General features: G+C 53.5%; 279 protein-coding genes and 1 further gene across 279 annotated transcripts; 140 read left to right on the top strand and 140 right to left on the bottom strand.

The window, feature by feature from the left end:
* Positions 1–47: 47 nt before the first annotated feature.
* HER10_EVM0013133 (carboxylesterase) lies at positions 48–2,472 on the top strand. Its single transcript, XM_035482500.1, has 3 exons — positions 48–653; positions 747–1,021; positions 1,142–2,472. Exons 1-3 carry the CDS (start codon positions 323–325, stop codon positions 2,339–2,341), a joined length of 1,806 nt encoding a protein of 601 aa, XP_035330294.1. The 5' UTR covers positions 48–322; the 3' UTR covers positions 2,342–2,472.
* HER10_EVM0009061 (transmembrane alpha-helix domain-containing protein) lies at positions 2,464–5,726 on the bottom strand. The gene is made up of 2 exons (XM_035483085.1): positions 3,504–5,726; positions 2,464–3,446 (listed from the first exon to the last, which is right to left on the bottom strand). Exons 1-2 carry the CDS (start codon positions 4,354–4,356, stop codon positions 3,058–3,060), a joined length of 1,242 nt encoding a protein of 413 aa, XP_035329802.1. The 5' UTR covers positions 4,357–5,726; the 3' UTR covers positions 2,464–3,057.
* A 4,752-nt stretch (positions 5,727–10,478) lies between these two features.
* On the bottom strand, positions 10,479–14,373 carry HER10_EVM0000284 (uncharacterized protein). The gene is made up of 3 exons (XM_035470072.1): positions 13,072–14,373; positions 11,193–13,013; positions 10,479–11,136 (listed from the first exon to the last, which is right to left on the bottom strand). The coding sequence occupies exons 1-3, from the start codon at positions 13,278–13,280 to the stop codon at positions 10,893–10,895; spliced, it is 2,274 nt and encodes a 757-aa protein (XP_035328742.1). The 5' UTR covers positions 13,281–14,373; the 3' UTR covers positions 10,479–10,892.
* Positions 14,374–18,207: 3,834 nt separating this feature from the next.
* On the bottom strand, positions 18,208–20,923 carry HER10_EVM0001831 (helicase associated domain-containing protein). The gene has a single exon (XM_035471566.1). It carries the CDS (start codon positions 20,491–20,493, stop codon positions 18,358–18,360), a length of 2,136 nt encoding a protein of 711 aa, XP_035328913.1. The 5' UTR covers positions 20,494–20,923; the 3' UTR covers positions 18,208–18,357.
* A 240-nt stretch (positions 20,924–21,163) lies between these two features.
* HER10_EVM0012845 (CUE domain-containing protein) lies at positions 21,164–23,833 on the top strand. Its single transcript, XM_035482226.1, has 4 exons — positions 21,164–21,376; positions 21,472–21,820; positions 21,898–22,455; positions 22,538–23,833. The coding sequence occupies exons 1-4, from the start codon at positions 21,356–21,358 to the stop codon at positions 22,981–22,983; spliced, it is 1,374 nt and encodes a 457-aa protein (XP_035330252.1). The 5' UTR covers positions 21,164–21,355; the 3' UTR covers positions 22,984–23,833.
* Positions 23,834–25,674: 1,841 nt separating this feature from the next.
* HER10_EVM0012609 (ankyrin repeat protein nuc-2) lies at positions 25,675–32,170 on the top strand. The gene is made up of 7 exons (XM_035482002.1): positions 25,675–27,339; positions 27,409–27,493; positions 27,725–27,847; positions 27,911–27,961; positions 28,026–28,827; positions 28,886–30,675; positions 30,731–32,170. Coding segments are annotated over exons 1-7 (3,036 nt in total). The 5' UTR covers positions 25,675–27,337; the 3' UTR covers positions 30,914–32,170.
* On the bottom strand, positions 30,739–32,170 carry HER10_EVM0011086 (uncharacterized protein). Its single transcript, XM_035480526.1, has 2 exons — positions 31,883–32,170; positions 30,739–31,771 (listed from the first exon to the last, which is right to left on the bottom strand). The coding sequence occupies exons 1-2, from the start codon at positions 31,983–31,985 to the stop codon at positions 31,161–31,163; spliced, it is 714 nt and encodes a 237-aa protein (XP_035330056.1). The 5' UTR covers positions 31,986–32,170; the 3' UTR covers positions 30,739–31,160.
* Positions 32,171–32,547: 377 nt separating this feature from the next.
* Positions 32,548–33,295, top strand: HER10_EVM0010355 (uncharacterized protein; the record flags this gene model as incomplete). Its single annotated transcript, XM_035479818.1, has 2 exons — positions 32,548–32,722; positions 32,808–33,295. The coding sequence occupies 2 exons, from the start codon at positions 32,548–32,550 to the stop codon at positions 33,293–33,295; spliced, it is 663 nt and encodes a 220-aa protein (XP_035329972.1).
* A 250-nt stretch (positions 33,296–33,545) lies between these two features.
* Positions 33,546–34,595, bottom strand: HER10_EVM0002133 (50S ribosomal protein L3; the record flags this gene model as incomplete). The annotated part of the gene is made up of 1 exon (XM_035471858.1): positions 33,546–34,595. The coding sequence occupies one exon, from the start codon at positions 34,593–34,595 to the stop codon at positions 33,546–33,548; it is 1,050 nt and encodes a 349-aa protein (XP_035328949.1).
* Positions 34,596–34,935: 340 nt separating this feature from the next.
* HER10_EVM0002473 (uncharacterized protein) lies at positions 34,936–35,406 on the top strand (the record flags this gene model as incomplete). Its single annotated transcript, XM_035472182.1, has 2 exons — positions 34,936–35,243; positions 35,310–35,406. 2 exons carry the CDS (start codon positions 34,936–34,938, stop codon positions 35,404–35,406), a joined length of 405 nt encoding a protein of 134 aa, XP_035328994.1.
* A 1,711-nt stretch (positions 35,407–37,117) lies between these two features.
* On the top strand, positions 37,118–39,091 carry HER10_EVM0003903 (uncharacterized protein). Its single transcript, XM_035473565.1, has 4 exons — positions 37,118–37,884; positions 38,000–38,422; positions 38,476–38,628; positions 38,684–39,091. Exons 1-4 carry the CDS (start codon positions 37,611–37,613, stop codon positions 38,896–38,898), a joined length of 1,065 nt encoding a protein of 354 aa, XP_035329149.1. The 5' UTR covers positions 37,118–37,610; the 3' UTR covers positions 38,899–39,091.
* A 408-nt stretch (positions 39,092–39,499) lies between these two features.
* HER10_EVM0001849 (uncharacterized protein) lies at positions 39,500–42,926 on the top strand. The gene is made up of 5 exons (XM_035471584.1): positions 39,500–40,217; positions 40,283–40,399; positions 40,460–40,732; positions 40,791–42,454; positions 42,511–42,926. The coding sequence occupies exons 1-5, from the start codon at positions 40,002–40,004 to the stop codon at positions 42,692–42,694; spliced, it is 2,454 nt and encodes an 817-aa protein (XP_035328917.1). The 5' UTR covers positions 39,500–40,001; the 3' UTR covers positions 42,695–42,926.
* Positions 42,927–44,598: 1,672 nt separating this feature from the next.
* HER10_EVM0008321 (Snf7 family protein) lies at positions 44,599–46,121 on the bottom strand. The gene is made up of 3 exons (XM_035477848.1): positions 45,746–46,121; positions 45,224–45,587; positions 44,599–45,161 (listed from the first exon to the last, which is right to left on the bottom strand). Exons 1-3 carry the CDS (start codon positions 45,781–45,783, stop codon positions 44,934–44,936), a joined length of 630 nt encoding a protein of 209 aa, XP_035329725.1. The 5' UTR covers positions 45,784–46,121; the 3' UTR covers positions 44,599–44,933.
* A 575-nt stretch (positions 46,122–46,696) lies between these two features.
* Positions 46,697–49,945, bottom strand: HER10_EVM0004016 (arginine-tRNA-protein transferase). Its single transcript, XM_035473676.1, has 3 exons — positions 48,723–49,945; positions 48,133–48,192; positions 46,697–47,997 (listed from the first exon to the last, which is right to left on the bottom strand). Exons 1-3 carry the CDS (start codon positions 48,778–48,780, stop codon positions 46,739–46,741), a joined length of 1,377 nt encoding a protein of 458 aa, XP_035329166.1. The 5' UTR covers positions 48,781–49,945; the 3' UTR covers positions 46,697–46,738.
* A 3,312-nt stretch (positions 49,946–53,257) lies between these two features.
* On the top strand, positions 53,258–55,708 carry HER10_EVM0009645 (NUDIX domain-containing protein). The gene is made up of 2 exons (XM_035479127.1): positions 53,258–54,591; positions 54,702–55,708. Exons 1-2 carry the CDS (start codon positions 54,534–54,536, stop codon positions 55,127–55,129), a joined length of 486 nt encoding a protein of 161 aa, XP_035329887.1. The 5' UTR covers positions 53,258–54,533; the 3' UTR covers positions 55,130–55,708.
* Positions 55,709–56,242: 534 nt separating this feature from the next.
* Positions 56,243–57,560, top strand: HER10_EVM0007433 (LSM domain-containing protein). The gene is made up of 3 exons (XM_035476988.1): positions 56,243–56,646; positions 56,727–56,795; positions 56,884–57,560. Exons 1-3 carry the CDS (start codon positions 56,505–56,507, stop codon positions 57,204–57,206), a joined length of 534 nt encoding a protein of 177 aa, XP_035329607.1. The 5' UTR covers positions 56,243–56,504; the 3' UTR covers positions 57,207–57,560.
* Positions 57,561–57,612: 52 nt separating this feature from the next.
* Positions 57,613–60,083, bottom strand: HER10_EVM0004568 (uncharacterized protein; the record flags this gene model as incomplete). The annotated part of the gene is made up of 4 exons (XM_035474207.1): positions 57,613–58,760; positions 58,824–58,864; positions 58,933–59,754; positions 59,828–60,083. The coding sequence occupies 4 exons, from the start codon at positions 60,081–60,083 to the stop codon at positions 57,753–57,755; spliced, it is 2,127 nt and encodes a 708-aa protein (XP_035329231.1). The 3' UTR covers positions 57,613–57,752.
* A 787-nt stretch (positions 60,084–60,870) lies between these two features.
* Positions 60,871–62,417, top strand: HER10_EVM0006128 (ploidy protein mob1 maintenance). The gene is made up of 4 exons (XM_035475722.1): positions 60,871–61,203; positions 61,446–61,612; positions 61,683–61,910; positions 61,966–62,417. The coding sequence occupies exons 1-4, from the start codon at positions 61,178–61,180 to the stop codon at positions 62,205–62,207; spliced, it is 663 nt and encodes a 220-aa protein (XP_035329428.1). The 5' UTR covers positions 60,871–61,177; the 3' UTR covers positions 62,208–62,417.
* Positions 62,418–62,720: 303 nt separating this feature from the next.
* On the top strand, positions 62,721–64,592 carry HER10_EVM0002325 (ATP synthase F1). Its single transcript, XM_035472041.1, has 4 exons — positions 62,721–63,028; positions 63,244–63,558; positions 63,748–63,840; positions 63,958–64,592. Exons 1-4 carry the CDS (start codon positions 62,864–62,866, stop codon positions 64,069–64,071), a joined length of 687 nt encoding a protein of 228 aa, XP_035328972.1. The 5' UTR covers positions 62,721–62,863; the 3' UTR covers positions 64,072–64,592.
* Positions 64,593–65,182: 590 nt separating this feature from the next.
* Positions 65,183–69,531, bottom strand: HER10_EVM0011517 (glycoside hydrolase family 63). The gene is made up of 8 exons (XM_035480947.1): positions 68,844–69,531; positions 68,673–68,711; positions 68,494–68,611; positions 68,339–68,435; positions 68,278–68,280; positions 67,137–68,224; positions 65,842–67,086; positions 65,183–65,785 (listed from the first exon to the last, which is right to left on the bottom strand). Exons 1-8 carry the CDS (start codon positions 68,965–68,967, stop codon positions 65,413–65,415), a joined length of 3,087 nt encoding a protein of 1,028 aa, XP_035330104.1. The 5' UTR covers positions 68,968–69,531; the 3' UTR covers positions 65,183–65,412.
* A 1,240-nt stretch (positions 69,532–70,771) lies between these two features.
* HER10_EVM0000057 (RasGEF domain-containing protein) lies at positions 70,772–75,810 on the bottom strand. The gene is made up of 4 exons (XM_035482820.1): positions 73,398–75,810; positions 73,126–73,335; positions 71,258–73,065; positions 70,772–71,201 (listed from the first exon to the last, which is right to left on the bottom strand). Exons 1-4 carry the CDS (start codon positions 73,702–73,704, stop codon positions 71,112–71,114), a joined length of 2,415 nt encoding a protein of 804 aa, XP_035328712.1. The 5' UTR covers positions 73,705–75,810; the 3' UTR covers positions 70,772–71,111.
* A 6,851-nt stretch (positions 75,811–82,661) lies between these two features.
* Positions 82,662–83,753, top strand: HER10_EVM0006512 (uncharacterized protein; the record flags this gene model as incomplete). The annotated part of the gene is made up of 1 exon (XM_035476095.1): positions 82,662–83,753. The coding sequence occupies one exon, from the start codon at positions 82,662–82,664 to the stop codon at positions 83,751–83,753; it is 1,092 nt and encodes a 363-aa protein (XP_035329487.1).
* Positions 83,754–83,975: 222 nt separating this feature from the next.
* Positions 83,976–85,829, bottom strand: HER10_EVM0001954 (HIT zinc finger; the record flags this gene model as incomplete). The annotated part of the gene is made up of 2 exons (XM_035471686.1): positions 84,667–85,829; positions 83,976–84,522 (listed from the first exon to the last, which is right to left on the bottom strand). The coding sequence occupies exons 1-2, from the start codon at positions 85,113–85,115 to the stop codon at positions 83,976–83,978; spliced, it is 996 nt and encodes a 331-aa protein (XP_035328928.1). The 5' UTR covers positions 85,116–85,829.
* Positions 85,830–86,028: 199 nt separating this feature from the next.
* On the top strand, positions 86,029–87,540 carry HER10_EVM0011410 (uncharacterized protein). Its single transcript, XM_035480843.1, has 2 exons — positions 86,029–87,130; positions 87,237–87,540. Exons 1-2 carry the CDS (start codon positions 86,309–86,311, stop codon positions 87,357–87,359), a joined length of 945 nt encoding a protein of 314 aa, XP_035330091.1. The 5' UTR covers positions 86,029–86,308; the 3' UTR covers positions 87,360–87,540.
* Positions 87,541–96,415: 8,875 nt separating this feature from the next.
* HER10_EVM0006117 (uncharacterized protein) lies at positions 96,416–99,228 on the top strand (the record flags this gene model as incomplete). Its single annotated transcript, XM_035475712.1, has 3 exons — positions 96,416–97,844; positions 97,895–98,564; positions 98,616–99,228. The coding sequence occupies 3 exons, from the start codon at positions 96,416–96,418 to the stop codon at positions 99,226–99,228; spliced, it is 2,712 nt and encodes a 903-aa protein (XP_035329425.1).
* A 1,664-nt stretch (positions 99,229–100,892) lies between these two features.
* On the top strand, positions 100,893–101,883 carry HER10_EVM0003615 (ribosomal L15; the record flags this gene model as incomplete). The annotated part of the gene is made up of 3 exons (XM_035473285.1): positions 100,893–100,979; positions 101,233–101,389; positions 101,516–101,883. 3 exons carry the CDS (start codon positions 100,893–100,895, stop codon positions 101,881–101,883), a joined length of 612 nt encoding a protein of 203 aa, XP_035329110.1.
* Positions 101,884–102,595: 712 nt separating this feature from the next.
* On the bottom strand, positions 102,596–104,891 carry HER10_EVM0002311 (uncharacterized protein). The gene has a single exon (XM_035472028.1). It carries the CDS (start codon positions 103,744–103,746, stop codon positions 102,919–102,921), a length of 828 nt encoding a protein of 275 aa, XP_035328969.1. The 5' UTR covers positions 103,747–104,891; the 3' UTR covers positions 102,596–102,918.
* A 2,707-nt stretch (positions 104,892–107,598) lies between these two features.
* HER10_EVM0009362 (uncharacterized protein) lies at positions 107,599–112,307 on the top strand. The gene is made up of 6 exons (XM_035478852.1): positions 107,599–108,421; positions 108,549–109,022; positions 109,077–109,918; positions 109,970–110,165; positions 110,219–110,560; positions 110,617–112,307. Exons 1-6 carry the CDS (start codon positions 108,254–108,256, stop codon positions 110,701–110,703), a joined length of 2,109 nt encoding a protein of 702 aa, XP_035329849.1. The 5' UTR covers positions 107,599–108,253; the 3' UTR covers positions 110,704–112,307.
* Positions 112,308–113,148: 841 nt separating this feature from the next.
* On the top strand, positions 113,149–116,113 carry HER10_EVM0011857 (FGGY-family pentulose kinase). Its single transcript, XM_035481273.1, has 5 exons — positions 113,149–113,789; positions 113,897–113,927; positions 114,002–114,127; positions 114,215–114,787; positions 114,872–116,113. Exons 1-5 carry the CDS (start codon positions 113,785–113,787, stop codon positions 115,928–115,930), a joined length of 1,794 nt encoding a protein of 597 aa, XP_035330144.1. The 5' UTR covers positions 113,149–113,784; the 3' UTR covers positions 115,931–116,113.
* Positions 116,114–116,428: 315 nt separating this feature from the next.
* On the top strand, positions 116,429–119,793 carry HER10_EVM0013197 (VTC domain-containing protein). The gene is made up of 2 exons (XM_035482561.1): positions 116,429–119,089; positions 119,164–119,793. Exons 1-2 carry the CDS (start codon positions 116,846–116,848, stop codon positions 119,254–119,256), a joined length of 2,337 nt encoding a protein of 778 aa, XP_035330302.1. The 5' UTR covers positions 116,429–116,845; the 3' UTR covers positions 119,257–119,793.
* Positions 119,794–120,614: 821 nt separating this feature from the next.
* Positions 120,615–124,987, bottom strand: HER10_EVM0010343 (NACHT domain-containing protein). Its single transcript, XM_035479806.1, has 8 exons — positions 124,532–124,987; positions 124,442–124,465; positions 124,184–124,376; positions 123,752–124,126; positions 122,969–123,704; positions 122,651–122,917; positions 122,159–122,592; positions 120,615–122,084 (listed from the first exon to the last, which is right to left on the bottom strand). The coding sequence occupies exons 1-8, from the start codon at positions 124,784–124,786 to the stop codon at positions 120,799–120,801; spliced, it is 3,570 nt and encodes a 1,189-aa protein (XP_035329968.1). The 5' UTR covers positions 124,787–124,987; the 3' UTR covers positions 120,615–120,798.
* Positions 124,988–125,266: 279 nt separating this feature from the next.
* HER10_EVM0008587 (uncharacterized protein) lies at positions 125,267–129,012 on the top strand. The gene is made up of 11 exons (XM_035478103.1): positions 125,267–125,663; positions 125,719–126,260; positions 126,320–126,430; positions 126,475–126,686; positions 126,745–126,775; positions 126,834–127,027; positions 127,080–127,824; positions 127,875–128,060; positions 128,140–128,290; positions 128,343–128,435; positions 128,490–129,012. The coding sequence occupies exons 1-11, from the start codon at positions 125,295–125,297 to the stop codon at positions 128,511–128,513; spliced, it is 2,658 nt and encodes an 885-aa protein (XP_035329750.1). The 5' UTR covers positions 125,267–125,294; the 3' UTR covers positions 128,514–129,012.
* A 4,267-nt stretch (positions 129,013–133,279) lies between these two features.
* Positions 133,280–137,210, top strand: HER10_EVM0001531 (uncharacterized protein). Its single transcript, XM_035471276.1, has 5 exons — positions 133,280–134,281; positions 134,362–135,445; positions 135,498–135,679; positions 135,737–136,581; positions 136,638–137,210. The coding sequence occupies exons 1-5, from the start codon at positions 134,177–134,179 to the stop codon at positions 136,723–136,725; spliced, it is 2,304 nt and encodes a 767-aa protein (XP_035328882.1). The 5' UTR covers positions 133,280–134,176; the 3' UTR covers positions 136,726–137,210.
* On the bottom strand, positions 137,164–138,202 carry HER10_EVM0005359 (aldo/keto reductase; the record flags this gene model as incomplete). Its single annotated transcript, XM_035474980.1, has 1 exon — positions 137,164–138,202. Exon 1 carries the CDS (start codon positions 138,082–138,084, stop codon positions 137,164–137,166), a length of 921 nt encoding a protein of 306 aa, XP_035329341.1. The 5' UTR covers positions 138,085–138,202.
* A 1,380-nt stretch (positions 138,203–139,582) lies between these two features.
* On the top strand, positions 139,583–141,083 carry HER10_EVM0006548 (oxidoreductase). The gene is made up of 2 exons (XM_035476131.1): positions 139,583–139,765; positions 139,834–141,083. Exons 1-2 carry the CDS (start codon positions 139,711–139,713, stop codon positions 140,964–140,966), a joined length of 1,188 nt encoding a protein of 395 aa, XP_035329490.1. The 5' UTR covers positions 139,583–139,710; the 3' UTR covers positions 140,967–141,083.
* Positions 141,084–143,520: 2,437 nt separating this feature from the next.
* On the top strand, positions 143,521–145,121 carry HER10_EVM0001032 (tRNA (Uracil-5-)-methyltransferase TRM9). Its single transcript, XM_035470794.1, has one exon. The coding sequence runs from the start codon at positions 143,992–143,994 to the stop codon at positions 145,021–145,023; it is 1,032 nt and encodes a 343-aa protein (XP_035328833.1). The 5' UTR covers positions 143,521–143,991; the 3' UTR covers positions 145,024–145,121.
* A 467-nt stretch (positions 145,122–145,588) lies between these two features.
* HER10_EVM0002770 (MYB DNA-binding domain-containing protein) lies at positions 145,589–147,633 on the bottom strand. The gene is made up of 2 exons (XM_035472466.1): positions 146,779–147,633; positions 145,589–146,693 (listed from the first exon to the last, which is right to left on the bottom strand). Exons 1-2 carry the CDS (start codon positions 147,006–147,008, stop codon positions 145,988–145,990), a joined length of 936 nt encoding a protein of 311 aa, XP_035329018.1. The 5' UTR covers positions 147,009–147,633; the 3' UTR covers positions 145,589–145,987.
* Positions 147,634–156,703: 9,070 nt separating this feature from the next.
* Positions 156,704–157,704, top strand: HER10_EVM0008820 (CAP-Gly domain-containing protein; the record flags this gene model as incomplete). The annotated part of the gene is made up of 2 exons (XM_035478329.1): positions 156,704–156,937; positions 157,216–157,704. 2 exons carry the CDS (start codon positions 156,704–156,706, stop codon positions 157,702–157,704), a joined length of 723 nt encoding a protein of 240 aa, XP_035329777.1.
* Positions 157,705–163,919: 6,215 nt separating this feature from the next.
* Positions 163,920–167,199, top strand: HER10_EVM0011943 (uncharacterized protein). Its single transcript, XM_035481351.1, has 3 exons — positions 163,920–165,069; positions 165,158–166,158; positions 166,256–167,199. Exons 1-3 carry the CDS (start codon positions 164,854–164,856, stop codon positions 166,584–166,586), a joined length of 1,548 nt encoding a protein of 515 aa, XP_035330157.1. The 5' UTR covers positions 163,920–164,853; the 3' UTR covers positions 166,587–167,199.
* A 6,659-nt stretch (positions 167,200–173,858) lies between these two features.
* HER10_EVM0011852 (uncharacterized protein) lies at positions 173,859–176,095 on the top strand. The gene is made up of 8 exons (XM_035481268.1): positions 173,859–174,160; positions 174,219–174,272; positions 174,328–174,500; positions 174,556–174,665; positions 174,719–174,846; positions 174,908–175,016; positions 175,068–175,138; positions 175,198–176,095. Exons 1-8 carry the CDS (start codon positions 174,028–174,030, stop codon positions 175,671–175,673), a joined length of 1,254 nt encoding a protein of 417 aa, XP_035330143.1. The 5' UTR covers positions 173,859–174,027; the 3' UTR covers positions 175,674–176,095.
* Positions 176,096–182,975: 6,880 nt separating this feature from the next.
* Positions 182,976–185,891, bottom strand: HER10_EVM0012692 (uncharacterized protein). The gene has a single exon (XM_035482081.1). The coding sequence runs from the start codon at positions 185,197–185,199 to the stop codon at positions 184,030–184,032; it is 1,170 nt and encodes a 389-aa protein (XP_035330237.1). The 5' UTR covers positions 185,200–185,891; the 3' UTR covers positions 182,976–184,029.
* Positions 185,892–190,758: 4,867 nt separating this feature from the next.
* HER10_EVM0006430 (C6 zinc finger protein) lies at positions 190,759–192,436 on the top strand (the record flags this gene model as incomplete). The annotated part of the gene is made up of 5 exons (XM_035476014.1): positions 190,759–191,117; positions 191,178–191,264; positions 191,321–191,455; positions 191,505–192,012; positions 192,105–192,436. The coding sequence occupies exons 1-5, from the start codon at positions 190,836–190,838 to the stop codon at positions 192,434–192,436; spliced, it is 1,344 nt and encodes a 447-aa protein (XP_035329471.1). The 5' UTR covers positions 190,759–190,835.
* Positions 192,437–193,658: 1,222 nt separating this feature from the next.
* Positions 193,659–194,708, top strand: HER10_EVM0000451 (uncharacterized protein; the record flags this gene model as incomplete). Its single annotated transcript, XM_035470234.1, has 2 exons — positions 193,659–193,701; positions 193,738–194,708. The coding sequence occupies 2 exons, from the start codon at positions 193,659–193,661 to the stop codon at positions 194,706–194,708; spliced, it is 1,014 nt and encodes a 337-aa protein (XP_035328764.1).
* A 3,274-nt stretch (positions 194,709–197,982) lies between these two features.
* HER10_EVM0003852 (uncharacterized protein) lies at positions 197,983–198,770 on the top strand (the record flags this gene model as incomplete). The annotated part of the gene is made up of 3 exons (XM_035473515.1): positions 197,983–197,994; positions 198,100–198,666; positions 198,735–198,770. The coding sequence occupies 3 exons, from the start codon at positions 197,983–197,985 to the stop codon at positions 198,768–198,770; spliced, it is 615 nt and encodes a 204-aa protein (XP_035329142.1).
* A 2,636-nt stretch (positions 198,771–201,406) lies between these two features.
* On the bottom strand, positions 201,407–202,891 carry HER10_EVM0005216 (uncharacterized protein; the record flags this gene model as incomplete). The annotated part of the gene is made up of 2 exons (XM_035474838.1): positions 201,407–202,248; positions 202,369–202,891. The coding sequence occupies 2 exons, from the start codon at positions 202,889–202,891 to the stop codon at positions 201,407–201,409; spliced, it is 1,365 nt and encodes a 454-aa protein (XP_035329314.1).
* A 1,262-nt stretch (positions 202,892–204,153) lies between these two features.
* Positions 204,154–207,089, bottom strand: HER10_EVM0001541 (uncharacterized protein). Its single transcript, XM_035471285.1, has 2 exons — positions 206,369–207,089; positions 204,154–206,304 (listed from the first exon to the last, which is right to left on the bottom strand). Exons 1-2 carry the CDS (start codon positions 206,523–206,525, stop codon positions 204,797–204,799), a joined length of 1,665 nt encoding a protein of 554 aa, XP_035328884.1. The 5' UTR covers positions 206,526–207,089; the 3' UTR covers positions 204,154–204,796.
* A 12,845-nt stretch (positions 207,090–219,934) lies between these two features.
* HER10_EVM0011906 (uncharacterized protein) lies at positions 219,935–221,900 on the bottom strand. The gene is made up of 2 exons (XM_035481318.1): positions 221,146–221,900; positions 219,935–221,087 (listed from the first exon to the last, which is right to left on the bottom strand). Exons 1-2 carry the CDS (start codon positions 221,272–221,274, stop codon positions 220,353–220,355), a joined length of 864 nt encoding a protein of 287 aa, XP_035330151.1. The 5' UTR covers positions 221,275–221,900; the 3' UTR covers positions 219,935–220,352.
* Positions 221,901–224,219: 2,319 nt separating this feature from the next.
* HER10_EVM0012483 (armadillo repeat protein) lies at positions 224,220–227,991 on the bottom strand. The gene is made up of 3 exons (XM_035481877.1): positions 227,377–227,991; positions 225,528–227,317; positions 224,220–225,471 (listed from the first exon to the last, which is right to left on the bottom strand). Exons 1-3 carry the CDS (start codon positions 227,669–227,671, stop codon positions 224,470–224,472), a joined length of 3,087 nt encoding a protein of 1,028 aa, XP_035330215.1. The 5' UTR covers positions 227,672–227,991; the 3' UTR covers positions 224,220–224,469.
* Positions 227,992–230,680: 2,689 nt separating this feature from the next.
* Positions 230,681–232,795, top strand: HER10_EVM0003701 (cyclin). Its single transcript, XM_035473366.1, has 2 exons — positions 230,681–231,929; positions 231,992–232,795. Exons 1-2 carry the CDS (start codon positions 231,211–231,213, stop codon positions 232,533–232,535), a joined length of 1,263 nt encoding a protein of 420 aa, XP_035329123.1. The 5' UTR covers positions 230,681–231,210; the 3' UTR covers positions 232,536–232,795.
* Positions 232,796–234,407: 1,612 nt separating this feature from the next.
* HER10_EVM0011670 (histone chaperone domain CHZ) lies at positions 234,408–235,462 on the top strand. Its single transcript, XM_035481094.1, has 2 exons — positions 234,408–234,765; positions 234,846–235,462. Exons 1-2 carry the CDS (start codon positions 234,606–234,608, stop codon positions 235,022–235,024), a joined length of 339 nt encoding a protein of 112 aa, XP_035330121.1. The 5' UTR covers positions 234,408–234,605; the 3' UTR covers positions 235,025–235,462.
* An 813-nt stretch (positions 235,463–236,275) lies between these two features.
* HER10_EVM0008132 (SNARE domain-containing protein) lies at positions 236,276–238,641 on the top strand. The gene is made up of 4 exons (XM_035477664.1): positions 236,276–236,788; positions 237,109–237,342; positions 237,486–237,579; positions 237,662–238,641. The coding sequence occupies exons 1-4, from the start codon at positions 236,778–236,780 to the stop codon at positions 237,866–237,868; spliced, it is 546 nt and encodes a 181-aa protein (XP_035329701.1). The 5' UTR covers positions 236,276–236,777; the 3' UTR covers positions 237,869–238,641.
* Positions 238,642–238,686: 45 nt separating this feature from the next.
* HER10_EVM0001424 (uncharacterized protein) lies at positions 238,687–240,632 on the bottom strand. The gene is made up of 2 exons (XM_035471172.1): positions 240,229–240,632; positions 238,687–240,147 (listed from the first exon to the last, which is right to left on the bottom strand). The coding sequence occupies exons 1-2, from the start codon at positions 240,262–240,264 to the stop codon at positions 238,909–238,911; spliced, it is 1,275 nt and encodes a 424-aa protein (XP_035328869.1). The 5' UTR covers positions 240,265–240,632; the 3' UTR covers positions 238,687–238,908.
* A 5,726-nt stretch (positions 240,633–246,358) lies between these two features.
* On the top strand, positions 246,359–255,635 carry HER10_EVM0011935 (glutamate synthase). The gene is made up of 5 exons (XM_035483167.1): positions 246,359–248,864; positions 248,920–248,973; positions 249,043–249,083; positions 249,146–253,961; positions 254,023–255,635. Exons 1-5 carry the CDS (start codon positions 248,740–248,742, stop codon positions 255,323–255,325), a joined length of 6,339 nt encoding a protein of 2,112 aa, XP_035330155.1. The 5' UTR covers positions 246,359–248,739; the 3' UTR covers positions 255,326–255,635.
* Positions 255,636–259,230: 3,595 nt separating this feature from the next.
* HER10_EVM0001025 (6-phosphofructo-2-kinase) lies at positions 259,231–263,631 on the bottom strand. Its single transcript, XM_035470788.1, has 5 exons — positions 262,123–263,631; positions 261,602–261,938; positions 260,802–261,462; positions 260,587–260,748; positions 259,231–260,533 (listed from the first exon to the last, which is right to left on the bottom strand). Exons 1-5 carry the CDS (start codon positions 262,154–262,156, stop codon positions 259,676–259,678), a joined length of 2,052 nt encoding a protein of 683 aa, XP_035328832.1. The 5' UTR covers positions 262,157–263,631; the 3' UTR covers positions 259,231–259,675.
* Positions 263,632–267,869: 4,238 nt separating this feature from the next.
* On the top strand, positions 267,870–271,653 carry HER10_EVM0001337 (cytidine and deoxycytidylate deaminase zinc-binding region). The gene is made up of 2 exons (XM_035471088.1): positions 267,870–270,176; positions 270,224–271,653. The coding sequence occupies exons 1-2, from the start codon at positions 269,923–269,925 to the stop codon at positions 271,278–271,280; spliced, it is 1,311 nt and encodes a 436-aa protein (XP_035328861.1). The 5' UTR covers positions 267,870–269,922; the 3' UTR covers positions 271,281–271,653.
* Positions 271,654–272,012: 359 nt separating this feature from the next.
* HER10_EVM0007200 (uncharacterized protein) lies at positions 272,013–274,324 on the top strand. Its single transcript, XM_035476764.1, has 3 exons — positions 272,013–272,563; positions 272,644–273,163; positions 273,295–274,324. Exons 1-3 carry the CDS (start codon positions 272,221–272,223, stop codon positions 273,695–273,697), a joined length of 1,266 nt encoding a protein of 421 aa, XP_035329577.1. The 5' UTR covers positions 272,013–272,220; the 3' UTR covers positions 273,698–274,324.
* A 1,149-nt stretch (positions 274,325–275,473) lies between these two features.
* Positions 275,474–278,347, top strand: HER10_EVM0012535 (sodium/hydrogen exchanger family protein). The gene is made up of 3 exons (XM_035481929.1): positions 275,474–276,292; positions 276,456–277,618; positions 277,671–278,347. Exons 1-3 carry the CDS (start codon positions 276,175–276,177, stop codon positions 278,208–278,210), a joined length of 1,821 nt encoding a protein of 606 aa, XP_035330220.1. The 5' UTR covers positions 275,474–276,174; the 3' UTR covers positions 278,211–278,347.
* Positions 278,348–284,201: 5,854 nt separating this feature from the next.
* HER10_EVM0004932 (uncharacterized protein) lies at positions 284,202–288,595 on the top strand (the record flags this gene model as incomplete). Its single annotated transcript, XM_035474559.1, has 4 exons — positions 284,202–284,625; positions 284,773–284,858; positions 284,917–288,390; positions 288,446–288,595. 4 exons carry the CDS (start codon positions 284,202–284,204, stop codon positions 288,593–288,595), a joined length of 4,134 nt encoding a protein of 1,377 aa, XP_035329280.1.
* A 680-nt stretch (positions 288,596–289,275) lies between these two features.
* HER10_EVM0006504 (FAD binding domain-containing protein) lies at positions 289,276–290,540 on the bottom strand (the record flags this gene model as incomplete). The annotated part of the gene is made up of 2 exons (XM_035476087.1): positions 289,276–290,056; positions 290,152–290,540. 2 exons carry the CDS (start codon positions 290,538–290,540, stop codon positions 289,276–289,278), a joined length of 1,170 nt encoding a protein of 389 aa, XP_035329486.1.
* A 734-nt stretch (positions 290,541–291,274) lies between these two features.
* On the bottom strand, positions 291,275–292,162 carry HER10_EVM0004813 (short-chain dehydrogenase/reductase SDR; the record flags this gene model as incomplete). The annotated part of the gene is made up of 3 exons (XM_035474445.1): positions 291,275–291,577; positions 291,644–291,868; positions 291,938–292,162. The coding sequence occupies 3 exons, from the start codon at positions 292,160–292,162 to the stop codon at positions 291,275–291,277; spliced, it is 753 nt and encodes a 250-aa protein (XP_035329266.1).
* A 413-nt stretch (positions 292,163–292,575) lies between these two features.
* On the top strand, positions 292,576–293,706 carry HER10_EVM0007460 (uncharacterized protein; the record flags this gene model as incomplete). Its single annotated transcript, XM_035477015.1, has 3 exons — positions 292,576–292,630; positions 292,697–293,219; positions 293,289–293,706. 3 exons carry the CDS (start codon positions 292,576–292,578, stop codon positions 293,704–293,706), a joined length of 996 nt encoding a protein of 331 aa, XP_035329610.1.
* A 2,002-nt stretch (positions 293,707–295,708) lies between these two features.
* Positions 295,709–299,642, top strand: HER10_EVM0012973 (uncharacterized protein). The gene is made up of 2 exons (XM_035482347.1): positions 295,709–299,096; positions 299,171–299,642. Exons 1-2 carry the CDS (start codon positions 296,031–296,033, stop codon positions 299,489–299,491), a joined length of 3,387 nt encoding a protein of 1,128 aa, XP_035330266.1. The 5' UTR covers positions 295,709–296,030; the 3' UTR covers positions 299,492–299,642.
* Positions 299,643–300,178: 536 nt separating this feature from the next.
* Positions 300,179–304,723, bottom strand: HER10_EVM0004980 (AT hook domain-containing protein; the record flags this gene model as incomplete). The annotated part of the gene is made up of 3 exons (XM_035474606.1): positions 304,260–304,723; positions 301,828–304,206; positions 300,179–301,752 (listed from the first exon to the last, which is right to left on the bottom strand). The coding sequence occupies exons 1-3, from the start codon at positions 304,528–304,530 to the stop codon at positions 300,179–300,181; spliced, it is 4,224 nt and encodes a 1,407-aa protein (XP_035329283.1). The 5' UTR covers positions 304,531–304,723.
* Positions 304,724–304,937: 214 nt separating this feature from the next.
* Positions 304,938–306,654, top strand: HER10_EVM0001577 (4-hydroxybenzoate polyprenyl transferase). Its single transcript, XM_035471321.1, has one exon. The coding sequence runs from the start codon at positions 305,349–305,351 to the stop codon at positions 306,576–306,578; it is 1,230 nt and encodes a 409-aa protein (XP_035328891.1). The 5' UTR covers positions 304,938–305,348; the 3' UTR covers positions 306,579–306,654.
* On the bottom strand, positions 306,639–307,726 carry HER10_EVM0000404 (ribosomal protein S12). Its single transcript, XM_035470187.1, has 2 exons — positions 307,234–307,726; positions 306,639–307,094 (listed from the first exon to the last, which is right to left on the bottom strand). Exons 1-2 carry the CDS (start codon positions 307,478–307,480, stop codon positions 306,916–306,918), a joined length of 426 nt encoding a protein of 141 aa, XP_035328760.1. The 5' UTR covers positions 307,481–307,726; the 3' UTR covers positions 306,639–306,915.
* A 214-nt stretch (positions 307,727–307,940) lies between these two features.
* Positions 307,941–309,217, top strand: HER10_EVM0009360 (uncharacterized protein). The gene has a single exon (XM_035478850.1). It carries the CDS (start codon positions 308,036–308,038, stop codon positions 308,945–308,947), a length of 912 nt encoding a protein of 303 aa, XP_035329848.1. The 5' UTR covers positions 307,941–308,035; the 3' UTR covers positions 308,948–309,217.
* A 740-nt stretch (positions 309,218–309,957) lies between these two features.
* On the top strand, positions 309,958–311,220 carry HER10_EVM0002948 (uncharacterized protein). The gene is made up of 2 exons (XM_035472639.1): positions 309,958–310,684; positions 310,743–311,220. Exons 1-2 carry the CDS (start codon positions 310,500–310,502, stop codon positions 310,843–310,845), a joined length of 288 nt encoding a protein of 95 aa, XP_035329034.1. The 5' UTR covers positions 309,958–310,499; the 3' UTR covers positions 310,846–311,220.
* Positions 311,221–312,929: 1,709 nt separating this feature from the next.
* On the top strand, positions 312,930–316,805 carry HER10_EVM0005268 (uncharacterized protein). Its single transcript, XM_035474890.1, has 7 exons — positions 312,930–313,477; positions 313,626–313,874; positions 313,959–315,178; positions 315,251–315,680; positions 315,997–316,083; positions 316,186–316,348; positions 316,414–316,805. The coding sequence occupies exons 1-7, from the start codon at positions 313,436–313,438 to the stop codon at positions 316,428–316,430; spliced, it is 2,208 nt and encodes a 735-aa protein (XP_035329319.1). The 5' UTR covers positions 312,930–313,435; the 3' UTR covers positions 316,431–316,805.
* Positions 316,806–317,581: 776 nt separating this feature from the next.
* On the bottom strand, positions 317,582–319,405 carry HER10_EVM0007648 (adenylate kinase). Its single transcript, XM_035477198.1, has 4 exons — positions 318,917–319,405; positions 318,786–318,838; positions 318,559–318,713; positions 317,582–318,471 (listed from the first exon to the last, which is right to left on the bottom strand). The coding sequence occupies exons 1-4, from the start codon at positions 319,071–319,073 to the stop codon at positions 318,012–318,014; spliced, it is 825 nt and encodes a 274-aa protein (XP_035329637.1). The 5' UTR covers positions 319,074–319,405; the 3' UTR covers positions 317,582–318,011.
* Positions 319,406–319,988: 583 nt separating this feature from the next.
* On the top strand, positions 319,989–324,943 carry HER10_EVM0008091 (26S proteasome regulatory subunit rpn-8). The gene is made up of 3 exons (XM_035477625.1): positions 319,989–320,624; positions 320,691–320,962; positions 321,018–324,943. The coding sequence occupies exons 1-3, from the start codon at positions 320,438–320,440 to the stop codon at positions 321,597–321,599; spliced, it is 1,041 nt and encodes a 346-aa protein (XP_035329690.1). The 5' UTR covers positions 319,989–320,437; the 3' UTR covers positions 321,600–324,943.
* On the bottom strand, positions 321,846–322,766 carry HER10_EVM0001776 (uncharacterized protein; the record flags this gene model as incomplete). The annotated part of the gene is made up of 1 exon (XM_035471511.1): positions 321,846–322,766. One exon carries the CDS (start codon positions 322,764–322,766, stop codon positions 321,846–321,848), a length of 921 nt encoding a protein of 306 aa, XP_035328905.1.
* Positions 323,227–324,589, bottom strand: HER10_EVM0007268 (coproporphyrinogen III oxidase; the record flags this gene model as incomplete). The annotated part of the gene is made up of 2 exons (XM_035476827.1): positions 323,227–324,246; positions 324,368–324,589. 2 exons carry the CDS (start codon positions 324,587–324,589, stop codon positions 323,227–323,229), a joined length of 1,242 nt encoding a protein of 413 aa, XP_035329584.1.
* Positions 324,944–326,473: 1,530 nt separating the features above from the next.
* On the top strand, positions 326,474–328,322 carry HER10_EVM0003359 (autophagy protein 8). Its single transcript, XM_035473039.1, has 3 exons — positions 326,474–326,794; positions 327,004–327,221; positions 327,285–328,322. The coding sequence occupies exons 1-3, from the start codon at positions 326,705–326,707 to the stop codon at positions 327,340–327,342; spliced, it is 366 nt and encodes a 121-aa protein (XP_035329075.1). The 5' UTR covers positions 326,474–326,704; the 3' UTR covers positions 327,343–328,322.
* A 217-nt stretch (positions 328,323–328,539) lies between these two features.
* Positions 328,540–333,836, bottom strand: HER10_EVM0008190 (ATPase). The gene is made up of 3 exons (XM_035477722.1): positions 332,779–333,836; positions 331,717–332,638; positions 328,540–331,665 (listed from the first exon to the last, which is right to left on the bottom strand). Exons 1-3 carry the CDS (start codon positions 332,905–332,907, stop codon positions 328,556–328,558), a joined length of 4,161 nt encoding a protein of 1,386 aa, XP_035329710.1. The 5' UTR covers positions 332,908–333,836; the 3' UTR covers positions 328,540–328,555.
* A 1,420-nt stretch (positions 333,837–335,256) lies between these two features.
* HER10_EVM0009583 (uncharacterized protein) lies at positions 335,257–337,614 on the top strand. Its single transcript, XM_035479068.1, has 3 exons — positions 335,257–336,173; positions 336,239–337,261; positions 337,469–337,614. Exons 1-3 carry the CDS (start codon positions 335,378–335,380, stop codon positions 337,510–337,512), a joined length of 1,863 nt encoding a protein of 620 aa, XP_035329879.1. The 5' UTR covers positions 335,257–335,377; the 3' UTR covers positions 337,513–337,614.
* Positions 337,615–337,873: 259 nt separating this feature from the next.
* On the bottom strand, positions 337,874–339,841 carry HER10_EVM0005485 (uncharacterized protein). Its single transcript, XM_035475100.1, has 2 exons — positions 338,421–339,841; positions 337,874–338,361 (listed from the first exon to the last, which is right to left on the bottom strand). Exons 1-2 carry the CDS (start codon positions 339,456–339,458, stop codon positions 337,999–338,001), a joined length of 1,401 nt encoding a protein of 466 aa, XP_035329358.1. The 5' UTR covers positions 339,459–339,841; the 3' UTR covers positions 337,874–337,998.
* A 3,088-nt stretch (positions 339,842–342,929) lies between these two features.
* Positions 342,930–344,047, bottom strand: HER10_EVM0012407 (SAM-dependent methyltransferase; the record flags this gene model as incomplete). Its single annotated transcript, XM_035481803.1, has 1 exon — positions 342,930–344,047. The coding sequence occupies exon 1, from the start codon at positions 343,905–343,907 to the stop codon at positions 342,930–342,932; it is 978 nt and encodes a 325-aa protein (XP_035330208.1). The 5' UTR covers positions 343,908–344,047.
* A 718-nt stretch (positions 344,048–344,765) lies between these two features.
* Positions 344,766–346,969, bottom strand: HER10_EVM0001035 (AMP-binding enzyme; the record flags this gene model as incomplete). The annotated part of the gene is made up of 4 exons (XM_035470797.1): positions 346,265–346,969; positions 345,937–346,213; positions 345,177–345,883; positions 344,766–345,112 (listed from the first exon to the last, which is right to left on the bottom strand). The coding sequence occupies exons 1-4, from the start codon at positions 346,659–346,661 to the stop codon at positions 344,766–344,768; spliced, it is 1,728 nt and encodes a 575-aa protein (XP_035328834.1). The 5' UTR covers positions 346,662–346,969.
* A 1,895-nt stretch (positions 346,970–348,864) lies between these two features.
* Positions 348,865–350,606, bottom strand: HER10_EVM0007357 (acetyltransferase; the record flags this gene model as incomplete). Its single annotated transcript, XM_035476916.1, has 2 exons — positions 349,329–350,606; positions 348,865–349,169 (listed from the first exon to the last, which is right to left on the bottom strand). Exons 1-2 carry the CDS (start codon positions 349,711–349,713, stop codon positions 348,865–348,867), a joined length of 690 nt encoding a protein of 229 aa, XP_035329597.1. The 5' UTR covers positions 349,714–350,606.
* A 1,791-nt stretch (positions 350,607–352,397) lies between these two features.
* On the top strand, positions 352,398–358,321 carry HER10_EVM0002215 (AMP-binding enzyme; the record flags this gene model as incomplete). Its single annotated transcript, XM_035471936.1, has 2 exons — positions 352,398–352,877; positions 352,958–358,321. The coding sequence occupies 2 exons, from the start codon at positions 352,398–352,400 to the stop codon at positions 358,319–358,321; spliced, it is 5,844 nt and encodes a 1,947-aa protein (XP_035328960.1).
* A 687-nt stretch (positions 358,322–359,008) lies between these two features.
* Positions 359,009–360,314, top strand: HER10_EVM0000876 (AMP-binding enzyme; the record flags this gene model as incomplete). Its single annotated transcript, XM_035470643.1, has 4 exons — positions 359,009–359,178; positions 359,312–359,549; positions 359,623–359,667; positions 359,706–360,314. 4 exons carry the CDS (start codon positions 359,009–359,011, stop codon positions 360,312–360,314), a joined length of 1,062 nt encoding a protein of 353 aa, XP_035328801.1.
* A 366-nt stretch (positions 360,315–360,680) lies between these two features.
* Positions 360,681–363,023, bottom strand: HER10_EVM0009081 (uncharacterized protein). The gene has a single exon (XM_035478580.1). The coding sequence runs from the start codon at positions 362,437–362,439 to the stop codon at positions 360,826–360,828; it is 1,614 nt and encodes a 537-aa protein (XP_035329806.1). The 5' UTR covers positions 362,440–363,023; the 3' UTR covers positions 360,681–360,825.
* Positions 363,024–363,971: 948 nt separating this feature from the next.
* Positions 363,972–365,740, top strand: HER10_EVM0002494 (origin recognition complex subunit Orc5; the record flags this gene model as incomplete). Its single annotated transcript, XM_035472202.1, has 3 exons — positions 363,972–364,193; positions 364,257–364,661; positions 364,724–365,740. The coding sequence occupies exons 1-3, from the start codon at positions 364,089–364,091 to the stop codon at positions 365,738–365,740; spliced, it is 1,527 nt and encodes a 508-aa protein (XP_035328996.1). The 5' UTR covers positions 363,972–364,088.
* A 188-nt stretch (positions 365,741–365,928) lies between these two features.
* Positions 365,929–368,307, bottom strand: HER10_EVM0012603 (triose-phosphate transporter). Its single transcript, XM_035481996.1, has 2 exons — positions 367,522–368,307; positions 365,929–367,448 (listed from the first exon to the last, which is right to left on the bottom strand). The coding sequence occupies exons 1-2, from the start codon at positions 367,954–367,956 to the stop codon at positions 366,180–366,182; spliced, it is 1,704 nt and encodes a 567-aa protein (XP_035330231.1). The 5' UTR covers positions 367,957–368,307; the 3' UTR covers positions 365,929–366,179.
* A 497-nt stretch (positions 368,308–368,804) lies between these two features.
* On the top strand, positions 368,805–371,048 carry HER10_EVM0002758 (uncharacterized protein). Its single transcript, XM_035472454.1, has 2 exons — positions 368,805–369,112; positions 369,173–371,048. The coding sequence occupies exons 1-2, from the start codon at positions 369,038–369,040 to the stop codon at positions 370,919–370,921; spliced, it is 1,824 nt and encodes a 607-aa protein (XP_035329017.1). The 5' UTR covers positions 368,805–369,037; the 3' UTR covers positions 370,922–371,048.
* Positions 371,049–371,237: 189 nt separating this feature from the next.
* Positions 371,238–374,208, bottom strand: HER10_EVM0008628 (uncharacterized protein). The gene is made up of 3 exons (XM_035478143.1): positions 372,255–374,208; positions 371,659–372,204; positions 371,238–371,603 (listed from the first exon to the last, which is right to left on the bottom strand). The coding sequence occupies exons 1-3, from the start codon at positions 373,713–373,715 to the stop codon at positions 371,484–371,486; spliced, it is 2,127 nt and encodes a 708-aa protein (XP_035329757.1). The 5' UTR covers positions 373,716–374,208; the 3' UTR covers positions 371,238–371,483.
* A 1,074-nt stretch (positions 374,209–375,282) lies between these two features.
* On the top strand, positions 375,283–378,081 carry HER10_EVM0010151 (uncharacterized protein). The gene has a single exon (XM_035479620.1). The coding sequence runs from the start codon at positions 375,676–375,678 to the stop codon at positions 378,022–378,024; it is 2,349 nt and encodes a 782-aa protein (XP_035329946.1). The 5' UTR covers positions 375,283–375,675; the 3' UTR covers positions 378,025–378,081.
* A 641-nt stretch (positions 378,082–378,722) lies between these two features.
* HER10_EVM0006845 (uncharacterized protein) lies at positions 378,723–381,476 on the bottom strand. The gene is made up of 2 exons (XM_035483023.1): positions 381,270–381,476; positions 378,723–380,927 (listed from the first exon to the last, which is right to left on the bottom strand). Exons 1-2 carry the CDS (start codon positions 381,290–381,292, stop codon positions 379,004–379,006), a joined length of 1,947 nt encoding a protein of 648 aa, XP_035329536.1. The 5' UTR covers positions 381,293–381,476; the 3' UTR covers positions 378,723–379,003.
* A 726-nt stretch (positions 381,477–382,202) lies between these two features.
* On the bottom strand, positions 382,203–385,671 carry HER10_EVM0012735 (histone deacetylase). Its single transcript, XM_035482122.1, has 2 exons — positions 382,878–385,671; positions 382,203–382,818 (listed from the first exon to the last, which is right to left on the bottom strand). The coding sequence occupies exons 1-2, from the start codon at positions 384,784–384,786 to the stop codon at positions 382,499–382,501; spliced, it is 2,229 nt and encodes a 742-aa protein (XP_035330244.1). The 5' UTR covers positions 384,787–385,671; the 3' UTR covers positions 382,203–382,498.
* Positions 385,672–386,224: 553 nt separating this feature from the next.
* HER10_EVM0012966 (F-box domain-containing protein) lies at positions 386,225–388,408 on the bottom strand (the record flags this gene model as incomplete). Its single annotated transcript, XM_035482340.1, has 2 exons — positions 386,739–388,408; positions 386,225–386,656 (listed from the first exon to the last, which is right to left on the bottom strand). Exons 1-2 carry the CDS (start codon positions 387,549–387,551, stop codon positions 386,225–386,227), a joined length of 1,245 nt encoding a protein of 414 aa, XP_035330265.1. The 5' UTR covers positions 387,552–388,408.
* Positions 388,409–388,868: 460 nt separating this feature from the next.
* On the bottom strand, positions 388,869–390,230 carry HER10_EVM0008106 (brix domain-containing protein; the record flags this gene model as incomplete). The annotated part of the gene is made up of 5 exons (XM_035477640.1): positions 389,913–390,230; positions 389,789–389,849; positions 389,604–389,720; positions 389,283–389,541; positions 388,869–389,218 (listed from the first exon to the last, which is right to left on the bottom strand). Exons 1-5 carry the CDS (start codon positions 390,035–390,037, stop codon positions 388,869–388,871), a joined length of 912 nt encoding a protein of 303 aa, XP_035329696.1. The 5' UTR covers positions 390,038–390,230.
* Positions 390,231–390,617: 387 nt separating this feature from the next.
* HER10_EVM0003777 (Ras family protein) lies at positions 390,618–392,781 on the bottom strand. The gene is made up of 5 exons (XM_035473441.1): positions 392,263–392,781; positions 392,129–392,141; positions 391,650–392,039; positions 391,503–391,583; positions 390,618–391,413 (listed from the first exon to the last, which is right to left on the bottom strand). The coding sequence occupies exons 1-5, from the start codon at positions 392,281–392,283 to the stop codon at positions 391,280–391,282; spliced, it is 639 nt and encodes a 212-aa protein (XP_035329135.1). The 5' UTR covers positions 392,284–392,781; the 3' UTR covers positions 390,618–391,279.
* A 1,526-nt stretch (positions 392,782–394,307) lies between these two features.
* On the top strand, positions 394,308–396,684 carry HER10_EVM0007617 (chromo domain-containing protein; the record flags this gene model as incomplete). The annotated part of the gene is made up of 2 exons (XM_035477169.1): positions 394,308–396,536; positions 396,601–396,684. Exons 1-2 carry the CDS (start codon positions 394,881–394,883, stop codon positions 396,682–396,684), a joined length of 1,740 nt encoding a protein of 579 aa, XP_035329630.1. The 5' UTR covers positions 394,308–394,880.
* Positions 396,685–396,845: 161 nt separating this feature from the next.
* HER10_EVM0002388 (chromo domain-containing protein) lies at positions 396,846–398,954 on the top strand (the record flags this gene model as incomplete). The annotated part of the gene is made up of 1 exon (XM_035472103.1): positions 396,846–398,954. The coding sequence occupies one exon, from the start codon at positions 396,846–396,848 to the stop codon at positions 398,952–398,954; it is 2,109 nt and encodes a 702-aa protein (XP_035328984.1).
* A 296-nt stretch (positions 398,955–399,250) lies between these two features.
* Positions 399,251–400,972, bottom strand: HER10_EVM0004435 (uncharacterized protein). The gene is made up of 2 exons (XM_035474080.1): positions 400,470–400,972; positions 399,251–400,404 (listed from the first exon to the last, which is right to left on the bottom strand). Exons 1-2 carry the CDS (start codon positions 400,755–400,757, stop codon positions 399,496–399,498), a joined length of 1,197 nt encoding a protein of 398 aa, XP_035329215.1. The 5' UTR covers positions 400,758–400,972; the 3' UTR covers positions 399,251–399,495.
* A 166-nt stretch (positions 400,973–401,138) lies between these two features.
* Positions 401,139–404,216, top strand: HER10_EVM0001816 (uncharacterized protein). The gene is made up of 3 exons (XM_035471551.1): positions 401,139–403,517; positions 403,584–403,690; positions 403,758–404,216. Exons 1-3 carry the CDS (start codon positions 402,623–402,625, stop codon positions 403,995–403,997), a joined length of 1,242 nt encoding a protein of 413 aa, XP_035328909.1. The 5' UTR covers positions 401,139–402,622; the 3' UTR covers positions 403,998–404,216.
* A 2,079-nt stretch (positions 404,217–406,295) lies between these two features.
* HER10_EVM0006274 (uncharacterized protein) lies at positions 406,296–409,192 on the top strand. The gene has a single exon (XM_035475865.1). It carries the CDS (start codon positions 407,425–407,427, stop codon positions 408,892–408,894), a length of 1,470 nt encoding a protein of 489 aa, XP_035329449.1. The 5' UTR covers positions 406,296–407,424; the 3' UTR covers positions 408,895–409,192.
* A 3,513-nt stretch (positions 409,193–412,705) lies between these two features.
* HER10_EVM0010142 (ATP synthase F1) lies at positions 412,706–415,279 on the bottom strand. Its single transcript, XM_035479611.1, has 7 exons — positions 414,842–415,279; positions 414,620–414,761; positions 414,524–414,545; positions 414,361–414,446; positions 414,241–414,283; positions 413,630–414,184; positions 412,706–413,573 (listed from the first exon to the last, which is right to left on the bottom strand). The coding sequence occupies exons 1-7, from the start codon at positions 414,850–414,852 to the stop codon at positions 412,882–412,884; spliced, it is 1,551 nt and encodes a 516-aa protein (XP_035329945.1). The 5' UTR covers positions 414,853–415,279; the 3' UTR covers positions 412,706–412,881.
* Positions 415,280–415,607: 328 nt separating this feature from the next.
* Positions 415,608–417,922, bottom strand: HER10_EVM0010773 (ATP-dependent Clp protease). Its single transcript, XM_035480222.1, has 2 exons — positions 416,880–417,922; positions 415,608–416,826 (listed from the first exon to the last, which is right to left on the bottom strand). Exons 1-2 carry the CDS (start codon positions 417,545–417,547, stop codon positions 415,737–415,739), a joined length of 1,758 nt encoding a protein of 585 aa, XP_035330030.1. The 5' UTR covers positions 417,548–417,922; the 3' UTR covers positions 415,608–415,736.
* A 1,968-nt stretch (positions 417,923–419,890) lies between these two features.
* On the top strand, positions 419,891–422,390 carry HER10_EVM0009019 (alpha amylase; the record flags this gene model as incomplete). The annotated part of the gene is made up of 8 exons (XM_035478522.1): positions 419,891–419,978; positions 420,031–420,155; positions 420,208–420,307; positions 420,360–420,472; positions 420,526–421,217; positions 421,282–421,617; positions 421,671–422,301; positions 422,352–422,390. 8 exons carry the CDS (start codon positions 419,891–419,893, stop codon positions 422,388–422,390), a joined length of 2,124 nt encoding a protein of 707 aa, XP_035329797.1.
* A 585-nt stretch (positions 422,391–422,975) lies between these two features.
* On the bottom strand, positions 422,976–423,899 carry HER10_EVM0003622 (cytochrome c oxidase polypeptide 5; the record flags this gene model as incomplete). Its single annotated transcript, XM_035473290.1, has 3 exons — positions 422,976–423,059; positions 423,181–423,374; positions 423,677–423,899. 3 exons carry the CDS (start codon positions 423,897–423,899, stop codon positions 422,976–422,978), a joined length of 501 nt encoding a protein of 166 aa, XP_035329112.1.
* A 1,794-nt stretch (positions 423,900–425,693) lies between these two features.
* Positions 425,694–436,322, top strand: HER10_EVM0007310 (Mus7/MMS22 family protein; the record flags this gene model as incomplete). The annotated part of the gene is made up of 9 exons (XM_035476869.1): positions 425,694–430,741; positions 430,793–430,977; positions 431,029–431,196; positions 431,250–431,387; positions 431,439–431,616; positions 431,669–432,846; positions 433,308–433,428; positions 433,486–434,435; positions 434,502–436,322. Exons 1-9 carry the CDS (start codon positions 425,857–425,859, stop codon positions 436,320–436,322), a joined length of 9,624 nt encoding a protein of 3,207 aa, XP_035329590.1. The 5' UTR covers positions 425,694–425,856.
* Positions 436,323–436,845: 523 nt separating this feature from the next.
* Positions 436,846–439,297, bottom strand: HER10_EVM0008726 (TFIIH p62 subunit domain-containing protein). Its single transcript, XM_035478236.1, has 2 exons — positions 438,859–439,297; positions 436,846–438,806 (listed from the first exon to the last, which is right to left on the bottom strand). Exons 1-2 carry the CDS (start codon positions 438,998–439,000, stop codon positions 436,972–436,974), a joined length of 1,977 nt encoding a protein of 658 aa, XP_035329769.1. The 5' UTR covers positions 439,001–439,297; the 3' UTR covers positions 436,846–436,971.
* Positions 439,298–439,433: 136 nt separating this feature from the next.
* HER10_EVM0003154 (extracellular protein) lies at positions 439,434–442,971 on the bottom strand. The gene is made up of 3 exons (XM_035472839.1): positions 440,742–442,971; positions 440,305–440,682; positions 439,434–440,256 (listed from the first exon to the last, which is right to left on the bottom strand). Exons 1-3 carry the CDS (start codon positions 441,203–441,205, stop codon positions 439,794–439,796), a joined length of 1,305 nt encoding a protein of 434 aa, XP_035329054.1. The 5' UTR covers positions 441,206–442,971; the 3' UTR covers positions 439,434–439,793.
* Positions 442,972–444,672: 1,701 nt separating this feature from the next.
* On the bottom strand, positions 444,673–449,411 carry HER10_EVM0005569 (LsmAD domain-containing protein). The gene is made up of 4 exons (XM_035475179.1): positions 448,166–449,411; positions 447,730–448,108; positions 445,463–447,669; positions 444,673–445,409 (listed from the first exon to the last, which is right to left on the bottom strand). Exons 1-4 carry the CDS (start codon positions 448,281–448,283, stop codon positions 445,192–445,194), a joined length of 2,922 nt encoding a protein of 973 aa, XP_035329364.1. The 5' UTR covers positions 448,284–449,411; the 3' UTR covers positions 444,673–445,191.
* Positions 449,412–450,242: 831 nt separating this feature from the next.
* On the bottom strand, positions 450,243–452,458 carry HER10_EVM0008968 (peptidase M16 inactive domain-containing protein). Its single transcript, XM_035478473.1, has 4 exons — positions 452,117–452,458; positions 451,866–452,040; positions 450,971–451,809; positions 450,243–450,909 (listed from the first exon to the last, which is right to left on the bottom strand). The coding sequence occupies exons 1-4, from the start codon at positions 452,375–452,377 to the stop codon at positions 450,814–450,816; spliced, it is 1,371 nt and encodes a 456-aa protein (XP_035329789.1). The 5' UTR covers positions 452,378–452,458; the 3' UTR covers positions 450,243–450,813.
* A 417-nt stretch (positions 452,459–452,875) lies between these two features.
* On the top strand, positions 452,876–455,487 carry HER10_EVM0011148 (RNA polymerase III subunit RPC82). Its single transcript, XM_035480586.1, has 4 exons — positions 452,876–453,164; positions 453,224–453,286; positions 453,393–454,142; positions 454,203–455,487. The coding sequence occupies exons 1-4, from the start codon at positions 453,156–453,158 to the stop codon at positions 455,352–455,354; spliced, it is 1,974 nt and encodes a 657-aa protein (XP_035330062.1). The 5' UTR covers positions 452,876–453,155; the 3' UTR covers positions 455,355–455,487.
* Positions 455,488–455,873: 386 nt separating this feature from the next.
* On the top strand, positions 455,874–457,642 carry HER10_EVM0002937 (uncharacterized protein). The gene is made up of 7 exons (XM_035472628.1): positions 455,874–456,093; positions 456,152–456,189; positions 456,256–456,297; positions 456,392–456,639; positions 456,734–456,911; positions 456,981–457,235; positions 457,315–457,642. The coding sequence occupies exons 1-7, from the start codon at positions 456,030–456,032 to the stop codon at positions 457,399–457,401; spliced, it is 912 nt and encodes a 303-aa protein (XP_035329033.1). The 5' UTR covers positions 455,874–456,029; the 3' UTR covers positions 457,402–457,642.
* A 197-nt stretch (positions 457,643–457,839) lies between these two features.
* Positions 457,840–459,430, bottom strand: HER10_EVM0005998 (lysyl oxidase-like protein 2/3/4; the record flags this gene model as incomplete). The annotated part of the gene is made up of 3 exons (XM_035475596.1): positions 457,840–458,407; positions 458,461–459,095; positions 459,143–459,430. 3 exons carry the CDS (start codon positions 459,428–459,430, stop codon positions 457,840–457,842), a joined length of 1,491 nt encoding a protein of 496 aa, XP_035329410.1.
* Positions 459,431–466,205: 6,775 nt separating this feature from the next.
* HER10_EVM0002050 (uncharacterized protein) lies at positions 466,206–470,139 on the top strand. The gene is made up of 5 exons (XM_035471777.1): positions 466,206–467,910; positions 467,976–468,053; positions 468,120–468,602; positions 468,658–469,370; positions 469,427–470,139. The coding sequence occupies exons 1-5, from the start codon at positions 467,864–467,866 to the stop codon at positions 469,777–469,779; spliced, it is 1,674 nt and encodes a 557-aa protein (XP_035328934.1). The 5' UTR covers positions 466,206–467,863; the 3' UTR covers positions 469,780–470,139.
* Positions 470,140–470,408: 269 nt separating this feature from the next.
* HER10_EVM0009484 (acetyltransferase) lies at positions 470,409–471,561 on the top strand (the record flags this gene model as incomplete). The annotated part of the gene is made up of 2 exons (XM_035478970.1): positions 470,409–471,135; positions 471,347–471,561. The coding sequence occupies exons 1-2, from the start codon at positions 470,685–470,687 to the stop codon at positions 471,559–471,561; spliced, it is 666 nt and encodes a 221-aa protein (XP_035329868.1). The 5' UTR covers positions 470,409–470,684.
* Positions 471,562–472,832: 1,271 nt separating this feature from the next.
* Positions 472,833–474,499, top strand: HER10_EVM0003588 (uncharacterized protein). The gene is made up of 2 exons (XM_035473260.1): positions 472,833–473,356; positions 473,574–474,499. Exons 1-2 carry the CDS (start codon positions 473,100–473,102, stop codon positions 473,986–473,988), a joined length of 672 nt encoding a protein of 223 aa, XP_035329107.1. The 5' UTR covers positions 472,833–473,099; the 3' UTR covers positions 473,989–474,499.
* On the bottom strand, positions 474,234–478,000 carry HER10_EVM0001943 (uncharacterized protein; the record flags this gene model as incomplete). Its single annotated transcript, XM_035471675.1, has 3 exons — positions 477,617–478,000; positions 475,547–477,560; positions 474,234–475,497 (listed from the first exon to the last, which is right to left on the bottom strand). Exons 1-3 carry the CDS (start codon positions 477,735–477,737, stop codon positions 474,234–474,236), a joined length of 3,399 nt encoding a protein of 1,132 aa, XP_035328926.1. The 5' UTR covers positions 477,738–478,000.
* A 77-nt stretch (positions 478,001–478,077) lies between these two features.
* HER10_EVM0003958 (mitotic-spindle organizing protein 1) lies at positions 478,078–478,810 on the top strand. The gene is made up of 3 exons (XM_035473619.1): positions 478,078–478,454; positions 478,526–478,603; positions 478,665–478,810. The coding sequence occupies exons 1-3, from the start codon at positions 478,374–478,376 to the stop codon at positions 478,734–478,736; spliced, it is 231 nt and encodes a 76-aa protein (XP_035329155.1). The 5' UTR covers positions 478,078–478,373; the 3' UTR covers positions 478,737–478,810.
* Positions 478,811–478,832: 22 nt separating this feature from the next.
* On the bottom strand, positions 478,833–481,918 carry HER10_EVM0003976 (CHY zinc finger). Its single transcript, XM_035473636.1, has 2 exons — positions 480,033–481,918; positions 478,833–479,974 (listed from the first exon to the last, which is right to left on the bottom strand). The coding sequence occupies exons 1-2, from the start codon at positions 481,020–481,022 to the stop codon at positions 479,120–479,122; spliced, it is 1,845 nt and encodes a 614-aa protein (XP_035329157.1). The 5' UTR covers positions 481,023–481,918; the 3' UTR covers positions 478,833–479,119.
* A 1,792-nt stretch (positions 481,919–483,710) lies between these two features.
* HER10_EVM0004903 (dolichyl-phosphate-mannose-protein mannosyltransferase) lies at positions 483,711–486,157 on the top strand (the record flags this gene model as incomplete). The annotated part of the gene is made up of 5 exons (XM_035474531.1): positions 483,711–483,848; positions 483,929–484,220; positions 484,273–485,300; positions 485,363–485,459; positions 485,514–486,157. 5 exons carry the CDS (start codon positions 483,711–483,713, stop codon positions 486,155–486,157), a joined length of 2,199 nt encoding a protein of 732 aa, XP_035329276.1.
* Positions 486,158–486,589: 432 nt separating this feature from the next.
* HER10_EVM0007868 (uncharacterized protein) lies at positions 486,590–487,387 on the bottom strand (the record flags this gene model as incomplete). The annotated part of the gene is made up of 1 exon (XM_035477409.1): positions 486,590–487,387. One exon carries the CDS (start codon positions 487,385–487,387, stop codon positions 486,590–486,592), a length of 798 nt encoding a protein of 265 aa, XP_035329659.1.
* Positions 487,388–489,166: 1,779 nt separating this feature from the next.
* On the top strand, positions 489,167–492,124 carry HER10_EVM0010630 (uncharacterized protein). Its single transcript, XM_035480083.1, has 2 exons — positions 489,167–489,628; positions 489,706–492,124. Exons 1-2 carry the CDS (start codon positions 489,616–489,618, stop codon positions 491,955–491,957), a joined length of 2,265 nt encoding a protein of 754 aa, XP_035330012.1. The 5' UTR covers positions 489,167–489,615; the 3' UTR covers positions 491,958–492,124.
* Positions 492,125–493,400: 1,276 nt separating this feature from the next.
* On the top strand, positions 493,401–495,241 carry HER10_EVM0004747 (uncharacterized protein). Its single transcript, XM_035474380.1, has 3 exons — positions 493,401–494,030; positions 494,109–494,962; positions 495,024–495,241. Exons 1-3 carry the CDS (start codon positions 493,930–493,932, stop codon positions 495,080–495,082), a joined length of 1,014 nt encoding a protein of 337 aa, XP_035329254.1. The 5' UTR covers positions 493,401–493,929; the 3' UTR covers positions 495,083–495,241.
* A 335-nt stretch (positions 495,242–495,576) lies between these two features.
* Positions 495,577–497,050, bottom strand: HER10_EVM0006400 (uncharacterized protein). The gene is made up of 3 exons (XM_035475985.1): positions 496,386–497,050; positions 496,099–496,191; positions 495,577–496,030 (listed from the first exon to the last, which is right to left on the bottom strand). Exons 1-3 carry the CDS (start codon positions 496,828–496,830, stop codon positions 495,804–495,806), a joined length of 765 nt encoding a protein of 254 aa, XP_035329466.1. The 5' UTR covers positions 496,831–497,050; the 3' UTR covers positions 495,577–495,803.
* Positions 497,051–498,040: 990 nt separating this feature from the next.
* On the bottom strand, positions 498,041–500,241 carry HER10_EVM0002106 (O-acetylhomoserine aminocarboxypropyltransferase/cysteine synthase). The gene is made up of 6 exons (XM_035471832.1): positions 499,981–500,241; positions 499,774–499,828; positions 499,588–499,671; positions 499,137–499,496; positions 498,470–499,062; positions 498,041–498,352 (listed from the first exon to the last, which is right to left on the bottom strand). The coding sequence occupies exons 1-6, from the start codon at positions 500,028–500,030 to the stop codon at positions 498,136–498,138; spliced, it is 1,359 nt and encodes a 452-aa protein (XP_035328942.1). The 5' UTR covers positions 500,031–500,241; the 3' UTR covers positions 498,041–498,135.
* A 2,148-nt stretch (positions 500,242–502,389) lies between these two features.
* HER10_EVM0010283 (uncharacterized protein) lies at positions 502,390–504,758 on the bottom strand. The gene is made up of 3 exons (XM_035483115.1): positions 503,244–504,758; positions 503,032–503,160; positions 502,390–502,962 (listed from the first exon to the last, which is right to left on the bottom strand). The coding sequence occupies exons 1-3, from the start codon at positions 503,314–503,316 to the stop codon at positions 502,694–502,696; spliced, it is 471 nt and encodes a 156-aa protein (XP_035329964.1). The 5' UTR covers positions 503,317–504,758; the 3' UTR covers positions 502,390–502,693.
* A 3,525-nt stretch (positions 504,759–508,283) lies between these two features.
* On the top strand, positions 508,284–510,991 carry HER10_EVM0011330 (AMP-binding enzyme). The gene is made up of 3 exons (XM_035480765.1): positions 508,284–509,121; positions 509,184–510,771; positions 510,832–510,991. Exons 1-3 carry the CDS (start codon positions 508,695–508,697, stop codon positions 510,932–510,934), a joined length of 2,118 nt encoding a protein of 705 aa, XP_035330083.1. The 5' UTR covers positions 508,284–508,694; the 3' UTR covers positions 510,935–510,991.
* A 1,667-nt stretch (positions 510,992–512,658) lies between these two features.
* Positions 512,659–516,383, top strand: HER10_EVM0011360 (WD repeat domain-containing protein). The gene is made up of 3 exons (XM_035480793.1): positions 512,659–513,108; positions 513,228–513,365; positions 513,451–516,383. Exons 1-3 carry the CDS (start codon positions 512,797–512,799, stop codon positions 516,349–516,351), a joined length of 3,351 nt encoding a protein of 1,116 aa, XP_035330088.1. The 5' UTR covers positions 512,659–512,796; the 3' UTR covers positions 516,352–516,383.
* Positions 516,384–518,254: 1,871 nt separating this feature from the next.
* On the bottom strand, positions 518,255–522,313 carry HER10_EVM0002488 (RNA recognition domain-containing protein). Its single transcript, XM_035482896.1, has 5 exons — positions 521,416–522,313; positions 521,089–521,334; positions 519,508–520,841; positions 519,261–519,450; positions 518,255–519,209 (listed from the first exon to the last, which is right to left on the bottom strand). Exons 1-5 carry the CDS (start codon positions 521,551–521,553, stop codon positions 518,736–518,738), a joined length of 2,382 nt encoding a protein of 793 aa, XP_035328995.1. The 5' UTR covers positions 521,554–522,313; the 3' UTR covers positions 518,255–518,735.
* A 2,356-nt stretch (positions 522,314–524,669) lies between these two features.
* On the top strand, positions 524,670–526,959 carry HER10_EVM0009050 (citrate synthase). Its single transcript, XM_035478552.1, has 5 exons — positions 524,670–524,870; positions 524,965–525,029; positions 525,094–525,287; positions 525,348–526,091; positions 526,158–526,959. Exons 1-5 carry the CDS (start codon positions 524,763–524,765, stop codon positions 526,454–526,456), a joined length of 1,410 nt encoding a protein of 469 aa, XP_035329799.1. The 5' UTR covers positions 524,670–524,762; the 3' UTR covers positions 526,457–526,959.
* Positions 526,960–528,682: 1,723 nt separating this feature from the next.
* On the top strand, positions 528,683–530,747 carry HER10_EVM0004909 (mitochondrial DNA replication protein YHM2). The gene is made up of 3 exons (XM_035474537.1): positions 528,683–529,482; positions 529,676–530,348; positions 530,411–530,747. Exons 1-3 carry the CDS (start codon positions 529,257–529,259, stop codon positions 530,463–530,465), a joined length of 954 nt encoding a protein of 317 aa, XP_035329277.1. The 5' UTR covers positions 528,683–529,256; the 3' UTR covers positions 530,466–530,747.
* Positions 530,748–532,614: 1,867 nt separating this feature from the next.
* On the top strand, positions 532,615–533,513 carry HER10_EVM0008073 (uncharacterized protein; the record flags this gene model as incomplete). The annotated part of the gene is made up of 1 exon (XM_035477608.1): positions 532,615–533,513. The coding sequence occupies exon 1, from the start codon at positions 533,013–533,015 to the stop codon at positions 533,511–533,513; it is 501 nt and encodes a 166-aa protein (XP_035329689.1). The 5' UTR covers positions 532,615–533,012.
* A 13,744-nt stretch (positions 533,514–547,257) lies between these two features.
* On the top strand, positions 547,258–550,314 carry HER10_EVM0013309 (plasma-membrane proton-efflux P-type ATPase; the record flags this gene model as incomplete). The annotated part of the gene is made up of 5 exons (XM_035482671.1): positions 547,258–547,456; positions 547,594–547,709; positions 547,740–547,895; positions 547,977–550,194; positions 550,268–550,314. 5 exons carry the CDS (start codon positions 547,258–547,260, stop codon positions 550,312–550,314), a joined length of 2,736 nt encoding a protein of 911 aa, XP_035330310.1.
* A 496-nt stretch (positions 550,315–550,810) lies between these two features.
* HER10_EVM0000183 (uncharacterized protein) lies at positions 550,811–551,227 on the bottom strand (the record flags this gene model as incomplete). Its single annotated transcript, XM_035469977.1, has 2 exons — positions 550,811–550,945; positions 551,039–551,227. 2 exons carry the CDS (start codon positions 551,225–551,227, stop codon positions 550,811–550,813), a joined length of 324 nt encoding a protein of 107 aa, XP_035328727.1.
* A 2,115-nt stretch (positions 551,228–553,342) lies between these two features.
* Positions 553,343–555,118, top strand: HER10_EVM0000150 (uncharacterized protein; the record flags this gene model as incomplete). Its single annotated transcript, XM_035469944.1, has 5 exons — positions 553,343–553,385; positions 553,530–553,946; positions 554,004–554,058; positions 554,110–554,330; positions 554,385–555,118. 5 exons carry the CDS (start codon positions 553,343–553,345, stop codon positions 555,116–555,118), a joined length of 1,470 nt encoding a protein of 489 aa, XP_035328722.1.
* Positions 555,119–555,371: 253 nt separating this feature from the next.
* On the bottom strand, positions 555,372–556,763 carry HER10_EVM0009265 (uncharacterized protein; the record flags this gene model as incomplete). Its single annotated transcript, XM_035478756.1, has 1 exon — positions 555,372–556,763. One exon carries the CDS (start codon positions 556,761–556,763, stop codon positions 555,777–555,779), a length of 987 nt encoding a protein of 328 aa, XP_035329833.1. The 3' UTR covers positions 555,372–555,776.
* A 1,130-nt stretch (positions 556,764–557,893) lies between these two features.
* Positions 557,894–560,899, bottom strand: HER10_EVM0000879 (BZIP transcription factor). Its single transcript, XM_035470646.1, has 3 exons — positions 560,085–560,899; positions 559,583–559,804; positions 557,894–559,491 (listed from the first exon to the last, which is right to left on the bottom strand). Exons 1-3 carry the CDS (start codon positions 560,356–560,358, stop codon positions 558,248–558,250), a joined length of 1,740 nt encoding a protein of 579 aa, XP_035328802.1. The 5' UTR covers positions 560,359–560,899; the 3' UTR covers positions 557,894–558,247.
* A 1,120-nt stretch (positions 560,900–562,019) lies between these two features.
* On the bottom strand, positions 562,020–562,900 carry HER10_EVM0010089 (chromosome segregation protein; the record flags this gene model as incomplete). Its single annotated transcript, XM_035479559.1, has 2 exons — positions 562,020–562,567; positions 562,672–562,900. The coding sequence occupies 2 exons, from the start codon at positions 562,898–562,900 to the stop codon at positions 562,020–562,022; spliced, it is 777 nt and encodes a 258-aa protein (XP_035329934.1).
* Positions 562,901–563,969: 1,069 nt separating this feature from the next.
* Positions 563,970–565,863, bottom strand: HER10_EVM0008469 (uncharacterized protein; the record flags this gene model as incomplete). The annotated part of the gene is made up of 4 exons (XM_035477988.1): positions 563,970–565,073; positions 565,133–565,461; positions 565,535–565,591; positions 565,653–565,863. 4 exons carry the CDS (start codon positions 565,861–565,863, stop codon positions 563,970–563,972), a joined length of 1,701 nt encoding a protein of 566 aa, XP_035329741.1.
* Positions 565,864–566,618: 755 nt separating this feature from the next.
* HER10_EVM0007243 (SPX domain-containing protein) lies at positions 566,619–572,556 on the top strand (the record flags this gene model as incomplete). Its single annotated transcript, XM_035476804.1, has 9 exons — positions 566,619–567,098; positions 567,247–567,706; positions 567,859–568,431; positions 568,572–568,774; positions 569,664–569,888; positions 569,962–571,129; positions 571,182–571,526; positions 571,581–572,358; positions 572,411–572,556. The coding sequence occupies exons 1-9, from the start codon at positions 566,806–566,808 to the stop codon at positions 572,554–572,556; spliced, it is 4,191 nt and encodes a 1,396-aa protein (XP_035329583.1). The 5' UTR covers positions 566,619–566,805.
* A 628-nt stretch (positions 572,557–573,184) lies between these two features.
* On the top strand, positions 573,185–577,569 carry HER10_EVM0011674 (vacuolar sorting protein 39 domain 1). Its single transcript, XM_035481098.1, has 4 exons — positions 573,185–573,441; positions 573,504–575,930; positions 575,983–576,091; positions 576,144–577,569. The coding sequence occupies exons 1-4, from the start codon at positions 573,360–573,362 to the stop codon at positions 576,727–576,729; spliced, it is 3,204 nt and encodes a 1,067-aa protein (XP_035330122.1). The 5' UTR covers positions 573,185–573,359; the 3' UTR covers positions 576,730–577,569.
* HER10_EVM0010582 (Gon7 family protein) lies at positions 576,966–577,295 on the bottom strand (the record flags this gene model as incomplete). Its single annotated transcript, XM_035480038.1, has 1 exon — positions 576,966–577,295. One exon carries the CDS (start codon positions 577,293–577,295, stop codon positions 576,966–576,968), a length of 330 nt encoding a protein of 109 aa, XP_035330007.1.
* A 575-nt stretch (positions 577,570–578,144) lies between the features above and the next one.
* Positions 578,145–581,267, top strand: HER10_EVM0005958 (uncharacterized protein; the record flags this gene model as incomplete). Its single annotated transcript, XM_035475559.1, has 1 exon — positions 578,145–581,267. The coding sequence occupies exon 1, from the start codon at positions 578,643–578,645 to the stop codon at positions 581,265–581,267; it is 2,625 nt and encodes an 874-aa protein (XP_035329408.1). The 5' UTR covers positions 578,145–578,642.
* A 2,746-nt stretch (positions 581,268–584,013) lies between these two features.
* Positions 584,014–589,311, top strand: HER10_EVM0010172 (PTAB protein). Its single transcript, XM_035479641.1, has 6 exons — positions 584,014–585,704; positions 585,775–585,977; positions 586,032–586,682; positions 586,737–587,036; positions 587,093–587,413; positions 587,473–589,311. The coding sequence occupies exons 1-6, from the start codon at positions 585,410–585,412 to the stop codon at positions 587,959–587,961; spliced, it is 2,259 nt and encodes a 752-aa protein (XP_035329947.1). The 5' UTR covers positions 584,014–585,409; the 3' UTR covers positions 587,962–589,311.
* A 280-nt stretch (positions 589,312–589,591) lies between these two features.
* HER10_EVM0004229 (metallophosphoesterase domain-containing protein) lies at positions 589,592–591,567 on the top strand. Its single transcript, XM_035473881.1, has one exon. It carries the CDS (start codon positions 589,954–589,956, stop codon positions 591,175–591,177), a length of 1,224 nt encoding a protein of 407 aa, XP_035329196.1. The 5' UTR covers positions 589,592–589,953; the 3' UTR covers positions 591,178–591,567.
* Positions 591,568–591,873: 306 nt separating this feature from the next.
* Positions 591,874–593,439, bottom strand: HER10_EVM0003648 (SNARE domain-containing protein). The gene is made up of 2 exons (XM_035473314.1): positions 593,040–593,439; positions 591,874–592,884 (listed from the first exon to the last, which is right to left on the bottom strand). Exons 1-2 carry the CDS (start codon positions 593,234–593,236, stop codon positions 592,227–592,229), a joined length of 855 nt encoding a protein of 284 aa, XP_035329116.1. The 5' UTR covers positions 593,237–593,439; the 3' UTR covers positions 591,874–592,226.
* Positions 593,440–593,858: 419 nt separating this feature from the next.
* On the bottom strand, positions 593,859–595,764 carry HER10_EVM0002132 (WD domain-containing protein; the record flags this gene model as incomplete). The annotated part of the gene is made up of 4 exons (XM_035471857.1): positions 593,859–594,498; positions 594,622–594,902; positions 594,978–595,308; positions 595,385–595,764. The coding sequence occupies 4 exons, from the start codon at positions 595,762–595,764 to the stop codon at positions 593,859–593,861; spliced, it is 1,632 nt and encodes a 543-aa protein (XP_035328948.1).
* A 776-nt stretch (positions 595,765–596,540) lies between these two features.
* On the top strand, positions 596,541–598,248 carry HER10_EVM0000163 (geranylgeranyl transferase type-2 subunit alpha; the record flags this gene model as incomplete). Its single annotated transcript, XM_035469957.1, has 3 exons — positions 596,541–596,763; positions 596,938–597,799; positions 597,869–598,248. Exons 1-3 carry the CDS (start codon positions 596,755–596,757, stop codon positions 598,246–598,248), a joined length of 1,251 nt encoding a protein of 416 aa, XP_035328726.1. The 5' UTR covers positions 596,541–596,754.
* A 190-nt stretch (positions 598,249–598,438) lies between these two features.
* HER10_EVM0008803 (histidine acid phosphatase) lies at positions 598,439–600,465 on the bottom strand (the record flags this gene model as incomplete). The annotated part of the gene is made up of 2 exons (XM_035478312.1): positions 599,770–600,465; positions 598,439–599,686 (listed from the first exon to the last, which is right to left on the bottom strand). Exons 1-2 carry the CDS (start codon positions 600,190–600,192, stop codon positions 598,439–598,441), a joined length of 1,671 nt encoding a protein of 556 aa, XP_035329776.1. The 5' UTR covers positions 600,193–600,465.
* A 707-nt stretch (positions 600,466–601,172) lies between these two features.
* On the bottom strand, positions 601,173–602,378 carry HER10_EVM0003728 (uncharacterized protein; the record flags this gene model as incomplete). The annotated part of the gene is made up of 1 exon (XM_035473392.1): positions 601,173–602,378. One exon carries the CDS (start codon positions 602,376–602,378, stop codon positions 601,173–601,175), a length of 1,206 nt encoding a protein of 401 aa, XP_035329125.1.
* Positions 602,379–604,238: 1,860 nt separating this feature from the next.
* HER10_EVM0013122 (uncharacterized protein) lies at positions 604,239–606,134 on the top strand (the record flags this gene model as incomplete). Its single annotated transcript, XM_035482489.1, has 1 exon — positions 604,239–606,134. The coding sequence occupies exon 1, from the start codon at positions 604,578–604,580 to the stop codon at positions 606,132–606,134; it is 1,557 nt and encodes a 518-aa protein (XP_035330293.1). The 5' UTR covers positions 604,239–604,577.
* An 876-nt stretch (positions 606,135–607,010) lies between these two features.
* On the bottom strand, positions 607,011–608,978 carry HER10_EVM0006841 (uncharacterized protein; the record flags this gene model as incomplete). The annotated part of the gene is made up of 2 exons (XM_035476415.1): positions 608,140–608,978; positions 607,011–607,873 (listed from the first exon to the last, which is right to left on the bottom strand). Exons 1-2 carry the CDS (start codon positions 608,558–608,560, stop codon positions 607,011–607,013), a joined length of 1,284 nt encoding a protein of 427 aa, XP_035329534.1. The 5' UTR covers positions 608,561–608,978.
* A 6,758-nt stretch (positions 608,979–615,736) lies between these two features.
* On the top strand, positions 615,737–618,209 carry HER10_EVM0013443 (uncharacterized protein). The gene is made up of 2 exons (XM_035482800.1): positions 615,737–616,466; positions 616,534–618,209. The coding sequence occupies exons 1-2, from the start codon at positions 616,194–616,196 to the stop codon at positions 616,825–616,827; spliced, it is 567 nt and encodes a 188-aa protein (XP_035330325.1). The 5' UTR covers positions 615,737–616,193; the 3' UTR covers positions 616,828–618,209.
* Positions 618,210–619,676: 1,467 nt separating this feature from the next.
* On the top strand, positions 619,677–620,762 carry HER10_EVM0006068 (uncharacterized protein). The gene is made up of 2 exons (XM_035475665.1): positions 619,677–620,086; positions 620,280–620,762. Exons 1-2 carry the CDS (start codon positions 619,951–619,953, stop codon positions 620,456–620,458), a joined length of 315 nt encoding a protein of 104 aa, XP_035329418.1. The 5' UTR covers positions 619,677–619,950; the 3' UTR covers positions 620,459–620,762.
* Positions 620,763–622,464: 1,702 nt separating this feature from the next.
* HER10_EVM0002729 (cutinase-2) lies at positions 622,465–623,632 on the bottom strand (the record flags this gene model as incomplete). Its single annotated transcript, XM_035472430.1, has 2 exons — positions 622,465–623,086; positions 623,160–623,632. The coding sequence occupies 2 exons, from the start codon at positions 623,630–623,632 to the stop codon at positions 622,465–622,467; spliced, it is 1,095 nt and encodes a 364-aa protein (XP_035329014.1).
* A 1,218-nt stretch (positions 623,633–624,850) lies between these two features.
* Positions 624,851–630,085, bottom strand: HER10_EVM0007842 (uncharacterized protein; the record flags this gene model as incomplete). The annotated part of the gene is made up of 18 exons (XM_035477385.1): positions 624,851–625,351; positions 625,409–625,589; positions 625,655–625,735; positions 625,789–625,914; positions 625,969–626,276; positions 626,332–626,516; positions 626,568–626,632; positions 626,685–626,735; positions 626,794–626,865; positions 626,916–627,114; positions 627,170–627,415; positions 627,472–627,634; positions 627,724–628,412; positions 628,467–628,700; positions 628,754–629,033; positions 629,087–629,310; positions 629,371–629,899; positions 629,954–630,085. 18 exons carry the CDS (start codon positions 630,083–630,085, stop codon positions 624,851–624,853), a joined length of 4,266 nt encoding a protein of 1,421 aa, XP_035329654.1.
* Positions 630,086–630,439: 354 nt separating this feature from the next.
* HER10_EVM0009317 (RNA polymerase II holoenzyme cyclin-like subunit) lies at positions 630,440–632,265 on the bottom strand. Its single transcript, XM_035478807.1, has 2 exons — positions 631,993–632,265; positions 630,440–631,933 (listed from the first exon to the last, which is right to left on the bottom strand). The coding sequence occupies exons 1-2, from the start codon at positions 632,150–632,152 to the stop codon at positions 631,140–631,142; spliced, it is 954 nt and encodes a 317-aa protein (XP_035329845.1). The 5' UTR covers positions 632,153–632,265; the 3' UTR covers positions 630,440–631,139.
* A 298-nt stretch (positions 632,266–632,563) lies between these two features.
* HER10_EVM0012018 (uncharacterized protein) lies at positions 632,564–636,134 on the top strand. Its single transcript, XM_035483172.1, has 3 exons — positions 632,564–634,709; positions 634,868–635,033; positions 635,181–636,134. Exons 1-3 carry the CDS (start codon positions 633,776–633,778, stop codon positions 635,731–635,733), a joined length of 1,653 nt encoding a protein of 550 aa, XP_035330166.1. The 5' UTR covers positions 632,564–633,775; the 3' UTR covers positions 635,734–636,134.
* A 1,638-nt stretch (positions 636,135–637,772) lies between these two features.
* Positions 637,773–641,380, top strand: HER10_EVM0007950 (uncharacterized protein). Its single transcript, XM_035477488.1, has 2 exons — positions 637,773–639,518; positions 639,590–641,380. Exons 1-2 carry the CDS (start codon positions 638,451–638,453, stop codon positions 641,225–641,227), a joined length of 2,706 nt encoding a protein of 901 aa, XP_035329672.1. The 5' UTR covers positions 637,773–638,450; the 3' UTR covers positions 641,228–641,380.
* Positions 641,381–641,684: 304 nt separating this feature from the next.
* Positions 641,685–644,443, bottom strand: HER10_EVM0004061 (PP-loop family protein). The gene has a single exon (XM_035473718.1). The coding sequence runs from the start codon at positions 644,300–644,302 to the stop codon at positions 641,705–641,707; it is 2,598 nt and encodes an 865-aa protein (XP_035329172.1). The 5' UTR covers positions 644,303–644,443; the 3' UTR covers positions 641,685–641,704.
* A 282-nt stretch (positions 644,444–644,725) lies between these two features.
* On the top strand, positions 644,726–646,030 carry HER10_EVM0001547 (uncharacterized protein; the record flags this gene model as incomplete). The annotated part of the gene is made up of 1 exon (XM_035471291.1): positions 644,726–646,030. The coding sequence occupies exon 1, from the start codon at positions 645,071–645,073 to the stop codon at positions 646,028–646,030; it is 960 nt and encodes a 319-aa protein (XP_035328887.1). The 5' UTR covers positions 644,726–645,070.
* Positions 646,031–646,141: 111 nt separating this feature from the next.
* Positions 646,142–650,550, bottom strand: HER10_EVM0010633 (WD domain-containing protein). The gene is made up of 6 exons (XM_035480086.1): positions 650,119–650,550; positions 649,807–649,891; positions 648,449–649,700; positions 648,189–648,399; positions 646,926–648,139; positions 646,142–646,875 (listed from the first exon to the last, which is right to left on the bottom strand). Exons 1-6 carry the CDS (start codon positions 650,150–650,152, stop codon positions 646,648–646,650), a joined length of 3,024 nt encoding a protein of 1,007 aa, XP_035330013.1. The 5' UTR covers positions 650,153–650,550; the 3' UTR covers positions 646,142–646,647.
* Positions 650,551–651,937: 1,387 nt separating this feature from the next.
* HER10_EVM0000994 (uncharacterized protein) lies at positions 651,938–652,603 on the bottom strand (the record flags this gene model as incomplete). Its single annotated transcript, XM_035470758.1, has 2 exons — positions 651,938–652,047; positions 652,312–652,603. 2 exons carry the CDS (start codon positions 652,601–652,603, stop codon positions 651,938–651,940), a joined length of 402 nt encoding a protein of 133 aa, XP_035328821.1.
* Positions 652,604–653,730: 1,127 nt separating this feature from the next.
* On the bottom strand, positions 653,731–656,048 carry HER10_EVM0006246 (DEAD/DEAH box helicase). Its single transcript, XM_035475837.1, has 2 exons — positions 654,452–656,048; positions 653,731–654,393 (listed from the first exon to the last, which is right to left on the bottom strand). Exons 1-2 carry the CDS (start codon positions 655,790–655,792, stop codon positions 653,884–653,886), a joined length of 1,851 nt encoding a protein of 616 aa, XP_035329446.1. The 5' UTR covers positions 655,793–656,048; the 3' UTR covers positions 653,731–653,883.
* Positions 656,049–656,537: 489 nt separating this feature from the next.
* On the bottom strand, positions 656,538–660,541 carry HER10_EVM0008908 (6-phosphofructo-2-kinase). The gene is made up of 4 exons (XM_035483079.1): positions 658,800–660,541; positions 658,087–658,676; positions 657,924–658,037; positions 656,538–657,869 (listed from the first exon to the last, which is right to left on the bottom strand). Exons 1-4 carry the CDS (start codon positions 658,903–658,905, stop codon positions 657,351–657,353), a joined length of 1,329 nt encoding a protein of 442 aa, XP_035329785.1. The 5' UTR covers positions 658,906–660,541; the 3' UTR covers positions 656,538–657,350.
* A 2,233-nt stretch (positions 660,542–662,774) lies between these two features.
* Positions 662,775–664,201, bottom strand: HER10_EVM0002597 (eukaryotic aspartyl protease; the record flags this gene model as incomplete). Its single annotated transcript, XM_035472303.1, has 2 exons — positions 662,775–663,266; positions 663,320–664,201. The coding sequence occupies 2 exons, from the start codon at positions 664,199–664,201 to the stop codon at positions 662,775–662,777; spliced, it is 1,374 nt and encodes a 457-aa protein (XP_035329005.1).
* Positions 664,202–666,601: 2,400 nt separating this feature from the next.
* Positions 666,602–667,747, top strand: HER10_EVM0005341 (uncharacterized protein; the record flags this gene model as incomplete). The annotated part of the gene is made up of 1 exon (XM_035474962.1): positions 666,602–667,747. The coding sequence occupies one exon, from the start codon at positions 666,602–666,604 to the stop codon at positions 667,745–667,747; it is 1,146 nt and encodes a 381-aa protein (XP_035329336.1).
* Positions 667,748–668,446: 699 nt separating this feature from the next.
* On the top strand, positions 668,447–670,630 carry HER10_EVM0004782 (uncharacterized protein; the record flags this gene model as incomplete). Its single annotated transcript, XM_035474415.1, has 4 exons — positions 668,447–668,877; positions 668,932–669,185; positions 669,264–669,499; positions 669,566–670,630. 4 exons carry the CDS (start codon positions 668,447–668,449, stop codon positions 670,628–670,630), a joined length of 1,986 nt encoding a protein of 661 aa, XP_035329260.1.
* Positions 670,631–671,367: 737 nt separating this feature from the next.
* HER10_EVM0011909 (uncharacterized protein) lies at positions 671,368–674,378 on the top strand (the record flags this gene model as incomplete). The annotated part of the gene is made up of 4 exons (XM_035481321.1): positions 671,368–671,453; positions 671,536–673,410; positions 673,468–673,751; positions 673,810–674,378. 4 exons carry the CDS (start codon positions 671,368–671,370, stop codon positions 674,376–674,378), a joined length of 2,814 nt encoding a protein of 937 aa, XP_035330152.1.
* A 350-nt stretch (positions 674,379–674,728) lies between these two features.
* HER10_EVM0007041 (uncharacterized protein) lies at positions 674,729–676,655 on the bottom strand. The gene is made up of 2 exons (XM_035476608.1): positions 675,491–676,655; positions 674,729–675,421 (listed from the first exon to the last, which is right to left on the bottom strand). Exons 1-2 carry the CDS (start codon positions 675,702–675,704, stop codon positions 675,309–675,311), a joined length of 327 nt encoding a protein of 108 aa, XP_035329557.1. The 5' UTR covers positions 675,705–676,655; the 3' UTR covers positions 674,729–675,308.
* A 3,676-nt stretch (positions 676,656–680,331) lies between these two features.
* Positions 680,332–683,811, bottom strand: HER10_EVM0005495 (KH domain-containing protein). The gene is made up of 4 exons (XM_035475109.1): positions 683,262–683,811; positions 681,726–683,188; positions 681,504–681,669; positions 680,332–681,448 (listed from the first exon to the last, which is right to left on the bottom strand). The coding sequence occupies exons 1-4, from the start codon at positions 683,305–683,307 to the stop codon at positions 681,336–681,338; spliced, it is 1,788 nt and encodes a 595-aa protein (XP_035329361.1). The 5' UTR covers positions 683,308–683,811; the 3' UTR covers positions 680,332–681,335.
* Positions 683,812–684,892: 1,081 nt separating this feature from the next.
* Positions 684,893–689,556, top strand: HER10_EVM0007293 (plasma membrane fusion protein PRM1). Its single transcript, XM_035476852.1, has one exon. The coding sequence runs from the start codon at positions 686,977–686,979 to the stop codon at positions 689,167–689,169; it is 2,193 nt and encodes a 730-aa protein (XP_035329589.1). The 5' UTR covers positions 684,893–686,976; the 3' UTR covers positions 689,170–689,556.
* A 1,448-nt stretch (positions 689,557–691,004) lies between these two features.
* HER10_EVM0008602 (tryptophan synthase) lies at positions 691,005–693,815 on the top strand. The gene is made up of 5 exons (XM_035478117.1): positions 691,005–691,213; positions 691,392–691,479; positions 691,541–691,611; positions 691,674–691,906; positions 691,970–693,815. Exons 1-5 carry the CDS (start codon positions 691,166–691,168, stop codon positions 693,663–693,665), a joined length of 2,136 nt encoding a protein of 711 aa, XP_035329753.1. The 5' UTR covers positions 691,005–691,165; the 3' UTR covers positions 693,666–693,815.
* A 21-nt stretch (positions 693,816–693,836) lies between these two features.
* Positions 693,837–694,989, bottom strand: HER10_EVM0006118 (ribosomal L28 family protein). Its single transcript, XM_035475713.1, has one exon. It carries the CDS (start codon positions 694,718–694,720, stop codon positions 693,959–693,961), a length of 762 nt encoding a protein of 253 aa, XP_035329426.1. The 5' UTR covers positions 694,721–694,989; the 3' UTR covers positions 693,837–693,958.
* A 292-nt stretch (positions 694,990–695,281) lies between these two features.
* Positions 695,282–696,424, top strand: HER10_EVM0005197 (uncharacterized protein; the record flags this gene model as incomplete). Its single annotated transcript, XM_035474820.1, has 2 exons — positions 695,282–695,422; positions 695,510–696,424. 2 exons carry the CDS (start codon positions 695,282–695,284, stop codon positions 696,422–696,424), a joined length of 1,056 nt encoding a protein of 351 aa, XP_035329311.1.
* Positions 696,425–696,783: 359 nt separating this feature from the next.
* On the bottom strand, positions 696,784–701,312 carry HER10_EVM0008099 (aminotransferase class I and II; the record flags this gene model as incomplete). The annotated part of the gene is made up of 4 exons (XM_035477633.1): positions 696,784–697,883; positions 698,054–698,104; positions 699,480–699,531; positions 701,265–701,312. 4 exons carry the CDS (start codon positions 701,310–701,312, stop codon positions 696,784–696,786), a joined length of 1,251 nt encoding a protein of 416 aa, XP_035329694.1.
* A 3,292-nt stretch (positions 701,313–704,604) lies between these two features.
* Positions 704,605–706,456, bottom strand: HER10_EVM0005231 (uncharacterized protein; the record flags this gene model as incomplete). The annotated part of the gene is made up of 3 exons (XM_035474853.1): positions 704,605–706,086; positions 706,133–706,267; positions 706,328–706,456. The coding sequence occupies 3 exons, from the start codon at positions 706,454–706,456 to the stop codon at positions 704,605–704,607; spliced, it is 1,746 nt and encodes a 581-aa protein (XP_035329316.1).
* A 1,213-nt stretch (positions 706,457–707,669) lies between these two features.
* Positions 707,670–708,952, bottom strand: HER10_EVM0001940 (uncharacterized protein; the record flags this gene model as incomplete). Its single annotated transcript, XM_035471672.1, has 2 exons — positions 707,670–708,309; positions 708,393–708,952. The coding sequence occupies 2 exons, from the start codon at positions 708,950–708,952 to the stop codon at positions 707,670–707,672; spliced, it is 1,200 nt and encodes a 399-aa protein (XP_035328925.1).
* Positions 708,953–712,495: 3,543 nt separating this feature from the next.
* On the top strand, positions 712,496–713,587 carry HER10_EVM0000489 (uncharacterized protein; the record flags this gene model as incomplete). Its single annotated transcript, XM_035470269.1, has 3 exons — positions 712,496–712,851; positions 712,921–713,098; positions 713,153–713,587. The coding sequence occupies 3 exons, from the start codon at positions 712,496–712,498 to the stop codon at positions 713,585–713,587; spliced, it is 969 nt and encodes a 322-aa protein (XP_035328768.1).
* A 1,160-nt stretch (positions 713,588–714,747) lies between these two features.
* Positions 714,748–715,176, top strand: HER10_EVM0008192 (glyoxalase family protein; the record flags this gene model as incomplete). Its single annotated transcript, XM_035477724.1, has 1 exon — positions 714,748–715,176. The coding sequence occupies one exon, from the start codon at positions 714,748–714,750 to the stop codon at positions 715,174–715,176; it is 429 nt and encodes a 142-aa protein (XP_035329712.1).
* A 117-nt stretch (positions 715,177–715,293) lies between these two features.
* HER10_EVM0005848 (fungal specific transcription factor domain containing protein) lies at positions 715,294–720,010 on the bottom strand (the record flags this gene model as incomplete). The annotated part of the gene is made up of 13 exons (XM_035475451.1): positions 719,668–720,010; positions 719,166–719,604; positions 718,684–719,107; positions 718,057–718,330; positions 717,952–717,986; positions 717,826–717,880; positions 717,463–717,737; positions 717,389–717,404; positions 717,083–717,298; positions 716,554–717,020; positions 716,007–716,494; positions 715,603–715,954; positions 715,294–715,524 (listed from the first exon to the last, which is right to left on the bottom strand). Exons 1-13 carry the CDS (start codon positions 719,873–719,875, stop codon positions 715,294–715,296), a joined length of 3,480 nt encoding a protein of 1,159 aa, XP_035329396.1. The 5' UTR covers positions 719,876–720,010.
* A 1,601-nt stretch (positions 720,011–721,611) lies between these two features.
* HER10_EVM0001856 (GMC oxidoreductase) lies at positions 721,612–723,493 on the top strand (the record flags this gene model as incomplete). Its single annotated transcript, XM_035471591.1, has 2 exons — positions 721,612–721,839; positions 721,889–723,493. The coding sequence occupies 2 exons, from the start codon at positions 721,612–721,614 to the stop codon at positions 723,491–723,493; spliced, it is 1,833 nt and encodes a 610-aa protein (XP_035328919.1).
* Positions 723,494–723,969: 476 nt separating this feature from the next.
* On the bottom strand, positions 723,970–724,834 carry HER10_EVM0005002 (cutinase; the record flags this gene model as incomplete). The annotated part of the gene is made up of 3 exons (XM_035474628.1): positions 723,970–724,240; positions 724,307–724,518; positions 724,634–724,834. The coding sequence occupies 3 exons, from the start codon at positions 724,832–724,834 to the stop codon at positions 723,970–723,972; spliced, it is 684 nt and encodes a 227-aa protein (XP_035329288.1).
* A 4,218-nt stretch (positions 724,835–729,052) lies between these two features.
* Positions 729,053–730,369, bottom strand: HER10_EVM0004797 (uncharacterized protein; the record flags this gene model as incomplete). The annotated part of the gene is made up of 1 exon (XM_035474429.1): positions 729,053–730,369. The coding sequence occupies one exon, from the start codon at positions 730,367–730,369 to the stop codon at positions 729,053–729,055; it is 1,317 nt and encodes a 438-aa protein (XP_035329264.1).
* A 1,095-nt stretch (positions 730,370–731,464) lies between these two features.
* On the top strand, positions 731,465–732,320 carry HER10_EVM0000623 (uncharacterized protein; the record flags this gene model as incomplete). Its single annotated transcript, XM_035470396.1, has 3 exons — positions 731,465–731,558; positions 731,611–732,132; positions 732,190–732,320. The coding sequence occupies 3 exons, from the start codon at positions 731,465–731,467 to the stop codon at positions 732,318–732,320; spliced, it is 747 nt and encodes a 248-aa protein (XP_035328777.1).
* A 766-nt stretch (positions 732,321–733,086) lies between these two features.
* Positions 733,087–734,236, top strand: HER10_EVM0011563 (NAD dependent epimerase/dehydratase; the record flags this gene model as incomplete). The annotated part of the gene is made up of 2 exons (XM_035480991.1): positions 733,087–733,612; positions 733,650–734,236. 2 exons carry the CDS (start codon positions 733,087–733,089, stop codon positions 734,234–734,236), a joined length of 1,113 nt encoding a protein of 370 aa, XP_035330109.1.
* A 900-nt stretch (positions 734,237–735,136) lies between these two features.
* Positions 735,137–737,144, bottom strand: HER10_EVM0003028 (uncharacterized protein). The gene is made up of 3 exons (XM_035472716.1): positions 736,780–737,144; positions 736,201–736,721; positions 735,137–736,119 (listed from the first exon to the last, which is right to left on the bottom strand). Exons 1-3 carry the CDS (start codon positions 736,806–736,808, stop codon positions 735,224–735,226), a joined length of 1,446 nt encoding a protein of 481 aa, XP_035329038.1. The 5' UTR covers positions 736,809–737,144; the 3' UTR covers positions 735,137–735,223.
* A 3,733-nt stretch (positions 737,145–740,877) lies between these two features.
* Positions 740,878–743,417, bottom strand: HER10_EVM0006334 (ATPase). Its single transcript, XM_035475922.1, has 6 exons — positions 742,340–743,417; positions 742,083–742,278; positions 741,871–742,026; positions 741,747–741,812; positions 741,487–741,684; positions 740,878–741,419 (listed from the first exon to the last, which is right to left on the bottom strand). Exons 1-6 carry the CDS (start codon positions 743,342–743,344, stop codon positions 741,070–741,072), a joined length of 1,971 nt encoding a protein of 656 aa, XP_035329460.1. The 5' UTR covers positions 743,345–743,417; the 3' UTR covers positions 740,878–741,069.
* A 603-nt stretch (positions 743,418–744,020) lies between these two features.
* On the top strand, positions 744,021–746,160 carry HER10_EVM0008417 (uncharacterized protein; the record flags this gene model as incomplete). The annotated part of the gene is made up of 3 exons (XM_035477940.1): positions 744,021–744,492; positions 744,558–745,966; positions 746,041–746,160. The coding sequence occupies 3 exons, from the start codon at positions 744,021–744,023 to the stop codon at positions 746,158–746,160; spliced, it is 2,001 nt and encodes a 666-aa protein (XP_035329736.1).
* Positions 746,161–747,155: 995 nt separating this feature from the next.
* On the top strand, positions 747,156–747,953 carry HER10_EVM0007598 (uncharacterized protein; the record flags this gene model as incomplete). The annotated part of the gene is made up of 1 exon (XM_035477150.1): positions 747,156–747,953. The coding sequence occupies one exon, from the start codon at positions 747,156–747,158 to the stop codon at positions 747,951–747,953; it is 798 nt and encodes a 265-aa protein (XP_035329628.1).
* Positions 747,954–748,505: 552 nt separating this feature from the next.
* On the bottom strand, positions 748,506–750,676 carry HER10_EVM0009593 (uncharacterized protein; the record flags this gene model as incomplete). Its single annotated transcript, XM_035479078.1, has 4 exons — positions 748,506–749,691; positions 749,747–750,134; positions 750,175–750,419; positions 750,666–750,676. The coding sequence occupies 4 exons, from the start codon at positions 750,674–750,676 to the stop codon at positions 748,506–748,508; spliced, it is 1,830 nt and encodes a 609-aa protein (XP_035329883.1).
* A 4,273-nt stretch (positions 750,677–754,949) lies between these two features.
* Positions 754,950–756,405, top strand: HER10_EVM0010581 (uncharacterized protein). The gene has a single exon (XM_035480037.1). It carries the CDS (start codon positions 755,366–755,368, stop codon positions 756,356–756,358), a length of 993 nt encoding a protein of 330 aa, XP_035330006.1. The 5' UTR covers positions 754,950–755,365; the 3' UTR covers positions 756,359–756,405.
* A 3,201-nt stretch (positions 756,406–759,606) lies between these two features.
* On the top strand, positions 759,607–761,841 carry HER10_EVM0011288 (uncharacterized protein). The gene is made up of 3 exons (XM_035480724.1): positions 759,607–760,286; positions 760,350–760,422; positions 760,495–761,841. Exons 1-3 carry the CDS (start codon positions 760,195–760,197, stop codon positions 761,713–761,715), a joined length of 1,386 nt encoding a protein of 461 aa, XP_035330078.1. The 5' UTR covers positions 759,607–760,194; the 3' UTR covers positions 761,716–761,841.
* Positions 761,842–762,079: 238 nt separating this feature from the next.
* On the bottom strand, positions 762,080–763,369 carry HER10_EVM0004768 (uncharacterized protein). The gene has a single exon (XM_035474401.1). It carries the CDS (start codon positions 763,030–763,032, stop codon positions 762,235–762,237), a length of 798 nt encoding a protein of 265 aa, XP_035329258.1. The 5' UTR covers positions 763,033–763,369; the 3' UTR covers positions 762,080–762,234.
* A 1,144-nt stretch (positions 763,370–764,513) lies between these two features.
* Positions 764,514–765,333, top strand: HER10_EVM0007972 (uncharacterized protein; the record flags this gene model as incomplete). Its single annotated transcript, XM_035477510.1, has 4 exons — positions 764,514–764,655; positions 764,709–764,786; positions 764,863–764,943; positions 765,029–765,333. The coding sequence occupies 4 exons, from the start codon at positions 764,514–764,516 to the stop codon at positions 765,331–765,333; spliced, it is 606 nt and encodes a 201-aa protein (XP_035329677.1).
* Positions 765,334–765,470: 137 nt separating this feature from the next.
* Positions 765,471–766,318, top strand: HER10_EVM0002575 (uncharacterized protein; the record flags this gene model as incomplete). Its single annotated transcript, XM_035472281.1, is given in 3 exon segments — positions 765,471–765,526; positions 765,740–766,270; positions 766,288–766,318. 3 exon segments carry the CDS (start codon positions 765,471–765,473, stop codon positions 766,316–766,318), a joined length of 618 nt encoding a protein of 205 aa, XP_035329001.1.
* Positions 766,319–766,595: 277 nt separating this feature from the next.
* On the bottom strand, positions 766,596–769,257 carry HER10_EVM0000293 (ZIP Zinc transporter). The gene is made up of 3 exons (XM_035470081.1): positions 768,772–769,257; positions 768,304–768,504; positions 766,596–768,113 (listed from the first exon to the last, which is right to left on the bottom strand). Exons 1-3 carry the CDS (start codon positions 769,019–769,021, stop codon positions 767,035–767,037), a joined length of 1,530 nt encoding a protein of 509 aa, XP_035328743.1. The 5' UTR covers positions 769,022–769,257; the 3' UTR covers positions 766,596–767,034.
* Positions 769,258–772,904: 3,647 nt separating this feature from the next.
* Positions 772,905–776,574, top strand: HER10_EVM0007332 (zn 2cys6 transcription factor). Its single transcript, XM_035476891.1, has 6 exons — positions 772,905–773,739; positions 773,938–774,533; positions 774,599–775,319; positions 775,404–775,519; positions 775,574–775,670; positions 775,727–776,574. The coding sequence occupies exons 1-6, from the start codon at positions 773,538–773,540 to the stop codon at positions 775,873–775,875; spliced, it is 1,881 nt and encodes a 626-aa protein (XP_035329595.1). The 5' UTR covers positions 772,905–773,537; the 3' UTR covers positions 775,876–776,574.
* HER10_EVM0008015 (phytanoyl-CoA hydroxylase) lies at positions 775,999–777,147 on the bottom strand (the record flags this gene model as incomplete). Its single annotated transcript, XM_035477552.1, has 4 exons — positions 775,999–776,037; positions 776,094–776,186; positions 776,248–776,967; positions 777,013–777,147. The coding sequence occupies 4 exons, from the start codon at positions 777,145–777,147 to the stop codon at positions 775,999–776,001; spliced, it is 987 nt and encodes a 328-aa protein (XP_035329681.1).
* A 996-nt stretch (positions 777,148–778,143) lies between these two features.
* On the bottom strand, positions 778,144–779,863 carry HER10_EVM0013174 (NPP1 domain-containing protein; the record flags this gene model as incomplete). Its single annotated transcript, XM_035482538.1, has 2 exons — positions 778,144–778,717; positions 778,779–779,863. The coding sequence occupies 2 exons, from the start codon at positions 779,861–779,863 to the stop codon at positions 778,144–778,146; spliced, it is 1,659 nt and encodes a 552-aa protein (XP_035330297.1).
* Positions 779,864–781,622: 1,759 nt separating this feature from the next.
* Positions 781,623–782,171, bottom strand: HER10_EVM0003100 (uncharacterized protein; the record flags this gene model as incomplete). The annotated part of the gene is made up of 1 exon (XM_035472786.1): positions 781,623–782,171. The coding sequence occupies one exon, from the start codon at positions 782,169–782,171 to the stop codon at positions 781,623–781,625; it is 549 nt and encodes a 182-aa protein (XP_035329043.1).
* A 694-nt stretch (positions 782,172–782,865) lies between these two features.
* On the top strand, positions 782,866–783,833 carry HER10_EVM0010140 (necrosis inducing protein; the record flags this gene model as incomplete). The annotated part of the gene is made up of 2 exons (XM_035479609.1): positions 782,866–783,113; positions 783,188–783,833. 2 exons carry the CDS (start codon positions 782,866–782,868, stop codon positions 783,831–783,833), a joined length of 894 nt encoding a protein of 297 aa, XP_035329944.1.
* Positions 783,834–784,604: 771 nt separating this feature from the next.
* HER10_EVM0003120 (NPP1 domain-containing protein) lies at positions 784,605–785,598 on the bottom strand (the record flags this gene model as incomplete). Its single annotated transcript, XM_035472806.1, has 2 exons — positions 784,605–785,265; positions 785,351–785,598. 2 exons carry the CDS (start codon positions 785,596–785,598, stop codon positions 784,605–784,607), a joined length of 909 nt encoding a protein of 302 aa, XP_035329048.1.
* A 2,059-nt stretch (positions 785,599–787,657) lies between these two features.
* HER10_EVM0004295 (uncharacterized protein) lies at positions 787,658–788,497 on the top strand (the record flags this gene model as incomplete). The annotated part of the gene is made up of 2 exons (XM_035473945.1): positions 787,658–787,940; positions 788,022–788,497. 2 exons carry the CDS (start codon positions 787,658–787,660, stop codon positions 788,495–788,497), a joined length of 759 nt encoding a protein of 252 aa, XP_035329203.1.
* Positions 788,498–788,822: 325 nt separating this feature from the next.
* Positions 788,823–789,845, bottom strand: HER10_EVM0003240 (uncharacterized protein; the record flags this gene model as incomplete). Its single annotated transcript, XM_035472924.1, has 1 exon — positions 788,823–789,845. The coding sequence occupies one exon, from the start codon at positions 789,843–789,845 to the stop codon at positions 788,823–788,825; it is 1,023 nt and encodes a 340-aa protein (XP_035329061.1).
* A 1,735-nt stretch (positions 789,846–791,580) lies between these two features.
* HER10_EVM0004931 (uncharacterized protein) lies at positions 791,581–791,939 on the top strand (the record flags this gene model as incomplete). Its single annotated transcript, XM_035474558.1, has 3 exons — positions 791,581–791,685; positions 791,769–791,813; positions 791,871–791,939. 3 exons carry the CDS (start codon positions 791,581–791,583, stop codon positions 791,937–791,939), a joined length of 219 nt encoding a protein of 72 aa, XP_035329279.1.
* Positions 791,940–793,221: 1,282 nt separating this feature from the next.
* Positions 793,222–793,833, top strand: HER10_EVM0001545 (NADPH-dependent FMN reductase; the record flags this gene model as incomplete). Its single annotated transcript, XM_035471289.1, has 1 exon — positions 793,222–793,833. One exon carries the CDS (start codon positions 793,222–793,224, stop codon positions 793,831–793,833), a length of 612 nt encoding a protein of 203 aa, XP_035328886.1.
* A 365-nt stretch (positions 793,834–794,198) lies between these two features.
* HER10_EVM0009809 (aspartic proteinase) lies at positions 794,199–796,066 on the top strand. Its single transcript, XM_035479282.1, has one exon. It carries the CDS (start codon positions 794,227–794,229, stop codon positions 796,048–796,050), a length of 1,824 nt encoding a protein of 607 aa, XP_035329907.1. The 5' UTR covers positions 794,199–794,226; the 3' UTR covers positions 796,051–796,066.
* A 1,687-nt stretch (positions 796,067–797,753) lies between these two features.
* On the top strand, positions 797,754–799,219 carry HER10_EVM0006561 (glycosyl hydrolase family 18; the record flags this gene model as incomplete). Its single annotated transcript, XM_035476144.1, has 5 exons — positions 797,754–797,887; positions 797,939–798,037; positions 798,111–798,160; positions 798,222–798,368; positions 798,411–799,219. The coding sequence occupies 5 exons, from the start codon at positions 797,754–797,756 to the stop codon at positions 799,217–799,219; spliced, it is 1,239 nt and encodes a 412-aa protein (XP_035329491.1).
* A 222-nt stretch (positions 799,220–799,441) lies between these two features.
* HER10_EVM0003872 (TAM domain methyltransferase) lies at positions 799,442–800,624 on the bottom strand (the record flags this gene model as incomplete). The annotated part of the gene is made up of 4 exons (XM_035473534.1): positions 799,442–799,568; positions 799,619–800,038; positions 800,135–800,272; positions 800,524–800,624. The coding sequence occupies 4 exons, from the start codon at positions 800,622–800,624 to the stop codon at positions 799,511–799,513; spliced, it is 717 nt and encodes a 238-aa protein (XP_035329145.1). The 3' UTR covers positions 799,442–799,510.
* A 3,606-nt stretch (positions 800,625–804,230) lies between these two features.
* HER10_EVM0006826 (uncharacterized protein) lies at positions 804,231–804,711 on the top strand (the record flags this gene model as incomplete). The annotated part of the gene is made up of 3 exons (XM_035476400.1): positions 804,231–804,401; positions 804,466–804,492; positions 804,553–804,711. 3 exons carry the CDS (start codon positions 804,231–804,233, stop codon positions 804,709–804,711), a joined length of 357 nt encoding a protein of 118 aa, XP_035329530.1.
* A 942-nt stretch (positions 804,712–805,653) lies between these two features.
* On the top strand, positions 805,654–806,200 carry HER10_EVM0010829 (uncharacterized protein; the record flags this gene model as incomplete). The annotated part of the gene is made up of 2 exons (XM_035480277.1): positions 805,654–805,799; positions 805,849–806,200. The coding sequence occupies 2 exons, from the start codon at positions 805,654–805,656 to the stop codon at positions 806,198–806,200; spliced, it is 498 nt and encodes a 165-aa protein (XP_035330034.1).
* Positions 806,201–808,026: 1,826 nt separating this feature from the next.
* Positions 808,027–809,478, bottom strand: HER10_EVM0000320 (uncharacterized protein; the record flags this gene model as incomplete). The annotated part of the gene is made up of 1 exon (XM_035470107.1): positions 808,027–809,478. The coding sequence occupies one exon, from the start codon at positions 809,476–809,478 to the stop codon at positions 808,027–808,029; it is 1,452 nt and encodes a 483-aa protein (XP_035328746.1).
* Positions 809,479–811,287: 1,809 nt separating this feature from the next.
* HER10_EVM0006327 (uncharacterized protein) lies at positions 811,288–812,768 on the bottom strand (the record flags this gene model as incomplete). Its single annotated transcript, XM_035475915.1, has 4 exons — positions 811,288–811,322; positions 811,381–811,536; positions 811,638–811,985; positions 812,048–812,768. The coding sequence occupies 4 exons, from the start codon at positions 812,766–812,768 to the stop codon at positions 811,288–811,290; spliced, it is 1,260 nt and encodes a 419-aa protein (XP_035329459.1).
* A 915-nt stretch (positions 812,769–813,683) lies between these two features.
* HER10_EVM0008719 (monooxygenase) lies at positions 813,684–814,637 on the top strand (the record flags this gene model as incomplete). The annotated part of the gene is made up of 1 exon (XM_035478229.1): positions 813,684–814,637. The coding sequence occupies one exon, from the start codon at positions 813,684–813,686 to the stop codon at positions 814,635–814,637; it is 954 nt and encodes a 317-aa protein (XP_035329766.1).
* A 502-nt stretch (positions 814,638–815,139) lies between these two features.
* Positions 815,140–815,830, bottom strand: HER10_EVM0002029 (uncharacterized protein; the record flags this gene model as incomplete). The annotated part of the gene is made up of 2 exons (XM_035471758.1): positions 815,140–815,627; positions 815,692–815,830. 2 exons carry the CDS (start codon positions 815,828–815,830, stop codon positions 815,140–815,142), a joined length of 627 nt encoding a protein of 208 aa, XP_035328932.1.
* Positions 815,831–818,900: 3,070 nt separating this feature from the next.
* On the top strand, positions 818,901–819,998 carry HER10_EVM0012032 (uncharacterized protein; the record flags this gene model as incomplete). Its single annotated transcript, XM_035481436.1, has 1 exon — positions 818,901–819,998. The coding sequence occupies one exon, from the start codon at positions 818,901–818,903 to the stop codon at positions 819,996–819,998; it is 1,098 nt and encodes a 365-aa protein (XP_035330167.1).
* Positions 819,999–821,033: 1,035 nt separating this feature from the next.
* Positions 821,034–821,724, bottom strand: HER10_EVM0006720 (uncharacterized protein; the record flags this gene model as incomplete). The annotated part of the gene is made up of 3 exons (XM_035476298.1): positions 821,034–821,141; positions 821,204–821,481; positions 821,553–821,724. 3 exons carry the CDS (start codon positions 821,722–821,724, stop codon positions 821,034–821,036), a joined length of 558 nt encoding a protein of 185 aa, XP_035329519.1.
* A 471-nt stretch (positions 821,725–822,195) lies between these two features.
* On the top strand, positions 822,196–823,168 carry HER10_EVM0010591 (uncharacterized protein; the record flags this gene model as incomplete). The annotated part of the gene is made up of 2 exons (XM_035480046.1): positions 822,196–822,666; positions 822,740–823,168. 2 exons carry the CDS (start codon positions 822,196–822,198, stop codon positions 823,166–823,168), a joined length of 900 nt encoding a protein of 299 aa, XP_035330008.1.
* Positions 823,169–823,486: 318 nt separating this feature from the next.
* Positions 823,487–824,436, top strand: HER10_EVM0007148 (uncharacterized protein; the record flags this gene model as incomplete). Its single annotated transcript, XM_035476714.1, has 2 exons — positions 823,487–823,727; positions 823,799–824,436. The coding sequence occupies 2 exons, from the start codon at positions 823,487–823,489 to the stop codon at positions 824,434–824,436; spliced, it is 879 nt and encodes a 292-aa protein (XP_035329571.1).
* Positions 824,437–832,850: 8,414 nt separating this feature from the next.
* HER10_EVM0009734 (uncharacterized protein) lies at positions 832,851–835,492 on the bottom strand (the record flags this gene model as incomplete). The annotated part of the gene is made up of 2 exons (XM_035479210.1): positions 832,851–835,382; positions 835,436–835,492. 2 exons carry the CDS (start codon positions 835,490–835,492, stop codon positions 832,851–832,853), a joined length of 2,589 nt encoding a protein of 862 aa, XP_035329895.1.
* Positions 835,493–837,363: 1,871 nt separating this feature from the next.
* On the top strand, positions 837,364–839,117 carry HER10_EVM0003635 (uncharacterized protein; the record flags this gene model as incomplete). The annotated part of the gene is given in 2 exon segments (XM_035473302.1): positions 837,364–838,444; positions 838,456–839,117. The coding sequence occupies 2 exon segments, from the start codon at positions 837,364–837,366 to the stop codon at positions 839,115–839,117; spliced, it is 1,743 nt and encodes a 580-aa protein (XP_035329114.1).
* Positions 839,118–839,361: 244 nt separating this feature from the next.
* HER10_EVM0006618 (UbiD family decarboxylase) lies at positions 839,362–840,779 on the bottom strand (the record flags this gene model as incomplete). The annotated part of the gene is made up of 3 exons (XM_035476199.1): positions 839,362–839,381; positions 839,469–839,604; positions 839,673–840,779. The coding sequence occupies 3 exons, from the start codon at positions 840,777–840,779 to the stop codon at positions 839,362–839,364; spliced, it is 1,263 nt and encodes a 420-aa protein (XP_035329502.1).
* A 1,601-nt stretch (positions 840,780–842,380) lies between these two features.
* Positions 842,381–843,514, bottom strand: HER10_EVM0012114.
* A 2,925-nt stretch (positions 843,515–846,439) lies between these two features.
* Positions 846,440–847,515, top strand: HER10_EVM0010463 (uncharacterized protein; the record flags this gene model as incomplete). Its single annotated transcript, XM_035479922.1, has 2 exons — positions 846,440–847,399; positions 847,513–847,515. The coding sequence occupies 2 exons, from the start codon at positions 846,440–846,442 to the stop codon at positions 847,513–847,515; spliced, it is 963 nt and encodes a 320-aa protein (XP_035329992.1).
* A 2,085-nt stretch (positions 847,516–849,600) lies between these two features.
* On the top strand, positions 849,601–850,762 carry HER10_EVM0001527 (cinnamyl alcohol dehydrogenase; the record flags this gene model as incomplete). The annotated part of the gene is made up of 2 exons (XM_035471272.1): positions 849,601–849,777; positions 849,863–850,762. 2 exons carry the CDS (start codon positions 849,601–849,603, stop codon positions 850,760–850,762), a joined length of 1,077 nt encoding a protein of 358 aa, XP_035328881.1.
* Positions 850,763–852,205: 1,443 nt separating this feature from the next.
* On the top strand, positions 852,206–854,876 carry HER10_EVM0012522 (major facilitator superfamily transporter; the record flags this gene model as incomplete). The annotated part of the gene is made up of 16 exons (XM_035481916.1): positions 852,206–852,448; positions 852,511–852,672; positions 852,723–852,830; positions 852,880–852,950; positions 853,007–853,117; positions 853,178–853,204; positions 853,259–853,301; positions 853,357–853,399; positions 853,467–853,557; positions 853,663–853,805; positions 853,858–854,260; positions 854,291–854,383; positions 854,441–854,487; positions 854,540–854,613; positions 854,670–854,800; positions 854,852–854,876. The coding sequence occupies 16 exons, from the start codon at positions 852,206–852,208 to the stop codon at positions 854,874–854,876; spliced, it is 1,815 nt and encodes a 604-aa protein (XP_035330218.1).
* A 299-nt stretch (positions 854,877–855,175) lies between these two features.
* HER10_EVM0004247 (uncharacterized protein) lies at positions 855,176–858,304 on the bottom strand (the record flags this gene model as incomplete). Its single annotated transcript, XM_035473899.1, has 4 exons — positions 855,176–856,049; positions 856,205–856,310; positions 856,791–858,129; positions 858,185–858,304. The coding sequence occupies 4 exons, from the start codon at positions 858,302–858,304 to the stop codon at positions 855,176–855,178; spliced, it is 2,439 nt and encodes an 812-aa protein (XP_035329198.1).
* A 968-nt stretch (positions 858,305–859,272) lies between these two features.
* Positions 859,273–860,311, top strand: HER10_EVM0003299 (uncharacterized protein; the record flags this gene model as incomplete). Its single annotated transcript, XM_035472981.1, has 2 exons — positions 859,273–859,699; positions 859,791–860,311. 2 exons carry the CDS (start codon positions 859,273–859,275, stop codon positions 860,309–860,311), a joined length of 948 nt encoding a protein of 315 aa, XP_035329067.1.
* Positions 860,312–860,567: 256 nt separating this feature from the next.
* HER10_EVM0008352 (uncharacterized protein) lies at positions 860,568–862,265 on the bottom strand (the record flags this gene model as incomplete). Its single annotated transcript, XM_035477877.1, has 1 exon — positions 860,568–862,265. The coding sequence occupies one exon, from the start codon at positions 862,263–862,265 to the stop codon at positions 860,568–860,570; it is 1,698 nt and encodes a 565-aa protein (XP_035329726.1).
* A 520-nt stretch (positions 862,266–862,785) lies between these two features.
* HER10_EVM0008363 (male sterility protein) lies at positions 862,786–866,242 on the bottom strand (the record flags this gene model as incomplete). Its single annotated transcript, XM_035477888.1, has 4 exons — positions 862,786–863,543; positions 863,602–865,322; positions 865,376–866,041; positions 866,106–866,242. 4 exons carry the CDS (start codon positions 866,240–866,242, stop codon positions 862,786–862,788), a joined length of 3,282 nt encoding a protein of 1,093 aa, XP_035329730.1.
* A 528-nt stretch (positions 866,243–866,770) lies between these two features.
* Positions 866,771–868,730, top strand: HER10_EVM0008846 (NCS1 nucleoside transporter). The gene is made up of 4 exons (XM_035478354.1): positions 866,771–867,069; positions 867,148–867,621; positions 867,677–868,166; positions 868,230–868,730. Exons 1-4 carry the CDS (start codon positions 866,889–866,891, stop codon positions 868,678–868,680), a joined length of 1,596 nt encoding a protein of 531 aa, XP_035329779.1. The 5' UTR covers positions 866,771–866,888; the 3' UTR covers positions 868,681–868,730.
* An 81-nt stretch (positions 868,731–868,811) lies between these two features.
* Positions 868,812–871,068, bottom strand: HER10_EVM0002352 (fungal specific transcription factor domain-containing protein). The gene is made up of 4 exons (XM_035472067.1): positions 870,304–871,068; positions 869,589–870,224; positions 869,182–869,528; positions 868,812–869,104 (listed from the first exon to the last, which is right to left on the bottom strand). Exons 1-4 carry the CDS (start codon positions 870,993–870,995, stop codon positions 868,851–868,853), a joined length of 1,929 nt encoding a protein of 642 aa, XP_035328979.1. The 5' UTR covers positions 870,996–871,068; the 3' UTR covers positions 868,812–868,850.
* A 200-nt stretch (positions 871,069–871,268) lies between these two features.
* On the bottom strand, positions 871,269–873,089 carry HER10_EVM0000227 (carbon-nitrogen hydrolase; the record flags this gene model as incomplete). The annotated part of the gene is made up of 1 exon (XM_035470020.1): positions 871,269–873,089. One exon carries the CDS (start codon positions 873,087–873,089, stop codon positions 871,269–871,271), a length of 1,821 nt encoding a protein of 606 aa, XP_035328734.1.
* A 627-nt stretch (positions 873,090–873,716) lies between these two features.
* On the top strand, positions 873,717–875,284 carry HER10_EVM0000703 (dihydropyrimidinase; the record flags this gene model as incomplete). Its single annotated transcript, XM_035470473.1, has 2 exons — positions 873,717–873,895; positions 873,953–875,284. The coding sequence occupies exons 1-2, from the start codon at positions 873,857–873,859 to the stop codon at positions 875,282–875,284; spliced, it is 1,371 nt and encodes a 456-aa protein (XP_035328787.1). The 5' UTR covers positions 873,717–873,856.
* A 964-nt stretch (positions 875,285–876,248) lies between these two features.
* On the top strand, positions 876,249–878,349 carry HER10_EVM0003981 (methyltransferase domain-containing protein). The gene is made up of 10 exons (XM_035473641.1): positions 876,249–876,661; positions 876,720–876,748; positions 876,819–876,904; positions 876,960–876,982; positions 877,044–877,173; positions 877,231–877,268; positions 877,344–877,381; positions 877,432–877,566; positions 877,625–878,044; positions 878,105–878,349. Exons 1-10 carry the CDS (start codon positions 876,491–876,493, stop codon positions 878,145–878,147), a joined length of 1,113 nt encoding a protein of 370 aa, XP_035329159.1. The 5' UTR covers positions 876,249–876,490; the 3' UTR covers positions 878,148–878,349.
* A 4,061-nt stretch (positions 878,350–882,410) lies between these two features.
* Positions 882,411–884,784, bottom strand: HER10_EVM0001320 (uncharacterized protein). Its single transcript, XM_035482853.1, has 3 exons — positions 883,306–884,784; positions 882,806–883,159; positions 882,411–882,740 (listed from the first exon to the last, which is right to left on the bottom strand). Exons 1-3 carry the CDS (start codon positions 883,849–883,851, stop codon positions 882,567–882,569), a joined length of 1,074 nt encoding a protein of 357 aa, XP_035328860.1. The 5' UTR covers positions 883,852–884,784; the 3' UTR covers positions 882,411–882,566.
* Positions 884,785–885,190: 406 nt separating this feature from the next.
* HER10_EVM0002314 (uncharacterized protein) lies at positions 885,191–888,002 on the top strand. The gene is made up of 3 exons (XM_035472031.1): positions 885,191–886,487; positions 886,566–887,044; positions 887,103–888,002. Exons 1-3 carry the CDS (start codon positions 886,293–886,295, stop codon positions 887,671–887,673), a joined length of 1,245 nt encoding a protein of 414 aa, XP_035328970.1. The 5' UTR covers positions 885,191–886,292; the 3' UTR covers positions 887,674–888,002.
* A 2,058-nt stretch (positions 888,003–890,060) lies between these two features.
* Positions 890,061–892,769, top strand: HER10_EVM0007964 (uncharacterized protein). Its single transcript, XM_035477502.1, has 4 exons — positions 890,061–890,517; positions 890,570–890,857; positions 891,011–891,913; positions 892,094–892,769. The coding sequence occupies exons 1-4, from the start codon at positions 890,380–890,382 to the stop codon at positions 892,694–892,696; spliced, it is 1,932 nt and encodes a 643-aa protein (XP_035329674.1). The 5' UTR covers positions 890,061–890,379; the 3' UTR covers positions 892,697–892,769.
* Positions 892,770–892,801: 32 nt separating this feature from the next.
* HER10_EVM0006883 (uncharacterized protein) lies at positions 892,802–897,901 on the bottom strand. The gene is made up of 2 exons (XM_035476456.1): positions 895,427–897,901; positions 892,802–895,368 (listed from the first exon to the last, which is right to left on the bottom strand). Exons 1-2 carry the CDS (start codon positions 896,003–896,005, stop codon positions 893,143–893,145), a joined length of 2,805 nt encoding a protein of 934 aa, XP_035329543.1. The 5' UTR covers positions 896,006–897,901; the 3' UTR covers positions 892,802–893,142.
* A 3,476-nt stretch (positions 897,902–901,377) lies between these two features.
* Positions 901,378–903,159, bottom strand: HER10_EVM0004506 (X-Pro dipeptidyl-peptidase C-terminal non-catalytic domain-containing protein; the record flags this gene model as incomplete). Its single annotated transcript, XM_035474148.1, has 1 exon — positions 901,378–903,159. The coding sequence occupies one exon, from the start codon at positions 903,157–903,159 to the stop codon at positions 901,378–901,380; it is 1,782 nt and encodes a 593-aa protein (XP_035329222.1).
* A 722-nt stretch (positions 903,160–903,881) lies between these two features.
* HER10_EVM0010324 (phytanoyl- dioxygenase) lies at positions 903,882–905,060 on the top strand (the record flags this gene model as incomplete). The annotated part of the gene is made up of 3 exons (XM_035479787.1): positions 903,882–904,144; positions 904,211–904,338; positions 904,375–905,060. 3 exons carry the CDS (start codon positions 903,882–903,884, stop codon positions 905,058–905,060), a joined length of 1,077 nt encoding a protein of 358 aa, XP_035329966.1.
* Positions 905,061–905,689: 629 nt separating this feature from the next.
* Positions 905,690–907,535, bottom strand: HER10_EVM0001018 (major facilitator superfamily transporter; the record flags this gene model as incomplete). The annotated part of the gene is made up of 4 exons (XM_035470782.1): positions 905,690–906,115; positions 906,178–906,629; positions 906,701–907,300; positions 907,382–907,535. 4 exons carry the CDS (start codon positions 907,533–907,535, stop codon positions 905,690–905,692), a joined length of 1,632 nt encoding a protein of 543 aa, XP_035328830.1.
* A 758-nt stretch (positions 907,536–908,293) lies between these two features.
* HER10_EVM0012136 (fungal specific transcription factor domain-containing protein) lies at positions 908,294–911,067 on the top strand (the record flags this gene model as incomplete). Its single annotated transcript, XM_035481537.1, has 4 exons — positions 908,294–910,043; positions 910,117–910,191; positions 910,251–910,533; positions 910,594–911,067. Exons 1-4 carry the CDS (start codon positions 908,503–908,505, stop codon positions 911,065–911,067), a joined length of 2,373 nt encoding a protein of 790 aa, XP_035330179.1. The 5' UTR covers positions 908,294–908,502.
* Positions 911,068–912,395: 1,328 nt separating this feature from the next.
* Positions 912,396–913,457, top strand: HER10_EVM0009198 (uncharacterized protein; the record flags this gene model as incomplete). The annotated part of the gene is made up of 4 exons (XM_035478694.1): positions 912,396–912,585; positions 912,645–912,826; positions 912,908–913,241; positions 913,300–913,457. 4 exons carry the CDS (start codon positions 912,396–912,398, stop codon positions 913,455–913,457), a joined length of 864 nt encoding a protein of 287 aa, XP_035329826.1.
* A 1,088-nt stretch (positions 913,458–914,545) lies between these two features.
* Positions 914,546–916,175, top strand: HER10_EVM0009741 (transmembrane amino acid transporter; the record flags this gene model as incomplete). The annotated part of the gene is made up of 5 exons (XM_035479217.1): positions 914,546–914,686; positions 914,740–915,001; positions 915,063–915,254; positions 915,311–915,702; positions 915,753–916,175. The coding sequence occupies 5 exons, from the start codon at positions 914,546–914,548 to the stop codon at positions 916,173–916,175; spliced, it is 1,410 nt and encodes a 469-aa protein (XP_035329896.1).
* Positions 916,176–918,057: 1,882 nt separating this feature from the next.
* Positions 918,058–919,659, top strand: HER10_EVM0006685 (uncharacterized protein). The gene is made up of 2 exons (XM_035476264.1): positions 918,058–919,097; positions 919,165–919,659. The coding sequence occupies exons 1-2, from the start codon at positions 918,461–918,463 to the stop codon at positions 919,656–919,658; spliced, it is 1,131 nt and encodes a 376-aa protein (XP_035329509.1). The 5' UTR covers positions 918,058–918,460; the 3' UTR covers position 919,659.
* Positions 919,660–919,902: 243 nt separating this feature from the next.
* On the bottom strand, positions 919,903–920,904 carry HER10_EVM0000071 (uncharacterized protein; the record flags this gene model as incomplete). Its single annotated transcript, XM_035469866.1, has 1 exon — positions 919,903–920,904. One exon carries the CDS (start codon positions 920,902–920,904, stop codon positions 919,903–919,905), a length of 1,002 nt encoding a protein of 333 aa, XP_035328715.1.
* A 1,621-nt stretch (positions 920,905–922,525) lies between these two features.
* Positions 922,526–923,533, top strand: HER10_EVM0006220 (uncharacterized protein). The gene is made up of 2 exons (XM_035475812.1): positions 922,526–923,147; positions 923,217–923,533. The coding sequence occupies exons 1-2, from the start codon at positions 922,657–922,659 to the stop codon at positions 923,260–923,262; spliced, it is 537 nt and encodes a 178-aa protein (XP_035329442.1). The 5' UTR covers positions 922,526–922,656; the 3' UTR covers positions 923,263–923,533.
* A 1,783-nt stretch (positions 923,534–925,316) lies between these two features.
* On the bottom strand, positions 925,317–928,082 carry HER10_EVM0005942 (uncharacterized protein; the record flags this gene model as incomplete). The annotated part of the gene is made up of 1 exon (XM_035475543.1): positions 925,317–928,082. One exon carries the CDS (start codon positions 928,080–928,082, stop codon positions 925,317–925,319), a length of 2,766 nt encoding a protein of 921 aa, XP_035329405.1.
* Positions 928,083–930,621: 2,539 nt separating this feature from the next.
* HER10_EVM0003182 (uncharacterized protein) lies at positions 930,622–933,225 on the bottom strand. Its single transcript, XM_035472866.1, has 4 exons — positions 932,900–933,225; positions 932,727–932,842; positions 932,567–932,668; positions 930,622–932,511 (listed from the first exon to the last, which is right to left on the bottom strand). Exons 1-4 carry the CDS (start codon positions 933,047–933,049, stop codon positions 930,648–930,650), a joined length of 2,232 nt encoding a protein of 743 aa, XP_035329056.1. The 5' UTR covers positions 933,050–933,225; the 3' UTR covers positions 930,622–930,647.
* Positions 933,226–933,905: 680 nt separating this feature from the next.
* Positions 933,906–935,590, bottom strand: HER10_EVM0000061 (uncharacterized protein). Its single transcript, XM_035469856.1, has 3 exons — positions 935,291–935,590; positions 935,106–935,233; positions 933,906–935,036 (listed from the first exon to the last, which is right to left on the bottom strand). Exons 1-3 carry the CDS (start codon positions 935,384–935,386, stop codon positions 934,088–934,090), a joined length of 1,173 nt encoding a protein of 390 aa, XP_035328714.1. The 5' UTR covers positions 935,387–935,590; the 3' UTR covers positions 933,906–934,087.
* A 743-nt stretch (positions 935,591–936,333) lies between these two features.
* Positions 936,334–939,063, bottom strand: HER10_EVM0006619 (beta-galactosidase; the record flags this gene model as incomplete). The annotated part of the gene is made up of 1 exon (XM_035476200.1): positions 936,334–939,063. One exon carries the CDS (start codon positions 939,061–939,063, stop codon positions 936,334–936,336), a length of 2,730 nt encoding a protein of 909 aa, XP_035329503.1.
* A 3,491-nt stretch (positions 939,064–942,554) lies between these two features.
* Positions 942,555–943,260, top strand: HER10_EVM0005244 (acetyltransferase). Its single transcript, XM_035474866.1, has one exon. It carries the CDS (start codon positions 942,690–942,692, stop codon positions 943,251–943,253), a length of 564 nt encoding a protein of 187 aa, XP_035329317.1. The 5' UTR covers positions 942,555–942,689; the 3' UTR covers positions 943,254–943,260.
* Positions 943,261–943,286: 26 nt separating this feature from the next.
* HER10_EVM0008419 (uncharacterized protein) lies at positions 943,287–944,461 on the bottom strand. Its single transcript, XM_035477942.1, has 4 exons — positions 944,166–944,461; positions 943,963–944,028; positions 943,550–943,894; positions 943,287–943,481 (listed from the first exon to the last, which is right to left on the bottom strand). The coding sequence occupies exons 1-4, from the start codon at positions 944,322–944,324 to the stop codon at positions 943,341–943,343; spliced, it is 711 nt and encodes a 236-aa protein (XP_035329737.1). The 5' UTR covers positions 944,325–944,461; the 3' UTR covers positions 943,287–943,340.
* Positions 944,462–944,985: 524 nt separating this feature from the next.
* HER10_EVM0003846 (LCCL domain-containing protein) lies at positions 944,986–947,418 on the bottom strand. Its single transcript, XM_035473509.1, has one exon. It carries the CDS (start codon positions 946,983–946,985, stop codon positions 945,111–945,113), a length of 1,875 nt encoding a protein of 624 aa, XP_035329141.1. The 5' UTR covers positions 946,986–947,418; the 3' UTR covers positions 944,986–945,110.
* Positions 947,419–948,605: 1,187 nt separating this feature from the next.
* Positions 948,606–950,566, bottom strand: HER10_EVM0005316 (uncharacterized protein; the record flags this gene model as incomplete). The annotated part of the gene is made up of 5 exons (XM_035474937.1): positions 948,606–949,836; positions 949,933–949,967; positions 950,036–950,150; positions 950,215–950,401; positions 950,479–950,566. 5 exons carry the CDS (start codon positions 950,564–950,566, stop codon positions 948,606–948,608), a joined length of 1,656 nt encoding a protein of 551 aa, XP_035329332.1.
* An 851-nt stretch (positions 950,567–951,417) lies between these two features.
* On the top strand, positions 951,418–953,343 carry HER10_EVM0009104 (uncharacterized protein; the record flags this gene model as incomplete). The annotated part of the gene is made up of 3 exons (XM_035478603.1): positions 951,418–951,892; positions 951,941–952,600; positions 952,659–953,343. Exons 1-3 carry the CDS (start codon positions 951,639–951,641, stop codon positions 953,341–953,343), a joined length of 1,599 nt encoding a protein of 532 aa, XP_035329810.1. The 5' UTR covers positions 951,418–951,638.
* Positions 953,344–955,312: 1,969 nt separating this feature from the next.
* HER10_EVM0009498 (uncharacterized protein) lies at positions 955,313–955,846 on the top strand. The gene is made up of 2 exons (XM_035478984.1): positions 955,313–955,460; positions 955,526–955,846. The coding sequence occupies exons 1-2, from the start codon at positions 955,420–955,422 to the stop codon at positions 955,830–955,832; spliced, it is 348 nt and encodes a 115-aa protein (XP_035329870.1). The 5' UTR covers positions 955,313–955,419; the 3' UTR covers positions 955,833–955,846.
* Positions 955,847–956,395: 549 nt separating this feature from the next.
* Positions 956,396–957,396, top strand: HER10_EVM0002412 (flavoprotein oxygenase; the record flags this gene model as incomplete). The annotated part of the gene is made up of 3 exons (XM_035472125.1): positions 956,396–956,605; positions 956,669–957,250; positions 957,325–957,396. Exons 1-3 carry the CDS (start codon positions 956,552–956,554, stop codon positions 957,394–957,396), a joined length of 708 nt encoding a protein of 235 aa, XP_035328986.1. The 5' UTR covers positions 956,396–956,551.
* A 4,069-nt stretch (positions 957,397–961,465) lies between these two features.
* On the top strand, positions 961,466–962,823 carry HER10_EVM0006842 (subtilase; the record flags this gene model as incomplete). Its single annotated transcript, XM_035476416.1, has 3 exons — positions 961,466–961,771; positions 961,836–962,165; positions 962,224–962,823. 3 exons carry the CDS (start codon positions 961,466–961,468, stop codon positions 962,821–962,823), a joined length of 1,236 nt encoding a protein of 411 aa, XP_035329535.1.
* A 773-nt stretch (positions 962,824–963,596) lies between these two features.
* HER10_EVM0001019 (uncharacterized protein) lies at positions 963,597–963,910 on the bottom strand (the record flags this gene model as incomplete). Its single annotated transcript, XM_035470783.1, has 2 exons — positions 963,597–963,769; positions 963,829–963,910. The coding sequence occupies 2 exons, from the start codon at positions 963,908–963,910 to the stop codon at positions 963,597–963,599; spliced, it is 255 nt and encodes an 84-aa protein (XP_035328831.1).
* A 1,315-nt stretch (positions 963,911–965,225) lies between these two features.
* HER10_EVM0012326 (uncharacterized protein) lies at positions 965,226–965,827 on the bottom strand (the record flags this gene model as incomplete). Its single annotated transcript, XM_035481723.1, has 2 exons — positions 965,422–965,827; positions 965,226–965,315 (listed from the first exon to the last, which is right to left on the bottom strand). The coding sequence occupies exons 1-2, from the start codon at positions 965,719–965,721 to the stop codon at positions 965,226–965,228; spliced, it is 390 nt and encodes a 129-aa protein (XP_035330199.1). The 5' UTR covers positions 965,722–965,827.
* Positions 965,828–967,400: 1,573 nt separating this feature from the next.
* HER10_EVM0007273 (uncharacterized protein) lies at positions 967,401–970,648 on the bottom strand (the record flags this gene model as incomplete). The annotated part of the gene is made up of 2 exons (XM_035476832.1): positions 967,401–968,399; positions 970,313–970,648. The coding sequence occupies 2 exons, from the start codon at positions 970,646–970,648 to the stop codon at positions 967,401–967,403; spliced, it is 1,335 nt and encodes a 444-aa protein (XP_035329586.1).
* A 2,239-nt stretch (positions 970,649–972,887) lies between these two features.
* Positions 972,888–973,283, bottom strand: HER10_EVM0005682 (uncharacterized protein; the record flags this gene model as incomplete). The annotated part of the gene is made up of 1 exon (XM_035475288.1): positions 972,888–973,283. The coding sequence occupies one exon, from the start codon at positions 973,281–973,283 to the stop codon at positions 972,888–972,890; it is 396 nt and encodes a 131-aa protein (XP_035329376.1).
* Positions 973,284–973,764: 481 nt separating this feature from the next.
* Positions 973,765–978,498, bottom strand: HER10_EVM0008176 (Aureochrome1). The gene is made up of 5 exons (XM_035477708.1): positions 976,374–978,498; positions 975,973–976,307; positions 975,684–975,910; positions 975,208–975,554; positions 973,765–975,134 (listed from the first exon to the last, which is right to left on the bottom strand). The coding sequence occupies exons 1-5, from the start codon at positions 977,796–977,798 to the stop codon at positions 974,796–974,798; spliced, it is 2,673 nt and encodes an 890-aa protein (XP_035329707.1). The 5' UTR covers positions 977,799–978,498; the 3' UTR covers positions 973,765–974,795.
* Positions 978,499–982,136: 3,638 nt separating this feature from the next.
* HER10_EVM0002210 (uncharacterized protein) lies at positions 982,137–983,721 on the bottom strand. Its single transcript, XM_035471931.1, has 2 exons — positions 982,621–983,721; positions 982,137–982,553 (listed from the first exon to the last, which is right to left on the bottom strand). The coding sequence occupies exons 1-2, from the start codon at positions 982,862–982,864 to the stop codon at positions 982,360–982,362; spliced, it is 438 nt and encodes a 145-aa protein (XP_035328959.1). The 5' UTR covers positions 982,865–983,721; the 3' UTR covers positions 982,137–982,359.
* A 1,409-nt stretch (positions 983,722–985,130) lies between these two features.
* Positions 985,131–986,270, bottom strand: HER10_EVM0012162 (pyrimidine 5'-nucleotidase). The gene is made up of 4 exons (XM_035481563.1): positions 986,121–986,270; positions 986,016–986,044; positions 985,482–985,943; positions 985,131–985,393 (listed from the first exon to the last, which is right to left on the bottom strand). Exons 1-4 carry the CDS (start codon positions 986,171–986,173, stop codon positions 985,218–985,220), a joined length of 720 nt encoding a protein of 239 aa, XP_035330184.1. The 5' UTR covers positions 986,174–986,270; the 3' UTR covers positions 985,131–985,217.
* An 857-nt stretch (positions 986,271–987,127) lies between these two features.
* On the bottom strand, positions 987,128–989,401 carry HER10_EVM0001104 (glycosyl hydrolase family 7). The gene is made up of 3 exons (XM_035470864.1): positions 988,256–989,401; positions 987,281–988,186; positions 987,128–987,222 (listed from the first exon to the last, which is right to left on the bottom strand). Exons 1-3 carry the CDS (start codon positions 988,718–988,720, stop codon positions 987,220–987,222), a joined length of 1,374 nt encoding a protein of 457 aa, XP_035328841.1. The 5' UTR covers positions 988,721–989,401; the 3' UTR covers positions 987,128–987,219.
* Positions 989,402–993,392: 3,991 nt separating this feature from the next.
* On the bottom strand, positions 993,393–994,625 carry HER10_EVM0005298 (uncharacterized protein; the record flags this gene model as incomplete). Its single annotated transcript, XM_035474920.1, has 3 exons — positions 993,393–993,973; positions 994,027–994,434; positions 994,508–994,625. The coding sequence occupies 3 exons, from the start codon at positions 994,623–994,625 to the stop codon at positions 993,393–993,395; spliced, it is 1,107 nt and encodes a 368-aa protein (XP_035329327.1).
* Positions 994,626–997,199: 2,574 nt separating this feature from the next.
* On the bottom strand, positions 997,200–998,348 carry HER10_EVM0007989 (uncharacterized protein). The gene is made up of 2 exons (XM_035477527.1): positions 998,133–998,348; positions 997,200–998,071 (listed from the first exon to the last, which is right to left on the bottom strand). Exons 1-2 carry the CDS (start codon positions 998,214–998,216, stop codon positions 997,475–997,477), a joined length of 681 nt encoding a protein of 226 aa, XP_035329680.1. The 5' UTR covers positions 998,217–998,348; the 3' UTR covers positions 997,200–997,474.
* A 978-nt stretch (positions 998,349–999,326) lies between these two features.
* Positions 999,327–1,001,664, bottom strand: HER10_EVM0002369 (uncharacterized protein; the record flags this gene model as incomplete). The annotated part of the gene is made up of 3 exons (XM_035472084.1): positions 999,327–999,515; positions 1,001,393–1,001,410; positions 1,001,647–1,001,664. 3 exons carry the CDS (start codon positions 1,001,662–1,001,664, stop codon positions 999,327–999,329), a joined length of 225 nt encoding a protein of 74 aa, XP_035328981.1.
* Positions 1,001,665–1,002,561: 897 nt separating this feature from the next.
* HER10_EVM0006975 (fungal specific transcription factor domain-containing protein) lies at positions 1,002,562–1,004,757 on the top strand (the record flags this gene model as incomplete). The annotated part of the gene is made up of 3 exons (XM_035476543.1): positions 1,002,562–1,002,581; positions 1,002,629–1,003,723; positions 1,003,794–1,004,757. The coding sequence occupies 3 exons, from the start codon at positions 1,002,562–1,002,564 to the stop codon at positions 1,004,755–1,004,757; spliced, it is 2,079 nt and encodes a 692-aa protein (XP_035329554.1).
* Positions 1,004,758–1,004,991: 234 nt separating this feature from the next.
* On the bottom strand, positions 1,004,992–1,006,093 carry HER10_EVM0009955 (uncharacterized protein; the record flags this gene model as incomplete). The annotated part of the gene is made up of 2 exons (XM_035479426.1): positions 1,004,992–1,005,386; positions 1,005,475–1,006,093. The coding sequence occupies 2 exons, from the start codon at positions 1,006,091–1,006,093 to the stop codon at positions 1,004,992–1,004,994; spliced, it is 1,014 nt and encodes a 337-aa protein (XP_035329922.1).
* Positions 1,006,094–1,006,937: 844 nt separating this feature from the next.
* HER10_EVM0008685 (uncharacterized protein) lies at positions 1,006,938–1,007,624 on the bottom strand (the record flags this gene model as incomplete). The annotated part of the gene is made up of 1 exon (XM_035478198.1): positions 1,006,938–1,007,624. The coding sequence occupies one exon, from the start codon at positions 1,007,622–1,007,624 to the stop codon at positions 1,006,938–1,006,940; it is 687 nt and encodes a 228-aa protein (XP_035329761.1).
* Positions 1,007,625–1,008,096: 472 nt separating this feature from the next.
* On the bottom strand, positions 1,008,097–1,008,837 carry HER10_EVM0001756 (putative short chain dehydrogenase; the record flags this gene model as incomplete). Its single annotated transcript, XM_035471491.1, has 1 exon — positions 1,008,097–1,008,837. The coding sequence occupies one exon, from the start codon at positions 1,008,835–1,008,837 to the stop codon at positions 1,008,097–1,008,099; it is 741 nt and encodes a 246-aa protein (XP_035328902.1).
* Positions 1,008,838–1,010,065: 1,228 nt separating this feature from the next.
* On the bottom strand, positions 1,010,066–1,012,071 carry HER10_EVM0004260 (FAD binding domain-containing protein; the record flags this gene model as incomplete). The annotated part of the gene is made up of 5 exons (XM_035473910.1): positions 1,010,066–1,010,370; positions 1,010,448–1,010,599; positions 1,010,653–1,011,002; positions 1,011,057–1,011,155; positions 1,011,223–1,012,071. The coding sequence occupies 5 exons, from the start codon at positions 1,012,069–1,012,071 to the stop codon at positions 1,010,066–1,010,068; spliced, it is 1,755 nt and encodes a 584-aa protein (XP_035329199.1).
* A 1,402-nt stretch (positions 1,012,072–1,013,473) lies between these two features.
* On the top strand, positions 1,013,474–1,014,857 carry HER10_EVM0010136 (aromatic prenyltransferase; the record flags this gene model as incomplete). Its single annotated transcript, XM_035479605.1, has 2 exons — positions 1,013,474–1,014,690; positions 1,014,746–1,014,857. The coding sequence occupies 2 exons, from the start codon at positions 1,013,474–1,013,476 to the stop codon at positions 1,014,855–1,014,857; spliced, it is 1,329 nt and encodes a 442-aa protein (XP_035329942.1).
* Positions 1,014,858–1,016,812: 1,955 nt separating this feature from the next.
* Positions 1,016,813–1,017,492, top strand: HER10_EVM0013013 (uncharacterized protein; the record flags this gene model as incomplete). Its single annotated transcript, XM_035482385.1, has 2 exons — positions 1,016,813–1,016,993; positions 1,017,050–1,017,492. 2 exons carry the CDS (start codon positions 1,016,813–1,016,815, stop codon positions 1,017,490–1,017,492), a joined length of 624 nt encoding a protein of 207 aa, XP_035330277.1.
* An 854-nt stretch (positions 1,017,493–1,018,346) lies between these two features.
* HER10_EVM0013277 (uncharacterized protein) lies at positions 1,018,347–1,019,307 on the top strand (the record flags this gene model as incomplete). The annotated part of the gene is made up of 2 exons (XM_035482641.1): positions 1,018,347–1,018,382; positions 1,018,438–1,019,307. 2 exons carry the CDS (start codon positions 1,018,347–1,018,349, stop codon positions 1,019,305–1,019,307), a joined length of 906 nt encoding a protein of 301 aa, XP_035330306.1.
* A 2,140-nt stretch (positions 1,019,308–1,021,447) lies between these two features.
* HER10_EVM0004339 (uncharacterized protein) lies at positions 1,021,448–1,022,611 on the top strand (the record flags this gene model as incomplete). Its single annotated transcript, XM_035473988.1, has 1 exon — positions 1,021,448–1,022,611. The coding sequence occupies exon 1, from the start codon at positions 1,021,556–1,021,558 to the stop codon at positions 1,022,609–1,022,611; it is 1,056 nt and encodes a 351-aa protein (XP_035329208.1). The 5' UTR covers positions 1,021,448–1,021,555.
* A 4,337-nt stretch (positions 1,022,612–1,026,948) lies between these two features.
* Positions 1,026,949–1,028,337, bottom strand: HER10_EVM0003106 (D-lactate dehydrogenase (cytochrome); the record flags this gene model as incomplete). Its single annotated transcript, XM_035472792.1, has 5 exons — positions 1,027,708–1,028,337; positions 1,027,424–1,027,653; positions 1,027,180–1,027,361; positions 1,027,093–1,027,122; positions 1,026,949–1,027,026 (listed from the first exon to the last, which is right to left on the bottom strand). The coding sequence occupies exons 1-5, from the start codon at positions 1,028,268–1,028,270 to the stop codon at positions 1,026,949–1,026,951; spliced, it is 1,083 nt and encodes a 360-aa protein (XP_035329045.1). The 5' UTR covers positions 1,028,271–1,028,337.
* A 1,501-nt stretch (positions 1,028,338–1,029,838) lies between these two features.
* Positions 1,029,839–1,034,517, bottom strand: HER10_EVM0004540 (fungal specific transcription factor domain-containing protein). The gene is made up of 3 exons (XM_035482958.1): positions 1,033,142–1,034,517; positions 1,031,877–1,032,804; positions 1,029,839–1,031,793 (listed from the first exon to the last, which is right to left on the bottom strand). The coding sequence occupies exons 1-3, from the start codon at positions 1,033,314–1,033,316 to the stop codon at positions 1,030,218–1,030,220; spliced, it is 2,679 nt and encodes an 892-aa protein (XP_035329228.1). The 5' UTR covers positions 1,033,317–1,034,517; the 3' UTR covers positions 1,029,839–1,030,217.
* A 4,750-nt stretch (positions 1,034,518–1,039,267) lies between these two features.
* HER10_EVM0006846 (glucosidase II beta subunit-like protein) lies at positions 1,039,268–1,041,090 on the bottom strand. The gene is made up of 2 exons (XM_035476419.1): positions 1,040,912–1,041,090; positions 1,039,268–1,040,844 (listed from the first exon to the last, which is right to left on the bottom strand). Exons 1-2 carry the CDS (start codon positions 1,041,008–1,041,010, stop codon positions 1,039,342–1,039,344), a joined length of 1,602 nt encoding a protein of 533 aa, XP_035329537.1. The 5' UTR covers positions 1,041,011–1,041,090; the 3' UTR covers positions 1,039,268–1,039,341.
* Between the last annotated feature and the right edge of the window lie 6,154 nt (positions 1,041,091–1,047,244).

Raw genomic sequence — 1,047,244 nt, 5'->3', positions numbered from 1 at the left:
GTGGGAACCATCAGGCAACTATTCGTCAATGAACAAGACACCGCGTTGTAGAGGTAGAGTGTAACCCGGGGGTATGGAGACAACGCGGGACCGCACGGCCGGCTAGCGTGCCGGCGCTAGCGGAGCACGCCAACGACATCCGCTTGGGTTCCAGCGGATGAGTCGCTCGTCTTTAACCTTTCATTGCATCGATATACAAGCAATTTCGGGATTGGTAGATTCGACGGAAGACAAAAGCAAGCCAGCAATCGAACACATATCGGCATCAATTCTCCACAACCCAATTCTTGGTACTTTACCGCGAAAAAAACACCATTAGAACATGAGCCCCGCAGCCTCAACCCCATCCCGAGACCCGCGGCCGACGGTCCGTCTGGATCAAGGAGCTTTCGTCGGCACCACGCTCTCTGAACCAGAGTTCCCGCGCGACGTGGAGGCGTTCCTCGGTGTGCCGTACGCAAAGTGCCAGCGTCTTCGTGTGCCGGAGGCGCCGGGCCAGTCGGGCGACTCGTTTGATGCGGCCGAGTACGGACCCGTGTGTCCCACCGCGGATCCGACGTACCCGGCGGATGAAGAGGGGTGTTTGAACGCTAACATCTTCCGTCCGGCGGGAGCGGTGGTGGAAGGGAAGAAAGTTCCGGTTTTGGTGTATAGTACGTCCATGTTTTCCCCCTTTCCAGCCGATGGTTGCGGTGCAGCTTTTGGAAAATATAACGTATGTATGTACTAACAGCAGTCGGATGTAGCACATGGCGGAGCCTTCAACTTTGGGAGGGGAGGGGACAGGAACCTCGCGGCGTTTGTATCGTTTTCGAAGCGCGATGTGGTTGCCGTGAGCTTCAATTACCGCCTCGGCCCGCTGGGGTTCCTCCCGTGCGGTGTTGCTGCCGGGGAAGGCATCGCGAATTTGGGGTTGATGGATCAGAGGGCGCTGCTCGAGTGGGTGCAGCGCAACATTGGCAGGTTTGGCGGAGATGAGGGGGATGTCACGGTTATGGGCTTCAGCGCCGGGGCGCATTCGGTATGTTCACACCTCCTTCACAGCCATCTTCCATCTCCCTATTTCTGTTCCACTCTTCTCCTAGGATGAAGTAGTCATGAAAGAGAGAGTCAATGGGAGTGCTAACACGCAAGCACACAGCTCGGCCACCACCTCCTCTCCCCGCCCTCGCGCCGCCTCTTCCACCGCGCCATCCTCGAGTCCGGCGCCCCGACAGCCCGCTCCGTCCTCGCGGCCACGCATCCCCGCCACGAAGCCCAATTCACCCGCTTCCTAACTCACGCAGGCCTCTCCAGACTCTCATCGACGCCAGACGAGATTCTACCAGCCCTTCGCGCCCTGCCCCTTGACAAACTCCTCCGGGCCTCGCTAGCTACCTGGTCAGAGTGCGCCCCCTCGGTCCAATGGCCCTTTCAACCATCCATCGAGGAAACCACCAGCAACTACAACAGCAGCAGCAGCAGCAGCAGCATAATCCCCCTCGCCCCAATCAAGACCTGGACTTCGCCCACACTCCTCCTTCCCCTCCCGCCCCTCCTAACAGGCTTCAATACCTCCGAAGGCACCATGTTCGTGCCCGCAACAGCCTCTTCCCCAACAGCCCTCTCAGACTTCTTCTCCGCCCTCATCCCCGCCCTCTCCGCCGCAGACCTCGCGACCCTGGAGAGCCTGTACCCTCCGCCGTCGACGTACCCGCCTCCACCGACCGCCTCCCACGGTGCCCAGTTCCGACGGCTGGCGCAGGCCTACGGGCACTACGGGTACATTGCCCCGCTCCTCCACTCGGCGCACTTCGCCTCCAAGAAGAAGTCGGCCGGGGATGCTGGCGCGGCACCGGTCTGGGTATACGAGTACGCCGCGCACGCGGACCTCGCCGCCGCAAACCACGGCGACCACGTCCCCGCCGCAACACACGACACGAACATCCTCACCCCGCACAAGACGCCCGGCCTGCTCGCCGTCTCGGACGCAATGCACGCCCACTGGTCCTCCTTCGCCACGACCTCCGACCCCAACGCCGTCGCTACCAGCCACGACAACCCGGACCTAAACTCAAACGACGTCGCCTGGCCCCCCTTCATCTCGCCCTTTGGCGACACCGCCGCGGACGACTACATCCCGCGACCGGCAGACGACCCCACCGAGACGAGGGGCAAGATCCTCGTCTTTGGCGAGGGCAACGACGAGCTCATGGGCCGTCTGGGCCAGCGGCGCCGGGGCACCGCGGCGCGCGTGCGGACGCTGACCGAGGCCGAGGTGAGGCAGTTCCGGTTCTGGTGGGATCGGATCGGGCTGAGCGAGGGTATGGGGGTTGTTGAAGAGGAGGGGTCCAAGTTGTAGGAGAATCTGTTATAGACCAGTCGATTGTTAGTGGGAAAGTTCGTGTTACCCAGGTACAGTCTCTTCGCTTAGGTCGCTTATAGTGAAACGGCACGATAAAACGATATGAATGCAAGAGTAGATTGACAAAGGAATATTCATTCATACGTGTCTATATGAGACTGTGTTTCGAAATCTTAGCGATGTCGACTATCCTACTCTTTAGCTACCTACTACTATACTAGAATCCTCCAATTTTTCTTGTGCGGAAGCTCGTTTCTTGCCGCCAAGGTACTGTTGGTTGCTTTGCCCAGGAAAGACATCAGCAAATCATGTTGCCTGTGCGCGCCCTTCATGGGCATGCTATGTACAACAGATTAGACTGGAGCAACACGCTGTGGATAGCATGGGTCGGAACGAATCCCCGAGATGTTTATGTATATGACGAATAAATCATGTGCGTCGAAGTGGATTATGATCTCCGTGGCATTTGGCGAGCCATTACGTTTGGAATACGCCAGGCAAGGCAGCGGAGCAAACAATATTAAAAGTAAGAGAAGCGTCGCGTGGCAATACAATGCCACCGTGTCGCATGGTTCCGTAAATCCGTAACGCCGTGTGTGTTTCTCGATTTCGAGATCGTTGGTCTGATGGGGATGGTGGGTATCTTCGGAACAGAACCCCAGCAGACTAATAAGCAACAAACAAAACTTTTATAGTAACACGCCAGACCTTGTCTAGAAGTTCTGGGAAATACCAGCGTTTTGTTGTTGGGGATAGTGCGAAGGGTTCTCAATCCGAGTGTTGCGACGAGCTGGGTTGTCGCGGATGACCGGTTGGCCGGGGAGCTCAGTAGCCGGGTTGGCGTAAGGGCTGTCAGAGTATGGGTTGTTGGCGTACTGATCGTAGTAACCATTTCCATTGCCATTGCCGTTGCTGCCGCCGCCGCTGTATGCCATGCCGATTCCGTCAGAGGTATCTGAGTGGTTCCCTGCGCTGTAGGAAGATGACGCATTGGAAGGTCCACGTTGAACACCGCCTCCACGGTTCATGGCTGCTGAAGGGCCCATGGCGCCAAGGATCTCGCCATCAGGTGAGTACGAGCCGTCGTTGATCAAAGGCTCTCCTGAACGGTTGTCAGTTCCTCCATGGCTGGGTGAAGTTGTATCCGAGTATGCCGCACCTGTGTTGCCTCCGGACATGGTCGTGGACGCCTTACGTCCTGTGGAGCCGGCAAGAGTGGTAGAACCCCAACCACGGTATCCGGATGAGGCCGCATCTTCCTTCATTTCGTACGAGCCGCCATCGCCAAGGGACGGGATTGTGGGGTCCGCGTTCGGGTTGTAGGCATAGTCCTCGACCTCCTTTCGTCGCTCCTCCTCAGCGTCCTTGCGCTGCTTCCTCTTTCTCCAGAAGTACAGGCCAGCTAGGATGAGCAGGGCAACAGCAGCGATGGGTACGACAACGGCAACCGCGATAGTGCCCCCGTTACCGAGACCGCCCTTGGAGTTACCACCGGAGTTGATGGCGCCGCCTGACGCCGTAGCGGAGGCAGATGAGCTAGCAGCAGTTCCAGTCTGTGTGACGCCCTTGGTCTGAGTGATGACGGTAAAGATGGTGCTTGTCTGACCTCCTGCTTCGGTCGGCGTGATGACGACAGTAGTCGCGACTAGGGTAGTTTGCTGTTGCTGGGTAGTACTTTCGGCAGCTTGAGTAGTCGGAGTCGTGTTCTGCTGCTGAGTAGTTGGTGCAGCTGCCGCAGAAGTCGTCGCTGCCGGAGCTTGAGACGTGGTTGGTGCTGCTGCCGCAGAGGTTTGCTGCGTCGTGGGTTGTTGCGCGGTGGTAGGAGCCGCTGAGGAGGTCTCTGCCGGAGGAGTGGTGGTGACGGCGGCGGCGCTCGTCTCTGCGGGTGCGGAACTGCCCGGTGTCGCGGCGGGAGCCGTTGTGGCCTCGCCGCCCGGAGTCGTAGCATTCGACGACATTGTGTTTTCTTGTCTCAGCAAGATCTGTGGCGGTTGACTAGGTGGTGAAGACATATTAGCGACTGGCGAGGGAGCAGCTTTGATGGCATCGCCAGACTCCGAACAAGGGATGATGAGTATTCAACAAAACAAGACGACGGAAGAGTTGAGATGGGACGACGAGTTGGGCAATTGGCAACCAAGGCGAAAGACCCAATCATTTTGTGCGCAACTAACACAACAGATGCAGCAGGTTTCTTGGGAGGCAAATTGATGATCGGCAGAGGTGCCGTAGTGCACTCGGCAAAATCTGGGAAGCACAGCGTCGAACAACGTACCTCCAATGAGAGCGATTGGCTCACAGGTAGCTTGCAGGGCGGAGAGAGGGAGGTGTTTCAATACAAGCGATTCTGCAATGAACAACTCGTCGATTCAGTCGATTCAGAAGCGCGGTCGACTCTCCACCAGGCCGTGTGAGAGGCCGAATTTGGCGATACACGTGGAACTGGCGGCGGTACGAGGCCTCAGTTGAGGGCGAAACGACACACAAGTGACGGGTGCGTCGGGGAGTCGAGGCGAGGATGGAGTCTTGGTCAAGAGTTTCTTTGGAAAATTGTGGGAAGTGATTGTCGCGTCTGGGCGGTAACAACGGCGATGGAGCGACGGGTGTTCAGACAAGACGAACGGTTGATAATTGGCGCGGGTGGCTGAGTCAGGTTCAGGTGGTGCCTGTGTGCCTGTGAGGGAGCTCCCAAGACGGACCGTCTCCTGGCTACTGCGCGGGTCGGCGTTGGGTTCGGCGGTTGGCAGGGCCCTACTTCGCTTGGTTCGTACAGACGAGACGGTACCTGGTCGCGGGCAGTATCCGTCCAAGGCGTATTCGGTAGTGCCGCGCGAGTATTGTAGTATTGTCGATCCGCAGTGACGAAGTGGGATCGATTGGCGACGGCGTCACAGGGCAGAGAATTTGCAAGAGTTAGAGCGAGAGGAGGAAGGTGAAAAGTAGGAAGAAATGGGGAAGAGGGGAAAAGAGGAGGAAGAAGGAGGAGAGCAAGGTCGCGATTTCCTTGGAAGGATGCGGACTGATGCTGATGCCGCTGCCAATTGAAAGTGAAAGAGGAAGGACCGGGGAGGGGGTTGACGAGCAAGTACGGCCGGGGGGGGACGGGGGTGGAAGGATATTGACGGGAAGGCAGCGAAAGGGAGGGAGGCAGAAGGGGGGAGGGTAGCTCCGAAGGAGCGGCAGAGGAAGGCGCGGAAATATGTATGTTTTGAGCAAGAGCAATCCAGCACCTCTCCGTGCAGCGTGCCTGCCCAAGTGAAGTGGACCGACCTCCCCTTCCTCCTTCTTCACAGCCCTCCCGCCCTGCCATTTACGTCCAAGGGAATCATTGGAAGTCACGACCGTCAACCCTGCTGCTGGCGTGTGCCTGTCTCGTGTCCGAACATCTAGCTCCAAGCTGCAATGTACGGATACTGCAAGCCAGCCTCCAGTGCAGGTCAAAGTCAGACTGCAAATGGAAGACCAGAAAAGGAAACTCAGTGGTACTGGCCCGACTGGGTAGACTGACCTGACCATCCACCGTTTGCCTTAAGGTGCGGATGGGTGGCTCAGCGGGAGTTAGGGCCGCTGCTTCAGTGGCAGGGCGCTGAGCTATGCTGCGATCAGGCTCAGGTCAGCCAAGACAGTACATGATCTCTCATACAAAACTTGCTCTGAACATAAGTATCTCCCCGATGTTACTAACGCATCTGCCAGTGGAGCGGACCTGGAGGGAACCTGACTAGGACAAAGTACCTCGTAGAAAGGGCCGATCTGTAGTTCGCGCGAAGTATGCATGGCACGTTGCAATGAATGGGCTCAGCCATGTGAATACCTAACTATGCGGACAGCAGAGAGAACAGTTTTAGCCCCGTTGAGGTCTCCGAGTCTCGAGTCTTGAAAGATTGACAGCTTCTGCCCAAAGTTCTAACTCTTGTCGCGTGCTCGAGAGGAACAAGGCGGCTTCAGCCGTCCATCATCTCCCGTGTCTCAGTCATTTCGCAACTGCTGCGGTACATGCCCGTTGAGATTGCGAATTGCTGAGCCGCTATCCTCTCTGGCTCGCAGGGACCACAAAGTCCCCGAGGCCTCGAGGGACCCCTGGCACGAACAAAAAGCCTAAAGCCCTTAGAGCTCCTTGGAGCTGGCCATACATCGCAGCACCAAGGACGAATACAGAATACTCCCGGAAGGCGGCAGCGGATGCTTCCAGTCTGGGAATGTTGGCTCCTTCCTTTCATATCGTCGAATGCCTGCCGAGTCTTGTTCCTGATCCAAAAGGGCCAAAGAGGGAAAGACCAGCAACCAGCAACCTCCAAACCCACCCGGGCCACCGGCCTTAGCCCTCAGGTCAGAACCGTCAGGTATGCCGCAATGCAGCCGCAAATAGTCCCCGATGTCCCTGATGAGTGTGTTCCCGATGTCGCGGCTTCGACACCTTTCAACCAGAGACATGAATGCAAAATACGACACCTCAAACGCGACACGCCAGGTAAATACGCAAGCAACTCAAAGCAAGGCATGTCGGTCAAGTTTCATCTCATCTGCTCTCTCTTCTCAATTTTGCAGACTCTAGCCATCTTTCAAACCTAAACACTTCAGACGACGGACAGCCCGCCATCACAATTCAGTCAACCTCCACCATGGTATCTTGCTGTGCGAGAACATCCCGGCAGGCCATCCTTCAACCAGTCCCTGCACCGGTCGTGCCTCGCTCTGGACTTTGGACTCTGGATGCCTGGATACTGGAGACTGGAAACTGGAGTCCTCTCTCTCGGGCCTGTGGAGAAAGTTGACCTCATCAACGGGATTCGCGAGTTCGCTTCGCTTTGCTGGGGACACCGGAGGGTCCGTTCGCTCCCTCTCGTATCCAGAGTGACGGTCGTTGGCTCCAGAACTGGGCAATTTCCCTTGTCCAGCGAGCATGCACCTTCCTGGTAGACCACGCCGACTGCCAGGTCCACCGTCTGCAGCACTCGAGATGGCATCATTCGCTTTCAAAGAAGAAGAAGCGAAAAAACGCATCGCAGCCCTTCTGGGAGTCAATCCACTCCCTACGAACATACCGACACAGTCTCAAAGAGTCACAAGTCGACAAGTGCCAGTTGGCTAATGTCTACGAATACGTACCTTGGTCTCAGTCCACGTTGGGATGTCTCAAACAAGCCAACGCCTGGTCAGGAATGTCACCGACATTCACCAACAACCAATCCTCACAAATTTTGATGTTCAAATTTCGATGCATGCCTCCGAGACTCTGTTATCTCTTGGCTCTCGCCACTGAACCCACCCGCTACCTTATTGTTGAACGCACCGAATCTACTGATGGCTTGTTTATTTTGAGGCTCATGTCCACCTTGATCTCCCTTACGTCTTCTCCATAGCGACCAAGTTCAGCCTTTGCCGACCTGAGCGTTTGCCTCCCTCTACGGATACAGGCTTCTCCGCGCCTGTGGAGCCGTTCGCATCCCCCAAAATAGAGGCTGCTGATCCTCAGCCGGTGCCTTTTTCTCGGCGAGCACCGCATTCGATCTGTTGTGCGATCCCATCGATCTACAAAGGTAGCCGTATGGCGTCAATTGCGCGCTTCTGTTGGTCAGATCGGCGGGAGTTTGGCCTGCTTGACCATGCACCAGACTGCTAGAATGCATCTCAGCCAGCTGTTGAAGCGCGGCAGGACGATTTTCGAACGAAAGCTGGCCGGGTCAAAAGACACCCGGCCGGCCCTGTGGCGACTAACAACCATCGTGGCAGCACACGTCGGATGAGAGCTTGAACCTTCCGGCTGAAGCTGGACAACAACCTTTAGTCGACACAAGCTCGAATGCTGGCTTGGCAAAGGGTAGCTGGCATGACATTGCTGATGCTTCGAGGGCTGCTTTCTTCGATAATCGCATGTCTGACTAACAACCGGTCGTTTCTCCGTCACTATGCCATTGGCACGAGCTTATTCGGCCAAAGGTTACGGTTACATCCCTCCTGAATTTCTCTGTAGCATTGGTGGTCAGAGTCTTCTGTCATCCAGACCGCTCCGGAAGCTTGTCAAACAAGCCTCGAAGCTGCATAGTCCAGTGCCCGGATCAAACAAGTCCACCGCTGCCTGTCTGCAGGTCACAACTCAGAGCCTCTTGGCTTCAAATCGACGCTGCCACAATGCTCGCCTCTTTCTTTGCGCGAGTATTCAGGCAGTTTGAGTCCGACTGCAATCGGCCATAATAGCCAGTATGGCGGGCTCTATCATCGTAATGGCCTGCTATTATGACTTCAATGGCACATATACCTCCACATGACGTTCATTTTCCCCAACCCTGGCTCAGCATCCGCAAACATCAGCCGGGATATATTGTCAAGGTTGGCCCCAGTATGTCAAGATCTCATGAGGTATTGGCATAATAGCAACAGGAACAATATGCCCTCGGTTCGGGCAGGGCTCTTCAAAGCAAGAGATCTACAGCAACCAACGTCATGTTCCCCTCACTTCCCTACACACTCACGGAGCATTGACTCAACTTCGTCGACCTCTCAGCCTCTGTCCCTGGAAAGCATTGTGCAAAAGGGTCTCAGGATCACTTCATCCCAACATCCGGACTTCTGCTTTTGTCCCCAATTCGACGACGAGAGCTTTCCCCGACCAGACTCAATCGTTCCTACACAACTCTCTTCGGACCACGTCCGATGATGGTGATGCCGGTACCCGTAGGTCAGATTGCCTCAATGCAGTCGACTATGCGTGTCTGGCCTGCGTAGTGTCACGTCACCATGTGCACCCTCGAGCTGCCAGGACTCTCTCACCGACAGTGAGAACCTTCGATGTGCTCTTTCTCACGCCACCTCGCGGGAAACGTACATTCGGCACGAGGCGAGGTAGCGCAACGCCTGCATAGACTCAAAGTCTCTCAATGTTGTTTGCCAGATCCGTGCCGACACCTTTTGGCTCATCGAATTAGCAACCAGGAATCCTAGACAGCGAATCGCCCTCTACAAGAGCCTCTTCGAGGGGTCGTTCTTTGTCTCCCGTTTCTATTTTCCATCTGTCCGATTGACACTTGAATTAGCTTAACGGCGCTCAATTGGCTTCCACCACGGAGCCACGCTACCCGAGCTATGGTCTCGTCTCCAAAACCGCCACACGTATGGCTATGCCCTCCCAAATGCCACATTGTCGAAAGCAACCCAGCCCCTCCACCCATTGGCTCACGGGAGCCCTCTTCTCGAACAAACGCCACTGACTGTAAGCTTGGGGTCAAGCGTGAGCCTTCCCGCTCCACACAAGCCATCCAAGTGTCCGACGTAAAAATAACTTTACCATTAAGCTCTTTTCGGATGCTTTGGCTTTCGAAGGGCATCTGATTCCCATCCCGTCTTTTCTCGAAGCACGCCAAGTGTCGTGTCGTGTCCGTATGCGATGCGCGCCAAAGGGCTGGCTTTTCCATACGATAATCGCGAGGACGCGGGAAACGGGCTACCGATGGTCATCGATTGCTGACTCGCCCCCAAAACAGAACTGCCGTACGCAGTGGTGAGATAGGTAGGTTGCTTACTGACGGAGCATTCATCCTTCTCGAAAGACGAACATCTCGTGATTCCTTATCAACCTGCTTGGAACCGAGATGCAGTCAGACGCAGACTAGACTAGACTAGACTAGACTTGCCTTGGTAATCGACAAGGTACCTACCTCCGCCAGCGCATGCCCGACCAAGCGGCGCCGGGACATCTGATCTTTCTTGCGACAAAACTTCGCCGTTTGCAACGTGGGGGGCTGTGGCGGCGGCTGTGTTCTATCTGATTATGTCCCAGCAGCCGCCCGTCCACGATGTGATTAGGGTCAAGTCGTCCATTCCCAGAGCGCCGGAGCATTGGAGGCCGTCAGATCTACCGATGGGTTTCGGGAGGGTTCTCCATACGGCGTACGGATACCCTGCAGCCTTGTCTACCCCACGAGGCCCTCGGACTTTGATATGCCGGTGCCTCTGCGAGCATTCATGTGATGTGGTGTCATGGAAGTAAGTCACGGTAGTCACGGGGCTTCCTATGACTCGAGTTAGGCCATACATGCGTGTTACAGATATACAAGAAGAGAAACCCATCACTTTCCAACACAAGAGGGGACACAAATCTCAGTATACTTTCTGTAGTATTCATCATCTAGTTGTTGATGGTTGGCAGACGGTAGCAATGTCCCGGAGCCCTTTTTCTATATGCAAACCCTCCCGCCATGTTGCCAAATGAGGCCGGCGGAGAGGGCTGGTTTAAAAAATAAAAACTATTTGTCGTGACCCAAATACTCCACGCAGCGAAACAGAAAAAGGGTTTCAACACAAAAAGACATTAGCAGTATATCGCTACTAAATGCGAGAAGAAATAACACCGTTATGCAAAATTCCAAATCCCATAAAGGTAAGGGTAGAAAGGCTCCTCTTTTTGTTTGTCCGCGCAAATTCATGTACATGGATAATCCCAGTGCGTGCGAATAGGCTCAAAAGTCGTGACCGTCGATTCGGCGCTGCCGTATCAATACGCGGAAGTCAAAGTAATGATATCAACAAGCAGAAAAACGTCGTTCGCCGTTTAAGGACGCATGCCCCATTGCGGCTTGAGCTGGTCATCAAGGGCCGTTGGCGTGAAAACAGTGTCACCGGGCAAGCGGCTGACTCTGCCGGCACCGCTGCGGAGAGCGGCCTGTTGGACAGCCGAGATACCACTGCGGTTGCTACGGATGCTACCAGCATCGCTCATGTTGTCACCGTCCTTGAACTTGCGGGGAGGAGCAAAGTCGAGACCAGTGAAGGTTCCGGATTTGCGCAGCAAGTGACTGTTCAATTGTTAGTGACTTCTACATCTTTCCAGTGTCTATGAGGGATGACTTACGGGCTGGGCATGGTAGGCATCTCTTCAAAGCTGCTAACCAATGGAGAATGGACGGGAATCGAAGGCGCTGCGTAAGGGCGTCTCTCACCCGCCGGACTCTGGGAACGGCCACGGGCGCGGGAAGAGAAGGTCTCGGGAGGAGCGAAGTCGAGAGGGTTCAGGATGGAGAAGGAGTCATCCTTGAGCTTAGACGGGTTGGGCATGGTAGTCAAGTCGGCAGGGGGAGGTCCCTTGGGCTTGGGTCTGCCTCCAGCAGTCCTGTTGGACACTGAAGAGCCGGGCCGAGGAGTGTACTGGCTGGACATGTCGGATCCCGGTCGAGAAGGCCCAAGGCGGCTGGACATGGCCGAGCCGGCACGAGGAGGAGGACGTCTGCCACCGGGGCCGGGGCTGGCCATGCGACCGCCCATGGAACCATGCATAGCCCGAGGAGGAGGCGGGCCCCGGAAGCGGGAGCCGCTGGGTGGTGGCGTCATTGCACGACGAGTAACGGGCTGAGCGTAGGGCATGACGAACGAGTTGCTCTCAGGGTCGAAGTAGGCATCGCCGCCGGGACCACCGTTGTAGCTCGGGTCGTAATCCTCATAGTACTGAGGGCCGCCAGGAGGAGGTCCTCTGGGGGGTCCGCGAGGTCCTTGAGGCATGGGAGGCGGGGCTTGGCCAGCGTGCGGGTTGTCGGGGTCGAAGTACTCCTTGTAGAATGATCTGATTCTGTTGGCACGCTCTTCAGGGTCCTCAGACTCAGTCACCTCATCAGGAGGCAGGGGTCTGAAGCCAACTGAAAGCCTCTTGGCGTCCTGACCCGGAACACCAAGTGCACGTGACATGCGGTTGTCGTTCATATCCACAGAGCGTCTCTGAGATCGGCCTCTATCCTCAAAGTCATAGTCGTAATAGCTTTCGCGGTCATAAGCATTCGTTTCCTCGGGCACAATAGTCGGGAGTGTTGAGGGAGCAGCATTCTTCTGGGCAGGGAAGTTCATGTCGTCGAGACCAAGGCCAACGGGGGCTGCGGCCGGCGTGCTATCCAGCTCTTGAACCTCGGGGATGGATGGGTTCTTGGCGGATGGACGAGGGTTGCTGGGAAGTCCCCTTTGAGCGACAGGGGCAGGTTCCGGGACGTCGGGAATCTGAGGAAGGGAACCGCCGTTTCTATCATCGGGGTACGGCATGGTCTCGATCTTGGGAATAATAGGCTCAGCGATGAGCGGGCTTCGAATGACCGGGGAGGTGGGGGACAAGACGACGGGAGAATTTGTCGTCATGATTTCGAGGGCGGGTGAGCCAGACCTAGACTTGGGCGTGGCGAAGGGGTCTGCCGTCGCAGGAGGAGGTCTGGGGAGGGAGTTTTGCCTAGGAGGCAAGGTGTTCTGGGTCATTGTGGTGCGACCAGTCATGGCGGAACCGCGCCGGCTCGTCGATTTGGTGTAAACGGAAGCACCATCGGGCTTGTACGATCGGATGGAACCGACATCGCTGCCGGTGTACCCAGCCACAGGCCGGTAGGGGTCTGCCTCACTGTGGAGGGTTCTCGCGAGAGAGTGCAGAGACTCACGCGAGCTCTGAAGACCGGGGGGAAGAAGGTAGGGGCTGTCCAGGTTCATATCCATAGACAGTTGACGATGCTTCGTGTCGAGACCCATTCCCTTCTCACGGAACATCATGCTCTTGCGCTTTCCTTTTCCACCCTTATCAGAGCTGGTCTCGCCAAGTCCGAAATCCAGGCCTCGGTTGGGATCAGTCGCATCCTCCTGTTTTTGCCTCTTGACATTTCTTCGGTGGAAGTAGAACAGCAAACACAAAGCGCCAACGATGGGAATCCTAGGAACAGTCAGCACATTCGTACATATACCCTACTCAAGAACTTGTTGAGACCTACGTGACGCCAAGAGTGATGGGCAATGTGAGGGTAGAAGGGTCGACTGGCTTCTCACACTGACTGGCTGAGCCGGTACAGGTTTCTCTAGTTCCAATGATACGAGAGACGATTCGGAGGGGCGCGACAGATCGCTCGTTGTTGACCGGCTGAACGTCCCGGATGGGGATTCGGGAGGCCATCACGTAGCCATTGGCGTTGAATGAAGCCATTTTGGAATTGGGCGGATTCGACAGTAAGATACCGTGGTACCTTGAAGCAACTCTCCACTGATAACCGGTTCTCTCTTTGAGGTCGACGGTTGACCTCGAGAATTTCTCCTTCCTTCACTGATTGAAATTACCACTATGCCACCATTACCGGACTAAAGATCGTATCGGGGAGTCGGGACGGATTTCGAGGGGATTGATGGGACAATTGGTTGAATGTCAAGGCACCAAAGCAAGTAGTCGAAGGTTTCGAGTTTTGAATCGAATCTCGTGCGAAGTGAACGGTTCCGAACGCCTGGGCGGGATGCTGTATACAAAAAGAGTGACTACCACCGAGAATATTCGGTCGGTGGAATTTTGGGTTTTGGGTTTGTTGTGTTGAGTAAAGAACGACTTTGGAGTGAGTTTGACGGGTCGGTCAGATCCGGTGATCCATTCACACAATCCACGATGTTCCTAAAAAAGAGTGACGAGCCCGCTGGCAGGCAGAGAGAGGACTGTGGAAAGTGGAAAGTCGGCGGATGTCACTGGCCTCGGAAGATCAGAGTAACGACCGACGATGGGGGGGAAGGAGGGACGGAAGGAAAGAGGAACGAGAGTAAGTCCCTTTTGGGGGTGAGGGCGAGCAAAAGAGAGGCGAGAAGGAGATCCGAGAGTGGGAGCGAAAGAAGACGGAGACGAGCCACCACAGTCCTGAGTCCACAGTTCACAGTCCACAGCAGCAAGCAGCGACAGGCTGCAGGTCAAGCGAAGCGAAGCGAAACGAGCCAACGAGCGGACGGGGAGGAGGAGATTGAGCAGCAACGGACCAACGAGACAACGACTCTTGCACGTAGCCTTGACCTGGAACCTTGACCTGGACCTAGACCTGGACCTAGACAGCTCACTCTTACTGCTGTTCCTTTGCTCCTCTGCTCCTTTGCTGACGGCTCCTTGCTGGCTCCTTACACCATGGAGAGGAGGGCCAGAGAAAGAGCGAACCTTGAACATTGACCCATGACCGTGAGCCTGGACCTTGTAAGATGGCCGGAATGCCAACAGCTAGACCCATCGTGGACATCCCACGCCGTCCTACCGCCAGACACGAGAGCGAGTGCTACCATTGGATCGAATGGAGTTCAATAAGTTCAATAGCACACGAAAAACGAAAAAAAAAGATTGGGGGTGAGAAACTCAGGAGGAGGAACCAGTGGACTGTGGGTGGACGGAGACCACGGTACGTACACAAACTACCCAGTACGTACCTCTAATGAAAAGGGGGGTGGTGCCTGTCAACCTGGGAAAGTCCCAGGGTGATGGGCCGGGGTTGGAAAGAACCGTTTTTTGTGGAAACGGGCGAATGAAAAGCAATTTCCTCAAATGAGCCGGGGCTGGCGCGACTTTTACCACCCCTGGTCCGAGCCCGCAGAGGGCAGCACGGCACAATTAGTGTACTGTACGCAGAGCGAATCTACTGCTTCTTCTTCGTTTTCTTCTATCTCTTTCTTCTCATCCGTACGGATACGGAGGGGTCTCTATCGCCTTTTCATACGGCAGCATGCTTATCATTCGCTTCGGACCTCCATTTAGCTTCTGACGGCCTTCCTCTTACCATTTGGTTCTTTTCTGGTCTGCAACACTGCATACCGCCGCTACCACATCTCCATGAACACTATCAACTCGTGCCATTGGCTTCCTACCCGCGCTGTCCACACCCAACCGTTCACTCAAGCAGCCGCAAGTCAGGTACGGGCGACCGCTGACTGGCTGACGCCGACTGTGCCATCCCAAGAGCGTTGCACTAAAATCGATACAAGCGTATGGTCCTACAGGGGCTTCCCTCGTCTAGCGCAGGGATTTGCTGCAGGAACGCGCCCCTCCTCGACCTTGGAAAGCTCCAACGGGTGGAGATCGTTCATCAGATGGCATCACATTGGATGGATGGGACGGTGAACAAACATCAGTCAGCAGAAGCAGCACGGTCAACAGACACCGTGCAAAAGATTGCCCTTCTTACGGTCGATTTCCACCCAAACGGCCGCCAGATCCTACTCAGCTTCATCCCAACACCTCGATGTTTGGTGTTTCGTCCGAACAAGGAGTCGATTTCTTCACACTGTCACCACCTTAATTCTGACCGACAAAAAAAACTCAATGGGACAAAAGATATGGCAAAGCAACGGAGGGACAAGATGCTCTGGGCCTCACCCTGCGATTTGTCCACCTCCGCCCGCGCAGGCGGTAGAAGTACATGCACAACCACACCGCAGGCTTGCAGCGCTAATCTTCCCGTCGAACTAGTGGCTTCAGTGGCTTCTAGATCCTCGGCCGCTGTTTCTGGATCTAGACTGGTCTCAGACATCCCCAGCATCCGTTCATATCTACTCTTATGAATACGCTGTTCGTCTTGTTGTTTTCTTATGCACCCAACATCAGGGGGCACAAGCCAATCTATCAACAAGACTTATCGGGAGACTCCCCCGACACTCGAGCCCAGGCTGTCTCGCCGGCGAAACCACGCCCAACCCCCAAACCCAGCCCAGGTCTCTACCGAAATTGGAGCCGTTACCTGAAGCTGTGTCGGGTCTTTGTCTCTCCTCTTGGAAGTCAGGTCCCGGGTTTTACCAAGGGGGTGCCGGACGGTGACGACGCCGGCGACAAGTTACAACTCTTGGCCATGGAATGAGGTCGTCAACGGTCACAGCCTGGCAGGCGGACACTCCCGGGGTTAAGGTGAACCTCTCCTGATAACCTCATCGAGGAGGCTGAGCTCCCGCCCGCTCTCCACCATGCTCCCCCGCTGGCGCGTTCGCGATCCACGACAGTTTATGCCTCTCTTTTCTTGACATGCCGACTCCCCATTGCAGCTTACCTCTTTTGGTCCAACTCTCAGTTGGACCACTCAACGCGTATGGAGTATGCCTCTGGAGTATCAACCAAACCATCCTACAAAAGGCACAGATAGGCTTGCAACCCTAAAGCCTCTGCCTACCTATACTTAGCTGATGGTGTTGAACGGTGCGACGCAACTCCTGACTTGCGCGTCTCTTATCGGGATTTGTCTTACAGTGCATCCGTACATCATCGCTCTAAATCGCGCGCACGGCTTCTCACCTTGAATCAGCGTTTCTGCATGCAACACCGGGTGGACAAGCGCACAGCACAACAGGCTGGGCTTACCAGAACGCAGACGGTAGCACTGCAGCAGTGCCAGCGATTTCAACAACAACACCAACGCGGCATCTCGAGCCGTCATTTCGGCTCTGGGTGGGGGTGGACAATCCCAGTAGCACCTCCAGCGACGATCACTCACCTCTTTCAAGGGTGAGCACCTCCGTTCAAATCAGAAAGAAACAGGGAAACAAAGGCTCCCCTCTTGACCCAGGACCTCCCAGCTTCGCATCATGCGGTCGCCGCGTCGCACCTCTCCCCTTTTACGGGGGATCCATGCAGCGACAACGGAGGGCCGGGTTAAGGGGCCGGCGAAAAAAGAGATGCGGCAGTTGTCCGGCTCAGCGCATCGCATCTGGTATCCTTTCCCGCCGGCACCGATAATCGAGGGGGATCTGAGTCGCATGTCATCGCGATGCATTGCAGTGCCAGTCCCGTTCCTTGGGAATTCGAGCCAGGTGTCTGCCATGGCTGTTGGCCTGTTGCTATTCGGCTGGATGTATTCTCGACCGTCTCTATCGTCCGAGACTCGAGAGTAGCCGTCATCGGGTTTCTGGCCGGTGCAGCTACCAGACTACCAGCAGCGGTGCCAATGCCAAGAAAAGAGGGGAGTCCTCATCCCCTTTTGCAAGACAGTCCCTGATTCCACCGACGTTCCAATGTCCCCGCCGGGTTCTTCTATTTGAAGAGAGACAGGAGCATTCCGCCTGCGTGTCTACGTATGCATGTCTCCGGAGAAACAAGCATAGGCGTATGTCTCGTCTCACGTGCCACCCGACAAGACAATGTCACCCCATCCGAGTGCGAGAACAATGAAGCCACACGAGTTGTCCAAGTGTCCAACAACGTCGTCGAATTCCCTCGATCCAAGACTCAGGGGTTGAGGCGGCTCTGAACTGGCAAGACTGGCTAGACCAGTTGCTGCTGATGAGGATGAGAAAAGTCAATCCCATTGCTGGCTTGGCGAACCAGTCAAAAAGCCCAAATCACAATTGGCATTGCCCCCAGTCGAGTAATTAAGCTAATCTTGATGGATCCTCCAAAGCTTGGTCATTGGCCGAGAAATCTTGATCGGCCCCATCTTCTTAGTGTGCTCTAGGTTTGCTGCCAATCACAATGCCCAGTGGTCGACCGCTATCACGACAGTCTGCAACGCTCGTATAAATGGCGTATAATCGGCAACTGTACTCCGTACATATGCATTTCATAAAGTTGTGCTTCCCTACACAACCTTTACTATCACCAACTGATTATGTACATGTGCTATCCGTATATCGATATTGTATCTCTACGGAGTACGGATACGCTGACTCCTGAGAGTAGGACACTCCACATAGACTCTATAGCCAACGGGTCAATTTCGAGCCCTGCAACGCCACCATAAACTCGCGGTAGACATTGTCCGACGGTTGCACTCGGCCCGTTGTATCAAGGACAGCGGTATCGACTCGGTCCTGCTTCAGATGCTAATAATTGTATATATCTGCCGCAGCACACTATCAGGTCTTGAATCGTGTGAGTTCAATGTGCCAGCTTTGTACGAATACGCAGTGCGGACATTCTACCTTGTTTCCCGTTTTCTGTACGGATATTGGCAATGGTCCAAAGTTTCCACCGCCAAGAATTAAGTCTGAAAGTTGCAATAACCTCATGTCCTCCCCTGTGAGGCTCTGTCAACCTAACATAGGCTCAGAGTCCTGGTTATAAAACAAAACGGCAGAATCTTCGCTTCTTCGAGACCTCAACTGCCCAGCCTCATCGGACCCCCCGTCGCCCTAATCTCGTCTCATCTCGCCCTCCGCGGCCCTCGTACCACAGAAACAAGGGCCCCTTCCCCCTTCCTACTGCTTCCCAGCTTCACATCCCATTCAGTGATTTCCAGCGGTCATTGGATCCTGGATCCGTATCCCGTAGGCTCTTTTCTCCTTTTTCATAGCGTTTCAGCTTCAGCCTCGTCGCGAGCCCGCCGCGCCGAGCTGTCCGACAGCTGGTAGAACTCGGGCGCGTACTCCACCAGCCAATTCCTTTCGATTTTGGTAATGTCCCGTATGAATATCTTGTTGGCCGTCTCCATGACCTCGTGGAAGATGACCCAGTCGGCCTTGCGGTTGAACATGAGGGAGCTGGGGTGCGCGTGGAGCGTCGTCTCGCCCGAGACGTTGCGGAACGTGCCGTCCGGCTGCATCCTTGCCGCGTGCGCAAAGTAGCCCGTCGTGAGGCACCGCCGGATCTGCTCCGCCTTTGTGGAGTTGTCTTGCTTTTGTTGGTGCTGCTGCCGTGAGCCCGCGGGGCCGAAGGACTGCTGCTGCTGCTCATTGTCGGCGGCGATGCCGAACTTTTCGAGGTACCGCTTCAGCTGGCCCCGTATGCTGACGGCCCTCGTCATGGTCTTGAAGTTGAGGTTGTGGTCCCGGCAGAACTTTGACTCCTTTCTCCCCTTTGTCACAAAGGCCTGGTAGGCGTTGAGCAGCGTCAGGTGGTCGCCCTCGTCGGCGGCGAACTTGCGCCGCGACAGCTCCATCTGTTGCCTCTCGCCGTCGTGGTGGAACCAGACGTTGTTCCCGCCGGCGCTCGTCATGGCCGCGATGGTGAGCATCTCGCTCAAGCACCCAAACGACTGCGCGCCAAGCAGGGTTTTTGCCATCATCGGCTCGACGGCCAGCTCGGCCATGCGGTACCCCAGCGGCTTCGTAAGCTTGGCGTAGTCGTCGAGGGCGCCCAGGGAGTAGAGGAGCTCCAGGGCTTTGGCCATGAGCTCTGCCGGCGGCGGGCTGAGGAAGTTGAAGCGCAGGACGTTGTCGATGCCGAGGGCTTTAAGTTGTAGGATAAAGGGCGCCAGGTTGGATCGCTGCATCTCGGGGACGGTGACCTCTGGGAGGGCGAGGTAGGCGTCTTCCGTGTAGAGCCGGAAGCATTTGCCCGGCCGGGTGCGTCCCGCGCGGCCGGCGCGCTGGGACGCCGAGGCCTTTGAGATGGCGGTCGTGGTGAGGGTCTCGATGCCCGTCCGCGGGTTGTAGGCGCGCAGCTTGGCGAAGCCCGTGTCGATTACGTAGACGATGCCGTCGATTGTGATGGAGGCCTCGGCCATGTTGGTCGCGAAGACGACCTTGCGCGTGCCCTCGGGAGGCTTGTCAAAGACGAACATTTGTTGCTCTGTCGAGAGACCTGCGTACAGGGGCAGCGCTTGTAGTGTCTGCTGGCCGCGAGGTTGGTTCGGGTCGAGCAGGCGGTCGGCGACGGCTTGGACGGCGTTGTCGATTTCTTCACGGCCGGTGAGGAAGACGAGTATGTCGCCTTCGGACTCTGTCGTGTGTATGTCGAACACTGTGGAGATTGCCTTTTCGACGTAGTCCTCGGTTGGTGATTCTAGATAGAGGACGTCGACGTGATGTGCTCTACCCTCCAAGCTAATGATTGCACCCTTTTCGTCGTCGTCAGCGGCACCAGCATTTCCATCCTTGTCCTCCGGAGCGGTGACCACCTTCTTCTCGTCTCCTGGAGAGGTCGTGAAGAACTTTAAGAACTCTTCAGCCTGTAGTGTTGCACTGCTGATGATGATGCGCAGCTCAGGCCTCTTCTTGATAATCTTCTTGAGTAGTCCCAGGAGGATATCAGTGCTGATGGAACGCTCGTGAGCTTCGTCAACCATGATGACAGAGTACCGCGTCAGCAAAGGGTCAACAAGTGCCTCCCGGATAAGCAGCCCGTCCGTCATGAACTTGATGCGTGTCTGCGCCGAGGTATTGTCCTCGAACCGGATAGCGTAGCCGACCTGCTGGCCAATCTCGCAGCCAACCTCCTCGGCGACGCGGAGCGCGACCGTCGTCGCCGCCACGCGGCGCGGCTGCGTGATGCCGATGACCTTGCCGTCTGCGCACCATCCCGCTGCCTCGAGGAACTGGGGGATCTGCGTGGTCTTGCCGGAGCCGGTCTGGCCGACGACGATGGTGACCTGCTTGGTCTCGATGAGATAAAGAAGGGCCTCGCGGTGCTTTGCGATGGGGAGGAGGGCCGACGGCTTGTGTAGGGCCGGGATGAAGGCCGAGTTGAGGTCGAAGTCTGCCATGGTTTGGTGACAACCTTTTGGCTCTTGACTATAGACTGTTTCTGTGTTAGAAATGAGTGACGTTTATTTAATTTGGCGATTTTACCTTCAGATACTGTCAACTGACCTTACATCAATCATCAAAATATGAAAGATACTTTAAGATAATAGGTCGGTCACCTTATATATCTCATTTTGACTGACAGCTTTCCTTGTAAGTGTGGTTTGGCCTCACAATTGGCCTCGTTTGGAAGTGGTTGTCGACATTGAACGTTGCAATTTTGGCTGGTCAGAGTGTCGCCAGCGGGGACCAGGTGGCGTTCTCCAATTGCATCCCACCATGAGCTTCAACTTACATTGTCAAATAGCTGGCATAATAACACGATGCTCGGCATCTAAAGTCTCCCTTTCCATCTTTTCATCGCCCCTTTACATGAATGACTTGGTCTTGAACGTTCTTTGATGCTTCTTGTATCTTGTTTATTTTAAGGGTATTTTAAGCAACCAAAGGAGCAGCGGAAGTGGTTATCGTGATGACAAGTGTGGCGGCAGGATTGTGGCTTAGCATTAAGCTCAAGCTGGCGCCTAGAAGTTCCAAGTTCCCCAAAGGAGGCGCGGCGTCATCAGCTTCGTAACCCACTTTAATGTCATCTCGCCAGCTAAGGTACCCTCCAGTCTCCAACCCCTCCGTCCGGGCGCGCGCATTCCGCAACGTCCTTGCACCTAACAATCTCGCGAAAGCAAGCAAATTACCCCCCCTCCATCCTCAAGCAGACTCGCCTGCTAGCTACTCCTTTTCTTTTGCTGGGGACCTTCATCTTACACCGAGACGAACTCTCTCCCAAGGAGAGAAGAAGTACTGGAGAGCGACCGAACAGTAGTCATGTCTGCCCCCATCGAAACAGTGCGCATATATCCCGTCCCCCGAAACAAGCCCAAACTTCATGCAAATGTACCCTGTCAAGAGAGAGACTGACACCCTCATCTCTTTTTCCACAGAACAAGCTTACTTCCTCGAGCGGGCCCGAGTCGCCTACAACAGTCCGACCCCTGGATCTGTCCGACGACGAAGACATCCAGGAAACAGGTGTTCTCGGCGGTGAGGCTCCTACTACATCTCAGGCTACCACCAAGACCACCAGCACCAACACCACCTCGTCCAACATGACCTCCTCGACACCCGTCGCCGCCGAAGCGGCCCCACCAAAGCCCCCGCGACCCTCCGGCGAGACGCAGAAGACGGAGGACATCTTGAAGGAGGCCTTCCCTAGCATCGACATCTCCGTCGTCAAGGCGGTCCTGAGAGCCAGCGGCGGAAAGATTGATCCGGCTTTCAATGCCCTCTTGGGTATGTGTCGCGTGACCCCCCATCGCTTACCCCAAAACCGCCAACAAAGCTCCCTTACTGACAGGGCCCCGATATAGAAATGACTGATCCCGATGCGGCCCAGCACGAGACAACCGACGAACAACCCCCTCCCCAGCCTCCCCGCCCCCAGGGCGGCGCGCAGCTGTCCCAGCTCGAAGCCGACGAGCTCTACGCACGACAGCTGGCGGAGCATTTTGACAATGTCGGAAGCTACGAAGCTAGAACCTCTAACCGGAGCCCCGGCGGCGGCGGCGGCGGCCGTGTGAGGAGGCAGCAGACCGGCCTCGAGCCCAGACCGAACGCCGAGGACCGCGAACCCAACTTCTTTGACGATGAGTTGCCGGTGATTCAGGAGAAGCTCAGAAAGGGATTCGTGGAGACGCAGGGCAAGGTCAACAGCTGGATCACCACAATGAAGAAGAGGTTTGACGAGGAGTTTGCCGACGAGGACGAATCCAGTCACCAGCGGCCGGGTCAAGGCCAGGGCCAGGGCCAGTATGGCGCCCGACGACCCGGCGAGTCGAGCCGCCGCAGCGGCGACTACGAGAGATACGATGCCGATCCCCAGGTACTCAGCGACGACTTTGCGGGTATGAAGTTCACCGCCGACGGAAGTAAGTCCCGATGCCCCTTTTCGCGGCTACATCCCCCGTATTGCACTGTTGCTATCCCGCACGATCTAACAAGGGGAACCAGCGCCTCTCCGCGATAACAACAGACCTCTGTCAAACCCTGACCTCTACAAACCCCCTCCACCCTCAAAGTCGCCCAAGCCCCACGACGGCCGCAAGGTGGCCTTCAGGGAAGGTGCCGAGGAGATTGACGTGTACGGCTCGTCGCCCAGACGCTCCGCCGAAGACCTGTCCGGTTCAAAGGCAAAGGCCAGCAAGTGGCAGCCCCTGTCGACGGTCGACCCGAACCCCATCAGCGACAACGACCCCTTCAGCCTGGGCGACAGCGAAGACGAGCGGGAGGCGAAGGAGAAGGCCGCGTCCACCAGCAAGGAGACTACTACCAAGGATGCCGGCGCCAGCTCGGAGGACAGCGAGAGGCTCAAGAAGGCCGCCGCCGAGGCTATGGCGGATAGCCTCGTCGAGTCCAAGAGCGGCGAGGCGGCTGGTGCTGACGCCAAGAAGAATTGAGATTTTGAACCTCCAGAGCGAGGCGTGACTGTTGTGATCTGAGGAAGTAAGGGTGGCTTTTGCGTTGATACACTACTTTCATTTTCAGATATCCAAAACCGCCCACGCCATGGCTTGAGCGACATGACGAAGACAGCCTGGCAAACGAGGGGGTCTCGGGAGGCATGGCGAACCTGGGATTTTCATGATTCCCCCTTTCCATTTCACTAGGAAACGTACCTTTAGTTAGGACATCTAAATTGAAAGTATCCCGCAATCTTGTTGCTGTTGCCCAAGTCTCTCCCTTGTTGTTGAAGAAATCCAAAGTCGGATTTCATGTTGTTGTCTAAAAATCAAGCCGATTTGCCGACTTGGCGTTGGTGTGAGTTGGACGTTGGAACACATAGAAATAGGAAGGTCACGCGGATCTTGCATAGAGAGAGGCGTGATGATGATGTACGGGTGAGAAGACCCCGAAGCATACGAAGTATACGGGGATGCAATACCCGCAAAAGACCCTAGTATGGGCGATCGGCCTCTGACGTATTCGTACGTTGTGAATATGGCTGTCGTTCGCGATGCGGCAAGCAGCGGATGGGAATGGGGACCGCGGCCTTTTCCCGCGTGGCCGGGTGCCAGGTTACCTAGGTTCAGGATGGCCCTCGGATGCAAACATGTCAAGGTAAGGTAGCATGCAGCTGCTATGCCCCGCCATGCTGCCGTCCCATTCCCGAGCAGCCGTATCGTGATATGACCGTTCCGAGGCGGTAGAAGGGCCCAGGAGTATTGGTGAGTAGTGTGCTTCAACTGCTGGTCTGGCTCACAGGCGAGATGCTTCAAAGGAGCCCCATGCCCAAGTTGACTGTGTTTATGCCCCACGATGACCTCTGGAACTCCATCCCGTCCCCATCCTCGGGCTTTGATGGGCTCCATGGTAGTCTTCTGCTGATTGGCCCCTATATCCGACCAAAACACAAGCATTTTGATTCGCAAGGGTTTACAATATAAGTTGAGAAACCCATCATTAACAGCGGGCTAGGAATGGATCGTATCACCCGCTTTCTGGGTTGTTGGACTCGCCAACAGTTTGTGAAGCGAAGCGAAAGAGCGAGAAGTAGCCGCTATGAGATGGATGCCCCCCTCGCGGGTTGAAGTGCCCCGCACCATCTTGATTGGACGGGGAAGTTCTGATGTGGTTTTTCTGCCCACCACTCCGGCTGGTTCCGTATTGATGCAGGTTGCTGGAGCTCCTGCTGCTGCGAGTCTGGGCTTGAAACATCCCATTCAGTTAGAACTGAGAGGGTCTTTTCCTTCGTACCCAAAATGATTTGGCGAAAGCCAGCGAGCCTGGTAGAGGAGATGGCCAGAGCAATTTGTTCTGAAAGGTACTTGTCGCCCTTAAGCACCACCCCTCAACGGCACGTCTCGGTGAAATTGGAAGTCCATTGAGCCGTACGGGGCTTCGCTAGACTGGCCAACTTCTCGAGAAGAGGGGATTGAGTAGAACCGAAAAGTGCATAGTGTCGAATGGAAAACCTCGGGTCCAGGTGTAGAAGAGGTTGTGATTTTGTGCCGAAAAAAGTAGAGACAGGAATTTTCCAACAGCTCGACGCCCCGAGTTTTTGGCATTGTGCTGTTGTGCTGCTCTCAGCCTTGTCCTTGGCACATCGAGAGGAAAACGTGGTTCATATGCGAGCCGTCATTGGCCGGCGATCTGAAGACTTGGCTTTGGGGGGAAAGCGAATCAAGCGCATGTGTGGGTGGGAGGGGAACTCCACGGGTGTTCCTTGAGGCCATGTACATGTTTGTTTGGTACATGTTGTCGACGTACTGCTGGTGACGACTACGGCTATTGAAAAGTAGGTAGCAAAACGGACACGGCCGTCGAGAATTTCAGGCCCCTCCTGGATCCACGCAGAAGCCGTGAGAAATGGCACACGTGCTCGGTTTCTGTGATATTATACACTGCCAGACGCAATGTGTTGTTGAACTGCCACAAAGCGGGTACATTTGACGGTCCAGGTCGTCCGACTATTTTCTCGTTTCCGAGATGGCGCGAGAACTTGCCCGAGTAGGTAGGTACAAGCAGAGGATGCTCGCTTTGATCTTGACCAGGGCAGACAAGGTCGGAAGAGGGCAGAGGCACAGGGTACGATGATATGGTACTAAGTACTAGAGGTATGTGATAGGTTGTAGGCGAAATGTTCCTTGGGAACTCATCGTAGGTTGACGTTGGGAGACTTTCCGAGTACGGCGAAACGGCAGGGCACTGGCCACAAAACAGTCAAAGAGCCACACTTGATGCCTTCCATTTCTTGTCCAGTTGAATCTGACTAGATGATTCTCGCAGCTCTTGCAGTTCTCGCAGGTGTAACGTCGTCTTCGGTGCGCATTTACTACGTACTCCAGGTACCTTAGTACCTAGGCAGGCAAGGGTGGCAGGAGTGACAAGAGAAAAGGTACCCCGCACCTCACAGCTAGACAGGGGAGGGGCTGATCGATGCTCTTGCTCTCTTGCACGCAGCACACGCAGCACGGGCAAGAATAACCAGACCCAACTTCCCAATGGAAGCACGTACCCAGGGCCGGCAGGTGGACCCATACTCTGGCCCGTTGCCGGTGCTTCTCGGGCCTTCTATTGGTCAGACCGATACCATGGTTGGCCAAGACCCCGGCCGGCACCCATTTACATTTCACGACTTTGACTGCCAACTGCCTCTGCCACTACGGCCTGCCCTGCTAGCCCATCGTCTTGAGAGAAAGAGAGAGAGAAGTGAGGAAAGGTAGATACACACAGTACCTCCTGATCTGGACCCCTTGGAACTTGGGTTTCTAGAGTCGCATCTCACTTCTCATCCACCACTCCCCAAATCCGAAGTCTAGATCTGGGCTGCTGTCATTCTTACCGCCGCCGCCGCCCTGCAAACCTCGACATACCGATGAGGTAGAGTTGCAGGACCATACAACTCACTCATCTGACCTATCCTCGGTTTGCCTAATTCGACCTCACTCTCACACGACACCAACACAGTCGCATAAACCACGGCCGCAGCTTACTACAACTTCAGACATCACTATCCTCACCCAAAAGAGCATAGGTTGAAGCAATCACCGCTTAAATCTGCTATCTTGACCGGTAAGCATGAACGTTTCTCAGCAATCAATCTTGTATTCTGCTCCGATTCGGCGCAAGTCTGTTTACTGTTGCCTTTGCCTTTGCCTTCGTCTTGATTACACTCCTACACATATCACCTCTCCTTCTACCCCTCGACCCATGCTTTACTGCTTCTTTTGCATAATCCCTATCACCAAGGTCGACGACGCATTCGTTTCCTGTTATTCCCCAGTCAGAGTAGGAAACGGAGCCAACACCCTGGACAAGACGATGTTCTGGTCCCCGGCCGCGCCTGGTTTTCCTAACCTCACCCCCCGTACAACCCGTAACTAGACCTGATGCTGGGCCAGCTCAGACCTTGCTTTCCTCATCGGAGACAAAAAACGGGTGTGCCAACCGACACTGGCGCTGACATGGTATATTGCCATCCACTGGTTGCTAGTACCTGCAGCCATTCATCGTTCTCCCTGCCCCCACGCAGTGTCTGGCATCAATAACTATTACCTACTTGTGGCACCTGTTCAAAGCAAACGCCTGACCATGCCCATGTTTCTAGAGCCGCGTGCGTTGTGCCCCTCTTTCTTCACGGCCTGGTTGTCACTGAGGCATGCCCGGGATAGCTTCAGAATACCCCCACCTACTACCCATCCTGCTCGTTATGACCTAGTGCCTCTACGGGTACTGCTCATGGGTTTCTGCTCCTCCTTCTGCGTGCTCAATTTTTTCAGTCAAAGCTACTTGGTGGCTCTACTGGCCAAGCCAAGCGGTCGTCTTATTGCACGAGGGATATCTCCCGCTCATCGTCCCCTTTAGTCTAGACCTTCAAATTCTAACACGACCAACAGGTTCGAATCCTTACCTCAACTTGGATATTCGCCTGTCTTTGTCCGCTACTCAGTCTACCTCACGCGGCAGGATCCTATCTCTCTGATCGGCAAAAAAAGGCCTTGGTTTCCCCCAACTCGTCATCCCATCAGCTTGCGCCACTGAAGAGCACCCCACGTGCGGTTCTCTACATTAACACGCAGCTCTTCTACACAACTCTGCTACGAGGCGACGTCACTCGGCATACCCTTGTGCGAGTGGCTGCTTTGCTTGCCTGCCGCCGACGCATAATCACATCCGCAGAGCCTCCTGCTGTCATCAGCTATCTCCCTGCAGACATCCACTGTCAGCTTGCCAATACTGGAGGGCACATAGGCTGCTGTCTCTTACAACGGTCACTTTTGGACACCGTGATTCCACGGGCGTCTGTTCATCATGTCAGTCTCTTGGCCCTAGCTAACCCCTACTTTATTCTCACTGGCGAACTTGTGCTGATATACCAACAGGAAGTTCGGCAAGCAGATTCAGAAGCGTCAGCTTGAAGTTCCAGAGTATGCCGCTAGTTTTGTAAACTACAAGGCTCTCAAAAAGGTACGTTTCGTTGTCCGGCAGTTCCCTCTTCAGTCTCTATCCCCCTTTTGTTACCCCGTTCTCTCGCTTCTCTTCCGCATTGGGAGGAAGCTTGGTATGCAAACCACAAAAAGGAAAAAACCACCCTCTAGAATTTAGTCAACTCGGTACCCGTCAGGGGCAGATGAATGGAGCAAGCCCCCATGGCAATAGCTAATCACATCCGGAATTACCACTGACATTCGCTACTAGCTGATCAAGAAATTGTCGGCTACGCCCACGCTGAGCGCACAACATGACCCTCTCCGCTCCGCAATATCTATAGACTCCCAGGCTGCCCTTCAGGCCAACAAGGCCACATTTTTCTTCCAATTGGTATGTATCCAGTCATGGGTCAGTGCGATGAACTTCCCAACGTACTTACTGACTCTCGAACAGGAACGAGAGCTCGAAAAGGTCAACGCCTTTTACCTACAAAAGGAGGCAGAGGTATGCAATAATCTCTCTTGTCTAATGTAATGACTCTGCCCTGTCAGAACTGACCCCCACCTAGCTCAAGGTGCGACTGAAGACTCTTCTCGACAAGAAGAAGGTGTTGCAGTCTCGCAATGGTGTTTCTAGACGTTCGGCCAAGTTCACAACTCTCGAAGAGGGCTTCCAACAGTTTGCCAGCGACCTGAACAAGCTGCAACAATTTGTTGAGATCAACGGAACTGCTTTCTCCAAGATCCTCAAAAAGTGGGACAAGACGTCAAAGTCGAAAACCAAAGAGCTCTACCTATCCAGAGCAGTCGAGGTCCAACCCTTCTTCAATGCCACCGTCATTAGCGAACTATCCGATCAGGCCACTACTAGTCTCCAAGAGCTGGGGGCTTGGGCCGAGGGTGACAATGTCAGCTTCGAGCCTCGTAGTGATCATATCGTGAGCAGCCAGCATCTGCTCGGAACCGACGAAGGTGATGCGGATACACTACTCCTCGATACGGTCATCTCAGGGAACCTCGAGGCGTTGAGGGATCTGCTGATTCGAATGCGGACGGCTGCTAGCTCGTCCTCGGGCTCCGACATCTCTTTGATGGAGAGAGTGACTAGAACGTTCCTCGCTGCCATCCACGAAGCGCCTAAAGAGACTCTACAGGCTCTCCTCGATACGGGCTTGGTCGACATACAGTCAGAGGACGACATTAACGAACGAAATTGCCTGCACCAAGCCGCCATCTACGGGAACTCATTTGTCCTTGAATACGGCTTGGCAAAAGGTGTTGCTGTCAGCCGTACCGATGTGTATGGCAGGGTTCCGCTGCACTATGCCAGTATGCATGGACGATTGGACATGCTCGATGCCCTGACTAGCGGTAAGATCTGTATAAGTACAGGCAATGTTATTGCATGGTTGCTGACATAGCCTCACAGCGGATACTTCAACGATAGATTTGATCGACCATGACAACTTTACCCCTCTGGTACACTCAATCATCCACGGCCACCTTCAGTGCGTCGAACGATTGCTAGCAAAGTCCGCTCGAATCGACCCTGTCTCTGACGCAGACCATGTACCGTTGAACCTGGCCTGCGAGCATGGTTCGTTGGCAATTGTGGAAATGCTCCTCCAGCATGGAGCACAGATCGTTCCCGACGCTGAAGGACTCTATCCCCAACACCTTGTCGCTCGGTCAGGCCAAAGACCAGAGCTCCTCCTTTTGCTCAAGAACTTTGGAGCAAATCTCGATCAGGTTGATAAGTTGTACGGATGGACGCCCCTGGTTCATGCCGCGAGCGAAGGCAACGTTCCCTGCCTCCAAGGGTTACTGGACGTCGGAGCAGACCCCAATATCGTCGACGAGAAGGACCTGCCAGCAATGTATTACGCTGTCTGGGAAGGCCACCTCGAATGTATGCAATTGCTTGCACCGTACAACGCAAGGACGAAGGCGAGCCCCATGATCATGCAGCCCGGGTTGGGACCAATGATGAGCAGCGGACCCGACCCGATGGCCCTTGACCCGGATGCCATCCCCGAACTTGAGCTGCCGCCGCCGATCATACCGTTGCGCCGGTACGGACACAACTTCCTGGACACCAAGACGGTCATTCAGATCAGCTTCGAGGAAAATGGGGACCAACCCTTAGTGTTCTTCCACGACGGGAAGTACCCTGCCGCCCGACTCACCATTTCATCAAAGGTTTCGGATCTCATCCCGAAGAATATTATGCTGCCTTTCCAAGAAGATACCCGTATTGTTTCCTTTCAAATCGACAACCTGGAGTCATTTACACTCGATTTCGACGTTTTCCCTACCTACGGCGCGAAGATCATTGCGAAGACGGTGGCCCTTCCCAATACCTTCAAAGCGCTGCTTAGTAGCTCTGGGAAGTGCTGTCTGCCCCTGTTCGATCCAAGGCTACGAGCAATTGGCCAGATCAGCTTCCACACTCAGGTCATCAAGCCGTTCAACGGTAAGCCACTGGAGATTACGGATTTCGAAACGTACTGGAAGGCAACAAGCCAATTCGACCGCAGTCCAAGCACATTTGTGACTGGTTCGAGTTTGTCAGGCGACTTTGTCCAACTCTTCGTTCAGCACACCAGCGATGGTGTACCTGTCTTGTGGCCGAGATGGACGATACCATGTGGTGGAATTGACTTGCCCATCTCAAGATTGACAATGGAGCAGTTCAATACGATCACGTCAAAGAGCCCTAGCAGAGCCGAACTGGCATCATTACCAACAAGGCCTCTGGACGCAATTGCGGACGTCCATCGGGTTCTTGCGACAGCGGGTATCCCTCTCAATGAGGCGCTGGCTCTGCTCCCGCATGGCATGCATGTCAACATTCAGATTTTGTATCCGTCACTGGACGAGGAAAGGTCACTGGGTCTGGGCCCGTCGTTGGACCTGAACACATTCGTCGACTCTCTGCTCACTATTGTGTTTGATCACGCCCGCGCTCAGCGAGCTCAGTCACTCGAGTCAGTCCGTTCTGTGGTGTTCAGTTCATATAACCCGAGCATGTGCACAGCACTCAACTGGAAGCAGCCAAACTTCCCCGTGTTCTTGTGCAACGATCTGGGACGGGAGGATGTCATGGCGCCGCCAGATATCATCCAGAGCCACGGCAGAAGATCTGCGTCAATCAAGGAGGTGGTCCGGGTTGCGCAAGGCAACAACTTTATGGGCTTAATTTGCTGCTCACGGCTTTTGGTAGGTTTAGGCCCTTTTGTTGATGGCTGTGGTGTTCTTACTGACTGTACAACAGGAGATGGTCCCGGCCCTGGTGGACGCCATCAAGTCACACGGTCTTGCGCTGGTCACAGACAAGTCACTGGATCCGTCGTCGACAAATTCTCTGACAGATCCGTTCCCGCGACTACCCAAGGGAGTGGACGGTGTCCTGAAAAGTCACGGTGTCTTGCGCTTCAACGAATCCATAGATGTGTAGTAGATTGATGTAATTACGTGTCAGCAAAAGTAAATAGACTTGTGTGTGCACCTTTTTTCAATCTCGATTCTTGACAGCCTGACCTCTGGACATTCCTTTTTCGCGCTCGCTGCATCATAGTTATATCGTCATTCCGGCATAAGTCGTAAGGTTAACTCCATCTGGTCCCGTGGTATTCGTAGTAAAACAAAAGAATAATACAGATCCCCCGCCGCCACGTAGCTAATCTTCCCTCGAGTCATAAGCGTCACGCGCCTTTGAAACCATACTTGAGCGCAGCCAACTCCTTTTCCGGATCGACGCTGCCCATGACCACCTTTGCGATCAGAACAACGACGTACACTATAGCAGGCAAGTTCCCCAGCCCCACGTGGCCAAACGAAGCCTTCTCGCTCGACTTCGTCGCCAACCCCGCCAGGATGAGCATACCGCAGAGTCCGAGGTTAAGGTACGGCAGATACAGCTCCAGTGGGCCTTTTTGCTCCTCTGCAAAGGAGAAGGAGCTCCGCCTGCGTCTCCTCTGCGTCGTCTGGATGGGTTGGTAGGACGACGGGCCGCCGGAGACGGACGAGGTCGAGGACTCGAGCGAGGAGGCCGGGCTGGGGCGCGGGGTTTTTGGTCGGGACCAGGCGTCGAGCCAGGGGATTCCGGTCGCGCCTGGGGGTTGGGTGTGGAGGAGGTAGGCGGTCGAGAGGAGGGATGTCAGAGAGAGGAGGGAGGTGAGCGGGGCGGAGAGGCGGGCTAGGTTTATGAGGTAGGGGATCGTTGTTAGGAGGGGGAGGGCGAGGAGGGCGGTTGCGAACTGGGCGTTGCGGGTTGCGTTGTCTTCTGCGAGGCGGCGGATGAGGGTTTCTTGCTCTAGGTTGGGGGGTTGAGTGTTAGCTTTTGATGTAAGACCGAATGGAAAGATGAAGAGTGAGGGGAATGGGATGGATTGGGGATGAGTCTTTTGTGTCTTTCGCATCGTACCCTCTTCGTCCATGGCTTCTGGCTGTGAGTCTGCCGAGTCGTCGTCTGTGGGATAGTGGAATGTGCGCCGCAGACGAGCGGCCGCGCCTCGAGGTTCTGCCATTTTGGTATGGATGTTGTCAAATGCGCGATGAGCTGTAACGGATTGCTGGTGTTTTGTAATGATGTCGTAGCTGGTAAAGGCGCAAACACCTGGTCTAAGTGTTAAAGCTCAGCCGATGAAGACAGATTTGTAGAAGCCTAGGTAGGTAGCTACGTAAGGTACGGATGCAAAAGGTGTAGATGGAGCTTACTTCTCGCAGAGGGGGCCGTGACCGACCACTCAGCCTTATGACGCGCGACAGCTGGACAATGTGTGACAGGGGTCTTGGGTCTAGGGTATGATTGGTTGACGTTTATCGATTGCTTGTTTCCTTTCCTTTCCAGATGCCCGCGCCAGGACCCCGGGAATTTTCAGAGAGAGCTTTGGCCCGCCCACCGAAAGTCGAGACCGACCGACCGAACTGACCGAACTTGCATGGTCTGATTCGGAGCATCCCGAGAATTTGACCTGGACGCAACGCCCGGCATCACGAAATCCGAAGTGACCACACATACCGACGCGGTAGCTCCAATTTCACTCGAAGGACGATTTCGATACCACGGGGAGTTTTCTACTTTCCAGCATGTTCTCAGGCACAGCCACCAGGAGGTTCGCCTCCTCGCTGCGCAGCGCCGCCGCGAGGCAACGACAGCAGCCGCAGCAGCTCAGAGCGCAGGCTCAAAGGAGATGGGCGACCGCAGCGCCGAAGCCCGGATCCGGACCGCTGATGGAGCGGCGCGCAGACCGAGAACTCCCAGGTAAGCTGCTCGTCTTTCATCCCCCCTTTCCCTCTTCTCTCTTCCCATTGTCATCCATCCACTAACCTTCACAATCTTTCAACAGACCTCAACCAGATCACCTTCCGCTGGTCCCGCACCCTCCCCCTCTTCGCCGCCGCCATCGCCCTCAGCAGCATCGCAATCTTCAACTACCAAAAGTCCTCCTCCCCCGTCATCGCCTCGACCCTCTACGCGCTGCGCACCTCCCCGAAAGCCCGCGAGTACCTCGGCGACGAGGTGCAGTTCAAGCACCAGATCCCCTGGATCGCCGGCGAGATGAACCAGCTCCACGGGCGCATCGACATCAGCTTCAGCGTCAAGGGCTCCCGCAACGAGGCCGTCATGAAGTTTGCCAGCTTCCGGACGTCGCACAAGGGCCTGTTCGAGACGACCGAGTGGAGCCTGGAGACGCCCGACGGCCGCAAGATTGATCTGCTCGACGGGGCGGACCCGTTCAAGGGGTCTATTCCGGGTGATGATTTGAGCGATGATGATCTCGAGGCCGTGGTGTCGGCGGCGGAGACGAGGGGTTTCAGGCAGAATATCAAATGAGGAGGGACAAAGGGGGCCGTTGAATATACGGCAGCACTACGGTCACCTGAAGGTCTCTTAAAGCGAATTGTCATCAAAAAGCATGCATGGGGCCAAGGTAGTTCAAGTCATTTGGTTGATATTCGGGTCGGGCGAGATAATGACCCTAAAGCTATGCGCCTCTCTTAAGGGGGTGATAAATGTACAACATGTATAGTACACAGACTTTCGTAAACAACAGTGGGGGAAAAGGGGGAGGGTGGGACGATATCTATACAAGTGCCGGGAGCTCTTTCCTCTCCTTCTTCAGCACCAAGTGCCTCTCTCTGGCCTCCTGCAATCTCGCCTCGCCGTCCACGTTGGCCTCCAACAGCTCCTTCAACTTATCCTGCCTGTAAGGAAGCGCCGGCGCCTTCCTCTTGACGGCGTCCTGCAGCTTGACGATGCAGTTCTTGGGGCCCGCGACGGCGCCCTTGACGAGCACGACGCCCAGCTCGTTGTCCACCTTGAGCACCGTCAGGTTCTGCACCGTGACGCGCTCGTTGCCCATGCGACCGGGCATCTTCTTGCCGGGCATGACTCTGGAACCGGAACCCTGCGAGGGGCCGGTAGTACCGATGGTGCGGTGGTTGAGCGAGTTACCGTGGGACGCCTCCTGACCCGCGAAGCCGTGGCGCTTCATACCACCGGCGAAGCCCATGCCGCGGCTGTTGGAGCGGACGTCGACGTACTGGCCCGTCTGGAACCAGTCCGGGAACAGCTGGGCGCCGACGGGCAGCAGCCCTTCCTTGGTGCGGACCTTGAACTCGGCCAGGTGGCGCTTGGGCGCGATGCCCTTGGCCTCGTAGTAGCCCAGCATCGGCCTCTCGACGTTGCGCGGCTCCTTGGAGCCGGAGCCGATCTGGACGGCCCAGTAGCCGTTGTCCGGGCGGGTCTTGTTGGCGACGACCTGGACCTGGTCGAGCTGCAGGACGGTGCAGGGGACGCGCTTCTTGCCGTAGTAGATGGCCGTCATGCCCTTCTTGACGGCGAGGACGCCGGTGCGGAGGGGCGTCGTCTTCTCGCGGCGGGCGAGGGCGGCGGCGGGACCGGTGGTGAGGACGGGGAGGCCGGCGGTGGGCTGGTTGAAACGGGTGGGCTTGCTGCGTTTGGGCGCCGTGGACCAGCCGTACTTTACGCCACGCTTCGCGGTGAAAGGGAGGAGCTGGAGGCGTGGGGCGATGACGGCCGAGGCATTGGCGGCGGCGGAACAGGTGTTTGATATCGTCGTCGTCGTCGATCGGAGGAGCTGAAGGCAGCTCGGAGGTAGTCGGGGCGCCATGGTGGATGGCCGGGGGGGTGGGATTGACGGCGGATTGAGGTGGTCTGGTATGAGGTCGGCGATGGAATTTTTTGGAGTTGAGGTCGGATCTGAGTGCCTGGGGTGGAAATCTTGAAGTGGTCCGTGCACCTCCTTGAATTGAAATGGTGAGCTTCCCGGGAGCTCATGCCAGGGTCCTTTCTTACTTTTTCAAAGAATAACTCTGCGATCAATCAGGATGCTCCAGTAAACATTCTTTTTTTCCTTTTTTCCTATTTGATTGAAAAACTCTTGAGGGCAAAGAGCCACTTTACTCGAGCGAAAGTCTTCCTCTACACCAAGAACACTAAAGTTGGCCAAGATGGATAAAACACCCATCATCCATGCTTACAGACATCTCTACCGTGAGCTCCTACGAGCGGTTCAATTCGCACCGCCGCACAGGTACACCGTCCGCAACCAGCTGAGAGCATCGTTTCGCGATAAAGACGCGGTATGGGATCCGGAGGTTTCCAAGAGAACACTGTGGTTCATACAGGCGGCTCGCAAAGAGGCCGGTATCGAGCACAAGGTTCTCAAGAACCTCGTCCGCGTGGCTTGGGAGAGGCAGAATATGGATACGTGGAAGGTCAGCTTTCGCAAGGAATCGGAATCCCGGGGCAAGGATGTGTGAGTTCTTTTCTTTCTCAGATCATCGTGAGAGAGAGATACGGTTGCTGACGTTGAATCACTTAGCATCCAAGAGGCCAACAACATGAAGGCTACAGTGTACAATCACTATGATATGACGATAAACATGCTGAATAAGTCGATGGGTATTCGACTGAGATGATGGTCTCGAGCAAGTCACGGTAGTCTTGATCGAATTGCCACTCGCAGGCCTGCACTGGCTGTCATCAAAGAGTGCAGCTTGACCCATTCCTGAGGATCTCAAACGGTTCCACCTTACTGGAAGTGCAGGCATTGATGGAGACATCTCCAGCCCAGGTTTGAGTAACTGACCCATTTCAGCACGCCCAGGCGGGATCATCAGCCCAGATACCACGCTTCAAGGCTTGTTGTGGTGCCAGGGTGGAAAGACGGCAGGCAGGGGACGGAGCGGAACACGATAGGCCCGAGACATCGCGATGCACCTCAGTACCTACACAGTATCCTCATATCGATAATAAGCCATTGGAGGAAACTGGCGTTGGGGAGAGAAACGACCGCTGGTGCGACCTTTGCCAGGCGGGCGATCTGCAGATGCGCGGGGTCAGCAAGTGAAACGGCTCACCTGTGGTTGGCTAGCACGTTTGGCTACGTGAGGGTTGGAGCAGCCGTCCAAGCTGTTGATGGTTGCATGGTCGTTAATTTGCTCGCGAAGCGCTGCTCGCGCCCGCTTGTATGTTGATTCTTGCTGTTTATGAGCTCATCATTCCTCGCCTCTTGCGGAACGCTGCTTCAGTGTCCCCGAATAAGGCCAGAGATCTTGAGACAGTATCACTCAACAGAGGTAAACCGTCGAAAGGTTAATGGGGGCATATGATAGGAAACTAAATGGCTGCACCTCGGAGGCAATAACGTTTTTTCGTACATGGCGGGCGTTCTGCCCCAAATGTTGAGAAGCAAGCGAGAAGCGAGGTGCCCGACCTTCACGGACTGAGCTGAGGGCTGAGAGGGGAGAGTTGAGGCGAACCCCCGTGTACACCCCCCGTGTCGGAGCCAAGAGTCTCGGCCGCCAGGGCGGTGGTGGTCGGCCCTTTGCCGGTACGGGGAGATATATAAAAAGAGTGGTCCCCTTGAGAATCTGTTTTTGAATACCAAAAATACCCAATTCGGAAACAATATGGCTCGCCCCGTGAAACCGACCCGCTGTTGTCGTAAGGTGGTCGACCGAGTTGTCCGCCGGGACAAGTACGATATCCCCAAAGCTCGGGTGAGAAAACACTCTGTGACACTAGGTAGAGATAGCCCACCAGGGAGAGAACTGGGAGAGGCGTACTGGCAGTCTGGCTTGTGACGGTGGATTCTTGAGATGGCAAGACTGGCCAATCTGGGCTGATTAGTGTTAGCGGCCGCTACCGGGAGGAACAAATGAGAAGCGCAGGATCGTTGGAGATCCAACGGGGCCCTGGTCTCGTTTCAGTGGACCCAGACACTAAGGTAAAGGTATCTGCTGTGCTGCGTGCTGCTACGAAGTGAGGTGCGTCCTGGAGATACCAATCAGCAATGGTACGACTGGTCGCTCAGCGGGGCCGAAGGGGGGCCTCCCAGGTGCGGAAAGGATGCAGCTTTCCGCACCACGAACTGCCCTGGTCCTGCAGCTTTGGAATGGTCGTCGTTTTGAAGGTACCTCCTGATACAACCATCACAGAGTCGGAACCTCACCCGGTCACTTGAAGTTGAGGGAAGAAGGGGAGGATGAGAGGGGGGCCAGGTGCTGAACTGAGCTTGCCATGAGGTCAGGGAAAGGCAAGGTTAGGTGCTGTACCGGTATTAGTTGTGGCTGTAATCGTATCTTCAACTAAGTACTTAGCTGAGGTGCCCCTACGAATGCAAGAGTCTGTGATGCGGATGTATCTTTCTACGCCGTAGATTCCCACTGCCGACCCCGCAATCCGAGTTACCTCTGAAGTATCCGTAGTTCACACCTACCTTACTCTTCGACGCTTCTTCCCTTCTTCTCTCTTTCATCTTAACCCGCAAGTCTCTCATGGTTAGCGGACACAACAGCGTCAATTCCCGGGGGGTTCAGCTCTCGATTCCCCAGATTGCCTTAAGACAGCTCTTCTCACATCTCTGACCGCTCGACTCGTCATCAACATCATCGTCTCTGTTTCCCTTGTGCTTCTCGCCGTCTATCCTCTAAACTTCGCGACCCAGTCACCTCACCCTGTTTGTCGCCCGTCCACACCACCACAACTCCACCTGCTGCGCGGTCTGGATGGACCAAAACCCCAACTGGCAAAGGGCCGTATCACGACCGCGCTGAAGACCTTGATCTCCCCTCACGAGATCACCGTCTGAAGGCGCTGCCATCTCGTCACTGCTAGAAGCATGCCAGCGACAGAAGCCGAATATCACCAAATACACCATGTTCCGGCCCGCCAACCGACTGCGATCATGCCTCGAGCTCAGGAAGAGCGCCCGCAGAGGCTGGTCAAGCGCTACCGCACCGAGATCGCCGCCAGCACGTCGAGCATGTTCTCGACTGTCCTCGCCTTTCCCCTCGATAGCGTGAAAACACGAATGCAGACCTACCGATACGAAGGCTTCCTTGATTGCGTGAAGCATACATACCGCACCGAGAAGTTGAGAGGCTTCTTTCGGGGTAAGGAGTCCTCCTTTCCCTCTGTCCCTTTCCCTCCACCTCCCTTGTGCACGCGACCCCTCATCTCGCCTCAAGTCATGATCCCGTTGACTAACCTTCTTTTGCCCCTCACTAGGCGTCCTTGCCCCAATGGCCAGCATCACACTCGTCCGAACCATGTCCTTTTCGATTTACCAACGCGCCAAACACAATTACTCGGGCTGGGTTAAGAACGCCCTGGGATTCGACGTGCTGCAGCATGTGAATCAAAAAGGCACATATCCAAATCTGTACTCCATTGCCTGTTTTGGAGCCGCCGGCGCCACTGCCGGCTCATGCATCACGCTTCTCGCCTGCCCCTTTGAGCTCACCAAGCTCAGCGCGCAGGTGGCTGTCTTGTTGTCAGACCAACAAAAGCTCAAGGAAGCAAATTGCCGCGCCACCAATGGACACCAGGTTGCAGCAAGCTACCAAAATAAGGGCACTTTCAAAACCATGCGCAACATTGTTCGTCATAGGGGTGCTCTGGGGCTTTACACTGGCTTCAACTTGCACTTGTGTAAGTCTGTCCAGGCGTACAACCCCAATAAAACCCTCAGCTGACCATTCCAGTGCGAGATACTTTGGGTACGGCCATTTACTTCATGGTCTACGAGAGCGGAAAGCAGCTCGGAACTACGTTTGGTGGTGACCACCCAACGACTAACAAGTTTGCGGTCGTCATCTCTGGAGGCATGTGCGGGATAGTATCCTGGGCAATGATATGTATGTGCTTCTGGTGCAAAAGAACCGCGGGCAAGTGACGCTAATGCTCTGGCAGACCCCATTGACTCGGCAAAGAGTATCTACCAGCGAAACTCTCTCTTGTACTCGAAAGGGCAACAGGTTGAGCCGCCGCCGAAGATTGAATTCTTCAAACGAAATATGTATCGCGGACTAGGGGTTTCGATGGGTCGCTCATGCGTCGTCAACGCCATCTTTTTCTCCGCTTTCGAATTCACGAAGAAGCATCTCAACTCCCTGGATGACAACTAAGGAATGATGATTTGTATGAACTATCTGCTAGCTATGCCAATCGCAGTTGAACAAGCGCATACATAATGGTCGATGGCGTTTTGGCTCGGTGGTCAATGTAAACCACCGAGTATACTTGGGACAATGGAATGGAAGCAAGGACAGAAACCAAGTTGTAGTTTGGATTCGACTGCAATCAAATTATAAGTTATTGAAAGAGAATTGCGATGCTTCGTTTGGTGACCTCAGGCCATTCAATGTGTGGGATGCGATGGCTGTTCATGCCTTGAACATCGGCGCGCCTTATAAGCAAGTGAGGGTTCAGACGCATCCTCTTGTAAAGTTTCGATTGAAACAATCTCGGTTTGCCCTTTTGGACCTCCCTTGCTCAGCCTCTTGACGATTCCTTCGTACCTACTTTCCGGGCGCTTAATCTCGGTATATGGTTTTAGACAAGGTAGGCAATTAAGCATGCCTAAGTTCACGCACCTGGCTGAAGATCGGTGGGCCCGTGCATCAACACCCCGCCACTATCGTCACGTGCCGATAGTACCTCGCAGGAATGCGAGTTGCGACCCGACCTCTTTTGGGCCTTCCTGCGTCTGTGTCTGCGTCTTCAACGGGCACTACTCTGCTTCAACCAGCCCAGACGTTTCCGTCGTGACTTGTGACCTTTTGCTTCCACGCATTTAGCATCCAAGCACCACCGTCCGCGCGCGCCCTTTATCCGAGTGCAACGAGCTCCTGCCGCAACTCTTTTTGACGAGTCGCATATTTCCAAGTCTCCGCCGACTGGAAATTGGAACTTTCCTTCTTGTCTACCGCTCTGCGTGATCACTGCTTTTACCGTTTCCTTCGCGCGCAGCAAGTACCCATCTACTTGCTGACGTCGACGCCTTCGGGAAGAAGGTGCAACTTTGCAGACGCGCCTTCCTGGCCTGACGTACTTGACTTGGAACACCACCCCGTCTCCGTGTTGGCTCTGGTGCGAGACAAAAGATTGTCATCCTTCTCACTAACTGTCGTTTTTGCATCATCTTTTTTCTTTCCCGAGGGGCAGCTTTAGACGGCACTTGGTTTCCGAACCACTATGGTAAGCTGATAACAAAGGAGGATCATCAGACATGGGGAGAGAGAAGAAACCACACCCCGGCCCGGGTACCACGGCCAAGGACCGCCACCGCAAGGCTGGCAAGATCAATAAAGCCATTGACCGAAGTCAGCCTTTACCGCCAGGACTCGTCGCCGCGAAGCCGGTCACTGTGGTCAACAACAGCAAACACCAGTCATATTTCGAGTTCATTGAGAACAAAGACAAGAAGAAGCCTCTGCTCTTCCAGGTATGCCGCGCCGATGCGGTTCCTTCGACACTTGTCGACCACCGGACTAACCAACGCTACACCAGATTACAACGAACAAAACTCCGCCTCCTGGGATGAGGCATATCCCCCTTGGCAACCCTGAACTGACCGAACGATGCAAGGACATCTCGAGAGAGACGGGGGCCTCGGTCTACATTGTGGTAAGATGATGCCGAAAACTAACAGCCGTTAGAAACGATGGTTGACCAGTTGTGATCTAGACCATGGCCAAGAACAACGCCTCGGACTTGAGCCAACAAATACACCGTGTCGGACACCATATACGCGAATATATCGTGGATAGAGCGCTAGAGGAATTAGGACTGGACAGTGTCAACGAGCCGGAACTCATAGGTCAAGGCGACGCTCAGGTTGAGAAGATTCCCGAGAAACAGAATGACATCGACAAGCAGGCAGACGCCGCCCTACGAGAACTATTCCCCCGGATTCCGAATACGGATCGACAGCAAATCATCGATCATGCCTTCCAAAAGGTTTGTGATGCCGTGAGGTTTATGGGTGAAATGGGTAGGTGCTAACAAATTATCATAGGGAACAAAGTTCAAAGGCGATCTAGTCGTAGGGCTCCAGCAGGAACTATCTCTGTCGCGGCGAGTGCAGCTTGCCGTCCTGGCACACATTCGCCATAACCATACCAGATATGACCAGCTTCTTAGGGAGACAACATGGCACAATGCAAGGCGAGTTACGGAACAGCTCTGCCTGGACTTTCTCGTCAAGTGGCGAGGTGATGACGAGAACGGGCGCGATCAGCTTGACGAGATCCTTCGAGAAGTGGTGGTTCTCTCCGATGATTCTGACGAGGAGGACTCGGACGAGGAGCCTGACTCCGACTCGTCAGAGGTACTCATCACCAGGTCCAACAACATTGGCAGATTGTCGACACCGGCCGTAGCCCAGAACGTCGCTAACCGCGATAAACGCTTGTCGACAGCGATACCGTCGCATCCAGGATCTCCGATGCTTGTTGCCACGCCCGGGATGTCCAGGAGGGCTTACAAAAAGGCACGCAGACGGGCCAAGCACCGTGAGCGTAACTTCAGTCGTTATGAGGCTGCTGCAAACGCTGCCTGGGATAACGCCAGACAGCGGCAGCGCGGGCCTGATGATCGCATGAACCAGGCGGGCAGCTCCGTTAGTCACGGAGCGCATCAACAGGGTCCGCCTGTTGAATTCATCGAGAACAGAGCCCCCATGGAGCGTATCAATCATGCGGGTTCGCAGATGAGGCTGCCTTCTGCACCCCCCAATCACGCAGGTGTCCGCGCTCGAGAGAGCCACCAGCTGCAAGATTTCCTCCACCCGTCCATTGAGCCAAGATCCCCTGACGGCGTGAGATCACCATCACGCTATTCCCGTGGCGTGGTGGAATTCACAGACCGAAGAGGTGATGAGCTGTACCCGCGTCTGAACTCCCCTCCCTGTGGCCCACTGATACGAGAGGAGCGCTATGTCCATCAAGCCCCCATTCACCAAAGCCATCCCATTCATGCGAGACCTTTGCGTGATGGTCAGGACATTGTTCAGCCGCCTGAATTATCATACCGCAATGTGCCACAGGATTACCATCGGCCACTTGTGTATCAGCAGCCTCTGCGAGACCATGGCCCTCCCCGACCTCAGGTTTACGCTGATAGAATCATCCACCGAGAGGATAATCTGAGACGACGTCAAGGCAGTGTTCCAGGAGAGAGAGCCAATCCCATCATGATTGAGGATCACAACGTTCACCAAGGTACAGTCGTTCTTGGCACAGGCGAAAGCGTCAGGGACAGATTTGGCCCCGACGTTGAGATTCTCGCTGTCCATCGCCCCGGACGTGATCGTGGCCCAGGTTCACAGCGTCTCAATTCAATGGACGAAGGCTTCATTCGCTTGCGGGAGAACAATATTGATCAGCGGAATGGATTGGCAGAGGAGGGCTTCCTCCGGCTTAGAGAGCGCCCTGTCGTCGAACCCAGACATTCTGCATATGGCATTGATGGACGTTCTCGTCTCGATGACTACCGGGCTACACAACAGTCACAGCCATACCGACCAGCTGAACCTTCAGGGCAAGCTATCTACGTTAGGCGCGTGGAGAGACCGCCGCGAGCTGATGTATCCTATCCGGCGCACAGCTATGAACGTGTGGAAGCGGTCAGAAATGACAGCCTTGCTCAGCGCGGAGTCCCGTCGCCCGTGTACGGCGGAGCGTAAGTCAAGGACCAAGAACACTCGAAATCTACCAACTAACCCAGTTAACGCATAGGCAATACGAGCATCAGCAACATCATCCGATGCAGGGAGCGTACGGTGTTCCCGTCCATCGGCACGCCATGCCGGCCCAACAACTTGATGACCCGTTCAGGTCCGACAGATATCGGCCATCGCCACCTCGCGCACCACCGCGCCAGTGGCCGCGCGCCAGCGACGACGTGATCGTGCTTGAGTAGGTAATGGCTGTGCGGAATAGATTTCCAACACTTACCATAATCGGAATGGTTATGCAAGCATGTGCGAAAAGGAACAGGGACGACAGCATGTATATGGAGTACAGGGATTACAAGCATCCATCGACGAGGGTTTGGGTTTTGAGGATCTTCGTGGACGGACGGGCAAGGTATAGTCTTTTTTTGTTATGGGACGGAAGGGGTCGGTTGGTCATCCAGTGACAGCTTGGGGAGGATGCATGGAAGGAGTTGTTAGATATGATACCCATGGTCGATGAGCAAAAACTGCTCTCGTCTGCATCTTAGTGGCGGACTATGGATGGGACGGCCCCATTCGAATGAGAACATGTTAAAGAATCACATTGCCTTCATTACACAGAAAGCGCCGTCAATTGATTTCGCGATCAGTCGAAACTGACCTGACTATTGAGCATTACCCTCCATTACAGATGCCAAGCTCACAATAGCTCGGTCCAGAATTGCATTTGGTCACAACACTTCGCTGCCCTGCCCATACACAGGCTTGGTGAGGTGGTAGAAGTTTTGTAATGATGTTGAGGATTTCCGTCGGGCCTGCGGCAGGCAACCATCAGCCGACCACGCCATCATCGAGAATGATGTCGATACGAAGAACAGATAATGGCAACTTCCTCTTCCAGTTTCTATCAGAATCTTTAAAACACTGTCAAAGGGGGTGGGGATACTGATTGTTGCTTGGCTCTCGAACCGAATTGACTAGGTGCTCTAGTGTTTCGAACCACTCCATCGACCGCTCCTGTATATATCAACCATGGGTTAGCTCAGGAAGGCTGCGCTCAGTCAGTTCTGGCTCTAGGCCATCTATGATAGAACGAAAACAAAAAGAGTTCACCCCCCCGGTGCTGAACTGGGGGCTACATCTCTTGGTGCTCGTGCTGGGAGGAATTTCTGGGTGCTCATGCTGGGATTCGAACTCGGGTACTCGCTAAGCCTGTCGTCGAGTAGGCTGGTTGGCGTAGAATTGATTGTTGACCATGAACCGCTCCGCCACCCAGCCAGTTTGACCTGACCCGTCGACCTAGACGGGCGCCTGCTGGCTGGTGACTGGAATGGCGCTGGGGGCGTATATGTTAGATGCTCCGGGAAGGTAGGGACCTTGGGGGATGGGGGTCATGTGAATATTCGGGGTGTAATACGGGGTGCGACTAGCTATGGGATGAATGTCTGCGGGATATCTACCGAGTCTCCGTTCCTTGATTGGATAGATGTATTGTACTCTCCTGAAGTATATAATAGCTCTCCTCTCAATTCTAGAATCAATGCCAACGCCATCCTCGTCACCGTACCAGGCGAGGCGCCAACATCGTTTGCTTGGATCTGGACACCTGGAATTGCGCTCATGGAGTTGGCTCTGGCTTGTAAATATCCTGCTACATAGATACTCTCCGTGGTCAAGGTCCCCTGTTCTTGTCCCCTCGCGCTTTGCTAGTATTATCTCACCAATACGCCCTACGAGACAGACGCTGCTACCGGTTGGCGGCTGATGAAGTGAACCTTGCTTGTCGTGATTCCATTGCGGTCTCCAAGCGCTTGCAATGGTCCCCATTGCCACGTTCCCCATGCCCCTGGAGGCCCGCGCATGTGTCTCCTCGCAAGCCAGAAGAGCATGATGCGGAAGAAACGAAACAAATGGCTAACGTATGACAACTTTTATACTACAGCGAAGCCGGCATTCAGCTAGCGTATCTTAAGAATCACACAGAAGTAAGGTCGCAGCAAAGTTGATAAGTCAAAGGTCACAGAAACCTCCTTCCGGCGTTGAGCGTACGCATAGTCAATAAATACCAATCGCCGAGCAAGCCATCACCATCCTGTAAAGCCAAGATTGAAGTAGTATCGATGTGATCATCAGCTCATATGTATTGAAACCCCCTGAGAGTTGATTCTAGCAGCCAAGTAACGGCACATTCCGTAACAATGCAACGGTGTAGTTGATGAATCCAACAAAAAAAGCACATATGTCGAACCGTTCCCGCCGCCCCTAGTCTAGTGTCATGTTGCCGCGCGCGCAGAGATGGAAGTAAGTAAGGTAACTATAGATAAACGGGGAAAGCAAAAAGGACATGCTTCCAAACCTCAACTCCATGAAAATGCAACCAGAAAAGAGTTCCCCCGCATGCTTGAATCCCCCTGTATCATCAAGAACGTAAAGGTAAAGAAAGATGTTGCTCAGATCAAATGACGCCACCAAACAGACACCCCATCATGAAGCCAACATAGCCTGCCTCGTCCGGATCGGCTGCTGCGGCTCGGGCTCCTCTTCCTCTTCGCCCTGCGGGGTTGGCAATTTCGTGTCGGGCACCTTGGGGAGCTTGGGCGGGTTGCGAACGGCCTCTTCGGCGGCGACGCTGGCCTCGAGGGCGGCAAGCTCGTCTTCGACTTCTTCTTCGTCTTGGACCGATATACGGCCGCCGAGCATCTCGCTGACCTCCTATAGAGCGGGTAAAACCACATGTTAGCCAAGTTTTCAACGATATGTCGTTCCATACGTACCCTTTGGTAAGCGATAGCATCGGCCGTCTCGCCCATGAGCTTCTCCACGTGCTCGATGCCGCCCATCTCGGAGTGAATCTCCTTGAGCACCTTGGTGCCCTGCTGCAGACCGAACACGACGTCCTTTTGGATCATGGCAAACTCAACCGACGACGTGAGCTTCTCGAGCTGCTCGAGCTGGGCGTCCGTCTTTTGCAGGAGGGATTCTTGGTATTTCTTCCGGCGGAGGGCGAGCAAGGCGCGCGGCTTGTCGCCCTTTGCGAGCATCTGCTTCGCGATGGCCGTCTCTTTGTCCGTCAGGACCGTGATGCGGCGCTGGTACTGGTGGAGCTTGTCGCGTTGGAGCTTCATGTCTAAGATTGCCCTGAAGGACGGAGAGGTTCAAAGGTTAGTGAGGGTAGTTTACATTGTGGATGTGCGTGGTGAAATGGACGTGTGACGGCGCATTGCGTATTACGCAGCATCGACGTCGCATGCGCGCGCGCGCGATATTCCGGTAAGATCAAGAGCTTGGGGACGTACTTGTCTTGGGCGGTGACTTTACTTGTGTTGCCGCCCATTTTGAAGAAGAGGATGATGCGATGTGACTATGCGATTCGGGTAACAGTGTAATTTGTCTCGTCGAGTTAGGGAGGAAGTCAGAAGGGTGGCCGACTTCGTTGCGAAGAGGGTGCGTGTTGTATGGCAAAGGAGAAGGGCGAATGAAGTGCCCGCGAGGTAGGTGTTTGGTGCACGAGGTTTCGGAGGTAGTTCGGTCGGTCAGTCGGACACGCGATACCGGTGATCGGTGACGGAGGAGGAATGGAGAGTTGGTCTGGGTCTCGTGCCTGAACCGGCTCGGTTTCGAGGCGCAACGCTGCGACGGAGGGTGGACTGGGGGCACCGCTGTGAGTGCTCCGAGGGTGGGCGGATTGGAAAGGCGGGCGGGCGGGCAGTTCGTCATTGCTCTTTCCCCCATGTATCAGGTGGGGGCGATTGCGGACCCTGATAAGATAAGAACGTTTGAGGTTCCCAAAAGCACCTACCTAGGTACCTATAAGTAAGGTTCCTTACCTTAAGTTACCTACGACAAGCGCAGCTGACGTGTCTTAGGTAATTCAAGTTACCGGGCCAACACTTTTGCGACTTCATGCCTCCAATACTCTTGCCTGCCTTACCTTAGGTGAGGTATCGCCGACTACATCTTGGTTGGATGGTGGCGGCAATGGTGTACATCATGGAGTGGCGACCACATCTCATGAACCATTTCCACTTTGGCATCATCGGCTGGACTAATGCGGATCCCAAACGCAATGGCAGGCGTGATAATACTTTACACAAGATGATTTAGACAAGTACAGTTGCCATCCCGTAGTAGCAAGTGAGACCAATGGAACTCACTTGCATTCAACACGACAAACAAGTCCGGCTTGCAACGCTTATTCGCCCTGCATTCGCTCTACCCATGATGCTAGCTGCAGTACAGATGGATATGTGCCCAGCCAGCCACCAGCAGAGTCAAGCCAAGCTGACCCTTCACAGATTAGGATTCCAAAAGTCCACCACCATATCCTCCAGTAACTCGGGTCCCAAGGCCGCCACAAGCTCCGCAATGCCAGCCTTGAGACACCCGCTCACTCCGACATCCTGACGCTCCCACGCGACCAGATCGCCAGTCTCGAAAAGAAGCCCAGAGCCATCTATCCGCAGCTTGATATGGTCCATCTCCTCAAGTGAGCGGATCTCGTCAAGCGACAGGATGCCCGGCATACCAGTGTTGAACAAGAACGTGTCGTCATCGTGGTCATTCTCATCATTCTTGGCATCTTCTGTAAACTCTTCTTGGCCGGCTGCAGGCTGATCTGAAGTATCCTTGGCTCCCTCGACAGCTGGTTCGTCGGCTTTCTCCTTTGATAAGCTTAGGTATGGCTTGTTGTCCAAAAGGTCCGTAACTCTCTTGTCCATAAGATCCCAAGCTAGCGTCTCGGGATCCAGGATGTACTGGGGCGTGTAGTCCATCTTGTATCGCATCTTGGGACAGCTGTGAATATAGAAGCCGGGATACCAGTAACGATAGCTATCTTCCTGTGCCAGAGCAATCTCACGGATCGCGCCCAATTTCCCTGGTGCAAACTTGTGAATGGACTCGTGGTAGAGAAAGTATACGGCGGAAACGCAGTGAGGGAGCAGATCCAGTACACCAATGGCTACCAATTCACCATCCAAACGGTAGCACTGATGGAACGAACCGAGCTTTTGCTCTTTGCCGTCGGCCGTCGTGATTGTCTTGCGCTGGACCGGAGACTCGCACAGAAAGCGTTGAAAGCCGCGGCGAGAGATGTCGGCCGGCTCCTCCCCATGGACGACTCGCTGGTAGTTCTCATACACTTTGTACTTTTCCTCGGTGAAGACATCATCTTCCAGGGTAACGGTAAAGACATGGGCGGGCTCTGGAGGCAGCTGCAGGGAGTCATATTCCGCCTCGTGGACCCTCTCGATTAAGTCAAACTCGGAATCCCGTTTCTTTGCCTGCTCGCGTGACCGAGGGTGGAGGCGAGCTGCCTCCTTGATGTAGGCATCGCCCGTCAGGTATTTGTTGAACCGGTTGATGGTTTGTCGCTGATCTCGCGTGGGCTTGAACTGGGTGGAGTCCAAGCGGAGGGTGTAATGAACGCAGCACGCGTGGAGTTGATCCGGCCGGTAGAGGGTCGTCCCGGAGCGCCTCCAGTAGTGATCCAACAGGGTCTGATAGTATTCAGGAGTAAGGGATGTGGACTTGGCATAGTAAGAGAAGCCTGTCGAGTAGAGGCTCAAGTTAGTGACGGGTCAGATCAGGGAATCCCACAGTGGCCGACCGCGAGCCACTATTCCGCAAGCCCCTGTGCGGCTTACACGAGACGACATGGGAGAAAACAAGGGATGGCATTCACGTTTTGACTGACTCTTGCCTTGGCGGCCACAATAACCACAGCGCGATGAATTAGAATATCCTAAGCTTGTATTAGCAAACCATATGGTGAGAAGTCTTGTTCACGAGTAGCTAGATAAGTGCAATTCCCACACCGCGTAACACTGAAGATGTTTCCGAGAGATGTGAATATCATAGAATGGGAACAAGTCTCGTAGCGTTGAGCCTTCAAGGCTGAATGAGAGCAGAGAACAGGGGGTTATGGGAGCAAATGAAAAAGCCAATCGCGTGCCTGCGGGTTCAATGTACGTATGATGAGGACACGTCCCGAATTTTGGAGGCAAATGGGCTGGCAAGCGTGGGATTACGCACCCATGCCGTGCAGACAAACCCCCAACTTGATCCGACTTCGAAGGATTGAAGTCAGGTTTGTGTGACTGGGAATGGGATGCAGTGACATCGATCGGCGCAGATGCACGAGGAAAAAAGGCAACTAAGCCAGTTCCAGAGCGACCAAGGGAGCTACCCCATAAAATGCCACGAGCCAACGGCGGCTGAGGGAAGTTGCACGGGGGCAGATGGTTGGAGGAGAGAATAGGACGAAGGACTCACCGATTGGAGTTATATAGGACAAGGCATCGCCAGGGGTCTGCATGCTTGTGTCGTCCATGACTGTCTGGTCTGCTGCGACTTGCTCGCTCTACTAACGCGCCAGGGAAGCAGCCAGCTCGACTAGTGCTAGGCAAGCACGAAACGTTGGCTGATATTCGAAGTGATCGCTTCCGAGGCGGGCACGCGGGTTGACGTCTAAACGCCCGGCGAAGAGGAGGGGTACGCTATGTATCTTGTGACTGTGATGACAAGATGAGAGTCGAGGGTTGAGCCGCTGCCTCTCAATCCCCTCTTTGACGGATGGCGCTGTTCGGCTAGGGATTCGACTTGATGCAGTGAGGCCCAGTCGGGAAGTGTACTTGTTGGTGGAACTCTCACACCCCTTGCGGCATTGGAGTGGGAAAGCGTGGGGTCGCGAAGCTTGAGATGGAGTGAGGGGTTAGTCGCGAGACACGACCTAACGGCCTTTTTCTTTTTTAGTTGCAGCGCTGTGAATTGCCAGCTGGTTGGCCGTGACGTCTGTTGTCTAGCGCTTGGCGCAGTGCGGCCTGACAACCTGGAAGACAGAGGAATATGAAGTGAATGCGACGCGAGTGAGGCTCTCCTCCTGGAACTATGAGGAGCCTGCTTGTGACATGGACCGGTATGTATTTGTAGTCTGTAGTGGCCAGTCAATATCCAGTATGTGACCTCGAATAGCCCCCCCAAAAAGAGGTATGACGACGTTGCGTTTGTCTGCCTGCTCGCGCGCTTGCCTCACCTTACCGCCCCATTTAATTGTGCCTGCTGGTCCCAGTCTGTTTGTACCTTGTCTGCCAACGCAGACACTCTGCTCTTTGATTCAAACCAGCTCGTCGAAGCCCGTGTAAGTTGAGTCGGTAGACGTTGACCCTCAAAGCGCCGGCTCGGCTTAGCTATACGCCGCTCTTTGCTTGCTGTGTATATCTGCTGGTTAGTCGCCCGACGACGATGGAGGCACGGGTATGCAGGAGCTCAGCGTCTGGAGCATGGGTTATGCAAACAGGCAGCGTTACCCTACCTCACGGCAGATGACTACACCATTAGGTCTGCAATCTCGGTGGCCCGAAGGAATGTCGCATACGACGTGCCAGGATGAGGCGGCGGCGGCTCTGTCGGATCGGAGAATGACGCGAGAAAGGCGCCTGGATGAGAAGTTGATATGCGATAGCTTGAGTAAACGGTGCGGCTTCGGACTTTCAAGCTTAAAATGCTACTGATAGTAGCAGTCGAGTGAGCGTGCCAGCTGTAGCATCAGGAGGCAAGACCAATCGACACGGGCCCCAAGGTAAGCAGGTAGCAATGAGGCATCGAGATACGATCGGTGGTGAATGCAAGTGAGCTATGGGGGTGTTGTATTTCATCGCATTGCTTGGGGTTGTATCTGTACCTCCCTCCTAGAAGTCGATGGAAGAACGAAACCTGCGCTCCAGTGCACGCACCCGCCAGGTTGAACGACCTATCGGCTGAGGATTCTAAACCTGGAGGTAGGTAAGTTCGGATACTTAGCCCTTCGTCAAGGATCTTAAGGCTTACGCATCGTGATGGTCAGCATCGGACTAACTCATCAAGAAGGTCCTTCCTTGGCTGTTCAACTCGCACACGGTGTGGCCTTGAGCGAAAGTTGCAACCCCACGTCAAAGTCCTATCCTGGATGCGAAAGTGTCTTTTGGTTGGTGAATTACCCGTAACATGAGTGGCCAGCGTGCTTCCAGTTCCGATGCAGTGTGGGATGCATCCCGTCAAACGTCTGAAATACAACCAGTTGCGATGGCTGTGAGTGTGGCTTCACCCCTCCCCTGAGCTCGATGTTGAGCTGCCTCGCTAGAGAGTCAAAGACGAAGGATTTTGGTTTCATTTCAGTCGGACACTGGAGCAGTAACCACGCATCAGGTGATCCTTGAATTCCAGTCCTGATGCTCTGTGGTCATTGTTGTCTGTCCATACTTGGACGATTTACACCGGGATTCTCAATAGGCCGTAGACGTGTTCTTGAGCATTAACGTTGTTGTGGATGACACTGGCAGGACGCATCAGAGCTCTCAAAAGCCAATCAGAACCTGCCGCAATGAGTTCACTCTCGGAAACCAATTGGTGCTCAGAATGTACGACGACACCTGGACTCCAATTGAACTGCCATAAAAAGGCTCCGATTCTAGTGTGATGGTGTTGGTAATGAAAGGCTTTGGCAGCAGCCAGGTAGCTGTTTATCTTGGTGTATGAGCTGATAACTCTTCACTGAAGGCCACCTCGCAGGCTCGTTTTCATTCTAGCCGACGCCTGACGACAGTGCCTGGCTACTGAGAATCCAAACTGAGCATGCCAATATCGCCAGCATGGAGCTGCCATCCTGCAGCCGGGCAAGCTTGCGGATGAGTCGGTCCCCGTTGAAGATTTGGCATTCACTTCCAGGTTGTGCCCCCAAGAGAATTCTACGCAATCCTCAGTCGGGGGCCGGGGCCCCTTGTTCAGCCCAAAAGCAAGTCAACCGGTCCCTACCCGCCAGCTGGTCGCACGTCAAAGGAGGCGCTTGAGTTGGCTAGAACCGTTGTTCGGTTCATTGCGCCCCTCTGTTGTCTAGGGAGACTTTGTTCAGCAAAGAATCCCACTGGTCTTGTCGAGTCAGAGGAACCTATTCTTGCGTCTAGCGGACGCAAAGCACATAGCGAATCGGACAGGTCTTGGAAGTTCCTGGGCAGCGTCTCCTGATTCTTTGGCCACGAGGCAACAGGCAGCTGCTGGCCTAAACAACGTTCTTGTACTTGCTCGTTTTAGTCGGAGCGACACGGCGTGGCTTGCATTGGACACCTGTGCCAGCGATATGCTTGTTCGACGCATCACTTGGCCTGGGCCAAGACAACGACAGATTATGGGGGCAACGGAGAACTAGTGATGCTGTACAGTGTACTTCTGGGTGATGCCAATGATCCCCGGCTCTGCTCGGCTCTGCTGGCTGATTCGAGCCTGGAGAGATGGAACGGATACGAACCGTTGTGTTCGTGCCAAGCGACATTGGAGACCATCTAAACATTGGTAGCATGGTCGATTATTAGTTGATTAGTTGAGTCCGAACTAGGCTTCGGGTGCTCTTTGCAAGTCGCAACTCTTGGAAACGCCGAGCAAACTTTCAAAGAAAGACTTTCCAACCTAGCCTGGAAGCGCACACGCAAGCCCTTCAGGTAGAGCGTGATATGAATTAGCAATCTTCAGACATGATGATATGGGTGGACTTTCTAAAGGCCGATGCTGACAATTTGAGTCGCAGACCCAGAGGTACTCTGTACATTGGCAAGAAACTGAGGAGGTTGTGGTAGCAAACGGTGGGTGTGGGAAGCACAGCAATGCAACGTCGATACGGTAGGCAAGCCGCAAATATGAGGATGAGAGGGAACGTCTAGGTCGCCGGAGCAGGACTTCATGGGACCAGTCTCTCCAGCCCCATCAGGTCCTCCACTGGCTGCAGCACCCCACCCCTCTAGAGCATTCTTGGGAACATGGCCTGCCGCAAGTGCAGTGGATGCCGAGCCTGCAGGGCATGCGGCACATTTGGCATCCAATGCTTGTGCTCGAGGGTTCGAGTGCGCCGACGGCGATGTCGACGAATAGTGGGCATGGTATGTAGATATGTACTGCGTACCCCGTGGGCCCGAGAAGTCTGAAGATGAAGAGAAAATACTCGTGGGATTACCGGACAGCCAGGCAAGGCGTAACGAGTTTCGGACTGACTGACTAAAAGCGACCGATGGAAAGGAAGCGCTGGAACACTGGGTCTGGACTTCTGGGCGTGGATGGGCGAGACTGGGTGACTGGTAAACGGGGGACCTGGATCCATCCCATCAACTTGCTCAAGGAAGATTAGCGGCATTGTCGTTGGAATCTGGACGGCAAGTCATGTACCTACGTTACAGTGCCCAACCAGCCGGCCGACATCTGCATTTTCCACTGGACTCAAAAGTATCTTTCAGATTGCTCGAGTGAACCAGAAATGCGGCATGTTGTCTGGACAATGTGCTTCAAGCTTGTTTCTAGAATTCCGAGGATGGTCATAGGGAGACAGTCTTGCCTTACTTGAGGTAGGTAGAGAGAGAAAGACAGAAGAGGAAACACCGAGAGAAAGAGAGATGAAGGTACAGGGTGCCGTACAGATACCTTACAAGCCCGCGCTTTCCTGGTCTTTCCTGGTCTTTCCCGTCCCTTCCCAAAATGTCAGGTTGAGCTTCCCTGTGCCTGCCTCAGCCTGCGGACCTGCCCTGACTGAATCCCAGAAACCCAGGGCAGAGAGACCGACCAACGGGGAGCTTTCCCCATGCATGTCACTTCTCACCCCCATTTCTTGCCTGTCCTTGCCACACCCTGTTGATTTTTTTATGTACCTCTATTTCTCTGTCTTTTGGACAACTTTTTTACGCTCAACTCACGCCTCCGCTACGGGATACCTACTGCTGCCCACATTGGCTGCTCTGCTCATCCTTCCCACACGCCGCAGCCACACCACACTTTCTTTCCATTCTCTCTCTCTCTCTCTCTCTCACACACACACCAGCCTACCTTACCTTTCCGTCCCCAGCCTGGCATCATACCCTGACCTCCCATCTACCTTCACTTTTTTCTCTCTCTGACCGGCGTAGCCTGCTAGCTAGCTAGACCACCTTAGTAGTCCCTCCCCCTGCTCGGTACCGTGGGCTGTTGGAGGCACAAGCTCTGCCTTCAAAGGGTTAAGTATATAAATCAACTTTAATTTCCCCTGGAGCCCGATCCCGCCCAATTTTTGCTCTTATGGCACGAGACATGCCACTCTCTGGCCTGCACCAGAGCTCCCAGCTACTATTACTACCACCGCCTGAGCAACCTACGTCCATCCTGGCCCATCCCGGCCTCGACTTCTTTCACTTTCCACGTTGAACACCTTTGCTCCTTGTGTCCGTTCCATTGCGGTCAGCTCCTTGAGCCAAAATATACAATCCCCATCTTTTACCCTCTCACTAGGGTCTTTCGTCACTCAGTGGTGCGTGCCTCAGTCATATCTGACGCCGCGTCCTTCCGCTTCATCCTCCTTCCCGCCTCCTGTCTGGTCTACAACAAGCAACCTTTGTCACCCAGAACTCTCAAACCCCGAACCAGCCAGACGACGAGTTTTCTCCCTCTTCTGTCCTATCTCCTTCGCCCGGCCGACACGACACTTGCCTGCCTTGCCCCGACTTCGCTCTCTGTAAGCCATTGAGTGACTCGGTACGGTCAAGGTTTGCCCTTTGGCCGGAAACGTGCGACTGCTGGCCCGACACAGGCTGGTCCCACTCGTTTCTCCATCGTGGTAGTGAATCCATCCGAGCGTTCCCTCAGCTGGTCTCTCTTTCACTCTTTTGCTCTCTGCTGCTGCTGCCGCCGCACCTACGATCGCACCGCCTTGGGTTCTGCCCTGGTCGGATCTCGCAGAGAAGTCTGGTAGCTGCTACTGGTCCTCAAATCCGAGCCTTGTTCGAAGCTGCAACACGCGCCAACAATCTGCGCTTCACTGAGGGTTCTCTCGCTGTCGTGTGATTCGGCATCGCACCCTTTCCCATTTCTAACAGCTCATACCACTCAAAAAAAAGCGCGAACATGTCGTTGAAAAACCTTTGAACCCGCATCGAACCCCGACACCCACCGCCGCCCGGACAGATTTGGACTTGCAAATCATCTTGCGAGGGAAAAAAGTTGCCGGACCTACCGCCACCGCACATCAGAGCAGCCCCCACCCATAACCGACCCCAAACACATTCCACAACAAACCCCGCGACAGACGAGCTGTCCGAGATGGCTTCCTCTCATAAGGAGCGGACGATGGAGTCACGCACGGGAAGAAGCAAGCAGCGTAAGTGCGCAAACGGGGCAGAGGCAATACCCCTCCCATTCTGAGCCTCTTCCCCGACCCTGGTGCGCCTGCTCGCTGCGCGGGACCCACTAACACCTTGGTCATCGCAGGTTACAACTCCAAAGGCGAGCGCTTGGTTGCTGGTGTTGTCCCTCTAACCAAGGACAAGCGCTACGTCCTCCTCATCCAGTCCACCCGTCGGAAGGGCTGGGTACTGCCCAAGGGCGGCTGGGAGACAGACGAGGAGTGCACCGAAGCGGCGGCGCGTGAAGCCTGGGAAGAAGCAGGCATCACTATCGAGATCGACTATGATTTGGGAGACATCGTCGAGACGAGAGCACCGAAGCACTCTAGCAAAGACTCGGCCAAGGCCCTGTATAGGTTCTACGAGGCTACCGTCACAGCGCAAGAGGAAGCTTGGCCCGAAAGCCACAAGAGGGAACGCCAGTGGATGACATACGCCCAGGCCAAAGATGCGTTGGCAGCTCGACCTGAGCTCCTTGAGGCATTGACAAGATGCACTATGAAGAAGTCATGATACGCACCCGGCGCATAGACGCTCGAGGTTCCTTGGCTTTTGTTTGCTCCTGGTTCCTAGCGCAAACAGACATCTTCACGGTGCAATATGCTACCAAGGTCACTACTGTCGTCAAACGAAGAGGCGCCCCTGCAATGATGTATCGATCACGAAGAAGCTGAAAATGCCAAAGGGTTCCTGACTCCCGATAGAGGAAATCATGGCCCCGAAGAGCACACCTGGTAATTCGTCGGCACCATTCGGTTTACAGACGAAACAATTCTCGCACTAACCCGCCGAGGAAAAGAAAAACAAGAAAAGAAAAATAATTGCATTATGATATGGGCGTTGATGGTTTGCTTGCTATAGATGACGAAAATCAAAAGGGGCGGCCCAGGACTGGCATGGGAAGCATCAAAGAGCAGAACTGCAATTGAGATATGGCGAAGCGGGAGGATTTTCATGGCAGTCATGGTTACTCATGACTAAAGCCAATGCTCTTTGGAACTGTTGGGGACACTTCGCGAGATCAAATGGTTCTTTGATCATAGATAGACTAACGCAATAGTCCGCAGAGAGCAGTATCGTGAGAAAGAGACAACACGAAGCTAGACGTAAGAAAGCTGCAACCCTTTTGAGGTTCGTGTGACCAGACCTTTTCCAAGACCTGATCCAAAACCTTTGTCTCGTCCATGTCACTGGCGCGACACAAAGCCTTCCTCACAACAACGAATGCCTACCTTCTGTCGGTCAGCGCAGACATTGGAAGTTGAGAGCAGACATCCGGACAGGACTGGCTGCTTCCCCTCCACAGCACCACCCAAACACCCAAACACCCAAGGTACCGTCAGGGACCGCGACTGCCCCGCATGCATCTGAGATCATCAGAAATTTTGACAGCAGGGATTGACTCATGCCCCGCCTTTCACGTGCCCTAGCCGCCGACCTCCCACCAGCAAACGATCCGTGCTTGCGGTCTCTGCCGGGACGGTTCAGCTCCACCCGGCTCCTGCTGCCATGTTGTACCTATTCGGATGACGCAAAAACAGGCTTTCCGATGCCACACTCCAGCTAGGTACCTTTGAGAACACCGCCACACCCACCAAGCCGTACCAGGGAGGACCCCACGATGATGATGGCTTGACCGATCACACCCAGCGCTCCTGAGCCAAAAGAAGCGACCAAAGCACGATTGCCCGTACTGAGAAGACTGAGGCAAGCTATTAACGAGTGTTCGAAAACCCCTCTTGATGATGTCCTTGTGCGGCACTTCATAATCTACCCATTCGCTTTGCTACATCGCATTCGCCTCGCACCCTCTTTTTGCGCCCAAATCGATGGACTGGGACAGGCCCGAATGCAATAACTACCACATACCAATGACAACAAGATAACAATGGAAAACCTCAACATCTCCGATGCCCCTCCCCAGGGGCCCCAACCCGTTCTCGGCGGCCGCGCACCGCCTCCCCAACAGACCCCTCAGCTCCCGCCTCAGATGTTCACCACTGCGGCACAGCTGCTGGACATGACCGACAGTATGGGAAATACCACGGCAGCCTCGGCCGCATGAGTGCTGCGGTACTCTTCGCGACACCAAACGCTAACCTTCCGTCAGAGAAGCTCATGGTTGCACTGCGCGACGGGCGCAAACTGATCGGCGTCCTCCGTAGCTGGGATCAATTCGGTATGTAAACGGCAAAACCCCAAACAACTCATGAAGCTGTAGCTGAAATAAGGCTGACAATGGATCTCTTTCCTTTACCTTTTCTCAGCCAACCTCGTTCTTCAAGACACCGTCGAGCGCGTCTATGCCCACCCGGACCCGGAAGCCAACCCGCCCCGCGAAGGGGGCCTCTTTGCGGATATCAAGCGCGGCATCTTCCTTGTTCGCGGCGAGAACGTGCTCCTCCTGGGCGAGATCGACCTCGACAAGGACGACGATCCACCCGTGGGCTACGAGCCGGGCGACCTCAAGCTGGTTCAGGGCCTGGCGAACGAGAGGAAGGAAAAGGAGAAGGCGCGCGACAAGGGGCGGATCAAGAAGCTCAGCACACTGGGCTTCGAGGGCGAGAACATGGGCGAGATTCTGCTCTGATTCTCCCTGGTTCATGTTCTTATTCCCCTCTCTCCGCCCTTCATGATGAGATTTCTGCGCGGGAAAACCCTGACCACCAGAACAACAGCAACTCAGCTTATGGTCTCTTTATTCATTCTCCATATGACTCACGAATGCACGCCGAATGAGAATGGGTTCGGGTTGGGTTCGAGCTGGGAAAGGAAGTCAAACCCCGAGACCCGGGTGTGGTCTACGTGATTGCCGAGTGATACAACGCACCGGCTGTCCACTTTGTCCTTCCGACGCCCCAGTGGAAGGCTGGTAGGATGCTTGAGCAGAATATTGTGAAATGCTCATTATCCAGGGTCCGGTCATCACGACCGACGCCAGCAGAATAGAATTTAAAGCGTTTTACAAATTACCCGGCAAAAGCTTGAACTTGTGCGTGTTATTCTAGGTACTCTTTTCGTCTCTCTAGCATTCTGTCACCTGGCGCTCATTCAAATCAGTGTTTATTTACAAAGTTGAAAGGCAAGTCCATATTTTTATACGTCCACCCCTTGGCTCACAAGTACATGCTCTTCATCACAACCCGGGAACAAAGCCCTCAACTACGATATCCCACTCGCTAGGGAAGTGAGGTCCCTCCTCACCATCCCAACCACCAGCCATCATGGCCACGGCTAGCAGCAGACTACTCGAGCTCGGGAAGTACGGCGTAGGCACCCTCGTTCCGCCGACGGGGTACCCCGCGTCGTCAAACTGGAACGTCGGGTGGAGAAGATAGTCGACGGCACGATTTGCGTCGCCCAGGCGGAGGCTGTTCATCGCGAGCATGGGGAAATCCCAGCCAAAGGACTCATCGAGGTCCCACAGCGCCCAGATCCGGGCGGCGGTCTCCTCAAGCACGGTGCGGTTCAGCGTCGGGCCCGAGGCCGGCGGCGGGAGGAGGCCAAAGATGCCGACCATGGCCGGGTGGTCTTGCACTGTCGTCGTGTTGGCTGTCCACATGTTGGGGATGTCTTGGTAGACGGGGTACGTGCCGTCGATGATGGGTAGGGGCGCGAGGTTATCTCTGACGGTGGTCCAGGCTTCCGGGACGGAAGCATTCTGGCGGGATTTCCAGGCGATGGCGACGTCGAGGCCGAAACGCCAGTACGCGAGCTCAAAGGTCGGGTTGACGGTGGCGTTGGGGTTGGTGTTCTCCGAGACGGGGTACATGGGCGGGCCGAGGTCGTAGACGCCCGTCGTCTCGTTGAGGAAGGCGTACGAGGCCATAAAGTCCGCCGTCGCCGTGAGGACGGCGTCCCAGTCGGCGAGGGTCTGCGGGGTGGGCGCGTGGCGGTAGGCGAGCTCGGCAAAGTACATTGCGTGCGGCTGTTGCCAGATGAGGAGGGTGTTGATCTCGCCAGGGGCGTCTATGGTAGAAGGGTCCGTCATCTTGCCCCAGCGGGCGCCGGCGTAGCCTTGGGTTGAGGCGCGGTTGAGGGAGGAGGGGAGGAGGTGGGTGTAGGTTCGGGGGAGAGAGCGGGCGAGGAGGGCGTGGTTGTTCCAGCGGGCGAATTGGAGGGTGTGCCAGAGGATCATTTCCATCTTGAAGCGAGTGTGTGAACTGGGTGAAATCCTTTATCAAGGAGTTTGGAGGATGGAACTTACATGGAACTTGCCAAACCATCCATTGTTCACGAGACCGGACTCTATGTCCTTGTCAGCACTCTTCTCGGGCGAGAGAGAAGTTGATAGGGGGGTTGGATTGCTAACTCACCTTGCGGAGGATAGTCTGACGCCGAGTTCACCGCCACGAGATACTGAGACTGGATTATCCTGCGCTGAAGCTCGGTCGCGTTGGCATTCGATGTCCCCGTTAGGTCTACAAAGGCCCCGTTGTTCCAATAAGCCGGCCACCATTCCCGCGAAGCCGCCACGACGCCGTTAAATTCGGGAACGGACTCAGGTACAGACAGCGCAAAGTTGGCCGTGAATCGTAGCGTATCCGTCCCACTGGTCGAAAGGACGTATCGATGGCCCCCGTCGGTCGGTGTTTTGATAGCACCACTACCACCAGCGGCGACATTCCACTCGAGTGACAAGTCGTACTGGGTCGTGGTCAAATCGTGATGGATCGTGGCCTTGTTGGTCTCTCCTCCGCTAGGGGTTGATAGGGATGTCTTATGCAGGTCCGTCTGGTTGAAGACGCCTACGAACGGGGCGCCAAACTTGTCGTTTGTCGGGTAGGGAAAGTCGAAGAAGATGGATAAGGCGCCGGAGGAGAGGAGGGCCGATTCGACGGACACGGCGACGCTGTCCGAGGACGGGTCTGCCCAGGTTTCGACCTTGACGGTGTGGTTTTTATATATGAAGCTGGAACGGATAGCGCCCGTCCACATGTCGAGGGTCTGTTTCTTGTTGCCGAGCATGTCCTCCCTGACTGTCGTATTGCCGCCGTCGGAAAAGGAGAAGCCGATGGTGCCTAGATTTATGCGGTGCGGGTTCTCGCGGAGCCAGTCTGCGATGTCGTTGTTTGAGGGGTTGGCCATGTTGTACTGTACAAGTCGGCCGTGTGTCCACCATTCTGTGCCGTGGTAGTCTATCGTGATGAGAGTCAGTACATGCTTTCTGGACCCAATGCTGTTGTACGCCTCTCGGCCGTGCCATCTCACCTTCGATTTGAGTCTGACCAGGCGTTGTGGGCAAGCTGAAGTTGTGCCATCCCCATGTCGACATGGTCGCAAAGGGGCTGAAGGTCTGGAGACCCGTGATATCGGCACCAAAGGCGAAGTTGCCGTTGCCTACCTGCAGAGGCGTCTCAGGGGAGCTGGCATTACGGCGAGGGTTGAAGGCTTGGACGACCTTTTGCCTGTCGATTTTGGCCTCGATGAGGCTGCAGAGCAGCGGTAAAAGATGTACAACACGCATGACTGTCACCTTCCAATTGGGAAATATCAAGACCGCATATGGGAAGCCAAGTCGATGCGATGTGTATGGTGTCAACCCCGGACATCACGTTACGCGGGGAAACCGTGCTGCTCTTATTTCATCCCCAAGAGATCTGCGGTCCGGTCATGACGACGCGTGAGGCCGGGTCCTCCCCCCTTGTGGTCATGTGTGAAGTTTGTGTTCATGGTTCTTGTCCGTCTAGTGCTCACCTTTCGGTGTGGTTTGCACCGAAGGCACCAATGCCATGCTATGGATATGCCCTGAGGAACGATGAGGGGGAAGAGATGAACTATGAATGCGGGGATGACATGGTCTCCACTTTGGAATTGAGGCTATTCAAAACCCAGGCCGGCAGAAGTCCTCGTGGAGGATTGAGTTTGTCTGCGGAGAAAACGACAGGGATGCCACAAGTGGGTGACTCGACTGAATTACCAGTTGAGACTCTCCAGATGCCCTGAGGCTGGAGGTCGAAGTATAATGGCATCGAAAACTACCAACAGCAGTTGGATCTTACCGTCCGCAAATGTAAAATGCCGTAATTCTGGGTCCTGGCTCCGGGAATTAAGAGCCCCGCCCGATGTCATCCGGCTGTCCGTCACTGGGGGAAGCGGGACAGGCCCCGGGCTCCAGCCACAAACTGCAGGGGCCAACTGTGGCTGATATATCCACCAGCCAGGCTCCTGCAGCCCAGCAACCGCCCCGATTGGGCAAGCGCATAAACATCACTCATCCCTTCGATGCAGTAGGGGGGACCCTTTCACAGGCACCTTACCTCATGTCACCCAAAACAGCCGACACAGCGCGCCGTGGATCCAACAACATCTTGGTTTGACATTTCACCTCCAGACATACCTCCCCCGGTTGCGCAAATAGGATACGAGCATCGAGTCGACACCTTTGGACGTCATATGATTATCTGGTATGTCACAACATCAATGGCATCTCTCTGCGACTTCCCTCTGGATTTCAATTGTTCCATTACCCCGCTAACCACTGGAATGAGCAGCCTTCGACGATAACATTAAACATCGAACCTCCTTTGGCGCGCATTTCGATAATAGACGCCGCCCACCATGGACAGGGTCGCGGGCCTCACAGTGTCAGTACCACACCCAACACCGCATCTATGATGTCCCTTTTGCAATACATCAGTGTGAGGACGGGTCTGCTGGCGGGAATACCACCGCTGCCACCCCCAGTACCGCCAGCTGTACCCGATCCTCCTCCACGGCATTATGGCGGTAGTCTCGTCAATCGAGACGTGACTGTCATCCAGACTCCTGAACCGCAGATCCCAGAACCAGTGTTGACAGCTGCTGACGATGACTACGAGGACGGCAGTAACCAGAAGGCGGCTAGGAACCAATTTCGGGCGCGTACTGTCAAGGGAGCCAACAACGGCGTTGCACTGCGACAGTATGCCGAGGCTACACTCGGAGGCGGCAGCCTGCGTAAGGTTGTGAAGTTGCCTGAAGGCGAAGACGAGAATGAGTGGTTGGCAGTCAATAGTGAGTATCATCCGGAGGAATTGAGAGGTGGACCAAAGGAAACGGCACAACTGACACGACCCAAATGCAGTGGTCGACTTTTACAACCAGATCAACCTCCTCTACGGCGCTATTACCGAATTCTGCTCGCCTCAATCATGCCCCGAGATGAAGGCAACCGACGAGTTCGAGTACTTGTGGCAGGACAGTGAAAACTACAAGAGGCCGACTAAGATGGCCGCGCCGGACTACATTGAGCACTTGATGGCCTGGGTACAGCGTCACATTGATGACGAGCAAATCCTGCCGAGCAGAATTGGTGAGTATTGCTTTGACATGCTCAACGGGAGATTGTTTCTAACATGGACCGCTAGGTGTTGCCTTCCCCAAATCGTTTCCCTCAACAGTGCGGCAGATCTTCAAGCGCATGTATCGCGTTTATGCCCACGTCTACTGCCACCACTACGCAGTCATCAGAGAGCTTGGACTGGAGCCCCATCTCAACACGAGTTTCAAGCAGTACGTTCTGTTCGTCGACGAGCACAAATTGGCTAGTGGCAAGGACTTTTATGGTCCTCTGAACGATCTCGCGGAGAAGATGATTGAAAGCGACTGAGACAGGCCAGACGAGCCTGTTGAGAGTATGAATGCATGCATTGTCTAGGCGTTGGGGAAACATGGATGACACGCCGGTTGGCAAGGTAATAAGGAAGGTCTGATGGTTGGCGCGTGGGGCTTTGACACTGCTGAGCCTGTGGACACGAGGCATTGAAGCGGTTATTGTGATATCACTGTAGACTACAAACTGGGTAACGGGTAGTACGGCTTTGGTTTGAGAATTCGAGAATTGAGAATGACCAAATCGCTGTGCATTCTCGAGTATCTTGGGTACATTGCATGGAGTTCCATCTTGAAGTTGTGAGACTACTGCGTACAAGTGACTTGCTTCGTCCCATTACACCAGAATTGGCTTCAAAGAGTGGAGCTTGGGCCTGCCTCTCTGTTCAGTAACAACGAGCACCTCCGATTTCCACCGACCCGAGCCCTCGACCCGCTTACCTAAGTTGATGCCTTACCACTCAACCAGGAAGCAGCCGCAGTGTCCCAAGGCATCAACATCCTAAATTGCCGAAGTTCAAACCTCAACCTCGAAAACCGACGCAAGCTACCACTACTGCGTCTCGATCGAATCCAGCCATCCCTTCCCGCCCGTCTCCCATCTTCAATTGAACTCCACCACCCACCACAACCGGAACCTCTCTTTCGCCCGACATGTTCTCGAGACAGGCTGTTCGCACCCTCCGAGCGGCGGCTCCCGCTTCGCGCCTCGTCGCCCGCGCCCCGGCCGTCCGCACCTACGCCGCTGCCGCCGCGACCGAGGCCGTCAAGCCCCCCGTCGCCGTCTTTGGCCTCGACGGCACCTACGCCACTGCCCTGGTACGCACCTGTTCCTCTCGTTACACTGGTTATCCCCTGGACGGAAGGCAATTCAATTGGATCAATTGGCTGGGGAAGGAAGTTGTTGATTGAGAGGATTGATGGGGAATGAGGGAGCTTTTCGGAAGGAATTTGAGGCATCGAGGGAAAAACACAACCGGGATGGGAAAACCACTCAAAGAACTCACAGACGGCTAACCTTTGCCCGATCACAGTACACCGCCGCCTCCAAGACCTCTTCCCTGGACCCCACGGCCAAGGCTCTGGCCACCCTCGACGCCATCTTCGCCAAGGACCCCAAGCTGACCACCGTCCTGGCCGCGCCCACCCTGACCCCCGAGGACAAGTCCGCCATCGTCGCCGAGCTCACCAAGCAGGCCGGCGCCGGCTCCCAGGAGACCGTCAAGAACTTCCTTGCCGCCCTCGCCGAGAACAACCGCCTCGGCCTCCTCCCCGGCATCACCCAGAAGTTCGCCGAGATCATGAGCGCCGCCCGCGGCGAGGTTGAGCTCACTGTCACCAGCGCCACTGTAGGTTTCCCTTCTCTCATTTGAGACTTGAGTATGGGGGCATATGCGGTTCGTCGTTGAGAAATCGAAGACGGACTCGAAATGTCTAGACAACTGTTGTACCTCGAACGTTGCAACGTATCAACGAGGGAATTTCGCACATGCATTCAGGCACGTCATTGAAAACAGGCCACTAACACCCATTCTCAGCAACTCGACAACAAGACCCTCAACCGCCTCGAGAGCTCCATCGCCAAGTCCTCCTACGTCGGCCAGGGCAAGAAGCTCAAGGTCACCAACAACGTATGTTTTATCGCCTTACCCTCGTCTCCGAGCTGTCCCTCCGAGACCACCTCGGTCCAGATGCTGCGGCATCAGACACCTGGGTTTCCTCTATGACTGACACGCCCTTCTTTCTAGGTCAACCCCGATATCGTCGGAGGCCTCATTGTCGAGATTGGCGACCGGACCATCGACCTCAGTGTCTCTGGCAAGATTGCCAAGCTCAACAAGCTTCTCACTGACACTTTGTAAAAACACACACACACACAATCTTCCATCATACTAGCATGAAGAAATCCTAATCCTCCTTCTCCCCCCCACATCGAACCAAACCTCCTCCCTTATTTTCTCTTTGTGTGCGTGTGTGTCTATCTTGTAAACTTGACCGGACGGGGGGGTTTAGTGGGAAGGAGGAGGAGGGTGAGGAGGGAGAGAACGGTCCGGCTCTTACCACGTGTAACGACGAAATTCACGTGAGACAAAAAGCTGGATTGAGATGTTGGTTGGCCGCTTTCCCCCTTCCCCCGGGGCGAGAGGACAATTGGGGGGAAGCCCGAATGAGACGAAAGCTGTGCATAGTTCTGTCTACAATAGAAGCATTCACGGAACCCCTTTTCTACCACATACACTCGCGAGTCTTCGTAAAGGCTACCTCTCTCTCTTCCGGTCTGAAACTGAAAAAGTGGCGGATGCACCAGCTGTTGGTGCTCGCTCTCATCATGATCCCTCTATCGTAACGCTTGCACGTCTGACATTGATCCTCATCTTCCATGACCAACTCAACGACAGTTGGCACGCGCTAACTCAATGGAACCGTATGATACAGATATTGATGCGGTTTGTTCATAATGGTTCGTTGGGAGGGCGAATTTTGAACGAGTCACGATAGTGAGCAAATGTAGATCCGAGGGTCTTCCGCTGGCTTTGAGGATCAAACTCGACTGGAACGTCAGCCTTCAAATTGTAGAGTTAATGATCCAACACTTAGGTAGTACATCACACCCGGAAGAACAATTAGTTATGAACACTGCGTGGTAGAAGGTCACTCTCTCTGGACTCCATCACGGCTACCTGAAGATCCCGAACAAAGCCGTGCCTCAGTGGGCAAATCAAGTGTCCTGGGCTGGCCGTCTTTGACTCTGTATCACATGAAGGCCATACGGGCCTTACGCCACGTGCTCCAGACCAGGAAGCCACACTTCCTGTTCGCTTAATACTGGAGCTTCGCCGTTAGATGGCCGATAGCTTGATTTGGCAAGAGATGGGTGCCACGCTTCAAGCTGACGCATATATGAACGTTAGGGAGAATGGTTCTCGCTGCAGATATCTCAAGCCGGAAGAGCACCAGAAGCCTTGTTGGAAACCCCAATCTACGTATATTAACCCCAGGAACCTCTACCTGTGCAGTCTAACAGTCCTGTATATGGCTCTATGTGCAGTGATGGCAGTCTTTTTTCGTTTCTCTTCATGCTCACTACGCAAGGAAACTCCATGGATGCACTCGTACTCTTCATTTAACCGCCCACAATCAGATGCACGAACACCAGCCTATCCCTCGAATTTTTCGCGTTTCCTGACGACTGGAGGGAAGCTTTAGACACCAGCCTCATATTCGTTGTCGGTTCCACCCGGGTGCTCTTTGTCCTCCTTGAACCTCTCCAGCTGATCCGAGATGTAGCGGTGCATGTGTGCGTCGGCCTCCGACTTCTCTCTCATCCTCTGCCGAAGCTTCTCTGGGTCATCTAATGTGGCCGAGTTGCTCAGTGAGTCGTCGCCGTTAGTCTCGTCAAAGTCGCTCCTTGCACCGATGGATCTCGCCGTTGATGATCTGCGCATCCGTGGCTTGCCACCAGGGCCAGGCGTCATCGAGCCACGGCGATCAGTGCCACGGGCAAAGATATCATCAAAGTAGTGAGACATCCCCGCTGAGGGAGTCCGGGGAGTATGAGGCAGACGGCAGTTGATACTGGAAAACCATGTTAGCAATCATGTTCAGAGGTGGCAGAGTAGAGACAATCTTACCCAGTGTCGTGGATCATGCGAGCCATCAAACCGGTCCAACCACACTGGTGGGTAGCACCGAGTCCACGGCCACTGTCGCCGTCGAAGAACTCGTAGAACCAAAGATAGTCCTTCCAGTAAGGGTCGAAGTCCAGAAGGTCGTTTCCGGAGTTGATGCTACGACGACCCTCGTCGTTACGCGTCATCAGGTGCTGCAGACGATGCTGGATCTCCTCGGAGACGTGGCCCAAATGCATGTAGTCGCCACTGCCCGTGGGACACTCGACTTGGAACTCGTGTCCGTAGAACAAGAAGAATCTCTGAAGAGACTCAACCAGAAGGAAGTTGACACACAACCAAATGGGGCCTCTCCAGTTACTGTTGCCACCAAATAGACCGCTATCAGAGTCACCAGGAACGTAGCCGACGGAGAAAGTCTGGCCATTAACCTCCATTGAGAAGGGGTGCTCCTTGTGGCACTTTGACAAGGACCGAATTCCGTGTTCGCTGAAGAATTCGTCCTCGTCAAGCATGCGGTACAGAATCTTCTCGAGCCTGTCCTTGCTGACAATGGACAAGAGAATACGGTTACCCTTTCCACGCTTGGCAATACTGGCCATGTTTCGCTCGGCCAAATCGCAGCGGTTTTCCATGAACCAATCAACCCTCTTTTTAAATGAGGGGAGCTTGTTGATAAGCTCAGGCTCAAGAGTCAGGGTCGCGTAAAGCGGAATCAATCCGACGAGAGAGCGGACTGGAAGCTGCTGGATCCAGGGGCCACCCCATGAAATGGCATCGTAGTAGAAACCATCCTCGTCATTCCAGAGCGACTTCTCGTCCTTTTGGCCAGTCCTGAAGGTCATGGCGTCACTGATGAAGATGAAGTGCTCAAAGAACTTGGAAGCAATATCCTCGTATGTGCGTCGGTGCTTTGCAAGCTCAAGGGCAATGTTGAGCATGCTGAGACAGTAGAAGGCCATCCATCCGGTACTGTCGGCCTGCTCCAAAGAGCCGCCGGTTGGGAGAGGCTCAGAGCGGTTGAAAAGACCAATGTTGTCGAGACCGAGGAAACCTCCCTCGAAAACGTTCTTGCCATCGGCGTCCTTGCGGTTAACCCACCAGGTGAAGTTCAGCAACAGCTTCTGGAAAACTCTCTCGAGGAAGTCCAAATCCTGGCGTCCGTAGAGCTTGCGCTCAATCTTGAACACTCGGAACGTGGCCCAGGCATGAACGGGGGGGTTCACGTCACCAAAGTTCCACTCATAGCTACACGGCGTCAGTACCAGTCTAACTGGGTTGATTGGGAAGTAACCTACGCTGGCAGCTGGCCGTTGGGATGGCAGTACCACTCTCTGGTGAAGAGATCAAGCTGCTTCTTGGCGAAGTCTGGATCCATCATCGCCAATGTGATGCAGTGGAAAGCACTGTCCCACGCTGCAAAGAAGGGATATTCCCAAGAGTCGGGCATAGACAAAATGTCATCGCAGTGCATATGTTTCCACTGAGAGTTGCGAATGTCTTTTCTGCTTGGGGGCGGAGGGGGTTGTGTCGGGTCACCATTCGCCCATTGGTCCCAAATAAAGAGGTAATGCTGCTTAGTCCACATCATTCCGGAGAAGGCTTGACGTTGAATGTTGCGCAGATCGTCTGCCATGGGGAGGGGGCTGAGGCGGTAGTAGAAATCGTCGGCCTCGGCGATTCTAAGATCGACCAGGTCATCAAAGTCGCCTTCGTCGAAGTAGGTCTGGTTCTTCTTGGAGAAGCGGAAACGGACGACAGCACACTCGCCGGGAGGAACACCACCATCCTCGTTGAAGCTGAACCAGGCGGCGCACTTGGTGCCCTTCTGTGCTGGGTTGACGGCCCCCTTTTCCTTCTCGCAAATGTGACGATGGAAGGCATCCTTGACGTACGGAGTCTTGTTGTCCTGCTCGTACAGCAGCTCATAGTTTGTGTCGTTGTCGGTAAACAACATCTGCGGTATTACGTCCTCGCCGCTGGTACCAACGCCGGGAGAAGGTGACATCAGGAAGTAACGGTCCCCGAGCTTGTGATGCTTGGACTTGGCCAGGCCTTCGCCAATGTTCTCGATGGACGGCTTCTTGTCCTCGGGTTCCCGGCCCCAGGCCCAGGTGTTGCGGAACCACATTTGCGGCACAATGTGAAGTGGTGCCGGATCGGGACCTCTGTTCCATGCGGTAACACGGAACAGGATCTCCTCGGGGTCGTCCGTCTCCTTTGCCGTCTCGATGAAAATATCCCAGTACCTGTCTTCGTCGAAGATGCCCGTGTCAACGATCTGGTACTCCTTGTCTTCCTTGCCTCTGCGTGCATTTTCTTCCAACAGGTCCTTGTAAGGGAACTTCTTCTGCGGGTACTTGTAGAGGAACTTCATGTAGGAATGCTGCGGGCGGATTGTCAGTATGAGCAGTTGGGGACCAGCTCTTTCCAACTTACTGTCTACAATGTCTGTTAGCTATTGAACTACAAATAATCACAGCAACCTTGGGCTACTTACCGGGGTATTGTCAACGTGGAAGTGGGCTTCCTTGACACTCTCGCCATGGTTACCCTGGGGGTTTGAGAGACCAAACAATCTCTCCTTGAGGAAATCACTGTCGGATTATCAGCTCTTTGTACAAAGCATACGTAGCCGACGAGCGTTTGACTAACTCTTCCTCGTTCCAGAAAGAAAAACCAATGTTTTGGAAGCCGTGGGTATCAGAAACGCCGGCAATTCCATCCTCACCCCATCTGTAGGCTCGGGATCGTGCGTGGTCGTGGGTAAAGTCTGGGGCATGCTGTCAGCGGATTGCGACTGGAGCTCGTGGGGAATGGCGGGGTGTGCTCACGACTCCACGCGTCTCCGTCGGGACTGTAATCCTCTCGCACTACGACACAGCTTTGATTAGATTATGTTTGTTTCGTTCACGGCGGGATTGCCTGCAGCAGCGGCACCAACTGCAGTAGCAACGGTAGCAGCTGGGGCTGGATTTGAAGCTTGAGCTTGAGCTGCCACTCACCAGTGGCCCATTGGCGTTCGGCGACGTAAGGGCCCCATTTCTTCCAGTACTTCTCGCGTCTGCGGTCTTCCTTGAGACGCTTCTCCTCCTCGGTAAGGTACTCGTGACCGTCAAAGACAACCATGGTGGGCGAATAGGCACCTCGTAGCGTTGGAGAGACACAGCACGCCCTTCACGACAGCGAAAGCAGCGTCGTTGAGGGTTGAGGGATTTCCAGGGCGTAGGATTGAGGGCGAGTTGTGGGCTTGTGGCGAGAGAAGAGAGAGAGAGAGAGGGAGAGGGTGTAGGTTCGGCGGGACGAAGTGCAGGGTTAGGATGGAGGTGACCTTTAGTAAGAACCAGAGACCCTAGCCAGCAATGCTACCGAGAACAGCACGAGCAGAGCACGTCACGTATCACGATAACCTCAGCGACAGGCGGTCAGTTCCGTTCACACCTGGTCGTCGAGCTAGCTCAACAAGGGGAGGAAGGTCGAGACTCTCGAGGTTGCAGAATGCAAGATTGCGTAGAGGACCAGGAGGTAAGGCTAGGTAGGTAGGTAGTAGCGTAGGTGCGTCTTATTCAGAGGGGGAAGACTCGAGAGATAGAGACGAGAAAAATAAATTAGAAATGCGGCTACTAGTATGTATGTGCCTCACTGCCCTGAGTGACGGATGTGCCAGCAGGGAACCGACGTGTTGGGAAACACGCGGGCAATGGCGGGAGCTCTGGTCCGAAAAGAATGAGATAGCGCCTCAGCATCTTCAGGTACCAGGTGGGAAACCAACCAACCATGGGCCGCGATAACAAAGCTACCTTACCTTAAGCCCAACTGACGACAATGAGTCGAGCGAGGTAGGCACTTGATAGCCAAAGTGCAGTGCGGAGTGTCAGCGGAGGTAACAGCGAACAAGCAGCTGCGACACGAGTAAGCAGAAAAACTTCCATGGTTCTGGAGAGTACTCCGTACCTAGCTTACCTACCTACCTTAGCCTCACAGCCCGCGGCAGTAACAGCCGCGGGCAAGCAAGCAAGCAAGCAAGCAAGCCGCTGCAGCACACGCCGGGGGCAGGCAGGCATCCAAGGTTGAGGGGGTGACGGCCGCGGGGCATTCAAGCCATGCCATTTAGTTTGCCCATCTGGAATGGCCGCCATACGACCTACGTACCTCGCACTGGAAATTTTGTGCCATTCTAGGTGCCTGTGGCTTCTGCCAACCTTGAATGCCTGCGTTCCCCAGTGCTTCCCCCATTCGTCTCCGCACTCCGCAAGACATAAGAGGAGCAGCTGAGCAGCATAACCTTAGCTAACGATCGCCTGCCAATTGCTCTCTGGGATGAGATCAGCATACAAGTCTGACGGAGCAGCTTGAACTCACCGTCTCTCGTGAATATTTTCTCCCCAAAGTTCCCTCCTTCTGCCTTCAACCACCAACCATCCAATTGCTACCTCCCGGACACCGATATTACAGCGGCTGGCTGCTGCTGCTGCCCCTTGCTGCCCCTCTCTTTGAAACGCTAAAATCAGAGCTTTCAGGAGCATGACGTCAATGGGCTCTAGCGCACCTCCATCCAACCTAGCGGGGCAGCTCTTCGCCGGCCACATCTCACTGCATTGGGCCGTCGCTGCCACCCCCGGGGCCCCGACATGGCCTGGACCGCCGCCGACTGACAAGGGCACATGGGAACATGCGAATCGATCGTCGATGAAGTGCTGTTTTGGTCCTGCTTGCCGCCGCCGCACAAACCCAGACACACTTCCAATGGCCCCCGGCCCGACCAGAGAAACGTGGTTTGATGCTGGTGGTGTTGTTCATGGTGAGCCTCAATGACTTCTTTTGACTTCTTTTGACTCCTAAGCCCTAATGGCTAGCGTTACCGTCCGTCCCTCCTTGACTTAATCTGCAAAATCAGAGACAAGAGGATCAGTTCCGCCGTCACGTAATCCGGGAGAACGTTAGTCCAGTCATTGTGCTGGCATGATTCGATTAAATCGGGCTCGACTGACGGGACAAGTGTCGACAGTAATTCGAGGCCATCATCGACCTCAAAATCAATTGCTGGACAGGATATCTATAACGTGAAAAAACCGAGCCAGATCGCCTAGAAACAGTCCCACTACGCTGCGTGAACCTGACATGTTGATATGTACGCATGCATGCGCCAATCACGTCTCGCGCGAGCTAATGACCAGCTTGCCCGCCGACGTTGCGCCTTCGTCCGTCTATGCTCTCGTTGGAGTTGGGCAGAGGAGTCTTCCCGTCGAGACACTTCGCCGGTTTGCCAGATTCTATTTGGCGAACCACGGGAACTTCTTCTTGTTGTACTCAGCACCACCGCCCGCTGTGCTTTCCAGCTGTACACTCCGTTGATATATCTCCTGGAAAGACATGTTAGTCATGCTGTGACGTTGACAGGGGTTAAGACCGCACTTACTTCTTCATCCGTTGGCATCCTGCAATCCAAAATCAGCTCCCTGGCTGCCTCGTGCTTCGAGAGGTTCGGATACGCAGTTCCCTGACTCTTCATGAGCGGCAGCAGTACTTCACCAAGTACCTCGAATTTCTTCCAGTTGACTCTGTCGCCTTCAGGCCCCACAAATGTTTTGCTTCCCTCCTCGGCCGAGACCAGGTCTCTCCGGTGTAGCGGAATGTAGGGTATCCGTGGCAACGGGGAATTCTCCCATGCCAGTCGGTACGCAAAGTGACTCTTTTGTGTACCCATGAGAATGCCCAATTTCGCAAACGACTTTTGTGCTTCAGGCGGCACTAGTGCCCACGTCTGCGCCAACCGATGGACCGCCGTGCCGTTGATCCCTGCGAGCACCGCCGCCAAACCGTTGTAGTTGTTGAGCCGCCGCAGCTTTTGTGCAATGTTCATGAACTTTTCTAGCATCTGAGACCGATGCTTTGCCTTGTCTCGTAACAATATGAGATTGGCAACCCACTTCGCCACGTGGTTGAAGTGGTTGATCATCCGATTGACGTTCTTGAGACTCTTGCATTTGGATCGTTGCTCCAATGAGAGACTCACATGCCGCACAAAGTCTCTGATGCGGATGGAAGAAAACATGACCCAGTCGATGCGCGTCATCTCATCGGCGATGTCGTCGTCCGTGATGTCCATGAAAATATGGTAACGGAACTTGTTCATCGGTAGCACATCCGTGGGCTCCATGTTCGCCGCCTCTCTTTCGTATTCGTCGTAAGAGTGAAAGGAGACGTGCGTGCCCACACTGCTCGTCCTGTCCACTTGGGAAAAGTCGGAGCTGCCAGAAGGTCTCTCGTCTGGAGTCCTGTCGTCGTCAATGGTCAAAGTGATCATACCATTGGATATGTCTGATGTAGAGCGCGTCTTTTCTCTCGACAAAAGTTTGCTGCCTTCTTCGTCTGCGACTTCGTCCGACTTTGCCCATCCGGTGTTGTCATCCTCCACCACACTGAATTCGAGATGTCGCCGAATTTGCTGCGCAGCGATGGAGAAGATTGGCTCGGTGGAGAGATGTTTGATAAACTCTTCTAGATTTCGCCTCGTTCCTGATCGCGCAAAATCGCCAGGGTACAGCGAGACCCATTTTGCGACGACCTCAATGATTCTGAGCTGTGTTGCGGTCTTGGAAAGATAATGTGCTGCTTTGTCGTCTCTAACGCGGTCAAGTCGCGTAAGTATAGCCGAGAAGAGCTCGCCTGGTGCTGCAAACTTCCGGTAGAGACACAAGAAAACATCGGAGAAGTTGTTGTCCGCTTTGGTCATCCGGGGAGCAATGAGCCGGTCGACGAGTTCGTCAAAGGCCACACCTGCTGACTTGGTCGGCTTCTCGAGGAAGCTATCATCGCTCCGCTGAAGAATGGGGACCTCCTCCGAGTATCTGAACGATTCGGCATCTGACTCCTCCATGTCTAGGAACGAATCCGTTGGCCCGCGGTCGAGACGTATCCCAGGTGTCCGAAGCTGACTCGAGACAGTTTGTTGAGACTCCTCCTCAATGGTTTCGGATGGGCCGAACGAGCCCGAACTTGAAGGCGCGCCACCAAAGTCGGCTATTCGAGGACTTCGTGGAGGATGTGGGCCACGTAAGTGATCGGGGATGGGAGGGGGAACACCTCGAAGAAGCGACAAATCAGAGCTCGCTCGGCTATGTTTACTCTGCTGACTTAGCGGGCGTCCGTTGGAGCTGTCGTGGGCCTCGAGGTTGGCCGCCGAGGCTGCACGACGGCGGGGCATGCCCGACTCCGATTGTGATTCTGGCATTTCATCAGCATTGATATTGACTACTTGTGCATTCGATCATGGGCTCCAATTACCCTTGCGGTAAGCGATCGAGGCTTTCAAGGTTGTGTTCAAACACGCTCTGGCGCGTTCCGGACTACTTGTAGACAGATTGAACATCCCAACGCACGACTTGAAATACTCGTGGCTGGCGACTCGCTGCGAATCAACTTGCCGTTCGCTCTCTGGATGATCGCATTTGTTGGCGACCAGGACAGCCGGCAGACCCGACTTTGTTAAAGCAGCTAGCGCGTGTCAGCAAGACGCGCCGCGTCCAGACGAATCAAACGGCGGGAATTAGGCTCACCAATCGTTTGGGGCAATTCCTTCATGCTCTCTTTATTCATGACGTCGTAAATAATGAGGGCGCCATCGACCCGCGGGACGATGTGGCCGTTGATCTGTTTCGGCCATTGGATGGGCTGCAGCGGGTTCAGCTCAAAGTATTCGAGGTCAAGCTCGATCAGCGTCACGCCGTATGTGACGTTGTCGACGACCATGCGGACGCTGGATGCATTGGTAATGGGCGGTCGCGATAGGCCCAGCACGCGCTGGACGAAGGACGACTTGCCAACGCCCGAGGCGCCAATGACTGCGATATTGAGGCTCTCCATGATGGCGGAGGTTGGTGGTTGCTATGATCGTCAGCCCCTTTTTTCCACTCCCGTCTCATCAGCTACCCCGCAGTCTGTTTCTAGTGGGGCATTATTACCCAGTACAAGGAATGTCCTATTATCAACGACTCTCTTCTTGGGGGCGGCCAGCGCTCGTTGGGCGTGTCGTCATCGCGGAACTCGAAAGCGTCGAAATCGAATTCTTCCTCCTCCTCGTCTTCGTCCTCCTGGCTGTCGTCCGCGTTTTCCTTTTCGTTTTGGTTTTCTTCTCCTTCGTCTTCGTCTTCGGCGTCGGCGTCGTCAAATGAAGTCGCAGCCCAACGAGGGTCAAGTGCAAGCGCCCCTTCAATGTTGTTATCGTCAAATCGCAAAAAGAATGGGTCGTCGACTATGGAGATGAAGGAGTCGCGGTAATTGGCAGGTTGTTCGGAGCCAGTGGCAGAGGGCCGTATTGGCTCGATCGATGACTCTCGGTGGACAGCGTAATGGGGTGTATGTCTCTTCGGAGCGGCCGGGGCGGATCGATGAGCGGCGTCGCGATCGGTTCTTCGGGAGGAGGAGGAGAAGGAGGAGACAGCGGCGGCGGCAGTTGAGTGGTCGGCGTGATAGTATTTCGAAGGTATGCGGGAGCCTTCTGAACTCCTGTGAGCCTTTCGAGCTCCGTTAGGGTCGGACGCCATGGCCACGACCAGGGGAGGGCAGAGGCTATTCGGGGGAGGCAAACAACATACAATGTGCAAAGAAGAAGAGATTGAAAAGATCACGACCGAACAAGAACAGAGCGGACTGGCAGGGCCTTGGGTGAAAACCAAACTTTTGGGACAGTGGATGCACTGACTAAGAGCCGGGATTTCAGAGCCTCAAGGAAGGCATGGCAAACCCACCGGGGACCGTTCTTCTTAGTGTGGTCTGCCTCGTGTGTACCTTGCTTCTCGTCGGGGGCCCTTGGAAATGGTTGCTGGGCCGGTGAGAAACCTTGACCAAAGATTGGGCAAGCAAGGTGTGCGTATGGTCAGGTAGGTAAGGTACAGTGTAAGGTACGTACGAACGGGACTGCGGCTCGTCAGATCAGGTACACAAGCGTATCCGTTAGAGGTACTGGGTGCGTCTGAATAGCGCGAACGCAGTACGGATACTTCGTACGGATAGGATGGGACAGGAACAGGAACAGGAACAGGAGGAGCAGGATAGAGCTTCGTGGTGCGGCAGACCAGGGGTTCGAAAAAGGGGCCTGGTTTATTTTTTTTTCTCGCTAGGAGCTCCACCGGTGCGCAGATGTCGGGCTTGTGAGAAGTGACGGGCGTGGATTGAGAGGAGCAGCGTAAGCGTCCAGGTTCGTCGACGATGCTAGACACACAGCAAATGAGGTCAGTCGCGGATCCAGGCCAAGGGCTCCGGCCCCTTCCAAGCTCCAGCAGGGAAATTCAGGAAGGGGGGCCAATTGACGCGGCGCATACGGTGCAGGGCCGAGCTTGCTGCGATTGCGATTGAGATTGGGATTTAGGATTCTGCCAACTTGGCTGGGCGATGATGGGGGGGAGCGTTTGTCCCCTCTAGCGTTGACTAGGGGGTTCAAGATCGAACCAAACCAAAAGGACACCAACGACAATGGCACCTCTGGTTTGTAGCACAGCATGTGCTGTTCCTGTTGCTTCTGGAAGGGGGCCGGGGGCCCGGGGATTGGTAGGTTTGCTTCCTTACGTACCTTTTGGTCGTTGGAGTTGGAGTTGTGGATGGTTGAATCCTAGGCTGCGCTGGTTTGGGACCGGACTTGACCAAGTAAGATGAGGAAATGGATAGGGGTGGTGGTGGTGGTGGAGGAGGAGGAGGAAGAAGAAGCGTCAAGGTCCCGTCAGGAGACGAATTGAGAGACTAACGGGAGAGCGGGAAGGGGCCGCGACGATCAGGACCGCTGACCGAGAGACGAGCCGTTGAGGGGTAAGACCGTAAGGTACGGATACTTTGTAGGTAATACGGAGCAAGAAACCCGAGGTTCTAGTGATTACGGCGTAAGGTGTCCGTAAGGTAGTTGGTATATGTTGCTGCCGACCCTACCGGACCTCAGAAAACGAAAGGCGCGGGTACGCTCGCTGGTTTATCAGCGAGTTGGAGTAGTCAAAATAGGTGTACAGAGATGAATAAGCGTATCCGTCTCTCTGGTGGGAAATGCAGCTGTTGCGAATGGCTAGGTACTCTATCACCTGCAACGGGGGGTTCGGGACAGAAACGGCTGCATGAGACAGGACTGAACGTGGAAGTGGACGGGAGCAACCAGGCAAGCGGAGAAAGGGACAAGGGATGTTCCACTGCGCCCTGTGCAGCTGGGCTGGGCTCTTTCCGTTCTACTGTGTGTACTTACTAGCAGGTACCTAAGTACTTCCATTTCTGGATGAGGAGGAAGGAACGCTGTGAAATCAAGAAGGAAGCTCGGGCCCCCGGCACCACGCGAAGTGGATCCAAGGTCCATTTTGTCCGGGGCCTATCTATCCAATGACAAGACTTGTAAGCGTTGGTAGCACTGGACCCCTTCGACGTCCACGGAACGTTTGAACTTTCCTTCTGCCGAATGATTGGTCACCGTTGCTGAATTCATCCTTCCTCTCCATTCAAGATATCTCGAGACCCTCAGTGGCTCCAAATTCAAGGTGGAAACTTGAAAGTGCAGGGAGACAGCTGCTACCTTTCTCGGTGGATATGGTTTGAGTCCGTAGGTACCCAACGGATACTCATACGGCCCTTGCTGCTCCGGTGGACCTCCCTCCTCCAGAAGCTAGGTAGACACTTACTGGACCGACCTAACTTAAGTACCTTGGACGGCTTCGATGCACCAAAGGTACCTAAGGTGTTGTGCATCCGTAGCTGCCGCTGCTTCTTAACGCCAACCTGCCTTACCAGTACCTTCACTGCCTTCCGTTCCTTGTATTGAGCAGCCCGAACTACATACCCAGTAGCCCACCAAAAATCAAGTCAAATCAAACCTCGTGAACCATGTCGTCCGGGGTTCACTCCGGCTCGCTGCTCCGGCTCCAGCTTCCTCATTGCGACCAACATCACCAACTGGCGGTCTGCAAACTCTACCAGCTCAGGACTTGAACCCCAGATGAACATCCCTATGTACACCAAGACCTACTATTATGCTTCTTCCCACTGCTCTCACGAGGTACGCTGCACTTGTCCGGACAATCTACCTTTTTCAGCAGCAAACTCACTTACGCCGAAACCCAATACCAGCTCACCGATGACGTACGGATATCCAGTTCGCGACGAGCTCGCCATGGGTCAATCCTGCAGGCTGCAGGGCCAAACTCATGCCCAACAAGCTTCTGTCAAGAACAATGCTACTGGCGCGCGTACAGACACCATTCATGTCTCAAGATGAAGCAGTTCAACTTGTGCCATGATCTTCCGGCGCCCAAATCATCGCAATTTCGCATCAGCACGTGGTCCGCAGGCCAATAAAGCTTCCTAGCTTAGCTCCACGAGCTTCTGCAGGGTTGCTTTCACCATCAAGCCATGCTTCCGAAACGCACCATCGTTGACTCCTTCTCATACTAGCAGTCACCGTTCACCATGTTTGGAGCGAACCAAAAAAAGACTCCAGATTTCGTCTCGAAATAAGCGGCATTCCAAGGTGTTTTCTCCAGGAATACGATCCCGGCAATGGCTCTGAGCCGTTCCAGTAGCTCGGGACCCGGTAGATTGCCGGTCAGCTTCGGTCGGCATTGGCACGCAGATCTGGCCTCGACATTCCACCAGGCCGGGTTGCGATGCAAGCTGCTCCATCTACGGATATTCCATCAGGTATCTTGCCCACTTCACGGCGGAGACAGATAATCTTGTGTATTTCTGTATGGTTGCGGCATCTTCGTTCAATGCGCCCGACCTCCCTGGACATCTGACGACGCACCGGCCTCAACTCGGACTATTGGAGCCTAGTTCGAATAAACTTCTGTCAAGAATTGAGCACGGTTCATTGAGAAATTGCCTGGTCATCCCTCGTCCCAAGCCATTTTCTACCAGAGGATCGCAATAATGAAGAAATGGTACCGGCATCTTCAGCTTCAACGAACCCCCCTTTGCAAACACCAAATCGTGCTACTTGATCCTTCTCCGTTTCACGATGGAAACAACTTATCGTTCGACTTTCTGACACGAAGGATTAGCAACCGGCGCTGACACGGATCGCAGTGGAAATAACGTCGTCGACTAAATTGTGGCCGCGTTCTTGGCATCTCTCCACTGGAGGACCCTTGTCTTCGGCCACGTTCCTGCGCTTTGGCTACGGATATAGTTACGATTGCCTCCATCAAAGTGTATATCACAAGCTCCCACATGAAGTCCTGGTCTCATCCAACATCAGCTGATGGCAATATCGCGGCTAACACTCATTGTTCTCGCGATCTCGTCCGCACCTCGAATCCAAGTCAGTGCAACACAATAGCACTGGCTCTAGCCGACCTTTTTTTCTTTTCTTTCTTGCTTTTTCAGGTCTGCAGCGGGAGAACCGCATGGTCGATAAGCGGGCCGATTGTGGCATTGGCCTTCTCAATAGACTGAAAAATGCCAGCCACGGCTTGACGACGGCGTCGTCTGGCGAACAGTACCCGCCTCACTTAGTTATACGGGCTGCTGCTATACCCAAACCATCGTGACCTGGAATGCCATGCTCTCGCTCAACATTCTTTGTGAGGACCGGCAATATTCGAAGAGGTTCAGGTACATATCAAGCTGAGGGACTCGACATTCCGCTCTTGGCGATTAGGCCACGTCTAGGTCGCAAACCACACATTAGGCCTGGCTCGGCTCCGAGAGAGAACACAAGGGAACTGGGCGTGTTGGCAAAGTCCAAATGGTCAGCTTCGGATCACCAATCTTTATTTCATACACTTGCAGCTGTGGCGTCGCAGAATGACTTTTGTGCCTCCAACAACTACGTACGGATACAGGGAATGGAGAGCTGCTTGTGGGGTTCGTACGCGGCAGTTCAGGGTGCCGCCAGCAACACACTCGATGGATGCGTGGCTGCATCGCCAAGCTGCATGATATGGCTTCGTAAAACCCAGCGTAGGGTTACATGGAAGGCGATACGAGGGCAAGACATGCAGACGTGCAGCAAGCTGCACAAGTGGACATCCCCATTCCTACGGCACCTTTCTCTCGCGATACCTCGCCTAGTCTTGTATGGCGTGTTTTGCATAGAGACCTTGCCGCGCTGGGAGCCGCGCCTCTTTGCGATATACGGATTGCGGTGAGAACGGTGAAGTCAGCGGACTGAGTGAGAAAAGCAAAAAAACTATCTTGGCGTGCCGTTCAGTTTGTTCGGATGGCAAGCAGAATTTCTCACCAAGGCAAACAGGCAGTGTTACCATCAACCGAGACAATTGCTGTTGGTCAGACTCAAAGTCGAGAGTCTAGAGTCTAGGGGTGAGATGCTGCGGTTCTATCCACTGGGTGCGCCTACTTGTACTGAGGAGATCGCGCCATGGCCGAATCCAGCGTGTGTTGCAGGAGCGTTAAGAGATAAGAAGACGCTTGGCGGACCATTTGCTGATCATACCCAATAGGGTTGATTCTGCCATTAGTTGGGTCTAACAACCTCCCTGGGGGATCGAGTCTTCCGGTTTCGTCTGCATCTGCAGCGTTTATTCATCAACCGTGTGGACATCACTCACTGCCGAGAGCCGCCGATCTTCCTTCTTCTTTGTCTCTGATAATTTCTTTTCTCTTACTTTTTCTCCGTCGACTTACTTGCTTACTGGCGGTGATATGGTGATGGTCCAAGACATAGGCGAGCCCAAGAGCCAACCTCACCATGCTCGATGGCTGGGATATCTTGAGGCTTCAGATGGCGCGGTCGAACTTCTTGTCTGTCGATCTCTCCGTACCCAGCGTGACAGCCCTCGTCTGGGGTTGGAAAGCTGGGGGAGACTGGGGGGGAGACGGTGAGCCGAAGGAACGTGGCATCACCTCCACACCCTCCCGTAGTCGACACCAGCAACCTCAACCCACTGCTCAGAAGACAGAAACGACACCGTCCTACTCGGTTGTGCGGCGCACGTGGAGCCACCGTGCATATCGAGCTTGTCAATGAACTAGTCACATCCCCCTTTACCCTTTCCCCTGCCGCAGCAGACTTGCTTCTAGCCTCCAGTCTTGACACTTGCAAGAAGCGCACCACAGGCTGCCCTACAGTGACTAACGCCCGCTTATACCCTTCGACACACATCAGAAGCATGTTCAGATCACAACGTACAAGGCAGGTTGGCCATTATCCTACCCTCCGACTCTGTTCCCATACAGAGGTCGGATGGTGGATTGCTGTCGAGGTTTCAGAACAGACAGCGCCACCGATGTCCGAAGAAGTGGTCGAGGTCTTTGGGCAGTGAGGGAAAAGGAGGATGAAGCCGGCTCCGTGTGGTGTCGGTGAAGCGTGCGAACGCCCGGAGACAGTCCCAAAGCGGCATCCGATCACTGGTCCAGTGTAACTCGGATGACCAACAAGGCGTCTAACATGTCGAGCCATACCACGTTTGTCCGGCCGGTTCATCCAAGAGGTAGGCTCAAGCACCACGGCCATGCTACCTTAATTTTTATTCTTCCCCCTTCAGTCCCCTGTCACCTTATTTTTGTGGTATATTTTCTTTGCAGGTCACGATCTTGGTCGAATAAGGAATGGTTCGGGTTAGCTGGTGGTGGTGGTCTCCCGGCACCCCAGTTCATGCGTGCCCTTACTCGCCCATAGGCTAGGGCCGATATTCTAGTGAAATCACATCGGACTAGTACGGAGAAGTCGGCTATTCGTACAGCAGGAGGTCGTCACGCTGAACACGTTGATACAACACCTCAGACGCAGGGTTGGTTGGTGCCGCCGAGAGAAGGAAAGGGACAGGGAAGAGGGAGTACAGAGTACAGGAAAGAAAGAAAAGGTCTAGGAGACTGGCGGTGGTATGCAGGTTTGATAGCTTGTCTGCCCCATGCGCTGCGTGCCGACAAGCGCAAAGAAAAGGTGGGCAACCCTCAGAGAAGGAAGTGTCCAGGGCCCTCGAGTCCCCATCCTCGCCGCTTAAGGTAAGGTACAAGTCTCCGTCAGGTAAGGTTACTGAGGATAGTAAGGCGAGGTGGGCTCGTTCAAGGTCCAATTCCCCGTCTTACAGCTCAGTGAGGCAAGGCGAGGGATCTTTTGAAGCCTAGTACCTGAAGCCAAATAAGCGGCGCGATGCGTGATGCGTGATGGAGGCGGTTGTATTTCCCAACCCCCACCTGCTTTAACTGCAATCCCGAAAGGCTCCAGAATGGAAAGTGCAAAGTAAAGCTTTCTTCCAAGCATGAAGCCGTTCGAAAATGCTTTTCCATGCTGACGGTATGGACTAAGAAGTATGGGATCCCCTGAGATTCCGAGTACTTGTCTGCCTTTGGTCTAAATGGATGCAAATGGTCTCCAATCCAACCCCCATGCATTCATTCCCATCCACACCAGGCCACGACCATGACCAGAATTACTCAGTCCTTCAAGCCATTAAATACCATCAGAGGTGTCTAAAAATGCAACCTATGGAACGCTCGTGTCTTTCAAGACATCCGTGAACCCCCCTTGTGGTTTTTAATTCTTCACCTTCCCACACCCCCTTCGCAAGCCGGTCTCTTCTCGCTACCTACCACTTCTCCCTCTCAGTCACTTTTTCTTGACTCTTCAGCCCTCTCTTGTCTCTCATCTCTTTCCTCGGTCTTTCGCTAGATCGCCCTCACATTTCTCACACACAAACACCACGCACACCAAACACCACGCAAAGTCGAGTGTGTTGTCTCTCCAAATCCTTCCTGCGCCAGCCCACCACCCACAAAAACCCACACCCTCCGTCGTCCGTTCAGCCAGACCGGGCTCCCGTCCCATTCTCTGTCTCGCCGTCACCACGCGCGCATACGGAGAGGTATAAGAAAAAAGACACAGAGAGGAAATAGCACGCTTGGTGGCAGGTCTGAAGTTTGTCCCCGTGAGGTACATATTGTCTGGGACCCTGCGGGACTAGCGACGCACACCACCACCGACATCTTCTCTTCCATCTTTTCCGCCTTACTTTTCTTACTGTCTCTTGTCTCTTCTGTCACTGTTACTTGTCTCTGTTTAATCGACCTTTGCGTACCTCAACATCACACACATACGCACACACATACACAGACATCTCGCCCGACCTCATTCACCACCTTCCAACCGCCGCACTCAGGCACGCACAACACGCACGCACCAGCAGCCCCCAAAAACGCAGGTCCAGCAGCGCCTTGGACGTCCCCAACAGCCGACAGGACGACAGGACCCTTGACACCGCGACAGGAAGAAGAGCTCTGTGACCCACTTCACCTGCCTTGGTCCATACGGACGGTGGTGCATCTCGCTCGCTTGAACCTTGGTTGAGCCCGCGTGCTACTTGCTGGCTTGCTTGTCCGGTTCCTACGTCCCGGTCGTATGACATATACATAACCCCAGAACACCCCGAGACCGCTGTTTAACCCAAGGGTCACTCAGCTTTCCAACTGTAGACCCTTCTTCATCTTTTCTCTCTCTCACTCACAGGGGCGCATTCAACCGGCGTTCACGTCAAAGGAAAGCAAGCCTCTTTTTGTGGCAGCGGATGTTACCTACATGACTACTACCCCTGCCAGGAAACAAACAACCTTAACTACCCGACCCGACTTGCTCTGACGATCAACCCACCCCCGCGTTCTCTCAGTTCACTCAATTACCCACTGGAGCATCTCCATTCATACAAAAAAAAAAGCGCCCTCTGTCCGGAAACGCTCTTTGCGACTACGTCTTGTTTTTCAAATAAACTCGGCACTGAGCGCACAACTCGCCATTCACATTCATTCCGGAATTTCAAAGATTTGAATCTCTGATTGGAACCTTGATCCCGAGTATCGGTGGAGTAGCTTCCATTTCAGCGATCAACATGTTATACAACATGAGCTACCCTCGTGATCAGCCGACGGCGGCGGCAGCTCAGCCCATCAAGCCAATCGCCCCTCCTCGGCCGAGACAGCGGTGCTCGCAGCCGATGCCTTTCGACCCCGAGGAACTGTCTCAAAAACTCGTCAAGGTCCTTGCCGATCAGAAGCTTCACGCCGAGAAGAGAAGGAGAGCCAGGGCGGAGGCCACCGCGCCGTCCAAACCGGCAGCGCCAGCTCCAGCCCTCAACGGGCTACAAGATGGCCACCCACAGCATGCAAGCCTGGCTAGGGAGTATCTCGATCAAGGGTCACTCAAGCCCGGCCAGTCCACCACCACCAGACCTGCGCAGCCTACCGTAAAGCCAACCAAGGAGAGAGTAGACTCTGGCAGCTCCGCAAGGTCAAAGTCCAAGACGTCCGACGCAGACACCCGCAGCTCCAAGTCTGGCGGAAAGGACTCGTCCTCAAAACGAAAAGGCTCTGACGGTGACAAGCACCCCTTCATCCCACAGTTCGCCGCGGCGCAGTTCTCGCGCACAACGACGACCGAGACGTCAGACAGCAAGGGTCTCGTTCGCAAGCTGTCGAGGACGGCCCTCAGGATTGCGCAAGGCCACCGCGAGAGGCACCAGGACCGCGCTCCCATCACCCACGAACAGATTCCGGAAATGGCTGAGCTGGGTAGCCCCCGCGCGCATCGCGACCGAAACCACCACAGACACACCATTGAAGGACCGCTGGGTGTTGGCCGGGCCGGTGAGGTGGACCACGCCAGATCTGCCAGGCGGGCTACAACCGGCGATATTCTCCTACCCTTTGAGTCTGGTGCCTCTTCGCCGTATCATCTCGATGATCCCGAGGCTGGGGATCACAACCCCTATGAGCACCGCGTGGACTGGACGCAAAGCGACGAAGCGCAGCCGCAGCCAAAGACCAAGCCGTCACTGCGCAAGGCGGATTCCATATGGGCTCTGAAGCATAAGCTCGGAGCCCTCACCAGACACGGGCGGGAAGAAAACCACTCCCGGGACAGCAGCCCGCCGTCCGACACTGCCCTGAGGTCGCCCAAGAGCGGATTCTTTGCGCGATTCAAAGTCAACCACTGAGCTCTGAAAAAAAAAAAAAACTTTGTGTCAAGGGAGTAAATAGGACCCTTACCTGATGATCGATACCACCTATGCATACACGGCGCGGTTCTGCAGCACACACTCACGGTCGAACGTGTGTATACGTACGCCTTATCCAACACAGGGCCCGCCGCATAATACACGCAGGCTCGCCCGCCCTAATCATACCATAACCCAATCCAAGATCCACAAAACGCCCTCTCACCCGCGGTCCTCCGTCATGAGGCGCCTAATCAGTTCGGCATCCTTCTCGGCCGCCTGTTTCCTAATCACCTCTTCCGCCTCGGCCGCCGCGCTCGCCTGCGACATGAGGTGGTTAATGAGCTCGACGTACTCCCTCACGCCCTCGCCGTCCTCGCCGTCGGCGGCCCTGGCCCTCCGCAGCGCCTCTTTCCCCTTGCGGATCCCGACGTCGTGCGTCCACTGCTCCTTTTTCGGGTTCGCGGCGGCCAAAGCCCGCGCCTTCATCATGTCGTTGAGGCTGCTCCCCGTGGACTGCAGCTCCGGCGGCGGCTCCGTGGCGGCGAAGATCTCGAGGAGTCGCGCCTGCAGCGTCGGGTACCGTCGGAAGAGGTACCGGAGCTGGTCCGAGTCGTCGAGGACGCTGAAGGGGTTCCTTGGGTCGCTCGCGGCGGCGGCACCGCCGCTCGGCGCGGGGGGCTCGATCGCGGCTGAGGCTGGTTTCGGCGCCGGTTCGGGGTCGGGGGGGTGGTTCTCGCGGTGCGTTTTGTTACACGGGACGGAGCAGCTGGGAGGGAGAAAAGAGGAAGCCCACAAGTCAGTAAAGATAATGTATATAATGAGGAAACAAACCACGTATAATGAAGAATGAGTAACTTCTGTAAGAAAACGACACGAAACAGACTCGAGCATAATTGTGAAAAGTACCTACAATGGTAATGCGCAGCGCGTGCACTTGTATTTTCCCTCTTTTTCGTGACACACACCACACATCTTTGTCTTTGGCGCGGACGGGGGAGGCTGCGTCGTCGTCTCTGGCGTCTCGTCTGCTGCTGCCCCTGCCGCGGGTTGTGTCTGCGTCTGTGTCGTTTGCGCCGCCGCGGGAGCTGCTGAACCGTCGCCGGCACCGGCACCGGCACCTAGCTCACCCTCGCCTTCCCCTGCCGTCAGTGACGCATTCGCCATCGCCGCCGTCGTAGCCCTCGTCTTTGCCTCGCCATCGTCTTCGTCGTCTTGTTGCGAGGGGCTCGTTGCGCGGGACCGTTTCGTGGCGGGTGGTTGGGATTCGGGTTCGGTTGCTAGGTCGTCTTGCGCGGCGCGTTTGGGGGACGTTGGGGGTGCGGTGGCATTGGTGGAGGCGGTGTCGTCTGGGATTGACATCTTGGGAGGAAGGAGTAGGGAAGCTGGCGGTTTGGTCGGTGACTTGTTTGGTTCTGGAGAGGGCGAAGGGGAAGGGGGGTGGGAAGGGGTTGTCGCTGGTGGAAACGAGTGTCGTGGAAGAGTGCCCGTTTGCTAGCTGGGGAAGTTGCTCTCCGTTGTCGGGTATGTTGCGTCGATGCTCTGACGCTCTCCGAAAGGGAAAAAAAAAAGTAAATACGGATAAAGTGCTGACCAGAGACAAGGGTAAGGTCAAGCCTTTGCGGTTCAGGGTATGGATAGGCAGGTAGGCAAGGTAAGGTGGTCAAGGATCGAGATAACGTCGTTTCGTTGGTCGTTTTCAGTAACGATAACCCCGCGTCCCTTTTTTTTTTTTTTTCCTTTCTGTTTTCTTTTCTTTTTTTTTTCTGCCAGTTGGGTTGCGAGAGACTTCTCTGCTTTGGGCTCCTTTTCGAAACTTTTTTCTGCCGTCTGTCTTGTTTGACGATTTCCCGGCGGGGCGTTTCCTCCATAATACCTAGGTAGACTACTACGTAAGGTATAGGAAAGAGGGCGGTGAAAGAGGCCCCTTGACCGCCAAAATACCTTACCTTAGCTGTCCCCGAGCTCCCCACAAAAAGAATTCACTTCATGGAAATCGGGAATTCCACGGACCAACCCGAGGGGTTCCATGAGTTGCAATTTTCTGCGTCATTCTTACCCAGCTGTCCGAACACCCCCCGGCACACTGACCTGACTGTGTGGTCCATCTTAAGGTGCCATCCGCTGAACCCCCGTGCCCCCGAAAGGACCCAAAACTGACCAATTCACGCAGAGAGCCTCGATGATTGGTAATGCAACGCCTCGGAATTGAGAGGCAACTGCAAAAAAAGTGGAAAGCTCTTTCCAATTTTGTCAACCTTTTTCCTCGCGCTGTAATTTGCCCTGCTGCAAAAAATAAAGGTTCCGTCACCGGATGTAATGCCGAGGTGTGAGGTTTGGTAAATTTGTACGTCTGAATAATCAACATTCTCGACATTACACCTTCCCCTACCTACATACACCTTCATTCGACGACTTCTCTTCCCTTCACGCTTGGACAACCAACTACCTCCCCCCCCCCCGACATTGTAAATTCAGTCAACAACGACAACAGCGACGAATAAACAGATCGGAGAGAACCCGACGACCATTAAACACATTTCCTTTTCGCCACGATGTCATCGTACAGAGCAACGAGGACAGCCCTCCGCGCCGTCGCGCGCACATCGAGGCCCGCCACCTCCAGACCCTCACAGTCGCGATCCTTTGCCAGCGTACACACCGGCTTCCTCCAAAACAACCAAACATCACAACGCCGCCCGACGACGACAACAACAAGTCGACACCAACAATCATCGCTGCAGCGCCAATCACCCTTCGCCGCCCGCACCGGCGCCGTCCGCACAATCTTCATCCAGACCGAAAACACACCCAACCCAGACGCCGTAAAGTTCCTCCCGAACCACCGCATCCTCCCCGACACCCTCTCCACCCCCTTCATCGAGTACCTCAACCCGCGCTCCACCATCGCGCCGCCCTACCCCTCGCCCCTAGCCGCCCAGCTCATGAACATTGACGGCGTCACCTCGGTCTTCTACGGTGCCGACTTCATCACCGTCAACAAATCCCCCGACGCGAACTGGGCACACATCCGCCCCGAGATCTTCGCCCTCATCACAGAGGCGATAACTTCAGGCCAGACCATCGTCACCGTCTCGGCGGACAAGGAGGGCGGTGTCGGTGCGGCCGCCGACGGCGCCCCCGAGGAGCCCGATAGTTTGGCGTACGACGAGAACGACAGCGAGGTCGTCGGCATGATCAAGGAGCTGCTCGAGACTAGGATACGGCCCGCTATCCAGGAGGATGGTGGCGATATCGAGTTCCGCGGGTTCACGGACGAGGGTACCGTGCTGCTGAAGCTTCGCGGCGCGTGCCGGACGTGCGATTCTAGCACCGTGACGTTGAAGAATGGTATTGAGAGCATGTTGATGCACTATGTAAGTTGACTCAACATCTGCGGCTCTTGCAGAGTTTCCTAGAGACTTCCTGCAAAGTGCCACCCAAACGACCTTTAAACAATCGTGCTGACATTGGCATTTCTAGATCGAGGAGGTCAAGTCCGTCGAGCAGATCCTCGACCAGGAGGAGGAGATTGCCATTCAAGAATTTGCAAAGTTTGAGGAGAAGCTCAAGTCCCAAAAGGGGCCCGAGGCCACCGCGGCATAAACAGTAGCTCGCTCGAATGCGATATGAGGAAGACTGTCTAGAAGTGTTTCCCAAACACTTTCCAGAATGACGAAACAACAAAATATTGAGGAGGCGCACGATACCTGTAGAACTGCTGTATAATTAAAGAGAAACGTTTCATCCGGCTTCAACCCGGTGACGTAGACAATAACCACTGCCAAAACCGTACACTGCTATTCTTTCATCGCAGCCTCGTCCACCGCTGCGTAGGGTGCGCCAGCCTCGCATAGTCAAGGTGTGCACTGGTAATGAATGACCTGGTCCGAGACCTACCTCGCAAACCGCTTTCGCTAAGCCTCGTGTTCGGTCGGATGTGATGCCTCACTGACCCGGACTGGGCTGCGTCGCCTCGAACGTAAAGAAGAAAGGGAAAAGAAAAAAGTCAAGTTCCGAGCCGAGGCCGGTCCAGGTCCAGATGGATGACGATCCGGGCCAGCCTATGAGGGCCCGTTGCGCACAACCCTACCACCGGCGGCGTCAAGTCAGATTGCAGAATTCAGACCAATGCCGTCGACAATGCGAGTAAAGATCATCCATGGCCTGCTAAAGCCTGACCAGCCGCGGTCGAGACCAATATCCATCGTAACGAAATGCGCAGGCCCAGCAGGGTTGGCGGAGGGTTTTACCTATTGCCCTCGTCCTGATTGGACTCTGGCCCAACCAAGGGTTGCTGCAGCGGATCAGGGCGGGGAGCCGGGGGTGATTGTTCCCGTGCAGGAACCCCTCATCGAATCATCGAAACCCCTCAACTCTCTTGCGTCTTGACGTCCCCACGGGCCTGCAATCCAGAGAATGGTTTTCACGTTCAAGCCCTTTCAAGTTCCATACCTCATCAGAACGGCCATCTCCGGCTTGTTTCCCACCCCTCTTTCTCTCCTCAAACAGGCCTCAGGAGGTCAACGGCCCACCGGCTTCCTGGCTCGTCTTTTCTGCTCGGTCAAGTTTAGGTTCCTTGACTTCCGCTGATCTCGTGCCGCATCTCCTCATCATCATGCCAGTCTGCCGGGTGCATGCCTGTCCCGTCTCTGCCTCCGCACCGAATACCACCAGTGCCCCCTAGAAAGCGATTGGCAAGCCCCTGTTGACGTTGCTCCAATATCGCAGTACAGAACTAGTTGCGAACAGCAAGCCATGGTATTGATGCCGACTTACACTGTAATCTGAGGCAGACCAGATGCAAGAGCGGAACAGTTGCGGTCACGCCAGGTGGGCCAGGAGAGGGCCGATCTTGGAGACCCTGAGTATCCGTCTTTAGTTGCAGTAGCGCCGCTTGGTGGGCAGCAACTTGGAAGAAACCCAACATTCCAAGGTCAAACTTCCAGATGATTCCCTTCAAGATCCGCGTACGGACAACTGCTCCCAGGTTGGTGAATGTTTGACGTCCGCTCAGACGTTTTTCTGGCCACTTTTGACTTCTGGCTTCTTGGGGAGCCGTTGCAGCAGCCGCCCACGGTTGAGTTTAATGACAAGATGAGAATCCGGGGTAAAAGCCCCCTGGCTGATTTTGACTTTCGCCCTCCATCGGCTTGGGGGTGTCGTCGATCTCTATTCACGGTGCGGTACGTTGCGTTTCGTTGCCGTCTTTGATGGTCGCATTTGTAGACCACCAGATCACCCTATCAACTGCAGAAAATACCTGGGTATATCTCGTCATCTTCGTATACATGATATAGGTTGGGTTGCTAGGTCTCAAGCTCGGCGCATCTTCCAAAACTGAAGCGTGACGCTCACTCTCACTCTTACCAGAGTGTGGTTGATAGACATGCTGCAATTCGGGAGTAGAAAGGTATTCAAACGGCCAAAGGAAACTCTTCAACGCCGGATGCGTTCATACTCTCCTCATAGCTGGTCGATGGAATTAAAATGCGCGATTCTGCGCATCTAGTAGTGCATCGGCCTAGGGGCGGAAACTCATCCGTGGTCGCATTTATCTCAAAGACGCACCAGACATTGTCTCCGCCCACCGGTTGCCGGCAGTGCGTTCCTTCATCGTCGTCAATACTGCTTACCTGGATTTACATCTGATTCGATATCGAAAGCTCCTAACCGTGCCATACGCCTAGAGTCTGGATGATGCCACTGTGAGGTCAGTGAGACAATCCAATCGAAGAAGCCTTTGAAGATGAAGGAGGTTAGCTTGAGGATGGGCGCGCGTGACATGATGCAGCAGCCCGTTTACTCCACAGATCCTTACCCCTCTCGGTCTCGGAGAAGTGCCCTGAACCCAGACCTCCATCGCCAAACCTTCTGCCTGCATCTGCACATGCACCTCTGCCTCTAGTGGTTGCTCCCTTTGGCATCAGAGATGGTAGGTAGTGATAGTCTCCTCTAGGCCATTGACCGGCGATACCCAGTGCAAAAACTGGTCTGTCATTTCGTGGGTCGTGATCCTCTCTCCCTCTGCCGGTAGTAGTGGCCGTGGCTCCAAATTTCTTGCATCATGGCACTTGGGACCATGCCTCCTCTTCAGCCGATACTTGTGGAACAGGGTCTCAGCAACTTCGAGGCGTCTCATACTGACATTCAGTGGCGTGGACTGAAGGACGTTTCCTTGTGCCTTGTCACCTTGTTTGTAGCGTAACGTGAACCCACGGACATTTGTACAACATGGATCTAGTGCGGGGTGGTGAGGGATGAGGACCGATGGCAAGCTGCAGAATTCCAGCCACCCTTGCAACTTTCAACGGCAAACCTCCAAACTTTCCAGGGAAACCGCCATGCGAACATCGACCGTGGCTCCCGCTGCCGTACAAAGTGTTCCCGGACATGATGGCGCGTGCTCTATATTGCGTTCAAGAAACAGACGTGTTTGGATCACGACTGTGTCTCACGTACGTCCGCGACCTCGGCCAAGCAGTAGAAGGGTGAGACCCTGCAACGGCGAGACCACCAGATGTTCTTGGGCACTTGGGACGATGTATGCAGTCAACCGGTTGGCTGGCTCGACTTGCTGGTGGTTCAAATATGCTCCTCCTGATTGCAGCGCTATGCCACCGCTGACCGAAGTTGGACTTGGCCATTTGTTGATCAAGGGGCGAAAAGCCGCTAAAGGTTGGAGGATCGGCGATGGGCGAATGGGCTCAGCCTGTTACAGCCGCATAGAGGTCAGATGGCCATTTCATGCCCGGAGGCTGAGGGAAAGCATGCAAGAAGAAAGCTGCAGTATTAACGGCATCGTCGGGGACCACTCTGACCGCAGGTAGTATCCATGTCGGCGATCCGGAAAAGTTCGTTCCTCGCTCACGCTGGTTTTCCTAGGTGTTTCGATAGTGTAGTTTCGCTGGGTGATAGTCGCATCTTTAGAAGTTGTTCTTAGCCCTCAGATCCCCCGGACCACGGAAGAATGGTGGGCCGAAGGGAACATCGGATATCCAAACACGATTGTAGCGCCGGAATATTCAGAAATTTAAACTCCAATTCAATGTATGTAGAAAGTACGCCACGCTGGCGAATATTTGAGGTGTATGCGTGTGCCACCGTCGACTGGGGTACATGGGCGTACTATGCAGACGTATCACACAACGCCTTCTCTGCAGGCATTGCATATCATGAGCGGGGTGGTGGTGCTTGAGGTGATTTGCGGTTGTAGGACTCGGAAGAATCTTATGCGCAAGTGCCATCATCTTCTGCAGACGCGGGTGGAGGATTGACCATAGGAGATGGCAGTGCAACCCGCTTTATTCGGGAAGCTTCTGAGTCGTTGAGGCTGGTCTTGATTGAGAACGGAGTAGCGAGGCATCAATATGGATACGGTATCGTTGTATGCCGGTGCTGCGTCTGCCGCGACTTGTCGCCCGAGTCTGCTGTATATCGAGGTCTCGGCCGGAGCACGACGAAGTAGTGGGAAATTGATGAGTATGTAATTGTGCAGACCGAGGTAGCATCGATGTACGAACAGAGGTCCAGTCATGAACTAGCGAGAAAGGTAGCAGCAAATGAAAGAGGAAGCGCTGAGGTGGAAACAAGACGTCCCCATCGAGGTGCCACCATGGATTCGGATGGACGGGGAGGAGCCAAGACGTCGCGAGAGGCTCTCATGTACTTGGCAGGTAGTGTGCATGCTGTTAGTAGGTAGGTACGAACGCCTGTCACCGGGCACCTTTGATGGCTTGTTTCCAATTTCGATTCCATCTGTCTGTCATAATGGAAATCAGAGTCCAGTCCGGTAGGCTCTGTTTCCCCGCTTCCTTCCCTCTTGGCCCCGAAACCCACGATCTGTACGCAGTAGAGGCAGCTCCTGCTCTAGTTGCTGTTGGGTGAACAAAGAAGCAACGACCTGGAGGACATGGTCTGAGATGGTTGGTCACTTGCAGACGGGCGGCCCCACTAGCCACAACCCCTGAGCCCTGACAGGCCCGGCCTGGCCTTGCTAGTTCGCCCATCCCTGTGTTTCCTGAATTCTGATTGGCAGTGGCACTGAGCAAAAGGTGGAGATATACCTGGAGAACAGTGTGGGGAATCGGGAAGATGCTAGGCAGTACGTACCTGTACGTGACCAAGGACGGTTAGCTCGGGATCCACCGCTTGAGACGGGCACTTTGGTCACACTGTGCCGCCAGAGAGACAGGCATGGCAGGCACCTCCGTCCAGCCTTCATGTCTCCTGCCCTGCATGCTCGACGACATTGCGTTTTGGGGATTTACAGATTGAGATATCTTCCTCCCACCATGTCGCCTGTTACCTTACCTTGCTACGGGGAAAGCAAAAATTCAACCTGGCAAACCACCCGCACATATGAGGTATAGTGGCAGGCGGACTTTCCAACAGCTGCACTTCTTCTTTCTTTCGGGCTACTATAGCATTGCCAGAGCTGCCATCCCTTATACATCTTTTCCACTTTCGGCCTGCTACTCGCGGAACCCCATTTTCTTGCACCAAGTACCTGCATACCCGTTCTCTGTACGGAAATACCAATGGAGAAGTACAACACCACACCCATACCTTGGCAACCGGATTTCTCTAGCAGCAATTCTTGGATAACTTCCTCCCATCTTTCCATTTTTTCTGCCCTCGTCGTCTGGGCTATTCTGGCTCCCGCTTGCTGCCACCCTTCCATTTATCCACCTAGGCAGGTACCTTGGCCTGCAAAGGGTGTCGAGGCTGTTCTCCTGGGCCCTACCACACCGTCGTCTCGCTTTCCGCTGCACACCCTCTTGAATTGCACTTGGGCCACTCAAAGCTCTTTGATGGGAAGGGGGGAGCCCTCTAGCTGCCACAGAAAGGAAAGAAAAAGGCAAAGAGTGTGTCTCCTTGTTCTAGCTGCCGTTCCATGATTCTAACACATCTCGCAGGTGATTGGGTACCTTCTTTCCCCTTTACCTGCTTCACTTCAACAAGCAGTGCAATGTGTACATCACTGCTTTCTTGGGGCAACCTCAATGCAAAGAGGTCTTGTCAGACCAACAGGACCTTGTCCCCTCTGCGATATTCCGCAGACTTCAGCAAGTGCTGTTCACAGTCAACGCGTTGATTCTCTCATTATTGTTACTTCTCTCTTTCTCTAATGCCGGTCGGGATGCTCTTCATTCTGAGTCCCAGCTTTTGCTACATCCCACTTTACATGCGCAGCGACCAAGTGGTCGATTGTGTGAATCGGAAAATGGGTGCACTTTTCTATCACTTCGCCATGAAGGATGCCATCAAATATCATCGATATTTGATGCGTTCTGTGCGTTGAAATGTTCAAGGCAGCCTTTGTATAACAATGTCTTCTTCAACATTGTTGTGCTTCATCAAGTCAACGACTTGCAAGGCAACTTGGATGCAGCCTTCCGGCTACCACCTTGCTGCTACGCTGGAGGTCCAAGGTACCATTGCTATCCGGGCATTCCTTGGGATGCTCCTCCGCCTTACAAGAAGTTTGAGAGAGGGGCACGGAGTAGAAGTGAGGGAAAACAAGTCCGAATACAGAGACAGATACCTACCCTACCTAACTCTTTACTCTCACCAGAAGGCAGTTGGCAGGGTATGGTTTTCCCCTCACCTCGTCCGAGGCCCCCTTTTTCCTTTTTCTTAGGTTGTCTTGATTTTTCTCCCCATCTCAGCATCACCGTTGTGCTTCCATCGTCCCGAAGCGTTCCCACTCTCCCGTACGATGATCAACTGGGACCTGCCCACTTGTCCCCTCCACCGATATTAGTCGACTCGATCCACAACCAGCCCGCACACTCCCGTCCCTGACAATCCGTTGACCTCGACAGGTACAGGGCCTCCAGCGCATACCTTGCCTCCAGGTTCCGTGCTACCTGCCCGTGCTCTTTCGGGTCTAGGAGCACTGAGGTGGGCTGCGACAGGCATCTGCCCCCCCAAGACCAAAACCAACCAGGGCTTAGCCTGTTCTTCCGTGCGTACCCTTGGCCTGGGGTTAGTGCTGTTCATACAGTGCATGCCGCTCGTGTGGCTTGCAGCGCACACAGACAGGCACACACCAACTCAACCCAAACTCAACTGGACCAAGAGAAGACGGGAGCCCGAGACTGAGACTTGGGTGGACTGGACTTGGGTGGCCTGGCCTGGCCTGGGGAAGCTGGAGTGGGAGCTGAAGCAGCTGCTGAAGCTGGATATCGACTGCATTGCATGTCTTCTCGAGCGTGCTCTCTGTGTCTCTTTGTCTCTGCACGTCTGCGCACACTGCATCTGCATTATTACGGAGCACTCCCGTTGCTACCACACTTTACTTTACCTCACCTCGAGGTAACTTACCTCCATATTCCAATGCATGACCTGCTTGGCCTTGCTGGAACTGACCCAAACCAGGCCTCTTTTCCCACTCTACGCCCTATCCCATCATTGCCTCAGGTACCCTGCTCTCACTTGTGTGGTAGGTACCTTATTGGAACACCTCTTCAGATCGGGCACCCTCTCGTCTCTTCTTAACTCCCATCGACACGACGACCTCTTGACCTCGCATCGTCTTATTAGCGAGCTACGGATACCTTGTCCAGCTCCGCCTACCATACATCCATCCATAGGTACGCACATATACACACTTCTCACTCACTCACTCACTCACCCACTCACACACCACCCATACCTACCTTACCTACACCCATCCATCTATACCCCATACTCCCACACACACACACACACCACACTCATTCAGTTCGCCCTTCTCCTCTCCTCAACCCAACTCAACTCCCCTCACTGTGCCCGCGGTTTGTGTGTCGTCAGGTGGCAAGCTACCTCCCCCTCAGTCATCCTGTCTCTCACACTCTCGCCTGGTGGCCCTATTCCCTGACCTCACCTCACCTTACCTTACGGACACCCTGAACCGGACCCCTTCTCTCTCATAGGTACGCACCAGCCACTTGGACAAGCTTCTGGTCTCGTGTCGCAGTCGCAACGTCTTTCTCCTCCCCCGCTTCCGTCAACGTACTACAACTGTGACCTCTTTCCATCCTCTTCAAACCTCTCCAACACTCTTCTCGTCTGTTCTCCTTCTTCCCCCTCTCCGTGCTTCTCCTCATCTGTCCTTCAAACCCGTCGCACCCCCAAAGGATCGAGGGCGCCGCCCAAGACATTCTTCTTTCTCATCCCCCCTTCCAGCATCCACATCTACATCCACAGCTTCCACCCGCATTCCACTTTGCGATCGCTGTTCATCCACTACGCGACGACAATGGGCTGCGCGTAACCTGCCTGCTCTCACTCTTGTCGCATTACCATTCCGTTCCTCCTCCACCACTAACGAACGGCATCGCACCTCGATTCTAGACGGTACGGATACGCATACAATACAACACGCGCGCAGCACACGCATAGCTTCTCCATTCGACGACAGCCCCAGCTTTGCGGCGTGACCCCTCGCCGTACACCACGTTGATTATTTTCCTTTGGGCAACTTTGGGTCTGGGTTAGACGAACTGGTTTAGACGACTTTTCGCGCTTTTTTCGGCTCCCGTTCTACGCGCGCCATAATCATCTTGCTTCATCGCCATTTCTCGCTCTCTCGACGCTCTCACTCACCCACTCTCTCCCACTCACTCACTCTCTCAACCCCCTTCGACCAACGACTCCAGCCTGGTCACTGTGCGGACTACCTTCTCTCTTTCCCTGCAACTGCACATCGCGACTCCTCCCAGGGCAGCATTTCTCCATAACGCCTCGACCCGACTCGCCTTGCCGCGCCACGCATCAGTCGTCACCAACGAGCCTCTCCCGCGCCTTCCCACATCGATTTCGCCTCGGTCACCCGATCAGATTGTTTCCTCAGCATCTAGAAATTGCAACATTTGATACCCTGGCGATAGATCTACCCGGTTTCCCGCAGTTCGGTACGTACCCTGTTTTCACTCGTCTGCTGTACGAATCACACACTTCATGTCGCAAGGCTGCTGCTGTCTGGCGGAAAATCCTCCGAAAACAAGCTCCACTGCCTTTCCTTGGGTACATTTCGTCGTGTCTGTCTGATTCTGTCTGAGTGCGACTGCCTCACGCGTGTCACCCGGCGCTGCCCACGCTCAGATCCCCGTCTTCCCTCGGCACCTTGGCGAGATCACCTTGACATCGTGGTCTACCACAAAACCCTATACTCACTCACATTCGCATTTTTGTCTACTCATCAGCTATTTGTCTACTTTACCCTTTCGTGCGCCAGGCCTCGAACGTCTCTGTCTCGTGGCTCGTGGCTCGTGGCTCGGACCTCGTGGCGCCTTCCAATTGCCCTTCGCCAGTTGCTGTCAGCTTTGACCTGCAGCCCGTGCCGCAGCTCGCCGTGACACCAAAAAGCTGGTTGCGGCGAAACTCGTCTCTTTCATCTTGTCTCACAGCGCTTGCCTTTAACGTTTGACGACCTAGCTGCTAACTCAACTGCTAGTCTCATTCGGAGTTTACCGCCTTTCATCCTTCTTTCAAGAACACCTGACCAAACCTCGTCAGCCCATCACTTACTTTTCTCCCGTTTGAACAAATCGTTTTTCCAAAGTCTCCAAAAAGCTATCAAGCAGCTTGCCTCTGCCAATTTCAGGAGTTGATCAGGTACTCAGAAGTGGACTAGACTTTCCGGTTTTCCATCGGGAGGCAACAATAGGTGGACAATGAGTTCTGGTACGGGAACTACTAGCAACGCCAAACCCGGCCCGTCTTCCAAACAGGGTCAGGGCACTTTCTCCGCAGTGAACAGCCACGCCATTCTTCTTGATAAGCTTAACCGTCGATCAACGCCCGACTCTGAAGCTTTAGCCAGCTCAGACGACGAGACTGATTCTCATCGCCAAGAGCCACCTCAGCAGACGCAACCTCAGAAGCCAGTCAGAAGAGCTTCTTGGCTCAACGATACTACTCAACCGCTGCCTCGACCCCGAAAAGGTTCATTCGCGAGCAGCTCCATGTCTCCTACGGCTTCTCACCCAAGCACTCCTTCCGCGGAAGGAAACGCGCCTTGGAGCACTCACACCCAGTCATCCGGCGTCATGGGTCGCGCTCCTGTTCCGGGAGCCTCCTTCACCTGGGGCACCGGTATCTGGAACAACGAGAGAAAGGATCCTCCCTCGCGTCTGAGTGAGGTTTTACCCTCGCCCACATCGACTATGCCACCTGGATCAGCTGGAGGCTCCTTTTTCAACCCCGATAGCTATGGACAGACATCTCCTGCACCGCGAGACTCTGGCCCCAACGCTCAAATCCCCTTCGCGATCCCCCTTCACCCTACGCCTAAGACGTACCGTTCTCAGTCTTACTCAGTTGGTCAATTGGAACCCGACGCGCCTCCGGCCGCTATGAGCAGCTCCACGATTCTTGGTCGCGGGCGTGCCCATGGACACTCTGGCCTGCAGCATCGGCCTTCCCGGCCCAGCATGCTGAGTGAGATGTCGAACGAGGGAGGCCTGCTTGGAAAGGTCAAGGAGGTGGACGACGATGACGATGAGAGTGCGACAGAATCAATGCAGAGTTCAATGCATCAGTCTGCTGAGGCGAAGACCATCGAGCTGCTTGCTCGCGAGAATGCGATGCTGCGCCAACAACAACAACAAGCGCAGCAGCAGCAGCAGCAACAGCAACAGCAGCAGCAGCAGCAGTATCAGAACCGACTCCGGCCTAGAGCTTCTACCGGAGCTGCGTACGGTCTCGGTAATGGTTACACGTTGCGCGAGGCCGTTCCCGAGGAATCTGACTTCGCCATCGACGAACTTGATGAGGCCAATGACGGCAGTGAGATGGCGGCGAAAAGAGCTCTGGGTCGTAGAATGAGCGAGTTCGGGGCGTCAGGATTCCGCTCGCCATATGAGAACAGAAAGCTGGAGAATGTTAAGAAGGCATTCTGGCACAGCTCTCTCGGTTTTGGCGGTCCTGAAGGCCAGCAGAGCCGCAGGCACTCATTTGCGGATATTCCTACCCGCCAAGGTTCCATCAGTTCCATCAACGAGTCTTTCAACGCGCTCGATACCCCCGTTGCTGAGCAGCCGCAACCCCAGGACTATTCCTTGGCCTATTCGGAAAACCAGAACTACCCCCTCGGCAACACAGGTAAGTTGGGCTATTACTTTGGCATGAATCAAGCTGACTCATAGACACAGCTGCTTACTTTACTCCCGGTGGAGGTCTTGCTGCTCCTCCCCAGAGCATGCAGTTCAACAACACTTTCCCATCGGCCTACTCGATGCACCCTCCTTATGGAAACCGTGCACCTTCGCCTCATCGCAATGTGTATGCCATGTCGCAGCCGCGCCATAACCAGCTGCTTCACATCGTCTTATTCAAGTGCGCTAGAGCAGACGTCTTCTACATCCAGGAGGGGACGGGCTTGACCGTGAAGCCTGGTGATCTCGTCATCGTCGAAGCTGATCGAGGAACTGACTTGGGCACTGTCGCCCGCGACAACGTTGACTGGCAAACTGCCAAGGAGCTCAAGGAGCATTACGCAGAGGAGCAGTACAAGTGGCTGATGATGTATTCTCAGAATGCCGCTGCTGCCCAGGATGGTACAGGCGCTGGCCTTATGGCGGCCGCAAATGGTCTCCAGGGCAGCGCTGTCGGCGGAATGGGCCCGCCTAATCAGCATGGTCATATGCAGGAACCCAATGCTGGAGAGCTTAAGCCTAAGCTCATCAAGCGCCTGGCACAGAGTCACGAGATCCACGCCTTGCGGGACAAGGAGGGCAACGAGGCCAAGGCCAAGCGAGTCTGCATGCAAAAGGTCAAGGAGCATGGACTGAACATGGAGATTCTCGATGCCGAGTTCCAAATGTAAGTGTCTGGACGAGCCTGACGAACAGAGGTGAGACTAACCGCGCGCAGGGATTGGAAGAAGTTGACATTCTACTACTTCGCTGATTCGTACATCAACTTCAATTCGCTCGTTACGGATCTGTTCAAGATCTACAAGACCAGAATCTGGATGTCGGCCATCAACCCGGCATCCTTCGCCAGTCCCACCTTGGGTATTCAGGCGCCTAGCGGCGTCGGACCCGGAGCGGTTGGCGTGGGTCGCGGTGGATCGAACAATTCCGAGCGACGCTCCGCGCAGCAGCAACAGCAGCAAAACCAGGAACAGCACTCTGGAGGATTCGGTGGTTCAGGTCCACCTGGCCGCGGATTCCAGAACTCATTCACCCCGCCGTTTGGTGAAAGGCCTGGAGGTCCGGCCGGTGGCTACGGCCAACCGAATTATCCCTATTCGCACATGGGCGGCATGGGCACTGCGCCTAGGCCTGGAAACATGCCCTACGTCCCTGGAGTTGTTCCGTCGCTCGATAGCTACAGCTTCCCTGGCGCAGCTGACTATCAGATGCGATCTCGTTTCCAGCCGGGAACAGACGGACCTGGCCCGCATGAGTCAGGCGTGGGCCCGATGAACACTCAGAGTGAATGGGCTACCGCATTTCAGGGCCTTTCCTTGAACAGTCGCTGATGATGCAGGCGCCTGACGTTGGAAATGGCCACGATATTGGTTTCTCATGTTCCACGGCGAACTGGACCTTCTCAACGGGCATCCCACTTCTGTTCGTCGTTCGGCGCATTCTCACGAACTGTCGGCCCAGCGGCTCATCGTACCTTTTTACGATTGGCATGGTTGTGGCATTGTAAGCATAGCCTGGGCTGCAAAGTCTGGCAACACGTTTTCTTTTCCTCTTGTCACTGTCGGAGTTGGACGGCTTCAACTTTTTTGATTTTAAATTGCCAAAAAAAACTGGCGGGACCTTTGTGCTTCTTTCGGACAGAAAAAAGAAGACATAAAGGACGAAAAATGGGAAGACAAGCTGGATCCCCAAACACTTTCATTTTCACTTTTACTCTACAGGCTTGTTTCGAGACTTTGCAATCACGGCCTAATTTCCCACCAGCACAACCCCCAATTCATGATGAATGAGAGATTCAAGAGGAGATTGAGAGACTTTCACTACTACTCAGGGCACTACCGTCATAGACAGAGAGACTTCTTTTTTACTTTTTTTCCACACAAGCATGGTGTAACCCGAGACTAAAAAAAAAGGGACTTGTGTTTCTGGGTAATGGGCCAATGTCGGATTCTTGTACGAAAATTCTTGCTTTTCCGTCGACTTTTAGGTATTTGAAAATATGAGGGCTAGAAATTCAATGCCTTTCTATTTTAATGTGTCTGTGATGTGTCCATCTCTCAGTGCCTGTCTCTCGAGGGACCATCTCCATCGATGACTTGGAGGAACTTCCTATGGCATCTGCCTAGGCAAGACCATCGAAGCTAATTTTGACCGTACGCCTCAGAGCCTAGAGTCCTGGGAAGTATTCTCACATTTGGAAATTTAATAAGAGTGCGTGTAGAAAAAAGATGAAAGCCTGAACGGTTTGGACAGGTAGGCAAGCTGTGCCGGATGCAAGAATGTAACTGCGAGATAGGGTAGACGGGACGGCCTGATAGTCTAGTAGTCATTTATCACCATGTCGCGGCAAGTCACTGTTAATGGAGTTTTCCATCAAGTATGACGGAGACATAGCAAACTCGTTTGCCATTCTCCGTCTAGACCCTTCTCAGATTTTGTGAAATGGTAGGGAGGATAGACTTTAGAATAGAAATCTGCATCAAATGGCGGCGAGCGTGTAAGTCGAAAGCGAAATGATCATCAACTTATGAGGTAGTCAAAGTCTCACTGATAGGCCGTTCATGGCTGCGAAAAATCATACTGGTCCCACAGTTCCCCTAACCGTGCCTGTTGGAAGAAATCCTTCCATCTCTACGCCTGAGCACACCGAGCTCAGTTCACCGAGAAGATGCCACACACCGAGAGGCGAGCCCCATAATTAGGTTCGGGGCAAGCCCAGCCCCAGCTACGCTAGCCGTTTCAGGATTAGTACGACCGCACAAACTCTACCCTTCCTCGATTTTTCCCCTTCCACTCGAACATTTCTCAATCGTCGTCCAATTCATCAACACCACCACCAAAACCTCGGCAGCCGGATTTTACGTGAACAGCTGGTTTGTCCCCCTCCCCCCCCGTTCCTTTTCTTCGACAAACTTTGTCGCTCTCTTCTTTTCTCAATCATCACCACATCTATCAAATTCAAAGAGGCTAACCTGACGCCGTCGCCGCAGTCAAAATGGGTGCCCTCAAGTATGTCGAAGAGCTCCAGAAGAAGAAGCAGTCCGATGTGATGCGCTTCCTTCTGCGTGTTCGCTGCTGGGAAGTACGTTGAAACCACCCGATTCCGATACCATGTGGACGCACGACAAAGTTCAATTCTCCTCGATCCCGCTTCTCTCTCTCGGTTACCCACGAACCCGAAAATTTTCGATGTTGAATTCCTTCCTACTGAGGGGTCTCGAGGTCCAAAATTTCTCGGTTCGAGGGTATCATGAGGGACTAGTGGAGACTTGGGGAAAAACTTTGCGTTCCTGCTATACACTCGTTGAACATTTGCTGAGAGTGCATCAATATAGCTCCGACAGCTGAATGTCATCCACCGCGCCTCGCGTCCCTCGCGCCCCGACAAGGCTCGCCGCCTCGGTTACAAGGCCAAGCAGGGCTACGTTATCTACCGTGCCCGCGTCCGCCGTGGAGGCCGCAAGAAGCCCGTCGCCAAGGGTGCTACCTTCGGTACGTTGCGAATTCTTCACGAGAGGGAAATAGTCTACGTCTCTTGAAGACCGAACTGGTTTCCCGCCGTGCGACACTCTTACCAGCGAGATGGACGGATTTGCTAACGGGATTGGAATCACACAGGCAAGCCCACCAACCAGGGTGTCAACCAGCTCAAGTACCAGCGCTCCCTCGCCTCCACCGCCGAGGAGCGTGTCGGCCGCCGCTGCGCCAACTTGCGCGTCCTCAACTCGTACTGGGTTAACCAGGACTCCACCTACAAGTACTACGAGGTCATCCTCGTCGACCCCCAGCACAAGGCCATCCGCCAGGACCCCCGCATCAACTGGATCGTCGCCCCCGTCCACAAGCACCGCGAGGCTCGCGGTCTCACCGCCACCGGCAAGAAGTCCCGCGGCCTCAACAAGGGCCACCGCTACAACAAGACCCAGGCCGGCCGCAGAAAGACCTGGAAGCGCCACAACACCCTGTCCCTGTGGCGCTACCGGTAAACGGTTTCGCCCACTCGCACTGGACGATTCTGAAAAGGCTACCGGGCCGCTCGCGTACTACGACTGTCTTACTACGAGGACGGCTTCGGCTGCCAGGTGTGGTGTTCGCGGAGGACACGACGACGGCGGCGGATCATCATCAACATCAGGGAAGGTATTCGGGATATGGCCACTACTTTCACGACTCGGGAAAGCACTTGATATCATGCGCTGGAGTGTTCTTCCTCTGGCTTGAGTCCCAGAGGTCAAAAAGGCTCAATCGATACGAAAAATGGAACACAACTTTTTCGAGGTTCTTAACTTTAAAAAACTTGGAGGGCTCGGCGTAAAAATGATGAATTATGTGATTTCAATGTGATACACTTGAACAAAAGCTGTCCCCTCCCTCGATCCTAGTGCTACATGCGACTTCGTTCTGTTCTTAAATCATATCTGTGCAAAGAGGGTGTCTCTCCCACTCCCATTGATATTATTTCAGTCCTGCAATAATCTGTACAGGGCGAATACTACGACTCAGTGTGCAACTTGCACAGTAAACTGTTGCCCCTTTCTACTGCATTTCCCGTACTGAAAATTTCGACCAGGGTTTCGACGGTGTGGGGACTGGCGATTCAAAATGGACACGACTGCGGGGACGGTTGTGTGATGATTCTCCCAAATCCCTCCCTCAAAGCCCACGACCTCAATTCTCAGTGTTTCTCATTATTACGACGTGTGGTCAAGACGGAATTGATAACGAAGCTTTATAATTATGACTGATCCCTCAATCGTGCATCTACTTCTGTTTAATGCCTGATGACTGATTGCTGGTCATGATCAGTGACGAAAGATTCCTAAATCTCATATTCCTCGCCGTACACCGTGCCGTCGTGCCGGGTATTTTTTCAAAGCCAAACTAAATCATCCGTGAAACGCCGTTCCACCCTGCCTAATAGGGATGCATATTCTGTAATACCAAGGCTGCTGTGAAGTCCATTGATTTCAATCTCATCGAGACATAGAAGAAAGTCGTGTGCGAGCAGCATCCGCCACTCCTTAGAAGCGGCTCACGTTGCTGGCCAGGCTGTACTTGGTATGGCGGTGACCAGCCATGGCAGGGTGCAGAGCAGTAGCCGGACGAGAGACATCGGGCATGATGGGGCTGCGGCGAGATTCGTCGTAGTCAGGCTCTGAATCATGGCCCTGCTCGACGTCGTGGGCGATAGGATGGCTGATATTAGGACGAGGGCTAGTATCGTCGTTGGTCTTGCTCCAAGGAGTGAACTTTTGCGTGAGGCGCTTGAACTTGTTGTTCGGCTTCTCGTTGCGAATCGAGTTGCTTCTGACAGAGTATCCGTCAGCGTACGAGTTCTTGCCGGAGGCAAGGGTGCCGTCGCTGCGAATGTTGCGGGCGTTGATGCCGTTGCTGCCATCCCGGAAAACAATGGACGAGATGATGTTGAAGAAACCAAAGGTGATTGCCAGAATGCCCGAGGCGAGGATGAGACGCCAGAGCGGAAGACCAATAGTCTCGACAGAGTAGGCGGGCACCGTGATGCCCCCGAGAACGTGACAGCCCATGACGACCATGGCGATTCCCAGCCAGCTGAGGCCATGCTCGGGCGAGAGGGTCGGCCAGTTGCGCATGAAGTAGGCGCGGAAGACGTTGAGCTCGGAGACAATGAGGAACACGGCGAAGCAGAAAGTGAAGAAGCGGGAGGCCGAATCGAAGAAGGCAAAGTTGCCCTTAAGAATGGACATGACGATCATGGTCCAGGTGGCGGCGCTGACGGCCAAGAGGCCGATGATGTTGAACGCTCGGAAGACGTTGAGGATCAAGTGACCCGAGCCACGAAGGCTGGAGTTTTCAGAGAGGTTGAACATTTTTTGATTGTAATCGGAGAACAGCAGTTGCGACGTTTTCGGGTTTCTGAGGCAGTCGTATGTGTTTAAGTACTCGGTAGCTCTGCTGAAGAGTATCGAGATCCTGGGGTAGCATTAGTGACGAGTCCGAGATCGACCAAGGGCGAAGCACCATACAAGTAAGGAGAGTATTGAGTGAATAGCGGCTGGTGGTAAGCTCGGTAGCGATGAGGTCCGTAGCAAAAATTCGGTCAGTCCAAGCTGACGAGTTAATCCAAGCGACTAGTGATTCGATGGTAGAGTATCAAGCGCGAGGGTACGATTAGAGACGAGTAGGAAATATTCCCGGAAACCAGTCCAGGAGAGTTGGCGTTATAGAGAAAGTGTTGATGTCTTCACAAAGGAAGAAGGAGACAAGGCGACGAGAGTATGAGGAGGGAAAGATTGTAGGCGAACAGGATTAGTAGATACCCAAGAACGGAATTTGTTCAAGGCTGTTCAATGGGGGAAAGAGGGAAGGGAGCTCCTGCCAGAAAGGACCGGTGGGTAGGTTCGACGTCAAAGGAAGGAGGGACGGGAGCTCCTTCTCCTTTAATACAGACAGGACCCTGATTGACTATGAATTCTTGTCCCACGAGCTGAGCTTAAAGAAACATGGGGTGAAAAAGTAATGCAAAGCACCTAAAGTAAAGATAGGTAGGTAACTCCGTACCTTGCTCAGAGCAGTGCCCTTATTCCTTCTCTTCCTGCACGTCACCTGGGATTTTGTCATCCCAGCGACAAGGCAAGAGCAAAGTCAGGTCCAGTTTGACCAAAGGGAGCCTGCCCGGTGGCCCTCTCCATTTGTCGTTTCGAATCACAGCCAAAAGTTTCGCGCAACCAGCAACCAATCATTCTGGCAGCGCCAGAGGGCCATCAGGGCCGGGATGCGTCGGCGGAGACTCAGCATGGGGGGATGGAGGGGAAACGATGGAGCGTTCATGGGTTCTCTCACGAACGGCTTGGACGATCCCTCGACGTCCCGGGCGGTATGAGAACTAGGATACGGGGGTGTGGGTAAATGAGATATGCGGGATAGAGGACGGGATCATGGAGAGACGCAGATGGTGGACTCGAGAGCATGATAGCGGGACGAGGTGCTGTGTGCTTCCTGCGGTTGAGGTTCCAGACGACGCCATGCGGCGACCAGACGTGGTTTCAATGAAACCCCTGATCGAGCACGCGCAGCCCAGAGCAGCTAACAACTTTGTCTGTCAGTCATTCTCTCGTTGTCACGATATGGGTCGGGCAGCGGTGGCCTCGCTGCATGTGAGTGACACCATCTTCATCGTGGAGCTGCTGATAACCTGTGGCACTCGCCAGATCGTCGAAGAAGATACACCCGTGACACTCAGCTCGGCAAAGTGCAAAAGACGAGACGACGGAGGGTCTAGAGAGCAGAGGCCATGACAGACATGGGGGGCATGAATATGCCGTGGGCCGCTTTCATCCAATCGTGCGCTGAAAGTCGGACTGCTGCAGCTTGTCCAAGTCGATGGCAAGCAATTCAGGCGCAACGAACCTATGAGAGGGAGGCAGAGGTACAAAGTTGGCGTAGTGGGAGGCGAATATTCAAGCATTGAGAGGTCCAGACGGGATCCGAGGTAGGGATGTCTATGGTATGGTAGACGGGGGAGGTTTGCTCAGGGTTACAAACAAAGTGAACAGTCGAGAGTGGAAGGGACATGGCAACTTCTCAGTTCTCGGGCGCGATGCCGGATTGATTGGATGACGGGCGACGAGACTTTGTTTCATGCGAGTTTAGCAAAGACAGCCGCCGGCCGAAATGCCAGGCACACATGTCCGCTGGGCGTACCCCTGCAGGCGCCATAAGTACCGATTCGCTGCGCAGAGTTGGGCTTGATGGGCCAATTCCAGTGTGAGCGGCAACGCAAGGTACCTGAACATGCGTCCCACCCTGCGGCAGTGAAGACTTGAAGGCCGTAGGCCCGTAGCTGGCTCTTCCGAGTGCGATTTCGCAGCACGGGCGAGCCCCAAACCTCCGGTACGGAGTCCCCACCGTCATACCGACAGAGCATAAGTCTTTTATACTCCATGAAATCCGATTTTACCAGTGACTACTCCGTATCATCACTGATATTCAATGTGAATTCACCTTATGATTCTACGCGAGTGAGTAATGTGCAACTAACTGCGGCTTGGCTCTCCAAGCCTTGGTGGTTCGCCTATGTTTCTCCGGTTATTGAAGAACATCCCGAGGCATATGCCCATTTTCAAGTACAAGCTGAAGTAGATATATCAGACCAGCTGAATAACAAATCCTCAGATCAACATTGTCTGGGAAAGTTGACCTCGGCCCTCCTCAAAGACAGCTATTGGCTGCGGTCATAACTCTTCGTGCGTCCGTCTGAGGTAGGCGGGTGAAAGCTCTCCATCGCGCCATGATCACTTACAAGCGGTATCGCCAGATGGTAATGAAACCTGATCGTGAAACCAAAAGACTGGACAAGAAGCGCGCATCTACAGATTGCAGGGCGGCCGTGCCTCCGACAGCTTCCGGTGCATCGGACGGGGCCCGTATTCGATTTCCAAGTTATTTATGACGGCTGTGGCCCGTCAACAGGGTGGCCTGGGATTAAGCGCCCGTCCGCGTACCACCTCATTTCGTGATGCCGCCTGTAAGTGAGGTCGTAAGCGTGGTCTCCACCCTCTAGACCAATTTTGAGAGCATCTTACGAGGACGACGATGTTTACGCGCGCCAAAAAAGAAGAAATTGCCGCCAAATTCTAGAGCTATTCTAAATACAGTGCTCTTCTGAATCCATGGTTCAACCATTTGAGCCGCATCCCGCGGCGTCTATCTGTCTAATTTAGCAGAACCCCCCAGCCGCCAGTCTTGTACGATGTGGCCCCGGCCAGGTCACCGTGGCAGTGCTGGCGTCAAATATCGATTCCCAGGGATTTAGCTTCGTGAATAGGAATCGGAAGTGCTGACAGTGCTCACACTTCATCTGGTACTTCATATTCCTTACGCCAGATTTTTCATGCTTGACCTTGCCTACTTTCCTCTAGAGTCCAACCCAGTGAAGGACGTAATTTGCCTTGATGATCAGCTTAATTGAAGAAAGCCCTAGACCTAAACTCTTTGCGAGTTGTCGACTTGTAAAAGCAGATCCCGATCCATATCTTCTGCCCTTCTGTCTGTCAAGTCAGCATCTCAAGTTTCGTTGCTTCCAGTTCCACCGCAAGGGTTACTACACAGTTCAGGGCAGGGTTCCCGGTGTGTGAAGAGAAGTACAAACGGAATCTTGGAGCCGTTCACTCACTTAACATCCTATGCTGTGATATTAGGCTCGGGTAGACTCATCGGTTGTTAAAACACCTTGAGAGGGACTATTTCCCTCGAGTTGCGTGTTTGTATCTTAACAGCAAGTGTCAAGAGTAGATACCCCATATTTGTGTAGGGAAAATAGATAACTGTACAGGACCTCGTCGATATGCCGAGATCATTCTATCTTCATGTCTAATTTTCTTTCCGAAATCTTGATAATTGGTCAATGTTGTTATGGTAGGCGATTCACGTCTTCCAGGTCGATAGAAAGCATTAACACAACGACATAAGGTACCTTGCCTTTCGTACTTTGTGGTAGGTAAGGTAAGTATCTACTGACAGCCGGGACTGGCGGGTGAGCCGAGATGAGATAAGATAAGAAAAACACTGGATGAGGTCAGCGAACCTGTGTGACTCGCACCTTCCAGGTTCCTATCATTCCACTGCTTAGTGGTAGCCCAAGGCACGTGAGCTCAAGTGGGTCCGTTATTGCCTTTCACTGTCACTTCCTACCTCCATTAGCCTCACGACCCGACGTCAAATTCCTCTCCGCCAGACTTGCTGCTGATTGACCATCCTTCCATCAAACACAACGACGATTCGCGACCGACATCGCCCACGGCAAGGATTTGATTCGAATTGACCTGAGACCCGTCAACGCTTTTCGTTTCATTGATTCTTCTCGCTGCGACCAAATCGTGACTACCCAACTGCCACTTCCACTCCCATTTTGCTCTTTGTCTTCGCCATTCTCGCGACGTTCTCCGTACGTTTGGCGACCGTCAATATCTACGAAGGTCCCATCGCAGTCTTCAGGCGGACGCGAAAACCATCCACTGGATAATGTTGTGACGGTGTCCTTGCTCTCTGCTTGGATTTGGTTGGCTTTTGGTGTGGAGGACTTGAGCAGAAAGAGGGTCTGGACGCGAGAATTGGAATCTTCAAAACGGTCCCTTCCACTTTAGGTTACCTGCGTCGTCTCTCCTTCCAAGCTGCAGACTGGTGCTTCTCCATAATAAGGGTGGTTTATTGTGCTTTCCATTGCATAGGGTGAAGGCGCTTGACTTCGAGGTCGATCTGAATCTTCCCCGCTGCCATTGCGTTCTCGCTTTCCTGCAGATCTCGCTCGCCATCGCGTGCTCTTGACAGACAAACAATCATCATCAAGGATATCGCTACCCAGTAATAACCACAATCATGTCGTACGAGTCATCCGCCACAGAAGTCGCTGAGGACTATCGTCAAGCTCTTGAAGACTTGACTACCAATGTGCGATTCGAAATTAGCAATCTGACGATGATTGCAAGAGAGCAGACCGAGCATGCCCAAGTCATCTCTGAAGTCTTGCAGGACCATATCTTGAAGGTAGGCTCTATCCTTCAGCTTTCGGGCAACGGCCCGCGTTGTCTGCCAAGTCCTTCTCAAGCGCCGCTTGGGAAGTCACGAAGCTCCCTTTCCCCAAAGTAACGATCCATGCTGACATGTTTGACAGGCGCCAGCGCACAAGAAGCTCCCAGCCCTCTACGTCCTCGATTCGATCGTCAAGAATGTCGGCACTCCGTACACCTTGTTCTTCGGAGCAAAGCTATACCAGACATTTATGGAAGCGTACGCGGCTGTCGATGGCCAGGTTCGCCGCAAGATGGATGAAATGCTTCGCACCTGGAAGGAGCCTGTTCCTGGATCTCTGGACAAGCGTCCAGTTTTTGCGTCAGAAGTGACGGCGCCTATTGAGAGCGCCCTCATCAAGGCTCGCACATCCGCGCTTCAAGCTCAGCAAGGACGACCAGCAGGTCGCGGCCGACCTGCTGCTGCACCGTATCGCGAAACACCAACACCGCCGGGTATGCGACCTGGCTCGAACCAGCCGATGCCATACGGTCAACCTCCACCAATGCCGCAAGCAAATGGCAACCGACCTCCGAGTGCGCCGCTCCCACACCACCCGCAGATGGCTCCTTACGCAGTACGTCCATCCTACCATTTAGCATTTGATATCATACACTAACAGACGTCACAGCCCCCTCCGCCATCATACAGTGCTCAACCTTCGGCAGCTCCTGGTCCTTACCAACCCCCTCCGCAGATGCCATACGGATCCGGACTCTCAGGACCTCCTCAGGCTGCTGGGATAAACAAAGACTCTCTGGGTCAAGATATCCAGAAGTTGATCGATGCGTCGAAGTTGGAGTTTGCACAGAACCCCCATGATCATAGTATTCAACAAAGACTCAAGGCGTTGTTGGATGTGCAGAGCTTGCTTCAACATCAGAACTTGCCCCAGGACCAGTTGGTCCTCATTAAGAATCAAGTAGCCGATCTTGCCGTAAAAGTGAGGCCGTTCTCGGCCCAGAGCTCAACCCCTACTGCTACAACTGTCCCTCATCATCCACCGCCGCCACCTGCGGCGCCTGTAGTACCATCTGGCCTGCCCCAGCAGCAAGCTGGAGTGACGCTTGATGCCCTCTTGGGCCAAGGAGCTCTTGCTGCTCTGTTGTCACGGCAGTCAGCCACGCCGCAGCTTTCAACGCCGCCGCCCCCTCCTCATGCCAGTATGGCGATCCGGTCTCCCCCCCCACAGAGGGCCGAGCCGCAAAGACAGCCCAGTGCGCCGCCGGCAACAGATCCTATGGCGTTGCTGGCCGGCTTACGGCAAGCTGGAATCCTTCGGGGAGCAGCTCCAAGCGCAACGCCGACGCCAGCAGCCCCGGCACCAGTGCCTCCGCCAGGGATGCCTATGATACCTCCCGGATTCTTGCCCCCTAACATTGCAAGCTTGCTGGCTTCCGGCCAGCTGCCACCGATTCCTCCGCTTGGGGGTATGAGCGGCAATCAGCTTGATGCGGCGGCCTTGAAACAACAGTCAGTTTATCTAAGAATCTTGCTGGAAGCACGATTGCTAACCCTTTCCAGATTCCAGCCTCACTTAATCCCGTCTCTCTTTGAGCAACTGGGTCCTCAATGCACCCAATGTGGTAGACGTTTCAAGACGGACGATGAGGGTAGGAAGAAGAAGATGGCGCATATGGATTGGCACTTCAAGGCACACCAACGGCTCGCAGAAGCAGAGAAAAGAGGCCAGCACCGAAGCTGGTATGTCGACAACAACGTGAGTTACCATTAGCCCCTTATAATCCTTTGGAATGATCTAACATCATGCAGGACTGGCTCAAGTCACGAGAGGCCATTGATGTCGACCATGTTGCGACTGCGGACAAGTCTTCGTCTAGTCCTGGCCGAGGGAAGAAGGAGGCCAAGCCTCGATATATTCCCGTGCCAGATGCATCCAGCGGGATCAATAGCAAATGTCCCATCTGCCAAGAGAAATTTGAGAACAAGTGGCTTGAGACTGCTCAAGAATGGGTGTGGCTGGATACTACATTGGTCGGCAATCGAGCATATCACTTTAGCTGTCATTCGGAAGCGACACAAGCACGCGAGAGCACACCAGTCTATACGAAGAGAGCGCCTGAGCCATCGCACGGCAAGAAGCGCAAAGCAGAGGTAAGCCGGGATGCGGCTCTTTTCGCAATGTCGGCAGGGACTAACCATGGTTTCAGGGTGACCAAAAGCCATTTCGCGGAAAGATGAAGAAAGACAAAGACAAAGATACCGTCAAATGGCCCAAGGCGGAGCTTGACTACTGAGAGTTCAACATTCGACACGCGGAAACTCTTCAAGACGCCTGCCAACAGCATGCAAAGCACTCGGATATATCTGCAAAAGCTAACAACGGCATTTGTTGCATCTTCACCTGCAGGACGCCTCATCGAGAATCATCACGCATTGCCAAGTCAAGCCCATCAGCCTATTATGGAGCATATTATCCTATGGCGGTGAGGCGACACAGTCGTGTATGCGACGAGATTTGCCAACGCGCCCGTGGAGGAGACAAAAAGCAATATTTAATGGGATCCGGTCTAGCAAGAGAGCCGATCGTTGGGGGATCGGCACGGACGGAACAACGACAAGCGGACACGAAAGAAGTGTGGTGAGGCTCCGTTGTTCGGAGTTGCCGGGCAAAAGATCGGCAGACCAGCTTCGATATCGCAGTTGGTTCATCTGCTTGGCAAGGCTAGGCCGCATCAGCAAAGACGGCGTGGTCATCAGCCCAGAACAGGGGAAGAAAGTCAGACAAGACGAAAGCCGAACACACCGCAACACCGTACAGGTGACAGCGAAGCATCAGGGGCGACCTGGTCGACTGTTCACATGGTATGCAGAGATTTTTTCTTTGCCCTTATGCTACCGTGCTCCCGAGTTATGGAGTTTATTAATAAACGAAATACCCAGAACGGCGGTGGCCATTATGCAGCCCTGACAGGTATGATTAGGGAGCAAGCGGAATAGAGGAATGTTACCCTAAACAAATCTTGAGATTGTGGTGCATGGAAAAGGTGTTCCGCTTCTGATTCCCCTTGTGTGAGTTTACTCCACAGTAGCTCTTGTGATCCATGTCCCGGGGGAGAACAGCAGATGCGTTCGTTTCCACACTCCCCACAGTCCACAGTCTTGACTCTGCGCTAGAGGATGGCCTATCTGTCGCATCCCTGTCCAGCCTGTGTTTGATTCGACAATCGCTTACAAGTTTTTGGGAGGAATTTGGTTCAAGAGCATTTTGGTGAATGTGGCGGGCTAGAGCTGATTCGGGCTACGTTTGGGAAATCCATGGTGAGGAAGAAAGTACACAAACTCTGAGGCGGGTTGGGCAGTGATTGGGTCGCATGAAGGCGGGAAAGATGGAGAAGGAAAAAAAAGGAAGGGAGGAGGGGTCGGTGTGAAGGGTGGTTTGATCACTGATGGCGTTGGGTTTTCTTTTGGTTTCGGCACCGCGAAAGGATGAAGCGGCGGGCGAAGCGGGCGCGGGCGGGAAACGGTAGCCTTACGGTAGAGATGGCGTTGAGGAAGGCACGGCCGGGGGAAGGATTCCTGTTGATTGCCACAAGGCCCCAGGGGAGCGGGGGGAAACGAGTTGGGAGTTGGCCGGTGACCCGGGGGCTTGCCGGGCCTCGTGTCTTTTTGGTTCGGGGGAGGGTGGCACAGTGGCTGAGACAAAGGTGTTTCTCCTCTTTTCCCGTGGTTCGTCATCATCTTTAAGACGACTCCATCGTACCGTTTATATAGACTCGTTAGGTTGAGCATAGATTCGCCGGCGAAGTTAGCGGTACTAGTCCCAACCACCATAGAGTTTGACAGGAGACAGTGGGATGTTACCTAGTTCTAGGCGACTACTAATACAGCTGGAGGGGAGCCTCATCAATGATATTTTCTGGATCTCGAAATCATATGTAGTTGATCAAAATTGAGATAGCTCTGTCTCTTTTCCTGGAATTTTGCAGTGAACACCTACTTTTTGTCATGACGGGATTTGGTGTGAGGTGGTTTAATGCGGGCCGCTCAGTCAGTCTCGCAGCAAAGTTAGTCATGTCTAATCTGGGCTCTTTGTGTCACACAAAAGGTGGGAGAAGTGTCAGGACCAGAACGGTAGACGACAGACGGTAGAAGATCAACAAAGCTGGTGTTGAGGTTTCCAAGCTGCCCAGTCCGGAGACTTTGGAAAACACGAGGCTTGCAGACCCTGTGGCTCTGGGAGTCTGGAATCGAGTGGTTGGGCTTCTGGAACCCTTTGGGCCGTCTCCTTTCCCAGGGACCTCCCCGGCTTTTCCAACAGCTTCCCCGAGCATCCCATCACCTTCCTACATGGTTGCATGTGTGCTGCCAATCTGCCACTCTGCTTTTCCCCGCCAGCTCTGGACTGCTGCTTGAGGTTCCCAATATGGAACGAGATTGTCAGGTGGGCTTGGCCATCTTTTTTTTCGTCGAGTCCACACTATTACCTTACGGATAGTGTACCATATCCCAAAAGGTCACCCTTGCCGCCCCCATGCAACCCCCAAGATTCTAATTCTTGATGGGCGCGGGGGGCCACTGGGGGGTGGTGCGGATGTCGGTTGACAGTGGATTTTTTGCCCCTCCACCCCTCCATGCCCTCGGTGTTGCCCCCGTCCCGAGGGTAGTCCCAGCTTGGAACCTCCCCGGGGGGGGGGAATACCTAGCGCTTGGAACTGCAGCTCTTACACAGTACACCACGGTGGCACGCGGATCCCAACCGGACATGCTTATGGCTTCGTTCCTTTTGCTGTGACATTTTTTTGCCATCCGAGGGGCTGGTTGGCCCTGTCTTGCATCATGTACAGCCCATCTGGCAGTAAGTACCTGCAAGGCAGGGTAGCTCTTGTACGTACCTCGCTGCTCTCACCTCATCTTTACCCCACTTGGAGGGGCAAAAGGGGTCCAGGTCCTACGCAGTAGGCGCAACACCAGCTACCGTACCTTACGGTGGAAGAACCGCCATCTACGCAGTAGTAAGGTAAGGTAAAGCAGGCAAGCACCAAGCTCCCGTCCCCTCCCTTTCGTCACAGGAAGAAGGGACGAAAAAATAAGGGTGTGTGCCGATGATGGAGGTCTGGACTGAACCTGACCTTTTCCAGTGAATCAGACCTTTCCCCCCTCCTGGTCGTGTTGTGGTGCTCTTTTAAGGAACAGCTCCCGTCACCTTTTTTGTTGATCAACAAAACCGCCTTTGCTCAAGAAGCTCTACACTTTCACACCTTGTCTGCCTTTCCTCCCTACTCCCTAGGTACTCCAGACTGCCAAAGAAATCACAGGATCTTCCCCTGCGTGTGAACAGAACCTTACTATTCGAGTAATCACCCTCGGTCTGCACAATGGAGTAAGTTCAAGCCACTGTCCCAGCCAGTTGCCTACCTGCCTGTGATAGAGCAATCGAGCTGGCCCAAAGCATCACAATGTATCCAAGAGCTAACAGTCCACCTCTAGGGTCCAATCCACCGCACCTCCCCAGCCTCTGGTAAGTTTGATTGGAATAGAGCTCTGTTCCTTGATTTTCAGAGACCAGACCATTGACTCGAAGTGTTTTACCAGGATCACTACATCGGCATCGATGTTGGCACTGGTTCGGCCAGAGCATGCATCATTGACGAAACTGGTGACATCAAGGGCCTTGCCAGTGAACCCATCAAGCTGTGGCAGCCCGAGACCGGATACTATGTAAGTCACCTCAGAGACTCGCCTTCTCTTCGTCACTTTGGCGATTGTTCCCCACGAGGAGTTGAGCTCAGCTGACCTTTCCGGAAGGAACAATCCACTTCCGATATTTGGGCGTGCATCTGCCACTGCGTGAAGCAAGTCCTCGTCGAGTCCAAGGTCGACCCTGATATTATCAAGGGCATCGGTTTCGACGCAACCTGCTCCCTCGCCGTCTTCAGCCACGATACCGACGAGCCAGTCGCCGTCACCGGCCCCGATTTTGACAATGCCGATGGTAACGACCGCAATGTCATTCTTTGGCTGGACCACCGCCCCGTCGAGGAGACGGAGAAGATCAACGCCACCAAGCACAACCTGCTCAAGTACGTTGGCGGCACCATGAGCATCGAGATGGAAATTCCCAAGGTTCTGTGGCTCAAGAACAACATGCCCAAGGAGCTCTTTGATCGTTGCAAGTTCTACGATCTTGCTGATGCGCTCACGCACATGGCCACTGGCAACGAGACGCGGAGTTTCTGCAGCACCGTCTGCAAGCAGGGCTACGTACCTGTCGGTGTTGACGGCAGTGTAAAGGGCTGGCAGGATGACTTCCTGACGACGATTGGACTCGAAGACCTTGTTGAGGACGACTTCAAGCGTATGGGTGGTGTCAACGGGGTGGTGAGCCTTTTTCATTTGAATCCTGCTCCTCTGTTGCTTCAGTGTCGAGGTTAAAGTACAATTGACTGACTTGATTTTCCACAGAACGGAAAATACCAGAGCGCTGGAGAGCTCGTGGGTGGTCTCTGCAAGAAGGCCGCGGCAGAGCTCGGCCTTCCCGAGGGTATCGCTGTCGGTGGCGGCGTTATTGACGCCTACGCCGGCTGGATTGGTACCGTCGGCGCCAAGGTCGAACTTCCTCCAGGCCATCTTGAGGCGGACCAGCCTAAGAACGACCTCTCACAAGCCTTCCACAGACTCGCGGCGGTTGCCGGTACATCAACGTGCCACTTGGCCATGTCCAGAGAGGCAGTGTTCGTGCCTGGTGTCTGGGGCCCATACCGAGACGTCTTGCTCCCTGAGTTCTGGATGGCCGAAGGTGGCCAGTCTGCTACCGGCGAGCTCCTTCGACACATTCTCGAAATCCACCCTGCCTTTATCGAAACCAACGCGCTTGCCACGGCCGAGTCGAAGAATATTTACGAGTTCCTGAACTCCCACTTGGAATACATGCGTGAGAAGAGCGGTGCCCCGTCAATCTCATACCTGGGCCGTCACTTCTTCCTGTACGGTGACCTGTGGGGTAACAGATCACCCGTCGCAGATCCGAACATGAAGGGTGCCGTGGTTGGCTTGAGCAGCGACAAGACCACGGACAACCTAGCGTTGTGGTACTACGGCACGATGGAGTTCATCGCCATGCAGACTCGACAGATTGTTGAGGCGATGAACACGTCCGGACACGAGCTTAACACGATCTTCATGTCCGGCAGTCAGTGCCAGAACCCACTGTTGATGGACTTGATGGCTACCATCTGCGACATGCCTGTCTTGGTACCCAAGTACACCAACGCGGCCGTTGTTCACGGTGCTGCCATGCTGGGCGCCAAAGCTGCGACCGCGACCGAGGATGGCACAACAGAGAACCTGTGGTCCATCATGGACCGTATGAGCAAGCCTGGCCGTCTCGTCAAGCCAGGCACCCTCAAGGGCGAGAAGTTCTTATTTGATGCCAAGTACAAGGTGTTCCTGGATCAATGCAAGACGCAGCAGGAGTACCGGAAGCAGGTTGATGCTGCTCTCGACCAGTGGCTCAACAACTGAAATGTTTTGGGAATGGGTTTTGTGGTGTGAGACGATTAGACGACCTCGGGAATTGGATGACGGGGCATTTACGGCCTACAGTAACGGAACTTGAATTTTCACTGGAAGGGCTGTAACAGGAGTTGAAGGGATAATGATAATAGCCATTCTTTCATGAGTAAGAACAAAATAGTTTATACGACGATTTCGCATTCTGCAATACCCTATGTCATGAAGTGATTTAAATCAGAGTATTCCTGCCGATGCGGCCATATGCGAGGTAATAACTCGCATACCTTCGGCATCAATCAATGGCGCCCCGCCGGAGGGTTTTCGTAGCTGCAAAGCTGCATCTGTAGCGAACACACGTGCCTCTGAGTGCAGCTGTTGATAGGACAATGGCTACGGCGCTACGTAACGGGACTGTGGAACTTTGCGGTGCTGGGACGGGAGAGTGGTGGGGCCGCGCGAGCAACACAGGCCAAGCTTCGCCTTCTTGCAGGTGCCAAACCCCATCGTCTTCAACTGTCACTCACGACCTTACCTCTTTATCTCTGGTTAGACTGGTGATTTTACCCACTTCTGCGCTTGAACTAGACGACAGGAATTCGCTTGACGGGAAGAGCAGGAAGAATCAAGACCGAAGCAAGGAAGCAAAAGACGAGGGGTTTCGTTCGATATCCCCTGTCGCGCGCCAGCCACATCAACCAGCGTTGCCTCGTTACACCCGAACCCGAAGCTTGTTTTTTTTCTAGTCACGACCTACCCCTTCGACCAACTCGATCGAGATTTTCCACGGCCATACTTCCCAGCTCACACCTCTGCTATCCTTGGGGACCCAAAGCATTCTCGACTCCCAATATCCCGTATCGAAGCGACTGAAGCGACACTCCCGTCTATCCCAACCTCGATCCCTATCTACCGCCAACCGTCGCGATGCGCTTCGGGAAGACACTGCGGTTGGCCGTGTACGCGCCATGGAAGGACAAGTACATCGACTACGCGAAGCTCAAGTCGCTTCTGCGGGAAGACAAGTACGATGACGAAGACGTTGCGTGGACGGAGGACGACGAGAACCGCTTCTGCGACGAGATCTTCAACGGTCAACTCGAGAAAGTCGCCGCGTTTCAGGAGCAGACCTTCAAGGCTCTGAAAGACCGAGTCGAAGCCGCGTTTGAGAAGCTCAAGGAATTGGCACCGCCGACCAGTGAGGAGGATGAGGGCGCGGAGAACGACCAGATCAAGAAGCCCGACGCTGCGACGGCGCAGAAGCTGAAGGACATTGAGACGGAGCTCGACAAGATCACGACCGAAATCTCGGAGCTGAAGAAGTACAGCAACATCAACTACACTGGTTTCCTCAAGATCGTCAAGAAGCATGACCGCAAGAGGGGCGATAGATACAAGGTTCGCCCGATGATGCAGCTGAGCCTGGCGAAACGGCCCTTCAACTCGGAGCAAGGGTACTCGCCCTTGCTCAACAAGCTGTCCATCATGTACTATGCCATTCGGCAGCAGTTGGACGACGGCGCCGGCGATGCGCAGCCACTGGATCTTGAGAGCCAGGGAGAGACGCGGCACGGCGAGCGGTATACCGCCCACAAGTTCTGGGTCCACCCGGATAACCTGCTGGAGGTCAAGACGTATATTATGAGACGTCTTCCGGCCCTTGTCTACAGCGAACAGTCAGCTAAGGAGCTGGATGGAAGCAATGACCCGACCATCACGTCGCTTTACTTTGATAACTCAAAGTTCGATTTGTACGGAAAGAAGGTGGAGCGCAAGGCGGAGGCGTCCTCGCTCCGCGTGCGTTGGTACGGCCAATTGAGTGCGAAGCCTGAGTTGTTCCTCGAACAGAAGATTGTTGGAGAACAAGGATCCAGCGAGGAGCGAAAGTTCCCCATCAAGGACAAGTATATCAAGCCCTTCATCGACGGCACCTACAAGATGGAGAAGACGGTGGAGAAGATGGAGCGTCAGGGCCAGCAGGCGGAGGTGGTTGAGAACTTCAAGAGCACCGTTGAGTCCCTTCAGGGCTTCATGCAGGAGAACAAGTTGCAGCCCGTCTTGCGCGCAAACTATGTTCGCACCGCTTTCCAGAAGCCCGCGGACGACCGCGTGCGCATCTCCATCGACACAGAGGTAGCCTTCATCCGCGAGGACACGCTGGATAGAGACAGGCCGTGCCGCGACCCGGCAGAATGGCACCGTCTTGATATTGACGGTCGAAACCTGACATACCCGTTCAAGGATATCAACCAGAGCGAGGTCTCCCGTTTCCCCTATGCCATTCTGGAGATCAAGTTGAAAGAGGACCCTAACCGTAAGCGTCCTGCGTGGATCACGGATCTGATGGCATCTCACCTGGTGCACCCCACGCCTCGCTTTTCAAAGTTTGTCCACGGTATCGCCTCCTTGTTCGAGGACTTTGTCAACAACCTGCCCTTCTGGCTGAGCGATCTGGAGGCGGACATCCGCAAGGACCCGCAGGTGGCTTTCGAGGCCGAGGAGCAGCGCAAGGCGCAGAGAGCCGAGGACGAGCAGGCTGTCGGCAGCTTTTTGGGCAATAAGGTGAGCTCGTATAAGATATCCAAGAGTTCGCCGGCCGGCCAGTCGTACCTCGCCAACAGAATGGCCGCCGAGAGCTCGCGCTCCCAGTCGAGACCGGTCAACGACGAGTCCCAGCAGTCGTCGAGCCGCCAGAACGGCGAGGGCTCCAACGGCCAGCAGAGGAGCTACGGCACGCTCTCGTCCGTGCTCCCGGGCTTCTCTCTGTCCAAGTACTCGCAGGCGCGGAGGGCGCAAAAGAACCAGCAGCAGCTGCCCGAGGGCGTCGTGGAGCCGACCGAGTGGATCAAGAACTCGGGCGAGCTCAAGATCGAGCCCAAGGTGTGGCTGGCCAACGAGCGCACGTTCCTCAAGTGGCAGCACATCTGCATCCTGCTCGGCGCGCTCGCGGTCTCGCTGTACACGGCCGCAGGGGAGAATTTCCTGGCCGAGGTCATGGGTATCGTGTACATCTGCATCGCCGTGTTTGCGGGCGTCTGGGGCTACGGCATGATGAGGCTGCGGAGGAAGATGATTATCGGTCGCAGCGGCAAGGATTTCGATAACCTTGTTGGGCCGCTGATTATCAGCATCGCGTTGATGGCTGCGCTGGTGATCAACTTTGTGCTTGCCGTAAGTCTGACCCTTCCGTTTGAACTTTAATCAACGTGACTCGTGAGTGAAGATACTAAATGTTGGTTATCTAGCACCGCTCCGCTATCGAGAGGATGGAGGCAGCCAAGGAGGTGCTCAACGGCGGTAATGCCACTGGCGAGCCTATCCGACAAGAGCTCATCTAAGGGGGAGGAGGGGTTTGTGAAGCAAAGTGGGAGAGGAAAAGCGTTGACTGATGGAGCATCTCATGAGATGCTCGCTTTTTTCTTTGTAAGCTGTAGTTTGTTTGCGTTTGCATGGTTTGGTTGGTGTGTTGCATTTGGATCGGTGCTCTTTTCTTTTTTACTTGGTATTGGTTATGATACTTGTCGACATTAAGGTAGAAGAAGCGGTGTTGTATGAGATAGATATGGTGTGATAGTCGATATTCTGTGTGTATTTTTGTATCTGATGTGACTTTGGCTAGAGTGAGGTGAGATGAGATTGAGAGAAGAGAGAGAAGACAGGCTGAGTGTCTTCCTGATGTTGGGATGCCGTATAGGCTTCGTGTTAGCTTGCGCTTAGACGGGTTTCCGTTTCGTGTGAGTACAAAGGATAGATTGGAAGGCAATGTTTCGAGTCGTGGTATCACCTAGAAGTTGCCTTGGCTATGTCAGCCAGCTGACTGTTTAGTTCTCTTAGTGTGTGACATCAGATATCAGGAAGGCGATGATTTTGGAGAGAGTACCATAGCAAGATTGTTCCGACCTGCGAGATGCCTTCAACGATGCCTATGAAAGCCAGAGGCGGAGTGACCATACCTTTCAGTCCTCTCACCATTCTCATGCCGTCAGGAACTGTTTGATTCATATCGATTACGCATCTTCGCCCCAGTACAGCACATCAGGCATAGGCCACATCATGCTGATTCAAATACTCTTCAAATACTCATTCTCATGAGACCCGAGCTCGCAAATAGCAACGTACTGCAGCGGAGCATCCCAATTTCATAGTCGAGAACTCATCGAATACCGCCGTCCGCGTGCTCCTTCGCGACGGAGTACTAGTATTTAATCCTGAACGGCCCGAATACGTTAACACCCTTCCTTCTATAGGATGGTGTGTGGCCTTGGTTAAGGGACATCAATCAAGATTAGCCTCGAGCTGGAAAGGCATGCAGCCCATTGGTGGGATCTTGCGCGGGACCTCATAAGTCGTAGCCTTCCCGCCATACCGGCAAGAACAGCAAATGGTACACCCACTGTCAGCTTGTAGTTGGCCGTGGAAGCTTATTCAAGGGAGTGGAATACTCGTGGAATGGAGAGGAGGGGTGATGTGCAGGACGAGGTTTATATTGAGATTGTCCATCTTTTAGTAAGGGTCTGTACATGATCCGGGGACTCCAGTATAACTACAACACAGGAAAAGGCCAGAACCTCGAGATTTAGGTCTCTGGACTGCGAAATGATCTACAAAGGTTCTAAAACATCCATGCTCTTCGGATCTCAAGGCCCTCGCGGCTTTTTTATTTATGTCAAGAAAGTGTTTGTGGTAAGAAGAATAGTCCCCTCTGGTGCCTCTTTGCTTATTGCAGCCGTTCTTTTTCACTTGTCTCGACGCACTCATCTACCTACACCTCGTCCCAAACGCCGCCTCCGTTTAGCACCTACTCCACCCAAACGACCTCGTTTCCCTCAATTACCGATACCATGCCCTTTCAGCTCCTTCAGCAAGGGTAGATCTAAAGGTTAGACAGGCGGAGGTGTCAAGTCGATGTTTATTGACGGAAGAGGTCGCTGAGGCATATGTTGTGCTTGTGGCGTGGGCATAGGGGGAGCTGATGCTCGCCCCATGTTATCCTGCTCTATACCTCGCTCCGTCCACTTTTGGTCCCTAATATCTTCAATTATACTGTCTTGACTCATCGGAGCAGCACTCTGCCTCGAATTGTCGTATGCGAGGTTCACAAAGCGAGATCTTGTGTTAGCGAAAATGTCGTCGCTTAGCGTGACTTGAAAATGAGGATCCTGATTAGAAGGCATATTGCGAGGCATGCCTAGTTGGTCGGGCATCACCATGTCCGCCGGCATGCCATTCTGCTGCAATTGCGGCGGTTGCTGTTGTCGTTGCAGCTGCAAGTCCAAGAATTCTTTTCGCAGTTGCAGGTCCAAGTATTCTTTTTGCAGTTGCTGCTGCTGTTGTTGTTGCAGTTGCAAGTCCAAGTATCCCTTTTGCAGTTGCTGTTGCTGTTGCAGTTGCAGTTGCTGTTGCAGTTGCTGTTGCCGTCGCCGTTGCTGTCGCTGTTGCTGTCCCGGTCGCTGTCGCCGCCCCTGTCGCTGTTGCCAGTTTGAGTGTTGCCGCATAGCGCGCTGCACCTGTCGGCTGATCTGAAATCCCAACTGCGGCTTAGACAGAAACCTTTCCTCCGTTGTCAGTTGCGTCGCCTGGGGCGCCTGCTGGGCTCCAACGTGTGTTGGTGCATACGCCGGGGAAGGCGCGAACGCTTCTGAGCTTTTGTAGTCCGATGTTTCTGGAGGACTCTGCTGGGAAACTGTGGCTAGTATAGGAGCTTGATTGCTTGCACCATACTGTAATTCTTGGCGATCCTGCTTGGCATTTGCTAACGACGTCGCAGGCGCTTGACTCCCCTGGCCCGGTCTCTGGGGAATCTGCCGAGGAATCGATGGTAGTGGGGGTGAGGGATGGCATCTTCTCTGGTGGTCATTGAATTGTCTTAGAGAGGTAAACCCAACATCGTTGTAGAAGCAGTCTTGTGAGAAGCATCGTAGTTTCTCTTGATGTCTCGCTGAGTGATCCTTCAGCTGTAATGCTGAGGAGTATCCAACCACAGCTTTATCGCATCCATAGATGGAACACACAAATGCGGTCGGGCCGTATTCTTCTTTGAAAGCAATTAAATTCTTAGCCAAAAGCCCTGGACAATTTGTCCCTGTCAAGAGGTCCACAACATACGTGTGGTACCTTGTTCTGACAGATGAGAGTAATGTGGCATCTCTTGGAGAGGGCACAGTCTCTGCGCAACAACAGTCAAGAGTCAGCAAATCTGCGTTGTGTCACAGACGAGTGGACAGCTATTTGTAAACGTACCAACAGACTCCTTCGTTGCTTTTCGAAGTACAAGGGTTCCCTGGACTAGTGCTCTTGCTGAGGGGAGGCTCTCGAGCCAATGTAAACGGGGATCAAGGCTTTCCGCATTGGATATTCGCGTGGCCTCTTCTCCCACCAGGCCGATCCAACTTCTAGCAAGCGCCATGAGTTGTCCTTGTATTCTCGAAGAATCGGGTGTGCAAAACCCTTGACTGAGCTCGAGATACTCCAGTAGGTGCTCAATCCAGTGTTCATGAGCGTAAGGAAGAAGTCCGTAGAAACCCTGTGCAACACAGTAAAGATGCTGCAGGCGTTCCATCGTTTCGTCGGCCAGAGCCAAGCTCTGTGTCAACTGCGCAATACAGGCAGTTGTGATATCTCGGCAAGAATCTTCCTTGTTGATGAACGGTCCACTGGATTGGGCTTGGAGAAACCTCGCATGAGACGTCAACCAATCTGAGGGCGTGGAAGTAGGTTACTTGGGACACTTACTTGGGTACTGTGGCGTGGATGAACACCATGGTTGCACCTGGACCATCCTCTATGAACGGTTTGCAAAGATCTAATACGTTCGAAAACGGTTTCGTTTTCTCATTGATTATGGTCGAATCGGCGTGGAGGATTCGACCCAGTCGTAATTCAAATCTCCTCATAGGCTGGCCGCCCTTCGAAAACACCATCCAGCCAAATATTCGTCGTAACTTCGACACATCTGTTGCCTGACAGCGACTTATGATGCTGGTGAGAGTCTTGTAATATCTGGGTAGAATCAGCCATGATACGAAGAATCGGAGAGGTTATAGAAATTACGCTTCTTCAAGGTCTTTTGGGAAGGCCTCGACACTCGATCTCAGCTCTTGGATACTGTCCGTCGTCTCCAACACCTGTAATACTAGATGGACCCATAGAAACATTCCTGCGCTGCCGTCAGTTTTTCCCATCTTCTTTTCGCGCTTAGGGGATATACTCATGCCTTCTGCTCTTTTGAGGATTGTTTCTCGAATTTCAGTGAACACCGATTGTGGAACGTGACCATCTAGCCCCTCACGGATGGTCTCCAGGCGGTTTGAGACAATCAAGCCAATATCCTTACAAACAGACGCAGACTGTTTCCCAACTATCAATGTTGGCCTGCCCTTCAAGTTCCTCGCTATACTCGGGATATCTTGGCTAGATATGAGCAATCTGAAGTTTTCCTGCGTCTCTGCCAGCTTTGTCAGGGTTTTGATTAATTCTCCGTGCTCCGATGACACAATCTCATCAATTCCATCGATGATCAGGCGCAAGTCGTCGAAGAAGCTGAAAAGTTTGGGAATAAGTTCTTTCAGAAATGATGTTGAAGGTGTTTTCCCAGAAACGACACACTCTTTGTACATGAACGATGCCGTCTCCGGAACAAGGTCCAGAATCTGGGCACATATGCTCCGTAAGACCTGTACGGTTACCCCATAACCTGTGCTATGATAATCACAGAAGAAGAATAAGCACTTCCATGTGGGGTTTGATCTGAGGAAGTAGATGAGTTGCGAACACAGGATGGATTTGCCTTTGAAGATCAGTCGGTATATCTGAATTAAGCCGGACGCAGCTTACCAGAACCAGGCTTTCCATGAAGCCACAAAACCGGCTTTCCTCTGCCTTTTTGGAGCCAAGATCGGACCTGGGGTGATCCAGTCACCCATTGAGATGTTCCATCGAGACAACGGTTGTGAAGGCGCTCAAGCTTTTCCTCGTTTCTGTCGCTCACTTGAAGCCACTTGTTGACAGCTTCGCGCTGGTAGAGCTCTTCTTTCTTTTCTTGATCTTGCGCCTTCTCCAGGGCTTTTTGCCGCCATTCTCTAGCTTGTACTATTTCATAAGAAGCTGCCTCCCTGTCTATGAGTTGGCTGGTTGTGTCGATGCTCTCAATCAATGAATCAAACCGATGCTGAAATCGACCCCAACAGGTTGAGAAGAGCATTACCCACCCTAGAAACCTATCAGCATTAAATTGCAAATGTGGCTCTTTTCTTGAGGACAACTTACCCGGCTTTTGTACCAGCCGGTAAGCATGGCAGTGGAAGTCAATGATGTCCTCGTATATGTGTCCCAGTAGTTGCTGGAAGTCGTGGCTGTCTGGGAACGCATTGCCGTATCGAGAGAAACGCGGAAGCGAGGCCCCGATTCGGCTATAAGCAGCGAGGATCTTATCCAGTGCATGAGTGTGATCCTGGGATATCTAAACGAATTGGCATTTTTAGCATTACAATACCTTAATCAAGCGGTAGATGCGAGTCAACTCACTTGAAGAATGAGCTTAAGGGGTGCCTAGATGGGTGATAGTGATGATCAGATCGTCGATCTTGGAAGCTTTTCTTTAGTGGAGGAGCTCACCCATATGTAAGGCAGGAACGGAACGCCATTAGAGAGGACATCGATTGGCTTCGTCAAACGATCAGCTGCGTCGAGGAAAGGTACGAGCCGTTCGAAGTTTCGTAACTTTTGACGGGAGGCAAGATAGTGCTCGATTTGACTGATAGCCTCGCGAACATCTTCCACACTCTTAACGTTTTCCACTCGCCGCGTCTCTTCGTCCGACAAGTGTGATCGGAAGCGCTCACACGCTCTTTGGAGCTGCAGAAGAGCCATGTTGGATTATCCAAACCATTTGCGCCCAGAGTTCCGGGATGCTGTTGTGCTAGAAATTGGGCACGCTCGGGTACTTAATATGTTGCTGGAGGATACAAGTGTGATCGGAAGCGCTCACACGCTCTTTGGAGCTGCAGAAGAGCCATGTTGGATTATCCAAACCATTTGCGCCCAGAGTTCCGGGATGCTGTTGTGCTAGAAATTGGGCACGCTCGGGTACTTAATATGTTGCTGGAGGATACCTGAGACTGTGATTGCGAATGCCTTGCATAGCCACGGGTTTCCTGAGTTGGAGTGGCGCAATACAGCCACCAATATTGGCATAGATAGGTAGGTGCCAATGGATCGACACCAACCACTCCAATGTGGAGCGGTGCTATATGCACTGCCCAGCGTGTCATTACACGAGGCTGACGTGCCCCTGGTTTATGCGAAGCGGTAAGGCGGAGCCTGCCTGCGATGTTCAATGACCAGTGGTTATGTTTACCCATAAGAGCCATCCACCTTGATGCTGCCTATCAGTTGCCAGTCTAATGCTTCGAGGCACACGGCATCCGGTTACTATTACTGGAAAGTTCTGGGAGAGAGTCGCGTCGCACAATTCGTTCCCCGAACCTCCTCGATGGCGTCGGATCCTCGTCATGGCATAAAGCGGCGGCGGGTAGACGGAAGCTCATTAGCATTCGGGTCAGTTTCCGTTGCATACCAATGTTTTGCCCCAGGAGACGAGAATCAAAGGATCAGGAAGAAGCCATCAGTGTTGTTCAATGATTTTTCTGTTGAAGCATATCCGCAGGTCATCTCTGAACGGCTTGCCTGCGAATTCGAGGGTCCTCAGATGCCCAATTTTGAGGACCAAATCATCTGTTTTGGAATGGTATGTCTGTTAAAGCTCGTTCAAAGCCTAGATTCTCCAAGACTAATCAAGAAAGCTCACGTCATTGAGCGCACAATGGATGACCGACATTGAGCGGACCCAAGTAATGAAGGTTCATCTGATTTTAGACAATGAATGGCAACTGGTGTCTTCAACACACCCAGATTTGCGCGCAGCTTTGGACCCACGCGGTCGTGAGTTGCTCGAGTTGTTTCACCGCGAAGGCATCAGCATCGATATTCTCGGGCTACCACCTGGGCAAGAGGTTGTCAACGATGATACCATACAGCTTTGGATAACGTTATACGGGTCACGGGAAATAGCCCAGGTAGTCGGGAGTATGCTGAAAGAAGCCGAGCTTTACCTACAGGACCCAGCTTTCTCCTTAACAGACGTCGAATACTTCAATCCGCAACGCTTCACAAATATGGAGGGAAGTAGAACGACCGACTTTCGAACTGTCCGTCCAGACGAGGACGAAGTCTTAGCTGGCATGGAAGAGACACTGTTGGCCATAGACGTGCTGAAGAGCGTCATTTCAACAACTGTGCGATATGAGACGAGCGGTTCATACTACCTTCAGACAGAACTGCAAAGGTGAGAACAAATACGTCTCAGCCGTTAAATGGAGCAATGCTCAAACCAGCTGAAACAAGTCACCAAAAGCAAGGCTTGACGTTTATGCTTGAACGAGAACGTGGATGGCGGCTACATGAACCTAATGGGGATGTATGGTCTCACCACATCGACGAGTTTGGGAGAACAACGTGAGAATCCTCTCTATCACACTGAAATTAAGCTGACTGTCCAGTTACATCAATAATGTCAACTCGTCGTTTCGTTGCACACCTCCTGCTCCTTTCAAAGGCGGGATTCTTGCCGATTTCATGGGTCTCGGCAAGACACTCAGTATGATATCACTCATTGCCCATGATAAGCTCTGGGACAGTGGATCGCAATCCGTGAGACAGGAACCGAATTCGCTAGGTTCTGGTGGCACCCTTGTTATAGTGCCTCTCTCACGTATGTCATTGAACATGTAGAGTCCTGCTTGAACAGAACTAACCAATCTGCGCTTTAGTTCTCGACAACTGGGAAAAGGAATTAACGAAGTACGTGATCTTACAGACCGAGAGCTTCGTGTATGTGATCGAGTAACAAATTTCCTAGACACCTTCGTAAGGGTCACTTCAACTGGCGTCGTCATCACGCGAAAACCCAACTGAAAGATGTGTGCCACTTGAGCACGAGTGACATCATCCTTACGACGTACACGACACTTGCGAAGGAGTGGAAAATTCATATGCAGACCAATGAGAGTCCGATTTTTTCACATGAGTGGCATCGAATCATTTTGGATGAAGGTATGTACCCTCAATTATCGTGCTCAACCTGCAGGCTGACTTATCAACACAGCACATGAGATCAAGGACCTCAGGACAGCAAAAGCTCAAGCCATATGTGAGCTAAGAGGTGAATGCAAGTGGGTGGTTACCGGAACACCAATTCATAACCGACTTTCTGAGCTCCACAGCTTATTTCACTTCCTTGGGTTGTATCCGTATGATGATAAGAAAGCCTTTGACAAGGACATAACGAACCCCTGGCTTCGCGGGGAAGAGACTGGACCGGAAGTGTTGAAGAAGCTTCTGGGCTTTGTTATGCTGAGACGTTCGCAAGACACGATAAACTTACCAGAACGACGAGATCACCGGCGGCACCTTCATCTCGGCCCCCAGGAGCAACGTATGTATGACGCCGTCAAGATTAAGACCATTGAGTTCATCGACAACGCACTAGCATCTCCTAGAGGTAAAGATAGTTACAGTAATGCGTTGGAGAAGATTAACGCTCTGAGGCTTGTCTGTGAGCTAGGATGCTTTCAGAAGCCGACATCTTCCACGCGACTCCTGCCAGGAACACCAGATCGACAGTCAACCCCACTTACACCCGGAAGAGAAAGAGAGGAGGACGAAGATATCCAGAATGGCACCATTGCCGAAGCGATTGACAATTTCTGTCCGCCACTACCTAGCCTTGGGTTTAACTGGACCCCAGAACCAAGTAGCATGCTCTGTGGTTCCATGCCCACAGAGCAATGGCCGACCAAGATTAGAGCCCTTGTCAACGATATTAGATGTTGTGTTCCGGGAACAAAAAGGTAACACCAAGGCCTTCCTTGCCTAAGATCACGTAGCTGACGGAGTCCAGCATTGTATTTTCCTACCGGACATCCATCCTCGATGTCGCGGAACTAGCTCTCAACGACGCTGGAATCTGCTGCGCCAAGATCGATGGCAAGAAAAGCTTAAGCAAGAGGAGTCGTATCATTGACGACTTCTCAAAGGCGGACGGGCCGTCCGTACTTTTGTTGTCCTTAGGTTGCGGCGCTGTTGGGTATGTCCAGCCCATTCTTTAGCGCTAAGTTGTATCACTATCACGCAACATGTCATTAACTCTAATGTCTTTTACATAGATTGACGCTTACTGCTGCTTCGAGAGCCTATCTACTTGAGCCGCAATGGAACCCGTCTATCGAGGAGCAGGCACTGGCGAGGATATACAGAATAGGGCAGACTCAAGAGGTCACAACCATTCGATTTGTGATAAGCAATTCCATCGAACAGGTAAGCAACGCTGCATGCTGGTGGAGAAGATTATTGACAGCCATTGTCATAGTATGTCTTGGATATCCAGAACGGGAAGCGTGATCTCATGAGTCTCCTGAGCTCAAAGCCTGCGACAAGTCAACAATTGACAGCCAAATTACAGGTAAGTCAGACGCTACCTTTCTATGCACAATGTGCCATCTAACGGATTTCAAAGCAATTGCGTCAGCTTCTTAGATAGGCATTATCCCAGAGATGGAGAAAGGACATCGTGGTCTCCTAGGGAGGGCATTCACGCTTGTCACCAATGGCCCAATTCTAGACCGATAGTCTGAGTAGTACGAACCAGGATAGATGCTGGATTGCATACAGAAAACAAACAAATCATGATGCAACCAGAACAGCTCATCATTATAGGCAGTGCCTTGGTTTGAAGGAGACGACTTCTCTCTCAGATGGCGTAATCCTCTCAAACATTTCTAACTATGAGAGACAAAGAAGAAAAGAAAAAAGAAATAGGGGAGGGAGGGGGGATACTGACCTTATAATTCACGCCCCTATTCGGATTCGAACAGCGCGCCCCTTGGACCAGCACGGCTTCATTGGAGTATTTCATATAACACGACTCTGCGTCAGAGTCGAAACCACCCGGCCAAATGGCCAGGTGGGTGCTGGTGACAGGAACTGTGATTAGACCCCTTAAGCAGTTCGGTACGTCACCTGGACAATCATTACTGGGGAAGAAGGGAAGTAGAGGTGGGAAGGTGCGCCTTCCTGACGGGGCGGGGGGCGGAGGCTCTGGGACAGGAGGCACTCGCTTGGCCGCACCTGGGCGGTATACGGTTCTAGCCAAGATGTCTGCTCCCCAAGTTAAGGTAGATGGCTTTCCCTTGGCGTCGAGTGATTCATCTGGTGACGTGAAGTAGACGTGCTATACTTGAAAAGACGGGAGTCGAGGAGATCTAGCCCACACGAAGCTTGGAGATGGCGTCGACGTTGGCATGCCCGACCACTCTCGACATCTGCACTTGCTACCTTGATAGTCTTGTCTTTAGGTAGTTTGCCAGTTTCACCAAGTGGGAAGAACCGTTGATCACAGTAACATGACAAGCACTGTCAAGCCGACAGCATTCTGAGTAGCCACTAGTTGACCCATGAAAATGACAGATTTAAGGAATGAGAGTGAACCGAGGTCTATATAACCAGTGATTCTTGTGGCGTGACGATTATAGCTGCCGATGTGTCTGTTTCTTGCCTGACAATCCATGTGTCTAGCAGAGAAGAGATAAAGTAGATCGTTCGTTTTTGGCATTGGAGGTAGCCCTTCACGAAAACAAGAATCAGGGGTTTGATCTTTCTTCTCTATTTCAGCACACCACAGCTTTGTATCAAGCTTCTTGTTTGGATGAGCCCTTTCTCTAACCTACCATGTAGAGACAGACGACCTTGTGGGTAGAGATGAAGAAGACATGGCCACGTAAACTAAATAAGTACGTAGCTTGAAGGCCCTGAGAATCGTCAGGAAGGTACCTCGGAATTCGATAGGCTGGAAAACCCGTCAGAGGCAAGAAGAGCGACGTATATGGCCACCTGCGTGCCTCTGACCTGCTCCTTCTAGGCCTCCGCCTTCCTTTATCACCTGCCAGAGGCCACGTGCTGAGGCCCACTCCTTCCTATGTTCGCGTTCCCAGATGAAGGATTCAACACAGGAAGAAGCCCATATAGGTTCTCTCAAATCCATTCCAGTCACCAGCCAGCAGGCGCCCCCTTGGGGGTCAGGTCAAAACTGGCTGGGTGGTGGAGTGGTTGAAGTCCACGAATAGCCTAATCGGTGAAGGCTCAGAGGTCCCGAGTTCAAGTCGACCAAAAAATCCAGCATATGCACCAAGAGATGTAGCCCCCGTTCGCCACCGGGGGGGTGAACTCTTTTGTTTTTTTGGTTTGTCGGTCTAGAGGCGCGTGTTATGTATGCCACCAAACCGGATCATCAACAGAGCTGGCAGTTGACCAATTTGGAATTCTGAGTACGTTTTCAGACCAAGGCTACAGAGTATTCGTAACCCCTTGTTGTCCGAACCTACACAATACAAGTCGACAAATCGGCAAGTAGCAATAGAGAGGGAGCCACTGCTACTCATCACCTGACTTACTTCGATTGATGTTCTACTGGCCAGCTATCAATTGCCGCAAAACACTTCCCGGTTGACGAACCACGGAGAAGAGCGCTGCCGGTGCCGCAAAAGCACCATCCAGGCACCATTTCCCCATCTAGGTCTGTGAACGCCATTTTGTCCTTCAGTACGCTTCGGCTGAAGATATCAAAGGCAAAACCGGCGAATGAGAACACAAGAAAGGCGTGGGCGCACTTACGGCACTGTTACAGCCGGAATCTACTACTATTGAACACCGTAGCCTTTACATACTTTACTGGTCCCAAAGAGTACGTAAATCATGTATCCAGGGGCTCAGGCGGGGTTCTTCACCAAACTACCGCGTCCAGCCGTGATCTTTCCCTGGGCGCATTCAGTCGATATCGACAGGTGTGATATGCTATGGCCCAGTGCATGAACGCGATAGCAGGTGGTCACTAGGTGGGTCCGGAGCGGAACAGACTCCGGAAGAGCATATGGCATACGGAAAGGGAAATGGCATCGCCGGCAATAGTCCGTGAGTTCACAAGATGGGCACCAGAATTCACAAATTCGGCATGTTAAGGTGTAGCTTTCTGATCATCTAGGAAAGTTCAGGGTCCAAGAGTCTGCCCAGTGCTTAGGTTGAACTCTGTAGATAACCTCTGGCTCGTAGTTCAGTGCGCCAAGAAGGTTGGACCGATCTCTGTCCAACAGCGTGTTTCGAAGGGAGGATTTCCGTGTCTCCGTGGCTATCTTTGTGGTCCATTGGAGTGCTGGACTTGGACGTGAGCCATGAGTTGTAAGCAGATACTGCTTATCAGACTGCTTGCCTTCTCCACCGCCAGGCCGGAGCTACTTAACCGGAGTTCGGAGTGCCGAGGACTTATTACATCGGGGACATGAGAGGGTTGAGCAAGATATGCCGCGGCGGGCGAGAGCGTCGAGATGCAGCGAACATCATGTGGACAGGTAACTTGGAGGTCTATACAAGGCCTTTAATATGGAATCAGAACGACGGCTTCCAGAATACCAGAGACCCTGGACCCGGCTGTCACACCATCTGGACGACAGGTCGAAACACAAGATCCAGAGTTACACCAGGAAGATCCTTTAGATTGAGGAACATGTCAGACCACTGGTCCACCGATGAGAACGGCGGGGAGTAACATCGTCGGTTCGTTAGACCACGCCAGATTCACAGCGCGTATAGCAGCCAGCATGTTAATGTTGGAGAAGCCGCCGGTTAGTGAATGGCGACCAGTCGATGACGTAAAAGAGACTTCTCTGCTCTGCTGCGGCAGAGGGCGCAGGGCGGCCATGGCAAGGCCAACGGAGTGGATGCCGGAAGTGTCGGACATTGGTTTCTGGAGGCGGCAGCGTCGAGGTCCGGTGGGCGGCCATCCGAGTTTGCTGGAGTCTGGTTCGGAGCCGGGCATCACGACATAAAGTAAAGGCTTCCGAAGAAGAGTTGACTCTGGGTAAATGTTTCGCTCACGAGACGAAGGCGGCGGACCCTGAGAACGGTTCTGTTGGAATAAAAGGCCTAGGTCGTTGGAGACAGGAGCCAGTTCCTGTACAGAGACGTAAGAGATTGATTGGGCGGCTGGGCAACAAGCATCTCGAGGGGTCGCGATCTCGATCGAGGAGCGGTCCAACGGGCGTCGAACTCTTGTTACGGCATCGGATGGTAAAAGCGGTCGTTGACGTGCATGGACGAGGGCGGTAAAAGATGGGTTCGTGGGCTTTAGTGCCGGCGGTGGAGGTGAACAAGTGGTTTGTTGTTGGCGGTAATAGTTGGACAAAGCTAGGATTGGGGTTCCTTGGATTCGGGATCCGGATAGGGCGTCCAGTTTGTTCGATGGGTGTCGTGTACTGCTTACCTAGTAGACTACGGATAGGTAGTAAGAAGCGGTTGTTGGAAATTTTGGAACAAGCACACCCAAAAAAACGAGGCAAACGAGGGACGAAGAAGCTCGGGCAGACGCATGGCCCTGGAGTTGGTGCTAGGCGAGTCAGATTGCGTGGAGAGAGCGGGATGACATACGACGTGGCAGGTTTGGATTTCTTGCATGCCGGCAAGGGAGACTGGGTTTCCCTTTCCTCGAGGTCAAACGTGCAGGCTCATTCGCTGTTGAGTTGTCGGGCATCTGCGACGGCTTGGCCTATCACGACGAACCTCGTTTGCGGTTGCGTGGTTGACTTTTCCCACAGCCACCTGATCTTGGTTCTAAAAGTAATAAGGCAGTCAGGTATTGACTGACTGGCGTGGCTCACTAAGAACCCAGCAAGCAGAACGACAGGCAGCGTGTGTGGCAGTGTGCACCGTTGACGTTCCTCTGTTCCCGCGTCTAAGATGAAGCTAAGGAAGGTATCCGTGACACTTGCCTGCCTTCATCTTAGTTGTTCTATTCTAGCGAAATGTCACTTACATGAACATCTATCCGTCCCTTCCTTTCCATATACGCGGTATTAGTGAGTTGGAAAGTGGGAAGAAGGTAGACCGGTAGGTACCCTTACTTGACCTTTCCTGACCAGGCTTGCAGACCCGCGACCATCCATCCGGCCAGTGACGGACATCTGAATCTCCCCCACCGCGGTACCTTCCATCTTTCTGGGGCGATAGAATGTATACTAAGGCCAGTAGGTTGGTAATTACCTTGAGTAGATCCCATCACGGAAGAGAAATGTGAAGCAAGGAACCAGCGACCTGCAGGAGATGAAAACTAGCGAGACATGTCCGCAGCAACTGGAGCAGCTGCAGCCCTGCGTTGGAAAAGAAAAGAAAGAAAAATTCAATGGCATTGGATCTAAAAACGCCGCAGCTGTCGTGTCCTGGTGTCCATCGCCGCTCCGTTGCATCGCATCAGTCAACGTGCCGTACTGCCCCGTCCACTCACTTTGGTTCCTCCCGTTCCCGGGTGCCCGCTCGCTCACTCTCACACACATCACTCACTCACCACTTTACCGCACAGCACTCACTCACCACGCACCACACCTCTCACACTCACCCTCCGCCACTCATTCACTCTCTCCCTCACTGCCCCCGAAACCCAGAAACCCAGAAACCCAAAAACCAAAGGAGACCCGCCGCCGCCCGGACTCACTCCGTCATCTCATGCTTCTGCGACACGTGAACCACCACCTCAACCTGCAGTGAGCGCCACGACTGGACAACCACCATCTTTTTGCTCCCAACTTTGACTTGCCCGATAATTCGTGGTTTGTGGACGGACCGCTGCGAGAACGACCGTGAGCAACAAGCTACCTTACGGGGCACAACGGCTATTTTCCAGCTTCGCATAGCGCTGCGCCCACCTCGACTTATTGCGGCACGTCGACTTGAGATGCTTCGCTGATCTCTTTCAGATTGCCTCACAGACATTCACCACACAGACCTTGGACCCAACCTCCGACGAAGACGTCCTGTTCCTACGGATACCGATCTTGATAAATCGCTCTAGATCGCCGCGCTTTCGAGAAAGGATGCTTCAACTGCTGCTCTAAACGCGAAAGAAATCTATCCCTAACCACCAACATCTTTACGCCTGCAAAGTATTAAAGTCGATGCTGAGCACTTCAAGCTGTCTGCGACAGGCGCATTCCTCGTGACGCGCATGGTGCGCAGCCACGCAGACTGACGACTTCACTTGTGCCCATTCCCGCCCGGGCCTCAATCAACCCAACAAACATTGTTTGTTTATCACTTGACAATATCTTCCTCAAGCGCATGACACGGCCTCGAGGTCGCTCACACATAATTCGTTAATGAGACATGGCCGACGTTAAAGAGGAGAGAGACCGAGAGGGCCGCAGCGAGAAGAAGAGCTTCTGGGGCAGCATTTTTCGCAACAGGAGCCTGGCAAAGAAAGGGAGACTGGTTCGACGACCCAAACACTTTGCGCCGTGACAGACACACGCGCTCCATTTCGGGACTTTTTTGACTGACAACAATTGCAGGAGAATCCAGAATCGCGCAGGGCGAGCGATGGAGATGTAGTCCCGCGGAGACGCAAGTCATTACCAGACATGCCCAAGGCCTCGAGAACAGTCGAGTCTCCCAACGGCCACCCAAATCTTCACCCAGACCATCCCCGTTCGCGCAGACGACCTAGAAGGCCTGATCCCGCAAGAGCCAAAGGAAAAGGTCGCGCGCATCCCAACGGCATCATCCTCGAGCAGGGACCACTAACAGAATGGCCGCCCTCCGGCATGTCAAGTCAAGAGGAGCTCACCCTTGGCCATGCCATGGAACTCGTCTCCCGCGGCGCCCCGGCCCACAAAGGCCACAAGCGTCCTGTACCCCATGCATCCGATCATTACTACGCCCTCTACACCACGTCCGCCGGCAACGATGCCGAAGAAACGGATGTCGTCAATCTGCACGACCACATGACCCAACTGATGACCCTCCGTATGCAGGGTGGCGGTTCAGCGATATATCCGTGGGAGTCCTTGGAACAGCCGAGCTTCGCCTACTTTTACGGTCAACAGCCCGGCACCATCACCTTGAACCAATGGGCTTGTCTGGCTAGCATCAAGCCTCCAACGATCGGTTTGAGAGACTCTGGCGCAACGGCGAGAGAGGTCGGCTTGGATCGTATCTTTGAGCGTCTGAAGGAGCTGGAGGCGGGGTTGGAAGACGATGACGAAGAGTGGATGTACAAAAGCTTATATCGCCGCTTCCTCCGCGACCCCGACAAGATGATGAGCCCGCACAAGGGACTCGATAAGCAGATTACGGATCTGATCATGGTCTTGTCGCGTCCGGACTGGATCGACTTTACGAACCCCAAGAACCAAGTTGTCACTCGCTTCATTTTCGACCCGAGCCACGGAAGCCAACAGCAGTATATCAAGTTTTGCCACCAACTCGTTCTCAGCATGGAACTTGATCTACGGATCAATTCGAGATTGCATGGGGAATGGGCCAAGGAGAAGCTGCTGCCCCAACTACCGCCCACCATCCAGTGGGACCTTGCGCTTGCCAGACGCTGGCGGGAACATGTAAGGGTTGAGGGTTATGGGAAGTCGGTGGAAGATAGTAAGCTGCCTACTCATGCCCATCTCTCTTGACCAGATCTAACTTGCGACAGTCAACCTACGCTTCAGGCTGAAGAAGCGTCAGATCAAGATGCTACGGCGCTTTGCTCAGATGATGAAGTGGCCAAACCTGAGCCAGACTCTTGATAAAATGAAGCAGAGGGACATGGACGCAACTTTGGACATTATCAGCTCCGACGCGTTGGCATTCTTTAGCGGTCTTGTACTGCCAGGCGTAAGTTCCGCTCACTGACAACGAAGAGATTCCTCGCGCACCTGCTAACAAGCAAAGACAACGTTTCCGTTCCTCATCATGAACACCCTCATCGACATTGACCCCGACAAGGCAACCGACTCCTTGGCCATGATGACGCACCTACATCCTCACTGTGGGTTTCAATATAGGAATAGTTACACCTACTGGACTGCTGCTTCGATTGTCGGAAAGGTCCTTGCCCCGACTTGTCGATCGTTGGCAGGCTGGGTCGGGCCAGCCCGTCCGACTGCCGATCTTGGCCGATCGCAAATCGCCCGCGTGCGCTCTCGGCGCCCTCGGCAGCGCATGACCCCCGAAGACGTACAGTCGATGAGCGAACGATCTGACCCTCTGGGTCCCCCAGCTGAGGTATTCCCGGTCAAGGAATACAAGCTCGTGGCTCCCGACGCAGACGACATTGTTGATACTGTCCGCATCGAGCTGCTCAGCTTCAAGGCTGTCCCGGACCGTTTCCAAGAACCTCTGCCAGCGCCAAAGGTTTTTGATGCAACGGTGCAATTCGCAGTGGATGGGGTGTCCTGGCCTATGCGCCTCACGTACGATGTATCCTTTATCTCGGCCTGGCCGTGTTCGGGTGGACCTCATCCATTATTCTTCGACTACGTCTTCCAGACCGTCAAGGCCGATGAGATCATGAACATCAAGGATTGGGGTGGGCTGTATGGTCAGTCTCCAAGTGCTCGTAGTTCGAGGACAAGCTCGACAGCAGGCCCACACACAGCAAGCAGCCAGGATCAAGTCGACGAAGAGCAGGTATTGGTAGTGGAGGCCTTTGGAGTGAGGGACAACGAGGTCTTGGCACGGGCCTGGTGTTCACACTGGGGACTGAGTGCTGTGATTGCCGATATTCGCAAGACATGGTGAGTTTTCCGGGAGACTTTGGGTTCTGATGGAGACTCTGCTAACATTTGCCCAGCATGGCTTGTGCTATTCGCGAGGCATACGCAGCAACTTTGACGGTGGTGGTTTTGGTGGACGACCAGGAATACAATACGGACGACTAATGACATTGCTTGGGGGCAGAAAGGTTTCTTTCCATAATGATGAGGTTGATAGGATACGATACGAGAGCAAGGCCGCAGACGACGACAACAACACGATAGCCATATCGGCTCGTGCTTTTCTTTATTGGGATTTAAGATACCACAGCGAGTCTTGTTTCTGCCAGGATGATTTCCTGGACTAGGGTTGGGGACGGTCAAAATATCGAGAGAGGGGGATGAGACGGTGTTTTCTTGCAATACAGCCATTTCAGGACTCTGGCGAGAGAGGGTTGGCAGAAGAACCGAGGAAATACCCAGGACAGACTGCATTCTTGGGCGTTTCATGATTAGTTCCGCGGAGTCCCAAGACTTTTTCTCCGCTCGAATAGACAAACTTACTGCTGGGTACCTCTCACTATCCCGTCCATCATGATCGGTGTCTTCCCTCTTCGGCATGCCTCAAGATTCACCAAGCACAGCTTTCAACGCCGCCAAACTCTCCTTCCACACCTCAGCGCCATCACCACCAGCCCAAGCTACCACCTTCTCCACGCCCTCAAGGTCCTCCTTCATCCTCACCTCATTCGTAGTCCCATCCAACACACTCACCCCCTCCAACCCCAACACCAACCCATAAAACGCAACCTCGTCGCTCACGCCCGCACCCTTGGCAACCTGCCTCACAAACGAACTCCTCACCAGCCTCGGATTCGCCGTCAGCGTCCAAAACGACTGGAAATTGATCCCCCTCTCGCGGCAGAAAACGCGGACGGGGGTGTTGTACCCCTCGTCCGGATTCAGGCGGTTCTGCACGACGACGGGCTTGATGACGGCGTCCTCGTCGCAGAGGCGCTGGAGGTCCGGCAGGTCGACGTTGGAGATGCCGAGGGTGCGGATGCGGGCGGGGACGTACGTTTCCAGGGCGCGCCAGGCGAGGAGGGTGTCTTTGTAGGAGGGGTAGGGGGCGTGGAGGAGGACGCAGTCTAGGTAGAAGTCCTCGTCGCCTTCCTTCTTCTGCGCTTCTGGGGAGTCTGTAGGTGACGGCGCAAAGAATTTGTCGTCGACGGCGAGGTTTTTGAGGGAGGAGGCGATGGACTTGTGGACTTGGTCTGGGATGGGCAGGTCTGATGGGGCGGGGGAGAATTTGGTCTGGATGTAGAGACCCGCGCGGGTGATGCCGTGAGCGGCCGGTGAGGGGCTCTGGGAGAGGAATTGGCGGAGGCCGACGCCGACGCCTTCTTCCGAGTAGTGGTGGGACGCGGCGGTGTCGAGGGCGCGGAAGCCTGCGGCGAGGGCGGAGGCGACGAGGGGCGCGGTCTGAGATTTCTTCCAGGCTGTGCCGTAGATGAGGCGGGGGATGGGGGCGATTGTTTGTGGCATTTTTGATGAGATGTTGTTGGTGTACAGGTAGAATGTATGCGTGGAGGTCCAAGTTGTACGCGGAGATAATAGGAAGTGTGATGAGTTCACCTTTGTTGAGGATGGTGAGGTGTTGAAGGAGAGGATGTTGGCGACGGGAGGTTGTCGCAGGATGTGTGCATAGGTACCTGCGAGGTGGTCGGGTACCTTCGTAGTTAATCAGTAAAGGCTCAGAGTGGCATATGAAAGGGGTGAGGGAGAGAAAAGAAAATTAATTGTGTATTAATTCCAATCAATAAAATTCAATCGGTATCTGAGTACTTGATATCAAGATCAAGAACAAAAGTGCCACAAAAAAAAAACGAATTGAAGAAGGCGCTTGTGGGATTCGAACCCACAAACTACAGCCCGGTAAATTTGACCTCAGGATTGGTTTACAAATAGCTTTGTCTTCTGGGCAAGTTCCCCTTTATTGCTGTTGAGAATTTCCGAGGTGAATTGGCCTATAGACCATGGGAGGGGAGTACATGAGGCTTCAGGATCTGAATACTTCTGTGTATTCCGAATGGCTTCACATCAGCACCTCACTGTACAACCTTTGGAAGGTACGTTACCTGAGGTACCTTATCGTCTATGACGTCTTATCGCTGATAAGCAAACGAGGGCTCCGCCGCGGGGTAACAACACGAACCCCGCCATCCCGTCGCCCGCCAGAGTCACCACTCACCACTCACCACACCAAGAGCTTCCCCCAGCTCCATCCATCTCCAAATTGGCCCAAAGAGGAAACTCTAGGAGTCGAAAAAGTTGGTGGGGCCGGAAGGTCGAATCGGCTCACCTCAGGTACGAAGTTTGCGTTACGATATCGGTCTTGACTGACCCCGGACAGCTCCTTTGCGAGTCCATGTGTCATCGCGGAGTATCGGCGAAAAGGACCCATTCTCACACCAAACCCCAAAGTCAATTTACCCGGGGAAAAGGGGGCGAGAAACGGGGACGGGGGCACGGAAATCAAATCGCATCTTTGGTGACTCGTCTTATATTTGCGGCTCATGCAAATGTTTATGCACTTACCGTCACCATCGGAACACCGGGACGTGTTTGTAAATTGGCTGGTGATATTCATGATTATCTGACGGGCCAAGCGCATTGGTCCTAAGCTGGCTCGTCAGTCTCAAACTGCATGCTCCGGAAACTGAAGCCCTTATGCAATCAGAAAACTTCATCAGACATGGTGATCTATGGTCTAAGTGCTGGTGTGGTGTGGTCATGCCCCTTTGGTTACGATTTGCATCGACGATTCGTCGCATGTTGGATTTACCTAGCTTGGGTGGCTTTCATGTTTAACAATTGGCCCCTGCCATTTTTGCTATTCTCGTACCCCGCAGCAACTAGCTCCGAGAATTTGGGGGTGGAGGGTCCGCTCCGCGTTGTAGGGATGGTCGCGCGGGATAGAAAAGGGAAAGGCATCCTCGCCGATTCGCACCTCGATGACCCGTCTGCTCTTCTTCTTTCTTTTCTCTCAAGTCTCGATCGTCTCATATATACCCAGGCATTCGATTTCCTTGCTGAGATCCTGTCAATTCTTAGCAGCAGAACCTCAAGCCAAGCAACACACCCTGTAATTCATCACATCAAGCTCCCAAAATGGCGCCTCACACTGTAAACTGGGGCATCATGGCCACAGGCTGGATCGCCGAAAGTATGCTTCCACCGATAGAACCGAGCACCTCTACCTCCAAGCGATAACTGACCATACCTTCTGTCTAGCCTTCTGCAAGGACCTCCTGACCAACCCGGCCTCGCGCGAGGTGACCGACGTCGCCCACCGCATCGCCGCCGTCTCCTCCTCCCGCGACGCCGAAAAGGCTCGCGCCTTTGTCAAGAAGATTGACGCCCCCGCCGACACAACAGTCTACGGCTCCTACGCCGAGCTCGTTCGCGACCCGGCCGTCGACATCATCTACGTCGCCACCCCGCACTCCCACCACTTCCAAAACGCCATGCTCGCCCTCGACGCCGGCAAGAACGTCCTCTGCGAAAAGGCCCTGACCGTCACTGCCGAGCAGACCCGCGTCCTCGTCGAGACGGCCCGCGCCAAGAAGCTCTTCTTCATGGAGGCCGTCTGGACTCGCTACTTCCCCCTTAGCATCAAGATCCGCGAGCTCATCTCCTCGGGCGCCATCGGAAAGGTCTACCGCGCCACCTCGGACCTGTCCTTCAACAGCAATGCCGAAGATGCCTCTGGCAAGCTGTCCTTCCCCGATGCCCACCGCATGGTCAACCCCGAGCTGGCCGGCGGCGCCCTGCTCGACCTGGGCATCTACTCTCTGACTTGGATCTTCCAGACGTTGTATCACCTGCAGCCAGAAGCCGAGGCCGACAAGGAGAGCCCTGAGGTTCTGGCCTCAGTGCAAAAGTACCCGGTCACCGGTGCTGACGAGTCCACCACCATGATCCTCAACTTCCCCAAGCACCAGATGACCGGCATCGCCACCACCTCGCTGCGCGTCGACACGGCACCCGACGGCCACAAGGGCGAGACGGCGCCTGCGATCCGCATCCAGGGCTCCAAGGGCGAGATTCAGGTTTCCCACCCTGCCTACAGGCCGACATCGTACAAGGTCGTCAAGAAGGGCGTCGAAGAGGTCGAGGTCGTCGACTGCCCCATCCCCAAGGACAAGGAACGCGACTGGGGCCACGGCATGTTCTGGGAGGCTGACGAGTGTGCGCGATGCCTGCGCGATGGAAAGACGGAGAGCGCAACGTTGCCATTGTCGGAGTCTCTTGTTATTATGGAGACGATGGACAGCGTCATCAAGCAAGGTGGTATCCAGTACCCTGAGCTCATCACCACCCACAAGTTTGACGCCCAGAGCCCATTGAACCTGGGTAATGCTTAAGATGAAGGCGCGATGGTTGAAAATATGGTGTTGTATAAATCCGGTTGTACGGGAAGATACCTTAGTGAAGAAATCTTGGATTGAATGCGCGGCCCCGCTTTCGGGAGGCCCGGGACATTGAGTCCGCCAACCCGGCCCGGGGCGCCGTAGTTGAAGTCTAATAAAAATAAGCCTTTTACTGGCCCGCGATCGTCGTACATCAGTGTCTCTCGATTTCTCTTGAAGCTACAGACGTGTGGCGCAAACCTGGTGACGGCAACGGCTCTACTTTCCACCCCACCACACACATTCCTTCTTTACCTCCCTGTTCGACCGTGGACCAGGTACCAAAAAGTTAAATGCCACGCGGGCAACGAACATGTCTCTAGCGGGCAAACATCATCATCATCAGGGACTCCACCTTTGATGGACGTGTCCATCAGACACGAGTGTGATCATCATCCCTCTTGTCACACGCAATCTCCAATTCCCACACGTGGCCACGAGAGAAAGTCTAGAGGCTGGAAAGAATATCCGCAAGGCACCAGCCACAAATTGATACGCGCAAAGAAATATGGTAGAAAGAGATGCAACGAAGTAAAGCAAACTTACACAAACGGTCGCTAACAGAAATGCAGACCAAACTAGGTACGTGCTATGGCAACGCCCCCCTCTCTTTTGCTCTTGACCCTTGAATGTGTCTTTCCCTGCCGGATCGGAGATTAAAATCCTCAAGGGACACAGGGGCCCCGAGCGGTACCACCTGAGTCTGACATCACCAACACTTACTTGCCTTACGAAATAGGGGCCGGTGGGCTGAAGCCTCCAACGCCGCACGGGAAGAGGTTCGCACGTAAGGTATTATATACAGTGTAACCAAAGCAAGCAGAGACCCGCGGGGCGCATACTATCCAGCCAACATGGGCGGTATTTCTTCCTAATTTGTTCTTCTGGCCTTTCTCGAGTGCATTTGGGAGCTCCCCTCAGAACGGGGAACGTAATGCTCTGTTGGAAGACTAGAAATCGCAATTCCTGTCGAACTCGTCCTTCGCAGGCAATCCGAGCCGAAGGGGACGGCTCAGAATCCCTGACGACAATCACGCACGAAATCACTCGAGGATGAGCCCCCATCCGTTCGTACCGAGTCTTTGGAAAATTCCAAATGCGTTTGAAGCCCCGGTCTGGAATGTAACTGTCTCGCCCTTTTCATACGGATACCTCCCTGGGCAAATTTGTTTGCTCCTCTCTGCCGAGCAGTGTTAGCACCTCTGTATCCATACACTCCCCTACTCTACCTCACCCTCCTGTTCCTTACTTTATAATGCTATTACGGGCAGCAGACACCATGGATCGAACGTGATCGGTTCGCACGTTGTGGATGTAACATAAATCATTTACGAACGACAGGAATCTGGTTTCAGGGACTTTCTCGTTCGTTTCGAAAGTAGTTCGTGAGCAGCGGCTTGTACGGAGTACTCACCCGGAGTAGACCGATCCGGGACAAGGCCCCCTCCCATTTGCGATACCGGGGTTCGAGTTCAGCGCTTAATTCCGTGCCGCGCCTCAGCCTGCAGGTACCCATGGTCGTAATTCTCCTGAGAAAGGAACATGAAGACTTGATCATTCCACTGCATACTCGAATCTCGCACAATAGCTTTATCTCGATTTTTTGTCCTTCTTGTAAAATTTCCTCGACGGAAAGCTGCGTGGTGTACCCCCAAGTAGCAGTATAACTATGTCTTATCTACGCCGGTCAACCACGGTCAGCCCCATGGGGTGTTCATGCAATTGCTGCCTGCAGCCTAAACACGATCCGTCCACAATGACGGTGGCCCACCCACCATCCGTTTTCTGCGGCCCAGTCGGCGGCCGCGGCCGCAGGAGTGGCCATCGGGGGAATTGAGGTTACGGTGCCTGCATTCGGTAAGGACCAGATCGGGTAGTCCTTAATCCTCCTGAATTCCTTGTCGGCTCAGCTGTCTCTATTTGAATGTGGAAGAGATGACCGGCGAGCAACGGTCCCGGTTATGTGTTACCCCAGCCCGGAGCTACCGGACTCGGTGTGCGCCGAGCCGGAGCGGCCCCCCCGCTTCCCTCTTTCCCGAAAGATATTCCCCCCTCCTTGAATTTGGCCCCCACACGCCCATGAAAGTCAAGAAAAGAAGCAAAAAACTAAAAGAGCTTCTGCACACCGGCTCACCGAGTTGAGATTTTCAGTGGAGCGCACACCGAACGGACGCCACACGTAAAATGCAAACGCTCAGACAGCATTTCCTCCCGCCCCGCTCATTGTCACAAATCGTCATCTTCCCGTTGGTGGCTCACAAATTCCCAACGTTCCCCTTTCGCTTTACTTTTGTTCTGTTGTAGCCACACACCCTTTACACCCGCGTTACCTACAGATACCATCAGACGCCTCCCACTATCTGCAGGAGCACGAGCCTCATCCGACAATCCATCCTTTCAATCCCAATCCCAGTTTTCCCTTTCCTGCAGTGGCTGGTGTGACTAATATCCACACACACGCGCGCGCCGCCCACCACAAAAAGCCGCAAGCGCAACGGGAACACACAGACGATATCCGGCCAGAACACACAAAAAGGAAAAGAAGGCTGCGTTGTGTCTTGGCGCGCGAACGCGCTTTTAGCGGGCGCTATCTTTAACTCGGGACATCCCAAAACCTTAACGGGACCGTAGACCAGGGCCCTGGTTACCGACTTTTTCTCCCCCCTCCCCTCTTCCGAAGGGAGTCTTCTCCCAACACCCCTTGCACACACTCTCTCTTTCCCCCCGTCTCGCACTCGCAAGAACACCCCCTGATCGACCGAAACTCCTTTCCTCTATTTGCTTCGTACGGATATAGCAGGACCAAAAGCAAGGGGGTGAGAAGAGCCGTTCGTGCAGGGCTTGATTAGACTACAAGGGTCCCGAAGCTCCAGGATAGGAAATAAGCTGCCCTGTGGTGTGAAGACTGGAAGCCAACGCGCCACACATACACACGTACGCTTTCTCTCTCACACACACACCCCTTCCGGCACCATCAGCCATGACCGTCTCATCCGGCCCCCAACCCGGCCCCGGCCACCCGGCCGTGCCGGCCGATCCCCGGTCACCGGTCCCTCCGTCCGCCTCAACATCCAGCAACACCGTCACCACCAACGCACCCCAAGAGACCTCAGAGGACGCAACACCAACTACCCCGCCCCCAGCAGAAGACGAAGACAACGACACCGCCGCCGCCTACGAATCCCGCCACGTCCACACAGTCTACGAGGCCATCGCCCCGCACTTCTCCTCGACGCGCTACAAGCCCTGGCCCCTCGTCGCCTCCTTCCTGCTCTCCCTCCCGCCCGGCTCCGTCGGCCTCGACGCCGGGTGCGGCAACGGCAAGTACATCGGCGTCAACCCGGACCTCTTCGTCGTCGCCTCGGACCGGAGCGCGAACCTCGTCTCGCTGGCGAGGAGTTACCAGCCGCCGCACTTTGACGCCGCTGCCGGGCCCAAGAAGAAGAACAAGGGCGGCAACAAGAAGGTCACGGCTGACTCCGAAGCACCTGCGACACCGGCACCGGCACCACCACCACCACCACCACCACCACCAAAGAACCAGGTCCTCGTAGCAGACTCCCTCGCCCTCCCCTACCGCACCTCCGCCTTCGACTTCGCCATCTCCATCGCCGTAATCCACCACATGTCCACCCGCGAACGCCGCCGCGCCGCCGTAGCGGCTCTCCTCTCCGCCGTGCGCCCCGGCACTGCTACGGAGCAAGGGGGCAGAGTCCTCGTCATGGTCTGGGCGCTGGAGCAAGGCAACAGCCGGCGCGGGTGGGACGCCGGCGCCGCGCAGGATCAGCTCGTGTCGTGGGTGACAAAGGGGAAGAAGGAGAAGCCCGAAAGCAAGGAGCAAGAGAAGGAGAAAGCCGCCGCCGAACCCGCCAAGGATGAGACGTTCCAGAGGTATTACCACCTCTACCGCGAGGGCGAGCTCGAGGAGGACGTCGTGGAGGTCGGGGGTAGGGTGCTCGAGAGCGGTTATGAGAGGGATAACTGGTGGGCCATCTTTTGTCGGGACTCATGAGATGGGATTCGGACATACAGCCCAAGAGAAATGCGGAAGGGTGAGATGGAAAGATGAGAGCGACAAGTCTATCAGCGGCAACAACAGAGAGGCAAGCCAAAAAAAAAAAAGTGATCTAGAGACCTTGAAATTCTATCATGAGCATAATCCATCTCTTCGTCAAGTGACGTGTTTCGTTTACTCCTCGCCGCTTCCACTACACTCGGTCTCTCTTTGTCCCTCTTTCTCTCCCTCCACGTCTCTCACGCACAACTATCCGGAACAATACATACAGAAGAAACCAACACACGCTCATAAACATACTCTTCTCTCCCTCCGTCCCACCTCTCTTGGAAAACACCTTTGCATACCCAACAACGACATCGACAACAACACCCTCGTGATTTTTTTTTGTGGCCATGAAATGATGAGTCCGATCCGATGCCCCCCCGGTCCGTCCCTCCCTCCCCCAACCTGCCGGGTACCGTAAAAACCCAACGGCAAAAAAAAAATATTGTTTTTGTTTTCCCTTTCTTCGCAACACCGCCGGCTGGAAAAAATGACCACCAAAGGGCAAGGTTGGAGAGGAGTATGAGGAAGAGAAAAGAAAGAAGAAAAAAAGGTTAAAAGTTAAATGACACGAAGAAGACGACGTGGCCGTGAGGAGATCCGTTGCCCGACAAGAGGGAAGCTTTTTCAAGAGAGATAGCGTCAACCTCGAGTGGTGAACGATGTTATGTGTATGAGAAGTTAGAAAAATGAGACAAAATCTTGCTCCAATCCCGATGCAACATGCTGTTCCCGTGCCGTGTGTCGTGCCCTCCGCACACGTTGGACGAAAAAAACAATCCTCGGAGGTTTCCCATGCTCTCATGAAAAATCAAGAGGGGGGAGAGCCGATTCGTGTCGTCCCCCCCTCGGAAAGAATTTTGTTCCCAACTCCAAAGTTCGCCGCGCCATCACCGCTTTCGCCCTGCCCTCGCAATCATGCCACACGTCGCCGATCCATCTCCTCCTGACGGGGATCCATGTGCCGTCGTCGGCTCGTTTCCCTTGAGCCCATCATCTCTGTGCCTGGGCTGGCTCGTCGTTTCGCGCCGGCTTGTTCGTGAGGCGGTGGGTAGTGGAGGGCTGGAAGCAGCGGTCCCGGGCTAGCTCTCGCGCTGGGCACGGGGCTTGCCGTAGGTATACCGCCCATCGCGTATGCTGGAGTGCTATACGGGCTGACACCGGTAGTCAGTTCGGCAACTCCCGGAAGCATGCCCCCGCCTCGGCCTGGCGGAAGTCCCTGAATCGGTGCTAAACCGGGACCACCTGGCCCCATACCCGCCATCTCGTTCGGGTCCGGCCCCATCAGCGGCCTGCCAGGAATGCTCTCACGTCGGGCGGCGATGACTCGTCCACCGGGAATCGGTGATATACCAGGCGGTGGTGGTCGGCTGTATCGAGGGGAAGGCCCGCCAATGTCCCGAGGCAGGCTAGGCTGGGACTGGGTGTGCATGTGCCCCCGAGAAGGAGAGTGCCGGTGGCCACCGCCAGGCTGGTCGACGTTGACTGCGGTCAAAGAAAAGGGCACGACACCGGCTCGTCGAGCCATGTCCGCTTCGCCAAGCTGCCAGTGCATGGCTTCTGCGGCTCGCCAAGGAACGGCCATCTCCTCCGCAACCTTTGCCCACATCTCCGGCTTGAACCTGATTCAACATGTCAGTTTTCTTCTCCTCAAGATGGAACAAGCGAATCGAGGGCGATTCCGATGCTCTTGTGATCAAATCATACCTCTCGTACAACCGTGCAAGCTTGTTCTTGCGCTCCTCGTCCCACTCGCTCCGCCTCTCGAGGTAGTTCTGGTAGTGAAGTCGACAACTGATGGCGCTTCTTCCCGGCAGACGTTTCGAGATGTCCTCCCACTTCATTCCGCTCCCCCGAAGTTCGATGATCAAGGCATCTTCCTCCGGCGACCACTTGCTCTGCTTCTTGGCCGGAGACTCCGCTACGTGCGGTGGCATGGCACGCTTGCCGCTCACAGCCAGGCCCGGTGCTACGGGAGGCGGGCCATACGGAGGTAGCCCGCTGACAGGCGCTGTGGCCGCCGTGGTTGCGGTTGCGGACGGGTCTGACGATGATCGGGTATGCTGAGGCGGAGCGGTGGAGGACTCATCTGAGTCGGGAGCCTTCAGGAGAGACGCGATATCCACGGTGACGGTTTGGCCGCCTAGGTAGGTTGGATACGGCCTTGTGTCATGGGCGCGATAGACGCGCGCCAGCTTTTCGGTTTGCTCGACACCACCCAAGAAGGGCAGTTTCTGGAACACTTGAAAGGTTGAAGGTCGGTGCAATCTCCCGACCAGATTCGAAATGGGGACGGTTGTTCGGTGCTCGTTGAAGGTTCTCTACGCTTCGCGGGTAATGTAAAGTTCAAGGCAGTGTGTCTACTCGTTGGGAATTACGGCAGAGGTGGGTAAGAGTAGGATCACGGGTTGAGAGCGGTGGAGATCGGTGACGCTGGCCCCGTTGCTGGAAGTGGTGAGGGCAACAAAGTTCTCTGATTCTGCCGTGGCTTAACAATAGATGATGTCGATCGTGAGTTTGGTAAGAGGAAAAGGCGTTTCGTTTAATCCTGGTGAATAGGCAAAAGGGGGGGGGGGGGGAAGATCTGAAAAGGAAAAAGGGACCTGGTTTTAGATCAAGATGGCGGCGTAGCTGGCAATTTTGAGGAAGTCATCAACATGATTGGGCCAGTTAGAGAAGCCGGCAACCAATGATCGGAAATTGAGCTCGCTCGGTGTCGACGCAGGCAGGCGGGCGGGCGGACAGCAAAAAAGAGGGCGGCGGCGTAAGTATACGTTGGTCAAACTAGGCTGCTAGAAGTCTTCATCAGAAAGCGAAGCTTTACCAGAGTCATCGTTCTCCTACGGAAAGTCGGTAGAGGCCAAGGAAACAAGGTACAAGCCGGTCTACGTCGGGAACTTGCGGTGATGCAGTTTGTGAATGGAAGAGAAAAGAATTAAAATGGACCGAGAAAGTGGTAGTTTGAGGGACGGTGATGGGTTGAAGAGGTGGAGGACGAAGTGGGGGACGGAAGCCGGGGTCTGATTAACAAAGTGACAGGCTCAAAAGACTCTTAAACTGACGAGAGGAAAGTCATCGAAGAAGAAACGAGAGGAGAGTGAGTGAGAGCAAGGGAGGGGTGTGTATAAGGACGGGCGTAGGAGGAGACAAGTTGAGACCCAGGACGACAGTGACGAGCCTAGCAGGAGCAGCGAACAAGGAGAAAAAGAGACAGAGAGAGAGAGAGTGTGTGTGTGTAAGAGAGAGAGCCACCGCGGCTGTGGAGAAGGAAGAGACGACGAGAAAGACGAGGTTTGGGTACGGATGGGAAGTGCGTGTGTGTGTGTGTGTGTGTGTGCGCGTGTGAAGAGGGTGTGTGAGGATGTGTGTGTTTGGCAAGGGCATAGGCTGGTTAGCTTTTGCAGAACAACACCAGCGCGAGCAGCAGCAGCAACCGGCAGCGAGCAGTGAACGTAGTAATAGGGCAGAAGTTATATGTCAAGCTCGCATATAGGTAGGGAATGACCAGTGGCAGATGATGGGATCTTGTTGGTGCCGTCCGTCCCTTGCCTGGGCCAGTCCGCCTATTGCCCTGCCCTCATTGAAGAATGCGATGCGGTAGAGGTTGTCGAATAAGGCTCATGAAGGGCTACTTTCACCCAGGCATAGTTTGGGAACCGACATGGGTGGGCACATGTTTGAAAGACACACGCCCCCCTTCCCGCAGCGCGCTCACAGACACCAGGTGGCTGCCATGCTTTCTTTTCAAGACACACACCCCTCTGCAACATGCCCTGTCTAGCGTCTGGCCTGGGGCTGGTGTTCTCCCGTATGTCGACACCCTAGATTGCAGCTCCGGTCATGAGGGGTCGTTGTGGTAAAAACCAGAGCAGAGGATAGGAGGAGAAGAAAAAAAAGAGACACAGAGAGAGAAAGAATACAATGGAATACCAAGTACTGGGCCGAATGTCCGCTACCGAGCTAGATGCTAAAATGGCATGGCCACGAATTCATGCATGATGCTTTTCTGGTACTTGGGTAGAGCAGGTCATGGGCAACCCGTGGTACGTCTGGATCAGCGCGTTTAATGCGGTGTCAAAGCCAGAGTCAATGGAGCAAGCTGGATGACAGCTTCTCCGAAGAGCGGGATCCAAGAAACGCTGGTCATAAGGATTGCTTGGATAAGGGTTGGTTCGTGTCCGTGTATGATGACCACACCTGGTCACAGCTCCCTCCCAGACTCGTAGAGCATCGGTTCGACTTGAAGGCTGGTGGGAATCTGGTTGAAGAGGGCGGGAAATTCGAGAGGGCGTCAAGTGTGCATGGCCCATAATCCTAGGGCCCCCGACAGAGTGAGCGTGTGTTTAGGGCAAGACAAGCGTGGAGAGGGCGGAATGTGGTGGGCAGCAGTTTGTCACGAAACCGCATACGGGTGCTGTGGACCCCATGTTTGAAACCTGCGGTTGCTGATGCAATGAAGAGTCGAGTGGACTTCGCACATGCGCATGCTGGTGGGTTGTAATAGATGGGCTCCCGCTTCATGGGATCCTCTTCGTGCCGGCTGACGGTCCTAGGCAGACAGCTGGCGAAGAGAGATGTTGTTGATGGGGGGGAAGGCCTCGCAAACCGCTACTTATGAGAGACACTTCGGAGGCAGCGGTTAGCCTCGTAGAGTTGACCCCATGGTTGGTTGGGCCCCCGACTCCGGCACGCGTAGAAGTCAAACGCGAAAGTATGACGGCGCGCATAGTTGAGCAACGAGCAGGCGAGAAACCAAGAAGCGTCTGGAGGATCGGAGACTGGAATACCGGCGGAGGAACCCATCTATCTGATGGGAGGGATGGGGGTCGGCCGAAGAGGGACAACGAGGGTTCCGATGCTTGGCCGGGCACACTTGAAGGAACTGCTCTCAACTGTGGCTTACCCTGGTCCCGTCTCCTCTGATTTGGGGAGGAGGGGGGACAGCCTCCACCTTTGCCTGTGCGCATCTCCGACTTGATGAACTTGTGCTTATGCTGTTCGCCGATCCTAACGGGTTCAACGGGGGACTGTGAGAGCAAGCAAACGCAGGCTGCATGCGTGTCTTGTACTGTCTTGGGCGGCTCCCTTCCGCGGCTAGTGCTAGTGCAATTGACAAGTCGATGGCGCGGATCGGTTTGACGAGCTGAGCAATCTGAAAATAAAGAGCCGGCAGTATAGCGCAGTACTGTGCTCTGCATCTGGCAGCGGCAAGGGCAACGGCAGCGGGAGAACAAGAGCGAAGAAGAGTTGCAGCAAGCCTGACGTCTGTGCGGTCGACACAATGGATGTAAGATGAGGCTTGTCTCGACGAGGCCGGACAGCCAACGGCGGCCGTGACAATGCGCCACTGCCGAACGAGTCGTCGAGGGCGGTTGACTATCCGCAGATGGGCTGGGGCTAGGTTGCGCTGAGAAACATTTGATCAATGCCCTTCATGCCCGGCTACCAGTGTCCCATGGCCACATCCATGAGGGCGAGCCAGGAACAGCCTTTACAAAGTCTGTCTTGTCTCGTGTTGGGAATGCCTCCCTTTCCGTCTGGTCAAGTGGTGCTTTGCCTCGCCTTGCCTTGCCTCGCTGGTTCTGTTGCTGGTGCTGATGCTGATGCTGGTGGTGCTCGGCTTGGCCCTTGCCTTGGTCTGATGATGAACTGGCGGTCAGATATGCAGCGCAGCCCAGCGTGCAGTGTCCGTCCAGCAAAGCCTTCCAGGACCAGGGCGGTAATGTTTTCACTGCAGGCGGACAGGCCAAGTATGAGCTTGTGGCCTGGCTGCATCAGTTGCCATGAACCATGATCGCCATGCAACTTGGGGCATGCTTGCTCGCTGCTTTGCTGGCTAGCGGCTTTGGAGCAGCCCTCTTTTGGTTGTCGCAGTCGTATCCTTGACCATCATTGTGTGCCCGTGGTGGTTGTAGTAGTAGTAGTCATAGTAGTGGTAGTAGTTCTTTTTTTTTGTCTTGCCGCACCAGCGCCATCGGTGTTGTCCACCCTCCACGGCAATGAGGCGACCACGACGTCGTCGTTAGCGTCAAGTCAAGCCACACATGGCTTGGTTGGGCTGTTCATAGCTTGTCTGCTGCCTTCCAGGGGTCTCGGGAGTCCGGTGTTGTAGCTGGACCAGTGTCCACGGCATCGGTGCCTGACATGACGACGGGGCGGTTCATAAAGGAGCAACTAATGGCCAGCAGAGAAGGCAAAGAAGTAAACACTGACTCCGTTCGGGGACATTAGGCTGCGTACGAGAAGAGATGGCGCTGTTGTACAGAGATTGATTGTGTATTCTTGAGAAGAAACGTGGAGCAAATCGGAACGGCGTCCAACGTGTAGATTGCTGTGCGTGCGTTCGAGATGGGGGAGACGTAAAGTTAGTTGCCCTTGGATGACGGAGAGCATTGAGACTGAGACTGAGGTACCGTACCAAAAGTAGGTAAGTTGCTCACATCGGGACAAAGTACCCAAGGCAATTTACCTTAGGCCTGAGGTGCTGATTCCTCGCTCTCCTTCCCTCTTTCCGATATTCTATCGAGTTGTTCCTTTTCTTATTCGTCCTTCTTTCCCCATTCGAACTAACACGACGGGATAAGGCAAGGCAAAGTAGCTACTCTCGATTCGCTGCCTGCCGTACAGCCAAATCTGCTTAGGGTACATGGGAGAGTTGGCCGGCTTGTAACCTTAACTTACTCGCCCTTACTGTTTTCTCTAGTCTTGGAGGTACCCATCTACATCATCGGTACGTACCTGGGATATGATATGTTTCTTGCTTCTACCTATGCAGGGCACCGAGGTAGCCACTGTGCTAGACAATACTCCGTACGCATAGAGCTCTGGATGCTCCTTTTCTCATTTCGCATTTTGCAACCCTTGGGCCGCAGTTCTTTGCTTCTTCCGGACGTTCCATTGCTGACGACGGCCTGTTAAGGCAATTGCGCTAGGGGAATTCCTTTGCAACCTTGGTCTAGCCTTGGGACGAGGTACGGTACGAGACTGGCAAAGGGCCGTCCGTGCAATGGACACCCCAAGTTCCAACGAACGTGGGGAGGCATCTACACTACATTGCCTTAGTCCCCGACGCGCAACGAACAACTCCCGCCAGCGTTCTAATGTCTTTTTTTTTCTTCCAAGTGTGGTCTGCCGATACCACCTGCCCAGGTCAGGTACAAAGTTTGACTAAACTGGAGGCTTTTCAGCGCTGTATACATACCCGTCTATGCTTCACGCAATCTGGCTACCTAACCTTAGATTCGGGAGGTCACAGTCCAAAACTCACAAGCTAGCTTTGGCTACCCAGGGTAGGACTTAGTCTCGTGCCCAAAGTAGGTTGCTGGCACCCAATCTGCCCGAGAAATAGTCCAAAAAAAAAGTGCTTGAATACGTGTCGGTCAGCTGGCAATTGGGTGTGGAGGGCTGCCCTGAGGATGATTCGGGCTGCCCCTTCATCCTAAGGTAGTCTAACATGGCAGACACCAGCACCGTCGCCAACTATCAATGTACCAGGGCACACCGTCTAGAAGCCATATCTTACGTAGCACAACGAACCAACAGAACTGCTCACCGCCGCCTGCATCTGGCATTGTAGTTTGTGTGTTCTTGACTCGGGTGCGATAGCGCACCTTGCCCTTTCTCAGCTGCAACATTGCGGTATTCGCAGCTTGCGGTGAGCAAGTCCAAGGAGACCGATCGATACCACTGACGTTGGATTGCCCTTACCCTCGGCTGTGGTCCTTAGGTATCGTTCGGTAGATGACATACATGCGGCTGGTGGCTTAGTGTGCAGGCCGGGGGCCTCGGACAGCTATCCAGCTCCGCGCCCAGATTCTCTCCATCAAGGACCAGGGCTCTACACGGCATGCGAAATAAGAGAACCATGGAAATTGATGACAACCAAACCCTTCCGCATAGGGAAAAGGACAAGTGGTGAGAATGGCCCGCCACCCGCTCGGCATGTTTGTCATGTCGTTGTCCGAACGCCAAAAGCAACATGGGAAGGAAACAGTACTGCTTTACGCACGTGTCATCGTCTGTTGCTGCGTTTGCTCACTAAACAATGTAACCGAACCCGAGGTCGTAGAGAAGGGCAGCAGAGGTCAACAACTCGCGCGCCACAACGCTATTGTATTTCTGTCCGATCAACGATGGCTTGCGGCGCCTATTGTTGGAATTATGATGACTGCTCTGTCGGCCGTACGCGCGTGCTGCGTGAATGTAGCACAGCCGTCGTCGTCGTCGTCGCCCTCTCACGACTAAGCAAGTCAAGTGAGCTGAAGCTCATGTACGTCGATTCCCGCCCTGGTGGCACTGAGACTCGAGAGCCTATTAAATGGCCCTCGACATAATTAGTAACCGCCCACTAGCCTACCAGGCACCTTTTGGCTGGGGTTGCATTCCATCCCGGGGCTGACGTCCAAAAGGGATACTATCATTGGACTTTAATTGGGAAACACTCTCGCTGCCCCCCTTTCAAAAAATTCTCATTCGTTTGCTGGCCTTGCATCGTGGCTTTGCTTAGCAGGAGGTCGTCTCGAGGGGGAACCCAGCCTTGCGGGTTCTCATCCCATCACAAAAGGCGAGACATGCTACAGATACCTGGCACGGCAGGCACATCGTACTCCCTAGCCCCCATGGTGGCCCGGCAATAGATTGGAAACAAGGGCAAGGGTAATAACGGGCGAGGGGACTTCCATCTTCGTAGTCGGTACGTCTTCCGGACTCCTTAGCAGAGCGTGATATAGCCAGAGATGCTGCGCTGGCCATGCGCCTGTGGGGATCCCTGTCCCGGAGCTGCCTTTCTGGTTGTTCCCGCACCATGACTGATACCGACGTCATGAAGCGATCTGCGAAGAGGAACAGATGGCTGAGCATATTCCGCACAACAGGCGGATGGGTAGCCCATTGTCCAGCGTTGGGTTGTGAATGTTTGGTGAAGCTCAGGCTATCCCGGGGCAGAAAAGCTGCTCTCGTGATATGTGCACTCCTTCTGTCCCTACCATCCTTCGTCTAGATGTTGTCGTTGGGCTTGCGGTCAGAACGAAGTCACTCAATGTTTCCTTGTCTTCTTGCAGTAGATAATTCCTACCGCCTCGAAAAGGATTCGACCTGAGCACCAAATTGTCGGTGACACAAACAAAACCCAACGTGGCGGTGAACGGCAACCAGCATTGCAGAACCGGATCTTTCTTAGGCATAGCGGCAGCCCACTGGCGGATCGGGTAGCAAGGATAGATCTAGCGCGTAGTGGAGGTGGTTTGTCCGTGACGACTCAAACGCTCAACATCGTCCTTGGCCAGCGGCTGTTAATGCCGTCAGACTTCAGTTGTCCAGCTCCTGGAAAATGATGGTGATGACGAGCGGGTTGAAAACTCGACTTGGCGTGCTTTCAACACGTCGTTCCTTCTTCCGGCAATGGTTATCAATAGTCTCATCGAGAGTAATAAAACGTGTTGATAATGATGATTGCAATGCAGTCTTGTCGAGTTCGGACGCGGAAAATTGATTTGTGACCAGGGCGCATAGACATGAAAAAATGAATCTTGCCTTCGCCATGGAGGTCAAGGATTGTTCTCGAAAAGAAAGCGCTTTGTGTGTGTGTGTGTGTCAATGGGGTTGTCCATCCCGAGTCGAAGGCTCTCTGCCGCAGCTTGTCATCGGCTGCGTGCGAGCAAGTGTCCCATGCCCGCTCCGACTAACCAGATTGAACCTGAGATGGTTGTGTGTATGTGCGCGGGCAGGTGTGTGTGGGTTATCATGATTCTGCAACGAACATAATTATGGATGTTTCATCTTATCCGTTTGCGTTGTCCCTCACCAGTGGCCAGATCCTCGCGGTGTTGGTGGCCCTGCACGCACCCTGGAGCTCGCTGTTGTGTCTGCATACACAAGAGAGATGGCGAAAGGCTTCTTCTGCATTGTCTTCGTAGGGTTGATGGAGGTGATGCCTCTTTCCGGTCCTACACACCATGACTTGGCATCTGCTGAGCAGCCGTAGGTACACCAGATCCGTTTGTCGGGCCACAATGGCTACTGTGACGCAAGTGTTGATAAGTAACCCTAGGACCTAGGTAGAATTGGGCCGCGGGCTAGACCGGAGCGGACCAGACGAGACGGAGCTTTGCATGCGCGAAATCTGGCGTTTGACTGCATCGATGCCGCTGTTGCCATGTTGTGCTTCCCGACCAAACGGTTCCCGTAATTGAGGAGTGCAAACGGCGACTCGCCAATCATGATCAATGGCATTGTTCCCACCGGCCGAAGGTTAAACTTGTCTGAAGCGGTCTCGGACGGCTGCACCTGATTTTGTGTGACAATGTCACGAAGCAAGATTCTTATTTCTGCGTCAAGGTTCAGCTTTGACTGGAGACCCGGGTTGGCATGTCTCTTGGATATGTCGTATCGTGGATGTCCCCGACCTGGTGTCCGAGTTGGAACTGCCGCCATGCTTGGTACGAAGCCGCCGGTCAGGCTTGCCCAGGGATGCCTAACGACGGCTGGTGATGTACATTGAAAGACTGGGAATCCTGTTTTTGATTATGGCCTTGCTGTTCTCATGTGGCGGTGAGCGAACAGAGGTTGGGCGAGGACGAGGATGAGGCGGTGGTCGAGTGAGGGGAAAACACCGACAAGAAAGGATGTGGCGGATGGGTTGACAAGTCATCAACTCAGTTGAAGAAGAAGGAGAGAAGCCCAGCCGTAAGGTACAGATGATGCTTCCCTTCCCCTTGGTTCGTTCGATTGGGAGGGATTGGGGGCGAGAGCTTGACTGCTTGAGTACGACTGAAAGTACTTCGTACAGTACCTCTCGCAGTACCTCTTGGAGCAATTGCCCAGCAAAAAGGTACCTACCTAGGTACCTTAGAGACGGGCACTGCAGATGGAACGAGAAGGATGGGAGGAGGAGGAGGGGCAGGCGGGTTACACAAAGGTACGTATCGTCTGTGGCTGGAGCCTTCCTTAGCTGGCATAGCTGGCTGGAGGGTTTGAGCCTTTGAGGGAAGGTTGAGACTGGTCCACGCCGCCAACGCCGTCAGGCGCTAGTCTCACACCCCCTCCGTTACCCACTTCCTGGTAAGTGAGGCTTGAACCGCCTCCACGTTCGTTCTTGATCGGATTTCACCCACTGAACCTCATTTTCAGTCCAGGCACACACGACGGTTGAACTTCTCTTGACCGCACCTCAGTTCTTGGAGCCTGACACTGACCGAAGGAGACAAAAACACACACACATTTGCAACCTCAATCAACGTCACCGGGCAGTAGTATACCGACGCACTACTCTATCGTGTACGCCCGTTCACCCCGCTGCTACCCCAATACTCAGCAACCCAAGAGCCACTGGGTCGTGCATCTGACTTGCATCTAACGGGTTCGTTCCCATCCAGCCCTATTGTGCAGACCCCTCCTCGGCCCAGAGGAAATTGCCCGGTTGGCACCTAATCTGTTCGGTTCCAGAACCCTGCCGTCATCGTCCCTTTCGCGGCTCGTCGACGTCTTCCGACCAAAACTCCCTCACCTACTTTACCTCCGCAGAACTCCAGATACCCAACAAGCTCGACGAGGCCCCACGTGTTCCTCGTAGTCTAGCCCGGATTCCTTTCCATTCCTACCATTCGGCCCCAGAAGCCAGCCCAAGTTGCCCGCCATGGCCGATGTTCCTCTGCATGTCATTTCGGAAAACTCCTCGTCAGAGCGCCGCATCACCCCATCATGGACCATCACCCAGCTGAGGTCCAAGCTGGAACCCATTACCGGTATCCCGCCCTCGTCCCAGAGAATCAGCCTCAAAACAGCCTCGGCGACTGTTCCGATTGAAGCATCCGATGAGGACAGCGCCTACTTGACAGCTTTTCCCCTGGCACCCTACGCTGAGCTGCATGTAAGTAGCCCCCTTTTTCGTCTCAACACGCCACCTAGCTCGTTGTCTAGGTCGACTTCTGAGCATGCTTCTCCTTTGCATGACCACAATGCCACCGTCGGATCTATGAGGGTGATCTGTAGTTTCCTTATGGAGATGACCGAGATAAACTACCCTGCCTCCGGCAATAGCATGACTTGTGAGCCTCGTTGTAGGGACCTACAACTTACTGCCTCCTCAGGCAACCAGCTAGCCATGCTCGTTTCTAGGTGAATCATTACTGATCGTTCTGCATTTAGGTGGCTGACACTCGGCCGGCGGGGGCTCGCCCGAATTTTACCGATACTTCGGGAGTTGAAAAGTACGTTATGCCAGAGGAGGAGTACGCCAAAAAGTCCGATTCTGTGCTGGCCTGGAAGAAGGCTCAGAAGCTTGGTCGCTTCGACCCCGACGCGCCAAGCCACGAGCAGGCCAAGGTTGATGCTTTGCAGCAAGAAATCGAGCAAAAGGGCATTCAAGTCGGTAAGCGATGCCGTGTGGGCGGAGAAGATTCTCGGAGAGGAACTGTCCGGTATGTTGGTGATGTCAAGGAAATCCCTGGCGGTCTTGGTCCTTGGATCGGAGTTCATCTTGATGAACCCGTTGGTAAGAACGACGGCAGCATTGCCGGAACGCGGTATTGGGGCGAGGAATCGACTCTGAAGCATGGAGTCTTTGTGAGGCCCGAGCGGGTTGAGGTTGGCAACTGGCCAGTCCTGGACGACCTGGAAGACATGGAAGAGATCTGACAGAAGCGAAGCGCCATCTCGGTGCCATCTTTGCCGCGCTTTGGAGTTCTTGTCCAAGGCCCATTCAGATGGTCGCGTGGCTACTTGCAGACAAACCCCGTTTCTTCTGTGCAGCAGTCCCCAGCCAAAGTCCGGATATGCAAATGGGACGAACTCGCGCGTCAAGGTTCCACGAGCGGTTGGTGGAGATGGGCCCATGTTCTTTCGACGGAGAGCTGAGGCCTTGGACTGATCAGCAAAGCCGCCAGTTGGGGGGTCGATGCAGTAATAGGAAGTTTCGATGCTTTTTCCTCTTTCGAGTAGAATGCCCTGTGTGCGAAACCGGTGGTTCGACAGTGTCGTCAAGGACCAGACCCAATCTGTATCATCAATATCGGACGGTGTCCAAGTCCATCGCATTTCTCGACACCTCGTTGCTTTCTCCTACTTTCGGCACATCTTCAGATGAACTGGCCTTGGGGTTGAGTTCGTTTCCTGTCTTTGAGAATCCGAACCGGGCTTGCTACAACCATCGATTGGCATCTTCCACGGGGAGGAAGTCTCTGACTCGGACCCGGCGGCATGAGAACACCTATTTTCTGTGACCGGCTGCTTCCCGAGCCAGGTCTTTGCGCACAATGCTTTTGACCGTAGTTCCAGCGTCGGAAACCAGATGGCTTCTAAACGCCATCCAGATCAGGGCCAACGTTCATCTTGGTCGGATGACTTTAAACGGCCTCGCGACCTAGTCGATGAGCTGTTTTGCCAGCGATTGCTGCAGAACTTTCCGCGGGACAGGCTTAAGCAGTGGTAAAGTACTGGTGTCAGAATCACCGATTCTATCACGGAGTATTGTCGAAGACTCTTTCAGCGACGAAACGCCATCGACACATTGTAAACTTTCGGCTGGCCATAAGGTCAGAATTTTCCCTGGGGCATGCATAAGATATCACGATACCGTTTTGTGTCAATGATTTCATCACGCATGGTCCGCTCCGGCGACGTGACTCGATCTTGACGACAGGGTGAGGTCTCGTTGTCGGTGCCTGATCTTCTGACAATGGAATAAAGCTTAAGAGTCTACAAGGGAAAAAAGGAACAGGAGGGTTTGTGGGGTGTAGGACAAAAGATGCAGTAAGTTTGCAGTCAAGAATGGCATGAACGAAGACAGAAATCCTACCCAGCGTTGGTCAGGGAATACCGAGTTTCGCTAACTTTGGATAGGTTTTGGAAGGCGTGAATCAGGCGTCTGCCGACCCCGTGCTGAGTCTTGAGGCTCCTGGCGGATAGGGCAGATGATGATCTGGGGAAGCACCGTCGATGCTAGCCGGCAGTCATGGATCCGGGATAAACAATTTCTCGGACACGACAGGTGTTTGAGCCGGAAATACAACTACTATATACCTGGCAATGGTTTCTACCCAGTGCGCGACGAGTGTAGCTGCCAGATGACAGGCAATCCTTCTTTTCATCCATCTTTTTCTCAACCCCAGCTCTGACTGATGGTATTGCACAGATTGCTTGAAAACTGCATCTTTTACATGAATGCTGCGAGATTGTATGGTAACATGACGTTCCTACACGCTTCTAGCAGCACTGAGGCATCTTGCATGCCGTGAAGACCTCTACGATGCCTTCCAACAAGCTGCATCTCACGTGAAGCCGGCTGCTGCCTGCCACGAGAGTGAAGGTTCAGGAATAAGAGGTACGAGATTTGGCGGAGACGAGCACGAGTTTTTATGCCGCATGGATGGCAAAGAGACGAGTTTAGCATCTGAGACTGAACGACGGTCGATCCCTAATGCATAGGTGCAAGGAAGGTTCCGAAGCAGCCGAATGGGAGGGCGGGCGAACCACAAACAATGTTTGCATTGGCGTGGCGTTCGTCAAGCTGGCCAGATGGGGGTCCAGTAAAAAGCATCAGACAAGCGCGAGATCAATGCATATAATGCAATGCCAAACGTTATGTTGAGGAGAGTTGAGACAAAGGCCGCATCCCTACTCCGGATCGTCCAGAGTTGTTCGTCCATGGATATGACGAAGGGAAGCTTGAAGTTTGACGTCGGAGGTGTGTGCCGGGCGGTGCTTTACGAAGGAGAGTAAAAGGCAGACGGGAAAGGACCGGGGGTCCGGGTGGATGAGGAGGGTTTGCGGCCTTGCAAAAGTGTCGTTGGCGAGCTGCTACGGGGGTCAGCCTGGGACGGACAGCCGAGTACGGAGCTTCGGCCTTGGAACGGAGTGCGAAACTGAGAGAGAAGAGATTCAGACCGTCGATTCCATTTGCGCTGTGGTTTTGGATCAGGTGGATTGCTCGTGACGCGACGGCGAGCAGCCGCGATTGCGCGCCTTCAGTCAAGGCGAGGCTTCACAAACAGAAGCGGAAGCGGAAGCTACCCACGTGAGAGTGAGCCCATCATACCAGACGGAGCCGGCCCATCAGCCGGACACGGCATTATCCTAAACCTCCGAAGATTCACCTTAGCGAAGCAGACCAAACGAATGCAGCGTCAGCTTCCGAGAACGTATCCGGGCTCTTCGGGAGGTTTTTTCTGAAGTGTCTTCGGAGGATGATGCGGGACGCAGTGGCTCACCTGAGCACATGTTGGCGAGCAAGGTTGGGCGAGGAAAAGGTTCAGCAAAAGTATGTGGCAGGAAAAAGAACACCACGTGGAATTGCAGAGGAGGAAGGTCAGCGGGTAGACCGAGGGCTACTTATCTCCAGGGAGCGGGCTGAAGAGCCAAACGCTACGCAATTACTTGGTATCCGAACTGACCGGAGACCAAGTCACTTCTTGAAGCTGAGCCCTCCCGAGCGAGGGATAATGAGGCAGGGTTCATTATACAGGGGCCATGATCCAGGGCATGGACCTAGCCATGCGAACTCTTTCTCCTCGCTTGAGGCTCTTTGTGTAATCTGTACGGGACGTCGTTGTCAGAGGTTAAGGGGGTTGGCGGTAGCAGTTTACGTGCTGGTCCTTGACTATAATCTGCCGGACTACCGAAATGGCGAGACGTCAAAAAGACTCAAGGAGTACAGGTATGGATAGATTGCCCATGGTTTAGGCCGATCTGTCTAGACCGTCTAAGATGGGCGCCGATGCCAATCCACCGCACGACAGGGCTGATGCCGATCCCCGAATGTGGGCTGCCAATGGCGACAAAGATGGAGCTGCGGTTGTCTGGAGTTGATGGGAGTGTGGTCTGAGACTCTGCGATACTTGAATGAGTAGAGATAGTTTACGAGTGCTTTGCCGCGGTATGCTCAAGTGAATTGATATCTGGCGAGGGGATATTGGCGGTCCGATACGCGGAATAATTAGGATCTGAGATGAGCTCAGGTAACGAACTACCTACGTGAGGGCTTGCGAAGAATTAGACTAGGTAAAAAAGTAGACAATGCAGAAGACAACGGTGGTGAAGTGTAAAGTACGCCTAAGGACGACAACTAGAGGGGGAAATGAAGGGCAGCGCATAGATGAGACAACCGGGCGTGCGATGGACGATATAGCATTGAGCTCTATCGGTTTGAGTTGCGCTCAAACGGGGCTCGCCGTCTCAGTGTGGTCGGAGGTTTTTCGTTCGGCTGAAAGGTGGAAGGGGAGCAGCGCGTAAAGTCTTGGGACAGAGTGGTTGTCTGCCCCCTGTTTCCCGCTTACCGAAACCGTTGAGCCTCTTGCTAGACGAGTCTGGCTCGGCTAGGCGGGAGAGAGGGTAAGGGAGAGGGAGAGAACAGAACAGAACGGAACAGAGGAGAGGGGAGAGAGAGGAGGCTGTCCGGAGTTTTGGCGAGGCACGGGACGGTCGGGATGCAGGGATCCCGAGGACCAGATTTGCGGTTGATATGGGAGTTTTGCGGGGGAAGAATGGAAGAAGTCGAGAAAGGGGCCCGGCTGTCTGTGTGGTTACAGATTCCCCGTGGGACATTCACGCATTTTGCATCACATTAGCTTCCTTTTCTTCATCCTTAATTCCCCGTCCCGACTACCTACCACGAAACCACTCGTCTTGATTCTCGCCATCCCGTCCGTCGCCCGCATCCCGAAAGAAAAGGGGGTCTATTCCAGGCCCTTTTTCTACATGGCAGATGTTGGATCAGGATAGGAAACGGAGGGAGCATAGCATTTACGGATGATCCGAAGCGGGTTGGGACTGGCCGGGGGGGGCTCGCTTGAACGGAGGCAGCTTGTGAGGCGTCACAGGGCAGTCTCGAAGGGCCTGCCAAGACCGGGTCCTACGGTCGCATCAGATGCGTTGGCGATCTGTGCAAGGGCTCTGAGGCTCCTCATCCTCCCATCGTCCCCTTGCGAGCTGTCCCCCGCGAGCGAGCCGGGATTCGGAGGAGGGAGAGCAGGCAGGCTTAGGCGGTTGTCTTTTCGGGGGGGAAATGGGTTCTTCCCGAATACCTGGTGTCGCACAATGAATGCGGCTCACTTTCTGCCGTGTTCCTGCTGCGGTTTGTTTTGCTTGAGGCTCTGGGCCAGCCCTTTTTGCGGCTTTTGCGGCTTTTGCCCCTCTTTCCCTGCCGTTATGGACCTTGCCGGTTGGCGGTTAACCTCCGTGTCGCATGATTGAGCCTCTCGTTATCTTGTTGTGTACGGAGGCTCTGTGATTCTCTCTCGTCCCCGACGTCTCGCATTGGGAGCCGAGGGCAGGTCGAGGCCCTTACCCCCTCGTCTGATGCTGCGGCTGTGCCGTTATCTTTCTTGTGATTGTGATTTGTCGTTGTTGCTTCATTGTCATGAACGTGTTGGTGTTGTTGATGGGCTTACGCAATGGATCTAGTGTCTCGTATGCGGCCATGACAGCGTTCACGGTCAGTCGGTGGTTCGTGCCATCGTGCAGGAGTTCCTCTCATCATTTTCCGTTGGTTATTCTCCGATGACAGAAGGCATTAGTTCGATCGAAGGCCTGGGACGAAATGAGGGCCTGACTCGGGGTTTGAGTCGTGCTGTATGAGAACTCGAGAAGCGACTCGACTACCGGGGCTCATTCTCATCGCGATGAAGAAATGAGATTTGGTGTAACAATTCGATACTGGTAATCGATGGAAACGGTGAATGGGCCGCCCTGCAAACGCTCAGGCTTGGCTGTCTCTCTTCACCTTACCGTGATGAGAGAGCCAAGGAGCGTGGGCCAGTCAGAACGCGCCAAATGTTGCCGTTTTGTTCGGGAATTTGCTGCCGGGGACTCTGTCAAAACACACGGGAGATGGTCGCCCTCTCTGAACGGGCGTCGCGCGGGTCTGTGATTGTAAACAAGGGCACTTTCGGAAGCGGGATGATTCAATAACATCCGTATATCGCGATTCGAGCCCTCGTGAGCAAATTGTTTTTAATTTTCCAATGAGGCGCAATGAATGGAAAACAGGTTAGAGGTCCCCACCTGCCTAAGAAGGTATTTCGAGCACTCAAATTCTCGGATGTGATGGCTTCCATTCAATTGGCAATGTGGAAAACCTAAGAATGGAGAGAAGAGAGTTGAGCATTGAACTCTGAGAGAACATTGAGAAAGCAACAAGTTCGAGGTTCGAAGCAGGCGGGTACCTCGGAATATTTGCGATTGACGTGGCCCCGTCGAGTAAGGTATCACCCCACCCGGTTTTAGGCGTGCGGGTACATTTGGACGGAGCTCCTCGACTCGCTTCACTAACGTTCCTGACTCTCTAGTGTGGTCTCGCGCGGTCTCGAAAGGTCAGAGACAACCTTGAAAGTCAGAAAACCGGGCATCTTGGGCAAATCTTCTGACCCAGTCACAGCCCGCGAAATATGACATGACCCTCGGCAGAGTGGGACTTTAGCTTCGTCTGCCGTGGCATCAGATCAGGTTCATCTCAGCTTATTGCAGCTGGGTGGTGATGTGCACTGGCAACTGGGAAGGAAAGATGCTGGATAATGCACGTATTCACCGTTTTGGTCAGCTCTTGGTCAGTCAGATGTGACCTTAATAAACCGCAACTAACTACCAACTTAACGTCCCAAATGGCGCGATATACGCTATGCGATACGGATATTCTCGTTGGGACAGAGTTCCTCGCTGTCTCAAGTTTTTTGCTGTGCCTCAATTGCGGCTCTGTTCCCTGCGGTCCAGAGGGGGGAATGACATGTACAGTTGTACATGACCCCCCAGCCAATTGTTACACACGGAGAAATTATTGTAGACTGCGATGGATTATCAGTAACTGGATAATCCCGTCGAGTAACCCGACACGAGACCACATCATCCACAGCCCGCACCTTATTATCCTGTCCCAGTTCTGCTACAGCTGACCAACCCCCCGGGTGCCCGGGCTGCCCTGTGTCGCCGCAAGTGAGACTGACCTCCGCTGTCCATCTCTCCACATTCGTCTTGGCGCTCGCGATTCCTCCACTAAGGTAGGCAAGGGTACTTGGCTGGCCCTACCAGAGACCACCAAAATCCCATGTATCCCTATACCTTGAATACTCGTAGTCTCGTACCGCTGATGCCCCGTCCGGCTCACTTGCCGTGTGTCTCTTTTGGTGACCCGCCACTACCGTTCCTTCCCCATCCCTTCCGGTGACTTTTGTCTCTCTTCCCTCCTCCTCCTCCTCTTCCTACAACCACCACCCACGACCCCGTCACCACTACCCGCCGAGCCGCCCTTCTTTTTCCCATCCGCATCTCAACATTCAACCAAATCACCAACGGACGATTGCGACAATAATAACGACGACGACAACATCGATACTTTTCCCGCCGCACCACCCCGCAGACAGGCGCGATTTCTACTAAATTCAACACACGCACATTCGCTCGGCCGTTACACGATCAAATCTTGGGGATGGAAATAACCATCTGATATTCACGATTCCGAGGAGATGTGACACGCCAATCCCCCTCCTCTTCAACAATCGGCCTGCCAGCAAGCGAGCCCGACCAAACTTCCCGTCACCAAATCTGCGAACGCATTGTGCTGCGTGCTGCCATCTCCACCTCGTGCGACTTGAACCGTTATACCAACCAGTCTACGCCTTTTGCACCACTCTTCCGACAAATTTCCTCGAGCGCCTCCTCATTCTTCAGGTCACACCCTTTATCGTTCGAAATTGATAACCCTTCCCGTTGCTCTTCCCCTCTCCCTCCGTTCCGCCCAAAAGCGACGTCGACCGTCGTGCGAACGTGAGAAGAGGCGTAATCCAATCGACAGGCGAGATGGCGTTGTTACTGCTACGGGTCCTGGCTTGCGCCGCCGTCGGCGTCATGGCGCAGGCCGCAACCATCACCCCCGAGAACGATATTCCATCGTGGAGCGAGAGGTCGGCCATGCAGATGTCCCTGTCGACGGCTGGTGGCACCGTCCCACTGTCGTTCATCGTCATGCCTTCGACTGAGAACCTGGGCTTGAATCAGTCCGACGTTGTTCGCGGGGTACGAAGCAATCCGTCGCCCGGTCGGGCAGCGCAGAACTGTCGCTAGCCGTCCAAGGATATGGAACACTTTACTAACAAACTAATAGGCCGTTCGTATTGAGGGTACCATGGTAGCCGCCGACTCTTCGAACTACAACCAAATTAAATCAAATACTCAGGTCGCGTACCTTTCTTGCGACACCCAAGACGGCAGCGGCTTCATCAACCCTAACATGATGCTGGGCACTCTGATGGAGAACAAGCCAAAGGCTATTGTCTTGTATAGCACGGTCGGCAACTGGTGTATGCTTTCCGGCTCGGACCTGACGTATTACTCCATCTTCACTATGGCGGACGCTGGAGATTCTCAACAAGCCCTACGTATTCTCAACGGCACAAATGAGGCGGACCAGCTCAAGGTCATCATCACAGGAAACGCGACAGGTGCTGTGAGTGATGGTGGAAATGGCGGCGGCGGCAACAACTCTGCCGTCGCCATGAGCATCTTGTACAGCATTACGGGTCTGATTACACTGCTTTTCTTGATTATCATCGCCACCGGCGCCGTCAGGGCTCACCGCTACCCTGAAAGATACGGTCCCAGAAACGGGTTCAACGGCCGTCCCCGCCAGAGCCGTGCCAAGGGCCTCGCTCGCGCTGTGCTGGACACCCTGCCCATTGTCAAATTTGGCGAGCGGCAGGAGGCGAAGCCGGATCCTAATATCGAATTGGAGAGCGCGTCAAACGTACCAACCAACGACACGGCCGTTGGGAGGCAGGGTGCTGCTGCACCAGTGAGTACCAAGGATGTCGGGGCCACTGCCACAGCGACAGAAACAACCGCTGCTACAACTGGCGATGCGGCCGCCACTGCGACTGGTGCTCTTGCTGCAGGCGGAGCTGCTGCAGCTGCCGCCGGCGCCGCCAAGGGTGCTGGCTCCGATACTCCAGCTGCTGGAGCACAGGAGGATGAGCATCTTGGTTGCTCAATCTGCACCGAAGATTTCACCGTCGGTGAAGATGTCCGCGTGCTACCTTGCAACCACAAGTTCCACCCCAATTGTGTAGACCCCTGGCTGGTCAACGTGTCAGGCACATGCCCGTTATGGTGAGTTTAGCGTGCTGCCTTTTCGCAGAGCCCTTGTTGCGTCGTCTCATACACGTCCTAGGCTTTCACTGGATATTCTGCTAACATTTATTTTCAGCCGTCTTGACCTCCGCCCACAAGGCGAAGCAGAGAATCCCAGTGATGAACTTCCGCCCCCGCTTGAGCTGGACGGTCATGAGAGCGATGGCTCTTCCACCTCGCAAAGACGGAGGACACGATTGTTTGACCTCAACAGGTTGAGGCATGCTTCGGCAGAAGAGCGTATTCAAGCCCTTCGACAATACCGTACCCAGCACCAAGTACAAGGTGAAGCTGGGAGCAGCACGGTCGATGTTGGAGGTGAGGAGAGGAACGATAGGAGCCGCAGGGCAAGATTAGCCGACAAGCTGCGCGACAAGTTCCGGATTCGAACAGGACCTCAGGCCTAACTCAACGTACAAGTCATTCAGCACATTGGCGTAGACTACGAAAGGCGGGTGTACCCAAGCAAGCCTTGGAGGACATATTAACGACACGAGAGAACAACGACTACAACAGCACAACACACACATTGACGATGACGAAGGGTGTCACAGGCATCAAGATGGACGAGATCCCCTTTTCAAGTTTCGACGGATAGACATTGGCGTTCTGGGCACAAAACAACATCAAGGACAGCATTGCATGGCGTTGAGCGGGTTATGGAAGCACGGCGGAATTGTGACGCCGGCTTGCTCCATTTGCTTTCAGCCGTTGAGCGTTGAGCGATGGCGACTATACATTTGGCTAGCCCGTGTTGTTCAACGGAGTCAGCCCTGGCATGGTAGATACGGGAAAACGCCATCAACATGATGGCTCGGGATGGAGATGACAAGGAGGGAAAGGGTCTGAAATGAGAGCCGTCGTCAATCCCAACGCCTGCACAATTCAGCCATGGGTTGGGCCTAGGAACCACACGGGCTGTTTTTCATCTTAGAAGCAGAACCAGAGCATGTTATTCAGAGGAAGGGAGCGAACAGTGCATAGCATAGACAGGATTTGAATGACGATCTGAATTAAATGAATGACTCGACTAGCCTGTTGGTGATCCATCACCCATGTCTCTTGCGAGCTGACAACTGTGAGAGAGAAAGAATAGCCACTCACATTCTTACTTCGAGCCTAGGCTAGCCATCTGGAATCATTGGACGCCAAAGACGATGGGGACGATACGGGCGGAGCTCTTGTGGCTTGAAGGGGAGAGAAAAGCTGAAGAACGGGTTTAGCGTGCAGCCAACCTTGGACGGCAAAGATCTACTTTGATGCGTGGCGTTTTGGTGCCTACGCCAGCTCCAGCGGAAGGAGGGCAGGAGGGGGGCCCGAGGAGAAGAGGAACGAGGTGGATAGTTCCGCGCGGAAGTTCAGCGGCGGCGGCGAGGAGGACGGCGAACACGGCGAGGAGGAACCCGTTTAGGACGGATAAAGAGAATGTCAAGGAGGGAGACGAAATATGTGACGGAAATACCTAGGTACTTTCACCTTCTTGGAGACGAGGCAACGAACGGGAAGGTCCCGAGGTTCTTTTCCTTTCGTGGCTTTAGGGACTTTGCCTTCAGGAACTCGCCATTGAGGAGAATTTTGTGTTTCGGCCGGAGTACGGGCGGCGCGGAGGAGTGGGCGGGAGGAACTAGTTTATTGTAGTCAGGGGCGGGTTTGTTGGTGATCCTTTTTTCTTGGTGTGGTTGGTGTTTTTCCTTACTGAGTAATTCTTGCGTTTCGAAGTTTTTGCTAGCTTGGAGGACGCTGGGGATCTCTGAGAGATGTTTGGCCGGGGGCAAGTGTTTCTTTGGATTGAACGTTGTGGTTCTTTACAACCCTTCTAACTCCGTGAAAGATGGAAGATCTGCCCCTTTCGCAGCCAGGTCAGAGACCGAGATCTTCGTTTGGCTTGTTTAGAAGCCACCGCCGACGTTTCACAAGACTCCATTGTCTGACTATCCAGTTTATAAAGTTCTGCAATCATTTCTAGAAGCTGATTCGTAGCTACAGAAAACCTGACTTGATTGTGTGTCTTTTGCGCTGCGGCTCTTTGTACCGCTAGGTTATCATGTTGTTATGAGCGATCTACAAGCCAGAAAGGGTTTATTCAAGGGCCTTGGCACAGGCGACGAATAACACGATGAAGGTAAGACATCTTGGACTTTTTATCTGACTCACGTCTTCACCTGGTCTTGGAGGATTTGTACATAATTACTGTGTATTGTAGTCGATGTACATGAATCCGTAGAGAAGCTCACTCTTTGCGAGTATATCTGTACGTAATTACCCTTCACTAGCGCATAGTAGAACATACGTATCACTTTGACTTATTCCTGTTGTGGGAGCTTCTGTACATCTGTCCTGAAGGAGTACTCCGTCCACTCTGAACAATGCTTCTGTACTTGTCGTGCTTGTGTATGAAGAGGCTCCCATCATTGTGCGATACCTAGGCAGGCCCATGGTGATTTGCCAAGACACGAAGATGGCACACACGGCAGGCACCATGGCACTGGAGAGGACCGAGGTTTCAAATGTCTGGGCTTCTGGTTGAGTTCGTCGTGTCTCACAGAGATCGTCGACGACTAGATCCGTCCATCCAAATCCGGTGGACGAAGATCATCCTTATGCAAGCTCTCAGGGTGCCAAGAGTCCCGAGAACCAGACTGCTGGGGACCCTGTAGGTGCTCATCTGAGAGCTTCTCGCGGATTCACTCTGGAATGTCTTGTCTCAGAGCGGGCGGGCCCCATCGTGCACTAGATGGGATCCCGTGGAAAAAAAAAAAAAAAAAAAAAAGAGATGAACGGTAGGTAACACAAAGTCGAGGTGATCGAAAACCTTGTTTTCTGCGGACCGGTGGGATGCGGTAGGGAAGGTAGAACAGATGCCCCCATCTACCCGTAAGTACTGCCTTTCCGTGCCGTGAGTGGGCACCACAGTCCGGCGAGGTATGGTTCGTCGTGGTTTGATTCAAGGTACTCCTCTAGTCTCCTGTAGGACCATGAAAGGGGAAAAGGTTGAGGTCTCGGACCTCACGCTACCCTCAAGAGGCGCTGGCCGAAATGAGGATCGCGTATCTTGGATCACGGTCTTGCCGGGCCGGCGAGCTTGGCATTCGACGAGAGATCTGGCGGGCCGCGGACGAGATTAGATGGCGGATTGATTTCGTCACGGGAGTGAGGGAGTGAAGGAGTGAAAGGCTTTTCGAACATTCTATACGTAAGTGGGAACGTTTGCGCAAAAGTTTATCGTCCGGCTCTCGAGGGGAGCATCGTGCATAGCTATTGAGAGATCTGATCAAGTGAAAGCCATGAGCGGTATAGCCTGACTGCTACAAAGAGATGAAAAATGCTGTTTTGGGTAGGTATGTAAATGGCATCTTGTGGTCACCCCCGCGCTGCCGACGTGGCTGATATCGTGTGGCTGATGGTGATGTCGTCAGTCAAGATTCAAGCAGGAGCTGGGAGGGACCCCTGCTTTCTTGGTTCTGTAGTTCTTTCCCCGGGACACGTCGCACAGACCCCCCGCTTGCTGCGAGACGAACAGGGGCTCTTATCCGCGTGGCTCCAGTATTTCTTGGGTCCGGGGGACCTCGGGCGGGGACTAGCGGAGGATGAGTTCTTCCTTCCAGCAATACGTATCTCCAGGTCTTTGTGGTAGACGACGGCACCTGAGGATAATCACAATACCAAATGTTTGCTCATCTTTGCTTCTTCCGGTTTCCCGACAGCTGCTTGTCTCTTCCTGATACCTCGGACTTGGACCTTGGCGTCTTTTCGTGTCGGCTTCCTCGCAGACTCGCACACATCTCGCACAACCATGCGCTCGCGTGCTTTTCTTGGTGTTTCCTTCCTGTTTGGCAACTGCAACCGCACTTCATTCGCTCTGGTTTGAGGCCGTCGGATCGCACACGGGATCTGCATCCGCTACTACCTTGGACCCTCGTCTGCCGCCTTCCGCGCAAGGAATGGAACGCTCATTGTCTACGGAGTATTGCATTGCTACCGCCCAATTTCTTTGGAATACGACCTTCAGCTTGGACTTTCGTTTCCACGGCAGTGAGGCACGCCGCCTCACGATGGACGCAGAGAGTATCTTCAGCTCCTTCTTGGGGCGGGCTAGTGCCAGATTGCCTTGATGCTTGACGCCTGACATAGGTACAGCTTCTGCGCAGCAAGGGCCCCTGGAGACCTGTCGCCTGCTATGCTGATGGCGACGAAGAGCGTGTGCCGGTGTCGGTGTTGTTGCCGGTCCTGCTTACACGCTTTCCAGTGAGTGCACGGTGCCTCACGATACCCGGCGCCGGCAGCCACATCTCAGCCACTAGTCCGAGTCTAGACCGAGCTAGACCTTAGCTGACCGGGACCTCGATTGGTTACGCCGCATTGCACTGCGGTGTCCTGAGTCAGCTTAGGTAGCTCTGAAGTTCTGAAGAGGAGGAGGCAATGGAGGATCCCGTTGGATATTTGCACAAGAAAGGTCGCCAAGGCGTTTACACACCAAGAAAAAAAACTCTGGACGGAGGTCCTACACACATTACCTTGCGGATTATGCCTGCTTCTTCAAGACCAAGATTGCGACATTGCGACATTGCGACATCCGTGGCAACCTAAATGCAGGAGCGCCCGAAGCAACCCGTCCATGCTCGTTCACTAAGCTACAAACTCAGCTCTCTCCTCGCAACGATTGTGATTGGTCGGGCTGTCATCATCTGGATGCCATGAAGACGCTCGACCGATAGATCGGTGGAGAGAACCCTTCGTGCCTGCCGCGTTCAAGGTCAGCCGCACCATCGAGAACAACACCTTCAGACTCTTGGGACGTTTTACACGGCCGCCATCTCTCGACATAGCGTGCCCGCATGATCTCGAAATCTCTTGAGCCGCCCAGGCAAAGGGTGATTCGACCATAGGCTATAGCAGCCATTTCGAGATAATACAAGCGGCCCTTTGCTGGATGAAGGAGGTCCGGCATACCACGCTTCCAACTCAAACGGTCAACCGAACCCTAGATCGCGAAATGATGCACGTTGCCCGCTGCCCGCCCGGGCTCTCTGACACAGACTCAAACTGAGAAACCAAGCATTTACGTACTTCTCAGCACTAGCTCCAAGGGATCACCAGCAATGGCTTCGCTAGAATCCGGGGGGCACTGCGAACTATGAGGAGAAGAGGGGGGCACGCCATGAGAAACGAAGGAAGCGGTCTCGGCCGTCATTCCAACTGACAGTGCGGTCGGCCGACTGCCTGCCAGATTCTCGTCTCTATTCCTTCCAACCACGTTGATTCGGGATCTTTTGCCCTCTTGACGGATCTGACTTGCCAAACCTTCTTTGACTTTTGCCATCTTCTGGTCGCTTTCTGGACGTGGGCGATCACCCGGCCGTAAGCCAAGCCAGGCTACATCATTGTGGCCAAGCGGCTAGATTAACCTTGTGAGCTTGTGAGAAAGGCAACGACCGGATGAGGCGCGAGATAATCGGTAACAGGTCTCACGTATGTGTTGCGCTTACGCCGGGAAAATCACCAGCATTTCGGCGAAGAAAAGCCAGTTCCCTAGAACGGCTACCTATGCTGGTTCCATCCCCCAGCTTTGTGGTGTAATCAGCGATTTGGTCTTAGTATCCTCAGATCCACACCTCCTGCGCCTCCAACTTCTTTGTCGAACCTGCGGCTCAGAATTTCCATCCCTGTCTATTCCGTCGTTCCGCTGCACCAAAACACTCCCGGTACGGGAAATGCCATCGACATATCCGTCTTTTCCACCACAGCCTCCCCAAAAGGGCCCAGAGCCAGGGGTCACGGCTCGCCGGAACCGATAGATCACAGACCGGACTGCATGTGCACAGTCGCTCGCAAGCTATCAGGACGTGCTCAGCGGTAGCGCTGTACGCTGTTCGTCAGAGGCGCTCGGGAAAGGGCCCATGCTACAGCCATCACTTGCGGAGCTTTACGTATCGCGGCGTCTTTGTGCTAGATGGTGGACCGTAGGTAGGTGGGGAGGGTGACCTGCGAGCTAATCTTCAAATCTAGTTGAGCCCGCAAGAACCTTCAGCCAGTGAAGGGTGCCATTGACGAAGCCAAAGTGGGAAAGAGAAAGGGAAAAAAGCAGGCGTGCCATGCAATATGCTCTGCAGTATAGCAAATCCGCTCGATACACCTGGTCGACATGGAGAAAATTTAGGGCCAAACGTTCGTCGATATTCAATGGAGCTGGTTGGCTTATGGGCCGGATCGGCAACCAGATTCGACTTCAAATACCCTGTTCCGTTGCAGAGTCGTAGTGAAGCTCTGCCTTGCGCCGTTGAGCCGTCCAACCAGACAAGGGTACGAGCTCCCCGCTCCTGGTCCAGGGCTTGAGCTAGATACTTACGCAGGCGAACAGCAGGTAATGGACTTGTAAGTCTTGCGTAGACTTTTCATCCACCCATCCACCCACCCACTACCAAACGACGCTCGGTGAACCGCTCTTCCTGTCGCGGACTCGACCTGTGGGCTGTGGCAGGCACAAAGATGCAGACCAAAGGCAAGGCCAGCGCAGAGAGGCAGTCAGACAGACCGCAGGGCATGCGCAGGATAAAGGGCACATTGGATTAGAGTTTTCCCTCTCGTAACGATTTGCCCCTCCACCTCGACTCAGTCACCCCTCGACTCAGTCACCCCTCGGCCCCGTCCCCCGTCCCCCGTCCCGTCACCGTGACATGAGCTTGGCGACGAAACAGCCTTTTTTGCTCTTGTTTCCTGTCGTCACCTTTGTCTGGGGGTGATGCACTGCTGAAGTAGCCAATACCGATACCGTTTCTTCCCTCTCGGGACGCTGCAGAGGAAGTCCTCCGGTAAGGTGTCCGTCTCCCCTTCTCCTCAGTTTTTTTTTTTCCCCCCGTTTGGGGCTTGGCTTGTGCACGCCTGGACGGCGGGCGTACTGTACGTACGTCTATCTGTCTCTCACTCACGGATCCTTCAACTCTCTCCCTTCGCTGCTAGCAGCCGAGATCACCGTAGCGGGCGTACCTACACATTTCACGTAGACGCTGTTTTCCAAGGTGCGTGTAGGTAGCTCCCTAGCTGTCTTAAAACCGTTTCTTCTTCGAGCATCTTGAACTTTTTGGAATACCCTTCCCTGTGGCTTGCACCAGGGGGCCACTACTCGAATTACCTTCTGGTACCTACATGGAGCTATCCTCTAGGACATTTGCATTTTTCAACGCCGTCACTTCTTCACGTCCAGTCAGTACTAGTAGGTACTTGAAAGTGGCTTTTTTCCAAGTCAACCAGCCGTGACCGGTCTTGGACCATAGACTGGTAGCTTCCTACCAAGCACAGCCAGAGCCAGAAACAAACGCCTTTGATCTCATACTAAGTGGGCTTGGTTTTCTTACTATCACGTATCCAGCTTGATCACTTCGCCGGGTACGTTCCCCTCAAGCTAGCACAGAGAGGCACACCCAAAGAGAGAAGAGGGAGGAGAAGGGTAAAACAAAGCCACAGGCGGATGAGTCTATTCTTCCCCCTTGCCTCTAGCGTATCGGTCACCCCCCTCCATCCTTGTAGCAGCATTGGGCTTGCTGTCTGCACCTTAGCTGCCCCCATCCCCCTCCCGTCCCTGCACGCACGCTTCGATCACCTGTTGGACGAAACTTAAAGACGGTTGTGTCCCCCTCCCAGACATTGCGAGACGAAGTGTAGCTCGGACATCAAAACCGTCGATCCCTTTACTCTAGCGTTCCCGGTTCTTGCGGTTGCGCTTGGTATATAGTTCTTCTGTCCCCTTTGGAACACAGCCCTTTCCCGCCCCGGACCCTCTTCTCATGTTCGGAAGATCGTGATCCAACAATCCACATCCGACTCGAAATCGACATCACATTCCCCGGGGACATGATGGCTCCGGCTCCAGAAATGAATGCCCGGGCGAATCCCGAAGGCCTACACACATCAGAGCCCGTTGGAGGAACGGTGATGAGCGTCATCATCTGCCTGGTCTCGATCAGTATCATCTCCGGATTTTTTGGTTGGTGGCCTACGGATCATGAATTTGGTGGAGCGGCATACTTACGAAGAATGAACAGTTCAAAGAGGCACAGTATTGAGAAACTGGAGGAGGATACCATTCGTGGTCTGGCGTGAGTATTTGTTCTGGTGGTTGGCGGGTATCCGCGATGCTAATGCAAATCACAGTCGTGCTCGCCGTTTATATCGATTCGTACCTCTTCGTCTTCGTCACAGCGGTTCTCCAATTCGCTCTCGGTGTCAACAAGAACGTACAGATTTGCGACGGTGCAATTCTATTATGCTTAGTTTGCTATCTTTCGACAAAAGTCTTGATCTATCTCTTCCTTGTCGAGAAAGCAGTGCGTATATCGAATCCACGAGGCAGACCAAAGGTCATAGCTAACGCCCCAACAGCACATTATCAGAGGAGCAACGAAACCGAGACTGCAGTCAAAGCTTTACCTATTCAATTCGTTTGGCATGCTTGGCGTATACGCAGTCATTGCTATTCTCAACTTTATCTTGTAAGCCAACGTCAAAGCATCATTACCACGATCCACAACTAACACCAGCATAGCCGAATTACACGAATTGACGATGGGCAATGCTACATCGGAATGCAAAAGGTCTCGATGATTCCTCTCATCTCATTTGACGCCGTCGTCAACGTTTACCTTACCATCCTCTTCCTGATTCCTCTCAAGAGTAAGCGCAGCCAGGCACTCCAACCAGCCAATCACGCAACGATGAAGCTAACTTGTCGCAGGTCTTTACTCATTCAAGCATTTCCCCAAAACACCTGCAAACATCCGACTTAGAAGCGTTGCCCTCCGCACCTTTGTCGGTGCCCTGTGCACGCTTACCAGCAGCATTGTGTAAGTTGAGCACACCTTTAATTTAAGCTCAAGGTTTCTGACTCGCTACAGTAACTTGACCGTACTCATGGTTCTTAACGGTGAGCCCGGTTGGGTCTGCCTCATGTGCTGCAACAGCGACAGTATGTCCACCATCATCATCTGACCTTGTCCTTGCGGGCGTAGCTGACCTCCCCCCTAGTCCTTTTCTCTGCCATTGTTGTACAGTGGGTTACTTCGAAGGATAACCAAGCCACCATCGGCTCGTCAAGTGGTAACTCCCGAGGCGAGCCGTTCGCCGAAGACTTCCGCCGTCCGGACGGCGCTCCCTACTCGCCCCACATCGCACCGAGCCAGAAGCACGTTATGGGCGATGTAGGCGAGATTTCGCTGGACAGCCGACGCTCCAACTCTGCCACCAGCGACGACAAGATTTCGTCAGAGGGAGAACGTACGCGCAGGACATCGTCCGCCGGGTCGGTGCCCGTGAGCGGTGTCTACGTGACAACCACGATCAAGCGAGAGTCGAAGCCGACGCCAGCCGTCTTCGAGGAGATGGATATCGAAGAAGGGTATGCGGAGTCGAACAGGTCAACTCGACCGATCAGCGGGCGCGATTCGGACTTTGACAAATACGCCGCTGGCTCACGAACGAAAATCACGGCCGGAAAGCGCTAATGATAGGAGGGGGTTTTTACTTTCAAAGGGCGAAACCGACTGCATTCTTCTAGGCGGCATCACTTTCCATTCCGACGTTCACGGCGCGTTTAGGGAGAAATAACCTCATGAACACCATTGTTGGGGCGTAACTACGGCTTTGCTTTTTCTGGGTTCGGACTGCCCCCTTGTGGGGGGACTCAGGACGATTTTTTCACATTTCTTCTCATTTTTTTGATATCATACCACGATGGACACCATCGGGAGGGCAAACATTATCAAATTTTCTCACCCTTACACTTATACATACACATCACGGCTTATGGGTAGGCGGTACACGGATTTTGGTCTACACATACCTCACGGACGAGCGGTTACTTCATGACGGGAATTGGCGGAGGTTCACATACAGGATTTGGAGTGTCTTCGGTGGTGCGTAGCATGATACTAGTCATGAGCCTTTGGATTATTCTTGCATCAAAGAGACGGATATATCACAGGATTAGGATAGGCCAAAAATCAACGGGTCTTCATATCATACCTTCGAACGAACAGGCCCTCGTGGAGAAACAGCGATGGGCCATGTTACATTTCTGCCATATTCACAAACGACTTCCAAACATGGGTGAATCTTCAGTTGTAGACTAAAAACTAGTCACAAATACTTTGATGACCCCGTATCGACGACTTGTATTTTGCCCATGAGCCCATCCCCCTCTCACCACTCTCTTGAGCAAAATCCCATCTTCAGGTGAATGGACATCTGCCGTCCTGATGTGATTTACCAGTAAACCGAACGATTGTGGCAAGGGGTGGATTCGAGGTGGGGGAGGGGAGGGAGCGCAGCATTCGCCCGCTACAGAGGTAGAGGAATCTAGATGGTCGAGCTAAGGCACGACTTGCAGATCCGCCACCGCTCAACCCCCGTGTCTGCCACGTTGTTCTCGACACGATCTGGGACTTGGGTGGATGGATGGATGGGTTGGGTTGGGCTGACGTGGATTGATTGGAGTGATTGAGTGTGTATGTGTCTGTGTGTGTGCTAGGTATCTCCTCTTCACGGTATCCGTACACACCGCCAAATCTGCCGAACAGGCTTCTACGGCCATTCTAGCGAAAACCTTGGGTCTGGATTGGTTACGGTCCGTATTGGGGTACCTAGAGTTGTAAAGTTGTGAACAACCACATTTTTTTCAGTCCGAGATACCTGACCGCCATGTGTTTTGTGTCACACAAGGCCACCCCGATGGGAAGGATTTCCCCAAAAGCCCAAAGCCCCCAACGCAAGACACAAGACGAGAAAGAATCCCGAGTGTGCGGGCGTCGGAAGTGTCGCCTCTTTGATCCCACGTGGGTTTCGTCCTGGGCGAAGCTGTGCTCTTCGTTTTCATGTGGTTGGATGTATGGATGGATGGGGAGGGATGGGAATGGGGTGTGCGGTGGTCCCGGTTTCCCCTTCGTGTGAGGGCGGAAAGGAAAATTACAACCAATGTGGTTGGACTGTCAAGAACGTCGGAGTCTCACTCCGTTTGACGCCTTTCCTACCCTATTCCCTTGTTCGAGAGAGACGTTTCTTCATGCGCGCGTGCATTTGTTGGTTTCTGGGGGTGGAAGGGGGGGAGCTGAGCTTGGCTTGGCTTGGCTTTTGGGGACTCCGCGACACGTGGGAATTTTCCTCGGTCGTACCCGTCGCCTCCCCCTCCCCCATCTTTGACATGTTTGAGAAGAGCGCTGAGACTCTCGGGATTCCATCAAAAGATTGGGCTGGCTGCGCAAGCAATCGAGAACAAGGACCAAAGCTCCTCAAACGCGGGTTCTCGCGCGCTATACTGGCCCGGGTCGCGCGCAAATAAGATACAAAACGGCCGCTGGTGGTCGTCTGGACCGACCCGTACAGAGAGTATCATGTTCCCCCTTCAGCCTATAATCGAGATCTTTGTTTGGTGACAGGGCCCCATAAGTCATGTTAAACTACGACTCCAGGAGACAGACCGGGAGGGCTTGTAGTCTCCCCGGTCTTGGCTTTTTCCCGATGCCTCGCACCATGGAGCGGCCACTCTTCCATCATCGTTCTGTACGGACGACCTGCCCTAGTCGCAGGATGGGGTTTCCTATAACAGACAATGGGGGTCTTGTGGTGGAGGCATCATCCATGGTCCAAATAGAAAAGAAAATCCTCAGAGCATGCTGCTTTGGGCAGAACAAGAAGCTGCTGCAGTTATTCACTCCCTTCGAGTCAATAAAAGTCAATAGAGTTGATTTTCTGACTCTGGGTGATGAGATTTGGAAGGCTACTGTTCCTTGTCCCATACACCATGGTCCGAATAGAAGAAACCTTACAGCCAAGGCGTACCCTGCCTCGCCTGCTTAGCTCCCCCCGGAGTTCTACTCCGTTACTCCCCTACTCTGACTGCCATAACGCAAGAGGCACCGCCTGTCCCTCGCGGCTGTACAGATTGTATGATTTAGACTCCTGAGCCGCACAAGTCTCTCGGGATTTGGTTACCGCTGTCCAGCATAACGTGGCAAAGGTTCCTGGCAGTGATTTAGGGGAGCAGACGCCAAAAGGGGAACGTGCTTCTTCCCGTTCACGTTTCTGTGAACATGCTTATGTCTCAAAGTCTTGGCACGGTCAAGTGCTTGCATAGCATAACAAGGTTACAGTACATTGGGGAGGGAAGAGATGAGATGGATTTGCCTACCGTAGTAGGCAGGTTTTCCAAGTGCGAGGGGGCTACAGGCATCTTGTTTCCGCGTGTTGAATCTTTCGCCTAATCTTCGCAGATTCTTCTGAACTTGCCTACGCCCGCAGCGCTGCTTTCTATTCGACGATTCGGTAGGCGTCTTTACAGACTCCCCTCGGACTCTGTATCCAAAGCACGGGCAGTAGAATATATATGACTCGTTGAATACTCCCGTGGGATCCATGGCGTGGGATCCACGGAATATGTAAAGATAGAGTTCTTGGTTTCGGGATCTCGTGGTCCAATGTCGAGAAGGATGAACATGAAGAAATACGGTTTCCTTGTCTTTCTTGGAATTTTCTCCTTTTCTCCTCTTCTGCTTTATGGTCACTGCGCTCCTTGGGGTGGTCATTGGGCAGTGAATTTGAGAGGCCCCGACTACGATATCTCAATATCGAGTTCGAGCACACACGCACGTGAAGAAAGCAAGCCACGGTACTAAGGCAGCTCTGAGGCGAACGGATGTGGGGCCGCAGCACGAGACGAGTGCGAGAGGGAGCGGAGCATCGGAGAAACTAAAGATGGGACAGAGTTGTGAAGCGCATGGGATGGCGCTCCAGCAGGCATCTCGTATCTCGGAAGACTCGTATTATCACGGTAGTACAAACCACCACATTGAGTAAGTCGATGGAACACCACACGGAATGGTTTGAGGCTGACCTGACCCTGGTCCTGACCAGGTGTGATAGAGCCGGTAACCTAAGACTCCTTCCTAGCGGATGGTAGAGTTACTAGTAGAAGATGCGGGCAAAGAGATGGAAGGACCAGGCGCTATGTTCACGTAAGACGGTAGAGATGGAGGGGGAGGCGCAAGCGAAAGGCGAGATTGGGGGATAAAAGATCTTAGATACCGAGAAGGGAAAAGGTCAGATCTAAGCGACGCAAGCTTCCTTGCACATGCTGTTGGGCTAATGTAGACCGCCTCGACCACGTGTACAGTTGCATACAACCATTCAGAGATCGAGATCCGTTGTCTTGCGTTCCGCGGGAGCTAATTGACTGGCTAAAGAATGAGGGGCAAAGTAAAAAAGCTCCCCTCCTTGAGATGAGTGCGACGAACCCACGGCCACATTTAGCTAACGACGCATTGAAGTTGCTCTGGGAAATCATACACTTTGAAGCACTAAGTTAGAAAGAATATGAGAAGGGGAATATAGGCATTGGCATAAGCACATCACGAGATATGGCGGCAAACCGGCTGCAACTGCAGCTAGTAGATAAGGGTACGTCAGGTCAGCCAACTATGACATGTGTAAGGTAACCCCTCCACGCGGCATCTCCATCACCTCATACACATACAAGCGCTGGGGCCATCACATCTCCGTCTCATTGGACCTTCCTCAACTTTAATACTACCGAGAAACCCAATTTTGGGGTAGTCAGTATCACATCTGCACATTCCGTAATCTAGGCGCACCGAAGTCTACCTTATTTGTGCATCTTCTCCTCTCATCCGTCCTGCCGCTTAGACTGCCGCCATGTCTCCATCTGCGGCCTGGCGTTCCTCGTGGGCAAATTTCATGGCACAATGGCAAAAATGAGAGGAGCAAGACGGCAGGTCTTCACCCAGACTCCACTTTGCGCCGCCGGGTCTCCCCACATCACGGATAGGACCGAGAGACGGATATCCACCAGGAAGCCGGTTCGGTTCGGGTGTAACCAAAGGTATCCGCCCCCGTTCCCCGCAACGGTTCAGCCTCTTCCCTTTTTTCGAGCAACGTATCCGTATCCCGAAGCTTAACTCGAGCAAAGGTCTAAGTTAACGGCCAAGAAACGGTGTTTGTAACCTGCTCACAGTTTGATCTCCACGAGTCATGCCAACTGGAATACCACTTACACCATCCCTTAACCCCCCATCCTCTCTCATCCCATCTCGCCATAGGTCCAATCCCGCCCTCAAATGCTTCGAAGCCTATCATGGTTACGTTCAGATTTGCTCTTCGACAGCCAGCCCAACCCTAAGCTCCAAAACCCAGGCCAATCCGTGAACCATATCCCGACCCGACGCAACTCTACCGCAAAACGAGACTGGGAATCCTTGCGTTCTCGCCCTTGGACTGATTCTGACATCACAAGAGTAAGGGTTTGGCTTTCGACTGTTTTGCCTTGATCTGATGATTGGATCGTAGTTTGCCAGTCCGGATGTCGAAGCCGGGGGAGACTTTCTACTCTCCTATGATGTGTCCCCAAAAGCTATGATGCTCGTTTTGAGCAGTTTTTCTCCCACAAGCTTTAAACAGAATCTCCACCAATCTCTTGGTCTCCTGGGGTAGGTCAGGGTTTCTAGCAAGGGTGGTGAGAGTGGTGAACTGATCTTCTACGGATACTGTTTTCCATGAGGCCCTTGCGCCCGTGATCTCGTGCTCCTTCCCTTCTCCGTGCAAGTGGCTCGTGGAGACAGGCTCTTTCAGAGCACAGCCTCGTCCCGTTATGTCGCAACTTACTTATCGTCTAGTCAAACGTCGTAAACGTATTGACGCAATACGAGTTTTCTCGGGTCTTTAGCACCGCACGTGTGTTTGTAGATAGCCTTTTTGGTCGTAAAGTCCAAGTTCAAGTTGAATGAGGCTAATGACGCAAATTACTAAAGTAACAAACTGCGTTTTGCCCGCCATGGAAGAATTAGTGCTTGATGCACTGCATCTGTATTACTCATTCGAAGCCTTCAGTCTATCTCTACCTTCGAGATTAGTCTTGTCAGTTGCATAATCAAGCAAAAGGGCTCCCACCGGTTCCGCCCATGTATCTCACAACCCTCATCGCCGACATAGACCATCAAAAGGAATTTGAACACCTCCAAGCAAAGTAGAAAATCTCCCTTGCATCCCATCGTCGGCATGGTTCGACAACGCCGCCGTTCCGTCGTCCCTTCTTGCTCGATTCATCGGCGATAGTTCGTCGGCGCTGAGACTTTTTCTCCTGCCCACTTTCCCATTTCCCCCCCTTCTCCCTCTCACCTATTCACACCTTGGTGATTTTGGGCATGCCGGCACAGAAATTCACAGATTTCGGCGGTGGCGAAGAAAATCAGAAAGCTCCATATCTCGGACATGGCAAAGTCGAAGGGCACGTTGCCGCCAAGAAATAGATCGCGATCTTTCGTCTCAAATTTTGTCGTCAATTCCTCGTGGGTTTTCACAACCTCGAGGCTCACACCTTCATGAGCTATCACATCCGCAGAGATCACTTGCGAAGCATACTAAAGTTATCGTGAACAGAACTGGGACCTTGGCGGACATACTCCATCTCCGGCACCTGACATTCACCGGTATACCTAGTTCGCCGACGTCTCAGCCAATCTTCTTTCCGAGTTGGCCTTGACATGTTCAGCTCACAGGAACACTAGGATAGATGTCATCCGCGTGCCCTCTCGCAAGTACCTTCAGAGCAGAGCGAGCTTACGGTCGCATGTCCGACCCGTTCGGCTGTTCAGACACCATCATCAGCACCATCACCTCGCCCAAAACATTGGCAACACAGAGCCAAGACTCAGGTGAATAGGAACTTCCAAAATCTCTCCGTTCCTCCTCGTCCTTCTCATCCTCCCTACCTCCCCATCTCCCTAAGACCCAAGTGCCGAAGAAACACACTTTTTTCCTTACACCATCGCTGGTTAGTGACACCTTAGCTCTTGGCTGTCGTTTCATGCACCTCTGCAAATGAGATGAGTGTTCACTATGGCAAGGAAGGTTTCGCACTTCTACGCGAGTCTCTCGGCTCCGAAAGGTAACCCAAAGAAGGAGGGCAAAATCTCCGCAGCCTATTAAACCCGACGCAAGAAGATTGTACTTTTCCTTGGTCTTCTTGCTCGGACGGGGTCAGGTCGAAATCCAGATTGCCGCCCTTCTGTAGTTTTCTTGCTGCGCCAATATTCTCGACTTGGATTCAAATGCGGGAGGAGCCTTCCGTAGCTCGTCCAGGGCGCAGCAGTGGAGAGGCTCATCGCCTTCCTGCTGGAACGAGGCGTTCATTCCCCAACTTGAGCTTCCCTAACCTTCTCATTTCGTAATCCGTCAAGAGTATCCTCTTTGATATAATATGTGAGATGGGGTAGCACCGGGCTGCATGGAGCTCCTGTATCCTGCATCATCGAGTTGCATGCGCCCTCGAAAAGGATATCACTCGGGCGTGACTGAAGCGCGTTCCGAGACCCGCGAGCGCACCTTGATTCACGAACTGATTTAATTATCTACGCGGACCTCACAGCTCGACGCTCACGGATCAAATTGAGATTGAAGATAAGCCGGTGGCAAAGCGGCGAACGGGTCTTCATCTCAAGCTCGCATACAGCAGCTGCATCGAAAGGGTAGCTGACATCATACTTGATCACCAAGCACATCATAAGCCGTACCTGCCCCAATCCTCAAAATTCTGCTCTTGATTCTAGAAAAAATTCAACCCTCGTTAGTGTGCTTCACTCTGTCGCCTACCGACTCAGCGTTCATTGGCACCTTCTCCTGACCTCTCAGAACGCGGAGAAAGAGTTCGACATTCACTACATCGCTACGAGAACGAGTGGCTCGGCATAGGACATTTCTCGCGCTCTTATCACCACCTCACCTACGTGTAGCTCTTATTTCCCTCTAGTCAGCATGTGTCATCAAACCCCCCGCAATGGAAAAAAAGCTTCTTCACCCTTGGAGAGAGCTCCGACCTACGTAAGAAACGCAACACTTTTTTCTTTCCCACAAGGGCAAGGACAAGCACCCAAGTATAGGACTCCCGGACTCCCGGTCCAACCGCACGGGCATTTGTGACATACCCCCAGGTGAAGCTTAAAACCATATTCCATACACCGTAATATACCGTATGGAACTCGTGCCGTAACGGATTGTGTCGTCCCTCGTGCTGTGAATCTACTTTGGGCAGTGATTCGCCGGACGGAACCTGTGCCGGTGAAGGACGCATGCTGCTGGGACGGAATGTGACGGCCGCGAATATTCACCAAGGTCTCTTCTCATCATACGAACTCCATTTTGCTTTACACCAGATGACCTAGTTCCTGCATCCGTTTCACGAAAACAGTCGTCAGTCTGACTGTCGAGCACGTGAGCAGTCACGGTCACAATAGACTTCAAAGGCAGGACGGAATCAGTCAAGGCCGGCTAAATTGGCCATCAGCATGGACGATGAACCTCCTATCAAGGTATGTCCGGACATACGTTTTTCCCAAGGCCACCCCGTAACGACATCACAGCACGACAGGCAAGGTCACTTGAAAAACAGATAAATGTGATAACGTGGCTTATGCAGCCTGGTATTCCTTGTGTTCGTAGCTCGTGAGTCTATCCTTTTGGTCCTCGTATGGATCGTCCTGGAGCCCGTTTCCCCTTTTTATGAAAAATTCCGCAAACACCATTGTCGGGTATACCTAGAGAGCCAAACCCGACCCGAAATATCATCCAGTGGTGAAAGTATTCAGCGAGTGACTACCCCTGAATGTGAAAAGCGAAAGTCCCGAAAAAGAGAAAATGGTTAACTGTATGTACAGCAGAAGAAGAAAAGAGAAAGTGTTTGTTCACTTTCAGAAAGTGGCCCGCCCGAAAATCCCGGTGAACCAAAAATACACATTTGCTGTCCCTAGTAATTGTGTGCCAGAATCGAAGAAGTCAACCGTTCCTGCTTCAAGCAGCTTAAGCGGCGGCGGCGTAGGTCTGGCCGAGGGCGCTGAGGCCAGAGCCGGAGTTGAGAACGCCATCGGAAGCCATGAAGTAAGAGTAGCGGTCGAGGTACGACAGGCTGTCAAGCTTGGGAACGTTGGTAGAGACGAAGCTGGAGATCTCATCGGTGGTACCGAAGGGAGCGAACTCGGTCAACCAGACGGGCTTGTTGCCGCAGGCCTCGTGGACGGCCTGAAGGTGGCTGAAGAGGGTGTCGGCAGCGGTGGAGGGAGAGTACCAGTGGGTGACGCAGAAGTCGTAAGTGCAGCCGGCGGTGTCACAGGCAGAGACCCAAGCCTTGAGCCAGTCGAGACCCTGGCCAGCAATGTTGCTGTTGGTGATGGCAGGGGCTCCGATCTGGATCTTCTTGCCGTTGGTGGTGGCGTAGGGGTTCATGTACTTGACGTGCTGGGTAGCAGCATCGGCGGCGGCAAGGTTGCACTGAGAAGGCATATCGCACTCGTTGAAGCTCAGAATGTGAGTAGAGCCCTTGGTGATGGAGGCCTTAACATTCTCGGCCCAGCGGGCGGTGTGAGTGTCGATGGGACCCCAGAGCATGGGGACGAAGTTGACACCCGTGGCAGTGATGCCGTTGTCAGCAGAGTCCCAGTTGTAAGCCCAGCCGCAGTTGGCGCAGGCGCCAGTGAAGAAGGCGTTGACCTTGGTGGGGTCATTGTAAGCGACACCACGCTTTCCAACGGTGGAGCTGGAGCTGACGACGGCTGAAGCAGTGGCCTTGGCGGAAGAAGTAGAAGGCACAGCGGCAACAGCGACAGCAGCCTCAGAGAAGGCCTCAGCGACAGGAGCCTGGGAAGAGGACTTGGGAGCGACCGACTTGATGAGAGTGGTGCTGGGGGTGGCGTAGACCGGGGTGGGAGTGGGAGTAGGGATCACGACAATCGAGGTAGAAGTCGTGGTGGGAGTGTACTGGGCCTCGGGGACCGCAGGCTGAGGAGTAGGAGTGGGAGTGGCGGCAGGGACCGACTCATCACCGGTGACAGTGACGGTGACCCATTCGATGACAACGTCATACTTCAGCTCGCGCTTGTCCTGGTGAAGGTGGCGATGAGCGTTGAAAGCCATAGCCTGCTCGATGAGGGCGAGCGAGGCGGCGCCGACGGAGAGAGCCTTCTTGGTGTACATCTTGGCTGATTTCGAGGGATGTTGTACTTGTGTGGGGGATTGGTGAGATTTGTGTTTTTCGAGGAAGGTGCTTGTGAGAAAAGCTGTTGATGATTTCTTTCTCGACGAGGTTGACGAAGCGTGAAGTACCGGCCTTGGAAGGAGGGTGGAAAAATCACTGGATACACTGAAGGAGTGATGTATGTGTTGCTGTTTGTTCGGTCTGTCAAAGACACGAAAAATGAAAGTGGTGTGCGGTTGTTGTTGGTGAATTGGGTTGACAACGAACTGCTTTTGTACGCAAAGGTCGAGGCTGGCGACCGTTGGTGAAGGAATGTGTTGTTGACTGAAGAAGGGACAGGCAAGCCGGTTGGTGTGAGGAAGAGGAAACAACAAGAAGGGTGAGTGTGGGGGAGGAAGGGAGTTTAAGAAGGCAAGTGACTGGGTGCTGGGGAGGAAACAAATTCAGGCAGGGACGAGGGAAGGAAACAATGGGAAGGTGAGGTCGACTGGGAGGAAGGAGCGTGGGAAACGATCGGTTGTGGGCAAGCAGGAGGCACATCAGATGCAGGTGCAGTTGGGATGCGGGAAGCAGGTGCGGACTGTGGAGCCCGACCCATTGGGGCTGCAGAGACACAGGTACCTACCTAGTGTACGCCAGCAAAAGACACCACCCATGGAGGATGGCAACCCAAAGGCCCAGAGGTACGACTCTGACTGGAGCCAACGGGGCTGATTTTCGATTCACCACGAGGAAGGAGGGAGGAGGTACGAACTGTCGTGGTGACCCCTTCCTCCGTACCTGCCTATCCGCGCGCACTAGGAGAAGCAGGGGGCAAGCGGGCCGGATGTATCGCGCTTTCCGGGAAGGGATGTGGTGCGGTAGTGGTCGCTCCTGCCAGTTACAACCGTGGCAGGTGGAGCGTGCCCTTGTTAGGCCAGTCGTCTTCCCGAAGGAGTTACGTACCTCCCTGACTTGCGGCCCTTTTTGGTCGTTGCTGTTCATGTCGCTGTCGTGGTTGACAGCTATCCGTAGGATACCCCGTACACAGTTCAACGACTTCTCTTTGCTGGACTTGCATGAAACCCCGTCTACATACGTGGGAGCCCACATGTGATCGATATCCACGCAGTTCGATAACTGGATGGATCTGAAAGTGGGAACTGTCGCCCCCCGGGCAGTTCATCAGAGCTTTTTGTCCCATTGCTTCGTCCGATTTCCTGTTCAGATTTTGTTTTTTTATCGGGGGGATCAGCGACTCACAGGCCATGCTTTTCTCTGCAGATCCTGATCAATTTTGTGGTTCCTGCTTGGCCCCCCCTGTGGTCTGGACACTCCGGATCTTCCAAGACTGAACTGACTCTTTGGCGGACGGGAGAGGCACTCAGCACAACCGGGATGGTGTGCTGGCGTTGCGTCCTGATGACAGATGATTACCCAGGACTTCCTCGACTCTGCAACCTCGATCCCCTCCAAAAATTGCTGCCCGGAGCGGAGAAGCCAAGGAACTGTCGTGGTGAATCGTGGGCTGGCAGCATCAGAGACATCCACAGTGACATAAGACACATTCCAAGCAGGTCAGTCACCACAATTCAACTCAATGCCATTGTTCAATTGCCAAGGATCTGTGTTCCAGCGCCAACGGTCCATTTCCTTCTTCCAGCTATTTGGGCTCTATTCCTTAATTAATGGAGTCTCGGTTTCACTGGCTCCTGGCTCTCCAACTCTCGGGCACTGGTAAATTGACCAAAACCAGCTTCAATAGCTAATTGAATGGTGCCAAACGAGGGAGAAACGGACAGTCAAATCTGTATTGTTTTGGGTTGCCGCCCACTCACACCTCACACCTCAGCGACGGACTAGCGCTCGCCTACGGACTGTTCGCCCTTCCACTACTGATGCTGGCCTGGCTGGCCCTTTTTTGTGTTTTTTTTTTTCCTTCTCCATGGCCAGCTTCTCAGGGACAGCGAGCAGCCAAGAGCCAAGAAGAGGGGAGGGGGAAAGGTTTGCTGCTTGGAACTTGGAAGAATGGCCCATGGGAGAGCCAACGGCTGAGCGGCGAATGGACCAAGAAGCGCCATTTTCACCCCTGGCTTATGCAGGAACGGGGGGCAAATGCTGCAGGAACCGGCACCACGGCGCAACCTTGGAAACACCGGGCGCCAAGGATAGGTCGCTCAATACGACCTCGTCTCGTATCTTTTGCGTGCCATCGCGGCTAAAAGATACCTCACCACAAGAGTCCCCTTCCTTGCTTATCCCCTCAACCGCCGGCCCCCCTTCTCCATCCGACCCAGTCGTGCCAGTCAGCGGCTGCGAGAAGTTGATGCACGCACTGGCTGGCGAGGAAGGCACAGGTGGCAGCCGATGGTAGGTGAGAATCAGAATGTCGTTTTGTTCCTACCATCACTTGCTTACAAGCACACAAGTTACATCTGTCGCCTTTTCAACCGTTTAGTTTAGCACTTTAGGCTCGACTGGCTAGTCGCGTTGCTGAGTGCAACATGAAAGCCTTGACGTTTCGCTCGTGTCAGTGATCGAGTACCTTATCTGTGCCTCCGCCAACATCTTAGTCGCTCTGCTATTGATGACAGTCTCTTGCTGCAGAAAATCCCTCTCTTTTCGCCTCCAACACCAAGTCACTATTCTCCAATATCGTCATTATTGCCTTGGCCCCCGCTCCCTCTCCTCCCTCGGTCGACCTCCATACAAGTAGCTCATGGCTCTTTCATGGTAAAAGCCCTACGCCTGCCATCACCAGGGAGACATCCAAAATTATCACCGTCAACAAGAGCGAGACTGCCGCCGGACATTGCCGCTCGGGAAAGCCCCTTCGTCGTCTCGCTTGCCCTTGCGTGGCCCTCAGTGAGAAGCCTCGGAGCCAACGAGTCACCTTCCTTGGGGAGGGGGGGAGCCTTCTTTGACGACTGCGCGGCGCCGACCACGCCCCCCAAATACTGACGAGGCCCTCAGGCTGAGTAGTCCCAGTTGGCCTGGCGAATGGCTTCGGTGGGCAGGGCAGGCCCTACGACAACTTTTCGTGTCCCGTCCCGCAGCGCCCAGTATCAGACGAACAAAGGATGACAACGGTCGACTTGGGACGGCAGCCCCGCGCTTGGGGCAACCCGAGGGACTGATGCCATTGTCATGGGAGAATGGGCCCAATGCGAGCCGATTATTCGTGTGAGCACGATAAGACCCGCGCTTTTGGCCCGTTTCACCACTTTGGGCTGGCCCCACGTCGTCGTCGTTTTGACCCTTTTACGCCTTTTCCTCTTTACGGCTAGCCGGTTACGTGGAGCCAGATGGATCGCCAGGGAAAATCGACCGCGCACCAAGTCCAGACTCTCAGCGCGGGAGATGGAGTCGCCTCGGGGGATTCCACGACTGTTCGACAGCGTCAGACCCAGGAGGGCCAGCAATTCGGGCAAGCCAGACCCCAGGGCGCCGGCTGTGAAACCCTAAGCGAAATGAGCTTCCGCCGCCACGGGGCACACGTCCAGCGAATCCCATCCATCAGAGCACCATTTCACTCCAACACAACGCCCATTTTGGCACTTCACTTCCACATGTTTGGCCCTTTTCTGACAGCCGCCCACATTCCTCGCCCAGTCTGTCTCGTTACTTCCCTGCCGCCCTGACAAAGAGCCGATGAGGCCAGCGGCCAGTCCTCCGGATCATCCAAAGCTTGTTAGTCGAGCAGGATTTCGCCCTCTTCCAGCCCAGGGCAGGACGTGCCGGGATGCGACAGCCAGGGCTACACTGCGCCACGCCGAAGCTAGAGCCTCGGAATGTCACCCGGCTCCATGACCCGGGACTGCCATGCCGGCCGCTGTCCTCCATCAGGGCAGTCAATACCGTTCTGGACGCTCAGATCATTCGGACTCACTGGCAGTCTGCCAGGCTCACTGCTTCTTCAGAGGCTGAAGCCGACTTCCATAGCACGCGACTCAGAGCCCCGGCCCGCGCAAGGTCCGACAATATCAGGACACGAGGCTTTGCACCTCAATAGTACGATTCATCACGACGTACGTAATCATTTCGGCACTGCCAGCCGTCTAATTCTGCTTCTTTGAGTATTGTCAACCCCACCCGAGATCATTACGCAGTAAACGCCGGATAGTTGCACCCACGATCCGAACAGCCGACCTCGAGGATCGCCAAGTGAGTGAACGCATTGCTTTCATCCGATGTCAATCTGTATTAAGGTTGAACTGTCTCATGCACAGCGACAAGCGCAAAGAGGATCCGTAAGGACTTATGTTTCCATAATTCTCACTTTATGGTTACTCTAGCTTCCTCATACTGGAGTCTGGCGCGTTTCTTCCCGACATATGTCTTACGGTCTTACCTGCAGGTTGCATGCTGCAAGCCACTCCAGCTTCCTTACCTTACATCAGCTCTAGGTGACTCTACTGTTTTCGTTTCGTCCAGGATTGGTTTATTCCGGTTCATATGCTTGTCCTCCCACATGTAACGGTGTTGGGTCAGCTGCAGTCGTTGACATCTATTTAAGTCTGCTCCTGCAGGATTGCCTGCAAATATCCCCGTCAATAAGTCGGACACACTCATCCATCGATTGAGGTCAGCTCAAGGACGGCGACGTGCCTATTCGCAATTAGGTTTGCTTGCGACATCGAAACAGTTCCAAGTGTTCCACAACGACTCAACCGACAGCCATGACGGTTTAGAGGTTGACTCCAAGGAGACTAGGCACGTCACATAGCCGATGATTATTTGCTTCCATTGGCAGACATCTTGTCAAGTGAACTAACTGTACTGGCTTATGTTCCATGTGACAAGGCCTAGCCGATGCACCCTGCAAGAAAACCGTGCCCGAGAAGCATGTCTACAGGCAAGAAATAGACGATACCCAGCTCCTCGGCATCAAATGTTCAATAGGCGCCTCTCAGCATTGACACTCGACAGATGGTTTCAGTTTTGAATCGTCAATGAAGTTGCCGAGATTGGTGACCGAGTTTTTTGTTTCCTGCCTAATGTCTCCTCGTTTTCATCCGTGGTGCAGCCAGATGGATCAAATGATCGAGTGCAGGATCGCCCGCAATCTCTACAGTTTATTTGAGACACTCCCACCTTGGAGGTAAGGTAGAGTAGAGCACGGCAACTTATTCCGATGTGAGACGTAGAGGAGAGCGGGCGCTTCGTCTCACCCCACCCCGGCAGCCGTCCGTTCGGAAGAGGCCCAGTTTTCGGCATCACCAACTTCATCACCGGCGCGGCGAACTGAGGCTGCACTCATTCATTCTTCACATCGAAGCCCAGATGCTGTCGTTTAGTAAACGGAGAGAGAGAGTTATTGTAATGTCCTCAGACAACCTTGCCAAGCACAGCCTTCGAAATGCCAACATCAGTTGCGATTGCTGGCGATCGGTAGCCAATGGCATCTAGCAACGCTTGATCTAAGACTTGTGGCGGCCTATCGATCGCCCGACACCCTGCCACGATGACAATCGTTGGTGCTGCCACACGTGACGTGGCTGCCTTGGCACCAGCTTGAGCTGAAAGCGACGTCAATCCAATGCAGGTTGACGGTTGAAGCTATTCATCAAAACTAAACCGTTCAAGCCGTCTATGGTCAAATTCGCACACTGGCTTTTAGGCCCTAGAGCACTCAAGCAGCCAAGTTTGCAACATCATGAACACCGCTCCTGCATCACTCCCTCTCATCGCAGCCGCCCCGAGCTTTAGTGACTTTGACTATGGCGCCTTCTTCCAAGGTGAAGACATGTTGCTCGGAGATGAGAATACGTATTCGAGCGAGACCCTTTCCGAGTCACCCACGAACAGGGCCTCCGCTTCAGGGCCAAGCGCAGAAGGCTCGTCTCGCCACGGTCCCGCACAGAAGCAGCGACTTGAGAGACGAGGGCATACTAAAAGCCGCAGAGGGTGCTTCAACTGTAAGAGAAGGCGTATCAAGGTGAGCCGGCATTTTCGTTGATCCCCCCCCTTCTCGCATACTGACGTTGTATATGGAAAGTGCCAAGAGACGCAACCATCATGTGGGCATTGTAACAAGATGGGCTTGAAGTGCGAGTATCCCAATGCTCCAACGATTGTGCACCAAGTATGTCAATTGCAACATTCGTAATCCATGTGTATTGTCTAATGTAGTGTACCCAGCCGCAACATCAAGTGCCGCTGTTCAGTTTGCAAGATATGCGGTTCTTCCAACACTTTATGCTACAATGCTACCCTCACCACCCAATAGGTAACGAAAACATCTGGACCCATGAGGTTCCATGCCTGTCCCAAACCGTGAGCTCTATGAACCGAATCAATGAGAGACCCTACTAAACCTGTACAGAACGAATTCCTCATGCACGCAATTCTCGGGATGGCAGCCTGCGACCTCATGAACGCGGACCCGAGCCTCCTGGCATTCGCCATGGCGCACCGCGTCAAGGCCATAAGAGCCATCAAAAAGTCCCTCACCGAGCTGCCAAAGCAAAAGGGGACGACGCCAGAGCACGCCAACGCCCTGGTCGCGACGTGCTTCGCGCTCACGTTTCAGTCCGTGACGTTTGAGGACGGCATGGCCGAGTACATGACTTTCATCCGCGGCATCTTGATCATCGGCACGCAGATGTACATCAAGGGCATCAAGCCCATCTTTGTGAACTTGATGGGGCAGGACTCGAGCGCGGTGCTGGAGCCCAAGATGGTGGATCTGCCGCTGATTCGGACCGAGTGGGCGGACGGTGCTGTCGAGGCGGTTGGGGGGTTGAGGGGTCTCTGTCGGGATGGGGTGGAGGTTGAGTATTTTGAACTTCTTTTGGATATGGCGACGAAACTGCACACTTCGTCTTGGAAGGGTATGTTATTCGCCCTAAAACACGGAGTTCCTGGCTTGTCCTCCCTTTATTGTACTATAAGTGAAGCACTAACAAATGATTTGCTCAAACAGCGTATCAGACACTTTCGAAGCACTACGGCTGGTGGATCCAGCTCCCGCACGAAAAGTTCCAGCGCATCATCGACATGACCTCGCAGACGATGGTCCTCCTGGCCAGCCACTGGATCGCACTGAAGCAGATCATGGCCACGGTGACCAACGCCGAGCACGAATGTCGCGAGAAGGCGCCGCCAAAGGAGAGTGCGGTGGATCTGGGCATCATTCGGTGGCTTGGGTACCTCAATAGGCAGGTCGACCATGAGCATTTGGTGTATAATCGGTGGCCTTTATGGGTAGAGGAGCAGCTTAAGCAGGATCTGACCTTTTTTGGGAAGAAGTTCTGAGGAAAGTTTTGCTGGCGGATGTTCGTGTGATACTGTCTTTTACGACATCTTTATTCATTCTGAAATGTTTCCGACCTATCGAGAGCCATCAAGAATGGGATTTTGTCGAGATTGCAAAAGGAAATGACCAGAATTGTTTGACAGACGACGCATCGTATCCGCAAGAGTGAACACGATGCATCGAACCCTTCCCGTCCGACGATCTAGTTATCTGATTGAGAACCTAATTCCTTTGGCTCAATATCCACTTACTCACAGATGAACCCCCCAGATAGACAAGCATAGCACACCCCCTGGACGAACGGGGTCGGCAGGAGAAAAGAGATCTTGCCGATCCTCATCAACAGAGCAAACGATCTCGGTGAGTGCCGTTTACAGCCCCACTCATCACCGCCCGCCGGCACTGCCCCTCCCCGGTCAACCGCTGGCGCACCGCCCCGGTGGTGGCGTATATGATTGGACGGTTGGTACAAAACGAGGAATACGACGGACCGGAGGTGGGGCCGTGCAAACCAATTGGCAGCCGAGAGGATGACTGACGAGGTGCTTGTATGGACGACAGATTCGGCTGAAGAATGCCCAATTTGTTGTCGATTCTCGATAAGGTACCAAGAAAGCAAGACATGCGAGGAATACGGCGAAAGGGCGCGCTGGTGGGGGTGGGGGGCGGGGGCGGCAGGTGTTTCGCGGCAGCTGAGCCCTCCTGGAAAGTGAAGCTTTCTTGGTCTTTGGGCTGACAGACTACCTTCACTCGGCGTGATCACTACAGGTCTTATTTTGAGGGTCTGCTGCGCATCTTACTTCTCGAATTCGAGGATACACTGGATCTTCATTGGTCGGAGACCAGTGCAGCGAAATGATGGAAGGTTGAGTTTTGAATCGGCGGAAAGTCCGCAGAGAAAAGTCCGCAGTCGTCGCATTCCTCGCATTCGACTGATTTTGGTGGCAGTGTCTGACTAGGCTTTTCTAGCAAGAGATTGTGTGAGTTCGCCTTCCTTCAATACCGCACTGCATCGAAGGAAGTCTCGGGACGCGTGAGAAGGATAAAGTCATGAGTGTTTCCTTCCTGGCAAGAAAACATGACTGCCGGCATTCCATGTTGCCTTCCTCTTGTTCGCGACGTCCCTGTGACATAAATATCTCGTGTGACCCTCATCACAGAGCGACCTCTGACATAACAACCGTTTCCATTTGAAGACTAGGATAGCTGTCTGGCTGCACCATGTCGACCACGATCGCTGCAGACGAACTGCACACAGTGCCCAGTAATTCGTCGTTGCCCACATACTCCTCGGCAACAGGCATCGAGCTCACAAAAATTTCACCATCAACATCGTCCGATTCCAGTCCCGCACCCCCAGCCTACGATCGCACAACAACCGTCATCCCGGGAGACGCGGAAGTCGTGCCCAGCAGTGATGGCGGCTCAGAACCCTCCCCCTCAGGAGACGCCTTCACTCCTACAGTGCACTTCCAGATCGAGACCACCGGAAAGCAATGGCTCTCGCTCCCCATCGGCACCCGGCCCGACCCAATCGCGATCTACCACGTCGAAGCGGGCTCCTGGAGCGCGGAATCCGTCCCGGCGTACGTCTCCCTCCGCTTCTCGCGCAATGACGGAAGCTGCCACCTCGTAAGGGGCGACGACACATCTCAAACGCCCGTATGCACGACACTCTACCGCTTCGGGCCGGGAAAGCCTCCCATCTTCCGACCGTCTCAGGCTCTCGCGCCGTTTCACACACCCACGCCTCCAGCTTCTTCTGGCTCTTCTTCGACGGAGGTGTCACTCCAAGAAGAGGAGAATGGTCACCGTGACGCCGACGTGAGCGCCGCAGACCTCCAAATCGTCTCCAAGTCCCTCACCTCCCGCACCCAGATCCTCAAGACACCTCTGGGAACCTTCCAGTGGCGCTATGCCACGCGCAAAGAACGCGCTGCCGTGCCTGGCGCCGACCAACTGCTCGTCTGTGAGCTCGTGCAGGCCGTCGCGCTGGCAGGCGGAAAGAAGACGGAGGAGCACAAGACGAGAATCGCGCAGTTTGTTCGTGGCAAGGAGACGAGGACGCGGGGAACTGGGCGCACGACGGCGGGAAATGGGGGCAGGTTGATGCTCGATGTGATGAGGTGGGCTGAATCGAAGGACGGTGGGAGGGAGGCGGTGGAGGTGCTGGTTGTCGCGAGTTGTGTCTGCATGTTGAAGAAGGAGGTTGATCGGAGGCGGATGCAGCAGATGATGATACTTGCGGCTGGAGCTTCTGGGGGAGCGTAGTAGTGATTCCCAAGCCCTGTTCATAGTTCCGTTCGGCGTCTCTCTTGTTTGTAGGGTAGTTAGCATTCCCGAGTATTATCACTAATGCTCCCATTTTCCATATCATCCCTCATTTCGGCTACACTCGGTGTTGTAGAGGATCACAGATGATACATGGAGGTAAGAATGCCTAATATGAGGATGCAAATTCCCGAGAACGAAGCACGGTATGTGACGATTGGCATCTGGGGGGATGCTGAGAAGGAAGATACCGAAAACACAGGGGGAGAGAAAATGCAGACTGCAAAAGGTAGAGTCGGTAAGATGGCTCGAACCCATGACCTCTAAAAATAAATAGCCACCGGGGGTCGAAATCCTTTGTGTGTTCTTGCAAGTGATCAGTCGCAACTACTGCGCCAGAAGTCTCCTCATCCGATGGTGCTAGGAGAGGAGAATAGTTTTCTCATCTACCTCGCGAAAGCAGTGCCTGCTCCCTGAATATCCGCTGGCTTCTGTGTATTCATCGTCTCTGGGGAAATATGAGGGCGAATTTCCTGATCCTACGACTTTTCTAGACCATATTATACCTCATCCCTACGGGATTGCTGCCCGTATACCGGTTTAGAAGAGCGAATATATACGTTTATTCCAATATGTACTCCCGAGTCCAAAGTCATCATCCATCTTGACCTGAATTTGATCGACCTCCCCCCCCGCCATAACGGCTGGTCTCAACACATGTCACGATGTTGCCTGAGCTGTAAGGAGCCTGTGGAACAATTCCAAGTTCAGACTTACACTCAGCCCGGCAAGCAGGCGAAACGCAGATTTGGCATAAAACCCGAAGGAGGACCATTTCGTATCGTATCAACATGATTCCTTACCCAATGAGACTCTATGTATGCTTCTAAAGCTCGGCATAATCATAATAAGTGCGTTCACCTAGCCTGACAGAGGATCCCTCACCCTAGGTAGCTTCAATACTTCTACGAGCCTATAGTGAAATCCAGGGCCAGTGTGAAAGACCTGATTGCCCGCCAAAGATCGAGTTCGCTTTGTCTGCACGGGCTTATATCTGCTTATAGACCCGGCGATGTATGAGCATGATAGTCAAATTCAATTTTTGAATGAGCCAACTAGAGGTTTGCATATTAAGACAAAGGAACGACTCTTTCGAGACGAACTGAGCAGTCTTAGCCCAGTACATAACAGGCTTTCAGTGTCCATCGAAAGCAGCGTACAAGTAAAGACTGCGCTGGGAATATGAAAGGCATGCCTTTCAGCGGTCACATTACGACAGAGGAGAAGAAACATCAGCTTTTTAGCGCCTGTACTAGCCTCATCCTGGGTTGCCCAGGTATATAACGCCGCCCCAAAGCACACTCGCAGAGCTTGAACTAGAGAGACATTCTTGTTGCCAATCACGGAGGGTAACATCTAGATAATAACAATGGCTTGACAAGGGTCGCTCTATCTAAACGATCTAATCACACGTGTTGACTCGAAGTTAGAAGCTCACCAAAACTCATTTCTACGTGGTTCTCCCGTTCAAGCCCCGTCATCGCCGTCAATTTCGTGAGGACGAATACGAGAGGAACGAGGGCCCGTGGAGAAAGCTCGTGAGTGTTCTTTTCCTTCTCCATTTGAGCGGGATCAATCGCTACCTCCATGATTAGTGAGAACTTAGTGCAATGAGTGAACTGGCAAATCGTCAACAGTTTCTACACCTGGATCGACAAGCAACTTTCTATCGGATCTAGTTTTGAGGAATACGATATGGACCACGGGAATGTGACGATTTATAGCTGGATGTCACGGCAGGGTGTTTATTCGGGGCCCGCTGCCCTGGTAGGTTATAGGAACTTACGGACAGGATTTTCACACAGATTCATAAGTTTGGCTTGCAAGCTGCCGGCATCTCCCACACGGGACCATACAAGGATTTACCTCCGTTCGAGACAGAAAGAAAGATACGTAAACATACTGGGAAACTCATGTAACATCTGGCCTTGTCTAATTACAAAAAGTCTCATCTTAAGTAACATGAAGAAACTTACACTGAGCTGTAGAGACAGACGATTTCGATATATCAGAAGAAAGGGCACGTCTCCCACCCACTGATACTTGGGTCGACACTGGAAGCTGTTACATCCAGACCATGTCGGCAGCGCTAGTCACGCCACCCCTACATAGTTAGAAGGGTAACCCCGCACCACCGCCCCAAACAACACAAAAAACGAAGCTATCGTCACCCACCATGGCCCGCCACATGGTAGACATCAAAACATCAAAATGGAAACTAAAACATACAACACCAGGTATTCGCTGGTCGTCACCGACCCAACTACTAATCCGGCCCTCATTGGCTTATCTATGGGAGAGCGGACGGGATCCCGAGTTTTCCAATGGGTATGGTCGTATGTGGTAGTCTGGGAAGCGGAAGATGCCCAAGTCGAGGGGAAAGGTGGACATTCAGCACCTCCATCTCAACCCCCCATTCCCAGATAGACTCATTCCAGTGAGGGTTGACGTCAGATGGAAAGAGAAAAGTCAAGTCTGTCATTTATTCTTATGATTCGTCTCAGTCCCGTTCACTTGTTACCAGAATTCTCGGTGTCCCCCTTGGCCAGCCATCACGATGTCCAACCAAGGGTTGATCAACTGCTACGGTATCGTAACGTCAGGGATGAAAGCTTCAAGGCCATTATTCACTGTTATTCAGCTCCATACCTAGGCTCACTGTGAATTGTGAGGTGTATCTTGTGGCAGGAGAGTGAAACAACACTACCAGGTCTGAGCCGAGGAAGTAGACACAAGTACCTGACTCTACAGCCTAACTATCCGGAAGCCTGACTCCATATTTTTATGTCACCTCAGATGTCTAGTAAGAATAAACTTTTAGCATAGCGGCCCTCCCTCTGCCTGTGTACGCTATATCGTACTTGATACCACACTCACATCAGAACTCCTTGGCATCACTGAAAGGAAGCGGCCCTTGAGTCAAGAATACTCCGAGGCCTCCTACTTCACCCTTTATGCAGAAGACATATGACGTGCGAATTCTAAGCTCAGAACCAATACGCTAATCTTGTCTGACTTGTCAATGTTGAAATGATGGGGGAAAATACTGGCCTAGGCAACCGTGGAAGCCTGAGAAGAAGAAAGTTGATAGCTGAGACAAGCCTGCAAACCGATTGAGGCCGTGAGTCTTTGCATCTCCCATAACACATACTTAATCGACACTCCTACCACATCGCTTGCGCTCTGCCTGTCTGCTCCAAGCAACTCATTCAACATGACCACCGAGGTGAATACCCCAAGCCTACCATAATCACGCAATGACCTCACTCACAAGCTCAGCCATAATGACCATAGCAACCGAGTCTCTAAGCCAATACTTACCTTCTTGTAGTACATCTTCCTGTTTCAGTCAAAGATTATTGCTGCACGTGGGAGACCTGCTTTTCTAAGAGAAGTTCCCTCCCTCTACGAAAATGTCCTTGAGCTCCAGCTACCGGACTGCATCGTCAACGAGGCATGCTTGCCCAAAAACGTGATTCTCAAGATTGAGTATTCGAAAGACAGGGACCTCTTCGATCCGCCAAAGACCGCCCTCTTCGACAACGAGACCCTCATCTACGACCGGCTTCAACCGCTGCAAGGGAGCGTCATACCAAAATACTTGGGCTTGGCGAGCATCGCGGGCAGGAGAGCGCATCTCTTGTCAGATATCGGCGGCATGTCCATGGTCAAAAAGGAACTCCTGCGGACTGACCCAGCGACAAACTTTGAGGAGATGATTTCTGTTTCGCTTCGTCTCATACGTCAACACGATGTTCGGCTAGAATATCTGGACCCGTCTAACGTCCACTTGTGCGGAGATGCGCTTTGGATCGTGGATCTCGAGCATGCTCAGTTGATTCCGTCAGACCTCTCCCACGAGGAAGAGAAAGAGGAGGAGGATCGTCTCCGGGAACAAGTACGACGTTTTGTGGATAACATCCAGGCTCGACGAGATAATGAGAAGAGGATGATAGAGTTGCATAGGCATCCTCCCTGGCGATTCAAATCTCCAAGACCTAAAAAAAGGAAAGAGGCGACGAAAGGAAAAAAAGGTTGATAAGCCGAGAGAGGTCACTGGGGTACATGGGGTCGTGGTCGAAAGGCCCAAGCTCCGCCGGGAATCAGGCTCCTCCTCGGACATAATCGTAGATGATTAGAACGAGTCTATTGCGAGGGAAGAGAGGAATGACATCAGGCTTGAGTCGTCAGCGTGCTCTCGGCAACTCACAATGAGGGGACAAAAACACCATTCTCTGCGGTCCGCTCAAGTATTTCGGTTGCTTCGAAGCTCTAATCAAAACTCACGGAGCTGCCGGAGCAGGCCTCTTGATAAAATTGAGACCAGGCATAGTAATTGAGAAATTCATCATGGTGGCAGGTAATCTACCATCGTAACTCCTAGCTGCAAGCCCGGGATTCGTATTGAGGGATTGTTAGAGTTACACAGCTCTATGAGACCGGCTCACAGTGTCGTGAGCCCCTTTGTAGTGTATTGTGAGGTTAAAGTTAATGGTATTAGTGAGTCAAGTGATGACAAGCCTGGCTGGTCGTAGCATGATTAACCTAGGCAGACTGTACAGTTCAATTAGATTAACCAAACTCAGATCAACTGATGACGCCTTTTCTCCATCTTTCCGGGCTATACGTCTTCTTCACAGTATCCTGGGGTGGTGGTGGTAGGGCAGCAGGGAAATTAATACCTCTAGTCGTCATATTTTGCAACCCGGCCGAGTATCATGCGGCGAACTTAAGTAACGCCAATCCAAATCACAATGATGATGATAGCTATGAAGACAACGGTGTCATCCTAAATAGTAGCAAGAAATAGCTTCTTCAACCCCCAGGCCTCGTAGAGTTTGTCAATGACTGCCTACCCTTCATCAAGCAATGTTTTTAGCATTAGACACCTTGTCGAGTCCACCAGGCGCAAGGAAATCGAGGGCATATACTTGGTCCGTGAACCAATGTGCCAAGTCTTTGTAAAACAATCTATCGTGGTCTATATAAGGCACTCCGTGAAATCCCAAGAAGTGAAGTGATCAACGCCACATTGACTGATTGTGTGCAAATGATTCCATGTGCCAGAGCCCACCTAGTGGACTTGTAGAGGAAGAGTCCAGTATCATCCGGCCTTTCCAGGCGAGAGATGCCAACCAAACTCGTCGCACAAGACGACATCCTACTAGCCTTCATCCCTCTCTTCCATCATATTCACTATAATACATACACTCAGGGACTGGAAAAGGGTAGGCATGACCCGTTTCTAAAAGACATGACAAATTTCGAGTCTCAGAACTTCGTATACGCAAACATGGAGCTGATTGCAGTACCGCCTTATCGTGGTTGGCCGCGCCTCGCTCCCGTACCTTTTTCACATCGGAACGTCGTCTGTCGTTGGGGGCTCAACACTGATGGCGTAGATGACGTGACTTATATACGTTGTACTGCGGACCGAGGACCTCTTTACTCCCATCTCTACTCCCATCAGCCGTGAGCTACTCCGTACATGCACATCCCAAACCTCAACGCCTCAGCGCGCCTCATCGCCAAAAGTAAAACCTACACCCACTCACTTCCACAATCCACTCAAACATCACGAAAGCAGCCAAACACAAATCCAATGCTTCATCAATCGGCAGGTCAGAAAAGAGGCTATATTGTTTGTATCAATCTCACCAAAGCCAGTCAGCGCGCAGCAAAGACGAGAAACTTTCCCCACGACCAAAAACACAATCGTTTCGAGCCTAGAGTCTCGTCTCCAGTCTTCGCCACCTCTGCCAGCTTCGACTACTTTCCACAAAACGCTTCGCCCTTTTTTTTCCCTTTCCCCCCGTGTTACCAAGCCAGGGAACGTCTACTCCTCGAGCCGCGTTCCCAGAAACTGCAACTCAAAAATCAAAATAAAACTCCAGATTTCACTCATTCCAATCCCCCTCCATATCGACACATGCAGCGTCAACATCACAAGATGACGCCCGAAGCAAGAAGACATCATTGCATCTTTCCCCTCCTCCCATACCAACATTGGCAAACTTCCTAGATACGTAGAAAGCCGAGGGGTGAGGACAGAAGAAAAGAGAAGGATCGCAAAAAGTCGACTACATACATGAAAGTGAGAAAGAAACAAAGAGCTTCCTCAACTACAAGACGCGAAATCATCAGGGAAAAAAAGTCAAGCCAAAGATCCCAGTCGGAAAGGAATCAATTGGCCCCCTTCTCCCTCATATCCCCTCCCCGTTTCTTTTGTCTGCTTTCCACACCGTTGATCGTCTTTTCCGAGTCCATAATCCCTCGCTCAAGTCCTGCCTGTAGACTACTAACACTTGGACCGTCCTCTGCTGTTTGCCCCGTGGTGAACGTTGCAGGCATTGAGACAGGGAGATCGTGTGGCGTTTTCGCCTACTCGAGGACCATTCGTCAAGATCAAAACAAAGTCGTACTGCGCGGTCGATGCTGATTTCGTAAAAGAAAAAGAAGGTCATTTCATGTCGTAAAAAGTCGTAAAGCTCGTCCAGAAAAGCCTCAGTGTCTCTATTGAACACCATGCTTCCTCCACTCTCCGCAAGTCTTGCAGACCATGGTGATAATGACCATGATCGTGTCTTGCCAATTGCAAACTCCACCATTGAGGGACAGCAAACACTTCGCTTGCCCCTTTAGGTGAATCGCGTCAAACCCCTCCACCGGCTGGGCAGCTCGCGCTCCTGCGCAACGCCATAGTTCTCCCCTTCGCAACCGAACCCGCGGTTCTTAAACTGCTCGGTTCCGCACTGCATGGCCGCCGCGCCGTGGTTCGAGTTGGGCCTCAGCCCCAGCGGCTCGGCTGCCTTGCGGGCGGTTCGGGAAGTCCAGGCACGAGCTGCCTCGCGGAAGGATCGCCTCGAGTCGTTGGAATCGATGCTACTGCGAGTGCTAGCCGCGTAGGAGGGATTCGGGGGCGTAAAGTCCGTATCCATGGGCATGGGGCCGAGAGAGGACGAGGGCTGGTGCTTGGCGAGCTTGTTGCTTGCGCGGTTCGAGTTACTAAACGACCGGCGGACAAAGACCGTACCTCCACCGACAGCGCGAGGAGGCGGGGGAGGAGGCATGTAGTTAGGAGGAGGTGGAGGCGGCATGTAATTGGGAGGTGGCATGTCCACCGAAGCAGACTGGGCGTGAGACCTTTGCTTGCGGAGACCTGGGATCGAGAGGTCGACGGACATACGAGAAGCAGACTTGCGCAGCTTCTTGGCTGCCGACATATCTTCATCATTGTCCATGCCGCGTTTCCTGTTTCCGTCGCGCGAATCTGGCAGAGGCTGAACCTCCTCCGTCGCCGGGAGAGGCCATTGACCTGATACGCGCTCGGCAAAGGACTTCTTGTCCGTGGGAGGCTTGGTCGAGTATGTGGTGGTCGAGGGGTTGAACGAGGGCGGGGGAGGCTGGCGGGTGGAGCGGATAGCATGCGCATCAAAGAAACCGTCCTTCATAAGTTGCTGGTAGCTGGCCATGATCTCGTCTCTGCTGGGCATGCCCGCGCCGTTGGCGAAATGTGCAGGCATCGCAGCGGCGGTCGGCGCGCCAATGGGACCCAGGCCGTTGCCGTTACCATTGCCGCTGCCGAAGCCTCCAGCGCCGCCTCCTTGAGCAAGGAGCTTGCCATCGAGGCTCAGTGGGCGCTTAGCCCCCTTATCCTTGTCCCTGACGAAGCTCAGCTTCTCGCGGAGGCCGCCCCAGAAACCCTTCTTCCCGACGTGGCTGCTAGCCGAACTGGCGGGTCTCTTAACTTCGCCGTAGGTGATTGTCGGTTGGTGTAGAAGTGGCTGGGACTGTTGGTGTAGCGGCTGATGATATTGCTGCTGCTGCCGAAGTCTCTCAGGGGAGAAGACACCAGCGTCAGGTGCGTCGACGTAAAAGTCCATGTGGAAACGGCGCGCAATCTCAGTCGAATCCTCGGGGCCGAGGAAGTCGATTGGTGGCGCAGCCGAAGTACGGTCGTTCATTGAACCCTCGACGAAGCGGGAATTGGCGCGCTGTACCGACGAGTTTGATCGTTTCGCCGCGGGCCGCTGGCCGTTGGACGTCGAATTGCTTGACGGAGGGCCCGTGATCGGGTGGGAGGTCAGCGGACCAGGCGCCGACGGGTCCTCCATTGTTGACATGGGCATTGTTTCGTTTGTGCTTTGGTCCAATGTTTCGTTCAGAAAGGGGATTTGGGTGATTTGAGTTTCTTGCGGTGTGGGTTGACGGCCGAAATGCAACCTTTTTTCCGCCTGTCCTTCTTTACTTGAGGTCTGTTGAATCGGGGGAAAGACGTAATGGAAGCTGTCGTCAGACCCTGATGAGCGCAAAGGTGAGGGGAAGGTTTTGTCGGGCGATGCGGTGCTGCGGCATCCGAAAGGGTTTTTGTTTACTTTTCTGTCGTTACATCTGCCACGCTCCGCATCCGCGCAGGCACGCGGCGCAACCTCTCTGTCGTCGCGGGCTTCTTCCCTGCACAGATGGCAGAGGAGAAGGCGCAATGAGGCGTGTTCAGATGATGAGAGTTTGAGTATTGTTGCAGTGTGGAGTGGGGATGGACGAGTGAGTGAAAAAAGTGCTGAAAAGGGGGGAGAGGGAAGAAGATACAGCGAGGACGAAGGTTGGAAGAAAGTAAGGTAAGGTAAGCTAATGGTACGCGCAGAAGTCACGAACCGTGATGGGCTTGGTTGGAGGCGTGTTGATCTCGTAGTACCAAACGTATTGGAAGGGCAACGGCAACCAACAATGGAGAGCCAGGGGTAGTGCGATTTTTTGGGGGGGAAAAGACCCGCAAATGGTCCAATGTCGGCCGGGGTTGCTGACCTCTGATGGCTGCTGTTCCCCGAACTAAGGGCCAGAATGGGCAACTGGGGGCCGCGAAAGGTGGAATCGGCCGTTGCTGCGTTGCTCGGGCAAACAAAACACGCCCACATTTATCCCATTCGTCCCTGGACGCGCAAGATGCGACTCCACTTGGCGCGTTGCCCTTCACCGGGCCATCCTCGCCATCCTCACCTTAAAAACTGGCCGAGAGGAGCATTGGCCACGTGACGCTTGGACCTGGTGCTCTTTCCCTGACATCCAAGGCATACTCCCCCGTACGAGGACCACCTCTGTCTCTCAGACTTCTCTCCCGTGATCTCATCTCATCTCACCCTTCTCCTCTCTCTCCTCGCGTTAGCTTGTTGTCTATTTACGTCCGTTGGTGCTGTCAATCTAGCTTGATCGTGGCACGCACGCACGCAGCACGCTACGGCTCACATATTCCATGCATCTGTTCTCTCAAGCTATCTTGCTTTAGTACAGATCTTATCCGTCTCACGCTACTGGGACATTGAGATCGACAAAGCTGAGGGAATCCGGCGTTGACGCAAGCACATTGTTGCAACGCAACACAGACATCCGAGATAGTCACATCGTAGGGCTCGTCTCTCATAGGAGCCGTTATTCATCTCACCCCCCTATCAGAGCCTGGCGTCACCTGTCAACGTCACGAGAAAGGATGGGCAAAACATCGATAGCATCTTTCAACATTGGAACCTTTTTCCATTTTCCTATACAAAAGTTTAAACTAATTGACCCCATTGCCCACGGGGCACAGTGGACAACCCACTATCAATCCATGCAGTACTCCTGCCCAACTAGACACAAGGAAATAACAAAGCAAGACCAATGACACATTAAAGCTCACTCGGATGTGCCTGTCTTCGTGAACATCGAAAAGTCGTTTCGTTTTCAATTCCAGTCTGAATCATGATCAAGTAAGACATGGTAGGAAAGTAAAGATGATCGCTCATGGCCAAGTAAAACGGCCATCAAGATCGGAGAGAGAGTGTGTGTGTTGAGTGTTGGGAGGAACATAGGGAAAGAAACTTGGTTTCCGAGGGGTGCCGTAAATGATGACTGACTCCCAGTTGGTATATACAATTCGAAAAGTTGTCTCCGATCCTTCCAAACGCCCCATTGCCCAAGAACGCTTGGATGCAAGATACCACCGCCCTTAATACGAAGCCGCCGAAACGCCGTTAAGCAAGTGCACCGGAACCTCATTGCGGGTTGACAGTCTTGTAGTATTCATTTGCCGGCTTCACACCAAATGTGCCATCGGCACGCTTGTACTCAAGAGGATCTTGCACAACGTAGCGGTGGTTGTAATGAGCGCTGTTGTGGTGAGGATCCTGTGGGCGTTGCCTGTCGTACAAGGGGCGCTGGCTGTCGATGAAGGTGTCTCCGTACCCACGCTTGGTGCCTGCGCGTGCTGACTCGTAGACGGGGTTGTGAGAGCTGGGAGGAGCAGCCTCGATGAATTCTGAACGACCCGCCATGGGAGGAGCAGTGAGCTTCTCGATGGAAGGCAGCATAGGCGGGAGTTTGGTGCCCATGTGCGGCAGATCGGAAACTGGGGCAAGCTGGCGAGGAGGAAGAGAATCTCTCCTGTAGTCCGAATCGCGCCTGGCCATGTCGTGATCCCTTGCTCCCGGACCGTACACAGAAGGAGAAGGTGGCACCATCATGGCAGACGGCCGTCTGTCGTACGAATCGCGGGGCGTGGGAGGCGGGTTGCTCGAGGCGTACTGAGAGCTGGGTCTGCTCGAGTAGCCGTAGCTTGCGGGTTGGTAAGGCGAAGGCTGCTGAGACTGGTACGAGGCCGTGGTAGGAGAGATGGGCGGCGGCTGCGCTGAAGGTTGGGCATATTGATGGGGAGGGTAGGGTGCACTCGAGGCATCGGATCCAAATCGCAGGTGAACGTTGGTGGACGGGGCTGGACCGTATGACATGGGCGGCGGCGGCGGTGGCGGCGCTTGGAAAGTCTCGGCTTTGAAGTTCTCAATGAGAGATGGTTTGCGTTCCGGAGCAGGCGGGTATGCGGCGCGGTGCTCGCTGCTGTTACTCGTCGACCTCGCACGATACTGTTCCGCATTGCTACGAATCTCTGGCGTCTGTGTTCTCCTGGCGGTGCTCCTGAATTCGTTTTCGGGGTTGGTGTCGAACTCGTTTCCTGTCGGCTTTCCGTCGCGTCTTCGCATGCGAACGTCACGGCGAATACGCACACGACATCCCTGTTCAGAGATAGTCTTGCTCAAGTTGGTGCTCTCGGTGAGACCAGGGAACTTCTTTGCGCTGAAGACGTTGAATGGCACCGACTTGACAGCCATTCTGTACTGGAAGCAGGGGTTCTCATCCTCATCATCCGCGTCGCCGCCCGGTTCACGATCCTCCGCCCTCTTCACGTCTTCGTACAGGTGGAAGGCCAAGACGTAGCGTCCTTCATGACGAACCGAAAGGTCGGGGAACAGGAAGTAGCCTGCCTCTGTGGGCCTGTCGAGATAAGCCATACCCGAAACCGGCATACCAGTCAAGACAGGAGGTGAAGTTGCCGCGGGAGTTTGAACGCGTCCATGAGCCATGGGACGCGCGGGTGTCAGCTCAGCATAGAGGAAGAAGTTGGCGCGGTAGTTGAAAGTGATATCGGTAGCTTCGGCTCTGGTAGGTCCCTCGTAGACGTGCAACTGCACCACGGGGGGAGGATCGACGGGGCGTCTATCGGCCGCGGCTAAAGAATGAAAGTTAGAGGTAATTCTGTGACAAGCAGTTGAGAGATATCGAAGCTCTCTTACACTTCTGACCAGATCCGCATGCACGAGCACGCTCAGGTTGCTGCAAAACCTTGAGCTCATACCACATCCTCGAGCCAGACCGCGTCGGCCTGTCCTCATAACTCTCGGATTCTCCGATGTGGTCCAGCTGGACGTGGCGGCTGATATCGACCGGCATGGTGAATGTTGTGGGATTGTCGTCGGGACTGTTGTCGAGACTAGACTTGATATCAATCGATCCCAACGATCGATGGCCTTGCACAGGTCTAGTTGAAGAAGAATGTTAGAAAACCGAATTGCACTCTACGTGGCTGATGCAGGAGAGAGGCCTCAGAAACGCCTGCGCCGTTCTCGATTCTTTGGTTGTGGGGATCCGGTGACTTGTGTAGTGCCCCGACAGAATGGAACGCAGGGTGCGAGGCCGTTTTCCTCCAAGCAGCAACCGATTCACGTACTTTCGGGCCAGTGACCAGGCAAAGGCGTTCCCAAGAATAACAGTTCCTTCTTGCTCCTTCGATTTCAATCACGAGGTCGTAAAGTGAGCGCTGGCAATATTCGACGACAACGACTGCGACGGCGAGGTTGTCTATATTTCCCAGACGGCTCGGGGACGGTTGGTGAACAGGAGAGAAGGAAAGAGGAGGACGGGTGGGAATGGGGGTTTGATGAGGGAGACGGATGGGAGAGTGGATCCACTTGGACTGAAAAGAGTGGGAAGCGAAGGAACGCAATTGGCTTTCAGGGGGGTGTACGAGTGTCTGCTGGCTGGGACCTGGGCTGGACCGGGACTAGCAGGACTGGGACAGAAGGGGGGGAAGAAGGGACAGTGTGAGATGTACTGACAAGGGACCAGGGAGTAGGTAGATGAATGGAGACGGACTGGGGGAAGGGGGTGGTAGACTCGTCAGTTGGACGGAAGCACACCAAGGTCGAACGGCGGGCCATTGTGGGCGAGGTAGGATCCATAATTCCCTGGATAGACACGCCCAAATGGTAGAGCACGGAGCTGGGAGAAGAGTTCCGCACTGGGTACCAAGGGTGCCATCTCTGGGTACCGCACCTCGAGTTAGGGAAGTATGGCAATCTATGAATACTGTGCGTTCCCAGATGATTCCATTAGCACTGGGTGTGAGTGAGAGAGGGACCCAATGCCTCGGACTGGGGCCCAGCTGACTCGGCGGTAATTGGTAGAGACGAAATGACAATGACGGCCGCTCCAAGGCCCAAACTCAGAACCTCCCCCAGCCCAGCCAGCCCAGTCTCTAGCCCAGCTTCCGCCTCTGAGATCACTCGCTCTCCCCCGTCAGTTCGTTCCCAGTCCACTGGACCCATCCGTCCTGCTGAATCAACTGTGCGTAATTGGTCAGAGTTCCTGTCCTGTCTTGGTGTCCTGCTTGGTTCACCTTTTGTTGCTGCTTGCTTTATCCCATCCTACCCCAGCACAGTACGTCTTCGCCTGTTTGGCTACGACGGGAGGTTAGGTAGGTACTGCAGTCTGCACGGATGCATCGCCTTCCAGCAGGCCGGCTAACGGGGTTCACAAAATAGCACACACCACCTCTCTGCAAGCCATTCGACCTTCCTTCTGTTCCGGTACGGTGGCGCTGACGGCGCTGATGCCAAGCCGAGTTGGAATGCTCATGGCCCAGCAAAAGGTCCATCACTAAACCTTACAGCGCTGCCCGGGAACTCAGCCCTCCGTCGTTACGTCCCTTGATGGTGAGGTTAAGCCAAAAATGACCGATGAGGATGAGTATGAGTGAGTGCCTCCTGAGTTTTCAGTACAAGGGACAAGCCAAGTTTGGAAAAGAAGAGCCATGGTCCGCACGACGGCCCTTGCTTCACTGGGTACCCGTATCCGTACGAATGCTTGCCTTCTGGCATCTGGCCAGTGGTCGCTCACGCACTCACGCACTCCACTCTGCTCTGCTCTGCGCTGCGCATCTGCTAGAAACCCAGGCAAGACAGCGGGTGTGAGGTTGGTACAAGGGGGGAAGAGAAAGGAAAGAAGAGGTTTCCCCCGGTGATACTGCGGGATTGTGAAGGAGCGACCCATTCCAGATACCAGCGTTCCACGACCACATCTGCGCAGTCCGCCTTGTACCCAGTGTGAGATAGGCAAAAGAGGAGAATGAGAAGAATGGCATTTCAAGTCAGTACGAGGGCGCACGGGGGCAGGGACGGACGGGGGGAAACGGGGGGCGTGTGTGGTCGATAGTGTGAGCCGGACGCTAGACTCAGGTCTAATCCGTATCCGTCGAGCACTTCGTCGTCCACACATGGGTCGAGATATGTGCTAATGCTAGCGAGGCGCTGGCTTGGGTTCTTTTGCTGGCGTTTGCTGCTAGTTCGCTTCCAGAGACTGAGATCCCGCGGCGTCCTGTGTCACGGAACGAGAATGGACGATTCCAGCGGGTGAAGAAACTCCACGTTGGCAAAGCAAGGGACAGTCTTCTTCTTGCATCGTGCTGTTCTTTTCCTTCTATTCCCTCGCAAGCAGGCTTCCACCAGCATCGCGATTTCAACCTCAAAAGGGTCTCATCTCAATCCGAAAAAATACACCTCCAAAGGTTGCCGCGCTTATTCCACCAGAGCTTGCTGCGGCTTGCGTGGTGCGTACCGGTATTCATATTTCCGGATACTTTGCCTAGCTTACGGCAAGGTTTGGCTGATTACCAGTTGCTTCAACGAGAATGAGTGATCGTCACTGCCCATCTCTTCCGGCCTTGTGGTTCATGGCAGCGTGCCGTGCGTGCGTACCAGTCATTGGACTTGTCTCTCACTAGAGGCGACTGATAGAGTTCTAGGACCATCCCCATGACAGGCCAGAAGGAAAACCATTGCTTTTGCCTCGGCCGTGCCAGAAGTTCAGAACAGCCACCGAAAGTCAGTGCAGTGCCAACCCAAAAACGCACAAAGAGCCGGAGTCTCGGGTTTGCCTTCGAGCGCGAGGGACAGATCTGTCTGTGGCCTTGCCTTACGATGCTGCTGGTGCTGATGCTGGTGGCACTTGGAGGACGGTGAGCAGTCTGTGAGCAGCATTGAGGCGCGTCTAGTCCGAGGTACGTCCGGTCATGCAAATCTTCACCATGGTGATGATTTCTCGTGCTCACAACCTCTTTCGGACTTCTTCACATAGTGGTTCGTTCTGTGTGTACAGTCAGCCTCCCACTGTCCATTGTTTCCCCCCGTGGACTTGATCTCTCACTGGTCGGCTGTTGAGTAGGCATGACAAGGCCAGGCCACCCTACTAGGAATAAGAGGCAGAGGCGCATAAACAGATGGGCCATCGTTTGAAAAGTGAACTGCGAATTCGTGGAGCTCCCTCTTTCCCTTCTTAGTTACCCGAGCGCGGCCCTCACCCGCCCATCCAGATCAGGGATCTCTCGTTCGTCCTGCTGCTGCGTTTGCAGCTTGCAGGCGTTAGGTGCAGGAGAATGGTGGTGCAGCATGTACGCAGTAGGTGTGCCGCCAGGCTTCTCCTCTGACAGACTCAGACTCTGCAACCCTGGGAGAGCATCTTTGGGAGTCTTGGCCCATTGTGCCGCTCTCGGCTTTCGCGCAATGTGGCTCGATTCCATCACACTGGACCTCTTCATTCGTTATTTCCGACCCCAACTGTGTCCACTTGACACTGCTTGAGCCAATCCGGGTCCGAATGTTGTCCCAGCCCTTCTCGTCATCCCTGCTCGCCACCATCGCGGGCTCAGATGTGTGCCAAGAGGCTAAGCAAGCCAGAGTTGCCGGGATTTGAGGAACGCTGCCAATCAACTTCATCACTCGGCCAGAGGGGCCTGTCACTTTGGTTGCAACTACAGTGCGAGAGGGGTGACTGCGCTTCCAAGGGCAGGGGAAGAGGTGAGCTTGCTTGGCCGCCTCCCTGATATGATAGAGGCAGTGCTCTACATTCGTATAACAGTAGGCTATCCGTAAGGAAAGCACACAACAGTCTAACTGTACAAATACAGTCATCTTGTTGGTTGTGACTATCCGTAGGCGTCAAGGTTGCGCCAAGGTTGCGCCGAAAGATTGTGCACAACTGTTGCTGTAAGAGATGCCCTTCATGGTGAGACATTCTGTGTGCGCTTCGAGACCTGGCTCGTACCGATCCTCAAGGTACGGCTCCCACTGGATAGATGGCTATGCTTCGAACGCTTCGAAATATCCGACTTGTGCTTCTGTCGCCGCCGACAAAAGAAGATGAGACGTTTTTGCCGCATTTTGGTGCGGGTTACAGCTGCCAAAACACTCTATGCTTGTCATCACCCTCATCAACAGCGGCCCTCTGTGTTCAACCTCCCACCTTGGTGGCATGTCGTGGCGCCGTGCGACACGCCCAGCCGGCATATCGCAAAGCTCAGGTAGCCGTCGAGATCCAGATGCTAGCCGCATGTATGCGTGCAACGCACAAGAGCCGTCCGGTTCTGGCTTTCAACGTCAGAATACCCAAGTGCCCTTCTATCCACGTTCATACCTAGCGCATATGACAGAGCTGGCTTGCTCATATTGAACCACAGAAGCGAAGCGGGAGTCAGGAATGGTCGTGCCGGCACGGCGCGTCGTTGCCCCTGACTGGGCTGGACGGGGACGGTGGACAAAGTCGAACGATGGCGTTGGGTGCGGGCGTTACCCAAAGTGCTGTCTCTCAACTGCCCGAGGTCTATAGACATCGGATGGCCTTCAACCTTGGCCTAGGTATTCACCTTTTCTCAAGGCTTGAGCAGCCTTGACCGCCAAAAGAACTCGGACAATTTGGTCAATGGCTTTGGCAGCAACCGTCCCATCGGTATTGCCCGAGAAAGACCAGAAAAAGCCAAACGTAAGCTTTGGAAGTGCTGTCTTAGTCTTTGCTTCGGATCAGGCTTGCCTCCAGGCTGCATCGGCCAAAGTTTCCAGGTTAGCGACAACTTTTTCTTCGGCCCCAGAGAAACGCCGTAGTACCCGAACAACCGTTTCCGGTCTTCTTGATGAATGGGGTTTCCGCGACTGGAGACCCAGCGCCGCAGACAATGCATTTGCGTCATCGTCGAGGATGCCCGTCGAATGTAGAGTAGGAATAGAGTTTCTTGACACAGCTGGCGGGTCATGGCCAACAAGTGAATATGGGCCGTGACAACAGGTTTGAGTCTTGAGTCGTGAGTGCGGCAGCGTTTATCTCTGGAAAACGGGCCTCCCGGTCGTAGGTAGGTATCTGTATCTGTACGCCTTTCCGTACGTATACCGGGGGGAGACTTGGTGGGTGGTGCTTGGATCTCGACTTGGTGAAAAACGAAAAATAAGCATAGAAGGGAAGCATCGGGCTTCCGAGGTAGACTGAATCAGTCGAGGCGCTAGCCAAGGACCTTTCCGAGTGATCAGCATCTACCGAGTTCCCATGGGCTCCACCCAGGAGATTTAATACTGTTGGCATTGGCGGGCGAGAGGTCGAATTGAGAGTGGTCAAGGTCAGGGCAGACGGGGGACTGTGGAGGATGGCAGGATGGGCAGGTGGATAACACCCAGTCTCCAAGTCCAGACTGTAGGGAATTCGTACACTGTGTGTCGACTGCTCCGTACCCTCGTAGGCTCGTACGAAAGATTCGGAATGAAAATCCAGGCCCGGCAGGCAATTGCTCCTAGCCTCCGACCATGTCGAGCACTTGAATCCTCGACGTGCCCGTACTATGTAGAGAATGGAATTCGAAGCAATGGCCGTACCTAGTCAGTCGTTCCCATTTCCCGCCCATTGAATGAATAGAAAGCCCCCAAGGCTTGGCAGTCGTGAACTTGTGCAGCGTCACTGAATGGGGACCAGACGATGAATTGAAGGGCTGAAAGCAGACGGGAGCAAAGCATGCGGACTCATATCCGTACAGATTCAGTATGAAGTGGATAATGCGTTGCACAATTGCTGCCAAGACTGCAATTACGACCCAACGCCGGCCGACCGATCGACCGACAGCGAAACGCTTGTGTCCGTGTCGCAAGTAGGATACTGTGTAAAGAGGGCAAAAGATACCCGTGGTCTTTGAGCCTGTTGGAGATGAAAAAGGCAGCGGCAACCAGGTACTGAAGCGAATGAGCGACGAAAGCCAACGATGTACGGATAAGGGACGCATAGGTATTCTGAGGCTGGCATTGTTTGGTATCCACGGTTGACGAATGCCTTGGCCTTGGGCGGGGACAGAGTGGATGCGTCGGGACCGAATGGTAAAGTTGCCAAGAGATGACGGATTCATCCCGTCTTTCTCGGGCTTTGACCGGGCGGCGCTTTGGAGAGGAAGTTGAAATGAAATGCATTGCGGTACAGCCGTAAAAACCTACGATTAATGTTCCCGATATCCACGATGCCGGCTATCGGGGGGGTGGTTGAGGTTATGCTCAGGCGTGGCGCGGTGTGAAGGAATAGTTCCCATTTGTGCAAGCACTTTTTTCTGTTTTCGGGAAGATGTATTTTGAGCATCCGAGCCGCACAGAAATACGAAGCAGAACTGGTCGGAACGGTAGGCGAGAATGCAGAGACCAAGCCATCGTGCCATCCAACGACGCGAGGTGCAGAAGAGGTGGTAGCGAAGGGTAAGTAAGCAGGTGGCAGGCACACAGGCACGTCCTGTAAGAAACGTGAAGGTGACAAGCCTAGAGGCTAAATTGCTTTGCCACTTCCAGTGCCATAGACGTGGAAGCTAGGCGAGGGAAGGGAGGATGGGGGAAAGGGGGGTCTCTGGGGGCTACGCTTTGTCCATCGTGTCCAGGACCATAGCTTCGGGAGCTGAGTGAGATGAGGTGAGTGGTCACTGGTCAAAGAGAATGAGGAGGTGTCTTGGGTTGGTTATGCAATCCACAGCATCGGGTAACTGCCATCCCAAAGAGACGAGAAACAGTACGAGCCCACATTTTATCCGTTAGACTTGTGCTTATTGGTGAGGCGCATATGCGACGTATGGAGTCCAGAGCAGAGCCCGAAGAGTCTGAGTCTGAGTTTGAGTCTGAGATGAGTCTGAGTCTGGAGTCTTGAGCCTGGACCTGAGAGTTTTGAGTGGATGAGTGGGTGAGTGAAGCTCGGGGATGAGAGTGGCTGATGAGTGAGAGCGAGTGAGTGAGTGAGTGAAAGGGTAAAGACCTGCCTATCAGAGTGTGCGGAAGGAACGCCGCTCAAGCAGCCCTGGACCTGGCTGAAGCCTCAAGCCCTGGCTGAGATTCTGGGAATGAGAGTGAGAGGAACTCAAGGGGAAAATGGGGCAGCAGCGGTCCGTTGATCCCCGGTAGAGACTCCAGTGGGTGAGGGTGCTGGCCATGGCCTTGGAAGTTGGGAGCCCTGCGTTGGTCGTTGTTGGCTGCGTTGGCTCGAGCCTGCAAACTCCCTGGAATATCGTTGCCATCTCCATTGTTTTTTCCCATCTGTCCAGGATGGCGACGATGGGCCATTTCAGAATTGAGACTGGCACAATGGAGTCGCCTTTGCGGGAATCGTCGCTCACCCGGCGGCCTGAGCGTCTTTCTTCCCTACGGATACACAGTATTGAGTATAGCCGACCGCGGGTTGCGGGCGATGGGTTTCCTGAGCCCACTGCGAGCACGACCTCCCGTCTGGGAGAACCTGGAGAGCCCACTGAGCCACTCTGTCACTGCAACAGCGGGCAATGATTCCGCCCGCGGGACCGCGCCAGACTAACTTGACTAAGCACAAGTGGCAGACTGGAAGTAACCTCTGACGGAGCACGCAGTCTCACTCATCTCATTCCCTCCTGCCCTTGTCCTTGACCTCCGTGTGCGTGCCTTCTGTGTCCTCGACCCTTGGCCCAGTGTCTGATGTCTCCCTGTCCACCTGGCCCCACCTGTCAATGCCTGCCCCAGTCCTCGTCATTCTCATCTCATGGCCAATCATGACCCCTCTTGTGGTCCCACTTTCCCTCTCCCAATGCTGTTTCCTGCCTTGTGCCCGGCTCAATCTGAGATTCCTCTGCCCTCACCTCACGGATGGAAGTGACACACTGCGACGTGAGTGGCCGCTCACTGTCTCCACTGTCCAGTCGTCAGGACAGTGCCGACACTGTACCTGCGTCCCTTCCCTTGCAACCCTCCTTCCTTCCCACCCCACTTGAGCGAGGGCCAATCTAGACCCACTCCATGGTCCGATTCACAATTCACCCGTGGAACCTGTACAAAGTCTTTCCGGCCCGCTTCCGGCGGCCGACCCTAAATCGTTCAACGTGATTCGACGTTGTATCGTCGACTATCACAAGGGTGTTTCCATTGATCATTTGACAGCCATCAACTCCAAATTCTCGCGATATCTTTTGTTAGAAAGGAACCATCTAAAGTAGCTCGCAGCCGACTACTGCATCATGTCACAACGGTCATACTAGCTTCGGCATCGCCCAGGTGGCATCTAAACTCAAACTCCTCAGAAACCAGTTCGTTCTCACATCAACCCTCGGATATTGACTAACCTACCTACCTACCTGACCGGGTCCAATATGCCGCTCTGGTCGCGTCCATACATCTGCGGTCCGCTCAGACGTTAATCAAGCAAACCTGTCATCAAAGTAACCAACAGGGACGCCACGCGACCCTTTTCAACGCCATGACTGGATACGCTCCCGTGGAAAGGGATCTCGCCGCCTACGGGAAGGGAGAGCCAAACGAACGGCCTTGGGAATTTCGACAACGATTCCCTACGTGGCAAACATCAGCAAGTCTTCCCTCGATTTCACTCGCCATCCTGGCAAACTGAGGGCAGCAAACACTAGAATACTTGCACGGCAATTTGCGAATCGCGAGTCAAGGACAGGCAGCAAGCGGCACAGCCGACAACGCCTTCCTCCATGAAGATGGTCCCCATTTTCTGTCTCGGGCGACAACGCAAGGCTGGCTTCTCCCGTTCGAGCTGCGAGGCACGCTTGTCAGCCTGTCATACTGTGCTGGGCGGGGTTAGTGCCAACGACATTGCAACGTAAGGCACTCTTCTACGTGTGGTCAACAGGCACATGGAAGCCAAGGCTCTGCCTAGGCTCCTCTCCTCTCCAGCGTGAACCAGAATCGGCCAGTCACGAAATCACGGGCACAAACCGATAACTCTTTCTGTTCCGGTGGTGACTGAGCACTTGGCACCCACCAAAGAAACGCAACGGCACATCACACATCTAGGACCCTACCAAATCTGACCTCGCCGCATCGCCTGGCAACGCCATCTCGATTGCCCATCCTCTTTAGCTGCTCGGTCGGCTTCAGCATTCGCCAGTGAGATAGATGGTCAATGTCGTGTAACACGATACAAGTAAGTCCAAGCAGAGGAGGGGGTCACTGCCGAAGTCCATGGGCTGAAAAAAGCTGTCGGGTTGTCTCCCATATTTGATGCCTGCTGTCCTTCCCCCATCTACATCGGACGACCTTGTCCTAGAGGCCAGGTCGACACTTTCTCGCTGCCAGTCTATCCAGCTCCAACCATCTTGCAGCTTCGTATTCCTTGCCAGCATAATGGGCGAAAGAGGATGGGTAGGGTTGGCTGTCCTGCCTCATCGAAGCCTCAGATTGTCTTGTCACGGTGGCACAGCATGGTGCGAAATCACCCACACCCTGGTTGAGAAACCATACGCGAGGGCAAGCAAACAATGTCCCAGCTTTTGACATCAATACTTCGCCGAATCTCCATTGCATGATGCACGTGCCCCCACCGCTGCTGACGGGACTTGTCTTTTATGTTTTTTCCATCATGGATGCGTAGAATGGTATACACAGGTCTTCGCAGATTTGGCGCTTGCAGTCGCAGGTCTTCACCATTTCTTCTTGAATCCTTGTCTCCCCCTCCTCCTCTTTACCATAGTTGAGGCTGAATTCACCCAAGTAGACGTAGATAATTCAGTGGATGTGGGAGAGACTACATCATGCCATGTCGATGGATAATGGCTGCACGAACCCGTTTGCCTCCCCAAGCAAGGGTTCCCCGAGACTCGTTCCCGAGCACCGTCCGTTTCTCTTTAGACCGACTTTTTTTCTTGAAACTTCCCCCAAAAAAGGGCCACAGGGCCACAGGTTCAAGGTTGTCTCTTCTTTTCTCGATCAACGATTGACTTTCCGCTTCTTTCGAATGTACTGCCTTGTTCCCGCGTCCAGAAACGCACACAAGCACAGCGCACCTACCTCACGCAATACAAGGGAAGCCCTAGAGAGCCGCAGAAGAACCAGAAACCTTTATCTGTCTCTCTCTCGCGCGACGCCTCACTTGAACTTGACACCGGCGCTAACTCGGCGCTGGGAACCTCAAGAACCCAGGACCCAAGGAATCGTGAACCATGATACTGAAAGGAGTGAGAAAGCCGCCGCCGGTGCCGCCCCGAGAAACTCCATGGCTTGCATATGCTTCAGCCTAGTTTACTTGCCTGAATCATCTCTCCAGGTGACCTTGGCTTGCTCTCAAAGCTCGTTGTAATCCGTCCATGTCTTGGAATCGGTCGGTTTTCTTGCCCCCCTCCGCGGGTCATGGCATACAAGAAGAGGCGGCATCGTGTAGCACCAGCCGCACAGCAAGAAGAGGGCCTGGCAGTAGACGAGAAGGCGGGGAGAAGTAGTGATTGCCTAGAGCATCCGCGCTCTTGACCGTCCGAGATCGCTTTTGGGTGTGATACTAGATACTATGTACCGAGGCGCGGTCGAGGCAGCGTCATCATCCATCCATCCATCCATTCATCCCCAATGTTCGGTTCGTTCTCGCGTGCTGCTCAGCAAATTCGGCGCAATATGAGTTTTGCCTTGTACACGGTATCCCACTTGATTGGTAAGAGAGGTAAGGGCCCATCAGCGGCTCTGCGAAGGTTGTTGGTCGTTTGGGATAATTGCAACTAGGTTCTTGCCGGGAAGAAGCCCAAAACGTCGGTCGAACCTCTTGGGCGCGAAGAGGCGAGGGAAGGTTAACCTTGCTAACCAGCACTTTACTTTTGCTCCCTCCCATTCGGGTGGTTTTAACTACGTCTTTTTTTTTTTCTTTTACCCGTCGGGAATCGTCTCAAGACTTATTCTTTGGAGAAGAAACCTTCTTTGTAGTTTATTGGTACAGATGAGGGGGGGATGGGAAAGGGGAAGGGGGGGGGAGAGTTTTTCCAAAACCTTGGTAAACCTTTCCGACTAAGAGATGACCAATGTTGGAGTTTAGGAACGGGGCTCGGGAAACGGCCTCGGCTCGATCTCGTTCTGCCATGGTTGTCACCAACTCTTTTTTTCACTCGCGTTGAAGAAGACTTACTCGCCGTCAAACAATTGCTGGGGAAAATGTAGTGACGTACAAGGTTAATTTGGGGTGAAGAGAGGCACACTACATATCTCATGGACTTGACCGTGCTTGCTGTACGACGCCAGCGCATGAGACCCTTTCCCCCCCCTCAAAATGTCTTCTGGTCGGTGGCTATTGATGACGTGACGCTTTGACATGGGGTCCGAGTAAGGAGGTTGAAGTAACCTTTTAGCCATACGATAACGAGACGTAACCGAGAGGGAGATGGTGTACCCGGAGACCGTAAGGATTGGGAAAGAAAGGTTGTTAAGCAGTGTGTCCGGCATAGCTGTGAGATCCGCCTTGAAGCTTACCTGTGGGCGGGATAGGATTGGAAGTAGAACAAGGTCGGGGATTGATTGGAATGTCTATCTCGCCGATTCCCCTCCCTGCAGCGGGCACCGGTGAGATGGCACGATGCGAAAAAAAATAATACCACGAACCTTCGCTTAGAGGACGATGGTTTTGCCACGTGGGGCATTTTGAAAAGTCCGAGGGGTCTGGAACGGACTGGACGGCTGGGGAAGGGGTATTGGGGTGTTTGCTTTTTGCATTCCTGACGCGATGATGGAAGAAGTTCGTTTTCTATGTTGTTTGCGGGCGCGGGCGCGGGCGGCGGGCAGTCCCGCCCTTTTGCGAGGTGCGGTTCGTGATGGTTGCTTTTTTTCTGGGGCGAATCGTTCTTGGAGGGGGGATGAGTTCATGTATGTCTTGAATGCGGATACGGTTGGCCGGACGAGACCTGGCGTCCGAGGACGCCGAACGGATAGTTGCTTTCTTGTCTTGAATGCTGGGTTCCAGGTGAAGCGATCTGATGTGATGGCTAGTAAAGAGGGAGTTTGTCTGATGATGATAATGATGGACTGCGACATCCTCGGATGGAGAGAATGAGCGGGCACGGAGGGGGGTTTTGAGCGTCATCGTATCCATTCTGATGTGGTTCTGGCATGTGAGACTATATGGCGATTCATCGTCTCCTCGTCATCCCGATACACGGTTCACATTCTCGACCATGGCGACCAGTCAGCTGTCATGATTGGCCTGACTGAAGAGATCCATCCGCTTCTTAGTCAGTCAGTAGTCAACGAGATTTCATCAGGGAGAGGTTACTCCATTGGCGAGAGCGATACTATTCAGAAGGTGAGATACTCAAAGTTGAGACCATCACGTTTCGAAGCATTTGGCTTGAAGCTTAGCCTCCAACCATATGAGATAACTAAAAGACCTATTCAAAAAGTACCACGACCGGACACCGAGTGAATTTTCTGCTCATACACAGATTGTATCTTCGTTTTTCATAGGTTTGCTGTAAGAGGGGTTACTATACCCATTACCTCCGATAACGTCTAGCCTCTATGATGCGCCATGTAGTCAACAACGCGGCTCTGCGATCTGGGCGTCAGACCAAACGCAATCTCGTAGTCAAGAACTCTAGACAACTATCGTATGACGTAACACATCTACGGCTCATCTCTTCAAACAGATTGACCATGTAGGTGTTTGGAAGAGAGAACGATGAACAAAAATGAAGCATGTAACGAGTCGCATCTCGCCTTTCTGTCCACAACGATTTCAGGTCCTTCTCGGCATCGAGTAGTTGAGCATCTAGAAACGAGCCTTACCCGAGGTGGGTGCTTCAACCTTGCTTCGAGTGAGTATCTAGTCTCGCCCCCTTCTTATAGATATCCTATTCTTACCGGAATATCATGACTCTAGTGGACGGGGGTAACGGCTGCGTATTTCATAGAACGCCTGGCGCCAGCAGATGGAGTACGACAAGTGCATGAGCGGCACCGTCAAGATCTCCCTGACCATGGTCTTCCGTCGCGCTGCCCGACCCGAACAGGAGGGGGCACCTGACCCCGCTGCAGTGGCTCTTCCAGCGCCAGGAGGACCTCCGCCACATCGCCCAGACTGGGAAGGGGGGTTGGGTTGGGATCGCTGTTATATAGGCTGTGTAAGTCGAAGACCGGAAGCTGAGGACTTGCTCGGTGCGGAAATATGAATCTATTAAGACTGTAATAATAAAGTTTCAAGGTCCTAGGTTACTGCTCGTGGAATCTGACTAGATCACTGTCCACATCCTTTCTTCGTTGTACGTCTATTCAGGCCAATTTCCATTCTCTTGCACGAAAGCTTCGCATATGGGAGTGATCGGGGACCTTCCAAGCTCTTGAGTTTTGGAAACACGTCAAATGCTCCTTGCCTTGCTGTGGTCGAGACAATGTCTACTAGAAAATCTGTTCCACAGGCAAAACTCAGAGAACGCAAATTAAAGGTGAAGAATCACGTCTTAGCAATGATTAGAAAAAGACTCTACCTGGACGTTTTGGTTTTACTGTGGCCTATCAAGAGAAGAGTAGTAAGGATTGACTCAAGATCACGTTATTATTCAACCCGACTATCTAGTACTAGCAGCTGATGAATTTTGCTCAGATTACCGCATTATACATTATAAACTCTGTTAACATACTCCAACTCCGCGGAAGGAATCAAACGAGTGAGGGTATTTCCTATCCGTACGCCATGCGGATTATATGCGTTTCTCGTATGAGGGATTACCCCTTTGGCGCTCCTGTGTAAACGATTGTATTCCGTATTCTCTTTCTGATTCCTCGTTGACTGCCTACTCAAGGCCGATAATGGCATGGCGTCAAGCAGAAATTGCCTGTCATGTTCAGATCGTCGATAAACTGTATCCCGAGATGAGGCTTCAGTCATCCGACACCATACGCAATGTTTCCAAGACTCAAAGGCATTTTAGACAGCAGGGGTCGCAGCTGGGGCAGGGGCAGGAGCCGCCGACTTCTCAGGGAAGTGTCCACCCTGGGGAACGCGGCCGTATTGCGTGAAGTAGAGGTTCAAGGCGTTGTAGTCCCACTTCCTGGACAGCAGCAGGAGGACAACAGCGCCGCAGGGAATCATGAGAACGTCCAGAACACCAAAAAAGATGAAGTGAGGCGTGACGCCAATGGTGTTGCCGCCCTCGGAGACACCAAACGCGATCGGGTACAGAAGCCAGAGGAGGTTGAAGTACCCGGCGAGGATCCAGTAGTCTCCCTGGGTACCCACGCGCTTCGCCCCGATGCTGCCCTCGGCAAAAGTCGACGCCGCCATGACGAGGTAAGCGACGGTGCCGAAGACGAAGAAGCCCCACTTGTAGACGGACGGGGTGTAGGCCGAGACGAGGTAGCTGATGACCCAGACCCAGGAGAGGAAGACGTGCCAGACGATGGTGGCCCAGGACGAGTTGGCGACGAGGCCCAGGAGGATGTTGACGATGGGGAAGGCCACGACCCAGTTGATATACTTGTTGAAGAAGATTTGCCGCGGAGCACCCGAGCGCGAGGTCGTGCCCTGGATCACGATGGACCAGCCGAGGTTGGAGGCGTTGGAGAAGTATGTGATGGCGCCGACTAGGAGGGCGATGCTAAGGAGGTAGTGGAAGACCTTTTCGTTGCTTCTAGGTTTCCATGAGAGGGCGAAGACGCCAAGCTGATGGTGGAGGTCAGAAGGAAGATGACAGAGGAGAAGTTCGGCAAGGAGTACGTACGAAGAAGACAGAGTAGATGGCTACACAAGTCCACAGCCAATTTGAGCCGTTGACGCTGAGTTGCTCCTCAATCCCTGGGGTGGGATTGATGTCGAGTGCCTCGTTGGCTCGCTGCAGGATCAGACCCATGGTGTCGTTTTGCTGTGATCGAGAGTTGATAGTGATAGGTGTTTCGCAACGAATACGTCAGTAGAGTAAAATACTGAAATCAGTGTGATGTTATACAAGCCACGGAAGCCTGTTGGTGGATATTGTGAGTTTAATACCTGTGATGGTGTGATGGAGATGAAGTTGCTAAAGAGGGATGGAAGGGACGTCTTATACTTCTGTTTCCAACTCCCCACTCCCCAAGAGTTTGACGGTAAGATACCACTTGACGGTTCCATGATGTGAAATCACGCCTCCAACGTTGTGTGATAGATGCTACCTCCAAGTCCGAGCCCGCCGACAAGTGGAACTTGGCGATGTGAAAGACTTGCAGCTCAGATGCCGTAGGGACCCATACCTCCCTCCCGGCCAACGAACATTGATGGACAATGCCGGATGGGACGGGCGGGATAGTCACAGTGACTGAACCATGGAAGGTTCCGTCGATGTCGGGAATCGCAGGAAACATCTTCGAAACAACAAAATCCTCCGGTCAGGAGACCTTGTCTTGAAGTCAGCCAAGTCGAAGCAAGGTTTAGTCAGGATGTAACCCGCACGCGCCAAGGAAGTGGCAGTCGAGAGGTCCGCTCCCAGGGCTGCCGGGAAGCACCCCGGTACTTGATGAGACTAGTAGGTAGTCTATTTGTTTTCCTTTCTACATAACTTGTCTCCCTGCCGAGGAGGATAGGCAATGACATGGTATGCTGTGGGGAAGGATGGGCCGAGTGTGGAGTCAGAATGTATTGAGGTTATGTGAGCGCCGGAGCCGCTTACACCGAAAGGTGTCACAGCATATGTCCGTAGTCAGAGGTGTACCTGAGGAGAAGTATCACGGAGTCAAAGGCTTTTGGGGTTCTAGGCCAAGCAAGTATACCGTACACTCCGTCGATGGCCATCCGTCACCCATCAAATGAGCCAACACATAGAAAAAATGTCAGCCTTCGATGACCATGAGCCACATACGACATCACAACGTCAACATTTCTGAGCTGCGAATGCACTGCCGATTCGTTATCAACTTAGCTGACGTGTATCGTTCTGCGGAAGCCGTGCTCCAGGACAATTGAAAGAAGTTTCATGGACCAGAGCATTGCTGGGATCTAGAGACTGGCAAAGAAGCAAATGCCGGCATGCACAGACACCCCGTTCGTCTTTCGCCGTTCCCCACCTGGAACCAACAACAGCCCAAATCCCTGCAAACGCTCACCTCCCACATAGTGTACATAGTTCCGGCATTGGACGGAGGCAGGAGAAATTCGAAGAACGAGAGACGAGCGTATTGACGTAATGGCCGCTGGTACTTGATTTTTAATCCCTGAAATATCGACTCACCTGATGTGGGAGCCAAAGGGCCTCGCGCTCCGGGGGCCCCGGCCGGAGCCCAACCGGCAGACGCTCGGAACCATCGGGAAAATCCCACGACTGCACCCGTCCCGATGACTAAACGGAGGAACCTCATCATAGGTAGGACGAGATGCATCACATCACACCGGCGAGCCTGTCAATTGGCCTGAGGTTTCAGATCTACCTGCCTACCTACCTACATCAGCCCAGGATAAGCGCTCCCCCTCCTTGAACTCATTTGCAGATGGAGGGCTGGTGTTCCCTTTGGAGGAATAAACTCTACGCGGTAACATTGCTCTTCTAACCAACCATTGCCTCGCGTGGTTGCACCATTCAGACCTCAGCCATGTGAGAGGTAGTGATATAGAGCCTGAGTTCCTGTACAGATGTACAATCTCGATTGATCATTTCGAAACGTGGAGCTATCCCACGCTGTCGCGGTCTCGGCGCAAACTATCACATCGCGATCCTGACTCCGTGAACCAAACGCCTAGCCCGCTCATTCGGCTCCTTTCAGGCCTACATTCATTACAGCATACCGGCCAGTAATACCATACCAGTCCTACTTAGCTGTTCCTCGATGCGCGGGCTGCAAGAAAGAATTTTTCCTCTCCAATGCAACATGGCATGTATCTGACTGCGTCATACCACTTACACACTCACACGCTCTCTCTCTCTCTCTGTCTCTTCCTCTCGCACCACTTATTTACCCCTGTCCCGCACTTAACGACCCTGCCGTCGATCGTGGCCCATCTGTGTCTTCCCTGCACAATGGTGGACCCTTCCCGCGGCCCCAACTCTGTTTTCTCTCTCTAACTTCCAGATCCTTCTCGACCTCATGATCAGAGAATATGCGATCAGACCACATGAGAGACGAACCCTCCCCATCCCAACCCGTCGCTCCCGAGAAATCCCAGACGAACACCTTTGATGCCGTAATAAGGTAGTTTCAACTATGAGTGCCAAGAACATTCAGACAGGACACAAGATACCCAAGAACGTTGCAGTGCCGGCCTAGAAAAACAACCCCAAGCTCCGTCCGCAGCACATGACCAGAGGCGCATTGTAGGTCTATTTATCCAGTCTACTCTATGGAATACACCACAAGTGAAAGCTCTCATACACACCCTAAATCCCACTCCCGTCACCAACCAGCAGGCGCCCGTCAAGGTCGGGGGTCAGGTCAAACTGGGCTGGGTGGTGGAGTTGGTCAACACGTCAACAATCAATTAACGTCCACAGCCTACTCTAAGGCGGGCTCATGAAATTCCGAGTTCGATTCTCAGCAAGTGCGCCAAGAGATGTAGCCTCCACTAGGATGTGAACTTTTTTCTTGAATTTCAAGCAGAAGTTTGGTTGTACTTGTCAGTAGTATAGAGTAAGTAAGGACGAACGCCACATTTTGTCGCCTGGTGAGGTACACGAGGTTTGCGTGGAAGTGATAGAGGAGTCCAAAATGTATCACAACTTCAAGACATACATATCTTCACACAAATCGACTCTCGGCATCGAATTATTCGGACGCCTTGACTGTCAACGCTGACACATGCCTTTTCATCATTTATCATGTACTCTTTCACCGTGTACAGTAACGCTACGTTAAACTCCATGTACATCTATATCGTACATGCATGCGAACCCAGCCAATCCAAGATAATTGTCTCGACGATGCATCCGCTCTTTACCACAACCCCAGCACCGATGTGCTCTCACCCACCTCTCCGTCTATCGACCCAAAGTCCGCTACCGTTGCCCTATTGACCTCTGTTGACGCTCATGCATGACTAGTAATCGGGACAAGATTTGATATTCCCAGCGAGACCCCTTATCATTCTAGTATGTGCCAGGCTGCTTCATCTGCCACACTGCACTCTTGGCACGTTCTCGCACGTCTAATTCGCTGTCGTCTTCTAATCCCTCAAGTTTGGTGAGAAAGCCCAACTTCTTAAGCTCGTACGCCCTTTGCGCGCATCCCCGTGCATCGTTGTCATCGTCCTGCCATGTGAGGTTGCTGATCAAGTGACAAAGGGCAACCCGGACTTCTTTGTCCTTGCTATTGAAGTGATTCGCCAACAGCTTGAGCAAGTCTGTTTGTGCAACAACTAGTTGTCGATGGCCCGGAGTGCTTGCCGCCATGTGAACGAGGATGAACACAACGGCCTCGATGATCTTGGCCTGAGGATAGAGGACTCGGGCCTCTCGCCCTGAACCCGTGGACCGTCTTGACGTTGGATGAAGTACCTTGGCCTGGAGCTTCCTGGCTAGGATATCAAAAAATCTTTCCCGCCCCAACTCGTTGAAAAGGTACTCAATCATCTCCGTAGTATCGCTTGACGCATCAGGTTGCGGTCCAGATGCACCTGCCCCGATCAAATTCCTTATGAAGTCGAGGCCCTGCTCCTGAATGGCAAGGTCGTCATTACGGGCTTTCCGCAAAGGGTTGATTTCCGCCTCGCGAAGAGCTGCCAGTTTTGCCTCGGTTTGACGTAACTTGATCGATCGTTTGCCGTCTGCGTCCTGTGAACCTAACCACGACTTGGACAGCGGATCAGCCTGATCCATCTCGACATCGCCATCCAAATCGTCTCCAGTGTCAACTGCATTCTGCTTGTCCAGCTTAGACCTAGCAAGGAACAGAGCATCATCTTCTGTGTCGTCACAAATCAGCTGCACAAGCCATCCAGACTCAAGCTCTTCCAGACATTGCCTCTTGGTGTCGATGTCAACTGCATGTACAAAATGCTTCAATGCCCAGAGAGCGTTGAGACGCAGTGCTGCATTGAGAGAATGCGCATGCTCACACAGTATCTTCATCACACCCCGGTCGGCCAGGAGCTGAGATGGTTAGCATAGTTCACGTTAAAAGAGGCGATTTCAGGGATTGCACTCACCTCCCTCATGGGGCTGACTTCGGTGACCAAATTGCAAATCGCAGCAGTGGCAGCAACTTGAACATCCACGTCCGGGTGCCTGAGGAACCGGAATAGAGGCACGGCCACAGCATAGTCAACCAGAGACGTCCTGAGAATACTCACCGACCGTGACAGCATTCTCACAGCGTGGCAGCCCGCGATCAAGACCGACAGCGGGTTACTGCCGTACCCAGAATTGTGGTCAGACGCGGATCCGTCACGGATTGGCCCATCTGGTTCATTTGGTTTGCTGCGATCCTTGGGATTTGACGGCTTGCCAGGCGTGGGTGATAGTGATTGCACAATGTGAGCAACGACGTCCTCCACAACGAACGCCTTACGATATTCGTCCTTGCCGGCCGCCAGAGCCCCTATCGCCTTGAGTGCGCTTTCTCGCATCCGCACCCTGTGAGCCAGGAGTGGCGGTTGTCCTTCTGATCCCAGAGCGCGAGAAGGAGGGGTGCTTTCGGTCTCCATCGCAGTGTCGGCGTGTGGTGACCATACCTTAGCGTAAGCCGATGGTGGGATTGGCTCATATGCGTCTTTGAGAAGCTTGCTGAAACATTTGACGGCACCGCAGTCAAAGGCAGCCTTTTGAAGCGGCTCGCTATCTGTGATTATTCGGGCAAGGATGGCTGGCGTACGCTCCAGTATAGTCCATTTGAGCGCCGCGTCTGCATCAACCAGGGGAGACTTTACTACTGGCGGCGCTGCCTGAAGCTGTTCGAGCATCTCCATAAGGACAGGAACAACTAGAAGGCAGAGGCTGGTCTCCCTCAGATACTTGCTGCCAAACCCAGACCTGAAAAGTGAAGTGAGCAGATTAGCAGCCATCAGCCGATCCAGACCCTGTCGCGATCTGACCAAGAGTATCAGCCACGGTATCAGAGGAGTCTCCTGTTCTTCTTCCGGCTCTGTCTCGTTTCCGAATAACTCGAACCGGGAAGTCTCCCAAACGGAAGCCGTAGAGCTGTACTTGCTTGCGGCTGAGCGAGCCCGCTCCCGCGCCTCGGACGAACCCAGAGCAGGAAAGTGCGACTGCTGCGAACCAGGGATCCGGCCTTGATGTATAGGGATTGCTGGTAGTAGATAGTCCAGAGCGCTGAGGTTCTGCTGGCGTGCGTATCCGAGACCGCTAACCTCTAGGGAGTTCCAAGGCGCTCGGACTTCCTTTGACGGGTTGAATTTCAGAGCAGGGAAGATGGCCATGATAGCCGGCGAGCATAACAACATGCAGGCCCTGAAGCGAGAGTCCGAGATGATGACAGCCAATGCCTCCAAGATCGAAGCCAAGTTGGAGCTGGACGGCGCTGGCTCCGGAATGAAGTCCGACATCCGATCCACCCGACCGAACACTTCGGCATAGGGAACAACATGTCCTTCAGCAACTGCAATGCTTGCCAACCGAGTTGCGAGAGAGTCAATGACTCCTTGGTTTGCCATGGCCAGTTGGTGTTTCTCATCTCGACACAAATGGCTTATAATGCTTGCCACTAACGGTACCTGAATTTGTTGCTCAGACGCAGTTGCGGTGCCGGAAAGTATGCTATTGAAAGAATCGATATGTTCGGATGCGAAGATGGCCTCGGCTAACGCTTGCATGTCTATTGGCGAACTCGTAGTTGACAAAGTGGAAGCTTCGATGATGTTGAGGAGGACGCGTAGTGCCGTGGTGACCAGCAAAGGAGCGTTTGTACTTGGACACACGTTATCCAATACAGCTGGCAGCGCGCTCGCAGCTAGGAGCGGCTCAACGAAAGCAGTACCTCCTGGAGATGCCCAAGTTAGTTTGGGAAGTGGCCAAAAAGCTGGAGAAAGTGAGTCCTACCATTGGCAAAGCTCGCCAATAATTGTAGAGCCTGAAGCCTCACTGTTTCTTCCTCGTTCAACCACCGAGTGTTGGAGCTCGGGCGGGTATCTTTGCCGTTGACCTTGGCCGGCGACCGGGAAGCATTGAGTATCTTTACAATGGGTTCCAATGCGCCTAGCTCAGCCCACATCTCCTTCTTCTGTGCGTGCCCGACAACATCGTTCTTGAGAGCCCGCAGCGCGCTCGTTTGTTCGGTATAGCTCCTTGCGCTCTGGAGCTGCGAGAGGATTGGTGGATTCGACGTGCGTGTCATGACGAAAGTCGGCTCGATTCGTTGAGGAGCTCGGCTATGTGTCGTCGTTGTCGACCAGCGCGTCGTGTACTTGCGAGGATAGAGTGGTGCTGCTGCGGCGACGGAGGTTGCGTCAGAGCCCCAGGTCCCTAAGAACCGGTCGACGGTTAGGCAAACGTGGGTCGAGCTATGCGGAAAGTCGGAAGGACAACAGATTGTTCTCTAATACATGTATCGATAATTAGTTGCTGTACGCTGTGGATGAGTTGCAAAGTTGTCGAGAGCTTGGCTTAGAAAATCGGATGTCCATGGACAGAAGACCAGGATGTCGTTCGCAGGATGGATTGCGGTTGATCATCTCGAGACAGGGCCGACGGTCTGGGAGACTGGGTGATTATCGGGCGTTGGCACTGGGGTAAGGTATGGCACGTGCATTTCTCTTATCGCTACCAGCCGTTTTCAGGATTCTCACATGCTAGCTGAAGCTTGGATCACCCTTAAGCGTCAGTGCGGAAGCCTGTGCTGTGCTGGTGCTTGCCCGTGTTCTCGCGAATCTTTAGCGATGAACGGTCCTGCTGTCTTCATGGTGAACACTGAAGGAGGTTTCATGCTTTTTGATTCATCCACTCGGAAACGACAAGCAGCAGAACAACATGATTGTTTCAAATAGTAATGGTCCTTCCATTCAAATGTGTTTGTTCCAATGTATTTTGTGAGTAGTAAAGAAAAAAAAGGGATGGAATACCGATGGACGGATAGGGAGTTGGAAACCTTGACCATCCCCCGCAGCATGGCTGGTTGTAACACGGCTTAGTTGTCTCCTTCCACCCTGTCGATACCCCACATGGTGTGGCTTACACATGGTAAACTTCCCGAAGTAGAAGCGCTTGCCACCTGGATGAAGTTGATCTGATCTGGGAGCATCCAGCTCCTACCATCACGGTGGGAAAACATGAGACTGACAAACCTTCCTCTGGGGATTCAGTCGATGAGTCTAGAGATTCATTCAATGGGACATTTCTCTGTGACTTTAGGGGCTAATTGGCGGTTATGAATGATTCCCGCATCAAATAGAGGCCCTCATTGTTTGAACCTAGATATGTCGGAATTTGAGTGATGAGGTGATATGGCAAACTTTTTTTTTACCATTCTTGGAAGTGGGCAGGAACAGGCCGGCAAAGATCTAGTAAGCATCTATCTAGAGCTAGACGACTTTCCAACAACCTTGGACAATTGCAGCGAATCGGTATAGGTCCTTTGTCCATCAGGCGAAGACAATGATGTCCCGTGTCGGCTGTACTTTCAACCTGCATCAATATCGCTTTCTCAGCTACAAGTATTAGACAAATACGTAGCGAAACCGTTGGGCACTTCTACGTTTGTACAACTGATTCTCAAGCTCAACTCAAACTCGGTTTACATGCTCAATTGGACAGTGTTCAAAGGGTAGGACGAGTTTGCGACTTGCTTGTGTGCCTATGTGATTAAGCTATTCCTTATGCCTCTTGACAGGCCGATGCCCATGTTTCTCGGGGCATAGGTAGGCCAACCTTGAGGACGACCTGGGGCCTTATATGGCCAAGGTCAGTCCCTTTGTTTGCAAAAGCCTTCGCTCTCCGTAAAACACTGGGACTTTTCTCCGTAATACACAGCACGCCAAAGACATTAGCTAGGATACACACTGCACGGTGCACTATACCGAGCAACTACAGATTATTCGACTGAAGCGCGAGACAGGGGCGATCTGACCAAGATAGCGGCTCGATCGTGAGATGAGGGGTACCAGGCGTGAGATAATAAATGACATATGACGATTGGACAACTTACAACGGAAATTTCAACCGCGAGGGGGTACAATTACACGATAAGAAGTAAACAAACCCGCAGTGTGTAGCAGCTGACCACAAGCCGTAATGGCGGACAGGTCCGCACGACGAAGCAACTTCCTACATGGTACTCAAGATGATAAAGGCCCAGAGAGGTTGTCGCGGAGCATGCTGGATCCCTTGGTGGAACACGTCGGCGCCATAACTCCATTCTCCGCGCTCCGAACGTACTGCGTACAAGTAAGCGTGTGCTTGATCCAAGGCCCACTGGTTCCTCCGTAAATGATAATCTGAACCCGCATATCCGTCGAAAAATTTGAGCCGCCTAGGCTCGACGGCGCCTCCGGCCCCAGGCTACGAACCGTAACCGGCCAGGTCCCTGCTGGCATTATTGTGGGAGGGCCGTGGCGGCCCTGAGTAGCCGTAGAAGGGTTGCAGCGCCGGGGCCAAAGCAGCGTTAGCGGCATGGCTCGGTGTCCCGAAGCAGAAGAGCGGCCCACCTCTGACATTGAATCAGCGACGGGAGGGCCTCAAGATGAGGTGGACGAGATGGCGCAATGAGCGGCTTCCAGGGCACGCAGGGCAAGCAGGGCCAGGAGAAAAGCTCTGCAAGGCCATGTGCTCTGTCAGTATGTCATGACCGCCCGGAAACACATTCAAGCCCATCCCCTGGCGTTGCGTTCTGTCTGGAGCCGAAGCTGGGGTACTCTGTCGTGTAGAACTAACTGTAAGGTACTATTTAGTGTACCTACCTTAGGTACCTTGCGAATACGCAGTTATACCGTACAATAGAAGGTACAGAATATGGGCGAGAAGTGCGATTAGACTGAAAGAAATCAGTGACAATCAGAAAAGCACGTTTTCGCCCACGTACAGATGTCAAGACTCTTCCCCACTAACCCACAGCAGACGACTGGCTCACCGGCGCAAGCGTGGTTTGCTTGGCTTGGTGCCGAGACCGCAGAAAATCAGATTCGCGCCCCTCCACGTCCCAAGTCCTTGGCACCTCATTGGCAGCCCAGGCTACCTTATCCCACTGGTTGGCGACTGGGTATCATGGTACGTAACTAAAGTACTTGTCTACTTTATCCTGGGCAGTCAGGACGGAAGGTGCGATTGCCTGGGGGCTCTTGCCTCGCACATTGGATGCCTTCATCAACCATCCACTCTTTTTTTTCCCTCTCTCGTGACCGTCTTCCTGCTCACTCGCTTCTATTGCTGATGTTGATATGAGCTGGTACGGAGTAGTGCTACCTTACTGGAACTGGTGCCGACCTGCCGTCTAGACGACTCCTGCCAGCAGCCGCCGTATCAAAGGGGGTGACTTGCCAATATCGGACAGCTGTAGCGCCAATCCACCTCAGTTCCCCCCTCCCCAGCCTGGCCATCCTCATCGCCTAATACCTTATCCCACGCGCACCACCACCATACGGCGTCGGCAAACCGAGCCCCTCCACTCCTCATCCCGGTTTTTTCGACCGTGTGTGGCCTATCTGATTTTGGGGTCTGGCAATCTGCAAATCTGAACCTACCCTATCGACCGCCGAACCGCTACCGCCAACAACTACACCTCACACTTGGTATTACCTACCTAACTTACCTGAGGAGCGCCTACCTACCTTACACTACTCTCACCTCGCTCACCTTATCCCGCCACTTCAGCTCCAACTTCTGGCAATCACGTTCGATCCGCTCGCTCTGTTGTCCTCGAAATCCCACGATGCGCCCGGGACCATGTTGACAACATCTCCCATCGTCGCCAGCTCCGCCAATGCCTCGCCCAATAGCTTCCACTATGCCCCTACGCGATCCTCCCCGCACTCATCTCCTGCCCGGCTTTCGGCCCCTTTGCCGCGGCGGCACTCTGCATCAAGGTCTTCTCCGTCCGCAGCCTCAATGACCTCACCTTCCTCCCAACCACGCCCACGACAATATGTAGCCGTCGACGCCGGCACCCAATATTCTCCCATGGAGTCTTCCACCCAAAAGGCACAAGATGCCACCGCCCCGCGCACTCCTACTACCGTCCCTGCGACGCCTGTCGAGCCCCCGCCGACGCCGCGCCCTCAACCCATAGACCCATCCGCGCCGCAACGGCAACCAGAACCCCATCAGCGATCCCAAACAGAAACACAATCACAACCGCAGCCCGTCGTGGCACCCGTCATTCGCGAGGCGTCGACTACCACCGCGTCGCCCGGAAAACGTCGAAACTCTCAAGATCCTGCCGTCGCGCAAGCGCGGGCGAGCGCATCGGCAGCGGGCGAGTCGTCGAGCAGCGCGGCTAAGCGCCCAAAGCCCACGGCTGGCCCGCCGAAAATCCTGCCTCAGCGATATGAGCTGTGCAGCACCGAGGACATGGTTGTACTCATATCCCACATGCTCTCAGAGTTGATAGAGACCAACGATGCTCTGGCTCTTCGTTCCGGAAGCCTGACTCGCTTCCACTCAAGGTGAGTAAAAGCCTTTCCCAGCTGTCGCTCCAATGTGGCAGCGCTCACTAATCCGTATTTAGAACTGCACCGAGCATCTCCGTGCTGGAATATCTGAATAGATTGGCAAAGCATGCGACGCTAACACCGCCCCTGCTGCTATCTATGGTCTACTACATTGACCGTCTCTGCGCGTTATACCCAGAATTCACTATCAATACGCTGACTGTCCATCGCTTTCTGATCACGGCTGCCACTGTGGCGGCCAAGGGTCTATCGGATCTGTTTTGGAACAATACAACATATGCACGAGTTGGAGGCGTTAGAGTCGCCGAGCTCAAGTTGCTGGAGCTTGAATTTCTATACAGGGTAGACTGGAAGATCGTCCCGAACCCAGAAGTCCTTGTGGCTTACTACCGCGGCCTCGTTGAGCGCTGCCCAGGATATGCGTTGCAAGAGGAAGACGCAGAAGCGATTGACGAAGATGAAGATTCTGACGATGTCGAAGATGATGGATCGACAGAGATTTCCGACGGAGTCGCTGACGACAGCGGAGACTCGCCGGACGAAGAGAGCCCGGCTAAATCGCCGCATGGGGATGAAGCAGGGCCATCGCAACCCTCATAACGGCCACCAAGAGAGTTTCAAGGGTAAACTTTTGTTTGTCGATTCCATTTTGTTTAAAAAGGGCGGGCATCACTGCTGCCAGAGAGGCATGGCAAAGCGGCGTTTGGAAAGGTGGGATGTTTTGATGGTTATGAGTGATAGCGGTAATGAATACCACACTGTTCTGAATGATTCTATAACCATGTGCGATTCAAATTCGATGACATGATGCCTTTGAATGTGTGAAAGAACGCCTGATTTCTTTCCCTACAGAAGCTTCCAGAGAGAGTAGGTTGGTGATTATTTGGGGGCAGATTGAGTGAGTCCGGGGTACAGGTGTTCGTTCAGCCGACTTTACCCCGGGCGGCCTTCAACCCAGCAGAGCTCCATAGAACTTCCCCCTCCAGCATCCTACCCCCATCTGACGACTGCTCGCCGCGATTGCACCTCAACATACCTTACCCGGCGCCAACCTCCCCCGGCGCACTTTTCAGAAGGGGTCCTACAAATACTCGACGGAGAAATCAATCGACAATAATGCGCGCGACAACAATCCTATCAGCGCTCTTCGCAGCGACCCTCGCCGCCGCCGAAACCCGCCTCGCAAAGGTCTACATCGAACCCGTCTCCCTCGCGACCAACCAGAAGCCGACCCTCCTCGCCGAGGTCGAGTACGACACGAAACGCCCAGATGAGGCGAGCGTGACCTCCTTTGAGGCCCCCGAGCTCGCCGACTACCCGGCCGCGACGAAGCTCGTCCGCGTCGGCGTCTACGATGCCGCCACGGCGCAGTGGACCTCGAGCGTGTCGGTCGCCTCGACGGAGAACTTTGCCAAGGGGTACCAGCCCAACATTGTGCTGAGCGTCGACGGCGCCTCGGGCGAGGTCGTGGGTGCGGGTGTCAAGGGCGTGAGGGTCGACGCGGGCGCGACGAGGGATTTTGGACCGCAGGCTGTTGTGAGGGTCGCGGGGCAGGGAAAGACGCCCGAGTTGAATAAGCCTGTCGTGCTGAGTCCCGAGGGACGCAAGGTTGTTCAGGAGGAGAAGCCGTTTTGGCAAAAGTATGTTGCCTTTGCTTCTTTCCGTTTCCTTGGGCTGTGGGCGAGCTTGCTAACGTTGACTTTGCAGGTACTGGTGGTTGATTGCGATTGTCGTCTTGATGACTGTCACCGGTGGAGGAGACGGAAAATAGACGAAGGTCACGGCGAGGAAGATATACCAATAGACTTTTTTCACGTTCATCCGCGAAGTACCTTGCTCATCTGATGGCATCGTGTCGGTGCCCATGATCCTGCTTCTCCGGTATGAGAGGAAGTGCCTAGTCGCAGCTGTCTCAACTGGCCTTGGAGATTTTCGAGGCAATGTCTATTGTTCTCAATGTTCCTGGCCCAGAAGAATGTCTCACTTTCCACATGATCGAAGAAACGTCAAAATGTATTTACAGTAAACAGCCGCATAGCAAAGATCCGATACTCGTTCGGGAGCCAGACATACTAAGATGCTTCTCTTCACAAGACTCGAGCCATGTTTTGACACTTATGAGGACTAGCTAGCTGTATGACGTTTGAAGATAAGAAGAGTCCGTTCTTGGTCCGGAATCCAATAATCTGCTATCCCAGGCTTCAGAGCCTGGCATTTTTCCATAATGAACTGGAAGCTTCAGAGGAGAGAGCTCACGGCGTAAGCACCTGGCAGGTTTGACGTGGCACGTGCGCGGCAGGCGATTCAGCTCTAGCCCAATCTGAGGCTAGCGCTCGTTGCTCAGAGACGGAGCGTGGGAGCCTGTCGCCTGCACAGCACACAAGCCTTGCGCGGAGGGCACTCCTTCCTCGCAGGCACTGCAGTCTTAAAAGCTGGGACCATGACCAGGGGGAAGGTACGATCGAACTGATAAATCCATCGATTTGCCTGCGCAAAGCTTCACCTCCACTTTCCTTTCCCACCTACCTTACCTTCCCTTCGTACAACCCACCCCCCAACCTTTCCCAATCCAACCACAACTTTTTGCGACAGCAACTTCTTGTTTTTCTTCACTCTCTCCCTTTGCGCAAAGACTCGACAGTACCACGCAACATCCACGAAACAGACACAATGGCTGCCGAGAACGAGAACGTCGCTGCTGGCCTCGCCGAGGAGACCAAGGGCAAGGGCAAGGCCGTCGCCGCTGAGGAGCCCGTTGAAAAGAGCGACGCCATGGACGAGGACGAGGACTCCAGTGATGAGGAGGAAGCCCCCGAGGCCGCTGAGGCTGGTAAGAACAAATCTCCACGGCTGCTACAAACTTACCGCGCACCTGCGATTTCCTGCGACTAACATGCCTGCGAATTGTAGTCGACGAGGAGGACGGCATGGAGGAGATTGACCTGAACAACATTGTCGAGGGTGGTCGCCGCACCCGTGGCCGTGTCATTGATTTCGCCAAGGCTGCCGAGGAGAACCCCGCCGAGGAGGATGATGACGAGGACGACGATGACTTCGCGGCCGACGAGTCCAAGATGGATGAGGACTAAGCAGCGAGTCCATTCTCCTCCTTTTTCGTTTGACCTTCGTACACCCCCCTTTGGCCTGCCTACCTTTTACATGGTGGCGGCTGCGGGCGGCGGCGATGGTTCATCACCATTCATGACGGTTATTGGGAAACGGCACGACACACACACGACAGAAAACGGAATGCAAAGAAGGGGCAGTGGATGGTTTACACAAAAGTTATAAGAGGGCTTCAATAATCATTTGCATGCCCCTTGCGTCGATAAAAAGGCTTGGTGGGTTTGGACATTGGCGGCTGAGAGCCTCGGTTGATATTGCAGCTTTTTTGTCGGCGGCGGCAGCGGCGACGTTTGTCGATTTGCTGCTGCTCTGCCCACCTGGCTCTCTATTTTATCAGGCCGTTTCAGCGCGCGGTGTCGCTACCTTGACTACGAGTGCCATGGAAATGAAAATTATGCGACAATGAGCGGTCCCAAATGCTTGTGCATGTTCAGCACCTGTATAGTGAATGATGTTATGGGCGTGGCATAGGTTCATGCGACGCTCGTACTTTTGTTTTGCAGCAAAATTCTTATTAGTCCGGGAAGAGCTCATCCACCTGCCCGCCGTGCCCGCTCGATCGTGGATCAGTGCATGAAGCAGAGCTACTCTAGTACCTGACATTGGAACAACATGCACTTCCTTTACAAGTTGCGTGCATAGCACAGGTGCAGTTACTGTAAACAGAACATTTTCAGGGACCTGTCAGTCTCTCCTCGAGTAAACAATCAGATGTGAGATGAGTTTCTCGACCGTAAGTTCTTGGCAGGTAGCTGGGTACAGATTGAAGGTGGTTACATGAGGTGAGGACCTACTTGCCTGAGCGTCTAAGAGGCTCATACCTCAGGTAAGTTAGGTAGGCAGGTACCTGCTGTAGGCCCGTCCATTTCTTCCGCTGTGAACAGCGGAGGGAAGCCTTCCCAGTCGGAGCTGGACCCAGGAAGGGACACCCGCTTTCATACTGTACCTTATAGGGTATCTCCTTGTGTCCTTGGTCGGGGCTTTTTAGGTTCTTCTCCGTTTTCGATTGGATAGCGGGACGACACGTACCCAAATGACTGATAGCGGGACGGGCTTTGGGGAAACCATGGGATTTGTCGGAGTTGCAAAGTGATTGTAGACGGGAACAGGAAATCGAGGGACGTGTCTTCCCCTCTCTTGCCGTTCATTGTAAAGAAAAGTACTTTACGCGAACTTTCACCGTGTCAGGCGCTTCTTATTTCCCCTTTCCCACACATGAGCCCCAGCAAGTTCGCCTCGCAACTTTGACTGCCAACAACCCACTGCGGACGTCAAAAGTCAAAAAGCAGGGAGTTTGAGCCGCTAAAAGGGAAAACATAGAGATCGCCCAGCCGAGATTCGACACATACCTACGAACACCCTGCCCGCATAGCATAGACCCCTGCTCTAGCACACCTTGCCAACCTAACTGGACCGACATTGAATGACAACACAGCTTCCAGGGGTTCTGAGAAGGGACAGCAGGTATCTATCTTACGGAGTACAAGGGCCAACGAAAAAAAGTTGCGTCTTGTTATCGGGATTGTTTAATTAGCATCAAAACACCTGCACCCCTTTTCGACAAAACGACAAACTACTCGAGTATTCGAGACATTTCAACGCTGCTGTCACCGACGACGCCCTGTACTGCACCCCGACCCAAATAACGATACTTTTTCCTCTGCTTCGAAGCAGCAGCTGTGCGCGCGCGACATAGGACGCGACGGTTAGGACACCATGGCTCAAAGGTTCGTACACTGGACTCGACAGAATACCCAACACACACGCAACGCATGCGGTTCGGAATGGCGGGATGGGTAGCTACGGCTTGCGACGTTCTTGTGCTCCGACGCGGTCCTCCACGATCAGAGAGGAAGGCGAAGAGTTCCATCTTGGGGGCAACGAAGTGGCGATGACGGCAGGCCGCCCCTCGATCACGAACTCTCCACAAGACAGGCGAGCCGAACCGCCAGCGAGACCGTACCGACCGCCCGTCTTGCGCAACGACACATGGCATTCACATCTGGGAAAAGTCATCAACGGTGGGCTAACTCATCACAACTCACAGATTCGGCGCTTCCTCGCTGCATCAGCGCGACTCCCGCAGCGCCCTCTTTGAAGGCTACACCGGCGGCGGCAGCGACAACGGCCGACGACCCGTCAGCGCCTCGCCATCTAGACTAGGCGGTGGATATGGATACGGGTACGCGGGCGGCAGCGCATCACCTGCGCCGCCCATGGGTGGTAGCCACCTCGGTGTTGACGCGAACCGGGGGTTCCGGCCTGCGACGCCAAATAAACGGTACGGAACCAGACACAACTACAACCCCTTTGGATGTCACGCCTGCAAGGTTCAGGGAAATTGCGTCTCGGGTAGATGACTGGAGAAGCGGACGAGAAGCTCTCTAAGCTTGAGGCAGCTTGCTAACGAATGTGACATATTAGAGGCCAGTACAGCGACGCTGTGCTGAACGAGCTCGAGAGCCAGAACGATGAACAGGTCGCGGGTATCATGGGCAAAGTCAAGATTTTGAAGAGCGTAAGTTCTGCCTCGACCGCATTTCCTATGCAAAAAAAATCCCAGACACGAAAGAAAGAAACTAAACCCATGAGGCGCGCAGATGACGGTAGCCATTGGCGACGAGATCCGCGACTCCTCAGCCCTGGCAGAGAAGATGAACGACAGCTTCGACTCGACGCGCCTGCGCATCCGCGGGACCATGAACCGCATGCTCGTCATGGCGGAGAAGACGGGCGTCGGCTGGAAGGTCTGGCTCGGTTTCTTCGCGGCCGTGTGTTTCTTGTTCATGTACGTCTGGCTATTCTAAGAGCGTGGTCTGAATCGACGACTACGACTACGACATCGACGAGACCAAGGCGAAAGGCGATACGCGCGGTTTATCAGTCATGTCAGGGAGACGAGCGTGATTATGGATTACCTCCTACAAGTATGGGACTGTTCGAGCTTGGAGGGGCGAACGGCCTCCTGCTACGTGGGCTTTACCGAGTTTTTCGACATGGGACACCGCTGCGAGCTCAAGAGACTGAGGTCAAAGGGGCTGTCCATGTCAAACGTCCTAGGCGTAAGGAACGAGGAAGCCAATCTTAACGCGAAAAGACAAGACAGCAAAACCTGGCTGGAAGAGAGGGGTTAGGGGAGAAGGGCAGGCTCCAATAGCCTTCCCGGAATGGTGCGGTGCGTTTGGTTGGGAAGCAAACCCATTATTCTTGCATGCTCGGCGTCGGAGGCGTTTTCTAAACGGTTCCATATGCCTGGAATCATCTTCATTGCATGGGAGTTGGGAGAAGAGGGTCGAGAATCTCGTGAAGGGCCCGACAACTTTCTATTTCCTTCTCAAAGCATTGAGGACATGAGGAAAGAGATGAACGATCACGAAAAGGACGTCCTGATACGAACTTAAAGAGGGACAGAATGGCAGAACGGCATGGTTCCTTTTCTGCTGTGGGGGTGGCGATGTCACTTGCATACCATTCGAGAGGGGGAGAAGGGTGAGAAGAAGGCGCGATTTCTCTTTCACTCGTCAAGTATTGGGGACACAAATTAAAAGCTTTTGTAATGGCCGTGTATACATAACACCTGTTTTATATTTCTATAAACCTTCGACACCGAGTCTCTGGTGCTCATGCCTTTTTGCATTTCTATCAAGAGTTCGAATTAAACTTCTATCGTTTGCACTAACGCCTTGGTCTGGTGTATGCATGTTGTGCTTCTATAAAGACTCGTGAACGCGAGGACATGTCCACGTCCATCGCTGCAAGTTCTCTCGAAACAATGTATGGGAACCGTGGGGGGTATCATAATTCCGTCTTCCTCTGTCCTTCCCTTCCCATTCTTTACCACCCCCCCTCAACGCCTGTGAGCCCTCATGTTGGGACTACTATCCATCATACTACTCCCGTCCGCAGAAAGCAACCCGCTGAGATCCAGACTACTCCTCGGCATATGGTGATGATGCCGCGCAGCACCAGCAGCGCTACCCCTCCCCCGATCCCCAGTAGGACTCAACGGGGCCCGCAAAGGCGCAGCCCTCGGCGCAAAACTGATATCCCCTTCCTCATCGTCATCGTCGTCGTCTTCCTCTTCTCCGCCACTACTGATAACACTACTCGTCAACCCGCTGACCTCGGCCTCGGAGTCCGTATGCTCATACACCCCGCTCAGCCCCTCGGCCTCGGGAATCTCGTCGTCCAGGTCGGCGTCCATGTCGACGCCCATACCCAAGTCGTCGTCGTCGACAAGGCCCTCGGCGGCGAACCCGTCCTCGAGCAGGTCCTCCTCGTCGAGCATCTGGCCCTGGCCCGAGGCCTCGAGCTCCTCCTCGGCGCCGTACATGTCGTCGCCGTCGACGTCGCCCCGCGCCAAGGCCTGTCTGAAGGCGTCGTCCGCCATGCGCATCCTCGCCGCGACGAGGCCGTCTCGCCTCTCGTACTCGTCCTCGTCCACGGCCGTTGCGTCGTCGTCATCTTCGTCGTCATCGTCTTCCTCCTCCTCAGTCTCCTCATCATCATCATTATCATCAAGAGAAAGAGGCCGCCCCTCACTCGACGACAAATCATCCGCCATACTATCCTCCCCGCCATCAAACCCAAAACTCTCCTCCGCAGCATCCGGAATCTCGTCATCCAGATCCCTCACCTCCTCTTCTTGCTCCCCATCCTCCCCTTCACCAAGCACCCCCAACCCCCCATCATCATCCTGCCCGCCCGCCTCCGCCTCCGCAAGCTCCAGCGCGAGCTGCTCCCGCCTCATGGCCTCGGCGTGCTCCTCCTGCTCCCGCCGCTCCTCGCGGATCTGGTGCAGCGTCTTGGGCACGCCGGGCGGCTTCAGCCACGTGCTTCCGAAATTTTGCACGTGCAGCCTGCGGCGGTCCATTGTGTGCTCGTCGGCGCGGAGGCGTGCCAGCGCGGACCGCTCGATGAGGAGTTGGCCTGCGCGGCGGGAGGAGGAGCTGTTTTGTTGTTGCTGTTGCTGCTGCTGCTGTTGCTGTTGTTGGGCGGAGCCATGGTGGTTGTTGTGTTCGTGGGCTTCGAGGAGGGCGGCTTGGGTTATTGGGTTGCGGGAAGAGGTGTACCAGATCGAGTGTGACTGTTGACAATGAGGTCAGATGGTTGCACAGGGGACGAGATGGATGCTTTTGGAGATGTCAATAGAGGTAGGAGAGCTCACGTCTCGTGGGGTGAGGTCTGGTAAAAGGCCAAACATTGTGACTCGCAAGGTGCCGTTAGGCAATGATCAAGTATTGCGAATGTTTCAATGGCTTGATGCGCGTGAAGAAATCGATGTCAGAGACAGCCGAATGGAAGCCGTTTCGTAGCTGTCGAGAGCTTTCGTCGCAAATGGCACAGGACCCCGCTGCAAGTTGCTTGTCGCGAGGTTGCAAAGAGTAAACGATTCGACAGTACGTACTCCCTGGGGGGTGTAAGGGTCTACCCCACATTGGCAGACGCGCCGCGCCTAGCGCGCTTAATCCCTGCGAAGAAGAAGTCACGATGCTTCATTGCGGGCGGCAGAATTGTGGTCGTCTGCCTCACAAATTCAACGACATGTCTTTAAGTGTGCCATGGTTCAGCACAGTCACGAATGCTTCATCGCAAAGTAATGTGTGGGTACCTGGAAGGTTGCCATTTCCATGCCCCTCCATCAGGCTAACAGTAGAGCATTTGAAAAATAAAAATATGCTCAAACCCAATTGAGAGTGTCCGCCAGTTTGACCGAATGACTCTTCCCTCCGTCGGGACTTAGACCCAGTTCCCACCGCCAGAACTGCTGTACGGCATGCCTCGCATCAATCTCAGACCGAACTCGTTGAACCTGCGCTCCTTGGTTACTAGGTTTCACCCAGACTGCGTGGGCTCAGCCCTCAGGCGCCTGCGTCTCCTCGTTTCCAAGGGGTTTACTGTTTTCGTTTGGTAAGAAAAGGCAGGGGTGTTGGATTCGTTTTCCGTTTTTTTACATTCTCTGCGCTTCTGCGTCGACTCTCGTCCGCCATTGATTCGCATAGCCACGGGGAAATGAGGGACCAGCGCATTCACCCCGCGCCGCTCTGATGTGTCTCGTCGGGAGAAGTCGGAACAGCGCTGACTTCGGAGTTGCTGGCATTGGCTGCGCAAGTGGAGGTTTCAAATGCCATATTTCCGCTTTGTGGGAATTCCTCGCGGCCATGGGCTGACTCGAGTGGACTCTCTCTTCTGCCCGTTTAATTTTTCGCTTCTGTCCTAGACCTACTACCGAGCAACTAAGCAAGACACCCCCCTGCAAGTTGGTATGGATTGGGTCTGAGGTCGTGGCCGTCTCCGATATAGGTCCCAGAACGCCAGCCAGGGGTTACATCCGCCCGGCCCTAGTTAGGGTGAACGGCCGAGCCGACTTCGGGGGGGCTTGGTTAGCGCTATGGGTAAATGGCAGATGCCATGTCGGACCCGTCACCCAGCTTCGCTTCGTGTCGTGACAAACTCCACAAGGACGTGAGGGAATGGATGCGTAGCTACCATTCCCAAAGCCAGACCAGACATTTATAATTCCTGTTGTTCAAGTTGCTGACCAGGAGCCCGCTAAACATGCTCCAAGTATGGGGCTTGATATGTCACTGACATGTGTAGCCGGACATTTGATTTGTGACTAGAATCACCGAGCTGTTCATTCGTCCCCGTGTTCTAGCCGACTGTATGGATCCAATATGAGACGACTCCCTCGAATATTGAAGCGTCATTGCTGCTCAAATGCGGAGATGGAGGGTTGCTCCAGGAGGGCATAGGTGATCGTAACCGCTTCCAGGTCGTATGTAGTTTCTGTCCATCCAGATCAAGGATGCAGACACGTGCTGGTCGACAGGCTAACCTGCGAAACCCTAAGTGAGTCCCGGAACGACCAGCTTTTCTCACAAACTTTAAACCGAGAGGGGAAAAAATACCTGTGGTATGTACTTGCGTGCGTGTGTGAACAAGCATCTTTTTGTGCACGTCGGTGACATTTGTGACGTAGCCCATGCATGCGTCGCTCCCAAGTGGTTCATCACCGAGTGCGGATGGTGTCTCTCATGTGGCTGGCATGTCTGTGCCGCTTCTCAGCAGGCTACCTTGGACGTTGGAATCCCGTCGGAGATGGCCCCCTCCTTCTCCTTTTCTCACCTCCCCTCCAGCTCTAGAGCCAAGAGACCAAGAATGTCTGTGCGTGTACACAGACAGGGTCGTGCTGAGCAAGGAACTGTGAGATCTCGAACGCCTCCGGTCGGCGGGGTCGCATTTGGCATGGATGTGCCGACTAGGGGCATACCTGGCTCGCTATAGCTCAGATGCAGATGCAGCAAGCGGCCATCTTGGTTGGCTCAAGATAAGACGGTTGAAGATGAGGCTCTAGTTGTGATTGGCCGGCTTCTCCAATTTCAAGTTGTCGATTTTTTGACAGCAACCCTTTTCGATTTGGGCAACAACTGTCGATGCTGCAATGCAGTCAGACGCCCAACTCGCCAGTCGATGATATGCCGGAGAAGAGGGTGACACGGGTGACTAGTTGCCTTTTCGAGCGCCATTCTGTACAGCAAAGAATCGTTCTTCCCATCTCACCTCTCTGCTGTTGCCCCGCTCCCTGTCTGCATGTGCTCGGTGCTGCCCGCCATTGGTTAGCCTTCCAGTAAAGCCCGTATTGCTTGCAGTTGCGACGTGCGTCGCGCCTGGAACATCGCTCTCGCGGAGCAGACCGCAGTCAAGCTGCGTCCTTCTGCTGAGCGGACCTTGTGTTGGGGGTTCATTTGTCAGTCGGTCCGTCCATCGGTATCCGTGATCAATGCCGCCGCAGGCGCTTGAGGAAAAGATACAGGTCGCAGCCCAGATGCCCCTGGTCCTTCGTCGGCCGCTGCCGTCCAGCCGGCCGTGGACACCACCAAGTTCCGTAGATCGGAGGGCTGATAGGCAAACAAGAGATATACCGACCACTCTCATTCGTGATAGGATTTCGGAAACAGCTCGGAATCTGCGCAACGTCGAGTCCTTGACGCAGCTTGGTTGATCTCAAGAATCGCCATCTTTTGGACCTGCCCCGGCTGATAGTGCAGCAATGACAGATAGTGCATGCAGGGCCGCGAGACATTGAAGCCAGCCCAGTTGACAGATGCTGGTTCTGCACGCTAGCAATGTAATAACAAGTAAGTCTTCCATCAGCATGTGCAAGCGCGCCTTTGAAATGGAACAGATGTTCAACACCATCCCCTCCCCCAACTTGCTCCCCCAATCACTTGCATCGATGCTGGAGTGGCCCATGTCCAAGAAGGGTCCGGGTCCAATTGCTTGGGGGCATCCTGCGATTTATCAGGGGCCCCAAGATCCGGGGCGACTTCGGCCAAGGGCTTCTTTGAAATCCAAGCCGCTGATTGGTGCAAGCTCAAAGCTTGCTCGTTGATGACATTAACCTTTCAACGACTCAGTTTCGAGAGAGCAAAAAACGACTGGGTACCCCCTGCTCCGCCCGCATGGAGTGTGTGGGGTGCATCTCTGCTGCTGGTTTTCGCCGAGGCGCTGGGTTTTTGTGTCAAAATTCTCTTACACACAGTATTCCGCAAGCGACGCTTGAACGGAAAGGGATTCGCCAGAGTGGCCAAGTAAACCATAGGACGTTGCTTGTCCGGGGTGTGCGGAAGAAGTTTGACCGTCTACCGTCGCGTCTGGTAGACTGCAGCACCGCGTACACGTCTCGGGTGACTATCCGAGATATCTTCCATGTGCCTCGAGTAGTGTAAATGCAGCGCTGAATGGCGTTCGGAATGCATCCGAAGCAGAGTCACAAATGCGCACAGCGTTTGATCCACAGGGCAAAGTAAGGCATGGCGGTCTGTGTTTTTCTGATGAGTATGTATTCAAGCCCAGCAGCGGGCAGAAAAAGGCATTCATCCACGGACTACACAGCAAAAGGCTCCGCTCGCCTCCGGCGTCATATACACTGACCCGATCTTCTTCAAGTTGGTCGATCTGAAATTGGGTCACCGCCATTGGCCAAGACTCTCAGGCGGAATATGGGATATGGCTCCCGAGGCGTGGCATCTCCTAGCGCTAAGTCCGGGCGGAATATCCGAACGGAATGGAATGAATGGAAGCCGTGTTTGTCGGTCGAAGGACAAGTTTATGGAGTGCCAATTTGGCCCAAACAATGTCGGCAGCATCGACCTAGCAAGACGAGGAACGCTTTTTGTCGTGATCCATTCCCCCCAGATGAGGCGGCCGGGCTGTACGTCAGGTAATCTGAAGTCTTACCTCGAGGTTTTGACCCCAATGTCGATTGACCAACGACGAAGAAAAAAGAAAAGCCAGTATTTTTGCGGATTTGGGTTGAAGCGTTGTTAGGCCGGTAGTACGGCGTGACGGAATACCTACCCAACGGTCAGGGGAGGACCCCGCAGAGCAACGTTGGCACGTCCGCCATGGTGGGAGGGACCCAGTTAGATTTCTGGAGGAGGTAGTGGTGGCGCATGGGGAAGTAGATTGGCGGCACGTATTGCCTTTGGTGGTAGCATGAGACGAAGGTTTGGGGCAATGGAGAGACTGGCGAGGAAGCGTGAGGTAGTGAGTGGGTGGATCGATTGTTAGGATGGTGGGTGAAGGGTGAGCCGACGGGGAGGAAAGTCGATCGAGGTTGACGTGGCGGAAGATCATGAACATCCTGAAGACTGAAGTGTGAGCGAGGGCCCTCCGGGGAAGCGTGGGATGCCGGGAGTTGTTGCTGTGTAGCAATCAAAAGCCGAGACATTGGCCTGAGAAGGCTGAGATTGACGGTACAAGCGGTCGTTCTATGATGAGCTGGCTGTCAATCTCTCTGAATGGCCGTGTCGATGGTGTCTTGCTTCTGGCCGATGTGCGGTGTTTTCTGGCATGTGGCTTTTAGGAGGACTCAGTAACACTGGGGAGGGGAAGGGGGACATTCCATTCCATTTCCCGGAAGCATGGTCCCCCGTCAAAAGCAGCGTTGTTAACAGCCGTGGTGGTCGATTGTCGAGCTGGGCCTGGAGTGCGGCGTGCCAGAGCCGTGGAGGGGCAGAATGGTGCGCTGGACCGGTCCACTTTCAGGCCATGCTCACCCGTGGACAGGCCACCTTGAAGGGGTTATTTCCAAGGTTCGTTGCGTGGTAACAGTCGAACAGCGGCGGGCTTCCCAGGCGATGTCGTGGGAGGCAAGGAGGCTAGCAGGGTGGTGGCATGGTGGAAATGGTAGCATCAACTTGGACGACTAGGGGGCAGTGGAGAGGAGCGGCGAGCCCACTGAAGAGAGATGGATCATGGACCGAAAAACGGAGCAGGAGAGAAGACGACGCATGCCCCATGGACCGGAGGCGGGGCGGAGAGTGGCACCCGCAAGCAACCCACGGGTCCCGTTCTGTTAGTGCGCTGTCGAAGAGTCAGAGATTTGGAGACTCTCGCCAGGCGCCGCCAATGGGAGACCATACATGTTGGATTGATCGATGCATTGATTGGACCGCGCTTCGCCCTGCTAAGGGATCCGTACTGCGTAAGTTGTTCGGACCCCACCATGCTACGGAGTATGGTTTTGTCTTACACCTTCCAGGCAGTCCGTGTCTGCTTGGTTTTCGAAGAAGCGTACCTGTCGAGAACAGAAAAAAGGCCACCCTGATGGGATGGGATGGGAGAGAAAGACCGACACGCCCGAGAGAAAGGCAGCAGCAGCAGCGCACAGACACAGCCGCGCCGTCCACGGAGCCTCTCTCACCGATACGTACCCCTCTTTTGGGCTCTTTCCTCCCATTCCATTTGCTATGACTGCTCCTGCCGCCTTTTTGCATGACTTCCCGTCTCTGCTTCTCGGTACCTAGGTACGAGGTCGTGCCTTTCCTTCCCATTCTCATCCCATCTCAGTGCCTCTTGCAGCAACTTGCTTCCTTCCCTTAGCTCTTGCATTTGGGGTCGGTACGTACCCCCATTTCATCCCACTTTGCATGCTGCAAACCCCCACTGCTCTTTTTCGGCCCATTCCCCTCTCAGTAAACGTAGAAACACGACAGGAAAACCGAAGAGAAGGGGGGGAAAGAGAGAGGCAGAGCGCATATGCAACACCAGCACTTGAGCCTACTGCACCTCGCAAATTACCAGGGGAGGGGCCGTATGATTTTCTCCAGTAGACGGGTATTCTTTAGCCTGCCTGTCTGCTTGTACCTTGAGCAGTGGATCAACATTCTGCACAAGAGAGCCACTGGTTGGCTGAACCTTTCTCTGGTCGGCTTGCCACAAGGTGGAAAAAAAGTAACAAGGCAAGTGAGAACCTGAGCCAGCCCATCGGTCGTTTCTGGCAGGAAAGCGCCAGTATCCCCGAAAAGGGCCTTCTTGCCGTGTTATTGTCGTTCCGCGCCTCGTCCGCTCTTCGCTCTCGTGCTCCCCGAACCCATTGCCCCGTTTTCCTACTATGTGCCAATTCCATGTCTCCATACAGGATCGTCTTATTCATCCAAATTGCATTGGCTTCCTCTGGTCTTGCGTTCTCTTGTCGTTCGGGTGGCCGCCGGCGATCGCCTTCTTCCCATCCATCTTGTTAGCCTCTTCTCGATACCCCCCTCCAACCACCCCTCCCCCAGCTTGGGCCCAGCGCCGACTCAGGACGTTTACTCCTCCTCCTCCTTCTTCACCCACTCCTCTCTCTCCCGTCTTCGCCCACACACTTGGACCAATACACCAAACCTTTCATAAAAGGCTGCCAGTCTCCCACCTCCCACCTTTTCTGTTTTCCTCTTTCTTCCGCCCTCCCACTCTTCACGCGCGGTGCTACGACGGTAGAAAGAAACCCTCTCGATCCCACTGCGCAAACATCTCGACCACATTTGGTCCATTACAATACCCAAAGCCTGTCGGTAAGTTTTATACACGTGCGCTCACATAGGGACCGCCGTCTCAAGACCCGAGACACGGTCATGCCATTCCCACTACCTTTCACCTGCCTTATACACAATGCCACCAACCGGCCAATTCAGCCCAACAGCAAGGCACACAGGAGAGACGAGAATCGAAGCAGAGAGCTTGAGTATGTGAGAGAAATCGGAGCCGAACAGACAAGAGACACGAGCATCACAAGCGAGACACGGAGAAAGCAGCACTTGAGGAGACCAATTCATACGAAAACGACTCTGCGAGTATAAGCCATACTTTTGACGAGAGAGCGGCATTGGCAATACCAATGGCTTTGAAAAGAGCAACAGCAGCGGCAGCGGCGATGGCATCTGACGGCGCATCAATTCCCAACGAATTTGGCATCTCCGTCCTCCGTCTCAACTCTCTTTCTCTGGGACAGCCGCACATTTTCTCCTGCACAGCGCTACACATGCACCCTTTTTCCCTTGGGCATGCGACTATGTACGACTTCAGACGACCCCACACACCCGTAGGCCCAGACGAGCGACCCCTGGTCGTAATCCCTGTGGATGTGATGTAAGGTCACCGCGGGAATGGAGCTTGCAATCGCCTATCAATCCCCAAGCCAAAACAACACACCAAAAAAAAAAAAAAAAAAAAATCTTGGAGGGGTTGTCGGCCGGTGGCGGCCTAGTATGGGCGGGACTGGCGTGTGCGACCATGTGCTTGTTCCCCCATTTCTACGACAGATTGGGGCCGGCTACTGGCGTCACCATTCTTAGCCGCATGCTTTGGCAACAGCTTACCTCTCATTGGCTCCGACCACGGCCCACGCCGGCACCGCATTCTGCAATGCTGCGCTACTGGCAATGGCACTGGCAAACGGCACCCTGACACTGGCACCGCAATCATCGTCAGCTGTGCTGTGGTCGGCAAGAAAGAGAGACAGCACCAAACAGCTTCTGGCATCTGGCAGTGCTTGCATTTGCTTGACCCTCCATTGTCTGAGCTGCTTTGGGGTTGGATAGGCACGGCTGAAGTCTTGCTTGCCAGCTGCTTGCTTGCTCTCGTCCTAGCCTGTCCCTCCATGTTCGGCTTCGGTTGCTTGGTTTGAGCGTTGCTCGCCTCATCTTGCCTCGCTCCCACTGCTACCGATAATGCCCCTACTAGAGCCATGTTCTGCCGCCATTGCTTGTGGCATGTGCTGCTGCTTGCTGCCTTTTGCGCATTGTTGCTCGGAATGCTTGTCCGCCCCTCTTGGCTTTACGTCGTTGCGAACAGGGGTCGGGAGTCAATACCACCGCCAGGCTCTCTCACTCTTGCTCCCAGTTTACCTGATGCTCCCTCACTTCCGGACGACGTAGCAATCCGGTTCGAGAGTAGAGTTTGGCCTGCTCTGGAAATTTCCCCTCTGGTCCTCCGTGCGTCCCTCGCCAGCTCCGAGCTTAATTGAAGGATATCGCACCCCGCATCCAGTTCCCTCCAACGATTTCTCTTCGCCACTCTTCTCTCACTCTCAGAACTCACCGTCAACCATTCGCCTTATCTCTCTCTCTCTGTCTCTGCGTGGCTCAAGACCCCTCGTGTGCCCTGTGCAACCCTGTGTCTGGTCATTGGGCGTTTACTCCCCCTCAATTCACCACCATCGAACCAAAGTCATACTTGACCAACACATCTTCGTCCCTCAGCGTCACTAACTGAACCCGTTTTGGGGTGTGATAGATTCGTACCAGAGCCATTGCTCCTACCGATCGACTGCTGCCGACTGGAATAGTCCCTCCCCCGTCGACCTATACCACCCCCTTCCACTGCAATCAGGCTCGAATCCTCGCCTAGCATGGGCCTGCACGAGGACTTCGACGACCGACAAATCCATATTGAATCTGAAAAAGAGCAATACACTCCCTATGAGTACCAGACGGACAACAATGGCTCCTGGGCGGGTGCTCTGCCGGTGAAGCAGTATGTTTCCTCGCCTTCTCACTTCCAACATGTCCATACTGACAATCGAACGCAGAGGATTGTACGATCCGAGCTTGGAGAAAGACGCATGCGGTGTCGGCTTTGCTTGGTATGTCTAGAAGACCAGACAGAGACTTGTTCTCAATTCTACATAGGCAACCACTGACACCTCTCGCAGCCACATCAAGGGCAAGCCTAGCCACAAGATTGTCAGCGATGGTGAGTTGAACAATTTCCTTGGCTCAATGTTTGCCCAGCAGCCAAGCTGACCAGTCTCACAGCGCGCAACCTGCTTTGCAACATGACCCACAGAGGTGCTGTGGGATCTGATGCACGAGACGGTGATGGCGCTGGCGTCATGACTTCGATCCCTCACAGATTCTTTGTCAAGAACTTTGAAAAGGAGGAAGGCATTAAGTTGCCGCCTCTGGGACAATATGCCACGGGAAACCTGTTCTTTAAGCCAGACGAGGAGACTTTGCAAGAGTCCAAGAGGCAGTTGGAAGACATTGCCGAATCGTTAGGCCTGCGTGTCTTGGGATGGCGAAGGCCTCCCGTTGACTCGACTCTACTTGGTCCTGCTGCCAAGTCCCGTGAACCCATCATTATGCAACCTTTCGTCGTGTTGACCTCCGCCTACGGCCCGACCAATGCCCCCGAAAACACCGACCCCGAGCAATTTGATGACAGACTCTTCGAAAGACAGCTGTATGTCCTCAGAAAGCGCGCCACCCACACCATTGGTCTCCAGAACTGGTTCTACCTCTGTTCCCTTTCCAACAAGAACATTGTCTACAAGGGACAGCTGTCTCCCGTCCAGGTGTACCAGTACTACTATGACCTCGTCAACGCCGACTACGAGGCTCACTTCGCCCTCGTCCACTCCCGTTTCTCGACCAACACCTTCCCCTCCTGGGACCGTGCTCAGCCTCTGAGATGGGCTGCCCACAACGGTGAGATCAACACTCTCCGCGGTAACAAGAACTGGATGAAGGCCCGAGAGGGTGTCATGCAGTCCGACATCTTCAAGGAGGAGCTTGAGGGCCTCTACCCCATCGTTGAGGACGGTGGTTCCGACTCTGCCGCCTTCGACAACGTCCTGGAGCTGCTCACTATCAACGGTGTTCTCTCTCTCCCCGAGGCTGTCATGCTCATGGTCCCCGAGGCCTGGCAAGGCAACACTCACATGGACCCCAAGAAGGCCGCATTCTACGAGTGGGCTGCTTGCCAGATGGAGCCCTGGGATGGTCCCGCTCTCTTCACCTTTGCCGATGGACGCTACTGCGGTGCCAACCTCGACCGTAACGGTCTGCGTCCTTGCCGCTTTTACGTTATGGACGACGACCGCATCATTTGCGCTTCCGAGGTCGGCACTATTCCCGTCGAGCCCGAGAAGGTTATCCAGAAGGGTCGTCTCCAGCCCGGTCGCATGCTGCTCGTCGACACCCTCGCCGGCCGCATCATCGACGACAAGGAGTTGAAGGAGGCTGTCTCCAGCCGTCAGGACTTCCGCGCCTGGATCGACCAGGAGCTCATCACTCTGCCCAAGGTTCTCGAGACTGTTGGCAAGTCCATCGATGTCGCCGCCAAGCCCGACGCCTCCCGTCTGCAGGAGGATCCTCTTCTTCTGTCCTTCGGCTACACTCACGAGCAGGTGAGCTTGCTCCTGGCTCCTATGGCCTCTGACGAGAAGGAAGCCCTCGGATCCATGGGTAACGATGCTCCCTTGGCATGCTTGTCCCAAGCACCCCGTCTCTTGTACGAGTACTTCCGTCAGCTCTTCGCTCAGGTTACCAACCCCCCCATCGATCCTATTCGTGAGTCGATCGTCATGTCTCTGGAGTGCTACGTCGGTCCTCAGGGCAACCTGTTGGAGATGGACAGCTCTCAGTGCGGTCGTCTCTTGCTTCCCAGCCCCATCCTCTCGATCCCTGAGTTCAACTCTATCAAGAACATGTCCACCATCCACCCCGAGTGGACTGTCAAGGTCATTGATTTGACCTTCCCCAAGAGCGAGGGCACCGCGGGCTACTTGCGCCACCTCGACTACATCTGCAACGAGACTACCGCTGCCATTGAGAACAAGGACCGCATCATTGTTCTGTCCGACCGTAACACCTCCAAGGATCGCGTTCCCGTCACTGCCCTCCTTGCCTCCGGTATGGTTCACCACCACCTGGTCAGCAACAAGTGGCGTTCTCTGGCTGCCATCGTCGTTGAGACTGCTGAGGCTCGCGAGGTTCACCACATGTGTGTTCTCCTCGGATACGGTGCCGATGCTATCAACCCTTACCTCTCCATGGAGTGCATCCTCAAGCTCAACCGCGAGAAGCTTATTAAGAAGAAGCTCTCCGATGATGCTCTGATCCACAACTACAAGCACTCTTGCGATGGTGGTATTCTCAAGGTCATGTCCAAGATGGGTATCTCTACTCTTGCTTCCTACAAGGGTGCCCAGATTTTCGAGGCTCTCGGTCTCGACGAGAGCGTCATCGAGCGCTGCTTCAAGGGTACTGCTTCTCGTATCCAGGGTGCTACGTTCGAGGCTATCGCCGAGGATGCTTTCCGTTTCCACGAGCGTGGTTTCCCCTCCCGTGCTACTGTCGGTATCAGCGGTCTGCCCGAGTCTGGCGAGTACCACTGGCGTGATGGTGGTGAGGCTCACATGAACGACCCCACTTGCATTGCCAACATCCAGGATGCCGTTCGCACCAAGAACGACAAGTCCTACGAGGCGTACTCCCGCTCCCAGTACGAGCAGATCAAGGCCTGCACTCTCCGCGGTATGCTCGACTTCAAGTTCGAGGACTGCACCCCCGTCCCCATCGAGCAGGTCGAGCCCTGGACCGAGATTGTGCGCCGTTTCTGTACTGGTGCCATGTCTTATGGTTCCATCTCCATGGAGTCTCACTCCACTCTGGCCGTTGCCATGAACAGACTTGGTGGCAAGTCCAACACTGGTGAGGGTGGTGAGGATCCTGAGCGTTCTCAGCGTCTGCCCAACGGCGACACTATGCGATCTGCCATCAAGCAGGTTGCATCTGGCCGTTTCGGTGTCACCTCTGCTTACCTCGCAGACTCTGACGAGCTTCAGATCAAGATGGCCCAGGGCGCAAAGCCCGGTGAAGGTGGTGAGCTTCCTGGTCACAAGGTGTCCAAGTCCATTGCTCGCACTCGTCACTCCACCCCTGGCGTCGGTCTCATCTCGCCTCCTCCTCACCACGACATTTACTCCATTGAGGATTTGAAGCAGTTGATTTACGACCTCAAGTGCTCCAGCCCCCGCTCTCGCGTCTCCGTCAAGCTGGTGTCCGAGGTTGGTGTCGGTATCGTCGCCTCCGGTGTCGCCAAGGCCAAGGCTGACCACATCCTGATCTCTGGTCACGATGGTGGTACCGGTGCCTCCCGCTGGACTGGTATCAAGTATGCTGGTCTTCCCTGGGAGCTTGGTCTTGCCGAGACCCACCAGACTTTGGTCCTGAACGACCTCCGTGGCCGTGTGGTTGTCCAGACTGACGGTCAACTCCGCACTGGTCGTGATGTCGCCATGGCCTGTTTGCTCGGTGCTGAGGAATGGGGCTTCGCTACCACTCCTCTTATCGCCATGGGCTGCGTCTTCATGCGCAAGTGCCACTTGAACTCTTGCCCTGTTGGTATCGCTACCCAGGACCCTGAGCTCCGTAAGAAGTTCACCGGTACTCCCGAGCACGTCATCAACTTCTTTTACTACGTTGCCAACGAGCTCCGTGCCATCATGGCCAAGCTTGGTTTCCGCACTATCAACGAGATGGTTGGTCACGTCGAGGTTCTCAAGGTCAACGACGAGTTGCGCACCAACAAGACCGCCAACATCGACCTCTCTCTCCTCCTGACTCCTGCTCACAAGCTCCGCCCCGGTGTTGCTACTTTCAATGTCCGCAAGCAGGACCACAAGCTTTACGTCCGCTTGGACAACAAGCTCATCTCTGAGGCCGAGTTGACCCTGGACAAGGGACTCCCCTCTAGAATCGAGTGTGACATTGTCAACACTGATCGTGCGATGGGTACCTCGCTGTCTTACCACATCTCCAAGCGCTACGGTGAAGATGGTCTGCCTTTGGACACGGTCCACGTCAACATCAAGGGTTCCGCGGGTCAGTCCTTCGGTGCCTTCCTGGCCCCTGGTGTTACTCTCGAGCTCGAGGGTGACGCCAACGACTACGTTGGCAAGGGTCTGTCCGGCGGTCGCCTGATTGTCTACCCTCCCCGTTCCGCGGTCTTCAAGGCCGAGGAGAACATCATCGTTGGTAACGTCTGCTTGTACGGTGCTACCAAGGGTACTTGCTTCTTCCGCGGCGTTGCGGCTGAGAGATTCGCTGTCCGCAACTCCGGTGCTACCGCTGTTGTTGAGGGTGTCGGTGACCACGGTTGCGAGTACATGACTGGTGGCCGAGTCGTCATTCTCGGCAGCACTGGCCGCAACTTCGCTGCCGGTATGTCTGGTGGTATCGCCTACGTCCTCGACATCCACAAGGACTTCCTCTCTAAGCTCAACACTGAGATGGTTGAGGCCGAGGCTGTCGAGGAGCCCACTGAGATCGCCTACCTTCGCGGTCTCATTGAGGACCACCACCACTACACTGGCTCCGAGCTTGCTGCCCGCATCTTGGTTGACTTCAACCGTGCTCTTCCCCGCTTCGTCAAGGTCATGCCTGTCGACTACAAGCGCGTCCTCAAGGAGGAGGCCGCCAAGGCTGCTGAGGCCAAGCGCGCCGAGTACAACCTGCCCATCGTCTCCGGTGTCCACAACAAGAAGGAGGAGAAGGCTGCCAAGCTCCAGGATATCGAGGAGACCATTGGTGACAATGCTGCCGAGAAGAAGCGTGCCCTTGTCCTCGACAAGACCAAGGGTTTCATGAAGTACCAGCGCCGTGCTGAGAAGTACAGGAGCGCGAAGACCCGTACCAAGGATTGGGCCGAGCTTTCCTCCCGTCTTGATGAGGACGAGCTCAAGTACCAGTCTGCTCGTTGTATGGACTGCGGTGTTCCCTTCTGCCAGTCTGAGACGGGTTGCCCCATCTCCAACATCATTCCCAAGTGGAACGAATTGGTGTTCCAGTAAGTATCCATCTGTTAGATTGAACGTGTGTGTTGTATCAAAAGCTAACAGTCACTCCAGGAACCAATGGCGTGATGCTCTCAACCGTCTGCTCATGACCAACAACTTCCCCGAGTTCACTGGCCGTGTCTGCCCTGCTCCTTGCGAGGGTGCCTGCGTTTTGGGCATCAACGAGGACCCCGTTGGTATCAAGTCCATCGAGTGTGCCATCATCGACCGTGGTTTCGAACAGGGCTGGATGATCCCCACTCCCCCTGAGGTCCGCACCGGCAAGAAGGTTGCCATCATCGGCTCCGGCCCTGCTGGTCTGGCTGCTGCTGATCAGCTTAACCGCGCTGGTCACACCGTCACTGTCTACGAGCGTGCTGACCGCCCTGGTGGTCTTCTCATGTACGGTATCCCCAACATGAAGCTCGACAAGCGCATTGTCAAGCGCCGTACCGACTTCATGGCTGCTGAGGGTATCAACTTCAAATGCGGTGTTGCCGTCGGCGAGGACATCCAGCTCATGGACCTCAGAGCTGAGAACGACGCTGTCGTCATCGCCACTGGTGCCACCGTTGCCCGTGATCTTCCCATCAAGGGTCGCGAGCTCGAGGGTATCCACTACGCTATGGAGTTCTTGCACAAGAACACCAAGTCCCTGCTCGACTCTGAGCTCGAGGATGGTTCCTACATTTCCGCCAAGGGCAAGGACGTCGTTGTCATTGGTGGTGGTGACACCGGTAACGACTGTATCGGTACTTCCGTCCGTCACGGCGCCAAGTCCGTCATCAACTTTGAGCTGCTTCCCCAGCCTCCCCCGGAGCGTGCCCGCGACAACCCATGGCCCCAGTGGCCCCGCATCTACCGTGTTGACTACGGCCACACCGAGGTCAAGCAGCACATGGGCAAGGACCCCCGTGAGTTCTGCATTATGTCCGAGGAGTTCGTCGACGATGGCTCCGGAAAGGTCAAGGGCATCAACACCATCCGCGTCGAGTGGACTCGCTCCGCGACTGGTGGCTGGGATATGAAGAAGATTGAGGGCTCCCAGCAGTTCTTCCCTGCCGACCTCGTCCTCCTGTCCATGGGTTTCCTCGGCCCCGAAGCCCGCATCCTCGGTGACGACATCGAGAAGGATGCCCGCAAGAATGTCAAGACCCCGCCTGGCAAGTACAGCACCAACATCCCCGGCGTCTTTGCTGCCGGTGACTGCCGCCGTGGCCAGTCCCTCATCGTCTGGGGTATCAACGAGGGCAGACAGGCCGCCCGCGAGATCGATCTCTTCCTCGAGCAGTGCACCAGCCTGCCCGTAACTGGCGGTATCGTCAAGCGCACCGCCGGCGAGATCTTTACTCAGATCAAGCCCGTTCAGGCCTAAACACTCTTCCATCGTTCACAGAAGGAGCTAAGTGTTATGAAAAGATAAAAAGAAATGATGCTTTTACAGTGACCGCGAGGTCAACGAGGGGCATCGGGTCGAAAACAAAAGGCGTGTGGGAGGGGAGACATTGGAATTCCTGGAAATACCCTACACTACAAAAAGGTGTCTTGTTTGATACCCTCAAAACCCCGTGCTTTATGAGCGACAAATATTGTGTTGGCTTGTCGGTTTTTTTCTGTTTTGCCCTTTGTTATATTGCTGTCCTTTGGTCGAGTCATTTGGTCAACGGATGAGTGGCTTGTGGTTTGGTGTTTATACCATTTTGCTTTATGTAAATATGTGAAACAATAGTAAATTTGTTCATAAAAACTTCTGGTCCGAGGTCTCTTGAAGTGATAATGATGATATGGCACTTGTCTGGCATACACGATGACCGGTGATCCCATCTGTCTGTAGTTGCTAGACACGATTTAGGTTTGTTGGGACTTTGATCTTTGGGGATGACCGGTACACATATATGCATGTAGTATCAGGTAGACATCCGCGCGGTGCTTTGTCCGTGGTATGACATATAGGCTCAGGTCTTCCCAAACAGGCGCGCGCGAAGAAGTCTAAGAGCCTGGCCAGCTTACACGCACAAGCAAATTTGGTCGTGAGGGATAGTTACTAAAGAAAGCAGCCTCAAGTTTGCAGGCTTTAAGACGAGAGTTGATCTGACATCTTTGTCTCTGTGTTTATGTGTTCTACTGAAACCATGTTTGCTGTTGCGATTCGAAGCGCCCGAGACATCTCTCGTGCTAATCGAGTGTTTGTATATGATATCCGCGGCCCTTTGCCTCAGAGTACTATATATAGGTATGCTATTACCTCAATTACTTGTCAACCCAGCAGCAATTTGCTCTTCCTGGTTCCACCAGGTAGCAATATCTCACATGGCCAGGCATTAGTAGAGCAGTACGAAAGAATCGACATTCAGTTTGCTATTTGCTCCTCGCCAACTCTGGGCGGTGTCCGTCACGTATTCTAGATGGTCATATCAATAGTTCTGGAACACGACGAGAGGGAGTGAGGTATATATAGCCTTGTAGGTACATGGTGACGGTGTGTCCAGCGAAATCGGCGGGCGGAGAGAAGGTGTGAGCAAGACAAAGCTACACCGGATCGAGCGTCTGGAGAAATGACTTCTAGTGGCCCTTCAGCCTACCATGGCTGGCCTGGAAGTTCAAGAAGATTCAAAGACGACGTGTATTGTAGAGTAGCGCATGTCGGCTTCCACATGCCATCTCTCAAAATGCCTGTGACGGTTTCCCCTCTAGGTATGGGGATGGATGGTGAGTTCCATTCGCTACAACTTTCTTTCCTAGGATTATCCAAAGAATGCATAGGCTTCTAGGCTTTATTGAGATTCACGCCTCACTAGAGGTCAGGCATACGGAGGTAGATCTCCGTACTGTAAAAGAGGCCACGAGCTTTGATGAGTGTATGCTGCTCGAATCTCATCGAGGTTCGACGGTCGCCGCCTAGCTTTACCTCGGGGGGAACACACGTTATGTTCTTCGTATGTGAAGTCTTGTTTGAGAGACAGATACTAAGATGCCCTTATCGGCGCTCGAGTCTTCCTTGATCTTCGAGCCCGGAGCACCGCATGAGACTGGGGGAGTAGATCATGTTCTCGACCAGGAGCCGCTCACTTCCGGACCGATTAGGTCTCAATAGTATCCTAACCAATCTCTTCATCTTCAGAGTCACTGAGAAATTGTGGAGGTGGTAGCAATCTCCCTTTTTCAACGTGAGCGGACAGAATTAATTCATCTCCACGCCCCCCTCAGTTTCCCGGTGGGTTTGACGTAATGCTTTAAGCTCCTCTTCGGACACATCGTCGATCTGTCAACAAATCTGATACTTTCTAGGGTTATATAATCTCATCACCGGCAGGCTTGGGGATATCAAGGCCGTCGATACCACCTAGGCCAGTTTTCCGCGATAGCAGTTGTGCCATCTTTCTGAGGACCAATGGCCTCGATGACGGTGTGTTTAGCATATACTGGGTAAGCCGGCCATCCCAGTCTTGATCTCAGGTTGAACAAAACTCAGCATGCCCATGCGCCGAACCGCCTTGGGGTATTCTGTCCAGAATACGTGTCGAGTAGAGCTCGACGCTTAAGGATGGATAACTTGTTGCTACCCATCCCTTCGGTTATGTACGATACGTACCACACACACACACACACACACACACACACACAACCTACAAGGGCGACGCGCCCCAGATAGATGACCAACAATACAAGCTCAACTACACACACCTTAAGACGATCACCTTTGGTGGCAACTATACTCGAATATGATATAGAAACGCTCTGCCTTCCTTCAGAAAATGAGAACTCCGCAGCGGTTCGCAACCAAAGCCATTTTCAACGTGGATCTCCTTTGAGAACTTTTGAAAGCGCCAAGCCAGGGAGATGGGCAAAAGAACGTATCGGTAGCCTAGCTGGATTTATATGAGGGCCTTGTTACCTTCGTCAGTTATGGCATCTTGAAGCTGGCAACGGATGTTAGTGAAGAATATCAACGCCGTGAAAATAATCCTCAGAAGTTGCTGGCTTACCCCGTTCCTAGTCAAGATTGTGTATGAAGCATACCATATAAGTGGCCAAGGAACCAGAAGCTATGGGCGGGCTTCACCTCGATCACGTCATCGAGGCCTGGTATACCCAGGATCTACCGAGGCGAATGCGAACTAACCCAGGCTATCGGAGCTTCCTTCGACCATGAGAGAGGAGGAACGATGGAGAACAAGGAAAGGCAGCTGAGGCAGACTCAAGCATCGTGTCTCTCCATACCGACTTTGCAATAGCGCTGAAGTAACTTCTACCGGAGGCACACGAATGCTTAGAGCGGCGCGCTTGGAGATACATACAAAGTGAATGCATAGAAACAAGGGTCGCTTTTGGGATGACTGCAAAGGTCCAAACCTCCACAGGCCCAGTGAAGCTCCCTAGAGCTCTCGGCAGGAGAACATTTGCATGATCATGAACCCGGACCCTGACGTACTGGTATAGTCATTGCTCTCAACACGTCTTTCATCCTGCATCATGGTCTCAGCATCCTAAAGAACTGAGCCTTACAATTGAGACCTTCCGCTAGATACGGCCATATCTACATTGTCTCACAATCACACCACACCTATCCTCGACCCCCAAAACCCCTATCAACATCACCCAACCCTTCAGCTCACGACTCCACCATCTATAACCAGATAAACCCCCTATCTCCAGACGCCAAATACCATCTAAACCGAGCCACAAAAACCTGCCGTTCGTAGAAACCCTCGGCCCGAATATCAAAATTCGGTCCGCCAAACCTCGTGACAAAGAGGACGCCAACGAACAAGGGGGTGAACACCGCCGGGCCCTTTGAGCCTCAATCAACGCCGAGTTTCACCCGGTGCGGCTCTCCCGGGCACACCCGCAGATCTGGATCGGGTGTGTGTGTCACGCCACACTCCTCACATCCCCCAACCCAGCACCTTCCCATCCCGCCGCCCTACCTTACGTACTAGAGGCTTGTCAGGAACAAGACATGCCAAAGAAACAAATGACGGTTCCCCCCTTGTCCTGTCACATCACATCACATTACCCATGGGTTGGTTCTACGGTTACATCTGCCGAACGGACGCTAGTGCACCTCGGCGGAGCCTCCACTGTCTGTCAATCCTACAGGATGTCGGTCCACAGCCTAGACAGTGCAGTGACACGCAACAAGGCAACGTCAGATTGTCACTTTGTTAGTCAAGCCATCCAGATCTTCGGAAAGGAAAGCCTGTTTAGTCAGATCCCAAAGATCTTTGGGCACTACACCATCATTCAACATCACTTCACCGAAAAGGCAGGCACAGCATGTTCATGTGATAGACTTTTGTCTCCTATCTGCCTAGAAGAACCTAATTGCTTGTGTTTGTGAACAAGCCTTACAAAATTGAGCAATGAGAGGGCCGTCCGGCTATGGTCCTCGTGAATCTTTGCGTAATGGGTATCTTTTTGACCTCTTTCGTCAGATGGCCGTATTGGATTCCCGAACGCCGAGCAAATGCTTCAATCCCCTTCCCGCCTCCGAGGTTGAAGAAGTCCCTGGTTCAAGTAGTAGCAAAGTAAGAGCAAATCATGTGTGTGGGATCGTGTTTTCCCACGCCCTTCCAAAAAAGAAAAAAGTCCCCCCTTCCAAAAAATGAGCAAAATCGTGGTCGTAGTTGAGTTTTCCTCAACGCCCAAAACTCCTTTCCGGAATTCCATTCGTGTTGTACAGGTCGTCATATGATACAGTCAAAGCCTGTCTTTGGCTCTGATCTCAAGCGTCGCGGTTAACGGTGCGCTGCGGGCGGTAGTTGGGTTGCTCGATGAACGTTCCCTTCTCCGGCAGGTAGCGGTACGCGTGGAAGTCGTAGCCGTAGGGCTTAGGCTCGATAGAGTAGAGCATGCCCAGAGGAACGTCCAAGTCGGCGATCTCGTCACGGGATAAATCCATAAAGTAAGCCATGAGCACACGGCAGACCGAGCGATGTCCAACAATGAGAACGTGATCCTCGATACGCTCGATCTCGCGGACAATATCGCGCAAGCGAGCGATGACCTGGAGATATCCTTCTCCACCGACACCCGGGTAGGTGTAATGGAGCTTATCCGCAGCGCGCTTCTTATACTCGGCAGGGAATCTTCTGGCGATCTCCTCATACGTCATGCCCTCAAAGAGGCCAGCGTTGAGCTCGTTCAGCACCGCCCAAGCCTTGACGTCGTAGTCGTCGTCATTGTCAAACTGCTGTGCCGTCTGCACGCTGCGCTTAAGCATCGAGGTCCAGACGCAGAAATTCTTCTCGTCCAGTTCCCGATTCAGCTCGGGATACGGCGGGGTGTGGTCGCCGGCCTTAGGCGGGAATGACGACTGAGCGATCTTATCTTTCTGCTCAATGAGCCACTCCTTGCGCTTCTGGGTCATGAATCGGTGGAGAGCCTGTCCGTAAAGCTCTCCGTCGGCGGTGAGGTCGGAATCTCCGCCGAGCTTTCCATTGCGGTTATCGACACTCTGTCCATGCCGGGTCAACCATATCTGGCGCGGCGCAAGGTTGAATGTCGTCAGGTAAGAGCTGATGCCGCCGCTCAGGAAGCCCCGCAATCTATACTGGACCAGCTTGCGGCCAACATCAATCATCTTTGGCGGCGCGTTAGCGACTTGTGGTTCCATGCGCCAGGGCTTGAACATACCTGAATATACTGCATATCGTGGGCCTCCTCGTACTCTCCAAGGGGGACATAAGCGCTCTCATAGGCGGCCACACGTCTCTTGAAATCAGCAAGAGACTGGTGAGGATCCTTGTCCTTGTAGTCGGGGCCAGAAAGCTTCAGGCGCATGTTGGCCTCGAGAAGCTGCAAACACGTCAGATGAGATTTTCAGAGACAAGCGCGATGAGAGCACTTACATTTTGGTCATGGCAGATACTCTCGATGAAGAGAATTCCGAGCTTGGGCTCGCGCGCTTTGATTCGGTCGACCAGAAGCTGGCGGCGGTGAATAGTGCTGTTTGTCGCATCGAGGATGCCGACGGAACCGCCCTGGTGCAGAAGGTAGTCCAGAAGCTCGTCCAGAGTGTCCAAGGCCACCTGCTCCCGCATCTTGGCCGCAGTCTCGTTGGTTGGGTCGAAGAACTTGGCGGACTGGTCAATGCCGTCGCTCTCCTCATTGAGGTTCAGCTCCGCAGGCTCCTTATTGCCACGGGAAGCATGACCATTAAGCAGGATCGAAGCAGCCTGGGCCGGCGGGTCGAGTCTAACGGCAGCGGGCGAGTAGGCAGGCTTCATCGGGGAACTCATGCCGGCAGCCACGCGTCTGCGATTGCCGACATTGAAGATTGTAGAGCTGTACTGCTGCCAAGACAGGTAGCGCTGGACCTTCTTGGTAATGTAGGACTTTCCGCGCGCGGGAAGTCCAACCATGACGATAACCAGCTTCGCAGCGACATCGCGGTCACTAATCTTGCCGTCGGGCGAGGCTCTCGAGACAGTCATGCCAGGAACATTGAGTGTGGCGGGGTGGGGGCGAAGGCGGGGAGTGGTTCCTCCAGAATTCTGTCTGACAGGCGGGCTGTTGGTTTATTCCATTAGCCAAGCTCCAGAATATGAGGAGTGTAGGATGTTGTAAAATGCTCAGCCACCAGGAGGGAAGGAGTATTCCCTCAGGATGGCACCGATCTGAAAATATTTTTTTTCGGTTCTATACGTACATTCTAGGGGAATTCGGAGCGGTCGAAACCACGCTGCGCATCGCAGGAGGGGTATCGGAGTTTGCGACCAAGGAGCGATCGCGGAGGGCGATCGGGCCACTCAAGTCGTTCATAGATCGAACGGCATGCGCCATAGCTGGAGGCGGGAGAAGGCCATCGTGAGGGTGAGAAACTGGCAGTGCCTGGGGCTCAGTGAGGTAGTTCGAGTTCGAGTTCGTGGCGGCGGTCGATTTGTTGGAGTGGAAGGGAGGCGATGACGAAGGGGCGCGTGAATCCTTGTTGGAGCTCATGGCCAACTTCGCCAGAGCAGATTGCTTGGCCTGTATAAGACCAAGGTCTTTTTGTATGGAAAAGGGTATGTTAATACTCAAAAGCTTGTTCAAGAATGAATATGTCGATAGTGACGGCGGTAGACAAGAATAAAGTGGTGAAGAGTTGAGATTTGGGCGTGCAGAGGTAGAAGGGGAGAAAAAAAAAGAATAGCTTGGGTGGTGGACTGGAGAGGTGTGGTTTGTACGGACCTGGGTGGTGATCAGGAAAGATTGCGGAAGGCATGGATGCGAATATGCGAGGCAGGCGGCAGGCGTGGGAAAAAAAAGACTACGCCGACGACCCTTTGTAAAAGGAAGGAGTCACACAGGGTGTGCGCCTGGGTATGGTAGCTGTGGTTGGCTGGGCCTGCCGTTTAGAGCAGTCGCCGCTTTGTTGCTTTAGCTGGGTGCACCTGCTTCCTGGGCTTCCTGGGCTGCTCTTGCTGTGAGAATTCTCTCTTCGGGGTCAGTTAAGAGGCCCTGTACCCAATCGCTGCGCTAGGATGGGGAAGCTGGTCGAGCTGTCCCAGGGTGGGTGATGAAATGTGGCGTCCAAGATGGCTAGCTCTTGCCTTAGCGTGCAGGGGTCTTGCCGGGTTCGCAGCAGGCGTGGTCTGGGCGGAATGAGAGAAAAAAGTGTTGAGAGGGGAACAAGACAAGGAACACAGCGCGTGTAAGTGCAATGCGATCTTGGCTGGTGCGGAGGAGGACGAGGACGAGGATATATCTACTCTATACAGAGACAGAGCACTGTAGTTCACTACCTGTAGGTTGATGGTACAGATAGACTACGATGGATGAGAATGCCAAATACTTTGTAGAATTGTATGGCAGTGATGGATGGCGAGAGTTGCAGTGCAAGCAAAAGAAGACACACAAAGCAACTGGCTGGATAGATAAAGAGGTATCAATAAAAAAAGGCTGTGGGACAACAAGGACAGAAAAGAAAGAAGATTCTAATGTGTTCGGGATGGATGGGTCTGTCAGGTTAAAGAGGATAGAAAGAAGAGGGGAGGGTCAGAGCGATGGAGCCCGTCGACGGAGGAAGGACCGATATATCTACTTTAGTGGTACGGTCGAGGCAATGGGCGATGGGTAATGGGATGGTGGCCCTGGATGAGTGATGGGCAGCACAGAGCAAGACACCTCAGGATGGGACGGTATGGGATGGATGGGGTGAGGTGAGAATGGATCTGGGCTGTATGAGACTATGAGTGAGGGTGAGCCTGTGAGTGAGGGCGAGGGTTCGATGAACGGGGACGAGGGACGGGACAGGGTGAGGGTGAGCAAGGAGAAGGCCCGTCCGAGGACTCCTCAGGCTCCTCACTGCCTTATTTTGCAGAGAGCCCTGCCCTGCCCTGCCTTTTCCCATTGCATGTTCGACTGAGGTATGGTACGGAGTAAGGTACGGATACTCCTCCTCTGCATGGCTGGCCTTGTTGAAGACGAGGTGTGTCTGAAGATGGAGTACCTTCTTCTGTTTGAAAAGAGTGAGGCGTGAGGCGTGTGAGAAGAAACTCGACATCCAAGGTTAGAAAGAATCTTCTTGGCGCGATACAATAGTACATTCTTGGCTGTGTTTGTACTCTGTAATCTGTAAACGGGAAACCAATGCTGGGCAGGTACAGACTAGGTGTCTAGTCGCACCTTACCTTGGAGTCCGTATCTACCTTACAGATACGCAGGTACTCGAAAATTGACAGAATCACCGCAATAGAACCGTTGTGTGCAGGAACCACTCGCAACTGTCCCATTTCTCTCCTGTCGCATTCCGCCGCCCCCAATGACTCCAACACACACCAGCCAGCAGTACCACCACGTTCGAAATTCGGGGCTTGCCCTGCAGCTGTGTTCTGCTTCTGGAGCGGTTCCCTTCGGTGGAGCCTCTAATTGGGTCGGTGCTGCATGCTCGGTGACCGGTCGCCGATGTGCCCTTTCCAGCGATCCAGGGTGCATTTCGTTTTAGCAAGGTACCCCCGTCTGCGACCCTGTCGAGCCTCTCCTGGCACCGGAGCCCTGGGATGCTAGACCCGTGGCGGCGCGGGATGGTGCTTTTTTTCTTCTTCTCTCTAATTTTTGGGGGAGGGAATTTTTTCTTCCTTCCATTTTACAAGGGGAGTTGGAGATTTGATTTCGGGGTTTGGGGAAAGAGAGAGGGCGGCGGCGCGTATCCATACCTTCCAGCCATCCATTCGCACCCGGCGGCGGGTCGCATCTTTCAAACGGAGCAGTCTAAGCGCTTGGCGTGCCCTCTCTTTCTTGTCTGGTACGCTGTGTTCTGTCTCTGTCTCTCGATCTCGATACCTACCTGTCTGCCAGCCCAACGGTTTGGTACACGCAACAAGACGGAAAACGGGGGAAGGCCCAAACCGGGCGATGTAGACGTGCCGTATGGCCCTGCGTCTGTGCCCGAGCGAACGGGACATGCGAAAGAGCAAGAGTGGTTGAGAACTTGGGAAGCGAACGGGAAAGAACTATTTTCCAAAGTGGACTCACTCTTTCCAAAGGTGAGGTGACATGACGGTTCAAGGCAGCCGCGCGCGCCCTATCCTAGGCCATCGTACCTTCCCGTCCGTTTGGCAGGGCTCACGAACGAGATTGACAGCATTCCATTTCCCACCTTTCCTGAGGTCATTTCACGTGTTTTTTTCCTTCTTTCCTTCTACGTATCCATCGAGGATTCTTAGTAACCCAAACTGTCCTGGGCAATATGTCGGTCCCTTTACGGGTACTTATCCATCCAACGCATGATTTCTGCTGTTGGTTTTCTGATGGGGAAAATACAGTACGGCCGAGCTCAAAGGCCCCGGGCGACTCGAGACCTGGGAGTTGATAGAGAAACCTGAGGAAGAAAAAAGGCTGGGCATCATTTCCAGAACCCCCTTATACCTATGTCTGGCCTGAGGTAAACAGTTCGAGTTCCTACGTGCAAGGTCGTCTGCCAGAGCTTACGTTGTCAACATTGCAACGCCAACAAACGAAGCTCATTATTTCTGTCTTTCTATTGCTGGATGTACGTGTCCACAGTCTGTTTTACCTTACCTTACTCTGGACTCGGGAGCTGGCCGCCCGGGTACGCTACCTATTGGTGTCTTGGTCCAATGCCAGAAGCCCATCCGCCCACGCCCTCGGTCTTGTCCCATGTCCATGTCCCACGTCAATCTTCCGTCCGCCAAGTTTAAAGCCATTCATGCCTATCCAAAGCTACCATTCGTGCAAGTTCAAGCTCAGGCTCAGGTTCAAGCTCAACCTAGGCCTGGACCTGGACAGGAGTCCTGACAATCGCCGTCTGGCCATGGACCATGGATTGGGGATTTGTCCAGCACAGCGGGTTGAGAGAGAGCCACATGCGTTTCCGTGCACCAGCACAGCCCGTTACAGTAACAGCAAAAAAGAACCTCAACAAACACAAACCCTCCGTCCCGTCGTCCAAAATTAAATCCCCAAACACCGTCATGACGGCCGGCCCCATCCTTTGCGTCTCCCCGTATGCCTGGGTCCTGTCCTCCGTGTCGCCGTGCTCCATCCTCCATGCTCGTCTGGTCCGCCCGGTCTGTGTGCGTGTACCGTGTTGCCCGTGAGCATACCTTACCTTAGCTCCGTGGGTGATATTATTCCTGCAGACATGGAAAGTCGAGGAGAGAAAAAGTATCCGTAATACGGACAATGTAACTCGGACGGCCAGGTCCCACGTCAGTCCTTTCCTGCTTCTCACCGTTCTGCTCGCTCAGCGCTCGAGTGCTGGACGAGGTGTGGCCTGCCTGGCCTGGCTTTGCTGTGCTGTGCTGTGCTTCGCTCACCGGGCTTGTCGGAGATACCCCGTCGATCCGTTCTGCCCTTTCCACTTCCCTTCCCACCCAAATGTTTCACGACTCAGATGAGCAGAGTAATCGGCCGCCAAGTCCCCTCCTGAATCAACTTGTGCCGGCACCAGAGCTATTCTACAACCATCCCATCTTTCTCAAGCATTCCAGCTCTCAGCCAAGCCAACCGGAATAGACCACTCACATCAGCCCTCGCCAACACGCCTTCGACACTTGCCCAAAGCTTATCCTTGCGGTTGATCGCCTTGTTCCATTTCTACTGTAGGTGGCCACGTACCTAGCTTTGATAGCCCCTTTTCGAGGTTACCTCTCTCGATTATTTCTTGCTGAATGAGTAGGTACTATCCAGTAGTGGGTGTAGCAACAGGTAGCCCTCCGATGTGCTGCAACAAGTCTCCGGCGGCGCTCAACAAGGCGTCTCCGAGAAGGGTGCACAACATGATTTGACACACACCATCTCCAGGGTCGCGTGCCGGTGATGGTCATTACATATTCTGTTGGCGTTGCAACAACTCACCTAGCGCTTGGGCTGACCTTCTGTCGGAATCACCCCGAAGTCCGGAGGCTGGAAAAGGAACCTCCACGCCCCCGGAGATCCGCTCCCACCAAGGATCCGCTGCGCTCCTGGCGAACCTGTGAACCCCTCACGGAACCCCTACCAGTTGCTCGACGTGTTGTGGGGATGCCAGGGCTGCTTTTGAGTCTTGACAGCAAGCATTCTGTCACTGCCAAACACCAGCCAGCCTGATCTTCCTAGACATTTCTGCAAAGAAAGATGGCTCATGATGCTCATCTTCACTCAGGTCTGGGCGGTGATGTCACCCAAATGCCCTTCTAGCACATTGGGATCTCGCCCCTGTGAAACGGAAAAGCCCATGGTGAGCCCGATTGTGTACATACACAAGACAGCCTACAGAATGGCGGGATAGTGATCCGTATGTCCCGCCAAAGTCTGAGGACGCCATGTCATCGTTCTCGGGGCGAGTGAGGCTTGCACTCAACGCCCAGTCATCCCGCCATGCCAATGGCCACTGGTAACTCAACCGCAGCGGCCAATCATCTTCAACAGTCCAGTTGCGAGGTTGCTCTCATGCTTCACGCCAGAAACAGGGACTCGGCATGGATGACGAAGGAGGAATTTGGCGTGGGACCCCCACTCCAAGACTCTTTCGCAGAAGGTTCTCCTGTTACACTGCAGGATGCGGACTGCAGCAAAGACAATTGTGACTTCTCAGCTCCTAAATCTCTAGTGTGGAGGGGAGGGTTGGCAATTCCAGGTGCTCCAGACGCCGGCGGCGCGGCCCTCATTCGCACTCCTCATTTCTGATATTGCCGCCGCGCCGCCACTCTGTGGTCTCCACCAGGTGTCGAAGTTTAGGCGTTATTAGTCTCTGGTAGTCTATTCCGCTTCTGCTGCTGACCCCGCATGCATCGTGAGGGGTTCGCGGCAGGGTTTGCCGTTCGCTTTCTAGAAGCCCACTGTCATGGCCACCTCGACGACAATCAAGGGACCAACTGCTCCGTTGCAGAGGCAGTCTCGCCAAGATGTCAAGGAACGCTTGCTGGATCTGCGATGGCGAAAGCGTCATCTGAAGCGAAGTGCGGAGAGGAGATACGGCCGACACGCGTTGCGACTAGGAGCTTGCAAGAGCGTTTAGCGATGGGAGTATGACTTGCAGTCGTGGCCGGCGGGGGCCGGCCAGGAGGGCGTGCCGTCATCGGAGATTGGGAAATAGGCGATGGAGCCTTCACACGTGGGGTCGAGTTACCGTTGGACGATTGCATTTCTAATTCAGATGCGGCACCTTTGAGAGAGAACAGTCTGGCTTGTGAGACTCGTTCTGCCACGCACCAACTGTTGATAACCAATGAGACAATCCATGATGGAGGCATGTTGGCACGGAGGATGAGAGCCGAGAAGTCGACTTGTCTGCCGCTCTTGGCTTGCTCATGCGTTATGAGACAGTAGACTACGCAAAGAACCAACCAAAACTACAGAATTAGAAGCTTATCTCTGTTGAAAGTGCTCAACCAGGGGTGCGGAATGTGCGGACTCGCCTCTAAGAAACCATCATTTAATAGAGGTGAGGCCCGACCGGTGAGTATTTTTGGTGAGGTGAGGTAAGGTGAGGTTTTGTCTTGCTTCGCGTTGTTCATCCTGATGGGTCTGTAGGAGGTATTCGGTTAGTTTCAGTGGTGGAAGTGCTTCTCCCTACTAGGTAGTCGCCTCATGCCTCTCGCGTTCCATGCCTTCTCCAGTCTTCTCCAGCTCCTTCCCCAGTCGCTAGGTATTATTTTGCTTCAGTCGATCCCCTCCTCCCCTTGGTTACAGATGCGATCTCCCTTGGCTTTCGCGCCTTCCCGCTCTTCTCTTGCCTCTTGGTATCTTTTCAGAAAGCACAATTCCAGGGGAAAGTATGAAAGTTGCCGATATATTATGCACAAGAACGGGAGAGAAATCCCATGGTGGTGATTGCCAAAGAAATTCTCCATGCAATTGCTAGGTATTATTCCTACAGTCGCCCCGCTCTTTACCCCCATGTCACGAATCTGGAAATATCTTAGACGTCGCAGGCACAATCCAAACGTCCCGTCGGCGAAGTGGTCACTGCCAGGACCGGACTGGCTACACCGAGGTGCGTAAGTGGCCTGTCACTTTATCGATAAGACCCTAGACCCCGCTAGCGGCTCTGCCTCTGCAATCCGATTCGACTAGGGGCTCTCTGTGCCTGACAACGCCTGGCCTACTGGGATCCAGTCTGTCAAATAGATCGCCAAATTTTCTGATGCTTCACTTCGGTCCCGTCCGTTCGATACCACAGTTCAAACTACTTCCAGATCCGGATCCTCTTGGCCTCCAGCTACACTATCCGTTAAACAACGACGCCATCTAATCCGATAGGGCTTCTTTCCTCTGTTCTCGTTTCTTTGTTTGGTCCCAAATCTGGGCCCTGCCGTTTCAGGACCCGGCAGAACATTGATCTTCAAGTCTTGGGTTACATCCGTCTTGAATTCATCTATAGATGGAAAGCTGAGGCTGAGACTGATACCAACGCTGAGACTCTCCGAACGAGATACCGGGACCCGCCAATCCGCGGTTCCAATAATACCTGGCGCATTTCCAGATATCTTGGCAAATATCTTTGCACCTCAACTGGCCTCCTGAATCGACGGAAGGCTTTGTGCACCGCACACAATCTTTCTAGAGAAGTGACCGAGAATCAAGTTTGTCTCCAAGGCTGCAAAAGAGTCAAAGGACGGAAGGAGATAAACAAAGCAGCTCAAGGCTGGAAGTGAACAGGATCTGATCTGAGGCAAGAGCAGAAGAGCAGCTGAAGGTGCAGGTCGGGTGCCTTCCTTTCCGCACCTTCCAGGTCAGCGTCCCGGGTTACGATTTTATTCGTCCTGGCCCTGCCTTCCAAAGTAGCTTCCTGAGGCAGTGTGGGCCCATTCATCAAGTTGCTTCTCGTGACTTCCTTCCGCTGGGTTCTGCTCCAAGGTACTACAGAGTGCACCTCACTTGGGACCAAAAGCAACCTCGCAGCCTCCTTCATCTAGACCTTACCAACTGCGGTAACTGAGCTGGCTTGTCATTCCCTTACAGAATTATCCAGCCCTCACAGCACGGAGGAAAGGTTATAGAGCAGCTGGAGATCGACGACACGACGCCATATCTCTCTTTCTCAAGAAGGAGCTAGGTGTGCCACCTACATCAACCGTCGGTCGCACAAGGACTTGACTGGAAATCTTCCCTAGTCATCATTCTGTTTTGTTGACTGCTCGGCAAACCCTCCGCTACATCCGATCTTGGCCCTGTTCGACACCGTCAAACCCCAACGAGCCGCATCAGATTCCAGCAGCAAACCTTTGATGACAGGCTTCTGACTGGACTCTTCACCCAAGTCACTACATTACTCCTCAAGAAGCCATCGTGGAGCTACTACAGTCGTTCTGTCGTCTGTTGAAATCCACACTTCGCTCATAGCACGCCACAGCGGTACACGGCAGCTATCTCCGTAGCCCTCTCTGTCGGTCGTCCTGTGCCTCGGGAGGCCAAATCGAGATACCGTAACTTTCTTGTTGAAGTGAGTCACGGCTTCGGCGTGACGCACCCCCATCTATACTGACGAACATATCAGTCCCTGCTTTTTCTGCCCAAATCTTGGAAGGGAGACCACCAGTCAAGATGCTCGCTGTCGAACGCGCCTCGCTGCCGGCCATGGCCTCTGATCGGCCTGACGATCAACCTGAGGAAAAGATCGAGCACACTGGCCCTGATGTCATCCAGCCCCATGCTCTCATCGACCACCTGCTTCCACAACAACTTGGCCGAGGAGTGCTTATTCCTCTGAAGACGACTTTGGAAATCCGACAAGACCACACCATTGTTCAGGCTTTGATCACGAGGGCTCCATCTACGTCTACTAATAATGTCGTCAAGTGAGTAGCAGTCATCACGGTTCTATCACATACTAACCTGACTGCAGTCTGATCCGCTCGATGCTCCCTGAAGGCGTGGCTAACAACTTGCCTCACTTGCGAAGATGTGCGAAGCCAGCGGATATCCCGGCTCATCTCAAAACACAGTTCATGAACGACTCCCCCGAAGGCCGCCAAGTCCATACGGGTAAATCCACCTGGATCTACATCATGCTTGGTGAAGAGAAAGACTTCGATAAGCACGACTTGGTCGCCAAGCTGGGGGCCATCGAGGGAATGGATGAGAACGTCTTCCTCACCAAGATTCCGATCCCCATGGTACCGCCTACTTCTCAGGTGCAGGCAGCTATGTGGACCTCGCAGTTCTGGCCTACGGTGTATAGAAAGAACAACCCCCTTGGACCGCACCCTAGCATGGTGGGACGATCAACGGAAACCATCAAGGATGAGACATCTCTTTGGATGACCTTGGCCCATCGCGTCGCCTTCCAGGCCAAGAAGGCGGGTATCGGCGAACCCATGGGTGCCGTCATCGTCCAGCGCGAAGGGGGAAAATCCCACCTCGTAGCGGTTGCCGGAGATGCTCGTTGGCACCAGGAGCCCAATAGAAGCGGTACCGGCAATCCCATGGGTCACTGCGTGCTCAGAGCTATCAGCATGGTGGCGCAGAAGCTCGTGCGACATGAGAGACGTGCAGCCGGCCGCTCCAACGTGCCGCCTATCCTTGAATACGACACTTTTCAAGATCTTCCGCTCTTGGAAGACGAGCTCACGGTCCATGAAGACGAGCATCCCAATGCAGACGGCTACCTGTGCCACGGTATGGAGATGTACTTGACTCACGAGCCTTGCGTCCAATGCTCGATGGCTATCCTTCACTCGCGGATGGGCAAGGTCGTCTTCGCTCAACGCATGCCACTTACTGGGGGCATGTGCTCGGAAGATCGAGGACATGGCCACCCCGAGCTGGAGAACTGCGGCGGAGGCGAGGGTCTCGGCCTCTTCTGGAGACGTGAGCTGAACTGGAGCTTGTTGGCGTGGGAGTGGGAATCGAGCGACTGCGTGGGACCTTTGCCGCCGGTTGATCACAGAGTCCATGCTTAGTCCCCATGGGACTTTACGACGATACCTTGGTGCTTATGGTCGGGAAACCGGCCTAGGCCAGAACAGTCTTTGTGTGCCGGGATGCCAACGATTGTGAAAGTTGACGGTAGTCTCGATGCATTAGTATCGATTAACCCTGTACCCCAAGCTCTGAGCCAGCTGGTAGGCGGCTCTTGCGCTTTACATTTTACCTGTTGTAATTGGTTGAGAAATTGGTTGGAAGGGCTAGCAGAGGGTTTAGATAGTCCTTTCAGCTCTCGTGGATTGCCTGACGGGATGAGGGAGGTTCGAGAGTCGTGCGACGGTAGGCTGGTCAGGAATTATACCCATGCTGTCTCATTTGTAGCAGACGGCAACTTTAGCAATGCACAAGCAACTTACATCAAGTCTTTATCGTCCATAGTTGCTGTGATGAGCAATGGTTGAGGGAAGATATACCCCTTCACTCTCTAAAATCCCAGAGTCACACAGGAGCAACCGTTGGGAAAGAGTTCCAGCCGATATAAGACCAGCATCCAAGTGGTATTGGCTGCAGCCTACACTCACTTACCCTACAAAAGTAATAGCGCCCGATGAATAAGGTAGGTACAGAGCCAGACTGCGCTAGGGGTCGGCAAGCTTTACAGCGGTCGTGCTTCCTGCGGGGAAGAGATGCGCCTTATCTTATCGGCGCGCCTAATGCTGGTGAGGAAGGCCCGCACTGGGAGAACTGATCCATACCTACTCCCATCCATTGAAGTGGTCCCCTCGTCACCAGCCCTTGCCGCAATCTTCACTCTTTTCCTCCGTTACATGTTTCGGCATGCGCCCACGAACAAAGCCAGAGGAAACGGCCCTGGAACTGCAGCTTTCGAGACCCTTCTAGCCACCAGCATGAGTCGCCTTTGACTCTCTTGACCCACGCGACGCCGACCAGGTAGCTTTGTAACGGCTCCGACACATGCGCTCGCGACTTCAACCTTTTTGGACAAAGGCTGTGGACGAACTTCATCCCCGAGCTTCTCTTAGCTGTCGCCTTCTCCCATCGGTACTTTTAAGACGAAGAAACGCCACGACCTGGCGAGGCAGACCGGCCGACATCCCCAACGACTACCGTGACACCCTACAGCTTCTCGCAAGCTTCGTGAACGAGCGCGTCGACATGCCGGCGGACAAATCGAGGAAGCGCAAGGCGGACAAGGACCTACAGAGATACTACGCTGTGCGCGTCGGTCTCCGGCCAGGTGTATATTTGACATGGCTCGAATGCCAGAAGCAGACTGCTCATCAAAAAGGAGCAATATGTATGTGAAGACATCTGACCATTTCGCTATGGATTCGGGGGCCTTCTTGACCGGTTCGACTGACAGAGGCTACCTTTTAGACAAGTCTTTCTTCACACGCGAAGAGGCTCAGGCTTTTGTGGAAGGCAAGTTCGTACCCGCGCCCGCCGGGGAAAAGCCCGCTCCTCCGAGATACTATGCCGTCGCGCGTGGTCATTTCACGGGCATCTTCGTCAACGACTGGGATACGGTTTCCCTGGCAATCAAGGATGCCAAAGGGCCCAAGTATAAGAGGTTCGACACATACACCGACGCATTAGAGTTCGTTAGGGAATGGGGCAATGAGGAAACGATTGCCGGCGCCGAGGCAGGCGCCCGGAACGCGGGTATCAAGGTTCTGCCGAGGAAGCCAGCCACAGGCGCCGCACCGAAGGCCAAAAAGGTGAAGAAGGAGAATGATGATGGGGTGGAGGAGGAGACGGAGAAGGAATCTGAAGACGATTCTGTGATGGCGGTGGTACTGAACCTGCCGCAAATTTATATCGACGGAGCTACGGCGGGCAATGGTACTCCCTCTGCCAGGGGCGGCGTAGGCGTCTACTTCGGACCCAACGATGCAAGGTAAGCGGGTCCTCAACTACATCTTGTCTTCCTCCGCCAGTTTCATTCTCAAACAGAGCAGTGGTGATGTAGTTCCTCTACATCTTTTCCTCAGGAGGTCAGAGGCAGCGGACTGACCCAGACGCATTTAGGAACATATCTGAACCCCTCGAAGGTGAATCACAAACGAATCAGCGAGCAGAACTTACCGCCCTCCTCCGAGCACTCGAGTACACCTCGGTCACGCAGGATGTCCAAATCTGGACGGATAGCGGATACACAAGGAACTGCGCCACTCGCTACTATAAGAAGTGGATGGCCAACGGCTGGAAGAAGTTGGATAAAAAGCCTGTCGAAAATCAGGACTTGATCAAGGCAATAAGAGAGCATATCGACAGACGAGAGGCTGCAGGGACAATAACGCAAATCGACTGGGTGAAGGCTCACACCAATTCGCGAGACCCGACATCTTTAGGCAACAAGGCTGCGGATGAGCTCGCTACGGCCGGTGCAAGAAAAACTTTGCCAACGAAGTCAAGAAGAAAGCTCAAATGAGGCGGCAATGATGGGCTCGAAATCAAAGTTGGGATGACTACGATCCTGCAAAGCACGTATAAGTCGTGTTTTTTATGTTTGTCTGGTGGCGATAGCATAGGATACGATGTGGCAGTGAGTCGGAGGGGTCGCCAGAGGGCGACCTTGCGTGCCAATCGACGATACCCGGACAAAGCTCCGACCCTTCGCACTACCAGTCTGCAGCAGCGATACGGGCGATGTTAAATATCGTCATACTTGTGAAGGGTCGTTGACTTGATGTGACGGTCATGCCAAAGGGGCGTTTCGGGCGCATGTGGTCACGCTTGATTGCATGGTGACGTTTCTGCTTGTGTCAATATCCCAATCTCCTTAAGACTTTTCTCAGCCTTTGATCCTGTAATTATTTTTCGATGGCGGATCGTATATCTGGTTCTATTGTGTTCCACAAGGAGATATTGCCGGTACAGACCCAGAGGTGTACTATGCATGCAAGAAGACCATTAACCAATGTCTTGTTTCGTGGCGGAAGTCCAATGACGGCTTCAAGTGTTTAACAGGTGGTTTGTTCAACTGTTCTGTTTCTCGTTTCTGCTTGTTGTTTAAGTAGTTTTCATGTTCCAAACACGGTAGATATCCATCCTCGGCTGAATTTCATCCTCTTTCGACAACGTTCCCCCTCTCTCTCTTAGACACTCAAACGTGCCGCCGACGTTGGATTACCTACGAATAGTATCTCTGTCTCATTACGTAGGATTTTCTGCCTTCTCCAAGGGCAGAATATCTTTATCTTTGGGGACCCTTTTTCTCTCCCTCTCCCGTTGCTTCCGCGGCAGGCCGGCGCGAATGTGATGGTCTTGGAAAAAACAACTTTTGTCTCACAAGCATGGTGGCGGTTTGTGAGACCATACTAAACTCGTGGCTCTACCTATGTGCGCGCGCGCGTGTGTCTGTTTTTCTGCCTAGAGCTAATGTGATTAGGGTATTCTTTTCGTTACTTTATCGTGTCTCTATCCCTCTGTACGCCCCCACGTTGTCGTTTCTGTGGGCGTTTGTGGATTGCTGGCGAGGGTCTCGAGGCTGGAGAATGTGGTTTTAGAGACAAGAGAGAGCGAGAGGGGGGAAGCGCCTGAGAGCCTAGAGGAAAGGGAAGGGAAGGGAAGGTGCAGAAGTGGTCTAGATTCTTGGCACCGGCTTGATGTCCCGAGGAACATTCTACTTATTTTACTTGTTACCTTGTTGCGCTTGTTCAACAACAGAGTCTTGTAGGGCTAAGTAGGCATTGTTTCCCGTCAAAATCCACGTCGACTAGAAAGAGACTCAAAGAGATATTTTGCAACATTTAACTTTGGTCAACTTGGTCTCTGGGCATCACACGAGGTCCGGTTTTGACCATCAGAAGCATAAAAAAGCGCCGTTTAAGCTTGCATGTCCTAAGATAGTTTGTCACTATTCAGTAAGATAGGAAATATCCAGCGCATAGGACAGCCTCTCCTCTCCATTCTGTGCAAAACAGCTGAACTCTACGTACCCCACATCATCGCAAATCTGAGCGTCCATCATCTCACTCTAATACTTACTTTCCAGGAGCCATTCCTCATCGGGTCAAACAAATACTCTAGGTATCCTAGCAGGGGACCAGGGACACCCCTCCTTCCAGCTTGGCCAAACCAGCGGTGATGATGAAAAAAAAACAAGGGCCGGGCTACAGCTCGGCGGCGTTCGCCCCGATATCCAAAAACCACAGCACTTGCATTGAATCCTCGCCGAGCCGCCACCTTTCTTTTTTCCGTCCAACCTCTCTTCCCCCTTACATCGTGAACTTCCTCACCCAAGACTTCCCACTCGGCCTACCTATTCACTCGGCCGCCCGCATCTGCGCACCGCATTCGGAAATCATTGGGCAGACAGAAGCCCAGGACCCCTCCAGAACCGCAAGACGTGCAGACCGCCATCTCTTGGTCGCAGAAGAATATCCAAAGAAGCAACCATCATCGCCACGAAAGCTGTTGATCCTGTCTGGCCTCCCAATGACAGTCAGCCACGCAAGCGCCGCAACTCTCCTTCTCGTCCACGACGCTTCGAACCCCGCGATTCGATAACAATCTTCTACCTGCTGTTGGCTGGAATAGACTGCACCTCGGATCGTACCGCACGAAAACCTTTGGTTTCCGGCCTCCTTCGGATCCGAAATCAGAAGAACCTCCCTAACCGTAGGGCGCGCGCGTTCTCTTTATCGCCCTACCTGTCGTTTTGTGTTACCGAGAGATAACCCGCCACCTTTCGTGATTCAGAAACTTGGCGAACCGGGCCCTAGTCGCATTTCCGTGCGCATTCATTGGATCATCTCACCTACGAGATCGCGGGGCCTACAACGCAAACTCGCACAAAGTGTGGAGGCTTCCAAGCTTTCCAGGCCCGACTAGACACCTTGGCGAAAGCTTGAGTACTTCTCGACTTTTGGAAGCAGATCTCACGTTTGAGAAAGGCCGCCCAAGATGCCTACCCTCGCGCTCACAAACTTCAATATCCTCGTAGGCTTGTTAGGTGGCTGGATCTCGCTGTTCGGCCTGGTCTCATACTTATGCAAGGAGAACTACTACCTCTCCGAAGCCCGTAAGTCCCACCGCTGTTCACACGTTTCGCAGCCCAATGGACCCCCAATGGTGAATATGGTGTCAAGGGTCGCAGTAGATGCGCCTAGATCGCCCAGATCGCCACGCAGGGCATCACTTTCTCGATTCGTCTTGCAGTTAAGCGGCTAACCCAAAAACCCCAGTGATATCCCTCCTCGCGGGCGTGGCCTTCTCCCCTCCTGCAGCAAACCTCATCAGACCGCTGGAATATGCCGGCACGGAAGAGGATGTCGAGAGCGTCACCCTCGCCTTCTCCCGCCTTGTCCTCGGCGTCCAGCTCGTCCTCGCCGGCGTCCAGCTGCCCAGCAGATACCTCCGTACGCAGTGGAAGCCCATGGCCCTGCTCGTCGGGCCCGTCATGACCTGCATGTGGCTCGCAACGTCCCTCCTCGTCTGGGCCCTGGTGCCGCATATCCCCTTTTTGCACGCCCTGGCCGTCGGCGCCTGCGTAACGCCCACGGATCCAGTGTTGTCCAACGTCATCGTCAAGGGCCGCTTCGCAGACCACAACATCCCTACGGAGCTGCAGAATCTCATCATCAGCGAGTCCGGCGCTAATGATGGGCTGGGTTACCCGTTCCTGTTCTTCGCCCTGTACCTCATCAAGTACATCGGCGACGGCGGCAAGCAGGTGTCTGGCGGCGCCGGCTTGGCGATGGGGTTGTGGTTCGGTGAAACCTGGGGCTATACCATCATCCTCAGCGTCATCTACGGCGCCGTTGTGGGATGGCTCGCAAAGACGCTGCTCAGATGGGCCGAGAAGCGCAAATATGTCGACAGGGAGAGCTTCCTCGTCTTTGCAATCTCCCTGGCGCTCTTCATCGTCGGGACGTGCGGCATGATTGGCAGCGATGACGTGCTCGCGTGCTTCATCGCCGGCAACGCTTTTACGTGGGACGACTGGTTCCGTTTGGAAACCGAAGACGACTCCTTCCAGCCGACGATTGACATGCTCTTGAACGTCACCATCTTCATGTGGTACGGCGCCGTCATCCCGTGGAACGAGTTCCTTCACAACGACGTGATCCCCATCTACCGTCTCATCCCTCTTGGCATCTTGGTTCTGATTCTGCGACGCCTCCCCTTCGTCTTTGCCATCCACCGCCTCATACCCCAGATCGAGCAGGTGAAGCAAGCCATCTTCGTGGGCTTCTTCGGCCCCATTGGAGTATCGGCCATCTTTTATCTCTACGTCACAGTCGAATTCTTGCATACGCTGAACGAGGGCGATGAACCTCGTTCGGATGTTGCTCACCTGCCCGAGATAGTCAGAGTCGTTGTCTGGTTCCTCGCAGTCTGTAGTATAGTAAGTGACGCACTCCCGAAATCGTTGAGAACTAAAATGAAGTTTCAAATAGGTGGTCCACGGGCTGAGCATCCCGCTTGGCAAGCTCGGCTATTACGCTCCACGCTCGCTCTCTCGAGGCATCTCATTCATGAGCGGCGAAGGCGACCCCGAGGGTGGTCCTGAGACCCCTCGACCCGCGTTCCGCATCCGTGGCAGAGTACTGTATCCCTTTGGTCGTTCACGATCCCAAGGTATTGAAGCAGCGACAGGCTCAGGCTTCAATATCGAGTCGCGGGCACAGTCACAGTCACAGTCACAACCCCAATCCGACATGGAAGGAGCCAATCGGCCCATCTACAGAATCGGCGGCTCAGTCATCCCTCCGCAGCCTGCGAGCGCGGACGAGCCGGGCGCGGCCCCTCCTTGGACGAAGCGGGCCGATCAACCGGAGCAGCCAAAACGTTCAGGCCCCGAAGACGGAGCACTCGTTAATGGTTCTCAGACAAAAGTGGCTGATGAGCAACAACAGGTGCAGACGCCACCGCCACCACCAGAGCTCCCAAGTCGTACAATCCGGTTTCCGGACGAGACACCCGCAGCACCTCGGTGATTTGCAGAAGCAAAAACAAACCGTGAGGCAGAAGATTTCGTGTGATGCAGAACTATCTTTCTGCAACTGCAGAAGCCTTCTTTTGACTTAGACGTGAGACAATCAGCCCACGCGGCGGACAGAATTCCGGATTACCAGCCGCTGTCAAATTCCCATGTCTCTTCGGGGGGGTTACTCTCCGGAAAGCAAAAGGAAAAGTATATGGAAGACGAAGTCATGGTTAGTTGGCCTTTCAAGTGACACTTGTCCAATCTCTGTTCGTAGAGAAACTGTTGTAGATAGAAATGGGATAGAACCGGCTAGAATACCCGTGATTAGGTAGACGTCTAATTGAACTGGAAGATTGCCACTCGGTATTTACTCGGTCCACCATTCGCGAGTTTTACACACACATACACATACACACACACATCGGAGTCGCCTAATTGTGCCTAGGTAGCTTATAGTTGTTGCCCGCACCTAGACCAAGTTGTGGTGGTATAAGGCCCATCGTTGATTGGTGCTCTTGGGGCTGGTAGCTGGTCTCTAGGCTGGGGGAGACTAGGTTACCGCCGCTGGCTGCAGTCCAGGTGATGTCTAGTACGTTTCGATCAAGGTCAGATGGAAAGACCAGCTTTATGCACAGTTTAAACCAAGTGCAAGGATTTTTACATAATGACTTTGTGCAATCCATCACCGACTTGGGAGAAGTCCAGTCAATTCCTGCTTTGTGCGACCCGACCGGACCAAGAATGGTTGACACACGATTACAAAAGGCTAACTAAACGCGAGGTGGTGAGGTGGTGGTATTGAGGCGTTTGTGCGAGATTCGGAGCGACGTCGGGGCTGAAGAATCAAGTGTCGCATCTCGATTTCCTAGATTCCTAGGAGGCTGGCAGGTTGGTTTGTTTAATCCCGCTCAGACGGCAAGGCTTAAGCTGGGCTGAGGCCCAGACTCGGACAGAAAGGAATTGATCGACTGGTTGAATTGCCAGATTCCTTCGCTAGGAGAAAAGGATGGGTGGTAGCGACGGTGGTGGTGTTGTTGGTGCAGATGTGAACGGCCATCTGCGGGAAGGGTTGCATTCACCACGGGGTTCTGTTCCTGACGTTGAGGGAAGCGGGAGCCTATCAAAGGGCCGATGATTGACATCGGACGCAAGCAATGCGGCGGGCTGATATCGTGCCAACCCGTCTTCCGCCGGTTCTTGCGTCGAGATTACTCTAGGCGGCCAACGGTTGCTAGATTTGGCTTGCGTCGTAGGGTAGTAGCAGTTCGTTGCAATGACTAACTAACTGATGTTGTAGACAATCACTGTCTTGCATTTCAACGAGTAATTCCAAAGATGGGCCAATGAAGCTAGGCTATTTCCCGGCGACAAGGTAAGAGAAAGAGCTTGTCTATGGACGGTGGAATAGAAATCGGACGGTTTGTGGAAAGCCGAGTAGCCTCTCCTTGGATATAATGGTCCGGCCAAGTTTAGGTTCAGGACACGCCGCAAAGTCGTACCGTCTCTTGTTGAGGGAGGTGCGTAGTAGTATCGATGCATAACAAGACCAAGTAAGATCCGCTCGGTCTTGGTGTCGATACTTTAGGTTGGCCGGGAAGGAACCCAGGGCACAAACCTACGCAGTCCCGTTGTTCGAGAGGTAGGTACGGATACATGGGCCATTGCCTGCATTAGCTGTAGCAACAGGTAAGCGCTGACGTCCTGAGACGAGCCGAGCTGCGTGTTAAAGTCGATGACAAGAGTCCGTGAGAGAGTTAGTTTCCCGCGGCACCGGTCTGGGTCGGCGTAGCTTGGATCCAAAGGAGAGGATCAGGTTACTGTTTTCATCCAATGTGCGGGCACACGGTAAGTTGACCGCAGTGGCCACTGACCAGTCTTGGTAGTTCACATTGTGAGAAACTGAGCAGAGACTCAAGAAGTCTCCTAGGGGTCGCCGTCCGCTGGGTATCACAAGACTTGGCCAAAAGCGTATTGACTTGTGGAGAAGGCTCTAGGCAAAGAGACAAGAGACGCGTAGCAAGAAGTCCGAACTAGAGCCAAGTCGTATCCGGACTTGCAAGAGGCCAGATTGCCCCGGCACTGAGCAATCTGTTCCTTGTTGCCTGCAAGATGATGAGGACTGACGTTGATTGTTGATGAGGGGCGAGGCCAGAGTTGTAAAAGTGACGAGTGAGGTAAGCCTGGCGAGGCAAGGAAGGCGGCGGGACTGCAGCTCTGCATCGCCGGTGCATTTGGCATCCTGGCGACGGGTCAGGGGCCAGAGCCTGAGCCACCGGGAGTGGCCCAGGGTATCGAGTCGAGGGTTCAAGAACCTGGAAGCAACCTGGAAGGGGCCTTTTGGGCCTTGGGCCCTATCGGTATGAGAAACAGTGGAATTGGGGGGAGCAGGCCCGAGGAATGTGGCTCTATCTGGGCTGAAGTGGGTTTCGAGGCGGGCAGGCAGAATTGCTGCACAGGGTGATGTTCGTGACTTTGCAGTCGGTACTCCTTAGTCGTACAAGTAGGTATCCGCGGACAGTAAGCAGACACTGGAACCACAGTAAGGCTGGTTAGGTAAGCGGCTAATGGAAGAGAAAGACCCAAGGGCTCATCTCGCAGAGCAATGTCATAATTTACCAGGTATCCGTCCTGCGTACCGGAGGGGTCATCCGCCATCGGGACGCGCGTGTTTTAGCTGCGCTGCCCTGCGCTGGCGTTGGGGGGTCGATGTGCTGATGCCCTGGTTTGCTTATCAGTCCCCTCAGTCTCAGTCTTTCCAATGTAGGTGGATGGATGGTGGGTGGTACGGTGGTGGGAGGAGGTCGGTTGGTACGGCCAAGGGATCGGGCGACGTGGGATGTGAGTGAGAATGTCTCGAGAGTCGATGGGAAGAATGAAAACTTCTCACACTGTACTCAGACTCTGGCAAGGAACCGTCGCCAGACAAGTGTATGATTGGCCAGGAAGTGGGTGGCTTGAGTGGACTCAGGGCACCGAGTGGAGCCTTCGGAGAGGGCTGCCATCTGTCTTGGCGGCGCGTGGCGCAGGTGCCACACGGTGCGCTCGCGTAAGTCTTCCGCCGCAGACACACGGCCAATGAGGTATCTGGACCTGCGGTACGTACCACTATTCTTCTCCCGTCGATGAGTTTTTTTGCGGATCCCTCCTCAGCAATTTCCACGCCTCATCAACCAACCTTTTGCAACCTGGGACTTCACTGCACACTCACCTCAGTGTCAATCGACTGTGCTCCTCCACCAACTTCTATTGTAATTAATGGATCTTTGCCAATGCAGACGCAAGCCGAAAGGGGACAGAGGAAATAGGCGAGTCTGTCTTTTTGCTGCGTGGTCCCCGGTCAAGGCTGGCTAGCAACCCAGGCATAGGCGCCCACGCACGATGATGGATACCTTACAGATACGGATGCTGAGATAGACGACAGACCAGACACTGATCTCCAATGCAGAGGAAACAGAGACGAGAGAAAGAAAGGAAGAGCACAGGGCGTCAGTCAGTTCCCGCTTCAGCAACAGCTCCAACTCCAAGCAGACGCACATACTCCGTACACGCAGATACGTGCAGACCGGCAGGAGAGTTCGATGAATCTAGCGTGCTCAAGGTGCGGCTACCTCTACGAGTATCAGGCCCAAACGGGAAGCTTGAGCACTGGGCATCCAACGCCACAACGCCAGCTGCAAGTGCAGGACGCAAGACGCAAGACCAACTCTCTAGGATCCATCCACACGGATACATGGCATTCTCAGCAAAGTCGCACAGCCAATCTGGTTATCTCGCTCTCATTCCCATTGGCAGATGGATATCTGCCCGCCGTCCCTTCCAACCTTCGAGTTGCAGCGCCATCTCCCCGTCCGTCCCTGCCACTTCCACTTGTACGTATTCACAGAGGATGGGAAACCATAGGTAGTGCCACATTATCTGAGGCAAGGTATGATCGAGGAAGACGCTGCAAGATGAGAAAGAGAATGACAAGGCACACACCACCATTTCTCAGCTCACCCCTCAGATTGGCTCTGGCTCCCATCCACGCACAGCAAGCGAGCGCGTCTCGAAGAATAGGACGGCCTGATGGCGAACAAGCTTCAGACCGATCCTCATCGTATTCGTCCAGTCCCAAGATTGAGTGATATACGTGAACAAATGTCTACCTTGCCTACCGTAATTACACCTTTTCGCCGCAGCTTGCGTCAGGCTTTTCTGGACACCGCAATACCCAAGGAAGCCAGATATGCAATTCATTGAAGCCAAGTATTCAAGCGTGCCGTGTTCCCTCAGCTTGTACGGATACAAAGTACATTGATGAATGATCCAGCCACGCCTCTACTGTCAATTAAGACATTACCCGGGATAGGTAACTTACCTTCACCTTGCCTTACATGCTGCAACTTGGACACACACGGAAACAGCACACACACACACACACACACACACACCCACGCCCATCCAAGGTACACATCACCAAACGATCAAAACTCACCCGGTCCGCAATTTGTTCCATTTCACCATCAACTGTGCTTTTTTCGTCGTTTCTGCGTCTGTGTCTACTGTTTACTCTACGTCTACCTCCCCTCTGTGTGCTGCAGTTGCATCTTGATGCCAGTGGCTCGGTGCTTACTCCGAGCACTGCAACCCTTGGGTATCATCTTGTGTCGCCTGCAAATCCAGCGAAAGTTGTAGCCTCCTGATCATCGTCTCCGGTCACCGGGGGCCGGCGCTCGTTCATCAAGGTCACACAATACCGGTCGATAGCCGCCTGCTGTCATCGCTGACATCCATCCGCTCATCTTGTCGTCCTCGTTGTCTGCTTGTTGTTATTGTTCTTCGTCTGCTTCTGCTTCTGCTTCTTATCGCTCTTCTTACAACGGTCGCTGCATTTGCAACCAAACTCAATCGGTCTGGACTCTGGACACATACAACCAGGAACCTACACTACACTCTGGAACGACGGGCGTTGACCCTATTGATTGGCCTCATCTATCTGCACCCCGATTCGAATCGCCCTTCACATATCCATCCCCCTGTCTCTTTCACTTCGCCCAGCCCAATTTCGAGTCACCGCTTTCCAAGGGACTGGCCGCTTTTTGAGACATTGTTACCGCCTTGACTTGGACGTTCTAGAGAGACTGGAGCGCTGCCCGCTCACACGCACGCACGTACACGCACCAGTGCAGACTCCGATTCCTGGGCATACAATTTCCGCCCTCGCCTGCCTTTTTCTTTATTTTATTTTAATTTTTCACCTATCGTACCTTTTTTCTCGCTCTGCTCATCGTCAACCTGAACTACGGACACTTTACCTACCTAGTGATACTACCTGTCACTTTCCTCCCCTCCTACTACCTTAGGCCGGGGAATAGCAAGAGGGAAAAAAGAACAAGAAACGCCCTAACTGCATTCACTCCAACCACCCCCCAAAGTCCCCGACAGAACAACCCAGCGAGAAGAAGGAAAGACGACTGGGAAAAACAAGAGACATTTGCGTTCCCCGGCGCCGCAGCAATGTGCTCTTAGGATAGACACCCTATCTGCTACGAAATCCCAAGCACCCAACCCACGCACAAAAGCTCCGCACCGTACGAAGGAACGGATACAGGCAACAAGAGGAAGGATTTACAGGGCCCCTCCGAACGCTCAACCACCCACCATTTCTTAGGACCATTATTACCCAATTGCCCCGACGGCCGCTCGTCAGCAACAGGTTACACCGTGTATCCGCCGCACATCCTGGCTCCAACCCAGTGCGACAATCAAACACAAACTCACCTCGCCCAGCGCAAATCCGGGTCGGACTCGCATTAGAGGGACACTGGACGGTGGGCCCCCACTCCACCGCCTGGTCTACACCACTTTACCACGAGACGCCCTTTTCCCCACAACATCCCCAGACCGAGCTTTCACCTCCTCCCCTTTCGTCGCCATCTCCGTCGTCGTCGTCGCCGTCGTCGTCGGGCCTCACACAGCACGCACACAACTTTCATCCATCATCACTGTTTCTGGCCAAGGTATGACGACTGCTGGTGCCGCTATCGGTGCCAGCCCTATGCCAGCCGTTCCGGGAATGTCCCCCACCGGCGAATTCAACGAGTTCTTGGAATACGACGAGAACAATCCGTTCGGTGACTCGAGTCCTCTGCCGACAAATTTCGACCTCAACGCCCACGATACCCTCAAAATCTCCGATTTCCCTCAGTCGCTTCACGAAGCAAAGTCGCTCGAACCCCAAGCCACCCTGCTGGCTACCGGTACCGTCGCCGCTGGCTCACCCGACTCCCTCATCGACTCCTTCCGAGATTCTTCCTCCGACTCTGCGTCCTCGAAAAGGACCGCCAGCTCCGCCTCAGGGAAGACCGCCGACGTAATGATGACCGATGGAGCCGACGTCAAGCACGACTGGGACGCCTCGGCCTTTGTCGGTCGTCCAGAAGACAGTATCTTCATGTTCGGCGCAAATGCAGACGCGACGCTACCCGACGGCCTGGATTTGAACGATGACAAATTTATGGACGAGTCCTTTGACTTTGAGAGTGCTTCAAGTAGTCCCAACGCAGCCGGTGCCATGAGCATGGAGTCGCCAGAGATGCCCACCATTCACACGAATGGACCGCCAAAAACCATCGCTCCGGGCAATCCCCGAAACGCAAATCACGGCAAGCGGAACTCAGTGAGTGGAATTTCGCTGCGCGACACAACAGAAACAGAACCCAGCTAACCCGACTCAGCAATACTCCATATCGCAGCCCATGAATGGATTGAAGATGACTAACTCGAGAGAATGCTCTCCAATGTCACAAAACATGATAACCAGTCACGAGGCATCACCGTCAGCCTTCTTCAACAGTTCGCCCTCGCCTGGCGCACCAGATTTCAACGCTGCCGCAATGGGTGCTATGAACCCTCAAGGCTTCTGGCCTGGCAAGCTGGATCCTGCGGCGCACCAGATGGTTGCCAATATGCCTATGCAACCGCAATACCACCAACACGATGGTCTCCCGGTCCCGATGCCGCAACAAATGCCAATTTTCACTCAGCCGAATTTCGATTTCCTCAGCCGTGGTTGTCGGTTGACGATTCACCCGACACCCTCCAAATCGCGCGTTGAGACACAGATTCCCATTAAGTTGACGCTTTTCCCGCTACCTCCTGGTATCAAGCGTCTACACCTGCCAGTGCACACCATCTCGAAGCCAAAGCTACTAGCCAAGCCACCTGCCGAACGGACACCCGATATGCTGGAACTTTACACCATGCTCGTGTGCACTAGTGCGATGCAAAACGACGACAACAAGCGCAAGGCCTTCCAACGCGCCGCAGCCGCCACCCACAGCCCCGTCATGAACGCCCGATCCGTTAGCGACGAGGATGATGAGGAGAACAAGCCGCAGAACGGAGGCGAAGTGCGCATCTGCGCCGGCTGTATCACCCGTGAGCGTAAACGAGCCGCAAGGAAGAAGATTAAGAAGGTTGAGGAAGAGGAGATGTGGAATCGCGACGAGACTAGGCGGGTGATCGTCTTCAACACACAAGAAGTGAAGGAGTGGCAGACACCCAACGGCGTCGTGTCGGACTCTACAGTGACAGGACGGCCGGAGCCCGTGGCGCCCCCCGGTGCCATGCAAGTCGATGCCCCGATGAGAATCGCTTGCTACTGCAGGCACCATGCCGAGAAGCTGGGATTCCAGGTCATCTTCACCATTAAGGACTGGCAAGATCGGGTTGTGGCACAGGAGATGTCTCAATCGATAATGATCACCGACGATCACAAGACGCACCCGATCCCGCAACAGTTGAACCCACCTGCGACCCAAGCCCCGGAGAACAACAGCAGCAACTTGGTACCTATGATGAACGCTCCGATGGAATCCAGCCCACTCAGCAATGGTGGAACACCCTTCCGACTGTCTCATTCCAGCTCCGACCTGCAAAACATGCACCGCAATTCCGCTCCTCAATTCCCAGTTGCGAACACGACGGCCAAAGCGCCAGCCCCTCCAGCTTCGAGCACTACCCCTCGTTCATTATCGCGACCGCAGTCTCCGAACGCGCATGGCGGACCTCAGACGAAGAAGCGCAAGGCCAGCACAGGATCGAGAGTACCGATAGGAATGGCAATGACGCGCCTGGACACGACGCCCCCGCCAACGCAGATGCCCAACCCAATCCCTGCGGCTGCCTCTGCATCGACATCACCATTCACGCCAAACTTGACCAGCTTCCAGACTCCTCCTGAAGCTGTGTTTGTTCAGAACGGTGCTCCACCACCCATGCCTCAAGCATACGCTACTGGCCCGCCTACGCCTAACAGCAACGACCAGACGCTGTTCACTAATGCCAATCGCTCAGCCAGCATGGACAACGTCGCCATGCCGATGTTCTCTGCGCCCGCATCAGCACACCAGAGCCGCGCTGCAAGCCCCAATGGATTGCGTAACGGTGTGAACGTGGTGTCGCAGAACCAGTTCAACACGATGTCATACATGCCGACGAACGCCGTTGCTCCAGCGCGACCACAGCCAACCATTCACAAGATCATTCCCAACGAGGGTCCGAAGTCTGGTGGCATCGAGGTTACGATCCTCGGGGCCAGCTTCTACCAGGGTCTCGAAGTGCTGTTCGGCGACCAGAAGGCCACCACAACTACTTTCTGGGGCGAATCATCCCTTGTCTGTCTTCTGCCTCCCTCGCCTGTCTCCGGAGCTGTCCTCGTTACTTTCAAGCAGAGTCAAACGCAAGCTGGACCACCGTTCCCCGCTATGTCCAAACAGAACCAAATGTTCAAGTATGTCGACGACGACGAAGAGAAGCTCATTCGCACGGCTCTCTCAATCCTGGGTCATAAGATGTCTGGACAGATGGTTGATGTTAAGGAACTTGCTCAGCGCATTATCGGTCAGGGTGACTCAAGCTGGGGTGCATCTGGTCCCTCAGGTAGTGTCGGCGGCTTTGGCGGAAGCACCTTCAACATGAGCACCGAATCTCAACTTCTGAAGTGCTTGGAGCTCATCGATCTAGATGACAACCCGAGAATGTCGAGACTTGATCTGAGAAGGTCCACTGGTCAAACAATGTTGCACATGGGCTGTGCCTTGGGATACCACCGCTTCATTGCTGGACTATTGGCACGCGGTGCTAACCCAGACTTGCGGGACAAGGGCGGCTTCACTCCCATGCATCTTGCAGCAATGAACGACCATGAGTCAATCGTTCGCAGATTGATGCAGGCGGGTGCCGACCCCACGATCCGCAGTCTTTCGGGACTTCGCCCTGCCGATGTTGCCCGCTCACGCAAGGTCATCGATCACATCCGTCGCTGCGAGCGTCACATCCGCTCCAGGAGCGGTGGCTCGTTGCACAGCAGAGCAAGCAGTGCCGCGTCTCTGAGATCGCTGTGGGATCCTTTGGGCATGTCCAGCGAGTCGGAATCTGCAGACGACGGCGAAGAAAGCCCCGAGTACTCGTCGGGAGATTACGAGGATGACGAACAGGAGGAAGAAGACTCTTGGCTTGACATGCGGCGCCGATCCAGCAGCCATGCGTTTACGCCGCGCCCTGACAGACAGAGCATTCTCCAAAGGGGTCAAGACGAGATTCAGCCAGGACTGGCGTCACCCACAACAGCCATTGCCTCAGCCGTCAGAGACCAGTTCACCGCCCAAATCCAACAGTTCCAGCAAGCCATGACGATGCACTTTCCCAACCTCCCGCAGATGCCTGCTCTACCTAGGATGCCAATGCTCCCCGACTACCATGCATACCTCCAGCAGAATCCTCTCATGGGTAGGGTCACCTCGCTCATGCCGGGCATGTCCGGCTCACGACCGGGATCGGCAGACGAGGAGACACCCAGGCCCATGGACGGAAGATGGTGGGATCTGTCATCGTTCCGGAACACCAACAATAACTCAGCACCGCCGCCGTCCTATGACGAAATTTTCCCGCAAGATGAACTTGACAAGAAACAAGCCGCCGCTCTCGGAGCCGCCGCTGAGGCTGCTGCCGATATCAAATGTGCGACCATTTATGACACGCAGACAACCGAGGTCACGGAGGCATCGTCAAGCACGGCGCCAGTGCCAAGCGTACTCAGAATCGGACGCAAGAGTGCCATTACGAAGGAACAGCAACAGAACTTCCTCCGGGCCCACGAGGCCAAATTCAAGGGCATGCGTAGCGACAAGAACCTGTGGTTCATTTGGGTAAGCTCCACCACGTATGCATTCCAAATTGGCCCGTTAGACTGACTTGAACCAGATTCCCCTTCTTACATGTATTTTGGCTGCTATGTTATACAGCCGTTATCCTCACTACTTTGCCGCGGCCTGGTCCATGGTTGGATCTAAGGTGGACCAGGTTCCGGAGATTGTCAGGAACGTTCAGGACCGTGTTGTTGAGGTCCTGTAGACCATTTCGACTTGCTTCAAACCAATTACGTCACGCATTCGGTCAAATGTATGGCCTTGTTCGGTTCTTGTTTTTCGGATCAAAGGGGAGAAACGGAGTTGAAATTTGCGGGGGACATATGTGGAACAGAGTTTCGCCCCCTACCTACAGCGCCTAGGACTGGGATGAGATGAGCGGCACGGCCAAGGAATGCCGTGTCGGTTTTTTGGGTCTGGGTTAAGGACTTGGACGTTGCGCAGCGCCGGTACGGAAAGAAGTTCCCCACGGAACCAGTAAGCCATTTATCTCACTTGGGCAATTTCAGCCCTTCAAATCTTTCTTGATAGTTCACTTTGTCATTTTTCTTCATTCGTTGGAGTACCGCGAGGAGTCTCGATGCATGTAGCTCTGCTGAGCGAGCAGACACGGTCCAGAGGACCAAAGATGGCTGTGTCGAGTATTATATAGCAAGGGGTGCTTTTCCAACTATTTTACATAGAGGCAGACATTATCGATCTAGGCCGGGGAATAATGTCGACACTGGTACATTTGTCCTGTGCGTTCAGGTCCGTCCACTGAAGTGATGTAATGTGTGACTCTCTCTGGACATGTCGGAAGCTAGGTATCTCGGAGCCTGTAGAGGAGGCAAGAATACTGACCTAACAGCTTCTTTTCTCGATATGGTCTCACTTAATCTCTGACTAGAGAGAATGATCCTTTTCCAGACGCCCAGCCTCCGCCTCGATCTCAACCAATCTCTCCTCTCTCCACCGCCACACACCCGCCAACACGGCCCCCGGCCCGACGACGAACTCCAAGTTGTTGGCCAGGACGTAGTACGCCAGAATCTTTTTGAGGTCGACCTGGCCGTGCCGCTGCTTCTGGACGTCGTAGACGACGAGAGCGCACCACAGCCTCGAGGAGCCGAAGATGAGCCAGAAATCCCACTGGAAGATTTGGAAGAGGCTTGTGCCGACGTCGCCGGTGGAGATGTCGTTGAGCGGGAGGAAGACGTTTGTCAGGGTCAGGAATTTGTTTTGGGAGGCGAAGATTGTGTAGAGGGTGTAGAAGTGGGATGCTGAGGCGACGAGGATGGCGGCGGAGTAGAGGCGGCGGAGGACGAGGGTCGTTTGCTTGCGGGTGGCCATCTTCGTCTTTTCGGTTTCAGGGGTTTGTTTAGGTTTGTAAACAGTGCTTGCTAGGAGCCAAATCCCGGCGTTGACGAGGACGGGCGCGACCTGCCAGAAGGCGATGAGGTTCTGCGCGAGGCGCGGGGATGACCACGGGTAGTACATTGCCGCGGTCGGGAGGGCGAATATGAGGAGGGAGGCCGGGAGGAGGGCCTTTGCGAGGGGGAGGGGCACGTCGCCGCCGGAGACGAGGTAGGTTTTCTGCGTGGTGAGGAGGGTGTAGGCGAGGTGGTAGAGGGGGATTATGACGCCGCCGCCTACTGTTTGGTAGAGGGCTGCCCAGGCGGCGTGACTGTGGTATCGCGTAAGTGTTGCTCGTTTGTGCTCTTGGGCTTTGGTGGGTGGGTTGAGAAAGTTGTAAGGGAGAGGAAGGGAAGGGGGGCTTACAAGCTGAGGAAGCTCCATCGGTTCCTGGATCGATAGGCCTCGACGTTGAACACAACCACGGCCGGGAAGAAGTTGAGGAGGAAGTGGATCTGCTGGATCCTCGCTGGCTCATTGAGACTTAGAGGTCCCTGAGCGAAGGAGGCGACGAGGTATGTAAGACCCAGGTCGAGTGGTTTGAGGCCGGTGTAGGTCGTGTAGAGGCGGGAGCCATCTTGGAGTTTTTCCGTCTCGACGAGGTCGGTAAGGTTTTGGGTAAAGGAGCTGTGGTCTGGTTGGATGCGGATGAAGTAGACACCTGCTGCTGCTAGGAGGACGAAGATCGTTGTGAGGAGGCTTGTTAGAAGGGGGTGTCGTGAGGACGGAGGCGGTGAGGTTGTTGGGTTGGCCATTGTTGGGAGAGGTTCCTGGGGCGTTCGATGGAGAAGGTTTCGAGGGTGCTAGACTTCGGCGACAGACGGGTGAAGTCCCATGATGAAATTGAAGCTTGAGATTCAGTTTCTATTCATTATATATATAAGACGGACTGATCCTTCGAGAAGTTGAATGACCCCACACCGTAAGCAATAACTGGAGTCTGCGGCGTGAGTGGTTGACGGGCTCGGCTGTCGATGCGCCTATGCGGCGTGGGTTTCCGCGTCCGTCACTGTCGGCCGACATCTGACATGTCATTCATCCTACTCCCTTGCTAACCGATCCAGTTTTCTGTGGTTTGAGAGTGTCCCCTGTAACAGTCCTGCATCGTAGTTATCCTCAAGTCTGGGCAGAAACTGTTGTTAGCTTATTAGGAAAATAACTATGCTGGGAGCCACAAGTTGGGTCTCATTTCCACGGAAGTGATTCCCTACTTACCGCGTGCCTCTATTCGTCTATCTATCCTTAGAATCCGAGGTGAAAACCATGAGAAGAAGAGGTATTGCATCACGACGCGATGCTGGCCGAAGACATCAGTTTGAAATTATAAATATGTGAAAAAAGAAGTCTAAGAACTGCCGAAAAGCAAAAGCCAAATTCAAGCTCTCTTCTTCGCACCTCAGCACAGTTGACCAACATCGTGAATGAGACGTTATTAGCTCTTCAAGCTTCTCAACTATCCAGGGGATGACTATAAGTCTGAATCCCACAGCTATTCCTCAATGGACTTCCTCAGATTCGCTGCCTTCTCAGGATAGACTATGCTACTCCATAACTCGATCGCGCTGATTCCCCCATCAACCAGAATGTCAACTCCGTTGACGTAGCCGCATTTCACAACAAACTCAATCGCCTGAGCAATCTCATCCGCCGTAGACGCCCTTTTAAGAGGATGAACCTTTAGCGCAGCAGTAATCATATCACCCACCATATCCACCGACTTTTCCGCCGTCAGCATGTTCGTCTCCGTCATCCCGGGACTAACACAATTAACCCTTACACCTCTGCCGGCATACTCTCTCGACGCCGCCGCTGCCTGGACCCGCAGGAAGTTGGCCTTCTTCGCAACATAATATGCAACTCTGCTCTTCCCACTAATGATATGATCAAGCTCCTCATTCGGCGACAAGAGGGACGAGAGCCGTGCCGTAGCGAGGTGCGTCTCCAGCTCTGGGGACATGGGTGGGCATAAGCCTTGCGCTATACTCCCGGTACAAACAAGCGAAGAACCCGCAGGCATGACGACTTCTTTGCCAAACGCATCAATGACATTCGCGGTGCCCCGGATGTCCACTGTCAGAATCATCTCGACTGACCCGACTACCGCGCTGACGCCGGATGTCAGCACGACGGCCTCGATGACGCCCAGAGCCGCGGCCGCCTTTGCGACGGCTGCCACGGAGTCATAGGAAGAGACGTCGACCTGTTGCGTGGTAACCTCAATGCCCTCCTTTTTGAGGGATTCCGCCCCTGCATCGAGGGTAGAGGGGGAGCGGCTTGCGAGCAGAACTCGTCGTCCGGGGCCCAGGCGGTGGGCTGTGGCAAGACCGATGCCGCCGCCGCCAATGATGACAAGAACTGGGAGTGAATGTGATGCCATAGTCACGAGGTGGGCTGTTGTTGACGAAATATCTGAGTGAGGGTGCGAGAAGTCACTTATTGGCGTTGGTGCTAAGGAAGGAAAGTCGCGATTATTTATATACACACCTAGCGCTTCATGCGCATTTACGTCTAGATCAACAGAATTCAAGACATCTGATACGAAACATGAGAAGCTATCAATGAATTGCCGGCGTCTACGAGGAATGCTTTGAAAGTTAAAAAGCTGGGGATGTAATCGCCGCCTCCGTCGGACATTTAGATCCTATCCCGGAGACTTGCAGTGTCATCAAGGCTTACTGTCAGCTCTACAACGTGCAATTCCCCAAAGCTTAAAAGGCCGGGTGTCTTGCCAAGCTCTCATAATGAAATAGCACTTCAATAAATTAGTTTTGAGATCAAACGTATTACATCATGAGCAGTGTTATTGCACCCGCAGCCAGTCCTCACCTGAGGCTAGGATGGATAGGTAGGCTGAATCTTTCCGTTACAAAGCCTGTTAATTGGGAGCTCACTGACATGCGTAAATGAAAAGGCTTGGGCTCCATGGGGCTGGGCATGGCGACCAACCTACAAAAGCACCTTTCGCAGTCGGGCGCGCCGAGTCTCAGTTTCTACAACCGCACCAAGTCCAGGGGTGCAGCCCTGGAAACCTTGGGTGGTGTTTCTCGCAGCCTCGATGAGCTTACCGCCAAATCTGACATCATCTTCTTGTCTCTAAGCGACGGAAACGCGGTTGAAACAGTGCTGAACACGATGCTGGAATCAAACGGTTCGACGAATCCTTTTGACAAAAAGGTGGTTGTCGATACCTCGAGCATTCATCCCAAGATTTCAGCTCAAGTGAGGTCGAGATTGAGAGAAAAAGGTGCCGAGTACGTCGCGGCTCCCGTCCTTGGTGCTAGCCCCGTAGCCGCGAAGGGACAACTCCTTTGGATATTGGCAGGGGCGGAGGCTGCCATCGACGTCGTCAACCCGTACATTGTCGGGGTGATGGGCAGAGGTATCTTGAGACTCGGGGATGATGTGCGGCTTGCAAGCAGTCTGAAAGCTGTTGCGTGAGTGACTGAACCTCCAGACATTTCTTGTTCTTTGTGAGAGAGAAGGTACTAAGACATATCAAACAGAAACTCACTCGGAATCGGTATGATAGAGGTCATTGCTGAAGCTCACGTCCTTGCGGAGAAGGCTGGATTAGGGGTTGCCGACGTTGAGAATCTGATCCAGCAGCAGCACGGCTTGCCAGGGCTCATGATCTCGCAGCGCCTGACCACCGGGGCGTACATGCCTCCAAGAGGCGAAAGACCGTGGGCGGATGTTGGTCTTGCGGTTCTAGGCGGGCAAGAAATACAGACTGCTGCGACGGATTTGGGAGTGCAACTTGGTGTTTCTTCGCTTGTGATGAAGAATCTGGAGGTGGCGAAAGCGTACGGCGAGTCGGTTGGCCGGCAGCTGGACGTCTCTGCGCTTTATGGTGCGGTGAGGATGTCGAATGGGCTTCCTTTTGAGACGGAGTTCGTGAAGAAGAGAGACGATTCTTCTTGAAGGATATGGTGGGTGGATACGTAACTTCGTAGTCAGATATGATTATTATTCACGCGAACAGCTATAAACTCCAACGAAACATCATCCTAAATGTTCTGATGGGCCATATCCATTGCATTTTTTGACTAGTCGTACACTCAATACAGGAACTCGTGAGAGGAGTATAATGACATAACACAATCTAGTATAATGTTAGTTTCGAGGACTCGATGTCTACTTGTCGCTGGACGTCAGCCGCTTGGAAACATTATGGCACTCACATCACCTGCGGTTGCTGCTAGCTTCAGACTGCCATCTACAAACGGGTCGTATGGACAGCCCTTACATACTGGCAGCGATGAGTGATATATCATTCTATCAAACCCACCTTAGACAGGAAGACAAGGGGTGTAGACACTGTCATAGGCCAAGGCACGGGACTGGACACGGGTCCAATACCTGGCAGACATCATTACTATGGGAATTGACACCTGGGCCTACTTGGTTCATCCGAAGGGAAAGTCAAAGGGAACGACAACGCTTGGAGCAGGGGAGTTTGATCAGCTTGCCGACAAGGTTACTCCTGGGAAATCATCGCTATGAATGGGATTCTAATCGATCAAAAGCAGGGATATTCTAATTGTATGACCTATGTTCGTGGCTGAGAGCCAATAGACTTATCTCGTGGGCATATCCTAACTGAATACACGGTGTCTCAGCAGGACCAGATAGCTAACGCACTTGTCCCTGTGAGACAAGATTGCCTTGCCGCCTTCAAGTTGAAAGGTTTTGGTTTCGCCCCAGCCGCCCCGAAGAACCGTTTATTTCACTTCTTTTTACAACATTCGCACTGGAAATTTCGATTAGCCACGGTGCTTTGTCTGTTGGAAGAGAGATGGCTTACCGTGACGTGACTATTGGTAGCAGATGTTACAGACTGGCAACTTCCTTTGAGACTCACATACTCGTCAGAGGCACATGTTGATTTCAGCTCCAACCCGTAGCAAGTCTGGAAGTTGGTCTGGAACACATTGTCAGTCAAAGTCAGGTCCCCTCAAGTGCCATTGGTCTCTCCAGAAGAACTTACGCATGATTGCGTAACGGACCTGCAAGTGGCGAAAATTGCCGGAACGTTGCAAATGACGAGAAGCAAAGTGGCGGAACGCATTTTTTGAGGAGTAGATTGGAATTGCTATACCAACGCGAGCTTGAAGAGTAAGAGGAGATCTGGTTGATACTGAAGTCTGATAATGATGCCAGAGAAGTTTGTAAGTTGACGTCGCCTATCAGACTATTTATCCTTCCGCTTGTCAAGTTAAGTCTCTGGCTCTCCCCCAACGTTGGATAGATATCGACACAAGAAGAACTGCAACTCGTCTTCGGAGAGTATCATCATCACCGACGGCGTTTGACCATCCGCCGGCCATCGAATTAGGGCCTTGACTCCTGGCAGATTGATACGATTGACTATGACGGCTGGTGGAGACTGTTGGTATAATCTGCGAGTCCACCACTATGAAATGGCTTTCCGAATTTGCCGGGTTGGTGTTGCCGAGTCATGAAGAAACTCTTTTTTAGTAGTAATGCATTCCTCCAATTCAGACGTGACTATATGTGTATCCCACTGCAAAGTTGGTCGTTGACTGACATGTCAATCGGCTCAATATCACTCATATAAAGACCATATCCGTCAATCGCATATCAACAGCAGACGTCTGCGTCTACCAGTGCTTACGTGATTAAGAGATGACGGCATATCAATTGGACACTACCTGCCAAGATAGGAACAGCCATATGGAAGAGCGACGAGGGGAAAAGGAATTAAATCCCAGGATACCTCACATGATAATGAATACGGATGCTGAGCTAGCTCACATGCAAAGTCGTCTGATCCGGGTGAAGAGCTCCAGGGTGTTACAGTAGCTCGGCTTACTTCAATCCAATGTCTTCTTCATACGATGAGAGGTCGAACCACAACCAGAGCCACTGCAGCTCGTGACGTTAATGGCTTGCCATCATAATTGAATCCCAGCTCATGGAAACGGCTCCGAGTGTCTTCATCCGGATCGGAGGAGACGGCGCACGCAATTGGGGCCGTAAGTGCTGAGGGATGGCGGGCGGCTCTTTCCCCGTGCGGAGCATATATGCAGGCCGTTGCCTGGTCGCTCCCCACCAATCAGTGGAGCTCTGGCTGAGAGCTCTCCCAAACCTCAAAATTTCATTCTCCAAACGCGCCTGGCCAGCTGTCTCAAGCGCGTTCATCCATTGACAACACCTTCGAAATCCCCTTCACCGTTGCGCCCAACACCGCCTACGACTGGAAGCGACCACGAAAATTCTACGATATGTCGCTCTTCGGCAACAACCCTCTGGGTGGTCTGGGAACCTCGACCAGCGGAACCCAGCAACAGAGCAGCACAGGAGGTGGTTTGTTTGGACAGCAGAACACGACCAGCACCCAACAGACTAGCTCTACGCCTGCTTCAGGCGGTCTTTTCGGAAACCTCAATCAGGCCAAGCCTGCGACCACCGGCGGTCTCTTCGGCACATCGACGACGGCACAACCGACGACAGGATCCTCGTTGTTCGGTGCGCCCCAGCAACAACAGCAGCAACAAGGTCAGCAGCAACAATCGGGCGGACTCAGCTTGGGAGGCTTGGGTGGGCTCGGAGCATCGACGGCACAGAAGCCATCTCTCTTCGGCGCCATTGGAGGTGGTCAACAAAACCAACCCCAGGCGCAAACGACGGGCTCGACCTTCGGCCAGACTGCTGCAAACAACACTCTCGGCGGCTCACTCTTCCCCTCATCGCAGCAACCGCAACAGAACACAAACAACCAGTCCCAAATCCAGCAGGGCCAACCGTCAGGCGCATACTTTGACAGCCTGTTCGCCAAGAGCAAGAAGCAAGGAGATGGCGAAACTGGCATGGAGGACCTCCCTAGTCTGCAATTGGGCCTGGGCGACCTTCGCCAGCGCTTGAAGAAGCTGGGAACAAAGGCTCAGGAGCGTCCTTCCGATGGTAGAGCGCACTATCTTCTCGCTGCCTCTGGCGTGGATCCTTCCACCGCCGCGAAAGACCTTGGATCCCTCGATTTGCAGACTGGCCGTGTTGAGAGACCCTCTGGCTACTCACCCGCCGAAATCGACGTCGAGACGTACCTCGCGAACCTCCAGACGAAGACGACGATGAGCATGATTGCGGACGGCTTAGAGAGATCGGTCCGCGACTTTGATAACTTTTTGGAGGACAACGTGACGATGGAATGGGATGCCCAGCGCAAGCGCATCTACGAGCACTTTGGCATCAAGGCTCGTGATGAGTCTTCTTTCGGACCCGCTGCATCGACAAGAGAGGCCTCTGGTGGCTTTGGTCGTTCGCGCCGAAGCAAGAGCCAGGCGACTGGAGCTCGTTCTGGCAGAGCAAGCGTCCTGGGCAAGTCGAGCATGCATCGCTCGGTCATCGGCAACGCAAGCAAGATCGGCTCTCACCAGCCAGAGTTTTCAGATGTTGATCGGTCCACGGACAATGGCGGTTCGTTGACCGGCCACATCAATTCTGACGACAGATCTCTACGGGAGAAGCAGAACAAGCTTTCCGAAAAGGTCCGCAACCTCAACCAGGCGCGGCTCATTGCCCATCCCTATCCCATCCTTTCAGAGCTCGCGGATGTCGAGCACCGGTCTCTGGACCCATATGCGCCACACATTGTTGAGGCGTACCATGCTGTTCGCGAGATCGTCGGAGAAGACCCTGAAGCAGAGACCACTATCAATGGTGCCACTGCGAAGGAGCGGCAATTTGCCAAGATGTACTTGGATGAAGCTCCGAACTCTGCCAGCTCGATATCTATGCGAAAGAGGCTGTTGGATGGCGCCAACAGATACCTTGAGAAGCAATTCCTTCAAGAAGTGGAGGCCCTCATTGCAAAACACCCCCACGAAGCCAACCTCGGTGGCCGCCCCGATATTGTCAGCAAGATCAGAGCCTACATCCGTTTACGTTCTGCACGAAAGGATTTGGTGCCTGATAACACAGACCTTCAGCAAACCGGTGGTGAATATGTGTGGGCCATCGTCTTCTACTTGTTGCGCTCTGGTCACGTTAGCGAAGCTGCGACTTATGTGAATGATAACGGCAATCAATTCCGCAGCATCGACCGCACATTCCAAAGCTATCTCAACGGCTATGCCTCTAACGAAGACCGCCGGTTGAAGCGCACATTGCAGGATAGATGCAATGCTGAGTACACACAGCGAGTACGCAACGCTCCCGACAACTCAATCGACCCCTTCCGCATGGCTTGTTACAAGATCATTGGCCGCTGTGACCTGAACAACCGGAGTCTGGATGGCCTCAACACCGACATCAACGACTGGATTTGGCTTCAGTTCAACCTTGCTAGAGAAGGCGACCGTTCGGTTGAGGTGGCTAGCGAGGCTTACGGCCTTTCTGAACTGCAGTCCAGTATCAAGGAAATCGGAGCCAAGCACTTCCCCAAGACCTCTGCCGAAGACAATAGTGGTAGCTTTGGCATGTTCTTCTACCTCCAGGTGCTGTCAGGCATGTTCGAGGAGGCTATCGCGTACCTCTACCCCTTTTCCTATGTCGACGCAGTTCACTTCGCCATCGCGCTCGAATACTACGGCCTTCTCCGACCTTCTGATCCTTTCAGCGCCTCCAACGATCTGCGCAGCTTGAACGTCAAGGATTCTGTTCAGATCAACTTTGGCAGGATGATTGGCTACTACACAAGAGACTTCAGAGCAGCCGACGTTGTGTCCGCTGTTGACTATCTGACTCTCATTTGCCTCAACATGGACTTGTCTGGCGAAGCTGGCCGTCGTCATGCTAACCTCTGCTGGGAGGCCCTGCGCGAGCTCGTGCTCGAGACGCGTGAGTTTAGTAAGCTCATCGGCGATATCCGCCCTGATGGTCAGCGGATACGCGGTATCATCGAGGAGCGCGGTTCTTTGATCGGTCTGACGGAAGAGAACGACTTCATCAACACTGTCACCGTCCAAGCTGCCAGCTTCGCCGACGAGAACGGCCGCACCACTGACTCAGTCCTTCTGTACCACCTGGCTGGCGAGTACGATACCGTCGTCTCGATTGTCAGCCGTGCACTCAGTGAGGCCATCTCCCTCGAGATTGGCGAGGACCCAATGCGCCTCATGCCCGTCAAGCCTCGCGCCGCCGGCCAGGAGGCCGAGACCGGCAGCAGCCTCAGCCTGGCTTCCATCGACGACCCCGTGGAGCTTGCCCGTACGATGATGTCCATGTATGAGCGCGATGCCATGTTCCACCGAAAGATCCAGGAGCAGAACAGAGTCGCCTGCCGCGTCCTGCTCGAGATGAGCACCATCAAGTCCCTCGTCGAGGCCGGCCAATGGGCTCAATGTCTGGACGTAAGTGACACCCCGCATTACTCACTATCCTCCTCCTTCCCCATGCACATAGATGACTAACTTTGGCATTCTAGAAAATCCGTGGTCTCGAGATTCTCCCACTCGACGCCAGTGGCGACCCGAGCATCATCCGCGCCTACGCCGCAAAGTTCTCCGGCCTCTCCCAACCTGTCTCTATCAATGTGCCGAATCTGCTCATGTGGACCATCATCTGCTGCACGCGCCAACGCGACCAGCTCACCGGCGGCCAGTTCAGTGGCAACGAGGGCACTCGTCGCATGATGGTCGAGCAGATGAAGCAGATGACGCTCGACCTCACCACGTACACCTCGCAGCTGCGCTACCGCTTCCCGCCGCACTTGCACGAGGCACTTGCCAGAGCGTCCGCCGAGTAAGAAGAGGACTCGGATCGATTCGTAGCGTTGACACTTCATGTGCGGTCTGAGAAGGAGATTAGGGGTGAAGGGGTGGTGTTGGTAATTTAGCAATTGAGCAGAGTCAAGAAATGACGGAACGTGCGAGGCTCGCACGACTCCAGGATGGGGGCGCAAAAAAATGTGCTTGTTTGAGTAATACGGCAGAAGAGAGAATACTATGAATAGATACCTTCGTGACTAAGCTGTTCCTTCATTGTGTTTATTCCATCCATGGGCTCTATAAGCAACTTGACCTCTGACTACTCTCAGCAGCAGTAAAAGGGACTCTTGCCCAGAAGCTTAAGATGGTTATACCCCTAATCCTGAAGTGCGAAGCTACCGAGCTGTAGCTTGTGAGTTCGAATACCCACAAGCGACCGATGATTTTTTGGTCTTTTTTCCTTACCATGCCATTAGTTGGCGGTGGGCATATTGTCTCTGTACACACAGTAAAAAGCCATCACAAGATTTCATCTCCAGCCAGGATGCGCAAAACTGTCCTTGGTATTTGGTCCTAACTAGAACGTTGTGAGAAAATGCTCGACGAGACAAGCATACGTTCTGGGGTATGGTGTGATGCTACAACAAACAAGTCCAAAAAAAAAGGCCCTCCTTCCCTCCGAAACGCCAACCGTGCCTATTTTCCGCATTCAGATTTACAAGTCTTTAATGACCACGACCCCTTCCACGTCCACGTCCTCTCCCTCTACCACGAGTAGCGCCACCCCGAGTAGACCCGCCTCGCATCCTGCTAGGCTCCGGACCACCGATACCGCTATCCGATTCGGATGACGACGAGATCTCGCTCTCCGATTCTGACTCTGAGCCGATTCTCACGACAGTGAGACCACTCGAAGGCCTACCTCGGCGCGCGGACGGAGGTGGCGGAGGAGAACGATCTCCGGGAATGCCGGAATCAGAGGAAGATGCAGAGGACGGCGACGCGACGGGAGCGTCAAAGTCCGACTCGTCCTCATCCGACTTGCGCCAGCGTCGACCGACGACACCTGGCGGCGGAGGTGTGTGATCAGAGCTGGATTGCCTGTCCCTAGAGGCGCCCGGGGGTGGAGGCGTATGATCCGAGCTTGGCTCTCTCACTCTGGCAGACGCACCAGGAGGTGGAGGAGTGAGATCTACGCTTGGTTCTCTCGAAGGTTCTCTGGTGGTCTCCTTTGCCGGCTCCGTCGCCTCTTCAGTGGAAGGAACAATCTTGGCTGGCTGCTCGCTGCGACTGACTGAAGGTCTCGCCGATGATACTTGGGTTGGAGTGGGAGTTTGCTTAGCGCTCGCATCTCGCGACTTGCGCGAAGTAATCTTGAACCTTCCTCCGCGAGCTGCAACACGAGCCGCCATTGACATCATCTTTGTGGCACCCGGAGGAGGCGGGGGCGGTGATCGATCGACAGGTGCCTTCTCTACCGCGGCAGTCTTGTTCTTGGGCGGGCGACCACGGCGCTTCTTAGGCGGTGCCGCGGTTGCCTCCGCTGTCTCGGTCTCGATGGAGGTGATGGGTGCACTCTGGGATGGACCTTCTCCAGCCAACTCTCGCTCGAGTTGAGCCTCGAGTTCAGCTTCAGTTACATCGTGAGCCGCGTCTTCATCATCTGCATCGTCGTCATCGTCGTCGCTAGCTGTATTGCCCCTAGCTCTCGGGTTGAACGAGCTGGCTCCATCTATAGTCACAACGCGGCTAAGGCCCGAACGTCGCGATGCTCGCTCTTCACGTTTCTTCGCTGCATTTCTTGCTGCAAGTTCAGATGGCTTTGGAACAGCATCGGCTAGAGGGGCCCTCGGCGCCGAACCCGGCGTCGAGTTCGCGCTCCGCGGCGGCCTGCCTCGCCTCCTTGGTACTGTGGGCGTTTCAGCTCCACCAGCGGCGGCGGTGGCGGCTGCAGCATCAGTTCCCTTCTGGATGAGAGCGCGCACAGCGTCAGAAGCCAAGTCTCTAGGGTCATTACTGGCATCACCCGCCTCCGGCTCATCGTTTTGGACCGGCAGCCTTTGCTTGAAAGCCGGCACCATGTCATCGGGGTCGTCGATCATTGGTTCTTCTGGCTCAGCATAAGACGCTCTAGGCCTTGCATGTCGCAATGAAGGAACGTTTGCCGGGAATAGAGGAGCTGGCATCCCACGTCGTGCAGGACCGCCTGCCTGGACTGCCTCTCTTTCAAGCTGGGCCGAGGCTTCATCCTCAGGATCACCGCTCACACCGGCTGGCTCGGCAATATCACCCTCAGCAGCTTCGGGTGCGGCGCCCGCGGCTGCAAGCTGTGCCGAACCGAACAACGCCGGATCCATGGCAGATTCATCAGCACCGTCGTCTTTCTTTGCCTTCTTTCTGTTTTGGGGCCTGGGCCCATGGAAGTCTGGATCCAAATCATTCTCCTGTTTTGCCTTCCGCTTCTGTGTCCGCAACATATTCTTGACGTACTCAGCCTCATCGTCAAACACCATGGCGTCAGTTGAAGGCATTTGGAACGGGTCGAATAGAATCTTATCTGGACCACTTTGTTGGTAGTAACCTATGCCGAACATGGGTTGGCCGTCCATGCCCAAGGGATCCGGGTATGCTGACTGGTCCCATTCGGGGTCTCCATTCATGTTCGCCACTGGAGCAGACTGATCAATGTCCATCTGCGACATGTCTTGAGTTGCGTTGGGATCGCGATCATCAGCATCATGTCCATCCTGTTCACCCAGGACATGGCTCTGATCTCCGTATCCGTTCATTCCACCCTCCGCTGACACGGTAGCACCGTTAGCGCCATTAGCGATGTCTTCGGCAGTAAGAGAGGCACTCTCCTGAGCCTTTGCGGTATCAGCCTTCTCCCGTAGCTCCTTCATACGTTTGCTGTTTGCACTGCGGCCCTCTTCGCCAGCTGTCTTGAGCCAGTTGAGATTGTGTACGCGAAAGTCGACGAGAGCCTCGACACTTCTATCATCAGCAATAGCCCGGGTATCATGACCAAGAAGGGTATTCTTTGGCGTATAGGGGTTGCCGCTCTCGGCACGGCGACATGCGCCGCAGTTGCATATGCCCAGGCACTTTGGGCAAAGCCAATTCTCGTTCTCCTGCACCGTCTGTGGCATCTGATCAAACGCGCGGTAGAGCACACCGTAGCAGTAGCTTTCTTTGCACTCCGGGTTTGAGCATTCTTGCACCTTATAGGCGTAGTCTTTGTGACAGCAAACGTGGCAGCGGCGAAGTTCTCCCTTCTTCTTCTTACGTTTGTACTTTTTCTTCTTGGGCTTGCCGTTGTCATCCAATTCTGGCTCGGGCTCGGACTCGGTGAGTGGCTTGTCCTCGTCAAGCCTCGAAATATCTTTGAAAGGTCGCCTGTGCAAGCCCTCCTGGCAAATTTCGGCCAGTGCCTTCTTACCTCGCCGTGTGCGAGCGATCTCAAGGGGCTGAGGTGATAGCTCTATATCAACGAAGCCGTCATTCTTGATGATCATCGCCCGCCAGAGTTCGTAGTCCTCCGTCAGTTGTTCCCACGACCATTGCTCGCACCATTGAAGTTTGGATATGCAGACACAGGATCGTCCCATGGCGTAGCATTCCATACAGACGTCGTATGCATCCTCATCCCCGTTGACCAGAGTCCGCACACAGTGCTTGCAGGTCAAGAATCTGTTGAAAATGTTTGATCTGCAGTACGAGCAGGTGACGCAAGAATCGTACTCGACATATTCAACGTTCTTCTCCTTAGTCGCAAACATCTCGTCAACAAGGATCTCGGTGTAGAGTGAGAAAAGATGGCGGAAATCCTTGGCGAGCTGCTTATACCGTGAGGATGACCGGAAAAGCTCCGAGCTTAGACCGGCAATGCCCATCTCGCTGTCCTGCTCGGCCTTTACCATCTGCGCGAAGTATTTCTTAAGCGTATAGTAGATGATGGCCTTGTTTTTGTACTGCTCATCACGACAGACAAGACGAGCTTTGGGAAGGGCCTCGTGGAGTGCCATGTCCAGGGTCTCGACAGTCGTGCGGTTCCACGCGACCTTCATGGTGCGCGTGCCCCTATTCCAGACCTGGTGAGGGGCCAGAGGGGGAATGAGGATGAAATCGCCGGGTTTCTGCTCGACAATGTAGACCGGAAAGGTTGCCTTTTTCCAGGCGTTGATCTGAGCGAAATGCTTCTCAATTTCGATATCGTGGCCGAGCATAGACAGGAAGTACTCGCGGACGACTTCTCGATCCTTGGTCTCCGTCATGAACCAGATGGAGCTTCCAGGTTTCTCTCCGTTCTCACTCCCCGAAGCCTCAACCATGATGTTTTGTCCGAGACTGGCGCACATTTCACGATGCGCCGGGGTGAATGTTCCTTCGTGTCCGATATAGCACATGAGATTCTGTGCTCGCATCTCCTCGGGCAGGCTTGACATGAGATCTCCCGCAGGTGCCACCTTTGATCTGTCGCCAAAGCCGCGGAAAGGATCACTTTCTCGAGTGTCTGCTCCTCCCTTTTGCGTGACGTTTTCGTTCATGTAAAACAGGTTGGGAGGAATGACTTTCTGCAGGTGTTCTTGCCATTCGGGAGGACAGTCGATGTCCTTCAGATAAAGGCGTTGCCGTCTCTCGTCTCGATAATTGGTCGGGGTCCATTGGTTGGTGAGTTGCTTCATGGCTCTCATATAGTGGCCTGTGGTCATCGGAATCTCGGTCTGGCCGGTAATGTCGCGGACATTTTCCTCTGTCATGGATGTCAGCTGCTGCCGCTATTGGGCAAAAGGTAACGACACTCACGCTTCTTGTCATATGTCTTCTCCATCCACTCTCCACTGAAGAGCCACTTAGGAAGAACCTCGTTCCATTTCTCAATCACCAAGGGCTTCCCGCCCTGAATGACTTGTAGTTGGACCAACTTCTCAAACTCCTGGGGGCCCAATCCTTGAATCTGAGCAGTCGAAATTCGGAGGACCCATTCGAAATTCGGGGTATGATCGACAAGCGTGAAAAGGTCCAAGTCCGGGGGGATCGGATCGAACTTGGCCTGGGGATGCGATGGAGGCGGCATCTTGTGGTTACTTTCGGGCGGGGAATCGCATGAGAATGCTATCTTAGACGCGTCGGTCGGGACATGCGAGACATATGTATCCCCATGCGTAATCAAGACGACCTGCGGCGCGTCGAGCTGGCGAAATTGGTAGGATGATTGGCGAAGAGGCCGACTGGTGATGTTCGCGACAAACGACGATGCGATCCAGAGGCTGGAAAGCGTGTCGCGTAAACGGAAAGTGGCGTCGGGCGAGGCTGACCAATTCGAGATTCAAAGGCGATGGGGAGGAACGAAAGTCAAATGCGCAGCCAATCAAGGTCTGCGAATCTACCGGTACCTTGGGCCCCAAGGATCACATAGCACGGACCACACTTAAGCTCTGGACCCTTTGGCGACGGCTCCCAAATTTCGGTTCTCTCGGTGACGGGTGCAAAAAGTTGACGGGGCATATCTGGTTTCTGTCAGAGCTCCGTATCGGTTGTCGGTAAGTCTTAAGGTTTCTTTTCGTTCTTTCCCAGTGAAATTCTCGCTGGTAGTCTTCCACTGGCTTTTGCCTCCGAAGCTAAGGCCTGTCTATGCAATGTGTCTGTCGCGCTATGGTGAACATAGTTGAGGGAGCTGGCACCCTTGCACATCACAGCTGAAGAGCTTCACAGTCTAGATGAATCCGAGGCTCAACGTTGCAATGTTTTCCATATCGCGAATATCACTCCGTTCTAATATCAAAAACTCTTGTACCTTCTCTCTGGAATTACTGCGAATAGCTCGTTCAATTCTTTATATGTACTTAATTCGTAAATAGATCACTTATACTAACATCGTGACAGTGACTCGAAATGAGGCAAGTCAACTTGCTAAGAGGCCCCCTGAGGGCGGCATGCAACCCTTCATCTGGCACAACGAGATGTGTCTCAGCGGCATCGCCATCTCGATTGGGCTTGCAGGCACACCGCAAGCCTAGCACACATCTCACTCTTCGGAGCTCAGCCCATCAGCAGCACACAGCTCTCCACACCACCACGAAACGCCTCACAACTGCCATTGCTCCAGACACCCCCGAACCAGCATCACCCGAAGCTGTGTACTCGCCGCCCACAACCGGTATCATCTCTTACCTGCCCGCATCATGGGTTCCCTATGCAGAACTCACCCGCATCGACAAGCCGGCGGGCACTTACTACCTCTTCTTCCCCTGTCTCTTCTCGACTCTAATGGCCGCGCCGATGGCCATGCCCATGGCATCTCCGGCCTCTGTCATTGGAACTTCGCTCCTGTTCTTCTCGGGAGCCCTCATCATGCGAGGCGCGGGCTGCAGCATCAACGACCTGTGGGACCGTAACCTCGATCCGCATGTCACGAGAACGAAATTCCGGCCCATCGCGCGAGGCGCCATCACTCCTTTCCAGGGTCTCGCGTTCACCGGCGCCCAGCTCCTGGCCGGACTGGGCATCTTGGTCCAGTTCCCCACGTCCTGCCTCTGGTACGGCATCCCGAGTCTACTCTTCGTGGCCTCCTACCCCCTGGCGAAGCGGGTCACCTACTATCCCCAGGCCGTACTGGGCCTCACCTTCTCCTGGGGTGCGATGATGGGCTTCCCAGCTCTCGGAATCGACTTGTTATCCAACAGCGCGGCCTTGACGGCTGCCGGGCTTCTGTACACATCGAATGTCGCCTGGACAATTCTGTACGATATGATCTACGCCCACATGGACATCAAGGATGACGTCAAGGCGGGCATCAAGAGTATCGCCCTCAAGCACGATGCCGAGACCAAGCAGGTTCTTACGGGTCTGGCTGCGGTCCAGCTGAGTCTTTTGGGTGCTGCCGGGTTCGCAGCTGGTGCGGGTCCAGCCTTCTTCGTTGGCAGCGTCGGTGGAGCGGCGGTGACACTCGGTGTCATGATCAAGCGGGTCAACCTGAAGAGCGTTAAGGACTGCTGGTGGTGGTTCATTAACGGTTGTTGGATCACTGGTGGCGTCATCAGCTTGGGTCTCGCGGCCGATTACACTGTAAGATACGTTCAAGGCGGGAACGAGGATGCTGCCGGTCAGAAGCAGCTGGAGTAGGGAACTCTAAAAAAACGGCGTATAGAAAGATGCCAGGAGAAAACTTGTACCAACATCGTCTGTAAATTTCATAGCACGTAGAATCAACGTTTCCCTGATTCTTGATTTTTGTTCTTCACAACCCACCCCCAAATAAACCCCGTTTTGTGTAGTAATGTGTGATGTGAAATGCCGCATGTTCAGGTATTGACTTTCATGATGTTTTATTTCATCGACCAAAGTCTACCCGCAGTATCAGGACCATAACCCATTGATGCCAATGCAAGCGTAAAACTCCGAGTGCCGAATTTTCTTCCACTGTCCTTCCCATGCTTCGCGCAACGAAAAAGCCTCCCGTTTAGGATCTGGGCTTCTCCTTCTTCTCCTTCCACAGAGCGAGCAGACCGACACCAGAGACCTTGACGACCTTGAAACGGACACCGGGAATATCACCCTTGGCCTTGCCCTTGCGACCGAAACCGGCCAGGAGGACCTCGTCGTTCTCGTCGACGAAGTTCAAGCAACCGTCGTTGGGGACTAGAAATCACACAAAATGTCAGCACTTCAGTTCCCTTCGCTACATGGTCTCATTCGGGACCAGGTTTTCTTTTTGCGTTCTCTTGTTCGTCGTTCGAGAATCGTATGTTGGGGGTATTCGGGAGAGGGTGTATCCTACCGAAAGCAGTGACCTTCTTGCCGTTCTTGATCAACTGAACACGAACGCACTTTCGGATAGCGGAGTTGGGCTGCTTGGCCTCGACACCGACCTTCTCGAGGACGATGCCCTTGGCGTGGGAGGAACCACCGAAGGGGGAGGACTTGAAAGCGGTACCGAGGGCACGCTTCTTGTATCCGAGATCGGCCCACTTCTGGTCCTTACGGTTCATGCGCAGCTTGCGCGCCGCATTGAGTCCACGAGGCATGTTGGCTGGATGAGACTATTGTCAGTTGAAAAAGTTCCTAGAGGGGCAGTTGTGTGGTGGTGGTGGCAATCGAGATTTCGTCGTCGAAATTGTTGAAATTTTTTTTGCTCGGGAAATTCGTCGTCGATGGGTTGGAGATTCTGGATGGGACAGCGCAAACGTACCGATGTGTTGGGGGGTATCGCGGGAATTGACTTGGTGGTGGTGATAGTGCCTGACTGCTTCTTCGCGAAAAGTGGTATCCTCAGATTTGTCCGACGACAGCTTTTTCGGCACACAGAGGGTTTGTGCCCTTCGGTGGGAGGAGCGTGATTTTTCGTCACGTGATCCTCACCCGTGCGTTTCCTTCTTTGCTTTAGGAGCGGAAGAAGGCCGGGTCTGGAAGTCGAAAAGTGGGGTCAGGTTCACCCAACCACGGCCGGTTTTGCTTTCAACCACTTTGGTCCTCCCGGAGCTCGAACCCCACGCTGCTGACCGTACCGTCTTAGCCAGGGGTGTCCCCAAGGTCCACAGCTTAAGGTACCTCAACTACCTAAACCCAACCAATCCTATCAGATGCCGTCAAGTTCAAGAGAAGCTGTCTCAGACGCCAAGTCCCGAGCTTGGAATGTTCACGACGACACACAAAATGTAGGCATGTCTCAATCAGCCAAGAGCAAAGGGAAACAGCGCGACCCTCCGCCGTCTCTGTTCCTTCATCCATCTCCGGCCGCCTCTCATGCCTCGTTACCGGGTATACTTGCGCCTGGAGCGCCAGCCACTTCGTCCGCTGGCGTCCCACCTCTCCCTCAGCAGGCCATGAATATCCAACGAAATGGATCCCTTCATACGGGCTCGGTAGTCGCGCCATCCGTTGCACGCCCTGTCCGGAATCTCAAGACCGCCGACAGCGCCCGGAGCAGCGACAGGACCGACGCGCTATGGGCAGAGATGCAGGCGACACTCGAGGAGGTCGAACTCTCGGCGTCAGGTGGAACTCACGTGTTTGGGCCTGATCACGATCGCAAGCTGGAGGAGCTGAGGACGGCGCAGATCGACCTGGCACAGGCGTGGGCACGAAGTGAAGCCGATGAGGCCATCGAGATGACGGGCCAGCGCTCCAACACGTCAGCAGCCGGGGGCGAGGAGGTCCGCAACCTCAAGAGCGCAGTGCTCGGAGAGACGAGCGGCGTGGCGTCAGATGGCAACGAGGGACCGCGGAGCACGGGAAGCAACAATGGGCGACCAGGCAGCAGCGGGGGCACGGAGCGACTCGGTGCGAAACTCGAGCAGGAGACAGAGGTGGACATTTTGCTCGCACGAAAGAGGCGCGAGGCCAACGATCGGTACTTCCAACGAGTCAACAAAGGTGTCCTCGACGTTGTTGCCAAACTCGAACACGTTGCTGTTGCGATGCGGGCTGTTGAGCAGGAGACTAAGGATATCTGGGGCGAGAATGACAGCGCGACGGGCAGTGCGAAGGGGTAGAGACAACCCGGTGATCTTGCTGTGTTTTGTTTGTCCTTTTACCTGAAGCATCACCCGGGGCCTCTGTATTACACTAGCCTTGATTCTTTGCATGCTCGGGAAGGAGTTTCGTTGTTTGGTGGTTTATGGGTCGGCGTTGAGGATCACATGCATTGGGCGGTAGCACCCCACCAACGTCAGGTTGATAGATTGGCACTGGATGCCTATAGTATTAATTGATATCTCTAAGCCAGCTCAACGTTCCTGTTCGGGCTTTGTGAGGCGACCAACGAGGTCCACACAGTCCAGACCAGCAAAGAACGACAAGCTGAAGATCACACCGGAACATCGAGCTCCATCGTCGGAGGAGCCGGATGAAGTCGCACACATAAGTCGGCTGGTGACGTCTGACGGTACAATGGCTTGCCTATCGCTGTCACCCATCGCTAAATTGTTCTGAGTCTGCAGCGGGAGATGCGGGTGCACCAAGCGGTCGATGGAGCCATCGAATGTGGTCGTTACACCTAGAAGTTCTACGCAATATTACACATTGCTACTATGTACGAGGTGGCACGTTGGGACAGGTGAAGTTGGTGAAGGTGTGCGGAGTATCGGAGCCCGAGATTGGTCTATGTCGCTATATTTCCGCTGGTGACCTTCCTCACAGGGAAGGCCGAGTCCTCCATGGCGGGACGACGGAGAGCACCCGTGACCGGAGGCGGAGGAAACAGCAAAGTGGGACTTTTGTTGCATGTCACCGATTTGAATCCGCGCCAAGACCCTTGCCACTCCATACAGTTGATGTGCTGCACGCTGAACGGACGGATAGTTTCTGTTATGTACCCACGTACCTTACCTAACGAAGACTCAAGAGTCGGACGGAAATGCTGGCGAAAAGAGAAAAGAATAGGTTGCACACGTGCATACTGCTTGCTAACGCTACCAGGTTGTCCCATTATTGCCGGTTCCCACACCATTCTAGACGCAGACAACTGACGTATGTTACTGGCTGGAGCCTGGCAAACTGGACGGAAAAGAGTGACAAACAGCAATGGAACACCTCCACTACTTTTGAGAGGGACCACCACGGCTGACGGCGCTCCCTACTGGGCAGGTGGTCAACTAAGGTTCGGCTGGTGATTGCCCATCCCAGGTGTCTTCCGCGCTGTGTCCCCATCCATTCAGCGGTCACTGGTCAGTCACCCTGCCATGACAAAGGGGAACCCAAACGTCCATTCGATATCCATCAAGGCCCAGTACAGTCCGTCCACGTCCAACTTGCTGAACTTCCTCCCTGCATCCACCCGTCCTTCACCAATCCGCGAGTCTCCAGCAACCTTCTCCAGTAGCTCGCAAGCAACGATTAAATAACCGCAAACTCCCCACAAGACCCTTGAGCGCATTCGTCAATCATACTACCTACCCTACAACACTGACACTGACACTACCCTCATCCTCGACTTTGATCAATCGCCGCAAAATCAGACTCTCAATACCGACCCGCATCGACATCCGCGATCGCAAAGAACTTCATTCCACCCCTTTTCGACGACTTCAACCACACTCCGCAATCATGAGACCCTCCACCTTCCTCGTCGCCGCTATGGCTGTTGTTCCCGGTGTTCTCGCCGTCGACCAGATGAAGTCCGTCATCGTCTGGGCCAAAACCGATTCCGTCGGTGACGACATCATTCAGAGGGCGAAGCAATCCATCATCGATGCCGGCGGTCAGATCACCCATACCTACTCTATGATTAGGTGAGGCATTACTTTGGCATCGGCTTGAGGTTTTTGAATCGCGGCTAACAACGATCAGGGGATTTGCCGCCGTCACACCTGCCAAGGTCCTTGAATCTGTTCAAGCCTTTAGCGAGAGCCTCACAATCGAAGAGGACCACACCGTCACCAACTCCGTATAGATGTTAGCCTCATTATCAAACCAAGTTGTTCATCGGTCGGCATAACCGGCGACAGACAATTTGCGAAGCATGCATCTGGTGAAAGATACAACAATGTGCGAAAAGGGACTTTGGCTGGACTAGGTCACGAGGACAATGATATCCGCCGCCTTTCCCGGCGGCCGCGACAGGGACAAGCGAGGGGGCACTCATAATTACCATTGCCGTCATAGACGATTTATCACTACGGAGTCGGGAGTTTTCATCGATGAGAAGTGCCTCGGGGGCATCTTTTTCTGTATGGCTACAGCGAGGCTTGAACCGCACTTGGTTCAATCCTGCTCGACGCCTCAAAAACAAGACCGAAAATCAAAATCACAGCATACCTACTCATGACTTTAGTCCTTGCCTCGATTATTCCGCCACGTGTACGGGGATCCTTTTCAACTGACGGCCGCTTTATTTTGTACAGTGCTGACGTCGTGGCGTTCTACGATGATGTATTCCAGGTTCCGCATGCGGCTGACATCCACACAATAACAGTAGCGAGAGATCTAGGTAAGCCTTGCGTGAACCCTTTCGACCTTCGAGAACCAATCCCTAAGGTGATGTACCTGATGAGTGGGGGATTCATGTGCGGCACGGAAAGCAGATGTGCAGATCAAAAGCGGATTTCTGCGTCCTCTAGCCTCCCCACTGCCGGCCAAGGATGCTGATTCAGCTTTATGCTAGGGATATAACTGTCGCTAAAAGGCACAAGATTTCTTGATATCTCGAGGCATCGTCTAGAGTGTTATACTGCTGCAGGTGCTTGATTGCAGTGACGCAGCATGCTGCAACACACCTCCTATTGCAGGACAAGTCGGCGGTCTCCTCACGGGATGAAAGCCCGGTGTTTCTGATACCTCGCGTAATGCTCCAATTGGGTTGGGCAGAAAAAGCACCTGGCAATCTCAGACTCACAGACGTGTCAAAGCGCAATGTGGGGGGATACTTTTTGGAAAGCCACCAGGCTCTGAAGATGATGCAGTCAGTCTGTCACTAGTCGACGAGAGACCTGAAGGGGGGCTGAAGAGGGAATCCTTCAGTCTGCGTGCCTGCATATCTTGGGTATATCCGTAGGTATAATGGTGCTCTTTAGTTCGGCACAGAACCGTGGAGAAGGGTCCAAAGCGAACTGGTTGCAACCCTACGATGGATGACCAACCTCGTCAAGCTTTCGTGGAGAAGTCCATACCGTATCGACGGGATGGCAAGATCGTCCTTGATTTCGGTAACCGTATCCGTACTGTAGGCTCTGCCGGCCACGAAGGGAGGCATCACCATCAGAAGGGTGGTTGGTTGTCGAGTAATGACACAGGACCATCCGAGAAGATGACCTGGAGTCTGTGCTTATGGCTACAGAAATAGAGCAGTTTGAACCATGTTCGGTCGTGTTTGACAAGAAAAGCACTTTTCGACTGATGTTGACTTTGAACAAGAATCCGAGGTTCTCGGTGACCATGTGCAAACAATGCTATTGTTCTTCAACCTAGCTTTGTGGACTTGGTCTCAAGGAGCCTTTCACCAAAAGAAATCCTCACTCCAGAAAGAAAAGCAAGAAAGAAAGGTGGCTTCTCAGCCATCAGCCCTCCCACGTTGCCGCCAAAGAAAGACCCAACGGTGCTGTCACCAATGGAAGCCTTTGAAGATTGTCGAAGACTCGAATGCATAGGGACTGCCCCACTGTAACATCGGGTCAACCCCTGGCAGTCCGTCCCGCTTCGCGTCACTTGGAGTTTCGGGCTTGAGGGCGGGAGGTACCTTAATAGAAAAACGGACAGGAGGATTGTATCTTTTCGCTGTGCGTTTGTCACCAATGTGCCGGGTCCAAAAGGGATCAATACCTACCTCTAGGCAAGCTCAGGTACCTCTGATAATAAGCTGACGGATGGGCGGTAGTTGCGCAACACGCGCTAAGAATTTCCTAGGGCCTACCTTAGCTGCCTTTGGCAATCGATAAGGAGGCCCAGGGAGCTTACCTACCTTAGTTGATGCAGGTCATGCAAGATTGAGTGTGGGTTCGACAGGAGGGAGCGGACGCCAGACGTGAACAATGCGCCTGTCTTTTTTGGCTTTTTGGGACGACAAGCCAAGCACCCGCGAACAAGAGACACATCCCTCTTTTTTTAATTTTGCTGCTGCTGCTGCCGCCCTTGTCTCATACGACTGTGCGTAAACAAGGCCTCTATTCTCCTTACATTTCCCTTTCCACCGCCCTTCCCTCGGCCGACGAGGCTATTTCCTACCTACTCTGACCTGAACCTTTAATATCCCGTCAACCGCCGCTTCCTCCACCCCTAGCCGGAAAACGCCCCCTTTGCGATGAGAGCTTCCCGGGCCCATGGAACCACATTTCCCCTGCCCGCTTTGACTTGCAACAAGCACGAACACGACTGCAAAACGTTGTGGAACCGCGCGGGAGCCCTTTCGCCTTTTCCCACGTGCTCCAGCTCCAACCCATAAGGTACTTTACCTAGAGATACCTCACTAGCCTAGAAACATCTACGAAACTACGACGAAAGACGACCACGAAGACGACGAACGGTTACGACACGGAAGAACGGGCATCATGCCGTACTCAGGAAGCGCGCAGGCCGCGCTGGTGCAATGGGTAAGTCGCCGTGCTTTGCGCTCCCCTCCATATACATCTTCTCCCCCTTGTGTCCCTCCGATGGGTCACTTCCCTTTCCCCAGTGTTGTCACTGACCGCTTCGTTTACGCCGTTCCAACATTATGCTGACTTAATGCTCGTTGCACAGGCAAACACATTTCCCCTGGATGGCCAGGCAGACTCAATATCAGATTTCCTCGACGGACACCTGCTGTCCAAGGTCCTTCAAGCCCTCGACCCCTCCTTCGACTCCAATACCACCGAGGGCGAGCTATACGATGTCTACAAGGGCATACAGAGGCTAGTATATCGCGAGTGTCCGGGGCTTATTGGGCAGACCAAGCTTGCCGACATCAGACCCAGGGCGAGAGAAGCGCAGCCGGAGGCCATCAGTAAGGTATGCAACTATCCGTGTCCAGCCCAGATACCCTTGTTCCGGCGCCGGGAACGCAAGTTCAAGCTAACGCAATGTTCTACTCAGCTCCTTGCCGTGCTATTTGCTGTTGCAATGCTTGGTAGCAACAACGAGCGATGGGTCACCCGTATCACCCAGGATATATCCGACAAGACGGTCCTCATGCAGCTTCAGCGGGTCACCCAAGACATGAGTACAGCTATCAACGATGCCGAGGCGGCGGACGTAGAAGAAATCTCCGAGATTACCGAAAGCCACGATGTCGATCTTGCAATGGAAGCCGACAACATACGCCTCCGCTCTGACCTGGACAAGAAGGGAAAGTTGCTCGCAGATATGGAAACGCGCTTGGGCCACCTGCAGGAAAGTTACGACGATCTGAAAGAGGAGGTTGTTCGCAAGGGCAGGGAGCTTGAGGCGTTCCACGATGCCCAAGACGGTGCTGGCAAGGAGGTCATCAGGTCGCTCGAGCTGAAGCTGCGTGAGCAGGACGAGCTTATTGCCAACCAGGAGGCGCAGGCTGAAGATGATCGTATAGCCAAGGAGCGGCTAACGAGCGAAGTCTCGGCACTCAAAGCCAAGACGCAGAAGCTTGAGACGCTTGACGATGAGGTCAAGGAGCTACGCTTCAAGAATGAAGAATTGTCCCGTAAGGCCAACATGGTTGAGCGGTACAAGCAGAAGCTTGAGGCGCAGTCCACGTTGTCAAAAGAGATGGACAATTTACTTTACGAAAAGGAGCAGATGCAGCGCGATCTCATTGAGTACGAGAAAGTTCTGAAGAGAAATCAGGCCTTGGAGCAGACCAACGAGCAGTACGCTTCAAAGCTCAGAGATTACGAGCTGCAGTACGTTGAGTTGGATGCTCAGCGACGGGCTCTTCACGATGACACTATGCAGTTGAGAGCTCGACTCGCAACGCTCGATGCGCAGCGTCTCTCCGATGAGCACCTCATCTCCGAGCTGCAGGAGCAGATCAACTCGGGGTCCCCGGGTGCTCTGTCTCCCGACGCTGGCACTGCGGGCTTCAGTCTCGAGCAGGAGCTTGAGGGTGTTAGCAGCGCCGCCCCACCCAACCTCAGCCTCGAGGTCTCTCGTCTCAAGGCAGAGAACAACTTGCTGCGGAACGGTATGGGATCTGGGCCAGAAAACACTCGATTGCGTCAGGAGCTCGAGGAGGAGCGTAGGCAACGTGAACGTATCCAGGGGACTTACAACGACACCTTCGAGAAGCACCAGATTGCGGAGGCCCAAATCAGCGCTCTGATCGAGAGCAGTGGCGAAAAGTTAGTTGAAATCGTTGACACAGCTATGCGACTAGGCGTGGGCAAAGTGCTAACTCAAGAATTCCACCACAGCGAGGTGCTAGCCAACCTGAGAATCCAACTTGCTCAAAAGGCCCATGAACTTGAGAGTGAGAGAAGGAAGAACAGCGAGATTCAAGCTCAGCTCTCTGACAAGGATCGCGAGCTCCTCAGCGCAAGGACCGATCTCTCAGCCGTCGCAAAGGATAGCGTTGATGCCCTTGAGGAACTCAAGTCTACTGACCAACTCATTTCCGGTTCAATCCGCGAAGAACTCGAGGCAGCGCGCCAACAGCTCAAAAACCTCGGTACTGACCTCGAAGAACAGCGGAGCTCACTTATCAACGCCCTGCTTGAGAAAGACAAGCTCCGAAAAGACCTCGACGAGGCCAAGGATGGCACGAGTGCCGAGCCGACAGAGGCCGCCCAGAAGCTCCAGGAGAAGGTTGATAAATTGCGTGTTAGACTCAAGGAGCGCCAATCGGTGAGTTCCCTCAGATCTCTTGCAAACGCCCTAGCCCTACAAAATCGAAATGCCGAAGGCGGTATGCCCCAGATTCCCGGTACCCCGTCCGGAGCTGTCTTGTATGATAGCCGCCCGAATGCTCGAATTTTAGTCCCTACGTGTCATCCCCATCTTAGCCTGCCTGCCCAAGCACCAAAATCTCCTTTGATTCTAAGACCGAGAGTGAGCTGGTGGAGGAAGGTCTTCAGGCGGTCAAAGTCGTCCACTTGATAGCCCTTTGAATCGGGAATCATGAGATGAGGGGTTCATGGCTGACGGTTTTTTTGTTTTTCAGCAACTGGAGAAATCCGAGCAGGATAAATACGACTTGCAGCGGAAGCTCAAGGCAGCCGAAGGCGGAGAAGCTGCCGCGGCCCAGAAGGTACGTTTCTATCATGCTATAACGGTCCCAATTACTCTACACTGGGCTTGAACATGATCACGAGGGTGAACCGGGTCGGCTGACAGAGGCGGCGTTCAACAGGCTGCAAGCGATCAAATTATCAAGAACCTCCAGCGCGAGAACGCACTTATTGCGACGGCGTGGTACGATCTTACTAGCCGTATTCAGAGCAACCACGTCGTCTTGCAAAGGCGGACTGAAGCCCCCAAGAGCTGGCTGGGCAAACAAAGGCAGATGGTCAATGGTTAGTGTTATGTCTTTTTGATGCCGGGACACGAGTATTTGAAGACTGACTGTCTACACCCATAGCCACTCCTAGGAGATGAGGCAACCTTCAGCTCCCCGAATCCATAGCCTTGCATTGTCCTGCGCACCGCATGATGACTTGGCTCCTCTTCACTTAACATATCCACGTTCACATTACAGCCCTTGGCGAGAAATAGCAACCTACCCTTACCTCGACCTTACCTCATCTTGCGCTGGAGTGAGAGAACATCTCGGCGTCGGTTTCCCACTGTATTCTTTTTCTACTTCCTCCTTCCGTGTCTTAGCGAGATAAAGGGGATGGCTTGGCTGGCCTGCATCTCGGGTACCATTGCATTGCACTGCGCCGGTGGCTGGGCGGTATTCTGTCTCCTCTTCTTCATCTTCCCCATTTATACTTTTATCAAGTCCGTTTTCTTCCTGCAGCCTTATCATACTCTTCAACTTTTGTGTATAGCTTTTTCTAGCGCGCGAGAGGTTTGCAAGCCTGTGGTCTTCCCGTTTTCGTGGCAACGCAGGTACTCTTTCTGGTGACTTGGGAATAGAATCGAATCTTCATTAACACCAAATTCTACTCTTCGGGACCATGATATCGGTGCATGATTGTATGTCGCCTGTGTCATTTAACAAAGTGACATGACCATCTCGCGCTCAACGTCGTTGCACGCTCCGTTCTACCGGCTTCTGTGTGAACCGACTCGTCAGCGGAGTACTCACCATCCGAAGATTCCGGATCTGCGTAACGAAGTGAGTAAGTGAGTCGGCATTGAACGTGAGCAACTGCAGACCCCCCCTTTCTCAGGACTCGAGAAGCCAAGACCCCATGATCATACACCGTCATCGGTACTTCGCTGTTCCGACTTGAAAATATATTGGCCGCTCAGTCGGGTTCATCGGATGTCGCTGACAGAAGAATCGGATGTGGTACCTCGGGGTATGAGACCTTTGTCAGTCCGGGGGTTCGCTGTGGTCCGGGTCGGCATCGGGGGGGCGCCCCGCGGCCCCACTCATTTCGCTTCTTTGAGAAGCGCCGACGAAGCCCGAATCCGGCCAGCGTGTTCCCTTTTTCCCAACTACGCGTTTCCAGTCGTCTGCGTCGCGATTTAGGGAAATAGAGGCATGACATCACGGCGTCAATGTGTCAAACATTATGAGCAAAACAGACATGGAGAGCACATGGACTAATGGAGACCATAGGACCAAAAAGTGCGAGGCCATCCAACTGCTAACCGCCGGTTTTGGTTATTAGTGAGACAATAAAGTTGTTGTTTTACATACAAGCGTGCGACGGAAGGGGTTTTCTACACGGTACAACTAATCCTAGCCACGTTGACGCAAAAAAAAGACATAAACCAGCCCAGTCCTGTTGATTTCAACAGCTTCGGGGGGCGGACGAGGACGAGTCCTTTCCAGTCCATTTCATGATCCATAAAAGAGTCCCATAAAAAAGTTCCTCCGATCCACGCCCTCCTTTCTTCTGGTCATATCGTTGATACAGAAGATAGAGGGCTAAAGTAAGAGACGCTGTTAATGAAGACCTTTTTCTCCGTTCCCTCCTGATCGGCTTGTGGTGCGCAGCGGCCGGGGGGCTGTGGACGGGGCGACGCGCTGGCGGGAGCAAAGGCTGGGAAGCCTGTGCCCGCTTAGTTCTTTCCGGCGATGCGGCTCAGAATGCCGGAGGCATGACCACCCTTGCGCTGCTCGTCAAAGACCTCAAGCATGTTCTTCCATACCTGGCCGGGCTGCTGCGACGCGTCGAGACCCTTCCAGATACCGTTCTGCTTGTAGTAGTTGACGACGGGGGCGGTCTGGGCGTGGTAGGTGGCAAGACGCTTCTTCAGGGCCTCGGCGTTGTCGTCGCTGCGCTGGATGAGGGGCTCGCCGGTGATGTCGTCCTTCATGTACTCCTTGGGAGGGTTGAAGGTGCTGTGGTAGCTGCGACCGCTGGCGGGGTGGACGAGGCGGCCAGTGATACGAGCGACGAGCAATGAGTCGTCGATCTGGAGCTCAACGGCGTGCTGAAGCGTCTGGTTGCGAGCCTTGAGCATGGTGTCGAGGCCCTCGGCTTGGGGGACGGTACGAGGGAAACCGTCGAGGATGAAGCTACGTCGTTCTAGTTAGCAATGCTTACTCAGTTGTGGCTAGTTGACCGTCAGGCCGGTTCTCTGGCAGAACAAAGATGTGCCATACCCTCCCTTGCACTCCTTGTTGTTGTCGAGCTCCTCCTTGATCATGCCAATGACGATGTCATCGCTGACCAGACCGCCCTGGTCCATGATCTTCTTAGCTTCCCGGCCGAGCGGAGTCTTCTTGGCGACCTGGGATCGCAGCATGTCGCCAGTGGCCTGCGAGTGTGATGGACGATTAGAAATGATCTAGAGCATAGCAGCAGGCACAGACAATGTCAATTGACTTACCAAGTGGCAGCAGTTGAACTTCTCCTTGATCTTGGGGGCTTGAGTGCCCTTGCCTGCGCGGAATACCATCATCAGTACGACTGTCGCGACACAAATAGCACGTGCGAAAATGCTCAATTGGAGCTACATACCGGCACCGGGGGGGCCGATGAGGATCATGCGAACCTCCTCGGTAGAGAGCTTGCCGGAACCGCCAGCTGCGCGGTCCTCCAGAGACTTGATTCTGGACTCGAGGCTCTCGACCGTGTTGGTCAGCTTCTTGACTGCTTCCTCAACGAGACTGCTCATTTTGACGGTTGGTGAAGGTATTGATATGGCCGGACCGAGGCTAACGATAGGAGGGAGGAGCAGCAAAGAGATGCACGAGTGTGGCTACGAGGGAGAAAGGAGGAAGAGAGGAGAGGAGAGGATGATGGAGTCGAGGTCGAAAGTTGGACTGGGGGGAGCAGTGCGAACTAAAGCTTTTGCGGGAAAAATGATTGCGAGAGAGGTTGAGAAATCGCTGCAAGGTCCTGACAGGCCAAGTCGTCCAGGTTCCGCCTCCAGTTTGTGCCAGGTACCGCCTACATCGTACCGAGCTTTGCGCTTTCCACGGCCCCGTTGAGTGCAGGTGACAGGCCACTGAGCGGCCCCAGTGCAGGAATGGGGGCTGGTCATTGGCCAGAGTGGTCCTCCGAGGGACTGCTGGACTTTCTGCTGGGGAACAGGGTGGCAGGCGTTCGTTCGGCTGTTTCGCAGCGTAACAGCGCCCTCCATATTTCCGCCTTGGTGCCACTGCGTGCGCTTCCGTTACAGCGCTCCGGCTGCTATTGGCTCGTCCTCGCCGTTGCCTCTCCGCCGAGGTCCAGCGCGGATACGTACTGTCTACATCGGGGGATAGTACCGCGAGCCATTGGGGCCTGCTCAGTGTTCGCGGCCCGGCTAGGTAGCTTGCGGATAAGGCACGGCATCAGAAGCTCTCGAGAATGGTCCCCCGGCGCACCGGATGGGAAGCCATGTATGAGGTCACTGGGTCAAGATTTTTTGTTTTCCAAGTGTTTTTTGGTGCATTTGGTGCCTTTTGATGCGGCATGTGAGTCTCTTGGGGTCATCCCAGTCACCCGCAATTCTCCGAACGCCTCACTTGACTTCGTGTCCATCTGTTACTTGTCACCTTAAGGTTGGCTATTCCTGACGGAAATAAGTCCGTCGTCGAGTTCCTCAGTCAGCGAGTTACTGTGTTACTGAGCACGGAATGAAGAGAATATCGCAGGCCGATTGCGGACTCGACCGGCTGGGTCCTTTTTCAGAGATCTTGTCCAATGAACAAATTTCGGACGTGCGCTTCCATTCCCTGCGCGCTGTCGCACGGCCCGAGCTGTGGCTGGTCGCTGCTTGCGGCTCAATACTTGTGGCTAGGATCTTGCTGATTCAGACAGAACTTTCCCACGTGACCAGGCGAGGCTCGAGCTTCCAATTGCTTGCGCCTAGGCCCGATTCGTAGCTTAGCTGGGCGGGAAGGCAGCCTTAGCAGTTACGACACCACCACCACCATCACATACCCTGCCTCTACTACACCCACCACAACCCAAAACCACCACCGATTCAGCAACCCTCTATCTTCCCCCGAACCCGAACCAATCGACCTAACGAAGCTACGAAATCCCTCTATCATGCCTGCCACCACCGCGGAGACTCTGTCTCTCGTTCAGCGGAATGTCTCCGTTGCCCCTCTCGTGCTTCTTTCCGTCGTCGACCACTACAATCGCGCGGTAGCCAAGGGATCGAAACGGAGAGTGGTGGGCGTTCTGCTAGGCTCAAATGACGGAAACAATGTCCGCGTATCCAACAGTTTCGCAGGTAAGGACTACTCTAGCGGAAGCTATCCATCTAGGTCATCCCCGCGGTACTAATCCATGCTCGCAGTGCCGTTCGAGGAAGATGACAAGGACCCCTCAGTGTGGTTCTTGGACCACAACTACGTCGAGGGAATGAACGATATGTTCAAGAAGGTCAACGCAAGAGAAAAGCTGATCGGCTGGTACCACTCCGGCCCCAAGCTGCGGGCGTCCGATCTCGAGATCAACGAGCTGTTCAAGCGCTACACCCCCAACCCTCTCCTAGTCATCATTGACGTCCAGCCGAAGGAGGCAGGTGTGCCGACGGACGCATACTTCGCCGTCGAAGAGATCAAGGATGTGAGTGGCGTTAGGTTGTGTCGTACGAAGCCACTGCTAACACAAATGACTATAGGACGGTACCACCACATCAAGAACCTTCGTCCATACCCCGTCGATCATCGAGGCCGAGGAAGCAGAGGAGATTGGTGTCGAGCACCTCCTTCGTGACATCCGCGATGTCGCTGTTGGAACCCTCTCGACGAGAATAACAAACCAGCTTCAGTCACTCCAAGGGCTGCACCTTCGCCTCCGCGATATCGGTGCCTACCTCCAGAAGGTTCTCGACGGCCAGCTACCCGTGAACCACGCCATCCTGGGCAACCTGCAGGATGTCTTCAACCTCCTTCCCAACCTGTCCACGCCAAAGGCCGATGGCAAGTCGAGCGGCGGCGAGCTCTCTCACGCCATGAGCATCAAGACCAACGACCAGCTCATGGCCATCTACCTCAGCAGTTTGATCCGCGCCATCACTGCCTTCCACGACCTTATCGAAAACAAGATCCAGAACCGACAGCAGGCAGAGGAGAAGGAGGCCAAGAAGGAGGAGGAGGCGAACGGCAAGGACGGAAAGAAGGACGACAAGGCGAACGGCGTAAACGGTGAGAGCAAGGAGGCCTCTGACAAGGAGAAGGAGGCAAAGAAGGAGAAGAAATAGAGGACTGCGCGACGACGCAGTGGACGGAGAAACCACACGCATTCAAAACACGGGAACTGATACCCGCGATAGACACTGGGGCGTGGGCATGTCATAATATCTCGGCGTCCTGGGGGGCAAGGCCGGGGAGGGAACAGGCAAATTCACAAGAAAAGAGTATGCCTTGTACAATGATAGCATGTTTTGACTGATGCTCTGAGACTTCCCCCGTGTTACTTTTCATTCAAGTGCTACACTGTCGGGTGACTACACATCCGCAACTAACCCCGCCATCTCCTCCCTGCTCACTCTCCTCTCGGTGACATATTTCCCCAAAGTATCCGCCCACTGCTCGGAGAGAAGACAGGCGAGCAGGTGTTTGCAGCAAGGCACACCGCCATCATCCATGCCGTCCAAACTCAGGCCTCCAAACTGCCAGTCACTCGCCTCGCTGTTGTCGCCATCCACGTTGTCCTCGGCTTCATCTGCGCCCATGATGACCAGGTCCGGATCTACATCACGCCCGCCGCCGCTGACGACTGCCGGAAATGCTTCATACGCAAAGTTGGCGCAGGAGCAGTTCCAGGCGTCGAGGTGGACGAGGTATGTCGTCGACGCGGAGGCTGACGTCGCGACGGCGTGGTGTCTGCGGGTCATTGTCGAGGCTACGGAGCGGACGAGGTGGAATGCTGCGGCGGCGGCTGCTGGAGGTTGGGTTGTTGCTGGTTGGAGGCGGGGTGGTGGTGGTGAGGACCCCTGTCCATCGGCGACCGCTTCGGACGCGGTGTCGTTGGGATTGGTACTGGGTTGATGTTGGAGGGCGGCGGGTGCGGGGTTGGTGGGGTTGTTTCGTTCCCGGTGGCCGTGGCCGTGGCCGAGGCCGGCGGAGGGAGGGGTGGTAGTCTCCGGGACTACGCGCGTGACGAGGTTCCGGTCTAGGAGGTCTAGGGCCGGGAGGACGAGGGAGGGGAAGAGGACGTGGAGGGTTACCAGGAGCGGACGGTGGGATTTTGGGAGGGTTTTGAGGGGGTTTGCTGCATCGGCTGCGTTGTTGTTGCTGGTGCCGGCGGTGTTCGCTGACGGTGGTGGTAGAGGGGCCGAGGTGAGGGAGTTGATGAGGTTCGTGATGACAACTCGGGGTGTTGGCAGAGTGTCTGGCTGCGTTGATGCCGGTGAGAAAGAAGACATGGCATAGCCCGCCTGCCCTACTTCTGGGCTCAGACAGTTGAACGATGAGAGTATTGAGAGATGAAAGTTTCGGTTGACCGATCGAGGTTTGTAATGTGCTGCCTGGTTCACAGGTGTAAGGCTCATCAGCCAGAACGCGTAGTCACCGAATTTGGCTCCGGATTGTACGCCCCAAATGAGATGGAAGTCTGCATTCCCCAGCTTTGCCACAAATGAGGTTTTTATTAGTCAAATATTTGTCCGAAGCTGGAATACCAAAACTCCGAAGCAATCAAGACGCAAGGTGATGAACAGAAGAAAATGTCTCTTTTGAGTTTTGCCGCCTTACAGCTTTTGTCTAATAATCACATTATGTCCGCCGCAAAATTTGGCATAATCTTACAGCAAATATCGCTCGCATCCGGTGCTCCGTAACCAGGTTCCCTCTTCTCCCCCTTCCCCCATTTCTTCAGCACTTCCTCTAAACCCACTCCTTGGGCGCTCTGAGGACATCCACGAGGCGTTGCTCGCGGCTCTTGGGCTCGGGCTCATGCATGTACTTCCAGCTGGCCGTCAGGGGCAGACTCATGAGGATACTCTCGACTCTGGAGCCGGGGGTGTTGAGGCCAAAGGCGGTGCCGCGGTCGTGGACCAGGTTGAACTCGACGTACTTGCCTCTGCGGATCTGCTGCCAGTCCTTCTCGGCCTCGTTGAAGGGCATGTCCTTTCTCTTCTCGAGGATGGGGAGGTAGCCGGGCAGGAAGGACTTGAGGCAGTCCTGGATGAAGGCGAAAGTGTTCTCGCGGTCCTTTTCGGTCTCGTCGAGGTCGTCAAAGAAGATGCCGCCGACGCCGCGGCACTCGCCGCGGTGCTTGTTGTAAAAGTACTCGTCGCACCACTTCTTGAAGCGCGGGTAGTAGCTCTTGTCGTGCGAGTCGCACGTCTCCTTGAGCGTCTTGTGGAAGTGCACGGCGTCCTCGTCAAAGAGGTAGGACGGGGTCAGGTCGCTGCCGCCGCCGAACCACCAGGCCTGGGAGGTGCCGTCGGGGTTCGACGTCTCAAAGTAGCGGTAGTTGAGGTGAACCGTCGGGGCCATGGGGTTCTTGGGGTGCAGGACCATGCTGAGGCCGGCGGCGAAGAAGGGGAGGGAGTCGACGTTGTCGTCGAGGTTCTTGTGGTTCACGCGCATCTTGGCGATGGCGGGCTTGGGGAGGGTGCCGTAGACGACGGACACGCCGACGCCGCCCTTCTCAAAGACGTTGCCGTCCTGGAGCACGCAGGTGATGCCGCCGCCGCCCTCTTTGCGGTTCCATTCGTCCTTGCGGAACTTGGTGCCGTCGACCTTTTCGAGCTCCTTGACGATGATCTGTTGCTGTTCCTTGATGAACTTTTCCATGCGCAGGCGCATGGGCGAGTCGACGGTGACTTCGGACTCCCGCTTGGTCAGGGCATCGCGCTCGGCCAGGGTCGGCGGATCGAGTTGGAAGGGTTCTTGGACGGCCTGGATCGGAGAGTGATGTTAGCGACGGGCGAGCTTTGATGCATCGATGGGAAAGGCGGAAGCTCCGGCATTGGGGGAGGTAATTTGGGTTCGTGGTGGTGAAGGGTATATGTTGCAGTACCATCTTGTAGGCGATGGGAGCTGCAGCAGCAAGACCAATTGCGCCAATGAGGAAGCGGCTATAAGCGGCACCGGACTGTTGACCCTTGAAATGGGACTTTGAAGAGGAGGAGACGAGTCTGCGACTGAATTGAAGCTGTTGCGGCTTGGTGGTGATGGCGACTCTAGTTCGAGAACTGGCGAATTGTGCAAGCAACCTCTGTGATTGCTTTGTGGATGCCATGATGGGCGAAAGGAATATAAATACAAACTCTATAATGGGAACGAACAACGAAGAAAAGAGCGACTTGGGTTGTTACAGGGAGGGAAAATCGGATGATTCGTTCTCAAGTGAGAGGCATAAGACCACTGGGTTGCAATCATGGACTGACTGGAACGTCGTTCGAGGATTGAGCCAGTCAGGCCAGCTGTAAAAGTAAATTGCGAAATCGTTCCACGTTGGTTAGGTGCGGGACCCCTGTCGCCCTTGCGCCGACCCAACGGAGCAGCACTGCACCTCAGCACTGGAGCTGTCCATCCAGCGCATCCACAGCCTGGACCGGGCCCTATGCCGGCTCTGGGCCGCTGGAGAGGTGGGGTGAGGGCCAGTGAGTCCGAGAATCGTGCATCTGCCGCCGAACGCCGGACATGCTTCAACGGACCAAGACGCGGTGAGGAATCGCCCCTGTATTGCTGCATGCTTATTTGTAGCTGTCATAGACCTGCAAAGTGATGGCCTTCGTCCAACCGTACAGCAGCTTGGCTTTCTAATCTATTAGAATTCTTATATGCTCTTGATAAGGTAGGTAGGAAGGGTAGCTCGCGTTCGCTCTCCTTCTGCAAGGTAAGCGGAAATGCAACCTTGGGTGCGCGGGGTGGAATCCCGGAATCTTCCTTTCCATTCACAGAACCAAATTAAATCTTGAAATACCTAAGTGTCACTTTTAGAGTCATCTCATCATGTTTGTATTCGCACTTTTTCGTGGCTCTTGACTTAGGTCGTCAAGTATTCGTACATATATAATGAGAAGCAGCACAAGGATGAGAGCTGCCCAGCTGCCAGCATGACGGGAAAGGTACTCCGTAGAAGCGCTTGCATTCGCTTCCAATCTCTCAAGGAACCTGAGGTCGGTTATCGGAGGTCCAGAGTGGGGTCGCTTAAGTAAGATCGGCAGATAAGAGCACTTGGGCCGTGTGGGTTAAAGTCCAGTGACAGTTCCTTTCTGCTGCTGTCCACCTGGAACCTGAAGGGTCGAATCTGTTCCCGTGGTCGCTCAAAGTCCCATTGTGAGTGGGCTTTCGCAAACTGCTTCCCTCTCACCTCTTACTGGGGACAAATGACGTCAAGACGAGGATAGGTAGTCTGCAAAGGCATTGTACAAACTCCCCTATCCAAGGCTCTGAGTGACAATGCACTTCAAGCGGCTTTGAAGACAACAAACAGCCTTTGCATGCACAGACAAGGCCGGCTTGCGTGCACGTATCAGGAGGTTGCGACTACGGTGATCCCGTGAGAGCTTTCAGCGGCTTACAGTCCCGTCTGAAAAGGGAACCAACCTCAGGTAGGCCCCTACTTTTTGGACCTAAGCAACTAAGGCAAGGTAAAGGTACTCGTACTCCAATAGAATGGGACAGTGTGCCAGGACCTTCTCCTGTGACTCAAATCGGATCCAGAAAGGCGTGACAGGCTGCCAGGCTGTGTCAAGTGGCTGCGTGGACGGTCAGCTGCCTGCCTGTGGTCAATCTTTGCCCCAGCACCCGGAGCACCTGCGCTGGCCTCACAGTCTCACAGCGCCGCTGATTGCTGGGATTGCTGGGATTGGCATCGGTGTCTTGCCCCGCTCCGATAATCCGATAAGGATAAGGACGGGAGGGCTGATGCAATGAGGATGAGAATGAGGATGAGGAGGGGAAGGGGGGCGTGGGGTTGAGTTGAGTGAGCACCTCTCTCACCGGCTTAGTCATTCCGCGGCCATCAATGGATGTCACCCACCAGCCAATACACCGCGGAAAGGTACCTGGCTGGGCTTAGGTTCCTGCCTTTCTGGGGTGCTCTGCTTTACCAACCAGCCGCCTGAGCCACCCAGACACTTCCAGTCAGTGACCGCCCATTCCCGTCCCCGTGTCTGACCCCAAGGCACCCCAAAGCAGGCGGCAACCGACCGTCCATCCTTCTTCTGCCTTTCGCAAACGGCCCCTCGTTACCTCAACTCTCCCTTCTACATACTCCGACGCATCAGGCACCACCGGTCGACAAACATCGAGCCATCTATATCTTGACCCTCGCCCAACTCCCCACGACCAGCCCATCTGCAAACCCACAACCCACTTCCACTTCACCCACCACATACCCGTCATCATGCGATCCAAGTTCAAGGACGAGCACCCCTTTGAGAAGCGTAAGGCTGAGGCCGAGCGTATCCGCCAGAAGTATTCTGACCGTATTCCCGTACGTCGTAACTCTCCTTTTCTTCGGCCTCACTTCGTGGTTATTCCTCTGTAGTTTCCGTACAGAGATACAGCTCCGCCTTTTCGCCGTAACTGCATTCGTCAGCTTCGCGCGTTACTGTTGGCTGCCCCACGTTCCCCGACCGTCACCGCCGATCTGCCTATCTACCTCTAGAAGTCCAAAAACTGACAGGGTCCTCACAAACACAGGTTATCTGCGAGAAGGTCGAGAAGTCTGATATCGCTACTATTGATAAGAAGAAGTACCTCGTCCCCGCCGACTTGACGGTTGGTCAGTTCGTCTACGTCATCCGCAAGCGCATCAAGCTCTCCCCGGAGAAGGCCATCTTCATCTTCGTCGATGAGGTGCTGCCGCCTACCGCAGCTCTCATGAGCAGCATTTACGAGGAGCACAAGGACGAGGACGGGTACGTTTCCGACCACTCTACTACTTTGTGACAAGCTCTTTGTTGCTGACCTATTGTGTTCAGCTTCCTTTACATCACCTACTCCGGCGAGAACACCTTTGGCGACTTTGAGATGGCTTAAGCCCCCGACTTTCTGACGGTCTAGTCACCTCACGGCTTCAGAATGTTCCCGGCGTTTCGGTCTGCTATGTAACGGTTCAGCACTTTTGGAATGGGTTTTCACACGGTTATCGGTCTCCCCCGACGAAGCAGGGGTTTATGAAGATACGCAGTCACGTTATCGCTTGGAGTCACAGGATCAGGTGCAGCCTCCTGACCTGGTCACAGAGAAACTCCTGCGATGCTTGGGTACAATCCAAGAATTGAAGGCTAGCGGAGGACTATGCATGGAAATTGGCTTCACGGATACTAGGTGGAAACGTTTCCTTAGATCGCATATTCAGTCGCCTTCCATCACCTCTTACTTTCCTCCCCCTATTTCTCTCCACCTATAACTGTCGTGTGGGCTATGGTGACAATATTCTTGGCATTCTGTATAGCACTTCATTCGTTAGCGCGCCGTGCCAATCCTTGACCTGACCGTTCTTCAAATTTCTTCTGTATGAAACCAAACCGTTGCGATGATGCCACCCAAAGCTCAGTCAGTATCAGTATCGTGAGTGCCAGAGTACAGTTCACACGCTGAACAGTCCATACGCAGAGAGGAAGGAAAAAGTGAAGCGACACAAAACGTGTCGAAGCTATGCCATGCGAGAGAGGAGCCCCTGAATGAGACGGTCAAAGAGCCGCAAATTTTGACATGGAGAAAGGCATGCGGGATACACGAGCTCTCCGAGACCCCGACATTGTTTTTTTCTCTTCGGCTCGCCCCGGCTATTTCATGCATTAAACGCATCTTCTTTTTTCGTGTTGTTGAGCTTGGATGCTCGGGCGAACAGATGGCACGTCTGAGGGTGAGATGACACGAGCGAGACATCAGATTGTTGGAGCTGCATAGGGGGAGGGAAGAAGGCAACGGACAAAATACAAAGGCTGTGTGTGATCTGTATGGGGCTGAGGTACGTCGTATTGTGTTCACTCCTTTGTTTGTTTGATATGTGGTGCAAAAAAAAAAAATTGAACTTTGTTTTTGATATTTCACCCATTCCTATCTATGAACTCCTAACTGATGATGATGATGATGACTTTGCGAGGGGGGCAGAAAATTCCAAAATGAGCCCGCCCTCAAAGGGGATAGGGACTTGATATTACACTTTTTAAAAAGATTGAGAAAATATGGAACCATGTAACGGAATAGAAAAATCACAGACTTCTTGTCCCCGGATGTCCTCTGCCTAGTGACCCAGCATCTGCTGCATGGCGTTGAGGCGGTAACTCTCGCTCTTCTCCATGAGCTCCTCGTGCCTGCCCTTGGCCGCGACGGCGCCGGCCTCGACGACGAAGATGACGTCGGCCTTGCGGACCGTGTGCAGCCTGTGAGCGATGGCGATGACGGTGATGCCGCGCGCGGCGCGCTCGAGGCCTTCCTGCAGCGCCTTCTCGCTCTCGGCGTCGAGGGCGGAGGTGCTCTCGTCGAGGAGGAGGAGGCGGGGCTTGCGGACGAGGGCGCGGGCGATGGCGACGCGCTGGCGCTGGCCGCCGGAGAGCTGGGAGCCGTTGGGGCCGCACTCGGTGTCGTACCCTTGCGGGAGGGCGACGATGGTCTCGTGGATGTTGGCGAGGCGGCAGGCCTCTTCGATCTCCTCGTCGGTGGCGTCCTGGCCGGGGCGGGCGCCGAGGCCGACGTTGAACTTGACGCTGCCGTCGAAGAGGGCGCTGTCCTGGGGCACGACGGCGATGTCGTCGCGGAAGTCGGTGCCGTCGAACTTGGAGATGTCCATGCCGTCGATCTCGATCGTGCCCGTGCTGGCGGAGTACATGCGCTGGACGATGGCCATGACGGTGGACTTTCCGGCGCCCGAGGGGCCGACGAGACCGCAGAACTGGCCGGGCTGGATGGTGAAGGACATGTTGTCGAGGATCTGGACCTCGGGGCGGGCGGGGTAGGAGAAGGAGACGTTCTTGAAGGAGACGGCGACGCCGCCGCGACCCGGGGAAGGGCGCGGGTTGGGGTTGGCGAGGGCCTCGACGTCCTTCTCCTTCTCCTTGCCCTTGGAGGACTCTGACGCCGCGTCGGCGGCGTCGGCGGCCCTGCCTGCCGGGTCGGCGTCGGACTTGCTGAGGTCGAGGAGACTGAAGATTCTGGAGGCGGCCATGCGGGCGCGGGTGACCTCGGGGGCGAGGGTGAACATTTGACCCCACAGCTGGGCGCCCACGAGCATGGCGACGTTGATGATGAGGAACTGCGTCTGCGTGGCGTTGCCGGCGACGATCTGCTTGGAACCCCACCAGTAGGCGAAGGCGTAGATGATGTTACCCGTGACGTTGGCGACGGCGAGCCAAATGTTGGCGAAAGTGACGGCCGAGATGATTTCCTTCTTGGGGTCCTTGAGGGCGCGCTTGTACTGGCCAAAGACCTCGTGCTCCAGGGAGAGGGTGGCCACTGTCTTGATGGAGTTGACGGACTCGACGGTGATGCCGACGGCGGTGGCGTAGGCGCCGGCGTGCTTCTCCTCGAACCGAGACAGGACGCGGATCTGCATGATGCCGGAGCCCAGGAGCATGGGCACGATGACCAGGCAGACGATGGCGATTCTCCAGTTCAGAATGTGAGAGTAGATGATGGCGACAAACAAGTTGACAATGACGGCGAAGATGGTTCCCATGATGGAACCGCTGAAGCCACCGATGGACGCCGCATCCTTGGTGATGAGAGACAGGAGCGAGGAGGGGTTACGGGCTCCAGACTGGTGCCACTCGAGCTCCTGCTGGAAGAGGGCGCGGAACGAGTCGACGCGGATCTTGTACAGGAGCTTCTCGGCAATGTAACCAAAGGCGGACCAACTGCACAAGTTGGCGACGAGTTCGACGCAGGCGAGCATGAAGAAGAGGCCGGCGAAGAAGGCACCTCTGCTCTGGATGTAGCTGGGCTCGTTGCAAGGGCTGGCGACGCCAATGGCGAAACCGAAAATGGTACCAGATGCGCTGAAAGTGCAGCCGACAATGAAGGCGGACACCATGGCGAGGAGGAGGTACAGAATGTGAGGGCGGACCATGACGCCAGCCTTCTTGGTGATCCACCAGGTGGACCTGTCGTTGTCGAGACCGCTGTTCTCGGTCTCCAGGGCGGCGTTCTTCTTCTTTTTCTTCAGCTCCTTGGCCTCCTTCTTGAGTTGCTTCTTGGTCTTCTCGGTCACGACTGCATCCGTGCCCGCCTCCGTTTCGATGGCCCTGGCAAGATCCTTGGGGTCGACGCCGGGCGTCTCGGCATCCACAGAGGCTGCAGACGACTCGACGGCGGTGCTTGCGCGAGAGGGAGCCTTCTCCTCCTCGGAGCCGTTGATGTTTTGCAGGTTGACCAAGTTGGCGTAGGCGCCGTTGCGGGCGATGAGATCAGCGTGGGTTCCCTGTTCCATGATATCACCAGCGCTCATGACAATGATGTTGTCGGCGTTCTTGATGGTGGAGAGACGGTGAGCAATGGAGATGAGGGTTCTGCCCTTGGAGACGTTCTCGACGGCCTTTTGAATACGGGCTTCACTGGCAGAGTCCAAGGCGGCGGTGGCCTCGTCGAGAATCAAAATCTTGGGGTCGCGGATGAGAGCACGGGCGAGGGCCACACGCTGTCTCTGACCACCACTGACGAGCTTACCACCACTGCCGACGGCGGTTCCGAATCCATGCTTGAGGCGGTCGATGAAGGAAGTGGCGTCGGCCAGGTCAGTCGCGTTCTGAACGAGCTTGACAATCTCGACAACCTCGGGTCCGTACTTCTGGGCGGCGGTGTTGAGGTCCTCACCGGCCATGAGGTCTTCGGCAAGCTGGGCGAGCTGGGGTCCGTAGAGCGTTTCCTTGAGTCTCTGATGCTCCTCCTTGGGCGAGTTGACGAGACCGAGCGCAATGTTTTCGATGACGGAGCGGTCGAGCAGGGAAGGTTCCTGCTGGACGAGACTGATGTAACTGCGGACGTTTCTGACGTTGAGGTTGCGGATATCCTGGCCGTCGATGAGGACTGTGCCCTCCTTGGGGTCGTAGATTCTCGTGGCAAGGCCGGCAATGGTCGACTTTCCGCTACCGGAAAGACCGACGATGGCAGTGTACTTTCCACCGGGGCAGACGAGAGAGATGTTCTTGAGCACGTCCGTATCGGGGCGCGAGGGGTAAGAGAAGGTAACTCCACGAAGTTCAACCTCGCCGTGGACATTGGCGGGCAGTCTGTCACCATCCTCGGTGACGGAGTCAATAGTGGAGTGCTTGTCGATGTCCTCCCGGAGCTTGACAAAGGCAGCGGCTGCTGATCCGAAAAGGGGCAGCAGAGGTGCGATGGTACCGAGCATGATACAGGCTAGTCGTAGTTAGCAAAGTTGCCCAAGTAGTATAGAAACGAAATACGTACCGTCGACAATGAGGAACACAACGGTGTAAATGTCACCAACTGAAGTGCCGTCGCCAGTTCCAGCAACGGATCTTGAGATGGCCTTGCTACCTTGCCAGTAGGCGAGGGCGTTCGCAGCGTAGGCGATGAAGTACAAGAGTCCGGCGTTGGAGGCAGCAGCAATGGCCTTCTTGATACCCTCCTTCTGAGCGACCATGACATGGCCGGCGAACTTGTTCTCGAGGCGAGGTCCGGCGCCAAAGGCCTGGACGACGGCGACGTGAGACAGCGCCTCTGAAGCGATGGACGAAGCCTTGGCCATACCCTCCGACATGGCTCCGCTCCATTTCTGGATGTAGGATCCGCAAATCATGGACGCGAGCAAGTAGGCGGGAATGAGCGAAACCAGCATGCCGGCCAGGGGCGCGTACTTGATGAAGCCGATAACGTACGCGGTGACGAAGAAGGAGATTGTGCCGATGAAGTGACTGACTTTCTCGGACGTTCCGGACTGAATGGTTTGGATATCGGAGTTGAGGCGGGACGAGACCTCACCGGCCTGTCTGCTCTCGAAGAAGCCGACATCCTGTCTCAGCAAGCTCTGGAAGTACTTCTCGCGGAGGCGGGAGGCGAGTCTCTGGCTGATGATTCCCCAGCAGGTGGTGTGCGTGTAGATGAGGCAGAAGGCGACGCAGGTGATCCAGACGAGCTTGATGACTTTGTCGTTGACGGCGTCCTGGTAGGCGCCCACATCCCCGATTCCGTCGGCGCAGGTGGCGCCGTTCATGTCGTCAATCAGCTGTCCGAAGAGAATACCCATCAGAGGGAACGGGACACCCGAGCCGATGGCGGCAATGGTGCCCACGCAGACCAGCGTGTAATCGAGCCATGTTGGGTTGGCATAGAAAAGCAGCTTGAAGAAGCTGAAGACAGTCTCGAAGCGCTGGGAGACGATGGTCAGTTTCTCTTCGCACACACGTACACGTACTCAAGGAAAGGAAGAGACTGAGGCCAAGAGAGCAAAAAAAAAAAATCCTGAAAATGTGATTCAGATTCAGCCCAGGCCAGACGTGCAAGACTCACCTTTCCCTTTGGTTTCGCGACTTCGGCAGTCTCTGTTGATGTTGTCTGTACTTGTTGTTGCTCTGGTGATGTCGAGAGAGCAGTATCAGCCTTCTCGGCCGCAGCCGATCGTGAGTCTTGGTCAGGCATGGTGATCCGACCTTGAACTGACGAACAGGTATCAGGGAGAGTTTGACCGCTTTTCGCAATTGAAGCAGATGGTTAAGAAAGGAGCTCTCTCTCTCATCGCCAGCCCCCAGAAACACAGAGACTTGGCGTGCAGCTGGTGGCAAGGAAGAGCTCAGCGAAAGCGTCGAGCGAGGTCCAACCGTACAGGGCAACCTTGCCGTCCTTTGCACCATGCCAGAACAAGAACCCAGAAGTGGAGGTGGTGGGTTTTTTTGTGTGTTCATTGGCATCCGCAGCATTAGCGGGTAATTAGGGGAGCCATTCCCAAGGCCAGCCAACAGTAGCGAGCATTTGCTTGGCTTCACGGGCTTTGATGACAGCACATTTCACAGAAGCGACTCGAGTCTCCGCTGGGGGCAATTGTGACTTGCCCACGTACCTTGTCAGGCTAGCAACAAATGGAAGCAGCATGGACGGGACGTTAGGGAGGGTAGGTATCCGTTCCCCGTAGGTGAGGTGGGTGGTAATGCAAAGTACCCTGCCGTGGAGTAGCCGAGTTAGGGAGCTGAGAGGGCCACGAGGGGGGCATGCCGTAACGAGGGGGGGAGAAGAACGGCGACCGACGCCCAACGCCGACTGTGACCCCCCCTGCGGAATGGTATACTACGTAGTGTACACAGTACAGCACTGCTTTCTTGTGGCATTTCATAGGTGGTCCTGGAGGGCGGTTCGGGGATCGTTAAGCGGCGAGAGACCAGTGACCACAGCAGCCACGGTAGACGATCACGCTACTGCGGGAGTTGACGGTTGTAGCGGGATGTGCAATGTGCTACGGCACGTGAAGGGTACCGGCGGCATCCCTGAGGGAGTGTGTAGTGTTTGTGGGCGAGGCCACATGTACAGATGTACATTGGCGCATTCGCGATAGCATCTGATAGCGATTCGGGAGGGTCAAAGGGGGTGAAAGAATCAGACAAGCAGAGGAGAAAAAGCGAAGACGACTGGAGCAAATGGAGCGAGTGGATGTGGGGCCGAGGACCGGACTGTGGGTTCGGATCAGATAATTTGTCTTGGCGGAGACGGGTCATCCCTTCCGGATTAAGTAAGGCTGGAGACGCCGACCCGAACGGTACAAGATACCTACTATACCTGCCCAGGTGGTCCACCTCAGTGTACGAAGTACATCGGTACCGACACCCATGTTTCTTTCTTGCTCCTTGCTCCTGGCTCTCTACCTACCTTACTCCATTCTGTACGCAGTATATTTTTTGCGGATCTGCCAAACATGTGGTCCATTCGGAAAGCTTTACGGAATACTTCTTGAAATTTCCTGATCCTCCCATGTCGCGAATGAAAAATTTCAGAGAAGCCACTGCGACGGCCCCGGCCATGGCTGCTCCTGGGGAAAATGGCGCATCTCTTCTGGCGCTGGGCACCCACACACACCATTTCCCATTGAGGGTACATTCCACCGCCACACCCACTCATCCACTTCGTCTCGAATTTGCAAAAGAAGGCGTCATTGGGTACACACAACTCGCTGGTGTGTAGCAGTGAGGAGCAAGGCCAATTGCGACTCCCGTGTCTTTTGCTGTGTGCTGCAGTAAGAACCTTTGGCGGCATTAGCTGCAACGGCCGATCCATCCAGCATCTCTACTCCGTTGCTTCATTACCAAGGTACTCGGTAGAAGCAACGGAAAGCAAAGGAACCCGAGATGCCCTGGAAAGAAGAAAGAGAGGAGAATTACAGTTTTTTTTTTTTCTATCCTTGAATTCCGAACAGTGCTGCTGCCCACCGAAAACGAGGCGCAGTTCCCCCAACGCGTACAGAGTACCTTGGTTTTCCTTCATCTTGTTGGTCTTTTTTAGGCTTGTCAACTTGTTCATGCTTGTGTTTTGTTAGGTAATGCTGATTAGATCCCAGCCCAGCCAGTCCGCTTCTTAGACCCGGCGCTGGGAGTGGCTTGCATGTCTCTGAACGGATCTGATAACTTTAACTCCTCCACCATCTGATAATTCTCAGACCCCTCCCAACAACACCCCTCCAACCACAAAAAAAAAAAAAAAAAAATCTCCAACAAAACGCCGTTCTACGAAGTCATCCCCGAACAACCGAACCGAGCGAGCAAAAATGCCCCCCCTTGAACTTCTACAAGCCGCAGGTTTACGACGACGGCAATTTCAAGGTCCGCGCAACTTTACCCATAGTATTCTAATCCTTCCAAGAAAGTCACAATGTAGCAATACCTACAATACATACATTAGGGGGGGATTGCCCTTTTACAAATTCTCCCAAACTCCCCGGCGGCTCCAAAACCCACCCAGCCATGCCGTCATCTCCGCTGTCGCTTTCCCATTCCCCCCTCCCTACTGACTTGACAGTGACGCCGCCGGTGTGAGAGTGTCACTCAAGTCCCGTCCGTCGGCCCCTTGACCTCGTCTTCCCTCTCCTTTTTTTTTTCTGCTGTTCCCCTTCCTTGCGATCGCCGCCATGGCCAAGCGGATCCTTCGCCCAGCACTCTCGGCTGCAAGGCGTCTCATTCTCCGAGCCAGCCCTCGGCTCGACCTGCCCCTTTCCTCGTGTTCCTCGCCGCCCTCCTGCTTCTACTCCTCCTTGGTCTTGGCCCAGCCTTGGAGGGGTGAATCTGGAATTGGGTCCTCCTTGTTGGGAAAAGCATTCGTCGGTGTCGGTGCTGGTGGGATCCAACAACGGGCAACTTTAACCAGTCTGAGCAGCGTCACCCGCAGAGTACAAGCACCACCACCAGCTCCAGCACGCCAACGACAGCTCCGGTCCGATGCAGGCCCTCCGCTCGGCTTCCGGCGGACGCTATCTTTATGTTTGCTCCTGTCCATGCGAATGTTCTCGTCCGCAACTGCCACTGCCACTGCCTCTGCATCTGCATCTTCACTCCCTTCCCTCGCCTCTACTTGCCTCCCTCTTCATCAAGCCTCGCCGCTAGAGTCCTATAGCTCCAACCGGTCTTATTCTTCCTCTTCCTCTCCCTCCTCCTCCTTCTCTCGTTCAGACGTAGTTGTAGATTCCAACGACACCTCTACATTTCCGACTACAGCAGACAAGATGGGCTCTCTTCCTGGTGCTATTCCCCCCTTCAAGGTCTTCGTCATCGGAGGTCTTTCCTACGCCGGTGTCTCTACCACCTTGAACCTGCTCGACCTGAGCAGCGGCAAGTCGCCTCGTCTCGCTCACATTCCCTACGAGCACCACCCAGACTTCAAGAACGTCCCCGTCGAGATCACCCTCGTCGACGAGCGTGATGGCTTCTGTAGGATATCCTAAAATCCTCCTGACCATATTACAAACACCCCGCTAACATGAACCCCTCCAAAGTCCACCTAATCGGCTCCCCCCTCGCCTTCGCCGACTCCAAATACGCAGCAAAGTCCTGGGTAAAGTTCGAGGACATCGCCTCCCTCCAGCGCCCCAACGTCCGCTTCGTCCAGGGCTCCGTCTCCAAGGTCGACCCGGCCACGAAGACGGCCACCGTCCTCGACCACGCCACCAAGCAGCCCCAGGACTTCTCCTACGACTTCCTCGTCGCCGCCTCCGGCCTCCGCCGCGTCTTCCCCGTCGTGCCCCAGTCCCTCACCCGCAAGCAGTACCTCCTCGAGGCCGAGGAACAGATCAACGCCGTCCGCGACGCCCCCGACGGCGTCGTCGTCGTCGGCGGCGGCGCCGTGGGCATCGAGATGGCCGCCGAGCTCAAGCTCGTCGAGCCGGACTCCAAGGTCACCTTGGTGCACTCCCGCGACAAGCTCCTCTCCTCCGAGGGTCTTTCGGACGAGTGCAAGGACAAGGCTCTCGAGCTCACGCGCGAGGCGGGCGTCAACGTCCTCCTGAACCACCGCGTGAAGGAGACGCGCAAGCTCGACCCCTTGCCCAACGGCCGCGCCCGCCACGAGATCGAGTTCACAAACGGCGACAAGCTCGTCGCCTCCGAGGTCGTCATGGCCATCTCCCGCAGCGTCCCCTCAACAGACTACCTCCCCGCCGCCGCCAAGGACGAGGAGGGCTACGTCAAGATCCACCCCAACATGGTCCTCAAGGGCGACGGTAACGTGCCCAACGCCGAGGACCACATCATCGTGGGCGACATCTGCCTCTGGCCCGGCATCAAGCGGTGCGGCACGGCGATGCACATGGGCCACTACGCCGCCATCAACGCGCACCAGCTCATGCTGGCCAAGCTCACGTCGGGGGCGCACAAGCCCACGTTCTCGGAGCTCGGCCCCGTCGAGCCCATGATCGGGCTGGCGATTGGGAAGAAGGCCGTCGCGAGCGGGCCCGTTGTGGGGACTACGTGGGGTGAGGATGTCATGCACGCGTACTTTAGAGACGACCTCGGCTTTACCAGTGAGTTACTTTTTTTTTTTGTCTTTTCATTTTTTTGGTTGTGTTTTCCTGGACTTCTTAGATCCCACCGGCGCCGACCGGCCTTCCCTGTCTACTACCCTCTCTGTGTTCCCTCTCCTTTTCACACGCCCCCCTACTCCTCCTACCCCATCATCAGTGAGAGATTGATTGATCGCTAACCGTTGCGTGCGTGTTCTCCCACAATAGTCTGCTGGAACCACCTCGGTCTCGGAAGGGCCCCCGACTCTTGACTCTTGAGTTGTTTATGAATTTTAAAAAAAATACATAAAATGGATTTTAAGGGTTTTTTCTTGGGTTTCAAAGGTGTTCTTGGGAGTACAATGATGACGACGAATACGACGACGCAATAAAGTTACCGTACCGTCTCTTGGGTTAGTTTAGACTAAATTGGCTAGACTTTGAAATGCAAATGATGTTTCTTATGAGTTGTCTACTGTCTAGACCTTTTTTCCCTTCTTTTTGGTGTGTCGCTGTCTAAATTCAAAGCCAAAGTATCAGTAGTCAAATGTCACTGAGGCATAATCAATCAGATCAGATAAGATTGCACCCGAAAAAAAAAGTAGTGACACAAAATTCTTCACCAAAATGACACCTTCCTAAGTTTGTCTGCATATCTTCCATGTACATTATTCCCACGCCCACATACCGCAGCACTTTTTAGATCTCAAACCAAAATAATCCACACATACGTAATACTAGTCCTCTACAAAGTCCTCTTACAACTTGGGCACAAGCTGGATCCTCATACCGCCCACAACCTTCTCGTTATCACCCAGCGGGCAGAGCTGGAAGAACCTCTCGCGCGAGCACCGCACAAAGGCACTCCTCTTATGCGGCAGGTCGACAAACTTGTCGAGCCCGAACCCGTGCATGAAGTCGTACATGAGCACCGTGTCGTTGGTCTTCTTGGGCTCGCCCACGACCCAGGTCGTGCGCGGGTCGTCGAGGTAGAGGAAGTGCATCAGCGAGGACCACCACGCCGTCACGCGGTGGGGGCCGCGGAAGCGCACGTCGCCGACCAAAGAGTGGCGGCCGCGGTCCCAGTCTTGGGCGTCGTAGTAGCCGCCCAGCTTGTCCTCCTGTTGATGGTGTTAGTGATCATGGACTTTAAATAAAGAGATACAGAGACGCAACGCACCTTGGCCCAGTAGACCTCAAAGTAGGCGAAGAACGTATCCTCCCACGCGGCGAGGATGGCAAACTGGTGCGGGTCCTCGTCAATCTTGCGCAGGTACTCGCGGTGCTGGTCGAGCGTGCCCGTCTCGTTCCAACCCTGCGACACGCGCGGGTCGTTCTGCCACTCGTGGAACAGGCGGAGGTGCTCCGCGTTGCGGTAGTCGAGCGCCACCATGCTGAACGTCTCCTTGAGGTGCGGGATCCAGCGGCTGTACACCGTCGCGCCCGGCGCGGGCTTGGCCGGGCGGATCGGGTGCCACGCCTGCTGGTAGAGGTTCGGGTTGGACGGGTCCGAGGCCGGGACCGCCGTCATGGTGTGCTGCAGAGGGGTGAGGGGGTACGACGACAGAGGGTTGTCGAGGGCCGCGGGGGACTCCTGCGGCAGCCAGACGGGACGGGGACCGAACGGCGATCCGGCGCCCTGCCAGAAGGCGGAGCGGAGGAGGACGACGGTGGACTGCTCCGCGGAGGCGGCGGGCTTCTGGGCCTCCGTCTGGGTCGGGTGCTCGATGGCGAGGAGGACATCGCGGAGCTGCTGGCCGAGGACGTCGGCGCTGGCGCCGCGGAGCTCGAGGCGGACGAGCTCCTCGTTGGGGCGGAGGACGAAGATGACGTAGACGAGGAGCCAGGCCTGGGCGAGCGTGGGCTTGGTCTTGCCGTCCCACGAGAAGACGGTGCTCGGGGAGCGGCGGGCGCGGGCCCAGGCGCTGTTGTTGGAGTCGGCCGGGAGCTCGCTCGACTTGAGGTCCGCGGGCTCGGAGAAGTAGAGGTTCTCGCTGTGAAGACGCTCGGGGAGGGGAGTCGTCTGCTTCTTGGTGTTGCTCTCCTGGGCGGCGAGGGGTGTCAGACGGTAGAAGTGAAGGCCGCCCTCTGACGTCTTGCCGGCGAAGGTGTCGTGGTTGAAGGCGCGCTGGACGGCGTACTCGGCGTGGTACGGGTGAGGGAGCTTGATGATGCTCTCGCTGGAGGAGACAGCGGACAGAGAGATTGGTGCCGACATGGTTGCGGTTGATGTGTGAAGTCTACCCCCAAAATGACTGATTACAGTTGAAAACGAATTGGGGATAGGAACAAGGCTTCTCGAGGAGGGTATCAAAAACGTGAAAAGAGGTTCCTCAATGCTTGACTCCGAGGTTCTGTGAAGAGACAGATAGGAAAGCAATGGTTCACGGAGAAAGTTGCCAGAGGTTGAGCTTCGAGTTCGGAGCTTCGCGGGCTTTCATGTCACCACCGCCTACTCCTTTGGAAGACATACCGAGTTAACGCCATTGGATCCCTGGTCTCCAAGAGTCCAATGCCATTACATGATGACCCTGGTCCATTGGCAAACGGAAGCCCGCCGCTCACTTGTCTCTGGTTGTCTGCCGCCATGCCACGCCATGCCTTGCCATGGCTCACAATTTTTTTTTTCTTCAATGGGCTGCAGGGCGCGCGACGCAAGAGAGCTTCAAGCGAGGAAGCGAAGCGACTGGTAGCTCCAGCCTCCAGGACCGGCCCATGACATCGTCTCCAGCACACCATCCATCACAACTTCTGGGGCACGGGGTGGTGGTCAGAGTGAAGTTCAACGGCGGGGCACACTTGTACCTCGACTCCACGGTAGCTAAGGGGCGTGTCTCTATACACGAAGAAAAGGGTACAAATGGGTACAAGGAGGATCAGGGTACGCGGGTATGGTCGATGTTGAAGGGGGGCCTCACTCTTCACCCCTCCATCACTGAGGTGGCCTGCGGCGAAACGCCGAGACCTCGGGCCAGAAGGGTTCCTAGGCGTGCCAGGCCAGGGTAGGCGACGAAATGCTCCGAAGAAAATTTGAGTTTCACAGCCTGTGCCACCCTTCAGAATAGATCTGATAACCAAGAGGGCGTTGGGAGTTGATGGAAACGGGGTTCGTGGAGGTCGTCCCTCGTAGTTGATGTGTTGCCGTCAATTGCGTGCGTGGCGCCTACTAGGTAGGTACCTATAAAAGTACCGGCTTTTTCCCCTTCTTTTTTTTCCTCCTCCAAGGAAGGTGGCTGCACCGACCTGGTCTTAGCGGATCTGATAACTTTATTAGAACCAAGTTCGGCCATAGCTCCGGCCTCGGAGCTTAGAGGACCCACTCAAAGCCGACCGGTGGCCGCCGCAAGCTGGATGATGGATCTGATAAGATCAAGGCAAATTTTTTCTCACTGGCGGGGCAGCGGGAGTGGACTTACGGATACGCTAAGGCTGGTTTTGATACTTGCAGCATGATTCACTGCTTCAACATCCCGAACCTACCCGTGGATCCCATCATCTCATCGTTCAAGAGGGCGTGTATGTAGAAACAGGTAGCTCGCGTGGGGTCGCCTTCGGTCCAAGTGGCCTGTTTGGGCAGATCCTTGGTAAAAAAGGCGCACCTCTTCAGATCAGGGTACGTGACTCTCTTCGTCTCCACTGCCTCCCATCCCCTGCCACACCTGCTTGGGAATCGGAACGCCAGTGACGCCTTCAGCTCACTCGCAAGTTGTGAGGACTCATCCGTGTGCCTCGATGCTTCTTCTTTTCGTCGGATCTTGAGCCGTTCCTCGATCGGAGTCTCCCCCGCCTGCCAAGTCACATCTGCCGCCCGTCAACCGCGCCGTTCCCGCTCTGACGCGAGCTGCGCCGCCGGCTCTGGACTTGCTTTGAATGTTCGTGATGCTCTTCGAGAGTTCAGACGGTCGTGGTATTCGTGAACACGCCTGCACAATACGGGCTTGCTCCGACCGGTTGTTCACCCACGTTCCACAGGTAGCTGCACCTGTTGTCCACAGCAGCTCCACGCCTACAATCCACTATCCGACAGCTCAACTCCACAGAGATTGATAACTTGGTCTGCCGCCACGCGATTCAGAATGTGGCATCGTACTCGTTTCTCGGCCAAGGCGCTTTCGTAATGGGGTTCGAGTGGGCTAGGTAATAGCGCCGTTGATCTCAAGCCATCGAGCGGTACTTTGGCAAGCTTGGGCAAGCCTTCGTACCAGATCGACGAAAGCCGGTTCGTCTTCCTGCACGTCGATGGCTGAGACTTTCTGCAGCTCTTGCACTGGACCTGCAACAAGTCCCTTGCGGCAATTGACGCTCCGGACCGATGTGCGCCACCCAGATCATCGTTAACACCGACCGTCAGATTCCGTCAACGCCTGCAAGAGTCCCCTGTTTATGTTAGGCAATGCTGATTGTTCCACGTCGAATGGCATTCATTCCGAAAAGTCTTCCCTCGGGTCTTCGGGACACGCCGTCGTATCCTGTGTCCAGTTGTCCACACAGTGCCATAGAGAATGTCGTATTGCATTCTGTCAAGTCGATGCATTGTGTCGTCTCGTTCGTCTGATATCATCATGGCCCCCGCCGATGGTCCCAGACGATGATGTGTCTGTGTGTCTGGCTCTGGGGCATTTCCGAGTAGATGGATACTTGCGCATCCTCTTCAAGGTTAAAAGTGTCCTCGGGATCCGGATCCCGGAGTCCGGCCGGATAGTCGCACCGAGACGACCACGCGGTGGGAGAGCCCCATTGATCAGATCTGCAGACATGTCGTCAATTGCAATGGCAGCCTTGTGGATTCTTGGCGGATGTCCAGGAAGATGAATAACGTTGAGCCCTTTTCTTGAAATGAAGAGAGGCGGCCAAAGAGTCAAGTAGGCGGCTCATCAATAAGTTCTGTTGGAATAGAAAGAAGGTACGAAACGTACAGGCTGGAACCTGCCTTGCCTTGCTTGAAATTCGGTGGTGCACTGAGAAAGCACCTGCCTTCCTTGCCTTACATTGGTTGTGGGCGTTACGAGCAGGAACGACACTCAAGGTAGGAACAAACTGCCTCAAAGTGAGCAAATGGTAAAATGCTGTGTCTTTTTGTGCTCTGCTGCTATACGTCCTGGAAACTTCTTCAGTGTAATATCGTCATTAAGAGAAGGATCGGATATAGGCGATTCCGGGGGGTATAGGTCGCTCTCACGATAGCTGCACATGATCCTACGCCAATACTGCATGCCTCCCTCCCCTTTAAGGTAACGGCCGCCAGTAACTGTATTGTTGTGATAATTGCCTCCACGATATTATGGCATCTATCTGACCTTACCACTGGCATATTGTCTAGCGAGCCTCTGCCAATCCATTATAATTCTCATGATAGGCATCCCCTTTACAAACCCTGGTAGACGTTTGGACACTCACCAGGTTCTCTCGGAATACATCATGTAATACTTATTCAGAACCTGACTTTGAGCGTCTCATCTCTGTAGATGTCAAGCAGACCGAAGGTAATCTAGCTTAAAGACCATTGTCGATACAACGGAATTTCATTATCCGGGACGAACATGACGGCCAGGCGTGTTCGACGTCGATACTTAGTATCGTCTCTTGGGATCGTTGCCTGATATTGTACGAAACACTCTGAGCGCGTATTCACTCTTCGCATTGGATATGATTTCTCCAATATTGCGTCACGTTTGATCGAAAAACACGTTCAACGCTCCAGAACAACCCAAACAGCATCCATCGTCTCAACCCTCCCACCACTCCCCTTCACCTCCTCCACCGCCTCCCGAATCTCCCTCACATACCCCAACAACTCTTCCTCCGCACCCACCCCTAACCCCTCGGCGACAACCTCCTCAGTCCAAGAAGCATCAACCACAGCCCCGACCTCCCACGCCCCATCCAGCAACCCAGGCGTATCAACAATACCCCTCTCCCTCACCTTCCACCCAGCCCCCTCCGCCAACTTCACAATCTCCTCGGGCGCAAGCGCGCCGCGGACGTTCCCCTGGTCCAGACTAAACCCCTTCTCCGCGCCAGCCCGCAGCGCATAAAACCGCTTCTGCGCCGCGACGGCCAGTTCGTGCGGTTTCTGCGCGGGAGTCCGAGCTTCGAGGGCGTATTCTGCGAAACAGAGCCTGGAGACGTTGGACGTGTAGAGGGCCTCGAAGAGGGAGGAGATTGCGGCACCGGAGGGGAAGTACCACAGCGAATGACAGAGCGTGGCGGCATCAAAGGTCGAAGAAGGGTGCGATGCGAGGTAGGTCGGCGCGTCGGACTGGTGGAAGGTGATTGCTGCGCCGTAAGGGGAGGAGGAGATGTGGGATTGGGATTGGGCGAGGGTGTAGGGGCTGCCGTAGTCGCCGGGGGCCGGGTCTAGGGCCGTGATGTGGCCGGCCGGGCCCGGGCCCGGACTGACGTCGGTCTCACCATCAGCGGTGATGGAGAGCGAGGCTACGGCGTGGGAGAGGACGAGAGCGGAGTCCCCTTGGCCGCAGCCGATGTCCAGGACGCGGGCTCCGGGCGCGATGGACCAGAGGGAGGCGAGGCGGAGGCGGTGGGTTAGTTGCGGGAGGAGGACTTTGTGTAAGTGGGCTGGATCGTGGGGGTAGGATTTTGCGAGGGAGAGGAGGAGAGGGGAGGGGGATGGCGGTTGAGAGTTTGGTTCGTGGTTGGATTGAGACATTGTAGTGAGGTGATTGTGTTTGTTCCCTCTTCTTGTTGACCGAAGTTTGATGAATGTTAGCTTAGGTGCAATATTGGATGGGAATATGTTGGGCAAATTGAGGAATTGGCTATTATTGTGTTGGTGGTGTTCTAATCGTGGCTTCAATCGAGTCTGGGTTCCCGTCACTTATATTGAGCATTCAGATCCGTCCCTTTGTGCACATATACACGTCGAAATAGTCCGACTACACCATTGAGATCACTAATTTGACCCGAATGAGTCTTACAATAAAACCAGATGAATAATCTACGGCAATATGAAAATTTCCGACCTTCCTGAACGAGATGGAAAAAAGAGGGTTGAAAATGAGTCACAGTCTCTCGGACGATTGTAGTCGAATTTGGCCTCAATTGAAGGATTCGATTTTTGGCCTCACTTGGGTGGGTTCACCCAAACCATCGGGTTTCTCATCACGCAATCGCGATTATCGACGCCAAGCCTTGATCGGGGTAAGCATCCTCCCAGTAAACGCGATCTCTGAAGGGGGCCGAATGTGACAGAAGGGATAGTCGGAAAACAATTAGCCTTTGAGGATACAGATAAAAAAACAAAGTTTGAGCCTGTGAGGATGACTTGCACAAGCTAAATCCACATGGGAGTGTGACGAGAAGGAAAGTCAATTCAACGACACGTTCAGTAATCCTGTAGGTCTAAACAAAAAATCTAAGCGAAATTCCAAAACCCAAAAAAACAGAAGTCATCGCCTGACATGAAATAGTAACAACGAAAATGGTCAAAAGACAACTTTTGTGTGGTATCACTCATTGAACACACTCCACGCCGTCCTCGGCAAGATATCCTACGAGGACCGCAATCTTACAACTTGGCAGAGACGGTTCTGCTCTTCTTGAGAATCTCGTCGCCCACCTTGGCAATCTCAAACTTGCGCACCTTGCCGCTGCCCGTGAGGGGCACGTTGGCCGGCACGCCGTCCTCACCGAGCCAGAAAATGTGCGCAGGGCTCTTGTGGCCGCCGAGGCGCTGGCGGACCCAGTCCTTGAGCTCCTGGAACGAAGGCTTGTCCGCGTTCTCGGCGCGCTGCACAAAGGCACCGACGACTTCGCCGTAGTGCTCGTCCTTGAGGCCGACGACGATGGCCTGGGAGATGGACGGGTGGGCCATAAGGCGCTCTTCAATCTCGAGCGGGTAGATGTTCTCGCCACCTGAAGGGAGGAAGTTGTGTTAGTACATTATGCTGTTGTTGCGCAACGAACATTTATGGCTTACCTCGGATGATGATGTCCTTGAAGCGGCCGGTAATTGAGCAGTATCCAGCATCGTCAAAGACGGCCTCGTCACCAGTGTGCAGCCACAAGACACCTGCAGAGTCACGGACCATGACCTCGTTGGTCTTCTCCGAGTTGTTCCAGTAGCCAGCCTGCAGCTGGTACCCGGCCATGCAAAGCTCTCCGCGCTGGCCCATGGGCACAACGTTGCCGTCTCTGTCGACAATCTTGGCCGAGGCATGGGGCATGAGCGTACCGACGGTGGTCAGTCTCTTACCCAAGGCATCGTCGGTGAAGGCGTTGAAGCAGGTAGGCGATGCCTCGGTCAGACCGTAACTGCTGGTGAACTCTCTCATACCGAGACGGTTGACCATCAACTCCATCAGATATCTGGGGACAGGAGCGCCGGCCACGATTCCGGTGCGGATCTTGGATGACTTGAAGTCATCAGGTGCCGCCTGGAACAGGGAGTCGAACATGGCAGGCACGCCGTGGAGTGCTGTGCAGTCCTCCTCGAGGATGGCCTTGAGCGTCGCCTTGGTGTCGAAAACCTCCGCAGGGTAGACAATCTTGGCACCGTGTGTGATGACAGACAGGAGACCGAGGACGAGACCGAAGCAGTGGAACAGAGGGGGAGGGCAGCAAAGCACGTCGTCCGGGGTGAGGCGCATGCGATCACCAATGAAACGAGCGTTGTTAACGACGTTGCTGAATCCAAAGTTAGCCTCTTCGACCATCTCTATCAGCTTGATCGAACTTACTGGTGGGTAAGCATGGCGGCCTTGGGACGGCCAGTGGTACCACTGGTGAACTGGAGGTTGCATACTTGATGCGGCACCACCTTGCTCATGGCCAGGTGAAGCTCTCTCGGGCTCTGCCTTGAGCTCGACTTGATGAGGTCGTCGTATGTCTGGTATCCGCTCGTGTCGCCCCGGATCATGATAATCTTGGGCCCATTGATCTTGTTCGCTATTTGGCTCAAGAACTTGGTGTTGTCGAGTCTGCCAATCTGCTTGGTGGTGAAGAGAATCTTGCATTCTGAACAACGGAGTTAGCTCGGAATCAGCAACTATTAGACTGGTAACTAACCTGAGAACTCAACAGCGTACATGGCCTCGCTGGGAGTATACGTGTTGTTCAGGATGACAAGAATAGCACCGATTCTAGAGACTGCAAAGAAGATGGCGGCGTATTGCTCGCAGTTGCCTGCCATAACACCGACTCTGTCACCGGCCTTGATGCCCATCTCGAGCAGGGCCTGCGCGAGCAGCAAGCTCTGCTGGTTGAGCTCATTGTAGGTCCATCGTGCACCGGTCCAAGGAATCACCAAACACTCCTTGGTGCCGTGTTGGTATGTCTGAAGCTCCAGCAGCTCGCCGAGACTGAGGTCAACCAGAGGAGGATCGCGGGGTCCGTGGAGGATAGACAGCTTCTGGGCGGGAGCCAAAGGCTCGGATACCGGGGCTGTTGATGGTTCTGCGGCCATTGTGTCGATAAAGAATTACTGAATAAATGCTTCAATTCCTTAATGAAATTACTACGGAAGACAAATCGAACGTCTTGGTCTTGGTCGAAATGTTTGTCTATGGCAGGTCCAAAAAAGTGTCACCGCGATCTTGGTGCAACGCCGGCCATCCTCTCGGGTCGCATGGCAGAAATAACTGGCCTGGGTCCAGATGGCAGAGACGACCCATGTCCAAAGGGCCCTGCATCTGCGTCACCGAGGAACGGCTTTCGGGGATCATCTGGATCCAGCAAGGAGGCAAGCCGCAAGCGAGGTCTCTTCACACCCCGCTGCCGCTGGGCTGGGCTTTAGCCCGTTAAGGTGTTGGCCGTGCTGCTTTGCCGGCCACCAAGACGGGGCGCCACACAGCGGGACGTTGCGAACTTGCACGCAAGTATCCGTACGGCGCAGAACCTTAGCTGGGATTGCTTCTTTTCTTCCTTGGGGGTTTGCACCTTGCCCAGCGTATGTAGTCAGCGACGGGCTAGACCGAACGGGCAATCGTTTCACGACAAGTACCTGGAGTATTCTCGAGTATACCTAAGGTAGTGTTGAGGGGCGTATACGAACGGTCGAAAAGGCTACTCGCGTCATGACAGGGCGACTCGATTGGCGATGCGAGGACACACACATAGTGACACACCAAAACGAGCAGATGGGTTCGATGGAGCCACGAGACTTGTTAGGAAATGTGTGCTTGCCAGCGAGCGGACTTTGTCACTTTGTCACGTATTCTTGTGTATTCGGAGGGCTGACAGCGAGTCCAGAGCGTGGGAGGAGTGGGATCGCGATGGATCGTACGTCTGAGTGTGTCAGAGTAAGGTCCAAGGTCCCAGGATGCTCTCTCGAGTCTTGAAAAAGTTGACATGTGTGATTGCATTGAATGTGGAGGAACTTAGGGTCGTGTCTCAAATTGGTCAATGGCGTTTGCAGCTCCTTCCCCTCCATCGCCAGTTGCGCCGGGACTTCAGCGGTGCAGCCACTCAGAAAATAGTGAGACCCCACATGGCAGCCAAAGGGACCCCGCTGTACCCGCCACCATCCCCTGTCACCACCTCGGATAGGTTCAGTGCTCGATCTAATCAATCAAATCTTGGATCAGATAAGATTAGGGAAGGAGCATTTCACTCACGTTCTTCAGCGTGCAAAATTTTCTTTCGCTTCCATCCACCACTCCTTCCTCAGCTTCCCACATCGTCCGAGGTACCTTCCCAAGCTTCCCTTACTGGTCACCCGTGGTCCAGAGTCACTGGACCCCTCCTTCCACATTTTCTCCAGTAGCGCACCAAGAAAAGGTACGGATTCTCCGTACCGACGTACGTAGGTATCATGTACCTTCGTTCCCCCGAAAATGTCCCGCTGCATTTCTTTCCCTCACACCCTCCCAGTCACCCCTTCTCCGACTTCGGGACAATTCTTCAGATTCCATCATCCTTGAAGATTAACTCCACGCCAATCCACCGATCGCCGTTCACTCGCCTCGCCAAAGACGTCAGGTTGCATTTGCCCACCCCCCTTCTTCGCCCACCTTCTTACCTTGGGACCGATGTGGGCAGATGGGCAGGAAACAAGTCGCCAGTATCGGTACCTCTGTCTCTAGCGCCTCTGTCTCTCTCGCGCCATGATTCCATCTGATACTGGACCATCGCGGCATCGTCCATCACCCTTCACCTTCACCCATCAGCCCCCTCCCTTACCCGACCCCGTGAACCACGGTACCACCCCCTCATCCCGTTTCCTCCCACTTGCAGTCGTCGGGTGCGGTGTGGCGCGTCCCTCGGCCACGCAGGGTGAAAGGCCAAGCGACTTCTATTTTTTCCATGCGAGCAAGGGCACGGTTAATATTTCGTCAAATACAATACAAAGCCAAGCCAAGCCATGCACCATCGCACAATAATCCAGGTACAGACAACTTTCCTTTCTTTCAGATTGACTTGCAGATTTGCCTCGTCTTGGCTTCGTCTTGGCACTCTGTTTCCTGGGCGCTTCTTGTCTTGGCACTTCCAGAACATCCAACGTCTACCTTTAGTCTATGACACTCATTGAGTCGTTACACAGGATCCATCCTCCAAGACTCCCAAAAGGTAATATCTGATAATCCTGCTGACATCGCAGACTCCACGTCCAAAAGCGTACGGATACTGCGTCCAGCCAGCCAACACAGCCACACGAAAGAAAAATATGCTTATTGGAAAGACGGGTATCCTTGAGCACGCCACTCTTCGAAAGTCAAACCCTTGGCGGCAGACGGCATCTTCACCATCAGAGGAACTTCAACGTCCTTATCCTTGCCCACCAGCCCTCCGCGGTGCACGATTTTGTCTTGGAGCACTTCAAAACCCAGGCGTTTGTAGAGGCCGAATCCCTCTTCAGACGACTCGAGGTAAACGGGAAGTCCCGCCAGCTCGGCCATGTCGAGGCCCCATTTCGTCAAAAGGGCGCCTACGCCTTTTCTTTGGTGTTCAGGCTTCACAGCAATAATATGACAGTCTGTTCCCGGGGAAAACGCAAAAGCGTGTGTCATCAGCAACTGGGGTTCACATGGTATGTCTCGAGAAGCCTGAAAAAAATAAAAAAGGCGCGAACCGGGTGCAAGGGGAAGGGATCGGGAAAACGAGGACGTGGGAGTTCACGGCGGGTCCCACTCACAAACGTATTTTCGGCCAGCCCAAAGCTTTTCTTTGGCTGCGCTGAGCGGGTTGATTAACTCATCGGCACGAGCTCTCTGCTCGCCTTGGAGCCAAACGGCGCCAGGACTCCTGTACTCCTCTGGTGTGCGCTCCTTGAGAAATGCATCCCAAAGGGCCATGCCGACGACCTCGCCAGTCTCGACATTAACGCACTTGATGGTGTACTGGGTGCTGGTCTTGTGCCAGTACTCGACAGTGTGTTTCGTATGACCCTCACGGAAAGCCTCGTCAATCCCCGTCGGAAACAGGATGTCGAGGATTACCGACCCCTTGAAGGCCGCAAAATAGGCATCGTACACCTGGGGGATGTCGGGGATTAAAGCGGGTAGAACGGTGAGGCCCATGGCGTCTGAGTGAAAGCCGAGAAAGGGCAAAATAACAGGGCAAGAATTGGCGAGTCTGCTTGTTCGCGAGCAACGGTCTGTCTGACTTGACTGAATTCGCGGTAGTCTGGCTGGTTGGTAATACCGTCTCTCTCTGGTTGTCTTGCGATCCTGAGGTCTCTCTGCGTCTGTCCGCGTTTGTGAAGCTGTTCCGAAGTGGGATAGATGGCGTTCTATGGTTCGTTCGCAACAAGAAAAGTGCGTTCTCTTTTGCTAATTGTGCGTCAACGGCAGCGAAGGCCAAACAAATCAATGACAAACGATAGGTCGGAAATATCGGTGCAAGCAACGCAGCAGGACGGAACTTTTTTGCCGGGCCACCACAGTGCGTTGGTGGTGTGAGTATTTAGGCTGGGGATTCGTCTGAAGACTTTTCCCTCACGGAACTGGAGCAGCTCCGAGCAGGTCGGTCCCGAAGACCGGCTCGATACCCTCAAGGACGCAAGGAGATGACGGATTGACGTGCCAAGCACTGTGATCACACAGAATACCACGGGGGTTGACGCGGCAGTTCTCGGTAATCCCTGAAGGGGATCGTAAGGAAATGCCGCAACCGTTGGGAGCTTCCGCCGTCAGCGGCACCGTAGCGGGAGAGCCCAAGAAGGGAACTAGACAGCGTTGCCCTTCATGGATAATGGGCTTGATGAGCGCTTACTGGATGACGCGGAGCCGTTATACCCATTCTGAGTAGGAACCATCTGCCCATTAACCTCGTGTGTGTGTGGCAGTGTGCGCCTACCTATCTTAGCCAAGGGCCCGATTCCTCTCACACTTCACAGTCGAAGTGTGTTACAAGGCCCAGTTTCCTCCTATACTATACTAGGTAAGTAGAGTAGTAAGTGCTACGTTGGGGCTTGGGTTCGGCTCTCCCCCTCCCCTCCACATGTGAGGCGGGCATCATTTGTCGAGATTGAGGAAAAGGTCACGACATGCATGACACATTATCAATCTGTTCGTCACATCCTGGGAGAGTGGGAGTGGGAGATGGACGCGTTAAAGTTATCAGATCCGCGTTTCTCGAGCCGGCGCTTTTTCTCTTTGCGTATGTCACCGTCAGGCGAGGCCGCGAGACAGCAAAACACCCCCCTGTTTGTGCCAATTAGTGGGCGATTTGAGCATGAGAAGACGGCGGATAATAATTGAAGAGTCTGGAAATTTGAGGGAAAAAATTCTGCTGCAGAAATGAGGGCCGCCGATGTCCTCCCGGCTCTCGCCTCAGGCCTGCCGGCCCACAAGCGGGACACGCCCCCTTGGCGCTCCTAATCAGATCCGTCTTTGAGGCCCCACACCCCCGGTCAGGTACCGGTCTTGTACCTTTGTACCTCGCACCCTCCCAGCTCCCAGCTCCCCCCCAAAGCTCCTGCTCCATTTCTCTTTTTCGTAAGGTCGCATCGGAGGAAGGACCCACGACATCATCACACGCCCCTCCCCTCCCACTTCAACCCCCTTGCCTCTCTCTCTTTTTTCCCTCCTTCACTCCTCCCAGTAGTGTACCTTTTTTCCCTCCCGTCCAGAACCACGAGAACGTATGATGAGATGGCGCCTTAGCTCAAGGGGACCCGTCATGAAACTCTTGCCTCATTGGTGCTGCGAGGGTGTGCTCAACTCGTTCGCATCTGACGTCCCTCACACACTCTCTCTGTGGCTCTTCCAAAGTTCCCAGAACGCTGACTTTGTGGTACAGTCGCAATAGCTCTGCATGCAGCATACCTACCTTATGCTAGGTTCCTTTGGTGGTTCCTAGGTTGTTTAGTCAGGCCCGTTCGTTCGCGCCGAAGTCGAAATGGGCGGAATCAACGACCAGTATTCGTACCAGCGTACCAGATACTCCGTTCTTTCACACACACATACGGGCACAAAGTCACACATTACACAACCCATTTCTGCTATACCCACCCGGACGGCTCCATGGATTAGGCACGTTGCGCCGCTGTGGCTCGCATCTGCCCTTCCCATCAATGAGCATCACAAGAAACTGACTGGTGTGTCTGGTGGTTCCCGGGGCGAGAAACAATATGCACGCCCTTTCTCTTTCACAGGCTTTTTTCCCGCTTTACCCTCCTCCTCCTCCGCTTGCTCTCCGCAGCGGCAGCGCGACCATCCATGATCCAGCTCGGTCTGCGAGGAGACGTAGCTCGGCTGCAGCGCCGCCGCAAGGTACATACCGCAGTACCCAGCCATGGGGTTCGTCGATCTAATCAAGAAAGTCGGGAAGCCATGTATGTTTCTCGGGTAGTCTTCATGCAAGGATACCTGCCGGACAGACCTGCAGAGTCGCACACATAAGAGCCTCTCGCGGTTACTGTGAGTATACAAGACTCCTCCGAGTCTTGGTGCATGTCTACGAAGTACTGCGTATGTGTGAGTGAAAGGGTAGCTCTCCACCCTTGGGCCGGTTGATCGTCCTCGTCAGACAAAAATCCAAACATCTTTCTTCAACAAGTCTCAAACAAGACGTTGTTTTGCAGAAGAAACCAGACGAAGCCATCGTTGTCCAAAGGCTTGTGAAATGCTGCGAGCTCAACCTCGAATTACTTCATAACGCTCGTTAACTTTACCCCTCCATCCTCCTCTTCCTTGTCACCCTCATTTCTCTTCGATACCCCCTCCTCCCCCTCCGGAAGTGAACAGACACCAAACACACGATGCATTTGCGAGACAGCGAAGGCGGCGGAACCGCCTACCAAGAAACAGGCCTCACCGACGGCGCAACAAACGGCTTGACCAACGGCAATAGCACCGTGAACCCCTCTTCAACGAGGACCGTTGTCGTGACATCGCGGGCCGAGTCCACCGCCGGTGTAAGCGACTTTAGACACGAGCTCCTCCTCGCATGGCTGCTCGTCCTCCACCGCAACAACGACGACGGCCTGAGCAAGGTGAACTGGGGATTCAGAACACGGGACGACCAGGAACCGTCGTCGGCGACACACAACAGCCTGAGCCTGAGCGAGGCGCCGTTCAAGAACAGCGACTCGATAGCAGAGGCCTTGGAGGTCATCAAGGAGCTCGGCGAGAGCGGTCTCGAGAGTGAAACGCAGACCATCCCGGTGATATACTTTAACAATGGAGCACCCAGATCTCAGGGTAACTCTGAGAAGGCGCCCTCCAAGAGATCACAAGACGTACGTAGACGGCCCTCTTTCGTGATGCTTCATATCCTATTATACAACATTCGATTCACCATGCTGACTTCGGAACCCAGTGGACATACCAGATCGAGGCGACGCTCAACGAGAACCAGCTGGTGATCAAGGCCCAATGGGACCGCGCCGTCCTCTCCTACCGCCACGCCATCTTCCAGCTCGACTCCTTCATCGAGATCCTCACCACCATCCTCGAGAAGCCCTACCGCCAGGTCTCGGACACCATCGGTCCCACGGCAAAGGACCTTGAGCAGCTCTGGACATGGAACGCCGAGCTGCCCGAGAACATGCAAAAGTGCATGCAGGACATCATCTCCGAGGTCGCGGCCAAGGGACCCGAAAGGCCGGCCGTCGAGTCCTGGGACGGCAACTTCTCCTACGGCGACGTCGACCGTCTCTCCACCCGCCTCGCGCGCCACCTCGTCGCCCGCGGCGTCACCGTCGGCTCCACGGTGCCAATGTGCTTTGAAAAGTCCCGCTGGACCACCGTCGCCCTCCTGGCCGTCATGAAGGCCGGCGCCGCCTTCGCCCTCACGGACCCGTCCCAGCCCGAGGCCCGCCTCCGCACCATCGTCGAGCAGACCGGCGCCACCGTCATCGTCACCTCCCAGAACCAGAGCGACCTCGGCCGGCGCATCGCGCCCGAGCAGACCCTCGTCATCGCCTCGGACGACACCCTCAACAATGATACCCTCGAGCTCGCCGCCGAGCTACCCGTCGTCCCGCCCTCGTCCCCGCTCTACATCCAGTTCACCTCCGGCAGCACGGGCAAGCCAAAGGGCGTCATGATCTCCCACGAGAACTTCACCAGCGGCGCCGTGCCCCGCGGCTGGGAGGTCGGCTACCGCGCCCACTCGCGCTGCTTCGACTTTGCCTCGTACGCCTTTGACGTCAGCATCGACTGCATGCTCTGCACGCTCGCCGCCGGCGGCTGCCTCTGCATCGCCTCGGACGAGGACCGCATGAACGACCTCAGCGGCGCCATCCGCAACTCAAAGTGCAACATGGCGCACATGACCCCCTCCGTCGCCCGCGTCCTCGACGCGGACGTCATTCCTTCCCTCGAGGTCCTCGGTCTCGGAGGCGAAGCCGTTTCTGCGGGCGACGCCTCGACATGGAGCAAGACCACGAGCGTCATCATCGCCTACGGACCTTCAGAGTGCACCGTCGGCTGCACGATCAACGGCAACGTCAGCAGCACCTCCACCAACATCGGCAAGGGCACCGGCGGCCTCACCTGGATCGTCGACCCAGACGACCACGAGCGCCTCATGCCCGTCGGCGCCGTCGGCGAGCTCCTCATCGAGGGTCCCGTCGTCGGCATGGGCTACCTCAACGACAAGGCCAAGACGGACGAGGTCTTCATCGAGGACCCGGCCTGGCTGCTCGCCGGCGGTGGCCCCGCCCGCGGCAGACACGGACGCCTCTATAAGACGGGCGACCTGGTCCGCTACGATCCGGACGGCACGGGCTCCATCGCCTTCGTCGGCCGTAAGGACCAGCAGGTCAAGCTCCGCGGTCAGCGCATCGAGCTGGCCGAGGTCGAGCACCACCTCCGTGGCAAGATGCCCTCGGGCGTCAAGATCGTCGCCGAGGTCATCAAGCCCGGCGGCAGCGAGCCCACGCTCGTCGCCTTCGTCGTCGAGCAGAACCCCGTCGACGGCCCCGTAGACGCTGAGGCCGGCGACGTCACCACCTTCTCCCCCGAGTTCAGCCAGGCCATTGCCGAGATCGATATTGCTCTCGGCGCCGAGATCCCCCGCTACATGGTCCCCTCGGCCTACATCCCCCTCCGCAAGATGCCCTCCCTGGTCTCGGGCAAGATCGACCGCAAGCGCCTGCGCGAGCTCGGAGGCTCCATGTCCCGCGAGCAGGTCGCCCGCCTGCGCGTCGCGCCCACCGAGAAATCGGAGCCCGAGACGGAGATGGAGAAGGCGCTGCAGCAGGTCTGGATCAAGATCCTGGGCAGCGAGTCCGCCGCCGCCATCGGTCTGCACGACAGCTTCTTCGCCCTCGGCGGAGACTCCCTCCGCGCAATGAAGCTCGTCGCCGCCGCTAGAGAGGACGGCATCGCCCTGACTGTGGCAACCATCTTCAACTTCCCCACGCTCAAGGCCATGGCCGAGAACGCGACCAAGGTGTCCAAGGAAGACGACGCCGCCGTCACGCCCTTCTCTCTCCTCGAGGAAGGATGGACTCCCGAGGAGGCCCGCGCCGAGTCCGCCAAGCTCTGCGGCATCGACGAGTCCGCCATCGAGGACATTTACCCCTGCACGCCCCTCCAAGAGGGTCTCATGGCTCTGTCGGCCAAGGTCACCTCGGCCTACGTCGCGCAGAGAGTCGTCGACCTCGCGGACGCGGCAACGGCAGATAAGCTCCGCAACGCATTTGACGTCGCCGCCGCCGACTGCGCCATCCTCCGCACGAGAATCGTCCAGGTGCCGGGCCGCGGCCTCGCACAGGTCGTCGTCAAGGAAGACATTGCCTGGCACATTGGCGACGACCTCCAGGGCTACCTCGTCAAGGACCGCGAGGAGGGCATGGACCTCGGCAGACCTCTCGTTCGCTATGCCCTTGTCACGGACAATGAGTCGGGCAAGGTGCAGTTCGTGCTGACGATGCACCACGCCCTGTACGACGGCTGGTGCATGCCCCTCATCGTCGACAAGGTCAACAAGGCCTTTGACGGACAAAAGGTCCAGCGCCCTGCCGAGTTCAAGGACTTCATCAAGTACCTCGGCAGCATGGACCGCAGCGCCGCTGAGACGTACTGGCGCGAACAGCTCCAGGGTGCCGCTGCCACCACGCAGTTCCCCGCGCTGCCGTACGAGGGCTACCAGACGCAAGCCGACTCTCTTCTGGAAGTCTACGTGCCCCTGAACGGCAGACCTGCCTCCAACACCACCGTTGCCACCGTGATCCGCGGTGCTTGGGCCTACGTGGCATCTCACTACGCCTCATCCAACGACGTCATCTTTGGCGAGACTCTCACCGGCCGTAACGCGCCCATCAGGGGTTCCGACGAGATCGAGGGTCCCATGATCACGACCGTCCCCTTCCGCACCCAGGTCAACGCCGAGACGCTCGTCAGCGACTACCTCCAAGACATTCAGGACCAGACTATCCAGCAGATTCCCTACGAGCACACCGGCCTCCAGCACATCCGCCGTCTAAGCCCGGATGCCCTCGAGGCCTGCGAGCTGAGAACCGGTCTCGTTCTGCACCCGAGCGCCGACGACTTTGACCAGGAAGAGTTCAACAAGTACCCCGCCAACCGCCTCGTCCCCGCCGGCGACGCGGAGGCCGCGGAAGAAGCTCTCAAGTTCAACACCTACGCCCTCATGCTCGTCTGCTCGACGGACCCCAAGGGCTTCTTGGTGATGGCCTCATTCGACTCAAAGACTGTCCAGAAGCCTCTCATGGAGAAGGCACTTGCCCAATTCTCTCAGGTGGCGCAGAAGCTTTGCCAGCTTACCGACACGCCACTTGGCGATATCGCGTACCTGACTGAGGAGGACAAGACCGAGGTCGCTCGCTTGAGCACCGAGAGCGCCAAGAGCGTTCAGCAGGAGTACCCGGAGGCCGAGGCAGTGTACATTGTCAACCCTACCGACTCTGCGCTTTTGGCTCCTCTTGGAGTTGTTGGTGAACTGGTGGTTGTCAGCAAGTCCGACTTGTCTCTCTCCACGCTAGAGAACCCCTCGTGGGCCGAGAACAAGGAGGCTGGCAAGTTCTATAAGACGGAGCGTCTCGCCAAGTTCAACGCGGATGGATCCGTTGAAATCACCGGCAAGACAAGCGATCTGGTCCAAAAGGCCAGCACCGCCACCAAGGCGCCTACTAAGCGCATCTCTGCCACGTCCGCCAAGCAGCGTCGTCTGCGAACTCTCTGGAGCCGTGTACTCAGGCTCCCCGAGAGCGATATCGGCCTCAACGACAGCTTCTTCCGCCTTGGTGGAGATTCCATCGGTGCCATGAAGCTTGTCTCTGAGGCTCGCTTGGCTGGCCTCACACTTACCGTCAACCAGGTCTTCACGAAGAGGACGCTGTACGACATGGCCAGCGTCCTGCAGGACTCTGAGCCCACTCAGGACTCTCAGGAGTCCCTGAAGCCTCTCATTCCCTTTGAGCTGGTTGAGAACCTCGGCGATGCCCCGGCAGAGACCCTCCGCCCCCTGTTGGCCGACCCGACATGGAAGATTGTCGACGCTTTCCCCGCAAGACCGTTGCAGGAGGTCGCCGTCAAGGGCACAATTGAGATTCCTCGCTTCTCTGCTCGTTACGAGGCAATGTACTTTGAGAGCGATGTTGACCGCCCCCGCCTCTTCCAGAGCTGTCAAGAGCTTGTCTCTCTCAACGAGGTGCTGCGATCGGTCTTTGTTAAGCACAACGGCGCTTGCCTGAGTGTCATCCTCGAAGACGTCAAGACTCCTGTCGTGGAGTACGAGATCGACAGTGACGTCGAGACCTTTGTCAAGGACCTCTGCAACATGGACGTCCAGACTCGGATGCCGCTTGGCTCCATCTTCGTCAAGTGGTTCTTCGTTCACAGCAGCAACGGCCAGTCCGCCTTGGTGTTCCGTGTCTCGCACGCTCAGTACGATGAGATTTGCCTGCCCATCATGCTGCACCAGCTTTCGGCCCTGCACGAGGGCAAGCCCGTTCCCAAGGCTCTCCCCTTCTCCTCCTTTGTCGGTCACGTCGTCAAGTCCAACATCCCCCAGAGTGTCGACTACTGGAAGGAGCTCCTCCAGGGATCCTCCGTCAATGTTCTGAAGCCCGATACCCCCGTGACGGAGAGACAGCACTACGCCATCGACAGGACGTTCGACATCTCCACTCGCTCCAAGGACGTCACCATCGCCACCCTCCCCACCGCAGCCTGGGCCCTTACCCTCGCCCGCCTGCAGAGCACGCGCGACGTCACCTTTGGCGAAGTCGTCAGCGGTCGCAACATCGACTTCCCCAACGCCGACATGGTCGTCGGCCCCTGCTGGCAGTACGTGCCCGTGCGCGTCAAGTTCGAGGACGACTGGACGGTCCTCGACCTCCTCAACCTCGTTCAGAACCAGCACATTGCCAGCTCGGCGCACGAGGGCATCGGTCTGCCCGAGATCGCCAAGCTGTGCACCGACTGGCCCGCTTCCGTGGACTGGTTCGACACAGTGGTGCACCAGGACGTCGAGCACGTCGAGAGCCTCGGTTTCGAGACGGCGAGCAGCCGCATGGAGACGATTTACCCGCAGCAGGAGCCGCTTCGCGAGTGGAAGATCCAGGCGTTCCCCCAGGGTGACAAGCTGACGATTGAGATTGTCACGTTTGAATCGTGGAAGGGTCATGCTGCGGAGCTGCTCGATAAGATTGAGGAGACGTTCAAGATTCTGCTTGGTAACCCCAGGTCGCTTTTGTTTGAGCAGCAGTAAGAGGAGGGATATTGTACATACTGTACTAAAGACTGCATAGAAGGGGGGAGTGTTGAGTGTTACCATTTTTGGTCTTTCTAACTGATATCATTTTTGTTTTGTTGATGCTTGTTGAAGATTCTCTGATTGGACGAGGGGCTTTTCAATTGGTTTGGAAAATGCTGTGAACGATTTCATGTTGTTTTGTTACTCTTTGGAGTTTGGTTGTTTCAATACACACATCATACCATATCATACCTTGCGAACCTTTCTCGCTGCTGCTCTGGTTCGCCCAACTTCCTTGTATGCCGCCTGCTTGAGGCAACCCCAGCCCAACCTGCATGTGGCCGCTTCCAGCAGCCTCACTTTCCTTATCTCACAGGAGAAGGGTGTCAGTTTCCTGTTCCTCATACAAATAGGGCGGAAGGTGGCTTGCTTCCCCATCCTATCACATTCTCGTCTCCAGGTTCAAACCTCCACCGCCCTTCAGACTTATTGTCCTCTCGTTAAAGCAGCGAGAGACTGTGAGGAGACTCTTCTGTAGAATGAGATAAGCAGGACACTTTTCCCATCCCCTTCTTCTCCTTGACCAACACTCATCCGCACCTCTTTTGCGACTCTACACCAGCACACAGCTCTCATCACAGCCTGATTTCCCCTCGCCGCTTCAACGCACCCCCTGCAACCTACCAGAATACCAACGTTACAATGTCTGACAACGTCACCTGGACCAGCGACTTCGACAAGTTCCTTGCCGAACTCGACACCGAGAATTACGCCAATGACAACAGCTTCATGGATCTGCTTGATCCTACTGGTTGCTACGACTTCGGCCACGTCGACGATGGCGCTCTTGGCGCTGCGGACCCCCTGGATCCGTGAGACTTTTTTTTTTATCACTTGCTAACAAAAAGGGTGTCAGTGACCACCACGGCACTTCTAACTCCACAATCTGGCTGTGAGTTCCTCACCCTGTTCACCGTGTCTCCTCTCCAAGTAACACAGTCTTAGTGCAAATGAGACCACGCATCAACGCAGTCCAGATGACGGCAATGATTTGACATTTTCAATGGCCAGCGCTCGAGCCCAAAATGATTCGAAGTCCCTGGAGATAGCTTCTGCTACTTCAGTCGAGAGGACTGCGGCAGGAGCGCAATCGGCTTGTGCGCAGTGCGGCGAACATTTCGATAGCGTAGGGTGGCTGCTACATCATGCTCAGATAAAGAATCATCGGATACTGCTATGCCCAGTCCAAGGCTGTGGTAAGTTATTCAGAAGCTTCAACGAGCGCTACGACCATCAACGCCTGCCTCATCTTGAAGGCCACGAGCGCGTTGAAACGGAGCATCCGTTTGCTTGTGTGGAGTGTTCAGTGGAGTTCAAGAACAAGTCTAGACTTCAAGAGCACGCCAACGAAGCACAACACAACCCCTTTGCTTGTTCCTGTGGCAAGAACTTCGCTCGACTTGATGTCCTCGCCCGACATCTTGACTCCATGGGGACCGACCTGCCGAAATACCCCTGTCACTTCTGCAAAAGCCACCGCGGGGAGAATGGCTTTCGAAGAAGAGATCATCTACTGCAACATGTGCGCGGCTACCACAAGTTCGAGGCTGAGGGTAAGATCGAAAATATTATACCTTCCCGCCGAGGCAAATACCAGACGCCTCCAGTCTGCCACTTTGCGGATTGTCTGCACTACCGCGACGACAACTTTGAAACCCTCAGTCGCGAGGAGCAAAATCGCTCCAAGCCATTCGAATCACAGTCAGAATACACCAAACACATGAAGAACGCCCACGACTTCACACATTACCCCTGTACGGTGAGAGGATGTAGCAAGATTGGCGCCAAGGGTTACGCGAGGGAGAAAGATCTCATCAAGCACAGGAAGAAGGACCATCCTGAGGCAGGAACGTATGTCCCGGCAACGCGAGATACTAAGATCACTTGCCCGAAGTGTGATACCAGCCTGGGACAAAACAGCGCTTTTTGGCATAGGTGTTATTGGTAGTGATCATCAGGGGTGGGTCTTGCAGGTGCGCTTGATCACAGCGAAGCTTATCTTCTGAGTGAGGGCTCTATCGAACGATCGTGTAGGCCCGAAGAGTGGCGGACAGAAATCAGAGCGTTGAGGATGCACGCCCAGTGGCGTCACCACAGTTTTGATCTCAGTTATCTTCATAGTGTTTGTTGATTTGAATGTATTCTCTCGCAACTGATCATATGGTGAATACTTATGGCAGAAGACGAACAATAAGGCGCCTTCGGTAGATGTACTATTGGGAGTGTTCTCCTCAAGCTGCAAACCCCCATTTTCAGTTTACATCGGGAACCCTACTCTCAATCAAGTGTGAAATATGGTGTGATCCATGTCGGTTGCGCCTACCACGTGTTCTCAAGCTGATAAGATTCAGACAATAATGCCATTCCCTGTATCCTATGAACCAAGTACGCCAGCTGGGTATTGTAATCGGACATTGGTGGAAATTCTCGCCGTGTCTCTCCATCGATGAACACAGTCCCTAGGATACATCCATATCCTGCACTCCAGAGTCAATCGCCTCTAGCACCCTCTCAGCATACCGCCGCCCTGCGGGGCTGAGCATCATCGGATCATGATGAAAACCGTCCCTCTCCCACGGTAACGTCCTCGGCGCCGGATCCGCGGGGTGCAAATCCCCAACACGCTGCGGCATACCCTTATACCGCTTGCCGTGATCATCGACCCAAGTGAGCAACTCCGTCCGTGGATCCCGCGTCGGAGCATTGTAAAAGTCAATCGGCGACTCCCAGTCCGGATCACCCAGGATCAACCGCGCAATATCAGTACGGTCGTCCAGCAGCAGAGCCAGACGCGGCGTAGCGAGCTGCTCGTACCATCCTTCACCCAGATAGTTCACAATCCCCGCAATCTCACGGTCGCCGATGCCCTCGATCCACCACAAGTTCTGCGTCGCCTTCATGAACATGAGGTAGTGGGCCAAGATAATAAGCGCGCGAGGCCTCTTTTCCCGTCCGAGCTCGACGAAGCCCTTAGGGATGAACGTAAACCACGTCACGACGCGGAGGGTCATGATGGGTCCAAACCCGTTAACGAGCTCGGCGTAGAGGGAACCGAGGTACTTCAGCGTATCGTAGTACGTCGAGATGTCTTCGTAGTCCGGGTCGCCGGGTTGGATGGAGGAGACCATGAAGAGCAGGTTATTGGGGATATGCTTGGCGGCCTCGTCGAGGTTAATAGGCGGACGCATGAAGAGCTCCGCGAGCCCGGAATCCCAGAGGGTCTGCGGCGTAGCCATGTCGATCATGAGGCCGATGCCGCGCCAAACGACCATCCAGTCGATGATGTAGAGGTCCTTCGTCCCCTCTTCGCGGAACATTTGCGACGATAAGGCGGTGAGCAGCAGGGAAGTCGCGATGAGGGCGGGGAAGGTCTCCGGTTTGCCTTCCTCGATGGCCTTGCGGTAGCCCTCGAAGGCGCGGGCGCGATAGCGGAGAGCGCGGGAGGGTGCGATGTCTTGCTTGAGGTGCTGGAGCTGGAGGGCGGAGGTGCCGAGGAGGCAGTCCATGAGGAAGGGGCTCTGGAAGGCGTGGCTTGGGATCTTGACCTTGAGGATGTCGTCGATGCGCTTCACCCTGCCGGCCTGCGTGGCGAAGGAGGTGAAGGTGTTTGTGGTGTAGAACCAGAGGAGCTTCATGTCGATGGCGTCCCTGTCGCCGGCGGGGATGTAGAGCGGTTCTTTGATGACGAGGGCGTTGGCGCCGTCGTCGTCGTCGCCGCCGCCGGCGGCCGCGTGGTGGCTGTTGCGGCGGTGCTGCGGCGGCGTGTGAGACCGCGAGCGGGCCGGGGAGAAGGGTCCGGCGGAGGAGCCTGATGGCGATCCCGGTGGGCGGTGGTCGGAGTGGGAGTGGGACGGTCCGGGGTAGTTGCAATTGGCCTTGCGGAGCACGCAGTTGCGACATGTTGGACGAGCCTCATCGCACTTCACCTTGCGTGTTTTGCAGTTCTTACATCCTGTCCGTGACTTCTTGTGAGGCCGTTTTGAGTGGTACGGTTTATCCTCGATGTGATTTGTTGAGCTTCCTGCGGCGGCGTCCGCTGAGTCTGACTGTCCGGAGGATGAGAGGATGGTCATCGTGTGTGTGTTTGTGTCCTTGACGGGGCCCCCCAAGGCCACCCGACTCTCGTCTCAATGATGGACCTGAATCAAGCAGCTGCCCTTCAGTCTTACGGCGTCCGTCAAGATTCGGGATGAGAGGGAAGGATGGCTACGGGGTGAAGTGAGATGAAGTGGAGGTTGTTGGGGTGAGATGAATGACGAGTGGGGAAGATGGGAGGGAGAGAAAGAGAAGCTTCGCGGTAGTGGCAATGAGGTGAAAGGTACGTCGTTCGGAAATTGTCAAGTGTGTGTGTGAAGTCGGGACGCTAGGTAGAAGGGGTTGAGTTGGTGATGCTCGGACCTCTAGTTTTTTAGGGATGATGTCCAACGGCCGGACGGGGGAAGTAGAGATGTCGTCGGGGTTGAAACAGAGTTCCGTGGGCGGGTGACGCTGCTGACGGAATGAGACGCCTAGTTATCGGATGAAGCTTTAAAACACAGTCCCCCTTCGCACTGATTAGTCGGCCCGCTAGCTTCAAGTTTGTCTCTTTTTTTGCCCCCAGGGGTTAGGTAGGTGGTTGGTTCCGTTGGTTCTAATATGCAAATGCCGACTTGAGTTGTGTCGGGTTAAGTGTGTGTGAGGCCTCACGAACAAACGAATCTCATGCTGCTGCCTTCCCAGGTTGTGTTATTACCTCAGTTATCAAAGCCACAAATGGAGAGATCATTGACCCCACACTGAGCTTACGAGCTCTCTACCTGACTCTCATCTGACGGATGACTAGCGCTTTTCCCCGTTGGGCGGCACGAATCCTTCGGTGGTGGCATGCCGGTTTTAATGAGACGGGCTAATAGAAGCCGGAGAAGCTCAACCTCACAAGTGGGAGAGAAACGAACGAACGAACGCGCCGCAACAGTACATGCCATGGTGTGTGTTCCATGCCGTTGACGTACCCAAACTGCGCCGCCAGGGCCACGAAGCATGTGCAGCGGCAGCAAAATGAGAAAAAGTACGGATAAGAGGCTTGCGCAAGCCTCTTAGAACCCGGCAAAACACACAAGTTTGTTCATTCCAAGGGTCAGAAAGAAGGGTACTGTGTATCCGTAAAAGCACTGCGCCTCCCGCAGTACCCTTCTCCCTGCTGTCAACCCTCCGTGGGTTGCCCTTTTGGGCGTTGGAGTGGGTTTGGATACGGACATGTTTGTTTGACCTTTGGGGAACGTGGACATTTGACACTTGGCGCACAGTTCCGGGGGAGTGAAGGAGGGGGCTGGCCAGAGAGACAGAGAGAGAGAGTTGTGACTTGAGAAGTTACCGGTACTGTAAGCTGCGAGCTGTGAAGCCGCACTGCCGCAGACGAGCTAAAACTGAGTGTGGTCAAGTCTCAAGAAGTGGAGCTGCGCCCGGCACAGGGCGCCTGGGTCCCAACGCACGCGGGCCACTTTGGTCCCCTGCGCCCGCCGTAAGAGGGGCCCGAGATGGGCCGATGCTCCGGTCACCTGACTTCGCGTCTCAGCGGCTCGCAGGTCCTTTCCTTTCCATGTTACTCCGTACCTTCGCACGCGACACGGCGGTCTCTGGTTTCCGGCCCGTTTCCCCGGTTTTCTTCGCCGGGTGACGAACGCTGTTTTCGAGTTGATACTTACCAAAAGGCTCGAACGCCAGAGCAATTGGCCCAATTGACATGGCGTCACTCTTTCAGCTCCCCGAGGAGCTCCTCCTATCCCCCTTATTCGAGCGTTTCCCCTGCCGTGAGCGTCAGATCCGTTCTTTAGCTACCCTTCTCCATGTAAGTCGCCAAGTCTTTGCTTGACTATGTGTGGAAGACCAGACACTGACCTCAAAACTTCAGCCCGCTGCCGCGCCCTGCCGGAACCTCATCGTCTACGGCACCGAAGCCACCGGAAAGTCGGCCATCGTCGAGTCTCTCCTCCAGAGCCTCTCCAAATCCCTCGACGAAGAACCCGAAACCGAACCCAAAACCTCTCTAAGCTTTGCCATCGTCAACTCCATACAATGCATCACGGGCCGGCATCTATTCGAGCGGACAATCGCTGCCGTGGTGGACGCGATACAATGGGAGGCTCCGCCCAAGAAGTGCGAGACATTGGCCCAGTTGATGGTTGAGCTGTGCAAGATGCTAAAGTACACACAACGACCCGACGGCTGGCGCCTCGTGCTCGTCTTTGACGCAATTGACCGTCAGAGAGACGCTCCCGCAACCCTTCTCCCAGCATTAGCACGGCTATCCGAAGTGGTGAGTGATCATACGCCTCCCACGCGCTCAACCATGGCATACTAACAACCTACCGTCTGTAGATACCATGCCTAACCTGCGTCTTCATCGTCACCGCCCCTCCCCCCTCCAGCCTCCGCACCTCCTTCGTACCACACATCCAATTCCCAAACTACACCAAGCAGGAATTCATAAAAATCATCTCGGCGTCCCCGCCGCCGCCGACCCCGACCACGACGCAGGACGACACAAACTTCCTCTGGACCCGCTTCGTCGGCGCCGTCTGCGACGCCCTCACGACGTCGGCGTCCCGCACCCTACCCTCGTGCCGCCACAGCTGCGACGCCCTCTGGCCGCGCTTCACGGCGCCCATCCTGGCGCGCACCCACGGCCCGCGCGAGTTCTCCAAGCTCCTCATCGCTTCGCGCGTGCACTTCCAGGACGAGAGCCTCCTGAACCCGAGCATCGTCTCCATCAAGCTCGGCAATCCTACTTCTACGACGGCGGTGCCGATAACGACGAATGGTCATACACCAGTAGGCACACCCTCGAAGCACGCAGCAGCATCAGCCCAATCGGCACTGATGAGCACTGCCACCGCCGACTTAACAACCCTACTCCCGACAACCACCCGCCTCCTCCTCCTCGCAGCCTACCTCGCCTCACACAACGCCCCCCGCCACGACCTAACGCTCTTCTCAACATACCACCACGGCCGCCGGAAACGCCGCGGCGGCGGGTTCGTAGCCCCCAAACGGGGCCGGCCGAGCAAACACAAAAAGATCTCGCGCAAGCTGCTCGGCGCGCACGCGTTCGTTCTGGAGCGCATGCTCGCCATATTTGCCGCCGTGCGGAGCGAGTGGGCCGAGGCTGACGTGCGTGGCGGGTTCGGTACCGTCGGCGGCAGCAGCAGCGTGGTGGACGGCGACGTCGGTATGGCTATCTCGACGCTTGCGAGTTTGCGGTTGCTGATGAAGGTTGGCACGGGTGGTGATCCGATGGATCGGGGGGGCAAGTGGAGGATTAATGTCGGGTGGGATATCATTCGGGGCGTGGGGCGGAGTGTTGGTATCGAGGTGGAGGAATGGCTCATCGACTGAGGTTGAGTCGTCGGCGTACGTATGACTTAATGTCGAGACAGTGGACGAGAGCTTTTATGATTCGGCTCTCAGTAACAACATGAAAGGAACATCAATGTCCTGCCAATTTTCATGAAATGTTATGGGATCTCAGCTTGAAATGCACGAAGAATGTCACTCAAACGCCGGAGCCTTTCTTGATTCCCGGTGTCTAGTTATCTCATCTCGAAGGGTGAACTTCGTCTTATGCCTCGCTCAAAACCCCTGATTACATCCAAATCTAAGACAAGCTTACAGGAACATGTGTGTGTGCGCGTGTATTTCATCCATACGTTGCCGTCAACCCAGACTGGCGCCTATCATGATAGTACATTGACATTGAACTCCTTGCGACTCATTGGCCTAAAAAAGACATGTTTTTACAACTCCCATCCTGCGTCCTGCCCCCAAAAACACCCCTCTACCGGTCCCCGAACCGCCAGGTATCTTCCTGTTTGGTACCCGGTGCGAGCCAGGCCGCGTTACTCGCCCCGCGGGCTCTACCATTGCTGGGCCCGTCAGACTTCTTGGCATCTTCGCCATGAGGCGAGTGCCCATTGCTAAACGACTGGAATGCTCCAGCAGAGACCATGGGACTCTCGAAGACGGGCGCATTCTGGCTGGCGTTCAGGGCATCCTTTGTGTTCAGGGGCAGCAGGGGCTCCTCCTTGATCTCCATCATCTTTGCCTTGCGGTCCGCCTTGTCCCGGTCGTGGGTGCGGTCGTAGAGGTAGAGGCCGACAAAGGTCAGCAAGATACCGACGCCTTGGAGAGGGGTGGTTTGGTTGCGGAACCAGATGATGGCAATGACGATGACGAACACGCGCTTGATCAGGCTGGCGACCGAGTACGTCACTGGCGAGACGAGGGACAAGAGGACGAAGGCGAGGATGTTTTGTCCAAAGTGGAAGGTGCCGTTGAAGATGAACTCGATGGTGAGGCGGCCGTGGTCAAAGGAGCCCGCCTTTTCGTTGAGGTCGACTGCGCCGTCGTGGAGGACGTCGCCGATGATGCCGGTGCCTTCGCTCCAGAACCAGATTGGGACCGTCAGGATGAAGGCCATGCCGGAGGAGTAACAGAGCAAGTTTAGCTTGTCGAGCTTTTGCGACCGCGCTGATTGGCCTTCGGCCTCGGCCTTAGCAGCTTCGTTGAAGAGACGCTTTGAGAAGATGTTCTGCGTCACGAAGATAATGGTGGCGAGGAGGGCGTATAAGATGCCCAGGAGCTCGCCACTGTAGCTGTTGTGCTTGCCGGAGCAAGCGAGCATGACCCCGAGGGTCAGGGGGACCAAGGATAGGTAGGTGTTGACAGAGTACCGGATGTTGAAGATCAAGCGGTAGGCGAGGACGGTGAAAAGGGGGGAGAGACCCTTGATGGTGTGGACCAGCGAGACGGGGATCTTGGAGGTCGCAGTCGAGCTCAGCAAGTGGCCAAAGATTTGGAATGCGGCAAGGGGCATCGTCGTCGAAATGACATCGCGGGAAGGGTAGCGAATGCCATGTTTGAGGGCTGGTATCGTTGTCTTGAGACTTGGAAAAATATTGGCAAGCCAGGCGAAGAGGATGCAGTAGGTCGCCACGAAGGCGAATTGGATGAGGGTCAGCGTCGCAGGCTTGTCGAAGGCGGTCAGGATGGACTTCGAGGACGTGTTCGTAAGGGCGGACGAGGTGTACCAGAGGACACAGAGCGCCTGCGATGCAAGCCATTAGCGCCTAGCGAGCAGAAAAGAAGGGAGCAGAGCAGCGTTTCTAAACAAGACTCACAATCAACCTAGGAGAGACAGGCGCCTTGAGCGCATCAGCTATCTCGTGAGCATTCTGGCCGACGCTTCCGCCTCTTGTCCGTATATTGTGAATGGCGTCACCCAGACTCTTCTGCCTCCCGTGGCCGTACCGCGTTGGCACCTGCTGGCCCGGCGCACCCCATCTGACGCTGCGACCCTGGAGACTCTCCTTTCTGGGTTGCCAGCGGTCGCCGCCTACGGGCGCTCCTGGAAGCGCATAGCCGTTCGACTTTGCAGGACTCGGCGCCCTCGAACCGTTGGTGAGGTGGGAATCGATGTGGTCGGGGAACTTCTCCATGCCGCCGTTGCCGTTGGCAGAGAGGGAATCGATATCGCCGTACGGTCTTGGTGAGTGCTGCGACCGATTGACCGAGGAGGTTTGTGTTATAGAACCAGAAGTTGTGGAGTGAGGCATGACGCGAGCACTGGGGGAAATTTGGCGGGGACAAAAGTCCTTGGTATCAAGACAAGGTATCCCGTCTCCGTAAGGTAGCTGGTAATGCTGGCAGGGTGGATATGCGATTTTCGTAAATTACCTAGTACCTCTGAGGTCTGGGCACCCCTCTGGAGATATCTCTTGTACTGGTAGAAAAACGAGTGACAGATGCGGCAATCATGCGCGAAGAAAATCGAAAACTTAGACTTGCTTAAGGTCGAGCATTGTCTCTGCCTTTGTAGAAAGTCGATTTTCAGATGGTGACGCTCTGATGGTGGGAGGCCAGACGTTCTCTCTCTTTCGCGTGGGCAAAATAAAAGTCTCGACGACAGGGCGAGATTTACACGTCCATACAAAAGTCAGCTCCCTAAAGTTACTGGGGGAGCTGTCCTCATCTCAATCAATCGGAGATCCCACGGTGCTGCAGCGCGGCTTAGGAATGGCTCGTTGTCAGTGGCTGCTATCCCTGCTGAGCAAGGGGCAGAAACGCATCCCCCCACGGAGCTTCGCCCACCAGTACCACGGCATTCAATAGCCCGTGCCCGGGGCACTAAACCCGCTGGAAGACCGGCGCAACGGGTTGGCACCTGCAGTGTTTGCACGGCGTCGTGGCATTGGCGGGAGGCACCTACGGCGCTGCTGGATGATTAGTAACGCCGCCTACCGACAAGACTTGGCACTCCAAGCACCTCACTGGAAGGCGCCGGCCCAAGCTTCCAGCAGTACCTTGAGGGTACGTACTGTTCTCACTTTTGGCCAGGATCAGGAACGGACCCACTTAATCGTAAAGCAGCCTCCAAAAGTTTGGCGCGGCTGTCACGCATCGCCAGTCGCCTCCAGAAGGCTGTTCAGCATTTGACGCCCATCAACATCTGTTCCATCGCATTGTATTTCTCCAGCCCAATCCTGCGCGCCCGCAGCACTACCGCTGTTTTGCTTTCCCACAAAGCATGCGCCCTCGCATCGATCCGAGAAGATTCACCATAGCCGCAGTGGTTTGCTACGTCGTAACACAAGCTACACCAAAAGCGTTCAGCTCCACGGCGCATCTCGATTCAAGATGGCGGCCCCAAAGATGACCAAGAACCAGATGCGGAGGGCGAAGAAGAAGGAGCAGAAGAAGGCTCAGACAGAGGTGCGTTTCCCGTTCGGTGTTGGTGCGTGCGCGCGTGATACTGACGTGGAGAACAATCAGGTCGCGTCAAACACTCCAGAGGTCAAAGACGACGAGAAGAAGCCCGAGGAGACCGAGGCAACACAAGAAACAAATGGCAACGACCTCGAGGTTAAGAACGAGTCCGAGACCAACGCCAAGGTCGAAGCCGACGGCCCTGCTGATGATGAGTTCAACTTTGACGATGAGAGGTTTGCCGCATTCAAGGATATCTTTTCAAAATTCGGCGTCGCGATAGACGAGGACGAAGTTTCAAAGGAGGCCAACGCGGGCAACACAGGCGAGGTAATATGGGACGAGGATGATATTCCCAGCGAGGACGAGGAGGCATCAGGACAGACGAAGCTCTCCAAGAAGAAGAGAAAGCAACTCAACAAGCTCTCTATTGCGGAACTGAAGGCTTTGGTCAAGATACCCGATGTTGTCGAGTGGCAGGACACCTCATCCACAGATCCCCGCCTTCTGGTGCAGATCAAGGCGCAAAGAAACGTGGTACCCGTCCCTGGCCACTGGGCGCTCAAGAGGGAGTACCTTTCCTCGAAGCGAGGTATCGAGAAGCCGCCATTCCGGTTACCAAAGTTTATCGCCGAGACGGGCATCACGGAAATGCGTGATGCTGTTCTCGAAAAGCAAGAACAGCAATCTCTGAAGCAAAAACAACGTGAGCGTGTCGCTCCCAAGATGGGCAAACTGGACATCGACTACCAGAAGCTCTACGATGCGTTCTTCCGCTTCCAGACCAAGCCGGAGCTCACGCGGTTCGGCGAGGTGTACTACGAGGGCAAGGAGAGCGAAGTTGATTTCCAGCACTTCCGGCCAGGGGACCTGACCGAGGCCACAAAGGAGGCCTTGGGTATGCCGCCAGGCGCACCTCCACCATGGCTCATTAACCAACAACGATTCGGCCCCCCTCCTTCATATCCCACTCTCAAGATCCCAGGACTCAACGCCCCGCCGCCGCCAGGCGGTTCGTGGGGTTTTCATCCTGGTGGCTGGGGCAAGCCCCCCGTCGACGAATTCAACCGCCCCTTGTACGGAGGTGACGTTTTCGGTCTCACAAACCAGGCTGGCGCTCAAATCGCACCACCCGTCGCCGCGCCCCTGGCCACCGGCGAGCCCGTCGAGAAGACTCTCTGGGGTGAGCTACAACCCCGCGACGAGGAGTCTGAAGAGGAAGACTCGGAAGAAGAATCCGACGAGGAGGAGGAGGAAGACGAGGACGGCCCCGGCGGTGGCCTCGCCTCGCCGAGCGGCATCGAGACCTCGGGCGGCATGGTCTCGTCCGTGCCGACGGATTACCCGGGCCACGGCGTCGAGACCTCGGTGGCGGGCGAGATGGACCTCCGCAAGCAGCGCCGCGGCTTCGACACGGAGGAGAGCTCGCACCCGCGCTCGGCGTACCAGGTCATCCCCGAGCGGCAGCAGCGCACCGAGGGCTTCTTTGGCAGCGACAGGGTGTACGACCTCAACCAGCAGCAAAAGGCGAGCAACATGCCCGTGCTGGGCCAGGAGGACGACAGCCGCAAGCGCAAGAAGCCCGGTGACGTGGACGTCGCGCTCGACCCGGACGCGCTGCTCAACAACGACGGCATCAGCAAGGACGAGGTGCGGCGGCGGTTCGAGGAGGGCAAGCGCGAGGAAGGGTTAGGTGCCAAGTGGGCGTACGAGGAGGACCTGTCCGAGATGATTGCGCAGGAGTCGCGCAAGAGGCAAAAGGTGGACGAGAAGCGCAACGACGAGAAGAAGAAGCAGAGCAAGTACAGGTTCTAAGTGACTTGGATGCTTGGTGGCTGGCTGAATTCTCTTGGAGAAGAAAAATGAGAGAGAGAGAGAGAGAGAGAGAGAAATGTAATGGTATCCTTGAATGGTTTTTATGTTGCAATAGGGGCACCGGCGCCGGGTTGGGCATACAGAAATTCTAACCGCTGTTTTTTTTTTGCGATTTGATGATTTCATGCATACCTGTGTTGGTCTTGGTATCTCGAATAGACTGCTCTATAAAAACAGAACAAAGAGAATAACTTCAGTCGTTAGGAGGCCATTTACTCATCATTTCAAAGTGAGATTCGATTAGTATAGTTTTATGCCTGGTGTCTCTAGAATCCCGTCTCTATCGGCCGCCCCAATCATGATGCGACGCCGTTTGCCCCATGCAGGTAGATGCCATCCGCTTTGTTTGTCGAAATGGAAAATGATAAGCTTCTTCTCTCTTGGCTTCTTTGTTTCCCTCATACACTTCTCCGTTCCCCCTCCCTCGAGTTGACGGGTCAACACTTCTTACTATACACTTATGCGTCTTGCCTCCACGGCTGACGGTGGCTGGGCTTCCCTCTCACGTCCGCTCTGCTGCTTGTGTGTCAAAGCACTCATTGCAAACCCAGTCTGGGTCATCGACGCTCATCTTTGCGTTCTCGCTGATGCAATCTGAGTGGTAGAGCCGTTTTGAGCATTTCTGTAGACAAGGTTAGCTGCCGTCGTTTGTGATATACTTAGGGGTCACCACTCACCAGGTTGGTACACAGGAGGAGCCTCGGCCCCAGAACAGTCAGCCCACACACCAAGCAGCCACCGGCGCTCTTGCGGATGTGAGGCCCCTGAGGCGATCCCTTGGGCACCAGCGTCGGATATTCCCCCGTCTTGATGCCAAGTTTCGCCTTGCGCATTGCAATGTGGTCGAGGGCTTCCACGACGGTGCCGTGGTCGAGACTGCTTCGCGCCAACAGGTATGTAAAATGCTTGCCAAACTCGGTCATACGAGAAGGCGAAGAGAGGAGCCATTCCGACTTGAGCCTCACAAAGCTCAGCCAGGCCGCGGGGAAGTATATGCTAGACGACAGGCGCTTGGTGAGCATGAACTTGTCCCACTCCTGCATGTACTCCCTCTCATCCGGTGGGACATCAGAGAAGTCTGCCAAGGCATCACGATGCCATTGGATGAGCCACTTATCGCTAGCCGGCGGCTTCTTGTATTCGGTGCCTGGCTGTAATGTGGCCCTGGTGATGGGGTCGTAGAGCGTCTGTCCAATATCTGGCAGAAGCACTTTCGAGCGTGTCTATACAGAGTCAGTAACGTTCTTGTGAGAGGGTTTGCGAGAGAGCGAACCTGCGCAGGTTTGGCGAGCGGTTGTTTGCTGCCGCGACCTGGTGGTTGGGGCCCAGGTGTGCTCTGGTCTTCGGTACCGAGGCGTGATGTTAAGAATGATATATTGCCATCTGCGAACTGATCCAAGTCGAACGCCTTGGTAGGTCTTCTAAGAGCAAATGGCTCCGGACCAAATGTGTAAGACTCATAGCGGTGTGCTACCTCGAACTCGGCGCCTTTCGCGCGAGACTGCGGCCGGAACTCATACTGGTCATGTTGACTGATGAGATGAACCTGCAGCTGAGGCAGCGAGCTATGCGGCATGCCGCATGTGACGCAGCGGAATGAATCCAGACAGACTTTCTCGCTGGGTAGGTGATAGGTAACGGTCCCCTCTTCAACGACATTCGCGGCGCCGCGTTTCTTCCGCTTCTTGTCCCTGCCTTGAGCCTTGTCACTGAGGACTTTCAGGTTGTAATTCTTGGTGGCGCCACGAACTCTCAGCGACCGGTTAGGGGTGAGTTCTTCTTCGAGATCCTCGTCGACGTGGACATCCCCGTTCACCGCGCCATTTCTGGGAGCCTTCACTGGAGTTCCTGGTGGACTTTCGTATAATGGCTCCTGGCCGTAATCCGTGAGCAGTGAGTCCTGCGCGGCCAGCATGCCGGATACTGTGATGGAGGGCTCTGTGCCCGCTTCCACAGCCCGAATCTGGCCTGCCTCAAAGGCAGTCGTCCACTGCGCATCAATATCGATGACATGCTCTGTCGGGCCAAGGGACTGCGGTGTCTTCTTGACTTTGAGGTTTAGTAGTGCCTTCCTGCGTGTGAATAAATCTGACGACGCGGCAGCGAGGACCCAGTGTATTGCCTCGGTAGGGTTTGCATCATCGGCTGAAGAGTTGATGTTAATCGGAGGCCAAAAGGTTGGGCCGGCAGCTTCGAGCTCGACACAGAGACGGTACGAATCAGCCAAGTCAAAGGAGCCATTATCGTCGCGGTTGATGCGCATGCTGTCTTCTGGGATATAGAACGGGCGTTGCAGGCAAATGCGCGCCATCCGGTTTGGGCCACCAGGGTCCTTGAAAGACCTGATATCGCACAGCTGGCTGTTGCAGTAGAGCAAGACCTCACCAGCTTTGGTGACATGCGACAGCGAAACCTTGCATCGGGCTTTCAGGTTCACGACATCGTCGGAAGGAGCCAGAGATATCCTTTTCGAGGCCCTGTGGAAGATCCTGTTGACCTGAACACGGAGGTTGCGCTGTAGGTCGCCAACATCTCGGGCCTGAAATATTTGGTCGGCGAGCTGGTGATCGGCATCCATGCGACGGCGCTTGTTGGGGCGGACTTCATGATGGCCGTTGGAAACATCTCCGGAAGCAGCGGCCTTGGAAGCCGAAGACTGGGTGTTGCCCATGCCTTGCAAGATGTTCCTCTGGAGAAAAGGGGTACTGCGCTGGCGCCGCGAGTGAAGCGTCATAGCTGGTGAAGGGGGACCATGAGAGGTTTATAGAGATAGTCCCGCTTGGTGCTTCCCAGAAAGGCTAAATGAAGACTGTAAGCCTTCAAATCTACCCTGGGTGTGGTTGCCCCTTACTTCGCAAAGCCCACTTCAACGTGGTGAGCCAGAGTGGGAAAGATGTCTGGTCTCGATGCTCATTGAAGGACTGTGAGTGAGAGGCCGAGTCTCACGGGAAAGGGGCAGTGAGGCGCAACCTCACTGTTGTCTCCTTTCTGACGTCTTGAAGCAGAAAATGCAGAGTGGCGGGCGGGCTGCACAATCCGGATAAGGCGCAAGTCAAGTCCAGAATTTTTGTGCCAGACCTGAGCCAAAGAGGTGTCGTGGTGACTGGTGAGCGATGCGACAGGAGGGCCGAGACAATGAGTGGGACCCAAGGAACGAGACGCGACCGCGACTGCGACTCGGGTCTTGGTCAAGGGAAAAGAAAAAGAAGCCCGGGCGGTAGGCTGCTTGAACAAAAAAAGAGAAAATCCAGCCTAAAATGTGACGGACTGCAAGACTAGAAAACCATGTTCTAGCTTTGTCTGAAGAAAGGCGGCGCGTTCCTGACGGTCAAAAGTGGTGGCGCTGGGCGATGACAATAACAGGAACAGGCTGTGACAGAGTGGGAGTGGAAGCGCGTCGTCGTCGATGGCTCAAAAAAACGTGGATGGCAATCCACCCCCGGAGCAATTGAATTTTGGAGGTGGACCGGGGGGGCTTCCAGCAAACGTGTTTGTCACTGGCCAGTGTTGCCAGGCTCTCACGCCCCCTAACTGCCCGTGAAACTAATTGCCCGGGGCAAGGGGGGACCACAGCACTTGGTCGATGTACCGGTAGGTGTCTTCCACTGTGCTTTGGGCTTGCTCTGGTTGGCTTGAGGATTCTGGCTACAGATGCCAGCAAGAATTGTTCATGATTGGCCAAGACGCACTTCTAGTGGGTCTTTTCTCTCCAGGCGAAGCGGAAAGCACCCGACTGCGCAGAAGCTCGCCCCGACACCCAAATCCAGTTGGTTCTGCTTTCCCGAGTATGGAACCCTGTCTCGAATTTCTCGAACAAATATCTCTGATTCCTTCAGGCCAACTTGCACTTGAACATGACATGATGTTTTCCTCCAGAGCTAGAGCTGCCATCCGCAAGGCAACTCGGCGCACAGCAAATGACAGCCAATCTTTGTCTCGCCGGCTAGGATCTACTTGCTCTTATCCAAATCCCGGTCATTCCGCAGTTTAGCATCCTTTGTGTCGATGCTGTTACGCCAGGGAAACCTGGCACTGCCAGACTGCGAGCAAACTCACTCTCAAAGTTGAGGGATCGAGGTCTTCCACTTGCCTGGCCATTTTTTTTCTTTCTTCTTCTTTCCTTTCTCGTCAGGCGCACAGGCCATGTGTTTGCGGGGGTCCTTGACAAGCGTCTATTCGTACTGCAGCCCACGGCAGCCTTGGGGTGTCCCAAGACGCTAGTGCAAGGCTGACAGCTCTTCCTCGTTGGTGGTTCAGTGAGGTGACTGTTGCGCGCACCTGCCCCACCAACTCCAACTCACTTGCAAAGGTGTGAACCTTCCTCCACGAGTCTCTCCAAATACCTTACCTTACACTTACTTTCTACACAAGTGTGTCATTGTGCGCACTCAATTTTTCCTCCATCTCTTATCGCACGTTGCTTAAGTGAGTCGCTTCTGCAGCGTGCCATCGTACCTGTTGATATCGGACTTCCGGCCGCTGGCGCAAAACCGTCGCAAACGTCATCACTCGACAGCTTCAATAAGCATGCGCTAAGTCTGGTGTGCAACTCGACACTCTTCTAACTGGCTACATCACCGGACTACTCTGCATATAATTCGAGCACAGGTTAGTCATCAAGTTCAAGAAAGTCTTTATCGGAATATTCCCTAAGATGCGACTCCTATCGATGCAGGGCACACCACTACTGCACCATGGCTTCTCAGCGGCACACCACGGCCTCGAGGCCTCGTCGCGACTCAGCGATCGCTACAGGTTCCCAATCTACTGCCAACGATCGAATGCGAGTCACCAAGGCCGGAGCCCGAACGTCCCCGAATAAGCTCGCCGATGGTCTCCGATCTAAAACTCGATCCTCGACTCGCTCCCACATTCAGTCATATGTTGGCATGGAAAGCTCCGATGAGGAAGACTCCATCGCGGATGAATCCGAAGATTTTGAAGAGTCACCACGCACCTCACGCAAGAGTCCCCGAAAGACGCCGACCAAGGCTAGCGATGGAAGAGGGGTTAGCCGGGCCGGCACCAAACGCAAGTCGACCACCACTGCGCGAGACTCTGCCCCTAAGAGAGGTCGAGGTCGACCTCGCAAAGTGGAGGCTTCACCGCGGAAAGCCAAGCACGACTCCTCGGACGAATCCGAAGACAATGGGTTCGAAGACGAACTCTCAGATGCCAAACCTACCCCAAAGACCACGCCGGCTAAGCCGCGAGGGAGGCCCCCAAAGAAAAAGGTGGACATCGACATGAACACTACAAGCCCTGTCATTCCAAACTGGCTCGACCCCCAAATTGCGCATTCAATCTGGGTTCAGATATTTCAATTCGCGGCGATTTCAGGCGATGAGCAGGATACATTAGACGTCAACTGGATCCTCCATACGGCTAGGACGTGCAGGCAATTCGCTGATCCGGCATTGACCGTTCTCTACAAATGTCCACCAGTACGGGACGAGACCAAAGCTTATGGGCTCGCGGAGTTGCTCGAGAAGCCGCCATCGCAGACTACATTCAACTACAGAGCGAAAATCGAGGCCCTTCACATCGACGTCAGACTGGTGTCTTTACGAGGCCTGACATCGCCACTGAAGCTGATGCAGAACTTGCCACGTCTCAAAGAGGTCCTACTCGTGCATGGATATGACCAGGCCCCTTTTCGAAAGTTGAAGGAATCCATCAAGTGGACGTATCCTGACGAGCTCTTCGAGGCATTTGAGGTGTCTCCTACTGCAGCTGCTGAGGCTGGGGAAAAGACTGCAATAACACGGCTCCAAAGCTGGCAATGGAGCTCCAGGCTGATGGACAAGAACTGGGAGGCGAGCCTTGCGAGACTTCAAGAAGTTCACCAGATGCCGAGCTTCGTCTCTTTACGGAAACTCAAGTTCGTGAACTACCAGATGCCCTCCATCAGACTGGACAAAGATCCCGAGACCAATCCCGAATTGCTTGCCGAAGATGAGAAGTCTGTGAGCCTGCTTGCAAACTCTATTCTGGCTCTTCCCAATCTCGACGATCTGGTCTTCGAATCTTCGACAATCATTACTACGTCACTGTTTCCCTTGCTCCCAGCAAGGCTGAGACGCCTAGAGCTAGTGAACTGCGCGGAAGTTATTGCCGACGATTTCAGCTTGTTTCTGGTCACGAAAGGACATCAGTTGCAATCGCTTGTGTTGAATCACAACCGTTCACTGAACCTATCTTTCCTTACAGTGCTGGGAACTGCGTGTCCGCACCTAAAGGAGCTGCGTATGAACCTGCAGTACTTCAGCTTATTGGAATCGAGTAACGATCGACTTCCCTCTTACGACACGCTACTGCTGCCGAATGAGGTTCCTAGCTGGCCAGCATCTTTGCAAGTGGTTCATCTGGAGAATCTTCGTCACTGGAGTTCCGGCGCAGCTGATACTGCGGTTGCGGAGGCCTTTCTTCAATCATTGATTGATAGCGCTAAAGAGTTACCGGATCTCAGACACATCTCCATCAAGGCAATGCTCAGCATTTCCTGGCGGTCACGAGTGGAACTCCGAAAGTCGTGGCAGGAGAAGTTTGAAAAGATCTTCCTTCGACAAAGCCCCGATCCAAAACAACACTTCACCCTGCAGAAACCATTGCCCGTCGAGTCATCTCACCTGGTCGTTTCGAAGCGAAAGTCCAAGAAACCTGCCGCAGAGCCATCCCGGCGGAGCAAACGAGTTGTGTCCTATGCTTCGGGTACCTCTTCTCGCGCTAGCAGCACGTCGAGAGGGCTTCGTGGCCAGCAGCTGCAGCCCAAGTCGTACGCGGAGCCTGACAGCGACGAATTCGACTCTGAAAACGATGTCGATATGGAAGAACCCGAAGAAGATTCCAATCAGGGCGAGACCGACGAAGCCTCTGAAGAAGCAGCGGCAGACACATTTGTACAAGGCATGTGCAACGTTGTCGATATCCACATCGACAACCAAAAGCCCCGGGAGCATCAGTATAGCATGGATGACTTCCTGAACGACGAACGCGACTTTGAGGTCGATGACGAATGGGATAGCGATATGGACTACGCGTAGGATTGACTGTTTCTTTGCTTCCCTTTCTTTGTCGGCGAGAGGTACTCGCATGACCCCTTTTTTTTTTTTGGCTTTCTCAGAGAAACACTGAGGACGACGCAATTTCCCTCAGATATTGTGTAATATTACAACTTGGCCGTCTTCTGTACACGCGAGCTCATGGCTCGATACCATGGAAGATGAGACGACGAGATGGGCTATGGTTTGGCTTCGGAACATAGGGAAGGGCTTGACTGGAACTCGCTTGGTTGGCCAGCATGGGTTTACGGAAACGGGTATGGATTATGGATATGAAATGATGGATTAGGCTGAAGGCCAGAAAAGAGGCAGTCTGGGGGCATCACAGGTGGCCTACTATACCTTGTTATGAGGTCCCTCGGGTCATGGCTTCTTCTATACCATGTAGTACAGAAGAAGAAGCAGTAAACAGTTGCTCAATGGAATAAATGGCTTGCCAACGCCGGCTCACTTCTTCATTGACCTCGGAGGTGCCCCATACGCCGCGCGTCAGCTTCCCTCCTCGCAACTTGAGGCACAGAAGCCCAGATTTCTGGTTCCATCTGATACAGGTTCTCGACGAGAAAGGGTTACTTACCTATTCATCCGTCGAGCTAGACTACCTTAACTCAGGTACACGTACAAGTATTCTGGACCTGCCAAGTACACACGCACACACATACAGAGACATGTATTCAGACGCCCACTTGATTTCTTGTATTCTCCTACACGTAATGAAGCAAAAGCAAGAAAGGGAGGAGGCAAGGGTATGTGCCTCTCCGACTGACAGATAATTGTAGCAGTAGTAGTAGTACATCTTCATCGCCGCTGTAAAAGGGGGAGAAAAAAAAAGAAAACAAGAGTCAATCAACCCTTTCCCCCCGTCTCCGATCCCACCACAAATCGCAACACAAAAGTCACATGCCTTTCCTTCTACATCTCCTCTCAATGTACTCTACCACGTGACGGTGCTCGCTCCCTCCTAGAACGCGGCACCGCCCATGCCTTCACCAGCCAAACTCTTCAAGCTCTGCTCGCTCACGTCCACCCTCGTCTTCCACGCCTTGGACTCCATCTCGAGCTTGTCCCACATCTGGAGGCTCTGCCGCAACTTATCCTGCTTCGCGTCCAGCTCTGTGCGGGCCTTTTCCTCCTCCGCCTTGAGTTTCTTGTAGTGTGGCTCAATGTCCCTCGTGATGCCCGTCGTCGTCGGGAGCAAGGAAGGGTCGATCTTGCCGCCGGGGATGATGGGCGGCAAGGTCGCAAGCATGCTCTGCGCGAGCGTCAGGCGGACGTTTCCGGGGCCCCCGTGCTGCGAGGAGGGGCCGGTAGGAGGGTTGAAGGCTTTGGGTGCTGACGATGTGCTCAACGGTGTTGTGTTGGAGGGGTTGGCGCGCGGACCGGTTGGGATGCTGGAAGGTCCGTTGCCAATGGCAGAGGGGGATGTCGTGGGGGCAGGGGCCTGTCGAGGGGATGGACCGGACCACGAGCCTCGTCCACCGCGGGCGCTGTATCCGCCGCCCCTCGCCGGAGCTACGTAGCCTCGGGGGCCGGCCGGAGGGATTGTCGGGCTAACGGCGTCTACGCGCGAGGGTGGCACGCTCGGGGTCGGCGGGTGTCTAGGTGGCTGGACAGCTGGTGAGCTGGCGGGCGCAGTGAAGTTTCGGGTCGCGGCAGGGCCGGTTGGAGGAGCACGTAAAGCGGCGGGGCCTCGAGGTGGTGTCTTTGCGGCCGGCGGGGCCGGCTCTTGGGGGGCGGCGATCGCGGAGGCGGCGGAAACGGCGGCGTTTGCGGTGGCGTTTGCGGCAGGCTTGGGTGCTTCGCGAATCGTCGTCGTCATCGTGGAGGACGATGATGCGGCAGAAGCACCGGTCTGAAGCGGTGTGGGTTCCCGCTCTCGCTCTCGCTGCTGCTCCCGCTCGACTCGCTCGACACGCTCCCCACGCTCCCTCGATTGCGGCCGCGAACGTGCTCGGGTGGAAGGAGGAGGATGCGGTGACGACTTGCCTGAAGCTGATCGAGACGTGATCGCTGACGAGATGCCAGAATCTCGGGGCGGCGAGGCCCGTCTGTAAGAGGATCCTACGTATCTCTCGCCCCCACCGCCGCGGCGGCTCGTACTACGAGACCGTGGACGGTAGTTGCCACGAGATGCCGGCGCAGGCGACCGCCGGGGTGGACTTCTGTCCCTAGGACCTCTGTCGCGGCCGTATGGCGAACGCGAACGGCGTCTAATAGGTAATGAGACCGTAGTCTGCGCAAAGGGGGGCAACGAACGGTACCTGTCGTCCCGCCGATCAAAGTCCCTGTCTCTGTCCCTCTCACGCTCTCTGTCTCTGTTGTCGCGGCGCGGCGGCGATCTGGCTCGATCGCTTCTTTCATCTCGGATGGCTGGAGATCTTCCAATGGGACTGCGGCGCCTTGACGGGCTACGTCTCGGCGAGGGGCGTCTCACAGGAGGAGGGCTTCGAGTCCTGTCTCGTCTGCGCCATGTGTCGCTCTGAGGGCGCGGGTCTCTATCGCGGGACCGGTCACGTCGGTAACGCTCAGCACTGCGCGAGCGGCGGCGCGCAGGAGACCTTCCGGGGACATAGCTATCCGAGGTCAATGGCGGCGTGCGGGCGCGGTCTCTGTCGCGGTCTCTTGATCTCGGGCGATCTCTGGTGTCTCTGGTGTCTCGATCTCGGTCTCTGTCGCGGTCGCGAGATCTTGGCCGGTCTCTGTCTCTGTCACGGTCACGGTCGCGATCGCGGTCGCGGTCACGATCTCTATCTCGGTCTCGTTCGCGGTCTCTCAGTGGGCTTCGGGCTCGTCGAGGAGAGCGGTCACCGCCACCACCTCCGCCTCTAGGAAAGGGTCTCCAGGACTCGCCAGCGCCATACCTAGTGACCTCGCCGTCCTCGTACCTAGGATGTTTCGTCAGTTGGTTCCATTGATGATGGCTCGACGCAGTCGGAAGGCCGGGCAATGGCATTTCGGTGCAAAAGGGACATCGCTCTCTGCTAGCCTGCGAAGAGGTGTGATCGCCGTACAGCTCCGGCAGTCCGAGAAGGGTCCGAGACAGGTACCAAGCTGGAAAGCAAGCGATACACTGATCATCGGTGCCGCCGAGTTCCCGTTCCCGTGAGCGATACTCCGGTATGAAGTAACCGTGGAATATGCCAAGCTCGACCAGGCAGGCCCTCGATGAGCTCGGGATGAACGGGTGGGAAAGGCAACAGGAGCTGCCAACAGCTAGCACCACTTACCTGCTTCTCCGATCGCGATCCATATCTGTTCGTGTCGTGTAGACCGCAGATAGGCTGAGGGCAACGCTCGTAGTTATGGGGGGTCGTGGATCTTTGCTTTGCGCGCGCGCGCGATAGGTAGTTGGATTGGGAAGGTTGATGGGTCAGCTAAAATGCGCGCCAACGCCAGACGTCAATCGTCCTTGGATGGAGCAGCAGGGTTCCTAAGGATGCAAGCAGCAAAAAGCGCCCGAGGAGTGGGATCGGGCCCCCCTGAAAACCAAAGGGTACCCACAAAACGGAGGCTGAGAGGCAACTGCGAAGCGCGCCCAGACGCGGCGGCTTGGATAAGATAGGGATGCGTCGGCTGTTAAGCCAATCAGAGTGTACTTATGAACGTCAGTGCTGGTCCGCAAGGCGTCCTTTCGTCTGTGGCCAATTAAAGCCAAGAGAATTGACGATGGGCTGGGATCTAAAGTGATTTGCCGGAAAAATTGTAGACGCCCACACGACCAAGCAAGTCTTGAAAGACCAAGAAAAATATTGCGGTAGAAGGATTTCAAGGAGGGGTCCACTAACTAAGTATCTTTTACACCGGGATATCGAAAAGCCAGGTCACTTGCTGCTGTATGCCTTCCTCTCAGCTGCATGTGCCAAAACCTAGTGCAGAACACATCGTCAGCAGTTCAAAAAGCAAAAGATTAACGCGGAGAGTGGCTTTGCCAATCGCGGTGAGGATTTGAGCCTCACGCGGGGGTCGAACCCGCAACCTTGAGATTAAGAGTCTCACGCTCTACCGATTGAGCTAGCAAGGCGGGTTATTGTGTGGATGCTGTGGTCCACTGTTGGAGAGGAAGCCCGAGACTCGTCTCTTGGACCCAGCCGCCCTCCTGGTGACTGATGCTTCCTCACTCCCCTACACAGTATAGAGTAGTAGGGTGGCCAAGTCGACTTCGGCGCAACATGGTTCGCATTGTGGTGGTGTATCAACAGAATTCTCTCGCCAAATACCTAAGGTACGTCGCTGACACCCATCCCGCGCTCGAAGATTCCTCGCTACCAAAAGTGTCTCTTCTCTCTCAAAATCCTCCGCTCTCCCGTAACTAGCGTACTGCGGACCTGGAACATATCTCCATCCTCAACGCCAGCCGCGTAGGCTTCAGTACCCAGTTGTATATGTGCTGCACTGCGCGCGCCTCCCCCCGGTATCTCATCCCAACTTTGAAGCAGGCTCACTCAGCCGGCGCATGTCAAGCCATCTTGTCATCCTCCGTAGTATCACCATTCTGTCGAGCCGCGAGCATATCCAGCATCCAACTCTGGACCTCCTTGGCATGGGCCTGCGCCATCTTCTGGGTACCGTTCTCCGGACTCCGAATCACTGTGCCGAAGCGGCGCTTACTTACTCTGTGCTTTGTGTCTGCACGAGACCAGCACGCGTGATCATGCTCAACGTAGATCTGGGAGTGGTCCTTATACCAGGGTGCAAGCTCGGTGTCGACGTCAGACTTGACGGGTCGCAACATTCCCTTGATGAAGCAGGCGACTCCAGCAATTTTGGCTTTGCAGTCTATCGTGAAATGATTAGCGGGGGAAGAGCACGTTACTGCTATACTGTGAAACACATACCTCGTCCAGTCAGGAGCGCCCTAACTCCACTGTAAGACCGACCTACGCCAAGAAGAAGAATGTCGTCGGCCTCCTCGTAGAGCTGGATGTAGTTGTCCCATAGGTAGTTCGCCAGCTCCTGAAGTTCGCCCAGGAGCTCAATCTCTCCTGTCTGCTGAGTGTAAGGTTCCATATCTTCGTCTCGTAGAACCTTGTTCGGAACGTTGACATCCATGACTGCAATGCCTTGGCCAACCGCCCAATCAATGTACTGTTCGACGCTATCGACTACCCAGGCGTTATGGGCTTCCACGTGGCGGTCAACCACATCAGGTTGAGCCAAGACCTCCGGCGGATCATGAAAGATGATGAGGATACGCCGTGCGGACGGAATGTCTGGTGTTACGAGGACCTGATTCTCGTAGGATTTGAAGAGCATATCTCTTTGTATGAAGAGAGGAATCATCTGATGGCGTTGTGACAAAGCTTGCCTTTGACCGAGCCTGATATGGTCGTTGAGTCTTGTGACATGCAGATCTTGAATATCCGGCATCGGAATGATACCAGGTCTCATGCATTCCCAGTACGGCGCGTGGTAGCTCTGTACTTTGGCGAGGACCCTGGCTGCGTCCTTGTTCAGAGATGGCAAGTTCATCTTCGGTGGCGGTTCTCCCATCAGCGTACGAGCAACTGATACCGCTGACGTTGAGATGGCTTGCAAGTTGTAGCCACCCTCCAAGCACACGACGACCTTGCCTTCTGCCAAGGACATGAGCATGTGGGTCATGTGTGAGTAGCAAGCAGGGCTCACGAAGCAACCACCGAGCTCGTCTCCGTCGGCAGCGTCGAATCCTGCAGAGATGACAACCAAGTCGGGGTTGAACTCCTTGGCAATAGGCATGATGATTTTCTGGAAGGCGGCAATGTACTCGCCATCGCCCATACCCTGGTCATGCCATCCAATATTGATGTTCTTTCCCAGCCCGGGTCCTGTACCACAGTGCTCGAGGCCTCCATCAGGTATTTCTGCGTTCTCGGGTGGTCCAGGGTAAAATTGTCCGTTTTGATAGACGTGAAGAGAAATGTACAGAACATTTGGGTCGTCGTAGAAAATGTTCTGAATACCATTGCCGTGATGAACGTCCCAGTCCAAGATGAGCACCTTTCTGCAGGCCTCTGGATATTCTTGCTGGCAGATCTTGACGGCAACGGGTACGTTGTTGAAGAAGCAGAAGCCGAGGGGTTGGTCGTACTCTGCATGATGACCCGGGGGTCTAATGACAGCAAAGGCATTCTTGACGTTGCCCTCGACGACATGCTTGCAGGTGTCGATGGCGCCACCGCAGGAGAGAAGGGCTGCCGTGAATGTCAGACTGCCAACGTAAAGCGAGGCACGGCCTTGATCATATTGCCGGCTCGTTTCTCGTAGCGTGGGGTAGTCCATCTTCGATAGGCTCTCGACCCAGTGATAGTGCAGCGGAGTGTGTGTGGTAAGAATTTCTTCCTTCGTTGCTTCTCGAGCGCCAATCCTCCACATGTACTTCGACGGGTTGTGACGCATCACTTCCGTGATTTTGCTTTCCGGGCCATTGAAAACTAAGCCATTCCTCTTGAATGCTTTGAAAATTTCCTCTATTCGGCGAGGGTCTTCCGGGTGATGAGGCGTAGTCCCAAAGTCGGCGTTGACGTGAAGCTTCATGCGGTCATCGTAGCAACATGCCGTAGGGAGTAGTCCTCGTCTGCGAATCGAGTCATCATCTAGAATTTCTTCGTAGTCCTCTTCATCCTCCTCATCCTCGTCGTCGGGCGATGTGGTATTCTCGTCTTTTTGTACCCCATCAGCAGGCACTGGAACTCCATTGGTAGTCGTGGTGTCATTTGAAGGCTTATCATCCCCGCCCATGACGACGTCCGGGTCGCCGCCTTCCATGGTCAGAAACCGGCTGTGTCGACACGCCCCAAAACGCGGATGATGCTTATCGCAAGTGATACGAGACGAGGACAGTGTCTGATACTTTGGGCAGCAGAGCAAGATCGCCGTGGCTGACCAACAGAGACTTTCCAAGGTACTGATAGCCGGGATGGTTCGAGCTAGGACGGAAGGCAGTCCTATGTCTCAGGAAGATGAGCAGGTCTGACTGAATGCTCTGCCCTGTTTCCGAAGGCTAATCGATCTTCAACCACGCAGGAAGAGACGACCCAGGTTGCCCAGAATCAGGCAATCTTCTAATGCCAGGTCAGTTATATATTCAGGATTCGTCTAGGTGCCGAACGTTGAGGAACAGCAAGGCAGGCCAAGTGAAAGACAAAGTGTATCTTTTGTGAGTTGTTCTTTCGTAAGCGCATCTCTTCGATAAGTGATAGCATCAAAAACATCTCTCCGAACAAAAATGAGAACTGGGAAAGATCAAATGAAGCTTCTTTGTTGCTCGGTCTTGATAAAAGGCAGACGGCGTTAAGAGAAACACTCAAGATGCGCCATCTCAGCCAGCTCGCTCGATAATGAGACACGAGACTGATCAGACTGTCGCTTGACTGTCATAAATAAAAAAGGCACTTTGTGAAATAGTAACTGACCTTTGTGAGAACGACGGTTCAACTATGGCTGCTGCCCGAGATGAGCTCAACAATGAGTTCGGATAAGGCCGCCGCCAGCTGTAGTAAGGTAGGTCGGTCTGTCGCAAGTCTGATTACAGGTGCGGCGCCTGCAGATGGTGATGGTATATCGGGTGTAAGAGGTGAGTTCGAGAGAAAAGAGATATTAAAAACAGGGTTCCAGCTGCGCAAAGACAATGCGCTGCGCTGATGGGAGACAATGCCGTCGTGTAGGACGGCTATTAAGTGAGTGGCCGGGTGTGAGTGAGGATGGGAGAGGCTTGGGCCACTGACAAGGCGGGAGCTGGCCACAAGCTCGCCGCCTTGCAGGGTGCACCCGCCACACTTACGCCCCTGTAGGTCACAGCCTTGCACTAGCTAAGAGATCAAGTCCGCAATCCACCCATTGCTAGATTCCCGAATAAGGCAAGTTCAGTCTGTTACTGCACTTCCTCCCATCATCGCATTAAGATACTAACGAAATCACAGTGCAAGTGGTGGAATTTTCGATAGCATTGCTGATAAAAATGATAATACACTGCCTAGCATAGATTGGCGAAAGAAGGCGGCATTGCTCAAAACACTTATGTCTCATGCGCGAAAGACGCGACATCAACTTGACGAAGACGATATGAGGCCATTGACAGTGACTCTATTAGGATCTGCATCACCCTGACTAGTTTTTATCTCACTCTCAACTGAAATAGACCATCATGGGACATTGGCCTCGACCGTGATTGCCTCCACCCAGAAACTTAGCATGCTTAGTAACGTTACCCGCCATAGGAATGACTTCGCTCGGCGAGAGCTCGGCCATCATCTCCTGGTGGTGCCCAGATCCCTCTCGGCCGCCGGAACGCCCCAGGAGGAGGAATCGAGCCATCATGGCTGCCGTCACGACCAAGATGTTCGTCCAAGTCGTCATCAGAGGTAACGATGCCTCCGATGCTGGTCAAATCAGCAATGTCGAAAAGCCACGGCCGCTCGTCTGCTGCTGACTGAATCGCTGCTACAAAAGATTCCTGGTCCTGGGAGAATGCAGGGTGCTTCAAGTTGACATCCATCACCAGTCTCTTCCGAGGATAGTTGAACAAGTTCTCGAAGTAAAACATCAGGTCTTCCGGATCCAGCTTGGCATACGTGTCCACAATGCGTTCGCGAATGCTGGTCTCGATCATAGTCTCGAGTGGGCTGCTCTCGTCAACCTTTGATAGATGTCAGTATTGATTCGATTTTAATACCACTGCGCCTGCAATATCGAATTGCAAGACGCCAAATACCACTCACAGGTTCGAGGTTCTGCTCTAAGTTCGGGTAGATGTAATGCCGTACAAGATTCTTCATCGACAAAAAGAGATCTCTCATCTCGATCAACTCGCGAGTTGAATGAAGTCTCATATGACTAGTTCGGATATCGTTGACGAATGGCTCCGGCTGACTACTCCGGGGCCGAAGAAGTTCACCGTGGAAGTAAAAGGCGTAGAGCCACCAGCGATAAAGAGCCCGGCGGAGCTTGAACTTCTCTAGCTTGTTAAGTTGACGGCAGTCCTCAGGCGTCGCGAACCAGTGGAGTTGAGGAAATAGATCCTCCCATTGTCGTGTCACCAAGCAATACTTCAGCAAGGGTTTCAAGTCCCTTTCAACAAGCGTAACCGATCGAGGTGACGGCAAAGTAGTTCTTGGTGGTTTATCGCCGTTCAAAGCCCCTGCATTGTGCTGAACACCGCCATGGGATAGGGTGACGCCCGTCATGTCGCCCGGAAATCTCCTGAAAACTACTCGTCGCGGCTGAAAGGTATCTCCGAACTGGGCCATGTCTTGGTCCGATGCTGTGAAGATTTGGAGAAGCTCTGGCAAGGGGCTAAACTCTCGCTGAAGGACTGGCAGCAAAATCGCCGCCTTATTTCTTGTCAGGAGTCCATGGAAAAGAGTGTTCACCTGAGCGAGGGAGAAGATGCTGCGGACATCGAGCTGATGGTAAATATCGAAAATAATCTCAAGGGGAAGCCCTTCGAGGCCGTCCAATTTGCCAAGATCGTCATCCGCCAGGTCTGATTGCAGCTGTTGGCCCACAAATAGTGATGAGTAAGTTGAAGACATCTTGAAAGCACTCAACGGTTGTCTATAGCGGTCTATGTGTAATTAAGGCGATCGTGATCTGAAAGTTGATCAAGTATAAGAAAGGGGTTGGTCCGATAGAGCAATGTAGAGTCAAGTTTCGGGCTGGTTGTGGTGAGAGGGCAGTCTGACTGTAGTTCAGTCTGATGGTGGTTCAAATTGACGATGATTCAGATGAATAAGTCAGAGAAGCAACGGAACGCTTTCGGCGGCAAAGATAGTACGAGTCGAATCTATGAACATCTTAGAGGCTTCATCCTATAGACAATAATGTTGACAAACGCGACACTCACTGGTGTATTGCAGCATGTTGCTTTCAGACAGCTCCTTTGGTTGAATCTCGTGACGATGAGTTCGCTGGCGTCTTTTGATGCTTGCCTGCTGATCAAGGACGGACAGAATGAGCTGGACCCCTTGGTCTAGCTTTGATGTTGGAGGGAAGCTCTGATGTACGCTTCAACAAATTGTCACCGGATAAGGCTCCAGCCACAATCAATGTGCGTGTATTTTGGAGACTAATTCGTCTCGTCTGGCCTCACGGATGAATGAAATCACCAGTGAGGTATCGGATCAATGGGTTTACTTCCTGATAACCCCGACGTTGGGGCTATCAATAAGGGCGATGGTGTAGGTCGGCATTGTTTGCACAGAAGACACGATATTGGTCGAAATGGGTTGGCAGATGTCCCGGTTGGCCATGCTTGCTCACACAAAACGCAGTGCTGAGTTGCTGGAGCAGTGCTGCAGGAAGGGAAACTTCAACGCGAAGGGGGAATCGAGGTCAAGTGAAAGGGTAGACGCGACAGTGACGCAGAGGACATGCACCAAGGTCCCGATTGCTGACCTAATGTTGCTCAAGCTCAGGAGGTCAAGCCGCACAGGTACCACGATTTTCCAGTCCAATATGACGGAGGTTGTCTCCCTACCTTACCTTACCTTACCTCCAGTGGGTTCCTTCCCCGGGGAGTTGGCGTCAGGGGTACCGTATCGCTCGTGATTGTGGCTAGGGTGCTTGCGCCGCATCAGCCAATCATTGAGAGGATGTTGAGGCCGACATTGGGAGTACGTATTTTGAAATCAAAAGCTTCGCATCGCCCGCCCGCACCTATAAATGAACGAATGAATGATGCTAGGTATACACCGTATCTTTCACCTGGCGTATCTCATGCTTCTCTGTCTTCTTCTTGTTCTCCAGAGTTCCTCGGCAATTCAAAAACCCCGAGGAAAAAGAGAAGAAAATAATTGGCACCTTGCCAGTCAATAAACTCAAATATGCCCGAACAGCATGGAATCTCATTATTACGCAAATAGTGCCTTGGTATCCAGCTCGTCCTTCGCCGCGCTCTTTCCACCCTTGCTTCTGAGGCCGAGCTCGCCTCTCTTTGTCGCCCGCTCTACCTCCTGCTCCGTCCGCGAGACGTGGCGAGTAGACTTCTTCTTCCTCAGGTCCGCACGAATCTGGTTCGGGGAGACGAAGCTTCGGCTCTCCCAGATCTTGCTTCCACACATGCTGCCTTCGAGTATGACAATCGGGGTTGCCGTCCACCGCGGACCAATCTCCACCAGGGCGACATCTGTCTTGCCTCCTCTGAGGACTGACTTTCCGGTTTCCTCCTCCGTCTCGGCATCGATCTCCTTGATCTCGAAGTCTGATTGTCGCGGTGTCAGTCCTTGAGACGCAAATGCGGTTGGTAAAGTACCAGTTGGACTTACAGCGGATCCAGATCTTCTCGTCAACCCAGCTGATTCCCATCACGTGGTCCACGAAAGGCTTGGACTTTCTCGCTCCCTCTGGAACACCGAACACCATTGTCATCAAGTTCTTGATGACTTGAAGATGAGGCTCGGTGTCGAATGCGGCATCAAAGGACAGTATAGGACGGCTGCCCTTAAGACAGTTACCCGGGAATCGCAACTCCTCCATGGTCATGATATTCTGAATGTGAAGACGCACACTGGGGCCGTTCGGTGCCTTGTAGATGTCAGTACTGCCCACCATCTTCGAGATCAACTACCGTAGTGGGAAACACTCACGTTTGCCAACCACATGTACAAGTCCTGGTGCTTCCTGGCCTCCAAGTAGCAAATCTGAGGTGTCGAGTTGAGCTCGGCGAGTTCGTTGAGGACGTGGAGTTTTGACTTGGTATCGAACTAGAGCGGTTTGTTAGGATCGAGAATTGTTGACGAGGACAGCCAGTGATGGCGGGGAGAGTACGGACCTTGCTGTCCAACTTTCCGTGGGGCATCATCGAGTGAATATCGGTCATCAGGTGTCGGTGTCTATGGAGGTAAAAGGTCAGCGTGACTGCCATGGCATATGGAGATCTATTGGCGGAGCTTCACCTGTAAGTGACGCCTCTGCTTGAAAGAACCAGAGCGCGCCTCTTCTGGCGCACCTTCTTGACGCCATTGGTCGGCGCCTCAGGCTTGTCGGCCTTCTTAGACAATGACTTGTATACGGAAGCCATCTTGTCGGGTCACGGAGGTGGTGTGGGGTGTGTCGGCGACGTCGAAGGTTGATGTTTGACGCGAAGAAGATATCGCAGCCCACCTGCAGGAAACAGAAGCCGACGGTTTGCGACCAGCCCAAATTTTTTTCTTCCCGCTACAGACGGGACGCCCGATAAGAGAGCTTATCGGCCAGGCGGTGACCCGGTGTAGCGGGGCACACGCCCACTTAAGAGGTTCCCTGTGGTGCCAGTGCACCTCAAACCTTTTTAATGAGTAAGGGAGGTACGTACCTGACTTCCGCGCATTCGTTCCCTCTGCTGCCCTGTCGCCCAGACCGTGTCAGAGTGTGCCACAGAAGGGGACAGGAACTCATGCGCGGGCTAACCCAACTGAAGAGCGAGGGGGACTCGAGGGGCAGGGCCAGGCGTGAGGGGATGGGCACCGCAGCACCTACGAGTACCTAGCGCGGGCTGGGGGGAAAGAAACTTTGTGGATCGCAGCAAGCTTGCATGCCCACCTCAATTTCACCTCGCTGGAGCGCTTCGAGACATCCTGACCAGTGTGATGCCAGGACATGGCTTGAGAAAGACCCCGAAATTTGGGAATGCGGTACTTCAATGTAAATGCATGGCTGGTTTGACCACTAAGGTATTGAGCTGGGCCAGGGGCAGAAGCCACTCTGAGCTCAGAGGAACACCTGTCATGACGGGAAAATACCTAAGGTAGTAATTGCCTACTGTATTGGTGTATCTGAAAGGGTACGTCAGAACTCACGAACACTTCCTGCCGGCCAAAGATGCGACCCATTCATTCGAGGTACCATCGCACACCATGATACTCCTCGCTAAGGGGCATCTTGTCTACGGTGTGTATGTTATATGGCGAGGACAGGTCGCTAGATGGAGTAGCCACAAAATGCTTCGCACATCACCAAATCCCACGTAGAAGACGCTCCCTCAATGCATTAAGATGGATTCATTCAACTACGTAAGCATGTCAGAGCGATCGTCAGAAACGTCAAATCCCAGACAAGCCGCACTGAGCCGTATAAAGGAGAACAAAAGAAAGGCCGAGACTATACTCCGTCCCCTCGGAAATCATAAAAAAGACTCATTGGATTCCTAGTCATTCCTCGATGCAGCAGCCCCCCCTTGACCAAGTGGCGTACAGATTCCGGGGCATGTGTGTGACATGCCATGATATCGACTGTAGCAGCCCTCCCAAAAGGCCGTGAAACAGTTTCGCAGAAGGGGATTCGCTTAACAGCACTTGCCGCTCTTCTCTGCACTGTTGTCCGCAGGTGTGCTGAGCGAAATGCCGGCGCCGGCTCCGATCGAGGCTTGGGGTCCGTCGCCCGAGTCGAGGGCCTTGCTGGATACGATGCGGTAGATCTCTGCGGCGAGGCGGATCAAATTAGCACTTGACTATCACCAGATACCCTTGTTTATGTATGCGAGTTGCAAAATACGGGAGTGGACGCACCGGTCAAGATGTTCTGGAATGCAAGCTCGACGTTGCTGGCATCGAGGGCAGACGTTTCAATGAATGAAAGGTGGTTCTCGCCTAGAGCACCGGTTAGCGAACTCAGGGTCTACGGCACTCCCCCCTGACGCCTTCACCGCAACGTACTGGCGAAAGCCTTTGCCTCCTCTGTAGGCACTGCTCGCAGGTGGCGCAAATCGCTCTTGTTTCCGACGAGCATGATGACGATGTTGGCATCGGCATGGTCTCGCAGTTCCTTCAACCACCGGGTGACGTTCTCGTATGTCTGGTGTTTGCTGATGTCGTAGACGAGGAGGGCACCGACAGCTCCTCTGTAGTAGGCCGAAGTGATGGCGCGGTAGCGTTCCTGGCCGGCGGTATCCCAAATCTGTGCCTTGATCGTCTTGGAGTCGACTTGGATGGATCTAGTGGCGAACTCGACACCAATTGTCGACTTGGAGTCCAGGTTGAACTCATTGCGGGTGAATCGACTGAGAAGGTTGGACTTTCCGACGCCCGAGTCTCCGATCAACACCACTAGAAGATGAAAATGTCAGCTGGCCCTCGCAGAAGCCCTGTGGCCACTATGCGATAACGTCGCCAGGTCGGATCGGTCGTTGGCGCACCTTTGAAGAGGAACTGTGGGAGGCTTCGAGTTAGCGCAAGGAGGGGGGGACTTGAGAGCGCAGTTGGAGAGGGAGAGGGAGAGGGGCGGGAGTAGGGCCAAGGGGTCTGGCAGATGGAAGATGGAGAGACTCACGTCATATTCGTCGTTGGCCATGATGTCGGATTGTGTTGCAAATGCGATGGACAGGTGTCTAGGGAGGTGTAGGTTCGTTGGTGTTGCAAAGCGAGGATACTGCGGCTCGATGGAGGTGGTGCGCGGCCCCGAGAGATAAAGCAGTTGAGTTGAGGCGAGGCAAGGTGTAAGGGTCTGGAACTGAACCAGATTGAGAGAGGTGGTGGACAGTGCAGGTCAAGGCAGCATAGGGTGGTGGGTGAGGCAGCAAAGATTGAGGTGAGGTGGTGGTGTCGGCACCCGGGCAGTTCTAGGCCACAGGGATTCGCTTTGCCCGGAGTGAGGTAAGGTAGGCACTTTAGGTAGGTAAGGTGGTAAGGTCCCAAGAGAGCAAACAGCCACTGGGAAAGGGGAAGTCGGGTGTACCTAAGTGAGGTACCTGGGCGTGTGAGGCACCCGTGGTAAGGTATGGAAGGTGAGGTAAGGGTACTTACTGCTGGGGGTTGTATCCCGTCGCAAGACAGCTGTAAATGGGGCTTGTTCGGTCCTGGGTGCTGGAAGATTGGGAGTATCCAGGTACAGGAAGTAAGGTACCTCGACAGCCAAGGTACTTTGGCCCGTGGTGCAAGTTAATGATATACCTCAGAGCTCTGCTAACGTCTGATACGCATGAGAGACTACCTACTGTACTTTTTTGGACTTTTGAGTAGGCGAGCAAGAGGTGAGCATATTAAAACAGGAGTGACTCTGGGACAGAAAAGGGTGTGTTTGTCATCCAAGGTACAGTTGAAATCAGAAAGTCATTCGTGGTGTTCTTAGAAACCAGCAATTCAGCACCTCCCTGCCGCTAGATCATTCAACTGGTGGGGTTGTCAAGTGACTGGAACATCCATAGTATGCAAAACGGTCAAAGACGTAAGGTAAGGTACTTTGAGAAGAATGCAGATAGACAGACGACACGCTGGCAAGGAAAGTACCAAAGATTGATCAATGCCTTTGCTTCCATTACTTCCATAGCTACCCATTCCCTGCCCGGACACATCAAAGTCGAAGGAGGAGGATGCTGCACGTTCCCGGATGTGCTGAACCCGCTGAGCCACACCACCGCCAGGCATGCACCAACCACGTTCGTCACATCGGCGTCTCCCTTCTTTGCCTCGAAGATTGACAAGACGTGAAGAGGTCAGCAGTTGACTGCAGTGGGCGAGGATCCAGAACGGGATCCCGCCGTCGGTAGCCGGAACTGTCGCGTTTCACCTCAAGCATCACGTGTGCCCAGGCCGCGGTGTTCAGAGAGGACAACCTCAGCATGGCTCAGGTCGCTTCATCCGACCCAGCTCGCCATGTGCCCTGAGTGTCACACACAGCTTGATCTATACTGAAGTACCAAGCTGACGTAGTCCATTTACACGCAGTGCCCCCAAGCAACAGCACTCAATCTTCAACGCCACATGCATTAAACAAACTTCCAGATTGAGTCTTCCATAAGGTGAGCTGAGCTTTATTTACCGCTGAGGTTCCTAATCACAGGCAGATTCTACAATTCGTCTAGATCAAGTGAGGTGTACCTAGGTCTTGAACGATTTCCTTGCCCGTTGAGGTAATCATCTTTAGATCGTCAACACAGACAAAAGAGGTCCGTCCCTGTCTGCGTGTCCACACTTACCCTACCTAGCTAACTCACTGGTTGATCAGAGTGTCCGTAGAGAGTTTTCTTCACAAGTGCCGATTCTCTAAGAATGATCTAATCAGGTCCGTTGAATAACTGCCTTAGTATGATGTAGGTACGTTACCATCTCGTACTTTCAGTACCTAAGTTACAAGAGGTCGTCGGTGGAAAGTTGCTTCTTATCCGAGTGCTTGCAGAATACTGCTCTCTGCACGCTAAGACATTACCCGCTGTCTTCCGCCATCGTTGGACAGGCAGGTCCAATTAGAATAAGTTACCCGTACCTTCATTACCTTCCATGGTTGCAGACCTGTGAACACTGAAGGCACCGTGGGCTGCCTTCCCTGAAATGCCGCACAGACACTGTTCCGTGGCACCTCCCCAAAGACACGACGGGATGCCCTCTGTACCTACCTGGCATGCAAGTAAACGCTCTCCCACCGCTCCGGTCCATCCTCGATATTAAATGGTTACTTTTCGCGCCCAATTTCACGCCAGCAATCCCATAAATACGTGGTTTTACTCTGTACAAAATTTCACATCTCCCGCCCCTCTCGATTTTCAAGGTCTTGATTGCCCTTTGGTACCCGACGAGTAGGGATGCAATCTGTCCCGCCGGTTAGTCCTCATTACCTTGCCCGAATAACCTCATCGCTTACCTTTGATTAGTTCACATAACTACATCAAAATTCATGAACAAGAGCTCCATCCTCTTTGCCTCATCAACCAATTCCGGTCCTGGCCTGATCAGCACTGCGCTTCGAGCATCAGAGGTTCTTCTCCACGCTCCCGTACAACGTGCGGTTGCATTCACTGAGGCCCGCTACCTCGCGTATCAAGAGTCACATCGTCATCTGAGTGTATCGACCTTTGATGCGTTGAAAACCTGTGGCAACAGTTCACACATACGACCACAGCGTATTCCTTCACGCTTGCCTTCTGGATATGCTTTCCAGAGTATAAACGTGCCATGGATGTTTCCGGGCTTTTCGTCGCCGATGATAAGCAACCTGACGATGACAACATCTCCATCAACTCCACTCTCGCGTCTGAACACGATTCCGATGAGGAATGGCTGGTAGAGGGTATCCGCGCTCAGAGTCGCGAAGGCGGGAGAGACAAATTTTTGGTAGAGTGGACCGGTTACCCTATTGAAGAGGCCACATGGGAGCCTGAGGAAAATGTGACGGATGAGCTACTTGGGGAATGGAAAGACACTCAAGCAAAGCAAGCTTGTGGAAAGGAGAAGCCGTTCGACATTGTCGCCTGGCAAGAAAGCGTGGTCAAGCGTCAAGAGGACAAATACCAGCGGCATCACCAGCGCAATGTTGAACGGAAAAAACGAGGTATCCAGCTTAGGCTATGGGAAGGCGAAACCAAAGCGGATTACTATCTCAGCGACGAAGACGTTGGGGAGGATGATTACAACGCCGTGTTTCCCCCTCCAAAGAGTGTGGGGCGAAACGAAGATGCGTTTCATTCTGATACTCAACCCTCCAAGATCACCCCTAAGCAGGAGGTCGCAGAGAAACCAATTCCTCAGAAACGGGCTTCAGCGACAGAGAAACCAAAATCACCAACAAGAAAGGCACAATCCAGCTCCAGCCCTCAGCCACGCTCACATCCACCTTCAGCGCAGGCAGCGGTGACTGGATATCAAGGAACAGCAAAGAAGAAGCCTCTCCCGGGCAGGGTAGTCAACAATGCGACAACCAGCCGGTTGCCGAATAACGCGACAGCAACTGCGCGGACCACTCACAGGGCCAAAAAGACTGCTGTGAGCTCTAGGACAATGGTCAGATCACAGAACAGCGGAACGGGCATCAATGTCTTCGCGGCCGGCAAGCAATCAAAGCAGCGCCGTCAACTCGTACAGAACGTGGCCGATCCTAACAAGGATGCTCGTCTTTTCTCAAATCACCGACTCAGGAGAAAAGCTGAGTTACAAGGTCGTGAGAAAGCGGACGTGGCTCCCGCGGCAGTCCCAACGAAGCTATTCAGCATCAGCCGCGGGCCTCCTCCTGGAACCACTACCGGTACAAACATCAATCCGAGTACCAATACCACCGCTAGCACCCCTCGGTCTGTACTGAAGCGCTCAGTCGATGATCTCTCGACGAGGTCAGCCAGTGAGTCCAGTATGGCAGCGTCGGAGAGGGCGGGGGTGTCACACCCTCAAAATCTCGGTCAGCCCCAGGCTACTCAGCCAACGACCAAGAAAAGGAAGTCCGTTCAGTTTGCAGACGTTCCGCTTGTCGATGAGCCAGAAGAGATGGACGTGGACTACCCGACTGCTCGGCCAAAAAGACTCAAGTCGCCCCCATTGTCTTCGGATCCGTCACAGTCTACTCAACCGCCTGCTAAGCCTCAGTCTATCCTTCGCAAGTTGTCAATAACAGACTACAAGTCGAGCAGCACAGGCCAAAACTACGACAAAACAGTCGTTTTGGGTCCTCAGGGAAGCAAGGACATTGAAATGACATTTGATAACGTTAGAGCCGACTCTGACGCTTGGCATTCTCAATTTGTTGACGAGAAACTGCTGCATTTCGCCAGAAATTTCACAGCCAAAACTTTTGCTTCTCAAAGGGCAATTGTTATTGAAAGGGTACTCGCAAATGGAAGCGTCAGGCCCAAGTCAACCGAAGATCAAGTTGCTGTGGAGAGAGCAGCAGAACGGCTCCGATCAGGGTCGTTTGGGGTTGCGTGCTTCTATGAAGACTTCCTCATCGTCATTTACCCAGCTGAGTGTGAAGATTGGAAGCAAACAATGACTGAAGTCGAATCCAACAGCCCGGCAAACGTCTATCTGAAATATGTCATCTTCAAGCCCCAGCCGGCTGTTAAGAAGCCTTTACCAATCAGACAGATCAACGCTTCAAAGATAACTTCGCGAATTGCCATTTTCCGCGACCTCTTACGCCTCGACTACCATATGATTCTGCCCCCTGGCATTCGAAATTTAAGCCACAATTTCTACCTGGCGTTTCCTCCATCTAGGGTGCTGTTACTCGAGGCCGTGAGCGAGTGGCTTCGCTCAGAGAATCCCGAATGTAGGATATTCTCAACTAAAACGGGTGGCGACTGGGCCGCCTTTATCAACCCGAAGATTGTTACGCAAGGAGTTATCATTGTTCACGAGGCAGCCGCCGATTCGCTCCGACGGTTCCCTGGGTTGCTCAAGCTGCTTTTGCATAAGAGCAGTGCAACTTACGTCTTTTGGTGCATTGGGGAGTCTCTCCAGCTGTCTCCCGCGTACCCATCCATTCGGTCTATGCACAACGAGATGCCAAAGCTGGGCACATTTGAGTTGACGAGATTTTTCCCTCACGGTAACGCAATTTTAGTTACGCCAAGTTTTCTGGTCTCCGAACCACGCCGTGCCTTCCAACTCTTTCAGTGGTACAATAGGACCTATCAAAAGCCTAATAACAACCAAAAGATCGTGGCGGCGGCGGGCTTACGCGAGTATCTGCGGGATCTTGCGCATGAGCGGTCCGCCCGCCGGGACGACTTGATGGCGGATGGTGACCTAACACGCCAGTGGTCAACGTCGAAGCGCGAGGATATAGCACGAATTGCAGGATTGAGCAAAGAAGATTGCACAGCTCGATTCGAGACATGGGCGATAGTGGAAGGCCTCCAGTCGGCTATAGAGACAAGCATTGTGCCGGATGAGCAGGTTGAGGCCATTGTCTTTGCTGATGCATCCATTGATGCCAACGACGAGCAAAGCTTGGTGAATTGGTTCGGCTGTTGGTCCCAAACTCGTTTCGACCAGTTCCGCAAGTTCCACGTTTTAGGAACAGATGGCACTTCCGACAATAGCCACCTGATCAAAGACGGCGATATTCCCATATATCCGCCTGGGGCTGGGCGCGATCGAGGAGCCGAACCAAACCCCGATGTTGCTTGCCCGCGTCAGACCATGTTAGGTTCCGACAATAATCTTGGACCACAAAGTGGAGGTAGTAAACTTCTTGGAGGCTTGTCTGGCCACCACTTCCTGAGCAAGTTGAAGGCAATCGCTACTCGCAACGAACGTCCGAAATTGTGTACATTTGGGAAGCTCTTCGGCTTTGCTGTCTCCTATTACGAAGACGTTGCCAACACAGCTGACTCTTATGGAGACTTCCATCGCGACTTTTCAACTTTCGACAAGTGGATGGAGTGGCCCTGGCCGTTCTTCTCAAACTACCAGGAGCATTTCAAGCAACCTCCGGCACCCTATCATCTGCCGCCGACATTCAACACCTACTTCGCGGTTTTTTACACTCCTGAAGATGACCATCCAAGCAAACCACCACCGCGCCATCCCTGGCTTGCGATTTGGCGGGTTCGTGAGCCTTATGCGGCTTGGAAAGGAACTGAGCTTTTTATTTGGGACATCGCGGCCAAGGACCGATGTTCCACATCGAACGAGGTCTACGAGTCCCAACTCTTGCAGGCGCAGCAGCACCTTATACAGATGGTACGGGGGCGATCTGAAGACAAACATCGGGGCCTTCCTCTGCTAGAGGTCTGGTATGGTGGATTCGAAACAGAGCCTTCGGAGTATACCTTGCCAGTCGACGTCACGTTCCATAACTTGGACGTGATGATGTCGGACTGCAAGCAATATCTTCCAGCGGCTGATACTTTATTACTGCGTAGGGGTTTCCGCAAGGTTTGTCCTGGCGACGCGCCCATTGGGCACGGGCTTCATGCCACAGACTCTTCAATGGATATTGATATGATTGGCGGCCATCGAAACCAGGGCGGCGAGAGCAAGATCATCTTCTACCCGCCCAGAGCCATGAATCCGACAGGACAGAGTAGATGTGAGAATTTGTTCTACACCTGGGTGATGAATATCGACAGACAAAATCCTCGTCCCGCGTGGCCTTATACGTTCAGACCGACCACCGAGTGGTACCAGCAGCAGGTTGCCGAGAACCGGCATTTCGAGCACCTCAACGTTGCTACTTGGCAGCGGGTGTTTGAAGTCCTTAGGTTGCCAGTTGAGAAGAGCAAGGCGGAGTCGCAAGAGAGCGGCAAAAAGTGAAAAGAAAATCGGAAGAAAAGGAGTTGTCTCGTGCGGGCAGATTCAGCCGTACGATGGCGAATCAGAGGGGTCGCATTTCGGAGTATCATGACCAGATACCAGAGGCAAAAGCAACTCCGGACTTGAGGGACTGTGTGTAATTGTTGCATTCTAGCAGGCATAGCACGGGAAGGATACGTTAGATATCAAAAACTGCGTATGGCATGGATGAGATGGGGAACTGAAAAGATCACAACCCCTTTCTGCAGACGATAACTTGACTTGGTCACAATATGAATGCTGCGAGCGAAGTAGGCATGTGAAGCTGTTTTCGCTTCCTTCAGGTATAGGCGTGTTGAGAGCATACACCGCCCGCCATATTGACCACTTTCCAGCGCCAAACATGTTCAGCAATAGTAGACAAAGTCGCTCAGTTCCATTATAAGCCTTTCACTGATATGATACAGATTTCCACATCCTCATAAATAAACCCCCCGGCCCAGTGTCCCAAACGCATCTTCAACAAACAAGATCCATTGATCCACCAAGGCAAGAGAATGAATCATCTCGCGGAAGCAGGGAAGTTCCTCGTGCTGAGCAACACCCCCTTGACCCTCCGAATATTATCCCTCGCCTTCTTGATCTCGTCCTCGGGCTCGTTCTTGCGCGGGCCGCCGTACAGCGAGTAGCTGCTTCCGGCATAGTCGGACGGGCTCGGGTACGCCAGCTGCACGAGGTCGTCCTTGAGCACGTCTATCTTGGACTTGAGGTCCGCCGCGTCGTCGGCGTCGGCGACGACCGTGGTCTTGAGCCAGGCGGCCTGGTTCTTGAACCACGTCAGCTTGTCGGCCTGTCTGTCCGTCGCGGACTTTTCCTTGTCGCTGTCGCTGTTCTTGTTCTCTCCCCAGGTTGTCAAGGAGGGCGTGGAAGGGATCGAGGTCTGCGTGCCGATGTCGCGGTGGAACATTTCGGTCGGGTCGTCGGCGCTGCTCGCATCGTCGTCTGCTGCGTCCTTGTTTGCGCCGTCTGCTGCCCCTGCTGCCGCGGCAGATTTCTTGGGGGCGGGGATTTCGGAAACGGTGCCCTCGAGCTTCTCGATTATTTTTGCGAGGTTCTGGGAGGTTGTCTCGTGGAGATCGTAGCGGGCTTCGGTGAGGTTCTCGACCATGGGCTGGACGAGGTACTTGCTCGTGCCGTAGAGGAGGGTGGAGATGCCGGCGAAGGCGTAGAGGGTGTTGAGGATGCCGTTTGCGGTGACGAGTGGCGGGGGGCGGGTCGGTTTTGTGAGGAATTCGGGGTATGTTATCACGGGAGGTTGGTCTGTTTGGCGGGGGAAGGAGATTTCGTTTTGCGGTGGTGATGGCGAGGGTGAGGGCGTCGAGGATGTCTGTGATGGTGTTGTGTTTGCTGGTGTTGGTGATGATGTTGTTACTTGACTCGAGCTTGGCGGTGACTGTCCTGTTTGAGTGGTCTGTAGTTCATATTGTCAGTCATGAGAAAACCGTGAAACGAGGCAAAAGTGACTGGGAGGCATACCTCTTGCGCCGGCTCAGATGCCGAGCTACCTAACAAGTGCTCTATATCCTCTGGCGAGATGCCTTTGGTCCTGAGAAACGACTCTTTTGCTTCCCTCGGCGCGTCCTTGATCTCGCCATCCTGCAGGAACTTGCGGGCGACTTCGAGGCTGTTTTCGCGGGAGGAGACATCGTCCTGCTTCGCATCCTGCGAGGTGGTGGTCTCCGGCTCGAGTTCGGGTTCTTTCTTTTGGCCGCGCTGCCACGACGGAATACCGGGTGTGCTGCCGCTGTCGTCGGAGTCGCTCATGGTTAGAGAAAAGAGATTGCGCCCTGTTGCAGTAGAAAGTTTGCAACGGTGTGTCTGTGAGAGCTGTCGATGTTGGCGCAATGTTGAATCACGAATGAGCCGGGCGCTGGTCCGGAGGGCGGGTTGTTGATGGGGTCGGCGGTTCGGCACCTATGACCACATGCCTCGGCTGGGGAAGCGGGAAACGGAAGAGGCTGGACGTTCTTTACGGGGGTCACTGTTCCAGCACGTAACGACCATTCGCTGACCTGGAGGTCCTTCAGTTCTACACGGTGCTGGGCCCAATGCACGGTGCCCATGGCGACCACCCCAAAAACGGGGCTTCCGTTTTCGACATCCGGCGCGCTTCAGCGGACTTCAGTGCTCTGGTGAAAGGCTGAACTCAAGGTGAGTAGGAACCAGACCAGCACAAGCAATGCTCATTGAGAATCCGTCTCAACTATAGCAATCGTTATCCATCTCTCGCCCGCCTCGAAAGTCACCCTCAAGGCGTACTCCGTACCAGGTTCACTCCTGTTTCAAGCCAACAGAGGCTCTCAATCGGGATCATCCGATTCGCTCTGCCGCGTGGTCACCGACGATCTCCAACCGTCTCTTCAACTGGGCCGTCCTTCACCGACACACCTCGCCGCGCGACCAGGGATTAAGGTAAGCTCGCACCGGGCCAATTGCTCATGTCACTGTGTACCAGATGAGCAGGAGACAGTTGGGGAGTGGACTCGCTAAGTAAAGGGGGACAGGAACGAAAGCTCACGCGCTAGGGGTTGAGAAACCAAGCGTCACACGAAAGAAACGCAGGAGAGCAAAGAAAAGAGAAGAAGCGACAGCTGCAGCACGCGCGCAGGAGGCGACAAGATCCAATCGATCCCAAAAGTCTCAGTTCCCATTTTCCAGGGGGTTCACTTTTTTTTTTCTGCCTTCTGCGGCTTGGCTTGGCCACAGCCACCAAAACCGTCCCGGCAAGGTTGCTCTGTGCCTGGTATCCAGTTGTGAGGGCGATAGGCCACCAAAAAGGCGATTATCCATCCCACTTGCCGTCCGCCTGTTTGCCCGCGCCCATCTTGCTTGCTGCGGCTAAGCGTCGTCTATCCTCCGTAAGGTATCAATCAATCGGTAAGCTCAAAATCCCATCGCAGATGCGACCTCTTCCTTTTAGCTTTTTCCTTGTCACTCCGTCACATCTCCACGCTGCATTTCCATCAAACTTCACCTCGTACTTGTCTCTCCTCCTTCAAATCACAATATCAACATCGCCGTATTGCTGTGCCAAGTCAAGTGAGGCAAGCGGCAACGACATCAATACGCAATCCAACATCTCTGAGAAGAAAGAGAGATTATATCGGCCGGGGTTGTGCATACTCCTCGAATCCGATTTGGTTCCACGACATAGTTCTTGTTGGGAAAGTGGCCGTGTCGAGACTCGAGAGTCCCCGGGTGGTTTAAGAAGAAACCGAAAAAGGCGCCCCGCGCGTGCGTGTGCGATTCATTAAGAAAAGAAGGCGTTGAAACCTACCCGGGCTAAAGTTGCATCTCGGCCAACTACATTGACTGCCTTACCTCATCTCCCGTATCAAGGGATCAGATTCCCTAGCAGCAGTGCCACCTCACCTTTCCCCTTCCCCTTCCTTGTCTGGACCGGCCCCCCGAGCTTACCTTAATTCAACCTCCCGCGTCCAATCTTGGATAAAAAACTCCCCCACCATCATCCCGAAACCCCCCTAAACCTTTTCACCCCGAGATATCCCATCTTCCTTCCGTACATAAACCGCTCATACGTGGCGTAACCCCCCTTCGCGCGTCATTGTTCTTCTGCCAAGACAACCCACGAGACAGATCAGCCTTCGCATATACGCATATTCCCAGACATGGCTTCGCGACCGCGCCGCTCGGCGGCCAAGAAGGCGCAAGAACAGATTACTGACTGGGCCGATAGCGAGCGAACCAGCAGCATGTCTACCCGTGCTCGCCGCTCAGATGGCCGGACCTCGGGCGTATCCCGCGGCCCGCCCTCGTCACCAGGAAGTGAGCACCTGAACCTCACTGTCAAGGTACCCGCGAACAAGCTTCGCGAGGCCACCAGCAGGGGGCGGAACTCGACGGGAAACAGTATTTCGGTCAACAGTGAGGTCGTTGCCGGCAGACGCAACCGTGGCCCAAAGAAGAGCTACGTTGTAGAATCCGATAGCGACGAGGAGGACGAAGACGAAGACGAGGAAATGGAGGAGCCTGACGCAGATGGCGATGACGACGACATGGAAGTCGACGCCGAGGGCGAGGAGGAAGATGCCGATGGCGACATCGACATGGACACCCCTGCAGCCCCCACCATCAAGATCTCCTTGCCCAAGGCTGGAAAGGTTACTCCTCGACGACCAGCAGCGGCGAGAGTGATTGAGGACGATGACGATGACGAGGAGGAGCTCAGCGAGATTGAAGTCAGTGACCCTGAGAACACGATGAACATGAGCATCGATGTTGGGGGCGCCGGCGACGACGATGATGAGGACGACGAAGACGACGAAGACGAAGAAGAGGATGCTGAAGGTGAAGAGGAAGATGCCGAAGGCGAAGAAGAAGACGCAGAGGGCGAAGAGGAAGAGGAGATTGAAGTCGCGGACGAGACTGTGGGAGCGGATGCCGAAGGCGAGCTCGACAGCGATCTGGGCAGTCGTGAGGGCACACCCGATTTGACCAAGATGACGAGGAGACAGCGGGCTCGCTTCGAGGACGAGCCTCAGCAGTATATGAAACTTTCAGACGGTAAGAATGCGCCGTTTTGCGAGGCATCCTGACAAAAAGCAAAACACTAATATGGAATCACAACAGAGGTCCAAGCAAAGAAGGTCTTCACTGCCGAAGAATTATCGATGAGAAGGGCAGAAATGGCACGTCGACGACGCAACCTGTCTGACAAGCGCAACGAAGAAGTCAAGGCAAGTATTATCATTGTTTGCGGATGACTGGGCTATTTGCAGGCGTATGCTAACCGCTAAACAATAGATGGAAACCATCAACAAGCTTTTGAAGAAACAGGCGCCCAAGACCAAGGGCAAGGGAGCCAATGGCGAGGACACGCCCGGCGGCGACTCATCAAAGCCCGACGTCGCCTTTGTCCGCTGGGTCAACTCCAAGAAGGGCAGCATCGTTGCTGTTCCCGAGGAGATTATCGGAGGACCGACTGGCAAGGTGTTTGGACCTCCAGGTCTGAAATCTGGCAAGATGGTTGAGGAAGTCGCATAGAAAGACCTCGATGCGTTGAACCCCTTTCTTGAGGCTTGGCTGTTATTCTTCGAGGGATATCACAAGCTGTATTCGAGTTACGAGACACCTGGAATGCAGATGGGAGCTCACCTCCACAGTCAAAGGTCGTGTCGTTTGGGGGGGAAGGAGCGGCGCTAGGCGAAAATTGGCATCATTTCACAGTACACATAATCAGGAGTAGCCTAAAACAAAGTAACGGATCTAGACTTTTTTACTTTCAAGGGCATACGGAGTACATGACCGGCACTCAATTGCTTCAGCCTTATCTCCAAAAGCATGCAACATGGGGAATCTTGTGAAGACATCAGCTCACTGATTGCAAATCACGGAATACACACGACCCTTAAGCTTCGGAGCTGGCCGTCCGGTCTGTCGTCAATCCAGCGCTCGACACATGAGCGGTTCGGCTGTGGGGTGATGCGACAAGCGACGATCCTTACCACGCTAAGGTACGGAGCATCCCCGTGGAGCAGTCGCTGGCTTATATAATCAGATTGGTGGGAGATCCTTGCAGAGCGCGAGAAGGCGTCAGTCATGTGGTGTCTCTCCCCCGCCTCAGACCTTGCCTGAAAGAGTTGAAGCAATTGGCAGCTACTTCTCCGCAAAGGCACGGAGCAGCGATGGATACATCCGTAGTGAAGATTCTGGACCGAGGTTTGGGCGAGCGTTGAGTGTTGCCCAAGGGGGTGTTTTCAAGCACCGAGTCAGCTAGGCAGATGGAAGCCAAGTAAGGTAGCGATCTTGGATAAAGCTTGAGTACCTTACCTTAGGTATCCGTAGCTTGATTTCCTCTCTACTTGGTCCGATAGACGGAGTGCGTCGCTTGCTTGTATAGTCATCCCCCGAGCCTCATTGCCGATATGTGCAAGTGGTGCGATGTCCGAAAGAAAAAGGGGCGCGCACGTTGAAGCGGATCTGGGGGAAAGAAAAAAATATGGGGTTGCGGTTTAACCGTCGAACGCTGCCGTTGAATGATTCTGATGGATTAGAAATATCCAACGTCATGATTCACTGGCCGGGGTCTGTTCACTCTCTCGGTTGGAGTTGAACTATGTTTCTCCCAGTCAGCAAGCTTACATCCCTCTGGATAACTGGTATACCGCACAGCCTACAGTAGTACCTACCTCGGTAAATTGCTTTGGTACTGGGTCCAATACTGGCTGACTGATGAGGTGGTGGTGGTGGTGGTTGACTGCAGCTCTCCGCGTCTGGGGTGTTCATGTTTCTTTCGTGGTCCAGGGAGCCAACCACACCCCGGATCTGCACCTGCAAGAAGCCGGGACGGGGGTTCATTGAGACCTACCTACGATATTACTTGTACAGGCTACAACACCGGTCGAGCTTACTGGTCGGTGGGCAGGAGCGAGAATCAAGCAGCGAACCAGCTTGGCAAACTCAAGGAGATTGGCAAGTCAGCAAGCCGCAGGCAAGCTCCGTAAGATATCGAGCAATCAAGCAAACTCACGGGTACGCTGCAGCTCACCAGAAGCTGCTGGCTGGCGCCAGAGGACCCTCCCGTCCTTTTGGCTTGTCATGCCAAGCCAATGACAGTGTCCTAGCTTAGAGACGGCTTCCAGTTGGAGGACCCTCTTTCTCGGACTCTACTGTGTTGGTAGAGGTGTTGGGTAGTGAAAAGAGCGATACCGACGGGGCAAAAAAGCCAGGGCGGATTTGCCAGGCTAGGCCAGCTGACCGACGAGGTTTTCCAAGTGGCATCGTCTTTCTGTGAGGTGAGAGGTGAGCTCGGATCCGATGCCGATGGCGATGTCACTCTGGGAGGGCAAACTTTTGCAGAGCCATGTCGCGTGGACAATCACACCAAAGGTCCTGTCCCTCGTCTCCCCACTTTCCAGGTCCTTACTATCGAAAGCGCAAGGTCAACCTTCAGAGTGACCTGAGTTCGCATGTTGTACCGTCATTGGCAGGCAGGCAGGCCGGCAAGCACCTTGCCAGACTGGCCGGCTCAAGGTGACTTTTTCGTGATATTGGATAATACCGTGGAAGGTGCACATACTTTAGATAGAGGTGGCACTTGCTGACAGGCACAAACTCAGACACGAGGGCAAGTGCAACTAAAGTGGTGACATTGGACTCTGGTTCCCTGATGTTGCTTGGTGGATGTGCTCCGTAAATACTGTACCTACCTAGGTATGATGGATCCCTGCCCACCTTTTCTTAACCTTTGGGAAGGAGGGAAAATTTGGCCCTGGCGGATGTGCTTTCCCCAACTACCTTAGCGTAAGACGCAAGAAATAGAGTCAGAATTGCCTTTCGCTTCTTTTCTGACTTTTTTTTTGCTTGCCCGAACGAACTTCATGCCTTGTTGGACCCTGGAACGCCCCCTCGTCTCGTACACGTGTAGTAGGAGTACGAATACTTGGGCTGGTTGATCCCCTTCTTTCACATATCATGGCGTTACCTTCTTCGCACGCCGAGGCGCCATCCACTGCTACATCTATGCCCAGCCAACAAGATCACCACCACCTTACGTCTGCATCTGCGTCTGCGTCTGATCCTACTACTGCTACTGCACCTGCTACTGCTTCTGCTCCCCGTGGCGAAGAGGTCACCGCTCCTCCTTCGTCAGATCAAGGTGAGTGAATGAGACACAGGGCGCTAAACCGAGATGGTCCTGGCAGCTTCTGCCTCCTCTCCTTGACCTTCTCTTTCACCCGCGCGTGCGCTACTAGGTACACGCACTACACAGTACAGGCATCAACTCCGATTGCCTGGTGTAGCCCGGCCCTTTCTTCACTTGTCCATCCTCCACCTTTATTTTATATCTATTCCCATGTGCCTCCCCCCGAATTGCCCCAATACAGACAGAAATGGAATAGGTGGTAGACAGAGCAAGGGTCTGGACCATCTTGGCTTGCGAGCCGATACTTGACCCCAATACCTACCTATTCATACACGATGCCAAAGAGTGGCACACGCTACTCCAACACAACCCTCCTCCTCCTCCTTCTTGCTTTACCCCGTTTTCATTTTGTCCACAGCACCCTGGATGCGGTGCATGTTGCATGACTTATGAGTGTCGTGTTGCACAAAACCAAAACAGCGTACAGGCCATATACATGACAGGATTGATATAACTGACAGTCCAGCCCCCTTGGAAACCAACATCAGGCCACCCGTGGCCGCGACCACCACCCCAGTCCCAGTCCTAGTCCCGGTCCCAGATCCAGACGTCGGCGCGCCCCAGCTCCATCACCCTCACCCTCACCCGCACCACCAGCCCACCCCGCACGCGACTGCGACGGAGACGGCTGCGGCTGCTGCTGCTACGCCGCCAGCATTAGCTGCTACTGCTACTGCTACGCCCGCGGCCACCCTGCCCGAAGCTTCACTTGCCCTTCATATAAAGCGGACGGCGCCCGCTTCCTCGTCCCTCGACTCGCCTCTCATGCCTCCTGCTTCTCCTTCCTCGTCAGCTGCGCCGTCGGCCAACCCCTCGTCAAAGCCAGACCCACCTCCTTCCTCCTCCTCGAACTCCAAGATGCTCTTCTCAGACATGTACAAGTCTTCACGCTCACCGCTGGCCAAGTTCCGTCTGTCCATGTCACAGCAGCCTCTGGCCTTGGACTTGCCCGACTACGATCCTGATCTGCTTAGCAAGGACAAAGAAAAGCAAAAGGCAGCTGTCAAGAAGTACTTGACCGCCAAAATTCGCAACGATTGGGAATTCGTATGGCCACCAGTCGTACCCCCGCCCCAGAACGGCGATGCTACACCCGATGTTAGTGCAACACCCGAACAGGACACCGCCGAGAAACCGCAACAAGAAACTTCTGAACCAAAGGTCGAAGCTACGGCGACCTCGAATGATGAAGCCATTCACACAACAGACAGCGAAGAAGAAGAAGACGAAGAGGAAGACAGCGACGCTGAGTCCGTCTACAGCACCGTCTCAGAAGATGCCGCGCGTTTCAAACCTCGCCTAGAATGGGTGTCTGACCTGTCCGACGAAGATCCTCCCCTATCTCTCTCTCCATTCCGTTTCGACAGCCCCGATGCAATCGGCGCGACAGTCAAGGCCTCTATAGCAGACAAGCGTGCGCGGAGACGGCGAGCCCTGCGCGAGGAGATGGAATGGAATGAAGGGTTGGCTTGCTTTGAGGCAAGGCGCAATGCCTGGACAGGCGCAAGAACGGTGCGCGTTCGCACCAAGCCCGTTTCTCCTACGCAGACGTTCTCCCCTCTCTCCCCACGCCGCCTCTTCTTCCGCACATCGTTCTCCCATCCTCAACCCGCTCCCGCCTCACCAGCGTCGCCTGCGCATTCCCTGCAACAGCGGGTGAGCAACGAAGCTTCAGCCGCTGTCTCAGACGGCTCTGAGCTCTCCAAGGACCCGTCCAAGGAACTCACCGCGATAAAGTCTAAAGAGTCTCAAAAGTCGACGGCATCTCCCACGTCAACGACATACCCCGTCGAGACACTCATTCCTGTTCCAGCGCCACTGCTCCCACCGGGTAACCCGATGCGCGCATCTATTACTCCCTCCGTATACATTTCCCTATACGAGAAAGTCATTGTCCATGCGCTGACACCCTCCTGTCCCGTCAACTTGTCAGACATGATCCGGGCGTGCGTGGTTGGCTGGAAGCGGGACGGCGAGTGGCCACCGAAGCCCTCGGCCGCGGAACCCGGTATCGTGGCCGTACGACGGCGCAAGAAGTCAGTGACGGATGGGCAGGGCCCAAATCCCACTCGTAGGATGAGCTTTGGATTCTTAGGTAGAGGCGAGAAGGCAGCTGATGGCCAGGACGACGGCACCGGAAAGGGTATTAGGAAGAGCCTTCAAAGAGTGCTCGGTCTTGGGCATCACCATACTGCCTCCACTGGCTCCGCCAACGGGGGCAATAACGGCGCATAGATGGGAGATGCATTGCCACGGTGCAGGCTTCTCCTTTACGAAGGATGATGATTATGATGAAAGAAGATTTAATACGGATGATCTTTTCCTTTGGGTAACAGGCATCTCGAAGGCACAAAAAGGGCTTGAATATGGAGGTTCCATGGGGTGGTGACTTCATGGGACGGGAAAGTTGTTCTCGCGACAGATACCCATACAATTCAGTAGTTGGACAGTCAGTGGCAGCATGCCACGTTAATGAACACGGTTCTCTTGGTGCATAATACGCCTCCAGCATCTCTACTGCCGCTGATGATGCATTATCATGAACCGAGGCTTAGTTGCTGAAAGATGCACTGTTCATGCCTTCAACTGCAAAGGGATGAAATGAATATCTGTAACATGCAAAATCTAGTAGACAGAGCGTTGTGGGAGAAGTGAGAGACGACTATCCTCCTGGCGTCAGCATGCTGGCTATGATGGGGTTGGATGGATGACATGTCGACAAGCCATATCAAGATATACTCGTTCAAATGGAAACTACATGATTTGATGCTTGGTTGCAAATGAGAACCTACTTCGAGTCCCTTACTTCATAAGGAGACAAGCAACATAACAAAAATCATCTGCTTCTTGAAATCCAGCATGTGCAACTTCCGGAGCAGAATTCCCCTCCGTGGAAATCTTTACTTCTAATATTTAAGATGAACATGGCTTTACATATTTCCTCCTTCTATTTTCCCATCTTGTTGAAGCCTTCGTATATGAGTATGTGAAAGCTTGACGGGTGCCCAGCACTCTTTAACCTCAGGATCGCCAGCCTTACTTTACAACGTGTAGCCTCAATAGATCCCGGAAAGGAATAAGACAAATGAGAGGCGGAAGCGCTCCTAGCAAATGTATGCTCACTACCCCCTCTGCGTTCGGCCGGAGCCTCTGCATCAGGTTCGAACTCCGTCTTTGACTATCTAGTTTGTGGTGTTTCCTCTTCTTCTTTTAGGTTGAAAGGCTCCCCTGAGAAAGAGGTCAAGACAAACTCCAGCCCATGGGTATGTGATTACAAACTGCAAGTTGGCCACTTGAAGTAAGTCTAGCTGCCGCGGACTATTCACTTAATCATCTTCTTTCAAGGGACGCAAAGCTTGCAGGGAAATAAAATCACGGTTCCTGAGTCTCGCTTATCATCTTTGGCTAGCTGCCACAGGGTACACTTCGAGCCAAGCCAACGTGAGTGAACGCAAAGCAGCAAGCCATTCACTCCACCAACGACTACATGTACAAAGACTCAACTGTGTTCGGGCTGCGGCACGTGAGTCTTTTCACGGACAAGGCTAACGTGTACATAGAGAAGTGTTTTCCAAGTACACCAATATCAACAGAAACAGAAACGAGAGAAAAGGCCCACCTTCACACCAATGAGAATTATGTGAGCATAAGAATTTTGATAAGGTGCAAAAACGCGAACGCTGACTGACTGAACGTGAGATCCCACGCAAGGGGCAATGGGCCCTCGGAGCAAGTCGTCAACTGCGAGATGTCTAGGAACTGGACTCTGAGTGAGACAGGGCGGATCTTTTGGTCTGGGAATATGACCCAGGATATCTTTCTCATGCAGGCACGGTGAACTACGGCAGCTTTCCTCTTTTCCATCAGGCTCACCCGAGGTACGACGGTATCTGCTCAATCACGTGAGTAAAGGGTCTCAATAGGTATAAAAAAACGCGTGACTGCTACATGACGGAACGGGACACGCATGGACCTGCTGCTGGTGAGCCTTAAGTGGGTAGAGCGATCAAGTTAGGTATAATGAGATAATGACAGGGTGACCTATCACACCTATATCTAGGGAATCGTTAATGATAGTTCTTTTGCTCTCCAGGTATTGTTTCTGAACTTCTTCTCCGTCTGGCTCGCCCGAGTGGATGCAGCGTATCCGTCCTCGAATACGTTAGCACGAGAGTCGACTATAGGTAGGGCTTACTTATCTTTTAGGTATAAGGTATCCGTTCACGAATACGTTCAAAGGCAAAGCTGACGATCTATAAGAGATGGCTGTATAATGATGTTAAGGCTTGCATGAGGATTAGTTGTGAGGCCATCATCATCACTACTATCGTCATTGTCACTAGAGACGGACAGCCGCGTTCGCCTACAACGAGCCAATCCCGCTCTGCCAGATTGGGGATGGCCGGGTACAGAGGCACACTACTCCATGCGTCGAGCTTCCCCTGTTTTATACGGGCTCACTCTAATTGACTACCATCCTCCAGCATCCCTAGTGGTATTTATAACTCAATGAACTCAACCTGCTTAGCTCCTCTGCTCTCAAAGCCCTCCCGCCTACAAGGCAGACATTGAAATTTTATCTCGTATGGTACAATGCTCTGTCGATACTGACAATATGACATTGAGGCCACTGCAATAGCTGGCATTCCTTGATCCTGACATGGTCTTGGGACGCCCAATGTACGCAGGAGGACGAGCTTAACTGGCCGAGCACCTTACACACTGGGCGTCTCCTTGTAATCTTACTCACTCCGCTTCCAATACCTATCTCCCTTTACTGTAAGCCTGTTGGTGGTTTGCTCTTTCTAAGACGCACCAGAGGAATTTGATACCAATTTTCAACTTCGTTGCAACATTGGTCAGTCTCGACCCTCAGAGCTTCGCATCTAGATAGACCCAGGTGCCGACTTACTTCGAAAAAGGTAGACGGCAAGAATGACGAGCTCGGACTGGAGGTATGCCGGCAAGCGTTTTGATGACGTTGGACATTGAAGATTCACTAATTCTCTGAGACAGTCAGCGAGTATCACGAGAGGCTACTCAGCGCAAGACAAGGTGAAGGCGCCCTCGGGATTCTAAAGATCTGAGCCGGACCTTTATATTCTCGCGTCTATGAGTCTATTTTCTCCCGCCTATAAGTGCAAGACCGGACTCGTCAACTAAGTGGAATAGTCTACCAGAGCCATGGTATGCTGCTGAACCCCTCTACGCATGATAACACTCGCGTTATTCGTCTTGTTCTGCAAGTACGTTCAATTATAGAATATCTAGATACTCAAGTGACCTCCGCCTCCCAATCACACCCTATGTTACTCTGCGTATATTCTGGTCGGATTATGCTCAAAAGACTAGATAGCATCAAAGAGCACCATCCATAAATAAAAGAGGATGTGAAATTCCTACCTTACCAGCAGCAGATTGATATGGAACTGACCACCTCGGTCTGCAAGATGCGGGTGTCTGACCGAGCGATTCAAGCGGACAATGCAAAAAGACCCCGACTTTGAACATCAGAAGATCAAGCAAGAGATCTCTGCTTAGATAGCTCTCCATACCAACCGTAGTGTGGCTTTCTCATCGAGTACGACGTAGGATACAGCTCAGCTCGAGCTGTTTATCTTACGCCACAGCTGCTTGAGGAAGCGCGTTGTATCTTGGACAATTCTGTCGAGGGAGAACAGTGAACCTTCAAGCCTCTGGAGTATCCACAACACTTTGTGAGCAATACGCCAATGCCTGGAAAGCAAGACTCGAAGCTGGTAGTGACTTTCCTCCAACATGCTAGCTAGCTCGAGAATTCACTGCTCTCAGTCATGGCGCTGCCATCCGTGTGATTACTTTAGGAGATGCTGGCCAAGTGATGACATAGTGCCGTAGCGTTCGTTGGAACCTTCGGGCAAGGGATATTGTCAATTATATAATGAGACGTCCTCATCTAGGTATAAGGGTGGAACACTTGCTCCCAGTCATAAACCGAATGGGATAATCACGAGCATGTCACCAGTCGGGAAGCATGGCGAGTCACTAGCATGGTGGGAAAACGGCTGAAGAAATAAGGAGATTCTCTCAACTACAAGAGGAATTAAGTAGATTTCTTGGTACACAGCTCACAAAAGAGACTTGGATTGAGCTAAGAAACCTCCCCGTTCCATCGTTCCTCTTCTATACACAGGCTCAACGCCCCAACTCTCGACGTCATTTGGTATTTTCGTCGCGAATCGTTTAGTTCTTCTCCAACTCCGCCAGAATCTTCTCACCCTTCTCCTTGGCCGAGGCGAAGTCACCGACCATGTAGAAGGCACCCTCGGGAAGGTTGTCACCCTCACCAGAGAGAATGGCCTTGAAGGAGGAAATGGTCTCCTTCAGGTCGACCAGCTTACCCTCGATACCAGTGAAAACCTGGGCGACGGTGAAGGGCTGGGACAGGAAACGCTGGATCTTACGGGCACGCTCGACGGTGAGCTTGTCAGCCTCAGAAAGTTCGTCCATACCAAGAATGGCAATGATATCCTGAAGAGACTTGTACTCCTGGAGAATCTGCTGGACGCGGGTGGCGGTGTCGTAGTGGTCCTGGCCGACAATACGGGGGTCCAGCATACGAGACTTGGAGTCAAGAGGGTCGACAGCGGGGTAGATACCCAACTCGGAGATACCACGGGACAAGACAGTGGTGGCGTCCAAGTGAGCGAAGGTGGTGGCGGGGGCGGGATCAGTCAAATCGTCAGCAGGGACGTAGACGGCCTGGACGGAAGTAATGGAACCCTTCTTGGTGGTGGTAATACGCTCCTGCATACCACCCATGTCGATGGCGAGGGTGGGCTGGTAACCGACGGCAGAGGGGATACGACCCAGAAGGGCAGACACCTCGGAACCGGCCTGGGTGAAACGGAAAATGTTGTCAATGAAGAGCAACACTGGGGATTTGTTAGCAATGCGATTCAATATCAAGAAGAGCGAATTCTCAACTCACCATCCTGTCCCTCCTCGTCACGGAAGTACTCGGCAATGGTAAGACCAGTCAGGGCGACACGGGCACGGGCACCTGGGGGCTCGTTCATCTGACCGAACACCAAGGCGACCTTGGACTCGCCATCAAGCTGAATGACGGAAGTCTCCTGCATCTCGTGGTACAGATCGTTACCCTCACGGGTACGCTCACCGACACCAGTGAAGACGGAGTAACCACCGTGGGCCTTGGCGATGTTGTTGATCAACTCCTGAATGAAGACGGTCTTGCCGACACCTGCACCGCCGAAGAGACCAATCTTTCCACCACGAGCGTAGGGAGCGAGAAGATCGACGACCTTGATACCAGTGACGAGAACCTCGGCGGTGGTGGACTGGTCGATGAACTCAGGGGGCTCGGTGTGAATGGGAAGGCGCTTCTCGGTCTTGATGGGGCCACGCTCGTCAATGGGGTCACCAGTGACGTTAATGATACGGCCAAGAGTCGCGGGACCGACGGGAATGGTGATAGGGGCACCAGTGTCGGTGGCAGGGCGGCCACGGACAAGACCTTCGGTACCTAGGGGGACTGTGAGTACGAGCGCGAAAAACTTTTCCAGGGGAGGGAATACGAACCGTCCATGGCAATGCAGCGGACGACATTCTCACCCAAGTGTTGCTGTGCAGACGTGTCAGATGAAACTCGACTTTTGCTAATTTGCAGTGGATATTTTTCCATCCGCCAAAGGTACGTACCGCGACCTCAAGAACCAGCTTCTGGTCGTTGTTTGTCGTCTCGAGGGCGTTCAGAATGGGAGGGAGCTTGGCGGTGTCGAACTTGACTGTATACACGCGTTAGTATTTGATGATTTCGTGATGGTCGAACCCCTTTGAAGGGTTTTCTTCGGATAGTACGAACCGTCGACGACGGCACCAATGACCTGTTGGTTTGTTGTTGTCAGTAACCGACATCGCCCTCGGGTCAACGGAAGGGATGAACGAGGCCATCACTCACCTGGTAGATCTTTCCATCACCGACACCGGCAGTGCTGGCGAATCTGCTGGAGGCAGGGAATCTGAAGGTAGAAGGTCTGATGGCGCGAGGAGCGGTCGCCGCAAAGGAAGGGCGAGCCGCCCGGGCGAAGGAGGAAATGCCGCTGCGAGGGACCGGTTAGCTCAATTGGGGCCAATTGAACGCGATATGGTTCAAAAAGTCGATCAGGTAGTTGGTACCAACCTCTTGAACATCTTCACAGATGATTAAGGGCGACTTCGGATGGGAGTGGAGAGGTGATGGTTGAAAGTTGGAGGAGGACTTAGGAGGAAGTGAGCAGTTTTGCTCGGGATGTACGCTTCGTCGGTTAGAGCTTTGCTCGGGGGCGTCACGTGACCGGAATCTGAGTAGGAAAAATTACCTCGCTGCGCTAGTCTCGATTTGGATGAGCTCCTCTCTCCGGGATACACCGGGTCCACGCTCGGGTTCAATTGGAGCACCGCAGCCTGGCACGCCTTGGGAACTTCGCCCTCAGGAAATGACGGGAAACTTTTTTTTTTCTTTTGGCCTGGCTCCAAGCTGCCAGACTCGCCCATTCAACCTGGAATTGAAGGATCCCACTCGGCGTGGGGACTGCGGGTGAATCTTGCAAATGTTGGGGCCTTGTTGCCTTTCCCAGGCTCTCCAGGCACTGAAGAAGAGAAAGTGCGGGCTCCCAATGCCTACGTGTCCCCGATCCCCCGGGTGACGAGAGCCGTCGCCCCCAGGTGCCAGCTTGCATGCACGCCTCAGTCCCTGACTCCCTTCCTCCTCTCCGAACATCGCCATATCCGTCCGAGCCGAGGTGTCTCCGCCGACAACTTGACATTCGCATTGAATCACTAACAATAGCTGATAACTCCACTCGCCATATGTTCCTACCTGAATTCATCATGGCTTTCGTATTCACACGAGTATTAGGTGCAGCGATAATGTTTTTTCAGAAACAACCAAGTACTTCACGACTGATGAGGAGCAACGTTCATGCATGAGTATTTACATTTCCGTGCATCATGAATCCAGCTCAAGCACCTTGCCAACTCCAAGACTCCGTAACTAGGGAAATGTATATAACATAAGCTCATTGTCTGCGACAGCCTCATGCACCACTCTGGCCAGCCTCGCGATACTGCTCAAAGGTGACATCCTCTGGCCGCGATCCAGGTTCAGCGTCCTCGTCAGCCATACGCCGCTCCAGTTCCAAACGGCCGTCCTTGCCCCAGTATCCGGCTTTCTCAGTGCCCTTGACGCAACCTTCGGTGATCAAGACGTATGACATCGGCGCATCGAAAATCGGCTCTGCCAAAACTCTCTCCATCTCCATTTTGAGGCCTCGAGCTCCGGTCTCGGCCTTCGCAGCACGTTCCGCAATTGCATATAGGGCTTTCTGCGTGAAGCGTAGCTTGGAAGGGTATGTTTCGAACAGAGCAGTGTATTGCGCAACCAGGGAGTTGCGCGGCTCAGTCAGAATTCTGTAAAGATCATTCAAGGATAAAGGACTAAGTGCACAGATGTTGTGCACTCTACCAATTAGTTCAGGGATGAACCCAAATGCCTGCAGGTCTACTGGCGTCGTGAGGTCCAAGGGAGTGTATGCTGAGGCTGGTGCCTCGGGGTCAACATGTGGCAGATGCGAGAATGATTGGCGCGGTAAGTCGTGCTGATTGCCGGCGAGGCCATGTTTTCCTTTCAGTTCTGAGCCGAAGCCCATGGATGGCTTCGATACTCTCCGGACAATAACCTTGTCAAGACCAACGAAAGCACCACAAAAGACGAACAGAATGTTTGTCGTGTCGATTGTGTACTGATCGACCTTGCCCTGAGGTGGAGTCGATTGAGGGGCTGACGTTGAACTCGAAGAAGTATAATTTGTTGTAATAGGAGGTGTCGATCGTGACGAGCGGTTGTCCTTGACGTTGATTGTTACTTTGGAGCCTTCGACGAGCTTGAGTAAAGCTTGTTGAACGCCTTCTCCGCCAACGTCGCGGCCATTCATGCTCTCCCTTTTCGCCAGCTTATCGAATTCGTCTAGGACGATAATTCCCTGCTCTGTAGCCTTGATGTCGTAATTCGATTCGATTAGTAGTCTCTCTACGCATGTCTCGACATCCTGTCCGATATAGCCGGCCTGGGTGAATCCATTACAATCGGATATCGTGAACGGTACGTTGAGCTTCTTGCTTAAAGTTCTGTTGCATGTTAGACTTTTGGCAGACATTGAGGGTATCCATGGCAAGCCTACTCTAGTATGTATGTCTTTCCGACACCGGTAGGACCGATGAGCAGCAAGTTGCTCTTGTCAATCTTGACTGGAGGAGGGGTTGCAGGTTCCTCGGCAAGATAGGAACCGTCGAAACCGGTTGACGACTCATAACCTTCATCCAAGTGTTGCGTAGACTCAGCATGCCCGGGGAACTCATCTTGGGGCCACTCGTCATCAGCAGGAAAGCGCTGGAAGGCAGATTGACGACCTCGCTGACCTTGAACAGGATGAATGTCACGCCTCTCGAGAATGTCTCTATCTCGGGCATAGCGTTGCCTCTCGGCCTTTTCTCTCTGTAGTTTCTCCTCGTGTTCCTGATGCCTTCTCCGTCGCACTCCTTGATAGTGGTTGAAGATGGTGGAGCAGATGGTCTTCTTCGCTCGATGTTGGCCGACAACATAGTCGTCTACACGCTTCTTCAGGTCTCGGGGATAGAACTGCGGAACTCCGAAGTTGTTCTTGTTGAACATGGGCCCGCGTCCAGTATCACTAGTCGGATCATAACTGCTTGTGAAACCAGAGTTGAAGTCTTGTGTACGTCTTGGGGCGGTTCGAGCAGCGGAGGAGGTGGAGAAGGTGCGCTTAGCGCTCGAGAGGAGTAGGCATCGTGCGCATGTATAGGCCTGCGGCCTCGTGGATAGAGCCATTGTTTCGGGTGCCCGGTCAAGGGACCATAATCAGATAGCTGCCGTGATTATTTGATCGTGGTCTTCGTGTTTGGGGGACGTCGGTAATGATGACGGGGAGTCCGGTGACCGGAGGGGATGTCGTGAGAATGTGGCTGGCTCGATAGATAGGCCGGATAAGGGACCTTGCTCAGAGCTGTCGGCGGTCGTGTGGCCCGGATGCGGGGTTGGGGAGCTGGAGCTCCAGCACAGCAGCGCTTAGGAGCGGCTAACACTGGGGAAGACTCCCAGCTATCTGCTTGCTCTTCGAGAATGGTTTCTAGATTGCTCACCTTCCTAAAGTCAATTCCCGTGGCACCAGAGCTTGCGTTAGCTTGATATACCCCGGCCGCGATCACTGACATATCTTGGATTCTGCCCTATTTGGGAGTGGTAATCGAACCAGATAGGACCGATCAAGCTTTTGGTGCGAAGGTACTGTGGCCCATGTCCATGCCTGAGCCTGGGCTGCCCATTGAACATCTAGCAGAATACTGAGAACAACGAGCATTATAGATTACTATGGCTGCCCATTGGAGCTGGGGGACGAGGCTGCACATTGAATATCCGTGAGGGGATGAATTTGTATTGTATTGCAGAGTGAAGGGCGTTTTATTAGTTCTAGAAACAGCCGTCTCTAACGGTTTCCCAATGCGGACCGTGAAATTCAACGTCGGTTTACTTTGGTAGGTAGAAAGTTCTTCTTCGTCCGTATAAGTTGCCATGGCTGTCTATCATTATGCAGAAATATGAAGAGGATTGCGTTGGATGACTGGTGCATCTGGTGTGAATCACCCGAATCTACGAAGTTGCGCCTCTAGCCCACCCCCAGAGTTTATGTTAGCAGAAAAGCTCCACCACTGTGCGTCTGGCATGCAATTCTCAGAGGGCCCACGACGTATCGGTGATGGCATTTGGCGACGATAACGACATATCGGTCCCACCAATGCTGATATTGATAACTCGTACTCGTCTCCCCTGTTCCCCTTTCCTCTTCTTACTGGTCGATGGAGGGCATTACCTATCGACGTTACCCTCTTTTCCTCACCTCGAAGGAGCAAGGTGCAAAAACCGGCAAGCAAGCAACGCCTCCATCAGTCCATCAAGTGAGAAGACGGGGTTGCCGAGCAAATTCAAGTACCAACGCGGAGTTTCAGCCGCTAAAAGAAGTACCTCAACCTTCAGCGTTGCCTTTTCGCCTTGGACTTGGGCTGGATCAACTGGCACACTGGATGAGCGCTGTGGGTGTGCCACCCTTCCGGAGGTGGCGATGAGTCCAATCGGCTGCGCGGCGCCTTGGTCGTCCATCAACCCCGTTTTGATTCGGCCGGTGAATTTTTTTGTTGTTGAGAATTGAGATGCACCAAACAGGCATCCCCAGGGAGGGGTTCTCGAGTGGCGGCAGCATATTTTTTCTCGTTCCTACCTTGCCTTAGCGTCCTGTCACTTCCGATGGAGCAGCAATTCTCGTTGAATTGGTCGCACCAGCCAGGCCAACCATCAGTGAGGTGATGAGAGGAAGGCCTGGACCTTTGCCCCGTGGGTACCACTGGTGGTGCTTCATCCTATCGAGATGTATGGGGTAATACTTTGGGCTACCTTAGCATAGTGTACTGACCGGGCTGCTTTTGCGAGATGCGAGCTCCCAGCTGCGTTGCCCCACGACGTCATATCATGCACAGCGCCAATTGATATACCTTGAGCTCTCCCTTCCCATCTTTAGTTCTGTGGTTTGGAAGGTTAAACCCATCCCAAGCTTATCCCGGCAGTGCGGGGGAATTATCAGGCAATCCAAACAGACTGTCACTGGCATTTGTCCAAGAAAGCATTCATCTGTGTTTATTTCTCTCCCTTGCATCTTCCTCCTCGACACCGTTGGCCGACCTCTTCTCTACACCAAATTCAACGTCCAACGCTTGATCGAGAACCCCAGACTCGCTCAATTCCTGCAGAGATTGCTCCTCATCTGCGCATTCCTTGCTTAGCTCCAGACCCCTACCGACCTACGTTAGGAAAGGCGTGAAATCTCCATCGAGCTCAGGTACTTGCTTGGCTCTGCCGTCACATAACTGTCCTACCTTACCTTACCTCACCTCACCTTACCTCAACATTTTGTGCGGGGAGCTTTCCATTGCTTCCAATCCCACCCCTCGCTGCCTCTTCCTTTCTCACCTTACCCTGCTTCACATTGCCGACCATCTCTGAACGACACCTGACGTGCTTTATCTGCTCTGCTTTAGATCGAGTTCAGCTCAAACAACCGCGGTTCTGCCCCGCACCATCAACTTCGTCTTACCACCGCAAGCTCCATCGCCATCAATCAACATGGCCGCCGTTGCTCAGAACTCTGCCAATACCATCGCTCTGGACGGACTGAGCGGTGCTGCCGATGGCTTCCCAACCGACGGCACTGGTAAGCTTCCTCATCATATCTCCTTGTAGGGCCATTGTCTAAAATATGTCAGGCGTTGTCAAGCTTGACCCCTGGCTGTCGCCTTTTCAGGAATCCTTGAAGAGGCGCTACTCCCGCGCTCAGGACTGGATCAAGAAGATCAATGACACTGAAGGTGGGCTTGAGAAGTTCTCCAAGGTAAGTCAAGTGAGCTCATTATTTCCCTCCAAGAGCTAAGGTGAATGAATAGGGCACCTCACTCTTTGGATTCAATGTCGACCATGACAACAACATTATTTATCGAGAATGGGCACCCAACGCCACTCAGGCTTTCCTGACTGGTGACTTCAGTGAGTTGAGTCGCATCTAGTATACTGGCACACGCTGATTGGGCGTCAACAGACAATTGGGACCGGAACTCTCATGAGATGAAGAAGAATGACTTCGGAGTTTTCGAAATTACTCTTCCCGCAAACAACGGCCAGGCTGCAATCCCTCACAACTCCAAAGTCAAGGTACGCTCATTTCACCGTATTTTTGAGGCGTGGTTGGGCTCACATCATTATAGATTTCCTTGCAACTTCCTAGTGGCGAGCGCGTCGACCGGCTCCCTGCGTGGATCAAGTACGTGACGCAAGATCTGTCCGTATCTCCAGCTTACGATGCTCGTTTCTGGAATCCTCCTGCGGGAGAAAAGTACGAGTTCAAGTACCCGAGGCCGCAAAAGCCTCGCAGCGCACGCGTATACGAGGCCCATGTGGGAATCTCATCACCCGAGTTGCGCGTTGCAACTTACAAGGAGTTCAGGCAAAACATGCTGCCCAGAATCCGAGATCTCGGATACAACGTTATCCAGCTTATGGCAGTTATGGAGCATGCCTACTATGCCAGCTTTGGGTACCAGATCAACAACTTCTTCGCCGCTAGCAGCCGTTACGGACCACCGGAAGACCTCAAGGAATTGGTCGACGTGGCTCACAGCATGGGAATCACTGTGCTTCTCGATGTTGTTCACAGCCATGCCTCCAAGAATGTTTTGGATGGACTGAACGAATTTGACGGCACAGACCATCAATACTTTCACGAGGGAGGACGTGGCCGCCACGAGCTGTGGGACAGCAGGCTGTTCAACTACGGTCATCACGAAGTGATGAGATTCTTGCTCAGCAACCTGCGGTTCTGGATGGATGAGTACCACTTTGATGGTTTCCGTTTTGACGGTGTGACGAGCATGCTCTACCAGCACCACGGTATCGGAACGTAAGTGCTCAACATGTTTGAGACCAGTCCTTGGCCATTCCTCGCTAACAACTACCAAATACAGTGGATTCTCTGGTGGCTACCACGAGTACTTTGGGCCGGACGCTGATGAGGAAGCGATTGCATACCTCATGGTTGCGAACGAACTGCTGCACTCATTGTACCCGGAGGTTATTACCATCGCTGAGGATGTTTCGGGTATGCCGGCTCTTTGCCTGCCGCTCTCTCTCGGTGGCGTTGGCTTCGATTATCGACTCGCCATGGCTGTCCCGGATATGTGGATTAAGATCCTCAAGGAGACAAAGGACGAGAACTGGGACATTGGCAACATCTGCTTCACTCTGACGAACCGGAGACATGGAGAGAAGACTATTGCCTATGCTGAAAGTCACGACCAGGCGTACGTTCACCCTTTGTACTAAACTCATGGTACTTGAAGCTAACTGGGATCAGGCTTGTGGGTGACAAGACCCTCATGTTCCATCTTTGCGATGCCGAGATGTACACAAACATGTCAACCTTGACCCCCTTGACGCCAGTCATTGACCGCGGCATGGCCCTCCACAAGATGATTCGTCTGTTGACCCACGGTCTCGGCGGCGAAGGCTATCTCAACTTTGAGGGCAACGAATTTGGCCATCCTGAGTGGCTTGACTTCCCGCGCGAGGGCAACCAGAACTCGTTCTGGTATGCTAGACGCCAGCTGAACCTCACTGATGATCATTTGCTTCGATACCAATTTTTGAACAACTTTGATCGCGCAATGAACACCACCGAGGGCAAGTACGGCTGGTTGGCTGCGCCTCAGGCGTACATCTCTCTCAAGAACGAGAACGACAAGGTCATTGTTTTCGAGAGGGCTGGCGTAGTCTTCATTTTCAACTTCCATCCCACTGAGAGCTTCGCCGACTACAGAATCGGCATTGATGTGCCCGGCTCTTACAAGGTTATTCTTAACACTGACTCCAAAGACTTTGGAGGTCACGCGCGGGTGGATGAGGGAACTCGATTCTTCACCACTGCCATGGAGTGGAACAACCGCAAGAACTGGACCCACGTCTACATTCCCAGCAGATCTGCTTTGGTAAGGTTTCCGTATACAATAACAGGATTTATGAGACTAACAGTGTATAGGTGCTTGGCTTGGAGTCACCCATCTCCCAGCACTCCTAAACAGTGCTGTTACAGTAAAGAGGAAGAGGGCCATGAATAGTGGAAGACAACTAGAGAAGGGGAAAGAGAAGCAGACTTACTTACCAAGCTAATCACAATTGTCATGAGTTATGCAAAAGCACTGTGTTTCTAGAAACCAAACCCAATAGATTTACTACCTGTTCTTCCAAGCTCCTCGTCATGGTTACCTTACATTGGATCACAAGTGAAGAGGCACCCATTGGCAGCCTGTGAACTGTGATATCTTTCCATACAAGGGAGAATATTACTTACAAGACCAAGAGTTGAAGGTTCGTGAGATAAACGTGAATCACCACATGTCTAGACACGACATTAAGGGGCAGCTTTGTTTAAAGGAACAAATGGAAATTTGCTTGGAATTCAGCTCTTTTAGTACAGTATTTACACCAAGCAGATTGGGTTGTCCTCGAGTCACGTCGCAAAGCCCCCTCAGCCCATGCCAGCCAGCCTTCTACTAGTAGTCATTTAATACATGGGCAAAACTGCCATGGTGTGCGTCGAATTTGTGATTCGTGATTCTAAGAGACGAGATAGGGAAGGGTAACGGGATATCGGGGAGGGAGTTTAAGCCTTGGGAGGAGACTGGACCATGCCCTTGCCGGAGTAGCCCTCGGAGGAGAGACCAGTGAGGGGGTCGGAATTTTGTTTCTGTACGCGAGTGGAAGAGTTGGTTAGCCATCTGATGTATTTTTGTTTTCGACGTCGACGCCGACATGTCCCCCATTCGAGGACGGCAGTGAAAGATTGCCAGCGTGTGTATGCTACATACCTTGAGGAACTCGTTGGAAGCCTCCTGGTACTCCTTGGTCATGGTGTCGGGAGCAGGGCCGGCGAACATGCGGACGGTGGAGAAGATGGCCAAGCTGGCGGCGACGGCGGCCATGACGCCCCAGAAGACGCGGCCGGTCTCGCCGGCGGGGGTACCGGAGCGGGGACCGTGAGGGCCAAAGGCAATCCAGTAGGCTGTTGAGACAATTTGCGTTAGTTTTTTTGTGAGGTTTCTCGATGTGACGCAATGCATATGCACAGGGATGGGGGGGATGGATGTGAGGTTCGTCTGGGGTTCGGGCATCAAAAAAAGCCAATTGAGAGAGAGAGCATCGGATGGCATATATAAGATGCCTCCCTCCTCTCGAGCAATTGATGTTGACGAGCTTCCCTCAATGGCTTTATCTCCCTTTCACCCCTCTCAATCCCCTTTCGGCCGACATCGAACCACGTTTCCTCTCTGTCTCGACGGAATATAATGGAAAATAGTCACGCACCGGCCTTCTTCTCCTGAAGGGTGAGCTCAGCCCAGGGGCCCTTCATGCGGTCCCTCAGGGCCATCCAGAGCTCGGCCTGCTCCTGGAGGGGCATGCCCTCCCATCTCTTCTCGATGTTGGCGAGCGTAGGGTTGGAGATGGCGTGGGTGGAAGCGGCGCGGCGGATGACGGCGGAGTGGGCGCGCAGGCCGGTACGGGCCAGGGAAACGGTCGGGCGCAACATTTTTGTGTCGGGGTTTTATGTGTCGTCGGAAAAATCGCTAAAGGGAGAACGGTCGAGTTCGGAGGAGGGAGCTCAATTGGAGCGATTGAGGTTCGTGGACGTCGCGGGTGGGGGGGTTTCTTGCGAGATTCGTGATGGGCGTCGAGGAGGAAGAAGAGGGTTTTTTTGGTCTACCTAGAAGTTCCGGGCAATCGTATGATTGGAATTTCGATTGCAATACGCCGGCTGCGACTGGGTGATTGGGAGATCACGTGATGCTTTTGTGGCCTGTGCGAGAGCCATCCATCCAATGGAATTGAGTGCTGGGCACAGGGGGGGCGGGCCACGGGGGGTGTTGCCGGTTCCTTCACCTCGGTGTCTGGGCTGACGGGGAGCTTTACGGGTAGCTCTTCAGTGCACCAACGTGCTGTTTGCTGCTTTCTCTGGCAGGCTTGTAGCCCAGTGTTGCAGCAGCGCAGCTCCCATTGCAGGGCTCGGTTGTCGGCTCATTCCGAATACCGCCGTTTGACCGGGATCTCAATTGCTTCGCCTTGTGGTCAATGATTAAAGGTGTAAATGTGCTTCGGGAACTGCCCAGTCACTTGAGCATTACTTGTGAACCTCTTGGACCCGTATTTCACTGGTTTGCGAGCTCAATTGGCTGCTGCATACAAGCCATTCAATTTGTACTTGATCTTGACATCACGGCGCATCTCGGCCGAAGTCGGTGACTTTCCATCAGCCTTTGCGCAACCCAGATAATTCAGCCAATGAGCGAGTTCTATACGCATCTAGTTGCGCACTCTCCTCTCCTGGGGTGCTGTCTGATATTATGCTCTTGATATTGTACAATTGAACTGAACAGACACAGCTTGTGCTTATGTGCTGTCAAGTATCCTACAGCGACTCGATCATCCCGACTCGTATCGTTTCTAGTAGTTCTCTCTTTGGCATAGAGTTGATAAGCTATGCGGAACAACCCATTCTTTGCCTGAACTTGGTTTTTCGTTATGAGTGCCTCTCTTTGAGAGACTTATAATGGTCTCTGAGGTTTGTGATATCCCCCCTAATAGGCCTGGATGTCTTCCGTCGCCAGGATTGAAATTGTTTCAGCTTAAAGCAGGCTGACAGCTCTTTGATTAAATGGTTGTTAAATCCATTGCTGCTCAGAACTTCATGACTTCGGCCTTGAGTTCTCTGGACCTGTGCCGGCTTGAGGTTTTGTTTGGTTCGGAGTCTGTAAATCGGAGGTATTCGGTTCGCTTGACGAGACGGGCTTGGGTAGTTCGAACTGTTTTTGCTCCCGCAGTTTTGCTTGTCTTTCGAGCTCAGGCTTCAATGTGTAGTTAGCTGCTATAGTCAGCGACTTTCGAGTTGGGCCAGGAGTCTCTACTCTGGTATCAAATGGTTGGGAGTGGTGCGTACTGATGGAGATGCCTGCTACTACAGCCACGACGATGGGTATAACGTTTCTGAAGCTCATTTTGGAGGTCTTGAATGGCTTGGAATAGTCGAGTTATGGAACGAATCCTTCGGGCACGGTTATTGTGCCACGATAGGTAGCTCAATCTTGCAATTGACACTAAGGTAGGCGGCGGCTGTGATGTAATCATCGATGATACACCCGGGATAGCTCAAGTAGCGCGAACCCAGAGGTCGCGGTCGGTCACCCAAAATTCGGTACAGGCCGGGGCCTGTGCGCACACTCAATCGACTAAAGTGGTTTCCCGCCCCCGTGCCACCGCGTGCGACAGCGTGTACCCCACCAGACGCGCTCAGCGACCGCCTGAACGCGTCTGCTTCAACAATCGGATTATTTGCACCTCGCCTGGGTACGACTAACTTAGGTAATGAGAGCACTACCGCTTTCCGCATCGAACAAGACGGACCGAAATTTTGGCCACCCAACCTTTCTCAGAAGCCCTTTACTGCTTCATACTTTACGATGTTTACTTCTTTATGATGAACGCTTTATGTCATGGCAAACTGGAAAGAACTGGGCGAGGTCCCAGACTCGGACGACGAACTCGACTTCGATAGCCAGGATCTTGAGTCGCTGCCGAACCCCGAACTACCTTCGAAACCCACCCCCGATACTTTGCAAACGAAGGACGCCCACGCCCGGAAGAGCATATGGGACGTTCCCGAATCGTCACAGGATACGCCAGCAGACGCGATTACAGATCGTGTAGCAACGGACCGCCACCATGAGGTGTCTAAGCCTATTGACGGAGAGCCGCCGTCTTCGCCGCTGTCTTCGGTGCCGGATGTGGACGAGCTGGACGACCCCTTCAACTTGACCTTGGACGAACCAGCAGCCCAAGCAGTGGCACCTACAACAACCAAAACGAGGACTAGGTATCTTCCAAACGACCGCGACGACTCTCCCGATCCCCTGGCTGGCGATGATACCGTTTCGACGAGCTATGTTAGAATCACTGCTCCTGAACCTGAGTTTCCCGCCGAGAACGACACCGAAAGCCTTCCACCTCCTAAGAAGTCTGTGGCGGCCTCTTCACAACCCAGTCAACAGAGCCGGCAGAGACGGTTGGCTGCTCAGCTCTTTGCTAGTTCTAGCCCGGAGGCAGAGGTGGCAGCTCCAGTTGAGCAGTCCAACGATAGCAACACTTCGCCTCCGAAGCCTACATTTGCTTCCTCGGCAGCCTCTTCTGTTGCTTCTCCGGTGCCGACCCAGTCGAGGAAGCAGCCGAGGCCGGTGGCTATTCAGCGGGTGGAAAGCTCCAACAGGGACGAGGAGGTTGCTCGACAAGTTGCTGTGCGGTATGAACGCTCGTTCAGACCAAGGAAACCCATACAGGAACATCCATACCTCATTGAGAATGCCCAGTATAGCAAGACTCTCAAGTCACACGGCATCCGGCCGATCAGAATGCCCACAGAACCAGCCCCGAGACGTCAACGGCCGGAGGAAGATTCCCAGGAAAAGGATTTCGAGGATGACAGCCAAGAACTCGCAGCGGATGCGCCAAACGGAACCACCGACGAGAGCCAGTTCAACGGCCTGGACATCCCGCTGAGCTCTAGTCCTCAGCTGATGTCGTTCCTCTCCGATTCACCTCTCCGAACATCGTCCCCCAAGCACCGCGGCGGACCGAGTAGCCAACCAAGTCAGGGAGATACGGATAATACTAGCTTCTCCGATGTCGATGATTTGCCATCTCTTGACAAGATTCACCGCGACTTGCTGGCAAACCGATCTGCCAGAAAGCGAAAGCGAGGGAAAGGCACTGCGACCAAGGCTGTGGTGACGCAGTCGGCAGCCCCAAATGCGCTTTCGCCCTCGCGTCCGCAGTTTCAGCAGTATGATGAGATTTACGGCATGCTTTCTTCGCCGTCTTCATCGCCTGAAGTACAAACCACTGTGGTCAACCATTTGGTTGATCCTACGCCATTGCCTACAGAGAGCAACGCCGAAACGGCATTTCTTGAAGGCGATGACCTGCCCATCGTGGACAGCAACGTGCTATCTCCTTCTGAGTTCCAGGGGCGGGTTTTAGTCGAAGCTGAACCGCCGGTCTTTGACCTGACCATGGCAGACATTTCTGATATCGGAGAAGAAGATGGATCCGGAGATGTCGACGCCCAGAGCAGTTCAGGAGAGGAGTCGGAGGGTCAGAATGACGGCCGCGAGGAGGCCGGCGCGGCGATTGCAAAGAGAATGCGAGGTGTCCTTCCGGCATCCTGGCTTAGGCTCGACCAACAGGCAAACCGTCCCAAACCTACTCAGTACCAACGCCCCGATGACTCCCCTGAGAAGGGTCCGAGACGAGGCGTGGCTGTCCGACGGATAGGTCGCTCGGCGTCATCTACGGCGGCAGCGTTTCTCTTCGATGACTCAGACGACGATGTGGTCACTACGCAGACGCCTACACGTGCTTCTCACAATATCCAGACTGTCTTGCCTTTCGAGAGATCTGAGGTCATGGAAATCAGTGACGACGACGACGGTGGCTCCGCCGTTGAAGAAAACCAGGTTGACCATATGCTTCCAAGCAGAAAACGTCAATTGACTTTGAAAGACTTTCGACAACCCGCCAAAAGGCAGAAAAAGAACGACCGTCCATCAAGCACCCAACCCAAGAAACGCGGGCGACCGCCGAAAAGCGCACACCGATCTTCTGGAGCTTCTCGCCTTGATCCTTTCTCCAAAAGTCGCAAATCTACTTCGAGCAATACTCGAGCTGTGGCCCGAGCGAAACCTCCTCCAAGATTGAGCATTCTGGATGTCATCGAACCAGATGCGCCGAAGTTTCTGAAGATTGCGGCTCGAGCAGCTCAAAGCAAGCGGCACATGGGACGATCCAGTCCTACAACCAAGAGCATACGCCTAGCCACGCGGAAGGACAATGTAGATGCCGGCAGCGTGCTTCAACAGTGGAAAGGAGGCAAGATTCGACCTCGACCTGGATTGCAGACGAAGAAACCTAAGCCCACAGGGTCAAGTGGAAGACACCCACTGGCTCAACTACCATCAAATGTCTCCTCTCGTGGTGCTGTATCCTCTCCAAAGGCCCGCAGCGCCACGCAGTCTGATGAACTTCGTCGTGAGGGCTCAACGCCTTTGACGCCTTTGCCGGAGGCGCACTCTCGGATAAGGCAAATGTCGAGAAGTAATTCGGTCACAAGTCAGCAGACGCAGGATGCCCGAAATAGGCCGGCTCAGCTTGAAACAGATTTGACCCAGCAACCGGGTAGAGTCGGTTTCCAAGCAAAGAAGCGAGCTCTCGATGCTCTTTTCAAGCGTAATCACTCGCAGTCGCTGTCATCGAGAAGTGCGCACTTGGATTCTTTCTTAGACGACACATCATCAGTAGTGTCAGAGCACAGCCTTGCTGCTAGAGGCTCTCCTGAGCCTGCAGCAGTCAAGAGGCCCATATTGAAGCGCCCGAGAAAGCCTGTACAGCCAATCCAGATCGATGTAACGGCAGCCCATTTCCGCCACGCAGATGACCCCATGCCTACGATAGAGTTGATAACTCCCGTCGAAACGCCCAAAGCCGCGTTCAACGATAATCAGCTTCTTGGACTTGGTCCTTTTGGCACACACTATACACAGCACTTTGACATTTTCCCCCTGGACCGCGGGGTCTTCTTCCACGAGACAACACTCATAGGCAGTGGACGGGTCAGCTCAATAGCATATGGCCAGTTTCCCGAGAAGGTGTGGAATTATCGACCCCGAATTTCTTACAGCCTTGGTGAAATGGTCCTTCGATGGGACTTATGGACCGAGCAAGTCTCGTCCGAGTTCGGCATCGTGATGGACGGGATCCTCGAGCAAATTCTCAGGCCATCGCTATCTGCAGAAGTCACACCCAATGCCAGAGCAGCGGCAAGGTTTGTTCTGGACTACGTCCAAAAAGCGATGAGCTTCACCAACGATGCCGATGCTGCCTCATTCATCGCTCGGGTGTCTGATGTGGTCAAGTCTTTCTTGACGCGCTTCGAATCTGAAGATGTCAGTGACTTGGCTCAACGTCGGGAATTGGCTGACGTGTTGTCGAATGTATTCCTCGTTGTCTCTTACGCCGTCCGCCTCTGTCAAAAAAGTCCGGCGCTGATGACAGAGAGCTTTGCTATGGAGGCGCTTCTCAGAAAAACCGCAGAAACACTAGTCCGATCGCTTCTCGGCATTGGCCTGGACGACGTTACGCAACTCTACGATGATCTTCAGACCTTGAGATACCGCGAGCGTGGCATTCGCTCCGACAAGTTCGTAGCACACGCTTGGGTGCTTCTCATAAAGGTCCTAGAATATCTTCGGATTCCTAGAATGACATTCTGGGACGTCACATACTCGTGCATGATACAACCAAGTGTCATTCGTGGCATGGACTCCCAAGAGTTTGAGAATATTTGGAGGAAGATGTTCACGCTCCTACCCTTGTGCGAATTTGACGATAATGGTGTGATCGTTTCCGATAGGAGACACCTGGTTCCCCTGGAAGGGTGGAACTTGCCCCAGCAAGTCCTCAAACGCGTCTTCCAACTATACCGCGACAATCCCCGCCAGTCTCCGAGCTTCAATGACTACTGCCGGGCACTAGTGTCCAGGTGTCACTATCTGGTCGATCAATGGGGTTGGCAGAAAAGCAGCGGTATCATCGGTACCATCTTCGACTTCTTTGGCTCGCAGAACTTATCTCATCTGCGCAACGAAGAAGCCTTCCGCTCAGCTCGTTTCCTAGACAGCCTTCACCTTGACCCGTCTCTCCATGTCGAGCCTGAGGATAGGTGTTTCCACATATTCCTCAAACTCGTGGCACTAGCCATCAAGAGACTGAGGCAAAATGGGGCAATCAACGACATCCGGAATTTGGTAGCTCGCACACTGCCAAACCACGACCGGCAATATTCTAAGGAACAAAACGTTCACCAGAATGACTTAGCGGCTCTCAGGAACCATCATGATCTCTTATGTACTCTGTTCTGGGCAGCGCCACCTGATCTTCGTCCTGGCATCCACAATCTGGAGAAATTGGTTATTCCCGCTAGCTCTCATAAGGAAGCCTGTCTTATTAACCTGCGGGCCTGGAATCAACTGGCAAGATTCGTCGTCCACGAAGAGTCCGCCGCGTCATTCAATTCGCTGGCTAGCTGGCAGGCCAATGTGTTCAAGCAGCTGTTGGACCAGTACAACTCTGCCGCAGCAGATATCCAACAGCAGTTTTTAGCACTGTCCAAGGATGATAGCCATAATGTCAGCGAAGACCTGATGAACTCCATTGTGGCTACAAACAAAGCTGCAACCATGGAGATTATGCTGTTCTCAGTCAAGTCCTCAATGGAGGTTGTGCAATATGCGAGTAGTTTGGAGTTGGCAAGGCTTGCTTCTAGCCCTTGTAAGATAACTTGCCAGACGTTCAGCGTACTTGAACTAACAACATTCGCAGATCAACTACAGCAAGTCTTCCAGCATTTCTCTACTTTGCCAGCAGACTTCCCGTCCACGCTTCTCCAAGCCTCTCTGACCACGCTCGAACGTCTTCTTGGTCGAATCGAGTCAGTCTTCAACGAAGCAGATGATAGTCAAGACAGTATGGCCTCTCGGACTTTGGAGTCTGAGGATGCTATTCTGGTAAGTCGTGCTCAAAGTATTTCTTCGTTTACGTGTCTGACACCTTTCTAGATGCTGGACCGCGAATTGGCAGCTGCGTTCCTTTCAGCAGCACGCTGTCTCTTGTCAAATCAACCGCGCGGCAAACCTGGCAATTCAAGCGTGTCAACATCCTGTGTTGAACAATCCGTTGTGGTATCTGGCATGATGATTGGTCTTTTCGTACGCTGCGGAATGATGGTGAGTCGACATGAGTTGATTCAAAGAGCCAATCGATCGCTTATTATTCCTAGGCACTCTCGCAGGTTTTTAAACCTACTAAATATGGACTATTCGGGAAAGCGCCAAGCAAGCTTGACTGCGAACAACGCCAATATCTTCCACTCTTCCTTTCCATTGTTGCGCAGAAGGGAGCAACCATTAACCTGGAGGTAAGGACTGCCACTGGTGCGCGATCTATGAATACAACTAACATAACGTAGGATATTGGAGGAAGCCTTTTACTATTGTGGCTCATGGTCATCGTACAGCCGAGTAACTACTTGAGATTTGAGAACCGATTTGGACAGCAGCTCCAGCGACAGGGCTATCCTTTCATTCCGGACAAAGCAGGTCTCGTCGTCAACCCAGGCTACTCGGCCAATCGTGACTTTTTCGAGTGTGAGTACTTGCGCAAGTTGATTCCGTGCTACAGACGACTGACCATGTTCAGACGCGGTATCTTGGATGCGGAAATCTCTACACACAGCCGACGCTGCCTCCAAGAAGAACATGCGGTCCGAGTTCGAGAGAGTGCTCAATGCTGTCATGAACCAAATGCGGGCTGACCTTCAAATCATGGCTGCAGACGAATCACAACACCCGAGCTATGTCAAGTTCGTCCGCAACATCATCTCCCTCATCAAGGCTCATGCTTCAGACATCTGTCCCGTACAAAAATTCTTCTTGGAGGTGAGCAAGGAGTATTCGCCGCCGATGCAAGACCCGCAATTACAAGCAGCGTTGATCCAGTCATACGGATTCAAGCTTGCGGAAGGCGACCCCAGAGTCCCTAGTACACTATTTCACTTCTTGCTCAATAACTTTAAGGGGGCTCTCCAGCGTGGCCGACTACCGCATGAAGTCGTCCTGCTGAAAGGGGCTTTGGAGAACGATGCCATCATGTCATTCATTCTTGGCAAGATGCTTCCCGCGGTGCTGCACGCCACTCTATCCAATGTCGAGGCCTACGCGATGCTCGATGTTTTATGCGATGCGCTTGGACTGGCAATAAAATCGTCACCTGTTCCTCGTCAAGTCAGCGAAGACAATATGGGGTGCATTGCTGCCTTGGTCATCACCACACTGGCTTGGGCAAACGCCCTAGGACGGAGCATGCTTAGTCCTGAGCATGTTCATGTGCTCAGACGAATCACTTGGCTCCTCAACGCTTTTCAGCCTTCCCTCGAAGCGTTCTCATTCATGGCTACAGAACCTCGAGGCTGGGACAACGTCATGTCGATGTTACGTTGGTTCAGCCTGCTTGCCGAAGGGGCGCAAGAGTATCTTGAAAACCAAGAAACCCCTTTCATAGCCTCCTCGGGGCTGTTCCGCCGACTCAGAACTCTCAATGAGATCTTCACGATCCAGGACACCACGGTTCTGACCTGGTCAGAGCATATAGGAAACGACATCAGTAGGAATTGGGTCACGACAGGACCATTGTTAACGGTATCACCCCACAACCGTGGCACACCTTCAACACAGTCTGGGATTGGATCACTACGGCCTAAGTGGGACATGCAAGAATTGACGACGAGTTTGCTAGATCAAATGCGGAACTGGCATGAGTGGTGGACGAGGGTGAAAGAGTTGCCAGCTGATACTGAGGAAGTAGATTTCGGGGAGGACGTCATATTCTGAGAAAGGTATCTGTCGTAGAGCAGTGTCCAATCCTTACCCCCAGAAACAAGTACATAATATTCATGCCCACAACTGTCTACCAAGGATTCAAGAATAATCTTCATGGCCGTATCTTGAAATTCATTGAAGTACCTACGTTGAGTCATATACGGCTGGGTCCAGGATCCATCGTGAATGATCTCATTACGATTTACATACTTCGGTGTGGGACTCTCGGTGAGCGTCGGTGAAGACTCTGCCGAGATTCCGCCGTTCTCACTAAGCATGGTACCGGCTTCGACAGCTCGAAAGCAAACAAGGTCTCTTTTGCCACGCAACGACACCGCCAATTGCTGGCATATTGCTCATTGTCCTTCCGAATGTATGCAATAGGGCCTCGGGCCCTTGCATCAGCCTCACGAGTCTCCGTCACATCGAGGTTAGCGCTTTCGGTCGCTCATCGCAGCCAGTGTCGACATTTCCACCCGTCCTTTAGGTTGCGGAAGAGCCCGTCCGAAGGCGGCGCAGAAGACGGCAAACCACCAGACAAACCAGCCGGCGAGCAAGAGGACGGCAGCAGAAATAAAGATGGCAACACAAGCAAGACTGAGTCGGTCACGGCGGAGTCGGCTTTTCGGAGGTCGAGAGGCGGCGCGTTCGCCTCTGCGAGAGCGCGCCTCTCAAGGCCGCGGGCCGCTGACGAGCTGCCACCCGTGAAGCTGCCGCAGAGCTTCCTCGACAACAGCGTGTCGCTGTATGATCCCGAAAACCGCATCAACACCCTCACAAACGATCTGTGGCACCATCGATACATGGGCGCCCGCTGGCACGATCTGCTCTGGAAAGATTTGGATCTCGTCTTCAGCCATGCGTCTTGGAGCGAAGCGAGGCTGCAAGATGCGCTGCGCCGGGGCAATCTCGAAGCCATTGAGAGGAGGAGCCGACTCCTTGCTGAGGCATCGCAGTGGCTGAGTCTCTCCATTGACGAGATGCGATCTTCGAACAACCTGCAGAGCTCTCGCGAGCCGCTGCCGACCACCGAATTCGCAGACATGCTTCGATACTCGAACAAATTCGTCCTTTCGAACCTTTTGTCGCAACACACCAGAGCAACGACGGACGCCGATCCAACACAAGATCCAGACAGCGTACTGCAATCGCTTGTCGAGCAATACATCGAAGAGGGACGGCCGAAGCTGAGACGTGACGGATTGAGGTTATTCGATCCCAGGATCCGCGGGGAGGTCGTCACGGCTGTGTGCGCGGAGCTTTCCCTGCAGCCGGACGCAAGTGCCGCAGGCAGGGAGCTCAAGAGACCCCTTACTGTCGTCAACATCCCGAACTACACCGGCCGAAGCCATACCAAGAAACTCATGAAGCACGTTGCGTCATGCGCGGAAGCCGATTTGATTCACCTCGATGCGCAGGAGTTGGCGATGCTTGTGGGCGACTACATCGGACAGGACTGTGCCTACTCGCGTGGCTCGATCTCTATACTGGGATACCGATCTGCCGAGATGAACGGACGTCTCGTCAAGAGCGAGGAGCCATCCAAGCCCAACGACGAGGATCTATCAGGCGAGATCGAAGCGGCCTGGGTCAACCTTCGGGATCATGGGGTGGATGGCGGCTACGGCAACCCGATGGACAACGAACTGCAAAAGATCAAAGAAGGCCCCAAGGACTACATCCTTCCCTCTGTAGATCGATGGGAGAACCTAAAGATCAACGCCGTTCTTGAGGAGATTGCTAACTCGGCTACAAAGATGACGTCGAAGCCGGATCGCAACCTGATCATTCACGTGGACGACTTCGTCGAGCTTAACATGACGCTCGAGGGTGCGCTGCTCATCGGTCGACTTCGGACCATCGTAGACACCATGTGGCGCGCTGGAAAGAGAGTCACCCTCGTGGGCACCTCATCCAACGAGAATCCTTCGGAGCAGTACGCATCGACGCTCAAGGAGATTGCGGCAGAGGAGTGTTTGATCCCTTTGCCTCTGAATTTCCAGCGGATCACCGACGCTGCAAATACCAAGAAGATTTACGAGGCCAATGACTTCTTGCAAGAGAACCTGCGAAACATCCAGCATATGCTGAAGAGCATTTCTGGCCAAACGCGAGACACGAGTAAACTGCGCATCGTCGGCGTGTCAAAGTCCTCGCCGCCGCAGTTCCTCTTGGATGACACACATGGCTCTTACATGGAGGTCTCGCTCATCCCCCGCGTTCTCGCAACCTCCATCCTCCCCCTTTCCGACGTATACCACATAACCCGCCTCTTCTACGCCTGCGAGGGCACCGTCCGCCCCGACGAGTCATGGAGGGTTCTCTTTGACGTCGTCGAGTCCAGCAGCTACAGCACCGCGCAGCTGCACCGCACCCAGGACCGGCCGACGCGCTCCAAACCCTCCTCCGGCGGCGCGAGCTCGTCTGCCGACATGCAGAAGCCCGAACCCGAACGCCTCCGCGTGTCCGGTAACTACAACGACTACGAGAAGAAGCTCCTCAGCGGTCTCGTCAACAGCAGCGAGATCAAGACGACGTTTGCCGACGTCCACGCCGACGCGGAGACCAAGAACAACCTCAAGCTCCTGACCTCGCTGTCGCTCGTCCGCCCCGAAGCCTTCACATACGGCGTCCTCGCCACCGACAGGATACCGGGCTGCCTCCTCTACGGCCCGCCCGGCACCGGCAAGACGCTCCTCGCCAAGGCCGTCGCCAAGGAGAGCGGCGCCAACATGCTCGAGGTCAGCGGCGCCAGCATCAACGACATGTACGTCGGCCAGAGCGAGAAGAACGTGCGCGCCCTCTTCTCGCTCGCCAAGAAGCTGAGCCCGCTCGTCATCTTCATCGACGAGGCCGACGCCCTACTCGCCGCCCGCGGGCAGCGCAACCGCGCCGCGCACCGCGAGACCATCAACCAGTTCCTGCGCGAGTGGGACGGCATGAGCGACACGAAGGCCTTCATCATGGTCGCCACCAACCGGCCCTTTGACCTCGACGACGCCGTGCTCCGCCGGCTGCCGCGCAAGATCCTCGTCGACCTGCCCCTCAAGGCTGACCGCGCCTCCATCCTCCGCATCCTCCTCAAGGGCGAGACGCTCGACGCCTCGGTCGACGTCGACGACGTCGCGCGGAAGACGGTGCTCTACTCCGGCTCCGACCTCAAGAACCTCTGCGTCGCGGCCGCCATGACGGCCGTCCAGGAGGAGAGCGAGGTGGCGGCGCGGCACACCGGCCCGGAACCCTACGTGTTCCCGCCGAAACGCACGCTCGCGAAGCATCACTTTGATAAGGCCCTGAAGATGATTGCCGCCAGCGTCAGCGAGGACATGGACAGCTTGAAGAGCATCCGTCGCTTCGACGAGAAGTACGGCGATGTCCGGGCCAAGAATAGCCAGAAGAGGAAGGGTATGGGCTTCGGTGTGCTGCCGACGTCGACGGATGCTGAGGAGGCTAGGGTGCGGCAGGCTGTTGCTTGAAGAACACTGGGTTCGAATCTTGACTGTTATTCTCTCTTCATCTTCTTTGTAATGTCCATTCTGGCTTCGCTGAAAGCAAACCCCCCACCCTTGACTTGGAACCATCATCAGAGAAATGGATGGGGACAGGGGTGGGTTTTAAGGCGAATTTGTACGATTTTTTGTTGCGTGGTGGGAAAAGAGATTCCTTTGAGGACATCCCCATTGTGGACTATAGAAATGGGGGGAAAGGAAGTGAGTGGTGGATTCTGTATTATCATTGAGAGGACACACGCCATCTACGATCAGGTAGTTAGGTAGCATCCCAAAGACTTGCTGAGTAAAAAAGAAGGGATTAGCGAGAGATGGGCTATGAATTACTATCCTCATGAGATGGAATTTTGGAAAAAGAAGTATTTGAGTTGCCCTTTCTTGGTGATTTACGAGACAATAGGAAGCATGACAGGATAAGATCTACAAACATACTGAACATTTGAGAGGAAGCGTATATGGCTTAATGTGGTTTGCTTATTCCTGAATAAAGCTCCTGATGATTTCGCATTTTGATATATCTTATACAACCTGACCCTGATTCTCCGCCACAAGCCAAGAACGTAGTCCCCTAGCATGTCCCTTGCCATCTCAACTCATCTCAAGCCAAATGTAACCTTCAGGCCTCGGTGGAAAGCTGAACCCCCTCAGCAGCAAGAGCCCGCTGATAATCCCCCTGCGCCCTCTTCAGCGCCTCGAGCGTGGGCTGCATAATCGCCAACACGGCCTTCCTCCCGCCCTTCTCATGCTCAGGCCGCCACCCGCGAATCTTCTTCCCCGTCGCCTTGTAGTGATCCATAATCTCCTTCTTCTTGGCCCGGATGATGTCGTCACGCGTCTTCTCCGCCTCGTCGGCGACGGCGTGGATGCGCTCGGCCGAGCGCTTGAGGGACTCGACGAGGTACTGCAGCTCGTTGGCGCGGTCAGGGTCGCCAGACAGGAACGCGTTCCAGAACTGGTGCAGGAATTCCACCGTCGTGGCGTGCGTCAGCTGGCACCGCTCCGCGACCTCGACGGGTAAGCCCATGGGGCGGGACTCGTCCGCCGCCGTGTCGCCGTACTTTTGTGCGCGGCGCTGCCGGATGCCCTTCATGATGTCGTCGCCCGCGGCTTTGCGTGCGGCGCGGGATCCGACGTGGGGCGGGCGCCGCGATCCTCCGTCGTCGCTGTCGCTGTCGTCGACAATGCCGATGCCCGCGCGGAGGTTGAGGCCGCCCGCGCCGTCCGTCTCAATGGTCTCGAGGTCGGTCTGGATGTCAAAGAGGACGTCCGAGGGGTTCTGCTTGGCGAAAGCGAGGGCGTTTGCGGATTTGGCCTCGTCTTTTTTCGCAAAGAAACGGTTCTGCTCCTTGATGTTGAGTATGATTTTGTTCTCCTTTGCGTCGCCGCGCAGGTCGCGGAGGGCAATCTCCGCCCACGTCGAGTCTTCTTCGGCCTCGGCGCCGGTATCGCGGTCCGAGGGGGCCACGTTGGCCAGCATGCGCTCGCTGAGACTGTTGAGGGTATTTACAATGGGCACGTTCTTGCGCGGCCGCATCTCGACGTCCTTTTGGTTCCCGCTCCGGAAGCCGCCCTGGTTCTCCTCGTTGCCGTGGACGTCAATGATGTGCGGCACGCTCTGCGCCATGCTCTTGCGCTGGAACATTGTCGTGTTCTCGCTGGCATCGTGGGCGTCAAACAGCGCGTCGCGTTTGATACCCTCCTTTCTCTCGTCCGTGATCCTGTCTCCCTTCAGCGTGCGGAAGAGCTTGCTGAGGAAGAAGCGGGACCAGAACTCGCTCTCGGGGACCTTGGGCACGTTTTCGTCATAGAGCCGCTTGACGAGCGGGTGCTGCGCCATGATGAGCTGGACCATCTCGACGGTGATGTCGAGCTTGAGCACGTCGTTCTCCAGCCGCGGCTTTATCGCGGGGAGGACGTTGTACGCGCCCTTTTGCTGGTTCACCTCGATGGCGTGGGCACGCAGCAAGTTTGTACGCGTTGACCAGAACTGTGCGTTGAAGGCCGCGTCAGATATCGACTCGGGCTTGGTCGCGCGCGCGTCCATGTAGGTCTGGTGTAGAGTGCGGTCCTTCTTCATAAGGGACTGCTGCAGCTCAATGTCACCCTTGAGCTGGGCGTCATCGAACCAGCGAGCGCTGTTGGGCTTCGTGTTGGCGGAGCTGGCGAACGCCATGGACGAGCCGCCGCCAGCGCCGCCGCCACCACCGCTGGCACCATTTGCGCCGTTGGCCGCGTTCGGCGTTGAGTTGCCGGAGGGTTTGGGGACGTTGGGATCGCCGGAGCGGATATCGGCCAACAGCCGCGAGAGAAGGTCCTTGATGGCGTTGGCCTCGGACCTGGCTTCTGGTGATGTGAAGTGGAAGAGGTAGGGCACTTGTTCTGTTGCATCTGGAGGCTTCTCAAAGATCTTGAGCATAACCTTTGCTGCGCTGTCTGGTGTCTGTTGCAAATCTGTGACCCACGTCAGTCATGCATAGTACTGTCTCGTGTGACGGAAGCTCACTTGAGATATTGGCAATGACCAGGGAGACCGTAGGCGGGCCATTCCCAGGTGCTGGAGTCCAGATGACGGACTGCTGATCCGGCGTCAAGGTCAAGATACCATCCTTCTTCTTGAAGGCCGTACGACCTGACGGTATCGCCATCTTCAGATTTATATGATATGCTTAGAAGCTGCTGCGAAGCATAGCGTTGAGACCTTCACTTCGTCACCACCCTGCCAAGCCACCTCAATGTGAACTGCCTCCTTGCCTCAAATGAACCGGCCTGGGTCTTCGCAGGGATGAGACCCGGTACGTAAGGAGCGGCCCACCAGCCAGATCGACAGTAGATAGTCGCGTATGATCCAATAATTCTGCAACGGTAAGAATTTATCGCTCCAATGCAGAATTAATGTGGTAGCGTGGAATGAGAATCGTTCAATGTCTTTCACCTGGGGTTGAAGGCTCGAGGTTCAAAGCTCCAGCCACAACTGCGTATGCTGCCTGAAGTGGCTGTCGGCTGCCAGCTGGCGCTGTCTTACCAGTCCTTGACGGGCCGGCAGGTGTCATACGTTCAACCTCATCAGATGACAAGCCAGTCACAGGCGCTTTTTTGACATCAACACCTGCAGTCGCCCCAGGGTATGTACACATCACCTGGCACGACATTGTCGACAGGTTACACAAGAGAGCCATGTTTTACAACGATCGTGGTGATTTACTATCAAGCCTGTCTGGCGTACTAACCTGCCAGCCTTTTCCTTATGCGAGCCAAGAGCCAGTCCTGGAAGATCCATGCTATCCTCAAAACGCCAAAATCTCAGAAAGCCAGAGGTTGTTCCCCATGTCTATGGATGCGTGTCCCCGTATCTCGTCCAAGTCTCATAAAAATGTCGTGAACCTTTCGACAATACATTCCGAAGGGCAGAAAAGTTGTTACACAAGAGGCCCGCGAGGCTTAGATGTGGTGTCTAGCGCGGAGGGAGCGGCGACCGTGGGCTCTCTTCTTCTGCCAGACCAGGACCTCGGTTGTGCCAGACTGGCATTTGGTGCCAGGAGCCATACTCATGAGCACCGACCACTGTCCAGAGGCACAACGCTGGAAATGAGTGCCGGAGACGCAGTTCCACTGGCCCTCGGGGGTGCAGGCCTTGCCGGGAGTCATGGAGCCGTCAGTTGCATCACCAGATCCGGCGCCAGGCGAGGGAGCTGCGGATGGAGCGGCAGAGGGGGCAGCCGAGGGGGCGGCTGAGGGAACGACTGCCGAAGTGGGAGCAGGCATGGCGGTGGGTGCCGCAGATCCTTCGGTGCACTCTTCGCTGGGTGAAGCCGGAATGCTGACGGTCGCGAGTGTGGTCGGCCGGGCAGAGGCAACGGCAGAGTTGCTAGAGGCTGGGACAGTGAGGAAGACGCCGCCAGGGCTAGTGGGAGTCAGTACAATTACAGTGACATGGGCGAGATTCACTCACAGTCCAGCAGATGAGGAGGCGCCTCCAGCAGCGCGAGTAGTCGACTGGGAGCTCGGCTGAGAGACTTGAGAAGCGGCCGGAGCGGACGGGGCAGGGGCAACGGCGTTGGCAGAGCTGCTGGGAGAGCTGCTGCTACCACCTCCAGAGCTGCCACCGCCGACTGCGACGTCACAGGTGCCGACAGGGGCAGCGGTCTTGGTGCCGGCGTTGGTGACGTCTCCAGGAGGGCCGGGGTTGGGGAACAGAACGTCGGATCCCTCGACAGTGCTGCAACCGTTGGCGATGTTGGCCTTGAAGATCTGAGGACGGCTGGCGAAGGGAGTGGAAGCGCTGCCGCCTCCGCCGGTGGTGGTGGTGATGACCGCGCAGTTCATGTAGCTATGGAAGGAAAATTAGTATGGCTCATGGCGAGAATCAGAAGGTCAGGATGGACATACAATTCTCGGTTGCCGACATTGTTGAACCAGGTCCAGGCGAACAGGGCGTCCTTGGCAGAGGGTGTGTCGGCAGGCAAGGTGAAGGTGAGAGACGAGGTGCCCGCGACAGGGCAGTTACCGATGTAGCTGTGGATGACGGTGAAGGTCTTGCCGCTGTCGAAGGAGAGGGAAGCCTGGCAACTACCGCCATTGTGGTTGGCACCGCCGGCGATGGTCATGTTGTACTGCTGACCGGCCTGCCAAGTGGCGACGGGAGAGGCCGCGGCGGTTCCGAGGAGGTTCAAGGTGCCCTTGCAGGGGAAGTCGCTGCCAGAAGCACTCAGAGGGCTGGTGATGCTGTAGTCGATGTTCTGGCCGGAGAAGGGGTTCTCCTTGGATCGCAGAGGCGGCGGGTAGGTGATGGCCATGTGAGCCGCGGCTTGGCCGGCAAGCAGCACGATCGTGGAGACGAAGGTGGACTTCATGGTGTCGTCTGGTGTTGGAAGAATCTGATCTAGGATGAGGGTGGTTTTGAGAGGATGAGAAGGCCTTCTTTAGGTGAGCTTCGCTTCCAGATGTTGTTGAAAAAAGCTTGGGTGTGTTGACTGGAAGGATAGATGGAATTTTCTGTAGGGTCAAAGAGTGTAATTGCTCCTCGTCTTGAAATGTGTGTTGGTCTGTTGATTTCTTAGGTCGGGATGGTTGAAGAATTGTTGCAGGTGAATGTAGGTGAGGTGAGTCGGTCAAATCAAGGTGAGTGAGACGGGGTGTCTTCACTTGTCTTTATCTGAATGTGGTCTTGAGAGTCGAGCCGGCTCGAGGAAGGAGAAGGAAAAAAAAGTTGGGTGACTTTTACAATGGAGAAAGGCGGTCGAAGGAATGTGTTCAAACGTCCAAACAATGAGGCTGGTCGGGAGTTGAATAATACCGGCGAATACGTAACCGTTGAAGATTTAAAAGTGGCAGGAAAGGAAGGAACGGCAGTGAGGCTACAAAGTTCTCCACGTGTAAATGGGGACGAAAGTAGGCCAAGTTGGGCTGAGTCTTGTAGCAGTCAAGAGCGTGGATGACGCAACAACACTGGACGAGGTTGAGCAACAGAAAAGAGAAATTTGTAGAGATAGGCGTGAGAAAGGGGAAAAAAGAAGGTTCCCAAGAACTCGGATCGAGCTGCTACGAATGAAGTCAGGTGAAGATGAAATAAGAGGGCTGAAGAAAGGCGGGAGGCCGTCACGGGCTCTTTATTGTCGAACAAACCACACCACTCAGCCGGCGCATCAGTATCTTGGCAAAGGAAAGGGTGCGAACAAGAGGGGGAGAGCCGCTTCGCTTCCAAGGCTTGCCAGGGTCGAAAGGCCTGCTCTCTCTCTCTCTCCGACTTCTCGTCCAGTTGCAGTCCAGAACCTGGGTTCTGATCCATGAAAGTGAGGTAGCCATGCGGCCTGGCTAGCGGTCGCGGGGTGTGCCTCTCTCGCGCCGCAACTCAACCCCTGCCCTGGGCGCATGCACCCTTCTTTTCTTCATCGTCATCCAGCAAGTCTACATTGAGATACCTCGGATGCCCATGTTGGATGCCTCCAGCCAACGAGTATAGCTACTTAGGAAGTGATGGATATGTCAACCTGCAACTCGGATACTAGTAGAAAGCAGAAACCAAAGGGGAACCCTTGAGATATCCCTTCAACGTAGTGTAGGTCCAGCATGGACGGCGTGTGGTTGATATCCTCCCTTTTCCTCTCCCTCTGGATTCTTCCTCGCAACGACCCAAGGTCCTGGCGCAACTCTCGGCTCCTCCGTCCGTCCCCTTCCTTCCTGTCCAACAACGGCTCAGTCCTGAAGAAGAAAACTCGATAAAGAAGAAATCCCCGAGTTGCGCGCCCCAAAGGAGCAGCAGCTGGATTCCTGTCCTGTGCCCCTTGCACCCTTGCTCAACCCGCCTGCTGCCGCCTTGCGGGTCCCTCACGAACCCCCCGGTCTGGTCTCGCGGAAAGCGTTACAACTTCAGAGTCACTCCCTCCCATTTGGCCGAACAGATCGAGGCATGGCAAGGGTAGGGTACCGGGTCACACCGCACCTCATCGCATGTTCTCGGTGCGATGCGGGTTAGTCGGCGAAGTGTACGTGTAAGTTGACCCTCCTTCTCACCGCGGGGCCACTCTTGGGCGACAAGAAGCGCGTTTGTCTTGTCTCTAATGCGCGGATGAAGTGGCCAAGACTTTGGAGAGAGAGAGAGAGAGAGAGAGAGAGAGAGGGTGAGAGAGGTGTGTGGGACGTGGTCCAGAAAAGGTGGGATGAACAGACCCTGGACCGTCCAAAAAGAGACAAAGTCCTGATCCAGGCATGTCATTGGCCCAGGGACGGATGCGCGAATGGCAGGCCACAGCGGTAGCTGTAGCTGCGCGGTAAAGATGTGAAGCGCAAGGGCCGCAAATCGAACCTTGGCTGAGCCGCTGTGCCTCTGAGCTGCTTCCATGTTCGCAAAGTACCTACCATCATACTACCTTACCATGCCAGCATAAGGTACTTGAACTTGGGGGAAGCCATTCAGACTGCGTCCAATCAACCAGCCTGCGTGCCTGACTGTCGCTTCAGTGCCCGGTTCACTGATTGGCGCTGTCCGTTTACAATCATATACCTAGGTAGGCGGGCTACCGCCTTGCTAGCTTGCCTTGCCTTCCAGCTCAAAGACAAACACTACAAGACAAGATACATCCCAAGCTGAGCCATGAGAGAATAGGAACAATACATCTTTCGGCAACTTGAGCCCGAGATAATCAACGCAGCTAGGTAATTCTTACGGTCCTTCACATTGAAGGACCGCGCAAAAGTGCCCCAGTCCCAGTCGTAACCTCACCTTCACCGGTGTCCTGTCCGGTGATATCTGTGGAGCGCAAAAACCACCCAAGGAAAGCAAAGTCGTCGATCCCTACGCAGTAAAGAAAGGCCCAGGCCGCCCAGGTCCACACGGCTTCATTCCAGCCAGTGTTCGGTGATGCGCGGTGTGCCTCCCCGTGCCTCCCCCGCCCTCAGCGCCTCCTCAGCCATTCCCGGGAACCGACTGTGACGTGACTTGGCAGACTTGGAGAAAGAAGCAGAAAAAGTAGAGGAAACTTTTCAAACGTCCAAACCCCCCATGCTCGATCGGGTAAGGAGGGGATAAAAGAAGAAAGCAGGGGGTTCTTGAAACATGCGACATGCGCCGTCAAATGGCATGCATCCTACAACCGCCACGAATGAGAATGGAATGTTTCCTGCCATTCCCTGAGGTACCTTAGGTACCTCATCCTCATACAGCCGCCGCCAGTCGAAAATGCATACCTACCTTACGCATGCTAAGTTCTAACAATGGATCCTGCACTGCATCAAGAGGCGCCGTAGGTTGTCACCCTTTCTAAAAAATCTCCCCACGATGATACCTCAAACTCTTTAATTATCCACCCTCAACCTCACAACTACATTCAAATCCCCCCATCATCAATAAAATAGCCCATGCAAGTATGACTAGACCCTTCTCACGTCATTCATTCTCCATTTTCCCCGTACTGTCCAGAAATAATAGTCTTTCAAAATCTGGGAATAACCGTGAACTACTAGCCCTGTTACCCATGATCAAGGTTTCATCCCGACCTCGCACAATCATGTTCCAATTCCACAACCGCTCTTCTTACCTACTGAGGTAGTTGTGTCATGGTGCCGAATATGCCGTCCCCGAGATATTTCAACAACACTAGGGTTTTCTGGTCTTCTTCTCCCTTTTCTCATGGCCACTCGTGCATCTCTGCTTTGTTCGTCCTTGATCCAAAAGCATTACACAACACTCGCTGCAAGGACTGGCATGATTGACTGCCAGAGAAACCTCCAGAACTCACCTTGTCCAATCAGGTGCAATTCACTTTGACCTTTTGAAGTAATGTTTTGTCATTTGGAGCCACCTATTGATAGATGGCTTTTTGGCCTACACTGTTCAACTCCTATGCTTTTCTTTCTCGTCACTAGCTCTACCTAGCTACCGCGACACACCCGGCCTTCACATATGCGTTTGGATCATGACTGACGTCCTCACATCCCCCTTGACCCTCTGCCGTGATCCGCTTGTGAAGCATGACAGTCCCGCTCATTCAGGCATGCGTCATCTGAACCCTTGGGACTGTCTTCTCCAACCACAAGCTGACCTATACGTGACTTTCCAGTTCAGCAAACGCTACATACAGCAAGTCCGACCCTGCCCTCCAGCTCGGTGACTGATTTCCCCCGAATGCTAGCCCCCTCGGAGATATCTCCTCGACAGCCGCTCCAGAGGTTTCCATGGACTGCTTTATGTATTTGCTGGCACATCCAAGTTGGCAGCATCCATCCCAAGCTTCGCGGATCAAGTGGTTATTCATCAACGCTAAAGGGGCCTAGATACTGAGATGTGTTGGAATAATTTTCCATGGCGTTATCGGTATGCCTCGGTGGTTTCGTCGAGCTCTCATTTGGCTTCTTCGGTAGCTCCAGGAGCGTGTCCAGGACCGTTCGCAGGTGCTGAGGGAACCTGTTGAGGACCCTGGTGCTGCCCATGGTTGTTGTACGGTTTGCCTCCATAGTTGTTGCTTCCACTGCGGTGCTGTGCACCGTATTGATGCATCTGAGAGGGACTCGTTCCAAAGTGTTGAGGTCCGGGACTATTGTACCCACGCACATTGCCAACTAAGCCGACGTGTTAGCAGTTTATTGGTAGCGACCGCCGGGTACCATCTTACCCTGACCGCCGGGTTGCTGCGGAGTGTACGCAGGCTGCTGGTACTGCACATTGGGGCTCATGCCATACACTGGTTGACCCTGCTGCGAGCCTTGATGAACCATCATCGGCGCTGACGGGCGTCCCGGACTGGGATAGCCGTTGGCTCCCGGAATCGGCTGAGGCGGCGCGCCATTTGGAGGCATGAACTGGTGGTTGCCAGCATACATTGGCATTTGGCCGGGTGCCGGCACCATGCCCTGGGGGTTGATGAATTGAGGCATCATAGGTGCTCCCATGGGACCACCAGGCTGCTGCGGCACGTATTGATGATTTTGGGAGAAGTTCCGGTAACCACCCATCTGAGGTGTAGCCGGTCCACCGTAGGGCTGCATCATAGGCTGGTTGTAGGGCACCTGACCCGCCGAGGTCATGGCTGGCGTGTTGTAAGTGATGGGGACCTGTGCCATACGCGGCGAAGCGAAGGACTGGGCCGAGTTGGAATGCATCATCCGGTGGTCATCCATATTCTGGTATGGTGTATGGGGTACATGTCCATGTTGGTTCTGTATAGGCATGGGTGGCATGTGTGGTGACTGACGCGGGCCCATACCGTGCGCAGGTTGCTGCAGATGAAAGGGAAGTTGATGCTGGTGAGCCACGCTGGGCACAACGTGAGTGTGGTTCGGTGTGGCAATTGACGACACAGCGAATGATTGCCGCTCCAAGAACTCCTTGGAAGTCATATTCATCGTGGAATCCGACTTCTCGTTGTCCGAAGGCTGTCTCCAGGTAGGCGGGGTGTCGTATGAGGGTCTCAGACCGTCGTTGTCGTCCCAGTTCCGACCCTGGGGTGGCGTGAATGTCTTGACGTGTGCCAGGATGTAACACTTCTTCACATCAACTGCCTTCGTCTTCCGACGAATCAACTGTCCAGCTGACGCCGGGGTCGATGCTGTCTCTGGGGCGTTGTTGGCAGCAGCAGAGCGAGGACTGGAACCCGCGCTGGGGTGTCCGTTCGGGTTGAAGGACGTCGCAAAGGGGTTCGGTCTGAACTCGTGGCTGTTGGGGTTTAACTTCCCGCCAAGGTGATTCGGGACACCGCCTGCACGCCGGAAAGCCTCAGTGTTGTTCGCAGGGCCGGTTGGCGGCATCCGCATGTCAGGGCCACCAGGGTGCTGGTTGGGAGGCGCCGACATCTTCTGCTGCTCCACGTGGCGCAGGCGCTGGGCCAAGGGCTGACGGTTCTGTTGCGCCATGTGTTGGCCAGATCTTTCGTTCCTGTACGTTTGGGCGTGGTACTGGGGGCTGGCGTAAGACTGGCGAGCGTTGGGATGACGGTTGGGCACATTGGAGGGAGAAATAGTATTAGCTGGCGCCGGACGAGTAGCATTCCTTGTATCAACGGCGGCTTGAGCAGCCGGGGCATCAGCAGGTGGCTTTGTTGCACCCTCCTTTGATGAAGCGTCCTTGCCCTTGAGAGTAGGTGTCGTCTTGGTACGAGCAACATCTTCCGCGTTCTGGAGAGCCTTTGCCTGGATTTCCTTCTGTTTATCGGGGTCCTTGGCGATAATGGAAATCAGGTCAGTAGGAACTGGAGTTGACAGCTTGAAGGTATCGGCGAATTTCTTCAGTTCAGTCAACTTGACTTCCTTGTCGGCCTTGGCCTTGCTGCTCCGAACTTTTTCAGCATTCTGCCGCTGCTGACTGGCAAACGTTCTGAACGACTTCAAGACGTCTTCTTCGACGGTGGCAGTAGCACTCGGAGCTCCGGGGGCGCCTTCTTTGACCTGAGGAGAGATCGTTCGGCTTGCAGTTGCAGAGGGACGAGCTTGAGTAGCCGACTTCTCAGCAGCCTTGGCGTCGCCGGGCTTTGCGGCGACGGTCTGCTTCGTCTCTGCAGGCTTCGTCTCGGCCGGCTTAGTCGGCTCCTGCTTCGGGGCAGTCTTCGTAGCGGGGGCAGCAGGCTTGGGATCAGCGGCTTTCGCCGCCTCGGTACCTTGGGTAACACTGCCCTTGTTGACGAGCTGGCTTAAAAGCTTGGCATCTTCGGGCTTCACTGTGGTCTGCTTCTTTGCGGGGGCTCTCAGTTGCGACGAGATGATCGCGGGGTCAATCGGGGCGCCAACGACAGTCGCATTCGAAGCGGGTGCTCGCTTGGCAGGAGGCGTGTACTTGTTTTCGCGGCTCGACAGAGGAGGGAAGTCCTGACGGCGGACTCCGCTGTATCTGAAAATGGGTGTTAGCTTTGGCTGCTTCAAGATGAAGACATCAAACAGAGAGCCTTACTTGTCTTCCTCATCCCCACCCTTGTCGTCACCACCGCCAGTGACATAATCCATGACACGCTCCTCCGCAACGTGCGCCGTGGTGGCCAAGCTTCGCTCGATCTCGCGAGCCTTGCGCTCGGCAGCAGCCATGCGATCACGGTACTGTGGGTGACTTTTGTCAATGGTGGTTGTGTAGATGTTCTCATCGTAGTCGGTCTTGAGGCCGAAGAGCCGCTCATTTTCGGCGAATTGGTCCCAAGCTCCTCCACTGCCAGATGGCTTCTCCAAGCTGCCATCGATGCCATCGTTGGAGTCGGGGACCCATGGCTGGAGGGTTCGCTCGGTGCCGGGTCTATTGTTGGAGATAGCGGTATCGGTTCTGAACCCAGATCGAGCGCCTGTAGTACAATTAGCATTATGTTTTCGCAGTGGCCAGGTTTAAGAAAAAGGCATGCCGTTTTGGCCCTTGCCGTCAGCCTTACCACCCATGGCCGAATCCCTCTTATTGTAGGACATATTGTTGGACTTGTTTCCGTTGTTGATCTCGCTCTGAGGTTTCTTAGGGGCGACCATCTTGCAGCCGTGGGCTGTCGAGGTAGTACAGGTAGGGTTCTTTCGACAGCAGTGCCACCTTGGCTACCAATAACCTCCAGTCCCCTACGAGGAAGAAGTCAGCCAACGCTTTGGTTATTATTTTTGTGCATCAGAGCAGAGTGGTTCGGGTCGGAATTTCGAGACGCAATCGAAAATGAAGAAACAAATCGACTTCAGACGGTACGCTGATGATCGGAGGTCACTCCGCTGAGTGCGAGGTAAAGAGTCTGTGAATCAGTGGTACTACGCACCTTGCGACGGGAATCGGAGGATATATCGGTTCGTTGGGTTCGAGAATCGAGCAGTCGTCGTTGACCCTTGATTGTCGAGATGTTCAGACAGTGAGGCCGCAGCGGGCCCGACAGTTCTGAGCAGATTCACCTGCAGTAACGACAATATCGGCCACGATTAGCTTCCTAGGGTCAACGGCGGGGGAGAGAAGCAGTGTGAAGGACAGATAGCTTCAAGTCGCAGCTTGACGTGTGGTTGGCGACGACGATCAAAGCAGCGAAGAGGGAACAAGGGGAGGTGCGATGCAGTGGGAAAAGGCAGCGCAAAGGAAGAAAGAGAGAAGGTGGTGTTGCTATGTCCAAGGTGTAGGGCTGAAGGACGATGCGAAGATTGGGAAGGAGGATGATGGCTAAGTGTCTCACCTGGTCGAGAGGGTCTGCGAAGAGGGCTGAATAGGCCCGGCAAAAAGGGGAGAGAAACGAAAGTCTCCCCCAGATATAGTCCTTGTCGAGAAGGAACTGCTCAATTTGCGTCGCAATTGGGCAACTCCGAGAGGAGGGTTGAGAGGGGGGAGAAGCAGGCACAAGAGACCGGCGTCGATCGTGGGCATAAAAAAGGGCGAGGACGTGGAGGGAGTTGGGATTGGGTGTGGAGGTTGAGGTGAGGTGAGGTGAGGCTTTGTTTTCCCTCCACCAGTGTTCAGCAGCAACTGGCACCAGCAGTCCCCTACTGCGTACTGGACCTGTCCGGGTGCTGGGCGTTGTGTGGGATTGGGAGATGCTTAACTTGGGGTACCTTCCTTCGCCCGTGGGCCCTGCCCTCTGGTGTGGTGTACTTCGTACCCTGCGCCTTGCACTTTGGACGGGGGCTAGCGAGGGAAAAAGGCGTGGTGTGGGTGGTGGTGCGGGTACGGATAGTGCTCCCGGGGGATGGCTAGAGATGAGTGGCCCCTGGATCGTTTTAAGCCCCTCGAACCAATCCACCACCATCAGCGCGGTTTATTAAAGGCACGAGACATCTCCTTAGGCTGCCTCATGTCGTCCTATACTGCAGATACACTCCTGAGCTAAGGTCTGAGGTTGCTCTTCCAACTTTGGGGGTTCGCACTCGCACAATTACCTCATTCTTGTTCCATTGCTGCAGCCCCCAACTTCTCACCTGAGCTGCTCTGGAAAGCACGTAGGTAAGGTAGGGTACCTTAGGTATGGATGGACCGTCTGGTTGTCTGGCTGCTCTGCCTTAACATGAGGTACCCAAAACAGGTACCTTGTCGCCCAATGATACCTTACCTTACCTCACCGAGGGGCCGTGCTCTGTGTTGTCCCCTCACCACCATGTCCATGCAGTGTTTCGAGCAACTCTCTGTCAAGATTTGGTGTAGTTAATTATTGCACCTTGTTGCCTCATTCTTTTCTCCCATTGGCTATATGCTTGGCCAAACTTGCCATTGTGATCTTTAACTGCTTCCACGGAGTATCGACCTCTTCCAAGCTACGGTGGTATACCAGCCGCAGGTCCATCTTCCTTGGGCAATACGCTCTTGAAGTTGCGCAGTCTTACCAGTCTACCTGGGTGGACATGGAAGTCTTTTTGGCGAATGCACCCACAGCCAATAAGCTTTTGGTCAGGCCCCAACACCAATGAGCTGTGTCCATGTAGCCTTCGTTGTTGCTCCGGTACCCCAAGACCCCTGATGGACCGGTGGTTGTTGTAACCTTCATGAACGGAGAAACACTATGCGCCATCCTAAGTAGTACTATGTGGCAATGTGCACTCGTTGCAGGGTACATACAGAGCCTCCTTCTTACCTATGTCATATCAATCTCTAGAGGTCAGCCGCGGAGAAGCCAACTGTCAGACCACATGAGAAGGGGGAAGGCAGGTACTACCGTGTCAACCAACAGACTCGTGCGTTTGTAGAGACACATTTTCGTCATCTACCCCGCGGATTAGACATCGCGCTTCTGGAGAATATCTTCGGCCCCTTCTATGTTCCTGTGAGCGGTCCCTCTACCCTCCACATGAGAAACGTTGAGAGACACCGATATCTCTACAGGCTGTTCATTAGAGGAGACAACAATAGCGTGTGATCCTAAGCACAACACGGGCCAGTATATGAACAAAACAATTTCATACGCGGGAATTAGGCAAGCTAGGCAGACACAAGAAAATTCTACTACATATGTTCACAAAGGATACATTTCCCCATTCTACCGCAAATGCTTGACTGTTGATACACGGTTCATTCGGCCGCTATAAGACAGGGCTAAATCCCCATTTATACCCGGAGGCCAAGCTCCTCAGCGTACGGCAGAGCGAACAGGTCACCCACTGCCGCAACACTGGCCTTACCCTCCAGGATCGTCTTCGTCGCCTGTAATATGATGGTCAGCGCCTTGTTCGTGAAAATGTGTTAGAAATCTCAGTTGACTTACCGCCTTGAGCTTCTCAGCCGTAACAGACTCGATAGACTTGATAGCCTCAGTGGCGTCAACGGCCTTGCCGCTGTGGACGAGGCTGGATCCAGCAAGGAGGATGCTACCGCTGCGCTTCTCGGAAGCCTCAAGGGCATCGAACTTGGCCTTGGCAATAGCCTTGGTCAGGTCCTCCTTGCTGACGGTACCCTCGGCGATGCTCTTCAGAGCCTTAGCGGTCTCTTGGGCAGCACCACGGACAGCAGAGGCTGAGCCAGCGAGCTGGATGGTCAGGAGGCCAGCGTCAGAGTAGGACAGGTTGACGGTTGAGGTGGACAAGCCCGGAACAACACCAACAGCCTTGTTGATCAAGCTGAAGCCAGTGGACCACTTGATGTTGGACTTGCCGCCCAGCAGAGCCGCAAGTACGGCCAGCTCAGGAGAAGCCTGGCCAGTCGTGGCACCGGGGAAAGCAATAACATAGGCGTTTCCAGAGGGGCTGTAGGTACGCTGCTCACCACCGAAGTACTTGGTGGCGGCGGTGTTCAGGGCCAGCTTGCCGGAGGAGGCAGAGGGAACCGACTTGAAGAACTGCTCAGCCCACTTGCTGACGTTCGCGGCGGAGGCACCATCGGCGACAAGGGCGATGTTAGACTTGGCGAAGGCGGCCTGGGCGAAGTCGGAAACGGCGTACTCGCTGAGGTAGGGCTGGATAGGGATCGAGGGCGTCAGGTTGGAGGGAGAGCCGAGGCCGGAGTGGAAAGCAACGGAGTGGGCGGAGTCAAGGGCAAGAGCGGCAGCGCTGGTGCCAGACTGCTTCAAGCGGAGAACAGGCTGGACCTCCTCGTGGAACTCGTGGGCTAGATAAACGGTCAACCAACCATGCCACAATCTCACATGTATTTGCGAGTCTCACTGGTGTACTTGGTCTGGGAGACGACCTCGGCGAGGAGTTCCGTGAAGTAGGGAAGGTCATCGCGGAAAAAGCTGGCCTCGAGAACGAGGGCTTCGCGGGTGTGGTATGCGGTCAATTGGCTGCCGAGGAGTTCAGACTCGCGAACGATACGCAGACCAGAGCGTTTTGTCGTGTTCTACTCGTTGAAAATCGTGTCAGCGCAATGTCTACGTAGAAAACATTCCAAGGGTTGGGAACAGGTCGCATCGTACCTTGAAGGCGAAAGACTCGAGGCCAGCGGCCAAACCGGGAAGAGGCTGGTATCTCGTACCGGCCTTCGCCACGATAGCCAACTTGGTCGTAGGGCCCTGAGAGTCTCTGGCGGCAACCTTGACACCACCAACGTCGGCGGTCTCAAAGGCGCCGGAGCCAGCAGCAGCGCTGGCGAACCGGCGACCCGAGATTGTGCGAGCACAGCTCGAGTTGCGGAGGGTCTGCTGCGCAGCCCTCGTGAGGGACGGTCTAGAGATCATTGCGATGATGCGGTTGCCGACAATTGGCAGATCCAGTTTCGTGACGCTCAATTCGTCGGAGCTTCAACAAGAAAGTGCCTCGTTCACATCCCGACCAATTTTCGATCCATCGAACGAGGTTAGCTACGGGTCACTCGTAGCGTCACGTGATAAAAAACTGCCTTATCCCCGAACCTCCAATGAAAGCCCGTCTGATTACCTGGCACAGGGGCCGAACACTCCACTCTGCTTCCTCCATCGCCCGTAGCTTGCCTTAGGTAATCAAAGTGATGAGTCGCAGAATCCGTGAATCCCAGGTTTCCGACATTAGGTGGTGAGGCTGGTGTCAAGCCACAAGCCACATGCCATGGTAAGCACCCGCCATCCCAAGACTCAATTAACGTCTCAATTTCGGGCCCCATTCGAGCATCGCAGATCCATTCTTACCTAAGTTTTTGGTACTGCACCTCAGAGGTTCTAGTCACGCCTTCCATCCACCTGGAGCTTCAGCCTCCATGACTCTGTCGGTGACTCGGCGCTTTCCATCGACTTTGTCCCCCACCCCGCCTTAGGTGGCCCGCCGCTCAGAAAAAAAGTTCCCATACTTTTATTTCAGTCCCTCCACCACTTGAAGACCGCGACCCTCAATACGACAAAATCATTCGTGGCCAAGTGCTTTGTTCAATACCCAGCACACGGCACTGTATTATCTCAATGACTTCTCGGTAGCTTGTGTGGCAGCTCTAGGGATATTGAGAGGATCTCTAGAGTCAATTGATTCCTGAATCCAAGTTTCGCCATGTTGGTGGTAGGTTTCGCATCGCGCTGATCAAGCTGAAGTCATAATCCCTCTAACTCCTCCACCAGACCAAGCATGGCGCTGAGCTATGCGCTCACCTCGTCAACGATATATGCGGCGAGCTACCTGCAGTAAGTATTAAACACTATCTCCATGTCTCACACGGCGCAATATAATCGCAGCCTCTACACATTATGTAGCCTCAACAGGTCATGCTAACAAATGCTCTTCTTCCAGCGAATTCTAGCTGTGCTATTCAGCAAGGGCAGATCTACCATTGCTCAACTTATCCAAACCACTGGTCTTACTCCGCGGCAGCTGCGCCATGGCCTAGCCCTCCTCGTTCAGCAAAGCCTCATTTACCACGAGTCCGACTCCAATAACAAGATCGGCACGTATGAAGCGAATCCCGATGGATGCTACAATATTATCCGCGCTGGAAAAATAATCGAGATGGTTGGCACCGAATTCGGCCCCGCGGAACAGGAGATTGTACAAACTATTATGCAGCTCGGCCACGCTCGGGTGTCGGATCTCTTACAGGCTTTCGAGGGGAGGAACGGGACAGGTCTCAATGGCGACCATGCGACGAATGGCCATGTCAATGGCAACGGCTCTAAGGCAAAGGTCAACGGGCATGGGCCGTCGCATGCGGCTCAGGAGCTCCACGCTGTCTTGAATCGGCTAATTGTGGCGGAAATTGTTGACCAGGTTGGGCCCAAGACGTTCAGAAACCCTGAAGACGTTTACCGCGAAATCGAAGAGGAGGTCACCAAAACGGCCCCTGGCGAGCGAGCGACAGCACGGAACAAAGAACTCATGCAAACAGAAGTTTCAAAGAGACTCCGAGAGGCACGCGACGAGAGCAAAAAGTTGAAGCGACAAGTCGGACGAGGTAACATGTTTTCGACCAAGCGGAGGAAGCTTGCCAATGGCAAAGGAGCAAGAGAATCCGCAGACTGGGATGAGGATGTACCTGAGATCGATGTGAGTCTTCATCTGCACGAAAAACTCTTTTCCTCTTCCCTGGCTAATCACAAAGTTTAGTCGCACATTGTTCTCAGGGTCAACACCGAGAAGTGTCTCGTTGAGCTGCGAAACCAGAAGCTAGCCCAGTACGCAGCCGATGCTTTTGGAGAAGTCACCGGCCTTGTATACCACACGGCTTTACGGCTGTTGACGCAACAGGTGTCCCGTTGTCAGTTGGATCCGAGAATCGACTCTGATAACGACGCAGACGGTCCAGGCTCAAACTCACGCCAAGCCACTGTGACCAGTCTGGAAATACTCGAAAACCTTGATGAATCCGTTGACGTCTCTCATGGAGTTGGAAAGGCTTCTGCGGATCAGATTGACGTTCGCAGTGCTGAGAAGGTTAGAGCCACGCCAGGCCAGCCTATGTACGATTCCGACGACTCTGATTATGAACCTCCGATGGCTCCGAGGGCTTCTGCTCGTCCCAACATGAACGGCGCAGCAGATTCGGGCGATTCCGAAGACGAGGGGCCACGGACAGCTTCTGGATCCCGCGAGGTCAGATTCGAAGATGGGCCCATATTCGGCGCTAGCCGTATCGATCAAATGCGGCAGCATTTGCTACTACTCTCTGAAAGCCGTCAAGGATTTCTGCGGCACTGTGGCAGTCAAGGCCGAGGGCAGTGGACCGTCGATTTCAAGCCATTAATCGAGGGTTTTAAACAGACGGAGGTGGATGCCGTCATCGAGCAGTCATTCGGTCGGCATGGACTGCGTTTGACTCGCATTATGCGAGAGAAGGGCAAGTTGGACGAGAAGATGCTCCCATCTCTCGCTCTCATGAAGAAAGGAGAGGTTCAGGGCAAAATGCTTGCCATGCAGATGGCCGGCTTCGTTGATGTTCAGGAGGTTCCCAGAGATGCCAGTCGAACAGCGACGCGAACAATGTTCTTCTGGTTCTTTGACATTGAAAGGACCGAGGCGCAGCTGGTTGATGACTACTACAAAGCGATGCTTCGATGCCTTCAAAACCTGGAAGTGCATCGCTACCGAGAACGCAATATTCTGTCATTCGTCGAGAGAAGGGACGTAAAGGGCAAGGAGGAAGAGGTCATGACTGCAGAACACTACAACAAGTACAGCAAGTACCTGGAGTTGCAGAGCAAACTTCTTGCTCATGTCATGAGACTGGACGAACTAGTGGGAGTCTTCAGAGACTACTAGATTGAGGCATAGAACCGTACACTACGCCTCAGGTGCCACCATCATTGGCATATGCAATGAGCTATTGGGCGAGTGGCTCAAAATTGGGGAGGGCAAAAGGATGATAGATACCCAAAATCAAAAGGAAGCGCAGTTTTTTCTAGGAACGGCGTATCAGCATTATACACAATCTTCCTTAGCTGAAATAGGGGTGCAACTCTCTATTTCATCCAAGTGGACGTTCTGTTCTGACAGCATGACATGATTTCGAGTGAGAATGTACGTTCAATAGGTCGCGGTCAAGTGAATCCATATCTATAGACCGAGCCGCAATCCAGCCCGATCGGTCGAGAACGGTCGGAGCTAGCGTACCGGTCGGTAGATGGAAGCTGCTTCGGCGCGGCGAACCAATCCCTGCCGTGCTAGGCTCCACTTCCCGGTGCTCGGCGATCCAGGGGGGCCTGTCCCTGCAGGGTCAGCAAAAGTTAAGCTGCGAGTTCGGTCCAAAGTGGTTGAGTAAAAATTTCCCAGCTGTCGACTCCAAAACTTTGAATCACCCTCCTCTTTTGAGCTCCTGATATCCGTGCCCCCACGACCTGACGACAGTCCGAACCTCTGGAACCCGCCTTTTTTGCTCTTGTTCAATTGGGATTTCTATAATTTCCCCTTCGCACTTTATCGCAGATTCCTATCAAGATGTCTCCGACTGCTGGTACTGGACGGGAGAAGGAGTCGAACACCGCGCGACTCCTGGGCTCCGGTATGCTCCCTCTTTCTTGCGCCCGCGCATGAAAGCTCGGCGTGCTGACGTTTTTCAGGCTCCGCTGGTATCGCTGAATTGGCCGTCTTCCACCCCGTGAGTCCCGCGAAGAGCTACGATTAGTTAAAGGGCTGTGGGACGAGAAGCTAATAAGAAGCTCAGGTCGACACCATCGCGAAGCGCTTGATGAGCAACCAGACCAAGGTACGCCGGACCGAGCTCCACCCCCCTCCCTTTCCTGCCTCCCGCAAGCAAAGCTTCAACGACATGGGAAAGCTGACACGTTTCCGCATTTAAGATCTCCGGCGTCGAGCAGCTCAACAAGGTCATCTTCAAGGACACCGCCAACGCGACAGCGGGCCGCAAGTTCGTTTCGCTCTTCCCCGGTCTGGGATACGCCGCCGGCTACAAGGTCCTCCAGAGAATATACAAGTATGGCGGTCAGCCCATCGCCAGGGACTTCTTGGCCAAGAACTACGGCGAGGACTTTGAGCGCGCTTTCGGCAAGAAGACTGGCAAGGCTATCATGCACTCCACCGCCGGCAGGTGAGTGAAATTCTCCCCTCCAGGCGCAAAGCTCGGAGACCGAAGAAATCTGTGGGGACAAGAATCGCTTTCTGACGCCGCGAATTTATCACAGTTTGATCGGTATCGGAGAGATCGTCCTCCTTCCCCTCGACGTCCTCAAGATCAAGAGACAGACAAACCCCGAGGCCTTCCGCGGCCGTGGTGTCTTCAGAATCGTCGCCGACGAGGGCTTCGGCCTGTACAGAGGTTGGGGCTGGACCGCCGCCCGTAACGCTCCTGGTTCCTTCGCTGTAAGCACACTCCCATGTCATTTTCATGTCTATGGCAGTGACTAACCTGTGTTTCTTTCCTATCAACAGCTCTTCGGTGGTTCCGCCTTCACAAAGGAGTACCTTTTCAAGCTCGAGGACTACAACAAGGCCTCGTGGTTCCAGAACTTCATCGCCTCCATCGCCGGTGCCTCCGCCTCCCTCCTCGTCTCCGCTCCCCTCGACGTCATCAAGACCCGTATCCAGAACCGCAACTTTGAGAACCCCGAGAGTGGTTTCAGAATCATTTCCAACATGATGAAGAACGAGGGTGCCACCGCTTTCTTCAAGGGTCTGGTTCCCAAGGTAAGACAAGACTATCCAGCAGCTCCCCCTCAAGTCCTTCCTCTATCGACCACCTGCTGACACTCGATTTTCTTTCTAGCTCCTCATGACTGGACCCAAGCTGGTCTTCTCATTCTGGCTTGCACAGACCCTCATTCCCGCCTTCGACGGCATGATTAAGAAATAAACGAAGAAGAAAAGGAGCCTAGACGGTCACAACAAAAAAGAAAAACAAGCAACGGCGTTGGATGGGTAGAACGTGGAGTCTCGGAGCTGAGCCCGATAGATCGTTGGACATGACGAAGACTCGACGAAAGGGTATAGACAAAGATGAGAAAGCGAGGCCTAGCAGCTACCCAAAAAGAAGGTTGGCTTGCGGCCCGGTTAATGTACAACAAAGTAGGGTTCATCTTGATGAGAAAAATCGCCTCTGTTATTAATAAAGATACATATCAAAGTCAATGCCTCTATCGGGAAACATCAAGGCTCTTGGTCCTTGGAGACGTCACTTTCGAACCTGCAAAAGCCCGCATGCTGCTATTTAAAGCTGTCTGTGGGTTCACCATTGCTAGGCAAAGCTCAGCTTGAGGATTAGTATAAGACACTTAATCAGTAAACATAGGCTCTACAGCTTAGCAATGACATTATCTCCCGCAAGCAACCCCTCAACCTCTCGTCCTACGGTAGTCCCCCTCTCAATTGCCCCGTCAATGAACCCTCGCCATCCATCAGCCCAATCGGCGCTCGCGAAGTGAACCCTTCCTTCTGGTCTTTGGAGCTCCTTAAGCCACTTGCTCATTGAACTAGGTCCCCAGCAACTCCAAGTGCCTTTGGCAAGGCTGTCGTTGGTCCAATCATGGGTGAGGTAAGCTGTTACATCGGCTTCGGGTCTGATGTTATTTTGAAAAGTCGTGATCATCTCAGTAGACGCCTTCGGGTCGATATGACGCGCGCCGTAGCCAAACCCGATGCAAAAGTTGCCAGAGTCTGCTTGGTCAGTAGTGCCGTTGTGGTCTGAGAATGCAAAGCACCACGGTGAAGTCCCGTATCCATTCGCCATGGAGAACCACCCTGGTTCAGGCTTCGCAAGCCGGAAATGAACCTTGCTTCCCTTATTGATGTGGCCGGCCTGTATGGCTTCCATTCTGAGCGGTGAGAGTGGCGGGGAGAAGGTTACGTCTGACAGACAGTTCCTTGGGCATATTGTTAGCATCTTAAGTATCCGAGTTGACGAGGAAGCACTTACAAAGGAATAGTTGAGATGCAATACTTGGCCTCGAACCGACGTTCATTCTTCGTGGACACCACAACAGTCGATCCCTGCTGCTCTACCTTCTCAACCACGGCATTGAACACCACATGCCCGCGGTAGTCATCCAGAATCGCCCGGGCCAGCGAGGTCATCCCGCCTCCACCGAGCTTGTACATCCCAGCAAGCTCAAACGTCCCGGCCATAGAGTGGCCCCCCAGGGCATACCAGCGCAGTACTTCGGTGAAACCGCACTCGCTGCCGGGGACCGCGCCAAAGGAACTGATCATGGCGTCGAAGAGGTCCTTGTTATGCTGACTGACATCGAGTTGATCCAGACGGTCTTTGGCGGAGAGATGATCGTACTTCATCCAGAGCGCAGGGAGGCGGAATGGATCGTGGGGATAAGGCATCAACTCGCGGCTAGAGAGACCATCGATCGAGCAGAAGGCATCCGCGACGATTTGGACGGCTGTATTGGTTGCAAGGGTATCGACCAGCCCAGGCTTCGAGTCTTGTGGTGTGTAGAGTGTGTTCTCCACGGCAGCTGTACCTGAAGACGTCTTCAGGTTGGATTGTAGGCCGTATCGATGGATTTCTGTAAAGACGTGGGGTTGGTGCCTGTTTGTCCTCTAGTTAGTCAGCCTGCACCCTTTGCTTGGTGACAACTTGAAAAGACTTTCCAGTGTACCCATGTCCCGCCCATCTCAAAGTCCTCTCCTAGCGCGTTGGCTGTCCATGTCCTACCTCCGATGCGATCTCGGCCTTCCAAGAGGAGAACTCGAGCGCCGGAGTCACGGCTGAGGTTGCGCGCGGCAATGAGGCCGGCGAAGCCGCTTCCAATCACGACTACGTCGTATGTTTTGGTGATAAAAGACTCTGGGGTAGAGTCTACCACTGCTTTTGTAGATAGACCTGTTGTTTCCCCGGACGGAGTCCACAGGTAGCCGTCCCGAGTCGAAGGCATGGTATGAAAGGTGAACAACGGGGTGTAAAGTAGATGATAACCTGTGACGATGTTCAAGGAGTAATTATTAGAGCAAACTCATAAAGACAAGATGTTCCGAAGCCTGACGCCGACTGGAAAGTCAGAGTCTATTTATGCCCATGTCCACCATTCCCATCTCTGCTATCGACGTTGTCGACTACATCGTGGCGGGTGGGGACACATATTTCCTAATTAGGACAAAAAGTGCGAGGTGCGCCACTACATCATGAAGCGCGTAAACGGATGACATTCATCTGCCGAGACCTCCGAATTCGCTGATAACGCTGGTTCTTATTTGGACCATGAAATTTGCATGATTTCTTACTTGCTCCGCTTCTACTCTTACCAATGCCTGGTAAAGTCTGCGGGTTCTCATGTGAGAGTCTGGGCTGAAGTACCTACGCCATGCTTATCGTACCTTTACCCCAACATTGTCTCCAGCCCTCCTTCTTCCATTACATCGATCCAATGATAATTTCTACTCTTTGGTAAGAGATTACCAGAGAAATCTGCGGTGTTCAAGTTGTCCAAGCGCGCCCAAACTTCCTCCAAGATGAGCAACCCATGCCTCACAGGCTTCAGTCGAATCAACTGGTAAAGCCAACGGGTGCGCATTCTTACAAACTCTCTCCACCTCGCGACCTCTTTCGAACTGCCTAGAAACTCAATACCTTCACCGGCAATATTCTCTCTCGAAACTAGACCCAGAATGCTCCCGGCGATGATGAGCGGTAAAAGCTGCGTCGAGACGGTGCCAGATGTGACGGGTATCCCTTCCATGATCTGGAGGATTCTCAAAGCAAGACTGCAAACTCTTTCTACCGGCAGGTTCTTCTCCTGCTCATCGTCATTCAGCCCGGCTTCGTGGTCCTGAACGGCGTGTGTTCCCACTACTTCGGGAAATGCCCTAATCAACTCAAGTAGAGCCGCCAGCCGGTGACACTGCTCCATGGCGATTAGGTGATCCAGAGGCGTAAATACATCCCCGATTTCCGTGATTGAGCTCACAGTCGGCGCTTCAAGCGCTGAAATGCTCTGTATCAAAGCCGTGGCTTGTCGTAGGAGATCCCAGTAGTAGGATGTATCCTGGGTAATGCCGTCTCTCCTTTGGAACATGCCCGGCGAGCTACGCCGCAGAGCTCTCAGTCTCCTCACCAGCGCCGCCGTTTTAGCGAGGTAGATGAACGTGGCTGTTCCGACACCTGTCCAGGGACATGGGTACCTTTTGAGAGAACATTGGAGGTGGCAGAAGACGTCTAGGTAGGATAGGGCATCTGTATCTTGGTCCACGATGAAGGAGCTCATGGCTTCCCAGTACACCATGGATGAGACCACAAAGTCTTGCGTCGCGCCCAATACTCTTCTGTGGTTGGTGGTGTTGAGATGGCTGGATAACATCCAAGCCTTGAACAGTTCCCTCGATCCGTGGAGATGCACTAACCCCGTGGAAGATACGTCGTGCCAGGCCTGTTTGTAAACTCATTAATCATAGACCGCGTGAGAAACTGAATGAAGCTGAGAGAGCGTTGAGAACATACTGATGTCATCCCTAGTAGAATAGTCCCCAGTAGCACGTCATCTTGAATCTCATCTCCAACTGGTCTCCTTACTGTTGGCTTGCGGTAGGTGGAGACTTCAGACCCATCGCTAGGAGGTGGCGTGGGTAGCTGTCCAGCGAGATACGAAATGGCCTTTGTCTGAAGTTTCAAAGGAACAACAACCTTGGACTCTTCGTTTTGGTAGAGGTGTGCGGCGGACATGCTCAACACGCAGTAGAGCAATAGCGGAGACTGGCTGAATAGTCTAGGTACCTCGGAGCGGAATGGATTGTGCAGGGAATCGAAAGAGGATAAAACGTGACAGACTGTAGAAAAGTAGTAGTGTAACAGTGGTGATATCTCTCCCGAGTAGTCCTGAATTGGTGTTGGTGTGATATTGTATATGCTCTTGAAAGCTGATGGCTCCAGGACTGTATCGGGTTCTTCTGTCTCGGCATGGGGAGGCACATCTTGAAGATGCTCAGGTGCCAGGGTGGTTGAATACTTTTCAACCACCGAGAGCCTGTGGACACTTTGGACCGGTCTTGAAGTCTTGCGGCTGCAAGTCTCGGTCGAAGTGCGATCCCAGATTGTAATCCTCTCATACTTGGTAGACCATCTCGCAGGTCTCTTGTACCCGGGGCACTCGGCCCCAATCTTGATACATCTCTGACAACTCGGCTCCTGCTCGTCGCACTTTACTCGCTTTTTATTTACATCCCGACGTCAGAATTGAGTCCCAAAGCTGTCGATGGAGGTGCCAGCTCAGAATCGACTTACCCGTCGCTTACACACGAGACAGCCACCTTGATTGGAAGACCAGACGTTTGTTAGTGAGAGGAACCACCACGATCGATAATGGAGGCCGCGGGTGTGACGCACTTCGAGACTTTTCATTCTTATTCCGAACGGAATAATTCATCGTCATTTAAACAATCGAGATCCAGAACTCAGCTGTTCTGACTTGTGAAGGTTGATACGGAGTATGATGGTCGTCGGCTTGGTGTTATGGGGTTCCCCGCTCTCTCGGAACTCATACGGAACGGTTCGGTGTTGTAGCGCGGAACCGGCTCCGATCACGATAAGAAAGATAAAGGGCATTTGCCATCTCAATTATGGAAATTTCATACAAATTGAAGAGCTGCATGGTTTCGGATAATTGCGTGTCTCAAAAGGAGGCATCACCTAAATGTAAGATTGAACAGAGGTGGGCTCGATTGTATGGACCTCCCGAGCCTGATGTTGGTATGAGGGTTGAGGGATTGGATGGAAAGTTGAGGCAAATGTCTTATTTCCTACTTAAACACTGAGATCGCTGTGTCTAGTCGTCATTCGTTTTCTTCCTAATGGGACTATTCGTCTATAAAGGATGAGGCATAGTCCTTCTATCCTCGAAGGGCAGCAAACATATCCAAACAGAATATCACGCTCGTCGAGGACCGCAAATCCTACGTTTTCTACCTGTGCCGCCTCACACGAATTACAATAACTCATATATTATTAAAGGCTCATCATTGAATAACTAAAGACTGAATGTCATGCTTTCAATGTCAACGGCTTTGTCGCCTTTGAAGCTATGAGTAAGTGTAAGGTATTGTAGCGCGAGCTTAAGACAATCGCTATATTGTGAAAACGAACTTTACCGGCAAATTCTATGTACTTATTTGATTCATCTCAATTGAGTAGCCCAAGAAGTCTGTAAAAGAACAATTCTGCAAGGATCGTATTCTCTTTTGTCCCTCTTATGCTCTATGGTGGAGTCTAATGAAGGTTCGGGGACTAAGGCGGCAACAGCCAGATATCTAACACAAATCTCATGTTATCAGGAGTTATTCTGACATCTAGTCCCTCAGAATATTTATCTTGAAGTGAAAATAGCCTAACTTCCACGATTCATAGCTACACAAACTTCCTTCCGGACACAGTCCCTCGTCGTCCCATCACGATATGATCATCTTGTCCGCCTTGAACCACCACATACGACCATACCCATTGGAAAATTCGGGATCCCGTCCGCTCTCCCATAGACAAGCCAATGAGGGCCGGATTAGTAGTTGGGTCGGTGACGACCAGCGAATACCTGGTGTTGTATGTTTTTTTGTTGATTTTCGTCGTGTTTTGAGGTTTTTGTGCTCCACCACGGACAATCTCACGATATGTCCCCACTTTGCTGCTCACCCCGGCTTCACGACCCACATGTGATATCTTGCTAAACATGCTTTCAACTTGCGGTGAGAAGATCATTTTGATCTCTTTGGGGGAATTTCCGTATGCTTCGTTGATCTTGTATACGGTAGGGTGTTGATAGGAAGTGGAAAGTGACGGGCGTTTGTTTACCCTAGACATGGCCTACACAGTACTTTAAGGTACGGAGTACACACACAGACTACAATGAATAGCACCGCATGGAGCATAATTCAATTGACATGGTGAATGCTGTTCAGTTATTTTCTGCATTGAATTTGATTATCTTGTCCGCAGACCGCAGCTCTCTGCTGCTATACTTATTGCACAACAAGTTGACTAATAAACGATATTCAACCGTCAACGGTCTTACGGGATGTCACTTCCCCCACGTCGCCCACATTACAAACTTACGCTCTCGGCGGGAATCGAACTGTCATTTCTCCAGTGTCTTAGTCAACGATTCAAGTTGCTTCCCCTCCTCCACGATGTTTAAGGGTCTTGGGGTCTTGACCGGGCGCGACTCGTGATCAACCCAGGCGCGGGGGAATCGACTGGGGTTGTTTAGGTACTCGTATAAGAAAAGGAATCATCCCCGCTCTTCCAATGCAGACTTTCAAGCACGAAGATGGATTAGTGGAAAACGAGGCCCGTTCGTCGTGTCGTGAGCAGCTTTGGTTCTCGAGACTTATGTGGACCACAGCGTTCACCAAGTGGAGGGCCTAAACCTGGAAGTTGTCCTTTTTCAGGGTCTTTCTCGAGACAGTGCCAATATCGTCTGTCGAGCGGTCGTGGGAAGAGACGTGCATTGTTGTCTGCTGTCGCGTGCGCACGTGTCTGCAACTTTTGACTCGTCGATCAGTCCATGCAACAATGTGTCAGGTGGTCACGAAAAGGTTGGATCATGTCCCACTGCAACTCCGAATCTGAATTCTTTTTTGGGGGAAAGAGATTTCTGAGATCCGAGGTTGGCGAGGGTCAGGCTGTCACGCCGTGCACATTGCGCAGAGGGTTTGTGGTTGCATTGTCTGGGGTAAAGGCGGTGGTGGCAGGATGAACCCTCTTGCATCTCGAATGGGTCCTGAAGAAATGACGTCGATGTTTTGATGGGCAACCAAGGGCAGGTGCGACAACAAAGCACCGTTGTGGAGCATCCTTTCCCTCTGACGGTTTTCGGCATCGTCGTCAAAAACGGGGCCGTGTACCCTCACGGAACCGTTGGATGGACGTTGCAAAACGCCTGTGCTGGACACGGCAGCGGGATAGCGCGCCCGGAAACGAAAAAAGACACGACAGTTCCACGAGGGTGTGCGAACCGCACCGGCGGATAGTTCGATCCGGGCCGGGACGATCTTCAACGGCTGAAAAGCCTCGAGGAAAGGAAAGTTCCGATTGATACATTGTAAGGTAGTCTGCACTCTGTGACTGTAGACGGGCCTCAATTCGACGAATGCAACGCCCATCATGGTTGTCTTCTATCGGCATACGGGATTGGTTGCAAAAGGTAAGATTTGGGGGCGGTCTCGTATGGTCCGAAAGCCCGACGACACGCCGATGATCCCTTCCCTCGGGACCAAGGGAATGGCCCACAAATCGAGTCAGCAAACGGTTTCACGTGCGTGGTCACTCCAACGAAGTAGATGATGGATTGGACTCACGTTGAGAATAACAAATAGAAGTGTAAGCGATACGTAAAGCGCCTGTGACTTGAGAGGGCCAAGAGCAGCGTGTCGAGCGTGTATTGTCATAGTATGGGATGGATAACGCGGCCGAGGATGGATTGTGTGAAGTTATGCGGCATCCAGTGCCTGCGAGGCGTGGGGCTGAACGGTGGAATTAGAAATGGAATCTGTGAGGGAAGCTTCGGGTCTGGAGTTGAGTGGTCCCTCAATCTCTCTCTGATCTCTGAGCCTCGCTCCGTTCCCATAGTTTTCAGACGCGTACGACGCAGCAGGTCCATCCATAGATCCATACCGAGTGGGTGAGTAACTTCCTCAGCCGCTGAGAAGTGAGAAGGAGGTAATCTGTGTAATCTGTCCATCTGGCAATCGCATTGGACAGCCCGTCCCGTCCGCAGAGAGTTCCCAGATTCCCTTCCCTTGGCTCCCGGAACCCATGCGCCAGAATCGGATAATCCTCATTTCAGGGGCGCAGGACTGAGGACGGAAATCTGTCCCTTGCTGCTCGTCCAGCCGCAAGAAAAGGAGGTCGTGTGCCCCGTCCTGTCTACGGTATCCTACGCGTTCCCCCAAAGGAGGCTCATAAACTCAACCACCATTCATTCAACCTCCAACCTATTCTCAAGCAACATTCGTAGCCCGGTATTCCGTACAGACACTTCATTCAGACCGACCACCTGACACTCCTTTTGTTCGATACAGGACACCACCTACGACTCGACTGACACTCGGCCGCATGACCGTTTGTTGACCCTCCCGCTTCATGCTTGCCATTTCCATCTGCTCTTTTCACTCTTCTATCCCTGGTTCTTGAGGTACTTTACCATACCTTATCTACTGTATCGCTCCTTGCCGTCCAAGCGGGTAGCCGCCTTAGCAGCAAACCGTTCCACGTTCTTCATCGACTTCGTCATCGGCACTGGTCAGCACATTTCCCAACCCCCTTCAATCATTTCATCGCTCTACCGATACGGAGTGCTGCTGTGTGCTGCGTGCTGTATCGACGGGGCTCTGTGCCAAGGCAAAGGGTCAGGTAGATCTGCGCTACTGGGCATACTGCCTCAAACCCGTTAGGTGCTATCTGTACCCTAGGAGAAGATCGGACAGCGGCGTGGACTTTCAAGAGTTCTCCCTCTACCTGTTGCATCCGTTTTCCCCATCGCGGCATCGTCTTTGCTGCACCGTTGCGTAGAAGCATCATTCAGGTGGATTCGCGCGCTACTACTGCGTACGGCCTATGCTCTTTTCGCCCCCTTGGCCAGCTGCACCCTGTACCGAAAGGATACGGGAAGCCTGAAGGAACAAGGTTGGCTTCCATTTGGCTGGTCATCTGCTTCTCATCGGTACCTACTCATCGCAGGAAGACACTTCCATCGAGCCAGGATTCCTGGACATCATTCTTGCCCTTCCATTGTACCTTGTCCCTTTGCTCAATTCGAAAAGTATTGAGAGACATTGACATTGGAATTGATCGAGAAGAAGAAGAGGAAAAAGCAGAGACTGGAATTTGATCTCTGGAATCCTACTTTCAGGATACCTCAATACCTTCCAGAGTACTTTCCCGTCATCAGCTATTCTTGCACCTGTCGGCGGCGATCCACAATTTGCTGCTCAGCGCACAAGCTACAGTACAGCCGAAGGAAAGTGGGACCCCCAGCAATCGGTTTCCTTGGTCTTTCCCAAGTTCACAGGCTTCCTGGAAAGACCGTGTGTCACTGTGCAGCAGGTTGCATCGACGGCATCCACTCTTGGAAAGCACCAACCAAGCCGGACTCGCGCCGCCTGTCTGCTGCTCCTGCCGCAAGCCTGAGTTGAGCTTTGTCTCTTGCAGTTTCTCAGTCGCTCCCTCCCGTCCCTTCCCGCCTCTTTCCCTCGCCCCGTATCTCTCTTGCCTTGCCCTGCCAGCCTGTCTGCCTGGCACTTGCCTTGGCCTGGCCCCTCCCCCTTCTCCTTCCCTTCCTTTCCAGCCCAATCCCATCCCGCGCCCGTCCTGTTCCAGGCCCCTCTGCCCCAGCAGTAACAGCAGCACCAATAGCAGGCCTCGATTTGCTCCCCAATCCCTTTTCCCAGGTTCCCCAAAATCCAACATTGGGACCAAGCACCTGCACCACCAAGAGCTACCTGCTCAGCGGTCCCACGGCCAGCCCGCCCGTCCGCATAGGTAGCTACCCCTTCCCAGTCCCACCAAAGTCTCTCACTGCAGTGCTGCACCAAGGAGTGGATTGGACTGTCATACAACGCTACCTTACCTCACCTTACAGAGTACCTACATGCCGATTCGGCCTACTCGCCGCAGCCAGTAACACGCACCAAGCACCAAGCACCGTCACTTTTTCGATCCGACTCGACTCGACTCGCTGCCCGCCAGTTGTCGTCTTTTAGACATTCTTTTCACTTCCACCCCCCCAACCTTTTCAATTCCTCTTAGAGCGGAAGGGTGCTGTCGCTAATCAGCCCCATAACCGCCCAAGATTCCCTCTTCAAACGGTAGACGTCTCCCGTCCAACATCCCATTGCGGACCCTGCAGTCCCGGCCACATCCAGACCAGCAAGAACAGGCGACGTCATTGCTAGCATCTGATCGGGACGACAACCACCACAGCGCCCGTGACCGTGATCACAACCACACCTCCTCTTCCACCTCCCACCGTCAACACCACAACTTCGACAACGACAAACACAATCACCACGGCCACCCGTCATCAGAGGACTCTCTCGGTTCCGAGTCCGATTCCTGGACCGACACTGGGGACATCGCCGACCTTATCGACGACGAAGACCCCCTTCGCACCCAGCTTCCCAGCGACGTTGATGACGAGCTGCTAGCCGGCGTTCACAAGAGACACCCCTCCCACAAGTCTTCCAAGAAGAAGCGTGTTCGCATCCAAGAGTCTCCCAGCCGCCGCGATAACTCACAAACCCGTCGTGGAGGTGTTAATAAGGAGGCAATCGAGGTTCCCGACATCGCCCAACCTCGTCCGACCCGCGCGCAGCGAGTCATCGGCGCCATCATGCCGGGCGGTTCCTCTATTCACGGCCTCACTGGCAAGGCCCTGATGTGCGTCCTGCCCTTCCGAAATTACCCTTATCGCGACATCGCTTGACTGACAATTCCTCCAACAGCTACTTCACGAGTATCTTCGTCTCCTTGGGAGTCTTTTTATTCGGCTATGATCAGGGTGTCATGTCAGGCATCATCACGTACGTCCAATGCTCTGCCCGCTGCTCACCTTTTTGATTATTATAGCTAACTGATGGGATCAATAGGGGTGTCTACTTCCGTAACTACTTCCACCAGCCTTCCTCGGCCGAGATTGGTACCATGGTTGCCATCCTGGAGGTTGGTGCCTTTATCTCATCTCTGGTCGTTGGCAAGGTTGGCGATATCATCGGCCGACGCAAGACCATTCTATATGGCTCCATGATTTTCTTTGTCGGTGGTGCCTTGCAGACATTTGCCACTGGTATGCCCATGATGATGTTGGGTAGAATCATTGCTGGTCTGGGCGTTGGTGCTCTGTCTACCATCGTCCCTGTCTACCAGTCTGAGATCTCCCCTCCCCACAACCGTGGAAAGCTGGCCTGCATTGAGTTCTCCGGCAACATCATCGGCTATACCACCTCGGTGTGGGTCGACTACTTCTGCGGATTCATCGAAAGTGACATGTCATGGCGTGTTCCCCTTCTGATGCAGTGCGTGATGGGGGCCCTTCTGGGCATTGGAAGCTTGGTCATTGTAGAGTCTCCAAGGTTGGTCTTCTGCGTGCCGTGAATGTTTGTGTGCCCGATCCTGACTTGTGACCAGATGGCTCCTTGACAACGATCACGACGAAGAAGGTATCGTTGTCATTGCCAACCTCTACGGCAAGGGTGACATCCACAACCAAAAGGCCCGAGACGAGTATCGCGAAATTAAGATGAACGTGCTTCTCCAGCGACAGGAGGGTGAGAGGACATACGCTGAGATGTTCCGCAAGTACAGCACCCGTGTCTTCATTGCCATGTCAGCTCAGGGTCTCGCTCAGCTCAACGGCATCAACGTTATCAGCTACTATGCTCCCTACGTCTTTGAACAGGCAGGCTGGGTTGGTCATGACGCCGTCCTCATGGCTGGCGTGAACGGCATCACCTACCTTCTCTCGACCATTCCCCCATGGTACCTGGTTGACAGATGGGGTCGCCGGCCAATCTTGCTGAGCGGTGCCATTGTCATGTGTGTTTCACTGTCAATGATATCGTACTGGCTCTACCTCGACATCACGTACACACCCACATTGGTCGTCATCTTTGTCATGATCTACAACGCAGCGTTTGGATACTCATGGGGCCCGATTCCTTGGCTCTACCCTCCGGAGATCTTACCCCTGAGCATTCGCTCCAAGGGTGCCAGTCTGTCAACCGCAACCAACTGGGCGTTCAACTGGCTTGTCGGAGAAATGACGCCCCTGCTACAGGAGTGGATCAAGTGGAGGTTGTACCTGGTGCACGCCTTCTTCTGTGCAGTCAGTTTCATTGTTGGTAAGTTGAACACTTCGTACACGGGCTGGACTTTGAATGCTAACACACCCACGTAGTATACTTCATCTACCCCGAGACCTGCGGTGTCCGCTTGGAGGAGATGGATTCGCTCTTTGGCGACGCCAGCACTGTCATTGGAACACCGTCTCTGCATGGTCGCGAAAACGACGCCCTCATGCCCGGATCGCCCATTGGGTCCGAATACCGGGGACGGCCCGGCAACTTTACTGCCAACAGCGCCATTCCAGGCCTGTCTCTCGACCCTCCCGACATTCCCGACGGCAAGGGCCAGGATGGTGAGGCCAGCAGCACCATTAGTGGATGGGTCTCCAGAGTTGTTGGTCGCACGCGAGACCAGAGCAGCAGCGGCAGCGGTAGATACGCTCCCCTGGGTAATCAGGATGATTGAGACGAGACCGGCGCACAAGAGAATCAATACGATTAGACGGTACTTTGCATATAGACGGCGGCAACTTTCTCCTCGGTGTCGCAGGCCTCCCGGACTGGATAGTAAAGAAACGGTTGAGCGCCTGGGTTGATTTTTCCTTTCGACGTTTGAGACAGAGGTGGGAAAAAACGAGGATGCCGTACCGGGTTTAAGAGAAGCGTTGCAGAACAAAGATGAGAGGGTCGCCGAACCTAGCGTCTGTGAGCACTTTTGCGTACTTTTTGAGTTGAACGGGAGCTATTTTCATTGGACTGCGTCTGTACATAAAAATTTTGTGCTTATTACCAGCGACTTCTGCATCATTGAAATCAATTATGCAAAAAGAGTGCGGATCAAATTCGTGGCTCGCTCGCGAGCTTGTGCTCAAATGTGCCAATGTTTTCCCACTCCTTTGGATATCCGTCAGATCTAGTGGTATGAGGATCTTTGCCTCTGTAAGTTGCGCCGTCTTCAGCAAAGGTCATCGCATGATAGTCAAAAAATTGGGAACTAGCTGAGGACGAATACGGGGGTCAAATACTGAGATTTGAGGCTGAAGTCCAGCCAATATTAATCACACATTAGATCAATCGTGTTACCCATCCGTCTGCCCCTGATCGACAGAGATGCAAACCCCGCATTTGTCCTACTTGCTTACCTATTCCCCTCGATTTACCTAGCGAACCAAAGAATGTTTTCCTCGTATCCGTTTGTCTCTCTCATCTCACCTACTACAGAGGCCTGGAGAAAGTGTCGAACTTATTACATGTGACCAACGCTCGTCAACACAACGAACAGCAATCTTTCGACAAGAGAGACAGCAGAAAGTTATAGACGAGAGGAGGGAAAAGGAAAAAGAAAGAAAGGAGAAGAAAGCACAACACAACATGACCGCAAAGAAGGAAAATACCCTCAGACTAGAGGAGGCGACATTAGACGACGTCCCCGCGCTGACGGAGACGTGGTTCGCGGCGTTTGCCGGCGACGAGGTGATATCCCGCCTCTGGCCCGATACCCCCGGCGTGAGGGCGTGGTGGGGCGAGGCGAATGGCGGGGATATGGCGGCGAAGCCGTTTCAGCGGTTCGTCAAGGTCGTTGATGTGAGCGGCGTTGCTACCGTGACCGGGACGGAGGCGGCGGAGGGAACGGACGAGGGAGGGGAAAAAGGAGGCAGACCGAGGATCGCGGCGTGGGCCAAGTGGGATACGAGTGTGCCGGCCGAGAGGGGCCGGCGGTATTCTCCTTGGGCGGGGGATATGCCTTCCGAGGTGTGTGATTTGTTTTTTGCTAGGGAGGAGGCGGAGAGGGGGCGAGTTATGGGTGATGAGAGGCATTATTGTGAGTTATTCTCGTCCGTTCTTGTTTGTTTTCTTCCTTTCTCTCTTTCTCTCTTTCTCTCTTTCTCTCTTTCTCTCTTTCCCCATTTTTTGACTTACACCTCGTGGGCGTCCTGTGATTTTTGAGATACTGCCCTACATATGCAGGTACTCTCGATGAGAGTATCGTGTTGACTGATGGTTACTGACGAATGCCTGGGAGGGATATTTAGATCTCGACACGCTTGTAACGCATCCGGACTACCAGCGGCGGGGCGCGGCGTCCATGTTGCTCGCGTGGGGGTGTGCGCTTGCGGATGAGCATGGGGTCGCGGCGTATGTTGATGCTAGTAAGGCGGGCAAGGGGCTGTATGAGAGGTTTGGTTTTGTGGATGAGAGTTTGGAGGGGGATGGGGACGTTGCGTCTATGGTGAGGCGGAGGCGATGATGGTCTTGAAGGTGGAATCTTGAATTCTTAGGATGTTGTTGTAGACAGGGTAAGTTTTACTGCCTCCTAGCGAGACTTTGGAATCTCACGCCGCATAGATTTGGGTATCGTTGTGCAGTACCGGTCAAGGTACCACTCTATTTGTCATTCGTAAAGTTGAAAGACGGCAGAAGCTGGCGTGTACACGCCGTCCACATCACCACTACAGCTGTGAAAGGGCGCTGATTGGCAGGGCCCAAACACCAACTCATGCATCACTCACGATACGTACAAACACCGAGAGAACTTACAGAATGTGTGATTCACTCAACCGGATTCCGACGATGCCTCAAGACAGTGTCACCCGGGATGCCTCAGGTAGAGCTTCCGCAATCACCGCCCAGGACCCTTATGAGGAGTAAATCATGCTCAGTCCTCAACAACAAGTCCTGGGCCGTATGGTCGAGGGGCGAAGGCCGTGAAGTGCTGACTGGGATGGTGATGCTCCTATCCCTTTCAGGACTCCTGCATTCAACCCTCGGTCGGTCCATCTTTTTTTCTTTTTCTTTAATTTTTAAAAATGCCTGTGTTGAGACCGACATCTCTGAGAACTGGTTGTTGACCTATGTCGATGCCGCCACCGGCTCTAAGGTCCAGGGGTTGCAGGAGCGAGCGCAGACTCGCAGGCAGAGCTATACCCGCTGATTTACCAAGACGTGAACATCGAGAGTCTCCTCAGAAACATATGAGAACGTATAAATTATGATATCTGTAGGGTTTAATTAAGTAGTCGCTATATGGAGATCTAGCCATATACAATGTGTTTGGGACCGGCCAATAGCTAATTTGGTCCAGATATACTGGTGTGAACAGAACCGGGAAACGATGAAAGAATGGCAAGATGACTTGAACTACAAAAGGTTATCAGATAATTGAAAGGTATGGAGCTCCTTCTGGTCCACGTAAGATGTGAATTCATGGTAGTCGTAGGTGAGCCCGACCCAGTTTTCACCCGCCTGATAAGACGAGGAAACAGCACGAACGGCCGGGTATTCCATTCCACACATTCAAAGCGTTTAATCATCAACATAAAGAAATAATTCCTATGAACTGAAACCACCTATCTTGGTAAAAACTTTCTTCACCAACGGCGCCGCAACGGACCTCGACGTCCAGCGGAGGTGGGCTTAGAGCCAATCACGGACCCGGCGCCGGAACCTTCTAGCTCGAAGTGGGGCCGTTTGTTCACTGCACTCCATCATCCGCAGCATCATTAAGCAAACGTAGAACGACTCATCTTCATCACTTCTTCATTTCGCATCCTTGATACCCAAACGGTCTTTGCGCAACGAGAGATCACCACAGAGGGAAGGTCTTACCTAGCTACCACGCATTATAATATCCATCACCCAAACTACCCACCGGAAAGGAGGAACCCCTCACCAGTGCCAAACGACCCCTCCAAAACACCCCCACCATCGTCACCACCAGTCTCATCAGCAAACCACTAAAACACTTAAGAGACACAAACGAGAACAAGATAGTAAAGACCGCACACAATGTCCCACTGCCACGACGAACACCACGACCACAGCCACGGCGGCCACGGTCACGACGAGCACGACCACTCGGACGACATCACGCCCGCGCTGCAGCACTCGCTCTACGGTCACATCAACTTTGACGAGGTGACGGCCCTCAACGAGGCGGCCATCGGCAGCGCGCGGGCCGTCGTCAAGAAGACGTGGGCCGAGAGGCTGGACGCCGAGCCCGAGGTCGTGAGCGACTGTGATGAGCAGTTGCTGGTTAACGTTCCGTGAGTGAAAGGCTGTTTTATTCATGTATTCGACTCCCATCTGGTCTTGTCTCATCGAATGTGTTTGGGTCTATCATGAACATGAGAGAATGTGATATGTCATGCTTTACATTTCATATCTCACTCTTTCCATCCATATTATTCGTTACGTATACATACACACACATGAAACCCATCACCAACACCTCATCCGCCAAACACAACTAACAAACCCAAGCTTCACCGGCCAAGTAAAACTCCACGCCCTCCTCCTCCGCACCTCCGACTCCCCCTCCGCCCCGCGCACCCTCAAACTCTTCATCAACCGCGACGACCTCGATTTCGCCTCCGCCGAAGACGCCCACCCCGCGCAGGAATTCGAGCTCTCGCGCACGGGGCAGGTCCAGGAGATCCCCGTCAAGCGGAGCCTCTTCGGGCGCGTCCAGCGCCTGACGCTCTTCTTCGAGGACAACTTTGGCGACGGCGACGAGGACGAGACGAGGGTGTCGTATCTGGGGTTCAAGGGCGAGTGGATGCAGCTGGGGCGGGCGCCGGCGAATATCCTGTACGAGGCGGCGGCGAATCCTAGCGATCACAAGGTCAAGGGCACGGGGGTGAACGATGTTGGGAGCGGGATTGGGGGGCGGCAGTAAGCTGTTTCCCTCTTGGGGCAGGACCACGGGTTGCGAGATGAAGCCAAAAAGTGAGAGGGCTCAAACGGGGTTTATTGATAGTAATTTGCATCGAGCTGAGGAACAGCTCATCATCTCAAAAAAAAAAAAAAGGGGGGTATTATGGTATATCTCCGACACGACCGTAGCATGTATGAAAGACACAGGCGAAAATCTCCAATACAGTGATCCAAGGTGGATCATTTGTTCCCATATCACAGGTCCCCTTAGAAACCAGATTTTCTCTTCTTCTTCTTCCCCGGCGACCGCATCCCGTGCCTCCCAGCCATGGGCTGCGACATGACGAGCGGCATCTGCGACGAGAAGATAGCCTGCGAAGACGGCACGGGCGGAAGCTGGCTCGAGCCGATAATGGGCGGTGCCAGCTTGGGAAGAGGCTGCGTTGCCGGCGGCAGCGCAGGCGCAAACTCCAACCCGGTGTTCGTCGCCGTCTGCATCTTCGTCTTCGTCGCGGGCCCGGGCCCAGGCCCGAATGACTCGAAGACGTCGTCCATCTCGCTCGTTCCCCACCCGTGCTGCGACGACGCGCCGAGGAACTGCGACTTGCGCTTGCGGCGGCGCGATTCGGCGCGGTGACGGCGCTCGTTGAGGACGTCCATGTGCTTTGTGGAGGAGGCGAGGACGGAGGAGACGTAGCCTTCTGTGCTGACGCCGCGGGCTGTGGGCCAGTAGGCGAGGACTTTGTGTTGGCGGGCGGGGGGTTCTGCGGTGTTGATATCTTCGGCGAGCATACTCAGGCGCTGGAGAGCCGTGGTTGCGATTGTGGTGGGTGCGGGTGTTGTTGGTGTTGGTGGTGCGGCGTCGGGGAAGCTCGAGGAGGGGGCAGCGTCGGAGGACTGGGAGAATAGGGGCCCCGAGGAGGGAAAGGGGAATGATGAGGGGGGAACGTTGTCAAACGGCTGGGAGCGGGCGCCTTTGGAAGGGGAGAAGGATAGGCGGTGGCCGAGGGCTTGGACGCGTTTGGTTGGCGATAGAGAGATTCTCTGGCTGAGGGGCTGGCTTAGTTTGGTAGGGGAGAGCGAGAGTCGCTGGCTGGACGATAGTTGGCTTCGCTTGGCAGGCGACGATGAGAAGCGCTGACTCGACCGCTGGCTCGGCTGCCGGACTGGTAGTGGTGGAGGTTCGGGAACCCAGGTAGGGGACTCGTCTTCTCTGGTCGGGAGGTTCGCGTCGAGTACGGCCACACCGAAGAGGGATCTGGCGATGGCTTCGGCCGTCTCTGCTAGCACGACATTCCGTGATTGCTGTGCTCTAGGCGGGAGGCCCACTGGACTCCACGTCTCCTCGAGCTGGTCGCGGATGTCTGCGAGGGGTGACAAAGTTTCCAAGCCGTGCAAAAATTGCGTTGTGAGAGGTTGTGCAATGACACGATCGGTCTGCGCGTTCATCATCTCCTGGAAGCGAGAGTCCCATGCTGCTACCGCCTCGTGGGATACAGGAGGTGCCTCAAAGGTATTTTCGTATTCGTGCCTGACACTGATGAGTGCATGGAAGACGTGATGGGAAGATCCAAACTTACAAGGTGTGCAACGGGATGTACCCGCCCTCGGTCTCGAGACAGTTGACGGCTGCTTCCCGTATGGCCTCGAATACAGACAGAGGCCCCTCAATGGTAGCTTGCTCCGATGCCATGATGACCGACTCGATCGAAACATTGACGCGAGATATGAGCTGGTCCAGGTTCAGACCCCTGGGCCACCGCTGCTTAAGCTGTGCTTCCTCTCCTGCCTGCCCACTCTCCATGAGCTCCTGGTACCGATTGGCGCGGCGCTGCACCAGCTCATCCATATCACCCAGGCCATCGGGAACGACAAAAGTGCCTTCAAAATGCTGCAGGAACTGTCGTCGCCTCTTGTTATGCGCCTGTCTGCGCCCGTCTCTCGACCACTCGCGACTGCTATCGGGAGCCACCACATCGAGATCAGGGCCGGCCGAGATCGCAAAGAGGCTCTGGTTCAAGCTGAGGTCCCTGCCAAGAACGAATAACTGCTGAAATCGTATGTCATGATTGAGGTACTCCAAGCCTGGGCCCTTTGCCACTGTAGGAGAGGGGTTTCTCAGAAAAGCCGGCACTGGACAAAGAGTCTGAAGCTTCGTCGTATCGCCCGTGAGCTTCATAATATGGTGCTCAAACTGTGGCAATCCCGTGTCTTCAGGCGCGTAGAACCAGTATACATCTACCTCTGGTGATCTGTCAGAGTAAATAAAAACTGTGCATTTCTCGTTTCCTGCCTCAGAACCGCCGTGATGCACGGTGAGCCTGAGAGCGTCGGCATCTGAGCTCCTGAGGTGTGCAAAGGATTGCAGAATGGAGAGTCCGCCTGTCTTGTTGGCTGTCGTCCCTGAAGACGACGTCTCGATCCAAAAGAAACCCGAGCTCGTGAGGATGAAGATCTGACTCCTGTTCAACGGGTTTGGTTTCACGTCGAGAATGTAGTCTGGCTCGTCCGTTTTGAGTATGACCAAGCTCTTTCGAAATGTCGAATCTTTGATATCAACAACCTCGAATTTTGCGCGATTCCAGATGACGAGCTTCTTGGACCTCGACGTCAGGGCAGCTAGGTCGTTTCCTGCGTCGACATCCTGCCCTTCGGGCACATCCCAAAGATCAACACCCGGGCCGGCCGCGCCAATCCACATCACGCCATGCGGCTCTGCGCGGAAAGCCGGCGAGTCCTCGTCGGGGAGCTGCTCCGTAACACCCAAGTGAATGTGGCCACAATAGCGGAGCTTTGGACGCAAGCCGCTGGATCCCACCATGTCTCTCCCCTTGACATCCCAGACACTGTAGTAACCGCACTCGTCTATAATGGCCAGCTGAGGCGGCTTTTTCTGCGAGCCATAGCTGAAAGACACATCAGAATGCGCAAACCCTCCAGTCTGCTCCGAGGAGATGGTGAGGACGGGTCTCGGATTGATTCGAGATGGGCGCTCGATAGCCTGGTCAATCCCCGACGGGCGTTCCGAAACAGGAATCTTGTGGTAATCCGGCTGAAGGATGGTAGTCGAAGTCCGTTTCTGCACCAACAGCCACCTCGTGGGCTCGAACCGTACCAAGCTCAGCGCAGGCTTGATCTGCAGAATCGGGGCTCCATCGCTCGACCACAAGACAGATTCTTCCTTGTCGTGGTGGTCGATGCTCAACATGCGAAGCGTTGGGCTCTCGTTCTCGCCCCATTGCCAGTTTGTCTCCTCAATCTTGGACAGACGGAGGAGCTCACCCGATTCGCCGGCAGCCGTGGCCAGTACGGGGACGGGCACGACCCGCGTGTGGTTGGTGACATCTGCCATCTGACTGATTGTCATAAGTGGCTGAGTCGTCGGCGCGGCATCAGGGCGCATGAGCTGAGCGAGTCCTTCGTACAGAAAGCTGGCAGCCTCGGAGCTGCCCGCGAAAGCCTCTGGGTGAGCGTTGAAGAGCCATCGTCTTTGCACTCGCTGGGAATCCCAAAGTGTTGTAGAAGGCGCCAGCTCCGTAGAGCGAGAGGCAGGGTAAAGGGTCTCAGGAGCCTGTATGATCCGAAGGGCTTGGGCTATTCTAAGGTCAGCAAATGTGAGAAGCTATATCCGGCCCGATGCACCCGCTCACCTTGACCTGGCACCCGGCTCAAATGCAGTTGAGGTGGTCCATCTTCAATTCCTTCATGAGGAATAATAGTGATTTTTGGGGGGCCATATAAACGGCTGGTCTCTTCCCGTGGGTCAGCCATTAGACCCGTTCGTTTCCCGTAAGTCTAAGTAGTGTATTCGTGGGAAACTGGGCATATCGTGAGAGAGCGGTGGGGTGTGCTTCATCATGCGAAGAGAGATGGAAAAGCCTGGCGGGCTATGAACGATTCGTGGTCATGCGTGGAGAGGTGCCTAGATAGTAGTATGGAAACAACAACAATGAGGTACGCAGCCGTCAGAAAACATGAGCTGACTGTTGCAGCAAATTCGAGGTCATGACGATAAAGCAAAGAGTGAGACAACCTAGCGACGGAAGAATAAGACTGAGCGGACTAAGAAGGTGAAAAAGTTCGGTCAGTCGCGGCTTCACACAAAAAAAGATGGGCCCCATTTCCGGTAGTTGCCCACTTTAGCCCAGTCAACCCCTGCCATTAGTTCGCCCGGCGCGTCGGGGCCACTCTTCAGACGCGTTTTCCTAATGGGCAACTTCGGCCCCTGCCGACTCTCTACCTTACTCTGTACGGAGTCCAACTAAGACACCCACCTCAAGCACCTCAGAGGCTGTCGTTACTCACTGAAGTTGATTGGCCCCGCTCCCGTTAAACAAAGCGACGTCCATTCAATGACCTTCATCTCACTCATACAACCTCGCAATCAGCAATAAGAATTATACGAAAATGCCCGCCGACGACCGAAGCGGGAAGCAAGCCGCGGCCCAGCAGGCTGTTGACATCTTGCATGAGATCTCTACCATCCTCGTCAGTTGCGACGCCCGCCTGCCACCACCCTCTCAAAATCGCACTCCATGCTAACATGACCATGTGAAAAGAACTGCCACCTGGACCGCCGCACGCTGTCGATCTGCATTTCCATGATCGAGAATGGCGTTAACCCAGAGGCCCTTGCCGTAAGGATAATACACCTGACCCATCGAACCCGAAGTAGATGTGACACTAACTTCTTGACAGACCGTCGTGAAGGAGCTCAGAAAGGAATCCCAGGAGGTCGACGCCCAAATTGCATCGCGGAGGCGTCAATAAGCGTGTTGTATTGAGATGGGAGAGTCTGCTATGAAAGTTACGACAATGGGCAAGGAGGAGGATGATTCATGGACAGGAGGCGTTTCAGGCATTTTGCATAGCTTATCATTTTCAAGTTTTGTCTATTATGGAAACGTAAATAAGGCCCAGTTTCCGAGGGCTATAAGAAACAACCCAGCAGTGCCATCCGAGGCTGACAAACTCTGCTATCCTAAGAACGCCGACTAACCCTTACCCAACCAGCTAGTAATATGCCCACGATGACCTTGACGACCCATATGTCCAAACCATGCAATCATCGCAAAAACCCAGTACGCCAATCTTATATCCGTCTCTTGCAGATGCGCCTCATCGTTTAAATCATGATTGCATCGTAGCCGAGGTTACCGATGTCCGATGAGCATGATCTCGTTCTCATAGTCATCATCATCGTCATCATCCTCTCCCTCCGAGTCTTCTTCGTCCATGTCTGTCGACATGGTATCGCTGTCCGAGTCACCATGGCCTCGTCCCCATAAATTGAGAATGTCATTCTCTGATTCGTCTTCTTCTTCCTCAATGGCAGCATTTGGTGCGTTTGATGGTGGCATACCAGGTGTGACTGCTGGCGAGGCTGACCTGGCAAAGCGATCCAACATTAGATGACGTGCCTCGGGACCAGCATGAGACGAATGTCGTCGCCTGCCGACCTGCGGTATGTCCATTCCTGCCGGAGCAGCCGCTGCTTGTGTCGTTACGGGGGTAGGAAGCGCAGGAGATAAAAGAGCCGGCGTGACTGCTGCCGGCGTGACGGGCACGTGATTGGCGTGTGTCGCGTGCGTCTCTTCTCTTCCGCCGCTGATCTGAATTTCTACCGTGTTGTAAGAAGTGCAAATCGCGCACTTGAGACCGAGCCAGTGGTAAGGGACGGAACTCTTCCCGCTACAGTCGTTACACAAGATTGTGGCGCGGGTGTCCCTGAATTCAGGGGGCATTGGCTGGGCAAGTATAGCCAGCTCTAATTGGCGGAATTGGCTCTGCATGTTGAGCAAACTCTTGTTGCAGATGGGACATTTGTATGATCTCAGCATGTGCTCGTCGTAGCACTTCTGGTGAATGCTGTGACCACACCCCATAAACACGACTGGCTTGGGAGATGTAAACATGTACTCTCCGCAAATAGGACAGTCACAGTCCGTTGAGCGCTCGATACATTTGTGTGACTGTTGAATAGATATCGAGATGCATGCGCAACATTTCTAAAGCACATGTTAGCGGACGTCAAAGAAACGCTCTAGCTTCAGATTATTCAATTACCTTGCAATGGAAGAAGTCTTTCCCGATGCCTCTTCCTCGTCGGCAAATACCGCAGTCGTTACAATGGTAAATGGGATTGGATGGATGGTCATCCCACAATTTGCACATGTTGCAGTAGTAACGGGCTGCAGTCTCCCCGCAGTTCACGCAAACGTCTGATGCTTTCTGAGGCGTGGCGCAGAGCATGCAGAGCATGTTCTTGGTTTCCTTCCTGACAAGAGTGTGATCCTCGACTGCGTCATGGCAAAAACGACAAGTATACCACTTGGCGCAAGTCGAGCACTGCAGCTTGACATTGCGGCGGTAATGTTGGCAGCCAAGAATCACAGCACCCTCGGGCTCTTCTCTTGTAGCAAGCTTTGCAGCCGCGTACGTCGGCCGAACATCATCGGCGGTAAGAATAAACTTTTCTGGCGAGGACGGCTCTCCTATCGCATGTTGCCAGAACTTTAACGACTCGAGAGGTGCAATCGGGACTGACTGTTCCCATGCTTCCCCTGCTGCTATCACGCTGGCTGCCGGCGCATTACCTTGGCGGGGAGTGTCTCGAGATTTGCGGTAACCCTCCATCAGAGCCTCATGCATAAGTCGGGCCTTGTCGTCTGCTGCGATATCTTGTGACTGGATGTCGAGTAGACGCTTTCGCATCGCACCCATGCCATCGTCGGCGGGCAGAGATTCCCGTGTTGTAGGTGGCATCGCGGCCATCGTGTATGATGGGGGGCTCTGAACTAGGGGAGCCGGAGACTGAGGTTGCTCGTCGTCGACGGTCGGCGGTAGTGTCGCAATGTCGAGTGATCGTGCCGGAGTGGGTTCGGGTGGCGCAACAATCGCATGCCGAGTTGCGGGACTATTCACGTCGCTCGGGACGGCGACAGGGTCGGACGAAGAGTCTCGTTCGGAGACAAAGGTTGATCTCGAGATCTCTGAAAAGCGTCGAGCTTGTCGGAGGACCGGGTTGATGAGGAAGTCGGACACCAGAGACGACATTGAGAGGTAGGAGGTATCGGCGGAGATGTGAGTCGGGGGACCGAGCCGGATTTGTAGAAGGTGACGCGCAGCAGGGGAGGTCTGCTACATCCAGGGCGACAAGATCGAGGGGAGGGGAGGCGAGGATTGGATGGTCGGGGCACCGCGGGAAGGATATTTGAAGTAGCGGTGGTAATGGTGGTCGGAGTGGTGGTGGTGGTGGTGGTTGTAGTAGTGTGGTGGTGGTCGGTGGTGCTAGATGTGGTACGGGACCGGACGATTGGATGCAGGAGCGATGACATAAGACGGGCGAGACCCCTAATGCAATCCGCTCTTTCTCGTCGGCGGCGTCGGCGGAGACGGTTCAGATCCAGAATGGTGGACGCAGTGGGGGTTTTCTTTTGGAAAGAGAAACCTGAGGCTTGCTCTGAGTCCAAATCAGGTGTCAGAGAGTATCTGGGACATGTACATTTGCACCGCAATGGGGCGATTGTTAGCAACGATTGTCTGTGCCGACAATGTGTTATGGATCAGACCGGGACCAGCCAAGGAGGGGGGTAACCGTACGGAGTGAACGAGAGAGTAGGGACGAAAAAAGACATGTGATGCAGCTGTCTGGCGTTTCCGCATGCGGGCTTCAGCATGCTGCAGAGTGAGAGAGAGGCTTGACTCGGCGGGGCATATGGGCCGCGCCCAGGCGATGGTGAGTTAGATTGGTGACTGGTCCAGTGTCTGAGGTGAACCGTGAGAGAGAGGTGGGCAGAAGCAGTGACCCCCTTTTCTTTTTTCCCCTTCTCTGAAGAAACACCGCGATGGCGGACTCCCGGCGACAAATCAGGTCTTCCCGGCCTTTACTTCTTTGGGTGAGAAGTATGTAGGCAAGCAGGTAACTGATGCCAGTAAAGGCTTTGCGCTCCGTCATACAAGACAGAAGAAGGTAACTGATGCCAGTAAAGGCTTTGCGCTCCGTCATACAAGACAGAAGAAGTAACAAGCACTTTCTCATTCGGTTTTGGCAGCCGGTGAGAGTACTCCTTCGTCCCGTGCAACTATGCTCTCCGGAGGCTGTTCTACCTCGCTGGAGAACCACCGCATCTGCGGGCAATCTGCACGGCGCAGGCCTCCACCACCGTCGACTCCCCGAATCGCCGAGATCGAGTCCACACGGCGGCCGATGGTCTCTACCTTAAGGTACGTCTATCCGTAGGCCGATGGGATTGAATGGAAGATGCGCACTGGCATTTCCGGTTAGCTCCGAACGCGGGGGCTTATTGCGCGGCCCGGAAGGGTTAGCGCAGTCAGAAACCACGACTGAGCCACAGCTGTCATGAAGACAAGACATTGTGCGGTTTGCATCTTTCGTAGTTGTGGCCTGTGTGTTTGTCCATGGAAAGAAAAAAAGTGGATGAAATGTGTCGTGTCGTCTGGTCTTTGCTATGGCGCTAGCATAGTAGTTGTGGAAGAAACTGAACGCCTCATAAGGTGGCTGCAGGTGCGTCCAAGCTGTATTGCTCCCGATGCTTTGGATGCTAGGCTGAAGATGAGGATGCTGCTCTGTATCCGTATGTAAGGTAAGGTATATATAAGGTATGATCGTGAGTGGTACCTTGCAAGGGAGTTGGGAATAGGTATGATATATTCGTAGTCTTGAATGTCACGATGCCAGAACCGAATATAGCGACACGTACGTAGTAAGGTGAGTGCAAGGAGTGGGATTCCAGGTTCCATCGACATTGACATTGATCGTCGAGAGCGAGAGCCGCGTGGGGATCCCATCCGTAGGACCTCAGGGGTAGGCAGCTAGCTGTAAGGTAAGGTAGCCTGTGGGGGCAGGGGGTAACGGAGGGGCTATTTGGGGTCCTTCCCGGGCCATTCAGACCATTCCATCGAGAGGACCTGCGCGGCCTGCCCAAGGTATGCGGCGTAAGAAATCCGCTTTGAGGCCACTTAAGGCCGCTTGAGGGCAGCTGAGCCAATAGATCACGGCCATTGAACCCAGCTTGCTAGGGACGAGATTCGCGTAAAGTGTGGTCGGAGTGGAAAGGGAGGGATACCGTGTCTGTTGGTGCATAGGTACGAGATTCGCGTAAAGTGTGGTCGGAGTGGAAAGGGAGGGATACCGTGTCTGTTGGTGCATAGGTGGCATTTATTTCGTGTTGCCGCAAGGGGGTTCCAAAGGGTCGAAGGGTGCTCTCTCCTACCCAGGATCCCAGCTCCCAGCTCCTCCCGATTTAGTTCAGACCTCACCAAAAAATTCCCACCTGGCCAAAGGGCACCTCCATATTAATTGCATGATTCCCTGGTAATTCTAGGTAATTTTTCTCAGCTTTCCCTTTCTCTCTCCTTCCTCCCCCCCCAGCTGACTGACCTCACCTTCTTTTTCATGAGCTGGTTTGGTTTGCGGAACACTTGTGCCTCAAGAGAAACCCGCTGATTCTCTTTTTGCGCGGCCTCTCTTCACCTTCTTCAATTCTCCCACTTTTTCTTGCTCCCGGGCATTTTTTTTTGAGTCTTGACTCGTCCGATCACTAACCAGGAGCTCAGAGCTCCTGTTCCTGGAGCTTGACTTCCACTCTTCCTGCGCACACCCCCTTGAAGCCTGCCTTCACCAACGCATTCGGTCATCCCATTTCGAGAGTCAGTCTCTACTCCCGCCCAGCCCATTCCATACGCCGCCTTTCCGTTTGCTGACTGGTCTCACCAACAGCCATGGCTACCGAAAAGCCCATTGTCGCGTCCGGCGCGGACGTGGGCGATGGCGTCAGACGACGAGCCGTCCCCCAGGGCCAGTCCGTCCCCATAACGGCTGCCCCTGAAATCGACGACAAGAAGAAGCTTGTCAAGAAGGTAAGCGCCTCTCTCTCTCTCTACCATACCACTAGCTTTTGTGCTCCTGTTCGGGGACTGATGTTCATGTTTTTCCTCAGCAGAGCTCCTTCCTCGATCAATGGGAGCCGATTATCGCCCCCATCATCTTCACGGCCGTCGCCATCTTCACCCGACTCTGGAGGATTGGCATCAGCGACATCGTTACCTGGGACGAGGCCCACTTTGGAAAGTTCGGATCTCACTACATCAAGCATGAATACTACTTCGACGTTCACCCGCCCTTGGGCAAGATGCTCGTTGGCCTCTCCGGTGTTCTCGCTGGCTACAACGGATCTTTCGAATTCAAGTCTGGAGAAAAATACCCCGAGGATGTCGACTACACCTTCATGAGTCAAGTCTGGAGAAAAATACCCCGAGGATGTCGACTACACCTTCATGAGAGCTTTCAACGCCCTCTTCGGTATTCTCTGCATCCCCATGGCCTACTACACTGCCCGCGAGCTGAACCTCAGACGTCCCGCTGTCTGGCTTGTCACTCTCATGGTTCTCTGCGAGAACTCGTACACCACCATCAGCCGCTTCATTCTCCTCGACTCGATGCTGCTTTTCGGTACTGTCGCCACTGTTCTCTGCTGGGCCAAGTTCCACAACCAGCGCAACGATGCTTTCGAGCCCGAGTGGTTCTTCTGGCTGTTCATGACTGGCCTCAGCATTGGCTGCGTGTGCAGTGTCAAGCTCGTCGGTCTCTTCGTCACCTCCCTCGTCGGCCTGTACACCATTGAGGATCTCTGGACCAAGTTCGGCAACACCAAGATGCCCGTCACCACACTGGGCGCCCACGTTGTCACCCGCGTCGTTGGTCTCATCATCGTCCCGTTCCTGGTCTACATGCTCTCTTTCGCCCTCCACTTTGCCATTCTGGACCACACTGGTCCCGGTGATGCGCAAATGAGCTCTTTGTTCCAGGCAAACTTGAAGGGCACCGAGGTCGGCAAGAACAGCCCCTTGGAAATCGCCTACGGATCGCGCGCGACCATCAAGAACATGGGATACGGTGGTGGCCTGTTGCACTCCCACGTCCAGACCTACCCCGAGGGCTCTGGTCAGCAGCAGGTCACCTGCTACCACCACAAGGACGCCAACAACGACTGGTTCTTCTACCCTAACCGTGCAGACGCGGACTACGACGCCGAAGCCCCTCCCCGATTCATTGGCGACGGCGAGACGATCCGTCTCATCCACGCCCAGACCGGCCGCAACCTTCACTCCCACGAGATCGCTGCTCCTATGACCAAGTCCGATAAGGAAGTTTCCAGCTACGGCAACTTGACTATTGGTGACGACAAGGACCACTGGACTGTCGAGGTCGTTCGTGATGTCGCCTCCCGTGATCGCAGCAGAATCCGCACTCTGACGACGGCATTCCGCTTGAGACACCCGGTCCTTGGCTGCTACCTACGCGCTGGCAACGTGAACCTGCCTCAGTGGGGTTTCAAGCAGATTGAGGCGCTGGCAACGTGAACCTGCCTCAGTGGGGTTTCAAGCAGATTGAGGTGACCTGCACCAAGACCAACAACCCCAGAGACTCGTACACCCACTGGAACGTCGAGGCCCACTGGAACGAGAAGCGTAAGTTGAAGCTATGAACTCTGTCTGTCTTGTTCAGCTTGCTAACTGGCATAGTTCCCCCTGGTGACCCTGGTTCTTACAAGTCCCCCTTCCTCCACGACTTCATCCACCTCAACGTTGCCATGATGACCTCCAACAACGCCCTTGTGCCCGACCCCGATAAACAAGACGACCTGGCCTCGCAATGGTGGCAGTGGCCCATTCTCAATGTCGGTCTGCGCATGTGTGGTTGGGATGACAACATTGTCAAGTACTTCCTCCTCGGCAACCCTCTGGTCTACTGGGGCTCTACCGCCGGCCTGGGTATCTTCGGGCTCGTCGTCGTCTGGTACTTGATCCGCTGGCAACGCGGCTACAACGACCTGAACTCCAAGGAGATTGACCAGATCCACTACGCCGGACTGTACCCCGTAGCTGGCTGGTTCCTTCACTACCTCCCCTTCGTCGTCATGGCCCGTGTCACCTACGTTCACCACTACTACCCTGCGCTGTACTTCGCCATCCTTACTTTTGGCTTCTTGGCCGATTGGTTCCTCCGCAACAAGAACCAGGTCTTCCAGTACGGAGTCTACGGCGTCCTTTACGCGACCATCATTGGTCTCTACATTCTGTTCAGCCCCATTTGCTTCGGCATGACGGGCAACAACAAGCAGTATAGCTACTTGAAGTGGTTCGACAGCTGGAGAATCTCTGACTAAACCTGACAAAGAGTCAAACCAAAGATTGTATTAGAACGATTCCTCCACGGGGAATCATGTACTTGAACGGCCGAGGTTTTTTACGACTCGGCTTTCTACCCAACTCTTTCTCTCTCTGTAAGGATATGGGCGATAAAAACGGTGGCACGATGGGGGCCTTTCGAGCTTTGGGGAAAGCCAAAGTTGACGGGATAACAACTTCCGTACATAATGCAATATGAAATCTGTTCCTTGTTCCTACTATTTCTTTCTCTCATCGTGAGTTGACCAGCCCATTGACCATACATTATAATTACAAAAAAGAGTAGTAGTACAAAGGGGGTTGCTGAATGTAAAAGAAGGAAGAAGAAAAAACTGTTGCTAATGGTCCTCTGGGTATCACTGTCCTTCTCGTGTATGCTTTTTGTTTTTTAGATTCGTTTCGCGGCACATTTAACAACAGCCGCCGGCGGAGCTCTTATTGTTGTCGCCCCCTATCCTCACTTGCTTATTGGCCCCCGCACTCGGCCCCTTGACGCCAGACCTTCTGTCGTTGAGGTCGTATTTCCCGGCCTGGATGTTATTGTATATCCTCTCGGCGACGCGCATAAACGCCTTTTCGACGTTCTCGCCGCTCTTCGCGCTTGTCTCGACGTACTCGAAGACGCCGTTCCTCTTGGCCCACTCCTCGGCCTCGTCCTTGGTGACCTCGCGCTTGTTGTTGCCGTCGCCGTCCTCGCCCTGGGTGAGGTCGGCCTTGTTGCCGACGAGGATGACGACGATGTCGGGCTCGGCGATCTGGCGCAGGTCGTTGAGCCAGTCGGTCACGTGCTGGAAGGTCTGCTTGCGGCTGAGGTCGAAGACGAGGAGGGCGCCGCTGGCGCCGCGGAAGTAGGAGCGCGTGACGGATTTGTAGGTTTCCTGGCCGGCGGTGTCCCAGAGGGAGAGCTTCATGTGCTTCTGGGGGCCTTGGTCTGCGGCGGTGGCCGAAATACGCGGGGGTTCGGGGAGGCCGGCGGAGGATGCGCTGCCGTCCGGGTTCGTCTTTGGTTCCGGGGCCGGGGGAGGGGGAGGGAGGGTGTTGGGGGGGCCGACGGGGACGATGCGGGAGCCGAACTCGACGCCGATTGTCACGTCGTGGTGCGGGGAGAAGCGGCCTTCGCAGAGGCGGATGGTGAGGGAGGATTTGCCGCAGCCCGAGTCGCCGATGCAGACGAGTTTAGCGATGTAGTCCCATGGTGGAGACGACATGGCCCTTTGCGGCCTGTGGCTTCGCGTGAGGTGGGAGGAGGGGGAGGAGGAAGTGCGTGCGTGTGAGCGAGGTTCGATGCAGAGGTCTGTGGTTTTTCGCTTCCAGGCAGATAGATAGCTGTGCCTTTTCTTTTTTCGATTGCCTCTCTCTCGGCTGGCCCGCGAGACTGTTTCTGCTGGTGACGGATGGTTTCGAAGTGGTGGAATGGAAGGGGACCGTGTATGGTTGTGGTTTGGCAGTGCAGTGGTGGTGTTGTTGGTGGTTGTCGGTTGATCTGATGTTGGAAAGCTTCAAACAGCTGTCGGTTATCGGAGCACGTGTTCAGAAGTTCACGTCTGACAAGGGGTGGACACTGGACACTGGGAGGGGGGGTTGCGTCGGCTCCGATTGAGGGAGACGGGCGAGTTGGGTGGGATGTTTGGGAAACGGTTGGCAAGAGAAGGGATGTCGTCTGTTCTCAATGTTCGGTGTCCGCGTGGTTCCCGAGAAATGATGTTTGGACCCAGGGGATGACTTTGATGGCGACCTCTCCCTTATCCAAGTGGAAGATGACGTTTGGGGTTGGGTTGTGCGAACTGCTTTCTAAAGGATCTCTGAGAGGTGGAATCGGAGATGGAAATGTGCTGCTCTGCAAGAAATGGCGAGTTGCATCACGCTGGTCAGTGTTTAAGATGGCGTCCCCTCCCCCTGTCACAGGCTAGACCTGAGAAGACGACAGAGCCCCAGTTTAAACAGGACCGATGACCAGGGAAAGGGCGGCAGGGATTTGGCATGGTGTTATCAGTGACGCAAGTGCTTAGCGATAAGGCGAGCCGCTTGTTTGCGCAGACTCGCAGAGTAAGGTACCAATACCTAGGTACCTTAGGTAAGGTAGCAGTAGCAGCAGCAGCAACAAATAACAGCGGCCAGCTGTGGTGATTGTCAGTTGACGATGGTTGGGGACATGACTGACTTACTCAGGACTGAATGACTCGGGACTGGGGTTAATTCGGGCCAAGTGCCTTCTTAGTTGCTGGTCTTGCGCCAGGACATGTCAGTGCCATGCAGGAAGCAGCTGTTGAAGAGTCTTTGGAATCTTACAGTACACATAGGGTAGGAACAGAATGGAAGACGGCGGGCAGAAGAACCGAGAAGCAGGTGCCAGATAACTTAACTGCATTAGAGGAAGAAGAAACAAGATGCAACAAGTTAAAAGACGTGCTCCAGCTCATGTAGGTTTTCCCTTGGGTTCATGCTGTATGGAGTATGAATACCTATGCGCTTCTCGGAGTTCCTATTTCGAGGCGAACATGGAACTGGGAGGAGCCCGCCAACCCGCCAACCCGCCAACCCGCCAACCCGCAGCCATGCCATCTCAGGCAACCCGGGCCCTCAATGCTGCAATGCTGCAATGCATCCGCCAACTTACCGCCTTATCGCCCACCACGATAAGTCCGATGAGTGCCGGCCGCAGCCCGTGGGTGGCTCCCACGTTCCCCTGCTTTGCCTGCCTCCACGGGTGTCGACGTTGTGAATGGCTGGGTTGTTAGTGAGGTAGGTACCCGGCAGGAAGGGTTCCCAGGTAAAAGGTACCTTGTCATTGTCGTGTGGGCGGTGTCGCGGGTGTCGTGTGCCATCTGTGTGCCACTGCTTAGGCTGCATCAGCGTCCGCGCTGCCTAACAGCAACAGGCGGGTAAAGCCTTGGGTTACCTAAGGTACCTTAGGTGGTGGGATTTCCACGGGCATCCCAGAAGGCAACCCCCCGGCCATCCATGTACTTTCCCACCTACACTAGTTCCCTCACTGGCCCGGTCCACTTCCATCAGTCACTCACCGGCCTAGGCACCTTTCACCTCTTCGTCCGTACCGCATGACCTTTGATTCATATCTTTTCCCAGAACCCGGTGCAGATGCCCTTCTCACGAGCTCTCCGGGCTTGATCAGAATTATTGTCCTTACCTTATCTCAAAGGTGGCTTTTCCTCCGGTCCTAGAATAGGCCATCTGCAGGAACTGCCGTCGACCCGTCTCTTTCCAACGTTCTGTTTGCGTATACCATTAGTGTCCACCGCCGCCGCCGGCACCCAAACATTCCAGCCGTTTGCTCTCTGTCCGGCATCATCATTCATAGGACCTTCACCAGCCCGACACTTATTTGCCCCGTCGTCCCGCGTTCCTGTTCTGCCACCTCCCAAGAGCACGCGAACTCTTTTTTTGAGGGGACAAGGTCCTCGCTATCGGTAGCACCATGTTCTCGGAATGTAAGTCTCATACACCGCTGCAGAACCATCCTCGGCGACGCCCAGCGATGGCGGTCAACCAACTAACTCGCCCCCAGATGCGTCCAGGTTTCTGGCGCAATCACAGTCCCGACTGTCCAACTTTGCGGGCCAAGATCAAGGCAACGAGAACCCACCACGACAACCGAACGACTGGTCATCGCGGGGCCCTCCCCGAAATGGCGGACGCTCTTTCCTAGGTAGAGGCTACGGAGGAAACCCTTACCAGACGGGCGGTTCGCGTTATGGTCAAATGGGCTTTGCTTCCCGCATGTCCGCCGCCCAGGATGCACCGCTATTCCACAGCACGCTCGACGAGTACATGGAGGAGGACGAAGAAGACGAGAGGGATCGCGAGGCTGCGGATATGGCCGCCCTCCACATGTCTCGGCGCGTGGCCGCCGCGAGCAAGATGGCAGAGAGCTCCGAGACGGAACCAGACGCTAGCCGCGGCTCGTTGGAACAGAGCAGCGAAACACCGGGCCGAAGATACCAGGATCGCGGGCTACGGAGAGGTATTCGCAGCAGTTGGAACGGTACGAGGAGCTTCAGTGGACGGAATCGTGGAAGGGATGTCATAGACGAAGAGTCGGAGGATGTCCCGCGAGAAACTTCCGACCGGGAGTCAGATACGAATCCCAAAATGGTCGACATCGGGCTAGATTCCCAGATCATGGACGACGATGACCCATCTGCATCGCTGCTGAACGAGGCGGCTACGGACTCGAGCCCGCCCGCCTTCCAGAAATTCCAATCCAAGTCCGGAGACCGCAAGTTCCCACTGAGGAGGGAAGCTACTCGGGAAGATGACTTTGACGAAGCCCGCCGGACCAGCTCCGACGATGAGGCTCTGCCTGCCACTGTTCCCCTGATCGAAGGAGAACTCTTCAAGTACGACCCGTTCTTTGCCTGGATCTTCCTTATTGCGCTTGCCGGTCTGGTGTCTACATTTGTGCTTGTCTGGCTACACACAGGCACGCCCAAGAAAGGATGGGGTGACACCGTCTATACAACATTACAAGCATCCTTTCACATGCTCGCTGTGGATACTCTCATTTCGATCCTGGTATCCTTTGTGTGGCTCGCGGCGCTTCGATCCTTTGCCAGGCCACTGGCAATGGTGACTCTCGTTGCAGTACCCATCATCATGTTTTCATTCACACTATACCCCTTCATTTCTAGCTATGAAGGCAGATCACATGGGACCAGCTTCCAAGATCGAGCGATGCGGTGGGCTGCTCTTGTCCCTGGCATAGCAGCTTGTGTCTGGGTGTATATGGCTTGGCAGGGCCGCAACGCCATCCGTCAGGCGATTGAGATATTGGAGTTCTCCACGAGAATTCTTGCAGCAAACACGGCACTCCTCATCTTGGGTTTCAGCTGTCTTGCAATCATAGTAACGTGGACCTGGGTCTGGATGTGGATGTTCTCGAGAATCTTCTTGGGAGGATACTTCTCCAGAAGACTTGCCAGGTTCATCATCAGCGTGTCCAGTTGGTGGCTGGGTATCTGGTTCGTGTTGATGTACATGTGGACGATTGGAGTCATCAACGCGGTGCAACGGGCGACTACAGCAGCGACAGTATCCCAATGGTACTTCCACCGCAACGCGGCGCCGGCCCCAACGTCGGCTGAAATTGTCACGGCTGCGCTTAATCACGCGACGACGACCATCTTTGGCAGCATCTGCGAGTCGACGTTGATTGCGCTGCTAATTCGGGCGCCGCTGCTCGTGCTGCCACGCAGGTTGGCTAATATTCTGCAGCATATTGCCGCCATGTGGATTCCGACGCCCATCGCAGCGCTCACGAACCCTCTCACCATCACCTACGGAGCGATTCACTCACAGAACCTTCATACGGCGGCTCGCGGCCTTAGCCAGATGGACTTCTTGTCCCCGCAACGCCCTACGACAACCCTGACACCGCACGTGTTCAGCACACGGCGGTCCAGTCACTCCCCTTTACTTCCTTATCGGCTCGCAAAGATGCTTTTGTATGCGACACGGTTCATCATGGCGACGGGACTCGGTTTTGCAGGATGGGTCATGACGGCGAAGCAGCTCTCTATCGCTCTGCCGGACGGGATGGGAGTACGGGGCTCGGCGTATGCATACGTGGTTGGCATAGTAGCCAGTTTTATTGGATTTTCGGTCATGGGCGCCATGGAAGGTATTCTCAGTGGCATTCTGGATGCGGTCGTCATCTGCTACGGCAGCGAGCGGCGGATGGCTAGCGGAGGTGGCGCCTACTGCATGGAGGCGGCCTACCTCTTTGGAGAGAGAAGACGGGACGAGAGAGGCCTGCCATGAGGTAGGTTTTCTCACGTTACCTGTAGTTGTTGATCTTGCTTGTTACAGCACTTGGAGAAATTGTATACTTGAGAGGAACCAGGAGTTTTGCCTGTGCTAGCGTGCTTATGTCTAGATGGGATAGACGCCCAAAGGAAAGGCCCTTTTTTGATGAAGCTTTTTGATGGCACTTCTCTCTTATGGCACGGAGACTCAGCAAACAACTTCAACTGACCTCTGTGGATTTGTACGTCTGTGAGTTGATGGATTTGCGCCGGGAAGTGACAATGCCAAGAACCCGAGATAAGCTGCGCCACAGGTGTCTTCGCAATCCCCAAAGGTCGACGCCTTCGCCCGGGAGAAGTGGTTCTCTGGAAACGGAGCGGGATGGGGGAAATGGGCTGGCCTTGGCGCAGAGGGCTTGGTTGTTGGCCCTCTCACTTTCGCCCTTTGGTATGTGTGAGCATCACGACCCGAGGGTTGAAGTTGATGTTTAGGTATTGGAGGGCACCGCCACACGGGGGAAGAGATGGGCTAAGTCACCTGGACCTCGCCTGGTAATTCCGTCTATTCAGTTGCCAAGCAGGCAGAGGAATCACTTTGCCACATGATGAATTGAACTACGAGGGCAAGAATGTCAACAGCCACGATTTTTGTGCGTCGTCGATAATTACTTCTTTGCCATCCATTCAAAAATTCATATAAGCACCTTGTTAACAAGGTATGAGAACACTGAGGCGAAGGGTCAAACTACTCTCGGTACCTTGAAGCTCCATCGTTGACGGGCCTGTGCGAGACGTTTCCAGTTGGACCTGAGGTAGCTTTTTTGGAGGGGAATCGGTTTTACTGCAGACGGGGAGGGGTACCGTCGGGGTATAAGAAAGCTTGTTTTACGCTGCAGAGGGACTTGTCAGGTACCTTGCCTTGTGTATCGGCTGTCCGGCATCCCGGGTCGCAGTGGGAAAGCGACAGGCTGGCAGTGGAGAGTGGGCAGAGAGGCACCGGTATGAGAGGGCGGGGGGGCACAGGTGAGGGGCGGCGGCGTGAGGGGCACCTAGGCAAGTCCGCTGGACAAGCATCAGCGGGGAGGGAGGGGCTGTGCTTTGCAGCTCGCAGCAGCTCGCATCATGCTGTTGCAGCATAGCCAAGATGGAACCCGCAGGATGGGACTGGACTCTGAACTGGACTGGAAGAGGCAAGATAGGCACACAATAGCAGTGAGAGCAGCTTCGAGAAACGGGATCGAAGGGGACTAGAGCCCGGCTGTGATCTGACTTTGCCTTACGTAGGTGCTTGTCTAGATATCCGTATCCTTCTTGCCTCTTGTCCTCTATCCGAGCTTGGCACCCTGGCACGTCATGTCATCGACACGACGGACAGCAGCGACTGTTATCTCCATGCCCGCCGTACCGTTCGAGAAGATGCTAGGTTCAGTGAGTGAAAACACGAAGCCTCGGTGAATGCCTTCCTTATTCCACTAATTACCCGCCAAGACGCCTCTGGAAGGCGGGAGCAGCGGAAACGTCGGGGTGTTATTGGGTACGCGGTCTAGGTTCCCTCCGTTTAGTTAAGGTAGAGGAGGGGGGAAGGGAACCGTTCCAAAACTGAAAGACGTAATCCCGGCCCTCCGCGCCCAGCTCCAATCGACCTATTGCGCCTCCCCATTACAACACCTGACACCCCGCGGTAAGAGGTAGGAGGCAATACTTTCCCTCTCTCCTTCCCCCAAAATCCCATCTCATCCCAACCTCGAACTTTGGTACCTTTTTCTCTCTACAAAGATTTCTCGAGTTATCTGAAGTAGCTGTCGAAACTAAGAAACTTTGTTTGTCCATTCGCACAGTTACACACACCTCTTCCGCAACTCATTCACCTACACCAAACAATCTACCCCGAACCACATCGATTGATTGAAAGGTCTCGCACCACCGAGAAGTTCTAATCGTATCTGAACAGCATTACCACTTCTGCGCCTGCCTTGACTATACTACACATGGCCGACGATTTCGCTCCCCCGTCGGGTCCCCCGCCTCCCAAGGCCCCCGAGGTTCCTCCCGGCTGGATCGCTCGATGGAACGACCAGTACAAAGAATGGTAAGCCTAGACATTATTGCTCAGCAACTATCCCCCTTGCTTTCATTGTATCGCCGATGCTAACAACCTCAACTCCAGGTTCTACGTAAACCTCCACACCAAGCAATCCCAATGGGATAAGCCGACAGAGCCTGCCCTCCCTCCCCCTCCCCCACCAGCAGAAGACGGGCACCCGGGTGGCCCCCCTCCGGGTTACGCCCCGCGCCCCGGCGACCACCCGACGCCGCCGGTCGATCAAAAGCACAACCCCTACGACCAGAAGGGCAACCCCTACGAGAACCAGTCCTCGACCCCGCAGCCGCCCGGCGCAGGCGGCTCCAACACAATGTCCGAGGACGAGCGCCTAGCCCGCCAGCTCCAGGCCGAGGAGGAAGCCCGCGCTCGCAGCGGCGGCGGCGGCGGCGGCCACTCCCCCATGCCGCCGGGCTACAACCTCCAGCAGCAGCAACACCAGCAGTCGCAGTCGCCGTTCCCCGACCAGCTCCCGCCCCGCGCGCAAGAGACAAGGGGAAAGAGCTCCGGCGGCTTCTTGGGCAAGCTGCTGGGCAAGGCTAAGACAGGCGGTATGGGCAGCTCGAGCCACGCCCAGCCGCAGTACGGAGGGTACCCCCAGCAGCAAGGATACGGTGGTTACCCCCCGCAGCAGCAGTACGGCGGTTACCCCCCTCAACAGCAATATGGCGGCTATCCGCCTCAGCAGGGTTACGGGGGATACCCTCAGCAGCAGGGCTATGGCGGATATCCCCAGCAGCAAGGCTACGGCCGGGGCATGGGCGGCATGGGTGGAATGGGCGGCGGTCGGAAACCCGGTGGCGGCGGCATGGGTATGGCGGGCGGTCTTGCGCTCGGTGCCGGTGCCGGTCTGCTTGGTGGTGCCCTGATTGCGGATCACATCAATGATGAGCAGCAGGAGGCGTACGCTGAGGGATACAGTAAGTTGCAACCTTTGGGTCTATGGCTTGATGTTTGAATAGTCGCTAACTTTTGGTACAGACGACGGACAGGACAATGATGATTTCGGCGGCGGTGACGACTTTGGAGGTGACTTCTAAGTGGCTGATACTGGATTACGGCCGGCTTATTTTAATGTACCTTACTAAATGGATCATGAGAGAATGGTTGGCAGGTAAAGGAATGGACTAGGGCGGGTTTCAGGGGTCATAAATCTGCGTCTAATATGCGTTCTTCTCATGAGTAAAAAGAGCCCCCATTTGCATTTGAACATAACGTCTCTTTGCCTTTTTCTGCGGGTGTCTTTGATTGTATCAGCCCAAGTCACGATGAGTCTATCATCGCAGATCCAATATTAATACTACTATCAGTAACAAAGCAGAAACATGAAAAATGGTAGGCAATGATGTTACGGACCATTTAACTCACGCTCCTCAGCCGGCACCACCTCGACTTCCTTGGAGTATACGTTTCTATATCCACTCGAGCACTGTAGTCTTACCTGACCTGCCAACCAAAAGGAGCGCCTACTGTGCTGGTGACGAGAGCCGGTGTAGAGAACGCATTCACATATACTTGGGTTGCCCGAGGTATGGTATGATTATCAACCCAATGATATAGAGGGAACTGATAGTATGAACATAGACTCCCGACATCTCTGGTTCACCAAGTCTCGTAAAACTTATTTATAGGGAATTGAGGTCTAAGAAGCGCCGTAGGCTGTGCCCTATATCTCAAAGGAGCCGTAATAACAATCTTGAACAACCGTATAGTTGTACTCTACCTCCCCCGCATTACTTCTCTCTTCCACAACACACTCTCTCACCTCCGCACGCCCTTCTCCTTCTTGCCACCAGCACCGCCGCTCGAGGCACCGGAACCGGAAGATTCTTCCTTCTTACTGCTGGTACCGGTACCAGCGAGGAAGCCCGCCATGTCAAAGTTGGCCATGGGATTCGCGTCGCCGCCTCCGCCGCCGCCGCCGAGGAGGGAGTTCATCGGGTTGCTCTTTTGGCGTTCTTCGAATTCGGCGCGCATTTCGGGGTCCACTAAAACGGTTCGTGTTAGACATGACTTTACTTTCATGGAACGGGGAGAGGTTCGGATTTGAACGTACTATTGTCCATGAGATAGGGCATGCCGAGGAAGATGCCCATGCTGATGAGGCCGAGGAGGATCATTGGGTTCTTTAGGATGGTGAGGATGGAGACTGTGAGGTTTTGTTAGCATTTCTTTGCTCCCCAATCGTTTCTGTATCTCAGCTTCAGAGAGAGGTCCCGTCATGGAAAGGCCAACAGCTCCGGGAGCTTAACTTCTTCGCCACAAACACCACGCAAATCCAACAATACAAACCCACATAGGTCATAGGAACGAGGGGAAAAGATAGAAAGAGAAAATACTCACACTTGCTCCTCTCCACAAAATAATTCTTCTGCCCCAACACCCGCACCTCAAACCCCTTCGCACCGCCCTCAAACTCCTTAGCCGCATACGCCTCGCCCTTGTTATCCCAGTCGTTGCCGCGGTACGTCTCCCACGCGGCCAACCCGCCCTCGGCATCGACGTCGAGCCTCAGGGGCGCGAAGGCGTGGGTCGCGCAGTGGATGTCGACGAGGTAGGAACCTGCACTGGCGCTGCCGCTGCCGCCGCCGGTGAGGTTGTGGAAGACGAACGTGTTTTTTACGGACAGGGGCGCGGAGAAGGTTTCGCCGAGGGAGGAGAGCGTCGCGTGGGTCGACGGCGGGAGGGTGTAGGGGTTCGGGAGGGCCTGGGAGGAGGGGATCGAGAGGGTTAGGGAGGCGGCGGATGCTGATGTCGCCGCGAGGGCGAGGGTTGTGAGGAGGCGCATTGTGATGGTTTCGTTGGTGACTGGCGGTGGGCGGTGGTCTCAGATTCGAGGGTTGATGGTAGACCTCCTGATTATAAACGACAAGCAAGAGGAGAGGGAGTCAACAAAAGAAGAAGAAGAAAGGAGACTTTGTCGAGAGGGCGGGGGAGGATTGCCGTGATGTTCTTCGAGGTGGGATGTCGAGGAATATAGCTAAAATCGGCGGGCCGTGGGATTTGGAGCTTGGATGGGGATGGAGACACACACACACAGTCAGAGAGAGCAAGACAAGAGGCGTCGTTGAATGGAGCGAACCTCTCTCGACCAATCAGAGTCCGTTGGCGGAGTAAACCGGTGGTCGTCTACCGCGCGCCGGGGAGTTGTGGAGACGGCGAACATCCCCCCACCCATTCCAGTTGGGAACTACCTACTTATTCGCACCGGCGCCGGTTTTTGGCCGGGTCGGTTTACAACCACAGACCTTGTTGGGATCCCGCACGTTTCTTCGTCCCCGCGATTCTGAGGGTTTGTTCGTAGGGTCGTATATACGCAGAACAGTTGTCAGTCCGTCCACCTTGTGACTCCATCTCGACTCCTGTATCTATCACAACCCCCCCACGAACATCTGCCGCCCAAATCACTGGGTCTCCATCGCATTGCAACGGCAACATGTGTTTCTTGCATATCCACAGAAAAAGTTGAAAGACTAAAAATGCCGTCGCGCCGCCCACTAGGAATTTGTGGCGTCGGCACGTTTCATTTCGTTGCGTGCTTTGCGAGTTGCCACGGGGGAAGCTAGGCCGGGCTGATCGCACACTCTCTTATCTAGGTTCTAAGTAGGAGGATGGACACCAGGGATCAGGAGGGGTTCACTTTTTACGCGCATCCATTTTCCTTCTGATCTCCGGTACCTGGGTATCTTTCATGGCTTTAGGTTGGGCATGAAATGGACTGGCATGGCAGATGTGTGATGTGCGCCACTCGTCCCTTGCTTATCCTGTCTACAGCGGACGTCGTTCGGACGCGGGAACCCAGGCCTGGGCAACGCTGACTTGGCTGGGTCAGAACTTTGCGAGTGTTTCTGATCATGTTGCACGAGGAACGATCAAGGGGGTATCTCAAGCATGATGGCGTGTCTTCGGCTTTCTCTTTTCTCTCCGTGCAAGCAAAGCCACGTATTAATCAAGACAGGGCGACCAGGTAAGACAAGAATCGTAAGTTGCTTTTTCTACGGGTATTTTATCGTTCTCGTACATTTGGCAATAAAAGACAAGGCAAAATAACAGAAATCATTCATTTCAGGCGCGCGCATGTCTTGTCACCGACCTACGGCGCAAGCGGCGCGTCGTCCTGCTTGGTCTCGGCCGCGGGGGCGGGCTTGCCCGTGGTGGACGCGGAGGAGGCGTTCTTGAAGGACTGCTCAAAGTCGGCAATGATGTCGTCAATGTGCTCCGTGCCGACCGAGATGCGGATGAGGTCCTCGCTGACGCCGGAGCTCGTCTTCTCCTCGTCGGAGAGCTGCTCGTGGGTGGTGGTCCAGGGGCTTTTTGGCCATGGTCAGCAGGTGGAACTAGTGGTCAGAAGAAAGAGAGAGGGAGAGCAAGTGCTTTCTCTGGTCTGCTGTTCTCTCTCACTCCATGGTGAGGGGGTATAAACTCACTGAATTGCCAAGGTCTTAGAGTCACCGACGTTGGCGAGGTTGGAAATGAGCTTGAAGCCATCGACAACCTGGCTACCAGCATCACCACCGCCCTTGACACCAAAGCTGAGAACACCTCCGAATCCGCGCTTGAGGTACTTCTTAGCCGTCTCGTGGTACGGGTGGCTCTCGAGACCGGGGTACGACACCCAGCTCACGTAGTCGCTAGCCTCGAGCCACTTGGCGAGCGCGAGTGCGTTTTGCGCGTGGCGCTCGGCGCGCAGCGACAGGGTCTCGATGCCGATGATGAGCTGCTGGGCGGCAAAGGGGTTCAGGGAGGCGCCCAGGTCGCGGAGGATTTCGACGCGGGCGCGGATGATGAAGGTGATGGGGCCGAAGGTCTCCCAGAACTTGAGGCCGTGGTAACCGTCCGAGGGCTCCGTCATTTGTGGGAAGCGGCCGTTGTCCCACTTGAACTTGCCGCTGTCGACGATGACGCCGCCGATGGTGGTGCCGTGGCCGCCGATCCACTTCGTCGCCGAGTGGACTACGATGTCGGCGCCGTGGTCGATGGGGCGGATGAAGTAGCCGCCTGCGCCAAAGGTGTTGTCGACCTGTGGATTTCAGGTGTCAGCTTGCCGTCTGATGTTTGTGCAACTGACAATGGAGACGGAAGGGAGGGGCTTACAATGACGGGGACGCCCTTCTCGTGCGCAACCTTGGCAATAGCCTCGAGGTCCGGGACGTTGTACTTTGGGTTTCCGATGCTCTCGACGTAGACGGCCTTGGTCTTGTCGTCAATGGCGGCGGCGATATCCTCGACGCGGTCACCGTCGACAAACTTTGTGTGGATGCCGAGGCGGGGGAGGAAGACCTTGAACTGGTTGTAGGTGCCGCCGTACAGCAGCGAGGTGGAGACGATGTTGTCGCCGGCGTGCGCGAGGGCGTTGATGGCGATGAACTGGGCTGCCTGGCCAGAGGAGGTGGCGAGGGCCGCAACACCGCCCTCGAGCGCGGCGATGCGCTTCTCAAAAACGTCGACGGTGGGCTGGAAATAGTGGGAAGAGGGCACGGTGAGTTTTCAAACTTGGTACGCTATGTAACATGAGGCTGTCGAGGAAAGTGTTACTTTGACGTACGTTCATGATACGGCTGTAAATGTTGCCAAACTCCTTGAGGCCAAAGAGCCTCGCGCCGTGAGCCGAGTCATTGAAGGTGAAACTCTACACATGTTGAAATCAGCTGTCAGTCCTACGATGTTTGCGCCCGCGCTCGCGAGAGAAGAGAGCTTGGTTGCTCGTCGTCGTCGGGAAGGTTTTACGAACCGTGGTCGCGTAGATTGGGACGGCGCGCGAGTTTGTGGTCGGATCGGGTTCCTGGCTACAGAGATGCAACGATCCCCACACGTCAGCTTGTTGCCAGGTCTCTAACAGCTCCAAAAGCAACGGAAAGGCTGATTTCCTCCCCCGAAGGCATATCTACTCGGGGTGGTGGTGGTGGTGGGCAGTGTTCGTGAAAGAGGGCGTACATACCCCGCATGGAGCTGGAGAGTCTCAAAGTTCTTGCTCAATTCTTCAGCCATTGTTCAGGTTTGACTTTCTTCTTTAGCAAGGAATGTGTATACAGAAAGAGAGAGGAATTGGAGACACGGAGAAGAGATGAGGAGGGGAAGGAGACAGGTTTTCTCTAAAGGTGTGCGAGCACAAGAGCAACGGGGACGGTGACGCGCTTAAGAGAGAGAGACACACACAAAAGAGACGGGCCGGCAACGGAGTACGCAACGGCGAAGGAAGAGCACGGAAGAGGGGAGGGGAAGGGGGGTCAGTAGGGGTCGTTGTCCAGCAATGGGAAGAGTGAAGTAGTGAAAATGGGCTAGCTACGATGATGCCATTGAGGGGACATCACACCATAGGTCGGACTGTTGTCTGAGTGTGTGTGTATACAATCGACCTCTTGGCCTTGTAAGGAGGGTCACAAGGGACCGAAGAGAAAAAGTTGTCTACCAGTACCAGGCAAGGTAGGTATCTCAAGGAAGCAACTTCTCAAAGGTGTCGTTTCCCGATGGAGGAGGGGACCCCTCCAAATCCCGCGGTCAGCTACCAGGGAGCTTGAATAATAGCCAATTGGATCCGAGGGAAATGTCCAATAGTTTGGTTCCGTCGACAAATGGGAGCTTGTCACATTTTCCATCTTTTTACGATGCTGCAGCAACGGCTGGCTCTCTCGCTCATGTGAGGTGAAGTGCTGATGAGGTGAGAGATCTTGGAGCTTGAGGTGCGAAGAGAGCGCCGATTTAGGCAATTGGGGTGGGGCTTGGCCAGAGCACGCAATCGACGCCGAAATGTCACTTTGCGGGGCAAATGGTACCAAAGGAGGGGCAACGGGAGGCAGAGAAACCCACTAGACCCCCCGCGAGACTTGGAGAAGTTTTTCTGTGTCGGTGTGGTTGCCGGCCGAGGGTTCACCGAGTGCCTGATTGTCGTATTGGACTTGTCTTCGTTAACACAGTGAGATTCTGCCTCTTGCTGACCAAAGATACGAGGCAAGATTGCTGTATGGAGAGTGGAAGCCTGGCTTTTGACCGTGTCGTTGTTCGTGTGTGGGGTGCAAGTTTGGGGGCCAATTGACTTTTCTCTTCAACGCAATCACGGATAGAGTTACCTTTGCAAGACATCGTCTACCGGCCGACTCGAGGGACAGTTCCACCCCCGACAACCTCACCTTGACCGGGTCCCACGGCTCACGATGCCGGCCCGCGGATGTCGGTCGTGGACTCTGGAGAAGTAGACTGTGTGGATCCAAATGCCCATTGAACTGGTGAGCCGTTTCCCGCAAACGGCACCAAGGGGGCTTTGAAGTAGTTTTCGGTTATACATCCCAAGAGACATTATCATCATCCATATCACCACAGTCATCACTTCTTTACAGTCGACACTGATACCCTATGTAATCGTTGTAGTCAGCTCTTGTGCGATTTATCTGAATATGTTTCAAGACTGTCGTATTGGTAAAAGTGGTGTTTAAAAGGTAACGAATGGAAAGCTACCTTGTCACCCGCGTGCGGCCGTCGCCCCAAAGAACAGCCTCCACGGGCTCAGTGTGGAAACAAAAACTGATGAGCCTGTAAAACGGTCTGTATTCGGGAAAATCATAAAATCAACAAGGGCGGTGCAAGTGTTCGCATCCGGACTTCTCCGGTAACACGGGCATAGGCCTTGACAAAGAACAACGTGCTGACAAAAGAGACAAAAATGTGTATTATATGTCCATGCTGTGATATGATGCAAGGTTGTACGGTAGCAAACACAGTCAGTCTACTCGGATGAAGATTTCAAAAAGGAGGCAAGCTCCGTAATCCTATTCATATGCTTCAGGGTGGACATGAAAATGTTAATGAAGCCCAATAACACGCATTGCCGCTCGCCCAACTCAGCCACCCTTCCAAGGCTCAGAGTTGGCAGGCAAGCAGGGACTTCCAGCCGGTGGTTTACAACCCCACCAAAAACCACCTTATCCACTCCGTCACTCTAAGTAGTACAAATGCGCACCCCTATACGTAGTACGAGTGGTCTCGAGCGGCAATGTATCCAATAAGAACCGCCACGTCGTTATAGGCGCTGACCTCCCTGTTTGCCCCTTCCTCTTAAACTATGTTTAGTGGTAGATCATTGTTCGGATTTAAATTAACAAGTGCCTTTTTAAGAACGTAGCATGAAAACGCTGACGTGGGTTCTCTTGGAAAAGCCATGTAAGTGGTGGTATCAACCCCTATCATATGGATTTTTGCTCAACGTCGATGTCAAAGTAGCACGCGGCAGGAGTAGGTGAACCAAGACTATAAGAGATTATGGGTTGGAAAGACTACAGACCGCAGCCTATAGAATAGTAATAATACGGATAGCATCTACGTCCTTATTGAAAATGACCAACCCAAAAAACCAACTGTATCCGATTCACGCACTTTTTTCCGTTGTACCTTGGGTTCAGTGTCAACCGAATGACACCAAACACATCCACTGCTGTTACTTCCCCCATTTCCTGTTTCGTGTGTACCAGTCATCTAGACGAGGTTCACATCACTAAATCCCGGGCCGTAGATGCGTCTCTGGTCGAGTTCCCAGATGGATTTTCGATCACTCTTGCGGTCCCACGACGGCATCCGCTTGGCTCTAATCAGCTCCACAGATGCCTCACGTCTGCGCTCCTCGAGGGCGACGTGGAAAGACTTGAAGGAGTCGGCGTAGCTTACGCAGACTCCTTCATTTGAGGAGGGGGGCCAGCGGCGCTGGGCTTGCGGAACCCCGTCTTGAAAACATCCTTGACCATGAGGAGGGAGGTAGCGGACCAGAGGGCGAACTCGAAGGCGGCCAAGACGGTGTCGGTACGGGCAACAGCGCACACGGTGCCACGGCAGAAGAGAAGCTTGCTGAGGAAGACGGCGAGGGCAATGAAGCCGGCGAAGTAGAAGAGGACGTTGAGGAGCTCAAAGGCAACGGCACCCCAGGGGTGGGAGGCTAAAATGGTGTTAGTTGATTTGTTACACTCCAAACAAATCTCAACGAGGAAGACGGGGCGAGACTCACCTCTAGGAGCGAACTTGGGAACAAGCTCGAGGTAGGCAATGGAAATGAAAGACCAGAGCGGTACGAAGACCAAGAAGTTGACCTGGGACGGGGACGAAGTCATCGTGTCCATGTTGTACCAGTTGGCGACTGCAAGCACACAGTCAGCGCATAATTCTCTTCCATCCTAGCCACCATAGATAAGGTAGTTCCATAGGTTGCTCATCACGTACTGAAGGCCGAGAGACCGAGAATCACCAACGCCAGAACACCCTGGACAATTCTGAGAGGAAGAATGAGACCCATCTTGTCGGATTTTCGTGATCGTTTCGTTAGAGATTCGTGAGATTCGTTTCGACGGGAGAGAAAGGAGACGAAAGTAAGGAGAGAAAAATTGTATGGTAAATAAGTCTAAGCTGCCCCCAGTGCGCTGTTGAGAAGTGAAGAAGGAAGTTTGACAAGAAGAAAAAGGTGGAAACGGTCGAGCGGGAAAAGGTCCAAGAAGAGGCAGCACAGCATGAAAGAGGGGAAATCACTTATGCTTTTGTATGGGCTGGGCAGTCCCATCTCTCCCTGTCTGAGTGTTTGAGAGGCGGGACATGTAGTCGCGGCTCAAGTCATCACTGGACACCCATGGGTCGGTTTGGTGCTGGGCAATGCACGGCCTGAGACCTCTGAAATGCATCTGAAACGGGACTCCCCTGGGCCGTCGCCATGCGCTATCCAGACGAGAAGATGGTGTGTAGCAGGGCCCCAGAAATCCCCATGGACCAATCCCAGCACCAGATCAACAGAGCCTCCTCTTCATGCCGGCTCACGGCTTGGCGCAGGCAGGTAACGCAGTACCTAGTCTTGACTGTCTTGTTGCCTTTAGTTGGACGGCCTGGGGTGTTGGTTGTGTCGTATCTTGGCTGTCGCTGTGCCCTCTCTGGCGCTGGCCTCGTGGCAGGCTTACATCGAAGGGGGGGCTAACGAATACAATGAGTGGTTCTTGATGGAGACGCGCACACGCATTTGTCGGACGACAAGACGTGAACTGGGTTCCGCGGGCGGAGCTTGATCGGCGATACGACGCCAGCGGGCGGCAATGCTCTCCTCAACTCTGAACGTGAGTAAGAGCCCAAGAGAGAGGGAGAGAGAGCCTCGTCATGCAGGAACGGCGATATTGAGCATAGGCTTGGAGAATCTGGAAGCCAAATTAACGTTGCATTGCTGCAGCGATGCGAACTGCCAGCAACGACAAACCATACTGCGTAGCCTTGCCTCACTCCGACCTCATTTAGGTAGGCCAGCCCTGATAGCGACAGGTGTGGGTGGGTGGGTGGGTTTGGCAGACTTGAGGTGAAAGGCTGAAGCGAGATCTTCAGATTGAGAAACACAGCGCGGCGGCACGTACTGTGTCTGCGGGACTACACAAGGTGCCTACCAAGGCCAATGGCAGGCTGGTGCAGTCTTGCAGATGCGCCAGTCTGCAGGCCAGAGGCTCAGGACTCGGAGGGTTTGAGGCTGAAGAGCAGCGAGTCTCAAGATGCCAAGCATGATTCGCCCGGGGCCCAGCATGTGTCACCGAACTTTCGACGACGGACCATCTCGTGTTGTGGGTGTTGAAACAAATTGGGACTAGAGTAGACTGGCAAAACGTAGCAAGAAGAGTAGGTAGGCCGTGGGAATGAACGGAAATGTGGACGGGATTTGGAGCTTGGCTTCGTTGCGACGAGACCACAGACGAGGGTGAGCACGATGAATGGGTTGGAAACCGCAAAAGGGAATGCAGATGGATGGGACTCGTAAACTGTAGAAAGACACTAAGAAGAAAAAAAAATGTCCGAACGTATCTTGTTTCCTCGCTACCAGGTCTACCCCGTTCCTGCCTCCTTCGAGACCCTCACGATTCCCATTTAGCGGGCGGGTTGTGGGTTGCCAAACTCTCCAACGCTCCTCCCCTGTCAAGTCTATCTGTCCGGGCAGGGGAAGAGCCAAGAGCGATGGAAGTCTCTTGCCGCGAAGTACCTACCTACCTAGTGTAAGGTAAGGTACCTTAAAGGTAAGGTAAGTACCTACCCAACTAGAGTCTCCCGTCGGTTGAGGTGTGCTTAGTAAAGACCGGCAGGGCCTCTTTCTCTGAGCACTTGACGCACTCAGGACTCAGGAGAGGGGACATGGACGTTTTGGCAAGCCAAGCGCCATGGAAGATCTACAGCAGAAACAGTACGGCGGACGTTACAACGCCAAGGGTGCCGCCCGAGTTTCTCTCTACCTTAGCTAGTGTCAGGGGATTCCGAAACAGCAGCAACAATGTACCATCCATACCGCTCACTCCGTACGGATACACTACGAATAAGAGACTACGGATACATTGCCTTACGTGCAGGCGCCACCTGGGGGAGGAAATCTTGGCTTCACGTATCATCCGCAGGGGCCTCCCGTCACCTACCGATGCGGGAAACCGGGGACATGCAGGCGAATGCAGGCCTCAAGGGCCCCAAAGTCGTCGTCGCTTCTGTCGTCTCTGTTCCACGTTCCACCACTCCCCAACCACACTTTGCTGTTCTTAAAAAAGCTGCTGAGACGCCGCACAACCTGCTCCCAGACTCAGTCCGATACTCAGATTGCCAAGGATTCTCCCTCGACAGATTCTTCATACTCTTGGCATTCCCATCTTCCTTGCTGCTTCCTGCTGACACATCTTGCCTCTTCTAGACTTCTGCAGGGCCTTTGCGCAGTCAAACTCGCCATTCTGCCCCCTCCACGAGTCCACCCTCCACGGCCCCAACCTGTCTCACGACTCGTTGCAACAGCGGCTGCCTCTGCCGACTTGGCCAGCCTCGAAACTGCTACTCTATCAAAGCTTCGCCTCGCCAGACATCATGTCAGAAAGGCTTGGATTTGCTGGGCATCGAAACCATCCGCTCATCCTCCACCCTTGGTGCCGACTGTATGGGGTTCCCCCATAATATTGGCACTGCATCGGACGCTCTCCAGACTCTTGGCCGCCATCGGAGAGTCCATTTCTGCCACCCGTAGAGCCTCAACGCAGCACCCAACTTCTTGGCAGCCCATATGGAATTCGCCTGATCACTACATCTGCGCCCAAATCACTCTTCGCCGCATGAAAGAACATTCTCAAGTCTGAGCTGCTCAGGACCGAGCCGTATCAGTCCGACTTACAAAAACAACACACTGCCGAATTTCCACACATGGGTTCTGCGGCCGACTCGCCTACTTTATCTGGATGTCTCGTTTCAATATTATTAGTAGCGCAATTGTATGCGAAGAAACGAAAAACTTCCACGGAGATCACACCCCGGCCACTTAGTACGGACCAGCTAACAACACCAGCCTGCCCTCGCTGCTTTCTGGCCACGTCTTCCCCTCTTTATCACGAGACCCTGACTCTCTATGTGTTTCTGAGACTCTCAGAGATGGCAGTCTGAAAAGAACAGCTGGCCTACGTCGTGTCATCCCGAAGCCCATACGAGTCATCCCAGAACTTATGCTGCTGAGGCATGCAATCGGCACCCGAGCACACACTGATCGGACGTGATCCAAAACGAAGACACTTGCTTTGTGTTTCTCTAGTTCCGCCAGAGCCGTTTTCTGTATCATCTGCGTCTTCTTACAATCGACACGTCAAAGCTGTCGTAGGCTTATTCGTACCCGTAGCTGATGTCTGTCATTCAGTTGTCAGCCGGGAATACCATTTCAATGCTGCACTGATCTTGCAAGACACCCTGGGGCAACATCATGACTTTTGAGTGTCGTAATCTTGCTTAGCACCAAGGTACCTTGCGCTTCGTTGCTCTCCCGGCCACACTCGTCTACCTAGGAGGGCCAGCTGAATTGCGTACGAATATAAGGTAGGCAATTACTGTGTACGCCAATTCTAGCAACTCTCCTCTTCTGCCAGAATTTGCATCAGTTTGCATCTCTCCTTCACAGATAGACTCAAGAGAAGTTTTCAACTTTGAGAAAAGGCAAATTGGGATTTGGCCAGCTACACGTTGGCAAGATCTCTGACACTTGGTTGGCGCAACGTGCTCAGCTTGGGGCAAGTCCCTCGGAAAACACCCTTCGCTACCTATCCGCCCAATAGGAACTGGAGGCACCTGAGGCTGGAGAGAAAGCTGGCAGAACTTCGGCACCTGTTCCTGCGGCTTCCACCTGCCGCTGGTGCGGCACTGCGGCTCCAGGCGGGCGGACTTCTTGTAAGGTGGCAGGTGGGACCCGGACTTGTTCGGCCCTTTCGGGTACGGGTGTCCAATGACCTCCGCCCGGAGTAAGACAGGTGTCCAGCGCCCGGACCTGAGACTGAGAGCACAGCTCTGGCATGTGACAAATCCGGCTTGTCAGTCCCGTTCACAGACTGACCATCTCTTCAGTGCGTGCATCAATTTGACAGCATCCTATGAGTTGACGTGGTTGATACTGAGGATCAGCAATATTGTGAGCTTCATATTCGTGATGGAAGACAGCAAGTGAGGTAGTTATTGTTTCCCATTGCATAGCATGGGATTTCGATTAGTATTCGGTGCTCAGGGGAAGTGACGGACGAGAGCTCCGCTGTCGGGGGATCTACCTGTAAAGAGTGGATGAATGACTGATCCCCGTTTGCTGGGAAATTAAGCCTCCCCCATATGCATAACCCCGCTAAGATGTCACTGCCATTGTTGAGCTTCTGAAGTGTGGAATACCCGTACTGCGTACAGACACCGTAGTAGAGGTATCACAACTTGGAGGCTGGCCTGGTGTAACTCACATGTTGATTCGGGTTTCTCCAGGCCAGGTCTCACCACATGGCTGGCAATACTGTGTTACCTGCCCCGTAGATACACCTATAAGGTAAGGTAAGGTAGGTAGTATGCATGGCCACACGGCCAACAGCAGACGCATTCCTCCACGTGGACACTTTGCTGTGAGGTCATGACGGAAACCACGGGGTATCTTTCCCCATTATTTGCGAATCTCCGACCCAGAACCCCCAGCTTCAGCTCCCACTCCCTCCACCGCGGCCACCGCCAGCCCCCCAGCGCCCCCGCAAGCCACTGCATCCAGCGCCCCCTTGGCGGGTCCTCTTGGTGCCAATCAGCGCCCTTCAACAGCTGTAGTGGTCCCCTTAGCGCACTCACCATCTGGGGTTGCCGAGGACCTTGAGACCTTTGAGTGGCACCCTCGCCCTTCTAGGGACTTGTGCCTCGGCCTACGCTCCCAAACTCGGCCTCGCTCATTGGATCGTCTCTCCGTTTCCTGCACCTTCTCACTTGAAGGCCAAGAAACGACAACCGAATCCCCCGTACGGAGTAGCTTCGACGCGCACTTGGCTCGACTCGATCTTCCGTTGTAGACAAAACTTTGAATAGCCTAGACAAGCTCCCCCCCCCCCTCGTTTGTCCCGAAATCCTTCTCGGACGGATTACTTCTGTTTATTCCAACTATTTTTTTTTTCTCCTTTCAAAACCTTTCCGTCCCGACACCTTTCAACGAGCTTCACATCTTTCCCTCCCGCACATCGCCTCCATCTCACCAGGCTCCCAGCATCTAGTCTTACTCCTTTGCGCCATATCCTGCTGCACTGTCGGGCCCCCAACGAATTAGCAGCGAGATCGAGGTAGATCGTTCGTCAGCAACGTAACCAACAGTCGTCGGCTGCAAGCACTCTCCCACAGATTCCCGCTGTCGCTGCGAACATGGCTCCCACAAAAGACACCGCCGCATACATACAGGAGCTGGCCAACCCGCCGCCTCCCGGCTCGCCCTATGGAGTCCCGATTCCAGGCTCCGAGAAGGAAGGCCGCAGTGCCATCTACCGCCATTGGCGCTTCCGCGACGGCCCTCTGCTGTCCACCTTTGATCCCGCTGTCCAGACCGTTCACGACTTGTTTGAGGAGTCCTCCAAGAAGCGTCCCAACGCCAAGTGCTTGGGTCACCGAGCATGGAACCCCGCGACCAAGGACTGGGAGAACAAATACACCTGGGCTACCTATGCCCAGGTGGCCGAGCGTCGCAAGAACTTCGGCGCCGGTCTGATTGAGATTCACCAGAAGATTGGCATCACCAGCGACAACTACGGTGTCGGTTTGTGGTCGCAAAACCGCCCCGAGTGGCACATTGCCGGTAGGTTGACCGTCACATGCCAAGCACGAGGCGCAAACTGCATACTGACTCAAAGTTATCAGATCTCGGTGCTGCATCCCAATCTCTCTTCACCGTCTCTCTCTACGAGACCCTCGGCCCCGACACGACCGAATACATTATCAACCACGCCAACTTGGCTTGCGTAGCTACCTCGTTGCCGCACATCCCCGTCTTGCTGAAGCTTGCCCCGCGCCTCCCATCACTCAAGCTCATTGTTTGCCTTGACTCCCTGGATGATGGCGAGCAGGCTGGCTACTCCAAGCTGTCCGTTCTGAACGGCATTGCTGCTCAGAATGGCATCCAGATTTACTCCATGGCTGGCGTCGAGGAGCTCGGCCTCAAGTCCGGTCGTCCCATGCGCCCCCCACGCTCGACTGACTACGTCACCATCAACTACACCTCTGGAACTACCGGTATGCCCAAGGGTGTTGTCCTGACCCACGGCAACGCCGTTGCAGGCCTCACAGCCGCGAGATCCGCCGGCACCGTTACCTACAAGGACGTGCACATCTCTTACCTTCCCCTCGCTCACATCTACGGAAGAATGGTTGACCAGACCGCTCTGGCCGAAGGCGCTTGCATCGGTTTCTTCCGCGGCGATATCGTTGGGTTGGTAGACGACATGAAGATTCTCGAGCCCACAGGGTTTATGTCTGTTCCCCGCCTGTACAACCGCTTCAACTCGGCCATCCGAACTGCCACCATCGACGCAGACGGTGTCAAGGGATCCCTGTCTCGCCAGGTTGTCAGCACCAAGAAGGCCAACATGAAGCAGCCCGTTGGCAAGGCGAGCAACTCTCACTTCTTGTACGACAGAATCTGGACCCCCAAGGTTCGTGCTGCTGTCGGCCTCAAGAAGGCGCACAGCATGGTCAGCGGTAGCGCTCAGTTGGACCCTGACGTTCACGAGTTCTTGCGCGCGGCTTTCGGCAACCACTTTGTGCAGGGATACGGCCTGACGGAGACGTACGCCGTCTCGACTGTTCAGCTGAAGGGTGACTTCACCCTCGGCAACATCGGACCGCCAGCCTCTTGCAATGAGATCTGCTTGGAGTCGGTTCCCGACTTTGACTACTTCGTCACAGACAAGCCTTACCCCCGTGGTGAGATTCTCCTTCGTGGTCCCAGCATCTTCAAGGAGTACTACAAGAATGAGGAGGAGACGAGCAAGGCCCTCGATGCAGACGGTTGGTTCCACACCGGAGATATTGCCGAGGTCGACAACATGGGTCGCTTCAAGATCGTCGATCGCAAGAAGAACGTTCTCAAGCTGTCGCAAGGAGAGTACATCTCGCCTGAGCGTATCGAAAACGTCTACTTGGGTAGCTGCAGTCTGCTGGCCATGGCATACGTCCACGGTGACCCGTCTCAGTCGTCGCTCGTTGCTGTCTTTGGTGTCGACCCCGAGAACTTTGCACCCTTTGCTAGCAAGATCCTGAAGAAGACCATCGACAAGACCGATCTTGCAGCTATCAAGGCAGCTGGCGCCGACAACAAGGTCAGGAAGGCCCTGCTTGCAGAGCTTGACCGGATTGGCAAAAAGCACAAGTTCAACAGCTACGAGCGTGTGCGCAGCGTTTACCTCACCATCGACCCCTTCAGCATCGAGAACGAGCTGTTGACACCTACGTAAGTGGAAACTACCTTCTTAGCACTAGACATGGACCCCTGCTAACCTAGTACAAACAGTCTTAAGCTCAAGAGACCGCAAACCGCAAAGGCGTTCAGGACGCAGATCGACCAGATGTACGAGGAGGTCAACGCGGAGCCGGCCGCCAAGGCCAAGCTTTAGAAGGTTTTTTTATTTAGAGGATTGGCGTTGGATGATGTCGTGTCACATACAGGCGGGCAATGCTGTACCATATAAGATGATCTATCTGCTTTCTAGAGTTTACAATCACTAAATTTCATAAAGAAACGTAACCTTGTTGCAGTGATGCTAAAGCCATTTGGTTTTTAGTTTATTTTATGCACTACATGCGTAAAAAGGCTTACCCTGTATAATTATATCTCTATATGTGATTTCCCTTTAATGGTGTATACTAGCATATACGTATTTTGTTAAGTTAAAAAGTGTAATAGGACCCTGTACTATGCGCAGAGCTTCTGCTAGAAAAGGCACCTACGTCTAGCCGCACCACTAGCCACTTATCCTGAAAGTTGTGTGGTGTAACACCCGGGCGGGTAGACGGCCTGCGGAAGTCGTCTACTTGGTCACGGCGGCGATGCCGTTAAGGTCGGAGCCGCCCAAGCTTCCGCCGCCGTAGCTTTTGAGCCTTCTGGCCCGCGTCACGCCGGACTACTATATGTTAGAAGCAACGTTGTTCAAGACCGATGTGGGCACCGTGGTAGAACCCTACTTACTCACGGCGTGACTGACGTGCCGTAGATGTCCTCAAAGGATGCTAAAGCCATAAGGCATTGTTTGATACTGATAGAGAACGCTTTAATGCATACTTTCGTTATAGCGCTAGCTGAATAAGTTAGATTTTGATACCTCGCGTACTTACCTATACAAGAGCAATACCTGTCAAGTAGTATGCACCTAAACTGTCTGCAAAATCATTATTAAATTTAGCAGTACATAAAAGTTTAACATGTGCCTTGTCGGACTTTGATGCGCATTGCGCCTGTGATACGGGCGAGCGTGAACTGGCGCATCTGGCTGGCATCTGTGGGGTCGATGGCCTCCGAAGCCAATGGCGCTCCGGTCCGGCATGCGACACGACGGTATTGGACGGGGCTATTCGGTTCAACGTTGTTCTAAAGCCATTCGATTGGACCTTTCAATTATCACCGGCGCATTTTGACTTTGTTACTTGGCGTTGTCCCTCGATGTATGTATGCGACGGCAGAGTGACGCGCCGTATCAGCGCAAGACGGTTCGCGGGGCGCAGAGTATATTCGATATCGAGTTCAATCTTGTTCTATGCCAATTTCCGCGATGATAAAATGTGGAACGAATAGTTGCAAAGCGTGTCTTTGGGGCTTTTAAAGGTTTCTTGAAAGAATTAAATTATTTTTCTAGATGTTCTCGTGGCTTAAAGTGAGTGTGCCGTCCCTCGCGAAGAGCCCAGAAGTGTTGATATGTCACTGGAAGCAACGCAACGCTTTCCATGTCAATGAGCGACAGGACTTGCGCTCAAAGAGTTGTCGCAAATGTCTTAGGTCACATCTTTTTTAATGTTTGCATGGTAATTCCATGTCCGAATACGATGTTTTTGAATGATTGAAATATTTCTTTGATGCTGGACAGTTAATCAATCTCATTAATTACTGTAATAAATTATATTTAAATTTGAGCTATACTGCGTAACCTTAGATTTAGTAAAGTTTAAAATAAAATTATGATATTCTTAGAAGACTCATAGATATAGTTTTACTCTCTTAAATCTTAAAGAAAGAACGTGATTTCTTACGTAAGACTGTTTTAGACCCTTCTAAGTGTCAGGAAGGTGCCTAGGTCCACTTTTCCTTAGCACTTCCACTTGACCCGCCTCTGTTGACCCATTATAGCTACCTTCTTCGCTCTAATTTACTGCGACCTGACGATCTACAATTACGCGTCCGACGACCTTCACTTTACGCGTGTACGCCGGCCGAACCTTAGCTGGACGACGACGACCACGCGTCGATGTCCTTGGGATCGCGACTATGTTTGCGAGTCCGAAGGGCAAGTCGAAAACCAAGACGATCGATCTAACGGCCGCCCCGAAGAAGAAGAAGACCGACATTATCGATCTCACACTCGACGACGACCGCGAAACCAGCTCACGGCCTGCTGGGGCCGAACCGCCTCGAAAGAGGCAACGAACGTACTACGGTCCCGACTTTTCTGTTGGCCCGAATGGCGGTGACTCTGAGAAATTCATGCAGTGCCTGAACGCACAGGTCAGGCCATATATCACCGAAGCGTTGCTCAATGTTCCGCACGATACGTTCAAGATTGCGGATATCGCTCGGCGGGTAAGTAGGACACACACACTCTCTCTCTCTCTCTTACCTTCCTTTCTGCTTTTGTCTCTTTTCCTCGCACTCGGCATATTTCGTTCTCGGAAGCGCATTCTCTAACACGAAGGCTACAGGTGCTTGGAGAGGTGTACCATTCCGCTATAGAAGGCGACGTGATCGACATCAACCAAGGCTTCCTGTCCCAAAATGCAGTCAAGGAGCTGGCCGCGCTCGCGCGTTATCGTATTGCGGACCTTTGCGACAATTTTCCGGTGAGAACCGACCCTTACACTTACCTACATACCGGACCGCTCCAGGACGGCAATACACGAGTATAGTACTGACTTTCTGTTTTAGGAATACAGGAAAAAGCCCCTAAGCTTTGATGGGATTCCGGTGCCCCTCCACCCGGACGGATATCGTGGATCGAGACTTGCTTCCGAACAAGGTCCTTTGACGGCGCCAGCGAGGCCAGTGCCCAGGCCAGCGCCGCGGCCGGCGAAACAACCTCGACCAAAGCCTCCTTCGGAGCGTCGACGAGAGCCTCAGCCGGCGCCTGAGGTGGAGCACCGGCCACAGCCCGAGCAAGAACCGGACCCAGAGGCTCAACCTCCAGCCACAGAACCCCCGATCGTCGCCGTTTCGTCAACGAACTACAGAACAAGGGCGCAAGCCAGATCCTTCAAGTCATGGAAGGCGCACGACTCGCAAGCCAAGGCCGCGGCTACCCCAGGCCACAAGGCCAAAGTAGCCTGGATGACGATGCCGCGGCGGCCGTACACCACAACGGAGGAGCGTGAGACGATTCTTCGTGGCACCTCCAAGCTTGTCCGAAATTTACCGGCGGCGGCAGCGCTGGGCTCACTGCCCTTCCACGTCGACTTCACACCCGACGAGTTGGACGACGTCCGCAGAATAGTGCGGGCCATGTGTGACAAGAAGGTCAAGCACAAGCGGAGGGACAATACGGACAGAGAGCTGGGAAAGATGCTGAGAAAGCGACCTGACTTGCTGACGACTATACCACCCATGATCGAGCTCAAGGGAACGCTTGCGCAGCGAGACCACATTGCGATTCGGAACTTCCTGGACGAGCTAGCGAACCGGCACAAGAGACCGGCCCGGCATCCAAAGGTGCTGACGTTGGAGGTGGACGAGTCCGACAAGCAGGGCGAGGCACAGCGTACCAGTCAGATTTCTGCGCTCTTGTTGGCGCGGGAAGTTGACGGAAACCGAGGTTTCGGCCGGATGCGTCGCCACGTCAACTTCACCAACGAGTTTAGGAAGGCTCACGAAGACGACATGGAGATGCGGGCAGAGTGGGTGGGCTGCGCCGGTGACATTATGACGATTGCCTGGACATCGGACACAAACTTCATCTGCGGTGCCACGGCTCATTCCGATTCGCACAACCAGCAATACAACAAGGCTGGTAATCTTTTGCTTTGCTCGACGACGTTGGGTCAGCTCAGGGCGTATCCGGACCACAGGATACCTCGACCGATTGTCGAGAAGGGCGAGAACTCCACAGAGGCTATGAGGGAAAGTCAGAGCCCGTGGCTGTACTCCTCTGTTGTGTCTTCTGACTATGATCGCATCAACAACCGTGCCTATACGTCAAGTTTCGACAAGACCGTCAAGGTGTGGAAGGTCGACGACAGAGGAGCTAACATGGAGGCTTTAGGCACTTGGGAACACGCGGGCAATGTCAACTTTGTGGCAGTTTCCAAGCATGAATCTGGCATGGTGGCGACAGCCGCTGATGTGCCCACCCAAGCTGTCCGGGTCTACCGCGTTGATAACGACAACGTATCTCGGAGCCCTTACCAGGTATACACCGGCTCGAGAACATGGGATGAAGGAAACGAGGAGACGACAGCAACCCAGAAATGGGCTTACTTTCCAGCAACGATGCAATGGGGCTTAGCCGAAGGTGTGCAACACTTGCTTCTCGTTGGCTACTCCCCTCGCAGTCTCACGGGAGATGATAATGACATTCCTGATGAGAAGTTGAATACCGGCGAGATCTGTCTTTGGAACTGCCTCACGGGCGAAAAGATCAAGGTCTTGACGGCGTCTACGCAGAACGTCTTTGAGGTGGTTTGGCATCCTACCCTACCGAGTTTCATCGTGGCGACATCGCCGGCTGGGTTGATGGTTGACGACGAGACTCTGACGCAGATTCGCATTTTCCGCCCTAGCTTGACACCTGAAGGTGATACAGCCTTCGGCGAGATGCAGTGCCTTGACTGTCCGGCCAAGGATATCAACGAGCTCACCATCAAGCCCAACAGCGTCCTCTGCTCGTACGTGACTGCGGCCTGCACCGATGGAAAAGTGTACGTCTGGGACACCTCGCGAGGCGACAAGCCTATCCACGCTCTCCGGCACAAGAAGCCGATTGACGAATTCGATCCCAATTTGGGAAAGCGAGAAGACCTAGACGTGGGTGTCAAATTCACGGCGTGGGGGACCACAGCGGATCGCTTCTATACAGGCGGATCAGACGGAGTACTCAAGGTGTGGAATGTACGCAACTTGCGGCAGCCCCTGGTCCGGGACCTCTTGGAGGCTCCTGGAGCTATAGCATGCGGAGCTTTCTCTCCTTGCTACTCGAGGCTTGCTATCGGAGACGCGAGCGGCCGAGTGATGCTCCTCTCGCTGAACAAGGAGGACGAGCCTCCGGCCAAGTTCGTGCTACCCCCGATGCCGGCGGGTATGCGACCTCGCCGCCCCGTGCGCCGTCCGATACCCGTCATCGAGCACCCCGATCCCCCGGCACCACACCACAATAATCAGGACCAAGAGCCCAGGACCGGAGTCGAGAGAGGACGAAGAATGCTCTCTTCCGGCCAGCTCATCCGTCACCCGGACGCCACCGTCGGCGTCATCCAGGGGCCGGCGTATTCCACCCTAGGCCTGCACTGCCCGAAATCACACTTTGAAGGCGACGCGTCGCAGCCCTTGCTGGCCAAAGTTGAGGAGATTCAGCAGGAGAACCAAAAGATGTTCCGCCGCAGGTCGCTGCGGGTTACCCGTCTCCGGCCGCTGACCGACGTTGGCTCCGTGGCCCTCGAGCGTCGGCATGCGCGCAACGTGTCGAGGGACTTGGACCTGCGAGAGCTTTGCGAGATGACGAAGCTCGATCTACTCATGGATCAGGTGAATATCGACGATCCTATCTATGATGAGGGGTGGGATTATGAATATGAGGAGGGTGACCTCGATAAGAGCATTTGGGCTGCGTTTTCTGAGTGAAGAAGAAGCGGAAACGCTCTGAAGAAAGAAAGCCTCGATATTAGCCTTTCTGAGATATAAGCTTGTTTAGCTTATGGCCTTTATAAGCCGAGAGGACTAATATTGCCTTTATCGGTTGCAAGCTTGTCTACCTATGTCTAGCTCATGGTCTCTATAGGCCGATAGGGCTGATGTTGCCTCTATTAGACTCGGGCTTCACTAGCTGACGGCCTTTGGAGGCTGAGAGGATGTAAATAATCATATTAGACGAATACCAAGACTTACGACATTAAACCGAGGCTTTAAAAACAGAGTGAAATTTAAAGTAGTCTAAACTATCGTGATAATAAGCTTACTAATAATTTCTCAAGATTTTAATAAAGGAAATAAGTTACTACGATAGAATGCTGTTTTTCTTTTCTTGAAGAAATAATTTGTATGTGTTATTGAGACTACCTAATAGCGAATGGCTTCAGTATATATCGCTCTCAGAGAATTGTTTCATTATGCTGTTATGGCATTTGTAGAAGGACCGAAGAGTAGCACGATCTAAAATCACACACTGAGGTGGGAAATACTGGCATTGTCACCTCGCTCTTTTAGCCTCATTCCCATGTTTACTTGACTACAGGGCTTTTGGATCTTACTTCCGCCGCCAATCGAAGGTTGGGAAGAATTAGTCACTGACCAAATGACTAGCTTCGCCTCTACAGGGACCTTCGATGCAAACCATCCTACCCCCTATAAAATGCCTCCTCCAGGCCCCTTTACTCTAAACCCGACAAGGGTGCCACACGGAACGAGCCGATCTCATAAATCCAAGCATCTACAGCCACGGTATGTGTGTGTTTGTGTTTGTGTGCGTCTAAGCTTTAATATCCCTTTCTCGCCTGAAGGAATGTACTCATACATGCAAGCGCGGTCTCTATTCTTCTCTCGTCCCGCTTTCCCTCGCGCTGTATGTTACATGATGAATATGAAGGAGGTGACGGCACGGTAGGAGAGGACACTGGCTAGATTGAGCTACCGATTCATTATGTGATACTGAAGAGCGTAAGACAATGTATTCTTAGGCCCTGCTTGTATCTCGGGCAATGACTTTCGCTTCAAAGCCGTCCGATTCGTGTTCTGGAACAGAAACACGATACTGCAGAACATACCACCCTCGAAGCAATAGCGTCACTTGAATACCCCCCCGAGATAGGACGGTGGGATTCAAGGCATGCGCAAGGGGCTAGCAGTTTCTGATATAGCTCTTCTAAGCTGGCTAGGAAGAGACAGGAGCCATGACACAGAGGATAAATTTACATCCTACACCCTCTAATAGATATAACCTAAAAAAAGAGTTCACCCCCCGGTGGAGGCTACATCTCTTGGTGCTCATGCTGGGATTCGAACTCGGGGGTAACTCGCTAAGCCTGTCGTCGAGTAGGCTGGTTGGCGTTTTTGATTGTCGGCCATTGACCACTCCACCACCCAGCCAGGTTTGACCTGACCCGTCGACCTAGACGGGCGCCTCCTGGCTGGTGACGGGAATGGAATTTAGGAGGGGTATATACCCTTCTTGCGGTGGCAGTGCGTCACGTGCAGAAGGCAGGTATGGGTGGGAAGGAGGGAAGGTACGGCAGGCACGGCAGGCCCGGTCAGAACTTTCGAAATACAGGCGTCATGGTAGGGAGAAGGAAGACCTGACGAGCTACCTCTACTTCAGTTTCTTCCCAGCTCAAAGACTGATTCAAGGGTTTCATTGTCCCTACGTCCACATGCATGAATAGATTGAACATGAGCCACACGTATTGTGTCTACGAATTCTGATTGTCAAGCTATACTTTCTTCGGTGTCAAATATGACGATCACATTGGTGAGAGAGCACCTTTCTTAATGGCCATTCTCATGGCCGATGGGCGTAAAACGGTGCTCTTTTGCGGACTACTGTCAATATCCAAATCACCAGGGTATCACCAAGGTTCAGGAACCAGATGTAGACTCAAACGGTCCTTTTCTTTTTGCTACGTTACAACGGGAGTTCGAGTGAAAAATCACCCTACAACCAAGAACCAGTTTACCAAACCCTTGAAGCCCAAAAGCCAGCAAGACTACGATACGATAAAGCATCATAGTGCGCGGGGTATCGAAAAAACAAAAGTCCTGATCCACCCCCTTTCCTCTCCAAATGAGCTCAGTTACTTTTGGTGTGGGTATTTCCTTTTCTCTCCTTGATATCCTTGCCCAGCTACCTCCCCCATATGAACGCCGGCCCAATGCACACATCCATGATTATCGCAGGCCAAAGGCCAAAGCTCGCGAGGGTCCAAAAGGACGTCGAAATGCAGAAGCAAATAAAGTATACCCCCTTCCATATACAACGCTCAGCGGATCCGAGAGGCCGCGGAGGATAGAAACACTCAGTTGTCCTTGGCGGCCGGGAACGCGAAGCCGGGAGGGTACGCAGGCATGCCGTTGGGCAAGGTACCGATGCCGTAGGGGAACTGCTGCGGAAGCGGCTGAGAGTTGGCCGAAGAGAACTTCTTGTCGTCACGGCGCTGGTCACGGTCGCGGTCGCGGCCACGGCGCCAGCGACCGAGGTCCTCGCGGCTGTCGTCGCGTCCACCACCACGAGTAGAGCGAGGTCCGTGGTTGCCGCTCTTGTCGGTCTGCATGCGGCGGCTGATGGCCTTGGAGGAAACACCATTGCCGATCTCGATATCGGGCTCCTCCACGACCATACCCTCTTCGATGGGCTTACCGCCACTGCCTCCATACTCGGCAGTCAACATCCACTTGCGATCAGCCTCTGTAAGCTTGCTGATAGGAATGATGCTAACACCCGTACGGTAATCGCTACAGTCGCGCGGACCGAAGCCAACGCCCCAGCGGGTCTAGGTTGTGTCAGTCGAAATACATAGCAATCAGAGATCTTTGGGACCTACTCTCAGCTGCGACTCGTCATCGTTCTGCGGCATGCTGCCATTGGCACGCATCTCCATGCCATCCTTGGCACGAACGGCATCCTCGCGGGAGACCATCTTAACGAAGGCGTGTCGCTTGTCCTTGTTAACGATGCAAGACTGAACCTGGCCAAATCGAGTAAAGATGGCACGAAGCTCGTGCTCAGACTGGCTATGGAGGCTGTCAGTCAATGTCCAAATAAGTGGAAATATTTCCGGCTATACTTACTTGACACCGCCGACGAACAGCGTGCGGCTCAGAACCTTGATGTGTCCAGGCTTCAAGTTACGGTCATACTCAACCCACTTGGCATCCGAACCACGGCGCGAGTCACCATGACCACCTTGAGAAGCACTGTGGCTTCCATGGGGGCTACGCTGGCGGTACTCGCTACCATAGCGACCGTCTCTACTGTCGTGACGGCCTCGATCGGGGGAGCGATGTCCATAGTCGTAGCCATTGTCGCGGTCGTGAGAAGAACCACCCGAGTTCCAACGGCGGCCAGGCGATCTAGACCGGGTTGTACGTTCATATTTGCTTCCATTTCCAGCTCCAGGTAAGGTGCGCATGTAGCCATTTCCCTCGCTGGTGTTACTGGGCTGAACAGGACCGCCCCATCCCTGACCGCTGCCGTAGTAACTCTGGGCCGCGATGGGGAGTGGAGTAGATGTGGTTGAGGGCGTGGGTACAGGCGGTCCCGCAGGAGCAGCGCTGTTTTGGTTGCTGGCAGCCGCAAGTGCTGCGACAATTTGCTCCGCGGTGAATCCCGAATTGGCAAACATCTGCATGAGAGCCATTTGCTGACCATTGACTCCCTGAGGAGGCTGAGAACTAGCTCCTGGGAACGGCAGACCAACAGGAGGAGCCTGGGGCTGGCCTTGAGCGTATGCGTACGGAGTCGCTGGGTTAGGGGGACCACCAGGGAAAGGAGGCATAGAGTACGGAGCCTGGGGGAACTGGTTGACGGCAGGAGCTGGAGGAGGCGGCGGCGGCGGCTGCTGTTGCTGCTGTGGTGTAGAGCTCTGGAGTCTAGAGAGCAAGTCCTGCAAGTTCTGAGGCACTGCGGGGGTCTGAGTCTGAGCCGGGGCGGGAGGCTGGATATGACCATGGGCCTGGCCATAATTGTGACCCTGGTTGAAGTTCTGGCCATGTCCATTACTCTGACTCTGGCTATTCTGCGGCTGGCCGTAGCTCTGGGTCTGAGGCTGGCTCTGGACGGACTGCGTAAGTTTGGCCAGATTGGCGATGATGCTATTGGCATCAGCAGGACGGGGCTGAACAGCCGGGGGAGCCGCGGATTTGGATCTGTAGCCCATGGCCTCGACCAAGCCTGGTGGGGGACTACCCTCAGGCGTGTAGGACTGAACTGAACGGGCAGAGGAGTCAGCAAATTGTGAACCCAGGCTAGCACAAGGGAAGCGATGAAGCTTGTTGATCATCTGGTGGGATGGTGACATACTCGGGTCAGGCGAAGATTCGATCTTCCGCTGGAAATCATCGAGGACATCAGGAGAGAAAGTGGCAACTCTACGCCATATCTCGAGCAGCTTCAGCAATTTCTCCTACAGAAAGGGCAGCAGTGTAAGTAGATTATTCAACCATGTCAACAGAAAGCAAAGAACACATAGACACCAATGAACGTGTCCGAACGAGTCTCAAGCGTTCACTCTCACGTTCTCCAGTGTGAGGTAGATGAAAGGATGAAGGGCGAAAGACATCCCGGTCCATGTCAGAACCATTATGAGATGTGCCAACACGCAAAGTATTGTAATGGAGGGTGCTTCGAAAACTGCAACATTTGATGCGTACCTTTTGGCCTTCGAGGCGCAACTGCACCATGTCACTGATGAGGGTGTGCATGAGACCGGTAATTCGGTGACAACCAGCGCCAAAGGTTCCATCTTTCGCAGAACCATCAACAGGCTGGCCGGACACTCTGGCTTGGTCAAGCCACTTGCGCATCACAGAGTCGATCACGTATAAGACTCCAAGCTTGTAAGGAGCAGAAAACTTCTTGAACGTGGTATACAGTTTCTGGATGAGAACCGACTCATTCTACAGAGAAAGTTTCGAGGTTAGTCTAGGTACTTGGCTAGGCAAGCGAGATGCGACGCTGCGTTCGATATCGTATCGTACCTGAATGTTGTCGACACAGATGGTTGTGATATTAGCAATGCGGTTGGCGGTGACACCAGGAGCCTTGTAATTCTGCATGGGTTCGAGGGCGGCTTCTAGCTCCGCCACAGCAGCGGCGGCAGAAGTCGGGGCAGCCATTCTGCAGGGCGCTCGCTGGCAACTAAGATATGGCGATGGCGATTGTGGTGTTTTTCCTCAGGAGTTTGTCTGCGAGCGAAGTACGATTGGGAAGAAGGTAGATAGTTTGGTTGGATTGTGGTGGGCAGGCTCGAAGCAAAACAGACGAAGTGCCAGTAGCTAGGGCTTCTTTTTTTGCTCTTTGCGGCCTGCAAGAAGGGTTGTTCAAGAAGAGGTTTACTGAGGGCGCGGGGAGGTACGCGACGTCCGGGAAGTGGAAGTAGTCAAGAGTAAAAGAGTGCCACGCTCTTTCCTAGAGTAAAATCAGGCAGGTACGTCCGGTCGCTCCTTCCCTCGATCAACAACTTTTTGTGTGTATTTTGGTTTACAGACCGCGCAGGCAGAAATAAGGTAGATATCCCAAGATGTCGCGCGACGGCAATGTGTCCAGCACTCTAAAGGTACGAATGGATCGAGTTCCTGAATTGGATGACTCTCTACTTTGTACGGACAGAGCGTGCGACGCCTTTTTTGACGAGTCGTCCCAAGGAGGTCACAGAGGAGAATTTTCAAGTGGCAGGAGCCGTCGACGGTCTACTACTTGATTTGATTTCACCCACGGTCGGACTCTTGCGGTCCTCGAAGGCGAAATACGATGTTCGTCAGTGTACGATAATAGTCTCGATGAATACAGTTATCTTATGCTGCCGACGGGATGGGCGTGATGCAGCGTCGCGCTGGAGAGGTTCGTCAGTTTTTCTGAGGGGGAAGGGGGAGTTGTGGTTGGAAAAGAAGAGATTCAGAAGTGGGGATGGAATGGAAGCTGGGACACGTTTGGAGACGGCGCTGGAGGCTTGCCGTGCAGTGGGCGGTGGCACATGGCAGGTAAGGTCGGGTGTGCAGCGTGCCCATGATTACGGCTTTATTCTTGGAGACCAAAGCACCAATCAAAACCATTGGCATCTTTGTCATCAAGTCATCAAGAGCAGGAGCTCACATTGTTTGCTGAGGTCGGGTGCCCAAGCTTCTTTCTGCCTAAGGCTAAAAGGGAAGCTGCTAAGGCACGAACCTTTTTGCTGACTAGCCGACCCTCGAAGCGAGATGATGGTTCCACCGCCGAGGTTCTGCCGCGAGGAAGTACTCCGTCAGGTTGAAGATGGATCGCACCGGAATGCTAAGGTAGATACGCTGGTGATGAGCTGGCATAATAAATAAGTGAGAAAGGCCCATTCGACACAGTCGTCTCAATTGCGCCAATATGGAAATAACAGGAGATGCTTTGGGTCCCGGCGCTTGAATTGGCCCAGATTGGCCAGAGCACCTTTCCACATTGGCGTCGCCGGCCCGGACATCAACGGGAGAGCAAAGGTCTTTGTTGTCACGCTCACCCGCAATTATTTCTGCCAGTCTTCATATTGTTCTCATCCACATCCGTATGCGGACAATACCCACCTACTAAATTATCTGGAGAAGGTGTGCTAGTTCCCCGGCAACATAACTCTTTCGATCAGAGCTGAAGTTGCCGGCAGACAGTTGCGAAAATACATCTTATCAGTAGGATCTTGACTTCGAAGCTTGACAGATTTCTTCGCAATCGCTGCAGCTTGTCAATAATGCCGCACATACGATTGCATCGAGTTTACGTGATAACCGGAATACATGGCCACACCATCTGCCATTGCCGTGGACGAACGGAAGCCTCGTTCTGTTCCATGTTGCACGAATACGTGACCGGTATGAGCTTTCTCGGATGAGGCGGTCGAGCTGTGCCGTGGTTGGAAGTTCGCTCCCAGACAGGCAGGAGGGTCGAAAACGCAGTTTTGATTGGTCGAATGCTGCACCTGCGGCGGGTTACGGAGCCTCGGAGCTGACGGGAGATGCGCGAGACAGGGCTCGGAGGAGAGCAACGACTTGCATCAACAAGTCCTCCATTGACTTTGGCTCCGGGCGGATACTTGCCAATGGCAACAGGAGCGCAAGCGCTTAGTCCGGACATGCTCGTTGGCGAGGGTCAAATCTTAGTAAGAAAGCGTGGACTCGTGGGGGCCGGGCCGCGATCCCAAGTGCCTGGGGAGGTACACAGTCCCTTCTCAAATTCTACCGTCGTCCAGTCTCACCGTGAGGCGCATTGTCCTTGGCCACCTTACCTTACCGCTAGGCTACGCACAAAGTCAAGGCTGCGATATTGTGTTCAACAGATACTTGGAGTTTGGCTTCCGACCTTCGGACGAAGAGCGGATACTCCGAGAGAAGCCGCCCAGATATCCACTTATCTCGGCTTTTCGCGCGCAAGAACGGGGCGTTGTGATACGGGAGGTAAAACTAGAGACTGGAGCAACGACAAACTGGAGTGCGCGATGCAGATTTTCCGGTGGGGCCGACGAGCGACGCTACGTAAAAAGACGGAGACAGGTTCAGGGAGATTGAGATCCCAAGATTGACAGGATAGATTGATTGGAGTCGCCGGTTGGGGGGACCACGGGGGACACGGGGGGCACTGGAGTCTTGGACACTTGTACATTACAGCCGGTACGTATCCTTTTCGCGTCTGCTCGCCTCACCGGCGTTTGTTTCTCCCTCGTTGCTTGAAGGCCGGGAGAGAGAGTCTTGACCTCAGGTATCAACGGTGTAGAGGTCGTCCGCCACCGCAATTGAAACCTGCTCGAGTAAGGCACACCGGTGTCAAGAAGCAAGGTAGGTAGGTGGTAGGTAGCTAGTCTGAAAGGAAGGGATGTCAACGGAGTGCCGGACGGCGGCTGAGCCTCTCAATCAATTCCTGTACGCCATCGCAAATTGAGCGCTATGGCGCGCGTGTGTTGAATACCTCGGAAGACGGGCCTGGGCTCGACCTGCATTGGATCTGAGCAGCTTGAGAGCTCAAGGAAAAATTCCATGGTTGGACCGACGTTGGGGAGCACCTAAGGAAGGTAGGTAGACTGCTACACTGCAGGGCAACCGGCCGGGAGTCTAAGATGGATGACAGATGTACCTGCAGCGCCAAAACACCTAGCGTAGATACCTCATCCTGCCTGAGAGACAACCCGTATGCCCGCTGAGGTACATTGGTATTTCCGGCCACACCTGTGACGTGACCCCCCGAGGGCGGCCCCCCGGTCCAAGTGCGTCTTTGCTTCATATTTTTTTCTATCCCATTACCTGCGGCTTTTTTCTTTCCCTCCTTTCCGACCTTCATCCTTCACCAGTCCCTGAAGCCTCACGATACTCTTACAATGTCTGTAGCGCGTCTTTCCACCTCTGCTCTGAGGACTTCCCTCAGAGCCTCCCCTTTCAAGGTCTCGGCTTTCAACGCTGCTCGTTGCTACTCTTCCAAGAACCAGGTAAGTTGCTGCTGCCGCCGCCGCCGTTGTTTCCCTCCGGCCGTCCGGCCCTTCCTTACCTCGGGTATCGTGAAGCTGACACGTTCGCATCTAGACCTTGAAGGAGCGCTTCGCTGAGCTTCTCCCCGAGAAGATTGAGGAGGTCAAGGCTCTGAGAAAGTGAGTGCATAGCCATTGAGCCCCCTTATCGCAACCTCGACAATCGCTAACCTCGCCGTCGCAGAGAGCATGGCTCCAAGGTCATCGACAAGGTCACTCTTGACCAGGTCTACGGTGGTGCCCGTGGCATCAAGTGCCTCGTCTGGGAGGGTTCCGTCCTCGACGCCGAGGAGGGTATCCGTTTCCGCGGCAAGACCATTCCCGAGTGCCAGGAGCTCCTCCCCAAGGCTCCCGGTGGCAAGGAGCCCCTTCCTGAGGGTAAGTCCATTCTCGCGACTATTTTCGCAATGAATTTCCTTTGCTAACAAAACTTCAAAGGTCTCTTCTGGCTTCTCCTGACTGGCGAGGTCCCTACCGAGCAGCAGGTCCGCGACCTGTCCGCCGAGTGGGCCGCCCGCTCCGACATCCCCAAGTTCGTCGAGGAGTTGATCGACCACTGCCCTACCGACCTTCACCCCATGGCTCAGTTCTCCCTGGCCGTTACCGCCCTCGAGCACACCTCTTCGTTCGCCAAGGCCTACGCCAAGGGTGTCAACAAGAAGGACTACTGGGGATATACCTTCGAGGACTCCATGGACCTGATTGCCAAGCTGCCCACCATTGCCGCTCGCATCTACCAGAACGTCTTCAAGGGCGGCAAGGTCGCCGCTGTTGAGAAGGACAAGGATTACTCCTTCAACTTCGCCAACCAGCTCGGCTTCGGCAGCAACACCGACTTCGTCGAGCTGCTCCGTCTCTACCTCACCATCCACACTGACCACGAGGGTGGCAACGTCTCTGCCCACACCACCCACTTGGTCGGCAGTGCTCTGTCCTCCCCCTTCCTTTCCGTTGCTGCTGGTCTCAACGGTCTGGCCGGTCCTCTCCACGGTCTTGCCAACCAGGAGGTTCTCAACTGGCTCACTGAGATGAAGAAGTCCGTTGGCGACGACCTCAGCGACAAGGCCATCACCGACTACCTCTGGTCCACCCTGAACGCTGGCCGTGTCGTTCCCGGTTACGGCCACGCCGTCCTCCGCAAGACTGACCCCCGTTACTCTGCCCAGCGCAAGTTCGCCCAGGGTACGTATCCACCATGAATGACAATCCAGATTCGACGTAAGAATGAGAATACTGACAACCCTACAGAGAAGATGCCCAACGACCCCATGTTCCAGCTCGTCTCCCAGGTCTACAAGATCGCCCCCGAGGTCCTCACCCAGCACGGCAAGACCAAGAACCCCTACCCCAACGTCGACGCCCACTCCGGTGTCCTCCTCCAGTACTACGGTCTTACCGAGGCCAACTACTACACCGTCCTCTTCGGTGTTTCCCGCGCCATCGGTGTCCTTCCCCAGCTCATCATCGACCGCGCCCTCGGTGCCCCCATCGAGCGCCCCAAGTCCTTCTCCACTGCCAAGTGGGCCGAGCTTGTCAAGAAGATCTAAACGTGTACGCTTAGAAGACGACGATGATGGTGGGAGAGAGAAAAACGGAGACGCGCCTGCGGACGCAAGTAATTTTGCGTGTGCGGGAAAGGCATCAGGGTCGCGTGAGCGATCAACAATAGACATGAAAGGCAGCGTGTTGTTTCAGTCAGGGTGGATAGAAAAGCTTTGGACGATACCATCCACTGCGCTTGTACAATACCGAGAAGGGCTGCTTTTACCGGGAATTACTGGGTTGTTTTAGTTACCTTGGGGCCGAGGCTGGCTTGCGTCCGAATACACATTTACGAATTTGAAGTTATAAAGACGTTCCTTTACTTGCATTGGTCCTTGCTTTACCATTCACTCGGTACGCTGACCATGGTCCATTCCCGAAGCTTGGGGCGCATAAAGATGCGATGGTATTGAACATGAGACGGAGCGGGAAAGGGGTGGATTTGCCGATGTCAGCGCGCCTCTCGACGTGACAGGAGAAGCCCTGCGCGCAGCGTGGCGCCGCGATGCTTGGACAGGCGGCCGGACTCGAGCTATGCAAGTTTTGGAGTCGAGCTTCTGCAGGCACGCGCGCCCACCAGGAGTTCGTGTCACTCTCAAATTTGTGATGTCTTATATAATCTCAAACTACGGTACCACCTTGTACTGCATAATATCCGTAGTCTTACTGTATGTAATCCACACCTCCCCTCGGGTTGGTTATACCCCAATCGATGTCCGGCGTGGGAAAGACAGCTCTCGAGTCTTGAGGGGACAAAAGAGGAACCTGATGCAGCTGCGAGTGGTTCCGGCTCAGGGATGTAGTTCCGGGTTTTGTGCAATGTGACGGAGTCGGGTGGTTTAATTGGATGAGGGTAAGGACTTCCTACCGTGAGGCTGACGCGGTGACACTGGGAGATCTTACGGGGAGTCAATGGGTGTTGGTGGCTGTGGATGTCAAAAAGGGATTATCGATTGTATGGCTGGTGAGCGTGAGAGATTGAACGTTCGCCTTTGGGCCAGGCCGCCAGAGGGAGGCTGCGAGGTACGGAGTCCAATTTGGGACGGTGCGGTTGAGGCTTTGGCAGTCGGAATATCCCCACGGAATTTTGCGTTGAGCTCTCCAGATGGGGACAAGGCTGGAAGCTGTTGGGGAGGGTTGAGCTCCAAAAAAGGACCCGGCGGGGCGCCTTCTTCGGTTTCTTGAATCTTTGGTGCTCTTAGTGCCCGTTTTGGTGTGGTTGGCGGAGAACCCACGGGCCAGTCCGTGGCACGGCGGACCTGTTGATGCGCGGCCTTTAGGTACGGACCCTGTTTTCTTCTGCTTGAGCTTCCAAAGGACCACAGGTTCCTGGTTTTGGAGCTTTCCACTTTCTTTTGTGGTTGAAATTCCAATGTTGCAGACGGCACAGCTCCCTTCCCAAGCTGTGGCTATAATGGTGGTCATTGATGTGTGTCTTGGTATCTGAGGTGAGGTGAGGTAAGCAAGCCACCGAGGCAATAATGGCTTGCTGCAGTTCATCCTCGTAAAAGGACCCGATGGATAAGGTAGCTGACATTGGATGCGAATGCTTGTAGTGGATGTGTACATGCCAACAGCTCATACCTGCTTCCAAAGCTGCTGCTATGTACAACTAGCTATGCTGGGTACTACCTATGGTAGTCAACTACGGATACATGCACTTCTAAATGAGGTCTATGAGCAGCACAATGCACAGGGAGAGAGGGATGATGAGAGAGAGTCGAGTCTAACAATAATGCTTTGACAGCCGGCATCGTCTCAAGTTGTGGGCGCACACGTCTCACTTTTATCGCATTCCCATCTCCATGCCACACACTCTCTCTCCGAGCTGTCCAGGAAGATGATCTACTGTAGGTATCTTTCATTTGCCAGTAGGGACACAGAGTACTTCGTACTCAAAGATGCAAAGTACCGGCGGGAGACATAAGGTGCCCAGTCAAGCTTACATACGCTGTTACAACCATTGGGGGAGACTTTAGACAAGGGGCTCTCGGCCGCCCGTCATGCTTCAAGGGTTGGTTGCTTGAGAGGGAACATCTAACTCTGTCTGGTCGTCTGTATCGCATATGCCCGTCCAGCTACCATCTAATAGGTTGTCCGAGGTGATACTCGGGTGAATAGCCTAGCCTAAGGCTGTCAGATCGGTCCTCCGATCAAGGCCAAGTCCAAGGCTAAAAAGCCCAATGGAGTCCAAAGTTGACCCGGTTCCAAGCTCATCAAAGCCCGCCCTAGGAAGATAGACTGGAGAGAGAGTGAGCATTGAGTGTGGGCTGGGACCATGGAAAAAAATTGAGGAGCTCCAGCATTCAGGTAGCACACCCCTGCCCCTGCCTTGCCTTTTGCTCACTGTTCCCTCCCAAATCCACTCCAATTCCCACGTGCAAAAGGCGCCTGCTCCCACGTCCGCTCAGTCACGGAGAGCTCCTGCTTCTGTTTCTTCGGTTTCTTGTCACTGAGAACGCACGCTTCCACCCCCGAACTAGCAACCAAAACCAGTCCAGTCCCCCGGGCGCCTGACTTTCAAACGAACACATCTCTCCTCTCCTCATACACAAAAGTCACCTGTGACCTCGGCCTTCCTCCGAGATACACCTATCAACACACAGCTCGAATATCCGAGGTCATTCCCAGCCCTTTTTTTATCCCGCAACCTACCGCATTTTCCCCCATTCCTCGCTTGGCTCCATTCCCAAGCATCTACCCCGTACTTTCCATTAAACCTCCCGCCGCACCTCGCATCCCCCGCGAAGAAGCACCCTCCTCCCTTGGTCAGGGCCCCTTTCCGTCATCACAAGTAGCAGAGCCATGGTTGCCGTCGCCACTATGCCCGCCCCCATCGGGGAGCCCCAGAAGCTGGAGAAGAAGCCCGTCAAGTTCTCCAACTTGCTGTTGGGCGCCGGTCTGAACATGTTCGAGGTCACCACGCTTGGCCAGCCGCTCGAGGTCGTCAAGACCACCATGGCTGCCAACCGTGGCGACGGCTTTGGCACTGCCCTGGGCCGCATCTGGGGTCGTGGTGGTGTCCTTGGTTGTGAGTAAACTCCCCATTCTCAATTCTGATGATTCGCGTGATTCTCCGAGATGACAGACTGGAGATCAATCCGTCAATCGAGCTGCCTATCGCCGCCCGTTTGATGGCCATCGATTGCTTGATAATGAAGCTCTCCAGAAGACAAATCACTCCACAAGCAAGAAGCATCACTGACAATTCTCCTCCCTCACAGTCTACCAGGGTCTCATCCCCTGGGCCTGGATTGAAGCCTCCACCAAGGGCGCCGTCCTTCTCTTCGTCGCCTCCGAGGCCGAGTACTACGCACGCAACGCTGGTGCCTCCGAGTTTGGTGGTGGTATCATCGGTGGTATCACCGGTGGTGTTGCCCAGGCCTATGCCACCATGGGTTTCTGCACTTGCATGAAGACGGTCGAGATCACCAAGCACAAGGTCGCCTCCACTGGCGTCCCGCCTCCCAGCACCTTCCAGACCTTCATGGGTATCTACCGCAAGGAGGGTATCAAGGGCATCAACAAGGGTGTCAACGCCGTCGCCATCCGTCAGATGACCAACTGGGGTTCCCGTTTCGGTCTCTCTCGTCTGGCCGAGCAGGGTATCCGCGACGTAAGAGGCAAGAAGGACGGTGAGAAGCTCGCCGCCTGGGAGAAGATTCTTGCCTCCGGTCTCGGTGGTGGACTGTCCGCCTGGAACCAGCCTATCGAGGTCATCCGTGTCGAGATGCAGAGCAAGAAGGAGGACCCCAACCGACCCAAGAAGATGACGGTCGGAAACACTTTCCGTTACATTTACTCCACCAACGGTATCTCCGGTCTCTACCGTGGTGTTGCTCCTCGTATTGGTCTCGGCGTTTGGCAGACGATTTGCATGGTTGCTTTGGGTGATATGTGAGTTGGCCCCACCCCTTTCGTCACAGAACACGGACAGAACTAATCATTGGGAACTACAGGGCCAAGACTTACGTCGAGAAGCTCACCGGCGACAAGGTCACGGCTAAGCATTAAGATGGCGTTACATGGGGGAATATAGACCAATACCTGGAATGGTCGTTGGACTGAGGATGGGGCTGGCTGGCTAACCTGGTCAAAGGCGGACTCCGTGTGGGGGAGCTGTTGTAGCTTACCTTACCAGTAGCACGGATGAACCCCGCCGTGGCCCCGTGCGAGTGACATCCCCGGGGCTCAGCGTCTGTATCTGTTCTTCATCTGGCTTTATGCTTATCTTAGAGATTACTCGTTATGGGCTGCATTTTGCGCCCTCAGAACCATATACAAAAGATTCGTGGACTTTGTTGTCTTTGCTGCTCGTGACAGTTTGTTACAAGTGAATCAGGAGCGATGACAGGTACATCACCACACATACAGTACGGAATAAAGTCCGCTCGAGGCCCGGGAATGAGGTTGACTGGCTCCCGGACCGGCCGAGCGTAAGGAGTTCGGATGCGGGTCCGGGGGGGAAGCTTGTTTACCCGCGCGGGCTGCAACTTTGACCGAGTCCACATCCGCTGAAACGCATCGTCGGGGCCGGTACTGTGGTTCCTCTCTCTCTCGCTGGGGTTCTGGCGGCGGTTGTGTGGTATTTATGGAACGTATTCTCCCCACTCCTTTCGTTGCATTGATGACTTTTTTGTTCTATCAAAGGACCTGCCACTGTAAGCGGGTGTCGGGTGAGGTAAGAAAGCCTTCAGGGAGATACTTCTAGGGAGGGCGAGGATGAGTGACAGCTGGTTGTGACGGGATATGCTTGTACAGGTCTTTCTCATAGTACGCTCGCTTGCTGTTGATCGAGTTGTTTCAGCTTGCTGGGAAGGAGGGTTTATCTGGCTTTCTCTCTCATTGATAAATCCTTTTGTGGGTTTGTACGTTTGATACTTTTCTTGCCTTACCTACCTTATGAAACAATTACCGGTGTAATCACTCGACTTTGCTATATGATCTAGATTACGAATTCGTTAACGGGGTACCGTTCCTATTTTCCCTTGGGATTCTGTTCGTGTTGGTATATACACCATGTGCCAGTGGGGTGACAGGCCTCTCGGCTTGCAGGGAGCCCAATCTCGTACGTTGAAGTGCAGATGGAGGTCGACTTCCGGAGGGGTGTTTTATGGTTTGCCTGGCTGACAGCCCTCCATGTCGGCCGTCTACCATCAACATCTAAATGAGGCCTTGTTTAGAAAGGTGGAACCAGTCTAGAGGACCAGGTTCCTGTCGAGCGGGTACTAAACTTTTCTGGTCTCATGTACCAAGGCGGAGCATAGATTTGGAAAGGGGAGCCGGCCAGCGGAGGCCTTCTGCAGCCTCGAGACGGTGGGATACGAATTATTATATGGCTACAGATGTACGAAGCTCTTCGGGCTGAACTTTACGCGCGAAAAAAAAGGAACGTGTATGAGCCATTTTGCTCGAAAGAAGGAACATGTAAGTCCGAAGTTGAAACCGCGTAAGGTTTCGAACGTCGGGGAAGGCGGTAGACCCTGATGGATGAGGGTGCCGTCTGTCTATGAGACATTCATACGGCGGCATGTACGGGTGAAGGCAAACATCAAAATCAAATAACTACGGTTTAGAAACTAGACAGAAGATCTGAATACTCCCCTTGACTGTCCTGGACCGAGTTACGGGAGCGTAACTGGGTAGACTGATAAGTCAACGTCGACCGTTTGTTATTAGATGAGCTAAGAAGGAGCATGCTACTTGTACGGGAACGGAATGGGATAATGAATGGCATGATGACTGAACGATAAGCCAGTACAACGGTGCTCAAAAATATGGCAGCACTGCGTTTCAAATGTGGCGTCATCGGCGGATGGAGGCTATGAGTGAGCCGCGGCTGCAGAGGATAGTTTATATATTGACAGCCGCTCAATATTAATTGTGCCCCTTTCGTATCAATCACTCAAGGTCCCCGACATCTTATTTCGTATGCTTCTACGAAGTTTATTCCATTCTGGACAGTGAACATTGGAACGCACACCACCATGCTGGTATTTGGAGGATTCGAAGCCATCGTGGGCAAGAATTTGGCGCGTAATTCTTGAAAAGTTTGGTCATCGCATACAATAGTTACCGTCGGGAAGGCGACGAAAATCACAGGTATACACTGCATTCTATTATTCGATGGTAGGTCCCACATAGCTTCTCTCGTGCATGAAGTCCACAAGGTATCTGTCTTTAATGGAAGTATGAGCTTTCTCCGGCCCATTCCCCAGTTCTCCCTGAGCCTCTCTAGCCTTCTGTAAAGGCTGCTTATTATATATCAGTCAGGCAACTGGCTAGCCAACTGACAACCTTTCCTCGTTGTTGGTCGTCTAACGAAAAGAAATACCAAGTCTAGCCGCCTAGCCATCCTCGACGTCCTCAACGCTCTCCTGGCACTTGCCTCATAGCTGAAGGGCGCAGAGATTCCCCTTTTTCAGCTAACAACTCGCCCACTCGTTTCATCTTTACAATCTTAGACGGACATTATCTACATCCTTCTCTCTTCCAATAATCAAACGGGTGCAAATCTCATCAACTCAACGTAAAGTTCGCCCAAACCCTTCTCCAAGAACCATGAAGTCCCCAATCACCCTCCTCCTCCTCTTCCTCGCCACGACAGCGACCCTCGTCTCGGCAATCAAACCAGGCGGCAAAGGCCCGATGAACATGCCGCGCGAGAGGCAACACATGTGGCAGCAGGTCGCCTGCAAACGCGGCCACGGCAACACCTTTGTGACCCCCTTCAAGCTGACGGCCCTCGTCGACGAGGACGTCGGCGCCATCTGCCACCGCCTCTGGCACAACCTCAAGCGCACCGACCTCGCGTGCGCGCTGCCCAGCAAGCCCATCTGCGAGGACCGCGGCGACAAGTCGATCCAGGAGAAGAGGCTCTACTGGAGCTTCGACGTCTTCGCGACCTGCCCGGCCCTCGCGGTCGACTCGGCGTGGTACGAGAGCACGGGGAACATCTGGGGCAAGTCGGATTGCAACGAGGGGCTGTACGAGTATGACGATCTGCCTGAGTTGCCGTTTCCTTATAAGAAGCAGCGTCCGACTGCGACTGGGACGGCTTGAGGGGTGTTCTTGGAGAGAAGAATTTGGAAAGGCTTACGCTTGACGATGAGATAATTTGGGGAGGAGGTGGTAATGCTATTAGTCGAATAGTACGATAATTGAGGGTGGAAGGTTGATGTTGCAGCCCCCTGGGCGGGTTTGTGGTTTGCTCACTTCATGGCTTCTCTTCGACTTGTGTTTTCCTACTTGTAGCGGGCTCCTCGATGAGGTTTCTCATCAAGAGAGCCTCATCATATTTTTCTGTGTTATTGATTATCCTGTATAACCTCCCATCTAGCCTCCTTCAGAATACTAGAACTCAAGCTAATATTCGTCACTCTCAAATGGAAAGGAGGTATGAGGTAAATCATCTATGGCGAGCGTCTTCTTGTTGCCAATGATTCCTGTTGATGGCCGTGGTGATTTCAGTAGGTCAGAAAGGCGGAGACCGAAGAGTTAGAGGTATTGACATCCGTGGCTTGTTTGAAGCCATACCAACGAGCCTTGCGGAGGATCAAAGACATGGTGATCTCACATAACATATGTTTCCTAGGGGAAGCTTAGAAGTCCCTCACAGCTTCCGTGAACGAGTATAACACGCAACTTGTCTTGAGAGCAGGCGGACCAACGATATGCCTCCTCTTAACATCGACCCGAAAGACCAAGCGAGTCTCCTCAGGAGCATCTTTCTTCCATTGCCTATGACCGGTCAGACCCCATCGCCATTGACTCATAAAAGGTTCTATATGGTATAGTCCTATTGCGGCGCTCTGCATTGTCTGGTTTTCAGTATTTACGCAAAACAAGGCGGTCATCGATGCCGGGTTCTAACCCTTGTTGTGGCGGTTTCCAAGTAAAGAGCCCCATATCAACGCCGATTCGAACATAAAGCCTGTGAATAATGTCAAGGTCACAGGTGATCCGAGAAGACAGCCGTTGAAGATGTGAGGATGGTTAGATCAACATATCTTCAGCAATACGAAGCGCTAAAGCCCAGTTCATGTATGCCAATCCATGGTTTCATACTCTCAACCAGAACAATGACAGGCAAAGCCCATCTCATATCGAGAGGCAAATCCTCGCCGAGCAAAGCCACATTCGGACTTGTCCTCACAATACTCAATCGTATTTGAAGAGAAGGGGGGCTAGATAGCCAAGTAGGTACGATTACACGCCAATGACTATGTACGTGAATCGAACCTTTAGAAGAGCTTTAACGAAGAGCTGTGGACAATATGCTGTTTGATGATCTCTCGACCGAAGGCACATGTGTCGACGATAGCTGTTGCCCGCCCAATCCCGCCCGTTATTGATCGATACCGCTTTCGGATCATTATCCAAGACTCCGTCCTCTCAACATGCCCGGCAAAACAAGAGCAAGATGGCATTTCCATCCTCTCAAGTTCGTCAACACAACAACCCACCACTTGCCAATGCTCCAACCCTTGTCAATTTCTTCCTTGACGCTTGCTCATCTCACCTCATCTCACTTGATACCTTGCCTGACAGCTCATGGTTTGACTTACACGCACACAAGCACAGCCGCACACAATCTTCAGCCTCGCCAGAGCCACAAAGTCAAAAGTCAAAAATCCCAAAAAACCACTAAAGCCTCGCTCCCGGAGATTCTCGCATTCGCGAATCCGAGAAAGAGAAACTGCGGAATACCCGAGACCCTTGATAGCTCCTCGCAACAAAGGCCTACAACCACAGCCTCAACCATCCGAATTTCCATGAGCCAGTCAGTCAGCAAGCCTGATTGTGCGTTACTTTGCCGGGCTGACTGATGTGACAGAGGTACAACTACGACCCAACCGACAGCACACTTCTCTCCCAAATATCGGACGACAAAATCATGCGCTCAAGACTGCGATCCCGTCCGCTCGGAGCCCCTTGACATCTGACGACTCCCTCACCTGAACCTTCAGTACCGCGACTCTCCCTACAAGGCACAATCATCAGCCGGGTAAGAAGCACAAGGTTGATTGCAAAGTAACAGCAATAGCGGTAGGATCTTGCTGCCACTCAACGCGCTCACGTGCCATTTCAAAAACTCATCAAACTCGAGAGTTCAAGTCCGCAGCCGCACGTGTGAATCAACCCGACTCAATAAGCGCAGACGTAAAGAAGAAACCTATACAGTTTTGCCAGTCCGGCCAGTCGGGTTCTAATCCACTGACACATGTCACATGGGACATTCCATCGCAGGAGAAGCCCATTCCAAACTCCATATCAAGATTTATCCAATCTTCCTGGGTATTTCATAGAAAATCCTAGCGCAGACATTTCATTTTTGTCTTAAAGCCCAAAAAAGTTTTCATCCCTACTTTATCCTTGATTTGACCTTTCAAATGGGAGCTTGGGCGGAAAAAAAGAGAACGTCGCAAACACTGTGTACAGAGTGACAGCTTCTCAACATGCCATGCCATCCCTCCCTTCCGTCTACAACCCAACCCACCCCGCACTATCAATGAAACTCGAAACGCGTCGGGCGTGAAAGAAACAAAACGAAACGCATAAAATGGAAACGCTCTAGAATAGAGATGCCACGAGGGGAAAAAAAGGGAAATGATTCATGACAGGAAGAGAAGGAAACAAAAGACCGGATGAACGGGTCGGCTGTGCTTTGGCTTGATGTTTCGTCCAGCAATTGAGCGCAACTAAGGTCAGTAGACAATACTACGTAGTTGCAAGATAAATCGCATTGCTACTACTATAACAGCAGCTCTCTGTCACTCGCAGAGAGAAAGAGAACCAATCCCATTCTCCCTTCTTAGCGTGGGAGAGTTTGAAGAGTTTTTTTTCTGCTTGCGCAAAGCTTATCTGTCTTATTACTTTCCCCGTCATATCGCACCTTTGGATCAGCGGTTGCTAATGGTCGCCAATGGTTGCCAATCTGCGACCGGCGGGCTTGGCCTTCCCCGTATAATGTATTACATGACTATTTCATGACCCCGAGCACGCAAAAAGAGGGCAGATCGGCCAGCCAGCCAGCAATTCGCAAGTTCATCAATCGCACTGTACGCAGTTGTCCAGACTGTCCTTCGTATACCAGTACAATCGTCACTCAAAGGGAAAGGGACAGAGAGTTTTTGCAAGGACGAAAAACGATCGAGTGTCGTCGCAAAATGACCCCCCAAACGCTTCAAAAGAAGCCACACCCGACCCGGTGTCTGCCGCTAGGGCCCAGGCAAGCGCAGGATAGAGTGCGTTCGGCGGCTTTCCTGAAGAGGTTGGTCTCTTTCCCCTGTTGCCATGGAGAGCCAAGGAAACAGTCAATAGTGTCCCCCCCAAATCCACGACAAATAAACAACAACACAACAACACCAGGTTGTGCACCCCGGGAAAAGCCATAGGCCATGGCGGTTTCACAGCGTTCCGTCTGAGAACCGACACGATCTCTAGCGGTTGGTCACTTGCATGACACCTAATAATCAGTAAATCATACCCAATGTACCCGGTCCCCACAGCCCGCCGCCGGTCTAACTTGCAAGGCTACGGTGGCCCGCCCAGTTGCCAGCAGAACCCTTCCCCCAAAGACAACTACCTGTGGTGTTTTGTGGGTTGTCGAGATGGGCAAGGCGGTAAGTGAGTTGGCACACATACGTAGTAGGTGATCGCAATTGGTGGCCGCAGCGGTCATCCCTCTCCATACCGCCGCAACCCGCTTTCAACATTGCTTCTAGAAGGGCGGAAAGCGGACACGCACCAACGGAGAGCGGGCGGACGGGCGGGTTCTGTTGGTGCTGCTGGTGCTAGCATGCTCCAATTCTCTTCCTCCTGCGACCCTCTCTCTCTGCTGCTTGTTGGTCGTTGGCGTGCTGGCTGCATCGCTGCATCGCTGCATCGCTGGCGGCATGTGGGGACAAACATCGTGAGTGGTTGCGGTTTGGTCCAGAGAAGCTCCGTTAGTGTCCTGTTCCTGTACCGGATATCTCTGCAGGACACTGGAGCATCTGCAGGATTGCCGCGGCTCAAAGTCGAAAAGATGGAGACCCCAATCAAACCGCAAGATCCATCCAGCCAAGCAGCGCGTAAAGAGGGTTCGGCTCCGTATTGCCATAGAATGCATGGTCAGTTCCGGGAGTGGATTGGTGTGCCAATCGCCGGTTCTCCCCCATGAGCCCATAGAACCCAACTGAACCCTTCCGACTGATAGACGGAGACTGCCCGGTCTAACGCTTCACGATGGGGCTCCTTAACACGGGACGCCTTAAGAGCAAGGCCTGGGAAACCGCGGCACACACCGCGAAAGAAACCGGGTCTTGTTCCCGGGCAGGAGCTGAAGCGGGAACTCTGGGCCATAAGACCATAATCAGAGGAGCCAGTCAGCCACTGACTCGTCTCCTTTGCCGTTTCCTCTTAGTTACTCATAGTAACGGGGGCGGTCGCCGGCATCCCTTGATCCTATCGAGTATAGAGGCAAGGCCCATGGCCCATGATAATGGACCGAAGCAAGAAACGGCCCGTAATCGTTAGCCAACGGCAACTCCACGCAGCGCCGTCACAGGGAGCCAGGGCCACTATCATTGATGAACCCTCACCGCTTGATGACGAAGTGCCGTGTGGAATGTCACCAGATGTTTCCCGGTGCTTTGGTCTCTCGTAAGAGCAAGTCCGGCTTATCCCAGAGACCCAGCCAGCCGCCTAGGTTGGCCTGTCCTGTATGCTCTCAAGGTTATTAAGTTTTTCGAGATTCGACGTTGTACGTCCACCTCTGACTGGCTGGCGAACTGCGAACCGAGAGCAGATTCAGATTGTCAACGACAAAGAATTACGCTGTCCAGTGGCAGGCTTTTCTTCTTCTCCTTGGTTCAGGTTTCACCTTCATTGGTCTGTTTCAGGCCCTCGCCCAGCTGCTACCCCAAGATGTAGTCTCGACTTCTGCCATGTCGTACGCATGCGACCTCGTAGACAGTAATCAGCCGCCTGGATGCGATGCTGTAGGCTATCCTTGACGTTCCATTGCCGACAAGGGAAAGAAAAATGAGATGGCTGGCGATGTCGCGCCGCAGCGCCGTAGCGAGTCGGGTCGAGTCAAGCACGTCGTGCCGACTTTAGACGATGGACGGATCAACGCTGGCCGCAGACTCTGGCCGCATATCTGCGCTGGTTGACGGTCTCAGGTCTGACAGCATTCCATCGTTGACCTAATGCTTCCGGAACTTTTCGAAGCGTCTTGGCCGCAGCTGCAGCTAGACGGATCCCTCAGGTACGAACTTTGGCGAAATGCAGCTATTCGCTATGTTGTACATGTCGCACTTCTCCATATCTCGAAATTTGCTTCAAATCCACATTCATCCCGTTGCAAGTTGGAACAGCCCTGTGAGTTGGGATGACGTCTGTCGTGGAGGCAGAACGCATTGAGCAATTTCAATCGGATGAAATGATGCGGGAAATCGGCAGACTCATGATCTACTTCAGCTCACTAAGGCAAATCGAAATTTGACATGAACTCCAGACCAAACCCTATCTGGCCTGTGCTGGCCCCTGTGGTGATGGAGATGTAAACAAACGTGATGGGTACCCATCTCACCCACAGCTTAATGTCCGAAAATACCAGGGTTAATCGACGCAGACGGTGCCATGATGCAAATGAGTGAGCATGCCAACCGTGCCCTCTTCTGACAGGGTTCTACGCGCCATCAATTAGACCTTTCTCGCGTGCAGTGCTTGCCCTTCTCGTCCCTCGTTGGCATTAGCAATCAGTATGTGATGTAGCAACGAGACGGAAAAGGCCTGGTAAGCTGTAACACGGTGACTCGAGTGAGAATCCCATCCACGTCCAATATTGTGCGTTATCGATCCGGGGGCCACTCCGCCATTTTGTCTGTCATAGTAATCCCCGCTGACAAGCCCATCGGCTCCGTAGACGGATGGATGGTCTTGTCACTCACAGGCCATGGACCGATAGGAACACATCACCCAAACAGCAAGCTACACGGCCGAGTCTGGGTCCAGAAGTCTCACTATGAAATTCTGATCGAGACCCTAGACTCCTAGAGCCTAGGGGATGCGCGACGTGGAGCGGCTTTCAGTGTGCCGAGCGCTGGGGAAGGCGGCGTCGCGAGCACCCATGGCCGATAGTTTGGCAGTTGAGTCGGGATTCGTGCCCTAGTTCGACCGGCCGTTTGCTGTGGCCAATCCCTGGATCGTCTTACGTGCAAACGAACTTGTGAAATCATAGTTCGTACACTGGCGTGACTAGTAGGCTGTCTATCCGGACTGCGGAGCAGAAAAGAAGTAGTGCTCAAGTGAGAGCTGCCAAATGTGAGGCTCGTATGAGTACCAGCACTGTTTTTTGGAGTTTAGTTGGTAGAAAGCCGCCAAGATCCCAGGCCGCTGGCCAAGACTTTGGGTTCAACCTTTTCCCTCCGAGATGGAATCGATGCGACGATGCCGTGAGAATGGACACTCCGATTCCGTTGGCCCTTTTCTCGCTCAATCTTTTGAGTCTTGACCTCACACGGCTCTGCGGAAGATTGCGGGCTGTAGTGTACTCGTGAGCCAAGAAGGATCAACTATACATGGAAATGGCCTTGTCTTAGAGCTGCCAAACGAGGCGACATTGGGGTAAAAAGGCGATTTCGTTGCGCCAAAAAGCGCATGTCATCGACGGCCAAGACTCTGGAGGCGTCGATTCGTTGCAGGACCCCCCATCCTTCTCCAACTTCGCCAGAACCGACTGACTCGGAAGGGGGGGAATGTAGACTTGAACGGCAGCAGAGTGAGGCTTCAGGCACGTTAGGATGGTAGCAAGCGCGGGAGAATCAGGGCCGTCAAATCCCCGCACTCGACAGAACGCGGGAGTGGAGGCACAGTGCAGGTGTATCTGTACGGGCGATTCGATGGACGATTTCGGGAGGGGGTAACCGGGGCCATTTCCGAGGACTGTAATGGTGGGTAGTGGTGCAGAGATGCGGCGTGCCCCCAAGATGGCCCAGATCAACGATGGGCGAGGTATCGACTGTCCAATACGATAGCAAGGTTTGAAATGGCTCATCGTGGGCGGCTCAGCATGCCTCTTTGCTAAGAGTCACGACCAAGAACACAAAGACGGTGAGTGAGCGCCGAGAGTCTCCAGTCTCCACGGGGAGCTCACGAGGACAATATTGAATGGCGAGCTTTGGCCAGCCGAGCGCGAGTTTTCTCCAGGCTCCAACCGTCCAGGTTTCCCGACAGGTTCTGTCATCCGGTCCAAGGACAGGACCAAACACCCGGGCTTCAGGTAGGCCCGGGCGTCATCCGTGGTAAGGCCTGGCAGGCTGGGATGGTGGAAGAAGCCGAGCAGACCATGCTTGAATCTCGGTGAGAGATTTCAGTATCGGCGAACTTCTCTAGGAGCTGGGCCACCACCCTTTGCGTGGCACCGTGGCTGGCAGCCGGGCGAGGAAACGGCCAGGCGGTTCGGGATGTCTTGAGTTTGGAAGGCAAAATGGCCAAGGCCACCGACCGCTTTGTGCATTATGGGTCCCCCGGCCTCCTCGACGGCGAGACCGAACACTGACCGACACGGCTCCGATCCCAAGCTCAGACGCCAACGAGAACTGGTTTTTGGCGAGAGCGCGCCTCGTACGGAGAAACCCTTGTAGCGTCGATCAGCTTGGGGGTAACACGCAGCAAGCTTAGGTCAGCACGTCAACTCCCGCGATGGCGAGAGAGAGGCGAAGGCGAGCACTGGCGAGGTCGAGCAAGAGGCGTCAATTAGCCACTCTGCGACCTGCCACGATCGGAGGTCGGTGCGAAAGCGATGAGCGGTAACGGATCGGCCGGAATGGCGAGGGTCACTGAGTAAGAGAAGACCATCTGACGGGAGCCGCCCCATTCGCTATGACGTAGAGGCGTCGAACCCTTCGTGATGGACCAGTCGTGCGCCAGCGCGCCGGCGGTCAGCCTCGGATTAGGAGTTGGAGCAGTAATATCAGTGCAATCCCGACCCGGCCACCGGTATCGTTTCTGGTTCGTGATCGGTTCGTGATCCATTCTTCAGGCTTCAGCTCAGCACAGGGCAATTCTGTCAGTCGAGTATCCGTCGGGTCCGTGTGCCTAAGAACCGACAAACATGATGCAAAGAAACATTCAGCGAGGGTTTATTCTCCCGCCAACGTCGGGGTCCCTGTAAGCAGGCGACGTGCGGTGAACAGTGGATATCCCACTCGGAGCGTGTACCTGGCTGTCGCGAACACAACGTGGATAAGTCGTACTAGCTCTTTGAGACTATTCTCCGCCGGCTTAGAAGGTGACAGGATCGTGAACAAAGTTGTTCTGGTGTCTTCACTTCGCACAGTAAAACATATCGCCGTCTCGCTGCCGGACTCAGATTTTACAGAGCTTCCAAATACCGTATGTCTCTGTCATGAGCCCGAAAGTCATTGATGCTCTTCTCCCAGCATCACAGCAGGGTTGCGCTGCCATGGAGCCACCGTAGGTACTTGTTGTGGAGAGAAAGAGAGAGAGACGGTAAGGTAGGCGGCTCGATGGGGGTACTGTACGGATACGCACCACACAGCACCCGTAGCTAGCTTCCCCATACTGGACCACCAAGGTATTCGTCAGGTATTCCTATTGGAACTTGAGGGAAATGCGACAGGGCCTGGCTGGGCGATATGTAAGTCGAAGTTCGATTCTTTTCGTATCCGCCAAACAGCCTTCGACGGCCTACAGGCACTGACGCGAGTATTTTTCGCGGAATACTACGTCTGTGTCGCCCAATATCAACGGTAAAAGAGTGATTCAGGCTCAAGAGTGGACGTGTCGATGTGGAGGACCCGATTTGACGGATTGACCTGTGTAAAAGGCGGGAGATGTTAGCGGGACGAGTGGTGCTGCCGACGATTGCCCTAGCACGGATGTAGACAAGACCAAGTCGTTGCGGATTAGCCGCTCCAGAAGCCTAATGCAAATTGCAAGAGTGTTGCAGTAGGGCGGGATGATAGCGGCGGGTAGCTTGCAAAAGCTGCATGTCTGGTAAATTTGCAAGGTGGAAAAGGTATCCGTCAAGTTCCAAGTGCGTGAGTTGTCTGCACGCATGTCCGGATGCCGGGGACTAGAGAGCCTCGAATAGCGTCTGTATCTTCGAGACCTCGACTGCTCTGGTGTCTCTCATGGTGCTGCTGGCATTGAAAATGTCCCGAGAAGGGACGGGATGTCCGTCACATCTAGCGTTCAAGGGCATTGGCCGAAGTGCCGAATTCAGAAGAGGCAACCTCTCTGGTTGGACGGCGAGGAATGCGAGTGCCGCTGACTGCTGCTGCTTGCACAGGTACGCGCTTTCGTCTCGTTGCAGAACAAGATGCCTGATGATTGATGCATTCCATCGGGCGAGAAAAGGAAGATTAGAACGATGACAGATTGAGATGGGTGAGGTTCGGCCGGTACGTATTGCATCCGGCGGTACAAGCAACTCGTCCTGGGAAGCCGCCTTACCCGTGCCTGCCACGCCTGCCTTACCTTACCTTTACATACTTCCACCTCAGTAAGGTAGGTACTTGCCTCACATCACCGCCCTGACTCCCCGGCGCTGTCTTGGAAAGAACGAGGCAGTCACCACTTGCCAGTCCAGTCCGGCTCAGTCGCGACTTCTCGGCTCAGTCGCAACTGCCATTTGGAAGAAAAACGATGAAAGAAAAGAGTAGGTATGACGCCGAGACAGTGTACATACGGTGCTTACGAGAAACTGGCAACGCCGAGCATGGGGGGGAAAAGTTTGAAAGGGCCGTTTCCTGATAACAATCTGATTGGTCGATTGGCAACAACCTCGCAGGGTTGGTGACGGTTGTCCCCAGCCCCCTCCCCAGAGCAGAAAGCCCGTCAAAGCTCAATCGCGAACAGCAGGGTAGGTCCCCCAACGTCGAAGCTCATGACTGGCAGCGAAATTTGGAGGGCCAAAAGCTTGTTGTGATCCACTTACCTTGGAGTGCTGGACGATAGAGAAAAAGGGCCGTGCTGTTGCTGAGCGTTGGGAACTGTGTGGGGGTGTGCAATATCCCATGTCGACAATAGTCAGGTAAGATACGTACTCTAATTGTTTGATCTTGCACAATTTGTACGTACTCGTCCACTCCTTCACTTCACTGATCAGTGCTAGCAAGCCGCGTTGGAAGTGCGGCATGTTATCCGCCGTGGCTTGATGACTGATGCGCGTGGTGAGAGTGCCACTGCAATTACACGGAGAAAAAAAACTTCAACCCGCGACCGCCGGGCGTAACCATTCTCGTGGGACTTGGAAGTAGTCCAATGCGCCAATTGGCGTCGTCTTGTTCCATTTGACCCGGGTGAGGCACTTAATGGCCGTTGAAAAATAAAGAGACATGCACCGGTTGTATCCGGACTTGTTATTGTAGTGTACCCGTATGTGCTGACCGCCAGCGTTGTCGTCCTTTCATCCACCCATCCATCAAGAAGATTCGACGGCAGCGTCCAAGCTCATGCGGTTCGCAAGTCGTACGGCGGCAAGGAAGAGTGGGAAAAGGGTAGGGGGAGAGCGGCGCACGCTCCATCAGGCGAACCCGAGACAGACCAAGAGCCGACGACGACGACGAAGACGACGACTGCCATACTGTAATCCATGGATGCACACGGTCCATGCCCGGCCTGTCTGCCTGTCGCGGCTCGCCTGTCGTTGTCGTGTTTGGGCCCTGGGAAGCAGTGTCGTCATTTGATGCCATGGAACGGCTCGAAAAATCGCGCAAGCCTCTGTTCCTATTTGGCCAATGTCTGGGCGGCTTCGGAGACCCCAGGAAGGAAACGAAGCGGAAGCACCCTTTGGAAGGAAAGGAAAAAAAAGCACTCAGCAATCGGGCAATCCAATAGTGAAGCAGCAAGCAGGCAATGGTACGGATGAGCAGATGTCAACGGGTACGGGGCGACGAAGACGAACTTACCTGAGGATTACCTACAAATGCGCTTAGGTTTCGCGGCATCTTGATAGTCAGCTCAGAACAAGGTACCACATGGACAAGGTAGCGATGTGTAAGGTTGTACGTACCTGACGTCCTGGCCTGATGTGTGGATGTGCGGTTCTGACCCTGCCCAACATGTCGGCGACCCCACAAGCCCGCGGAAAGGTGGTGCTAAACTTCTAAGGCATGCACACCTTTTCTGCTTGCTACGCAGGTATGGTGCTCTGCTATCCACGGTTGATGAGCGAGGTATCACCGATGGTCAGCGAGCCAGTGACGAAGCTCGGATTGGTGGGGGGCGTGGAAGAGCCAGATCAATGAGTGAGATGGAACGGAGGAAAAAAAAAAAAAAGTGGTAGCGCAGGAAGCCAATTCGCCCAGTGCGCCTTAGTCAACGCAGAGGAAGGCAGAGGAAAAAAAAAAAAACGAAAATTGGGCCACCTTCCCACTTAGAGAGGTCTCCACTTCGCTCCCACATCTGGGCCACACGCTGCACCTGCAGCCCACTTCTTCTACCCAGGTACCTGCCTTCCCCCCATGTCTGCACCTGGGAAACCTGCACGATACCTGGTCCTGGGAACCGTAGCCCGGCGAGTCCATGTGGGGCACTGTACTTTGTTTACTTGCGAGATTACCTTGTGCATCTTGTTTTCGCACTGTTATCCGTACTGGCTTGTGTGTGTGGGAGAGCAACAACACTGAGCTCATCCAAAGGAGGATGCGAGTGTCTACGCAGGGATCCCAGGACTGTCTGTGGTGTGTTTGCACGTCCCAGCTCCTGTCTCTTGAGAGCTTTGCTCATGTGCCATCCCATCCGCGTAACCGCATCGCACCTCAATGGCTTAGCAGATAGAGAAGAGACTGCGGTGCAGTGCGGCGCGCAAAGGAAGCAAAGTTCAATGTCATTCAACTGAGAACTCTTCAGGCTTAGGCTCAGGCCTTCGACAAAGTCGATTGGCGTGAGGTACTCCGTAATAAGTGGTGTTGCACAAGATTACGCTGGCTTGGCTAATGGTCCGTGTTGGTGCCAAGCTTGCTTTTTTTTGCGCTCACAAATCTCACTCATCAATCGCCCTGCGCGTCACACATGGGAAATTCTCTCGTCTGCTTGCGGCCATTTCCCCCCCATTGCTCGCCCCAATTGCCGCCGTATCCCAAATATGCTGTGCACATTTTCTCCAATCGTACGGATACCGTCGAGGTCAAACTCAATTCGTACTGTGGGCACTCCTTGTATCTTGCCCCCCCAGCCCAATGTACTCCAATACTTTATTCTGATAGCTCCAGCGCAAAGTATCGCCCATCGTCCAGACGGGGGAAGGATGGATGATTTTTCAATGGGTCCCTCCTCTCGGGCCAGGTTGAATAATGGATCCTGACATCGTCCGGTTCTGGCCCTGTCCACTCTAGCGCATATCCTCGTTCTTACCGTGTTGTATCCGTAGGGGCGGCCCATGTAATTGTAAGGTTGACTGGAGTGCCTTTCCTCACGAACCCGGTACCTTACTGTTGTTCTTGTTTCTCTGTTGTTGTTGCTGCTGCTCAGTGCTGGGGGGCAGTCACGAATGTGGGAGAGTACTGGGGCCGCCAGGTACCATGAACCGATCAATGGATCCCAATGCTGGTAGCTTCTCCAGCTATTGTTGCTTTCTCCGCGACCTCGCCAAGCGTGAAGAGGTACCTTGCCAGCCTTGAACCTGGACCATACCTCACCTTCCTTGCACCGTTGTGAGTCCCGTCCTGTTTTCCCTTACCTCACTTCACCTAAAGGTTACCTTACGAATAGCTCCCCCGTACGTATACCTGCTGGGGCGAAACCGCACCTCAAGATTCTCTCGGGGTGAGTAAGGTGAGGTGAGAGATGAGGTAAGGTCACCTTTCGTAACCCGGCCCCAGCAGCCAAGGTACCTAAGTAATTGGGTGAGTAACCATCGGAGCCTGCGACGACTGCCCGGCCTTGAAGACGGGAGAAAGAAAGACGGGATGCTCTTGCCTCCAAGGTGAGGTAAGGTAAGGTAGGTACGTATGTCTTCCCTGCCGTACCTTCCTTGCCGCGTCGCTACCGCTGTCGCCGTCCATCTCGCGCCGCTCTTTCCTCGCTTCTCTCTGGGCTCTCTGTCTCTCTCGCACGCTGTTGCCGTGGGCGGACTAATACCGTCGCTTGCGGGTACGTAGTGGGGATCCCGATTGGGATGGATTGGCTTTTTCCCTCTCTCTCTCTCTCTCTCAAAACTTCTGGGTCGCAAGGAAGGAAAGTGCAGTCGGCCGGATAGCTCGCTCACTCGCTCCACGCCCACACCCGTCCCACGCCCATCCATGATCCACGGCCCACGCCCACGCCCACGTTTATCCACGCCCACACTTGAGCCTGCATCCACACCCACGTCCCCGTCAGTGGTCGCCTCTTTCTGGTCTGGTCTGGTTCTTGCTTTGCTTTGGATGTTGCTGTTGCTGCTGCTGCGTCTGCTTCTGCTCCTGCCGCTCGTGTCTGCCTCTCTCCTACCCACGGCTCGTTTCTCTTAAGTAGCGAAGCTTCCACCCGCCTTTACTGGAACGCCTCTTCCCCTTCTCTTTCCTCCATCACCCACGAAGGCTGCCTATATAGATTGCCCTTCACATTCGTGTGGTGCTCAAACCTCTCTCCTCCATCTCTCCACTCTCCCCCTCATCACCTTTTCCTACGCGCTACCCTGCGATCTCAACCAATTCAGTATTCCTAGGCCCGCCCTACGAAGAAGCACAAGCAGTACCTCGCCGTTTCCCTCGGACTTATCTTACCTATCAATTCCTATCCGCGACAACAAAACCACCTTATTCGCGCATAATAAGCTTGAGCAGAGCTCGTCTGTCTCACTACAACCGCAATGGCCGACTCACACGCCGCCGCGGCCCCTGCTCTCAGCACGCCCATTGAGAGCCACAAGTTCGATGAGAAGGAACGCCCCGTTGATGCGCCCCCGGCCGCCAACCCCAAGGTCGAGGACGAGGAGGACGATGAGGACATTGACGCCCTGATTGAGGACCTCGAGTCCCAGGACGGTCACGTCGACGAGGAAGAAGAGGGTATGTCTCTTTAGACTCGAGATGAGCACCTGTATTACAGGCAGACCATGGCGCTTGCCATTGCTCCTGTCGAACAGATGCTCTCTCATCTCCCGAACATGTCAATTGACAGCTTGCTAACATCCAAACAGATGAAGGATCTCCTGGCATGGGCCGTGTTGTTCCTGAGGAGCAGCTCCAGACTGACACTCGTCTCGGTCTGACTGAGCAGGAGGTCATCAACCGCCGCCGCAAGTGGGGTCGCAACGAGATGGCTGAGCAGAAGGAGAACCTCATCCTGAAGTTCTTCATGTTCTTCGTTGGTCCCATTCAATTCGTCATGGAGGCTGCCGCCGTCCTTGCCGCTGGTCTTGAGGATTGGGTCGATTTCGGTGTCATTTGCGGTCTTTTGCTGCTTAACGCCGCCGTCGGTTTCGTCCAGGAATTCCAGGCCGGATCTGTAAGTCAACACCGCCCCACACCACTGGCACGCGTTGCCAAGGGTGCCCCGAGATCACATTGCTAATTGCCCCCACTACAGATTGTTGCCGAACTCAAGAAGACTCTCGCTCTCAAGGCTGTCGTTCTCCGTGACGGCACCCTGAAGGAGGTTGAGGCCCCCGAAGTCGTTCCCGGTGATATCCTCCAGGTTGAGGAGGGTACCATTATCCCCGCTGATGGTCGCATTGTCACCGAGGATGCTTTCCTCCAGGTCGATCAGTCCGCCATCACTGGTGAGTCCCTCGCCGTCGACAAGCACCGCAACGACAACTGCTACGCTTCTTCCGCTGTCAAGCGTGGTGAGGCCTTCGTCATCGTTACCGCCACTGGTGACAACACCTTCGTCGGTCGCGCTGCCGCCCTTGTCAACGCTGCCTCCGCTGGATCTGGTCACTTCACTGAGGTGTTGAACGGCATTGGTACCATTCTGTTGGTCCTTGTCATCTTCACTCTGCTTATCGTCTGGGTTTCTTCCTTCTACCGCTCCAACGGCATTGTCGACATCCTTCGCTTCACCCTCGCCATTACCATTATCGGTGTCCCCGTCGGTCTTCCCGCCGTCGTCACCACCACCATGGCTGTCGGTGCTGCTTACCTCGCCAAAAAGAAGGCCATCGTCCAGAAGCTGTCCGCCATTGAGTCTCTGGCTGGTGTCGAGATTCTCTGCTCTGACAAGACCGGTACCCTCACCAAGAACAAGCTCTCTCTTGCCGAGCCCTACACCGTCGCCGGTGTTGACCCCGAGGACCTCATGCTTACTGCTTGCTTGGCCGCTTCCCGCAAGAAGAAGGGTATGGACGCCATCGACAAGGCTTTCTTGAAGTCGCTCCGCTACTACCCCCGCGCCAAGTCTGTCCTGTCCAAGTACAAGGTCATTGAGTTCTTCCCCTTCGACCCCGTCTCCAAGAAGGTCACTGCCCTCGTCGAGTCCCCCGCTGGTGAGCGCATTACCTGCGTCAAGGGTGCTCCCCTTTTCGTCCTCAAGACCGTCGAGCAGGACCACGAGATCCCCGAGGAGATTGACCAGGCCTACAAGAACAAGGTTGCTGAGTTCGCCACCCGTGGCTTCCGCTCTCTCGGTGTTGCCCGCAAGCGTGGTGACCACGGTGCCTGGGAGATTCTCGGAATCATGCCCTGCTCTGACCCCCCTCGTCACGACACTGCCCGCACTGTTAACGAGGCCAAGTCTCTCGGTCTGTCCATCAAGATGTTGACTGGTGACGCCGTCGGTATCGCTCGTGAGACTTCCCGCCAGCTCGGTCTCGGCACCAACATCTACAACGCTGAGCGTCTCGGTCTCGGTGGCGGTGGTGACATGCCCGGTTCCGAGGTCTACGATTTCGTTGAGGCTGCCGATGGTTTCGCCGAGGTCTTCCCCCAGCACAAGTACAACGTCGTCGAGATTCTTCAGCAGCGTGGCTACCTCGTTGCCATGACTGGTGACGGTGTCAACGATGCCCCCTCGCTGAAGAAGGCCGACACTGGTATCGCCGTCGAGGGTGCCTCCGATGCCGCCCGCTCCGCTGCCGACATTGTCTTCCTTGCCCCCGGTCTTGGTGCCATCATCGACGCCCTCAAGACTTCCCGCCAGATTTTCCACCGCATGTACGCCTACGTCGTCTACCGTATCGCTCTGTCCATCCACTTGGAGATCTACCTTGGTCTGTGGATTGCCATCCTCAACCGTTCCCTGAACATTGAGTTGGTTGTCTTCATTGCCATTTTCGCCGATATCGCCACCCTGGCCATTGCCTACGACAACGCCCCCTTCTCCAAGTCCCCCGTCAAGTGGAACCTGCCCAAGCTCTGGGGTATGTCCGTCCTCCTCGGTATCGTCCTTGCCGTCGGTACCTGGATTACTGTCACCACCATGTACGCCCACCCCAACGGTGGTATCATCCAGAACTTCGGTAACCTCGACGAGGTTGTCTTCCTTGAGGTCTCCCTTACCGAGAACTGGCTCATCTTCATCACCCGTGCCAACGGTCCCTTCTGGTCTTCCATCCCCTCGTGGCAGCTGTCTGGCGCCATCTTGGTCGTCGATATCCTTGCCACCTGCTTCTGTATCTGGGGTTTCTTCGAGGGTGGTCAGCAGACCTCCATTGTTGCCGTCGTCCGTATCTGGATTTTCTCATTCGGTGTCTTCTGCGTCTGCGCTGGTGTATACTACATGCTCCAGGACAGCACCGGTTTCGACAACCTGATGCACGGCAAGTCCCCCAAGGGTAACCAGAAGCAGCGCTCGCTCGAGGACTTTGGTAAGTTTTATATCCCCCAATCTACCCCACAGTATGTGTCTTGTTACAGAACAGCGGCTAACCGTTTCATCAGTCGTCTCCCTGCAGCGTGTCTCCACCCAGCACGAGAAGTCGCAGTAAAGAGGAATCTCTTGGCAGAGTCGGGCTTGACTACGACGCTACTTGCGCCGTTACAATGCTCCGTCGACTCCGCGGGATGATCTCCCTGGGCCTGTTGAATCTGGCCCCTATTGAGACCGGAGGAGACGTGGACTTGTGCCCACGAAATTCATCTTTCTCTATGTTTAAAATTGTACGATGAACTTCATCGGTAATTACTGTGATCGAGTTGGAGCGAGAGAGGAGGGGTATACCCTAGTGCGATGATAGACCTAATACAAATCGTTAAATCAAGCAACACTGCTTCCCATTCATCGGTTATAGATGTGTACATGGTAGTCGACGTTTTTGGCGTGCTAGTGTCGTAGTCTTTTGCTCTATCCTCAACATGGTCTGCTGGCCCAATCCTCCAAAGATGCACCCACTTGGACGTGTATGTGGGACAGCACTTTTCATCAAGAGGTTGTGGTTTTTTTTTTGGAGCAATGTTTTGAATTATCTAGTCACGTGTTCTACCTCACTGGGGCACGACGACGTCCTTGGAAGTATCCAGCTCCTCGTGTCTTCTCAGGTCCATGGGGCGGTCGAGCAATGGCACAACATAGGGATCAAATGTCTTCCAGTAAGGGTTCTCGAGGTGGTACTTTTGGCTCTGCATGGGGAGGGGATAACGGATCAGCGAGTCTGTCAAGCATAGGACGTCTGAAAGTGAAGGGAGGGGAGTGCTGGTGTATGGGCTTCTTACATATTCCGTCTCGAAGCGCTCGACAATGGTGAAGGACCTGGGGTCGTGGACGTCCTGCATGACGAACCAGCTGACGGTCTCGCGGTCCTTTGAGTAGACGCGCGAGGCCTCGATGAGCTTTGCCTTTATGCGTTCGACCGAGTCCGGGTGGTCGTTTGCGTGGAGGTGGACGGTGAGGGTGTAGACCATGTTGGGCTTCTTGGTGAGGTAGGTTGGTAGGTATGTATGATGTCGGAGGTAGGGTTATGGAGGGCAATTGCTTCGAGGGGAGCTTTCGAGGTTCGTGTGGTGATGATGCTTGGAAGGATGTTGAGAGGGAGAGGGAGATGGAGCTTGGAGGGGGTAGCTATCTGGATTTGGGAGGTGAGGGGTTGGAGGGGCAAGGTTTTGGAGGGGGGGGGGGGCTGCAGCTGGCTGGAGCTGGAGCTGATGGGGCCTTTTGAGTGGAGAGAGAGGTGCTGTTAGTACCGCATGGAGATCCGTACTTATCGTTGAACATTGCGAAGCTTTGTCGAGCGTGTGGTGGACGTTGGATTTGGGTGCTTGGTTTTGTCTATAATTGGCTGTGCCAATTGCTTGCTGTTGAGGTAAGGGCATTCGCTCAGTCGGCGTTGTTGAGGGGGTTTAGCGACTTCACGATGGTTCAGGTTCAGGTTCAATTGGATACGAGGCGATGTCATTTAGAGGTCACGGTTACAGTACATGAAGAGAAACTCAATCGACACCGTGAAAAGACTGTCTAGTGAGATTGAGATATTCCCGGCTGGATTCAACTGCGGTATGCTTATTACTGCTCCGTCCCTCCTGATGGAGTCTACATAGAGGCAAGGTATGGGCCCGTATAGCACCAGTCAATGGAACGCTGCTGGAAAACCTTTGCCATCGCTGAGCACAGCAACTAATACGGCACCGAGCCAGCTAATACGCGGTTTATCGGGCTACAATGCGAACAGCTTCCTCCCCCCTCAATCGGAGGAGCCGTCAAGGCAGGCAGGGTCAGGTACCTTAGTTCAGCGCCCGACACGCATACTATCAAGGCCAAGCTTTTTCTTATGGTGATGGTACATTGGATAGAACATCTTGGGCTAAGGTATTCTGCATACTATGATATGGTGTCGAAAATTGCCAAGTCATCGGTTCAGCCGTTATTTTCGCCGGGGGCTACAAGCTCGACCACGTACTTCCAGGCTGCATGTGTTGGAGTGCCCGAGGAGCTTGACGCCGGCCGACGATTCCAGCGATTGATGGGTCAGGGCAGCCGCGGACATATACAACCTGAGGTAATAGTGAAGCTATCTCACCTTAGCGTCGAATCTCGCTGTAAATTTCTGCCCTTTTACCAGTGGTGGCAGACGCGATGGGTGCGTGTGGTGGTGGTGGGTGAAGGTTGAGGCATTGGATCGGTCGTCCCCGCACACGGCGGCGGCGGCATTTGGGAGGGTGGGGTGTTCGAATCTAGCGCCCTAGCTTGCCTTAAGTCCACTGCGTCTTCAGTGATTACACCGCAGAATCAGCGAGGGTAGTGGCCTCTATCATGCGGTGTGACACACCAAACGACCTGACGCTGCCACTATTAGAGGATGGAAGGAACGGCATGTTCACCGCGAAAGTGGGTTCCTACTGCCGGCTCCGGGCAACAAACGCACACCTCCCACCCCCCACTCTTTTCCATCTTTTTCTTTTTTTTTTTTTTCCCTTTGCTTCCGCCCTCCATTCCGCCTGCTTGCTGTCGGGGAAAGAAGCTGCTTCACAACGATACTCGGCGCCACCGACGCCATCGTCAACCCTTGACCCCATCCCACACAACCAACCAAGCCCATCACCAACTCGCAATATCCAATCCTCTTTGTCATCGTCACGACGATACGATATCGTACCGGTGTTTCTCATGCATAATTCCATCCCGCATATCTGAACCACCCCCCTCCCCGGACCATCCACATGTGCCCCCCAACACACGTGCAGATTGACCACTTACACCCACTCCCGCCACGAACAAAGCACACCATCCCGCAAGCAGGAGCATCGTCCACAGTGTTTTTGGATAGTCAATTCGACTGTGTCTTGAGCCTTGTCTAGATCTCGAGTCCGAGACGGAGCTAGTGCCGATAATTCTTCTTCATCCTTTTCCCCTTTGGGACAACCCATCTTCCAAATATCTGAGATTCCTTGGCCTTTCCAACCACCTCGAGGCTCAACCTCTCATCTTGTTAGACCCCTACCCAAGACAGGCTTTCTGTTGTTGCCTCGGAGCCGAGACCGCGCAGCCATCGCGGCGGACCGAACCCCGGACAGAAAATCATCATGGCACCTCAGCCGCGGATGCAAATCCCCGGGTATTACTACGGTACTACTCACACGCCCCTCCCAAGTCTTACACCACTATACTCTGTCTTAGTCCTTTCAACCTCCTTTGACCACTGAGTCTGTCCTTCACTTGAACCGTACCTTCATGAACCAGCCGGCTAATTTGGGGAAAATCCCATTCTAGATGAGGAAAAGGGCAAATATTTCAAAATCGAAAAAGGCGCCTCAGCACCGCAGACCGCCGCCTGGTCCGCCGACAATGTCAAGCGCCGGAAGATCCAGCACCGCGAGGCCGAGGCCGTCGCCGCCCGCCGGGAGCGGCTGAAGCGGCACATTGTCCGGTCCGCCGCGCTACGGGCCCCGCTCATCGGCGGCGTCTTGGACGTCGAGCTTGGCGTGCGTCGTGAGGAGAGGGCGAGGCTGCGCGTCGATGGTGCGTTCGGCATCGATGATGTTCCTGCGGCGGCGTGGGCCCGGGGGCTCGTCGACAAGGGCGAGGTGCCGTTCGTGCCCAGCTTTGCGAGGCAGAGTTTTCCGAATATCCCTTGTTTCTATGTTGGCGGCGATGATGAAAAGACAGGGCTTGGTGTTGCGTATGCAAGTGAGTTTGAGGCACCTCCTGGATTGTGACTGCAAGTTTGTGTTCTGACTGTGATAGCTTTGGACGAGGAGACTTTGATAGGATCATATATCCCTACGGACGACAATGACAGGTGAGCTGCCAACAGATCTCTGCGGCTCAGAGCAGAAACTGATGAAAGCAGGATATCCTTTAGCACCGATGCCTCGAGCCGTCCTGAACGCCGACTGTCACATCGTCACGAGATGATAGGTTGTCCCCAGATCTCATCCATCAACTATCATCCACACTCGCATCGCATAATCGTTACATCCCGCGAGCCAAGTAACACGTGCGACATCTACCTCTTTTCCCCTCCCAAATCCGCTCCCAACGATGACCGACCTCTTTGGTTACTCGACAGAGGTAATGCCCCCCTTCCCCTCTGACCCCTTTCTTTCTAACGCAGACCACGTGTAGCAAACAACCTCCGCCACATCTCCTTCAACACAGGCCGGCGCGAAGGCGTCGTAAACCAAACAACGCCCGCGCCGCCCTCTTCCTCCTCCCTAACCTGCATCATCGGTACCTCATACGGCCTCCTGAAACTCACCTCGGACGAGCGCATTCACTGGCTCGGCCCGCCGCGCCCTCGCCCGGGCCCAGCGGAAGGCGACTTCTTCGACCAGACGTTCCTCCCCTCCAACCCAAACGTCCTCCTCGCCGGCGGCCGCAACCGCGACGTCAGGCTGATTGACCTGCGCGTGAAGTGGTCCGAGTGGGATAACATCCCCGTCGGCGCCACAGCGCACCTGCGCGCCGTGAACCCGCACCAGTTCCTCGCCGCGGGGCCGAGATCGAAGATGGCGCTGTTCGACCTCCGGTACCGCAAGACAAAGCCCAACGGGACGAGGCCGGTTGTGGAGTTCCCGGGTTTCCGGAACGAGGCGCACATGCATTTCGGGTGGGATGTTGATGTCGACTCGGGCGTTGTTGCCGCCGCGCACGATGATGGGCGGTTGGGGATGTATTCGCTGCTGTCTGGGCGGAGATTGCGGTGTCCTACTGTGGATGCCGTCAAGGCGAGGACGCCGGTCAAGAGTTGCCAGTTTCAGAAGATGCCTGGGAGGCGGCACGCGAGTTTGTTCGCGGGCGTGGGGCCGAATCTGAAGATGTTCTCGGTTGGGGCTTTGGGGGTTGATGACGAGTGCTGAGGCGCCAGAAGTGGAGTTGGATATGGCCACGAGCTCTGGGATTATTTGGTCATATGGGCACGGCCGTCGTGGTGGCCATACTGGCGCAGTCATCAGTGCGGCTATTGAATCAATCATGTTGATGGCCTCCTGAGGCGTTATTACCGATGGTTAAGGTGAGGTCAGGGGCTATCATGTCGGCGATAGAACAAACATGTCGAGCTTGGTCCATACGGTCCAGCCCAACTACCTGCAATGTAGGATACGGTATACCTTGGTGAGGAAGCTTGCTCGCCAGCTCAGGAATCCGATCTTCCTACATCAACATGAGCAGGAGATGCCAATGTCGACGAAGAGTCGGCGCCGGGTACCTTCCCAAACCCTCTATTTGTTTGCCTCTTTCACTCGATTTGATATGACCGGCTTTTGAACCACTGGGTTATATCTTTTCAGTTAGTCTTTGTCTACCTCGTAGCTTACGGAGTTCTGCTACTTGAGGTACAAATCTTCTTTGACAACCACACTTCCTTCCTCCCGGGGATCAATATGGGTTCGTTATGGATTAATTTCTGCTTCATACTTGGAAACGAGTCCTTTCTATTCCATGCTTTCATCTATCTTCATTTTCCACCTTGACCAAGTCTCAATGTGTGAAAGCCCAACAACCAGTTCTTCATCTTCAGGAAGTCGCCGGAGGAGGAGGTGTAGCAGGGTCAGGCGAGGCCGGCGCAGAGGCAGGCGAAGCCGGAGCGGCGGGTGTAGTAGCCGCAGGGGAAGAAGAAGGAGAAGCTGCCACAGGGATAGGAGGAGTCTCGGCGACAGCCGCAGTCGCAGCCGCAGCCGCAACAGGAGCAGCAGAAACAACAACGGGAACAACGTCCCTCCCATCGACGTCAACCACGACAATCAACTTGAGCCCCGTAGGTCCGCAAGCCCACTCCAACATACCGCCTAGCGCGGCCTCGGCGATGGTGTCGAGCCGGGCTTCTCTTATGACGTCTGAGATCACGGGTTTGCCACCATCACCACCGGCACAACCACCAGTTCCACAAGTGGGAACATTGACGTTGACAAAGGTTAGTTGGGGCGGACCGCCTCCCGTGATCCAAGTCTGCTGTCCGGCGGGGACGATGGCCGGATACGCAGGCTGCTGGGGGGGAAGAATTATAGGCTGCTGCTGCGTGGCAGGGTTGCCGTAGGAGTGGAGGTAGTTGACGCCGTTGGAGTATGTCATGGCCATGGGCATCGGCGGATCCATCATCGTCGGCGGCAGCAGCAGCGACTGCGGCAGCGGCTGAGGAGGCTGGACGAGCGCGGGGAATCCGACGTTGAAGGTCATTAGGTGGAGAGGAGGCTGCTGCTGCTGCCACACGGGCATCGTGACCGTGGCCATGCTGCCGCCGCTGGGACCACTGCTTCCGTCGCCGGGAATCGATACGACGCGGCCGGTGCGGGAGGTCCAGTAGAGCGTGATCTGCGCCTCGACGATGGGGTCTGCGCGGCCTAGGCGGGTGACGGAGGCGCGGACGAGGGAGAGGAGTTGGGATTTCGTGGCGGTTTGGGGGGAGAGGCGGAGGTGGAAGCTTCGGGTCCAGCCTGGCGAGAGGGAGGAGGGTGGGTTCGAGTAGATGTGTGTCTCTAGGACGATTGTGGGTTCTTGTGCCATGGTTTCTTTGGTTTTGCTCTGGAGTTTTCCGAGATGGGTAGATGGTCTCTATGTTTTGTTTGTTGGTTTCTTGTCTGTTGAGAGGGGAGAGGTCAGGGGATGGGGGGTTCGAGATGGTGGGAGACTTACCGAGGAGCGAGTGATGGCCCTTCTTTGTTGATTTTTTGTTGTGTAGAGAGGGAAGATGAAAGGACCGCTTTAGTCTAGAAAGGTTTTTGACAGTCGTGGACGGGAAAGAGTCAAGGAGGAAGTGCTTGAGAAGCAGAGAAAGGGGTTGCTCGTGGAGGCCTGTGTTCTCTACACGGATTGTGAATAAAGGGGGTTCTTGGTATAGACCGTGTGTGATTCGGCACAACTGGACTCTGAGAGCAGGACTCGCTTCCACAAGACGATCTCCTAGGTATGATTCACTAATCATACACAAAGCTGTAGATATGTGAGGAGGAAGATGAGCTTTACTGATGTGAAGATGTGTGTTTTTGATGTATGTGCTCCGATATGTGTGCTTGTCCATGTCATTGGGGAAAGTTGGTGGTGTTTTGTTGTATTTCGGCTTCAGTTGCATAGGGTCCTTATTGTTGAATTGCCTGCTTCTTCTTGAGGACAGACGTATGATCAGCATATGATTTCTGAATGTTGAGATTTACCGGTCTATCATGAGTCCAAGTTCGCTCTTGGTGTGTGTGCGTCTCAAACTGTTTTGTATGTAATATTAATGTAGTTGCCTCTGAAAGAACAACAAGACACGGGCCCGCGATATTGCGGCATGTAGAAACGACAATGTAGAAGACGAAGGACCGGTGGGAAAGAAATAGGGGCAAGCGAAACCGACCTATCATACCCTTCGATCTTGACTATTCGATGGGGACGGCGTCTATTAAAGCATGAGAAGAGGAGAAGTGAAACCTCGTCGAGCGACTGCCCATGAAAACAACACCACCACCCCCTGAATTCGCGAGGATCCATACCAGAAGCCTCTGTCAAATCATGAATCTCAGCCGCTACGGCAGTCATACCCGAAAAGTACAGGGGTACGAACACAATATCAGCACGAAGAAAGGTAATAAGAGCTACGAATGATGAACGTCTCCCATAGATTGGGCAACTGTGTACATGTGGAAGATAAGAATGCCGTGTTGATTTTTCCAATCCACCTCCCATACGCCGCCATCTGTATCCCCCCTTCCTAACCCTAAACCCTTGGTGAGATACAAAAGGTAAGCCAAGCAATATGGCTTTACTCATGATGACTACTGTCAAAGCTACGCCATATCGGTGATATATACCTCACGTGAACGCCACCGGCAAGAAACCATTTCCCCTCCTTTCCCTTATAAAGTCTCGAAAGACCCCTATATACCGAGTGAAAAGTGCAAAGAGAGTGAGCAGGATAATCCTTAAGACGGAGAAGTAATCTCTCGTCGACTCATATTTTTCCACCAAAAGACGCACAACGTAACCTGAGTCCCGCAAGCCGAACCAGCTCACTCCTTCAAATTATACGTGTCCCTCAGCTTAGGAAACGTCTGGTTAAACGCCTGGCCCAACGTCCAATTCTCCAGCCTCCGCAGGTGCCGCTCGAACACGGGGTTGATCAGCACCTCGTCCGACTCCGGCACCTGCAGCAGCGTATCCGTCTCCTCGTACGGCCAGTTGAGGCTCAGCGTCGTGGTGAAGGGCACGAAGAAGTTGTCAAAGAGGTACTCGCGCGGGTTGTAGTCGCGGCACAGCTTGTCGCGCATCGCGGGGAAGGGGACGTGGTCGATCCAGGCCGGGTGCTCGGTGAGGAGCTGCGCGGGGCGGGGGCGCGCCCACTCGGGCAGGCGGTCGTAGTTTTCCCGGGTGGGGGAGATCTGCCAGCGCATGATGAGGAACATGATGTAGAGGACGGCGACGCGCTGGGGGAGGGCGGAGAGGTCGGGGAAGGTGGCGAGGATGTCGGTGAAGACTTTGGAGAGCGGGTGGGAGTATTTGCTGTTGGCCGGGTTGAGGAGGGAGAGGACGCTGGGGTAGCGCGGGCCGATGATCTCGTGGGTGGAGAGGCCGTCTGCGGCGCGTTGGCGGCGCTCGTGGAGGAAGTCGAGGAGGAGGCTGTCGAGGGGGCAGGTTGGGCCGCAGTTTTTTACTTCGGCTGCGTGGTGGCCCAGGGCTCGGGATTCTGGAGGAGCGGAGGATGACGGTTGGTGTTGTTGCTGTTGTTGTTGCCCTTGCGACTGCTGCTGGGGATAGTCGACCTGTGACCGCGGGGTGTGGACGGTCGGTCCGCTGAGGGACGGGCTCCGGCTGTGTGTGACGGGGCCGACGCCGGTCCAGTCGTGCTTCATGGGCACGTGGTTGTAGCTCGGCGTGTCCTGGGCGCCGTTGACGCCGCTCTGGATCTTGCCGACGCGGGCGTTCTGGTCGAGGAGGAGGAAGTCTAGACCGAGGCGCTCCGGGCCGAGGTCGAGGCCGTGGCGGAGCCCTTGACGCTGCTGGTCGAGCATCTTGCTCGCGGCGTACATGTGGTTCGGGGGGGAGAGGTCCGAGACGGGACCTCCGCCTCCACCGCCGCTGCCGTTGGGCGTCGTTTGCCAGCCGGCGGTCGGGTCGATGGAGGCCGGGGAGGCCGCGCTGTTGGGCGTCGAGGCATTGTGTGCCGAGATGGGCCCGTTGTGCTGGTGGACGTGAGAGTAGCTGCCGCTGGGGGATGGGAAGACGGCAGGGTGCGGGTCTGCCGGCGGCGGTGGTGCTGTGTTTGATATGGGTGTTAGTCAAAGATACCCATACGTCCACGAGCATTACGGATTCACATAAGATGTGAACACGAGGAAGGGACTTACGTTGGCTCGGTGGAGAAGCAGAGATGAGAGGCTGGATAGAGGCGATGAAGGTGGCCAGACGGCGCTTCAGGTCCGCGTTCTCGGCCTCGACGGCCTCCTTTGCCCTCTGGACGGCCTGCAGCTCCTGGTAGGGCTGCTGGGAGGTCAGCTCCTGGATACGGCGCTCCAGGGTCTCGATCTGGTTCTTTGTGCGCTCGCGGATGGCTCGCTGGGCTTCCCTGTCTGATCGGGGCCGATGGGAACTTCGGTTAGCGGGTGTGTCGTCATCGAGGTGGGAAAGAGGGGAGGAGGAGCCAGTCAATGTTGTGGAGAAGGATGTATGTGTGCGAGGGTGGTGTGCAGTGAGTGAACAGGGGGTTGGTGAGGACGACAGCGAGCACTAGTTTCGAAGGAATGCTGGAAATGGGACGGAAGGTGAAAATCACGGAGTACGAGAAGTCGTGTGTGCAGTGAGGCATGATGTGAGTGGGTGGGTGGGTGAGCAAGAGAAGTTTGTGCTCACCGTTGGCGCGCTTCTTGGCAAGTTGCTCCGGCGTCAGGTTGGCGACGCCTCTGGAGCCAGGACCGACACGGCGTTTCTTGTTTGAATCGCCGGGTGGTTGAGAAGCGGGCGACGTGCCGGCGCCGGCCGGTGTAACAACTTCGGCATTCCCGGGGCCAGCCGGGCTTGGGTGGTCCGGAGCACTACGCTTATTATTACTGTAATTCAGGCCGGGGGTCACCGATGAAGCCACGGAGCCGGCGGGACTTGGGTGGTTGACGGCATCGGAGGCCATGGGGATTTGTAAGGCCAGCGTGGGGGGCGGACGCGGAAGCGGAGGCGGGCCGGTATGGCAGGGAAAAAGGGAGAGGGGAGGGGGGAGGTCGGTGTCGGTGCCGCGTCACCGGGTGTCCACCTCAGGCCAGACTCGGCTCGGTCAGAGAGCCGGTGCTGCCCGTGATCGAGCGGCAGCGGGCGAGAGGCATAGGCCTATCCGTACCGTACTACCGTCAAGTGTGTGGATCAGCACGGAGTGGAATATGGGCGGAGTAGCTGTCCGGGAATCCGGGATTGGCAAGGTGATGGTCGGGCCCCTTGCTGGTTTCTTCTGCGGCCGGGCCCCTGCTTGCTTTCGGGGCCTCTTTTTCTTTCTTTGGGAAGCCCGTTAGACTCTTGGAGCATTTGCCGATTGCCGGTCCGGTCCAGTTCTCGTCCTCTTTCTGTTAGTACAAGGGGTTGAGCGGCAGAATGACAGGTGACAGGCCTCCTGGGGAGGGACCAGCAATGCAGCGACAGCGGAGCTCTGGGCAGCAGGAGAATTTTTTTGGTGGTACGCGAGAAGGGGGATGGTATGATTCTTTTCGCGGTCGGGGGGATCGGGTAACCGTACGGATAGGTTGTGCCTTGGAAAAGGCTTGGAGAGGGGGACGGGGAACAGGCGAATGGGAGGGAGAGATAATGAATCATTCAGATGTTGCTGGACGGCTTCGGAGGGTCGAGATCCCGAGTCATGAGTGGCTCAGTCGACTGTGAAGAATGGAGCTAAGCCTCGGGCATTTCTACTGCAGACAAGGGTGTGTGGTGTTCACAGTTTCCGGCGGGATGCAGCTTTGTGTTGAAGGATTCCCAAAGTTTTGGTTTTGTTCGTTTTTGTTCTGTTTGGAAACCCGAACAGCGAGAGAGGCTGCAAGTCTGCAGTTTGTGCTCGTGATACCGTGCTCCGTAGACGTGTAGCTGAAGGAAACATGAGACCAAGAGGAGGAGAAGTAGAAACTCAAATTGGATGCATTCGTTGGAATAAAGTTTACAGTTTGCGGGCGGAGAGGCTGACCTGCTGCTGCTGCTGCTGTCTCGAAGCGGTAAAATTCTCCATTACGTGTGTTCTAAATTTCAGAGTGCACAAACTTACGGATGAATTGGTTGAAAATGCACAAGTCATCCATGCATAGGTACAGATTCTCAAGTTGTCCGGGCGGTATATTTTGACCTAGAGAGAATACCCTCCATTTTGTGCATCAAGTGCAGCACATGAGGGGACTCTTATGCACAGACCCGTCCGATATATGCAACTTGTGAAGGCCCTCAAGTTCGCGCTGCTTCGACGGTCTGGACTCGGGATTCTGGACTCCCAGAGGCTGACGCTCTACTACCATGCATGCGCCACCACAAGACTCACTATCCTCGAGCGCTGTTTTCCTGATTTCACATGTTGGATAGTCATCGACAAAGAGACCCCAATGATCGAGAACGACAAGTGCATTGTAGACTCGCGAAACATATCACATGCAATGCTGCTTTGAGACTGCTCCATACTTGTAATAAGCCTGTAGATAGGCGTAACATGTAAACCTGCGCCAAAGTGGGTATCCATTGAAAGAAAGGAAAGAAGAACGGAAAGGAAACTGTCATCGTGATCATCAGCCTCGTCAGTACCCAAAGCCTTCCCCCTCTTCTCCCTCAAGCCTTCATCGCCTCCACGAACAACTCCCGCATCCCCTTGAGCAGCACCGCCAGCTCCCTCGTCTCGTTAAGCTGGTCCAGCACCCGCTCCACCCTCTCCCGCTCCAGCTTGGGCCGGCAGTGCCTGACGTCGTAGTCCCGGCTCGCCGTGTTGAGCTCGAACCACGCCTCCCGCTCCCAGTCCTGGTCGTCGACGTACGTGTAGATGAACTTGAGCCGGTCGTCCTTGCCCGCGCCCTCGATCCGCAGACCCAGGTTCTGCTGCCAGAACTCGAGCTCGGGCACGTTGAAGCGCGACTGCGCCTCGAGCTGCTTCGCGTGCGCCCGCTGCGCCGCCAGCCGGGCGTCAATCTCCTTTTGCGTCTCCTCGATCTGCTTCTTGAGCGCGTCCCGCGTCGCCAGGTGCTTGTCGCGCTCTTCCGAGAGCTGCGCGATCGCCGCCTGCATCTCGCGCGTCTCGGCCTTTTCTTTGGCCACGGTTTGTTGGTGGGTGCTCGTCTTGAGTTGCAGGATTTCAATGTCCTTCTTCTTCATGCGCTGGTCCTCTGCGGGTCACAGGATATGTTAGCATTTATTTTCTTGCCCGATTCGCCGCTTTTATCATATCTCGAGTTCGATTTTGTGCGCGCCCTCCCCCTTCGCAACGTACCTTGTAGTTCTGCCACGTTCATGCGGAATTCGTTTCGCTCCTCCAACACGCGCTTGCGACCCTGTTCGATAAAGGCGTCAAACTTTGAGGTGAACTTGGTCATGCGATCGCGAAGCTCTTCGAAGCCAAAGTTGGCGTTTGGCAGCGTCTCGGCGACGGACGGGGTCGCCATCAGCGACTGGCGGTTGATGCTGGCGGACAGCGACGATTCTCGAAATGCGGAAGACATGATGGGTGATTTTGTTTCGGGGTGGCGATTTCGCTGTTCGGTTTTGCTGGGAAGTTGTACCCGTCTGTGATTGATGGTTTACTGTGACTATCGCAATTGCATGTGACGTGTGGCAGGAAGGCAGGCGATGGTGGGATAAATTGGTTGTGGTCGTAATCTTTAGGTGTTTATGCATCGCGTTGCTATGTCAACAATCTCATCGCTGAAAATAAGGCTGATGACTAAGGGAATGTGCTGACTCAGCCATGTCTTCGCCAGCGTCTGTCACATCCCATCGATTTACAGAGCACCATCCAACAATGGCTGTTATTCATTATGACTACATTGGCATATTTTTTTGCAAGATCTTCTTCTATTGCATTATATGATAATTATCTCTGTCCTTCGATTTGCCTTATCGCGAAAAGTCGTCTGTTTTTCCGTCACTGATCACAAAAAGTACTACTGATGACATACAGCCGTCAATAGAGGATGTATGTATCAGGCGGACGACTAACCGCCATGATTAGTATGGACTATCAGTCCTGTCGCTCACTCGGGAGTTACTTTAGCCTATCAACCTAGGCTAGAGCATAGAGTATGGGCCGGGAAAAGGATCATAAAGCCTACGTCGTCCAAGAGTGCATCCAACGCTGAGAGGCCATGTCTCGGGAAGATGGAATTGAAATCCTTTGATCCAAGAGTTCCTGCACCCCTGACCAGCGGTACAAGTGTATCAATATGGTCTGCTATACGATTCTCCCCTTCCTATCGGCAAACACGCCAGTTGATCCACCTCAGAATCCCAGATGGAAGAAGGCAAGCACCGTCTCGGAATGTGCCAAGAGCCAGACTTGTTGATTCAGATACACTGCTTTCAAGAGATCTAAAGATTCCACTTCAGTTTTGCTATTCACACTCTACTTCTTGAGATATCACATATCGAGTGCCCCAGAGTGTACACTCCTCTTATCTCGGATCTCTAGAGCATATTCCAAATATGTACATGAAGTATCAAGCATCTACGGACCAGAAAGCTTTAAGTCTTGTAGAACTCTCTTCCTTACCCAGCAGTGTCACGGACATTCATTCACTGCGTCATCTGGGCACAAAGCTTTCTCACCTTCTTCCCCTTGAAGAACAAGACAACCCCCAGCAAGCAGAACGCCGCACTCACAGCAGCATATATACCAAACGTCTTGACCGGCCCAATGTTGGCAATATATGTCGTCGTGTGTTTGCTGAGCCCAAAACCCACTAACCCACGCGTCACCGGCAGTGCGACGAGGATAGCGCCCGCGAAGCTCGGGTGGCTATCGATGAGATACGCCGTCCCGACCGTGCTGACGCCCATCAGCACGATGAGGTAGCCGTCGACGACGGAGACGATGGCCATCCAGTGATACCGCTCCGGGTTCTTGAGCACGTACCCGTACAGTACAGTGAGGATCAGAGCCGTCACCATGGGCAGGATCCAGGCGATGAGTCGCTTCTCCGGCTCGTGAACGCCGTGGTTGCGACGCGCCGAGGAGCGGATGACGTAGTCGCTCAGCCAGCCGATGAGGGGCACGCAGAGGAGTGCAATGAGGACCTGGCCCAGCTGGATGAGGGATACCGATGTGTTGGCCCAGTTGTAGGGGGGGTTGACGAGGACTTCTGCGTACGTCATCTGGATCGAGACGTCGATGCCTTGGAAGAGCCCGTTGTTTATGGCGACCCAGAGGACGTGGGGGAATAGAAAGACCTGGCCTATTTGTTTGAGGCAGAGCCAACATCGGGACCAGGTTGGCTTGTGCACGAAGACGCGCAGGTTCGAGGTGAAGGTGCGTTCCTTGAAGTGTTGCAGGTCGGCGGCGGGTCTCTCGTCTACTGTTGCGTACTTTGGCCCGGGCGATCGGCTTCTGGTGATGGTGTTCGGACCGGTGTTTTGTACTGCTGGTAAGAGGTTGCTCCTGTCGGTCGGGTGGCTTCCCATGAACGCCTCGATCGGCCGGTCATATGCGGTTTCGGGGACGAAAAAGAAGGTGAGAATCATGGCTAGTCCCGAGAGGCCTGCGAAGAGCCAGTACCAAGATCTCCAGCCCAGAGCATCAGCCATGTACGAGGATGCGATTACGAGACTGGAGTTGAGAAGGACTTCGGCAGAGGCATAAATCTGAAATACGCGTGCCCTTTGATGGAGAAAGTAGATATCCTGAAGTAAACGAGAGTCAGAATATCTCACACCAGACTCGCTGTCCAAAGAGCTCGTACCTGCAGAATAAGCAGAGCCAAGGCCTGACACTGGGCTGCAGCAAATGCTGCGACCATCCGCCCGCCTAGATGCCAGTAATAGTTGCGATTCGTTGCGCAGAGGACGGCGGCGAGGAAGAGAAGCACGTTTGATGCCAAGATGACGGGGCGACGGCCTATTGCCACGGCGATTGGCATCGACACGAGATTTCCGAGACCAAGGAAGAGATTCGGAAATGTGAAGAGATTTGAGATCTGATCCGGCGTAATTCCGTCACGTTGGTAGTCGGGCATGATGAACACAATGAGTGCGGATAGTGCGGTGATGAGGCACAGACCAGATATTGCGTCTGCGCGCATCTCGTGTAAGTCAAATCATTTCCCTCACATTACGATACCTAGTCGAAGTTCATGATGACTTACACAGGACAATAATGCCTATGATGAGTTGTTTGTGCCATTTTGGCAGGTTCAGAGGGTCTGCATCTTTTGTGAGTCGAGTACTTGAGACCAACATGAGAGAAGCAGATCATCACCATACCTCTGGGGTCCGCGCTCGGCGTGGGAATGAGAACCACTTGGCCTCCTACGGTGAGAGTAGCCGTCCCGTCAAAGAATTTAGGCCGCATCTCGTCCAATTTTGGCGTGCTCGTGACAGTGTTACCATCGTTGCCCTTTTCATAATTCTTTTCCACGTCCACGTCCCCCGCACGCGGCTCGGCCGAGTCTGGCACTTTCTCTGAGGCGTCCATCTTTGGTAAGAGTCCGAGGGGAGAGCCCGGGCCAACACTATATCTGAAGTGGATCACTTTTATTTCCGCTTTAGGAAGGAGGCCGATATCCACCCGGATCCTATTCTGAGGTTGTCGCAACGTCGTACGAAGAGAGTGTCGAGCTGGTTTGGTGGTGAGTACGCATAAACCAACTTCTTTCCTCTTGCAGTGGGAGATCGTGTCATCTTTATTGTTTTGATTTCTGAACCTCAAGTACAACTGCCGCCTCACCGTTTCCTATCCCCCGCATCAGGGTTGCTCTCGTCGTCTGATAGAAACCCGCCGTTTCTGAGGGGTCGGTTTGACGTTTCCTTTCATGAGTGAGAGATCCAAGTCTAGTAAAAAGTCTGTACGGCGTAGTCAGCCAAAGTATGAATGCGCGCTATACAACCCTTACTGTCGAGGCGGCGGGACATCGCTCACCTCGACGGTTACACGATGGCTAGGACATGGTCTCCAGATTTGTACTCGACATGTGAAGCGCCAGGCGCAATGTTTGGTCGACTTATGCAATGCTACGCTGCCGTAATGAAACCACTTCACAAGCTAGAATTTAAAGTTCGTACGCAACACTGAGGGGCCAATCTGATACGCCTCTCAACGCCAAGGGTCCTCCATGAAGCCGAACAGTCCGGACTTCGTTCAGACTCTCTGCAAGATGGGATTGTCCCTACTTGCCATCCCCCTTTCCGATGTTCTTACATTCGGCATAGACAAGACAAAGCAGTGAGCAGCGGTGACAACGTATCGTGTTTCTCCTGCCTGAGTCTGCCGTATACAAGATTCTGGCCGAACCCAGTTTGCATACTTTCCCGGCCAAACCATCGCCGATTGTCAAAAGGCAAAGATCAGCAAACTCTTGCGACATTGACGGGGCTCTACGTCACGTCCGAACGGCCTGCCCAACAACGCGAAGAAAGTATGTCGTCAAACCAGCTCGGCGCCGTGCAAGGCTCGCAACCTGCCGAAAAACAAGCCGTCGAGAGTTCAGAATGGCGGTCTTCGGACGACAAAACCCCAGAGGAAGTCACCTGCTTCCTAACGGAAGAGCATGAGGATGTGGATTTGGATTTGGATGCGGAAGCAACTGCCGATCAACGCCTCGCGCCAAAGACGTCCCAACTAGAAAAGCGTGAACCCTTCGACCCGGTCTTGTGGTCGTCTAAGAAGAAGTGGACGCACGTCTTGGTGGTAGCGTTCATCACCTGCGTCACGTAAGTTGGCTAAACCTACCCTGCCCGCATGGTTGACATGCAGCGGCGCATTTTCTTGAGAAGAGGCTTTTCGCCGCCGCCGCTACCGCGAAGAAAACTAAAGAAGCCAAAAAAACGCTAACGACAACGGCGCTTTTTCCCACTCCAGACCCTTGGCTTCTGCAGTCTATACCCCCGCGTTGGACCAGGTGATTGGCGACTTCAATATCGAGGACAACCCCACGCTAGCGGACCTGACGGTCTCGGCCTACGTCCTCGGCTTCTCCGCCGGACCGCTGCTCCTCGCGCCGCTGAGCGAGACGTTTGGCAAGAAGCCCGTCTATCAGGTCTGCAATGTGGTCCTGCTCGCGTGCAACTTGGCCTGCATGGTCGCGCCGTCGGCCGAGTGGCTCATTGTCTTCCGGTTTCTGGCGGGATGTGCCGGCGCGAGCCCGATTACCCAGGGCACCGGGACGGCGACGGACGTCATGACCAAGGAAAAGCGTGCGCGCGCCATGTCGGTTATGGCGTTTGGGAGTGTTTGCAGTCCTGCGGTTGGGTCGGCCCTCGGGGGCGCGATTGCCCAGGCTTGGGGATGGAGAGGTTGCTTTGGGTTTCTTGCTGTGATGGTAAGCTACCTTCTTTCCTAACGCCGTCTTCGTGAGCATCGTTCCAGAGAGGGAAATGGCGTCCTGGGAGGTTTCGATGAGGCCTAGGGGCTGCGTTTTGAGTCTCCAACGACGTTTGTGAGTCCTGAGTGACATGCTGACAAGTGAGACAGGGCTTGATCAGCACTCTTCTGACTTATCAGTTCATGTGCGAGACATATCTCCCGGTCTTGCGGCGAAAGTACGCCGTGTTAGCCAGTCCCGATGACCTCGAGATGGAAATAAGCGATGAGAAAGCCATGGCTCCGAAGCAGTCTCTCAGAAAGCTGCTCTTCAAGGCCGCAATCCGCCCATTCTCTCTCATTTTGGAGCCGAGCATCCTGCCGGCTATCCTGGTAACGTCGTTCTTCTACGGCCTCCAGGTGTGGTTGTACATTGACGTTCCGATGACATACAAGGCAGTGTACTCCTTCAACACCGCAGAAGCAGGCCTAGCATTCGCGGGCATGGGGGTTGGCATGTTCACCGGCCTTCTCATCTTTGGGTTCCTCACCGACGTCGTCGTGAAGAGGTTAGCACGCGACGGTGAAAGGCTGCCCGAGCACCGGCTCCCACTTCTCAACCTGGCAGCCATTCTTGTCGTGGTCGGTCTGATCATCTACAACCTGGCTGCCAGGCCTGGGGTGTCCTACCTGGTGCCCCTGCTTGGAAACTATCTTATTGGCAGTGGATTGTTTGCCATCACTGTGAGTTCCCATATTCCAGTTCCAGGACGGATACTCCGTAGGTAGTCAGATATCTGGCCGGAGACCGAGCATCGGGGGCACGGAAACCGAGGCCACCTGCGAGAAGATCCAACGACGACTGACTTGAGCCTTGTTTGTAGATGACTTCGGCTGTGTACATTATCGACCTGTCACCGCAACACGCTGTTGCGTCAAGCGCGTCGCTTGCACTTTTACGATACCCCTCTGGAGCGTTGTTCCCCCTTTTAGAGCATGCTTTTGAATCTTTCACCAGCAACAGTAGCGCCAAGTGGCTCATCACGGCGGCGTCTGTCTCCACCATCCCACCTGTGGTTTGGCTCCAGTACAACTGCGAGCGATTCCGGGCGAGACTCCGGGACTCATTGTGAGAAGTGGTGTATTATTGATACCTGTTGAACCTGTACCATTTAACAAATGATACCCTTGCGAGAAGCTTTTTATGCTTGGATGTCAGCTTTATTGGAAAGAATATTCTTATAAACGATAGATGTTTGTCTAGGCTTGGTTAGACTTTGGATCTCGAAACATGTCCTTTGGGCACTAGAAATAGAAAATGGTAGATAAGGAAGTTGGTTCTTAGAAACGAACAAACGGCATCTCAATTTCGCGGACTACATGTCAAAATGGGGGGATGTTGAGAGTTAGGTAAGGTTATGAAAAGGTTACTTAGTAAAGGTTGGGTAGAAGAACGGTTATGGCCCTATCTCCAGTATCTCCATAGAAGCATATGCGAGTCACGTCACTGCCTTACATAAGCCATCGCGCAAACTTGGAGCCATCTGTCTGCTCCATCCGAGCGGCGAGGAACCAATGGCATCGACACTATTCGTTTGGGTGACGGCAGCCCGTGGAACTGGATTACGCTAATCCCAAATGAAACCAATTATATCGTCACGCGGCTCGTACATCAAGCTGGGAAATAGGTCGACCAACGCTTTCCCCACGTGTTGCAGCCACCAGGAAATCGCGGGATGCTATTCAAGTAGCTTAAACACCATTTCGACCCTTTGAACCAGCTTCGCGATACCGATACCAATCGCCCGATAAGAAGTCGCACGCGACCCTTCTGCCACCATACCGCCCCCAGCAGATCTCCGTAATCCCTCCTCTACCCACCAAGCAGGCACTGCAAGCCCACAAGTCCTGATTGACCTCGATAAACCTTCTACAGGCCTTCGGGAACGGGGAGGGAGCTCCACCAACAGTAGCAGCAACTCCACCGTTGCTCAGGCTGAGAGCTACGAGCTTGCCGACTACAAAAACATCTCCGCTCAGAAGGCCGCAAAGGACCTCGAAGCCCGACGAGAAGAGAAAAAACTTTGGAAGAGAAGGTGGCTCGACGAGCAGGACGATATGAAGTTCTCACACAGCATCCAGTTTAATGCTGTCCCGGATTGGAGCAGTCATTACATCGCCTATAGCAACCTAAAGAAACTGTGAGTACTCAATGCCTACTCTGGCTGCGCCGTGTCCTTAAGACCTTAGTAGCTAACTAGATCTGCGTTGCAGTATCTACCAACTCGAGAAGACAGTCCACCAAACCTCCTCAGGTGACGCCGAATCAAGACCTCTTATCCGAAACGAAGAACCCGAAGATGTGTTTAGCCGTGCGCTCGGTGTAGAATTGGAGAAGATTTGCTCCTTCTACGTGTCCAAGGAAGGCGAGCTCCTCGACGAAGTCAATCAACTCTTGGGAGATGTTGGCAACCACTCTTCAGAGGACGACGAAAACGATGGCGAACCCAGACGTTCATTCGGCAGCGCCTCTCGGCCGGGACTTTCGGTCAACGGCAGGAGAACTTCCGTCTCGATCGATGGCAACATGGAGGATAGTGACGATGATGAGGACGATGACGAAACCACTGGCTTGACAAAGAGTCGCTCAAGCCTTGGCGGCGGCAGACGCAAGACTGCCCCGAATCTGGGCCACTCGGTCACTGATATGACTGCTTCAACCGATCTGACGCTGGGAAGATCGCTGCGGCGGTACAGCACGGCGAACGACGAGATGCCGGACCAGACCTTCCTCTACTCTTCGGGCATCATGCTCAAGAAGCGCATCATCAGCCTCTACGTCTCGCTCTGCGAGCTCAAGTCGTACGTGCAACTGAACCGGACGGGTTTCAGAAAGGTCTTGAAGAAATTCGACAAGATTCTCGACAAGGAGCTGCGGGTCAAGTACATGAATGCCAACATCGACTCCGCATACCCATTCAAGCCGGAAAATATCAAGAGTATCGAGGAGAACATCTCCAAGATGGAGAAGGCGTACGCCGAGATTGTTACTCAGGGCGACGAGGGCCTTGCCAAGCGAGACCTGAGATCTCACCTGCGCGAGCACGTTGTGTGGGAGCGTAACACTGTCTGGCGAGACATGATTGGTATGGAGCGTCGCGCAGAGGCTGCCAGCTTGGGCAGAGGGCTTCTGGGAAGGGATGGAGCGACGGGATCCAGGCGGTTGCAGGGCGATGATGAGCTTGCCCCAATCACCAAGGAGGTGGTTACCCCCGTGGGCCGTTTCGTTGTGCCGACGTGGGTTGCCAACACGCCTCTGCTTACTCTCCTAATCGCTGTCGTCGTCTTCCTCCTTCTCCTTTTCCTCCCCATCATGGAGAAGCCCGAGCAACAGAACTGCTTGGCGTTGCTTGTGTTTGTCAGCATCCTTTGGGCTACGGAGGTGAGTTCCTCTCTGGATTGAATGCAAATGATCGATGCTAACCTCAAGATAGGCTATACCGTTGTTCGTTACGTCGCTTATGATACCCTTCCTCTGCGTCGTTTTGACTGTCGTTCGCTCTGAAGAAAAGCCCTACAGGAGGCTTGATGCCAAGGCCACCACGGCTTACATCTTCTCGGCCATGTGGACACCCGTCATCATGCTTCTGCTCGGTGGATTCACCCTGGCCGCGGCTCTCTCCAAGTGCAAGATTGACAAGCGGCTCGCGACTTTTGTCCTTAGCAAGGCCGGAACCACTCCACGCACTGTACTCATTGCCAACATGCTCGTGGCGGCATTTGCCAGCATGTTGATCAGCAACGTCGCTGCGCCGGTACTTTGCTTCTCCATCATTGAGGTCAGTTCACTCGCATAGTTTCCTGTTGGAAATAATCACTGACTTGCGCTGTAGCCGATGTTGCGAACCCTACCCTCAGAATCAAACATGTCCAAGGCTGTGATCATGGGAATCGCGCTCGCCTCCAACATCGGTGGTATGCTCTCCCCTATTGCCTCGCCGCAGAATGTTGTCGCTATTGGTATCATGAAGCCCGCGCCTACCTGGATCCAGTGGTTCTTCATTGTCATTCCTGTCGGCATCGTCTCGCTGCTCCTCATCTGGATCTTGCTATTGATCACGTTCCAACCGAGCAAGGGAACCACCATTGCTCCGATCCGCCCTGTGAAGGAAAAGTTCACAGGCATCCAATGGTTCGTCTCCATCGTCACGCTCATCACTATCGGCTTGTGGTGCGGGAGCCACCAGATGGAGTCCATCTTTGGTGACATGGGTGTCATTGCCATCATTCCCATCGTCCTCTTCTTTGGTATTGGTATCTTGACCAAGGAGGACTTCAACAACTTCCCGTGGACCATCATCATCCTGGCTGCCGGAGGTTTGTCTCTGGGCAAAGCCGTCAAGTCATCTGGTCTTCTGCACACTGTTGCTGGCGTCGTTACCAAGGAGGTCGAGGGTATGAGTCTCTACGTCGTCCTTGTCGTCTTCTCGGCCCTTATTCTCGTCATCGCCACATTCATCAGCCACACAGTCGCAGCTTTGATCATTCTGCCGTTGGTGTTTGACGTTGGCTCCAACATGGACGAACCCCACCCGAATCTGTTGGTCATGGGTGGCGTTTTGATGTGCAGTGCCGCTATGGGTTTGCCAACAAGTGGTTTCCCCAACATGAGTAAGTTTCTTCAACGTTCACAATATCGGCAGATTACTGACCAACGATCCAGCTGCCATTATGAAGGAAGACCCTACTGGTCAGAGATACCTCCAAGTGAAACATTTCATCAGCAGAGGTGTGCCCAGCAGTATTCTCACATTGGTCGTCGTCGTGTCCTTGGGATATGGCCTCATGAGGGTCGCTGGGCTGGACTAAGGTCTTGTCTTTACGTGACCGCTACGTACATGCATTTGGTCATTGATTCCTGTATCGTATGTCTGAAAGAAGAGAATGCTGGACTGCGTTTCCTTCGATTTGTTTGAAAAAGGGCGTAAATCCAAAGGGTCTCCAAAGGGAAGCCTGCGGTCGGAACATAGACACCGGTTCACATATACTACTTGGCTTTTCCCTGGTTTCTGGTTCATAGCTTTTATTGCTCTTATTTTGTATGTAAGGTAGACTGGAGTAAGCGATAGAATGGTACTGCGAAGCGTTTACTCAGGCAAGGATCCGGATAATTTTGCAGGTTTCTGCTAAATATCTGAACTTCAGCTGATACCTTTTGACATTCAAGAGGAAAGGCATGATCTTCTGACGTAGAGAAGGTGAAATGATGTTGAAAGTAAGCTTCTATGCATGTGACGCCAATATGCTCTGCGAACCCCGGCAAGCCCAACAGCCAATCAGATGCTGAAAACAGCAAAGGTTGAAGGAGGTGGAGAGAGGTTGCTACAGGTGGAAGGGTGGCAGTGGCGCTAGTCCGGATTGGGCGGAGAAAGAGGTCATCGGCTCCCTTGTGGAGACTTCGCCCTGACGTACCGCCAGACGGCGCACTTTCGCCCAGCCATACCCGAACCGATACCTGGAGCTCAACAATATCTCACTCACACACACGCGCGCCGTCATGATCGCATCTTGACGCTCTACTGTGACAGACTCGGGGCTCCCTCTACGAAACACCCTTCTGATGAGGGTATAGTAAACACGCCAAATATCCGCTCGGTGAGCTGGCAGTCGCCATGCTTTCGGCATTCACAGCTCGGCCGATCATAGAGCTTAAGCAACGGGATAAGTCCAAGATTGAGACAATCCTCGCGCATGGTGCGCTCCTTCCGAGTCGCATAATTCTCCCTAGAGCAGCCTCATCTAATGAATTGACGTAGGCGATCGTGTTTTCGTAGGCCTCAACAGCGGAGCTCTTCGCATCTACCGTCTCAACGAGCTACCGCCTCCGTCGCCGACCCAGGCCAATGGCTCCTCTCAACCTCCCGCGGCGGGTTCGCAAGACGCAACCGAGACCAACCCGACGACAGAACAGCCGAAGAAACCTACGGACCTGCTGCGCGAGGTAGAAAAGTTCTCGAACAGGGCGATTGAGCAGCTCGCCGTAATCAAAGAAGCCAACACTCTTGTCTCGTTGTCGAACTACTACGTATCCCTCCACGACCTCGGAACCTATGAGCCCCTGGAGACTCTATCGCGAACGAAGAACGCCACCTGCTTTGCCGTCACATCAAACATCGTGAAAGATGCAGCAACCGGAATACCAGAGATTATAAGTCGCCTGGCGGTGGCTGTCCGTCGTCGATTGCTGCTATGGAGCTGGCATGAAAGTGAGCTGAGCGCCGACGTTGGGGAAGTCACATTACCGGAATCGATACGAACCGTCACATGGGCTAGCGCGACAAAGATTGTATGCGGAATGAACGCGGGATACGTTTTGGTCGACGTAGTCACCCATGAGGTCGAAGATATCAACAGCCCAGGCTCCGCGGCATCAGGCGGGCAGGCCAGTCGTTTCGGAGCGGTGAGCAGCGCTGGAATGGGCTATATGGGCCTCGGAGGATACATGCCCAAGCCGCTCGCTGCGAAGCTTGCCGAAGGCGAGCTGCTGTTGGCCAAAGACATCAACTCCATGTTCATTACGGACGAAGGGAAGCCGGTTGAAAAACGACAGATTCCCTGGCAAGCCGCTCCTGAGCAGATCGGCTACTCGTACCCATACATCCTGGCTTTGCAAGCTCCGTCAAAAGGCTCGCTTGAAGTCAGGAATCCAGAGACGTTGCACCTGTTGCAGACCATACCCCTTCCAGGGGCGGCGCAACTTCACTTTCCGCCACCTAATGTCAGTCTCGCTCACGCGGGCAAGGGATTCCATATCTCCAGCGACCGATGTGTTTGGAAAATGGGGGCTACCGACTACGATTCACAAATCGACGAGTTGGTCGAAAAGGGCAAATATGACGAGGCCGTCAGCATCCTTAACATGCTTGAGGACGCCCTCCTCCGGAACAAGAAGGAGACTCTCCGAGAGGTCAAGATGCTCAAGGCTGAGATGCTTTTTAAGCAAAAGAAGTTTTACGACTCCATGGACCTTTTCAATGAGGACGATGTTCACGCACCACCTGAGCGAGTTCTCAAGCTTTTCCCGCCATCCATCGCCGGGGAGATGTCTGGTTGGGCGCACGGAGCGCAACCGGATGAATCTGGCAGCGATGAGAAGGAGAGTGAGGAGGAACCACAGCAGAAAACAAATGGAGATAAGCCCAAGGAAGATGCAGCGGAAACACCCGCATCCCCGGCAAAAGGAGGCGTTGGATTTGCCAAGTTATTCATGGGCTCTCGCAAAACGGTGCAACCAGATGCTGCCTCGATCATATCCAAGAAAGACACAATAGATGTCGAAGAGACTGGGAGCATCAGAAGCAAAGCCACCGAGAACCTGCCGCTTGAGGGCGAGGAGCTCTTGGCTGCCGTCACATCGCTGGCTGGTTATCTTGTGGGAACAAGAACGCGTCTACAAAGGGTCATTGACCCGAGCACTGGCAAGCTGAAGCGGACAGACACCAATGGCTCCAACGAAGAGACAATGAAGAGCTTCATGTCCGGCTCCCACGACGATGAATCGGGGAGCCAACTCGAGGGAGAGATCCGGAGGACGTCGCGAATTGTCGACACCGCTTTGTTCCGGACTTACATGATGACCAGGCCTGCTCTAGCTGGGCCTCTTTTCCGCCTCCCGAATTTTTGCGATCCAGACGTGGTCAACGAAGCACTGCTTTCACATAGCCGATACAACGAGTTGGTTGATTTCTTCAGCGGCAAGAAGCTTCACTCGCAGGCACTTGAGCTTCTGAAGCGCTTTGGAACTGCCGAGACACCGGACGAGGCTGCACCAGGCTTGCATGGGCCTCAAAGGACAGTCATCTATCTTCAAACACTGCCGCCGTCTGAGATTGATCTCATCCTGCAATACTCGGAATGGACCTTGAGAGCGGATCCAAAGCTGGCCATGGAAGTCTTTATCGCAGACTCTGAAAACGCCGAGACGTTACCTCGTGGCCGGATCGCTCGTTTCCTGGGCGGGATCGATCCAGGATTGGAGGTGCAGTACCTGGAGCACATCATCTCCGAGCTTGACGAGTCAACTCCAGATTTCCACAATCGTCTTGTCGAGCTCTTCATCAAGCATTTGAAGGAAAAGAAACGTGACGATGAATGGGACGCAGAGATGGATCGTTTCGTGCAGTTTCTCAAGACCAGCAGCCAGTACAGTCTTAGCAAGGCGTTCAGCCTCATCCCTCGCGACGGTAAGTTGATGTCGCTCGATGGCTTGTTGCAGTAACGACTAACACGGTGAAGATCCTGCTTTCTACGAAGCTCAAGCCATAGTGCTGAGCAACATGGGCTCGCACAAGCAGGCACTGGAAATCTACGTCTTTAAGATGAAGAATTATGCGAAGGCCGAAGAGTGAGTACCGCATCTCTGTTGGGGTACGACCGTAGCTAACCATTTCTTCCAGATATTGTAATATCGTCCATAAGTCCAGAGACTCTAGGCCTTCGTCTCCAGACCAGTCACGACGCCCGTCATCGGCGGATGATCCCGAGGATTCGGCTCCATCCATTTACCATACCCTTCTTTCACTATATTTGACTCCACCGTCACCCCATAAACCAGCACATGACCCGGCTCTCGAGCTACTGTCGAGGCACGGATCGCGTCTCCCGGCAGCATCGACTCTCTCTCTGATTCCCGACGACCTCCCTGTTCGCGATCTTGAGTCATACTTCCGTGGCAGAATTCGGTCTGCTAACAGCGTCGTGAACGAGTCGCGCATCGTAGCTCGGCTGAGAGACACGGAACTGGTATCGACGCAAGCGCTCCTGCTCCTTGGCGACGGCATACCCGGCGGACAGGGCGGACGCAACAGAAGGGTGACGATTACTGAAGAGCGGCTATGTGGCGCTTGCCACAAGAGACTGGGGCGAAGCGTGGTGTCGGTTCTTCCGGACAACAACGTGGTCCACTATGCGTGTTTCAACAAGGCGACATCGCAGCGACCGCAAAGCTCTCGGGCAGGAAACTGGGCTCGAAGGTTTTCGTGATTGAGGGGGCGGCAAGGAACGGGCGGGATGGCAGGCGGTAGTCTGAGGCGTGTTGGTGTCGTTGCTTGTGTTTTTTGTTCTTGGTACATATTGGTACTCGCATAGCCTTGGGTTTTTGAGAGCGGCAGCATGATACAGCAATACCCCGTATATAGGTGGCACAGAATGTACGATTGGCGCCGTGAAAAGGTCAAGAAAGTTTTCATGCCTCCCTCCCCTTTGCGTTGCTTGTCGCTTCAGTCGTCTGAGGGGGGTGCCTCCTCGCCGTAATTCTCCTCCTCGAGCGCCTCGTCGACGGCCGACTTGGTTGCGGTGGTACCGCCGTTCTTTGCGGCCTCCTTGGCCTTGTCCTCTTCCATGCGGGCGGTGAGTTCCTTGTTGATGTGCTCCTGGGCGGCGTTGATGGACTTGCGCAGGGCGTTGAGGTAGGCGGACTTGTCGCCGGGCGCGGAGGATGGCGGGGCGGGGAGGGATTCGGAGAAGGTGAAGGGTTCGTTTGTGGGGGATTGGTAGGTTGCTGAGAAGTGTAGGGCCGGAGCGGCGGTGGTGGGGTTTGTGTCTGCCATTGTTTATTGAGTTGGGGATGTCGTGGTCTCGTGGGTTGGATGGGCAGGGCAATTACGCTTGGTAGGCTGTGGTTGCGATGTGTTGATTCAGACGATGCAAGAAATAAGTGAAATAAAAGGCATGACGAAAATTGAGTGCGGCTCGTTGGGGTTGGCTTGGAAGGAATAATTGCCCCTCTTCGATCATTCCAGCTGGTCCCAATCCAATGTTCCGCTGAAGATGGAACCTGGAACAACTGCGGGGTTGATTACACTAAGTCAGCCCGCCTGCCGGCCCCCCCCCCCCCTCAAGCCTCCTGATGAATGGAAGCCATGGATGCGCCGCCCAGGTTATGCCAGGGTCGCAACCCGCGGCGCGTCAGTGGTGGGAACAAGGGGGATGGGATCATGGCAGGACTATTAGGTGGGGGCAGAAGAAAAGGACTCGGGGCAGTAATTAATTTACGCTGGAACCTTACGGCTGGCTCGCCGCACAATGCGCTAGACTGTCGAGTACAGCAGTAGGCATCGTTCCTTGGTTCTGGCGAGCAGGGTAGGTGAGGTGAGGTAGCATGGTCATCTGTTACATGGGAAATCTGACGGGGAGCTGACCCGGATTTGGTCCGCGGGGGCTAGGCTGTTGGATGCGCTGCAATTGGGGGGGGATTTGCTCACCGCAAGCGAAGACGGCCGCCCGTTTTGCTCGCTTCCTCAGCAACGGGAAGTCGATAGTCCAGGGTCAATGATTAGGTAGTGACCTAGATGCGGCCGCTGACCGATGGCAAGCGATGCGTTGATACGGATAGACAACCAGGTATAATTACGTGCAGGGCACCGGCAAGGTTCCTATAGTGTAAGATGCAAAGGACCCATTCCGTGTACGGAGCACCTATCTTACGGACACTTGCCAAGGTAGATTGCCTACTGGATCGCAGCAATACCTTGCGGAGTACTGAGGGCATTGATGCTGATCTTTGTGTCCCTTGTCTACCTCACACTTCGGCTCTGTGAGGGTGAGGCGCAATCCACTCCTCGCGCTTTCTCATAACCACCCTATTTCCTCCCTCACCTCGTATTCCCCCGGCCCTCTTACATCACCACCGCCCTTTCTTTCAGCTTTCCAGGTTTCTCAATCCTCGAGCACCACCACCACCATAACCACCACAATTTACCACCTCACCCTTTCAAGGTGCTCTTGATCGCCCGACCGGACGAACAACCTTTCCATACTGCCCTTGCCCTCGACAAACCAACCATTCCACTTTTACAAACCGATCCAAGCACAACAAACCTCCAAGACTCCTCCACCCGATCTTCGAATCGTCCGAAATTCCCAAGATGTAACAGAACCCTAACACATCCACGACAATGCAACCAGCACGACCCCCGCCGCCCCGAGCGCCGGGCAGCTTCAGCCCTCTGCCGGGCTCGACAGCTTCCACCGCACCGCACCCGCAACGTCCACGACCGCCCGCCCGCGCCGAGTCGTCATCGAGCGAAGAGAACCTCGCCATTCACTTCGTCAAGCCCCGATCTCACGCTCCGAGCGCGCCCGCTGCCCCTTCCACCAGTACCCCGATCTATGCTCAGTTTACCGCCCAGGCCAACTCGAGCACCGCCAGCCTGCAAAACTTTTCGCGCCCGACTGCTCACCGGTCGGGAACCACGCCCGGAGGTCCAGTTGGCCCTATCTCGGGAGGAGGAAGCGAACTGAGCGGGAGTGTGAGCGCTGCTGCTGCTGCCCGCACCGCGAGCCCTCTGACCAAGGGACACTCGAGGAAGCACAGCCAGACGCCCGGCCTGTTCGATTCAACGCTGCCCTCGACCAGCCTCTCGAACCTGTCTCAGGTGGGCATGTCACACCCGTCTGCCAACTCATCTTCAACACTCCAGCACCAGCACCAGCACCCGAGCCCTGCCCTCTCCGCGAGCCACATCGCGGCGCAGGCAGCCTTCCAACACCAGAACACTCAGCAGCACCAGCAGCACCAACAGCTCCAGCACGCTCGACAGCGATCGCAGACCGTCCCGAACCCGGCCAACGGAGACGCCGAGAGCGCAAGGAGGGGGAGCAGCGGAAAGGGCCCACTCAGCCCGCCTATGCTAAGCCTGACCGAGGCAAGCGGTCCACGAGAGAGCGGCTTTGGAACTCAGGGATACCACAACGGCCTACTTGGAAGCCATTCCGCCGCCGCGACCACAGCTGCGAACGCAGCAAACGCAGCAGCCAACGCAGCGTTCCCGCGATCGGGGCAGACATCGCCTGGCTTGCCCCAGTCGCAACATCAGCAGCAACAGCAACAGCACAGTCCTATCAATCCCACGCCGCAACTTATTCCAGATCCGAAGCCGGTGAAGCCAGAAAAGTCAAAGGTCAAGCTCTTCTCCCGTCCGGTCAAGATCGGCACCAAGGGCGACCCTAAAGACAAACCGCTCCCTAGTCCGAGCAAGATCGGCAGTGCGCTCGCATCATTACAACGCGGGAATTTCAGCACGAGTAATCTCATCGATACCAGCGGCCAATCTATATATAATCTCAACAACGCATCGTCCGCAACCATCAGAGCAGTGCCCGAGACGCCCACCATGGAAAAGGAAGGCAAGGAAAAGGAAAAGAAGCATCACTTTTTGTCGCGGCAAAAGCACAAGCTCAAGGATGACTATCATCTTCCACTATCTTCCGCATCGAGCAATTCGAAACCGACAGACCCCAGCGCCCCCTCGAGTTTGTACAGTTTCAACTTACCCCCTAGTCCGGCCCCGACTGCAACGTCGTTTGGCAAGGGACGAAGGGACAAAAAGACTGAAAAAGAGAGCAGCAACCTCGGCGTCGAGTCCAGTTCTCTCCCGTCGGAATGGCCAGGTCCAAGCAGCCTGCCGACATTGACGCATCAGTCGTCGTATCTCTCTGAACCCATTGACGCAGGCAAATACGGCCTCAACAGCATGGCGCTCGACGATGCCTGGCCGTATCTGAAAGCCAAGATGCTCGTCATTTTTGAAGGCGAAGATTTGCGACAGCCGGTGGAGGATTTCAATAGGCTGGTGACGTTGCACATTCAATACTGCATCCAACGCATGTCGCCCAACATCATTCTCGAGGATTTGCGCGAGCTCTTGTCGACCGGCTTTGCCTCTCTGGACCACACTCTCCGGCGCACGCAGGAGGATAAAGTCATTCCGGCTCTCGTCGAGATGTGGCTCATTACCTATACCTCGATTCTGCCTTACATGCAGGCGGTCTTTTTACCCTTGGACCTGGAGTTCTCTGGCTGTGGCGTTCTTATGAACCCGGACCAAGCCCGTCAATTCTGGGGCGGCGTCAAGTCACAGTCCTCCGATAGCGGCCCATACGTTAGTCCCGCATCCGCAGTCCTAGATGTGCGCCGTATCGTGCTTACGGCCTACCGTGACATTGTCATTCTCCCCCGCTACGACTCCCTCAAGGCCATCTTCTCCCGGCTGTCTCTCGAATTCCTCCCGTCCTCGTTCGCATCTTTAGCCCTCGCATCTCCGCTACCAGATCCGGCGCTCTCCTCAAGCCCCGCGGATGCAATCAGCATGATGCGACCCGGCACGGCCATGAGCCTCGATCCGTCCGTGGCGAGCTATAACTCGAACGCGACGACGCTCCTGGGCGACGGAAGCGCGGGAGGCGGCGGACGCAGCCGTGCCATTAGCAACGTCAGCTACGCCAGCGCCGGGAGCGATGGCCAGATGCGCCCGTTTACGCGCGAGCAGAACGTCGAGGACTCTAAGCAGGTCACCGAGATGGTGGGACGCATGCTGCAGTGCATGAGCATACTCGCCAGCATCGGGGGCGTGGCGGGCGACGGCAGCGAGGAGGGAAACAGAAGGATGGAGGAGCTGTGCCGGCTGCTCAAGCTGAATTGGCTTGGTAGAGGCCGGACGGGCAGGAACAGGAGAGGTATCGTGGGCGGGAGACGGAGGGAGATACCCGAGTCTATTAGGGAAGGGCTGCGTGTCGTCTAAGGGCGGGGGTTGGCTTGGGGATTTGCTGTGATGGGATGGCTTTGGCTTTGGTGCTTTTTTCCCCTGACCGTTCACCTGCTGGAAAGGGGGAGGCGTTTACTCTTTGGGATCAAATTGGGGTGTAGGTGGGATTTTAGAACGTTCTTTTTGGGCAACGTGAATAACGCGGTGCATGGCTACGGCCTCCGTGATGGCGTTTGTTTCAGTGGGGTTGAGCTGCATTTTGGGAATGGCACTCTTGTGGAAGGGACGCGGAGATTGCTCTTGACGTTGTTGTTTGTTCGAGACATAGCAGAGGGAACCAAAAAGTTATCAATTGGAGAGAGATGATGTTGTTGATTCCGGTCTATAGGGTGTGTATGTGGTATTTTGAGATGCTTCGTACATGCCTACCTAGTTCGGTGATGTGATTGATGTTGTCGAGTGTGGAGATGTCATTTTGGCTTCTTCTTTTGACGGCATCTCTTTTATTGGAGCCTGCGTACTTTCTACTACCTACCTTACCTTACGCCAGACGCTTATGGCCCGAGTTGCTGATGATTTTTCCTTACTTTCGGGCATTCAGGTTGGAGGCTCCGTGTGTGGTAGATCAATTATGTTTGATGATATCATATGATCAGACATGATAGTTCATCGTAAACGCCCAGCAAGGGATCATAGGTACATCACCAGTCCTATACGTTGACTACAGTCCTGTGTTAGAACGTGGTTTTGGACTGAGATTGGAACATGGCGTCGATTGCGAGTTTGAGGCGTCGCGTTAAGACCTTGTAATGATGACCCGTGAAATCATTACATTTTGTCTTGACAGCAAGATCCACATAGAAACGAGTTCGCATGCACATCATATTCACGGATCACGGCGAGAAGAGCAAGGCAGAACCGACATAGTTTGCAGTGATGAATGAAGATTTCATTTTTATTAATAGCTATTTGCAGCGCGTCCAGAAGGACACGCGATCTGAGCAGTACAAGATACCAAAGAAGCGTCCTATTCTTGAAACCCACGTTAGCTTGCGGTCGAGCAAAGGTGAAGGGGTTGAGAAACAGTGGTTTTGTGACAAAAATCAGACATCCAAGGAAGTGTTAGCCCTCATACGTCGCTTAAGAAACGCTTTTGCAAGCGTTCCCGCCAAGGCTCAGGCCGCGACTCGAGTGAAAACTGCGAACAAGTGGAAATTTCATCATGATATAGGGTGGTGTTGTTGCGTTGATGTGGAAGATAGATGAAGTACTAACCTTGTGGCTTGAGGGTAATGAATGAGGTGCTAGAAAGATTAGTGATGAGAGAGCGGAGAAGGTATAGCAGTCTGCGTCGTGTCCCTGAATTCACAATATGTCAACAAGGTTTGCTCTTGAAGGCAAGAGATGCCAGTGCTGATGAAGAGTAAAGATGATGTGTCAGACAGAATATACTGGCAAGTAACAGGTTCCTTTCGAGGGGAACCCGAACAGACTAGGTTTCTTCATGGTCGATTCGGTTGGGAAAAGAAGACAATGTTTCTTGAATGTCATCATTCGGAGAGATGGGAATGCTGTGTGAAGAAAAGGATATGATGCTTACCTGTACGTGGGGCGTCGCAGCGACAGCCAGAGAACGCGGGCGCGCGCATTCAAGTAACAGCAAAGCTTGAATTGAAGCTTGCGATCTCTGAATGCAGCGTGAGTGCGGTTCCTGGCTGTCGATGCGAGAGGGTGGCGTGAGAAAGAAGTTGGTTGCCCAGAGTTGGTGGAAGATATGGTTTGACGTGCAGGAGAAGAGATTTTATAGATGAGGCTCACGACGGAAATAGTGGAGACACAGCCTCAGATTTTTTTTTTTTCTCTCTTTCTTTCCCCTGGCGGGCGGACACCCGACCCTTTGGACGGATTGGTCCACTTTAAATCCACGTGACTCGAGCTTGGATCTCTGGTCGGGTCCGAAAAAAGTTTTGGTGGGGATTGGGGGAAAGCTAGAGTCGCAATGCAGCACGTGACATTGGAGCTCGGAGATATTCGCCGTAGTGCCCGATCCCCGCCATAGCAGGATTTAGATTGAGCTCATTGGACCTTTTCCCAAGGTTCATGTCACCGGACGAGGAATGGGGGGAGGGGGGGGGGGGGAAGCCGTGAGTGAGATGACCTCTAACATACTCTCTCTCTCCCGTGCTCCGGTACGTGTGTGATGGGGTCGAGCAAGTAAAAGCGACCGGGTGGTTCGGTGGGCACGTGGTGGCCATTGGCGAACGCGAGAACCAGGCAGAGGACGGGCAGGTCTACGCGATTTCGGCGCTGTCATTTTCGCACATTTGTCATGTTGCTGCCGTGGAGGCCATTGCAGCGGGATTTCGGGATGTGGTCGAGCGAGGAAGATTGAAAGGACGATACGGAGGACCTAAGGTAGTGAGAAGATGTTATCCGGCCCGGGTTCTCCTGCGTGTGCTAAGCAGTGAGGTGTGCTTTTGCTGTGCTGGTCAATTCTGCTACACTGCTTGACCCCTGGGTGGATATTGCTGAAGAAGCTTGCCTTGTTGCATAAAAGTGCTGATCGCAGCCCTCCCACTCTTCTTGATAAAGGCATATCCCGCATTTTTCTGGAGCTTCCCGCCACGCCATTCCGGCATATCCATGTTTCTGTATGCCGTATTGTTACATGGCGTATCCTACAAAACGATGTGACCCACTCTCCCGAAGCCGATGGGAGCAAAAGGTAGTGGCAGCCCGACATTCTGGCATGGTCGCCCGCCCACCTCACGCTTCTCTGTCCCTGCTCTGTTCCCGTGCCCCCAGGGCCCTCTCTCTTTCTCGCTCGACCTCGATCCTTATCCCGCCATTTTATGCCTTATGCCTTGTACCTTGCCTCGTCTTAGCTTGCCTACCTTGCCTTACCTACCGTACCTTCTCACTCGCTGCTTCCATTGCTGTCTCTTGATCGGCCTCTGGGCTTGAATTTGGCCGCAAGTTGAAGCCTCGCCTTTCAACCTTTCTACAGAGTAGGCATACAACCTCCCATCTCTACAACACCACTTGGAGCGCCTCCTACTCCTCCTCAAACACCCCTGGCTGAAGCCTCTTTTTTTTATAATTTGTTCCAGTCTACCGGGGCTCCGGACACTCATCTCGTTCCGTAGTACTGCTTAATTGCAAACACCCCAAACAGCCAACCTCCAAAGCAAATCACTTGGGTTTCCGCTGCCCGCTTGCAAAAGAGCCAGAGCTCAGCACGCCCAGCCAGGCTCGCTCTCCCAGCCCAGTTCCCTTTGGTTGCGTCGTCTCTGCGTCTGTTCTTCTTCAGCCAGCCTGCCAGCACCGCACCGCTCCGTACCACTCACCCACCTCCAAAAAGCCCCCCCCAAATCTTTCTCTCCCTCTCTCCTTCCCGCTTTCCTGGCAAGGCAAGGCGGCGCGGAAAAGGCTTGTTCGTTGCGCTCGACGTGTGCAATAAAAAATTGGGCATCTCGAACCAACCCGCTCTCCGAATGTCATCGACACCGGTCGATTGAAGCATCCGTCGTCCACTCTCACGACATTCCCACATCTGTTTCCGCTCGCTTTCGCTATCGCGCGAAACGTCGACACGTCTTTGCGTCCGTCGTATCCATCCTTTCGAGATTACCTTAGACAACCAATCCATTTTCCCTTCTCTAGTCGCCCACGTCTTTGCCGACGCCAACTTTCTACCCCGTCACTGCAGTCGGGCTCTCCTTTGGTCGCAGGGCACATACCCACCCGCCATCTCACCTCCCCTACATCTCACTTCCACCGCTTTCGTTGTTTGTCGTCGCATCCCGACCTCCTTACCACAATATCGCCCACCCACCATTGTCGTCACGCCGATCATCGATGCCTTCTCGGTCCCTCTTCACCTGTTGACCCGACCGTTCGCATTAAACGACTCCTATCGCAATCGATAACGCTAGTCGAGCCCGCCCGCACCCGCTCCACGCGATTGACACCACTTCCCGCGTCTTGCAAATCACGACTCCATCGCTGCCGCGTCGCGCCCATCTCCGCAACTCCAGCCGCCCCAATCCTTCGTACCTTTGCGGTCCCGATTGCCGATTTGTCGTCGAGATAGACCACCTTTGGACGTTGGCGCATGAGATAGCACGAAGGATAGACACGTCGATATCCACGCTGTGGATCATCGACACGCCGGAGACATGATGACGAGTATGGGACCGTCTTTTGCAGGCCATCCTGCCGGCATGCAACAGCATCCAGGTGTACCCGGGCACCCCATGGCCCAGGGTATGCCTCACAACCCAGGGCAGCAAGGCCCGGGCGGAGGAATGCCTCACCAGATGCACATGGCAGTATCAGGGCCTGGTGGTCAGGTTAATCCAAATCAGTTGATGGGCGGCATGCCGCCGGGTGCTGGAGGTCCGAACGCTCACGCTCTGCAGCATCTCAATCCTGCCCAAAACCAAATGTTCCAGCAAAATCAGTTTGGTAACTGTATGTCGAGTCTCCACGCCCTCGCCTCGGTGTCTTGTCCATTTGTTTCTTTACTGACCAAGTCGCGTAGTCCAAACTCCAGCGGCGATGGCGCACGCTACCCAGATGGCCCAGCAGCGCTTGTTCCAACAGCAGCAACAGGCGCGACAAGCGCTCATGGCCCAGCAGGCCTTCAACGCGAATATGGCGGGCGTCAATGGTATGCCGATGGGAATGCCAATGAACCCGATGAACGCAGCTCAGATCGCGGCTATGAGGCAGGGCATGCGGCCGGTAAATATCGCATATCCAACTTGCTACTCCCACATTGCTTACGATAGGATATAGCAGCAACATAACCCCCAGGCACAGGCGATGCTCGCTCAGCAGATCGCTCTCCAGCAGCAAGCCGTCGCCCAGCAGAATCAACAGATGCAACAGGGCCAACAACAGCCCGGCCAGCCGGTGCAGATGAACCCCCAGCACATGCAAAACCTCCAACAGGCCCAGATGGCAATGCAACAGCAGCAAGCCCAGCAGCAACAGGCTCAGCAGCAGGCTCAGCAACAGCAAGCTCAGCAACAAGCTCAACAACAGGCCCAGCAGCAAGCGCAACAGCAGCAGCAACAGGGCCAGCAACCTCAAGGCGGACCGCAGCAGCCTCAACCGCAACCCCAGCAGACGCCGCATCAGACACCACAGCAGCAGCCAGCGCAACCCGTCAACCCTCAATCTGCAGGACAGCCCACGCCGTCTCAAACTCCGGGCCCGGCCCCGAACCAGCAACCGCAACCTCCTCAGCCTCAAGCCCAACCGCAGGGTCCTCCTCAAATGGCTCCCCAACCTGGACCGCAACAAATGAACCCCGCGCAGCAGGCTGCAGCTCAGGCTGCCGTTGCCAACAGCATGGCTCTTGCTCAACAACAAAGAAGGGAAGGAATGAAGGGACACTGCCTACTCAAGTTGATGCAGTTTAGCGAACATTTGAGCGGCTTCCCCGTAAGTCGAAACTGAAGACAACACTCGGTCACAGCTCACTGACAGAAAATCCAGGGCCCCAAGGGCAAAGACGACCTGTCCTACTGGAACAGCTTCGTCAATCAATTCTTCTCCACCAAGGGTGTGTTCCGACACTCAGTACACATCACCGACGTCGAAGACCAGGCAGACAAGCAATACGAGATTACCTACCCCGCACTCCCTCGATACTTTCACACGCACTTCGACAGCGGTGTCAAGAACATGCAGTTGATCATGGAAAAGGGGACGACGGATCGACCACTCCCCGGCGACGGCCACTGGATCGAGAACACGAAGTCCAGTTTGGTCTACTGGTACGATAGCGGTTCGCACGTAAGTCAAAAGCTCCTGTTGCCGAGGACAGACACAGCTTCTAATATTGCGCGCAGCTTGTCGCTACGGGCACCGTCAGAGCCCACTTTGATGCAGAGCAAAAGATTGAACTCTTTGAATTCTTGACAACCAACCACGAAGAATACATTTCTAGAAAGGCCGCTATCGAAGCTGCGAAGCCCGTGCATAACTGGGTGAAGGAGTGGCACAAGGTTAACTCCCCTGACACCAAGACTTCCCCAGAAATGAGCAAGAAGGGCAAGGCTCGTATGATGAAGTCCCCGCAAAATCCTCCGCCAGAAGCACTGGTGGATCTTCCGGAGTCGGCGGTCAAGAGGGGTATGGGGGTTACCGAAGCTGTGTTCCAGTTCCTCGAGGTATGTGACAGCTCGCCCGCGCATGCATGTGGATCTCCGGCACTAAAGATGACATGCAGATTGCTGAAGTGATCGGCCAAATGAACCCCCTTTTCGCCTTCTACCACAACCACCCTAACCTCGGCCCATACGCTGCTCTTGAGCAGTACGTCGGTCAGATCAACGCCCAGCCGCAGGTCATGAACGGTCAGCCCATGCCCCAAGCTCCCAGGACACCCAGCTTCGGTCAGTTCCCAATGGGTGCGAGCCCAGCTCAGCCGCATATGCAGCTTCCTGGCTCGCCTCATGTCACTGGAAGCCCTGCGCAAGGCCACATGCAGGCACCCGGCATGCAGATGCAACAGAGCCAGCAAGGCACCAGCTCCAGCGGGCCTAGTGCAAACACGTCTCCAGCTTCCAACAAGCGAAGACGTCCATCCGGTGTGAAGATGGAGGAGGACGGCTCCCAGGCGCCTACCCCGGGTGGTCCTCAGGTCAATGGAGTCCAGAACAAGGGCAAGCCGCCTACGCCGCGGATGGCAAAGAGAATGAAGGGCAACCCGGCGTAAGCTGGAGGGGTGTCTTTGGACATTCAGGTTATGCTCTAATACGAGTCTGGCTACGCAGGCTCAGTAATGCCTTTTTTATGTCATCATTATGCAGCATGGCGGCGTCTTAGTGCTTGGCTTTCTGGCTCTGCGATCTCAGGGCTGTTCATATGCGGGTGTTTGGCAAGCATTTTGGACGTTCGGTGTTGGCTGGAAGCTCAATCCACCACATATCCTATGTCGATCTCGTTTGGCATCTAGGCCTCCCTTCACTCTCGACCAAGCCCACCTGGAAGGGCAGGCAAGTTCCTGCACAACCTCGGGACGAGACTTCACCAACTGTCTGCAGCGCAAATGGTGATGCCTCAGGTCAAATGAGACCCCTGGACCCCTCCATACGGAGCAACGGTGCAACGGTAGCAAGTTGTCGCCCAGCAATCGAGATACGCAGAGGCTAATCGAGACAACAAAGCTTGTCCATATTCCCCCCCCCCCCCCCCCATACCTGTACGATATCACGCTCGGCTACTGTCTAGCTCGGGCTCACTGTTTCATGTTGTTTATCCCTCGGGCCGCCTCGTATTGTCTGATTTGCCCGTCGGGGTCTCGATCACGTCTCCAAGCTACTTTTTTTCCTTTTTTGTTGTTGGCGAGGAATGAGTTGGGGGAAAGATGGGTTTCCAAAAAAAAGAAGTTTTGTGGAATTTTCTTCCTGGCGGAAAGCTTTTTTTGTTTTATCCTACGGCGGCGGAGGGTGGTGTTTTGTCGGCGTAGTCGTTGCTGTCGCTTTTATTTTCCTCCATCTTACAAATACCTAGTCTCTCATCGGAAAGGAAATATGCATACCCAGATTTTTGCCAGGGAGTTGACTTGATTTAATGTGATGTCCGTTTGATATGTTTGAATTACTCGGACCTATCCAGGTCAGGGAGAGGTATTTGGTAACTGCAATTGATGTTGTATGAAACACTTGCTTTTTACCATGACGGCCTTTGGAATCTGTTTTTGTTCAAAGCATATTAGAGCATGTCCACTTGTATTGATCCACCGTTTCTATCGACTTTCTTTCCCCGCATTACGGATCCTACCCAGACTAGCAGCTCTATATTTACTTCCCAGGGAGCAGCGCTGGAAAGATGAGAGAACCCCTTTGTGTTTAAAAAGTGAGGTTTTCGTCAAGGTGCTCAAAATTGTGTTGATCAGATTGGTAGGCATGTTTGGGTAAAGAATATCAAGCAGTCCCCACCCCCGTGGTTGTGAACTTTGCAGGAGGGAAAGTTCAAAAGGTGGAAGAAAATCATAAAAAATAGTCTAACGAGACAGTGGGAGTATCCACTGATACTGTGTATTAATACCGTGTAACCGATATCGAGAACCGCCCGAGCAGCCAGCAAAGGTAGAAATACAAAACAAATATCAAGCAGTCCATCCGTTTACACAAAATCGCGTTCCAGTTCATGGTGTCGCCACAAATGGCGTTGCCAGGCCTTGTCAGAAAGTTGGCCCACGTTACGGGGGGAAGAAAACGGATAGATCTTGTGATTCTGTCACAATCATGTCATTTCCACTGGAGGGGCAATCACGCGGGGGGGTGTTTCTGAGTGGTGCGAAACGGAACACTCTCTCACCACCCTGTTCGTTTGCACATAAGACTCATCGGAGATGGCTTGGGGTTTTCTCACTTATGATGGGACTTACCCGCCCTCCGCGACTGTGTCTGGGTTTTTCTTTCGTGTTGTTTGTCAGGGTGACTATACAGACTCATAGTTTTTAGTCCGCAATTTTGCGTCATATCATTTTGCGCTGGAGAGATATTTAACGATTTCGTCCGTCTCACCTCATCAGAGACAAATCAGCATTGAAGACACCTGGCGACTTATACGAACCAGGCAGCATTATTCGAAAAGGTGCAATTGGAAGGCTAGCGGTTGAACAAAAGCTCAGAATACCTAACATCTTACATCACTCAAAACAACACAGAGACAAAAAAGTGAGCGAAAGAGCGAAGAGAAAATGCCACTCTTCCGCTCCTCATCCGGCCTAGACGCCATCCTCAACCGCCCAGAAGACGACGGAATAGCAACGCATCTCCTCTCCAGCCCCCTCTCGACAGTAGCGAGGTACCTCTACGACTTTTTCCCCGTTTCGCATCCCGTGGCGTACCCACACGGCAGCGGCAGCGGCAGCGGCAGCGGCAGCGGCAACGACAAGAACCACGACGCCGTGACCGTGGTCTGCGTCTCGGACACGCACAACACCAAACCGCGCCTGCCGCCGGGGGACATCCTCGTGCACGCGGGCGACCTCACGGCCTCGGGCACGAGGAGGGAGCTGCGGGCGGCGCTGGGGTGGATTCGGGCGCAGCCTCACCGGTTCAAGGTCGTTGTCGCGGGGAATCACGATTTGTGTTTGGATAAGGGGTATGGCAAGGGGATCAAGCTTGGTGGGCAGTCACAGGACGACGAGGGGAGCTCGATATCACGCAGAGATGATGAAGACGACGATGACGAAGAAGACGACGACGGATCACCTCTGGACTGGGGCGACATCATCTACCTGAACCGCACAGCAACGACCCTCACGATACCCCCGCGCCGTCCCAAAGACGGGGAGAGGACGTACGCTGACCGCGAGATTCGCGTGTACGGGAGCCCGTATACGCCGCGGCACGGCAACTGGGCCTTTCAGTACCCGCGCTCCGGCGGCGCTGGCCCCTATTGCTCTTCCTTGCGCAAGACAGATATCGACAACGACACCTCAGGCGACCCCTGGCGCGGCACGATCCCGCCCGGGACGGACATCCTCGTCACCCACGCGCCGCCAAAGGGCCACATGGACGACCCGCGCGGCCACTGGGGGTGCGAGATGCTCCTGGCCGAAGTCTGGCGGGCGCGGCCGCGTCTGCACGTCTTTGGGCACGTGCACTGCGGTCGCGGGCGGGAGGCGGTCGCGTTTGACGGGTTGCAGGCTGCGTATGAGGAGGTTGTCTTGTTGGAGGCTGAGGCTTTTGCCGTGGTCGCTGGCGGTGGTGGTGGTCGTCGTCGTCGTGTAGGTAATGTGGTGAAGGCTTGGGTCAAGGCCTTGGTTGCTCTGGGCTGGTGTTTCTTGGTCTGGGGATGGGTGCTGTGGTGGCAAGGGGGGCGGAGGGGTACGGGGAGGACTGTGTTTGTGAATGCTGCTTCTGTTGGGGGTGTTCGGGATTGTCTGGTGCGGGAGGCTGTTGTCGTGAGGATATAGAAGTTGGGTGTAAGTGTGTGTGAAAAGTCGGAATAAGCTTTGTTTTCTTCCTCGAAAACGGGCGAAGGCGGGAAGTTATTTTACTACCTTAGTTTAGAGTTAACGTTGTCTAACACGCGACGAGGCTTATCTTCTAGTAGTCTTGTCGCATATAGTCTGCAGCTGTAACGACGATCATGCAAACAATTGCATGTTCAAAATGTGCAAAATGGCATGGCATCGGGGCCAAGACTGGCATGTTGTAAAACATTGAGGCTTGGCCTTATAGAGTGGAGCCATCACAGCAACAGTACCATCCAAAGTCCCCTTGATCATCAAGTGACGAACTCAAATGCTCCTTATATAATATAAACCCAAAAAGAATACTAATATCACTATCGTGAGATTGGGATCAGATTCAAAAGTGACAAAAGGTTGAGAGGTCCATCCAGGATTCGAACCTGGGCCTACGGAAGGTTCTGAGAATCAGAATCCGACGTCCTAACCAACTAGACTAATAGACCGATGATGATGTTGAAGCCATTTTGGCTGCTTCGAGGTCGGGGAGGCCAGAGCGCATATATCAAGGCTCGATAACGGCAAAGTGAAGATGAAACTCTTTCGAGTGTGAAAATGCATTTGCAAATGGGTGCCCTTTGCGGGAGCGCGTTCACATTCATGGTGATGAATTATCGAACATGTGGATCAACTATTCTGGTCCGTTTGCCCTCTCCACCTCTTTCACCCGCGGTCCCGTAGACTTTCTTCGCGAATCCCGTTGGTACCATGTCCGAGAAATATCAAAAGAATGATTGCTGTAACAGACGAAGAAATTGACTCTGATTGAAAAAAAGACTCCTAAAACGCCAAACCATGCTATGCGCCTTATACTTGAAAGACTTCAAACAAGTACCTATATGTCTCTCGCGCCTGTCTCTTGGATAAGGACGGCTCCGAACAAAAGAGGGAAACCCCAACAAAACAAAAATCAAAGAGAGGCTGCCCGTCCATGACTGCAACGCATCCGCCGCTGCTGCTGATCTCTTCCCCTTTTTCCATCCCCTCACTCATCACTTCAGAATCGCAATCAGCAAAACCAGAATGATGATGAGCACGACAATCGTCATCATCTGCTTATTCTCCCCGGCGTCCCGCGCGACCTTCCCCAGCGACCGGCGCGCCCGATCGAGCCGGCCCTGGTGCCGGTCCACGACCTCGTCCACCTCGTCCAGCATGGCGACGTGCGAGTCGAGCTCGTCGCCAATCTGCATGCTCAGCTCCCTCTGCCGCCCGATGGACTCGCCCAGCCGGTCCAGGTGGTCGTCCTGGTCGCGCATGATTTGCGAGTGGTACGCGTGGATCTGCTGGTTGTCCATGCCCTCGGCCTGGTCGCGGTAGCCCGCCGTGTCGGCCGGGTCGTCGCGGTACCGGCCGGGGCCGAAGAGCGCTGCGGCGGCGGCGTCTTCTTCGGCTGCTGCTGCGGCGCCGGGGGAATCGGTGAAGCGGACGGTCTTGTTGTTCGAGGCGGCGGCGCCGGGGAGGCCGCGGAGGGAGCCCTTGAGGGGTTTCGTGGACTGGGCGGCGTCAAAGTCGGCGGCGAGGGAGGGGTCGTTTGGCGAGGTTGTGGTGGAGGAGGTGGAGGGGTTCGAGAACCCGTGGAATTGGGAGGTCAGGTCTGAGAACTGCTTCTGCAGGGCGGGGAGGGAGTCGGTGATGTTCAGGGCGGCGCTGCGGGAAGTAGGATCCAGATTAGCATACCGTAAAACGCACAGAGAATGGACCACAATGTTCTCACGCGCAATTCGGAGAACATTCTGGCATGACGTTCCAAGGGATTACGTCGTATAGAAATGAGAATAGGACCAAAGGGGGAGGAAGCTCACCTGTCATCGCCGGCACCCTGCAGGCGCTTGGCCTCGGCGTCTAATGCTTCCAGGCCATCTTTGAATTGGTCGAGCGAGCGAGAGATGTGCCCGTCCTGGGTGTCGGCGTCGAGGTTGAGCGACAGGGCGCGCTGGCGCTCCAGGAGGGAGAGCTTGACGTGGTCGGCGAGCAGGTAAAGCTGGTTCAGGGTGGACATGTTCTTGGTCTTTTGTCTTGTCACGAATGTATCTGTGGGGATAGATATTCGAGTTTGTTTCCTGTAGTGTGTATGTGTGTGTTGCGATTCCCGACCGGTGCTCGTAGTGGACGGCAGAGTTCACAAGCAGGAGATTTGGATTGGAAGGGATGACGATGAGTGCAAACGTTGTTCCTGGATGGTCCGGAGTGGTTGCGGATTCGGGGGAGGTTTTGGAGGTGTTCATGCGCTGGGGAACGGGGGGACGGACGGAGACGGGGGGTGTGAGACAAGCGCTCAGGACGTCAGGTCGTCCGCAACAAGGACTGTGAGTTACGTTTCTGTGCAGGCGGCGCCGCAGTGACAGGGGTCTTTGGGTCCGTATGCTTTCAAGGGTGCCTGGGGTATTAGCGCCTCCCGTCCGGTGGTTTGGGGTCACCTAACCCAATAAATGGGGGCCTAGAACTGCAGTGCTTTGCGTGTTGTCCACGTCGACCTTCCAGGTTGATGATGCATGCACTCCACCTGAGTATGTAAATAGGGCTCTGGTGTGTCAGCGGGACGAATACTTCATGTTACACGAGTTGGCATTGCTTGTAAACTTGATAATCCCTTGAAGCAAGCAGCTATCTCCCCTCGCCATTTATCGAATAACGTCTCCATCCTTATCGATCCCACCAAGTGCCTCGAGAATGTCACTACCGCCCAACATCCCAACGGCGCCTCCGGTAGTCGATTTTGGCTTGTCCTGCCAGACTTCATGAAACTTGAGAGTCTCATCGCTCGATGCCACAACAATGGTTCCTTCTTTTGCTGTACGACTTCCCTCGAGCGCATCTGACGGTCCTCCTGGGTATGGAATGGCGTACAAGGCCCGCGGACCACCCGCCCAAGCAATAGCTCCGACTTGCCGACAAGACGGCCAGCTGAAGACAATAAGACGGTATGGGTGCTCGGTTTGGGCATAGCCATGGCTGTAGCCAAACGTAGCTGCTATTTCCCGCCGTGTCGTAGACCAGATCAATGAGGTGACCTGCGCACCGACGTCGATGGTGGCCAGTGGTGTGCTAGACGTCGTGTGGAAGAAGTGGATGCACTTGTCGCCCAAGCCACCGCCAGTGGCAACGAGCCCGTTCTGCCAGGGGCAGAATGCGATTGCCTTTATTGCAGCCTCATGTCGCCAGCAGTGCGTTTCCGTTCCTCGTTTAAACACTCGCAGATCTTCTGTAGGTGCTTGTATCGTTCTAGGGATGCCTCCAATAACACCAGCCTCAGTTGTTGCACTTATCGGAATAACGTCAAACATAGTCTCCGCGCCAGGGCTCAACCCATTGCCGCTCGCTTCGCACTCTTTTGGTCGAGAATACATACTGTCTCTTCCTAGCAGGCTCCAATCACTTTTTGACCGGCGGCTTTTACGGATCAGAGTCGAAGATGAGTTGCGGTGCCCGCGCTGTTTGTCCAATCGTTGTATCTCAAAGTAGCAGGCCGTGTTGTCGTTGCTCCCGGAAACAAAGTCTTGGCCATTCGGAGACCAGACCAATGCACAAATCTGCGAGGTGTGCGCTGCAATCTTGGCAACGGGCGTCACTTTTCCAAACCAAGTGTCACGAGATACCTCCCACAAGCTGGGCCACTCAACGATGTAGTGGAGGATATTTCCTCGACCATCGCCAACTAGAAGGTCCTCTGTCGGCACTGTAGCACTCGAGATGAAGGGGTTTTGGGATGGTCTTTTCGTCACTGATGGCCGCTAGCTGACACATTCGACCGGAAACGGGTGGTGAAACCAAAACCGCGGAAGCATTTCGTCAATGAACGACAGGAGACCAAAGTAACCGTCCTTGCGTGCAAAGGCCAGAATGGCCTTGTTTCCCTCGGTTGAGGAAAATGACAGAGATGTCAGGCTCGTATGTCGCTGGTGAGGAGTGCGGTAGACAGGTTGGGGATCATGCCATTCCGACCATCGGTAGACGGTGTTTCCCAGAGCCACAGCTAAGCATTGGCAGGTAGAAGAGTAGGCCAGGGGCGAGCGGTAGTAGTCATCCTCGAGGCCCGGCGCTTGGAGGACTTTGTACGGCGCCGCTGGCAGGCTATGTTGTAACTTGATTGAGTCTATCAACGAGTGTAAGCTTAATGAAGTACAGATGGTCGTTAGCAAAACGCAACTTACCCGTGGAAGATGTAAATATCTTGGCTGTATACTCTGCTCTTGGTGCCCGGGCCGGATGCACCCTGAAATCGAGGATCTTGGCAGTCTTGTCGATCTCCAAGGCTTTGGCCAATTCCTCTTCGTGTCGTTGGTGTTCCTCCTCTTCCTTCGGCCGCGGCCCAAAGAACTTTGTTCTAATTCGTCTACAGGGAGTAGACGAGGCTGGAGAAGAGCGCTTGGAAGAAGTTGGGGACAAGACCGACGGTCCGACGACGGAAACGGGAGCGGGGAGGTGACGGCAGGCAGGCGGTGTAGTAGGCAGTGGCAGATGATCTTGCTTCATGCGGATCTTTTCGGACAGGGGAGTTCCGTCTCGTCGAGGGATGTAGCGATGCATGTCCTAGGGAGAGATGATTTCTTAGGGGGGGCGGATGGTGAAGAGGAAGAAGAAGAAGAGCAAAGGAAAGGCGGACAAGTAGATCGCCGTGTCATTGTATACACGTTAGTAGCTAGCGCCGTCACGGGAAGCTGTGCAGGTCAGCTTGGCCAGTTCTTTCTCAGGTGCGATGGTCTCAAGCTCTTGCCAAAGGTGATCGAAGTGATTCAGATTATGACTAGCTCACTCTTGTGCGATAGATAAATAACCTAAGGTAATTACAGCTGACGAAAAGTGTATAGTAAGGCAACAACTTGGATAATAAGGGTGAGCATTGAACAGCAAGATGCAAGATGAACGGTGGGGTTTTGACGATGCCGTGTATACTGGATGCAATGGGAGTTGTGATAATGTTGATTTCCTTTCCGGATGACCAACTAAGAACAAGGTCTTGGCATCCAGGTCGTTTGGTCAAGTGCAGGCTTTTTATCTCCGAGACGCTTTTCATCTCCATTACCCAAAGCATATAAAAGTGCAGTTAGGCCGAACCTGACACTCGTCCTTGGATTAGTACCTAGCCCGTGATGTGATTTGCCTTGTCACAGCGATGAGGCAACAAGTGGAGGTTTAAGACAGCTACTCGAGGAGAGTGGTAATAAGGCACCTTACCATATCTAAGGTAGGTAGGTACCTAAGGTACTAGGTAGCACGTGGGGAGGTACGTACGACGTTACTCGGGGTCTTCTTCACCGGGAGCTCGGGCCACTGGCTAAATTGACGTACTTTGACAGACGTGACGGGGTAGTGGGGAATCCCTGCTCTGGCGCGCGCCGCCCGAGCTGCCGCCAAGTTCCCGCATCAGCTTCATGCCACCCAGAGCTCGCAGCGCCTTCAACCCCCGGCCCCCAAACTTGACTTTGAGCGGGCTGTAATTCCTCTCCGTCCTCCCTGATCGACCTCCCCTTTTCCTGTCAGATCATCCCGCTCTTCTAGAGCACCCCTCAGATCCCCATGGAAAGCGTAAGTATCACCAATTCCCATCCCAGCAGCGTCTTTCCCCCTTCCACCCGTCGTCCCTCTATCCATCAAACATAACCTCCATCGCATCTCCAAACACCCCACAACCGCCAAGACCATCTACACACGCCCCGTTCCGTCCCCTATTCACAAAGCTCACCACCCAAAAACGAATAGCACGGCATAGCCCGCACAGCCCGGAAACCACGCACCGAAGCCCAGCTCCAGGCCGACCTCGCAAAGATCGCCAACCTCCGCGCCCTCGAAGACGCCCTCCTCCGCGCCTCGCCGCGGCCCGCCGACCCGGCCGACCCGGCCACCCTCGCCCTGACCACGAAGCTCCTGCGCCTGAACCCGGAGCACTACACGGCATGGAACGTCCGCAGGCGCTGCCTAACCTGTGGATCATTATCAAGACCCTCGCCTGGGCCGTCGCCGTCGGCGCCGCCCGCGAGTTCATCAGCAGCATGCACTCCGCCTCCGTCCTCCGCCGCTGCGTCGCCCTCTTCCTCGACCGCGATCCCGCCAGGCCACGCGTCCCCACTGGACCGAGAGAATGGGAGGAGTGGTACAACAGCTGATGAGCAGCTGCCGCCGCCGCCGCCGGTCGATACCGAAAAGGTGGTCGACACTCTTAAGAACGAGCTCATGTTCACGATCCCCCTCCTGCTCGAGTTCCCAAAGAGCTACTGGATCTGGAAATACCGCTCCTGGCTCCTCCAGCAGGCCATCGACATACTACCCAAACCCATCGCCCGTCGCATATGGGAAGAGGAGCTCGGCCTCGTGTCCAAGATGCTGACCAAGGACCGCCGTAATTTCCACGCCTGGGGCTACCGGCGCAAAGTCGTCGCCACCCTCGAAAGCGCGGCGCTCGACGGCACGAGCCTGGTCGAGGCCGAGTTCGCCTACACGACAAAAATGATCAACACGGACCTGTCCAACTTCTCGGCGTGGCATAACCGCTCCAACCTGATACCCCGGCTGCTCGAAGAGCGCGGCGCCGACGACGCGGCGCGGCAAAAGTTTCTGGAAGACGGTAAGGACGAACCTCTACACATACATACTGTTTTGGTCTACGAATGAGAAGCCGGCTGACGAACAGCAGAACTCGATCTCGTCCGCGAAGCACTAAACGTGGGCCCAGAAGACCAGTCTCTCTGGTTCTACCACCATTTCCTCGTCCAGAATATGACCGAGCCAGATGGCCGGCCCAAGATCGCGCCGAGTCTGTCAAGTACGGAAAAGGCATCCTACGTGAGGCGTGAGATTGAAGATATCAAGGACCTTTTGGAAGACTACGATGACATTACGTGGATATACAAGGCGCTGTTGGACTACACGAGGGCGCTGCCGCGCATTGAAGGAAGAGAGCACAACGAAGAAGAGACGGAAGAACTACAAACGTGGATGACCAAAGTGCGCCAGCTAGACCCTATGCGTAATGGGCGTTGGACGGACCTCGAGAAGGAGTGTAGTCTACTCTAGCCTATCAAAGCAAAGAATACTATGTTCAAACCTTGTGTGATCCAAAGCGAGCGGGGGCGCCAAGAGGGGCAAGGTCGACTATCATTATGTATTAGGTACAGCGGCGAGCTAAGTATACACTGAGCGTTTCTACGTGCTGAGAAGGGGATGGCCACTTCCTGGCAAACCATATGAGCACGACACAGAACGCTCAAGACGCGCATTTGCCCTTGATCAGGCTGGCGTCCTCTCCTACCAACCCATCAAAGTACGACAGCAGCGTCTCGACGGGTATCATATCCATCAGGCCCAGTGCCGGATGGGACGACTTGAAGACCTGGCCACCCCAGAGAACTCTGATGTACCAACCACTCTCAACCGAGCCAGGCGTAGATGTAGATGTGGCCGCGGGAGGGTTCTTGGCGGCGGCGGCGGCGGCGGCACTGTCGTCCGCCCCCCGTTTCTTGTACAGCTCAAAGACGACCTCGGAGCCCATGCCGGGCCAGATCATGTGGTCGAGCTGCAGGATAGACAGCAGCCGCGAGACGGAGCCGTCGTGCGCGACGTTGTGGAAGTAGATTGTCTCGCTCGTGCCGTCGACGACGGCGCGCAGGTGAACGGCGAGCTCGGCGACCCAGACGCCCCACGCCGCGACGCTGGCGGCGAGGGAGTCGGGGCTGTCGCGGTAGAGCTGGGAGTACTCCCAGTGGCCCAGGCGGTAGGCAGCGTCGGCGAGGTCCTGCGTGACGCAGGTGGTGGAGTTGGCGCCGCCGACGAGCTTGCAGGGGAGGGGCTTGTCGTGGCACTGGCGGGCGGAGAGGTTGTCGTAGTAGTGGTCCAGCGAGGCGTGGAAGCCCTCGTCGTCGGCGGGGACGCCCGAGATGTCGTCGAGGACGGCGTAGAGGGGGCGGGCGGCGGCGAGGTGCTGGGCCCAGGCGGCGTTGGAGGCGGACTTTATGCGGTTGAAGAGGGCGTAGCCGGCGGGGCAGGGGTACTGCGGCTCGAGGGAGTCGACGCCGGCGGCCTGGATGTTGAGCTGGAGGGAGTCGGTGGCGGCCCACATGCCGTTGACGACCATGCCGGCGACCTGGCTGGTGATTTGGTTGTTGGTGACGCGGTACTTGATCTTGCGATGCCACTCGGGCGAGTTGACGGTGTCATGGCCGGGGATGAGACCTAGGAGATCGTGGTAGACGCCGTAGAGGTCGGCGCCGTGAACCCAGGAGTCGTCGAGGCCCTGGGCGGTGATCTGGGGGAATTGGCACGTTCCTATCCAGCCCGCGGGGACGAAGGGGTTGACGGGGGAGATGTAGACCTTCCAGTAGGTCTTTGCTGGCTTGTTGCTGCTGGCAAAGGGCTCGCCGTAATAGAAGAGTCCTTGGTCGTCGCAGTTCCACTGGTACGGCTCCACGGGGAAGGCGTTGGAGGCGTAGGGCGTGCGTTTGTGGTGGCGGTGAACCTTATGGACAAGTCAGTGGTTGAGGAAGAGGAAGAGGAAATGGAAAAGGAAGCAGTGGAAAGGGGTTCGGTTTGTTTACTCACTAATTCCACGTACTTGAGCTCGTACTCATCCGACGGCTTCACATACTCCGTCTTGCGCACATGCGGCATGTTGCACCAGTTATACTGCCCGTACCTGTCGTCGGGAGTCTCCGAGGTGTCATAGATGAACCCCCAGACACCCTTGCCGTTGATCACGGCGGTCAGATTATTGACCTCTGTGCGAGTGGGCGCGTACCAGCTCAGATCAACACCACCAGCTGCATTTACGACACCGCCGGAGCTGGTGCCGGTGCCGGTGCCGAAGACAGCAAGGCCGGCCAACAGAGTGGAACCCTTGGGTGCCATGATATGGGGGAGGGCAATTTGCACAAAGATGAGGAAACTAGCAACGATGAGGAGGGACTTTAGCCAGGCGGCCGGCGACCCGATGGGTCTTCTTGGGAAAAAAGTTGAGGAAGCCATCCATACTTATGGGTGGGATGCGGCAGGGGGCGGGGATGACCTCTGCTCTCTCCGAGCGAGGCTTGTAAGGACTCGAGAGACAGCAAGCAATACGGGCTTTGCGTGTCTGTAACCCACGTGGCTCCGCAAAAGTGAGGTCCAGCTAGCACTCGAGTTGAAGGGTAATGAGCGGGTCGAGGCAAATGGGGGCCAAAGATGAGTTACTTTCCTGCAGTCGCATCGAAGCCTCGCCGGGAGGTTGTTGGACAAGTTGGAGGAAGGGTAGGAGGTTGGTGTTGGAGAGATGGAATGGGGTGTGCTCCGTATGCGAAGGAAGTACTCTGGACCTTACGAAGTAAGGTACCTTAAGGTACTTCCAAGGGTCGTGCACCACGTGTTCCGCCGACTGGTCGCGAGCTCAACCGGCCTCAGGTACCTTGCCTCAGGTACCTTGAGCAACTGGGGTAAGTTAGGTAACGTAGGTAGGTACCACGCAGTCAGGAGAATAGGTTGGCCGCTTTTCTCAGGCTTAATGGTTAAAAGAGCGGCCAATGACCGCCGCGTGGGTACTTCGTACAAAGCGCGACGGTACCTGAGCACGTGGTAAAGAACCTCTACCTGGAAAAAGACAGGGACTCGACCTTAGCTTGAATGGCTGGCCCCACACCAGCCGGAACCCGTTATCTCGGCGCCGGACCCGTAAGCCCAGGCGGAGTGGGTCCTTCGATACCAACGGCACTTGACTTCATGCCGTGCTTCTCCCGCACACCTCCTTCCCTCGCTGTCACAGTGCACTCACCTTAAGATACCTGGGTAAGACCACATCTTTCCACACACTTCTTCCTCGTTAGCATCACTGACGGATACTCCGGAAAAGATGACAAAAATAACCATGTTTTGAATCTCAAATATCCTTCCCTCTGGTACAATCCCTAAGCAACGCGATCTATCCTGATTTTCCCATCACACAAAGTTCATTTTCGCAATCCTCAATCCAGCAATCAGTCCGTAACAGTATCCAGCGGGGTCTTCTCTCGTGCCTCCGCAAGAAATCCAGCCAGTGGACCTTCAAAAGGCTCATCATCGTGCGGTCTGATGAACGTCACCTCAACCGCCTCGCCAACACCCTTTCTCCACACATCGGCAGGAGTCGAATCGCTTGTGACTTCCATGTCGCGAAAGACAAGGAACATGAGTGCTGCGTGATCTGTCATGATTACGTACTTTGTACGGAAAATGAGGGCATAAGCAGCAGCCTGCTTCAGGAGCCTCGCCATGGGTTTGCTTGTGCTACTGTCGAACATGGTGAAATTGTGAATTCCCGGCATGTCATCTCTAGTCTCGGGGCCAGTATGTCGAGTCTTGGACCATAGCATGAACGACTTATGCCAGCGATAAAGCTTTCCGACATCCTTGGCTTCGACAATGGCGAAAAGTCGACTCGACTCACGAGGCTTAGCCATCGGAAGAGACGGGATCTTCTCGTTGGGATCAAGGATGAAGTAGCCCTGGTCGGGCCTTCCAACTACCCAAGGGTTTTTTGTACGTCCCTCCTTGACTTCGTTCGAGTTGTCGTCAGGCTCTACAGTTGAGGAATTGTTGCTCGGCACGGCCGCCTTCTTGCCACGTTGCGGCTTCTTCGAGGTACGTTGAGGACCGCCCTCAACCTTGTCATCGTCGGCCTTCCGCTTCTTGTCGACCTTCTCCTTGGCCTTCTCCTTGGCCTTCTCCTCGGTATTCTCCTTGGCTTTCTCCTCGGTATTCTTCTCGGTCTTCTTCACGACAGCCCTCTGGATACCAAACGCCGACACCTGAAACTCGGAAGTCCAGCGTGAATTGCCATGGAGATCCGAAGCGACAAGAAGGGCGTCTGTCGCTCGCTTTCGCTCGTTGAAGATGGCCACCACATCTGCCTCACAAGTGATGACGTGGGCTTTTCTGGTGGGAGGGAAGGCGACCTCCTCAATGTCGATGTCTCCGCGCTCCTTCAGCTTCCTGACTAACTTTTGGGCAATCTCATCATATACGGATGGCTTCACCTCGATGGCCCGCGCGGGGGTGACGACCAGGTTGAACTCATCACTGATGGCGGAAAGACTCGCATTTGAAAGCTTTCGTTCGTCGAAGGTGGTTGCGGGCGCTGATTGAGGAGATGTGAAGTGGAGGTACGTTGACCCGGCAGGGGCGTATCCAGGTATGCTGGCCATTGTTGAGATCTGGGAGGGCGATTGAGATGACGAAGGGGTCGGCTTGCCAGTTTAGATGATGGGGGAGTCGACTGGATGAACCAGAAAGAAAAAACCAGACGGCAAGGAAGCGAGGAGTAGCGGCGTCCAGTAGTAAGAGTTTGGACTTGGGCCGGCGGGAAGAGGAGCCAGATTTGTGACAGATACTATTGGGGTTTACTGGATATTAAAAACAGTCCGAGTGAAAGAGAGAAGGGAAGCAGCCAGAAATGTCAAGATGGAAAGGAGCCAAGGCAAAGGCGAAGGTGAAGATGAAGAAAGACCCAGCTGACTCTGCAAGTGTCCATAGACCCGCGTTAGCTTACATCCAATGATGGGACATTCATCATGAAAGGTGAGGCAATAATATTTCCAGGTGAAAGTCTTCCTCTGCAACGCTGTCTTTGCTGCCCGGCCCATAGTGTCTTGTTGGAAACAGGTGTAGTACATTCGACCAGGCTCTACAAACGGCGTTGATCTGTCTTGGCTTATACGCATCGGAATATTGCATCAGTCACCGACTTTTACCTCTGCCAGGATATGGCCATGATGGAACTCTATGTCACATCCAAAATCCAGAGAAAGATGTGCATTTGACCCCATGCATATTGCTATTGTTAATGATCAACCTGCTTATACACTGATATCTGCTACTAGTTGTCAAGACTCTAAGAGAGCGCGGCCAGAAGTCTTGGCTCGGGATTCAAAGAGAACGAATAGAGAACTGGAGCACTACACCAGAGCTGTTTGTGGCTCTAAGGTAAGGTTGGTGTGTGTTTTCACTCCCGTTTGCAACGTCCGACTGTCGATGCCTGTCTTGGCCCATGGACTTCCATCCGCTCATTGCCCTGATACAGATGAAATTGGTCTACCAGATTCCATCCGTATGCAGAGCTTGAATGCAGGTTCCCGCATATCTACGGAAGGCAGCGTATGATACCTTGGTGCTACTCTTCTTCCAGGCGCATATTACCGAAGCATATGACATAATGTGATGTGCAGTGCGATGTGCAATGCGATGCCCACAGTGAAGGTGACTCTACCTGGCGTTTTATATGACACTGTGTACACATTGCAACAAACGGAAGGAATTCGTCATGATCTTACGGGCCAAGTCTACATTCCAGTCTAAGCCTGTCATCCAGCCCAAGCCTGCTTCAAAGCTGTGATCCATAGAGGGATGTGAGAAATTACCTGAAAAATCGCCAAAGAGTTGCCTTGTTATGTTGTTATTATTCTCAATACGTATATACCATGCGGCATACTCGCTTGGAGATGATGACTGACCAAGGCCGGTGATGTAGAAGCTGAGAGAAAGGTGGGGGTTGCCCCTATTATAGAGTTGGCTGGGTCTGAGGCTGCTGAAAATCCGCTCATGGAAGATCCCATCTTCAAAGTATCCCGATTCGACAGTGTTTAGTTCTACAGAACTCAATTGCTGCAGCCAAATACCTTCATCATGCATGAAAGAGCTCTCGTCAAAGTAGGATGAGGTATTTGAACAAAGCCTTCAAAATTTTCTGCACCGAGATGCCCAAGGTGGTGAAAAAGAAAATCATAGGGTACCTGCAACATTTTGAAAGGAGAGCCTCCATTTGTTTGAGATTACAGTATTCAAGCCACTGTGGAGAAAGAGGTGGAAGCAAATTCACCTTCGTTGCCTGCGTGAGGCGTCTTTTGTGGTTGAGTTTTGTTCGTCCTTGGTTGATTGATTCGGAGACGGGAACCTTCCTTGCCGCTTGTGCAACCTCTGTGGTGGCTTCCCGCAAGGTACATACATCTTCCCCAACCTGAAAAGCCGAGACACTTGGACTTACAATATCCCCCCACTCTCACTTTCAATCTCATTTCACTCTCACCCTCAATTTCACTCTCGCTCTCACTCTCATTCATCACACATCCGTTTGCTGCCGCCTTTTCAACGGAAAGCAAATCCTTCCCGCCACTCTAGACCTCTCAGGGAGGAAGCGGAAGAGGACAAGAAAAACACGAGAAAGGGAGACGAGACTCTCACCATACCGAGTTTTCTGGACTACCTACCCATCTTCTTACTCCCCAAGGCTTTCTCTATTTCCACTCAACCTGACCACCTTCCTCCATTCTCATTTTGCAGCCAGAGTCATCGATAGCATCCGCAAGAACAGCCTGATACACCACTCTCTCATCGGCTTCATTGGCAACATGTCTCGCGTTTATGCCGATTCCGACCATTATCGCCCAGGCAGCATCCTGAACCTCACCAAGTACAGACCAGTCCAGCCTCATGGCACCTCTCAGTATTTTCCGAACCCGCCACCTGGCCCTGATCTTCGCCACTTCGACCCTCACCGATATTTCCTGAAGGATGAGCATCTCGAACTTGAGGTGCTGGAGCGCCTTTCTGAGAACCCCGGACCACAAGTCTTCCGTTGCAAAATCATTGCGTTGCCCTCGCCCGAGTGTATGAACAGCGACACTGACGCGAAGCTTCCCGTCCCGCAGACTCAACTCGTGGCCAAAGTCTTCGACCACAAGCTCTGGCCGGAATACAACGGCACGCCGATCAGCAACATCGAACTCGCTGAAGGCGCCCTCAGCCGAGAGAGCTGCGTTTACCAGCACCTCTATCGGAAGAACTTGACCGGACCGCCGCACCTCACTGCGCAGTACTACGGCACTTGGGCGGTCAGGTTCGCCGTCGGCAAGACTCCCAAGGGACGCGTCCAGTACAAAACCGTGGCTCTCATTCTCATGGAGTACATTGACGGCTACTCCATTGAGGATCTCTGCAACCGAGATGAATGCGGTAATCTCGTCCCGGACGATGAGCTGCCGTTGGAATTCCACCAATCCGACACGGGGCACCCGGTGCTTCTAGACATCAACCACAACACGCGGATGGCGGTTCTCAGGCAGCTCATCGATGGCAACGTCAGGCACATGCACACGGGGGTCATGGACGGCGACTATGAGCCTCGCCACGTCTACATCACAATGCGAGACGGAACCCGCGATCTCGACAAGCCTCGGACGGTCCTCTTCGATCTCAGTCGCGCACGCCTTTGGTCAACGACCAAGAACGCGAAAGACGCCGCCGATGGCATTCACTGCTTCGAGCTCGTCGAGCACCCGATTCATCCCTACGAGGTTGTCAGTGCCCCCGCATTGGGCGACTTTGCCGGATGGTTTCCTCAAGAGTGGTTCGACGAGGCCGTGGACGGGGATGCGAGCAAGGGAAAGTTTCGGGAATGGCTGCTCGAGGCTTTTGGCCCTTTGCTAGAGAACCCAAGTTACTCTACCTGCGCAGCCGTGGAGGAGGCCAAGGTCGAGAGGGACAGAGCGGACGTCCTGAGCAGGGTGAAGGCTGCGATGATCGAGACGGGCTTTCACATTTACCCGCCGCTCTACCACGCGGCCACTACTGTGGAGATCCCGCAGAGCTTCAGATCCCTCAATATTTCACACGAACCTTATCCCGCTCATGTTCCCGACGCGTCCCCGTGGGAGCCATCGAGGAACTTGGACGCGCCCTTGCGCGTCGAAGTTCCCCCGACTGACCCTCAGCCCGAGTCTGGTGCGGGTGCGACGACGACTACTGACTCTTGGAACCAGGGCGGTAGTGCGGGCGAAGCGTCTAACTCACACACGCAACACGATCAGCCGGCCTTGGAGGGCGCGCAGGCTCCCGACACGCACGAGAAACCGAAGCCCAAGAACAAGAACAAGAGGAAGAACAAGAAGAAGGGCAGGCGTGGTTGAAGCCTCTCTCTCTACCTCTCTCTTCTCTCGGTGTGTCTTCTCTCGCTCTTTTTTGCCGCATTGGAGAAGTCGACCTTGGTTGTTTGTCGGCCGCGGCGGGTGTTTTGAGGATGCCCTCTCTCTGACTTGAGCCGGGAGGGACTCGCTCGTCTTTTTTTTCTTCTTCTATCGCTGAGAACATGGGGACACATTGGGGACACGGCATTCGGGATACCATGATGACACTGGGACTACGGGCATATGGGAACATTGGCGTGGGCAGTTTGGAGTTTTCTAGATCTCTTTTGCATGTGTGTTTGGGTTTTCCCTTCACAACTGGTCTGTCCATCTTGGAGATGTTCCCTCTTCTTTTTGATGGGGGTTATCTATCTACCGAAGGAGATACGACAGTTGTGATGGAAGTCTGCATCTCGATTTTTTTGGGGGGAAAAGGAAACGGAAAAGACAAGGCAAAGTAACAAAAGTCCATTTCAGAAATTGGTTCGCCGGGCCCTTCCATTGTGATGCTTCTTTCTGGGGGAATAGTCTTCTCTGACCATTTTCTCCCTGAGATAGAACAAACCGTGACATGCAAACAGACCCAAGCAAGCAAGAAACGAACGAACCGTGCCAGGACGTGTGACGAATGTTCACCTAAATTCTACTTGACACAGCTCCATAAATCTCCTCCTCCTCCTCCTCCTCCCAGACTCTCCATCCGTTCTATATTCTCTTGCTCCATTCCATTCTAGCATATAATCTATCTATACGAGCCTTTACCAAGATCTCTAAGACTCTACCCCCCAAAAGCCAACAACTCTTACCCCTCCCTCCATCATCATACAAACGTCCAAGAAAGACCCCCAGCAGGAAAGAAAAAAAACCTTTCCTCTCACCTCACGTCTCGCCCTCCCTACGCCCCCTCTCCCACGCAGCAACGACGGCACCAACAATCTCCCTCCCCTTGGTGATAGCAATCTCGTGCCCGCCCCTGAGGACAACGACCTCGACCGCGTCCTCCCCAAGCACCCTCTCCGCATCCCAAACCGTCTCCCCGAGCACGACAATGTCATCGTCCTCACCGAGCAGGAAGAGCACCCGCCCCTTTCTCAGCCCGGGCTCCGATGACAATCCTCGACCATCACCATCACCATCACCACAGCTACTCCGCCTCGCCTCCAACACCTCCGCCAGAACCCTCCACTCCTCGTCCCCGCGGTCGTAAATCGGCGCGTGCCGAATCGTCGACATGTAACTCGTCACGAAGCCAGGGTGCCTCGCAAGCTGCCACCCCACCACCTCCCCAATCCGTCCCCCGCCCACGAGCCTAAGCTCATCCCACTCTTCCTTCTTCTCCTCCGCCTCATCATCATCAACAGTCTCCTTCTCCGGCACATCACCGCCCACCCCGCCTCCCACCATAACAGGCCTCAACCGCCGCCCAACAACCCACCTCCTCACCCATCCCGGAATCCACGCCGCGTTATACAGCACCCGGCTCCGCCAGCCGACGTGCGCTCCGCTGCGCACTAACCCGCCCGGCGCAACGAGGCTGAGCGACCGCACGAGGTGCGGGTGCGTGGAGGAAAAGGCGGCGGCGATGGCGCCGCCGAGGGAGTAGCCCAGCAGGTGGAAGGCGTCGTTGCCGGTCCAGCCCGGCGAGGGGGAGGAGGCGAGCGCGAGGAGGATCTGCGTGGTGTAGAGGCGGGCGTCGTGGGGGAGGTCGAGGGGCGCGTCGGAGTAGCCGCGGCCGAAGAAGTCTGGCGGTGTTAGTTAAGGGGTGCTTGTGAACGGGTTTCTGTATGATGTGTGACGTGTGGTGTGCAATGTGTGAGATCAGTGAGATGAGTGGTTTGCTTCGAGAGTAAGACCCAAGCTGCCAAGATCATTCTAATATTGAACAACACACTGAACAATGCTCTTCACTTCACATTCCGGATATCACGGCTCATAAGCACAATCACACATCCTCAATGACATATACCACCTCTCACAATCATCACCACCATCATAAAAACAGACTCACCAAAAGTCATAACCCTCCACCCCCTCTCCACAAACTCCCCAGCAATACCCCCCAACGCAAGACAAGGCGTCCCGATACCATGCAGCAAAAGGACTCTCTCCTCCGCCGCCTCCGGCCCAAACTCGTACACCCGCAGGTTCCCGTACGCCGTCGCGACGTCCCGCGCGCCGGGGAACACGTCGGGCGGGTACGGCAGCCGCTCATCGCAGCCCTGGTCCCGCGTCGTCGTCCACTTCGGCGAGCGGGCCGTCTTTCGGCTATTCCTCGCCGGACGCGGGGCCGGGAGGGCGGATGCGGAGGCGGAGGAGGCGGCGGTGGTGGTGCGGGAGACGAGGATGAGGAGGGTGGCGGCGGTCGCTGCTGCAAGGCCTAGGCCGAGGCCTATTCGCGGGAGGTGCCTCTCCAGCAACCCGTCCCTCATTGCGTGTCTCTCTCTCCACCTGGGGTTCTTGAAGGAGAGAGGTATTCTCGAATTCTCGGGCCAATCACTTGGTGGTATGGATGTTTGTACAACCGTCCGGGCGGGCTGCGAGGCTTGCGGTGTGCGCGGGAATGGTTTGTGGTTGCGGTACAACAGGGTTGGGTCAAGGTTGCGGGAGAGATTTCACATGATGGATTGTATCCGCGGGTATAGGATTGCGGGTGCTGCGCCGGGGTGGGACGGAAGCCCCGTCACCGCACGGAGATCGGGTAGAGGAGGCAACACTGTACGATAGATACACCTGTATCGCATGGGGAGAGGGATATGACAATCGCTCGAGTAGCGTGAGGGTTGGGTTTCCTTGGTGGATTCCCGTCGTCACTTGATTGACTTTTGAAAATTACCGAGCCGAGAGCTTGATACTTTCCCCTGAAGAGAGAGGCATCGCATTATTCCTAGACTCATCGTCGGCGACGCCGCCAGGTTCCGCGACCCTCCGAGAGGGTGACGTCGCAAAGTAGCCGGCTCTCTCCTTCGGTCCCCCATGGGCACAGAATGGGGCCTTGGCCATGGGGCGGATCCTCGACTGTTTCTGTTTAGTGGGAATCTGAACAATGCCATTCACTCGGGACCCGGAGACCCTGTCTTCACCCTCGACGTCTGCCGGGTAAGGTGACTGGGTGGGGTGAAGAACAGCGCATACAGCGGAAAGAATGAAGACTTCTTTTTCTGCCCTACAGCGGCAGCATGTTGTCGAGTCCCGACAGCGAACCATTTGAGTCCAAGACACCGCCGCGAGATGCTGCGTCTTGTTGCATCCGCGCCGGAGATGCATCGGATGGAAGCGGAGCGGGATTCGCTCGCCAGCAAAGCCCATCCTCGACCAAAGCAAGCAAGCGAGCAGTCCAGCCAGCCAGCCAGTCACCTCACGCTGCTGTCCGTACCTGCTGGTAGCCCTGAACCAGCAGACCGCCAAGCAAGCACTGTGCCGTTTGGCAGATTGCCCCACCATTATCAGCACCGCTGTGCTGGAGGTGGTATGGCATGGTACGGCATGGCTGCCATGCCATGCACCACCAGTGAGTGCCGCCGGCATGCCAGATGCGTCGGTTTGGCTGGTCGACTGCTGTCCCGGCCCTGTCGCTGGCGACGCCGAACCGTTCGCATTCCTACTCCTCCTTTTTTTGCTTTTTCGATGCTCTACCGTCGATGCAGGAAGCCCTATGCGTTGCAAGCCAGATAGGTAGTGTATCCGTAGATAATGGTGTCCATGGAGGTGGCTCAGCTGATAGCTTGCCGTGTTTGCCTCGCCAACCCAATGTAAGCTTCAGCTCCCAGCGATCGTCTTCATACTGCAGTACTTCTCCAACCCCTCAGAGGACAAAGGAGGGGGAGGGGAAGATGGGAACGGTGAGAGAGAGAGAGAGTGGCGGCGAGGTGGTCGGAGCGTCTCCCCACTGAGACGGTTGGCGTAGAACCCGGGGAACGAGGTGAGGTGGTGAGACAGGCGAGAGGAATAATCCGCCGCCGCAGCAAGCGATGCACACAATCCGCTACCTGGATCGAGTCTGGCCCAACCTTGAATGCCAAAATGGCGGTGTGGCAGTGAAGAAGGGGGCTTTTCCATGTCTTCCCATGCCCCCCTCAACCTTGTTGATGGTCTACCGTCCGTGTGTCTGTGGCTTCCCCGTCCTCCCTTGCCTTTCCCATGGCTGCTAGATCCTATTCACCGAGAAAGCAAATCCGCAAGATCTCGTGGGGTGAGCCGACCAACGTCAGTTGTCAACTCAAAGGAGCAACACCGATCCTCCGTCAGCTGCCTCACATGGGCGCAAACATGCCGTCCGCCTCCATGCACATCGCACACTTGTGGTTTCACGCGGGCGTTGATATGGTAGGGTTTGAAAGTTAGCGGGAGACTGATTGGTGATTGCACAGCTGGTGAGGCTGGAAGGTTGGTCCAGAGGCTGGAGACCAAGAGCAACAAAGGAAGGTTGTCCAACCGGCCATCGAATCCTTCCCTCCAGAGGAGCTTCAGCGTTGGTAGGTGTAGAGCATCGAGCGTGGATTGGATGCGTCAACAGGAACTGTGTGACAGCGAAGGTCGAACTCAATGGCAGAGTCCCCACACAACCATCTTGCTTTTCTTTACGGATACTTGTTGTCTAGACCCTGGCAACCTAGCGAATGTTGGCTTGCGTTGCTGCAGGCATTCTGCTGTAAGCTCGTTCGCAAGAAAAACAAGAGCCTGGCAGAAGGACATCGAGGTTGAGTGTCAATCCTGTCCCGATATGGAACCAGTCCTGGATAAAGGAGGGGATGCCGCTCCTACGTCTGCTGCAGTCTGCTGAAAGGGTCCTCGGCCTCCCCAGGCACGGGCGAATCCAGGAACCCTGAGCCCAGGACCGTCCGGCTCTGGCCTCTCTGCACAGCGGGCAAGCATCCAACAAGTATCCGTAGCGTAGAGAGCCGACTGGGCGACCAAAATAGCAGCCCTCAGTTCCATTGCGTGGGACACTGGGTGACTGGCACGATTGGATGGCATGGGAACGGTAGGCAAACGGAACAAATGCCCGTTACGTTATTGACATGAGCCCTGGCCATGTATCCGTACCGGTGCTGTGACTGTCGTGGCGCTGCCAAAGGCAAGAGAGCGAGCGGACGGGATGACGGTTGATCGGAGGACTGGGTGACTGACTGACTGGTTGACCGGGCTGACTGTCGAGGTGACGGACTGGGACGTGGGGTGACAAGGCGATGGGAATGCGATTCTGCCCCCTTTCGTCACTCGGATTCCCCTATGAGCTCCACTGTAGAGATCACGAAGCCATCGTCAGGTGTCTCAAGATGGTTTCCCATCTCCTATGGGCCCCTCTCCCAAGACCCCTAGGGGCCCCAGCCGTGCCCTGCCCCGATTCATCTCCACTGGACTGGCAGATTGGCCTCCGCAGCAGGGGCGACTTGTCAATGCCGGCTTCAGCCTTCAGCGCTTCTGCCTTCTGTCTTCACAGCCATCGGCGGGTGGGCAAGGGAGCTGTACTGTGCCACAATTGGGAAGCAGAGAGCCAGAGACCAGGGACCAGAAAGACACAGTTGTTCCAGGGTCTGGCCCAGGGGGCGCTGCTGGCGTGGTCGCGCAGGAGGCCCGTCCACTTCATGCAGTGCTGGTGCAAGGTCGGGTACCACAGCAAATCCCACGCTTTTGCCGTACGGATAGAAGGTGTGGAACGTATGGTCCCAGTCGAGAGTTGGTCTAGAAGGCGTTTGGCGCCCACCGCCGCAGCTGGAAGCTGTTATCGATGGCGATAGAGTTGCTCCCATGTGTATGGCATGTCGAAGCTTACCTTAATCTCGACCTGACGCCTCCGCAGCAGCAGCAGCAGCAGTCCATCGGCCGGCAGTCGCAAGATCTGACGGATCATGAGCAGGATATCCGTACGGAGTATCCGTATGCATGCACGGCACCGGGGAGTTGCTGAATGACTGAAGCCGAGAGTCAAGATGTGCTAGAATGGAAAGAGAAAAGGCATGGATCGATAAACAGGTCTGGGGCTTCTTCCATCATGGCCTGTTCTTGGTTTGGCCACTGACGGATGATGCTGGGGTGAGTGAGGGAGGGAGGGGCAGAGAGTGACGAGTGACGATATGGGGCGAGAGACCTTTGCTGAGATCTGCGTAAACGTCTGCGCCGGGACTGAGTGAGGGTGAGAGAGAGCAAGAGCAGGTTGTGAGTGAGTGGGATGAGTAACTGAGTGACTGTGAGTGTGACGGTGAGATCGGTCAGTTACGGAATGGCAAACGGTTGCCCCGCTGTTAGTGATGGGGCAGGCTCACTGTCCACCTTATGGAAAAGTTGGTCATCCAGATGGAAGGCAAAGAGAACCTTGAAGGTGCTGACTGCCCAAGTACGTACCCAAGATGCTGCCTTCCCTGCTCTGGTGTGTGAGGTGGGCAGTTGCGGTGTGCCCTGTGTGAGAGATGGAAGGTGCGAAGCGTGGCAGCTTCCACGGCAGGTGGGCTGCAGCCTGCGGAAGTGGCAGTCGCACACTGTGGACTACATGACTTGATGCCTAAATTGTCAGGTCCACAAAAGTGACATCCGGGATGCGGTCAGTCGCTTGATTCGCCTCCAAGCGTGCCAGCCGCCACGTTTCCGAATCCAGGCCAGAAGGTCAAGGGCCCATGGTCATTTCTCGGTTATTGTTTTTCTTTTGCACCAGACCAGGGGTCTAGCGACCAGTCATAGCGGCACCGAGATCCACCCAGTGTCTGCATGTCACTGGCTCACAGCCCTGTGTGTGCGTCCACGGGTGCGTGTGTTTTGTGATTGTGTGTGTCTCTCTCTCTTTTCGCATGGAAGGTTAGGTACCTGCGCAGGATGTAGGGCAGGCACCAACACGTAGGTACCTTCCATTGCCTCTAGCAGCGGGAGAGCAGAGGGCCACTGCCTCGTTGTCCGTCATGCATCCCGGGGCTCTAACCTCCTGCAGCAGTGTGCAACAGCACCTTCATGTGTATGTACCCAATGAGAGTGGAGGATCTTTGGGGCCTTGGGCAATGTCTTTGGCACTCTGTCACATCACAGTGTGGGTGGCGGACAGTGTGAGCAGCCGGCAACATTGTCTGGGTCGTCCATGGCTGGTAATCCCACGCTGGGAGGTACGTATCCGCAGCTGGATGCTTGACCCTCCACTAGATGCTCGACCGAAGCCTCGACAATTCATTTGTCTTGCTGCCGCCGTGCAGTTGTGCAGACTCCAGACCGCTGGTGGTACCGTGGACCGACTTTGGTGGTGTGTGAGGTGGGAAGAAGCGATAGAGTTGGGGAAAGAGAAAAAGAGAGAGTGGGCGGGTGCTGCGTTGCACTGTTCCAGCTGCAGCTCGTCCTCTGCCGTTCAGTCTGCCCACCGCCCAGTGCACACAATGCATCACGCAGTCCCGTCCGTTCTAATGTTTTCCTCCCCTCTTCCCCCATCTTCAGTTGGCCGAGCCTCTGAGGCCTGGCTCTCCCCCGAAGGTTGGGATTCGGCCGGACAAGGGCCACCCAGCAGAGAGGGTCGGGAGGGTTTCACTTTGGACTGAAGCAGACAGGCGGCGCAATCGACAGTCGACCTTTTGATGCTCTGATCGGAATACACACTGTGGGTGAGCGGACGACATGAAGCCAGCCGAGTATGAGGAACCTGGGAAGCAGACTCCTACCGTTGGATTCTCCGTACGGTGTTTATTGCAGCGTGGGAAATGGGAAACACTAGGCTGCGTTTCTCGTGTTTCTGAACATCAGACTGCGCCAGTTTAATGCCCCTGTGGTAGCAGTAGAGCATGCGATAGATCATTAGCACCACCGAAAAAGACGATGCCATCGTGCGTGCATCCCAAAGGTCTCTCTATTATCAGACATTGCACCGCGTCAGCCTAAAGCATACTGACAAGTTTGCCGAACTTTGGGCGGGACTACCTCGAAGATAACGATAACAAACAATGCCATCCGCCATGGAGGGTTCTTTAGCGTCGCCTGGAATTCCGGACGAGGTCGGAGAGTGCTGAAGTGCGTAAGGCTTTGCGGATAATGGGAGGGATGAGGAAGAAAGAGAAGAAGAAGACGGACGCCGAAGCGTACGGGCGAAGACTGGACGAGAGCAAGACACACGCCGTTGGTCGGACCACGGCCAGGACCGAGAGTCCCCTAGGCAAGACAAGCCTCAAGACCGCAAGAGGAGAGGTGAACGAGCGAGTGGTCACTTGATCACAAAGGAGAGACATCTCGACACAGCCTGGCATAGAGTGAGCAGAGACATCAAGGCGACACTACTGGCTACTCGAGGATTCGACAGTGACAGACTGACATACAAGTAGGTACTTCCTACAGTGGCAGGGAGAGAAGGAGAGACGGTGGATGGTGGCACTGGGTGGATGATGGACGGTGCAAGATGGGAGGGAGGGAGGAGTGCTGTGCCCCCCTCAATCCTCATCCACCGTCCGTATCATGTCTCATCTCTAATCTCGCTCTGTTCTCTCGTACCGCAGCAATATTGAATATGCTCCTGGTTGATTCCCCATCAATCACCGCGCACACTGGGGTTCTGGAATGACAGGTGTGGGCAGCCAATCTCTCGCATGGCCGCAAGCGGTACCAGAAGTGTAAACAAGAACAAGAACAAGCGACTGGCGCCGGCGACTCTCCGACTCAGGAGGCTTTTTTTGGGGAAGGAGTTTCCTTCGCGGCTGTAAGCACTGTGAAAGGGCTGTGATTGAAGAAAAACAAGGCCCACAGTGCGTCCTGCAATGGGCAGACTCGGTACCTGCATGCCACGCATCAACTTGCCCTGCGTCCATGTTCCGACGTGGAATGGCCAAAACGGGTGGGTGAAGGGAAAGAGGAAGGGGAGGAGGGATGCAGATTTACCGTCTGCCGAGACTGACGGTGAGATGTGTGTGTGTGTGTGTGTGCCAGACTGAGATGGGTACTGAACTTTGGAGTGAGAGTGAGAATGAGACCAAAAGTGAAAATGAAAGTGAAAGTGAAGATGAGAGAGAGGGAGAGCGTGGGAGGGCCACACTCTCAGTGATCCCGCCAGCCATACAGAACCCCAGTGCATCGCATTCACTGTCGAACCCTCCGACCAGGTTCACCCAGGCTTGCCGGGCACACGTAACTCTTCGCTTCCCACATCTTGCCTTGCCTTCCCGCCCGCTGCGCAGTCACCTTACCGTTCAGTTCAACATCCAACCCTGGTGTACCGTGTGAGTGAGTGTGGTGTGTGTGCCCCAGTCTCATTCACTCACTCCATCGCTCGCTCGCTCACTCACTCATTCATCGTCTCCCCCATCCAAATACGGCCAGCCCAGGCCCCACCCCGACAATGTACTGTCCGCCGCACTGGTAGGGTTGACGGCAGCCGGCGCCACGCCCCAAATTTACACCAGCCCACTAGGCCGCGCTAGTCCCTGGACGCTATAGTCTGAGATCTGCCAGCCAATGGAAACAGGGTGGCGAACTCGCATATGGCGTCAAGGAGTGGGGTCACAGTGTTCACTACCGCTACACTGTCTTCTGATCATCTCCCATTGGGCAGCCTGTGGGTCCACCGCCGCCCCCCCTTCCCTCCCAGTGTCCTCTCCTTGCCCTCCGTGCCCTCGTCGCTCCTCTCGCCTGCCCGCTCACCTTTCCACCGTCCTCCCACCCTTCCCACCGTCTTGCTCGAACCAACAAAACCATCGCTTTCTCCGGATTCTTCCCTCCCGATACTTTTCAACATCTCTCTCCCCCCTCTTTCCAGACGTACCTTTTTTACCCTCCCACCGCATCATCAAACCTCTAAACCACAAAAACGCTTCCACAAACGATCATACATACCAAACGACCTAAAAGAAAAAGCATTGCTTTCTTCCAACGACCTCTTCTACCTTGAACCTATTCATCGTACACATTTTTACCACTCGCACAACGTCGACTCGGCAGGTTTCATTGTTTGTGTTTCAAACTGCAATAATACCGCACAGCTCGGCTCGCCCACATAAGACCATCCGCACATCCGCCACACTGCCTCCCAACCAACAAAAAACGGCACCCCTTCTCCGACCTTCCACCACGACATCACCACGGCATCTACTTCCGAAACATTCATAGATAATGTCTTCATACTACCAGTTTAACCACCACCAGGCGCATCCCACCCCCGCCGTCCCCGGTGCCTCCCACAACCACCATGGCGGCCGCAATCGCAGAGCGCCCCGTCTCTCCGTCTCCCAGAACCAGCACAAGCAGTTCCGTGGCGTGCGAAGCATGAAGGAGCTGACCGAGTCCGCTACTCTCAACGCTTTCCGCACAAAGTTCGAGGCCGGCCGCTCTTTCGACCTCGAAGACGACATGGAATTCTGCCCTGGCCTGTTGACCGACAGCGACGTAAGTATCCCGGAGCCTTGGATCTGTCTCTCATGATCCGGTGACTAATAGTGGTCGCCCGCTGCAGATGAACTCCATCCACAGCTCTTCTGAGCGTTCGTCTCTGGCCAGCAACTCTCCCGAGTCCTCGCCGACGCAGCAACCCCAGACCGTCGCCCCTGGGTTCTCGTTGAATTCTTCTTCTCCCGCCTTCATCCCTCCCGCGTACCAGCAGTCTAGCCTGAAGCTTCACCAGCCCGCGGCTACCCGCGCCCGCAATGCCATTCCCATCGTTAACCCTGCCACCGGCATCACCATGTCGAGCCCGCCGCCTTCGGTTTCCCCCGCCAGGATGCAGCAGGGCATGGGTCGCAGATGGTAAGGAGTTGATCCCGCTCTCGTGACAGAGGGTTTGGGGTCACACTCCCTACCTTTTGTGCCGATGCATGCTGAAGTGTAAAATTTCTGCTCATTCGGCTTGTTTAGACCGGCCATCTTGGCGGGCACCGAAAAAAAAGAAGACGAAAAATGGCAATGGCATCGATGATTTTCTCTCTTGCGGGCTGGGTACCTCAAGGTAATGGCTAGACTGCCGGCGTGGTCTGGCCATCTGTTGGCTCAAACAACATTCCTCTCCTGTACAAACAACCTCAACGACATACCCTGTTTAACCGACAAAACCCTTCGAGGCTTTTTATCAACGGCGCGGAATGAGAAGTTATCGATACCATTTCTCCTTTTTTGGGTACTTTCGACTACAAAAAAAACTCGACAAAAATCTTTCGGTGTCCTTACCTCGCAAGATGAGGTTGGACTTGCACGAATGGCGTTTTCCACACGGATGGTTTTGCATTTTCATGACATGCATCGGTGTGAAATCACACCACGGCGGAGTTCTCGGATATAATTAATTCTCGGCATCTTTTTTCACGGACAGCGGGACGACTTTTTTGTTTTCCAAGATGATTCAAAATTTCTGTTGCTCATCATGGTGCTCGACGGGTCACGAAGTCATTCCGGAAAAGATTATCTCGACATATAGAATGAGTGTCTTTTCAGCAACTTATTCGGAGCGGGGGGGCAACAGGTGTTTCTGTTATGGGCTCACATGGGAAATATCAAATGGGTGGTGGCGGGCAAAGACATGCGTTGCTATTGTTTTGCGGCAAATCTCCAAAGCTTGGAAACGGTACCGGGAAATACCTTTTTGGGAAAGGTGGAGTTGGTCATGAATTTTGGGTGCGGCCTGCTGGCGAACCTCTGCATTGTTACCTTGTTTGGTTGAGCGATGCGGACGGGGATCGCGCAGTCCTTTGTTGCTTTGTTGCGCCTCTTCTCTCATTTCATTATTCGAGGATGGACTATTCTTACTACTATTGCTCGATATTCCGGCGGTGCAGGTCTAGCACCTCGCGACACTGGAAACGGTTGGTGGTGGTGGAGTCATACCTTGTCTGGGCACTTTCGCGAGCATCTCGGAAGAGTTGTGTGTTTCTTGGGTAGCGGTTTTGAGACGATAAATGGCTCTTGTGGTTACTGGGTCGGAGAACGGGATACCTTTTGGGGTTGTACAGGAAACGCTCAAGATGCGAATGGTGTTGAATGGGATTAGACCAAGCTGTCTGATCTTGTGGCGCGAAGCCAGCAAGGCGCAATGCAATATACGATATGTTCATCAAAACCTGTTCATCATGAGTGTCGTTCAGTGAGTGCCAAGCATCACAGTAAGTGACCAGCTACTGATAGCTTTTAAATCATGGCGACAATATCAGGTAGATGTTCGGTGATAGACGAAATGCCACCGGCGGGATTTGACATCTTGCTCATCGGCATCAGATACATCTCACGACTGTTAGAATAAAGAGATGACTACATGCCGTCATCATGCTTACTGCATGTTACCCCTTCTTGAACCGTGACATTGCTGATATATTGCAGGGTACTGTAAGACGGCTGCTATCGAGCTGCGTGCGATGGGGGTCAGTACATCAGACATAGATTCCCGGCCCACACCTGCTTCGAAACCCCTTTGTTCGCCGAGGATACTACGGAGGGGAATGAATCTGAGCTGAGCTGAGCTGAGCTCGGGGGCTGCGAGGGGGGTTGAAGGTCGGGTTCTTTGTGCAGTAGAGTTTAGCATAGAGGGTGTTATCATTGTTTATTTGTCTTTTCCCTGTGTGCGAGGTATGATTCTGTAGGCGCCGGTATCTCTATGAAGGGCGGTTAAGGAAAGGGGAGATGGATGGATTTCGCCTTTTTTTTTGTTTGTTTTCTGTATCCGTTAGCATTTTCTGTCAGGGGCGTTGAGGAGGAGGTTAGGTCTGGTGTGCCTGGTGCCTGGGTCGCGGCCCGGCTTCATTCTGGGCCTGAAGGGGACCTGAGGGACCTGAGGTGCCTTGCTTACCCGCCGCTTGAGTTTCTGCATGGTGCCGCGAGGGGAGGGGGGGGGGGGGGTGTTTGGCGGGGATGAAGTGCTGCAGGCAGGCGATGAAGGTGAGGTATCCTGCGGCTCGATGCTTCCTGATCAATTTTGAAGATTAGTGTAACCACTACTACTTTTCCTCTTCTTCCCGGCGACTTTACTATGGCGTGGACGCATACGACGAGCGTGATCATGGGTTGGAGAGTGAGAAGGGGGGATGTCACGGTCACGTGATTGACTTGGTCTTGATGAGAGAGGTGGGGTAGCCAATGATGACGATGCAGCTGGGCAGCAAAGCACGGAGCGTGGACTGCCATGTAGGTACTCCGTAGAGTGCAAGAAAAGCCCGTCATGGGCCTGGTTCCGTGGTGGGGTCTATACCAGGGGTAAGTGATGAAGGTCTGGAAAAAGGGGATTTGGCTAGCTGGTGATGGCGAAGCCAGTGAGACAAAACGACGATAGAGAACCCCGAGCATATTGGGCCGATGACGACGGATGTGAAAGGCCCTGCATCGCAGACTCCAAGTTGAACGACGATGATGGATGGCCCCTTCGTTGGATGATGTGACTGTGGGCTTGCAAATGGTCGACAGGCAGTTGGTCAATGGCCCCGCTCCCCTCGTCTTCTGCAAGACTGCAACTCTCTCCTTCCCTTCCAAATAGGCAATTTGCGGGGACGTAGCGATGCTTCCAGCCATTCGGGTAGCTGCGCTGCTGCAACCAGCTGGGGAAGGGGAAAAAGCTCGGTCCTGAGGAGATGTCACTATGTAACTCATCGAGAGGGAGAGAGCAATGAATAGTGACGTCACGCCCGGGTCAACGAAGCGGCGCGCCGCATGCTTTTGGCGGCTGCTTTCTCGTCTGGCTGGTAGCTTAACCTAGGTTATTGCTATTGCTCTACTTCTTGAGCTCTTTTGCCGAGTTGTCGTGATCATTTGGCCCTCTTTCCCCCCTTTAATACCTCATTGAATCTTCATTCTCTTCCGTTCAATTGAACCTGTCTGCAAACACAACACGATAATCCACCCTACACCGTGATACCCCCTCCCCTTCCTCTACTACAACTCAAATACCTACACAACAATGGCGTCTCGTATCGCTCTGTCAGCTCGTCCTTTTGCCCGCGGCGCTTTCGTCGTCGGTAGACAGACTGCTTCCCTCGGTCGTGGCTTCAGCATCTCCACGACGAGAACGCAGGGCTTGAAGGAGTCTTCTGGACGTGAGTCTACCGCCTATTCCACTTTTACCTGCTTTCCTTTTCCCCCGGCAGAAGGATGCATGGCAATTGGTCTTGGAGTGAACTCACAAGCTTCGATGACGCCTTCATTGCGAAGCATTAACCCCTCCCACTCATGAACCAACTCTTCCCTTTCTGTTGCTAGAGATGATAGCTAACACTTCCCCATCAAAAGACACCGACAGCGAGACGCACGAGAAGCACAAGCAGGACTCCCTCTCCAAGCAGAAGCAGGGCAAGGGCCACTGGAAGCCCGAGCTCGCCTCCGACAGCGAGGAGGCCATCAAGGCGGATCGCGACGAGCACATCGACCCCAAGAAGTTGCAGGAGAAGACTGCTGGCAAGGCTTCATGAGGGATGATTGTTCGCACACGTCTCGCGGCACCTAGCCTCGCCCCATCTTTACCTTCAACGACGCATGAGGAGGTTAGAGGGAGAATGAAGCAGATCACAGTATGCCGTACAGCCTTGATGAGCAGACACATACAAAACAGATGCATGGGTTCTGCGGGAGTTTGTTCTAGGGCACCTTGGGATCGGGATTGGCTGTTGAGAAAAATGTACGCGGGCTGCGTTTGGGAGAGGATTTGAGGGGTTTTGCAATGTAATCGTATTAGCATCGTATTGGGACTCTAATTGATTCTTGTCCACGTTTATGACTGAAAGGTCTGTCAATGTCGTATTGAAAGTCACCAGAACCAGAAGCATTCGCACAGGACTGAAGTGCTCGTCTGAAACTAACGAGCCAGGTCCGCCGCCTTAGTTTCTGCCCTCTCGCATGCCCATGCGATATCCCCCTTCGTCATCCTCGTACTCTGGGAGACCGCATGGTCTTTCCCGTGTAGCAGTCAATTGCCTAGCCTCTCAACTGGTATAAGTACACCGAGCTTCCGTCAGACTCGTCTGACTGGACATTGTTTCGGAGCCATTATACATGGTGGCCGGCTAATCATGGCCTTCTTCGCCACAGAGAAAGTCGGTCATGGACGTGAGGATTCGTGACCCAAAAACGCGCCTCCCACTGGGCTTTCAGACAGTGCTGTGGACCCTTAGGTACCGTACTTCCTGATTGCTTTCTGCGTATACTGTTACGTATATAAGTAAAGTGATGAGAAGGTTGTGATATAGTAAATTGATAACATAAACCTGGAGCTACAAGATCGAGGTGTTGCAATGCAGTTCAGCTTCAAGATTTCATCTGTGTCTTCCACCTGATCAATGCAATGTTCACCTAGAATGGGGACTCAACCTTGCGGAAGACATTGGCAGACTGCCCAGTTTCCGGCTTTAAATACCTGATACGGTAGGCACGGTAAGCACAGACGATATTGGGCTTTCTTCTAATTAGCATCAGCGGGTTTTCTAAGACGGCCATTTGCCTTGCGCTGAAGGTAGGATGTGTTATCAGCTTCCTGACCGGTCTAATCAAGTCTGAGAGGGTTAGACGAGCATTACTACTGAAAGGTCCTCTTAGGCTTTTTTGCAGAACACAGTCTATTTTGTATTCAATGGCCTGGCGTGAATGGAAGTTCAATAAAATTGGCCCTGGAAAACGGCAGTTTAATCTACCATGGTTGACGCAGTCCTGGAAGTTCAACGTTTGTCTGCGATATGCTCTCTTGCGACAACAAGCAGGACAGTGCCGATGCATGTAAGCGTTGATACGGTGCGCAGCCCTTCAGTGCTGGATTTGGGCGTCTTGTAATGGCATAGATTTGGGAAGACGGAGATCGCAGTCTACCTAGCATGCGGCTTAGACGAAAAGGCGGTAAGGTGGTGAAGAAGAATATAATGTACAGACGGTGCTTGTAGACGGAACGAATTGACGGGATGGTCTTCGAGGCTCTGTAAGTCTACGACACTTTGTGGTCTAGCGACAATGAAACAGTCTAAAAAGTCTAAGAATCATCTTGATGTTATAAACCTTCGTACGGTAAAGAGAAAAGGGGACTATTCCTCATTGCGGGTTTTCTGTTCGATTCAGCTTTGTCTTTCTATTCCCAACAGAATACATAGACAGGTACAAGCACTGTGAATACGGCTATTTACTTTTCTAGTCAGCTTAGAGAGGGCTTGAGTACACTGAATCAAGAGGTTTGTATCATCTTTGACACGGCCCAGAAGGTCAAGAACATTACAGCAGAATCACGCTGTGCTATGCAGGAACTTCCTCATACCAAACTTCTCCTCCTTGAGTAGGTGACATAACATCTATGGTATGAAAGGGTCCCTGCCGGGAAGGCCCGTTCTGATACCTATCCAAAGTGCTTCACCGACTCTCGCATGCCATGTGCACCATCCCGTGACGTCCTGCTATAATGGCCATTCTCATTCCGGGTGATTCAGTCCACCGTCATTATCTAGTCTAGTTTAGGATACTCAATAAACCCAACAGAGTCCACCTCCTCCCCAGACTCCCCATGCATACCCACAAACGAGCGGCCCTCACCCGGCACAAACTCAACACACCGATCATTCGTCCTCGACCCAACCTCCAGAACCCGGCCGAGACTAGTCGAAGCCCGGAAGAACCCGACGCGGTCCTTCTTCTTCTTCCTGCCGTTGCACACCTCCGTCTTGATCCAGTACTCCCCCTCCTCCAGCGTCAGCTCCTTGAAGTTCCCGCCACTACCGCCGTGCTCCTGCGCTCCGTCGGGGCCTCCGTCCATCTTGACGCCGAGCGCGTCGACCCGCGCGGCGCCGCGGCCAAAGATGGAGACGACGCGCACGCTGTCGAGCTTGGCGAGTTCCGTGCCGTCGTTGAAGGAGGTTGAACTGCCGGCGGGCGCGCCGCGGTAGATTTCGCGAAAGGTGAAGCCCACGTCGGCGAACTGGGAGAGGTCGATGTCGGAGACGATGGGGACGGTGGCCCAGCCTTTGGCGGCGGCGAGCTTCTGCACGAGGAACTCGGCGGCGGGTTTGGCGGAGGGGCGGTAGTCTCTGTGGCCTGGCATCACGGCGCCGAGGGGTAGACCGTTGCGGCTGCGGTCACATGGTGTTAGCGAGACCGTCTCGATGCCTTCATTTGCAAAGCTGGAGTGGATTCAAGACTTACCAGACCGGGTCAAACTTGTTGCAAAACATCTGCACCCTCTCCGGCGCCAGACCGGGTATCGTGTTCTTGTTGTACACCTGCATGGTGTTGCCAAACGTCACGGCAGCGACGATCCGATCCTTGTATTCCGATCCAAGCCTGTCCGAGATCACGCGAGAGAGCATCGCAGCGCCTTGGCTGTACCCTCCGACGACGACATCAGAGTCGGAGCACTGGTCCATGTACTCGCGGATCTGGGTGCTCGCGCTGGTGACCTCGCGCGGCCGGCACAGCTGGTTGTTAATGCATAGGTTGTCTTGCAGCGTTGCGGCGTATTCTATGCCCTGGATGGCAATCTTGTCCGCGCCCAGCGTTGAGCGGAGGTACGCCGCGAGTTGGGGGCCCGGTTGCAAGCCCTGTGGTGGACTGTTAGTTCTCAATGCGCTCAAGGCAAAGATATCATCGGGCTTTTGCAAGCCGGGTTTGCTCACCATATTAGGCTGTTGAGTGCTTCCGCGGAGGAAGAAGAACATGGTATCTTTGCAGGTGCCATCGCGCACCTCATTCTCTAGGACACCTTTATCTGAAGAATCCTGTTGTCGAGTTTGAAGAGAGTGGACGGGTCGGCTTGCTTCGTCCGTGTAGTCGCTTCGTGGTGTTACTCTTGCCAGGCCTGGCGTCAACACGCACTGCAAGGCGAGTATGATGACTGTGGACCTCTTCGTGACGATAATGAACGTGTGGTAATGAGCGTATATGGGTTAGTACTTGATCAACTTTTGCCTCCTTCCCGGGAAGTACCACTAAATGAACGGAAACATATCGGGAACTGTCGTATTCAAGACACTGGTTTTTGCAATGTCTATAAGTTACGTTTCTTGAAGCTTGGACTGTTCAAAGTGGAATCGCCAATAAGAGCGAGTGTTTTCCCTTTCGCTTCAGCAATTAATATAAAGGAACGTCAAATGAGCGTCAATGTCCTTTCAACCTTAATTGATTGTATAAAAGGGCCATACCTTAAATTGTGGACGAACTCTTTCAATCTTATTACTTTACCTGACGGCTTGTCCGGCAACTCCAGGGCTGCAGCTCGGAGGGATCGGACAGCCGGGATCTGCGATCTTGGACTCACTTTTCACCTAGAGAGGCCATGCATCGAGTGGTCCCACACAGTGATCTCTCGTCCTGGTTGTCGGTGCGAGATACTTGGGAAGATACTACTTTCCCATTGACTACCCTATGAAGTAGTCGACTAGCTTGGCAGCCTTTCACGCTCGTCACCTCTCACTCAAGGTTGGTCCTTCAACTTTCTCAGACGAAATGACCAGTGGAAGAATAGAATCGTCGCAGGCTTCTTTATGATAGGCGTTGTTGCCGCATGCCTGACAATGGTGGCGCTGGAGGATGGCGAAAACAGCCCCGCGCATCTGATTGCCATAGCCTCTTTTCTGTTCCCGTTAAGCCTTTAGTTCAGCACTATAGCTCACTGGATGTGGGATCGCTGGTCGATGCGGCGTGGTGATGGGAATGCGTCGCGTTGAACGTCGCCTGCAAATCGCTACGCAGATGTGTGTACAAGAGAGGGGGGTATAAGGGGAATTATCGAGAGAAACTGTCTATCTCTACAGAATAAATATTCGTTCAGGTTCAAATCCTGAAGCGTTGTTACAGTCCATCAGCGAGTGATAGAAGTCAAACAAACACTCAAATGCCTACTCCCGCAAAGCCGCCGCGTTCAACACATCCTCCGCCTCGCCAATCTTGTCAATCTTGCCCTTGGACAACAAGACCACGGCATCCCGTCCCGGTCGCAAGCCTTCCGTCACGCCACCCAGCCTATGCGTGATTGCTATCACGGTGTGGCCCTTGTCCGTGAACTCCTGGCGTATGATATCGCGTATGGCAGATTCGGTCTCGGTGTCGAGCGACGATGTGGCTTCATCCAGCAATAAGATCGGCATGATGTGTCGACCTTCGGTTCCGTTTGCTGATGATTCGGACGGGTGGTTGATGGAATAGAGTTGAACGAGCGCTCTAGCTAGTGCGAATAGCTGCGATTGACCGGTGGACATTTGTGGTAGGGAGGATAGTGGGCTGTCTAGAGTGTTGCGAGTTTCCTCCTCAGATGAAGTGTTTTGTAGGTGGAAGTGTGACAGGAGGCCGACCCTCTCGAGGGCTGAAATGATGGCTTCATCTGGGAGAGTAGTCGAGGGCTAGGTAGTGGGTAGGTTAGCAGGAATCTCTCAAAAATATTGAACAGAGAACTGTACGTCGAGATTAAAGCGGAGGCTGGCATGTCCTAGAATGAATGAGTCTTGAGACACCGTGATGAAGCACTTCTGTCGAATTAAAGAACGTGGCACGAGACGTAGGTCGACCCCGTCGATCTTGATGCTTCCAGCATCCGTGTCAAGAAGACGTAGGAGTGTGAGTAGCATAGTGCTTTTGCCGCTGTTTGTCCAAAGTGTCAGCAGAGATCAGTACATGATCTATGGATGCAGTCATGTACAACATACCTGCCTGTTCGACCACAAACAATCAATTGCTGGCCTGGAGAGACCTCCAGGGTAATGTCTTGTAAAGCCACTGCATCGGGGCTGCAGAGAGAGTCAGTCTACAGAGGCGACCGTATTGTGAATAGTTGTCTTACTTATACGAAACGGTGACCTTGTCGAACTCGACTGATCCAGATGACGGCCACGCCTCCGTGGGAACAAAGTCCTCGTGCGGCTGATTCTCTTTCGACGTATCGGCCTCCAAGGTCTTCAAGCGAGATCTGCCAAGCTATCAGTAAATGAGTCAGAAATATAGGGAGTACGAGAAATCATACATGGCACCTAGGGAAATCTCCATATTCGTCCAAGATGTCACGAGGCTAAGAAGCGTCGCGTTCGCAGCCAACACAATGTTCAACGCCATACCAATTTGACCGGCCGTCGTCGTTCCCCTCACAAAAACTGCAAGTGTGATGAGGCCGGTGGCGATAGCAGCAACCATGAGATCCAAAACGATGCCCAGCCATTGCTGAAGACAGAAGAGGATGTATGCTGGCTTCTGCGACTTATCAAGACAGATTACGTTGGCATGCTCGGCTTGTTTCTCCCAGCCAAAGGCTCGGATGGTCGTGACGCCCTCAACCTGCATCGTTGTTAGTCGTCACGCACTTACCCAGAAGGGAATATGGAAGCGGTACCGATTCGAGGAAGCTCGAGTAGACTGCCGACTGCGACTCGAGATCTAGCAGACGCAATTGTCGCGAGGTGCGTAGGTACACCCGCTGCACGAGATACACGACCGCGGCGCAGAGGGGAAGTGATAAAGCCAGTAGCTTTTGTGCGCTAAATAATAAAACCACCTGTACGAGCAGCTTGAAGACCTCTGGAACCAACTATGAGTAGGAGGAGTGAGTGCTGGGTCAGGAAGGCTTACGATTCGACATGGACATGATGGCTGGCGGCAACTGCTTATCTACCAGTTGTATATCCTGACTGAAACTGTAAAGACTTAGCAAATGATATGGCTCATTCGTTAGGCGTTGCGACCAACCGATTCAATGTAACTCCCGTATCAGTCTTTGAGAAATACGATAGTGGGGCACTAAGTCTGGTCAGTGGGTGTAGGTGGTAGCAGATGAAGTAAGTAAAATTGCACGTACCCGATGATAGTTGAGAGTAGGCGGCGATGTAGTTCAGTGCCGGAAGCGGGTGCGATCAGGATTTGGGTTGACCTTCAACTAAGTCAGTATCAGGGTCAGCGACCTGAACTATGCGTACTCACCACATCGTTCCGCTTGTAGCGAGCCATGCTAGTAAAGATGAGATAAGGTAGCCGCAAATATAGAATGTTGTCTGAGACACTGGTGCCTCCGTCCACTTTTGCAACCAGTACTGAGGGAAAGTTACGAAGAAAGAATATGTTGAGGTGCAAGCGAGAAGTAGTAGGATGTGCCGAAAGCCTACAGCCCGGAAATAGTATCCTGAGGGGGGATGGCTGAGTTAGCATTCAAAAGGCGAAGAAAAAGTGCAACATACCATAGAGAGAGATGTCTCCCGTTGCTCTGCTGAGATCAAAAACAGCCTCGGCCATCTTCAAGTTCTGGTTCTGCACGGTCTTGTCCACTTGGGGCTGCTCCATGATCGTATCGTTCTTCGAATCCTCAATATCAACTTTCAGTGAGGCATACTTGGGGTTCTGCTTCAGGCCATCCCACGTCCCCTGGTACGCAATGGTTCCGCCACCCAGAATAATTAGCTGGTCTGCTAAGTTGAAATGCGCAGCTATAGACTGTCAGTCTTCGTACAGTCTCGCTAGCATAGCAACGTAGGGAGCATACTCGAATGAGTAACAAGGAAAATAGTCGTGCCCGCCTTCTTGAAATAGCCTGCAGAACCGAGCAGGTTCTCAACAACACGACTTTCTGTTTTACCGTCAAGTGCACTGAAGCTATCGTCCAAGATGACGATCTCACTGCGGGCGTATACAGCTCGAGCAAGAGCCTTAGTAGTTGTGGTCAGTGAAGTGAACCGTTTGAATTTTGACACGACAACAAATATGTAGCGAAAAGAGCATGGCGATGCAAACGTACCACTCGTTGTCGTTGTCCTCCAGAAAGGTTCAAGCCTCGGCTTCCTATCATGGTACTGTCGCCGCTGGGAAGTGCCAGGAGGTCCTCATCGAGACAGCATAGTTGGATCACCTCCTGATACCAGACTGGCTCCTCGGGAAGGAATCCGCAGACTGCTTGTTTGAAGGTTCCGCTAGGCAACCAAGGAGACTGTTCGCAGTATCCGATCCGCTTCGTCGACACAGATATCGTCCCAGAAGCCGTGGAAATCTCACCTAAGAGGGCTCGGACAAGCGCCGTTTTGCCGCACCCAACGGGACCAGAGCACATAATTATCGAACCCTTGTCAATGACGAGGTTGAGATTGCTGAGAATTGGAGGTTTCGATGCAGTGAGCCCTTGGATAGTGACGTCGTTGAAAGACATGGCGGGCGAAATGTCGACGAGGCTGTCTTCTACTTTATCGAAAAGAAGTCTTTGGTCCTCTCGGGGTGGCTCAGCAAGATATTTCAGGATTCGCTCAAACGCCGCCAGCGAGCCCACAGCTTGCGGCACGATGGTCATAATCAAGTTGGCAGGGTGCGTCACCAAGCCGAGTAGCGCCGTAGTCGTGAAGGCCGTCTCAACATCGAGTGCGGCGCCATTAAGCCTCGCTACGATCACGTACAGAACGAGCGTGAGAATGGGGGCGAAGATGCCGAGAGCGTTTGCTACAAGGTGTCAGGAGATAGCATTATACCTTGAAATCGGATGAGATCACATACCACTCGCGTTATAAGCGACCATCATCCACCGGACTTTCTTGGCCATATCTAGCTCTCGAAGGCGGAGAGATAAGATCAGAGATTCCGTATAGTCTACGATCCCAAGCATCTTCAAACTCTTGACCGAGCCAAGCATAGATGTGGTCATGGCGATTCGGTTCTGAGTAGCCACGGACCAGTCCTTTTGCTTGCTCTGGAGGTTCTTTGCCAGATATCGACTCACACGAGAGCAAACTAAAGAGCTCATTAGTTCTTACTCTGAGTACGAGTGCCCAGATTCAACTCACAAAAGATCATGACGAATGGAACCGCGCAAACCCATCCGACTCTCTGAGCTAGCATCACAGTGCCTATAGCGACCTCGATGATCTGCGCCCACGTCTCGTGGAACATGGAAGCCGACTGAACCACGTTGTCTGCGTCTGTACTCATCAAAGTAACCGCCTTTGCATCGTCGTAGCCAGTAGACTGCTGACTGAGCTGCTTGTTGTTGAGGAGACCAACAACAGCGCCTCTAATCATGATCTTGAGGCGGTTGAGACGGTGTTGGTAGGCAACCCTCGCAATCTAGAATACAACTAAGTATTGCACCGTAAGAAACCGCAGGCGACGAGACTTACAGCCAAGCCAACATAAACGACGACAGCCATCAACACAACCGAGCACCCATCATCTTGAGATTCCTCGGATGACTTGCTGATGGAGCGAATGACAGTACCGATGAGGACCGGCTGAGCGTAGCGGAATCCGATGAGAACCAAGCGAGGGATGATGGGCGCAAGAAACTGTGGAAGCATACTACGCAGCAGCACTTTGGGCAGCGTCATCTTTTTCTCCGGCTTGTCTATGGTGCTGTTAGCAAAAGTCGACGCGTTGTGCTACGCCAGCGGGAAAATAGGCGTACTTCTCTGATTCCATGCTTGTAGGGCTCGTTGGCGTCGAAGTTGCGATGACAGCTTGCTGTCCATCATAGGAAGGCAGTCTCCAGATAGAATGTATTTGTTCCCTCGGGCGAGAATCGGATTGATCCATCCAAAGAACGTTCGATCCAGAATATTGGACAATTCCTCTGGAGACCACTGATCACGAGGACCCTGCAGGATCGTTTGTTTTCCTCGAAGTTCAACAACCAGAAGCACGCCCTTGATGCAAAGACTCGCAAATGCCGGGGCGGCAACTTTGGCGGACCCATTGTCAGAAACTCCCGTTCTCAAGTCAAACAAACTGCATCCCGACGATACAAGTAGATAGACAATAGCGAGATCCGACGGCCTGACGGATCTGGTGTGCTCCAACAAGAGCAGCGGGCAGAGGCCCACATAAGCCACCAAGGACAAAATAGGAGAGTATAGATTGATCCCAAGTCGAGGCATCGAGAATGCTGTCGTAGCGAGTATGGTTGACTGGGCCACGACCAATATGATTGCGAGGATCTAGCTTCAGTTTAGTTCAGTTCCCAAGAAGCTGCATCATCCATCACTACGCACAACTTTGGCATGGCCGTGGTGTTCCGGAATAACCTTGATCGTTTCTTTGCGAAGCTTCAATAGACGGAATGGCAGCAACAGCAGAAACAAGGCTGATGCTGTGGTTGACAAAAAGAGCGAGTTTGGAACCATGATTGCTTGAGCTTAACTCTTCGTCGGTCTCACTCTCCCCTTTCCCTCGCGTCGATTCTTCTCTTCTTATCTGTGTCTCTGTGCACCCAGAAGTAGCAGTGATTGAGGTAAGATAACAAAGACGGAATCAAGAGGCTGAACTGTTGTTGTTTTGAGCGTCATGGGTTTTGTCCGCCGCGTGCCTTCTGACCCGTATTTGGTGAACAAGGGGTCTGGATTCCCTATTCAGAACCAACGACAGTAGACCTCCAAGACCTATTGGAGTGATTTAGGAATGCGATGGCCGGTGAGTTCCATTCACGGAGCAATGCACAAGTGGAGCGCTTGGCGAGATTGGATACGATGTTATAGTGTAGGCGAGATGCACAAAGCATACGAGGTCTGTTTACTTGCTTGAAACCAACAACTTCATTCCACGCGTGGCACAGCTGCAGTCGTCCCTATTTGACCCTGGTCACCTTCCCTGTTGGAGTTATAGGGCCGCGTCCCCTGCATGAAGTAAGCAGCGCTTCCACGTTGGTGTCGGCAAGTCCGAAAAGACAGACAAGTCGCGAATTGCTTCAATTTTGTGTCAAATGTGTATGTCTGTGAACTTGAAGATGCCATTATCCAGTCTTTCGAGCAGAGTACAATGCTTTTACAGCAAATATCATCGCCGAATGACTAACCAAAGCAGCCGTTGCACAACAGTCTGGATATTGCTTGCAATGCTAAGGTCCGCGAGACGATCGATACTTTTTCTCATTCGAAAACTCTCGGGCATTTCTGCTTTCCGATCCTCCAGTCTGGTTGGACTGACTATTCGAGAGCCACTATAGCGTCTTGTTCCAGGTGTTTGCATCTGGCTGATGTCGTTTCTCATGTCGCTCCTCACGGCGACTTTCCAAGAGTCGATGTTTGCTCTAGGAGTGCTCTCAATGAGCAGGCTTTTACTGTGTTTCGCTGACGCTGCTCAATTGAAGAGCGCCAGCCATATAATTCCAATCACGCCACTATCCGACATCCTTCTATAGAATCAGCATAGGTGACAAAGTTGCGCAATCTCATTGATTCATCACTTGTCAAGAACCCGCGCCTTGACAAAGCGGTTGATTTGCTCCCGAGAGAGCTTGTCATTGTACTGCTCGTGACAATCGTAAAACGAAATCAGCTCTTGGGTGCAGTCAACCATGGCAGCGATATCAACGTTGCTCTCGGCCAGCCAAGCACCGTACCGCTGCACCCGGGTGAATCTAGCCTCCGGTTGCTTCTCTTTATCCGCGGGGTTCGGTGTTCCGGGAGTCGGAGGCAGTCCAGGCACTCGGCCTTGGGCCTGAGCTAACGCTGCGCTTGCAGCAGCAATACCAGCTGCGGATGGCGGGTTGGAACCAGACATGTTAGGCGAGGGCCGCAGAACCAATACAAGCAAGATTGCTGTGAGGGCAATCGTATGGGGTGGATATAGCAGCGGTAGATCCGTCATGTAGTGATCGTTGATGATGGACCAGCCTAGGGCGACGTCCTCCTGGGTCAAATTCAACTCCTGTTGGTAGTTGTTCAGGGTTCGATACGGTTGATGAACTATGAGCTGAGAGCTCATCTCGGATATCATGAAGAACTCGCACTCGCCGAGCTTTGAGGTGTCGAGACCGAGGAAATCGGGCCACAGGGAGCGAGCTTCACTGACGATTAGACGAATATGCTGCGGGGACTCTTCCATCTTGCAAGCCAGATACAGCGCGGTTGCAACGACCAGGTATGGATTTGTTCGCCGGATTTCGACCTTGGTGTAGAAGCGTTTGATATAGACTTGGGCAGTGGCCATGGCCTGCTGTCGGACTACCATGCGTTTGCCGAGTCGGTTGACCTCTGCGTGCGTGATGAAGTTAGCAAGTGGGCATGCTTTGAAGAGCAGCAGGGAAGCTAACGCTGATTGAAGTAAATGCCTAGGTGCCGCTGTTGCGGGAGAGGAAACATCTGGACTAGGTCGGCATTGTCGTCTTCGAGCTTCTGGCGCACTGCTTGGAGTTCATCTTTGGAGAAGAGCCAGAAGCGACGCTGGGTTGACTCCCAGTAGTTGGCAGCCATGATGACCTCTCCCGGGCGTTCTGATGGAAGTCTATGACATGATTTGTGTCCGCAATGACCCGGAGAGGTTGGAGGAGTTGCTGTTGAGGAGCAGCGAGGCTGATGTGAAGTTGACGGAAAGGGTGGCTGCGAGGCTGGTGCAACACACCTGTGGCTGAGGTCTCCCTGATAACGATAAGGCGGAACATGTCCGTCCGGGCGGCCTCAGGGAACCACCTCGCTGGAGCTGTCTGCTGAAGGAGCACTAGAAGCTCCCGGGAGCACTGCTAATTGGTGGCAGCTGATTGCCTCGCTTGGCCCGCCAGTGGAACCCTCCCCTGGGTAGCCGAGCTTCTGACGCTGTGGCCCCAGCGCGAACCACTTGCGGCAGGCGGTGCTGCATTTTCTTGGTCGCTGCACCTCGCGATCCTCCTACGTCAGTCCTTGTGACTTGCAGCACCTCATGCAAGCAAAGCCAGTCGCGACAACACCAACTCAACGCCGCCTTAGATAACCCGCCATGTCGTCGTGAGACAGACGCCCCTCGATAGACCCCCCCGCGATTTCCACCTTTCTACCGCCGTTCGCCCTATGAATCCCGCGTCGAGACCGAGCCCTCGACTCTACTGACCCTGCGTCCTGATGCCGCCGCCGCCATGGGGGTAACAAATTGGGTTACCGAGCGCCAGATGGAGGTGGACGAGTCGCAGAACCAGCGGGATAAACGGGTCGAGGACCTCTGGAGGCAATTGGACCCCCAGGGGACGGGACATTTGGACTTTAAGGGGTTGCAGAAGGGGTTGAAGAAGATTGATCACCGTTAGCATCAAACTCTGCCCGAAGCTCCCGTGTGGTCTGGGTGCTGACGTTGCCCTTTAGCTATGAAAAATGCGGACGATATGTTGCGGAGGATCATGACCGTCGTCGACACCAACGACGACGGTGTGATTCAGTATGAAGGTAAGCTGCGAATTGGGGGGCTATCAGACTAGAAGCTGAAGCTACTGGCCGGGTTCCCCTTGTCTTGGATTGGATATGATATCGAGGACGGCCGCTGACAATGACCTCTCGCCAGAGTTCCGCTACTTTGTCGAGCAGACAGAGAGGCAGCTCATGCTTCTTTTCCAGTCTATAGACAAGGACCATGATGGGAGACTTGACAAGACTGAACTACAGGAGGCCTTCCGACGAGCTGGGCTGGTTGTGCCGATGCGCAAGCTCAGCTCCTTTTTTGGTGATATCGACATGAACAACGATGGCTACATAAGCTTCGAAGAATGGCGGTAAGTTTCTCAGCATTCAGTAGAGTATGTTGTGAGTCCATGGGTGTTGTTGTAAGCCCAAGCCGCAAAGCGAGGTGTAGAGGGAAAGGTGGCCGGTTATCCGACGTATTTGGGAAGGTCCGGATCTAGGCCCAGGCGCACTACTCCACGGTGACCGGCCGTGATGTTTTCGGTGTGGCTCGGTGTACAGGTGTACAGTTGTATGCCTAAGGTGGGCGAGAGGCTTCTCCGATGGATGCCCTAGTGCCGTTGTCGGGTTGCTCCTTCCTCTTTTTCTTCTTGGAAAAACCTCTCCTTCTGTTCTGCTTGGAGAGTGAATCACTGACAGAGCCCGGACACGCGCAGAGATTTTCTTTTGTTTATGCCAACACACAATGGCCACGCCCCTCTGAAGGCCGTGTTGGACTTTTATTCTTCCATCGTCACCCTCACTGCTGAAGGTGACTCGATGGTATCGGAGGAGACACTTGAAGGTTTAGGTACGACCGGCTTCCTTCTGCAAACCCTCTTTGGATCCATTTTGAGGATCGCATCCCCTTCGGATCGTGAGCCCGGCACCACCACCGAGTCCTTTGCTTCCTCCGCCACCGCCGACGAAGACGGCCGCCCCGTGGTGATGGTTGTCCCCTCCCAGGAAGGCGCTGCGTCGCCCGTTCCTACCACAGCTGCGCAGCTTTCCACCTTGTCAAAACCGCAGCAAAATCAACAAACTTCACCAGACAGCCTCACTTCTGCCACAGATTCCGCCCAACAGCAAATATCAAAAACAACAACATCATCAGGAACCGCGACAACCGCGACAACAACACAAGCCGTGATACCCATCTCTCCTCCAGGCTTTTCAGGTACCAGCGCCAACATGAACAATATGAACATGGAGGCAGCGGTGCTGCAGGCGTGCATCGAGGCCGGAAACGAGAAGCGCACAGGCATCCTCCGAAGACTCCCCGGCGTCGGCACCTCTCAAGCGAACCAGGTCACAGACAGCAGCTCCGAGCAAGGCTCTAGCTCAGATGCAACTGTAGCACCCAAGACCAAGAGACTGACTGACTTCGCCCCTGATCCAGGTTACTTTGTCGCAGGTGCCGTCGCCGGAGGACTATCGCGGACTGCCACTGCTCCTCTCGATCGTCTCAAGGTCTACCTGCTCGTCAACACTCGAGCCAGTACCGAGACTGCGGCCTCTGCTCTGAAGCAGGGACGTCCGCTGGTTGCTCTGAACAACGCTGTGCGACCTTTTAGCGATGCCGTCAAGGATCTCTGGAAGGCAGGCGGCATGCGCAGTCTTTTTGCAGGTACGCTCATGCTCATACTTCTACTGATCTTTATATTCATTCATGGCTATCGGCTGCTACTGGCCCATCGTACCGTCTATCTTGGACTCCCTAGATTGAAAGATGATTGGCCAGTTCAGACCTAGCAACCACTTAAATCATGTACTGACTGCCCCAAGGCAACGGACTCAATGTCATCAAGATCATGCCTGAGAGCGCCATCAAGTTCGGATCCTATGAGGCCGCAAAGCGAACCCTTTCTAAGTTCGAGGGACACAACGACCCCAGACAGATCAGCAGCACCTCAAAATTCGTGGCGGGAGGTGTAGCTGGCATGGTTGCTCAGTACGTTATTTCTTTATACCACTCCTCCAAGTTTGCCTCATTTGCTTTGGCCGCTGTCATCTCTATCATTTCCCACATAGCCGCCGTCTCTCCCCTTGTCTCTCCATGTCTCTCTTGCCGCCTTGACTCGCTGCTGACGTCCCCTAGGTTCTGTGTATACCCGCTCGATACACTCAAGTTCCGGCTCCAGACGTCGACGGTCCAGGGCGGCCTCACTGGCAATGCACTTGTTATCGATACTGCCAAGAAGATGTGGCAGGCGGGAGGCATGCGCATCGCCTATCGTGGTGTCACCATGGGCCTCATGGGCATGTTCCCGTATAGTGCCATTGACATGGGCACATTTGAGTTCCTCAAATCCTCCTACAAGAGATACATGGCCAAGTACAAGGGCATTCACGAGGAGGATGCCAAGCCGGGCAACATCATGACTGGTCTCATAGGAGCGACCAGTGGTGCTTTCGGAGCGTCAGTGGTGTACCCACTCAATGTCCTCCGCACCCGTCTCCAGACGCAGGGAACAGTCATGCACCCTGCAACTTATACCGGCATCGTGGATGTCGCACGGCAGACGTTCAAGAATGAGGGTGTGCGGGGCATGTACAAGGGACTCACGCCTAACCTGCTCAAGGTTGCTCCCGCCCTGAGCATCACATGGGTTGTGTATGAGAACTCGAAGAGAATTCTCGGTCTGGAGTGAAGAGACAAAGACTCTTTTGGGATGGTGGTTGATCTGGACAAGAGAAGGGGAGTGGACTTTTACTACAAGACGTCAAAGAGACACCACAAAAGCCAGGAGGTATATTCTTGGGTTCCTCATTTGAATTGTGGAGGAAGACGAAGATTTTTGGAAGGCGACATGGGGTCGCCTACGTATGGCCAGCTCAAGGAGAGCGGCACACTCTGTTTTGTTACATAGCCCCGTCGTCAATGGCGTTTGGAAGACGTGGTCAGAGAGAGAGAAAAAGAGATACCAGAGAAGACTTTTGCTCGCTGCAAGGGTGGATGGAACCAGGCTGGCGGTAGCTGTCGGTAGCTTAGCTGCACTGCGGTGCGGATACAGGAGCGGGAAGCCCCAGAGATGTTTGCTCAATACAGCCGAATGCCTGCATATAAGTGGTTGGTTGCCACGTGGGGGTGATGCTTTGCAGGGTGAGGTTATCGTGAGAGTGACGATGGAGGGCCTGTCTTTTATGTACTGGTCGTCATGTATAGGAGCCCGAGGTAAACGTCGCAGAGCCCCCAAACTTCATCTCACGTCTCCCAGTGGGTGCCATCTTAATCTGAGATCCGAAAAGGGAAACAAAAAAAGAAGGAAAAAAAAAAGCTTCAAGATCGGTTGACGTAGTCCTCGAGACAGAATGGAACGTCGTCTAGTCTGCCAAGCTGGCGTGCCTCAAGGGAAAAGAAGCTTACGTCGCGCTCGTCGTCACCCCGCGTCCACACTGAACCCCGTTGGAGGGGTTGGACACGACAAGACACCCACTATGAAGAAGCTTGATTGATGGGCGGGCTCCAGTCAATATGCAGAGAGACGACTGTGATTCGTAACCCGACGACTAACAACGATGATATCCTGGTAGACCATAGGATGGTTCGGAGGGACTAGCCGAGGCTGGTAGGGGGTGACTTGGATAAGCATCGGAGGGGGGAGATACTGGAAGGAACTTTGTTTTTTGCGAGCCAATTGCGTGGGTTGAATGTACCTTGAGATATGTTGCCTATCTAATGATACGTACTGCTGGAGACGTTGGACTTGGGTACTTTTGTCGGTGTAAGATCGGGCCAACATTGCTCCACTTACACTTACTTACCTTACTGTGTAGAGGTTAACGGTTGACAGTTGACTGATGGATGACTCTTCCCCAAGTCCAATCTTTTGGAGCTTGTCAGATTGCGCACCCAACTTTATTCAGTCACCTTACATCAACAAGTCACTAACGAGTCCACGACCATCCTTGCTGGACGAGGAACTTGTGCTCGTCTTACTTTTTCACGCTTCTTCTCCACTCGATAGCCGTTATCCAATAATCTCAATTGACTTTTTTCCTTTCCATCGTTTGCACCCGGCGGCGCGGCATCCCTCGTACTTTTAGGTTCCCCACCGTCCTTAACGAGCTTCCTGTTTCGTTTGGCTGCGCAATAAGCGTGTTACTGTCACGCAAGCAATGCTGCGAAAGAAGAGTCAAGAAGCCGTGCTGCCATGGACTTGGTGACTTGAAGACTACACTACGCAGTAATGCCTTGCGGATACTGCAGGACTGACTGGGTACCAGGGGGCGAAGAGAGACTGAGATGGTTCACACCATACAATGTGCATCTTGCGCTTGGTAGCAATTCAAGTCCCCGACACTGCCGTTGTCCGCGGTGCCGTTACTTGGTCTCATATCGTTGCCCTGATCTGCAGGCTTACGAGTCTGCCCCCCCTCTTTCGCGATGTCGAGTGAATCCTTCCACCGTATCGGGTGCAGGCCCGCCGGGGACGGCGTGCGGGCAGCGGCGTCTGCCTTGTTCACGCATGTCTTGCGTCTTCGGCGACCCGACCGGGTTCGGTCTTGTGGATTCTGATTGCAGTTCGTTCGTGTATCCATCCGTAGGTGGTTGGGGGTTCCCTCTCTCTCGCTTTGTCTCTGAGTATCTGCGAGGGTTGTCTCAATCTCGGCTCCGACTCAACTCCTACTAGCCTCTTTCTGTGAAGCCATTCCTGTCAATCCCATTCAACTCCATCTCTCCCGCTCTCTCTTCTTCGTCCCTCATCTGCGGTATTCGTAACTTTCCCCTCTATTCTCCCATCGTACCCCCTCCGGCTTACCTCAATCGAGTGTGAACGCGCACTTCTTCGTGGCCCCGACTTGTATCCTCCTTCCTATTATCACTCATCTTACGTCGGCGCGCGTGTCTCTCCTGTTGTCATTGACAAGGTGCAATCATCTACTGACACGCGAGAGAGATACTTCACTCATACATTGTTTGATCAGTCAGCCAACAGCAACGGCATTACTCACGGTCACAGAGGGGTGCTGAAGCTCTGAGGCAAACGAGAGCCCCGTCGCCGAAACTGTTTGACTCCGTTTCTTGGCGTCCGTTCTATCCGTTGCCCTCGACACTGCGCGTATCAGCCAAGTCCCCTTCACGATTCAGTCGCTGTCACTTGCTGTCACTGTTTGGCGTGCCAGACTGCCACCGTCTACCCCGTCAGAGACTCAACGTGCCCTGTCCCAAGGGGCAAAGCTCAAACATTAGGCGACCCGGCATTAAGAAACAGAACCACCAAACGAAGGGAACAAAACGTTATACCTACTCCAAAACGGTTGTATCCCACAGAGCACAGACAATCCCCCAAAGGCCCCAAGGGGACTCTGTCAGAAGACAAAAAAGAAGGGATCAAAGGGACTGAAATAGTAACAAGCCGCCGCCATGCCGGCCCCGTATTCCGACAACCTGTACTCCGCCGACGACTCCGACTTTGACGAAGTCCCGGACGACAGTCTCGACGCCCACCTGTCGCCTACAGACGGCTACTTCCAAAGCAGCACTTCATTGTCAGCCGGGGGAATATACCCTCCGCAGCAGCAAGAGTCTCATTTCCACAACAGCGAGGACAACGTCACTGACGCGACGACGTTCCCCACGTCCGCCGCCGTACCGCATGTGCCCAACGTTCTCGTCCAAGACCCTTCGCTGTTGCAGCGAGAGCAACAAGAGCAAGGCTCCTCGTCGTCAAAGAAGGACCGTGAAGCCAAGGAAGAGACAAGGTTAAACACATCCTTCCACCAACACCATCACAACAACGGCGACGACGACATAGAAGCACAATCACGTCACTACTCCTCAACACATAGGAGGACCTCGTCATCCGTCTCGGCCATTGACGACTTTTACGACGACGGGGCCTCCTCTACCGCCGCGGACAGCGAGGCGACGCCATCACACACAACCTACACCTCCAACGTCCACTCCCATTCCCACTCTCACTCACACTCCCACGCCGCCCAGAGCTCGTCGTCTTATACACCTTACTCGCCCTCCACAGACGCTCCACTGCGCACGCCCCAGACTCACTCGAGATACTCCTCCAACAACCCGGCCTCTCTGTTTCGCATCCCCAGCGAGGCACCACCTGCCTACACGCCATCGCCCACGTCCCCGCTCTCGTCATCACCCACAGAGTTTAGAAACTATCAGACCTTCAACACCATCTCGAGGACGGCCAACAACAACAACAACAACAACAACATCAACATGGGCGCACCTGAAGAAGAGAGGCGCCTGCTTGGCCGCGACCCCGAGAGCATGGGCGACGTGCCCTATGATGACAATGACGACGATCATGACCCTAGACCTCCGCCGTCGTGGAAGGATAGAGCTCTTAAGAAGTTCCCTTGGGCCTCGAGGCGGACGCTGAAGATGGTGCTGCTTGCCGCCTTGGTCTTCTTCACCTTGACGGGATTCCTTAGCATGTTGGCCTCGACTGTGATTAATGCGGTGCGTCTCAAACTTCCATCTACATCTACACCTACTACTACCTTTACATGAAGCTAACTAACAACCCGTAGCCATCTGAAAAGTCTCCTGCCAAGGAGCCTCCCCAGCAATATGACCCCGTCACCGGACTGCCCATCAAAGACGGATCTCCCGTGCCAAGTGACCCCTCCAAACCCGCCGAGCCTGGCGAAGCCGTCCCTTGGCGTCCATCGAGCACATGCCTCCAGACCGAGCACCGCTTCGAGCCCAAGTTCTTCGACCTCACCTTCGCCGCCGACAAGGACATCAGCGTCCTCCAGGCCGTCGAGAACGACTCCCCCTCCCGCGGCTACCAGCCCCAGGTCTCGGGCGACTTTGTGATCCGCCGCCAGCAGGCCGGCCGCCCCGGTCCCTCGATCGAGCTCGAGGTCGTCTCCAACGACCCGGCCCTGGACGTCTCCGTCGAGTGGAACGCGGAGCAGCAGCTCATCGTCCGCACCCCGCAGCGCATCGAATGGACCCAGTCCCGCCGGCCCTGCATGACCGTCCGCGCGACCGTCTGGGTCCCCGAGGGCGCCTCCCTCCGCCACGTCCTCCTCATGGCCATGAACCTCGACGTCCGCGTCGTCGACGACCTCTCCGTCAACCTCGCGGACGGCCTCGAGATCGGCACAATGTCCGGCGACGTCCACTCCCCCGTCGAGGTCCCCGCCACGTACCACCTCAACTCCCGCGACATCCTCGTAAAGACAATCTCGGGCGACATCGTCGGCTCCTGGCCCCTCTACGACTCCCTGAAAATCAACTCCGAATCGGGCGACATCATCACAAACGTCTCGCCCCAACAGGTCCTCGACGCCCGCCCCCGCCCCGCCGTCCTCGAAGTCGCCACCATCTCGGGCGACATCACCGTCAAAGAACCCCTCGCCGCCGCCGCGGAGAGCAGCAAACCCGACACCGTCGTCCCGCCGCGCGACTACATCACCACCATCGACACCAAGTCCGGCTCCATCAAGGCCTGGGTCGCCTTCTCGTCCGCCGCCGTCGCCGAGAGCATCAGCGGCGACATCGCCGCCGAGTTCCTCCCCGTCTACAACGTCAGCCTCCTCCAGGCCGTCGCGGAGCCCGAGCTGCACACCAAGACGAAATCCGGCAACACGGCCGTGAAGATCCTCGAGCCCATCTGGGTCGAGATCCTCGGCACCGAGGGCGCGTACGAGGGTGAGAAGCCGCGCGCGAACCCGGATGAGCCCGTCGATATCCCGACGAACCCGCTGCCCATCCCCGATAAGATCCCGCGCATGCCGGGCGTGCCGTTTACGCCCATCGGCGCCGGGCCGTGGAAGCGCATCCCGCTGCCTGGCGGTCGGCACTTGGACGACGCCTGGCGCGAGGTACGTCGCCACCCCTTTGGTGATGCCATCACGGCGTCTTCAGAGCAGGAGCGCGCGGTCTCGATCAGGGACCAACCCCCCATGCGTCACCTCAAGTCCTCGCACGGCTCCGTCAGCGGAAGCATGGAGCTAAAGTACCCTGCCTCCTGGGAGGGTACCGTCGAGGCCGAGAGCATCAGCGGCAAGATCAACATCCTCGGCAAGGACGTCAAAATCGACAGCCGGACGAAATGGCCCAAGGCCGTGCACGCGCACAAGGGTCAGGCGTGGAACTGTCAGGTCTCGTTGGGGAGTGTGTCTGGCGATGAGGTTCTTATCATCGGAGAGGAGAAGTAAGCCAGAACAAGGACTTGCTTATTCTTGGGTAAAGAAAAGGGGTTGTGATAGATGTCGTCCCCATGTATGCGGGAAATACGTGGACGAGATGATTACGCAAGTATGCGTGGTCTTGCTATGCTCTAAGAGCAAAAAGAGGGTGGAGAAAAGGGCATATATACCTTAATACCTGTCGTTACGATGGATGGAATGGATTTCAACGGCGTTTTTAGGACGAGGAAGCTCAGCAAAGATGAACTGAGCAATCTTCTTGGCCAATACCGACGAGGCGAAAATCATAAGCCTCGAGCATTTCATTTCCTTTTTATACTTGAAATACAAATAAGAGCAATCAAACTTCATTGGCGCTTTTCATCCATCTTCGCTCTCATGGTGACTGGGTTCTATGCTTCCTCATACATCACGACACTGTAGGCGATTGTAGATAAATATAGGTAAATGTAAGTAAATAAGGGGGGTATCTCATGCTCATGCTCTTTAAGCAGACTTCAGACCAAAACTTGCTCTCCTCTCCTTCTCCTCAACCTGTTTCTTCCGCAACACCGCCGCCGTCATCATCCTCTTCTTCCTTCTCATTCCGCTAATCCGTTTCCAAACTCTCTCCTCCGCCGTGCTATCCGCCAAAACATGCCTCCTTAAGACAGCACCCCCGGCAAAGGCGTGGCTGCTGCTCTGGCTTCTACGACCGCTACCACTGCCACTCCCACTGCCGCTGCTACTCCCACTACCGCTTCGTCCCTGTCGTATACGACCCCCACCACCCATCGTCTCGCGCTCGAACAAGCCCATATCGACCTTGCGGTACCGTACCTCATACTGAACCCACCTCTCGAGGCCGGGTAATCCGACGCCCAATGTCGGCAGGGCAAGCATCCTCAGCACCTCCTCGCCCGTCTTCTCGTCGCGGTTGACGGCGTACAGCGCAGGGAGCGTATACCGCACTTTCCCCGGCGCGAACCGCTTCAGTATGCCCTCGAACTCAGCCCTGCGGTCAGCCGCGCTAGTGGTGGTGCCGCTGCTGGTGCCGCGACCGCCGGTAATGCCGAGCCCAGGCGCGGCGCGAATGACCCCCTCCTCGTCTTCTTTGCTCTCCCGCTTCTCCCCCTCTTCTGCACCCCCAGCAGCAGTAGCAGCCTCACCTCCATCACCTCCAAGACCCTCCCGGAAAGCCTTGCCGTGAATCGGCGCAAACGGCGCGATCCGGAAATACGCCTTCACCCGTCCCCTCACCCGAATCCAGAACCGGCCGTCCCAGAGCTTGAAGCGCCGCCAGGCGTACCACCTCCTCGTCTCGCGGAACCGCGGCTGCGGGAGCGGCAGGCGGTCCAGCGCGGCGAGCCGCTCTCGCGACATGTACTCTGCGTCCTCGGGCGACTCCCACTGCGTGGGCGGGAAGGTCGGGTGGCGGTGCTTGTCGCTGATGTTGGAGGTCGTTGTGAATGTCGTCTGCGGGAGCGGGTGCAAGGAAGGGTAGGGTTCGCGGACGAGGTACCATTTTGAGGGGCCGAGGGGGAGGAAGAGGATGGAGGCTTGGTTGAAGGCTTTTGGTGGCGGTGGCGGTGTTGAAGTTGAGGGTGAGCCTTCCACGAGGGTGGGAAAGAGTTTGGCGACGATGTTTTGGAGGGATGTGTGCTGAGGCGGGGTCCGGTCGGGCGAGACGAAGGCCACGAGTCTCTTTACGACGTACCCCGCGACGGCCCTCCGATGCGCGAGCCGGAGCTCCCTCCTCACGTTATCGTTGACCGACTTCCTGCCCCTCTCGCGCCCGCGTCCCGGACCGGAACCAAAGACACCCAGCTCAGGAAGCCGAACGACAAGCGTCCCGACATTCGGCTCGAACTCTGCAATAGCCTGCCTCTTAATCCACCTCTCAGCCTCCTGCTCCAGACCCCTCAGCTTCGCCCCGCACCGCGCCGACATCCTCAGCACATTCTCCTTGCGCAGCGCCGCGGGCAGACGGTGATTCCGCACCATGTGCCTCACCGCGTTCCTCGTCGTCAGCGTCACGTCTTTATTGGTAGCGTCCTCGAACCAGCGCACGTTATTCGCCTCGCACGTCGCAATCAGCCGGTCCTTGCTGAAGTCGAGTAGCGGGCGATAAATCATCACCCCGGCATCCTCGGTGCGTATCCTCGTCATGTTCCGCGCCGCGGCCGCGGCCCTCGCCTTCGCGGACGCAGAACTCGCCGCGGAGAAGAGCCAGTCGCTTCCAGCGCTGTCGTCTTCGCCGCCGACGTAAGGGCCCTCATGCCATCCCGTCTGCAGACCGGCTCTCAACTCGGCGCCGTATAACTCTAGATCCAGCTCCGAGACGAGCTGTCGCCGCATGTGCCTCCAGTCCCGCTTCGGCGGCCGGAAGCTGATCTGCGGCATCCGCATCATCTGGTCGTCGACATGTCCGCTCTCGTAGACGCCGTGCATATCGTAGCACTCTGGTATATTCCCGGCCTTGAGCATGCCTCTCAGCCCGCGGCTGCCGTGGCCAGCGAGCAGCCTCATCAGCACGGTCTCGTATTGATCATCCTGGTGGTGCGCGAGGAAGATACTTTCAACGTGCATCGCAAGACACAGCGTACCCAACCGCCTGTACCGCACCCTCCTCGCGAGACTCTCGACGTTGGGCAACAAATTCGGATCGCCCGTGACACCCTCAGCCTTCCAATTCACCGTGTCCCACTGCGGCCGTATATGCCTGAAATTCCGCAACTCCTTCACGACGGCCAGCGCCTCCTCGCGGGATCCCTCGCGCAGGCCGTGATCAATGACGTATGCTGAGATTTTCGCGAGCGGGTTATCGACGACGCGCATGAGGGGGTTGATCTCGCGCAGCTGGTTGAAGAGGTGCGCGAGGGCCATGGAGTCGACGCCGCCTGACACGGCGAGGCCGATGCGGCGCGGCTGGGCGGTGCGGGCGTGGGGGAAGCGCGGCGGGGTGGCGGCGCGGAGGGCGTCGAAGAACTCGAGAAAGGTTATGGGTTTCGGGACCGGGTGGAGGATGAGGTGGTGGGCTGCCGCCGCCGCCGCTGCTGTTGCGGTCGCCGCTGCGGTCGCGATCGGGGGGGTTGTGAAGGCCATTCCATCGCCTCTATGTCGTTGTGGTTTTGTCCTGTGTTGTGTGTCGGGTTCGATGAAGCTATCGTGGGTTTCCGTTTCTTGGGATGATGCAATTGACGAATCAACGGTTGGCAGTCTCCAACGTGACGATGGGATAAGGGAAATGGAGCTTTCAACCGACTAAATCCCCCACTGCCGGAACCTGTGAGCTCGGGCTCTTCGGAGGAAAGATTTCCCAAGCTGGGAGCCTGTGTCAAGGAGCAGCGATAAGGATAAGGGAGCTCCCCCGGGCCCCGCGCTCGCTGATAACCCACCTCACCGAGCGGCGAGAGCATTGCAGACCTCGGAGAGTCGGAGCTCTAGCGCAAAGACCCCTGCCAATTCTTTTTTTCTGTCGCGTTACGTACAGGGACCGATTGAGCTCCGATATCTAATACCTCACGATACCAATCTCATCTCCTCCGTCATTCACTCCAAGTGTCGTCTCCCTCTCAATTGACGCAGATGCACTTTCTGTCGTCATAGCATTAGGCCCTTTCCTCTTGCGGCCTTCCGTTCTTTTGCATATCCCAGTCAATTGACTTTCGTTCGGTTGCCGTCGGTTTACATCCGTCGACCTCTTAATCCTCGGCGCAATCCCGAGCACGCGACCCAACGATCTCGACCTCCACGAAGCCACCACCACCACCCGAGCCATACCTCATCGAAGGCATTGAGAGAGCGAGAAAGAAGCCGATTTCTCTGCGAATCCAGATCTACCTTCTCACATAAACCACCTAAACCGCAACCATGTCCACCGCAAACCAACCCCCCTCCTTCACAACAGCCCTCCTAGCAGGCGGAATAGCAGGCACAACAGTAGACCTAACCCTCTTCCCCCTCGACACCCTCAAAACCCGCCTCCAGTCCTCGGCCGGCTTCTTCCCCTCCGGCGGCTTCACCGGAATCTACCGCGGCATCGGCTCCGCCGTCGTCGGCTCCGCCCCCGGCGCCGCCTTCTTCTTCTGCACCTACGAGGGTTCCAAATCCTTCATTCACTCCCGCCTCCTCGCCCTCTCAGGATCATCATCATCAACAAACGGAAAGGCGGCCAAACCAGCCTGGGTCGACCCAGCAACCCACATGCTCGCCGCCTCCCTAGGCGAAATCGCCGCCTGCGCAATCCGCGTCCCCACCGAAGTCGTAAAACAGCGCGCCCAAGCAGGCCAGCACGGCGGCTCCTCCCTCCTCGCCTTCCGCTCCATCCTCTCCCAATACTCCTCCCCGACCGGACGCAACGGCCTCTCCGCCGTCTGGCGCGAGCTCTACCGCGGCTGGTCCATCACCGTCCTCCGCGAGGTCCCCTTCACCATAATCCAGTTCCCCCTCTGGGAACGCCTCAAGCGCTGGGGCCGCGAGCGCAAGCAGGCCAAGAACTACAAGCTCGACATCGACCCGGCCACGGGGGCCAACACCAAACAACAGACGCAGTACGAGGTCAGCGCCGTCGAGAGCGCGCTGTACGGCAGCGTGGCTGGCGCCGCGGCCGCGGGCATTACGACTCCGCTCGACGTGCTCAAGACGAGGGTGATGCTGAGCCAGCAGAAGGAAAAGATTGGCGATATCCTGAGGACGATTTACAAGGAGCACGGCATTCGCCCCTTCTTTGCGGGTATCGGGCCGAGGGTCATGTGGATCAGCATCGGGGGGTCCATCTTCCTCGGCAGCTATCAGTTTGCGTCAAACACCTTGACCGGCGCCGTGATATAACAACAGTTTAATCAATTCCTTGGAAGTGTGTGATGGGATGTGGTTGTTCGCAAACAAGCATAGAGGCGCGCATTTCATAATGCGCTGGATAGACGGCGAACCGGCCATGTGAAAAGGGAAAAAGAATTTCTGTATTTGGGGGCCCTCAACTTGCCCTCCTGCTGTATAAACATACGCTTCGAGCACGCAGCCAGAAGGGCTGCCTGCGACTTGACAACTTTTCCGCTATGTACATTACTGAAAAACGCCATTATACCCGTACTGACTAGACATCACAGGCCATGGCCGTTTGACTCACGTCGTACAGCAACATGCAACTCTCGTGACGAAAATGCCCACTTGTACTTTGTGGTCCATGTGCCATCTCTATGCCAGTGGCACTCCCTGGTCGGACGCACCCTGTCTACCACTCGAGACTATCGCGAGGCCGAGGCAGCCGTAGATGTCCCCCATGATCGTGGCGGAGTTAGTTCAGAAGGCGCAGGTTGCATGTACTGCTCTTGGTCGGCTTTCTTTACCACACTCATGGTTTTGAAGCTTTGCGGTGGCTGTATCTTTTGCAAGCTTACTTGGAGGTGTGGTCTCCCTTGCCACCACCCTGCCACTAGAGACAGAGACTATCCTGTCGTTGGAGGTGTTGCGGTGCCTGTCGATGGTGCAGGGTCAGATTCCGCTGCTGACGGTGCTACCGCTGCAGGTTCGGTTTCCGCCTTGGGAGCCTCCTTGATCTCCTTGATCTCCTTGATCTCCTTGCGCCCATTTGCCTTGTAGTGAAGCTGCACGTCGTTGCCACCCTTCCAAATGTGAGCTCGTAGGGTTGCAAGGGTCATTGTGATGGGTAGCAACTAAGCCAGGTTAGCAGAGGTCGAACAGGGCGCATGCATAGGACACTTACCTGTTCGTTACAGTACAGCTCCAAGTACTCGTGAGGCAGGAGAGCATCAGGCTCAGGGTTCTCTGGCTGGGGATCGATGCGTTCCGCAACGTACGCCAAGATCTTCTTGACACGTAACATCCTGTTAGCGTTGAGACGATTGTTGCCATCCGTTGTCGCGATGTCGGGCAGGCTGTTCTGCCATGGCTGAAGGACGAATGAGACCTTGACAGGCTCCTTGATAGGGATCTGATTCTGGAGCAGCACCTCGCCCAACCACATGGGACCGCATTGCTCAATGATATCCGCCCCCTGGCCGACTGTCTCAACAGTGCCCTGATAGATGTTGGCGCTTCCACCAGTCGTCTCTTCCTGGAGAACAACCTTTGTACCAGGAGGTAGTTTGAGCACCGGTGTGTCGTTTGCCAAGCTTGGCGTAACCTTTGTCTCGATGAGCTTCTCGGGATTCTCAGTCAGTGACTTGTCGTAATCATTGCGAATCTTCTGGATGGCGCCCAGGAAACTGTCGTCGACTTCCTTCTCGTGGGTTGATGATGCCTCGGATTCTTCAGCCTTCTCGTCCACCACAGCCGGTTTCTCCGGCGCAGTGGTCGACGCCGATCGTCCACTCTTCTTGCTACCAAAAGACATGCCCATGCCCATGCGGAATTTCTTGCCAAACGGTGTGCTGGGCGACTTTCCATTGGTTGCGTCCTTGTCCTTGTCTTTTTCCTTGTCCTTCTCCTTCTCCTTGTCTTTGCCTGCGTCTACTGGAGTCTTGGCATCGGGAGCTGCTGTTTGCTCGGCAGGCGTTGCGGGTGCTGCAGTAGGCTTCGAAGCGCCTTCGATCGGCCCAATGGCGCTTGTAAAATAGTCTTCTCGCTCGGTTGACGGCCGGCTGAACTGAGATGATTTGTTGTCGAGGGGACTGGATGGAGTGGCTGCTCCTTCTGGCACGTCGTGAAGGCGTCCAGAAGCCCCCGGTGTGGCGAGGCCAATAGCCATGCCAGGTGTCATGGGGTAGTGAGAGCCATTCGCACGTGGTGTCATTCCCGAACTCTCATCCCATGCATTGTCGGTAGGAATCGCTATTGACGATGGAGGGTTTGCACGGCTTGCTTGCAGTCTCCGTTCGACGGCTTCGTTGAGCGTGGCACGGTACGCTTCATCGCGTTTGATTTCCTCGTCGATCAAGCCAGCAAACAGGTAGCGAAGGATCCATTTGCCGAGATTGACTAGGAACCGGTTAGTATATGATCAATCTCAAACTCCCAAACCTCTTACTTCTCTGGTCCTCTCGGAACTCTACTGGCTCCTCCAACTCCAGGTCGTCCGCATACATCTCTGCATCGAAGCAATTGAACGGTTCCAGAACTACAGTAAGACTTCCGGAGCTGATGTCGATGGAGCACCACGGAGCCACAGCTTCCGTGGTGTTGACTTCAATCTCAACGTCTTCTAGGTGCTTTTTTGCAAACTTTTGGATTGGTTTACACTGCGAGGGTTAGTTATTCATCCTCGAGCCACACAAGCCGCCAACATACCTTGATGAGATCCCACATGAGAACGTCACCGGCCGTGTCCAGCGTCAGAACTCTCCTCCTGTCGTTCAAAAGCCTGTGCTTGACCAAACCAAACTGACCCTCAATGGTCTCCTCCGGGTTCTGGTTGATAGGCTCGGTCCCGTGCGGCACATGATTTCCAACTGCCGGTGGAGATTCTGGGCCAGGAGCGGCTTGCACTGGGAATGTTGCCGTGTTGGAGATGCGCAAGATCGATCTTGGTGAGATTTCCTTCTTCGGGGGGTTCGCAGGTGGAGGACTCGAGGGTTGTCTAGTTCTCGAAGCCGTCGATGCAGCCCGCTGGCGTTGGAAGGCCTCGGGAAGTTGCAGGTCAGGGCCTGTGTCGATATTGGACCACCGGTTAATCGACGAAGTGTTAGTTGCCGTCCAGATGTAGTCGCCGGCCGCCACGACCTTGCTGATCGAGTGAGATTCGTGGGCGACAGCAACAGAAATTCCGTCGTCGAGGTCTTCAAGGTTCCCGCGGACGTCCGTTTTCACAACGAAACCGGACCTATCACTGCTGTAAAAGGTGCCCAGCTCAGGGTCATCCGAGAAGAGTGACCAGACGCTGTCTTCGTGCATGGTGAATGTGTACATACAACGTCCAGCCGTGACACTCCAGAGCTTGATCGTGTGATCGGAACTGGCCGTAAGCACCTTGTCGCCCGCCTCGTTGAGCAGGACGCCGCGCACATTATCCGTGTGGCCGACAAACTTGGTCACCCTCTTGCCGGAACGAGGATCCCATAAGCGCACAACCGACTCGGGGCCACCGTTGGCCATGATGCTGTGGCCGACGCTCAAGGCATAAATGGAGCCCTTCTCCGCAACCTCGTCGCCCTGTGTGTCGATCTCGAGAGTCTTGCCTCCTCCGTTCAGGTCCCACAGGTATATCTTGCGATCGAAACCACCCGAGGCAACCCAGTTGACGGAGCCGCCAGGGGGTGTAGCAACGCACTTGACATAGTCGGCGTGCCCTCCAATGGTCGCGGCGATATCGTTCGTCTCGGAGTGTGGGCGCCAGACCTTGACCGTCAGGTCGTTGGAGGCGGTGACGACGGCTGAGTTGTTGTTGGCGAGGACAATGTCGTTGATCCATGCCATGTGCGCCTGGGTCTGGGAGCGGAAGGCTGTCTTGGTCTTGGTCTCGGGGGGTGGTACGCTTCCGCCGGTCTGGAGGTTGAGGTTGAGGTCCCATGCGCAAATGTAGCCATCGCGGGCTCCCGAGTATCTGTTTGCGAGCGGAGCAGTGTCAGCGGGTAGCGGCGCAGAGACGAGGAGTGGTAGTAAGTGGTAGCAGGAGGGCTACGGTTCGCATCGCGGTCTCGGGGTCTTACAGAATGCCATTGTCCTTGTCGACGGCGAGGCCATTGACGCCTAGTCTGTGGCCGCCACCTTGCGAACCAGCTGGGAGCTCGAGGACTGTTTGACCGTATGTGGTTAGCAAGCGAGGCCATTGACATTCTCGGGAACACTGCAGACAGGTCCGAGTCTCGCGATCAAAGTCAAGACTCGAGGTGCTCATCCCGGCGGACGTGCGGGGTTGCGGTCGCCGGCCTCAGCCAACATGCGACGGAAGCGCAGCGGGCACACGAGCACCAGCAGCAGAGCAAAGCGGCACGGACAGAAGATGCACACGACGGACATACCATAGCTGACTCTCTGGCGCGCTTTCTTGGCCATTTTCGAGCGGTAGCGCGGGGGGGTTATGATCGATTACGGATTACGCATGCAAGAAAGAAGAAACAATGCAATGGGGGAAAAGGACGATGCGATGCTATAAAGGGAAGGGTATACGAGTGGCCGGGTACGTGAGCTCGCCGGGTGGTGATGCTGTGAGGATGTAGCCGTAGTAGTGGTGGTGGTGGTGGGAGTAGTGAGGTAAGTGGTAGCAGTAGGTAAGGTAGTAATTGGCTGCGGCTGGAGTTATGGGGGTGGGCGCACGGAGATAGGTAGGTAGAAACGTGGGATTGCGAGGTGAGGTGCCTGCCCAGGTATGATGTATTGGTGGATTGCGACGGGGCCAAGCGGGGGAGGACCTGAGCCAGGAAAGATGGGGGACGGGATGGAATGATGGATGGGAATGGGAATGGGCTCAGCGAATGCTGCAAGGCTTAAAGGCGCATTCGTACTCCGTACTTCGTACACACACTATGTAAGGTAGGCAGGTACTGAGGTGGGCTGTAAGAGGCAAAAAGGGTGTGAGTGCGCGTCGTTGGGTGTCTGCAATCTGCAACCGCATCTGCACCTATACCTGTTGGTGTTGGCGCAATCCAACATGTTGGAAGGATTGGGATCCATCACTGTCACCTGAGGCCGGGGTACTTTCTCTTCGTGGGTGCGAGGTGCACGGGGTAAGGACTCGAGGTAGGTGGATAAGGGGGGGGGGGCAGTCAGGTCAGGGTACCTCTATTCGTACCTGTGTGCAAGTTAACGAAGGTATTCATGTTCCGTCAGAGCATCAGAGGTGAAGCAATTGAGTTTGGCTGGCACCGTCACACTCGCTTTCTTGAACCCCTGATATCGTCTTGCCCATCTTATGATTGCACCGATCTGCGCATGAACGCTCCAGCAACGGGACGAACCTGCTGTTGATCTGTCTGGTGGCTGGCGTTCCTCTTGAAAGTCTGACCAAATCCTGCATTATGCGTCTTACCTACCTATTCTACCTAGGTACAAAGACAGTGGCATTAAACACCTCGGACGATCCGTACCCAGGTACCTTTGGTAGGCGTGGAAGGTGAAAGTGGTACGTAGACCGGGATCCAGAACAAATCTGACAGACGCCAGACGATCCAAGTAGCACATGGCTCGCCAATTAGCGCCCAGAGTGTCATGTGTCGTTTCTGTAGTACGACGGCGGCAGACAAGACCCCTCTTTTGGGCCAGCTCAATCAGCTCTGGGGAAGTAATCAAACACATCCAATGAGACACACTCATCAATCGAGAAGTCTGCCAGTCTTCAATTTGTCTCTGGAGACGGGAGGTCGCCTCTGGAAGAAATCAGTGGCTGGCGCATTCTCCAAGTGCAAGCCACCGACCCTGAACCGTCAGACTGAGGTGCCAACCCCGAAAAAAGAAAGCATGGACCCGCCGATCCCCCTCCCCTCGGTGCTCTTTCCCCCACAGTCCCTTTCCCCGTCTTCCATTGCCCCACGCGTCCGTGTCACTTCGGCGCCGGCCTCCATCACCAACATCCATCATTCAACGTCACCATCACCATCTCGTATCATATCAACATTGACGTGGAACTGAGATCATTCTCACCAAGGCCAAAAAGTCTCAATTGATGTCGTAACTCGTCCTCCGATTTGGGGGTATCATTCCTAAAGTCCATCCCAACGGTCCCAAAAAACGCACTTCCCTTGCTCTCCGTAATGAACGCCCTTATAAGCCACTCCAAACTTCATCACCAATTGCTGCCCCCAAGAGGATGATCTGGTGGTGATCGGCTATGTATCATAGCCCTCAATCCTCCAGATCCATCCTCTTGGTGGCAGCAACCAGCGTCTCCAACCCCATGATGCTGGTTCTCACACCCGCCGGCATATCGGCAACCCCCGCCTTTTTCTCAGCTTCTACATCACCGGCCTTAGTCAGTCATCATCTCCAAGCGAGTACGCCGCATGGTATATGCGTATTGAGAAGAATGGTGAATAATAGGGATCCGTTCACGGTAGAGATGTAGTACTGGATATACTCTTCGAGACAAATGTTCTCTATACATAGAGTTCTAGGCAAGGTAGTATTGCCAAATCAAGATCGAGACAGACATCTTTGATAAAATGAAGAAGAAAAAAAAACAATCAAAGACAAATAGTAAAGCAAAACTAAAAACTTACTCAAAGCCTCAGCAGCCCGCCTCTCTTTCTCTGCCCTCTTACAAGCAACACAAAGCCCAGACACGGGGCGGGTGGCAAACCGGGGCCGAGCGCGACACTCCCGGAGCGGAATGTCAAAGGGCTCCTTCTCGGGCAGGTGGACAGGCCTGTTGAGGGTGAGCTCGCCGTGGAGGGTTCTGTAGGTGCCGAATCGGGTGGTGCTGTCGCCGGTGCGGGTGCGGACGCACTCCATCATGTTCTGGTACTGCTTGTGCATGCAGGCCGTGTGCAGGGTGTAGGTGTAGGTGCACATCTTTTCTGGTGCTCCTTTTGAATGACTTGGTACTGCTTTTCTTTTTTGCGGATGGTGGGGGTTTGCTGGTGAACGATAATGTGTGCTGAGCTGTGTGAGCTTGGAGCGAGAGTTGTTTGTTGCTCGTCGAGTGAGTATTTTGTAGTTCCTTGATCGCCGTGTCTGTGTTCGTGAGTTTGGATCCGGTTTGGATTGTCTGATTGACAGAAAGATTGTACTCAAAGAAGGGGAGCAGAAAGTAAGGTCGAAGTGGCTGTGGATGGAGTTGGATTCCGGGCTGTTGCCTCGTTTGCTTGAGTATCGAGGCGACTCTTTAGCTGTCGTTGAATTGTCGATTCTCTGACTTGTTTCCTTTGCTCGAAGCTGGCTTTGATTCTCGATACTCCGGTAAGACGGGAGACAGAAAGTGAGTCTGGTGATTCGTTTGTTGTTGGTTGGAAGGGTGAAGCTTGTATGCGACCTGCCGTCGATGGTCCCTTTCTATCAAAAGCCGACTGACTTCTTGCTGATGGATGGATCAGAAGAAAGGAAAGTCGAGCAGCAGCCCAGGAAAGAGAAAAGTAAAGTTGAGAAAAAAATCTCTCGAGAAAGGAAGGAGCGCTGGGTGGGAGGGAAAAAAAGATGTGGGATGGGATGGGTTGGTGATGTGGTTCATATGAGCTTTCGTCTGGATGGTGTAGATATTGAGAATTATGTGGTACAGAGACGGAGTGAATGAGGCAGGAGGTGCCCGGTCTGAAGCCCATGTGGCCGGTGTGGAAGAATAGATTCAATAGAGTATTCTGGTACGCTCTTCTGTATATCCACAATGCATCAGATCCCGGGCTCCCTGGCCACGACCGTCCGACTAACTTGCTCAGTACAGTAAATCAGACTGGCCTCGAGCTTGCTAGCCTCATTCTGAAAGATGAGTGCATCTCATCCACCCGGTAGACATCGAGCTCGATGGGTCTCCTGTATATCTCTGGCTTCTTTAGACGCGTTGAGAACATGTCAAGAGTGGACAATGAAAGGCGATGCTCTTTCGCCCTGTCACAGACTCTCAAGTCTTTACTTCACAATGACATATCATGAACAGATCCAAATCTTGTAAAACAAATCAAAGTCCCAATTACCATTTTTTGACCATCATGATTTTTGATGAACGCGACGCCGTGCTGACCAAAATCTATTCTCACAGGAACCATGCCATCTCAGCAATAACAAGAACCTCTTCCTCCCATTTTCTTCTTCATCTTCTTCATCATCATCCACTGATCCCACCCCTCTCAAACTCCCTTTCACCGCTTCTTATAGAACCCACCAGTACCACTCTGCTGGTTCCTAGGCTGACTTCCATACGCTCTCCTCCCCTGCGTCTTCTTATCCCGACTCATGCTCGCGCCGACAGTAATATCCACCCGCGGCGGCGTCGAGAAGCCAAAGCTCTTTGCCACCTTGGCCAGATCCAGCTTATTCACGTCAAACACGGTGCGCAGCGAATGCGACGCGTACGCGTGCAGATAACTGCGGTAGCCGTCCTTGGCGCTCTTGTTGAGGTAGTAGTTCTGGTTGATGAGCTTCTCGAGCAGGGACTGGATGTTGGCGACCTTGTTGGCGGGGAAGTCGAACTCGACGACGGGCACGCGGGCCTCCTTGAGGTGCGTCAGGAAGCCGACCTCGCTGGGCTGGAGGAACATGAGGGAGCGGCCCTTGCTGTTGGAGCCGCGGGCGGTCCGGCCGACGCGGTGGATGTAGTCGCGCGGGTCGTCTGGGGGGTCGACCTGGACGATCCAGTCTACTGCGGGGATCTACGAGTTCTTTTAGTACACCATTGCATCCATGAGTGTGTGAGAGAGTGTGACTTACATCCAAACCACGAGCGGCAACGTCGGTGCAGATGAGGGTACCCTGCTTGGCATTGCAAAACTCGAAAAACGTATTCGTCCGCTTCTGCTGCTTCTGCTTGCCGTGCAGATCCAGCACCGGCAAATCGATATAGTTGAGCAGCTCGGCGTGGTACTTCACAGAGTTACAACTGCTGAAAAAGACGATGACCTTCTTCTTCAAGTTGCGCTTCAGGAACGAGAACAGCAGCAGGAACCGCTTATCCGCGTCGCAGAGCACGTACCCCTGCTCCAAGTTCGCAACGGTGCTGTGCTCCTGCTTCTCGTCGACGTTCACGTACAACGGCCCCGGGCGCAGCGAGATGCGCGCCAGGTCCTCGACCTTTGTCGTCTGCGTCGCGGAGAAGAGCATCGTCTGGCGGTCGTTTTTGGGCAAAATCTTGACAATCTGCCGCATCTCGTCCTCGAAACCGATTTCCAATATCCGGTCGGCCTCGTCGATGATGAGCGACTTGAGGTTCTTGAAGACGAAGGGGGTGTTTTGCAGGTGATCCAGCAGGCGGCCGGGCGTGGCAATCAGCAGATTGACGCCCTTTTGCAACTTGTCCGCCTCGGCGCGACGGTTCGCGCCGCCGATGACGATGCCGTAAGTCTGGGAGTGGTGCGCCATCAGCTCGCGCGCGACGCCAAAGATCTGCAGCGCCAGCTCGCGGGTGGGCGAGACGACGATGACGCCCGTGCCGTTGCGCGGCTTGAAGCGCAGGGCGCTGAGCATCTCGACGGCGGGGATGAGGAAGGCGAGCGTCTTTCCGGAACCCGTCTTGGCTGCGCCCAGGACGTCCTTGCCGCTTAGCAAGGGGGGGATGCCCCGCCTCTGGATCTCCGTCATCTTGGTGAAGCCCATGTCGCCAATGGCCTTCATCGTCTTCTCGGAGAGGTTGAGCTCGGCAAAGTCGTGGGCCTCGGCGCCGGCGGCGGGCGGGAGGGAGAGCTGCTGCGCGTTGGGGATGTCGTTTTCGCCGTCGGCGGTGTCCTTTGCGGGCGCGTGGACGTCGTCGTCGAGGTCGGAGCCGTTGCCCTCGTCTTCGTCGTCTTGTGCCGTCTTGAAGTTGGCGGCGGCCGTCTCCTCCTCGTTCTCGACATCCTCGGCGTCGCTGCCGGCCTCGACTTGCTCCTTCTCCTCTTCATTGTCGCTTTCCGGCTCGGGCTGCTTGCTGCGCTTCACCTTCTTGGACTTCTTCGCGGGGGCCTCTGCGGTCGTCGTGGCGGCGGGGACCTCTGCCTCGGCGGCTCGCTTTTTGCTGGAGACTTTCACGCCATTGGAGTCGCGTGACTTTCTCTTCTTGCTCGTGGCGGCGTCCATCTTGTGTGGTTTTTGTGGCGGTTCTTTGCAATGCGAGAATTGCGTTGTAGAAAACCGTGCAGTGAAGGCGGCCAGAAGGGACTTCTCTCAAGCTGCTACCAAAAGTGTCGACCCTCTCCCGCCTGGGAATTTTTTTTTCTTATCGGTCTGAAAAGTCTGGGCTGATAACGGAGGCGGTTAATCCACTCCGAGTGGAATGCGATGCGGGGCAAAAGGTACGTACCGGGTGCTGAACTCATGGAAAGGCGGGCCTCATGAACGCCTCCATCAATTTGAATGTAGACGTCCCGGCCTTTTATGCCTCTAGAGCAGAGCTTGGAATGTGATTCAAGCTTTTTAGAGACCATCACGGTAGAAGCCACCTCGAACGATTATTTCCAACGTATGACTCACAGGAAACTCGGATTTTCTCGATGACGAGATACTTGCGCGTTGTGTTTGGCTATCTGTTTTCCAAGGTCACTGCAATGTAGACATCACCGAATTCTTGGAATACAGGCCATCGCCAAGGGTCACAGCTTGAGACGATCACGAATCCTTGCCGAGATGCTCGACATATAGTTATTGAGGTTGGCTTGGAAGTTGCCAACCAGCTCCTATGTGGCTCGTTATACGCAACTGGACGAGGACAGTCACACAAACCAACTTGATTAAGATCATCTTCAATCATGCCCAATTTCCACTCGGTAAGAACAAGAACATAGCAGTTCTGATGTCAGTCACGGAATCGAAAGAGAACGTAATTAGTACCTAACGTAGGTACATTCATCATGAAGCTATGAAACTGGGAAACTAAAGGGAACAAGTAGAGAAGACTGGTCAGGGAAAATTTCCACCGTCCAGTCCCTCGTCACACCCAAACGGATGTCAAACGGTCCTTGGTCCAACCCGAACCTCTATGCCGGTGTCCGCAACCACTCAAACCGCCTGCGTAACCCCCCGTCCGATCGGTGCAATTTTTGTCCCCTCCCCTTTTCGTTCCCTTTCATTTGATTGTGAATTGTCGAACCTTGAAAACATTTGTCCTAGAGTAGTTGTAGGATCTTGAGCAAGTGCAAAGTAATTGTGATCCCGGACCGCAGAAACATTGCGACGGTGACTGCAAGACTCTGAAAGCGTGAAAGCCCACTTCTGGGTGAGAAGTGTAAACAGGGTGATGCGGTCGCCGTGTTGACGTTCGTCTGGTCCAGTAAAAAAAAGCAAGGTGATTTGTTCCATCGAGAATGGGTGTCGGATGCCCTCCGACGTGATATACCACCACTCTCCGCGTTTTTTTGCCGCCGTCCCTGTAATAGGTCATCTTTTCTCTCTCTCCGTGTTGTCCTTAAACGCCATCGTGAACCGAGTGGAATATGCCGAAAAGTGGAGTCTGAAAACATCGTCGTCGTCAAGAGAAAAAAGGAAACCCTTCGCGTGCGCAGGTCTCAAATCGACCTCGAACTGTCCTCGTCACAGAGACCGTGACCACAAGACAGACACGCCTGCGTCCATTTCCTTCGAGTTCCTATTCCAATCCTTCAGTCAATCTTGGTCCACATACCAATTTTAAGAACTCTTTTCACGTACACTCCGCAATGGGGTTCTCGTGCTTGGCCGTGGAACCCTTGCCGCGCCAGGTGCTGACCGCGGGGATGTTAGCCTCGTAGCGCACCTCCTCGGTTCCGTAGGCGCGCGGGGTGAGCTTGATGAGGGTGTGCAGGGGCACGTTCATCCAGGGGCTGTCGGCCTGACTCTTGTTCATGAAGTAGGCGTAGATGCAGCGCAGCACGGCCTGGTGGGTGACGATGAGAATGTCCTCGCTGCGCTCGAGCTCCATGATGATGGGCTCGAGGCGGATGACGACGTCGCGGTACGACTCACCGCCGCGGTAGCGGTAGTTGTACTTGTCCTCGTCACGGGCGGCGAAATCCTCCGGGAAACGGTCCTTGATTTCCTGGTAGGTGAGGCCGTCGCAGACGCCGGAGTCGAGCTCGTCGAGAGCCTTCCACTGCAACTGGTTGTAGTTAGGAGGGAGGAAGCGAGCGGTAGCGATGGTGCGCTTGAGAGTCGAGGTCCAGACGGTCAGGGGACGATCGTCCTGTGGGTTGGTCAGCAATTTAGACGAAAAAGAGCATTTTGTGAAATGACTTACACCAACTGAATCGCGGACGAGCTCGGGAAGTTTGCGCGCGTACTGCTCACCACGAGGAGAGAGCGTAGTGTCGCCACCAATGCGACCATCCAAGTTGTACATGGACTCTCCGTGCTGTTTCCCATTAGCCAAGACTCAACAGCGCAAAGTCAGTGATGCATACTCTAGAGAGCCAGATGGAGCGAGGACGAATGTGCAAGTTCATGAGGTAGTAGACAACGCGACTCTGAAGGTAGTCCTGGATGCGGTTGATGATGACCTGCTTGCCGACATCCATGATCTTCAGGTAGGTGTACTCGTTCTCGTCACCATCCTCGTCAAGCGTCTTGTAGACCTTCTCGTAGTTGCGAATGCGGTTGCGGAAGTCAAGCGCGGCCTCCTCGGGGTCTTGTCCCTGGTAGTCGGGCGAGGTGGTCTTGACGTCGCGAATGTTGGCCATGATGAGGTTCTCGTTGTCGCACTTGCTCTCGACGAAAAGGACCTCGATGCCCTCCTTGGTGCAGATGTCGAGAACCCACTTGCGGCGCTCCTTGGTGGAGTTGGTGGCATCGAGGATGCCAATTACACCACCCTGGCGGAACCAGGCCAGCATGTCCTCGATGGCCTTCTCGGCCGCGGCGCGACGTCTGCGCTCGCCCTCGGTATTGTAGAAGTCAAAGAAGTCAGCCGAGGGGTGCGCGTCCTCCTGGCGGCGGTAGCTGCCGACGTTGAAGGTCTTTGCCTTGATGGAGAGCCAACCCAGGTAGCGTTGCGCTGAGCCAAACCAGTCAGTGTCAAATAATCGGAATATCGACGCTGCGAATATGCGCCAAAGTGGCAGCTGGGTCGTTTGCTGAATATTCTCTGGAGAAATACGCAGCTGGAATATTTACTCACCTTTCTGGGCGATGAAGCTCTTGCCCCGAGCGGGCAGACCAACCATGACGACGCATATCTTGGTATCCTCCACCTGAATGCCTATGCCGTTAGTCTTGGCCGGCATCTTGACGCTGTGTCTTTTCTCGTTCTCTCTCTCTTTTTGGTAGTTGTCTGAGCAGGAAGTCGTTATGACGAGACAGAAGGAAAAGGATGTTGTAGAAGCTGAAAACGCGTAGGCATGAGAAGGAAGCTGGAGATGAATTGAGTGGCGTGGAAAGAGAGAGCGTGGAGGAAGGCAGCTCGCGTGATGCTTCCAGCTCGTGGCAGTAGCTCTACGCCCAAATAGGCGGGACCCCTCGGGTGTGACTCTCGGGGCGGGTGCGGTGACTTTGGGACGGGGATGACGGGGATGACGGGGGTTAAGGGTCACTCTGAGCCGGACGACATGGAACTGCTAAAAGAAGTGGAGGAGGAGGTCCTTGTCTCTTTGACTTCTTTGATAACGATACTGGCAATGTGTAGGAACTAGGGGGAAGACTGAGCCAACGGCTGTGCTTCGAAACGTTGTTTGCTGAAGAATTCCGTTTGCAGGCAGAGGCAAGGTATGTATGTAAGGGTAGATAGAGGTATGGGTATGTGTAGGTGTAAGGAGATGCAGAAACAGCACAGTTGAGGTTGCACAGGATTTGGGGAACGATGATGTAGTGAGGAGAAGAGAGTGACCTGATGTTAGGTGAGGTGAAAGGTGAGGGTGGAGGGCATAGAGTAATGAGTGGATGGGCGGCGTGCGTAAGTATGTGAAAGTGTGAAGGGGATCAAGAGAAAGGTACGTAAAACATAGGTAAACGAGGAGGGGGAACCTAAGAGGACAAGGGCTGCCGAGAGGATATCCCGAGGAACAGGAATACCAAAGGTACTTGGTAGGCAATGGAAGCTGCTTGGAATCGACTTGGCTGCCAGCAAAGAGCCGAGAGCAGCAAGTACCTTACTTCTCAAGAAGTACAGAAGAGTCAACGTATGGAATCGCTGGACTCGGCAGTACCTTGGACGAGACTCAGACCTCAAAGAACAAACAGCGGGCGCAACGACGGCAACGGCCATGATGGAGAGACACCAGGCTCAGCTCATCCATCAGGTCAGTTTGCCCAGTTCAGATATCAAGTCCACCACTGGATGAACTGATGCGACATGTGCCTTGCCAGGGGATGGATCGCTGTTTGTGCGGAAGGGTATCCGTAGTCAAGGTAAGGCTAAGGTACTTGAAACAGAGCACTGCTTGCTTGGTGACCCCATCTTTCCGGAAGTATCTTTGGGAATACAGTGACATGTGCTGGGTCACGAATACCGAACAGTGGACGAAAGGCTGCACTATCCATAAGGTACGGATGGTCAGGTAGAATGGGACTTGTTCTCTAGCCCGAGGCCATTGGAGCAAGAACGCCAAACAGCATACAAGGGAAAGAAAAGTCCCATCCTCAAGACGTCCCGTTCGCCCGTCCGCAACTGAGGACCACCACCAGCTTCACCAGCCAAGGTACCTTGAGCAGACACAACAAGATGGATAAGGTGTCCCTTGAGCTGCATGTACCTAACTGGGTATGCATGCAGGGCAGGTCATTCGTTCCATTGTGCGCAACGGCAGAGGCCGCCGTCTCCCCCTCGCGCGGCTTCTCGTCCGTGGTCTGCCCGCCCCTCCATCATAGAGGATCACTGGACCCCATCCCCCCAGGGCGAACTCCAATCCCCCCATTCGGGTGCCCCTCATTCTGCCCGCCTTTCCCCGGTACCCCTTGTCGGGGAGCCTAGCCCACTGGGCCAGTGGAAGGGCAGCTCGAGTCGAGGGCAGAAGCTCCAGCTTGAAGCTCCAGCAGCTCAGCGCAGACTCTAGCGGGCCATCCCCGCATCCACAGCACTTCACCGGGACATGTCGCATCCTAAGGTACTCGCTCCCAGTTTGAGCCTTGGGGTGTCACTTCGCCAGTCGGCTTTCTTGGTTCACCACCCTCCCGAAAAGCCAAGAGGGCAACTCTCACCGAGAACAACCGAGGTGGACATCAGACCACGCCGAACTGATCAATTTGACTTGCCAGACATAGCCGGAGCCTCCTCATGATACCACGTTCATCGGAACGCGGTAGACTACCTTTTCGCGATGACGAGGATGCAAACAAGACCCTTTGTGCTGAAGAATGAAACCCAAATTCCAGTCCACTTGAACTTCTCATTCCAACCACAAATCTTCAAAAGGGCCGTCAACGTCCTTGTCAACTTTGCCAATCGTTTTCACTCGAACTGCTCATCTGTTTGCTGCTCGGCGACCTCCGCCTGCGGCTATTCACCAGAGTCCACAGGAACACTCGACTTGGCATCGCATCAACCACTTGGCCGGCAACAAGAATCACAGTCATCCAGGTCCCCAAAGCTCTCGAGGCTCAACTGAGCAACCCAATGGCCACTAACAGCTGACCCCCACGGAAACCCGCCAGGGGAAAAGGCCACCCGGGACAAGTCTCCTGACCGCGCAACATGGGAAATTTCACCGCCGCACTTGCTGGGGGAAACGCCTCTATCCGCATAGGAGTCTAGGCTTGAGCAACCAGGGGATATTCCCTCTCTCTCTCTGCCCCCCAGCTCCGAATAAGCAGGTCCAACCGGCCGGGACGCGGATCCAACAAATCGGCACGATTACCAGATCGTATCAAACAGTCCAGAAGGGAAAAAGGCTAGGGGAGGGGTCCTCCATCGCTGACCAACACCCCTGCGTGATTATTCACACCGCCAGGAAGCCATCGACTGGGCAAAGGTGGAAAAAAAAAGTCACTTGACGATGCCCATGAGAAAGTCGGCATGGCGTTGCGCTGCACTGCAAACGTGACGACTGAAATCCGCGCAAACGAAACAGAAAGACAACGCGCCAGAAAAAAAAAAAAGTCTCAAAGCTCTTGAAAATCAAAAGAAAAAGAAAGCTAAGAAATTCGGTGATATCGTACCTTGCTGAAGCTCCAGGTATGCTGTCGTCGTGGCGTCTTCTTGCTCTCATCGGCGCTGTTCGCCGGGATCACTCCGATACCCATAGTGGATGGCTGGGCTGCTTGGAAACGTCGCTTTGAAACTGGACTCTGCTGGTTCGCTGGGCAATTCGGGAATGCCTTCGTCCAGGTCGCTTCCCAGATCAGGTCGGAAGAACACTATTCCAGTATTTTCCCCAGAATTGTTGCCGACCACGGGGGATGTCGGAGGGGTTCCAAAAGATCGGTACAGCGACTGCCGAGTAACCGCCGCACACCGCAAACGATGGGGGTTGAGACGATACAATCGTGACGGCGAAGAAGAGGTGGTGCAAGAGAGATGAGAAGAGGGCCGAAAAGAAATCTGCAGAGGAGAAGAGAAAGAGAGGACTGGCCTCTGAAGCAGCGGCAGCAGCAAGGTCGGTATCGCTTGGAAGGAAGTCGGTGAGGTGTGAGTAAGTGTTGCCGAGGGGCCTGGATCGTGAAGTGTTGAACCAAGTGGCAGAAATCAGAGCGCCATCGCAGTGACCTCACTGGAGTGGCTTATCGATAAGGACCATAGAACTCGATAAGCCCTCGTCGCCACTCCGATAAGTCCCGACCCGAGCACTGGTTTCAGTCTCGTCCACTGTGGAAACACCGCCTGCGCTGGAACTGCCGCTGTCTCTAACCTGAAATCACACTTCACCAGGCTGCCCCGGGCGCCGCCGAGGAGGCCAGGATGCTACCTAACCAACACGACTTCAAGTGAGCATTCAAAGAAAATATGAGGCAAGTGGCATTCATTAGACTGAACCCTAGCTCACCAGTACAAGTACAACTCTGTGTAAGCTACTATGTCTTTGGCCAACATGACCCCAAAACAACCTCAGCAAATCCATCCCCAATCTTGTTGAACAGCCTACATGAAATTGAGTAGTCTCAGTCCGAACCTCAAAAGACCTGATGAAGTGTCCTCGAAACTACCAAACCGCTGCTTGCATTTCTACTTCTCGGGGAGCTGAGGAGTGGCACCGTAGGTTTCGCGACCGTAGAAGCGAACCTGACCAGCACCAACGTCAAAGTAGGCTTCGACATTGTGTAGGAAGACTGAACCCAGGATGTACGGACCCTTGCCACCGGTGGTGATTCCGATCTGGCAGTAACCCGTCAGAGGGTCCACCAGTCCGTGGTAGATAAGATCCACGGGGTTGATGAAGAAGCTCGCGCCTTCGATGATGACGGCTATCTTGGGAGCAATGGCATCGCAAGGAGCGAAGTATCCGCCATACTGGAACAAGTAGATGGCACTGGGGGAGAAGGATCTGGCAATAGCCTCAGCTGTGGGCGGAGGCACGTACATGAGCGTCGTGCCGGTGTCGACAATGTACAGGTACTTCTTGGTGTCGCTCGTGGATCCCCAACGCAAGCCATCGACGAGGATGGTGTAGTATGAGTATTGCCAACTACCGTCGGGACGCTGTGAGTTGATGCTGGTCTGCAAGGTTGTAAGTCATACTGAGATGTCATCCTGTTTTAGTTAAAACTCACAATGATGAGATCGGTGTAGGCCGTCGGGCCAGTGATTGGCAGACCAGTGCGGCCACCCCATCCAATTACACCAGACGAATTGCGGACGAGAGAAACACTGAAGGCGTCTGAAGAGAGCCCTTGCTGAACCATACTGGTGAAGAAGGGCGAGTATGGGACCTGGAAAGCAGGGCGATCCTCATTCATGTCGCCAGTGAAAGCACTAGTGATGGAGGGATAGGCAAGACCGAGAACACCGTTGGTGTAGTTGTTGCCCATCCAGTACGTCTTGTTGGCCAGGCCGACCTGCTGTTGTTTGACGACGATACCGGCCACCTCGATGTCACTGTAACCCATGGGGCCGGACACTCGCTCGCCAGAACCGTAGCTCAAGGCGAAGTGGACATCCTCAACGAGGCCATATTTGAAGTCGTCAATCTTGTCCGGTCCAAAGCCGCAAGATTCAGGGGAATAGACAGCAGTGCCTGACAGGTTGGTACAGGTTAGATTGGAACTGGTGGCCCAGGTGTCGCTGCTGCCGGTGTCGAAGATCATGTTGATGAGCTTGCCGTCCCAGGTAACCTCGACAGCATATTGGGTGCCCCAGGGAGACAAGGCCGTGATGTTCTGGTAGCTGGAAGAGAGATCTCGAGGCTGAGCAGCGCCCAAGGCCGTGGCGGCGTTGTGGCCGGTGATTCTGCCATGGAATGGCTTCAATTTCTGGGTGCGGCCAGAGACCTCATCAGGGGCAGCCTCACGAAAGGCCTTGATGCGCTGGAAGTTGACGCCTTTGAGAGGGCTCTTGATCTCGACACCAACACGGCGTCTATCCTTGGCCAAGACAACGTCGGCGGAAAGGAGACCAACTCCTAACAGAGAGGAGAGAACGTTGGCGACCTTCATGACGTCTTTGGGTTACGGAGAGAATGGAAAAATGAGGGTGGTTGAAAGGAATGATGGATGGAACAAGAGAAGGGACGAGACAGTCGAGCTACAGCTTGAGTCTCTTTTTGAAGATGAACGAGGACGCTGGTCAAGTGTTGGGGAGAAAGACTGAGAAGAAGTGGCTACGGCGAGGAAGATGAAGGGTTCTGGAAAAGGGGGAGAGTCCTCGGACGTGTGTTCGGAGTGGGCGGTGACGACAGGAAGGCGCAGCAGATACGAATGCGCTTCCCCCCTCGGCTGGTCCCATCTGCGTTACTTCCCTTTGGGCGAATTGTAACATTAGGAAAGCGTTTGTATGGCGGTGACTGCTAGAAGCTGGAAGGAGGTACGTAAGGTGGTTGCCATCGTGGATAACAGGAACGGCAGGTACCGCTTGCCTTGGATCGTTTGCTCGGGATGCCACGTTCATCTCGGAAGGACCAGATCCGCACGGAAACAGCGTACTTTCCTTTGATATCCTGGCCTCCCGTTGAGGAAGTTGCAGTTTGCCACTGACTCGGAAGGCATTCGCGAGGTTCTCGTCCACATCATTGACACCTTGCTATGGAATCTTGCAGGAGGAAGTTGCAGTTTGCCACTGACTCGGAAGGCATTCGCGAGGTTCTCGTCCACATCATTGACACCTTGCTATGGAATCTTGCAGAGAACGACGGCGTCAAGAAACTTATGGCTCATGGCCGAGACCCGCAACGAGTCCTCAATTTTGTACAGTCTCGCTGTGCATAGGCAAGCTATTCGGTCCGTTGATGTAAATCTCATCTACATCTCATTTGAGGCTTACTTTCCCTTACATATTGATACAAACAGCCTTGACGACTTCCTGTCGACCCATATTTACGGATGTCACATTACTTCGAGATAGAAGCTGATTCTAGCTCAATGATCTTCTTCACACTTGAATGTTTTCCATTAACCAAAGCCTAGCTCATGGTGATCGTGTTATTGTGAAGGTCATCCACGATCCCCCTTGAAGCACATCTTGCGTATGGTCAGGCATAGGATTTGGGGCAATATGATTCATATATCTGTTCGAAACGATGAGCATTTATCAAGCCCAGCTAGGGTTTCGAAACTCCGTCCCATTCAATCTGCTTTAATTACACTAGGCGGATACCTGCAGCATTTGCCAGGTATGCCATTCAGGTACCAGTATCACCAGACGTTACTCGGGAGTCGGCTAGCTCATTGAACAAACGCAAAGAGTCTCAGACCACGCACATGTTATCGGAAGTCGGCTCGAGCAAACGTAATCGGGTCGAAAAAGCATCTGTTGATCTCAGGTAGATAGTTTCTCGAGCTTACAAAAGTCTTGCCTCGCCACTGCGCCATCAAGCTTCGGTAACACAAGATGGGTCCTATGTTTGTTCACGTTTGTCATTCGCGGCCAAACCATACGCTCTCAACGTGCTGTCAACGTGTTGTGAACGAAGATATATGCACATACACCTCGGCCTCTATACTCTCAGCTCTCAACCCCTGTTCGGCAGATCTGTTTGTTCCTCCATGTCAAATGCAAGATGGCGCGCCATCCGCATATGTCCTGCCCAACGTGCCACCATTGTCGTCATGCAGTATGCCCGGCCCACTGTCGTCGCCACCAATTGAACTTCATTTCAACCGAGTCGACTGACACGAGAAGCGACGTTCATTGAGGAACCCCTGAAATTTGTGGCACTGCCGTTCACTGTGGTTGACACATAGGGGCCAACCTCCGGCTCGTATTGAGCTACGTCGATGGTACATGGTAATGTCTGACGACGATTCATAGCGGGCTCATGACATAATCGCCATTGCGACATGTCCGATCTTACAACATATGCTGCCAGAATAAGGTGCTGACACCCCCGATCTCAGCTCCGAAGTTGGGGACCGATCGGCCTACAAGAATCGGAGTCAATGTCCCGCCGGCGGGCCGCTGGCCTGACTATGCTCGTATCACTCCGGTCTGACCGGACTGCCTCATTTTCCCATCAATGTTTTGACAATAATAGAGAATTGAAGCCAAGATCTCAACGTGAATCCCTCAGGATTTGGTTGAGACATCCAGAGTCCCGTGCGGCAGGGATGGAAAGCCGAGGCACTTACCGGAAAGGGTAACCTAGCCAACCTTAACATGATGACGACAAGACCCGAGGATAGGGCTGAGAATGAACTGCCTAACGTTCTTGAAGTGACCCGTCCATCCCATTGGAGCTCTGACTACCTTATATCTTAACCTCACCTCGTCTCCCTCCCTTATCTTTACCTTGAACGTTGACTGCAACCCTTCCCCAGGATCCTTCATCGGATAGTCGGTCGCCAAAAGCAACGGTCGCTGTCGAAAGTTTCTCTCACACAGCACCTTCATTCACACTCACCATGGCATCAAATCAGCCCACCGGCGCTGCCGGACCCCTGCCAGCCATGCAAGAGCTCTCACCAACGACGTTCCTCTACGACCCGCCCTCATCCGTTCCGGACCCGAACTCACCGAAGCTCGTCGCCATCTTCAGCTGGATGTCGGCCCAGGACGTCCATATCGCAAAGTACACATCGCGGTACATGGCGATGTACCCCTCCGCCAGCATCCTCCTCGTGAAATGCCCCTTCGTCCACACCCTCTCCAACCGCATTTCCAAGCGGCAAATCAAGCCGGCGGTCCCCGTGATCCGCTCTCTAGCAGACTCCATCCCGCCGCCGGCATCGTCCGAGACAGGGGCGGGCCAGCGGGCCCCGCAGCTCCTCTTCCACGTCTTCTCCAACGGCGGCGCCACCAACCTCGCAAAGTTCCTCGAGCTCTACGCCGACGCGGACCGCGCGGGCCGTCTGGAGCTTCCGCCGCATGTGACGCTCTACGACTCTTGCCCGGGCGGATTCCACTGGATGCGGAGCTACCGCGCGATCTCGGCCTCGATGCCGCGGATCCTGGCGCCGCTGGCTCACGTCTTCATCGGCTGGTTCTGGCTCTTCCACGTCCCGTTCGGGCGCGTCGGGTTCTTTGGCAAGATGTGGGCGGCGCTGCGGCAAAAGGCGCTGTTGGGCAGTGAGAGGCGGCGGGCGTATTTGTACAGCAAGGAGGATGAGATGATTTACTGGGGTGACGTGGAGAGGCATGCGGATGAGTCTGCTGAGGTTGGATTCAAGGTCCGCAAGGAGAGGTTTGATGGGAGTCAGCATGTTGCGCATGCCAAGTTGGATCCGTCGAGGTATTGGGGCCTTGTGAAGGATGTGTGGGATGAGGACTTGGCTAAGAAGAAGGTTGAGCCGCCGACGCCGACGACGAAGTCTGCTGATGCCCCGTCAGAATCAACGCCCGAGAATGCTCCAGAAACTGCCGACAAGACTGCAGAACCTGTGAAGACAGCACTGGATTCACCGCAGACTGCGCCGGAGGTTCCAAAGGCTGCTCTGAAGCAAGAGACAGCTAGCACAGCTCCTGAACCACCGAAACCCGCACCTCCGCCACCAGAGATTGCACCTGCGAGGCCGAAGCGGCAACCTACGCCGCCTCCAACCATCCAGTAAGCGGGCGATGTCTGTACTTCTGCTAGTTGAAGCACTTATCACTTTTATAGATGATACCTTTTCAGACTTTTGACATAGAATGACTATCCGCGTTGTAAACTATCCTATTATTAGACCTAACAATCATAACCCGCACTTCAGTAAGGCTCCTAGCCGCTATCCTAGTCCTGCTTCATAAAGCTATGACATGTTGTCAGCTAGAGAACACATTTCTGCTCTAATTCTGGGTTAGTGCTTGCCCAAGAGTTCGATCCTTGAGGCGAATACGCGGCCATGAAAGTGAGCCGCAAAGCCTCCTCCCTTGACTCGGTTGTGTCAAGTTAATCTCCTTCAGCGTCATTGAGAAAAGATCCTCTTGTCGCCAGGGTTCGGCTATTGGTCAAGCCCGTACATCGAGGCCCAAGGCAACCGCCCATGTCTCACTCAAGACAGCCAAGGCCTCCTTACCTTCATGCTTAAAGCCAGGGGACGCCTCAGTGGCTTAGCTGTCATACCCAGCGATGAAAACAGCATAACCCCTATTCGCCGCTCATCTGGCATACTGTCCTGATGAGTCGACTATCGGAAACTGACATCGACGAAATAAGCTCCTCGGCACTACTGATAAGGAGTTGATTATCCAGCACACTAAAACGAGCCCAAAGCCTGGACCGAGTCCCCTGGAAGCTGAAAAGCATTCAGCTGTAGCCCTTCGGCACAATGGCGGAAGTTCTAGGGGTCGTTGTGAGCGCCTTGACAGTCGTCGACATGACGGTGAAACTCGGTTCTAGTGCAATCAAGCTCAAGAAGCTCTGGGACCAAGTACAGGACACACCCAGTGAAATCAGTCAGCTCGTTGCACAGGTTGAACTTCTCAACGCCGTCCTTGCCGAGGCGGACGCCATGTTCGACCAGGTCTACAGTACCGATAATAGTCCATCCGTCATCAGTCTTAATTATTGCCAGCATGCAGTAAATCACCTGGAAACCTTGGTGACGGACTTACAACAGCAACTTACGATGGCAAACAAGCCGAGAAGAAGCATAGCGAGACTGAAGTTTACTCTGAAGAAAGACTTGATCCAGAACTGCCAGGACAAGCTGCAAGTGGCATTACAAATGGTGGTCCTATCCCAAAACACTCGCATTCTGTAAGTAAACTCCAAGTAAGATCTAATAGACCTAGAGGCTAAACAACGTCCTAGTGCTGCCCTCAGAGCTCCATCGCCGGAGCCATCGGCTTTTAATCATGGTACCTCGGGAGATATGAAAGATTCGGACATGTCGCCTTCTTCTGAAGAGTTTGTGAAACAAAGACAAGCATCTTTTGGAAGATTCGACGCATATTCTATGCGACGAAGACGGGGAGTGATGGACGCGCTCCCTTGGCGGCAAGCTTCTCTCTTTGGCACCTTTGCGCACCAGACGAGCCCGCACTCCATACTCTCTGGTGTTCAGGGTAAGTAATTCCTTTGCTCAAGTAACCTCTCCCAAGACAGTAGACTCAAGGTATGGGCGTGTCACTAACATCGATCAGTCTACCGGGCACGCGTCAGACCACCGATGTGGATGTCGGAAAGAATATGGGACATCCAAACGTATCGAGCGTGTGCGGGATGGAAGTTCTCTTTAAGAACTTGGACTGTACGCCCCTTTAGTGCTCCTGTATTTGGCTATGTCAAATCGGGGTCTTGGTCTCAAGTCCTACAAGAATTCGAGGGGAACCGGGCGTCATTGTTTGACCGTGACTCTGAGGGGTGGTCTTTAGTACATGTATGTGGGCCCCCCATGCCGCGTACCGCGCTTTAATGAAGAAAGTAAGAGCTAACATTGTGTAAGTATGCAATCTTCTTCGGTCATATCAGTGTCATCAAGAATCTATTGAGTATGGGCCTTAGTCTTGACGACATATACTCCGAGACCTTGGGCAGTTCTTGGATCTTATTCGATGGTGCTTCAGAAGAGCAAGAGACCATGTTAGAACTGTTCCACATGTGGCTCTACATATGTGGGCTTGATGACGATATGGAGGCATTCTTCGTCCACGAAGGCGGTCACTATCGAAACAAGTTTAACGTCGTCTCGAGCTTTGTTTGGAAATTACCCGAGGCAAATCGGATCATGGCGACTGGAAGCAACAGTGCATACTACAAACTGCCTCCCAAATCACGCTTCGCTTGCTTAGGGTGGCAATCAGTCGATCCTCAAGTCTTGCTTAATGATATACATCATGGCGAGGGCCTAGAACCTGCGGACTTTAGCGTGGTCTTTGATGGGCCAAAGGAAAGTTCTCTGGAGAACTTTGTCAACGCGTACGTCAACTCACTTTTTGATGCTGACAATGATGACTTGGAATATTGCCAACCTCTGGAAACCCATGCACCGGCAGACCCTTGGCGGCATCTTGCGCGATGGGTTCTTAAGGGCGTGTCGCCAGAGAGGCTAAGTAGAAAAGCACGCCTCGAGAGGTATCCAATCTCAACGACCACTCTTTTCGCCCTTTTGCTTCACATGGAGGAGTGCTTGATGTTTTCGGGTCATCAAGGACAGGTTGCGAAGCTGCTCATGGCACAGTTGCTATTCACTTGGCTGGAAGACGTGGAACGTGCAGGTCTAGACCTGGTAGAATATGGCAGGCAAGAATGGGAGATTTTCATGGGCTGTGACCAGTTGCAACTTCGAAGATGGTTTGAATCAGTTGGTTGGGACGACGGCGAAGACGATTGCGAAGACGTGATCTCTCCGTCTGGTTTTCGGTTGCAGTCGTTCACATATGGACCGCGTCCTACAGATTGGGCACTGATTTGGATTCTAGATGCTGAGGAGTACGCAGGAGAGTTCTGGGATAATATCGAGAACCCACCTTTACTCGTACCAGGCGGATGGGTTGAGGATCGAATGTAGATAGATTTCCTTCATTCTCCACAACCTTTGACATCGGTGTTGTTGTTTTCTCTCTGAGACGTACGTGTAGGAAATCTGACATCAAACGGCTTTACTAGAGATAACTTGAGCGGCGATGTCTTCAAAGAGTGCCCATGCAAATGCTTTGTATGCAACATGGCTTCAGCATCCGCGACACAGCCTCATGCTGTCATGGAGACCGATCTGATCCAGCTGTTTCAAGAGCCTGGAACCAAATGAGACGAGAGCTCTAGACCACCCGTTCCATTCTCCGAGGAAAGCTCTATTTAGTCCGTCTACTGCTCAAAAGCTTGGAGCGAAGCCTATAGACATTGCGTTCAGTGACAAGAGAAAGCCACACCTGTGTCTGGCTCCAATGACATACATGCCTGGTCTACGACCCTCTCAAACTTGGCGTTGAGTGGTTCGCTCAGGCAAAACAGCTAGCTCCTTCACCAATCATGGCTTTGTGCAACACGACTTTTTGAGCAAATTCCAACATGGTTGGATCTCAGGCCCCTGTTTCAGCTAGTGAGTACCTAAGCTGACAAGCTATTGTGGAATCGGGGCATTCTCGCCGACAGCCTTGTGCGCAACTGCGCACTCCGGCACGTCCAGCGATCCTACGGCCATAAGAGGGCTACTGCTTTCCATTTAATATCTTTCCAATCTTTCGTGTCAAATTCTTGTAGCCGCAATTCAAGAAATTCTTCCGATCAAAGAAACGCTCGAGAATAATGGAAAACAATCCAGCGGAACCCGCGATGCTTCCGCCCCACGAACTCAGGATGCACGTGGATACCATACTAGAGGATGAAAAGCTGTCAATTCTCGGTTACTATAAACATCACACTCTAGATCAACTGGTTCAATATTTGAGGACATCACACGGTCTCTCTGTGCAGTGCGGTGCCCCATGAGTTTAGCAAATCAGAGATACTAACCTACCGACCGTCAAGGAGGAGACAACTCGTCTATAAACTAGGAATTTGGGGAGCCTCCAAATACAGCACACGTGATGATGAAAAGTTGTCTTCGCTTCTAGGTCAACATATTCAAGACTTAGTCAAGACGGGTTCCCTGTTCGCGGGCTCTCTCGCCAAGGGATATCATCTGTTCAGATGGGCTAACGAAGCCGAACAAGTCATCCATAACTTCCACATCAGCGAGAATTCTGACACTCTTTCGCCTTCATCTTTCAAGGATTTATTGGGCGATCTCGATGGAATCATTGCGGATGAACACCCTCAGCTGGTTCACGTACTCTTCGGCGTTTGGGAAGGCATTGCACAGATCGATGATACCAACACTGCGAGCAGATACTTCATCCATCAAGTTTATGCTCTCTGTCAGAAGCGTCTCGGCGAGGATAATCTCATCACAAAAACCTTCGAGTGTCTCAATTTCGGATTTTTTAAGTCAGCGGAGTGTCTGGAGCTCCTCGAGTTCCTTCCAGCAAAGCTTTCTACCCAAAAGTCTAGAAGCCCCAGTTCAAGTTTCGAGACGAGCGACAAGACGAGCGACAAGACGAGCGACAAGACGAGCGACAAGACGAGCGACAAGACGAGCGACAAGACGAGCGACAAGACGAGCGACAAGACGAACGAAAAGACGAACGACTATCAGATCAGATCCTTAGAGAGTTGGAAGACTGCTCTGGGTCCTCGGGTTCGGGAGCCCCCAGCCCTCAAACCCCTCAAACCAAGAAAAAGGCGCCGCAATGTCACATTAAGTGACGACTTGGCTTTTCTGCATCTTAGTGAGTACAACGACGGGCAAGAAAGGCTATTCTCAAGATCGGCCCCTCAAACCGTTCCTTGGAACACCTTGACGTTGACGAAGAAGTGGCCAGCTGAACCAAGTCATGGGCCGCCTTACACCAGTCTTCAACAACTACCAAACATGTTCGTATCGCCAAATGGCGCCAAGAGCATTACATCTGCCAATTTAGTGCGCAACCAGACACAATCATTCATCGAACGTTCCGACGAACTCGACGCTGGAGACTTTTGGCCACCACGAAATCGCGGACATGTATTTCCACCAGTCTTGGAGCACGTAGGACAATCATCGATCAAAAACCTTCAGTTGAATCCCTTCAAGGACTCTATAGAAGGTAGCAGCTTCGATGTTTTTGAGCTCTCGGACAATCAAACGTCTGATTGTCAGATGCCTGATCATGAATCGCCTGATTATCGGTTAAGGACTCACAGTACTTGGTCGCCGCACGAGACTGAGCGTCAAGTGATGGTGGGTGAGAGTTCAGTTTCCCAGTACGGAGAGTCGGACATTACTAGCGATTCGACGGCGGATGAACAACAGCAAAAAATGCGAGCAATGGAAGCGGAGAGGCGCCAAATCGTCCAAACAGTTATGGATGCGTTTATTCACGACTTGGATAGTCACATAGAGGATATCACCGGCAGTTCTATCGCCATCAAAGAAGAGGATGCAGGTGAACCTGCCCAGGCTCCGTCGCATGCCGAGGGGTCAACTGCGCGTGAACGGAGCCAAAAGCCTCGAAAACGACAGAAATCAGGCGACGGAAAACAAGAAATTGGAGGATGGAGGAATCATGGTCAGTCCGGTGACAAAGATAACTGTAACGGAAGCGACAACGAAGAGGACGGCGACAAAAAGAGGCCTCGCAAAGTACCGCGCAGCCAAGATGGAACGGGAGACGTCTTGTTCGCATGCCCGTTCTTTAAGTGGAACCCTCTAGCATACGCGAGGAAGAAAGAGTGTTCAGGTCCAGGGTGGGAGTCAGTGCATCGCCTGAAGTAAGTCTGTTGGTATTGCATTGGGTATGCCGTTTACTCATGATTGATAACTTCCAGAGAGCACCTCTATCGGCGCCATGAGAGACCACCGTTCCAATGCAGTAGATGTTGCAATTGGTTTGACAAACAAACTGCACTGGACTCGCATCTCAGAGTCGGATCCATCAATCAGCTTTGTGAGATCATCAACGAATCAGACTTATCCAGAGAGTTCAAGTTTGGCCCTGACGCTAAAAGCCGGCTCAAGGTGAAATCTTCGTTGAAGCAAACAGAGGCAGAAAGGTGGAAGGCAGTATACAGGATACTTTTCGACGTAAGGGAAGATGAAATACCCACGCCTTGTGAGTAATAATCCGATTAAGGTACAAAGTAGACAAAATTAAGTTGAAACTTACACAGACTACGATCACGACATCACGGCTCTAGGCCGGGAAGAGTCCTGGAAAGAGTATGCTCGAAGGGAGATCATGATACTCCTCCGACAGCGTATCGAGGCGGAGGTTGAAGAAAGATTCGCGAACGTGGGACCGGAGCTTATAGCGGGGCTGCGAGGTATTGTCCATGATCTGGAGCTCACAATGAGGCGGAACTTCGAAAGGAGACAAGAGGAAGCTCGAAACTTAAATCGACAAGAGTCACCATCAATCACGCCGCCGCCACCGCCGCTGCCGATGCCGCCAGCAAATCTCGACGAATTCTCGACGAATACGGCCCGGACACCTGGTAACGACGAGGGAGAGGTGGCAGTGGTACCGCAAACCGTCCTCAATACGGATAATAACTTAGCGGGAAACTTTCCCCTCGATGATTCGCAGCAGGAGGTTCACTCTGCCCGGTCGGAAGCGAGCGGCATGGATACGCAGAACTGGAGAACCGTCGAAGGAGAGGAACCACTGGATCCTTCACTTTTGGATGCTGACTTTGACTTTGACTTCCTTAATTATGACGGAGGCAACGACACGTTCTGACAGTAGAAGTGGGTTGAATATGCCCCAGTGAATTTAGCATTAGAATAAGATCTAGAACGACTAAATCTTCTCTCGTGTAAGCTTCTTGTAGGCCGATGCGCGGCATCTTGGGAGGGCAGAGGTACCATATACTGCATCATGTCAATCGTTCGCTCAGGTCCATCATGATACATGGCTTCGTACCACGGTCGACTGATGTCTAACAATGAGACTAGGTCGGATCATGTAGTCACTAATGGTACCTCATCTGATCATGCAGTGGCGGAAGAACCCCTGGCTTATCCCATGAGAATCTGCAGAGTAGAACAACGGATGAGGTCTTGATTCGAGGGATCATACTGCTAAACAGTTTACGCTTTTGTATTCATTGTAAAATCTTCACTCGCCAGAGGTGAACCATCGTGACCTCTCGATGCCCGCAATGGAGCATGGGAGACGTGTCGTACATCACCCGCATGCCAAGAGGCGCGGATCCCCTCGCTAGGAGCCCCTCCCGATCGCCACGCCACTAACGTAGGTAAAGGTAGACTAGGGTATCTCTCCTCTCCCTCAGGAATGCAGCGGAGAGTCCGCCGCAGGCCTGCCACGCACACCTGTGACCTTGAAGCCGAGTGTGCCCGCCCAAAAATAACATGATTGCCTGCCCTTTTGTCCTGATCGTCGTCGTATGCGTCATATGCCTGTGGTGTTGCTGATGTGGTTCCAATCGATTGATGCTAATGCCAATCCCGCATGTGCGCAACACCATCGCGTTCGTGGTATCCCGAGTCCTGAAGCCCCCAATGCCATTATGTGTGTATTCCATGTCGAACACCAAACGCCTCGCCAGGAGTGTAGAGGGAGAGGGAAAAGGAAGAGATGGACAAACATCCTCCCCAAAGTTCGAACCGTGTCATAACTCCATCATTATCGCAAGCTTCATCGAGCTTTTCACGTCCTCGCCTTCTTCTTCTTCCTTCCTTCCCCTTCGTCCCGGCCCCTCTTGCCCGAGCCGGGTTGTGGTATTGACGCCGATGACGACGATCCTGCTGCTGTGTATGCTGCTGATGACGGGTGTTGGTATTGCTGATACTGTTGATATTGATGATGATACTGCTGAAAATCCTGCTCACCAAAGTCCATACCGGCAACGCCTTCGTCCTCGCCGGCGCAGGCGTCGCATTCCTGGTCAAAGGCGTGTGTCTCGACGTCGACGCCACGCCGACACGAGCCGAACTTGTCGGCGTTCTTGGCCTCGAGGCACGAGAGCTGCTGGGAGAGGTCGGCCCAGGTGAGGGATTCGTTGCAGCGGGTGCAGGTGCCCGCGAAGAGCACGAGGCGGCACATTGTGTGTGTGTATATGTTTCTTTTGTGTTCTCTTTTGTGGCGGGAGGTGATTGAGGCGTTGTTTGGAGGGAGTTGTGAGGAGGACTAGGTACGAGGTCGAGAGGGGAAGAGGTGGTAGTGTGGTTTTTCGAGCTCCCCCGAGCCCCAGAGTGATTCCTGGATGAACGAGTTTGTGTCGCGAGTGTTCAATCAGGTAGGTAGGACAAGGAGAAAACGACAAAGAAGGATTTATGCTTGTTTATCGACCGTTTGGAAGTTGAATCCGCAATGACCTTCCGAGGGGGGTAAATAAGGTCTTTCGAGAGTAAGAGAAATAAGAATTAGTCGGACACGGTTCAAGGAGAAGGAAAGAATGTTGAACGGCAGAAGAAGGATGAGCTAAAATCAATCGTCGACGGATGGGCAGCCACAAGCTTTCAGAGGATCGACACGGGGGGCCCTAGCACATCTCGATAGAAAAACGCGACCTGGAGCTTGACGGGTTGTGTTGACACACTGACAGGTACGGATACACACCAGGACAGAATCATAAAGGGGGGGTAGGGGTGTGTGTGAGAGGGGGGTGAGGGGCCGACGGGTAGAGAAGTCTGAGAGACAGAGAGAATCAGAGACAGGGAGTTCGAAGAGGAAGCGAGAAGCGCTCATGCAGCCCAAGCCCTCTCTCGGAAGTGAAGTTCGCGAAGAAGAAACGAGGTTCAAGGGGAACAACGACGAAGAGAGTGAGAAAAGCAACAATCATAGATGAGCAGGAAGCGCCCTCTTCCTCAGAATCTCTGCTGCCAGCCTGCCATCCTCCATGCAGCTCGCCAACAGCCAACCGTCTTGCAGTAGACTATATGCAGGATGTGGCTTAGCCTCGCCCTTGCGCCGCCGCTTAGCTGCACATCAAGACGCGAGACGAGAAAGAAAGTGAGAAGCGAGCTGCATTTGCTGTTGGCTGGTGAGTTGAGTATCCTGCTTGTCTCTCTTTCTCTGTCATATCTGTTCTGCCTACGCAGTATGCCATGCCATGCCATGCCCATGTCCATGCCCCTCTCCCCGTCTATCCGTGTGTGCGTGTGAGAGAGTGCTCCAATTCTTCTGCACACCCACCCCAGCACATCCACTCGCGGCCCGCGGCACTCTGCCGGGGAACACAGACAGGCCTTCCCATCGTGAGGAACGATGTCCTGTGGAGTTTGATGTATGTATGTAAGAAAAAAGGCCTTTGGCGGCCACGCTTCATAGGATCACGAAAAGGAGGGGTGGGACGGGAACGGGGGTAGAGCGAGGCGAGAGGGAAGAGGGCATCTTGCCCCGAGACATTTCTTGCAGTGACATTCCAGGCACCCAAATTCTGTTCAGTATGTGTGTAACTTTTCTTCTCTGTGGAGATGAGGTGATTTGAACGGAAATGGCTTTTTTGGTTGTTTCCAACGGCGCTGAGACACTGCGCCGAGCCTTTTCCCTTTCGCCTATGCGTACGTAGCACGACTTTCGCCAATACAATACACGACTTGTACGGCAGATCCAAGAGAAGAGTAGGCACGGGATATCTTCCACCATTGACACTTCAGAGTCGAAGATCGAGAGTCAGAAAGAGATGTGCGGGAGGCACGGGAGACACGCGGCGCAAAAACAAGCTTTGAGATGGGATTGTCTTAGGGCCGGGCGAGAGAGGCAGAGCATGGATCGCGAAGCGAGCAATGCAACATGCCCCTTTCAGGATAGCTCCGGGATCAAGCTCCCTTGCAAACGGCAGACCTCAAGTTGTCCCCTCCCGAGTCCCGCATTCCGCTGTCTCTGTCTCTGAGTGTCGCTGAGTGTCTCTCTCGGGGATCAACAGTTATGTGTCAGTCTGCTCTCTCTACGGGAACAAACCCTGCGATCGTCTGTCCTCATGGTTCAAGATAGCTATCGCGATGGTTTCGAAAATGCTGTTACATCCAACACAGCCTCATGCCACAGTGCTACCCAAAATCCTCCCCATATTCTCCCACTCTTGCCCCCTCATGACCCCCTAAAAGTCATCCTGCATTGCAACCTTGGATCGGCACATGCAAGGCCAGATAAGGCAGAAGGTTCGAAGGGAACACACAGTCCGACAATCCGCCTTCCGTAGAACAACACGCGGGCACGGGAGCATGTTTATCCGCACGCCTTTTCTGCTCAAAGAGCCCATTTTCTGTCCTCCGCTCGCTGGCTCGAACGGCCTAGACCCTTGACCTATTCTGAATCAACGACGCTGTTCAGCATCCGTTAACAAACTTTCCTTGAGAGTTGACTCGGGTACACCAACCTGAGGACCTCGTGCTCATGCGCCTCTTCTTTCCATTCCCATTGTTTACGGAGAACTTAGAGGAGTCCTTTCGGTTTAGGCCGTCGCCCATCCGTCACTGAGCGCCTGTTACAGCCGGCCGGTGGGATGACAATATCCGAACAGAATAAAAGTGACACCACACTGTATATCCTGACCTACCGATGGATACCGGTACATCTTTCAAAGGCCATGAACGAATCGGCTTCTGACAGACGGCAGAGTCGGGGACTCGACCAACGCGGGGGGAAGGGAGAAACGCAGTCTCTTGCGCATCCCTTGTCCTCCCCTGCACGGCATGTCAGTTCATCACGTCTCTCTGTTCCCACACCAACCTTAACCTTACTTACACTTCTCGCTCTCGCTTAGTAAATTCATTCAGACATTGACAGGTAGACACGCATGTGGCATGTAAGAAGGGCGGTTGTGAGAGTTAAGGTGTACGTACGGGCGACCGCTCACGCATACACGTCCCTGTCCAACAAAATGTCTCGCATGGGATTTGCATCGACGCACAACTGAATTGTTGCCTGCCTCGCCCGTGATAAAAAGAGAGCCAAAGTTTTTGTCAAACCATCTGGCAGTTTCTTGGCGTGGTGTCGGAGATATTCCCCGCCGCGCAGAACTCTCGACTCGCTCGTCCTTCCGCACGCGTCGACTGTGCAGATCGCAAGCATCATTAGTTTGTTAATCTCCAGATGAACCGTTTGAAAAGCTTACACACACCAACAATCAACATAACTCTGTCGCCAGTAAGTACGAGAAAGGAGAGATAAGGCAGATCATAGGGGACAGAGCACACGGCTTAACACACAGACTTGAAGCTCGCAAAGACATTTCACATGCATCCAGACAAGCAGACAGATGAGGGCAAGAGAGGGATAAACCTCACGCACATCAACCATGCACATGCACCCGCACAGGCGCGAGATCTCTACACTTTCTCTTACCTTACTTTTACACTTGCTCATCGCCCAAAACACCTGCGAGATGGAAACCAAAACTTCAGTCCGGATACCGCAATAGTCAACTTGCAGCACGATTTCTGAAAAGCAAATCTCAAGCCTGATGTCTACCGCAGTCCGCATCAGGGCCGATAAGCGAGAGGAAAAAAAACATGTCTGTTCGATGACACCACGATTTCGAAGGACCCCTTTTTCTCCCTGCCTCACACATGTCTCTCTGTTTTCTGAGGCTCTCCCACACAAAGTGCCAGTAAACGGCGACGATCAATCAAAGTCTGCTGCCTGCCACGCCACGCCACGGATACTACCACACTCGCTCGCGGCTCAGTCCCGCACAGGCTCCTACATGATGAGCATGCGAGCATCTCTGCCGCGAATATCGGCCCTGGTCTAGGCCACGGGCTCAACATGACCGTCCATCGTCCACTGGCCACCGGTCCACCCCGAATGTAGTGTTACAACGCCGGTCGCATCAGCCTGGATTATTTTTGACAATGACTGATGATGACCATTCTTCACCTTCCCCTGCTCTCTTCTCTCCTGCTGACCCGGCTTTGATTGCTTGTGACAGTCACATCAGTCATGAAACCAAGAGGTAGGCAGAGAAGATGCAGATGATGTACGGCACTAGAGGTAGAGAGGGCGAAAGAATTTCATGAAACAAAGACTCCACGATCATGGGAGTTCATTCTTACACATGACTTACAGTCCCTCAGTCGCTCTCCGAAGCCATCTGCTTTACAATCAATCCATCAATCTCCGTATACAACACATCGACGCATCACCACTATAGTCCAAATCTCATCCGTACCATGCAAAATTGAATGACTTGATCCGATCCCCAATCACATCTTCCCATCTCCATCTCCATCCCCATCCCCATGTAACGTTTGAAGAATCCCAATCATTCACTCTCTTTATCATGTGAAAATTACTACAACTCCCTCACTCACTCACACCTGGATGATCTGGACCTTCCTCCACTTACCTAAGAAGGAAATAAAGTTTCCCTCATGCCGCCATCTTACCCCGTCACGTCTCGGGAGGCACAGCTTCCTACACATCCGGGGCGACCACAGCGCCAGTCCCAGCACGTGGCATCACGGACGTTGCTTATCTTGTACCTTTCTTCAGAGTTATTTGTTGAGCACTCAACACTGCGTTCACTCTGTTTTGACGACAGTGTCCTGCCAAAGAGACGTTTCCAGATCGTGCGTACATTTGTCATGAGCTGTCAAACAGGTTTGTTTAGTAGAGCTGAGGTGTGAAGAAATGTTCCCCTGCAAACACGAGTGAAGAAGCTTGCACGTGATTGGCATAAGAAAGTATTTGCTGTATGCCTCACACATCACATATGTCTAACAAGGTCGGGAGAATTCATTCGACTCGGAATTAACTATTATACAGAGTGCGCTTTTTGTTTTTGTTTTCCCTTTGCCTGTTTCGCCTCCCTAGTTGCGCTTCATCCACCGGAAAGAAAAGAGAATTGGGAATCAATTTTGCATATCGCATGAAAAGATGCCGGTTAGGCAATTGTACCCACGAAGACTGAGAAGGGAAGATGGACTATACGATAGAACCCGTGGTATACGATAGAACCCGTGGAAGCAAGCTTTACTCGGGAAAAATGTGACCGTGCATCCACGGAAAGATTCAGTTGAAAACCATGCAGATGAGGTTGAGGCGGATGCCATTCCTCGAGGCAGAGTATGTCCTCAGGCGAACCACACCCAAGTAGTGCCCTGCAGCTGCATCATGACAGCAGGCAAGGGTCTCAATAGTTCATCATGGCCACTCTTGCAAATGTTCCACGAGGCAGCAGGTGCCAAAGTTGTCAAGTCCAGGAATGCTCGCAAGACCCAGCAAAAAGGTGTCCTTGCCGTCACATAGGCGTCAGGAGCGTGCATCATGGAGAATGTGGAGTAAGTCCATGTCGCAGAGCAGCATTGAGCACCATGTCCATGTCAAGAGTCGAATCCAGTTCATGACAGTCAAGGATCATGTGCAAGCGAGAACGTGCCATCATCATCGTCAAATGCCGGGTTCAGTGCATCGAGATATCAGCGCGCTTAAGCAAAGCCAGAGGCAGCTTGCCTAGCTCTTCCGTGGGTGGTCCTCTCCCCCAATTCGTGGTTTTGTCCAAAGAAAACAAGGTGGGCGCTGTGCTGTTGCAAGTCCAGCGGAATAAGAAGGTATCAGTCGTCGAATGGTTCGTAAATGCGCACTGCCATGAGCCTCCATAGTCAACGTGCATGTGCGATGCTTCAGTATACGTAATGCGAAAAGAGGCATCAAGTCGAGGTCCAAGGCAAGTGATCAATCACATCACACAAGCATGTCCCCTACCGGAAAGGGTGCATGCAAAAACCTCTATGAGGCTCCAGGAGGCGCTGCGCCGGGCTGACCGGCCGCACCGCCGCCTTGTTGTTGCTGATAAACGAGAGACTGGTACCAGAGGGCAAGGTAGTTCTGGTATCCACCATCTACAGAATGTTAGTATACTAAACTAGTTGCTCGCCGTGTCAGTCATAGACTTACATTGCGCATATGGGTCGGCTCCGTCGGCTCCAGCGGGAGCTTGAGCAGCTGGTGGGTTAGCAGATCCTGATGCTGATGGGTTAGATCCCTGTTGAGAGTAGCTTCTGTCATAGTCTTGGTTTTGACGACCGCGACCACCGCCACCGCCTCCAGAGTTCTTCTGGCGCTGTTGTCATGTTAGTTACAGTTGGATATACGGTAGATTCTAGGCCTGTCACTTACCACTGCGTCGACCTTCTCTTCAATCGCCTGCTTGGCTCTGGCGATACTATCCCGCGAGCCGATGAGGGCAATCTCACGCTGAACCTCGCCTGGACCGGAAGACTGGGCAACATTGATCTTGCAACCAGTGCCATTCTGCATATCACGGATGGTCTCGCCACCCTTGCCAATAATCATACCCACAGCCTCGGATGGGACGTAGATGGCGTCGTTGATCTTGTCACCGCTGCCGCCGCCCGCTCCACCCATGGGCCCCGAGTCTCTCTGATGACCACCGCCGTCGTGTCTCTGCGGCTTCTTGGCGGGGGCTGCAGGTTGGCCCTCGTTTCGGCTGTCGCTATCCACAATTTCCATGATCAGATCCTTGGCTTGGGCAGCTGATTCACGAGAGCCGATGAGGTTGACAGGTCGAAGTCCATTGACACTCTTGGATTCACCAACAATATTGATGTGGCAGCCAGACCGCTCCTGCAAATCGCGAATGGTCTCACCACCGCGACCGATGATCAGGCCCACGGTTCTATCGGGTACCATAATCTGCATGCAGTCCTCGCCGTCGCGAAGAGCTGCAGCTCCGGCTCCGGCGGCGGCGGCAGCGCTTGCTCCAGGTGGTCCGCCGCGGTGGTCGCGAGGTGGGGGTCCCTTGGGGTTCGCAGCGCCACGGTTGATGGCGCCCATGCCGCTATCGTCGATAATGCGGTTGATGGCCTCCTTGACTTCGCTGCGCTGTGCCCTGGGACCACTGATCTTGCACTGGCGGAAAGGACCGTTATCGCTGGAGGGGAGGAACTGCACCCGACAGTTGGACTCTGACTCGATGCGACGAAGGTTCTCGCCTTGTCTACCGATAATGAGACCAACAAGGCTCGACTCGATTTGAATTGTCTCGGCGTTGTCGTCACCGCCACCACTTCCTCTCAGTGGAGATCGCTCTCTGCCGTTAGAGTTGCGAGGAGAGAAAGTGCGACCACGCGGGCCAGGGCTGTAGGATCGCTCGCGGTGGCCATAGTCTCGTGGAGCAGGGCGATCATCCCGGCGCTCGTCTCTGTAGGGGTTGAAGTTGTCGCGGAACTGGTCGCGACGGTTGGAAGGAGAGCGCGACCGCGAGGATCGGCCGTAGGCTCGAGAATCCTGGCCACGGGGAGCTTCGTTGGAGTAGACGAGGGGTCGGTCGTAGGATGTCACGCCCTTCTCAGCAGCGAAGGCCTTGGCTTGCGCGATGGCATCGGCGATGCTGACTGTGCCAGAGTTGACGGGTCGGATCGAGCTAAGATCCAGACTGCCGCTGGATGAAGGCTGGGGGAGTCCCGGGTAGCCACCGCCGCCGCCATACGGGGGCGCGTTCTGCTGGGGCATCGGGGGGTAGGAAGGAGGCGGCTGGCCACCGGGAGGAGGAGGATAGCTGGGCGGCATGCCGGGCTGTCCTTGGGTCGGCGTCGAAGAGGTGCCTCTTTGTGCTGCGCCTGAATGAAGAAATGCAATCAGTCTGTGTTCGAGGGTTCAGGAACAGATTCGTGTCGTGTCTCGGGTACCTACCTAGGGCAGCGAGGATGGAGGAAATGTCGCGAGGTGGTTCGGCCATTGTGGCTGTCGCGTATGAAGAATTCAGGGCGCGATCAAAGGACAGATTGTGACTTGTCAAAGAAGAAGAAAAAGTGATTGATCGTGTCGGAGGGCTGAAGACTTTTTGCGCGCAAGAGGAATTTTCAGCGCGGCCTAGAAATGAGTCGGATTGATTCCGAGAGTGGGTTTGATCAGGTGACAAGGATGTGTGTCAATGCCAGCAATCACGAAATGAGGTCGCAAATCGGTCTCTGGACAATCACGGCCTTGATTAAGGTGAGTCGCGAAGGATTCTCAGGTGTTGTCAGCTTGTCACGATGTGCTAGGGCAAGCCGTGGTGGCACTGGTAGGAGATGCGATGGCGAGGTTTGGAGTTTGGCGAGACCGCCTGCCGAAAACAGATTGCTCCTTGCTGCGCAGCGTGGGTTGAGCTGTGAATATGATGCGCAAGGTCGGACAGGGGCAGGAGGCTGGAAAGTGGCATAGATCCTGTGAAAAATGGGTGTGTCGGACTTTTGTTCTTCCTGTGGTTGCTCGTGCTCAACCTGGAAGGCACGTCGGGCAGGTCCAAGTCGGGTCTGGGCCCATCACAGACCAAGCACGTGACAACCTAGGTCATGGAAATTTGGACTTGGGTCCGTAATTGTGGCACAGGCAAGCACTGCAGGTCAAGCCACTCTTCACAGTTCTCTAAGGAAGGTATGTCGTCATCGTCGGCAGCTTGGAAGCCATGGGTGAGTGCGCATCTGACGACGTGCAATCTTACTAGCCATCAAGACGGTGCTAGGATGACTGAGACTGGGGAGTCTCATACGGAGAGTTTTCAGGTAGGTTTGCAAAAATGCAGACTAGAGTGACTGGCTCAAGACGTAGGTAAAGCAAGTCATGTCAATGCAATGCGAGACAGTTGGTGAAGCCGACTGACTTGTTGCAGCAATTATCAATAATGATGTAGTTCACTGTTAGACTGCAACAAACTTTACACGCATCTCGTGTGATAACATAGTAGACTGAATGAGGAAGGCCCACGATATCTTATACACGGAACTGACCGTGAATGATTTGATTCTCCCATTTGGAGAAACAGAAGCCTTCTGGGCCAAAATCGCAAGCGCCGGCCTCAAGGCTGGCAGCGATGAATTCTGCAGCGAAGCGCCCATCGTCGCAGAGCGCGGGCCACCGTCGGCCAATCAATCTTTGCCAGCGTCAAGACTTGAGACGACCCCACAGAAAGAAGGAAGGAAGGAGCGACGGAGCGTGGGAGCTTGGGTGCACAGGGCAAGTGCGAACTTCTTGTTTAGTGGAGCCACTGCCAATTGCCGCAACATTCCAGGTTCCATGGACTTCCCTTGATGGTACCTGAATGATCTCGCGAGGAAGGGGCAATGGCACAGAAATGCAACTTGGAAGGCGACCACGACCACGACCTCACACTCTCGCTCAGGCTTACCATCGCCCGACTGCGCCTGCGCCTCTCATCGGCAAGAGGAGGCCAACGTCGGAAAAGTCAGGAAAGAAGCAGTGGAGGCCATCCTACGTTGCGTTCCTTCCTTGCCTTCTTGCCTTCGCGCCTTCCAACTCTTCTTCTTATCTGTGCTTGACGTGAATGACCGGCCAATGCCATTAAACGAACATTCCTGGGATGCCACGATTTGTGGGATTTCGACAAGCTTTTCCCACCGTCTGACCAAGATCAGCCTCCAAAAGACCGTTCCTGTCGTAAACCGGTTTTTAGCATTCCGCGGTGGTCGGTGGCAAAGGCTTGGCATCGATCATTGCTTGTTGCTTAGCAAGGACCCCAACGACACCATGGAGCGCAGCCAGTCACGAATCACAACACCAAGAAACTCATCTAGGGTCCATATCCACTCTTTCACCATTATCCTGCCCAATTCCCGGCCATTCTTGCCATATGCTTACAAGGATTAGACTTTAGCGGCGAGAACCGAACTGCCTGTATCTCACGACGATTGGACAAAATGTTTGCCAATACCTCCAGGGATTCCCTGCTGGCGCCAGCCATCCGCCGTCTCTTTTCGTCTGCTGGCTGACGATCTTTGCTCTGTTCCTACTTCGCTCGCTGCGGTCCCTCACATCCTCTCCCCGGTCACCGTGACCCTTCGTGCAGTTTCCGAGAGAAAACCACACAAACCTCGCGACATCCCCGGATGCCTCCAGCAAATTCAGAATCGTCCAGACCAGCCTAACCAGGCCAACTCACCGTTTCTCCGCCCGCAACGGCACCAAACCCGTCCATGCCTCCTCCGCCGGGCACAGCCACCGGCAACCACCTGGCCTGCTGGCGTGACTCGCGACGGGGATGCCACTGGAGCGGCGCCGTTCACCTCGCGCCAGAACGGTACCTTATCCTTACGAGGTGGCACGGGTGGGAAGCTCTCCGCAATAATCCCCCGGGTTTGCCAATGACGTCGCAGCGCATTCTTGTCGCGAGCTCTCTGGATCAACCCGAGCCTATGAGCGAGACCAGGTTGTGTTAAAATGCCTTCTATCCTCTGCGACACCCCCAGAAAGGCGACTTTTGGAAAGATGGGCACCATTCAACCGTTGCTCCGTGGTGTCCCCTTGTTCAGTGACTCAAATCTCGACTTGTATATCACTCTCGAGTTCGCCCCCATTCATGAAGCCACCAACTGTTGGCCTGACTTGAGTAGGGCTATAGCTCTTGTGATACTGCAACCCAGTCTCACTCAGCAAGTTTCAAGCAAGAGTCTCATCGTTCGATAAGACCTCATTGTAGGAGCAACAAAATTCTACCTCACAACTCCTCACTCTCGCCAAGCAACCTCGTACCCAGCTCTCAGCTCTCAGCTCTCACCTCACACCCAGCCCTGGCTTCGACAAGACGGATCGAGTCTATCGTAACAGGGCGTAACATCATCTGATCTAAATACGGGCAACACGACATTAAATCTCAAGAGCCCCATTTCGGCGTCCGAAAATATCGCTTTGCCTTAGCAGCGTTTGGGCAGCCGCTCATCGTGACCCTGGACGACAGATTTGGTTGGCTGAGAGCGGCCGTTGAGCGCGCTTAGAAAACGAGCCTCACCCAAATCCCCATATCCACCCTCACCGGGTGTCGCCAAACGAAACAAAGATTTGGGCCAAGTCGAAGTAATTTCCCTTCAAGGCCACGGCCAAAGGGCCCATTGCTGGCTTTCTTTGGCATTGTGGTGTGAATCAAGTAAGCCGCCTTTATTTTCTTTTCTCGACTTTGTTCCTATTGTTGCGCGCCTATTGCTGGGTGATCCTGTGGACCTGGCCGTGTTAGTCGGCTTCCCTTTTATTATGCGTATTGCCCAGTCATTCCCATCCTCTCTTGTCTCTGTCGTCCTTCCAAGTCATCCTCGTCCTGTGTATTCATATCTTCTCCCGAAAAAAGTACCCCACAATGAATGAATAGAAGCTTGTTCAGAAATCAGTGCTTGACGACTTTCCTTTGTCGCTCTCTTTCCTTCCTCACTTTTTCCTCTTTCCCTCTTCGTGTCGAGTGATTCACCTAATTTCATCACCAAACTCCAACGATTAATTTCTCCTCGACGTCGAGCGCCGTTCTATTCGCTTCATTTCTTGCATTCGCCTTTTTTCTTCCTTCTATTTTATCATTCATTTTTCTCTGCTGGCTCAGAAATACTCGCATCGGCTTCTTACATTCTTCGATAGAATCAACATGTTTTCCTCACGGAATCGCAAGGAGGAGGCGGCCTACCCGGCCGTCCCCGACTCCCTCAGGTCGGACTCGCTCGAGATGGCGGAACTTAGAAAGACGCAACAAGCGCGAGCCGACACTTCTCCCACCATAACACCATACCTCAGTCTCTCAGCTAGGCTCTCCCAGATCTGGCTGAACCGCTGGACGATACTACTACTGCTCGTACTACTCAGAGTCATCTTGCTCATCGCCAGCCTCAACGACAATGTCGACGACGCGAATCAAAAAGCACTCTCTGCTTGCACAAAGGTCGAAGATATTGGCAGCGCCATGGCCTCGATGCCTCACTATCTCTCTGTCGGTGTCAACGAGCTGTCGGCAAAGGGCATCGAGAAGACCCTCGACGGCATGGTTGCTGCTCTGGGTCTGATCCTCACCGGTGTTCAGAACCTCATCATCTTCGTCATCAACATGATGACCTCGATGTACACCTGCCTTATCACTGCCTTCATCCACGGCGGACTTGACGTTGCCTCCGATGTCACCAAGAAGGTCACAGACGCCATGAACAAGGTGGTTGGCGATATCAGCAATACAATCGATTCCAAGGCTAAGAGCCTCTCGGACGGCATCAACAAGGCCGTGGACGCAATCGAAAGCTCCGTCCTCGGTAGCGTCCTGCCCGACTTTCCCAAAGTCGACTTCTCGGGGCCTATCAACGACCTGCGCGACATCAAGATCGACTCCAGCGGCTTCGTCAGCGACATCAATAAGCTCAACGATGACCTGCCTACCTTTGAGGAGGTTCAGAACCTGACGGCTCAGGCTATCTCGTTCCCTTTCAACCTGCTCAAGCAGACCGTCAACGATGCGTACAAGGGCTACAAGTTCGATCGATCAGTCTTCCCTGTCGCCCAGAAGCAGGCGCTGCAGTTCTGCTCGACCAATAACAGCATCTCCGACTTCTTTAACAACCTCCGAGACATGATCCAGAAGGCTCGCATCATCTTCATTGTCGTTCTCTCCATCTTGGCTGTGCTGGCTATCGCACCCATGGCCTGGCTGGAGATCAGGCGCTGGAGACGCGAGCGAAAGCACGCTCAGATCATGGCCAGCCACCAGTACGACTCGATGGATGTGGTCTACATTGCTTCTCGCCCAATGACCGCTACCTGGGGTATTAAGATTGCTTCCAAGTTCAAAGGCCGTCGTCAGATCTTGGTTCGCTGGGCCATTGCGTACGCTACATCACTTCCTGCTCTGTTTGTCTTGGCCCTTGCTATCGCTGGCTTCTTCTCTTGCCTGTGCCAGTACGTCCTGCTCAAGGCTGTCGAAAGAGAGGTGCCCGCCCTTGCCAACCAGGTCGGCGAATTTGCCGGCGAAGTCGTCACCTCGCTACAGGATGTCTCCAAGCAGTGGGCTGATGATGCCAATGGCGTTGTGCTATCAACGCAGAACGAGATCAATCAGGACATGCTCGGCTACGTCACGAACGCTACCTCGGCTGTCAACGACACGCTGAACACATTCACCAACACCATGACCACTGGTCTGGAGACTGTATTCAATGGCACCATCCTTATCAACCCCATCAAGGACGTTATTCGCTGTACCATTGGTCTCAAGGTTGAGGCTGTCCAGAAGGGACTGACTTGGGTCCACGATCATTCGCAGATCTCGTTCCCTCTTTTCGACAACGACACCTTCAGCCTCGGCGCTCAAGAGTCCATCTCGGGCGACTCAGACCTCAAGACCTTCCTATCGTCACCCTCAAGTGTGTCGACCGACGAGGTCACTGGCGCCGTGACTCATGTTACCGATATGCTTCGCCGGGGCATCATCAAGGAAGCGCTCATCTCTACCGGCATTCTTCTCGTCTACGTCATTGTCGTCCTCATCGGCATCATCCGCGCCTTGGTCGGCATGGCCATGCCCGACAAAGGCCGTGGCGAGGGCGGGTTGCGCTACACCGGAGACGACCGCCCAGCCATGAGCCCGCGAAGCCCTCCCAGATCCCATGACAACGACTCTCGCTTCCCACAGTTCGGTAGCGATGCATCTGCCGTGGGCGATGACCACTACTCGGGCATGCGAGATGAGAAAGCGCTGAAGAAGACGAGCGTGCAGAGCGGCAGGGCGCAGCCGACGGAGGGTCATCAACGACAAAGTTCGTATGGGCACCTCGACACAGCATCATCAACCAAGTTTTAGAATGGTATCTACGAAGTATCGACAAGAGAAAGACGAAAAGACAAAAAAAAAGAAACAGACAGAGATTGGAGACCTTGATACCTCCGGCCTGGGCTGGACCGAACGCCGAGAGATACCCCTCATTTACGACAGGTCTGAAAGAGATAATACGAAGAGCATGATATTCGGGCGTTGAAGCATGACTATCAGGTATATTTCAATTTTTTGATGGAACGGGAAAGGAATGGAGAGGGAATACTTCAAAAAGATACCAACGGCTCAGTCGCCGCACCGTTTGCTTTCGATTCTACAACGGATCTCATTTTTTGCGCTCTGATTGACACCAGTCATCAAACTTTTTCATTCTCTGGAATGAACTTTTGAGTATGCAGCGGCGTCACCGACTGCCAGGATGTCTACTCGGTATATACCTCTAGGTAGTTCAAGATTGAATATACTGCTAGCTGCAACCAACTACTCTATCCCATGTTCCCTGATAGTGTAGCTGCTACGGAGTGGTGAATGACTGATACCGGCCAGTGGCATATTCACAGCTCCGAGCGGTATTGCCGCATCTAAGGATCCGATTGTCATGATCATCGCCGGGAGTAAGCGGCGATGGTGGTGACTGGGAACTGCAGCGGCGGCGGCGGCGGCGACGACGACAAAGAAGACGTTGTCATCTGATTTTGTTCAATCCTACGAGACACCTGAACCTTCTCTGGTAAGTTTTCAACCGCTACCAATATCATCTGCATCGGTGACATGCTCCGTGCTTTCTTGTGGCAGCTCCGTCGTCCTCTGTCCAATATCACCATGACTTGCGGAGATGAACAGGCGTCGTGGGAAATTCGATATCTGATCAAGGAGACACAACAGACTTTCGGGACAATTAGACCGAGTAACGGGAGCCCCCACGACAAGGCGGGATGTCACCGAAAGTCAGGGAAGAGCCTCATGAATGGGGTTACCAATGCGAATCTCATGGTATGATGTCGCGTGTGTGTCACGAGGGTTCAGGTACGACGAGATTAGAATGCCCATGTTTTTGTTTGCCTGCCGGTGCTGGCAATGGTGGTGACTATTGGGGGGTGCGGATTGCCATGGCGGATGGAAAAGGTGGAGACTCGGGAGGTCTGGAATAACCTCTTTTGGGCATCTCCGCCCCGCCCTCCGACCGACTTTCTGGGGCGTCATCGTCCAGGGACTCCCGGCCCCACACCCGCCACTCTCTTTTGATGGGAACCGATGCCGGATGGTCGGCTTGTTTGCCCAGGGTTTGGGTGATCTGAGTGGTTCAGGGCCTCGGTTCAGGGTTCTTTTGGACTCCAAGATTTGCCTTTGCTGGAGTGCCACATTGTCTAGCATCTTCGTTTCGGTGCCTGTACGGATAGGTACCTCATGCCCTTGAGGCTCAAAGGGAGCATTCCGGGGGATCGATCGGTGTGACTGTTGCAGGCCGTCCACCTTGGCGGACGATGGGCAGTTGATGTAGCGTTTGAACATGGTCATTTTCAGGGCTGCCCTGGGGGAAAACATAGATCCCAGGCGCCCGGTGTTCTGCCCACTTCCATGGTATAGATACGGAGCATTTAGGTACAGGAGAGGTGCTGAATACAGCTACAAGCAGCTGAATCGGGTGGACACTCAGCGCACGTCGGAGCTCCCGTCCCGTTGGGAGGTTCCTTTTTCACACCGTCCCGCCCCTTTGGCAGTGGCCGCTGCTGCTCCGACCGCAAGTTGCCCAAGGGAAACCGGCGCCCGCTCCAAGAGTCATTCCATTGCTCCTCCCCCACGTCTGAGATCATTAAGTACCTTTTTTCCCATTGGAATTTCTTCCCCCGTCCCCCCTACTTAAAACTTATTACCACCTTCAACCTTTCTCACATCTCAAGTTTTTTTCTTGTGATACCAAAAAACCCCCCCCAGCGAGTCAAAAAGTAGTTCTTTTACCCATATACCCCCTTACCAATTGACTTTGTTGTTTCCTTCTACTCCCTATACCACACTACACAATATGGAAGGCATTCGCCAAACGTTTGCGCGCTGCAAGGCCCAAGGAAGGGTGAGTCTTTTGCCCCTCCCATGTTTGCTGTGCTGCCCCTCGTTGCGATCGCGGGGCTCTCTCCACCGCCGCGCCGCCGACCGCTCCCAACGACGATGGTTTTCCGGCACCGCCAAGATCTCGCAGCAACGACGGGATAGAGGATCAATTGGACTGGTTTAACATTGTTATGAAATAGTCTGCGCTCGTTACCTATGTCACTGCTGGTTACCCCACGCCTGAGGACACTCCTAATGTCCTGCTGGCTATGGAGAAGGGTGGCGCTGGTAAGTCCCTCCAAGAACTTTGTGCACTGGTAAAGGAACACCTCACTGACATCCTCAACAGATGTGATCGAACTCGGTGCCCCCTTCACCGACCCAATTGCCGACGGCCCGACTATCCAGACATCAAACACTGTGAGTAGTGGCCAGAATGGGAACCAAATGGGTGTACTGTGAATACTGATGAGGGAAAACAGGTGGCTCTGCAACATGGCGTCACGATCGAGTCAACACTCAAGATGGTCAAGGATGCCCGCGACCAGGGCCTGAAGGCGCCTGTCATGTTGATGGGATACTACAACCCCCTTCTCAGCTATGGCGAAGAGAGACTCCTGAACGACTGCAAGACATCGGGTGTCAACGGCTTCATCGTTGTCGACTTGCCTCCTGAGGAGGCCATCTCTTTCCGCAAGCTTTGCACCAAGGGAGGGTACGTTCACACACCGCTTCTGGCCATTTCAATCATTGCATACTGACTAACAATTTACAACAGACTCTCATACGTCCCTCTGATCGCCCCCGCAACCTCGGACGCCCGCATGAAGATTCTTTGCAAGCTGGCCGACTCCTTCATCTACGTCGTCTCCCGCCAGGGTGTCACTGGTGCCCTCGGCTCCATGAACGCCAACCTCCCCGACCTCGTTGCCCGCGTCAAGAAGTACAGCGGCAACAAGCCTGCTGCCGTCGGTTTCGGTGTCAGCACCCGCGACCACTTCCTCAGTGTCGCCCAGCTTGCCGACGGTGTCGTCGTCGGCTCCCAGATCATCACCACCCTCCAGAAGGCTGCCCCGGGCGAGCTCTACAACGACGTTGCAAAGTACTGCTCATACCTCTGCGGCCGCGACTCTGACGAGACCACCCGTGAGGTTGGCATGGTCGAGGCCATGGCCGCCGCCAAGCAGCCCACTGAGGAGCCCACCGTCGACGACCGCATTACCGCCGACCAGGACAGCGAGCTTGTCGCCGAGCTCGCCGCCATGCACGGCAAGATTCCCGACCGTTTCGGCGACTTCGGAGGCCAGTACGTTCCTGAGTCTCTCATGGACTGCCTGTCTGAGCTTGAGGAGGGCTTCAACAAGATCAAGGACGACCCTTCCTTCTGGGAGGAGTACCGCTCCTACTACGAGTACATGGGCCGCCCCGGCCACCTCCACCTCGCCGAGCGCCTTACCGAGCACGCCGGCGGTGCCAACATCTGGTTGAAGCGTGAGGATCTCAACCACACCGGTTCCCACAAGATCAACAACGCCCTTGGCCAGCTCCTCCTCGCCAAGCGCCTCGGCAAGACCAAGATCATTGCCGAGACCGGCGCCGGCCAGCACGGTGTCGCCACGGCCACCGTATGTGCCAAGTTCGGCATGGAGTGCACAGTCTACATGGGTGCCGAGGACGTCCGCCGCCAGGCCCTCAACGTCTTCCGCATGAAGCTCCTCGGCGCCAAGGTTGTCGCTGTCGAGGCTGGAAGCAAGACCCTCCGTGACGCCGTCAACGAGGCCATGCGCGCCTGGGTTGTCGAGCTCGACACCACTCACTACATCATCGGTTCCGCCATTGGCCCGCATCCCTTCCCCACCATCGTCCGTACCTTCCAGTCTGTCATTGGTAACGAGACCAAGGCGCAGATGCTCGAGAAGAGAGGCAAGCTGCCCGATGCCGTCGTCGCCTGCGTTGGCGGTGGCAGCAACGCTGTCGGCATGTTCTACCCCTTTGCCAACGACCCCAGCGTCAAGCTCCTCGGTGTTGAGGCCGGTGGCGACGGTATCGACACTGCCCGTCACAGTGCCACCCTTTCCGGCGGCAGCAAGGGTGTCCTGCACGGCGTCAAGACCTACATTCTCCAGGACAAGCACGGCCAGGTCGCCGAGACGCACTCCATCTCCGCCGGTCTGGATTACCCCGGTGTCGGCCCCGAGCTCAGCTCCTGGAAGGACAGCGAGCGCGCCAAGTACGTCGCTGCTACTGACGCCGAGGCCTTCATTGGTTTCCGTCTCATGAGTCAGCTCGAGGGTATCATCCCCGCGCTGGAGTCGGCGCACGGCATCTACGGTGCCATTGAGCTCGCCAAGACGATGAAGAAGGGCGAGGATATCGTCATCTGCCTGAGTGGCCGTGGTGACAAGGACGTGCAGAGCGTCGCCGACGAGCTGCCCAAGCTGGGCCCCAAGATTGGCTGGGACCTGCGCTTCTAAACATGAAGAGCAATGGACTAGGGACGAAACGGGATTTACGAATGGCATATCACACATTGCAGGGCGTATGAGGCGAAACTTGCACTTTTCACGGCTTGTGGTTTCAAAATATGGAAAGCGGTTTTTGTAGACACAAACAAGAAAAAGGGGGCTCATCTTCTAGACTTGAGATCCTCTAAAAAGTAGTTTGATGACATGAGAATTTTTGTACATATGATACAATGACTTTTTTCTCTCTCCCGAAACATACACTCTCTCTTCCTTCCACAAGTGACCGTCACCCAACTCAAACATCATATCCTCTGCTCAGTAACGGGCTCTCCGATACCAGGCACATGAACGTCCTCGTACCCCTCGCCATCCTCAGCCCCGAACTCGGCCTCCTCGCCCAGCGCAAACTCCTCCATAATCATCTGCGCAGCCCTCTTCTCGAGAATCCCCCTGCTCACGGCGCTCAGGGGGCCCGGCGTAGCAGCGTCGACCATGACGGTGACCAAATCCGTCTGATCCTCCCTCATCTCGCCCTCGACGCCGAGCTTCTCCCTCTCGGCGACGTACCTCTCCCGGAAGGTGGCCGTCTGCATGACAAGCCACCGCAGCTTCCAGCCCCCCGGTCCCAGCTCCTTGACGCGCGCGGCCTTGGTCTTTGTCACGTAGGCGTCGATGCCGCCTTCCTTGCGGATCGTGCGCAGGACGCGGGTGGTGAGGCGAGTGCGGACCCAGGCCCCCAAGGACTCGGACCAGAGGCGCTTGCGGTGGACGTTGGGGCGCCAGGTGCGCGGGGTGACTTGGTGGTGTTTCGGGGAGACGTTGTGGCCGTGGCGGATGCGGGAGGTGCCGTAGAGGCCGTGGTTTGATTGTTTGTAGAGGAGGCGGGGGCCGTGGGGGTAGGGGGGTACGGCGGAGGTTGGGATCTTTTGGAGGGAGATTGTTTTTGTGGCGAGGGGGGCGGAGGTTGAGAAGGCGCGGGTTGCGGTGGTGGGAGTGGTGGTGAGGGTGAGGTTTTGGAGGGAGGTGAGGAGGGAGGGCCGGGGCCGAAGGGTTGTGAAGCTCATTGTGGGCGTTGTTCGTATCCGCGGTATCGGGGATGGTGGTTTTGGATAGCGGTAGTGGTTGTCGACGGGACGAAGGGTGGTGCGCGCCGCGGCGTTCTTTCGTCGTTCGTCGTTTGGTCGTCGGCGCACCGTTGAGGTCGATTGTCGTGAGAGCTTGGGGATGATTTTTTGGGCCAATGGTCAGAGATCGGAGCTTCGATATCGGGCGGTGGATGTTCCGCTCTCCGGGAATTGGTAGTTTTGATAGGGTGGCCTGGGAATGAGTGGAGTTGTCGTTGGTGGAGTCAATTGAGCCGCGTCAGGTGACTGCGCGCTGCTTTCGTGACAGGGGTCCGTGGTCTGCTCCCGAGTGCCTTTCGGTCGACCCCTCTACACCGACTCACCGAGACAGGAGGGAAAGTTGAGAAGCTCGAGGATCAACTTGCGCCGTGACATGCTGCTGTGCAGATACTCGCCATACAGACCGCACATTCTACTTAGCCACGATCATTGACGCAGACCTCGCAAGAGACCCTGTCAAAAGCGTCAAATCTGCTGACAACACAGAGGGCTACGTTCACCATGTTACCGCCGGTCGAGGCCTCGGTCCTGCAAAACAACCCCGAGTTCGCGGCGCTGCATCACACCCTCACAACGGCAATCCTCAACCCAGACGGTTCCACAAGAAAGCCGGCGACCAAAGAGCACGATGCGATACAGAATGTTCGTCTCCTATCGATTATCATTCCCAGACTCCCAACTCTGAACCAGATCTGAACTTGGCCCTGAGCTAACCACCACCTCCTCCAGGAACTCGCAGACCACAGATTCACAGCAGCAAAAGAACACCTCCTCATAAGCGCAATCTCCAACACCGCACCCCCCGAACCAAAATCCGCACCCCCTCGAACAATCTCCCGCACGAACTCTTCTTCACAACCACAACCATCCTCCAGCGGCAACAGCACAACACAACAACAACCCCTCCCCGAACCCCTCCTCGACCTCCTCCTCCTCCTCCCACCCCTCCTAACCTCCCCCTCCCCCCTATCCCTCGACTCCGCCACAATCCTCCTCTCCAACCCCCCCTTCACAGACTTCCAATCCCTCCTCCCCCCACTCGGCGACCTCCTCTCCTCAACCCTCCACACCTCCGCCGTCTCCCTAGCCCGCATCGCCAACCCGACAACAAACCCCTCCTTCCTCCACCGCGCCGTCCCAGGCCTGCAAACAACCTACCACAAACTCGCCTCCGACGTATCCCAATCGAAACTCGCGCTCGCCCGAGAACGCCTCCGCGCAGCAGACACCCTGACCCAATGCCTAGACGAGCACGCCGCGGCGCTGACTCTCCTGGTTAGAAGCCTCGAGGCCAAACACGGCGTCGTGGCACGCAGCCTCGAGTTCCGCGCTGCGGAGACGGGGCTGGAGGCGCAGAGGGCCGAGGCGGATGCCGTGGCTGCGAGGGAGGGGGTGAGGAGGGAGGTGTATTCGCCCGAGATGGTGGCTGCGCTGACGAATTATTCTGCGCATTTGAGGGATGCGAGGATGAGGCTTGAGGGGACTTTGATGACGCTGCGGGCTGAGTTGGAGGGGTACGGGGTCGGGGTTGAGGGGGAGGAGGGGAAGGCGAGGACGATGAGGGAGATGGCGAGGAAGAAGAGGCAGATGGAAAGGGAGTTGGAGGATGCGAGTCGGGATCTGGCAAGGTTGGATAGGGCGTGATGAAGTGTCGAGCATCAAGTGTCGATGGGTGCGAAGAATTCGTTCATGGCAAGCAAGCAAGCGATTGGACATGTTTACATTGAAAGACGTGTCGCTATATTGTACACAGCTGGAATGCATGTGTGGTCTACCAAGGGGTGCCAAACGTTCTATGTCCACCGGCCATTCTAACCTTGGCTGCGCAAAAGAGAAGACCTCTCCCTCTTTGGTTGTACAAAACCCCCCTTTTTATAGAAAACCAACTACCCTTTCAACAGAACCTCGTGATATCTCTTGGAGAAATGCAAGCTGGCTCAGAGCACCTTTAGACTGAGACTCGCGTTGGGACAAATCACAAAAACATCCACAATGGCAAAGATTTAACCCTTGACCTTGTAGATGGACTCGGCGAGGCGGCCGACGTTGCCGCTGGTAATACCGGCGACGGAGATACGGCCGTCCTTGGTGGCGTAGACGGAGTGGTCGTTGGCAAGGGCGTCCATCTGCTCCTTGGTCAGGCCAGTGTAGGCGAACATGCCGATCTGGCTGGTGATGTGGGACCAGTCGTGGGCGGAGCCGAGCTTCTCGAGGTTCTCCTTGAGGAGGGCGCGCATGGTGATGATGCGGTCAGCCATACCCTTGACCTCGCCGAGCCACTGCTGGTTCAGGGCGGCGTCGTTGAGGATGGTGGAGGCGATGCGGGCACCGTGGACGGGGGGGTTGGAGTACAGAGGGCGGACAAGAATTTTGACCTGGGAGTCAATGCGCTTGCGCTCCTCGGCGTCCTTGGCGACGATGGAGAAGGCTCCGACACGCTCGCCGTAGAGACCCATGTTCTTGGCGAAGGACTGGGCGAGGCAGATGTTGTGGCCCTCCTTGACGAAGTGGCGGACGGCAAAGGCGTCGGTGTCGGTGTTACCCGAGGCGAAGCCCTGGTAGGCCATGTCGAAGAAGGAGTAGTGGCCCTGGGCCTTGACGACGTCGGAGATCTCGCGCCACTGCTCGGGGGTAGGGTCGACACCGGTGGGGTTGTGGGCGCAGGCGTGGAAGAGGAAGATGGAGCCCTTGGGAGCGGCCTTGATGTCGGCGACCATGCCCTCAAAGTCGAGGCCGATGGTCTTGGGGTCGTAGTAGCGGTACTTGTTGACGGTGAGGCCAGAGTCGTTGAAGACGGCGCCGTGGTTGGCCCATGAAGGGGTGGGGATGTAGATGTTCTTGGCGCCGGGGAAGAAGCGGGCGAGGAAGGCGCCTCCGATGCGCAGAGCGCCGGTGCCGGAGATGGACTGGGTGATGGCGAGGCGGTCAAGGGCCGAGGAGTCGGCGCCGTAGGCGAGGACGGCGGCGGACTTGGTGAACTCGGGGACACCGGTGATGCCGGCGTACTCCTTGTTCAGCTTGGCGGCGATGACCTTCTCCTCGGCGGCGCGGACGGAGGGGAGGACGTAGGGCTTGCCCTGGTCGTCGCGGTAGGCACCGACACCTGTTGTTTGTCTGCGTCAATGGGCATGTTCATTGCGGTGATGATAGACGTTGTGTGCTTGTAATTGACAGCTGACGGCCGGCTAGCGTTGTAGCTAGTAAGCTTGTGACAGCTCTAGCTAGGGTGGTGGTTGTGGTTGTCAAAGTGGCTTGGCGGGGGGCTTTGCGTACCGAGGTTGATCTTCTGCTCAAACTTGTCGGCCTTGAAGGCTTCCGTGATACCTGTTCGCCTATTGTCAGTCATGGAGTTGAGTCAACCGGCGAAGCTCGAGGGAGCTCCACCTGAGCAGGTGCGTCATACCGAGAATGGCCTGTCCGTTGCGAAAAAGTGGCCAGTTAGCAAAACAGTTCGTCGTGGTGATTGTCGGGATTCTGTCAATCGGCGCAACAAGCACTTACATCCTGCAGTATTCGTTAGCATTCGTGGCGCATTCAATTGGCATCTGGAGTGTTTGAGACATACAGGAGGACCTTGAGGGACGTTGGCCCAGGTAGAACCGGCTCTCGCGGCCGTGATGGGCAGAGCGCCCATGCGGCGGGCGGCAGCTTGCCGGGTTGCGATTCTGGTGGAGGACAGCATCTTGATTGTCTTTCTCTTTCGGGGATGGGAGGAAAAAGAGATGTGAATGGAAGAAGAAGAGGAGGAAGAAGAGAGATGTGGTTGAGAGGGGAAGGAAGAGAAGGAGAAAAGACGTAGCTTTCGCTGTTGGCCGGCAGAAAAAAAAAGGATCCCGGTGAGGTAAGGACAATCCGTAATAACTTAAGGTGCCGTCTCCAAAGATTCCGAGACAGCGAAGTGCCGACGGGAAAGAGCTGCTGTTTGCTGGCTGCTGGCTGTTGGCTGCTGCAGACGGGGTGGTCTAACCAAGGAATGGGCTGACTTGTGACTGTACCAGGTGCGCCTTGCCCGCCGTTTCTGCCATTTGGGGGCATTCATGTGCTGGGGTGCTTGGCGACCAGCCCTGAATTCAATCCAGTCACATCCCAGAACTGCTCCCAGGTGAGCCTGCACTGAGCAGAGAGAGGGGGGTGTGGCCCCCCGGTGCGGTGCGACTCCGGACCTGGAGAAGGAGAAGAGGAGCATCGTAAGTGGACCGAGTCATGAGAGGACCCACCTGCATCGTGCAATCGCGGGGGAGCGGATTTACTGTATCGCCGCTACCCGCCACGGGGGAGGAATCCCGACGCGCCTTCCACGCCCTTCACGCCCACGATGCGTCGATGCCCCTTCCCCGGCCCGCTGTTTTTTGACTGGAGCGCATGCGCGCAACTTACGTAGCAACTGAACCCGTCCCTGGTCCTTCCGGCTTCGGATGTCGCCGCGGTTGACCGTTCTCAGCTCACTTCTTCTTCCGCTCGACTCAAGCAGGAGCTTCTGCTTCGTCATTCCAGGGTCAACTATCTGTCTCGGGCGGTGTGTCTCTCTTTACCTTTTGGTCTTCCTCTTTTGCTGGCTGACGCGCGCTACTTACTTCTATTCGCTCGCTTCAAAGGAGTTTCACCTGTCTTGGGGTTTGTTGTTTCTTTTCGCTCATGCTTCCATTCTTTCTGCCTCTTTGGAGTCTTTGACACTGCTGGAAACGATCCTGCCTGGCACGTGTCTGATGCCGTGTTCTCAAGCTTGGGCGGTTAAAATTTCCCTTTTCGGCCTTCGCTCATCAATCTAAGCGACATCGTATTAATATTAGCACTTCCTAAAAATTCTGAAGAAGCAAGCATCGCCATCAACTGCTAGAGCTGTCAAAGCACTCTTCCTCCATTGACCACTGCAAGGGATGCCATCTGTGACTTTCCGTCTTTTCCCCGGACTAAGGGAACCGTCCAATGCATCTCTGCTGCGGACGAACGGCCCCTGGGATGATGGTTCGTGGCTGCATCAAGGTCCGTGCTTGCACGCCGTTGTCCAAATTAGCTTTTGCTTCGCTTGTGTTCAAGATCATTCGAGATCGCCACGAACCTGAAGAGCCTCATTGCTTCCTTCATCTGACTTCGTAGCTTCTCTTTTGATCCCAAGTCTCGAATATGTTCTTTTGTTATATTCAATACTCGCACGATGGCGACATGGGAGAAGCTATGTCATTCACTGAGATTTCCAAGCTGAAAAACCGATCGCTACAAGTGGTACGAGAGTTGAGGCTCCATGGACTCGAAATGCACGGAGAGCATAAGCCGGAATGATCCATCCAGGCCATCATCCTTCTATGATCCTATTCATCAACCACGCAGAATCCCCCCTTTTCATCACAGTCTGCTTTTATTCAGTAGGCTAGGTAGTTTCGTGTTTTCGTGTACGGTAATCGTCTCATTGGACTCGCCCGGCACAGCATAAGTAGATGGTGGTATTAGTGCATATCCGTGTGGTTCTCCTGAACCACTTCAGGTACGTCTTCTACGTTCCTGTAAGATATTATTCAGAACTGACATTCAGGACTACCTAGTGACGCTCGTGATGCAAGGCGTGTCTTTATTATGTCAGAATTGCCCATCGCATGGCGGCTTGAAACCACCAAAAGACCTATCCAATAAGGTAGTTTGCAAAGAAGCCGAGGGTGATCCAATGCACATTACTTTAAGAATATGCCGAAATGCACGTGTACGGCGTTCAATCACGAAGCCTCTGATACAGCGAATGAGATCGTTTCTGTCCAAAGGCGAGCCTCATCATTTCGAGCCCTCCCGAGGAAAACGCCTGCCAGCCTGATCTTGACACCTCCACAAAACACCCAACAGCGTCAGCAGGGAGCCTGATCTCTTCATCGCAGTTTTCTTCGCAAAAGAAACAAAACCGTTTATCAAGACCTTTCGTCAACACCTTACTGATCTCCCCAAGAGCTACCGAAACCATTTATTACCATCGCTCGCAGTTCTGACAAGAAATGGCGGTCGAGAGCGTAGGCCTGGCAGCCTCGGTTGCCGGCCTGTTATCTCTGGGTTTGCAGATCACCGGCGGTATTGTGAAGTACATGGACGCTTTTAAGGGCCGTGACGAGGAACTACGCAACGTCAAGAAACAGAATGATAACCTGGCAGTCAGTCTCTGTGCGATGAAGACGGTGTTGGCTGGTCTACAGGGCCAGAGCCCTGCAGTCGCTGCTGCAGTAGATCAGAACATACGTAGCTGCGAGGAGGACCTTCGTGCCCTTGAAGCTCTAAGCATTCAACTTTCTGATCACGCTGGCAACAACTGGACTAAACGGCTGGAGAACAAGAAGAAGAAGGCGACTTTCGCGTTCCATCGACCTAAACTTCGGGATCTCGAGCTGCAGATACAAAGGGCTCACGGTACTTTACAATTGATACAGGGTAGCTTGGGACTGTAAGTTATAATAGACTTTCTATCTGTTCCCGAGCTTTCTGACACGGCAGGAGTGAAACCGCGAACAGGAACGCAGGCCTGCTGACGGCTATTGAGTCGAGCTCTCGCGACCATGCTTCCGAAATGCTCCTAATCCGGTCAGAGGTGGCAGCACTCGCCACGCCTGTGGCCGATATCTGTGGTAACGTGCCGGGTCTACAGAACAGTCTGGATCGGACAACTCAGCTCGTCGTGGCTCATTCCGGAGCTATGGAAATCGAGATTCATAAGAGCAGCCAGCGTGTCAGAAATGACCTCCAGCATTCACACGACTCGATTGTAGAGCATCTCAAGACAATCGACCACAAAGTGCAGCTTCTAGGAGAAGATAATAGTTCTCTACGCGCATTAGCTCTCAGAGCGGCCTCCAAGCCGGCGGCGCTCAAGAGTTTGTGCGATGACATGAAACTGTTAGGAAAGCGCTGCAACCTAGGCAATGCTTCACAACTATCGAAAAGCCATCGGGCGAAAAGAACTTCATCAGATCCATCACGAAACTTGCGACTTGGGTTGGGAGTTGGTAAACAATGCATTTGCCCGCACCCCGAAAGATCAGTCATGCAAATGCAGATGCAGCGGGGCTACACGTACTTGTCCGGCGAGTGGGAATCCCAGGGCCATTGGTCGAGCTGCCCACTCTCAATAATGCCGAGGAAGCAACGACTCAAGGCAGGCGTAAAATACACTGGTGTCTCTCGCCTTCTGAAATCAGTCATCGAAATTTCGTTTGTCTTTACGTCAGGAGCTGGGGGCTGCAGCATCAGTCCTAGCTTTACCTACTATCCGACTGTGGACGTCAACTCGGATCCCGCTTTCCGCTTGATCAACGTGATGAGGAGAAGCTCTTTCTACTCTTATGGGTCAAGTAGAGAGCTATTTTACATCGCCTGTTTGAGAAAGCTGGCAAAACTTCTCGAAGAAAGACGAACATACCCGACTGTTGTAGACGATCAAAACATGACCTTGATGCACTATGCTGTCGCTTCCGTGAAGTCTTTGGTGAGGTCTTTCCACTCAAACTTCATAGGGTGCGACTAAATGATTACCTTACAGGTCAGATCTAATATTACGTATTCGAGAAGATCGTCTAAGGAGATGAAAACGCTTGCTGAAATCGTCCCGATTCTGCTCTCATATGAGGTTCCAGCATTTTCATACGATATTGAGGGCAAGCTTCCTTACTTGATCACGTAAACAGGATGGCCAAATTGCTAATCTACTACAGGATTCTCGCCCTTACATGACTTGACGTGTCAACCTGATGAGTGGGCCGAGGACGCCGTTCTAGCCCTATCACGGGCTAACTTTGAAAACCAGCCGGCCATGTCGAAACGGACTTCGAAGATCTCTAAATTCACCGACTTCTCGATTGCGGTACATCGTAGCCTCATGTCTTTTGGCAAGCTCCCTGAGGTCGTGACAGGTGCGGCAATTCTCAAAAGCTTACTGCATTCACCTAACTAAATGAGAACCAGCTTTTGAATGCGGCCCTTTGAGCATGGCGATTGTCAACAATGATTCAGATGAAGTAGATCGTATCTTGAAACGGTTTCCTGATTCCATAGCTGAACTTGATTTATACGGGCGAAGCCCACTTCATCTCGCAGCAGCGAAGCCTGAAATTCTCAAAAGGCTCGTAAAAGCTGCGGATCTGATCACCCTGAACCAGCGAGACAGCACAGGTACTAATGCACTTGAAACAGCCATGGTGCTTAGCTCACTGTATTGCATCAATGGCACAGAATACGTAAGGTGCAGAGAGTGTTCTTGCTACCTATGCGTGAAATATCTCCTAGACGCCAGTTTCAATCTCATTCGGACGCTTGCTGTACAAGAATGGGAAAACTATTCGTCAGGTCTGTGTCAAATCCTTGAGAATTCATCGGAGCTCGCTCGGCGTCACTATGTCTTTCACATGAGAAAAACCCGCAGTCTGCTGAGATCAGGACACCTTCCGACAAACAAAAGTCTGTCCACAAAGCAAGAAGTCGGCAATAACGGGACGACAAGTGACACGCAAAGAAGCATCTTACATTTCCAAAGACAGCTGCAAATCTACGATGAGGCTGGCGGGGCCTTAGACTCTTTATCAAACTGGATATTCCAGCAAACTAGGTCCGTTCATCTGGCCCAGTTGTTCTATCGTCACGGATTCAGGCCCAGCCCATCAATATTCCTCCAGCTTCGCTACTCAAATCCATTCGGTCTCCGAGATTTCCTTAGCCCGGAGATTGTTTGTTGGCTTCAGGAGCACGGAGGAGATATATTGTTGCGATCACCCGCAGGCTATACGAACAAGACCGCCGATGATAGACTGTTCGCTGCGCACTACGTCTTTTACCTATTAGGCAGGAATACCTGGGCTTGGGAACGAAACTGGCAAGGGACAGCCCAAGCACAGGCCGCCTTCGAAACGTTGAAAACCACTGTGACTTACCGTAATCTTACGGACGGCTGTCGTTGTTGTTGCTCGACAAAAGGATGTATTCCGTTTACGTGGATGATGAAGGCCTTCACTAGATTTAAATTCTCAAGACCAGAGCAAACATGTTTACATCACGCCGAAACAATAGCAGATTACTACAGGTCATGCGGCCCTGAGCTGACAATCTTAACTTATGCAGAGTCAATTAGGTTCATGACATTTGAAGCACTAGACCTCTTTCATAGCTGTTGTAACACACATTCTATGGTCGAGGAGGATACGGCTTGGATTGGAATGGATGATGTGGAGATCGTCGAAAACCAGGGTTTTCTCCTTGAATTGCATGAAAAATTGGTTGCAGAATTCACTCAGAAAGCTGGCGCATATCTGGGAGATGAACCAAACATGGGGAAATTGTTCCCTCAGTTTTGGACATCTTACTGGGCTGACCGAATGACACAAGAGTTAGAAGTGCTTCATGGCGAGGAATTGACAGAATCAGAAAGACGGGATGCTGAAGAAATTGGTGTTGTTTGGCACCAAGCAATCGAGAGCGACAAGAGCGAGGATGGAAATCCATATCGCAATGAAGACCTGGAGCACTACTTCTTTGAGTTGGATCTCATCTGTCCCGAGTACAATGAGCCATGGCCAGAAGAATTGCGCCGCATTCGTTGAGATTTTGGAGACCAGGAAAGTGGCGAATATGATGCGCTATTCTCATTGGAACAGGATGAGGCGATACGCCAGCCAATGAAGATTTTGGGAGTGCCAAATACTTCACTTTCGCGAGATCTCAACTCTGAGAACGGTTCGGAGTCTGATCTAGTCACGGGATTGATGCTTGAGCAGAGGTTCAGCGACTGCAATTCTATCAACGCTTTTATATGCGATTCATCTCCAACACTAGATTCTGCTTTAGGCTCGTGCATCAATACCATTTCAAGCTTTAGGAGGCAGAACCGTGGGCACAGGAGGCCGTGTCGTTGTTCTAGGCAACTCAGGCACAACAGGGGTAGGAATACAAGCGCAAGCGCTGCTAACCCTTTCGACGGGGCTCTTATCCTTGTTCTCGACACAAGCGCTGGTGGCATACTCTGGCAGCAGCTCCTCATCCGTGTTCAGTCGCTGAGTGAAGTTGCCGCAGAACTCAACAGACTCCTCCAAGCGATCCGGGATGGACGAAGCCCGGAGAGCGCGGAGGCAGTTATCGGCGTTACAGACAGGAACCTTGGGGCACTCCTTGGAGGTCATCTTGACGACGAAGCTACCGCGCTCGATGGTGTGGACAAAGATGAAGCCGGACTTGAAGTTAGCGTAGGACGACCAAGAACCAGCGAACTGGACCTTGCCACCGCCGACTTCCTCGTCGTCTTCGGGGTAGATGTCGAAGAAGCCTGCTTCACAGATGCTGGCGCCGGTGGGGTCCTTGGTGACGCTGCTGACGTCGATGACGTTCAGGCCGTTGCCGTAGTTGGATTGGTAAAGGTAGCCACCGACGATGTACTGGTTGTGGTCGATGGAGCGGGTCTTACCGGCGTAGTGGCCGGTGTAAACGGGCTTCTCGAGGTCACGGATGTCAAAGATGTGAGTGGTGGGAAGGCCCTGGGTCATCGGGCCGACCTTGGCGTCACGTTCGTCGAACTCGTCATCGAGGAAGATGTACTCTTGCCACGTCTCGTTGTTGACGACACCTTGGTGGACGTACTGAGCGCCGGGATAGTCGCTGATGGAGATGATGTTGGTGACGTTGCCGGTCTTGTCGGTGACGTCGTAGATGGTCAAGGTGTCCTCGTTGTAGCCGTAGCAGATATCTCTACCGTAGTAGCGGGTATCGGGGCCACGGTAGACGAGGCACTCGGCGTCGTGGACGTAGCCGTCGCCGGCAGCGCAGCCGGGGCTGGTGACGTTGGTGGGGTCGCTGATGTCGAGGAAAATCAACCCGCCGCGGCAGGGGAGGTTGTCTCTGACGCGAATCGTCGCGTTACCACCGACGGAACCGCAGGCGATAGCGTAGTTGAGCTCTTGGTTGACGACGATGTTGTGGGTGCGGCCGACGGGGAGTTCGTCCCAGTGGCCGGTGAGCTCAGCTTGTGTGAAGTTCTTTGGGTTCGCGGGGTCAAGGTCGAGGATCTTCTTCATGTCGAAGAACTGGACGCCGTGCTTGATGGCCTCGGAGCCAATGACGGCAATATCGCCGACGATTCGGATTTCTCTCCAGTTGGAACCGATGGAATCGTATTGAGGCAGACGGCCTAAGTATACCAGCTTGCCCTCCTTGCTGATTTCGGCAAAGGCAGTGCCGTCGTATTGGCCAATGGCGACGAATTCTCTTCCGTCTGCCGAAGTCCAACCCCAGGATGATGAACCTCTTCCGCCCCAGCTGCCAAGCTGCTCGTGAGACAGGAAGTGGTACAGATCGATCTGAAGGGCATTAGTTCAGCCTCCGAGAGAAGCTTGGGAAACTCACATTTCTGCACCTGAAGGTGTTATTGAAATCTCCGGGGATTGCGGCAGCGAAGCCGTCAACGCAGGGGGTGTAGCTAAGCTCGGGGTACTTGGCACTGTCCATAAGGCCAGCGGCAGCTTCCTCTTCCCATTGAGCCTATTATGGTATTAGAAAACTTAAATCAACATCAAGAGGTAATCGTGGGGGAGTCCTTACCATTTTGATGCCCATGATGCGGTGGTGAACGGCACCGGAAGCGTACTCGGCCTTGGTACCAGCGCCAGCTGCGCTGGTCAAACCAACAATGGCAGAGCCCAAAAGGGCTGCAGAGTTGATGCGAACCATATTGATAGTGTCTTGGTGAAGTGACTCAACCAAAGAGTACCGCTACTTGACACAGACTTGACGATGAGACTGGGAGTGCTCCGAGCTTCCCCAAGGCAGAGTAGCCACTCGATCTATAAGTACTCGGCATCCTCAATTGAGTTCGTCATCATCCAAGACCAACTAATAAGACGGCCTTTCTTGTCCCCCGCATGGCAGACGTTGGTGTGGAGAATGCCATGGCAGTCGTGATTTTAGGGGAGGCTGGCGAAATCCAGGCACGCGGCCTAACATCTCGCCCATCGAACCCGAGCGGAGGGAAGCACCAAAGGTTGACCGATACTACCGTAAAAGCTTGGCCAATATGAGAGTACATGATAAGCAGAGCTTGGTTCCATACGATAGGGACCAAGCTGACCTTGGCGGTCTTGGCGACCCCCCAGCCGCCTAAGCTTCGTAGGCGTGCGCAGCAACTGTCAATTTGGTCCAAGAAGCTCGCCGAGCACCTAGTTTCTCGAGCTGTCTGCTTCTGGAAGGTGATCAATGGCTTGGCTACTTACGGTGATAGGCAGGTGCGTGATATTGGAACTCTGACATGACCGAGTAGTTGGGTCAGTTGATTAGGTTTGAAAGGCGGGGAACTCTTGAGGCTGTTGATGAGCGATTTTTTGGGTGGCAACTATGTGGACGCCGCGATTATGCTTCTTGTCTCACTGCATAGGAACTTTGGGATTCTGAAATCCTTCACGGATTGGTAATAGTCTTGCACAAGAAGCAAAAGTTGATAGGCCACTCTCGCCTCTTTTAGGTAATATCTGGTTGCCTTATAGCCACACCCGTAGTTCGCCATTGAATCGTGAAGAGCGTTTGAAAGTCTAAGACACGGAAATCGAGTTGAACTATCGGAGTAGTTGATCGTTTCGCGGTTTCCACGTGGGGAATTGAAGATTACTGCCTGCCGAGCATTTTGCAGGCTGTAACCAAGACCCAGGTCGCTTACTAGTAAAGGTAAGTAAGAGAGGAATCATAGTAGCCTTATAAGTAATGTTGACATTATATAAGATCAACGTTCCACACATTCAGCGCTTTGGCTCAAGCTATTGTTGAGGCGCAGTAGTTTTTATTCTGGACTTTATCGGCTATCAGACTATGTACCGTGCGACGCATTGAGGATTTACTAAGCTCTCCAATTACCTGATTCTATTGCCATTCTTTACTTATAGACATAACCTTTTCAAGGCTCAAGAAGACCCTTTCGCAATATCGTCTTTGCTTTCTCTGGCTTTCTCACCGCAATTTCCTGTCGTTTCTGAGTGAAGTTTATCGCACCATATCGCAACAAGCCTCCAAATGTGCCTGGTTGGCAATCTGCGCCTGGTCTATCATCCCATACACTTCCAGGTTGTAGAGAGTTCACGAGGCCTGAGCCTCGAGATATCTTTTGCATGCTTGTCTCAGAAAGCAGTGTCCACACCAACTTAGAAGCCTCTTTGTGACACTCTGACTCTGGGTCAGTGTCAAGACCGAGCGCTAACAACTCATAGAGATGCTCCCCGAAGTTCTCCCCACCGATGAGAGTCTTCGCGGCCCAGTGCTCCTGTAGCACGTCGATGGCGAGGACATGCGACATCCAGTACTCAGATGCGTTGAAAGAATCGTCGTCGCTCCCCTCGATCATGCACACTCGTGCCCAGCACGCATTCTGGGCGACATAAGCCAGGAGCTCCTCAAAAGAGACCTTGAAGTCCCACTTGAAGCCCTTGCTCTTGGATTCAGAGAGGGAAAAGGATTGTTTTACGTGGCTTAACAGTGGATGAGTGTTTATACCCTCACTAGTCTCACGGTCTTCCCAAAGATGAATAAAAAGGTCGTGCCTGGGATAGTTAGCATACAAGATATGATCGAGAGACTTGCTTCTGCTTCTGAATATATCCTCATGGAGTAGAAGTGTACTTACCATCTTTTAATAAACGGATTGGCCTTTCTCGACGCGAGAAAGTGATTCGCCAAATACTGCGCAAATTGAATTGGCGCGGCGACCTCGTATGGTGACTCGGGATCCTCCAAGACAGACCACAAACCACGATCCAAGTCACGGAGAAGAATGCATCCAACATCCATTTTGACACCGCCGTAGGTGTACAATAACGCTCCAGTGATCATGTCAGATGAATGCTGCCCGACATGCTTTCCAGTCATGGTACCCTCGATAAAGCATTTGGGAAGCATCTCCTTTGGTGCGAATTCCAAGGCACGATTTGGCGACCCTGGCACGTTGTCAAGAACGCGGACAGTCCAGTCTGGACCGCAGATGTGGACCCAATCAATCACGTTGCGCCTACACCACGATGGCAGTTGATCAAGTCCGCCATCCCAGTAGGCCCATACGTTCTTCTCGCCTACAACAGGTACGTGGCAGCGTAGAGATTCAAAGATCTCGTCGTCCGATCGCTGGTCGTGAGCATTGATCACCTCCAATTTGTCTTTGAAGGCTGGAGGTATCGCATATTGCAGCATGATGTTGGTAATATGCGACTATGAGAATGACGGGCAGGTCGGTAGTTGGGTTCCAAGCTGTCCCTGAGGTAAAACGATGCTGGGTGCTTTTGGACACCGATTTAAGAGGACGCCGGGTCTGCCCGTGCGAATAAGCGCTACTTTAGCGCTGATGTTTACTTCGAGCCGGTGCTTTCGATCGTCTGGCGTCTCTCAACTGAGGCGCTAAGCGGTAGGATGTCACTCTGAGCTCCGAGACATCTCGGGTCAAATGATGTCAGATAAGGTAAGGTATCAAGCTAGGAAACATAATCAAGAAAAGCCAGACCGGCAGTCCATGCGATGCGATGTGTCTTCACTGCTTACATATATATGCTTTGTCGCCCGCATTGGTCTATATTGAAGCTTAAGTCATCCTCACCTCGACTCCAGCAATGAAACAGGATATTCCCGTGGTTGTCATCGGCCTCGGGCGTGGGCGTGGAATCAGCGACATTCCACCAATTTTTGAAAACACGCCTTACTACGTCGCTGCTTGCATGGACCTCACTGAGGTAGAAGAAGAGTACCGCTACAGCCCTCATAACCTTGCTGTCATCCTGCATAACCTTCATCCAAGGCCCCGGGCTCTCCTGATTGGCATCGCTGTTGACCCGTCTTACACACAACCTGTAGAGCGTGTCTGGAACGAGTATGTGGACAAAGTCTTGAAGCTCGAGAAGAATGATTCGAGAGGATGGCAGGAAAACGTCTGCGTTTCGGTTGGTACCTATTCTCCCATACAATACTGGCGTGATCGCTTAAGAGTAAAAGCTTCCCAGGACGCATTTTGTCGACCCTCAAAAACCCGAGACCTGGCCAGAAGTCAGGAGTACGTGGCAGAAGGAGATGTTCCGTCAGCTAGATGGGGCGTTCCTACCCAAGTGAGCTAGCCAGACACAAATGATATCTAGATGAAGCGAGTTGGGTGTCAATCACGAAATGAACTGCATCCAACACAATCTCATGTTCCCAGGGTTCTTCACTGTGAAGTACATGACGCACTGAGGAATCTGTCGTTGCAACTTATCCACGGCATCCTCATGGCCACTATTCAGATCATCTGGCAGCAAATCGGTCCGCCGACTGAAGGGCTGATCGCTTCTCATGATTATGTACTTCTCAATAGGTTGGATCAATCGCATCACTCGTCCCAATGAATGAATGGAGATCCAAGAGAGAGGACTCATAACATCATCTAACAAAAGGGACTCGCAACCTCTATAATAATTCCTTAGATGATCTCATCCCTTCTCGTAGTGATGTCAGAGCGACTTCAGCCGGAGTTTGTCAGCCTACTTGCTTACTTCGTTTTTGACATAAATCACCTCAATGGGACAGTATTGCCCGAAACCGGGTGCTCCAAGTCCAAGCGGCGAGTGTGGGTGGGAGCACAGAGCACTCTCGACCTGTGCCAGATCATTCGCAGAGCCTCAAGTAAGATTGATCGACGGTAGAATTGTTTTAGCTTTGTACGTTTACGAGAACGCGGGGAATATTCTTTTTGCCCTTTGCCCTTACGTTAGTCTGTTGAGTAACCGCTGATTACTCTTGGTCGTAAGGCTTAGCTTGAGCACATACCTAAGCTTATTGTATGTCTAACTAAAAGGTTCTCACCGTACCCGGCCTCCTTCGCGTTTCTCGGACGCCGTCTCGGTGTTTACCATCGCTTGACTGGGGGGTCCCCTTCCTTGACCGAAATTCTGCGTTCCCGTGTTGGATCACCAGAATTCTGATACGGGTAGTTCTCCACCTCAAAGAGCTGCTTCCGTGCTGGTCTAGACTTTCGCAGCGGCTACTTGCTTTTTCTCCCCTCGTTCTCTCCTGATTCCCTCCCGCTGTCTCCCAACCTCCGATCAAACCATGGTGCGGGGCACGAATCGCGTGATCAGATTAGGACCGCCTCGGTTTGCAGACCAGAACTCAAATGGGTAGGAGAGTCAGTGGAATCTCCCGCAGATGCCTGATTAGGACAACACGAAAATTACAGATCAACCTGTCAGCTTTGAGGATGCAAGAGATGATAGTTTCTGTCGACCGCACTTTTGATTATACAACGCAGTGCATGTACGCAAGCGAGGTTGCTTGTCAGGATCGATATCGTATCCGCCGGTAACCCCATCGAGGTCGAGGATGTCCGTTATGAGATCACTCAGATCTTGAGCTCCGACTAAGATCATAGCATCTGTGTGGTTTCCAATTCCGAGCCGTCAGAGGGGCCTAGTAACCCACCACATACGGGCAGTAGACGAACTCCGGTAGCGGTGTCTCAAAGTTTTGTAAAAGAAGAAGGAACGTGAGATGCGATAGGCGAGAGTGATCACAGAGACCATGATCATCATCTGTTCTTACAGTCATTGCATCGGATGGCCAGCTTGGGCCAAGGGTCCAACGGCCTCCAGGCGACGGCTCAATGACTTCACCGAACCCGAGGAGGTGGATGTGATGGGCAGTCAAAAAAGCCCGACGATGGAGGCTTTCTCCAACTGATCCCTTATTTGATCAAGCCCATGAACTCCCATTGCGCGAAATTACGGGCGGGGAACCCTGACGGCGGTCTAGACAATGGAAGACAAATAGATCCTCCCTCTTTCAGCCGATGCATGGCAGAAGCTACCCATCGTCTGGTGGCAGTCCCTCTCTATGGTGACGTAGAGTTGAAAGGGGAGATGGTGGGTGCACCCAGGACTTCATGAACGTTGCATAGCGAAAGCGACATCCCTATTTCATCACATCCCACCAATGGCCACCCTCTTCATTCCAAGAATGGAGGGTGGCATGGGAAGTAAAGCCCCCGTCCATCCCGAGGGAAGGTGCCAGGCATTTATTCGCGGCTCTTGTTGTTAAGGCATCCGTATGTTATATGGACCATAGGATCAGCAGATGAGTTGACGAAGTCTTCCCCTGTAGGTGACGACTTTAAAAGTATAAGTTGCGAGTCTACTCGGAAACATCAAGTGTCTGATTGGCCAAACATGTAAGATGGTGTCCAGAGCCTCCCACCCAACCGTGTTTCATGAGGGAGGTCTCAGCACCAGTTCGCGGGGAGCCCATAGTTCCCCACGGGGCCCCCAACTTGTATGCTTGTATGGGTTCAAGGGCATGGATTCGATGAGAAACTTTGTGGTTACAGACTGAACCCCGCGTGGCATCATGCTCGACCCTTGCTTCTGCCCAGAGATTTGGGATTCCCGCCGGCGCGATGGCCCGTCACAAAGTCGCCGATTCTATGAATTTCGGCTCTTTGGTCAATTTGGGGTCAGGCTGGCCGTTACCTCGTCTACCCTTAGCCCTGTTCGTCTATCAAGAGTCGTTCATACTGTAGCTGAATTTGCCTCGGCGTCACGGCTCGTGAAAGTCCCATTCTGAGTATTTACGTGATGGCTCATCCCACGATCTCATCCGCCATGTCCGAGCCAAAGATCCTAAAGCAGACAATTACCTATCACGGGTTTGTGTCATCATCTTCTCAGCAACTTTGCCCCATTCGTTCACTTACCGACTTATCCTAAATCGCCTACCAATATGAGGCTCTACATTCTCCTATCATTCCTGCTCTGCCTTGGCGTGGCCAGTGCCCAGATGGCCATGCCAATAACAGAGGCAAAAGGCCGCGGCGGCAGAGACAAAGACAAAGGGAAGGGAGGCAAAGGTGACAATCAGCCCGTCAGAGGAGGAGCTGCTGCCCTCCAAAACCAGATCGCAGATCTTCGAAAGCGGGTTGCCGAAGCCAATGATACAGTTGTTCCCTTCGAGGGAGGCACACTCAAAGGCTTGGTGGGGCTGCTGAAAGTGAACGAGGCGATTGTTACCCTTGGAAGTACCATCGATGTAAGCACAAAGTCCGCAGAGGCCACCAACACCCTACCGGCAAACGAATCGTAAGTCGCCGTTTCTTGAAAATTCTCCGATGGGAAACCGGAATGTCTGTGCTAACCCTGTCACTTCAGGACTCAGATCGGCACACAGTTCCTTAGCCTCCAGCCGGAGATCAACAACTTGTTGACTGAGGTCCAGGGTAAGCGTCCAGAGTTTGACAAGGCTGGCTTCAGAATCTTGGACGTGAGGAGTCTTATTCGCGACTCTGTGGTTATTCAAAAGGACAAGGCCGGAGATTTGGGTGGCGCAGTAAGTTAATCGTCTTCCGTGATCCAGAGGAGTGCCTGTCTGACTCTTGCCTAGTTTACCAAAGCGCTCGATCCGACTTTTCAACCCATCGCTACCCAGATTAGCGACCAGATTCAGGGCAACTTCACAGCCGCCATCGACGAGTATGATGGTCGTGCTGGAAAGATCAAGATCCCATCGAAGGCCGTGCCCGTGCTCACCGATCTTCTTGCCGGAGTGGCAAGAGCCCTTGGCGTCGGCGGCAGAAATAAGGCTCTTGCGGGTCCTGTCACCGAAGCTGAAGCTGCAGCTATTCCGATCACCAACTTTCCCAACGCGGAAGCTGCCTTTGCGGATATCAGTGCCGCTGATACACCCGAAGCAAACATCGCTGCTCAAGAAGCCCTCAGGGGAGGCGATGACTTTTCCAGACTTGGCCCCGATGAGAACGATCTCCGAGGCATTCCGCCCCTGGTACTTGCTGTTCTGCGCAGATATGAAATTATTTAAGGAGGCGACATATATGTGTTGAAGCGATGGTGTTTTTCTTGCCGGCTACAGCTGCCAATTTGCGGCGACGATTACAGTTCTCAAGTGCGCGATGATGAACGCAGTGATGAATCTACGAGCCTTTTAGTTATTAGTTAATACCCTATGATGAACACACGGGTTATTTCTGAAATATGATCTTTTGAAACACTCCAGAAGTCGTGCTATTATCCTTCGCAAACATAATTTTACAGCTCCTGTTCATCAGAAATGGGGCTCCCATCAACTGTCTAATTAAAGGCGACGAAGGCTTGAAGGAGATCAATGCCCTATCGCTAATGCGATGCTCTGAATATTCTTGGCCCGCGACTCTTGGCGGGGATCCCTATTTTCGAACTCTTGGAAACCCCGCGCGCGCCGGCGCCGAGCCTATTATCACCGACGTTATTGACTCGGACGGCATAAGAGTTTGCTAATCCAGGAACAAACGAAGTTAGTTTGAGCTGCTCCTCACGCGGGGCACTTCCGATGACGGGCCAGTCAGCAGTGCCGGGTGACTCTTGCATTTTGAGTTCGGTCCACCTGACCCTTCCTCAACTACATCTAGTCTACGAAAACGCGGAAGCATCCCGAGCTAGGCCACGTTTGGCCAATGAATTAGAGTTACTATCTTGGCTTGCTGATGATGCCGATGGAGAAAAGTCTCGGATGAAAAAGAGGGGAAATGCCAAAGGAGGAGGCTGAAAGAGACAGGCCAAGAAGAAGAAAAGAAAAGAAGTATCTCCCTCACGCGGATGGGCTTGGACTCGAATGTGACCATGACGTTCTCCATCCCACCCACCACAACCTATTCGTCTGAAACTTCCTCCATGTAGTGCCGGTGGTCCGGTTTAGAATTTTCTTCACCGCTCTCTTAACACAACAAATTCTTCACGCGGCACATATGTTGACATCAGTCATCGATCGGCCTTCGGTGTCCGCTCACCCAACCCATCTGATATACTTGTGCTGCCCCAACTGCCCTAACGCGGAGTGCATAAAGAAGGAGGGAGAAGCCGCGTTGATCCGTGCGATCAGGCAGACCCTAGTCTCGAATACCACGCAGTGACAACATTAACGCATGTAATTATCCCATCGGGGACTGGGCAAAAGGTTACGCACCAAACACCGAATTCACGTAAATGGCCGAAGGCGAGGGTATCGGGTCGGCTTGGAAGATAATCCCGTCGCTTAGCTCGCGGGATATCGCTGCCACAGTCGACTTTTATACGAGCGAGCTGGGGTTCACCCTGGGCGGAACCAAACCCGAGAACGATGATGACTCTTCGCTCTACTTTTGCTCCGTCTATACAGGAAACAAGGCTGCTGCCAACATCTACTTCTTCCTGTGCGAACCAAACGAGTTCCATCCTGGAGGAGTAATGATCGCTTTGGGCACGGCAGGTCTGGACCAGTTCCACGACCTTTTGGTGTCCAAGGGGAAAGTCGAAGTTGTCGAAGCTATCCGAGATACGCCTTGGGGTTACCGTCAATTCACTATCAAGGATAACGATGGCAATCGTCTGACATTCTTTAAGTTCCTGGAGGGAGGAAATCCAGGAACCGACTGATTTCACAATGTTATGCACGTCGACTTAGGCTGCCTGACTGGACATGGTAATTGAATTTTGATATCTTGCGGGATGTACCACGTAACGCGAGTTTATTGGGTACAATATCATCATACGTCAAGAGGGATGTCCATATAATGGATCCGAGGAAATCGGGAATTCATGCTGAGATGTCGATTGGTCCATGTTGTTCTGAGCGCTCATAGTGTGGAAGAACATGGGATCCAGGTCGGGGACCCAGCCTTCGAAGAGATTCATTACGTCAGTTCCGATGAGCGGACTGGGGACAACGGCGGGTGCTTCAATATCCATACATCCCGTCATAGTCGAATTAGAGGCCAAGTTCATCTGTAATATTTCCGTTAATGATATATTGCCCCTGCGAAGTACTGCTCGCTGACGGTGTCCAGTGATAGGTTTACTTACCGTCGAGAAGTCCGTGTGAATGTCCGTTGAAGCGACGTCATAATCGGGTTGCTGGGGTAGTGACCATTGAGGCTGCGTAGAGAGTGCCTGGAATGCTTCAGATGGCGCATGTGGTGTAAGGCCGGTTGGACTCCGTCCGTTGACCTCGTTTACATAACTTCGAGCGATCTGTGCAAACTCGCCAACCATGGATCCTGGTATCGCACCATTCGAGATCATTTCCATACGGCTGCAGTGGCCCTTTACCACGTCAAGCAACGCCAAGTTGGTTGCTGTATGAATTTGCCGAGGATTATGAATGACGAGATCGAATAAGACAAAAAAAGCCATGATGGGAATTGTTGCCATCATCCTGTAACGACCTATGTTAGTCAAGGCACACTGGGATCGGAAGTGCGACTTACCACATGGGGGTGTAAGGTGACATGTCTATTATCGAGATCAATTCTAGCAAGGAACGAGCGCTGTGCTCTACGGTGTTCAGAGTGTCATCTCGACGAGAACAGTCTGTAGAGTTCTCTGACACTGGCAAGTACCTCAAAGCCATTCGAGAGATCGTGAGGAGGAAACTGTAGTAGAGAAAATGAGTGACTAGAGCAACTGTACGCTCTTGGTCTTCAACGATTGAGTGAGGTTTGACCCAGCCACCTGGCCTGAAGCCGTTGTCCGGCAGTGAGTTCCTCCAATCTTCGAGCTCGTCTAGAAGCTGATCGATGATGTCCAGGTGGTACTCCCCGGGATTGTCGGATACGCCAACAGAGAAGAGTGACGTGTTTGCCCGGGATAGCAGACGCGCGTGGCTGACGAAACACAGAAACCAATCGAAGCCGCCAGAGAAGAAGGATTCGGGTGTGGATGGAACGGAACAGGATATATCGCAGTCCATGATTGCCTTTCCCGGGATGTCAGTCGTGAGAAAGAAAAACCAGTCAGTCAAGGGACTGAGCTCACAGATGATCTACCATGATGGAAGCTGTTGATCTTTTCCAAAGAGTAGAAGACCCAAAAGGTCCGCCGGAATGCGTCTGCTGCGGCTCCAACAAACTTCGCGTCGGCGAGGTTCTGTGCTCGCCGAGCAGCTTCTGACATGAGGACGTGCTCCAGCACGATCCCAGCAATACCAAGCGAGTATATCATCATTGCTACCACAGCTTGGAAAGTTGTAAGAGTGTCTGGTAGCATGATCAAATCGGCAAAGTTGGCTAGAGCGATGGAGAAGAACTTCCATGCATCACCTTCCCCAGGCTCGAAAGACCCACCACCGTCGTATTGACAACCAAGAGCCAGAACGGAATGATAGAGGCATATCCATGACTTGCTTTTGGGTGCAGAGTGAGGCTGATCTTGACTAAAAGCAGTCCTTTCGAATGCGTCGCGGTCAAGGAACGGGAACCGAGGGTGTACTTGCTCAAAATATACTGCTTATGGTAAGCTCATTGCAAGGTAACAGTGATAAGGGTGGGAAAAGAGTGCTACTCACATTTGACATACTTTGCGAGAAGAGCTTTGTCGTCAAGGCAAGCCGGGCGCTCAGGTTGACGATTCAAACTACAAGCACGAAGTTTGACGAACCTTCCGCGTTCCTCAACAGCGCTTGCAATTCGCCCGACGAGTTCATGAACTTTCTCATGACCGAGGCATTGTGCGAGGGATTTCAATCTCCCTTCAGAAAAGAAGGTCAAATTCTTTGTGCCACCTATGACTTATTGGTCAGGGCGTCATTGAATAAGGTATGTGAGTTGGTAGGGAGGGACATGGGATTTCCCTCAGAGGACATCACACTTACCAAAAATACCATAGCCCTTTTGGCAGTGAGCAGACGTTCAGGACCTAAAGTGGGGGCATTCAACATGGGCTTACTTTGACATAGTTGGAGGCTTCGGCAGGCCTAGTTGATCTCGGAGCTTTACGGGCTCTATCAAGTACTCGATCCACGTAGAGTTCCGGAATTCGGTGCGGAGCGGGCCGTCGGGCATTTGGATCGGGAGTGGATGATTTCTCCGAGATTGTCGGATCCGGTGACTTGGATGCCGGTGTTGGCAGTGTTGCGAAGTCTAAAACCGATACGGTGCACCCTTGTTGTATCTCATCAGGCGTGCCGGAAGATCGGCTGGTAGGAAAAAATTGTCTTTGAACTAATCGTCCGTAAGATTGTTAATGAGTCCTCAAGAGCCCCGAAGACGTTGAGAAGAATTGCCTACATGGCAACCAAGGAGTACGTACTGTTTGGTCTGCGGGCCAGTTTTCTTACGCCGAAAACGCACTCACTCTTCCTTCTCTGCGAAAATTGTGTCAGTACAGGCATCGAAAGAGACTGCGAGAGTTATGCCGATAGTTTCTAAATCTTACTGTGCAATTGGTACAAGTTCCAGATGACCCTGGGCCTGATTTGGTAATTAGCTACCATTCCTTTCAGATATCTGCACATGTCGACGCAACATCGAGCACACCTACCTGGACATCGAACTTTGCGCGACGTGCATGCATCGCACGACTTGTGGGTTCTAGAACTTGAGGCGTTACTGGGCATATTCGGTAAAATCGTCGTCCAATACGGGCTGGATTTCCGAAAGAAGACGAAAGTAGAAAGAAGGAAGCCGAAAATTTGTAAAATCTCGGGGCCGTCGCGAGACGTCATGGCAAAGACGAGTCGAACGGCCACGCAGACACGGCCCGTGCTAGTCGGCGTCGGGTCCGGTTTTCCTAATTGGGTAACCGTTACCGAGGCCTCGGGATTTTATAAGAGGCGGCGCCGAGTGACGCCATGCCACTTAATTGTAGTTTATTGCTGTCTACCGTATGAAGGTTTCTCAAAGAAGCTTAAAGAGGAGCATTTAATATAATGCCATGTGTTCAGTCCAAAAGATCTGACAACCTTCGTCAATTGTCCAAGTATAATATGCGCGCTTGGGCATTGATTGATAGTCTCGCACTTGGCCACCTTCATTGCCTTACTCAACCACAACTAAGCCCACAGCGGTCGGATCAAATGATCAATTTTAGTACGAATGAAAATTTCGGATCTCTTGGTAAATGAACGAATCAAGCCTCTTGGTGAGACACGGTCCACTGCGTTTCTACCTGTATAACTTTATCTCTGCCCAAAAGCTCTTGTTCAGGGGTCAAGCGTGACTCGAAGTCATCCCCACTATCATCGTTCTTTCCGTTACGTCCGAACGAAGCAACCTCTGACCTATAGTGTACATCGTTTTCCGGAGAGTATATGGTAGACAAAACGACAGTATCAGATGCGCTTGGATGCGATCGTCTGAACTTATTCGAATTGTTGTAGCCGCTGGCGTCCGAAGGCCCGTCGAGCTTTGAAGCACCCCGCCTAGCTGTGCACCGCGAGTACAGTGATCCCAGCATCGGCATGCTAACGCATATGATACCCAAATTTGGCTCCAAGGTCGACCAAAAGTCGGCCCATATCATTGTTTCAGTCAAATTCTGGAGATCGAGGTTGGTGAGACTGACAATGCGGATGATGGCAACTACGCTGACTCTGTTTCGTTTTCTTGTTAGTTTACAGCCAAAAGGGAGGGACACAAGGGTAGCCATACATCAGGCCTGTTGAGAAGACGGCAATGATACCAAGTTTGGCCGGCGTACTCATCTTGAGTGCCCAGACAGTCGATATCGGCAATGTCAAAATCATGATGTCTGTAATGACATTGAAGGCACCGATGGCGATGAACGATGCTATCTGATTCCCACACTTGCCCGTGACGGCTGGATTATATGTTGCCTCGAATGGATGGCATATCAAGAAGACTTGCAGGATGTTGGCCGTTGTCCAGACCATAACAAAGCCCATTGCGAATTTTGTCGCGGTTCGGAGTCCTGGGTTGACAAAGACTCGAAGGTAGAAGAACATGACGCTGAGTTTGATGGTGCTGATACATGTCGCGAATATGAACTCGTAGGCAACTAGAAGCTTAAGGATAATGACGATATTTGGAAGGGTGTCTGTGATCGGGTAACCGATACCCATGGGCGACCCTGATTACAGGTTCGTCAGTTTCATTCAGAACGACGTTCTCCGCTCTGGGGCCGAGTACTCACATAAGCCTTGGATTACCAACATCCCGATGCCCTGAGGCACCGCAAGGAGAATGAGGAGATCATCCCACCACAACTTAGCTCCCGAGGAGAAGCGTGCGAAGAAACGGAGTGTGACTATGAGGACTGCGAAGAGAACCAAGACGCAGTTCACGAGAAGATGAGCCTTGACTATCGGCAAGGTTGAAAAGCTGACAGCATGGAGCGTCATGGTAGCGGGCAGGAGCAAGAACTACCCAGAAGGTGTTGTCTACATCTCGCCTCAAAGAGACTGGAGGAAATATCGTCGAGCGCGATCATTCGGATTTGGACAGAACCCAAAACAAAGCCAAGAAACCAACCCATCATCTTATTTTGCACTCTGAAGATATTCTGCTGTTAAACATGCTAGACACGGAGTCTTGAAGCTCGCTAGAGCCCCTGCACGTTTTACTGGTGCCGACCGATCACTGGTGTTGGTCCTGTCACTGTGAGGCGACCTAATACGGGAACGAGTACCTCCGCATCACAGCAAGCGGAAATTGCCATGCTCGTATGCGGCACAGCTGCCCAACATCCGCTGATCTTACGTTCACGCTAGGCTCAGGTTAGCCAGAGTCTTCAGCGACTATGCCAAGCTGACCGAAATAATGCAGCCGCTGGAGACCGCAAGACGGAACGGGTTGAACTTTGTTACTGCCGCCGAAAGAGTCTAGGCCTTGACAGTGAGAGGTGATGCCACAAATTTGGCGTCTCCTTGCGACTATTCGAAGTTTAACGAGGCCGGCTACTGCAGCTAGCGTGACTTGACACTTCATTAATATCGGCCACAGAAAAATGGTCCAGCCGCTTACGCACAATGTTCAAGCTCCCGGCGCTTGCCAGCAAGAGGATAGGAATAAGCCAACCAAGCCAGCGACAACTACTTGATTCTTCATAACCGCTTCACTGCGGACCAAGACCAATGTATGCATTCTTCAAGAGTCGCCCTCTGCACCGTTGGTTGGGACTGTTGGCACAACACGCATGGTACGATAGGTGTTGCTAGCGCTGTAGCTTTCGGAATACCTGCAGCAAATCCCCTGCAGTGATCCACTGACTTACGCCATCCACACAAAAGTTCTGCGCCGATCCGTGTCTTTCAAATGAATTTGCGGCGCGGGGAGTTTCGCCGCGGGACAAGATCCGTGGTGCCGTCCCTAGCTCCAACCGTTAGATGGACTTTGCTGGGGTTGCGGGACATCATCCATTTCTGGGTTCACTGACAAGCTCATGGTCAGCAAGGTGAAATCTGTTAGACAATGCGCACTGGGGATAACGACGCGTCTTGGATGCCTCTATGAATCAAACTGAAAGGTGCCTGAATCCTCGGAACCGAACACGTAACAGAACTTCTACTTCGACCTTGTCAAATTGAGGATACAAATGTGGACTTGCGGAAGGCTACAGACCTGGGGAGCAGGCTAGGTACATGCATCCCCATATCCACTTGTTCAAGCCCGTGTTAGTGGATAGACACGACTTCCAGTTGTAAATGGTTCGCAAAGTGAACCTCGCTTTCGGTCTGCGAGTAAAATTGACACCGATGTGCTGTGCCTTCTTCGAATAAGATCGCTCATAGCTCATAAGCTGTTCGCCCGGAAATAATGAAAGCGTGATGAACTCTGGCACGGTCGTATTGGTATTCTCTCCGAAAGACAACCAACGAATGCAACCAAAGACTGCGATAGTGGATTCTGACCAGGATATTGCGGATAACTCTCCCAGCAGAGGCTAGATCCATGCAGTTGGCTGAATGTGTGCCTACTTGCTTACTGTGGAATGCTGATGGCCATCCACCCTAGTATCGGACACCAGGCGAAGTCACGTCAGTTGAGACAAGAAAACCCCCTTGTGCAAGCTGAAGTTCAAGTCTTTCTTCTCTTTGTAATCTTAACTAAGGTCGTCAAAAACTCGGAAAAAAACACCATGTCTTCTTTCCAAGATCTCGATTCCTCTTTCGACTACATTGTTGTAGGTGGTGGAACAGCAGGTCTAGTTGTGGCTTCTCGCCTTAGCGAAGATAACAGCACTCGTGTCCTAGTTGTTGAAGCTGGTGCCGACAAGAGCGCAGACCCTTTGGTCCTGACGCCTGGCTTAGTGGCAGGCGTCTATGGAAAGGATGAATATGACTGGAATTTCACCTCAGTGCCTCAGGTGAGCCAACCCCTTTATCGGCCGCCTGCAATCATCTGACCTTTGCTAGCCTGGTTTGAACAACCGAAGAATTAACCAAGCACGAGGCAAAATGCTTGGAGGCAGCTCTGCCTTAAACTTCATGTTGATGCTGTATCCATCAAGGGGAGTTCTAGATGCCTGGGGTGCGCTGGGCAACGCCGGCTGGAGTTTCGACGAGCTCACGCCTTATTTCCGCAAGTTTGGCACTGATCATCCTCCTCCCCAGTCCGCAAAGGACATAGTTGGGCTGGACTACCACGATCAAACTTTGAGTGGAAAAGGCCCAATTCAGGTCTCCTTTGGCGAAGGCTACAGCTCTATGAACGCTGCGTGGATGAGCACATTCGATAAGCTTGGCCTTGGCGTGACTGGTGATCCTCGGAGTGGGAAGACCTATGGTGCTTTTCAGAACCCGTGCAGCATTGATCCGGAGACCAAGACAAGAAGCTTCGCGGCGAGCGCTTACTACACACCGGAAGTGGCTGCACGACCGAACCTGGTAGTCTTGACCGAGACACAGGTCAAGAAAGTCATCTTTGATACTGCCGGAGACGGTGTATCTGCGACTGGCGTTCTCATTGTCAGCAAGACCGGCGAGGAGAAGATAATCGAGGCGAAAGGGGAAGTGATCCTTGCTGCAGGAACTCTCCAAACACCTCAGCTATTGGAGCTGTCCGGCGTTGGTGGGAGAGACTTGCTCGATAGCCACGGCATTCCTGTGGTGATTGACAATTCCAATGTTGGAGAGAACTTGCAGGATCACCCAATTGTCTGCCAAAGCTTTGAGGTCAATGAAGGAGTGCCGTCAGCGGATGTTCTCCGAGACGGAAACATTCTCAACGCCGTTGTCGGCCAGTACATGGCCACGCGTGAGGGCCCACTGGGCCAGAGCACAATTAGCGCTGCTTACACGCCTCTCGCCGACAACAACGGGCTGATGTCAGAAGAGGCAAAGAAATCTTTTCTGGCTGCACACGTAAAGCATGCGAGCTCGCCGACTGGGAAGCTTGTGCGCTCTCTTATCGAGACATCGGACGAGCCAAGCAGCGAATACCTGCTTTTCCCATCTCAAATCACGATTAATGATCATCCGGCCAGCATGGCCGAGTACATTTTGCCTTCCAGGCCGGAGAACTACATCACTGTCATGACGGTGTTGAATCATCCATTTTCTCGGGGAACGGTCCACATTACTAGCCCTGATTTCAAAGTGTTGCCGACGTGGGATCCGAAGTACAACTCGAACCCACTCGACCTGGAGCTTCTGGCCCGCAACGTTCAGTTTGTCGAGCGAATCGTGGGCACTGAACCTTTCAGCTCGCTACTCAAGCCTGGAGGGAAACGTTTGCCCGAGTTGATGGGTGACAACTTAGAGACTGCTAAGGAGATTGTGCGTCAAAGACAGATTTCGGTGTTCCATGTCTCGGGCAGTTGTGCCATGATGCCACGGGAGGATGGTGGCGTTGTTGACGCGCGACTGAGGCTCTATGGGGCGAAGAATCTTCGCATTGTCGATGCCAGTGTCTTCCCGATTGAGCCTTTGGGCAACATCCAGAGCACTGTTTATGCAGTTGCCGAAAGGGCAGCTGATATCATAAAAGAAGATATGATGACTGCTAGAGCCCAGGGGTAAGGGAGGGGTTGAAGAATTGGGGATGAGCTGCTGTCACAAATCATCGCAAAGGTACTCAGACAATTTCAATAATGTAGTACGTACCTTGCTCAAGATTCGGTACGTAATGCATGTACTGTTAGATCGGATACATGAAGTGACACTAAGCAGTCGTGTGAGAGACTGGACGAGTGTCTCAGATATCGCTGTCCTCACTCTTGAGCATCAGACATACTGACAGTGAGTTTGAATCTTGGATGGCCTCAGCCGTAGTGTAGTAGGATCAGGATCGGGAGAAGTGATCAAGTGTGGCAAGATGCTTTAATTGTGGTCAACACCATCTACAATATCAAAACATGATCCAGTAGTTCCAGCTATCCCAGCTATCCCAGCGCCATCCTCGCTTGCTGTGTGCTCCTCCGTGTTGTTCTCTAAATCAAAACTTGTAACAAATGGTACTAGACCACGGAGAATTAGTGTGCAAGTTGTGGTAAATATCAAAGATTGCCGATCTTTCCGGTCAAAAAGTCAACTGCCTCGGGAACATGGCGTTCATAGTCAAGGTGAGCAGGCGTGATCTCGAGGGTGCCAGTGCACACCTTATCGCCTTCATTACAAATGAGTTTGAGTTTGTCTTTGGGGAAGTTGGGGATCTGGCCCTTGTCCTGCTGATTTTGGGTATCGCCATAGGTGACGACTCCCAGAATCTTGCTCTTAACTGAATCAGGGAGGTTCTCAATTGCGCGATGTGCGGTGGCAGCTCCTTGACTATAGAAGACTCCATTGTCAGTCCCAAGTCGTTGATCTTGCACTAACCCGCAGCACACTGCATACCTATAACCTCCAGCCACGATCTTTGACTTGTCGCACTTATTGGTAGCATCGGTCAAAAGCCGCTTCATCTCATCAACACCGACGGGATCAGCTCCTCCGGGGAGGAAGTTGGTGGTGAGACCAGCGGCGTAATCAACTTCTTCTGTCGCCACTTTGTTTTCGCCGTACTTTTTCTTCAGGCCGTCTGAAGTTGGAGGTCCAACGGTCGACCCCTGGAAGATTTGACGTCAGTCATCTGATGTGTATGTGCGTTTCCCCCTCATGCACATCGCGAATACGGCCTAGACTGATCCGGACACGGGACTCCGAAGCGCGGCGGGGACTTACCATGTTTCCGACTTCCGTAGAACCCCGGGCGAAGATGAATATGACATCACGGCAGCCTCCTTGCGTGTATTCCTTTGCGATTGTTCCGGTCTGGCGGCTCTGGAGTTGAGCTGTGGTATCGACCTGGGCGCGGTGGATTAGGAAAATTGGACTACAGAGTGCGGTGGCAGTCAAAGTGAATATGGTAATCTGAGGCTTCATCTTGTGATATCGCAATGATAGCGGTTGTAAAGTTTGGTGTATAATATATAGGTATAAAGGAAAAATGGCTGGAGTATGCTGTCGTTTGAGGTAGGTTTGCGGTGCCAAGTTGGCTTACATATCGATGTTAGTTGGCCTTGCAGACCTGTTTTATATCTGAAATCAGTAGTTAGGCCATCCTTATCGATGGATCTGGAGACTCGATAAGTACCTTCGGCCAAGAAGGCGAATTTGATGTCTCATGCCTTGGTCTGGGAACATACACCGATTGAGGCTTCATACGTAGCGATGACGCTCACGCATTATGAGACCGGTGGGAGGGTGCTAATATTTCACAGATCACGGCTACTACATAGACTTCCCTCGTAACCTCACCACCACAACGCAGCCCGGCTGAATGGGGAATGGAGATCGAAACATCAGATGGTCGACTCTGCTACAAGCAGTTAAAGGCGCGGGCTTGATGAGATAGTTCAGGCCTTGAATGCTTGGGCATCAGGACATGAGGGCTAGTACTTTACAAAAAGTTCTCTTCATTGACATCGATGAAAGGATACCCTTGCGACGGACTTTCGGTTTGTTCAGTAATCGTCCGTGACCGTACAGAGATGGCTTTCTGTGCCAAGAGCTCTTCCGATCACCTCGTAGCATTAGATACGAGGCCTCATAAGACTGGATTTATCGACTGCAAGCGATGACGTCGGTACTAGTTGTTCCGATCAGTGGCGAGTGTTGCGATGACGACAGACCATTGATGTTAATATCAAACATGGCTTCATTGCATATGGTAGTTTGATTCCCGTGTCCGAAGAAAGTTGCTACTAGTATTCATGAGCCAAGGTAGCACAAGGATGTAGATTGTAAAGCTAAAATAAATAACCACCCACGAAGATTACTCAAAAAACCTACCCAACAGGTGCTCGGTGGTGCTTATGGGACCAATACCGGTCCCTCGGCCCACCTCTTGAGGTGATGGCATTTCTTGAGATAGTCAATCATGGACTCGTTCTTGAGCCTTTTGTTCTTTCCTATGAGCTTCCACCCAGACTTTGAAATTCCACTCCATTTCTTGACTCTCTCGTCACGGTCCTCCCAAAAGCTTTCAGAAGAGAGTTTAGGTTGGTCCTGAAATCTACCAACAAGAAACCATAGTCGAATTTACGGGTGAGGCAGCGCAGCGACGAAGGCATTCCTGTAGACCCCTTTCTCATTGGTGTAAGACAGCACAGCTCCGCTGCGTACTAGTCTCTTGACAGCTTGAAGCCTGCCAAATGTACAAGCTGCCATGAGACTGCTACCTTGTGAACACCCTTCCATGTTCGGATCAGCTTTATAGCGTAGCAGTTGTTGGAGACCAATGTCTTTTCCATACAAAGCTGCGACACACAAAGGACTATAGCTGTCTTTGGTCTTTTCGTTGAGATATTTCCGAGTTCTCGGATATCTTTGAAGAAGTCGCCAGAGTCTATGCAGAAGACCAGGGGTATTGCCCATAACAGCAACAGACAGAGGATTGCTAGTACTAGAACCTTCCGCGAACTGTAAGCAGCCGGTGTTGAGAACGTAAGCAAGTAGGCTTGTTTTCATGGGCCCCTCTTCGGCCTCGAACTTGTCAGGGCTTAACAATTCGAAGTCGTGTAAGGCTGGTTCGAGCCCCCTTTTCACGAAATAGTTGCAAATTTCGACCGCCGTGTCTTTGTCACTTAAAGCGTATTGTAAGGCCGTTTTCCCGGCATGATCAGTCATCAATGCCACTTCTTTGCTTTGATCCAAGACTTTGATCATTTCCATGTTGCCTGCCGATGCTGCACGCATGAGAGCTGTTTTGGTTTCGTCATCGTAAAATCCCAAACTCGCACCTGCCTTCACCAAAGACCGAACTGCTTTCGTCGAGTTGAGCTCAGCTGCTAGCATCAATGGAGATCTTTGGTGTTCATCCAGAACATCTACATCAGCTCCATATGAGAGAAGTAGGTTTAAGGATGCCTGACAAGACGATAAGACGGCATAATGAAGCGGAGAGCCCTGGAAGGCTTTCCCCCGACGCCCCCTGGCCCAATAAATTTCTTTCTGAGAGATTGAACTGACAGCATTGATGATGTCAGATGGACTCTCAAGCATGAGTGCTGTAGATGTCCTACGCAAGGACCAAGAGCGCATCATTGAGCTACGAATTTAGATGATCAGTATTGTCTTACTTGTAGTTTTAATCACGAAAAGAAACGGAAACTAGAGAATTAAGCAAACGACTGGCAGCGAACCTGAACTGTTGGTTGTGGTCTTTGAGATTGGCAAGCAAGAACTTCATCGCCTCTGAGTTTAATGCGAGAGCCGCGACGTGAAGTGGATTGAGATTTTCGTCTACCCACTCAACTCCTTGACGAAGAGATTCTTCCAGTGCCAACTTAATGATGTCTACTCCCATATTTTTATGGATGATCAATGAGACCACGCCACGCAGTCCAGAAGGAAGGTAATTGCAACCGGATAACTCTACGTCTGCACCCCGGGATAGCAGCCACTTTGTCATCTGCTTCCTGCCAAGAAGAATTGACGTGACTAGTGGACTCCGAGGGCATCTCGTGCAATCAGGAAGTTCCACATCCACAGACAGCCTCTGGCTAGTGATGGCCTTTAGAAGCTCGAAGTCGTCATGCTGGATGGCGAAACTAATTATGGCTGCAGATGGCGGTAGCATTGAAACCCGGTCACCAAAGGTGAGGGTGGGAACCATAGCTCTCTCCCAACCGAGGTCTTTCACTGATGTCTTGGCCAGGGTGTGTACCGGGCTCAACGGAGAGAGAAGAGTTGCGATGTCCCAGGATCGGTTTGCAATTGCGCAGTCTAATGGTGTTTGTGACCTTTTGTTCCTAATGGACGTGTCAAATCCGGCTGCGAGAAGACTCTTGATTGGACCCGATGCTCCATAAGAAGCAGCAATATGAAGAAGTGTGTTGCCGCCAAAGCCTTTCGTGAGTAATTTATCGCTTTTAGGGGAGCAGGGCGCTTTGTCCTTGAGAAAAGCGTGGAGTAAAGCCTCGACAGCTTTGGTTCTTCTTGGCTGTTTAAAACCACTGAGAGGTTTAGTCAAGTCTGGAAATGGGAGACGATATTTACTTTTCACATAAGCCCCTGATTTGCTGAACATGAAGGTGCGAATAGTTCCAAAGGCGTAGTACAAGCACTCTTCGAAATCCCGGGTCCCTGAATCCGTCGTCCTTTCGATGAGAGAAATGCACAATTCAGGGTGACCAATTGCGGCTGCAAGCTGCAATGGTGTGAAGTCTTGCGAAAGAAGAGCTGCTAGCACGCCCTCAGCTGTGGATTTGGCTTGGGCCGCTCTGTCGCGTTCTTTGCTATCCTCAAGCCAAGGATTACGCAAGACACTGCTGTCGGCGCTTTTGTGTCTCAAAGTTGACCCAATCGCCAATTCTATGAGCGACATAGAACCTGAAGAATGGAATAAAGACTGGAACATTTCCGACTCTGTGTTGTTTTGCGGTTGTGACCAAAGTTTGCCGTGGCTATCGGGGTTAATGCGAGTACCAAAGAGTCCGCATAACCGAGCCGTCGAATACAAGTAGAAATGGTCTCCGATGAACTGGTCAATTATGCGGTTCATATTCAACTTGAGATCTAGGAGTGGATCTATTTTGGCCTTTGTTGCTTTAAGAACGAACATCTTGAGAGAAAAGGTTGAAAGCTCTTCGTCGGCCTTCTGTCGATTAAACTTGAAGAAGCTGACATCAGACTCATCGTCAATGCTCATGAGATATTCCTTTACGGTGAAGTGAGCTAGCTCTATCACGGGTACGGAATGATAGCGGTCGATTGCTCGGGCTTTCCGAACCAGACTACTGCATTTCCTGAAAATAGCGTCCTCTTCAATGAGATCATCAGGACCGAAGTCACTATGAGGAGAAGAGGCGAAGGATACCGCTTCTCGCATCTCAGCCAGTGTCATTTGACTCGGTGCGATTGTCCAATGCAGGACTCTTCGAACAAGATTCTTGGTTTCGACGCTCGAGCGACAGACTCTCAACAGTAGCCGGTGGTAGGTCTCTGGAAGCGTCGGAGGTAAGGAGTCCAAAGCTTCCCGGCGGGCACGATTCGTGCTCAAATCACATAGATAGTCTAGCTGACATGATACCCATCGAAACCTGCGCAGTGGGGCATGATTAATGACCGATAAAAGAATGCAAGAGGCGTTTCTTTTGCTTACATTCCTTGAGCTCCGTTGACGAGCCCACGTCGGATCTCTTCGGCGAACAGAGGATTCTGAATGCTGAGATTACGCAGTTGCCTTCTGTTGGCCATTTCAGCACGGATATAGAGTTCAAGGTCTTCCGTATGAGCTGAGATTTCGATATGGGCGAAGTCATCAGCGATCGCTTCTCGAATATCTTGTTCGTCTCGACTGAAAACCGCGATACTGGCGGCCGAAGAGACCTCAAAAAGAAGCCCGATAGCCTCAGATACCTCTGTCATATTATCCCCGCATTCGTCGACACCGTCGATGACAATAAAAACCTTGTCGAAAGCTGAAATGATGGTAGAGATCAAGTCAATAAGTTCTTTTGGCTCAGGCTCTGCATGAAGGCCGCTCTCCGGTTTAAGTCCCTCGTAGTACTCCTCAAGGATACTGAACGCCTCATCATTCTGTTGACCCAACTGGGCAGCTATCGTGCACAAGATATTGAGAAGCTTCTGGCTTTCACTGTTCTTGTAATCGCAATAGAAGAACGCAACTGCGACTGACTGGTTGCTCTTTTGCAGGACTTCCTCGATGACCACACCAGAAAGAATAGTCTTTCCAGCTCCCGGGATACCGCTTAACCAGAGGCCGGAATGAGGGAGGCCCATCCACTTTAGAAATGTAGAGTTGCTTTCCGTGAGCCATAATCCAGTTAATGGTTGTCGCAGTCGACTTGAAGTTTGCAAGTCTACCTGGGGATTCACCTTGAAAAAGTAATCGATGATTTCACGCCGCTTATCGTCACATTGAATTCTCGTCTGGATGGCAGTCAAGCGTTCCATCTTCTTGCTCAAGGAACCCAGGCTTCCGATTATGCCGTCTTGCTTTTCCAAACACCTCAACATACCCTCCAGAGTGTCTGTGGACAGTGCTAAAGAAATAGTGTTTCTGTGGCCTTCAATTTGCGCAAGCAGCCCATTGGTGTCGTTTGAGGAGAGAGGCCATTTCAGGCTGCGATACATTGCTTGACGTCGACTTCCTTCATCGAATCCCAACAATGGCTTTTCTAGTCGTTTTTCGACGGCAAGAAGAGTCTCGCGACAAGCGTGGAGATGTTGTGCTTTGAATGCTGAAGTCGAGCTCTCTTGTTCGAGTGACGAGGCGAGAAGCGCAAGATTTTGCAACACGCCGGACAAGTTTCGTGTCTGGTCTGCCAAGTCTTTCACAGCTTTCTCGGCGCCCTTGGCGTCCTTGACGAACTTAGAGACTTGCTGGAATACGGATGCGGATAGTTGGACTATACCGGCAATGCTACCTGCGATGGAGAGAGGATCTGACATTGCGATGCCGAGTTCTCAATATGGCTTCGCGGGCACGAAATGGGCATGAAGTTGTAGAGATTGAGGATTGACCCCTCAAAGGCGGGGGCATGGCGTGGTTGGCCATGAAGATGGCCTGTTGGTAGCAGTAAGGCTCTGGGGCGCAGCTGGGCACATTGATAGGCAGATCACGTTGCAGATAATCCCACTCGGTCTGCCTGCATATCACCCCTCCACTCACTCATCATTTTGATTCGATTATGTTCGCATAGTGCTGCTTAACAGCGATGAGTTGACGTTCCAATAGCGTGATTATTCGATATGCAATTTTGTGGATCTCTGGTCTTTTGCCCCTTCAAGGCGCAGAAGCGCAGATGTACACAGTAGTGCAAGATCAGTGTAACATTGTGAAGAAAGTAGGCTATATCGCATACTTGGCCATGTGCAAGGTTCATGCCCTCAGACTATCAAGCAGTAAAGCTTTGCGGGCATGGCTTCGAGGTACAGGTTTGATTCATCACGAGAACAACTATGCGACCAGTGTTGATGCTTTCCACGCCTATGAAATGCGACGATTTGTGTTGATGTAGCTAAAATGGGCTGCCGTAAACGGCGCTGGACGGACTTTCGGTAGATAGACGGCATCAAGAATAGCTTAAACAGCCCCCAAGGGCAGAGCGGCAATCTCAAGAGTCCGAATTCGTTCACAACCGCATATATAAAGGTGCATATATATACTGAAAGTAGAAGGTGGTGGATCACCACGAGTCAAAAAGATGAGTAATTCGGACTCCGTGTGTGGCTGCTTGCCTGATGTTGCACTAAATTTAAGTTGAAGTAATTTCCAGAATACGGGGTCCCGATCCACCCGCATCGCAATTCGGTCCTCGGCCGTGGAGCCGGCCATCGGGCAGCCCGGGGTGGCCCGTGTCTCTTTCCTGATTTGGAGGTGTCCCCCGGTCAAAATCGGTCTTTCCGCCGATCAAGGCGGAAGCATATCTAGAATCTGGATGCCCATCTGTTGCTAAATCCTGCAGATCACTTTGTCTAGTCGGTCCTTTCGCATCCAACTACCAGTCGTTCGTTTGTTCGTGTTGTTGATTTTGCCTAGCCAAGATGCGCGTCACTCTTTTATCTTTCGCCCTTTTCACAACCTCGGTTCTGTGTCAAGATGCTGAACATGCGTGGCAGACACCAGGATCTAATGATCGTGAGCAGAGGACGCCCTTAGATGGCATCACGACTAACCTCGATCTCCCTAGGCCGCGCCCCATGTCCACTCCTGAACAGTCTCGCAAACCACGGCTACCTCCCCCGAAACGGCCAAAACATCTCCGTCGACGCACTCATCGAAGGCATGCACGCCGGACTCAACCTCCGCGAAGACGCCAAGCTCTTCTTCCGCCTACAAGGGAACAAAGCTCTCGAGGCATCATCAACCGGAAACAAAGACACCTTCCACCTCAACGACTTGAACAAGCACAATCTTATTGAGCACGACGCGTCGTTGAGTCGAGCGGACATCTACTTTGGTGACAACTGGTCCTTTAACCAGACGATATTTGACGAGACCAAGTCATACTGGCCTTCAGAAACAATCTCCATCAGCGACGCTGCCAAGGCGCTCGTTGCAAGGCAGAAGAGCGCGGAGAAGATCAACCCAGAGTACAAGCTGCCACTTGACGGATACACCAACTCTTTGGGGCAAACGGCTATGTACCTTGGTCTCTTTGGGGACTATGATGATGGAAATGCCAACAGAGCCTGGGTTGAGTACTTCTTTGGTAAGCACAGCTTACTATTGCTGAAGCCGTCGAGAAAGCTAACGTCGACTTTCACAGAGAACGAGAGACTGCCGTTCGAGCTTGGCTGGCAGAGGCGTTCGGATGACGACAAAATCCCTGCCACCGGCATTCTGGCCCTTACTACGAAGGTTGCGGTTCACTATCTTGCAGCAAAGATTGGCCTATAAGAGGCCGCTTCATAATGCGGGGGTTAATAAAAGAATTATAAAGAAGCCATCTAATAGCTGGAACGGACGTCATGTTGACAAAGTTACCGAAGCGAGGTCCGATTTGTGATCTAACATACAGGATAAGGCTCGAACTCTAAGGTAGGCCATGATGAACCTTGAACCAGCTTCGGCGAATCATAACGAGAGTTACTGTCCCATAAACCTCGGGCTCGGGATCTTACGATATCAAGCGGAGAGCTTACACCATTGGTGCCCGAAATATTCCCTACAGTGGACGTTGGTCATGCGAAAGTCCAAGTGATTGTTGGTGCTGCTCAACCTGTTGGTTCACCAACAACATTCATGCATCACACCATCCTTAAAACAGCAAGTGCAAACCCTTGGAAGTGGAGAAAGACGGACTGCAATGACACAAAAGCTTGCAGAGTTGGGTCGCGCGAGCGGAGCGCGGAGTCCGGTCCGGTGGTCTCTTGACGGTGATTGATCGATGCTCTCTAGGGTCCGTGGATTCTTCAGCGGGCTGAGAATCGAGGGGTCTGTTGGTTTCGTCGGTTTGACTTTCTGGGAGCGTCTCTGGCGGTCTATAATGCTGGGCGATAACAATGAGCCCTCCGCAGAGGGTTGTCTCGCCTGTGGTCATCTTTGAAGCTGGGGGGTTTACCTATATGAAGGCCGAATTCCTGCTTCAACCTCTAGACACTTTGGCCAACTCGTCCGTCCTAACTCATTGTATCGAGAGCAGCTTCTCATTCATCCATTAATCATGTCAGGTTCAAACTTACCACCAAAGATCCTTCTGAGCGGCGCAACCGGCTATGTTGGCGGTTCCGTACTCCACCACCTCCTCAAACACCCTTCCCTCACTTCCATCATTACCTCTTCCTCTCCAATCACGTTACTAGTCCGCGGCGGTCTAGACCGCGCAGCAAAGCTTACGGACTCATACGGATCACTTGTGAAGCCTGTGTCCATCGTCTCTTACGACGACACCTTGGCCCTGACAGCCCTTGCCTCCGAGCATGACATCGTGATCAACGCAGGCTCAGGTTTCCATCCGCCCTCGGCAGAGGCCTTCGTTCACGGTCTCGCTAAACGCAAGGATCGGAACGGAGGACAACCGGTCTGGATCATTCACACGTCGGGCGCATCCAATATCGCGGACAAGCCCTTGACTGGAGTGAACAGGCCTGATGCTGAATACGAAGACGCCGTTGCCGAGAAGGTGTATGAGTTTGAAGAAGCCGAAGACGCAAAAGATCCGTATCCTCAACGGACCGCAGAAACTAGCTGTGCTCCGAGTTGGGGAAGAAATCGGTGTCAACGCAGTCAGTATTCAGTCACCATGCATCTTCGGGCCCGGATCGGGGCTCTTCAACAAGGCGGGCTTGATGATTCCCATAATGACGGGCTACGTGCTCGAAAACGGCTGTGGATTGACTTTGGGCGATAAGACGGGCTGTATCGACTACGTTCACGTCTCCGACCTCGCGGACCTCTACGTTCTGTGTGTCCTAGACATCATCGAGCGTGGCGGGGCCAATGTTCCCAAGGGCAAGAAGGGGATCATGTTTCCGACCGTGGGGAGGACGTTGACGATTGATATTCCGCGAAAGTGTCTCGACATCGCGTTTGCCACTGGGAATCTTCCCAAGAAAGGAGGGCCGCAGGAGAAGATTGTGAGGAACGTCAGCCTTGCGGAGGCGGCGGAGACGTGTGCTGGGAATATGGATGTTGCTGAGACTGGGTATGCTGGGCATCGCAAGACAAAGGGGACTGTGGCAAGGGAGAAGTTGGGATGGAAGCCTGTTTATGGAGAGGAAGCTTGGTGCAAAGACTTTGAGACGGAGTTGAGGGCTGCCTTGAATGGGCAGAGACCGCACACGATGGGGAACTGTATCGCTGGCACGAAGTGAGGTGACTTGAAAGTTCCTTGAAAGTCTGCTGAAGTATTTGGCTCTAGCGAATACATGTATGGATTACTTGGACTCAAGTCTGACCTCCATACCAAACGACGGAGGAGCGGCCAAATCGATTGTGAGGTGCAATAGTACATGTAATCGCAACGCTGCTTAGGCTGGGTCTTCATCGCATGCCATGCAGATCCCGGCGTCACCTGTGTAGGTGGTGTTGATGTGAAGCCGTGTCCTGTTGCACTGAATAGTCTGCCATTCCGTCTCATAGTAGCCACAGCCGCAAGAGTAATGCATCCGCCATCGTTGTTTACACATATCTGAAGGTCTTGGCAACTTTGAAAACCAGGTGATTAGCATTGGTTCGAGCAGCTTGTCTGATCGCTGTGAGTGATGACCCTCGAGACTTATGAAGGAAGAGACAGGACTGCACTTCGGAAAGCGGATGATTGTGCATATGCTTGTGTTGTTGATTGCGGTTTCACGATAGTTACTAGAGCTCCAGGTGAAGTCGCGGCAGGAGAGGTGCTGGGTGCCAAAGGCCACAATTTCGGTGAGAGCCTGACTCTTCTGCCAAGCGATTGATTTTAGCCCGTTAGATTACTGTGATAGTGATGATGACCGTCTGACGCATATCCAACATTATGTTGATTGGTTACTTTGTTGACAATCAGCAGTGGCGCGCTCGTGGTGGGTGCATAATCATAGTCTCATGACATCTAAGGCACGCCAGCTGGTGTTATTACCGATGAGAACTTACTCAGTGGTATTCTTGGGTGAGTTTGGGGAGTCAGATCATTGTCAACGAGTCTAGTCAGATCTCGTAGAATCTCAATTTTGTATGTACGGATTGGTATGTTCGCTCAATATGCACACTCGAAACAGGTATTTAACACTATGGTATCGGCTTTTTGCGGTATCGCAGGCGTGGGGGTGTAAGTAACTAGTCGCAGCAACCCATGTTCTTTTTGCTCTTTTGTACAAGCCCAATTATTTCAGACCTCCAAACTTGATACACTTCTCGATCCAGCCCTTGCGCGGAGTCTCGGGCGGCGCTTGCTGCTGGTGCTGAGGCGGGTTGTTTACGCCGCCGCCCCAGCTTCGCCAGGTGCTTTCAGTCGCTTCAGTCGGGGCCATGGAGACGCCACGCTCGCCGAAGACGACTGGTGGCGGGTCCTGAAGCCACGGAGCTGCTGGGGCTTGCTGTTGACCGGGTTGCTGGGGTGGTCGAGTTTGGTACAGAGACAAGAGGGAGTTGGTGTTGTAGTCTGTTGAAGGGCTTCCGGTGTGATATTGGCTAGACGGCGCATAGCGCTGCTGAGGCGGAGGAGCAAGACCGGATTGTTGCACTTGCTCGGTGCTGCGGTAGGCGTCTGGTACGTTCGGGACCGGCGGTGCGTTGACATTGTTCGTGCTGGCACCGAAACCGCTGCGGGTGGAATACATACTGCTCCGGCCGGACATGGGGTTTAGCTTAAGGGGGTGGTGGCGACGGATCCAGCTGGCGATGGAGTTTCGGACATTGGGCTGAGCGACGGGCGCGGGCTCGAGGATCGGGAGCTGGCGGGCCGGATCGTATCTCTTCTCGTCAAGGTAGCCTTGGGGTGTAAGCGAGTTGCGGTCGTTGCCGTACGTTCCGTTTCCTGCACTGCCATTCTCTGCGGCGTAGGCGTGGCCCATGAGTTCGGCAAAGATGCTTGAGGGTGAGCGGCGGGATGGACGGGCGGCAGGCATGGTGGGAGGTGAGAAGGTTGATGAGGGATCCCAGTATTGATGATTGTCGGGAGAGATGCTTCGTTCGTAGAGGTGGCGGGCTTGACGGCGCTTTCGGTAGCGGAGGCACCACCAGATGCCGACGCCAATGACGAGGAAGAGGGCAGCGATGGCTATTAGTATGGTTAGATTAGGTGTTCATGAAGACGTGGCATCCATCCTCGATGGCAGTGACGGGTAGTGAGATAACATACCAATAGTCCCAAACGCGATCGCAGTCGGTGTCCATCCAATGTCATCAGACCTGTCGTTCCCTAGGCCCGTCTCATTGCCTCCCCTGGTCGTCCCCCCTGTCGGTTGCGCATCGAAGCTGGTGGTGCTGCGGCTGTTCGGGATGGCAGTGGGAAGAGTCTTAGTCGAGCTTGATGATTCAGTCGTGGTGCTAATGGAGGAAGAAAAAGGCGTAGCTCCGGTTTCTCCACGTTGCGGGCCGCGCGGAGGCTCAGTCGGTCTCGGGAACTCGGTGGACGTGGGCGAGGGGGAATCGCTCGATGTGCTGCTCTCCGTATCCGTCGGGTTGGCGGGGTTGAGAACGGCAGGCGGAGCCACTCCAACCGCTGGTGGCGGAGGGGGCGCCGTTGGTCTCGCGCCGGGTGGAAATGTGGTGCTCTTGGGCGAGGGGGAATCTTCATCGTCGGATGAGATTTCGCCCTTGTCATCGCGGACCTCAATCTGCAGATCGTCTCTGATGTATCTCGGGCGGCGAATAGCGCGCCTATGCGGTTACTTAGTCTCGCTATTACTTATTCGTGCTTTCAGAATTAATAACCTACCTCCTGAGAGTGCCCATAGGAGAGACCATTTTGAGTTTGGTATTGAGTAAACAGTTAGGTTGGATTGTTGATTGTTGATCAAGTGCTAAAAATCCGAGTCTACGGTCGAGGGAAAAGTCACAAAGGTATGAAACTAGGTCGTCGAGACACAGATTTGATGAAGCAGCGCAGCTGAGAGGGAGGTCGAATGGAAAAGAAAAGGGCACTGCCCGCGAAGAGAAGGTAAAGAAGGTGACAAAGGCGACGAAGGGAAACTTGCGAATTCAAGAAAGAAGCTTCAAGTCATCTTGGCCTTGTATCGAAAGGAGGGGGGGAAGAGTGACGTTCCCAGAGTTGTTGGTTGCCGAACGACGTGAAGGGTTAACGTACAGAAGAACCTCCAAGAGGGCTTTGAAAAGGAAGAAACAGGGACGTCTTTACTTTTTGGTCTCGTCTCTTCCATCCACCCTTGCAACGTTGCCAGCTCCTCTGGGCCTGTCTAGAGCCCGTGCAGCCGCTGTCTTGTCCATGTCATTGCGTCAGGAAGCGCTGTTGCTGCGAACACCCACACCACCCATTCACTGTGCCATCCCTGGCTTTGGGGGGCATTGGGGCAGTCTGGCAGAGAGAAGTTGGGATTGTTTGCCTTTCCTCTGCTCCTCTCCGTGTGGGTTGAGGTTACTTGGCGGAGGAGACTGGAGGAGCAGCCCGCAACCTTTCCAAACCTTGCCTGTCGCCAAGAGACGAACAATGCGGACAAGTGCAACCGAGGAGGCAGCACGAGGCAAGAAGAGGCGAGTAATGGAACACTGGCGCCGATGTTTCTCAGTTTCAGAGTTGCCTGCCAAGGGGTCCGAAAACGACTTCGTGCGACAAACCCTCCGCCCTTCCCCTTGCTCTCCCTACAACCTCAAGCCACTTGCGTGCCATCCAGCTTCGCTACCCTACCATTTCTCGCATTCCTCGGCCAAGGGTTCAGGGTTCTAGGGGGGCCCGGTCCCCGTCTCTCCCGCCAAGACGTCCCGCTGTCTGCCGTCTTTCCGGCCCCCGATTCGCCAGCTTCTACTCAAAGTCTCCAGCGGCTTCGAAGCCGATGTGGGCGGCCCGGCCGGGACCACTTCCTCGATTCCTCTTAGTCTCCCATCGTCCTCCTCCCCGATTGAGGCTGGAAGGAGGCTCAGCTCTCCTCTCTTCAGTCTCTCAGAGGCTGGTGTCTTCGACGTGACCAGAGGCGGATGTTTAGTCAACATTCAACATCGACATGGTTCCTTCGCCAAAGGTGAGAACCGCATCGTTTCAGAATGTCTTTCGTCCCCGCCCACGCCGTGGCCGCCAGCGCCTGAAAGATTAGATCGGCCGTCCCGGATTGAGCTTTTCTTGGTGACGGGGGATCGCACGTCAAACGGCCCCTTTCGCCCTCAAGGTCCGCCAATCAATCTCGCAAGCCTACTCCTTCAGGTCCATTTGAAGTTTTTCAGACTGGATGGGTGGAAGAAAACCCTCCGCATTTCGATCGTCAGCGAGTCACGTTCCCAGGGTGTGCTGGTTGGACTTGAGGGCGCAAAGGCCAGATCGGGGAACCTAAGTTCCTGTCCAGGGAGAGTGATGGAAAGGTTGTACTCTTCCAGCCAAGAAGATCAGTCCGCAAACGCCAAGTTCATTTGACGAATTGACACACGAATGCACCTAAGACTGAAGGAGAGAGCTGCCCTCGAAGCTGGGGCGAAAGCTCAAACCAGCCTTTAATCAACCAAAATTCCACAGACCATTGGCTCCCCCGTTCAATTTAGTTCGAACGAACTCACCCCCTAGAACTCTGCTCTGCTTTTGTCAAACCTTCCGATGTCTGCTTGCTTTTCGTTGACACCTTGCGGTTGAGCTCCAATTGTTGATGATCAAGAAGGATAATTCATCCTTCCTGCGTTTGTCGATCGTGTTCGTTTGCGCATTCTCAAACAGCGCCACCCGCTGTGCAATTCGTGGGGTCACCGCTGCACAGCGCAAGCGCGCATTAGCCAGCCCGGGGATCAGCAGTTTGAACTACGAGCGATCCCCCTTCTACTGGTGGCCGCGTTGCACCATTGAAGGAAAGGGAACGGAGAATTAATAACCATAAGGCTCTCGCCCCTGAATGAAGTTCCTTTTGGTTCTCTTTACGCGTTGCACTGGCTTCATTTACTCGATTCCGCTAGCATTGCTTGACGTCGTCCGGAATGTCCATCCACGGTGAGATAGAGAGCTTTTCATGAACTTGAGACGGTGGTGGGCAGAAGACCCCATCAAGTTCGAAAGCTTGGCCTTTCCCGACTGTGCAGTGCTCGAAAGGGGCGCGGCAGTGAGTGGGCTCTGTTTAATCTACAGGTGAGGCAACCTTAAATGCCTACCCGAGTCAATCCCACCGGATATCGTGCTCGTAATACTGGGCCCTGCGGACTTGTAGGGGATGGTTAGCGCTCGGACGATGCAATTTCCAGCATGGTCGGCCGGTCACTTCATCTCGCCATCTAAGCTTAAAAGCCTGTTGATATTGATCAACAGACTTTCGACTAGGAGTCGCGCGCCCACATACCGGATCGTCGTGAAGCTGGCAAGTAGATGCTAGAATGGTAGAGCACGCATCATTCGACGCTCTTGATCTGCAGGATTTTTCAATACTGTCGCAATTCAGATGGCCGTCGAAGCATGTTCCGTCGAGCTACACAAATACAGCCTGCTTTATGATTGGAAGGTTTTTGTCCTCATAGCTACTTTGGTATTTACGACGAAGTTGTCAATGGACCATACCCCCTGTGATTTCACCTAGAAGAAAATTCTGGTCTAGCCCGGACAGCAGATTATTTCTAGTTATTTACCGAAGGTAATCTAGTGGCGACTTGCCTACTCCACTCACCATCTTTCCGTTTGAGTGCAATACATACTGAACGTGTGAGTTGCAACATGGTGGCTTCATGTTGCGAACGTGTCTATGAGGCCCATGTGGGCGGTGCTTCTCTCGTAAGCCCCGAATGTGATACAACAACTTGGGTTCACACTACTTATTCACTTTTCGCCAACTTGGATTGTCTGTAACTGGTGATTCCTGGGTATGAAGGCGCCTAAGTACATATGTCAGTAGGGAAGACGTGCGAGCTGCGGATTCTACCTCAATCAGCCGCATAATCAACAGAGATACCGGAAGCTGAGATGACCATAAATGCAAGCTTTAGGTTTGAATATCCGGCTTAGACTGTCATCTTGCGTATTGCTGTTGCTTACTGAAGGTTTTGAGTTGAGAGGTTTGTACTAAGATCGTGCCGAAGTACGGGGTGTGAGTATGGAACACCGGTCGACTACATCTTGAGCGACAGGTAAACCATTGATACAATTCTGCGCGAAGCGCGAGACTGCTTATGCCTATCTTTTTTACGCAATGTAACAATGGAAGGCTCTTCAACGCGACCTGGACCAGAACCGGGCTACATTAAGAAGTTGGCTTCAGACGACCAGTTGCTCCCTGGATAGTGGCCGATCCGTGGGATAGCCCACATGGATCGATAGCCAGCTATCGGCTCCAAGATGCCAATAGCCTACATGCAACTACATCTAATCAAATGCTCCTGCCATGAAATGCACGTGAAGGGGTCACAACCAGCAACCCAGGCTCACTATGTCAGCCAGAGCGCGCCACATCATGCGTTCAAACTCCAGATGGTCCACAACAATGCCGAGAGACGAAAGTTGACCACAAGACTGCAAGCTCTTACAGTCTCGTAAAGGAAGGTCTAGATGACGATGCGAGAGCCATTAGGGGCGTTGAAGAGATATCGGCTTGGGAGATTCGGATAGTACAATGTTGCAGCTTGAGGATGGAGATGGTGCAGATTGATCAATTGATAGACATTGAAGGATTTGAGGAAAAGGGGCTACGGTAGTCATCACGTCAGTTCTTGGGTTCTACCTTACTTAGGGGAATCGTCCATCACTTGGCATTCCCACATAGCATGCACGAAGAGGACGCATAGCTTATATGAATGTTGACGGCTGCCTCATTGAATGCAGCACAAGTCCCAATGAGTTTCCGTAATATTATGATATCACTTAGAGTATCATGGACTAAGATTCATCTTGACAAAAAAGTGAGCCAGTCTTCTACATATCCAAGTGGCCAATGTCCTGTAGCATGAACTTGATGCGCCATGCTGTTGGGCTCTATGGATATAATTGATATGAAGTTATTACATTCAGGATGCAATCTCGTCTACAATTTCCTAGCATACTTGCGCGCATTATGAACAAGGTGGTGACTGAGATCAACGGTATCCATGTGTATATCTAAGTGGTCTTCGATGCCGTGAGAATGTCTAGAACAACACGTAGCTGAGTCATCGATACAGGCTCTTTTGCTTTACGTGCCATAAGTATGCCTGACTTGAGAGCGTTCTTAATCTCTCTTCCGTTGACATCAACCTCTGCCAATGACTGAAAGTCAGCCTTGATAAGGCCGTGCTTGATCTTGTTTTCCTTTAGCAGATTCTCCCATAGGCTCTTGCGGGCCTCGATAGTCAGCCCGGGAAGCCTGATGTTGATGTGAATGCGTGATTTGATTGCCTCGTCAATAACCGCGGCGCGATTGGTGGTGATTATTAGAGTGCCTGAGTAGTATTCTAGAAGTTGAAGGAAGACTTGAACAATGTTAACTCTCAAAGTGCGGTCTTCGAAAAGTCCACTGGTGGTTTTAAAGCAACTTACTGGAGACCAATCTATTGCGATGAAGATCAGATGTCGTCCGCCTCTCAAGAAAGACATCGCCCTCGTCGAGTAGCAGTACAGCGTCCCACTTAGACGCTATGTCTAACACTAGCTTCAGTCTTGCCTCAAGCTCTTCGGCATCGAATCCCAGTTGGCCAGCGCTGACTGCGTATAGAGGAGCACGCATCTTTTCGGCCACTGGAGAGACTGTCAGCTGAATCGCGTTATGCCAAACGACATAGGAGGTTCAGGAAACCTACCGACTTCGGCTGTCAGTGTCTTGCCAACACCTGTGTCGCCACTGAGGAGGAGGACCAAGCCCTGGCCTGGCCATAATTAGCCTGACGTCCTTCATTGTTCACGCACATGAATAGCTTGTCGTACCCTTCTGCTCGATGAAATCATCGAAGCCATCTTCAGCAAGCATCTGCTCCTCAACTAGAGATAGCAAGAGATCTTTGTACCCATTGGGAAGGATGAGGTTCGACGCGCAGGTATCGTTCCATTCAATCTCACCAACATCGTCCACAGTGAACTTGGCTACAAAGTCTCGTCAATTCAAGTTTTCTTTTGGGAGCTTAACAAGCGACACTCACCCCAAGCCTTCGATTTCAAGGAGTACCCCCGAACTGTGCTTCCGCACAACAGAAACTCACTATCCCTGACTAACTTGAAAGATCTTGCAAATGAAGTCACGTCGTTTTCGTCTGAGCTCAAAGGTCTCAGAAACACGGCCTTAGCAGGGTTGTTATCGTCGAATGTCTCGGGGTCAATGATAATACGCCCGGTTGACTGCCGAGTGTCTTAGCAACGAGTAAGGTAGAAAAAGGATCAGGGAGGGCGACTAGCATACCTTTCTCGGCTGCCAAGCGTCTTTGCGCCCAATGTACCACTCTTGACCGTTGCACTTCTTGTGATGGAAGCCAGAGAGCTCTGCAAAGCGCCGTCCTCGACGAACCAGAATTTCCTTGATTCCCTCCGCCTCTGGGTTGTACTTGAGAGGGCTGACGGGTAAGCTTGCGATTGATGCTGCGTCCTTGAAGCAAGGTATCTCCAGGCATATGCCTGCAAGTCCAAAAGTCTTGCCATCCGTGTCGATGAAGTCACATTTGAGCCGGTAACCTTCTTTCGAGTATGCACCATTACGAGCTCTCACAGCAACAGCCTGTCCCAATTCGTCTGCGGACAGACAGATCTCGCCACGAGGAAAGATTGTCCAGAGGAGGGGATATGTGATCAAGCTATTAGACAGAAGATCGTTCACCTCGTCGAAGAAATCGCCTAGTTCTGTGGACAAGACTTCGTAAAGCAACTTGAAATGCTGCAAATCTTCCTTGTCTTCTGACTTCTTGAACATTTCTGTCATCGCCGCCCATCGGTGAAAGACGTTCTCAAAAGGCCGCTCAAGAACGAAATCCCTGGAAGTGATGGCGGAACCAGTGCCGCGGAGGACGTCTCGCAAAGTGTCTTTCAATTGCTCGCTGTGCACCAAGATGGAATGCAATGAAAGCGACTTTTCCTTTTCATGGTCTCGGTTGCGGCGAACTGTGATGACTGTGCCAGTCGCAGCCTCCTTCTTGTTCTCTGGTTCTTCTTCAACCCAGTTGATGCAGCAATTGCATTCCTTCTTGCCTTCATAAAGGTTTTGAACGGCTTTCTTGCTGGGCTCATCGTCTTTGCCGGAACCGGAGTCCCTATCAGAGCCATCGTCCGTGTCTTGTTGGGCGGAGGAGTCCGACTCTGGAATTTTCTCTGAGCTGGAATCTGACTCTTGGTTCTCAACTGCTGTTTCGAGCTTGTCGTTTGTCTGTCCAGTGCTAAGAAGCGGCTCGCCACCTGTAGTCTTGAGTTCTGCCATGGTATCCTTTGAAGTTACTTAAGCAAAGTTATGTGCTGTCAGTTGTTGCGTTTGGAAAAATGAAGAGAGCAAGAATTTGCTCGTGGAAAAATACCCCTTTTCAGCAATCTCTTTGCAGTTCTTCCCATTCATTCGAGATCTGGCTGCCTTACGCGCCTATGATGGCGAACTGAAATTGATGCCGCCAGCTGCTTACTCTGCATAGATACGGGGACTGTGCCACTGGAAATCATCGCGCGGCAAAGAAAACAGAGATGTTCCCCTTTTGCTTGAACTTCATTGGCTTCCGAATGGTCATTTCGTGAATGTGGCGGCAGCTTGCAGTAGTGCGTTGCCGTCACAAGCATTCATTCGCTTCTGACCATGCGACAGAATGCATGTCAGACGTGGCAAGGCAGACACTTGAGTACTCAGCCACAGGCTTGCCTGTACAAACTGATGTTCTTTGGAAGATTGCAAGCCTCGCCTACAGCTGTCTAACATGAGTTTCTGGGCTCCTGATACTTGAACCGACATGAGACACTTAGCATCTGTCCACATGTAAGCTCCCCTGTCTGGCTTCCTGTTCACCTCATTTCCAATCTTTAGCATTTCTGGACTAAGCCTTTGGAGATTCCGCATCTCAAGTAGCCAGATATTGAGGTTTGAACTTTGTTCATTTTATATTTGGCTCATCATGTCACTTTCAGCGAGTGTCGCCGCCGACAGTCTTCCATTCTTACAGTATGCACCGCTTAATTGCGAGAGATCAGTTCGCATTGTAATTTTGAGTCCATCAATCGAGTTGGACGATCCAATTCAATGCGATTTGAGAGAGGTGCGACTAGGAAGCTCATCGCAGGAGACAACACCATACGAAGCGCTCTCGTACGTCTGGGGCGGGAGACGTGGCGAACACCCGATACGGTGCAACGGTTGCCGTGTTGACGTCACGAAGAACTGTCTAGAGGCTTTGCGTCATTTGCGGTATTCCGATCGAGAACGTGTGCTCTGGATTGATGCAATCTGTATCGACCAGTCCAGTATTCCGGAGAAAAACGTCCAGGTGGCTTTGATGGGAGATGTATACAGATTCGCCGCGCGCACAATTGTTTGGATTGGTACGGATGAGTCACCCGGTAACTTACTGCTCTCCTTATTCCGACGATGTAGATGGGTGGGACTCTTGCTGAGAGCTTCGCCGGAGGCAAAGCGCTCGACACCGCGACGTGAGTTATCCCTCTTACGCACAACCTTGCGGAACCAACAGTGAAGACAGCACATGCCGTGCTTGCTCCTGGAGCTGAAACTTATACGAATGCAGTCCCAAGCAGAAACGTCTTAAAAGCCATCGAGCTTCTGACCAAGGTCCCTTGGTTTACAAGGACATGGACGCTGCAAGAACTGTGCTTATCTGAGCATGTGGTTATCACGCTAGGAAAGTCTTCCCTTTCTTGGGAATCTTTGAATGCGTGTCTAAAGCACTGGACCACTCTCGCGGGTCGCAAATTTGGGCACCGAACAAGCGAGTTTGATTTAGTCAATCTCGCAGACAGTTTCGGGATGAAGATGAATTATCGCTCAGCCTTACTCGGAGAGAAGCACGAAAACTCGAATATCCCGAAGCTGGCCTCTGCATATCTCGCAACCCGGTTGATAAAGACGATCAGAAGGAGAAACGCAATGGACAAACGCGACCAGAGCTTTTCACTTCATAACCTTCTCGGAAGGCTCGGTATCAGTGTGCCGAATCCGGATTACACGAAACCCGTCACCAGAGTATATGAGGACCTCGCATTGGCCCTCTGCCTTCATTCGGGTTCATTTTGGGTTTTGCATATGGGGTCTAGCGAAGACAAAGTAGACGGACTGCCATCATGGGTTCCAGATTTCAGCCAATTCAGCCCTGGAGGTTTTAAAGATCAGTGGGACCTGCTTTCGAATCCTCCACCGATCATCGCTGAAGAGGTTTCGGCAATTGGCCTCTTGCAAAGCGGACGCAACACCGGACAATTATTAATCAGGGCTCGACGCCTGCCGCCTGTGACGATGATTAGCGGATCCCATGTACCAAACGCACGATACCTATCAACGACGGTGAATTATGGCGAAGATATCAAAGATCTAGTACTACCCGCAGTAGCTAAATGGTTCCTCTTTGCTGAGAGCCTGGAATTCTTTCCGTCTCGAAGACGTGGTGCTGAAGCCTTACTTGCTCTCATCGCGAGTCTAGCAACCAAAAAGACAAGCGACGATGAATTCAAACCCAAGGCGGATATCACGCAGACTTGGTGGGCAAACTTTTACAGGGGGCTCATGATGGGTTTCACTGTCGAAGGACAACGGTCGACAAAAAAACTCGTCAAATCCGCTTCTCGGCGTGGACGATGCGTGAGCGCGCATGGAGGCTGCCAGAGACCCAATGCACAGTCCATTGGCTGGTCAATGATGAACGAGAATATGACAGACATTGACACCACGTCTAGCGTCCTGCTGGCTTGTCAGGGCCTGAGCCTTTGCCTGGTTGGCCAGGGCATGCTGGCAGTGTGCGACGGCCAAGTCCAAACCGGTGACGTGCCGGTGGTCGGGGCCGGCTTAATGGAAGAGCTGATTCTCCGACCACGAGGCGAGGAGTTCGAAGTGGTCGGAACTGCTCGTATCATGAACTTCGAGGATGACGAAATCCCAAAGCCGTTTTCTGGCTTGGACGATGACAGGTTGGAGACTTTGACTTTAGTCTAGGGGACCGCTGTCAACTAAGCCCTGCTTCCCCCCTTCCCTGCCATGGGTTGATCATTTCACGGATCGGAATTAGACCATATAAATGCCCTGTTTAAGGAAACAAAGCCTGTGCGAGTTGTGAAACGAAAACGAGAAAGAGTTGAGACGGTCTGGGTAGAGTCAAGGTTGTATCAACATTGAATCGGGAAACTCATTCGATGACATGATATGGGGGAGTCCGAGCTGATAATGCCTGACTCGGCAATATCCCCTCACGTCACAGTCGTGGTCTAACTGTTCTACACCTCGATATTACTCAGGGAATTCAACATGACGGAGAACGCATGAACGTAAAAACATTTGGTAGAATATCAGGTCGTCAAGGGCTGCAGCCAAGCAGTGGTCGTTGCATTGTTGAGTCGGCGGTATGGATGCAATGTCGTCTTGAAAACCGAGCCGGTGGGAGTAGGAAGATAACATATCCAGCATATCCAATTCGAGTGGTCTGAATCGTCTGGACTTTCGGTACCTGAAACTAGAACTCGAACTAAGTTGCTTCTTTAGGGAACCGATATGAAATGTATGTGGCTCGCATTACCAAATCGCGCAGCTCGCCGGCCATCACAACGCCGTACCCATGGCTTCATCTTGCACAACCTTCTACAACCTTGGCCCCAGACTGTTGATAGGAGACAGCCTGCAGGAAATAACCCTCCGCTCACATCGCGGATGTCACTACTCCCACACCGAAAGTCAAGACCGTCTCAACTTTGCCTCATGAGAGAGCCGGCAGTCCCAAATTTCAGGCTAGGCCCATTGGTGACATCGGGACCTGCGGCAGCCAAGTCGCTTTGGGATGGGCCTGGCCCTGCCATCACCTCCCTCTCCCTTGCGTTATATGGACGTCGTAGTCGTGTCCAAACTTCATTCACAGACTCCTTGCCCACCTACTATCCGTCAACTCATAATCCAAACCCACCGAGCTGGAACGATCTGAAGTTCCTCCTCGTTTGTCTCCTCCCTCCCTCCCCACCACACTCTCTTTAATATTGAAAGGAAGCAGAACTTCAATCCTTTTCGTCCAAGGAGACGGGCTTCCGGCAGGCTCACGATGTTACTACGTTCTCTGTTGTCCTTTACCTTTGCTGCGGTCACAGTTCTCGCCGCTCCTGTCTCTATACAACATGCCAAGTACAAGCGCGACCTGGCAACGATTCAAGCTGCTCTAAATACTATCAACTCAGCACTTCAAAGTCTTGATAACTCCGTGAAAGCCACGAACACGGTCACCCTCGGTGGCGGAATCCAGCTGTTGAATGCCGTCGGCAATGTGAAGAGTTCCATCGAAGACGCCACCACCCAGGTCCAGGGATCCGAAGTCCTCAACAAAAAGGATGCGCTTAATCTCAAGGCTGCCACGGACGCTCTCACAAACAACGTCAAGGTCACCATCAATGATGTTGTAGCGAAGAAGTCTCTGGTTGACTCTCTGGGCGCAACACCGCTGGTGGCTGTTGCTCTTCAGGATCAAAAGTCTGCTAGTGTCGCCCTCGCCCAGGCTCTTGTCAGCAAGGTCCCTCCCGAACTCAATGGCGATGCACAAAAGAGCGCAACGGCTCTCAGCACCGTTCTAGACCAAGGCATTGGCGTCTTCGGTGGCACTTCTGTCGCGCCTCTTCCCGCCGCACCCCCTCCAGGTCCACCGGCCGCCCCTCCCGGTTCCACAACTGTTTGTCAGGCCGTGATGCCGGACGGGACTGCCGTTGGGCTAGCGACTGCTATCGACAATCCCCCGCCTCCTCCTGCTGCTGCCCCGGAGGCTCCAGCAGAAGCTCCGGCGGCGGGACCAGGTGGTGGAGGAGGACTCTTGGGTGGACTAATGGGATTGCTCGGTCTTAGGAAGCATTGAAGCAAGGATAAGAATGTGTACGATCAAGGGGTTTGGGCATGGGCGCGGTGATGTATTGCGGCAGGGTCCGTCACGAACATGCTAAGCGGCCGTCATATATAAAAATGGGAGAATCTCTCTCGAAATTAATATACCTTGAACTTCAGAGAGACAAATCTCGTTCAATCGCTTCTACAGAGCGTTCGTTCAATGTTCTCCTTTACGAATCTACTCATACATGTGGTGCTAGACGCTACATCTCCGGAGTACCTACAACACGTAGGCTATGTAGCAATGTGGCAAGATCAACAGTAGAGACATATAAAACACATCATTGGGTCAGTATTAACTCTATACACTTCCGCCCATCGGGTAGAAATTCACGGAGAAGTTTGCCTTGCGCACAACAGTGTAAAGATTTATACACTAACTTGGATTACTATATACAATAATTGGCAAATATGTATTGGAACTCCACCATACTGCTGTCATTCCAGCAACCAAGCTGATCCCGCTAGTATCCATTCCGGTTTCCCACTACATGTACTGTCTATATTCATACTCATAAGCCCTCTACTTCAAGGGGTTCCCCTCCCGCTCCTGTGCTGTGAACTTTTGTACTGATGACCGTCGAGCTAGTGGCCGTCCCTCGTAAGGGCCGAGACCTTCTCGATCAAGACTCAGCGGGATCTCTCCAGACGTTGCCTGACTTTCTGGTCGCAAAGGTGTCCTCGCATCCTCTGGGTCCGTATATCTGCTGAACCGCGACTGAATGAACAGCGGCTGTGCTACACCGTAATGACTGACTGGCGGTGTTTGGAAAGGATTGTCTCTGAACTCGGGTTGACCGACTTCGACCTCATTCAAATACGGTGCGGCAGCAGACCTGCGCACTGACATCATCCGAGAGATGCCACCGCCAGCAGACCTCATGGAGCCACGCATGGACCTGACAGACCCACGGATCGATCTGACACGGCTGTATGCTTCTGGTCTGGGCGGTAGTACGACAGGCTTCTCGCCGTTCATACGTCTTGTGCTGAAAGCAACAATGGTGCGGCCAGAACCATCTCTGCCCAGGCCGGAAGAGTCGACAACTTCATACGGGTGGCCCAGTCCGGCCAGCTCATCTTCGATTTCTTCTCTGGTGAGGAGTGCAGCCTCGTAGTCCTCTTCACCAGGCTTCGGCTTCCTGGAGTAGTCTCCCGGGCCCTTCGATCCATTGGGGACGTGGAATAAAAGATCGATGCGGACAACTGCATAGAAAACCACAACGAAAATCTCCAACATGAAACCGGTGGTGTAAAATACTTCTTTACTGAAGAGTTTGTTTGGTGTATTGGGTGGCTCGGCCATCAGAGTCGCTGCAAGACGCACCGCGTGACCACCAATTAGCAGTATGGCGCCAATGAAGAGGACGGCAATCTTCTGGTGAGTATCACCTTGCCCGAATCTCTCGGGTCTAGGTCCAGGAATCACTGCTGCGATGAAGACGATGATGAGTGGCAGAACCGCGAGAAGCATGATCCACGAGACACCAGCTTTGAGGACATTGAGTGCGGTGTCGACACGGTCTTGGTCCTCAATCTTGAAGAATGAGACACCAATTGACGTACTGTTCGAGACAACCACGGCCGGGACCGAGAAAAGGAAGAAAAGGATGAAGACCCGGAAGGCGGGATGCCATCCAAAGTGAGGATGGATTGACCGAACAATTCTTTGAGCAAAGAAGATATTGACCACCATCACCACGACAGCTCTATAATGAAGTCAGTAACAGTACTTTGGGTGTGGACATTCGCTGTAGAACCTACCCTCCGAATTGAACGATTAGTGCGACGAGAATTACTACTCGGCCCTTCTCAAAAGCCCAGACAATTCTCATAATACAAGTGACAGTTCTGACCATGCAAAAATCGAACATGAGATCCGATAGCAAGAACTTGTGACCGCGTTTGGCATTGGCACGGTAGATCCTAATGTGCGTGTACGCACCAGCCGCGAAGAGCAGCAGGAAGAGGAAAGTGACCGGTACATCGATGTTAGTCGTGGGATCGCCGCCGATGAAAGCGCCTTGAGCGGGATCAACGAGTCTCTCGGTTGGAGGCTGGGCTGACCCTGCTCCTTGCGGAGGAGGCTGCTGTACTGCAGCGCCAGTCGTGCTGGCCGGAAGAGCGATCGGCATCGATGTCGTTGTCCTTACTTGGCTTGTTGTTGTCGGTGCCGGGGGCGGAGAGAATACTGGGGGTGCTACCGTAGTAGACGGAGCTTGCGATGTCGTTGATGTTGTTGGTGGCGGCGGCGGGGGAGGTGGTGCCACGGACGAAGATGTGATTACGGTTGTTGGCGCCGGGATCGATATCGATGTAAACGTCGTTGGCGGTGGAGGTGGAGGCGGCGGCGTAGTAGTCGACGTTGTCGATGTTGAGGTTGGCGGGGGAGGCGGCGGTGGAGGGGGTGGAGGAGGTGGAGTTGTTGCAACGGCCGCTGTTGTTGATGTTGGATCAGCTTGTTGCTGTCCAGTTGGTAGCTCCGCGATGAAAGAAGTTGCATCGGCAAGCTGCCTCTCTTCTAATTGAACTGGGTGCAGAGGCCCAAGTTGAAGACCTGCTGCTGCAGCTGCTGCCGCTATCGTAGCGGCTTTAAGAAGCCACATGTTGGTGCGTGAGATGATTGAGGGCCTCGTATGCCTCTCAAGGGTTCTCTCAGATGCGATGAGAATTAGTTTTAAGCCATGCCAGCATGTGGTATCGTGGGAGAGTATGTCAGATGCCTTGATGGCCGATCTCGAAAAGGAATTAAGAAGCAAAAGAACGCTAGCACATGAAGAGTAAAAGACAGACTTGTCACCTTACACCACCTCAAGATATGAGGTTGACAACAACCTGTTGAAGAGGAGGGGCGGAGGCTTAAACAGAGCAAGGATTTGGTGCAACCCAGGCCCCGGTCGGAAAAGTCGGCTGGGAACATTGACGACTTGATTACCCTGAAAGGTGGTGTGCGGTCCTTCCAAGGAGGCTTGCTGTCTGGTCATCCCGGAAACAGAACATAGCCGTGTCAAGATCCTCTTCGTGGCGTGCGTCACTCGGATCTGTGTGTAAGTTGACAGAGTTAGAGAAGGGGTTTCAGCGACAGGGTCTGCCCACCACACACCCGCGCGGAAACATGCACCATCCCTTTTTTCCACTACACCCGCTATGATTTTTCCTGTAGTCCGATCTTGAACTTTGGGCGGTGGGTTGAAAAGACGACGAGCATACCCCCTCAATTGAGCCACTTCCCTTGGGATGCGACCTATCACGCCCCAGACGGTCAAAGGGTTTTGACGTTCTGAGGCAGCTCCGTGACAGCCTGTGGAAGATGAGATGACCGTCCGACGTACCCGGTCTCCTTGCACTATCATCTTTAATCGGAATGGCAGAAATATGGCACCCAATGAAACATCCACAGCGTGGAAGAATGACTGGGAGGAAGGCCGGTAGGAAGCCGGTCAGCAGCCGGCACATGGTATTTTGAGTGAGGCGTACATGGACCGTAAGGCCGATTCACCGACGTTGCATACCACGTACCAGCCGCTGCACACCACAACTGAATCGCGGGTCGAAGTCATCGTCCGAAAAAAGTAAGCTGGTAGTAGGTAGTAAGTAGGATCGCAAGGCTCGGATTGTGTGTGCCTGTGGCCGGTCAGCCGGTCTGCTGCCAATCACGACGGATACGGATACGGGGTTCGTCTCTTGGATTCCGGGATTGCATAGGGAAAGTCTACCGACCACCCTCAACGTGAACCGTCTCGTAGGCTTGAAGCTGGATAGTCACTCCATGCAGCCACCATTCGCGGCAGAGGGCCGCCAGGGAACTTCAGGCAACAGACCACGACTTGAAGCCATTGATCGTCGCGACTCTCTTACTGGAGAATATTTGTTACTGCTTATCTAGGTTCAGATGGTAAAACACGGCATGTGAGTATGGAGGCTACATTGCCATTTCTAAGCATTTCATGATGCGTAACAAGCCTTCAGTCCTCGACATTGCATGGCATTAAACCCGATATGTCTACATGTACAAAGCGATGGTGCCAGTATCGAGATCGGGCCCTGGCGCCATTATCATCACTGACAGTGGAGTTGAGCCCTGTGGCCCTACAGGAAGGCTGATGTCAACTAGTCATCTAATATCGCCTTGGCCAGGACTTCCCCGGGTTCTAAAGCCCACATATTTGAGATCATGAGTTTTCCTCGATCGATGTGTGTCTGAAGCGGCTCAAATGGGTAGTGGAGGGTGGCATGTGAGCATCAAAGGCACGCAATGGGCGGCACGCTCTCCTATTGGCCGAATGGCCTTGTGTTTGACACCCCGCATGCGTTTCTACATTAAGAACAGCATATGCTTGCTATCACCCCACCTATAACAACTGCTATTTATACAAATATACATATACTCTATTAGTGCTGACGGGAGCACTTTAAGCTTGATGATGCCCTTGTCCTTCAGGTGCTTGGGGCGATGCATGCCATCTCATTCAGCCGCGATCCTTCAGAACAATATAAAGGATTGGGACTTCCGAATTGCTGACGGGGCTGGAGCTTCGGTCACCGACAGAATCTCACAGCTGAAAGAGGTATTACCGGTGAGCACACGCGAGCTCTTGCAAAATAGGAAATCCGTACATCATGTCGCACTAGACGTTGGACGAGTATTGGATCTCAATCGGGCAGCGCAGTTTGGCGTTCCTCTTCGATTGCGTTCCTTTCTACGGTGGTGGTGTTGAAGCAATGCGGCGCTCGTCATCACCGGGATGCATTGCATGAGCCGTATCCAGAAGTGATTGTTTTGATGACACACAGAAGCCTCAGTATGGAGGTATGACGGTCGACCAGCCTTATCCTCCCGAATGCCGCTTGCAATGGCTAGATAGTGGCGAATACATCACCCCCCGATAAATTACTCTGTTTTATCTGACGGTATGATAGTCAGGCTTGCGATGATCAAAAATGGGTGCAAGATCCGAGTTGATAGCCTCCATGATGGAAGTCTATTCATTTCGAATTGGCACGGTCTCTGTGAGCGGACATTGCAAAATCGCAACGTCCGGTCTGCACTGACAGCCGGTAGGCTTGCCAGACGTCAGCTGTTCTTTGACGAGAGTGCGCCAAACCTGGACCTGAACGCACTTTACTAGAAGCATTCTCTGCAGCAGCTTCTGATTGCCAAGTAATTTCGAATCGATTGAGTACCGCTCTTCTCGACAAAGCATGTTAATTCCAGCTGTAGACACCTCTTGGAGCCTCAAATGAAACTATGAGCGGTGATGTAAGCCGATTGGCCAACTCGCGAAGTCGCCTTTGAACAAAGGTTAGTTCGTTTCACCAAACAAAAGGCGTCTTGGTAATCCAACATTAGTTAGTCCTCTCCAGAGGAGAAAACTAATCTGCTCAACCTCCAATCTTCAATCAATCAGTTAGGTGTGATCATAACGCCACCGTGACCTAGGTCTTCTGGTCTATCCCGTCTGTGCCGCCTTCGGGAGGCCGAGGCATTGCGGGACCTGACAGCAAACGTTAAAAGTTTCTACTACGAGTTTACTCAACGAATGGGTTCGCCTTCAACCGCCGTCCAAAACCTACTCACAGACATTTGCATAATCTTACCTGGCATCGCTTCAGGGGAACTGAGCCACCAAGACCAAGGTGCAAGAAACTGACTTTCCGCGTCTGAATTTCCCAGAAGTCCCAAATGGTCCAGAACTTTGGCCATTCTCGGCCCGGCTTCTTGCTTTGCGCTCACTTGTCATCGTCTTATGTTCTCCGCTTCATACGAATATTAGTTCTACTCGGACACTCGGTCCAACTTCTCCCTAAAGGGCCGCGGTCGCGAACAAAATTGATGGAGGCAAAAATCAGCAAAGCAGGAAAGACATCCCCTTACATTGAACGATAACGAAGAAGCGATTTTGCGCAGCTGATGTCACTGCTACTTGCAGTGCGGGCCCATATTTACGGACTATATGTGAAGCTGAACTTGAGATACCGCAAAGTACCAGACCGAACTGAGGTGGCCCACGCGGACTTTGGCCATGCCTGGGTGTACAGGAACACTCGGTACTACTCTGTGCAGCCAGAATAATCATGGGAATTTTCATAAACCCGGACTGCCGGCCGGACGATACTCCATTTCCTGGGCATTTCTTCTCAGGCTGCGACACAATGTACAGCTCCCTCTAATATCAGCCACAGGGCTGAAAATGCATCGGATATTCCTTTTGCACGAAATCTCACGTCAGATGGGGCTAACAAGGCCACATCATCTAAAGGAATACGATTGCCGAGCAGTGCAGCATTAGTGCTTCCTTGCTGTCGCTTACTCACACATTTAACACGAAGATGGCTGCAAACGCTGTCCCCGCATCTTGGCTTCAGGATGAGTACGAAGGTTTCTGGAAGCTTAGCAGCCTGGCTTGTACGACCAGTGCTTTAAGATGGAGCTTTCACAAAGGACATCACCTGAGTTCATTTCCAGGTCGCAATCTAGACTAAACTCAAAATCATCTCGTCAATCTCACAGCATGGAAATCCGTTGGCTTCTGTTGAACGACGATACGTGCATCCCAATTGTGATATCTAGAAGTGATACTGCATCATGGCGACTGTGTTGCCAGGATTTTGATATAAAGTCGCCTACACGACGGTATTTAAACTCTTCCCGGGGCCTCGGGATCATTCACTCGTTGGGAGGCGGGGCCTCGGGCTGAGACAGATATCACACTCCGTATCCGGATCCCCGAAAGCGAGCCCTTCCCCAACGCGAGCGGGGAAGATCAGTGCCTACTAACTGGCTACTGACAATGTCTTAATGCCAAACACGAATGAAAAGCCACCCGAGGCTATCTTTGTCTCTTTGGTTCTTTAGCTCGGCTACTATGTCCACTGGCGTTGTACTACCTGTAGGCCCTGTTACCAGATCGTCCACAAGGGTCCCAACAAGCCTCTGAGAACTGCTGCGGGGTAACCGTAGACTGCCATTCTCATGAACGTTGCGGACGAACTCAAAGCCCCAGTGTGCCGAGTTTCCATTCTACGTCGTCCCGTTGTCGAAGGATAGTGCAGTTGATGTGACCATTTCCTTAGGCACTCTAGACAAAGTCGGACTTAGCGCCCGGCTATAGCACGCCAGCGTTTGTTGCACTGAAGAAGCGCATTAGTATCTACAAAGGATTCAACGCGAAGTCGCGGGCCTCGGCAGGAATCTGACCACGGCATTCCGTACGCTTTTCGGCGGAGATAAGATCACATCTCGTTGACTCCAAGATCAAGATAAACTTCAACATACGATACGTTCAGTAGCACCCATATCGACCAACGAAACTGTACACAGTAGCCAAGCACGCTTCGGACAACCTTCATTTTGGACAGAAATTCCAAAACACATCAGTCAAAATGTCGTCAGAAAACCTACTTCCTAGGCCGCCATACGACGCGCAACTGGTCCCGGCCCTGGACCGCATGACGGCTTACCCGCGAGAAAGGGATGGCATAGTCCACGGGCGACAACTACGAGCGACCGCAATGGCACCTATGCAAGCAGCGATTCGAAACGACGAAGACCTACTTGTAGAGGACCGCAAAATTGCCGGGCCAGACGGAGAGATCCCCATCGTCATCTTACAGTCCCGGAACCCAAAGACGGCAAGCGGCCAACGTCCAGGCATCGTATTCTATCACGGCGGCGGCATGGTTCTCGGCGATGCCTTTCTCGGAATCCAGCCGTTCGCGCGCATGGCAAAGGACTTTGACGCCGTCGTCGTCAGCATAGAGTACCGCCTGGCACCAGAGCACCCGGCGCCCGCGCCGCAGGATGACTGCTACGCGGGTCTCCTCTGGACGAGCGAGCACGCGCAGGAGCTGGGCATCGAACCCGCGCGCCTCATGATTGCAGGCGTCTCGGCGGGCGGCGGTCTCGCGGCTGGAGCGGCACTGAGGGCGAGGGACACGAGCGGGCCGAAGCTCTGCGCGCAGCTGCTCGTATATCCCATGCTCGACGACAGGGACACGGGCATATCCAAGAAGCAATTCAGGGACGACAAATGCTTTGACGCGCTGGACAATAACGCCGCATGGGGCTGCGTGTTGGGAGAGAAGGCAGGGGTGGAGGACGCGGACGTGAGTCCCTATGTCGCGCCGGGCAGGGCAACGGACCTCTCCGGACTGCCGCCAGCGTATATCGACGTTGGAACTGCGGAGCCGTTCAGAGATGAGAACGTGGCTTATGCTACGAAGCTATGGGACAGCGGCGTGCAGGCGGACCTGCACGTCTGGAGTGGTGGATTCCACGGGTTCGACCTGTTGGGTCTCGCTGTAGGGTCAGATGTCGCCAAGGCTGCTCTCGAGACGAGAATGGGATGGGTCAGGAGACTATTTGGCGCGCAGTAGATGTTTGATACTAGTTCACGATCAGGTAGGGTCACCATGAAGGGAGAAATGCACGAGGTCAGCATCCCCGTTGTTCGCCCATCGGTTGCCAAGCCTCTTGACTGCGTGTCGTCCCAAACTCGTGTTGCCTCCAGTCTGCAAGCAGCTCAATCAGGGGAAACTCCTTATTCCATCCGGACCACCGGTTGACTTCAAGGAGGCAGAGAAAGGCCACTCTCTGCGAATGCTTGCTTCGCTGGTGAAACGGATCACAAGAACCCGTTAACAAAATAACTGAAAGAGCTTGCAGAAACGCAGCCAGAACTTCACAATGAACTTGACTCAGCCACCTATCTGATGGCCACTGAAACAGTCTGACCTTATTCGGATATGGAAACTGCGCTGCAAGCGGTCAGACATCTCACCTAATTACCCCTTCATCGTCTAGCAGCTCGCCAAGGCGCTGCACGTCAACGTCAGATGAACAGATTCAGAGAAACGACATCTGCAGTGTCCCAAATAAAACAAAACATACGAGCGCAGCCGCCGCCGGTCCACGTCAAACTTGCCTTAGTCACAGGCGGCGCGCGGCTGGCTGGCGAACAGATCCTTTCGGAAGCCCTCCCCCTCAACTCTGCCAGTGCGGTGGATGAACCTGACTCTGCCGTCTAAGCGCCAAACAAACGTAGCTAAGGTAGGTCAAAGTGTCACTGTCTACAGGTCTCCAGGCCACCACACGCCAAAGTCGGATGACGGAACCGAATTGACAAGAGCAGATATTCGAACAGTCAGGCAGAAAAATCTCCACAGGGAGGGGGCGGGAAAGGAGAGAACATGAGGCAGGAAAAGACACAGGAGAGTCTTGATTGCTCACACATTCCCTTACATCTAGGAAGATGCCGGCGAGCCCGCCAAGAGGTGTGTGCCTCCGTTTCAGGGGTTTGACATGGTAGACCATGATTGCGCGGCTGCCGTCAGTGCGGGGACGAGGTTAACAACGGGGAGAGAAAAAGATGAGAGGAAAGTCATGGAAACACGATGTGCAGTCTGCAAGGGGAAGAGGAGCGACGACCACTCCACTATACTGAGAAGAGGGGAGGAAATGTAAGCCTTGACTAGGAAGACACTTCGAGACGCGTTCCGCGCCTTGGCCATCCGGGGCCACGGGCTCCCGTCATTAGTCCAGACGGCACAGCCCGTCGTGCGATCTGCGTCGATCACGGTGATCGATCCGTGTTCCTCGTTTGTGCCTGGCTTGGTAAGATGGATGTTTGAGACGTACATATTCCGTGGGCGCGCCCGAACCCCGTGTCAACTTGGTGGAGAAACGGGTCAAGATTCTACCCCGAAACTCATGACCATGGTACCATTGAATCAACGAAAGTCGTGAAAATACATTTGTTGCCCGCCCACGGCACAAGTTCGTCTCGAACCACTCACGTTCTGCCCATGGACCAGTGCGGCCTGGAGATGCTGTGAGATATTCCGATAATAGACCAGAACTGGAGCCTTTAAGGGCGACTCCACGCATCAGATTCAAGGCCCGGGATTTAGTAAACATCAAATTAGCAAAGTAGGCTGTAGTGACTGAACCGACATGGTATGATGGCGTCTGAATACCTGCTTGTCATGAGAAAGCCAACGGGGTTCAGTCCAGTGCAGTGGCCTACACAACAGCACCCGCTATCCAGCATTGGTCCGAAGCATTGGAGTCGGAGAGTCATTGGAACATCTCGATGCCATCCGTTCACGCCTAGTGAACATTCGACTTAAAATCAGATGCCCTTTGACAGTTTGATCTAAGCTCGTTCCCTTTCTTCATTCACGAGTGCGAGCTCCGGGTTGCGATAACGAATCGAACTCTCGTACTGCATACAGAAAGAAAGTTTCCTTCACATCCAAATGGATGGGAAATGATCTTCAAAAGGTAGACGGGGTTTAGAATGTTCCGCGTAGATGTGATTGGCTGGAAGGGGCCGGTCGAGGAGGTATCCGGCGGCCGACTACGACGGGGAGTCGGCGTCGTCGCCGAGGACATACCGGACCAAGACATATACGTCTCAAGAAGTGGAGACCCATTGTCCCGAAATGTGAGGCGTCAAAGGTAAAATTTAAAATGCTGTCATCCTCTACCTCTTAAATGATGACTGCCTGGCGGACCAGGGTCCTGGGCCGGGATCCGAAGGGAGGGGACCGGAGCAAGTCAAAGTCGCTAGCACGAACGAACCTCTGAACGAACCACTCGATTCTGCGTTGTAAGTTCCATGATGAGCAGTTTTGTTATTTCGGGGGCTAAATGAGGACCGTTAGGTATAGTGTAATTGTCCAAGAAAAAACAGGATAATTTGTTATCATGGTTGTCTCAAGTGGCCCTCATCGATGACCTTAGACCCAATTCGCTATTATGGGATCTACTAGCCAAGCAAGATATACCATTTCGGGACAATTGGGCATCTCGAAGAATTGGAGCCATGTTTCCCATGGTATTATCAGATCCCATCATCAATCCCACCGGCTCGGCGACGTGGACAAAATTGCCTAGGCAATCTGGATTCCGAAGGGAAGGGAGAATGCTTCGCCGGCAGTGAACTGAGCTAGTCTCTGTGCTACCCCAACATCTAGATCAAGTCGATTCTTTGGGTGCCGTTAGCGCGGGAGAGTGCCGGTCTGATAAGCAACCCTGCGTTCCAGAGGTCTGGATCCGGACAGGGGCAGACCACAAGCAGGGCAAATTCATAGACTGTTGATGATTACTGATTACAAAATTCCTCGCCCAGACATGCTGTCAAGATCCAGCCAGCCAGCTTTCGCTGTGGCGGGCGCGGTCACGGATGCGAACCACATCGCGCTTCGAAGTCTAGATCGACCATTCCATCGGGGACGACGTCTCCCCTCGAGCTCATCACAAAGAAGAGCGCAATCACTCGCTCGGCAAGCTGTAGTACCTAGCAAGAAAGACTAGTCCACGTAGCGTAGCTCGTAAGTCAGCTTTAGTTAGCGTACCGAGTGAAGAATCGAAAATGGTTCACGCTTCTTGGCGACCGTCGTACCTGTCTTCTCTTCATGATTGGTGAGGAACGTATCACCTACGCGAACATGGCCGCATCCGGCGATTCTCACGCCACCGCCGCCTCCAGCTCTCGCCAAGCTAGATGCGGCTGGATGTTATGTAGGCCTTTCGTAAATCGTAAACTCTTTATCGTCATGACTGCTGTCGAAGCACCACAGCACCGCAGCAAGACTCAAACCTCCCCAAGTCGGCGAACCCAGTCGACCGGGGCGCACCAGTGAGCTGCAGCGAGCCACAGACTAAGTCTAGCTCTTGGAGTCTTCGCGAACAATTCGGTCTGCAGGGTCGAGAAAGATTGAACCATAGAACTGTCCGGCCCCTGCTTGTTCTCTCGATAGCCAGCCACGCGGAGAGGCTTGTCAATTCTCAAACCGCGCCATTGTAGCCCTCGAACTGTCAGATATCAGCCCACCGGCTTTGTTGAAGACACTTGGAGCCAGTTTCGTAGCGGGCGGGCGCTGGAATACCTTCAAAGTCCGCGTCACACAGGATTCCCGTTCGGACTTTGTTTGAAGTTTTTCGGTGTCGTTAGTGAGTTCGTTGGGAAGCCCATATCGTTGTGGCATATCCCATATCAATCTTGTCGTGGGAGTACATCCAGATCTTTGCTCATCACCCATGTCCTTGGCACCATCACTTCTGAATCAGATTTACGGCATCGAAATTGGTTTGGGAAAGAACAATGCCATAGACCGTTGAGAGATCGTCCCAAGAAGTTTTACCCGGGATCGTCGGCGCGATTACATCTTTGTCGACCAGGGCATAGCGAAGGCAGTCATACATCACGATGGTATCCGGTAACGAGAGCTTCGGCGCCAGTCTGGAGCGTCAGAGTTGGATACACTACTCAATAGGGATGGCCTTTATCTTCCTCAGAATGTTCGTCCAGTAGGCCCTTGTCAACAGTCGGAAAAGAGCCAAGCTAACATATTCCCTCGATAGGTATGGGAGAGCAAAGAGGTTAGGTGGTGTCTCCAACTTTGAAGCCGACGACTTTCTCCAGATTCTCGCAGCAGTGTGTTCTACCGCGTGAAACATTCTCTCAAGAAATCGCACAAGCGGAAACTGACCCCTTATCGCGTGCTAGGTGCTCTTCACCGTCCTTGTAGCCCTCCTCAACATTATCACCGACGGAGGCGGCTCGAACCTCTACCCTCCAGAACTAGAAGGAACCTTCACCCAAGCCGAGATCGAAGACCGCATCCACGGCTCCAAGATTGTCCTCGTCTCGGAGCAGGCGATGTTGAACCTCATCTACGTCCTCAAAGCCTGCGTGCTGATCCTCTACACCCGCCTCACCCTCAACCTTGCCGCCCAGCGACTCGTACGCTGGCTAGCAATGTACGTCGCTCTCGGATGGACCGCGACGCAGATAACAATGTTCGCCGCCTGCCGTCCCTTCAGCGGCTACTGGGCCATGCCGCCACCCGACCCGCAGTGCACGACGTATGAGAACTACGCCATCCTCCAGGGCTGGTTCAACATCTCTTCCGACATACTGATGCTCATGATTCCCATTCCGCTCGTCTTTCGCATGAAGGTGCCCTGGAAGCAAAAGGTCGTTCTCCTATTTGTCTTCAGTCTCGGCATCTGCGTCATAGTCGCGGCGCTGCTCACCAAGATCTTCAACCTCTCCGACCCGTACAGTCCTACGTACATGCTGTGGTACATCCGCGAGGCGAGCGTCGCCGGCTACGTGTCGAACCTGCCGCTTGTCTGGCCGCTGCTGAGGGAGTGGTTCCCCTGGCTGCGGAATCTCAAGACTGCGGGCGTGCTTCCGACACCGTCTAATCAGGCAACGGGGCACCGGACGAAGCAGGATGCGAACATGTCGTCGGGTGTCACCGTTCACAGCACACACCGGGGGCCTGCGCCTGCGGGGGTGCCAAACTCGAGGAGACATACCTTTGAGGAGTTCGGGACCTGGCTCAGCGCCAGCGACCTCGAGCTGCAGAAGCCGGCGCGTGTTTTGAGGTCGACGGCAAGTCGGCGGCATATCTTGGAAGAGCACGATGATGAAGAGCCTGAGACCTCAGCTGTCGGAGAAGAGAAGAGCGGGAAGAGAGTGTCGATTGTGGCAGAGTACAGTGTTGGTGACGGGGAGAGCAGTATGGGGTCAAGCCCAGCGCCCCAGCTGTCGCCTTTGGAGACCGACCACGGCCTGATTGATTGGGAATACCAGCGTCGGAGTCGGTTTATGCGTAGGTCAGGAGCGACAGGCTCTACCGTTGGACATGGTCTGCTCGACTGGGAGGACCGAGACCGGAATCAGGTCGCAGCGAGTCGACCAAGTGATAACTCACCGTAGATGGTTTCCCTGCGGGATAGGCGACACTCGGGATTGGTTTACTGGCGTCTATGTTGGGTTCATTGTTTGGGAATACCCTGGGACTGCTTTCACGGCGTTACATTGTAGATATCGACATGCTAGGAGGGCCGGCACTCAGTCTGGCCGAGCATCTGTGCTCAATGATACTGATTATTCTCGATTACATACCACGGCCCAGATCGTTATTCTGTTGGTGTCGCAAATGGGGATGGTCAATAGACGGAATCATGTCCGCCGATTCGCTGCGCTGTGCCAGGGAGTCATGAAGGTTGTAAGAAGTATTCGTATTCGCGTGCCTCAAAGGGCAATGGTATCTATGAAAGGCATGAAAATCAGAATAACAGGGGTATCGAAACAATTCCAAACATCGCGCAACATCTTTCCGTCTTCGGCTCGTAGTCGTACTATTCGCATGGCTCGTCAAATTCCCGGCCGGCGGGATGTTCCTTATGCAGTACTCCCATCCAGCTTGCGGTTCAGGCATTCTTCCAGACCTGCTCAGTCCAACCAACTCCATGTGCCAGTGACTCTGCCTTCGTCCTTATTGGCCAATTTGTTGAATACCGCGGGGCTTAAATCGAGATCGGTCGGCGCACAGCCGGTGCATCGGTCCACAACGGTGACATCCACCGATCCCTCGCCATCACGCCGGACGCGGATCTTCTTGCCGCATAGCGGGTTATTGTTCGGATTGCCGCCGCTCTGCACATCGTCCCACAGGTAGTGCGACACCGAGACAATCATGTCGCTGTCGCTGCTCGTCTTTCCGCAGGCGCCTAGCCCAGGGGCATAGTACGTGAGGTCACCGGTGTGAACGTCCTGATTATTCGGAAGGGGCAAATCTTGCTTTCCTCCGCCACGCTTAGAGAGACCAAGACCGAGGGCGAGAGGGAGGATGAGCAGGAGCAGAACCGCTAGAGGCAAGACGACGAAGAGAAGGAATCGCTTTCGAGAGAGGCCGAGGTAGGTCTTCTGTGGCGGGAGCAGAGCATTGAAGCGAGCTGCTAGAGAGAGATGGGTCTTGGGTGCTGCCGTTGCGCCTGTAGCAACCGCCGCGCCGGTGGCAGGAGCGGTCAGATGGGCGTGATCATCTGAGCGTTGGGTATCCTCTTTCGCGAAGCCGCCTTCGTTCGTCGCCGTGGGAGCAGCAGTGGTGGTATTGTCGCGTTGGTGGCCAGCCGTCGCTGGAGCGAAGCGATCAAAGAACGAGCGACGCTTGTTGGTCGTGGGAGTCTCCCAGTCGGGGGTCTGGTAGGTTTGCGCCGGGCGCTGAATGCCTTGTTCCTCGTCGGTCATTGTAAGGGTCAGCGATTGTCGCAAGATGTTTCAATGCTGCAGGAGCGGTTGTGTGATATTGTTCAGCCGTCAAAGCCGGATCGAGGGCATTGTTCGTGATCAAAAGACGCTGTGCTGTGGTGTTTTGGCAGGTTGTAGGAACAGGTGAAGCTGTCTCGTATGCGCCAGAGAGGGATGTGAGCGATAAGAAACAATGGCAGGGGAAAACAAGAAAGAGAGGATGACGCTGGTGGTGGCAGTGATACTTTCGCCAGCCTGCAAGGTCACCAGCCTGTCAGGTCCTCGGGAAACCCTGATGACGAGGAAAGCCGGCGAACGGCAACTGGTTGGCGATGGCGACGATCTCCGTCCTTGCCGCCCGCCAGGATGGGAAACTTGATTTCGCGATGATTGTGGCTGGTGGGAACGAGGGGCACGTTGCAACGCAGGGGCCGTCAAGGTGCACCTTAACGCGCTTTAGGTCGAGGTGGCTGGAGACCTCTAGCTGTATGAGGTATAGCCCAAAGTACGTACTCCTGTGGACCTGCAGAAGCGTCGCTGGTGGGGCAAACCCTCCTTCCCTGATTTTGGGAACCGCCACCCACAATCTCACCACCGCTTCAACTCAAGCTCATCCATCATTGAGTGCTTCATGAAGCTCATGAGACTACCAGCAGCCGAAAGTTAGTCTTTGTGAGTCAAATGAGTCGAGCCAGACTACCAGGACGAAGTATAAGTACAGTTTTTCATTCCTATCCGATGCCGAAGAAAAAACTTCACCTGGCCCGGCTGCCTGCATGCAGTGCCCCCGCCAGATTCATTTCCTTGTCCAAGATGAAGCAACTGAATAGTGCTTCTTCTTTCAGTCATGGGAAACATTCGGTTTGAAGTTTCACACCATATTCTCTGAATCGAATTTGTTGATCAATTGTTGCGGACTGATGTCCCTCACATGTAATGCCGCTCTTGAGACATATTCGCTGCACCTCCCTGGTCATCTCAAGGAGTGTCGAAATAACTAAGAGAGACGGAGTTGATGCACGCTGAAGAGTAATTTCTTGATCTCCTTTATCTCTTTTTAGTTCGAAGTCTTCTACTCTCACTTCGCTCGACCTCCCCTGCAAAATTGTCTTCCGGCTCCAAGGAGCTGTGTCTCGCATTCAGCTCTCACATGAACCATCGCCAGGGGTATCATCGTGATCGAACAACGGTTCCCCGATCTCATCAATAAGTCCTTGGAACCTCAAAGCTCGACTGTACGCATAGATAGTCGTTTCACTATTCAACGAACGATGGCCCTCCTGATGGTGATGTTGGATGCCTGGCGTGCTTCTCTCTCATCCTCTTCAAGATTTCTTATATCAAGTCATCTTAATTGCCCATGCAACATCGTCCAAATTGTACATTCCTTCTAGTAATCCCAGAAACCTCCAATACTCCGTCAAGATTCATTCACCAACCCAGTTGCAATCATTTGTCTAATCACATAGTTGCAAGCCATCATGTTCTTCAGCTGCCGCGCCAAACAGCCCACGCCTCCGCCGCCCCGGCCGCACTGCGTCTACTCTGGCTGCGTCCATAAGGTCTTGAAATGCGAGGCACCGGCCAAAGCTAAGCGCATTCTCTCCATCTTTTGCAAAGATCGTGGGTTCAGTCTCCGCAGCCTGATGAAGAGCCCAGTCTAACGTCGTCTCGAGATGCCTGCCGATCGCGTACTGGTGAGAAGATGTGTACAAACCCCAAACAGCCTGGTTTATCCAAGTACTGCGAAGATCGTACGTTGCATTGCCTTGAGTCAATTACCTCTTCGACTGTCTGTACACGTTACTGACCATGTTCATCTGGGAGAAGACGGCCGCTGCCACCGTCAGGGCTGTACCAACCAGCGCATCTTCGCCGATGCAAACCAGGACTGGCCATATTGCCAAAGCCGTACGTTTCTCGTGACTCCCTCCTCCTTCATGTCGTATCTCTCATCGACAGTAATGCTGATCCTAGCGCTTCTCTGGCAATGCAGACACGTGCGCAACCTACGGATGCCACAACAAGCGAGCCACCAACTCCCAGATGTGCAGCTTCCACACGCCCATTTGCCTCATCCCCGCCTGCGGTCACCCGCGCGTCGGCGACGGCCTCTACTGCCCGAGTCATAGCTGCACCGACAAGGACTGCAATAGTGTCATAGACGGCGGCAACTGGTGCAGAGATCACCGGCTCTGCAAGACCGCGGGGTGTGACTCGCTGAGGGTGGTCTCGCCCGGTGGAACACACGAGGACGTTTGCTGGTTCCGTGAGTTTTCATCCACCGGGCCCTGGGCCTAGTCATCACATTTGAAGGACGGGAAAACTTACGTGGTCAACGCTCCAGATTTACCGACATCTTGCAACGCGACAGCCTGCGAAGCCACCGTCAGCGGCGGCGTCCACTTCTGCCCCCAGCACGAGTGTACATATCCGCCATGTCGAGAGCGCAAAGACAACACAGCAGATGCATCAAGACTCTATTGTGCCAGCCGTAAGACAACAAACTCGGGCCTACCTTCTTCGCGCAAAACTGGCTAACAAACCCCTCTCTCGCTCGGTTCCTAGACACCTGCCACGCCCAAACTTGCCCCCAACCAGCAGCAGACCTCGCAAACCCCTCAAAACCACCACACCAACCGAGCTTCTGCGTAGCGCACAAGTGCGCAGCAAGCCCAGAGTGTCCCCACCCTTCGAAACCGTCCAGCCGCCGCTGCGCACTCCACGCCTGCCTGTACCCGTCCTGCCCGGCCCCGCGCGCCGACGATCCGCTCCTCGTCTCCGCGAGCCAGTTCTGTACGGGCCACGAGTGCCGGGCTGCGGGATGTCACGGCGCCGCGAGACCGAACGCAAGTTTCTGCGACGCGGTCCACGCCTGCGTCGTTCCCGGGTGCCCTTCCCCGCGCGGAGTTGGTACCAGTGGCGAACTCGGAGCCGGTGGCTCCGGATCGGTATGCTGCGCCTTACACACGGCTATGATTGCCCGCGACACCGCGGGCTGGAGCACTGCTACCGAGCGCAAGAACGTGCCCACGCCGCCTTCCTCCCCGCTGCCGCAGAGACAGAAGCAAAGATTCCCGTACCTCAGTCAGACGGAGGAGGCGCTGGGAATGCGGTTCAAGGAAGAGAGAGAGAGGCATGATCAGGAGGCTAGACTTGCGGAGGAGACGAGGGCTTGGCATGCTGTTACCACGGCTGCTGCTGCTCGGGGCGGAAACGGTGAGATTGAGGTTGTTGGGTGTGTGCCGTTGCCAGGGGGGTTGGAGACAAGGGGCAAGAGGCATAGGGCTAAGAGAAGGGGGAGTTATGATAGTGGGGTCGCGCCTAGTCCGACGGTGAGTGAGGGAACTTCACCGAGTGACTTTACGTTTGTGAGTTGAGGGTTGTGTGGAATACGAGGTGGATAGGGCCTGGATGATCCAGGACAGTGAATGATGAGAAAGGGGGAAGGGGGAGGGGGGGAGAAGGTGAGAGAGAGTGAGTATTGGGAGACAATCATAGAGACTCGACATAGACAGTGCTGGACGGTCATCTGTTTCGATCGGCACTTGAAAAGTAGTCTTATCCACATCATTTTCTAAATTTTCATAATCTAAGTAACGTATCGCACTAATACTACTTTGAACGAGCGGACGGCTTCATAGACGAAACCAAACGTAGAGCAAATAACGAAGCACTCTGACCGACAACTCTCTCTCAAGCGGCAGTCTTCCAAAGAACGAGATACACCAGTTTTCAAGATTCATGCAAACAGATGACAGAGGTTGTTGTACATAAGCACAAACCCAGCTGCTGAATGGAAAATTGAAATCGAGACAACGCGGTAAGGGGTCGGCTCGCGCCATCCACTTATGCAGCATCGCCGTCTAACCCTGAATGAGACACCTCACCGTGTCTCTTCAGGTGCAAGAGGGTCACAGACGACTCAACAGGAGACCACCAGGCAGGAAACCGGTGTCACCATCGATCCAGACTGTTCCCCCTTAGCCTCGGGGGATCCACCTAGGCCCACGCTCCGACAAGACTCATGCCAAAGGCGCCAAAGAAGACGAGCACGCAAGCCCAGACGCGCTTCGAGCCCCTCAGGACACGCCAGCTCTCATCGGACAGGAAATCCTCGGCCAGAAGTTCGATCAGCGCGGCAAAGACCAGCAACCCAGACGAGATGGCATTCATGGTGCCGACGAGGATGAGGCCAAACTCCGAGTCCGGGCTGTAGAGGCGGTGGGTCGCGAGACCGATGGCCTGGCCGATGGGCGTGGTGCAGCCGTACGCAAGGGCCATCATCCAGGGCTGGAGGCTGCCCTGGGGCCAGTCAATGTTTGCGATGCGGGAGCCCAGGGCGAGGCCTTCAAAAGTCTGGTGGAAGGCGATGGCGATGAGGAGGATGACGAACTCGTGACCGACGGAGACGGAGAGGGTCATGCCGATGAAGACGGAGTGGAATAGGATACCGACTTCGAGCATCATGCACTGGAGGATGTCCTTTTGGTGCTGCTGTGCCGGGGTCAGGACGATTCCGCCGTTGGAGTTGACTTGCACGGCGCGGTTCTCCTCGTCAACGATGACGCGCTTCTCGACGCGCTGCTGTTGCTGCCCCTGATCGGTTTCATCGCCAGCCTCGGGTTGGTTCGGGGCGAGTACGGCGTCATCGGGGCGGCAGCTCATCTGGCGGGCAGGGGAGAAGACCATCTCGATGATGGTGACGAGGAAGATGCCGGCCAGGGCGATGGCGCCCGGCATGGCGGGGTAATCCTCGACCCAGAAGGAGCTCAGACATGGGTTGCCGAGAAGGGTGAAGGCCGTCGGGAGGAGGTGAACGAAGGCGGTGGCGAGGAGGACGCCGGTACCGAAGTGGCGGACAGCGAAGAAGAAGGTACGGGGGATTCGGATGGCGGGGATACTCTTCGCGATGAGCGGGAAGGCGCAGGCGAGGAAGGAGGTTGCGAGGATGATGAAAAGGGCGCCGACGTGGAGGGGCGTGTTGTAGGCATCTTCGTCGCCGAGGCCGCCAGTCGGGCAGGTTGAGCGGGCGGTAATGCGGTCGTGGTCGTGAGTGTGGGCGTGGCGCTTGGTGATGGCTTGGGATATTGTCAGCTTACATTGTGTTGAGGCATTGGTGATGAATAAGGAGGAGTGAGGTGAGTCTAAGTCAGATGAGGCGCAATGGGGTGAGATGAGATGAAATGAGATTTGTATATTGATACGTGTAGGCAATGGGTCGATAGGGCCCGTCTTCCGAGAGACCTTGATGAAGAGAGATCGACTTACAATGAGTAGTTTCTTTGGTCGCGACAAGGAAAGACGCGACAGCCTCGGGGCTCTTGAGGGCAGAGATGATGGCTGAGCAGCCAATGACGGACATGATCCAGCTCACCCAGCCCCAGAGGGCGGAGCGGGCGGGCGCAGAGGCCCAAAGGAGAGGTGTATGGTCATCACCACCATGCACCTTTTTGTTTCGGGGATGGAAACCTGGGGAGGATTAGTTTGCATTTAAGAATGCTGTGTGTGGTTGAATGTCGTTGATAATGCCTGCCGATGCCGCATGCACACCGAGAGCGGTGAGAGCGGTGAGTGAGGTGAGTGAGGTGAGTGAGGTGAGTGAGGTGAGTGAGGTGAGTGAGGTGAGTAATGGGAGAGAGACCTTGAGGTCGTTGGTCCCAGTCTCCGCATCAGCGCAACCACGACATCACCAGCATCAACCCAAAACAACATAAACCACGAACGTTCAAGACTCACCGTGTTTCCACCCTCCCGAAACGCGCAGCCTCCGATCGGGCTGCAGACGTGGCAACGTCTGGTAATTCATGTCGTCACCCCGGCCGTCGGATCCATCGCCGGCGCCGCCCCGGGCCCTGCGTTGCTCGCGGGCGTTGGCAATGCCGTTCAGATCCTCGCAGGTGGTGAGGTCGGCAGACAAGAAGGGCGGGTTCTGGTTCCAGTCTGGATGCTCCAGCGTGATGTCGTCGTTGCGCGAAGGGCAGTTCATCGTGGGCGAGAACGACCTTTGGCTGTGGTTGTTTTTCTACGGGGGGAACTAGAGTCCTTTCGTTGGGTCGATTGGAACTTGTCGTCGGTACTGTCTACTTGCTGTCGGGCTCGATTTGGTATGATTTGATGTGGTGTCTTGTTTGATCGGAATCGTAAGAGGATGGAGTTATGAGAATAAGAAGATGGAGATGGAATCACACGAGTCAATCTTTCGAGGTCACTGGGGATCAAGGTACCTTAGTACCTCGAGGTCGTCAATTTAGGTACCTTGAGGTAATGGTGGGGGCCTCGCTGTGGTGTCAAGTACTTTCGCACCCAACTACATATAGGCAGTGACATCCAGTCGCCGTTCTCTTCGCAACCTTGAGGGAGCCGGGTGCAGCAGGGCCCCAAGCCTCAGGGGGGAAGAGGAACCTTGAAAGACCTGGCCCGACTGGCTGTCCCTAACTGTGCCGTCTTCGGGATCTAGAAATTTTTAGAGCAGCGGGGCGGGAACTTGCTTCGGCCAAATGCGGAAGCGAGTCACACAGCCAGTCTCAGCCTCAGCATCACTCATTCTGTAATCCCTAAGTACCTACTTCCACTCAGGCAATGAATGAGAATGAAAGCCGTGTTTGAACGTGGCTGCCGGGGCCGAGGAGGGGCTCCTGGGCGGACGGAGGACTGTGCCGGTGGGACTCTGCACTTCATGCTCGTAGTGAACTCCGTAAGGTACTGTGTAAACCGTAAACACAATCTTCGCGAAACTCGGACACCGGTGTTGACTGGAGACTCTCGGAAGACGGCAACAAGTCAGATACTTCGGACGGTCAATTTGAGCAATGCTCATGCTTGCTGTAGTCTGTTCATCATGACTCTCATCCCCTCCTCTCAGTCGTTCACTCAAGGTCACCTGTGGTGGGCTTGGCTGACGATGATGACCTCGTTGCGTATCACTGCTAGCAACCCCAAATCCAATCATCAACACCCTCTCCGTAACCTCTTCGCGCCGAGGATAAACAAGCCATCACCACTACCGGTAATGCATATATCCCCCCCTTTCTCCCCAATCTCAAACCGTTCGCCCGCATCACTTAGACCCCGCGAAAAGAACGTCACTGCATATAGAGCACCCGGTTCTTCCCATAGTCGCATTGCCTACCACCCAGTGATGGGCGTTCCCGCTTACCCCATGGGGCTGAGTGCTCCCGCTCTATTCCGAAGCCCAGGCCGCAGGACTAGAGATAGCCGACAGCAACAGATAGCGGATAAGTCAGATTCAACTCCTTCTCTGTGGCTGCGGTCGGTCGCTGCTTCGCGTGTGCTCGACTTCGTGTCTTGACTTTGACTGCAATCTCTGCTTCTCTCGCTGTGACAAGGCCAGGTGTCATGCCCTGAAAGGTGCCCAGGCCTCAGACCGCCCGGTGCGAGGTTAGAGACGCGTCAGTTGACTTGGCCCTGGCTTCTTGGCTGCACCTTGGCCACTGGTCACCGTTTCTACGAGGTAGTGTAATTTCAGCCCTTGAGTCTTGGCCTTTGGCTACAGCCTACAAGTCACACAATTGCGTCCGGTGCCGGAACCACTTCGAGTAGAGGGCAATCGGACCCGGAGATGGAGCAGAACCAGCAAGTCGACCCGGGTCAATTGCGTGTCGCCGCGGGTCTTCGGATCCGAGAGCCGTCTTGTCATGGGGTCATGTGCTTGCCGGTGACCGAATGCTCGGAGACCGGCGCCGGTTCGATGTTAACTGCAAGGATGTCTCATCCTCTTCGGCTACCATACAGATAGCTGCAGTTTCTGATTGTCAAGGAAGTAGGCCTAAAGTGCTCAAGACATGACGATCGATTTGGGCTGGAAATGACACTCCTCTTAATCGTTCAGTTGGGCGAAGGAATGCTTAGACGCAAAGCACTGGATGATCTCGAAATCAGGAAAGATCGCAGCGAAAACCAAATCTGGGTCGCTAGGTTCTCAGATCAGGTACGTACTGAGAGTACGCCACTCCTAATCAAGGTTAGCTTGGCCCAAGAGAGGCGATTACATAAGAGCTCGGTGCCCCACCAAAGGTTAGCCAATCAGTGACATTCCGTTAGTCATATCCTTCCGATCACATGAGAGTGAGCCAAAGGGGCATGGAGACCGTAATGACCTTTGTGAACTGAGCTGAGGAGGATGAGGATCAGGGTCGACGAAGAGTGATAGGTCAAAGTCTCTGGGTTTCTGGAATACTTCTGTAGCCACCAAGAAGACATTTCTCAATTTGGTGTCCGTTCTACACAGTTGCTTTAACACCCTTGTGGGGGCGGCAACAAACGGTTTTGACAAGTCACTGAGTGGAGCTGAGCGAAGGCTGATAGAAAGTCGGATGAAAATGCAAAGCTTACGGGCCATCTCGAGCGGTTCATTCGCACATTTTCCAAGTCATTGGAAGCCAGGTTACATAGAGTGTCTCGTTTATTGATCACTACTCTGAGTCCCGTACGGTGAGGTGGCTCACCCTTCACCGGCGACATCCTGACGGCATGCTCACCAGATCTCACCGTGAAAAGGGAGTTGTTTATAGACCCCAACTCAGTCAAACCCCTGAACTCAGTTAGGGACTTGTCTTCCACAGTGCAACTCATGAAAGAATGGTATCGAATACCGTGGGCATTGATGACCACCTCTCACGAGGGCAATGAAGGTTCCTTGGACTTCAGGTTTCGTCAGAGGTGAGCTCTGCACTTCGGTACCATGGTTTTATGAGCCTGCTATGATTCACTATCACCAGATGGAGCTCATCGAATTGCTATCCAATATAGAGGCTTCATGGGTTGGTATGTGCATGAGATGTCTCGACGCTCTCAATTTACTTGCGACTCACCTTCATGTCAGGTGCAACGAGATATGGCCACTTTGGCAACGTCCTTCATCGGATTTCGAGTTAGGCACAATTCGATTCCTTATAGTGAGGCGTGCGTTCGCGGTGCGCTAGTGCCTCTTCACTATGCTTACGATGCTCAAAGACATCTCGTCTAGTCACCTTCTGCCATCATTGGCGATGGATCTGGCCAGATAGATCTGACCCTTGAGTATCGTAGGCAGTGTCTTGTGTAGCAAAATGAGATAGCTGACCCCTGTTCGCAATATCACCTTAAATCAACTCAATCATGTTGGCAGGCCATGAGTGAGATGAATGATCATGAGTTGTCGCCCAATGCCAGAGCATGTGCCTCAATGTTGTGGTAGATGTTCAGGCTACTTGAATCGCATCGTCTTCGGCTTAAAGCTCGGAATCCCCTAAGGTTCACCAGAACCGGGCTATATTTGAGGCCGCCATGATTCTACTCAGGGCGGCGCAAGACCTCTGGTAGTGAGTAATCGCTGCGAAGTTGTTCGTGATCGTTGACGTATGCTTGCGATAGAGAGCAAATCGAATGCGATGGGTGGATGTGCCTTGACGAGGAGGATACCCCGGACGTCCCACATTTATCTTTGCGGGCATGGCTAGAGAATCTTGGGTAGGTTAGGAATTACTGAAACTGGCTCACTCGAAAGGGGTGATGAGTTGAGAAATCGCTCTGGTTTGGTCACGGGCTGAGTGTGGGCGGCTGAAGTTCCCATTAGATACTATTCACCATCGGAGGAATAAACCTCATAGAGATGTCGCACTTAGGATGGCGACATGAGGTCCCCAATCTAGGTAAACGGCGGCGATTGCGTTCTAGATTTGTCTTAACTGGTGCCCTGTTGTCGGGCACTGGCGCAGAGCCCGATAGCCTGGCCGGAGATCGGGCGGGATTTTGACCGGACTCTCGGAAAGCTCCTTCGTGGCGGCCTTATAAGTACCTCCGTAGTATCTCTTCCTCGCAGCCGTTATTGGATCTTGAATGGTTCTCGGGGTCTTCTGTTGTTTATGACTCGAAGTACCCCTCAGCTGCAGAGGTGTTCTCTCCGTCGGGCCGTCAACATCACTGGAGACTTCTTGACAATGATAGCTTCAGTTGGCCAACCTACTCCGACTTACACCTAGAACCGGGGAGACTCTGATTGATATGGATACCCTGCTCAACAACAGGACCATTGGGCGACGAAGGGAAAACGTGACACAAAACAAGTCATGGTTTCGACCACACTTCCTTTCTCGAAGGGGGGCTCACCCCGCAATTTATCCCCCGCCTAGCGTCGATCCCGAGCCCCGACCAAGCGCTCCCCATGTCTTCAAAAGGCCATGTATCCCGCGGGATTCAACTCTCTTCATTCCACCCCCGCAAAATCGTACGGTCGTCTGCTCACCCCGCTCCCATTCCGGCAAGCAAACCCACCGCCAACGGCCCATTCAGAGTCGAGTTGATTACTCTCCGAGGTAAAGGCAGAGAGAAGCGTCAACGGCAAACAAGGGCACAGTCACACACCGCAATACACCTAGGAGATACCCGAACAGATGGGCTCACAGTCGGATGACTTTCGGACTTTTGCGTAGACCTCGGCGGGCGAGAGAGGATACGAGTAAACATAAGGCTCCGATCCCCTCCTCCGGCGGTCGGGACCGTACATGAAGCCCCGACGCTGCTGTGACGCCTGCCGGCGGCGTCACCGTAAATGTGTTGTCCAACCCGGCGCGACGGGTTGCGGCGCCTGCTTCGAGGCCGATCTCGAGTGTCACTTTGACACGACTTTACGCTTTAAGCATGCGCCGGGTAGCTCCAGAAAGGCAGCTCTCTCCGAAGACAGAGTTCAGAAGGCGGATCACCGAGGTTTGACTTGACCTTCCTTTCTCAGATGATGCTTTACCGCGCCCACCCTTCCCGTCGGGCCCTTCGGGCCCTCTGCTAGCCCCCGCCTCCCCGAGGTGACCTTTTCAGCTTTTGTCTTTCGCACCCCGTCTCGTTTTTGTTCATTTGCCGATCACTCAGTCCCTCCATGCGCGTCAGGAACTTACTCTTCTTGTCCAGCCCGACGCAAGAGCGAAGTAAGTCGTCTAGACGACGAAACATCCGAGGCATCCTCATCACCGGCCGTCCAGTCCGTTCGCACAGCGGGCGACAGAAGCAACAGCTTTACATCTCACCCATCCCCGCACGGCTTGACGCCATATGAAGGACAGCTCAACTTCGACTACTCACCGCCGGCAACGCACGCGTTCCGGGCCGAGGCCCCGGCACAACGATTCACCGGACACGGGTCTCACGGCGACGGTAGTGCGCCCATCGGCTTTGTGTTGAACAGCGGGCCGCCGCAGGAAAGCCGACAACACCGGGATAGCTTCGCGTCAAGCCCCGGGTATCTCGACTCCGCGCGAGATGGCATCACCTCGGATAGCGGACAGTGGCAATCGGGAGAGGTGCAGCCACAGCTCCAGATTTCATATCTCTTAGGGGACTCGCCGTCAACGCAGGCCGGGTCTTCACACCAGATTGCCTCGGAGCGTGCTGAGAGTCTCATTTCGGATGCGGAATTCCGTATTCAGCCCGTGGACCCCGAGCATTGCGGATTTACCGGACGCCAGGCCTTCTTATTTCGCACGTACATCTTGAGAATAGCGCCTTCAGTGAGTGATCTCTTACACCATTTCCGTCTTTCCACCGATGACACCAGAGTGTCTAATGATCCCAGATTGATGCGTGCCACGATGCTCGCCCCTTCACGCTTGAAGTCCCCCGCCTTGCCCTTCGCAAGCCGATCTTGCTCAACGGCATCTTCGCCCTAGCCAGTCGTTTCGACACGCAGGGGAACGACGATACAAACGAAAAGTCGGATCTGGAGAGCACGTACTACCACAATCGCTGCATCGAACTGCTCATTGAAGCATTCTCCCAACCCCCGGAGACGTGGGACTCGATTCTGCTAACGGCTGTCGTGATCATGCGGCTCTACGAAGAGTACGACAACGAGACAGACTCCCACTATCACCACCTTCGAGGCACGAGGAACCTGCTCAATCACGACGCTATTGCCCGTTTCGTAACGCAGGGCGGGCTGGCTGAGGCCGCGAGCTGGGTCCACCTACGACAAGCACTCTATGTGTTCCTAGTTCGCAGGACGCCAATCGAGATTTGCCTAGAAAACTTTGAGAGGTCTTCTACGTTCAGAAGCAACGACGACACCGCGCATGCGAACCGAATCGTGTACCTGTTTGCGAAAGTGCTGAAACTCTTCTTCCCGGAAGACGGATCGGGATTCAGCACGAGCAGCTCAGAGACTTGGGAGGAGTTACAGAATGACGTTGACGTGTGGTTCAAAGAGAAGCCACTATCTTTCCAGCCCCTTTTCTATGAACGGGCGGATGTGGCCAAGGGAAGACCGTTCCCGACCTTGTGGATGGCCGCAGATCCAGGTATGAACCTTCACATAACAAACGCTGCTCTGTTCCTCTTGACTTTATGGAGTAGGAGAGTCACTGACAGCAAGGCTCACGTAGGCACTGTTGCACTCGGGTATTACTACGCTTCGAAAGCGATATTTTCCTTCCAAGATTACAACAGCTCAAATCCGACAGCAGGATTTGAGGGAACGAAGAAGAGGATGGACAGTGAGGTGAGTTGCGATCGAAAGAAACGCACATCATGCACTCTACTAAACATCGCATAGCGTGAAATCACGTTCTCTCTATGTATGCTCATGGGCTTGGCCCGGTCCAATGAGGCTGTTAACGCATACTACTTGCCCGCACATATGCTGTCCTTGTGTAAGTCGACCGACATGATGTACGTGCTAGTTCCGTGATTCTGACGCTTCTCTTAGGCGGCCATTTAATAAGACATCCGCTCGAACGAGAACATACAATCAAGTACCTCGCACAAGTAAGGACCATCGTCCAATGGAAGACAGGGGCGTTGGTAAAGACTTTGAAGGAGCAATGGTCACAACTTGATAGCTTTCAATCAAGATGACTCAATTTCACTGGCTATGTATCATGGTCGTTGTCGACTCTATCTCTTCTCTTCACACAATTTTGCATCGCGGATGCGTGGGTCAGGACGTTCTCGGCATCCCGCGCAACAGCCCTAGTCGGGTTAAACGCCATCATTGAAGCTGTAATGCTTATCCCAGCGCTAATGTCTGTTAGAGACGTTCTTCAAACAAGGCAAGTAGGCAGAATATGACTTACAGTATCCCATGGGCGGCGCTTGTCGACGAAGCGCAGGTCCGTTCCAAGTCGGATGCGCCCCTCGGGATCGTAGTTCTTGGTTGAAGCATGAATCTAATATCGCAGTCAGCAATTCGCAAACATACTTCCTGATGTAAAAGCGGAGAAAACTTACCATGTGCGCTGAATGGAAGACAACATCGCCAGCCTCGTACGCGCTCACCAGCCACTTCTTCCCATACCGTCGTCCAAAGTCCGCCGGCCCATCACACAAGAACCCCGTGCTCATCATATTCGCATTGAACGCATTCTTTGTCTCCTCGTCGCTCATTCCGGCCGCCTTAGCCTTCGTTGTAAACTCGTTTTCAATCTCCTCTCCAAGCTTCTCGCCGTCCTGCATGTAAATCAACCCGCCGCCCTCGAGCCGGACGTCTCCGATCGGCACCCACGCCGTCACGGACGTCGGCTCGCCGTAGCGCATGAAGGACTGGTCATAGTGCACGCCAATGGCCTTGTTGCCTGGGGTGTTGTTGCGGAGGAGCGTGCGCTTTACGGTTAGGGTGTTCTCGTCACCCCAGCCCGTGAACTCGGCGACGAAGTTGCGGAGGACCGGGTGGTTGCAGAAGCCCCGGACTGAGCCGTCCTCGGAGCCGGCATACCAATCCTCGGTATGCGCCTTGAGCGCCGCCTCGGTGAAGATCTCGGAGCGATCCGTCTCGCCTGGCGCCGCGTTCTTGACGCTGCCGGCGCCGATGCCTGGGTAATCCGCGGCTGACTTTGCGTCGTCGAAGATGCCTTCTCGCGGAGACGTGCCGGGCTTGATCACGCCTGAAGGGGCGAGGGAGTTGAAGTATGATTCGCGTGCGGAGAGCACGTCTTCGCGGGGGATGAGGCCCTTGATGAGTAGGTAGCCGTGTTGACGGTACCGTTGGCGGAGGACATCGAAGTTTTCTGTGAGGTGGGATTGAATGAGGGGTTCGACTTCGTTGGCAGAAAGGAGGTCATCGTTGACGTGGAGTTGGACACCGTTGATGGTAGGAGGGGCATCAGGCGTAGGTGACTCGGCGTGAGGCATTGTGAAGATTCGAGAGAGTTTCAAGAGAGATATCTACTAGTTATGGCGTTGATGATGAGGGCGAGTTGAAATGTAGAGTATTCACGACCAGAATATAGCACTTTGAGAAAGTAAAAAGACATAAAATCAAATTCGCAGGATCGCAGTCATCGCTCAAGAGTTCTGAATCCCCTTATATACCCTCCGTCATTCACATCTCCAGGTCCCTCATTGGGGAAGTTCGTCGCCCAAGAGTGGCGTCCTCACGCATCCACGAGCATCTCGTGAAAGGGAATATAACCCGCGGGAAACCCATGAGGCAACTAGTCGGCGGAAAGTTACCGAATCAGGCTTAACCGGCGGGAACGCTGGCCATCCCTCATCCCCATCTGTCCCATCTTTCCCCGCATTTCGTGCATTTCGAAGCAAATCCGGCCCCGCGCTTGACGTTGTCACTGCTCCACCTTGCCTGTTACGGACAGCCGGAACGCGGGCTCTGCCAGATTAGCGACCAAGATAGCATTGGATGGGCTGTGTTTCGCGCTTTTGTGGCAGACCTGGCAAGATGGAGGGTCAAGAGGGTGTTTAGAATGGATAGCTGTCTCCAATGGTTCGGTCTAAGTGGGATCCCCGGGATTTGAAGCATGGGGGACCTCAGTTGAAATAGGCAAGATCTCGCCGGCGGGATGAAGAGTTCCGTGACGTGCCCGAGGCTGATGGTCTCGGAATGTTGTCCTGTCTTCCAGCCATTCCGAGTAGTTTATTCATCAAGTGGTCAGGACCTCGCGTGCGGTATTTGATCCGGTTGGTGACGTTGAACATCCTGAGTGTTGTTAAACGTAAAAGTAATTTGAGAGGATCCAAAGTGTGAGTTGACATGCACGTGACTCTCAACGTAAATGGATTAAAGTTGTCGATTATTGTGTGTAGTATCAATCTATTCAGCTACTCTCATTTGCGTATTTCGTAGGCAAAGCTCCAGCTTCCACGGTATCCGAACGCTAAAGCTCACTCAACCTAATTGGTGCCGCCGCAGCCCTGCTGATCAGTCAAGGCGCCGTAGAAACTCTCCTTATACGCGGCATCGAGATAGCTCTGGAAGTTTGCGTCAATGAACGGCACCTGTGTCTTCTCGTACTCAACAAGAGACAGCGCACGCTCAGCTGCGTCAGGAAGGGCATCCCAAGCCACAAGAGTACGCTCAAAGACCTTGTCGCCATCAGCGCCCGTGAACGGTGACATGGCGTTATCGTGAATTTGCATCTTGGGATGCGTCGACTCCAAGTATGAGATATCACCAGTCTCTGCAGTATCCCACACCGTGTGATCCTTGGTGAACGAAACGCCAACGGGGAAGACGGCATTTACGTTCGTGTCGCCCTCGCAGCCCCAGCGGTTGACCCAGACGACGATGCTGGCCCAGTAGTGTCTGTGACCGTTGTCGTCGCCCTTGGCCCAGCGGACCTTGGGCATGTAGTATGAGTACATGATGGCGGTGCGGCCTTGACTGCTTCCACGGCGGACGTAGACCTGTCCGGTTCCTCCGTTGCCGCATCCGCTTCGTCCGCCGCCGGTAGGTTTCAAACCAGCTCTGTAAATAGTGATTAGCACTTGTATTTTGAAACGTCGTTTTGAGAGATTCATGAGCTTACCCAAGACTTCCGAAGGCGTCAACGGCCGGGTAGGGATCACAGCCTCCAGAAACGAACAGCTCGGGGTTGAATCGGAGCTGAAGTTGACCCTCCAGTCCTAGAGAAGTTGCCTGATTCAAGGCGGCGACCTTGTCGTGGTCAATCCAGTTGAGAGCAGTGCTAGTCGGGGCAGCCGATGAAGTAGAAGTGGCGATGGTAGTGCTCCACACAGATGAGGTGGTCACAAGAGAGGAGGCAGGCTCCGATGAGGTCCAGGAGAAGGGTGCGCTCGTCGAAGAAGGAAACTCTGACGGGGGAGCCGAGGAGGACCACGGTGCCGCGGAGGAAGTCCAAGGGTCGTAGGTCTCGGAGGCAGTCTCCGGATCGTAGGACTGAGAAGGAGTCGGGACCTGTGTAGGCGTCGCAGGCTTCTCGGTGGGCTTCTCGGTGGGTTTCTGCTGGGTGGGCTTGACCTCGGGGACAGACTCGGGCAGATCAGGCTTATCGTCGACGGGATCCAGTTCGAATTCGGGCATCGACCCAGCGGCTCCGGAGCCGGCCGCTGCCGACAACACGGCAGTCTGTCCTGCCGCGATGGGCAGAAGCGCACCGGAGGGCGCCATGACAAAGCCACCCAGGATTCCTCCGATAATCACCGCGCCGACAGCTGCGGCAACCGTCTCTCCGTTGCTCACATGGATCGGGGCCGGCGTGGACGACGGCTTCAGGGCACTGCTATGCCAGGTTGAGGAAGGAAGTTGACTAGGCTTCCGGGTAGAAGAAGGAAGCGGGCTCCATGTCGGTTTCCGCGAAGAGGAAGGGGCATAGCTACTCCAGTGAGAGGAAGTGGTGATACGGATCGACTTGGAGAACGTCGATGGAACGTGAGATGACGTCTGATTTCGGGGAGGCACAACGCTCGGGGCTGGCTTCGGGCCCGGGGCCGGCTTCACGCTTGGGAGGGGTTTAATCCCAGGGCTGACGGCCCTCTCTGCCAATGCATCGCCGTCATCCTGCGACTCGGGGTTGTAGGGACTGTCGGGAGAGGTGACCTGACCAGTAATGGTCGTCGAGAGCAGAAGCAAAGTCAATGCGTGTCGGATCATAGTGGGCAATTAAGGAGTGACTGGAGGACTGAGAAGGAGTGCAGTGTCCTCTGGAGCATACCTAGTCAAATACATGGCACGGTTTGTGTGGATGATTCCTTATATCTAGGACGGGCATTTGTGTCGATGACGGAGTTTCCGTCAATTTGACAGCCTTACTGGCAATAAAATTGGCTTTCAGCGCCGGTCTTACTGAAAATTAGCATCTCGTAAGGATGGAGGCACACTCAACTCAAATACAGTGTGGGATGGAAAAGTTGTAGAAACTCTCGGTGAAATGTGATTGACCGATTCAGTTTGCTCTACTTACTCAACGCCATGAACATAGTGCCTTGGCAGGAACCCCACAATCCCCAAAGGCCGATGATGTGATATAGGGCAAGGTAATGGGAGAGGAACAAATGGGAGAGGCGGCCCTACCGACCTGTCATAGACACATATGTTTGATGAAAATATGCATAGCCCGAGTAAAGGTGTATGTAGCGACATTAACGCCTTAAAACTCGCCGATCATTAATTGAGTGCAACTCAACTTTAACGCTTGTCCGGATACTATCTGCCACAGTATATTACTAGGCTTGGAAAACTCGAAACAAATGACTAACACCATCCGGAGCCTTTTTCAACTGCGGATTATCATAGCGGTGAACGAATGTGCCACCCATAGAAGCACAGGCCGTTGAATATCGGTGAGTCCGGCCACGTTGGAGAAGATAGGTAATTTCCAAAATTTTAGGAGGGGCGGGAATGGCCGAAGAAACCGAATCAGCCTCACAGACCGTTTAATCAAAGCTAGTTTGAGTTGAGTCAACTCAATTCGAGCCCATATTAAGTGCCACTCATTGAGAGTTTGGCTCGCTGAGTTGCAACCCCACTTCTTCCGGTTCGCAGCGACCCTTCATTTACCAAGTAATTATGAATTAGTTGCCCCGATGTTGGCTCCAATATCACAACTGCAAAGTATGCCCACGTCGTGCGATGCACTTCATCCTACCTAGGAATGTGACTTATTCGAGATTTCTGAGTGGCAGCATAGCTTTCATATAATCTCAATGTTTTGCATCCGTCCTCAATGACCCCACCTTCAAGGCCTAGAATTGAATCAGCAGCTTGAGATTCTGCCCATGCCCCATAATCCTAGCCGAGCTCTCAAAGTAAGATGGCAAAACTGAACAACGTAGCGAACCAAGAAAAGACTTAGAATTCAGCTGCCGGAAACTACTAGGAGACGCACCCTCTTATTCCCGGCCCTATGCAGCCATTGGGGGATTTTCAATAATAATATCAGTGATAGACCGAGTCCGACTTTGTCTGCCATGGGGCCCATGACAACTTGTTAAAGGGCCGATGGGGTTGGTTAAGTAGACGTAACGATCGTCAAACCCAGCACAGGATCACGTGAAAAACCGTTCGAGACAAGATTCTATCTTGAGGCTGAGTGTAAACCATCACTTTTACGGTCAGAATTTTTGACTATTGCTTCTCTGTCGTAAGGCAGCCAGTCCCCTCTGCCCCTGGTTTCCATCGGTGAGGCAAGTAAATTGTTGTATGTATTATTTCGCTCAAAAGCTGTACAGCTATGTTCGAGTGCTATAGATACCACAGGGACGAACTTCTGGATTTGCACCATTTTCCAGCCCCTCACTAGCCAACTAGTCATTGTGTTCCCTAGGTCAAGATGACTGACTACACGCGATCAGTCAAACTCTCACACACCGACAATAACAGTGTCAAAAACGATTGAACTTACTCCAGGAAATCACTCAACTGAGAGATACATATTCGTCTGACCGTCCTCCCTCTTGATGATGATCTGGTCAATGCCCTTGCGCGGAAGCATGCGGTATACGGCTCGGTAGAAAGGAGTTTGGTTGAAGATGGCCCAGTCCTCTTCCTGATCGGGTTTGACTCTGATCTCATCTTTGAAACGAAGGCCGTACTTGGTGCGGTACTGGGTCATGGCTGTCTTTGTAGCAACGTTTTCGACGTCGTCAATAACGACCCACCACAAATCGTCAGGATCGATTCCCTCCTTATCGCAAAGAGCCGCGAGAACTTGGGACATGTACAACTTGTCCTCGTGGTCCTCTTCCTTGCCATTGTAGGCCAAATAGACGGTCATGGTTTTCTTTTCCACGTTGATTCTGACCTTGTCCAGCGGAGCGCTCCCCCCAGAGTAATGGGGACTGGTGACGATGTATAATCCATTCTGGTAAGCCTCAACCGTGTACCCGTGCTCTTCCAATTTACCGGCGTAAACTCCCAGAAGCGAAAGGCTGAGAAGGAGGCAATAGTAGAGAGAACGCATTGTGACTAGTTTGAAGAAGTAGAAGCTGGAGATGATGATGCCGCCAGAAGCCTCGAGTTCGTAAAGTCTGGGAGTCTGCAAGTTTTAAGCAAGCCAAAGACCAGGAGGATTTGCCTGGATTTGAAGCCATTAGGTAAATAGAAGACCTGATATTCGCCGATCTCGTCATAGCTAAGAGGTCTCTCACTCGTGTCTTCGTTAAACTATCAAGGTGCCCAGATGAGTTTCGGAACGACCGTCCAAATTTCCGTTCTTGCTTTTCCTGTTTTTCACACAATCACGAGATGTTTTAATCATGCTTCGTAGGTTACCAGGCATGAGGGAAAGAATCTTCCAAGGCGTCTGGGTTGGCACGTCTAGCGTATACAGACCATGATGATCACCTAGGTAAATAAGCCTCATTCTCCAACGGTAGCAATATTAAGGTTACGACAATTCGTCGAAAGTGGACACTATCCCTAACGACTCGGCTCCTTATGCTTCCTCATCGTGACTCTTCGTTCATTTGGCCGCTGGAATGTTGTGTTTGAGTTACGAGATGATAGCTCCATTCTATCTATCCCACGGAGACTGTAACCTCTGGACGCCTGCTACCATGGACGACACCGCCAGGTGGCCAGAGATATATAACAGTCAACGCAGACACTGGTCGTTCTCTACCATCATCTTCGACAACTCGAGCTCGATCAAAACAATGAAGTTAACCAAATTTGCAACTTTCCTGCTTGTGAGCGTCCCGAGTGTCCTCTCGGCCACTCTGCAAGCGCGAGCAAAGGACGTGGCCGTAGATGGCAAGTGGAAGAACCATGACGACATTCACTCCCTTCCAGCTGAAGCTGCCTCTGGATCTAAGGGAGAACTTCAACTTCGTTTTCAGCCCTTTATCAAAGTTTTGGGAGGATGTGTTCCCTTCCCAGCTGTGGATGCTGAAGGCTATCTCGGGTATGTGCACATCTACCCTGTCTCTGATAATGACTAGCTATTGGCTTTTGAGACTAACCATAACACTCATGAAGCGCCGGTCTCAAGCCCACCGGCAAGGGAAATGGTGACTGTGGGTCTAGTGAAGGCCAGCTCTACGTCAGAACTGGCACAGTCAAAGAACGCACCGGAATCATGTACTCCTTCTACGTCCCCAAAGTCAACAAGGAGCATCGTCACTACTGGGCATCCATCGTGGTATGGGTTTACGGTGCCGAAGTCAACACCGCGCAACCCGTGGGCATCAGCTACCAAACCGACAATGGAGTGTACAACGTTGGCTCTTATCCCGCCACGAAGTGGTCGTCGGGCGCTAGCCTGGTGGGCAGACCCACGCATCCGCTCGTGGCTTACTGGGGCAAGAAAATTGTTGGCCCGCTCACCGAGAACATGGAAAACACCCTTAACCTCCCAATCATCGACTGGGATATGCTCCCGGAGCCTGCGCAGAAGCAGCTGGACGGCGCCATTTTCGAGCACACCTCGGTCCCCTTTATCGACAAGAACTTTGGCGACAACTTGAACAAGGCATTCGACGAGGGTTTCTATGCCGATCTTCCGGGCGGCGATGGCGATGAGGACGGAGGTGACCCCACTGACCCGGAGCCGGCTGGCCCGATGCCCTCGAAGGCCCCACCGGCTCCCACCGCTTCGCACAAGCCTCTGCCCTCAGATATCTAATAGAACTCAATTCAGTAGGCAGGTCGGCGAAAACTTCCCAATTGTATACACGGTGGATAGTGGCCAGTATCATATAAACATCAGGCGGATGTGCTTAGTTCAGGTCTGTTGAGGCAAAACAAGGGGGTTACCGACTCCGAAGTAAAATAGATGTCTATCAAGTTTTGCGGTTGAGTCGCGTTTAAGTACTGCCACATCACCATACGAACAAACTGTGCTTCTCGAAAGTGCATGTGAATATGAGGCCTCAACTGAGACGTTCGGATCTGAATGCTCAACTTCGCTGTTATAACACGTTCAGGAGAGACTTTGGGATGCGCAGTACATGTATTCACTGGGGCCAAAGAACTCTGTAGATCATTCTGTTCATCTCGAGTTGAACTTCTAGAGACGTTCATCAAGAGCTGCGACGCTATCTAGCCTGCTCCGAAGAGTTTCATGACTGCACAGTGACACTTATAAGATGTTTCTAGGCTCTCGTGTGGTGTAGGGAGAGGCGGAAAACGTGATCATTGAGACTACCCGCCCCAGCACTCAGCTGGTATATAATAAGAAAAGTGCAGCCGTGGCTCTGAGTACTTGGGAGATTAAGACTTATTATTGCTCGTCTAAGTATTGCATGGCCTCGCCAAGTCCTTCCTGGGCAAAACGGAGACAGAATTGTAAAGAGATCAATACAGACAGACTTTTGTCCGATCGTTCACCTAAGAACTGCCAGCTAACCCAATTGCCAAAAGCCGAACCACTTCTTCCAAACTAGGTCGCCGTTGCTCATTTATCCAAGCCGGTAGGCTCTGCAGCCGCGGCCGTTGTAGTCACAGGCGGGTCATCGGCTGGAGGCACATCATTTGAAGGGCAGTCAGGCTCCGTCTTTACACCAGCATAGAAACCATCACGGTAAGCGGCGTCAATTTGAGCCTGGAAGTGCTCGTCGGTGAAGGGAACCTGGGTCTTCTCATACTTGACGTCCGTCAAGGCCTTCTTTGCAAGCGCGGGGAGGGAATCCCAGCTGATAAGGGTACGCTCAAAAAGCTTGTCACCATCGGCGCCGGTGAAGGGCGCGATGGCCTCGTCGTGGATCTGAATCTTGGGGTGCGTAGCCATATCGATGCCAACATCCGAGGACCTGAATGAGACTTCTCCGGCAGAAGCAGAGCCCCAGTTCAGGTGGTCGGTGGTGTAGGAGATGCCAACAGGCCAGATGGACGTGATGTCGCTGTCGTCGCAGCCGAAGCGGTTGACCCAGACAACGACACTAGCCCAGTAGTGGCGGTGACCGTTGTTGTTTCCCTTGGCCCAACGGACCTTGGGCATGTAGTAACTGTAGATAATGGCCTTACGGCCCTGGCTCTCTCCACGACGAACATAGACTTGAGCCGAGCCACCGTCACCGCAGCCGCTGCGGCCACCACCAGTAGGCTTCAGACCAGCGCTATTTTGCATCGTATCAGCATGCTGTCATCCTCAAAAACTAATCCGTGCCAGAGGATTACTAGAAAGAAAGGATGTTTACTTACCCAAGGTTGCCCTGGGCATCTACTGCCGGGTAAGGGTCGCAACCTCCCGAAACGAAGAGGAAGGGGTTGAAACGAAGTTCCAAGCTTCCGCCAACGACGGAAGGCTTCTGAGTGAATGGAACGACGGCGTCATGATTAATCCAGGGGTGACCACCAGAGTCATCGCCTCCGCGGGGCAATAGTGACCCAGAAACGGTCTGAGAGACGGCGAGGCAGCCCAGAAGAGGGCTAAGAGATTTCAACAACATGATAGTGGCAAAGGAGTGACGGTTAGCAAGAAGCAAAAGAGTGTGGGTAAACGATGGAAGAGTCCCAGAGCAAAGAGAAATAGCTGCTCAATGAAGACTTTATTTGCAGTTTCACGTCGGGGACGCACTATGTTTCTTCATAAACTAGTGCATGTGTCGGTGGGCGGCCGCGGAACGAGACCAAAACTGTAAATAAATTGTCGCCGGGGAAAACGAGGCGATGCCTTACGATTTCGAAAGCAATTTGAAGGACTTAGGTAAGTGTCGTTGTGTCCCTCTTCCAGACTCCCATCTGACTCAAGATCGGATTTGTCCGTACGCGCACGATTAGGAGACCAGGATGTTTTGATTTGTTCAGGGTGAGATTCTCAGTCCTCATTCACTGCTTTATTTACTTCTAGTCTTGGCCAGTGCCTCGAACTCAGTTCTCAGTCTTTGCAAACTCATCCTCTTTAAGGGCCTTTTTGTGTTTGCCCTATCGCTTTTCGTTCGATTTCTAAAATCTGCTTGGTCAATGTCAATATAGTATCGATCGTCCGAGGTGAATCCGCAAATATGACGGCGAAAGACAACCTACATTGGGAAACATTCGGGTACCGAGCTCTCACAGTATGAAGTAAGTAAGTATTCATGGCTTAGATTGGCCAGACTAAGGAAAAGTCCTCAAGTCCTTTAGTCCATGACTAGGAACGATCAACTGAGTTCGGCATGATTTATTAAGCTTCAGCGGTGTCTTGGCTGTAAAATGCGCCAAAACCATTCCGTGATTCGGACATTGCCGCCTGATGGTGGAACTCTCGGCACACGGGGTGGCCCGCCTCTAATTTGGACACTGTCCGTGCCGCAAGCTAGAATCCACGAGGAAATTCCCGTGGTTCGTCCAAGCTCTGGTAGCGTTAACCTTGTTCTCTCAGAAGGAACCGATTTTAATGAGATATAGTCGCAGCAACTAGCCATATGCTTTCCAACAGCACCCAACTGCGGTTTGCAGCTGTTCCAAACACCGTCCACCAAGCGCGCGTTGTTGCCAAGTCCGGCGGTGCCGGCGGAACATGCTACCTATATATGCCTTCACAGCCAGCGTTTGCATACGAATAGAGACGAAATATATGAACAATGTGTCAAAAGTTGGGAATTCTCTTCGAACGACTTAATTGAGAATAAAATAGTCATAGATTGCAAACTCTCTCACTTGCTTTCGATGCTGTTGATTGGATAGCAGCCTGAGTCGACGCAACTCTCCATTCCTTGGACCATGTTGGGCGTACGTGTCCTGAGTAATCATGGTTCACATGAACATTGCGCTCAATAGGATCGCAACTTACCGTAGATCTCTAGCCTCTAAAATCTTTTACGATCCATTGCTAAGCTTGTATTCCCCAACAATGCTGGCATGCGAGACGTTGCATCTGATATCTGGATCTGCTCATATGCACTGGGCACCTAATATCAGTTCGCACCGACATGAAATCGGTGCCAACTCTGTCTCCAAGCTCTCGGGTTTCTCCCATTCACGGCCATGAGGTAAGCACTAATTTGTGCCTAAGCATGCAATCCATGGCCTGCAATGACGACCATTCTTTCCCAGATCATCACATCTTGGCAAAAAAGGAGGATTCGAGGAGGGCAGCTTATCACTTGGCTTTGGAGCTCGTATCACCGTACGCAGATTAGTAGTCGAGCCTAGTGGGCTACTTGAGCTTACTCAGAAATACCTAGCAGCTCATGATTGATCAGGTTTCTGGATAATGCATGTCGGAGGGGGCGCAGCTAGTCCATGACGCTTCTAAAACAACAATTACCAGGCTTCTGTTCAACACACATGTGGGATCCCCGAACCTGAGGCCATACACGCAAACTTTTAGGTCTCGGACAGGAAATATTGATCGGAGAGGAATCAGGAGCCATAGAAGCTTGAAGAGGTTCCCTCGGACGTCACTACGTCTTAGAATTCTCATCTATATCTCGAGGTGATGTCTCGTCGTCAAGCTCAACCCATCCATTCACAGGTGATTGATACAAATGCAGCGTACCTTGAGTATTTGATATTCCGAGCGAAATGGAACTCAGATTCTATGTTATAATCTCTCTGGTGGCAACTTTAGCAACTGGCCAAACCTGTTACTGGCCTAATGGGGTCCCGAACGATGTCGTCAAACCTTGCCCTGTTGCCGCAGGCACCGAAGCAGCCGCATGCTGTTTCGAAGACCATTATTGCCTGACAAATGGTCTTTGCTTCGAACCTTTGACGTTGACCATGTATCGTGGGGCTTGCACCGACGATACTTTCCAGTCAAGCGGGTGTCCCAAGTACTGCGACAAGAGCGACATACCTGGAGGCGGTGAGTGTGGCTTCGATCGACAACTACTAGGCAAAACCATTCATGAGAACAATTACTGATATATGGAATCATGCCTCATAGATAGTTCGCTTCATATAGGCGTCTGGACTTGTGGTAACGCACGATTCTCATGTAGCAACCTACAGAATTGCGCGACCGGCAACTTCACCGTCAGTCTTCCCGGCAAGATTTTGTTAAACGAAGCGGCAAGCACGGATCTTGGAGACGGTCCCGCGGCTACATCGACAACTGGAAACAGCACTGTTACATGCCCTGCGGGCAGCCATACAGACAGCCAAGGCAGCATTTCTCCAGGCGCCGCGGCGGGCATTGGCGTTGGCGTCGGTGTGCCTCTTGCAATTATTGCTGGAGCACTGGCGGTGATGCTATTGCGCGAGAAGAAGAAGACGGCGAATACCAAGCAAACATCACAGATGACTGAGAACGACGTCTCAAAGACCGATGGTTCGAATTCACAGCCCAATTGGGGTTATGCCCACGCGGTGTCTCCCGAGCTACCTAATCAGCATCATGTTCGACACGAGCTGCCCCAGTGAATAAGGATTAGAGACTGTCGATTACCTCATTGAAAAACCACTGAATTTGTTCGTTGATAGAATTACAGTCTCCAAAGTATGTTTCAAAATTTGAGTTCGCTTCTGAGTGTTCCCTATATTGGATGTCTTGATTGTAGGTTTCTAGTCTGTTGTATGAGTTGAGTAATCTAATGAAATAGGTATCAATCTCGCTATAAATGTACTATGTTTGTGTGACCTGCACACTCATCCGTACGTAGATGCACAAATAAATCGTAAACATGTCGTCGTGCACAACAACATTCAAGCAAAATAATCTGCTCGACGTTTGTTGGTCCTAAAATGTCTACCACATCGTCGCGACAGCGGTAAGGATAGTCGTCCAGAGCAGCGCCCTTGTGGGAGACAACGAGCCGGCAAAGTTGCCTTCGCCCTTCTGGCCCTTTTCAAACCCTTGTTCGTCTCCGCCGAGATACAACGCACCGAGGTCTGTCAGCCCGCCGTCGCCGTCAAACAGCGACACGGAGTTACCGGTCCAGGCATTGGCCTCGTCCTTACGGAAGGCACCGAACCAGGCGTAGCCTTCAACATAGTCCAGCCCATCCAAATACGTCAGACTCTCGTTCATCATGGCGAGTGTTGCATCCGTGCTTTGTTTAGGGAGGGCCATCTCCGTGATCCAGTACTTGAGATCCGGCGATGTGGAGTTGTAGAAATCCCGCAGCCCGTCAAGGTGGTTCTTGAGGCCGGTCGCGTCGCCGTACCAGTGCACGGCGACGAAGTCGGTCGGGCAGCCGTTGTCGTCAATATCGTAGCATGACTCGTTGAACTTTTGCAACCACTCGATGCCCTGCGGAGAGCCGGTGACGACCGGGTGGCTGATGTTCCACTTCCGGGAGCGGGAATTGCGGAAGGGTACAATATGCTCGATGTAGGCTTTTGCGGCATCTTCTGGGTCGATGCTGCTACCGCCAGATGATGTCGTTCCGTCGGGCTCATTGAAAGTAAGGAGATGGGTAGATGATTCAGGTAGCGCGTTGAGACGTGAGCTGAGGCCTGAATCTGAAAGGAGATGGGTAGATGATTCAGGTAGCGCGTTGAGACGTGAGCTGAGGCCTGAATCTGAAGCATCGTCAACGCCGTGGATGAGCGGGATGAATGCGATGGAGCTGTTAAGGGCCTGTGCAGGCCATGTTGACCATGTGTAATACCAGCTGATCAACGACTTTGCAGAGGTGAGCAGTTGGCTGTCGGCTGAGTGGTCGTCGCCCTGGAAAGCCAGCCCACGTTTTGAGGGCAGGTCAGACTGTGCGAAGGTTGTAGAGTGGAGGGCCAGCGAAGCTAGCAATATGCGACTCGTTCGTCTCATGGTGCTACAGGTACAGAAAAGGCCCCTTGTCTAACGTGAAAGAGAGTAGTGGTTCGTGGAGGATGATCCTTGTGTGATTTGATGCACAGAAATCGGGATCGGATGCAGCCGATGGAGGTGCCGGCTTTGCAGATATATTTGACAATCTTTCGAAACTCGACTGTCCAAGTAAATGGTTGATGTTGCAATGAACAGAAGAACTTGTTTAGCGGAGAGGCCTGACAAGCAGGATTCCTTCTTGCTGACGGCTCTCTCACCCATCTCAATCATTGACCTCATTCGATGCCATCGCGCTCTTGGCGAGGGGCGACTATTTTGTGACGTCATATTCCCTGGTCTCTCAGTCCTTGGTTGGTGCCAGTTGGACTGGCCAAGGCAAGACCCCTTGCAAGCCACACCGCAACGGTCTTCATTGCTGACAATGTCACAAGAGAGAATTGAGAAGTTGATTCAGCAAGGGTCCTGGTCGCGATCCGTCATTGGTCTTGGTTCTGGTTAGCAAGGAGTGGTGCCATGGACAAAAATACTCCCGTTCAGTTGCGGTTGTCGGCGATGAGGCCCGGCACGTCCCTGTCAGATCATGTCATCGATTCGCCCAGCGGGGTGGAGTAGCGCAGCGAGTGCACGCACTCTGAATTTGAACGATTGATGAGCTGATGGGAAGCATCCGCGGCAAGACGAAATCAAGTCCGACAATTGACTGCACTGCATACTTAATCAAGTGCACAATTGCAAAGTCACTTCAAACTGCTGTAACTCTGATTGAGAAAAGGATATGCGATGCATTGCATTTAAATGTAATTAGGTAGAAATCGAGACTCTCTAAAACCCGGGAAGATACCTAACTACTGCTACTCCACTTCTCGCTCAACGAGTGCTTTTGCTATACTTCCATCTACGTGAGAATATACAAACCTACTAGACATGGTCTCTCACCAATTGAAGCGCAACTTAGGCACCTATTGTACGGTTTCCTACAAGCCACATGGCTGGTAACGCATGTCGAATCGATTCCGAGTTACTCGGAGCCTTGGGATTATGGACGGTTTGGAGGACTGCCCCCACATCACTCACGAATACAAGCGGACTTCGCGGTTGAACCCGCCTCAATGTCTTCAGGAGTCATTGTCTCCCCTCAGTATGCCACATCCCGTTCCGGCTCCCGGGACTTAAGTTGGCCGGAGCTCAAGAAATGCTGTAAAGCTGTATGAAGAAACCAGCATTCCGTTGCAAACTCCATCATCTGAGCCGAGAGCGAGTCAGAACCAACTACAAAGTAGGCGGGTCTCGTCTCATGTATATCAATAGCGAACTCAATTGCACTGTATGGAAGCTCACTAGCAACTAAGAAATGGAGCTATCCGCACCGGCATTTGAAATAGGAGATACGGAGTATAGCCATTAGTATGCACACGAATTGCTATTGCTTGGTTCCGCAGGTACGTCCTTTACTCTATCCACGACAAATCCAGTATCCGTATACTGCATCTTTTCTTACCTTGAGACATCATTTCGAAAACTTTCTTTTACGACGTGGATCTCTCTTGACTCTGTACGAACTGCCTAGGCTGAGTCAATTGTAAATGATATAAGTACAAGTCGTTCTACAACATCAATAATTGATATTATGACCTGATTAATCACATCAATCACACTTCTCAATCACGAAAGTTTCGACACCGAACTATCGAACTCATTCTCTTGCACCAAGAATCTTTTCGAGTACAGATTTATAATGCACTTCCAACCCACAACTCTCTTCCTTGCAGCCGCTGTCATCTTCCAAGGTGTTTCTGCGCAATTCTGCACTGGCCCTCCCTCAGACTGCAATTTTGAAGACGTAAGATTACCCGCTTGTCACTAAATTTTGGGTGATCCCCAGGTATTGGGAAGATTAGGTGTTGATATTCCAACTCGTTGTAGTGCAGAATCAATTACGCTGATCCATGGGCGATCTGCAAGTCAAAGGTAAGTGTTCACTGTAGAAGAGCCCTGCGTTCTGGCTTATAGCTGACTTGTATCTAGTGCACACCCAACTCAGGCCGAGATGCCGCTGTTTCATGCTGCTCTGGATCTTTGTACTGTCCAGCATGAACAAGCTCAGCAAAATACGACTGGGAAGGAAAAGTCGTGCGCAGGAGCGGATCTTATGACAATTTGCATGAGCTGCCTTATGAAGCGCATTGACGAAGGCATCTGTCTCGCTATCTTGTCGACACCATAGCGTCAGCGATTTTAATGTACATACCAAGCTCCATTCTTCGTCGAGAATTGGGATTTCTAAACAACGACTCTTCTGAGATGTCCGAAACGTCATACCATTTCCGCGCATCTATCTTTGTAACCACATGAGATCTGTCCTGCAAAGGATACTTCCGAAAATAAGTAAAGTGGCGCATCTGAGCAAACGATAACCGTTATTTGGAGTGACAGTTTCGATTGATGTCGCAACTTTCAATATCCTCTCCTCCCGTACGAAGTAGATCATTCTCAAGGCGGAGATACAAAAAGGCCAAAAGCAATGGTGCCTCGAGGGCGAATCGAACGCCCGATCTTCTCATGACGGACAACAGTACGAGTGAGACGCTTTACCACTGAGCCACCGAGGCAGGGATAACCAGATCATGGTTGGTGGTCCACAGATGTTGGCGGGTCAGTGCAGGGCGACTAAGGCACACCGCTAATTTGAGTCTCACGATGCACCGACCGAGTTGTTGGAGATGGTGGAGGTGGTTCGTCGAAACTTTGTACGGGGGAAACTCTATCATTCGTTGACGCACCTTTGTGTGGATGACTAACCTCCGCGCGGGTCGCTACGTCTTACCGTTCCCCGCGCGCGACTCGTTTCGCCTTTCCCCAAGTTGGGACGAAAGAACGTGAGCATCTGCGCGCGGGTGTAAGCACCAAAGAAACCACGCGAAGTTGATACGAGGAGATACCTCTCATAGGCTGTCATGAGAGCGGTAATATGCACATCTAGTCTTTGGCTGCGCATCTGTCTGACTTCAAGACGCCTCTCGCGATCGATGCGCGCGGGTCTGGCGTGCTTCTGACAAGTCGAGAAGACAGACAATGGTTATCTCTCTGACGTGGTCAGGCGTGACTGGGACAGAACTACTTGAGTTGATTATGAATCAGCGGCGTGAGAGCTGAAGCTGCAAGACATGGAGACAGAAGCGAGTAACACAATTTAGGTGCACACGGCGTTGGCTGTTCATATTGCTATAAAAAGACCGGTTAGCCAACATGTAGCAACTCTTACTTTCGAGTACTTAGAATCTCCATCAAGCTTCAACCTGACATAGGCGTTGTTGAACCTTTGCGATATTCAGTCCAGCCGCAGACAATTTGAGCTCCAACCATTCAATCTACCGATATGAGTGCCGCTAAGAAGGTTGCCGTCATCGCGACGAGTACTCGAACCCCACGCATTGGAACTAAGGTCGCGGAACTGGTGAAAGATACCATCACCACAGATGCTACCACCAATGGCATCGATCTGCATCTTGTAGAAGTCGCTTCTTTCAGACTTCCCGTCTTCGATGAACAGATCATTCCCGCTCAGGTCCCAGCTGCAGGTGACTTCGCCCACGAGCACAGCAAAGCGTGGAGCAGGGAAATCGCCGAGTACGATGCCTACATCATTGTGGTGCCCGAATACAACTACGGCCTGTCTGGCGGCACCAAGAATGCCATTGACTACTTGTATAACGAGTGGATCGGCAAACCCATTGCTGTAGTCAGCTACGGCATCATGGGTGGCAACTCGGCGTCAGCGCAGGCGCAGAAGACGCTGGAGGGCATGAAACTCCGGGTTGCGCCGACGCGACCGGCGCTTGCTTTTGCGGGTGGGGCCGGACCGGATCTGGTGGCTGCCATGGGCCACGGAGAGATCGGGGAAGAGTCGCGGAAAAAGTGGGAGGGAGAATCGGAGAGCATACTCAAAGCCTTCGGAGAGTTAAAGGTGCTTCTCACCGCGCCGGCTTAGGCGAAGACGGGACCTTGAGAAAGTCTAACCTTGGAGAACTGAGAACCAACCGCCGGTGCCCATTGATGGTGGCTTGGAGAAAGAAGCTTGAATTTTAGCTAGAGCTAGTTCGTGAATTCTAGATCACCTAACCCAATTCAAGCGGTGGAACTCCATCTCGTAATGTCGCTAAACCCCTGTCTACAGCATCGTATTCCTTCGTGTTGGTTGAGCTACTGCTCTGCTGCCTATTTGAAAGATACTGTGCCGCTTGGCTTTGCATTAGCCCGAAATTCTCGTCGCATCGGCTCACAATTTGAGCCTTTATCACCCTTCGCCTTTTGTTCTCCCTTTTCCCTTCTTTTCCACCATGCGCCTTCCATCGCCGTCATTCGTTTTCTGTCCTTCATCGTCATGAGGACGTCCGCTCTTTTCGCGCTCAGTGGCTGCGCTGTCACTGCCCTAGCGCAAGTTCATCTACCGTTCTCCCATCAACCTCAGCCGAAGGCCAGTAGCAATGTCGAAACCAAGGACGTGGCGGACCGTCGATCAGTCTCTGCGATGGATCTTTACGTGACGGACTGGAATTATCTGGTCAACGCCACTGTCGGTACACCGCCACAAGATATTTCCTTGAGAGTTTCTGTGCAGGCTGAGCACACCTGGGTCCCAAACGCCAAGTATTGCGACTACTACAACTATAGCGACTATTACGATTCTTCCTCCACCAGGAGCGCCTATTACCTCGATTCATATTCGTGCAAATACGGTGCATTCCAGAGCAACGAGTCATCCACCTACGTCAACCCCGGCACCGAGGACTTCAGCACCAGGTACTCGGTCGGCCGAGCTAAGGGAGAATGGATTAGCGACACACTGGGCGTGGCTGGCAGCCAGATATCCAAGATGATCATGGGCTATGTTCAATCGGCAGATGTACTGATCGGTGTTCTTGGCCTGGGCTTCAACACCACCGGAAGCGCACAATCCACCGCGAGCCCGAGCAGTACCTCGAACTATCCTACCGTTGCTGAACGCCTGGTACAAGATGGTCTCATTAGCTCCCCCGCGTACAGTCTCTGGCTGGACGATGCATCTGCCAAGTCTGGGAATCTTTTGCTGGGCGCAATCGATACATCAAAGTTTGAAGGCCCTCTGGTTCGTTTCTCAGTACGCACGACGGGGTCATGGTCAGCAAGCAGGCGATTTGACACCTTCATCACGTCCTTCAATGGTAGTAAGTCAGATACAGATGACCTACAGCCTCTCGGAGAATCTTTGCGTCAACAAACCGACACATATGACACCTCAAACCTGGTGCTTCTCTCGCCAGATGCTGCTTTGTCAGTGCTACCCGACGACATAGCCTTAGATCTTTGGGCTCTGGCTGGCGCTTCCTGGAATGATGACCTCGGCTACGCGATTATACCTTGCACGGAAAACACCACCACGGGTCGCTTGGCTGTGCAGCTGTACGGATCAGAGGGACCTGTGTTGAATGTAGCTCTTGCCGACCTCGTGGTGTCTCAAGATGTTTGGTCCCATTCGGAGTGGTCTTGGGAGACCGAGTCGGCCTCCGAGTACTGCCTGTTTGGAGTACAGTCGGAGAACTCCACCTCGACATACACGTCTTCTTCCTATCCTTACTCCTTGGGCAACACATTCCTCAAACATTCCTACATGGTATTTGACCTAGTCAATGAAGAGATTGGTTTTGCGAGGGCGAAGTTTGGCAGCACCCAGACGGAAGACGTGGTTCCGTTCTCAAGCTACGGAGCTGAGATCCCCGCGTCGACGAGCGTAATGCCGGATTGGTGCTCATCTACTTCGTCTCAATGTCGAACAGGTGATTCGGGTTCGGGCTCCGGAGGCGGATCTTATGACGGTGGTACAACCTACCTAGGCGATGGCTATTACCCCGGACATCTCCCGCTAGAGGCAAACTTAGCCATCGGCCTCAGTGTTGGTGTCTTCTGCACCATGGTCATGGGTCTGTCTATCTGGGCCATTAGACGAGGCCGTCGCATCAGAAAGGCTCAGAAAGAGCTGGCTGAAAAGCAAGCCGACGTGGAACCCGGCGGTGAGACACAGATCGGGGCCGCCGATGGAAATGAGGGCAACTTGGCTGCAGAAGCCTCGCGTCCTCAACATCCTCCAGCTACAGTGACTCGAGATCCTTCTGTAACAAATGCAGCTGCAGAGCAACGTGCTACTGGAACTGGGGGAACTGCCAAGTGAGAGAGTAGCGTTTGCCAAACGAATGTAATGCAACAATCAATTTGCCTGTGCATCGCAGCAAAGGATTCAATCGCTGAAACAATAAACTCATTGCGCTTCTGCCTCCTCACTCTGATCCTTCGACGATATATACTGCCGAAGGCCGGAGGTCAACGTCAGTTGCGAACCAAACTAACGTGCGGACCGAACCGGTTTCCTTTCATGACTAAGGTAGTCACGAGATGTGGCAAGTTGATTGCCAGATAGCGACTCGGGAGGTAGTAAACGTTCACAACGTCGCGGTAGTTGCTGGTTGCCTAGATCTCGAGTATCATCCTGGTGTCGAGTGGTGGTTCGTTCCTCCTTGTAGATCCTAATCTTGAGCACCCGCTGCTTCGGTTTCCATTTGCAACGTTGCAGATCATATATCACTTGGAGAGAGCCTCATGGACATTGCAGATGGCATAGAAAGCCTCGGGGTCAACCGCCGATACCACTCTACAATATGCAAGACATCAGATGGCAGCTGCTCAGATGGTTTTAGTATTAATAAGGTGCCCCTGATGTAGCCGCTTTTGACGAAAGGGCGGAGCGGGTGATGTGCCGCTGCCGTCTTATCACACTTTCACCTTCCAGAAGGGAATAGTGAGTTCCGTAGGATTTCTTTCGATATGGTGCTGGGGACGGGGTAACTCTGAACCGAGTTTGGCTGTTTCTGTTGCGGGTTGGTCTCTCTTTTGACAGCCTGTCTTGTTCATTTGTCTCGGCAGTGCAAGTTGGCTCGAGTTATCAAAGACAACACCCACTCAATGGAATTGATAGTTGGCAGAAACACGTCACAAGTCTCTCCTATAACTCCCTTACCGCGATAAGAAAACCATAGCTTTTGGGGGATTCGCCAGAAAGGAAGCATGTGCTCACACTGGGCCTGTCCCAAACGGGCGATAAGCCCACGCAGTGGAGGGTCACATTCGGCCCCGACTCGGTCATTCGCCCTACATTCGCCAAATTGTAGGCACATGGCCATCCAAGGGTAGGTCCTGAAGAATATCAGAACTCAGCCAATCTCAATGACTTTTCTCGTTGTGCTAACAGAGGAAAGTCGGCTACCACCTGCATTAGCCCCGGCCCCTGACCTTGCTCCCAGCCACTCACCGGGCACCATCGCCAAATCCTCACCTTTGGTGTTGGCGCTCCCTTGACACATAGAATTTCACAGCGAATCTCCGAGCTGTTACTTGCAACCAGTACTCTGGGTGGGTACAAGAGACTATGGTGTGTTAATGGTACATTGAGCGGCCAGGCTCGCAGGTCATCGTCAACTTCATTGCTACCACTTGAACGTGACAAACAGACGACGCGCTCGAATTTTTGCACATGCACAGACCGACATACCAAGACTGAATCGCAGAAGCGGATCCAAGGGGTCTACAGGCCTAGTAAAAATTGACGACCTCATTTGAAGACGCGTAACGTTTCGCTGGGAATGGACCGGGTTTGCAAGTCACACCCAGACGACTGGATGTCAGGACTTGAACAATGGTATTGTTGCTTGACGGCTGACTACTGTAGATAGCGTCTTGTCTAACATCGACGGACTCGTTTAGTATAATATGATCAGTTGATCGCCTCATGTCCAGTGACGTGTACCTGACTTGCAGAGACATTCTCGTATTCACTCCTTTAGCAAATTATTTAACGGATCAATTCATACCGCTTTCAAGATGAAGCTTCTTCAATCATTAATCACTATGGGTGGCATACTTTCAACAGCTGTGCGCCCCTCCACGGCAGCGCCGACGAACATCACGGAGCGAGGTCTCCAAGGCTACACAAATGCAGTCTACTTCACTAATTGGCAAGTTATTGTTAGATCCAATGTAGTAGAGCTCAGCTAATCTCATTCAAGGGCGATATACGGCCGCAATTACCAGCCCCAGAATCTTCCAGCATCGCAGATCACCAATGTCCTTTACGCCTTCATGAATCTTCGCGCGACTGGTGAAGTGTAAGTCAATACACAGCTCGACCTAGATGACTAGCGCAGGAACAGGCGAGCTAACATTCCAACCCACTCAAAGTTACACCGCCGACACCTACGCCGATCTGGAGAAGCACTATCCTACTGATTGTAAGGCTTATTGTTCGTGGTTGATATAACACCGACACATGCTGACTCATTGGGACCCTAGCTTGGAACGATGTCGGCACCAACGCCTACGGATGCGTAAAACAGCTTTACCTTTTGAAGAAGGCAAACCGCCGAATGAAAGTCATGCTCAGCATTGGAGGTTGGACATGGTCGACCAACTTCCCTGCTGCCGCCAGCACGCCCGATGGCCGAACCCTCTTTGCTCAATCCTCTGTCAAACTCATGAAAGACTGGGGCTTTGACGGCATCGATATTGACTGGGAATATCCAGCCGACGCCAGCGAAGCAGCCAACATGGTCCTCCTGCTTCAAGCAGTCAGAAGCGAGCTGGACTCCTACGCCGCCCAGTACACTCCCGGCTATCACTATCTGTTGACTATTGCTTCACCCGCTGGCCCTAGTCACTACAACGTCTTGAACCTCAAAGCAATCTCTGATGTTATTGATGCTTTCAACTTGATGGCGTACGATTATGCCGGTTCCTGGGATGCAAATAGCGGCCACCAGGCGAACTTGTACCCGAACCCGAGCAACCCATCTTCGACGCCCTTCTCCACCGATGCCGCCGTCAACGATTACCTCGCAGCCGGCGTACCAGCCGCGAAGATCGTTCTCGGCATGCCCATTTACGGTCGCTCGTTCGAACAGACCAATGGCATCGGCCAGCCGTTCACTGGCATCGGTAGCGGTTCCTGGGAGAACGGAGTGTGGGACTACAAGGCTCTTCCTCGAGCGGGCGCCACCGAGCTTTATGATGCCACGGCAGTTGCCTCCTACAGCTACGATTCGGCCGCCAAAGAGCTTATCTCTTATGACACCCCCGCCGTTGTGCGGACCAAGGTCTCGTACCTGACAGGCAAGGGCCTCGGTGGTTCCATGTTCTGGGAGGCTAGCGGCGACAGAACTGACAGTGGAAGTCTTCTGGCGACTAGCTTCAATGCCCTCGGTGGTGCGAGCACCCAGGACCAGAGTCTCAATCAGCTGAGCTACCCCAACAGTCAGTACGACAACATCCGCGCGGGTGTACCAGGCGGTTGAAGTTGGGCTTGTGATGTTAGAGGTCATGTGTTTATCGGTCCATTTTTCACACGGTGTTTGGCGTCGCGGGCTGCGAGCAACCTGAACTCTTTAATTGTCGGTTGAATGATGCAGTATTTCTTTTATCGGGCTCGCACAAGGATTCTCAGCTTTTCTACTTGTCTTCTAATTACTATCAGACGAGAATTCACTACCTTTAACCTACTGATTATATCGGTTACAGTCCACCTCACTCCATCTACCTTTGCCGCGTGTCTCATGCCGACATGACAATACCATTGATGCTTCAGCTTAGTCCTCCTCAGCTGCTTCCTCTTCCTCTTCAATCTTCTGTCCGTAAACAACGTGGCTTATATTCCGTCAGTAAAGTCATTAATTCTTTCGGTAAATCCAGCTTACTAGTTAAGGTATGCGTGGAAAGTACCACTCTTCAATTCTTGGCGAACCTGGGCTAAGAGCACCACCACCTCTTCCCTAGTCCATCCAAGCACACCAATGAACAGCTTCAAGGTGAATGCATCGAGGCCCTCCAGAGTTTGAGCAAGATTGCACATTCCAAGATCCTTGTTGTGCGCGTCCTTGGCCCATGGACCTAGAGGGATCTTGAAGTGTTGGTGAACCACATTCTTGAAGGGAGCTTCACGAACCCAACCCTCGAGTTTGGGGCCAGGGGAGTCTTCACGCCCCAGCATTTTGCAAGCTTCGATGAAAAGGCGGTCCCACGTCATGATTGCATGCTTCTCGGTCAGTGTTCCGTCATCGCACGCGTAGAGCACGCTCATGTCTTGGAATTCAGCCCAGCCATTTGGCGCGAGATTCCTAGCGCAAGACCACGTCAGTTCAACTTTACTATGGAATGGGACACGATCCACTCTGTGGCTAATAGTCCCTCGCAATCGGAGGTCTCAAACCCACTCATATACTCTATGGACCAGCTTCGGCCAATCTGCGATTGAAGCAGCCATGTATCGCGTGAAAATAAAGTCGTATTTCTCGTTGACAACCCAAGCGCTTTCGACATCGTCAATCTCGAATCTGACGTTCGGCGGCACCCTGGTTCTAAATTAGCTATTAACAGCCTATCTCCGGTGGCCAGTTCCTCACCAAGCTGGTTGTATCGGGCTCAGATCGTTCCCAAAGATCTAACGTAGTCTCTAAGTCAGATTTTTCTGGCCTTGGCGGTTGACAGTGATGTATATGTACCTCGGCGTTTGGAAACAAGTCGGCAATCTCTATGGCCCCTAATAGACAACAGCCATGGTTAAAATTGAGCATGCAAGATTGAGCCTTTCTCAACAAATGACCCACAGATTCCGGTACCGGTTCCTACATCGAGGATGCGGTGCGTCACCTCAGCCTTGATGGGGGCGAGGAAGAACTTGTTGCCGATGGTCTTGACAATCATGGTATGCGTCAAGTCTAGACGATCCATCTCTCTCTGACATGCAACTAATGTTAGAAAGGCCGTATACTGGTATGATTTGCGGCATTCGTACCTCATCGTTTGGAAAGTTGTATGCTGTTTCGGGATGTTATGTGAGTTATGCTGGACGGGCTACATTTGATCCTCGATTTCTCACTTACATCCTGCCCGGAAAGCATGATATGTTCGACCATACTCTTCCGGGTAGTCTACAACACTTGATGTCAAAGAGGCTGTGTATGAAGAGCTAGAAGAAATTGAGTCCTTCATCAGCTGATCACTCTTATCGGACGGTAATTCGGGAGCGGGGTAGGGGATTTGACATCTTTACATTCGGTCGTCGATAGTAGATGCATCATCGGTTGTCTTTCAACAGTAAGCTCGAACGTTTCATTGTTCTCGGACACTTTTGCAGGCAACTGACGCTAGAGTTATCATCTACTTCCAAGGGTGCTGCCACGATTGAAACTCCGCCTTGTGCCGGTGACACAGCGGGGTCTGAGACTGGCTCAGCTGGACTGCTTGCTGTGTGCGGTGCCGGTTCAGCCATGTCGGAAGTAATAGTCTGGGCCAGTCTATTGAGAGATATTCCTCATATGATTGTATGTGCTGTTCAGAATGAACCCCGCAGCTTGGCGGCGCAAACAGTTGTTGGTTGCTCTGTTGAACGCTTGTTGAAGCAACGTAAGTGGCTGATTCTCTTCTATACCAGGATCGAGGTGGGTTTTCGGGTGCTTGCACCAACAACAATGACTGGCAGTGCGGGATCAGAAAACGGGGGCTAATGCTGATTGGGGGGCAGATGCAAGGGTCATCAGCACTGCTTTGCAAGGGCTATCGACTCTCTGGCTTTTGTCACAAATGACGAGATCTTGACTCGAAATGTTACTGGAACGAAGGATGTAAACTGGTACACACATCTTGTAGAGAGCGGGCCCCTCAAAGTTGAAAAGATCCATTGAGGTCACAGTTCTGTTGCTGAAAGCCGGCACGGTTTGCGGAACAAAGTCATTCTCTCATGCCTCCATGTCTCTAGATTAATGCATCAGTACTTAGTCTGGGATCAGCAGAAATTTTGACATGACAGAGCCTTGCTTAGAATCAAATTCTAGCTGCGTTCAACGCGACATGGACCTTTCCGATCGATGAGTAGGAACAACCAAGACGTACAGCGTAATCGCTCAATGAGTATATGTGCAGTAAAGCCTGAGCCGGCATGCATTTCCTGGTCTGTAGATTCTTGGGTAGCTGGTAGTACCTTATTATGAAGGTCGAGTATCATTGAGCCACCCATGTACCACCAGTTCCCGAACCATCCTTACACATCAACTTTCCATGACCTTACTTCTCTGTACCGTACGTCGTGGGGTTCTCGGTTATTTTCTTTTCATCGGTTGATTATGTACTTGACTCTTCTGGATCGTCCCAGGTTCCATCCGGTACCTACTCAACATATAATATCTCCGGAGAAGTCTCTGGACCAACAGAAGCTTTGACGCTCGGTCTTTACTTCTTTTTGTCGAGACGTATTTTGTGACTATTTTGTACCAGAACCGCTTCTTTTCTTAATTTGATTGCTGGTTCAATTTTCTGCTGTCCAGTCGTCTAGCTTAGCGCTGCACGATGGCTCCCCTGGATGTTGGTCTGTGTCGTGGGTCACGAGGAGGCCTAGAGTATTAAGAGTACACTCTCAGAAAATGTCTGTTCGCTTGACACCGCCTTCTTGGTAAGACGCGGACAGGTGTTCTGCCGCCTTTCGATGACATTGATGCTGCTGCTTACGTAAGGCTTTGGTGCCGTCCTGTTGGCGCCATACTTCCATTGTGCTCTGGGACATCAATGCCGTAACAAAACGCCAACGGAGGCAATCGGTGATTCACAAGTGTTAATTGAACAGGCGATAGTCAAGAGGCTTACTCCTTTGAGCCAGATACGTAAAAAGGCTGTCGGATTCAGATTCTTGAGTTTCATCCAAGACGTCGGCCTTTGGAACTATGTCTCAACAGTCAATCAATAGAGCATGTCAATGGTGAGTCGGGCCTTCAACTTGACTGTTTTCGGATTGGAATCAAGAAAGGTTGGAGCGCTGGACTACCTAGAGTCTATCCTATCCTTCTCCAGCTTACAGGGCGTTCAAAACCTGATTTTGAAGAATCGGAAGCCTCATTGTCCATTTCTCCGAGAGAAAGACCATATACTTCGATAAATCCGCATCCCATGTCATCTAGGTACTTCACCTCCGTCACATTGAACATGTCAAGTTACAATTGAAGTTGCGAGTCGCAATTAGTGAAGTGGGAGTGGCGATCAAAAGAGGTTAGGGCATATGGTCCATGTGGGATGCCGGGAACGTTTTCATACGCGGGCAGTTTTTGCTGAATTGGGTGTCTAGCTTGATTGACTCCATCATCTTGGAAGCTTAACTTGTGGCGACGCTGGGCCCAGGCATGCCAAGACCGCATTTCATTACGATGTGTTTTCGTACCGACAATCTGGAACGTGCCCCCAGGAGTCAAGGAACGGCAAGTTGTACTACTCATCCTGTCTTCAGAAGTTTAGAGTCCCGAGCGCCGAAAACACTTTTCCCAACGTCCATCTCTCCATGTCACTGTTTGCACTACAAAAAATACGTCGACCGCCTTGCAATAGTGACATATACTTCATACATGTATGGAAACAAGGTACATTGGTCAAACATGACCAATGCCGGATTCTGGACAGACTTGATGATCGCTGGAGTAAAGTACGTTACGTCGGACACTAGGTGTTACGAAACCGCTGGGGGAGACAGCCTCCTGATAGCATTAGTACTTACCTGCAGTGATCCTCCCCACAATACCTACAAACATTCCGAAGTTAGGAAATGCGACCAGGCTTGAACGAAACTTGGTTAATCTCCGTGTCTGCGGGGCTACATGTTGAGCTCCGGCAAACCACTCATCAGGCTCTGGACCACAGCTGAATTGAGGTGGATGGGCATAGGATATTGGACGGCTGAGATCAACTCTACCTGGTAGCTAGATCTATATTCTACAGATCCAGACCAGTGTGTTACTAGGCTGTCGGGATGCCTGGGTAGAATCAGGTACTTTGACTCGAGAACTTCATAAGCTTCAAACCTAAGTCTTGACATTCTCTCCTGATGACCACCGGGAGACAGCAAACAATCAAAGTTTTGCAATCATACTAACCAAACTAGTGAACTAAAATAAAGAATCGTATCTCGTGTTTCTGAGGGTCGCGATATTTCAGTACATTGACGGCGGTGATCACTGATGAGACCATGACTGGATGTTGTCGACACCCTCGCGACCGGCGTGTTTGTAAGACGCCGGTTGAGATTATCGAGCGGGGAAGAGTCAAGTTTCATGGCTTCTTGCTACTCTAAGTTATGTTCATTGGCAAGGAAAGAATAATCCAATACTCGCGCAAGATGACTGCTCCTGAAGTACATAAAGGGTCAACTGTCCGGCGTGCTTCTGCCATCACTTCCTCATCAACCTCATCATCATTGCCATCATCGCTTCAATCCTTGACAACCATCTACTCCTTCGATTAAATCTCCATCTCCTAATTCAAATTGTCAAGATGAAGTTCTCTGCCTCGACCATTCTCTTCGCCGCTATCGGCGCTTTCTTCGCCCCTGGCGTCGCCGCGGACCCTCACTACGAGTGCTCCTGCAGCACCTGGAACGGTCGAGGTTGGACCTACGACTGGCAGCTCACCTTCAACGCCTGCAAGAACAACTACGAGGGCGAGGTACGCATCTATTCGGAAACCGAATTCCCAATGTGGTGTCGATCATTGACTAACACGATCACAGGCCAACTACAACCACGGTCAAGGCAGGGTAAGTTTATTCACTACTGTGACGGTAGGGAGGTCTAATGCTAACATTTCGCGACTAAAGTGCAAGTGGTTCTCCCACAAGCGCGTTGATGGTGATGACTGGAACCACGTCTGCGAGGCCCAGGCTCGAGATGGATACTACCCCGTGGCCAACGATGTCATCGACTCTACCCAGCCTAAGATTACTGGAAAGTCTGGCCACGGGTTCTGCAAGCGATAGAGCTTTGCAAAGGAATTCTTGAGCTCTCAAAGACCCCGAGTTGACTGGGGGTTGAAGGATTTGGCTCAGAGATAAATATTCGACCGCATTGAATCTCAATTGTGGTGCTGTTTGTACCTTAGTACCTACTCTATAATACTCTGAAACGTAATTATCAGACATATAAAATCAATGATTCTTGATTCGCGAAGTTTCTAAAATGGCCTAATTAGCCTTAAAAAGAGGAGTTAAGGATTTTGTCTATTCTCTACTCGAAGATGATACTGTCTGACATTCAATCCTGAAACCATGTCGTTTCTGTCAATCTGTGTTAACATCTTTTCGTCGTTCGCAGCAACGTTGGAGCAATTTAGATTTCCATGAATTGACTTCGCAACTCAGCACTTAATTTTTGAGGAGCTGAGCACGCGACTCGCGCCAAATGTCGGCAGTTCACCACGCCTGATCTTAACGAACTTCATTGAAGATGGAATATTATGTCAAACTTAAACCAAGGAGAATTAAGATACTATCAAGCTTGAATCGCAATGGCTCGGTACCGATCAAGGTAGTTAAGCCTTGGTTTCCCTCTAGTACATCGCGAAAGTCTCCGGTCCAGTCATCTCGGCTTCGCTGGCTGGACAAATTGATCGACATGGAGGTTACTAAAACACACCTGTTACTCTTCCTGAATTTCAACATCAGGCGAATTGGCTTTCCCCTATTGAAAGCTTGTCTTATTGATTTCCCGTTACTTTACAAACAATGCGAATGAGATGCCGAAGAGATTCCCAGTTGCCATGGCCCATCTGGCAGGTTCATCTAAGTGATCATTGAACTTGCCTCACCCTCCCCAATGGTATAAGTCTCTCTGGGAGACGCCGACTTGAAACCTTTGTATCCCACAACTTATCCGCATCACTTAAAATTTGAACTTCACACTCCTTCGCTCAGATTAAAATCATGAAGTTCCTCGCAGCATTGAGTCTTGCTACTGCCGTCTCGGCATTGGCTGTCCCTCCTGTCGAGCATGACCCTTCTGCGCATGAGGATGCCAAAGGCTCCCTCCAGATCATCAGCTCCGAAGTTCAAGCTCCCGAGACCATCAAGTAAGCCAAGTGACTCTGCCTGCAAATTGCGTGTCTAACATCCTGGTAGTGTCGCCAGATCCAACAACGAAGTCACTTCCTCCATTGCCCTCGAGAAGCGCATTGACGGCATACCCATTCCTCATGGAGTTGCTTCTCCCAAGTCACTTCTTCTCATGGGCGTCACTGTTTCCTTCCACATGGTCGGCGGATGGGTTCGCCAGGGGAGTCGCAACGTGTGGACCTACACTTGCAAGGGCATTGTCTTGACCAACAACAATGACAGGAAGGCGGTCAGCATCTTTAGCGCTGGCATCAAGTACCTGACCAATTACATTATGTCTGAAGGCAGGGTCTGGACTGTGAATGCTCCGGAGGGAGGGTTTGCGGACACGGTGAGCATCAATATCGGAAAGGCTTAAATTTACTGCCAATGTTGTGTACCTTACATAGTGTTGAGCAAGCTCAGTTCCATGCGGAGGAGTTGACTAATCGGACTTGACTATTCATCTAAAGAGCATCTTGTGGATTGTGAACAACTCATTGCGCGTGTTGCCAGAAGTCCGCTCAGCCAAATGCTGAACCCCGTAGTCTCTCCGAAACGAAACAATTTTCCAGGCTTCTCAGCTTTGGGCATGCACACCTGACTTGATATATGTGTTCTTAATGCATAGCCTATGAAGGACTCTATATTAGGGCTTCAGGAAGTCAGTGAACTTTGCGACAGGTACTTCAGTCATAAAGAGAATCCAAAGTTCTCGAGCCCCAAGCACGTAAAACGAATACTGATCATATCAATGTCGCTTCTTTCTCTCGCTCCATTGGCAACTTAATCATCAGTCGCGAAGGAGATTATATTAATTCGTGACGGGTCTCTCGGACGGAAACCCTGGTCACGATGAGGCCTTCCTCATCGTGCGGCGTATTGTCTTGCACCAGAAACTGACTCGAACCCGTTACAGAATCCGAACTTCCCTGTCAACTCAGGTTTAAAGTTCAGTCTAACCAGCCTCCTGGGCCCTCGAACTGGAGCTTGGCCACCCGAGTCTAGCAGAAAGGGAAGGAGTTCCCACTAGGAAATGATTCGTGTGCCCACGGCGCTCGTTAAGTCCCCGCGTATAATGGAACAACTTCTATGCACATGATACGTCAAGCAGCACTTGGCGCGCCGTTCATCTCAGCTATCAATGAGCACTGCAGATCTGTGCCCGTGAGACTAGGTCGTTTCCAAATGATCGGCCTGCTCCGGTTCTATTCCGGGATGAAACTTCACGTGTGTCCTCCACCCGCCCGAGTATTTGCAAGTGTCGGGGAGATTAATAATGAACACGAATGATGCCGACTGGAAAATAAGAGCCGCGCAACGTCGATGTAGATCTTTACAAAAGAGAGACATACTTTCCCTTTTCCCCAGTCAATCAAACCTTCTCGGCCAAAAACTTTCGTTTTCGCTATTTTCTTCCCAGATTCTGCCAGAACTCGGTACTTTCCATTAAGCTTGATTTTTAACTTCGCACTATTGAATTCAATCAAATCACAATGAAGTTCGCACTCGCCGCATCTTTCTTCGCTGCTATTGTTGTCGTGCCGGTCACGGCCGGAGAGTGCGGCACGTTTGGGACCGACTTTGGAGCTTGTTTGAACTGGTGCTCTGATACCAACCCCGGTGCCGAACGATACATTATCGACGGATGTTACCGGGCTGTGTGCTCAAGCTGTAGACCTGCGAAGGAGCGATGTGAGTTGACTCTGGTTTTCTGAAGCCAAGCGTCGAGGAGAAGTTTACTGACAGAGGACCCGTACAGCACTCGAGGCACGAGTCTTCCAGGCGTGAGGATACCAAAAAGCCATCGAGTAATAGCACCAGATCAAGTCTTCCAAGCTGGCCATCCCAGCTTGACATCCTTTACACGAGTTCGAGTGCGACACAAACCACTTCTCAATTCGCTTTCTCTCTCCCACCGCTATCATATCTATCGAGGATTATTCGCAATCAGAATCGTTATTTCACGGCTCGAGGCCGTTATTAGTTTTAGCTCAGATACCCGATAGCAAAATATCACAAACTCTTGAGGTTTTCCGCGTTGGATCCAGTGCTGCCATCAATAATACTCAATCTTCGTGATCTAGGATACATAGACTCTTCCAACTGAGTCCGCCGTTGCATGGGTATCATGTATTCCATATCCCCCGATTCTCAACCATGAACTCCTCTTAGCCTCTCCCTCTTCTGCGTCTTATCCCAAGTTCAAGACTTTCCCCCAATGGCCGGCGCTTCTTCTCCACCGCCCACAACCTTCTCATATGCTGGAGCTGCCTCGCTAGGCCCATCATAAGCAGGAACCTCTTCAACAGGTGGCGGCGGTGCACTCGATGACGAAGCTACCGCAGATGCCCTCGTCCTCCCACTTGCCGTATCCTCATCTGGTGCCAGAACAAGCAGCTTTTGACTTCCCTCACACTTCCAGCTTTCGCCCGCCACCGACAGCTTCACCTCCCAGTGCAATACGTGCTCAACCTTTACGCAATACGTCACAAAGGTGGGCACGACCGTCTGCCCAAACGAGCCTGCACCGTTTCTTTGTCCGAGAAGCAGTCGTCCCAGCGCGTCAACTCGCAGATCCAGGACAGCACCAAGGTCTAGCGGAACTTCCTTGGGACCCGAGGGGACAACAATGGTGCTATCTTGGGCTTGGAAGAGATGCTTCAATCGCGCCAAGCAGAGTTTCCGCGTCTTGTTTGCGTCGTGAGGATCGAGAGTTCCGGGGCAAATGATGCCCGTTGTCGTCTGCAGCTCCAGCTCCATCTGCTCTATCGTCACCGTCTGCGGTACATCCTCAATAATATCCGATGTCCGATCCCTGGATGGTGTCAGATGAAGCAGGAACGGGATGGTCGCCTCGTTTCCCAGCTGAATCACCGTGGGATACTGCACATCGAGGGTGTAGTGGAAGGTGGGAACTTTGGACGAGCCAAAGAACTTCTGCGTCTTTTGCTTGAACGATAGCTCCGCGTCAGTCATTCCAGGTAGCAACCGCTGACTGCTCACGCACCCAGTCTTGTTCCGCCTCTCCAGCCTAAAGTCGCCGATCATTGGCGATGGTACCGGAGGCGAAAAAACTCTGACAGGCATCGCCGCCTTTACGACTGTGCTTTTCCCATGCACCGTCAGCTCGGCCTCAACCCAGTACTCGACGAAACCATGCCAGCTCTTGTTGAACCCAGAGCCGTCGAAATGAAATGTCCCCGGCAGCGGTTGCTCGGGTAGCCCTAGGCCGGTATGACTCCCGACGTTGGGGCGCAAGAAGCACGCCTCCTTGGCACTCTCCCCGCCACAGGCATTCACGGCCCTAGCATCCGTATGCGTCGGCAATGCGAGCGCAAAAGGCCAGGATACAGGTTGGCCCCCAGCTCCGGGCGCGACGTGGACAGGTCCGCGGTGGACTACATCGCCGACGGCGTTCTCAGGCCAAAAGTTGAAACGGGAACGGTAGTAGCTCTTTTGGTTATTGCCGCGAGATACGACGAGTTTTGCCTTCGCACGGCCAAAGAGGCGGACGCGAACTGTGGCGTTGGCGGCGACGATGTGCGATTTGCGAACGATGTGGCCGAGAATGACGCTGCCTCCGTGAAGGGGCGTTTCTGGGTGAAGGAGCTGTATCGAAAGATCGAGGTTATTCTTCCTTTCCGTGGGAGGCATAATTGCTTCAATCCGAAACTTTCTTCGCTCAAGAATGAATCAACTGATGGGTCTAGAGAGAAAAGAAACATCGATGGCTTAAAAACCTGAGAAAACCGCTGTGTTTAAGCAGGTCGTGGATTGCGGCACAGTCAGTAAGCACTTAGGAACGGACGTCGCGCCAGGCAGCGACAATGTGGTTAGCGCAGTGGCGCAGGTGGCGCTAAACCTGGACGAAGATGTGGCTGTGTAACATTACTTGACGAGTTGTTGACAGCCCACCGGCTCCCTTCATACCTTATCTCACAAGTCTGTTCATCTCATCTCATAGACGTGTCATCTAATCTTCTGGAGATTCTTTATTCTCTCTCTACGCTTCGTGTCAATGTAACCGTGCCATGTGGTTCATGATCCCAACTCCGTTGCGCTGCCGTGCACTATCCACCCATTTGATACCCATACGCCCTTCCTACCTCTCTTTTCGGTATCCCACTGGTACAGACGACGCCATCTGCCGTTTGTGATAGAAAATCTGCTTCTAGCTTCCATACAATAGTCTGTAAACTCCTAGCTGATGAAACAAACTGCAACGAGTTGTATCCTAGTCCCCTGAGAAAGATCAGATTTATTCAGAGGGACACACCTGCCATGGCGGATATCAGACAATCTAGATGGTCACCTCGATCTCACTTTCTCAACATACTTTCTCCAAGCAATATGTATGAGAGAGAGACATACTTTAGAGGTTCCATAGAGTCTCGTCAGCGTGCCCCGGTAGGGAGACATTACAGTTGCCAAGCGTGTCCGCATACGATATAAGTTCCACCTGTAACTTACAACTTACTTAATTGAAAACCAACGGCACAAGTAGGACATGAAGAGACTGAGTTGAAATCGATTACCTATATAAAGTGGCCCTATCAAATGTGCAGCCCTTTTTGGTCAAACGCTACGATTGCCGGCAAGAGTCTTGATAACCACCCCCTGAACTACGCACAATTGGTCAATCTCGCTGCAGTCTCAATAGGTTCTATTTCAACTCGTCACAATCCTCTGAAAAGTAAAAGAAAATCGCGTAAATCGAATTCAACACGTGGGGTTGACGGTCCTTTGAGAAGAGACTGCGCTGTCCCAACAGCCCATATCACTTTACGGTTCACCAAGTCGTTACCGCACCCTAATCCGGCTGCTGTGAGCATGTGCATCTACGTTTTAGTAAGATTAAAATATTCTTAGTATATTACGTCAGTACTTAATCGCTGGCGTTTAGGACAAATATCACAACGTCAACGTGAGTGATAAATGGCCAAATATCCGAGCAGAATATGAATACTCGAATTAAGACAAACTCAACGGCAACAGAAAGCAACAGTCTAAAGTCTACAATCCAATTTATCTCACATTTGAAAGGCTTTTATCTAAAAGCCCGTCGACTCAAATATTATGACTTCAAGTCGCTGAGGAAGCCGACAGTGACCTTGATGAAATCATGCAAAATCAGTAATGGAAGCCCTTGAGGGAGAATAGCTGATGCAAATCGTGAGGACGTTATACTCTACATTCTATGGGCTAAGGCTACTAAACAACGAGCGAGCATTCAAACTCATGATTGACAATATGGCAAAGTGTTTCCAGGCGGAATTGTAAGGTTGAAAATGTTATATTTCCGAACGTCTATTTGCAATCTAGCTCGCTCAAGTAGCTTTCATCGCCTTGAAAGAGTCCTGTGAGATAACACAAGCCTGCTGCACTATGTGGCAAGATGTAAAAGTATATTCTACACGACATTACATATAGCTCTAATCCTGTAAGCAACGAAACACCTTTAGTTTAGACTCTCTTCGTGGCCGTCCAATATTGTGTCACTGACTCCCCTATTAGATATCGTTTTCATCGCCCATAGGAAGATGAAAGGGTACTCACCATAAGTGAACTTGAGCAATGATTCTGGTTGTTGAGCGTATAGGCTGGCAATATTCTTCCGTGATGAAAGGTCCACGTCGAATCCAATCAGATCTGCCAGATGAAGCACTTCCTCGGCGGAGAGCTGAAGGGCGGTGTGGGTACCGTATTTTAGTGCTACGTAGCCACATGTCAGTCCGAATTTGCTGGTTGGATTACAAGAAAAACAGAAAGATCAAAATTCATGGAAGAGCCCTGGAGTAAGAGTGATGACTTACGTCCAAGATTGACCCAAGTGCCACCAGGCTTCAGCAGCCGGTGGATATTGCTCAGAAAATCAATGATGTTGCTGCCAATGTCAATGAAGAACAATGAGGCAACGGCGTCGAACTGGCCGTCCTCTGGGAACATCTCCAAGAAGTCGCCCTCAATGAACTTGACAGCCTTGTTCGGCATATGATCCGGCACCGTCAGGGCTGTGTAGCGCGAGGTGGGGTTGGACTGATGGGTCCATTTGGTCACAAAGGGATGAATAGTATGTTGATGCAGTGAGGTTGTATGGTTTGTAAGAAGGTGGTGAGCCAAGATTGAGCTGAAGTCGAGATCATTGGCCGTAACATCATACCCTGCATCCATGTGTCAAAACTTGAGTTCACGCCCACAAGTCAACTGCGGAAAGGATACGCACCCAGATCAGCAATGTCGCTTGCTAGCCTGCCCATACCGCATCCAGGTACAAGAACCTTCTTGCCCTTGGAATTCTCGCCAAAGTGTTTCTTCAGGCCAGCAATGACGGGCGGGAAAGTAGCTTCCCTCTCCTTGGCGCCAAACGTGCTCCAGTCTCGCGAAAGGTGTCCAAAGGTCAGGTCCACAAGACCAAACTCGGCATCATCTTCGTCCGTCAACGGTCCTGGACCGGTTTGGTAATGCTTTCTTGAAATCTGTGCAATCTGCTTCGAGAGACGAGCGTTTACATCAATGCCTTCCGTAGCCTTCTCAAAGTGCGCAGGATACCCGAGCTTGTCGCTCATCAGCTTCTGGGCAGGCGTCTGGCGGTCGTACCGCGCATACTTCCGCTGCAACACTCCCTGGGCGAGAGACGCATACTGCTCGAAGGAGTTGATGGCGTGTGCCAAATCTTCGGGAAGCTTCTTTCCTCTTTCAGTTGCGCGTACAACCTTGGCAGGCCTCGTGGAAGTCCCGACGGGTGCTTTGGAAATGGATGGTGGAGGGGTGTCTAGAGGGGCGTTGAGCGCAACGTGAAGGGCTTCAGCGCGTAAGGAGAGCTTGGAGAAGAAAATTGCGACATCAGACAATGAGCCAGACCCGCGAAGGGCGAGGTAGAAGGGAAAGATGATGCAGAGGAAGAGAGCAAGGGAGCGGGAAGGGAAAATTGACGAGTACATCATTGTGATTGCGGCTAGGTGTGAATTTGCGCCAGGAGAGATTATTCTTGTTGCCAAATGCAGCTTTGATAAAAGCAGAATGAGCTTGAGAAGTGGATGAACGGTGTGATAAGTGGGAAAGTCCTTTCCCTTGAACCTCCTCGGTAGCTGCGATTCCCCCTCAGGGCCAGATACTTTGCATCCAGTCTCGAATATCAGAAGTCGCCGCAGGTATCAGAGCACAACGGCTGCGCCCGCCGTCCGGCCCCAAGCGATGGGGTCTACCGTCTGAGCATTGTCTGAATCGAAAAGTGTGGATTACCACGATTCACGGTCCCTCGGATGGTAACTGGGATCATCTCTGTTCAGGTTTAGAGTTCTACAAGGGGGGCGTGTGTCCCACTCTGTAGTGACTTGAAGTAAACCTTCGGCTAGTGAGACAGGAAGCATCCCTCCCTCTAGTACAACCAGCCTTACCGCGAGCTGCTGGCGAGTCAAAGACCATGGAAAGTTGCCCGGTATGGAAAGTATCTCGGATGACAGGCCACGTCAGACTCTCTGCCGAGCCGAATTTCTGGCACCGTAGCCAACGCAACTTGCATCGGAGCGAAGAGACGTTTACGATTGAAATGATGACGCTCCGTGGTGATACTAGTGAATTCAACGTGATGATAATTGAACTGGTGAACTATTTTGTCCTGCCACAGCGTACTAAAGCATTTGCAATACTAATTGAGGTAAAACTTGGCGTCGGCCAGCGGAATGGCAGTATAAGTCTTTAGGATACTCTCTCATTGGCCGAAACAGCGCTTAAGTGGAACATAATCCAAACAACACAGTCAAACTGCTTATTTAACCCTGTAACTGCCATCCATTCTGTGTGACTGCGTCTATCGTGCCGTTTCTCTAAGAACCTAAACCCACATTCTTGTTAGAGCCATGGGCCGAACAATTCTGTTTCTCTTTGCACTTGTCATTTTCTCAGTTACCCCCAGCCACGGACAGGCAACAAAGTGCGGCAAGCTCTTCGAACGCAAAGAATGGCGAACATTGACCCAGGAAGAGAAATCTGGCTGGGTGGGAGCTGTGAAATGCCTCGGAAGCATACGGCACCAACGATTGTCATTCACGCCGGAACAAACCGTTCTCGAGGGAATGAGAAGTCTATACGATGACTTCTCGTACTCACACGCAGCAGTAGAGCACAGCGCACATAGGAATGTCTACTTTTTGCCGTGGCGTATGTTCCGCCTCCTCTCAACCTTTGTTCAACACTTCTATATTGACACCTGCGCAGACCGCTGGTTCCTCTATCTGTTCGACGCGTCTCTCCGCCAAAACTGCGGGTACAGTGGTCCAACGCCATACTGGGACTGGTCGCGTGATCACGCGGACCTGGTCGGCTCTTCCGTGTTTGAAGATTCACCCGAGTTTGGGCTAGGCGGGACTGGAGACTGTAGTTCTTCGCCCGAGGCTGATTGCAAGGTCACTACAGGCGCTTTTGCCCAGTTCGAGCTTGCCTGGCCGATCCCGCACCCACTGCGTAGGAACTTGACGCTCATCACTGGGTGGTTCGATCATGAGAAGCCCCAGAACTCCACACTGGGCCCAGACTCTGTGCGGAACTCGACTGAGCATCACACGGGCGACTTTTACAGTTTCCAGCACTCAATGGAGCAGATGCATAATCATGTCCATAACTTCGTTGGCGGTGACTTGGCGGGGGACTGCCCAAAGAAACTACCAGCGGACGATTGCAAGGACCTAGCCGTCGCCTTCACGCCTAATGACCCTCTATTTTGGTTGCATCATGCGCAGCTTGACCGTTTATGGAGCAAGGTGTGTACTCCTTCCAAACCTTACTTGATTCGACTGTCATATCAGATATACTAACCTGGGTTGATGACTTTTACAGTGGCAACGCCGACACCCCGCCAATTTTGCCGCTTTCTCCGGCATACCCTTTCACTCGTTCAATATGAGCGACCCGCAATATGATGTTAAAGCTAGCGCAGATTACGAAATGCCATTTGATGTACAGAGTGTGCCCGTGACGCCGAGGCAGGTTTTTGACACGGAGGCTGGGCCACTATGCTATCAGTATTTAGATGATGAGTGACAATCTTTGGGTTAGAGTAATAAACAACGCAACTTGGCTGGCGTCTTGGGGATCTTAGTCCAAATCAGTGACACCCTGGTCACGTTTGCTATGCAACCCCGTTAGAGTTCAGCTCTGCCTAAGTCTGTGCGCGCCCACTTACATGAAGCGATTACACGAAGCGCATGCAGGGAATGAAGCAGAAGATGCAGACCAGACGAGTTACTGAAGCGAAAGATGTGAACAAGTGAAGAATTTCTGTTGCTATACATGGAGTTCTCATTTCAAGCAAGATCTCTATAAACTAGACTCATTGATCCTCTCAAACATTTCAGGCGTCCATTTCGAATGTTGCTCCGCCATCCAATCGTGCACCTGTCTCCAGTCCCGGCAGGTGTGTTTAGCTCCATCGCCTGCAGCAACTTTATCACCATTGGGAAGTTTCTTGTTTGTGCCACCAGGCTCGATCGTTGTGTCAGCAGCGCAAAGAATGCCCTGCCGCAAATAGTGGAAGCAGTGCTCCGTGTGGTCAGACCCGTCGTCTCCATTGACGAGCACGGCACGAATGTGGCTCAAGCAGTGCATCTGATGCCACATCGACACTCCAAACGCAAAGTGCTCTTGGCCTAGAAAGACGAAACCCTTTCCAGGGGGACGGATTGCGTTCCATTCGACCGTAGAAGCAAAGCCTTCCATCCCGTAGTGCTCAGGATCATCTACGAATTCGGCCTGAATGGTGCGGACCTTGATAGGAAGCTCATGTGGTCGGTCACCTTCGAGGTAGGCTATTATGTGTTAGTTACATGGATAAGAAAGAAACTACTAAAACAACAGGAGGATTTGACGTACTGTATGACTGTAAACCACGGGTCAAGACGCGGAAGGAGAAGAAGAGAGCGCCCAAGTTCAAGACGAGGCATACGCAGAGGGCTGCGAAAAGGCCGAGTGAGGGGCCTCGTAATTGAGACTTCAAAGACTTCAAAGACATGATGGCGTGCTGGCAGGGTAGTGCGTTGAGAATGTCAAAGAAAGAACACAATCGTTTGGGTCAGCAGCGCCGGGAGTGGGCGAGGAGTGTTTAACAGATCTGTAGCCGTATCCGCCCTCACCCTCGCTTGAGTAGATGAGTCGCGATGATAACATGGGGCGGTGCAAGAGGATTCGCAACTTCGCAAGTATCAAAAAGATCTACTGATGAGAGTCAGTTGTCCAGGGGTTGCATCGACCATGTGGAGAGAGCCCAAGTATGCTGACAGGGACCGCATGACAACCTCCGGTCCCACAAAAGCTGCTCGACATACGACGACAGTAAGTTTCATCGTCTAGATGAACGTCTAGATGAACTTCGGAATCTCCGTTGCTATTTTGTTGATGACGAAAAGCACCGCAGGACTGTTTGAGGTTCCACAAGATCTGCTCGCTCGACTTGCGATGAAAGAAAGTTTTGGCATCTAGATGAACCTCGGGAATCCGGATCCCAGTAAGTCAAACCCCCCACTTCCCGGCACCCCCCTGTTTCTGGCACCCACAAAAACGCGAAAATCCACCACAACGCAATGCCCACCCCCAACCTCCTTTTATCACAACATTTTCAATTCGAGTCCAAATGGGCTCATTTTTTGCACATACCTTCTTCTATATCTAATGCCTCAATATACCGAAGATCAGCTTCGTCAGGCTCTCGAGGACATCTCAAACGGCAAGAGTCAAAAGAGAGCCTCATTGGAGTATGGGATACCACGATCAACCCTCCAACTACGTCTCCAAGGTGGTCAGACTAGGAAAGTGGCTTTGCTGACTGGCAGAGGCTGTCTCCTGACCAGGAGAGTAAGCTGGCACAATGGGTTCGCATTCAGGCTTCGCTGGGCCTCGCACCAACGCACCAACAGGTGAAGGAATTCGCAGAGCGAGTTCTGGCTGCTGCTGCTGGGGATACCAAACCATTAGAAAAGGCTGGATCTATGCCTTCGTGAGAAGGAACCCTATCATTAAGGTTCAGAGAAGTCGTTCCATCGATTCTAGACGCGTTAATGGGGCATCTACTGAGGTCATTAGGAACTGGTTTGTTCCTTGCTATCCCTGAGATCAAGGACATCAAACCAGCCAACAGATATAATATGGATGAGACTGGCATCCTCGAGGGTCAGGAGCTAATGGGTTAGTGCTGGGCATGGCTGAGACGACGTCTGTTCGCAAGAAACAACCTGGGTCGAGGGTCTCTCTATCATTGAGTGTATCTCAGCCTTGGGTAGGCACTTCGTCCTCTTATCATTTTCAAGGGAAGACGGTCCAACAACAGTGGTTTCCATTACATCTGGTTCCATACGATGGGTGGGAGTTTACAGCAACAGATAATGGCTGGACTACAGACTTAACTGCCATTGAATGGTTAGAGAAGGTGTTTATCCCACAGACTATGCCCGAGGCTGAGGGCGAGGCTCGACTGTTGATTGTGGATGGGCATGGGAGTCATACGACGACAGACTTCATGTGGAATTGCTATATTAACAATATCCATTTACTGTTCTTACCACCACACTCCTCTCATGTCCTCCAGCCACTTGACCAGTCTGTCTTCAGCCCTGTTAAGTCAGCCTATCGGAAGGAGCTCGGTTACTTGTCTCAATGGAACGACTCTACCATTATAGGTAAAAGGAACTTCCTGGACTGTTACCAGAAGGCCTCGACTTGCTGGTCTATCAGTCTCGAACATCAGAAGTGGTTGGAAGTGGACTGGTCTACACCCTGTAGCGATGGTTAAGCCCCTGATGAACCCTATGGTATTACCTGAGCCTTCTGCTAAGCCCACCACACCCAAACCAACCAGTCGGGGCAAAAGCGATGCCATAATGGTCAACAAACTACCCCTGTTGAGCCATGGGATTCTGCTTCCTCTGCAGTGGTCTGGTCGACACCCAGGAAGCTGGCAGAGCTCAGCGGTCAACTGCACTTATACACCCAACTCGACAATGATACCAGCACTCAACGGCTGCTGTTCAGGAAGGTGAAAAAGGCTTCACAGAGCAGGCCTGGCAACTGGCAGTTGCCCAGCAGCAGCTGGCTCACCTGAGGGCCTGTTACCAACGCTGCAGTTAGGAAGAGGAAGACTGTTCAGATCGATCCCAACACGAAGTTTGCGAACATCAGGGATATCCATCGGGCTCAAATCGAAGCGGGTGAAAAGGAGGTTATTACGGCTGAATCCAGCGACTCTGAATGCCCTAGTGAGGCTGGCAGTTGTATTGTAGTGGGTGTGGTTGAGGATCAATAGTTAATAGTAATGAGGAGGTTGGGTTGTGATCCCATCGTTTTTGTGGGTGCCAGAAACAGGGGGGTGCCAGGAAGTGGGGGGTTTGACTTAGCGGAAGGAAGGGACCGCAGGTATGGAACAGGTTGCGTGCTCCACACGAAATGATGTGACTGCTCGATATGCGACGAAAGTAAAGTTTCGATGGCCAGATGAATCATGGACGCCCGCAGGTCAATTTATTCGCCTACCAGAGGCGTTGGGGCTTGACCGCTTGAGCTGACGGAGGCTTGGATGGGGCTTGCCCGGCGGAACGGACATCAGGACATCATGACTCCTTCCGACGGCGTATCATGCCAGCGTGCCATCTACATGCCCCCGGCCCTGCTGTTGGAGATCTCCACCAGCCTCGTATACCGAACCCGATAGCTAGTCACGATCTTTGTCTGGAACCTCACCGTGGAATCCACCTGGGAAACTTTACGAGGCATGTTAGAGACTCGGCACGAATGTCTGAAGACCCACGACTTGAGAATTATTGCGAAGGCAACGCCGGCGCAATAACGCACATGCACGCTTCTGATCGTGGGGATTCGTAGTCGTACGGAGGGATTGTCGAACGGATATCCCTCCCATGAGCTTCATCACTTGGAGCTCGAAATCCATAAATACCCAAGGAAATATCGACCATCGAAGGAAAGAGCATCCACAACAACATCTCACTTCACAACAATCATCTTACAATCATTTCAACATCTTCTTCAACTCACTTTTTCTTGTAAACCACCAAGTTTTCAACCAATCATTCAAAATGCAGATCACCAGTGTTATGCTCAGCCTTGCCAGTCTCGGCCTGAACGTTCTTCCTGTTCAGGCCGGGCCTATTCCTGGCGCTGAAGCTGCTCTGGCGGCGCGCCACGTCTACTCTCCTGACGTTGACGAAGCTCCCGTTGAGAAGCGCCATGTTTACTCTCCTGATGTGGATGAGGCCCCTGTCGCTAAGCGTCACGTCTACAGCGTCGACAAGGACGAGACCGTCGAGAAGCGCCATGTCTACTCGCCTGATGTGGATGAGACACTCAACAAGCGTCACGTTTACTCGCCTGATGTAGATGAAGCCCCTGTTGCCAAGCGTCACGTCTACTCTGTTGACAAGGATGAGGTTGAGAAGCGCCACGTCTACTCCCCGGACGTTGACGAGACCCTCAACAAGCGTCATGTCTACTCCGTCGACAAGGACGAGGTCGAGAAGCGCCACGTCTACTCTCCCGATGTGGACGAGACTCTCAACAAGCGTCACGTCTACTCTGTTGACAAGGATGAGGTTGAGAAGCGTCACGTCTACTCCCCTGATGTCGACGAGACCCTCAACAAGCGTCATGTCTACTCCGTCGACAAGGACGAGGTCGAGAAGCGCCACGTCTACTCTCCCGATGTGGACGAGACTCTCAACAAGCGTCACGTCTACTCTGTTGACAAGGATGAGGTTGAGAAGCGTCACGTCTACTCCCCTGATGTCGACGAGACCCTCAACAAGCGCCATGTCTACTCCGTCGATAAGGATGAGGTTGAGAAGCGCCACGTCTACTCTCCCGATGTTGATGAGGCCCCCGTTGCTAAGCGTCACGTCTACTCCGTCGATAAGGACGAGGTCGAGAAGCGTCACGTCTACTCCGTCGACAAGGACGAGGTTGAGAAGCGCCACGTCTACTCCCCCGATGTCGATGAGGCCCCCGTTGCTAAGCGTCATGTTTACTCCGTCGACAAGGACGAGTTTGAGAAGCGTCACGTCTACTCCGTCGACAAGGACGAGGTCGAGAAGCGTCACGTCTACTCTCCTGATGTCGATGAGGCCCCCATTGCCAAGCGCCACGTCTACTCCGTCGACAAGGATGAGACTTCCGCCTAAGTCCAAAATCGGTAGGAGCGAGTCAGGAAAAGTCACTGCAGGAGCGGGTTTGCGGCAAAATCGTTTTGGGCGGTATAGATTCTATGGCTTGCTAGCGAGAAGGGGAGATGTAGTGGGGTGTCTCAGCACTTTTGCGAACTTCCAGTGATCAAATGCGTAGCTAGGTTTGTTTAGTTAAAGGTGTCCTTCTTCGAATCACAATAGAATTTCCTTTTCAACATCAGTGTTCTGTCTTGGCAAGCGTCCCTAAATTAAGCGTATCCCCATATGAGCTCTGCAAGCCATGCAATAAACTTCGTTGCTTATCATTTTAAGTCTACTCTCTTAGCGCTGGTCACACAAGCAAGTATACCAAAACTAAAAAAGAGTAAATCAAGGTGTCGGAGCGCATGGGGGTGAGTAATCGTTTCCGCACGCACGTTTGTTTTGTCCGTCGGCCGGTCGGGTCTCCGCCAGATAGCCTTGCCCCTGACCCCTGAAGACTTGATAGTGGTACGGTACTTTAAGGTTTACTATCTTCGTCTGTGGAGAGCTTGCATAGCGCCATGAAGTCTTCGCGACCAAGGCTCGATCGGTCGCTCTCCTACCGACGCTATTTGCGAGTACGAGACTACTGCTCGCATTATCGGTGCTCTTGCTCTGATGCTGCTTTGATAGCTTTGCCAAGACATTGAACGCTGTGGCAATCCTAGAAGGACTTTGTTTCTAATGGCGTATCTCGAATGTGCACTGGCCTCTTTTGTCATTTCTTTTCTTTTGTTCTTGATTCCTTATGGTAAATCTGTTCGGTTTATGCAAAAGAGTTAGACAGTGACCTTTACTCCACAATATACGTTGGAGTTATACACAAAGATTAAATGGCAGATTTCTAATAGAGAATTGGTGCAAAAACATCCAGCTTAACACCGAGTCATGTTCCTTCCGATGTTGTGGCGTGCCTGAGCATTGATATGATGTATTCTGAGCTAAGATAGGGATGTGAAATTGCAATTTTGACTCAAGACTTTTGAGGAATGAATGCTTCTCAAGCTCTATCTACAGGTATTCGTCCGGCATCGGGATTAGCGTCTCATTCCCAGCCGCACACATGGCCGGGTGCTCTTCGGGGAGAGCCTCTGTATCAGCCATTTTCACATCAGTGCACTATCATTTCATGTCACATTAGTCGATCTCACTTCATCAAGCTCTCAGCTGGGGTAACTCACAAAGTATTGCACCTTACCCGTCGCCGGGTCCTTGGCTTCAAAGTACATGACTCCCATCTCGTTGAGCGTGGTCTCAAACGGTATCGTAACATTGACGCACACCTGCCCAGAGGGCTGGATTGGTAAGTCTTGCAGAATGACATGAGGGAAGTCGTCCCTCTTCTTCGGCACTCTGTTCCGAGTGTAAAGAGCCGTGACAAGGTCTCCAGGATGGCCTGAGAAAGAAAGGAACGTGCGGGAGCTGCGGGCGTAGGCCTGAGGGTTGTGCACGATCTCCCCTTTGGCTGTGTGTTAGATCATGCCAATACTGGGGAGTCTGATGAACTGAAGACTATAAGGAGAAACTTACGGCAAAATGGGTGGAACTCATCTAATTCTGGCCGAGACGGGAGGTTGCCACCACGAGACGACCATGGGTACTGAACGTGGAAACCCGCGTGGGCGGGGGCCGCGGCGGATGTGAGGTTAATGCCGGTGCCGAAAGCAAGCAGAAAAGTAAGGACGGTAGGGACGTTAGGCATGGTAGATGAGATTTCAAGTGCTGGATCGGGATAGGTTCCACGCTGTACGCGGCCATCTGCGGCAGAGAGAGACAGCAAGATGATATAGCTCGTGCCAAGACACCTGACAGCCTACCTCTCAACTGACTTGAGACTGTTGAAAGTCACCGACACGGTCACCCCGGAATGTCAGATAAATTACTCTCGCCGTATTGATCGAGTCAAGTTCTGGTGAAGGTTTGAAACTACAGACGCGTTGCAGTCCCACTGCATCATCATGTTTACGTGCTCCTCAATGGCTAGACTGCGCCACACGGTAGTTCCGCGTGTTGAAGCTTTGTTCGAACTCATCACCTGTCTCTGTCTGGCTATCTCTGGCCTACGCTGAATCACTTCTGATCTTCTTTTTCATCCACAACTTCCAGCTCTCTCGTCCTTTTCCTCATCGTTCGTCGTCTTACTCTCATTTGCCCCCTAGAACGACCTCCCAAGATGTTTTCTAAATCAAAGTCAGACACTTCTCAGTACACGCCGCTCTCACGACCAGGCGGTGGCGAGGGTTCCAGCTCTAGTACATCTCTTGAGAAGCGCTCATCTTCCGAGGATGATGACGATCATCCCCTGTTGGAAGCCTCTGAGAATCTTCCAGGTCTCCAGGCACCCAAACACTGGCAGCTTCCCAAGCTCATCCTCTACATTTCCTTGGCTTTAGCCTTGCTATCATGCGCCAACATCGCTCTGCTTCCTGCGACGCTGTCGAACTACGCAGCTTACCCTTATACAGACTCTGAACTCAATGCCCTTCCCTACGGTGACGCCAGGTTAGGGCTTGACAGAGCAGCCAAGATTCTTCGCCCTCCCAGAGAGTATCTCCGCGCCTGGCCGGACAGAGTGGTGCGAGTGAGCCGCAAGTTGAAGAATTCAGTGTGGGGAAATGGGCCGCAGGTCTATGTGACCGTCGAGGTACGCTCGATTTCCTACCATCTCATTCTCACTATTTTCGGTTCAAACAAGAATACTGATGTGAAAAAAAAAGGACTCAACTATCATGCGCTTCCCGGTTCCTACCGCTGGTATCAACGCTTGCGCAATCAACTGGCTCGCGCCTCCGGAAAATTCCACGCGCATCAAGGACCTGACTACCAAGGGAGACGTTTCCGAAATTGAAGTCTGGCAGCTTATTGCGCCCTCAGCCACTTCGAAACCAGGCTCTTCCACAAACATGGACGAGCTCGACTACGACACCGTGTCGTACTCGGCTCTCCCTGTGCGCGGCGAGCTGCTCGGCGTGCTGGACCTCACCGTGAAACCGAACAGCACGACGGTGGAGTTTGCCTGCCCTAGCGGGGCAGAAAATATCGTGGTAGAGTTGAAGTGCCAGCGCGTGGCGTGTCATGTCAGCTTCATGCATCTGGACACCATGCTGCCGCGATTTGGGTTTGAGTTGGTGAGGAAGAGGGAGTGAGGTGGAGGAGGGACTGACTAACGGGCTGGGGGCAAAATATGCACAGACATTTGACAATAGGATTAGCCGTGGCTGGTAGTGGGCAGCATGTTTTGTTCCTGAATCCTTGGAGGGGTAAACCTAACACAAATACTAAAGGCCAGGTCTCACCCTACATACTTAGTACAAGAGTCCACTGCCCCCAAAGATAGCTTCTAGAAACAAGAATCCACCAGATATTTCATTACTTTACCCTTCTTGGCCGATCACAGGACACTAATCCTTGTTGTATCTCTCAATCACTCATCCAGAACTCACTCAACTTTCACGCTCAACATGATGTCCACTCAACTTGACGCTGCTTCCATTGCTCGTGTTTCCTGGCACGACCCCAAGCACTTCGATGTCCAACTCATCCAAACCGCTCACCGTCTGGCTCTTCTACAGCATTGGGATATTCCAGCAAGCTCCAAAATCTTGGAGCTAGGATGCGGTCAGGGAGATTGCACAACCGCTCTCGCCACTGTTGTGGGTGAGCAAGGCACCGTGGTGGCCGTTGACCCGGCCTCGCTGGATTATGGTGAGTTCATGCTGTCTTCTGTGACTTTTGTTAGTAGCCTTGGCAGTCAGTCCATCTAATCACTCGCGTAGGTGCCCCGTACACTCTCAAGCAAGCACAGGATCACATCTCACAAGGCCCGCTTGGCAATCGTATCAACTGGGTTCAACAAAGCCCTCAGGACTATCTCTCCTCCCTCACTTCATCCAGCGACGCCAAGGCCTTTGACGCAACAGTTCTTGCTCACTGCCTATGGTACTTTTCCTCTCCCTCTCTCATTCTAGAAACCTTCCGTGCCATCAGACAGCACAGCAAGCGTCTTCTCCTTTCCGAGTGGTCCCTGGAAGCAACGAATGCTGCTGCCCGGCCTCACGTTCTAGCCGCCCTCACCCAAGCAGCGCTAGAGTGCCGTAAAGGCGAAGAGAGCATCTCCAACGTCCGCACGGTTTTGGGCCCAAAGCGCCTCACAGAACTCGCTGTCGCGGCCGGCTGGCAACTGGAGAAGGAGAGCCGCGTGCAGTGCGGCGAAGGTCTTCAGGACGGGCAATGGGAGGTTTCTGCCTGTCTTGGATCTGGCTTTGCGCGTGAGGTAGAGGAGCGTGTCAAGGATGAGCGGGAGCGCGCCGTGGTCTTTGCGCTACGTGATGCTTGCGAGGCGAGTTTGGACGGTGTACCGGGGGGTAAGAAGGGAGTTGCTGCCATGGATGTATGGGTTGCGAGCTTCGTCTGAGCTTTCTCTCCCTCTCTTTTCATCTGATCATCTGAACCTTAGAATAGTACCCGAAAAGAATAGAGGAGTCCGTGTTGCACGTAGTTTAGGGTTGCTCGAGTCAATCACCCGAGGGGCTGCGGCAAATAAAGGGAAGTTAAATCTACAGTATGTCTAGCGCTTCCTAAAACACCTGCTTCGTGCGCTCCTACGTAAAAAGCGAGACCGAGATACGGCTAGAAAATAGATTATACCAAGTCTAACGTCCACTTCTTAGCGATCTAGGCCCGAGGAGTTCTCATTGCTATCTACAGACTATACTAGATTCATACATTGCACAAGTGGGTAGTGTAGTATGTCGCAATAGTCATCAAATCTGACGGAAGTTAGTGTGGGGGTCGTTCATTTTACTTTGATCCCTCTACACTTTGCATAACGCAATGCTGAGCAGTGATCATGATGCATGCCGTGGCGGTTTCCAGTCGAATCACCGCTTGTGGTTAGTTGAGCTGAGCGTACCATGCTTCATCAATGGCCCATGGAGACGCGCGCCATGCTTCAAGTGGCTTTTGGGTTACGCACTGGGCCAATTGTCAACGGTCTTTACAAGTTCTTGAGGTAGCAATGACCTGACTCGCGGGTAGTTTAGAGAATAACCCGAAGTAAGTACGCAATCCAGGCGGCCGATCAAATCTCACATGCAGTTTGGGCTGATCTCAGTGAGCCATACGACTGGTATTGGCCTGACTCTACCTCTTCATGACGTTTCCGTCTCGTCTGAAAGAGACAAGAGCCAATTTTGTTAACGACATCCTTGCAAGACTCCTTGTTCTAAAAATTGAACTGGGATTTACGAATTAGAGAAAGCAGCAGATCAGCCCCCAGAACGCACCCAGCCCCATGGTTACTAGTCATTCGGTACGAATGAGATAGAAATACCCCCAGCAAGGATGCAGTTCCAAGCCACAAGACTTCCTTGGGAGTCGACGGGCTATTCTACGTTCTACCTCCCCAGACAACAAGAAACCTTCAGGCGAGGTGCGGGACACCGACCTCCGCCGCCCCGCGTTGCTATCAGGCCAAACCGAGGCAGGTCAGGATGCTCCAATCGACTATGGTGGAGCTATGGAACACTTGAGGTTTTCGGATTCACGGAGTATTCGTACAAGGCCGGAACCCCGTCTCGGCCGAAATTTGACTGGTGATGCCGGGGAGCCTTTCCGAGAGGTCTTTTGAGGGTCCTCTCTAGCCGCGCTCACATGTGCTCTATCCGCGCATGGAGCCTTGTGTACTAACCAGAAGGAATGTAGTTGCTTCAAGGCCGGAACCCGGTCAGGTCTGCCCCACACTCCGGCGTAAGGTTTCGCATCCGGGCCAACGTTTGCCATGGACCCCGCCGCCAGACAACGGTGTGACCGTGCGGCCGCCATGAATCAGGTTTCAATCACATAACCGAGATATCTAGTCAAATTTGATATTCTGAAGGACGAATGAGGGAAGTGATCTACAGATATCAGGCTGGGGTGGTTTCTGCAAATGGCAATCGACGAGAATAAGGTTCTAGTTTGATGTCAGCCTTTATCTCCAGCAAGGACATCCACTTCCAGACAAATGCTGTTACGCTGTTCCTCACAGATAAGGGGGGTGCGGCAAGCCGTAAATCGAAAGTCAATCGATTGGTGGAGCCGATCTTTACGGCTGTCAGTGCTTCTCTCTTCCTAGGATCGCCGTATCCCAAGTTGCCGGGGTCACATCCTATTGCGGGTAAACGTCGATTTAAGCTTTCTCTCACGCCTCATTATTTGGCAAGCTTGGCAAGGGGGCCACAGCGCTTCATAAACGCCGTCGCAGTGAGTGCGGCCGTCATGAATCAGGGACTCAGACGGCCCGCACAGCCGTTGTCCGCGGCTGTCAATGGATCTCAGCTTCGCTGGGGCTGCTATTACGGGAAAAGGGTACTTGTTGGGGCAAGATTTACCGCTCGGCTGACGGTCCGGCGGGGATAAAGCTACTACGTGTGTTACACAACGGTCCCCTGGCAATAATGTGACTATGAACTAGAGCCGCGCTGCACGGTTACTTTCTATGCTTTGATGATAACCTCCTCTTCCTCGGCTCTGTCCAAGGTCGTTAATGATACAAGGGGTAGCTTGGTCTTTTGAGCATGACCTACTGAATTTAATTAATCATTGTCCCCATTTCACTTAGGTACAAGGAGAGTTCCTTGGCTAGACCACAAGGTTCACGATGCAAGACAACTTTGCTGTTACATGTAGGATTCGTATACGCGGAAAGATTACTCAAGGCTCGTTAGTCATACACACTAGGGCGATCTAGACTTCAGAATTCCCACAGTGTTCGGGGCGAGCTCACTGGTGATGGGATCGAAAGGCCTGATGCTCCGGCCTGGACCCCCGCCGTGGTATCGACTCTATTGGAAAAAGTCCGCAAATGACACCAACAGCCTCTCCGACATTACAGGCATCCTCCCGTCGTCCTAAAACATTCCCATCATACTCTGCCACGATTGATCGTTACTGCTACTCCCTGCATGGGAGTTGTCCCCTCCGTGACTACCATCACCACTGCCACCTCCATTGTTGTTACCGCCGTCACCGGTATCTCCATTACCTCCGGAGGTATCAAGCCCTGCGGAGCCTGTGTCTACAGGAAACCCGCTCCCACCGTCACTGAAGCTCCACCCACCATCTATCATAGACTGTTCAAACCCCGATAGACCCGTAGCATCGCACAAGCAGTCGCAGTCACCTGTATCTTCATTCGCTTCAAAGTCGACTTCTGCGTAGGATCCGTCACAATGTTCTGGAACCAAGTCTTCAGGTAGCCAGTCCTCGGTCTCCATGCTAGAGGTGGCATTCATATCGATGCCGGGGCCTCTGAATGGACCATGAGGATGCGGCGTTTTAGATTCCACCCGTCGCTTTGCGTCCTCAATGATCTCGTCTACGTGCTCTGATCGGAAGTCACGTAGCGCCGTGTAAGCCGCCACTTGCCCATCGTGATTCAGGTCAGCCCAGTCAGCCAGAGTGCAGTCGTGGTACATGTCATGCTCGTAGAGGTAACTCATGGGCTGGGCCCGGTGAATACCTGCGAGCTTTATGCGATCGTGGATGATGAGAGGGCCATCCGACTGGACGACAAGTCTGCCTACCCTCTTTTTAATGTGCTGTCGTAAAGTAGTCACGCGACCCTTGTGGAATATGGTCTGGTCTGTAGAGGTGTTTTCGAACGGCAGCCCGCGAGCTTTGAAATTCCATCGACAACTGTCACGGACAACTTGTGATCGATGCATCGCAACCGCCATGCTGCCAAGGACCTGAAACGCTTCAAGCACGCGGTGTCTGTTTTCCTCCCAGTCATGTTCGTTCATCGTATTTTGATTATCTTCCCCGGTGGATGCCGAAGGAGCGTAGAAACGACGTTCCCTGGAAAGGTGAAGCTGCGCTACTGACCATGCGTCAAACGGAAAGGCCCAAAGGTGCTTAGCCAAGGAACAATTCCCACACTTTGCCTGCGGGTGATCGGTCTCGTCTTTGAGAGTGCGCGCTTCGGTACAGTCCCATGGAAAGAGGTCTTGGTGTCGAAATATCGGCGCCCGGAAGCCTCCCCAATCGGTCCAGTACTCTATCAAGCTGTCAATGATGTCCGTGTCGTTGTGGTGGGCGAATCGGCGAAATCGAAGGAGAAACTCCTCGGTATGGCCATTCGCGGATGTGGCTCTTGAAGAAGGAATCACCTGCCTGGTGAATCCATCGTGGCAGCCTATCCGGCTGACAAAGCTCATCAAGTAAAGAACTTGACATGCCTGAATTTCGTGTTTCTTCTCCTCGCAGTATCGGGGATAGACCATGAAGCTGCCAAAGGCGTTGCGGTCTATCAGAGCATCACAGAATTTCTGACAATTGTTGCTCCCTGGATTCCACTCTGAGATGAAGATCAATATTTTGTTCGTCTTTGAATCGTATCCCTTCCGACGGTCAAGATGCATGGACTCATGGAGTGCAGAGTCTGGGAATAAGAGGATAATGAGAGTAGAACCAACCAAGAGGCAAACTTTTGTCGAAAAGTTTGTTGACGATGGAATGTATGTAAATCTCGACACGCTCATGTAGCAGTTTACGGAGCTTCCCGAGTATTTTCATCTTTGCCTTGGACTTCTTCTGTTTGTCTTGCTTGGAACCTTCCATCAGGATGTCGAAATAATCCAGACTAGCCTTGGCTACATCCTTGACAATTTCGGCCTCGGCGACACGATCCTCTTCCCTCAGACTCCAGAATGGACTGCCTACTACCTGTTTCATAAAGGCCTTGACTCGGCGGTCTCTAGGTATATGCTTGTCTGTCCTGAATAGCTGTCTGTCTTTGATGAGAGCGAAGCATCTGCTCACTGAGCTTGAAGGAGTATCTACTGGATGCAACTGAAGACGATCTCGAACTGTGAACAGTACGCCACCCTTGGATCTAAAAAGAACAAAGGTAAAGAAGAATCCTCCATCGACTTAAAAGGAGGGGCCAGAGAAAAAAGGGTACAAACTGAGGGACTCCATTTTCGATTAGCAGTGGGCCCATCATGAGACTCATATGGGCGTTCCCGTACGGGAGATCCTCGTTAACTCTTGTAATCTTGGCTGCAGTCTTGATGGCAGCGGTGATTAGATGACTGCGAATGTCACCCTTTTTGTTCTCCTCTAACATGCCAAGATGGCAGACTTCAGCCAGCTTCGAGGAACAATGTTGTGACTTGAGCCTGATCAAAGGACACAGTGGGTCATGACGGACGCGATCATTCTGGTCAAAAGGATATAGTTCCTTTGATTGGTTAGACTCGGCATCGCCACCGGCACATTGACACAACTCCCTCGCCTGTTCGTTGGATAGACAGGATGACAAGACACAGCTCTTGTGGAACTTGCGTACTTCATCAGAGTCGTGCTTGCGATCGAGGGTTCGAGCGCAAGTCTCACAGAATACTGGAGCTTGCTTTCGATATGATGACTTGCCACACGGGCAATCGGGAGCGCACCGAAAATGAGTACCCTGGATGGCTCGCTTGCACTCAGAGCATTGGAGGGCGGAGAAGTTGATCGGGTTCTGGCTGTGTTCATCAGATCTGGGCACTACTGTGGGATATTGAAAGAGAGCTAAGTCAACAATGATTCTTTACCATGACAGTGCCAAATACTGGAGCATGGCTTACATTGTGGTGCTCGTGGCCGAAGCCATGCACCCAGCTTGTATTCAGGTTCTCGATGTTCAACCACTTTTGGGCTTTGATCAGATAACTCCGTTCTCGGGAAATAGGCACGACAGGTTCAAAGTCAGTGTCGAGAGCACTCACTTTTGTCAATATCGAGCATGCCTAAATTTAAATACGGTACTCCATGTTAGCTTGGTGTTGCTCTAGTGTTGTTATGAATCACCTCAAATAGGGTGCGTGCCTGCTGCTCGTAGAAGCATCTGAGCCAAATGTTCCTTGCTCGTGAAATTTTCGGAGTTGCCATAAGTCAGATTGCCTAACGTCGTACACTCTAAAGAAATCGGCGTATCGATATATTAGCAAAGAATCCGAGAACTAGCGCTACGGGCATGGTGATGAAGATTAAGGAAACTCACAAAGCGTCGTTCACTGCCGAACGGGTGGCTCTCTTGGCGAAGGCTTCGAAGCCAAGCCAGCTTTCAGGCGTTAAATCATCTGTTGGCGGTTCAGGAACATTTTCACATATGTCGAGGAACCGCAGGATTTCATCCAGGTCCCGCGCAATACCGCTCCAGTAAAGACCACATAATTCTTCTTTGAGCGTTTTTGGATGATGAGAATCAAGCTCCACCCACTTGACCTTTGGACTAGGGGGTAATTGAGCAGAAGATATCCAGAATTTCTTCATGGTGATGCCAGTGGAATGACAGGTAAGCAAGGCGGACGTTAAACGTAGCGAGAAAATTCAATTTGTTCAGTTTGAAGACGGAGGAAACGGAATTTTAAGGCAGTATGAATCAACGAGGGGGCGGATAAATCAGATCACAATGTTATTGCTAGTTGACACCATCTCGGCTTTACACGTATCACGTTTATGGTGAGATGATACAATATCTGACACGCGCGCATTCTGGACCTACTCGTTGTGTTGATTCGCCCAGATCCGAGGTCTGCCTAGATGCCTTACCTAGGCGAACCAACGTCGAAGGCTGGCAACCAATCCAGTTGGTCGAGCAATTTGTTTACACTCAACAGAGCAGGGTGTGGCAATGATTGAAGGCGTTCTCTGGCGGTGCCCGACGCGTAATGGCAGCCTGGTCAAAAGTGCACTTTCCCTCGCCTTACTTTTGTAGAAGGAAGAAAAAGGGGAACTGCGAGCCCGCAATGTCTTCGCCCACACTCGACACGGAAGTAGAGAAGCCTTCCAGTTGACCCAAGTTCTACTCTATCTGATCTTGATTGCCACTCCACTTCACGAGTATCTGGCTCAACTTGGAGATGTCTGTGGCACGCTTTTCTCTGGGTGCCTCTGCCTCCGGGCTTGGGTCCATGGACTCTACGACTCTGGCTGGTGCTTCGGCAGCAGTAGCTACGATGCTCAACGAGATCGAAGACTTCAGCGATTCAGATCTTTTTGGTAAGATTTACAAAGGGCCCATCTTCAGTGGCTGATGTGATGCTGATTGTCTCTACCTTGGCTAGGGATTGTGAGAGAATCGCAGAATAAGAAAGTTAGGGCACAACGTGCAATGAACTTGCGCGACATAGTCTCCAGGGGCCAGGAATTCGTCAAACTACCTACGGTAGAGTGGACAAGGTTTGCATATACCCAGAAGCCACGCGTCAAATCTTGAGAGATAATGTTGGTATTTCCATGTTCTGACAACGATCTACACCACACCAGCACGGAAGACGCTGCCCGTGTCATGCAAATTGCTGCTCTCTGCTCCAAAGCCGTCTACAGGAAGGACCCGGGCCAGGTTGTCCCCCAACTCCTGGACTATGCCATCAAAGATAGACACTGGATAGAGCCTACCAGAGACGGCTCGGGGAAGGCCGCCACTCTTTTTGAGATCTTGCGGACTGATCCGTCATCTCAGCGAAAGGCACTAGTCGTTGCTGTTAGAGGGAGTGCAAGTTCTATTGACTGGCTGGTCAACCTAAATAGCGACCTATCTGAATGTTCTGACTTGGTGGTGAGTACAGCTGATCATGACCTCAAGCAAACAAGCGAAAGGCTCAATTGCTGGTTTATGGTCCGAGGTCGAGTTATGGGACTAACTTCGGTTATTCAAAAACTCCCCGAGTCACGTTTGAAACCAACGCTGAAAGTACATCGCGGGTTCGCCCAATGTGCCAGAACTATCGCTCCAGGACTGGTAAATCAGATGAAAGTTGCCCTAAACGAGGGTCAAACGGAAGACCAAGAGATAGAAATTGTTTTCACAGGTCATTCTGCTGGCGGAGCCGTTGCATGCCTTCTGTTTTGCTATCTTCTTACAAGCCAAGTTCTTGGTAAGGGCTCCAACATGAACAGATCGTGTTTTGGTTACGCCCAAAGTGTCAGAACAGAGCATTAGGCTGACAACACGACACAGATCTGCCCTCGAAGAAGCCGACGCTGTCTTGCGTAACTTTTGGTTGCCCTCCGTTGTTCAACACCGACATTGACGCCCGCCTCACCAGACTCTATACCGGTAGCAACTTTCTTCCAGGGAATATGCTCGCCTTCGTGAATTATGGGGACCCGATTCCACGCATGGATGCAGCGTACGCGACAGAGCTTGCGCGTATCTGGTATTGTGTCGGAGGAGGTAAGTGCCCGCCGGCGAGCGAATTCGAAGACTTCAAGCCACCCAAGCTACGTTTGTATGGCCTCGGTCAACTAGTTGTTCTATTCGAGAAGGAATTGGAGGTTGATAAGGACGGGGACGAGGGCGGAGACGAGGACGGGGATGGGGACGGGGACGGGGACGAGGATGAAGAAGAAGAGAGAGTCATGGCGTGCCAGCTTAGCCATGGTGATCTCGAACACCAGGCCTGGGCGAATGTTTCGGCGCACCGCATGAACCAATATGTGAAGTGGATAACTCGTATCGGGGACGGATCTTTCAACGGACGCAAGGATTGGGCGGATCATCGCAGGTAAAGTATGAAGTGCCTGTCAAGAGTTTATGCTTAAAAGATGCCCAGAAACAGGAAAGGTTGGACGGATCAAATCATGAGATCCTTGCACATGCGTCAGGCGGAGAGAACAAGCTAAGATGCCATTTGATGAGGTTCGAATATTTATTTCACAATTAGTACGTGGAAGCCTATAGTCATATCTACTCACTTGGATTCATCCCCTGAAATACAGCATTATGTCGATCGTTCTGGATTTACAACTTCCAAGTCTACATCTACATTGAAAGACTCACCAGATCCCCCTTAATCACTATCTGTGGTAGTTGATTCTCTCCAGATTCAGTGATACAGTCTGCAAAGTCTCTGCCGCAGACTCGCCAAGGTAGAAGCTGTACTCTCCAGCCCGAACAACCCACTCTCTCGCCGACTCATCAAATGAAGCAAAGTCCTTTGCCGAGATCGCCAACCTGACCGTAGCCTTTTCCCCAGACTGCAGCCGAACCTTGTCAAACGCAGCCAGCACCTTGACCGGCGTGTCCGCCGACCTCTCCGTCCGCCCAGCGTACACCTGCACCACAGCTCCACCGGCGACGAGACCCGTGTTAAATACCTCCACCGAGACGTCAAATTCGTTTCCAGCAGAGTTCCTCTTTGTCACTTGGAAGCCTGTGTACTCGAAGGTTGTGTACGAAAGACCGTATCCAAAGGGAAAGTTCAGCACTTCCTTTGCCACACGGTCGTAGTGCCTGTATCCAACAAATACGCCCTCGGCATACTCGACCCTGAGCACTCCATCATCACCTCTCTTCCCGGGGAAGTTCCCATGTGCGGGAGCATCCTCGACGCGAGCAGGGAAACTGACGGGTAGTTTACCCTCAGGGTTTACGGCACCGGTGAGCACATCAGCAATGGCATTGCCGCACTCCTGGCCCGGGAACCACGACTGCGCCAGAGCAGACACCTTGCCAAGCCAGGGCATCGCAACAGCCACGCCGGTAGAGTTGACCACGATCGTCTTGCCGCCGCTAGCCTTAGCTACAACGTCAATCAGCCCATCCTGGTCGTAGGGCAGATGGAACGATTCCTGATCGCGGCCTTCCGTCTCCCACTGCGGATCATGCCCGGTGAATACGATAGCAAGGTCCGCCTCGGCAGCCACCCGCGCAGCTTCACCCTGAAGGTCTGCGTCACGGTCTGATTCCAGCCCGAAACCCATTCGCACACCTGTGCGGCCTTCCAGGATCTCAAGACCAATCTTGGTAGGCGGTTTGCTGTGGATGCGAAGGCGGTAGGTTTTGCCTGCTGTGAAAGCATGTTTTGTCTGCGGCTCGTTGGCGGCTTGGAATAGAGCGCCCATAGGATCTGCGCAATTTCCTTTCTGTTCAAAGACGACCTCGTTGTCTACAAAGACTTGGGTCGGGCCTATGCCTGAGCAGGCGATGTAGTGCGAACCCGTCTCGGAAGGCGTGAAGTCGCCAACGATGTCGAGTGTCTTCCACATTGACTCCTGGGAGCCTAGCGGGGAATAGGCTGAGTTTGGATAGCTGTTTAGGACCGAAACAGGCTCGACATCCTCCTTGCCAAAGTCGTAGAATACCCGACTGAAGCCAGGTTGTCCGTCTAGACCGACGATGGTACCGACCCTTCCATCGTGGGTGATGGGCGGGAGAAGACGCTCCTTGTGAGCACCCTTTGCGTAGGTGAACTCCACGTCGGAGCCCAGAGCTTCATGGAGGGCGTCCCAAGGTGGGAGTCTGTAATGTGCGTTTACGCTTGCGCTGCCGCCGCCGTGGGCGAGGCCGTCTTTGGCGTAACCGATGAGGGCAATCTTCTTGCCCTTGACCTTTTCCTTCGTGAGTGGGAGGATGTTGTTGTCGTTCTTGAGGAGGACGATGCCTCGCGCGCCGGCATCCCGGATCAAGGCACGGTGTTCGGGGCGATCAATCGCCTTTTCCACGGTGATGGTCGGGTCTTTGAAGCCGTTCAGCTGTTCCGTCCACTCGAGTATCGTACGTACGCGCTCGTCGATATCAGCCTCGGTGACCTCACCGTTCTTTACGGCCTCGAGCACGGCCGCGGGTTTGCGTATCCTCGGGGGTCCAGGCATCTCAATATCCATGCCGGCCTTGATCCCCTCTGCCACGGAGTTGGTTCCGCCCCAGTCGCTCATAACGAGACCTTTCCATCCCCACTCCCCCCTCAGGACCTCCTTCAGCAACCACTCATTCGAATCGCAGTGCTTTCCATTGATGAGGTTGTAAGCAGACATGATAGCCCAAGGCTTTGCCTCCTTGACCGCAATCTCAAACGGCTTGAGGTAGATCTCTCTTAACGCCCGCTCACTAATCGTCTCATCCACCGTTGTCCTTGCAGTCTCCTGCTCGTTGGCGACGAAATGCTTAATGGTCGCGCTCACGCCCAGACTTTGGCACCCCTGAATCATCTCCGAGGCGAGCTTGCCTGCAAGGAAGGGGTCCTCGCTGTAGCTCTCGAAGTTGCGCCCTCCTAGCGGGTGGCGATGGATGCAGACTGTGGGTGCGAGGAGACAGCGGGCTCCCTTTGCTTTTGATTCCTGGGCGAGAGCCGCGCCGACGGAGCGGGCTATGCGTCGATCAAAGGTCGCTGCTATGCTACAGGCAGCCGGGAAACATGCTGCTTTTGTGCTGCCGTCTATCGCGGCGCCGCGGGTGCCGTTAGGGCCATCTGTTGTCTGTGAAGATATGGTCAATTCTGAGCCTTTGGTATATGGGGCTGTTGGGGTATTGAATACCTTGATTGCAGGCACCCCTTTATCGGGGACATCGCCAGTTTCGACAAAGTTGCGGCCTGCGAGAAGCCGGATCTAAGAGTGAGGGGTCGGTGATATGATGGTACAGAGGTTACGAGGAACCTTACCTTTTCTTCAAGAGTTAACGTCTTGAGAATAGCTTCAATATCTGTCTTGTCTGCCATTTTGAGTGATATTCTCGCCTTCAACCAATAATTCTCGTCCCGGCTTTCTCATTAACATCAACTCATCACGGCCTGGGGGTTCATTTATTGCCCCGCGACAATGCCCCGCGGGTGAGTTGAAGTGGGGTCCCAACGGAGGTCGGAACTCGGAACGGCCAAGGCATACTGATGGGGTCTCCAGAATCCCTCCGCATTTTGTGAGCTGCCGTGTGAGGGGATGGCGGATAGCAACGAGCAATGACGACTTGCAGACTAAGAATCAGCTACACCAGTTTTCGCCAATAGTGAGGTGTCTTGATGCTCAATTAGGACGAGTTGATTCACCCGCGATCGGCTGAAATGGATCAAGTTCGGAAGACGGCCGGGAAACTGAACCGGAACATGTCTCCGGTAAATTGCGGTGACCTCCGCGGCTTCGGCCATCTTCTAGATACTTATGTTGACACGAGACCGAGACACCGTCGAGATGTCCTAGTTCCAAAGTCAAAAGAGCTGAAAAGGGCAGGGAAACGGGCTGGCTTTGCATGTACTGACCGAAGGACTCTTGAACTGCATTGGCAGATCGGGAGAGTCATGCTGACTCATTCAGTTGAGTTCAATGCCCGTCGATTGACCCCGCGCCGACCCAAGTCCTCAAGTTTGTTCAGCCACTCAGTTGCTGTGACTGCGAGGAATTTGTTCGAATGAGCCACCAAAGCTTCATCCTACTAGTGCCTCATAAGCTGACGTGAGAAAGAAGAAAGTCATTTCACAGCGACGCAGAATCAGATCAATCGACAAATCTACGCGCCAAGCCCGGCCACCTGTGAGAAGCTTGCGGGTTCCTGACGACCAAAAGATCTTACGGGTAGATCCCTTGCTATCGGGCTGCGGCAGGTCCCCAGATGCAGCGTTTCGCTGGCAGGTCACGCCCAGAGAGCCCGTTATGCGGTGCCACATGTTCTCAGGCCCATGTCAGGTACAGGTCCACACGGTTGAGGCGGTCAGCGGGAAGTCTAACCAGTGAACCGGGACAAACGGCCTGTTGCGACACCGCCTAAGAAGAGCCCCTGAACCTAGCGACGAAGGTTTGGGAATGTCTCTTTTGGTTCTCATGTTCATTGAGATAAATGAAAAAAAAACAACATGGCAATCGGCAACTAAGACAATGTTGATGAAGTATGCGGAGTTTGAAGATCTAGGTGGGTGTCTAGCGGCGGACATGTCGCGTGGAAAGTTCAGACGGCTGAGCCGCTCGGGGCTGAGGTTGGCCCGCCTCACATTGCTCAGCTGCGAAAGTCACCGAGGGGCGAGTTGAAGCTCTTTTGTTCTGTTCGCTTACCCTTCGAGGTGCTCTCTCAGTCTTGAAGCAACTTTAGTTCGACAAGACGGTATCACTTGGCTACATCCAAGAACTAGTATGCTGCTTGACGCAGTGCCTGACGCAGGGGAACCCGAAAGAGACCATCAGGATGAATAAAAGTACTCAAAACAAAGCCTAATGTCCACTCGGTCTTTGTCTCGTGCCTGAGCCGCCGCCCGCGTCCTCCGCTCCGCCAGTTCCAGATTTCCCCCAACTGCAATTGGTGCACGTCATCAACTGCGACAGGACGTTCCACCAGAATAGAATTCGCCCTTTTTTTGCCCACGCTAAGATCCCCCTCTTGGACACTCTGCCCGTGTGTTCCTCCCTCTCGCGACGCGGCGACGCGGGTCAGGCGGAAGCCTGCGTTCGGTTGACTAATCCTTCCATACCTCGTAGGCGTTGAACAGCTCTGACACAGTTCATAAACCGTTCCCTTTGCCTTCTTGTGCTTCAAGTCCTCCTCTTGTGAGACTCCTGAAAACTGTTGAATGCTCTCATTGTAAACCAACATAAACCGGCAAGCAAGATGGCTTCGACAGACGCCAACCTCGCTTCCATATTACGAGAGTCTCTCAAAGACCCCAACGTACGAGGTTTCCATCGGGATGAGGAGGATACGTCCTTGCACACCCTCCCCAACGATGAGGAGTCCGTGACGGCAGCCGAGTCTGACGACGACAATGCCAACACGCCAGAGCCGAGCACGTCGTCCAACGGCTACACCTACGGCACCTCTCAGCCGCCTTCAACGACAACTCCAAAGGCCACGGATTCCCTCCGGGCACTAGCAAACGGACGTCGGCCGACCATTCTACCAGAGCAGCCAGCACAAGCTGACGATGCCTCACCTCCGCCGCCGCCAACCCGCGCCCTTGCGCCGGATCTCCTCCGTGGACTGCTGATGATGTTCATGGCAATGGACCACAACGTAGTCGGCCTCAACGCCTGGCCACACTCCACCGGCGCAAACCACCAAGAATCCGACTCCGCCGTCGTCGAGCGCTGGAACGGACACTTTGGCTACGCCGTCCGCATGCTCTCGCACCTCTGCGCCCCCGGCTTCACTTTCCTCCTCGGCATGGGCGTCGCGTATTTCGGCCGCTCCCGCCTCAAGATGGGCTGGTCCTCCGCCCGGATGGCAAAGCACTTTGCAATGCGCGCCGTCATTCTGACGGCCGTCTCGACGGTCATGGGGTTCGTGCTGACGCAGGGCCAGCTGTGGTTTCTTAACATGGTCCTCGTGGCGCTGGCGGTGGATTACCTCCTCGTCGGCCTCTTGTGGCTCGCTATCAACGAGACGGAGCCGTTGTTGGCTAACCTGCTCGATCGTTTCTTTGTAGGTACCGGTTGTGGAGGTGGTCGTCGTCGCGGCGACGGAAGTGAGAGGACGCCTCTCCTCGTTCATACGGGCCACGATAGTCCGCCCAAGTCCAAGGCTTCCGCTCGCGCCCAACAGATCTCATGGCACATCCACAACGCCGTGCTTCTTGTGCTCGGCTTCGTTACGATTTGCTGGAACCACTGGGTGTCGCCGACCCACGGAGCCTGCGCCGCCGCCTCGTCTTCCCCGTCACCGGCACGGCAGCAAACGACTTTTGGCGCTTCTGGTTCTTTGAAGTCAACCGCCCGCACGTCATGTCCGGCTTCCCGCCTCTGGCGTGGCTCTCCTTTGCCATTCTGGGCCTTCTCTACGCGCGCATCATCCTTGCTCGTCCCTTGTCGCCCACGAAGCTGGCATGCGGCAACGTCGCCGCGGGCCTCGGCTTCAGCGTTCTCTTCGTCCTCACGCGAGTACTCCGCATCGGCAACCTGTCTGAAGGATGCCTCCGGACCCCGGATCAGGCGGCGAGCCCAGACGCGAACCCATACCTCGTTTCCGTAGCGTCTTTCTTCTACGTCGTCAAGTACCCGCCAGACTTTGCCTTCTTCGCATACACTCTCGCGGCGACGTTCTTCCTGCTCGCAATCTTTGGTTCGGTGCCTCCGCGGGTTGCGACAAAGTGGTTCGGCGTTCTTCTCGTGTTTGGCACGTCCGCGCTCTTTTTCTACCTCACGCACCTCGTCATCCTCTTTAGCTTGTGCATGCTGCTCGTTGGGCTCTTTGGGCGCGAGAACGGCCTACCTCCTCCAATGGACGGTAGGCCTGCGGTCGGAGTCAGTAACATTTGGGTTTGGTGGGCGAATTGGCTAGTTATTATGGCGATTATGTATCCGCTATGTAGATGGTACAGCGCTTTCAAGAAGACGAGAAGTGCGGATTCGGTGTGGAGGTTCTTTTAGAGTTGACGGTCCGCTATGTCGTGATGGGTAGCTCGGATGGCGACATTTCATGGTCATCTAATCAGTTGACTCTCACTCATTCTCTTAAGAAATATCACTACATCTTTTCATGACACATGTGACTAGAAAACCACTGGTAAAACCGACTTCATGGGTAAGCAATTGACAAAAGAAACGCTATGAATTGAGACTATTCAATCTGAGGGGTATGGACGAGGAGGGCATCGGCCCCTCCTCAAGGCCTTCACAATTTCAACACATCTACTAGACCATCCAAATATGGCCACCAATAAAAACATCTCACTTCCATCTCGGCTGAGCACCCGGTTGGGGGTATGGCTGAACCCTCACCGACCTCCTTCTCGTAGCCCTCTGAGGCCGTGTCGCCGCCGGTGTTTCCGCTGCCGCTACCGTAGGCGCTGCCGGGGTCTTCCCAGTCCGAGCCCGTGTCCTCGCAGCCGGCCGGCCAGCGGCGGCACCATCTGAGCTAGGAGCAGTGGTAGTTCCCGTCTTCCCCATCACGACCGCAGATGTTGTCTTCGGCTCCCTCTTCACCCTCTTCGTCGCCGTTGTCGTAGCCGTCGTCGGCCGCGTCGGTTCAGAGCGAGTCTGGCTTTCCACCCTTCGAGCAGTCCGTAGGTTGCGTCCTTTCACCGGACTTGACGGCACAGTCTGCGGGGCTTGCGTCGCAGGCGCGGTCGCCGTCGTCGCAGCTCTGCCGGTCTTTGCCCTTGTCCTCAGTGCCGGCGTTCTCTTGGATACGCCCGTCTTCTGAGCGGAGGAAGTAGGAGCAGACGTCGGTGCCGGCGCCAACACCAATGGCTCGAAAGATCCTTCCGTCGTCTCCGCGGAATCAGTCGGCTCCGATTCAAGGTACTCCGTCTCCATAGTAGGGTCCTCCTCTGGCGGAAGCTGGTCTGTCAGCCTCCGTGCGGCAGTCCACGCCTGGACCCTTTTCCGGCGTGCCGTCTCTTCATCTTCCTCCTCGTCAACTGCGTCGACATCGACATCGACGTCGACGTTGACGCCCTCACCAGCTAACCTCTCCGCGACCCTTAGCTTGGTCCACGACGACTTCATAATCTGCCGCTGCGCCTCAGACTGCCGCAACCACTTGCAAAAGCGCTCATTCGATCTCTTCCACCTCCGTTCTTCCTTCTCTCTCGCTTCCTCCTCCGCATCGTCATCCTCTTCCATAGGCACAGTCACCGGCAAAGGCGGCGCCTCTTCCACGTGAATACTCGGCGACTGCTTCCTCAACTGCTCTCGATCCTCTAACGCAGTCACAGCCCTTCCGGCCTCAAAGTACCGCCCGGCAGCCGAGATGGCCATCTCCTCCGCCGCCTCGACATTCGTCCGCGCGAGCAGGCACACGTCGCCGTGGGTGCCGAGGTCACGCCTCACGCGCTCCCTTCGGTCCTCGGCGGCCGCCAGCGCGGCGCGCAGTGCGTCAATGGCCTCGTTGGCGTCCTCGAGCTCCTGCATCTGCCGCTTCATGAGCGCGAGCGACGTCTCGCAGATGTCGCGGGCCCGGGCCAGGGCGGCGTCGGCCTGGAGCTTGTCCCGCTCGGCGTCGTCCCGCTCCGTGATGGCGCATCGGGCGTCCGCAAAGTCAATATGCTTGCCACTATGGCCGCAGTTCCGGCAGACATCCGGGTCCATCTGGCTGGACTGTCACTGCTCCAGTCGAGCAGGAATCTACACTCTTTTCCGAGGTCACGGACACGTTCGCGCTTGACTCAACCCCATGTCAGCTCACTCAGCCTTACTCATCGAGATCGCAAATGAAGGCATTTTTAAGTAATGTGTCCCATGGGCAGATTCCCGCTGCGATCAAGCACGGGGTTTGTCTCACCTTTTGGTGGTTCGAAGATCTTGTTTCCCGCCGGTGGGGATATCAAAAGGAGGCTGTAGATGATGTAGGTAGGGGTCTAAAGGTGGACATTCGAACAGGAAAGGGTCCTAAGGTGAACGGGAATGAAGGAAAAGAAACCACCTCTCTCTCACAGCTTAATTGGAAGCACCTGGGCGGCGGGGGGTCACGATCCTCTTCATCATTGCAGAGGACCCCGTTTTGCTCCAGGTCCAGGGGGATGTATGTGGATCTTTTGCAAGAGTTAGCGATATTGAGTCGACTCCATTTGTGCCCAGGTGAACGGCCCAAGGTTCGTATGAGGATACGTATGAGCTCTCGTATGCAGACACGTAATGCGTCATTGGGTGTTGGATAAAGAGTCAAGAGTCAGTTGTGCCGTCAGATGCAGGTCTGGCAGCTCCCTAAACCTTGGTTTATGCTGAAGATCGTTCACAAACATTGTCACGCGATGGCATCATGGCTGTGCTCAGTGCTGAGAAACTCTCGAGCAAACTCTCAAACCCCAGGAAACTATTCGTTTCCAACCGCCTGGTGCTGGTACCCATGCCTGCCGGCAGGAAGAGCAAGAAAACCCTGGCTGCAGCAGCTTCCTGCAAGTTTCCACACCATTGCATGGCTTTGATGCCGATTCGCTCATCCTTTTTCTGGTCTCATCAATGAGAAATCCAAGTTTCGGGGGAGTGGTTCGTTTCCAGCCGTTGCTCAGCCAAAGAAAAGGAGAATGGGGGCATGGAGCCATGGACGGATATGTTCTTCATAAAAAAAGCAAATAGACATGGGTTGAAGAAAAAACTGACTTTGAACGTTGGGTTTTCTCTTTGCAGTTCTCCACCGAAATTGCTACCAAATAGGGGAAAGCGGCTCAGGTGGCACACGGATACGGCGGGATTTTCATGACTCTCACTTTCGGTTACATTGTGACCCCCTGGTAAGGAGCTCCAGTTTCTGAATGGGACCGCCCCTCTGAGGGTCTTGTGAGCGTCAGGGGTTGAAGAAGGAGGAGATGAGGCGATCCCCAAGTTCCCAACCCTTTCTGTCAATCCAATGTCCCGGAGTCAGCTTGGTCTTTGTTTCATAAAGTTGTTCATAGCTATAATACAAGTGTCATAAGTGTACAAACTTTCCATTCTAGAACCCTTCCACGCAGGCATCCCGGGGTTTCGGGGGTCTCACGGTCTCAACCCGCGTCTCACTCTAGTACGGCCTGACCCGCCGCTTCTGCCGAGTAGCACCCGTAGTTCGTCGGGCCCGGCCCGTTGCCGCGGTAGCACCAGCACTTTCGGACTTCTCGATGTTTCTGAATGCGCGGCCCAGCGCCTCTTCTATCGAATCATCAGACGCCGGATGAGAGCTGTCCTCGCGCTTCACGCTGTGTCGTGTCGCCCTTTCATTGGTATGCCCCCAAAGCAGTCTGCGGGGACTCGACATCGTCTCCGGTGGTGAAGACATGGGCGGTGAAGACGGTGGCGTAGGACGCCTGACAAATTGCTCTTCAACTTCCTCTATCTTGATCGAGTGAACAGGTGTGGAGGAGGCCACCTGAGTGGGAGTCTGAGCCCAACTGTCGTCTTTGTCCTGTACTGTGACACGATGTGCACAACCTGGAGGAAGGCCGGCGGGTGATGAATCTATACAATCGCGGAGGAAGTCGAGTTTAGGGTCGCGGACTTTTTGCTCCTGACGATATTTCCAGTCATCCAGAAAGTACTGGTACCGCTGCTCTTCATCCTCTTCGAGCTCTTCGGGATCGGCAAACTCTTCCTGCTGCCACCACCTAGCCCGTTCTGATGCTTGTGCTGCAGCGCTTCCTGGCGCCTCCAGTCTCGTGTCTCGGCTGGTCGGTCGGGTCGCCAGGTACGTCTCAATCGCCAGTTCCTCGCGAACCTCCGCCACGTTCAACAAGTCGCACATTGCCATTCTCTGTCTATGCAATGACGCCAGCATCTTTTTCCGGTTGATGCGCGTGAGCACGACACTGTCGCGAGTTTCCTGCGCCTTGTGCAACGCCCTTCGCAGAGGGCCGAGGACGGCTTGCGAAATTGCCATCTCCTCCGCCTTCGTGATGGCATCTTCCATCTCACGCACGGCAGCATCTGCCATTTGACACTCCCCGTCGAACTCATCGATCACGTATTCTGCATTTTGGATAATACGCTCCAGTCGTTCCCAAGCACGATCGGTCATAACTCGCGCGGCGATGGAGGATTCAAGTTCCATCATTGCGCAGTTTCTGTGCTTGATGGTGGTGTGATTGCCACTTCTTCCGCAGCCTCTGCATGGCGTCGGGTCCCATTCTGCAAATCCACCAATGTATTCTGACTTCCACAGGGGTTGCATCTGGCAGGCGTGAGCACACTGTTGGTTTTCCACGGCAGCGGATCCTCTCACCTTCAGTGGTCTTGTCACCGTAGTCCTCACTTTATTGATCTTTGCGTAGTACTAACGAATGGAGTAACTCGAGCCCAAATGAAACTTTTTCTCCCCTGAGTGTACACTTCAAAGAACTGGCTGAGTATTTGTTACGAAAGTGTGATGGACAAGAAAAAGCAGTGTAAGTGGGAGCGTGTGGATGCGGGGGTTTAAGTGCCTGGTGCTCGCAGACGCGGACGCGTCAAGCAAAGACGCGTTTTACTGCGTTATTGCACGGATCCCCTTACCAGAGTTTCACAGGGGGCACACTTGATCGCTGGCACCAGCTTAAAGTCAGACATTTAAAGCCACGTTCCTGTAGTAGGTAGGCAGGTCTTTAAGAGTAGAGAATGTAAGACGATTCGCAGGTTCTACGCGTTATCATATGTAAGATGGCGCGTGTATCCTATAGTACTGTCTTTCCATCGGGGGACTCAACTCCACCATGATGCCCGGAAGTTTGGTGGGGTGATAACCCAGAGGACCGGGCACCGTTACCTAGGGCGCCCCGTATCAGCGGGAATTGCCTTCCTTCATACATTGCCTCCGTCTCAACGTTCTCGTCTGTTGTCGAGGGTTAGCGTCCATCAAATGGCGGAAAAGCGCCAGTGGTAGCAGACTCTGTCGCATCAATGAACAGCTTTGCACTCGGCGAAGTAATATCACAGGTAGCTTGATAAAAATGATTCAACTGTCAGGCTAGTATTAGATGTGTATGTGCCATCATCCACGGGGAGGAAGCTCAGCTACTTCGGAGCAAATGTCAACCTCGAGAATAGTACGGTCGGTACCGATGCCGTTGACCACAACTCATTTGTCTCCGTGGTCTCCTCGCCGATGACAATGTCTGATCACTACCGCTGACACCAACTCCCCGATCAAGTTCAGATTGCGCGTCGAAGGTGGCCAAAACCCAGTTCGCGACGGCATGATACTTTGTCGTCCCTTCTCTCACCATGCGAGTCCATTCACCCCCACTCGGCCGAATGTCGTCGCTTGCGAGGTAGGTCGGCGGAGTGATACTGCAAACCTCCCGCTGAGGTCCTATATTTTCCTTGTTTTCTTCAGAACGGTCGTGATCCTCTAGGCTGTGGTCCGTGATGCGCCTAGGGTCAAGGGCATACATCCTCCTCGTGGCTTCATGCAACCGATTAACCAAATGACTAGACTTGTCGATGGTGTCTCGGTGGCCGTCGAAGCTTTTTGTGAAGTCGGCCCAGCGGGTCTTATGTTCTTCCAACGTTTTCATACGACGATTCCGCGCTTCCTCGAGTGCAGCTTCAAGAGACTTGATGTAGACGTCCTCGCGGGCCAATGTCTCGTGCAGACGATCCTCGTCCTGCTTGAGAGCTTGCACCCGATCATTGATATCTTCTCTTCCAGCTATTGCTGCTTCGCAGTCCGCGGCGATGGTAAGCACCTCTTTGCGGTTGGCGCATCTTTGATCTCTGACGGAGACACACAGTTTGGGGTAGACGATGCCGCAACCGCCGCAGGGCACTTGACTCCAGTGGGCCTTAATGCTCTCTATTAGACCACTCATTGTGGGTAGATTTGGAAATCGCCTTGCGCGATGTCGTTGAATATATTATACAATATCGATGTATTTAATTCAAATTATGGTGAGGTAGCTCGCAGCGCATTTAACAGCCGAAGTGACTTGTCAGTAAGGTATGAAGAGTTCGTTGTACGGAGCACTAGTGCTCAGGAGGGGTGAGATAATCGCGTCCATGTCACACAGCAAGACGCGATCAAGCTACCAACGCGTTGCGGGGCACTGCGGGGCACATCATCACTCCCAAGGGCCATTTTCGTTAGTGCTTGGGTTACAGACACTTTCCTTAACTCCTTTGCGGATATTTGCAGCCATAATGTCCTCGACAACATGACAGTAGCTCGATTAAAGTCTTAAACCGGCTTGTCATCTTCTCTGTCGGGTGATTGATTGTGCCACCGACGGACTAGATGTGGGCGTTCGAGGCTTCTCTCCAGTCATTACGCCAAGTCCTCACTCCCAAGCTGCATGTGATATCGCGGCAATAATGTCTTGTCAAAGGTATTAAGAGACGGTTTCGCAGTGAATGAGTACCTGATCCATGTTAAATTTCTTTTACTTCCTCACGGTGACTATGTCATGAGCTCAACAATCATTCCGCATGCGACTTTAAAGTCTATTGGGACTCGCAAGCACCGCTACCCAAATGGTGCGCAAAGATCTCTGCGCGGGCCCACCAACGTCTCCAAGGTGACTTACGAGATCGCCAACGCGACAATACGATTCATTTCCGGGGCATCCAACGCTTCAGCGAGAGGCTAGTGGCGGATTTACCGCGGCATTCTTGTAAGGCGTTGATGGCATTAGAAGAATAAGTATTCATGTTGTAAGAAAGAGGTGTCTCTCGTTTTGAAGGTCCACATAGATGTGGCAGAGGATCTACCTTCTGTGTATGTATACATCAAAGAAGAGCCATCTCAAGCGGGGGCACAATCGTCGGTTCATCGGGGGTGCCTACCCTAAGTACCTTGTTATCGAAGAAACTTAATCGTGAGTCACAAGTACAAGAATTAAGTTCACAGTACGTACCTGTGAACGTAGTGAGCTTCGACCATAGAGGTTGGTGCCACAGACACGGAAGCCGCCAGTTGACCTATATCTGTTTACCAGCAAGGTCACTAAGCAGCTTATTGTGTGAGGTCACGCCCCTTCATCAGGGTTCTACCGGTCGTGGCCTTAACGTGACATTCCATTCTAAAAAAAGACCGAAGCCCCATGGTCAGCATAATGCACTCCATGTTTACCACATCCGGCTTTCAAGCAACGTCTTATCTCTTCTTCTCAATCATCGCCCCAATTACCTATTACCTACTGCAGTCATTCACCCACATACTGTAGTCTAGGTAAGGTACGTGATAGATGCAAGTTCAGCTTCCTCAGGCGGCGTTCATACCTTCGCACTAGCTTGCCTCGTCTTACAACCCTATCACGTCCGCCCATTCATCTTCCATCCATACCTGCTATTATTGGACTATACTCATTATGGATGGAATTTACGTGTTTCTGGTCACTGGGATATCTTTCTTGGTGTCTAGTATTTTCACCCTATTACCTCAAGAATCACCAACGCAAAGTAGCGATTTGATCACGCCCTATCGAAAGCAAAGCAAGACCTCGAAACAAGACGAAATATACACCGGATATCATCAGAACTCGCATAGAATGCGCAACAGAATCAATACGGCAGACTGTGCGATATATCAAATTCCTCTCGAAATACAACTGCAGATTATGGGACATTTGAATCATGTTGACCTGTTTTGTCTTCGACAAAGCTGCTACATGTTCCTCTCAGCATTCGAACATAAATCTTTCAAGAAGCTGCAAAGACCAATCAATATACCAGAAGATTATTCGGCATCTGAACACGAGCTCAATCGAACATCTTATATCTTTTCTGAATATCAATATATGGCCAATCATTTGCGACGTCAGCAAGAAAATCCCGCGGGGTGTGGCGAGGTTCAGCGCAGATATCAGCCAATTGTCGAAATGAATCTCAATCGTCTTTCTGGTGAAGAAAAACAAGAGGTCGCACAGCGAACGAGACTGAATGCCGTTTGCGAAGTTTGCTCGAAAAAGCAAGCTATTCCTTCCAACCTATTCTGTCGCCGATTCTTTTATTACCCGGAAAAGAGACTTTTACATTGCGCCGATTGCAAAAGAATGCACAACGTATCCCTGTTTTCCGAATATCAACTTGCAAAAAGTCACCCGATATGCATGGGCTGGGAAGGGAAGATCCAGATTTGCCCTCACCAACACATGTCCTTGCTTGAGATTTTCAAGTGGATGGAGAGTGCATCCGCTCAAAAAGGTGCAGAAAGTCGGAACTTATCCTGTCAGGCCTGTCAGCTACACTTCCAGCCAAAAGGACAGGAACACTTCCCAACGCTATCCATCTCCAACGACCATAACTTGCGTTTGCACTGGACTATGGTGGTATGTGACCTAAGAAAGGGACAGCTCGTTACCAAGGACCTCATTCGACGGGGTCTCATAGACGTGGAGGAGCGCTTTAATAACGAATACCTATGTCCGCATCTTACCTTCAGTAACCAAGAACTCATGGTGCCTTTCAACTGGGAGCATTGCGTTTGTTTCAGGGAAGCAAGTCCGGAGAAGCCGGAGTGTTATCGAAGCAAAATCAGGGATCACGAAAGTTCACAGTGTTGCGCTTGTAACAGCTCGAAGCACGCAGATGCGACAGGTATTCTCATGATGCCAAGCCTCGCTCGCAAATGTGGCCATTCTTTGCATCAGGTCCTTTGTAGACTATGCCATGCAACATATCGATGGGGTGTTGATTCCAATCGTATCACGTTCACAAGAGAACATTATTTTGTAGGGATCAGTATGTTCCATCAAACTACCCATAAAAGACAACTTAGCCTGAAGGGAAGGGAGGAAATATCGCGGTGGGTTCGCTGCCTTGACCCAACCACATACCACGGTAATGAACATATGCAACAGCACAAGGGTTGCATCGATAAGGCTTGTTCAAACTCTCTGAACCGCCGCATGTGTTTGTCGAAAGAAGTATGGTTACAGGAGAGGATGGAGACAAATTTCAAGCTCGAGTTTTTGAGATGGTCAGTTCATACCGTGGAATGAAACCATGGAGCAACAAAGATTCGTCAGTGTTGGTATACACGTAAGCAGGTCAGACCTTTCGGTCGCGACGAGATGAATAGGGCTATATAGGCCTATTGCGCATAAGTAGGAGGGGAAGTTCGTGGGCAGAGCCCGCCAAGCGGGTGGCAAGATCGATTACCGCTCGACACATACGACAAGCAGTTCCACCACTATTATTACTAAGATCTATATCTATCAAATAGAGTATATTCCTCTACGTATATATGTAAGAAGGACTTTGATACCGAAAGGTAATGACTATGATGTGAGTAGTGAAAGGAGTACCAAGGAAGATGAATATCAGCAAATCGATTTTGTCGCCCACTTGCCCGCGATCCCTCCTCGATGGGCGTCATAGGGTGGAAGGGGCCGTCGCACGGGCCTAAAATATGTACATATGGTGGCTGGGGATACGACAGTTCATATTCTACCTAGTGAGTACATGTATTGACTACTCCTGCATAACATTTGAGTATTATGAATTGAGCTTCTCCTTACTATATTCCCTCGTCTATGCCCTCTTCCATAGCTCGGCTTTTGCTCTGTTTCTCGCTATTTTCCATTCTCTACGTGCATGAATCCGGCGCACCACTTATACCGCGAATATCTTCTCCAGATCTTTCTGATGACGGTATCATACTGATTCGAAGTAGGCGGAATCCACTATAGGGACTTGCATGCTCTAGATTTTGAGTGTGAGGCCTAATGAGATCGAAGTCTCCGGGTTGTGGGAGTTGTTGACTCTATCTCATCAGCTGCGAGATAACAATGTGCGTACTTTTGTACGAAAATCAAGTCATTATACGTTGACCCTACCCTATATCCCCTGTTCATTTCAATAAGTAGGAAAAAAGATCTTGCAAGACCAGACACGGAGAAAACTGGAGAAATACGTGTAATGTCGCCGCTCAGTTGATGGAATATGGTAATGTGTATTGACATAGATAACCTTGTCGGCTGGATGAGAACCCCTACTGACACCAAGGCTATGTGTATTGAATACGACGATGAAAGGATGTTAGGCGTTTGTTAGGCAACAGCTCCGAGATGCATATGCGGTTGGTTTGTATTGACCTGTGGCCTAAGTCGCGCAGTCAAGGCCTTTAGGCCGTTGGAAGTACAATTCAGCGGGACCAACAGCAACACAATAGTCTGAGAAATACGCGGCCGGACAAATCGAGGGCTTTGTGTGGTCGGAAATCACAGAAAGTGGTGCCGAAAAAAGGGCACACCCCTGGAACCACCATGGAGTGCATATGTGTAGACGGATGGAGATTTCTTCAGACGGCGCAACTTCTATATCAAGCAATGATGCTCTCTTTTCATGCACAAGTGGTCAATTACCAAAGTATATAATAATTTGTCTCTTCAACGTCTGCGCTGAGATTAGTACCTAATCGTCAAGTCTTTGACTACCTTAGGGCCTGGGTCTCGTGCCCGCCATATAAGATCACTCATCAACACCCACTACATGTAGTCTCGGCAGCTCGTTCACATTCCAAGCCACTATGTCGACCCTCAACTACAAATTCGAAGGCTGGCTTGGCCTCGACAAGTCAGCAGCGGAGGGCAACATGGTCTGGCAGGAGTTTGAGCCCAAGGAATGGGAGGACACGAATATTGACATCAAAGTCACCCACAGCGGGATCTGCGGGACAGACCTGCACACGTTACGCAGTGGCTGGGTATGTACAGCTAACTTCAGTTCGATGCCAGTTTTGCTGCAACGCTTGGCTGTCTCCGTTACTGATGAACCCTGATGATCGATAGTACCCTGCTCCCTACCCGATCTGCGTCGGTCACGAAATTGTCGGCATCGCCGTCCGTGTCGGGACAAAGGCTATTGGAGACATCAAATTGGGGGATCGCGTCGGTGTTGGCGCCCAAGCAAACGCTTGCCTTGGCCGTTTCGGTCCTTGCAAGGCCTGCGATGGCGGCAAGGAGTCGTACTGCAAGAAACCCGTGCACACGTACGGTGCTTTCCATTACAACGGCGGCAAGGCGATGGGCGGGTATGCGACTCACCACCGGTGCCCTTCGCATTTCGTCTCCAAGATTGATGACCGGCTCGACTCGGCGTCGGTCGCGCCTATGCTCTGTGCGGGCATCACCGTGTATTCGCCGCTGAAGTTGAACGGGTGTAGGCCGGGGAAGACTGTGGGGGTTATTGGGATTGGAGGTCTGGGCCACTGCGGTATTCTCTTTGCCAAAGCTCTCGGTGCGGATAGAGTTGTGGGTATATCGAGGAGTGAGTCGAAACGAGATGAAGTTCTAAGAATGGGTGCGGACGACTATATCGCGACGGGGGAGCGGTTGGACTGGGTGACTGAGTATGCCGGTGCCTTTGACATCATCATCAACACCATTGGCACGAGTAAAGTTCCTTTCAACCAGTATCTCAGCTTGGTGAGCCTAGATGGCACATTTATTCAAGTCGGGTTGCCGGAAGACGGCTTGTTTGAGGTCAACGCTTTCATGCTCGTGTCGCAGCGGATAAAGCTGACGGGGTCAAACACAGGGTCTCGACAAGAGATACGCGAGATGTTAGACTTGGCTGCTGATAAAGGGATAAAGCTTTGGGTCCAGGAGAGACCCATGGCAGAAGCAAATCAAGGAATTGTGGACTTTGAAGCTGGAAAGGCGCGATATCGTTATGTTCTGACGTTGTAAATGAGCATGAAGTTGTGGCAGTCCTTTGCTATCAATCAAGATTGCAATCAATTCAAAGACTGACCTTTAATCTATTGGGCCTAACTGCTGAGAATTTGCGCAGCGGAATGAAAGGATTGATTAGTTATTCTGAATATTCAATCACTCTGGTGTGACGCATCCCTTCCCACGTCTCGTAGCGATATAGGCGTCAAAGTACAAGACCGGGAAACACAACTGACTACATGTAGCCAGCTTCTTTTAGCAACAATTATTGCTCTAGCTGGCGCACCAAGTTTGAACACAAAACTTTAGCTTTCGGAGCTGGAACCGTTCTCCCGGGCTATAGTAGATGATGATAAGATTTTTAAAGAACCACACCTCGAGCTCGAGTGCCCACGCACCTTGACACACATCTGGCCGTGGTTGCAGCCGCAAGCTAGTGTGCTTCCAGTGGACTATTAGTATCAAGAGGCTTCATGATCTTCAAGGCCTATGGCTGTCTAGGAAGACATCCGATGATGATAACTGGATGCCAGTATCTCACTAGGGGGCACGACAATATGTGTAGAATGGGAGCGCACCAAGCACCAAGTCGAAATTTGGCAATGAGATCAACGCGTTTCTTACAATAAAATTGTCAGCGGAGGAGCTCTAATTCTCCGAATGACAGTCAATTGCAAAATGATTGGACAGGTTGTGGTTCTTTAACAGGCGGCAGTCACGTGTAGCACGCCATCGACTGCGACGATGGTGAATCAATTGCGCAAGCTGCAAGCAAGCTGACGCGACACACTAGACACCCACACAGTTGCATCAGCCCCAGTTATTACTCGTTCCTTGTCTTTTCCATACAGCGATGCCATCAATTAACAGAGTTCAATCTCAAGTGACAGCTCTCCGTACATAGGTAGAAGAGAATGCCCATAAGAAGTAAAGTGAAGCTTGTGACGAGGTTGCAAACTGGTGGCATAGGGCTTAGCTTCAACGTGAAGTCCCATGAGAACTCAGAGGAATGCAGCTACCCTTGGTCAAGCCCCGACAACTGCCGCAACTAACGGCATAGCATATGGACTTACCACACAACTTTTGGATCTCCTCGGACTACAACCGTTTAACCTGATGTTGGAGGGTCAGCATTACTGAACAGGTAGCCTGTCGTCATCTACCTGTGGATCGCCCTTCGGTATCAGACCGAGATTTGGAGAAAGCATGCCCCTTTCCTACCCATTAGCACCCCCAAATGCTCGTCACGCCTTGTGGCGACGTTCCATGACAGCTTAGCTGGAGAGTAAGCCGTTCGCTCGGCATGCAGTGCTTGTTGAAACCCCTGCTGAAAGAGTTTTATCAAGAGACACTTATATAGAACGGTTCGTCTGTCCTGCATGCGGGCTGGGTTTTGTTTGAACTTTCGCGTTGTGCAGACACCGTACGTCATTGTTCTATCTTTTGACGACGAACAAGATGTCCTCGCAACATCCAGTCGGGAAGCCGTCACCCGCCGGGTCCGATACGTCGTCTGACCATGGCGGCCTGGGTTCCAAATCCGCTGTTGACGACAAGGTTACCGTCGATGCCGCCCCTCCGACAGCGCCCGCGCTTGCAACGCAGCAGACTCAACGCATGGAAGCGGCAATGGGCGATGCCATCCTCCGATTTTTCAGGATTCGAAAAGGGCCAAAGGCGGAAGAGTATGACCTCGATGCGGTGAGTATATCAGCTCATGTCAACTTGCGAAAGAGCCCGATGGCGTCTAACATGCTCAACAGATTGCCACGCAACCGAGTATTTGGGATTCCGAGAATGTCGAGGAGTACAAGAGCCTCTATATCCACCCGCAATGGGAGAACTGGGCTGCTTTTGATCCCAGTTTCCGATGGACATGGAGAGAGGAACGTGCTGTTAGGCGTAAAGTCGACTGGAAAATCATGGTACAATGATCTCGACAACTCGAAGAAGAACGCAAGCTGATAACTCACAGGTCTGGGCTTGTGTCATGTTCGCAGCCCTCAATATCGACCGGAACAATATCTCCAACGCCGTTTCCGATAATATGCTTGACGATCTCGGGTTGACGCGAGGCGACTACGTGAGTTATGGGGAGGCTGGCTCCTCTGATCTCCGCTAACCCGACTTAGAACCTTGGTCAAACAATATCCCGGGTTGGCTTTCTTGTTGCCGAGCTTCCATCGCAGTTGATTTCCAAGCGGTCAGTATTAGTCCTTACCTGCCAACTTGTGAATTCGTACTGATTGAGCTTTGCAGTATTGGACCCGATCTGTGGATTCCCATCCAGATCTGCCTCTTCTCTATCATCTCTGGAGCGCAATTCTTTTTGAAGGGTCGAGCGTCCTTCCTTGCGACAAGATACCTCATGTAAATGTGTTTGTTGCCCATGAGAGAGTAGATCACGTGTACTTACGACCCAATGTCTAGCGCAACCTTCCAAGGAGGTTTCATCCCGTAAGTCTTGGCCCTTGACAAGCCTGTCCAAGCTTTCGACTAACCCCTTGGCAGGGACACGATTCTTTACCTGAGTTACTGGTATACGGGCACCTCAGTTAGCAATCTCATCCTGGCCTCCTGAAGAACACCTTTCTAACGTTTTCCCTCAGCTTCCTATTCGACTGGCCTGGTTTTGGATGTCTTCTCAACTAGGTACGTTGCTCTGCACTGCTCTCAAGCTCTGTTCGGCTGAGCAAATCTGACTAATTGGCCTTTCTAGTTGACATCGGTGTCGGATTCGCTGCTGTCGGCCTGGTTTCCATGCGCGGTATCTTGGGATACGAGGGCTGGCGTTGGTTGTTCCTCATTGAGTAAGCCTTTTCCTAAAAACTTACGGTGTCGTCAGCCTGCTAACATACGGTTTACAGAGGCGCCTTCACTTGTGAGTCAAAAATAACCACTTCATAATCATTCAGTTATATCGCTGACAAGATCGATCTAGTCTGTGTGGGATTGTGCTCGTTCTTCCTTATGCCTCAATGCCCTGCCAAGACGAAGAGCTGGTGGAATCCCAAGGGGTACTTCAACGAGAAAGAGGAGAAGATCATTGTCAACTCCGGTACGTCTCTCAGGAACGCAACGCCTACGCCTAAGCTGATCAACTCTGCCAGTCATCCGCGACGATCCTCAAAAAGGTGGCATGTACAACAGACAAGGTCTGTCCGTCAAGCAAATCTGGGAATGCTCCAAGGACTACGATATGTGGCCCTTGTACGCTCTTGGCCTGCTCTTTGGCTTGCCAAAGTACCCTGTCAACCAGTACCTCACTTTGTCCCTCCGAGACCTCAAGTTCAACGTCATCCAAACCAACTTGCTCTCAATTCCGTGGATCATCGGGTCGAGCATCACCATGTTGGCCATCACGGCTGCTAGCGAGCTATGCAACAACCGTAGTTTCGTCGCCATGGCGGAGGATGCATGGCTGTTGCCGTGCTTCATCGCTCTGATTGTGATTGCGAACCCAAGTCCCTGGGCTTACTTTGCGATCGCAACAGTGTTGCTGTCCTTCCCTTAGTAAGTGTGGAAGATTTCGATTTGTTCCAGCCGAATGCTAATCCCTGCCGGCACGCACCCTATTCAAGTTGCCTGGACGAGTAGAAATGCCGGATCCGTCCAGAACAGAACAGTGTCCGCATCGTAAGTCTCTATAACTCTCATCAGTGATGTGAAATATGACTTACAATATGCCTGTAGCCTGTACAATATGTGGGTTCAAGTCAGTGGTATGATCGGCGCAAATAGTAAGTAGCTCTCCTTCAGACTCAAGATAACAGAGGATGCTGACTAGCCAAGTCTATCAACCAAGTGATGCCCCTCGATACTTCAAGGCCAACAAGGGCCTATTGGTCATTTGCATTTGGATGTGTGTAAGTAGACAATTATCCCTCATCAAGATTAGATCTCATAGCTCACATGTTCGCAGGTTGTACAATACCCCTTCACCTACTTCTACTATCGGTGGAGGAACAACAGCAAGGCCAAGAAATGGGATGCTATGACACCAGAGCAGCAACACGACTACCGTGCCAACACAACGGATAAAGGCAACAAACGGTGAGATACATCGACGCCTGGTGAACTCATCCTCTTACTAATTCTTCATAGTCTTGACTTCCGATTCGCCACCTGATCAATCCGATCGATTCAGGTGCTAAGATAGATGGTATGACAGGATTTTGTGTCGTCTATTGGCTGCTTATTTGTTTGAATGGTGTATGAAGACAGGATTAACACATAGCACTCTGTCTGTTAAATGATTCTCAGAGCTTTGGTGTCCTAGCCTGGCGAATGAATCAAAATTCAGCTTTCAGTCAATGAATTGATGTCAGAATATGGCAGTAGGACGGGCTTTGATGATTGAACTTAGACAAGTACGAAATGAGATAGACACCGATACTTTCGATATTTAAGGTCTTCTCAAATAGAGATTCATTTTGCTCCTCCCTTCATATGTGATGCTTCTCCTTGGGCTTTGGATCTCTTGCGCGCAATCACAATTGTTCCCCTCATTGCGTTTGACTTAGCAAACCAGTCAAACACTATTGCTGCAACCTTGAACTTCCCTGCTGAGATACCAAACGGCTGTAACGCTTCACTCTGACTTTTGATATAACTGACGAGACCAGAGAACACATGTTCCGTGATATCTTTGAAATGGATATGATCTTCATCGTAACCCGCGTCAACGAGCTGCTTCTTGTAGTCTGCCATTGTAACAAAAGCAGTAGTAGGACAACCCATCGCTAGTCCAATGAGCTTGACGAGGAACCTTTGTCGTAAAGACGCTCCATCGCTCAGTATCAAGTCAAAGGCCATGAACGAGGCATCGAGTGTCTGCGCGGCATAGGTGAAGATTGGCTTTCTGGAGGGATAGAAGTGGTACAGGCTGTCAAGCGCTAGAACCCATCGTTGTCGGTCGGTGCTGTCCTCCTTCAAAGATCTGATTGCAGACTTTACGTGCGCGCCCCAGGTCTCGGGGTTGGCAGCGTCAGTGCAAAATATCTCAACACTTCCATCTTCTAATTTGAGCTTTTGAGCCTGCAATCGGACTCTAGTTGAGGCCAATCGATACTGGGACTCGTTGATAGTGAGCCCTACGTATCGATAGCTGGTCACACCTCGCTCGTCAATCAGTCGTGCAAGCTCCAGGGACTGATCACCACAGCCAACACCTAGGTCTAGAAGAGATATTGCTGCAGACTGAATCACGTCTTTCCAAATCTGGGCTTCTTTGAGGACCTCGATAAGCAAATTGCGACAGGCTGTTTCAAAATCTGTAATACGTAGGTTGTTGGCATTCGTCCTGGGACATCATGGTAAGTTAGTCGTGCTGTGGCTGACTCAAAGAGTATCATGAACGGCGACGGGTACTGTTCAATTCAAATCGAAACTTGAAGTGAAGGGAGATCCGGCATCTGAGTAGTCGCGAGGCAGAGCGTATGATGAGGGCGGACAAACCAATAACCCATGTTCATCCACATGGTGGTGAACGGCACTTTGAGGTTCAGCTTCCAGTGATCATTGTCGTAGACGTCTTTCCGCCGAAGAAAAGTAATAGTAAATGCTAAGGTGACTATCAAAATTGTAAATGTGCAGCCAGTCGCGCCTAGTAAGACACCTTTCCAGAAGTCAGGAACGGCGTCAATTGGTAGTGTCATCGTATGGATAAGAACGAACTCATGTCCGCTTGTGAGATGAGGGTGAAGGAAAGTTAGTTCTGTGGTCTAGTGCTCACTAATAAGGTACCTTAAATGGAAATTGAGACGTGGGAAGACATTTGCAGAGAAAGCTGCCAGGTGTAGCTAGACTTGGCGCCAGCTGTAGGCAGGAACTGAGAAGGATGCGACAGGGTTCGGCACCGGAGGTCCGATGTCACTTCCAACCAACGGACCAACAACCAACAAACCAACAAAGCCCCCCTTGCTAATTTTCTTCACGAGGACTGCGTTTATTTCAACTTCACTTCTTCCATTCAGACATGTTTTTCTTCTCATTGCGTATCTTCAGTCGCTTGACTAGCCGCGCCGCCAAGGGACTAGAACACCAAAATCGTCAGCGATTCTCATCGCAGAGATAACACACCCTTCGAGTAGGACCATTCCGTCCCAGCACCACGCCCCGGTCAACCACACATTATCTTGTCCATTGGTCCAGTCACCCATGCCGGCGGTCTGGTCATTCTTTTTGTCCAGGTTCCTGTCCTCGCCCATGATCTTTCGAACAACTGCCCTACTCTGACGCGTCCTCAAGGTCCTTGTAAATCTCGCTGTCCGCAGTACCCTCTTCGCATCGGCCTGTACGTCAAGCGGGCAAGTGCTCACGACTGTTCCTCTAGGCATTGTGTGCAAAGCCTCTGTCCGCGCAGCTTCTTTTGCGGAAAAGTCGGTTCTGAGACAGATAACTTGCGGCGGCATGGCATTCCCACGATGATGTGAACAAGCTTTCGGATGTCTCCCTTCATCCTCCATGAGGGTGAACGACTGGCTTGGTTCCGCATCCAGTGGACGGAGAACTGAGCTCTCTACGCGTATCGTTGGTACTGGCTCGAGAATTTTGCGCAGGGGCTGGAAGATCTTGCCAGCCACGTCTGGCGACACAGCGAGGATGACCCGATCGAATACGTCATCCATAATCTGCCCAGCTGCGTTCCTCGTCGACTGCCAGCGGATTCGCACTCTCCCATCAGCCGTTGAGGCTACCTCCGCAACACATGCTCCTAGTCGGACCTCTTTCATTTCTTTAGCCAATCTTCCTTCAACTTGGTGGACACCGCCACAGACAGTGTAGTGCTGTTGTCCATGGGAGCGTTTCTTGTACTCGACAACGTCGCTGGCGGGGAAAGCCAGGAGCTCAGCATGCGTACACGTCGCAACACTGCTGATGAGTGGGAGCAGGTAGTGCGTGGCATACCGTCGCGGTAGCCATATCCTCTCCAGATACTCGCCAAACGTCTCTCCCCCATCGGACCCCTCAGTCATAGGGTGTACCATGAAGCACGCCACTGTGAACCAAAACTGGCATATAATCAGGTACAGAATCTCTACTAAGTGCGCCATAATTCCGCGGCTTCCCGGCCAAGGGGGTGCTTGATGCAGATTGGATGCGTGGACAAAGTACTCGCCAGGCACCCCACCGGCGCCCTCCAGAGTTGCCTGGTTCTTTCCCGATGCTATCGTATCAGGCCTGCGTTCTGGCAGTGATTTGGCGAATGAGAACAAGAAGCGGATGGGATGGTATGGGATGCCCAAGTGGTCATACATGCGCATCACGTTGGGATAATACCCTCCGGCGAGGGCGCGCATTGGAAGGTCGATCCTCTCAATGCTGCCGGATCTGTCCTCTCGAACCGCAACGGATGCTGAGTCGAAAGACAGACTCTCAGCCTACAACGGTCAGTCTACGAATTCGCCAATCACTCCGATCTAGGATCCAAATCACCTGTTCAAAAAGGGTCACGGCATATCTTTGTTGTTCGTCATTTTGCAACAGATATGCGGTGCTAAGCCCGGCCAATCCCGTCCCGACGACAGCTACTCGGAGAGGGGCCTGTGGACTCATGTTGCGATGAGTGAGTTTGAGGGCCGTATGAACCCAAGCCAGCGCTGACAAGCCCTGAGTAGGTATCCTTCTCCTTCGGTGTGGCGACTTGTTCATCAAAACACAGCGAATGCAAAACTTGACGAAGAAACTTTAACAGACTCGGTACGCACGAACTTGCGACAGGAAATCCACTGCGGAGAGATAGGGTATTTCCCAGCTCACCGCACCCTCACACCACGCGCCGGGTACGTAATTTCATCAGTGCACACCGTAGCTTCTTCGAAATCTGCTACTCCCCGGAATGAAGCTCCCCTCCGGCGGGTACTATCCCTGAGAGAAGTGCCGGATAGTCACATCACTCATCCTTGAATGGGTGGGTGTCTGCCGAGGTCGAAGCGCCGTCGGGGCAATTCCACTTGATGGTTGACTGTCCGGCGTCAACGAGGCTCCATCCCTGTCGGCGTAGTACAATGCGGCAGCAGCTAGCCATTTCCTTCGGGATCCGACAGAACCTGAGAAACCTTGAGACATAATTCGCGCCAGCAAATCAGTCTATCTGAGCTGTTGCCCCTTTCATCTGGGGCAAGGTGGGTGCCCAAAGACCATCTTGACGGCGATGCCTACCAAGTAGACACCTCGTCTGAGCCCAAAGATTTCGAAAGCGAAAAGTCAATTTGCACGTGCTGCCTTAGTACCATCAGACGGTCTCGTCTGTTCGGACAGAAAGTTGCACCGACTCGAACAATCTAGCTTGGCTTCTAGAGTTTTCTCAGGCGACCCCACACACTATGATGATCCCTGGCCACACTAGCTCGACTGGCTGGTCCTTATTGTCCCCGGCATTCTCGGTCATGGCTCCTTTGGGGAGTTCGCAAGCGGACACTCATGTTCATTGACATCATATACAACCCCCGGGTTGCCTGGCTATTTCTTTGAGGAGGTGAGCTCCAAAGAATTGGTGTCCTGCCGACAGACATTCGCAAAGAATGGCGGCCTCCAATGTCCGCCCGCTGGCTATATTCACCAGCTACATGGTCCTAGCCGCCGGGCTCACAGCAAAGTCTATTGGCATCATTCGCAATCAGCGGCGCGCCTCGCTTTCGCGAAATGGGGCAGTCGCTGCGCCAGCCCACCGTCGCGCTCTTGTGGTGTTCAGCGCGCTCGCGGCCTTGAGCCTCGCGACGACCTGGTATCACATGTTTCGCTTCTTCGAGTGGTCGTATGGTCAATGGGCAACGACACAGGCACCGGCTGGTCTTGACTCCACCGAACTGAGGCTCGGCGAGTGGCTGCACGACACCTCTCTATTCAAGCAAGCTTGGGCGTCAACCCTTGAGACTGGCCCGAGGGCCTGGTGGTCGTTGCAAATATTTGGGTTTTGCGCTAACTGGAGCGCCATACTTGCGGCTCAAGGTGAGCTTATTCAACCTTAGTCAAATCCGGGCCAGCTGTCAGCTTCTTGTTGCGGCTTCCGAGACCAATACTAATCTAGGTGCATCATTAGCTCAGAGAAGGTGTATCTCACATGCTTGGATATTCGTACTGCTTGGTCAAGTTGTTGCGATCTCCTTTGCGTCAAATCTGTCTTTCCTCGCAATACTCTGCAGCGAAACCCCAGAACGAAAAACAAATGATGGCAAACGATATCGCCAGACTGTGTCTTCATTCTCTATTCATTCCGTCATTCTCTTCGCTACCCTGTTATGGGCAATGTCGATCCCCTCCGCCATCAACCACCCCAAGTTCTTATCCTTGCTACTTGGTCCACACTTGCTGGCATTCGTACCGTTGCTTCTGAATAGGATCTTGCCGGCGCAAATGTTGGGCGAGCCAGCGTGGCACTGGAAAGTTGCGTCGATGATATGGGTGCTGGTCGTAGCCACGCTTGGGGTCTTCGACAGCGGTGCGAGTCTCAAGACTGCGCTTGTGACGTTATACGAACATCCTGCGGTTAGCAGTGTCGGATGGGATGTTATTTGCTGTTGGATCAGCTTCACGGTCTGGTCAATCATCGGATCTTCCTGAAAGGAGGGAACATATGTGTGTGCTGTATGATTACTATGGCTGTTTGTAGTCATGACGAAGATCGGACATGACTTCCCAAACCTCAAAACTTGTAATGATCGCCTCAAGAGAGGACCTGGACAAGCTGTCACGGCATAAGGATAAGGAGGAGAACGGCGCCTTCGGCGGGGCAGGATCTTGGATATGCAAGCAATCTGTGCCGTCTAGATGAGGACTTGAAGACGCTTGAACGAGTACATGGATTTACACCGAACTCTTACCCCCGCCGAGCAGCATGTTCACCCGCTCTCTTCCCCGAAAAGACACCATCAGCAAGGGAAAGCCCGCTCACATAACCGTTGGCGCAGACTCCAGCAGCACTTCGCCCAGCAGCATACAGCCCATCTATCTTGCTACCATCCTCGGTCAGGACTAGCCCAGTCTCGCCATCCACCCGCAGCCCGCCGAGCGTCAGTCCGTTGACAGCTTGGATTCCCTCAGTGCGGCAGGAAATATCGACGCCATAGAATGGGGCTTTCGATACTGGGCTGCAGTAGTCGGCTTCCTTGTGCATCGGATCCTCTTCTCCGCTAGCGATCGCATCATTGTAGGTCTTGACTGTCGCCGCCAGACCGACGGCCGAGATGTTGAACTTACCAGCTAGCGCTGCCAACGAGCCAGCTTTCTTGTAACCCCAATAGAGCCAGTGCAGTCTCTGAATCAAGAGAGGCATGTTAGTCTGCTGGAAGACCTGTCTCTTTGCTTTCGCCCATTGATCCGAGTCGAGAATCAAAAAGCCTTTCCCCCCATGTTGTCTTATCATAGTATCGCTGAGTGCCGCCCCATAAACATCCTCCGCACCCATACGCTCTCCATCCTGAGATACGACAACGCCTTCGAGCAGGGCCGTTGGAGGATACAAGAAACGCCACGCAGACATGTTGTTCATATTGGAGACTGATCCTCCCGCTGCCTGCCCGATCTTGATTCCAGACCCGTCATCGCCATTGGTCCCGAGCGGAGCGACCTGGGAGAACTCGGGGAGGTGTTTCTGCCTCATCTCGGGGTTGAAAGCAAAACCGCCGGCACTCAAGACCACCGCTCCACCATGTATGGTCTGCGAGGTGGATTGCTCTTGCCAGATTTTGCTTGCCTTGCGGTGATAGACGTCGGCTAGCGGAGTCGCCATGAGCTGGAATTTCTTGGTCTTTTGCGTAAGGCCCTTGTGCTTCTCGAACAGCGAATTGGTACCCGACAACGTCTTGATCTCAACTCCGCTAACTTTGTCCCTCTTTTCATTGAAAAGAACCTGCTGAACCTTAGTCGCTGGCTTGAAATCTACTCCTAGACGTATTGCTGAGTCAAAGAGCGCCTGCCATAGCGCAGACCCAGAGAACCCCGGCTGCACCATGCGGTGTCCCCTGGGCGCCGGCTTCGACAGTTTATTGAACGGGTACGACTTCTCATTCCCAGAAAAGTAGAGATAATGCTTATTCGTCGGATAGCTGGTCTTGTAGGGACACAGCGAGGCCTCGAATCGGGAGCCGTGCTTCTCGAGCCACTCGAGCCGTGCCACGCTCTCGTCGCAAAAGCGCCGGAGAGTCTTCTCATCGACTGCATCCCCCGTTTCCTCTTTGAGATAGGCGAACATGTTCTCAGGGGTATCGTGGCCGTAGCCGGCTTCTTTTTGTTGTCGCGTGCCCCCGCCGGCGTAGACTACGCCCCCTGAGAGCGCCGATGCTCCGCCGCCGTGGGCATCGTCCAGGAGAAGGACCTTGGCGCCTTTTTCTGCGGCTGCGATGCTTGTGCAGACTCCGGCGATGCCGGCACCGACGACAATTATGTCATGTTGCTGGCTGGACTTTACTGAATAGGTTGTGTGAAAGGAACGTGTCTTGTGGTTGCATACGATAGCAACTCTGAGGTGCGCTGAGTGGTGGCGGGCAGTGAACGACGTTGCGCGTGAGGTAAGCATCGCAAAGGCTATTGTTCAACGTCAACAACAAGAGCAAGATCACCGGGGCACCTGAATGAGAGACATGATAGTCTTAAGTAATTCAAACATGCTGACATGCAAGCGTGATGCGCTCGCTTAAGTGTAGTTTGCTTCCCGATTGGGGTTTTCGGCTTACATGTTTGTCCAACAGGTCTGGTGGCACGTATATTGCCTGGAGGGTAATATATCTGCTACCTTAACCCAATCCGACGCGAAGCATTGTTGGGTCAAGCTGTAAGTTCGGCGCGTTAAAGACCATGGCGTCTGGTGATGTTCAAAGCATCGTGCCGGACGCCGCTTAGCATTCCGACCAACCGCGGCACGCGTGGATTCCGCGGGAAGATCGTCGGAGCATGCCACAGCGTCGGAGAGTGCCAAGTCTTGAAGTGCCGAAATCCTCTTATTCGGGTTGAATGCAACGCTACAAGTCACATCACGGAAGCCGTGATGAAGCCTCTTTCGTCGGATTCTTCACGAAGATACCAAGATGGTCGACTCTCTATTCCCTAAAGTGACCTGTTTGACGCCATACCCCTAGCCACCTCTTGATCATATCCACCTCAATCCGTCTTCCTTTCTTCACGTTTCCCGCATCGAATACCACACCCTCGCCATTTCCAGTGCCTTCAGCCATGGACTGGAAGAAGCCTAGGAGTTTCAGAGCTGGTAGCTCCTTCACACCCAAGCTCTGTGATTCTGCCGTCGCTTCTAACCTAGCCACCCATTCCCTCATACTAATGCGTTGAACCTTCCGTCCGTCGGCCTCTTCCAGCATAGAAAGCAGCTGCTCCCATGAGATAGCGCTCGGGTTGACAAGATTGCACACAGCATAAGACGTCTCGGCAGTGTTGTGAATCACTGCATCGCCGATGGCTTCAGCACAGAAGTCGACGGGAAGCCAGTCGACGTTCGTCTGTAAGCTCGGCATCGCATCAAGGTGATCTAGTCCAGCCATCATCATGGTGGGCCACATCTCGGTATGGTTCCATGCCCCTAGCCTCGAGTGACCGCAAAGCTGGCCGACTCGGAGGATGCGAACAGGGACATTGTGAGTAGAGGCGTAGTGCTGCGTGACTTGCTCGATGATGAATTTGGACTGCGCGTATCCGGTGGGAAGAGCATTTGCAGGATCCGGGGAGAGTGAAAGTTCTGGCACTTTCGTGCCGGCGGGGCTCCCCATTGCTGCGGCGACGCTGCTCATGAAGGTAAACGTCTTCTTGAGCCCCTCGAGGCAGAAGGACATGAGATGCATGGTTCCTAAGACATATTCGTCAGCTGAGAGACTTCATGTTGGCATATTTGAACTGGGCTTTACCTCTCAGGCAGTCGTCTTCGAACTGTTGAATTGGCTGATTGAAATCCAACTTCCAAGCATTGTGCATCACGGTGGTCACCTCATTAGCCACACGCTGATACATCTGTTCGTCCAATCCTAGCTTTCCGTCTTTCATGTCATAACTGACGGGTACAATTTTCTCGCTTTGATAAATGCTGGCTGGATACCCTCTCTCTTTCATGGACCCTAAGACTCGAGCTCCAGGATTTGCTCCCCGTACGGCGCAGTAGATCTTTCGAACAGTTGGCATCTGAACCAGAACTTCCAGTAGTGCGTTGCCCAGAGCACCGCTAGCTCCCGTGAGATATATGACTTCCCCCTCGTTTCCCAAATCTTGCTGTTTAGCATGAGTCGCCTGCCTGTTGTCGATCTCCATGTTCATGCGGCGGATGGTCGACCTAATCCAGTCATTGTGGTTGCGGGCCACCGAGACGTTGCTATCAAGACCACCTTTGAACAGCTGAAGGAACTCGAGAAGCTTCCCTGCCGTAGGATATTCGAAGATGAACATCAAAGGGAACGTCCCGAACGACTCCACAAGTCTCGATCGCACCTCGACGGCACGCATAGAATCGAGGCCAAGTTCGTACCAGTTTTGGTCCGGCATCAACTCTTCCACAGAGAGACAAAAAATCTCAGCGACAACGGTTTGAATGATTTCAAGATCTGAAGCACCAGATCTCCTAGAAGGAAACGGTTTGGAATCCGCATCAGAATCGAGCTGGGTGCCTAGGAATGAGTTGTAGAGTTCTTCCACCCTATCTCCATACAATTCCCAGGCAATCGTCCGTCGCACGTTCCCTTTTGGAGTGACTGGTAACGTCTCATCATTTTGTAGAATGAGGACGGTTTGACGAGAAATTCGTGAGTACGTCGGAGAATTCTTATTGCAGATCTCCACTACTTTCCACACCTCTTCAGCAAGATTGGGTTCTGATATGGAACGCTTCTCCACCTCGGACCAGTTGATCTCAACGACAACGGAGGGGCAAGGCTTTCCTGTCCCAAAGACTGCAGTCTTCGCAACAATGCCCATCTTATCTTCTTCAAGCGCCATGGCGAGAGCGGCGGCATGTGTCTTCTCTCCATTGCTGTGCACGAGAATGTCATCTCGCCGACCTTGAAGTACGAAATATCCACTCCCTGGGGGATCCTCGTTGAACAGGTCTCCCGTACGGTATGGGTTCGGCGCCGTCTCCTCGAGCCAGAGCTCTGCGGCGAGAGGGAATCCACGATATACAACGCACTCGAAGAGGTTATCCGCAATGGGTTCCATTCGTACATACTTCGAGTCTGGGTACAGGTTGCGGAAGCGGTACACGTCTGGGTTGTCTCTCGTGTGCGGTATTGTCCGAAGCGGCGGACCGGTTTCGGTTGTACCGTATGTTGTTTTGACATTGACGCCGATGATCTGAAGTTTGGACAGCATTGAAGGGGACAGTGGAGCTCCTCCGGGTTGCAGGACCTTCAAGTCCGTCAAAGGAGTGTAGTCTTTGGTGGTGAGAGCGATATATTCGTAGAGGTCCTCAATGACTGAGGGTGCACAGTGAAGGCAGTCGGGCGGAAAGCCGAGGTCAGCCAAGGACTTCCATGCAGAAAGGATTGAACTTGGAGCTGGTGGCCACTGTGTTGGAGGTAAGGAGGTAGGTAGACCGGTTGGGAGTCCTGACAGGGCGATTGACAACCCAGCTACGTGGAATCTAAGATGCATGAGCATACGCAAAAGGAACAGCAGGGAGATTCTATGTCTTACAAGGGGAAACACAGGTACCAGTTCTCGATGAAGAACTCTGGAAGTAGTCTGTACATCCGCGCAATCTGACACAGACTCCGATTCGTGTGGATTATTGGTTTTGGCACTCCCGTAGAGCCAGATGAGTGTATGATCATTGACTGAAGAGTCCATTCATCATCAGGCTCAAACCCTATGCAGGGTTCTTCAATAGCTTGTAGGTCGTTCTCTCTCAGCTCATCTAAGCTGATGAGTTCCTTTACCGGGAGTTGACATGGGCTTTCCTCATGGAGTGAAGCTTCATTCGCCTCGTCGGTGATTATTGCAACAACATTGCACACTCGAAGAAGATGATCTCTCGTTGCCGGAGAGTTCTTATTGCTAAGAAGTAGGACTCGGAGGTGCAGACGATTCAGGGCGAATTGGGCGATCAGATACGAGATCGAGTTGCCGACGCCCAGGAGAGCGACAGTGGGTTGCTGGCCCGTTTCATTGGCAGCACCAATTTCCTTTTGAAATTGCTTAGAGTAAAAACTCGATGCTCTAAGGCAAAACTGATTGAGCCGAGCCCAGTCCAGCAATTCAAAGGAGTCACCGACAGGATATATGAAAGCCGGCTTGGAGGGTTGAGTTACGGCATTATGCTCGACTAATGCCGCGACACTCGTCAAATTTGGGTCAGAAAATCTGAAAATTCAGTGTTAGAGTCACTGAGTCTTTGAAGAATAACAGATATGAGGGTGTTTGGGACCTTGAACTATGAGGGTGTCCGTGAAGTTGCCATAGTTTCTTCAACTTCTCGTCGGCATCTGGCGCAGGGAAAACGGTCGAGTCGACGGCAGCAATTGATGAGGGTGACTTCAGGTCAGACATCGCAATCGGTGCCATCTTGTCAAGGGTTGCACAGAGAAAAGCCTTCAATGTTGTCTTGACCCTTTGAAGCTGAATTTCAGTCAGTCAAGCACCTTGCATCGATCTCCAATGAGTAGCACACTTCTACAGCGGAGCACGCTGGAATCGATTGACAACATCGTTATGAACCGTCGCTCAAGATCAATACTATCGAGTCAAGTAATCTCTCTACAATTCGAACTATGCTGACGTTGATCAACTGATTAGATTATGCAACGCCTATCATAGTCCTTGTTGGGCTACCGCAACATCAGAAAAGGATAGGCCAATGATATCCCCGATAATCGGACTGATAACAACCCACGCCTATCGCGTGCCTATCACAAACATTATGGGCGTGGCACGCATCCGGAAATCGCACGACCATGGCGCTCGGCAACGACGATAGCAGGATAGCTGAAAGGGAATCTGATAAGCCTCGTCTTAGAATCGAGACCGGATGCGCAACAACGTAAAAATAATTAGACATCGTTTGTTCCCGCTCCCCGCACGCACAATTAGCAACTCCAATTGTGCCATTGATCGCCCTGACCTTCCCTTTTCTCCTAGAGGTGAAGCCCACGTGTAGGTAGTCGAGACCCGAGATCTTACTGCGATTACACGCACATCAGTCGCTGCAACGATGGGTTTACGGAAGCGCCTGGAGCTCCGCTCCGAGAGTGCCGACCTCGGCACGGAGGGAGGCCGGCTGTCGAACAAGGACATGGACCCAATTCCGATGGGCTCCCCGGAGCGCACCTGGGGCTGGCCGAGTTTGCTCGGCTTTTGGATCGCCGAAGCCTTTTCGATCTCGATGTATCAAGGCAAGTGTTCACATAGGTAGTTCGGATACAACTTGATGACCCGAAATGGCAACTAACATCCGTTCTCCATCACAACAGTCTCTTCAACCTCTGTCACAAAAGGCCTGAACCCGGGCCTTGCAATCCTTGCAGTTTTTATCGGCCACGTTCTGGTCTGCATCCCGGCAATGCTAGATGGCTACGTCGGCTGCATCTTTGGCATCAACTTTCCCGTCTTCACCAGAGCTTCCTTTGGCCTCCGGGGTTCATATGGCGCCGTCTTCGTCCGTGGTGTCGTCGCTTGTATCTGGTTCGGCACCCAGTCATTTCAGGGTGGGCAGTGCCTGCAGGTCATGATCTCCGCCATCTGGCCCTCGTTCAACAACTTCCCAAATCACCTCGCCGAAAGCGCGCACGTCACTAGCTCCGAGCTGTTATGCTTTTTCTTATTCATCATCGTTCAGCTGCCACTGCTCTGGTTGCATGTAAGCAGTCTGAGGTACATGTTTATGGTGAAGACTGTGATTATGCCAATCTTTGGGTTGACGTTGTTCATCTGGGCCATCGTTGCTGGTATGATCCTCAAATCTAGAGAGATTCAAGGACAACTCATCTGACCTCTTCTCAGGCAAGGGCTTCGGTCCGACATTCTCAAAGCCAACTCTCATCAAGGATGGCACCCCCGCTATCGTCGTGTTCTTCCAATGCGTCACCAGCGCTATTGGCCCCAAGGCAACCCTCGCCCTCAACATGCCCGACTTCACACGCTATGCAAAGGAGCCCCGACAAGTCTTCTGGACGCAAGCCGTTGGTCTGTGCGTTTTAGTCACGATGTGTGGTGTGCTAGGTGCGACCGTCAGCAGCGCCTCGGAAGTCATCTACGGCAAGGTCACCTGGAACCCCCTGGAAGTCGCACGGCTGTGGGACAACCGCGCTGCTCAGTTCTTCGCGGGACTCTGCTGGGCATTTGCGGTGATTGGCACAAATATCAGCGCCAATAGCGTCTCATTCAGCAATGATTTGGCGCTATGGTTTCCAAAGTACATCAACAATCGGCGTGGAGCGTATATCTGCGCCGTGTTTGGTGTGTGTGCCGTGCCATGGTACATCCAGTACAGGTGAGTCGATGTGCGTGTTATCTAATAGCCGAGACTTTACACTGACCATTATCCGCTTCGCAGTGCTAAGTCCTTCTCCTCTTTTCTGGGCGGGTACTCTCTCTTCCTGGGCGCCATCGCGGGCATCATCATCACCGACTTTTGGATCTGCCGCAAGCGTACAATGGCAGTCTCATCACTCTTTGATCCGCGAGGCATACACTACTACACCTTTGGCGTCAACCCCCGAGCGGTCATCGCCTTCATCTTTGCCATCATTCCCAATATGCCCGGTCTTGCCGCTGCTTGTGGCGCCAAGGGAGTTCCCAAGGGGGCCATTTATCTCTATAGCTTGAGTTGGCTTGTCAGTACCTTGGTGGCTAGTTTCACGTATTGGGTGTGTTGGAAAATTAAGCCATTCCCCGTGGACGATAGCCGGGAGCTGTTGTACGTTGATGGATATCCCACGGTGGAGGATTCAAACGGGTCAGAAAAAGGCTTGGAAGGGAAAGACCAAGACGTGAAGATGGGATAAGGTGACCTTAGACTCATAATACCATACCCTGACGCTAGATAAGTACACGGTATCATTTAATGTTATTGGAACCACATGCTATGAGCTGAAGACCCGGCCTACTTCCCTATGGTTCTCGCGGAAGTTTTTCACGGGCTTGGACGTGAATCATGCATGTAAGTTAGCCCATCTCACAAACACCGGTTCGAGGCTGCCTCAGCTGCCGCGGGTGTCAATTCAATGAGCTTTCCCAGCCCAGCCACGAAGATGGCATCAAGTCTTAGCAGACTCAAGTTCAATAAGTCGCAGCTTCTCGACTTGATCCGCAATAAGCCCCTCCATTGAATCAAAAGAGCAATGGCGTCTTCAGCTTCCGATAGTGTCGGAGAGAGAGCAAAGAGCAAGACAATAAAGTTGCTCGCGATGGCAAAGTTGACACGGGAATCTAGCCATGATCAGCTATCCAGCGAATACTTCCGGGGAAAGCACACTCCTTGTGTGAGAGGCTGGTGCAATGCTTACATGAATGCCAGAAAGCTTCAAGATGATGAGCCTCCAGCTTCGCGAGAAAGTCATGCATCTCTCGCGCGATAGCCATTGAGCCGGTGCGCAACGCCGTACGGGCTTCGGCTGGGACTTCGATGCTTTTCGGTCGAAGGAGGGCCTTAAATACGGCAATCTTTGCGGTGATGTAGGCGAGTTTCAGACTACCATTCCCGTCTAGGCCGCATTCTGGCAGAGATGCTGCGGGCTGTTCTCCTACGTCAGGTCGCATCTGCAGCCACTCTGCAAGCTCAATCCTCAAGGGCCGAGCAACTTCGAAAGTTGCTTCGAGTGACTTGGAGAGAGCTCTGGTGGATTTGATGGAGCTACAACGGTCGGTGAGCACCAATATCAGAGCAGTGACGCTGTATTGGGATGCAACTTACAACATGTTTTGTTGAATCTTGGACACGATCTCAGTCAGGGAGGCCAGGTGCAGAAAGTGCCTACACACCAAGGGCCCTTCACCTTCACAACCAGGAACATCACCAAAATCATCCGGGCCAAGCGGCGAGACATCCCAATCGCATTCCTGAATGTGCGAACTCCTGCCAAAGTTGAGGCTCAGCCACCTGTCCTGAACATACACCGCCCAAGCAAGCCTCCGCCGCAACCTCTTCTCCCAGCTCGGAATCGCCCAATCCGATGGGTCCAGATTGAGTCCCAAACACTGCGCGAGCGCCACAGTGTCTGCGAGCATGGTCCATTTGAATGGCGTGTCGGCGACGTGCTTGTTCGTTGGCCGTCGCTGAATCATGAGAAGCATCGTTTGTACTGTGGCGAGGGACGGGGTATGGAACTCGGAGAGGGCGGCCATCCAGGCGAGTTTGAAGAGGTGGTCTGCTGAAGGGAGGGTGTCGACATCTACACAGAGGATGTCGTCGAATACGCAGAAGGGGAGGGCGTGGCCATAGATCGCTGCCAGGAGACATATTGGCATTGCGGAGGGGCTGCCCTTGAGATTTTGGATTGTGTGTTCTTTGGATACGACCGGGAAGTAAGGTTGAACGTACTTCCAGAAACTGTAACCAGTCAGTCTGGATTTTATTCTGAACTCAGGCATATCCGCGCGAGTATAAGAGGGTCTGTCCAATTTCTTACAGAGTGATGAGCCTTTGACCAACATTCTCAGAGATCAAGTCCGAGACCTCGCATCTAAGGTCGGCCGCGGTAGCTCCCAGCCCTCCTGGTTGTGCTTTACTAGCTTGTGAGTTGCGCTGTAGCATAAACTGAATGGGAACCCCATCTTCGGGCCCCATATTCCTGATGCGGAGTTGCTGAAAGGTGCATTCATCTCTTTCATCGAAGTGGTACAGGTTCAGCAAGTACGGATCCGATTCACCGCTGAGACCAATTACCTGAGCATTGTGACCGGGCTCCGCGTCCAGCGACGACGGTACGAAGACATTCTCTCGACGTGAAACATCTGGTGAAGACGTTGTATGTGGTGATATTGGGCTTGCAGAGTCCATCAGCCCTCTCACAAAGATGGAATCGGCAATGGGCGAAACCTCCGCAGACGGGAATCTCCCATCTGCTCCAGAGGCAGCTCCATCCTGTTGGCGATGGGGGCTCCGTATCCCATCGCTCGAGCCGCTTTGCCGCCGCTCGGATAGCCGTCTCCTCTTGTTAGGGCCCCCAACAAAGGTGCACTCTTTGCCTAAACGTCGGCAGAGCTCACATGGCGGCGTGTCTTCGTGCACAAGGCAAGCGGCGCGCTTGTAACGGCAAAAGTCGCAAGGATGACTGTTCCTACTACTCTTTTTGGTCTGGCCGTTCAAGTTGATCTCCATGGTGTGGATTCAAAGATGGAAAGCATGTCAGGAAACTTGATGTCGTTGCGGACTTCGTTCCCCGCGTCCTCCCCAGGATTCCATGTTGGTTGAGACTCTGAGTTGATCTGCAGACTATCGGGCTCTGATAACGGGGCGTTGGCCGATTGGATCATTAGCAAAACAACCCTGCATTTCGATAGCAACAAGTCCATGATGTGTGAGTGATAAAGCTTCGGCTGATATTTGTTCCATTTAAGCTCTTGGTGTTATTCCCGCGGCCAACTCTGGAAACTAGATCCAATCCTGTCCTCTAGCCTTTCGTCCGTCACCGGAGCTCTTGTAGACGCCCCTCTTGGCCGTGGCACCGCCCATTCTAACTAATCCAACAAGATGATGCACCCCGGCCAACACGCCGTCAACAACCTGGACACCGTCCCCGACAGCCGCCTCCACGGCCCCCTTGAGCGGCGTCATGCCCGCGCATCCCAGAAGCAACACATCGGCTCCCTTCTCCTCCACCAACTTCTTCCCGACCGCTGCCATGATTCCCATGACCTCATCCTGGCTCTTCTCGTGCAAGTCCAGCACGCCCAGCTTACATGAGACCACGCCGGCGCAGGAAGTTGAGAAGCCATAATGGTGAATGCTGTCTTCGTGCAACACTCTCGACCGCTCGCTCACGGCTATGAGCCCAAACCGCCCGCCCAGCGTCCGCGCTGCGAAAAGTGAGGCCTCCATGATCCCGATGACGGGCTGGCGAGGGAGTTCTTCGCGAAGCATGCGGATTAGGGCATGGTCGGAGTAGCACGCCACCAAGACGGCATCATGAGTCGCCGCGAGGGGCAGGACGGCGCGAGCGGCGGCCGCGGCTGACATCACGTTATCGAAGCTACCTTCGATGGCCGAGGGCGCCGGCCTAGGCGCCGTGAAGCCTGTGACGAGGACGTCTGGGGGTAATTGGCTCTCGACCATGGCGACGCAGGCGTCGGTCATTGCACGGGTGCTGTTTGGGTTGATGAGGAGGATGCGGATCTTCTTTTGAGTCTTTTGGGGCGCGATGCCGTTGCTTGCCGCTCCGTTGTGAGTCTCGGCTGAGGATGAGAGCTTGGGAGGCTCCACGACGCCGGTTTGTTCTGTGATGCGAAAATAATGCTCCACGCGACGATGTCTGGCAAAGTCAAATGTGCGCTCCTTGCCCGGCCGGCACTCAGCCAGGTCAATCTCTGCATAGACGACCTCATCCTCTGTCGTAGATGCCTCAGCGATGAGCTCCCCCTCCGGACCAGTGATGCAGCTACCGCCAATGAGGTCGTATTTCCCGTCATCGAGACCGCACCTCGCAGCGCTGATACTAAAGCAGGCGTTCGTGTAACTATGAGCTTGCATCACCAACTTGTGGTGGAAAAGTGCCTTGCTCCGCGCCTCGTCTGGATCCATGCTGGCGCTGGTCCCCCAGAGATGCGGCGCGAAGCCGGCCGTGTTGTAGCCGCAGAGTACGACCTCGACACCCTGCAGACCCAAGACGCGCCAGCTCTCGGCCCATCTCCTGTCATTGCAAATCATCATGCCGAAGATGGGGTCCCCGCGCTCCGGCGCCGCGTCCGGCTCCGTCAGGTCGGGTACCCGGAACGCATTGAAGCCAAGGTCCCCGGGCTTGAAGTAGCGCTTCTCCAGCTGGTTGGTGGCATTCGGGTCCGCAAAGGGCTCAAAGTCGCCCGGGAGATGGATCTTGCGGTACTTTGAAAGAACGGAGCCACTCTTTGCGTGATAGTAGATGCAGGAGTTGAAGGTTTCGCCGTTGTCGGCCTTTTCGGCAAAGCCGACCGAGATGTCGACGCCCAGCTGGTTGGCCTTATCGAATAGCGGCTTTGTCTGCGGCTGAGTCGCTACATCGCCGTGCTCGAAGAAGGAGTCAAGTTCAGAGGGGTCGTTAATCAGATACCGGGGAAAGAAGGTTGTGAAGGCGGCTTCGGGGAAGAGAACCAGCTGTGCTCCCTTTGCGGCTGCGTCTTCAAGAAGTGATATCATGCGATTCAGTGTCTTGGGCCGTGGATCGTTGTAATGCGTTGCGCCCATCTGGGCTGCAGCCACGCGAAGCTTTCGTGATGACATTGCCGCTGATTTTCTGGTTTTCTTGTGCAGTTGTCAAGTTGCTAGGTTCACACATTCCCTCTTTTCACCGCCACTATGCAAACTTCGGTCCAAACTTATTCTTTTCATCACGAGAAGTCGCAGAGCTTCTCCGAATCTCCAACAAACTGGTGCTGGGTCTACCCCTCATGCATTGAGATCAGCGTGCAATACCCCGTATCGTCCGTCCTATTCCCTGCAGCTCCCTAAGGTAGTCTAAGTTGTGGGCGATAAGCGCCGATAGGCCGTCGGGTAGTTTGCCGTGGCTGCCTATCTTTATCTCAGATAGGCCTATTTAATCTTCGCAGGAACAGCGTTATCAAGTCTACAGCCGATGTAGATGTCGTCAATGACTCTGTAGATACTCCATATGGTGTCAAGAGAAACTCGAGGACAGGTTGAAACAACTCTACGAATTACCAAAGCGAAGTTTGTTGTTGGTTAAGTGCCTCAAAAATCGCGTTTAGCACATTGAGACACTTTTGCTGTTATCGCACACTAAGGTAAAGTGACATGGAGGTTGATCTCATCATTGAGAATGCCACAGTGGTGAGTATTACATGAATCATGTTGTACCAAGGAACCCATCGGCCAAATGACTGATGCAACAAACAAAATAGGTAACGGCATCTGATGTCCACGCACGACAAGATATCGTGGTTCGCGACGGCAAGATCTTAACTGTAGGCCAGGGTCTCAAGTCTCTTTTCTCGGCCAAAACAGTGATAGATGCACAACATGGCTTCGTCATGCCGGGCGGCGTAGATTCCCACGTACACCTTGACCAGGTAAGAAATGTTTTCCTCGATTTCCTAACAGAATCCCCCTGTCTAAACCAGTATCAGGACAATTCTCCCACAGGAGACAACTTTGAGACCGGCACTCGATCAGCGATTGCAGGCGGCACAACATCAATCATCGCCTTCGCTACACAGGAACGCACCCACCAGTCTCTTCACCCAGTCGTAGATGACTATCACTCACGCTCCCGAGGGAAGTCATACTGCGACTACGGCTTTCACATCATTCTCACAAACCCAACCCCCACCATCCTTCGCGATGAACTTCCCTTCTTTGTTAGCGAGGGCATCACCTCCGTGAAGCTCTACATGACCTACGAGCCCCTGCAGCTCAAAGACGGCGAGATCCTAGATGTCATGATGGCTACGAGGAACCTAGGCATGACAACCATGGTGCACGCTGAAAACAGCGACATGATCACCTGGATCACGGCACGCCTTGCAGAGCAGAAACTCACTGCGCCGTACTATCACGCCATCAGCCGGCCCAACATCGCCGAAGATGAGGCAACGTACCGCATTATTGCCCTTGCTGAGCTCTCTGATATCCCCATTCTCATCGTTCACATGTCTTCCAAGACCTCCACTGCGCACGTCAGGAGCGCGCAGACAAGGCTCTTGCCAATTCACGCGGAGACGTGCCCCCACTACCTCTACCTCACAGCAGATGCCCTAAAGCCGTCTCATCCGGCCACTGATGGCTTCTCCGGTGCGAAGCATATCTGCAGTCCGCCATTACGTGAGGACCGCATGGATTTGGACGCCATGTGGGCTGGTATTGCCAACGGGACGTTTACGACCTTCAGCTCAGATCACGCGCCGAGCAAATATGATCACCCGGACGGCAAAAAGGCGGGATTGAGCAAGGAAGATGGCTTGATGAGGTACGACCAGGTTCCAAACGGGCTTCCCGGCGTTGAGACACGCCTACCGCTGCTATTCGAGGGCGGCGTGTTAACGGGTAGAGTGACGCCACAGAAGTTTGTCGAGGTCACGGCGACAAACCCGGCAAAGCTTTACGGGCTGGGAGATACCAAGGGCGCGATTGCCGCAGGATATGATGCCGACTTTGTCATTTGGTACCCAACAGCTGAGCAAGTTGCTGTCAGCGGCGGGACGGGCTCTGCAAAGATGGAGCCGTTTGTCTTGGAGAACGCGATGTTGCACCATGATATCGATTACTCGCCTTTCGAGGGGATGAAGTTCAACAATTGGCCGCGTTACACCATCTTGCGAGGCAAAGTGGTTTGGGACCGCGATGGTAGCGGTATTGTTAGCAAGATGGGATATGGCGATTTTTTGCGGCGTGGAAAGAGCACCCTGAGCAAGCCGAGGAATCAGTGGGTTAACGAGTTTCAGCCATTGCCGGCGAAATGATGTAGGTTGGTTCGATCTTGTTGGCTCTCTTATTCAGTGCATAAAGTAGCCACTTAAACATACTTCAGCTCCGATGCTGCATCGCAGTTTGACCGGCCGTGGTAAAGACAGCTTACTTTTCCCATTTGACGCATCACTACGTGTGACTTACCAAGTGGGGAATCTTCCGCAGCTGAGCATCAGATGTCTTCGCCCCTGAGCCTACCGCTTCAAAGTGATCTTAGCTACACATGCTTAGTATTGACACGTTCCTAAGGATGAAATTAGCCAGATCTTCTCATGCGATCTAGCTGGACTCATAGAACTTATCACACGGCGTATATTTGGGCGTAAGCACTCCCTCAAAATTCTATGGTGTTGACCCGCGTAGGAGATTGCACACATGTACAAGCGGCTGCCGGTCATTCTGTTTTTCTTGCACAAAAGAATATCCCCGGTGGGATATTTAGCGGAGCCACAGTGCTGTCTTTGTTAGCTCGAACTCCCCGTTCAATAACCCACCGGAATCGATTCCGGAGCTTCGGGTTGTCCGGTCCCAGGCGACCTGCATACTACCCTTGAACATGCGTCTCTAGAGCTTTATTCTTGCGCTACTTCTTTTTACCAGTCGTACCATGATTTCTCAATCAGTTTCGGAGCCCAATGACCCTTGCCTCTGCGAGAATTTACCTTTGACAACAAAGATCACGTCACAATGCCTTTTAGGACGCAACAATTGATCGATACATGTAGACGAGAATTGTGCCACTTAGGCAGATATGAAAACCTCAACTTGATATTGCCGATCGGCTTGAAGACAATCAATGCAAGGATCTCTGTCAAGAGCCAAACGGTCCGAGTAAGTGTGCCGAAACCAGACGTTCGGGGAGAGATGAGCGGCACGAGGTCTCGGTGTGCGTGCTCGATACCCCAACCGCGGCAGCAAGCCTGATCGGGAAGGAGAACTGGTTTTTTATGCACAATGTGCAGCTGTGCCGCACACTAAGACGCAGCCGGCGAGACATTAGAACCAACAGACACCACAGCACTGCACCAACATTTTACAACTCGCCAAGCTGCGGGGGTTTGACTGTCGTCTGTCAAACTCTGCTAAAAACCCCGCGGGCCCGGGTGCGACACGGAGGGCGGTTTGAGTTTTGATCAGTTTTCGCGCTTTTACCATCTGCATGTCCGACTTCGTTGCGCTACAACCGTAACGCTACCGTCATGGCCGACTCAACCTCAAAACCTACGTCGCCGGCAGGATCACCTGCGGCCCAATCTCCACAAGCAGCGAGGTCTCCCCCAAAGACCAGGACACCGTCGGACGCAGCTGGACTTTCCCCCGCTGGAGCCACTGACTTGGAGGCTGATATCGCAATCGATGATGGCGAATCGGTTCGTGACACACAAAGTCCATGCTCACTACGCGTTTACTGAGATCTACTGTCGTAAGGACAACGCTTCTACCATTGACGATAGAATGTAATGCTCTGAAACTTCTTGCCCCAAGTTGAGGTCAAATCTTCATAGCGCAAATGGTCTAATTCTGTAGTTCTTCATACACCGCATCTCTATCCTCGTCTGTTCTTGACTACCCCACCGAGCACGGTCGCCGATATCATTCGTTTCGATCCGGATGTATGCTGGCACCAATACTGTATTCCTAGATGACCTGACTGACTGTCGTCTTTAGCTTACATCCTTCCCAACGATGAAGTAGGGCACTGAACCCGATACAGTGGCTTGTGATTGATGTGACTAACGTTGAGACGTTCAGAGCGAGATGGACCGACTGGACTTTTGCCACGCCTTGTTGACAAAGACAATTGGAGACAAACTGTTCTTGGCCCCGGTAGATGAGACAAAAATGCATCGAGTCCTTGACGTCGGCACAGGGACAGGCATCTGTAATACAAGACCAAACTTCCTCAGTCGCCGTAAAAAGGGCTGACTAACAACTTTAGGGGCCATTGAGATGGGTGATAAGTACCCAAATGCGGAGGTATACATATTCTGATGATATGGCATGCATTTGCGGATTTATGCCCATACTAAGCACTTGCTGACGAGATAGTAGATCCTTGGGAACGACCTCAGCGCCATTCAGCCAGCTTGGTAAGCTTTTTCGAGATATGAAACTCTCAAAGTACTGAACCCAAGTGAAGGATACCGCCGAACGTCAAATTCGAGATTGACGACGTCGAAAGCGAGTGGATTGGAGAGGAATACGACTTCATTTTCAGCCGGTACATGTGCGGGTCCATCGCGGACTGGCCAAAGTACGTGAAGCGCGTCTATGAGTAAGTCACCACTTCATCCCGAACTTCTCAGGCATTGCACATCCTGATAATTGGGCAGTAACTTGAATCCTGGCGGTTGGGCCGAATTCCAAGACTGGAGTTTCATGATCTACTCCGACGATGGTACAATTGAGGGCACCGAGCTCCTACGGTGGGTAGACCTCTTCATGGACGCCTGCAAAATCTTTGGCCGAGATGGGCAAATCGGACCCAAGCTGGAAGGCATCGTGCGTGAGAACACCGGTTTCGTCAACATCCACCACCAGCCGTTCAAGATCCCCGCTGGTCCATGGGCGAAGGATCCTCATCTCAAGGACATTGGAATGCTGGAGTTGATTCAGCTATTGGACGGCCTTGAAGGCTTCTCCCTGCGCCTTCTTTGCGGAGCTCTTGGGTGGACGAAGGAGGAGGTCCTTGTCTTGTTGGCTGGTGTTCGGAAGGATTTGAAAGATCCCAAGATTCATGCGTGGCTGTACTAGTAAGTCTGATGCCTGATGTGACCTGGGAGTAGACGAGCTCGATGCTGACTACTTCGAAGTAACGTGGTCTACGGCCAGAAGCCAGAGAAGGAAGAAGAGTGATAATAGGAATTGTGAAATGCGTCTTACATCACGTTACTCTCCCGGGAGTTCATTCCGACTGAAAAGCATCTTCCGCAAAAAGCCTGTACAAGTTCAGGGGCAGGTTCCATACCGCAAAGGCAAATTTATCAAGCAAGTGATATAGGAAGCTTGCAACATTCCTGAGTAGATTTTGCAGGAAGAATAGTAACGTATACTTAACATGCAATTGCTTTGATCTAAGGTAAGTATGGTGAAATTCGTCTCGGTACATGAAAGTATGACTGGCTTCAATTGAACTATGCCCTGTCGACTTCCATACAGCGACAATAAAATGCGTGCTTTTTCGACAGGCAATAATGTATCACGTATGAATTTGGCCTTCGTTCCTTTCTACCTTATCTGGCTAAGCACGAATAATTCTGAAATTAAGCAGGACTAAAGAAAGGCTGGAGAAGGATGTATCGACGCTATTTAGAAGTTGATAGAATAGGGATATGAACGTGCTGAAATAGTCTCAGTATGCCATGTGTTGATGATGCACCGAACAACGAAGAAATCCCGTAGTCAGGGATGGAGCAGGGATTCTTCCCCGCTTTGTGACAAATCACTCATTGCATTAGGCAACGACGACGACAACGACCTCGTCATGACTTCTACATGGTCCTTATAACAGTGATGAACACCGACTCTGACTCTCATACGTACCCCCAGATAGACTGATACTAGTGTTCTACTCTCACAACTCAAGAATCGATGTCGCCTTCGTTACCCGTCGGTTTTGGGGCGCTGAGAGGTACAGTCCTTTGCGGAAGGTGTCTTCCCGTTCTCTTGGACGACAGCATCGATGATTTCGTTGAAGGAGAGTCTGATACGTCAGAGGCTTCTGTGGTACTGAGACATAAAGCTGAAGGCGAGGGTGAAATGATCATGTTGGGATCGCCTTGCCAATGGAAAGACTCGTTGCCTTCACTGTCAGTGATGACTGAGTCTTCTGAGAAAGGCTGTCATCTGCGTACTTTCATCCGATAACACGTCATTAAACGCGGTATAGACTATAGGGGAGATGTCTACATTAATGGCGGATACATATGGGGGGCTGACAGAGATGTATTCGGCTCGAAACCGAACGAGGAAGGTCTAGTATTTTGGCGATGTGAAGTATACAAACGCCCTGAGCAGGAGTTTCTTGCAGCCATTACGTTTAACATCGAATCGGATGACGGTGAGTTTCTATATATCCGACATAATTGATTTGCAGTTGTCTGAGCTTACATATGTTCCCATCCGCACTAGACAATGTCACAGATTGGTTGCGAGTCGACGACAAGCGACGGCCTCGATTACTTGATCCCGCCAACGTCGACTGGATAAAGTACGAGCTCAAACGATGTCAGGACGAGTGTAACCATGTCAAGGAAGACACGGCCTTCATTCCAACAAGACTCATAGACGTCGGCAGCACCGACCTTGATGTCCCTCGCCTTGTTACTTCGGGTGCCCTGCACGAAGGAAAGGACATCCTTCACGGAATTGAATATGCGACACTCAGTTACTGTTGGGGCTCCAGAGAAGATGCAGCTGAACAACTGAAGACCACCACAGAGAACTTATCAGAACACCTTGAGAGTATACCACTCGACTTAATGAGTCCGGTTGTGAGAGACACCACCATCACCTGCAGAGCTCTCGGTCTACGATATCTTTGGGTAGATGCCCTTTGCATCATTCAAGGAGACATAGAAGACTGGAACACTGAAAGCTTGACCATGGGTCGTGTCTACTATTGTTCGACTCTGACCATTTGTCCGTTGGTATCTACGTCATGTTTGCAGGGGTACCTTGGTGAAAGGGCACCAGGTCTTGACTTGCCATTTCAGTCGAAACGACGCGAGATCGTTCGCGGGACCTACACCTTCTTCCCATCTTCGGATGATCGGAAGCCGATTTGGAACTCTTCGGCACTGCTTCATGATTTGAAGCAGGCAGTATGGGAAACAAGGGGCTGGACCTTCCAGGAGAACATGTTGTCGACGAGGCTGCTATTCATCGGGCCTGGACTGTGGCACTTTTCCTGCGAGAACGGCTCAACATCTGAGAATTCATATGTGAACCTCGGATCAGTCGTTCACGGGTCCTTGAGAACACTCGTCAACATAGCACGGGAGCCGAAGCCAGCTGATCCTGTTGAAGGACGGCGTAGGGTGCGCAACGCCTACGCCCGATGGGAAGAGATACTGGAGATTCAGACAAGGTCGTGGAGCTACAGAGATGATCTCTTGGCCGGCATAGCAGGATTGGCCGAGGAGTGTGCCAAGATTACAGGAGATACCTACCTTGCCGGCCTATGGATGAATGACTTGCAACACGGGCTTGTTTGGGAAATGCTCAACCCAGAGGTTGGTACACTCGAGACAGCACTCCAACAGAAGAGAGGTCAAGAGCCTTACGTCGGCCCGTCGTGGAGTTGGGTTTCTCAGCTACGGCCGTTCGAGGTTTTACCGTGTCGACGATACAACGTCGACAATCCTAGGCCACAAGAGAAGCTCTCCAACAACCAGAAGCTTATGTCATTATCAGACACGCTGCCAACCCATGTTCGAGCCGAATACACCATCACCGAGAATCATATGGACTTGCAATGGCGCAGCCCGTTTGGTAGGCTTAATCCCGGTTCATACCTTCGAATGCAGGCATCATTGGCCGACTTCCCCTCAGACGTGAATATCGAACCCAAACGCAGGGGGAACCCCCCGATCGGATACTTCTCTGATGGAAGTGGCCTCTGCATGTTTGACTGGTCCGTAGACGCCGCTACTAGACAGCAACCAGGCCATATGAAGCTCTTGTTGACGTCTAGTTGTTGTTTCAAGACTAACAACTGGGGTAAACTGCGATACCTGTCCAGTCTACGAGACGGGCCGGGGAAGTCTTTTCCTTTTCCAGAGGGTGAAACGGTCTTCAATTGTGAAGACTGGCGAAGGCCAGAGCAATGTTCCTTCTGTAAAGACAGCGATGCTCCGAAGACTGTTTGGGGGCTCATCGTTCACCCGGCGGATCGCCTCGAAGGATATTATCGAGTCGGAATATTTCTGATATTCTCTGAGGGCGCCCATGGGCGAGTCTTTGCAACTGGACACAAACAGGACGTGCTCCTACTTTAGAAGTCCTTGGGGGTTGAATACGAATACAGTAAATGTTTTGCTGCAGACATTGGAAGGCACCTTAGTACTTGAGATAGTCGTCCATCTTTAGCTAGCCAAATCTAAACTCCCGGGTGAAGGAGCTCGCTCGTCGAGTATTACAGAACACACATCCTGTTCACAGTCCTGCAATCCACCACTAAGACAACGGAAACCTCCCTTCTTATCACTGCCGCTGCCTTACGTACATTATATAGCTTAGAGTACAGGTAGCTATACTGAGGAAAGCTTATGCTGTAGCCAGTAAGAACAACTGGGAAGCAGCCACTATCATCGCGGTCATAGTAGTCTAATCGATAGAAATATGTTGTCGGGAATCTATGTTCTGACTGGCAAATGACTTTGTCATACACATTTGACACTCAGGTTTTATTTACTAGCATGCTAATGGGTCAGCTGTGGCAGTTGCGAGTATTTTGGCGATGGTTTATGATAACTCACAATCAAAGTGCAAATTGCCTCTTAATGACTCGCGGCAACGGGTCGACTTTAGCTTGTGCGACTCATCGGCTGACAATCAGCCAACCAACGCTGTAGTACGCGCGTAGGTTCACCTATTTCGCTGCGAATCGCTCGCTCACTCGGCTCCCCGTCGCTCCCAGTGTTTCCCCATTCGAGCAAAGCCCCGGCTTTATGGTTATTTTCCAATGAAAATGCCAGCCCGGGCCTGGTTCCCCGGCCATATAGGAATCACAACCCAGCTCGGTAGTGTGGCGACGACTTTTCAGCCTCACGGCAGTCCGTGTGTTATGACCGGACCATGGCCGAATATGACTGAAGGGCTGGAGGCGAGAACACTCATCAATGCGCTGTTGAGGCAATTGGCCTGGTCGCATTGAATGAGGGTCTATTAAGGTCGCAATTGTGGTGGCTCTTCAATAGGTGACGCTCGGATCGCTAGATCGACGTGAACATCCCCCTGACTGACGACTGGGCGCTCGGGAATGTTGACAGGTCATTGCGTTTCCTCCTTGGGATGGCAGATGGGATACGGACTGGACCCCGAGCAGACGGATTTTTGACCGGGGAACACTCGGACCAAGCCCAGATGTGATCAAGCATTGGGATTTCCATTCATTTTCCACCATTGCTACGAATACTTTATGTTACGTGCTTCTTGCCCAGCATGCGACTTGGGGGCCATTTGGTATTGCATGCTTTTCTCGCCTATCGTGCTCACGACTCATGATCATAACGCCATAGTTCATCCCGAAAAAAGTACAACGAAGACTCGGACTTAGGCGTACGTCTTGACCATCTTCAGCAGAGCCTCCTCAACCTCCTTCGGGCTGGTGGCGTTCAAGTAGTGGCCACCGCCCTCAACCAACGTCACCGTCGCCTCCGGGGCGGAAGTGAAGAGCTTGATCTGCTCACCGGGGATGTTGACACCGAAAACAGGGTCGGCGGTTCCCTAAGATTTGGTCAGCGAGGCGCTCAAAGATAGTCCAGTCGTTCGACCGTAGTAACATCACATACCTGGAGCCAGTAGACGGGGCACTTGACGTCTCTCAGTCTCAAAAGCAGGCCGTCTCTCGACAGAAGGTTACCCAGGGCCATCTTGAGCTTCTTGCGGCCCTCGTCACCCTTGTAGACAGACTTAAGGGTCTTTGTCCAGAACTCAAGGGTCTCGGGCGGGACGGTGCCTGAGAAGCCCAGGCTGCCAACCATGCCGCACCAGATATCGTCAACGACGAAGTCCGGCGTCGGGGTGGCACTGGACCAGCCGTCGTAAAAGGCCAGGAGCTGGGCCTTGGGGTCCCAGCAGCCCTTGACACGGGAGTCGGCTGACTCGTAGTCCATGGACGTGCCCAAGGGCAAGAGACCCAGAATCTAGATTCGATGGAGTTCAGCACAGTCCAGAAAACTCAATCCCATAAGGAAACAACGATCCTCTTTCTCAAAAGAGATCGCGATCCCTGGGAAACAAATTGACAGTGTAACGGGGCCATTGAATGTCACGTGGCATCGTAACGTACCCTTTCAGGGGCCAAAATGGCCATACGGGTGACCATCCATCCACCTTGACTCGTGCCAAGAGCAAAAGCCTTTTGAACGTTGAGCTTGTCCATGACCTGCAGGGCCATGATGGCAGTGTCCCAGTAGGTGAAGTGCTCTACGGGACAGCTGGTGGAGCCATGGCCGAGCGGCTCGATGGCCAGCAGGTTGACGGCGTCCGTCAGTGTCTTGCTGTTGAACTGGTCATTGTAGAGGGAGACGGTTGTGCACATGGAGTTAATGAGGACGACGGTGGGCTTGGCGGGGTCGACCTTGTCCTCGGACAGACGGTAGCCGGCCGTGATGCCGCCGAGGTGGGGGACTTGGATGGTGGTTGTGGCTGCCATGATGTGATTTGTGTGTGTAGTTCGTTTCTGCCCTGTTGCTCTGCTGTCTGCGAGTATATGACGAGCTGCTTTGAGTTTGGTTCGGTTCCGGGAGGTCAGAGAAAGGTGGCTTGGACAAAAGTTAGGTTTAGTAGTAGGTTTGAAAGAGATGCAGATTTCTACATGTACTAAGCAACTCATGAGGGGTTCTGGAGATCCTACCCCTCGTGGCGCCAGTTGCGGGTTGCATTGGGTAAACTTCAGAGGCGGCGGTGTATCTCAAACGGCCGGCTCCGCCGAGAAGCCTCGGGAGCCCAATTGAACGTAACATTTGTCGCAGTAGACCACGGACTGGTTTTCCCAAACGAGTCGCCTCACGGTGAGGCCTGTCCCTGTTTCGGTGAGGTGGAGATGGCAGAAAAAACGGTTGTGGACGACTCCAGTTTGAACAAGTCACCAAGTCTTCATTATTCGCCAGTCCTGGTCCCTTGGAGGAGACACTCAACGGTATCCGACAACATCCTTCTTTTGACAAGTGGAACAGACTCCAGAGAGGAGCTTGTTGTGATCAGCGACCACGCGTTGCGCTTGGATGTCTTCCAGGAATATCCTTTCGTCACTCGTGCTATCGCCGAAGCACAGACATCGGCAACAGGGACGGGACATGACTCGGGTATTGCTTTTTGAGGGGCGAAATGAGCAGCCAGCTTTAGTCTGGCGGTGGCCACGTTCTCCCCAGCTAGCGTCCTCGCTGGCGCTATAGTGACGGACGACCGAAGAACCCGAGAACGACTCTACCTGAGGTGCCATTCTTGCTCGGTCATCCTACCGCTAGAAAGGGGGTTCACTCATCGGCAGCGGGGCCGGCTGTGAATGGCGTTGCGGTTACGGTGGTGAGAGGTTCATCTCATACCATTTTCGGGTTCGTGGCGTCAGGGTTGATAAAGGCGCCGTCGTTTTGGAAGAGACAGGACCGTTGAAAGTCAAAAGTCAATTCCCTTTCCCGCCCGTCTAAGAGAAACGAACTGTCGGGAGGGACGGGTACATCCTTCCTCTAGTGTTGCTTCTATCCGTTCGGTATTTCATAGACATAAGGCGGGTGGGAGGCCGAAAATGTCTGTGAGCAAAGTGGACGGGGACGGGTTGGTCAGGCTTTAAACGCACAACATGTCTGGCTCTGATGCGATGAATTCGGGAATTCTTCAGGGGAATTCTTCAAGCGGCCGGGGCCGATCGTTTGACGCGAGGCATTCCTTCGATCCCCTTCTGCCGCCCCCAATCCCACACGCCATGCATTTCATCTGCGACGCATGCGGCTGCCGAGGCGTCGACTAGGGGGTGGAAGCGAGCCCTTGTTGGAAAGTCTGTTGTTCCTGGCTCTCGCAAAAGCTCCAAGCTTCAAGGCAAAGCCGGCCAAAGCCCGGATGCGGAATTCAATGTGTAAGAACGACCACATAATGAAAGGCCCAGCCGTCATAAAATCTCCCGACAACGAGAGCCCCGGGCCGACCAGGGGAATCCAACTCTGGGCAATGGGCAACGCCAGCAAAAACGTCTTAGTGGCCCTTGGAGACTTGAAGAGCCGAAGGGAAGGGTGCTAGCCGATGCCTATTTGAGGCACCTCTAAGTCGGATCCCAGCACCGGGCGAAGCAATCCGGGATGATCCCCATCCAGCCATGTCACTTTGCCCCAGGGCATCGCATAATTTAGTGGAGAACAACGCCGAAATTCTGAACGTCGTTCGACCTGCAGAGGCCTGTCATCCTTTGGCCGCTAGCAACCTCGGTCCACAAAGCGTGGAAAAACACTCACTTATTGTGGACTTTCTCTTCCTTTCTCGCTTGGGAAACGAGGCGATCAACATTGCGGCGAGCAATGGCAGCGACTGAAGTACGAAATAATACAGCAACATGCATACATAGACAGGAGATAGACCAGGGGCCTGCCTGACATCCCTCGTGGCATCGAAGAATTTACCTCTTTTGTGAACCTTGCAGGTCTATCAGATATCCTTTCCTGTCAGTCCACCCACTCGCTCGCCTCTCCTGTGGATGATCGAGTTCCCTTTTTGGTTGCATATCTCGTTTGACATATATGCGGCCCTCTTCTTGGCCGCCGTTTTAGGAATGAAGCAATGGCGGCCGAACGGAGAGTTCCATCAGACCCTCGCATAGTGTTCACCATCCTCGCATGTGTTTAACCAAGAACACACGTTCTTTCCTCCCCAGTTTTCCTAGCTTTTCGTCATTCCCACGTTGTCCAGGGGCTCGTCTCTTAGCAGGCTTCACGTTGTTTTCAGGGGCCAGGGCTATAGGACGGCAGTTTCTTGCAGAAGGATTCTGCCCATCCTTTTAGTCGGTGCCTGGGCAGAATAAAGTGATCCAGTTGCCCTGCTTCTGTTTATGGAGTCCTCTTGCGAAGCGATTCCGTTCGGAGTGAAGAGAGATTGATGAATGCGCGTTGACCCGTCCCCTTCCCTTGGTAGTTGACCAGACCCTCCTTCTTTCTTTTGTTCGCAGCTATCAGGCTGGACCCTCCCAACCCCGATTCCCGAGAATTTGGTTGTCTCTTCCCCGCGGCATCTGTAGAATTACTCAACACATCGCCGCAGTGAGGTGAAAGGCGCTTTACTCACGAAAACATGTCGACCGACTCAGGTCCGTCACCGTTGCCCGGGCTTCCTGGATACGACCCTCAGAACATTCAGCCATGGACCGTCGAAGTTGTGGTTTCGGTGACGGTCCTCGCAGTACTCGCCGTTATTCTCCGCCTGATCAGTCGTCAAACGAAGGGTCAGAAGCTGTGGTGGGATGATTACTTGATTGTCTGGTCGATGGTGCGTTTCCCACCAACGTCATGCTTCGAATCAGAGGCATGACTCTCCAGATATGACTAGAAGCTGACTGTGTAGTAGTTATGGAACCTTGTTGTTGTTGGCTTCATCTTCGCGATGCACTCGGTGGGCATGGGCCTCCACGCAGACAAGGTCGGCGTCGACAATATCGTGTTGATGGCCAAGTATCTCGTCGTCGCAGAGATTCTTTACGCCTGGAATCTGGGCTGGACCAAGCTCAGCTTGATGTTGATGTACTACCGCATCTTCCACATCCCATTCTTCAAGAAGATGACGTGGTTCGTCATCTCCTTTGTCTTCGCCTGGGTCATTTGCATCACCTTCCTCTTCATCTTTATTTGCGTCCCTGTCGAGAAGCTGTGGTATCCCGACATCCCGGGCAGATGCATCAACCAAGTTGCAACCTGGATCGCCAACGCAGCCTCGACTATCTTCACCGATCTTCTCATCTTGTTGCTGCCTCTTCCTCAGGTGTGGAAGCTGCAACTGCAAAAGGCTGAGAAGATTGCCTTGACCTTCGCCTTTGGTCTCGGTTTCTTGTAAGTGCCTTCTGCCGTAAGAACCACAATCACTCGGTCTTGCTCACGCGTATCACAGCGTTGTCTTCACCTCGGCATACCGAACGAGCGTCCTCTTCACCTACAGTGGCACCGACCCGAGCTACACTCTCGCCCCAACAGTCGGCTGGACCGCCATCGAAATGTCCGCTGGCATTGTCTCCGCCTGCCTACCTACTATCCGTCCCGCCGTGCAGCGCATCGTTCGAGCCTGCGGTTTCAAGGGCAGCATGGGCGGCATGTTCCGCAGCACGACGGCATTGGGCTTCGGCTCCAGCAAAAACAAGTCCAACTTCAGCAACGGCATGTCCTCGCAGGATCCCCACACGACCAATGGCGGCTCACAAATCGCCCGCAATCTCTCGACGACCAAGCACGGCGCCGGCGAAGATGCCTTTTATCGGTTGCCAGACGACAACGGATCCGAGGGCACTAGTCGTCAGCCTACACCACCTTTGGAGGACTCAAAGCTGAGACCAGACACCACTGGATTTGGGTACTCAGTCTCGAGTTATCCCGTCAAGGAGAGAGATGACAAGAGCGAGGACGAAATTCCCCTTCACGCCATTCGAGTACAGAGAGACTTCAAGCATACGACGGAACGAAGTTAAGGGAGGATTGGATCAAGTGTATGAGGCGCTATAAATAAGGAATCTCGGGTGAAAATGATGATGGGATTTCCGTCGACATCTAGTGTTGGCCCTTACCAATCTCTTAATTTTGGTGTACGAGTGGCTGTCGATGGTCAAGGGTTATGTGATGGCGTTGGATAGGAGTAAAGGAAAATCAACCCAAAAGTCGGCTGCTAAGGTAGTCCACAAAGGAAAGCAGAAAGTAACGAGCTACGTCAGGAACGTAACATGGCGACAATGCGCCAATCCTGTGGTGGCAAAAGTCATCTATTGAGTCCATAATAATTCATATTGAATATTCCTATCGACGCATCGTACCAAGAGGAACAATGTAGCCACTTTCGCTTCCCCATGAAGCTTCGAATTCAGCTCAATGTTTTTGGAACATTTGTGACAATGTCTACATTATGTACTTTTAAGCTGTTATATCTCTAATAAGTCTGTAAAGATCTAATCTTGGAAAAGAAAAAGTGACAGCCAAGAAGTACGCCGATGGCAGAAACCCACCACATCACGAGCAAGAGTCCGCTCATCTCCAGACCAATGTAGTACTTATTCGAGTACCTCGTCACGTACCCAGTTCCCCAAGCCCAAGCAGCAATCAACATCGCTAGTTCAGGACTGCTCTTCCTCGGATCCATCCTGAGCGTAGAGCCTGTGGCGAGTCTAAGTAAGGGGTAGAGGCCCCAGGCGATGAAGCATACCAGCTCGAGATGAAAGCCCACGACGTTAAGAGTCTCCCCAATACTATCGATGAGCGAAGAAGGATTCGGCGACGTGAAGGGGAGCACCACTTCACGTAGAGCCTGTTTATGTAGCAGTCCGCCCCGCAAGAGCTTGAAGTACGCGATGCCGACGGCCACGACATGTGCCACTCTGGCGTGGAGATACTCGGCACATCCCAGAATCCAGACCAGATCGAAGACAAGCGCGGCAGTCTTCCGCTTTTCGAGCGCCCTAGTTCGAACACCATCTAAACCGATCCCGCTCCTGCTTCTTCTTTGATTATCTGGCCTGAAATTGGTGTCTCTATTGATCGAGTTCAGTTCCGACGCAGAGCCGATCAAGACACGCTGAAGGATGACTGTCCCAATCACATCTCCAAGAAGCTTCGATGCTCCTTGGCGAGTGAACACCCTTCCGAAGAAGCCAACCTCGATCTCCTCCTTGAGAAAAAGCGCTGGACTGCCCACAGCGAGTTTCAGAGTCGCGATGGGACCCCCAAACGCGCCCACGCCTAGCGCGGGCGCGAGCATCCTCCTCACGTGGTTCACCAGCACAGCAAACACCACGACCGCGAAGCTACGCGCGTACCCGCCGTCAACTAGTGCTCCAGCTGCTGGTGCAAGGCCCGATTGTCGCGAGTGTGACAGGAGACGCGCGAGCCGACATTGATCGCCTATACAAAGCCGTACGAGGTGATAGAGCTGTGCCAGCGCGCTGTACGATGCGGCTGGAATCAGAGCAAATGGGTAACCGGAGAGTGGCCCGTCCGTAGCTTTCGGGCTTTTGTGCCGGGCGGTCATTGAAGAGAGTTGTTTCTGCGGTGGTCTTGTATGCTCAGATACTGTTCGCGAAGAGTTGAAGCGAAGCGCGTCTAACCTCTCCGGCGGTCGCTGGAGAATGAGTGAGGAATCGACCACCCTGCGCTGCGCAGTGCTTTGGGCGTTGGAAAGTTCGTCAATCAGTGAGAATCCCCCCTATACGACCTCTCGCACAAGATGGAGGACTGGGACAGGTCAGTTGAAGCGGTCAAATCGAACACCTGAGGAAGTGGTTGGTTGATCTGAGGCTGAATGTGCGAGAAAGCCACAACACAGATGGGTTTTCCTTTTTCCTGCTTACTCAACGCCAAAAAAGACTAGCTCACTGAGCCATGAGCCCACCAGCCATGTCCAACAGCCGGAAGTAAATCGAATGAAGGCGATCAGTCTCGCGACTTTGCCCTTCTCGTACTTAATCGCTCCAAGATGAATTCGAATGCCTTCTCAGGCCAACGGGCCTGCGCTGTTCCTCACGGTGCCAATCCCCCCGTCGCGCCCCATAAATCCCGTGCCGGAGTGGGGTGAGTCGGGGCAATTTGCGTTCACCGTGCCGAAGGTTAAAGGCGAATCCGAACCCGGTACCGATCGGGTCAAGTTAAACGCGTTTAGGATGGATTATTCATATCGACCTTAGGACGGAGCATCAGCGCTTGAGTATTTTGACGAGTTCGAGACCCTCAGAGCCATCCACTTGAGCATTATCAGTTTCCAATTATCGCTTCGAAACTTCCATCTCACTCAAGGCGGCCTCGAAATCTCAGCAGTCCAACGATTCACCGTCGCTTTTTGTCTCACCTTCCCTTCAAACGCAGTAACATTGAGGTTTACTAAGGCTTTTCTAGTGGAATTCGGTCCGTCTTGAAACGTGGAAGCTGCTATCAAGCTAAACCATGTCAAATCCAGCTTACGTTGTGTCACCGTTTCGCAGGTTATCGTCCAATCTCTCTTGTGCCTGAAGGATTGCGTCTGAAGGATCGTGCATATCGTAGCGTACCTTACACGTGATGGGACTAGCCCCTTGCCCCTCATCCATTCATCTCATCTCGATTGTCAGCATCAGGGCCAAATCTCATTCTCACTCACATTCTTCACTCAAAACTCACAAAAAACATCGTCAAGTCCGTCTCACGACACCGCCGCAATGGGACCAATCCTCACTGGGCTCATCGCCCTCCCGCTCCTCTGGATCGCTTCTCAAATATGGACTCTCTACACAAACTACAGATCAGCTCTCACCGTAGGCTTGCCAATCATAATATGCCCATATGACCCAGAAAACGTAAGCTTCCACGACATCTCAACCGACCTATTCTCATCTGACACACCTCAAGCTCATCCACGTCGTCCTCTCCGTCCCCTTTCGCCCTCTCCTCAAACGACTTCTCCCGCCAACCTTCTTCGCCACCGTAGAACTCACTATCGTAGGCTGGGAGTTTCGCGACAAGTCCGCCGTCCACGACCGCGTCGGTCCGGCCTTCATGCTCGTCACCACGGGCCTCAACCAGCTCATATGCGCTGACCCGGCCATGGCGCACGCCATCTTGAACGGACGGCGAGAGTTTGTCCAGCCGGATATCGTGTGCAAGGTCATGGGCTTCCTGGGTTCTAATATCTTGACTGTACGTTGACTGCCTTTCCACAACCTAGCCTGGAGTTCAAATCTCAGTTTGAAAAGCCTCATGGATGAGCAAGTCTGGTTATGTGGCGTTCATCCCTCTTCATCAAGATTGAGAGAAGATGCTCATGCTGATAACAATCCTTTCATCTTCCAGTCCAACGGCGAATCCTGGTCCCGCCAAAGACGCGTCGTAGCCCCCGTCTTGAACGAACGCATCAGCCCAGAAGTCTACAAAGCAACCGCCAAACAAGCAGAATCCTTCGTCAACGACATTCTCTCATCCCCTTCCACCAGCACCCCTAGTCTCGCCACAACAACAGCAACAACCTCAACAACAATCCAGGGCCTCCGCACAATCGCAATAAACGTGCTCACAAAGATAGCCTACGGCGACAACAAGCCCTTCGCCATCACCCCTCTCCCCGGCGACCCCTCGGCACCAATGTCCTACGTCGACGCAATCTCCCTCTGCACAGAACTCCTCGACCTCGCCGCCTTCATCCCGATCCGCATCCTCAGGCTTTCTTTCATGTCCAACGTAGTCCAAACGCTAGGGGCGGCCTTACACCGACTACCTAGTCTGACGGTGGACATGCTGGATCGCGAGAGACAGCGGTTAGCAGAGGTACCATCTCTGAATGGTCCTTCGGACGGAATATTGACCACAGCGACGGTGGGAAAGACGGATACGATTATGAGTATGCTCGTCCGCCTCTCAGACCAAGAAAAAAGCCGTGCCATTCCCGCCGAAAAGAGCGCTACTGCCGCCACCGGCAACAGCAACCCCAAATCATACCTCACAGAAGAAGAAATCGCAGGCAACCTCTTCATCTTCACTGCCGCGGGCTTCGACACGACGGCAAATACCCTAGCATACGCCGTCACCCTCCTCGCAGCGCACCCCGAGTGGCAAGCCTGGATCCAAGCCGAGCTCGATGTCGTTCTGGGCCCTCCCACATCATCAACATCGTCCTCGCCAGAGCAGGAGCAGGAGAACCGAGAACTGCCGGACTACAGCGTCGTTTTTCCCAAACTGACGCGATGTCTCGCTGTCATGGTGAGTCTTTCAACTTCCATTCTTGCTCGTCCTCGCTCAGTCTATATCTCTTCCCACACATGTTGAGTGAAGCCAGCCTCCATCTTATCCCATCTCCCCTTGTTAGATAACTAGATCCCCCTCTACTCGAGAAGAGATACACAACGTAACTACAAGATCAAGACTAATAGAAAGCACCAGTTCGAAACCCTCCGCCTGTTTCCACCCTTGACCCATCTAATGCGCTCAAACATAACAACCCAAACCCTCCCAAGCCAGATCCCAACATCAACAAACCCCCGATCCTCAACCTCAACCTCAACAACCTCACCACCATCCACAACCACCTCATCCTATACCTTCCCCCCCTGCACAGTCTACATAAACACAGTAGCCCTCCACACATCCCCCAAAACCTGGGGCGCCGACGCCCTATCCTTCACCCCAACCCGATGGCTCACCTCACCCCAGCCGTCACCATCATCATCCTCATCACAATCTCCTCACATCCAACCCCCCCGCGGCACATTCCTCCCCTGGTCCTCCGGGCCCCGCACATGCCCAGGCCAGAAAATGGCCCAAGTCGAGTTCGTCACAGTCCTCGCAACGCTCTTCCACAAATGCACCGTCGAGCCAGTCCCCGAAGACGATGATGACAGTACCACCCAATCAACGACAACAACAGAGGTAGCAGCAGCACAGGCTAGACAGAGATTACTGGACTTGACGCAGGACAGCCAGCCTAGGCTGACATTACAGATGAACCGTCCCAAGGATGTACGCCTGCGGTGGACGAGGCGGTGACAGTAACTAGGAGATAGGGTGATATCATTCAGAGTCACAAGATAGGCGCAGACATACTTCTTCAAGAAAAGGATAATTCAAGTTCTATTTTGATGAATCGATACCCTGAAAGCACAGTCTTCCATAGACTGAAGTGCAGTGCCGTGCTTTTCCGCTCGTAGCTATTCAACGCCGTCCCACCCGTTCCCGAATTCCAAAACTCTCGGCGGGTTTCAACTGAGATTCCAGATCATGGCCTGCTTGGTTCGTCCTCATCGTACAACGCGTCATTAGCGTACCACACTTTGGGGACGCATGAGGCAAAGGTATTACAACAAGCCCATCGAAGGGGCCAAATATGCTACATTGGGCCAGATTCCCGTTATTGGCAGATCTCCTGGACCGCCGGCTCTGCTCGTGTCCTCACCAGTTCCTGGCGGCGATTGGCTTGATGACTGCCAGATTCCTCAGCCAGCACGGTTCCGTAGACTGCTCGCTCGACCAAAGCCAGGTAACCATTTCCGCTTGTGCAAGGGTGCGCCACCACTCGCAGAGTTGCTCGTGGGCTTAGTTTCTGTGGAGGCAGGCGTTCCATTTGCGTTCGGCGTGTTCGGAGCGTGGTTTGCCATAGGTGTTGTCGGGGCTGCAGGGCCGTGATCATACACAGGCGCACCCTCGTCAAAGCTGCCAGAACGAGCCGGACGAGGGTTTCGCAAAATGGGAGGCGGTGTCGCGCTGGCCCTATCTTCCTCGCCCGGGTGATTTCGCTGCACCCATGATGGGACTCCCATCGGGGCTTGGGTCACAGTTGGTGCGGGCGGTTCAGCTACTGGTGACGCATGTTGGACGGGACTCGGAGCGGTGCTACCTCCGATGGACCGTCTGAAGAAATTCAGCCGATGCCCACGGGGCGCGGCAGTCGAGGAAGGGGGGTAGTGGCTACTGTCCTTGGAACGAGTACCAGTTTTTGAATCATGCTGCGGGCTATTGGCCACTGCCTCTGCCAGCTGGATCATTTGCGCATCAACGCTGTTGCGCCTAGATCCGCTTCGAGAAGGTGACTTGCGAAGTTTGCCGTTAATGGGCATGTTCTTTGAGGAGGTCTGGCCTGTTTTAGCACCCAAACTCGACCTCCTATTCGGCGGAGGCAGGGGCTGGACCCCGTCTTGGAAGAGGGCATCCTCGGCCGCATTACGTTGCGGCGGAGGGAGACCTGGGACCTCAAATGCACCACCAGAAGAACCGAACATGCCAGCTGTGTTCCATCCGCCGGACGGAGGAAAACTGAATAGGTCCGGAGACTCACTCCGCTGCTGTGCAATGTACTTTGGGTCCTTGCCTTGCTGTAGCCAAATGTCGAGGCTAGAGTCGAGGGAGTGCATCGAATCTCCATCAGAGTCCCAGTCGAGTTCTCTATGATTCGATATCGTCGTTTCATCTGCCGACCTGGGGCGAGGGATCAAAGGCGGTCGGGAGTCGAAGTAATGGGCACTGGCTGGCTCTTCGGGTCCAGTGAATGCAGAGGATGGGGGATGTTGAAATACCGGTGCACCTCCGCCGTGATCCCCCTCGTCATCCTTGGACGTTCCCCTTGACACTGACCGATAGCTATGATGATCCGACACAGCTCGTTGCTTCGAGAGCGTATCATTTGACGTCTTGAATCTTCGAAGCGTTGATGTGGAAATGGTGTCGGGTGTCGGAGGAAGGCCTTCACCGGGGTGTGAAGCTGGCGCATCTGTTGTCACTCTCCGCAATGCTTCACGCTTCGCGTCCTTAATCTGCTTCTGGGACTGCCCTCTTCCTGCTATCGGGGAAGAGTCTTGGGCGGGCAGACTATCCAGATAGGTACGATCGAGCCTCGCTAGCTTTTGGAGGGGCGAAGTGTGGTCGATGATGTCGTGGAGCGACTGGAACTGGCCTGGGCCAGGAGCCCGACTCGTTGAACTGGACCTACTTGGGCGACTGGATCGTGTGGACATGGTGGTCGGTGGTCTTTGTATCCTAGACTGGTCGCTTCCGTACGAAGCCTTTCGAGGTGGCGCAGTGTGTGGTAAAGCACCATCCATAGAATGTGGCTCGTCTGCATCGGCCACAATTGTTCGATCCTGATCATCTTTCTCGCCATACACACTTACAAAGGAACTTTCACTGAGGACGCTGAGACTCGGGCTCGTCATGCCATTACCACGACGCGGATCCGTCTCATCCACTGCCTCCGTGTTGAGCCTCGGTAAGCTGAGTAGACTACCGCGCGAGCTGAGGTAGACTTTTCGTAGGTTCTCGGTATTTTCGGTATAGTCCGATAGGAAACTCGGCATGCGGTTGAGCGTCTTAGCATCATCTTCAAGTCGTGCCAGGTCCGCTATTCTAGGCTTGGGTGTGGGGCTTCTGAGGCGAGATTCGAGGTCGTCATGAGGTAGGAACCCGGCTGCGTCGACCATTCGGACCATTTCCCGCTCCTTTAATAGCGTCTCGACCTGCGCCTCAAGAGTCACTATCATCTGGACCGCCTCCTGCACAGCCTTGTCTCGCTTCTCCAACTCGTCGAGTAGCTTGTCGTTCACATCGTCTATCTGTGCTTTCTCGGACTCGAGGGCGTCGACACGCTCTTCGAGCGCATTTTGTCGTTCGCGGCGGTGAAAAAGCTCGAGCTTCAGGTCAAAGTTTTGCTTGTGCAAGGTGGAAACAGTCTGTCGAGGCAGCTATCAGCGAGTGTAGTGTACGAAGATGTGATCCAGGGCTACTCACTGCCTCCATCTCCTTGGCGCCCATGCCTTTACTCTTTGTAGACTCTCCATTGCCTCCACTTGATCTTGGCCGACGTCCATCAACGGATTCGCCTTTCACGGGTGAGCTTTGCGCATGTCGTGATGGTAATTCTACGGAGGCGGCCATGTCTTGCGTTGAGCGTACTGCGGCCAACCTGTCGGCCTCCTCTCTTCTCCTCTGGAGTTTGTCCTGGAGATAGGTGGATGCGGCGCTCTGCCTTCCAGAGTCAGAGACTCGGTCTCTTGACACAGCAGATCCGGGCCGAGAGGTCACCATCGACGGGGTGCAAGAGCTATGATGGAACTTGTGGGCAGGATGAGCACTGGGTTGTCTCGGCGAGGTAACAAACTGTGAAGTCGAACTGTTTGCGCTTCGAGGGGTCCGTCGGGTCGCACTGGTACTTGTACTTGATCTCGAAGTTGGACGTGGGTAGACCGGAGAGGGTAGTGACCTCTCGCGGTCGCGCGATTGAGTCCGCGCAAGACTGTCCATCGTGGCTAGGGAAAAGAAACTACGGCGTCTTGTGCTTGATCCGATTGCACGAGAACAATCGCTCATATGCAAGTCGACCTAGAAATTCGTATTATCAGACGGCTCTTTGGCCCAAAGGATCACGCCGGCAGTCGGATTGGAGTGGTGAGTGACCGAATTGGGCGACAGCAAGACGTCGAGGATCAGGATGATGCCTGTTCGAGGTGCAGAAGCGCGAATGGCAGTTGCGTCGAGCTAACGCAGCTGAAGGGGGGACGAGTACGGGAAGGGCAATCGACGTCCTTGGTAATTGAATAATCAGGAGAGGAATGCCTGGGCACGGCGCGGCAGCGAGAGGAAAACTGCAGTGGTAGCAAAGCCGTCGAGTCGTGGCTGTGGATGCGCTTTGAAGGTATAAGAGAGCTGCTATTGCAAGAGAACAGGCCGAGACCTGGTTTCCGCAGCTTTGGGCCTACGCGACTGCTGATGGCGGCATGTGGTGGAAGTGCCGTGCAATACTCTTTCTCCCTGGGTGATACGGAGTAGGTACTGAGAGGGAGAACCGACAGGCTGTCTAGACAGGAGGTTTGCGTTACGTCGGATGGCTCGCCATGAACCGATGGAAACGTGGACAGGCAGGGCAAGCGGGCGAACTCTCGAGTCGGGTCTTTTCTCTCCCACAACGTCGGATCGGCAGTTGGGTCCAGCGTTGGAGGTTGGGCCGTGTCGCAGGCGTTGTACCGCCGCAGGGCAAATGTCTAGGTATCGCGATGCCGCAGGAATGTCTCAATTGACGAGAGGCAGCGATACTGGAATGTCTCGATTGCGTGGTGCTTGGTGGGACAAACGGAGGGTCCTAGTCGCAGGAACCCAGACAAGCTGGCGACAGAGGCTGGGAACGCAGGGCAAAGAAAGGAATACTGGGTATCTGGAGCTGAGCTGAAGTAGTGAATGTCGATGGTGGTTAAGATGATGTTGATGATTGTCGGCAACTAGATGGAATGGTCTTTAGTCGATTGCCACCGTCAATGTCGTGTTCGTGAGCAATGCTGGTGTTGCGATGGACAACGATGTTGGCGGCGTCTAAGAAACGATAGGCGGCCTGGTCGATAATGGTGGAAAAGCAGCTAGACACCTAGAGTACCTCGCTCCGAAAAGAGACCCTTGAGAGGTCCAGGGAGCAGATAGCGACCGATCGACAGGGCTATCTCGGGGGTGTTCAGTTGGCCAATGAAGTTTAGCGATGCAAAGATGACGACGGGGTTCGTTTCTTGGTCGAGATGACTGATGATAGTGGTGATAGTAGTTTTGGTGACCCTCGCACAGAGAATCTGGCGATGGCAGTTCGTATGAGTGGAAATGAAGAATGGCGAGGATGACGGAGCAGGTAGCACATTTCTTTCTGCGCCCTCTCTCTCTACTGCAAATGATCGGCCGCGAGTCGGAAGAAGAAAGAGACACACACGGCTGGCGGCGCAAAGGGGACCTTGGGTGACGGGAATACGCACACGCAGGAGAAGGAAGGGGAAGGGCGTCTGATGCAACGGAACAAAAGTGACGAGGGTAGCTGCAGGGGGGTTAAGGGTGTGGAACTGTATGGATGTGACAAGACCAACTGCAGGCACGCGGGGAGCCAAAAGGCAGCAATTCCAAGGTTGAATTATTCGCCAATGGGCAGCAAAGCGAGTGACAAGATGTGGGAGACCGCAGACCCTTGCAGGTGAGAAGAGTGGGATGAGGTGGGATGTGATGGGCCAGACGCGATGGTTGGACAGAGGGAGGAGATGCGCAGCCGAGCCAAAGACCAATAGGTATGTGCAAGGATCGCGGTGGGGGAAAGGTCGGGCGAATGCCGTTGGAAGACGCGGTGATGCAAGTTGATTGTTTGGTGATGTATTCGTAAGTGTTGGTGATGAAGGTGGTTGAAACTTGGAGGCAACGAGGAACAAATGGGGAATATCAGGCGAGATGGCTGGATTGGTAGGGCCGTATGAGAGTGAGAGTGAGAATGAGTCTCAGGATGAAGGTGAGATGTGAGTGAGTTACAATGATGTGATAACCTCAACTGAGCAAGCGCACGCACAGGTGAGAGAAGATGCGCCTCTTCCGCGGTCCAATGCTTCAAGAGAAAGACATCAGACCATCAATTCAGACCAGTCAAGTAGAGAAAAGACGAGCAAAAACTAATGCAATGGGCACAGATGTTCGCTGCAGGCAAACAAATATTCTTGCTTTTTCCCATCCGTCAGCGCGTCTCTTCCAAGCGTGCGAGCCAACCCATTTCTCAGTGTCCGAGAATATTCAATCGACTCGGCCAGCTAAGCGGTTGCGCGGCGCGCCTCACTCTGATCGCTTGGTGCCTGATTGTCCCTCGCTCTCTTCTTCGGTCCTGGTCGGATCTTCACCAAACCTTCAGAATTGGCGCGCCGCCCGCGCAAGCTTCCAGGCCTGCAAGGACAGGAACAGGAATAGCATCGGACAAGGGAGATTGCCTGGCGCAGAGGTCGCCGCTGTTAGTGCCGACGACCGGCACCCGTCAGTCGCTAGTCTCAGCTCTAGCGGCAAGTTGCGTGAGGAACTACTCACAAAGTGTGTTAGCTAAGAAAGTGAAAAGCACGAGCACGCAGTTCTCCGTAGAGAGTTTGCCGTTGATCGACATCTCCAGCAGACTCAGTGACATGAGTGAATTTGACTCCCAGGTTCTGGGAAGCTGTTTGGGCAGCAATGAAGTCACGAGACGAATATGTCGTGTTGGTGATATTGTTGGCGCTGCTATCATCTCATTCTCATCTAATGTTTATCTGACCACCCAAGTCTCGCTCAGGCTCAGCTCGCGCAGCTGTCAGATCCTTCTGTCCCTCAGGTCGGTAATCGCTATGACCTCTGCTTATACATTGTCAATCTTGCATTCCTTTGCGGTGAAGAAGCGTATGCGCAATGTGGAAATGCCGACTAATATGAAAAAGCTCGTAGCTCGGGCATTTTTTTCATCGATCAATTCTCTTTTTTTCTGTCTCGTTTTTTTCTTCTCAATGGCGCCGGCGCTAACAGCCACTACAAATGATCCGAGCTCCCCTTGCATAAGTCAGCACTTGTGAGCTGTGTGTGTGTGTGTGTGTGTGTGTGATTATGTAAGAAGCCCTGCTCACTTGGGTTTGTGCACGCGTTATGCAGGGGTACGTCTCTCTGGTGGGTCCCCTGCACGCCGTCCAATTGCTCCGAGCTGCCATCCCTGCTGCTTCTGCTCCCTCCTCTGCATCTTCCTCCTTCACGCCCAATAAGAGTCGATTCCAACGTGATGGAAGCAAGGTCTTCCCCAGTTCCCCGGCTGCAGGCTGACTCTGCCGTTCAAGAGCATCTTCAAGGGGCGCGCCATGATCCATTGCACTCGCTCGCAAAAGGGAGCAACGAAAGAGGGGTTGATTTGAGAAAGCCGCAGGCAAAATGTCGTTGTCTCTCCGAGAGCAAGCCTTGCCCGCAAGAAGGAGGCTGGTGTTTAAGACAACAGCTGACAGTCCCTGGCAGATACCGAGGCAATGTTGTACGAAATACGGATATCCGGCCGCCGACTGCTACGTCCGTACCGAGTCTCATCTCTCATCAAGAGGAAGAAAAGAACCGATGGCGGTTCAAGGGTCTTGGTCGCAGTCGCTTCCCTTACTATCACCGTCAAAGCGCAACAAGTCCTGCGGCTGCCCATCGATAGACACAACGGCAGGTCACATTGGTACCTGATATTGACAGCCCTCTCATCTCGTCCAAGGCCGATTGAGTAGCGCCACGACACCGAGCCGTGAACCACTCCACCTGCGCCCATTTCGATGCGACTGCTTCCTTCGTCCAGAGCCGTCGGCTTTTGACTCTGCGCCGTCTGCTTCTGCCGCATCCAAGTTTGCAGTAGCTCCTCTACCGAACTCCTTGCAGACTTTCGTACGGATACACATCGTGCCAGGTTCATCAAACGACCCCCGATCATCTTGACGAGCGTCACCCACTATGGCTCTTCAGTGTTTCTCCGTCACTTATGACGACCGTCCACAAAGTATCCATGGATTGGGACTCCGCGTTGCAGATTTCACCCACTACAAGCCAACCCAACTCCAACATCATCTCGCCACCAACGTGGCCCAATCTGCGACCTCTACGGATATCCCCGCCAAACTACGCATCCTACGGCCTGCCCCGGCTGGTTCCACGCATCTAACAAACGCCTCCGGCCACCGTCCCCGAAGCCCAAGGTCCCCCGCCCACACCAACGCACCCAAAACACCAAAATAGCGTTCCCGGAATCTGGTTAACGTTCCGCTGCCCCACCAGCCTCGGCCCCAAGACTGTGCGCGCGCCTGGCCTGGTTGTCTTCTCTTGCCCTTGGTTTGTCGCCTTCGTTCGCCTCTATCGAGACCGTTCTGTCCAGTGTCCACATCATGCAAGCCCGATCGATGGGAGGGAACCAGCAGATTGAGTTCTCCCTTCCATGCCTCTCCATGACTCGAAGATCCTCATGTGACACGCAACACAGGAAACGAACCGGTACAGCCGTTGCTCGAACTCAAATTGCGAACCGGCGTCTGGAGTGCGGCCCGCGATGTGACAGAGGACACGCCCGCCGCGCCCCGTTGCGCATGCCCGACGCAGAGCCGGCGTGTACGCTTGCGCAGCGGCCGATGAAACCTCAGGCGGTCAGCTCGGCGGTCTACAAGTCCGCATTTGAATCGCTTGGGTAGTGCTGTCTTCCACTTCTCACGTTTCCCTACTACCGGTGTCACTCGCTTACTTTAGCTGTGCCATCATGTTCTCAATCACAGTCACACCTCACAACGTCAAGTCTTCAAGAGGAGGTGGAGGTTTCCCTAAATCCGGTCAAAGAAGCACTCAACCTGAAGCACTGCAACCAACAGAGGATTCAATATCCCTGTTGCCACTGACCCCGGACAGCTCACTGATTGCAAGGGTACACGGCGAACACGAACGCGACGCCAAATGCCCCTCCAATCTTGCAGCTTAACGTGTGTGCTCCAGAGGTGCTACTGTCGACTCAAACATCCGACATCAACGTTGCAGAAAGAGGATATCTTGCTACCTGTGGCAAATGGCTGTGTGACCATGTCGACAGAGGCCGAGTCTGATCTCCTGCGCAGTCCCGTGTGACCCACTCGTTCGCACCTTCTGGCATACGAGCAAACAATCACCTGTCAAGGATACCGTCATTCTCAGCGAAGAGATAACCCGAATGCGTCGAATCGGCTTTGCAAGCTGCTTGGGCTGTGACCCCTGTGGACGCCAGATTTGACTCTTCCGTGCACGTAGGAAAAGTCATGACCTGCTCGGTCTGAATTCTCATGAGAGCCTGGTCACGAAGGCGAGTCACTGGGCAGAACGTACGACGTTCGGGCGTGTACCATATACTGGAAATGAAGGCCCATTGAGGTATACATCTCAGCGAACCCGTTTGATATTAACTACACAAAAGGAAGAACAATATGGCTTGCCTGGTCTCCTCCCAAGTGTAGGCTATGCCGACCCTTATTCAGAGTATGGTTCTTCCCGAAATTACTCACGGCAAAGCTTTGTCCGCTAACGACAACCCGCAGACTCTCGCCGGCCTCGTATTCAACCCCGAGCGCCCAAATCCCAATGTCCAGCCTGACAACCTCGCCAGGCGTGATCTTCTCCTCCTTCTCGTGCGGGTGGAACGGCCAGTGTGGGTGCATGCTCCTGTTCTCATCAATGGCTCGATGAGAAGCCCGGAGGATGCCCACGGGGCCCTTGTACAGCACGACTTCCGTCTCTTGCTCAGGCTTGAATTCCTGGAACGAGTTCACGGGTATGCCCTTCCATGGAATGTTGAGGTTCTTCATTTGCTTCCCATCTTTGTCGAGCTTCTGGATCATAACGTACACGTCCATGTCGTCGTGATCTGGGCAAGACATGTACAGCACTGCTTTGGGAAGGCCCATGATGTTGGTAGTTTCGGTAAAGGTATGAGTAAAGCTGACGTTCCCGCCAGACTCGGAATCGTAGCTGACCGTCGTCTTCGTCTCTGGCGCAGTAGTAGAGATGAGCGTCTCTCCCGTGCCGAGGAAGAACTCCTTGTACTGCGTTCGCGCAGGCGGAAAATCCTCCTCAACGATATTCTCAATCGCCTGGGGAGTTTTCTCGCCAAACCGCAGCAGAGACATTCTCACCTTGGGCGTCTTGTCCCATCCGTTATCGACGCCCTTGAGGTACCGGTCAAAGAACGCAAACAACTCATCCTTGGCCTGCGCGTTCCCCCAAAGGTCAAACCACTCCTGCCACGGATGCCATCTCAACCACTTCTCCTTCGACTGCACCTCCAACCAGGCCCGGATTGCACCCATACCATGCATTGTGTTCGTCCACGTGCCCGTGATATACGTTGGCACATTAATCCGCTTCATGTCCGGCCTCTTGTCGTTCCACCAGGCATTAGCAAGCGGATGCTGCGCGTACATCTCGCGGAAGCTTTCGATCCCGCCGCGGCCTTTCAGCATGTGCTTAATGATGAGCTCGTCAAACAAGTCGCCAGCGTACACGCCTCCCCGCGCAAACTGCTCGCGGTACAAGTCTCCGCACCCTTCCCACGGCGCAATGGCCTTCAAGCTCGGCGGTCGCAGCGCCGCGATGAACCACTGCGCGATGGCGAGGTGCGAGTTTCCTGCGAGTCCGACGCTGCCGCTACACCAGGACATCGCCGCCACGGCTTCGATGGCATCATACCCGTCTTCGGCTTCTTGGCCGCCCATGATGACCATTGGTGTGTTCTCGTCGCCGCTGTCAAAGGCACCGCGCGTGTCGATGTTGACGATGGCATAGCCGCGGGGAACCCAGTCCGCCGGGTCAGGCGCCTCGAACTTTTCCAGGCCGGAGAGCGTGCCAGCCGGGATGCCAAGGTTCCATGGCGTCATGTAGCCCAATGACGTGAGACCATTGAACTTCTTGCCAAAGGGGGACCAGCATATTAGCGCAGGCACTTTCTCTGTGGTGTTTGGCGGGCGCAGTACGTCTGCGTAGAGCGTCGTTCCGTCTCTGACTTTGATGGCAACGTCGTGCTCTAGTAGGATGGCGGAGGGCAATGGGCGCGCGTCTGGATGGGGATGTTTCCAGCCAGCGGGCAGGGTCTCTATGTGTGGATTGAGGCCGTCATAGCCATCACGACCGGCTGTTGGCGCATTCAACGGCTCGATGGGCACTTCGAGACCGGAGAACCTTGAAGACGGCATTGTGACAAGGGCCTTTTTCACTTGCTAACTTGTTCTTAGGTCGGAGAACGCTTTGCTATAGTTTGTCCAGTGAGACCGTTAACCTCCAGTTGCAAGTCACGGTCTACTTGTACAAAGGCCATCTTCAAAGACTTCATGACTTCGGCTTGTACAAATTCCAATTGAGTCTAACCCCTCCTCTCCCGGCCCTCCACGGTAATGAAAGGAAGAAGTTGCTGTCCCGGCTGCTTACGGGGGTGGGGTGGGATGGAGTGTCGTCCAAGTCGGGAAGAAAAGAGGCCCGCCAACTCCCGAACCGAGCGCCTTACACTGAACTAGACTACCAGCCGATGCCGAACCGAAGCATTCCCCTCGAATGTACTGTGCTAGTGTAGTGAATATCCCCCACCACTCTTCCGCCCCGTACCGATGGGATCAAGCTAGACTATTCCGAGAGGCTAGGAGTAGCTTTCGGCAGGATAGCGGAACGTACTGTAGAGTTGTCGCATCTGCCCGAGCTCAAGGTACTAGTTAGTCTATGAGCTTACGGCTCGGTGGGCAGGAAGTGTCTTGTTCGGTCGAACACTTGGGATCATCAAATGTGTATATTGCCTATAAACACAACGATTCATTCCGTTCCATAGGCACGAGTAATATCTAGAAACAATCAAGCTTTACTGGGGCATTGGATCTCACACCTACCTTATTCAACAGAAAGTTTTCCCTCATCTGACTCCTTCATCATGGTCATCGCAACCGACTCCGCAAAGCCTTTGGCGACCATCCCGGTCCCAGAGGGGAAGAAGATTATCAAAAATGCATCAGACACGGCTCCCTTGAAGCCTCAGCCGGCGGGCCCTAACAGACTCTTCTCTCAAGAAGGTGCAGTCTTTGGAGACTTCCGCGATGATCTGCTCCGCGACGGCTACGTCGTAGTCAAGGGCGCTATTCCCCGCGAAAGAGCAGACGCCTACGGCGAGGAGATGATGTCTTATCTCGAGAACTTGTAAGTGGCCTATTCCTTCACACCCCAGAATCGTTCAAACGAATCAGCACCCTAACAACTCAACAGCGCCGGCGGTCTCGGCTTCAACCGCAACGACCCCTCCACCGTCAAAGAATCCAACCTCCCCATCATCACCGAAAAGGGAATGTGCCTAGGCTACGGCGTCGCTCACGAGTCCTTCACCTGGGCCGTCCGCCAAGAACCAGGCCTCGTCGACGCCTTTGAAAAAGTTTACGACACCCCGGACCTCATCGTCTCCTTTGACGCCGTCAACATGGCCTTCCCCAACCGGCCCGACGTCAAACCCAACAACCCCTGGCCGCACCAGGACCAGGACCCGGAGAAGCCCGGCTTCCGCTGCCTCCAGGGCCTCGTGAACCTCCTCCCCAATGGAGACCGCGACGGCGGGCTGATTGTCTGCAAGGGCGCGCACCTGCTCTCCGAGGAGTTCCACGAGGCGTTCCGCGGCGAGGAGGATAAGATTTGGGCGTGGACGAAGGAGTGGTATGGGTTCACCGACAAGGGAATGCAGTGGCTCAAGGACCGCGGATGCGAGTGGATCAAGGTCAACGCGGAGCCTGGAGACCTGCTGTTGTGGGACAGCCGGACGCCGCATTACAATCTCAGCCCGGAGGGCACGTCGCCGCGGTTCTGCGTGTATACCTGTTACATGCCGGTCGCCGAGGCCACGCAGGAGGACTTGGTGAGGAAGAAGGGCGCGTTTGAGGAGTTGAAGAGCACGACGCACTGGCCTAATGCGATGCACGTTGGCGGCATTCCGGTGTTGAGGGATGGGGAGCCGTGTCCGTATAATACGGGCAAGCCGAGGAGTGTGCCGAAGCTTTCGGAGAGGGGGTTCAAGTTGACGGGTATTCCGTATATCCAGGGGGTTCCTATTGATGCTTTGGGAGAGTAAGAATGGGTTTGGTGAGGATTGCGCAGGTTTCCGTGGAGGATTTTGTTTTGGCTGAGCCATCAAATTGTTTATCTTTAGTGTTTTGAGGAAACTGTCATCGTTTAGTTTCAATGAAGTTTGGATACTCTTTTACCATGCTTCTAGAAGGATTACTTTTCTATGTGCTTTTACCACGGGTTGATGAGAAAACTCATAATGCGATCTTTCGTACATGCAAAAGCACTTTATTGGAACTCCCGCTCTTTTGTAGGCGAGAAATGTCTGTGGCCACATCGAGAACCGTACCCAGGAGATTCCTTGAAAACACCAAATTCCATCGAATGCTGGATAAAGTCATGACATACATACCTCTTGAGTTCTCGCCAAATCTGATTCTATTTGCAAGTTTCTTATACAAAAAGATAAATGGCACGGTTTCTATCAAGAACGACTTTGATTAGGATGTGATTTGAGGTACCATTCACTGAAGGTAAGTAGCCAAAGGATTATCAAATCCAGATCTCACATTCAATTCAAGTACGCCTGAGACACGGTACTTGGGACACAGATTACCTTCCTAATCAAACGAAAGATCATTCACTATACATCTCGGATAGCCCTAAACAAATTTACGAAGTACTCTCGTTTCGTCACTCAGAGGCAATCTCTGGCCAAATCTTCTTCGTAGCCCACATCCTGATGCGCGACCCGAAGAGATACACAGGAACAGTAATGACACCCAAAACACCAGCAATGATGGCGAAGATGTTCATGGCGCCCTGATATCCAATCAGATTGATCAACGGAACGGTGGAGTAGCTCAGACCAAACGAGATGAAGCCGCGTCCTGCACATAGGACCAAGAGAAGCGGCCCGGCCTTGCTTGGAAAGCTGTCAATGGCGTAGGTGATGCCGACGAGGTTCGCTCCCAGGAAGGCAAAGTACCCAAGGTTGTAAGGGGCCACGATGGTCATCCAGTGCCAGCGGTCAGGGTGTGCGCCCGCCTGTCCGAAGAAGACGCAGGAGATGATGGCTGATAGGATGGGGACACTCAGGATGATGAGTCTGTACTCAGGCTGCGAAGACAAGTCAGCATCGGCTCGACATACACACCGGAGAACTTGTAGAGGTTGCTTACCTGGAAGGTTCCGCTCTTCCAACTACTCATGGCCCGTACCAGCATATCAGATCCGTAGCCTAGAAGAGGTACCAGGACGACGCAGTCGAGGACTTGAACCAGCTGGACATATCCCAGCCAGTCGTATTTGAATGTGTACGGAGGTGCCATCAGAATGGTCGCAAAAGTTGAGGCTTGGTACACATAGATGCCCAAGAAGGCGCCGTTGAGTAATAACATCCAGACGATGTTTGGTAACAAGAGTGATTGCATCGTCTCCTTGTAGAAGATGACTGTCTGTTTCCACTCGGGCTTGAAGTGGAAGACTCTCAGATTATGGCGCCAGGTTCGGGGTCCAAAGACTTCGGGTTGCAGAACATGGTTTTGTCGTGTCAGGACTTGGATGATCATCTCGTTGTCGCCGTTTTTGTTGACATTGCCTTCGTCGTCTAACTTCAGATGGACAGCGCCCCCTATAGCGATGTCGTATTAGTCTAAGCACGCACCAGTTGACTGGGGCCACCAAGGCACGGGCGGAACTTACTGTCGGCATCAACTGGCCGATCGTACTTTGTTTCTACAGCAAAGAAGAAAGCCAGGACAAGGATAACGGCGTTGATGAATGTGATGATTAAGTACCACCACTTGAGTCCCACTGAAGGGACGATGTAAGCTGTCGCAACGAACATCGCCGCCGTCCCCGCAGTTTGAACACCAATGAACCAAGAAAGCTTGGCGCTCCTTTCGTGAAGGAAGTGGATCTCTTCAATTATGAAGGGAGCGAGTGCCTCACTTTGACCAGCGGCGATGCTGTAAAAGTTGCGACCGGCAATATGGCTACTCAAGGACGTGGAGAAGGCGCACCATAGACCTGACAAGACCAGCAGAACCAGTGACATGAGAAACACGGGTCGCCTTCCGATGGTCACGCAGAGCGGCATGGAGAAGAGGTTTCCTATCCCCATGAACAGCGTTGGGTATGTGAGAAGATCCGTGGCACGCGTGGCATCTTCGGGGGGATACTCCTTCAATACGGAGGGGAACACGGCGCCGAGACCGGATGTAACGAGGACGGCGATGGCGGAGTATGAGCCGACGACAAAGATAATGAGGTACTTGTGCCATGTTGGAAGGTTGAGAGGGTCTATCTCTCGCAGTCAGCATTAGACATGTCTACCTCCGCAGCACTGGCCCTTAGGCAAGATAGGAGGTTCGGTAGCCTTACCTTTGGGGTCAGGACTAGGAGTGGGAATCAAGACAACTGAACCGCCTTGGAGTAGCTGCACGGTTCCGTATGCTTGATCTTCCTGCGCAGTGACCTTTGTAGCCGATCCCTCGATGGTGTCGACATGAGGCTCATCATCTTTGGTGCCCGGCATGGTCGGCAAAGGAGGCAGAAATACTTCCAACAACTCAAAAGACGGTCCGCAATCTGGCGTGAGGCGAGAAGGAAAGTTGATGGGACGTTGAAAATTGTCGCAGCACAGACCTAAGCAGCAAACTCAAAGTCGTGATGCCGGCAAGGGCCCATTGACGAGGTTCCATGCTTCTGACTATATACGAACTGATGTCTGAGCGGTTGCTGTCGCTTCTAGATCTCTTTGTGTTGACTGTCTATAGTCCTACTAGCCATTTCAATTGACGGTATTGAGTCTCATCAAGTTACAGGAGTGTAGTATGCCTTGTGGTCCAATCAAAGCTAGACCATTATCAGAGAATAGCTTCATTGGGCTGTCGGCTCGGCTCAGGCCCATCAACTCCCGATAACCACGGTAGAAGCGTGCCTTAGACCAATGGCATTCCTACCGATCGCAGGGACTAAGCCTACATGTACGGCTCCCCATCTCCCCATGTTTGATTGCATTGTAAACCCCATGGGGAAGATCTAATAGTCTAACCGCTTCCAGAGCCTCATTGGCCGAGTAGACATGTCGTTGTGAAGAATCATGGCAAAGACCCCTGAGATAGGCTGGAATTCCCCATCTTCTACCTCCCCCACTATTCCGAGCTGATCATCGCGTCAACCGGAACGAGGGGCCGGTCGGCCTGCGCAGTGTCCACCACCTAAACCACCCAAAGAAACTCCCGAAACGCTTCCGCGAGTCATTCGATCTCCTCGTTCTTTCTGGGCCGTGCCGTCTCTTCACGTTTCGGAAACGCCAAAGTACTCCTCATAACGACGCGCTTCGGCATCTCAACCTCCCCAGCCGAACCCTCATCTCCAGCTCCCGAACAACCCAGTCAGTCAGCAGCCAGTAAGCGTACCAGTCTAGCCAGGTCAGTGGAGAATACTCAGGTATCGGCTATGTGAGGAATTTCCACACACCTCACAGGCAACGCGCGGCAATGTCATCATATACGAACCCCGTACCCACTCCCGCGGCGGCTGCCGAGCCCTCGTCCGTCGTCGTCGAGTCTTCCGAGGGCACCTCGGGGGCGGCGGGCTCGGTAGCCAAGAGGCGACGTATCAACTTCGCCTGCAACTACTGCCGCAACCGGAAGACGCGCTGCGATGAGCAAAAGCCATCGTGCCGGGCCTGCATCAACGCCGGCATCGAGTGCGTCACGACGGACCGGCGGAGGCCCGGCGTCGAGGTCCAGCGCCGGGAGACGAAGCGCCGACTGTCTCGGGCATCCAGCGCGTCCTTGACGCATTCGCTGACGGCCGTCGCGTCTCCACACTCACCTCGAGAAGAGGTTGAGAGCTCTGAGCTGCCGCCGCCGCCGCCGGCATTGCCGGACACCCGCACCAAGACTTCGCCGTCGATAGAGCTGCTCTACAGCCGTGACCGAACAGCTTCCGTAGTGGCTACCAAGCTCGTAACGGTTCCCAAGGATGCTGCCGTCACGATCATTCCGGAAGATGAGGAACCTCCCGCCTGCCAGGCCCCGCCCAAGTATCAAGGAAAGTTACCTGTAGTACGCCCCAGCCGCGGGAACAACTCGGTCGAGATCCTCGGCGACTGGTTGGACCTTGCTGCGCGTCGGCTAGGGATCCAACAAAGGCGCGGCATGCCAACGCGCATAGACAGGCCGCCGGCTTACCGCATTCTGTCGTCTGAACCCTGCCCGTTTCCTCCCAAAGAAATTGCCCGCGAGCTTGCTGCCCGCTACCTCGAAGGTATCAATCTGGTCTATCCACTCTTCACCCCAGACCGTCTCATGCGAGACATTGACACAGCCGTGGAACTCGGCCCAATTAACTTCGCTGAGGCACGGGGGCTAGCGGCCTTGGTCTCGGTCTACCTCGTCATGTCCATCGCGTTTGCTTCCGCGGCACTATCGGAACCAACACTGGATCCAGGGGACTATGTAATATACTGCAAAACTCTTATTGGCCACCTCGTCACCGTCAACGGCGTCGAGACTGTCAGATCCTTGGCGCTTCTTTCATTGTGTCTTCACTGCTATGATGAGTGCGCTGGGGCTTGGAACATTCTCACCACGGCGGTTTCTATTGCAACGTCGCTGGGCCTGCACAAACCTCGAACGTGCCGGGGCGGCAAAAACAACCGCCCTGACAAGAGGCCAGACTTTGCCAATGATGAAGAGCGCAAGGCATTTTGGCTTGGCATCTTCTCCTTTGAAAAGTTCTTGGCGTTCGAGTTGGGTCGCCTATCTTCAATAGAGGATGAGGAGTGCTATCCGCCTCATGTCGATATGCCCATGGGCAACGGCACTTCGTCGAAAGATAAGGCGTTTGCTGTGACCGTCGACCTTGCGAGGATACTCAGCGAAATCGGAAGAAAGGCTGTCATCGTAAGCCGGAAGGAAGACGGACTCCGAGACGGTGCGCTGCAGGCTATCATAGCTGAAAAGGTTGAGACCACAGGGGAGGCACAGCTGCTCTTGACCAGATGGGGTGAATCAGTGCCCGATGAGCTAAGGTACGTTTGACCGTCCCTCATGAAAACCCATACGTGGATAGGTGAAGGTAGAACTGACGATATTCGACTCCAGGCCGATATCAGACATCTTGATCGGCTCAAAACAGTGCCCCTTTGCATCGTTCATATCGATGCATTATAATAATGCGTAAGCAAGCTTCTCGTCTCATCGCATCAGATACATCTCACTCACACGACGCATCACAGGCTCGTGATCCTCTCACGAAACAGTCTTCTAATCAGCGAAGAGGCAATCACTTCTGGCGCCAACCTAATCGCTAAAGGCAAACCGTGGGACTACATCATGCGAAACGGGCAAGGTCTCGCCGCCAACGCCGCCCGGAAAGTTCTCAGGATAGTAGTCGAAGCGGTCGACTCCAAGTCAAATGCGATTCTACCGAATCTTCTTGCGCCACTTCACGCACTCACAACACTAGCCGTCCATGTCGTAACGCACCCGGACTCTCGCATCTCAACTATGGATCTACACGTAAGCAGCCTTTGAGCGACCCTCTCGACGACTCTCTTGATGTCACTAATATGCTCGTAGCTCATTCAAACGGCCTCAGACTCCATGAGAGAGATATACACGAGGCTTCGGGGTGATGGCTTGCTAGATATGCTGCTACAAAAGATCGACTCATTCCTTCACAAAGGGTTACCGACGCCGGGATCCTCGGGTAACCGAACAACTACTACCGTACCATCCATGACTCCAAGATCCATGCCGGATGCCAGCCCTTGGCAAAACGCTGGGGAGACACCAACGCCCAGATCGGTAGATGCTCAGTGGTCTGGCAGTGACGACAGCCGCCGCAGGGAATCAGGTGGCAATGTGCCTGGTTCAACAATGCCCTTTTATAACCAAGGAAATGGGTTTCCCGGCGGATCGGAGTTCGGATTCGACTCGTTTGGCGAGATGCCCATGGTTGGCGACGAATGGTCGCCTAGTCTGTCTGATGGGATCGGATGGGACTGGGCGTGCTTTTCTCATCTTCTCAACGACCAGTACCAGCCACAGTGAAGCTTATTCGGGGACCTTCACCTAAAATCCCGTATCAGCTTGCAACGACCGCACCGAACTGCCTTGGTCGCTGTCGAGATTATATGTCTCTGTCGCGTCAAGGATTCAAGGAGGTGCAAAATTTGATGTCGCAACAGTATCTCAACATATCTCTGCTTATTGTGATATGACAGTATAGATAGAGGTCTTCTCTGAATCCTTGCTGTGAGACACGAGTAAGGCAACTAGAGGGTAGATCCACCTTTGGTACGGGAGCCCGGAAGTGCTGGGGGCATTATTCTGCCAAGAACTTCGAAATAACCTCTGTTATCTCGGAACCTTTGAAGCCCAAGAACGCCGCGCGGAGCGGAGCAACGTAAATGATGGCGGATTCGATTGGTTTGAAGATGTTGTTGGAAATCATGACCTCGGGTGGAAACTACATGTAAGGGTCAGTGACAAGCTACAGGATGAGCTCATTATGACTACGACCCGGCTATAATGAGACCAATCAAGGTAGAGGCTTAGAGGTTGAATCCTATCAGTCCTCTTCGGAGCCGTGTGAACACCTCCAACGAATCAAGCCATCAGTGTTCTTGCGAACCATGAGTCGTCCATTGCTAATGGACCATGTTTTTTTAAAGTGCCTGGTCGGCCCGCAGTTTCAACTTTATGCTTGAATAGATGTTTCGTATTCTGGCCGCATTGAATGGCTACTTCCATCACCTTAAGCTAGATCATCATTGATCCTAATGTGTATTCAAAGGGCGTTTTCATATTGCAGTCCTAGACCAATACACTGGCGCTGGGTCTCACTGGCGCCAAGCAAAGAACGGAAGGAAGACGTGCTGAGCCACCGGTAACGTACGTAGGACTGGGTGCATAACACTTGGCAGATGACAACTCCTTAGATCACATTGGCTGCTACCATTCCAGCAGCCTACGGGTACGAGAACGATGGTTTGGTACCCCGTACAGCGATCTGGAACAATCATAGCTGGGGAGAGCCTCATCTTCGTTTTCGTTCTCGTTGTCGAGTGGGTCCATGTCTGTGGCTCAGCAGTACCGCGCTGGTTGTGCAGTTCCACCTCGTGAATCAGCTAGAGCACTTGGAACAGGGTGTTGCCAATCAGGTGAGAAGTGAGAAACCAGCCAGTAAATCATTCGCAATTTGAGATCATATGGAGAATTGATATTCGAGATAGATGAGAATGATATAAAGCCATCGCTGCTTCTCGCCAATATGAATAGACCTAGTTTTGAATCACCGATTAATTACAGTCCAAGTGTACTACAAGCAGTTCAGTCCCCTTCTAGCACTAAAAGCCATCTTTGAAACTGAGCAAGACATGCATTTCTCTTTCCCAACCATCATCGGGGCTGTCTCCGTCGTCCAGGCCTTCCCTCACTTCGCCTACCCAAACACGCGCTTTGCTCTGCCGCCCAGCAAGGGACTGAAGGGGTGGAGAAATGGAAACGAATCTTGGGGTACTTTGAAGCCGAATCACTTCACCTGGAGCCCACCGGGTCCTAATGATCGTGAGTCTCACAATATGTCCCAACGACTTTCAGGCCACAGCTGACTAGATGGGATATAGAACGAGCGCCGTGTCCGGTCATGAACACCCTTTCCAATCATGGCTTTGTTCCCCATGACGGCCGAAACATCACCAAGGATATCCTCATCAAGGCCCTTAACGATGCGCTGAATGTGCCCGAAGCGCCCGCCCTCAACATCTTCAACAATGCCCTCGTCGTCAATCCTACTCCTAATTCAACTGTGAGTCGTGACTGCTTCGCTTATCGCCAAAACTTCATGTTCCTAGCCAAAGGTGCTTTAGGCTAATCTTGCTATGGATAGTTCTTCGACTTGCAAATGCTACATGCCCACAACGTCATCGAGCACGATGGTAGTCTTTCTCGCAAAGATGCCATCTTCGACCCCACCAACGCTTTCGACGTAGGAACTTTCGACAACTTTGTGAGCTACTTTGGAGACGAGGAGGCAATTAATATCACGATGATCGCGAACGCCCGAGCTCGGCACGCTTTTGATATGAGTCTTATCAATCCGACTTTTTCGATCACCGATGTCCAGATCCCAGTCATTGTTGGCGAGAACGCATTCTTGCTGGCAATCTTTGGCGACCCGGATGTTGCTGTTGCTAACAGGACGTTTCTGGAGTACTTCTTCCGTATGTTTGATTAAGGTGAACTCTCTTCATCAAGGCGAGAAAGGCTGACAACATCCAGGCAATGAGAGGTTTCCCGTCGAGCTTGGCTGGTCTCCCAACGAAACACCTATCGACGCGCAACTCGGTCCCATCGTGCAAGATATCATCGCCCAAAGCCCTGCGGACGTGCCCCTGACGTTTACGCCACAGAACGCAAGCCTGGCAAAGACCAAGTAGAGTATCCAAGTCGAAAGGCCTGGGCCAAAAAGAAATGTATATTAGTTTGACGGTTGTTTGAAACCTACCACGGCTCTGGAGTGGTATGAAGAGTTTCGGATGGCCAATGGAAGCTTTGAAGTGTGTGATCTTGCTTGTGCATCCCGTCGGGTACAAGTGGATCATGGAGAAGAAGCCTCTTTGCTGGTTCCGCTTTTCTCGATTAGGTAGAAGCAGATTTCTCTTGGGAAGAACATCAGCCGTTGACGCTGATGATAAGTATCAGGTTCCATTGCGTGCGTATGGTAGTATTACTGAGATCCACGGGCCACCTCCATATTATACACGCTGGGATCTCACCTACGCTTTCGGGCTAGTCGTTACTTTCCTGTGCCACATTCATAGGGTCTCGAAGAGTCTCGAAAGCAGCCAGCAACCAAAATTGAATGCCGTCGATATCAATAGTTCCCACAACCGGGGGTTCTCTTATTAACAGAAAGACATCTTCATCAGTTGTCTAATCCAAAGAGGAAGGCCATAACGAGAATGGAGCCTGATTGGTGATCGATTCCATTCAGGTCTCCACTTCCCCAGACAACCCTTTGCGGGATCTAGGGCGGAACAAATGATGAATGTTATCCGCGATGGACCCAATTCTCCGCAGGGAAGAAGCTATCCTGGAGCTTTGAATTCGGATTCGCGGAGTTGCTGAATCCCCTCAACTCCTACTTGAGCGTCCGGCAGAGAAGTTGCGGCGTAAATCTTCAAAGATAGCCTTCGACTGCCCAGTCAGTGCCCATATAATCTCGCCAAGGCTCGGACTTACACACTCCGATACCGGCGCACTTACGAGAAGGGATTTTCACTTGACTCCATCGAAATTTAATAAAGGAATGTGTCAATCGAAAGAAGCGACCCCGCGAGGTGGGGAGAATTTTCATCTCTCCGGAAAAATGCTCGGCAGCTTGCAGGATGATCTGGGGAAAATTCATCAAGTATAATAATATGCTCAATCTGCCGTTCCCTTCCTAGTATCGCCCAATTGTTGACCCCGTTCCCGCCGATTCGACCCATCTTTTGAGAGTGAGTGCTTGCGTACAGGCACCGCCATGTCGGACACAAGAGAGATCAAGGATAGCTCGCTGGGTGAGGCGCCGTCAAACACGGGCAAGGTTGTCGCCGCGGACAACGCGATTGCCCACGATGCCGTCTTTGGTGAGATTACGGAAGATGGCCCCAACTACCGCAGTGTTTGTGACTCTCTTCTGGTGAATTTAGAGTCGTAAGAACTGACCGTCATTAGGTCGGGTGGCTGGGTACTTCCGTCTTGATGATGAAAACTCAGATGGGTCTCGGCGTTCTATCCATCCCCTCTATCCTCGACACCATGGGGATAATTCCCGGTGTTATTCTTGTCTGCGTAATTAGCGGCATCACTACTTGGTCCGACTTCATTGTCGGTACTTTCAAGCTCCGCCATCCCGAAGTCTACGGCGTTGATGATGCGGGAGAGTTGATGTTTGGCTGGATTGGCCGTGAAATTTTCGGTGCCGGCTTCTGCCTCTGTGAGTGCTCTGTAACGGGTGATCGGTATCAATATCAAGTCACTAATCTTTGCCCCCATAGTCTTTACCTTCACCTCAGGCTCCGCTATGCTGAGTATCTCTATCGCTTTGAATGCTCTTTCTATGCACGCGACCTGTACCGCCATCTTTGTTGCAGTTGCAGCGATTATTGGATTCGGCTTTTCTAGTATACGAACACTGGGACGAATCAGTTGGCTGGCATGGATTGGTGTTACGAGTATCATTGTGGCCGGTAAGTCTAGGCTCTAAGTCCCTACTTAAACCTGCAGCATCTGATAGCTTCGCTAGTTCTCACCGTGACCATTGCTGTTGGCCTACAGGATAGGCCTGCCGCAGCACCAAAAGATGTCCCTTGGAAGTCGGATTTCAAGCTCGTAGGCTCGCCCACTTTCACAGAGGCCATCGCTGCCATCTCTGCACTTGTTTTCTCGTACGCAGGCACGCCAGCGTTCTTTTCCATTGTGGCTGAGATGCGCGAGCCCAAGCATTATACCCGGGCTCTCATTCTCTGCCAATCTGTTGTTACGCTCGTCTACGTGGCTGTAGGTGCCGTTGTCTACTACTACTGTGGATCATACGTTTCTTCGCCTGCTCTCGGCTCTGCTGGGCCCAGCGTCAAAAAGGTCGCCTATGGACTCGGCCTTCCTGGTCTTATTGTCTCAGCTGCAGTCTTGCTTCATGTGAGTGTCTTGAGTTCACAGAAATTGAATATCTGCTAATCAGATCGTAGTTACCGAGCAAGCACGTATTCGTTCGAATTCTGAGAGGATCAAGGCACCTGACAGCTAACACCTTTACCCACTGGGCAACCTGGATCGGCTGCACCTTTACTGTGGCTTTGGTGGCCTATTTGGTAGCTAGCGGTATTCCCGTATTTAACAGTCTCATCTCTCTCATCGGTGCGCTTCTCGGCACACTGATCTGCTTCCAGCCGATGGGCTGCATGTGGTTCTACGACAACTGGACGAAAGGAAAACAGAACCCTACCATAAGATGGTACGCTATGTGTGTTTGGGCCGCTTTTGTTGTGGTTTCGGGAACGTTTTTGATGGTCGCGGGGACTTACAGTTCCATCATGGGAATCATCGATGACTACAACGGCCCAAACCGCTCCTCTGCCTGGTCTTGCGCAGACAACTCGAACTCTGTATAATGTTATTGGGCAGGGATCAGAGTAAAACTTAGCGGCAAGCTAGACCACCCAAAGAAACAGGTGGCATTCAATGCTACATACATGTACAGTCAGTGAATCAGTTCCGCGGCATTGAAGTGAGCTACGTATTCTGCATAATTCCTTTATCTCGACTTCGGAAGTTATTAGAAGAGAGGTAGAGCCCTCGCGACCCACCAGCCGGCTTGGAATACCCCGGCCAGACGATGGAGCCTTCCGATCTCCGATCTCTGTTTACCACCCATTTCTCCACTTCTCGGGAAGACTTTCTAGTTTGGATTTCCACATTAGGGCAATAGTCACAGGGACCAATGTACTTACTTGCTAAAGTAGCTCCTGCTCTTGCATGCTTAGGCGGGGTAGACCACAGTAAAGACCAACAGTCTACTTATGTATTTCCTAAAGTAGGCAGGGCAAGGTGGATGCAAGGTAGAGTTACAAAGTATCAAGTTCTTAGATAATTACAGAGATAAGGCGCCTAAGGAAATAATCATGCGCTCAATTACAACAGCAGTCTGCTGCGTTCAGGACCAAGCTGGTTGATATAGTCTGGTGACCTGAGGCGAAAGCAGGCCTCGTGCTTGCTTAGCGTTTAATTTACCAGAGCACCGGCGTTGCAGGGCAGAAGAGATTCCGAAACCGTGGTATCTGAGGTTTTTCAAACTTAGTACCAGGCAAAGATAATGTCGTCGCATCGCGGAACGCGGGACCTGTCGGCCCCCGGGGTGATAGCATGAGTGCGGTGCAGTTCCCGCGCGGTTGTACTTTGTCCCGCCCTGGAATCGGGTAATCACACTTCCGGATTGCCAGTTTTTTGAAAGCGAGAAGGTACTTATTCAAACCGTCTCGAAATAATACTTTCCATATGAGTGTGAGTTGTGGAGGAATATATACATGCTTCAGTAAGGCTAGAGGCATAAGAAAGCAGAAACGTGGGGACCTCATTATGATTCGCTCACAAACCAGTCAGAGAGACAGGATGGCATTTAGCCCGCAGGGAGAGTGGGATGCCGGAATGTCTCGGCACACAAAGCCAGCTGACAGGACACGAGATCTGATGTGCAGGCCTAGAATCCTGGACACTTACTACATGTAGGTTTGGTGGCCCCCGAGCTCTCTATCGAGCCAAAGATCCAATGACTGCGACTTGAGCCGACCACCAAGATATAGAGCCGAGTACATCCTTATCTACTGACAGATATATCTAGTAAACTATCCTCCTTATATGGTATTCAATGGTGGTCTTCACAAAGCAAGAGGAGTTAAGAGATCCAAGTTTTGTCGGAAATGTTGCCATTGTTAATTGATTTGGAGTCAAGTGTGTTTGGAAGTGACAAGATTCACTGTCCGTACTTATGCAGTAGAACTCTGATGCTGGTCATGTAGTCGAGACTGCGGCGTAGTTCTCCCAACTCTATTGATCACCTGTATCCAAGAAACTACTTAACGTATGCCAAGTGAGCCTTCGGAAGCTTAGCTGCAACGCATGTACGCAGCAATCATCACTCAACTCATTAAGCCATTATTTTAGTATCTATGCGAGCTGGGAAGGGGAAAAGTCACTATCGACTTAGAATGTCTTATCTCTCTGCCCGACAGAGACCTCGCTGACTGCAAGACTGTCGGCACATCACTCGGATTGTGGGGTCATCAAAGCGTCCCGCGCCGCGCCGCACAGGGGTGGGATGCCGTGACGGGACTGGGCACCCCGAGACGCGAAGCATTGGGCGTTATCGTGGTGGGTTTGCCCTGCCCGCGCGGGGGCCTCGGGGGCCGGGATGGTGCCGATCGCCCGTATAACATTCGCTCCAAGGACGGTCTTGAAGCCATCAGTTTCCGAGCCTAGCCCTTCTGTGAGAGTTCTGTCAACCGAATGGTCTCTGCTTCCTCTGGCAGAACATGTCTCTATTCAGTTAGGTTACGAACACCGACCCCTGGCTCATCCCAGCCCTCAGGACCCTCACTCGACCGCCCCTTATTCCCGCCCTCTGCCCAACAGTCATCAACCGACTTCAAAACACTCCCTTTTCCCCCGTTGTACGACCTCTGTGACGTGCACGGGCCACAATCTGACCACCTTTGGAACGCCTCTGTATGGACAAGTCAGACTGGGGCAACCTGGTGATCCCCGAAACTTACGATCAGATTTGGGTTGGTTTGTACCAGTAAGAGCTACTCGCAAAGTTCATCTGACAAACATACAACAACTCCAAGCCAGAAAGTACACGGCAAAAGTCGATGAGCGCTCTCCAGAGTTCCTCCGTGTCATGACGACAATGGACCAAGATCCCGACCACGAGCCGGCGATCCGGAGTCTTGGCGGCCTGGATGTCATCGATTCCAATGGGGACCTCTACCTCTTTGTAGGAGAAGACGTTGAAGAAAAGCCCAAAAACTACTTTGTGTGCTCCAAAGCGCTCGCGAGAGCCTCAACGGTCTTTCGAAAGATGCTCTACGGCGGTTTCGCTGAATCGCGACCACATCATATGGATGGCGTCTCGCGAGATTGGACTGTGGAACTCCCCGATGACCGGCAAGAGGCTTTGGAAATGCTACTCGATATTTCGCATGGGCGGTTTGAAAAGGTTCCCGAACAACTGGAGCTCACACGTCTCTACCAGTTCCTTGTGGTCACTGAAAAATATGACGCGACCAGCATCACGCGGCCATGGGCCCGGGGATGGATGGAGGCTGTCAAGACGAGCATGCAGAACCCGCTACTTCTGGGTGTTGCCTATGAACTTGGGGACGCCCAAATGTTCAATAACATGGCGATGAAGATTGCTACCGAGTGTTTAGTTGACGACGATGGAGACTTGGTGTTCGGTTATAGCGGATCGAACCGTGAAACTTACTCATACAAGCTTTGCCACATAGAATATCTTTTCCCGTCTGGCTTTGTTGGTACGTATTCCAATAAGTTCCTGACATTCAGAGACTCTGCAATGAAACCAATTGACTCATGGTCTAGATGATGCTACGACAATACGCAAGACTCTCCTCACCACCATGCTGGAACCCTACGCCAGCCTCTACATGACGCTCAAACACGGAGACCGATGCATGTCATCGCCGCAAGATCCCACGGGCGGCAAACGGTGTGACAGCATCCTATTAGGGTCACTCATCCGGTCCTTCGCGGCGCAGACAATCGATCTCACGGCCCCGGATCCCGTCGCGGCGTACCGCGGGAGCGCCTCGGCGCTTCAGTCGGTTCTGCTCAAGCTCGAGTTGTTCACTGTCCACTCTGGCTTCTCGCATCCATCGTCCACATCATTCAGCTTTGGTCAGACGACGCATCCGCGGTTCGGCTTCACTTTGAGCGCTTGCGAGCATGTCTTGCAGTCCGGGCTGCGGGAGGGTGTGGAAAGGTCGCTGATGCTCAGGGGGGATATGAGCTTTGTTCAGCCAAAGCACAAGGAATATTTGCAAAAGCAGGCGCAAAAGACGGGTTTTTCTAAGTAGCATTAATAATATTTGTGGTCAGCCCACCTTTAAGCATAAGTCTGTTGTGGGAGTCTCGTGGCGGCCGCCGAGACCGCCCCTCGCCTGCCCAGTAAACCAAATCCTCTTCGGCATGCGTGATGACTTTTGTCCCTTTCCTCTTGACATACTACCATATCCCCATAATCAACACTGCACGCTATGCTCTCCGGAAACTTCGTGGATTCGCGGGCTCGAGTCGTCCCTCTTCTGGCTTCTGCCCCTATCACGCCTCCGTTTCACCGATGAATCGGAATGTAAGGCCTCTGACCTCTTCATTCCTCTCCCCTCCCAGTTCAATCACGCACCGGACCACCTCGTAGTTGTCAGTCTCGTATAACTGCAGTGCATCCTCCTGATCTTTGTTCGTAACAAGAAAAGCGTGTCCATCTACACAGCTCTTCTCGTAGTCTGACGCATTCACTAAAGCTTTGTACTTTCCGCCCCAGGTTGCAAGACGGCCACCGCGAACCTTTGCAGCTCGATAAACTGGCTCAATGCCGAGAAGATTGTTTAGAACAGTAGGGTCCGCAAGGGTACCGTAGAAGAAGTACCAGACTGGGTACTGGTCCTGGGTCGGGAGTAGTCGTTGGTCTGACTCGATCTGGGACTCAGAATTTAGGCGGTGATGGGGCAAGGTGGCCTCAGATCCAAGGGTTGGATGAATCGATGTCGTGGAGAGGTTCTTGTCCGCCTTTGCGTAGCGGATGAGTGTGGGTTGAAAGGTTGACTCGATGTCGGAAAGGTGACTGAGGAGGATCTTCTTGGTTGCTTCGTCAACCTTGCAAAAGGAGGCCGCAGCGCCGTCGTCGTCTGTGCCGCTGAAACTCGAGGGCAGCATGGAAGAAGCACCGCAGATCATTTGAACATCCTCAGGGCTAGAGAAAGGACCCGCTAGCTTAAGGAGGTAGATGCTGGACTTCTTCTTCTTCCTCATGGTCTGAGTACTTTGCTCGACGTGCGATGTCTGAGTTTGCGGAAGGCCGCAAGAATACTCGTAAGACTCCTTGTCGTAGCCCTGAGATTCCTTCTCTGCGCGAACCATGTCCCAGTGGAGTTCAGAGACTTGGACTCGTGCAAAGTTGGATCGATGATCCTGGATCTTCTGTGCGGCATCAGTGTATGTATAGCCGAAGAGGGACTGCCACCTCTTGATGTCATCGTATTCTGGTTCAGTGTTATCCAGTTGGGTCACAGCCATGGACTCAAGCTCGTGAAGAAGGTCCATGTTGTCTGCTCGCGTAGTGCCGTTTCTCAAGACGGGGTGACTCTGCTGATAAAGGAGTGTAGTGAGATCTCAGATCAGCGGGACTGTAAGATGCTTGGTGAAGATGTGCAGCTCCACCTGCGTAAAAATAGGCGAAGATGGCTACTTTATGCAAAGAGAATTCTATCGAGGGCTTCGGAGATACCTCTGTCATGTGGATAGACAAAAAGGTTGATAATGGGCTGCGTATAACTAACATGGCTTACCTTACACCATGTACCATGATGGGCAAACCAACATCAATTGAACCAGTGCTCTCGCAGCTCTAACCTCTGCCAAGTTTTTACATGTCATTACTAATTTTCTTCTTTGAGAGAAATGACAAAGTCGGTTTGGATATCATACTTATACATACCACTCAAAGTAAATATCGTAACTATTGGGACACCGCTAATGTCAACGTTTCTGATGAGACTGTTCTCTTCTGGCATAGGCTTCCGACTGCGATTTCATGATTATTCTTTTTATTCAGCGGCGTGATTGCATAACGGATGACATAGAACGATCCTCCATCGATGGCGTCGGCCATCTTCCCGTCAATCAAGCTCATCATTGCCATGATAGTTTCCAGCAAATGGTTAAGCGCCGCATTGTTTTGCCGGCCACCATTTCCTATCTTGAACTTCACAACTCAATCCCCCTCTCGTTACTCAGTGCACTATGCCTGTGGGATGGAATAAGGGCACTTTGGCATGGAGCTCAAGAAGCTTGACACACAGTGCTATGTGCTTCGACATGAAATCGGTGCCATGTTTGGTTATCCGGAGGTATCGAGCATTGTTGATCGTTTCAAGAAATTAGGGGAGAAGACACAGGACAGCATGAATAAACGCACTCCTATTCCGCTTTCCTGAAGTAAATCAACGGCAGATTGCAACCATTCCCAATCGATCCAGCACCTTTTCCCTGAAAATTAGCAAGCAGAGCCGCTAAGCCCCCGGTTTCTCTCAATACGAGCCGCCAGTCATAACACTTCTAGGAAAGAAGAAGTAATAGAAGGATTATCACTGGGAGTTGAAAACAAATCCTCCTGGATCCCTCGTTTTGATTGACGTTAAATGCCTCTCATTACAAGCCCGCAGGTAACGCGCTATTGCTCTGAATGGCAAAATTTGGTATGACAAAAGCAAATACTAGTTAGAACGGTAACTTACCACCTCGTAACTCCAATTTCCTTTGGCGGGTTGCCTCCCGAGGCTCACTTACACGAGGCCCGATTCGGCTGGGGAAGCAAGGAGGTCTGAGTGCCAAGAGAAAATCGCTCATACACAAAAGGCCAACATAGGCACGGTCGGATTCGGTGGTGATGGACAACCATTACGTTAAAATTACCTACAAGCTACTGCTTCCCCATGGGAAGCGGGCGCAAAAAGACCCAAATAATGTCAACGTTGTTCCAATCGGCCGCCAAGCCTACGGAATGCACTCGCATCCGAAGGACCTGATCTGGCAACCCGGATATGAATGCACGCAGCAACAGGAAGTTCTTAATCCCTCAACCGAGACATCACATGACTTTCGAGTCGGTGAGATTGCTTCTGCGTAATGTTGACACGAAACACGGTGCAATCAGTAATACTCATGGATCGTTTGTAGGACTTAAAAGCCGCAGGACAGCAGGATTCTTGTCCGTGTCTGCTTGGATTCTGCTCATCTTGATGTCCTCCCGCCGTTCAACTTCCTCGTCAATACATTCCTCATGACATCATCCGTATGAGCCCGACAAGCATTCCAGATGCCGCTGTCACAGATGCCTCAACCACCTGGGTGCCCGAGAAGCAGCCAGGTGCCGTCGCAGCAGCACTCTGTGTCGCATTCGCACTCCTAGTTGGCCTCGTACTCTACCTTTTCGGATGGAAGAAGATCAGGAAGTTGAGGCATCCTCCGCCGCCTCCGCCGCCTCCGCCGCCTCCTTCTCTACACCTTACAACAGCGGGCAATCACCGCAGTCGACATGATTCCCCTGATGCATCGACTTTGAGCCCCTATAGCTTGCCCCGGCTACCGAGAAAAGCCCGCATGGCAAAGCTGACACGGGGAAAGCTCGAGTCGTTGGCAAAGGTCGCCGAGGCCAAGACGTGTCCTGTTTGCCTGGATGACTTTGTCGCTGGAAGTGTTGTCGGCCAGTTACCGTGCGGCCATGTCTTCTGTTCGGCGTGCATCGAGCTTTGGCTCCTCAAGCACTCTTACACATGTCCCTTGTGGTACGTCTTCCTACCTGACACAATGCAGCATACGCGACTACTAACCTATTCTGTTTGGCTCTGGTTCAGCCGTTTCAATCTTGAAGCAGGCGAAGTGCACGCCAACCCACGATGAAGGACGTGCAGTAATGGATCACGAGGCCACATTCAAGGGATGTTGATTCATCTAAGCATGCGACATATATTAGTAATATGGCAAACTGCTCCTTCCGAAGCCTTGCAACTGCGATGGCTGTAACTCATGCTGCAACTGTTGGGCTCGGTATCCCATATTCTCATATGATGCAACGAGGAGCGCCAGGTGCCGATAGGTACTTTTGATAACGTTCTATGCGACAGTTCTGGAGGCATACTGTTAGCGGAGGATCATCGGTGTTTGCCCCTTTACGCCAGTGAGGGATGGAGGTATCATAGTCGACGTAGCTGCGGTCTCTCTTGAAAGCTTTCAACTTAAGCATGACTGCCTGACTTGTTCCTCCCTTTAAATCGGTGTATACTTTATGAATCAACGTACCGGTCATGAGTGTGGCAAATCTTGAGCAACCAAACCATATTCCAAAAATACACCCATCTCGAGCCACATGCTGACGCACCCCAATGGCCAGCAATGAGACCGTCTGTCTTGAGTGGCGCAGCGCTCCGAGAATCACAAAACGCCCCACGACCACTCCTTTGGTCAACAGCTTGAAGCCCCAAAGCAGTGCCAATCGTTCGAAATACGGAGCACCATTTTTTCAATGATGTAGTGGAATAAAGTTGGTTACAATGATCACGGATGACAAAATTGTAAGTCCTCGCCCGTAATGATATGTAGGATCGAGAGTGTCTTGGTCTGTCATCGGCTGATTACCAAATGACCCTCGTGACCAAGCTTGCCCATGTGATGGTAACCGAACCAGCTGCTTTTCGTTGTGCCACATCAGTCCAGAAGTGATCGATTTGTCACACGTGAAGCCCCCGAAACAGGACTTATCTTGATCAACCCGCGCAATCCATGTCATATGCGAGACTCTTTCCCGACGCTGTGCCACTTTCAACGAGCTGCATCTAGGCACTGTGGCCCGTCACCTGTTGCTGATTATCCCTGGCATGTTCAATGTTCAGAAAATCGATCTCCAGTGGTCTCGGGTAATTGGTTCAACGGGTGACTTGTATTGAGGATTTAAGAATTGAATGCTGCCCTCTTTCTTTTCGACCCGTTCCAGAACAAGTGACGACAACATCAATCAGCCGCACGAAACAACCTGTATAAACATCACGACAGTTTGGGATTCAAGAATCTACCTCACCTTCAGCCAGATTCACTCTCAAGTCTTGCTCAGCCTGACCTGGCCTTTCACTATTTTTCGTCGACTTGAACGTCTCATCAACTCACAGTTGAGGGAGCCGCATGTACGCTTAGATTCATCCCGATCTTGATATCGTACATGACTTACTCTGACGATTTCAAGGTTGAGTATCGAAACTGAAATCGCCAGCCTACTCTTTCGCACGATGAACAACGAAACGATGTCTGTGATCGTGCCATCACTAGATACCAGAGAAACAATGGAGAGCGATGCCACACTGGTTGCTGTCTCTGAGAGAGTACAGCCCGCCTCGAGAAACGAGGATTATCATCATCATCAATTTAGTTCCAACAGACACACTCTAGGTCTGTTCACTTTTGCAAGAATCATGCTCAGATTAACACTGCTGTGGATGAATCTACTGCTTCTCCCCCTTTGCGGCTGGAACGCTGCAAGCTCCACACTTTTTCTTGTCATGCGAGGAGTCCCGCTGGGTCGACAAGTGGAAATATTTCTTCGTTTGTCTTATAATATGGCCAAGATGGAACTCAGTACCGCCAGACTAAACAGATGACATTGTGTTGGGTGGCAATCCTTGTACAAGTCCGATGGCGAAATGTGGGAAGTCGGTCACAATGATGGAGATAGTCACACGTAAGCGACTGGACACTCCTGTCGCTAGGCGGCACACGGCACCCCAATTACATGCAGTATCTTGAGATCAAGTTTGTCAAATTGGAAAAGATTATATGCCTGAAAAGTTACGAATAGATACATGTGGTTCGTTGCTTGTAATTACAGTGTTGGGCAGCGTCTGAGTGCCCGGAGAATCATACTAAGAAGAATGTCCCGAGCGACGGGAACGAACGTCTCAAATACTTCATTGAAGGTATTCACCGACAAGTGCCAAATCGATAATAGCCGCCAGTCCATACAAAGCGGCATCGTTCGTAGAGATCCACGACGCCTCATCGATAGGCGCCAACACATCACTGCCGTTGAAGTGCACAGTGCTCCAAGGGGCAGTTTGCTTCAATCCATCAGTGTTGAAGAACTCATTCCAAGCACGAGCCGCGAGAGTCGCGTTGTTCGTGCGGTGGGCAGCGTACGCAGTGAGACGAGAGTGTCCCTGCTTGAGACTCGTGTTACCGAATCCCTTGCCGTACCGCGCCGTCTGCTCGGCGGCGCTGGCGCTGTAGTAGTAGCTGTAGTCGTACCACGCCTGTTCGAAGCCTGCGGGGACATCGTCGCCGGCATGCTCAATGAACTCGGCGACGACCTCCATGAGGCCGAAGACGGCAGACAAGTGTGACACGGCGACGGTGCCGTTGTTGTTTGGGTCCGCGGGCGGGGGCCCGAGGGTGCCGTCGGCGAGGTTGTAGAGGCCAGAGCCCGTGACGAAGCCGTTCTTGAGCTTGGCGATGCTGGCAGCGGTGTTGGTGAGCTTTGTGCGCGCCTCTTCCCAACGGGAACCACGGCGCTCCCACTCGAGAAGCCAGGAGGCGGCGAGGGAGGACCAATCCGTGCCAAGACCAACGGCGACAGAGGAGTTGGGCGTCGGGACCCAGCCGTCAGTACGGACCTTGCGGTTGGGGTCGAGGACGCCGTAGGTCTTGTCCGTGTCGAGGATCTCCTCAATCAGCTCGCCGGTGCGCTCGTCGCCGCCCGTGACGAAGAAGAAGACCTTGCGGTACTGCGGCGTCGAGATACGTGCCTGCTTGGCGCTATCGCCCCAGTGCTGGACGCCGTGGCGGGTTCCGAGACCCTTGTACTTGCCGAGGTGGTAGACGTCGACTTCACCGGTGTGGCGGACCTGGGCCTCGGCGAAGCGGAAGACGTCCTCGCGGCCGGTGCGGAGGAAGTAGTTCCAGAAGAAGAGGTCGGGGGAGAGCTCCGAGTTATCCCAAGCGTAGCCACCGATATCATAGCGCCACTGATGTCTGTCCGTATCGTAGGCGTGGATGAAGTCGCCGTGGTCCCAGAAGCCGTACCACCTGCGCTGCTCGACCTGACCCTCGTAGAACTTGAAGAGGAAGTCGAGGTGCTTCTCGATGTCGGCGGCGAGGCCTGAGGGTGACTCGGCTGGAGGCGCCCAGTAGTTGCCGATGGCCTTGGTTTCGGCGAGATATTCGGGTTCACCAAAGAGGACGGGAGGGTTGTTGGTGTGGTCGGTCAAGTCGGCGAGGAGGGTGCGGTTGGGGGTCTGGTCGAAGCCGTAGAGGAAGATTTCGTTGGTTCGGGCGACGCCGTAGGGGTTGTTGAAGCCGGGCTCGTAGTCTTCGTACGTGATTTCGAGAGCATCGAGTTGCTCTGCGTAGGTCTCCTGGCCGAGACCGTCGTGGTAGGGGCGGATATCCAGAGCGGGTGCCGAGGGGCTGTAGATCCAGATTGTAATCTCACCCTTGTCCGTGGCGGCGTTGGTGATGTCGATACCGGTCGGGTAACGCTTCCAGAAATTCCGCAGGCCGACGGCGAGACCACCCTTGGTGGCACCGCCGAGGTACGCAAGCCCACCTGAGCGTGTGCCGCCGGGAATGTTGACCCAACTCTGACCAGCCTTGGTGCGCTTCTTCAAGGTGAAACCGTCAGGAGATAGCTGAGTCAAGCTGAAGTCGCTCCAAGTAGGGATCCACTTGAGTCTGGTTGTGACTCTCTGGTCCCATGTTGCGGGATCGGCAAGCTCCACGCCTTCGAATTGATCGTTGCGGATGTCGACGCCGGGGTCTCTGCGAAGACCGGTGATGCCCTGCACGGCTTCGCTCAGGAGGCCGCCGTCGATGCCGGAGATTCTGACATGGCGGTTGTACTGCTCTTCGCCCTCGAGAGGAACCTCGAAGCGGATGCCTAGTCCAGAGATGAAGTCCTCCTCGGCGTTGCCATCGTAGATAACGGTGTGAACGATGCGAACAGCCTCGGAGTTGTGGTAGAGGTAGAAGCGGAGGATGAAGGGAAGCCAGTCTTCGTGGCTACCGTCGCCAGAGTGCTTGCCGCGGACGGTGACGAGGGCACGAGCAGTGTTGTCCTTGCTGACAGTGACCTCTTCGATGTTGCTCTCAAAGTTGAAGTAGTTGATGGCAGATTGGCCCTTCAATTCCGCCTGGTCCTCCACGCCGGACTGAGAGTGCAGCACCAGCTTTCCATTCTGGCCGATAGTCTTGCCAGAGGCTGTCTTAATCTCGCCAACGACGACATTACCCGACTTGGGGAACGTGATGGCGAGCTTGCCAGTATCGACACTGACGGCATCAGATGAGTCGGTGACGGTCAGGCCGCTAGACTGCTGCCGTCTGGCACGAGAGAAGCGCGTCGTCGAGTTGGACGACGAGGATGCGCTGACTGTGTACTCGTCCAGAATCGTGTCGGACTCGGGGATCGCGTGGCCGGTCCATTTGATGGAGCCGTCAGACCAGTATGCCGTCACCCAGGTCTGCAGCAAGCCGCCACCTGAGAGGGAGAACTCGGTCGAGTTGGGGAAGTACTTGCTGCGGGCCCAGGGCAGGCCGAATGTCGTACCGGCGGTGTAAGAGGGAGTGTCGCCGAGCCATTTGACGGTGGCGCTGTCGCTGGTGCTGTTGTCGAAGCGTTGCGCGCTGGCCGGGGCCATGAGGCCGGCGAGGGCAACGAGACCAAGAGCGAGCCGAGACATTCTTGGAAGAACAAAGAGTGAGGAACTCAAGACGTCTGACCGTGCACCGTCACAACACCTGCGAAAAGAAAGGCGGCGACGGTGCTGTTCTAATAAGAGGCGAAGACATCTTCGGTACAACGAAAAGCGAAATCAAATGTCATCAAGTCGACCGCGCGATCCGCCGAGTCTTGGCTCGCAGCACAGCCTGTGGATGGCATCATCCGGCGCGATGATCTCGAGTCGTGGGAATGGACGGATGAATGCCTCCAGACTTGGCCCGACGCGATCTCAGCGCGCATGATGCCATCCGTTCGCTCCATCTTTCTCGGACAGTCGCCCGCAATCGAGGGGGATGCTACGTTGCTGGTGGCCGCTAGATCTGCAAGTTAGATGAGGCCAAGGAACTCCCCTCTTTCTTTCGACTCGGGTTACGGAGCGTCATACCTGCAAGAGAGTAAAAGAGCCATATGAAGCTCTGTGCCGATCTAGCTTCAAAGAGCTGCAAAAGGGAAGGGGAAGCCCTCAACTTCGGTGCAATTGCACCGATGGCGGAGGAAGGGAACCGGGGAAAGGGTCCAGCTTTGAGATGTCCAGGGGGTTTTGTCACCTCCCAGACGGGGCAATTGGGCCGGGATGCAGGTCCCGCACATGTTCCACCGAGAGACCGAAGAAATCCAAGACTTTTGCCCAAGGATTTCCAACTGCGATCCAATGGGGAAGAGCCGAGAAGGATGCGGGGTAAACGGCTTCTGGTGCTTGATGGTGAAAGAGGTTGAAGAAGCGAGATTAGTCTTTTGAATATGCATATTCGCAAAGTGATGAATGCAGGGGGAGCTCGTTGTGGGAGGAAGCTAAGGTTATCGAGCTTTATTGCAACCTCGAGCACGCAATATTGTCATTTCATGTCGAATGGAGTAATTAAGACCGCTGTCAAGTTTTTCTAAAGCATATTCCCCTTCGAATCAGCAGCAACAAATGACTTACCAGGCCGCCGCAAGATTCGCGACCTGACGGTTACAAGGACATGGACGCAGGAACGTACCAGACTGCCGGAAAGAGACATGGGGCCGGAATGGCACCGAAATCGCCTTGAACTGCGCAAAGACCACATGAAGTTTCGTGATGCAGGCTTGTCTTTGGCTCATTGAAGCCATATTTTCAGACCGCCTCTTATCAAAGAAGGCATCTTCAATTTCGAAGAGCGGATTAGATTCCGCAGTTGTGATACAAGTTCATCACTTCATCTCCATCACATGCCTACTCCACGGCCTCTGCTACATTTTTCGCAGCACAGGCGGTTTCAGCCAAATCGCGACATCTAGAACCATTTTGTCGATATTTGAAGACAGCTTCAAGATCATTGATAGCTGTCCTATTGTCATCAATCGATGTTCACCGAGGCCCGGCCACCGAGACTCGCTGCATGTAGCCAACTAGCCATGCACTGCCGTCACGATCGGTTTGACCCGTCCGCCCATGCCGCGCCTTCGGCTTTCGGGATGACACCTTGATCTTTGCAGGGTAAGGCAAGGATACGATGATAAGAAATCGCGTGTTTATACCCCAGACCCATGGACAGTGATTTCAACACGGCGGACTGCTCGGAGCTGGTCTAGTCACACAGAAGGGGGACGGATCTCGGCTGGCTTTCGAGGTTTGCATGCGCCTTGAAGTTGTACATCAAATTAATCAAGACGATTATAACCTACCACATATTTTGCTTGAGGTAAAGAAAGGTAGGTCTAGCTGGGATGTTGGACCGTGAAACGAGATATTTGAGGCACATGGGCAAGAAGCAACTCATGAACCTAAGTGGGGACCACGAGGCCTACCCTATGGCCAATTGTCAAAGTTCTCGAACCTTGAGCAGTCCTCATATGTATTGTATTCTCCTATGAATGGACTCTGGTCCGTTGTCCACCACGTCGTATAGCCGGGAAAAAAGTCAAAGGATGGTCTGGGTACCAAAAGGGAATGGCATAGCCCAACTTATAGTTACGTTAGTTCCGCAAAGTACATGCGGATGAGCCTAGAGACCTTGAGCATAATTAATAGCTATTTACAGCAAAGTCAGAGATTTGGATAGGGCGTTATCGAGGGAGAAACTTGGTTCACAGATAGCTTTCAGCTCGCTTTCTTCAATAGCAGCTTTGACTCTAGAAGACCTCAATAACCTCGGTTTCGTGGTGTAGTTGGTTATCACGTCAGTCTAACACACTGAAGGTCTCCGGTTCAAGTCCGGGCGAAATCATTTCATTTTGCTTTTCGATGCAATTCATCTCACGATGTCAATTCTATTATTTTTTCATGTTTCTGGAGCAATTCCAGATGTCGTTGGGGAAATTCCTTTCAAAGTTCAGCCACCCGCGAGTTAGACTCTTGTCGGTTTTTGTTGGAGTCAACGCTCGACAAGCCACTTCCGTGCCACACCATCCGGATGCTTAGGGTTGGAGAAAATCGTAATGGTTAAGCTATTAATTTCGTATTGCTAACTCAATCGACAAAGTAGGTTCCCTTGCAATTGATCCGCGCTCGTATTTTCCTGGACAAAAACAAATCCCTGTGATTTTACGCCCCTCGTCCTCATACTGTCGTCTTCTTCGCATCATCGCCGCCCTCAGCTGTTTCCAGCTGGCCTGTCGCAGCCGCTGCTTGTGCGACCTCGCTGCCAGCTGCCTCAGCTTCCGGGGCCGATTGACCCTCAACCTTTCCATCGTCAATGACCACCGCTTCGGACTCCTTGTCGCTCTCAACCTTTGCATCTTCCTTCGTATCGGCAGCCGGCGCCTGGGACGGTGTCGACTTTCTGAAGATGTTTACGCTCGGCAGAGACCAGCCCTTCTTCTTGCCGTCGTCGGCGGCCGGCTCGGCAGGCTGAGACTCGAGTTGACCGGTGGCTGCTGCCGCTTGGGCAGTCTCGTTGCCGACAGTGTCGCTTGCAGTCTCTTGATCTTCCTTCTTATTGTCGGCGACGGCCGTTTCTGGCTTTGCAACATCACCTTGTGTCTTGGCGACATTCCCGGCGGCGTCGGTAGCCTTCTCGGCCTCTAACTTCTCTCCGTCAGCCGGTGCCTGTGAGGGTGTCGACTTTCTGAAGATGTTGACGCTCGGAAGCGATGCCTGGCCCAAAGAAGAAACAGAGGTGGGAACTTTGGGCATATTCGGCATGTTGGGCATTGCGGGCATGCCCGGCATACCTGGCATACTGGGCATACCGGGAAGCCATCCCTTGACGCCTGTGCCTGTCGACTGCGCGATGCGGAAGAGGTGCTGCATGTACGTCCGCTTCTCCTCGTTGGTCATATTTTCCGGGTTGATATCGCCCACCAAATCTCCCTCGCCGTCGGCGGGGAGTGGCACAAGCGAGGCGGCGGCGGCGATGTCGATTGGTGACTCGTCGGGCATCTCGTCATCCGTCGACTTTGACGCCTCCTTCTCGTCGATTTTTTCGTCAAGCTTCTCGTCCGACTTTGCTTCCGGTGCTTCGGTGTTCGAAATAGCTTTCTCTAACGTTTCCTCAACCTCGGCATCCTCCGCAACTTCTTCGGGCGGCGTCTCGCGGAACTTTGCATCGTCGACGACCGGCTCCTCGCTCTTGAACCATTCAATCACCAGGTCGGCCGCCTGCTCCGTCATCTTCTCGTACCCCTTGTGCTTCGCAGGCTGGAACATGGCCATGTGCGCCGCCACCTCGTCGTCAACCTCTGGCAGAACCTGTCGCGAGAAGAGTGACGAAGCAGGATGACTCTCCTCCGGCACGGCACAGAAAGTCCGCTCGGGAACAAAGTAGCCACCCTGCCAGTACCCGTTCTCGCCCAGCGACGCATAAAAGTCGTGGATGCCGACGCCCTTGAGCGCACCCATCCGCTCGAGGCGGCGGTTGAGTTCCTTCTGCTTCATGAGCGCGCCGACAAAGGTGAAGTGGTCTGAGAGCCAGGCAAAGGATTGGCCAACGTTGCCGCGGTTGATATACGCCAGCCCCTGACCGAGAGCATCGACGCTCTGCTGGTATCCTTCCTTGACGGAGTTCTTGTTGAGGCCCTTGAGGCTCTTCATGATGGCCTCGCGGTTGACGTAGGCGGCGACGCCGCCAGCTGCGATGGCGCCCACAGTGCCTGTTCTCACGGCGACGAGCTGCCACGTCTTCCAGCCTGGGTTACGGGTGGCGGTAGTCGTCACGGCCGAGGTTGCGGCGCGGCGGGTTCCTAGGCGAGCGAGGGTGGAGGGTGCCGCGGCCGAGAGAGCCGTCATGACGTTGAAGACGCTGCTGACTTTTTGGTAGTTTGAGAAACCGCCGTAGACGAACATGGAGCGGGCGAGGCCGTTGTAGGGGGTGTCGAAGGTGAGGATGCCCTGGATGAGGGGGAAGATTGGGTCATCTTCTGACGGGTTGGACTGCGCCCGCTCGTTGATGGCTAGGAAGAGCGAATCTGCGGCGACGAATCCTCTAAGGTGTGTTAGCCTTGGATCACTTGAGCGTGCAGATTTGCGAGACTGCCTACCCCATAGAATGGGCGACGAGAACGACTCCGACTTCTCTGTCTTTTGGTGGCCAGGGTTTCTCTACGCTGGCCTTTCTTACATCCATGACCCTCTCCTTGAGCCTACATTGTGTTAGGTCACTTGGGGTGAACAGCTCCTGCGAGTGATAAGTAGACTGACCATGCGAGAAACGCCTCGGTGGCCTGCGCCAGCTCGCCTTTGGTCTCATACTGAGGGTACACGATGGACTCGACGCGATGATCCGGGAGTTGCTTAGTGACTGATCGCTTCAGGTCCTACATTATAAGCATCAGTATGGAAGAAATGGGCTCGCGGTATCGAAGTAGTCTCACATCTGGAAAGTCGTGAAACGTGTCTTCGTTCCCCTTGTGAAATTTGTACTTGTTAGCTGCTTGCTGTGCCGGCGCATCGATGGCTTGCTGTTGTTGTTGACTACTCACTTTGAAGCCATGGATGAAACACAGAAGCAGTGTCCGAGGCATGATGGTCTGATGATGTATTACCTTGTCTAGATACAGCAGCAGGAATTCAGGAAAGAATTAGGTATTTCGAATAGGTTAAATCTGACAGAAAGAGGGTAGAATAATGCTAGGTATTTCGTGGTAAAGGGTATCATGAAGGAGAACACATTCGTCGCAGCCAAGAAAAGACAGCCGGTGCTCAAGGAGTAATATCCCGCATCTTCCCTCCCCTCCCTCCATCCCTCCTTCTGCATTTCTCTTCCTCTCTTACACCACCAAGGCAGACGAATGAACCAACCAGACAGTCCATGCAGAGCAGTGACGATTGACTGAGCGGTTCGTGCATGTGCAACTGCCTTCCCTCCAGCCCAATTTGTTCCAGGTTTTTCCCAGCCACACCTTCTTCGCCTGCGATGCTGCGAAAGTTGCGTGGGCGCGTGGCGAGTGCGTCGCTGCTGTGAGCCAATGGCGCGGGGCGCAACTTCGGCCAAGACGTCACCGACGACGTCATGTTGCCGCACCTCGAACTTTTGGCGTCGGGGCCTCTCATCTCACTCTTCACTCACTCTTCACTCACAGCTCACTCACAGCTGACTCACACACTCACTTACACTCTGTGCCTCTCTCTCTCTCTCAGCCACTCACTCACAGTCTACTCACTCACATCACCCTCACAGCTTGGGTCTGGGCCTTCTCTCACCCACATCAACCCATTCATCCCAGTCCATGTCAACATCCAGACTGTCAAATCAAAACCATAGATACTCACCTGCCATATTCCGCAACGTGCGGCACGTCACATCAAAAGTCAAATAGATGAGCCCGATGCAGATCTGTAGAACTAGGTGCCCCGCAGGTGGGATTGGCTGATCCTCCTCCACGTGCGATCCAAGATCTTCAGCTCACGATCGCATCGATGCATGAACCCCCGGTCTGTCAAGTTGAAGGATTTCCAAGATTTGCTCGCATGGATCTTTTGATGGGTTCCAAAAATCTGGTTCTGATATGATCCATCCTACAATCTCGCCCCCATCACTACCATCCCACACCCACCGTCCCTCACTTCGCTGCCGTGGTCTTATTGTTCAAGTACCCAAACGACAACGTCGGATCAAACTTGCCAATCACCGTCTCGTTCGCCGCAGAGCCATAATCCCACACGGTATAAAAGTTCCTCAACAACGGCGTCCCAATCAACACGAACCCAGACTGCGCACCATCCTCAAACGGAGGCCAGCACGCGTCATCCCGGTACGCAAACCCTGGCCGCGCCAACTGGTCGCCCGGGATCTCAATCGTCTGCGGGTACCGGTAGTCACCGAAAGTAAACTTGAAAGACCACGACGAGTTGAATTCGCTGCAGAGCGGGATGTGCTCGCCCTTGAGGATCTTTGTGTAGTTCATGCCGATGGACTCGTACACGGCTAGGTTCTGCTTCGTCGGGAGGGTGATGGACCCCGCGCCCGTGTCGAAGACGACGCGCGCCTGGTCGAAATTCGTCTCCGTCTCGATGACGCTGCCGTTGCTCGTCGTCCGTGTGCCGTTGACCTTGAGTATCGTAGACCGCCAGACATCGTAGGTGCCGTCCACGCGGGTGATGGGAATCGTAACGAGGTCGCCCTCGACGTACTCATCCTCGCGGGAGCCACCGATCGTCAGGACGCCGTCGCCGGGCACGCCGCTCGTGTTCTTAGCCTCGGTGCCGTAGTAGATTCCAAACTTGGCCGCGTCGAGGCGGTTCTCCGCCATGAGGGTCTCGACTACAGTGTTTGCGCCGCCGTCTATGATGGAGCTGAAGCCAAGGCCCATGAAGCCGTCGGCGGCGAGCGCGGCCCAGTTGCTCTCGTTCGCGGCGATGAAGGACTGGTCCCAGGTGAAGTTGCCGACGGTCCATTTCTCGGCGACCGTGGGGCCGGCGACGTCGCCTCCGAGGTAGGGGATCACGGCGCTTTCGCCGGTGTAGTGCCCGCTGGTTGAGGCGTTGATGCTGTAGCCCGTCCGATCATATCTGCCGTCCCATGTATTAGTGACCCTGAAGGGGTCATCTTGCTCAGGGGATTTGGTTCGAGAGACGCACCCGCTACCGTTGTTGCAGTTTCCCTTGGCGAGGCACTGGCTGTCGGTCGCCCACGAAGAGGAGCTTCCCGTATCGAAGAGGAGACGGAATGTCTTGGCTGGGGTTCCGATGCCGAACTCGACAACTTTCTGTGATGCATGTGTTACTACGTATTCTCGTTATCAAAGACTGCAGATGAAACTCACGTAGCCATTGTCGACAATAATGCCCAGATCAAGCACAGCCGCAGTCGCAACTGACGCGACCGCCGCCGCGGAGAACAAACGAGTGACGGGCGACATGGTATTAATGACCTCAAAACTGACGTATTCAAACGATTGGCAGGACGTACAGCGAGAAAGAGGAGCAAGAGATCAGATGAACGGGCCGACGGGATGGGCGTAGCATCTTTAACCATCTTTAACAGCAGAGCTTATTTACGTGATGTGCCCATCGTCCTGCATTATGGCGATCATATGCAACCTCGTAAAAGGCGGATGCTGCAGGGAGTCTCAGTGGGGAAGGTCAATCTCGACAATGCCGGGTTTCCCTCCATAATCAAAGTTGTCAACCCGCCCCACGCCCATCTCTGTGCCGGACAAGTCGACAACCCGCTCGCCGTGGGGCGACCTGCTGCTATTTTCGATCATTTAGTCGTGTTGCTCCGCCTTCCGCCGTTAATCTAGTTCCCCGGCGCCGTTGAACGGGGCGGCGTGGCTGCTAGTTAGCAGTTGATCTACTGTAGCCGTGTCGTAGAGGCCGAGGTGTGGTGCAAGTACGAGGAGATCGGCAGCTGAGCCGAATACGGCGAGACACTTGTTAGAGTCTTGATCTGCTCCGTATCTTCGAAGTTGATCTTGTTGTCCTTCTTCAGCCCTACCTCTGCTGGTCAACCGCCTGGCTTCAGTTGGGGGGCTGATCCGAGAAGCTCCTGACCCGAAGCCGTAGTTCATCCCGTTTGTGTACGACTTAAATTGGGTAATTACACTTGTACTCGTCCCATGGCAGCCCCTGTCATGCATCTGTTCACTCTGTTAACCTTTGCAGCCCATTTATTTGGCTCTTCCAAGGTCCAATGCCCCGAGCAAGGCGATTCATTAGCGAGTGCGAGTGCAACCTACCAAACTCGGGACACGATGATCACTAAATGAATGTCTCTGTGACCGCGCGGCTTCTGAACGCTCTTTCAATGAAATCCTCTTTTCCTAGTCTGATATTAGACCTTTATGTACACCAAATTTGAACATATTCACTGTGTCTTCACAACAACCTCAACCCCCTCAAGACCCGCACCGGAAGCCGTGACGGTGATATCTCCAGCAACACCTTCCTCAGACCTCACGATAGCCAACACAAGACCACTGTACGCCTTGCGGACCAACGATGGGAACGCAACCAAGTCCGCCGGATCACCGTTATCGGTCGCCACAATCTCACCAGGTCCGCTCACGGAAAAGGTAATCTCATCGTCCGCGAACCTCACCGCGTCGCCATTCGCATCCAGCACCTCGACAGTAACAAACGACAAGTCCACGCCGTCGGCCTTGATCATCGTACGATCCGCAGACCCGCGAAGCTTCGCCGACACACCGACGGTCCGCACCGTCGTCTCGGCCCACTCCGCGCCGTCTTTATACGTCGCGACCCGGATCTCACCCGGCTCATACACGACGTCGTCCCATCGAAATCGGTACGTCAGCTCCGCGCGCGTCTGTCTGCCTTGCGAGGCCCCATTCACAAACAACTCGGCTTCGTCCGCCGACGTGAACACATGCACGGGGGTGACCTCGCCGACGCGGTCCTCGGGCCAGTTCCAGTGCGGCAGGACATGTGCAAACTTGACATCAGGCCTCCAGCGCGCCTGATACAAGAAGAAGCGGTCCTTCTTGAAGCCCGCGAGATCGATGATGCCCGAGTACGAGCTGCGCGCCGTGTAGTACGGCGTCGGCTCGCCGAGGTAATCCCAGCCTGTCCAGACAAACTCGCCCGCCACAAACGGGTGCGTGTCCTGCGCCTTGAAGACCTTGTCGGGCGAGGAGCCAAAGTTGGCAGAGTAGAGCTCGTACGCGCTGACCTGCTGCGAGGTGGAGTTCCCGCCCGACGTGTCGTTGACGGGAGCGCCCGTGTCGCCGGTCACGGGGAACATGTAGGTCCCGCGCGTGCTCAGCGCCGAGGCCGTCTCGCTGCTGAGGATCATCTTGTCCGGGAAGGCCTCGTGGAAGTCGGCATACAAGGGGTGCGTTCTCACGCCCGGGAGGAAGGAGTAGTTTGGTGTGTCGCGGATGCCTTCGCCCTGGTAGTTTAAGCTGAGGACGTCCATGGCGGTGGGGAAGGACATGTTTGGCTTGGCAAAGTTCATGGAGGCGGTGGAGGGCCGGGTGGGATCTTCTTCGCCCACGATGCCGTGCAGCTCGAGCGCGGGGACGGTACCGGGGTCGCCGATCTGCTGCTCCGAGACCTCGTTGCCGAAACTCCACATGATAACGGAGGCGTGATTGCGATCGCGGCGCATCATTGCGCGCAGATCGGCCTCGTGCCAGTCCTCGAAGATGAGGTGGAAGTCGTTCGCCGTCTTGTTGCGGTACCACGAGTCAAACACCTCGTCCATGACCAGGAACCCGCGGCTGTCTGTGAGCTCGAGGAGTTCGGGCGCTGGAGGGTTGTGAGACATGCGGATCGCGTTGCAGCCGAGCTCCTCGAGAACCTCGAGCTGGCGCTCGGCGGCACGGGTGTTGAAGGCTGCGCCAATGGCGCCGAGGTCGTGGTGGTTGTTTACGCCTTGGATGAGGACGTGTTCGCCGTTGACGAGGGGGCCGCGGTTCGCGTCGTAGGTCACGGTGCGGATGCCGAAGCGAGTTTCGTAGGCATCGACGACGGCGCCGGCGACGGTGACTGTCGTGACGGCGACGTAGCGGTTCGGTTTCTGGGTCGGGGGTGGGCCCCAGAGGAGGGGGGATGTGACGGTCGTTGAGCCGTTGACCTGTGCTTTGCTGCCAGCCGTGACGGAGGTTGATGAGCTGGGGAACTCGGCTACCTTGGCTCCCGGCTTGTCTGTTGAAGCGTCGAGGAGGTGGATTTCGGTCGAGATTTCGACGTCCTGGTCAGAATCGCCCTTGTTCTCGACCTCAACTACCAAGTCTACGGTAGCAGACTCGGAAGAGACGTCCTTTGTGACGATGTAGGTTCCCCATTGCGCAACGTGGACCGGGCTGACCTTGGTCAACCACACGTTGCGGTAGATGCCACCCCCAGGATACCAGCGTGCCGAGTCTGGAGGATTGTCAAGTCGGATGGCGAGAATGTTGTCTTGTCCTGTCTTGAGGTGCGCCGTGAGATCGAGGCGGAACGAGTTGTACGGGTAAGGCCAGCCACCGACCAGGTAGCCATTCAGCCAAACCATCGCATAAGACATGGCACCATCCACATCGAGGAAGATGGACTTGCCCTCATCCTCGGGAGTGATCGTCAACGAGCGACGATACCAACCCACGCCGTGCACAGGCAAGCGGCCCATTCCACCACCAATGATGGGATTCTCCTCGGTATAGAACGGGCCCGCGATAGCCCAGTCGTGAGGCAGATTGACACTCTCCCACGAGGCATCGTCAAAGCTCGCCGATGCATACGACACATTCCGCGAGGGCTCGCTGCCGGGGCGCTCGTAGTGCTTAGCCGGGTCGTTGATGAAGTCGTTGGCTGACGGCAGAATCCACGGCTTCAGCGCAAAGGTGTCGGTGAGGTTCACGAGATCGGGGCGTTGGTCGTAAATGAGGCCGTCCGGGTTGAACTCTGAGCGCCAGAAGCGCCATCCCTTATTGATGCTCACGCGCTCACGTCCGCCAGTGATCGGCGTGGACGAGTTCTGACGCGGCTGGATGGTGAGGGCATTCGCGGGGCCGAGGATGAGCAGCAGCAGGCTCAATAGAGTCAGCCCGAAGGCTCGCGTCGGCAACGAGGACCGCCGTGAAGTCTTCATCATCTTGAAGAGTGATTCTGAAGTGACTGTGACCTTACGATACCACCATGACGCGCCCTACCGTAGAGTCTTATATGGCGGGTCGTGATGTGGTCTCCAACGTTTGTATCCCATCGGACCAAGCTAGGAAACTTTTCCTTGACGTACTTCCGCCCCATTATTCGGCGACGGATTCCTAAAAGACTCCACGAAGAGACCGCGAAACCCTCGCACCGGTCCATCGTCCCTCGGCTTTCCTTGACTATTGTTGATGGGGAATCACCGAACCATGGGGTCCAATTTCGGGTGAAAAGCCTCCAGGGCCTCCGCACCCCGCGTTTCTCCGCACGGTAGTACGACGGTACAGGGGTCCGGGGCGCTCATCGACGGCAATTCCACGATGCATTTAGCCTGAATTTCTGCTTGGATGTGGTCATTGGGCCGCCTGTGACCGCCAAGAGGGGGCCGAGGGGGGATATTTCTTGGAGTTGGCTGATCCCCTAGGCAAAAGTTAGTTAAGAAGCTCATGGGGAGTTGGGGATCGCCTCTGTAGCCAGTGTTAAATCCCCCACCTTCCGGTCATGACGGAGTCATGGCATTCTTGCGTGCTGATTTTGCCGGTAGAATACTTCCTCGCGTGATATGAGGAAGGATTTTATGTTCCCACCATGTCGGTTCGATTGAGCAATAAACTAAGGTACAGCGATAGGCAATGCTAAGCACTCAATGCATCCTTCAGTGTGCGGCTATGCGTACAGACTATTCCTGAAAGTTCATCCGCAGCTTAAACTCCCTGTAGTGCTTTGGTACGGCATAAGAGTCTCTACAACTCTGTCAAAGTCGTTGCGAGGGCATCATCTAATTGATTTCGTAGGCGCGCACAATATTTTTGAGCAGATACGAGATACCGGAATCAGGAGAATTTGCACGTTATTCAGGGCACCTAGACCTGTCCCAAAATCTCACATCATGCACATGTAACATCGACTGGGGCTTATCATCAGGCTCCGTCCTGACTTCAATTGTGATGGACGTAAGACTGCATTGACCTGTGCATCAAATGCCCCATTCTCGCCATTCTAAATGTTTGACTCAGAGCGTCGCGAGATTTTGGAGCGGAAAGACCGGTCACTATGGTCTCCAGGAGATGGACACATCGCGTACTTGGAAGCGTGGGAGGACGGTATGATCTCAACTTCCTCTTTGCGCCACGCTGAAGAGCAGAAACCATGCTGATTAGACACTATTCGAAAGGCGATTTTGAAGAGGTGCCGATTCTTGCTGGGCCTCTGGAAGACTTCGAAGTTGATGATTGGCTTCGTCAAAGGGGCAAATTTTCACCCGCAGGTCGACAGTCCCGTCCAAGGGCACAAGTCCGTGTACTGCTATGCGAACGCCTAGGATTTCGACCTCTGGAGTTCGCTATGAGCCGTAAATCTTTTCTGTCGGTTGAACACGCCATTGGACTGCCCTCTGTGTCTCTACCGATATTGGAGGGGAACACAGGAACCCAACACGCTCATCTGAAATACAAAAAAGACTTGAGCGGTCGGTCGTTAACCTCGCTCGAGGCATTAGGTACGGGCAATGTAACAACATTTCTAGTACATGCGAGTGATCAATTGATAACGTACTGCTCCAGTCCTAACAATAAAGCAGCCTCAGATGTTCCAGCTTGGAAATCTAGGCATGGCGATGTCCCACCATTTTGAGACCCGCACAACTCTTGCCTTCATTCACGGCTGGGACATTTTCTCCAACAAGTTAAAATTCACCAAGAAACCAATTGCACCTCACATTGAAGCTATTCAGGAGATACTAAAGTCATCACGGAGACTCCTGTCTCATCCCCTACTTCTCCCCACCTTGTTCCTCCGACGGCATTTGACCAGAGCAGAGGACATGAGAAGGCAGCTGAGCTCTATGACAGCGGAAATTGAAAAGGCTATCGGGGTCACCCAGACAGCTCGGCTTTCCGGGAGAACCGTCCAGGATCAACGCATTGTGGAAGAAGTGAAGGCTATGGTCTTAGGCGAGAAGCCGAGGATTCACACGACCGCACGGATTAGCACCACGGCCACTGATGTAATCAATATGAAGGGGACTCTCGAGTGGGACGAAGAATACGTCAAGTTTCTCCGCCGTGTCAATGACGATGTGAAAGCTCACCGTCCTGAGGTGCATATGCCCCCTGGGGCAGATCTGCAGCTATGTGGCTTCATCGACCTTCTGGAGCGAGATGCACAATCTATCTCATCATATGCAACCAGGATGCAGTCCAGGCTGGAACTTCAATTCAACGTGGTGAGAAATTTCGAAAGACATCGATGCAGTGGGGATCAAGAGTGAAGTCATCCATCATCGCTAACGTTTGACGCACGTCAGCTCTACAATCTCATCGCCCAAGCCGGAAACAGCCTCAATATGCAGCAATCAACACAGGCCGGGCAAGTCGCAGCGCAAGCCGGAATGGACAGCACAGCTATGAAGACAATGGCAGTGGTGACGATGGTTTTTCTTCCTCCAACCTTTGTAGCCGTAAGTCTTACCATCTCGTTGGATCGCCTTTGGTCTTGACTCTTGAGGTGCCCAGCACTGCTGGCACATACATGTATTCACGAAGCATCGCTGACCAGTTTTCTCGACAGACAATTTTTAGCATGTCCTTTTTCAACTGGCAAGCTTCATCGTCAAGCGGCGATGGCGGCGGTGCCGAGCCCACCATTGTGCCACAGTTTTGGATCTATTGGGCTGTCAGCTTGCCCTTGACCATCGCCATCGTGATTGGCTGGCGAGTGTGGTGGCATTTCCAGAAGGCTTACTATGAGTTCAAGTTCCTGAGACCAGAGGAGCATGTAGCCTATGAAGACAGGAGCCGTGGTAAGAGCCGTGATAGAAGCCGGGAGAGGAGCCGCGACAGGACTCATGACCCGAGGCGACGGCGGTCACAGTATCAAGTATGACGATTCATACTTGCTATCTGGGCACTTGGAGGAATGTGCTTTCTTATTAAAGTCTTTTTTTCTATAGTCGGAAGCGCGCATTCGTACTCGTATAATCCGTTGAGTCACGCTTAACACTCTTATGTTTGGGTGGCAGAAGCACTTGGCACCCATGGCGTGCTCTCAAGCACGCTATATCTGAGATACGCCCGATACGCCGGATTAGTTTCTGCTGTGCCCTATGATCATCGACGATATCTTTACGATTTCGTTACAGGTTTTGATAAATTTGAATAGTAGATTATTCCCCAGCTTTTCTTGAAAGAATACCTACTAGCTTCTGAGTTCCGGCTTGAATCCTCTCCACCTCGGCCTCGGCTTGCTTGTACTTACAGTTTGACCGAGACCATCTGCCAATGTGGGGCCCATCCGACGTCGATACCGGGGACCGGATCGAGAGCCGAGTTGAGTCACGTACCAAAGTTCCTTTCGTAGATAGCAAATACAGATATAACATGGCTAGTCTTTCTCTTAGCCTGGCTGAGTTTTCACGATTCATACCATACTTTACTCATCGTCTTTCGTGAAACTCCAAAAGACAACGCCCTACTGTGGGACTTGTCATTCGAAAGGCGCAACTCCAAGCAATTTACACAATCTACCCACGCACTCAACCAATAACATCATCCCGATATACACGCCTCAACCATGGCCTCACCCAGCACAGAAATGCGGAATCGCCGCTGGACGAGAGACTCGTACCTCATCTCGACAGATGCATCTCTCGTCTCCGTCACACAACTCAACGCTGCATTCGCGTCGGAAGCCGTCTACTGGACCAAAGCCATACCGGGGTCCTTCGTGAGAGAAATGCTGGAAAACTCACTCTGCTTCGGCCTCTACGACACCACCACTTCTCAAAAAGAATCCAGCAGCAGCAGCGGCACCGAGTCGAAGGAGTACCATCAATTGATCGGTTTCGCGCGTGTCGTCACCGACTTTGTATCCTTTGCCTACACCACGGACGTGTGGGTTGACCCCACGCTCCAAGGCAAAGGCTTAGGAAGATGGCTCGTGGGATGCGTGCAGGAGGTGCTCGAGCCGATGCCGTACCTGAGGAAGAGCGTGTTGGCTACCGATAGCTGGGACAAGTCTGTGCCATTTTATGAGAAGATGATGAAGATGAGCGTGATTGGCGGGCAGCCGGGAGGCCAGGCGATCATGCAGATGAAGGGGAAGGGGGCGCCTGGGTACACTGGAAAGACCGACTAAAGGCTCACTATTGCAAGTTATAGACATTTGTATCCGGATTTAGATCTAGGTAGTTTCATGCACGCGCCGAGGATTTAGAAAAATAAGCTAGACGAGATCTCTGCGCAAGAACACTGTTCTTCGAATGAGCAAGTTGCCATCCGGATCCTTCTCTGGGAACCCGTAGAAGTTGTTGATGGTGTGGATCAGTTTATATCCTCTTCTTTCATACCATGCATGTGTCGGCGTCTACGTGAAACCATTATGTCAGTCGTCTACAACTCGCAACGATGCTAAATGAAGCAGAGTCAACTCACCGGCGGAAGTTTTCCCTGCGCCACAACCATGGACTCCTTTCTCAACTGGTCCTCCTTAGAGACCGTATCCAACATGAGCGTCCTTGCGCAGAGCGGCTCACTAGTGGCCATGCTCTCGACCAAGTCCATGGCGGCCCTGGCGATACCGCAGCTCTGCAGTGCGAATGACACGTAGAGGCTCTTGATCCAGTAGACGTTTTCCTTGGGGATCGGGAGATTGAGGGGCGCCGCGGCGGGGTTGTCGACGTCGAGAGAGATGTGGCCGACTGGGTGGAAGGACGCGCGTGTTGGGGTTCGCGGGGTTGCGCTGATGGATTCTGCTGTGTCTAGAATGGGGTTCTTCTCCTGTGGGACGAATGTGAGCATTGATGCACGCACGAGAGAAGGTTTGATGGGATTGGGATTGAGCTGACTTTGGGGTATTCGGCGATGTGCTTTGCCAGCCTTGCTTCTCGCTCAGGATCCTCATCTGCAAGTACCTGTGAGTGCGGTTAGTGGATGCACTGATGTGAAGCATGACGTTCAATATGGGGATCGAAAAGAGTTGCGCCAGTCTCAATGAATCGCTGTGTTTGGCAATTCGAATAGCACCCCCTTTGTGAAAGCAAAAACTTACAAGCCAGTAGATGCACTTGAATCCGGTTCGTTGGTTCTCCTGCCATTGCGGCACTAGGTCCGAAGCCCAGCCGCATGCTATTCTCTGATCTATCATTCTTGTGACGTGGTCTGGAGACTTGGGATCCCAAGGGATCAATTCGACTTTGGCTCTTGACATTGTGCTGACACTACCTCTTGCGCGCCCAATCAAAGTGGTGAACTGTCTTTTTGAAACCTTAGTCAAAGCCCGGTAGGAAGAACACAGGGAGTACTGTCGGTTTGAATGAGAGGATTGGGGTCCAGCTTTAAGTTAAGAAAGTGCACTTTGAAGGAATGTCGTGACGGTGAGTCATTAAGTAGTAAAATGTAGCCTAATTCCTCCCGGATTGTCAGACTCTCGCTCTCTGAAGATTATGTTCGGTTGGAGCCGGTCGGCGGGTCTGGAGAACGCCTAACTCACTCGGCCGGCTTCTTGGAACTTTCTTCGGCTTCGGTCACTAGAGACGGGGAACCAGGGAAGGATACTCGAGCCGACGCGTTACATTAGCGTTTGTGGGGCGCTCAATGACACCATCATCCCGCGCGGGTTATGGATGGACGGAGTAGAGAAAGACCGTGAGAAACAGCTCAACAGTACGCGTCGGGCGCTCGTAAATCGTTTTGGGATGGCCTTCAAGGCAGTCAGTCGGGCAGTGTAGCACTCAAATCGAGGGGTAAACTGGCTGGCTGCCCGCACCTAGAGGCTGGAAGTATCTTCAAGCATGACAATGTCACTGGTGCTTGCATGTATCAACGAACCCTTGCTTTCTTAGCGATTGACTTCATGTCAAAAACTTTGAAGACGCTTGTTAAGATGTGATTGATTATCTTGTAGGATCCATGTCGTTCCCCAATAAACAAAGTAGCCACGATTAAACGCCCCCTTCCATTCTATCCGGTCATGCAAATGTTATGCTAAAGTCTACTATGAAGGCATCACCCACGATCCGTTCGAGAACCACGTCCCGGCCTGTGTATAGTCTAGCGTCACACCGTCCTTCATGTACGCAAATCTAAAATACTCGGGAAGCACCATCTTGGCCTTCCTCAACCACACAAACTCGTTGTCGACGGGGCCATCGGCAAAATAATACCGGAACCGCTCGACGTCGTTGACTAGAGCGCTGATACCGTCAAACTCGTTGGCGATATTTGGCGGTACGAGCCAGCTGAAGGTCACACTGGGCTCAAAGGAGCCCGTGGAGAAGATTGGTTTCGCAATTTGCGGGAGTAGCGAGTTGAAGGGGCCGTCCTCGCGCAGCTCATCGGGTGTCTGGAGTACCGAGTCGAAACCCCATCGCGCGATGCCGTTGACGAAGAGGCCCAGCAGCATCCCCTGGTAGAACAGAGACGTCCGCGTCTGCATGCTGGTACCAGGGAGCAGACAGAATGCCATGATGTAGTGGTGCACGCGGAGGTCTACACCCGGAATTGAGACGCCGACGATGACGGCAGCTAGGAAAAGCGCATAGAGCACAAGAAACCGTGGTAGTCTCCCCTCAAGCCAGAAGAAGTAGACCTGCTTGGCCATCACAAAGGTCAGGATGATCAAGATAAGAGCCAGCGCGGGCTTGGCGCCAGGCTGATGCTCAATGTCGTGTGCCGTGAGGCGCTGGATCGGCATCCATCCAAAGGTATAGTTCGACAGCGCGCCGAACCAGAACCCTCCCAACCAGAGCGCCGTCTTCTCGAACTGCGCCCTCAGATCCGTGAGGGTTCGTCTGACACAGAGCCGGTAGAGCACGGCGGCGCAGAAGAGTGCAGGAAGCAAGCGACCCGTGAACTTAGAGATCCGATCCGGTAGGACGGAGGCAGCATGCCGCGATGCTGTGGGCGGATCGGAGCCGAAGCTGACGTGGGCGAAGATACCGACAAACGAGACGAAGAACTGCCACGCCGGGCTCGTCGTGAAGAGGGAGAAGATGGAGGTGAAGAACATGGATGTCGGTAGGAGAGCCTGGCGGGGGTCACGCTTGCCGCACTGAAGGGACGGGTCCGAAGTAAGGTTGTACGACAGCGGGAAGTACGAGTCAAACGGAACAGTCTCGACGCCGTGCTTGATCGTGCTGTTGAACCCTTCGTGCTGACCAACACGATGAAGACGACCACAACCTCCGCTCAGGTCCGTCACGATGCCTGCGTGGATCGCCGAGGCGCAGATCATGGAGTCGCCGCGGTAGATCTCGTCGCCTACGACCAGCGGCTGGTAGACGATCTCCCGGTCACCGACCGCGTGGGGATTCAACAACTTGTGAGCCATGCAGTTTGCCGGGCACCTGAAAGAAAAGGAAGAGTTTGTGAAGGGCCGGCAGTCAGCGCCGTCAAGCCCGCACCCATTCTTGAAGCGCCAGAGGGTATCGCCGCAGTCCAGGTTGATGGCGTCCCTACCGAGCTCATCCCTGATCGCTCGGGACGACGCGAGTGGAATGGAGAAGGCGACGGCCCACAGCGCCAGGAACAAGGCAACGACGACGGCCTTCCGGCGCGGCGTCGGCGCCACGAGGTCCAGCAGACGCGGCGGCGCTTCCTGGACGGCAGGCAGGACAGGCCGGATGGTGTGTACGCGCGGCGGCTGGGGCCCGGCGATGCAGTGCCGCTTGTGGGGGACGTGAGGGCCGAACTTTTGCTGCGAGAGCAGCGAGGGCGTGCTGGATGTGCTCTCCTCGAGCTCGTAGCCTTCTTCTCCTTCGGCTAGGAACTGGGCCTCCTCGTCGGCGCTCCGGCGCGACGACGCGTCATAGTCGTCGTCCATGTCCTTGAACGGGCGGTCCACGACGCGGGGACCATCGCCGGCGCCCATTCTGTCTTCAACCTTCACCGATCCCTCCCTTAGCCCTCTCGCCTCGTTTTCCTCTCTCACCTCCTAGCGCGTGTTCTCTCTCAGATTAGGCGTTTGCCGAGTCAGTTTATGAGTAAGTACATATGAGTACGCATGCGTGATTGAGTGAGTGAGTAGAGTAAAAGGGTCCAAATTGAAAATCGACCAAGAGTTGCTGACAGATGACGAGTGAGGAAAAGCAAGGCTGTGTTCTTACCCTCTCAGCTCTCAGGGGGTGGGAAGATCCCGACAGGCAGCAAAGAAACAAAGGAAGAAAAAGTGACGGCCGGCGCTTAACGGAGGCGACGTGGTCGAACTTTAGACTTTCAAGAGCCACAAAGAGAACAAGGCCGCCATCAACGAACGCCTCCCAAATCATAAAATGGGACACCCAAAAGCCTCAAAAGGAGCTCTTCAAGGGTGGAAATTAGTACGGTGATCGGAAGGATCGGAGGGGCGCGCTACGCTCAGGAGGGGAGCCGCCGTGTTTGCTGTCCCCCCAAATGCCACGCTTCTCCAGTCCTTCGCCCTCGCTCTGCCGCTCTTCCAGTCCTTTGCCTCCTCTGCGACACGAGCGTCAAAGCTTCTTTTTCTCTCGAGGGAGACGAGACGCCAAACTGAGACAAACAGTGGAGATGTTTCCAGGGATCTGCTGCGGTCAATCGGCGCCGTCGGGGTGCGCTTCCTTTCGCTCCCCTGCTGCCATGTTTTTGTCTGGACCACTAGGATTCCATCCTTTGATAAGCGAACAACTGTCAAGTCCTAGACTCTTTTGACTGGTTCACAAGACTCTTGAAGAATTGAAGATGACTCTCAAGTCTTCAAAGGACAGGAGGAGAAAGCTTTGCAATCGTTTTCGGTTGGGGTTTCCGAAGCCAGCGACCTGAATCTGGCTTACTCAATCTGAAACTAACAAGGGGCGCCTTGGCCAGGGTCTCACAGGGCAAATTTTAGCTCAAGATGAGACTAATATAGCTATTGATACGAATCGGCGGTGAGTCGGGGTGAAGAAAATCAAATCAAAGCAAAGCAAACGAGGACAAATCTCGGACTAAGAACCCAAAAGTCGCCCTCATCTGGGCAACTTTCAGAGTGACACTAACCACGAATGTGAAAACCGAGCCTCACTTCAGCGGCTGAAGAAGCCTCAAACCAAAAGAACGGATGGCCCCGAAGCACCAACGGAGCGTTGCTACCGTGGCTTCTAGCGTGCGGTCCAGCAAAGTCAAATCTCCAAATGACATCAATTGACTTTGAGTCTGCATCACACTTTCTATGAGTGACAGAACCACTTGGTCGAGGAGAAAATTGGTATGATGCAGCACACAGTCATTCCTTAGAGTTGGAACACTTTCACATGGTCACGGGTACACATCCCGCGTCTCTGGGAGATATTAATGTGAAAGTCCTCTCAGGTTCAGTCAGTTCTAGCTAACGCTGCTTCACAATTATGGCATCAAAAATCTAGGGGCTTGGTCAACTGCTTCTACGAGGCGGCGTGGTAGCTAGCTAAAGGGACTCATGTCGCGCGCTCAACTTCATTACTAATATTCATCCGGTCGAAAGACCGTGTTCCCGATAATACCTCCTCTACGACTCTACTCAGATGTCACAAGTGTACTCCATCGTCAGATCAACCCGGGGAACCCCCCCAAACCCAGCAGGAACCGCGTACGACACGTTATAATACCAGTGGTTCCTCAACTGCTGCCCATAGGAAATCGGCAACTTGTCCAACCCTGGGGCCGAAACATTGACGCTCAGGCACGGCAGCTCTTCCAATCCGGTAATCGTCTTCCCGCCCAGCGTCCACGAAGGCGGAATCCCAGATAGCGCAAACGTGAAAATATCAGACCCTTCCTGCGTGCTATTCGGATATGACACGCTGAGTGACCCCTCGCCCGCCACGGCCGAGATGGTCGACGCCGAAGGGTACAGCAGGAAGAAGCCAATGTACGGGTACGGCGTGTGCGACGGGTCCGAAGCCCAGTGCACGATCGCCGGCACGAACTGATCCCCGCGGTTCTTAGTCTCCGCGAGCTCCTGTCCACCGATCATGAGCGGCGCGCTAACCCACGATGTCGTCGTGCGCGTGGCGTCCGAATCCAGTTTCTCCTTGACCTCGCGCGTGATGCTGCGCTCGCCTGCCCAGGGGCCCTTCGCCTTGAGCGCCGCCGCTGTGCTGTTGGAGATGTGCCGGGCCACTGTGTCGGAAACCAGCGCAATCGCCGCGCCCTGCGCTGCATCGAACAGCAAATCGCCCTCGCCCTTGGGCGGCTGGGGCCCGTACTCGCGCCCGAAGACGGCCCACCAGTACATGGGCAGAATGGATGAGTGCTTGGTCATGTCGCGGGTGTAAGCGCGGTCATAGGGGCCGACGAGGTTGCCGAGGTAGGGGTTATAGTGCGCTGCAATGTCATCCCACAGCTTCGTCAGGATGTACTCAGCGTTCTTCGTCAGGGTCGCGTTACGCGGTCCGTAGGCGATGTTGGCCGCCAGGGCCCAGACGTCCATGCCGTAGTAATTTGGCGCGTTGTACTCGCCAAGGGTATTTGAGCCGTTAGACTTGAAGAGCTCCAGCAGCTGAGACCCTTGGGTGTTTGCGAAGTTGGTAAAGGTCGCGTTGTTGCGGCGGGCGCCGATCCAGCCTACTGTGAGGGCACGCATGAGGCCCGGGTTGGAGTATCCCAGAATGAGGTTATCGCCTTCGGGGTAGCTACCGTTGCGCCTCATTGCGCCAATGGCCTGGATCTCGAGCGCATCTTCGATTTTCTTGACGAGGTCTGCGCCCAAGAGGTCGGAGTAAAGTTCGACGTCTTGCACTAGTTGAGTCCTGGATCGTGTTAGTATCATTGGATCCTTGTACGTCCTCGAACCCTTCCAAATAATGCGATGACGTTGAACTCCTTCAATGTTTCCAAGTACTCACCCTATGAATTCTCTCCAGTTTGGGTCGTAAGTAGTCTAGATCTGTGGTCAGCGGACTGCGTCTGCGTTGGCAACCACCTCTTGTGCACTTAGACGATGCTCACATAGATCTTGGGAGGGTACAGCTCAGAGTCAGGCGTCGGATCCGGCTCATCGGGCGACAGCTTGAACGTGCCATACCACGCCGATTCGTAGTCCGAGGTCATCTGGCTCGCCAAACTGCATCGAAGACCACAAATCAGCACTCTCGACCACATTTAAACTCCTCATCCGACCAACTGACATGTTCTCAATCGCCGCCTTTGCGTTCTCCACGTCGTTGCCCTCGTTGCGATGGAGCAGACCCGCCGTGTACCAAGCCGTGAAGCGGACGGACCACGGACCCTTGTCTTGGTACCAAATAAGGTTGTACGAGTCGTCCCATCTGGAGTCCTGGACCCCCATAGAGAAGTCGAATAGACTTTGGGCATCTAGACAGTAGTGTAAGTCAATCTGGACTACCTACTTGACATCCTAGGATTCTCCTATGTCTCTGGCGTTTACTTACTTGCGGAAAGCTTTGGCTTGCTGGTCGCGGCGGACCCTAGCGTTGCGCCAGAGGCCACAAGCGAAGCGACTGCTAACTTGAAATGCATGGTGCTTGTAGGAATGCGACGAGAAGTAATGAGCAAAGCCGGGAAACACTTTCTAGCCTGACGTATCCATCTCCCTGCCGTCTCATGCCAGCTACTATATACCAAAAGTGACCCTCAGCAATCACATAGTGGATATCACAGCAAGTCCATAAGGGAATCGATCAATTATTCCGTTCACACGCGAGCATTGCTAACATCCTTAGCCGGGGGTAGATCACCATCCACCAAGACATACCATCATCAACCCCTCACGCCAACCTCACTCAGGCTTCCTCGACCGAACTGCTCCTAGCCTCCCTGGCCTCTCTACAGGTCCGCCAATCACAGATACGAATTCCAGCTCTACAAGCCCCGGTCCGAACCGGGCCGGAACCGGTGGACCATCACCGTACCCCGGGCGAGGTTACATACCCCAACTTTGGTCTTAGTGAGCTGCGCTTGGGCGGGGTCTAGGTAAACGGGTTTGCGGGGTGTAATCCAAGAACCACGCGTTGGTCTCGGGTATGGCACCACGAGAGAGCCGGGGATAAACGTCGGGAAGATCACAGAGGCTGCTGGGGCAAAACCGATAGCCAGTGCTTATATAGCTACGTGACACGATAGTGAAGGACCTAGTCTCCGAGAGGATGGTACAGCCTCCACTTCTCCAGAGGTCATGTTACCAGCGGCATATCTGTCGTCGCTCCTGATTCGGACGCATTTCGCCCGAGTATCTCGCCAGTGGCTGATAGGCGCAGCCTACCCGAGCCCATGGATCCTTTGAGGAAACCCCGCCGATATCTCCTGATCTCCCCTCGGGGGCCCCTATCAGTAGGTTGAGGTTTACACGACCCCAACAATTTCTACTCTGTGAGATGCCCTACGTGACTCCGGCCCGGAGGTTGGCCGGACATGGTAACATCGAGGCTCCTGCTATCGGGAGCCGAGTGGGATACGAACGGATCGGGCCTGGCTTGTTGCTATCTCGGCGCTCGTAGCATAATAACGACGCCGTATCCCCCGTCCCTACGGGATCCTGCCGTGTCGACTGTCTTCGGAATGATAGTGAACGTCTCGTCCTTCAACCGCAGCAATGTCGCAAAACGCTGCCGCAACAACGGAGCCAGCTGGCGGTATTCCCGTCACTGTTGACGCTGCTATCGCAAACAAGAGAGGGGCATTCGCTTGGTTCTCAAATGCGGGAATCGTCAAGCTCAACTGTGTCATCGCGCTTTCGTTGGTTACGAGCTACGCAACTGGCTACGATGGCTCAATGATGAATGGCCTCCAATCTCTGGACACATGGCAAGAATCATTCAATAACCCTGGAGCTCAGGAGCTGGGACTGTGAGTCTTCTCATGCATCCACGCTGAGTCTGCCCTAACATCAAACAGACTGAACGCGATCCAAAACGTGGGCCAGCTCCTCGCACTCCCCTTCTGCGCCTGGTTCTGCGATCGCTTCGGACGCAAACCCGCGCTTCTAGTTAGCGCCTCCATCCTCCTCATCGGTGTCGCCCTTCAAGGCGCAGCCCAGAACGTCGCCATGTTCATCGTCGCTCGCGGTGTTCTCGGCTTCGGCCTCGCGCTCAATATCACCGCCGCGCCTCTTATGATCATGGAGCTCGCGTATCCGTCCCAGCGAGCGCCGCTAGTATCCATCTACAATTCTCTCTGGGGATTGGGAGCTTTGAGCGCCGCGTGGATTACCTTTGGTACATTTCGGATCGGGAACACGTGGGCTTGGAGGATCCCTTCGATCTTACAAGGACTTTCGAGCGTGGTGCAGCTCGGGTTGTGCTTCTTTATCGAAGAGTCTCCGAGATGGCTCATCTCAAAAGAGAGGGATGCGGAAGCCGAGAAGCTGTTGGTGAAGTACCACGCCAACGGCGATGCGTCTGACCTCATCGTCCCATTAGAGATGGAAGAGATCAGGACGGCACTGAGGTTAGAGGCGGAAGCATCGCGGACTACGTCGTACATGGCTTTCTTTCAGACACCAGGTAACCGGCGCCGCTTTTTCATCATTCTTTCTGTTGGTTTCTTCTCACAGTGGTAAGTCATACGCTTTGCTGCCTCACCTGTTCATCACCATCTAAGTCTATCTCGACAGGAGCGGCAACGGTCTGATTAGCTACTACCTGACCTTGATCCTCAACTCGATCGGGTATACCTCTCAAGACACGCAGACGCTAATAAACGCCCTCATCACTCTATGGGGATTATTCTGGGGCCTCCTCGCCTCCGTTCTCGTCAACCGTTTCCGTCGCCGAACGATGTTCCTCGCTTCGACTATCGGATCTCTCGTGTGCTACGTCATCTGGACAGCACTTCAGGCGACATATGAAAAGCAAACCGACCTCACTGGCGCAGGATCCCCGGGCCTCGCAAAGGGTGTCTTGGCCATGATCTTCTTGTACAACGTCACATTCACCGTGGGATGGGGTGCGCTCCAGGTCACCTACGTCGTGGAGATTCTGCCCTTCAACTTGCGTGCCAAAGGCTTGGTTCTGTACAACTTGTTCGTAGCGCTGGCGTTGATCTTCAACCAGTACGCCAACCCGATTGGCGTGACGAACTCAAAATGGAAGTACTATATCACATATGATGTGTGGCTGGCTTTTGAGGCTGTGGTGGTGTATTTCCTGTTTGTGGAAACAGGAAAGATGAGCCTGGAAGAGACTGCAGTCATTCTTGATGGCAACGAGGATAGACTGACGGAAGAGGTGGCTCGGAAGACGGAGAAACTTGCGTTGGAGACACATGCGCATGTTGTAGAGGACAATAACCATGAGTGAGCGGATCGGAGCCGCTGGAAGCAGTCACACACCTCGACAGGATGTCCATATATTCTCATCCATGCATACCTATTACTTGGGTTGCATAATACAGCGTGGATACCTTTAAGCGTTATTAATGAGAACTTGATCCTGAATGAATTAATCTGCACAAAACACAAGTTACTGAATCAAGATCCAGTTGCTATTCTGACTGAGTTGAACCTATATTCTACGGTGTTCAATGGTACTGAGGAATGTCCTTCGAAGGGACACCTGCACCGAATGCCGAGGCTTGGTTCATCGGCAATGATAATGATTTTTTCATTAATGCTCTGCGAAGGCGTGCCTAGAACTATCTCATCCACGTGCCGCTGGGCTGCCACGAGACGGATATCATTCACACCTTTTTTTGAACCGGGAGGCCAGTTTGAACGGGCTTCCGCCGAACGAGTCTTGAATTGATTGGCAGCCTGAACGGCGTTAGCCTTCCGTATACGGTTGAAATGCAATTCAAATGTCAATCTATGACGGATTTCTTGTTTCACACAGTGATGCAATAGACAGATGCTCTTTGTGAAAACAGGCGGACTGCAGATGTCAGTCAGCCCCCTTACAAATCAAGCAAAAGCACTATAGACACATCTTGAATATAAACTTTCGATTTATCTATGAAGCGGTTTGTAATGAATTGACATCTTTAAATGAACTTTTCCAATATTGTTATACCCCGTCCTCAACGAATCTAAGCCCATGTTGGAATATACCCCAACTCTCTGCCTAAGGTAGCCTTCACTCTTACTTACGCCACCTCATGCCTATTTATTCCGAAATATTTTTCCCTTAGATGAGATGTCTAATTTGACACCGTGCAGTCGCAAGTCCGCTTAGAAATCGAAACCCTCTTGGCTCCATGTTTTGTCAACAGAACCGATTCGGCCAGACCAAAGTTGGCACGATGGGATTCAATAACCACTAATTTGCGCACATAAGTTACTTCGCTGAGGAACTGGGCCAAAGAGAGAATAATATTATGCGGCAGCATAAAAGCGGTCGTCGCCGAGAGCAAGTTACAGATTCTGTCCAAACTTGCCGGAGCCTCCATGTCGGGGTGGCCGGCCCCGCACACAGGACTAAGAACATAAAACACTTGGGTGATAGAGCATGGCCGTCTAGCCGCTAAAGGCTCTGTTTTGTGCCAGGCGAACTAAGATACACGTACTTGATCAAGCTCTCTATCAAAATTCTGCACCCGTGGGTGTGGTGATGAAAGTGATCAATTGACACTTTTGGCGAATACTTTAATATGGTTGTCGCCTCGGCGATGAGTGTCCTTCGGCAGACGATGCTTCAATTTGGCATGGAAGTCAAAGTCAGAAAGTCCGCTTGTTCCAAAGTCTCGGCTATATTGCAGTTGTCACATCATCACCTTTCTCGACCTTCATTCATAAGATTAAAGTTTAAATAACTCCACTTTTCAGGCTGTACCAAGGACATCTCTGACGATCGCTGGCGGCCTCGGGATAGAAAGCACAGCTTGCCAGCGCCTTGCCAAGAACGCCGCCGAGTGAACGAGTCTACTCAAGTGGATCGTCCGACGCCCGCTGTCAAATATGGGAAAACTTGGGTACCGGTGCACTTCCAGTTGCTTCAGACTTTATTTTAGTAACGAAGACAGTATGCATTGGCCCGCAGCTCGAAAGTCAGTTTCGCATCAGCAGGGCAGCTCCTGTTTCGTGTTAGCAGCACCGGCTTCTAGAAGCATTTTCTGGCTGCTCTGGCGGCATGGTTCGAGTCAGTCAACGCTGTGCTTGGTGATGCACCCAGCCAGCTGCGCCCAAGTCTTACGACACCGAGAACGTGAAGTGCAATGTAGGTAATGCAGCAAACCGAAGACCCATCCGATAACAAATCGGTTCATGTGGGATAAGTACCCCAGGCCCGGCCTAAATAGTTTCTCGAGTCTGGCAACCCAAGTCAACTTTCTCAAGCAGCCAAAACACAACCTCCCACTTTGTTAGAGAAACACACATTCTCTTCCGAACTCAACAATTGAATTGTATATTCATCTTTCAACAATCGATTCGAGCGTTCAATATGAAGGCATCTCTCCTTACCATGATCGTGGCCTTCTTTGGGCAAGTACACTCGCTCTGTGTTTTGAGCAAAAAAAAAAAAAACGCACATGCTAACCAACTTACAGTGCAGCAGTCTCCCAAGAGATCTTCCGTTGCCGTTGCGCGAGTGCAACCGATTTTGACGTAAGCCTGGAAGGTATCTCAAGCCTGTGTACCTCCAAGGGTGGAGAGATTGAGAGCGCAGGCTTGTGCATCAAGGTGCCCTCCAGATTCACAAACGACGAGTGCACAAAGGTCGAAGCCGGGGCCAAGGGCGAATGCATCGTCGACACCATCTCCGGCGGGTCCACCAGCTCCGTGTCCTCGCCCGCCGCTACGGCACAAGCTACTCCAAAGCCTAGAGCTGTCGATCCTCAAGCTTGGGTGGCCTAGATGGTTAAGAGGACAAGTTGCGGCGGATGAGGGCTTGCAGGATATATCTGCTATCTCGTCAAATGTTGCCCGACTCTTTGAATTTAGTAGCGCTTACTTAGGATACCACTATGAACCAGTCTTGATTTTTCCTGCCTCCACGAGACTTGATATACTACCACATTTACGATGCTCGATGTCACCATGCCTTAGGTTATGTGAAATTGCTTGCTGGGGATTGTTCCGTGGTCCCTGGTGCTGTGTGTTCTCACTCGAGTCGGCATACACTCCGTTGCAAGCTGTGCACAGGCCAGCAATCATGCTAGAATAAGAGCAAGGAACAGTGATGAAAGTCTACAAACAAGGTAGTTCAAGGGTTCACTTCGTCTTTACGGTGGACAGTTGTCTGGTTCTCAGTCAGGCATTACGGCAAATCGGCAAGTGGGCATGTGAAATTGGGCCCGAATTGTCCGAAAGCGCAGCTCCTGAAGCGCCGAATACTCCGACACAGTGACGTCAAACGGTTCCGAATGTCGGACGACGGCGGGAGTTCAGTAGACCCCTCACTTCATCAATCGGCTTCACCGACCAAGGGGGATTCGGACTTCAACCTGACTTTGGTTATAAATTGCCAAGAAGCAAACTACTTTACATAGAGTCACTGCACTTTCCATCTTCGGGTATCATTCCACGCTTAGAGTCCATTGAGCATTCTTTCGACATTCACAACCTTGTTTGCAATGTTTTACCAGCCCGGTGTTGATGATCATGGTTTACCATATGATCCATTTAAAGTGAGTTACCAATCGCTTCCCAAAAGACGCTATCGACTATCTCACTGAACATACAATATCTAGGCATGTGTAGTACCTCGTGCGATTGGATGGATCTCATCCGTCTCACCCGAAGGCGAGCACAACCTAGCCCCCTACAGCCAATTCACAAACGTCAGCTTTGACCCGCCCATGGTCATGTTCAGCGCGAACCAAACGTACGCAGAAGGCCGAAAAGACACCGTCAACAACATTGAGCGTACCGGAAGCTTCTGCTGGCAGCTCGCAACGTACCCCCTCCGGGAGAGCGTCAACATCTCGGCGGAAGCCATCTGCCCTAACGAGGACGAGTTTGAGAGAGCTGGCCTTACGAAGACTTGGTCAAAGAGCCTGAAGACATCCGTACCCATGGTCGCCAATTCGCCTGTTCGCTTTGAGTGCGAGTATATGCAGACAGTGCGGCTTCCCGGGAAACCGCCAATGGGAACTGTTGATGTGGTTTTCGGCAAAGTTGTCGGCGTTCATATTGATGACAGCGTCTTGACGGATGGGAGAATTGATGTTTCCAAGACGAATCCTATCGCCCGACTAGGGTACTTCGAGTACGGTATCATAAACGATCGCTTCGAGATGATTGTACCTGGAGATAAGCGCATGCTCATTGGGGTAAGCTAAGTGCCTTTCGAGACTCAGAAAGTTACGAGTGAGTTTAGTTGTTGACTTCTGACTATTTCATTTAGCTCGAGGGTAATGCAAGTAATCACACCAAAGACAACCTCAAAGGAGCTTCGGATGCGGATGCCTCCTCTTGAAAGTGTAAATACGAGGTTCAGATTGCCTCCATATAATATTATAGACCCCAAGAGCCTCTCAAGATGGACTATGGAGTTCTATCCGAGGATTATCGCTGCTTCGTACATGAGCATCTTCAAATGTACCATGCATTCACCGAAAGCAAAGTATTCGTGGACTTGAACTGCATTATTGTCAAGTTCAGAATTCTAGGTCTCAACAAGCCTATATCCAGACTCCAAGAATCTAATAGATGATGCCGCCTGGTGTTCACAACAAGCTCTCAAATGAATTTGGTCACTATATTTGGGATATCTTCAAAACGTTAGACATTGAGTTGACAAGTACTTTGATTCACTACTTACTACAGAATATCCCAGATGGAGTCAATAAGCCACCGATACGACTATCGAGGTATGCGGGATACGTCGATATCTTATGTTATTTGACTGGCGACCCAGAATCTAGTTTTCTGTGACCACTTATAAATCTCCGTTGCGTTTGTTTTGTTCCCAAGCGATCGAAGTGTACAAAAGTAAGTCCTATTCTACTTGCACCATACTAGGTAAATCATATAGTCACGCAGCCTTTTCAATATCGAATTTTGCTCGAAACTTACTCTTTTAATTCAAGTTTTGTTTACTTCGGCGGGGATCAGTAATCGAGATCTAGAGTGAATGTCCTTAATCCGACGCTGGGGGCCCAGTCACAGGCGCGACACGTATGCAAGCTTATCTTGTAAGGCTGAAAAGAGGTTGCCAGAAGTGTGCTCTGACCCGATTCTCTGGATAGGGCAGCTTCCTTTATTGTGATCCCAGTAATCTGGATGGTTGCACAATGCGGATAGAGCTCAGCGCTATTCACAGCACCCTAGACATGGGGTTGCCAACTAAAAGAAATTCCCTATGTTTCGCCGGTATACTCAAGAACACTCGACGGGCGCGTTGTCAAGACTTGCACGCGGTCGCGTTTCTCGTGGATCAAGCGCATTGAGTAAAGGAATGAATTGCCGATTGTACTCATTAATATGAGCCTTGCGCACGGGAAACGAGCTCAAGTTGAGACCATTGTCAATTCAGCGACTCGAATCCTTCAGGCAATGAGAATGTATCCTTGGCTTCGTGATCACTGAAGGACTTTCATCCGGTGGGATCTATCGTCGCATTGCATACAGCGACTGGGGGGCCGTCTGGTTAGCCGGCATGTGGGAGGTTATCGGTTTGCTCCCAGAGTCCCAGACATCAGCCTGCCTGATTAGGCAGTGCAACCCACCAGTACCGCAGGTTACATGCACCTTATTCTCTACCTTAGCTTCAGAGACGAACAGTTGATCCGGGATCCGAGAGTCTTGCAGAGCCTCATGGACGACATCGTGAAGCTTGGGAGCTTTCAACCCAAACACAAGTTCGTGATGACTTCAACTTCTTGCAAAGCAATATGCTGACACTGTAATATCTGTGCCAAGCCGGTGTCAATACGAACCCAGTCCCTATCGGCCCCACAAAGCCTGTTGCTTGGCAACCTGGAAATGGACCTCGTCAAATGGGGCCTCGAGGATCGATGGAGTCTTCACATGCCACGCATGGACGCACTATGTGGTTCTCGAATTCAACCCACCGGGCCGTTGTGGTTCTGTACTCTAACATAAACTAAGCTGACATCAAAAAGGCAGAACAGATAATCTAGTTGCATATGGTCCTGGTGAATAAATGGGAAAATCGAATCCGAGCACCACACCTCGGGCCTCCGCGAGACTACCCACAGGAAGATGCCCAAGAAGCTCTCTTCGAATGGCCCAACTTTGTGATGCCATATCAGCGGAGTTTGAGCGAATGCCCCTTAGCGTGGCTACGCGATCTATCTCCTTCCTATTTCCCTCCACCGTACCGGCCTGGCCCCAGAATATCTGCGATGTCTGCGCAGTGCCGAGAAATATCAGGGGAAGCTATGGCCGGGACGGGGGACATCCACCGCTGGTTCCAAGACGGGCATGCGGCATGCCGTCATTTCTCTTTGCCCCTCACATTCTTTCTTCTCAAGCCTTACCAATGTCTCTGCCGGTGCCGCCGCCACGGCACGCACGGGGGGATTACTGACCTGGAATCTCACGAGAAGACCAAGAGAGGAAGACAGAGATGCATTGCACAGACGAGAAAGAGGCAGATATCCTGCTAGTGCTGAATATGAAGCCTGCCATTGAGTGTGATTACGCGAGTCACGCGATCGGGCGGCACCGAGCCCATCCGGCCTTTTCCCCTCCCTCCCTCTCTCGCTGCCACCAGATTCCTCAGTCCCTCAGCCACTCGACTTGACTATCATGCCCGAGAGGCCCCCTCCATACGCGCCCCTCTTCCTTCGCTCGAATTAGTCAAACGTTAAACGGCAGTTGACCCCAGTCAACGAAGCAAGCCGAGCTTCCTAGTTGCGGCTCTTGGCGAAGACTCCGCAGCGTTAATCGACTATCAGGACAGGGGAAGTCGGGCGCTATTCGCTTCTAACTGGCGCGCTCTTGGGCGGAGCATCCAGTGGCATCAATGAAGCTGGTATGGCCACTGTCGTCGCTGCACGTATTGAACAGCCTGAATGAGAAATCCGAGCGCATTTCTCCACAAGCCAGCACGGAAAAGCACCGCCTTTTGACGCGCCAATTTGCAAATGGGAAGACACCTTCATCAGAAGGCTTGATGATCATTTCAGGAAGCTGGTTGCCAACGCAGACATGGGATGAACGCATCGTCTTACTCGCCTCAAGGTCACTTCCCAACCTAGATGTTTGCATGCCGGTTTCCATCTTCCGACGTTGAATTCAGAATGCGAACCCACACGATCGATAGGAATACGAGGTTGTGGGAAAAGGCAATATGTCATTTCTTGGTGTCTTCACTCAACACAGAAGGCCGCAGCTGCAGAGTTGCGCCCGAGTCCATGTCCCCTCGAATGCAACAGCGCTTACCCGCATATTCTGCCCCAGACCATTCACCCACCATCACACATGGTCCTGTACCTGAACCTCGCTGATCAGAGACCGCATCGGGGCAGCTTTCTAGTTTAGACCGCGAAGCCAGTGCTCTTTGGCCGGCAATTGGGCCATATGGGGATCTCCCGCCTCCAGATAGTCTATTGCGAGCCCCCCTCTATGGTCGGAAATCAGGACGGATGTGGCAGGCGGGAAGAGGTTAGGGCGCGTGTGGAGTTTGCGTAGCTTTTTAATTAAGTCCTGGTCCGTTCGTAATCCCTACATCGGGTGGCCCAACCAATGTCAACACGCGACCTTCCACATTAAGCATAAGTTGGACTAATATGGCTCCTCTGCTAAGGTAACCTCCGACGGTCTTGGTAAACAACTCCCAAGCAAATCAAGAGCCGGAAACCCCTTCCAATGTCTCATTCAATGGTAAGTCAGCTTGAGTCAATTCGTGCCCCCAGCCAACCACAATTCTGCCTCCGCGGGGCTAGTGGTGGGCGGTCCTCTCATTTACCTTAGATAATCAAATTTGATGTTCTTTGAAGTCCGATCCATCGGTGTAAAGTCTGGGACCCCTTTCTCGCTTGACTATGCTGCCGTAGTCGGAGCTTGAACCCGTGCCAGAACCACATAGACAACATGACAAAAGATCCAACTCCCAGATATTAACCGGGGAGGAGGCCTGGGACAAGGAAGTTGGACGCAAAGGCTCGGCGCGCTTGAAAACAGCGGGTAAAGAAGTAGGTCAGCTTTAGCTTTCTGGAAGGTAATAGCTCCTAAACAAGCATGTTCGTTCTCGCGTGCTCCCATGGAGTCGGGGAATCCACAACTTTCCTTGCTCAAGCACCTGGCACCTCCCGCTCTAGGACCAGTTTAGGAAGCTTGACAGCTTCAAGCTGGAGACCGTAGGGCTTGGCGGGACATCACGCAAGATACTACACCGATATGCGCAATGTCAAAGATGGAATCGACAGCAACTCCATCCATCTCAGCCTCTGTCGATATCTTGGAAATCCAGTATAAAGATGGACACGACATCCGCCCTATCTTCAGCTTTTGTCTCTTCAGCCCCATCCGCTCTCCTCTGATCACTTCTCCTCCTCGGTTCTCCCCTCATCATCACAATGGCCTCCCTTCGCCGCCTCGCTCTTGCCGTCGGAGCTCTGCTCCCGGCAGTCCTCGCCGCCCCCGCTGCCGTCAACAGACGCGCTGAGCCCGCGGCCGCCCCCGGCAAGTACATCGTCACCCTCAAGGAGGGTGCCGCTGCCAGTGTCGAGTCCCACTTGAACTGGGTCGCCGACGTCCACAGACGCTCCCTGAGCAAGCGTGACACTGTCGGTGTTGAGAACACTTTCAACATCAGCAACTGGAACGCCTACTCTGGCGAGTTTGATGAGGCTACCATTGAGGAGATCAAGGCCAGCGCCGACGTAAGTTGACGAATATCAGCCACTCAAGATATCACATGAGCACGCCTCTAACACTATGATACAGGTTGCTGTCGTCGAGCCTGACTACTACATGTACCTCTCTGACTTTGAGGTTGAGGAGCGTGCCCTCACCACCCAGTCTGGTGCCCCCTGGGGTCTGGGATCCATCTCCCACAAGACCTCCGGCTCTACCTCGTACATCTACGACACCTCTGCCGGTGCCAACACCTACGCCTACGTCGTTGACTCTGGTGTCATCTCCACCCACACCCAGTTCGGTGGCCGTGTCACCCTCGGCTTCAACGCCTTCACCGGCACCCACACTGACACCCTCGGCCACGGCACTCACGTCGCCGGTACCATCGGTGGCTCTACCTACGGTGTTGCCAAGTCGGTGAGTTTAACTCCTATCTGAGCTTCTTGCGTAATTGATACTAACATCCCATTCTCAGACCAACATCATCTCCGTCAAGGTCTTCCAGGGCGCCCAGGGCACCACCTCCTCCATTCTGTCCGGCTTCAACTGGGCCGTCAACGACATCACCTCCAAGTCCCGCGCCGCCCGCTCAGTGATCAACCTGTCCCTCGGTGGCCCCGCTTCCACCACCTGGACCTCCGCCATCCAGGCCGCCTACACCCAGGGCGTCCTCTCCGTCGTCGCTGCCGGCAACGGAGACGAGAACGGCAACCCTCTCCCTGTCTCCAGCCAGTCTCCCGCCAACGCCCCCAACGCCCTGACCGTTGCCGCCATTGACTCCAGCTGGCGCCCGGCCTCCTTCACCAACTACGGTGCTGGTGTCGACATCTTCGCCCCTGGTGTCTCTATCCTCTCTGCCTGGATCGGCGGCAACTCTGCCACCAACACCATCAGCGGTACCTCCATGGCCTGCCCCCACGTTGCCGGTCTCGCCGTCTACCTTCAGGCTCTTGAGGGTCTCTCTACCCCCGCTGCCGTCACCAGCCGCATCAAGGCCCTCGGCACCTCCGGCCGTGTCACCGGCACCCTTTCCGGTAGCCCCAACCTCGTTGCCTACAACGGCAACGGCGCGTAAATCAACCTTTTATGATTTGGTCAGTCATAGCACGAAGGAACTGTGGGTGTCAAGAATATTAGGCACGACCAGGGCTTTTTCTTTAGCTACAAGAAAGTAGTTGATTGGGATAGTGACTAGAACAATGATTAATCAAACAAGTCTTATTCACAGAAATCTGATGCTTAACTTTAAATACTGCAATCCTCATGAAACCAAGATATTTGTAATCAAATGGACCGAGAAGAATAACTCGTCAGGTACAAATCCTCTTGGTGTCCATGACCTTGGGAATATTCCATGTCAGGAGATGGTTCAGTCTTGGCATGTAGTTGTCTTGGTGACATCAGAGCTATGCACAGAATCTTCATGTCGGCTCATATCAAGTGCACATCTACTAGAGCCTACATAATTCACGTCGTCTATAGACGGCTGTAACGCCGATGCTGAGGTAGTGCGGACCAGCCACTTATACTACCATGTGGGTAGATTGAGCATGATCATATCAATGGCTACAATTTCTGTCGATGATGAAGTGGACCCCTGTGATTTAACTCTTTGTCATTGTCTATCGAAACGACATATCCGACTAATACTTGTCTAAGCTAGAAATTACCCCTCCACATGTTCTCTTTGTATGCCTTGAGGGTAGTAGCAAAACAAAGCGAAGCAAGACGCCTTCACCACCAAAGCCAATGATATCATCTCTTCCCCGAACAAATAGAAAACGCCCCAGTAATGAATATGTAGTATGTGCAAGAATTTCCCTCCAAGTAGCTCTGACCTACGAGGATTTACGATCGGCCCAGAGCGTTGAACCAGCTCTTGCGTGGGTCCTCGGAGGGATCCTCGAAGACCTTTCTGCGGGCGGCTTCGCTTTGAGGGTTGTTGTACTTGGAGAAGAAGCGGTCCATCTGTTGAGACTCAGTCTTAAGCTGGGATCGGATGTTCAGGGCGACGGCGGAGACTGCAAGGTGTGTTAGTTGTCTTCACTGGAGACGTGGTAGGGCTGAAAACTGGGCTTACCAATGCCGACGGTGATGGCAGCGGGAAGGAACCTGGCAAGAGCCGGGGTAGTGGTGGGAATTCTGGCGGGTTGGTTGACCATTGTGAGAGTTGTGGGTTGAAGTGAGGTGGTTGTAGATCGTGTGAGTGTGAACGGTGGGGGTGGTTCAGGTAAACCGGGGAATAGTTGCAGTGGACTTTTGTGTAATTGAAACACTGAAGAGTTGAGCTTGCTTTTGTGTGGTCGATGTGAGACTGGAGTGCATCTGAGATCGTGTTTCCCCCCATCTTCGTTGAAGACATTTATGTATTCGAACTCGCCTGCCTCTCACCTGCTTCTCCCGAGCGTGGTGTGGTTGGAGTGGTCATCTTTCCCGGTGTTGTCTGTTGATAGTTCGACTCTGCTCGAGGGTGGTGCGGTGTTGCGGCCGGATCTGGCGGTTTGGTGGTGTGATGTGTGTCCCGATGGCGCGGGTCTGTCATTTTTCTCATTTTCCGGGGGGTTCCCTCCAAGCTGCAGAAGACCCAACTGCCAAATTTTGGGCATGGAGAAGGCCGGAACCCCTGTTCTTTCATGGCTCCTTTGGGACCAAATGGGGGCAAGATCTTGCACTAAGCCTGATTGCTCTTGCGCTATCCCTCGTTGGTTGGAAGGATTTCGAAGATCTGAACCTTTCTGCGTGGTGTCTCTGCCCAGCTGTGCTCAGCGTGACTCTGCAAGTCGAACGATGCATACCGGGTTCTCTTCGTAAGCATGTGCTCTCATTCGTCGGGTCCTCGCGGCGCAGCAGTCCAGAGCTGGCAGAGCGGGCAGTCCAGTCCTTCGGAAGGTGTTCTGTCGGGCCATGTTGGCCAGAACGCCTAGATTGATGGTATCATGGGCTTCGCCGAGCGTCATTTGCGTCTGGAGGAATGAGGCCATGCCTCGTTTTTAGGCTCGCTATTGGAGCTTGCACGCAGCACGGGAATATCATGGCCCGACGATATTGATTTCGTGTTTGCTCCCGACTGAGCATTTCATGTCGCGAAAAGACGGAGATCACCACGGCAAATGCGTACTCCGGTAGCGCCGACAGACACCGGTTTTGGGCCCTTGTTGTTTGTCTCTGTGCTTCCTCTGTGCTGGGAGCGTCAGCTGACGCCTGCAACCCAGCTGAGTTTGGAGCGTCAGCCACTCTACGAGTCAGTTCAGAGCCACACCAAAACTCCAGCTTGGAAATACCTTGTGCCGGACGAGCAACTTTAAGCCATTGTAAAGTGGGAAAGCAAGTTGATTCCCGCTGAAATCTCTATATGCATGGTATCTTAGGTAAAATTTCCCGTTGCAACTCCATAATTCTCAATCAACCTTGAACGCTTAAGTCAAGAAGTTGCCAACAGACCACTCTCTATGAACTCCCCACCCTCGCGCAAGCTCCTTAGCAAGTGAGCTTGACATTCTGTAAAGTTGATTGAAAGCTGATGTTGCACTTCTCTCCTGCTGCCAAGCTGTATGTTTTCCATGCGTTCTATACAATGTCGAGTATTAGCATTGTTGCTTCCGCGTTTTTACCATATTTCCATATAGACACCCCGACATCAATGGCTGGGAAGGGGCACATGTCTTGTGCTTACCTTGTTGGTCGTTGGGTTCCAAAACTGCACAGCAAAGTTCACCTGGTAGTTGACCTCGTTCTTCATATCGTAGAAGAAAAACTCCTTCTCGTAAGTCTTTTGGGTTGGATTCGTCCTGCCGATCGAGAGGGTTTGCAAGCCGACGGTGACGCTAGTGCCGATGTCTCTCGGGATGGAGTATGATGTGCATCTTAGTGGGTTGTTTCCATCGCCGGAGCCAACTTCAGTGCACCCTGCCTCAGCGATGCTAAACAGGAGTGACATTGCGCCAAGTGCGCCAGAGAAGCCGGAGAACTGCATGGCTTCAGACACATGATAGTTAGATACGGTGTAGTGTCAGCTGTGGGGATTGAGTGCATACTGGGAATTGAGTTGTGTTTCTGTGTTCAACCAAGTTAGATCTTGCAGAGTCGTAATGAAATTGAAGTCGATGGGAATCTAAAGGCGTCTCCTGTTTTCCATGCAGAGGTCATGCTCTACATCATATACCTCATAGACTCTTCGAGCCAAGGAAATTGTTACACTGTCAGTTCTATCACTTTGAGATGATTGACTCGGTCTCGCATTCTCCCGCAACTCCTCTACCCAGCTTGAGCCAGCTTTGGCGCACGCACGAGTCAATATAATGCCGTCTCAACGCTTTGCGCACCAGACTGAGGCTAGCCTCTCTATTTAAGCTTTCTCCACGAGATGAAACTCCTCTCTCTTGGCCTGCACGGGAATTGAGACCCATTAAGGGGCTCGCCACAGTCTACGAGTTCTCGTCAAGCGAGAGAAGTACCATCAATGGCCGGAAATCCAGCCCAGTCGACATACTAGTCAAAGAAGATGGGATAACTAACCATTACAGGGCATCAGCAAAGAGCCTGTAGACGGCCGCGTTTCGACAAGGCTCTGTTCGTCTCATTCATGAATGCTTGACGATCCGCAGATTTTCGTGCCAGAACTACCTATACTTGAAGTTATGCTGTGCCATCATTAACATACACACACCACATATCCAGTGCAGCGCAGCCTTCTTTAATTTTCCTCATCCCACCTGAGCCATTTTTCGAAAGAGGCGGTCAGATAAAGGGAGGTGTACAAAATTTTGTCGCAGGGGGCTCACGTTCATAGACTTGGTCATTGCCATCACTCAAAACGTTGGTGGAAACGCAAAGCCACCATTGTCGTGTCCTTGAGCAAGAAGCCCTTTTGAGCCAGGAAACCCTCGATATGTCTGGAAGAAGGTTCTAACTTGTGATCCAAGCGTCGATTCAAGACTCAGATTAAGCTTCCGGTTCGTCTCACCATGGCGGTTCATCCGGTGTAGTATTGTAGATCTGCCGAGAGTTGTGGAGCTCTCTGCGTGAGACCAAGTCCCGGAATTTTGGTTCAGCTAGGCCTGGTACCTGCAGGTGCTCGCGGGTACAACGTGTCGACACCTTGGTCTGCATTTCAATGCCGATGTGTCAAACCTCACAATCAGCATCACTTCACATAAGTTCCCAGCGAAGGCATACCGGGCCACAGAGCCGACGCATTTGGCTGTTATCAGTATCTTCCCCCAACTGGACGTATCGTGCTTTGGTATTTGAACTAGAGTACTTCCTAAGCTCAATTAACCACTCAAAGTTGATGGACTCAGAATCCAAACCATTACAGTCTAACGATCTAAGGCGACAGTAAACCGGGTTTCACCAGGAGTCATTGATGGAAGCAAACGTTTATTTTCATTACGGACCACATCGTTTTCGGAGTATTCCATCTACGAAGGTCAGATCATGTTCAATAAATGACCTATTCAATGAGGCTTTGTCATTTCGAAGTATCGACTAAGATCAAAATATGTACAAGAAGAAAAGAAATCTTGGACCTCTATGCGGCCGAAGCCAAGAAACTCATACTCTCCGACAACCCGAGCAATACTCAACTACTTTGGTCCAATACATAACCTATCTAGGAGCATTGCATTCTGCAAGACACTCATCGGCTATCAATCACTGAGGAGATCCTTGCCAAGTTTGATGGATGAGCGAGGGGTGGTTGGTCGCAGGCTCAATCGTCCTCTTGCTGCAGCCAGAGGAAACGGAAACGTTGTTGAACCGATCCGCAACCCAAGCCAGATAATCGACATGCGACGCCTGGAAAGCCTGGTCATGACCGAGCTCGGGATACAGAAGCAGCTCTGCAGGCGACTCGGGGAAAGCCTTGCAGGTTGCATCAAAGTCCTGCTCCATAGTCTCGGCGTAAGTGAGAATATCTTTAGTGCCCTGGACAACCAACATCGGGGCTGCCCACTGGTGCACGCCGGCTCCGTTGTAGCGCTCTTGCCAGTCAATGACATCGGGGTGTGTCAGCCAGCTGGTATTCTTGTACAGCTGAGTCTCAGTCAGGCTGCCGTAGATAGTACCGCCGGTCTTGAGACATCCCTGGTTTGACAGAGGAATGCGGCTGGCAACAATGTCGCTGACGTAGTCTTCTATTCGGATCGACTTTAAGAGCTTTGACAGAGACTGGAGGAAGTAGACGGATACCACATCTCCCACGGGGCCTCCGGCCGCGCGGCGGAATGACTCGGGGATGAGTGACAAGGGCCGAAGCGCAGGCGCAACCGACACGGCACCGATGAATCCGCCAGTGGCCTTTCCAGCCTTTGCCTCTCTCTCGTTGGTGCGCCACGCAGTCAAGCCACCCTCGCTGTGTCCAACAACGACCCATTCCTTGGACAGCCGCTCACCGAGGGCTTTGCGAGCTGCCTGAAGGCTGTGGCTCACATCAGCAGCATGGAGTGCTCCTGACTCGTACATGAAGCCCTGGGGAATGTCACTGCCCTGGCCAGCATAGTCGGGTGCGATGACGGCGTACCCTGCCTGAGCAAGGATGAACGGCGCCTCCCACTCATAGTAGAGTCCTCTATGATTGGTCGGCGCACACTCACGACTGTAACCCGCAGTTCCGTGGGCCCAGACAATGGTACGGAAGGGCTTGTCTTTGCCCTGGGGGTTTGACCATGGGAGCAGGGCAAAAGCGGTAAGTCAAACCCCCCACTTCCTGGCACCCCCCTGTTTCTGGCACCCACAAAAACGATGGGATCACAACCCAACCTCCTCATTACTATTAACTATTGATCCTCAACCACACCCACTACAATACAACTGCCAGCCTCACTAGGGCATTCAGAGTCGCTGGATTCAGCCGTAATAACCTCCTTTTCACCCGCTTCGATTTGAGCCCGATGGATATCCCTGATGTTCGCAAACTTCGTGTTGGGATCGATCTGAACAGTCTTCCTCTTCCTAACTGCAGCGTTGGTAGGCCCTCAGGTGAGCCAGCTGCTGCTGGGCAGCTGCCAGTTGCCAGGCCTGCTCTGTGAAGCCTTTTTTCACCTTCCTGAACAGCAGCCGTTGAGTGCTGGTATCATTGTCGAGTTGGGTGTATAAGTGCAGTTGACCGCTGAGCTCTGCCAGCTTCCTGGGTGTCGACCAGACCACTGCAGAGGAAGCAGAATCCCATGGCTCAACAGGGGTAGTTTGTTGACCATTATGGCATCGCTTTTGCCCCGACTGGTTGGTTTGGGTGTGGTGGGCTTAGCAGAAGGCTCAGGTAATACCATAGGGTTCATCAGGGGCTTAACCATCGCTACAGGGTGTAGACCAGTCCACTTCCAACCACTTCTGATGTTCGAGACTGATAGACCAGCAAGTCGAGCCTTCTGGTAACAGTCCAGGAAGTTCCTTTTACCTATAATGGTAGAGTCGTTCCATTGAGACAAGTAACCGAGCTCCTTCCGATAGGCTGACTTAACAGGGCTGAAGACAGACTGGTCAAGTGGCTGGAGGACATGAGAGGAGTGTGGTGGTAAGAACAGTAAATGGATATTGTTAATATAGCAATTCCACATGAAGTCTGTCGTCGTATGACTCCATGCCCATCCACAATCAACAGTCGAGCCTCGCCCTCAGCCTCGGGCATAGTCTGTGGGATAAACACCTTCTCTAACCATTCAATGGCAGTTAAGTCTGTAGTCCAGCCATTATCTGTTGCTGTAAACTCCCACCCATCGTATGGAACCAGATGTAATGGAAACCACTGTTGTTGGACCGTCTTCCCTTGAAAATGATAAGAGGACGAAGTGCCCTACCCAAGGCTGAGATACACTCAATGATAGAGACCCATGCCCTCGACCCAGGTTGTTTCTTGCGAACAGACGTCGTCTCAGCCATGCCCAGCACTAACCCATTAGCTCCTGACCCTCGAGGATGCCAGTCTCATCCATATTATATCTGTTGGCTGGTTTGATGTCCTTGATCTCAGGGATAGCAAGGAACTTAAACCAGTTCCTAATGACCTCAGTAGATGCCCCATTAACGCGTCTAGAATCGATGGAACGACTTCTCTGAACCTTAATGATAGGGTTCCTTCTCACGAAGGCATAGATCCAGCCTTTTCTAATGGTTTGGTATCCCCAGCAGCAGCCAGAACTCGCTCTGCGAATTCCTTCACCTGTTGGTGCGTTGGTGCGAGGCCCAGCGAAGCCTGAATGCGAACCCATTGTGCCAGCTTACTCTCCTGGTCAGGAGACAGCCTCTGCCAGTCAGCAAAAGCCACTTTCCTAGTCTGACCACCTTGGAGACGTAGTTGGAGGGTTGATCGTGGTATCCCATACTCCAATGAGGCTCTTTGACTCTTGCCGTTTGAGATGTCCTCGAGAGAGCAGAAGCTGATCTTCGGTATATTGAGGCATTAGATATAGAAGAAGGTATGTGCAAAAAATGAGCCCATTTGGACTCGAATTGAAAATGTTGTGATAAAAGGAGGTTGGGGGTGGGCATTGCGTTGTGGTGGATTTTCGCGTTTTTGTGGGTGCCAGAAACAGGGGGGTGCCGGGAAGTGGGGGGTTTGACTTAACGGGAAGGGGCTTGCCATCAATATCTTCGCTCATGTAGAAGAAGCGAGAGAGGGACATGCCAGCGGGGACGGTCCAGATCTTAGCGGCCTGGGTGCCCGTGAGGTCTTGCCATTTTACCAAGTCTCCGACGGCGTAGTCTGAGAGGTTCGATGGGTTGGCGTAGAAGGGATCGACATTGACGTCCACATTGACCCAGTCTTTGGTTTCGATAGCTAGTGAAGAACGGTACGCAGCTTCGCAGTTCTCATCACAGTTGGTGCGAAAGTCTTGGGCTTGAGTACCGATTTGAAGCGATGAGATGGCCAACCACCCGAGGGCGAGGGACCGTATAGCCATGCTGATGGAAGGATTTGGTCCGAAAAGAAAGTGAGTATCTGAGGAGAAATATTGCAGAGATGAAGAGCTTGGTGCTTTGGAACTTCGATAATTTCTGGCGTCTGCGGACTGATCTTTATATCGCCTCAAAGCAATCGCGCCGAAGCCGGGGCCGATATCAGATGCCGTAGTCCAGTTCAATGAATGACTATCTAGGCCAGGGTCTGTCCACATTCACCACGACGTTGCGGTTCCGTAAGCGAGATGCTGAGCTCTTGGCGGCATGCAATGGAGAGCCGTTAGGGGCAACGAGGCATACTACCGGATTTGGAACTAAGAATCTCTAGCGGTCCATGGTCGATAGTCTTGATGGAATGGGTTCTCTCAATGGTACGAACTACCCTCGTGTTACTTCGTGGCACCCGAAGTTCCTCAAGTATCAAGAACATAAGATTTCAGCACTACAACACCATCAAACATGACCAGATAGAAAGCCAGTAGGCATCATTGAAACATTTCTGTTTCTTCACAAATAAGAGTTTAAGGTTATTTCCTTGTCCATATCCAAGAAAAATCAGATGATGTGCCGTAGCTGAAGAAGCCTGCAGCTGTCGTTGGCCATCCACTAACCGAATCCAGCAGGTCAACGCGCCAATAGAATGATCGCATGACGTCGAGTGGAGAGGGACGCGACTCTATCGACAGTGGCTGTGATATGCTCCGACCGACCGGGTTTAGACAGACCCCGCAAAATTCGAGTCACGGTGGCCGAGGGAACCGGAATGTTTGGATCATAGGGCATTCAGCAATTCGATATCAATTCCCAAAGTCGACTGCGGTCAGAAAGCAGCATTGGAGACGATCCAACCGATATCGACAGTGCCATCATGACATTGACTCAACTGTGTTGCGATCCGCAATGGCAATTGGCAATGGAAGCACAATGACACCCACCACGCAGACTCCAAGTCCCGTCGGCATCAAACTACCGCAAAACCCCTCTTCATCATGCCTAAAGTGAATTGTCATTTGCACATAATTTCCGGCATTCAATCTTTCTCAAGTCTTCATGAGCTGCCTGACATGAGAGTCAAGGTAGCCATAGAATGTAGGATCGGAAGAAGGAGGAATTGTAAAGGCAGCCATCCTTCGTTCTTCCCTCTTGTTTCCCAGAGAATGACAGAACTCCGCTACTAGGCCTCGCGAAACATAGCAACACACTTCATCATATGCGAATGATATGAACTTGATGAGTTTAGCTCTCATAGGTAAGTTGATGTCAATTGCTGATGTGTTCTCAAATCTTAGTGCGGCGAGAATCTGGATTTTGGTAAAAGTTTACTCTTGTGGCCCGTATCTACCGGCTCTCTCGTTGATTGCGCATCTCCTCCAATATTTACCAGCTGCAAACCGTAAGTAGAATGTAGGATCTCCGCCTGAACAAATGCAATTGTACTTCCGGGGTAAATTGGCCGTCTCCCAGTACCCTCCTAGTTGTGCATTCGGGATGAACTAAACTTGCCTCCAGCACTTTCTGTACCACTGACTTTTCCGGTTCTGAACAGAAGTAGAAGAAAACACTGAGAGACGGAGGACACGTTGCGGCGGGATAAATTACTCATGAGTAAAACTGAAATGAGTAAGGGGGAAACACACGGAAGCCTGCCATCGGCTAGAAATGAGAAACAGACCAAGCCCCTTTAGAAGATGGAAGCTTCCTTTATCAGCGATGAGCTGCGAGTATCATATTGTTCATAGAGCTACAAGTGACACGACTCTCCTAGCACGTCGTGACTAGCCCAGAGATGTCAAAAGTCACCAGCCAAACCCCGTGTTATTGGCTTTCTGCGTAAGTTCAGCGTAATACCTACTAGCTATTAACCTCACTTCACGAACTTCTCGGTCCAAGTCCTTGAGACGAATTTGTGAACAGTTATTTATACTCGGTGACTGCACATGGGCCTGAGCAGCGCTACAGTCAATGTAGTAGGGGCATCATATGACGCATCGTACTTCCGTCTCACTAAATCATCAAGTGTCAAGATGCCTTTCAAGGACTCAGAGTATATGAATACATGGCTGCTGCTCTGCGTGATAAAATCTCGGAGATATTCCTGATGCCAGGACTCGAATGACCCCCGGCTGAGAAGTCCCAAGAAGATGAAAGGTCTTGCGAACTTAATCAAACGTATATCCAATCATTCCCCTCGACCCAAAGAGACATGTCTATAGAAGTATATTGGCTTAGAATACGTCAAATCTAATTTGCGAAAGAAATCTGGTAAGGTCCAGCCCCGCGGGTGAAGTAGCGGTTCAAATCGCAGTCAGCTCCAGGAGCGAGAACGAGTCCCATGAAATCGTTATAGCTCTCCTCGATACGGACACGGACCGACTTGGTGCCTCTGTTCTTGAAGTTGTAAGTAATGGCGTCGTCGCAGTCGCCTTCCGGATCGCAAGAGTCCCTGCTCTTCTGCATTTTGACGGAGATAGTTGTACCGGCCCAGTCGTAGGTGTTCGTCTGCCCGACTCTTGTCGGCGCCACGCGGTACTTGTTGTGCAGGTAGGGTCCGTCACCGCCTCCGCTGCGAGGGCACTCCGCTGCGGCGCTGACCATGCCGAGGATGGCAAGAAAAGAGAGGGAGGCAGAAATTTGCATTGTTGTAGAGACTGTGGGGTTTGATCTGTTCGTTTTTGGTGTCAGTCTTTGTATCATGGAGGCTTCTTTGGTGATGTACTGACTTATAAAAGAATGGCAATGTAGTTCCGTTAGAAGCCTACTAATGAGCGTGATGTCGAGCAGCTGATGGAGATAGCTCGTTGGCTACCTGTCCAGATGCGAAGGGGCTCACAAGCAGTACAAATACCTAGAGATACTGGGGGATAGTTATCAATTCTACCGCATAATTCAACGGCCTGGACATCACTATAAGACGACCTCCCGGAACAGATTGGTCGGCATCATAGCTTAAAGCTTCTTAGATACAAATTGACTACTTACTCAACACCAAGCCTTCGCCTCGTTTTCGTATACAGAGCTAGCTCGAAATGATAAACTCGACAAGCCTCGTTCGCTTCGGATACATTGCATTCCTATAATCCCAAGTACATTGGACATCACCCTGACCAGTTCGTCAGTTGTCGCGAGCTGTCTAATTACCTAGTCGCACCAACCATCGGCCGAAGGCTTGGCACCATGCCCATCCGCGGGTTGATTTTGTTGTACTACCATCGTGAGATTCAGGTCATCACAGCAATGACTCGCGCCGTAGTCAGCTCGAATTTCTGCCTGAAGCGGATCCGAAGTCCGGGACGGAGATAAGAAGCGACGCCCGTCATTGTCCAACAGATCACGTCGTGCACTTACGACAGACAGTCGAGTTCATGGTTTCTGAGATAGTCTTCCATCGACATTGAAGACCGTGGCTTTCGGCAGTGAGCCAACGAAGAGGCACAAAAGAGAGACTTCCAAGGACCACATCATGGCTCTGTGGCCTCAAGAGATCTGATGTGTTCAAGGTCCCCAAGCTTCATACTTCTGCCTTGAGTCCAGGCACTTCACTTACTTCTTTGGTGAGGGTCAACTAATATAATAGCTCTTACAATCTTACTACCCTCCCGCAGACAATGCGCTCTCTGACTCATGTTCGGGATACATACGTGTAGATACGCGGATAGCTCCATATTAAGAGGCGCATTTAGCTTTGGTCCGTGAACTCAATCTACCACTGGCTTTCCCATCATCGCAGTTGTAGTCTTCATTAAGAGATCATTTCCGCCAAGTGCAGGCCATCATTGGTCCGAGGCCGCGTCAGTCTGTCCCAGCACTTTCCGCCTAGCATTAAAAGAAGCCAGTATTCGTGAGTTTAATTGTGTCAATTTGCGCCGGGACGTCACGGAATCCATATGATTCGCCAGCCTGACCTCAGGTACAGACTGGACACTGCAACGTTAAGGGCTATGTCAATCAAAACTTGGATGTGGGAACTTAATTCGCTTCGAGACGCAGTCTATAAATGGGACTAGGCAGCCAAACTTTGGCACAAGTATGTTTCTCTGACCTTAGCTCAGAGGAAGGAAGGGTATTTACTCGTAATGCTGACAAGATTAATGAGCGCTGTCCGAGAGCACGACTTCATCAGGTCTGTTTTCCACCCCCGCCAATGAATCATTACTCGATCGCGGGCGCCAAAGTGACGACAGCCCAGTGCACCTGAGACTTCTCATCCTTCAAAGGCGTCCAGTGCGTGACGAACCTCTCGTCGCCGCGGAACAGCGCGCTCCTTCGAGTCTGTAGACGGACCTCGACACTGATGGGCGCTCCGGTGCGAAGGGCGTTCCGTACGCGCGTCTTGTAGTCGGACTGGTGGTTGACCATGTTCTGCTTGAGGAATCGGAAGACCTCCTGGCCCGCGACCAGGCCGACGGTGTTGTTCGCCGGGTGCAGCATCTCCAGGACACCTTCAGAGTAGAATTTGATTATGAAGGAGTCGTAGCTGACAATTAGGTACTGAGACGTTCATGTTAGTAAGGGTGGTTCGCTGCTAGAGGATAGCAAGCTCGGTGGGGTGAGAGTAAGTCACCTTCGAATAGGCAGTGTAAAACTCCTTCATCTGTGCGCTCAAGTCGCGTCCTTCTAGCTTGTGCAACAACTTGCTCTCCATGCCCGGATCGGCGGCGATCCCGTTGGGCACATGGTCATCGCTGACCTTCATCCCGAGGGCTTTCAGGAATGCTTTTCGAGCCGAAGGTTGAGAACCTGCGCGATGCAATGGTGCCGGCGGCACCTTGGTATCCTGGGTTTGAACGTCATCATTGGTAGATGTCGACAGAACTCTCATCACATCCGCATTGCTATGAATTGTCGTTGAGCAATTGATCTGGCCGCCGATGAAGAAGGCTAGTTTCCCGGCTTCGTTGTATAGGGGAGCTGTGTAGGGGAATCATGTTAGCCGTAAGAACACTTGACATAGAGATGTATGTGTGCTCGTTCGAGTGCCTATAGTATGATGCTAGGGTAGGATCGCCGTCTTTCTCAGTCGAGTTGACATATACTTACCGACATAGAGCAAGTTCCAGAAAGGATCTCCGTTCTTCTTGTAGTTCAGGATGAGTTCAACTGACTCCTTTCGCTCGTCGATCGCGTTCTTTAATCGTCGGACGGGAACGCGATCGGTGTGCGCACCCTGGAGGAATCTACAGTTTCGCGGAATGATTTCGGGTCTAGTATAGCCAGTGACTTTAATGAATCCATCTGAAGCAAAGACAATTGGGTTATCTGCAAGACTTTACCCCGGAGTTAGCATGCGTGCGAAATAAAGAGAGTCAATGGCAAGGTGTCAAGTTACCCAGGATTCGTCAAGCAAAAACAATCACCGAGTCCTTGATAGCTATGTCGGTTGGTAGCCAAGGCTCTCGTTGCGCTCAGTGCCATCTGGTAGCGCACAAATCGAGGATAGATATCTAGGAAGACATCCTGTTCAACGCTCTCTTGAAGATCCGTAAACAGTGTTTCCATGGACGGAAGCGTCTTCGTAACCAACGACTTCATGTCGCCATGGACGGACTTTCTTAGTTCCCCATTGACATTGATCTGCTTTGACGAGTCGTCGGCAAGGAAGTCCTTGTGTATGCTCGTCATAATCCCTGCTAAGTCATTGAGAACTGTTTGGTATTGCTCGACCTATGATGTGAAGGTGCTGTTAGTGACAATGCTTAAAGATACTGCACTGATGTATTAGCCTCTCACCTTTTTGAGAAATTCGACACTTTCGCTGCAGAATCGAGCTTCGCTAAACTTCAGCAGTTGGTGCACAGTCGTCGGATTATGCAAGACGACCTGGAAAATACCAGGTCCGAAGAAATCAACAGTACGGTTCGACGATCCGTTGCTTGTGATACTTTGCTTCGAGATTGACTGTCTCGAAACCGAAATAGAATCATCGCTCATTGCCCTTCGTGCCGCCGTTGGCGGTCGATAATCTGACGTCAGGGTCGAGCCCCCGAGGCCATTCTTCACGCTGTAGTCTAGTGCCTCCTCTTCCATGTCGGAGTGCTGCTGCTTATTGTACGTCTGCCTTCGAGCGGCGCGCGATGTCTGATGCGGGCGTCTCTGGCTGATTGGTGGAGGTTCGGCGTCCAGGTACAAGCGATGATGATCAAGCACCGGCGTCCTGAGCTCTCTCTTGTGTGCGGCGAGGGCTTCGGCTGCTCGAGATCGGGGAGGCGGCTGCGATGATTGACGCGACGAGGCTCTCGAGGTGGTCGGTCGGCCGCGAGTCTGGCGACTTTGCGCCGGCGGCGGTCGGGAATCTTCCGTAGGTACGTGGATGGCAGTGACGGGGGTCGTTGCTATGCTTCGGTGCCCATGGCGCGTCTCATTGCGGTAGTCATGGTATGCGTGGTCTTCTTCCTCGTCGACGGGGTCTTGGTGCTGGTCCTCTTCCTCCTCAGAGTCGTCGTAGATGATCCTGTGTGGTCGTCGGCCTCCTATCGGGGGAGGTGTTGCTGATCGGACAGCGCTGGAGGATCGCACCATGCTCTGGTGGGAGAGTTCCTCTTCTTCTGCGACTTGTGCCAAGAGTCTCTTTGCGGCCTCGATCTCCTCGGCGCGCGGGGGTCGCTGCGGCGTGTTGTAATCGTGTCGCTTGAGCACTCGTTCGGGGCTATCAATGCTAGCTCGATCGGGACGAGAAGACTGGCGTGGAGGCACAGCTACTGTGTCCCTGTCAGACTTTGTGTAAAGCCGCCGTGGTGGTGAGTAATCCCGGGATACGATGTCTGTCCGAGATAGAGGACGGGAAGGGCGACTGAGTTCTGTGCTGTCTCTCGCTGAATGAGATTTTCCATTTGCCCCCGTCATCCCATTTCTTTCTTGTCTTCCTAAGGCCGTATCCCGTGGTCCATCGGAGTCCTTTCCGGTTCCTCCTAGCATCAGACTAGACTCCGAAAGAGACCGCCGGAACTGAGGTCGTGAATGTTCTTCATCGCTGTCTTCAGACTCTTGGCCAATGGCAATGCGCGCCGTCTCGATGGCAGTGGTGTCTACCCGTGGCAGGACCCGCGTAAAGAGCTCGTCGTCGATCGGCCCTGTGGGAACTGACTTTGCAGCGTTTCCATTCCCGGTGCGAGAGTAAGGCGGACCGTCATGACCGACGTCATAGCCAGGCGCCATGGCTTAGTGAAAGACTGCTCTGTGGCGCAAAAATAAGAATGTCGCTTAATCAAAGGAGGACAATACTTTTTTCACTAGTAGCGAGAGCAAAACCTTCCTTGTTCGGATGGCACGCGAATGTCTCAACTCGCCGCCATGTGAGTGGACGTTTTCAGAAAAAAGGAGGAAAAAGAAAGACTTTCCGAGAGGAACACAAAGAGGGCGTTTGGCGTTTTCTTGAACCAGCTCCAACTTGCCACGGAGCCAACCCGCGCAACCCAGGCCCCGGCAAGAATTTGATATCTCCATCCTACCATGCACGCTTGAGCAGTCTCGTCCCAAACCACATTTCCGGCACTTGGCGTCAAGCAGGGGAATGCTCGCCCTGGAGAGAGGGGTTGGACCCATTGAAACCTGTTTTCACCCTCCTCGAACTACTATGGCAGAGGAGCCTTGGTGATAGCGAATGACTGAATTGAGCGCAAGATTGGACGACAGGGCAGAAATCCGTGGTCCAGGTACCTCGTTAGCTTGTGCTTGGACCGCGGCTTGGTGGGTGTTTGGCTGGGTGTAGCTTGCAAAACAGGGTGACATTTGTCTCCGGAACCTGGTCCCGTCCCCGATTTTCGAGTCCGGCTGCTCTAGCATCGAGACGTTCTTGCATGAAGAAAAAAACCTCCTGTTGAACGTGGGATCCCCACCATCCGAGGCTGTGTTTGCTGCTCAGGGTTCGGTGCTCCCTTTGCGCTAATTATCAGGCCGTTCTTGAGGCCTAGATTTCGTCCTTCTTCCCTAGCCCAATGGGGCGTCGGCATCGTTGTTGACAACTCGACGGTTGAGTCCCTTCATGTCAGGAACCCGGAGATTGTGGGGTTCGTCGGAGATGGGCGTCAACGTGCACATCACCTCGTGTTGTTCAACAGGGATCAGGAGATCACCGATACCCGAGGTGGAAACCTGCCATCGATAGCCGGTTCAACTCCTATCAACACGAAAACTAGGCTTGCTAGCAGACAATAAATGTGACCAGATCACGCCAGATTCAACGGCGCTTGGCATTGTTACAGTATCGACAATGTAGATCTGCGTGATTCGCGATTTGGCAAAGTTTGTGTTGCGATTGTTACTTTCCGAGCATCGCAGGACATGTTTGCTGCGACCGTACGTAGGATCGCCGATCTAGTGTTGGTCTTCAACTCGCAAACAATTCAATCCGGGTCAATCAGAATGTCCGCCAAGAGACTCTCTCTGTAAATTCTATGCACTTATGCACGGCAACGTTTTGATCCACCTGCGTAGAGATGAAGCATGTTTGCTCCGTAAGATGGCGTTCCGGGACGGTTATTTTGCTCGGGTACCGGAAATGACGTGCCATTCGGCTTCTCTTGTGTCAATATCAGCCGTCGTCTATACCTCCAGAGTTGCCTACCGCGGTGATTGTCGCGATATCTGCTGCAATCTCAATCATCCGCCAGAGCCCGAGCGTCCTCTCCCTCTCAGGCTCTCAGCCAGATGGCCGTGAGATGAATGGTGACGCGGAGGATGCGATGTAACCCTGCACACATGGATGTGGCCCTGTGGCCAGACCATCGAGTGCTACATGACGACACGATGATGGGGCTCGAGCGTTGAAGAATTGTTTGTTGGCTGGCGAAGGATTCGGGCTGGTAAACACTTCCGTCCCGCAGCGCCCAAGCTTCATAGCTTCCTCTCTAGGCTAGTTAGAAACCCTCTTCTTTTGGCACACTCTGGAATTAAAAGAAGATGTGAAAGTTAAAGATGATTTGAAAGTTCGACTCGACGGAGCAGGATCCGGCCAGCGTTTTCCGTCTTCAACATGTGCCCTATCCCAGCACTGGAGTCCCTGGATTTCTGGGATCAGACCTCGGTCCGACTCATACAAACTTGCAACTCGGTAGGGATGGGTTCGTCTCAATTTAGTTGATCGGGGCGTGCGCAATATCAGCCACGGAAAGTGGGAAGATTGACCAATAACATGAGCATAGGAATGGAGCTTGGGTCCAGTCTTCATGCCCAAGTAAAAATTCCCGTAAAGTGACAGCGGCGACCAGGAAGGTCAATGCAACCTTCCCGGCGCTTGTGTGACAGAGCAAGAGAATAAGCATCTATCCACGATCGATCGAGAAAGTGAGAAGTGACCACTCGTTTTGGGGACTAAGGAAGGATTCCAATGGATTTTTCGCGGGGATTTACCCCAAATCAGCGAGGAGCACTCAACGTAGACGCATTGATTCACTCACCCGATGCGGTCGAGTCCTCTTGAGGTAGAAATCATTGTGGTAGACTACCTCATCTGGGATGGAGAATCGCCATGAAACGCCATATCGGAAATTCGTAACGGTATCTCAGCCTGCTTCAGCCGTTCAAGAATAGGTACTGTCTACATGTGACCTCCACAAGACACTGCCAACGTAGGATGGTAGAGGAGGCATCCTGCTATTCGCACTGACTTTCTCCGATCCGGTGATGCACGATGGTGAAGTCGTTCCAAGCCACAGCGCTCCCCACGTTACGGTCGTGTTATTTGACATGACCGCTGACACAGAGGATTGAACAGACACCTTCACGGGGTAATTCAACTCCGACGATCAGCACCGTCTTTAGCTGACCCTTCATCATGTGATTCCAGCCTGCGTGATCGGCCGGGAGCACAAGTTATCACCCAACCTCGGTCAGATCAATGTTAGCATGCTATCTGGGACTGAATCCTCTCTAACCTTCTAACGAAGGCAGAGAGAATATGGTGCCGATTGTGACGACAATCATGTTCTATCAAAAGTAATATCTGATGATAAGACGAAAAGTTGAGCCCTCGAGTGCTCAGCGCTTTAACCTTGGATTTGAAAGACAAGGCCAGTCGACATGTGGTATAGCCTCTGTGCATAGGGTTTGCCATACGCCAGAGAGATATCGGCTGAAAGACAGAGAAATTCCGGCCGGAAAACCTATCACAGAATGCATATTGAATTTCGGGTCGATCTCGTTGGTTAGGTCTTGAACCGGCAATCTCAAATCCGCAACGGGATTCTGTTGGCATTTGTTCACACACGTATTATTTAGATACAGTCAGTATCGTGCAACCTGCAATTTTTTGGCTCGGACAAATGAGACGCGCAGAGACCACGCACGAGCCTTTGTAATCTTAGGGAAATGTAGCCAGGGCATTCAAGCCAATGTAACAGAGAATAGGAAAGGGACCTTGCATTAAGCAAGGTTAGGCTCTTAAGTGGAGTTATGTGATTCAAACAACTGCTGAAGTAGAAAGGTTCCTTGCGCTGAACGAGGAAGAACGAATTAGTGCCTGTTTCTTGGTATGATAGCAGCACGTTTCATCTTGATGGGAATTCGATATCTGAGGAGTCATGGGATACGATCAGATGTCAAGGAAACATTTAACCTAAGGTACCTCGCCTTAGTGGGGTATCGTAGCTGGGTTCGATACTAATCCAGACGGAGAAGCGTGGTTCTAGACGCATGGGAGTAACCATTTATAATGATTTCGCAAAGTCTAGCCAATGACTGCTGCGCTACTGGCGAGGGTATGTAAACTGATGGTGTATTTAACTGATTTATTTTCGATCTCTCTCGCTAAGGTATGGCATGATAGTCGAACGACCATCAATTAGTTACAAAGATCTCTTAGTAATGTCGATGCCCGTGATTTTGAAGGTATGACTGGCAGGTTGGTGAGGGCTATGCAACCCAGCCTGGGAGTCAACAATGTGTGTCATCAAAAGACCTTATCAAGAGCTGCCACAGATACACGTTGCTTTCAAAAGCACTTTATATCCTGCTCTCCGAGAAGAAGAAACGGCAAACCTAGACAGTGGATGATCATACCGCAAAAGATATCGAATTGCACATCCTTCATATGAACCTGATCATCCCTGCGGCCATCGAGAGGAGTAAACTTGTAGGGTTTCACAACTGAACATTCCACAAAGAAGGACCCAATGAGTCAGTATCGCTACGTCACTGCTCATGACCCGCGCACTTGTATGTATGATGAAAGGGTGTCCACGCTCTCCATGAAAGCTGCAGGCGGGGTGTACTTGGCGGCGAGGTGTTCCAGTCATTTTACGTGAATCAGTGCCTGTTAGGTAAGACATCATGTTTACTTTTCAGCTGTTTTGTGTCAAGAACCATAAGTCGAGGTCTTCAGTAAGACGGGCTTCGGCGGCTACAGGGCTTGGGTTAGAGTGGTGCTGCGGGTACCTGCCTAGACCCAGCCCTAACTTCATCCCCCTATATGTCATGTTCTTTTGCAAGTAGGAATAGTACGGGTCGGAACTTCAAGGTTGAACTTATGCGGGTTTCTAGTAGTAGAGGCACAAGATCGCCATGTAGTCTTGGATGTATTTGTGATCATGAACAATCTAGCCCCGAATGTATGTGCAAACGTCAAGTTACCACTAGTACATGGGGCTGCCCAGCTCAGATGTGCTCGAATCTGGGTTACGAACCCACTACGAAACCCCCCTTCAAGCTTGAAAAAGTGGAAATCAAAGTCCAACGCCGTTTATATGCAATGAGATGCTCTCGTGATCGTGGTCAATCGAATTTACTGTTGGCTACCAACGTAGGTCTCGCTAGTCGCATCACCGACGGTGATGGTGACGTTGTAGTTGGATAGGGTCGAGGACGAAGAGGCGCCGTACAAGCTGTACAGGCCGGCAGATACAACGTACTTGCCAGCTGCGAGACCAGCAGGGATCGTGACCGTTTCGGTGATGTTGTCGAGAACATTGGACTTTTCTACATCATGTGTTAGGAAACGGCGGCAAAGTATCAGCGTAGCTGTCTCGAAAAGAAAAAAACACACCAGGCCCAAGGTAAAATGAGCCCAAGACGTTCTGGCCGAGAGTTCCGGGGTAGGCGGAGGCCTCGGGGGCGATTCCAAAGGCGATCGCGATGTCCGCGACAGTCTGGATGTAGTTCTCAGTCTCGATGATAGCCTGGACCTCATCACCGGCCTTGACGGTCTCGGGCAAGGCGATGCCGTAGATGCGAGCGTTGGCCATGGCGAAGAGGCCGGCGGCGGCAGCGAGAGAAGCGCGGAACTGCATGTTGAGAGATTGCGTAGATGTTTGTATTAAGTTTAGTTGATTAGGCAGATTGTACAGGGTAGCCGCGATGTTTGGATAGATCGGAAGTAAAGTTGCTTAGAGTATGTCTGGCTGTAATAAGAAGGGAACGAAGCAGCTGAGGAGGGGTTTGTCTGATGTTCTTAAGCATTTTCATCACAAACATCAAATGAACGTGACGAGAGACCCTTGTCGTCTTTATTTTTCCATGTCTATTTTCGTACGAGGCGACGTCAGGATCCCCAAAGAATATCTCCGTAGGCGAAAATCGCCTGGGCATGACATCTTTGGGCGGTCCCGGGTCACCCGTGCCAGCCGAATGCACGGCTCCGACTCAAGCGGGTGGCGCTGCGGCTCGTGTCGCCATCGAAGCTATGTCTTGAGCATGCTCGATGGCACGGGTAAAAGGACTGGGCAGTTGGGGCTAGTGCATGATGTGAGTAGTAAGGTAGTACTCTAGAAATGTTCCTATTCGGTCTATTATTGGTAGTCGCCGCCGTTTCCACGGCGTCCGCCGCGACCAACAAGTTACTTCTTTCGCCTCAACGTGCGAGGAGGTAACATGCCGGGGCATCGGGTGCCGGGAAATTCTGGGGGAAAATGCTATGATCGGGGAAAGGGGGTGGGCCACAGGGCGAAGCTGCAGGACACTAATCAAACTTTGGCCAAGTGCTAGACGCTGATCGGGTCGATCTTTATAAATAAAAACAACATTGGTGAATTGGAGGATGACAAAAGCTCGTATATCTCTTGCAAGGAGCCGTACTAAAGATGATGGCATTGGTCCGTTTGAGGCACTGCGCAGTAGTTTTAGGGAGTTTGCTTTTGTTCGCCTCGACTCGCTACAAGTAAATGAGCCCACGAGGTGACGAGAACGAAGAGAACCGACGGACTTGGCTTCCCTTATGTCCATCACGGTAACGTTTCAGCACCAGCGAGCACCCTAACACGTCAGATGGTCCTGCTAGGAGGGTCTGCACTTTGAACGGCGTGGGCGGGAAGCATGGCGCAATAGAACACGGGCAACAGGTGACGGGCCATGGGATACGACCGGGGACCCCAGCAGGAGATGCGCCACTTTAGGGGTCCAATTGGCTCAAGTGTCCGCTTGCTTCCAGCGGAAAACAATCGATCTCCGGCCCAGCTTGCTTGATTGTGATTGAGTCTCCCTCAATGAAGCTGGCAAGTCGGTCCAATCAGACTTCATTCACAATGTCCTACATCAATTTGCATTTCTCGAACACATATTACACGTTGTCTACGTGCAGATCTAGTAATTACCGTCTCTTCAACCCAGCTCGGACAGGCCACAAGCGCACTAAGCGACATGAGTCAATAAAAGATGAAATCGGTGCATTCATATTATGAGGGTACTTGACAGCGGCGCAAAATGTTGGTCACGATTTGATACAGAAAAAGCAAAAGAAGATATCGTCACCCACAGGATTCGAACCTGCGCGACCGAAGCCACTGGCTACCAACTCTCCAGGATACAAATCCCAAACTAGCAGGCCAGCCCATTAACCACTCTGGCAAGGTGACTAACTGAGTGTTGCAAATGCGAATAACAAAGTGGAGTATAACTGACCAAGCGTGTATCTGCCAGCTCAGAGAGATCCACAAAGCCCCTCTGCTGATATGCAAGGGATATCCGTACAGTTACGGTGAGGTAATTATGCACAACGGTGAATGACGCTTTATGCACGCTGTATGCGGTTGGTGGTCAAACGTTCAATAGAATCATGAGGTCTTCATGCAGCGTACGTTCTGTTGCCGAGGCCATATCAATGCTACGTATTCATAACAGATATTATTCAAATCGGAGAAGAGCACCATGTACATCGGGGTTGACACTGCACTGTCCCGAGTTGTCCTTCAACTTAATCATCACACAGCCGGGAACTGTCGGTCCAACGTCCATGGTAGCACTTCCATTATGAACTACCGAAATATTTTCACGATGTCTCACTGGGGCGTTGTAGAAGAAGATGGGTCGACTTAACTAAAAGAATTGCGATACGATACGTTAAGCAGAACCGTCAACATCCGAACAAACTTCGCATTGCGATCTCTCAGATTGTAAATCTTGAGATTGAGGCACTGCTATCTGCCGTTGCTTGAGATCAACTCATAATGGAAAGATCATATGAGTTTACCCATCATTAAAGAGCGATCTTCTCTTCCCGGCGCGGAGTTCGTAGTTACGGAAGACGTCAATCAGTAAGGTACATGGAGTCGGGAAATCGTGTCTTGCTCTTGGCTTTTCTGATCTATCTAAATTCTAGTCTTTTTCATTTCTATGTGACCTAATTAGGCATCATCTTTGTTTCTCGATCTAAGTCTTCAAAGCGCTGGACTTGAAGAATTGAGGGTAAACGTCACGAAGCTCTCTTATATGACGAATTTGGTACTGGGAAGCCTGTGTCTCGGGAATAGGCAAACCTTCTTCGACGAGATGGGCCGCTGTCCAACCGAGCTCTTTCGCGCTCTTGCAATTATCGTAGGAATCATCTGCAGGTTTTAGTACAAATCATCTATATAGGAACCGAGACCCGTGGTGCGTCCACCGTGCCAAAGCTTTCGGGAGTCAAGAGCTTACCAACAAAGTAACAATCTCCCGGATTTTCAACCCCGGCCTGTTCCATGGCCCTGCGGAACATTTCCTTGGCTGGTTTGCAGACGAAGGGGTACTGGGCGTAGTCGCAGTACGTCAGACCATCAAATAGGTCATCGATTCCGAGGAGTCGCACAACCCGCTTTCCGTGGTTGACGTAGGCATTCGTGAAAAGCCAAAGTTTGACCTTGCTGGTGTCGATATCCTCCAACAGCGCTCGGAGGTCTGCGTCGGGCTTTAGGATGTCGTCGAGAGGCAACGCGTCATCCACCTTTGCGTTGAAATCCAATGGGTCTATTTCATGGTGGCGGACTAAGCCTTCGATAGCGAGGCCGTATGTCTTGTAGTATTCTCTCGTCAATCTGGAGGCTTCCTCCTCTCCCAGTGACAAGTGTGTCTCAAAATACTGCTCGATAAGCTTTGCCATGAGGTTGTGGATTTTGTGACCTAAAGAAGAACGCTAGTGAGTCCATCTAAGCTGGCGAGAATTCTGGCGCGCGGAATTATTGGTTGACTGACTTCTAGAGTACAGACAGTTGTCGATGTCGCTATTTCCCGGCGAGTCAGTATGCACCTAGCCGTTGAGCATCTCAGCTCTTGGAATTAACTGGGTATTGAGCTTACAAAAAGAACACTGGCTTACGAGCCGTAGCGCTTCCATCTGTTTTATCCGCCATGATGAAGTTCCTGTGAGCAGTGGCTGTCGCTGAAATGTTCCCTTATTGAAGCTCTTAGATGCGGAGACCCCGCGCCGGAATGAGATTTTGAGATTATGAAAACTGAAGTTTCGGAACACCTGCGAAATCGCGGGAGCTCCTCAGCATCTATAAATGGCCTGCAACAGAGACTCGGACACAGTTTGGGGTTAGCGTCTTAGCGGGAATTGCCCTGTGAATCAGTCATTGGAGGCCGCAGATCCACTGTGGTGTCCTGTGTCATGATGCGCTACCAATTCGACTCGTTTCTCGCCAGATTGCGTTGAGCAAAGCGACGGGAAATGTTTGAGAAGGGGTCAAGTCTATGAAATCTGCGAGAGAACTTTTCTTTCTAAAGTAACTTAGACCAAATCATAAGCCTGTCATAATGTATTGTATGGGCACAAGACCGTACACGGAGGATGTTGAGTACACACATTTGGTCTATGACTCATTGTCCCATCGAGAAATGCTGGTTATCGGGCGGGAAACCTAGTCTCAGCCCAAGGCATGGAAAACACGGTTAACCAGACCAAAGTTGTAGATAAGAGCCAAACGGGTAAGCGAAATCATATTAGGCATTTCTCCGTGAGTGTAGCAAGAGATGCTATATTTAGTTTTCTATCTTGCCTTCATGGCACAACTACAGCACAGGCTTAAGGTATATCCATGTCCCGAGCTTTGGGCGGGAGAAAGGAGATTCACACAAGTCATGGGATTGTCTTTTCTATTGTTTCGCCGACATATACCACATGGCAGGCATTTACATTCAAGGCAATAGGCAGAATTTGTCAAGTAGAATGGTTAGCTAAAGACTTTTGTAAGCCAATACTTCTTACACTTGTTTGCAAGGGTCAGAGCCATGCCCAATTTATATACACTGAAATGTCTAGAAAACATGTACAACCGAAAGAAGGATATATGCCACGCTCGTCTCGATATATGCGACCAATGTTCACTTCGCAACCATGTGGAAAATGAAGTTGTGGTAGGAGTGACGGCGGCCGCGGATGTCAAGTCTCAACAACTTACTAAAACACACGTATAATTAGCAACAGCAATGACAGATATCTATACAGTGGTACTTACGGCAGTTCCGGCGCTGTTGAAGGTAGAGCCGATGGGGCCGACCTTGATGTTGGAGAAGATGACGTTGGAGTTGGGGGCCTGGGACTCGACATCGGCGGGAACGCCTGAGTCGGTGCCGCAAGTGCCGCGAGCGGTGCCGGGGCCGGTCTCGTTGGTAGGGTAGGTGGAGTCCAGCCAGAGCATGTTGGAGTGGTGGTCATCCCAGACAGACATGACGAGAACCATACCCTCGGAGAGAGCCTTGCCCATCTGCGCAAGACCGCCCTTCTGCGCAAAGACGTCCTCATCACCGAAAGCCTTCTTCTGGGCGGTGCAGTAGTCCGTGGTGATGGAGTTGCCCTCGACGCCGGTGATGTCGGACTTGGAGTTGGCAAAGACCTTGCCGTCCTGGACGTAGAAGCGCTTGATATCGGTGAGGGCGCCGCCGGTCTCGACGAACTGCGTGACGACGGTGATCTTCTTGGAGGTGTCGATGGCGAACTGGGAGCCCTTGCCGTAGAAGGTGGTGTTGCCCTGGCGGTAGCTGTTGAAGTCGCATCCGTCGGGGTCGCACTGGCCGGCGTACCGGGTAGAGCTGTAGGTGCCTCCGCAGGCGTCGCCGTTGCAGCTCAGCTGGCCGACCGTCTCGCAGGGGTGAGGGGTGTAGGCGGTGGAGACGGAGTTGGCCTCCCAAATGTCCATCTCGGAGCAGCACGAGCCCATGTTTCCGACGCCGGCGTTGGCATCGTTGGAGGAAGGCACCCAGCCCTCGACGTTGGCCTTGCCATCGATGAACTTGAGATCGCGGGGGCACTGACTGTCGCAGTAGCCAGTTCCGTGGGAGGCACCGGCCTTGTTGGTAGGGAACTTGGACATGCCACCATCGGCGTCCATGGAGACGAAGTACAAGGCGCCGTTCAGACCGCACTATGATCGACGTGTTAGTCAAGCTGCTTCCCTGCACGTTCCCTGATCGGGTTGGAGGCTTCCACTTACACCAAGGTTGGAGACATCGACGTCAAAGGTGAACTCCTGGCCTAAGAGCTTGAACATCTGGTACTTATCTGTCCCGTCCATGAGGAACATGCGAGAACCAATGTTCTTGCTGTAGGGGCCCTGCTGGACAAATTTGAGGTTGAGGGCATCGCCGCTGGTGGTGGCGCCGTAGGTGCCGGAGTAGTCGGCTCCGTCCAAGCAGCACTTGGAGGCACAGTCCTCGCCGGTGGTACAGATGGAGGTGTCCCACTTGTTACCCGTGTAGCAGTTGGTGCTGCCGTCGGTCTTGTGAGTCCAGCGCCAGTTCGCATCTACGGTAACGGATCCGTCGACCTTGGTGCAGGCACCGCCGGCCGCGCAGTTGGACCAGGTAAGCGCAGGCTTGGTCTCCGCGTTGAGCGTGCAGACCTGCTGCGCGCGAACAGCGGCCACGAGGGCCGTGAGGGCAGAAACCTTGGTCAACATGGTGGTGATGATGTATATCTTCGGACGTCAAGTCGATAAAGAACGGATGAGAGAAAAGAGTGTGTAAAGATGATCAGACGGGTCTGAACATAAAAAGAATGAATTGGAGTGCCGGAAAAGAATGTCGCGAGTGGCTTGGGATGAGGAGACGAAAGCCAAAAGTGTGCGGATGGCCTCGGACACATTATATAGACTCTCACATACTGTTTCGATCTCCCGTTCAAGGTTAAACTATCATGAGATGGTTGCGCTTAGCCCCTCCTCTTTCCACTTCCTTCCAAACTGCTTAATTTCCGTCCAGGGGCTTAGGAGCTCCTGCGAGCGGCTCGGAGTGAGTCGTGATGCATTCAATTGGGAACAGTAACCCGGGATGCATCGGTCATTGGAGAGTAGATGATTGTCTAGTGGGCCTGGATAGGCAAGATCGGATGTCTTCCCGCCTTGCCTAAGTCTGTATTGAGGGCCCCAGGGCAGGTGGAATTGGACGAACGTGGTCAGAGTCCATTTCTTGGAGACTCAGAGAGACCAAGGCAGACCAAGCCTGCTGGGCGAAGCTTGATCCGGGAGGGGCGCAACTTGGCTCTCTTGGTTCTCTCGTGGCAGCCGTCTGCAACATATTGATTAATTACCACATGGTCAAAAGAGCTGGTGACGCGGGGATAAGGAGTCGGTTGAGCGAGTTAGCACAGCACATGTTTGCCGCAACCCGTCGTAAGGTGACATCGTGGGTCTTCTCCGCAAAGTCAAGCAAAGCCAAGTTGGGGTCTATGCAAGGGGCACCCGGGCGGAATATCTCCCACCGCCCTCCGTTTGGGAGAAGCGTCTCCATGCGATTGGACGAGTAATATCCGCCGCCCCTGCTTGCACCGGAGGACACGGCATTTATTGAGCATTACCGAAGCTACTGATGCGGGTGTGACGGCGTCAACTTACCCCAACAATCAACTTACCCCAACAATCAACTTATGTGCGGCACTGGTAGTGGTAGTCTCAGTTAGACTAGCAAGCGTGGCAAAGTTATCGATGAAGAGTTGCTTGTTCGGCAAACTGGCGTGGGGAGAAATTTTCCAAACCCAGCTCAACAGCAATATGTCCTAGTTTGCTCCGTCCGCTCTGCGATTAATAGTATTTGCCTCAATCTTTCTCACTAGGAACTCGGCCCACCATCGTGCACAGTCGTTCAACGTGGGGTGCTGAACCGCCGATATCCGGTCAAAGTTGACAATGCCCTTGGGTCTTGGCTCACCACTTTGAGATTCAACCGCAACCAAATGTGATCAGACCTTGACCATTATGCTTGCAGCTGCGCCTGAGGAATCACTATGTCTGAAGAAAAAACAGAGTTGAGTTCTCTTTATCCCATTCCCCAATCTTCCCCCTTAGTCTAATTTACTTTTTGGCCCCCTTTTCCTAGTCAGGACATGCCTGTTTCGCGGCTTCATACTGCCGGTAGTGGGGCCGTGGGCCCACGGAGCATCGAGCGGAATGACGGACCGTCAAGAACAGTCCACCTATCGGAGTCGCTCAGCCGAGTGCGGTCCTAGTCTTCTCCCGAGTACGGAACTGCTCAGTTGAGGTATACGGATTCATTACGTAGTTAATGCTACTCTAGATACCCATATCTTAAATCTCTATCTCGTGCAAAAGTCCCATGGTTTCTCCAAATTTCGGGCCCTGAGAATCTAATGCATGCAGAAACCCTTGAGAGCGCTAATTCTGTTGATGCATGTTACGGAGGGTATCGTACCGCACTCTTGGATTGTCAATGATCAGCCTCAATCACCTTGACCCGCCTCTAGCGCGCCTCCGGTGTGAATACTGAAGCTTTGCGGCTCCGTGTCTGACGGCTTGGCCTCGTCTTGGCCATGAGAGAAGGTCCATGCTCGCGTTGCCAACCAAGAGAGAAAATGGCTCGGAGATGGTATGCTCGGTCTCCATTCACCAACGGCTTGGGATCTCGGAGCCGAAATGCAAAGTCTTTCAGATGTAGTCCCATTTTGGCATGGATATCGCATCGTCTCAAGGAAAGAGATCTTGAACCATACAACAACGGAACGTCAAGCAGCACGGTGGAGCGCCTTTGGCTTAAACATTGGTGAATAGCGAGCACCATTAAGCTTCGTCCCACACTATCTGACCGTCGAGCCGGCAACACGGGTGGAGAACTAGCAGCAACTCTAGGTCACGGATGCTACCGCGCCGTTGGAACTATGATTCAGTGAGGAGATGAAGCTTATTCAAAATAGAATGTTCAAAAAGTTGGGCGGTGCTGCAGTCCATGGGAATATGAGTATGGTGATCTAAGCCTCTTCCACAAAGTATGACATCAGCAACGTTCTGAGCTTATCAGGTAGGAAGATAAGGCTCGACAGAGTCGCGACCTCCGCGGTGAAGGTTGAGGCTCGAGACTTTATATACTGACCCAAATTCAGACTTGAAGGGGCGAGCGCAAGCTGAACAAAGATCCATCAAGAGAGCAAGTCTGTCCAGCGAAACACCCCTCTTTGTTAGTTTCTTGTCAGGCTGCGCGTTGAAAGTCAACTTTAAGATCGGCCGTTCGTTTCGTCACAGAAAACTCCCGACTCTTGATTGCACCAACCACTGTAGTGGTGCAAGCCCCATAGGTCAAGGTTGACGTTCAGAAACAGAACGGACAATCATGCTCAGCAAATCAAACGAGCAAGAAAGGTTGGTGTGCAGTGCAGTCGTGACTGACTCTCTCATCTCGCCGGGATCTACTGTGCATCCTTTGTCGATGAACTACCGATTGGACTAGGTGAGCAGACGAGAGGACAGAGTTTTGCGTTTGTGAGGTTTCCCCAGTCTGTCGTCGAAACGGTTGAAACGATGACTGGGAGAACAGACGCCGAGCGATCACCGACCATCAACCCATTCTTTGGTGCTGCATTGATGGGATTCAACAACAACGAGACGATTCTTGCAATGCGAGACCGACAAAAATCTGGGTTATCTTCTCAGGGACTCGCAGTTCTTCAATTCATACTAAGTACTATATGGATATCAATAATGTGGAAGAATGCATTTAGATCATTATTGACTCTCAATCATATGCAAGGTACCAACAAACTCTGTATCAAATGCAGACGGACTAGTCCATACACCACACTTGACAAGGAAACTTTCAATGCAACTCACGACGGTAACAAAATTCAAAAGGTAGTGATAACTAAGCTTCCGAGGGTACTCAAGTTTGGCAGTCCCTCCCAGTGTCCACTAACCGGACTCACTGAGGGGGATCTCCATGCTTTTCCCCGCGAGCTAACGCAGGTCCTGAGGAGAACGTCCAGACTCATCGCTGAAGCCAAGAGATCCAAACCCGCCTGTAAGGCTTAGCATATTGCAATAGTCAAACCTGGCAGAAACGTCGCAGAAGTAGCGCTGCCCCTCGAATCACATAAGTGGAATCATTGGCATACATACGTAGATCAATCACTTGTGGAGGGAAAGTTTGATTATATACACTGCCAAGAACAACACCCACACAAACACACATAGTCATGGGCTATCGTTCATTAAGAGGGGTTCTTAGGATTCATGGTATGCAATATGATGCCGCACACTTTGCCGTCCCTTCAACTCCCCGGCCGAAACATTGCGGATACCTACATCGCACTTTGGAACATCTCTTGTGGCGGACCAGTTGTCTGGCATTCTTACCTATCTTTTTGCAAAAAGGGAAATAACAGGAAACCGGAAGTGAACGCTGAACGCTTTGTTCCTTCTGACCTACCTGCCTTGCTTGTATCAGCACCGGCGGGATTGCCACATGCTTGTAGCATTGAACTCGTCGCCTCGCATTCCCAACTGAGAAACTGCCTGTCTCCCCAATCGTACGACCATGCGCCTGGTCTTATCCGGCCGGCCCTGCATCGCTGACTATCCGTAGCATCTGTGCGTTTCAGCACGGGACTCTTCGAACACGGCGTGGTTGATGGGGTGGGAGGCACAGCAGGGAAATAACGGGCTATGGAGTGTTTAATACCGGGCGAAGGGAGAAAAGACTCTTGGAACTCCACCACGTCGGTTTCAGGAACGCAAAGTCAAGTCTTTTTTGGGATGCACAGCTCGGCTGCATGCCCCGGCCTACTGCATACTGGCAAAATCACCCGAGTGAACGCGGAGAGAGGAAATTCTGCCTCTGTGCGAGCGTCTCGGATTCGTCGTCATTGCCGGATCTGGTTATGACTCGGCGGTTTGCTGCAAAGTCCTCATTTTCCATCATGTTAGTGTTGTTCAGTTGTCACTATCAGGTTTTTGCAACGGAGCACAGCAGACGATTCGACATCAAATCATGGCTATGAAATTTTTATAATGTGTACACACAAGTAAAGAGTAAAAAAAGATGTATTGGGTGTAAAATAAAAAAGACTCGCAACCGCTCTCCAGGTCTCCGCAAAGCAAAGCAAAGTAAAGTTTGCCGCTTTTGCCCTTCTTCCCAAGATTTGAGTTCGCCGCGGTTTTGTGTGTCTCTGTGCGCTCGCTCAACAAAGAGGATTGTACTTGCAGAGACTTTGAATTAGGAGGGAAAACCACTATCTTTTTGACGACTACCACGTGAAAAAAGGGAAAGAATTGGCTCAGAGCGTTCGTCTACCGTCAGCTAGCAGCAAAGAAGCTGAAACTTCTCTCAATTCTAAGAAGAAGATCCCCTTCATGGCATGACCTCAGGCTGGAAGTCGGCACCGGGCACGACGTAGCGCTTGGCCCATCGAAGGGATCCGCTCTCCTCACGCTTGGCGGCTCTGCCACGCTTGCCAGCCCGGCCCTTGCCGCGTGCACGTCCGTTGCCGCCGGCGTTTCCGGCATTGCCGGCGTTACCGCCGTTGTTTCCAGTGTTTGCGTTGCCGTTGCCAGCGTTGGCGTTGCCGGCGTTGGGGTCAGCGGCAGGGGGAGCAGCAGCGGTGTTGCCTCCGGTCTGGCTGGGGCCGGTGTTCTCGACGGGGAACTCCTTGACGGTGACGGGGGGAGCGCCCAGAACCTTGTTGGCGGCATCAGCAGCGGCCAGCTGCTCGGGAGTTCCGTCTTTCTGGTTGGCGGCAGCGGCGGCGGGGAAGTCCTGAATATCCTGCTGAACCTGCGAGAGAACACCCTTCAACTTGGCGGCGGTCTGGATGTTCTGGGGGGTGTTCTGAGTAGGAGTGACATCGGTCTGCTGGACGGGGAAGCAGCCACCGAAGGGACCGGCGACGGCGTTGTTACGGCAGCGGACAGTGCAGACGTTTCCGGTAGAGGCTGTCGAGTCATTAGTTTTTGATTCCAAACCAGGGCTACTATATTCCACTAACCTCCAGTGCACTTCATGTCAGCAGGCATCTTGACAGTGACGTTGAACTGCTGAGCCTTTGCCTGGGAGAAACCGTTGGTGCCGGGAACGTTGTTGGTGACCTCGAGAGGAATCTGGCCGGTGCCGGCGAGCGAGTTGCTCGTCTGATCCAAATCGCATGAGAAGGGACCAGCACCATCGGCGTTGACCTGGTGGATAGTGACTGTGACCGTGCCGCCCGCCTTAACCTGCGTGACCTGGTTCGCTGCCAGGGCGTTCTCGGTGTTCTCGCCAATGTCGATGTTGCCAGCAATCTCGGTGCGTCCGCACTCGTTGACGACGTTGTTGTTGATCTCGGCATCACGGATAATCGTGGCGTCCTGCTGGCAGGGGTTGATAGTCGTGCAGTTACGGGCAATGTTCGGGTCGACTGAATTTGAGGGTTAGTATCAAAAGATCGTGATATCCTCTTCCCGCTCGTTCCCCTTTTGCGCAAAACATACCCAGGAACCCGACACTAGCAGGTGAGCCGGCGTCTCCCTGAGCACCGAGAATGGCAGCGTGGCCATGGGCAACGGCCAGGAAGGCCGAGCCGATTACAATATCCGTGAAAGAAAGCATCTTGTCTCGCAGAGACTAAGTCGGAATGTGCCAGCACGATTAAAGGAACGAAGTGAAGGGAGAAGTGAAAAGAGAAGGAAAAACGGAAAAGCCCGGTGAAAGAGCGTAGGCGCAGAGGAGGATAATATGATGTGTGGGTAGAGAGAAGGGAAAGGGAAACTTAAACACGAGACGAGGCCGTGAAAAGGTCGTCTTATACGAAGGCTCGCGGTCGAGGACCGAAACGACGCAAACACTGCCAAACGTCGACCAGCCCATGATGTACGCTGATCTGCTCAGATCATCTGCAACACCTCTTGTCGCAAGGCTGTGGTGCTGGGCGGAGTCGCGACCTAACCCTGAACCCGACGTATCTTGGCAGATGGAGGGTAGGGGACTGAAGGGGGTGGTGTTGGTGGTGTGTGGTAGGGGGAGAAAGGGACGAGCCATGGAACCTTGGGGGGGTCAGGACCTCACTCGAGGTTGAAGTGGATGAGAGTGGCCACCAGTATGGGCAGTAATAGCATGGTCAACATGGTCCATGGTGCAGTGCAGTTCGCGTTGGTTCGAGACCTGGTCAAGCGGCCGGTAGCGAGGCAATTGGAGGAGGAGGATGAGGCTCACATGGGGGCACGATGGGGCAGAAGTTCAGTGACAGTGGATCTGAAGGAGGGTTTTGGCTCATGATCCCTGTTGATTGACGGACATAGTGACGGCGAGTCAACCGCTAGTTTTCATAAACGGCGACTAGCCGTGTTTGGCAGGGCCGAGACAGATGGAAAGAAAAAGGTCGGACGATTACGCGCTGGGGGGGCGCTGTTCTGAAGAGGCGAGCGTGTTTCATAGAGCATTAGGAGATTCCATGGTAAGCAATTCTGACAACGGCAGCGGACTGCAGACTTCCTAGTCGAACAGTGTCGACGGAGTGGAGGGCGGGAAGCCTGGCGAGAGTTGAAAGGTTGCGGTTTGCTCGCTGAACTCTGGACGCTTTGAGCAACGATTTCGCATACGGGCCCTGTTTTCTCCCGGGGGTCAGCGCTGTCCCATTCGTCTGTTTCCCAGGATAGTCCCATCTCTTCTCGGCCCAAAGGGGGTCACAGACTCGACGAGGTGATACAGACGCCAAGAACAAAAGCACCAAAGCGCGCATACGACAGCCAGAAGCGGTGCCGCGGCGAGACGAGCGGGGTGAGCCGGCTCTCACGCTCTCACGCTCTCACACACTCTCATCACCCTCATTCTCTGGAGTCTCCTAGTCTCGCTCTTGTTTTCTCTCTTCGTCTCCTTACCCCCCTCCCCTACCCTCCCCCCTTCTCCTTTCGTCCCATTCCTGAGGCCTTGACGTTGACAGGCGCAAGCGTGGGCTCTTCCCGACGCGGGTAGGAAGCAGAGAACGTGGGAACTCGTCTGGTGTATTGCTCTCATTCTGAGACTCGCGCTCGGAGACCGGCCGAAGGCTGGTCGCCATTGTAGCCCAAAAGGAGCCACGGACGCGCGACGGGACGGGTAATCCGTCAGATCCAACCCAGATCGTGGCGTCCACGCTAGTCCGACGGACGAGAAAATGGGGGAACAATTTGTTCAGCTGAGCCTCATTTTTGCTTGGTCCTTGGTGATCAGCGCTACTGATAGGTAAGACGAGCGAAGTTCGGGAGATCAACTTCGACTCGACTTGCTTGGTATGTAGCCAAGACCACCTGGCTCCAGTAAAGAGCGTGGAGAGAGAGTTGGAGTACAGTGCATCGAGCAGAGAAGCCCTACCGATCGTGAACTCTGTTCTTGGTGAGTCTGGGGAGCAATCTATCTTCTCCCACCGGCATCCCCGTATGCCACTTAAGGTACAATTTAGCGGACGGGTACCTGAAGGCTTGCGAGCGTACCTTGCATGGCACGCATGGGAAGTGTGGGAAGGGAACATGGAGTACTCCGTTCACTGCATTTCTCTCGCGTGCTTCGGGGTGCCGCACCGGCAAGCAGCGCGCTCTTCTGTCCGCCAGTCCAAGTCCAGAACTTTTCTCCTGCTCTCACGCTCTGTGTCTCTTCTCTTCCGGCGAGCGGTTCCGCGTAGATTGCCAGCCGCTGGCACCACTACCCTAAAAATTCTCCGTAACGGAAAGGAGACGCGCGAGATCCACAAGATTGCCGCAAGGAGTCGTCCCATCCCTGTTGGCGCCTGGGATCTTCAGACCAGGATCTACCCTTCACGTTTCACCCCTGGCCCACATCTGGAAGCCAAGAGCAGGTGTCATTCGATCACCAGCAGCCTCAAGTGGGTGGGCTGCGTCGAGCGTGAAGGGAGGAGACTGGTCACTGGAGGTGGAGGGGGGGGATGGACTCAAAAGAAGGGACGTTTCGAGACGAATCTGAAGCAACGACATCGAGCCATGAGAGAGTAAAAGGGGATAGCTCGGCATTTTACTCTGAGCCTGTTCTGTGTCGTCACTCGTCACTCGCCAACCGTCTGGCTTCTGATATCCACAACCTCTGGTCTCGCGACCGGGCCCCTAGCCTCCGGGGGGTGAGATAAATCATAATGGGATTTCAGATGGGATTAATCTCGCCTCGCGCTGCCCTCCGCAACCGTAAAACCTTAGTGCTCGTCTCTGATCTCTCAAATAGCCCGTGTTTGCCCATATTACTAACCTATCACCAGCAATGTCCGCCGCCCCTCCGCCGCCTCCCGCCAGGAACAACTCCTGTTCGACCCGCCTGCAACCTTATGCGACTAGTCAATAATTGATAATGTTAAACGGTGGCATCCTCGGCGGGAAGCGATGCATCAACCTCGCAGATTACCTTTTTTTACTTGCATGCAACAGCCCCGATGTAATCGTTGTCGCATCAACCTCATCAGTGTTTGACAGTTTTCATTACGAGACTCCCTTGTTCTTGTCCTTCTCCTTCCAGGCTTGGTCAGCGTCGGGATGAACCGACGGGCTCGCAATATGCTTCCGAGCCTCCTCTTTTTGCTTATAATCCGAGTTGAACCTTTTGTCTCGGTCGCCAACGTACTTGGCAAAGTCCAATTGGCCGGGCTGGGTGAAGCTTGTCATGAGTTGCGGTTCGCCCAAGGGCAGCTGGTGGCCTTTGTCGACCTGCCAGAGGTGGAACACTTTTCCATATAGCTGGACGACTTGCTCCATCTCCTTGTTCTCTGCCGCTTGCCAAGCCAGGTCCGGCAGCTTTCCCTGCGGCATGATGAGCATGCCTGACTTGACCTCATACACATGGCTGTGCCAGAGCTTTCGCTCCTCCGCGTCCAAGGTTTCGTAGAGCTTTGGCGTGATCATGTACTCGATGCCTATGATGCGTGCATTCTTCTCGGGGCTATCGTAGAGTATGCATTGCCGGACGTCTTCGTTCAAGTGTCCGCAGTAATGATTTGCCTCCACCACGCGTGTAAGGTCAGAGGCATATGCGTGAAAGGCGTTGAGGTGAGCGCAGACATTGCTTAATGGTGCGAAGTCCTATTTTGGTGTCAGAGGTCGTGTTACAATGAGGGTGATTCGTCAGAGAGGGAGAACGTACCTGCACTACTGAAGCGCCAGCGTTGAGCACTTGGTTCTTGGTGCTGATGGGATCTCCGGCATTTGCGTCCGGCTTGGTAGCCATGGTGGTCGATAAGCGAGATTGCAGTGATGCTCTGGGCAAACACCTGCTCGATTCGTTCGAGACGTGGGTACTTGGGCTTGACGTTTGAAGATTGAATGAGAGTTACTTAGTTCTAAAACTTGTTGATGGTTCATGTCTTTTTTCTATCACTCCTTCGTGAAGGTTGGGGAGATTCGCTCGCTTTGACAGAGCCCCATGATTCCCCTCCTGACGTCATCCATGCGGTTCCCGCACTCTTCGGCCGCGATTTCATCATGATTGCAGCATCGAAGAATCAGATGGAAACACCAACGGCAACTCGGGAAGGGAGAACCTGCGAGGGCGGGCAGCTGCACAGGCGAGAAGGGGGAAAAGAGAAGGGCGCAGCATCGTCTCCTGCCCGTTCTCCTCGGCGTTTATGTGCGGCAGACGGAGGTCGCCCCGCTTTCCCGGAGCAGTTTCCCGGCGCGGGTCTTCCCGCCTTAGCCTTGGCGTGTGCTGCCGGACTCCGATCGGTCGGCGCCGAGGAGGGGCAGGGCTTGTCGGCCGGTAGGGCGGAACAATGCCCTGTGCTCGGATTCGCGTCGGTGATCGACCGTTCCGGCTCACGCCGCAGTCAATCATCTCCACCAAAAGTTTGAAACGAATGCTGGCCTGACTGGACTTTGAAATGGTACGAGGGAACCGCGTAAGCGCCGGTTTGCGCAATCCTCGTTTCGAAAAGCTTGTAACCAGATAAGATAATGTGCTTGTCGCAGCTTTAAATGGAATTTGCGTTCTTGCAAGTGTGTTTTGCTTTGCTTTTCTTTCGTACGGCCAATGACTATATGCATGTATTATTTACTAAGGTGGTAGATCTTGTGATCTGGCAAGACAAAGTAAAATCAGTGTCATCTCCAATCACAATTCAGTCATTCGGGAAATTGCCATGCACAAAGCAATAGACTAAAGGCAGTCATTCCAGATGTTTGCAAAAACGATCAACGGTTCAATTCAAATAGATTCCACAGTACATTGGTACTTTGTAATTCTCCCGCAGAGACTTCCATCCACTCTGCTTGAGAGCCTATCAAGCAGGCTGCCCTTAAGCAAGTACTTGAAATGATACCTGCTGCCTTGGCCTTCGAAAGACTAGACGCAGAAGATGCAGCCACAGCTAAAGTCGAAGCTACAGTCGCGCTTATGGACATCGGGATACGCAGCTATGATGGCGTCGACATAGTCCTTGCTGAGTTTGATTGAAGTTGTCTGACCTTCGGGGTTGGGCGCAGCCAGGGCAAGAGACGCCAGAGCAGTGGCGACGATGGCGATGAACTTCATCTCGGATGAAGCTGAGCAGTTGCGTGTACTTGGATTGGTTAGAATAACTCTAATCGACGCCATGTTCATGTGACGTGATTAAAACTCTTGAAGAAATTGTTTGAGATGCACACAACTCGATATCGAAAGGACGTACATTAGTGATGTGGGATGCACACTGGAACTCAGTGTACTAGATTGTTTGATGATGGTGGTGGTCAAAGGGGATGGAGTTGTGCTTTCGAAAACGATGATTCTGCACCTCTTTATACTCAACTGCATTGATACTGGGTTTTCTCTAGGCCATTTGTGTCATTTCTACGAGGGAGGTCTCACAACCCCAGCTACGAGGAACTTGGTTCTTATTTCTGCCGGTCATTCATGTGCACGTTTGAATCTTTGAAACTAAGAAGATTCCACGAATCTGGAGACTCGCACTCTGCCGCTAGGACGCGCCTTCTCTGAGAACTAGCTGCGGTCGTGTGGCCATCACCTTCGATGATACATGATACTGGGTGAAAATGCCACTCGTGATTCGACGGTACCTGAATTGAGGTGATCAAGCCATTGGTAACTATTTCAACATGTGCTACAAGTCACCACTTCGACAGTCGCTTTTCATCCGACATTTTATAGGCTCGTACGTCCTAATGCAGTAAGCCTACAGGAAGCCCGCTTACCCATACCACCCCGTGAGCCGCCAAGACTATCGCAGGAACTTTATGGAAGGATTGAGAAGGATGTTGACTGATTATTCGTGGAATTGTGAAAGTGATAGTGCCGTAGGATCTGATGTTGCGATGACTTTGTGATTGATCCTAACGCTGTCCGGTAAACGTTTTGTAATTACTGAGGTACATCTCGATCAACGACTGAGGAGGATCGCAATTCCACTTTGTTGATGTTCGAAGGATTCGACGAGACATCATCTTTTCAAGCGGGGTTTGTTGATGGAATCCAACGGATGAGGCCGGATTTCTCTGTGCTTTGCCATCTTTCAAAGTCGCTCAGTTTATGCGATTATTACCAAAGTTACCTCATGAACAATTACCTCAACTCGACAAGCCCTAAGGATAATAATGTGACCACGACACCTATGTGGCCGAAATGGGAACATGCCGTTTCTTGTAATCGTATATGGGGATTTTCGGGGGCTCCGTAGTATACAAATCTGGTGTGCCGAGAAACAGTCCATTCTCACAACAGGCTGCACGATCAAAACAGTGTTCACAAGCCGCGACTTCACTCGGCGAAGCCCGCAATGTCGATTAAAATTGTGATTTCTTCACGCGTCATTATGTATGAATACTATGTGCGCACAGTAGTAAACTGCAAAAAGGTTGTATTAATCCTATCATTCGATCTTGTGTGGCTATAGGTGTCATCACCCTGTTATCTGTGACATAGTGTTGACAAGCGGATCAACGACATGCCTCAACATCTCCAAACCCTATGATTTCAGACATTTTGAGTGATACACTTGTATGAAATAATGCTGCTGCGTATGTTCAGCATGTAGAGCTGACGCATAAAGTAGGTGAGTGGACGGCTTGAGCTCTTTCAGATTCCAACAGGCGACGCCTTCGAGAAACGAAGCAAGATGTCAACACAAAAGCGCATGTTGTTCCCACCCTATTGACTACATATGCCTGCCTATACATGTGCACAGTGATGAGAGGCATTTGCTGACGCCAAATTGAGATACTCCATGCTTTCCAATCGAGAGGGAACTACTCAAGTATCAATTAATCAGTACCTATTGAGCTCGTCATGTTCCTCCACGTAAGTTAAGACCATCTCGCACTAGAAGCAGATTTTCTGCCAGCAAAGCTCAACGCTCTTACTTTTGGCTCCTCTCACCGCACCATTTATCAGCTCATCATTGCTTCGCGCGGGACTTGTGATAGCGCACTTAGCTATGATCTAATTTCTGATTACTACATTTTTGTACGAAGCTGAAAGTTAGGTGCTCTAATACTGCCCCTCTGTGCGAACATCAGCCATTGTTGTTCGCTTTGTCAGGCGTTGCCAATAGCCCTTTGATACATGACTCGCCCACCCTGACTCTCCGCATCAACAATTTCTGAGCTGTGGCCCGCGCTCGTGAGGTCTTTGTCTTAAAGATCCCCCAAGATAAGGCCCCTTTCTTCACAGAACAAAAAGAAACCATCATATGGATACAGAGTTCAGCTGGGAAGTCTATAGCGTGGGCATCGGAAATCTTTCCGGCCATCCGCAGCCACTCAGCATATCAGGGTTGTCAGCCCCCTCGTGCCCTGGGAAATGTCTCGCAAACCCCTCATCTCCGCCCCGGTGCCATTTATGACATTTATGACATGCTCAATTCACCGTCCGCCCTGGGCTTATCCTGCGGAGGTCTCCACCCCGCAGATAAACCACCGAACAACACCGCGTACGAGAGACGTCAGTCGCTCGCCAGCAGAGTCATTTCGAACGACTCAAGCCCTGCCATCAGGTCTTCCAGAAGGTCTCGCACCCCCCTCTTTCTGGATTCGTCCGCCTGCAGAGAGGGTGTGGTCGATCTACACAGATGAAAGGAAACAAACCGTTGGCAGCCGGATGAAGTGAGTCGCCCCAACGTCGCGGGCCCCTTTTTTGCAGACGCGAGAAAGGAAAGGGTAAGCTTACTTACTCGGCGCTGCGCGTGGCCGAGAAGAGAAACCAACTTTGAGATCCGACAAACATTCCCCCCCAGTACCTCGAGCAGGTCCCTTCCCAACACGGCCATGTCCCAGAAACCAACAAGCTTCGCTTGTGACCGGTGCAGGGCGGGGAAGCGAAAAGTAGGTCGTCCGCGCGCGAAGAAGAACTCTCCCAAAGTTTTGCTCCATTTCTAGACTCCATTCTAGACCCCACGGGGAAGGACCAACTTCCCCGAGCTCCCTTGCTAGTCTCCTAGTCCTTTCGTGAACTGCCGTGACTAACGACTTTCTCCCGTCGGCAGTGCGATGCTGCCCGTCCTGCATGCTCCTTGTGCAGCAGGCAGAACAGGGAATGTGTTTACACTGAGCAACGCCCCAGAAAGTGTGTCACCTACTAGTCACTTATGGTTCACGTCAACTATAAGTAATGCTAAGTAGCCACCGGACTATGTCGCTAACGTAATCATCCAGGCGGAAATACTGGGATGAGGACTACGTCAGAGCCCTCGAGGCTCAAGTACAATCGCTGCTCTTGGCACTAGAGAAGCAAAGCGTTGAGAAAGAGCCCTCTCCGGCGTTGTCTCTGAGTGATCGCGCATCTCAGTCTGCAGAGCCCGATGCGACCCTCCGAGAAAGTCTCGATGGAGGTGACGCCACCGAAGGTCTCCCAGCCGGCGGTGACGACGAGGAGACCAAGGACGTTGTGTCCATAGAAGACCATGGAGGCAGTGCGAGTAAGGACTCAGGGACACAAGAGAGGTCTCAGATGGCAATGGAAGAGCTGTGTGTAATGCTTTGGAGAACGAATGTCGGTGACGGGGTAACCATCATCGACGACCCTGCCACTGGGTCTCACTATGCAGTCGATCCCGTACGGCCAGCTGTACCCATGGCCCATCAAGTCATCCCTCCAGAACAGGTGCTCGTTTACTGTCGACAAAAGGGCCTAATCTATGACATGGCGGATCTGTTCTTGGATAACATCAACCAAGAACATCAGTTCACGCCGTACACGACAAACGACTTCCTGCACAACTACCCTTACCAAACCCCAGATGAAGCCTTCTTACACAGTGCCATCATCGCTACAGGCACAACCTTTACACGACGACCAGATGCTACCCTCATAGGAGATGCATTCGCGCAGTTTGCAGAAAGCCTTATGTTCACCTGCTGTCGGCAGAACCCAACACTCAAGGTCATCCAGGGGCTGTCAATGATGTCCTGGCGCTCATTGGCTATGGGGAGAGACCACTTTGGCTGGATGTTCATCTCCATGGCCGCCGGCATGTGCGTACATCTGAGACTGCACGTTCTGGCGCTAGACGAGTGCGAAGCCAGGCAGCTGGAGGCTACGGAGCAGGAGATTCGCACTTTTTGGATGTTTTACATCATTGACCGGACAGCCATCTCGATTCTAGGCCGTAACTGCGCATTACCGTGGCGGAGAGTCAACGTACCGGACTTTGAGATGACCTTTGAGAGCTCTAAGGCGGGCCTAGGTCAAGTATCTTTTGCATGGCAGTGCAAATTGTGGTATCTGCATGACCAGTACATGGACCAGGTGTAAGTCCTGCTTCCCCGTCTCCCATACAGGTTTCAGAAGATGGACTTTCGTGAGTAACACTGATCTCAGCTTCTCAACAAACTTCGAATCTCTACCCATATCGCAACAAGTCCGCATCCTCGTGGCAAGCCAGGACGCACTCAGCGCCTTCTTCCGCTCCCGCGATGATAGGCTCCATCTATCGGGCGACTCAACCCCGAAACCAGTTATCCAATTCCACCTAGCCTACCAAATGACAATCCTCATCACCATGCCCCCGTTCCTCCGCATTTTTGCCGCAATCTCACAGACCTCAGAGACAACCGAGCCCGGGAACACTGCGAACAACAGCAGCAGCAAGAGACAAAACTCGGAATTCATGCTTCTCGTCCTCCGCTCCCTCACCGCAGCAGCAACGGCGACTTCTCGCCTCGTCCGGACCTACCGCCGCGCCCACGGCTTCGACATATCCCCGAACCCGGTCATCATCCACCACCTCCTCAGCGCCGCCATCGTGCACCTCATGAACGCGACCAGCTGGACGCCGGCGCTGCGGCACCAGAGCACCTACTGGCTCCGGCAGTGCCTTGAGCTCCTGCGCGAGCTACAGGTCTCGTGGCCCGTCCGCGCCGTCAAGAGTATCAAGATCATCCGCGTGCTCGCGCAGCGGTGGGGCGTGATGAGGGCTCTGCCCATCGAGTTCAGTTACCAGATCGAGCAGTCTGTGTCGACAGCGCCCGATGCTCAAAGTGACTTGGGCGCGAATATTACGCAGCCTAGGAGTAGGGACACGGGCGAGGCGGACCTGAGTGGTGTGAACCAGGTTCAGTTCGAGTATGAGTGGGATGGGTACGGCGCTACTGCGGCTGATGCGCCACCCGTGGACTTTAGCACCTTGGACATGAGCTCGTTTGCGTCTCTGGGAACTCTCGATGTTTCTGGTTTGAGCGGTGAGCGGACGAATCCTATGGGTACTCTTGACTTTCTCCAGGCCTTCCAGGGGCTCACAGATTGCGAAGACTTCAATTGGCTTTCCACTAACAATGGGTTATGAACGAACCAAGAGATGGGAAAATGTCTCGGACATGTGTAGCGTAGGCTCACGGATGCAATGTATCGGTACTAAAAAACACCTCTATACCTTCTCATGGTTCGGAAGGTTCTTGTTGCAATCTTGGTGTTATGCAGCGATTGAATGATCAGGAAATCTCGGTCGAAGCGATGGTAGTTTATGGATGAAAAGTTTGATTTGCTAGAATGACAGAAATGGCAATTATGAAATAGGTATCTAGAGAACAAGCACAGCCTCCTCCTCTTCCTCCTTCGGCACCTTCGCAACACTACCATCCGCCCTGACCAGGATCTTAATCTCCTTATCCACATTAAGCCTCAGAAGATCCGGTCTGCTGTAGTGGCCGGTGCAATCCGCGAACATCTTTGTCCTGTGGATGGCGTCAAAGTCCAACTCGCCGTAGATGATGGTCTCCGTGTTCTCGTCAACGGGCTCCGATAGCCTCCGGCCGTCCGGGCCGAAGATGGCAGAGGTTCCACCGCCGGGGCTGGACATGATGGCGCCGCCCGCGCTGCTGTGCGCCGCGATGCCCTTTTCGGAGATGAGCGCCGTGCTGTGGAGAACAAAAGCGTTTGACTCAATAGCGTATGTGCGGGAGAGGTTGTGGCATCCTAATCATCTAGGTTAGTTCAAGTTCATCAAGATGCCGGAATATCGGAATGTGGAATTCCGCCCGGAACGACCGTAGTGATGACATACCTTCCGCGCTCATCGACCACATGTCCGGGCCACCGCCGGAATGAGGCGTGACGCTGGGCCATGCCGAGACATGGATTTCTTCCTTTTGGGCAATCGTGTTATACTTCAAAAGGGGCTGGATGTGCTCCCAGCACGCCAGAGAACCGACTCGCGCAAATGGCAGCTCAGCCACGCTCTTCAAGCAGTGGCCCGACGCGTCGCCAAAGATGGTCCGCTCCATGTGCGTAGGCTTCATCTTGCGGCGGTGCACCTTGATCTCGCCATCCTGGCCGATGAGGGCCTGCGCGATAAAGAGCGAGTGGTTGTCATTCTCTGAGAAGCCGAGCGAGACGGCAATGTTGTTCTCCTTTGCGCAGGCCTGGATGGTGGCCATCTCAGGCGAGTCAAGCTGAAGCGAGTTCTTGATGTACTTTACGTTGAGATCAAAGTCGATGAGGCGGGTCCAGATCCACACGGGGTAACCGGGGATCCAGCACTCAGGGAAGGCGATGAGCTGAGCCCCGTTGGAAGCGGCCTCTGCGATGAGCTTGCATGTCTTTGCGACGGCGGCTGGGAGGTCGATCCAGGCGGGCTCGGCCTGGGTGACGGCCACCTTGACAACTTTGCTTGTGTTGGTCATTGTTGCTGTTGTTGTTGCTGCGGGGGTGGAGTTGGTGATACGTAATGCAAGGTTTGAGAGCAAAGACATGTGAAGGGGAGATACAACTGCAGGTAAAAAGTAAAAAGGTTGACAGGTTCAACTGATTTCGGACGACCCTTCGAAGGCTTCCTTTTATATATCTCTTGGATGGCGCTGCTAGCTGACCGGATGTGGGCGCGGCATGTAATAGCTGCAATACTACAGGGTGGTTCGTTACCTGATGAAGATAGCGCCAAGATATGTCTCCTTACAAGTTCGTCTCTCTCCATGCAACTCAGACCCAATGATAAGGAAAATGCGGGGTTAGAGTTTTGCTAATCTCCATAGTCTTCTTGATAGCAAGGAGATCGTTTCACAATGCGACTGTCATAGGGGGGGGGGGGGGGGCAATGATAGATCTTGAATTCCGCTAAGCCTCCGTTGGCTGCGCGGCAGTCAGCCGGGAGCGGAATGCAGACCTCCGCAGTGATACTCCGTCAGCAATGTCCAGAGGCACACGACTCGAGCAAGGATGTCAATAGTGCATTGTTATAGTGCTAATCATCTTGGATATCAGAGCTATCGGCAGATTTGTTACGAAATGATACTACGAAGGAGCGAAAAGAGCAAGTCAGAATCGATGCTCGTATCAGGGGCCGGAATCCTTTTATGGATGCGGAGGAAATCCATATCCCGATGAGCCCCGTCCTCCCGGGCGTAACCAAGATATGCCAGGCTTCAACCAGCCTGCCATTCAGCTCAAATCCACTTCAACGCGTTCGCTTCATTCCCCTATCACTCCGGGATTTGACTAATCGGCCCATTTCGAACCAACCTCATCAGCTCAATAAGCGCCGCCTTCCCAGGGCCGATCATGTCGAGTCCCTTGAGACCCTTCGGAATGCAGCTCAAGCCAATCGCAATACCCAACCCACTTCTTCTCCGTTATCTCGCGTAGGTCGAATCCCTCTTGGCCGGCGTCGACGGAATATCCGTTGACACTCAAATAGCTTCCGAACTTCTTGCCCTCCACCCACCCCTCCTTGTTTGGTCTCCACACCTTTGTCATGCTCTTCTCGCCCGCCGTCGCCGTAGCCGCCGGCCCGCCTTTGCTGCGGGCCTCCTTCTCCTCCGATCCGGAGTCGGTCCCAGCGCCGACTCCTAGGGCAGCTAGATCTACATCAACCACCTCGCCCTTCCCCATAAAAGTGAAGCAACGCATGCCACAACCTTTGCAAAAGAGAAAGTGCAGGTCTCTCTCATAGACCGTATAGTCGCCCAAGTCGTTGTACGGGTCGAGGGGCTTCAGGAGAAGAAAGTCATCAGGGGCCGAGGCGAGGCGCATGTGAAAGATTCCAGCTTTGTGGCAGGTGGTGCAGTTGCATCTATAGAAGTCTTGATGCGTTCGCGATTCGGCCTTGGGGACACGCGGCTGAGGTAGTGTGTGAGGAAACGAGAGGAAGACGATGTATTGCGTCGCACCGCAATGGCATGAGCCTTTGTAAGGTCGTCTAACAGGCTGTCCATCCATTGTGAAGACTGTTGTTCTGTTCAATGTGATTGTCGATGAAGGTAACTGAAGATGTAATCGGGTCAGACTGCTTCTCTTTCAAGTGCGAGATGATTTGGAGCGGGGAACCTGGTACAGGTGCGCCCTTGTAGAAACATGGAGACAATCGCCCAATTGGCGCGCTCTCGCTGATCCCTAGCCACAAATCGGACACATTCAGACCCATTTGCGACTGGTGTTAAGCCAGCACAACAATTACTTAGTCAAATGGCGTGTAAGTGATTGATTACAGTTACAATTTATCGCGCCGAGAGCCCATATTGGCTGATTGTTATAAGACGGAACCCCCAAATAACCCCTCGTGCATTCTGAGGGCTGGGCCCATGGTCAGGTCTATCAATCCATCATGCGATTGAGAGTATCGATATGGGACTATGATTTCAACACGTATCTACCAACTTTCTTCCCGCTGCCTGGCCAACCCACCGAGCATTCACCACGGGATCGGGCCATGTCGGTTCGAAAATGTCGCGCTCGCACCATCAGGTCCCAAGGTCGCCAAATGCACCGCCTGAAGCGATCCCAACGACGCCTCATCAGGCCCCTCGTACGAGTTCATGTTGGTCGCACAGTAGCCAGGACAACAAATATTGAACTTCCACATCTTGTCGTCTCTGTATCTAGACGCAAAAGTCATCGCAGCGTGATTGAGCGCGGCCTTGCTGGAACCATACTCGATAAAGTCCCTCACAGGTCCCAGATTAGGATCTGTTCGAATCGCAAGACTCCCCAGCCCTGAACTGACGAAAACGACGCGCTTCACTTTGGACGACTCGCGCAGGAGAGGTATGAAAGCGTCTGTGACGGCGATGGAACCAAAGACATTAGTGTTGTAGACCGTCGCGAGCTTTTGCCGGGTCGAGTCTTCCGGCTTGCCCAAGAGGATTCCGGCATTGTTGATGAGGACGTCGAGATGGCCAAATTTTGTGCGGACTGTGTCGACGGCCAATTTGATGCTGTCATCGGATGTGATGTCCAGAACTAGAGGCTCGACATTCAAGCCGGCTTCCTGGAGCTCCGAAGCTGCCTTCTCGATGGCTTCCTTCCGTCGCCCTGTCATGAAGACGTGGTAATCAGGGTGCTCCGACGCCAGTCGCTTGGCAATCTCGTAGCCTATGCCCTGGTTGGCCCCCGTCACAAGAGCTACAGTTGGGTCTGCGGACTCTCTGGACATCTCGAGATCTGCTTCTGCTCCTCAATTCTGACCTCCAAGTTCTAGATACTTTATAGAAGAAGAATGCCGTCAGCCAGTTTACTTCCAATGTCTGTCAAATGATGGTGTAAACGGTTGGTCATCAGTTGATGAAAGAGCTTTCCAAGTTGCCTATAAGACCTTATGCCAGGCCATGGAGCGCAACCGCTTTTGCTTTTCAGTCTCGTGACTTTGCCTCTCAAAATGACGACAGATCAGTCAAAGGTCCTTCCACGCGAGGGACAGCTTTCTTTGGGGAAGGCCATTAACGACAACCGAGACTGAGACCAGAATCAGATCAGCCTGCTAGCAAAGCTTCTAAGAAAGTTGATGTAGAGAAAGTCTATTGACCCTTGCCCGATACCGAAACAATCCTTCGCCCAATGTAGATGCTAATCATGCTGATGCATCGAAGATCCCACGCAGGCCTTCCCCAGCATGAGCTTTCGTCTCAACTTGATCAACTTGACACGGCCCGTATCCGGAGTCCGGAAACGCTGGGAACTGAGAACGTTTGTCGGTGATCTGAAACCGAGTCCACGGATATTCGCGCTTCATGCTGGAAGCCGATCATCATTCAACGGAAGTGCGAAGCATAACAAAGCTGTTCTCAGGAAGGCCTTAACTTGTCTTACAGACAAGTCCAGATAGATTTAGAGTGTGAGTACACTATTTGTGTCTGGCTTGTTAATGAATAAATGTTCACTCTATCACGAGTTTAATAGACAAAAATGGTGGAAGCACATAAGAACAACACGTATCTGTCGGATGATGGCCAAAAGCAAAAGAATTGGGCCCTAACCAGGATTCGAACCTGGGACCTCTCCCAGACATGTCGTCAAGACCCTAAGGGAGAATCATACCGCTAGACCATCAGGGCTGATTATTAAGCGACATGCTTTGTTGGAAGTCGGGAAGCCGTAGCTGCTATTCAAGGACATCATCAGCGGGTCACGCAAAAACGGCTTGGGATCGCGTTGTCTCGGGCGCTCCCCAACCGCTCATGTTGACAACCTCAGTGGCTCTTCGCAACGCGGATGTGGGTTTTCCATGGCATAACGCTCACCGGCTAGTCGACTGGACTTATTCATTATCCAGAGTTGCCAGTCATATTCTGAGAACCTTATGTTAAGAGAAACTTTCAATTGCTAAGCTGTGCGTGCGGGATGTGATGATTTAGACTGTAAGGTAGTTCGAGCCCCACTCTGACTTATTCGATGTAGTCTTTGTTGAGGACATACTTGGACTTATCGTAGCTCTTGGGCCAAACACCGCTCTTTCCAGGTGCCAGAATGCCATTCGGGTCCAATGCATCCTTAATGGTCTGGTTCAACTTGCCGAGCGCATGATTATTGAAGTCGTACGTATCCGCGATCTGATCCATGAGAGCGACGTGAGTACGGAACTCGCCCCAGCCGTTGTCAGCGCAATCCTGGATCATGGTACGGACGAGCCACTGCGCACGGCGACGCATGTCAGGATCCTCCCTGTTATAAACGATGCACACAATGTTGTCTGTGCAACCTCGCGTCAGCAATCTTTTTCAATGCCTCATAATGACCGAGCGACAAACTGGGTGATGGATGACTTACGCATCTCACGCATGCCAATGCTGAGAATACCAAAGTAGTCCAACTTTGCCTCCGCGAAGCGTTTCTTAGCCATCGTGTACTGCTTCATGGCAGACTTGCCATCAACCTTGGAGATTGGCGAGAATGACAAGAATGTGCAGTGGGGGATCCACCTGAGTAAACTGGTCAAAGCTGTAACCTTGAAATAGGGCGTTTGGGCACTTACTGGTTGAGCCACCTGAGCTCATCCCATGTCGGCAAGCCTCGCATTGTGTCAGCACGGCAGTGCAAGGTGCTGTGCTCTTCTTTACGATCCTCAAGCAGGAACCACCGGCTTCCGGGAACCTTGGTCATTTCACGCTTAGTGATTTCGAGATGGGCTTTGCGGATGGGCTCGGGTCCGTAGGCCGCACCAATGTAAACCCAGCGGCCAAGGTCGACCTTCTTCGCCGCAGCATCCAGTTGCTCTTCCGTGAGCGGGGTATTGGGATCATCAGTGTATGCTGTGCGGGGGTGGTAATGCGACGCATCGAGCGAGATGTGACGGAGACTAGCTGCATTCTGAAGAACCATGTTCTGTAGAGTTTTTGTGAGCTGCGTTACTCATCAAGTCTCAGGGCAGCAACTTACGACACGAAGCGGACGAATAATATCGACGACGGCCTCAAGATCTTCATCCTTCTCATATGTCACCATGAAGGGAGTAATTCCAGGGGGTGCGGGCATGAGCTATCCCTCAGTCAGCTTTGCCTCATCTTGTGACGAACTTGGCCTCCTCTCATAAGTTCAAACTTACCCACATGCCCATCTTCGTGACAATGGCGTTGTTGCTCTGGGAGAAAATTCCGTCGTTGATTGGACCAAACCCATAAGGGAACAGTTGCCAACACTCATTTTGATGCTGATCCTGGGGCGGTACCCCCTGAGCCGCCTGCTTGCGGCCTTCGGGACTCTGCATCGCACCCATGCCCGTGCGGACGACCTCACCGCTGGCCAGCACAACTTCCATTCCACAGTGCATCATCCAGTGATCACCGTAGGGAGTGAAGCCCACGCCATGGTCCAGTGCGTTCCCGATCATGGAGCCGTAGCCGAGCTCCGGTGAGTCCAGCCACACCTTGTCCCGCAGCCCGTTGTCATCAAGATACTTTTGCATCTGCAAATAGGTGACACCGGGCTCAACGAGACAGTAGCAGTCCGTGGCATTGACCTCGATGATGCGGTTCATGTGCTTTCCCAGGTTCATCACCAAGCTTCCGGATACTCTGGGAGCGGCACCGCCGTAGCCGATATTGTGACCTTTGCTGTACGTCCACACAGGAACGAGATATTCGTTGCAGAGCTTGATGACCGCTTGGATGTCTGTTACATTGCGGGGGTGAATGAGCGCGCTGCCAACAAATTCCTCACGCTCGTAAAGAGAGTGCATGTCGTGCGTCTGGCAATCGACGGTCTGATAGTCACCATCATCTAGAGGGGTGTCTCTGGTGATGATCTGGAGGTTGTCTTTTCCGACTGCCTTTTGAAGGCTTGCTGCGAACTCTTGGAACTTCTCCACGGATACTCCAGGGGGAAGAAACCGAGGAGCCGGCGCCGCACCGTTCGATGCGTGCCCCCCGTTCGCCGACGTGACGCCTGGTGCCATGATAATATGAGTGGCCTTGTAACCGTAGTACGGTGTTGAAGATTCGGTGAATTACTTCGCCAATTTGGAGATGGTGTAGTCTTTAGTAATGCTGTCGTTTGTAACCACACATACAGTTGACTTCGTGAACCTTCTCCTTGAAGGGGGGGGAAGAGTTCATTTATTGACAAGAGCTTCCAGTCTATGACGTTCGTGACCTTATACTCAGCTGAGCTCTAGAGCTTAGGATGAGCTCTTGCCAATGTTCATACCATAACGGATCTTCGGAAGTTCGGCCTCCATAGATGACCGCGGATCTAGTCCGCGCGGGGCCGTAAGCGCGGAGTAGTACTTGGAGTGCTCGATATTAAACATCTTCTACATCAAAAGGCCCGTTCCTGACGAGGCTGACTCTCCTGGAATTCCCCAAACTGGCTGCGTGGCATTGAATCAAACTTCCAAGAGTCCGATGGGAACGTCCGTATTATCGTCTTCACCTGACTAGTGAAGTGCAGAAAAAGCTCAAGACTACATGTCTCATTGGAAAGGCAATGACAAACTGCCGATAATTGCGGAAGGTGCGGAGAGTTCGTAATCTTGACCAACTCTGCCGCGGCCATATCGTCTGATCAAGTGGGATGTTTAGAGTTGTGTTTAGGTTGCCGAACTCGGATTTCAGCCCTCGGCCAAGCCTCTCAGAATGACATCGAGTAGACAAGTGACGGGCGCCGAAAAGAAGCCATCTCTACTTGCCTTATACGAATACCCACGAGTTCGAGTGTTTCGCTGACGAAGTGAATCATACGCTGCCATGGCTTATGGTTTCGCCTGATCTTTGTAGAGCTACTCGGCTAGGCTGTCCTTGTTTGCTTCGAAGTATCTCCGCGTTTTAACTAAGCACGCGGCTTCCGGGTATCTAAGCTTGACAGCAGGCAGGCCGCAGCCTCCTTGTTCAACTTCAAGATGAAAGGTTACTAGGACTGAGTAAGTGCCCTCAAGTAGTCAGCATATCCATGCACTGCCCGAAGGACGACAGTCCACCAAACAACTGCATTGCAGTGACGTTGTCGTGACTTGATACCGGATCAAACTCAATGTTTGTTCTCGCTTTGGAAGTAGACGGCGACCTTTCCAGGACAACGACGGACAAACTTGCCCAACTAGAGGACAGTGGCCTTCGGCCCTCGGCCTAATCTTCATATCCACGAGTATCTCGGTTGAAGGAGTGTAACGTAGATCTAATTAGGAAGTTATCACTTGAGGCGAACGGTGTTTAATTAGGATGCCCAGACTCTGGTGAAGCTATAAAGATTAAATGATGCCCTACTTCCTGCATGTCAGCGTCATCTGAGCATGATTAGTTAGCATTTCCATCTCATTCCTCTAAATTTCTTACACTGCACATACTTCCTTTGATTTCAGCATGGCACCAGCAGCCATCTACAATCCTGTAAAGGATAGCCTCGAAGCACCGCTGAGGTCTCCTCAAAAGTTCAACGCCTTCTCCTCAAGTGTCAACGATGGTACTATCCCTATTGACCCTCCCCTCAATCCAAAGCATCGATGGTGGTGGGATAAATGCGCACCACTTCTCAATACCTTGCTCAACAGCGCAGAGTCATATACACCGGAAGAGAAGGCAGACCACTTGCGCGTGTTCCGCGATGTTGTCGTACCTTCGTTCGGAATCCCAACACCCAAGGCAAAAGTGAGGCCGCTGTTGACTTACGATGGATCTACCTTTGAGCCATCGTGGAACTTCACCAAGGGGGATGACGGTGTAATTCGCTACACGTTCGAGCCCCTAGGAGATACTGCCGGTTCTACCGATGACCCCTTCGCTGGAGAGATTGGCAGATCCATGGTTCCAATACTCTCTCAAGTCTCTTCTGACGTCGATATGCGATGGTACGAGCAACTCGTTGGCGCATGGTTTGTCACACCCCAAGAAGCCGCCGCTGCTCGTCAAGCGATGCCCTCTTTTGTCAAACGTATACCGCAACTCTTTCTCGCCTACGACATGAAGCGTTCAAAGCGTATTCTCAAATCCTACCACTTTCCGGTTCTCAAGCACTTCGCGACAGGAGCGACGACATCAGATCTCGTTTTCGACATGATTCCTAAGTTGCAGCCTTGTGGAGACAGGCTCGCCGCATCTGCCGCAAAGTTGCAAAGGTATCTGGCAACGTGCAAGGAGCCGTGCATAGTTGAGATGATGGCTGTCGACTGCATCGACCCCAACAAGGCGCGCGTCAAGGTCTATGCTCGGACAACCTCAAACGCAAAGTCAGTGCTGGCGGACGTGTTCACACTTGGTGGGGCTCAGACCGACGAAGCCACGATGAAAGGTGTAGAGACCGCGGAGAAGGTGTGGCATCTACTCCTGGATGAGCCCCAAGGCATGACGGCGGATCAACGGAAAGATGCTAGAGATATGCAGAATCTGCACAAGGGCATATGTTTTGCATTCGAGCTGAAGCCTGGAGCGGAGCGCATCGATATCAAGGCACATTTGCCGTGGGGCCAGACTGCGAGCAGCGATGCGCAAACCATGAGGAACTTTGCACAAGCCCTGAGAAACTTGGGATGGGACGAGTCTGCAGACAAGTTTTACCGTGGTGCCACGGAAACTTCCAAACTGTAAGTTGACTCAAGTTATGATACTGAACATTTGACAAAAGCTAATGGTTTTCAGGCCTGGTAGGGACTACTCTAAGCCAGGTGGATTGTCTTATGTCTCGTACAACTATAACGAGACTGGGCCCTACATGTCTTCCTACTTCTCTCCCAAGGTTCAAGGAGACTGATATCGCACCGTGTGACGAAGCTGCTGGTTAGCTATCTGTATTTGCAAAGAAGCGGGTTGATGAGGCGCAACTTGGCAACGTGTGTTAGCGGAAGAAGCTTGGAACTCTTCGGGATTTCTCCTCAAATTTTACGTATAACGAATCAGAGACGCATTGCTTGACATCATTGTAACATGAAGTAGAGAAAATTAAAGTAGAAAATCACATACAAGTTGGGTGATTGGAATCAATTACTCAAACCTTGACACTCAATTGGCGTAAAAGTTTCGTCCGTCCGTCATTGGGCATTCTAAGTCTCGACTTCTCCAACTATCTAAGCAGTCCATGATAAGATAGACTCATTACTTGGTCACGCGCGAGTGCAGATGAATTTTTGTCGATAAGGCAGAGTACCTTAGTTCCCACAACAGACAATGCTCGAGTCAAACGAAACGGTTCTAGAAACGGTGATAAAGGTTCGTGAGCTGTGATTACTCAACTGATATTGTCGGGAGTTGAGATCCCTTTGCAACCCCAAGTGCGTACGAGTTTACAGCTGGCTTGTACAATGACTTATGCAAACTTCGTCTCTGCCCGGTCACTTGGATACTGTGGCATTGCCAATACCTACAACTCGAGATCGGAGACACACACATCGTCGACGTGGCTGAGATTCCCCTGTTTCTCGCATCGCATCGGACAGGATGTGAGTCTGTGAACAAAAACCCGCCAAGTTGATTCCGTCCGCAGTTGCGGAGGGCCGGGCACTGGTGTTTCCCCGATGACCGCCGGGTTGATCAACGGACTAGGGCTATCGGGGCAATGGAATCAATGCCACAGTATTACGGGAAGCCGCGCTAGCTGACGGCGCCCCTGGTTTCACTCTTGTGGAAATTTCAGGCTCCAGGAGGCGAGCGGGCGGCGGACATGCAAGTTTGACGGGGTATCGGATTCAAGGTAGGTAGAGAGCAGACGTAGCCCGGAGCGAGGTGCGAAAGCGATCAACGAGAATTCGACGGGATGGCAGTGCCGAAGAGCGCGGACCATGTCAAGTCAAGCAAACAGGGTGTTGAAATGTTTCCCGTCTCCTCCTTGTATGTTTATGAAACTTAGACTTTGCGGAGGTCCTTCGTCGATCCCCCACCTCATCGCCGCTTTGTCCGCCGTATGGTTTCGAAAGCATCGGATACCCCAAAACGGCAAGCTTCTCTTTGCGAAGTCTACCACTGATTCTTGTCTGTTCCCTTCTATCAGTCCAACGTCATAGCCCGCATGCTGCAACGTCTGTGTTCTGACTTGCAGTAGTCTCACAAGAGATGCAGAGCTTCCGCTCCCGCTCCCTATAAGGCAAGTGACTACCCTTGTCAAGTTCGTCTGAAGTTTTGAAGGAATGCTTGAAACCTCTTATTCGGTATTCCTGCTCCATCATTCTACTTGACAGCGCTATCTCGCAACTGGAAACATCGCGGAAGAGCTAAGGCCCTGGGTTCGCAATGGCGCCAACGACGCGGCTCGGGGACCCAGAGCTATGTTTCCTTCCAGAAGATCGCCATTTTTGGCAACCCCACAGCAATACAGCCGCAACTTTGACTCCGGATAGCATGACCTTTGACATTGAGGGTCTAGGCGTGGATGGCCTGACGTGGTGGCAGCCGCGGGAGTCCCCAAAACGGACATAGGATGTGGCACTCCACCGAAAGCCGCCGGGCCGCAGTGTCGTGCCGTGAGATCACTGTCGGACTCGCGCCTTCGATTTCATGCATCCAGAAAATACCGTTGTATTGAAAAACGGCTCCGAAGAACACGGGCCCGAGTTGACCAGTATATAACCAACCTTCAATCACCTCCAGCAGGGATTTTAAATCATCATCATCCATTATCAACAATCACATCCACATAATCAAAGAAAATCTCTGCAATCATCAACAAATAACTTGAACTTTACTCTCAATCCATCTAAATCAAACACCATCAACATGTCTGCACCACCTGCCGGAGGCGTCACTGAGCGCATGATCATCCCCGTTAAGGGTACCAAGGAAGACTGGAAGGAACCTCTCAAGACCTACCTCCTCGCCCTGAAGACCCAAGACGGCTACCTTCGCACACGATGGGGACCTTGGTCCGAGAACGAGCAGGTTCTTGATCTCATTTCTGGTAAGTCCACATTTAGTGTGGTTATCTGACCAGGACACTTCTAATTCTTACCGTAGGCTGGAAGTCAAAGGAGTCCCGCGACAGCTTTTTCGCGTCTTCTGAGTGTGCAAAGGCAATGGAGGAATTCAAGACGGTCATGGCCGGCCCAGTCAAGTCGTACTTCATCAAGTTCGTCCCGTACGCACCCAGAGCCGCCATCGACTCTCCCATCGCCGAGACTATCACTATCAGCGGCTCCACCATGTCTGAGGACGACATGAGAGCTCAGTTCGAGAAGGTCCGCGGCATGGATGGCTTCAATGACTTTGCCAGCGGTTTCTCTACCGAAGAGGTTGATGGCGGTGGCAAGGTTTTCGTCGCGGCTCTGGGATGGGAGAGTCTGGAGAAGAGCAGAGCTGCCGATAAGTCTGTTTACATCCCTGCCAGCGGCAAGGTTGAGTCTCACCACGTCAACTTCCACTACCCCATCAAGGGCTTCTCTGTTACCAACACCCACTAGATGGGGTAAATTTTGAATGGGATATCTAGACGGATCATTGGTCGATAGCGATAGTTCAGCAGTTTGCAATTGACTTGATTAAAACCACATTTTGGAGTGATGGTTGCTTCGTGTTGAGATCGCCATTAGTTGGTCTAACCTACTTTATGTAGTGCCCCCAGAAGATGAGTACTTGAACCATGCATGTGATGAAATGGGCCAAGAGGGAAATCGATGCTTTTTCAGATGCCAAGACAGCTCTCAGGCTTATCCCACGCACTTAGGTTGATCTACTGCGCACGTATTCCCGCATAAGGGGACTGGACTCCCTTCCCACAGAACCTCTGCCGTGACATAAGTTCAAGTGGCCGACTAGCCCGAAATATATCGGACGGTCTGAGACAGACGCGATTGGAAGTATACACCGAACTGCGAAAATTACCTGTCCCGATAGATGTGGGTGCGTTCAACGAGTGACGTTGCGTGACATACAACAAGGTTATGCAACTTGTGCTCGGACTTGGGGCGGGAGGATGCGTCTGTCAAACCGGGGGTCCGGCCCAATGGTCAATCTTACACGTAGTGGGCGAACGGTGTCTTGGAGACTCAGATACCACGACTTCTCACATTCCACGTCTTGAATGCATGGTTGCTGACGCGGTTAATGCCTCCCTCGGGTAACCGCCAGTGTGCCCTACTTCGATGGGCGCGAGCCCTCTCCTGAAATTCTGTGTATCACCCGCGTAGCATAAATACTTCTTCAGAGACGGAAGCAGCACTGATGCGCCAAAATCAACGTCGATAGAGGATTTCGGTCTGATCTGCTCATCTAAGTTCTACTACTTCATACTACCTTAGTGTCAATACCTTTCACCATGGTGCCTAAGATTCAGAAAGTCGCCGTCGCTGGAGTAAGCTCGTGTCCAAGCTTCGTCTAGGCAAATGGTCCGTAACTAACAATGAAAGGCAACTGGTAATGTTGGAAGACCAACTCTGAAAGCACTGCTTGCAGATGGTTTTTATGTGACCGTCTTGGTCCGCAAACAGGGCATTTTCCCTGACGGTGTAAATGTCAAGGTCGTCGACTTCACTTCTTTTGATGCTATTAGAGATGCGTTACAGGGCCACCAGGCTTTCGTGGACTGCACTCTTGTTCACGACGATACTCCAACAAGATTGATAGATGCTGCCGCCGCAGCTCGAGTGTATCGTTTCATTCCATCAGACTTCAGCCTGGATTTCAACAACCGCAACGTCCACTCGGTGCCCGTCTTTTTCAAGAAAGATATGAACGACAAGCACTTACTGAAGAAATGTGAAGAGAGCGGAATGACTTGGAGTGTTATCTGCAACGGAGCGTTCCTAGATTGGAACCTGCGGACCGGCTTCATGAACATCGACATCTACAACAAGAAAGTCGACTATATCAACGAGGGGGAGAATGTTCACGTCTGGACTACACTCGAATCAACTGGCAAAGCCGTTTCAGGGGCCTTGCTTCACCCAATGGAGACTGAGAACAAGCCTGTTTACGTGCATTCTGTCAACAAAAGCCAAAAGCAGATGGTGAAGCTATGCAAGGAAGCGTTGGGGACTGATGGTTGGACTGATTCAAAGTCAAATATGGACCAAGTCTTTGCCGGAGCCTTGAAAGAGTTCCAGGCGGGTAATTACAGCATGAAGGTTTTTGGCGACATGATACGCTATGCGAACTCCAGGCCGGACTTCTCTTGCCCCTGGCCCAAAGACGATAACCCTATGCTCGGGGTCAAAGAGATGTCGGATGATGAGGTGAAGAGTCTAATTAAGTCAATTGCCACAGAAAAGACAGGTTAGTGAGGTATGCTCTGTGAGTTATCAACATATAGTCGATAGAGTATGCTTCGATCCGAATGAGTCTCAGGTCACTTCATTTGAGTATGAGAGCTGTCATGAATAAATAAGGAGGATTGGTAATCCGCCGGAGGGCTGTTTCTACTCCTACTGATTACGATAAAGTTCCGATTTTGACACGTAAGATGGTGCTACTTGCAGAGTTTTTATTCGCCTAGAGAGCTTGAAGTTCGACAAAAGAAAGTTGATATCAGATATCTAAGAACGGGGTTTGAATATGAAACCTCTCTTTCCAGAACTAGTTATTGTGTGCTGTAGGTTATGTGCAGAGGCGGATATCTATCATGGTGGCGTTGAGAGAATTGGACATGGAACAACAAAGAGGAGAACAGGGTATCACTTTACACGTTGTGATAAAATCTTGGTGCTGAATAGCAATCCTTGAAGACTTGAGTCTTTACTAAAAAGCTATTGCAAAGGATCTGGGGGTCTGTCCTGAAAACCCTGACTTATTTTCAAACTTGAAAAATTTGAACGGAGATTATCACAGTTTTCACCTCAAATGATTCAAGTACGGGAAGCAAACTTGTGAAGTTTACGTATCGCTCACTAAAGCTGTAGTGTAAGCAGTAAAGTATCGCTATCTTGATACTGAATTCCAAAGCTTGACATCGTACTCAAGACATGAATTCAACATTTCCATTTGGGCAGCAAATTTCGCGAGTGCAATCGTATCATATGGCTAGTCTCCGTCTCCTCAATCAGGAACCTCAACCCTCATGTAACCTCTCTCATCTTATGATGTATCCTGGTCACTAAGCTAGGTGCACGTGTATAACCACACTCGTGACTCCATTTTTCTCCCCCATTAGCAGTTACTGATTCATGGAGCCTGAATGTAGAAGGATGATGAAACTTTCTGCCCGTGATTAGAAAGATCGATGAGCAGAAATCTTACCCGAAAGCGCATTCGAGCTTTCGACGATAAACGTGGAGAAAGATAACTCTATCATGCCGTGTGCTCGATGTAAACTTGAGACAAGAGTCTAGCAAAAGCTAAGCCAAACTCACAGGCCGAGTGAAAGCATCAGCATATGTAGAGAGAGGAGCACTTCGGTCTTCCTTTTGCGTGATTCAAAGTCCAGTACGCTATAAAACTCAGGGGTTATTGAAGACTAAATCGAGCATTTGAAAGAGAGTCGACGCCCAACTAGATCTCTCTTTATAGAGCATGCATGTTACATGTAGAAGAAAGCATCATTATCTTGCTTCAAAGTCGATTTAACAACTCGGCTTATGTTTCCTCAGTAGTCCCAGCCTTTTCTTAATGGTAAAGCCACGTGTGGTTACTCGACGAAAATGAATTTGATTCCAATCCTACACTTTTTCGACAAACCCGTGTTGGAAACTTTAGGAAGTCTGTCTGTCTGTCTCAAGCTAAGCAAATTGTTGCAATGATCTGCAGACAAAGACGTCAGACACTACCAGAGTAGTCCTCATTCTATGATCAGTGGGCAGAACCCATCCTGCGCTTCAAACGGCCAGATCTCCATAGTGTTTCCAGTTCCCCGGAAAACTTGTTTGCCATCTGAACTCCACAAAGAACGGCTTCGAGCCACATACAGTCTTTGTCCGTGTGAACTCTCTTGTCCACGCTTCCCCGGCGACCCTGAGGCAACGGGGCAACCCATCAAGCTTGCCATGTCTTTGGGAACCAATAGTTGGAGGCGAGCTGCTTCGACCTTCCTGAAAAGCATATAGAGTTTATGCAACCTCGCGGTGTAATTCAAATTCACGGCGACTAGGCAGTGTACGGAGGTTACACGCAACTTACCGTCGCCGACTGCTTCGACTCCTCTAGAGAGCCGGAGCATCAAACGAGTCAGTAACGAGACCCTGACTGGCTCTGCGATCTTTTTGGTTTCACTGTCGACGCGGATCGGTAGCACCCACACAGCATATAAGCTTTCTTCGTGAGGTGGTTCCCAAACCTTATTGTGGCAGCACCTGGGGTCATGAACCTGCATATGGGAGTGCAGTCTGCAGCTGGCAGATGAATGGCGCTCGTCTTAAGTACTAGCGGGTATCCATTCTACCCTACGCAGTAAGGCTGCGTGCGCCATCGCATCTTCCATCCCGTCTTGATGACGCCGCCGCCGCTCGGTTGTGTTCCTCTTGCATAATGCCTTCCCCAAGGTACGAACTACTACTGGCGCCGTCGATTTACCGAGTTGGACTTCTCGACTGAGAGATGGCCGGAGAGACGGGCACCATCTCGGTCTCGCAGGTCCAGGCGATGGTTATGATTGCATTCGCTGCGACGGCGTACTACAATACGATCGAAACCTTTTTCTCCATATTCACGACCTTCAAGCGCCGACGAGGAAGATACTTCTGGAGTATGATCGTATCTAATACTGGCATCAACATCAATGTGATCGCCTTCATTCTGCGGTACTTTGGCTACTACCAGAAAGCGATATTCGCATCGAGTATCATCATCCCGATCGCTTGGTACTCGATGGTCACAGGCCAGGCCATTGTTCTTTGGTCGCGGTTGCACCTGGTTGTTCACAGCCAACAAAAGATCCGCTGGATCTTAACGATGATCATCTTCAACGCCGTCACGATGCATATCCCGGAGACGGTAATCTTCTTCCTCGCCAACACTAGCCCCAAGGAATACGTAATGCCCTTCAAGATATACGAAAAGGTCGAACTCGTCGTTTTCACCATCCAGGAGACCATCATCGCATCTCTCTTCCTGTACGAAGGCTATAAAAGCCTCAAGCCGTTGAGCGCAATCAAACCAAAGGCTGTTACAAACATGGTGCGGCACTTGGCTTCACTGTTCGCTGTTGTCTTTATACTAGACACAGGCCTGATTATCCTGGAATACAGCGACAAGTTCGAGATTCAGACAATGTGCAAGCCATTCGTCTACAGCGTCAAGCTCAAAGTCGAATTCGTCGTGCTCAACAAACTATTGGCGTTCACTCGAATGAGCGCCTGCGACTGTCGAGGCCCCGAGAGCATACCGTCTGCCACGCTGGCTGATAGCAACAACCGGACGAATGGTGGAAACAATGGGCTGACGCTGGCACTTCCGGCCATTGAGCAGACAAATGGATCACTTTCTCCGTTGTGGCAGACAGCGAGGAAGGACTACATCTTTGATGGACGGACATCTCCAATGAGTATAAGAAGCAGAAGAGGGTCGAGGGAGGGAGATTTGGATATCAGCCCAGAGGAAGACAAAGCGACGGTGTCGATACGTGAGAAGCCATTGATGACGGACGATAGGTAACCATCGCAGACGAGTGGCAGAAATTTAAAGCTTACAAATCCATCCAGAGCCTTGTCTATTCCCCTCTTTGGTCAAAGTGATGCCCATCTCCTCAACATCACGTTCAGTAATTATGATGCTATAGCCATCTTTTAGAGTGAGTGCTCCGATAGTGGACCCAACTTCCTGAACATCGTGGCGTCATTGTGGGAAGCCCATGCCAATGAATAAAGTTGGGATACATAGAATAGGAGGTCTGGCATTCACAGAAAGTCGGAAACGTTCGATTCGTTTAAATCAGTGTCTCGAACGTCGTTGAGATGACAAGAAGGCAGTTCCTAAGTGCGCACAGCTGTCCTTGACAATCCAGTAACAGGCACGTTTTGTCAAGGCCTCGGCCACCCGAATGACGAAGAAAGAATACTCAGATTACTCAACTATTTTAATCAGGACCGAAATTAACCACGACTGAAGGACTTTCGGTCCAATATTCGCTGGCACCCACCGTGTAGAAATAGACATTGTCACTTGCCGGACACCTGAACCAGGAAGGGATGACTTCATGTTCCCGAAACAGCGGTACATTGCACTCGATAGCATGCGTGGAAGAACTCAAAAACGGATAGTGACGAAGCTAAAACGCGAGACCCCTCACTATTGAGCTCGACTCACGTCAAGGTTTACCAGCTAGTTACGAGAGACAAGATCAGTGAAGTACTCGGGTTCGATGCCGAGAGCGGCTTCGTCGAGAGGAAGCAACTTTGCGATCTTTAGCCAATCTATAGAACTGTAAATATTAAAAAGTCCAGAATCCCGTCTGTTCGCCTTCCAATAAGCTAATAAGTGTAGGCTTATTTAGAAGAGCGGGATTCTAGATGACAGTTATGGTTCCGTCCAGCCAGCCATTGAAGAAGCACCAAAGTTATTCCACCATTGAAGCGCATCTCCATGCACCGTAAAGCTTTGAGGGAAATCGAACATCTCTAGGTCGTCTAATATTGAGGTTGCCATGAAGCTTGTGTCCTGGCGAGAACCTGACACTTCATCAAGAACATCCCTCACTTGGGGAATTATGGTCGTCCCTAGCCCTTGATGGACAAAGCCCTCTTGATCTGCTCCCGATGGGCTGTGTACCCGAGAGGAGGAATAAAGAGACGCATCGAGCAGGATGTCTAGGAAGCGTGCATACCGCACCGACATATGAATGTCATCCGTAGCTCCTTCGCGCATTGACTTGATGGATTCACGCAAAAGCTGTACATTTTGATGTGCTTCGCTCACGTGCGGATTTATAATTAAGGTACTCTAGAAGAATTTCACCAGTATCAGTTCTCAGAAGGCGAATTCAAGCTTTCGTGGTTATGACGAGAAGAGGGAAACTTACCCTCAGAAGATGAAGATTGGCGGAGACGATGAACAACCAGCACCGTACAGGGAGATACCGTGTAATGTGTGAGGCTCTGGAAACCCTTGTGAAAATAGAGAGTATGTCACGGCTGGCGTCTGCTGCTTTGTTATCCAGTACCGACAGAGCCTGTCTCTTGTCATCAGCCAATGCCATGGAGACATTGTTGTACAGAACGTGACCAGCTGGAGCGCAGCTATACATGACCATGTAGTGATACTCAAGATCGAGGCATATGGTCAGCAACTCGGATTGGTCTGCCTTTAGATTCTCGTGGCTCCTTCTCCAACGCGATAACGCTCTGTCTACATGCTGTACTTCAGGTAGGATGTCGGCACCAGGTGGTGTTGATACTCCCGGTTTCCGAAGGGACTGAAGGAGTGTACGCAATCTTCTTGTCTCGTTAAAGAGTTCGTAGTAGCTCTCCCAGAGAGCGCTGTCGGGAAGTAGGCTAGCGAAGGTCGTGGAGAATCGGTAACGTACTGCCTCGCGCTGGCTTTCGGGCAAAAGCGGACGCAACCCCAAACGCAAGCTCAAGTGTTCGTCGGTTAAATATATGAAAACACAATTTAGCTGGTTCCATTGCTGCCGCAAAGTATCTTTGGCAGACTGAGTTGTCGATTTGAGCGGTTCCTTGTTTGTGCTTTGTTGATCGTAGTCAAAACAACAGCCTTCTTGAGCCAGAGCTATGGCATTCGAGAGAAGCATCCTGCAACATGTCAAAGGTCCGTGGCCAACTATAAGAAGAGAAAGGTTTGACACTCAAACTTGGTATGATGTAGCACTTACCATGACATCTTATTACTTCTATAAGCAGGAGCGACAATATTGAGGTCTTCGAGGAGCGTTGCCATGCCGTATCTTTGCTGGCTCGTCAACGAAGTATGCTGTCCCGATTGTGTACCCAGCGGTTCTCTTTGCAACGAGTTTTGAGATCCCGTGACATTACTTTCAGGTTCCTCGTCATTGCTGAATGCGACTGTATTGTTGATTGCCTTGGGATGCCATTCAATTAGTAGTAACATGGATGCAACGGCACCAGGGGTACGTGTGTATGATGAGCCCCAGAGAGCTGACTGCAAATACTGCTGACAAATCTTCCACGTCTGCCAGTGTATTCTTTCTGAACGAATCTCACCGTGGAGCCCGGAGAGTACATGGTAGCGGGATGAGATCGTGATGAGTGTAAGAACTAGCAATGGCTCCTCGACTGGTAAGATGCCATACCGCTCACGATCCCGGTAGAATGGAGGTACGACAGGACGTATCGACCATATGATACTAAAATAGAAGTCGAGATACTCGATCAATTCGGTCTTGCTTAAAATTCGTCTTTTGATCAGAACGAACCGTTCCCAGTCGGCAGTTCCGCTTGGCATGGTGGGTACGATTGATGCTTGACTATGGCTAGTCACCGTCTGGGGCGTTACCTCATAGTCCTTGCATTGTTGACTAGCAGCAGTGAACGTAAGTAAGTCCAGGTCATCGGCTGTGTTGTGCAGATGGGCTGAGATAATCCTCCTACGTGCGGATGGCTGCGAAGCTGGTGGAGACGGCTCGATGGGTGAAGGCTCACATTGAAACACTCCAGCTTCAGCCGCGGCTTTCTCAACGTCACTGGGACAGTCGCCACCACTACGAACGTTGATGGAGCCGGTTGCATTTGCTTCGTTGTTGAGGTTGCCTATGGAGGCTGGTGAGATTGATGGGTCTCGGGGCGGCTGATGTCTTGGGCGCCTGCGGGATGCGTTCCTCGTGCTCCGCATTACGCACTCTCGTCCGTCGAGCTCGCATCGCTGGCATGGCTGAGACTGGTCTGAAGGGTTGGCAACACAGCGAGTTTTGCGCTTGCGGCACGTCTCGCATGATAAGTATGCCCTGCGTATCTTTGAGCTGGGCGGAGACGCCGCCCTGTTGGGCGGTTGAAATTGAAGACTACCTCGACTGTCGGAGGACATATTTTGAGCTGCACAACTCTTATCAATAACTCTGATCTGGCAATGATGGAGACGGGAACAACATGTGAGGATGAAAGCGTGTAAGGAATACAATGATGCTGGTATGGGTTGGGAGTACAGGAACTTGCTTGGAGGAGGGATGCGGGGTTTCTTATACTCACCTCACTCAGTGAATTAGTGGATTAGTAGGTAATGATGTACCCCTCGGTTGTGGACCCACCCACTGACCTCGAAAGTGCTGGTCTATAACGTTCCACCACTACCTATGTTAACGACCCTCGGAGAGAGCATCTCGATCTTCTCTGTACGGTCTAGGCATCTAGACCACATTCTGATCTGCAGCGACTTTTGAGAGAGCACGAAAGACACATACGGAAAGTACTGGAGCGACCAAAGGGGCACGGCGTCCAATGTCGCAAAATGCGAATTCCACATCCAGAAGGTCAAGTATCTCGGCCGGATCGTGGGAATCAATGGAAGCAGGATGGAATCTGGAAAGGATCCAGCAGTGCTCAGTTGAGCGACACCAGTATACGTCAAGGATTTTCAAAGCATTCTCGGATTAGCAAACTCCTATCGAAGGTCCGTCAAGGACTTCGCGAAAAATGCATCACCACTAACGAAGCTTGCGAAGAAGGATATAACATTCGCGTGTGATGCTGGTTGCAAGGACGCGTCCCAATGGCCTTGAAAAAGCCTTCAAATCAGCACTCATCCTCAAACATTCCTACCCAGAGAAAGCTAGAGCGATAGAATACGATTCATGGGACTATTTCAACGCTGGCTATCCGTCACAGCCAGATGACTTACCCCAGCGACCGAAAGACTCTAAAAGAAACGATCTCTCATTGCGGTCTATGGAGTCTAAGTACGTCACACATGGTTTCAGAGGAGCCAACTTCCAACTTCATTCATCAAATATCTTGCCAGGATTCATGAGCCAGCTAGATTTTCATGTCAGCAAAGGCGTTGCAACGACTCATACTTTGCGTAACTCACTGAGGATCCAAGCGACCTTTGATAGCCTTCATTACCCCAATTGTGTCAGAGCCCAATTCTTCAAGTAAGCAATGCTACGGCGGCTTTTAGTATCACTTCATCACGTGTCGTTGGCATTCCATGAGTGCGCGCCGACATACCTTCTTCCCAATGCCGATGCCATGTTCGCCCTGTTTGAGTATCAGCGCTGAACAAAGTTCAGACACAACAATTGTCCGACGTCTTACCGACACAGTTCCTTCCATCTCTAAAGCTTTGTGCATCATTCCATTTATGAAGCCCTTCACGTTCGCCACGTCCGATGGTCTCTTCGGATCATACATGATCATCTGATGGAAGTTGCCGTCACCAACGTGGCCAAGTACGCTGGAGAAGAGGCCCATCTGTATTGCATCGTTTTTGGATTCCTCTTCGATACGCGTTAGCTTTGCATGCAAAAATTGGGACAGGCGAATTCGGTTTGTACACTACCTATCATTTGTGCCATACGTGAGATTGGAACTGCTACATCGGTAGACCAGATTTCCGTGCCCTCCGGGCGGGCAGCAAGGCAAGCCCAAAGAGCTTGTTTGCGAGCGGACCACAAAGAGTCCATGTCTTCTTTCTTCTTCGCAGAGAGAAATGTCTGGCACTTGGAAGAACTACTGACGCTCTTTGCCAACCGAACACTGTCCTCGATGTTTTGTCGCGAACCTGAAAACCTAGTGTGCTTCGTCAGTTTGAAATAACTGTGATCGATGTGAAGAACCACGAACTTGAGAAACAGAGTCGGTAACTCTTCCCACATCTTTCCTCCCACTCCACCGCTCTTGTTTATGACTTTCATCTGTTCATCATCCATGAGTTCGCAAGCGGCGAGGTTGATGCCTTTGCGAATCATCTTGGACGCCGCGTCCGCAGCATCCTTTACGGTTAAAAATGTAGCGGTTGCCACACTGTAGTCAGATGGTACAACCGCTAGTTTTAGGGTTGCCTCCGTGATAATTCCAAGTGTGCCTTCGGATCCGGTAAATAGGCTGTTCAGGTTGTAACCAGCCGAAGTCTTGCGCGGCCGACGCCTGGTCTTGATGATAGAGCCGTCCGCTAGTACAACAGTCAAACTTAGAACATAGTCCTTCATCGTGCCATATCTCATGGCATTGGTTCCACTACAGTTCGTTGCAATCATGCCACCAATCTGTGCCGTTGGGCTAGGATCGAGAGGCAAGAACAACCCACTTGCCTTGAGCTCATTGCTTTCGTTAAGTTGAGTCCAGTTTACGCCAGCCTGCACAGTCACATCCAAGTCGTCTGGGTGAAACTCCACAATCTTGTCCATAAGGGATAAGTCAATGCAGACCCCGGGGTGTGTGGAGGAAAAGTTGCCCTCTACACTGGAACCCGCGCCGTATGGTACCATTGGGATCCTGTAGCGGGAACAAATCTTGACTATACTGGCCACATCCTGCGTACTTGTTGGGCGTACGACAGCTTTCGGCCTGACGGATGAGTTGGATGTTGACCACTCTGAATATCCGTGCTCTTCTATATCGTCTTCGTCCGTGCTCATCGAAGCGTCTCCGAGTTCTTGGCGAATTTGTGCGATTCCCTGATGGTACATCCTTAGTCTCTCAAAATGCAATAAGTCACGTTAATGAGGTGCTGTAGAAGTCAAAACATACTTTCTTTGTAGATGCTGGACTGGCATAGCTTCTAGTCTGCAGTGCCTGGAAATCACCCCGACCAGTTTGTTCATCTGTCGGGTGGTTTCTCTGCATAACAGCAAATGAGAACCCGCCCTCCTTCATCATGAGTCGCACCCTCTCGATACTCCGCCGACTCTCCTCCGCCACAACCACAGTCTCGACGCCGGGCCTATATTGGGTATCAGTGCATTAACATCAGATCAGATCAGACCTAATCTTGGGTCAGATCAAACGATCTAGAAGCCATGTAGAAGCCACAGAAATGACCCGACAGAAAGAAAACTTAAATCTTGGGGATCCGATGGGATGAGATAAATATGAGATGGGGGTGGGATATATCGCAAACAAAAAAAGAATATTTGATGCCATACATGTACCGCATAACCTCAGAATCCAACCTCATCTGATGAATCGCACGCAAATCACCCGCCTCCACGGGCCGCAGCCGTAACCGCGCCGTCGCGACGCAGACGGTATGCTGCAGCGGCATCGAAGCCAAATCTGCCGCCGACGTCGCCATCATCAAATCGAATCAAATCAAAACAATATGATTCAAGACAATTCGAGTCCAGTATACCCTTACCCCCCGCGTCTTCAGAAACCTGCAATGTGGGCAATCTTATTACCCCGTTAGGCAAGTGACGTGCGTGCCCAAGCTTTTCAACGATGCTGCATTGCGCACAGGCGTGACAGGTAAGGCGCTGGTCGAGGATGGACACTAGGTACCTAATTACACCATGACTGGACTGACTGTGTGAAGGTTGTTGTAACAAGCATTTCCCGTCTCTCTCTTCCAAATAAAGCAAAGGCCCCCGAACCTGAGCAACTGGGGTCAGATCGGCAATTATTGCCCTCGTGACGAGCGAAATAGAGAAAAGCTTATCTATCCGTATTTCATGCTTGGAGGGGGGAGATCTTGACAAGGTTTCGCATCCTTCGAGAACAACAAAACAGTCCAGAGTCAGGAGACTGCGCCGTAGTACTGCTTGCAAGTCTTCTGCAACCGAGCCCGAGCGAGCCCTGTTAACAACCTTTGCCCGCAGCCTGCCGCATACCCCCTTCAATCTGCTGCCGAATACCCGGGGCCCACGTCGGCCGGCACTTCTCCACACTCGCGGAGGCAACCTACTCTTGACAGCGGGATGTGGGACTGTCCGGAGAGGCACACGCAGGGTATTGAGTTAACGAGAAGATGAGAGTGATTACAGTAGGTATATTGGGGCGACATTTCATCCAATGCCACCACCAGAGGTATATACATGTACGCGTAGAATGCCGCCGAGTCCAAACCCACCCAAAAGGGTCACTAAACACCCAGGTCAGCTACGACACGCCATCCAGCGTGCAAACGGTAGCTTTGAACACCTGTATCGCCAGAACCGCCGGTAGACAATGAACCGTGGCCGACATAAAACTCCTAGTTCCGTTTGTGCAGATGCTCCCAGTTCACGCCCGTCCAGTCCTATTCCCTTTTCCTATCCAATAGTGTTGAAGTATGAGTACATCCGACCTCCTCTGGCCTAGAGCATCCACCTGTCCATCCAACGTCAAGATCAATCAACGTGCTGACAGGTAGGTTCTCATGTCCCTAGCCATAGACCGACCCTGCCGCCATTTGGGTATCCACCGTTCTTGTCCTCCGGTCTCCGTCCGTCATAACCGCCATTATCCCCTTGATGTTGTTGCTGTTGATGTTGCTGCTGCTGCCGCGGGTCCATACCAGGATTCTCCCCACCGACGGGGCCTCCCACGGGACCGCCGGTACCGGTTGCCATCCGATCATGCATCATCATTCCGTTCCCCATATCGGGGTAGCCTTGGGCCCCTTCACGTTGATTGGTATAAGGTCCAGGATTATGTTCTGGGTATTCGCGCGGCCCCGTCCCACCGCTGCTAGGGCTCCAGGCTGTATCATATACGGGCATTCCCATCGCTGCCATATCGGAGGTGTTGCTTCGAGTCAGGCCTAATGGGCTCATAAGATCGACACTGCTTGCGTCCATGTCGACTCCGCCCATACCACCCGTCAAGCGGTCGGACCCAAGGTCGATTCCCAACCCCATACTTGGTATAGTAGAAGGATGGTGCATTGAGTTGCTTCCGAGGTCGAGCCTTTGTTGTTGTTGCTGCTGCTGCTGTTGCTGCTGCTGGTTGTTGCTATTGCTCTCTTCGTTGTCGTCAAAGACTTCGCCCACAACGCTCCCTCTTTGTTGTCCAACTTGTCCCCAGCCTTGCTCCATCATGTGGTGCGCCTGACCTGCGGCAATCATCGCCGCGGCGGCTGAACTCATCCCAGACATGGCGGGACTGAGTTGTGTTCTCATACTTCCTGGATTCTCGCCGGCAGCGGTGAGCAGCTTCTCTGCGAACTGTTTCCGGGAGTTGTCGCTTGCACTCAGTGTACGCACGAAGAACTCGATAGGGTCTAGACTCGCCCCCTTTCGACCGCTGCCCAGAACACCCATATCGCCTGACGTAAAGTCCATGGCGGTTGAGAAGCCAACACTTTCGCATGCTCCCAAGACATTAACGCACCAGGTTCCGATTTCGAAAATCTTCTCCATGATACCCATTCCGTGAACCTCGACAGCTTTGCTAGGCAAGCTTGATAAGATCGAGGCCGTATCACGTGCAACTGTCAGAGGGAACGAAAAACACATGCTGTTCCCACCGCCGACACCGCTGCCCGAAGATACCCCACCTCCTGAGTCGGCCGGGTTGGTCCAGCTCAGAAGGCCTTGCCTCATCGACGACTGCCACACAATAAGTCGAAGCCATTGTTGTGTGATGAGTAAATCGGCTTTCTGAATGTCTGTCGGCTCTGGCGCCCCGGCATCTCTCGAGGCTGACGTTGAACCATAGGAACCCATTAGCTGCCCATGAGGCTGGGTTGGTGGTGATGATCGCCCATGTGGGCGGAGGAACGCGGGAGGGAGGGAGAGAAGGTTTTGCAAAGCCAAAAACGTTGTTGCGCTGACGCGGGGATCAGACCCCTCATTCCAAGCCGTCACGAACGATTCGTCCAGAGGAGTGTAGGATGAAACAAGCTGCAGAAAACCGGCATGAATATCGGGGCCTTCGTAGGGTTGCCGTGTTGTTGGTAGCGATGGTGTTCTCTTGAACGTAATTGGCTTGTTGCGGAGAATCGCAAAAGACCTATGTAGCACAGGATGCGTTAGTATCTCGGATGCGGCCTCGCATTATACGTTGGCGTGACCTAGCGGCCAGTCGTTACTAACCTTTCTGTGACGAAGAGAATCCAGAAGACCCTCTGTCGGCATAGCGTTTCCTCGCGACTCAGCCCGTAGTATGTTGAATCGTCCTGGAGTCCTAGGTCCTGTGCGTTGGTCAACGCTTCCCGGAGGTAGTACCACGATTTGCGCGATTGGTTGATTTCAAAGAAGGATGTGCTCAGGTAAAACGACGAAATCACGGCGGACAGGGACAAATCCTCGAGGAAGTCGTACGTCTGCCTCGTCGAAATGGTCTCGTCGAGGAAAAAGCGTCCGACGACTTCCCAAGACGTGGGTCCAGGTGCGCCGATGCTTTTACCAGACATGTGCATCGACGTTAAGGCGCATAGGGCGTAAATCAGGTTCTTCTCGCTCGGCGTCATGGGTCGGTTGATCGTTTCGCGGACGGTCGGCATGTAGATGAGGGGCATGATGGGGTAAATGTGCTCGTAGTACAGCTCGACCAGCTGGGGGATCATGTGGAAATAGCTCCTCGTTCTCGGTCGTAGTTCATCGCTCGAGAAGATGCCTCTGGGCTCCGGTACATTGCTATGTCCTGGGTTCGAGGTGACGGCAGCCCAAAAGCTCGGCGGGGTCGATGCTGCGGACGCGTTGGACGAATGTTGAGATGTCGCTTCGCCGAGGTCGCTACCGCTCATCCCAATGTCGACGCTGTCTAGGTTCAGCGGTGGGCATGCTGCTGATAATCGACGCCGCACATACTCTGTAGGACTCTCGAGCGCAGTTTCTGCATTGAAAGGTTTCTGGACTTTTGGTTGCTGCTTTCCTTGGGACGACTCCCGGGCGCGTAACTCATTTATGACCCGTCCATGGCCACGCTTCGGTCCTCTTTTCTTGGGGACATGTTCGCGCTTGCAGGTGAGTGAAGCGTGCACACATTGCTCACAAGGGAACTTGCCATCGCAACGGATTCCTATTGCCAGTTAGTTCTCATGAGCTCCATCGTATGAGAAACGAAAAGAATGAAAGACGTGGCAAGAGACGTGAGTTGCGGACATGGAATGAACAGTTCTTGATGATGGATGTGAAGATGGTGATGACGTGCAGCAAGCAACGTCAGCATCAGCATCAGCAGCAGTAGCTAAGGCGGGATGGTGGTACCATGAAGCCGACAGATGGACTGCCCGGGCGGCAGACTGCTGGGAAGAGGAAGAATCGCACGAAAGTTCATGAATGCGACGGACGGACGGCAGGGGATGCAAATTGAGATACGACGATAATAGTAACGTGAGAGAAGTGGAACAGCATACTTCTCCTTCGACAGTGATCGCATACGGTCCTCTTTGGCGGCGCTGACTGTTGTTGGTGGTGCTGCTGCTGGCTCTTGGTAGTGGCGGCGGTAGTGGTCGCGCCTGGTGACTCGGCCTTCACTTCTGCAGAGCCTGCTCTGCTCGCAGCATTTCTCGCGGAATCTGTGTCGTCCATCACTCAAAACATGACGCAATAAGAATAAGGGAACAGTCGAGAGAAGGGAGATGGCAGAGACAGGCTCAGGACTCTTGTCACAGGGGTGACGGCCGTTAAAGAGTTTGAGCGAGAGATTTCGCGGTGGAGTGATGATTTGTCGCAGTCCAGCAGAAAAGCAGTGCAGTGCCAGAAGCAGAACTGTCGTGGAGCAACAAGCCTCGACTCGGACAGTGCTGCAGCCCAGCCTCCCCCCGGTCAAAAAGCCAGTTCCAGTCCACTCTCGGCCGCCTCAGCCCCTCACCGGCAAGGGAAGGGGAAGGAGAAGGAAGCTAAGGTAAGGTAGGGTCGGTAAGGTGTGGCCTAGCTGTGAGGTGAGGTACGTAGGGTACGGAGGAGGAAATGTATGTACGAATAGCTAGCGGAGGTAGCGTCTCGTCTGTCCTCGCCTCATCAGTCGAGGTGTCGGTAGCTGGCTGGTGGGATGGCGTCGGGGGGTTGTCTTGTTGATCGTCGCTAGCGCATGAAGGTGTTGGTTGCTGCTTAGGTTTTTTTACTCCGTGTCCGATGTCTGCTCGAAGACCGTCGGGATCGGCTGCCGGTCTTGTCCTGACCTGCCCAGTTTCTGTCCAGTCTTGTCTCGTCTCGTCTGGACGTCCAGTGTCTGTCTGTCTTCCTGTCTGGTCTTTCGTTGTGCGTGCGGCGTGCGGTGCGGTACGGCGTGCAGCTTGCGGCTTGCCTGTGCAAATGCGGGGAAAAAAGAAACGACAGTTCGAGGCGAATGAGAAGCGGAGAGAGAGAGAAGGGGGGAAAGGATGAGTGAGGGGCGGCCACGAGCAAAAGGAGGGTTCGCTGCCGTTTCTGTATCCGTACTGAGGTAGGTATACTGTGTACTAGGTAAGGTGAGTAATAGTAAGGTGGTAGAGCTGAGGTAAAGGTCGTGTGAGGTGGTCGTCTTGTGAGTCAGCTGATGAAAGAAGAAGTTGAGAAGAAAGATCGATCTGATGACGACCTTGGACCAAATCGACGGATGACCTTGGAGATGTGCGGGGGAAAAGGGTTCGAGGCCAATCAACTTCGGATGAGCTGCACAACGGAACGGCAAGGCAACGGCTCAAAATAAGGCAAATGGCCAGAAGAAACGAGGGAACAAATAAGTCGTCAGTCCAAGACGTTCGAGTCCGTGTTGCCCCCTTGTTGGTAACCCTTCTCTCGTTTGGGGCTTCAGCTGAACCTGAGCTTCTTCAGTCCCAAGTTTGCCAGGGACCTGCAGCTATTTTGGATCAAAATGATTTGCGGCGCTATTCCGGCCCCTCTGCGAACGGAGCCATTTGTCTGGCTCCTGGAGACGTGCCCGGCATCCGCCCGCTCATGCCAAGCTCCATCAAAATCCTCCACTGAGTACCGCCGAGCGGAGCTAACCGCAGGCACCACCCCCGCCGTTATGGACCACATGTGCGAGCTTTGTTCGTGACGGCGAGCCAGGGAGCCCCGGGGCAACCGCGTCCTGGGCTGCGTCTGCGTTGACTCCAGCGTCAGGGACTCAAGCTCGACTCGAGCTCCAGAGATCCAAGATGCTTAATTCTCTCCTCGTGTGCCCAAACTCTGCTTGCCATGCCACGTTTCGACCTCGTTCCGGGAACCAGTCCCCGAGACCTCTGAATCACTTCATGGTCCAGATATGTCTGCATGTCTGGGACTTTGTTATGGTCTGGTCTGGGGTTGCCGCATCATGCTGCACCGTTGGAATGTACGTGGCCATCGACAGAGCCTCCGGGGTCCGCAACCAAAAGCGCGCGTTCGCGTTGCATCAGATGCCCAAGACTCGCTCGAGTCGAATGCGGAACTTCCCAGGCAGGCTTCCTGATCATCACTGTACGCATATACCTTGCATGCGATGCAATTTGCGCGGTTGAGGCGGTTTGTAGACGATATAGGGTCGTCGATCTATCCCCGTCTACTACGACTCAATGCCTGTCGATTTGCAGCTGTCAAAATCTTGTACGTGCTCAAATGAGGGGTTTCCGGGGTCCTGAACATTCCAGAACGATCCGATTCAGGGAAATTGCTCTGATGCCGGCGGCATCCATATCAACGGCCCCTGACATGATGCGGAGGTGGCTCATCGAACTGTAAAGACAAGGCAGGGATCGCCCAGCTCGAATGTCAATCAGTCTTGGACGACAGTGGTGTCAAAAGCTTGGTATCATAGCGTTGCAAAGAAGTTGGGGTCTATTTCGAAACCAATATCGAGTCCCGGAGTCCCCGATGGGTGCTGTGAAGGTAATATCGCCAACGGGTTCACGGTTACCTGCGGTTGATCGGGAGCTTTGTGAAGAGCGGCGCGCGCGGACCTCATCCGCCCTGCGAGGCAAAGCACTGACTTGATGATTTTCTCGACAAGTACGGAGTATAGTACGGAGTCCTGGCCGCTGGTACGTGCTCCCAGCAAGGCCGAGAAGATCAGTGGTGTCGATGATGGACTCGGCGATGTCCTTGGCGTTTCCTCTTCCAACGGCGCCGAGAGACTTGAGCGTAGAAAAGTGGACACCGGACTCGGGGAGAATCTCCTGAACGGTCTTGACCTAAGCTGATGATCAGGGCCCAACATGAGGAATTGGCATGCGGCTTCGTTGACTGGTCCGCATAGTCTTGGTCGAGGACGTCGAGATAGGGACGACGGCCGAAAACGCCGGTCGACCGAGTACGTACGCCGTTCAAAGGGGTTATCGGTGTGCTCCCGAGCCGACCCGGAACGAGGGCGTGATGTTTCTGCTTGCAAGTTGCAAGGGGCAGGTTGTAGGATTGACGCTTTGTCGTTCTATCCACTTGGCTGGAACTCTCTATGCTGCTGCCCAGTCGAAGTTGTCATGAACAATGGGCAGCCGGAAATCTCTTCTTCCAGCTGGCAATATCGCCTAGACTAGCTCAATCGGAGCATAAACTTTGTCAACGGGCGCTGCCGCCCAATGTGTCCTCCACTCACATCCACATTCACCTTGTCTGCAATATCCCTCCTTACCAAGAGGTTGCATTTCGAGGGGCGTGCCAGGGCCTTGGGTCGAGTGGATAAATTTGTCGGTTGAACAATTGAACAGCCCGACCTTCGGACGACGCATCCGTGGCTTATACACATGGCTCCCGAAACCATATGGTGATGGCAAGCCATCCCTGACAAGCAATAGTATTTCGAAGCTGTATTGAGTCCTACAAGGCTACAACAACAAATCCGAGTATTGCTTCGGATGCCGAATGGAAGTCCATGTCCGAGATGGTAGGTAGGTCGAGGTCAGAACAACGAGCTTCGATCATCGATTCAACTCAATTGATGAGGACTCAGCAGCAGCAGCAGCAGCCCACGGCCCGCACCCAGAGACGATGGCGAATCGGCAGTCGGGTGGTTTAGTGAAACTTCTAGGTATACGACAGGCGCAGGGGAAAAGTGCCGATCCCATTTTGCTGAGCCTTGCAAGTGCCGACTTTGAGTTGATGTTGCAATCATGGCCGGTAGGTGACTCCGAAAGTGTGACTCCGCGAAGTTGGTAGTGCAATGTGCGTGCGGCGTGCCCCTGAACCGACGATGCCGAAGAACCTGTCCCAGCAGAATGATTATGCCCTTGAATTATCAATTCCAAACTCATTTCAGGATCCTGGAGAAGCTTAAGACGTGACATCTTGGCTGGGCCCCAAATAGACTAGATAGCAGAAGTAGAAGTCGAGGCCAAGACTTCAGGGTCGACTCCTCAAAGTCTGAATATTTTCTCTCTCTCCGAGTTGAGTTGTGTTGTCGGGTCGTATCGTGTCTACTATAGGCCCTAGCTGCGGTTGATAGAGAGAAGCTCGAAGACGCTAAGCACTGCCTGCCCGCCAAGGATCAAGAACTTAGTGGCTGCCAAGCGGTAAGGTAGTGCACGGGGGGCGGCAGGCAATGCGACGGGCGACGAGAGGTCAAGGCGAAAACGACATGTCGTATGCAGTGTGGGCATTTGACGTTGCTAGCTTGCACAGGTCCCCTCGTACTCAGGGCACTGGCGATATGATCGTTAGAAGTCTAATCTGCGACAGACAGCTTAACAGCCTGAACTGCCCAGGCAGGTAGATGATGAAGGGACTCTGGAGCCAAGGCCCAAGGAAGCATACGTGTTCCAATCACTTACCATGTAACTCCGCCTCCTCCGGATTCTCTGCCTCATCAAAACAAAGAAAACTCTCCATCAGGGTTGGATTGGGTCGGTTGAGAATATTCGAGTGGCAGCTTTTTTCCCGGAGCCAGTCCCGGATACCGGGGAAGAGGGCTGAGGGAGTCTGAGGGAATCTGAGGGAGTTTACGACGGGGGGCGGGCTAGCCATGGCGATGGATCACGACTGAAATTTGAACCGAGATTGGGAATGAAGAGAGAAAAGTCAGAGATGTGCAGATCGCAGATATTCTGCCTCAACGCCCATGTACTATTTGTCAACGTTTACGGCGTCGGCAGGAGAGGTTGTGATGTCCGGCTACCGGTGCCTGCCTCACTCACACCGACAAGCTGAGCAAGCAGTGAGCACGTGTGTGCGTACCTTCCTCTGGACGGAGCAAAGGGCAGGTCACGCCTCGGCGGGGGTGCCTTCCTCCCACGTCTCGGAAGGAGGTGATGCCGTTGCCGCCCTCCGGCCCGGCAAGTGGGATGCCCCGTCCTGCCATTATCGGATGGTGCCTTCCTACCTAGCAAAGGGGCACCTCCCGTTACTACCTCCCACCTTCCTCTGTCAACTTCAATAGTCAAGGCAAGAGCTTTCGATTGGCAATTGCTATGAACTCCAGGAAACCCGGCAGGTCCCGGACGTGACTTTCCGAATGAATAACTCCAGTCCGGTCACGGTGGTAGTCCGGCGGGAATGTAATCACGTCGTACCGCGGACGTCCATGCCATGGAAGCCGCGGGGTCTCGAGTAATCAGATTATCTGAAAAGCCAAGCATTGCTATGGGCAGAAGTCTCGGCGTTGCTCGAGACAGGACAAGAACGTTAGTCTCCGCAGAGAGGACAGAGCGGAGTTCGAATGTCATGGATGTTGGCACCGAGGGTTTGGCTCGTTTATTTGTGTTCTGTAGGGTTGATCGTGGAAAAGAACATTTAACAGCTCAACAAGATGCATTTGACCGTTACATTCCTCGGTCTCCAGTAATTAATGCAGGTAGGTATTGTCTCACACGAGGCTGCTTCATATGAACTATATGGAGTGACGTTGCCAACATCCCTGCCAGTTCCTCACAACAACAAAGCATCGAGATAATGGCCTAGACTACGATCGAATTAGACCTCGTTGAGATCCGTGAGAGACGGCAGTCGACACCATGACCCTGAAGATCATAGCAGTCCAGCTATTGTGGATCCAGTCGAGTGTAGCTAACCAAGAAGTGGTCCAAAACATTGCCGTTTCGGGATCCCGTTGGGTTGATCGGGATACCGAGTCCGGGTGTGACATCGAATTGCTTCCAAGTCCGACGTGGCCATTAGATCGAAAGAAGAAATCAACATTCGCCCGCCTCGTCAGTGATTCGTACTCGACGCCCGTTGAATGACTATCATCTCGGGGTTGAACCCGCATGATGCCATGTTGCAAATTGATGCCACCGATCGTATAGTTTCCGACAAGTCCGATTGCTGCCCGAGGAAGCAGAGTGGTTTAAGCCTTCACCAATACAGTCTCCTATTAGATTGAGCACCGGAATAGTCTGCCGGTTTGAGAACCGAAGGCTTCAAAGCCGAACAGCCTGAAAACCGAAGAGTCTTAGGACCGAACCGTTCTGAGAACCGAGCCATTTCCATAACTGAACACTCCTGAGAACCGAGCGAAAAGGGGAATTGAAAGGGTACCTTGGATTTGTCGACGCATTCGTGACATTACAAAGGCAAGTAGTCGGCCGTAGAGAAACACGTGTGCAGTTAAAGAGACTCTCGAAAGCATGGGGGCCAACGTACGGCCCTCTGTATCATTCAGCATATCAATACAAGAAACATTCCAAACGCCAATGCTAGGCCATCAAATCAGGGGAGGGCATCATTACAGCTCCTCCTTGAAGAACTGCTCTTCGCTGCCCTCTTGCTGTTGATCCTGCTTCTCTTGCTTCTGACCCTTTTGCTGCGTCTTCTTCTCACCCTCTACAACCTTCTTCTTCCTCTTTCCCTTGGCCTCCTCGCCATCCTCGCCGTCAGAGCCGTGATCAACAATGCCCTGGATCTCTCTCTGCGCACCCGGCTGCTCCACCACCTCGAGCTTCCATCCCTTGTCGCCAGCGATCCGCTCCAGCTCAGCCCGCATTTCCTCGACGAGCTCAGGACTCAAGTCCAGCTTCTTGAGCTCGTCGTCGTCGAGCATCTCCGTGGCGCCACCCTCGGCTTTGCTCTTGGCGCTGGCAATGATTTCCACCAGCGGGCCGTGACCGCGTCCGGGCAGGTAGCTGCGCGGCGGCGAGAGCTTCGTCGGTGGCTTGCCCTCCTCGTCCGCATCGCCGAGCACGTTTCGCGCACCAACAATGACGCCGCCCACGTTGACTCCCTTTTGGGCCTTGTCTCTGACGTTAGGGTCTTGCTGGGCCTGCTTCAGGAGTTCTGCCGCCTCTTCCTCATCCGTTGCGGCAGCGCCCTCCTGCTTGCCAACCATAGATTCCTCGGCTTCCAACGTCTTCCGACGATGCCACTCTGCCTGAGCGGCGGGATCGTCGGAGGGGAGGATGAGCTGGCAGCTAATTGGGTTCGCGCTCGTGGCCCTCGGCGGGAGGAAGGCGACGTCGTCGCACAGGCGCGGCGTGTTGACGACCATGAGGTAGGCGCATGTGGTGACCTCCTTGATCCAACCGATGCGGTCTCCCTTCATGCCCGGCACACAGTGGTACTGCACCTCGATCGTCCGGTCGCGGCCCGTCAGGTCGCAGACGGTGCCGCCTTCCATCTTTTGCACGAGATACCGCTGGTCTCCCTTAATCTGCAGATCCGTGTTAGCGGGAGGGTCTCCCGACTTTGTCGTCTGCTGATGCTGCTGCTCCTGGCCTTGTCGCTGGCTAGGCGACTTCTGTACCCTGCCGAGGACGTACTCGGCTGTGTGGGGGTCGCGGACGGGCGGCTGCCCGTTGGGGACCGTCGGGAGGGCGTGGAACTGGGTAATCTCGCGGTTGTAGCAGAAGCTGTAGCTCCACCAGCCGGACATGAAGTACAGACAGTTGCCATCTAGCTCGTCCAGCAGCTCCCAGCCGTGCGCCGAGGCCTTTGCCAGCTCGCGTGCCTCTTCCTGCTTCGCGAGCTCCGTCGCCGTGTGGTTTTCGGGAGTCTGGGGCTCCAAGATGGGTATCGAGCAGAGGTACTTCAAGTCAGCCGTGTTCATGAGCTCGTATCGCTCAAAGACCTCAGAGGAACGGCCATTGTCGGCGTCGGTGGCCTCTCGGACGTTCTGGGAGACGTCGGAAGCTGTCGAGAACTCGGCCGAGTAGGCAGAATGCGGGTTTGTGCGGTCCAGTAACGCCTGCGCTTCGTGTTCTAGTATGTAGGATTCCGAAAAGACTATCTCGTACTGTAGTTGCACTCATTGTCAGTTTGCCCGCCAGAGCTTCCATAGAACTCCTTGGGATCGGACGAACCTGGGGATATGCCACGAGGTCATCGTGTATACTGAAGCCAGGATGACGAGCCCCGCACAGCTGAGCCGTGGCCAGCAAAAGTAGATTGAAACGGCGCATCGTGCCGTGTGAATGAAGGTTCGCTCACATGCAGAGAAATTGAAAGTTGTGGTGGTGAGGTGCCCGTTGCTCGTGTGGCCACCTTGAAGCTGCTTAGACAATCGCGCCGCGCATTGGCTACCGTGGTTCCGTAGCTCACAGGTGTCATCTACAGCAGGGTCCCGCCCAGATAAGATCGCCGGTGTTTTGCCGGTGGGGATGCTCCGATAACGAAGGCGGTCACGTGCCACGACGATATCATTGGACGTCAAGAACAACCACCTTGAGGACTAAGGTACCTTATGGAATGCCAATTACTGCGATTGTATCTGCACAGAATGAGTTATGCAACGGTTACAAAGAAATTCAGCTCTATAATTCTTGCTGTAAATGGAATTAACATTCCACATAGTTGCACCTACTGCACTGCCAGTCTACTAGGATTCAGCATGCGCAATTGAGAAGTTGCATCATTATCTGGAATATAACTCCTCAAGGCCGTACCGGACGCCCAGACTCTGAGTTCGAGGTTGCAAGAAGAGCCATCTGGGTGTTGATGATCTTTGATGAGTCGATGTCAGAACTTTCTGGGTGGATTCAGCTTCCGGGGGCGGTACGCATGTTCGTTTCTGGCCAGGTAAGATCTCGCGAACCTCATTACCTACCTTAGTCACAGGTAGCGAGGTTAGATGGAACCATTGAGATTTCAATACGCTTAGGAGTCGAGCTCACTCGAGAAGAGTTAAAATTGCAGTGAAAAGGCAGTGCAGAGTGCCCTTTCTTGGCATGGTTCGCTAAGGGAAGCTGGCGAACCACGCCGCCTTGCAGCGCGATATTCACAGCCACCGTCTTCAGAACCAACGAGGCAGATGCTATTTGGCCGGAACTTGGATATCACATGGGTGTCATCTTTCAGTCAACGGGGCTCGAGTCGTAAACTCACTGTTGCTTTTAGATATCACGGGAATCCGGAGATCATTGCCTAGGGGCCTTGGCCTGAGTAACACAAATGGCCGAGATTCCACTGATCGAGTGCAAGCGTCTTTGGTGCATAACAGTCATCTTATTGCAAAGACTATATACTATTGACGATATACGCACCACATACCTAGATTCGGTAATAGCGAGTAAAGTTTCCGGGTCTTCACGTCAAAGTATACCTAGGTTTACAGCCACAGGAAGGCCCGTCCCGACGAAGCATGAGGACTGTAAGACGCCAGATTGCCTCCAGTGGCGTTGAAATCGCAGTGAAGACTCCCATAGGTAAGACTCTGGATTGTGACTTTACAATTGGCATCTAGGAGACTCCTACTCATGGCGAACAGTATCACGCTTTACGCCATCGGGCTGTAAAGACGTAACTAAAGGCGGCGACTATCATGGCGTGTCACTGAGGCTCAACATCATCCAAGTTCAAACCCGCACTGTCAAGTATATTGAAGGCATCTTTCTGTCACTAGAAAATACATTGTCGCCGCGGTATCGGCGACAAGCCCGCCCCTCGCGCGCAGATATACCGTCGCCGGTCTGGAGAACGACCAACACGCGCAGATCCCGCAACGTACTTTTCCCCCGCCCGCTGCCGCCACACCAATACCCCTCCTCGACGACTAATTCGTTGGTTGCTCAAGGTAAAATGCTGACCGCAGCACGCAGAACCGACAGCATCGTCCGTGCCGCGCGTGATCGGAGGAGGCCAAACATCGCGGCAGGCTACCAGGCAACACTCCTCCTGCAGGCTCGACTTACATGACCCAGTCAGCCGCGACCGCCCGGGGTGGGAAAGAGAAAGCGAAACAGATCATCAACAAAGGAATCCAACACAGCTCCTATCAGAAGCCGGCGCTGCGCCGCAGTGCGGTAAAGTACCACGCAGCAAAGATATTGTGTGTGTATCAATGTGTGTGGTATCCGTATCGTCTGTGAGTGAGTAGGCGGCACGCCGATACGCTACGCCATGCGGATGCGGGTGGTTGTGGTATCACTGCGATGCGATGCGATGCGATGCGGCTCGGGGCCGAGTAGAGCACGGATGCCCATTCGGCGATCCAAAAGGGACGCTGTACGGTACGGCTACAGACTTTCCAGAAACTCACCATTGACAGTTCGCTCTCGGACGCAGCCTACTGAGGGAAAGAAGGCATGAATCTGCTCCCTGGGCAGTTAAAGCCAAGGCGCGTCTTCATGCCGTCCCGGATTGGATGACGGCAGACGGTTAAGGAAAGCAGAAGTCCTAGCGGCGGTAGGCTATTCAGGTTTCCCAGGGACTACTCCGTGTGTCTTGTGTATCTGTCCCCTCCCGTGTGAATGGTTGGATGGATGGATGGTTTGGTAAGGTAGGACATTGATGGTGTTACCCCTCTCTTAGTTCTCTCGAATCTCACCGAAATGGGCCGTGTCATGCCAGAAGCTGTTCAAGACACACGATAATTCAGCCCACTCGGCAGTGGGTACTGATTTGAGATATCAAGTAGGCGTTGCAAGACAGGCCATGCGAGTGCCATGCCATGCGGATGTTTGCTTGGACTTTTGGTGTCATGTCATTTTTTTCTTCCTCTTGTGTCTGGCACAGCCGCCGCACAGAAGAAACGACTGATGAGCTTCGTTGCTTGGCGGAAGGGAACTTTGAGGAACTTGCGATGGAACTTTGGCAAACAGATTTGGATCTGAGTCTTGGAACTTTGGAAGTCATGCCGTGCCAAGAGTGGCAGAAGTTGGCGCCATTCCACTACGAGGATTGAGTTCTGCTGGTGTTGCACGCAAAGGGCCGATGGCTTTATCCGTACAATTGAGATCCATAGAGTTTTTCGTTGCTTTCTTTCCAAAGAGAGTCAAGGTGAAATCGCTAATAAGATTGATGATTTTGATGATCCTTGGCGGTAAGCGCAGTTTCGGCGATAATGAAGGGTCACCGCCGCCATACTCCCGTACTCAGTTAGGTCGTAGCGTTGTATTCGTGAGACAGTCTACTCCGTAGAAGCGACGGCGAAAGCGAGATGGGAAACATCGGCATCGTGGGGGAAGATGAGATACAAGGAAATAACCCACCTGTGCATTGTCGTATCGTGTCAGTATTCGTACCTAATCCGTTGCAAACTGCGGTCAGTCCTTTGCTCTGCGACTGTCATAAACAGGTATCTCGCTGGCTGGCCCTGAGTCGCGACTCGCGCGCAGTTGTGCAGGGTGCAACGGGCGCCGCTTGTATCCGTACTGACGAGATAGAGAACAGAGTTTGGTGAGGGTTCGACAAACGGAGTGCAGATCTGCAACACACTAGAGCCTCTGGCAACTGGTTCTGGGCAACTCCATTCTCCAGCGTTCAAAAGCTGCCATCCAACTGGGAAAGGTGAGAGACGGAAACAATACACCAAACCTTGGGATTGGGATGGTGAGGGGACGGTAGGGGGGGAATTGGGGAGAACGACCCGGACGTGCCGGGGACACCCCCCACCCGTAATGCCAGAAGCCGTCTGATGACGGGAGATTGTCGCAGAGATGCTTGGACTACCGGTCCATCTACAAGGAGGGTCGCGGTTGATGACACCTCATCTCTCTGTCCCAGACTCCCCCGGCGGTAAGAGAGACTTTGCGGGTTTCTGCCAACTAATAGCTTCTGGCTGGGGGCTTCCTTGGGGGGTTACGGTGCATGCTGTGGGCGGGCTGATGGTTTGGGGCCCTGGAAGGAAAAGGGTGGGAGAGTCGGGAGCCTTGGGGCCCAATTCAGCTCAAGCAGCTGGAAGTAGCCGAAGAGGATCAACAGCGATGATCCCTCGAGGCGGAGCTGTTGCGAGATGTGGTGCGGGACGATCCCAAGCTTCTTTTGGGGGTGGGATTTGGTATGGAGACTTGAAATGTTTGGCTTGGCTGGTCAATTCTTTCGTGATGTTCCCAGATATTGGAAATTCCAGATTCCATGGGCCATGAGAATGGGGACGTGAAAAGGGACCCGCTGCGGTTCGCGCGTGCGGCGTCACGTTTTGACAAATTGGCATCTGAATCTGATGCCGATGGATCATGGTAGCCAAGATTAGGTGACTGTGTAGACGGAGTTGCGAGATGAAGGAGATGACGCTAGGTGAGGGCGATGCCGTGATGATGGAGACTGGAGAAAGGGAACTGGCACTTGCACGTTCCTTGGTCCCAGGAACGGGTCGGTCACGAGCGAGAGAGTTCGTTCGAGTGGAGGAGGAGGTCTGGCACACCTGGGCAGATGAGACGAGACGAGACTCAGACTGGCCGTGTAGGGAGTGGCCATGCCGCCGAGCTCCATGGATGGATGGTGATGAACTTGCACAGTTGGTGGAGGAGGAAGACGAGGACTCAGGAAGAGGAGGAAGAGGAAAGGGACCGGTACGTCCCTCCTCTCTTTCCCCCGAACGCAAAGAGCCAATCGTCGGAGCCGGCGGGGCGGCAGCCTCACTTTGCGGGAACAAGCCGTAGCCAATCGAGCTCCGCCCTGCGACGCTAGTCTTCTTCTGGAGCTGCGTGGGCGAGCTGTGATTCGTCAAAGCTGAACTCGGCCAAAAGTGGGGATCGAAGCTGGGGATCTGTGACTTTGGGGAACTTGGAAGTTGTACAAGTAGAAAATGAGACACAGGGACTCATACAGTAGAACAGCCGCAGCGTCGTGGAGTCGTGGACCACTTCATCTCGCTCACCGGGCAGAATGCTATCTGTACGGACCTATACAGAGCAACTCTTCAGTGGATGCCAGCACTTAACCCTCACTAGCGTCTGGTTTGCCAGCGGATGATGGAAGGAAACCGGCGCTGATGGCGGTCTAGCTAGGTACCTTAGGTAGTGTGGGGGGTTCTCCAACGCCTATTCAGTGATGACTGGAGGTAACAATGTACCTATCTTACGTACCTCCATTGAGGTAGAGAGAGAGGTACGTACTTCTCGAAAACGAGGCAAACGCTGTCGATTGGACCAACATCGCCAATGCATCACATTGGATGCCACCAGATGCCACTGGGATGCCACTGGGATGCGGAAGGGGGATGAGATGCGTCCAGTGACCGTCATCCGTATCGTCAACCACAACACAAGAGACAGATTCTGCTGGCGTCACTTTGTGGGTGCTGTGCATGGGATGGGGATTGGGCTGATGGAATGTGATGTACCCAGGGCCGCGGCGTGGTCGTTACAGCGTTGGCTGTCTCTCTCACGAGTCTGCAAGCCGCATGCAAGCCAACGCTCGACAGCCCATATTCTACTGGTTAGGCGTTTTTTCAACTTTGCTAGATCTTGCAATGTTTTGCTTTCCTACTTGCATCTTTGTAAATTCCATCAAATGGGATTTCAACGTGATGTGATACAAAGGCAACAGATGGCGGACTAAAGTAGTGGTGGTCAGCCAGCATCCGGGCGTCTGGGGTCCAGATCCAGAGCTTGTCACATCATTGCCGCTTCGAGAGGAGGCACTTTCATGTGTCGTTGGCGATGGTTGCCCATCAGAATACGATCCCCTTGGCCGTAGCAATCACGTAAAGACTGACCACACCAGAGAGGGGGGCTAGGAAGACATGCCCGTGATGGGATATCGTGCCTGAACATCATGGAGGAGGTTGCGTCCGTGGGTGCGCCGAGGCATGGGGTGACATGGCTTGGCTTGGGAAATGGACATCTCACATTCAGCTCTTTTCCTCTTGTCTCTGTCATCTCCATGTGTAAGTGCCCGTGGGCCCACGGCAAGCCGCATGTCGGTGCGCAACAAGATGCGTGGATGGATGAAGCCTAAAAGGGCCCGAAGGAGGTGGTGATCTGCCCGCCTGTGCCCTCCAACGTCACAAGTGTCGACCTACAATGACGAATTTGTCTCTGTTGGAGTTTCTTATTCCTCGGGCTGAGCAAGCATCGCACTAAGATACCACGCCCCCGCCGTGCCCCCTTGACTCGGGAATTCCAAGCAACGTACAAAAACACTCTGCCGTCATATTGGAATTTTGCTTTTTCTCTTGGGGTGGTGGTGCATCAAACATCCCGCGTTCTGCTGCGTGTTGAGTGAGTCTTGGTAATGGTTGTCTTGGGGGAATGCATGCCCGGAGTCTCTTCCGATCCCCCCGTCCCTGGTCCAGACTTGGAGATCAATCAGATTAGGTCGCCAGGCATGGGCTTGGTTCGACAAAACCTCGGGGCCCCTTGCGTAAGAACGTCTTTTGGGATGTCTTGCACTCTGCTAATTAGGAGAGGATTGAATCGTTGTTTGGTTCAGTAAACGTGTAAAGTGCCTGCATTGGAAGTCTTCTTGGTTCC

Source organism: Colletotrichum scovillei (genome assembly GCF_011075155.1).
Source record: "Colletotrichum scovillei strain TJNH1 chromosome Unknown Contig00009, whole genome shotgun sequence".
Classification (NCBI taxonomy): domain Eukaryota; kingdom Fungi; phylum Ascomycota; class Sordariomycetes; order Glomerellales; family Glomerellaceae; genus Colletotrichum; species Colletotrichum scovillei.
The sequence above is the reverse complement of the archived record's forward strand: the minus strand, read 5'-3'. Positions and strand labels throughout refer to the sequence as shown.

Excerpts from the sequence above, each read along its gene's own strand:
- HER10_EVM0006246 (XM_035475837.1), bottom strand. The coding sequence starts at position 655,792 with ATGGACGCCGCCACGAGCAAGAAGAGAAAGTCACGCGACTCCAATGGC. Across the intron at positions 654,394-654,451 it reads TTGCCGCTCGTGGTTTGGAT|ATCCCCGCAGTAGACTGGAT; the intron begins GTAAGTCACACT and ends AAGAACTCGTAG.
- HER10_EVM0008908 (XM_035483079.1), bottom strand. The coding sequence starts at position 658,905 with ATGCCGGCCAAGACTAACGGCATAGGCATTCAGGTGGAGGATACCAAG. Across the intron at positions 658,038-658,086 it reads GCTCCATCTGGCTCTCTAGA|CACGGAGAGTCCATGTACAA; the intron begins GTATGCATCACT and ends AATGGGAAACAG. Across the intron at positions 657,870-657,923 it reads TCGTCCGCGATTCAGTTGGT|GACGATCGTCCCCTGACCGT; the intron begins GTAAGTCATTTC and ends ACCAACCCACAG.
- HER10_EVM0001849 (XM_035471584.1), top strand. The coding sequence starts at position 40,002 with ATGGGGAGAGAGAAGAAACCACACCCCGGCCCGGGTACCACGGCCAAG. Across the intron at positions 40,218-40,282 it reads AGAAGCCTCTGCTCTTCCAG|ATTACAACGAACAAAACTCC; the intron begins GTATGCCGCGCC and ends ACGCTACACCAG. Across the intron at positions 42,455-42,510 it reads TCGCCCGTGTACGGCGGAGC|GCAATACGAGCATCAGCAAC; the intron begins GTAAGTCAAGGA and ends GTTAACGCATAG.
- HER10_EVM0008628 (XM_035478143.1), bottom strand. The coding sequence starts at position 373,715 with ATGACGCTTCACTCGCGGCGCCAGCGCAGTACCCCTTTTCTCCAGAGG. Across the intron at positions 372,205-372,254 it reads CGCTCGCCAAACCTGCGCAG|ACACGCTCGAAAGTGCTTCT; the intron begins GTTCGCTCTCTC and ends GACTCTGTATAG. Across the intron at positions 371,604-371,658 it reads TCCTCCTGTGTACCAACCTG|AAATGCTCAAAACGGCTCTA; the intron begins GTGAGTGGTGAC and ends CCTTGTCTACAG.
- HER10_EVM0002937 (XM_035472628.1), top strand. The coding sequence starts at position 456,030 with ATGTCTCCGACTGCTGGTACTGGACGGGAGAAGGAGTCGAACACCGCG. Across the intron at positions 456,298-456,391 it reads TGATGAGCAACCAGACCAAG|ATCTCCGGCGTCGAGCAGCT; the intron begins GTACGCCGGACC and ends TCCGCATTTAAG. Across the intron at positions 457,236-457,314 it reads TCAAGGGTCTGGTTCCCAAG|CTCCTCATGACTGGACCCAA; the intron begins GTAAGACAAGAC and ends TTTTCTTTCTAG.
- HER10_EVM0007950 (XM_035477488.1), top strand. The coding sequence starts at position 638,451 with ATGCCGGCCCCGTATTCCGACAACCTGTACTCCGCCGACGACTCCGAC. Across the intron at positions 639,519-639,589 it reads CCTCGACTGTGATTAATGCG|CCATCTGAAAAGTCTCCTGC; the intron begins GTGCGTCTCAAA and ends AACAACCCGTAG.
- HER10_EVM0006685 (XM_035476264.1), top strand. The coding sequence starts at position 918,461 with ATGACGACAATGGACCAAGATCCCGACCACGAGCCGGCGATCCGGAGT. Across the intron at positions 919,098-919,164 it reads TTTCCCGTCTGGCTTTGTTG|ATGATGCTACGACAATACGC; the intron begins GTACGTATTCCA and ends CTCATGGTCTAG.
- HER10_EVM0001320 (XM_035482853.1), bottom strand. The coding sequence starts at position 883,851 with ATGAGTTGCTTAGTACATGTAGAAATCTGCATCTCTTTCAAACCTACT. Across the intron at positions 883,160-883,305 it reads CCATTTTGGCCCCTGAAAGG|ATTCTGGGTCTCTTGCCCTT; the intron begins GTACGTTACGAT and ends CATCGAATCTAG. Across the intron at positions 882,741-882,805 it reads GCCCCGTCTACTGGCTCCAG|GGAACCGCCGACCCTGTTTT; the intron begins GTATGTGATGTT and ends ACCAAATCTTAG.
- HER10_EVM0010283 (XM_035483115.1), bottom strand. The coding sequence starts at position 503,316 with ATGGGTCTCATTCTTCCTCTCAGAATTGTCCAGGGTGTTCTGGCGTTG. Across the intron at positions 503,161-503,243 it reads TCTCGGTCTCTCGGCCTTCA|TCGCCAACTGGTACAACATG; the intron begins GTACGTGATGAG and ends GTGTGCTTGCAG. Across the intron at positions 502,963-503,031 it reads TCCCAAGTTCGCTCCTAGAG|CCTCCCACCCCTGGGGTGCC; the intron begins GTGAGTCTCGCC and ends ACACCATTTTAG.
- HER10_EVM0006128 (XM_035475722.1), top strand. The coding sequence starts at position 61,178 with ATGGACAGGGTCGCGGGCCTCACAGT. Across the intron at positions 61,613-61,682 it reads TGAGTGGTTGGCAGTCAATA|TGGTCGACTTTTACAACCAG; the intron begins GTGAGTATCATC and ends ACCCAAATGCAG. Across the intron at positions 61,911-61,965 it reads AATCCTGCCGAGCAGAATTG|GTGTTGCCTTCCCCAAATCG; the intron begins GTGAGTATTGCT and ends ATGGACCGCTAG.
- HER10_EVM0011852 (XM_035481268.1), top strand. The coding sequence starts at position 174,028 with ATGATGGCTCCGGCTCCAGAAATGAATGCCCGGGCGAATCCCGAAGGC. Across the intron at positions 174,161-174,218 it reads TATCATCTCCGGATTTTTTG|TTCAAAGAGGCACAGTATTG; the intron begins GTTGGTGGCCTA and ends AAGAATGAACAG. Across the intron at positions 175,139-175,197 it reads CATGTGCTGCAACAGCGACA|TCCTTTTCTCTGCCATTGTT; the intron begins GTATGTCCACCA and ends CCTCCCCCCTAG.
- HER10_EVM0008602 (XM_035478117.1), top strand. The coding sequence starts at position 691,166 with ATGGAAGGCATTCGCCAAACGTTTGCGCGCTGCAAGGCCCAAGGAAGG. Across the intron at positions 691,480-691,540 it reads TATGGAGAAGGGTGGCGCTG|ATGTGATCGAACTCGGTGCC; the intron begins GTAAGTCCCTCC and ends CATCCTCAACAG. Across the intron at positions 691,612-691,673 it reads CTATCCAGACATCAAACACT|GTGGCTCTGCAACATGGCGT; the intron begins GTGAGTAGTGGC and ends GAGGGAAAACAG.
- HER10_EVM0012735 (XM_035482122.1), bottom strand. The coding sequence starts at position 384,786 with ATGGAAGGCGGCGACCCGGACGTCGTCATGGGCGGGGATGATAAGCCT. Across the intron at positions 382,819-382,877 it reads GGCGCTCCTGACTGGACGAG|ACTGCAAAGCCAAAATTGCT; the intron begins GTATGTGTTTCA and ends ATTTCACGATAG.
- HER10_EVM0009362 (XM_035478852.1), top strand. The coding sequence starts at position 108,254 with ATGTCGTACGAGTCATCCGCCACAGAAGTCGCTGAGGACTATCGTCAA. Across the intron at positions 110,166-110,218 it reads GCTGGTATGTCGACAACAAC|GACTGGCTCAAGTCACGAGA; the intron begins GTGAGTTACCAT and ends AACATCATGCAG. Across the intron at positions 110,561-110,616 it reads GCAAGAAGCGCAAAGCAGAG|GGTGACCAAAAGCCATTTCG; the intron begins GTAAGCCGGGAT and ends CCATGGTTTCAG.
- HER10_EVM0003981 (XM_035473641.1), top strand. The coding sequence starts at position 876,491 with ATGGCCGACTCAACCTCAAAACCTACGTCGCCGGCAGGATCACCTGCG. Across the intron at positions 876,983-877,043 it reads ACATCCTTCCCAACGATGAA|AGCGAGATGGACCGACTGGA; the intron begins GTAGGGCACTGA and ends TGAGACGTTCAG. Across the intron at positions 877,567-877,624 it reads TACGTGAAGCGCGTCTATGA|TAACTTGAATCCTGGCGGTT; the intron begins GTAAGTCACCAC and ends ATAATTGGGCAG.
- HER10_EVM0009317 (XM_035478807.1), bottom strand. The coding sequence starts at position 632,152 with ATGGCTGCCAACTACTGGGAGTCAACCCAGCGTCGCTTCTGGCTCTTC. Across the intron at positions 631,934-631,992 it reads AGGCATTTACTTCAATCAGC|AGGTCAACCGACTCGGCAAA; the intron begins GTTAGCTTCCCT and ends TCACGCACGCAG.
- HER10_EVM0001831 (XM_035471566.1), bottom strand. The coding sequence starts at position 20,493 with ATGGCAGACTTCGACCTCAACTCGGCCTTCATCCCGGCCCTACACAAG.
- HER10_EVM0010151 (XM_035479620.1), top strand. The coding sequence starts at position 375,676 with ATGGCTTCTCAGCGGCACACCACGGCCTCGAGGCCTCGTCGCGACTCA.
- HER10_EVM0007041 (XM_035476608.1), bottom strand. The coding sequence starts at position 675,704 with ATGTGCCGCCTCGTGCTCTTCGCGGGCACCTGCACCCGCTGCAACGAA. Across the intron at positions 675,422-675,490 it reads CGTTGCCGGTATGGACTTTG|CAGCATACACAGCAGCAGGA; the intron begins GTGAGCAGGATT and ends ACCCGTCATCAG.
- HER10_EVM0011935 (XM_035483167.1), top strand. The coding sequence starts at position 248,740 with ATGGGCCTGCACGAGGACTTCGACGACCGACAAATCCATATTGAATCT. Across the intron at positions 248,865-248,919 it reads GGTGCTCTGCCGGTGAAGCA|AGGATTGTACGATCCGAGCT; the intron begins GTATGTTTCCTC and ends AATCGAACGCAG. Across the intron at positions 249,084-249,145 it reads CCACAAGATTGTCAGCGATG|CGCGCAACCTGCTTTGCAAC; the intron begins GTGAGTTGAACA and ends CCAGTCTCACAG.
- HER10_EVM0011943 (XM_035481351.1), top strand. The coding sequence starts at position 164,854 with ATGGCGTTGTTACTGCTACGGGTCCTGGCTTGCGCCGCCGTCGGCGTC. Across the intron at positions 165,070-165,157 it reads AGTCCGACGTTGTTCGCGGG|GCCGTTCGTATTGAGGGTAC; the intron begins GTACGAAGCAAT and ends ACAAACTAATAG. Across the intron at positions 166,159-166,255 it reads TCAGGCACATGCCCGTTATG|CCGTCTTGACCTCCGCCCAC; the intron begins GTGAGTTTAGCG and ends ATTTATTTTCAG.
- HER10_EVM0008587 (XM_035478103.1), top strand. The coding sequence starts at position 125,295 with ATGCTGCCTATCAGTTGCCAGTCTAATGCTTCGAGGCACACGGCATCC. Across the intron at positions 126,261-126,319 it reads CTTCAGACAGAACTGCAAAG|TCACCAAAAGCAAGGCTTGA; the intron begins GTGAGAACAAAT and ends AGCTGAAACAAG. Across the intron at positions 128,061-128,139 it reads TTAGGTTGCGGCGCTGTTGG|ATTGACGCTTACTGCTGCTT; the intron begins GTATGTCCAGCC and ends TCTTTTACATAG.
- HER10_EVM0012845 (XM_035482226.1), top strand. The coding sequence starts at position 21,356 with ATGTCTGCCCCCATCGAAACA. Across the intron at positions 21,377-21,471 it reads TGTCTGCCCCCATCGAAACA|AACAAGCTTACTTCCTCGAG; the intron begins GTGCGCATATAT and ends CTTTTTCCACAG. Across the intron at positions 21,821-21,897 it reads GGCTTTCAATGCCCTCTTGG|AAATGACTGATCCCGATGCG; the intron begins GTATGTGTCGCG and ends GCCCCGATATAG.
- HER10_EVM0003903 (XM_035473565.1), top strand. The coding sequence starts at position 37,611 with ATGCCAGCGACAGAAGCCGAATATCACCAAATACACCATGTTCCGGCC. Across the intron at positions 37,885-37,999 it reads GTTGAGAGGCTTCTTTCGGG|GCGTCCTTGCCCCAATGGCC; the intron begins GTAAGGAGTCCT and ends GCCCCTCACTAG. Across the intron at positions 38,423-38,475 it reads TGGCTTCAACTTGCACTTGT|TGCGAGATACTTTGGGTACG; the intron begins GTAAGTCTGTCC and ends TGACCATTCCAG.
- HER10_EVM0011517 (XM_035480947.1), bottom strand. The coding sequence starts at position 68,967 with ATGGTTGTCTTTGACGGTCACGAGTACCTTACCGAGGAGGAGAAGCGT. Across the intron at positions 67,087-67,136 it reads CCCAACGGCCAGCTGCCAGC|CTATGAGTGGAACTTTGGTG; the intron begins GTAGGTTACTTC and ends GACGCCGTGTAG. Across the intron at positions 65,786-65,841 it reads CGCATGATCCACGACACTGG|TATCAACTGCCGTCTGCCTC; the intron begins GTAAGATTGTCT and ends ATGGTTTTCCAG.
- HER10_EVM0003154 (XM_035472839.1), bottom strand. The coding sequence starts at position 441,205 with ATGAAGTCCACCTTCGTCTCCACGATCGTGCTGCTTGCCGGCCAAGCC. Across the intron at positions 440,683-440,741 it reads AATGTCGGCAACCGAGAATT|CTACATGAACTGCGCGGTCA; the intron begins GTATGTCCATCC and ends TTCCTTCCATAG. Across the intron at positions 440,257-440,304 it reads GCCTCCTCATCTGCTGGACT|CCCTGGCGGCGTCTTCCTCA; the intron begins GTGAGTGAATCT and ends GACTCCCACTAG.
- HER10_EVM0002325 (XM_035472041.1), top strand. The coding sequence starts at position 62,864 with ATGTTCTCGAGACAGGCTGTTCGCACCCTCCGAGCGGCGGCTCCCGCT. Across the intron at positions 63,029-63,243 it reads GCACCTACGCCACTGCCCTG|TACACCGCCGCCTCCAAGAC; the intron begins GTACGCACCTGT and ends GCCCGATCACAG. Across the intron at positions 63,559-63,747 it reads TCACTGTCACCAGCGCCACT|CAACTCGACAACAAGACCCT; the intron begins GTAGGTTTCCCT and ends ACCCATTCTCAG.
- HER10_EVM0000284 (XM_035470072.1), bottom strand. The coding sequence starts at position 13,280 with ATGGCTTCATTCAACGCCAATGGCTACGTGATGGCCTCCCGAATCCCC. Across the intron at positions 13,014-13,071 it reads CCCATCACTCTTGGCGTCAC|GATTCCCATCGTTGGCGCTT; the intron begins GTAGGTCTCAAC and ends GACTGTTCCTAG. Across the intron at positions 11,137-11,192 it reads ATGCCTACCATGCCCAGCCC|TCACTTGCTGCGCAAATCCG; the intron begins GTAAGTCATCCC and ends ACAATTGAACAG.
- HER10_EVM0012973 (XM_035482347.1), top strand. The coding sequence starts at position 296,031 with ATGTCGCTCTTCGGCAACAACCCTCTGGGTGGTCTGGGAACCTCGACC. Across the intron at positions 299,097-299,170 it reads AATGGGCTCAATGTCTGGAC|AAAATCCGTGGTCTCGAGAT; the intron begins GTAAGTGACACC and ends TTGGCATTCTAG.
- HER10_EVM0000879 (XM_035470646.1), bottom strand. The coding sequence starts at position 560,358 with ATGGCCTCCGATGCCGTCAACCACCCAAGTCCCGCCGGCTCCGTGGCT. Across the intron at positions 559,805-560,084 it reads TGCCAAGAAGCGCGCCAACG|ACAGGGAAGCCCAGCGAGCC; the intron begins GTGAGCACAAAC and ends GGCCCCGATCAG. Across the intron at positions 559,492-559,582 it reads TGCTTCTCCACCGAGCCAAC|CACCACCGCCGCCGGCAGAC; the intron begins GTAAGTCCCTTC and ends TATCAAACACAG.
- HER10_EVM0011906 (XM_035481318.1), bottom strand. The coding sequence starts at position 221,274 with ATGGGTCTGATCCTGCAGCGAGCCAACGAGGCACTCGACATCAATCCC. Across the intron at positions 221,088-221,145 it reads CCATCTACTCTGTCTTCTTC|CTTGGCGTCTTCGCCCTCTC; the intron begins GTACGTACTCCT and ends CTCCACCATCAG.
- HER10_EVM0011410 (XM_035480843.1), top strand. The coding sequence starts at position 86,309 with ATGTCATCGTACAGAGCAACGAGGACAGCCCTCCGCGCCGTCGCGCGC. Across the intron at positions 87,131-87,236 it reads AGAGCATGTTGATGCACTAT|ATCGAGGAGGTCAAGTCCGT; the intron begins GTAAGTTGACTC and ends TGGCATTTCTAG.
- HER10_EVM0013133 (XM_035482500.1), top strand. The coding sequence starts at position 323 with ATGAGCCCCGCAGCCTCAACCCCATCCCGAGACCCGCGGCCGACGGTC. Across the intron at positions 654-746 it reads AGTTCCGGTTTTGGTGTATA|CACATGGCGGAGCCTTCAAC; the intron begins GTACGTCCATGT and ends AGTCGGATGTAG. Across the intron at positions 1,022-1,141 it reads TCAGCGCCGGGGCGCATTCG|CTCGGCCACCACCTCCTCTC; the intron begins GTATGTTCACAC and ends GCAAGCACACAG.
- HER10_EVM0002770 (XM_035472466.1), bottom strand. The coding sequence starts at position 147,008 with ATGCCACCGCACGTAGCGGAGTCTCCGGCCAAGAAGCAGAGCAAGTGG. Across the intron at positions 146,694-146,778 it reads CTTGCACGGTTGTACGAGAG|GTTCAAGCCGGAGATGTGGG; the intron begins GTATGATTTGAT and ends ATGTTGAATCAG.
- HER10_EVM0003958 (XM_035473619.1), top strand. The coding sequence starts at position 478,374 with ATGCCCGCCGACGACCGAAGCGGGAAGCAAGCCGCGGCCCAGCAGGCT. Across the intron at positions 478,455-478,525 it reads ATGAGATCTCTACCATCCTC|AACTGCCACCTGGACCGCCG; the intron begins GTCAGTTGCGAC and ends CCATGTGAAAAG. Across the intron at positions 478,604-478,664 it reads TTAACCCAGAGGCCCTTGCC|ACCGTCGTGAAGGAGCTCAG; the intron begins GTAAGGATAATA and ends ACTTCTTGACAG.
- HER10_EVM0004016 (XM_035473676.1), bottom strand. The coding sequence starts at position 48,780 with ATGGACGACACAAGCATGCAGACCCCTGGCGATGCCTTGTCCTATATA. Across the intron at positions 48,193-48,722 it reads GTCCTATATAACTCCAATCG|GATATTCTAATTCATCGCGC; the intron begins GTGAGTCCTTCG and ends ATACAAGCTTAG. Across the intron at positions 47,998-48,132 it reads AGGCAAGAGTCAGTCAAAAC|GCTTCTCTTACTATGCCAAG; the intron begins GTGAATGCCATC and ends TCTACTCGACAG.
- HER10_EVM0001531 (XM_035471276.1), top strand. The coding sequence starts at position 134,177 with ATGGCCGACGTTAAAGAGGAGAGAGACCGAGAGGGCCGCAGCGAGAAG. Across the intron at positions 135,680-135,736 it reads GCGGTCTTGTACTGCCAGGC|ACAACGTTTCCGTTCCTCAT; the intron begins GTAAGTTCCGCT and ends TAACAAGCAAAG. Across the intron at positions 136,582-136,637 it reads GCCGATATTCGCAAGACATG|CATGGCTTGTGCTATTCGCG; the intron begins GTGAGTTTTCCG and ends ACATTTGCCCAG.
- HER10_EVM0000061 (XM_035469856.1), bottom strand. The coding sequence starts at position 935,386 with ATGTCGCCCGTCACTCGTTTGTTCTCCGCGGCGGCGGTCGCGTCAGTT. Across the intron at positions 935,234-935,290 it reads TTATTGTCGACAATGGCTAC|AAAGTTGTCGAGTTCGGCAT; the intron begins GTGAGTTTCATC and ends CATGCATCACAG. Across the intron at positions 935,037-935,105 it reads AACTGCAACAACGGTAGCGG|ATATGATCGGACGGGCTACA; the intron begins GTGCGTCTCTCG and ends ATGGGACGGCAG.
- HER10_EVM0012483 (XM_035481877.1), bottom strand. The coding sequence starts at position 227,671 with ATGACACGCACGTCGAATCCACCAATCCTCTCGCAGCTCCAGAGCGCA. Across the intron at positions 227,318-227,376 it reads ATTGGCGAGCTTTGCCAATG|GAGGTACTGCTTTCGTTGAG; the intron begins GTAGGACTCACT and ends GGGCATCTCCAG. Across the intron at positions 225,472-225,527 it reads AAGTCAGCCCCATGAGGGAG|CTCCTGGCCGACCGGGGTGT; the intron begins GTGAGTGCAATC and ends TAACCATCTCAG.
- HER10_EVM0003701 (XM_035473366.1), top strand. The coding sequence starts at position 231,211 with ATGTTGACAACATCTCCCATCGTCGCCAGCTCCGCCAATGCCTCGCCC. Across the intron at positions 231,930-231,991 it reads CTGACTCGCTTCCACTCAAG|AACTGCACCGAGCATCTCCG; the intron begins GTGAGTAAAAGC and ends ATCCGTATTTAG.
- HER10_EVM0009061 (XM_035483085.1), bottom strand. The coding sequence starts at position 4,356 with ATGTCTTCACCACCTAGTCAACCGCCACAGATCTTGCTGAGACAAGAA. Across the intron at positions 3,447-3,503 it reads CATGTCCGGAGGCAACACAG|GAGAGCCTTTGATCAACGAC; the intron begins GTGCGGCATACT and ends ACAACCGTTCAG.
- HER10_EVM0003846 (XM_035473509.1), bottom strand. The coding sequence starts at position 946,985 with ATGGGCGCCGGCGATGGTCCCCGCGTCGTGGACCGCCCGTTCAAGGAC.
- HER10_EVM0011857 (XM_035481273.1), top strand. Across the intron at positions 113,928-114,001 it reads CCGCACCTCCCCAGCCTCTG|GATCACTACATCGGCATCGA; the intron begins GTAAGTTTGATT and ends GTGTTTTACCAG. Across the intron at positions 114,128-114,214 it reads AGCCCGAGACCGGATACTAT|GAACAATCCACTTCCGATAT; the intron begins GTAAGTCACCTC and ends CCTTTCCGGAAG.
- HER10_EVM0003028 (XM_035472716.1), bottom strand. The coding sequence starts at position 736,808 with ATGGTCTCTCCTATGGGCACTCTCAGGAG. Across the intron at positions 736,722-736,779 it reads CCTATGGGCACTCTCAGGAG|GCGCGCTATTCGCCGCCCGA; the intron begins GTAGGTTATTAA and ends GTAACCGCATAG. Across the intron at positions 736,120-736,200 it reads GATCGCGTTTGGGACTATTG|CCATCGCTGCCCTCTTCCTC; the intron begins GTATGTTATCTC and ends CCATACTAATAG.
- HER10_EVM0010142 (XM_035479611.1), bottom strand. Across the intron at positions 414,185-414,240 it reads CCGCTGCATTGCCATGGACG|GTACCGAAGGTCTTGTCCGT; the intron begins GTTCGTATTCCC and ends CAGTCCCCCTAG. Across the intron at positions 413,574-413,629 it reads TGACGAGGAGGGACAGGATG|TGTTGCTCTTCATTGACAAC; the intron begins GTGAGTTGAGAA and ends ACAAATCCCCAG.
- HER10_EVM0009050 (XM_035478552.1), top strand. The coding sequence starts at position 524,763 with ATGTCTGTAGCGCGTCTTTCCACCTCTGCTCTGAGGACTTCCCTCAGA. Across the intron at positions 525,030-525,093 it reads GAGGTCAAGGCTCTGAGAAA|AGAGCATGGCTCCAAGGTCA; the intron begins GTGAGTGCATAG and ends TCGCCGTCGCAG. Across the intron at positions 526,092-526,157 it reads CCAGCGCAAGTTCGCCCAGG|AGAAGATGCCCAACGACCCC; the intron begins GTACGTATCCAC and ends ACAACCCTACAG.
- HER10_EVM0001577 (XM_035471321.1), top strand. The coding sequence starts at position 305,349 with ATGAGGCAAGTCAACTTGCTAAGAGGCCCCCTGAGGGCGGCATGCAAC.
- HER10_EVM0005268 (XM_035474890.1), top strand. The coding sequence starts at position 313,436 with ATGCCGTACTCAGGAAGCGCGCAGGCCGCGCTGGTGCAATGG. Across the intron at positions 313,875-313,958 it reads AGCCGGAGGCCATCAGTAAG|CTCCTTGCCGTGCTATTTGC; the intron begins GTATGCAACTAT and ends TGTTCTACTCAG. Across the intron at positions 315,179-315,250 it reads ATCGAGAGCAGTGGCGAAAA|CGAGGTGCTAGCCAACCTGA; the intron begins GTTAGTTGAAAT and ends ATTCCACCACAG.
- HER10_EVM0010343 (XM_035479806.1), bottom strand. The coding sequence starts at position 124,786 with ATGGCTCTTCTGCAGCTCCAAAGAGCGTGTGAGCGCTTCCGATCACAC. Across the intron at positions 122,918-122,968 it reads CCAAAAGACCTTGAAGAAGC|ATATTACAAGACTCTCACCA; the intron begins GTAATTTCTATA and ends GATTCTACCCAG. Across the intron at positions 122,593-122,650 it reads ATCCACGCCACAGTACCCAA|GTTTCTCCAAGCCCAATCCA; the intron begins GTAAGTGTCCCA and ends GTCTCATGCGAG.
- HER10_EVM0008321 (XM_035477848.1), bottom strand. The coding sequence starts at position 45,783 with ATGGGCGGCAACACAAGTAAAGTCACCGCCCAAGACAA. Across the intron at positions 45,588-45,745 it reads AAAGTCACCGCCCAAGACAA|GGCAATCTTAGACATGAAGC; the intron begins GTACGTCCCCAA and ends TCCGTCCTTCAG. Across the intron at positions 45,162-45,223 it reads ATGCTATCGCTTACCAAAGG|GAGGTCAGCGAGATGCTCGG; the intron begins GTACGTATGGAA and ends CCCGCTCTATAG.
- HER10_EVM0005485 (XM_035475100.1), bottom strand. The coding sequence starts at position 339,458 with ATGTCGGCACCAATCTCTCTGTCCGCTGTCTCCTCCAGCGAGAGCATC. Across the intron at positions 338,362-338,420 it reads TTGAGGTCTACTGGGCCAAG|GAGGACAAGCTGGGCGGCTA; the intron begins GTGCGTTGCGTC and ends CACCATCAACAG.
- HER10_EVM0008419 (XM_035477942.1), bottom strand. The coding sequence starts at position 944,324 with ATGTCAAGAGCCAAAGTCGAATTGATCCCTTGGGATCCCAAGTCTCCA. Across the intron at positions 943,895-943,962 it reads ACATCGCCGAATACCCCAAA|GAGAAGAACCCCATTCTAGA; the intron begins GTCAGCTCAATC and ends TTCGTCCCACAG. Across the intron at positions 943,482-943,549 it reads CGCAGGGAAAACTTCCGCCG|ACGCCGACACATGCATGGTA; the intron begins GTGAGTTGACTC and ends GGTTTCACGTAG.
- HER10_EVM0003777 (XM_035473441.1), bottom strand. The coding sequence starts at position 392,283 with ATGGCCAACGACGAATATGAC. Across the intron at positions 391,584-391,649 it reads GGAGGCAAAGGCTTTCGCCA|GCGAGAACCACCTTTCATTC; the intron begins GTACGTTGCGGT and ends CCGGTGCTCTAG. Across the intron at positions 391,414-391,502 it reads ATTCCAGAACATCTTGACCG|AGATCTACCGCATCGTATCC; the intron begins GTGCGTCCACTC and ends GCCTCGCCGCAG.
- HER10_EVM0008968 (XM_035478473.1), bottom strand. The coding sequence starts at position 452,377 with ATGATCTCTAGACCGTCCCTCACGAGGGCTGCGCAGCAGACCCTCCGC. Across the intron at positions 451,810-451,865 it reads CTCCCAGACCAAGTACACCA|CCCACGAGTTCCACGAGGAG; the intron begins GTGAGACTCGCA and ends CCGTTTATCTAG. Across the intron at positions 450,910-450,970 it reads CGGCTGAGAAGCTCAAGGCG|GCGACGAAGACGATCCTGGA; the intron begins GTAAGTCAACTG and ends ATCATATTACAG.
- HER10_EVM0003648 (XM_035473314.1), bottom strand. The coding sequence starts at position 593,236 with ATGTCCACCCTGAACCAGCTTTACCTGCTCGCCGACCACGTCAAGCTC. Across the intron at positions 592,885-593,039 it reads CAGGGTGCCGGCGATGACAG|CGCCGCCCTGAACATCACCG; the intron begins GTGAGCTTCCTC and ends TACTTCCCGCAG.
- HER10_EVM0009583 (XM_035479068.1), top strand. The coding sequence starts at position 335,378 with ATGGCCAAGCGGATCCTTCGCCCAGCACTCTCGGCTGCAAGGCGTCTC. Across the intron at positions 336,174-336,238 it reads CGACGAGCGTGATGGCTTCT|TCCACCTAATCGGCTCCCCC; the intron begins GTAGGATATCCT and ends ACCCCTCCAAAG. Across the intron at positions 337,262-337,468 it reads AGACGACCTCGGCTTTACCA|TCTGCTGGAACCACCTCGGT; the intron begins GTGAGTTACTTT and ends CTCCCACAATAG.
- HER10_EVM0000057 (XM_035482820.1), bottom strand. The coding sequence starts at position 73,704 with ATGGAGAGCCTCAATATCGCAGTCATTGGCGCCTCGGGCGTTGGCAAG. Across the intron at positions 73,336-73,397 it reads GGAATTGCCCCAAACGATTG|CTGCTTTAACAAAGTCGGGT; the intron begins GTGAGCCTAATT and ends GACACGCGCTAG. Across the intron at positions 71,202-71,257 it reads GGATGCCAACGGATGAAGAA|GAGATATATCAACGGAGTGT; the intron begins GTAAGTGCGGTC and ends ATGTCTTTCCAG.
- HER10_EVM0011148 (XM_035480586.1), top strand. Across the intron at positions 453,287-453,392 it reads TATGCGGCGAGCTACCTGCA|CGAATTCTAGCTGTGCTATT; the intron begins GTAAGTATTAAA and ends CTCTTCTTCCAG. Across the intron at positions 454,143-454,202 it reads AGGATGTACCTGAGATCGAT|TCGCACATTGTTCTCAGGGT; the intron begins GTGAGTCTTCAT and ends CACAAAGTTTAG.
- HER10_EVM0011670 (XM_035481094.1), top strand. The coding sequence starts at position 234,606 with ATGGCTGCCGAGAACGAGAACGTCGCTGCTGGCCTCGCCGAGGAGACC. Across the intron at positions 234,766-234,845 it reads CCCCGAGGCCGCTGAGGCTG|TCGACGAGGAGGACGGCATG; the intron begins GTAAGAACAAAT and ends TGCGAATTGTAG.
- HER10_EVM0004747 (XM_035474380.1), top strand. The coding sequence starts at position 493,930 with ATGGCCGACGATTTCGCTCCCCCGTCGGGTCCCCCGCCTCCCAAGGCC. Across the intron at positions 494,031-494,108 it reads AACGACCAGTACAAAGAATG|GTTCTACGTAAACCTCCACA; the intron begins GTAAGCCTAGAC and ends CCTCAACTCCAG. Across the intron at positions 494,963-495,023 it reads GGCGTACGCTGAGGGATACA|ACGACGGACAGGACAATGAT; the intron begins GTAAGTTGCAAC and ends CTTTTGGTACAG.
- HER10_EVM0012018 (XM_035483172.1), top strand. The coding sequence starts at position 633,776 with ATGCCAACACACAATGGCCACGCCCCTCTGAAGGCCGTGTTGGACTTT. Across the intron at positions 634,710-634,867 it reads CATGCGCAGTCTTTTTGCAG|GCAACGGACTCAATGTCATC; the intron begins GTACGCTCATGC and ends GACTGCCCCAAG. Across the intron at positions 635,034-635,180 it reads GTAGCTGGCATGGTTGCTCA|GTTCTGTGTATACCCGCTCG; the intron begins GTACGTTATTTC and ends GACGTCCCCTAG.
- HER10_EVM0008132 (XM_035477664.1), top strand. Across the intron at positions 237,343-237,485 it reads CCTGCGACGCCAAATAAACG|AGGCCAGTACAGCGACGCTG; the intron begins GTACGGAACCAG and ends GTGACATATTAG. Across the intron at positions 237,580-237,661 it reads AAGTCAAGATTTTGAAGAGC|ATGACGGTAGCCATTGGCGA; the intron begins GTAAGTTCTGCC and ends TGAGGCGCGCAG.
- HER10_EVM0007200 (XM_035476764.1), top strand. The coding sequence starts at position 272,221 with ATGCGCTCGCGACTTCAACCTTTTTGGACAAAGGCTGTGGACGAACTT. Across the intron at positions 272,564-272,643 it reads TCATCAAAAAGGAGCAATAT|ACAAGTCTTTCTTCACACGC; the intron begins GTATGTGAAGAC and ends GCTACCTTTTAG. Across the intron at positions 273,164-273,294 it reads TTCGGACCCAACGATGCAAG|GAACATATCTGAACCCCTCG; the intron begins GTAAGCGGGTCC and ends AGACGCATTTAG.
- HER10_EVM0012535 (XM_035481929.1), top strand. The coding sequence starts at position 276,175 with ATGCCTACCCTCGCGCTCACAAACTTCAATATCCTCGTAGGCTTGTTA. Across the intron at positions 276,293-276,455 it reads CTACTACCTCTCCGAAGCCC|TGATATCCCTCCTCGCGGGC; the intron begins GTAAGTCCCACC and ends CAAAAACCCCAG. Across the intron at positions 277,619-277,670 it reads TCCTCGCAGTCTGTAGTATA|GTGGTCCACGGGCTGAGCAT; the intron begins GTAAGTGACGCA and ends AGTTTCAAATAG.
- HER10_EVM0004061 (XM_035473718.1), bottom strand. The coding sequence starts at position 644,302 with ATGGCCTTCACAACCCCCCCGATCGCGACCGCAGCGGCGACCGCAACA.
- HER10_EVM0009809 (XM_035479282.1), top strand. The coding sequence starts at position 794,227 with ATGAGGACGTCCGCTCTTTTCGCGCTCAGTGGCTGCGCTGTCACTGCC.
- HER10_EVM0009498 (XM_035478984.1), top strand. The coding sequence starts at position 955,420 with ATGAAGGCATCTCTCCTTACCATGATCGTGGCCTTCTTTGG. Across the intron at positions 955,461-955,525 it reads ATGATCGTGGCCTTCTTTGG|TGCAGCAGTCTCCCAAGAGA; the intron begins GCAAGTACACTC and ends ACCAACTTACAG.
- HER10_EVM0008091 (XM_035477625.1), top strand. The coding sequence starts at position 320,438 with ATGCCTGCCACCACCGCGGAGACTCTGTCTCTCGTTCAGCGGAATGTC. Across the intron at positions 320,625-320,690 it reads CGTATCCAACAGTTTCGCAG|TGCCGTTCGAGGAAGATGAC; the intron begins GTAAGGACTACT and ends CCATGCTCGCAG. Across the intron at positions 320,963-321,017 it reads CCGTCGAAGAGATCAAGGAT|GACGGTACCACCACATCAAG; the intron begins GTGAGTGGCGTT and ends AAATGACTATAG.
- HER10_EVM0000293 (XM_035470081.1), bottom strand. The coding sequence starts at position 769,021 with ATGAACTGCCCTTCGCGCAACGACGACATCACGCTGGAGCATCCAGAC. Across the intron at positions 768,505-768,771 it reads TTCGGGAGGGTGGAAACACG|GTTTCCATCCCCGAAACAAA; the intron begins GTGAGTCTTGAA and ends AATCCTCCCCAG. Across the intron at positions 768,114-768,303 it reads GACCAAAGAAACTACTCATT|CCATCACCAAGCGCCACGCC; the intron begins GTAAGTCGATCT and ends CAATATCCCAAG.
- HER10_EVM0006846 (XM_035476419.1), bottom strand. The coding sequence starts at position 1,041,010 with ATGCGCCGTTTCAATCTACTTTTGCTGGCCACGGCTCAGCTGTGCGGG. Across the intron at positions 1,040,845-1,040,911 it reads ACCTCGTGGCATATCCCCAG|TACGAGATAGTCTTTTCGGA; the intron begins GTTCGTCCGATC and ends GTGCAACTACAG.
- HER10_EVM0002948 (XM_035472639.1), top strand. The coding sequence starts at position 310,500 with ATGAGACCCTCCACCTTCCTCGTCGCCGCTATGGCTGTTGTTCCCGGT. Across the intron at positions 310,685-310,742 it reads CATACCTACTCTATGATTAG|GGGATTTGCCGCCGTCACAC; the intron begins GTGAGGCATTAC and ends AACAACGATCAG.
- HER10_EVM0004909 (XM_035474537.1), top strand. The coding sequence starts at position 529,257 with ATGGTTGCCGTCGCCACTATGCCCGCCCCCATCGGGGAGCCCCAGAAG. Across the intron at positions 529,483-529,675 it reads TCGTGGTGGTGTCCTTGGTT|TCTACCAGGGTCTCATCCCC; the intron begins GTGAGTAAACTC and ends CCTCCCTCACAG. Across the intron at positions 530,349-530,410 it reads ATGGTTGCTTTGGGTGATAT|GGCCAAGACTTACGTCGAGA; the intron begins GTGAGTTGGCCC and ends TGGGAACTACAG.
- HER10_EVM0006068 (XM_035475665.1), top strand. The coding sequence starts at position 619,951 with ATGGCGTCTCGTATCGCTCTGTCAGCTCGTCCTTTTGCCCGCGGCGCT. Across the intron at positions 620,087-620,279 it reads CTTGAAGGAGTCTTCTGGAC|ACACCGACAGCGAGACGCAC; the intron begins GTGAGTCTACCG and ends CCCCATCAAAAG.
- HER10_EVM0001337 (XM_035471088.1), top strand. The coding sequence starts at position 269,923 with ATGCTCGCTGTCGAACGCGCCTCGCTGCCGGCCATGGCCTCTGATCGG. Across the intron at positions 270,177-270,223 it reads TCTACTAATAATGTCGTCAA|TCTGATCCGCTCGATGCTCC; the intron begins GTGAGTAGCAGT and ends ACCTGACTGCAG.
- HER10_EVM0006118 (XM_035475713.1), bottom strand. The coding sequence starts at position 694,720 with ATGAGCTTCACAACCCTTCGGCCCCGGCCCTCCCTCCTCACCTCCCTC.
- HER10_EVM0006400 (XM_035475985.1), bottom strand. The coding sequence starts at position 496,830 with ATGCGCCTCCTCACAACCCTCGCCCTCGCGGCGACATCAGCATCCGCC. Across the intron at positions 496,192-496,385 it reads TTTTGTGGAGAGGAGCAAGT|TCTCCATCCTCACCATCCTA; the intron begins GTGAGTATTTTC and ends AAAACCTCACAG. Across the intron at positions 496,031-496,098 it reads GCCCTATCTCATGGACAATA|TGGACCCCGAAATGCGCGCC; the intron begins GTACGTTCAAAT and ends GAACCGTTTTAG.
- HER10_EVM0002311 (XM_035472028.1), bottom strand. The coding sequence starts at position 103,746 with ATGTTCAACCTCTCTGAAAACTCCAGCCTTCGTGGCTCGGGTCACTTG.
- HER10_EVM0003588 (XM_035473260.1), top strand. The coding sequence starts at position 473,100 with ATGTCCCACTGCCACGACGAACACCACGACCACAGCCACGGCGGCCAC. Across the intron at positions 473,357-473,573 it reads CAGTTGCTGGTTAACGTTCC|CTTCACCGGCCAAGTAAAAC; the intron begins GTGAGTGAAAGG and ends AACAAACCCAAG.
- HER10_EVM0004229 (XM_035473881.1), top strand. The coding sequence starts at position 589,954 with ATGCCACTCTTCCGCTCCTCATCCGGCCTAGACGCCATCCTCAACCGC.
- HER10_EVM0003359 (XM_035473039.1), top strand. The coding sequence starts at position 326,705 with ATGCGATCCAAGTTCAAGGACGAGCACCCCTTTGAGAAGCGTAAGGCT. Across the intron at positions 326,795-327,003 it reads AGTATTCTGACCGTATTCCC|GTTATCTGCGAGAAGGTCGA; the intron begins GTACGTCGTAAC and ends TCACAAACACAG. Across the intron at positions 327,222-327,284 it reads GAGCACAAGGACGAGGACGG|CTTCCTTTACATCACCTACT; the intron begins GTACGTTTCCGA and ends TATTGTGTTCAG.
- HER10_EVM0010633 (XM_035480086.1), bottom strand. The coding sequence starts at position 650,152 with ATGGCCAAGAAAGCGCGCCAGAGAGTCAGCTATG. Across the intron at positions 649,892-650,118 it reads GCGCCAGAGAGTCAGCTATG|TCCTCGAGCTCCCAGCTGGT; the intron begins GTATGTCCGTCG and ends ACGGTCAAACAG. Across the intron at positions 648,140-648,188 it reads GTTCCGAGAGGACCAGAGAA|TCAATCTCGGCAAATGGATC; the intron begins GTAAGAGGTTTG and ends ACCGGTTCCTAG.
- HER10_EVM0006334 (XM_035475922.1), bottom strand. The coding sequence starts at position 743,344 with ATGGCAGAACTCAAGACTACAGGTGGCGAGCCGCTTCTTAGCACTGGA. Across the intron at positions 741,685-741,746 it reads GACACTGACAGCCGAAGTCG|TGGCCGAAAAGATGCGTGCT; the intron begins GTAGGTTTCCTG and ends CAGTCTCTCCAG. Across the intron at positions 741,420-741,486 it reads TCGCAATAGATTGGTCTCCA|TCTTCCTTCAACTTCTAGAA; the intron begins GTAAGTTGCTTT and ends ACATTGTTCAAG.
- HER10_EVM0002050 (XM_035471777.1), top strand. The coding sequence starts at position 467,864 with ATGCCGGGCGGTTCCTCTATTCACGGCCTCACTGGCAAGGCCCTGAT. Across the intron at positions 467,911-467,975 it reads CTCACTGGCAAGGCCCTGAT|CTACTTCACGAGTATCTTCG; the intron begins GTGCGTCCTGCC and ends TTCCTCCAACAG. Across the intron at positions 468,603-468,657 it reads GTCATTGTAGAGTCTCCAAG|ATGGCTCCTTGACAACGATC; the intron begins GTTGGTCTTCTG and ends ACTTGTGACCAG.
- HER10_EVM0001032 (XM_035470794.1), top strand. The coding sequence starts at position 143,992 with ATGACCGTCTCATCCGGCCCCCAACCCGGCCCCGGCCACCCGGCCGTG.
- HER10_EVM0005244 (XM_035474866.1), top strand. The coding sequence starts at position 942,690 with ATGGCCTCACCCAGCACAGAAATGCGGAATCGCCGCTGGACGAGAGAC.
- HER10_EVM0005569 (XM_035475179.1), bottom strand. The coding sequence starts at position 448,283 with ATGGTCGCCCCTAAGAAACCTCAGAGCGAGATCAACAACGGAAACAAG. Across the intron at positions 447,670-447,729 it reads GGTGGGGATGAGGAAGACAA|ATACAGCGGAGTCCGCCGTC; the intron begins GTAAGGCTCTCT and ends ACCCATTTTCAG. Across the intron at positions 445,410-445,462 it reads GCAGCAACCCGGCGGTCAGG|TTGGCAATGTGCGTGGGTAC; the intron begins GTAAGATGGTAC and ends ACGTCGGCTTAG.
- HER10_EVM0001104 (XM_035470864.1), bottom strand. The coding sequence starts at position 988,720 with ATGTTGACCAAGGTTTCTGCCCTCACGGCCCTCGTGGCCGCTGTTCGC. Across the intron at positions 988,187-988,255 it reads TCGATGTCTCCAACCTTGGT|TGCGGTCTGAACGGCGCCTT; the intron begins GTAAGTGGAAGC and ends CGTCGATCATAG.
- HER10_EVM0010172 (XM_035479641.1), top strand. The coding sequence starts at position 585,410 with ATGATGACGAGTATGGGACCGTCTTTTGCAGGCCATCCTGCCGGCATG. Across the intron at positions 585,705-585,774 it reads GCAAAATCAGTTTGGTAACT|TCCAAACTCCAGCGGCGATG; the intron begins GTATGTCGAGTC and ends CAAGTCGCGTAG. Across the intron at positions 587,414-587,472 it reads CTGTGTTCCAGTTCCTCGAG|ATTGCTGAAGTGATCGGCCA; the intron begins GTATGTGACAGC and ends GATGACATGCAG.
- HER10_EVM0003182 (XM_035472866.1), bottom strand. The coding sequence starts at position 933,049 with ATGCCTCGGACACTGCTTCTGTGTTTCATCCATGGCTTCAAAGTGAGT. Across the intron at positions 932,669-932,726 it reads ACCGAGGCGTTTCTCGCATG|GCTCAAGGAGAGGGTCATGG; the intron begins GTCAGTCTACTT and ends AACACAATGTAG. Across the intron at positions 932,512-932,566 it reads CTCGTCGCCCATTCTATGGG|AGGATTCGTCGCCGCAGATT; the intron begins GTAGGCAGTCTC and ends AACACACCTTAG.
- HER10_EVM0008190 (XM_035477722.1), bottom strand. The coding sequence starts at position 332,907 with ATGCCTGACCAAGACTCACGATCGGCTGCGGCCGAGAAGGCTGATACT. Across the intron at positions 332,639-332,778 it reads TCGCGAAACCAAAGGGAAAG|CGCTTCGAGACTGTCTTCAG; the intron begins GTGAGTCTTGCA and ends ATCGTCTCCCAG. Across the intron at positions 331,666-331,716 it reads TGTGTTCCTCATTGTCGACG|CCTGTATCATGCTCGGTACC; the intron begins GTACGTATTTCG and ends AACTACGACTAG.
- HER10_EVM0010581 (XM_035480037.1), top strand. The coding sequence starts at position 755,366 with ATGTCGTCAGAAAACCTACTTCCTAGGCCGCCATACGACGCGCAACTG.
- HER10_EVM0006274 (XM_035475865.1), top strand. The coding sequence starts at position 407,425 with ATGCCTCCTGCTTCTCCTTCCTCGTCAGCTGCGCCGTCGGCCAACCCC.
- HER10_EVM0005495 (XM_035475109.1), bottom strand. The coding sequence starts at position 683,307 with ATGGCCGAACCACCTCGCGACATTTCCTCCATCCTCGCTGCCCTAG. Across the intron at positions 683,189-683,261 it reads CTCCATCCTCGCTGCCCTAG|GCGCAGCACAAAGAGGCACC; the intron begins GTAGGTACCCGA and ends TTCTTCATTCAG. Across the intron at positions 681,449-681,503 it reads AGCCGACCCATATGCGCAAT|ATGGTGGATACCAGAACTAC; the intron begins GTAAGTCTATGA and ends AACATTCTGTAG.
- HER10_EVM0008726 (XM_035478236.1), bottom strand. The coding sequence starts at position 439,000 with ATGGCGATACCGTCAGGTCGTACGGCCTTCAAGAAGAAGGATGGTATC. Across the intron at positions 438,807-438,858 it reads GGTCATTGCCAATATCTCAA|ATTTGCAACAGACACCAGAC; the intron begins GTGAGCTTCCGT and ends CGTGGGTCACAG.
- HER10_EVM0002488 (XM_035482896.1), bottom strand. The coding sequence starts at position 521,553 with ATGGCTGCCCCGACTTCTGCCGCCGCTGCTGTGGCGGAGCTAGAAGCC. Across the intron at positions 521,335-521,415 it reads TCTGTGTCGACAACATTCAG|AATGAGTCGGTTCTCATCCA; the intron begins GTACGATACGAT and ends CTTTCTCTGTAG. Across the intron at positions 519,210-519,260 it reads ATGACGAGTCGCAGCTGAGA|ACCCGCTGGGGCGTTGGCTT; the intron begins GTAGGTCCCAAA and ends GACACAACCTAG.
- HER10_EVM0006220 (XM_035475812.1), top strand. The coding sequence starts at position 922,657 with ATGAGCCCGACAAGCATTCCAGATGCCGCTGTCACAGATGCCTCAACC. Across the intron at positions 923,148-923,216 it reads TCTTACACATGTCCCTTGTG|CCGTTTCAATCTTGAAGCAG; the intron begins GTACGTCTTCCT and ends GCTCTGGTTCAG.
- HER10_EVM0013197 (XM_035482561.1), top strand. The coding sequence starts at position 116,846 with ATGCGCTTCGGGAAGACACTGCGGTTGGCCGTGTACGCGCCATGGAAG. Across the intron at positions 119,090-119,163 it reads TGATCAACTTTGTGCTTGCC|CACCGCTCCGCTATCGAGAG; the intron begins GTAAGTCTGACC and ends TTGGTTATCTAG.
- HER10_EVM0007648 (XM_035477198.1), bottom strand. The coding sequence starts at position 319,073 with ATGAGCAGTCTCGTTGAGGAAGCAGTCAAGAAGCTGACCAACACGGTC. Across the intron at positions 318,839-318,916 it reads CATCGGCCCCCCCGGTGCCG|GCAAGGGCACTCAAGCCCCC; the intron begins GTATGTAGCTCC and ends TATTCCGCGCAG. Across the intron at positions 318,714-318,785 it reads AGTTCAACTGCTGCCACTTG|GCCACTGGCGACATGCTGCG; the intron begins GTAAGTCAATTG and ends TCACACTCGCAG.
- HER10_EVM0004768 (XM_035474401.1), bottom strand. The coding sequence starts at position 763,032 with ATGACCGACGAGGAACAAGGCATTCAGCGCCCGGCGCAAACCTACCAG.
- HER10_EVM0009360 (XM_035478850.1), top strand. The coding sequence starts at position 308,036 with ATGCCGTCAAGTTCAAGAGAAGCTGTCTCAGACGCCAAGTCCCGAGCT.
- HER10_EVM0011330 (XM_035480765.1), top strand. The coding sequence starts at position 508,695 with ATGGCTCCCACAAAAGACACCGCCGCATACATACAGGAGCTGGCCAAC. Across the intron at positions 509,122-509,183 it reads CCCCGAGTGGCACATTGCCG|ATCTCGGTGCTGCATCCCAA; the intron begins GTAGGTTGACCG and ends CAAAGTTATCAG. Across the intron at positions 510,772-510,831 it reads AACGAGCTGTTGACACCTAC|TCTTAAGCTCAAGAGACCGC; the intron begins GTAAGTGGAAAC and ends TAGTACAAACAG.
- HER10_EVM0006883 (XM_035476456.1), bottom strand. The coding sequence starts at position 896,005 with ATGAGCGATTGTTCTCGTGCAATCGGATCAAGCACAAGACGCCGTAGT. Across the intron at positions 895,369-895,426 it reads GCGCCAAGGAGATGGAGGCA|ACTGTTTCCACCTTGCACAA; the intron begins GTGAGTAGCCCT and ends CTGCCTCGACAG.
- HER10_EVM0011288 (XM_035480724.1), top strand. The coding sequence starts at position 760,195 with ATGGTATCCGGTAACGAGAGCTTCGGCGCCAGTCTGGAGCGTCAGAGT. Across the intron at positions 760,287-760,349 it reads GCCTTTATCTTCCTCAGAAT|GTATGGGAGAGCAAAGAGGT; the intron begins GTTCGTCCAGTA and ends TTCCCTCGATAG. Across the intron at positions 760,423-760,494 it reads TTCTCCAGATTCTCGCAGCA|GTGCTCTTCACCGTCCTTGT; the intron begins GTGTGTTCTACC and ends ATCGCGTGCTAG.
- HER10_EVM0002106 (XM_035471832.1), bottom strand. The coding sequence starts at position 500,030 with ATGGCTGAAGAATTGAGCAAGAACTTTGAGACTCTCCAGCTCCATGCG. Across the intron at positions 499,497-499,587 it reads TTTACAGCCGTATCATGAAC|CCCACCGTCGACGTTTTTGA; the intron begins GTACGTCAAAGT and ends CACTATTTCCAG. Across the intron at positions 499,063-499,136 it reads AGAAGGGCGTCCCCGTCATT|GTCGACAACACCTTTGGCGC; the intron begins GTAAGCCCCTCC and ends TGAAATCCACAG.
- HER10_EVM0012603 (XM_035481996.1), bottom strand. The coding sequence starts at position 367,956 with ATGCCTCACTCCACAACTTCTGGTTCTATAACACAAACCTCCTCGGTC. Across the intron at positions 367,449-367,521 it reads CTGTCTCTCCTAGGTTGATT|GCGCTCTGTGTCCTCTGGTA; the intron begins GTGAGTCTTGTT and ends CTTGCATCGCAG.
- HER10_EVM0002210 (XM_035471931.1), bottom strand. The coding sequence starts at position 982,864 with ATGCAGTTCCGCGCTTCTCTCGCTGCCGCCGCCGGCCTCTTCGCCATG. Across the intron at positions 982,554-982,620 it reads CTCATTTTACCTTGGGCCTG|AAAAGTCCAATGTTCTCGAC; the intron begins GTGTGTTTTTTT and ends CACATGATGTAG.
- HER10_EVM0012609 (XM_035482002.1), top strand. Across the intron at positions 27,848-27,910 it reads CCACATTTTTCTTCCAATTG|GAACGAGAGCTCGAAAAGGT; the intron begins GTATGTATCCAG and ends ACTCTCGAACAG. Across the intron at positions 28,828-28,885 it reads GCTCGATGCCCTGACTAGCG|CGGATACTTCAACGATAGAT; the intron begins GTAAGATCTGTA and ends ATAGCCTCACAG.
- HER10_EVM0002352 (XM_035472067.1), bottom strand. The coding sequence starts at position 870,995 with ATGGAGATCAACTTGAACGGCCAGACCAAAAAGAGTAGTAGGAACAGT. Across the intron at positions 870,225-870,303 it reads GGTCAAAGGCTCATCACTCT|TTTCTGGAAGTACGTTCAAC; the intron begins GTAAGAAATTGG and ends GACTGGTTACAG. Across the intron at positions 869,529-869,588 it reads AAGATTCAACAAAACATGTT|CTCCATCAAATCCACCAGAG; the intron begins GTAAGTTGCATC and ends CGACCGTTGTAG.
- HER10_EVM0006845 (XM_035483023.1), bottom strand. The coding sequence starts at position 381,292 with ATGGATCGCGATCGGAGAAGCAG. Across the intron at positions 380,928-381,269 it reads GATCGCGATCGGAGAAGCAG|GTACGAGGACGGCGAGGTCA; the intron begins GTAAGTGGTGCT and ends GAAACATCCTAG.
- HER10_EVM0001816 (XM_035471551.1), top strand. The coding sequence starts at position 402,623 with ATGGCTTCGCGACCGCGCCGCTCGGCGGCCAAGAAGGCGCAAGAACAG. Across the intron at positions 403,518-403,583 it reads GTATATGAAACTTTCAGACG|AGGTCCAAGCAAAGAAGGTC; the intron begins GTAAGAATGCGC and ends GAATCACAACAG. Across the intron at positions 403,691-403,757 it reads AGCGCAACGAAGAAGTCAAG|ATGGAAACCATCAACAAGCT; the intron begins GCAAGTATTATC and ends GCTAAACAATAG.
- HER10_EVM0008176 (XM_035477708.1), bottom strand. The coding sequence starts at position 977,798 with ATGGCGCCTGGCTATGACGTCGGTCATGACGGTCCGCCTTACTCTCGC. Across the intron at positions 975,911-975,972 it reads TTTTGCTTGACGAATCCTGG|TCTTGCAGATAACCCAATTG; the intron begins GTAACTTGACAC and ends TCCGGGGTAAAG. Across the intron at positions 975,555-975,683 it reads CTGGAACTTGCTCTATGTCG|CTCCCCTATACAACGAAGCC; the intron begins GTAAGTATATGT and ends TCCCCTACACAG.
- HER10_EVM0004540 (XM_035482958.1), bottom strand. The coding sequence starts at position 1,033,316 with ATGGACGACACAGATTCCGCGAGAAATGCTGCGAGCAGAGCAGGCTCT. Across the intron at positions 1,032,805-1,033,141 it reads CGATCACTGTCGAAGGAGAA|GAATCCGTTGCGATGGCAAG; the intron begins GTATGCTGTTCC and ends AACTGGCAATAG. Across the intron at positions 1,031,794-1,031,876 it reads ATTCTCTTCGTCACAGAAAG|GTCTTTTGCGATTCTCCGCA; the intron begins GTTAGTAACGAC and ends TGTGCTACATAG.
- HER10_EVM0009081 (XM_035478580.1), bottom strand. The coding sequence starts at position 362,439 with ATGACCATCCTCTCATCCTCCGGACAGTCAGACTCAGCGGACGCCGCC.
- HER10_EVM0013443 (XM_035482800.1), top strand. The coding sequence starts at position 616,194 with ATGTCTTCATACTACCAGTTTAACCACCACCAGGCGCATCCCACCCCC. Across the intron at positions 616,467-616,533 it reads GCCTGTTGACCGACAGCGAC|ATGAACTCCATCCACAGCTC; the intron begins GTAAGTATCCCG and ends CGCCCGCTGCAG.
- HER10_EVM0002758 (XM_035472454.1), top strand. The coding sequence starts at position 369,038 with ATGGCGGCCCCAAAGATGACCAAGAACCAGATGCGGAGGGCGAAGAAG. Across the intron at positions 369,113-369,172 it reads AGAAGAAGGCTCAGACAGAG|GTCGCGTCAAACACTCCAGA; the intron begins GTGCGTTTCCCG and ends GAGAACAATCAG.
- HER10_EVM0002314 (XM_035472031.1), top strand. The coding sequence starts at position 886,293 with ATGTCGACCGACTCAGGTCCGTCACCGTTGCCCGGGCTTCCTGGATAC. Across the intron at positions 886,488-886,565 it reads ACTTGATTGTCTGGTCGATG|TTATGGAACCTTGTTGTTGT; the intron begins GTGCGTTTCCCA and ends ACTGTGTAGTAG. Across the intron at positions 887,045-887,102 it reads GCCTTTGGTCTCGGTTTCTT|CGTTGTCTTCACCTCGGCAT; the intron begins GTAAGTGCCTTC and ends CGCGTATCACAG.
- HER10_EVM0008846 (XM_035478354.1), top strand. The coding sequence starts at position 866,889 with ATGGGTTTACGGAAGCGCCTGGAGCTCCGCTCCGAGAGTGCCGACCTC. Across the intron at positions 867,622-867,676 it reads CATCTGGGCCATCGTTGCTG|GCAAGGGCTTCGGTCCGACA; the intron begins GTATGATCCTCA and ends ACCTCTTCTCAG. Across the intron at positions 868,167-868,229 it reads CCATGGTACATCCAGTACAG|TGCTAAGTCCTTCTCCTCTT; the intron begins GTGAGTCGATGT and ends TCCGCTTCGCAG.
- HER10_EVM0007964 (XM_035477502.1), top strand. The coding sequence starts at position 890,380 with ATGGGACCAATCCTCACTGGGCTCATCGCCCTCCCGCTCCTCTGGATC. Across the intron at positions 890,858-891,010 it reads TGGGTTCTAATATCTTGACT|TCCAACGGCGAATCCTGGTC; the intron begins GTACGTTGACTG and ends TTCATCTTCCAG. Across the intron at positions 891,914-892,093 it reads CGCGATGTCTCGCTGTCATG|TTCGAAACCCTCCGCCTGTT; the intron begins GTGAGTCTTTCA and ends AGAAAGCACCAG.
- HER10_EVM0012692 (XM_035482081.1), bottom strand. The coding sequence starts at position 185,199 with ATGTACACCAAGAAGGCTCTCTCCGTCGGCGCCGCCTCGCTCGCCCTC.
- HER10_EVM0000404 (XM_035470187.1), bottom strand. The coding sequence starts at position 307,480 with ATGCCTCGTGGACTCAATGCGGCGCGCAAGCTGCGCATGAACCGTAAG. Across the intron at positions 307,095-307,233 it reads CAAGAAGGTCACTGCTTTCG|TCCCCAACGACGGTTGCTTG; the intron begins GTAGGATACACC and ends TGTGATTTCTAG.
- HER10_EVM0001541 (XM_035471285.1), bottom strand. The coding sequence starts at position 206,525 with ATGCCGGTCGATATCAGCCGCCACGTCCAGCTGGACCACATCGGAGAA. Across the intron at positions 206,305-206,368 it reads ATGCGGATCTGGTCAGAAGT|CCGCGGCCGATAGACGCCCC; the intron begins GTAAGAGAGCTT and ends TTCATTCTTTAG.
- HER10_EVM0006548 (XM_035476131.1), top strand. The coding sequence starts at position 139,711 with ATGGCGCCTCACACTGTAAACTGGGGCATCATGGCCACAGGCTGGATC. Across the intron at positions 139,766-139,833 it reads CACAGGCTGGATCGCCGAAA|CCTTCTGCAAGGACCTCCTG; the intron begins GTATGCTTCCAC and ends CCTTCTGTCTAG.
- HER10_EVM0012162 (XM_035481563.1), bottom strand. The coding sequence starts at position 986,173 with ATGGCGGATAAAACAGATGGAAGCGCTACGGCTCGTAAGCCAGTGTTC. Across the intron at positions 985,944-986,015 it reads CAACTGTCTGTACTCTAGAA|GTCACAAAATCCACAACCTC; the intron begins GTCAGTCAACCA and ends GTTCTTCTTTAG. Across the intron at positions 985,394-985,481 it reads GGGAGATTGTTACTTTGTTG|ATGATTCCTACGATAATTGC; the intron begins GTAAGCTCTTGA and ends TAAAACCTGCAG.
- HER10_EVM0004435 (XM_035474080.1), bottom strand. The coding sequence starts at position 400,757 with ATGAGCGACTCCGACGACAGCGGCAGCACACCCGGTATTCCGTCGTGG. Across the intron at positions 400,405-400,469 it reads CATCTGAGCCGGCGCAAGAG|ACCACTCAAACAGGACAGTC; the intron begins GTATGCCTCCCA and ends TATGAACTACAG.
- HER10_EVM0007293 (XM_035476852.1), top strand. The coding sequence starts at position 686,977 with ATGTTTTCCTCACGGAATCGCAAGGAGGAGGCGGCCTACCCGGCCGTC.
- HER10_EVM0001424 (XM_035471172.1), bottom strand. The coding sequence starts at position 240,264 with ATGTTTGGCCTTTTACCAGACCTCACCCCACGAGAC. Across the intron at positions 240,148-240,228 it reads CAGACCTCACCCCACGAGAC|TCACACTCGATCTGGTACAC; the intron begins GTGAGCTCTCCT and ends CATTGTCAACAG.
- HER10_EVM0007989 (XM_035477527.1), bottom strand. The coding sequence starts at position 998,216 with ATGGCTACCAAGCCGGACGCAAATGCCGGAGATCCCATCAGCACCAAG. Across the intron at positions 998,072-998,132 it reads CTGGCGCTTCAGTAGTGCAG|GACTTCGCACCATTAAGCAA; the intron begins GTACGTTCTCCC and ends ACACCAAAATAG.
- HER10_EVM0007332 (XM_035476891.1), top strand. The coding sequence starts at position 773,538 with ATGAAGCCCCGACGCTGCTGTGACGCCTGCCGGCGGCGTCACCGTAAA. Across the intron at positions 775,520-775,573 it reads AGAAGAGGATGGACAGTGAG|CGTGAAATCACGTTCTCTCT; the intron begins GTGAGTTGCGAT and ends AACATCGCATAG. Across the intron at positions 775,671-775,726 it reads CGCACATATGCTGTCCTTGT|GCGGCCATTTAATAAGACAT; the intron begins GTAAGTCGACCG and ends CGCTTCTCTTAG.
- HER10_EVM0011086 (XM_035480526.1), bottom strand. The coding sequence starts at position 31,985 with ATGGCAGAACCTCGAGGCGCGGCCGCTCGTCTGCGGCGCACATTCCAC. Across the intron at positions 31,772-31,882 it reads AGAAGCCATGGACGAAGAGG|AGCAAGAAACCCTCATCCGC; the intron begins GTACGATGCGAA and ends CCCCCAACCTAG.
- HER10_EVM0010773 (XM_035480222.1), bottom strand. The coding sequence starts at position 417,547 with ATGGCTCTATCCACGAGGCCGCAGGCCTATACATGCGCACGATGCCTA. Across the intron at positions 416,827-416,879 it reads GGAAAGACATACATACTAGA|AACTTTAAGCAAGAAGCTCA; the intron begins GTAGGCTTGCCA and ends AACATGCAACAG.
- HER10_EVM0007433 (XM_035476988.1), top strand. The coding sequence starts at position 56,505 with ATGGAAAACCTCAACATCTCCGATGCCCCTCCCCAGGGGCCCCAACCC. Across the intron at positions 56,647-56,726 it reads GCTGCTGGACATGACCGACA|AGAAGCTCATGGTTGCACTG; the intron begins GTATGGGAAATA and ends ACCTTCCGTCAG. Across the intron at positions 56,796-56,883 it reads CCGTAGCTGGGATCAATTCG|CCAACCTCGTTCTTCAAGAC; the intron begins GTATGTAAACGG and ends ACCTTTTCTCAG.
- HER10_EVM0009645 (XM_035479127.1), top strand. The coding sequence starts at position 54,534 with ATGGCTTCCTCTCATAAGGAGCGGACGATGGAGTCACGCACGGGAAGA. Across the intron at positions 54,592-54,701 it reads CACGGGAAGAAGCAAGCAGC|GTTACAACTCCAAAGGCGAG; the intron begins GTAAGTGCGCAA and ends TGGTCATCGCAG.
- HER10_EVM0011674 (XM_035481098.1), top strand. The coding sequence starts at position 573,360 with ATGCTTTCGGCATTCACAGCTCGGCCGATCATAGAGCTTAAGCAACGG. Across the intron at positions 573,442-573,503 it reads TGAGACAATCCTCGCGCATG|GCGATCGTGTTTTCGTAGGC; the intron begins GTGCGCTCCTTC and ends GAATTGACGTAG. Across the intron at positions 575,931-575,982 it reads CAGCCTCATCCCTCGCGACG|ATCCTGCTTTCTACGAAGCT; the intron begins GTAAGTTGATGT and ends AACACGGTGAAG.
- HER10_EVM0001025 (XM_035470788.1), bottom strand. The coding sequence starts at position 262,156 with ATGCCTTCCGCAATCTTTCCTGATCACCACCCAG. Across the intron at positions 261,463-261,601 it reads GCTCCGAATTCCCCTAGAAT|CCCGCCTGTCAGACAGAATT; the intron begins GTACGTATAGAA and ends ATAAACCAACAG. Across the intron at positions 260,749-260,801 it reads GTATCTGCCATGACCAAAAT|CTTCTCGAGGCCAACATGCG; the intron begins GTAAGTGCTCTC and ends ACGTGTTTGCAG.
- HER10_EVM0011360 (XM_035480793.1), top strand. The coding sequence starts at position 512,797 with ATGTTTGCGAGTCCGAAGGGCAAGTCGAAAACCAAGACGATCGATCTA. Across the intron at positions 513,109-513,227 it reads TTGCGGATATCGCTCGGCGG|GTGCTTGGAGAGGTGTACCA; the intron begins GTAAGTAGGACA and ends CGAAGGCTACAG. Across the intron at positions 513,366-513,450 it reads ACCTTTGCGACAATTTTCCG|GAATACAGGAAAAAGCCCCT; the intron begins GTGAGAACCGAC and ends TTTCTGTTTTAG.
- HER10_EVM0003976 (XM_035473636.1), bottom strand. The coding sequence starts at position 481,022 with ATGTCGTCTCTGGTGTCCGACTTCCTCATCAACCCGGTCCTCCGACAA. Across the intron at positions 479,975-480,032 it reads AAGACTTCTTCCATTGCAAG|AAATGTTGCGCATGCATCTC; the intron begins GTAATTGAATAA and ends CATGTGCTTTAG.